The sequence below is a fragment of the Canis lupus genome, chromosome 24 (assembly GCF_048164855.1).
Source record: "Canis lupus baileyi chromosome 24, mCanLup2.hap1, whole genome shotgun sequence".
NCBI lineage: Eukaryota > Metazoa > Chordata > Mammalia > Carnivora > Canidae > Canis > Canis lupus.
The window spans coordinates 48,114,715-49,263,537 of NC_132861.1; the positions used below are offsets into that span (position 1 = coordinate 48,114,715).

Below are 1,148,823 nucleotides of genomic sequence, written 5' to 3' on the forward strand. Positions count from 1 at the left end.
TCATTTTAAATCAGTGTGCAGTCTTATTAAGAACAGAGACCTAACGTTTATGAAGTGCATAACTCTGCCCCATCCTGCTCTTGGCGTGATGCCTCGGAACAGAATCGGGCCTCCAGTGCTGACATTCCCGTCTGCAAGGCCCACCCTACCCGCTCGCCGCAGGCTCAGCCCTCTTGCGTGGTGGCGAGGACGGGAGGGCTGTGGGGGCTGCCCGCGTGGCTCCAAACTCCATGCTCTTGGGGGCCCGGGGGCCCTCCGTGCACAAAGGCAAGCAGGACAGGTGATTCGTGCTGGTTCCATCCCGTTGGCAGGAAATCAGCGGCAGGAAGGCACGAGGGCCGGAGCTCAGTCTGGTCCCAACCAGCCCCCTGGTCTCGCCCCGAACTAGCACCTTCTCCCATCTCCACTCGGACTCTCGCTGCCCCGCATGACCAAAACCACAGTCACTTCCCCTTCATCGTCTCTATGTGTCTGAACGCCATGGTGATGGAGACACATGTTTGCTAATCAAGGTAGATTTGTCTTATTCTGTGGAATCAGTACATTTTATTTCAACCAACAGAACTTTTTTTCCCCTTCAAAGATTTTCTTTATTTATTCATGAGAGACACAGAGAGGCAGAGACACAGGCAGAGGGAGAAGCAGTCTCCATGCAGGGAGCCTGATGTGGGACTCGATCCCAGGACCCGGGATCACGCCCTGAGCTGAAGGCAGATGCTCAGCTGCAGAGCCATCCGGGCGTCCTTCAACCAACAGAACTTAATGTTAAAAATATTCCCAACTTTGCACGAACACATTCCACCTTCGGTAACATAACTTGTTTGATACGACACGTTTCTCCCCCGGTTCATGTCATCATGTAGTAAGAGGCTGTAGTTGAAGCCAGGGGTGGGTGGGGTGGGATGGGATGAGGGGCATTTTGACATGCCCGGCCTCCCCCCACCCTTGGGTCGGCCCCTGATCTCTGCAGATCTGCGTGCTACATGGAGCATTGACTAGATACCATTTGCCGGTCTTTTTTTAAGTTTCTTTACTTATAATCTCTACACCCAACATGGGGCTCAAACTCACAATCCCAAGATCAAGAGTCACAACCATTTGCCAGTCATTTCCAATCAACAGGAGTAGAACCCGGAACGATAACTGTTGATAACATTTTTCATATCAGATATTGTATGAGCTTGTTTGAGCTTAAACAACAGACATTACTTCCTCACGGTTCTAGAGGGTGGAAGTCCAAGATCAAGGTACTGGCAGCGTTGCTGTGTCCCGAAGCCTCTCTCCTAGGGTCCGGATGGGCATCTTCTCACCGTGTCCCCATATGGCCTTTCCTCTATATGTGTGCATCCCAGCATCTCTCTCTGGACGTCCAAATATCCTCTTCTTATAAGGACACCAGTCAAATTGGACTAAGATCCACTCTAATGACCTTGTAATAACTGAATTAGCTCCTGAAAGACCCCATCTCCAAATACTGTCACACCGTGAGATACTGGGGGTTAGGACATCAACATACAAATTTTGAGAGGACATAATTCAGCCCCTAAGAGATATGGGATCATACACTTCCGTGGTTGCATATACTGGTTTACACTTCCAAATTGCACACCCATGAGCAAATTTCTTGACCCTACTGAACCTCAAATTCCACATCTTCCAAATATAAGTGATGATCATTGTCCCTTAAGACATAAGTAAGCATTCAATGAGATAATGTGGGCAAAGTGTTCAGCACAGTGAGTGGCACATAGTAGGTGCTCACGTAGCAGAAGTCTCCTTCCCTTCCATCCTTTCCTTCCCTTCTCTGTATCTGCAGGCCAGAGCCTTGCCTGAAATTTCACAAAGAGGAGTAAGTGTTCCTTGTAATGGTGACAACACTTGGCATGGCTCATAGGCCTCCAGATCTCTTGGTCACCAACCATAGTAGGTCCCCACCAGCTTTGTTGAGCTTCTTCTGGTCCAGGCCTGTGGAGGCTCAGAGGGAAGTTGCTAGACTTTATTATGGTTAAGAAACCTGTGTTTACATTCTGGATCTAAAGAGAAAATACAAGCATTATTTTAATGTCTTGTTATAAAATGCTTGATGCTGAAATGTCTTGCCTACTCAGAAGTCCCTGAAGGGTTACAGACGTTATCTTCCAGTTGATTTTTGCTTTTCTACTTCCAGTTACTATTTTTAAGGTGACTTTTCTATGTTTTCAGTTTTCTTCTTCTCTTGGCTAAATATATTTCCACAATTAACATATTTTCACTTAGCAGATTTATATTTATCATCATTACTTCTGCCCATCTCCTCTTCTGTTTTTATAAACTGAGAAGTGAGAATTCTTTTTCGACTGGTTAAACATTACTTTAATGTTTAACATTGCTTTTCAACCATACATCTTTTTTTTTTTCGTTTTCACCCCATTTTCTCCATCTTTCTGCTTTGTTTTCCATTTACTTTGAAAGGACAGAGGAATGTGAGAAAAATCAAAATATCGTTTTACAAATAACAACTTCTCCTTCACCCTTAACGGGTGAATGGAACTATATACAAAGTCTGTCCACTTCTCGGAGTCTCATTATCCATTTGCTGGAGTCAATCTTATTGTCACCTCATAATAAATCCATTCTGCCTGGACTCAAAAGAGCTTCATTCAATCAACATATTTCTGTTCAAATGTCCTACCTGGAAGGGCTGCTTCATTTCTGTTCTTGCCCATGCAAATCCAATTTTGGCGATTGATAAATGGACACACCTGCCAACTGACCACCTGGCCTTTCCTAATGGCATTTGCAAAAGACTCACCTTTAAGATGGTGTAAGAGGGAATGACGACGATGCCTCCAATGGAATTTTGCACTAGAGGACAGTTGAGGCTCTGTCGAGCCTGGGGCTCTAATAGTCTGCAAGATGCCTCATGCTCCAAATAAACTGACATCTTTCTTTGCCATAAAGTCCATCCATGATCCACTCTGCTTTTATGGTCAAATGCTGTCAACTTCCTAAGGAATGTAGCACCTTCCTTTCCCTTCATAAAGAGCATGAAAACAACATTAAGCTGACAATGGAAAAACTCAGTTTGGGAACGAAAATCTCTTCATAGAGCTGGGTAAATCAGCAAGGCGAAACGAGACACCTGAAAATTAGGCCATTGGGAGTTTTGCTCAGGACTTGAATAATTCTGTGTCTGCCACTGAAGTGGCATTTGGGGGATATGGTACCAAGTTCATAAACAGTTCATCGTGTGCTACCAGGCACAATGGGAGTGTGTCTTCACACCATCCAACGTAGCTCTATGCTTGCATGTCAATGACTTGTAATCCAGTTTTGACAGTCAAAATGTATTAAGTGAGTGAATGAATGAGTAGCATGGTACAATAAGAATGATTATATTTCTCTATAGCTGTAAGCCTGGGACTTCATTTTCAGAATCCTAAGGTCTATATCTTCTTACTCTTGAAAAAAGAAGAAAGTGAGACCCAAAAAGATTATACGACTTGGCTGGTACCCCACTGGAGCAAGACCCTGTTCCTGACTCCCAGTTTTCTGCCTCAACCACTCCATTGCCTCTCCCATTGCCTTGCAAGATGGAGAAATTGCTAACCAGCATGTGCACACCTGGCTTTCTTACCCAGTGAGTCATCTGGGGCAGAGACTCTTACTCCATCCATAGCAACTCTTTCCTCATTCACACAGTGAGAAAGTAATACCTGCTTTGCCACCCACCTGACTAGAGATGTGGAAGAGGGGGTCCTTGGATGACACTGTGGGTAGGATCGGAAGAAGCAAACCAACATTGAATACAAGTGACCGACATTATTTTCCTAGCATTTTCTTCGTTTGTGTCACTGAACTCTACTTAAGGACATATATCTTCCATAACTTTGATACGACTGGCTATTTATCAGGAACATTTCCTTCTGGATGTTTCTGAATTCTTTGGTTCATGTTAAAAATCCTGGGTGATGGAAAGAATGTGGGTTGGCCAGGGAGGATTAAACTCTGCAGGTATCGTGCCATAACCTGGCATACCAGAGAAACTACAAAGCAAAAACTGTGGGTGGCCGCAACCCCAACACAACCTCAGCGGCCAGCCACAGAAACAAAGAATCTCGGAGGAAGTTAGATTTTGGTTACAGGCGACCACAAGGAACTCGCTATCACAAGTTGCCATATGTTTGTAATGCATCTACTAAGACACAGATTTTTCGGGCCTGTGAGTCATTGTCCAAAATCATTGTTCTCTTCTGAGTGCACATGAAATCAGATGATCTATTTATGCATTTTTCTTAACATTTTAGAAGAACGGAGCACATGAGAGGCATTTTCTTTCCTTCATTCCCAACCCTTTACATCCCTTTGTCTTAGCTTATAGCTGTGGGCTCATTATTGAGAAAGCCTGAATTTTGCATGAGAATTCTAAGCACTCCCCATGACCAAAGCTAGAATAGTCTGAGCAATCAAACATAGTAGTATTAGGTTATGACCCAATATAAAATAGATATCCCTGAGTCCATACTGAGGTAAATAAACGATTCAATAAATAAAGGAATGGGAGAGAATACACAAATCTCCCATGGAGAAGAATTTCAAATAGTTATGTAAATATCCTGTCAAGGAGGAGGTGGGAGTGTGCACATAAGCCCCCACTCCCTAAGTATGGGCCACGCGTGGTAACTGCCTGACCAAAACTCCTCAAAACTGTTCATGGGCCAGCCAAGAAGACCTTAAGGGGATGTATAAGTAAATGTAATAGGATATCCTACATGGATCCTCGAGGAGAGATGGGTGGCAGGTCTCTTGCTCACAGTAAAATGCTGAGACCCAGCTGGTAGCTGTGAGGCAGAGCTAGGTTGAAAAAAAAATCAGCATTTTGCAAATATCTTGGTAAGGACTGGCTCAGAAAAGAGCCAACTAAGGATAGGCAAAATTTCAATGGGAGGCAAAACATTCTGTGGATATGGACAAACACGTTCTAATGTTTATATAGAAATTCAAAAGACCCAGAATAGAGACTCCTGGGTGACTCAGTGGTTGAGTGTCTGCCTTCAGCTCAGGGCGTGATCCCAGGGTCCTGGGATTGAGTCCTGCAACCAGTTCCCTGCAGGAAGTCTAATTCCTAATTCTCCCTCTGCATGTGTCTCTGCCTCTTTCTCTGTGTCCCTCATGAATAAATAATATCTTAAAAAAAAAAAAGACCCAGAATAACCAACAATACTAAAGAAGAAGAACCAAGTTGGAGGACTGACATTACCTGACCTTAAACTTTACTATAAAGCTACGGTAATCAAGACAGTGTGGCATCGGTGGAAGAAAAGATAGATTACTGGAACAGAATAGAGCACTCAGAAAGAGGCCCACATGCATGTCACCAACTGATCTCTGACAAAGGAGCATAAGCAGTTCAGTGGAGAAAGGATAGTCTTCTCAACCAATGGTGCTGGAACAAGTGGACATCACAGGCAAAATCATGAATCTAGACACAGACTTTGCACCAGAATGGATCATAGACCTAAATGTAAGTAAAATGCCGAACTATGAAACAAGAGGTAATCTATGAGGTCATAATGTGTATTTATTAAGTCACAAGGATGAATAGTTATTAAATAAATGATGTCATAAATCATGAAACATTAGGAGCATTTCTCTTTCTAGGCATATCTGCATAAAATGAATCGGAACAGTAAGGATGGAAGGTAGGTGGGCAGGATTGGGAGACGGCTTGGAAGGAGGAACGGGCAGGGGAAACAGGAGGCAGCGGGTGGGGGGTGAGCCTGGTATCTGGGAAAACCTGAAGTCACTCCTCTCGCTGCAGTCTTGACAAGCCATGCCCAGGCCAGTCTGTGGCTGTTTGGCCCAAACCTAATGCACAAAATAAAGCCTAGTGACACGAAGGGGCACATGATCCTAGGTCTTATGATAAATCTAAGAGCCTAGGAGATCCACCCTAGAGAGTGGGTGTGAACCAAGAGCAAAATTTTCCTTCATTTGGGGTTTTCCTGTTTTGGGATTCACAATGACCAAGGACATGGTAAGAAATTATTGCACAACATGGGCCTGCATGAGTTTGCCTTTGTCTGTAGACAGTGTGTGTGGTTTCCTTCAGATTTCCACAGGGGTTCTTGACACTCTCACATTTGCCTCAACTTCCTTCTTGGACTTATAGACAAATGATCCACCCCCACCTCTCCTCATAGACCATTCCATAGTAACGAGAACCCAGGGGAATTGTGTGGTGAGCAAGAGCGTTTAATGAAATCACAGGAAGGGAACAAAATTATTTCTGGGTCTTTTTCTGTATGTAAGAAAGAAACCCGAGACCACTTAAAACCATCTTTGGTAAAGGAAATGTAGTTGTTTGTGTTTCTGCTGTGGAGTGCCCGTTCATTTTACAACAGTGGTCCTTCCACCTGCATATCAATGTTATTGCATGCATATTATATCACAGACATCTTTTCTAGAACCAGGCTTTGGTGTTCTGAGCTCACCTTTTCTCGTTTTTAATTCCTGCTAAGAATGAAACCTTTTGAGATGACAGTCCTGATGTTGAAATCAAGTTATTTTTAGGAACTGGGTTACAGATTTTTTTTTTTAATCTAGGATGTTTCATCAAAATTGTAGTGTTTTAATCTCTCTAAAAGATCTTTGGGAAGCTATCTTTTTCTGAAGAATTTACATATTTCAGAAAAGGGATGAACCATCTTCTAGGCAAAAGTATACTTGGGATAAAACCATGGCCCAGAGGGCGCCTGGGGGTGCTCATTGGTTGAGCACCCGACTCTTGATCTCAGCTCAGGTCTTGATCTCAGATTCATGAGTTCAAGCCCCTCATTGGGCCCCATACTGGGCCCCACACTGGGCATAGGGACTACTTTAAACACACACACACACACACACACACACACACACACACACACACAGCACTGAACTGTCCAGACACTGTGAGCCTCTTCCCTTGCTTGACGATTTTAAAGAGTCCAGCCTGCTTTATTATTTCAGCTTTGCTGACAAACAGGGACTGTGCTGCTTCTCCACACACTTGGCCTGTGGAGCAGGCTTTCTTCCTTGGTTGAACACATGCCAAGCTTGACTGATTAACGACATCTTAGCAGGATTTACTCCTGATCATGTTTTGCATTTGCTCCTAGAACACCAGGATGATAACAAGGATATTTGCTCTGAATACTTATTTATATAGCCAGTGATTAACTCTATGTTGTATTTAAAAAGGAATCAGGGATGACCTCGTGTTTTTAAGGTGGAAGGCATCTGATAATCTTTCCCAATATATGCAGGGAAGTCAGGATTTATATGCTCTTGGTCAAAGATGGACTAAACCCCTTTGTTTGTTATCCGTTATTGTGTAACAAATTATCATGCATTTAGTAGCCTAAAACCATATGCATTTGCTATCTCACAGTTTCTGTGGATCTGGAGTCTGGGCATGGCTTAGCTGCATCTAACAGGGTTGCCATGGTGTGAGCCAGGGCAGTGGTCTCATCAGAAAGCTCCAGGAGTGAAGGATCTCCTTCTATTCTCACATGATTGTTAGCAGGAATCAAGCAATTCCTTGCATATTGTTGAACTGAATGACTCATTCAGTGAGCCCCCCAACCTCACCATCAGCACCCTTAATGAGACAGCTCCAGAAGGAGCCATATCCTCCTCACTCTGTGGTAACTAACCTTGGGCATCTCTCTGCCCCAGGTACAATGACTCTCTACCAGGCTCTCTCATCTTCAGGCACATAATCTTCAATGGGCCATAGGGAGAGAAAAGGCCAGTCTGGAGTAACTGGCACTCTAGCTAGGCATTAGGAAAGACCCTGGCCAAAGGTCCAGAAGCACTAGACCTGACCTCAAGATGAAAGATCCCTTTACTAGCCATTCAGGGACAGTAGAGCCCCGGCATGGCATTTGGGGTTTCGCTATAAGGATGACTTTGTGCCCCAGGCTTGTAGAAACTGGACATATTGGTTAAAAGGGCATTCTTTGGCTTTTGTCTAATAGATAGATCACCAGGCTTAACAGTGGAGCTCATTCTCTAATTTATATAGATCCCTGATCACATGCTAGAAGGGCATGTGGCCAATTTCTTCCACCTGCTTGCCACCAACTCAAAGAAGGACTATTTGGGCGCTAAGGTAGAAATACTTGGGCTGTAGACTCCGGTTCCAACTTCTCTGTCTCAGCCTCTGTCCAGATAGGACATTCAGTCTAAGCATCTGAGACACCTGACTTGATCCTTTTCATAACTCTGCTGTCAAAGGTACTGTTTTCAGCCCAACCCAGAATTGAAATAAACAAGAGTTCCTAAATTCCATGTTTAAGCAACTTGCAAAACAAATTCTACTCATCTATTACAAAACAACAGGGGAGAGAAAAACCCTTCTAATGAGGCTCATGAGGCATCGCCCTTCTGTGTTGATTTTACTTATAATGAATATTGTTACCTTACAAAACCCAAGTGGCAATTCTGAATACAGTCATGCAGTCACTCAAGAAACAGTTACCAACACTGTGTTCCAGGTTCTGTTCTAGGTACTGGGGATAAAAAGGCAAGAAAAGAAACAAGAACAAAAAATCCTGGAATCTTGGAATCACAAGAATGGTAGGAGGGAATGAGAAAGCTCAAGTTATTTTCGGGCATGTTGAAAGAAGTGGTTAATACACATTAATATTTCCTTAAAATCATTTTTAGATTGGCAATAGTACATTTTTGATGGTGCAAGTGTCTTTCAAATATGACATATATAGGAAAGGCCTGTTATGCTCATACTCATATTTCCTGTTAAATATTCTAGGCAAAATTACTCTTTCATCCTCTGCTCTGTTGTATTTCCAAATAAAAACAAGTGAGGCTGAAAATATCAGGATATCATTAAGGAATTGCTAAAAGCCCTTATGCTCTGAGTTGGCACCAGTTAGGGAACTCATTGGCTTACTATGTTGGTAACAATTCAGAGCACCAGCAGCCTTTCGCAAGGGGTGGAGGCTATGGGTTGGCTCACCTGGTGCATGTTTCCGCTTCCTCCTCCCCTACCTGCCTCCATGACAGAGGCCACAAGCAGAGCTGGCTTCGTGAGCCGGGGGCCCCCCACCTGGAGTTTAAGTCTCTGTGGCTGATGTCTTAAAATTCTTTATAGTTATCTCTTTGAACTTGTGTTTTATGAGTGAAGTGCCATGGGACAATGGAATGTGCACTGGGGTCCTAGAGCCTCGGCTCACCTCCCACCCTCTCCTCCATCACCTTCTCCACTGACCCAGCAACTGTAACGGGGGTCCTGGGTGTGGATTTAGTGGGGGCGAAGGGGTCAGCAGGTGCACCTCAGGTGCACTGAGTCTGGGGGCAGGGCTCAGACACTGGGGAGTATCCGTCTGCACTTTGTGAGCATCAGCATCTCTAATGTTACACAGCAAATAAAATCCACCAAGGCAGGTAGAGAGAAAACCCGCAGAAGAAGGAAAAGTTTTGCCTTTGCTTTTCAAACAGAGGTTTTGGATGGTCGTTTGGCATGGGATCCTGAAAATTATGTGGTCAGCCCTGGCCATTAGTGCCTCAAACTCTATTCCCAGCCTCCCGCGTGGCTTGCAGGTGGCCTTGCCCACTGCTGAAATAACCTCCCCGAGACCTAGATTCATTTGGCTTAGTCATCGCTAATTCCCCAATATACCACAAAAAGCAGGTGTTCAGCAAAACCTGATAGAAGTAACTAATTAAAGCGCATTAAGTATTTGCGTACTTGCTAATTACCGCTAATGTATTACTCAGGTCTTGCATCATTTTTTCTGTTTGATCTGTTGAATCATGAGAACGGTATGTGTCCTCCAGTGTAGCTTCTGTGAGATTCTCCTTTGATTCTCAAACGCTTTCTGTATTAACTGTTTGATACCTAATGGTCCCTATGACAATCGCTTTTGGATTGTGCCTTTTGTTAATGTAATCGTTTCTTTCTATGGAAGAATATTATTCAGCCTTTAAAAAGAAGGAAATCTAAAAAGAAGGTCCCTGGGTGGCTCAATTGGTGAAGCATCCAACTCTTGGTTTGGGCTCAGGTCATGATCTCAGGGTAGTCGGATGGACACCTGAGTTCTCTGTGTTCAGCACAGAGTCTGCTTAAGATTCTCTCTCTCTCTCTCTCGCTCACTCACTCCTTCTCTCCCTCCCTCCACTTGTGCTCTACTTCTCTCTAAAATAAATAAATAAATAAATATATTTTTAAAAAGCGGATATCCGGGCAGCCCCGGTGGTGCAATGGTTTAGTGCCGCCTGCAGCCCGGGGTGTGATCCTGGAGACCCAGGATCGAGTCCCACATCGGGCTCCCTGCATGGAGCCTGCTTCTCCCTCTGCCTGTGTCTCTGTCCCTCTCTCTCTCTCTCTGTGTGTCTCTATGAATAAATAAAATACTTTTTTTTAAAAAAAAAAAAGAAGAAAATAAAAAATATAAAAAAGCTGATATCCTTGGTTAACAGTTTCAAAGTGGCAGTTATGTAGGATGAACGGGGCTACAGGTGTAAGGCACAGCATTCAGCTGAAGTTGCTAATACTATATTGAATACCGGAAATTTGCCAAGAGAGTAGATTTTAGATGCTCCCATCATAGTGGAAAATAAGCAATAATTCTACTAGGAGAGCATATGTTAATTAGCTTGATTCTGGTGAGAGTTTCACTATGTATGGGTGTTCCGAATCATGCACACTTCAAATGTATATTATTTTTATCAAAAACATAAAATAAGGAAGCCTTGGCATTTGCATGGACATGGATGAACCTGAAGGACATTATACTAAATGAGGTAGGCCAAACGCTTTTCAAACTGCCTTTCAGGAGGTCAGGACAAATTGATTGATGCTGGCGCTTGAAATAAGTCTATCGTGCGCATTTGGAGATGGGTAAGTTCACCTGATCGGTACCCTCCATTCAGCATGAACTTTCAGGTGCTGACTCTTCCTGGGGTCAATTGTAGGGAGATTGACTCTACCAGGAAAGAAGGTGGCTAGGAAACAGCCCCTGCGGCCCGCACGGTGTCTTTCTGCGTGACTCTGCCCCTACCTGGCTGTTGGCGCCCCAGCTGGGAGCATCCGAGCATCCGAGCTCCGCCAACGCCGCTCGACTTCCAGCCTTTCGGGGACTCGGAGACCGTAGCTACCTGACATCAAAATAACCCATCTGTTTCAAAAAATAATAAGCAAAACAATTATAAACAAAACAGCTGTGTGAACAACCATGGGTTTTTTTTTCCACCTTCAACTGCTTGTTGTGTTCGCTGACAACCCTAGAAAGCGCCTTTACAAGAAAGGACAGGTTTTTTTGTGCTCAGAATGACGTCCTGGACAAGGGTGATTGACGCCTCCACGGGTCTTGGATGGGCAAGGATATAATTAGGGAGCCAGCTGATGCGGGCTGACGAATCCCCCTCTCGCTGCAGAACAGTGATGCCCGGAATAAATTTCCTTCCTGGTGTGTAAGCCAGCCTCCAAATTAACCATTCCCTTCATTTGCCCTCTTTGTCAGCGTCTGCTTTCTCGTTGCATTTTTTGACGTTGAGTTCCCACAGGCTGCCATTGAGGCCTTAATGGGTTATATGACAGGGTTGTCTAGGACCATTATTAATCTGGAATTTATGTCATTAATTGATTTGTTGTTCAACAGAATAAAACCTGCTCGTGGTCCAAACAAGAGAAATAATTCAGGAAGAATATTCGTGCAAGGCAGCAAATCCTGCTTGCACTCCTATCTCTCCAGCTCTTGCTCCCGAGGGGGCACCATTCAACTTTCTGTTCCTTTTTTCCAGTGGGTCTTCCATGTGTCTAAATACTGTGTCTACCATTCAGTTCTGGCTTATCAGCCCATAGACTGCCGTTGGCGGTCTGTTTTGATGTGTTTCATTACATCAACAGCCCGACTTCCCTGTGTCCGATAGCATCATGTCCGCACTTTTAGTCACTTTCATAGACATCGAGCCACCAGGATCCTCTTGCAGTCCTGATCTGCTTCCCAAGGACCCGATTCACACAATCATACCCAGAGTATCAGAGAAACCAGCTGAATGATGGGAGTTAAGGGCAGGTGATTCAATCCCAAGATCTCAGTTCCCTCCCCATTAATTTATGAATTCATCAAAATGCCAATACAAATATCAACAAGTAATTCTGTGAAGCTAGAAAAGTTGACTCTGGCATCGACGTGGAAAATCAAACATGGGAGAACGTGGGAGGGAGACGTGGGAGGGAAGCTAGGGACACGTGGGAGGGAATGTATGATGGGATCCAGCTCTTTCAGATAGGAAAACATCCTGTAAGGCCTCTGGAAGTAAAACAGTGAATTGATAGGCAGGTGGAATAGAATTTAAAAATCCCCAAATAGATCCAAGTACATATGGAGACTTAATATATGATAAGGATAGTATCCCAAATTGCCAGAGCAGAGACAGACGTTTTAATAAATGGCATAAAGCCAACTTTATCATTCGGGAAAAGATAAAGTTAGATCCACACCTCCCACCATATGTAACAGTCAAGTCCAAGGGGACCAGGTGACTGAATGAGGAAATGTGAAGGCATGTATATGCTGTATACAAACAGGGGCGAATTCCCTTTAAGCTGAGGGTAGGGAAAGGCTTGTACCTATGATAACAAAGGGAAAAACAATAAAACTAAGGAGTGCTCAACTTGACTCCATAAATATATACAAAAAGATCCTTTTGTACAGAAAAAAAATCATAAGTAAAGCTAAGAGACAATGATATTTGGGGGATGTATTCATAACATTTATCAGGGATAGAGGATACTATCTCCAATAGAAAGAATTCTTTAAAATGGAGGAAAAAATGATCAAACACCTGATAGAAAAATGGGCAAAATACATGAACAATTCACAAAAAGATATAAAAATGACCAACAAACATGAAAATATTTTCCATCTCACTCCTAGTAAGAGAAATGTAAATTAAAACTACAGAGAGATTCCATTTCTCGCTTATCAGATTGGCAAAAATTCAGAAGTATGACAACACGTTCTATTGGTGAAACTATGAAGAAACAGGCTCTCTCCTGTGTTGCTGGCAAGGACGCGAATTAATACAACCCTTTTGGAGAGGAATTTGGCAACATCTAGTAGAACTACATATGTGTTTATCGTGTGATCTAGCAATCCTACATATGAAGACAAGGTGGTTCCCTGCAGCGACAGTTAGAATCGGAGGCAGTCTAGTTGCCCATACCTGAGACGGTGGATGCAAAACCCGTGGCACATCCATATGGTGCCAAGAGTACTATGCAGCTGTCCAAAGGAAGGCGATGGCAAAGATCAAAGGATATGGAAGGATTTCCAGGAGACATTAGAAACAGAAAGGCCAAATGCAAAAGGGGCCTGAGGTATGTTACCTCCTGTGTAGGAAAAAGGGGAGAATAAGAAAATATGTGTGTGTATTTCTGCCCATTTGTGTGAAAAGACAAACTGATGGCGTTGGTCACCCTCAAGATTACAGGGTGAAAGGATGAGGAAGGGAAGGTAACTGTGAGTCTAGTGCTGACTTTGGGACCACATTAATTAATGTCTTCTAGACATAAAATCAATCAGAACGAGACCAGAACCAGCAGTAAAGTACGCACAGAACTCAACTTACAAATGAAACTTATTATGTGATCTCAAACAAATAGCATAACCACACTGAAGGATGAGGACGGACAACAGACCCCATAACATTTAGAAACAATATTTTGGCTCTGTGTCCTTAGGCCAGAGACAGAAAGAACAGTAAACAAAAATTGAACTCTAACTCTAAGGTTTAGTTGTCTCAGGGACATAGGTCAGCATTTCTGAAACTGCTCTGAACTGAGGAAATAAGTAACTGTATTTTGGATCATGGGAGCCAGACTTCTCATCCAGGGAGGAAATTAAAAATATGGAAAGAAGGGGCACCTGGATGGTTCAGTCGGTTAAGCATCCAACTTGTGGTTTCAGCTCAGGTCATGAGATCAAGCCCTGCATTGGGCTCCATGCTCAGCGGGGAGTCTGCTTGGGATCCTCTCCTTCTCCCTCTGTGCCTCCCCCTGCTCAAGCTCTCTCTCTAAAATAAATAAAATCTTTTAAAAATATGGAAAGAAGAAAGTTTAGAGTGAACCCAAAGTGATGTACTAGAGATCACAGTATGAACATGTGGCTTTAAAGATAGGAAGGAAGGACAGAAGGGAGGGAGGGAAAGAAATAGATGATAGATAGTAGATAGCTGGGGGTAAGATATGGATATATTTCTTTTGCTCTGTCTTCGTAGAGGCCATAGAATCAATGATATCAAGTGGTAATAAGTACCTATCACATCCATCTTGATTTCTTTTTTTTTTTAACTGTAATGGCTTTTAAAGTCATCATTGTTTATTTTATTTTATTTTTTAGATTTTATTTATTTATTCATGAGAGATACACAAAGAGAGAGAAGCAGAGACACAGGCAGAGGGAGAAGCAGGCTCCATGCAGGGAGCCTGATGTGGGACTCGATCCTGGGTCTCCAGGATCATGCCCTGGGCCAAAGGCAGACGCTAAACCACTGAGCCACCGAGGGATCCCTCCATCTTGATTTCTGAAGAGCATTCCCCAGTAAAGAGAACCAGGATTTCTTAAAAGAAATGGTTGACTTGGGACCTGAAGATGGAAAAAGTCTTGAAGAAGAAACTGAAGTATCTCGTCACATCTGAAGGTAAGTGTTGCTCCAAGAATGATGGGAACGTGTCAAAGGACACAGGACCGCCTTGAAGGTACACCTGCCAGCCAAATCCGGGACAATTTTTTTTAAAACATTTTATTTATTTATTCATGAGAGACAGACAGACAGAGAGAGAGAGAGAGAGGCAGAGACACAGGCAGAGGGAGAAGCAGGCTCCCTGCAGGGAGCCCGATGTGGGACTCGATCTTGGACTCCAGTGTCGTGCTCTGGGCCGAAGGCAGACGCTCAGTCGCTGGGCCACCCAGGCATCCCAAGGGACAATTTAAGTCTTAAAACAAATAATGATAAAATACTGACTGACACAAACAAAGCGAGAAGAAACAAATCTTACAGTACAATACCAGCTAATAACATGTGAAACAAATCATGAAATCAGAAAAATCTCCATTCGGAGACCGTCATAATAAATACTGACTTGGGATGTGGGCAAGGACTTTGGCAACCATGTGTCGTTGTCTTGGCTGGACCAGAGCGCTGCCCAGCCTGTTAAGAGGGAAGATGACTTACCGGAGTGGCCCCAGACCCGGAAGGTTTATCGCTCATGAGAACGCAGATTGCAACGGAGTTCAGGCCTGACATCTGATCGGGGGAGGAGAGATTTATTTGTTCCCTGGACCCCCCGTGTCCCTTCAGCCTCATCACCGTCAGCCACATCAAACAGGATGCCAGCACAGGTCAGAGAGAGGCAGGCATACGCTTGCAGGAGCTGCCAGCCCAGCAGGATGGCTTTGCCACCGCAAGCCTCCGTAGCAAGTTGGCACGGAGGAAGGTGGCGTTCTGCAAGCCACTGCGTTGGTGGGGCTTAGGCGGTCTCCAGACTGTTCCCTTCCTGGGAGACAGCCCCCGGGATCATTAGCACCAGCAGCCTTGCCTCCTCAAAAAGCATGCAATGGCAATTCTCAAATCGCAGGCTCTGAGCCCCTGCGTGCAGAGGGTCTCCCGCGAGTTGCAGCATTTTTATCACATTCGATGTTCCATCGTTCAGAGGAAGCACATCAAGACGGTCCTGGGGTGGGCACCATATGGTTATCCTCCCTGTCACTGAGCAACACTCGGGAGAATAATGACATCCTTCCAGATTCAACTTGATCATTTTAATCATGTAGACCATACGCAACCTGGCGGCTCATCCCAGCTCTGGGTCTCCCGGTTCCTGAAGTCAGCCTGGTAGGGAATTCGATGAATGAGCCACCCTTGAGGAAGCAGCTCGCTCCCTTTGTTACAACTGGGAGGTGGAGGGACATCTGGGTGGCCCAGCGGTTGAGCACCTGCCTTCAGCTCAGGGCATGATCCCCGGGTCCTGGATCGAGTCCCACATCGGGCTCCCGGTGCATGGAGCCTGCTTCTCCCTCTGCCTGTGTCTCTGCCTCTCTCTGTGTCTCTCATGAATAAATAAATAAAATCTTTAAAAAAAAAAAAAAAAACCTGGGAGATGGAAATGGTAAGTTCTGCTCCACAACCTTTATGCCTGATCCGCAGAGTTGTCCCTGTGAGGAAGGATGGAGGTTTTGTTTTGGGTTGACTGTCAAACCAAAATTTCTACTTTCTGTCTGTTTGCTGGTTAACATCTGTTTAGCTACAGGGCTGTGAAGATCCTAATCCCATGTTTAGTTTTTGAAATGTTTATGTGCCTGCTTCTCCATCCAGAGTATTCTCAGCATCCTTTTTAGGGGAGTGTTGGGGACCCAGACTCGGCGCGTGCATGTGACAGCAGTGCTTTCTTCCTGGACCGTAGAAAGTCCTCAAAACTTAAATTTTATGCTCTTTCATTTTTTTTTTTAAGATTTTCTTCTTTTTTAAAAAAGATTTTTTTTGAGAGTGAGGAGCAGAGGGAGATGGAGAAACAGGCTCCCCGATGAACACAGAGCACCAATGCGGGGCTCAATCCCAGGACCCCGGGATCATGACCTGAGCCAAAGGCAGATGCTTAACCGACTGAGCCACCCAGGCACCCCCTGCATTCTTTAATTTAACATTAATGTAGTTCAGAGATAGTATCCAAACTGATTTCTGAAGTCTTTTATCTCAGTACTTCTTTAAACTGCCTGTTGTACAAGTGTTATTTTTTTCAGGAAAGGAAAAAAATGCTATGTTTCTCTTCCTCTCTGTTTAAAATGAATTTATGACTTCTTGGAAGGCCATTACATGGCCATCTTGGAGAAAACACGGAAAATATAAAATATTGTCCACAGCCCCAATGAGAGGAAATACATGTTTTGTATTTGTTAGAACTGTCTGTCCCCAGCCTGCTGTCGGCCTCTTTATCCTGGCACTTTTCTCGCATTCACAATTTCTCGTTTTCAGTGATACCCATGTGTTGATTGCTTTTATCACTTTTAAGTTTAGAATGTTATTTCTTCCCTACAGTCGTCGATTTTAATTTCTAACAGTTTTTTTTTTTATATCTGATTTTTTAAACTTTTTAATCCATTGAGAAGCTACTTTGGTGGAAGAAGAGATTTTTTTTTTTTTTTTAATTCCAAGAAAACACCAAGAGATGTCTCGGTGAATCGCCTGGGTTCCACACGTGTCCCTTCCTGGCCCTTGTGTTGTAACAGCAGTTCCCACCTTGCCTCTGGGTCTGGGGTGATGGCTCCTGCCCACATAAGGACTCCTCTTGGGAAGCCTGAGTGGCTCAGTCAGTTAAGCACCCAACTATTGGTTTTGGCTCAGGTCATGATCTCAGGGTCGTGAGATCGAGCTCCTCATCAGGCTCCACACTCAGTGCAGAGTTTGCTTGAGATTCCTTCTTTCCTTCTGCCCCCTGTCCCTCCCCCAGAGAGAGAAACACACACACTCTCTCTCTCTCTCTCAAATAAATATCCTAAAAAAACAAAACAAAACAAAAAAACTCTTCTTGCTTGTTGACCTGTGGACACAAGGAGTTCAAAACAGCAGGGACAGCTTGCGGTTCAGTGGTAGCTCTTGCTGTGTCCCTTGACAAGAGTGCATCCCATCTAGAGGCCACAACAGCTTACCCCACAGAGCCCAGAATTGCCGGGACAGGAATCACCAAGTCCCCAGTGGGTCATCGGAAGTTGGGGTAAGGCAGGGCATGCCTACGTTGCCCTAGGTTCCAGGATGCAGTCTTCTTCCTACGGGGGGCACAGTGTGGTTCAGGGTGCCTACTGCATGCTGGGGTTCACTCCCACCTTCCTTCTACCCTTCTGGGCAGATGCTATGTTGTGTGAGATTCCAGGCTTGTGGGTCAGGCCTTTCTAAAACAGACAGGTCATGGAGATTCTAGAGGTAGGAGAAGATCCCTGTACTGCTCTGAGGCTCCTCAAAACTGACCACCTTGCATGCCACCGCCTTGCAAACGAACCAGAGCAGTGTTTTTAGGTGTGGAATATGTTGCCTCCAGAACCCAAAGAAGCTTAATAGGTCTTTTTTCTTCTCTCTTTTCTTTCCTTTCCTTTCTTTCTTTTCAGAAAAGGATACAAGATGCAACAATTCATCTTCTATTTTGGAGGGCATTCTGAACGTGTCCTTGACAACTGAGGCCCTAAACCCTGTACTGAAGTAACAGGTCCCTCAACCTCCAGAGTGTTTACCTGCCACCCCGTAGCACATGTGCCTTGCCAAGGCCTCCAGCATAGCAGCCACCTCTCGCTCACCACGGCACGCTGTCATTGATGTAATGGATCAACGTGATGTTCTACAGGACGTCCAGGTGAAGCCAAAGCTCTCTGACGCATTCAGCTCCTGGAAAAACTGTGAATGTGTGTTAGTGTCCATAAAAGGAGAATACGAATGGTTTCCGAGCCTCTTCCCTGACTGAGATAGAATACAGCCACCGAATCAATGACGTATTCACCTTCTGCGGCGTCAACACCACATCCTGGGCTGCAGCTTCAGTGCGACTACTACTTGTCTGAAATTGCAGTCGTCCAGACTTCCTCTCCGGGTCCACCTGGTCTCTGCAGAAGCCAAACTGGCAAATTAACTGTGATTATAGTTGGAACTGGTACCCTGCATTTTAGATCTTGATGATACACTACTGTTCCTTACTTCCCCTCATAAGTGGTAATCTTATTTTTTATTTTATTTTATTTATTTATTTGAGAGCGAGAAAGAGAGAGCATGAGCAGGGGGAGGGGCAGAGTAAGAGAGAAAGAGATAAGCAGGCTCCCTGCTGAGTGCAGAGCCTGACACAGGCCGGATCCCAGGACCCTGAGCTGAAGTCGGACACCAAACTGACTGAGTCACCCAGGTGCCCCTGTAATCTTATTTTTTATTTATTATCTTTGGCGGGGGAGGGGGCAGTTTCAGGGCTTCCGTGTAACCACCACCACTGTGATAGCTCTCATTTCATGAACCACTGAACCAATATGGAGGTTCTTCCAACTATTTCAAATATATTGATCCTAACTATTTAATGGGGAGCTAAGGAAAAGTCTCCCAGATGGATTCACCAAATCACTTGATGCATTCTAAGGTGGACTTTGACCAGGATACCATTTAGCTGGTCTCCAAACACCCTCATTCCAACAGGGGACCATGGGACATTTTTGGTCTCTGAGTAACAGTGTCAACACAGATTCTTTCAGTACTGGTCCTCAAAACGTCCTGGAATTCTCCTTTCCACAGTGTCTAGGCACTTGAGTACATGACCACAGACCCTTTGGGGAGACACTGGGGGTATTGTCATGGTAGATAGCTAGGACAATGTTGGGGGGGCTTTATTTCTGGGAACCTGGGGAGCTCTTTAAACATATGGGTTTCCAGTCTGAAGCCTGACTTGGGTCTAGGACCTGGGCAACAGTTTGTGACTTTATTTGGAATGACTGTCCTCAGCCTCCTGCTCCTCCATTCTCACTTCCTTTTGAATTTATATATGAAATACCACTGTTGGAGGCTCATCCTTTTTCCTCCCCTCGAATACCATGTTTTCTGAAATTATCATCACAACTCATGCCCCTCACTGCCACTCCAATTTTGCCAGTTGATACTTGTGACCATCTGGCTTCTGATGATCAGGTGCTAGCCCAGGGTATCTATTGCTTTAGGGTCTCCAAAGTCCATAAAACTCGCTGTCAATGAGCCAAACTCTGTGACTGTCTCTCCTACTATCAGCCCCAGCCCATGGCAGCTCCAAGGAGAAATGAACAGCTCACATGGAACAAACAGGACATGCCTGAATCATCATGGCAGATGGTGGAAGAAGGGATTGAAAGGCTCAGGGTCGTGGCATCCTGGAGTGGGGCAAAGTAGGAGAGCCCCCCTTAAACTTGGTGATGTTGGTGCCCCTGTTACCAGGACAGGGGTAACTGTTACTTGGTAAACTGTCCCCAGGCCTTCCCATGGAACATGGAGAACAACACTTTAGAGAGTTTTCTGGCCTCTGCCAACCCAGGAAAGAGCTCTAGAGTAAAGGCTGCCCATTAGAAGAGTCTCATTGAGCAGGAATGACCAAGTCCTAATATTCTGACCATACTCTATCATTAGCAAGGGACTGCCCAAGGAGAGAATGGCCTCTTCTTCATTGCTGAGGCAGGTCCCAAGGGTGCTAACCACTACATTTCTTGTAGCTGAATGGTAAGTTCTTTCTTGAAGGAAAATTAAAACAACACATCAACAGCATTGCTACATCTCTAATGTGATGAAAGGGGACTTCAGAATTATCTGTATTCTTTTTTTTTTTGTATTTTTCATATATTTTCAAAGAACTGTATCATGTGTATATTCAGAAAAACTGTAAGTGTATTTTGTAAAAATTAATAGATCAGTTTGGTAATTTTCCCACCATACCTTGTGGTCATTGGCGACCTTGGAAAAGGCAGAGTTACAAGAGTGGATGACAGATTAAAGGAAGTAAGGGAGTAGTTGGGTACCAATTTCCTGATCAGTAACCTGGTTCTTAAATTATTTCATCATGAAATCTTCATGATGGCCCATCAGACACCCTGCATTGACTCCCAGGATGCCACGACAGACACATGGTAGGTTTGCGGGGGTGGGGGTCATGGCATTTGGACATCAGAACTGGGGAGACCCGGAAGTCATCTCAGTGAGGACTCACCTACCATGACAAGATACGAAGCTGAAAGGGTGGGCATACCAATGGAGCTGAGTTCATGAGGGGTGACGGTTAGATGAAGGACGATTTCTTCAGGAGACTCCAAAAGATGGAAGCAAAGTGAGCTGCTTCCAAGCCTTCCCACCTGCCCTCACCTCTCTGGTGGGCTCACCTGCATGGCATTGGGCTGGCAAAATGTCCTATATTCTCATCACAGCACATCCTGCTTTTCCTGGGAAGGGGGCACCCCCCATTACTGCCCTGCTTCTGTAAATAGGTAAACGATGGTGAAATGCCAAGTTATTTGTTTGAGAACAAATGTCAAATAAGCTCCTGTGTTTCTTTTATGGCAAAATAGAATAAATACTAGTTCGTCTTGGGTACATGAATGAAAAATGAAAGCTATGTTTCCCTTGTGCCTTTGTGACCTGGAATCTTAATGCCAAATTCAATGCCCCATTGTAGAAAATAATTCATTTAAGATCCTTTCCCTCCTATTAGATAGATTTTTAAATTCATTCCTCGGTATTTTGTTTTGCTCTATGAGTTTTAACTCTTAAGATGCCTTAAATCTAATGGAAATAGGAGAAAATTGTAATTCTCAAGTAAAAAAAATTCTGCCTTGTGAGCCCAATATGAAGATTAATGAGTTAATATTTACACAGACCTTAAGAACATTGGTGTGTAGTAGTTTTTTTAATACAAGTCACAATCAAAAGCATTAAAATAACTTCTTATGTTCTAGAAGCTGGAGAGCTCTTATTTTCTCATTAATTCTCAGTTAAGGAAAGCATGTCTTACAGCTGTCACATTTCCTTAAAGCAAATTAAGTGTCCTTAAGAACCTAAGGTGGATTCTTTACAAAGCACAATAATAGGGGAAGAGAGTACTGGGACTTTGGAGATTTCATTCCTCATCCAGACTTTGCTATCACCTATCCACAGGATCATCACCAAACTCTCCACTCCCTAGGCCTCCATCTCTTCATCTGTAAGGAGTGGGTTGGATGGTGGATCTTAACCAGTTTGGGGTCACCAGTCTTGAGACAACCTGATGAGAGCTGTGATCTTCTCCCAAGAAAAATGTAATACACAATATTCATGTACACTTCAGGGGGATTGTGGAACAAGGGAAACCCACTCCAGAGTCCTCGCTGAAGAATGTTGTGTGACCTTAGTTCTCTCCAAGCTTACACGTTTTATATTTCCAAGATAAAGGTGCCCTTTGGAGGAAGGAAAAGATGGAGATGTGCAAAGTTGCCAGCTTTCCCTGAAGAGCAGCCTGCCCCTGTCTCATCCAAATAAATTTGTGGGAAATAAAGGCTCTGATGCCAGTAGGGAAAAGGCCACTGGGTACAGCCAGATGCTGGACATACTTTACATTTTTTTCTGAGACCACAAATATGTCTATGCTTTGAAACTGTTTTTCCTTTTTCCTGGTGTAAGCTTGAATTTGCCCCTATAACTCATGCCCAATTAATATTCTTATCACTTCGATCTTCATAGCTAAGGCTTTCAGGTGATCATCAACTCTGGTTCTATTAATGAGTCATTAACTAACTCCATGAATCCAAAAGGCGTTCATTGAAGAAATTTTAGCTCATGTTTTTACATCCTTTCTTTACGTATAGCAAAGTGATCCCTGGTATGTAGATCACACAAGGACACGTTGATTCACAAAGGAAACGTGTCTCATCAGACACTTCTACCAAAACAGAAACACTGGAGTCTAAGGGCTGCACGCTGGGCTGAAGCTCCTCTCACTGGCAAGACTCTCGAGATAGGATTTTCTAACCGCCTTTCTAGGCAAGATGGCAGACCCATTCCTTTTTGTATCCTCATGGGACATTTCATCTCCAACAATTTTCCTGTCTTGCCCGCAATGATTCAGAGGCCTGACCCTCTGCTATGACCCCTGACTGAGCAGCATTCCCCTCAGTTGGGCTAGGGTCATGCCCTGCGTGGATCTGCCTCTGAATCTCCTGAGATTTCAGCAGTGAGAACTCTTTGGGTTACAAATAACCCAAAGAAACCCAACTCAAAATAGTGTGAGCAAAAAGAGGCCATGTGTTTAAAATTTGGGGGGGGGGGTGTCTCAAGAACTTAATAGTAAGAATCCGTCAAGACTTCAGAAGCAAATGAATCTGGGGTGAGGACTGCAGCCTTAGGGGTCTCTCATCCCCCATCTCCCTGCTCAGCTTCCTTTGCTTCTTTAGCCCATGTGGTAGAAACCACCGCTGCAGGTCTAAATGTTGGGCCCTGAAGGAGGCTGACTTCTTTTTCTCAAATCAAAGCCCAAAACCCCACAAAGCACTCTTGCCTGTGTTGAGTCAGGTGCACACCTGAGACCCCGTATGCTATAGCCAGCGGTGGCACTGTCAAGGCAGCGTCCGTGGGGGCCAAGAAATGGACTGGAAGACAGATGAGCAAAGTTCTCCCAAAACGGTGGAGATCGTGCTAGGTGGACAGAACTCCTGTCTCCTTTCCCTGTCTGCCTCCTCCGGTCCTATAACCACCAAACTAAGTTCCTCCAGCCCTTTAACTGTAAGTGGTTATATTTACATAACTACATTCAAAGAGGCCCTGCTTCCCCAAAGTTTCTCTTACTAAGACATCCCTGTATAAACTATGAAATAGGCACTACCTGGAGAATTGAGGCTTGGATACCTCTTGAAAATAATACCTTCATTGTGAATGACAACTAGAGGGCCCCAAGGAGCAGGCGGTGCCACCTGGGCCCATTCCTCTTCCCCCGACTCTGCTGGCACCTGGAAACAAAGTCTGGCAGAGGCCATGAATGATGAAGGAATTCACAAAGTCAGTGAAAGGAACCACTTCAAAGGATACACTCAGAAATTGGCACCATAGGGCACTCTTGGCACCGTCCCACACTGCTCAAGACCACGCAGTTCATAATGTCCTCGTTGCCACCCCAATGCCCATAACCGATGTCCATTCTGCCCCTCTGATCACTATCTCTGGTTGGCAGCCAAGTGGTACGTTCCCAACATGGAAAAATGTGTTCAATGCTACTCTGAACTCAGTTCTAGAAAGTGAAATCGCTTCAAGCCTAATACAATTTACAATTTATCTTTGGGGCACCCTTGGGAGCTCTGATCGAGAGGGTTTCCACACATAAGCCCTTCTCCTATCTTGCTGGAAAAGATCTCTTTTTAAAAGATTTTATTTATTTATTCATGAGAGACACACAGAGAGAGGCAGAGACACAGGCAGAGAGAGAAGCAAGTGTCCTGCAGGGAGCCCCATGTGGGACTTGATCCCAGGACCCCGGGATCACGACCTGAGCCAAAGGCAAATGCTCAACTGCTGAGCCACCCAGGCATCCCTAGAAAAGACCTTCTAGGGTAGGACTTCTTAATCTGAATCTTTGGCCCCCAGGAGACTTCAGGATGGTGATCCACGGAACCAAGACCCTGCTAATGTTATGTATGGATGCTTTGGTGGATTTCTCTAGGAAGTTCTTAGCTCTCATCAGAATCTCAAAGTGACCTATAAGCCGAGAGGGATTGCAAATGGCTGTTTTCTGGAAAGAGCTAAAACTGACCCTACTTGGATTTCACCCCATCCACTGATACTTTGTTCTGTAAGCCAGGGCCAGAGCCAGGGGACTCACTGCTGTGGAGGGAGCTCACCCTACATCCTCTCCTGAAGAGTTGTGAGGGGTGGACCAGAAGCGCAAGAAGCTTTGGAACCTTTTCCATATGTGTCCTGCCTCCCCTGGTGTTCTCACGAGCTCCCACAGACTCAGCCACTACCAGCAGCTGGAGGGGCCCGAAGCCTGGATCCCCACCCTCCACACCGCCTGACCCGCACTTGAACGTGGGCGTCAGTAGCGACCCCAAAGTCCGTGGGAGTTAGGTAGCGAGGACACGCTGCCAGCTTGAGAGATGAGCCCGCCCCGAGGGGAGCCTGGCTGTATCACCTGCTCACCAAGGAGCGGGGGCAGCCCCGGGCCTCTCCGAGACACCCCCTGTGCAGTCGTGGGGACCATGAGGCTTCCCTGCTGGCTTGTGTGAGCACGGAAGACCCAGGCCACCACCACTCTGCTCAAGATTAAAATCAGTGTCTTGGACAGTCCAGGTGGCCCAGTGGTTTAGTGCTGCCTTCAGCCCAGGGCGTGATCCTGGAGCCCTGGGATCGAGTCCCACGTGGGGCTCCCTGCATGGAGCCTGCTTCTCCCTTTGCCTGTGTCTGTGTGTGTGTGTGTGTGTGTGTGTGTGTGTGTGTGTCTCATGAATAAATAAATAAAACCTTTAAAAAAAAAATCGGTGTCTTGCCCTTCAAATGAGACTCCACCTGCTGCCCTGTTCTGTAAAAATCCTGGTCTCTTCGAGTAATTCATTCTCCAACCACCCCTGATGCCTGCTGAGTGCCAGGCCCCGTGCTGGGCGCCCTGGACGTGGCGGTGGACGCACGGCCGTGGCCGCCCTGGGAGAGAAAGGGCCCTGGGACCAGGGGAAAGTGCGGTGAGATGCAACTGGAGGCCAGGCCGAACCTCATGCAAGCGGGTCGGGCTGCAGCGGGAAAGCCCTCCGGGGGGGCAGTGGCGGGGGTCCCTTGAGTTTCCAGCTCCCTCCAGCCACCTTGTGCGAGAGGCCGCAACAGGGGAGCGAGGCGGCAGGGACCAGTCGCACGCCGGTGCAGAGGGTCCAGGGACAGGGGGGGTCAGCGGGTCACGTCCAGGGGTGAGGCTGGGCCAAAAGCCTGGCCTCTGTTCCTTCTCTTCCCCACATCCCATCAGTTTCACTCTAAAATATATCTCCCCATGACACCTCTCCCTGTTCCACACCTGCTGGGGGGCGGGGCAGAGAGCACTTGGGAGCAGAGTTGGTTTCAGAGGCTCGGTCCCACCACACCAGGCTGTCCTGTGTGCAAGGCCACCAGCAGCGCCCTGCACGCCGCTGCCAAGCACCCTTCCCCCAAGATGACCGGCCCACCCACGGGCACCTGTTTCTCGAACCTGCGGTGCCTCTGTTTCTCTCGTCTCCCGTCTCCATACCCCACCCCCTACCCCGTCCTCCCTCCCTCTCAATAGTCTCCTGAAAGCAATACGCGTATATCTGAGGGCAAGCTACAGAGGCCTTTTAAGAGAAGATTTTAGTTATTTTGAATCATCTACGGCAGATTTCATTTGTTAGCGATCACTGACAAGGCGGACCGCATATGCAAGAGGGAGAGTGTTTTTAAAGATGCTTTATGCATTGAAAACCAACTTAAAAAGAGATCAATTTAAGGGAGATCCCAAGCTGTATTTGCATACGATGTCCTTTATCTGTGGGTCATTTGCCATCAACAGCACACCTGTCATCTCTGGGGATTTTGTAGGATAAGTGAAGAGGATTTCTTTCTTTCTCTTTATTGTCCTATTTTATTTTGGTTCCAGTCTGAAGCACTGAGATATTATATCACACATAAAAAATGAACAGGACTACTTGCTCGTTCCTGGCGTGGAAACCTGCTAATAAAACCATAATCCCTCAGCTCTCCAGTAGTAAACGACGGGGTCGGGGGGCTCAGCTTTATTGGCCGAGGTCTGTCCTCAGCCCGAAACGAGGAACTACTGAGCTTTGGGAGATTTCTGTGTGATGCTAAGCTCTTTCCACACGCAACAGAAACACACAATACTCTCACCTGTCAGTTCAACGTGAGGGAGAAATGCCACCTCGTAGTGCAAATACGTTAGTTACGGCAAACAAAAGGCTTTTTAATTATAACATTTTTCTGGTTAATCTCCAAAAATAATTTTTCAAATTACCCTAGATTTAGGTTCTTAAAAAATACCTCCTAATCCAGGTTCCTCCCTCCACCTACATTTTCCTAGAGTTCCAGCAAAACATCAATTTTGACAGTCAACTGATTTAAATATAATTAGTCAACTAACTAAAAGCCTATCGTTGAATTTAGGCTGAAGAGGAAGTTTTCTAGAATTTGAATGTCCTGTTTTTCTGGGTACAAAAGCTCACCCTCACTTGCAAATGGACATTTGTCCTTAGCTCTCTTAGCTGTCCCCCCCAAACATTGGGCTCTGAGCAATGCTCACAAACTAACTTGGCTTCTGTTAAAGAAGCAAAAGGTATGAACACGAAATTTAGGTGAAGTAGTAAAGTGAGGCTCGGTCACCTACCTCTGCGGGACTGTGTCACCTGAAGGGGTAAGCGCAGAACGATCCACATGACAAACTTCCCCTTTGGCCTCACGAGGGGCGTCCCTGTGGCTGCGACTCCTGCATTGTGGTCTTTGTGGGTCTGTGACAGGTGTCCTTCCAGCTTTCATGGGCTCCCCTCTCTTGGTTTTCAGAGCTGGCAAGGGTCTGCGCGGGGCCCTGTGAGGTTCTGGTGCTCTGAGCAGAGGATGTGCGTCGGTCACTGTTTCCTTCTGGCTCCTGCAGGGCTGGTCCTGTTCGTGCTGTTGGAGCCGCCAGCAGGATTTGCAGAGACTGGCTTTGAACTCCAGGCGTCCTGGAGAGGGGTGGTCCTCTGCGGCCCCAGTGGGCCAGAGCCAGCTGGTAACAGCTCACAAGAGCTAATTAGCAGACTTTTGGGAATTTTGCAAGCCAGTCGTTCAAGCAGCGGAGGCTTGACACCAGCCACGGTAGGACTATTTACATCACAGAAATGGGCAAACGTTAAAAATCCAGGCTTTGGCTCTTTCCCCACTTAGAGCCAGTTGTCAAATATTCATGAGTACCACGGGGCCAGGTCATCCCTTGGCTACCAGGAGACCAGACGCATAGCTCCTAATTGTGTTCTCAGGCTGCTGGAAAGCCCGGGAAGATGGTGCTGCCACGGACCGGAGTTCCCAGAAGGAAGTGTGGTGGAAGCCAGAGGGTATAGGAACGTTCTTCTTCCATTTAGCCTTGAAAGTGTGAGTCACTCCTGTTGCCTTTCACTGAGCCAGATTGCATAATGGATGTCTGGGGCAGCGGGAGAGACGGCCTCATACTTTTCTTCCATTGTCAATATTGCTTCTCTGGGAATCTACAGGATGCCTTGAAAGAAGAGGTGAGGTTGAAGGCGGTGGCTACTAAGACCATTTCCTGGGAGAGAAGCGATTGTCTGCGTGAACGCTGAACAGGGTGGCTGCAAGGACGTGGGCCAGGACGGGTGAGAGCGCATTACGGCTCAGCGTACGGTGGGTACGTGTGGCCGCAGTGGCCGCGATGTCTGTGCCTCCCCCCAGCCCTCCAGCCTCTCCCTGGCCTCCCACCCAGCAGCTGCACCTCTTCTCCTGGGGACTTTGCAGTGAGAAGTCAAGCCCCCGGGGGGCAACTCTCGCGAAAGATTGACAATTGGCGCATCAATAACCCAGCGCCCAGGGTAGGATGGACTGAGTCATGTCCATGGGTGGCCCAAGGTTCCCCAGTATTTTACGGGCCAGGGTCCCCTATGGTAACTGGCTGCACGATGCACTCGTCACTGAGTCTCCTCCTCTCCCTGGCTCATTATTCCATTTTCCACCAGTCCTCGCTAGGATTAGCTCCCAAGTAAACGCCTGGGGCTGGACTCTCTCCACCTGGAGCCTGCAGCCAGGGAAGACGGAGGACCACAGCCCTCACTTTCACCCAGTGACCGTTCACCTGCGCACCTGCTCCCGTAAAGGAACTCGGCACCTGCAGATTCCAGCCGGGACACTCTTCCTGCACCTGCACCTGGAGCAGGATCGTGTGACCTCGTGTTGCTGGTAATTAAACCCAGTGGAGGCCCCATCCCATGTTGCAGAGCCCTTAACCAATTATCGTTAGGGATCTGAGGACTGAGCAGAGAATGTCTGGTGGCCTGTTTTTAAAGTTTTATTATGGAGATTTTTGAGCATATATAAAGCACAAGGCAGAGAGACGCCACTGTATCTCTGTATTGTAAGGAGACGGAGGTCACCTTCTGGGTAATGGGCCCACACGAGTCTAGTGCAGCTGGGACCCAGGGCAGAGATGAAAGACGGTCTGGTGCATCAAACAGCATTACTACCATGCTGTATGTTAACAAAACACAGTGATCATGTCAGATTCCTGGCAGGACACAGAAGCCAACTGAAATGGTCAGGAGCGATTAGAGGAGCCAATTTCCAGAGCTGTGGGCAGGTAAGCTGTGGGCAGGAGGATGCTGAGGCACCCAGAGCCACGCGGTGGGAGGTGTCACACCCGGTCAAAGGGACAGGAGAAGAAATGACCTGAATTTGGAAATGGCCCAGGAAGACCCCAGCAAGGGTGGGAAACCGTGGGGATGGGGCTGCCGAAAAGCAACTGGAATCATGTAGGAATACAGCCACCTGCAGAGGAAAACAGCCCAGAGCAGGGAGGCAGTGGCAAAGAAACATCCAGATCCCTCTCTCTGCTCCAACTTTAGTTAATGCCCCCAGAAAGCCAAAGCCAGCGGGGAAGCCGCAGCAGGAGCAGCCCCCTGGATTGCAGAGCAGAGAAAGGTGTGGGGTGGATGGAGGGGGCGTGGGGAATTGCCACAGAGTCACACAGTGATCACTGATATTTAACTAAGTGCCATTCCTGCGGGACAGGTTTTCTCGACGGTGGCACTATTAACATTTGGGGCCAGATCACCCTTTGCCGTGGGGCTGTCCTCAGCATTCTGCTCAATGTTAGCAATATGCCCGGAATCTAGCCGCTGGATGCCAGCAGCAGCTGCCCGGTCATGGCACCAAAAAACGGTCTGCAGACATTACCCATTGTCCCTGGGCGGGGAAAGTCACACCCCGCAGAGACCGCTGCTGCGGGGAAGCGTATGTCACCACAAGGAGACATGAAGTCAACGCTTCAGACATCACAATGTCAACAATGGAAAGAAAAAGATACCGTTAAGCCCCACACCACACCTCCCTCAGCTAATGCATCCAGGGAGAGAGCAGGGTGGGAAGTAAGCTAAAGGCGCCTTTGCTTGCTGGAAGATGGCTAGAGAGCAAATGTGAAGGCCTCCACCCAGGAAGGCCGGGGAGAGCGATCGTGCAGAGCCAGGCCGCGGGCACCCTAGTGGTTGGCGAGCAGATGGCCCAGCACAGCCCTGCAGCAGGAGTGGGCACAACTCAAGCCTGGAAGCAGAGAGCAAGCTTCGGAAAACCTGTGCAGGAGTCGAGTGGAAACTGAGGTCCATGCATAAGTCAGGGCTCTTAATGTGGGGGCGACGGGAAAATGTGCCAGCCGACCCCAGGGAAGGACCAGGAACTGGATGGCTCATGAGACCCTGGGTGGGGAGACATGCATCCCTTCACCTCCCACTGGTTTGATGTTTGGTTTCATAGTTATAGGAATTTCCAAGCTGCGAAGCTAGTGGAAAACAAAATAGAACGACAACAACAAAAAAATGTAGAGGGCTAATAACACAGTTGAGGCACCGGTGAGTTAAATGGAAAATCCCGGGGATTTAAAGGTGGAGGAGGAGGGAGACTGAAAATGAGCTTGAAATCCCAAAACTAACAAAGCAATGGACCACGAGGGAAACCCAGCAGATGAGTGTCAAACAGCCCGCACCGGTCTGCAGATGCTAAAACAGCAAGACGGATGGAAATTGCAAGAGCAGATCCCAATACAGAAGGTCAGCTTTGAGGGAAAGGAATTGGCTAGTGTTTCAATGTTGTTACCGAAAATCAGGTCCACAGAAGGCTTAAAAAGAGATTCGATCCAGCAGAGGAGTTTTGCTTAGAGCCAAATATAACAAGTCAAAGTTAAGAGCCGTCTGACCCTCTCACCGAAACGATCTTACAGTATCCAGAGGATTCCTTCCTGAGGGGCCAAGGACAGCTACACAGGAATAAATTCTGATTCCACATTTGAGGACCTGCCCATGGCACGCTACCCACCTGCGCAGTAGAAGGCCCTCTCTGTAGGAATATGGATCGGCTAATTCATGCAGCCGGGGCAACTGTGTTGTATAAAGTTGTATGTGCTCTGATTTCTTTTTTTTTAAGATTTTTATTTATTTATTCATAGACACACAGAGAGAGAGAGGCAGAGACACAGGCAGAGGGAGAAGCAGGCTCCATGCAGAGAGCCCGACGTGGGACTCGATCCAGGGTCTCCATGATCACGCCCTGGGCTGTAGGCGGCGCTAAACCGCTGAGCCACCGGGGCTGCCCTGTGCTGTGATTTCTCATCAAGCTTCCTCTACAGACTTATTTCCTTGCCTTCCTGTCCCACGTCCTTCTGGAGTCAGCCACACCTTTGTGGGGCCAGACAGGTGGTGAGGGTTTGGTGGCCTTTAAATCAATATCACTTGATGGTTTCCAAGAAACTCACCCACCAACGTGGATTCACTCCACAAGTATTTATTGAGCATCCAACGTACACCATCTATTCTTTTTTTTTTTTAAGATTTTATTCATTTATTCATGAGAGACACACAGAGAGAGGCAGAGACACAGGCAGAGAGAGAAGCAGGCTCCCTATTGGGGGCCCGATGCGGAACTTGATCCTGGGACCCCGGGGTCACGCCCTGAGCTGAAGGCAGACACCCAACCACTGAGCCACACAGGTGCCCCCTATATTATCAATTCTTCCAAGTACTTAGGATAAATCCATGGAGAAAAAACCCTGGTCCTAAGGAACTTGCATTTATGATAAGGAGGAGGAGGAGAAGTAAATGATATCGTATATTCAGAGTGGTAAGGATTGTGAAGAAAAGACGCGGACATCCCTCACCCTGCCCTACCTGCTGGCAAAGGCAACCATGACTTACCTTTTCCCATTACAGATTTCCCTAAAACGAGCATACATTTTCTCACTGCTTTCCTTGTTGGGTTTCATGTCCGTGAAGCTCATAGATTTTGTCATTTGTGATGGAAACAGTAACCTAGGCCTAAGGTAATGCCTCTTGTCGCTGTTTCTATTACACATACGGGGACGATCCGGAGGCGAGCAGCTCAGCTTCTGATTCTCCCCCCAACCCCAGGAAGGCAGTGGGGAAGAGGCCCTTGGTCAGGCTGACCACGTGATCCTCCCCTGGGCTCCCCACTGATCCACCATCCCTGGCAACCACCGGCAGTAACATAGCTGGGAATGGATTGAAAGCCCAGATGTTACTCCACAGCTGAGCGGGCTCCTGGATCTCTGGAAAGCAAAACCCACACAGCAGGCCGGCTTCTGGGGAAAAGGGATGTGGCATCGTAGGAAGCCAGGGGATGGCCCCGAGTAAGCCTCTGGGGAGAGTGGGAAGAGACCACTGACATTTCTGTGCAATAACACAGCCCCCGTCCCCTTCATCCACCAAGAAAAGTCTGATCAGGATGGCAGGTGGAGAAAGGAGGGAGACGGAAGGGAGAGGACTAACTGCATCATGTGAGTGAATTTTAGGGTGACAGCAGAAGCAGAGGTGTGACGATGCTGCCCCGCTAGACAGGGCCACAAGCTGGAAAAGGCAAGGAAAGACTCTCATCCTACAGGATCACAAGAGCCTTGAAATACAGTGGGGGCAGAGGGAGAGCCCCTAGAAAGCCTAGGGAACTTGCTAAATAGGTGTGTCATGGGGGCCAGAGAGACATGGAAGAGCCCCACGGGGTCCGGGCAACCAGAAGGCCACCATGCGGAGCCAGAAACCCAGCTGTGCCCGGGGTCTAGAAGAAGGGAGCCCACGTGTGGCACAGAGAAGCACAGTATACTTCTTTTTTGTTGAAAGTGATGAATATATGTTTCTACGTACATCGAGGCACCAGTTCCGTTAGACTCAAACACCCACAGCCTTGATTACTTTGAACTTTATCTAGACTTCATCACGCAGTCCAAAAGTGTGCTTGCAAAATTCCACTTCTGGGAATTTCATCCAAGTGGTAGTCACCTACCTACCACCCATAAAGATATTCGTTATATCACTTTCACAGTGGCAAAGAGAAACACGAAATTCACAGATGGGCAAAATAATTTATAGAACGCTCATGTCACAAGTTGTTGTGCAATCATTAAAATGCATGTTAAAGGAAACATTATAATAGTTTGAATTTATGAAGCACTGCCTTGAAATTTTCTTAAAGAAGTACTTAGCATGTTGTCTCCACTCATCGGATTCCCACAACCTTATGAGGTATATTCTAGTATTCTTTTCTTTTCAGATGAGAGAATAAGGCACAGAGATGTCAAGTAACTTCCCTAAGGACTCATTGCTAATCATTCGGAGAGGTGGGAAGCAAACGAGAGAAATTAACAAGCAATTTCCAAAATGAGTCCAATATCTACAAATTGACCATCACCAAAAGCACTATTATCTTTTTTTTCCTTTTTTTTTTTTTTTTTTACAATTGCTTTTTGAGAGGAAAAGATAGGTCTCCACAGAGGACCATCCGGGGGCCAGCCTTCACCTGGTGTACTCTGCACCTCTCTGAGGTAGGATGGTCCCCAACACAGGTGTTGTATTGCTTAGAGTACTGTCCTTGGCATCAATTCCACATGGCACAGTTCTAGATAAAAGTGCTTAACTGGTGTGAAAGGAGAGAGGAAGAAGTATGTTGTTCTTAGGGGCAGATCTCAGTTTCTTCCCCTCAGTGAAACCCGCAGCCCTCTGATGTTTCACTGAGTCACTATGACTTCCTCCCTGGTCTGTTCATTGAAGTTTCCATCTGCGAATGTCAGCACTGGAAAAAGGTCTTAGAGGGCATCTGGTCCAGCCCACACACCCTGCAGATTCTAGAATAGCACTCTTTTTCCATGTAGAGTTTTCCTTCCCTGGGAAGAGATAGGCCTCAGACCCAGCAAATCATATCTATCAAGTACTGGCATTTGTAGAGATGAAAACAGCCCGCCTCGTCAGATATCTGTGGTAGATCAATGATGACCACAAATTCCTGACATGGATCCCATTGAGAAGGGGCTTGAGGAGGAGGAGGAGATCTGCATCCCTTCCCTTGAATCTAGGCAGCTATGTGACCACTTGACCCGTAGATTGTGACAGAAATAGTGTTGTGTCCTTTTCTGGGCTCCAATCTTAAGAGACTGGCAGCCTCCACTTCCTGTCTCTTACGACACTTGCAGTTGGATTCCAGCCACCTGGCTGTAAGAAGCCTGAGCCACAGGGAGAGGCCGCATACGGACACTCTGGTGGAGAGCCCCAGCTGGGCCCAATGCTGGCAATCAGCATGAAGACCGGCCATTGAGTGCGCCATCTTGGGTGTCATACAGTTGAGCCTTTAAAGGATTCCAGCTCCAGCCATGCGGGCTGCAAATGCATCAAACAGCCTGTGTGAGAACTGCCCAGCTGAACCCAGTCAACCCACGGGACCACGGTCAGAAATGATGAGCTGGTGTTTAAGCTGCTGAGTGTTGGGGTGGTTTGCTCTGCAGCAACCAGAACAAGGGCGAGTTTGCACATCCTCCATCCTAGAATGTCAATACTCACAAAAGTCTTTGAAGTCATTACTTCATTCAACAAATATTTATTGAATATTTCCTATGATCCAAGAAACATTCCAAGCACTCAAGATTAAGCAATGGACAGAATAAACAAGGTCTCTATTCTCATGGAATTTGTAGTCTAACATGAGACAGGGGGAGAAAAAATACCAGGTAATGCCAAATACTGTGCAGAGAATTAAAATACAGGAATCAGTGTAACCTTAAATTATATATATACATATATATTATATATATACTTTTATATTCATATTGCTACTTTCTAGTGATAGGCATGTTTTCCTTTCCATTAATATTTCTCTGGTATATCTTTTTCTACTTCCTTAATTTCAAGCTTTTTGTGTCAGCCCATGTTTTACCTTTGTAAACAACATCCATTTGAATTATACATCATTTAATGGTTGCACTCATGCATTCACAGTTGTTGTAATTATTGCTGTATTTTGGACTTATTTCCTCCGTGTTGTTTCCTATTTTTTTTAATTATGACTTTTCTTTCATTCTCAGTCATTGAATCTCCTCTACGATGCCTCTTCCAAATTTCTCCCCAAGCCTAGTTCCTACTTAAACTTCTCCAACCTGAAGTAACTGTTCGATACTATATTGGTGAACAAAAAATTCCCTTTAATTTCCCACCCAGTGGTCTTTTTGTTGTATCCACATGGAAGGAGTCCCATCCATCTCCGACCTCTAGTATGCACGGTATGCTCTTCCCTTCCCGAGTCTTTTCTCTATAACATCCTCAGTCCTTCTCCCTTGCTCCCAGGACATAGCTTCAAGAACCATTATTCCATTTTGCTATCACCCCTCTACAGTGTGGTGTCCACATGGAAAGAATGAACCTGAGAGTAACCTGATCAGTCCTGAGAAAAATGAGACTGTCTCCTCCCTCCCTTAGACACAGTGCTACTACCCCTGTGGGCTCTGCTTGCACTGGCTCTCAGGGGCTGACCCAGGTCGGCTCACAGCAAACTCACTGCCAACCAAAGTCACCTCCCTGCTGTGAAACCACATCTCTTCCATGTATGTTTTACCACTGAATTATCCTAATGCAAGTTCCAGACTGCACAATTATCCCCAATCAGACTTTATCCTAGAGTCAGGCCACCACTCCAAGCTGTCAAAGGTATTTTTGGATCTCTCCCAGTACTATCACCCACAGAAATGGATGTTTTCTTCGTTCAGATTTTTCTCTCTGGAATTCCCATGGCCCTAGTACAATAACTTTTTATGTTCCTTGTCCTATTTTCTGGAAATGTAGTCATATCTGTTGGCAATTTGGGGATAGTGGCTGGGGGAGAGGACAGAAAGGTACCCCAAAGAACTTCCACATAAACCCACTCTCCAAACTCAGGTAGTAAAACTTTCCCATGGTGGCTGTGATTAGCCATCTTTTGAAAGGAACTGAGAGGTTGTTCATATGCAACAGGAAAGTTTGAGCACAACCAAAGGACCAACCAAGAGAAATCTCAGGAAGGCAGGATTGAGTCACGATTACCATGTAACAAGCAGAAATATGCTAATTTGTATCATAGCCTGTTTGCATAAAGGAAGAGTAGGCCAGCAGTCGCAATATTAAAAAACAAAAAAGTGGGACACCTGAGTGGCTTTGTTGGTTAAGCATCTGACTCTTGATTTTGGCTCAGATCATGATCTCAGGGTTGTCAAATCGAGCCCTGCATCAGGCTTCACACTGGGCATGGAGCCTGCTTAAGATTCTCTCTCTCCTTCTCCCTCTGCTCCTCTGCTCCCTCTCTAAAATTAGTTAGTTAAAAACAAAAAAGCAAAAACCAAGACTCTTGGAAGCAAACATTATCGGTGTCCTAGATTTGGCCATTGGACAGGTTAAATCGTGTCCCTTCAAAGTTCATATGCTGAAGTCCTAACTCCCAGCATCTCAGAATGTGACTGTATGTGGGTTTTTAATGAGGTAATGAAGTTGAAATAAGGTCATTAGGGTGGGCCCTAATCCCATACAACCGGTGTCCTTAGAAAGATACGAGATTAGGACAAGACACACACAGAGGGATGACCATATGAAAATAGAGGAAGAAGACAGCTGTCTGTACACCAAGGAGAGGAGACTCAGAAGGCACTGACCCTGCAGACATCTTGATCTCAGACTTCCGGCCTCTAGAACTGTGAGAAAATACATTTCTGGTGTTTGAGCCACTCAATCTGTTGTCCTTTGCAGCCAGAGCAAAACACTATCACTGCATGACCTAAGTTTGCACTAGTTCAGACCATAATGACTTGTCTGGCAAGGCCACCCCTGAGTGCCAGTGACTCAGGCCACCTTCCTGAGATCAACCAGCTTCCTTTGTGTTGACTCTGTGCTCCCAAAAAACCACCTTCCCTTGAGGTCGGGCTTCTTGAGCATTTACTCTACAGGCACATTTCTCCTGAAAGATGGCAGACCAGGAAGTGGCTTGACGCATGTATGCATGTGTACATATGTATTAGCATGCACACCTACAAGCGTCTGCACCCCATGACCGTAGCTGTAGGTAGACATGAGCACCAGCCTCGGGGACACAGGCAGATTTGTGGCCATGGCAACCTTAGCCTCAGTGCAAAGCAAGATAGTTTCTGAAGATGAAGATGACAAACTGAGGACCAGGCCCTGGACATAACCTAATGGGCCAAGATTATGCCATTTTATGGGACTGTCCAGGTAGCCAGATGGTGATGCTCAAGTAATACTCCTCTATCTCGTCACCTGTGTTCTTGGGAATGCAACATGACCAATGCAATTTAGAGATTTTGTTTGTTTGCTTTTCAAAGGCAGAAAGAGGTAACGATTCAAAGACTCAGCCAGGCCTAAAGGAAGTTGATATCACATACCACAGCCCCGTGAGGAGTTAGGTCAGCCTTGACATCTGGATTCACACGGAGTCCTGCCTAGGACTGCACAAAATTGGCCCCCCGCCCTGAGAATCTTCTAGCCTCAAGAGTTCTGGGGATGTGGACAGAGGGGATCTCAGACATGTCGTAGTCTTTGTTTTATACAATGAGTCATTGACATATTTGACACCTAAATGGAGGGTCAGTACCTTCCCACTGTCTTCTCTTGGCCTCTGAGTGCTGGCAAGGAAGGTCATGTGACTAGGTACCACTTCTAGCACAGGCCATGGGGTCTCAGGGCCTTCAAGGAATTGAAGGGACTCTGTAAAACCTTTGGGTCCCTACCTGGGCTCCTTCCTCTGTCTGACCCTTACTGGCAAAATGCAAATGGAACCCTATCAATCTCTCTGCCCACCATCCCTGGGAAGACTCAGCCAAGACCACTCCAAACCATTCTCCATGGTCTATAGGGCCTTCCACGATGTGAGGAGGCCTGTCATGGCCCCCACCTGGCCTCACCTCACAGTGCTCTCCACCAAACCTAGCCTCACGGCCTCCACTATACCATGGACCCTCCCCTGACAGAGCCTTGTAGGCAGTTCCCATGGCCACTTCTTACTCCTCCTTCCCCACAGAAGCCCTCCAGGTAAAGTCAGGCTCCTCACTTACAGGCTCATGTCAGACCCTGGCTCCTTGCTGTCAGAGCCTCCTCCACAGTCTGTATCAAATATCCTGGCAGCCAATAAATGACAGACCCCTGGCAAGGCAGTGAGAACAGGAACAAAAGCAGAGCGTCCCTCCATCAGTACTGGCCGCATGAGAGAATGGGCTCATCGGCCCTCACCATGGGCCCTGGGATAAAGCAACTAGAAGCAGCCCCTTCCCTAACTACACCCACAATCCCCACAGGATTATTTTCCTCTTTCCTAAAAGATCAAATTAGCCCTCTAACAGAAGAATTAGGACATTTAGAGGTGAGTATAAGGGACAGCAGCAAGAATCAATGCTAATAGGCTGACAGTAAGAAAAAAAAATATTGAAACAAGCAAAAAAAAAAAAAAAAAGACAAACTGATTCCATGGATGGCTTAATATTATCATCAGAAACACAGCAAGCATGATGCCCAGGATTCTGAGTGGTGTGAAGTTGCTTGTCCCTCCACGGAATGGCCGGTGGCTGCCATTTTTCTTGAAAGTCAAATTACTGTCCATGCGTTCCCATCTTAAAGACAACATATATGTTGCATTCTGGGTAGGTTTGTACCTCAAAGCATCACAATGTGTTGGTGCCCCAGTAATCCAGAATAGGAATTGGCAGATTTTTTCTTTGTGTGCTATACAATCTCTACAGCAATAATAATCTCTATCAACAACACTAAGCAAATGGGCATGGCTGTGTTCCAATAAAACTTTATTTATAAAACCTGGTAATGGTCCAGACTTGGCTCCTGGCTATAGTTTCCCAGCTGTCATCTAAAACATTCATATTGTGCGGCTCCTCACTTCCCACCGTGTCAAATGAGAGAGTAGAGGGAACTCTGAGTTTTCAATGCCTTAGCTGTCATCTTATCAACTCTGCAGGCTGGCTCCTTTCCCTCTGCACTCTGCTGGAGCTGGGGGTGAGATCTGCACATCCCTTTGTGCCCTGGATCATATCCCTGGTCTAGCATTCCCAGGCCATTGTGGGGTTTCCACAAGTCATGCAGATGAGGATGCATGCACTGAAAAAGTCCACCCCCTGTCCCTTCCCTCAGAGAAAGCCCTAGAACATGAATGGTGTTATTAGTGGTTCTTGCTGCCTAATGAAGAATACTGCTTGGCTCTAATAATACTGCTAATTGAAGCCAACACCTAGTCAACCAAAAGAAGCATATTTTGCCACTTTATTCTAACTGTGGGCATTAACTTAAATGAAGCATACTAGCACAGAAATCGTAGTATAAAATACTCCCCCATAAATTCTTCATATTTACCTTTGTGAGTCTTCTAGTTACGTTTTTGTCATTTGCCAGGGTAAGCTCTCCTCCTCTTCCTTTTTTCCCCCTCTTTAAACTTCAAGTGTCATTGCCAAGACTAAGCTTAACACCAAAGTTAATTAACCATAAATTAATTGCCACCCCAAACAGTCAATTCTGGAAATGACTCCAGTGGCCATTAAATCCAGACTTCAGCAAGGTTCATTGAAGGCTGTGTTTATGATAGGATCAGAAGATTTGAGACTGCCATGAGCCCACGAGAGTGCTTTGGTGGTGTTCCCCTCTGGTACTCCCAGTTCAAAGATGCAGGGAAGTAATCTGTGCCTATAACAACAAGAAAACATCACACAGAGAAAATTGCAAGGAGAAGCAGTTTTCTCTTAAAGAATAGGAGCCATAGCTTTGGAATTCCAGAGTACCTAGATCAATGAGGCCTCACAGGATTGTGATTTCTGAATACTTAATTTTGGTCTAGATTCCCCTGAATGTCTGTATTTCCTGGACATATTTAGAAAAGAAAAGTAGGACTATTTTACATGATATGGGGAATGACAGGAAGAAAGACAATTTCAGATATTTGATAATCAGATCCTGTCACAACGAGGAAAAAAAAAATAGGTCAGGCCAATGGGTTTAAAAGAAATTTAAGGTTATCCTAAGGCCTTTAATTATAAGGTTAGATGTGCTACAAATTTAAAAATTAAAATTAAATTCAATTGTTGAGGCCTCTCTTCACAGAGACTCAGAGGGCCTGCAAAACTGAAGCTGCTTCTGGAAGCTCCATTAGCCCCAAGCATCAAATTTGGGAAGAAATCAAGATTTTTTTCAGAAATATTTGGAGGAAAATCCCAAAAGAAAACTCAAGTTGAACAGAGAAAAAGGAAACGGTGTCTGCTTCCATCTGGGATGCAGAAAGCTGGAAAAAGCATCATTCCTACTCCAATGATGAGAGAAAGCAGGACAAACTACAAAATCATAACATGTTTTGCCCTGTCAGAGATCAGAAGTTGCAGGGCAACCAAGTGTCCTAAAATCCAAAGCAGTGAAGGTAGCTCCAATCAGGTAGCAATGAAGGTAAGATGCAATCACCTGCTCATCCGAAGCACAGCAGGAGAGGAGGAGACACTAAGATCTATCAGCAGGCAAGACAAATCCAGCTACAGTTGTGAAGAACTGCAAAAGGTTGAACCTGTGCTTGCATGGAGTATATTACCTCAGCAGACACGTGGGGAATTTGCACCCACTGGTAGGCTCTTTTCCACAGACTTGCAGCAAATGTTTACAAAAAATGGTCAGGGATTGGGGAAGGGACAGGAAATAGCTTTCTTAGTGATGCCAGCCTGGAGGAATGGAGCAGTCATAGGTGAGGAAAGACATGTAGCCCTACCTGACCCCTACTCCCCCAGAAACAAAAGTTTTAAGCCTCTGGGAGAGGGGCAGTGAGCTTTCTCTTCTATAGAGCATAAGAGAGGACCCACTGGGGGTTAAGAGAGGATAAAAATAAAAGCTCTGTACTCCCAACCTGGGGAAGCCAACAGTGCTGGGCCCAAGGTCCTATACAAATACCACTGAAGGCCATTCCTACCAAGAGAATGGCCACCACAGGGATGAAGAGCAGCATCACTTAGAAAGCACCAGACCAAAGACACTGGCACACAGGCTATCCTAAGCCTGTGGCTTGACCAGGACAATAGGGAACCCAATCACCTCAATCACCGGGCTACCAAGCACCAAGAAATAAGACTAAGAGTCTTCTACTGGGAAAGGAGCAAGAGTATGAAGAGAGACCCCCTGTCTGTAATCGCAGCACACAGAGACAAAACCTAAAGCTACATATGGAGCTGAGAAATTGAGGAAGACCTCTAACACCCCAGATCCCTCCCTCCCTAAGTATAAGGTAACACTAGAGGAATGCAGTGAGGATGGTGGTGCAATGGACATAGCCACGGCAACAAGAAAACCGAAACCCAGCTCAATTCCTGACAAGAGTAACTCACACTGGCAGTGTAGGAGAAAAGGCATGCCCACTTCAACATAATCCCATTTACTTCAGTCTCTACTCTTTTACACACGATGTCCAACATTAACACAAAAATTCTGAGACAAAAAAAGTGAGAAGCAGCAAGCTTACTCCAAAAGACAAATCAACAAAACCAGGCTCTCAAACAGGAAATTTAAAATAAATATGATTAGTAAGTTTCCTTTTCTAGCAGAAAAGGTGGATGACATGTATGAACAACTGGATAGAGAATTTCAATAGAAAAACAAAAACTATAAAAGCCAAATGAAAATTTTAGAAACAGGAGACAAAAAGCCATGGGAATAGAAATGAAGGTCTTCAGTGAGCTAATCAGTAGACTTCACTTGGCTAAGGACCTTATTAATAATAAGGCTAATGAAAGAATTGGTCAATTTGAAGATAGGTCAATAGAAAATACTCAACGGATACAAAGAGAGGAAAAGTCAAGAAAATAAAAACCTCAGAGCTTTGAAGAATTATGGGATGATATCAAATGGCCGCATGTACATATAATTGCTATCCTAGAAGGGTAAAAGGAGAAAAACAAGGCAAAAATAATATTAGAGGAGAAAATAGCTGAGAGTTTTCCAAAAATAATGAAAGACTCTAAACTTCAGATCGAAGAATATTACGGAACTCTAAGTAGTCCCACTGCATCTCACATAAACCCCCTGGTCGTACCTATGGAGTAATGCAGAAGAAAAAGATATAATGTTGCCCAAACTGCAATGTATGGATGAAGACCAGCCTCAAAGATATGTAGCCTGAAGGTCTACAACTGCCCAAATATTAAATAAGCCACTTGATAAAACATGTAAAAACATGGGAAATTCAAATGTCAAAGTCTTTGTACTTTAAACCAGTAAGGGCTGGGTCAAAACTCCAGGAAAAGCTCTTATCTGTGTATCATAAAACATTCATTTATTCAATAAGCATTTTTTGTATTTTTTTCTGTCTCAGGTTTGATAAATTCTCTTTTCTTATTTTTTTATTTTTTTATTTATTTTTAAGATAGATTTATTTATTTATTTATTTATTTATTTATTTATTTATTTAATTTATGATAGACATAAAGAGAGAGAGAGAGAGGCAGAGACACAGGAGGAGGGAGAAGCAGGCTCCATGCCGGGAGCCCAACGTGAGACTCGATCCTGGGACTCCAGGATCGTGCCCTGAGCCAAAGGCAGGTGCTAAATTGCTGAGCCACCCAGGCATCCCCAAATTCTCTTTTTTTAATAGTCTTCCACTTCACCTAAATCTGTCAAATTTATTATTTATAAAATCCATAAAAATATAGTATCATATCTTATTATCCATTAGATATCAGGATTGGTACTAGTTTACCCTTTCCATTCCTAATCATGATAATTATATTTTGCTCTTCCTTTTCACGCTCAGTCTTGCCACAAGTATATCAATTTATGAATATTTCCAAAGACCTGACATTCTACTTGTTTTCTCCACAAGTCTATCTTCTCTTTTACTCATTTCTGTCTTTACCCTTATTATTTCCATTAATCTCTTTCCTTTCTGGTTTTAATATGCTTTACTTCTAAACTTTCTGGAGATGAACGCTTAAAGTTGATTTTTAAACTTTTTTCCTTACACAAATCTATAAATTTCTCTCTAATCCTTCTCTAGTTGCATTCCGTAAGTTTTTTTTTTAAGATTTTTTATTTATTTATTCATGATAGACACAGACAGAGAGAGAGGCAGAGACAGGCAGAGGGAGAAGCAGGCTCCATGCCAGGAGCCCGACGCGGGACTCGATCCCGGGACTCCAGGATCACGCCCTGGGCCAAAGGCAGGCGCCAAACCACTGAGCCACCTGGGGATCCCCCACATTCCATAAGTTTTGATATATTGTACTTACTATTATTGTACTTATTATTATTCATTTGAAAATAAATTTGTGCTTTTAATCTCCATGATAATTTATCTTAACCCATGGGTTATAGTAGCACATTGATGAATTTCCAAATATTTGAAAATCTTAGTTATTTTTATTATTAATAACCAGTTAAATTCCATTTCTATCAGAGAACACACTCTGTCCTATTTCAATCCTTAAATATTTATGGAGACCTGTTTTGTGATTTAAGTATATGATTTATTTTGGTGAGCCATTGCATCTGTATTAGAAAAGAATGATTATTCTGAAGTTGTTGAAAGTGGCATTCTGTAAATGTCAGCCGGGTCAGGTTGGTTAATAGAGTTGTTCAAATCTTTTATATCCATAATGACTCTTTTCTGCTTTTTCCATCAGTTACTAAGAGTGGTGTCTTAATGTCTTTACCTATAATTATGTCAATTTTTGTTTCACGTATTTTGTAGCTGTTAGGTGAAAACACATTTTTATTAGTATGTCTTTCCAATAAATCGTTCTTTTTATCATTATATAGTGTTCTTTATTTCTGGTGATGTTCATCTTGAAATAGACTTTAATGTTAATGTAGTCATTCTAGTTTCCTTATGCTTAGTGATTACATGGTACATCTTTTCCCATTTTTATTTTTCGATGTATCTCTGTCGATATCTGGGTCCATACACACATACAAGTGTGTATCTTGTTTATATATATTTATAAATGGAATATATATAACAATTATAATTATATATACTAACAGATCTTGATTTTGCTCCAATCTGACAATGTCCATCTTTCATTTGGGTTGTTTCATTTATATATATTTAGTGTGGATATGATTGGGTTTGTCATCTTGTTATTTGTTTTCTGTTTGTCCCATCGGTTCTATCCTTTTGTTTTTCTTTTCCTATGTTCTTTTGGGTTAATCAAGTATTTTTTTGAAAATTTTCCACCTTCTCTCCCATCTTGGGAGGGGAGGTTATTGCTCTTCCTCACCCCCCTACTCCACCTATCTCCACCTCATCCCTTTCACTTTCTGCAGACCGTGCGCTCAGCTGTCCCATGAGAGATAATAAGTGGGCAAAGAGAATTAGCCCGCTGATTTGAGTCTTCTGGTTTCCATTCGTGTGACCAGTCCACATGGTCATTAAAATGCCACTGATTTCTTCTTAGCCCAGAACATTTTCTCTGTCTGCTCTTGCCCAGACGTGGCAATTGCCTCAGAAAGGAAAGTGTCTGCTGATCTTACCTCCCCTAGAAACAACTTGTCTCTGTTTCAAATTTTGTTCATTTGGACTTCTAAATCACACCTCTTTGATAGTTTTTTTTCTTAATATACTATTTTTTTTTACTTCATTTAGTTTTTTGTAGTTTTTATGGTGCAAGCAATGGTGTGTTGTAATCTTTGCATTCTAACCTAAAAAAGAATATCACATTTAACAAATATATGTTGATAAATTATTCTGTACCAGACCCCCTGCCCATTACTCAGGATACAGTTCAGAACTCCAGAGCAGAACATCAAAATGCCACACTGGTGTTTCCAGAATAGCTGAAGACAGTTAGTAGGAAGAACGGCTACTTTCCAGGACAGGTTTTTATGAATCTAATGAAACTGATTTGTGCTAGAAGTAATTTTTAACATGATTTCGATGCCATTTTTAATGTTTCTTTTCTAATCACTTATCTTTCTACAGCCTTAATCTCGCCACCTGAACAAGTATCTAAAACTTTGCAGGCTTCTTCACTCTATTTTCCCTATACCTCCTCCGCCCTTAAAAAGCACAATTAAGGTTCCTGGGTGGCTCAGTGGTTGAGTATCTGCCTTCATCTCAGGTTGTGATCCTGGGGTCCTGGGATTGAGTCCCACATCGGGCTCCCTGCAGTGAGCCTGCTTCTCTCTCTGCCTGTGTCTCTGCCTCTCTCTGTGTCTCTCATAAACAAATAAATAAAATCTTTTTAAAAAGCATAATTAAACCAGGAGTACCTGGATGGCTCACCCAACTGGATTGAGAATCGAGTCTTGATTTCGGCTCAGATCATGATCTCAGGGCCATGAGATTGAGCCCTGTGTAGGAGTCTGCATTCAGCAGGGGCGGGGATTTCTGCTTGAGATTCTCTCTCCTATTGCCCCTCCCCACAGCTCGTGCACATGAGTGCATGCTCTCTCTCTCTCAAATAAATAAAACAAATCTTTAAAACAAAAATACAATTAAAGCAACTCAACAATCTCACTCTCCCTACATACAGACAGCTATTAAAAAGAACAAATGTTAAATATGTAAAAAATATTAACAGGAAGCCCCCATTTCTAGGTAACTTTGCCCCCATAAACCTATCATTCCATTGATTTTGCATTTCTTCACTGTTAAATAAAGCAGGCTACTGACAGTTAATATTTACATCACTGCCGCTAAGTAATTTGTGGGAATATACAAATGCCAGGTGGCTGCATGTTATGTAAAACCCATCAAGGCAGTGCCTACAGGATGCCAAGCAAGCAGCTGTAAATTGAATTTTTCAGTCTGTTTGCTTTGTTGGACTTAACTATGCAAATGCTTTGACTGGTTCTTTAGGATCAATTGAATGTCTGTCATGATCAATTAACCGGGAAGCCCTCCCAGGCCAGTGGTACTCAATACCACCTTCCTGGCTCCTGCAGAGCAAGGAGGAAAACAAAGCATTCCACTTGGAATTACAAATCTAGTTTCCATCTCGGCCTGCCATTAATGAGCCATATGTCCTGGGCGAGTTACTTCCCTTTGCTCAGGCTCCAATTCCTCATCTGTAAAATGAGGAGGTTGGACTAAACATCCTGGTACCTGCCATCTGTCACATCCTACATTCTTGGTCATCGGCCATTAGTCGTTTTGGAAAGACGTGTGTTGGTTCTGGATTAGCTCAAGAAAAGGTAAGGAAACGGGAGAGCTTGGCTTTGGCTTTGAGCCTTGTCTATGCTTCAGCAACTCCCTCAGCCTCCCTTTAGAGTTTCTTTCTCCCTCTTCCCCCCAGCCCCCACCCCACATAACCGCTGCCAGATCATATGCACCAAGATGAAAGCACTGGCAGTGAATGAAAGGTTTACCCAACCTCATGCTTGAAAAAGAAAGAAGAGGAGACTATTAGTTGGGCGAGGGGTGGGGGAAGTTCGGAAAGTTGGGTTCACATCTGCTTCTTCCAGTGGTGTGTCTCAGGCAAGCCACACACGTGGTGTGCTTACTCCCCAGGATTTCTATGAGGATTTACTGAGAAAACATATACAGAGTCCACAGAACTGCATTTGACGCATAATAAGGACCTGAAAAACATGACCTGTTGTTATTGTTATCCCTACTCAGCAGGAAATTATCAAAATCTTAAGATAATAAGAACTAAGTTGGGGTGTCTGGATGGCTCAGTGGTTGAACATCTGCCTTTGGCTCAGGTTGTGATCCCAGAGTCCTGGGATCGAGTTCCCTGCAGGAAGCCTGCTTCTCCCTCTGCCTATGTCTCTGCTTCTCTCTCTGTGTCTCTCATGAATAAAAATCTTAAAAAAAAAAAAAGAACTGTTATTTTGTAGTTTAAACCATTATTTAGAAAGTGTTCATTCTTTCCCTTCACACTGTGAATGGGATATACGAGCCTGCCTCACTGAGATTTGAGTCTGGCCAGTGAAATTTTAGTGGACATGATGCAAGCAGAGGTTCCTAGCCTGATGTGGTCTCTGGAAGCTTCTGATCTCTACCTGGAGGAGAACGCCTCTGGTGGCCAATACCCATTTGGCCGCAGAGCCAGAATGAGACAGGTAGAGCTGGCCTGAGTCTGAGGCCCAGCCACACTGCAGTGAACCCATGAGCATAAGGGTAGATATTGTTGTTTGCTTTCTTACACAGCGTTATCGTAGACATAGCTGACGGATACACTTCGCAGTGCCGTTATTGTAGGTCAAAGTCTGGATATAAGGGAAGCCTTTCAGGTGTTAATCATGTTTCCTGTCCTTTGTTTTCTTGTATCTGCTTCTTTTCTAGGGCTCTGTGCCTGGGGAAGGGGAGTTCCTGCCAGAAAATCTTCATAATAATAAGCCTTCACAATGAGTAACCTCTCTGCCAGGTTCTAGGGATATAATGCAAACAAAACATTATCCTTGCCCTCGTATTATGTGATGAGAACCTTGGATAGGTTAAGGAGGAACCACAACTCTGTAGGTTAGAGATAATGATAGAAACACGTCAGGCTGCTTTGGGACTGAACAGAAGGGGCACCGGACCCAGGTAATGGGGCGAGAGAAAGCATAGCATGAGGCCTAAAGAATGAATCGGTGTAATGAGGCAAAGAGTAGCAGGAAGCATCTCACACCACAAGCAAAGAGACAGGCCACAAGCCAACAGAAGCCCATCCTTCAAGATGGAGTTCCTGCCCCAAACCCCTGCTCCCTTCCCCTGGTGAGCTGGGTTAAACCACAGCCAAACCTCAAGACACATTACTGTTTGTCTCACTTTCCCTTGGGGAGCTGCTCGGAAATACCCAGGCTGGGCCCGCTTGTGGAAATTCTGAGTTAGCACGTCGTGGAAAGGGCCGGTCCCTCTGCTTGCTAAGAAGCTCTCCAGTGATGCTAAGGCTCACCTAGCCTGCCCCCTGCTCCTTCCTTCCCCCGCCCCCGCCCCCGCCCTGCGCCCCGAGCCAGGAACCTGGAGGAGGCTCCCCTGGAGCCGGCCACAGCAGCCAGCGCCAGGGGCACAAAAGGCCAGGCGCGTGTGGGCGGTGACCCCGCGTGCTCCCCACTGGAAACTCCCCGCGGCGGCCCCTGGACGTTCCCACGGTTGCTGGATGCCCGTGTCCACAAGGACGGTTTGTGGCCGGGCCTTCGTGGCTCCCACACACACTAGAGTGCCAAAGTGTCTCAGCGGGAACGGCCCTGGTTGGGCCGGACGGTGCGGATGAGTCTCTGGAAGTTTGGTACCAGGCCGCGTCTCAGCCTCCCAGCGCGGATTGGCAGAAGGGCCGTGGTGGCGGGATGTCCTCACGCGTGTCTCGGAAGGCAGGTCACCCAGATGACGAGCGTGCGACCGCCCAGCGCCACTCCCACGGGCTCACTCCTGTCCTCCCCGCCCCCTGCAGGCCACGCAAACACACCGTGGGCACACCCTCCTCGCATGATCACACACGACCCCACACAGACATGTACATAGGCACACGTCACTCGCACGCTCACACATGTCCCCAGGCAAACACGCACGTGGACACACCTTCCTCATGCACTCACACACGTCCCCACGCAAACACATGTGGACACACCCTCCTCGTGCACTCACACGCGTTCCCCACGCAAACATGCACATGGGCACAGGTCCTTCACATGCTCACACATGTCCCCATCCAAACACACATGTGGACACATGCTCCTCATGCACTCACACGCGTCCCCACGCAAACACACACATGTGCACACCCTCCTCGAGTGCTCACACATAGCCCCACGCAAACATGTAGTGTGGGCATACATCACTCACACACGTCCCCATGCAAACACACACGTGGACACACCCTCCTTGCATGTTCACACACATCCCCACGCAAACATGTAGCATGGGCACACATGGCTCACACGTGTCCCCATGCAAACACACACTCGGACACATGGTCCTCGCACACTCACACGCGTCCCCATGCAAACACACACATGGACACACCCTCCTCACACACTCACACGCATCCCTACGCAAACAGACACATGGACACACCCTCCTTGTGTGTGCACACGTGTCCCCACGCAAACGTGCATGTGGGCACATTCCTCATGCACTCACATGTGTCTCCACACAAACATGCACATGGACACACCGTTGCTCGTGCACTCTCATGCATTCACACACACACACACTCACAGCTGCAGAACCTGAGGAGGAAGGGAAGATCAAGCCACCACTGAGCTTCAGCAAATACAGCATGAGCGCATACCTTTGTCCTATCACGATGGATCATCTAGTTAGGGGGTTGGGCCGGCTGCCAGGGTCTCATCCGTGGCCGGCTCATCCAGCTTCCCCTGTGATCACCTTTGCTCTATAAGAGAAAATTAGTCAACTCTATATTGAAAATCTAATTTCCTGTCAGGCAGTCTGACTTAAGGGACGAGGGGAGGCAGAGAGAGGCGGTTGTTTAAGTGCTATGTTGTGCAGTGTGCAGGGTGCGTGTTATGTGTACATACTGTGGAATGTCTGTGCAGGTGGCATGGTGTGTAGGGTGTATGGTACCTGTGTGTGTGTGTACACGTGTGGTATATGGTATGTGTATATGTGGTGCAGTGTGTGCGTGTGGGGTGGGGTGGTATCTGTGTGCGGTGTGGTGTGTGTTGGTGTTTTGCTGTGTGCGTGGTGTGGTGTAGGGGTGTATGCTGTGGTGTGTGCATGGGGGTGGTGGTGTGTGTGTGTGGATGGGTCGTGGCATGTGTGTGGCACGGAGTAGGGGTGTGTGTGAGGGGCGCAGATGGTATGTGTGGGGTGAATGTGTGGTGTCACGTGTGTGTCGCAGTGTGGCATGTGTTGATGTGTTTTGGTGTGTATGTACGATGTGTAGGGGAGTGTGTGTGCTGTGGTGCGGCGGAGGGTGTGGTGTGGTGTGTGCAGCGTGGTTTGTGTGTGCGACTGTGTGTGTACACGGGAAGACGGCGTCCCAGGAAGCGGTGCGATGACGGAGAAGGAGATTTCTTCCTAAAACCCTGTTTTCCAGGTTTTCCCATGTTTTTTTCAAGTTGCCTTTCTGAATGCCATGTTCCCAGGTTGGACCTAACTCAGGGGTGAATTTCTTCTCTGGAAATAGAAAGTGTCTAATCAACACACTTCTGAGCAACATCGGCAAATGCAATTTAAGGGTAGATTAAAGTCCATGGTTTTTCATCAGTTCTCTAGAAACACATTAGGTCTTGAAATATCAGAACCGCTCCCTCTCAGCCAGAAGCCCCTCTTGCTTCCTGGAGAGGAAGACCTCGGTAACTGGGCCACACGGGGTGCGAGCGAGGCAGGCTGGGGGCACCGCGCTCTGCGGCTCAGGCCCCTCCTTCCTGGGGTCACACAGCCGAGGCGAACTCTCCTTCTCCCAAGCAAGCTTTGCTTTTCCTTCAGGTGCATCTTTTGAGGCTCACGTTCACATGTTCCTTTGCAAAGGAAAAGTCCAGAAATGGGGAGGAGGAAAGAATGCACCTGACACCCTGGGGGCATTAGGCGCTTCGCCCGCTGCACAGACCCAGAGGATGGACGGCCCGGCCCTGGGACCCTGGAGGCACCAGCAGTTCACTCCTGGTCTCACTTCGCACCAGCTCCCTCGGGCAGAGCAGCGGAGGCAGGGGCAAGCAGGGCTGAGGGCTGGGTGCTTACGTGGCTCTTCAGACCAAGACAAAGTAGAGCTGTCCCTGAGCAAAATACCCAAGGAGGTGGTGGCCCAGGATGGCTGATGGCGGCCACCACCGAACAGCCAGTGGACACTCAGTCGGCTGAGCCCCCGCGGTTCCCTGTCCATTCTCCCCTCCTTGCCCATCCTCGGCCCCAGGAGGCTGGCAGGTGTAGACCACCTCCAGGGGTCCATTGGCCTTCGGATTCTGGTGGGTTTGGCCGAAGGGGAGCCCAGGCAGGAGGTGGGAGGAGGAAGTCAGGGGGGCTGGGGTGGCCCCTGCTCCCCCGGATGGAGTCAGCAGGGCTGGCTGCCCACCTCACCTGATGACCCAAGAGCTGAGCCCATGGGAGGGCTCCAGTCCCGGTCCCGTCCTCTGTCCATCCGGCCTGGGAGCAACAGCAGCTCTCCGCCGGCACCTGTCCCGGGTGTGCTCCTCCCCCTGGAGCTCTCCCTGCGTCCTTCCCACACCTTTGTAAACGGCCCTTTACCAACAACCCGACCTGCCGGCACACCTGTCCTGCCAGGACCCCCGATACATCCAGGTCATACAGGCCTCCTCTCTCATTTCTCCGTGTTTAAATCTCCATCCCGTCCAAGCTCCAGGGAAGGCATGCGTGGGGAGCCCCTAATGCTTGTACCCCCACTATGCTCCACAGCGACCTGAGGGCCGCCCTCCCAGCCTGGCCTCCAGCGTCCCCAGCTAACTCTGCCCTGATCTCCCTTTCTGCCCAGTCCTGGCTCCCCCAACCTTCCTCTTCCTTTAGGACCTTCCCATCCTGCCTTCTGGAACTTTCATTCCTTTGAAAACATATCCCCCAACCTCACCGCACCCTCACAGGATGTTCCTACCACCTCCTGGCTCCGTGTCAAGGATGCTGCTTTGGTGGTGACCCCCTCTGGAGTACTCCTCATCCCCCAGGACCCCCAGCTGGGGCGGAGACTGGGTGTCCCAGATGCGCCACTGCGGCTTCCCCAGCACTGCCTCTCCAGGCGTGAGCAGAACTCATCAGAAGCAGCTCCCACCCCAACCTGTACACAGGGCCCCAATCCAAGTGTTCCCCATCTTAAAGCTTGTCCCCGCCTTCTAGCATTTTCCCTAATCCTAGTCTTTTTTTTTAAGATTTTATTTATTTATTCATAAGAGACAGAGAGAGAGAGGCAGAGACACAGGCAGAGGGAGAAGCAGGCTCCACACAGGGAGCCCAAAGGGGGACTCGATCCCGGGACCCCAGGGTCACGACCTAAACCAAAGGCAGACGCCCAACCGCTGAGCCACCCGGGTGACCCTAATCCTAGTCTTTATTACTAAGCTTCAACCTCTCCCTGATAAGTTGTCGCTCTTCCCTTCGTCTGTTAGGAAACCTGATGGAGTCGTGTTCTCGAAGGTGGTGACTCACTCCTCCTTCTAACCTCACCAAGTTCTGTGACTCAGCAGCCCCGGCCAGGCAGCCTCAGGAGGGCCAGCTGGGACCCTGCGTGGAGCACGAACGAGCAGCCCGGCGTCGGGGGTGCTAGGCAATCCCGGGAGGCTTGCTCAAGAACAGGAAACGAGACCCGCGTTACGGTTTTGAGAGACAGATTGTCACTTCAGCTATTAGCGTTTTTGCGATTCCAGGCAGTCATTATGAGTTCGTTCTAAAGTAAATGCCTTTCGTTTTATTAAGGATGGTGCTGCGTTTAAGAACATCTAAAAATAAGATAAAAAGAACAATAGTTTCTAGCTTTGTTACCATGACCACAGCCCACGCTGATTTATTGTAATATTATTGATAAATCAATGCCTGTCTTGGGAGAGCAAACTTGCTTCTTTTTCAAGCAAGGGGGCCTCTGGGAAGACAGCGTCGTGCTGCAGGTGAACACAGAGGAGAAAGAGTCTCCAGAGCCGGCCTGGGCCCCTGGCCACGTGGCGTAGGTCATCGGAGGAGGCCTGAACAGACGAGAGCGGACATGCACCTGGGCACGTGGCACGTGGCTCCGGCTGGCAGGGCCCTCGGAGAGCAGGATGGGGGGCGGGTTGGTCTGCTCCCCGATGAGGCGCCTCCGGGAGTGCCCAGCCGGGCTTTGGTTTGCCCTCCTGGATTTCAGATACTCCCGAGGGGCCCCCGAGGTCCCAGCCAGGTTGAATACGCGGTCATTCGGGCAAGGACGGGGCATCCTGCAGCGCCTGTGCAGGAAGGTCCCCTGGCCAGTAAGGAGCCCTGGCCGGCCGCCTGGTGTCAGCCTCTTGGCTGCACTCCGTCCCCCGCTCACCCTGGAGGCACAAGTCTAAGGGGTCAATTGCCTTGGCCTGCTTTTGTGTTTAGAAGGAAGGACAGTGCTGCAACGTTAGTACTTACATTCCACAGCACATGCGACGGGTCAAGTGCTGTACGCAGGGCCTTCCTGCCCCAGCTCCCGGAGCCCTGCGAGCCAGTGGTTATCTTTAGGGAGCTGCTGCCCGGGGGGGGTTAAGTAACTCTTACAAGATCACATCACTTGGTGACACCAAGGGCACACCAGTCGGTCGAACTGGAAAAGTCATGCTCGTAACTACAGCTCTTAGCCACCCCTGGTCTGAAAAGGCGGTCCCCACAGCTCTCAGGGGTGTCCTACTGTGGTTATGCGAGCGTCACTCATTCGACAAATCCTTCTTTGAGCCCTGTCTCGCCGTGCCACGCGCCATGCACGCGAGTACAGCGAGCAAAGAAGCGGTGATGGGGCAAAAAGGCACGCGTGCAAGCACCTGAGCGAAGGTAGAGTGTGGTAAGTGTGCAGGACGTCATGGGGGAACCGGGAAGCAGCACAGGCCGCTGCAGCAGGCGAGCAGGGACGGGGAACGGAGGAGGCAGAGGGGACACGCGCGAAGCTGGGGCGCCAGGTGCCCCAGGCAGAGGGGACACCGAGCAACTGTGGGCAAGTGCAGGGCGCGTCCCGGATCCACCGAGCTCGTGGTGCGGCGGGAGGCAGCGAGTGCAGAGCAGGACACCCCGAAAGGACTCGGAAGTTGGAGCCAACCCCCCATTGGATCCCCACCAAAAGAGGGAATGTGGGTTTCGTTTTACTGCCAAGAAAGCTTTGAGCAGAGGAAATAACATGACCTGAGCTATGATCTGGGGAGGTCAAGCGGAAGCCGGGGCACATGCATAGGTTGGAGGGAAGCCAGAGCGGGAGCAGGAAAGTCCACATAAAAGAAGATACAACTGCCCAGGAGAGAAGCACTCCAGCTCTAAAAGCACAGCCTCAGCAGGGAGGTGGAGAGGAGGGAAGAACTCGGGCACCCCTGGAGCAGATTGGAGAAAATAATGGCCTAACAGATTTGCCAGTTGCAAAGGGACGAACAAGGCCATCACACGGAAGCCCCACGGAAGCCGTACTGCAAGTAGAAGCACCCACATTTTTAAACTCAACCATATTCTCAATATGATTCGAAAGGACGGTACATCCTTAAAATCAAAGCAGGCTATCCTGAAGGAAAAAGAGGAAAAAAAAAAAAAAACACCATCTCAAATCAAAAAGAGACCTACGTGGAGAATAAGATGACTGAGTATTTTCACTTAGCAGGGGTGGGAAACAGTAGACTGTATGCCTCGGAGAGCAAACGTAACCCAACAGAACACATGGGAAAATGTTTCCAGAACCCTAGGGGAAACATGAGATGGGAACTGAGAAAGGAGAAATGAGAGATCTATCCAAAACGTACATTCATGTAACAAGCACTCATTGGGCACCTGCTGTGTACCAGACTGGGCTGGTGCTGTGATGCATCAGGGAGCAGAAGAAAGATCCCTGTCGGTGAGGGTCTCACCTTCTGGCGGACAGACGGGCCTTGAACAGAGCAGCATGAAGGTTGGGAGACGTTGAACACAACAGAATAGGGGGAAGCAGGGCAGGTGCGGGGCCTGAGACTCCCCCGGGGTGAGGAGCAGGTTCAGGCATCAGTAGGGTGGCCATCGCGGGCCAAATTGGGAAGACGCTGTTTGAGCAAAGACCGGCAGGGCGGCTCCTAGCATGGGATTATCAAGGCAGGAGCATCTCAGGCCAAGCAAGGAACAGCAGGCACCTAGGGTGGCCGTGAGTGATGGGCAGGATGGGGCTGATGAGGCCAAGGAGTAATGGGTGGGTCTCAGAGGTCACTGTGAGAGTTTGGGCTTCTATTCTAATCAGATGGGAGACCATCCCACAGAGATTGCTCCCGAGCAGAGGAGTGACCTGGTCATACTTAATTTTAAAAGGATCAGTCTAGGGGATCCCTGGGTGGCTCAGTGGTTTAGCAACTGCCTTTGCCCCAGGGCATGAATCCTGGAGTTCCAGGATCGAGTCCCACGTTGGGCTCCCAGCATGGAACCTGCTTCTCCCTCTGCCTGTGTCTCTGCCCCTCTCTCTCTCTCTCTCTCTCTCATAAATAAATAAATAAATCTTTTAAAAAAAATAAAATAAAAAATAAAAGGATCTGTCTATCTACTGCTTTGAGAAAAGATTAGGGGACAAGGAGGAGATGGGGGTCACCAGAGCAGTGGTCACTCAGGGATGGGAACAGGAAGACCAGTCCAGTCACAGAGAAGAAAGACAGCAGCAGCATAAAACAGGGCAGGAGCAAAGGGGTGCTGGGAGGGGGTCGGGTTCTGTAGAATTTCTGAAGCCAACCCGGCGTCGCTAGGATTCCTCATGCCTTGTTGTTAGGAGCGATAGAGGCACGGGAGGGAAGGTTTCCCAGTCTTCTGGAAGGGCTGCTGGGAGTCCGAAGTTGCCATCGGTGAGACGGGAGGAAGCTGCTGGAGCGCATCCAGAAGTCAGTTTTAAGCAGAAGAGTTTGCGGAGGTCTGTTGGACATTGCGGAGTCAGGCCTGAAGGCTGGGCCTCGGGAGGGAGGTCGACACTGCAGATGTGCACGTGGGGTCTCGGTCTCAAGACGAACGTCAGCAGACACACAACTGGCCCAGATCAAGAACGCTCGCTGCCTTCTGCGGGGCCGTGGGACTGTTCCATTAATCACAGCACAGGATGCATTAGTATACACAAGCATGGTATACACAAACGCGTCATTGCAATCTCCTTTATATATTACCACATATTTACAGAAAAAAAATAATTCCGTGCTATGTATAATGCTTTAAATGCCAGCGCATCGCCTCACCACGGGAGTGACGGCTGCAGTCCACTCGCCCGAACGTGCACCCGTGATTGATACTCAGAGCTGTGGCACCACGAGGGAAGGGGCCCGGGCCATACTGAGCAATGTCCTTGGAACAACTGAGGTCACTTCAGCGAGCCAGCCAACCATCGAGCCCAACCATCAGGCAGTCGGTGATTATTACCAAAAAGAAGGATGGAAACATCCAGAAGTAGGAAGGAAGTTAGCAAGTATGGAACATGTTTATCAAGTTAGGTCAAAGACATGACACCTGCTGGGTGGCTTTACCCCAAGGTCTTGAGTTCCCTTTGCTCACGATGAGGATGGACGCCACCACGAGTGGTCAGGAGGGACGCCATGGCTGCTGCGTAGGGAAGGCTTCCAGATGGAACTTGCACAACTTCCCCTCAAGCTCAGGGGATGGACCAAGATCACCGAGCACCCTCCAGGTGCCAGAAACCATGGGGTGCTACAGATATGAAATAAAACATGGCTCCCTCTTTCCCCTTCCACCCCCCACCTCTCCACCCTGGCTTCACGCTGACCGTTTAGCCCTGAAGGCAGAGAGGAGCTCCACCCAAGGAGAGTGAGGAGGAAAGGGACTGGTCCTTCCTCTCCACTTTTCCCATGAAAATCCTGCAAAAAAAGGGATTGACCCTACTGACCTTGAAACCTACCTTCTCTCAGGGCAGGGCACCGGAAGCTGTCATGCCAGCCATGACCGTCCAGAGCAGTGGTCACGACTCCCCTCCCCCCGCCCGGGGACATCTGGCAGCACCTGGGACATTTTCCATGATCCCAGTGGGGGATGGAGAGGTGCTAGGAACAGGTGCCTCTAGGCGTAGAGGCCGGGATGCTGCTCACCCTCCTCCCATGCGCAGGACCCCCGACACCAAGGAATGACTCAGCCCAAAATGTCAACAGAGCCTAAGGAGTGAAACTTTGGTCCAAAGGGAAGAAGCCAGATAATCTGCAGAGATGAGCGCAGACCCGTCACATTCCCGAGGAAACATTCTGACAAAGGCTACATTTCCAAATGGTGGAGTCTGTCGCATGACTTATGCACTTTTATTCTTTTCTACCTTGATGCTATGACATGGGCAAGATTGGCACCTTGAGGGTATTGGAAGGAAAAAGGCAGTGGAAGGCGGCCAATGGAATTCTTTGAAGCATTAATTAAAAATGTAGACTCGTGTCTTACATGGCGTACGTAAGGGCTACAGGAATTGGTTGGGCGTTCTAATCAGATGTCAAGCTTGATTTTTTTTTTCTGAGTGTTTTATTGCCTCCATAATAAATGGAAACCTAAATTCAAGTAGATATAAAGTCAGAGTTGATTTTTACATTACGGTCGCCGTATACATTGGAAGGGCAGCTCTCTGTGAAGGCTCCTGCCTCCCCAAACTATAAATAATGTAGTAAAATATGAAGAGAGTCTTTGGCTATAAAAACAATTTCTCTTTGTTCATCTTGCTGCCAGTATGGCTTCATTGTCTAGACTCTGAGGGTTATACCCCACATCTGGTGGCTTGTGGAGTTTTGCTTAGGTTTATGGATTGTGTGTGTTTAATTTTTTTTTTTTTTTGACGATGTCGACCGTAGGAAATAATGTGAAGAGAGACACAGGAGGAAGTATTTCTTTCTTTCTTTTTTTTTTTAAGATTTTATATATTCATGGGAGACACACACAGAGTCGGAGACACAGGCAGAGGGAGAAGCAGGCTCCCTGCGGGGAGCCGGATGCCAGATTTGATCCCAGGACCCCAGGATCACACCCTGAGCCAAAGGCAGATGCTCAACCACTGAGCCACCCAGGCGTCTCAGGAATTATTTCTTTTGGCGTCATTTGGGATGAGTGCCATGGCCCCAGTAAGCTTTATTTAGGTTAATTATATTCCATGGCCTTGGTTTTACCAAAGTCGGGCTGGGCTCTCTGTCCCAGAGAGCTGTAATGAGGTCTCATGAGGAGTCTCCTTTAACAGCCGGGTGGGTATAACAGCAACCAGGATACCGAGTGGAAGAGTATCTGCCGGAGACAGACACCCCACGAGATAATGCCTACAGGCACCGAACGGCTGAGCCACTGACTGATTGACACCTTCCCACCTCACCTTAAATCAGGGATGTGTGACGTGGGCGCGGGGATAGGGCATCGGGAGGGTGAACAGACTGAACAGGACTCCATCGCTGTCACAGGTGACACAGAAAAATTGTAAAAGACCCAAGTTCTGCTAGTGAGAGTCCTAATTTTCAAATGCATGAGACCAACTTACTTTAATTTAATGCTTTTCCGCAGCTCTGGCTTCAAGGGCTGGGGGGGTGTGGGGAAGGGAGGCGTCAAAGGGCTCAGCGCTCCCCACCCAGGAGGGTGGGATCCCCAACAAGAGGAGGAGGTGCAAGAGCTATAGGTGGGTCCATCAGGGGCAGACTGTCTAGAAGTAGCCCCACAGGTGTCCCCCCCATGCCGCCTCTCCCCATGGTGGGGGGCACTGCCAGCAAATTGTGCTCCTGAGGCTCAGGGAGGGTGCCACCCCCTGCACAGACAGAGCAGGGACACAGTGGAAGGGAGCTGGCCCCAGGCCAAGGCCTTTCCAAAGCCCATTCCCTGTGGTTGGTGAGTTTCTAAAAACAAGTGCCTGTCCCAGTGGGGGCCAAGAGGAAAGTGAGCCTCCTGGCCCTGTCTCCCATTGGTTGGATTCGCCCAAGGGGCTGGGCCTCCCCTGCCTGTGACACTGCACCTCTGGGAGCCCGAGAGGCCGGTGGCCCGGCACACCACAGCCACGACAGGGAAGCAAGGAGGTGTGCACCTGGGGCCCGCGTGCCAGCGGCGAGTGGGACCCGGAGCAGCCACCACAGCAGGCCCAGCAGCGGCAGTGGTTCCAACCACCACTGAGGCTCTGCAGCAGCACCTGAACCCAGGCCCGGCCCAGTGTGGTTCGGCTGCTTCCGCGGGGCACCTTCTACTGTGCCACGTGTACTGCCTGTCTCAGCGAAGGGACAGCTTCCAGGCCCGTGTCTCCCATGTATGGACCAGGGGCTTTGCACTCCCACCGACCCACTGTGAGCTCACCTGGATTTAGAAACCACATGAGGGCACACGTCCTCGGTGTAGCAGCAGGTGGCAGTTTTCTGCTGCCGGTTCTTGACTTGCTCTAGCTTCTGAGGGCCGCCCTACCAACGGCCACAAGCCAGGTGGCTTGCAACCACAGAGATCTCTTCCCTCGCAGCTGCACAGGCTGGACACCCAAAGTCAAGGTGTCGGCAGGGCCAGGCTCTCTCTGAAGGCTCTAGAGGGGATCCTTCTCGGCCTCTTCCAGCTCCTGGTGGTTATTGGCAGCTCTTGGCTTGTAGGCTTCCCTCCAATCTCGGCCTCGGCCATCACGTGGCCTTCTTCCCTGGGAGGGTATCTCCCTGTGTCTCTGTGTCCAAATCCCTACCTCGTGTAAGGACACCAGCCATTGGATTTGGGGCTCCCCTCAATTCAGTATTATCTCTTCTTAACTTGATTATATCTATAAAGACTCGATTTCCAAATAAGGTCACAGTCACAGGTGACCAAAGGGGGAGTCAGGACTTCCACACATCTTTCTGGGGTCACAAGCCTACCCACAATGTTTTATCAGAGAAATCAAGCACCACCGTCATAGGCTGCCCATCTCATTCTCCCGTAAGGAAACTGTCATCCTTCGAGTCATCATGGACCCAGACCACCCAGGGCCAAGGCTTGCCACAAAGGCCTTGGCACCCATCCCTGAGTTTCCTTCACCTGTCTCTGCTGGTTAGGTGTCCAAGACTCCAACCACTCTGTTCACCCCACTTCCACGGGAGCCTCTCTGGGTCGGCCACAGAGGATGGCCCCGTCAAGCTCCTCAGAGATGCCAGCAGACCCTTCCTTGTGCATTTCCTCTCCATTTCGTAAGGGGAATACCCTCTTGGCACTCCGAACCCTCAGATCCCACGTGGCAAATCCATCCTAATACGCCAGCCTTCAGGAGCCTTCTGACCCACCGCCTCTCACGGGGCCTTTGCCAGGCCGTTGCATGCATGGGCGCCTAGCAGGTCCAGTGGGGTCTCACCCCTCAGTGGTAATGGGAGAACCAGGGGTGGGATGCAAAACCCGAGGGAGGAACTGTCAGGCCACGGCTGCCACCACATGAGGAATGAGCTGTCGTTGTGGGTGCTTCTTGCCACCCAGCTCCCAACCACAGCCAGTGCTGGGCCCTCAGCCCAGAAAACAAGGCTAAGGTATGGACATGAGAGGCTCCCAAACCAAGCAGGATAGGAAAGTCCTGGGTCCTCCCAACAGCCCTCTGAAGGGGTAATTTTTGTGTGAGGAGAGTGAGGCACAGCAAGGTTAGGTAACCTGCCAAGGTCACCAGGTGCCAGCTCCAGAGGAGGCGGCTTGCCAGTTCCAGACCCTGCCACAGGGGGCTTGCTTCTGCAGGTTGGCCCACATGGCCCATTGGCACCGACTAGCAGAGAAGCAGAGGCAGGCACCGAAGCTTGGAGCAAAGTTAAAGTAGAAAAATGCTTACAATTGAAAAAGTATGGTCCACTGACGTCATGCTTTCCAAATAGTGGGAGAAGGCTCCCACGGTTTCCTTCTGCAACAGAAGTCGTCGGCCCAGCTCGGAAGCAAAGCTGGACCCCCCGCCCCCCGGCACTCCTTATTTGTCAGGAGAGCTGGGTCGCCGGCGGCGTCCTCCTCCCCGTGGGGACAGAACACAAGCTGTGGGAGGTCAAGCCAAGGGCACTTGGGCCAGGAACTTAACTGATCCCATTCCCTTCCCTCCAACATTAGGGAGGAAACAAGACACTGTCAGCATCACACGAGGTTATACAGAGTGACGGTTAATTTTACGCGGCAACTTGGCTGGGCCACCCGGTACCTAGAGATCCAATCAAACATTATTCTGGATGTTTCTGTGAAGGGTTTGGGGGTGAGATTTACATTTAATCGGTGGACATTGGGCGAAGCAGATCGCCCTCCCTCACCTGGGCAGGCCCCATCCCATCTGCTGGCGGCCGGAAGAGAACAAAAAGACTGACCTGCCTGGAGCAAGAGGGAGGTCTGCGCTAGACACCTCTGGACTTGAACTACATGCCCGCTCTCCTGAGTCGTCAGCCTGACAGCCCAACCCTGAAGGTTTTGAATTTGTCAGGCTCCATAATCACATGAGCCAACCGCTTAAAATAAGCCTCCCTATAAAGACACATCCTACTGGTTCTGTTTCTCTGGAAAATTCTAAGACATGTGGTTTGAGACAATACAAACCTGGGAGGCCCTCCAGGATGGCAGGTTCGGCTTAGCTGGGGACGACTGTCCCACCACCGAGCTTCCTAGACGTGGAACGTCAAGCTTGGAAGATGGGCTCATACTGGGAACCCAGTCTGCCCCGTCTATACTGTCCTCTGACATAATGTTGGCAGCCGGAGGATTTTACAAAATTGGTTCTAGATTGGCAGCAGTCGGGACACCCGCGTGGCTCAGTCGGTTGGGTGTCTGACTCTTGATTTCAGCTCAGGTCACCATCTCAGGGTCATGGGATCAAGCCCCACATCTGGCTACGTGCTCAGCAGGGAGTCTGCTTTTCTCTCTCTCTGCCCCTCCCCTCGCTCACGTGGGCGCACTCTCCCTCTCTCTCTGATGAATGAATGAATGAATGAATAAACAAATAAAATATTTTCTAAATAAATAAGTGGTCAGCAATCAAGAGAAGAAAATGGCTGTCCTGGACTGGCCGGTCTTCTGCATCTCCATCTAGGGCTTTGGTGGATGCACACTGAGCAAGTTCCCATCTACGAAAGTCTGGGTTTCTTTCTCCCAAAGCCTGAAGGACTTGCTCTTGAAATCTCTAGGGACGCCTGGGTGGCTCAGTGACTGAGCACCTGCCTTCGGCTCAGGGCGTGATCCTGGGGTCCTGGGATCGAGTCCCGCATGGGGCTCCCCGCGGGGAACTGCTTCTGCTTCTGCCTGTGTCTCTGCCTCTCTCTCTCTCTGTCTCTCATGAATAAATGAATAAAAAGAAAAAGAAATCTCTGCATCCGACAGAGAGAATCGTGTAAATGCAGAAAGACCGTCTCAAGTGGTCATGCTGTCCTTCCTAGTTGGGATCCAGGTGTCCATTTCCTTATTCCTAAATCATCCCTGATGGCAATGTCCACCTTAGCCATGCATGCACTCAGTTGATCGTCCTTCTCCCTTAGTTCACTCACCAATGCCAAACACACACACACACACACACACACACACACACACACACACACAAAGCAAACAAAGCTGCTCCTTTTAAGCGTGCTGCGATGATTGACCGCCAGGAAGGATCAGAGTGTCCGAGATTGCCCTACTTCCACCTATGCTCCAAAGGCATTTGTTCTAAAGCAAGAGGACCAATGTGCAGCACACATGCACACATTCTCCCTCTGCAGCAGCATGACAGTGGCACCTGCAGACAAGTCAGCTACTGAGTATTTGGGATCTCTAGAACACAGAGGTGAAAGCAGCTTTTCCTTCCTCTCCTCTTCCAACGAAATGTAGCAGATACCCGTCCCCGGCCCTGGAGTCCTAGCTGTTCATTGGTTTGTTGGTTTGAGGCTTTGAGGGGCAGGGGCTATTTGTTTGCTTTAGGGAGCTTGGTGAGAGCATAATGACAAGAAGCCCATGCCAGAGCATATGAAACGAAAGTTCGCGCTCCCATCCCACCTGCTTGTGGTCCTTGCAGGGAATCAGTTCATTTTCCTGGCCTGTGGCTCATGGCCCCGTTCTCCTAGAAATGATGTCCTGGCATTTCTCAAGTTTCTCCAAGCCCTAAGCTTTAGGGTGTCTGTCCTCACGTGTCAACATGCATCAGAATCACCTGGAACAACCCACTTAGGTGGTTTTAAATGTTCTAGAAGCCACACTAAAAGAATGTAAAAGGAAGGAGGTAAGATTGATTTTAAAAATTATATATTTCAGTTAACTCAATGTATCTGAAATATTACTATTTCAACATGTCACCAGTACAAACAAATTGAATGGGGTATCGGAGGTATCTTTCTCATACCAAGTGTGAAGTCACTGGGCAGCCCGGGAGGCTCAGCGGTTTAGCACCGCCTTCCACCCAGGGTGTGATCCTGGAGACCCGGGATCGAGTCCCACATCAGGCTCCCTGCATGGAGCCTGCTTCTCCCTCTGCCTGTGTCTCTGCCTCTCTCTCTCTCTCTCTGTCTCTCATGAATAAATAAATAAAATCCTTAAAAAAAAAAAAAAGTCGTGTGCACCTTACCATCCACAATTCAAGTGTTCATTTGCCACAGCCACACTAGCGGCAGCCACCCAGGGCAGTGCAGGCCTGGAAGACTTGGTCAAACACAGGGCACTGAGTGCCAGACCCAGAGTTTCTGGTTTGGTGGGTCTGGGGCCGGGTGGGGCCGGGAACCCGAATATCCATTGAGCTGCTGCCGTCCAGGGATGCTCTCAGAGCTGCCGCTTTAGAGAAACATCAGAGGCAACAGGTGGGAAGAAACAACGATGTCAACCCAGCGCATTAACTATCATTATCTCTGAGTGGGATGAGGCTCTTGGTGTCGCAAAAGCCTCAGCCGCTTGGACAGAGGCCAGATGCACAGGTCTGGTGACGCAGATGTCCATGCCCAGTCCCCCAGGCTGAGGACACAGGAGACCCACCCGGGCACCCTCTGCGGTTCAGGGCTGGCTCATGGAGGTGCTCTGATGCCTCTCAGCCCTGGTTCCCGAGTGAGGCTTCCCTACAGAGACGAGATGGCTGTTTCTGTGCATCTTGTGTCTGGACACACGTGCTTTGGAGACTAATACGTCCTCCCCGGCCTTGCGCAGAGAATCCGTGCCATGCACCACTTCCATTCCTGGGCGCCTGCTTTAGACACACACGCTTCCGTCTGGGTGACACCACGGCTGCACTCTGGGCCAGGAGTGACAGAAGGGCCCACTGTGCAGTGGGAAGGGGCCACCGTGCAGGCCTTAGCTCCGGGCAGGTGTCAGTTTTAAAGAAATTATGGTGACCAGCAACCTGTTCTGCATTGTCCCGTCTCCCAGTGAAGGAAGGAAAGCCACTGCGCCAAGCAAAAATGTAGGAAAGGCCTAATAATGGATTGCCTTTTGCAAGAGGCCACAATCGTGGCCCGTGTGGCCCCGAGGCTGAGCTCTGATGACAAGGGCAGCTGGAGGGGAGAGTGTTTCCGCGTGGCGTCTGTCCAGCGTCAGACAGGACTGAGCCTCCCCGCAGCCCCACTGTTCACCGGCCACATCCCTGGCCCCTAATCTTAGTGACCTCGTCTGTGGCGTGAGGGGTGGCGCCCTACTCATCTCAGACTCTGCTGTAGATGAAAAGAAACCATCCCTGCTGGGTGTTCAGCCCAGTGCCCAGCACGGAAGACACGATGAGCGGAAGCAGCTACCTACCAAGGCAGACCTTACAGGGTCCGTAAGGCCGGAAAGGTAGGTAGAAGGAGGTGACCTGCGAGTTACATGTCGTGACCCCGGGCTCCGTTCCAACCTCCTCAGAGAAGTGTGTTGGGCATCAAAAGCAGATGTGAAAGAAATAGGAGAAGGTTCAGACAGGTCAGAGGGCGAGACCCCCCCAGAATCATAGATCCAGGACAGAGCCTCCTGGTAGGAGAAGGGAAAGGATGGTGATGGCCCCTTCCACTCTTGGCCCCCAGCCTCCCTCCCAGGTGGCAGCATGGAGTATGGGCCGCAGCCACGGGGGCACGTTTGTCAGGAGGAGAAGCAGGAGTTAAGGGGGAAATGCTGAGAGTTGGACGCTCCAGGCTCCAGACCCCAAAGTCAAGGGGATATTTACAGTTTCCTTCTGGCTTATCTGATCACTCTTCCTAGCTAGGACTAGAGATCAGATACTGGGCAGAAACCTGCTCTAAAACACCTCCCCCCCACACACCCCTAAATGTTTCTGGCTCCAGAAATCTTGTAGCAGATTCTTCAGATCACAGTGGGACATTAGGCAGGTAGTGAGGGGTATGCCAAAGACCAACGCAGCATAAACCCCTTTTGGCAACAAGCCCCCATCGCTGTACCTCTAAAGGGGTCTCACTGAGTCTGCATGGCCTCTGTAGCTGGTGCATGGGGTGGGGAGCCTACACTGGGCCAGGATTGGATAGAGTTTCAATCCATCCAATATGATAGCCACCACCCGATGGGGCTACAGAGCCTTTGAAGGGGGGCTAGTCTGAGAGGTGCTGCAAGAGTCAAACACATACCAGATCCTGATGACTGTGAAAAAAAAAAAAAAAAAAAAAAAGTAAACACCAATACTTTTATATTGATTACCTCTTGAAACGATAATATTGTTGATACAAGTTACATATGTCATTGTATACGTGATCCATATTTATATGTAAGAGTTTGTATTTTTATGCATAATTTCATATTATGTAGCAGAGGATTAAGTATGTTATTGAAATTAATTTCACTCACTTAGTTTCATTTTTCATGGGACTACTGGAAAATTAAAATCACGGCTGTGGCTTGTCTTTGTGGCTCACATCATGTTGCTGTCGGACAGCGCTGGCCTGGAAGATGGCTGAGACTCCACCATTCCTTTGACAGCAACATTTCCCAAAATATGCACCTGAGCACTAGAGTCCCGGGGTGTGTTCTCCCCCAAAAGATTTCCTTGCCCTCGGCAGGTAGGTATGGGAAGGGCCTTCTACATCCTCCATCCCTCCCTCGAAGACGCACATTTGCACAGTTAAGGACCCTCCGTAGTCATGTAATGAGACGACCTGTCCACGCCGGCATTCCCCAAATAATTGTATTTCCCCATCCTGTCCTTGCACACCCCACAGAACCAGTGTCCACGGGACTGACGCTGAGACTGCCTCGCCAACCCACCACGGGGAACACGAGCCCTTAGCAGCAAGAGAAGCTGGAGATGCGGCACGAACGCCACATGCAGAATTTATGAGGCTCGGTGGGAAAGCAGCAGAGGAGATGTGATGTCCCTGTTCCGGGTCAGTAGCGCTCAAGATCAGACCTAATGGCTGCAGAAGGATTGATGGAAGGACGGACGCCCGATCTCATCAGTCACCACCTAAATCATCCTAATATCTTCATCACAGCCTGTTTTTCACGAGCCAGAAAATTACTTAGTAGTGCGGGGGGAGGTGAGAATCATAAGCATTAAATACTCTGTGCTCTCCACCTTGGTGGTTACTGGGCTTATAATTGTGAACATTTCCACTAATTTAGCAAACTCCTATTTGCCTTCGGAGGCCAAGGATCTGCGATCTAAATGGTTTGTCTCTGTCAAATTGTCAGCCAACTGTAGGAGGTCAACCATATTTCTTCCTCTCCCCGCGGTCTTTTCCCGGGGGGGGGGGGGTCCTGGGTGGGGGAGGGGGCTTGAAACGACCAGCAAGAAGACTGCCATTAACAACCAATGGCTGCTTCTCCAGTTTGGGGACAGCAGCCATCTCGGTCACCTAGAGTGACTTTTATGTCCTAGAAGAATCACTTGCGTGGCCTCTCCTATGCCATTCACTTAACCATGGCCTTGGGGAAAGGATGGCAGGACCCTCTTTGACGTCTTAAAAGGGCCCGAGACCGAGTCTTCCTCCTGACATAGCTGACACATTTGATCTGCCTGGCCAGGCACTGCCTCCTCTCGGGAGCCCCCGTCACATCAGTGGTGCTGATTTCAGTGAAATGGACCTTTCTCAACATCACGGACAGAATCCAGTAAAAGGATTTTCTCTGCCCGCCATCCCCTTAACAAGTTCGACCCATGCTCTGCCCCGAAGCTGCTGTATCACCCCAACGTCTGCCTGAAGATAGGGACCTTCAGTGCTGAGAGAAGCCTGAGACCCAGAGCGTCTCAGAGAGTGACAGAGGTTGTCACTCTGTGACTGAGAATGGGATGATCCAGGGCCTCATCAGTGACCCACCCATGAGCCCTGCAGGGACCATCAGTGTCCCTGCCAGTATACAGGTGGGGGAGCTTCCAAAACTCTACCTAGACCTTAGAACAAAAGCTACAAGGCCGTGGTAAAAGTCTGATTTTAACTTCCTTCTTCCCTCTTTAGGATGCAAAAGATAAGTTTCTTTATAACCTGTCCTTGAAGATAGCCATGTAAGACGGAAGGAAGGAAGGAAGGAAGGAAGGAAGGAAGGAAGGAAGGAAGGAAGGAAGGAAGGAAGGAAGGAAGGAAGGGCAAGAAGGGGAAGGGAGGGAGGGCAGGATGGAGGGAAGGAGAGATGCAGGATGTCTCTCCTGCTTGAAGCACTTCATTTCTGGGGTGACCTTGTTTGACCTTGGTTGTGTTTTTGTTGTTGTTGTTGTTGGGTTTTTTTGTTTTTTTGGGGGTTTTTTTTAGCATAAAATCTGAGAAAAAAGCATAACAAGCTTGGCATTACTTGCTTAAGAATGATATTCTTGATGTGTGAGTCTCACCTGTCTCTTCAGAGGGTGAAGTCACATTCTCCGGGCCTCTCCTAAAGACCTTCCTCACCACCACCCGAGGCTCACCGGCAGGAAAGGTTCCCAGGGCCCAAGGAGAAGAGTCAAGGTGGGGCAGGGGATCTCAGTCAACAGGCCACCTTTCAAGGGGAGGGCTACCTGGAAGGGAAGAGAGCTGATGCTGGAAGATGCCCCGGCCCCTGCCCCAAGAGCAGAGCATGGAAGGATGCAGTAGAGCCCCAAGGATCATGGACAACACGGGGGGCGGTGGAGGCTCCTTTTCACTTGCAGTGGAAGAGTTTCTCGGCTCTATCTCCAAGGCAAGTAGGACTGTAATTATTTGCCATTAACAATGAACCTGGGAAGATAATAAGTAGTAAAGTTCTGTTTTGTTCTGGAAACGTTCTCCCAGCAGGACGGGAAAGCATCCACTGTCTTCCGTCTTGTCATCCATGGCCATTGACCTGCCCAGCGAGAGCGGTGAGCTCTTGGCTCACTGGAATCAGTGGCATTTTCTTCTTGAACCACAGCCCTGTGACCCGAGCTACGGAGAATGACAAAGTCCGGAGGGGCTTGGTGGGTGAGGAGGGCATGTGCCCGGCCCTTCACAGCCTCGACACAGGGAAACCACCCGAAGACTTGCTTTAAGACACTTTGCTTTCAAACCAAATGCTGAACGCATGGATGTTTAAAACCCGCACCCAACCTCATCCTTTGGTCTTATTAGGAAGTGTGGGCTGGGGTAGAAATATGCAAGCACCAGAGGAGGGGCAAGAATATGCAAACCATCCTCACACCCCAGACTTCCAGATTCTTCATCTGCTCCAACCATGCCCCAGGCTCCAGCTCCCACAACTGTGCACCCAGACTATGGAAGCACTTTCTTGCCCCCGCCGTCCTTCCCCCTGTAAGGGCAACTTCTGGACCATGCAGCCAAAAGCAGAACAGCAACAGGGGCTACTCTGTGGCCTGAGGAGGCATCAGCAGTTGGGAAGGGAAGGCCAGGCCCAGGCTTTGCAAACCTGGGGCTCCGTACGGCTCCTCTGTGGTAGCAGATCGCAGTGCTTCCTTCCTCAGCTTGGTGCTTGCCTCACCAGGGAGATGCATACATCAGTCATTAAGGGGCACATTCAGGATGAGCTAATTAGCTGGCAAAGCGCTGGGTAAGGGTTCTGCAGTGTTGTTATTTTTAGTCAGGGGGTTTTGAATTGTGACGCAAGGCATCATTATGGTTGGCTGTGTCAGCTTTAATGAGGTGCCTCATTAAGTGCAAGGATGCACATTAACACCTGTCCTAGGTTGGGCTTCTGTGGGCACCCGCCATCATGATGGCACCAGAGGGAACAAGCAGCGGGTGGGGCGGGGTCAGGAGCCAAGATGTCAGAAATCATCCAAACACACCTGATGACCTCTCAATGCCACATCCCCCCCACCCATTGTCTTGTTCTTGGCAGCAAAGTCCTTGGAAAGAGTTGTCCACATGTCCTGGTCCTCCATGCTCTTTACGCCCCCTACCACCAACATCTTCTCCCCACCACTCCACCAAAACCACCCCGGTCAAGGTCACTAATGATCTCCCATTGCCAATTCCAATGGCCAGCTGGCTCCGAAGCATGTTTATCCTGCCCCAGGCTCATCCTGGGACTTCCCTCTACATGTACCAATCAGCCTCCTCCTCACCTCTGTGTGGATGTCTCCTAAGCTTACCTGTCCAGAGCTCTTGTTTTAGTATCTCACACTTGCTGCTCCCCCAACCAGCCCACAGCCATGAAGGGCAAGCCATCCACCAGTTGGATAAGGCCAAAGCAACAGCCTCCCACCTCAATTCCTCTTTCCTCTCCTGCCTCTCATCCAATCCACCAGAAGACTACATCAACCCACCTTCAAATACATCCAGAAAGTGAGCAGTCGTCACGTCACCACTAGTGCACCAGTTGGAAACACCCTCACCTCCCGCAGACCTGCAACTCCTCCGTGCCTATGTTCTGTCCATCCAAAGTATCAGGGGAACATGGCCAGTAGGAGCCACACAGAAGGACCTAAGGATTTCTTTTTTTTTTTTTAAGATTTTATTTATTTATTCATGAGAGACACAGAGAGAGAGGCAGAGACACAGGCAGAGACACATGCCGGGAGCCTGACATGGGACTCAATCCCGGGTCTCCAGGATCATGCCCTGGGCCAAAGGCAGGCGCTAAACCGCTGAGCCACCCAGGGATCCCAAGGATTTCTAAGTCTCAGCGTGGTGCGCTGGTGACAGCACCACAACGAGGCATGGACACACGTGGGTGCTTCCCCTCAGACAAGCCGCCAAGGTGTCCCAGTGAGGACATGGCAGAGGAGGAGACCAGCAGGCCCAGCAGGGACCACCCTCCTCTTCATGCATCTGTGGGAAAGTGAGGCAGGGCTGGAGAGCTGACGGGTTCGTAATGGAATTCTCATGGGCTCACCATTTACCAAGGGATTCGGCACAAGGATGGCGCTTAAGGAAAATGTGCGTTATCACACAGCAGAGGAAACCTAGAAACACGCGGAGAAGCATCTGTCAATACCCACGGCGGCTAAAGCAAGAGGCTGTCTGGATTTGGGGAGCTCTAGGACAGACGCACTTCTAAGGCTTCACCGTCACTTGCAGGCTTTAGGTTTTGCAGAGAAAAGGAGCAGCAAACTCAATCTGTGAGAATTTGCATTGAAGCAAGAGAAAATGAATTTCCCTAATGTAGGTTCTTGCTCATTTCACGAGCAAGGAAGAGAGTGTCATCACGAAGAGCTCCAAAATCACAGTTTAAACACATCCTGAGCTCAAAAATGTGGGCTCCAAGCAAAGCAAATTATCACATTTTCGAGAGTCATCACCAGTGGGAAGTAGAGGGAAGCTGATAAACGTGTGAGTAGTTTAGAGTGAACAATTTGCCTCCCTGCTCGAAAGTTTATAAATAAAAGAGGGAAATAAGATCCAGCCGTGTCCTTTCCCACGCAGGCAGCGCGCTCGGGAGACCAAGTCCACCAGGTCTCGGAATCAGCCTGGTAAAAGTTGGGAAACGTTTTCAAACCTTCCTCCGGCGCAGCCCCCCACCATCCTCTGCAGCGTCCTTGCGCCATCTCGCAAACGGGGCTCCTCTCCCCTCAGGCCTGGGGGCAGACACCTCCAGAGCCCCCGCCCTGCCCGGGGAGCATGCACCGGCCCTGCACACGTGGCACCGGCACCAGAGAAAAGCAAGATACGGTCTCGGTGGTGGGAGAGCGTACCTCAGGCCCGGGGCCAAGGCAGGGCGGCGGGTACGTGAGGCGAGGTGTGAACAAGGAACAGAAAGAAGTCAGAGGGGGTTTGGAGGGAGGGGAGGTTGTGTCCAGCTACCGGATACAGGCCGGTGGCTTGCAGAAGCTGACATTTGGGTTGGGCCTTGAAGGGCTGCGAATGCCAGAGAGGAAGAGGGGCTCCCGAGGAGCCCCGCCAGCATGTGCAAAGGCCAGGGGTCGCGATGCAGGCTCAGGGGACATGGGTCATCTGGCCTGGCTGCTGGGTCATGCAAGGCACAGAGCAAGAGAGAGAGAGAAAGAGAGAGGGAGAGAGAGAGAAGGAGCAGGTCTAGAGCAAAGCCAGGCCTGGGCCGGGGAGGTCTTGGCTGGCAATCTATTAGCATTTGAACTTGATTCAGAGTCTACAGGCCTCATCCCGTTGGCGACTGACGGCTATCTGAGCATCACAGAGCTGCTCTCCCCGGGGAGGGAGACCCGGAGACTCCAGAAAACCCCTCCTTCTGGCAAAGCTGCCATTGCCACATTTCTGGGCTCACTCTGACCCCAGCCCAGGGGTATGAAGCGGTTTCTTGGGCAAGAATTAAACTGAGCAGAAATCAGCTTCTCTCCTCCAAAGACTGTAAGTCATCCTATTTCAAGGCTTGACCGAATCATTTGACCTTTCTAGGTCTAGGTGTCGGAGTCCCACGAAAGCCACGGTGGGCCCTCAGTCCCCCAGGAATGGCGCATCCACACACAGGATGGGCCCAGCCGTGGGCATCCCACGCTCCTCCTGATATCCCAGGACACTCGACCGTGGCGCTGTCCCTGGAATGGGAACAGCCGGGGCCATAAGTGATTCATCTTCTGCAGCAGGAAACTGTACCAGACTAACCTGTGATGCCAGGTCAAAATTTTCAGGTAAAGCACAACTAATTATTCAGAGGCTGTGTTGCAATTGCAGTAAACATTGCAACCGCTCTACTTAAAATTGTCACTTACGTGAAACCCAAAGGCAAAAAGTGGTTCTGAAGCACGCCACGGTAGGCGCGGGCGGTCGCCGATGGCTGGGAGGTGTGTGGTGTAATGTAAGCGCCACCAGGCAGGCCTTCTCTCTGTTCCCCTGACTCTGGGACCTGTAGCTTCCAAACAACCCGTTTCCTCTTGTGTCACCCACACTTGTTCATGAGGATGGATGCACCGACCTCCCCCTGCCCTGGCCCCCGCCCCAATGTCTCAGCTCTAGCAGAAATCCCATCTGGCTCCCACAGTCCTGCTTCCTTGGAAACCCTCCTCCTAGAGTCACAGGGGAGGATAAAGCAGCCCCAGGTCAGAATCTACCAGAAGCTCGCCTGGACCCACCCCTACAGACTCTAAACAGCTGCCCAACGCACCTGCGCATGCTTGCTCTGGCTCCTTCCCTCTCCAGCCGGCCCAGCGCAGCACCTGCTTGGCCCAGGGCCTCCCCGAGGCAGCTCCTGAGCCTCACCTGGTTTGGCAGCATCACTCACACCTGTGCCAGGACTTTAAAATGCAGATTTCCAGGCCCCGCGTGGTATGAGGTGGGGCTTGGGAGTCATTTCTTTCAGAATCACCCCAGCTGGTTCTCACCTCGAGTCAGGCCTGCAAGCACAGGCCAGTCTGCGGACTCTGGCTTCCATGATCTGTGCTCTCTGGCTTTGCTACGAACTGCGGCACCATCTCATCTCCTTCCTTCACTCCGCACGTGCGTCCTGAGTACTTTTGTTGGGTCAGGGGCTATGCTGGGTGCAGAGGGGATGAGGGAGGGGATTTGTGAGAAATTAAGAAGACACAGCTCTGGAATGAGAAAGCTCATTGTCGGCTACAAATAACAGAAATGGGGATAAATCACCGCTGTCCACTGTGACGGGGTCGCCAAGAAAATGATTATCCTACTTTCATCAGAGTAAAGGAGAGGCTAATCCTCCCTGAAAGCCAGAGGTGGCTGCCCAGAGCTGCATCTTGCAGGACCAGTGAACCAAACAGATAAGAGAAGGGTCACTCACCACCCCAACCCATTTTCTTCTATACCGTCCTTTTTTTTCTCTACCATCCTCTTCCAGAATTATGAGGGTGCCCATATTAAGGCTGCCCCATAATTTATAAAATCACTTTCCCATTATTGCAGGTTTAGTTTACTTCCAATTTTTTTCTCTTGCAAACATATTACAGTCTTGAAGAATTAAAAATAGTTCCCGCAGGAACTATTCTGCAGGAAAATTCTTTTCTTTTTTTTAAAAAGACTTTATTTTTATTTATTCATGAGAGATACAGAGAGAGAAAGAAGCAGAAACACAGGCAGAGGGAGAAGCCGGCTCCATGCAGGGAGCCTGATGCAGAACTTGATCCCAGGTCCCCAGGATCACGACCTGGGCCAAAGGCAGGTGTTAAACTGCTGAGCCACCCGGGCGTCCCCCTGCAGGAAAATTCTACAACGTACAACTCCCCTGTCAGGATACTATATTTTAACACTAAATAAAATAAAATAAAATAAAATAAAATAAAATAAAATAAAATAAACTACCCAAACTGTGCCAAAGTTTAAAGATGAAAATTTGATTATTACTTTAATTACTATTCCTGAGCTATGAATAAAGAAGTATTCTTAAAAGCATTTATTGGCAGGACACCTGGATGGCTCAGTCTGACTCTGGGTTTCTGCTCAGGTCATGATCTCAGGGTCATGGGATCGATTCTCCCATTGGGCTCCACGCTGGGCATGGCGTCTGCTTGAGATCCTCTCTCTCTCCCTTTCCCTCCCCCCACTCATGCTCTCTCTCTCTCTCATTCTCTCTCTTTCTCTCTAAAACAAATAAATAAAATCTTTATAAAAATATTTACTGGCAATTTTTAATTCTTCTTCCTTTGAGAATTTTACTTGTCTTTTATCCATTATAGTGTTTGTCTTTGGGCAGCCCAGGTGGCTCAGCGGTTTAGCACCGCCTTCAGCCCAGGGCGTGATCCTGGAGTCCTGGGATCGAGTCCCACGTCGGGCTCCCTACGTGGAGCCTGCTTCTCCCTCTGCCTGTGTCTCTGCCTCTCTCTCTCTCTCTCTCTCTCTCTCTCTATGTGGGTCTCTCACGAATAAACAAATAAAATCTTAAAAAATAGGAAAAGGGGGCAGCCCGGGTGGCTCAGCGGTTTAGCATCGCCTTCAGCCCAGGGCCTGATCCTGGAAACCTGGGATCGAGTCCCACATCGGCCTCCCTGCATGGAACCTGCTTCTCCCTCTGCCTCTCTCTCTGTTTCAAATAAATAAATAAATAAATAAATAAATAAATAAATAAATAAATAAATAAATAAAATCTTTTTTTTAATGTTTTTCTTTTTCTCACCAATTTCAAGGAATTTTTCAAGCTTGCAAAAATATTCGCCCTTTATTATATATAAGAAATACATATATTTGAGGTTCTCTTATTTGTTGTTCACCTTTCATTTTTGAATATGATATGTTTGAGGATACTAAAGTCTTGTTATGCATAGTAAGACCCACCCATATTTTGCTTTGTGATTTCTGGTTGGATGGATCTCATTGCTAAATTACATTTTTAAACTGCTGTGTATTTAATGGCTTCTGCTACATTGTCCCATATTTTATGTTCTATCAGTATATGGTGTAATTAAATACTGATTGAATGTGCTCTTGAAGGGCCGTGCCCAGGGCATCGATTTTGTGTGTGTGTGTGACCATATAAGCAGCAGTTGGTGCTCCTGGGAACCTATCATCCTACAAATATGAGACTTGCTCCCACTTTATAGGCAGGTTCACCTCAAACGTCCCTTCCAACAGCTACAACAATTGTCATTAAAGAACACATGCCTAAACCAGTCGGTCTAGTAGAAACTCTGTCCTTCTGTAGTGATGATTTGCAAAAGTTCTGTCCCTGTTCAGTGTCAAGGGGCAGAAATTAAGGAAACACCAAGAAACAGAGGAGCTCCTGTTCCCTACCTAACCTCACGCCCCCGTCATCAGACCGACCTCTAGCTTTTTTAGAACTAGCTTCTTCCCTCTGTTCTTCCCTAACCACTAAAAAACAGATATCGGGAAGGTCCTCAACGGCCAGACTGAGCAAGCCTGTCTCCGCCACATCTGTCAGAGCATTTCACTCTGCGGCCCTCTCCCATTTCCTTGAGACCTTCCCCCACTTGGCTTTTGGGGTCTGCTCTTGCTGGTTCGTCCTCTGCTCTTCTATACTTCCGTGAAGGCTTTGGTCATCCACTCTCCTTTATTCTACAAACTCTAAACTCGGCTTCCTTTGCTCTACCCCAGTTGTTCCCCAAGGATGGCCCTTGGAGCCACAGCATCAACTGGGAGCCTGCTAGAAATGCGAATTCTCAGGCCCCACTCTGGACCCACCGAGTCAGAATTTCTGGGGTTGGGGCCCCGCACGTGCTAAAGTCTGAGGACCATTTGCTTTGCATAATCTCACTAATCTTCATTTCTTCCAGGCCAAACACTGCTTGTGAGCTCTAGACCTACACACTAAGCGCCCCCATTGAACATCCCCTTTTCTGACATCTAACAGGGACCTTGACTCTCACACAGGGAAATAATGTCATCTTTGTGTCCCTCCCCAGCACTCCCCTGTTCCCCCCACCTCCATCATTACCTCTCCCCATGAATAGCACCCCTGCCCTGCATTTCCTTCCGGGCCCTGTTCACACCTCACCTTCCCATGAGTCCTGACCATCCCTGTTCCCACAACTGCCACCTGCCACCCACCCACCCTCCCTCCCGAACCCCCCTTCCCCTACCCATCTTTTTTTCCCAAAGCACCTTCTTCCTCTACATACCCACCATGTTTGGTGTTTATTTTCTGTCTAGAACAGAACCTCCATAAAGGGGGGAGCTTTGTTTGATTCACTGCGTACCTCAAGTGTCCAAATAATGTCTGGCACACGGGAAGCATCTGTGAGATATGTAAATGAGTGAACAAATCCATCTGATTCAGTCCACTTCCCCCACATTTTTGTTGTGTGAAGTCAGACTAGACTTTTGTTGTGTGAAGGTGACTACAGTGTGACTTCGTGGGTTTCCCAGCCTATTGCTGAGCAGAAAAGTCGATCATAGAATGGTGCACTTATAAGACCGCCTTTCTCTGCAATGTGTGTGCATAGACGCTACGTGTGCACAGCCACAGAGCAACGTTCAGGAGAGTCACCAAAACATCTGAGTTACCTGCTGTGATCTCATTCACACGTCCACCTCGCACACGCAGGTTTCAAGCTCCAGCACCGAGCCGCTGGTCACACCGACCTGCCGGACCCAGATGAGGTGCTACATTCAGAATTTCAGCCGCTTGGTCTCGTCACCTCCTTTTTGGGAACTCGCTTTCCACGTACTTGTTTCCTGTGGCATTTCTCCTTCCTGGTTCTTTCTTCCCCCTGGAGTTTCCTCCCTGGCCTCCCCCAGCCCTCCCTCTCCAGCTCCCCGGCTTCATCCCCTACCTCTCACCTGCACCGGCCTTTCCAATACCAGCCTTCCCTGGGGCCTCAACCCACTGCCAGCGTTCCTCCTGGGAAAGCCCGTTCGGACTGTTCTCACTGGTTGGTTCATCCGAGGAACTTTATAATCAAATAGTTTAACCCCAGTAAAAGGAACAAACCAAAAACGGTGGCTATTTTGGGTGGGATTATATGACAGGTGTAAATTAATATGTAACATCTTCATTTTCTACGTAAGCACATGTGTGTGTCTGTCCACATGTTCAAGTCCTGCTCCTGATTCAGGAGGGTTTACAGCTTCCTCCGGGCAGGTTTGAGGCATTTCTTAAGTTCATTCCAGCTGTTTTATTTTCTTCCTTGCTGTCACATTGGATTTTTCTCTCCCGTTACATCGTTTGTCTTGTTTGTACATAAAGGGATCGATAGATAAACACTCGTTTTGTAAGTGGCTGCTTCACTAAGTTCTGGTTTTTATGGCTTTCCATCAGTTATTTTGTGTTTTCCAGATATATAAGCATATCATTTACACATAGAGATAGTTTCAGTTTTTTCCTTCCAGTACAAATGCCTTTTATTTCTTTCCCTTGTCAAAATGCATGGGCTAGTCATCCCAAAGTCATTAAATAACAGTGAAAACAGAGGGCAGGCTTGTGTTATTGCTCTCTTTAATGGAAATCCTCGAGTGTTTTCTGATTTAGTAAGGTGCTGGTTTGGGGCCTGAGATACAATATTTTTATTAAGAAAGTATCCATGAGGGGCTCCTGGGTGACTCAGTTACTTGAGTGTCTGAATTTTTATTAAGAAAGTATCCATGAAATCTTATTTTATTAAGTGGATATTGCCTCTTGTCAAATGCTTTGTTTTTTTGGCATCTTTGGAGATGACTTTTAAATTGTTATCCTTATTTCTATTAATATAATGGATTATGTTAATGGATTTCTTAATATGGATTCAACCTCACGGTACTAGTGATCCATTGCTAATAACAAATCATCCCAAAACTTAATGGCTTAAAGTAACAATGAACATTTATTTTCTTATAGTTTCTTTTTTTTTAAAGATATTTATTTATTTATTTATTTATTTATTTATTTATTTATTTGAGAGAGAGTGTGTGATGTGGGGCGGGGGCAGAGGAAGAAAATCTCAAGTAGACTCCCTGCTGAGTATGGAACCTAATAGGGGCTCGATTTCACAACCATGAGTCACAACCTGAGCCGAAACCAAGAGTAGGATCCTCAACTGACTGAGCCACCCAGGCACCCCTATTTTCTCATGGTTTCTGAGGGTCAGGAATTTGGGAGCAGGTTGTCCATGTTAACTAGACATTAATCATCAACAGCTGTTAACATCACATACACAACCCCCACACACACACTCATGCACACGCACACATACCATTGGGGGTATTATTCTACTCCTGATAGAAGAATCTATCATTACCTGTTAAAGAATTGAACTCCAATTTGATCAAGCTTTGACTCAACCATCAATTAATTTATAGGAAATACAGAAGACAGAAGAATGTCATAGGGACATCATAGGGAAACAGTCAGCAAAATCCAGACCATAGGAGATGCTATGTGACAAATAATCCATTTTTTCAAACATAAATTGTAAGGAAAAGAGAGACAGACACCAGGAGAGAGAGAGAGAGATGTAGGGATCATCTATAGGTAAAAACAATGTGTATTCAACCACAACGTATGGATCTTATGCAGATCCTGACTCAAAGAAAACATAAATAATAATAATAATAATGAGTGGGACCGAGGTGGCACAGTCGGTCAAGTATCTGATGCTTGGTTTTGGCTCAGGTGGTGACGTCAGGGTCTTGAGATCGACTCCCACGTCAGGCTCCATGCTCAGTGCGGAATCTGCTTAAGATTTTCTCTCCTTCTCCCTCTGCCCCTCCCCCGCTCAGGCAGACTCCATCTCCCTCTCTCTCTCTTTCAAATTAATAAATAAATCTTTTTAAAAAATAGATAAATAAATTTTTAAAAATAAGGAAACAGAAATTTGATCAGTAGCTGACTGTGACCATATTAAGGAATCACTCTTAAATTTTTTGTTGTAATATTCACATTTTGAATTTTTCTCATCTTTTAGAGACTTCCTGAACTAGTAATGAATGATGGGATACCATGTCTGGGATTTATTTCAAAATCATATGAAAGCAGGAGGTGGATGGAGATATAGGAAAAGCCATATTGGCCATGTGACTGGCCTTTGCTGATTTTGGGTAATGGGCACAGGGGTTTCATTACCCTCCTCTGTGTGCTTTTGTATGTATGTGACATTTTACCATCTCAAAGCTTCTTAAACATCTTGACACATCATTTTCTTCTAGTCCGAGCTGCTCCTTTCCTTGAGAGTCCCATCTCAATGATGGCATCCCCTTCCCCCGTGTATTAAGCCAGAAAGCTGGGGGAGAGCCCGTTCTCTGTCCTCTCCCTCGCTTTGCAGGGCCCATCAAAGTCTGGGTCTTGATGTTTTATACCTCCCACATTTTTTAATGGAGGCGAAATTCACATAATCACTTTGATGCGTATAATTCAGGGGCATTTAGTGCATTCACAGCCTTGTGCAACCACTTCTCTCTAGTTCTCTCTAGTTCATCACACCAGAAAAACACTCCATGTCCATTAAGTAATCACACCCCACTCCACCCTCCTCCCAGCCCCTGGTAACCACTAATCACAGCTTCCTGTCTCCATGGATTTGCCTATTCTGGACGGACTATAGCAAAAGAATCATGCAACTGTAGCCTTTTGTGTTCGGCTCCTTTCACTTGACATCAGGTTTTCAAGATTTGTCCGAGCCATAACATGCATCAGTACCTGTTCTAAATTTTTATTAATCGTTCTGTTTCTTTGCATCCCTACCACCACGGCTTGACTTCAGGGCTCCAATCTCTCTTCCCTGGGCCGTCTGTACAGCCTCAAAATGACCTCCCTGCCTCCCCAACCCATTTTCCCCACTGCAGCCATGACGATCGTATATTTTACCAACACATCCCACCCCCCACATCAGCCAGCCACCCTCCCTCCGGGGTCACACCCAGGTCCCTTTAACTCAAACATCTCCCGCATTGTTCTTTCTTCTCCCTCCTTCCTTGATCACATTCATTCTGACATTGAACACACTCCTTGTCAGGGTCACCGCAGCATTGCTTTCCCTAGCCAGACACCGGGAACAATCTAAAAGCCCATCCACGGAGGGAGGGTTGGAGTAATGATGTGACAGCCACAGGATCGAATGTCATCGGGCTAAAGGAACTGACACCAGGAGCTCCCGGAGGTGAAGCCTTCCTGCCAGAATAGACCACCAGGCCCTCATGTCAAGGAAGCAGCCAGAAAAACTCAACTGGAGGAAGGTTCTGCAGAACACCTGGCCTGCAAGCCTCATCACCTGTGAATGTCATGAAACATGGAGAAGGGATGAGGAGTGGTTCCAGATTCAAGGCTTTAAGGAGGCAGGACAGCCAGGTGAGATGAGTGACCCTGGACCAGACCTCGAATCAGAAAAACTAATTGCATGTGAGGACGTACTGGGACAGCAGATGGAATCGGAACGTGGACCGGATGGACAGTAGACCGTGGTGTTATATGGATGTTAGGGATTCGTTTTGCAAACTGTTACATGGTATCCACTGGTGTTAAGGCCTAATTGTCCAACCCCGGGTAGAGCATAAAGCATTTGGGAAGAGTTCGTTAATGCCTAACTCTTATTTTAGCGAGGCCTGTTGTGCCCTCGATGTGACTAAACCCCATAACCATCCCGTGTAGGGCACACTGTGATCTCCCGTTGAGGTGGGAGACTCTGGGAGCTTCCAGAACGAGGTCACTCAAACTCCAAGGGCAACAGAAGCCTACCCCCACCCTTCCCTATCTTGCTGAGCCCAGCCTGCTGTTTTCTGGCAAAGCCTCTCCCGAGGGGAGGTGGGAAGGGAAACCAGCCCCCAGCCCAGCTGATTCCTTCACACTGAGGGCATTTTTGTGCCCTGGTGAGGCTGGACATGACCAGCGTGGCAATCAGGGCTGTCGACGTGCAACTCACCCTCTCCCACCTAATTCTCTTGCCTGATCTGGTCCAGGGCCCTGCTCGTGCTTCTTTCCTACTTTCCCAGCCATTGTCCCCAGGCCTGGCGGAAGAGAGGCTTCCCCAATGCTTCCCGCGGTCCTGGAATGTATAATGAAGTCACCAGCCTGTGAAAGAAAAGGCCTCTGTTTCTCTGGGTGATGGGCTCGATTCCGGGATGTGCATTATGCAGCTCCATCTTCAAAAATAAAGTGGTGACTGTTAGGGGCATGTCATCTGGCCTGGCAGCTCTGAGAGGGGACATTTCATTTCTTGCTCTATGAATTCCCTCATGCTCTCCGATTGGCTCTGGGGCTGTATGACCAAATGATGGCCCATTGTTTTTCTGCCAGGATGGTGGGTGCCACCCGCAAGGAGGAGCCCTTATTTGCACTTTCCCCCAGGCCATGCAAACCACAGAGGGCAGGGTGTCCGCGGTGGGCAGAGGGCTCCTGGAGGCTGTCTGTGCCCATCACGGCTCTTGATCCAGTCCCAGAGGACATGCTGTCACCTGTAGTGAAGACAAGAGATGTCACCCTGTCTTGGCTCCTGCGGGGGAGGCCACAGGAGCTGTGAGCACTGAGTTGGGATGGTGGCCATAAGGAAACTAGTGAGACAAAGGGTGCGGGGCTAATGCCACACCCGCCAGACAAAGCCAGAGTCGGGCCCTGGCCAGCTCTCGGGGAGCACAAAGCACGCAGCAGATCCCAGCAGAGCAAGGGCGGCTGAGAAGCCACAGGCCACACCAAAGCCAAACCCCACAGCCATTGTCGAGGAAAAGAAGTGTCCCGACCTGGGAGGATGAGATCTGTGTTGCTCGGTTTCTCAGATTGAGCAAGGGCCATCACAAAGTGAGTCCGTTAATTCAAAATCCCGGTTCCCTCCTCAAACCAACCGAAAAAGAAGCTCCAGAGCTCTGGAAGCTGCCTGGTGGAGAGAGCTCCGGAGGGGCCACTGGAGCTCAGGAAATCAGAGCCTGCTCAGGGCGGTTAGAACAGCTTCCCCTGCTGCTTTATCTGGGGGGTTGGGAGAGCAGAACCCTATGAATTATTTTTAAAATTATGTCCTCTCATTTCACTTATTCATTTTGTCCCTCTCACATTCCTATTTCACCCACCTCATCAAGGCCACCTTGCCAAGGCATTACCGGGCATCGTTCAATTTAAATGTATCCCTAAACAGTGCATATTTCTTGGTGTGTACCCCTATTTTGACTTCTATGTGCAAGATTGCCTCGAATAGCTGCTGCTTCTGCTTTTTCACACTGCACCGAGTGCTTGGGATATACTCGTGCTGCCAAGTGAGCTTCTGCATTGTTCTTCAGTGCCGCTCAGAGCCCCGGAGTAGGTGTGTGTCCATCGCGTTCCCCCTCTCCACCCCTGAAGGGATGGGTGCTCCAGATGGCTTCCTCTGCCCCCCACTCACCACACACACACAGTAGATTTACAGTGAGGTCTCACAGTGGTATGAATTTGCATTTTTGTTTTTACAAAGGAGTCAGAGTGTCTCTTCATATGATCACTATTCTTTGAGCTTTCTCTTCAATAAATTGCCAATTCATATTCGTTACCTGTTAATTAGCAGTATTTCCTTACATATTCTTTTTTTTTAATTTTTTTATTTTTTATTGGTGTTCAATTTGCCAACATACAGAATAACACCCAGTGCTCATCCCGTCAAGTGCCCCCCTCAGTGCCCATCACCCAGTCACCCCACCCCCCGCTCACCTCCCCTTCCACCACCCCTAGTTTGTTTCCCAGAGTTAGGAGCATGTTCTATCTCCCTTTCTGATATTTCCCATTCATTTTTTCTCCTTTCCCCTTTATTCCCTTTCACTATTTTTATATTCCCCAAATGAATGAGACCATATAATGTTTGTCCTTCTCCGATTGACTTATTTCACTCAGCATCACACCCTCCAGTTCCATCCACGTTAAAGCAAATGGTGGGTATTTGTCGTTTCTAATGGCTGAGGAATATTCCATTGTATACATAAACCACATCTTCTTCATCCATTCATCTTTCGATGGACACTGAGGCTCCTTCCACAGTGTGGCTATTGTGGACATTGCTGCTAGAAACATCGGGGTGCAGGTGTCCTTACATATTCTAAACATGATTTCCTCTTCAGTTTTAGACAAGGCAAACTTCTTATCTCACTTTTATCTATTTTTTCTCACTTTATAGTGCACTTTTTTAATTACATTTTTTAAATGTGTTATTGAGTATAATTGACATGTAACATTAATTTCGGGTGTATAACATAGTGATTTAATATTTGTGTATATTGCAAAGTGATCACCACAGTTAGTCTAGCTAACATCCAATCACTCTACATAGTCATAAAAATTTTTTTCCTTGTGATGAGGAATTTTAAGATCTACTTTTTGAGCAACTTTCAAAAATATGATATAGTATCATTAACTATAGTCACCATGCTGTACACTACATCTCATGGCATATCTGTTTTACAACTAGAAGCTTGTATCTTTTGACCTCCTTCACTCCTCCTGCCCACTCCTACCCCTACCTCTGGCAACCACCAATCTGTTCACAATGGTGTGCACTTTCTTTTTGGCAATTTAATCCAGCTATAAATCACACGCTGCACAATTACAAGTATACTATTGAAGTCTACAATTCAATAGTTTTTCATGTATTCAGAGAGCTGTGCAACCATTACCACAACCAATTTTAATAACATTTCCATCCTCCCCCAAAGAAGCCATATATCCATTAGCAGCTGCTCTCCATAACCCATCCCACCAAGTACCCAGTTCTTAAGCAACCACCGATGTCTTTTCTGCCTCAATCGGTTTGCCTCTTCTGGATATTTCATATAAATGAGATCATACAGCATGTGGTCTTTTGTGTCTGGCTCCTTTCACTTAACATCATGTTTTCAAGTTTCATTTGTCTTGTAATTACGATCAAGACAAATGAACTGTACTGTGTCAGTACTTTTTCTTTATTACCAAATAATATGTATGGATATACCACATTCTGTTTATCCATTCATCAGTTTGTGGACATTTGGGGTTGTTTCCACTTATTGGCTGTTATGAATGACGCTGCTGAGAACATTCATATTTACAAAATTTTGTGTGGACATATGTGTTTCAGTGTTTCCTTCTCTTGGGTATAGACCTACAAGTGGACTCATACTGTGACTCTACGTTTAACATTCTCAGGAATAGCAAAACTGTTTTCCCCAGTAGCTGCACCATTTTACATTGCCACCAGCGATATATGAATGTCTCCATTTCCTCACATTCTCACCCACTCTTGTAATATCTGTCTCTTCTATAACAGCCATCCTAGTGGGTGTGGAGTGCTATCTCCCCTGATAATACTGAGCATCTTTTCTCGTGCTACTGGCCATGTGTATATTTTCATTGGAGAAATGCCTATTCAGATCCACTGTCCATTTTCAAGTTGGGTTGTTTATCTTTTTATTATCAAGTCGTGCAACTTCAGTGTATGTTTTGAACAAAAAAGATAAACTGTTAATTTGATGTGATTGCATCAGGCTTATTTTGTTTTGGTTTTGCCTCTGATCCCTGGAAATTTCTTCTATTCGTCATCTATACCTCTATAATTATTTGCTTTGGAGTTCCTGTAGGACTTGGATCATTTTGGTGCCCTCCAGTTTTCTAGGTACCCCATAATATACCCAAAGAGAAACTTCTGTGACTTTATGGCTAATGCTCTCCTAACAAAAGCATTTTGACTGGACAAGTTGTTTTAATCAGCCAAATCTGTCTTCCAAATAGCTGGATTCCCAAGTCATTGTTTAAGGACTTCCATAAAGCATGACTTCCATGAACTAGAGCCTTGATGTGGCAACTCTGGTTTCTTTGTCATAAAGGTTCATGCTCTCCTCCAGCGACCCTGACACCAAGTTCTTCCTGGGGGACCTGAGACCTGAGTGTCCCCATCTGGTGTGGATATCAGAGGAGCAGGGCTGCGTATACACAGTCTGGATAGCAATGGGTCCTTATGTGGTCTAGCATCATCTGTCTTTTAGTGGATGAGGTATCCAGCTGCTAGGAGGTTCCCTGATGGGCAGTTGAGGATAACGCACCACCCAAGCCTCCAGATTATGAAAATATGACACTCTACAACTGTGTAACTCTGTACAATTTCATTTATCTATTCATTCGAGAGACAGAGTGAGCAAAAGAGAGAGCACACATGAGCAGGGACAGAGGGAGAGGGAGAAGCAGACTCCTTGCTGAGCAGGGAGCCTGACTCAGGGCTCCATCCCAGGACCCTGAGATCATGACCTGAGCCGAATGCAGACGCTTAACCAACTGAGACACCCAGGTACCCCAATTTGGTACAATTTTTAAAGAACATTTACTTATTGCACTAGTCTCTTAGTGCCTTCTGATGAAGTATTCAAAGCCCCATACTGTTAGCATCAATTTTAAAGGTGGAGAAACTGGATTTTCAGAGGTGGTATGTGATTGCCCATGATCTCACAGCCCATGAATGATAAAGCTTAGGAAAGACCCTGGCTTTTCTGAGCTATACTACATCACTGCATTTGTCTACTAGGGCCACCATGATAAATAAAACACCCCAGTCAACGGGGCTTAAACAACAGACATTGTTTCTCATCGTTCTGGAGGCTAGAAGCCTAAGAGCAAGGTCCAGCAGAGACTGGTTTCTGGCAAGAGCCCTCTTCCAGACCTGCAGACAGCCACTTTGTCCTCACATGGTCTTTCCTCTGAAAACGCATGGAGGGGAGAGGGAGGGAGTGAGGGAAAGAGTGTTCTTGTGTCTCTTGTTATAAAGACACATCCTAGCAGATCAAGGCCCCTCCTTTATGACCTCATTTAACCTAAATGACTTTCTAAAAGTTCCATCTTCAAATACAGTCGCACTGGAGTCTTACTCATTAACATATGAATTGGGGGAGACAGGATTCTGACCATGGCACTGCTGTAACAAATTGTCGCAAACCTAGTGGCTTAAAACAATGCAATTGTACTATGTCACAGTTCAGGAGGACCAAAGTCAAGGTTTCATTGGGTTTCAGTAGAGGCACATTCCTTCCGGAGGCTTCCGAGTGGAAGCCATCTCCTTGCCTCTTCCATCTCCTAGGCTCACGGCCTTTCCTCACGCCGCTCCAGCCTCGTGCTCTATCCTCACATCTCCTTCTCCTGGCTCTGATCTCCTACTTCCCTTATAGAAGAACTTCATGATGATGTGGAGCCACTCAGGTAGTCCGGGATAATATTACCATCCCTAGATCCTTAACTCAATCCTATCTGCAAACTGCCTTTTTGCCAGGTAAGATGACATTACAGATTCCCGAGATTAAGATGTGGACCTCAAAAAAAAAAAAAAAAAAAGATGTGGACCTCTTTGGGGGGCATTAATCACCCCTCCTCCCTGTTCACTTAACTCCTCTAGACTGTATCTCTTTCTGTAAAATGAGGAAATAGAACAAAAAGATTTCTAAAACCTTCACAGACTCTCTCCCGTTGTGGTTTGTGGTTGGCCTACTCAGAAGAGCAATTTCTGATTTGCCTCACATAATACATGTCATCTGCTGGCCATGCTTCCTCAGCTTGGAGCACAAATGAGATCATATATCTGTTATATTACAATGTTTCTCCTTGTATGGCCTTTGTGCTTTCTTAGAACACTTTTTTGCTCATCAAAAAACATTTTCGTGTCAACATTTTTGCTCATCAACATTATTTTCCAATCTTAGGAAAACCAAAAGGAATACATTTTGCTCAAATATTAGACAATATCACGGGTTCATTTTTCAGAATTTCTCGCTTTTTCTGCAGATATTAATTACATTGTGTATGCATTCATTAATTCACTCCACAAATGTGTACCAAGCACTGTGCTTCATGGCATGGATGCCCGTAAGTCAACACGCAGAAGTAAGAAAAAAAGCATTGAGAATTCAGGACACCTGCTTCCCGTTACCTGGATATCTCATCTATAAAAAGATGATGATAATGACACTAGATCACTTAAGGACTCATCACTCTTCAGGATACCTTCACTTCTGATGATGGCAGGAAACACAGTTCAAATTAAGAGACTCCAGTGAAAAGAGCCCTACCTTGCCCAGAGGTGAGGGGAGGGCTAGGGGACCACCCAAGGGATGGTGGGTAACCCAGTGCCTTGTCACAATGGGCAGCGTTTCCATCCCCAGGGCCAAGGGGATCAAGGGGATAAGGAAGAGAGGTGAGAACTGAAACCCCAGGGAAGGGAGTGTCATCATGAAAAGTCAGAGACAAGATGTCAAAACAGTGGGTGGGTGGCAAGAAGGACCCCAGCCCCTCTCTCTTCCTGCCCGCTCATCTCATGCCAGTGCCTCCCTAGTGATCAGAGCCAACCAGATGGGACCCCAGAAGACACAGCTATCGGGGCTAATCTTTGGGGGTACAGAGAGGGCAGGGAATGGGTCTTGCTAGGGTGGATGGAGGAAGAGAACCAAGAAAAACCAACTTTACAGCAAATTCACTGCCTCTACATTTTTGTTTCCCTCACCTAAAAATGAACCAGAGACCTGAAGTCTACCAGTTGAAGGATGATCTCCCCACCCCCCGTTTATTTCAATTTTAATAATCTATGGTTCGAGATACAGACATAAAGTAGAAATACAGAGATAGGATCTACATTCAACACACCGCCAAGCCATATGTTTGTTTTCTGTAAATATATAAAATACTGTGGAGATGTGGCTTTCTAGGCACCACCATGTATAAATATATCAACTGGGTTTCCCTTAGTACACATAACTCATAGCTGACTTGCACAGAGTTAAGAGGAAAATCAACAAACAAGTGCCTACTCTAGCATTCGGTCTGGCCTGATTTGGGGGGTGGGGTGCGGGTGTTCAAAATTCCTTGGGATTTTAATCTTTACGCGAACAGCTGTCATAAAAATAATGAAGCTTGGGAACACCATGCACTGTCAACGACGCTTTCTCTCCCTCCGGGCCATAAATCCACGGACGGGACAGGCAGCTACCATGGGCCCGCGTGCAGGCCAGGAGGAGCCGTGAGGAGCCGGGCCTCCCCGGGGACAGGGAAGGAGAGGAAGGCTCTCAGCTCAGATGCGGTGGTGGCATCTGACCGTCGCTAGCACAGCGCTCCTCCGACCTGGCTGGCAGTCTGATGATACCTTTGACCAGAAAGGCAGCCACTGGCAACGAGTGAAAATATCGATGCCTTCAGAGAGCAGAACGGAACCCGCTGGCTTAGCTCGGGCGGCTGCCCTTGCTGGAAGTCACCCCCTAGACTCGTCCCGTTGGGTCATCTCCTTCCTTGTCCTTGCAGGGAGGATACCCCTCGACCCTCTGCTGGGGACACCCCTGCCCCTCTCCCGGTGCCGTGGCCAGGTTTCAGGAGGAGGACAACAATTGTCTGAAAGGGGCTGATTGCTAGTTCAAAAAATGAATACACGCCAGGAAGTTTCTGGAAGAACACACAAGCAAGAGTGCATCCCCTGGGAAATAACAGGAGTTTTCCCCTGGGAAGGAGAATTGAGGGCTTGCAGTAGGAGAAGAATCTTGTCTTCATTACGTAGCCTTCAGTTCTGCTGAAACTTTGACTTATGCACATCCATCTCCGAGGGTACAGGGCGCCCCCCCTTAGCCTTCCACCCCCCAACCCCCCACCCCTACCCCCACCAGCTCTGGTCCTCGGGCCGCTGCCAGGAGCTATTTGCCACCGAACTGCCTGCAGAGAAGCCGCGATGCATTTGCACGAATCACACAACCCTGGGGAAGCCAGGAGGACGGGGCTGGCTTGGAATTCATCAAATCAAAGTAAATAAAACCAAAGGGCTAGCAAACATCTGAAGGAGGCCGCTCCCCGTGCGCCGACGGCAGCTTGGCCTGCGGAGCCCGCAGCCCGATGCCCTCGAGAGCGGCCCTGCGCTCGGCTGACCGGAGACCGGCCGCTTCTCTGGGCAGGAGAAGCCGGGGCTGCAGACGGTGCGCCCCCTCCCCTCCCCGCCCTTCCCACCACGGGAAAACTCCACTGGCTGGTTCCTTCTGGAACACCGGTTCCAACCTTCTGATTTCCATCAGCCTCGCCTTCCTTTCTCCCAAAGGCAGTGCTCAGGCGCCCCCTCCACCATCCTCCGACCCCGGGATGCTTCCCATGGGGCAGAGAGCCTAATGTCTCCCAAAGCCACAATTTTGGAAAGATGCCACCTTGACCATTTAGCCTTCGGCCCCGGCCCGTGATGCCCTGGGCCCTGGGGCCCTCGATCTCTACCGTCCGGTCTCGGAGGCCCCTCGGCGCCTCGTTCCCCGAGCCAGCATTCCCTTCCCGTCCTCTTTTCCAAGCTCTGGCATCTGTCTTCTCCCCAGTTTCAGATGCTACCCCGTCTTAGAGCAAAAGGTTGAGATCACGTGTGCTCTCCAGCTCCAGCTCATCTGACCAAGAAGAATTCACTGGAAGTGAACTTGAAATGTTCGGTAAATGGAATGAGGGAAGAAATCTGGAAAAAATTAACCAAAACACTATTGCAAAACCATCTTTGTGGTGTACAAGATCACCAGCACTCAAAACACCGTGGGCTTCCGCTAGCAACAGAACTGCTGTCTCGACCAAATGGCCGTGTGGACCAATGTGCTTTCTACCAAACTGCTTTCCTGCAAATGATTTTCACCTTGATCATTTGCTGCCCTGTCCCCCAGCCAGCTCATCACCCGACTGATTGTGCCACACTTACCCAGAGCGCTGCCTCACTACCCCGTACCTTCCCCGCCATGAGGTGCTGCGGTGAGGTCAGACATGGACCAGTCACTGGGGAGACTCCGTTGTGTTTAGGAGTACCTGCGGGCCACTTGGCAAGGGGTCAAGGACATTCATAAATTTTTGGCCAGTGAACACCACCAGCTAGAGGACTGTGTGAGCAAAAAACCTGGAATGGCTCACCGTCTGCCCCGTCTATACCCACCCTGCCTCAGGCTGGGGTAAGATGTCTGAATCCATTCTTCCCTGTGATCTCCTGGCCCTGCACCCCCCTTCCAGCCCCTTCATAAAAGCTCTGTTTTTGCTCCACTAAGCCCCCCTCTAACCAACACCCACCCTACCCCTCCGTCCCATGACCTGCTTGATTTCTCTCACTTTGCAACTTTTTTTTTTTTTTAATTTTCATTTATTTATGGTAGAGAGAGAGAGAGAGAGAGGCAGAGAAGAGGGAGAAGCAGGCTCCATGCACCGGGATGCCCGACGTGGGATTCGATCCCAGGTCTCCAGGATCGCGCCCCGGGCCAAAGGCAGGCGCCAAACCGCTGCGCCACCCAGGGATCCCACGTTTTTTTTTTTTTTTTTTTTTAATTTTCACTTTGCAACTTTCCATCTCTACAATTCTGAAGACGGCCATCAAGGTACCACCACGTCTGGGCTGGATCCTCACGTGCGATGTCCCACTTGGAACATCTTCATCTTACAGAACCTTTCTCAACTTGGGAGATGAGCCCCAGAAGGAGGGTTTTCTGAAGTCACATTCAGGGCAGCCCTGTAGGTCACCACCATCTGATATAGCCCAGTTCCCCTCTGGTCTGTGGCCTTAGCCTAGGTTCAGAATCGTTCTTTATGAACTGAAAGTCAGGGAATGGAATTTGGAGAGAAAGGGAGACAGAAAACAACATTAATGGAGTATCTTTGTCAGAGGATTTTGGACACACTAATGCCCTGAGACATCACTGCCCGGTTCTCTGGAGGAAGGCAGGCTCGCTTGCCCAGGTCCACACTGCCTCTGCTCTTCTTTCTTTCTTTCTTTCTTTCTTTCTTTCTTTCTTTCTTTCTTTCTTTCTTTCTTTTTCTTCTTCTTCTTTTTAAGATTTTATTTATTTATTCATGAAAGACAGAGAGAGAGAGGCAGAGACACAGGCAGAGGGAGAAGCAGGCTCCCTGCAGGGAGCCCGATGTAGGACTCAATCCCTGGACTGGGATCACGGCCTGAGCTGAAGGCAGACACTCAACCACTGAGTCACCCAGGTGCCCCTCTGCTTCCTTTCTTCATGTCTTCTTTAGTCTTTTCTGTTTCACACTCAAAATACCTTAGTTTTCTGCTGCAGTTGTTTTTCCTCCTGCCTTTAGCAGACACCTTTTTTTTATTAACTACCGGTCCCCATAAAACCCCTAGTCTCTATTTCTACATATAAGTGATATTACTGAAGATCAGTGTGCTTGTTAGCTACGCACACCTACTAGCTTAGGTCAAAGGGAGAATTTGGGGAAGGGGGATGGGTAGAGTCATCATCGGAGGAGATGCTGTCCAGCCAGAGCACGGGAAAGGCAGGTCACAGCTGAAGTCACTGGAACCTAGGCTCAGAAGCCACGTGTCTGTCATCGCAGCCTGCCTGCCACTCAGCCTCATGCCCTCTTACCCAGGGCTGCTTTCCCCACGAGGCTGGAAACACAGTGGCCAGCACCCAGCACGATGCATATCTTAGGTCCCCCACCAGCAGAGACAGACAGACTCCCTCAAGTGCGGTGTGGGAAGCCCCAGGCAGGTGTGTAGGATGGCCTGGCTTGGGTCAGGTTCTCACAGGAGACTGGGTCTGTGGGTCCATATTTGTTAGCTCTTGACCTTGACTTTTCTAACTCTGGAGACTCAAGGCCACCACACACTGGAAGGGAAATGCTATCACAGGAGAGAGCTGGACACGCAGAACAGTAGCTCTGTCCCACGAAAGGGTACATTTTATGTAATAATAACAAGCATAGCTATGAGCGTGACGGGAAATATGGGCTGGCCAAAAGATGCCAGATTTCTAGGGTAGACAGTAGTGCTTCCCACTCGAATTGTTTGCATCTGGAATTACACATGGAGACTTTTATATACTGTGGTGGGAAGAATAACCATCCCCAGAGATGTCCACATCTTATCCTTGGCATTTGGAATTGTGTTACATTACACGGCAAAGGGGAATTCAGATTGCTCATCAGCTGACCTCAGAATGGGAAGATTATCCTGGATTTTCTGAGGCTGTCCAATATAATCACCAGGATCCTTAAATGTGAAAGAGGGAGGCAGGAGATTCAGGGCCAGAGTGATGCCATGTGAGCAATATGTGATTGGACATTGCTGGCTTTGAAGACAGAAGAGGACCTGCTGGCTTTAGAGACAGAAGAGGACCTGTTGGCTTTGGAGACAGAAGAGGACCTGTTGACTTTGGAGACAGAAGAGGACCTGTTGGCTTTGGAGACAGAAGAGGACCTGTTGGCTTTGGAGACAGAAGAGGACCTGTTGACTTTGGAGACAGAAGAGGACCTGTTGGCTTTGGAGACAGAAGAGGACCTGTTGGCTTTGGAGACAGAAGAGGACCACACACAAGGCAAGGAGGCTGGGCCTCTGGGAGCTGGAGAAGAAGACAGGTGTCCCCTGGAGACTTCAGAAGGAACACAGCCCTGCCAACACCTCGATATTACTGGGTGAGACCCATTTTGGATTTTTGACCTCCAGAGCTATGAGATAAAGAGTGTGTGTAACTTTACACGTCTGTGTTTGTGACCATGTATTACAACAGCATCAGGAAACAAACACGCAGTAATGGGGCTTTAGGGAAGACTTTGGCTTGGGGAGAAGCAGATAAGAGATCAGAAGAACATGAAGAACCATCTGCTTTGGAAGCACTGGAGATGGAAGCCTGGGCATTGGTACATCTCTTACCATGACGGAAACCGTCAGCCAAGGGAGCTAGGCGATTTCGTTGGGGGCATCAGCCAACAGGTGGGAGCCACAGCAGAACAGGGCAAAAATGGAGGAGGACACATGTGCGCAAAATCTTGCAAACAAATGTAAGACATTCCCATAGAGCCCTTCCATGAAGCCAGCGCCCGAGCCCCAGTCAAGAACGACTAGAATTATACCTTCCTTGTATTTTCGTGTTAAGCCTGCTCAGCTCACACAGGACATAGACACCAGCCAAAAACAGGAAAACCTGGGAGCATCCCTAACACTTACCGTGACTTATTTTCTTGCTTCTTATGACCCTGATCTCAGGCTGAGCTCCTATACCCTCGATGTCACTATCCCAAGTTCAATACTGTCATTAAGTACTTGACCACCCCATCACCTGAATCTCGGCTTTCTTCAGGGTTCCCTTGAGTGAGACTCTCTGTCACTTCCCCAACACCATTCCCAATCCTCACGGCTTCAGTGAGGCAGATGCTCAACCCGGTCAGGCAAGCCTGGCCCTCCACAACATGAAGTAACAGATGGGCTTTGATGCGGATACTGGCCACCACCTCAGTTGCTGAAACCCTTGGAAATATTGAAGAAAAATTTCCCCAAATTCAAAATAGTCGACTTCCTTCTCCTTCTCCTTCTCCATCAATGATTGAAATCATAAAAATGTCTCATTTTAATTTAGTACGTTTATCAGTATTCCTAAACTATCATGAACCAATTCCAACCCTATTATGTTGAGACGGAGATTAAAATGTACCCCTGTAAAATATATCTGTAATTCTCTATTTCCTGAATCCAGTGCTCCAAGGCTAAACCTGGCTTTGAACCGATTAATGACAAAAAGCTTATGCTGGCTGAATACGAATATTTCGGCTAGTTTCTGCATCCCCACCCCTCCCATCTTTATCAGAAGCCACCCCCCCTCCCCAGGGACTTTCCATTTTGGGGGTGAGATAGAAGATGTGCGAGCATCTGCCTTGCGCCAAGCTCTGCGGCAAGTGTTCCCAGATGAGTTCTGGTTTATTTCCCACTCCATTGGCACTAACCCCTCGCACTGGCTTTCCAAAGGGCGAAGTAGACTTTCTCTCCTGGTACGGTAACCGTGAACTTTGCCCGGGTCATTTCCAATCAGAAGGAAAGAATGTTCTCCAGCCCATGAAAGGAGTATGGCATTTGCTTCCACCCATGGATCACTGCTCAGTAGATTTCTATTAGAAACTTGACGTTCCTTAGCAACTCCTTAGCAACAAAAGCTCACCTGAAATTTCATAAAGCTTCCCAGAAATTGTTTTCTAAAAGGGCCCATTCCCTCCCAACATTTTTACCCTCAAGGAAATAATTTCTCTTTATTGCTTTTCCTGATCACAAAAGTAATACAGACTTGCTTTAGAAAATTCAAGCAATATACAGATATGAAAGTAAGAATTCCTGGCTGGAACCACTCCTGTCCCTGCCCCCCACCCCTCGCCAAGAACATTATTAAACGAGATTAGTTGGTTGTTGTTTTTAAACAGAATTTAAGTTTCTTTACTGGGCAATAAGTAACAAAACTCTGTTTCGGTGTCAAAGGCAGAAAGTGACTTTCCTTTCTTTTTAGAAAAGTGCAGAAAGTGCTTCCCTTTCTTTCCTAAACAATAAAATTCCCTTTACCCTGAATTTCAGCTTTCTAACCACTGTATTGAATGAGGATAGACCAAAAAGAGACTGATGAAAGCATAGACTCCATTGAAAGATGCTGAGTAGGGGCACCTGGGTGGCTCCGTGGTCGAGCGTCTGCCTTCAGCTCCGGACCTGATCTTGGGGCCCTGGTATCAAGTCCCGCATCAGGCTCCCCACAGGGAATCTGCTTCTCCCTCTGCCTGTGTCTCTGCCTCTCTCTGTGTGTCTCTCATGAATAAATAAATCTTAAAAAAAAAAAAAAAGTTTGGCATCCTAATTCCAATTTTCTGTATCCAGAGTAAGTCAGTATCTATCTTAAAATAAGGTCATTTATCCTCTGTGGCATAGATAAGATTAAAATAATGCTTCCATGATCATAGATTGCTCAAGAGAAGGAAAAAAAGCCTGCATCTGACAGTCATTTATTTATCCAAGGAATATTATTAAGCGTAAATTTTTGTGTCAGCCCCACCACCCAGATGTGTGAGAACAACATGTTCATGAATCTTGCAAAACAAAAGAAAGAATAAATTGTTGATCGGACCCATTGTTAGGCTTTGAAGAGGCCAAAATTAAGAAGAAGAGACAAGGAAACAACTATTAATACCGCAAAATGCACGCCACGGTCATTGGGAGCATCTGCGAGGGTGATGAGCATAACACTAAGGGGAACATTTTCTCATTAGGAACAGCAACGAGTCCCTCTTCAAATTACCCACATAGCAATTTTTCACTTTAAAAAAAAAAAAAAAAACCTGATTCGTGTTAGTTTCCCAGAGCCTCTGTAACAAATGACCACACACTGAGTGACTTAGAACGAGAGGAATGTATGCTGTCACAGCTCAGGAGGGGAGAAGCCGCAGTCAAGGTGTCGCCAGGCCACGCTCCCTCCGAAGGCTCTAGAGGAGGGTCCTTTCTCACCCCTTCCAGCTTCTGATGGTGCTGGTGGTCCTGGCAGTCCTTGACCCTGTACAGGTGTCACTTCAAACTGTCTCCATCTCTGCGTGGCTTTCCCTCCTGTTGGCGTCGGAATGGCCCTGGTCTTGGAAGGACCACACTCACGTTGGATTTAGCGCCCGCGCTCCTCCAGGAGAACCTCCTCTTGGCCCAGTCACGTCTGCAGAGCCTATCTCCGAAGAAGGTCACGCTCACAGCTTCCAGTAGACATGAATTTAGGGGGAACACCGCTCTACCCAGTACAATCCGTAACCGCTGGAAGGGACCATTTGTTTCAAACTGTCATCTGAACTTCATAGGCAAGCAATCTTGGGATCTATTTTTGGTTGGTTCTTTGTTTAATCCGAAACATTTCTCACGCACATAAATACTTCCAGAGTAAAGAGCAACCACGATCCATTTAAAGAAGGCATTTAAAGTCAGCTAATTCTCGGAGGCCCTGAAAAAGACGGTCTCAGGAGTGAGGAGGCCTCTCGGCCCGAGCTGTGCTTCTGTCACAGGCTGACCACCCACCCTCAGTTGCCCGGATCTTTCTAGCTACTGTACGGAAAGTCCGGCGTTCGAGGAACCCCACACCACCAGGCAAACTGGAACGGCCCGTCGCCTCACCAGGCCTGCGGGAAAGCAGCACAGCTCTGGTCAATCAGGACATCACCAGAACACGAGGTACACCCTGGAAAAGCCCCCCTACCCATCTATTGTGAACGTGAACTGCTATTCAATGAACCGATTCATATGTGAAATGGAATCTTGGTATCAACCCATGGCAGGCCGTTAATAAATATGTTTTACATGAGAGACTCCTAACTCTGGGAAACGAACAAGGGGTGGTGGAAGGGGAGGTGGGTGGGGGGTGGGGGTGACTGGGTGATGGGCACTGAGGGGGGCACTTGGCAGGATGAGCGGTGGGTGTTATGCTAAATGTTGGCAAATTGAACTCCAATTGAAAAAAAATTTTTTAATAAATAAATATGTTTTAACTGGCTGAGTGAATGCCTGTAACAACAGCACCATGTGACGGTAGTATGACTGACTCTCCGGGTAACCGAAGCTCTGGGCCCTGTCCCTACCCGTAACACCCGCCTGTCTCCGCCCTGGAATGTCACCATCTCTGAGACTCTTTCCTTTGGATCTTAAAGTTCAAAACTCTCCTCCATGCAAATGCTCTCAGGAGGAGGAAGCCTCCAGATGCAAAGTATAGTGGTGGAAGGAGTGCACAGGCCTCAATACCCCCACCCCACCCCACCCCCCCACCCCCGGGAACAGAGCGAAGGCAGGTGGGAGACACATCGTCAGAGATGCAAAATATTTAGACCGCATCTCCTGGTACAGATGCTACTACACAAAGCCCATCTAGGCAGCCCTGCTCTTGTGGAAGCAGGTAGACGAGTGTGTAAGGTCCAGATACAGGAGGGAACACACAGGATTTTTATCTCAAATCCTGCCTCTGGCACTTGCTTTATATCTTGGTGCCGGCAAGTCACTTAATCTCTTTGGGTCTCAGTTTCCTCAACTGTAAAATGAGAAAAATAATGCGCAGGTCCCGAAGTCACAGGGTGGGCATGAGGTGTGCGAAGTACTGTAAGTCTCACAAGCACAGTTTAAATATGAGACGGGCCGAGAGGAAGCTTTGCTGGCGAGCAGCCCGGCCGGGGCCCGGCCGGAAAGGGGGCACCAGCTCCCTGATGGACGAGCTCCACCCCGACGGCTTCCAGCCGGAATGACAGTTCTAGAACTGTAGGCTCCTGCTCTAGATGACAGTAATCCCCCATAACACCTGCCTCGTGTTTAAGACTCCATCCACGTGCAGTTTCCTATTAAAAAAGAAATATGCTTATTGTAAAAATTTCTGGTGGGCGGGAGCACAGATCAATTCAAACCAAAAGGAGAACTGTTTTCCCAGTCCCCCACCCACCATTTCCACCCCAAACTGTAACCACCGGGGTCACTGCCAACTCTAAAAGGGTGAAGTCGTGGGGTGCATGCAGAATTGCCCCTTGGAGGCTCTGGGGCTGCCTCGGCCTCCTCGGGCCGCGCGCCCGTCCACGGGGCTGTGAGTGGGGACATGAAGTCACCCCAGCTGCACAACCTCCATGCGCCTTGTTGCCTCTTCTGCAAGCCCTGGGGGGGGCGGGGAGGTGAGGGACCCCCAACTGTGGCCCTCCACGTGGGGGCAGCTCTCCCGGGCCCAGGGACTGGCTGGGCTGGGAACCAGGGGCCGAGTTGGGGAGGCCGGTGTGGTCCCCAGGCCCCAACGCATGGAAATTGTGCGGAAGCCAAGGTTTGACATCCTAAACATGCAGAGGCCACCCCTCCTGAGAAGGAACATCCTGGTTAAGAGCCTTGAAGCCTTGCACACGTGCTTTGTTCCAGCCTCTGGAAGGAAAAAACCAGCGCTCCCAGGATGGAGCAAGACCCAGAATTCCCATGACATGGTCCCAAGTCACCCCTCTCCTGGCTGGACCCCAACACTGACAGTCATGGTGTTCACACATCGCTCTACACTGGTCCTTCCCCCTCCTCCTCTTCCCCCCTCCTTCCCTCTTAACTTCCTCTCTCCTCTTCCTCCCCTCCCCTCCCCTTCCTCCTTCCCTTCCTCTCTTCTCCTCCTCCTCCTTCTCCCTCTCCCTCTTCTCCATCTCTCTCTCTGTCCCCTCCTTTTCCTTCCTCCTTCCTTCCTTCATTCCTTCCTTCCTTCCTTCCTTCCTTCCTTCCTTCCTTCCTTCCTTCTTTCCTTCCTTCCTTTTAAACCAGTGCAGCACTTCCTTCAAATCTTATGTGGGAGCCCTTTGTGCCCTCTTCCTTCCCAATCTCATTTTCTGGAAAAATCTCTCTCCTAAGAACAGAAGCCTTGGGACGCCTGGGTGGCTCAGCAGTGAGCATCTGCCTTTGGCTCAGGACGGGATCCTGGAGTCAGGATCGAGTCCCACATTGGGCTCCTGCATGGAGCCTGCTTCTCCCTCTGCCTATGTCTCTGCCTCTTTCTGTGTCTCTCATGAATAGATAAATAAAATCTTTAAAAAAAAAAAAAAAAAGAACAGAAGTCTTGTTGGCCTACCTCAGGAACCTGAAGTGATGCCGTGAGCACTGGCCAGTCATATTGAGGAAAGGGCTGCTGGCCGTGGGAATGTCTCCGGCTTCAGACCCTGAGGGACGTGAGGGCCAGGAGGACAGAGCAGGGAGGCAGCAGGAACAGAGGGAAGGAAGGGAAGGTGGGGGGGCAGCACAGACAGTGGGGGGGGACCCTGTTTCCTCCTGGGAGTCCCCGCGCTCCAGCAGAGGCCCAGCCTCCACTCCCAGCCCCTCCACAAGAGCCCGTGGTGAGCGTGCAGTCAAGGCTTCTTTCTTGTCATGAGCTAGACCTCCGTGCCTCTCCAGACTTAGGTCACAACCAGAGAATCAGGGATGAAAACTGAGAAGCGCAGCTGCTCTGGTTGCCACCGAGGGAAGATGGTCATCGAATGGCTAACTAGGGCCTCCAGATCCCAAGTCCCTAGCAGCTCCCCAACACGGGTGGCCAGGAACAGTGAGGATTGGGGACACATTGGGTGGACCCTTGAAGTCCTCGCAGAAATTGCTCTCAAGGACCCTTGAGGAGGACAGGAGGGAGCACTAGGGAGCAAGGTAGTAAGGGAGGGTCTCAGAGGCAGGGAAACCCAGGAGCACTTTATCAGGCATCCCTTTCCTGGACCACTTACCCTCCAGTCCAAGCAGACCGGCCCAGTGGTCTCTCCCCAGCCTCCCAACCGGGAGGAGACCCTGCAGGAACATAAAGCCCTTGGAGGAACATAACGCTCGCCCTTTTGGCCTGCAGCCAATGCTCTGAAAACAACTCTGTGGGTGTTGAATTCTTTGAACTTTGAGTAGGAGAAATGACTCTTCTGAGTTTGAGAACATTGCCCAAGGCCTGGAGTTGAGACTATCATTTCAGAATAAAAGCTCCAATGGCATCTTTCAAAATTCATCTACTTGCTTCTGCATATTCTTATCTTAGAAAGGAATAAAAACAAACAACCCAACTTAAAAATGGATATATGTCTTGAGCCAACCTTTCTCCAAAGATATACCGATGGCCAACAAGCACATGAAAAGATACTGAGCATCCCCAACCATTAGGGAAATGGAAATCAAAACCACAATGAGAAGCCACCTCGTACCCATCAGGAAGGCTGCTCTCAAAGAAAAGCACAAAACAACAAATATTGGTGAGGCTGTGGGACACTGGAACTCTCACTCACTATCATGGGAACGTAAAATGGTGCAGCAGGATAAACAAAATTTCCATATGATCCAGCAAGCCCACTACTGGGCATTCACCCAAAAGAACAGAAAGCAGGGTGTCCAAGAGAGATTTGCACCCCTGGGTTCACAGCAGCACTGTCACAATAAGCAAAAGGTAGAAGCAACCCAAGCGTCCACTGACAATGACTAGAAAATGCAGTATATCCAACGAATGGAGTGTTTTTCCATCTTAAAAAAGAAGGAAACCCCGTCCCTTGCTACATCATGGATGAAGACATCATGGTAAGTGAAATTCGCCAGTCACACAGACAAACACCACTAGAACACCGCTCATGGGATCCCTGGGAGGCGCAGCGGTTTGGCGCCTGCCTTTGGCCCAGGGCGCGATCCTGGAGACCCTGGATCGAATACCACGTCAGGCTCCCGGTGCATGGAGCCTGCTGCTCCCTCTGCCTGTGTCTCTGCCTCTCTCTCTCTCTCTCTGTGTGACTATCATAAAAAAAAAAAAAAAAAAAAAAAAGAACACCGCTCGTATGAGGGACGTAGAGGAGTGGAATTCACAGAGGCAGGAAGTGGAATAATAGTTGCAGGGGCTGGAGGAGAGGAAATGCAGCATTGTTGCTTGATGGAGATGGAGTTTCAGTTTCCGGAGATAAAGCATTCTGGAGACGTCGCACAACAACGTGAATCTACCCAACGCCACTGAACTGTACACTTAAAAATACTCAAGATGGTACATTTAACGTTATGTATATTTTACTACAATTATGATTCTTTAAATAATAACATTTTTTGGGGGGGGAAGCCAAAGTCTAAACATCATATAAAGATAAAGGCACAATGATTTATAGTAAAAGGGAAGACAGGTCATCAACAGTTGGTCCTATTTAATGAAGAAGGAAAGTAGAAACGTGACAGGCTCAGTGGTGTTTGGTGATAAAGAAAAAAGGGAATAAATATGAATCAAGGCAAAAAAAAAGGGGGGAGGGGGAGAAAAACAGAACACAGAGAGTTCCTTTGTTAGCTTTTGAAAGATCTCAATATTGTGTGCTAGGGACTCCTGGGTGGTTCAGCGGTTGAGCATCTGCCTTTGGCTCAGGTCATGATCCCAGGTCCTGGGATCGAGTCCCACATCGAGCTCCCTGCATGGAGCCTGCTTCTCCCTCTGTCTGTGTCTCTGCCTCTGTGTGTGTGTGTCTCTCATGAGTAAATAAATAAATTTTTATTTTTTAAAGATTTTATTTATTCACGAGAGACACAGAGACACAGGCAGAGGGAGAAGCAAGATCCATGCAGGGAGCCCAACGTGGGACTTGAGCCCGGGTCTCCAGGATCACGCCCTGGGTTGAAGGAGGCGCTAAACGGCTGAGCCACCCGGGCCACCCCAATTTTTTAAAATATTGTGTGTTAGATAGTCTTGGTCGTTACTGCAAGCAGCGTGAGTGGTCACCCCCAACATAGATGTTACCAACTACTCTGTGGTCCCTCACACTTGTTCTTGTCACATTTACCAAAGTAAATTAGAAAAAAAAAAAGTAAATTAGAGGATTCACATCCCTCTCCCCTCTACAGTGTCACGGCATCACACCTCTGTCACCTCTGTTTCCCTCAGCACGGTATCCACAGACCATCCGACACATAAAAGGCAACCCAATAAGTACTTTGTTGACTGACTGATTGATTAATCGATTGACTGAGTGCATGCATGCATCAATGAATACATAAATTGCATTGACATACCCTTTCAGGAGTGCAAATTGGTGTTATATTTTAGAAGTTTAAGTCAGCAAAATCTCCAAGCGTTTCTACAGCACATACCCTTTGACTTAGAAATTCTCCTCCCAGATGAAGCCCCACAAGTGTGGGAAGCTGTCAACCTGGGTGTCTCTGGCAGCACTATTTGCAACTGAAAAATTCTTTTTCTTTTTTTAAGATTTTATTTATTTACTTGAGAGAGAGAGAAAGAGCACAAGCAGCGGTAGGGGCAGAGGGAGAAGGAGAAGCAGACTGCCTGCTGAGCCCGATGTGGGGCTCGATCCCAGGACCCCAAGATCATGACCTGAGCCGAAGGCACACGCTTCACCGACTGAGCCACCCAGGCGCCCCTGCAACTGAAAAATTCTGAAAACCATATATTTAAGTAAATTATTCACATGTATTCACCTGATGTAGCAATTTTTTAAGTATATCTTCACGTAACATATTGAAAGTCTATTTTCAAATATAAAAGGCAGATTGTTGAAGAATAGGCCCAGGATAATCCTGATTGTCATCTTTTTTTTCTTTTCTTTCTTTCTTTTTTTTTTTTTTTTACACGCTTATACTTAAAGAGAAGCTCTGTGAGGAAAACTGTCTCAGGAATAGACTGTGTTTGAGATGGGGAGAGTGACTTCTACCTTTCAGGCTATGCCCTTCTATGCTCTGATTATCTTATACCGTATAAGGTATTAATTTTAAAATGTGAAAACCAGTATAAAACAACCCTCTAGCCTAGAACATTAAATTGTAGAAAGAGATCCACTGTAAGTCAGGTCGCTGCACACCCTCTATACATGCCATGCTCGCTCAAACCACCGGTTCTGGAAGCAAGAAGCCACTTTAGTGTTGTCCGAATGCCACGCTGGCCATACAACAAAAACCGAGCTTTTGATAGGGGCCATCAGCCCTCCAAGGTCACATCAATGACATGTTCCATGAAGGGTTTACAGTCTTCGTCTTATTTTTTTCCCCCCCGTGTTGCTTTTATTTAATGGAAGGGCTCATTTCAAATCTATATCAAGCTAAGCTGAATCCGAAGTCTTAGGGAGTGAAGGAGCCCTGGTGGTTTTCTTCATAAAAACAGGGCTTCCTGTCTTTTGGCCTTAAAGCTCCAGGAAGGGCACTTTGAGGGGCTTCGTGTTTGCATTTCAGGGACGGAGTGAGGAACGGACCCCAGGGCGCATGTCGGATGTTGTGATGTTGTTCGGGGGGAGCATCATCTCCGCAGCGGGGCCTGCCTGGGTAAAGGAGAGCTGCTGCACGAACCCTCGGCCTCCGGCTTTGGCTTGGGTCTCACTCCGTCAGCATCGTCTCCACGGCCGGTCGCCGCCCTGAGCTATCTGCAGCCTCAGGCTCACAGCCAGCTTCTTGCGCAGGCTCCCGAGAGCTTCCCTTAGCTCGGGGAGCCCCCCAGGGACTCCGGGCAGCAGCCCCCCATTGGTGGTGGGAGCTGCTTCACAGAAGGATGCACTCGGGATGAGGAGCTCTGTGCAGTACAGCCACAAGCGCCACCCCACCTGCCCAGGGTCCTGCCCGCAGAAGGGGGGGTCCCCCGTCTCCCAAACCCTTGCTCTGCCAGCAGGACCCCTGCGAGCTGAGTCTTTAGGCTCGGCCCCCTCCTTCCTTCCGAAATTACCTCCAGTGCTCTCCTGCTCCGCGAGTCTCAGGGTGCCCGAAGCCCAGGCCTTCTCCTTCCTCTCCTTCCTCTCCTCCTCCTTCCTCTTCCTCGCTTGGCGTTCCCTAAGAATGATCAGCCCCTCTCCTCGGAAATGACAGACTTTGGCATCTTGAGAAGGATCCGCTGGTTCTGGGTTTTTCATTTTCGAGCTAAGTTAGTGTGCACAGTCCTCAGGCAAGAAGTTCACACTCCTGGGCCTGTGCACGACTTAGAACCCCCTTCTAGACACTTCTAGGATTCCTTTTTGGGAACCTGGAGTCTGCATGTGTGTGTGTGTGTGTGTGTGTGTGTAAATACTAAAAGCCGCTCCCCAATTCTCCTCTGCTCCTTTTCCCAAGTCTTCCTTTTATTGTAGATGATGACTTGTCTGGGGGACGATGGTCCCAGCTCGGCTTCAGGAGCAAACAAACCCTCAAAAACGGTTGGTTTCCCACGAGGCAGGTGGGGCAGCCCGCTTCCTCGGGGGCTCCCCAGCTCGTGGTGGCTGGGAAAAGGCGGGAGTGAGGGAGCTCCTGAAAGCCGGGCTCGTGCCCCCATCCCCTCAGCTGGGCTCCAGCCACAGCCCAACTTCAAGCTCAAAGCCCCTTGTTGCATCCTGGGCTCATGCCTGAGTCCCATCTGCTCTCAGGGCCTGAAAGCCTGCAGACCCACTGACCCAAAATGTACCAAGATTAAGTCTAACATATACCTAATTTGGAAGTGAGGCTTTCCACCTCAGCCTCACACTTGTCTTTGGATGGAGCAGAGGCCAATATGGGAGCTGTTGGGGGCACCATTTTGAATTCTCCCGAGTGGGGTACAGAGGTGGGCCTTCTGCAGCAGTGGAAAGCCTGACGCAAAAACCGAGAGAAGGAAAAATCAAAGTCCTTCAGAGTGGTCTCCTGGAAGGTTCCATCAAGATCCAGGGCCTGGCTCCCTTCCACCCCGAAACCAGCAGCCTCCAGGCCATGGGTTCAGAAAGGACCCTATGCCTAATAAATGAATTTCCTTTGTTGCTTAAGCAGCTCATGTGACTTTCTGGGCTTTGCAGCCAAAATTCCTCAGTAATACCGATGTAATTGAGAAAGACCAGCATTGATCAATTAGCAATCAGAATTTCCCATCAATACTCTCAAGAACTTTTATAGAATGCATCTAAATTGTGAACAAATTAATCTGGCTGCCATGCAGCAGATATTTATCTTCCTTGAAATCATTTGCTATTCTGACCAAGCTTTCTCAGAATTAGCTAATTATTAAGTTAAATCTATTTTGTTTATTGTACACAGCCACAATATACCAATCTCACTAGGTAGGTTGCTATTTTTACGGTCATTGCCTTTGACTTTTTGGCCATTCTGAATTTCTTGCAGAATGTGCCAGCCTTTCTTGGCCCCCAGGTGGCCAAGTCTCCAGTTGCCTAAATGTCAAACTTGGTTTTTGCTTTGTTTGTTTTTTCAACCATAATGGGAACATGTATATCTGATAGCTTGTCCAAAATGTAACAGGAAGGAGGAAATTGGCTAAAGAAAAATTCAGTAAATTCTGCTTGTGTTTGTATAGGCATGCGCAGTGCCACTCCACATACATCTCCCTCGTCCCTGCTGTCTTGCCAGGCCCTGTGCTAGCTGCTGCGTACTCAAAAACAAATGTGACAGTGTCTCAGCCCTCTAGGAGCTTCACGGGGTCATCAGGAAGACAGACAGATAGGCAGGAGCCACGATGCCAAGCGACAGGTCCAAAAGGAGCACGGTCTTTGGGTACATGGAGAACAGAGTGAGGCAACATGCCACGTTGGTCCAGGAAAAGCACAGAGAAGTGTGGGTGTGGAGGGGCAGGGCCCTGATGGTGGGCTTGGTGGTCTGCCAAGCAGCCAGGAAGGGGAAGCACGTTCCAGGAAGGAGAAAAGGATGCATAGGAGCATGCTGTTGAAGAGGAACTTGGAGGCCTTGAAAAACTGCTAGTAGGCCAGTTCCCTGAATGAACCAGACCCCATCCATGCCCTATAAGTACAGGAAGTAGAAATACCCTTTGAACTTTTTTCTTCCTTACTTCTTTCCTGTTCTTTTTTTTAAATTTTTGTTTGTTTAATAACAGATATATCTATATTTCACATGCCATACAATTCACCTGTTTGATTCAATAGTGATGATTCAATAGTTGAATCATTCAAATGATTCAATAGTTTTAGGTACATGCATGTTTAGCTACAACCATCTCCACCATCTAATTTTAAAATGTTCCATCACCTGAAAAAGATATTCTATCCTCAGCAGTCACTTCTCCCTCCTCCAACTCTTGGAACCACTGATCTAATCCCATCTCTATAGATTTGTCTATATTGAACATTTCATGTAAATGGAATAATGCAACATATTATCTTCTGTGACTGACTTGTTTCACTGAGCACCACGATTTCCAAGGTTACCCAGGCAGCAGCACTTTATTCTCTTTTACTGCCAAAAGAAACATTCCAGTGTATGAATCGACCACATTTCATGTTATCCATTGATGGACATTTAGTTGATTTTTATTTTTTGGCTATTATGAATTCAACTTCTTTGAATATTCACCTGCAAGTTTTGTGTGGATATATATTTTTATTTCTCTTGGGTACATACCCAGGAGCGGAATTGCTGGGTCCCATGGTAACTCTATGTTTAGTGTTTTGAGGAACCCCCCTCAGACTACTTTCCAAAGTATATGCACTACTTCACATTCCTACCAGCCATGTATGCATGTTCTAATCTCTCTGTATATTTGCTAATACTTATTATTTTCTCTGAGTTTTTTTAATATTTTATTTATTTATTCATGAGAGACAGAGAGAGAGAGAGGCAGAGACATAGGCAGAGGGAGAAGCAGGCTCCATGCAGGGAGCCTGATATGGGACTTGATCCCACAGAACTCTAGGACCACACACTGAGCCAAAGGCAGACGCTTAACCACTGAACCACCTACGCATCCCATCTGTGGGTTTTTTTTTTAAAGATTATACTTATTTATTTGAGAGAGAGGGAGAAAAGAAGCAGACTCCCCACTGAGCAGGGAGCCTGATGCAAGGCTCGATCCCAGGACCCTGAGATCATGACCTGAGCAGAAGGCAGATGCTTCACTGACTGAGCCACCCAGGCACCACTATTTTCTGTGTTTTTGATCAAAGCCATCCCAGTAGGTGTGACATCATACCACATTGTGGTTTTGGCTTTGTATTTCCCTGATGACTAAAGATACTGATCATCTTTTCATGTGCTCTTTCTTTTTTAAAGTTCTTTCTTAACGCTAAATAAATGCCTGACTTCTTGACTTAAGAAGTGATGTGAAGGAGCTAAAGAACATCACTGCAGATTGGGTAGATAAAGGATTGCTGGGCCCAGACAGAGCACAGACATTAGTCATAGCTATCAAGCCAGGTAAAGACTCGCTGCACACTGTGAAGGAGGGAAGCTCTGAGAACCCATTAATCTATTTAATTCCTGGTATCAAAGAGGATGTTTTCATCTGAGATTTACCATGACTAAATGCAGTCATGGGGTGCCTGGGTGGCTCAGTCAGTTGAGCGTCTGCCTTCGGCTCAGGTCATGATCTTAGAGCCCGTGTCAGGCTCCCTGCTCAGAGTGGGAGGCTGCTTCTCCCTCTCCCTCTACAGTTACCCCTCCCCATGTGCTCTCTCTCACTCACTCGCTCCCTCTCTGTCTCTTTCAAATAAATAAATAAAATTTTAAAAAATATATAGTTGGATCTATACAATATGTTGGAAGGCTCTTTAATATACAAAAAAAGAAACATAGAAAGCAGACAAACCTAAGTTTGTTGTTTTTTTTTTTTTAATTTTTATTTATTTATGATAGTCACACGGAGAGAGAGAGAGAGGCAGAGACATAGGCAGAGGGAGAAGCAGGCTCCATGCACCGGGAGCCCGACGTGGGATTCGATCCTGAGTCTCCAGGATCGCGCCCTGGGCCAAAGGCAGGCGCCAAACCGCTGCGCCACCCAGGGATCCCCCTAAGTTTGTTTTATTCCCTGTGCTGTCATTTAATTGTGTGGCTTTGGGCAATTTACATAATCTCCATAAGGCTCAGCTTCCTCATCTGTAATAAAGGAAAACAAATACCTAATTCATAGGCTTATGTGAAAATGAAAAAATATATTGAAAGAGACCTATCACTTGATGGTCAATAAATTTTGATTTCTCTCTCTTCCTTCTAATACTTGGCTGGGGAGAGCTTTGTAATAGCACAGTGTCATGAATTTCATAATGTTTCACAACAACAATAAAATGCCCCTGGATGTAGGAAAGGACTTTCTGACTGCATTTACTTAGTTGTTTGGCCAAGGCTGAGACCTGGGGGCTGATGCAATCAGCAAACACAGCAAACCAGCCTGGTTCTCCACAGCTGAGCAAGCTCAGCTCAGAGAAGGATCGGATTATATTTTCCCCTCACCTTAAAGACCTCAAAATCTCAGTGTGGACGGCACAAAAAATTGGCAAGGTGGTTCGGCTGGTACAGGGAATATGTGCTGTGTGCTCGGTCAGGTTCCTGGAAAGCTGAGTTTTCTGGGAAGGTCATGGAGAACTTGTTCCATGAGGCAAGGCTGGGAAGAGAAGAATCGGATGGTTAAAGAGGAGGCCCACGTCTTTCCCTCCAAAGGGAAACTGATATGTGAGCCGAGCCCAGGCTGGCAAAGCATCTGGGGATTGAGAGGAAGTGAGCAAAACTTTGGTTGAGCAGAATTCACATGGAACGAAGCAGGAAATCTAACAGTGAGAAACAGCCTCTCGGAATTCCTACTGTTCTACTATATATGGCTCTGGTTGTTTAAGTGTGATTGTCAGAGCTCTCCCAGATGGCTGTCCCGTGGTTCGTGTGAGTGTTCTCATCCAGAGTCAACTCATGGACAAATGGAAAGAGCATTGTCCTGCCAGTCCCACCGACCCATGCCCTCCCAATGCGGTGTACAGAGCTGGTCATGGAGCCGGTGCCCGCCAATTCCCATTACCAGGCCAGGCCGGACTGCCTGCTGGAACCTGTCCCTTCAGCTCCACTCACCTCCTCTCTGGAAGCCCCCTCACATTGGCCATATGTCCATGTGTTCCTGACTTTTCTGGATGCTGGTCTTCAAGACAACAGTCTAAAGATGTCTATCTTTTGAGTAAATATGTGTATGAAAGTCTACGCACTTACACAATATATACACAAAATATATGCTATGGAGTATGTTTGTGTCCCTCTCCCAAACTCATCTTTTGAAACCCTACCCTCCAGGAGGATGGTATTTGGAGAAGCGGTCTTTGGGAGGCCAGTAGGGAAGGGGGCTCCCATGATGCAGTGACAAGTACCAGAGTTCTGGATCTCTCCCCACTTTTGCACAGGAAGCAGTCACATGAACACACAGCGAGATAGCAACTACCCAGAATCTAAGAGAAGAGGCTTCAGTTGGAAACCCACCTTGCCAGCATCTTGACCCTGGACTTCCAGCCTCCAGAACCGTGAGAAATACATTTCTACCATGTAAAGCTGCCCTGTCTATGGTTTTCCATCATGGCAGCCCAGGCTAAGACAACATATTGATCTCTGGGCAAAGCACTTGAAGCACCCCATTGCAGCTGTGCAAAAGCACCTGTTTTTCTCTTTATAGCTCATGGGCTTTTAAAGCAACAGTTGTTTTAAGTTGTTTTCTAAGAACCCCGTGTACCTCATGGTAAAGACGTCTCCTGAAACCCCAACACTTGGTAAAGTGATGTCATGTGAACAGTACAGCTCCCTGCTTCTGGGGTCCTCCAGGTCTCAAAAGTTACTAAGGAACACAGATGCCTTATAACATTTTTTTTGAAGTTCTCACTCCATGAAGTCTTGTGCTTATCCTTATTGCCATGTAAGAACACGTCAACATTTAATATATTTCGTCTTACTACTTTTCACCTTCACACTAACATCCAAAACACTGTATTGATTTTATAGTTTGGGACATGCATTTTTCCAAATGGCATACTTTTTGTGAGCGTCTTTAAAAAAGAAAAAGTTTCCCTGGTGAGTCTGTTTGCTGCCCAACAGGTCTGAGGAATGTTGAGCTGGAGACCAGCTTAGCTCACCCCTTGTGGAGAAAATTGGAACATCAGGTGGGAGAGAGGAGGGTGGAATCGGGTGTCCTCTGTGAAGCTGTACGGATGCAAAATATTTTCCCACAACCATGGCCTATCATTTGAGTGTGAATGATATTATTTGCTCACATTGAACGTACCTTATCTTTGACTCCATTATGGCAGCAAGCCACTTCATCAGGCCACTGTCAAGTTTACATGTTGCCTTTCCAAGGCATGGTTGCTCTGGGGACGTGTGCTTGTATGTGAGATGTGCGATGCCGAACCCCAGTAGAAAAATCTTTGGCCTAATTGCTCACACTTTAGGAGATTTTCATAAATGCCCTCAATAGCTAAGTGGCTGAAGAACTGGAAAAACTATATCACTAGCCATTCTGATGGCTTGAGAATTTCAGAATGCCAAGGAGCAGGCCAGACCTTCATTTGCACCTGCGCACTGTGCCCAGACAACTTCAGCAGCGCCCACCTGACCTAAGCCATGGCCGAGCCCTGGAATCTGGGTCTTGTTCCTCACTCTTCTGCCTCTGAAGTAGAGAATGTTGGAAATCACAGGCTCAAGATGCCTGCCAGGAAAGAGACCTCCGGGTCACTCATCCAACCCTGTATATTGAATTGCAGAGATGTGAAATGACCTGCCCCAGTCATTCAGTGGGTCAGAGGCTGGACACAGGCTGCCTCCTAACTCTCTCAATTTCCAGGACCTCCCCCATCTCAGGTGGCCTCGTGGCCATCTGCGTCGTCTCCTTGGTGCAGGCATAGGAGAGTGGCGGCCCACAGACACCCTCGGTATTGGGCGCTGGTGCTCCTGTGACTGCAGCCGGCCTGCTGGCGCATCTGCGCACGGAGCTCCATCGAGCCAGTACTCTTAGTCACATAATTAAATGGGAAGACCCAGCCACCACCCTGGCCCTTAATTATTTCAACGCATCCCATTCCCGTGGAGTTTTAACACCTCCTCCCTCCCCCTGCTCCACCCAACACCCACACCCACCTCTCCAGCAAGGAATTGTTGCACAAATTGGGGCTGTTTTCTCAGTAGGAAGGCAAGGTTTAAAATAGGAGGTGTAGCTATTAAAAAAGAAGAAGAAGAAGAGTGGTTCACTGCATGGAGAAGAGCCCAAGCTAACACAGACCCGCGATTCGTGTGGATGACTGCAGTGTAGCTTTCGAGGGAGATTTATTTATTTATTTATTTATTTTTTCGAGGGAGATTTTGAAAGAGAACAGAATAGCCCGTTGTGAGACAGAAGGACATTTCATGTTGACTTTCCGGTTCTATTCAACAGCTACTCAGTTAGCGCCTGCTGTGTGCGGGTCCCTGGTGGGGTCGGGAAAGATGAGATAAACAGGTAGCATCTGTGGCCTCAGTGGGCGTATAGTTTTGAACAGGAGGAAACCACGTATCCAAATACACTGTGTTTATGAACAGGTGGCAGGAAGTAGTCTCCTGCAAAGCCAGAGCAGAGCCTGTGTGCTACCTGCTGGGTGTGTGCGGAGAACAGGCCCAGGCCCGGAGAATCCCTGCCACCCCGAGTGCCGCACCCCTCACCAAACACGCGGTGGCCATCGTTTGGGTAGAACTTGGGACTCTCCCTTGGGGCCAGAGTCAGGGACTCTGTCCCGAAGCTTCGTCTGCATGAACTGGGTCCTTGAGGAGGATTTGGAGCTCAGGTTAGATCACCTGCATTTAGGTTAAGACTCTCCAAGTCTAAACAACCAGCAGGAGAAGGAGGGTACCTCACAAGGCCTGGGTAGGTTGCTTGGAGGAAGAAGGGCACTTGGAGCAGAGGAAGAGTCTGAGAGGCTTTTCCTGTCCTGCTCCTGAGGGCAGGAGGCCAGAAGGGGTCCCAGGGGCCTGCCAGCTTGCCGGGCCCGCGGGCTCTCCCCAGCCATCCAAGGCATCCATTGCCACATTGAGACAGGCCTCTTATGCCCTCCTTCTGTTCACAGAGTCCATCCTGACTCACACATAAAACATTATCTATTGTTAGTGTGCTATCATTACGTAGCATACTATTACTCAGTACGATACGCTCTCTCATTTTCTCTATCCCTCTTCGCTGTATTAAAATGCAGATCCTAACCCTCCAAATTGATCCCATCAACCTCTGGAGAGTCATGACCCATAATATGAAAAACACAGGTGTAGGCATCAGGTGCCTTCGGTGACAGAACAAATGATGGGAGGCCGGATAGAGGCGAAGGATGGGAGATGAGGGCCTGGGCGCCCTCACCATGTGGAGCCTCTCGGTGTCTCGGAAGGAGTTCTTAAACACCCGAGGGTGACAGTGACTCTGCCAGGGTTTCCACCTGTGCAGAAAGTGAGAGATGAAAGTTAGTCGGTTTATTACCAAACTAGAGAAGAGCATGTGCTCTGACACATGACTTTCCAGGGTAAAATAATGGCCTACAAACTAAAACAACCGAGAAATTTTAGTATGCTCCCCTCGTGTATTACGAATTATTTAAATATCCCAAATTCACGAGTACTCGCGACATATTACCACGTCTGGCTTAGCAATGGGAGGTAGGGGTAAGCCACATTTATTGCTTTGCATGCATGTTTAAAATTGTTGGCAAACTCAAAAGAATAACTGAGGAAATGCATATCAGTGCACAGAGAGAATGGACACACGGCCCACGGCTTTCCAAACATTAGGAGAGTGCTCGGATCATCATAATGTGTAATTAAAAAATGACATTAGCGGCTGTTGCAATGAGAGAATGAACTTATGAGAAACACAACAACCTGGATGTGAGCACAAGGCGTTGGTCACACCAGAGTGCAGACTGGATGGTGCCATTTATATGAAATCCAGAGTAGCTAAAACTAACCAGGGGTGATGGGCATCAGATCAGTGGTTACCTGGAGGCGTGGGGGGTTGGGGTGGCGCTCGATTGCAGAGGTGGATAGAGGATGTGAAGAACCTTGCATCTCTGTACAGTGGAACCTTCTGGAGCAATGGATAAATCTTACACTGTGGTTGGGATGGAGGTTGTATGATAATACGCTTAACAAAAGTCATCAAATTGTATATTAGAAAACAGATGCATGGTGTCCTATGTAAATTGGGCCTTAAAGTTGCCCTTTTTTAAAGATTTTATTTATTTATTGATGGGAGACACAGAGAGAGGCAGAGACACAGGCAGAGGAGAGGGAGAAACAGGCTCCTTGCAGGGAGCCCGATGCAGGACTCGATCCCAAGACCCTGGGATCACGACCCGAGCTAGATGTTCAACCACTAGGCCACCCAGGTGCCCCTAAAGTTGCCTTTTTAATAAAATAGCTAAAGTCAATCACTCCGCTCAGTTGAGGGTCACAGGGATTATGTACCAATTAGAACATTTTAAGAAGAAAACAAGACGCCTGCCCCCCCCCAAAATAAGGATCTCGATAATCTAGGTGTACACAGGCTTGGTAGAAATTTGTACCACCCCATGGCAGCCAGTTTTCCTAGAAACCAACAAAAGGAATCTCAGCACATGCTAGTAACTTGTCAGTTTTAGTTGAAAAATACTCATCTTCAAGGCTGCTAATACCTCATTAGTAAGAACACGAGGTCATAAGTAAAACACGAGTCCCTGGACGTGGGTTCCCCAGCCCACAAGGCACAGTAACTCGCCTATGGGAACCCATCTGAGGTCCACCAGTTGGACTTTCTCAACATCCAGGGTTCACGAGGCACATTCGAGAATGACTGCAGTGCCCACACCTCCTGGCACATCCGGAACGTGAGGGTGGCGATTCCGGCCGCCCGCACATCCGGTGTCCATGACCCAGTGAGGTCTCCCCTGTGCCTCGCCTGTCCCTCGCCCAGCAGAGCAAGCAGACACTTGGCCACCAGCGCTCTGCTTGAGTCGTACACTGGGCCTCGAATCGCATTCCCTGGCCACGACCTCCCCTGGGGAACCTGGCCTTCTGTCTCCTGGAAAGCCGTCTGCTCTGCCCCACGTGCCCCTCGGCACAGGGACCAGTCCTCCAGCAGACCATTCTCCGTCCAGCAGGCTCCGTGCTCCCATCACCCCCAGAAAGGGGCAGCCCGGCCATCAGAGCCACACAAGCCCCTTGCCTGTCCTCCCTGTCCGCACGTAACAACCCCTGGATCACAGTGAAGGCTGGGGTGGGTGTCCCACGTCTACACAGTCAGATAGAGGATGTGGAGAACCGGGCATCTCCGAACCCCGCAAACCCCTTACATTTGTGGACACACGGCAGGAATGGAGGGCCGCCCCGCACAGGTCTAAGCACTGGTTATAGTCCGGCCTCCTCTCAATCTCCCCAGAACCTCCAGCTCACTCCCCCAGAATCTGTCTTATGACCTAGACGCTAACCCAGCCCCAAGTTGGAGCACGGATCAGCTGCGCCAAGGCCAGGGCTCCTGGGTGGTGACTGGCCTGTCAGCTCCCCCAGGACCTGGACTGCAGGTGCTCCTCTAGAGTCTCCGGCTTTCCTGGCCGTCGGGGAGCCCTGCCTGCCTAGACTCCACTTTAGGGGGCGGGGGAGAGCCAGGGTGGAACAAAGCAGCTCCACTCCCTCTGACAAGAGGGACCTTCCCTGGTGATCCGAGGGAAGGGATCCGTGTCCTCAAAAGGACACGCTCCCCCCAGAAGGTAGGAGGGAAACAGGAAGATGCATGCAGGTGCCACCAGGCGGAGGAGGGCCACCAGGGGAGGGCTCTGTCCCCCATGGTGGCGGTGGTGGGGGCGGCTTCCCTGCCGGCCAGCACAGCGGCCAGAGCTGCGGGGACTGGGGCAGGATCGCAGGACCCGGAGGCCCCCGGAGGGCGGTCCGCGGGCAGGTGCAGAGCCGCTGAGTGGCTTTCCTCCTCCTGTGTGTAGCCTCGCGGGTGCAGAAGGGGAGGCAGCCCGCACAGGATCGGCCCGGGGTGAGACTGTGTCTCCCGGGCCCCATGCCTGACCCACACCGACTTGCTTCCAGGGTGCGTGTGACACATGGCATTAGGGGGCTGTCGAGGGCCAAGGGGTGCCCAGCGTCTCCAGTAGGAAGCTTCAAAGCCACAAGTGTGCGCCCACGACCAAGTGAGACTGAGCAGGAAGGAGAGGTTCCCCCGATCCTGGAATCTAAAAACATCCAGCCTCTAGTTCAAATGGTGCCTGGACAACAGCCCCCAGTCTCCATGAAGATGGAGAATATGGGAGCTCAGGGCAACTTCCAAATGACAATATGAGCTATCGCAGGGATCTGGGAAGAGTTGGCACTAGTTACCAGGTGAGTGAAGCTAGATTAGGAAGAGCATCCCCAGGATCCAGCTGAACAGGCCCTGCTTCGCTTCATGAAACACAGACAGGCCCTGGTTTCTGACCCCAGCTTCAGATTTGGGTGTTCCAACCGGAGAACAGGCCAGCCTCCTCTCTACCCATTAGGTATAATGTCCTGGGAAAGGCAAGGAACCAAAACATTTAAAAATTTTTAAAAAGGGACGCCTGGGTGGCTCAGCGGTTAAAAGTCTGCCTTCGGCTCAGGGCGTGATTCTGGTGTCTCAGGATCGAGTCCCTCATCGAGCTCCCCGCATGGAGCCTGCTTCTCCCTCTGCCTGTGTCTCTGCCTCTCTCTCTCTCTGTGTGTGTGTCTCTTATGAATAAATAAATAAAATATTAAAAAAAAAAAAAAGGAAAAGCAAGGAACCAATTCCACTATGCCCCATCCTGCCAGAGCCCATGATCAATAAACATATGAAAATATGCTCAACCCCTGTAGTAATCACAGAGATCCAATCTGAATGAATAATGAGGTCATCTTTTGCCTATTAAACTCATAAATTCTTTAAAATGATGATACCTACTGTTAGGAAGTTGCCAAGAAATAGACATTTATGACTATTTCTAAGAATGCAAATTGATTTCACCATTCTGGAATCAGTATGTACTGAAAAATTTAAAATACGGACATACGTTCATCTGCCCAGCATGCGTGTCCTCTTCTGGGCAACTATTTCTTCTCTGGGGAATTTCTGTGTGGCTTCAAATCAAGGAGCCATTTCTCCTCACTCCCGAGGGTAGTATGAGCCTCAAGCCAGTAAGCAAAGCCTCCCTCAGGACTCTTCCCAGGGCTCTCGGGAAAGACACGAGAGTGTACATATTCTCAGTGCACACACAAGACTAAATGCTCTCCAGACATGCAGAGGGGGGAGCAGACGCCGTGGACACCAGCTAGAGGAAAGCTCAACCTGTGGTGCTGAATGAAAATTAAGAAATGCGAGTTTTAAAACCCACAAGATGACATATAATGTTTCCCCCAATTACATGTATGTGTAACTAAAGACCTAGAAAATAGATCAGAAGGACACACGCACGTAAATTACTCCAAAGTAGGGATCTGTGAAGGAGCGATGGAATGAAATTTGGGACGGAATGAAGAAGGAAATATAATAACCCAAAATGTTTCTAATGGTTTAATGAAGACAGAGTGCCCTGAGCAGGAGGTCAGGAGCCATCCAATTGCGTGTGTCTACGATACAAAGCAAGCAGGAAAATATTGAACATGCACAGCCAGGAATATTTGTGAAAGACTAGAAGCTGCTTAGTTGTGCAGTAATTGAGACCGATCAAATAAATTATGGCACATCCATATGATGAAATGCTATGCAGCCATTAAAAAGTACACAGCACTGTGATGTTAGGATTGATAAGAAGCATGGACCTGGTCTTCATCTAGTTCCTGGCACAAAACACCTAAAACTTTTGGCATTTCCTCTAAGGAAGGAAGGTAAAGATGTCTTTTGTTATGTTAATGAGGTGGCCTTTGGAGAGCACCTAGGATGGGCGCTGGTTGCCAGGGGAGCCAACCCTGTGATTAGAGGCTTGGACCATTTAATATCCCCCTTCCCACTCCGGGAGGAAAGAGGGCTTGAGATTGAGTTCAGTCACCAATAGCCAGTGATCTCATCAATCGTGCCATGTCGGGATCCCTGGGTGGCGCAGCGGTTTGGCGCCTGCCTTTGGCCCAGGGCGCGATCCTGGAGACCCGGGATCGAATCCCACATCGGGCTCCCGGTGCATGGAGCCTGCTTCTCCCTCTGCCTGTGTCTCTGCCTCTCTCTCTCTCTCTCTCTCTCTCATAAATAAATAAAAATTAAAAAAAAAAATCGTGCCATGTCATGAAGCCTCCCCAGAACCATAACGGACAGGGTTAGGAGAGCTTCCAGGTCGAGGAACTCGCAGAGATAGAGGGAGAATGGAGCACTCAGAGAGCTCAGAAGGTCCTGCTCACCTTGCCCTGTGCATCTCTCCATCTGGCTGTTCCTGAGTTACATCCTTTTATAATAAACCAGTAACCTAGTAAATAAGGTGCTTCCCCGAGTTCTGTGAGCAGCTCTGGCAAATTAATGGAACCTCTGCAGCCAGTCCATCGGAAGCAGAGGTAACAGCTTGGACTCATGATCGGCACCTGAAGAGGGGTGGGGAGGCAGGTGGTCTTGTGGGACTGAACCTTTAACCTGTGGGATCTGAGATCTGAAGCTGTCTCCAGTGTCAGAACTGAGTTAAACTGTAGGACACCCAGCTGGTGTCAGAGTTGTGTGGCTATGTGGAGGAGAAAATCCACACGCTGGAACTGAAATCAGAATCAGAGTTGCAGAAATAAGTTGATATAGAAAGTTATTCATGATGCTTTGGTTAGTAAAAAAGCAGATTATAAAATACTATGTGTGATTGATTCATACATAAAATAGAGAACATTCCATAAGAACATCTAGCAAATGCGGCACCTGGGTGGCTCAGTAGATTAAGCCGCCAACTCTTGATTTTTGGCTCAGGTCATGATCTCAAGGTTGTGAGATCGAGCCCCATGTCTGGCTCCATGCTGAGCATGGAGTCTCCTTGAGATTCTCTCCCTCTCCCTGTCCTCATTTCTCTGCTTGTGTGCTCTCTCTCTCTCTCTAAAAGAAATGAATAATTTTTTTAAAAAAAAGAGAACACATAGTGAATCATTAAATGTTGCCACCACTGAGATAACAAGTACTTTTCCCACTTTTTTTCCTGGTTTATCTGTGTCTTCTGATAGTTCAGCAGTGAACATATGTGACTCATACAGAAAAGAAATACAAAATTTTCAAACCAATCCAGTAGGCAATAATGTGGTAATGTGCCAACTCTCAAGTACAACTCCTCTACACCCCTTTAGCATATTTCAGTGATTGCAAGTGTCAGACTATTTTTATGCCGTGATAGCACATCAACCCCTAGATGTGTTGATTTCTGGAGGAAAAGGAGATCAGCACCTTGAGATAGAGCATGAATGACCTGCAGGTGTTTCCCGCAATGAAGGAAGAGCCTAAATATAGAAAATTCAACTGTGAGAATGAATTCACACTGTTCCATGATGTGAACATAAGCAGGTTTTCTTCCTCTGCTATTCTTCAACCCCCCCCCCCCCTGCATGTGGAGTCGAGCTGTTTGTGTGGACGTCAGGATATAAGGTAGATTTCCATTCTGTACTCCACTCGCCTCCTGTTTCTGGGTCATTTGGCACCTGTATGCCCACACCATCCTGTTGGAAGGGGCCCAAGGGAAAGACCACGGTGGTTAAGGGCACAAAAGCTGGGCTTTGCCAAGAACAATACTCATGCCACTCCAACTTCACAGGATGGGACTTAGTCCAAGGAGGCGGGCTCTCTCCCAAGGAAGCAGGCTCTCTCCCCTGGTAGAGAACACAACTGAGAAAAGTCAAACTTGCCCGGGACCTGCTAAGACTTTCCTGGAACTTATAAAAACAACTTCCAAAGTTAGAAGGGACATTACTTCAACTGTGTGTCCTACTCCCAGTCAAAAATCAAAGCACAGCCCAGAACATAATTTCCACCGTGACTTTGAAATGCTTCCTTGTACATTCATGACCTCTTTTGCAGGTTTAAATGTTTATAAGGGATATAATTGTGTAACTGTCCAAAGAAAAGGTTGACGTTTAGCCCTGAATAGTCCACCATCATTTAATTAAGAATTCTCATTTTCCAACCTAAGGGGAGCTCTTCTAAGCTTGGTTTGAACCCTGTTGGCTAAGTTAGGTAGGATTTGGAGGCCCCAGGTGTGCCCATAAAGAAGTAGGAACTAATCTGGGGCAGGGAGGAGGAAGAGAGAAGATTGAACACCTGGGACTAACATCTTAAATGGGAGAGGGTGGCCTTTCAGAGGATGGGTATGATTCCATCCTACACCTAAGTCATTCAACATCAAAAATTCGCTACAGGGCAGCCCCGGTTGCTTAGTGGTTTAGCACCGCCTTCAGCCCAGGGCATGATCCTGGAGACCCAGGATCGAGTCCCATATTGGGCTCCCTGCATGGAGCCTGCTTCTCCTTCTGCCTGTGTCTCTGCCTCTCTCTCTTTGTGTCTCTCATGAATAAAAATAAAAAAAATTACAAAAACCAAATGTGGCATGAAATATATGAAGGAACTTGGTGTCCATTGGATGTCTCATTCGGCTAAAAGCAAAGCCTCTGAAAATTCTGGTTGCAACAAGTTCACTGCCAAGAAGGCAGCTAAGTCTATAAGAAGAACTGCCATGCTAATTATAGGCTAAGCAACAAGGAAGAGCTAATGAGTGCACATGCTGCAACTTCAGAGACAGGCCATCTTGGTGTTCATGATCGCCAAGAAGGGGGCTTTGTGCAAATCCAGTTCCATGGCTAATCTCAGCTCAAGAGCTGTGACTAGGACAGTCCATAAAAGAGGAGTATATCCCACAAATGAGTGAGGGGCTTGGATTTTTTTTAATATTGACCAGAACAAGGTAAAGCTCTATATAAAACCATTCTTCATCAGGAACTACAAATCAAAACAACAATGAGATATCACCTCACACCGGTGAGAATGGTGAAAATTAACAAGACAGGAAACAACAAATGTTGGAGAGGATATGGAGAAAGGGGAATCCTCTTGCACCATTGGTGGGAATGTGAACTGGTGCAGCCACTCTGGAAAACAATGTGGAGGTTCCTCAAAAAGCTAAAAATAGAGCTACCTTATGACCCATCAATTGCACTACTGGGTATTAACCCCAAAGATACTGATGTAGTGAAATGATGGGACACCTGCACCCCAATGTTCACAGCAGCAATGTCTACAATAGCCAAACTGTGGAAGGAGCCACGATGCCTTCAATAGATGACTGGATAAAGAAGATCTGGTCTATATACACAATGGGATATTCCTCAACCATCAGAAAGAACAAATATCCACCATTTACTTTGATGTGGATGCAACTGGAGGGTATTATGCTGAGTGAAATAAGTCAATTGGAGAAGGACAATTATCATATGGTTTCACTCATACGTGGAATATAAGAAATAGTGAAAAGGATCATAAGGGAAAGAAGAGGAACTGAGTGGGAAAAATTAGAGAAGGAGACAAACCATGAGAGACCCCTCGCTCTGGGAAACAAACAAAGGGTTGTGGAAGAGGAGGTGGGCGGGGGGATGGAGTAACTGGGTGACAGGCATTGAGAAGGGCATTGATGGGAGGAGCACTGGGTATTATACTATATGTTGGCAAGTTGAATTTAAATTTTAAAAAATGAAAAAAAATAAATTTTAAAAAATGTAAAAATAAGGAACACCTGGGTAGCTCAGCAGTTTGTACATGCCTTTGGCCCAGGGCGTGCTCCTGGGGTCCCGGGATCAAGTCCCACATCGGGCTTCCTGCATGGAGCCTGCTTCTCCCTCCGCCTATGTCTCTGCCTCTCTCTATGTGTGTCTCTCATGAATAAATAAATTAAAAAAGAAAAAAATATTTAAAAAATAAATAAATGTAAAAATAAAAAAAATTTTAAAAACCCATTCTTTACATTCACATTGGTCAATGATACAACATTCTGTGAGTACAATTTTTCAACAGCTACACATGATTGTACAGACCATAATCCGGGGCCATTCGTGAGCTCTTCATCGACAATAGCATGAAGATTTTAGGAACCTCCTGGAGATGTCCATGGGATCCCACATTCTCGTCATTTGCTCCTCCAGTCTGTGTATCAGAAAAAAAGCTTGTTTGTGTGAGCAGAATGACCTGTTGGAAGCGCATACTTGCTGGCTCCAAGTAACTGCCTCACAAACAATGATTTAATAAGATCTTAAAAGTTTCAGGGAACATACTAAATTTTCTATAATAATATATCCATTCTCTATTTTAAATCATTAGGCATGTACCGTACTTTTATCACCACCACCAGTGTTTGCCAGAGCAGCTCACCTTTGCCAGTAACTTCAAAATTCTATCATGTATACCAGTTCACTCCGTGTAATTCAATTTCACAAAGGCCTTATTGAGTGCCAACTGTATATCTGAGCTAGAGCCTGAAGATACAGGAATGTATAGGCGAAGGGTCTCTATTCTCAATAAGCTTATAGGAGAGGTATTTTCTCAATATACTTGGGTGGGCTGTTGTCAGAGACATGAGTTTTTGAACATCTCCTGACAGCTGACCTCCAGGGGATATGCTCCGTGGTGGACAGACTGTGAGATGATGCTCATGATCTCAGCCTTCTGGTGCTGGCTGGCTACGCAATTTCTTCCACCAGAGTACAGACAATATCTGTGACTTGCTTCCAATGACCCGAATATGCAAAGATGATGAGATGTCACCCCATGAATCTGCTATATTATATGAGACTCTAAACAGACCAGACCTAGAGACTCTCAATGAGGGTTGATGAAGTAAGTGGCCACACTGGGAAAGCCCACATTGCAGGGAACATCAGGTGGCCTCTCGGGGCTGAGCACGGCCTCCAGCTAACAGTCAGCAAGAAGCTCTGGCCCTCAGTCCCACAACCACGAGAAAATAAATCCTACCAACTACCTGAATGAGCTGAAACCTGGACTCCTCACCAGCCAAGCCTTCGTATGAGAACACGCCCAGATGACATCTTGATTACAACCTTGCAAGAACCTAAGCAGGGGGCCCCTCTAAATCATGAGAGAATTCCTGATATAAAGAAACTGTGAGATGATAAACAGGATGTTTTAAGCAACAAAGTGTGTAATAATTTGTATGAAGCGATAGATAACTAATAAACACTCCTGGCTAACATGAGGTGGTGATAGCTATAGTCTGGTGAAGTTACTGTCCTTCCATTAGAAAATCAGGCCTAGAAAAGGCTTTATTGAAATACCACCTTGGTCTATGCGGACACACACACATACTCGCATATACAAAGCCAGCCTGTAAATCATCCCCTTGTCATGGTAGGAAGGGAGGCAATACTTAACCACAAAGGTCTAGTGCTATGACATTTTCTCCAGGCTGCTTATGGAATTGGAACAAAAGATTCAAGAAGCCCAAGCAGAATGAATCAACTTCTTGAACACATGTTTGCATCAGGAACCAGAAGATCTGCTTTGACTTTATACATGGAATTTCAATCTTTCTTAAATTGATCTCTAAGAAAGATTGTGTTAGTTCCACCCATTGTTCTATCTTATGGGGTAATTTTGAATCTCTAATCATTCAACCAACCTGTCCTTAGACCTGTCACCAGGCAACATTCAACTGTGAGTTTTGAAATCACCCCCACCTCTACAGGACAGATGAACAAGACCTTGCAGCAGTTTGTGTTGCAGAAGTTGACTACAAGTTCAAGGATGGGGCTGTCATGTGTCCAAATATCATTCTGGGCTGCAATGATAGGAGAACTGTGTCTATGCCCATGTAGGTTGGGTGTTTGGTGTTTCAGGCCACATCCAACCCACTGGACCGACCACTCCTAGAGAACCATAGTTGGAAGGAAACAGGGAAAGGTCCAGCAGTGTTTAAGGAAGCACAATCTGGTGGGTTACATCTTGTTCAATTGTGGGAAATTGTAACAAACCAGGGAAGGACACATAACTCTCTTTCCTCACCTGTAGGGCTGTTCTTAAACACAGAATCCTAGTCAGTGAAAAGAGGTCCCCCACCCACCGCATGCACTTGCCCCACCATTAACTCTGTCCCTTGCCCAAAAGCACTTCTCTAGGAAAGCAAACAACTTCTTCCTCTCCTCCTTTGCATCTCTGCTCAATGTCACCTCCTGATGTAGCCTCTTCCAACCACCCCAAACCTCGCACCCACCCAACCTGGTGCTCCTGTCCCTACTTTGCTTTTCTCTGTGCCACCTATCACCTGACATACCAGCATTTTACTTACTTATTTGTTTGCTGTCTCCCCAAAGGAGTGCTAGTTCCATGAGGGCAGGGAGTTTGCTCACTGGCATTTCCCCAGTGCCTCCATTGGTTGAGTGCACGCGGTAGGCCCTCGATAAATATTCACTCAATTATGAGGTTAATTAATAGATTAATCAATCCTATTCATATTATTCTGCTCTTTAGTGGAGCCATTTGTCATGTCCTTCATCTGTAGATTACAGCTTCTTAAGGGCAGAGACTCTAAGGGAAACATTTGGATTCTCTTAGTACTTAGTACTTAGCACATTGATGAACGATTTACATTCATTAATGAGTGAGTGAGTGGATGAATGAATGAATGAGTGAATAAACCAACCAACTAAGGAACAAACCACCTAGGACCCAAAGGGCAAATGACACACTAGAAGAAGAGAGGAGCCATTAGGAAGCCTTCCAATGGAGGCTTGCCATTTCTTCCTGTAGCAGACTCAAGCTTGTGTTTATACTGTTTGTAAGGAAGTAGGCCCAGTCATAAATTTACTTAAATTTATTCAATGCAATTCAGAGGTTTTCAAACTGAATGGGAATTTTTTAAAGAATATTCTTCCTAAAAAAAAAAAAAAGAAAAGAATATTCTTCCTAGAGTCGAATAAGTTTGGAAAACTCTACATGTAACAATGTTAAACAGGCTTCTTTACTGCAAAACTTATCCACAGATGCTTTTTTTTTAATTTTTATTTATTTATGATAGTCACACAGAGAGAGAGAGAGAGAAAGAGGCAGAGACATAGGCAGAGGGAGAAGCAGGCTCCATGCACGGGGAGCCCGACATGGGATTCAATCCTGGGTCTCCAGGATCACGCCTCGGGCCAAAGGCAGGCGCTAAACTGCTGCGCCACCCAGGGATCCCTCCACAGATGCTTTTAAAATACTAACACTGATTCTGCATGAATCACCAATATTCATGATTTGTTCCCCCAGTTTTGTTGTTGTCTTACTACCGGGTGCTCTGACCACAGAATAACCACAAACACTTCCCCATGTTCCATGAAACGGTGTTTGGGAAGTGTTGTTTCAATGCACAGCTCAGAAGTTAGCACCAGCACCTCTTTTTCCCATGGCCTTATTGATGGGAAAACCTGATGTTAACTTTTCTGTTTGCGGAAGAACTGAAAAGTAAAATTAGAGACAGCAAGACCCAGAAGAGCTGAGTTGGCCAGGTGGTCAGGAAGGATTCGACATTATTTTTTTTTTTAAGATTGTATTTATTTATTCATGGGAGACACAGAGACAGGCAGAGACACAGGCAGAGGGAGAAGCAGGCTCCCTGCAGGAAGCCCGATGTGGGACTTGATCCCAGGACCTCAGGGTCACGCCCTGAGCCAAAGGCAGATACTCAACCACTGAGCCACCGAGGTACCCCATATTTTTAAATAATAATAGTAAACTTTTTAAAAAGTCTGTAGATTTCCAGGTAAGGAAAAATGAGGAGGTTGGAGAAAGCCTGGGCCCTGGGAGGGAGAAAGAAACTTGTTTCCTTTGAAGGCAAAGCATGGCTCCTGTGTTGGAGAATCCCTCTCTCTCTCTCAATCTCTCTCTCTCTCTCTCTCATTTGTTCCCTCATTTTCAGGCTCAAGGGACCGCTAAGGTGAACAAGCTCATGCCCAGGGGATGCGGGCTGTGCTTCACACCTCTTGGTACCAGCCCGCTAAGCCCACCCAGATCACCTCCAACACTCCGTGGCTTCCGGGGCATGGGTGGCCTGGTGGTCAAGCCCTGAGTTGACAGCAGAAGGGCAAAAAGAAGGTCTTTCCTTCCAACTTATCATTAGACCAGCAAACATGAAGGTTCAAGGTCATCGGGTGCCTTTTCTCACTTGCATGAAGGAAGTTTGTTTGCAGAAAGCTGCTCCGCCGCCAGCCCACGGCATGAGGCTGGCGCTGCCACCAGCCTCTTCCCTGAAGGGTTTGAAATATCAGAGTCTGTCACTTCTATTCCTGTTGGCAAAGGAGACTTGGCTGGCTTGTTCTAGCAATAGCTTTAATCAAAATAGCACATTCACATTACAGAAGTACATATATGTTATATTTGAGAGAGAGAGAGATGGAGAAGTTTGAGGGGAAATGGACCCTCCTCCCAGGAGTAGAGGGCTCTTCTGTTCCTGTTCCCTCCCTCCAGGTTCAGTGGGTCTTCCCTGTGCCCTAGGGAGCAACTGGGTTTGCTACCCCTACGCAAACACCTTAAGGCTCCTGTTTCCCATGTAATCAGGTCCTGCTGGGCCTCTGGGTGCCCCTCTAGAGGCAGCAGCTGCTCTCCCCAGGCCTAGGCCACTGCTAGGAAGGTTTTGTCCCATACCCCTTCCCATCCCACCCCTCCCTGTGCACCATGCATTGGTGAGGTCCATGGAGAAGAGCCAGGACTGGGTGCCAACGCCCCTTGTGTCTGCCCCTCCCTGGGATTCTGTGCTCTCAGAAGAGCCCACATACAGCCTTGACAATCGGTTAAAAATTTGGGTAGACTCACCCAGCTGCTTGCACACTGGCCCCATCCTTCTCATGTCCTGCTCCTCATGGAGCCATGAGTGTCTCCCCAGATTTCAGGCTCCTGGCTGCCTCTCACTTTTAGAGTGCGGCACTGTTGTCCTCTCCACCTTCTTCCATCCTAAGCAGAATCCAGAAGCCCCTTCCTCCCCCCTACCTTTTTCTGAAAAGAATAAAAGGGTTTTAAAAGGATTAAGTTTATTTTGAGTCCATTTTGTTTGGTTTTGGTTTTGATCCACGTAGCTGCATTCAGGGATTGAGTGGTTTGTTTTGTACGATACTTTTACATACATCAGACAAAACCCTGGAATTTCTGAGTAGTGTTTTACAGTTTACAACAGGCATTCTTTTGGGTGCATTAGCTAATGATCTTCACAGTAACCCGAGACTCCCACACAGTCTCTGGGCTCACATGCCCGAGCTAAGGCGTTAACCCAGCTCTCGGGGCCAAATCTATGATTATTTTCTCTATGACATGCTTATCCTTGTAACAGTCCTGAGTTATACAAGCCAGATGCTATTTTTCTTATGTCATTTTAGTTAAAAAGAAGCTTAGTTTTCAAGCAGTTAGGGTCCTTGCTCAAGGAGCCTTTTGGTGCAAAATTGGCTCCTGAACCCCACTCTGCAATCGATAATGATGTACTGTGTGCTCCAGGCCAAGCTATGTATCAGATTCAGGACTAGCAGTCATGATACCCAGCCTTGACTTGGGCACAGGCTCCCCACTTTCCCTGCCATCTCATTTAGTTCTTAAGACAGTTCCATGAGATAGAGACCATTATATCCATTTAAAATATAATTTTGGGGGTGCCTCGGTGGCTCAGTCAGTTAAACATCCAACTCTTGGTTTTGGATCAGGTCATGATCTTGGGGTAATGGGATAGAGTCCTATGTCAGGCCTAGTGCTCCCCATGGATTCTGCTTGGGAATCTCTGCTTCTCCCTCTCTCTGCAACTCCCTTACCTCACAAATAATAAAGAAATAAAGAAATAAATAATCAATCTTCTTTAAAAAAAAAAAACATAATTTGGGGGATCCCTGGGTGACTCAGTGGTTTGGCACCTGCTTTTGGCCCAGGGTGCGATCCTGGAGTCCCGGGATCGAGTCCCACATCGGGCTCCCAGCATGGGGCCTGCTTCTCCCTCTGCCTGTGTCTCTGCCTCTCTCTCTCTCTCTGTCCATCATGAATAAATAAATAAATAAATCTTTAAAAAAAAAATAAAAACCCATAATTTTATACTTTTAAAAAAATTTCTAAAATAGTATTCATAAAAATAAATAAATAAATAAATAAATAAATAAATAAATAAATAAATAAAATAGTATTCATGTTTTGTTTTTTAAAATCAAACTTTATAGATGTATATGAAGTGAAAAATAAGGTTTCCGGCCTCCATCCCAACACTTAATGCTCCCTAAGTAACCACAAGTAGGCTATGTGTCTTATATAGGTTTCTTATATATCTTTGTAGTTCATGCCTGTACATACAGAAGCAGACCCCCCACATGATACATTTATGACATATACATTTTTCTATCTATGTCAGCTAATACTATTTTCCACTTGATTTTTTGCACCAAATATATGTATGTGCTATGTATATACACATAGGATGCATATCTACATGTATATATATATACATCTGTATCTGTAAAGATGTGTGTATCTTAAACATCTTTATTTATCAGTAGGTAAATAAGTGTCTATGTTAATATTCCAAGCATCTGTTCGGTATTGCATTGAATAGCTATTCTAAAATTTATTTAGCCAGTTCCTAATTGTTAGCTATGTAAGTAATGTCTAGATGTTGTGATTGTATGCAGTGCTATAATAAATTAGCTTTGTGTTTTGTGGGCAAGATAATTAATCTCTATCTCAATATTCTCATCTGAATAATGGAAATAAAAATAGTACCTCCCAATAGGCTATTGTAAGGATAAAATGAGATCATAATATAAAGCACTTAGAAGAGCATCTGGCATGTTGCAAACATTCAGCAATTGTTGAATATTATTATTATAAATTTCTGTGTTCCTTTATAAGAATAAACAATACATTTCTGCAAGTAATATTCATGTGTAAAAGAGCACAGACTTGAGAACATAGCTAAATTACTTTCCTAAAACTTCTCTAAAAGTGTTCAACCTCACTCATAAATAAATGCAAGTCAAAGCAACAATGTAGTTCCATTTCTCACCCACCTAACTACCAAAGACTGAACAGTTGGGAGGTAACTGATGCTAGTGAGGATTTGGGGAAAGGTGTTCTCACACTGGCTGAAATCATGTTGAAGGGACTCTCTTGTTAATTTTTGTCAGATACTCTTGAAATATTTACAGTTGTTTTTTTGTTTTGTTCTGCTTTTTGTTTTTTAACAATTATACAAAATCTAGTTTGGCCTTCAATGATCCAGAGGCTGAGGGGTCGAGGGGAGTATCCCTCTGGTGAGAAAGCCCCTCCAGGTGCCATGAGTCCACTCTGGGGCCCAGATGATTCCCAATAAGAGGCTCTTGCTATATTTCAGCTCCTTTAAGTCATGGGGTTAGCTCTCCACCTGCTTGTACGTCCCTGTGCAACAACCCAAAGGGATATAATAAACGACACAGCAGAGAATGAAGGCCCTTCATTTAGAGTCTCTGGGGCCAGTGGTCAAGAAACTAAGCAGACTCCAGTCTCCACTACCTACCATCTTGTGAGTTGAAGCAAGTTACTTGACCTCTCTCAACCTCTATCTCCTCAGTAAAAGAATGCCAATATCAATTCCTATCTCCAGGACTGGTATTTCCATGGCTGTTGGCACAAGGAAGGCTATAAAATGCTGAATGACTCCTGTTCCAGTGGGTGAATAGCTACTGCCCTCATCAATTTGCCTGAACCCTGCATGTCAGCTCTTCCTGCCCCTCCCCCAGGCTCTCCCTCATTCTTCCACAACTAAAGGGTTCATGCCTGGCACATCAGTGCAACTCTCTTCTTTATCACCAGAGCCAAGTCCATTTTTTTAAAAGATTTTATGTATTTATTCATGAGAGACACACACAGAGAGAGGCAGAGACACAGGCAGAGAGAGAAGCAGGCTCCACGCAAGGGAGCCCGATGTGGGACACGATCCCGGGTCTCCACCAGGGCTGACCCCAAGTCCATTTTTGATCAACCATTGCTCATGCCCTAACAAAGTTGAGTAATTTCAACAGTATTCTTGCCTGTCTCATAGAGTCACTGGGGATATTTGGGATGATGCACAGGAATCACCTGGCACTCAGTACAAACGAACCATCAGTAATGAATTATGATCATAATTGAAACTAAACCAACAGTGTAGAATGGAGATAAGCAATCCTACTGCAGGGTCACCAAAAGTCTTCTCCTTGTCTCTAGCTTCTGTGGGGAAGGGATTCTTGTTTATGGTGTTTTGAAGAGAAGAACAAAGGAAGCCAAAGAGTAGAAGGTGGTCCCCATAATGTGGGACTAGCAAGGAGAGAGATGGGAAACAGAGGCAGCAAAAGCTTTCTGGCCAAAGGTCTGGGAGGGGCTGATTTGGGAATGAGGAATGGAATGTGGGAGAAAGCTGTAGTTTCACTTGAGGGGGACAGCCAGAAGCTGACTCAGCTGAAGCCAATGAGTCTACATTTTGGGGCCATTGGTTTACAAGGGCCCCTCCCAAGACCCTGGGAGGGGCCAAGTGATATGTTGACATGGTTGTATATGTCTGTGAAAACTTTGCAAAAGTAAGATGTTTTAACCACAGTTACTTATGATCTCTCTCTGTCTCTCTCCTTCCCCTCTGTCACCTTCTCCTCAGGTCAGTGGTGTTAGAGTGAAGTTGCCTATATTTAGTTGGGGTTTAGTGGATATATTTATCTGGTTTGTGGTTACTTTTATGCATAGTTATGGTAATTCTAGCCATCTCAGCATGGGAATGGCTGCCAGGAATAATCCTATCACCCTCTCTGTGACTCTCCTGTAGTACTACCCTGGAGGCCACTTCTCTAAATGAAGGTATCCTTTTGTTCCCAGCATCACAAGGATGTACATAAAGGAGCAAAACCAAGTTTAAAATAAGAATCAGGAGCTAGACTGAAATATCCTTCCAACATTATATATATAAAATTACAAGCTGAGAATTCAGTTCTCGTGGATGCCTTGCAAACATGGAAGCCCTCTCACTCCCATCAGGGGCATATCTACAATGCCACACAGACAGCTGTAAATGGACCATAGCTTCTCCTTTACCACAGAATCGTGTAAATAGAATTTATCAGAGTTTCTGTGTAAGTTGCACTAACCTGCATCAGTAACAGAAACAGTAGACACATCTGGGAATAAAGATACATATTTTATGCACCCCAACTCCTGGATCCTGGTTTTGGGTATCTGATGTATCATGTCCTTACAAAGCCTGATGGTTCTGGGTGAAATGGCACACAAAGTTGTTGCCCACACAGCAAAATGGCCTAAGCAAATAAGGTTCTCACTGAAAGTAGTACTTTTCTAGAAGTCAGCGTTCGTGGTATGAGAACAACTTAATTACAAAATTATGTGCAATCAAAAATCGGTTGCACTTTCTTTACTCTTTATAAACACTCATTTTTGTGCCTAATTTTATATTCATAGTTTTGTATTCTTCTTAATGAGGCCCTCCAAAATTGTATAAGCTGCAGGCCCCACAAAATCAGGATCTGGATGGGGAGAGAGACTGCTTTCCTTTTGAACTCATTGAATTCATTTCAGATGTAAAACAAAGTTGTAAAAGTAGGATACCCTGCTTCCAGCTCCTGTTAACACAACTACAATTGAATCAAGAACAGGAAATAAACTAAATGGTAGACCTTATTAGAACTGCACTGATTTTTCCTCTAGTACCCCTCTTCTATCCCAAGGTCCCATCTGGGATTCTGTACTGCATTTAGCTGCTGGTTCCAGTTAGCCTCTCCAGTATAGGACAGTTCCTTAGTCTTCTGTCTCTCAGGACTCTGACACTTTGAGAGGATGCTGATCAGGTATTTTGTTCAATGTTCCTCAGTTAAGGTTTGGCCAATGTTTCCTCAAGATTGGAGCAAGGTAGTACGTGTTTGGCAAGAACATGGCAAAAAAGACATTACATCTCAACACATCTCATCAAGGAGTTTATGACACCAGTACATGTTATTAATTATGACATTTCCCTTGGTCATTTTGGTTAAGTTGGCGTTTGCTGAGTTTTCCCATCATAAATTCACTAACTTTCCCTTTTTGGTAGTGGATAAGAATCTTGGGGGAGATCTTTGAGACTCTGCAGACCCTACTTCTCAGACTCTCCCTCTAAATTTAGTTGTCAGGGATCTTGTCTGCAACAATTACTACTGCGGTGTTTGCTTGATGGTTATTCTTTATTTCCCTCTTTTGTCTTTATTTCACAATCAAAATTCTATTTTGAGGAAGAGCTGTCTCTTCTCCCTCAATTACGTACTTATTATTCAATTATTTACGTATACTAGTACAAAATAGTGGTGGCTTTTTATTTTATTCTACATGCTAGAATTCAATACTATCATCATTTATTTTGTTTCTCAAACATTTCCACTTTGGCCACTTGGGGCTCCTTCAGGTTGGCTCCTATGTTCTTTTGACAGGTTCTGATCTTTTCTTAAGTATTTCCTTACTTTTTGGCACAAGATATTCTAGGCTCATCTTGCATTTTCCCTTCCCCAGCACTGGGTCCAACCATTTTCCCTTGGTTCCTTCTATTGGAGACAAGATATGAGCAGCAGGTATGTTCACTGTTACTGGGGTGTCACTGCTTCCAGGCTTTCTCAGAGGACAGAGCTAAGAAATATATGAAAAGACAACCTACAAAATGGAAGAAGATATTTGCAAAGAACATAGTGGATAAGGGATTAATATCCAAAGTAAATAAAGAACTTATACAACTCAATACCCAAAACCAAATAATCCAATTAAAAATGGACAGAAGATATGAACAGACATTTCTCCAAAGACACGTAGATGACCAACAGACACACAGATGCTCATCATTATTATCATCAGGGAAATGCAAATCTAAACTACAATGAGATACCACCTCACACCTGTCAGAATGACTAAAATCAACAATCAAGAAAAAACAGGTATTGACAAGAATGTGGATAAAGGGGATTCCTCGCACACTGTTGGTGGGAATGCAAACTGGTGCGGTCACTGTGGAAAACAGTATGGAGTTTTCTCAAAAAGTAAAAAATAGAACTACCTTATGATCCTGCAATCACACTACTGGATATTTATTCAAAGAATGCAAGGGTTACATGTACCCTGATGTTTACAGCAGCATTATTTACAATTGCCAAGATATATATATATATATATATATATATATATATATATATATATATATATATTTTTTTTTTTTTATGATAGTCACACAGAGAGAGAGAGAGGCAGAGACACAGGCAGAGGGAGAAGCAGGCTCCATGTACCGGGAGCCCGACGTGGGATTTGATCCCGGGTCTCCAGGATCACACCCTGGGCCAAAGGCAGGCACCAAACCACTGTGCCACCCAGGGATCCCAATTGCCAAGATATATAGAAGCAGCCAAGTATCCATCGATTGATGAATGGATAAAGAAGATGTGTTATATATATGCGTGTGTGTATGTATATACACACTAAGCACATACAAGGAAATATTACTAAACCATAAAAAGAATGAAATCTTGACATTTGCAATGACATGGATGGAGCTAGAGAGTATAATGCTAAGCAAAATAAGTCAACAGAGAAAGACATATATGATTTCACTCATATATGGCATTTAAGAAACAAAACAAAGAAGAAAAGAGGAAAAATAAGAGAGAGAGAGAGACAAATCAACAGACTCTGAACTATAGTGAATAAACAGATGGTTACTAGAGAGAAGGGGTGTGGGGGGAGAAGGGAAACAAGTGTTGGGGATGAAGGAGTGTACCTGTCGTGATGAGCATCAGCTGTTGTATGGAAGGAATGAATCATTATATTGTACACCTGAAGCTAATATAACACTATATGTTAACTAACTGGAATGAAAATAACCTTTTTAAAATTTATGTAAATAGGGATGCCTGGGTGGCTCAGCGGTTGAGCATCTGCCTTTGGCTCAGGTCATGATCCCAGTCCCGGAACTGAGTCCCACATCCGGGTCCCCGCAGGGAGCCTGCTTCTCCCTCTGCCTGTGTCTCTGCTTCTCTCTCTGTGTCTCTCATGAATAAATAAATAAATAAAATCTTTAAAAAATAAAAATGTATGTAAATATAGCAACCAACGCATGTGTGTATCCACATCTCTACTTCTCTAACTAGCTCTAACTATCTCTATAAAATAAAACTTCCTACTAGTACCTCTGATCCCAGTTCAACACCTTCTTTAGGTAGATACAATGGAGAGGCAACCAGTGTCACAGAAGTGACAGCAAAACCAATCCTCCGGAAACCCTCAGTCCATCCTGTAGCTGTGGGGTCTCAGAGATACATCTCAGGGGGCACATTACTTGAGCTCCCCCTGGAGTGCCATGACTTAAAACAGATATAAGGGCTCATCGTCCATTAGGAATAAGTATATCACCTTTGTCCTTCATAAAACCAAGGATACAAAATAAAATTAAAATGACCTAATTCCAATTGCCAGTTTTCCAAATGTTCTGACTGGCAAAGACTCAGATAAATCAAGATGCTTATGTTCTGCTGAATTTTGTCTTTAAAATTACACTCTGTTAACATTGGAGCTCTACCAATCCACAGAAACTCATTGCATTTCAGGTAAAAAGAGCTGCATATGATTTGAATTCACACATGAGGGTGACTGAAATCACAGGGGTTAGGTACTCACGTGGCATGAGGCCTGCTGTGTTATACAAGCTAACACAAGACTTACCAGGGATGACCCCAAAATAGCGCTAATCCTCCCAAAGGCAGTCAAGTCCTCCTCATTAATCATATAATAGTAATAGCATGTGGAAGCTTGTCCCTTGCTACACTGGTTTCCATGAGAGGAATTTCCCTTAAACACTCCAGTTCCTTGTCCTGTCTCCTACTTTTCCCAAGGGAGCTGGGGTCCATGAGCAGATTGGAAAATCAGGTGAAGAGAAGAGGCATACACCACAGGCCCATCCTCCTCCTGACAGCAAAGAGGAGATGCTCTGGTTTGCCTCCTCCCAGCCCCAAAGGCTCCAGGGCCACTGTCACATACGTGGAGGGCTGTGATTCCTTGTCTCTGCCTGTGGTTGAGCAGGGAGGTCTAAGCCTGGTGCACATCCTAAGCCATGATCTGGTCCAGGAGTACCTTTTGGATTACAAAAAACACAGGTCAATTGAGGTTGTAGTGAGGATAGGCCTTGCAGATTTTGAATATTAACAGTTTCAAGCAGATTTAAGGCCGTCCAAGTGAGATTTGATCTTGGTGAGTCACTACAGCTTTGGGCAGTGTTGTTTTTCAAAAGGAAGGACGGCAGGCTCTGACCTTGACAGAGCACAAGCTACGCACACCTTAGCAAATGCTCCTAGCCTTAGCCAACTCAGGTGGGTGGTAGGAGGCCACAGAGCCCAGGCCTCAGCAAGGGCAGGTGCCACTGGGACCGAGTAGGTGCATTAGCCAAATATGAACTGCCTGGGCGGCTGTGGGGTGTCAGCTGGTACAGCTTGACCTTGAGCTATGCAGACACAGCTGACATTTAAACAGGCATACCAGTACCTGTATAACAGGTGAGGCTAAGGCTTGACCTTGACCTTGACTTTGGCTGTCAGAACAGTTTCTGGTTTTAAACTGGGAGCTAGCTGAATTCTGCAGGGAGTTAGGTCTAGCTTTTATGTGGGTGACAAGCCTGGGGAGATGGGCAGCGAGACACTGGCCATCCGATTCATTCTGGAAGCACAGCTGTAGAGGCAGCTGGAGGGACGAAGCTTTAATCATGTGGTTCCCCACAGGGCCCCATGTTGGCTCTAGACATGCTCATTGCAAAAGCCCCACTCCTGGCTTTAGATTTTAGGGACCTGAACAGCCTCACCTGCACGAGGTGGTGGATTTTTAGTAATAAACAAAGAAAAAGAAACAGGAGTCTCTCATGAAACAAAAGCTGTCATTTTAGGTTAGAGAAATAGCTCAGTGAAACCTTTGCAAACCCAAAAGCCAGGAATGCCTTTGCCTCTAAGGATCACATTTGCTCAGAAAATCAAGGAAAAATCAGAGTGACACTTGAAAAGAAAGAAAAGAAAAGAAAGCTTTAGGCTTATAGTCAGAACAGTAGCCCTGGAAAAATAAAAATAAAATAAGGCAGACTGGGAGGATTAAACCAGAGAGAGAGAGAGAGAGAGAGAGAGAGAGAGAGAGAGATTTCTTTAAGAGGCAGGAGAATGGCAGGATTTTAGCAGACATCCAAAACCATATTGAAAGGATAAGTATTGGGCTCTCAGGCCAGGAGAGACAGGTATAAACAGGAAAGCTCTAACTCTTCTTAGAAGGAAATAGTGATCTTGGTTGTTCACAGATCAGAAACAGTGATAGAGCCCAGTGAAATCTGGTAGATCTGCCCTCTCAGGAGCTATGCCAGGAGGACCTCCTGGAGGAGGTACTTAGAGCATCAGAATCCATGGTCAAAGCAACTGGGAAACCACCATTCATGGTCAGGCAGACATTTCAAATGGTTAGAGAAAATCTGAAGAGATTTGAGAGAAGGCCACTCAGACCAGTGTCACACGCTCAAAGCAGCCCCCTCGGGTGCATTTCAGGGTGACATGGTCGATGTGGTACCAGTGTGTCCTCCCTGTGAGGACAAGCACCAGGAATGAGGGTGCCAAGATGCCCTGAGCCAAGACGACAACAACAGGTCGAGTCCAGGCCTGGCTGAGATGCTATCTGATGGCAGAATGATGCGGCTCAGGAAAGGGGCTGTAAGGAGATGGGCAGTGGGTGGTTGCTACAGACCTAGGGCAGTTTTTTTTCCCTTTTTCTTGCTCTGACAGCCTCAGAAGACTATATGGAGGAATAATTTGAGGAACAAAAGCCACAAGGAAATAGAAGGAGAAAAGGCACTCAGGCTAGACAAACAGTCCTAACCCAACACCCATGAGACAAGGAGAGGGAGCCATTCAGCAAGGGGCCCGAGCTGCTGGAAACTCAAGGGGCCCTCTGAAGAGTGGGACAGCAGAGGGATGCCCGTGCCACCAGATGCTTCACCATCAGGCCCTGGAAAGGGAGCACTCCCAGTGGGGCAGCTCAGGGCATGGCCTCAAAGCACCAAAACCCGAGACTGGGAACGGGTCTCAGACTATGAATGTCTATGCTCTGCAAGAAGGCAGCAGTGTCACATCACACATGTGCAGGTGGATTCTTCCTAGATGAGATGAATACAGCACTTATGTAATAATGTCTCAAGGCATATTTCTCCCAACTGAATTTAACTCAGAGGTCAAGGACTTCAGCCAACTGACACAGCCTGATGGGCACCTGTGGGGGGAGGGGGTGAAACCAAGATTGTTTCCATCCACACCTTTTGTTAATGTACCTGGGTCACTGCAAGGCTGGGCAGTGGGTGTGACATGGGTGCTTTCTTATGCCTGTCCTCTCAGCTCTTGGATTATTTCAAAGAGCCACACTCAAGAGACTCGGGCAACCTCCTGCACAATGGAATCACCTGAGCAGCCCTGAGAAAGTACTGATACCTGGGTCTCACCCGAGATTCTGAATGAACAGGTGTGGAAGTTGTACATACTCTCCAGGTGTAGTGGGGCATCCAGACTTCAGAATGTCACCTTATTTGGAAATAGTGTCCTTATAAGAGACAGACTAGATACAAGAGAGCCCAGAGAAGTCGATGTGAAGACAGAGGCAGAGCTGGGATGGAAGGAAGCGTCTATCAGTCAAGGAACGCCAGGGTTTTCCAGGCACCATCAGGAGCTAGGAGACTTCTGGAAGTTTGCTCCCTCAGAGCTTCCAGAAGGAATTAACCCTAGTTAGTGACATCTTGATTTTGACCTTCTAGCCTCAAAAACTGTGAGAGAAAGATTTCTGTTATTTCAAGCCCCTCGATTTGCGGCATTTTGTTATAGTAGCCCCAGGAAGGGAAGACACCAGTTGACTGTTCCATGTGGCCAAGTTGGCAACCCCTGCCCTTTCCAATGGAAAAGAGCCCAGTTGCATGAAGAACCCTCCGTCTGCTGCACATCCCATCAAGAATGTGTCTGGTTGCACCAGAGAGGAATTAGAAACGGGAGCTTGATTTCTGGTCTTTAACTTCTTTGACTTTTAACTCACAAGGGCAAAAAGAAAAAAAAATTATATCCAAATTTTATTCCTCTGGATTCCCACTTCTCTGAGGTTTTACTGGCAAGAGGACCTAATCTTCTAGTTTTATTTTATCCCCAGAAACTTCTTAATGAAGACAGGGTTAGTATTCACATATGAGGAATCTTATTACTGCCTCAATTTTTGGAGAATCTTTAGGATGTCACTTGATCTGTTGCAGAAGCTCTGGCAGGCCATGTCAAACATCGTGACTGGATAGAATGTGAAAGGGAAACAGAACATGGAGTGAGTGTGTGGCCTTGAGGGAAAAAAGTGACCTTGAGTTGATTTAACTCAATGCAGTGTTCCCACTGATTTCAGAGCTATTTGGGAGCAGAGTATACTGCTCTCCAAGTTCCTAAGACAATCCATACAAGAGCAGAGCCTGGTTTTGTGGGGAGTGGGGTGCAGCCCTACCCTGACATACCATTGGTCTCCTCCTCGGAGACCTGGAGCTTGGACGACCGTTGCCCCAGCAGGTAAGTTTTTTTTTTTTTTTTAATTTTTATTTATGATAGTCACAGAGAGAGAGAGAGAGAGAGAGAGGCAGAGACACAGGCAGAGGGAGAAGCAGGCTCCATGCACTGGGAGCCCGACGTGGGATTCGATCCCGGGTCTCCAGGATCGCGCCCTGGGCCAAAGGCAGGCGCCAAACCGCTGCGCCACCCAGGGATCCCCCCAGCAGGTAAGTTTTGTGGGTAATAAAGAGACTGGGCTGCATGAAACAACCTATAGAAATCTTGTGCCCCTCAGAGTCTGTCTTTCCCTCTCTCTCTGTTCCCAGACCTGCACAAGGTGGGACGGGATAAAGTGTGTCCGTGGGGCACAGGTTCACTCTCTCCCTTTGCAGCTTATACCAAGTCTCACCTGCAGGCAGGATGCTCGCAGGCCATTCTTGAACCTGGCTTTGTCAATAATAAAGGTAACATTAAGGCCTCTGCCTGCTGATTGTCTCAGTTCACCATTAGTCAGAAATGAGGAGGGACGGGAGTGCCATTTGCCGACCCTGAAAGCAAAGGCCACTGGCCCTTACTGAGGTCTGGCCCTGTGCTGGGCTCTATGCCAGGACCCTACAGGAATATTTACAATATTGCGGTACTGAGTTTTCACTACTGGTCCAGGAGGAAGGCAATCTATCATCCCATTTCACAGATGAGTACAGATAGGCTGAAGCACAGACAGGCTGAGTAACATTACACAGACCAGGAGCAGAAGAGCTGAGATTTCAGGCCACGCAGTCTGATCCCCAAACCCTCAAGTTAATGACAGAAAAGCAAACCTGCAGGGAGCCTGGGTGGCTCGGTTGGTTAAGTGTCTGCCTTCAGCTCAGGTCATGATCCCAGAGTCCCAGGATCAAGCCCCACATTGGGCTCCTCGTTCAGAGGGGAGTCTGCTTCTCCCTCTACCCCTCATCCCACTCTCATGCTCTCCCTCTCTCACAATGAATATATAAGATCTTAAAAAAAAAAAGGAAGAAAAGCAAAGCTGTGTACCAAAACCTTTGCTGGCAATATATATCATATATATTATATATATGTTTCTGTGATCACTGTTTCTGATCTGTGAATATATTATAATATATTCCAAATTTTATAATAAACTTATATATAAGTATATAAGTATATTATATATTATATATTATATAACATAATATATAATATATAAGTATATAAACTTATATAAGTATATATATTTATATATAATCATATATTATATAATATGTATTATAATATATTCCAAATTTTATAATAAACTTATATATAAGTATATAAGTATATAATATATTACATAATACATATAATATAATATACAATATAATATACAAGTATATAAACTACACATGGATGCATATATAATACATATGGATATAATACATTTGCCTATAATACTTATGAATATATATATACACTCACATATGAGTTTATGAGTATATAGATGAGCATATGTAGACATACTTTTTGATACATACTTTTGATACTTTGACATACTTTTTGATACTTTTTGATACATATGTATCATATATACATATATGGATATGGATATATGTATATACAGCAATTTCTCTTACAAGAATTTATTCTAAGAGTCAAAGAGCTGTATAAACATGTACATATAAGACTGTTCAAAAAAAAAAAAGACTGTTCAATACAGCTTCTTTGTAACAACAAAATGGAAACAATTTGAATATCCAAATAGAAGTTGATTAATTAAACATAACAGAGTCATGCAGGGGCGTGTGGCTGGCCTAGTTGGTTCAGCAACCAACTCTTGATTTTGGCTCAGGTCATGACCTCATGATCATGGGTTCCAGCTCCACATGGGCTCCCTGCTCAGTGCAGAGTCTGCTTGAGATTCCCTCCCTCTCCCTCTGCCCTTTCTCCTGCTCTCTCAATCTCTAAAAATAAATAAATAAAATTCTAAAAATAGTGTCATGCAACAGTGGAACGATACTTGAAAGGTGTACAAATAGCACAAATGCAAGTCTAGGCAATAGCAGTAGGATTTGGAACTGGGGAAACAGACCAAAGAGTGACCATGACCCAGCAGGGTTGAGACAGCTTAAACAGGTAGTGAGAGCTAAGAACCAAGAAGCAGAGGCCCCAGAAGGTCTGGGAATTAGAACACCAGGTACATCCGGTAGTGAGGTGAGTGGGAGTGGTATAAAGCTACACCAAGGAGAGGGATGCCTCTTTCCCCCACCCTGCCCTGCGAAGCCTGGAAGGGGACCCTCTCCAGGGAGTGAGGCAGACGGCCTCTAGACTGGCCGCCCCAGGCTTCCTCAAGGGCAGGGCCGCTTCTGAAGACAGGAAGGCTAAGGTTCTTGTGTTCTGGATGCTGACACCCTGGGCCCTCTGCTCTAACAGCTCCCGGGCACGGACTGTGGAACCTCGACTTCAGGCAGGCTGCTAGCAGCATCTCCTCCAGACAAGGCCTGAAGAATTCAACATCAGCAATTCCTAATGAAATATCCAGCCATTGGAAGAGATTGGCAAGGTGGGAAGACTGTGATTGAGTTGTGCAAACGGAACGAAGAGGTGACCCTGCAGAGAAGGCTGGTGGCCCGCGTGTGCCTCTTGGGTGACCGCCAGGATTGGCCAGTTTGAGGTTCCCAATCTGAACACAGTGAGAGGCAGATGGAGGAGGCAGGATCAATGCAATGTTCCATAAACACTGGTGGAAATTACACCCTATCTGGGGACACAGCCCAGAGTCATGCTGCCAGGGAACGAAGATAAGAGCAAAGCCGTTGGTCTGTTAGCACAGGAAACAGCATGGGTGTTGGTGACCAGAATTAAAGTAACTAAAATTCAGAACAAATGTGGTAAGTGTGTGCTTTCACAGGGAAACTCATTTCAGATCTCAGAAGAACTACATACATCCCGGGTACAGCTACCGTCATTCAATGAGACCAAAGGCCAGTGGTTAAGAAGAATTTGCAATTTGTGGATAAGAGGTAAAAATAGATCTTACTAGTTCGATTACGAACTGCGGCCTTCTGCGTTTGTTTTTCATGCATCAGTTTGAGGTTTTTGTGACCAAATGAAGAACACTCATTACATCTATTGGTCTGCCATCAGGAGCCCAGAATGCTCTTCAAGAGCGCTGGGGAGGATATAGCTATGCACAGGCTAGCTGGGTATGACCAGGAAACCTGGACGAGCCCAAGCCTGGCACCAGAGATCTTCTTCACGATGCTCCCAGTAAATATTCGAACAGTGGGAGCCGGGGTTAGAGCATGTTGAGGGCTGACTTGTGCCCCTCCCACCACCACAAAATATAGGTTGAATTCCTAACCCTCTGGTACCTGTGAATGTGATTTTATTTGGAAATAGAGTCTTCACAGATATAATTAAGACCTAAATTAGGTTGAGATCATACTGAAGTAGGGTAGATCCTTTTTTCAGTAAGACTGGTGTCGCTACAAGAGGAAGACAAGAGACATATACAGGGAGGAGGCCACACGTCCACAGAAGCAGGGAGGGGAGTGATATGTTCACAAACCAAGGAATGCCAAGAATTACTGGGAGAGCTTGGAGAGGGGCATGGAAGGTTTGACCTCTGAGCCTCCAGAAGGAGACAACCCCACTGACACCTTTGATTCAGGACTTCTGGCCTCTATACTGTGAGAGAAAGAATTTCTATTGTCTTACAACGCCCAATTTGTGGTGCTTTGTCTCAGCAGCCCCAGGAAACCAATGCAAAAGGGCTCAGAAGTGCACCCAGGACCAGGATCAGAACCCGCATCTCCTAATGCTCTTCCTCCCACTTGCTGCTACTCATTTGGGAGCTCGTTATCAATACTCCTCAGGGGACGTGGGGCAAACAAAACAATTGTTCCACCCGAGAGAGAGGATGCTGAAACACACACCTACGGAGAGTGGAGTAGAAATGGAGCCATGCTCAGGTGGTCCAGTACTGACAAAGGGAGCAGTCTGGCTCCGGGGACAGATTTGGGTTCCTGGTACTTAAATACAAGCCTAGAAGCCTTCTAACTTGATTTTCAAAACTCAATATTGTTTTTCATTTGTGAAGAAATTTTCTCCGTTCACAAGCAATTGAGGGAAAGGAACGTGGAACCAGATACCTCCTTCCTGAAGCCCTTTTACCACCTCTCAACTGGGCTCTGTGGTTTTTCAATAAAGGACAGCTAGGCCCATGATGGCTGTGTGGTCCCTACGTGGCCACAGATCTGTGGAATTGTGCAGCGTGGAGCACAGACTGGTCTTCTCTAAAGTCTTGTTAATTAGATAGATACCTCTCACCTGAACGCAGCATCATTGCTGCCTGTTCCCACGGGGAGACCCTATAGTGGCACTGGGCACCGTGGCATGTCTGCTGTGCACCTGTGCTCCATGGTTGGTGCCCAATGCCCCCCACTTGCCAGCCGGGTAGCTCCTCCCACAGGAGCTGCGGTGCACAGTGTGAAGTCAGCTTCTGCCAGAGAGGGAGCAGCACTCCCAACCCCGCTGCCTGCAGAACCGAAACCCGAAAGAACTGCACAACAGGGTATAGTAACCTGCCAACTTTTTTAATGTCTCTTTTTGTTCCCTGATGGTTGTCCTTGTACTCTCTGTTCTGAAGAGAGCTAGGACATGCCACAAGGAAGAGAGGGAGAAGGGAAAGGAAATCAGGGACGATCCGAAAGCCATGCAAGGAGGTGTTCATGGGCAGGCATATTTGATTGGTTTTTTTCTCTGATGTCTTAGGATTTCAGGGAGGACCCCTTCCTGAGGGCAATTGTAACCTCAGGTTCTAAAGTAGACCTTCAAGACACATGCCCATGGGACTTATCTTGAGTTGACCTCCTAGGTTCTGCTCCTCAAACCTAATACCGTGAGCAGGCTCTCCAGGCAAAGACTAGAGGGTACTGGGGATAATGGTAGGAATAGGGAAGAGTCGTGATAATGGCAGGAGCTGTTTCTCATGACTCCCACCTCCAACCTCAGAAAGCTCCAAGAAGACATTCCTTACAGTGTTGCTACCTGGCTGTGCCCTGCCTGGATGGGGACTGAGCTGTAGAAACTCCTGGCCATCCTGCTGCCCTGGGCTGAAGCTTAGATGGCTGGGTTTGGGAGACCCTTCCCCACGGAAGGGCCCTGATGGGGTCAGCACCCATAATGGCAGGGCTAGAAGAGAGGGTACCATACAGTCATACAAATTCATCAGGTTTTTTTCTTTTTTAAGATTTTATTTACTTATTTGAGAGCAAGAGCAAGATCGCAGAGGAAGAGGGAGAAGCAGACTCCCTGCTGAGCAGAAAGCCTAGCATTACTGTTAATGTAGATATTAGATGTTAAATATTAAGGTGAAAATAGATGGAAATGGTATATAAAAGCGTAGGAAATGCCAAGGAATGAATCACCATCTGCTGTGCTCAGGCTGGCAAATAGATGCTTCTGTTCAGTGATCCTACTGCTCTGAGATACTGTAATGAGAGAAGCTCTCTGAAAGTTCTTTTCAGATATGGAGGTTCCGTATAATCAATGGAGTCAGGTGGAGTGTCCAAAAATAGACTCCAATGCACACAGGAACCCAGCATATGATAATGGTGACATTTCAAATCAAGGGAAAAAGATTCAGTAGACGATATTGGGACAACTGGTAGGGCATTTGGTGGGAGAGGGGAAGTGATCCTGACCACAATCTTTTTGTCTTTTTTTAAGATTTTCTTTATTTATTTAAGAGAGAGATTAGGGGCAGGAGGGACAGTGGGAGAGAAGAAGCAGATTCCCCACTGAGCAGGAAGCCCAACACAGGGCTTAATCCCAGGATTCCAGGATCATGACCTGAAGCCAAAGGCAGGTGCTTAACCGACTGAGCTCTCCAGGTACCCCTCCTTACCACAGTCTCAACACCAAAGTGAATTCTAGATGTATAGTTTGTAATATGGTAGCCACTAGCCATGTGTGGCTGTTTAAATCTAAATTAATTAAAAGGAGGGGCACCTGGGTGGCTCAGTCAGTTAACTTACTCTTGATTTTGGCACAGGCCATGATCTCAGGAACCTGGGATTGAGCCCTGTGTTGGGCTTGGCCCAAGGGGGGAATCTCCTTCTCCCTCTGCACCTTCCCCTGCCTGTGCACACACTCTCTCTTAAGTAAATTAATTAATTAATTAATTAATTTAAAGTAAGTATTCATTTACTCAATCATGTTAGCTACATTTCACGTGGGGAAGAACCACATGTGGCTAGTGACCACCAGACTGGACAGCACAGGACATATCTGTCATCACAGAAAGTTCTGTCAAACAAGGTTGTCTAGATGGTTCAAATGTTTGAATGTTACAACTTACCTTACTGAAGCACTAGAAGAAAAATAAACATAAATTTTAAAATGTTGATATGAAGAAGGATCTCAAAATGGTTCAAAAATGTAGACATTAGATAAAAATGGTTCAACTCAGCAAGTAAAAATTTAACATTTTCTCTGTATGAAAAATAACCTAAGTTTTACATAGCAAAAAAACAGAAGATTTGTTTATAACCCATAAGCAGACAAAGAGCTAATTTTCTTAATAAAACCATAAGAAAAATACCAACAGAAAAACGTTCCATGGACCAGGCATTTCACAGAACCAAAGATATATAGGAAAAGACACTTAACATCACTCATAGTTAAGGAAATGCAAATTAAAATTAAATAACAATGATACCATCTGTCTTTGGATAATGGAAGAGGCCAGTTTAAAACTCAGTGATTAAAATGTAAAAGTTTGCGAAACCACAAGGAGATAACACCTCCCACCTGTCGGAATGGCTAAGATAAAAACACAAGAAATAACAGATGCCAGCGAGGATGTGGAGCAAAAGGAACCTTTGTGCACTGTTGATGGGAATGCATGCTGGTGCAGCCACTCTGGAAAACAGTATGGAGGGTCCTCAAAAAATTAAAAACAGAGTTACCCTACGATCTAGCAATTGCACTTCTGAGACTATACCCAAAGGACACAGACACATTGACTTGGAAAGATACCTGCAGCATTATTTACAACAGCCAAGATGGCAAAACAACCTAAGTGTCCACTGACAGATGAGTGGATAAAGAAGCTGTGATGTTATTCAGCCACGAAAAACAAGGAAATCCAGCCATTTGTGACAACACGGATGGACCTTGAGGGCGGTAGGCTAAGTGAGATAAATCAGGCAGAGAAAGACAACTATTGTGTGACCTCACTCCAATCTGCAATCTGAAACAACACCACCACCCAACTTCATGGAAAAAGAGGTCATATTTGTGGTTACCAGGGGCGAGGAGGGAGGGAGGAAGGGAGTTACTGAAGGAAGGGGTAAACTTTACTTTGTCAAAAGGGGTAAACTTCCAGATACAAGATATTTAGAGATGTAATGCACACCATGATGACGACAGCCAACGCTGCTGTAGGGTAGACAGGAAAGCTGCAGAGAGAGTAGCTCTTAAGAGCTCTCAACGCAAGGAGAACTGTTTTTCTTTCTCTCTTTTTGTTTTCTTTCTATTTATTGTATCTATAAGAGATGATGCATGGCAACTAAAATGACCATGGCCATCATTTCACAATAGATGTAATTCAAACCATTATGCTATCCACGTTACACTTAGACAATGATGTGTGTCAATTGTATCTCAGTAAAAATAAAAAATATTTTTACAAGGTTTGCATGCATCGTGAGTTAGGATGTGGAGAATCTGGTGGGTTCATACATGGTTTGTAGAAGAGTAAGCTAGAGCAACCACTTGGGAGGCAATTTGTCAGCAGAAATCTAAATTCCAAATGCACATTACCTTCGGCCTGGTATTTCCATCATTAAGAATTTCCTGCAAATAACTTTGGAAGTGTGTGCAAAGTTATGTACTTGCATATGGTCACTTGCAGCATTATTTGTTGCAGCAAAACAAAAATTTGAATGTCTATTAAATGGTCGATTTCAATAAATCATGCTACGGTCATAGAGCGAGGTATCATGCACCCATTAAAAACATAGCTGTTAAAAAAAAAAAAAACATATGTGCTGATAAGTTAAGATCCCTGAGTTACATAATTAACAGGAAAATATAAGGCAAGATCAGTGCATGGTATGGTCCTAACTTGGGTTTTTGTTGTTTTCAGATATACAAAATATACATATAGTTTCTGCATACGTGTAAATATGCACGGGTCTAAGGGGACATAAAACCCTGCTAATGATTGCTCCCAAAGAATAGAACTGGGCTGGGGGATAGGTATCGTTTTGTTTTGTTTTGTTTTGTTTTTGTTTTTGTTTTTTTCTCTTTAGATCTTTTTGTGCTTTGGAGCTTTTTACCTTATGCATTCATTTGTTTATATTAGAAAGAATCCAGTTTGGGGTTTTTTGTTTGTTTTTTTAGAAAGGATCTAGTTTTATTTATTTATTTATTTTTATTTATGATAGTCACACAGAGAGAGAGAGAGAGGCAGAGACACAGGCAGAGGGAGAAGTAAGCTCCATGCAGGGAGCCCGATGTGGGACTCGATCCTGGGACTCCAGGACCATGCCCTGGGCTGAAGGCAGGCGCTAAACCGCTGCGCCACCCAGGGATCCCCAGAAAGGATCTAGTTTTAAAAAATGATAAAGTCACTGCATAAATGGAAAAGAGCCATCACTTCTTACCTAAATTTAATTCCCAAAAGATGATATCTCCCCCACGTAAGGTAGACAAAGGGACCGAGATGAGTTTGGAGACTGAGACCAAAGTGGCCCAGCACGCGCTGCACACGGGAGCTGCTGCTGTTGCCACCGTGGAGCAAAAGCACCCCGTTCCTGATGTCTCAGTGTCAAAACGCCAGGCCAGGTATCACCTAACTCCAGCTACCGGATACGCGGTGAGAGGCTCCAGCTCTGACTCAGAGAAGGATCTGGTTCCAGGGAATTTTGTCTTCAAGAGTAAATCATGTGACAACCCAGTAAGAGGAACAGCCGGCCCGTGTAACGCCGTGGAAAATTGACCTTGCTCCTGGCTCCGGGCTTCACAGAGGTTTTTCTATTAGCCAGAGGGGAACTCAGGTGCCAGGTTAATGGAAAGGCGCAGAGCAGGCTGTTGGGGACGGCTGTGACAGTTTATGCGGCTGCAGAGACGCAATTCTGGGACAACTGGATGTTCTCTATCATCACACAGAGCCCCTGGGACTGAGGCTCAGAAGACCTCTTGTGGGTCTAGAAACAGCCTGGAGGAGACAGGCTGGCGAGAGGCACTGCTGGGGATGTCAGCTGACAAGCAGCAGCCTTGTTTTGTTCTCTGCGGAAACAATGGAGCTTCCAGGACACGGGAAAATGTTTAAATTTTTCACATTCTCTAACATCCCACCACCCTGTGTTAACTCATTTTATTTTGACATATTCTCTTCCTCTCTTTCTTCACTTGGATGCATGTTTTTTCCACATTTCTAATTAAAACATACCCCCCAAAATGACATTTTGCCATTTTAAACCATGTAATATTAACTGTATTTTGCACATCTCTGCGTGGCACTCCTACTTATAGTTACAATGGGCTACAAGTCCATTATTTCACCAAGACGACACCCTGTTCCTGTTTTGGGTGGTTGCTCATCGCCGGACACTTCCGATTTGGTAACCTGAAAGATGTTACTCCAGTGAGCATCTCCAATGTATACAGTGTTTTCCTCCTAACAGATTACTTCCTAAAAATACTCAGGACCCAAATCACAAGACAAAAGACCTACACATTTTTGCAACGTATCTCCACATTGCTTCCCAGGTGGGTTATAATGGTTTTCGATGATCAAAGATGCAACCACAAAGCCAGGGAGGCCTTAGCTATCCTAGTCAGCTGGGCTGCTATAACAAAATACCATAGATGGGCGGCTTACAAACACAGAAATTCTTTTCTGACAGTTCTAGAGGCTGGAAGTCTGAGATCAGGGTGGCAGCGTGGGTTGGTTCCGGTGAGAGCTTTCTGGCTTATAGATGACCCCCTTCTCTCTGTGTCCTCACATGGCGGAGAGAGAGAAAGAGAGCTCTCTTATAAGGCCACCAATCCTATTGCATTAGGACCCCACCCTTATGATCTTGTTTAACCTTAATTACCTCCTAAAACCCCTGTCTCCAAATACAGTCACACTGGCAGATAGGGCTTCAACAAATGAATTCAGGGGGAACACAGTTCCATCCGTAGCAGCAGGCTTGCCACTAGGGAAGCTCCTGGACCATCTAAGCCCAGCTCATCCTTAGAGACAAGATCACACCAGTCACTTCTCTGGAGAAAAGCCAGAGTGTGGTATGTGGGACGGGAACGTGAGCTCTGACCTTAAAGGAATCTGGGATAAAGTCAACAAAACCGGGGAGTGGGGAAGGCTTTCCAGTTTTCCTATTGAGACCTGGATGGCCATTCCACCCAGCTTGTTTACAAGACGATAATCATTGAATATGAGCTCAGCTGATACAAATTGGGAACGAGGCTATTACATTCTAGACCCAAACATGCCTGCAGTCATCTGATTTCAGGTTCTCCCACCACTGATCTTTTGGGACCTTACTTTAACCTGATACCACCACCAGGAACCTTTCCAGCTTCCCTGGCATCTTGGTATAGCTTCATGAAGACAGGTTAATTTGCTTTAGAGAATCTCTAAAAACATTTTTGGCCTCCCGATGTCACCAGCCCCTTGGCAACAGGTGGTACATGAGCTCAGGCTGAGGTCAAAGGAGTAAGTGTCACAAAGATGAATCTACTTTGCATCGCCTTCCCCACAGTTCAGTCCCCATCCCCTCCCATCATCCCACACAAGAGGGCCCCTTCCTTTCAAGGTAAGATGGAGAAAACATGCCTGCAAATGTGTCATCTTGTCCTCTGTTGGACCTTTGATATGTCCTGGGCAGTCAGCACTGGACAGGACCTAGGTGGATCAACACTTTGACCACAGGGATTTTTCTTGAAAGGACATGTGGTGCCCCCAAGACCAGAACTGGTGGCTAAGGCTGCAGAGCAAGCATGGCATGACCATGCGCTTACCCTACCACACCCTGTACCTATGGGAGAACTGTTGAGTGTTGTTGCCCGCTTCCCCACCCAGACTCATCGTTCCTTCCATCCAAAATAAAAACTTCATATCTAGGTCCAACACATGTGCAAGTAATGTAGATTTTACTGATTTTCCATGGAAAGAAAAGAATGCCATATCTTTTTTTTTTAAATCACGTCATATAATAAAATTTAATGAGACTGCCCCATTAGTCATGTTGTTTCTCTCTCTAGGTTTTTGACCAGATTACCTATCAGTGAGCCTCTCCCCATCTCCCCCATCTCTTCCCATAGAACCTCAAAAAAAACACCTTTTATCATCCAAGATTTTTCAATTCTATTCTTGTGCAAACATGTACTCTCTCTTTAAAACAAACAACGCTATCATTTGCCAATAACCCAACCATAGTCTGCTCCTCAAACCCATCTTTAGGACTTCAGCTCATCTTGGCCATTAAGGTCAAGGTCAAAGGCAAGTTCAGGTGCTACAGGGTAATAAGAACCTGAAGCTGGGAAAAAGGAAAATGGAAATCTGGCCCAACCTTCGGTCCAAAGACACTGAAGCTGATGTAAAGTGTGACTTATCTCAAGTCCACGGGAGCACACGCCTGAAATGATTTAAGTACCCATGAGACAGTATTTGCTTACCTTCGACCCCCCGGACAGTTTAGGAAGGAAGTGACTTATTTTGTTTATCACAGTGTCCCAAATCTGTGGCCCACTGCCTTGGAAAGAATGGGTGCTCAATAAACATTTGTTGACTGGCCGGCCCGCCCCGTGTTTATGCTACCCCCAACCTAGCCTATGAACGTGCATAACCCGAAAAAGAATACAATTGCAGAAGGCATATTTACTCTAAGCTCAGTTAGACACACTCGGAGTCTGAGAATATGAGAAACTGTTGTAATTTCACATGTGTGCATTAAATTAGTAACTGATGTTACTAAGAAGATTGTGGGTAAAGCCGATTCCCAGAAACATCATCCTAATACCATATGTGGTAGATATTTTAGTAACTCCATTCTACAGATGAGGGAGCCAAGGCTTGAAGATGACAGGATGTTCACACGAGCCCCACAGTGAACACAGGGAGAGCCAGAATTTGAACCTAGCAGACTGGCATGTGCAAGGTTCTGTTTGTGGTTAGTTTTATGGTTCTGTGAAGAGGGCACTGGACCAGACATTTTGTCCTACTGCTGCCTCTGCCATTGACCTTTGGGTGACTTGAGGCTAGCTTTAAGCCACTGTTTTCTCATCCATAAATAAGAGCCATCTGGAAGTGCTGTGCACAGGTCTGGCATGCTGAAATCACGGGCACAAGACTGGTGGAGCCCATCACCACTTCCAGGAAGAGCAGTTTGGCCGAAAGCGAGCCAGGCCGTGATCCAGTCTGCTGGCGAGGTGGCGGCAGGTGACCTTCCCAGGGTCAGAATTGCTGCCAGAAGTCAAGGACCGCAAAGTTCTACACCAGTTCTGAGGGGGTGGTGGAGAGGGAATGGGGTGTGGGGAGAATTGGCGAGAACCCACCTCACCCCAATTAGGACATTTTACCCTATAAACCTGGGAGTGACTTTGTGCTTTTAGTAAACCCAGGCAGGTGGTGTGGGATAAATGACACAAGTAGAGACACAAGTAGGACCTCTGGAGTCCCAGAGTCTTTGAGGGAAAGACACAGCGATTGCAGTCATTTCTGAGAAACTTCTAGAAGCTGTTCTGGTTTTAAAAAAATACCATGACTTTCCAAAAACAGAGCTGTGGTCTAAAACATTTTAGAGAGAAATTTAATGGCAGGGATTAGAACAGCAACAACAAAAATGTTCCCATTAACATCTATGTAAGTTGCAAGACCCCATCCCTACACCGTCCTGGTTACCCAGAGATTTTTGGTGAACAGGTGTGCCACAGCCTGGCTATTCAACGTGAGATGGGCAAACAAGACCAATGGCTTCCCCCTGGAATTTGTTGGAAGCAAAGAATCTCAGGCCTTCCCTGAGCCTACTGAATCTGAACCTGGGATTTTAGTGAGGCTCCAGGTGATCTGTAAGCATATGAACATCTGAGAAGTGCTGGGCTATAGGTCCTCTGGTCCATCCTGCATTTTTCAAGTTGGGAAACAGAAGCCCAGGTGAGGATGTCATTTACTCTGGTGACAGGAAGTTGGTGGCACTGCTTGGGGCACCCCAGACCTCTGACCCCTGGCTGAGGCAGGATCTCTATGGCTTACTGTGCCCCAGCACCTTCTCCCCGACTGTGAGGCTGTCTTCCCCTTCCTGGAGCCCCAGAGATGGATGGAGGTGGGACAACTGGGTGGCCTCCTAAAGCAGCAGACTGAAAGGGACCCAAAACACCCCTGCAAATGAACCGAGGTGGAGAATGTGCTCTTCCCAGGATTCTTGCCCAGTGCGTGGAGAAGGGTGTAGAGAACATGGCTGGTGCCTTTCCCAATGCCCTAGGCTCACGGCCTAAACACATAGATGGAGTTTCCCTGTGGGAACCTGAAGGATTCCTGTGATCACAGGAGTGTGCTAAATTTGAAATGCCAGGTAACTGGGATGCCTGGGTGGCTCAGTGGTTGGGGGTCTGACTTTGGCTCAGGTCATGATCCAGGGGATGTTGGGATCAAATCCTGCTTTAGGCTCCCTGTGAAGAACCTGCGTCACCCTCTGCCTATGTCTCTGTCTCTCTCTCTGTCTCTCATGAATAAATAGTAAAATCTTAAAAAAAAAAAAAAAAGAAAGAAAGAAATGTCAGGGAAATGAGGCTTCAGAGAATAGCCAATCCACCATTCAGTGGATTGATGAGCAGATATCCCAGCTTCCTCATCCTTTTAGGTGATCCCAGCACAGTTTCCTAGAGCACCCTGGGGATCTGAACCCCTGATGCCTATAGCAGCATCCTTCTTAGGGGCACACCCTACACTGGCTTTCTCCCATTCCCCATCTCACTTGCCAGCACCCCTTGTGGGGCTTCCTGGGATCACCTCTCAGATCACCTCCTTGCACTCAAATCCTCATCTCCAGGTCTGCTCCTGAAGGAGTATGACTGCACTGCAGTAAGAAACCCAAAGACAGTCAGATAGTCGCCACGCTGCTTTCTACGGAATGATTTCCAGGGCCTTCCAGAGCTGAATTTTTTGCTGGATAACTGATGCAGGTTTGGGGTGGAACTGAATAGCCATGGAGAATGGAGACTAGGGCTGGCTCATGATATCCCCATGGCACCTCTTTCTTTACTCCCCTGGAAAGCCCAGCTTTGCATCTACATACATTAAATATTGGATGGATGGATGCCAAGGCCACCCATCAAGCTCTGTCCAGCTTTGCATGATGTTCTTGGTTATACAACTACTTCAAAGGCCTCGTTGGTACGACATAACTAGTGAAATTTAGAAATAAGCTGCCAAAATTTGGTCTATACTGTTAGCATATTCGTACAATTCCTGTGTGCTCAGCCCCATGGCATCAGGATGAAAGTTCTGTACTTACCTTGCTACCCTTTCCTTTTGTATCCATAGGTTCCCCCACAGGGAAGCTAAAACTCCAAGGGAGTGCAGATTATTGACCCCCTGACTTCCATTCCAGACCCATCCTGTGATTTCCTGTGCTGTTACCATTAGAGGTTTGCTGTTAAGGTAACATCTTCTGGAGACCCCTCTAAAAGCAGGTAGAACCTTCCAACAGTGATGTAGGGGTCAACCAACCCTTTCTGCAGAGGGCCCAACAGGAAGTAGTCTAGGCTTGGTGGGCCTTGTGGTCTCTGTCGTAGCTACGTAACCCTGCAGTGTGAACGCAGTCATAGATAGCATGCAAATGACTCGATACGGATGTGTTCTCATAAAACTTTATCCAGACACTGAAACTTAAATTTATATACCTTGTGCATGTGATGAAATAGGCTTCTTTGACTTTTTAAAAACCATTACAATGTAAAAACAATTCTTACCTTATAGGCCGTATGGAAACAGGCTGTGGTTGGGATCTTGTCCTCAGGCTGCAGTTTGCAGAACCACAACTTAGTGCTCCGTCAGCAACCCTTCTGGTGTCAGTGGAGGGAATGGGGAAGGAAAGTAGAAGCTGAGGGTGGTGTCAAAAGGAAAAGCAAAGGGGAGGGTTCTTCGCCAATTCCCCCTCTGCCCACGCCATCTCTTTACTCTCTCCTTCCACGAGGAGCAGAGCAAAAATGCTCCAAGCGGATAACGCCCACAGATGATAATGAAGAAGTGTCACAGGTCTAGAAAATATTTAACTACTTAGGAAGCATTTTGATGCCCTGTGCTGGTGCTTCTTGCTTCTTAAGTTTTCCCCTAAAGTGAATCTAGTGGGGGAACCTCACATATTAAGATAAAGGGGAATTTCTATGTACAAGGAACCTGGATTGGGCACAAGGGGAGCTGGGATAATTCAGTGCACTCAGACCATCCCCCATCCCACCAGTGGACTTGCTTGGGGGTTCCAAGGAACATAGTTTGACAACTGTTGGGTCTAGGAAAAGGAGGAGGGGAGTCCAAACAAGTAGTTGCTGTTCTTTTCCAAAGCCAGTCTTACCATCTTGGGAGATATATGGAAAGTTGCCTGGCGTGCTGCACACCAGGTATGCCCTGGATCCAAGCCGGGCACGTGCCAGTGCCTCATCTCACACTCTGGGGGGGTGTGACAGCGGGCGCAATAGTGGGAAGGGATTCTTACAGCTGGTGTGCTGAGCTGGGTGGGTCGCAGAGCTTAGCCAGGCAGCAGCTCACAGTCCCAAGCCGTGCCTGGTGAGATGAGAGAGCAAGGGTGGGGCAAGAAAATGCTCTTGGAAGCTGCGCAGTAACCGTACCCATCGCTCCAGATAGGTTTTGTAGTGGGCACGTCTTCCACACAGCACAAAATGTCTCTGTGATCACGCTGATGAAAATTCTGCTGTGTTTTTAAAATCAGGAGAGATGCTGTGGTTAGAAAGGAAGGCACATGTGCTCACACTCAGAAAATAGAAAATCAGTCTTTAATTCTGAGTGTGTCGCTTCCGCGTCGCTGTGGGCACGTCACCACCCCCTGACCCAGCCTGCAAGGTCTGAGAAGGTTAAATGAGATAACATCCAAAGGTGCCAAGTACTCAGTGGCAATTTGATAAATATTTAAACTGAACCTATATTTGGAAACCCAGTGAAAATCGAAGAACAGAAAAGCAATCCTTTTTGGTTGATGTTTTGCATACATTCAGAGGGTACGCCGGGAGGAACGGATTACCCAATATATGAAATCCTAAAGTTTAACAAAACCCCCTGCTATGGTAGCAGGGAATCTTCAAATGAAGAGCATGAAGATGCTTTCAAAAATACATGACAAGTGTGATGAGAGAAATACAGTTGGTAAACATCACAGAAACCGTCCTTTTAGCTGCCTCAGTAGATCCATTCTAAATCATTACTTGGTTTTCACATGATCTGGGAGACGATTATATAATTTCAAAAGTGTCTGTAAACTACTCATTTGCATCTGATTTCTCAATGTCTCATTTGTTCATCAGCCAAAGCCATGTGTATAAAACCAGCTATTTAATCTGTGCACAGAATGTGTATAAGCAAATTAATCTCCCTTTTTATGAGAGAAAAATGCATACACTCAGAATTATCATGCATTCTGCACTCGACACATAGAGACGATTTGCACAATTGTGTGAGCACGTGTCTCCATAAACCCCCACTTTAAAAGATGCTGCAAATCAGAAGTCAGTGTGCAAATGGTAGATGCATTTTCACACCCCCAGGTACTGACATGAACACAGACCAGTGTTTTCGTGGCACGTGGAAGATGGCTTGAGGGGGTTGCTAGGAGAATAAAACATCTTTGCCGTTTACCTTCATTTGGGAAAAGCAAAGAGGTGACAGCAGCTGGGCCCGTGGAAACCCTCCAGGGCAACAGTTGTTGGGTGGCTATATGGCCATCAGGGAAGGGGCAGTGGATTTTTGCCCTGGGGCCAGGACCCCCCCTCTGCTCTGAGCTACCCGACGCCACAAACCTGCTGTGTCTGTAGCCCTGTTCATTCCCACCCCTGTATGGGGCTGGGACCTGGTGGCTTCCACAGGCTCCATGCTGCTCCTGGTTCTGCTTCTAACAAGCAGTGCACATTGGGGAAGTGACTTCACGCACGGGGCCTTTCTTATCCGTGCAGAAAAGGGACTCTGAGGTCCCTTTGCACAGCTTGATTCCGTGACACTCAGACTGCCGCCTGCCAATTACTTTTCCCTGGCACAAATCTTAGGAGCTGCGACCCCCTGGAAGCAGACTTGAGTTTTGCTTTGACATGTTGTTACAAGGACTTGGCTTGTCCAGCAATCCCACTTCTGGATAAATACACCCAAAGACAACGAAGGCAAGGTCTCCAGGGGATGTTTGCACACCCATGTTCATGGCGTCATTATTCACAACAGTCAAAGGATGAAAGCAACCCAAGTGTCTGCTGGGGGATGAATGGGTAAAGAAATGTGATATAAACAGCCATTATATGTATGTGTGCATATAAAATGGAATGTTACTTAGCCTTAAAAAGGAAACAAATTCGGCCACATGGGGCCACATGGGTGGACATGGAGGACATCACGCTCCACGAAATAAGCTAGACATGGAAAGGCAAATACTGCATGATCCCACTTAGAGGAGTCAAATTCATACAGGCAGAAAGTAGAAGGGTGGTCGCCAGGGGCTGGGGGAGGGGGAGTGGGAATTGTTGTTTAATGGATATGTTATTCCTATTTACAAGACAGAAAAGTTCTGCAGATTGGATGGCGTGGTTTTACTTAAGGTCACTGAACGCTATACTTAGAATAAGTGCATAAAATGACCTTGAAATGGAGAAATTCTCCTGGATTATCCAAGTGGGATTAATAGAATCACAAGTGTTCTCTTGCATTCTCCAAAATGCAAGAGAAAGCAGCAAAGAAAGGGGGTCAGAGAGATGTAATGGGAGAAAAACTCAGCTCAACATTGCTGGCTGCAAAACAGATGGAGGAAGGGGCCACAAGCCAGGGAGTGCAGGCGGCCCGGAGAGGCTGGAAAGGCAAGGAAAGGATCCTACGTGGATCCTACGGAAATGAGTGCAGCCACCACCATCTTGATTTTATAGTCTGATGAGACCCAAGGCAGGCTTCTGACCTACAGGACTAAGTCTGTGGAGCAATAGAAAACTAATAATGCTGCTTCAGACAATGAGTCATGGCCATCGGAGAAGGGCTGCCTGGAGCTGATAGGCAGAGACAATGGGGAACTGGGCTCTCCCTCAAGGGGTCCCTTGTTCAGGGCAAAGGCCCCATGAATGATGAACCAAGAAACAAAAATGTCTTACACCTGTACTCTCACATGTCTGCCACGATGCTCAGACATTTTCACAGGGTTCAGGGATTGGCTCTCTATCAGTATCTATTACTACAGGACAAAGTACTCCAGAATTTAGTGGCTTGAAACAGCAATAATCATTCATCATCTTTCCGGGCTTCTATGAGTCAGAGATTCAGACAAGGCACAGAGGGGATGGGTTTTCTCACTGTACTGTATCTGGGGCCTCAGCAGGAAGACTTGAAGCTGGGGAGCTGGAACCACCTGAAGGATCTTTTATTCACAAGTGGCTTCTCCATGTGGCTTAAGCTTCCTCCCAACACGGTGGCCAACGGCAAGTGGGAGGAGCAGTAAGAAGGCTGAAGCGGGAGAAAAGACGAGCAGAAGTGGTCTTGCTTTATATGACACCCCGCTTCACTGCTTTTTCTGCCTTCGATGGTTGGGAAGTTGCACACAGAGAAGACGGGGATGCCGTCCCTCTGTGCTTCCCTTAGAGAAGCGGAGTAGAATAGATCCAGATTCAGTCACCTATAATAGCCATGTGAACTTGGGAGAGTTGTGTTTGAGGTGGTATAATCTCTCTTTTACAGATAAGGAAACCAAGGCTTAAAGATAACCTCACTCTGTTGAGAAAGCGTCTGACACGCATCTCTTTTTTTTTTTAAATTTTTTTTAATTTTTATTTATTTATGATAGTCACAGAGAGAGAGAGAGAGGCAGAGACACAGGCAGAGGGAGAAGCAGGCTCCATGCACCGGGAGCCCGACGTGGGATTCGATCCCGGGTCTCCAGGATCGCGCCCTGGGCCAAAGGCAGGCGCTAAACCACTGGGCCACCCAGGGATCCCGTGACACGCATCTCATTTGATGTTCCTGACCACCTGTGACATGTCACCGCTTTCTCTCTGGGGCCAAAGACTGAACGACGAACGGTATCCCAGCAGGACAGCTCGGTTGCATGGCCAAGGATGGCATGGTAGACCAGGCTAGGAACCAGCTCTGTGCCACCTCCCAGCAGCAGGAGGTGCTGCTTTATCCACACTTGACCAGCAACTTCCCAGGGCCATCCTGCTGTGAGCACTTTCTTCCCTTTACTCTGGGCTCGGTTTTGTGACTCCCTTTGACCGCAAGGATGTCAGCAGGTGTGGAGTGCAGATGCCTTGAAATAATGCTTGCCCACCAGGGGTAGTTCTCTTGAACTTCCACCATCCCTAAGAGACATACTTGTCTGGTCCAGTGCATGGTGCCAGGTGGAGAATGAGAGCTCCATGGAGTAAAGGTGAGCGGACGTGGAGAGCCCAGCCAAGATCTGCCAAGGGTCCAAACTGCAAACACTGTGGGTACGTTCTGGTCTCCATCATAGAGTCATTTCCCCAGAGGGGAACATCTACCCATAGGCAAATGCAAGGTCAGGAAATTTAATGTTTTCTCTTTCTGAATTTCCCCTCCCCCTGGTCCTGCTCTTCTCTCCTACCCCTATATGATTCTTCCCCATCTCCACCAGGAACCCAGAGCCTTTAGTAGACACCAATTCTCCAAAACTACCTACGGCCCTCTGCAGATGACCCCATGAGATGAACTGACCTCTGTCATAGTACAGCCCATACACATATCAAACAAAAATCCCAGAACGCTTCAACCACAAATGTAATCTAATGAAATCAATTCAAGCAGAAGCAAATGGATAAAGCACACACAAAGTCCAAAGGCACGTAATGCTTCATTAATATTTTTTAAGACTCATTTGAGAGAGAGAGCAAGAGAGCACATGAGCAGGGGGAGGGGGCCAGGGAGAGGGAGAAACAGACTCCTCCCTGCTGAGTGGGGAGCCCATGATGGGGGCTCAATCCCGGGCCTCTGAGATCATGACCTGAGCTGAAACCAAGAGTGGGATGCTTAACCGACTGAGCCAATCAGGTGCCCCTGCTTCATGAATTTTCTGAAAACAACTTCTTAGAGATAATTTTAGGTGGAATGTAGCTATGTATAAAGGCAGTTTTGTAGGTCTAGGGGATGGGGAGCATTTTGAGGTTTAAGGTTATGGCTGTAAAATTATTCCTGCAGACCACACAATTCACACTGCCATACTGAGGGGAACACGTAAGTCTATGGCTCGACACTAGAAGAATTATCCTTAATTCACACTTTTAATCAACCAGTAAATAATTACCAGAATTATTCACCCGACTCTAACTCAGCCACCGAATGTCTTTGTGTGTGAACCCTGTGTCCACGTGTGTGTGGAAGGGGGTGGTCTTCATGCCTTCATGCCTTCATCTGTGGCTACCCTCACTCTCTGTCCATGGCCTCTGACGTGGATTCAGATGTTGAACGCTAAAAGCAGGGGACTTCTACAGATAGTCCCCTGGAATGTAAGCTCATGAAAGGCAGGTATCACCTCTCTCATCTTTGTATTCCTCGAATGTAGCACCCTGCCCAGGATGTAGGAGGTAAACAAAAAAAAGATTTGTTGACTGACTACATGAGAGAATGAATGAATGAATGAATGGGATGATCCTTAGATCTTTCCTTGATACTTCTGGTCACAGGAGAAATTCAATACTTTGAGGGCCAGCTTGCTGTCATAGTGACTCATAAACTGAAATCCTTGGAAGGACTCGCATGTCAAAAATGGCCAGGATTCTTGGCTGTATTCACTTAAGATGAATCTAAAATAATCTTCCGGTGAATGCCACTGGGTCTCATGTTGCTAGAAAAACTAACTTTTATTTCAGTGCAGCTAACATTTATTGATTACCTAGCTATGTGCATGGCATGGCAAAAGTCTTCCTGTTTGAGAGATGTTTGTTCATTCATTAATTCATCGAATATTTATTGCCCCTATAATGACCAAACACAGTGCAGAAGAAAGATGGTCTCATCTTCATGGAAGTTACAATTTAGTTGGGAAGCCATTCGCCTGGCAGGCACTTCTTGGGCATCTACTGTGTCAAGCACTTCTTATGGGTGCTGTGGATAGAATTAGGGACAAAAGAGACAAAAATCCCAGTCTCTGTGGAGCTTACATTCTAGTGGGGGACACAGGCTATACCTAAGATAAACAAGTAAACTATGTATTGTCTCAGAGAGAAGTGCTAAGACCAAAATAAAGCAAGTGTATTATTTTCCTATTGCTGCCGGAATAAATTAGCATGAACTTAGTGGTGTAAACACAAATTGATTACCTTCTAGTTCTGGAGGTTACAAGTCAGAAGCAGGTCAATATGGCTGTGTTCCTTCTGGAACCCCTAGAAGAAGACCCATGTTCTTGGCCTTTCTAGCTTCTAGAGGCCACCTATGTTCCCAGGCTCATGGCCTTTTCTTCCATCCTCAAAGCCAGCAGTGCATAGCAACTTCCAACTTCTCTCTCTCGCTCTGACTCCTGCATCTGTCTTCCCATCTCCTTCTCTGACATGGACCCACTTGCCTCCCTCTCGTGAAGGGAGAATCACCCTTGTGATTACACTGGATCCACACAGATGTTCCAGAAAGATGTCCTCGTCTGAATATCTTTGAGTTGATTACATCTGCAAAGCCCTTTGTCATGTAAGGGAACGTATTTACAGGTCCCGGGGGTTAGGATATGGGCACCTTTTTCTTGCCACAACAAGGAAGTGAGACATGAGGTATTGAGGAAGAGGGATTGGGGAAGAGGGATGCCATCTTATTTTATTTGAGAGAGTGAGAGAGCATGTGCACCCACCAGCATGGATGGGGGAGGAGCAGAGGGAGAAGGAGAGAGAGGATCTTAAGCAGGTTCTACACTCGGTGCAGAGCCCAAGCAGGGCTCGAACTCACAACCCTGAGATCATGACCTGAGCTGAAATCAACAGTTGGATGCTTAACTGACTGAGCCACACAGGGGCCCTGCTCTGAACCATCTCTTTAAGACCCTCTTTAGGGCAAACAGCCTTGGGAGATAGAGATAGTGTTTCTTGTTCACAGTTAAGGGCAGACATGCTTACTTCCCATATAAAAGATTGGGGTGCTCTAAGCTCAGGGTTCCTCTCCTACAGGGCAACCCACTATGTGATGTGTGCCTCCGGACCTCATTGCCCCGTGGGAATGGGGGCTAGGTGACCTGGTGCATGAAAATGCTTATGCTCTACCTACTGCTATTGCTGTGGATGATAAAAAGTCCTTTGTTTCCGACCCAAGAGTCTCATGTCTTCTGGTAGCATCCATGAACTTGAGGCAGGCTAGCTTGTTAGCTTACAAGTACGGGGAATGCTCAGACCCTGGACAGCTCTTGATGGGCACCGGTGCCTATATGGCTTCAGAGTCCAGAGTAAGGAGCTAGATTTTACTCTGAGTGGGATGGGAGTCATGGGAGGGTTTTGAGCAGAGGCATTACATGGCCTGACTTAGGTTTCATAAAGATTCACCAAAGCTGCCTTATAGAGAATCGACAGTAAGGGTACAAGGGAAGGGGCACGGAGATCAGTGGCTAGGTCAATCACCTAGCAAGAGCCCAGAGAGGCAAGATGATAGAGACTCAGCAGTGGCAGCAGAGTGGTGGTGAGAAGTGAGATTCTGGATCTTTTGGAGGTGGACCTGCCACTATTTGGTTATGAGATGAGAGCATGGGGACGGCAACAAGTTGTTAGCCTGAGCAGAGAGAAGCAGAGAGAAGCCAGAAGTCGCCCCAAACTGGGATGGAGATGATTTCAGGGGGGGGCCAGGGGGAGGGGAGAGCCAAAGTTCAGACTGAGAGTTTGGATTTAAATGGCCAGGGGGCATCCAAGAGATGTGGAGGCAGTTGGATATGAATTTGTTATTCAGGGGAGAGGTCTGGGCAAGAGATATGAATCAGGTTCATTAACCTGCATCTGATATTCAAAGCCTAAGGACAGAGGTCATTGCACAGAGAATAGAGAAGGGAAGAGGCCCAAGGATGAACACCATCCCTCCACCCCCGCCTTTTATATTTAAGACGTTAGGGAAGTAAGCAGGAATCACAAAAGGGACTGAGAAACCAGGAAGGTAGTAGGAAAGCCTTATATGAGCACGTTATCCCAGCAGCCAGGAGAAGAAGAGGTTTCCAAGAGAGGGGGTGACCAATGCCTGCTGATAGGTTAAGTAAAATGAGGCCACATGCCGGCATCTCAGTTATTATAGTTACAGTAAGTGTAAAGCCAGAGGCATATCACAGATGGAGCAAGGAGCTCTAAGTGTGTCAGGAACCCTGCTGGGACTTGGGGATGGGGAGGAGGGCATGAGCAAAGGCTCCGAAGGCCGAGGATGGTTGGGGGATTTGTGAGCCCAGAGAGGGTCACCAGAGAGAGGCTGGATATCAGGGTGCCCTACGCAGGCTGCAGGTGAACCCGGGGAAGGCTCGGCTGGCTTTGCTCAGGCATGCCTGGGCGGCGGAGTTCTGTTTCCAAAAGCCCTCTCGGATGCGTGGGGGCAGGGACTCAGGCCGGCGCGCACTAAGCAGGCCCTATGGGGCCGCTGATTGGCCCCGGGGCTCCGCACGTCTGCACCAATCCCTTTGCTTCGAGTCTGCGGGGAGAGCCCTGTGCGCGCCCAGGCCGCTGCTGCAGTGCGGAGCAGCTCCGCGAGGTCCTGCAGGGGTTGCGGTGGGTGTGTGTGTGGGGATGCGTGGTGCGTGGGGGACAGGCAAGGATCCGTAGAACCCAAACCTCAACCTTTTCAACCTAAAGGGCAAGGGTGCCTGGGAAGCCTCCGTGGTCTTTTAACAACCCCCTCGCACCCCCCCCCCAACCCCGTGCAAACTTCACTCGTGGAGGCTTTTCGCCTTCGCTTAGCAATTTCATCTAAGAGGGCAGCCCGGGTGGCTCAGCGGTCTGGCACCTGCCTCCAGCCCAGGGCGCGATGCTGGAGGCCGGGGATCGAGTCCCGCACCGGGCTCCCTGCATGGAGCCTGCTTCTCCCCCTGCCTGTGTCTCTGATGAATAAATAAATAAAATCTTAAAAAAAAAGACAAAAAAAAAAAAAAAGACCTGAGCTGAGATGAATTTCATCCAAGAGGAAGCGCTCATGCCACTCTCCAAAGAGGCGAAAAGTTAAGCAAGGAAAAAAAAAGAAGATTGCGGGTTGGGTTGGGGGACGGCGGCGCGGTGCGTGCCACGGTCCTTGGCACGGTGGCCGGCGGCTCGGAAAGCGGCGGAGGCGCGGAGGGGCGCGCGGGGGTGCGCGGGGGGCGCGCGGGGAGGCTGCGGTGCGCCCGGGCCGGCGCGCGCCCTGCTCCAGGCGGTCCCCGCGGGGTGGGGCGCGGCGCGGCGCGGCGCGGACTACAAGTCCCAGGGAGCGCAGAGGCGGGCGCGGGGCGGGGCCTGGCGCGGCTCCCCGGGAGCCGGCGCGCTGGGAAGCGCCGCGGAGGACGCAGCGGCGGCCGGAGGGCGGAGGGCGGCGGAGGGCGGGCGCGCGCGCGGGCGGGCGGGGCGCGGGCGGAGGCGGGGCCGACGTGGGCCGGGGCCCTGCGTGCCGGGGAGGGGGCCGGCCGGCGCTCGGAGCGGGCTCCGCGGCTTGCGCGGCGCCTGCGGCTCGGTCCCGGCTCGGTCCCGGCTCGGCGGGCGGCGGGCGGCGGGCGGCGGCGCGGGGGGCCCCGGGGCTCCGGGGGGCGCACACGCAGCGCGCGGACCCACGGCGCGGCCGCCGCCCGGAGCGGCCCTCGGCCCCGGCGCTCGGGGCGTTAATGGCTGCTCGGCGGGGCAGCGCCTAGCGGGGGAAGCGGCCGAGGCGCGGGCAGGCGCCCGAGCGAGCCTCCTCCGGGGCCGGCGCGCCCTCCGCGGCGCGCTCCATGGGGGCCCGCTGACCCGGGGCGCCGGGGCCCGCTCGCTCTCCGGCCGCGCGTCCCGGCCATGAACTGAGCGCGCGGGGCCCCGCGCCTGCTCCGGCCGCTCCTTTCTTCTCGCGCCTCCTGCGCCCGCCGCCGGCGGGCCCGGGCTCCCCGGGGGCTGCGGCGCCCCGGGCTCGGCGGGGCGCGGGGAGGCGGCGGCGGCGGCGGCGGCGGGGGGCGCGCGCGGCTCCGGGCGCGGCGCCTGCACCATGAACTACCAGCAGCAGCTGGCCAACTCGGCTGCCATCCGGGCCGAGATCCAGCGCTTCGAGTCGGTCCACCCCAACATCTACTCCATCTACGAGCTGCTGGAGCGCGTGGAGGAGCCGGTGCTGCAGAACCAGATCCGGGAGCACGTCATCGCCATCGAAGGTGAGGCCCGGGCCGCCGCGGGGCTTCTGGAAAGCGCGGGGGAGCGCGCGCGCGCCCGAGTGTGTGTGTGCGCGTGTGTGTGTGTGTGTGTGTGTGCGCGCGTGTACACACGCGCCGGGCCGTGGCACGCGGCTGCCCCGCGGAGGGAGCTTTGCGGGTGCTTCGCGTCCTGCAAGGCCGGGCGACGGCAGCTCCACGGTGGAGCGGCAGCCCTGGTTCCATCATGGGCAGCGGCGTGTGCGCTGCGTGAAGGTGGCTGGATGCTGCTGCGCCCTGGGCCGCCCTGGTGACCCCGGTGGCAGCTGGGGTGGGTGGGTGGGTGGGTGCCTTGGGGGGGAGTTTGGTGCCACCGGACCCGTGACAGTCACCAGGCCCGGGCGAGCATCTGGCTACACGTTGACGACGTGTTGGAAGTGCCGCCGCCGCCGCTGCTGGGCTGGGGGCTCAGGCCGGCGTGTTCAGGCGGGACAGGACCGTCCCCTGCGTGTGGGGCCCTGCCCTGTATCGAGCCCCCTGCAGACAGCCAGCCCGGGCGCAGGGAGTGTCGTGTCCAGGTGAATGTCCACCTGCCTGTGTGCAAAGCCTGGTCTCCGTAGAGTGTTTTCTATCAAAAGTCTTGCGCCGGGTGAGAAGCAGAGCCCCCGCCCTCCCACCCACCAGGAGGACAGGGGACAGGGGACCGGGTCGGGGGAGTGGTCGCTCAGCCTCACCGGCTCAGTTTCCCAGGCCCAGCTTGTCAGGTTAGGCTGCGACCCTGCAGGAGATGTGTAGCCGACTTCTGCCTCCCATGGGCCTGTGTTCTCTTGGGATTTCAATCGGCTCTTATTTCTCGGCTGGTGAGCTTCTGGATTGTCTCGTTGCTCTATCCCTTTGGCCTCCCCCCGTCCCCTGCCAAGATCCACCTGGGGGACAAGGCGGGATGTCAGCATGCCGTGTGGAGTTCTAACCCCCCTCCCCTCACACACTCAGTCAGCAGTTTTTCCTTTCTGTTGGCCAGAGATGGTACCAGGCCTGCAGGGTGGGCCATGATACAGACTGTCCTAGCAAAGGCCACTGGGGCCGCTGTTGAGGAACATTGAGAATGTTCCAAGGCTTGGCAAGAGTTTGTCCAAAAGCCTGGCTACAGGCACTGGCCCAGCTCCCCTCCATCTGTGAGGGCATCGGCCACAGGAAGGCTTTGCTTTGGCACCACGCAGTCTGAATTACTAACCCCAAAGTGTCTTGGTTTGACACTTGGCCACTTAGATGGGGGAAGGTGGATGTTATACTGCCGATCCCCTTGGCATTTGGCAGCCCCGTGGACTTGAACAACGTCCTGGCCAGGCTGCTGATTGGCCACCTGGATCCATAGGGGACTTGTTAATTCCCTGGGAGGATCTGAGCAGTGCTGGAGCCTGTGAGGGACCTGGCTGTCAGAGCACAGGGCCACCTTGTTGGCAATTTAAGATACTTCCAGATTCCCTGAGAGGTAGAGTCTCCGTGTACCTCCAGCAAGACTTGCGGGAGGCCATGGGATCTGCATGCATCTGCTGATGGCCAGGTGATTTTGCACGAAGGTCCCTCCAAGTGCCTGAGCACTGGCTCTGTTGTGGTCAAAGGGAAAGGGGCACTGTTCTTGTTTTCCTTGTCTCTTTGTGGCTCTCATCAGAAGTCTGATGAAACACTTTGAAAGCTAGTAGCAAGTATTGAATGCACCTGGTCGAGAGCACCTAGTGGCTGTGCTGAGACCTCTAGCTGAGTGTGATTCATGATGCCTCGTTTCCATTTTTCATTCGTGAAGCCAAGCTCTGGGGTCTCGAGCACTTCGAGCAAAGCAATCTGACTTTCTAGCAAGAGTATGTGGTTACGTTTTTCTTTTCTTTCTGTCTTAAAAAAAAAACACACACACACACACAAAAACATTATGTGGTTCCTAGATGATGGTTTTTGGTAGCTTGATGTCTACCTTTACCATGTGACAAGATAAGCCCTTTCTTGGCTGGAATACTTGTCATTTTTAATAAGGCTCAATCAGTGAATGAATCTTGTTTGGGGCTTTGATGATGCTATTATTTTTATGTTAGAAAAAGGAACGTCTGTGTTGTGTTTGGCTGGTAATGAAGCTTAAGCACCATTCAAGTATGTTTCTGTTCTTTGCGTTACTATCAGCAGTGGTACCACCTTTCATTTGTGTAGAACTTCAGCAGAAATACTCTTGCATTCATCATCTCATTGTGTGGCTGTACCAACCCTGTGAGAATGTGGGGCAGCTTCATTATCTTCATGTTGTAAAGGATGGCAGTTCAGGGAGGGATAATGACCTCCTGAACATTTGACTGAGGTCATTCAAAGTCTGGTCTGAACCAAAGGATCATTTGAATAGAGAGCCCACGTCTGTGGCCTCCCAAACCACCTTACGCTGGCCCTTCTAATGAAAGAGTAAGTTCATTTGTGAAAATGAAATGTTATGTCATTCTGTGCCAATTTCAATATACGGGTGTGATTTAGGTCTATATTGTTGGTGTTTTGGAAATTGAGAGGATTGCTCAATTGTGGCAGGATGACATTTTTGCTATGGAAAGAACACTGCGCAGAAACAATTTTTGTGTAATTGTGTGGGGTGTGCGTTATTCACTCAGATGGAAACCAAGAGAGTGGCTGTGGGGTACAGAGACTGCAGACATTGTTCGAAGGAACTCAGTGCTTGCTGTAAGTGAGCATGGGCCCGGAGCGTCATAGTAACTCAGACATACACAGATCTGCCCCGCTGAGCACCTTGCAGGTCAGGATGACACAGCAGGAGCAAAATATGTCTTTCTGGATTTTAAAGTAGAACCCTTTCCAATCAGGAAGGCGTATGCACATCGTAGCAGATAGTTTAAAGATCAGTTGTCCCACCAAACAGAAAACAGTCTGCATTTCAGAGGCTATCCAGCTAGGCTCTCCCCACCTCTGTGGGTACATATCCCAAGTTGGATTTATATGTTACAAAGCTTCTTGATTAGCATATTATGAGCACTTTTCAATGTCACAAAAAAATTTGGAGATAAGATTTCTTGCGTTGGCCTAATAACCAGCACTTGGCCGTGCCATAATTTATTTAAAATTTTCCTTTTTTTGGTGTTTTCAAGAATTTTTATTCTTGGGGTGAGGTGTGGCCTTGTCAAAGGGAAGGATGGTTAGCTCACATCCTTTCAGGGTTCGTTTTTTTTTTTTAAGGTTTTTAAAAATTTATTCATTAGAGACATACAGAGAGAGGCAGAGACACAGGCAGAGGGAGAAGCATGTTATAGCAGCAGGTTCCCCATAGGGAGCTCGATGCAGGATGCATCCCAGGACGCCAGGATCATGACCTGAGCCAAAGGCTTGACACTCAACCACTGAGCCACCCAGGTGCCCCTCAAAGCTCATTTCAAAGTGATTCTAAATGGGTCTGAATTGGAAAATCTCTTAGTGATGGGCTGAATTGTGCACATCTTATTTGAAAGAGCTCACCAAGATTCCCAAATAAGATTATGTCTCTGGACCCTGTTTGCGGGCATGGGAAATAAGATTTTTTTTTTTAATACCTTGTCAAAAATACTTCTTTCAAATTTTTATTTCAGACATTGAGAGGTTTTTTTTTTTCTCCTAAATCTCTGGATTTCAAGGAAGCGTTGCTGGTTGTTCTCAGATTTACCTGATCAGAGTCCTGGGGTGTCCCACAGGCGTGCGGCAGGCCCTGAAATGTAGCTCTGCAGCACGGGTGTTCTCCATACCCGGAAACGAGAGTCTGGGACCTGCTGCCTCCAGTGTGGACAGGTTGTCTGGGTTTCCCCACTTTGGTTCTCCTTTAAAAAATCTGTCTGGGGTTGATGGGACTGAGGTAAATGAGTCAGCTGCCTTTCTTGTTAAATAAAGCTTGTTCTTCTTTTAGGGATAATGCCTCTATTAGCAACTGCACGTTGTAATTCAGCTTGCCAGCCACAGAACTGTGTTGGGACTAATAATGCAGCAGGCTCATTCACTGGGGCAGTGGTTGAGCCCCCCCAGCCGGCTTTCTTGCCTCCACCCTCACCAGGTGGCAGATTAGGGGAACCAGGCACCTTACCGGCCCCACAGGTGCTTTGTGTGGCTTCCTCTGGGGAGGCACAAGAGCCCAGTCCTTAGTAGGACAGCTCTGCCTGATACTTCTGGTGAGGGCACTTTGACAGGGCGGGGGTGTTCCAGGACTGAGCCCCCGAAGTGGGGGACCGGGGTAGGTGGGGAAAGGGGCCACTTAATCCTATGACCCAGCCGCATTGTGAAGCATCTGTTGTCCCTGCATGCATCATGTCAATTCATCCTGTGATGATCCCATAACAGATGCCACCTCTGAGGTCCCGAAAGTGTAGGACACTTGCCCAAGAGAGTTGACCTGGGTTGGTCTGACCTCGGCGCCGGCTCGGTAGCTCCTTACGAGACAGAGTGGAGCTCCTGGTTGTTCGTGGTTTCCCCAGGCCGTATGTGCCACCATCCCAAGCATGGGTTTCCTTTCCCCAAGATGAGAAAGGGTTTGGGAATGCTGCAGGTAACCGGGACTGTTACCTTCTCTGTGAAGCTGCTGACTGTGGTGGAACGTGTAAGAGTTGGTTTTCATATAGAAAATGATTTAATTTGGTTGTTGCATGTGTACATGTGTGGGGAATAAATACCTTCTTCCTGCCACAGACGAGCATAATTTTTCTTGGCCAGTATCAACTGAATTCATAATATTTCAGATTTGATCAAAGGGTACAGGTATGGGGCCTTTTAGTTATTGATATAAAATATTGCACTTTCTTCCTTAAAAATAATTCTCAGGTGGCTGTTGGTTGCTTCCAGGGTAAATTCCATGCCTTCCCAGGATCCAACTCCTCTGCAATCCAGGTGTTCCTTTTGGCCTGGCTGAGGGCAGCATCTTCCCCCACCTTTCCCAGGCAGACTGATGGCCCCCCTGCTCTGTGTCCTTTGGCTCATCTCTAGCCTGAAGGACTGGGAGCTTTTTGAGGGCAGAAAAAGGGGGTCCTTTTCAATTTTTCTGTCCTCAGAGATTCAGTGTGTCCTGTGTGGCCCTTGGAGGATGCCCAGGAATTGTTTGTTGACTCGTTCACTTGCCAGAGGGGCTAACCTTTTCCCTAGGCTTTGAGTCTTTTTGCTCCTCGTTGGTAATATAAATAGTGTTTATCCTCTGGCAGAAGTTGAGGGCATTTTGAGACTTGTCACAAGAGTACGGATGTTAGGGCTGGGCACCTTTTGGATCTGATGGGTTTTAGCTTGGGTGGAAACTAAACACCATGTGATGCTTGGGGGTGGAAATGAGATTTTTTTTTTTTAGTGTGGCTAGGGGAAGGGAAGGATCTGTTTGCTGAATCTAGCACCTTTTTCGGCCAGGCTATCTGCAAAAGGTGGGTATTTCTTTGTGGCTGGTGTAAGTGAATTTCAGACATAGGTGGCCCATAATGTATCTTCAGTGTACCATGGAGACCTCTGGTTCTCAAAGTGGAAAGTGCAGTCACATTATATGGAGGGCTCGGGAAGGCAGAGTGCTGTCCCCCCCCGCCCCCGAATATTCTAGCTCTCTAGGTCTGGAGTGAGGCCCAAGAATGTGCTTTTCCATCGAGTTTCCAGAGCCTGCCAGTGCTGTGGGTCCAGGGACCGCACTTTGAGAAGTGTCGCTGTGGGTGGAGGAGCTCGGGCCGGAAGGGCATCTTCTCTGGGCCCTGCCCCCGGCGTGTGGTCTTTCATGCAGGTTGCAGGTGAGGGCCAGCGGCCCGGGAGTTGCTTCGGGCCACACAGCTTAAACTTAGTGGAGGAAGGATTTCAATCCAGGTCCCAATGGGTTCACGTCTGTGTTCACTCTACCTCCATGAGGCCGAGCGCCCTGTGAGGGAAGCGGTCAGATTGGGGGGGGGAGGGGACCTTATCAAGAGGGTCGTGGGGGGACTTAGGACCAGCTGATGCCTCATTTCCTTTCAGTCTCAGTCTGCTGCTCTGTGGACTTGCCTGCCAGTCCTTTGGAGATTGTTCATACTTAGTGGAGTCTCCCGTGTATTTCGATGGGGTTCTTGGATATTCACTTGATATGATAATTTGTCAGATGATGTGTTTTGTTATCGCTGGTGTGGAGCTAAAAGCGCATTTCAGGGAAGGAGGAGAGCTGCGTGTTATTAGCAGCCCGGGAGGGCTGACAGGGAGCTGAGGAAGTGAGTCAGAAGGGAGAAGCGGCTCGAGCAGCTGCAGGAACCTTCACAACAAAACCTGTGGCCCTCTTACTACCACCTCTGGTGTTTTTTTTTTTTTTTTCTTTTTTTTTTTTGTCCAAACCACACTTTTTTTATTTGGTTAAGACTGAAATCCCTTAGTTGGCAGCCTTCTTTTTCCCTGTGTACCCCGCAGGTGTTTATGGTTGGTGAGTCTCGCTCTGGCTTGTTTTAACTACTGATCGGTCTTGTCTCATGTTTCTCCACCTTCATGCAAACCCGTGGCCCCCGCCCCCACCCTCAACACTGCAGATCCTTTGAGTCCTTTGCTTAAGTGATTGAGTTTGGCAAAGCGGATCAGGCTTAGTTATTTTCAAAATCCAGGGTTCGGGGTTCTGATCTGGTGCTTAGCTACGTAATTCCTTCCCTTTGTTAAGTACCTTTCTCTGAGAGCAGAATGCACTCTACAGATGTTAATCTGCAATCTCGGCAGCATCTGTTACTTCTGTACAGGGGACCAGGGCAAGGCTTTGTATGTGCCGCGGCGGGCCCCCTTCTCCTGGGAGTTGTGTGCTGCCGAGGGGCCGAGAGGGACTTTTGGTTCTGGCTTTATGGTGTGGGAAGCCCGCACGCAGGGCTGCGTTGGGGTGACTTTTCCCAGGATGCAGTGACGACCCATCCGGGAGCAGGGCACTTTGGGCCCAGTCCCCCAGCCCTGCCTGTGCTCCTGCTCACAACTGCCCAAGGCCGGAAGGGGGTGTCCTGGTTGCCTCTGGGGGTTGGGAGGGAAGGAGAGCAGTACCACGCCCTCCAGAAGAGGTTGTTAACGGACCCTTTGAATAACCAGCCAAATAGCTTGTCTGTGTGCGAGGTCGGAACATTTTCCATAAAGAGCAGACTAAATATAGGCTCGAGGGTGGGGGCCCGGGCCCAAGAGGGGGCTGTCATCCCTCAGATATTGTTTCTTCCACTGGTAATCAGAACTTGCCACCAGCCCGGAACAGGTGGCCACCCTGAGCTGTCTGGGAACAGATTGGTGTTTTTGTTTAACCAGGGGCTCATTTGCAAATTTCACACTTCTCCCGCTGTTTGATGGGGATTGTCTTTTTTTGGGCTTCAGTGTTGGAGTATTTGTACAGTGTTTCTACACAAGCAACTGTCTCCTCTTTAAAGCTGCTCATGCCGTCTGGTTGTCATTAGCATCGTGGTTTAGAGGCAGCTTTTTATTTTTTATTTTTTAAGGGTGGGAAACACTTTTCATGGTTCTGGGAGAAGAATTCAAATAATTACCGGCCATGTCCGCAAACGATTTATGTTTGGTCTCAGAAATGTCAACATTCACCAGGCTCTCGCAGACAGCACCACGTCGGTTTCCAGCTCAGGACACAGCCTTCCCGAAGCCACCGTTCCCGTGTTCTCAGACGGTAGTCGTCAAGGCGGAGTGGCGGCTTTAGGAAGTCCATGTGGTTGAGGTTCGAGGAGCGTCAGTTGACAGGGACATTCCAACAGTATTGAGGAACGGAAGAAGTTAGGTAGTTTGTTATCGATGCCTGGGACAAAACCAGGCCCACCTTGGTTTCCTGGTGGAGTTTTTACATCTTAAGCACAAGCCCAGCAGCGTGCTCCCTGCACCAGGGCGGTCGGTGGCGCCAGCAAGGTGCGGTATTGCAGGTGAGCTGGTTACCTGCTGGTTTCTGTAATGACGACAGAATTGATTTGGAGGGAGCCGATGGTCATGAGGTTCAGCTGTTTGTGTTTCCAGTCATCCCTTTTTTTTTTTTTTTTTTTTTTGTGAGGGGAGAACTGGCATATTTTCCAGGGAGGGTGCTTTCTGGAAAGCCTGCCCGCCCACCCTCTGTGGTGGTTTTTGAGGATCTGGGGTGCTGCTATGAGCCGTGATTCCGCCTCCTAACATGGCCTGCACCTGCACGACAGGCGGGTAAACCTGAGCCAGATGCACGGACAGGAGCCTTGCCCCGGTGTCAGGGTCAGCAACCAAGTCTGGGGTTCCGATGGTCCACTGGTTGTTTCTCCCTTCGGAGGGCACGTCTGTGGCTTCCTATTCTCGGCTGGTACCAGCAGCGCCGCTGAGCACGTTGTGGCTCTCGTCTTTGGTGCCTGGGAGTCGGGAGCAGTGCTGTGTTACCTGTGTGGACACAGCCAGCCGTGCAACCTGTCTACAGGGGCGCGGGGAGCCCCTATCTGGAGAGACCTTTCGCTGCTGGTCAACGTTCAGTTCATGACACTCAGGTGGAGTAGGTACCGCCTTCCTCCTTTGATTTTAATTCTCTGCGTTGTTTGTTCATAAACATTTAAGTGGCTAATAAATTTCCGGCACTGTCTTAGACGTCAGTTGAATAGTTACGGCTCTGTAAAGGGAGCTGTGTGAGTGAAGTCCTCACGGGGAAGTACTTTCTTTAAAACTCGATGGCACAGTCCCCCTGAGGCCCGAATGGGCTCCTTCCGGCTGTCCTCGCTGGCTCTCGGCAAGTCAGTAATCACTTGGGGTCCCCTTCCTGGAGGGGCCCTGCCCAGCCCAGAATCCATCTCACCACCCCCCCCTGGGTGTTAGCTAACCTTTGGATCTGTGTTGGCATTCGCAAGGAAAACTCATTTTATACTCTGGGCCTAAACTGTTCTGTGGTCTTACAGTTACATACTAGCACTGCTCCGTTTCTGTTGTTTGTAGCAATTATGTGCAAGACAGGAAAGAAAAAAAAGCTAAGTGTTGCCAACTGTGTTATTCCCAAGGGGTTATTGTCTTTGTTCCTTCTGCTGTGTCCTGGAGCTGCCCATCCTCCTCCACAAAGGCCGCAATGACTGAGGCCAGGCCTGGGAGCTCCTGAGGATGGAAGGGTGTGTGTGCGGTAAGAGCTTCTCCAGTGGCTTCACCCAAGCAAATGTTTATTTTGAGGGCTGGGGGTGGGAGGGCGGTGTTTATCTTCCCCGTCTAGCATGGGAAGCGGCTAGTGTGAGAATCAAGAGGCGGGATTTTGTTGAGCACCTACAATACGGGCAAAGGGCAGTTTTAAATCGAGGGTGGGAGAGGGAACACAGACATGTGGGACCTGAGCCCCTCTCCCAGCACGCTTTAGATCTAGCTCAGGAGGCCACACAGGGGTACAAACTGAGATAACTGGCCACGGTAGTGCAAGGCCATGTGGGAGAGGGAGGGCTGCCTTGCAGGGAATGGGATTAACCGAATTTGGAAGCAGGCAGTGGAGGGCTTTCCGGCTGGAGGGTAACGAGACTGACACATCTGGACTGAATCCTCAGTCTGCAGAGAATTGAGGAGTCCAGGAGGATGGAGCAGCGCCTTGCAAGCCCCAGAGAGCAGGTCCGGAGCACTTTTATTGGACAGTGGGAAGCTATTGATGATGGATTTCCGCTTGGGGAGGGGAGCACTGTGATGCTCCACTGTGGCCCTGTGGGCTAGAGGTGGCAAGGGCCGGTGCAGTCGTGGGGACTGTCAGGGAGGGCTCAGAGGTGGGGACGACACCCAGGCTGTTATGGGGGAAGGTGGGAGCCTGGCAGGAAGGTGGGAACAGCGCCGGCTCCAAGGGGTGGGTGCTCATGGAGATGCAGGCCTGGTCTGTGAGCCTCAGGATGGGGGTGGGGTGGGGAATGAGAGACTGAGGTTTGATCCTGGGGACACAAGAGTGGGGCCTGGTTGAGGGGATTCCATCTAAAGATGTCCTGATGTTTGGGCAGGGGGTGTTTGGCCATGCACAGCCGTTACCTGGGATTTGTGGAAGAGGGCCCTGTCCTTATGGGGTTGGTTTGCCTACATAGATCAGGGAGTTGCAGGCTGTGGAACAGGCTCAGAGGCAGGCATCTGGGATGTCTTGTGGCCCCTTCCTCCTCTGCAAACTTTAAATAGGAGTGTGGCTCCCATTTCACACTCTCGGGAGTGTGGCTGGTGTGCATCTGTCCAGGAGCTGCATCAGGCCACGGGGGGACTTGGGTGATTGAGCTGTTGCTCACAGACCCTGGACTGTGGTGGCCTCGGAGGTCCTGCTTGTCTGACCGACCAGGTAGTCTCCTGGCCAACTGTGCATTTTTCAGAGCATTGCGGAGTGCATAGCCCACGATGCTTGATTGATGTATCCATCTCCAGCTACGTCTAAATTTATATTTTCACATTCATATCTGTACCTAAGTCTAGGTTGAGTCTGTTAGGTGTGTGTAATTTTCACCTAATGGCTTGAATCCATAGACTTCCAGAGCCAGGTGCTAGGAGTACAGAGGTGAGTGGGCCATTTGCCATGTGTAAACAGGACAGGTGTGTGCTTTGGGCCAGGTGTATAGTGGGCTAGGGAGGTAGAGAGGGTGCCATGAAGAGGCCCCGGGGCTCCTGGATGATGCCCTGTTTGAGCCCCAGAAGGTGGGAAACTAATGACATGGGGGGAGGGTGTTGTTCACAGGGCGCCCTGTCATCTCGATTCCAGGAGGTCTTGGGAAACTCTCACTTTACCCAAAGAAACCACACTGTCTTCACACAAAGTTTCCATTTTTTTTCATATAAAAAAATTCAGTTTTACTGAGGTTTCTCGATCTATGTTTGCCTTTCTGGTCATCTCATACTAGAGAATAAAAAAGTTTTTTTTTTTTTTTTTTTTTTTTTAATATCTCTTTTTGTCCACAGTCTGAATCTATAGGATTTTTCCTGGTTCAGGCCCCACAAATCCACAATCTTTCCCTGAATTCCCAGCTGGCCAGGAGAATGTTGAGTGGTGATAAAATCATGGGCAGGTGTGTTTTGTGCTTCTCTCTCTGAGGCTCGGAGGCCCTGCCTGGACGCCAAGGGAGGGTGGACGTGATGGCAGTACAGCTTTTCCATTCCAGAAAGTGGCTTAGAATTCCAGAATTAGACATAAGAGCCTGTGTTCTTCTAGATTCCACCTTTTCTTTCTGATGGGGTGTGGGTTGCTGTGCACTTAGGTATTTCATTTTGCAGATTGCCTGCTTAGAGATAAAAGAATCATAGAGTGGTACAGTCTTACTGGTCTGGGGAGATCCGGCCGCCCTCCACTTGTTGGTGTGAATATTGGGGCGTTTTGTGTGGAGCAGAGTGTGGGAAGAGGCAGCTGCTCCTCCGAGTTGAGGGAGCCCTCACCCACCTGTGTGGGGTCTCAGGCACTCCTCCTGGGTCTGCTTGTTGCAGGGGGATATGCCACTAGTCTAGGGCCTGGGATTCACAGAAACCAGGCGTTTTGTGACTAAGAGATGAAATTTGCAGTTTAGCCACAACCCGAGGAGGCTTTCTTTTCCTTATCGTCTTGTGATGAAAATTTTCAAACAGAAGAGTTGAAAGAACGTTTAGAGGGAACTGTTCCGTTCCCTTTGCCTCGCTTCTCTACTTGTTAGTGCGGTCTATCTCCCCATCCATCAGAGGATGGCTATCTAGCTTCTTGTGTAGTAGGATGCACAGTTTTCCAGTTTTGGCTTGGAATCCAGAGGCTTTCTGGAAAGGGTGCCAGTCACGGGGTCATGGCGTCAGATCCCACGTGTGGCGCCCTCAGAGCGGGGGCAAGGTGCTTACCGAGTGTGGATCGAACGGGAGGGGGTGTCATTCTGCAGGAGAGTTGGTTTAATTAGTGCTTTGGAAGGACAGCTTTTCGTTGTGTTAATCTTGATTCAGTGCAGACGTGAGCCCAAAAGGAAGCTTTGAACTGAACCCTGACTTGAGTGCTGCGGCCCCACACGCGTGTGTGTTCGGGAGGGCAGCCCCTCTTGAGGCCTCGGTGGTTTTGGGGGGTTTTAGGAGACTGGTTTTAGGAGCAGCCAATGTGTTGATGTGGAAGGCAGGCGTTTTCTTGTGTAATAAGCTCCTCTGCGTCCACTTCCTGGAAGTAGAGTGATGTCATGGAGGATCAGGGCCGTGTGACTCTGCGGCCTGTAGTGCACCCACAGCTCTTGGCCTGGGGATCCGAGACAGGCTCCTGCCTCGGTGACTCGCCATGAGATTCCTGGGATACGTGTCCTTTTGGGCCTTCAATTTAGAATCCACGAGATTGAGCTTTGATCTCAAGGTTTCCTCCTGTCTCTGAGGTGACTGCCCTTGTCTCATCCATTGCTCCTCATTCCCCAAAATGACGGAGTCTGGTGGAGGTGGGGGTGGAAGGGTGGGGAGGCGACGGTCAGATGAAGCGAGACTGCCCCTAGGCCTTGGGTTGAACTGTTTCATCCATAGTGCTCCTCCTCCAGCAAACCCAGAGTGAAACCCCACTCAGTAGAGCAATATCCAGTAACGGGAAGGAAACATATTGTGTGTGTGTGTGTGTGTGTGTGTGTGTAACCCATGTGGTACGTGGAAAAACTAGCGCTGGGTGCCTGGTGTAACTCGGGTGCATCTGTCTGACACCCGAGCGTGCGCAGGGCTGCGGGGAAGAACCTCGGGCTGGTCCTCTCCAGCGCCCTGCACACTCTGCGCCCCAGACTTCGTGGCTAAGTGCGCAGCTGTCTGACCTGGGGACGGTGTCGCCGTCCTTGTCGGGCTTGTGGTAAAAGCTGCCGGTGGGAGGAACGAGTCTGCTGTGTGTATGACTTCTACGGCAGGTTTTAAGGCAGATCCTAGAAGTCTAATTAAACTCTAAATCACCTCCCTGGTCCGTGAGTTTGAGGGAGAGCCTCCAAAATTGGAGTCTTCTTGGCCCTGAACGGGGAGCTGAATTACAGTGTGATCCCTGTCTGTGTAGCGCTAATTGCAGTGTTAATTATAGAACCTGATTGGCCCCAAATTCCTGTTCTCCCAACTGGGCCCAAATGGGGCACGTCTTCGGGGTTGTCCTTGAGCCAGCAGTGACCTCACAGTGGGCTGCTAGAGTCCCGAGCCGCCTCCTCCTCCCCTGGCCCCTGCAGTGCTCCCCACATCCTGCCCAGGGCTGGCCCGGAGCACTGCGGAGGGGTGGGGGGGCACTGAATCAGCAGATTCCTTCCTGGATTGTCTCTGGAAGCCTCCACCGCGGCTCCCGAGTCCTCTCCCGAGTCCTCTCCGGGCGGCCCGGGTTCTGCCGGCGGGTGGGACGCGCCTCCCCCCTTCCCGGGACTGCAGCATCTTCGCTCGCGGCCCGGCCTTTGTCTCCACACCAGATCGCGGTTTGAATGGGCCCGTGTGTCCAGAATCTCTAGCCAGAGCTCGGGCTTGCCTTTCCATTTGGTCACTGTCATGTCTTCAGCGTGAGCAGGCTTTGAGGCGAGGGGAATTTACGGCAGAATGGCTCGGTTGTCACCTCTTTGTCGCTCAGCGAGGGGTTGAGTTTTGGAAGAGAAGCTTGGTGGCTCCGCGTGTCCCCCTTTCTCCCCACTCCTTCCCTTCTCACCGGGTGGGAAGGCTTCTCCCCAGAGCGGGAAAAGCTGAACTTTGAACACGGCGTCTGGGGTGGAGCAGCTCGGTTTATAAAAGAAGGCTCCAGCCTCGTTCACGTGTGATCATGGTGGACGGCGCTTCCAGAACTCTTGCCTGTACGATTCACCTGGTCATTTCCTAACAGGCAGCCCAGAGCCTCCTTACGGCTTGGCCCCCTCCGAGGATTCTGAGGCCTTATCTTTTTTTTTTTAATTTTGTTTTTTATTGGTGTTCAATTTGCCAACACATAGCATAACACCCAGTGCTCATTCCATCAAGTGCCCCCCTCAGTGCCCGTCACCCCCACCCCCCACCCACCTCCCCTTCCACCACCCCTGGTTCGTTTCCCAGAGTTAGGAATCTCTCATGTTCTGTTCTGAGGCCTTATCTTAAATCCTACTTCTCAGGGATCCAGGGATGCCTGCCTTGTCCACCCCGCCTAGCCGGACTCGCTAGTCATCCCTCCCTCTGCTCCGTGTGTGTGTGTGTGTGTGTGTGTGTGTGTGTGTGTGTGTGTACACGCACAAGGAAGTCTTTCCCCTCATTTATCCCGAGAGCAGCCCGGCACACTTGGCAGAGGCTTGTCCACAGGAAGGGTGGGCGGTGGAGAAATGCATGGACTGTCTACACTGGGGTCTACCCCTTCTCGCGCCAGAGAACAGTCCTCACTCTGCTGCAGCCACATGTTGATTCTGAAAACAGTCCCTGCCTACAAATTCTGTAGGAAGATACCACGTAAACCTAATTGCAGTGAACTTTTCCAGGAACTTGTGTTTGGAAGATCCACTTTCCATGGTTACTGTTACCTTGGCTCTTGTTACATAAGTCCTGTTAGATACTGGGGTTTTTGGAGCTTGGGTTCCGGTATTTGAAAAACATGACTTAAACTATGGTATGTTTTTTGCCTTTTTGGGGCTTTCTGGACATCAAAACAGGACTTGTAATCAGAAACCTGAGTTTGTTTGACTAAAAGCTTCTTTGTTGGTTTGAAAGGATGCCACTGGGAACATTCCTGATTAGAACCTGTCAGAGGCTGCGTCCACGGGAGCAGGGCCACTGAGCCTTGAGGCCACACCGCAGGCCTGGCACTTAATGCTTGCTTTCTGGACCCAGGTCCACGCAGGTCGTTCCTCCCCCCGCACTCCCCGGAGATGGGGAGGAAGGGGCTGGTGGACAGCACGTCAGCCTGAGACCCCAACCGTCTGCTTATGGAGTTGACAAGACTACGTCTTCCTGATGGTTTCTCCACGAGCACTGTGATCTCAGGCTAGCTTCCAGCCTTTTCCTGAGCTTGAGGGAAGCTGGAGCCCGAACAGCCGCTTGCTGATTCTTTCTCTAAAGCCCCAGGCCAGGGATCCCTGGGTGGCTCAGCGGTTTAGCGCCTGCCTTTGGCCCAGGGCGCGATCCTGGAGTCCTGGGATCGAGTCCCACGACGGGCTCCCTGCATGGAGCCTGCTTCTCCCTCCTCCTGTGTCTCTGCCTCTCTCGCTCTCTATGTTTATCATAAATAAATAAATCTTAAAAAAAAAAAAAAGCCCCAGGCCGCCAAGGTCATACTTGGGCTGGGCCACCTCTTCGCTGAGCCCTTCCTCAGAACTTCCTGCTCTTTCGTTCCTGCTCTTTCTTTGGGGAGTTAGTTGGTGACCACTCGTGGTCTTTTTCCACGCCAAGCTTCTGTACCTGGAAAGCCCCAGATGAGGCAGCTGCCGGGAATCTGTCAGGCGGGCGGTTGACGGCTGGTTATGAGCAGTCCTGTGTGCCAGGCCCAGCGCTGGAGCTGACTGGCCCAGGAGCCTCAGCCTCCCCGCCTCGGCTCTTCATCCCAGACCTTAGCTACAGATTCGTTTTTAAGGAAGAGAGGACAGAAACAGCGGCCTGAGAGCGCCATGCAGACGTCCAGGGAGAGGCTAGCAGGGCCGTGGCTGGTGCGGGGGTCCGGGTGTCCCCCTGCAGGCCTGGGGCACAGCTCTGCTCCCCCAGCCAGGCCGGCAGCAGGTTTGTCTTGTAAATGACACCATTGCCTGGAGGCATCTCTGACAGCTGCTCCTGCTCCGGATTCCAGAAATTTCTATGAGACATTTCATGAACACACTCCTGGTTGCTTCCCTTTCTTAGTAAAACCTGTAACAGCTCTGGCTGGTTATTGAACATGTGCTGTGCGTGGGACCCTGTGGTAAGGGCTCCAACATGCTTTGTGTCATTTTATGCAGCTCCCCCCTGGACACAGGTAGTAAGCAGAACCCTCATTTTGCAGGTCAAGAGCCTGAGGCCTAGAGTTTAAAGCCTTGCCTGGATCCACCCACACTCTTGAGCTGGCTGAGTTAAGATTTGAACTCAGGAGTCACAGTCATGATGTTTTAATAAAACAGAAAGGAAACCTCTCCGATCAGACCAAGGTCTGCAGAGGCCCTGGGGGCCTTCCCTCTTGTCTGCACCTCCTGCAGATCCCGGTTTGTGATTCGAAGCTCATGCTTACACCCAGTCTTGTGTTTATCACTGACGTTATAAAGAAAAGGAAAGCAGCTGGATCATGTTTATCCCGTTGCTGAGGTTTGGTGATGCTGGGACACTGGCTGGTGTCTGCTGGTTTCGGTTGCGGGAGGAGGAGACAGGGTGGCAGGCTGGCTGCCTGCAGTGACAGGTTCGAGGTCCCCGACAGGGATAGTTTCCAAAATGGCACGCCATTGAAAATTCACACAGGTTCAGAAAATCTGCAGCACCTTGAATCTGGGTGGGTTGGATAGAGAGCTCTTAAATTTAAGCCACAGGAATTCCGTGACATTTTAATAATGGAGATGCTAGCAGGCAGTTAATTTTTAACACATATAAATAGAAGTTACTTTTCCTCTGGGCTATAATTAGCATAATAGGGAGAAATTGATACCCTGGGAATCAAAGGGATTTGCCCCAGGTCACGCAAAGTTAGGTGGCTGAGCTGGAGTGACAGAGCTAGTGCTCTGGCCTGGTGGCTGCCTCAGTGGGGGGGCGGAGCCAGTTTTCCATTTGGGAAGCTCTGCCCAGGAGCTGCTTTGCGCCACAGGTGTGGGGCGGATGGGTCAGCTGGCACCCTCCTCCCTCTTTCATGCCGGGCCTGGGCCGGGGAGCAGGCCGTGACTCACCCGGTTCGTGCGGTGGTTGACTTTGCAGGACCGGGTTCTCTGATGCCCGTCTGGTGGTCTGTCTACAGCATTCCCACCAGGGGCATTTGGTGGTGGTCTGGATTCTTACCCTGTCCTGGGCCTGACTGTCCCCCTGTGTGGGGAGCTGGCCGCAGAGCCTCTGGGGCCGCAGGCTCCGTGAGGGGCGATGGGGCTTTGCAGCTGGGTGATTGGGAAGGCCGTGCCCCCCTTTCCTCCCTAGCAATGTGTGTGTGTGTGTGTGGGGGGGGGGGGGGACGGTGTGCAGCACTGCTTCCTGAGTGTGCCCACCTGTGAGGTTCTCATGTGCTTTGGCAGGACCCGCGCCCTCGTGTGGTGGTCTCAGGGTGCTGAGACCGAGCCCCGAATTGGGCTCCATGCTCAGTGGGGAATCTGCTTGTGGTCCTCCCTCCCTCTTGTGCTCTCATGCAGGCGCGCTCTCCCTCAAGTCTTTAAAAAAAAATTGCTGGTGAACTTTAACAGTAGTGTTCTTTCTGCACACATTCAATTTCAGAGAGTTAAGATTTATGTAAGAGGCGCTGCACGTGAGGCAGGTTTACAATTTGATGAGTTTTGATAGGCACACCCACAAAACCACAGTCGAGATACAGAACGTGCCCATCTCTCCACATAGTTCCCTGTGCCCCTTCGTGACCCAGCCCTCCTGCTGCCCCCATCTGCTTGCCTGGATGTGCTTTCTGTCTCCGGGTTAATTTGTATTTTCTAGAATTTGATAGCAATGACGTGATGCAGTTCCAGACTCCTTATTTGTCCAGCTTCATCCACTCACTGTGCTGATTCTGAGATTCGGTGAGCTTGTTGGGTGTATCGGCAGGGTGTTCATTTTCATTGCTGACTAGTATCATATTATGTGGATTTACTGCAGTTTATTCGGTTGATGGATATTGAGCATGTTTATAGGGTTTAGCTTCTACAAATAAAGCTGCCGTGAACACCCGAGTGCGGTTCTTCATATGGGTACTTGCTTTCAGAGTCCCATGGTAAATACCTAGGAGTGAAGCGCCCGGAAGATGTGGTGGGTATATATCTGACTTTTAACGAACCGCCCAACTTTTCCAAATCAGTTGTTTGATTTTATGCTCCGCCAGCAGCGTGAGAGCCTCCACGTAGGGCTTAGGCTCAGTGGGCCACTGGCAGTGACTGCTTCGGGTGGCACCTGTCCTTCGGAAAGAGCGTGTGCCATCTGTGTCTCACGGGCTGTGAGGGTCTTGTACTAAAGGGGGTGCGGGGGTGAGGCCCAGGTGGGGGAAGAGGCCCAGTGGGAACCAGGTGAAGACGCCCAAGGGAGAGGAGTTGTGATCACACACATTCATGCTCTTAATCAGACCCATTTGGGTGCTAGTAGGAGATTAAACATTAAAACCATCTGGGTAAAGTCCAAGAGCTGCCTTGCAGGTGCCTCCTCAGCAGGCACGAGGCGTGGGCTTTGAGATGAGGTGGGCCGGAGGCTGTCGACAGACCTCGGGAGTGAGGTCTCTTGTCCTCTGCCACTTGTGATCCTTGGCCTATTTCCTGGCTTGTTGTAACTCCAAGTGCTTGGCCAAGAACCGTGGTTTTTAATGCGAGGGGGAGGGGGCAGCTTTGCAGTGTTTGGGGAAATTGTTGATTGTCACAACTTTGGCATCTGGTGGGTGGTGACGAAGGATGCTGCCAAGGGGCCCAGCTCCCTGCACCTCCGTGATTCCTCCCAGCCCCTGATCGGCACATGGAGCCCTGTGCTGACCGAGGCTTACCCGGCACCTGCAGGTGTGTGTCCCTGTGGGCTCACTGGGATCGAGGACTTCCTTGTAAGGGAGGCTGACGGGAGGGGGGAGTAAGGGGCTGCAGGAGCCCCCATGGGCTCCTTCTCCCCCAAGTTTTCTAGGAAACCGGCTTCCCGTGGGGGTGTGACTTTCCCATCCCGCCTCCAGCTGCTGGAGTCAGCGCTTCCACGCTTCCACCGTCTCTGTGACTAACTGCCTGGCAGCCTGAGCTCAGGACAGCCTTAACGAACTTCTTTGATTATTAACCTTTGCTTGGCTCAGGGAAGTTACTCACTTGTTCTCTGGCCAAGAGTAAACCTGGAAACTTTTATTTTTAAGTCTTTTTGACAACTCCACATTCTGGAGAGTTTAATTCTTTTGCTTACAGGGTCGAGGGGGAAACCCTGTGTAAAATCCTCAGAGTGGATTTTGCTCCTGCGGAGTTTTATGGAAATGTTCATGGTGGGGTTTACTGGAGCGGCGGGAGACGATGGCCTGTCCGCATTGCTTCCTGCCCTGATGCCACATCAGCAAAGCGCTGGAGAGCTGACTTGTGTCTTGGTTGGGAGTTTGGGGTGTCAGTTTTTTTTTTACTTTTGGGGGAGCATACCAAGGATGAGAAGTGGTTTTCGTGACATAGCAATAACAGTCCCCGCATGTCCTTCCCCATCCACCTTGCTTTCCCAGTCAGGATGTGGATGTGCTGTGGTGCTCACTGCAGGACAGACCTCAGGACTGGACGTACATCCTGGCCTCACTGGGCTCCTGCCTGCCGTGCTCGGCAGCTCTCAAGCGACACGAGAGCTTCTGCGCCAGCCAGGGAACCTGCCCTTCGTCCCCCCACCGTCCAGGAAATGAACGTACATGAGTGAAAGCGTTAGTTCTGAGATGCTCGTCGGCCGTGGTTATGGAGCTGGGCGCACGTGGGCCCGCTCAGGCCATCTCATGCCGGGTGTGGTCACTCCTCTTCCGATCTAGTTTGGAGTTTATTGGGCCTGTTGATTGGGCTTCACTACCAGCGTTTTCTCAACACCAGACAATCAGAGCTCATGCAGTTTGAGAGTGTGTGGGGTATCCTTTTCTCCCTCCTCGTGTTCCCCCGTGTGCCAGCCCCAGCCTTGCTGTCTCTACCTGTACATGTGCCGCCCGGGAGGTCAGGCCGGTCTTCAGGCCTTTCCTGGGACCCACACCACACAGCCCCCCATTTTAGACCTTCTAGAGAACGTTGAGCTCTTCCAATAGAGTAATGATCTTAGAGCCTAACTCCTAGGATCCTATTGAGATGTTTTATGCTCAGCCTGACAGGTTGTGTGCTTCTCCTGCATCTTGGATGTGTGTGTATGTGTGTGAGTGAGGAACGTGTGTTTATTTATGTGATGAAGCCCAGGCGATCCCATCAGGTCTCCCTCCGTGTGTGCCAGCTTGTCTGTGCATCTGTGCTCAGATGTCCGAGGACGTTGATGTGGTAATTCGTGTTTGACAGCTTGGCTCGCCCGTAAATAGATTCCAAAACAAATCTGGCCAGGCCTTGCCCTGCTTAAAAGCCTCTAATGGCTCGGCAGGCTTTCAGAAGGAAGTTGAAATTCCTTGACCTCACCCCTAACCCTTCTGAGAACGAGTCATGGGGTAAATAAAGAAAAAGAAGTTAACTTTATTTAGTACCCGGGGCCCTGGGCCACAGGCCTGCCTGGTCTTGCCCCTCCCTGGGGGCACTATCCCTGCACGCAGTTCCCTGGGGGCCACCTCATTTACCCCAGGCTCCTGGCATTCCTCATCCTGCCCCAGGCATGTCTCTTCTCCTAACCCAATGATACCTGTATCCCTCAGGTCAAGTGCCACTGGGCCTCTGAGGTCACTCAGAAGGCTCCTGACACCAGTGCTGGGCGTGTGGCCTGTGTGCTTCATCCAATTGTAGGATCACTCAGCCTCCCCAGCGTGGCCTCAAAGGGCTCTGGGACTGTGGTCATGGGACTGGACCCCAGTATCTCATCCAGGGCCTGCTGGGTGGCGAGAGCTCCGTGGAGCCTGACTGCCTGACAGCAGAAGGACGTCAAAGGCCTTATCCCTTGCCTGAGTCCACAGGAAGCAACAAGGTGCACGCTCGATGTGTGATCACATAGTCTAGTGCCCAGATACCCCAGAGAAGAGGCCCATGGTCATAGTAATGAGTCGGCGAGGCTATGCAACTGGGAATTTGAGGTCGCCGTGGCTGCCATTTTGAGAATTGCCTTCAGAATGTAGGCACTAAAAAAAAAAAAAAAATTCCTAAACTTAAGCAATCTTTATCCTAAGCAGGTAGTCTTTGCTTTTAGAGCAGAATATGCTTACACTTTAAGCTGGTGAGCTTGGTAGGTTGGTCTGTTGGGTCCTTGGTTGATAACATCAGGATCCCATTCTAGCTCATGCAGGGCAGATGTGGGGGCGAGTCGGCGTGGGAGGCCAGCCTAAGAACCAGCCCTGGCGATGGACTGAGCCGGGTCCACTGGTGGGGTCCAGGGAGCAAGCACAAGTCCGCAGTCTTTGAGGCACTGCCTTTTTCTCGGCCACCACTTGGGCCTCCTGGCCTTGATTGACTGCCCCACCAGGACGGTAGCAGAGAGGAGGGGCAGGCTCAGGAAGGCCAGCGGAGAAGCTGTCTCCAGAAGCTGGGAGAATGGGCTCGGGTCTTCTGGGCAGCAGCGAAATGCTCATCCTGAGTCATGAGCGTGATTTCATGCCTCTGCCAAAGTCCACCACTTCCTCGTAATTCTGTTCAAAAAATTCTGTTGAGCTGGACACTTTGTGGTTTTAAAAGACAATGTGATGGGTTCCTTGGTGACTTTTGACACAGATACTAATCTTTAAGATGTACAAACATCACAGGCAAACTCATCAGTAGCTTCAGACATTTCGAGTGACGCCTTGCAAATAGGAAGGACGGAAATGAAACCTCCCAGGGAACCGGGAAAACGCTGGTGGACGGTGTCGCCTTTTAAGCCCTAGTGGAAGTGGGTATTTTTAGAGTGGGGGTGGGCCAGTGACAAGGTGTCTCAAGAGCCCACTTAGGTGTGGGGAGACGTTGCTGGGCTGTGTGTGGGCTTCGCAGACCAGTGTCCTGCGGACTGTGACAGGTGGCGGGCGTGGTGTGTGCTGCTGCCACTCTGGCAGACCGCGTGGTTCCCACGGGCGTGCACTTGGCCGCGCTTCCTTCCTCTCCAGACTGCACTGTTGTAGCCTCCTGTCTTCCTGTCCCCCAGGGCCACCCCATTTCTGTGCATGCCGGGCAGTACTGAATGCCCTATAGAAGGAAGGGCGTCCTGGGTGTCCTCTGCTCCCCAGACAAAACAGAGATGCTGTGCCCTTTTCAGCTGTCCAACTCAGGAGTCTTTTATTTGAACCTTCCTTATGGCATTTTCTGCTTCCTGACTATGTAGGTAGCGTCGCAGGGAGAGTCTTTGAGGGAAGTCTGGTGCTGCTGCTGGCTTTCCGGCTGTGTGCCTTGGGGAGGTCTTCTGAATTCTGAGCCTCACTGTCTTCCTGTTCTCCGAGGACTCTTCCTGACTGATCTCCTCTACCGGCCTCCCATCACACCTCCCATCACACCTGGAGACGCTCGGACAGATGTCTCTTTGGTGGATGCGCATTCATTTGGCTCCCCCAGGGAGACTTAAGATCATCTCCATATTATGGGGGTCAGCAGTGTGGATGCTCAGCTTGAGGGAGTAGGCAGTGTCGGGCTGTCCTCCACCAGCTGGGTCGCCACAGCAGGATTCACCTTCTATAATGTGATTGACCCAAAAGTCAACCATGCAAATGCTGTTGATGGGCAGTTGCAGGCAGAAGCATCCAGGATCCTGCAGGGTAAGACCTGATTGGCTGGGGACGCTGTGGGGTATGCATAGAGCTTGGTGTCTGTATCCGTCTGCAGGGCTGTCCTCATAAACTGTCACAGACTGGCAGGCTTGAGCAACAGACGTTGATTGTCTCAGAGTGCTAGAGGCTGGAAGTCTGAGATCAGGGTGGCGGCTGGGTTGGTTTTTCTTCTTGGCTAATGGATGGACACCTTCTCCTTGTGTCCTCAGGTGGCCTTCTCTGCGTGTATCCATCCCTGGTGACTCTCTCCTCTGAGGATCCCAGTCCTGCTGGATTAGAGCTCCACACTTAGGACCCTCATGACCTCACTTAACCTTGGTTGCTTCCCGAGAGGCCCTGCCTGCAGGTGCAGCCACATTGTTGGTTCAGCATAGGAGTGGGAATGGTGGAGGGGGCATAGATTAATCCGTGACCATGTCCTTCCCTGCTCCTACCTTCTTCCCCAGGTCACTTGGTGCTGCAGTATGACAGGTGCTTCATTATTCACTCAGATTGTCTATCCTGTCCGCGTGGGTGGGTGGGGGGTTCAGGCACGGACTTCCCAAGTGGATGGAACCAGGGAACAGTGAATTTCTGGACCTAAACTGAACCACCCTTATTGTAATTTCTTATGATATCTTTCTATCGTAATGTCTTTATTTATTTCATATATTTAGTTGTATTTATCTGACATCTGTACTTTCCCATGTTTATGATAACCTCATTTTAACTGAAGTTGTAGAGGTTTCATTTTTAGTGGGAAAATATAAAAGCCATTAGGGTGTTATGTTATGAAAATTTGAAAGACTGTGTTTAGATCAGAACGATGTTTTAAAAATATAGAACAGGGCAGCCCCGGTGGCGCAGTGGTTTATGGTTTAGCGCCGCCTGCAGCCCAGGGCATGATCCTGGAGACCCTGGATCGAGTCCCACATCAGGCTCCCTGCATGGAGACTGCTGCTCTGCCTGTGTCTCTGCCTCTCTCTCTGTCTCTATGAATAAATAAATAAAATCTTTAAAAAAAATAAAATAAAAATATAGAACAGATTGTGAAACAATAAAATTTGGTTGAAATTTGGCTTAAAGAAAAGTGGAGTGGTTGGGGGTGAGGGCTCATTTCGGGGCACCTCTTGCGGTTGTCACAGCAGCAGTTCTGCTCCAGCTGGAAGGGGAGAGGGCCGGCGGGCTCAGCCAGGCCTCAGCTCCTCTGGCCCCGCAGCCTGGGCTTGTGGTGGGCCCAGAAACAATATCCAGGTGCCTCTTCGTCTCGCCTGAAGACCACTGCCCTGCCTCATTCTGTCTGCCACGTTCAGTTCCTTCCATAGCTGTGTCATGAAATCCAGGTAGGAACGGTGGAAATGTTTATACCGATAATCAGTTGACTGATTGAATGATTGAATTCTATCTCGAGTCTCCACAATTTGGGTCGGTGGCGTTGACTCTTCGTCTGCCGGCGGTGATCTTTGAATGCTTTTAAAAAAGGAGTTCTGATTATGAACTTTAAAAGAGGACAGAAATAAAATCGGCCACCAGCCCAAGTCCCATACTCTTTCAGTTCTGTTCTAAAGACGTCTTGTGATTGTGCCCTGAGCCCCTGGGCATCTGGGCTTGGTTTTAACCTCCGCGTTCTGACACAGAAGTGAGGGTGGCAGTTGCAGGTCAGCCTGTGTCAGCTGTCCCTGCAGCCGGCCTTTGGGAGGGGCGCCGAGCTTCTGCAGCACCCCTTAGGCTGGTGTTCCTGCTGTTGGACAAAGAGAAGAAGAGTATGTAAAGTTTGGAGTGTTGAATAGGAAACAACCTTCAGCCCCCACCAAACCAAGAAAAAAAGATGAGCGATGATTCAGTTGATAAATCCTCAAAATGATAATACTTCCTATATCTTGACAGTGACACAGCCAGCAGTTATAATCCTTAGGTTCACTTTGTTTCCAAGCTGGTGACTCTGACTGCCCTCCTTTGTGCAGGGGAGGGTCCTCTCCCTGGGCCTCATCCAGCTGTGGCAATAGGGGACCCCACCCTGTTTGGGGGGGGCGGCAGCCGAAAGCCTTGACATGTTGGAAACTGGCACTGTTAATTAGCACAATTTGCAGATTATGTGACATGAATCATGTTAATCAGCTTATATTTATTAATTGGTTTAATCCTCACAGCAACTCAAAGATGGATACAATTGCCAATTTATAGATGTGGGACCTTGAGACCAAGGGTATTGAATGATAATTCACTCCCACCCTCCCTGGAAGGTGCAATTATATGCATAGAAAACAGAGAATCATATGTGTGTGTGAGAGAAGGTACAAGAAAGTCTAACTTGAACTTTCTGCAGTGTTTTTTTATTTAAAGTAAGCTCCACACGGGGCTTGAACTCACGACCCTGAGATCATGACCTGCGCTGAAATCAAGAGTCGGATGCTTAACCAGGTGCCCTTGTGGTGTTATTTTCTAAAACTTAAAAAAAAAAATTCAAACTCGTGAAGAATACATAAAATGACCTCCCAGATATCATCAGTGAGCTTCGGTAATTATCAGCCCACGCCTGGTCTTATTTCCTCCATATACCTTGCCACCGATTAATGTTATTTTCAGGCCAGTCCAACACCCTATCAGTTGATCCATAAATATTTCAGTACCTGTCTCAGAAGATGAGAACTTAAAACACACACGCATGCACACACAACCACGTTATCATTACCACACTTAAAAAAGTAATAGCCCCTGAGCACCTCGATAGTTGGTTAAGTGTCTGACTCTTGGTTTCAGCTCAGGTCATGATCCTAGGGTCCTGAGATCGAGGCCCTCGGCAGGCTCTCCTCTCAGCAGGGAGTATGCTTGTCTGCTGCTCTCTCTACCCCACCCCTGTGTGTGCCCGTGCTCTCAAATAAGTAAATCTACAAAAAAGTGACAGTTCCTTAATATCACCAAATACCCCATTTGTGTCCAGTTGGAAATCGGAGTACCATAATTCTTGTCCTTCACCTTGTTTGGATCAGAATCCATTTAATGTCTACACAGTGCGATTGGCTGATCCTTCTAGGTCTCTTCTAATGAATAGGTCCTGTGGCCATCTTTCCCCTCTTCCCGTGTGATACGTTTGCATCTTGTGGTGTTTCCTTAGTCTGGATTTTTTTTTAATTGCATCCCTTTGGGGTTACTTACATGTCTTCTGTGTTTTCCCATAAATTGACGGTTTTGGAGGCTTGTTTTGATTTCACTTCTGGTTTGTTTGGTGGACAATTTCCTGGGTGGTGGCTGGGCTTCGTCAGGAGGAACACATCTTCTCGTTGTCTTTCCGTTGATGGTAGTAGCCGTCACGGTCTGGATCCACTTACACTTAGAGGTTGCGGAAAGTTGAGTTTGTAATTCTGTTGTTCGTTCTGTTTGCTTGTTGGGGAGCTCTCGGGAAGAAAACCTTTCTTTATGCTGGTTCTTGCCCACCTCCGCTGCATCTCAGGGAAGGGAGCAGGTTCCTGTAAGCCAATGGATCAGTGACTAGGACTAGATCCAGACCCGCGGTGGATGGTATCCTGCCGAAGCCGGCTCTTGGGAGAGGTGGGGGCCGTCTGCTGAGCTCCCCTGCCCCATCTCTAGTCCTCCTCACCGTCATAAGCCTATTTTGAGAAGTGTTTCATGCTGTGCAAGGAAGTAACAGCAAGTGTTCATCCCGCTGCAGAGCAGGCTGGACTGATGTCCTGATGTCCACAGGAAAGGAGCTGCCGTGAGTGTAGATGGGGAGGTGGCCGTCTGATGCCCCACTGGCCTCACTGCATGACCTCAGCAGGAGGATCACGGGATCCGCCTCTACTTCCCCACCTATCCAACGGGGATGATTCCACCCATTTCCTGTGAGTTGTGCAATGAGTGTTGAAAGGGGTGAAAAGCCCTGGAGGGGGTGCCCCTTTGAGCATGGGGCTTGGCACCGTACAGGCGCTGTTTAGTCTGTGCTTCTGGTGAGCACCGTTATCACAGTCATGGGGGGGGCACCCTTGTCACATGACCTCTGGCTGAACTTGGGTCCCTGCAGTGCGCGCAGCAGACCCTGAACCCAGCGACACCCATAGACATTGGTTTTGTTTAGAAGTTCTGCTTGGGGGCAGCCCAGGTGGCTCAGCGGTTTAGTGCCGCCTTCAGCCCAGGGTGTGATCCTGGAGACCTGGGATTGAGTCCCATGTCGGGCTCCCTGCATGGAGACTGCTTCCCCCTCTGCCTGTGTCTCTGCCTCTCTCTGCGTGTCTCTCATGAATAAATAAATCTTTAAAAAAAAAAAAAAAAAGTTCTTGGAACCAACCAGTGGGTTGCCCTGGGGTGAGGTGAGGGCTGGCCCAGGCCCCAGATGCCCTGCATGGTTGTTGGGTTTGATGGTACAAGCACAGGGCGTCGGGAAACTGCAGTGTCTTGTGTTGTAGGAGTGAAAATAGATGTTCTTAGGAGGCTTTGACCTGGTGGGTGGTTGTGAGGCTTCTCGCTGAGAATCTAGACAGTAGAAGATGTGGGGGGTGGTTGCTCGAAACCTCTTTTAGAAACCAGTGCCCCTGTGGTTCTGACCAGGCCCCAGTGGACGTGTCGAGCCCCACCCTCATCCCCAGAGGCACCTCCCAAGAGACTGGTTGGCAGTACACACCTCACTTTCCCCGCAAATATTCTCGGCTCACCAAGTAGGAAAACAGAAGGTTGTAACTGGAGAGGCGCCTAACAATTCCTGCTCCCTGAGCGCAGGAGGTGACGTGCATCAGAGAGAACAAGACAACAGGCTGCGTGTCGTCCTTCACTTTATTTAGCAACCAACCTTCTTGGACCAGATATAATGGGAAGGAGGCATTCTGTAGGGATCAGGTCAGGGGTCTCCTGGGTCCGTTCTTGTCTACGGCTGGCTAACTAGGTGTTAAGTTCTAGATAAAATGTGCATTCACATTCTAGGTACAGTGTCTCTGTTGCAAAGTAGGATTTTTCACTACAAAATAAAAGCTTTAAAATGCATTTTGCATTTCTCCTGAGTCAGCAGAATGTGAATATCACCTTAAAATGTCAGGGTTAAGTTTAAATTTCTTAAGGTGAGTGGATGGGGCGGGCTTGAAATTTAGCAAAGAAAATTGAGATTGATCACTACATTTACGTCCCCCTTTTCAGGTTGGAAATTGTTTAATGTTAAATTTGTATTTCATGTCAGTGCCTCCTTTGAAGCTTGAGATATTGATGCGATTATAAACAAACGTCTCTGTAATGAGAGAGGGGACTGATTTATAAAGTGGGTAGACTGAGAGCTAACAGCCAGATGGCTATTTTTCTTTTTACAAAAATTTTATTTACGAGGGGGGGGGGGACCAGCAGGGGGAGCAGCAAAGGGAGAGGGAGAAGCAGGCTCCCCGCTGAGCAGAGAGCCCAGGTGAGGCTCGATCCCGGGACTGTGACCTGAGCCTAAGGCGTCATTTAATCGGCTGAGCCCCCCAGGTGCCCCCCAGATGGCCACTCAGGCAGATGAACCCAGGCACATTTGGGTTCTTGTGGTGGATGTAAACCTGCGGACCAGCTATGATGAGCGTCCCCAGATGGCGTTCCTTGTAGCATGGGTGCCCTAGCCTGCCCCTTCTCCCAGGGCAGGCTTGGGCATGGCTGTTGCCTTTGTTGATAATTTATCTCTGTTTACTTGGGGACTGTGAATTAGATTTTAATTTTTTTCAGCAAGAAAATCATTTGGAAATACAGAATATCTTTGTAATCCTGTCTCACAAAATTGTTTACATTAAAAAAGAAAGTCTTGTGGATAAGTGAGGGTAACAAGGAATGAATTATTTATAGAAAAAAATCCTAAAAATAACATTTAAAAAAAAAACAAGCAGTAGGATCTTTATGAGATCGCTGTGCATAAATTAAAACCAGAAGCAGGTGCAGATGTGGGTGTGAACAGTAGGAATGAGGTGTAAAAGGCCATCACCATCCTGAGGTTGGAAACGTGAGGCACGTGGTGGTGCTTTTTATTTTTTCTTTTTATGTTTTTTTTAATTTTTTTTACGTGGTGCTTCTTTAGGTTGAGAATAGTTTTGATGCATAATGAGCCTAAAAGTTAAAGGAACACTGTTTTCTCTCAAATCATAGGTGGAAGTGGGTGACTTCTGGTTGTGTTTGTCCAGGAAATATGCACGCAGACTTCTGATGGGATGAGACAGTGGAGCCACCATGGTGGCTCCTATTGGGAGGCATCTCTCTGCAGACTTTAGGGTTGGGGGTCGTCCAGTCTTGTTCTCCTCATGGAGTGGAAATACTGTCCAACTTGGAGTCTTCCTAGGACTTTCTCCAGTGAACGTGAAATAGTAGTTCTTCTGTGTCAACCTCATGTTTTGGTCTGCACGTCACAGTGATGGGCAGGAGCTGGGAGGTTGCACAGTCCCTGGGATGCGGGATGCGGCGGGTGGCGTGTGGCCACAGGGGAGGACTTGGCCTCCCTAGCGAGCCACTGGCCAGGCGGCAGTCCCAGCGTGGAGGTGTGGTGTGTGTGTCTAAGTGGACCTCAGTGAAGACGTTAGTAATAAGTGGGAAAATTCCTGAAAGACAACCAACCTGTTCTTTTTAAACAGACCATTACTTTAAACATTTATGATTTGTGTTCATTGTAGGATTATTCAAAGTAGAAACCGAAAAAAAAAAACAAAAACCCCAAACCTAGCATTTTAAGATGCAGTGTATAGGTTTTGCATATGTCATTTAGGATCTTGCTTCCATTCACATCTTTGGACAGAGGCTCTTAGGATGTCTTTACACATAGCGGTCCTCCTAGAGCATCTCCACCAGATTGCTTCTGTCATCCTTTCAAATGTGTGGACATTTCTTCGTTGGTCACTTTGTTGGACATGGAAGTTCCTTCTGACTTTTCAGTGTCCTGAACAATACAGTAAATGATGTTTTCATAATAAGTGCATTGAGCACTTTTTGAAAAAAAAAATCTTTATTCATGAGAGACACACAGAGAGAGGCAGAGACACAGGCAGAGGGAGAAGTGGGATCCCTGTTGGGAGACGTGAGACTCGCTCCCAGGACCCGGGGATCACGACCTGAGCCAAAGGCAGACGCTCAACCACTGAGCCACCCAGATGCCCTACATTGAGCACTTCTTGTGATGTCCTAGATGGGTCATTTTTCTGTCAACATTTTCTTCAATAAAAATAATGTATTGTTGCATTGACTCCAGAAAGTTTGTACCCATTTACCTTCCAGTGAGAGAGGATGCCTCCTCTTGGCTCCCCCTGCCAAGCATTGTTGAGGGGTAGGTGCTGGCTGCTGGAGGAGTTAATCCTTCTACTTTGCAAGCCTCGGGTGGAGGGAGTCTTCCCTCCTCCTGCTTCCCCTCCCCCTTCCACCTGAGCCTTCAGTTGCTCAGGTGCCTTAAATTGAATATTATTTATGAGGGGCGCCGGGGTGGCCCAGTCGGTTAAGTGTCCGACTCTTGGTTTCTGTTCAAGTCATGATCTATGGTTGTGGGATTGAACCCCATGTTAAGCTCTCTGCTCAGTGTGGAGTCTGCTTCAGTTTCTCTTTCTCCCCCTGCTTACACACCCTCTAGAATGAATGAATAAATAAAATCTTTAAAAAAAGAATATTGATTATGGAGTTGTGGGTGTTTTCAGGTCTGCAATTTGAGAGTGTGGTAGGGACTGCCAGAAGGCCCCAGTATTGCCTTGTCATAGTTAGAACACTGATTCTTTATATTGTGGGAAGTGATTGTTTTAAGTCCTCTCCAGGGAACTAGTGTTTCTGTAGCATGTGCCAGAGGTTGCTCTGTGCTCATGGTTGTAGTAGCTGCAATTAGTGGGCATCTACTGTGTGCCAAGAATTCTGTGTACGTTGGCTACCTCTTACAGTAATCCACAAAATCCAAATTATCATGTCATTGTAGGGATTAAGAAACTCAGAGAATGTGAACCTCATGTGGGGTCCTCCAGTTGGGGAATGGGGAAGCCAGGTTTGGTGTCCAGGCTGCCTGACCCTAGAGCCTGTGGGTAGAGATTGAAGTGTCCTTGAGACAAGGGAGAGAGGTACACAGCCCACAGCCAGCATCAGACTGGACAGCTCCAGGGAGTTAGTACAGAAGCCAGAGGGCTCGGGCCAGAAGAGTTCAGCTCCCTTCCTGCGGAGTCTGAGAGCAGGAGGGAAGAGTAGGCATCTGCATCCAGGGGGTTTTCCTTCCTGTGTTAGTTAATCTGTCCCCAGCTGGGTGATCCCCCAAGTAGGTTGTAAGGTGCACACGTGCTCGAGAACCTTTGGGACCGTCATGCATTTCACCCCCGCAGCCTGACCTGTGAGTCAGGGCTGTTGGCAGCATCAGGAGCAAGAGGTGGAGCAGCGGAGGAGAGAAGGAAGCAGGGCAGACAGAGCTCTGGCCCGGGTCTGCCGCCCTCCCGAGCCCTTGGGGAGGGCACACAGCGGTGACGGCACGGCATCTGGGCAGACGCTGTGTGCCTCCCTGGGTGACGGGGGCCGGTCGGGAACCCTTGTCTTCCAGGGCTTGGAAAGTCAAGGGGAAGTGTATGAGGTCCTTAGTGAGTCTTAGGTCTCAGTGTGGCTTTGGGACCCTAGGGCTGGGGAGGCAGGAAGCGGCGCCTGAGCCCAGGGAAGGTGCAGGGCAGCACCCACCCGCCCCATGCCCCTCCTCTGTGTGGAGACACCTGTCACGGAGGCCGACACAGCTGCAGTCTGAAGTTTCTGTGGAAGAACGGGTGCTGGATGGATGTGAGCTACAAAGTACCTGTGACCAGAGTGCACGAGGCACTTAGTTAAATTTGGGCCAGGTTATCACCAGGTTACTGGACTGAGCAAATGCTGGCAATTCCTGGTGTTGGCATGTCAGAGTCCGAGAGTCCGTTAGTGGGGGTGTGTGCTCTTGGTTTGTCTCCTGCCAGATGGAATATCCCGTTAGATTGTCTTTTTGTGGGCAGCCTGGGTGGCTCAGTGGTTTAGCACCTGCCTTCAGTCCAGGGCATGATCCCCGAGACCTGGGATCGAGTCCCATGTCAGGCTCCCTGCATGGAGCCTGCTTCTCCCTCTGCCTGTGTCTCTGCCTGCTGCCCCCTCCCCCCCACCTGCCGTCTCTATGAATAAATGAATAAAATCTAAAAAAAAAAAAAAAAAAAGATTGTCCTTTTGCTTCCTGTAGCGAGTAGTTACATGGTGTGCACAGGGTCCCTGTGGCCTCGGTATTAGTTCCTTGTTGCTGCTGTGACAAATAAGCCCCAACATAGCAGCACACGTTTATTCTCGTACAGTTCTTGAGGGCATGTGGCCGACAGTGAAGGTGTTGGGAGGGCTGTGCTCCTTCTGGAGGCACCACGGGAGAGCCCATGCCCTTGCCTTTCTCCTGTGTTCTCTGGCGCACGGCCTGTCCTCCATCCTCCAGGGCAGACTTTCTCTGACCTCTGCTTCCATCCACCCATTGGTTCTCTCCCCTGCTTCCCATTGCCAAATTGTTAGGATGCTCATGGTTACATTGGGCCCATCGGGACACTCTAGAACAAGATCCTTACCTTAGTCCTATCTTTGTCACGTTAGGTAACAGTCACAGAATCTGGGCATTGGGATGTGCATATCTCTGGGTGGGGGCGCGTTTTTCTGCTGGTCCCAGCAGTCCCCTTACTCTTTGTTTCTTCCTGCATATGATTCTTCTCCCAACATCCAGAGCGGGAGTGTACCTGTCATCACTGGGGCTCAGCTCTCCCCTCAGGGTTGGGTGGGCGCCCTGCCGAGTCTCAGGCTATTGGCACCATCTGCTAACTCATGCCACTGTTTCAAAAGTACAGTTAGGAAATGAGAAGCTGGACAGTGATGTGGGGCGATTGGCACAGGCCGGCTAATGGGTGTGCACCATGGATCTAGACTCAGTATGGGGCGGCTGAGTTTGGAATCCAGCTTATTCTCCTGGTCCAGACTGATGCCTGTGGGCTCCCCTCCCCCCTGTGCAGCCAGCCTCGCCCCCGCTCCCGGGCACTGAGGGGGCCTGCTTGCTCTCCCCTGTGCAGCATTCCCATCTGCTGACTGCCCGTCCCCTCCTGCTTGGCTTTGGGGACACGACCTATCTTTTGGCAGTGGTGTAGCCTGTCCTCATCCCCTGGACACTCTTTCTGAACCCTATGACTTATGATGACCTCCTCTCCTGTGTCACCTGCCACTGTCTGCCTGGAAATGCTGTAATGACGCGTGCCTTGTTCATGTAGCATCCCTCAGGGGACGAAGGGGTTGGCAGACTGGTTCTCTGACCAGATTTGCCCCTGTGCTGCCAGCAGGAGCCCCAGCCCTGCCAGGTGGGTGCCTCCACTAACCTGGACACCTGGCAGATGCTTGTTTAGGTTTTTAGACTTTTAAATGGGACAGAGAGAAAACAGGAAAAAAAAAAAGCTGAACCCAAAAAGTAGAATTTGCAGGGAGTAAATTCTACTACTCTTGTTCTGGTTACTAACCTATTAACCTGCTCAATATAGAAAATGTGCGACACTCTAAAGAAGGAGGAAAATTGTCTGTAACTCTTCCATCTGCAAGTAACCATGGTTACTTGTGTGTGTGGGGTGTCTGTGTTCCCACCTTTCCTTTTTTTTTTTTTTAAATAGAGATTTTGTTTATTCATGAGAGACACAGGCAGAGACACAGGCAGAGGGAGAAGCCGGGAGCCTGATTCGGGGCTTGATCCCAGGACCCCGGGATCATACCGGAGCCAAAGGCAGAGGTTCATCTGCTGAGCCACCCAGGTCCCCCCCCCCCCCACACACACACACATTTACTTGTGTGTGGCTTTGGTCCCTCCTGGAGCAGGTGAGTGGTGGCTGTGGTCTCCCTTACACTTGGCGTCTCTTGGAAGTTGGCAGACACATGGTTTGCTCTCTTTGGTGTGTGTCCTCAGTGTTTTGGACTGGGCATGATGGTGTTTGGAGCAAACAGAAACAAGCTTTGCTTTGCTACTGGTCTTGGAAAGGGAAGAATCCCCCCAAAACTATGTGTGGTGCCCATTTGGTAAGAGGGAAGGGCTGCAGAGTGAGCCACGACCAGGTTTATGAGCATCAGAGATACTATAAGATTGTGGGCTCTACGGTGCATGTTTTGTTCCAAAAAAGTTATTTTTTCAATCTACTCGTAGTCCATTAAAACTCAAAAATGGTCAAGTTCATTAAAAACCACAGTCAGCCACCTTCCGATGAAAGAGGTTTGGACTTTTTTCTTTTTAGAATTAATGAAGATCCAGATGTTTGTGGTAGGCAGGAAATCACGCGGATTTTATAGGAAATTATGTAAGGAAGCTTAATGAGTAATTTTTTCTGGATTAGACAAGTGGAGAATGGTCTTAGGGAAATGTGTACATCCATTACTCATGAGTTTACTGTATGATAATTAAAATTGTATAGGCGCATGTCAGATCATTAGAAACCGGGTGGCATTTTGTGCTAAGGATCAAAACAAAGATTTTGCTTGGAATGTTGAGCAAAATTACACTCTGGCTCAGATTAAATGCATGGCAAACATCCTATTCCAGTTTTTAAAATCATCAGCCAGGCTCTTTATTACGTTTTTTTGGTCTTTGTTCTTTTGTCCTTTGCTCTAATGAAAAGGAATGCTCAAGAAGTGGCATTGGGAGGCCAGTGCAAATGTGGTAGTATTTCTCTCCCGGTTATGAGCTCTGAGGTCTGCCCGTCTGCTCCCCCCCCCCCCCCCCCGGCCCCGCCATCCCTTGGCTCCTCATTGCGCTGATGCTTCTGTCTCCATAACCCAAGTTTATGTTTTTTTTTAATTTTTTTTTAAATTTTTTATTTTTCAAGTTTTTGTTTTTGGGTAAATGTTTGAAACTTAATCAGATCAGAAGTCTATTTATACACATACATTCACGTATACGTTGTTACTCTGGTTCATCATAATATCACATCCAGATTGCTTCCTAATTTTTTTTCTTAAGATTTTATTTATTTATTCATGAGAGATAGAGAGAGGGAGGCAGAGACACAGGCAGAGGGAGAAGCAGGCTCCATGCACGGGGCCCATGTGGGACTCCATCCTGGCTCTCCAGGATCACGCCCTGAGCCAAAGGCAGATGCTCAACCGTTGAGCCACCCAGGGGCCCCAGATTGCTTCCTTAATTAAATCCCAGCGATACCCTGTGCCTCAGTTTCCTGGTCCAGTGACCAGGTAGTTTGTCCTGAGAGCTGTGTTGGGAACCCTCTGTATAGGTAAATGCTCAGGAACCGTGGCAGCTTTCTCTGTCTCAGATTGTTGGGGCATTTGCTTTCCTCATTCTGCCACATTCAGGGCCCGTGGATGAGTTAACAGTTGCAGCACTGGCCTTCTACGGAATGGTGCAGAGAAACCCAGGCAGGAAGCAAGTGGGAAGCAGGCAACAGCCTTAGGGAAGGAACCAGGGAGCTTTTTCCCTGCAGACGCCTTCCAGCACTTCCCACTCTCCTCCCCTGGAGTTCTGCTGGTGTGTCTGCAGATGGAGAAGGACCCACCGCCATATGAACACCCCCGCCTCGAGAGCTGTGCCTGTGTCCCTGCAGGAGACGCCACAGAGGGGGTGGGCAGCGACCCCAGTGCTGCTCCCCATCCCCAGAGCATGCTTGTGAACTTTCAGGGAGAAAGGTGGTTAGGAAGAGGTGGGACTGTATGTCTGGCCCCCCTCTAGTGCAGTCAGAGCCGCAGAGCAGCCTGGGGGGTCCGCGTGCAAAGGCTGCCCTCTCTGGGGCTTGATTGTGTGCAGCCTTTAGCAGAACTGGTCTGCCCGATTAGTGAGCCTGTGTGCATAGTGAGCTCTGAGCTCTGATAGTCCAGCGTGAGGCCACTGTGGTGGGAGGATGTTGCCCTTGCCTCCCCTTGTATGCTCTTGTGGGCAGTGGTCCACTTTCCAGAACTTTCTCCAACTGGGGCATGTGTGTTTGGAGCTCAGGGCCCTGGCTGGCCACAGAGGCCTTTTTGGCCTGTCACACAGGACTTAGGCCTTTGCTTCTAACCCTGTTACTTGCTTGTCTCTGTAAGTGGCTCATCTTTTAGAGCTTCTATTACTAAATCGCATTGCATTTCTCCTTGCTCCTGATGTTTTTTTTTTTTTCCATTAAGAACAAAAAATTTCCATTTCCATTAGTGAAAGTCCTAATAATCTTTCAAGGACAGATCAATGGATCTAAATGTCCATTGAAAACTGTCTCCCTTTAGGTCCCCATGGGACTTGGAATCACCTTCTTTGTGGCCCCCTCTCATTCCAGCACGATCACATGGAGCCCCGTGTGTGTGTGTGTGTGTGTGTGTGTGTGTGTGTGTGTATGCACGCTTCTGTGTGTGTGTGTGTGTGCACATGGGCATGGGTGTGCAGGTGTGTGTCCCACAGGTACTGTTCTCTTCATCCCCCTGCGCGGTGTAGCTTGGTGCGTAAGTGCAGCTCCATGAACAGTGTAGGCAGAGCTCCATCCGGAGGAGAGTCTCACCCAAGTTTCACATGTAAATATATATATTTTTAAAGATTTGTTTACTTTAGAGAAAGAGCAGGGGGTGGGGGGAGGGAGAGTGTGCATGAGTTGGGGTAGGGGCAGAGAGAGAGAGAGAGAGAGAGAGAGAGAGAAAGAATCCCAAGCAGACTACCGAGCACGGAGCCTGATGCAAGACTTGATCTCACCTGAGATCAAGACCTGAGCCGAAATTTAGAGTCTGATGCTTAACCATCTGAACCCCCAGGTGCCCCAGCACATACATATTTTTAACTGTGTGCTTGGTTCGGGCAGTGTGTCAGCTTTTCTTAGTTTTTTTTTTTTTTTTTTTTTTTTTTTGGCTTGTTTTTGTTTTTATTGAAGTTCAATTTGCCAACATATAGTATAATACCCAGTGCTCATCCCATCAAGTGTGCTTTTCGTAGGTTTTAGAAACTTTGTTTTCCTCCCTTGTTCTGCGGCTTTTCTGTCCTTCCCCCCAGCCTTCCAGCATGACAGACTAACAGCTCCTTGCTTCTCTGACATCTGGGCAGATATGGAAGCCCAAATAGTGCCTTTGTTTATCCACTCCCTCCCTTCCTCCATCCCTCCCTCCTGCACAGTTTAGAAGACATAAATGAGAAACTGAGCACTGTCTATGGTGTGATATGCAGATAAGGAGCGGAACATAGTGGGGAAGAGTGGGGAGGTGTATGTGTGCAGGTGGGTGGGGGTGTGGAAATAGGGGGGTCATGAGAGGAGGCATGGCTGAGGGGGGCATCTGGCCACTGACCTGGAGGGAGGGAGCAAAGAGGGATGGAGACATGGGCCGGCTGGGGTGGTGGGAGCTCTGGGCAGAGCCCCGAGAGGGAGCCTAAAATGAGGCATTTTAGGAACATGTTAGAAGCCACGGGAAAGGGCTGTACATGTTCAGAGGAGCAGTGCGGGAGGGTAGAGGCCCCGTGTAGGGTGAGTGAACGGTAGGCAGTGAGTGGGTGGCCCTCAGTGGCCCTTGGGTGGCTGCAAGTGGGGGCAGGGCACTTACAGCCACAGTCCCCTACAGCCCCCCTCCCTGCCCCATGTCTGATGGGAACAGTCTTAGAGGCTTGGGTGAATGAATGAAAACTATCACTTTGATTCTAATGATCACTTTTAAGATTACTATAGGAGCTTTCAAGTTCAAGTGATTGAACTCTGAATCTTGCCCAATAGTTCTGTTAACAGTTAGGACACCTTGGCTGAGAGTCACGGATGGTTTAAGGCCCCAGTCACTGAGTGATGTGGGGAGACTCATGCTGGAAGGCACTTGCATTGTTTTGTTTTGTTTTTGTTTTTCTCCTGCCCTCCTTGTTTTTTCGGCATTTTGTGGCATTAGGTCAGCCACATTTTAAACTTTGTGCCTGTCATCAGTAAAGCTGTCATGCTTTTCCCAAAAGAGCAGCCTTTCTTCTAATGTTTGTACCAGCCACATTAAGTGGCTTCATGTCAGCTCTCCATATTTTCTGCAGTAGCTAATATGCCTGGTTTGGTCATAATTGTTGCACATTGAAAATGCATGCTAAATCTCAGATTATGCCCTGCTCTTTTCAGGGTAAATTCAGAGAACAACTGTAGAGTCTGATCCATATCGTCATGTTGTTGAAAAGAAAATAGGGTTACAGGTTTATTTGGAGGCTTTGAGCCTTTTTGGTGGTACCAATGGGTGTAACTGATACAATGTAAAATCTTGAGTTCCTGAGGCAGGGGCAAGATCAGTTTTCAGCTGAGGTGTATTGCATCTGTGGTGATGCTGTTGAAGAAAATGGAGCATCTTATGTGATGAGCATTATTTGGTCCCACAGTCCATTGGATTATATTCTGACTGTTGAGTATGTGTCCCCCCCCCCCCCTCAGTTTAGAAGGAAGCCTCAGCCATTGTGTGTGTGTGTCTGTGTGTGTCTGTGTGTGCACGCGCCTCTGCACAGAGGATGGAGATGCTCCCAAGCCCAGGGGCTGTTCTCTGGAATGTTCTCTGTGCACAGGTTTCATATTTTCATATGCCACTTTGTCCCTTGTCTGGTGCACAGAGCAGGTTATCACCGGTGGTCCCTCCCACGGCAAGGACCATCCCCGTCCCTGGGTCTACCCTGAGCCGTCTCGCAGCCTTCATCCTCCTCTTAGGGCTCCCCTTTTTACATTTTCCTCAGAGTCCCCTCCTCTGGATGCCTTTTCCTTTCTGAGGACACTTTTCTAAAATGTGTGTCATTCAGTACAGGATTTAGTATTCTGGAGAAGGGCCTGGAATTGACCAGTGGGGAAGAATTGGATTACCTTAGGAGAAAAGAACAGGGAAGACGTTTTTAAAATTTACTTATTTATTTAAGGTGGGGGGAGGTGCAGAGGGAGAAGCAGACACCCCACTGAGCAGGGAGCCCGAAATGGGGCTCGATCCCAGGACCCTGAGATCATGACCTGAGCTGAAGGCAGATGCTTAACCGAATGAGCCACCCAGGCGCCCCTTTTAAGTTTATTATTGGTTGATTATAGTGTTTTAACATCATTAAGATAAGTGGAAAATTATTACTGTTACTTTATTATAGCATTTTAAACCATTTTTTTTTTCCTGGTGGAAGGCAGAAAGAAAACCATGTCTTATCCATTTTTAATTTTTTTTAAAGAGATTTTATTTATTTATTCATGAGAGACCCACAGAGAGGCAGAGACACAGGCAGAGGGAGAAGCAGGCTCCATGCAGGGAGCCCGATGCGGGACTCCATCCCAGGACCCTAGGATCAGGCCCTGAGCTGAAGGCAGATGCTCAACCACTGAACGACCCAGGCATCCCTCATTATCCACTTTTTAAAGTGCAAGTCTTAAATCCTTTATTTTTTGTTTGCAGTAAAGCATGATCTGTGTTTTAACCTACCGACTTGCGGATGCTGTAGGAAAGCACAGCAAACCTGTGACAGTGGTGATCTCCGCTGTTCTGGAAGGGCGCCTGCAGTGCCGCGCTTGCCGTGCAAAGATCTGACTGCATCTAGTAGCTTACGCTGTGCACCTCCTCCTGGGATTAGGGATGTTACTTCCTGTGGCTGAAATTGATGATGCTTTGAACTGTTAATGCTAGGAGATGACCGGAAGGGCATAGAGCAGGAACAGTGCTTTGGAATCTTCAGCTGAGCCAGGAGGTGATTTTTGGGGATTTTTACATTTAACACGTTGCCAACTCTTGAGATACAGGGATGGGAGATGCATCCTGTCCCTGCCCAGGGCTGCTTGTTGAGGGGCTCCTGGCCCAGTTAGAATGCAGTCTCTCCTGCTTCCCATTCTTGGTCCCTTTTAGGGCGCCAGCTGCCACGAGTGGTTATTTCTCACGTTGCACCCACTTCTGTAAGTTTTCTCTCTACCCTCCTTCCTGTGCTTTCCCCTCTCGCACGGGAGGGAGGGGACCCGGGTATGAGGTGGCATAGATCACTGCAGCAGCCTCCAGGGGCCCTCGCTGGGGCAGAGGCAGCAGAGATAGGTCTCATCTTCACTTCTTCCTGAAGACACTACTCATTCCTTTCTGAGAAGAGAAGCTTAAAGATGTTGGAGTGAGGGATTGCGTGGGGCCTCTGGGGTCTCTGGGCAAATGCGTTAGTTTGGGGGAGGGGCGTGTTGGGGCTAGGAGAGATGTGGATGTGGAATGAGAAAGAAGAGCCACAAAGGGACGTAGATTTTCTTTCTACCTTTTTTCCTTTTGGGCAAAGGAAACACAGCCCTTTCTCAGTCTGGGGTAAGGAAGCTGCTTTAGTGCCTGCACCTGGGGACCCACCTCGGACCTCCTGGGTCTCTGTCCAGGCTGAGGATCACTGGGTCCTGCTTCCTGCCACAGCATCCTCGGGAACAGGACACGCACGGCGATTGGCAGTTGGGGGTAGTGGGGGGCACTCCGGTTCTCACCGTCGTCCTTCTCTACATCCCTGTTGAGGAGAGAGTGTCATTTTTATTTAATAAGATCAAAAAAGAGAAAAGAGCTTGGTTATCAGGAAAGCAAATGATACTTAAAGACTCCAGAAAGCCTCTGCATACTCTCCTGGGTGTGCTCTCTTTGGAGGGGAAGAGGAGATGGGAGAAAATCTCTACAAAATCTTCTTACGGTGTCTAAGAGAGTAGACAATGAGAAAGCCTAGATGAATTAAAGTGGGATGCAGAGACCATTATAAAGGGATTAAAAATACAGGAGAAATTGGAGCTGCCCGTAGAGACAGGGCGTTTATCTCTTTCTCTTCCCAGGACTGGGACAGCATAAGTGAAGAGGCAACTCCGGGGGGCCTCATAAACCTCATGCAGAAATAAATGACTTCTGGAATAAAAAAAAGTTGCAGACCTGGAAGGATGTTTGCAGCCTTTTTTTTTTTTTTTTTTTTTTCCTCCCAGTATGGTCCTTTGTGTGATCATTCAGTTGCTCGAACAAAGTCTAGGTGGACACAGGTTTGAAGAGCATTTAAAAAAAAAATAAAAATAATACTTGCTCATGGATTGTCTGTTTTGTTTTTAAGGAGTATAAATACCAAAAGTAATTATAGTTAATTTTCTTTGGACTATTCTGGAAATTTTTTCTTACCTAAGCATGTGTCTCTTACTCAAACAGTTATGTTTGAGTTTTTGTGTTTAACAGTATCTGTGGGACAGAGTTCTGCTTCAGGACATATAGACGACCCCTCACAAACAGGAGGGGACACTGCACTGGGTCAGCTTGAGGGCTAGGAGAGTGGACGCCTGCATTCCCATCCAGTGGAAGAAACAGGGACCTTTGGGGTCCTCCATGCACCCCTTCTCCCTTGATTTATCGTCCTCCATCCTCCCCCCTGGTCACTACTGGCCTCAGTCTCATTCATTGTTCCCTGTAGTTCCCCTTATTAATTTCCAGCTTTATCATTTAGTAGATGTATCCTAAAATAGAGTATTGCTCGGTTTTGCTTGTTCTTGTAAGCTTTACATAAATGTGATTTATGTGTCTGTGGTGCTCTGATTGTGCTTTTTTTTTTTTTTTTTTTTTTTTGGCTTACCATCGTTTTTGTTACCGAGTCGTGGCAGTACATGGAGCTGTGGTCCCTCCACTCCTGCTCCGTGTACTGTTCCATTTTGTGGGTTAAGCAGCATGACCACCACTGTGGCTGTGTCTTACTCTTTCTAATGGACATGTCGTTTTTTTTTGTTTGTTTTGTTTTTCCCCGGTGGGCGCTGGATGTTATGTAGTGTCTTAAATGGATCAAGGACCCTGATTGTGAACGATCATTCTCTCCCAGGAAGGAAGTTGCTGTTCTCTGTGGTAGCAGGGTGATGCTCTTCAGGCTTCAAACCGGTGTGCTCAGCGTCTTTGACGTTTGTATATAACTCATCTGCAGGGCAGGAGCCAGGGAGCGGAGTGTGGTTCAAACAGCAGGGCCTGCGGGCCACTCATCAGGGATCCTGGGTCAGGTGTTTGATCCCAGAGAGCGGGGACCATCCTGAGCATAAGGGCCAGTGCCAGACCTGGGTTGTGGCCTTGGCCTTCAGGGAGCCTGCCTTGTGTGGACACGTGGAGCAGAAGTGAGTCCGTAGATGAAAAGGAAGCGGTATATATGGCTCATTTCCTCCTGCGGTTTCAGGCAGCTTCTCTATCAGATCAGAAGAGCCTGTCAGTCCCCAGGCTCCATCACGGAAAAGTAAAATCTCGTCTTTCTAGCAATACCCTGTTCACTGTTGAAAACATTTGCACAGGGCAGCCCCGGTGGCTCAGCGGTTTGGTGCCGCCTTCGGCTAAGGGTGTGATCCTGGGGATCCAGGATCGAGTCCCACGTCGGGCTCCCTGTGTGGGACCTGCTTTCTCCCTCTACCTGTGTCTCTGCCCCTCTCTCTCGCTCTGCCTCTCATGAATAAAAAAATAAAATCTTAAAAAAAAAAGGAAACAGTTGCACAGTGCCCGGAAGGCCCCGAGTTCTTAAATCCTCCTCACCTACCTGATGATACACAGGAGTTTAATGTGTCCATTCAAATTGTTAGAAATGATTATAAAACTATATGTTTTATAGGAGATAATCTTAAAAAAGAAAGTTGATTTTCTTTCTGGCTTTCACCTTATCTGTATCTATGTAAATGTATGTTTGGTTTGTTTTACTGAACCATTGATGATGCTTTAGGACACTTGAGCACCAGACATGGCCACATGTGTGCCCTGAGAAATGAGGCAGTAATTCTCAGTAACCGCTGGCCATGGAGCATTAAGCCAGTACCACCCTCTACTTTGCTGGCTCTATTTATAGCTCCCAGTTGTCCCACTAATGGCCCTCATAGCCTTTTTGACAGTCTCTGAATTTTATTTTTACCTCTGGGAGCTAGACCACCAGAATCAGGGGGGCACTAAATTGCAGTTGGGATTTTGTCCTTCATTTTTGGGATTTGGAGCTGTTTACCCGTTGGCTGAGGGCTGGCTTTTCTTCGGGACCTGTTGGGTAGGTTGAGGCAGTGTCCTTCCCCAGGCGTCATCTGGCCCCTTCCCACAGGGGTAAGCCTGTGACAGGCCCCGGGGGCAGGCTGGGCCAGGTAAAGGGTCAGTATCACCTGCAGGTTCCGAGAGGGGAGGTGCCTGAGCTGGGCGGTCACAATGTAGCCGTTCTGTGGGGTAGAGGAGAGCTGCTTCATTCTGTTAGGTGTCCACTCCTGCAGAGGAGCATGCTCACTAGGAGATCGTTAAATCAGCCGGGCGGTTTGGCCGACATTCCCTGTCCCTGAGCATGGGGAGAATTACTGGCTTTCCATCTTCCGCAGGGAACGACGGGCCCTCGGAGCGTCCTGGTGAGAAGTTGGAGGAAGATTGTTGGCCTGAGCTTCAGGACAGGGGCTGGGGCTGCCTGCGGTGGTTTTCGGGGCCTCACCCAGGCCTGGAGCTGTGCCCAGGGGTCTGACAGCTTGAAGGCCTGAGCACCTCTGTACCACAGGGATCTTTGTGCCTGCTGGAGCTCTGCCCTTCAGGCCGAGAGTTGGGGTGAGACCACGCCCGGCAGCTGGCCTGGCCCCAGGCTGCCCTCCCGTCGGTTTTCCTTTCAAGTTTACCCTCTGTCCTGTCCTTCCAGTCTGAAGTGCTGCCCTGGCTTGGCCTCCTCTGAGAGGCTGCCTGGAGCATCCCTGCTTAGAAAGGTCATTTTTCCTGCTTTAGAGAAACAAAGTATATTTCTGAAGGACCAGCAAGCTCCAGAGGATGTGGACCATGTTACAACAGAGCAGGACGTGAACGTGGCTCACCTTGGAGGGAGGCAGGGCCAGGCTCTGCTCCAGGGTTGGAGTCTGGGTATCCCCACTCCCACCGCACCTCCTCCTTGGGAGATTCCCCCCCACCCCCACCCAGGGACGTGGCTTCCTCTTGTGTAGATCTGTTGGTACCATTTGACATGTTGTTTCCAAGCAGATTGAGCAAGAGAAGATACTGGATTCCATTTTCTAGGAGTTTCTTGAGCACTTTTCAGCAGAATGGATGCTCCGGGGGAGAAAAGGAGCTCTCCTGTGAAGGCAGAAAGTGTTCTTCTGGTCAGATCCTATTAGGCTCCTCTTGTTCCTTTTCCAGTTCCTCTTAATTCATTTTCCAGCTTGGCACCCCTGACAGAGTAATCGTAGATGTGACCTCAGCCAGGAGCACCTGCAGTGAGCTCAGGCCTCACGCCTTTGAGGAGCAGCGGCAGGAGCTGGGTGGTGTGGAGGAGGCGCCCCTGGGAGCCCTCACCAGTGCTGGCAGGTGTACTTTGGGATATCCAGCGGTGGCGTGTGCCCTCCGAAACATAGGCTCAGGAAGGAGGGCACAGGACAGATCTAAGATGACATCCCACCAAGGGCTCGGCACTTGCACCGCTCTTCCCTCGCTGCCACAGTTGTGACAGTGTGTGTGTGTTCCTCTGGCTCTGGTCCTGCCCTGTTCCGTGTGTGCTGGCTTCCCTGTTGCCTCCCTCTCCTCCACTCGAAGTGTGTTTGACAGCAGAGTGACTGGGGGTGTGTTTTCTTGAGGTGTAAGCTTGAGAGTGTTCAGGGCTTACCAACACTTCGCATTGAATGGCCATTTGCATGAGTGATGACCCATTGCTCAGATGGGGTTCTGCTGGTACCAAGAACGTGACGGGAGCCAGTGGCAGAGGTCTTCAGTCCAGTTGTCCGTGCAGTGGCCCATCAGGCTCTGTGGCAGGACAGGATGAAGCTGGTAGAGGGACACGGGAAGCTGCCGTTTGCCCTCGTGAAGAATGTCCCGACCCAGTGGGATTCCGTGCTACCCAGCAATGCTCCGAGTCCCTATTGCCACGGACCTGTTTCCCCTCTACATGGATCTGTGTGTAGTTCCTGTTATGTAAGCTTAGAAGGAAAGGAGGATGCTCTTTGGGGCTTGACCAGCCTCCATGGGTAGAAATAGGATCCTTTTCAGAGTCACTGTGGCTGGGAACAGGCTTTTGTTCTCTGGAAGTCAAGTTCTCAAAGCACAGAGGCTGAGCACGTTGGCCCTTTCCCCTGTGAGTTAGGTCCTGTTGCCCACCAGGGTGGCACAGTGCCTGCCTGGCCTGGTGAAAGTGGGGGTGCTCCGCTGAGCCCCACCCCCATTAAGATGCCTAGAGCTCCTTATCACACGAAGCCCTTTGCTTAAGGCCTTCCCGTGCTGTGACTGTCAAACTTGAATTTCCAGTTGATTAAACGGGAAAGTCTGTCTTCCTATTGGAAGGTCGACTTTATGAACCTTTCGTGTCAGGTTTCAGAATTGCTCTGTTTCCTGTGGGTGAGGCTGGGCCAGCCAGGGTCATGTTACCTTCTTCTCAATGGCCCTGTATTCTGTGGATAGAGGTTCTTATAGTATAGTTGTTAAATGTTGGCTTGAGTTAAACAATATTCTAATGAGACCAGCAGTCATTTCAACACGCGAACGGAGGTATCTTCTGCATCCTTTGGGGTAGAATCAGACGGTTTCCTCTTTCCCCTGAGTTACTGCTGTTTTGTTGTGTAGATCAGTCCCTTAGGGGGATTAGGATCCTGTGCTCTCAGGGAGGTGGGCACTCCCAAAGCTGACTCCAGTGACCCACCGGGGTTCAAAGGGCTTATTAATCATGGTACTGTTGGTTAAGGTCATTTCGATTTCTCTCTTCCATCCCATGTCAAGAATAGCGTTATGTGTTCAAGAAGGGCATCAGTGAACACAGCTTCATTCAACCATGCGGCCGAGTCTGAGCGCTTTGCCTGCTGCAGGGAGGGGATGGTGTTTGCAAGGCTGTGAGGGTCAAGAGGAGCCCTGCCTCCATCCTGATGACAGTGCTGCAGGGCCAGCCTCGGAAATCTGAGTTCAAGATTTATTTAGAGGAAATTGGAGACAAAGGTGAAACCTGTCCGGATCTCTGCGCCTGCTGATAATGAAGCAGGGGGCAATAGGAGATGAGGTTTTCTGCCCCCAGCACCTGATCCGATTTAGTCAGATCCAGGAACTGTTTCTGAAGCCTTTGAGGTGTATGTCCCTATAGTTAGTTGCAGTTCGTCCCCTGCAGCTGTCCCTGCAGCCTCTGCTTGGGGAAAGCAGCGTGTACCCGCCCTGGGGCCCCTCCAGGATGCTGGCCCTGATTGCTCCTGCAGTAGTACGCTCTAATTCTGGCCCTGTTGGCTGTGGCTCTAGGGTGGACAGAGCTGAACTGTTTCTGCTCTGCTAGAGTTGAAAGCACTTGCGGCCTGGGACCATCGTTTACATACCCCGTCATCTGCCAAAGCACCAAGCATTGGTTGGCACTTGCTGCCTGCTTGTTGGACACAGAACATGGGAAAGGTAGGGCTTCTGCTACGGGTGGGGCAGGCAGGGCCTGGGAGACCTCTCCTGACCCTGGAGGACAGGGTGGGCTACAGACGGCAGGTGACCACCAGTTGGCAGAGCAAGTCCCCTACTGGAAGCTGCTTGGAACCCCTTTATTCCGTACCTCTCAACAGGGGTGAAAATCCATTCTTGAGAGGTGAAAAAGTCCCAAATGCTACAATGGTTCCTGGCCACAGGACATAAACAGGAGTACAGCGTATCTCTGCTGCTAAAGTTTCACAGGGGAGATGATTAGGAAAAGAATTCTGAAAAGACTTCTTAGGTTGGGTAATAATGAAATAGGTTTAGAAAGTGCGATTCTTAATCTCCAGGTCTTTGTTCCTGGGGTCCTGGATGTCCACCCCCACCCCAAGGTCTTGGCTGACCCTTCTCACTCTTCAAGTTTCAGCACAGGCTTCACTCTCTGGGCAGTGATTTCCATGCTGGGTGTAATGGTCTGTCTGTGATGGAGGGGGTCAGAGGGCAGGAATCCGGGGACATGGGGACAGCTGTCACCAAAGCAGGCCAAACCCATCTGGGCTGTCTCCCATACCTCCCATACCTCCCATACCTCAGTTGTCTCCTTGCCATCATGTGTGAGTGTTGCTCTGAGCCAAGCTTGAGGCTGCAGGGAACACCGAGGCTGAGTGCACGGCAGGCCCCCTGCCTACCCTGATCAGAGCTGTCCTGCTTCTTTAGGGCCTGGATTATCCTGTGAAATGGAAAATAAGAAGCTTACAGATCTTTTTTCAGGGGCAGAGGGGACAAGCAAAGTGGAGATTGTAGTCTGGAAGTAGTAGCCTGGTTTTCAATTAACCAGGTTGAACTCCTGGTGTTTCCTGGCATCCTGTCAGGAGAAAGAATAATGGTTCCAGAAGCATGCCTGGGATCTGCGCATCTGTCCCGGATCTCTTTTGGGAAACAGGGCTGGGGTCCTTCCAAGATGACTTTGGTTTCTGTCCAAGACTCGGATTATTTAGCAGCTGATGGTGATGATGGGGTGGAAGCTTATGGGGAGATTGAAGGGCGATCCTCGGGGGTGACAGTGATGGCTTGCCTTCCCCCCACTCGTCCTTGGCTCCCATACCGTGAGAGGGCCCTCGTGGGGACCCGAATGAGGACCTGCTGATTGGAGACCCCTCTGTGAGCACTACCTTGCCCTGTAGCTTGCTTCACTGTGCTCTTCACTTTCTTGGACAGAATGAGAAGGTTTTATTTAGATACTGATGTGAATCTTGAAACAGATTAAAGAAGGTTATGGAAAATCCTGCCCATTGAAGAAAACCAAGCAGTTTGTGGAAGTAGAGTGAGAAGGTGGGATCATGGGTCATTAGCTCAGAATCCATAGGCAGCTGCCACGTTAGCCATGGAGCTGTGCAGAGGTGAACTACGGGAGAAAGAGACTTCATCTCTAGGAACCTTTAAGTGTCTCAGGGAAAACACACATTTTTAGGGTTGTGGTGTAAGACGACACCATGGAGGGATGTTCTCTACCCACTGGCGGAGAGCAGAGAAGTGATGGAAGCAGCAGGCTTGGGAGTCAGACCCCATTTCTTCCGCCCTGGGGAGCTAGCATAGCCATTTGGTACCCACTGCCAGTTGCATACCTTCACTTACGATTCTAGAAGGCTTTTAGAACTCTTTGAGCAAATCTCTGCCACATATCTGGTTTTTTCCTCTCCAGTTCTTGAAAAAACAACAACAACAAAAAACAACAACAACAACAAAACAAACAAACCTCCGGGGAGTTATGTGCTGCTTTTATTGACTTCTTGAATGTTTTCTCAAACTCTTGGAAGCTCAAGAGAACCTGGGACTCTCTGTGAGTCTCCTAGTCCTGGTCCTGTGAACATTGGGTTGCTGCTTGGAGCACCTATAACACAATAAGAGAAACGAGTCACATTCTTCCAGCATTTTCCATCAGCCGCCCTAGGAAAACTAAATACAGATGAGTGAGACCACAGACTTGTGAGGCCCTTTTTTCAGCCTGGCGTAGAACCTGTGGGTGCTGTGAAATCCATTAACACAAGATTAGCGAACCCCAGGAGCCCATCCGTTGGAAGGTGAGAGGGCCTTCGCTGTTCTTGTCTGCTGGGGTTCCCTTTGTCTGCATTAATATGACTTCTAGGCCCTGCCTTCTTCACAGAGTGTGTCTAGTGTGCCTGAGATTCAACACGGGGCTCGTTTGAAACGATGCCATCGAGAATGTGCATCTTCCATGTCCAATGTGGAAAGGAGTCTGTTTCTCCTAGGAGATACTCAAACCCTATAATGCCAACCTCCTGGGTGACCTCAGCTTGTGTGAGCCCTTTCAACCATGGTGTTGGACTTGTTTCATGTGGTTCCCATGAGAAGGTGAATTTGTTGGCGTGGGGGTAGGCTTGGGGGTGGAGGCAACAGGTGGATGCTTGGGTGTCTGTGCATCAAAAAGACCTCAATAAAATTCTCTGCTGATCTATATGTGTAGTAGCCTCTTCTTGAAACGGTTCTATGGAAATACCTACACACCAGTGACAGGTATGATGGATACCTGTTAGCCAGGCCTTGGAGAAGGTTAGCCTCCCCCTTGTTGCCATTTCTGCCCAAATGTCATGAGAAATAGTTCTGTCCATTTTAGTGCAAGAAAACAGAGTGATGGTTATAAGGTTCCTGGAGCAGATTCTGGAGCAGAGAGGAAAGTCCAGTGCTTTAGGCACCGGTTGACTCCGTACTCAAGACAACTGTTTTCCTGGGGATGGTGGCGACCTTGCCTTGGCATGCCTGGGTCTGGAGGCACTTACTGCTCCCCATCAGTCTCCGTGTTCTGTTGTGTGATTCCAGTGGTGAAACACTGCAGGTGGTGCATACTGAGATTCTCTCCTTGACTTGAAGATTTCTTTCCCCTCTCTCGCAACTTGCCTGCAAAAACACTTGGGTATACAGAAGTCCACAAGCTCCTAAGTTTGCAGCAAAGCTTGGGCTCTTCAACTGGGAGTCTGGTTCTGGTCTTTATACATATGAAAGTGCACACATTTCATTCTCAGATTTTCCATGTGTTTGATTAGGGCTGTTCTAGAGCTGGTTCAGCATCTCTCAGGCCAAATCCATCCCACCACTCCTGTTTTGTAAATAAAGTTTTATTGAAACAGCCACACTCTTCTGTTTGTACATTGCCACTGGCTGCTTTTGCAGAAATGCCTTGACCCTTGCAGAAATGCCTTGACCCCTGCCCTAGAGAGAAACCAAGGAGTTTGCATGATGGCTTAGTTCAGATGGAACACACTGGATTCTGGGGCTTGGGCAGAAAGGGAGAAACAGCCTCAGGATATATGGAGCTCACCCAGGTGGCTAAATATTTCAAGGCTTCCTGTTCCTCTGGTGTTGTGTACCTCCCAGTTCTTGGAGGAAGGGACGCTAAAGAAATGAAGTTCTTCTCTGTATAAGGAATGGGGTCTGGAAGAGGCCCCTGTAGGCAGGGCAATCAAGCAAGGAGTGCTGGAGCAGAGCAAGACAGTTGGGGAAAATCAGTGAGTGCAGCCTGGCAGGAGGCCCACTTGCCATCTGCCTCCCTCTGGAAGGACAGCGTCCAGGTTTGCACACTGCATAAGCCTCAGGCTCTCTGAGGACTCCTGAGAACAGCCCTCGCCCCGGCCCCTTGTTTGGAGAGCTGTGATAGAGGTTTAGGGGAGATGCAGGGTTTTCACCAGCCTGCACGAAATGCTTCACGTTCAGCCTCTATTTTTAGCTATGCCAGCCTGTCCTAGCTCCCAGCTTTCCTGGTACAAGTTGAGTTTGTCCGTTAATTTTCTGCATGCCTTGTGGGCAGCTTTTGTTCCCTTTAAATTACTATTTTAAAGCCCCTTTCCACAATCTAATTTTTAAAAATGAGCCTAGTACTGTTTGCATTTTAGCATCTGGTGAATCACAGCAACAGAAATTAATAATTTCTGAGCACTCACGTGAGTCTGTTTTATGAGCACCCTTAGCCTTTTCTATAGGAAAGCCCCATTTAAGCCACTCAGAATTGTTAAATTCAAGAAACAAGGTAGCAAATATGGACAACACCCTAGTTGCAGCTCACAGTATGAGGACTCCTGTCCCCTGGGAGCATTTTGGAAATGGAAGATGTGTGCTCGAGTCCTAAGTGCATTTGGATCCCCACGTGATTGCCGGACACCTTGCGGTCGAGAAGCTCTGGGCTGCCCCATTCATCCCTCGTGCTAATGCTTTGTTGTACATGGTTCACCCTGTGTGGAGGGAGTCAGGAAAGGAGGCAGTAGCAGCTCCATTCTCTCTGGTCTGTGGTGCGGACATGGTGACCTGGTTACGCTGCAGGTGTGGTGTCCCTTGTGTAGAAGGCAAGGAAGGACACCATCCTCCCCAGCATTCCAGGCTGGGCCTAAAAAGAGAAGGACCGTTGTGGGTTCAGGAACGGGCAGCTCCTTCTCTACTCCTTGCAGCCAAGACCCACCCTTCCTCCAAGCCGCCTCATCAGAGGGATTCCTGACTGCACTCAGGGCTGCCACCAGCTAAGGGGGACCATCACCTGCCCGGGGAAGCCTGTTGTCAAACCTGGCCATGTGCTGGGGCCCCTTACTACAGCCTTGTGCAGAGACTGTGCTGCAGACACCTTGTGTAGTACATTTGTAGCAAGTTTTATCCTCATAAAGTCACCTGGAACTGGTGGCACTTGCAGTGCTACCTCTTGTTAGCTAGCTTTTAGGCTCGCATGCCACGGGCAGTGCTTGCTTGGGCTTTCCCTGTGTCAGGCTGGGCCTTGAGCTTTCAGCAGCTCCTACTTGCCAGAGGGAGGGTACAGACAGCCGCTGGAGTGACTGTAAGGACCGGCATTGCCCAGGTGCAGGGCGATGAGATGTGACGGGTTTCTCAGGTGACCAGAAGTGACCTGTGCGGGCCTCCGTGATGGAGGATTGGCCCTCGGCTCTTGTGGACTCTCGTGGATGCAGTTCACTCTTCTCGTGGTCTGTTGTGTGTGAAATGGTGAACGTCCTGTATCTGTCCTTGTGGTGTCAGGTGAGTTTTTAGGGGCATCAGGTAGGGCTGGTGCTGTAGTGATCTGGGGCCTGTGCACATCTGGGTAGAAGTGGGAACAGGACTTGATTTTTCTGGAGTGCTGGCTGGAGGTGGGCAGGGCCTGGGCAGAGCCTGCAGCTGGGTAGGTGAACGGGTTGGTGGCCCAAGGCTCTTATCCTCAGTGTCTGGCGGCCCTGCTCAGTCACGCCCGCTTGTCCCTGTGTCTGGGCCTGATGCCGCCGTCCCGTATGGTTCTTTCCCTGGTGTTCCCTCTGAGCCCTTTATGGAACTGAAGCCCTTTGCTGCCAGCTGCTCACCCACAGAGGTCAGCCGAGAGCTCCAAGTGGCTTCTCAGGTCCTGATCGGGCTCTGTCCTTTCATCCCCACGTCCCCAGTGCCACTGATGGCACCAGCCTGGGTGGGAGCTGCCAGGAGCGCCAGGTCATGGGCCCCACCCCACCCCCGCTGCCGGGGGCGGCCCTGGGAGCCGCCAGGGTGTGTCTCCCTTGGTGGTGCTGAGGGCTTGGCAGGACTTTAGGACTGACTGTCTTTTGGCCCATACCTGAGAAGCAGGAGCTGGAGGCAGGATGCTGGAATGGGATGAAGAACCTTGATCCTTCTTGTGGATCTTGAGTCTGGTGCTAAAATAGTGTTTCTTAAAAGTGCATGTATGTCAGAGGAAGGTGGCTGACTTTGTGGGACAGGACACGGCAGCTGGTGCTCCATGCATGGGGCAGGAGCATCGTGCTCCACTGGCCCACCTCCGGGGCAGGTGAGACGCCCCAGAAAGGTCCGGCCTTGTCCTGATGTCTGCCTCCCTCCCCCTCCTCTCTGAGGAGCCCTATTTACTTCTTTTCCTGCCTTCTGGAAATGAAAGTTCCAGGCCTCGCATCTCCCCAGCTGATTCTGAGAAGGTGGAGGGAGAGGAGCCAGACAGGTTCTTGGGCCCGTTTGTGAGACTGATTCAAAGGATTTTCTTTCCTAGGCACATTCTTGGAGGGCATTTGCCAAGGATTTCTGAGTGGGGCACCTCTAGAGAAGGAAGGCTACACCCCGAGAGTCTTGGATGTGGAGGGGGCTCACTTCTCTTCCCATGACCAGTTGGTCTGGGGGGTGAAAGGGGAGGGTGCTCTGAGCAGGACTTGCAGAGAGCACCGTGCACCCCAGCACGTGGGGTGATGCAGAAACCCGGGGAGCTGCCACCCTTCCTCCAGCCTGAGTGCATGCTTTCGGGAGGGAGGAGAGGCCCCGTGCCGTTTCTCCCGGTTTATTCTACCTGCGTCTAAAAAGGTACAGGAAGTGTGCAAAGCCTCCTGGAGAATTCTGGTGTGAATGATTTAAATCCAGCCCCAATCCCCACTGGAACAGAACTTTGGGGAAGCATTACACAGATGAGTTTGAGAACCGCCTGAACGGCTGCTAACCTGCCCTCTGGCCACGTGCATCTGGGCGGCTCTGCTTAGATCCACTTTAAATTCTGCATGTTGCTGGCACTGAGAGACACAGTTACTGCAGGGAGAAGAGAGAAGCTGGAGCCAAGAAATTTATCAAGGGACATTTTATAACTGGAAATAGTTTAGGAAACCAGGCTTGGAACGCTTCCCTGGTGTACTTATAATGCAAATGGGATTTCATTGTGTGTTTAATGTTTGCTGTTTGGGAAGGCCAGAAGACCAGTGGAGTCACTTGGTCAAGCAGAACCACCGGCTCTTTGGATACAGTGCAGAACCCTGGGGAAAGGACTTTCCGGAAAGGGTGGAATGCTTCCATCGATCCTTCCTTCATTCAGTCATTGACTCACCAGAAATGTCAGAGGTGCAGCTCCCATTTGTCGGGCGTGGGGACGTGGGGTGGGAGCAGCTGGTTCACCTGCGGGGATGACGGACAAGGGTGAGCATCTGTCGGGGGTCTGGAGCCGGGTGTGGCAGAGATAGAGCTCCTGTGGATGCAGAGAGACTCGCACCCTGAGAGCTGGGACAGGAGGGCTCGTAGAGTTGGAGGAAGCAGGAGAGAGCCGGGCCTGCAGTCCAGAGAGTTGAGTTATAGGAATGCAGCTGCAGAATGTAGTACCCGAAGTGAGGGGCCACGTATGTCCCTCTCACCTGAGCCAGGTGCTGGCTCTGCAGTGCAACGACGGCCTTTCTGTGGACTCAGCTAGTACAGAGCGTCGGGGCCCACTTTGGTCCTCACTGTGCACATGCACACAGGCACACAGAGTTTACATGGGTGTGAGTGTGACATCCCCCTAGATGTGTGTTTCTCTGAACCTCAGTTTTATTTCATCAGCAGGTAGCATTAATACTTGTCTTGCTGTGTTGTGAGGATTAGTGTAGAAAGACAGATTTCCAGAACACTAGTACACGGTAAGTACTTCATGAATCATTACTGCTGTTACAGTCACCGTTGTCTTCCTCGTCGTCATCGGTTTTAAAAGGACTGGTTGAAACCTTGTGCTGTATGAGCACATCTTCCTGTACCGATCCGCAGTGGGATCTGTGTGTGGGATGGAGCCTGGTCCCTGGAGATGCAGGATAACAGCTTGTATGTGGAGCCACACAGTAGGCCTGTTTTTCTGTGGTCACCTCCCAGGGCTTTGGATTTGGAGTCAGCCAGGGGAGGTGTCAGCAGGGCCGCTAGCAGGTGTGGTGGGGCTGCAGGTGGAGGAGCCATTCAGGGCACCTGTAAGCATGTTTGATGTTCCTAAGTGGATCACCCTATGTTCTGCAGTAGAAGGAGCATTTTTTTTTTCCCCCTGAAAATGTCTCAACTCAGGTCACTTGATGTGGGAAGGCAGCTCAGCTTAGGGCTCAGAGAGCCACCATCCATGCAGCAGCCCAGCCCACTTGCCCTGAACCAAGGCCAGCCCCAGGCGCCTGTTACTGGGTGGACAGAGGCTTTCTTCTCTTGAGTCCCCTCTGGCCAGAAATTCAGGGAAGGTAACTGGTAGTGAACATTCAGTCCAGTCCTGCAGGAGACCTGCAGTAGGGCTCCAGGGAAGGTGGTTTTCAGAAGTAGGAGGGTGTAGAGGAAGGTAGGCTTCGGGGAGGAGGAGGGAGCCTGTAAGACAGTGCATTAATCTGGCCCGTAATTAGGAACCCTGATCTTCAGCATCTCGTTTTAATTAGCATGGGTCGGTCTGCCTGTGTGTTTATGCCGAAGCAGAGTGTGGCCTGCCTAGCAGCTCCTCATGATTTGTTTGGGTTTCCTATGTGGGAAGTCTGCTTGTGACTGGGACTCTTGATTACATCCCCTGGGGTGAGAGAGGGGCACCATCTGGGGGGCGTCCTGGGAGCGTGTGGACCTTTCCGGTAAGGCAAGCAAACCAGGACCAGACTGCCCTAATCTGGCCCCTCCACCCAGAAGCTAACCTGGGCCTCTGCTCCCCGTGCCTCTCGGGAGACCACCAGGGAGCCCTCCAGCTTCGGGGAGGGAGGAAAGAGTGTTCCATTTACACGCCTGTGGTTGGAGGTTCCAAGGGCCTCATAAAAGTCTTGATGCCATTTGGAACTATTTTTTGAGTATGCCAAACAAACTTTCTCTCCAGCCAATAAAATTGTAGGGGGGGTCTGGGGAGGTGGTTTCTCCTGGTATGAGCACTTGGTTTCTAAGCATTTTGGAACCGTGGGGTCACCCTGGGAGAGCCCTGTGGGAAGTCGGGCAATGGCGTGGCCTGGGGCTCTGGTATCTCCCTGAGACTCTGTGATTCTTTTCTCCAGATGGATCATTTCCTTAGGAATCTGGGTTAATGAGGAAAGTATTTCTCCTTAAACGAGCCAGGGGCTTGCCTGCATTATAACAGACCACGCTGTGTCCCTCCGTGATGCAGACTGCTTGGTGGCCTGCTCTGTGGGCCTCTCCACTGGCACGTTGGGTCTGCTCAGCTGAGAAGCGTTGGTGACACAGCCCCGACGATTTGGCTTGCTGTCCACTTGTGCCCATCGGGTTTGCATTTTCGGTCTCTGAATAAAAGCAGCCCCAGCTTGAGTGTCTGAAGCCTGGCCACACACTCAGGGAGACGCTTGTGGTGTGTTGGGTCTGCCAAATGGGCGCACGCGTGTCCAGGTGGCACACTGTGCAGGTGCCTCCCGGGCTGGACGGGGGCTGGGGCGCTTGCCTCTGCAGGTGAAGGAAGTTTATGCTGTGTGCCCGCCGCCCCCTGCTACCCCCAGGTGTGCAATAGGAGGGAGAGCTGTGTTCAGAGACTGGGCTGTGCACAAGCAAGTCTGTTCTGGGGTCTTTTCGTCAGACTCAGGACAGACTTTTGGCAAGTTGGGAGGAAGTGACCCAAAGCACCTGTGTGAACTACTGCTTTGATCTTGGCAGCCTCACCCGAGTGAAGCCACAGGTGACTGAGATGCTGGAGGAAGAGAACTGGATGGAGGTCGCTGCCTTCTCTGAGCATCTGAGGTTAAAAGCCAGGTGCAGGTGGCACGCCAGATGTCAGAGGCTTGTGGCCAGTGGCCGACGCCATTGCAGCTCTGGTTGGGTCATCGGTTGGACAGTTGCTTGGTCGTTGAGTGCTTGGGCACCTATTCTGTGTGACAGACCACGTGGGTCAGGCCACAGAGACCGGCAGGCAGGCCTCCCAGGCCTGGCTCCCTCTGTCCTCCAGTTTGATCGTGGGCCACGTGGGAGCTGCTGGTCAGAGGAGCTGTGAGGGAGACTGGCGGTGGGTAAGGGGCTGCAGCTTCACCCAGGGGAGGAGAGACGGGGCTGAGGCTGAAGGGGTGTGAGTATGTGTGTGTGTGTGTGTGTGTGTGTGTGTGTGTGTGTGTACATGTGCTTGGTGAGGGGAGCCTGCCGGGGGGCCCGCCCGCACCTCTCCCCTGCTGCTGGCCAGCAGAGGTGCTGCCCCTTCTCCGGTTGGTAGCGTGGGGAGCAGGGCCCACTGTGAGGTTGGTAGCGTGGGGAGCAGGGCCCAGGGCTCCTTTGTCCTTGGCCTGCACCTGCCTTCTGCACCTGAGGCCTCAGCCGCTGCTCCGGTGGCCCTAGGGGCGGGCTGCCTCCTTGGCCCACACCTGGGCCTTGCAGGAGGGGCTGGGGCTCAGACTCAGGCTGCAGCCCCAGGGGCCATGGGGGAGCCTCACTTCCCCGGGGGAGGGCTGGGCTGACATAACCCCAGGAAGGGCTGCAGTAGAGAGGCCCACCTTTGCCCGCTCAGATGGCCCCTGGGTGCCCCCCGAGTAGACCCTGCCTGGAGAGGGCGGGAGTCTAGAGCCTCCTCCAGAGTTCGGTGGGAGGGGGCTTTGTTTTGAACGCCTGTGTCTCCTCCCTCCACATGTATACGTGTGGTTAAGTGAACTAACGCGAATGAATGAATAGAACCAGGATAGACGCTAACTTACCAGCCGCCTTAGAAAGTGCGGTAGTGTTTTCTCTGCCAGGCCCGGAGGCCTTGACTCTAGAAATCGGTTTTTCTAGATTGGTACGGTTGAGCTGCGGCCGGGCCCAGACGTGAAAGTGAGACCAGCGCCAGGTGCGCTTGCCCCGTGCGGATGGGCTCTATGCCTTATGTGTCTGTGTTTCCAGAAGGTTGTTTTGGCTGAATTCCTGACGCAAGCTCGTGCGGTCCTCTGCTTTCCCACTGGGAACGTGGAAGTCAGATTGGAACCGAGAGCTGGGTTAGTTTGGGTCCCACGACCCTGAGCATTTGGCGGACACTGTCGGGGCCGCTGGCTTTCTGGAGACTGGGCGTGGAGGCGAGAAGGGGGGTCCCGGGCTGCCCAGCTGCCAGGGCCCTGGTGGGAAGGACTCCCCGCCACCTGGTCTGCTTCCTGCTGGCTTTTGGAGTGGAGCCCGTCCGGCGCGGTGCCCGCGGGTGCCTGGCCAGGAGCTGGGGCCTGGAGGGGACGGTGGCACCTGCGCAGCCTGCCACGGGGCCGCCCAGAGCCTCCCAGGCCCCGACTCCTTCCTTGTGACTCACAAGCGCCTTTTCCTCTGGGCGGCGGCCTCCGTGGGGTCTCCTCGGGCTGCCGAGCTCCCAGCTCCCGGGCAGGCGACTTGGCCACACACGCCGACGCCGCAGCGGCAGCAGGGGCCTGGGGCCGTTTCGATTCCGTGAAAGGAATGGAATCCCGGCTCATTCCAGGGATCCTGGCTTTCGAGAACTAATGGAAACGTGAACCAAGAAATGTTGGAGCCGTGAACATGTGTTGGCCTTTCTCTGTGCCAGGAGCTCGAGGTGCTCGACCCGAAGGGGCCTGCTACTCCCCCACTGTCCTGTTCCAGAACGTTCCCTGCTGTTCAGATGAAGAAACTGAGGCCCAGAGGGGCTTCTCAGACGGGGCGGGGACCCTGGTACGGGAGGCCCCCAGGGCCCGGCAGCTCCGAGGCCTGCTCTGGCAGCCTTTCGTGTGTGCCTTTGGGCCCACGATGTGGAGTTGCTCGCGTTGGCTCCCCGGGCTCCGTCAGCTCCCTCGCCTCCCTCTTCTCCCCCGGCTCCCTCACCTCCCCAGGCTCCCCGGGCTCCCTCTTCTCCCTGGGCTCCCTCACCTCCCCGGGCTCCCTCAGCTCCCTCGCCTCCCTGGCCTCCTCGGGCTCCCTTGGCTCTCGGGGCTCCCCGGGCTCCCCCGCAGAGGCAGTTTCAATCTGCAGATACGGTCGCTGCCCGGTGAGACTGAGGCCCGCGGGGGCCTTCCGTGGGCCCGTCCTCCTGCCAGTGGGCTTCTGGTCACGACCAGGTGGCCTCCCCTGTTGGTTGGGTGATGAACGGGGGCGCTGCTGTGGAGGCAGGCCTCTGGGCCGCGTCCCCGCGTCATCCGTTTGTCATGTGCTCAGTGCTCGTGAGCCTCGGCCGGTCTCTGAGTGGGAGCACGGTGCACGCCATGGGGGCTGCCTGGTGGAGGGACCAGGCCTTCCCTGCACAGAAAGGGTGGTTCTGTCCATGGAGGGCACGCAGTAAGTGTGCACGGTTGTGGTTAGTCAGGTCCTTGGAGGCCGTGGGGCCTGTGTGTGTGTGTGTGTGTATGAGTGTGAGCTGCTGTGTGTGTGCACAGGCCCCCACTGCCCCCTCATGCTGTCGCCCCCCTCAGGGCGAAGAGCCCGTCTCTTTCAGACACACGTTGCCTCATCCCCCATGTCCCGACTTCTTTCTGACTTCATTCTGTGTTGTCTTCCTTGCCTGTGTCCCGTGCCTTTAGCCACTTCTTTCAAACCACTTCTTAGCCCTGAACGTCCTTTCTGCGCGCCTCTTCCTTGCTAACCACGAAAACACGTCTGCCGTTGGCCCCTGGCAGGCGTTTGTTCTCTGTGGGCCTCTGCGTGTGTCTGCCTCAGTTCCCCTCTCCTGGCACTTCCAGTGCGTGTGACGGATCCCAGGAACGACGTGTGCCCAGGAAAACCCAATGTGTTGAAATACAGCCTCTCAAACCCTTGAAAATACCCGAGCCCTTCCGGAATGTTCTCACGTCTCCATCAACTTCCTTTCTCTTTCTGCCGTGACCCCGCCACCCTCCAGCCTTTGCCTTCAGGAGAAGGAAGAGCGCCCCGGAGATTCCAGCCCACTTTCCCTCGCGCTGAGTTCCAGGAAGCCTCGGCTGCTTTTCCCACGGGAGCCGTGTGATGCTGGGATGGCGCCGCATTCCTCGCAGAGGACACAGCCTTGGAGGGTTGGGTTGGAAAGACGCAGCAACTTTGAACGGCCGTGATTTATATTATACTACAATTACGCTCTCAGCCGTAAAGACTCTGTGCAAATAGATTTCTTAAGGAGCCCCAAGGTGCGGTGGGTAGAAGTCGAGCAAATACGCAGATGGGCTCTGGGAAATCACTACCATAGCCTCAGACAGGTCTGTTTGTCTTTAGAAAGAAGAGGTTTATTACACATTCATTGAGGTTTCTTAGAATTATTTGCCAGCTTTGAATTGATGAGACTATGATGAGGGGGGTGTTGTGAGTGTCCCAGGACCGTCTGAAAGGTGTCCAGGGAGGTGAGCACTGATGTCTTATTTTGCATCTAGACGTGCTTCTCTGTGGCCAGCAAATGAGGGCCGTCCAAGGAGCATCACTGGACCGCTGGGCGCGTGGCTGCCTTGCGCTGGCGAGTTGATTGGGATGCTGGGAGTGTCCCCACTTCTAAGTACTATTCTCTGAGAAGATCTTAAATCAAGTTTTCATTACGAGAGTAATGTGTACTCATGCAGAAAAAGCTAGGAGATAGGATGGTAAAGGATGGCCCTCCTCCCGATCCCCAGAGGGAACCCATGTGCTGTTTCTTGGAGGTTGTTCTGCGCATTTTCTGTGCAATATATACTTTTTTTTTTTTTTTACTTTTTAAACATAATAGTTTTCATTGAAATATAATTTGCAGACCATACATTTGAGCCCTTTAAAGTGTACAGTTCAGCAGTTTTTAGTATATTCACAGGGCTATTCACAAAGAGTTTCAACACCACTCTCTAATTCCAGAACATTTTTGTCACCCCAAAGAGTGCTCTGTACCCATTAGCAGACAGTCTTAATTTCTCCCTCCTCCCGGGCGCTGCAACCTTTAATTTAATTTCTGTCTCTGTGGATTTGCTTTTTCTGGACATTTTGTATAAATAGAATAATAGGATATGTGGTCTTTTGTGGCTGGCTTCTTCCACTTAGCAAAATGCTTTCAGGGTTCATGGTATAGCGTGTGTCTCTTTTTAAGACGGAATTCATACAGGGAAGAAGGGAGGGCGGAGCTCACGTTTGTTAAAACATTCATTCCTGAGTGGACACTGGGTTGTTTCCACATTTTGGCTATTATAAATCGGTGCTCACAAGCAGTGTAGAAGGGTTTACATTTCTCTACATCCTTGCTAATACTGGTTACTGTCTTTTTCATTACCGCTATCTTAGTGGGTGTAAAGTGGTGTCTCATTGTGGTTTTGATTTTTATTTCCCTGATGGCTCATGGTGTTGAGCCCTTTTTCATGTTTTTAGCGGCCATCTGTACACCTTCTTAGGAGAAATGCCTATTCAGATCTTCCGCCCATATTTTAATTGGATTATTTGCCTTTTTATTGAGTTGTAAAAGTTCTTTGTATATGCTGGATTGCTAGGCTCTTAGGAGATACGTGATTTGCACGTCAGTTCTCCCATTCCATGGCTTGTCTTCTCACCATGGTGTTCTCCGATGTACACAAGTGTTTCAAGAGTCCAGTTTACCTATGTTTTATTTGGTTGTGTGGGCTTTTGGTGTCCTGCTTAAGAAATCACTGCCTAATCTGAGGTCATGAGGATTTACTCCTATGTTTTCTTGTAATGCTCTCCTTCAATCTATTTTGAGTTATTATTATTATTTTTTTGTCTATGGAGTGACATAGGGGTAATTCTTCACTTTTTCCCTTCCCAGTGTGTTTGGGCGGCCCTCCACCTCAGCGTGTTCAGATCTCTTTCTTTTTCAAGGGACCGGTGTCATTTCCTCATACGGCTCTGCCATCACTTGTTTACTTAGACTTTTTGTTCAGTGCGGCTCTGCTTGGCTTCCTCCCCATTTTCCCCAGTTCTAAGCAGTGCTTTAAGGACCATCCTCGTGCATATGATGAAATGCCTTATTTAATTTAAAAGATTTACTTATTCTTTTGAGAGAGGGAGTGCGCATGTGCGCACAGGGTAGGTAGGGACAGAGGGAGAGGGAGGAAAAAGTCCCAAGTAGATTCCCCGCTGAGCATGGAGCCCCTTGGGGGTCTGATCCCATGACCCCAAGGTCACAGCTCGAGCCAAAATTAAGAGTTGGATTTTCAACCAACTGAGCCACCCAGATGCCCCTGAAATCCATTTTTAAAAATAAGGGTTGGGCAGCCCCAGTGGCTCAGCGGTTTAGCGCCACCTTCAGCCCAGGGCCTGATCCTGGAGACCCAGGATCGAGTCCCGCGTCGGGCTCCCTGCGTGGGGCCTGCTTCTCCCTCTGCCTGTGTCTCTGCCTCTCCCTCTCTCTCTCTCTGTCTCCCATGAATAAATAAATAAATTCTTAAAAAAAATAAAAATAAATAAATAAACATAAGGGTTAAAATTGTCCTCATCTTTAACTGTTGTGGTGGGCGGAAAAATGACCTCCAAAGATGTTCATGCCCTAATCCCCAGAGTTTGGGATTATGTTACCTTATATGGCACATGGGACTTTGTAGGTGCGATTGTGGTTAAGAACCTTGACATGGGATTATCCTGGATTATCTCGTGGGTCCAGTATAATCACAAGGGCCCTTACATGTAGAAAAGGAGAGTCTGAGAGAGAAATGTAACTTTGGAAAAATGATCACATCAGATGTGATGCTGCTGGCTTTGATGTGGGAGAAGGGGCTGTGAGCCAAAGAATATGTGTGGCCTTTAAAAGCTTTTGGAAAAGGCAAGGAATGGATTGTCCCCTGGAGCCTTCAGAATGGAATGCAGCCCCAGTCGGACACCCACGTCAGACCTCCAGAACCGTAAGATCATAAATTGTCTTAAGCCACTGAGTGTAGCCACAGTAGGAAATGAACACACCTAGCTTTTCGGACGCTTTACACTTCAGGTGTTACATTGTCTACTAGACAGGTGATGCTCCTGGAAGCGTCAGGTCACTGCTAGGCACTCTGCCCTCTGTCAGAGATCCTTGTGTTCTGTTGAGAAGTCACTGCAAAACGTTGACCACACTGTCAGTGCAAACAAGGGGCCTGAGTGATCCCTGGAAGTGTGCGCGCTGCCACTTTGATGTCTGGGCCACGTGGAGAGGGTCTGTGGGAGGAGAAGGTGGCGCGCCAGGTGAGAGAGTGCTGAGGTTGGAGCTGCAGGGCGCCCGCGACCGTATTGTGGTGGATTTACTGGTCTTGCCTTGGTACCACTTCCACGAGTCTGGATTCTTCGTGTGAGCAGAGAATTTCAGCCTCACTGTGGGCCACGGGGTCTCAGTGGGCTGGCAGTGGACTTAGCCACCATTCCCAGTGTTGTGTGGCCTGGATTCTAAACTACCCATAAATGAGTGACCTTTAGAAACCCTGTAGTTCCAGGGCTGCCAGGGCATGTGGGGCCAGGCAGGGAGGGCTCACTGAGTTCTCCTGCTGCTTTGGGGGCAGGGGTAGGGGTGGGCACCTAGAGGTTTCCTGACATGTTTGGATTGTCCTGAGTCCCTCAGTTGGTTCCGGCATGTGAGCAGGTGCCTCCTTTATCTCGCGCTTCCTTTGGCTGCTAACCTGGGAGGGGTGGGGGATCCTGCAGGGGGTGCGGGGCCTGGGTTGGCCTGCCTGGCCCTGCCCTGGTGCTGGGCCGACCCTCGTCAGGGCCCCAGGCCACAGCCATCTGTCCGCCTGGGGATGTGCTGGGAATGTTGAGAGGATCAAATAGCTAAGTCAGTATTTGGAAAAAATATCTGAATTTAAATAAAGGCTCATTAGTTACCTTTTTTGGATTACAGCTTTAATTGACTCAGTTTTCAAGGCAGAAATGAAGGCCTTTGATTTAAAAACTGTTGACAGATTTGAGCGTAAGCTGCTTCTGTTTGCAGAGGAAGGCTGCTGACTTCCAGTCAAGTTGAAACATAACTTCCTTTATGCCCTCCCGAGTCGACTTTTGTCATGTTTTGTAAAACACAAGGCTTTTAATTTTAGCCCACATTGATGGCTCTTCCACGGGTTATCTTGAGGGTTTTTTCTTTTTTCTTTTTTCTTTTTCTTTTTTTCTAAACAGTAGCTAATACCAGGACATTGTCAAAATGGGCGGACACACAGAACTCTCAACAAAAGATGATGAAATACTTGAGCTTAGAGATTGGGGTCTGTGTGGTATTGCGTTTTTGCAGGTAAAAGATGATCTCAAGTGATCTTCTTGAATGGAGTGTTTAACTTTTAAGGCTATTCCCCACGATTGAAAGTGATTCCTTTATTCATCGGTTACATTAGGCATAATTGAAACGATACTTTTATTTTCTCATGCCATAATAAGCAAGCACTGTAGTCAAATCATAACATATTATGGCCTGTAATCAAGTGATTATAGTACACGAGTGTATTTTTTGCCGCTGCGGGGTTGAGGAATGAGGAAGGGATGCTAGGTCTTTTGTTACGCTGCTCTTCACTAACCGGGGCAGGAGGTGGGGGTGGTTTCATGCATTCTGGAGCAGGGTGTATCCTTCCTGAATGGCCTGGGTCCCCTAGACCCCGCCACCCCCAGCATGTCCTCATTTGGGCTTCCAGCCCTATGCCACCCCTAAACCCCGAAGGCCGCCCTGCAGCTCCCCCACCATCTCACTTCTCTCCCTGTGCCTGGAGCTTTGCAGCAGCCTTCCTCATTGTCAGACCCAGGGGCTTTCAGTCCTTTTTTTCCTTGAAACCCTCTTCCCTGTAGCTTCTGTTGCGAAAACCTCAGGCCGCTGGAGCCAGACTGCTTGGGTTCTTGTCCCAGCTCTGCTCCTTGGCAGCCAGCTGACCTTGGGCGAGTCAGGGTGTGTCTGTGCCCCCATCTGTAAAATGAGGGGAGGATGGCAGCATGCACTTACCTCCTGGGGTGGCTGTGGTGTGAGTGTGGGTGCAGGGCCTGGCACACATCTCCTGTGCACCTTGGAGCTTTGCAGGTTCCGGGGGCCTCCTGCCAGATTCCGATTCGTGCCCTTGGCTGCTCGGCTTTGGCCAGACCTCTCAGCCCTAGAGCCACTCCATGTCCCAGTGCCTCAGGATGGCGATGCCTCCTGTCCTGTCCCTTCCCTTCTGTGCCTGGTTCTGTTGCCTCACCCTATGCACCTCATCAATCTGCCTTAACTCCTGCCCCGGCAACTGCAGGGCCCCCGGCCCCCATGTCCAGCTTCCTGAGCCTGGCTGATCAGCCTTGATTCCCCCTGCATGGCCACAGACTAAGATGCACGGGCTCTTTCTGCGGAGGAAATTGGTACCGTAATTGGATCCAGGATCTTCAACAAACACTGCTCTATTTTTATAATTGGACAGGAAGTTGTAGTTTTAGGACTCTCTCTGTATACATTGTGACCCTGGGGACTTAGAATGTTGTAGTAAAATGGACTCTGTTCTGAGGAGGGTGATTTTGGGGTTTCTGGGTAAATTCTAGGAATTTGTCATATTCTCTTATTCTGATTAACTTTGCTGTGCATTGGGAAGGAGCCGTGCCTGGAGAGAGAGAAGGAAACTAGTGCTGATTGAGTGCCTATGTGTTAGGCACGGTGCCAGCTGCTTCAGAGTGACCTTTGATTTATCCTTATTATAACCCCGAGGAGGGAGGCGGTGGTGTCCCACTCACAGGTAAGGAAACTGAGGCTGGGCCAGATTGGGAAGCTTGCCTCGGTCCCGTGGCCAGAAAGAGAAGCCGATTGGTGTGAGTCTCTGGTTTCCAAACTCACGGCTCTTCATGCGAGAGAATGTGTGTTGCTGCTGCTTTGTGGGTCTCTGCTGAGGAGAAGTCATCTCCGGAGAAGTCAGGAGGTCTTCCTCTTGGCAATTACCTTTCATCCTGCACACTTTTTTCAGCCCACACAACCTTTTAAAATCTATTTATGATCTTGACCCTGGCCAATATCCATTGAATCTTAAAGTGGTCCAGCTACTAATGACCAAGATGTGACATCACGTGATGCCTTCCTTGGACCGACGAACCAGGTTTAAATTGCAGCCTTGAGCCTTGCTTTTGAGCAGTTAGACTCTGGGGGCTGCTGTTACTATTCCTGAGCATTATTTTCCACAGAAATTGATCTTGTCTGACATGCAGTGGGCCAGGGAGGCCTCCTGGTGCCTGTGGTGGGGGGAGGATTTTTATCCATTTGCTTAGGCCAAGTACCTGAGACCAGCTTTCTGCAAATTCTGTGCCAGTATTGGTACTTTTGAGAATGCCATCAAGTCCCACTCCCAAACTTCAGGTTCTTGTATTGTTCATGCATAGAACATGTCGAGGGCCTGCCTGCTACGAGCAGACTCGGGAGCAGGTATCCATCCAGATCCTCACCCAGGGCCTGGCATCGGCCCCCTGCCAGCATCTTAAACCAACGTAGAGGAGCCCTGCTGAGCTTTGTGGTATTTGGTTGAAGGGAATTAAGGGGATCATTTTAAAAGGCTCATGTGTTTAGTGCTCTCCAGTGTCGTACGTATAGCCACAGAGCTGCCTGCCCTCCCGTTGTAGTCGGTGGTGTGACACATGGAAGGGGATTCTTTGAAGGAGCTAACCAGGCATTCACATATTCAAATGTTACTATGAATACACCCTCTTCTTAGTTATTTCTGATGAAAATGTTCTTAAAAGGCCATTGGGAACTATAAATACCAAAGCTTTTCGTGTTACTGCTATTTATAAACTTTCAAAGGATGTTATCCGCCTGAACTATTGATTGCGATGTTTTATTATTAAAATTTTCAAACGCAGAAATGGAAAGGATTTTACAGTGAGTGCTTGTATACCTACTACCTGGATTCCACAGTTAACACCTAACTGTGCCAGGAACGAGGCCGAGGCTCATTGGCAACGTCCGGCGTGTCCCGAAGCCACTAGCACTCAGCACGTGATGGGCGTCCGTATGCGTGGGCTGGCGGAGTGTTGGTCGGAGGGGCAGAGCTGTGGCCCAGACGCAGGAAAGGACCAATTCTGTGTGTGTGTTGGGGAGAGGATGTGGGTCACCCCCGTCCCGGAGCAGACCGTGAGAGGAAGACCATTGTGCGTGCGTTTCCTATGACTGCCGTAACCGGTCATGGCACACAGTGACTTAAAACCACACACGTTTATTTTGTGGGAGTTCTCAAGGTCAGAAGTCCTTAAACATGTCCACAAGGCTGCCTTCCTTCTGGAGGCTCTAAGGGGAGAATCTGTTTCCTTGTCTTTTCCAGGAAGCTTCCGGAGTCCGGCGTCCCCCCCCTGGGGCCCTTCCTCCATCTTCAGAGCCAGCTGTGTCACATGGTCCAGCCTGTCCCTGTCCTGCCCCGTGGTCCCACTGCCCTTGTCTGACCCGGGCTCTACTGCTCCCCATGAGTAGAGACCCTGGTGATTACACTGGGCCCATCTGGACAACCCAGATTTAATTGAAGCTACTTAATCAGACCTGCGAGGTCCCTCTGCCATGTGAGGTGACATCCCCACCGGCCCTGGGACTAGGAAGTGGGCACCTTTGGGGCCCGTGAGTAAGTACGCCTGGCTCTGTGAGGAAGGCCCTTAGGGCAGTAACACGACCACTTTGCGATACCTGCCTAGGGCCAGGCATCCCTTTATTCTGCGCAGCAGCCTTCCGAGGCCGGCTTGTTATTCAGCTTCACAGGTAGAGACACTGAGGCTCGACTCTTGGCGCCCACATGCAGTGAGGACAAAATGTCAGGCTTCTGGATCAGAGTTCTGCCTTTCTCCCCACATAAGAACTGTCTGGGAGCAACCCTTGTGCACAGGTTCAGGTGATTTAGAGAAGGGAGGGCGCTGGAGGGTTGTACCTGTGTAGCAGGTGTGCGGCGCTCACCCTCTCACCTGGACGAGGCTCAGAAGATGCTGGTCCTCGCTTGGAGCCAGTTCAGAGCATGTTCAGAGCCCAATTCCTTGGGCTGCCTGCGCCTGGAATTCCCGTTGCTCATCAGTGCCCCCAGAGGACTGGCGCTCTCTCATCCCTCGTCAATCACAGAAGTATCAATTTAAGGTACTTACAGAATTAAACATTAAAAGCAGCACTGTGTTTCTCAGGGGGAAAATGGTGTGACTGGCCTGGAGGTACGTAGAGAACTGGTCCTCTTTCCCCTCGCCTCTTTCAGGACTTAGTCCCTCTCTTTCCTTGTCTCCATGTCTTTGAAGTGTTGTGCTTTTTGAAGAGAAAGCAATGGGGAACTACGTTTCCTTTATCCAGACGAGCCTGCAGACTTCCCTTCCACTGAGCCTTTGCTTTATTGCTGGGCTAAGCCTGAGTAGAAGGGTTTTTGGTATTTATGTCCATGCAGTGCTCACCCTGGGGCGGCTGGGTGCTGTCCACAATGCTTTGTCTGGAATGGTGGTGGGTGCTGTCTGCACAGTGCTCGTCCTGGAGTAGCGGTGGGTGCTGTCTGCACAGTGCTCGTCCTGGAGTAGCGGTGGGTGCTGTCTGCCCAGTGCTTGTCCTGGGGCGGCAATGGGTGGTGCTGTCCATGCATTGCTCGTCCCGGAGTAGCGGTGGGTGCTGTCTGCACAGTGCTTGTCCTGGGGTGGCAGTGGGTGCTGTCCATGCAGTGCTTGTCCTGGGGCAGCAATGGGTGATGTCTGCACAGTGCTCATCCTGGGGTGGCAGTGGATGATGTCCATGCAGTGCTCATCCTGGGCAGCGATGGGTGCTGTCCACGCAGTGCTTGTCCTGGGGTGGTGGTGGGTGCTGTCCGTCCTGGTGGGGAAGGACATCGTATTGGACTCCCCACAGACAACCGTCCTGCTAATCAGCCCCCACCCCATTGAAAGCCATCGATGTATGAGGCCTGGATGGGGATGGGACATTTCTTCATCAGCGCTGGTCTTCCTCCCCATGGCCTGGAGGAATGTCACAGCCAGACCTTCCTCCTTAGTGTCTGGGAAAGCCCCTTCTTGAGAAGGATGGAGACTTAACCACAGAAATAAATTTGGGTCCCCTTTTTATGTGTAGGAAGCACATTATATGTCAGCACAGCCTCTCATTCCTGCTCTGCAAGGATTTAGAGAAAGAAGTGATTCACTAACTGAAAATTCTTTTGGTTCTTTACTAGGTGAGTTTGGTGGTGGTTTTACGGCCACTGATTATTAAGTGCTGATCTTGGGCCATCGTGTTAGACCCTGGTTTTCAAAATTAATTTTGTGAGGGTATCCCATGATTCTTTTAAGTTCAAAGATTGTTTAGATTCCAGCTTCACTGAACCTCGGATGCTTCTTTCATAAAGTAGGACTAGGGCAATCCTCTGATAACATTTGTCTCAGGATTAAGTGTGATGATGCATGATCAGGACAGTACCTAGCAAAGTAGCATTAGTCAGGAAATCACGTGTTTTACTATTTATGGTAAAATATTTTAAGATGCATTTCTGTAGTAACTAGACCTGCATGTGCCAGTATGGTGGCTACTAGCCACATGGAACTATTTAAATATAAATTAAATGAGAAATTCACTTTCTCAGTGGCAATGGCCACATTGTTACTGTTCAACAGCCGCGTGTTGCTGGCGGCTACCATGTTCGACAGCGGAGATGAGAACATTCCAGCGTCGCAGAGCTCTGTTGGCCGGTGTTGGTCCGGCTAAGGTTAAAGTATTAGCCACCTGAACTTTCTTTGCATATAAACCAATTTACGGGCTCTTCTCCAGTATTTATTTTACTTGGAAAGCTCTTTCTGTGTCACAGGGAAGTTGTGAATTTTTGTTTCTAATGACAACTTTTTTAGAAAATGGAAGGATGGATTGGCTTCAGGAGGCCAACAGGGCCCCAGGGTGGTGTCTGCACTCGATAAAGGAAAAGCGACCTCCCTTGAGGCCCAGCAGCCTCCCAGAGGTCCATGGTCTCCTCTCTGCTCCAGCACTGGTGTGGGCTCAGCCTCTGTTTGCATTTGAGCTTCACTGCACTTTCTTCAACAGCTGCCGTGAAAAGGCATTAACCGCTTAGCATCCCTGAGAACCATTGGGGTGGATGGCGGGGAGGAGACGTCGCCCTTGGATGCTGCTCTGCTTTCCCTGAGGGTCCATGTTCTGCCTCGTCCTGGTGTCGACTGGCCCTTCTGCACAGCTGCCCTCACCTGCATGTGTGCCGCTTGACTCAGCTTTTCACAGTCACGTAATTCTAGGAAAGGCATTCAGGACATCATGTAGAAGTTGCTTTGGCTTAGCATCACCAGGCAAGTGCCCCCCCCGACAGTGCTGTCCTGCAGCTCCTGTGCAGACAGTGGCCTGGAGGCCTCCCCTGCAGGTGTCTGGGCCCCATCCACAGCGTCACCTGTGTGGCTGTGTGAACGCAGGACCTGGGCCCTGCTTGCTGCATGTCTCCAGGAGGCTGGAGTGATGCGCATCAGCTAGGTCCCGCTGCACACCCCTTCCTGCCCTCCAGACTTCTCGCATCTTCCCTGCTTTGCACTGTTTGCCCCACAATCCCCAACATCCTGGCTCGTGCTGCTGTGTTCCCTCCAGTGGTTCCCTCCCGCGCTCTTCTCCGCACCTCACCACAGCCCAGATCTCCTCTCTCTGGGGGTATAGCAACTTCCTTCCCCATCCCCTTAGCCAGAAGTCACCTCACAGTCTTTGAAATGCTACTGCAGCTTCCTCTCCAGAGCCAGACCGTCACGTATGTCTGGTCCTTGACGTCAGCCATGCTCTCAAGGACCTACTGTGTGCTGAAGATGTGCTAGAGCCTGGAGCGCAGCAGCGCACAACACCAAAGCCTGGCCCTGCAGGGGCTCCTAGACACGGGTGTTGAGGGCCGTGAGCAGACATTCTGCTTGACCTCCTTTTAGAACAGGAGCAGATCCGTGCAAATAAATAAGAAACCATGTGCCGTCCACTGCTAGCCCTTTGCCTTCTCCTCCTCCGTTCCTGAAGGTTCTCTTGTGTATACTTACTTAAACCTTGTTTTTTTAAAAGGCAGTTTGTCTTCATCAAGTCTTCCTAAAATATTCAACTTAATTTTCATAAGAAAAAACCCTCTTACTTAAATTCTTATTTAATCAATCTGTGTAATGTTTAATCAAATGATGTAATTATACTGACTCTTATTAAAACTTCCATTGAATCAATGTGCATAATATTTAATTAAATGATGTAATTACAGTTTAAGTACGGTGGGGATAAGGATTGGAACAACAGTGAGGCTCTTGAGGACTACGTTCTCCGTTGGTGGGTGTGGAAGGGTGTGGGCAGCCTAGCCACCTGCCCTCGGCGTGGGTGGGCTTGGCAGGTGTTTTAGGAGGAAAGGCCCCCCCCCCCCCAGGTGAATCTGCAGAGTCAAGTCAGCACCGTTGGTCAAGATCGCTGTTACCATGTGGAATATGAATTTCTGAGATCCAGTTTCCCCCAAGCCTTGTCGCTGGGACGGGCCAGCTCCGAGGCTGGAGGCTGGGCTCCAGGCAAGATCATCGGGCCCCTTGGCATTCTATCCAACTCCCTCCACTCCTGCACAACCTCTCCTTCAGTCTGACCTTTACCGTGTTGACCAGGAGGCCCCGGCTTCACCAACCCCAGCTGTTTGTTAACTTCTTGTGAAGACTAGGTCCAAGTACCTTGGCGTCCTGCGCACTGACTTGCACGTGGACCTGGCCTCAGAGGTCTGGCGTCTGCAGAGACGTCGCTCACACGTTGCAGCCTGCTTAGTGGCACTCAGTCCAAGTCGGGTGTTCAGTATTTGCACAAATGCTCTCCGAGACCTCAGGAACTCCAGGCTGGATGGACTCTCTGGTTCTTCTGGATCATGACAGCTGAGTCTGTCATTTGGGTAGTCATTCTAAAAACACCTCTTTAATCTCCACTCCCGGCCATGGGCATTAAAATGTTCTGAACAGAAAAACCAAATATGTTCCTTTACTTAATGGAATGACCTAAACGGACTGATTTAATTGCATGTATGGTGCAGTTTTGCTTTTTTTTTTTTTTTTTTTTTTTGGTTTGCTAAACACGTAAACTGTTTTGCAGAATGTAAGTAGTGAAGATGCATCATCTGATAGAGAAAATAAATTACAGCCACCCGTAAAGAACCCTTTATGACAGTGTAGTTTCTCGTTCTGATGGTCCTTATCAGGTTATATCTTCAGATCTCTTCAAACACTTCCCACCTCTGAAGATTCTGCTTTTCTTGATTTGAAAGTTCTCTCCAAGCTCTTCAGAAAGCGAAGAATTCTCCTTTTAGATCTGCTTTGGCATGACAGCTACCAAATAGCCTGTGCCCATGCCTCGATTAGGGGAGCGTCTTTTGCCTTTTGAAGATGCACGTCCAGAGCGGTGATGAGCCGAGTCAGCCGGGAGGGAGGAGGCAATGAAATGAAGTCAAACAAGACTGATTTTGAATGTTTTCTGAGATCTTTGGTCTAGGATCTAAACTTTTGATAAGTGACCTTACAGAATGAAGAGCTGGGTTGGATTCAGTGCATTTTCACCTGCTCAGGAGTTAAATAAAATGTAGCGTGGTGTAAAGGTTCCTTGAACTGATGTTACATGCAATACTTGCTGACTGTTTGTGTTTGTATTTTATTTTTTTAAAAGATTTTATTTATTCTGTGTGAGAACAAGAGACAGAAAGAGCAAGAGCAGGGGAAGGGGCAGAGGGGGAAGCAAGATCCCCACTGAGCAGGGAGCCCAACGTGGGACTCGATCCCAGGACCCCGGGATCATGACCTGAGCTGAAGGAGACGCTTAACCCACTGAGCCACCCAGGCGCCCTTGTGTTTGTATTTTAATGCAGAGAAGAAAGAAATCAAAAGCTTGAGTTTATGAGTAATTAGTACTTAGGATAAATCTTAGATGTGAAAGATTTAACGTTGCCTGAAAAAGTGAACAGCAGAGGTGGTACTTGATGGTGGCAAAAATCACGAAGGTAGGATATGATGCCTGCGAGGTTTGGGAGGCAGGTCCAAGGAAGTATAATTAAGGCTGAGCCTCTTAAGGACCAGTTTGGTGATCGACTATTGAAGAAAATATCAGTGAGCGTCGCCCTTGTTGTGCCTGTCACTTCTCTGATTTGGTGAGCGACATGCTCCGTGCAGTGGCAGGTGAGGCGCTCAACCCGGGTGATCCTCAGACCTGTCATTCTGAGCCTGGGCTGTGTCCCTATAACCTGCGAAATGGAGCCGCCTTTGGGAGAAGCACAGATGCGCAGGTTTGCATATTTACTATTATGGAAGGTTGTGTGTTTTTTTTTTTTTTCTTGTTTGTTGTTTTGCAAAAGTCGTTTTCAGCTTTTTCTTTCCACACGTATGTCTGTCTTAACTGTCTTTTGTCTCTGGTGTCCTTTTCCTTCTGGTAAACACCAACTATCTTGATCCTCAGATTGAGGAGCCTCTCTAGTAAATTAATCAAACCTAAGGAAAGGGTGGTAGGAACTTCTGATCCATAGCTGGTTGGTCAGGTGACATCACGGGCTCACTGCTGGTGTCTGAAGTATATGTGTGTGGTGTGTGTGTACGGTTGAGTGTGCATGTGTGGTTGTGTGCATATCTGTGTGTCTGTACACAGTTGTGTGTACGTGTGTGGTTGTGTGGGCAGGCAGGCAGTCTCGGGGAACTGAGCCCTTAACGTGGGATCTGACACGGTCTCCATTTAGATATGTCAGAATTGAGTTAAACTGTAGGACCCCCACCCCCACCCCAGCTGGTGTCACAGAGAATTGCTTGGTGTGGGGAACACCTCCACACATTTGTTGGCCTGAAGTGTCAGAATTGAAGTGTTCTGTGTGAAGGTAAAGGAGACACACAGGGAAGAAAGACATAATAGGGAAAAGCTGCACATTTCCTACACAGAAGGAGGGGAAAATTGAATTTTTCCCGTTTTACTGGTCTTCCTGTAGAGGACACCCATAAGAGACCCTTCTGTGGCCCCCCACCGCTGCACACACACACCACTCAGGCACCAAGGTCCCGCCGTCCCATCCCGTCCCGGGGGGTGCACACCGGCACACAGGCTCCAGGGCCCCCTGCGGGGCTGGGCTGTCCCCGGGCCTCTCCTTCTGGTTGGTCCTGCCACCTGCCCTCCTTCCACCGGCCTCCTATCGCCCATTCCCAGCCTGAATGCCCGGCTCCGCTTCCACATCTTCCCCAAGGAAAGAATATATTATTGTCAAATTTGGGACTTCCTTGAGGTCACTTGGCACGGCTGTCCAGTGGAAATAGAATGTGAGCCATACGAGCCCTGGAAAATTCTCCAGTGGCTGCATAGAAATGTGAAAGAAACAGGTGAAATCAATGGTACCGATACCTTCTGTGTAACCCAACGTACCCACCGTGTTTGTTGCCCTTTTGATTGGAGATTACGTGGGACTTAGTAAGCAGGTACCTTACATTCTCTTTTGGTGCCGAGCCTTTGGATCACAGCGTGTGCGGCTTGCTCACCGCCCGTCCGTCCCTGTTTGGACCAGCTGCATTGCCAGTGCGCGGAAGCCACCTTGGCTGGTAGCTTCCATGTGGCACAGCATGGCCTTGGAGTTTTGATTTAATCCCGGTCTCATGACCCTCCGCCCAGAGCCTTTGTGGAAGGGGATGCTGCCCGTTGCTGAGCGTCTGCGGACTCCTCCTGTGTTTGTAGGGAAGTCAGTAGGTCCCACATCTCTTGCTGGGGTCAGTGGGGGCCCAGAGCACTTCTGCGTGGCTGGTGGGCAAGCAGGCGATTTGCCACCCCCTTGTCCCCACCCCCGGTTACTTCTGTGTGGGGCCAGTTAACTGGGAGCATTCTGAACATTCAGCAAGTGGGGAGCATGTGCCGCCACCCAGTGATGGCTTGGCTAATTGAGCCACGAACAAACAGTGCATTCAACGCAGACTTGTCGGCTGCCTCCTCCAGGAGGGAGAGTAGGTTGGCTATTCCTGAAATGTAATCCCTCTTTCAGGCCTGCACAAAAGCCTCATGTCTGCGGGCTTGAGACCTGATAGATTGCCTTTGTACTGACTGGAAAAACCCAAACCCAGGCCTGGTGTGAATAGGGCTGTTGAGGGGAGGCTCCTATTGCAGGGGGAAGGGGGGTAACGTTTGCAGGGGCACCTGGCCTGCACCTGAGACCATCCCATGTGCTGCCATCATGGTGACTTCAGGCTGGTCGTCTCTCCAAGAGCCCCAGCACCAGGACGCCTCGGTCCCGGGACCCACCTGCCTTTGCATCCAATGACCCGGGAACACTGGAGCCTGCTGCCTGCACCACTCCTGGTGTCTTGGTGAGGAGTCAGGGATGCGAGTGTGACCTTTACACTGATGTGAGCACACAGCACGTGAATGTTCTTAATGCCATTGATCTGCACGCTTAAAAAGGGTTGGAATGGTACACTTCGTGTTATGTATGTTTTTGCCCCAGTTTAAAAGACGAGAGTCCTGGATTTTTAAAAGTACTCGTGCTAAAGCCCAGTCATTTTTCAGCAGTTAGGGTCAGAATTCTAACTCTATCGTGTACTTGTATCTGTCTGCCTGGCAGATATTTCTACCGTGTATCTGTATGTAGGGACAGGTGTGTAATTTATTTCTGTTTCCTTTGACAGTCAAAGTATTAGAAGGGTTTTATTATTACTGGCCAAAGTTAAAAGGTACCCGGTTTAATAATCTTGGAAAGAAAATCAGGAAGCCGAGTTATCACCATGAAACAGCTTTCCTCGTCTCTTGTCACAGTGACGTGCTTATGTTCCCGGCTTGTTTGCTCTAATAAAACGTAGGGGCACACGCCGTGTCAGCCGGCCTGGGGAGGACCTCAGGAATGAGGGGTTTCCTCTGTTGGCGACCAGCTGGCTTCTGGTGAGCCGGGCTCTGTTTTCTCCTTGCAAAGCAGCGTCTGAAGGTCTTACTGTGAGGCCAGACAAGGAGCGTTTGGGGGCAGTCAGGCCACGGTCCTGAAGCAGCCATGGTTGGGACAGGGAGCTTTGCTTATGGGCTGGTGCGTCCCGGTGAGACGACCTTTCACCCCCGCACCCTGCGGCCCAGACCTCTCCCCCCACCCTCCCTTGCAGACTTCCTGCGGCTCGGGGGCACCTCCCAGCAGGTGGAGTGGCCCGTCTTGTTGTTGCCATTTTGTAAGCGATCGATCGAGGCAAAATTCACGGAACATAGAATTAACCATTTCAAAGTGAGCACTTCAGGGGCAGCTAGAACATTCCGAGTGTCGTGCAGCCACCGCCGCTGTCGGGGTCCAGAGCAGCTCCATCCACCGCCCCACCAGAAGACCCTGCACCCGTTAGCAGTCACCCCCGCCCCTGGCCCTGGGCCACTGCCCGTCTGCGCTGTTTCCGTGGCCTCTCCTCGTTCTGGATGTTTCCAATGGATGGAATCCTACAGCACGTGGACATTTGTGTCTGTCTTCTTTTCACTCAGCATGATGTTTTCGAGGTTCCTCCACGTGGCAGCAGGTGTCAGGACCTTGTTCCTTTTTATGGCTGCGTATTTCCGCCACCGAATGCCCGTACGCGGTTTGTTTAACGGCCGATCTGCTGTTGGACGTGTGGGTTGTTTCCGCCTCTGGCTGTTAGGAATAGTGCTGCTCTGAACATGCAGATGGGTGTACGTACTTGAGTTACTTGTTTTCTTTTTTTTTTTTTATTTAAGATTTTATTTTATTTATTTATTCATGAGAGAGAGAGAGAGGCAGAGACACAGGCAGAGGGAGAAGCAGGCTCCATGCAGGGAGCCCGACGCGGGGCTCGATCCCGGGTCTCCAGGATCATGCCCTGGGCTGAGGGCAGATGCTCAACCGCTGAGCCACCAGGGCTGCCCTATTTTTTTTTTTTTTTTAATCAATACTGAGAATATAGAAATCCTGGCCAGTTGCCTGCTGTAGGGCAGAGCTGCTATTTTGTTTTGCCTCTGCCGCGCCGGCATTGGCTTCTGCGTAGGAGCCCCCTGGAGCTGACGGGTATGCTCTGGAGGCAGCGTCAAAGGAATCCAAGGGTCGCGGGCTGATGTATGGAAGTGTCGAATCACTATGTTGTACACCTGAAACTGATGGTACGTTGATGTGAACTGTGCTGGAACTGAAATTAAAAAAAAAAAAAATGAACCCACGGGTCCTTCTCTCTTAGCATACGTGACATTTGTGTGATAAAGAGCAGGGACTTGGGTGGCCGTGTTTATGGGCGTCCTCGAGTACATGCAGCATGTGGGTGAGCCGTTCATCTAGGATCGCTTTGTTAACTGATAGCCTTCTTTCCTCTTTGTGTTCATCCCTTTTTGGCTTCTTTGGCCTCTGCTATTTTGCCAGTGGTACTTGAATAATTGCCAACAACGGCAGTAGGGAGTAAAACCAAACTGCTCACCTGTGGGGTAGGAGGAAAAAAATCAAGGGACAACCATTGAATCAGCCTCAGTGTGTGAGGCGATTTTTCTTCTTCTAAAGTGGGTCCTTTGCCGGCTGGTCGAATGTAGCCCCACGCGAACCCCTGCTAACTGTTGTGTTCACACGTGTGCCTTTCCAGGTTACACGGCACTTCTGCATGTATTGTTACATGATCTGCTCCTGATAATAACCCAGTGAGGTTTTGGAATGAGGTTTTTTTTTTTTTTTTTATTTCTTTTATTTTTTTTTTTTTAAGGATTTTATTTATTTATTCATGAGAGACACAGAGAGACAGGCAGAGACAGGCAGAGGAAGAAGCAGGCTCCATGCAGGGAGCCCGATGTGGGACTTGATCCTGGAACTCCAGGATCATACCTCGGGCCAAAGGCAGGCACTAAACTGCTGGGCCCCCCAGGGATCCCGGAATGAGGTTTTCTTATCAAGAAATGGGCGCTCAGTGAGAGTGGGACTTTGAGCCCACACAGGTGCTGACATGTGAGGCTTAGGCTTTGACTCCCAGATTTACACAGGATCTGATCACGAGATTGTCTCTGTTCTTAATGGATTGAGTGTGAAATTCACAGAAATACGTTAATGATCGTAGGTAGGTTTGGAGGAAGGACCTAAAAAGATCCTACAGAACTGTGAGTCCATTTCTACTAAATACCTATTTTCCTTTCTAGAAACTCCACATTAAAAGGACGAGCTCGGGGATCCCTGGGTGGCGCAGCGGTTTGGCGCCTGCCTTTGACCCAGGGCGCGATCCTGGAGACCCGGGATCGAGTCCCACGTCGGGCTCCCGGTGCATGGAGCCTGCTTCTCCCTCTGCCTGTGTCTCTGCCTCTCTCTCTCTCTGTCTATCATGAATAAATAAATAAAATCTTTAAAAAAAAAATAAAATAAAAAAATAAAAGGACGAGCTCTGTTCAGGTCTGTTGCACACAAAATTGTGAACCCTTCGTGCCTCTCCCACTGTGAGGTTGTAGCCTGTGCTGAGGAGTGTATTTGGATAGGTTCTGAGGACAGATCAGATGTGGGGCCGGAGTCGGGGGGAGGCTTGCGATCTTAGTTAATCTAATCTGCGAGTCAGGCACCTGTTGAGGAAGTGGTGGCTGAATAGAAACACCTGGAAGACAGTGGGTATAAGGGTTTTAGCTGACTTCAGGCTCAGTATGAGTCAGCGTTGCACTGTGGGTGCACTCACGCAGACACGCCACCCAAGTTGGGGTGGGGTGAGCCCTCAGGCCACCTTCGTGGGCATATTACCTGGAAGAGAGGCAGAGGCTCCCTGCACCCAGCACTGGCCAGGCCAACCTTGTTTACTTCTGCAAACTCGCTTCTAGAAGTGGAAGGGTGCAAGCAGGCTCCAGAGGGCAGGCGTAGCTGCTGGGGCCCTGGGGGTGTGGCAGCGGGAGGGAGGAGATGGTGAGGCTGGAGGGGAGGCTGTGTGCGGGGGGACAGGGATCCCCCAGGCACGGACCACGTCCTGTGGGGGAGGCGGTGGAAGGCCACCGTGTGTGGCACCGGGGCTAGGAGAATCTGAGTGCCATTGGGTCCTGGCTTCACGGCCCTTAGGGTTCGTGTTGTCAGTGTGAGGACCCTCCTGCGACACCCTCACTGCTCTACAGAGTTGGGTTTCAATATGTGAACCAAACAGGCCGCCACGGGATGGCTTGTCCTGTCGTCCCCAGCCCCAGGAGGAAGTGGGGGGCTTGGCCAGGGGCACAGGCGTCCGCTGGCTTCCAGGGCACGTGCTCCGTTGGCCTGGAGTTCACGGACATGCGCGGTGCCGCCGCGTGCAGCTTGGAGAACTCCCCACGGAGGAGCTCACGTGTGTGACAGGTGACCAGACCAGGACAGGCACGTTCCGGGGGCGGCGGGGCAGAGGGACAGTCCTGGGGACACACACACACTTGCTCTGCTGAGCTCCGTCATTCGGTGCTTCTCGTGCGGTTTAATGGGGGAAATGCTCACCAAATTCTTCGGTGAATCAATCGGTGGATGAGTCAGTGGCTTGAATAATTTTTGAGCACTTTGTAGGGAGAAGGTCCTCCCCAAATAGCAACATGACAGTAATCCTAGAATCACGTTTTTCGCTTGTTCAGTGAGCAGACACCTCTTCCCTGCTTGTTAGGAGTGATCTACGGAGGCACCAGCCCGTGGAAACGGAGGAGGCCGTTTCCAGTCAAAGGACCGAGTCTTGCCCCTCGAAGCAGAGGGAGCTGCTGCACCCGGAGGGGAGGAGAATCAGGGACCGCAGCTGCCCGGCATTCTTCAGAGGACTGGAAGGCTGTCGTTGCCTTTGTCCAGCAGCACTGACTCACCCAAGAGAGTGTCACCAGGGGAGGAGGGGGCTGGAGGCTGCGGGCGGTCAGGAAGCCGCCCAGGCCGCTGTGGCCGTCAGCCCCGGGCCCGCTGCTACCCCGCAGCCGCCCCGCTCCGGAGCCCGGCCTTCTGCCGGGGGATTTTGTCCTGGGCCACTAAGTGAAGACTATCACGGGGACGGGTAGTTCTCAGAATTCATCGTGGATGAAATACAGAAATGAAAGGGAAACCTGGAATTTCTTTCCGTAGTAGCACTTCTCTACAATGTAGGGCCGCTGCACCCCATCCTTTATGTGACGGCCGCCCCCCCAGCCCTCACCCAGTTCTCGATGCCCACAGGCCGGGAGCCTCAGCCTCAGAACTGTGCTCACTCCTGCTGACACACCTGGTCCTGCCTAGCCTCTGACACTCAACCCCTTCTAGGTAGTGAAATCCTAGTAAAAACAACCACTGGCTTTTAGTAGAACTACTAACAGTCCACCCAGCAGCCAGGCTAGGTTATGCCCTGTTCACTCAAATGCCTACATTCCTTGGAAAATTTCTGGATTTCCTTAAATTCACCGAGTGACGTATGTTGTTATTTTTCTGTTTCTTTTTTAATCCACCTTTTCCTCGGAGATGATTAGTGTCAGTTCTAGATCGAGCGTGCCGTGTCGTTACCAAGTACAGTTTATCGACAGGCTCTGTGAACACAGCTGGGCTCCGGTACAGAGCGTGTTAGGGATTAATATTACTGATGGGACCCTTGAAAAACTCTTCCAGCAAGAGGGTCCTACGTGGCCTGTTTTCTCCTAGCCTATTTCAGAATTTTAACTAGCCCCCAGGTAATCGGCAGTTCGGATTTCTTGCTTTTCTTTATGGAAATACGGCTGTGTTTCCTTTACGTGGAATATATTTGTCTCCGTTGGTTAGAAGTTGCTGTAACAAAAATACCACAGACTGGGCGGCTTACAGAACGTTTCTCTCGGTTCTGGAGGCTGAGATGAAGGCGCCAGCAGGTGTGGGGTCTGGTGAGGGTCTGCTTCCTGGCTCATGGGCCTAACCCCTTTTTTTTTTCCCTGTGCCCTCACGTGGAAGAAGGACCAGGGACATTCCAGGGTCTCGAATCTGTTCATGAGGACTCCCCATGTGGGACCTTGGTCAACCCCTGGAGGTCCCACCTCCTAACACCATTGCCTTGGGGGTTTGGTTTCAACATAAGTTTTGTGGGGACACATTCAGTCCACAGTAATATCTCTGCCAGATTTCCCGAGGGCCCCTTTCTCCGAGAGGCACTTTACCAGCCCCTCCTGGGTGCAGCCCTCAGGCCCTCTGGGAGGCTGGTGGACGCCCTTAGGCCCCGAGAGACGCCTTTCTTTCAGTGGCTGAGTTTCGAGTTGGAGTTCACTCCAGCTGAATTTTTCAGATGTAACTCCTGGCTCTTTGTAGGGAAGATGTAGGGCCAACTATCGGTGTCATGTTCCCTTTGGGAAAGCGGTCTTTATATTTCACATTTTTCTGGAGTGAAGATGATGGGAGGAAGCAATAGTCGTCTTGGTGTTTGTGCTGCCACGTATTGCCAGGAAGGAGAGGTCGGGCCCAGGCGGCACGCTCCCAATGAGGGGACACTGGATTCTGGGGAGTCCAGGTGAAGAATGAGGTGTGGCCTTAGGGAGGTGCTGGTGGGGATAGGGATTAGGAAGTGTCTTTTCTTTCTTTTTCTCTAACTTGCCATCCTCCCCCCTGCCCCAAGTTTTACTCAAGGGGAACTTTTTTAAGGTTTGAAGTTTTAAAACTAGTTATTATAATTTTTTTTAGTATAAAAACATAAAGAGAAAGCAACCACAATCTCTCTGCACAAAGAGAAATGTGATGAACCCTCTGGTGCTCATCCTTTACACTTTCTCGAATGCCACATTTGCACGTCCTGGCTGTGAGGAAGGAGCCCTGCGTCCCTGGCGTGTGAGTCAGGTGCTGAAGGCGGTGATGAATGCCCACGGGCAAGATGGGCAGGAGGCTGATTCTGGCCACGAAGCCAAAAGTGGTTTTGGAAAACAATTCTTATGTGTTGTTTTGGGATGAGATGCAAAGGGGGCAGGGCTCCTGCCCAGAACTGCGTGGGTGTTGGAGGCATCAGAGCCTCAGCCCAGGGCTTTCCTGTCTGCTCGGGCCCACTGGGAGGCAGTGTTGGAGAGGCTTCCCTGATGTCACCAGCCAGGCTCCGCTTCTGCCCTCAGCCACAGCCTGTCCAGGGGACTCCTTTCCTGTAGGATCAGGATTCTTCGAGAATTCTGCAGACAGAGGTAGAAAGAACTGGCTCTCTGATGGAACTGAGTAGGAAATAACACGTCATCTTGGCCCTGGACCTGTCCTAGAGGCTGACGGGTCTGGGCTCAGAGGATCCTTCTCTTCCGTAGTCTAGATGTGATTTCAGAGGAGCTGTGTGTCCCATGTGCTGTGCCACATACGCTGCTGCGGGTCTGAGGTGGGAGTAAATGGAGCATCCCTGGTCCTGGGGGCCCCGGGCCAAGCAGCATAGGGAGCCGTGTCCAGGGAGGTCGTTGAGGTGGCTGAAACTGTGCCTGTTGTTTCTGCCCTGCAGCAAAGGAGCTAAGGTTCAGCCTGCATAGCTCTGACCACTGGGGTCTGGCCTTTAATCTGGAAACCTCACTCCTGAAGACCAGGAGACAAGCCATAGTTTACAGACTGAGCACGATGGCGAAGGGGCCTTGAAACCATGTCACAGAGTGTGGGGGCCTTGGTTCTGGAGGAGACCCTGTCTTCCAGTGGTTTTGGAGGGTAGCTTCCAGAAGAGGCTGGTTTTGGGCTGACGGTTTGAGAACGAGGACTGTGGTGGGGAGATGGCTGGCGGAGCAGGGCGCTCCAGAAGGAGTCCGAGCCACCCTATTGGGTATGAGTGATTCCCAACAGGCCTGTCTAGCTTACAGGTGTGCCACGCCCAGGAGGGACACTGAGAGCATGTGAGCCTCAGCACCTTTCTGGCTTCCGACGAGAAGGCTGCATTTGGCCGAGGTTGTTCAGGGAGGTAGCGTCCATGGCCTCTCAGGGCTGAGGGTACTGGGTGGGCTGTTTTCCTGGAGCAGAGGAGACCAGCTGGGAAATAGAAGGGAGTATAACTCCTGCAGGCTCCTGGGGTACTGGGATCCCAGGAAGGCAGGTGTGACTTGGTTCAAGGAGAGGCAGGCTGTGCGTGCCAGTCAGTGATGATCAGATGAACAGGTCTGGGGACTGTACCTAGAGGGCGTGGGGTCTGGAGGACCACTGAGCTTCTAGAACAAGCCTCAGGCACATCTTCACCTGGTCAGGTGTGGATGGCCAGGTGGTGACGGGGTGCCACCCTCAGCCTGTGGGTGACTTGGGGTTACTTGTGGCTCCTGAGCACGGTCCAGGCCAGCTGTGTTCATAGAGCCTTGTGCAGCTGATGGAAGTGATGGGTGGGTGAACGTGAGCCCTCCTTGTGCAGGCAGGATGGTGTTCCTCACAGGTGCCTCCAAAGACCGGCTCTGATACGAGACCGACCACACTCAGAGAAACAGCTAGATTTCAAAATCTGTTTCAGTTTTAAATGGAGTACAGTGAGATGATTAAACTTCCCTGGGGCAGGGGGAGAAGTTATGTTTGTTTTCGGTCACATTTTTCCTTCTTGGTTTACATTTAAAATGTTTCTGATGTGGTCCGCTAAAAAATATTTTGAAGATTTTCTGTCTTTAAGCAAACAACATCTGATAAATGTGTTTATAACATGTTTTTCTGTACACATAGACATATGCTTAAATATATATACCCATTGCTTTGGCCCTGAGGTTTTAAAAAACTGTGTATTCAAATAACATAAGAGAGCTCTACAGTTATGTAAGGAAAAGCACGAGCCACTATCCAGGTCAACTTGTATCCTAGGTATATATGTTAATTACAATTTTATTTTAATTGTGGGCTCATGTGCGGTAAGAAATATTTCTAAGGGATGCAAAGGAGTGGAGATTTGGAGATTGAGGTATTTAAATTGAATCTGGCATATTTTTAGTTCTCAAATGGGCTTTTTTAGTACGTGAGCCTCTTGCTGGAGAGACAGGAGAGCAAGCATTTCCATAGTCTTTAAGATGCTGCCCCCTTCCGGTGATTAAACTTAACTCTGATACTAGCTGTTCTCCGTGAAATTGCATTCTGATTTTTTTCCTATTTACGTATTATTTTCATTATTTGAACCTGAAAGAAAGTACTGGAATCAGCCATAATCTCTCTTCCTCTGTCCCCCTCCTGCTCCATGAGACCCAGGATTGACTTTCTGGTCTTTCTACTGTCCTGACTTTTAAAATGATTTTATTTTTCTATCTGGCGGGTGTACTTTTTCTATTAGCTGACATGTGGAGCTTCTGAACGTGCCAGGCACCACCACCAGCGTCTCATGTTTTTGTAAAGAATTGGGAATATGGTGTGTAATTTCCTAGATTATTTTTTTATGATACAAACATGGTTATAAGAACACTAAAATAATTTTAAAGAAATGTAGTCTCACTCTTTTGAGAGGTGGTGGCTGGACACAGGAGACCCTGGTGTTGAGCACCGATGAAGAGGAAGAGGCACATCTCTGTGCCTAAGGTCCTAGGGGCAAGGGGTGGCCCCGGTGAGATGAGTACGGAGCCCAGAGGAGGGCCCGCTCGGATTTCCCCAGAAAAGAGGTCTCAGAGAGTAAGGGGCAGCCTTGAAGAAGTGCCTGGAAGAGGGGCGAAAGGGCAGTGCAGCACCCAGGGGAAGTGGAGGGGAAACCAGGGCTTGTCACCGGCTCCTAGAGCTGACACTTTACCAGGGAAGCACGTCCTCTGAGGGGCCAGGAATCATGATCTTAACTGAGACACCCCGGGTCCATCATGAATGCCAAAATACATTCTCAGGACGAGTTACCAAAGTCTACATACAGTTCAGCTTGCTTGTGCATGTGGGACCACTGTTGCCTTAATTTGCTCATATGGTTTTAGTTTTGTTAAATAAGGATCGCACTCCACACTGTGCTGTCATTTCTACCTAAGTAAAGCAATGCTACGTGGATTTGTCAGTGCCGATTGTTTTAAAACTTAGGCCTGGGCTTTGTGAGGACCCGTTTTCAGCAGCCACCAGTAGATGGAGGGAGTGAGACACGTAAACAGGAGAGAGCCACTGATCAGTCCACCGCAGATACGGGGAGAGACTTGTAGCTGATGATGTATGTGAAAAAAATGACCTGTCGACGGCTCTGCGAGGTGGCAAAGTCTATTTTGGAAGGGTTCTGGTTTTTCTTTTTTTTTTTAATTAAGAAAAATCTGTCTTTATTTGCCTTCCTAAGGACCACTTAAGAATAAATCAACATAAACTGGGGCAGGTTATTAAAATATTATGGGGAAGCACAAGGTCAAAATGTTTTCTTTTCAGAAGGGAGCCTTGGCATGCTGCTTTGCGCACATTGTATACCCGGGTCAGGCATTTCCCATGCCTGTGAGGTTGTGTTCTTGAAAATGGTTGTGTGAGTGCAGTGGTTTGCCCTGATGGGTGCTGTGCTTCCTTGGAAATTACCCACCAGCACAGCCTTTACTCTGATCTCAAATCAATGCAAGTGGCACACAGCAGTGCAGGAACCCTGCAAGCACCTCCCTCTCTCTAGGGGATTGAGCTGGAAGTTGGAACTCCGGACAGGTGCTCAGATGGGAGACAGCCTCAGGAGGGGATTTGGATGAAGTAGACTTGCTTGTGAGTCCCAGGAGAGGGTCTATGTATCTGGCTGGAAGCCAGGGACCTAGGAAGGGGCACCCGGAAGCCCTGGTGTACAGCTGTATTAGATGGGATTGTGTAACTACATAGTAATTGTTAAATTGATACTTGGAATTGTAGAATTTTAGATCTCGGGGAAACCTTGGGGACAGATCCCACTTCTTCTCTCCCCACCCCAGTCCTAGAGACAGGAAAACCGGTGATGCCTCCTCAGGTCAGTGCCATAACTTAATTGGGTCCCCCAAATTCATATGTGGGAGCCCTAGCCCCCCACCACGATGGCATTAGGTCATGATGATGGAGCTTGGGTGATGGGAGCACAGTGCCCTGCTAAGAGGAGGTATCAGAGGCCTTGCTTGCTTCTATCCCTCTGTCCTCCACGTGAGGACACAGCAAGAAGGTGGCCATCTGCAAGCCATGACGGAGCTCTCTCAAGGAACAGAAATGCCTTGGTCTTGGACTCTGAGCCTTCAGAACTGTGCGACATGGGTTTCTGTTGTCCAGGCCACCCCATCTGTGGGATTTTGTCACAGTGGCTCGGGTAAGCCTGAACCTGAGTAGTACAGCAGGTAAAGGGAACTGGGAGGGAAAAGAATCAGGGTTCCAGACTCCAGGGCCAGAGGTCTTCCATTAGAATGATGCTTCTCCTGACACCATGCCTCAAGGCCAGGGGCCACCTCCTGGCCATCCTTGCACCCCACTGCCAGCGCAGCAATGGGACGTAGCATGGCTGTGCATGCCAGGACTGCCTACCCTCTTGGAACGGACACAGCTCCCAGAGATGAGGGTGAGGCTCACTTCCTCCTTGGGCCCGTGGAGCACTTTGTCCAGGGCGGTGACCCCCTGGCACCACCCCATGGACAGTCCACACGCAATGAAGCCTCCTGGCTGTGTATCCTGACCACCCTGTGGGCCCTCCTTGGTTTGCTGCTCTTTGGGTCCTTCCTCCTCTCCTGCTTGTGGGATGATTACTCTCTCTCCTGGGATGAGAGCCCCGAACCCCAGAGCAATTGATTCGAGCACTGCTTCCAAAAAAAATGTTCCTGTGCTCCTTGCCTCACCACTGGCTGGTACTATTATTTCATGGTTACCCAATGCATTGTGCAAAGTGAGATTTTACCTGCTTATATTCATCATTCTTGGGTAATCAACTACAGATTCAGTTACTAAACTAAATGCAATAACAGAAGGAACCACTTTATTTTAAATGTGACAGTTGATGTGCTTGTGCTGTAGCTCAGGTGTGACTTGTGGTAGTGGGGGGGGCTGGGCTCTGAGTTTGGGGTGTCTGAGTTCTCCAGATACCTCTACTGCACTCACAGCAAAGTCTTTAGTTCTTAAAGAGATTTAATCGAAATGAAAACGCACATAAGCCCTGAAGGTTCCTGAGGCTGAGTCTGCTGTGCAGGTGTTTTAGGACACCCTGTTCAGGTGCTTCTCAGGGAGTATTGTTCCCAGGCATTGCCCGTTAAGATCAAGGGACCATGTTTAAAAAGTAGAGTTGTGGGGATCCCTGGGTGGCTCAGCGGTTTGGCACCTGCCTTTGGCCCGGGGTGTGATCCTGGAGACCCAGGATCGAGTCCCACATCGGGCTCCCTGCATGGAGCCTGCTTCTCCCTCTGCCTGTGTCTCTGCCTCTAGCTCTTTCTGTGTCTCTCATAAATAAATAAATAAAATCTAAAAAAAAAAAAAGTAGAGTTGTTGGGGATCCCTGGATGGCTCAGTGGTTTAGCGCCTACCTTTGGCCCAGGGTGTGATCCTGGGGTCCCACATCAGGCTCCCTGCATGGAGCCCACTTCTCCTTCTGCCTGTGTCTCTGCCTCTCTCTCTGTCTCATGAATTAAAAAAAAAAAAAAAGTTGTTAGGAAACTCGGATTTGGCAGCCGGGGACCTTGCTTTTGAGCAGAGAGAAACTCACACAGGTGAATCCATCATCTAAGGACATGGGCGGCATGCTCCTGATAATTAAATCAGAGGCCCAGGCAGAATGGAGGCTTCAGGAGGGTGTCACCGTTGCGGAGATGAGATCGGGAGCCCTCTGCCTCCCCTGGAATCATGTGATGCTCAGGGCAGGTGGGTCTGGTGGTCCAGGGTGGGTGGGAGAGACGTGTCAAAGGGACCCTCAGCGTCCCTAGAGGATGGTTCCTCCCTTGTGAGCCCCAAATCCCTGGGGAGAGGAGCAATTTGACTCTCATTTGTGGGCAGAGGGATGAGCTAGGGCCCCACCTCCTCTCACTTGCTACATGCACCAGATTAAGTGCTGTTATTTTAAAAGCACGCGAAAAATGAATTCTTGGTTCACTCATCTAAATATTTGGGGCTGTGGATGGGCTTAGCTGCTTTAAATATTTGGCTGGTGCAGTGAGCCGAGAGCCTGTCTTGTTGATACTTCCCTGTGTGGTAGTATACACAGATGAGCTCATTGTTTTCCTCCGAGCAGGTAAATATGCATTTACTTAGATACCTTTGGGTACTTGTACTGGATCCATTTGAAATTCTTCCTCTGTTTTTATTTGTGGAAAACCTACTTGAAACTAACAAGATGGAAACTTCTAGCTGTCTCTAGAAGACATCCTGGTCTACTGCAGCTCATCCCTTCCTCAAATGCTGACAGAGTCCAGGCAGGTGTGTGTTTTTAGCCGCCGAGGGTATGTGGGCTGGAGTAAGTTACACTGAGTGGGGTGTGCGTATTTTCTTTCTTCCTGTCCCCATTTTGTAGCTGGTATGGCCACTATGGAAACCAGAGCGGAACTTCCTCAAAAAATTAAAAAATAGAACTATCATAAGATCAGCAATCCCACTTGTGGGTATATACCTAAAGGAAATGAAAACAGGGCGTTGAAGACATAGCTGCATCGCCACATTCACCGCAGCATTATTCATAGTAGCCAACCTACAGAATAGCCTGAATGCCCACGGACAGATGAATGGATAAAGGAAGTAAGGCATATATACACCCACAGTGGAATATTATTCAGCCATAAAAAAATAAGGAAGTCCTGCTTTATGTGAAAACGCGGATGGACTTTGAGGGTGTTGTGCTAAATAAGTGAAGTCAGTCAGAGAGAGACATACTGATCTTACATGTGGAATCAAAAACCAGACTTGGGGATCCCTGGGTGGCGCAGCGGTTTGGCGCCTGCCTTTGGCCCGGGGCGCGATCCTGGAGACCCGGGATCGAATCCCACATCAGGCTCCCGGTGCATGGAGCCTGCTTCTCCCTCTGCCTATGTCTCTGCCTCTCTCTCTCTCTCTCTCTCTCTCTGTGACTATCATAAATAAAAAAAAAAAAAAAAAAAAAAAAAAAAACCAGACTTGTAGAAAAAGAGAAGAAAGTGGTTGCCAGTGGTTGGGGGGGTGGGGATGGGAGATGCTGATCAGAGGGTACAGGTGTTCAGTTATTAGGTGGGTAAGTTCTGGGGATCTAATGTGTAGCCAGGTGGCTGTAATTTATACTTGAAAGTGAAGAGTGTAGATCTGAAATGTTCTCAGCACAAAACCAAAGGTAATCATGTGAGGGGGTGAAGGGGTTAACTAAGCCTGCGATGGGAGTCATTTCTCAGTGCATACGTGTGTCAGATCATCCGGTTGTGAACTTTACACTTACTTGGTTACACGTCCTTTGCATCTCCGTGAAGCTGGAATAAAGGGAAAAGAGACCTGAGGGCTTGTGGACGTCACTCCTGCATGGTTCCCTCTTCCGTCCCCATTTGTTCTGCTTGGGCCAGACGCTTCTGAGCTCTCTCTTCCTCTCTCTGCATGGGAAGGGCCCAATCTTGAGGATATTCCGGGGAGCACCTGCTCCGTGACCCGCAGAGCCTGTGCACTCACACCTGCTGGAGCTCAGGCCGGAAAGGTGTGTGGGTGTCTCAGGTGGAACCAGTGCCCGTACCCCAGACGTGGAGGCTGCAGAGGCCACAGTGGGTGTGACAGTGAGGACCGTCCTTCCGTGTAACTGACTCAAGGAAGCTCCCGTTTCCAGGTGGAGTTTGAACTGCCCTTTGAAAATAACACAGTTTTCTTCTGGACAATTTTTTAAAAAAGATTTTTAAATTTATTTATTAGAGAGAGAGAGAGGGAGGGAGAGAGAAAGAAACAGGCAGAGGGAGAAGCAGGCTCCATGCAGGGAGTCTGACGCGGGACTCGATCCCGGGACTCCAGGATCACGCCCTGGGCCGAAGGCGGCGCTAAACCGCTGAGCCACCCGGGCTGCCCTCTTCTGGACAATTTTAAGGACGAATAGGGATTAGGTTCAAATTGCAGCTGCAGTAAACCACCTTCAGGGAGTAAACCGAATACAAACAGCCTTCAGGGAGCTCCCTGACCCTTTGTAGTTATTCATTCAGCAGATGTGGGGTCAGGTCCCTGCCCCACGTGCAAAAACTGGTGAGAATGGGACTTTCTGTAGCTCATTTCGTGGCAGAGCCAGCCTGGATGACCTCACACGGTGTTTGTGGCTTCTCTTTATCCCCCCTGAGGTGGACATGGTCTTGCTTCCCTGTGTAACTGTCAGCGCCTGATTTCGGGGGCTGCCCCTGAGGGACGTGCACTGGGTCACCGTTCTCCAGTCTTAATGCGGCTCTGCTCCTGGTGGTCAGCCGCAGGCTCAGCTGAGTGTGCCCCGGCCTGAAACCTGAATCCCCGCAGGGCCTGCCTTGCTCCCCTTGCTCCCCCTGCCCTCCTTGCCCTCCCCCCCCACCTACCCTTCTTACACCACCTCAGCCCTGCCCTACTCTGCCCTGCCTCAGCCCTCGCCCGCCCCGCCCCCCCCCCTCCCCCCCCACCTCAGCCTTTCCCATCTCAGCCGGCAGTCACGGCATTTTTCCAGCCAAGCCCCAAACCTAATAGTCATCTTAGTGCCTCTCGTTTGTCACTACCCCCTGTCCAGTCTAGCTGGGACTCCCTGGTTGGGGGGGGGGGGGCATGAGGAGTCCTGTTGTCACCTCTGCTGGGTGGCCACTGTCTCATTCCAGGCTCACAGCAGTAGCCTATTATCTGGTGTCCTTGCTTTTCATCCCACCGGTGGCCAGTGGGCCATTCTCAGAAAGCTTCTAGGTGAGTCTTCAAATCCAGCTCTGATCATGTTACTCCTGCCTTAGCACCAACTGTGATCTCTATGGCACTGATGATAAGCACCAGGGACCTTACGGTGACCCTCGAAGCTCCTGGCAGGGGCCCCCCTGGCAAGCTACGGCCCTCAGTCCAAATCCTTCCTGCTGTGCCTGTTCTGTATGGTTCTTGAGTAAAGAATGGCTTTTTCAAGTTGTAAGCTTGGGGGGCGGGCAGGTATTTTGTGAAAGTTTGGTGAAGTTGAAGTGTCCGTGTCTGTAGGTAACACTTCATTGGATCCCAGCCACACCCATTGGCTTATGCGTCCGTCACCTGTGATGGCTTTCAGGTGACATCTGCAGAGTTGGGTAGTTGGGACAGAGACCTACATAATACCACTGGTCATGTCTTTTGGCTCATAAAACCCAAACTCTGTACTCGGGCCCGTGACAGAAGTTTGGGGGCCCCTGCTCCAGCCTCGTCTCCCTGATGACCTTGCCTGCCATGCTGCCCTCTTGGCCATTTCTCCAATGTGCCAACCTCAGGGCTTTTCATCCAGCTGTGCCCTTTGCCTGGTGTGCTCTTCCTCCGTGGTTTTCACTTCCTTCCAGGGCTTGCGTGGCCGGGCCACCCCATTCAGCACTGTGATGTGTCTCCTCCCTGCCCCCCCCCTTCTTCTCTTCCTCCTTCCCAGAGCAGTAGTCAACATTGAACGTGCTTCTTATTACATTTGCTTTTGAGCTGCCCCCGCTGCAAGACTGTGTGCTCCCGAGGTCAGGGTCTCTGTCTATTTGGGCCCCGATGTGTAGCAAGCACTGCTTCATTGCACGCAGTCCGAATGTGTTGAAAAACTTACCGTAGAATAAATATAAAACAGTTTTGGTGCTTGGGTTGGTGTATAAGTCATAGAGTACTTAAAACTGTCTTTGTAGTATACACCAGAGAAGGCAGTTTTTGTCAGATACCTCCTCTCTTGTGTAAAAAAACATGTTAAATTCTATAACTATGAAACTTTCAGTGATTTTCTTTTTTTAAAGATTTTATTTATTCATGAGAGACAGAGACACAGAGGGAGAAGCAGGCTCCCTGTGGGGAGCCCCGTGCAGGACTCGATCCCAGGACCCCCGGATCACCACCTGAGCCAAAGGCAGACACTCAACCACTGAGCCACCCAGGTGTCCCTTCAGTGATTTTTTTTTTTTTTTAAAGAAATAAAGTATGTTTTTCAATCCCCACAATGTCTCTGCACGTATGTGAAGTATTTTCCCGTATCTGCAAAGTCCTGCTTGTAGGTGCTGCAGCCGTGAAGGATTTCATGGGGGATTTGAACACTAGGATTCTTGCTAGGTAGTAAATCACTTTAGTTTAATCCCATTTGGTCAGAAAGAGATGCACTGGGCTGGTTTCCCATCTCTAAGTGAAACATGGTTGTACTTGGCTCCCTTTCACGCACGCGCACACGAACACACACACACACCCGTAGAAAGACCAGACTTGGGTTACTCTGGTTTCTTCTGGCATTCATGAGATCAAGACCCCCTTCCACTGCTTATTCCCCATTTTATTTTTCTGTTGCTTTTGGAAAGCTTACTATTAAGAGAGCCCTCATTAAAAATTTAGATCACAAAACTGTTGCATGGCAGGTGGGGCTTATTACAAGCTCTGTAGCCATGCATTTCATTTGCTCACTTTTTTCTCTTAAGACCTACAGTCATTACCCTCAGAATTGAGGCAAGCTTTAATTGTGCAACTTGGCATCTGGAATGGAATTTAAAAAAATTTTCTGTTCAGATTTGTCATTCCTTCTCTAGTTCTGTATGTAAAAGGGATATTGCTTATCACTTGTCTTTATGCCATTTTTTTGTGTCAGGTTGTACCTTTATATTTCCTCTGGCAAATAATTTTTAATAACTATGATAACAATAACACTGAATAGGCAGGGCTAACACTAGGGCTCTCCGTGTTCTGTGCTGTGTGTTTCAGATAGATTACCTTCAATAACATCAGTATTATAGGGGGTGACTAGGTGGCTGAGTCCGTTAAGCGTCTGCCTTTGGCTCAGGTCATGATCCCAGGGCCCTGGGCTGGAGCCCCATGTCGGGCTCCCTGCTCAGCGGGGAGTCTGCTTCTCCCTCTCTCTCTGCCCCCCCTTGCTCGTTCTCGCACTCTCTCAAATAAAATCTTTAAAAAATATCAGTATTATCACCATCCCTGTTTTACAGATGGGGATGACCAGGCTCTGGGACTCTGTACCTCTTCCAAGGCTGCTGGATTTTGCCACATGTGGTCTTTTCCTAGAATCGGTTCTTAACCTTTCTAGATGCATCATGCAGCACTATATCATTCAGCATCGTTTCATTTTTATCAACATCAGCTATTTTCTCCTTGCCGTGTTGTGAAGCGTGGATACCTAACTAGTCAAACAGGACACTCCAAGGGAGAAAGGGAAGCAGCATTTAAGGAATGGACGCGCATTTACAGAAATTTCAAAATTTTAGGCTTTATATCAGGAATTGGAAGTCTCTGAAGACACTGCTTTCCAAAAATGGCCAGCTAAGCCCGCTCGGCACATTTTTGTTGTGCAACATTTCTTCCCAACCAGCAATTAGTTGATGACTCTAGAATTTCTGCCATGGATCTGAAGAGTGTAGCGGAAGCAGCACACATCCTCTCTGCCCCACGTTGCCATGGTAACGGGCACGCACATCTTCCTCCTGTGGCTCAGGCTCCAGGTTGGCCCGTGGAGAGAGCTCTGGTTGCTTCAACGCTGCAGACACAAAGATGTGTTCGCCTTCTGGAATTAGATTTTTTTTCCTTCTACTTTTGAGAATTTTCTAGACTTTAATATCATGTGTTTTATGATGAAAACAAAACAAGCTAATAGGTCTGTAGGTCTGCAGAGGACTCGTTGGACACTAGTAAATATTGATGAGCGATCACCAAGATCGGCTGTTTTCTGAGCCTTTCGTCGGTATAAAGTGAGGCTTCTGCTGGGCCCGCTTGCTTACTTGCCGTCTGCCGCTTGCTTACTGCTGTCCAGATGTGTTGATAGCGGCTCTACCAGTGGCCTTTTTCAACGTCTTGGTGAATCTGGTGCAGGAGACAGGACAGAGCGGGCTGCCGTTCTCTACTGCAGCCCACTCGAGAGGCTGAGAACTTGGTAGCGTGTCGGTTTTTAATGAAAGCAAAATTGGTTTGCCCGAGATGAACACAGTTCACCCTGTAGCTGTCCATCCTCTCAGGGATGGGGGGGGTGGCTCCCAATAGTTCAGAGACCCCCAACCTGCTTTGATTGAGCCATCAGCGGGGTTCAGCTTCCCAGTGCCTTAGTATTGCATCCAGAGTTAGCTGTTTTTAGCTGTTTTTTTTTTTTTTTTTCCTTTAATGGTAATGGAGCATCACTGTGACCCCTGCATATCACCAAGGGAGCCGCGAACCATCCTGGGGGAATAATGGCAGCAGCACTCGTTGGTGCCATGAAGCTTGAACGAGAGTAGCAGCACTTTTTACCATAGATTACAATTGCTTACAAACCGATTTCAGACACATTATCTCATTTGCCCAATGAGGCTGGGAGGAAGGAAGCGTGGGCATTAAATCCTGTTTACATCCTGCGGATGAGAAAATGGATCAGGGGGGTGAGGGGCTCTCCCAGGTCCCCGAGTCACATGCAGTTGGCACCCAAGTGAGTTCCTGTGTCTCCAAGCCCAGAACCATCTCTCCCTGGGCCTCGGGCTGTCCCCTCCTATGCAGGGGAGGGCCCTAGATGGGAGAGATGGGAGATGTTATAGAAGACCAGTGCACGACGAAGCCAGTCGACACTAGCACATCCTGGATGCTGTCCGCCATCAGCTTCACCTCATTCATACCATGTGCCCAGCCACGCGGCAGTCTCCTTGCTTGCTTACTTGCATCCCTGCTGTCATGTGTGGTCCTGTTTGTCTCCCTTCAGGAATGACACACAGAGCCCAGGGCAGGAGGAGGGCCTGCTGGGCATGAGGGGACTCGCTGGGGGGAGTGGGGATGGCTCAGGGTCTCTCTCAGCCCCTCTCACCTGCCACCCAAAGGGCTGGACTTGAGGCCTCCTCCAGCTGGCAAACTCAGGGGTCAATGTGGTTCCCCTCAGAGCTCTGAAGATCCTGCTCCAGGGCGTCTTTCTAGAGATGGAGGAGCAGCTGGGAGGTGAGACAGTGTGCTGCTGGAGGTTTGGGGCCTCAAGCCCCAAGATGCTGTGCTGGGAATACTCTTTGAGGTTTTGGTTGCATTTTAGAGTTTTAAAAGGATAGATAAGGGCAGCCGGGTGGCTCAGCGGTTTAGTGCCACCTTCAGCCCAGGGCATGATCCTGGAGACCCGGGATCGAGTCCCATGTTGGGCTCCCTGCATGGAGCTTGCTTCTCCCTTTGCCTGTGTCTGTGTCTCTCTCTGTCTCTGTGTGTCTCTCATGAATAAATAAAATCTTAAAAAAAATAAAAGGATAGATAATATCTAGGTGTTGCCCACCAAAACAATAATTGACCTTTTGAAAATAATTTAAACCCAAAGTGCACCCCCATCTTCTCAACCTGGTATAGAAACGTGTTGTGTGAATGGTGTCAATGCCCGCTGTGTCCCAATCGCAGGGGGGCCAGAAAAGCTGGCTGGGCCTGTCCTTGACGGACACCCTGGCCTGTGGGGTGGCAGATGGGGTCGGGATTAGAGTCCTGCATCTGAACTGTGTAGCTCTGTAGTTTGATTGCTTGTACTTTTTTTTCTTTTAAGATTTGTTTGAGAGAGACCATGGGTGCGTGGAAGAGAGTAAAGGAGAGGGGCAGGGAGAGGGGGGGAGAGAATCTCAAGCAGACTCCCCGCTGAGTGTGGAGCCTGACCTGGGGCTTGATCTCAGGACCCTGAGATCATGACCTGAGCCGAAATCAAGAGTTAACAGGGATCCCTGGGTGGCGCAGCGGTTTGGCGCCTGCCTTTGGCCCAGGGCGCGATCCTGGAGACCCGGGATCGAATCCCACGTCGGGCTCCCTGCATGGAGCCTGCTTCTCCCTCTGCCTGTGTCTCTGCCTCTCTCTCTCTCTCTCTCTCTCTCTCTCTCTCTCTCTCTCTGTGTGACTATCATAAATAAATAAAAAATTAAAAAAAAAAAAAGAGTTAACAGACTGCTTAACAGACTGAGCCACCCGGGCGCCCCTGCTGGTTGGTGCTTTGACATCACAGCTGCCTTTTCTGGAACATCCCAGTGATAGTCTTTGCCTGGTGCACTTCTAGGTCCCTTCTCCTTGTTATAGGGGAAGGAGCGCTGGCCAGCCGTGTCGGAGACCTTCGGAATCAGAGCAGGCTGGCGATACTCTGTAAAATTCCATGGTGTGTGGTTTTTCCCCTTGTAATCTGGCTCTGGAAACGGAGCTGCTGCTAATCGGAGTTTCCAGCTGAGAGGGCCTGGCAGGGCTTATACTGGGTGTGGTCCTCAGAAGGTGGAGCGGCCCGGGTGCGTCCTCAGGGAGGGGTGGCCAGGCCCCCCAGGGTCTGCAGCAGCCGCCGCCGCCGGCTCTCCCCCCACCCCCAGTGGGGCTGGGCCTCCCACTGCCCTCTGGAGGAGTGGGGCAGATGTGGGGGTCCCCGTGCTCAGAGAGGTTACGTGGTTAGATGGCTCCTCCAAGGTCACCCAGAGACAGGAAGGGGTGGTCACGCGGAGGAATGGCGCACGGAGCGTTGTCATTTTGAAGGATGCTTGTGACAGAAGCCTTGGTGGTTTCCCCTCCTCTTTCCCGTCTTATTTGTGGTGGTTTTCTTTGTTGATGTGAGGGCGAGTGTGGGGGGTTCGAAGCCAAGACTTAGCACGCCGGTGGTGATGCCGGGGGAGCTCAGGGCTGGGGCGCGGACCTGGTGCAGCCAGAGGATCGTGCTGTGCCCTCTGAGCAGGGCTCCGAGGCTCGTGGGGTCGCCTCCCGGATGAGCGGGGATTGAGCCCGTGCTCGAGAGCAGCCGTGCGGGCGTTACGGTTACACCAAAACACAACCTTGAGTTCCTGCTAAAGCCGTGATTTGGTGTAAATGTCTTCGGATCTTTAAAGAGGACTCATCAGTTATAAATAAGATTTGAATTTTGTAGCTTTGTAGGAGTTTTCACATAAATATGTTTACAGAGCAAAGAAGCGCTTCCCTCCTCTGTCCCGGTTTTGGGACACATGCCGGCTGTCGTGCACCGTGTTCGTGGGCGCAGGGCCTGGGGCAGGGGCTCCCGCCCCCCCCCGGTCGGAAACCCCAGCACTGGGCCTCCCTCGCCCTCCTCCAGTGTTGATGTTGATAATTATGGAAAATTATTCTGCGCTGCAGCCGGCCCACTCACTGGAGAACCATCAGACATGCTTGACTTTCCAATTATAATCCGAGCTTAATTTTAGGATTTTTGTCTCCCAAATTGCTCATTGTTTCGTACTTCCCCTCGGCGCAGCTCAGCCCCTCGTGGGCCGGGGCCGCGGGCCTCGGACGGGTGGGCCGTGCTGGGAGGGAGGGATCGGACAGTCTGATCCCGGCGCTGGCCTCTCATCTCCCTGGGACGTCAGCGGCCTTGCTAATTGAGCGCACCTTGCCGTCCTCCCGGAGCGGGTGCCTCTGGATCCTGGCCTGTTTAAAGTGGGGCCCAGATGCACCTTCTCGCGTGCAACGCATGTGCATAATCAAAGGGCCGGGGCCGCAGTAAATAATTCATGTCAGCTGGGGCTCCTGCCGCTAGTAATGAGATCTCAGGGGCACCTCGAGTGCCCGGACCCCTCCAGATGATCTATGAATTGGTCTTTGCCTTTGTGCTTATTCAAACTGACAAATACACACTTAATAGCTAATCACATTCAGGTGCTAAGGGAGCCCGGCCTGACTCCCTGTGGGTTTCCCTCTGACTCCCCGGGAGGACCTGCCAAGCGGCGGAACCCGTGTAGGGAGCCGTGGCTCCGAGGGACAGAGTTTGGGAGTTCCCCACCACCGTAGCCGGGGTCACTGGGGTGTGGTGGGCTGGCCAGAGAGTCCGGCCCCTAGATCGCCCATGGGCTCGTCCTGTCGGCCCTGTGCTCCTGTGGACGCATCAGCCTGAGCCCCGAGTTTCCAGTTTCTGCTTCCCCGTGAGACTGTGACCTCGGGGCTTCGTGGTGTCCTTCACCTTCCCATGTTCCGCATCTCTCCTCGTGGCCAGGGGTGTTCTTGTTGGGCAGCTCCGAGGACCTGGCCCTGCTTCCCAGGGTGAGGCGAGCAAATAAACTAGAAGTTGGATCGAAATGGCTTTCCAGGGCAGCCCAGGGGGCTCAGCGGTTTAGCGCCGCCTGCAGCCTAGGGCATGATCCTGGAGACCCTGGATCGAGTCCCACGTCAGGCTCTCCGCATGGTGCATGCTTCTCCCTCTGCCTGTGTCTCTGCCTCTCTCTCTCTGTGTGTCTCTATGAATAAATAAATAAAAAATCTTTAACAAAAAAAAAAGAAAGGAACCGCTTTCCATTTACTCTTTACGTGAGAGTCTGAAGCAAACAGCCTTAGGAACACAAGTGCCTTAATAATTTGGCAACTTGTAACCTCAGCTTGTTTCCCTTCAGTGCGTATGTTGGAAGGCCTGCCCCCCGAACCTTTCTAGTGCCTTTAATGAGAAGTATTACATCTGTTTGAAGAAACCGGGGATTCAGAAACTGGTACCACCACGTTCCTCTGAAGGAGGAAAAAAGGCTAGGGAAAGCATGTTTAGCTAAACCTGACAGCGTTGTTGCCCGTGGACATTCCCCCTTTCTCCTGCGCCCTCTTAAAAACCACTAGAAATTGTCAGGAAAAGGAAAACCGAAAACACATCACAGGTAAAGGGAGCCACTTTATTGCTTATTACTCCAGGTGATCTACCGATACATTAAAAGGGGTATTTGAAATAAACTGGCAATCGTTTAAAAATATTCCTTTGTGGATGTGCCTAATTGGCACAGCCCTCCCCATAGAACGGGCCCTCCTCGGGCAGTTGTGAGGAGAGGCTGTAATTAACAGCGGATTAGCATATCGCGATGCTGTGCGGTCGGCGGGTGTCCTTGCCCATCTGCTGTGTAGGGAGCTGAGGTGACACCTGGCCAGCAGTGGCCAGCAAGAGTTCTTTGTCATTTAGGAATGTACGGATGAATCAAAGTCCATGCTATGATTTTCTAACTATGATAAAAAAAATATATGTATACGAGTAGATATATGCCTAAACACGCACGTATGTGTTTCAGGCCGGATGATTGTGGAAACCCCTAAATTTTCTTTGTCGATGTCTGTTCATTTATTCATTCAGATATTTATTGAACACCTACAGATGCAGTAGGTAGGCACCCTGTTGGTGCTGGTGAGTAAGCAGACAAGGTCTTTGGCCTCTGGGGGCCTTGGACTCTAGAAGGAAAGGCAGCATTGGCCACAGGCACCCTATTAACCATAAAGTTAACAGTGTGATCACCCATCAGATGGGTGGCTAGTGTGAGGCACATGTGCCGGAAGTGGGATCAGGATGGGCTCCTGCAGAGATGGGAGACTTCAGTGAGCTGCTGCTCTTCCCCGAGGTCTTAGTTGGGGGGAGGAGTGCCTGTCATCCGGAAGGGGCCAGTGTCTGTCTGCAAAGGCCCTGTGGTGGGAGGGGCATATTTGAGGACATGGAAGGAGGCTGCTGCAGCTGCTCCTGGGGATAGAGAATGCAAGAAGCATGGAGTGGGAGTTAAGGACTTTGTCCCTATAACGCCTGTGAGGTTAGGGACTTTGTTCCTTATAAAAGCCTGTGAGCAGGGGAGAAGTCATTGACACTGAAGGCTTCCTGGTGTAAGGTCTTCCGTCAGCCTCCCACTGGGAGGACTGCAGGCCCCTCTGCAGGAGCCTGGGCCTCCCCACCCTACCCCTGTGCAACCTGGCATGGGCTTTGGGATGTGCCAGGCACAGGGGCAGACAGATACAAGCATCCACGTGGTGGGGGAAGAGGCTGGATCTGCTGCCTTAGTGCGCACCACGAGTTCTTTTGTGCAAAATACAACAAACATTGGGTACCACGAGGTGCTATCTTTTTCCATTTTCTCTGCCTCTTAGGAATACATTTGATTTTGTGGCTGTTCATTGTTTAGCTGAGATGTTTTCTCTACTTAGAGCACATGCCACATGTGATATTCTTACAACACATTCAGTTCCCTCGGCCTCTGTAATCCTAGGGCTAACTTCCAAACAACCGAGGCCAAGCCAGTGTCTGCCTGTGGGTGGTGTGCTCAAATAAAGAATTCTGTGCGAGGTGAGTGGTTTTCTGTGGCTTGTTTTTCTAAATGCAATGCAAATGATTGCAGCATCTTCTGTAAAGAGGATGAGGGGGTGACATGGAGCTTCTGGTGCTCCATTTGGTCAGAGGCAGGTGTAGTCTCCTCACGGTCCAGCTGTGGGGAGTGGTGTCTGAGCCACATGACTGGGAGCCCGAGAACCAGGCTCCACAGGGCATCTGATGACAGCGTCCGCTCTTTTTTCACTCTGCGTTGTACTGTCTTTTAACTGACCCCACTGAGAGGCCTGCCAGGATTGTTAAAATTGGAATGATCTAAAATGACCTAAAATTGGAGGGATCCCATTCTTTACTCACCGCCCAAGATATTTTTTCAAAGGATTATCTCTCTAGTGTTTCTAGGCGGAGAATTTATTACATTTTTCCTAAATTTATCCATAAACATGGATCAGATGTACATTTGGCATTACTCTCTGCCCTGAGCCATTGTAGCCCTATTTTTTATGCCAAGAGAAAGTATTTTGAGGCAGCAGGGTCAGCTGTGCTCTGGTCTCCTGACTTCACAGGATAGCTATGCATTTTGCCTCTCTTGGGGAGCTGGGTTATTGTGAAACTAGGTCAAATTATTGTTTTTCTCTTTTTGCCTATAGCTATTCCAAAGACGGAATCCTTTCCTCAAATCTCAAAAGTCATATATTCTTGGGATGGCCATCAAAGGCAGACAATAAAAGAAGTTTGCCTGATAACATCTAAACAACTGAATGACATCTGAACATGACAGACACTTGAAGCAAAATTAAAAGACAAAACCAAAATATTTACAGCATATGGCAAAGGGTTGTCTTTTATATGTAAAGAGTTCTTATAAAGCAATAAGAAGAATTCTCCAATGAAAGGAATGGGCACAGATTGATTAAAAGAAATAAAGGAACCAATAGTATGTAAATGTATTTAGCATTACTAAAGAACAATTAAAATGGGGTGATTTTTTTTTTTTAAACCTAGTTAAGTAGAATATTGAAACAGGGAAAGACCTTGTGTAAGCAGAAGCATATGGAAATGGGTCCCTGTCTGGTCTGTTTCGGCTGGGTGGTTAAAAAGAGAAATTCAAATCTCACAGTTCTGGAGACTGGAAGCTGAGATCATGGCGCCAGCGTGGCCCAGTGAAGGCCGTCTCCCGGGTAGCAGAGTCCTTGTTATGTCTCACATGGCAGGGAGGGGCAAGGGGGTGCTCTTGGATCTGTCTTATAAGGGTATTAATCCTGTTCATAAGGCTCTGCTGTCACGACCTCATCACCTCCCAAAGGCCCCACCTCCTAATAACACCTAATATGTTAGTTTTCAGCCTACACATTTTGGGGAGACACGTTCAGGCCCTAGTATTCCCCTTTCACATTAATGGAAGGAATGTAAATTGGAGTAGCCCCTTGTATGTTAGATTTGACGCAATGTAATAAGAGTCTTAAAAACGTATGTAGCCTTTGACCTAGCAGGGTCCACTTTTGTCTGCCAACCCTTAACCCTGGATTAATTCAACCCATTAAATAAAACACATGTGTTGAGTGTACAGAAGACCTCATCAGTTTATGGCTTCTGGCCCCATGTGGGGTCTCATCCTGCCCAGCTGTGGTCAGTGTGACATCACTCTGTGCCTAGCATGGAGGAGACCTTTAATAAATGTTTTTGCCCTGAACAGATTTGTAAGATTAACAGTAAAGAAAAAAAAAATTTTTTTGGACATACAATTTATTTTTAAATAAAAACGACTTTGCAGTTTGACAAAAGCTTGGGAAAGATGCCCTTTTTGTTTCATCTTTGAAGTGAGGGGGGGATATATTGTGTAATTTTAAATGCCATTAACTTCCCTAGAGATGCTTGTAAAATGAACAAATGTGAATGTTTAATTTTTATTTTATTTTTTTTTAGCTTAGAATGAATTAAAAAGTCAAAGTCACACCAGTTCTCCAGGGATTGGGCAGGGCTCACATTTTATGAATTTGCAGTGCAGAAGGGAAACATTTGCTTTCATTTTTGGCATGCTGAAGTGGCCTTACAGGGGATTGTGACTTTAATTTTCAGGATTAATTATAATGTGGGAAAAACATTCCTAAAACCCAGAAGAGAGATGTGTGAATAAATGAACAAGGGCAATCAAAACAATGATTTTTAAAAACGAGGTTCATGTGTCCAGAGAATTGGGTTTTGTTCTGTCCAAAGCATGGGAAGTTACTCTTTGTACAATTTTGAAACACTGGAGTTTTCAGAGGAAGGTAGTATAGTGGTTGAAATAATGAATTCCAAATCTGCAGCGTGCTGCCGCCGTCGCTTTCTTGGTAAGAGTATTTTGCTCTTGAGTCTTAATCTCAAATCTGTGACCTGGTTAGAGGTTTTGGGTAGAAACACATTTTACCTTCAAGAGGTTTGCTTATTTTTAAAACTCTCTCAAATCAGATTTCTTTTTATTACCTAAGTGAATACAAGGACTAGTTTTAGGATATGTGTGAACTTCCTTTTTGATTTAAGTACAAAGACCGTGATTTGGGAGCCCTAGTCTCTGGAGGGAGTGCGGCTGGGAGTGGGGTATGAGGGGGTCCAGTTCCAAGGCTTCAGTAACATTTCATGGCGCCATCAACCACATGTGACTTGTCTTAATTTTGAGAAAACCAGCATTTGGAAGGCTCACATCATTGATCACACATATACGTTTTGAAGGGTTGTATAAATTCAGTCTTCAGCCTGCAATTTATGCCTCCTCACCCCCCTCCTTTTTTTTTTTTTTTCCATTACTGAAGTTTTGATTTGTAAAACCATCATATGCATTCAAAACGGTGGCTTTTGAGTGTTGTGGTTGGGACCCAGAGCTCCAAATTCATGGGATACTAACGATTTCTTTGTCATCATTACTGAACCACAGGGGCTGAAAATTTTCAGTAGGTTTTTGTGGGTGATTTTCTAGAGCTGTGGCTTCTGTGGGCCCCACCCCAATTCTGAGCTCAATGCATCATCATTGGGCACCTGTTCTGTTCTTACGGTTTACACCCCGATCTGTCAGTTTAATTGGCTTCCTGAAGTGCCTTTCCTTTTCTAATTTTGAATTTCCTATAGACCCATTTTACATGGATGCAAAAATGTTGGGGCATGGGACACCTGGGTGGCTCAGCGGTTGAGCATCTGCCTTTGGCTCAGGGCGTGATCCTGCATTGGGCTCCCCGCAGGGAGCCTGCTTCTCCTTCTGCCTGTGTCTCTGCCTCTCTCTCTCTCTCTGTGTCTCTCATGAATAAATAAATTAAGTCTTAAAAAAATGTTGCAGCATGATTCAGTCACAAATTAACGAGTTTCAAGGTAAAAGATTTATGGACTAAAAGGGCTTGAATTATTTTCTTCTTTGTATCTTTAATAAGATCCATTATTAAGCTTCTATGTAGACAATGTACCGTAAATGTTTAAGATTGGAGGACTTAGTTTTAGTAGTGTCTACTAATCATTATTATTTATTTTATTTAAAGATTTTTAATTTATTTATTCATGAGAGCCAGAGAGAGAGAGAGAGAGAGACAGGCAGAGACACAGGCAGAGGGAGAAGCAGGCTCCATGCAGGGAGCCCAACGTGGGACTCGATCCCAGGACCCCAGGATCACACCCTGGGCTGAAGGCAGACATTTAACTGCTGAGCCACCCAAGCTTCCCACTAATCACTATTATTAATAAGCTCTAGATAGTAATATTTAAATTTTATCAAGCTCTGGTTGAATGGCATGTATAATCTCATTTAATATTCACAAACAACAACAACAAAACAAAACCCCAGGAGAGTAAGTATGGTAGAAAAACGGCCCCCAAGGACCTTACGTGGACTTCACAGATGTAATGAAATTAAAGCCCTGGGGGATCCTTGGGTGGCTCAGCAGTTTGGCACCTGACTTCAGCCCAGGGCCTGATCCTGGAGTCCTGGGATTGAGTCCTACGTCGGGCTCCCTACATGGAGCCTGCTTCTCCCTCTGCCTGTGTCTCATGAATAAATAAATAAATAAAATCTTTAAAGAAAGAAGAAATTAAAGCCCTTTGGATGGAGAGATTAGCCAGGTCCTGTAGGTGGGCCCTGTGTCATCACAAGGCTCCTCCTAACAGGGAGGCCTGAGCATCAGAGTCTCAGGAGATATGGGGCAGAAGCCAAGGAATAGGGGCTGCTTCTCCAGAAGCTGGAAAAGACAAGAAAATGGATTCTGCCCCCAAAACCTCCAGAAGGAACACAGCACTGCCCGCACCTTGATTTTAGCCACTGCTGACTTTGGATGTGAGATCTGAAATCCGTGTTATGAGCTACGAGTTGGTGGTGATGTGCTGCAGCAGCTACTGGACACCGATGGCTTGCTCACAGGGACTTGTCCCCGGGCATCTCGGTCACTGTCCGGTTGGCCCATGTCCATTGTCCGAGGCGGGTGATCCTTCCTGCTCTGCCTCACTCTGTGCCTCCGTCCAGGATGTGTGCCCTGAGTGCTGCCTCGGTTTTTCTGGGCCTCGGTGTGTGCCAGGCCTCTGATGTGGGCTGGCTCACCAGGAGAAACGCGTCGTACTCGCCCTCGTTGCTCAACCCTCAGTTGGGGTGCTGCCTTCCCGGGCCTCTGCAGCGCCTGCCCGTGGTGCCCTCCTTCCCATCTGAAGCCCTGCCATGCCCCGTGCCGAGATTCCTCACCTTCTAGGAACCCGTTCTTGGCGCCCTGGCCCTGGGCAGCCGCGTTGCTGGGGGGGTGGGGGGTGGGGAGGGTCATTGCTGCAGTCTTCTGGCCGCGGCTCCTGCCCTCCCTGACACTGGCTTCACACAGCACCCAGGGGGAGCCCTCAGAACCCTCAGGCTGTGATCCCCTCTGAACAGAAGGGCCCCTGGCTTTCGAGGTGCCCATACTGCCCTCTGGCTCCTCTGACCGCCCCCCACCTGCTATTCACCACGCTGGTTTTTCTGCTGTCCCTTCAACATGTCAGAGTCCCTCTTGTGCTTCTTAGTGTTGTGTGCGCTTACTACTTCTTGATGGCCTTCCCCACAAATATCCCTTCCAGCCTCCACACAGGAATCCCTGGAGAAGCCTCATGGCCAGCTCCCCTGCTCCCCGCCAAAGCCCCTGTCCCTCACCCTGTCACCTGTTTCTCCGTGGAACTTACAGCACACACATGCTACTTGCATTCCTCTCTGCTCACTGGATGGAGTCTAAGATCCGCCAGGGCCATCCGGTGCCGTGTGCCCACCCAGCACCCAGGTGAGGCTCCAGCCCCTGGTGGGTTTTGTCCACGTTTGTTAGGTGTGCAGGTGATTGAATCTTGCATTTGCTCTGCTTCTCATTTGTGGTAGATCATCCTTTTTTTTTTTTTTTTTTTGATCATCCTTGAACCATAGCGCATCAACCTTCATTGGTGACGAGTCATTGGTATCCTCTCCTCCTGATGGAGAGGTGATGAGGTCTGGGGGGTTGGTCACTGTGACTTCTGGAGCCCGGGGGGCCCATCTGAGTCTTGGCTGTACTCCCCCACTGGCTGGATGACTTGGGAAAGTTGCTTCATTTCTTGTGCCTCAGTTTACTCATCTGTCAATAAAACGGCATGTCCTGGTCCCTCCTTCTCAGAGTGGGCGGGGGGGGGGGAAGTGACGCGAGCATGTAGAGCAGTGCCGGGTATGCAGCCTGGCACCCCAGCTCCTTTTACCTACATCCAGGGATCCCATCTAACATCGCATCTCTGGTGTCGTTTCCCTGGAAACGGGGCAAGGCCCTTGTGCTTTGTGCCTTCCCTAGGCTTCTCCGACTTAATGCCGGTGACCCCTCTGGTCTCTCTGACAGGAGGATGGGTCATCCCCTGCGTCTGTGTTTGAAATTGGGAGGGTCTGCTCCTTGCTGTGGGTTCATATGCCACGTGTGTGAAGACGGAGGCTGTTACTTCTGAGCCGCTCTCCTTGTAGAAGAGGGGGGCACGCCTGTGACCCCCAGGGGCAGCAGTTGATGGCCTGGCTCCGTGGGGGTGGAGAGGGTGCAGCTCAGGAACGGAGGCCTGCCCTGGGGACAGTTCCTGGGGCCTCCTACAGACGCTGCCCTTTTTTGCAGCACATGAAGCAGAATTTAAAATGCACGCCCTGTCTGGTGTTCGGGGCTGCTGTCCCACGTGAAATCCTGTTCATCGCTGTAGAATACCGTAACCTTCCCTTGGTGTGTGGCCGGTAGATCACACGGGACGGCTGTCCAAGACGATCAGACGTTCTTGGTTGGTTTGGCTTGGGGTTCTGTTTTGTTTTATGTTTTTGTTTTTCCTGCACTAAGTAAGATTTAGTAAAATAGCTCAAGTCAGTAGCTGATGTTTCTCTTCGTGTTCTTCCCAGCTTTGAGAAAGGAACTTTCCAGAATGGTCAGTATCTGCCGGGCATGCCTGGCTCTCCTGTTGGCTTTGTAGAGCACTGGCTGTGGTGTGGACTGTCAGCAGGTTCTGGCCCGAGCTAATAAATGATCTCGTGTACTTTCTGACCAGTCAGTGGTCTGCGGGATCTTCATCCCCCAGGGGCCCCTTTGGGGTTGTGAGGCGGGCGCTCTCCTCTCACCCGTGTGCACACCCGTGCCTTGTTCCTGGACCCATTCCGCACAGCCAGGCAAGCGTGATCTGGAGACAGTCATTGGAGAGGACTGTGTGGGCTTTTTGTAACTGATGTCTGGTAGTCTCGTTGTTCTGATTCGTAGACTCAACCAAAGTCAGCTTTGACCCCTTGGGCAGTGTCAGTTTTGAAAACCAGACCTGTGACCCTGGGAGCCCCTGGCCGGGCCAGAAGCAGGCGGTTGTGCCGTGGCCACTCACATAGGTGTGACTGATTCTCAGTCATTTGGACGTAGTGTTCACGGGCACTTACACGGCCTGGCCTCTGTCCTCAGCCCTGAGTCCTTTACCGGAAGCCCGGTTGTATGGTGAACCTTCAGGACATGCGCACACCTCCGCACACACACGCGGGTCGGTCAGCGTAGCGAGGCAGCCGTGATGCTTCTAGTCTGTACTGCCGGTCAGCTCTTCCAGGAAGGGGACACAGGACCTGGGAAGGCATAGGTCTTGGTGGGCTGGGCTTGGGGGCAGTAGGGCGGCAACGGCGATGCCGTCAGTTAGTTGAGTGTATGCTAGGGTGGCTTGGTTTCTTTTTTTTTTTTTTAATTTTTTTATTTATTTATGATAGTCACAGAGAGAGAAAGAGAGAGGCAGAGACATAGGCAGAGGGAGAAGCAGGCTCCATGCACCGGGAGCCCGACGTGGGATTCGATCCCGGGTCTCCAGGATTGCGCCCTGGGCCAAAGGCAGGCGCCAAGCCGCTGTGCCACCCAGGGATCCCCAGTGGCTTGGTTTCCTGTGGATTGCCCTGCGTCCTCCAGACCTCTGATATTTTTATGTACGTGGGCCTCTGCGTATCTCCGGAACTTCCAGCAGAGCTGCACAAGCAGTGCATCCAAATGGCCTGACCACTCCGGGGAGGGATGCACGTTCCGTGGTCTGTGCACCACACAGAGCTCTCCGGGTGGCAGCCTATGGAGCAAGATTTGCTTTGCCTCCTGCCAACTTGTGTAAATATTAGCAAAACATGTTTTGGGGACAGAAAATGAGCTAATTTGGAAATGGTGGCTTATTAGATGCCATTTGTTCTGCACGTGGCGGCATTGAAAGTTGCTGTTTCAAGGTTTCAGGGTGTGCTGAGCTGTCCTGGGTCAAGACTTTTGTCATAGCCCCTTGCTCAGCTCCCTGCGCTGCTCACTCCCACGCCACTACCTCGGGGCTCCCAGCAGGTACCTGGGCCTCCCAGCGCGGCTGCGCACGAGTGGAAGGCCAGGATGTGGTGGTGGAGGACCGTCAAACTGCACTCCTGGACGCCTCCCAACGACACATTTGGGGTGTAGTTTTTGTCTTTTGGCTCTCCCCCACCTCCCTGCTTCCCTTCCCCACCTTAAGACGTTTTCTCTGAATGAATGATGCATCTCTACTCTCTGCCACCCTAGGTCATTCTTTGCTATGACAGAATTTTTTTTTTTTTTTTGGAGTACTGTAGTGTTTTTTCAATATTTGTGAAATGCTTAGTATTTGTAATATGACAAAAGGTCATATTTAATAAGGTATAGTACCCAAGAGGAAAATTTTGTTTCCGTTTTAAAGATGATTCCAACGCAAGCTGCCTCATGGATAAGTTAGATCACAGCAAGTGCGTCCGTAAAGCGGGGCCCCGGGAGACTCTCTCGCCACTAATTACTAACAGAAGAACTCCGAAATACGGCCAGCCCACTCTGGGGCTAGTGGCCAGACATCAGCTCTGCAGCCTGCATCCCAAGTGACACCTTGCCGGAAGGAAACTTTTTAACCGTTGAGAGACCCTCGTATTGTACTTTTTGAAAGTGTTAAACAGATTCAAACACCCAAGTGCAAGGAGAAGACCATGATGGGTGTTATTATCTATCTCCCTGATTGAAAATTTTACCATATTTTCTCTTTCTGCAAAAGGGTGTGTGTGTTTATGTTTCTGAAAGAGAAAGTTGCAGACATGCTGGAAGGTCCATCGCTGCTCTTCTCCATTGTTGACGGTGGCTTTGTCTTTACCATCCACGTCTCTTTTAAAAGGTGACGCGTGTCCTCAGACAGCATCTGGTATTCAGTGTGAGAGGTAAGAACCTGCAGTGGTAACATGCTGGAGACACCCTTCTGCAGTTTGAATGAAAAACAAAAGTGCGTCATTGCAGATTGTTCTATTTTTTCCCCCCATTTTATCTGCTATAGAGTATTCCATTTAGAACTTGAATTATTTCATAGTTACATATATCTCTTTAAAGAGTTAAAACAATTTTTTTACATGCTTAAAAATTCTTTCTTGCTGTGTATGCATGTGCCGTGAAATGTGTGTACCTGTGTTACACTTGTTAAGTGCTTGCATAGTGTGTTGAGAGGGCCCAGGGGGACCCACGTCCTGCCCAGGGAATTAGGCTCTTAGCCCCCCAGACCATTGTGGGCATATCTGATGGATGGGCTCTGAGAATTGCTCTGGGTGCTGGGTCGAGACTTGCGGTGCCTGTCTCTTCCTCCATCACTTCGAGATCTCCAAATCTAGCAGTAAACTATAGACTTGGACATTTTGGGATACCGTCTAGACAGCTCAGATCTCAGGCTCTGGGATGGATGCCTGCCTTGCATCAGGGAGCACAGGGAGCTTTGTGTGATGACCTGTGTGCCACGGGCCTCTGAGAGCCTGGCTGGGGCAGCTGGAGGAGAATTGCACGTGTCCCATGGGGCTGGGGTCGGGGCTGGCTCCATGTATCTGGGAGAAAGGCGTATTCTTACCTGTGTGGGGAATGGTAGGCCTGAGAGTCCAAAGGAGGACAAAACTTTGCTTTGGAAAGACACTGTTATTAACTCAACAGAATAGCTACTTTTTGTGATGATAAGTTACCAGATTTTAATTCATTAAAAATGTCAACTCGAAAGGGAATTACATATTTTTTTCCTTAGCATATATAACTTACATAAAGGAATTATTTAAAAAGAAGTAACTTGGGGCACTTGGGTGGCGCAGTGGTCGAGTGAAAGCCTTTGGCTCAGGTCGTGATCCTGGGGTTCTGGGATCGAGTCCTGCATCGGGCTCCCCGGAGGGACCCTCCTTCTCCCTCTGCCTGTGTCTCTGCCTCTCTGTGTCTCTCATGAATAAATAATATCTTCCTTCCTTCCTTCCTTCCTTCCTTCCTTCCTTCCTTCCTTCCTTCCTTCCTTCCTTCCTTCCTTCCTTCCTTCCTTCCTTGGTAGAGCATGCAACTCTTGATCTCAGGGTCCCGAGTTCCAGCCCCACGTGAGGTGCAGAGTTTACTTAAAAGAAGTAACTTGAATGATATTAACAATTTCTTTTCAAAGAGCAAAGGATGGTGGAGGTGACCAGTTCTAGTGCAAAGGTTAGCAGGCAGTGTCCAGACAGGACCGGATGGTGACTGTTACAGGCTTCCTGGGTTGTCTTGTCCTGTCCTCCAACCTCTGAGCTGCTGTTAGAGTGTGAAATACAGAAACACATGGGTGTGGCTGTGTCTCAGTAAAGCTTTATTTACAGAAACACATGGTGGGTGGGATTTGGCCCAAGGGCCCTAGTTTTTGACCTTTGTTCTAATAGATTTAATATTCGAAATCCAGCAAAGCTGGGCAAACCACCCCGTAGATATATTGGTTTTATTTTTATTGTTCTCATAAAGCAAGACTTCAGACTGTGTATGTTGAAAAGATATAATATGCATTGTTGCTACTGAATATGACACTGCAGAACCCTTTTTAAGGAAGGTATCCGGTCTTTCTCGTAAGGGGAGCAGTCTTTCCATGATGGGTGTCCCGGGGCCACCGGCTGTTCGGGGTTTGTAGGTTGGGTGTGCCCATCTGTGGCTTCTGTTGCTCACCATCATGGTCCAGTTCTGCCAATCATTTGGGGGTGGCAGCAGCAGCCTCAGGTAATCCCAGGATGGTCATAGTAGGACACTCGCTCTCTGGTTGGGGCTTTAGCCGCACGTGGTGCTGTTTGAGATGATGCCATTTTCGGGCTCATGTTGCAGAACATGGAATTTTGTGTGTGTGTGTGTGTGTGTGTGTGTGTGTGTGTGTGATTTTTCTCAGTGGTTTGAATGTTTTTGTGTCCCTTTGAATTCTGGCCAAAAGGAGATGAAGATGAGGTCAGAATAGAAAAATATGCCCTGGAATCTCCTCGAGTGGAGGAGGAAGAGGGTCACTGGAGGTGAACTTGGGAAAGGCATGGCATACTTGCTGGAAAAGGAGGTGAGCCAGGTAGGCACCTCGTGTCCTGGACTGGCTCAGGAAAATGGTCCAGTCCTCCACTCACTTGCAGGTGAGTCTCCTCTGGCCCCAGGTGGGGCTGTGTCTGGTGGGAGGAGAGGGGAGGGCAAGACCCTTGTGAGTGACTGTGCTGGGGGAGTTCTTAGGGGCGGGTGGAAGAAGTATTCACGGGGCCCGGAGCCCCAGGGGCTGGGGTGGGCCCGGAGAGGAGGAGTGCTGTGCCTGGACTCTGGGTTGGGTCTGTCAGAAGAAGGCCCTGCAGGTGGACGGGCCACTGCCCGAGGGAAGAAGGGCAGGAAGCGCTGGAGGGAGGGAGGGCTCTCAGATGAGGTGCAGTGTGACCTGACGTGGGGAGCCAGGAGGACGAGGACAGCTCAGATGCTGCGGCCACAGCCGAACCCTCTAGACAAGGAAGAGGAGAATGGGACAGACACGCAGGAGGAGTGTCTCCAGGCACGGGGACCAGTTGTCCAGCAGGGTGACTGTTGTTGATAATGGACGTGAGGGACTTCACGGAAGGCAGCAAATGACCATCACTTGGAGGATAGTGACGACACTCCGTTGATCGAGGTGTCATCTTCTGGAGCAGACGTTCGTCGTGTCACCACTTTATATGGAATATTTCGTGGCACTTCTATTTTTTTTTTGTCCCATTAGAGTAGTCCTACATTAACATGAGACTTTAAAATAGAGAACCGTAGAAAGGTTTTGTGCCAGATAAAACACATTGAAAGAAAAGTTGTCTCTGAGAACTCGGAGTCCTGTCCTACATCCTTGTTTGTATTTTAGTGAAATTTTCCCTAAACATTTTTCTGTGCGTGATTTTTTTAAAAGGTGTTTGGGAGAGGGTTTTGGAGCCTGACGTCCTAGGTCATTTGCACATCATGGTGCGATCCAGCAAATCCATCCTCTCCGTTGTCTGCATTTGATGAAGAATTAGTGGGATGCGCTGCATCTCCATCTCCCATTAAGTAATTGTGCTTATTATTCCCTGTCGTCAGGCCTTCCGGCTCACCCAGCATAGACGGGGCGTTTGTCCTTCATCCCCCCCATCCTCCCTCGCGCCGCCATGGCAACGCTCTGCCCCCCCCCCCCGCCCCCCTTCCTCCTGATTATTTGAGCCGCGTCCCTGCGCTGCCCCAGCCCGGTGCCGGGTCTGCATAATGCATGAACCGAGTGACAGCCAGCGCACAGCCTGATCAAAACAAAGAGCCCGCCTCTGAGAGATGGGCAGATTGCGGAAACATATTGTGAACACATTCTCTGCTAACTGAGAATCGTGTCATAAAACGCGTCTCTGGCCTGTCAAAAAATATTTTGACAGGGCCTCCAGACTCGCTCCTTCATATGCAAATGTGTCGGCCGTGCCTGGCTCGGGGGCCACCAGCCTGGCTATGCGGCCACCCCGCCGGAGGAGCCGTTGGCACGAGGGGCGACCCAGGTCGGCGGGGTTCATCGCTCCTGCAAATAAACTCGCTGAAACCCTCTGTTTTCCTTCTAACGTGTAAACTTGATGATTGCCGTGCTGTCAGAGCCCGGGGCGGCGAAGGGGTTCCCTGAAGACTCGAGGGAAAACCCACGCATGGAGCCTGGCCCGGGGGGTCGGAGGGGTGCTGGGTCCCCAGGCGGTGGGAAGTAGCCACATGGATGCTGGGTGGAGGGCGTGCCCAGGTGGGGGCCACTCCCTCCCTTCCCGGGAACTGTTGGTCGGGAGGGGGCCTGGGCCCCAGGAGCAAGCCACGGGGGTCCTGGTTGTTCCTGCTGTGGCGGGCGAGCCCTGCTGCTGGAGGCCCGTAGGCTCATGGAGCGCCCTTGCGGGGGGCCAGGTCTCCCCTGTGCCACTTCCTCCTGGGGGGCAGCCGTCCCCGGGCTTCCCATAAAGCCTCCCTGGGCTGGCGTCTGGAGGAGCCTGAGGTCACTGAACCTCTCTGCCTTGCTGTCCTCTGCTGGAGAAGCGGGGCGTGGTATCTATGAACCAGGGTCTTTGGGGAAACTGAAAGGTGCGTGGGCAAATGCTCGGACAGGCAGGGGGCAGAGGGGAAATGCTAGCAAGGTGCAGGTTGTCCTGTTGAGGACCGGTCCGCAGCTGGTTGTCCAGAGTAAACCCCTTTTGCCCATGGGTGTGGAGTTATTATGTGGCAGCCTTTGGCACATCTCATTATAAGACAGTGGGTGGGTCCCTCCCCCCCATTTCCCCCCATTCCCCCCCCCCCCCGCTTTGTTCCTGCGTGCACATCGGACCCAGACAATGACGGTCACATCGGAATTGGGACGGGTGTGGGCTTTTGGAGCCACCAGCCCACCTGGAGACTTCACTCATGCGGGAGAGAAATACCTGGGAGTCTGGCTAAAGCTGCTGCTCCTTGGGAGTGTTGAGTCACGTGTGCAGTAAAGATGCCAGCCGAGAATGTTCTCTGTGAGCCCTGGGGGCTAAGCCGCCCGGCAGGTAAACGTCCTTAGGTGAACCAGCAAAGTGGCTTTCGGCTGGCGGGTCTTACCCCTGGAGCAGCATTCCGGGGAGACCTCCTGGCCACCGCCCACTGGCCACGCTCTGGCTGCCGGGGATGGGCAGGGCCCCGGGGGACCCCAGCACCCCCAGGCTTCCCTCCACCTGCGCTGTGCTCTGAAGAGCCCCCGGAGCCCCAGTGCCAGCCGCAGCCGTGTCAAGTGCGTGTGTGGTGCAGCTCTGGCGAGCTGGCCTGTCAGAGACCCAGGGGCCTGGGGGTGGGGTGGGGGGGCTGGATCCACCTGCTGACGGCCGCGGCCCGCACGGCTGGTTCTGTGAGCTGGAATCGGGCAGGCACTCGGAGGGTGTGGCTGCGGACGAGAACCTTCCTTGTTGCACCTGGCCCTCTCTGTCAAGGTGGTCGTGTGTCTCCTGCAAAACAGCACCAGGAGACGGGCAGCCTTCAGCTGTTCGGTCTTCCTTGTGTGGCATGTTGGTGTGTAGCTTGTAAGACGTGTCCTGTCTTCACATCAGCAAGTATTATAGTGGAAGGTGCTTCGTGGCTGGAAAATGGAAGAAGCCCTGTTGGAACACCTGGCTGGCCCTACCTATGCACAATGATCCCTGGGGCATCATCTCTGTTTCCTAAAAAAAAAAAAAAAAAAACCAGAAGCCAGCTGTGAAGTCTCAGCCCCTCACTCCAGGTGACCTTGGAGGACTTCTGAGTTCCGCTTTGCCTGAGCCTGTCCCCTGGAAGCTGTGGCCCTTTCCCCTGATCTCCCTACATCCTCGAGTGGGTGGACCCTTGCGCTTGGGCTGGTCGCTGATGGAAAGAAGCAGCTGTGTCTGTTCGACAGATTGTGGGGCTTTTCTCTGGCTTTTCCCACAATTATGTCTCTTGAATTTCTTCTTGCCGTTCTGGTAATAATTTATTATATGTGTTTGGAAGGACATGCCTGAGTTTGCATGGGTGCACAGCGAGATGCCTCCCGGGGCAGGGGGGTTTGGGGAATCTTTCTGGTATGTTTGCAAATGTCAGCAAGCCCTTCCTCGGCGTTCCCATTCGGAGTGAGGCTTTCCTCTCAACATTTCTCCACACTCCCTCCCACTTCAGTTGTGCAACTGAAACCAAGAACGCAGGCTTTTATGTTGGTCAAAATAATATCTTTTCATGGTGTTGAGATCGTCTGAATTGTCAGTGGTGGTGGTCAGCTGTATGATCTCGGATCCGTGTGGGTTTTCTGTGACGCTTCCTCAGCTCCGGGACCAGCTCGCCCCCAGAAGTTGAACGTTTCTTCTGGCCAGGGAATCTTGTGCAGCCTCCTGCCCCTGGACCTGGTGGTCAAGAGGCACCTGAGGTATAAGTAACAGGTGTCCTGAGTTTGAGTCTTGATCTTGTAGCCCAGCTGTATGGCAGTAGGTGAGTTGCCATACCTTTCCAAGCCTCTGTCTCCTGGTCTGTAAAAGGAGAATAGCTACCCCGCTACCTACCCAACGTGATTTCAGGAAGGAAGTGATAAACTTCCATGAACACACTGTGGTCACCGCCAGGTTCCCTGAAAATGCAGGAGGTATTCATTCCTTCCATTTCTCCTTTTCTCTGCTTCATGGGATTTGTTTGGTTAGAGACCTGCCTAGAAAAACAGGTTGCCCTGAATATTTGAGAAGTCCTCAGGGATGGAAGGTGGATTAACGCTTTCATCCATCATTCAGAAAACTCCAGCTTCTGGGATTATTGAAAATGATTGGGTAACAGTGAATTAGGTCTCTGAGAAACAAGAAGGTAGAAGAAAGGAGGCACTTAAACAAAATCGAAGAAAGGATGCACTTTGATTTTAGTTTTGGAGAGAATCAACTAGATCAGTGACTTTTGTACCTAAGCGTCGTCCGCATTGTCCGTGGGGCCTTCTGCAGAGCTCTCCCTGGGTCTCTCCCAGAGCTGTGCTGCTGGAGCCACCTCCCGGGGACGTGGACTTGAGGGAGGTGGGGATGTTCAAAGAACATTGTTCTGGGTAGGACATTTTTTTTTACCTTTCTGTGCTTTAAGATCTCATCTTATGGAGAACAGGATTCTGAAGAAAGGTTGGTCCTGAAGTTTCCATCCGCCTCAGCCGTGGTTTTCTTTCCTTCAGTGAATGCTTTGAATCTTTGGGGTGTCTTTCCAGGACTTTGGGCCTCTTGCAGAGAAGAGGTGCCCTGTGCTTTTGGCAGTAACTGTACTGAAGGGTAAACACATGCCTCAGTGCATTGCTGTGGGGTTGCTGGACTCAGAAGGAATGGGAAGGGGAAGCCCGTTGATGGTGGACATGGTCATGGCTGTGGGAAGGGAAGTGGATGTCCAGTCGTGAGGCCTCTGGGTAAGTGTCGGGGACATAAGAGGACTTGTCCAGAAGCAGGAGATGTGTTCAGATCTTCCCCTTCTGCAGGCCCAGGTGCCCACTCCCCTGGCCTCTGGGACCCTCCACGTCAGTCTTCCCAGAACTCTGCTGGCTTAGTGGTGGGGCACCCTGGCCGAATCCTTGTATCACGACTCGTTATGGGCTGAGTTGTGTCTCCGCAGAATGCATATGTTGAAGTCCTGACCCCACTACCTCAGAACGTGATCGTACTTGGAAGAGGCTTCGCTGCAGATGTAGTTAAAATGAGGTCATTCCTACTAGGGTAGGGTGGGTCCTAATCCAATATGACGGGTGTTCTTACAAAGAGGGGAAATTTGGAGACGAAGCATGCCCACGGGGAGAACACCACGTGAAGATGAAGGCAGAGCCTGCAAGCCAAGGAACCCCCACGATGGCCCGCAGACCGCCAGAGTCGGGGCAGAGGTCGGAGCAGAGTCCCCCTCCCGGCCTCTGAGGGAACCAGCCCAGCCCACACCTTGATCCCGGACTTCCAGCCTCCAGGACTGTACGACCCTATATTTCTGTTGTTTAGGCTATCAGTGTGGGGTTGACACGCAGCAGCCCCGGGAAACTAAAACACCCCCTGACTCATTGTGTTCCTGTTATGTGGCAGTTACCTTGATCTCCGTTTCTTTATCTGTACGGTGAGGATTAGACCTGCCGCATAGGGTCTTAAGGTACCCAGCGCCTCGTGGTATCTCAGAATGTAGTTATTTTTAGAGGGAATGGGAAGCGAGGTGCTCTGGGTCAGAGGCAGTATCTTCAGACCTTTCTGGATGGGACGGTGAAGTAGTACCATGTTACAGAGGTGTGGCCAGGAAGTGTAGATGCTGGTTGGTTGTGCCGTGTCCTAGCCATATGGCCTGGCTATGTCCCTTCTGTTTCCCTGGGCCATAATGTCCTTGGCTGTCAAACAGGAAGTTGGACTAGGTGAGCACGTTCAGCCCCAAGATAGTGCGACTGTGATGGGTGAGGGTGACAGTGTCACGGCTATAGCTTTGGGAATGGGAGCCCCCGAGCTGGTGTCTTCATCCTGTCTGGTGTCCGGCACCAGCACATGGTAGGTGTTCCATAAACATTGGCTCAAACAGTAAAGAAAATTGGAGTGTGCTCCCAGAAAAAAAAACTAACTGTGAAGAATCTAAAGATTAAAAACATCAGAGTGATATGTGACAATGCTAATATCATTTTATTAAATTAAAACAAGTTATAAAATGGTAGGTTAAATATTATTTCAATTTGGTTAAAAACATTAAAAATAAAAAAAAATCTTTGCGCATACACAGATAATAGATCAAAAATGAAAATAGCCCAGTATTAATAGTAGTGATCAGTGAATAGGGAGATTGCAAGTCATTGGCTTTGCCTTCCAGCAATGGGAGAAGAAGAACCTTGGGGTCATCTGTGTCTTGGGGCTCAACGATTGGCCCAACCCCCCTGTCGACCATGGGCTGGGGGAAAGCAGACACTGGAAGGGGGAGACCAGTCGGGGAGCTTGCAATAATCCAAGAGACCAATGATGTTGGCCTAAAACAGTGTTTTAGGCGCGACTTTGGCGCGATACGCATGGTGAGCTGGACAGTTCTTGTTTAGGGGGCTGCCCCGCGTCTCGTGGGATGTTTAGCAGCATCCCTGTTCCCTGGATCCGGAAGATGCCAGTAGCAACCCCTCCTCACTTGTGACCATCAAAAATGTCTCTAGGCCGTCCACTCCAGTGTCCCCTGGGGGACAATGGCTTGTTGGGAACCATTGTCTTAAGAACAGCAGTGGGCTGAAGGAAGGGGGCCAATCTGGAGAGATTCCGGAGGGAGGGTGAGGCAGAATGACACCTTCCCTCCCAGCCTGGGGTCCTAGTGGTGGTTGGTTGGACTTGACACCGGCTGAACTGCAGGGTGGGGTGAGGCTCGGGGCTGGATGGATGACCGAGCTCCCAGGTCCTGGGAGGGCCCAGGATGTGGAGTGTGAAGTGCCTGTGGGGGTGGCTGAGTGGGGTTGTTCGGAAGGCTGTTTGGCCAGGTGGCCCTCCCCAAGCCCAGATCCGAGCAGGAGCACTGTAAGGTCATGGAGGGACGGAGAGCAAGCCTTGGGGGTGGATGAACTCATCCAGGAGGACTGCGCAGCATGAGAAGTGGGCCTGCGGTCGAGGCCCGGGGAATCCCAGCGTTTCCAGGGTGGGCAGGGGACGAGGAGGCTGAGGAGGGAATTTGTTTCTGTCCAGGAGTGTTGCTCAGTGACCGCTGGGCGGTGAGGGGGAGGCCCCGGAGCAGGCGTGGACGATGGTGGATGACCTCATGTGCAGTGGGATGGGCCCCGCCGTCCACCCGGTGCTCCCCGGCCTCACTGGCTGGGTCGTCTGTGTGTCTGGGCGCAGAGGACGTGTGTGCCGTCTTAGGATCACACAGAACCTCTCTCACTGTTAGAGAATGGCCGAGCTTGGCCTGCTCTACATACGGCTCTGTCTGCAAACCAAAAATAGTGTGTTTCGCCCCATCTTGCTGGGCCATTCATTGCTGCTTCTCAGAGCTTGAAAAACATTATAAGGGCAGGTTAAACTGTTCTAGGACTTTCTTTGATTAGTTGTCAGGTGTTGAAATACTCAGAAACTGGTAATGTCAGGAATAGACAGTTTCCCTTTTGGGAAATTGGGGTCTTTGTGGCTGTGGCTCGTCCCATATGAGGTTCAGAGACGCAGGGTTGCCCAAAAAGCACCTATGGTTTTCCTCCATGTGAGGGTCTCTGATTTTTGGTCCGCGGAGGGGGTGGTTATCAGCCTCCAGGGCAACCTAGTTCCATTTCCCTGTTCACGGGAAACCTCTTCCCTCCTGGGGTGTGCTGACACCATCACTCCCTGGTGCCGTCGGCCCCTGACAGGTGGCCGATCGTGGACAGCCAGGCCGGTCAGGGATCAGTCATGACGGGTCAGGGATCAGCTGTTTTCTGCTCGATTCTCGGGTGAAACATGGACATTGTGCTGTGCGAGCCCGGGATGCTGCTACGTTTCCTGCCCTGTGTTTGGTTCCTGCTGGCCCGTCTCCCACGGTTCTGACTGGTTTACTGTGCAGTTAAGAAAGAAAAATGGTGCCTAATGGCCATTATGGCCCCAGGCCAGAAGGGAAGGTGTCGTTCCTCCCGCAGAAGTTCAAGGGTCGGCAGAGGCTGGCCGGGCACAGGCGCAGAAGGATGATCTTCCAGAAGAGGAATGCACCGTGGGTTACCTCCCAGGTCCCGAGTCCCCGTCTCAGAGCCCAGAAGCAAAGAAATCCCAAAACTCCAAAGTACCATTTCCCCCACCGGTGGACTGACAGGCTCGGCCTAATTAGAGGCCAGTTAGGAGTTGCGCTTCCCGGTCGTCTACCGGCTGCTCCATCCAGCCCCGAAAGCGGGGTCTGTAATTAAGCTGTCTAACTGGGGAGGGCTGCAGAGGGGGGCGGAGCGCAGGCCCTGCTACCTGCCACTATTTCTGTGTCCTCCCCCCCCAACCTTTCAAGAATGGCTTGGGGGCAAATTCTAAAAACCTTGGCAGGCAAGCCCTTTGAGCTTCCCTTTTGGTGAGCTTGCCTGAGAAGCTGAGGCGGAGGGCATTTTGCAGATTCCTTCCTTCCTTTCCACTGGAAGGAGAACTGGGGCGGAGGGAGCAGTCCTGGTCTGTTCCGTGGGGTGTCGAGGCAGGTGGTGAAGCCAAGTCTACCTCTGTCTATGCTCTGGTCTAATAACACAGTCTCGATCCGTGCATTTTTGTAATGACCAGCCTGAGGCCCGCACCTACAATGGTGCTTTTTTTTTTTTTTTTCTCAGGGAATTAAATTTGGGTTGTGATTGGAGGGTATTTTTTCCGTAAATCACCCAAAGCACATGTCCTTGCCCACCAGCCAATTACAGAAATGCAGTCAGGCAGCCCTGCACATTACCCGAAACAATGTATAATGGCACTTTTGAACTTTAAAAAAATACTCTCTAATCCTACAGTCAAACGCAGACAAATCAAACCATACACAAGTATGTGTATGTCCCCCAAACGTGGATTTTTAAAAAATGTGTCCCAGTTGTATTTTACGGAACCTTGTAATTAGAAAAGTAACCCTCTGCGTGTGTGTGTGTGTGTGTGTGTGTGTGTGTGTGTCTGTCTCCACAGAATGCCTCCCTTTTCATTCCAGAGCCGAAATGCTAGCAGCACTTTGGTAAATGTCAGAAAGTTGGAGGCGCTGAGCTGGCTGCGTCAGTGTTTCTCTGGGTGCGTCGTGGGGCTCCTTCCCTCCCCACAGGGCGGCCTGCTGGGTAGTGTCCCTCAGAGAACTGCTTGTACTCTCTTTGTCCAAAGGCTTCACTTTTCTCCCTTGTCCTGTGACATCGTCTTCTACCTGTAAAAAAAAAAATACACATTTTATTTCGCAGTGTTGCTGCTACACCATTACCACAGTATAGGAAATCATCAGTAAAGATCCCCGCCCCCCAACCTCTGATTTCACCAATCTGGCAGTTTACCTGTGTTCCTTTCCCCGTGTCCTCCTCCAACCTTGCTCTCTCTGCAGAGATGACCTAAGGTAACACGGTGCAGAAACGATGGCCAGCGCGTTCTGCAGGGCAGCTTCGTCTCCAGGCTCAGCATCTCCGTGGTGGCCCTGGGTCCTCTCAGCCGTGCCTCTGCCTGCGTTTCTGTTATCCCTTCCTTTCCATGAGCAGTAGGTTGTTCACTCCTGACGGGCTGTGCCTGCCGTCATCCAGTGCCCAGCGTGGAGTCCCAAAGTGGGCCCAGGGCAGCGCATGCTCCTGTTTCCTTTGCTTCCCAAAGTTTCCCAGAGCATCCCCGTCCGTGGTGCATGTCTCCCCACTCAGCTCAGCACCCCCAGCACCGGGGACTCCTGTTCCAAGACCTGGTGGCCGCTTGCTACAGTGGGGTCTCTTTCCCCGGCGTGCATTTCTTTCATCACTGAGGTTCGGGGCACTTGGTGGGGAGGATTTACAAAGCAATGTGGCTGGGGCCTTCCGCACGTACCCTCCTGGGGCTGTGACCACTGGCATCGACTGGAAGAGCTGTCTCCTGACCAAGAAAAGCCTGGCCTCAAGATCATGAGAGCCTTCTGCATTTATCTGGAGGGACTGCCCCCTCAGTCCTCCAGGAGAGCTTTGGCACAGGACAGGCATCCATGTGCAGATTTGGGTTGGTTTTGCCAGGACCGCCGTGCACAGTCGTGCTTGGACTTGTCCTCCCCACCCTCCATGTGTCCCAGCAGCTGTCGGCAAAGGCATCCACAGGGGCCAGCTGTCCAAAGGCAGGCCCACCGGTGAGGGCAGGAGCGCCCCGGCCTCCACTCGGCTGATTCACGGCGAGGTGAATCATTGCTGGTCCTGCAGCCAAGGTCCTTTGGCTTCAGAAGTCACAGCAGTGGAGGGCTGTGTTTATGAGGAAGCACAGATGTAAGTCTTGCTTTTAGAAGGAAGAAAATGTGACTCGAGGATCAGTTTGGCTTTGCATCAGATTCCCCCAGGAGGGCTGGGGAAAGATCTTAGTAACCACCATCTTCTTCCTATGCCTTCTGGCTACAGGGGAGGGAACCGAGGCCCAGGGAGAGGGTGCCCATGAACACATGGGTTCTTGCAAAGTATAAAGGACATTCATGATTTTCTCTGAATTGTTCTTTAATTCAAGGAAGAGTGATCATAGTGACATGGAAGAAATGGAAGAAACTAACTCTGTTTAACGTAAGGGGAATGTACTTATTTGGTGTTACTGAGTAAGACCCAGAGCATCTTCACTGGGTAAGTGCTAGGAATATACCTTCTCCATCTGAGGGCCCCAGGAGATCAGGTTATCTTGCGGATCAGTCTGAGTACAATCCTATTTCCCTGACTTTGGATAGGAAGCCAGAAACTGAGACGCGCACTGTTGAAGCATAACGTAGCAACAGACTTCGTCAAACACGGCTTATCTTCCCCATTACGCTATCTCGTAAATAGGTTCCCAGGTATCTGAGCCAGCATGCACGTTTGGCTCCTCTGCGCCCTGTGATCGTCCTTTAAGGGAAAACTGATGAATCAAAGGAAGCAGATGACAGGGCCCCGTGGTGTGCTGCCCTGGTTTTGTGCCCGTGCAGGAGGAGGTCTGGAAAGGGCAAGGAGGCTGCTCCCCCAGCCATGAAGTGGAGGTGCTGTGCTGCCGAGCGGGGTTCGTGTTCTGGAAATGGGGAGCTTTAGAAGCCGTGCAAATTCAGCCTTGCAGATGTCACAGGGCTAGTTGAGCTGCTTCCACTGCAGGTGGTTGGGAAGTACTGGATGGAATCCTTGGAGGCAAGATGAGAGGATGGGAGAAACAATCCTGGAGCACAGTTAGATTTCTTCCAGATGAGATAATGCTGAGGAGTGGGAAGGAGGAAACCGCACGCTGCCATTGCGTTGTCTTTCCCATTTCACGGTCATGTGGCATGTTCAGGGATACGTGTGTGTCCCCGGGGACCCCTGCTGAGGGTTCGTTGTTGATGTTTGTCTCCTGGACATGCTGGCACTTACACAGGCGTTTCCACGGAGTCTACACCCTGCAGCCACAGAGGAGAACCCCCTGCCCCATTTCTCAGAGAGTAACCCATGATCATTCTCGGCTCTGGAATCAGTGGTCTCCTCGCAGGGTCTCAATCCCCTGACCTGGAGATGATCGCCTGTAGTGTCTCCACTGGGCGAGAATCATTCAGACGTGTGTTGAATAAATGCAGGGCGGTGAGGCCGAGCCCCACATGCAGTGCACAGGTCATCTCTGAGAAGACGTTGGCTGAAGGGCTCTGGGGCTGACACCTAACCCGAAATGCAGCGCAGTGGACTGTGGCGGCGAGGTCCTGCCATGTGGTGCCACATCCACCTGCACCATGACCTGTCCATGGAGACTTTTGATAGATTGGCTTATATGGAAATATTTTCTGATAGCGTGTCATCGTCTGTCTCTGAAGAGGGACCTCTGCCGAGCACATTGAAGTGAAGTGGGCACCGCTGATTGGGATGCAGGCTCCAAATCTCAGACGTGCGTGCCGACTGCCACAAGGCATGCAGGGTAGTGTGAAGGGTGAAATATCATTAGCCGTACATAAAATAACAGGTGGCCTTGCAAACCTGTGCCGAGGTGCTCACCGAGATGGATTTGGCCAATGTAGAAGGAGGTGGGACACGCAAGGGCACCTGTCCTGGGAAGTCAACCCTGCATCAGAGTCCTGACAGAGGAGCCCGGCAGCACAAAGAGGGGTGTTTGCTTGTGTTTTGAGCTGCCAGCTCTCATGGTTTGGTCACAACCACGTGCGAATGAGTCTTGTAATTATTGTCTTGACAACGGTCGCAGTCTACCTGCCATTAAAGTTTTTAAGTGACTTGCTGAGTGGGGAGAAAATACTTACTTGAGGGCACCTAGCGATGTGCAAGTCTCTGCTCTGACAGGAGGCCTTTGAACCTGTAGGGCTTTCCAGAGCTGGTGGTCTACAAAAGGAACCCCGGTGTTAGCATTGTGGACCCTGACATCTGGAATGGAATTCCGCCGTGGTTTGGTCTGACCTCATCATTATTTTATTGTTTAGGACCCGACAGTGTGTGTGTGGTGGGGGCTGGGATTCCCGCCCCCCCCGTCTGGATTAGAGCAGATGGGTGCCGTTTCAGAAGAACTAAACCCTTCAGTTAATGCTCCGCCCTCCCCCAGTATAACCAGAAAAGTTCAGGAGTACCAGGGTGACGAGATTGGCACAGATGACTTCTGATCTTGAGGCCAGCCCCTCCCACATTATTCTTCGAAAGCCATGCATGCTTGTGGGCCAGTATGGAGAAGGCTTTGGCTGTGAGTGTGCATCGGGCCCAGGGGTGGGCCATTGGGAGGGGGGGCACCCAGTCCCTCTTCATGGGGAGAAGAGGGAGAGCTGCAGAGTAAGGACCCTTGAAGAGCCTGCAGACAGCAGTTATGAACTTGCCTGAATGAAAGCACCTTAACTCAGGGTTGAAAGCTTGGGGGGGGGGGGTGCCCTTACATCTCCTTCCCTTGGTGGCATGGTTCCTTCTGTGGAAAGAGGGTTTTCCATTTGCATTGTGAATTCATTTTTTTTTTTTTAAGGATTTTATTTATTTATTCATGAGAGACACAGAGGCAGAGATGCAGGCAGAGGAAGAAGCAGGCTCCATGCAGGGAGCCCGATGCGGGACTCCATCCCAGGACCCCGGGATCATGCCCTGAGCCAAAGGCAGACACTCAACCGCTGAGCCCCCCAGATGTCCCATGCATTGTGAATTCACCCACAGCCTGAGAAGCACAGCCTCTCCTCACCGCAGGCTGAAGCCGAAATCTGGGAGGGACGTGTTGGCCTGTGCCTGTTGGCTTGTGCCCTTGGCCTCCAGAGCATCTTTCCTCCTCCTCTTCCATGTTTTTCATTAAGTCAGGAGCTGGGGTTTTAGAGCCAGTCTGACCTGAGATCAAATTTATGTCCCCTCCCCTCCTCCCTCCTGTGTGACTTGCATGGCTCTCCCCTAAGCCGCTAGCCTGTTGTTTGAAAAAGTTGGAGGGTGGTGGTACCCACTCTGGATGTTGCTGGGGACCTAGTGCCAGTGTATCTAACATGCACACCCCCTACTGCCTGTGGCGCTCTGAGCACCTGAGCTGCTGGTCCCAGCTGTGGTCGCCCTGCTGACACCAGGTCAGTACAGTGGCTCCTCTGGTTGGCTCTTGGAGGACATAGGACAGTGTGAGTTTTGTGAGAGTCCCAAAGGAGGGTAAACACTTTTAGAAGGTTTATTAAAAACCCCTGTGCTGGATGTGCATTGGAATTTAGTTGTATTGTTGTTTAGGGAGATGGGGAGAGGACTCTCTGGAAGAGGTACCCCTCTAGCCCTGGGAGGAGGTGCGTGCGGTCACTGGGCAGAGAGCTCCTGGAGGACTTTGTGGGGTGGAGGGGGAACGTCAGTTTTTCCTAAATCAGGGAGTGAGTCCAGCAGAGAGGTTTTATTTTTCTATGACAAAATAAGTCCTAGTGACCTTTTGGGTGCAGTTCTGTCTCTACTTTCAAAGATTTTAATTTTTCCATTCTCTTCTTGACTTTGTCACACTTTAAAAGCCTGTCACACTTATATATGTCTTTTTAAAATGTGTTGCTTTAATGATCCTTTAAATGATGTACCCTTCTTCCAAAAATGAGGGATATGTGGGAGGGTGGGGAAAGAGAGAACATTTGGCTTTTTACTAAATCAGTCACTTTAAGACATTTGAGTCAATTGTTTATCTAAAATGTAATCTGTTACATCTGAAATGTCAGAAAAGATGTCAACACTCTGTGCCCTAGAGTGGTGCTTTGTACGCCTGTGCAGAGAAGTATCTGGAGGCTTCTTGAAGCAGATTCCTGGGTCCTGCCCCCCAGAGATTCTGAATCAGGGAGTCTGGGGTGGGGCCTTAGACTCTACATTTCTTTCTTTTTAAGAATGTTTTTGAAAGGTTTTATTTATTTGACAGAACACAAGCAGGGGAAGTGGCAGAGGGAGAGGGAGAAGCAGACTCCCCACTGAGCAAGCAGGGAGCCCAAGGTGGGGCTCAATCCCAAGACCCCGGGGTCATGACCTGACCCGAAGGCAGATGCTTAACCAAGTGAGCCACCGAGGCGCCCCCCCCCCTTTTTTTTTTTTAAGGTTTATTTATTTATTTGAGAGAGGACCTGTGCACAAGAGTGGGGGGAGGGGCAAAGGGAAGAATCTTTAAGCGGATTCCCTGCTGAGCTCAGAGCCCCATGCAGGGCTCCATCTCAGGACCCTGTATCATGACCTGAGGCAAAACCAACAGCTGGACACTCAACTGAATGAATCACCCAGGCGCCCCCAAACTCTGCATTTCTAACACACATGCCCTGTACTCTGCAGATGCTGCTGGTCCAGGGACCACATGCCAAGAAACACAGCCTTAGAAGTTCCATGAGTTTAGAGGATATTTATGCAATATACGTGTCACTAATTCAGGGATCTGGGATGTGCCTAGGGTTCATGGGCTGATGAAAAGGAAATCAGTTAGGAATACTTCATCTCTTCCATTAGATCATGGGCTAGCTTCTCTTATTTATTCTGGAGTGCCTCTTCTATCAAAGCAGTGGCTTTTTAATTTCTAGCTTGGGTTAATTTATGGAGTTTCTGAAGTAACAGAACTCATTAAATCAAACTGGATGACCAAGGTGGTAGGCAATCAGAAAAATGTCTTTTTGATTAGAGCTTGATCTTTGGATGAAAAAGATGAAAATCAGCATGGATCAGACCTTGGAGGAGTAAAGGGATTGGGATGGAGTCCCTTGCTTCTCTGCGAGCTGGGTGGGTTTGTGGGTTCATTCATCCATTTCCCCCCCTTCCCCTCTTTTTCCATGTCCCGTTGCCCCATGCATCGCATCCGTCCATCCATCCATCCACCCACCCACCTGTCCATCCTTTATATGTTAGTTCTCCAAGCAGCTCCAGGTCCTGGGGATACAGCAGAGACAAAGGAACATGAACTCCACAGTCTCAGGCTGTGGCACACAGTGCCTTCTGAGGCCCTGGGGGTTCTTGCACAGGAGCTTGCCCTCCATCCTGCCCACTCTGCTGCCCTGAGGAATACCTGGCAAACAGCACACAGAAAACTCAACATGAAAACGAGTACCAGTTTTCAAAGTAGAAAAAAGTGTGGTTCCTGCAAATTATAAACCTATGAGCTTAGTTTCAGCTGTATCTTAAGAGTCTAGAAAAACTTTATTCTAGCATGTGCCCCAGAGAGCACAAGATGGAAACTGCTGGATGGGTAATGCCAATGGGAGACAGATTTGCTGTTGCTGAGGAAACTGTGCCCTGAATCTTCACATCGGCAATATTCTTAAAATTCTTTATTTTTGATGTACTCTTATCTCCATTTTGTCAAGTTAAGGAAAACATAGTTGCAGTGAATGTTACAGACAAATGGAAGGGACAAGAAACTAGATAATCTGAGACGTCGGTATTCGAGCAAATAAGCAAATGTTAAAACCACTAATGACAATGACATAGAAACAGCCATTTCTACAACCTTATCGTTGGGGTGGGCTGGACAGTTACCAGAAGCTTGTGTGTGGGTGGGTAAGGGTGCAGGGGTGGGCAGCACTGAATCCCTCACCCTCCCCAAGATGGAGTTGAAATCGTTTACCTTTTCTGGAAAGCAGTTTGGAAATGTTGAATCAATGAAAGGTTCATACGCTGTGACCTGGGAATTATGCTTCTAGGAATCTAAGCGAAAGAAATAGATTTTCACAGTGATTGATGGGTTGGTTTATATTTTTACCCTGTCTTGTTCCGGAAAGGATATAAAACAGCCTATAGGGATGGGTAGATATTTAAAGGAAAGATACTATCTCTGAAAATGTCTTCTTTTGATGAAAATTAGTCTTACATCACACTGAGTGTCTTCTAGTATGAAATGCTTGAAGTTTAGGGCACCGTTTGTTTTTTGAACTTGATTTTTTTTTTTTTAAAGATTTGTTTATTCATGAAAGAGAGAAGCAGAGAGACCGGCAGAGGGAGAAGCAGGCTCTTCGCAGAAGCCTGATGCAGGACTCGATCCTGGATCCCGGGATCACGACCTGAGCTGAAGGCAGCCGTCCAACAGCTAAGCCACCCAGGAGTCCTTGAACTTGATATTTTTGACAATTATTTAATTGGGAAAGAAATATAGAAGGATGCTAACCATACACTGTACTAAAGGGGGTCGGCTGACCTATTTACAGTGTACCCTGATTGGGCAAGAGACTCACCAACCCTCTTTCAAATGGCAGAGGAAAGGGTTTTGGGGTGGGTTCCCGGATGGACATGCCTCAAGCTTGCCCTCCTGGGAGCAGCCCACCTGACCCCTGTGGCTGAGCCCTGCTTCCACGTTTATGGAGGATACCACCCGGGCCATCTGGTCGCCCTCCAGCCTCTGTCTACCTTGGGCTGAGATCCTGCCCTCCTGGCCTGAGGCCCTCCCTGAGTCCCTGTATCCCTGAGACCCCTTGTCTCCTACACTGTCCCTGTTGGTTCACCCAGCCTCGAGGAATTGCCCTAAGCAAGTGAGCTGATCCCATGTCTGGGGGGTGACAGCACTGATCAAACCTGAAGGGAACAGAGATCTACTGGGGGTGGAGAGGGGGGATGCATGGCATGCCTCCGTTTTGTTAAGGGATCCCCCAATGTCATTTCATAGACCTCAAGAACACTCAGGGAAGAGGGCTCAGCACCAGGGTGGAAAAAGGTGGGCAAGATACCAGTTCTTCCACCCACGACAAGTGTGGGATGGCAGCACAGCACCAAGAAGGAGCAGAGCCTGGCTTTGGAGGCGGCTTCCCTGACTCCACATCCTTCACCATCCACTGACTAGCTCTCTGGCCCTGGGCAAGTCCTTGACCTCTCAGAGCCCTTTTCCTCCTCTGCAAAAAGGAAATTGGACCCAGCTGCTGTGGGTTCCCCTCTTGCTTTGTTTCTTAAGGAAAAGGGGTGTAGACTCACTGGTTTCTTCTCTGTGATTCTTTCCAACTTCAGCATGTTATTGGATGGATTCAATACCAAAGGGGAAACTTTCCAAGAGGATTTTAAAGGTGGTCCCCTGAGCAGACCACAGAAATAGATGTGAAGATAGCTTTTTAAATCATTTGTATTGCGTTCAGGGCATAAACAATTGTTGAAATGCCAGCCTAAATCCAAGTTTAAAAATTAAAAATAACCTTTCTTTTAGAAAACAATGCAGGTCAATTTTATTTTTTAATTTTAATGGTGGAGCCCAGTGCGGGCTTGAACTCATGACCCCTAAAACCAAGACCTGAGAAGACCTTAACTCACTGGGGAGTTGCATGCCACTCCCATGCAAGACCTTAATTCACTGAGGCCCATGACGCCAGAGCAATACAAGTCAAGTTTAGAAAATACAGAGAAAGCACCGGGAGAGAAGTCTTAACAGTAAAGCGAGAGGAGATGAGAATCCGTGTTCTCTAGCTGTGTACTTTAATCTGGACTGCGAGGAGGGCTTTTGTTCATAAGACATCTTTAATGTCATGGGGGCTCTTTCTCCTTCTTCCCTGGGCCTCTGTGTGTAGCGTGTGAAATGGTTGACAGGAGCCCCAATTGATTCTTCTCTGCCCAATAATGTGTTCATTGCGGTGGCATTTCCTGGACAGCTGGGGTTGCTTAACTGTGTAGCTACAATGGTAAGATGAAGGAAACAGATTTTCCAATTGAAAATTTTAATACATGATGGATTGAAAAGGGGCACCATAAACCACATCACATACACTGCTGATGGTGTGATGAGAAGAATGATTTTAATAGGTACGTCACTGTCCCATTGCGGAGACCAGAATAAAGAGTGGTGCACCCAGTTGAAGGTCATCCACAGACATCCGTGTGTGGGTTTAGCAGAGATGAAATGATCTCAGGACAATGACACATGACAAGTGACATGAACTGGATATTGGTACTCAGTAGTTCCCCGGGGGGACTGGTCCTGAAGGTGACATGCTCTCCTCTTAACCCCCAAAGGCTTTCTGAGGACCTTCTCTTTCCTTCCCATAGGACAGTGCTTGATGATAATTTCCTCTGAAAAGTCTCCATCGTGGGTCTCTGCGGTATTTTCATGGAGGCAAATGGTCTCAAGAAAATTAGAATAAAAAGATCCAACATATTCTATCAGAATCTCTGAGCTGCTTCTCATGGCTATATAGGGAGCAAATTTAAACATTTATAAGGAGTAAGAAGTGCATTTTCCATCCTTATGTTGTGTCTTTGTCAGTGTGATTTGCATTCATAGAGGAAGCCCAGCAAACTTGGAAAGAAAACGACTTTCTGATTGAATCATGTAATTTCAAACAAAGCTATTCATGAATAAGGAATATTAATTATTGTACCCAGGGTGATCCCCAGTTTTTGTTTTTTGTGTTTTTTTTTAGTTTTGTGTTAACAGAAACATTTGTGCATTCCATACAAGGTCAGCATAGATTTAAAAGCAGACATATGCCTTGAAAATTTATTCATGTTGGAATCAAGAACATGGAATTAATTAAGTGTACAGAAGCTGGAAGATAGAAGGGTCACTGCCTCCATTTTTGTTCCGTAAAGCACTTTATTCCCCTGGGAGGTCATACTCGGCCATCGTGCGTGGTGTATGCTTTCTTCGCAGTGTGTATTAATAACCTGAGTAGGTGGAAGCCACGACAGAGACAAAACCAGAAAGTGACGTGTCTTGAATTTGTTTCTAGGAATGGTAGTGCCCACGATGCCCGGGGATCTCTCTGGGAGTCCCAGCGTCATATCTGAATGGCTCTGTCACCTTCCAGCCTCGATGGCCTCACTTCTCAGTTACTTTTGTCCTTTCCCCTTTATTTTACCACTGTTAATACTCCGCACCCCCAGGCTCCAAAAATGAAAGCTGATGGGGATAATGGAACAGTCCTGAGTGCTTTTATCTGAGCATCTAGTAACAGTGATGATGTTTCTCAGGTGGCGTGTGTGTGTGTGTGTGTGTGTGTGTGTGTGTGTATGTGTGTGTGTGTCTGGTCCCCAGCACAGCAGCTACATCTGAGAAGAGCAGAGTAGGTGGCTCTCGTCTCGCTCTCCTGGTCTCCTTGGAGCAGGACTCCTTACTTTGTGGGGAAGTAATCTACAGTATCACATATATAGATGTTTGTGTATATACATATATGTATATATTTGTGATACATTTGAAAAAGTATGGCTTATTCTTGCTTGAGTTTCTTCAGTGGAGATTTCTGAACTCTTTTTTTTCTGCCCCAGTGAGGGGCAGTGAGGCCCTGTCCTGCTGGGGGGATGAATCTCTGGCAAGAGCTCCTGCTTGGTCTTTGGTCTGCAGATTTAAGGGAGAAGGTGGGGCCAGTCTGTGCAAAGTGAGGCAAGGCTGTCAGAGCTTCCGATGCTTCTAGTAAGTGACCAGCAGGGCTGCACAAACTTCGCTGGGCAACTGAAGAAAGCATTGTGTCCCAGGAAGGCAGGTGCCTGGCATGTCTTTTTCTTCCCAGCAAGGATGTAGAAGTGGTTCTTTAAGACCTCAGCAAGAGGGACGCCTCGGTAGCTCAGTGGTTGAGCGTCTGCCTTTGGCTCAGGTCTTGATCCTGGGTCCCCGGATCGAGTCCTGCATTGGGCTCCCTGCGAGGACCCTGCTTCTCCCTCTGCCTGTTTCTCTGCCTCTCTCTGTGTGTCTCTCATGAATAAATAAATAAAATCTTAAAAAAAAAATAAAAAAAAGACCTCAGCCAGACCCAGGACTGCAGCCCCTGTTCCCACTGGCCTGGGGGCGCGCTCCTGCTCATGATTGCTAATGAGAATACCACATGGGAGAGGATATTGCTTTCATTTATCTTGATGTCTTTTTACCACTATGGAAAGAGATATTCAGGTCTGAAAAAGACATATACCTTCTTTGGAGGGCAGTCATATCCTCATTTCTGGAGCTACATTGAAAACAAAGAGAGTTTCAAACCTAAAATCTTGATTTTGTATATATTAATAATAGTTTAACATAATGGCACACAAGAAAGGAGTCAAAGACTCTTTGAGTCTCCATCGGGCTTCCTGCTCAGTGGGGCTCCTGCCTCTCCCTCTCCCCCTCTCCCACCTTCTCGTGCTCTCTCTCTCTCTCTAATAAATCTTTAAAAAAAAAGAGAGAGAGAGAGAGAATTGTTATTTGCTGATCACGATGGCGCTGTCGTGGGCTGAATGGTGTTCTTCCCAAATTCCTGTGTCGGATCCCTAGCCCCCAACCCCGCAGTATGTCAGAACATGACTGTTTAGAGGCAGGGTCTTTAAAGAAGTTGTTAAATTAAAATGAAGTCACTAGGATGGACCCTAATCTAGTGTGACTGGTGTCCTTGTAAGAGGACATTAGGACAGAGGCATGGAGGCACCACCACGTGAAGACACCGTGGGGCGGACGCCGTCTACAAGCCAGAGAGGCCTCAGCAGGCGTCAGCTCTGCTGACACCCTGACTTCAGACTTCCACCCACAACTTTGTGAAAATAAATTCCTGTTGCTTAAACCCCCCAGTCTGTAATACGTTGTTAAGGCAGCCGGAGCAGACGATGAACTTTGAAATGTTTGTCTTGATAGGGTCATTGAAACCAATGAAATATTTATGGAAGTTTTTCCTTTGTTCCTCTCGTAGAGCGTTTTTGCTTGTTTGTGTGCACCTTTTCTGTTAACAGAATGACTTTTGTTACTAGAGGTGACGAGGGTCCTGCTCTAGAAATAATGCTACTAATGCTACATTTGGAGGTACTGAGTTGACTAACCTCAGAAGGTCTACATGTCTTCTGAGAAGGGCTCCGTTTTCCAAGCGCCCAGGCCTTTGTACTGATCTAATTATATCCGGAATGTGTCTGAGGGTAAGAATTTATGGCTTATTTATAAGTGAGTGTTTCCGCTTTAGGGAAGGGAGGTCAACAATTGGCAGACTTCCCTTGGCCTTCCGGGGTCAGGGTCAAGGGCAGGAGGGGGAGGGCTGAGAGGGCACTGGGGAGCCCTAGGAGGGCTCACAGGTGGAGGCGGGCCCACCAGATGGACTGGACAGTGGATGTCGCGATTCGGGGCCTCACTGGTGTTCCTGGGAGGGCTGCCCTGGAGTCTTGGGTGGAAGCAGAAGCCAGCTTGAGGCCGGAGGGGGTGGGATGAGAAGGGTAGACAGGGTTTACTCTCTTTCCAGGAACCCTTGAAGGGGTAATATGACCTCAGAACTGGTACCTGTCCTTGAGATCAAAAAAAAAAAAAAAAAAAAAAAAAACAAAAAAAGGAGCTGGTTTGGAGATTTCAGTGCCCTGTGCCTCCGAAGTTGGCCAGGGACTTGTGTGTGTGTGTGTGTGTGTGTGTGTGTGCCACCATTTCTGTCCGCCTGCTCCCAAAGCATTTTACACTCGCTCTCCTTTCCCTTCCCCCTTCTCTCCCTCCCCACCCCCACCCCAGCCCCCGCCCCTCAAGCCCAGAGGAAGGACGTGCTCTGACTTTCTCCAGCAAAGCTCTTTCATAGTTTTATTCCTGGCACTCTGACTGCCTTTGTGGCCTCCCTTTGCATATCCGGAGACCTGGTTGGGCTCTCCTTAGAGGCAGGCCACATGCAGGGTGGGGTGGGGTGGGGAGGGGGGGGAGAGGGTGGTGGGGGTGGTGGTGTCAGCCTTACCCCTTGGGTAGGCTTGGTGATTTGATGAGCCTCTGACCTCCAGTCCAACTCCACCCCTATGGTGAGGCCCAGGGACCCCTTGCTACCTCTCTGTGCAGCTTTCTGTATCTGAAAAAGAGGTATAGTGATAATCCCTACCTCTTGGGAGCATTGGAGGAGTAAACTGAATTAATATCTCTGAGGTGCCTCCAGCTGGGCTTGGCCTTGGCCTAGGCCAGGGGTAGAAAGGGGAGCTGAGGGTTGGTCTGGCTGAGCCCTGAGGTCCTTTGGGGGGGAGGGATTGTGAGCTGCAGAGGGAGGGTCTGGGTGGCAGGCCTCTGGGGCCTCTAGGTAGAGGTGCCTGAAGGTCTGGGTTGATGCTGGGGTTGCTGATGGCCTGGTGCCTTTTAAGCCCAGGCTGACCGTCTCAGGTAGGCCATAGCCCCATACAGTGAGGTTTTTTTTGGACTTGTGAATCTTCAGTCAGTGTAAAATGCTTTCCTGTCTCTCCTGTAAGCCAGTAGGTGAGCCGAAGGTATGCTACTTGCACGGCTGCCCAAGCCTGGCCATACCACTGCTGTGTGTTGTTTCTTAGGAGTGAGGCTGCCTCTGGCCAGGCTGGCAGAGTGTGGACCCAGGCCACCTCCGTGGTGCAGAAGTGGTGTGATCACCTGAGGCCCCACGTTTATCCCTTTGCCGTGGCATTCAGGGGCATAGTGTGAATGCTGGAACCTTCTGGAGCAGTGGCGTGAGACGGTGGGGAGTCTGGGTAGCGTACTTGGGTAAATGGCCATCTCAAGGGTTACATTTCCTTACACACGAACTCCTGATTTCCTAGAGCATTCTTCCCGAGAAAAAGTGCTTTTGTGTGAACATCTTGTTGCCCAATGTCACTGTTTCATGCCCAGAAATGTCCAGTGCTAGCTGTTGCTTCTCTGGAAATTCTTTGACAGTCAGGGTACAGTGGGGTGGTATTTGCACACACAAGTGTAGCCCTTTCTGTGGATGACTTCCCAGAGTGCCATCCATGCCTTGTGCAGGGTCCCACTGCAGTTCCTGACAGCTTCCCTCAGTGTGCTGTTTGAAAAATGAAAACATGATTTTGAGAACTTTTAAAAAACTTTTTAAAAAGATTTTATTTATTCATGAGAAACACAGAGAAAGGCAGAGCCATAGACAGAGGAAGAAATAGGTTCCTCACAGGGAGCCTGATACGGGACTCAGTCCCTGCACCCAAGATCATGCCCTGAGCCAAAGGCAGACACTTAACCACTGAGCCACCCAGGCCTCCCTATTTTGAGAACCTCTAAAGTGCCAGGTGCCAAGGACCAGGCTATTAGATCCTTGGATTAACTCTAGGATAGGCCCATTATTATTCTCCTTGTAAATAATTCTAAGTTATTTCAAGGGTTCTGGTTCCTTTTTTTTTTTTTTTTTAAACATTTTTATTTTCGAGAGAATGAGTTGAGTGGGAGGGGCAGAAGGAGAGAGAGAAGCAGATTCCCCGCTGAGCAGGGAACCCAACTCAGGGCTCAATCCCAGGACCCTGAGATCATGACCTGAGCTAAAGGCAGCCGCTTAACTGACTAAGCCGCTCAGGTGCCCTTCAAGTTCTTCATGAGTGTCCTGAGCACCAGGATCAATGGCATGCATTTCCTTCTAGGTCAGTAGAGGCCCAGTGCCCTGCAGGTAGCCCTCGCTAGCTGAGTCTTGGCCAACCAGCTGACCACCCCTATCCTGGGATGTCTGCTGCTTTTGCATCATCAGCATGACCCAGGCTAGAGGGGTAGGCAGGGAAGGAGTCCTCCTTGGAGAGCTTCCTCCAGGCTCTAGACCCCTCCATTCTGACCAGCTCTGAAGTGAAGCCACTGCTTCCCTAGGCATTCACACTTCTGGAAACTCCCCACCCCCAGACATGGCTTCAAGTCCGCCGAAGGAGGGGCATGCTTTCTAGGGGCAGCCACCCAAGATCAGCCGCAGTGGAGGATTTTTGTGGCCAGGGGAAGGAATGAATCACCGTCCTCTCCATGCATTTCCCTAGTTGCTAGAGACTTTGTAGATAAACTTATGGGGGGTGGGGGGCTGCTGTGTGGTGTAGCAGTGTAAACAGGGGTGTTAGCTGACCTCTGCTATTACTTGCAACATGACTGAGGCACTACTGCTCCCTTCCAGAATTAATCTTGAATCAGCTGCCTGGATTGGGTAAAGTTAAGCACCAGGCAGCGTTTATTAAGCAGAACACTGATAAGGCCTGAGGTTTAGAGATAAAGATGTTGGTCCTGTGTCAAGGACCCTGGTCTTCTAGAGGAGGTGGTTATGTAAAGGGCAAGTGTTGGGTCAGAGCAGGGGGACTGATACTGGGAAGGGGTGGCCTAGGCTCTAGCGATGAGCAGGACTCCCCTGATCCTGCAAGCCCCAGCAGGAGGCTGTGGGGAGACTGGGTATGGTACGGTCCGGACTGGATGGGAGTTGGCTGTGTTGGAATAAGGGATCTTGGGAGGCAGCAGGCAGCCCACCTTTGTCCTAAACACTGGGTCAAATGCTTCATATGCATCATCACATTTGATTGTCACATCTCCGCTATCATCACGTCCTTACTCTAAGTGAAACTGGACTCAGAGACTCAAGGTCACTTTCCTGAGGTCACACAGGGTTTGCATCATTCTGGCGTTAGAGCTCAGCGCCTTAGCCACCCTGCATAGCAGGGGCTGGCTGGGGACCTTCGGGGGCCTGGCAAGCCAGTTAAGGAGTGGGCATTCTGTTCTGTAGCTGACAGGGAGTCTCTGAGTGGAAACGTGGCCTAGAACTTCCATCAGGGTTGAAAGGCTGGCTGTCCCCTTGCTCTGGGAACCCAGCGAAGGATGAAGAGGATGGAATATAAAGGCTGGAAGCCGAGTGCACTCTTCAGGGAGGTGGGAGGAGCTTGGGAAGGGGCCGGAGGGCACACACAGGGAGGAGAGGCTTTTGTTTCTGTTTTTTATTAAGTGGGAGATAATTGAGTATTTTCAGTGCTGGCTGAAGGACAGGAGAGAATCGTGATTGATGTACACGGTCCATTTGCCAACTCCGAGTGGGAGCGACGAGTACGGCTGGGAGGCCCAGAGTGCAGCAGCTCGGGGGTGTGGTACCCCCATGTTTTCAGGGCAGGCTGGAGGCTCACATCATTGGAATGGGAATGTGGGGGACCAGGGCTGCAGGGAAGGGCTGCAGGGTGCCGGTGCTACTCCCCTCAGCTGTGTGAGCATCTGCACTGGGGCCCCGGGATGTACACTCAGTGTTCCCACACTTGCGCACGCACAAGAATCTCCTAGAGATGTGGAGGGGAGGGATGGGAGGCTGGAGTCTTAGGTCCAGGCTGCTCCATGGACACATATTGAGGAGCACCCATCCTGCGGAGTGGAGTGTATGGATGGTGCCACCTTTGGGGTGGGCCCAGGTGGGGTGTCAGGCATCAGGGGCTGACAGCCGTAGGTGAAGTAGACAGGGGTGTCTTGGCCTGTGCTGGATAGAGACAGGCCTGCAGATCGGGAGGGCCAGGGGGTGTTACACGAGCCTCCTGACGGCAGGAGTGGAAGTGCTAGAAAGAGGACAGCTGTCGTGGAGGGTTGTGGGCCAAGAGGAGGGGGACAGTCAGGGGCTAAGATAGTGGGGTGGCCAGTGTTGGGTAATTCAAGGGCATGACCTTGGGAGAAGGCCGCGGGAACTAGTGAAGGGAAAGACCACCTGAGTGCAGGAGACGGTGTGGCCTGGCCCTCCACAGGGATGCCGCACCCCTCGGCACCTCCTCTGGGGTGTCTGTGAGGCGGGGACAGGGAGAAAGGGGCCCCGGGGCACGGCACGTACATCCCAGTTCTCTGCGTCCACTCACTGCCAAGCCACCTAGTAGTGTCTTCGATGGCTGTAGGACTTTGCAGTTTGGAGTCTTTGGGGGCTGCCGCTGACCCACGGGCAGTAGTTTCTGCAGGGGCCGTGAACCTCCTTCTCCAGATTCGGGAAGTTTTGTGCTGGTGCCCAAGCAGCCACGTGGCCGCTGGCAGCAACACTCCTAGGAACAGAGACGATGCTGGGCGGGGGTGGGGTCAGCAGAGATGCCGGAGCCCTCCCGCTTGTTTGGCCGTGGCACTGTTGCTGTCATCCCTCCACTTTCCCTCGTGGAAGATTCTGGAGCCAGGTGGCCAGCCTAGCACAACAGACATCCTGGCGCGGGGAGGAGGCCGGGGCGTCTCACCCCTGCTCCCCGCAGGCAGGTTGCTGATGAGCCGTGCGTGGCAAGCAGATGAGAAGACGCGGATGTTTTGTTTCATCTTACTGTGTCAGAACTGGTCCCCATGACCCACTTCTCGTCTTTCTCTTTCTCGGGAGCACTTATGCAAATCGTAACTAGCGAGGGGGTGGCTGCTGCTAGCAGAGCCTGTGCTGTGTTTATCCTCCACCCCAGGGAACCGGGCCGGTGACACATTGGCTACTAGAGGCAGGAGGGTGGTCACGTGCCCCCCACTGCTGACTGGGGGGGGAGTGCGTCTGGGCTTTGAACAGGCATCTTAGTCATGTTGTTTTCCACATTTAGAGAGAAATATATCAAACCTTCAAGTCCCCTGGGCACAGATAAAAGATTTCCAGATACCTCAGCAGCCAATTCCCAAATGGGATGCAGAAGTGATAACTCTGCCAAAATAGGCTTTTCTTGAGCTTTCTAATGGTATGGACAGAAATTTCCAGGGCATTATTTGTGGCCAAGATTTTTTATTTTCATAGAAGCCCTGGACTTCACGAATCTTGGGGGGGGGGGGGTCGGTGCATCTACAGACAGACTTAGTAGGCATCCAGAAGTTGTCAGACATACTCAGGTGGCTGTTCTCTGACAGCTTGTGGTATTTGTTTCCACTCTGGGAGGCTCTTCGGGGTGGGGGGTGGGGGCGGCATCGCTATTAGACTCTTCCCAGTGTTCTGGTTGTAACGGCTGTAGGAAGATGCTCGTGCAGATGGTATCATTAGAAGAATCTCTTCTGGTGGGTCCTGCCGAGGAAAATGCTGCCAGACAGGCCTGGTCCTGTGTGCACTCGAAGACTGGGAAGATTAGGTAATTGGGAGGAATTTCTTGGTTTTTCTCCACACAAATTCCAGAGCTTCTTTGCAGCTGTCCAAGGGACAGGTGCACAGTTGTGTGTTACCCTTGATTAAATCCTTCTGATTCCTCAGCTGCGTCTCCCCAGAGGGCTGGAGGCTGGCGAGGAAAGCAGAGCATCCCCGGGGGGAGTGGGGCCGGCGAGGAGATGCTCTGGCCTCAGCCAGTGCCCAGCACCTCCAGAGTGACCATCGGTGGCGCAGGCTGTGGTCGCCACACAGACCACAAAGTGTGGTGTTTGCATCTGTTTCCACAAAGTGACGCTTAATGCATTTGGTTTTAATTTTATCTTGAGTCACCTGTGCCTGGCGTGTAGCAAGAAAGACCCCCAAGAAATTTCTGACCGTTTCCTTTGTTTGGGAGTGAGAATCTGTTCGCTAAGGGACTCTTGGTGGCATATTTTTAAAATCAGGACGTTTTTCTCCTTGGCCCATGGAAGGACATGTGAGCTTTCAGCCTGGTTTTACGTGCTTCCTGTTGGCTCACCGGTGCCAGAGTGTGTGGAGAAATCTCTCTCCTGCTCCCCTGGAAGTAGGCTGCTTTGTCTGTACAGTGCGTTGGATTCGGGTTTCTTCTAACCGTAGCTCGCTGTAGTGGAAACGGAGTTCCTGCTCTCGAAAGACACTGTGTGAGCAGTGCCAGCCTGACCCAGTGGGGAGTAACGGGAGACAGTGTGGCAAGGCCGCTCCAGCCCTGGGCACAAGTCCCCGCGGGGGCTCCTGGCGGTGGGAGCTCCGCGGAGGGCAAGCCAGTGAGCTTCCCTGAGGTCACGGTTCCCGGTGCTCTCTCGAGGCCTGGGCAGTGCCGGCCTGTCTCCTCTGCACGCGGCTCGTGGCCCGAAGTCTTCAGGCACCGTGCTTAGGGTCTTTTCTGATGAAAACCAACACAGCGTTGCTTTGAATTTAAAATAATGAATGTGGGTAAAACAAAAAATTCCCGTCCCCCCTTCCAACATTTAATCATGTCCATGATACTTGCTGATTTAAACTAGTTGTACTTGATGATTTGTCTTTCACAGAATGAGGACTGGTAGTGGCCTCATCTCTAATGGTTGGTGTTCTCCCAATTTTGGGAAGGATTCCTGGAAATAATTGCTGCTGCTGCTTTTTTTTTTTTTTTTAACAGAGGGACTATCTCGAGCTTTTTTTTTTTTAAAGATTTTATTTATTCATGAGAGACACAGAGAGAGAGGCACAGACACAGGCAGAGGGAGAAGCAGGCTCCATGCAGGGAGCCTGATGCAGCACTTGAACTCGGGACTCCAGAATCACGCCGTGGGCCGAAGGCAGATGCCAAACCACTGAGCCACCCAGGGATCCCCTATCTCGAGCTTTTTAGTATCATATACAGAGGCAAGAGAAAACAGTTGCATCAAAAAAATAATAAAACGAAAAGTCGGAAAGACATAGGAGTCACTGCTCGTTTTCTCACACGAGCACACCTTGCTTATCTCTTTGGAGCAGTGAGTGGTTCTCTACCAGTGACCTTTTGCTCCCCAGGAGACAACGGGCAATATTTGCACATGTTTCTGGTTGTCGTGACTTGGGGAGGGGTACACTGGCATGGGTAGGGAGGCCAGGGATGCTGCCCAACATCCTGCGATACACAGGATAGACTGTCCATGAAGGAGGATCCAGCCCAGAGTGGCTGGGGCACAGAGGCTGACCACTGTGCCTGCATGAATGCCAAACGCCACCTCCTTCTTGAAGGCTTTCTTGAATCTTTCAGCTAGAAATAGCCATTTTCTGCCACCTGCTTACCTGCATCCTTCCTGTCACATGAAACACTTTTTTTTAAATTATTTTTTATTGGTGTTCAATTTGCCAACATACACAATAACACCCAGTGCTCATGCCATCAAGTGCCCCCCTCAGTGCCCATCACCCAGTCACCCCCACCCCCGCCCTCCTCCCCTTCTACCACCCCTAGTTCGTTTCCCAGAGTTAGGAGTCTCTCATGTTCTGTCTCCCTCTCTGATATTTCCCACTCAATTTTTCTTCTTTCCCCTTTATTCCCTTTCACTATTTTTTATATTCCCCAAATGAATACATGAAATACTTTCTGCTGATGTCAGGTTATTTAGGACACTTCTCAGTCCCCTTACCTCCCAGTGCCCCCATCACTGAGCAGAAGGCTCTGGGTGCAGTCGGTGTGCTTCATGCTGCCGTCTACCTGCTGGAAAGCAGAAAATGGATGAGCAGGTGGGCCTCTTGCTGTCATAGTGCAGGTCACAGACTGCTCAGAGCCACATTTTGTATTTGCCTTGCAAGAATCCTGGGCAAGCAAAGTGCAAGCATCTCGGCTGCCCCCCACACAGGTGTGCTCACTGAGCATCAGCATCTTGCAGTGTTCATCTGTGGTCCAGAATCAGGGGAGGGCTCCCCAGAGAAGCCCTTTGTGGGGCACTGGGCTGGGCTTGGGGTACTGTGGATCAGGGGTGGGAGAGAGCCTCTCACTCCTCTGCCTCACCCTTCCCACAGAGGTGCCCATGTCCTGGCTGCTTTGCACAACGCTGCCTGATTCTCTGATCTACGGATGCCTTCAGATGGGAAGTTGACTAAACCAAATTTGTTTTGTTGTTGTTGTTTGTTCTTTTAGTGTTTTTTCATTGATTTTTTCAAGATTAAAAAAATTATTTGACAGAGAACACAAGCAGAGGGAGAGGGAGAAGCAGGCCCCCCACTGAGCAGGGGACCCCCCCCCCCCCCCCCCCCGCCATGCTAGACTCAATCCCAGGACCTGAGCCAAAGGCAGATGCTTAACTGACTGAGCCACCTAGGCGCCCCAAGATTTGGTTTTGATAAGTAGTTGCTGACCTTTGACTCCTTGTGTCTGGGGCCTGGTGGTGGTGCTGTTAAAATGGAAGAGTGTGGAGCACAAGTGCTGCCTTACAAGTTCTGTGTATTCATACACATAGGACCATGCAAAGTTCTGTTGGCAGCGGCGGCATCATTGTTGGTCCTTGAGGAAAAGTGTAGGTGTAGGATGTAGGTGCTTGGAGGGACCTCTTTCTTCCTGCTGACTCAGGATGTCCTGGCCTTAGCGACCGAGCACACTGGCCCCTTTCTGACAGGTCCTTCTCTCTTTCATGGCTCCTCTCTTTTTTTTTTTTCTTCAAGATTTTATTTATTTATTCATGAGAGACAGAGAGAGAGAGGCAGAGATGCAGGCCCCATGCAGGGAGCCTGACGCGGGACTTGATCTGCAGGATCAGGCCCTGGACTGAAGGCGGCGCTAAACCGCTGAGCCACCCGGGCTGCCCTCATGGCTCCTCTTTTAACTTCGAGCTTATACAATGAGAGAAATGGGGCCCCTAATGGGGCCCCAGCGCAGGCAGGGATGATCGCAGAGTCGTCAGTCTACAGAGGCCCAGCACCACGGGAGATCTTGGATCAGAAAGCCTTCCTCCCCTGGTGACCAGACTTGAGTCTCCAGCCTAAAGGTCAATCAGGGAAGTGTTGGTTTAGCACAAATGCCTTTCTTTTTGCTTCTATCTGTATCTTTTTGTCACCCTGCTGCCAGAAAGTGGTCTTTAAAGTATGCCATGAACTGGGGGAGGTGCTTTGTCGCTCCTGGGGTGGGTGTGCAGAGCCTGGGCAAGGTCAGCCGCTGGCCGGTTGCGGGGGCCCACACGTGGTTCTGCTAAGATACCGTGGATGTGATCACTAGCTGGCAAGTTCTGTTACTTGGAAAGTCGGCTTGTGTAGCAGATGGCTCAGCTGACTACCAGAGATTTCCTTTAAATAAGGCTCTAGTAACACTTGAAAATAATATTCTCGTGGAGGATGTTTAAATTATGGTTAGCTAGAAATGGCCCAGGACGGGGTCATGGGAGGGTGGCCAGAAGGTCCCATAAACTGAGAATGGGGGAGCGAGGCCAGCTGCAGGAGGCGATGCGGTGGGGGTATGCATAAGGGTGCCCGCCATCCCTGGACCCCTCTGTACTCCTTCTGTGTCACGCACTGCACCCTCTGCAGCGTCGAGGCTTTGCTTGCCTGCCTGCCTGCCTGCCAGCTATTTGGTTTTGATGGAGTAGTGAGATCAACTACAGGCTTTTTTTTTTTTTTTTAATAAGCCAAAATGGTGATATATTCTAAGGCACAGAAAAAAAGATTGTAAGAAATGCTTGTCTAGAGGGGTCATTTTCAAAAGCAGCAGAAAAATAAAGCATAGTGCCACCTGAACACATAGAGCATGACTGTTTCTATTTTTAAAAGGCTGGTCTGGCTGTGTAAAAGGGGATTTAGATTTTGGAGTGACAAGATCTATCTGAGCCTCTGATTCTTTGCATTGGAAGAGCCCATGTATCCAGGGCAGTGGGGAGAGGGGTCTCTCTCCCCGGTTTTTCTAGCTAGGCTGTCAGACCTGGTGTGGAATCGTTGTGATTGGTGTCAGAGATAAATGCTTTCTGGGGAGGTGAAAGCACTGAGGGGGCAGTGAACATCTGGGCTGTGGCTTAAAGAGGTTCCCTCATTCAACACCATCTGAGCTTTGGAGTCATCTAAGGTGGATCAAATGGAATCTTCTACTCTGCAGATTGCATCCTCCGACAGCAAAGTACAAACCCTGGGCTGGATTGTACACAGCCCAACTGGCAGGAGTCGGAAGACACCAGCCATTCAAGATTCAAGCGCTTAAGGAATTCTCTTTTACTTTTTACCTTGGGCTCAGATAACAAGAAGATCTATGTCTTAATCCTGGGCTGAATTCATAGTAAAAATGCATCTCAACATTTGAAGGTTGCCTTGGTCTTAAAAAGTGAGAGTGGATCCCAGGCTGAGTTAGGAGTCCTGGGTTCCGATCGCACCAGGGCCCCTCACAGAGAGAGGTCCCTGCCACTCTGCATGGCCGAGTTCCATTGTTTCCCCTTAAATCCGGCCTGACCTTTCTGTCCACACAGATACATCTGTCAAACAGTAAACCCCACCCGATGCTAGTGGTGCTCACCCTGCAGACCCACAGGCAAGGCACTGCTGTCTCCCTCCCTCTTACCTCCCTCCCTGTCTTTATGTTAAATCACAAGACCTTGAAAAGACCACTGTTTCACAGCTTCTTGAGTTCTTTGAGGACAGAGACTGTCTTCTCACCGGGTCGTATTGCAGTAGGTGTCCGGCGTGTATTTAAAGAGCAAATGAACAAGTAGAGAAGTGAATGAGTAAATGGAAACTTGCTAGGTGTAGAGATCATTAACATTTGATTAGTGCCAGGCTCAGTAGTACTCGCACATTTCTCTCTTCCTGGTCAACAAAGTAAATGCTGATGCTTACGAAGTCAGAAAACGCCTCTGTGGCATGATGATGGGCACAGGCAATGTGACCCCAGGCTCAGCTCTCAGCAGCCAGCTGTGTAGCCTTGGGGAAGGCACCCACCCTCTCTCAGCCCTCCGCATCCATGTAACCTGCTGGGCTCAGGGAATGTCATTGTAATAGCTGATTATTATCCCACTCTGGAAGTTGCTGGTTCCCGGGTCTAATCAAAGAGGGCTTTTTATCCAAACTGAAGGTAAGACTGATCTGTCCTGGGAGGGTTCTCTAACTTTGCACTTGCGGAGATGTCAGAGGTGTTCCTCTTGAACCTTTGGGTGCCAGAGCTTGCAATGACCCTATGATTGTGGCAGTTAGGTACAGCCACTGGGGGTGGTCAGATATGTTTTAACTTTTTAAAAATTTTTTTATCTTTTTTAAAGATTGATTTATTCATTCATGAGAGAGAGAGAGAGAGAGATACACACACAAGCAGAGACAGAAGCAGGCTCCATATAGGGAGCCTGATGTGGGACTGGATCCCAGGACTCCTGGATCACACCCTGAGTTGAAGGTAGACGCTCAAACACTGAGCCACCCAGGCGTCCCATAACCTGTTTTTTTTTTTTTTAATGGGCTTTATTTTTTGGAGCCATTTTAGGTGAACAGCAGTACTGAGGAGAAGGTACAGAGGGTTCCCACATACCTCCTGCCCCTACACGTGCATAGCCTCCTCCACTACCTACATTCCTTCCAGAGTGGTATGTTTGTTACGATCGCTAAACTGATGAGGGCATGTTGTTATCACCTAGAGTCTATAGTGTACCTTAGGGTTCACTTTTGGTGTGCATTCTATGTGTTTGGATAAATGTATAGTGACACATGTCCACCATTATGGTGTCATATGGAGTGTTCTCCCTGTTCTAAAAATCCTCTGCTCTGAAGAATCTTCTTAAAAAGGAATGGGATCTGGCGGCCCCGGTGGCTCAGCAGTATAGCGCCGCCTTCGGCCTAGGGCCTGATCCTGGAGACCTGGGATCTAGTCCCATGTCGGGCTCCCTATGTGGAGCCTGCTCCTTACCTCTGCCTGTGTCTCTGCCTCTCTCTGTCTCTCATTTAATAAATAAATTTTGAAAATAAATTTATAAAAAGGAATGGGATCACCCTAGCAAGCTTTCTGATCTATCTCACTAAATCTGAATAATTTCCCTTTGAGGTAAAATCCAGGAATCCTAAGCCATAATCTCCTTCATAAGAGACCTCGCCATTCATCTTTGTATCCCCTTCAGTGCCATCAACTCACTATTTGGTGAAAGAGGAAACTAGGGCTTGCAAACAGTCATAGAATCCCAGAATGATGCCTTGCTGTGAGCACTTTGCCCCCCAAAAGCTTTTCTCATGTGTCTTTGGCATTTCCAGGCCTCGAGAAGCCTGTGTAAGCATCCAGCTTAATGAGTGGACACCATAGTCATAATATGTATGACATTCTTGCTGTGGAAACTTCTAAGCCAGCAAACAGAAACCCCTATGTTCAGGAAATCATCAAGAACTAATGGGTTGATCAGCTATATGACAATACTGTGTGGCATCAGGTCATCCCAAGAACCAGGATCTACAGAGCCAAGTGATAGCAAGTGGGGGTATTTGGTAGAAGAGAAACTCAGTGTTCAATATTTAGCCCTTAGCACACCATGCCTGTCACACAGGTCTTAGCTCATTTAGTCCTGGTGGGAATGCTGAGTTTAAGTTTGATTTTTTTTTTTTGCATCCCCACCTTCCAGGTGGAAAATCTGAGATGGCCAGGAAGTGGACAGGCTTAGACAGGCGAGTCTTCTTTCTTCCTGCTCTGAGCCAGTGTTCTTCTACCTGTTAACTGTCCCCCGCCTTTTCCCACACATTGGGAAAATACCCCTACAACATTTTATTAAGATTTTATTTACTCATGAAAGAGAGAGAAGCAGGCTCCATACCGGGAGCCTGATGCGGGACTCGATCCCAGGACTCCAGGATCACGCCCTGGGCTGAAGGCAGGCGCTCAACCGCTGAGCCCCCCGGGCTGTCCTGCAACATATTTTTAGGAGTGAAACCGCATGGTCCTCGGAGGGCAGCGATGGGAGCGGCAGCATCACCGGGAAGCTCCCACCCTCGGCCCTTCCTTGCTCTCTCCGTCCCGAGGAGCGCGCACTTGTTCCTCCCAAGCACAAGTGTGTGAGTAACCGGTACCTGAGAAGCCTTGCTTTTTAAGGAAGTCCCTGCTTGAGTTGCATCCTCTGCGGCCCTCCAGGTAAACAGGTGAGGGGCGGCCCGCAGATTCGGTTTTGCAGGCCACTGCCCGGGGGCTGCAGGGGGAGCGCGGGCCGGGAGGCCCCCCGGAGGCTCCGGTCCGCGCGGCGGCGATCCAGCCCGGCGCTTGTGCGTGTCCGCGGGCCGCGCTCCCGCCGCCGCCGCCGCCGCGCTCCCGGGACTCGGCCGCCGGGCTGGGCGCGCGGCCCACGGTCGCTCCACGCCGGCCCCCGCCCGCCCGCCCGCCCGCCCCGCCCCGGCGCGCATTTCCATTTTAAACCGCCGCCCGCCCGCCCTCGGCTGCAGCCGGCGCCGCTGCCCGCGTCCCGGCCCGGGAGTGGCGGGGCTGCGGGGCGCAGAGCGGGGCGCGGAGGCCTGGAGGCGCGAGCCGGCCCCGCGCCGGAGACAATGAAGCCGCGGGCGCCGCCGCCCGCCCCGGGCCCCGCGCGCCGCGCCCGCACCTGCCGCCGCCCCCGCGCCTGACCGCCCGCCCCGCCCATGGCTCGGCGCCCCGGGCCCGGACCCCCGCACTCGGGCCGCGCCGCGCACCGGCCGGCGGGTGCCTCGGGCGCAGACCTCGCGGCCTGAGCGCCGCCCTCGCGGCCGGCGGGGGGCGTGGGCCCCGCGGCGCGCCCTCCCTCCCTCCCTCCCCTCCCTCCCCTTCCCCCCCCCCCCCCCCCCCGGCCCGGCCCGCGGCGCGCTGGAGGCGGCGGGGCCCCGGCGGGCGGCGCGCTGGAGGCGGCCGCGGCGCCGGCGACATGTACCTGCTGGACGGCGGCGAGCCCGCGCCCCCGCCCCCGCCCGCCGACGCGATGCCGCGCGGGGCGCCCCGGAAGACCGTCTACCGCATCTCCGTGACCATGGTCAGGAAGGACCCGCTGGCCGCCCCGCGCCCCGCTCGCAGGCCCCGGCCCCAGCCCCGGCCCCGGCCCGCGCGCTCCCCGGACGCCCCCGGGCGGCTGCTGGAGGAGGCCGAGGCCGAGGCCGAGGCCGAGGAGGCGGCGGCGGCGGCCGCTGAGGACCCCGAGGGCCGCCGGCCGCGCGCCTGGGCCTCCCGCACCTTCCGCACCCGCAGCACCGGGCAGCTGGAGCTCGGGCGGCTCCGGCCCTGCGCGCGCGCCCCGCACCCCGCGGCCCCCGAGGCGGCGCCCGGCAGCCCCGACGCGGACGCGGACGCGGGCCGGGCCGCGCCCCTGCGCCGGAGCCTCAGCTGCAGGCACTGGGGCGGCCCCGAGGCGCCGCGGAGTCGGGCCCCGGGCCGCGGGAGGCGCCACAGCAGCGCCGGGAGCCTGGGCTGGGCGCCGGGGGGCGAGGCCGCGGCGGACCCCGGGACGGCCCCGGAGCCCCCGGAGCCCGCGGCGCCCGCGCAGCCCGCCGCGGAGAAGCGCAACACCCTGGACGTGGGCGAGGTGCTCAGCAAGAACGCGGCGCTGTCGGAGCTGGAGCGCTGGGAGCGCAGCCAGAGCAAGAACCGCACGCTGGACAACAGCGACCTGCAGCGGCTGGAGCGCGCGCGCGCCGCGGCCGCCTCCGAGCACCGCCTGCTGCGCTTCTTCAGCGGCATCTTCGCGCGCAGGGACGGCGCGCCCGGCGCAGGGCCCCCTCCCCGGGGCGGCGCCGCTCGGCCCCGCGGCTACTTCAGCAGCCTGCGGCGGGCCCCGGCCGACGCGCACTCGTCCAGCGCCGAGAGCATCGACGGGTCCCCGCGCAGAGGTGGGCAGCGCGGCCGGGGGGCGGGGCGGGGGGCCTGGCCGGCCTGGCAGGTGCGCGCGGACCCGGGAGCCGCCACGCGGGACTGCGGAGCTCCCCCTTGCCCACGGGGCGCGTCCGCGGCAGGCGCTGCGCGTTGCCGAGAGCTCGCCGGCCCCGCTGTGCGCTGGCGGCCGGGGGCACCTGTGCGCCGCGGGAGACTCGGCCCTGCAGCCGCTGGCTGGCTGCACAGGTGCTGCTGCACGGCCTGGAGCAGCAGCCTTCCTCTCGGCTGGTTGCTTTCTCCCTCCCTCCCCAAGCCTACCCCCCCCCCCCCTCGTAGGCGCGACCATCTGTGAGGGCCATGGTTTGGCAGCTCTCCTCTCTTGGGTTCCTGCTAAAGATGCTGCACCCCGGTGGTCAGGGATACAGGCCTCTCCCCGCACACAGCCTCCGGTGTCTTAGCAGGAGCGCGAGGCTGGGACCGGATTCTGTGTGCAAGCAATGCAACCTACCATACAGGGAGGATAAATAAATAATCACAACCCCGAAGCCTATTCCGAAACTTCACTTCCCCGTTGTCCTGTGCCCTCCGACAGGGACCTCATTAGGAGAGGTTTTGAAGGGAGGTGTGACCGTGTTCTCTTGCAAGCGTTGGATAATCTGGTGGTGTTTGGAGGTCGGAAGTTGCAAAATACAGATGCCTTCCGAGTGAGAGTGCAGGGTCATCACCCTACAGGGAAGAGGCTAAGGCTGAGTGGAGGTGCTGGGTTGTTACACCCTGCTCTTGTTGGAGGTGGAGGGTGTGGAGAGAGATACTGTCCCCTTACAGTCACCGCGGAGAAGTCTGTTAGTAACATGCCTGTGCTGATTAGCAAACCCTGCTGCTGCTGCTGCGAGAGAGGAGGTAGGTGAAGCACTGCAGCATGGGGTTTTAATTAGAGATTTTCAGCTGGTGACTGACCACACCGGGAGAGAGTATTCCTCCCTGGGGGGTTTCACAGGTTAGCTGACTGCCCAGGGTGAGTATTCAAACAGCTGTTACAAAGAAATCGCCCACCTCTGCAAAGCATTCTTAAGGTAAAATGAAGATCCGTAATGTTATGTTGTAACATGCTTCTGATGAACCTCAGAATGTGCTAGAGCGTATTTGAAATTAAGCATCTAGTACAGGGTAGTAGAGTTAAAATCTGAAATTTTGGTAAGGTTGTGACGCAAAGTTACGTGTTGCAAGGCTTGCATTAGTTTAACTTGCCATGCACATCTGGGGGTTAATCTGCTCTTCTGGAATGTTTGGGAAGGGACTGTGACTCCATCCCTTCCTGCCTGCCCTTACCATTCTAAAAAAATGAGGAGTTATTTTGTTAAAGTTGGTTTGTGTCAAGTTGCTACTCCTGTTCTTTGTGTTCCTGAAGTTCAGGGCCAGGTTCTACCTATAATAGCAGGCTGGGTCTTTGTTTTCCTGGGTTTGGTGAAAATAGTAATTAGCTGCTTGGGTTCCAGACAAGTACCGTGGTGGGGGTGGCGGGTGATGGGAAATGCACACACATGATTTAGATTGAACACATTTCATTGTGCTGCCTATTGCTGCAAGTTAGAAATATTGGGGTTTGGATATTTGTGCCCTGGTCAGATGGACTGATAATACTTTTGGTAAGTATAGGTGTGGAGTGTGTTGGAACTTTTCCCTTGAGGGCGGTGTAAGATGATAATAGTAATAATCATAATGACGCCTGGTTTGTTTGTTTCTTGTGGCCAGCCCCTCTCGGGGTGGAATTACTTTGGTCTGAGACATATCACTAGTTAGCGTTGTGGGTTGTGTGGAAGAACTGAATGTGAATGGACTGGATTATAGCACCCACAGTCCGAATTCCAGGACCTCACTTTACTCTGAAGTTCTAGGTAATCACAGAAAAAGCCGCATCTCTCACCTGCCTTTGGCTATAAGGCCTGGAGCAGGGTCTGTGTTTTGGGGGTTTGGTAAGGTCCGTGGCTCTTACTACAAAGGTGCATGCAGCCCCTTTATTACACTGTTTACCTTTTTCTGTATTTGCTTCCTCTGATATAAATTGTTCAGAATTAGGTGCTATTTAAGTGAGGTTTTGAATTTAAGGTAAAATGCTATGAAGTAATAACACTTCAATGCAGTGGAACCCAGGCTCAATTTCCCTGTGTCCAAGGGCACAGGTCCACAAAGTCTTTCTTAAACCATGGAGCCAGGTAGGCTTGCAAGACTTAGAAAATTCGGATCTTAGGAAGGTAAAATGCTGTGTGTTACAGAACACCGCATGGATAGTGGGGCAGCCTTCTGCAGTCAGACACTAATAATGTGCAGCAAAGCCTGAGATGCTCACATTCAGCGTGATAAATATGCTTTGCCGTTAAGAGTCTTCTAAGCATTTGTGGATAAAGCTTCCATCTTCAGCCCTTCGTGGATTTCAGAACTATTCTGAAACCAAAACGCAGTATATACATCATGAATAGCATCTCTAGCTTTCTTTAAGTCTTGGGCCCCAATGTATTAAAATTTGAAGTTCCTTCAAGTATAAAGGAAATGAGAGGACGCTTGTCATTGAGGCAGGTTTTCCTTTCCTTCGGCTCCTTCAGCTATTAAATTGTGAATTGGCTATGGGAAGATAACTTCCAAAAACAAGTAACTATTACATCAGATAGTTTACTTGGCTTCTTAGAATTGCGTGGTTCATCTTAGACAAGGTGCCTACACTAGTAGTGGGGAAGGACGACAGTCTTTTAAAACACACAGGCTTACACATCACGTGCATATATGGTTTTTCCTGTATTCTTAAGGCATTAAGATGAAAAGATTGGAGCACCTGCTTTTGTAGGATGGTTCTCTTGTACCTTTTAATCCCTATTGAGGCTTTTCTGCTTCCTTTGACTGTTACACACCTGCTTCCCAGAGACTCATGGCCGATTCCCCCCCTTCTAACCATTGGAGGCCCCAGAATGTTTCCGAGCCCTCTGTGTCGGATCAAGGGCAGTTTCCTATTACGTGATACCCATGTAGCAGGGCAGAGTCTGTTGACACAAGTATAACTTAATGCAAAAAAAAAAAAGATCTAATAAGTGATTGATTATATTGTAGGGTGTTACTCCTGGCACATGCTGTCTGCATTCCCCCTGCCTGCCGGTACTCCCTGGAACCAGCTGCAGGCAGTGCTCATGTAGGGCTGCAAGTGTCTTCGGGATATTCTGTTGCTGTCCTCCAGGATTGATTGCAGCAATAAAGTGATTCATTGATAACCCTGACTGAGGTTAGCTTTTTAAATTAGTAATTTATAGCTGATTTTTGACAGCACGTTTTTTACGAGTGGCTTTGTTCTTTAATTTCTGATTTCCTTCATTTCTGTCGCTCAACTTGTGCAGCTTGATAGACTGTTTTACAGTTTGGGGGGGGGGAACCTTCAGAGGAGAAAGAGAGGAAGCAGTAATTAAATGAAATAGAAATTACTGAAATAACTTGGTACATTTTTATTTTTTAACTTGATTTGTTGCTGAAAAGGACATACATGATTTTAAAGATACAGTATAATTCAGAGTTTCTCGTTTGAAACACTTTAAACTAATTATGTACTCCGTATTTGGGAAATCACATGCTTTTTTATAAATGACTCTAGATGGTAATTTAGGAAAATCTTCATTGTTTTTGTATAAGGTCAGATTGCTTTCCTGGAGAACAGAGCAGCCCACTTGGGATCCAGGCAGAGCTGCCTCGACAAAGGTCAGCCAGGGACGCTCTAGGCAGGCCCTGGAGGTTTGGACGGTGTCTTGCTGCATTAATTTCCTCAATGTGGAGTCCATGTTTCAGCATACCCACCTGTTAGCACCTTTCTTTAGGTCAGCCTGGGCCCGGAATATCTTGACACCAAAGAAATGTTTGAAAGTACATCTGCAAGAGAGGTCTTAAAATTTCTTACCAAATCAATTGGCGTCTTGCAACAAAATCTGGTTGGTTATATAATTAATAAATGTGTTTTGTTTGGAAGTAGAAGACTCAACTGTTAACCACCGGTAATACTTAACCCCCCCCCCCCCTTTTTAGTTGTCTTGGTTTTCTGTTGTATTAACAGATATTTATTGGGTTTCTGTGGTATGTTATGAACAGGAGGAAGGAGCTAGAGCTAATTAAAGCATAAGTCCTGTCTACTGGAGTCCCGATAGTCTTTTGGGGGATGGAGAAGTTCTAATAAATCACAATTTTCATGGGATACTTAGGGGAAGGTATTACTGTATTTCTCTGCACAACATACCTCCGTTAGAGCGCTGGTAATCCCAGTATGTAGTAATAACCTCATTTACATACTTGCCAGTTCTAATAGTGGATCCCTCCTGGGCATTACCCATGTTATTTCTCTTTTTACCACGGAGTTAAGAGTACTGTGCTTGTTGGCTCCTGGATTTATTATTATTATTATTATTATTATTTTTAAGATTTTTAATTTTACTTGAGAACGAGAATGTGCGTGCACATGAAGCAGTGAGGAGAGACAGAGAGAGAAAGAGGGAGACGCCCCACTGAGCAGGGAGCCTGATGTGGGACTCGATCCCAGGACCCTGAGATCATGACCTGAGCCGAAGACAGATGCTTAACTGACTGAGCCACCCAGGCGCCATGGCTCTTGGACTAATAAGAGCCAATAAATGTTTGTGAGTGAGATTACTGAGAGGACTAGGGGACACAACAAGGGAAGCAATGCTCTTGAGCAGGAGAAGGAGTTAATGAAGACCTCACAGAGGGATAAAATGCTTTGGGTCTTGTAGGATTACTAGGAGTTTAAAAGAGAAGATTCTCCACCAGCAGGTTGGTTGGAGTTTCTGTAATTAACATCTAAGAAGTCATTCCTGTTCCTTAAATCTATATGATTAGCGGGGATCCCTGGGTGGCTCAGCGGTTTAGCGCCTGCCTTTGGCCCAGGGCATGATCCTGGAGTCCCAGGATCAAGTCCCAAATAGGGCTCCCTGCATGGAGCCTGCTTCTCCCTCTGCCTGTGTCTCTGCCTCTCTCTCTCTCTGTGTCTCTCGTGAATAAATAAATAAAATATTAAAAAAAAATCTATATGATTACCAACATCAAGCATAGGAAAGGACATTACAGCTTCCACAATGAGTTTTGCTTTGTTTATGGTAGGAAATCTCCTTTAGGCTGTTTTTTTTTTTCTCTTTCATGATTTGAAACAGTCATTAATTTAAAATGATGTCACAGTAAAATAAGAGTAAATAAAGGTTTTCTTTATAAAGGACAGTGACTGAGAGAGAAAGTATGTACAGCTGTAGTTCTGTCCCCAGGTGATGAACAGAATTGGTATTAAGGTCAACAGATTAGCAAAAAGAAGGGAGATTATTGTCTTTGGATCATTTTGAGAGAAGTACCATCTGCCCGCCATAGTTCTGCTCTGGGCTTTGTTCAGCTCAAATCCGAGTCGGCTGTGGGTGTCGATGTTTGTAGGTGACGGCCCTGGAAATTCTGTGTCTGGTTAGGTTTTTCAGTTGACAGAGGCATTCACATCAGTCCTCTTCACTCCTGTTAAGTAAGGATTAACATACATGCCTCTATAATTAAACATATGTTGGTCCCCGTCCATAATCTCTCGTTATTTCCATTATTTGTAGTTGGTTTTCGATTCTAACATCACTGATGGATCTAAAGACTCAGAGCTTATGGAGAAAATCAGATTTTCTGGGTTGGAAAGTAGACCGCTCTGCTCACTCATTCTGCACCGGGCGCCTTAGTGAGAGGCTTGTGAAAGGGATCCTTTGGCTTCTCGTTGTCTAACAAACGCAGATCGTTATAAAAGGTGCATTTCAGTCGGCAGGAGTGAAGGGAAAGTGAAGGTCCCTTTCCTGCACAGTCCTCTGCTGGGGGTCGTACCAAGTCCTGAATCTGTTTCTGCTGTGATAGAAGGTGCAAGACTTTGCAGGCCACGGTGTGCCGCTCGTTTGGGTGAGCACGCGGGACTGCTCCCTTGGTTCGGTGGATTGTCTTTGAGTGCCAGTGGGACATGGTCATTGGAGCAGACGCTCACTTGTTTGAGATGGTCATCAAAGGGAGTCTTGTGTCCCCTCTGTGGCTGTCCCTGCTGACCAACTCCAGAATGTGGAGTCCCTGCACGATGCCCCCAGCCTTTATTCTCTCCAGTTCCTCTCCCAGATCAGACTCACTTAGATGCCACTTCTTCAGCTGATGGGGCAATAGCCGGGATTTATCCAGTTTGTAGCTTCCTGTTCATTTAGCAAGGGCTTTGTTTTTTAAGTTTCTATTTATTTGACAGAGCACACAAGCAGGGGGAGCTGCAGAGAGAGAAAGAGCATCAGCTCCCCGCAGAACAAGGAGCCTGACACGTGAGGCTCCATCTTCCCAGGACCCCGGGAACACGACCTGAGCGAAAGGCAGATGCTTAACCCACTGAGCCACCTGGGTGCCCTTAGCAGGGGCTTTAAAGCAGCCAAACACCAGTCGGTCTGTGAAGTATGTGAAACAGGATTCTGGACTTAGGGATGCTTACCTGTGATTTGCTTTCCAACAGCTCACGTCCCGCTGCCTTAGAAGCAGGCACAGTTGCTGGTGTGGGAGCGAGGCTGCTTCTATCTCCTTCCATGCCATGCAGCAAGCTCATCCGTAGCTCCCAGATACTTGGAGCCTCCTTCTTCTGATGCCTTTAGTTCCCAAACTAGAATCCCCACCGTCTGAGACTCTGATCCTTCCTGTATTCAAGAGTAGGGACCGAATCTGGTTTCTTGATCTGGTTCATGGAAGATTCTGGAAGCTGAGTTCATTGAAGACACTGGAGATTTCTAATTTGAAAGGGAAGCGTGGGAGCATGGAGACTTGTCTGCCAGTATTTGAGAAGCAGACATGAGAAGGACCCAGTAGTCAGCACTGACGAGGGAAACTCCCAGGGAAAGGGATTTTTGCCTCAGAAGTAGACAGGCACTTCCTAAGCCCTCACACTGTGGAACAGGCCACCTTCTCGTGAAAAGTTCCTGTCCCTGGAGGTGTCCGAGCCTAGGCCGGCCGGCAGGGGTATGCGGAAGGGGTGCTGGGTTTGTTGTCTGGGGGCTTAGAAAGCCTCATCCCAGTTTTAAGGTCAAGAGTCCCTTCAGGATCTAGGATTTTGATGCTTTTGTACCTGGTGTTCTCGTAGGAAGTGACTTTCTCCCAAGCTCCAAGGAATTTCTTCGTCCTCTTGCTTGTCTGCAAACCCGCCCCCACTGGGGCTCCTGCTCTCTTCTCCTGGCTGATCTGAGAGGTGATAAGAGCTCTGCTGCCCAGAAAGAGTCTCCCTCCCTGTCCCCTTGCCCCCCTGTCCCCCAGCTAGAACTTACTGGGTTCCTGTTGGGCCATTGAGCCCCTGGAGCTCCTGATGCTGTTTGTACCAGGGTGGTGGCAGATGTCTGAGCGTGGCCTCAGAGCATGTCCTCCTTGCTCACTTTCTCTGGGTGCCCCCACTCAGGGGCATGTGAGTGATCCCACAGAGGTGGCGAGAAGGAATGTTCTACGCAGCCTGGGAGATTGTCGGTTGCTGTGTGGAGAAGCAGAGTCGGTGGGGTAGGTTTAGTCTGGCTTTGGCTGCGACACGCAGGCTAGCACCGTGCCCCCATGTGTCACGTAACTGCCCTGAGCCCCATCGGCCTCCTGCGCTGAGGGAAGGCGTTTACCCCCCACCTGGCTAACTCTCGCCGAGGCCAGAGCTGGGCGTGAGAACACGTGCTAAGCCGTGTGGCTCCAGGCATCGGCTTTGCTTTACAATTACTGCCTCTGAGAGGTTTTGCAAAAGACCCAGGGATAGAAAGTACCGAATATGTGGATGTGCTTGGATTTACAGATGCGCTATGAGATGTGCCTTTCCCCGGGTGGGACAAGTGCCCTCCCCAGGCTACGGCCAGTGTAAATCCACTTCGTATTTTGTCTTCAGTACGTCACCCTGTGTTTCTCACAATCTGCAGTTTTAGCTGCTGCTTTTTCAGTGACTGCCACAGCGCCTTCAAATCAGAAGCCAGGAGAGCAGTCCTCTTTTTTTCTATGGTGTCGTTTCCCCCCCCCCCCCCCCCCCGCCCTTCTTTATTCATGTCACTAGAAGATTTCACTGTTCGCCGCCGCATATGGATTCCTGTCATTCCTGATCCAAGCCAAGGACGTGTTTATTTCAGAAAGCCTTTCCTTGTCCCTGTTCCTGGTTCCCCCCGGAGGGCTGGCAGCCCGACAGACCTGCGTGAAGAGCAGAGGGCCCCGTGTCCCTGAAGGAAGACGCCCCCTTCCCGTTCTAGTGACTGATCGTGCTCTTGGTGGTGATATGGCCCTGGTATGACATGTTCGTCAAGTTTATTCGGTGAAGTATTTTGTAATAAAGATCACTTGGAGCATTCCACAGTATCTCGCAATATTTAGGTTTTCCCAACTGTAATGACACAGATGGTGTCATTGGACCTGTGTTGCTCTCAAGCTGACGTTCTGACTCGCTTTTTTACGTACAGATCTTCCTGGGCTTAACGGTGGGGCAAGGGGCAAGGTGCCGATAAGCCCGTTGTAAGTTGAGAACGTCCTCAGTCGAAAATGCATCTGATAGGCTAACCCAGCGCCGTCAGTGCGCTCAGGACACTTCCCTTGGCCTGCAGTTCAGCAGGATCGTCCGACGCAAAGCCTGTGTGATGATGAAGTGCTGACTGTCCCGTGCAGCGTGCTGAATACTGGGAGTGACAGACACAGTGTCTTCGTGGACGCAGGACGGTTGCGAGTGTATTGGCTGTTGACCCTGTGATCCGTGGCTCCCTGGGAGCCGCTGCCGGCCTGGGACCCGAGTAGGATTGGACCGCATGTCGCTACCAGCACGGGCTCGACTGAATGCGTTTGGTTTTGCGGCCTCGTGCGTCAGGGACCCTCCGAACAGCACTACTGCCTTGATAAAAGCACCGAGCTTGACCGTTTGCTAGAACATAGAACATGCTCATCACTAGTACCTGCGAGAAATCCTAGTGTGAGAGGCCTTTTGGGTTTAAATGTAAGAGGTGAGAGTGCGGGGAGCTGGCTCCAGGGCTGGGCTTCCTTGTAGGGACCCTCACCCATACGACTGAGGAGAGGTGCTGAGGTACCTGCGTAAGGTGGAGAAAATCTGCTTTGTCCGTGGACAGGGGCTCAAAGATTAAAAACTGGGCAGGGATCCCTGGGTGGCGCAGCGGTTTGGCGCCTGCCTTGGGCCCAGGGCGCGATCCTGGAGACCCTGGATCGAGTCCCACGTCGGGCTCCCGGTGCATGGAGCCTGCTTCTCCCTCTGCCTGTGTCTCTGCCTCTCTCTCTCTCTCTCTCTCTGTGACTATCATAAATAAATAAAAATTAAAAAAAAAAAAACTGGGCAGCTTTGAGCAGAAGTTAGGGCTTTGGTCTGGCTGTGGCGGAAGCGTCGAGCCTGAGCCCAGTGGTGGTGGGATGGAGTGGGGCCTGAGCCTGAATGCCCGTGTGCGGAGCGTGAATGCCCATGAATCAGGGTCCAGGAGCCCCTCTGGAAGCTGCGGGATTAGGCAGTGCCTTTGGGTCTGTTCATTTGGACCAGTCTTGGGCAGCGCTGTGTGATGGATGCCCCCATGGGCTGTGTAAAGGGGACCCAGGTGAGGGCAGAGGTCTGGCCTCCCCGAGGCTTTGTCTCTGCATGGCAGCAGCTGACATACGTTTTGACGGGTTCTGATGCTCAAAGTGTGCCTTCTGGTAGGTAGCTCGTGGCGCTTGTCATCCTCTTATCGGGAGTGTTGTTCTGACAGTTCTCATGCAGGGTGTCACCTTCAGGCCTCGTCAGGAAAGGCACGGGCTAGTGGGAAGAGAGGCTGCAGGCCCCCCAGAGGCTGTGCCCAGAGTCCTACTCCGTCACTCACTGCATCACCCTGAGCGCACTGCCCGTCTGTACACTGGGCTGACTCGGGGCCGTGGCACCGGGTGGGGTGACCAGCACCCACAGCTGCGGTTCAGGACTCGGTGGCCACACACTCTTCTTTTCCTCCCAGCTGCTCAGTCTGCTGCTCCTCCTACACTCACCCCGACTATTGCACGAGTCTCCCCGCAGGAGGGGAGCACACGCTCTGGAGGAACGCTGTTTCCCGTCCAGTGCTGTGGTCTTGAGCTCGCTTCTCCCAGTGCAATTAGCCGCCTTGTCTGCCCCCTTCTCCTGACGCAGCCAGACACACAGCCACATAGGAAGGCGTTTGTCTCTTTCCGGACCCATTCAAGTTTGAAGGCTTCGCCTACCTGTTCTTAAACTAAAAAGATCTCAAGAGTAAACATCCAGGGGCCCCTGGGTGGCTAAGTCAGTTGAGTACAGGACTCTTGGGGTCGTGAGATCGAGCCCCGCATCGGACTCTGTGCTCAGTGTGGAGTCTGCTCGTGATTCTCCCTCTCACTCTGCCCCTTTCCAGCACACCCCCCTCAAACTAAATAAATCAATCTTGAAAAAATAAATAAATAAAACAACTGAACGTCAAATGCAGTAGAACCTAAAAGCCTGATGCAGTTAACCTAATTTTGTATCCGTCGCCAGCCGTGACCAGTGCTTAGGAAGTGGTGCACCTGTGGCACAGCTGGGTTACTGAGTTCTGAGAGTCGGTCAGTACGGGGGGAGCAGGTCCAGAATGCGAGGACTCGGGAGTGTCCTGTTCTCTGCACGCACAGACGTGAGTCAAGCCTGCAGGGGGTCTGACTTGGTTTGCGCGTGTTCACAGTGCGGTATCGTGATGCTCCGAGGCTTCAAGTCCGCCGTGCTGTCCCCTTGGGAAGGGCACTTGCATGTTTACAGTACTCACGGGGGTTTGGTCACAAGCACTTGCAAGTTCTGGTTCACAGGAAGGCGTTTTGAATGACCAAGTTCCCAATGGATCCCAAAGGCCTGGTGACTTGGCTCCTGTCCCCTTGTCGTGCAGGTCAAAGGCCAGGTGGGCACTGCTGACCCGACAGCGTCCCCTGGCCTCTGCTTCCCGTGTCCAGAGACTGGAGGAGCCCTCGCTCTCGCTCTGCAGTGAGCATGATTATCATTCTCAGCAGAAGGACCTGGCCATTTGCTCTCCGACAAATCCACGTTCCTAAGGCAGTTAATTTTCTACACTGCAGGAGATTTTTGTGGCATTTCCTTTTCCTTAAAGTCTTAAGGTAGATGTAGATCCCGAGGCAGGAGATTAAATTCTGCATTTCCATCAGGCGGCGGTTTTGGTGTAGCGTTCTGGGTGGCACGTGGCAGCGGACCCCGTCCACGCTCCAGATCTGCGCCCCCGTGCCGGGCTCGGAAGCCTGACCCTCATTTGTAGTGCGTGTTCCTTTGGGGTGACAGCGTGATCTGTGTGGACGATGCCGCGTAAATCCATGAGAGGTCATTCACCTTGGACCCTGCCGCTCTGTTGCCGGTCGAGGGGCCTGCGTCTTAGGGGTGGGTTTCTGCCCGTGCCTGCTGGGGTCTGAGGTCCTGGGCGTGAAGCACCTGCCAGCCCCGGGAGTCGGCGGGGGGCTCAGTCGCCTTTTGTGTTGCCCGCCCCTCTGCTTCAGACACATTTCTAGGACCGCCCCCCCTCCCCGGGTCTTTAGTGTGTCCTGCACACTCAGGCCACCATCAGGACTCTCCCATCCCACCTGGTCAGACCCCGGGCCTGCTGGGCTCTGCGGTGGCGCATTTCCAGAGTCAGGTGGTGGTGGGGACTGGAAGCTTTCCCTTCTGTTGTGTGTTGTGACTGTGCGTGTGATGGCTCGTGCACCTGTGACTAGCCCAGGGAGTTGCCACCACTGGAAGGAAAGCCGCCCTTTATTCTGGGGACATGGCCCTCCGGAGTGCCTAGCAGTGCAGGGAATGACCTTCGGGTTGCTCAGGTGACAGCTCAGGGGAGCAGAGCCTGCACACGGCCAGACCGGGCCTCGTCCTACGCTCTGCCCTGCAGTGTGTGCTCCTGCCACCCGACTGCCACTTGAGGAATGGAACCGGTCATGCTATTTTTAGACCCGTGTCGCTGCTGTGTCCCATAAGGCAGTGGCAGCGCGGCAGCAGCAGCCACACCCTGGAGTGTTTCCAGGCTGGCGCACTTGGAAGCACAAGGTGCATCGCTGATTCCAGCAACAACCCTGGGAGGTGGAGGTGGATTATCATATCACTCCATAGGTCAGTAGGATGCTTCTCTAAAGAGAGACAAACAGAAACCCACCGTGTGGCCTTTGGCAGATGACCCCTCCCGCTGCCTATCCTGGATGCACCCCTCTTTGTGCCCTGTTGCACCCGGTGGCCCTGGGCGCCGGGCAGCATGTCCTTAATGCACACCCCATGGGCTGGCACCTTGGGAACTTGCCGCCCTCCGAGGGCCCTCTGGGTCTCTGACACCATATCGCTGCCCTCGTTATTCTGCAGAGACCAGCAGGCTGTGTGTGTCCATGTGCCCCAGGACCTCACGGTTTGGGCCTCGGGGAGAGGAGGCAGAGAGGCTTGTGCAGGAAAACGATGATATGTTGAAGCCACAGCAGGAGCACGGCATGGTGGTGGCGGTGGCTTTGTCCCGTGCGGCGTCCGGAGGTCTCAGGTCACTTTGGCGGCTGCCCTCCTCCCCTTCCATTGTCATTTCAGACACGTAATTTCTTATGGCCCCCGCATTGGCAGGTAGGGGTCTTCCCCCACCCGCTGCCCCCATCTCAAACTTGGTGAAAGATCGGTAGCATTTCCAGGGCCCTGGCATTTGTGGGGCTGCTTCGGAGCAGCCCTGGAGCGAGGATGGGACGTCGGTAGATGGCCCCGCACGGCTGTGCACCTGTGGTGCCCGGTCGCGCCCGTGGCCCCGAGGGTGGCAGGCTGGGCCGCTGCTGCCCCAGCAGGACCCTGCCCGGGAGTCTTCAGAGCTGAGATGTCAGGCTGGATTCTTTGCTTTCTGGCCTGTTACCGAGCACTTCAGGGCCTTTAGTGGTATTTACAATGTTTTGGTTTTTAAAAATTTTTATTGAAGTAGGCTTGACATAGTGTTGGATTAGTTTCAGGTGTACAGTGTGGTGATTGGATGAGTCTGTATGCTACTCCTCGCCACGACGAGTGTGGTTACCGCGTCGCCAGATGACGTCATCACAGTATTAGTGACTGTATTCATCATGCTGAGCTTGTCATTGCTGTGACTTACTTATTTTATATCTGGAAGTTTGTACCTCTTAACCCCCTTCACATTGTCCATCCCACTACCTCCCCTTTGGCAATGACTGGTTCTCTATATTTATGAATGTTTTTTTTTTTTTTTTTTAAGATTTTATTTATTCATTCATGAGATACACAGAGAGAGGGAGAGAGAGGCAGAGACACAGGCAGAGGGAGAAGCAGTCCCCATGCAGGGAGCCTGACGTGGGACTTGATCCCGGGACTCCAGGATCATGCCCTGGGCTGAAGGCAGCACTAAACCGCTGAGCCACCGAGGGATCCCTGTTTTGTTTTATAAAGATTTTATTTATTTGAGAGCACACACACGCACGCATGGGAGGGGAGAGGCACAGAGAGACATTCACGAGCAAGCTCCATGCTGAGACACGGGGCTTGATCTCACAACCCCGAGATCAGGACCTGAGCCCACATCAAAAGTCGAACGCTTAACCAACTGACTTAAGCAGCTGAACTACTCAGTCACCTCTGTTTTCTATTTTATTTTATTTTATTTTATTTTATTTTATTTTATTTTATTTTATTTATTTATTTAATTTTTTATTTATTTATGATAGAGAGAGAGAGAGAGAGAGAGGGGCAGAGACACAGGCAGAGGGAGAAGCAGGCTCCATGCCAGAAGCCTGACGTGGGATTCGATCCCGGGTCTCCAGGATCGCGCCCTGGGCCAAAGGCAGGCGCCAAACCGCTGCGCCACCCAGGGATCCCTGTTTTGTTTTTTAGATTCCACGTATAACTGAAGTCATATGGTCTTTGTCTTTCTTGACTTACTTAACATAATACCTTCTGTGTCCATTCACATCCATATTGTGGCTGATGGCAATACCTCATTCTTTTTTATGGTTGAGTAATATTCACGTGTATGTGTACATATGCATGTATGTGTGTACATCTTTATCCTTTCACATACCTGTGGACTCCCATTGCATCCCTGCCTTGGCTATTGTAAATGATGCTGCAGTAGACATAGAGGTGCATCTGTCTTGAATTGGTGTTTTCATTTTCTTTGGGGAGATGCCCCCGTAGTGGAATTACTGGATCATATGGTATTTCTAGTTTTAATCTTTTGAGAACCTCCATATTGCTTCCGCAGTGGCTGCACCAGTGTGCGTTCCCATCAGTGGTGCATGAAGGTTGCTTTTTCTCCATATCCTCGCCAACACTTATTTCTTGTGTTTTTGATTTTAGCCATTCTGACAGATGTGAGCTCATTGTGGTTTTGGTTCGTGTTTCCCTGATGATGAGTGATGTCGAGCATCTTTTCATGTGTCCATTGGTCATCTGTATGTCTCCTCTGAAGAAATACTTACTGAGATCCTCTCCCCATTTTTTTTAAATATATATTTTTTAATTTATTTATTCATAGAGACACACACACACACACAGAGGCAGAGACACAGGCAGAGGGAGAAGCAGGCTCCACGTAGGGAGCCCGACTTGGGACTCGATCCTGGGTCTCCAGGATCACGCCCTGGGCTGCAGGCAGCGCTAAACTGCTGCACCAACGGGGCTGCCCCCTCTCCCCATTTTTAATCATATTATGTGTTTTTCTGGTATTGAGTTGTCTAAGGTGTTCATGTATTCTGGATACTGACCCCTTATTGGATATGTCATTTGCAAATCCTTCTCCCATTCAGTAGGCTGCCTTTTTGTTTTGTTGATGGTTTCCTTCATGGTGCAAAGCTTTTTATGTTGGTGTTGTCCCAGTAGTGTATTTTTGCTTTTGTTTCCTTTGCCTGAGAGGACCTCTCCGTAAATACCTTGCTGAGGTCAATGGGCAAGAGATTACTGCCTGTGTTTTTGTTTAGGATTCTTATGGTTTCAGGTCTCACATTTAGGTCTTTAATCCATTTTGAGTTTATTTTTGTGTGTGGTGTAGGATAGTGGTCTGGTTTCATTCTTTTGCACGTAGCTGTCCAGTTTTCCCAGCACCATTTATTGAGGAGACTGTCTTTTCTCCATTGTATAATCAGGTCTTTGTGTCATATATTCATTGACCATATAAGCTTGGGTTTATTTCTGATTCTCTGTTCTGTTGATCTATATGTCTGCTTTTGTGCCGGTTCCATACTGTTTCATTACTCAAGCCTTGTAGTGTATCCTGAACTTGAGGATTGTGAACGCCTAGCTGTGTTCTTCTTTCTCAGGTTTGCTTTTGGCTATTTGGGATGTTTTGCAGTTCTATACAAATTTAGGGTTACTGTTCTGTTTCTGTGGAAAAGACTATTGGTATTTCGGGGCACCTTGGGTGGATCACTTGGTTAAGTGTTTGCCTTTGTCTCAGGTCATGATCCCAGGGTCCTGGGATTGAGCTCCGCATCAGACTCCTTGCTCAGCAGGGAGTCTGCTGCTCCCTCCCCCTGGGCTGCTCCCAGCCTACTTGGCTTGGGTGCACGCTCTCTCAAATAAATGAAATCTTTAAAAAAAAAATACTATTGGTATTGATAGGATTGCGTTAAATCTATAGATTGCTTTGGTAGTATGGACATTTTAACAGTATTGATCCTTCCAATCCATGAGCATGGAATACATTTCCATTTATTTGTTTTGTCTTCAGTTTCTTTCATCACTGTCTCACAGATTTCAGACTACAGATATTTTCATCTCCTTGGTGGCTTTATTTTTAGGTATTTTATCTGGTATATGGTGTTTTTTTTTTAAATGCTTCTTCTTGTTTTCCTTGGACTGATTTTATGTGATGGTGGATAGATCTAAGACTTGCATGTGTTTGATGAGTGTGATGTGATTGTAAATGCAGGGGTGACTACAGACTCCTCATCCTCCCTCCTCACTGGCTTTCAGGCATTGCTGACACGAGTCCCGTCTCCTGTCATCAATGAGCCCAAAGGTGCTTCTCTTATCCCGTCCTTGGGTGAGGAGGCATCTGGGCTACCTGACCCACACCTGGGGCCAATGCAGTGGCCTCACTTCTCATGCTCAGAGGACTTGATAGGCATTTTTTTTTTTAATTTTATTTATTTATTTGAAAGACCCAGAGAGAGTGAGAGAGAGAGAGAGTGAGCACAAATAGGGTGAGGGTAGAGGGAGAAGCAGACTCCTGCTGAGCAGGGAACCTGATATGGGACTCGATCCTGGAACTCCAGGATCATGACCTGAGTTGAAGGCAGGTGCTTAACTGACTGAGCCACCCAGGCACCCGAGTATGCATTTCCAAAACAACCTGGAAGGTCAGAGCTAGAAGGACCTTGGCCCTCCCGCTTCCCAACCATAATCCCTGTCTTTCTGAAGGTAGAAGCAGTACCTGTTGAAAGGCCTGGACCAGGTGGGCTCCTGAGGCTGCAGGCAGGTGCAGGAGTGGGGCCTGTCCCATACACCCACACCTCCTTCCCTCTTGGCCTGCAGGCTCATGTTTGGTTCCAGAGGCAGAGCCCCGATTAGATTTGATATTGCACATTTGAGACATTGAGGCACAGGTTTAGTGTAAAATAAAATCGATAAGCAAGAAGCAAAGTATGTTGTATTCTTAGCCCCTGCTGGAGCCCGTGCCTTCGGTCCAGTAGTAATATTGGTTTTGAGAAGTCCAGACCAATGATTTTATTTTGAGAGTTCTAAATTCAGCCATGTAAACACTGAGTCTGAGCCTGAGGGTTCAGCATGGAGTCGTGGCTGCTATTTTAAATATGCCAGAAGCCTTCTTGGAAATCACTTGATGCTGGTTTTCCTCTGCTGAGGCTGTGAGCTGGGGATCTCAGAGGGCTCAGATCCGAGGGCTGGAGCCCTGCGTTGGGGGTTGTCTACTAGGAGATCCTCTCCTTCCCCCCAGATCCCATTCCCCAGGCCAGGCAGAGCCCAGGCGAGCGTTCCTCTTCCTGAGGGTCCAGGCTGTAGGGTCCACTGCTGCCCTGGGAAAGGCTGGCGCCTCGGCAGATGGCTCTGCTGCTGCTCATCCAGGGAGGGGACAGGTGGGCCTTTGACTCTCCTAGGCAGGAATTTCCACCCATTTCCATTGTAGCAAACAAAAGTAAACTGATATGCTTCCAGCCTCAAGTTGAGGCATCCAGGAGTCTGTGGCTGGCTCTGATTCACCTTCCACCTCCCTCCCCCCACCACAGAGCAACGCTTGGTCTAAGCTGGTCAGATAAGCATGGTTAGTTGTTGGCAGGTGCTGCACTGCCCCTTCCTTCCCCTGTCTGTGTGGCTTCCAGGTGCCCCCTCACCCGCCCCCCCACCCGCGGGGATGAAGCACTTACCACACTTGGGGCCAGGGGCTGATGAGCTCCAGGGAGCTGGAGGAAGGGGGGGGATGCAAAAGTAAATTTCCTAGTACACCTAAACTGCAGCATGTTAGGAAACTTCAAAGACTTGAACACCATCATGATAGCTAGTTGCAAGGTAGACCAAATTACCAAAACCATAAAGCTTTGTTCGGAGGTTGTAAATCAGTGAAACAGAATGACTTCAGACACCAGATATGCGCATCTACCCCAGGGGCTTTGTATCCTAAGCCAAACACTGAGGGGGGCCTCCTTGGCAGGCTCCATGGGAACAGCCCCTGCATGGCCAGTGACCATCATGGGTAGGTGTAGACGCCTCTGGGTAGGTTCCCCTCACCCCCACCCCTGCGCCTCTAGCCTCTCCCCAGATCTGAGCTTGCTGTCCACCTTCCCTCTGCTCCGTCAGCTAGACACCTGGCCTCCTGTTGCGTCTGGTCCCTCAGTGCCCACCCCAACCCGCCCCAGTGGTGCTGAGAGGGCTGCTTTTCTCTACTCCTCTCCTGTCTGCTTTCCTCCTTCCATACCTCCACCACTGGGTCTGCAGGAGTGGGAGGGGCCTTCCAACCTGTCCTCTGCAGCCCGGTCTTGCACATCAGGCAAAACGTGTGACTTATGTCACCTTTTCAGCCTAAAGCCACCAGCTGACTTCCACTGCCAACACGATAATATCTGACCTCTCCAACAACGTGATGTCAAGGCATGCTTCATCCCGTTCCCTTCCGTCCCCCTCCTGAGTGGGGCCTGCCCCTCTTCCTCTGTGTGCCAGCGTGTAGATGCCCAGCGCTTCGGAGAAGCCTTTCTGCTGGCCCTCCCCGAGCCAGCCTCCCCCCAGACAAGAGCTCTTGTGCTCCTGCCTAGCATGCTCATGGTCTGTCTTCACACTTCTCTTTGTGAGCTTGTTGGTCATCTACTCTAGACTGATGCTTCCCGAGGGTAGCATCAGGTTGGAGTTGGTCATGAGTGTCTCCGTAATTCATGGCATGGGGCCTGGCTGCAGGAAGCCTGGGTGAATGAGTGAGTCAGTGAGTGAGCAGTAGTACGTGCTGTGGGCGGCTACGTCAGGAAACTGGCCGGGTGCCGTGAACGGGGGAAGTGCTGTTACCTGTGTTCCCTGTGTCAGACTCAGCGCCTCCCTGGGTCTGGCTCTGTGGGCTGAGAATCTTCGTGGTGGGAGCTCTGTGTATGTTCTGCAGCATTTCCCATTGGGTACAGCCGTTGTGGGAGGTCAGCTCCTCCAGAAGCCAGCTCTGCAGGGAGAGCAGCATGCAGGGCATTTCCTGAGGCCTGCTCTTGGGAGGAGGGTGGCTTTGGGCTGCAGTGCAGCCACCAGAGGGGTTTAGATACCCTGAGGAGGTCGGCAAAGTCTGACTGGACTGGGACAATTCTCAGTGTCCCAAGTTAGGTGAGGGGGCCGGGCCTTCATACCCATGACTGATCTGTGTGCCTTTCAGGGGTCACATCCTTGGGCTGCCCCACTCTTCACTCCCAGGGCAGTCACTGGAGGAGTCTCAGCCACCAGCACTCCACAGCCAGGCACTGAGGGCAGAGGGAAGGATAGAGCCCCACCCATGTGGTCGTGCAAAAATAATCCTGAAAACTCCTTATAACCTCCTTAGAAGTAGTACTTGGCCATCCTACCAAGTTGAGAATTGATCTTAGCCTTTTTTTTTTTTTTTAAAGACTTTATTTATTTGAGAAGGAGATCAAGTGAGCAAGAGAGAGAGCACATGAGCTGGGGGCGGGGCAGAGGCGGAGGGAGAAGCAGGCTCCTCGCTGAGCAGGGAGCCCAATGCGGGACTTGATCCCAGGACCCCAGGATCATGACTGGTCCAGAGGCAGACACTTCAACGACTGAGCGGCCCGGGTGCCCCTGAATTAGCTTTTTTTTTTTTTTTTTTTTTTTTTTAATTCTTGCATTGAACATCTTCTGTCTACTAGAAATATTTTTGGTTTGTCTGCAGTAGGAGCAGGTCCTATGTGTTGCTCCCTAGCAGGCGGTAATTGATGGCTTTCCCATTTGGAAAATACAGCAGTTTGAATGTCTCCTAATTTTGTAAAATATATCGAACATTTCATAAAAGGTGAAAGAGATCGCTATTTGATATTGGAAGGGAGTATAGGTAACTGTCCATTTAGCTTTAAGGTTTAGTAGCATAAAGAATAATGAAGACAAGGATTAGGAAGCCTGCTTCTGTACACCTGCTTGGTTCCTGGTGTGGTCAGACAGCGGACACTCCTCAGACTTAGGCCACGTTACTAGACGTGGGTCGGCACCAGGAAGCGTGGGGACTCCGGTTCCTTCTTCCCAAATCTGGCTGGCTTTACCTGCACGGTATTCACAGGGATGCCCAGCAGAGCCTCCTGGTGCAGCATGTTTGCTGAAGCGACCGCGAGCTGTACCAGGTGGGCAGAGAATGCTGATTGGGGGGGAGGGAGAGGGTGGCCAAGCAGCGGCCCAGAGCTGGGGAACAGATACATCACAAGAGCTCATGTCTCTTATTTTACTATTAAATGGACTTTGCAAATTCATGACCAGGTTGGGATCTCTGACCTTCATAGTCTGAGGACTGAGCATCACAGAACTGGTGGGGACCTTCTCCCGTGTTTCCTTCTTAATCATGCTCTGTGATGCCCGGACGGTGAGGCTGACCTTTAAAGCCTCCATGGTTTGCCTCTTTGATCACCAGGAGGATGAGGCGTCTGACACTATAGTTCTTAGACGCAGAACAAAGGCGCTACTCCGGAGAAAGTATTACTGCCTTTTCGTATTACAGAAATAATATGTGCCCTCAGCAGAGAATTAAAACAGGACCCAAATCACTGAAAGAGATAAAATCCCCCTGCGTCCGCCCCTCGGAGAAGCCTCTGCTGTATGATCGGTTGGATAGAACTCCAGACAACCTTTGCAGCTGTTGGTATGCTGTCCATCTAACTAAATACCTGGTGTACATCCGTGGGCTCAGCTGACGTGTCCTGTAATGCAGTCTTTATGCTCAATGTATTCTGTATTCTATTTAATTTGTTGTGGGACTTTCTCATGCATGGCCAGGCTTTGTGCCGGGCATAGTAGCTTGTGGGGTGAGGCGTGCCCCCGCGCCCCCAGGCCATGACAGCAGCGACTGCTGAGCGGAGCAGGGCGCCCAGGGTCAGGTGCAGCGTGGACACTGTGCTGGGGGATAGAGGGGAGAGGTGGTACCAGGAGACCATCTACGCGCACAGGACCTTGAGAGCACCAGGCCCGAGGAACAAAGCAGATGAGCAGGGTGGCGACTGTCCTTCCCAGGGGGCTTCACGAGCAGGCTGAGGTGGACACTCGGAGGTGCCACGTGGCATCATCAGGCTGAGGTGCTGATGATGCCCATGACCGTCACCAGCCCATCTGCGTGGACTTCATGGTCACGTCCCTTTCTGTGTGATTCTTCTGTGCTGAGAACAGAGGAGGGTTGAGAAGGAGCAGGCCTGGGGGGCCAGGCCTGGCAGTCCCACAATGGGCGCTCCCCTGACCCGGAGGACGGTGAGGTTGGCACCCTTGTTTGCTTTTCCAGTTCTTGCCCGCCACCTGCACTGACCCCAGATGTCAGTGACAGAGGGGGACCCCGGTCACATGGGGTCCTGGAGTGCTCATTGGGCATTTAAGTATGACAATGGAGGTGACCTGGCGTCTGTCCTCTGTGGCTGCCAGCATAGTCCTAGATGTGAGGCCTCAAGCGAGCCCACGGAGAGGGAGACGGATCCGTGATGTTGGCCGGCACAGCAGACCACTGCCAGGACCATGATTAGATTTGCCGGGCATCACGAGCTAATGGGCAGTATCTTAATCATGTAAGGCAGCCACAGAATTGGTTGTGGCACCGTGAAATCACTGCCCATTTCCTGTCCCTGGGCTGCAGATTTATTCTGTGTGGGGAGGAATCATTCAGGCTAATCCCAAGATGAGCCCTGTCCCCCCCCCGCCCCGCCCAAAAGAACTACCCCTTTTGCTCCAGTTTGTTTTGACTTGCTTTTATCGACATTAGGTTGAGGGTTATGTTAGTGGAAGGCCCTGACGAGGCCGTGGGAAAGATCCGGGTCCTCTGAAGCCTCCCTGGGGGTCAGTGTGGGTCCACTTCGGTGAGAGGCGCTCGTGGCTGTGTGGGTAGAAGGCTGTTCCTGCAAGAGAAGAGCCCAGGATGTGAGATCCAGAAGGCCCCTGACGACGAGATTGAGGCCCAAAGAACCGAGATGACTTGCCCCAAATCGCCAGGCTGTTGGGTGCAGAGCGTAGGTCTGAAGCAAGCGTCCCCACCTTCCAGCGAACCTGTCCCCCGAAGCTCCTGGAGAAGCGGCTGACCCGACGGACTCCTCGCAGCCCCAGAGGGAGTGATGTTTCTTGGCGGTGGTGACAGAGTGGACTCTGTGCCTTCTCTCTCCGTGGGGCCCAGGGACCCCGCCAGGGCTCCCGGGAACAGGTGAATTCTGATCGCTCGACCTCTGTCCTCTTCCGGATTCATTGTCCTCTAAGATCAAGCCATCCCTCATCAGAAACATCGGTTGCACCATGAATTTAAAAATGCACACTGGCCATGTACATACATTTCTTCATAGAATTCAGACTGCCTGGCCGGGTCCGCTCCAGCTCAGGACTGACACATCCTGTATACGAATTGCACACCTTGGGGCTTGTTCTCCTCGATTTTCTTCAGATTTGATTTAACCAGGGGAAACTGCCTATTTCAGCTTCGTCTTCACCTCCACAAGTACAGTGGGTGTTGCCTGCCTCTGGCATCTAAGCCGCGCGGTAGAAATTCCCCCTTAATCCTTGGGTCCACGCAAAGCTCCGTAAGAGAAGCAGTTGTAAACCATCTCAGAAAAGCGGCTGTGAATTTAACCTGCCGATGCTGTTTTCCCTCGTAATTTCTGATTGCTGCCTTTTTATCACATGCCCTTGTTTCAACATCTGCCTTTTCAAGGATCCTGCAGTTTGATTTGAGGTGTTAAAATGTTTTCAAGTATCCTTAAAAAAAGTCTTTTCACAGTTTTAAGTCTTGTAGAAGCTGACTGGTCTGAGAGACAAGGTTCTGCTGCTTCTTAGAAGTGCCAGGAGCCACCGGCAGGAGACCCAGTGTCCTTGGCCAGGACGCCTGGCGTGGTGGCCGTGGGGCCGTGGCCCGGGTGTTGCTAGGATCACTGTGTCGGGACACTTCCTACAGAAGCCCTGTGCAGTGGATGCCATTACTCTTTCTTAACTGTTCATCTCACCAGCCCTACATTTAAAGTTCTTGTTAACATCACAGGAGCTGGTCACCGAAGCCCGGCCACCGGTCCTCCTGAAGTATGGTCTGTGCTAAGATCCTGGGGTAGCAAAGCTCCCCTGGTGGCAGGGAGGGGCTGGAGGGAGATCTCCCCTGTGGCAGGTGGGGGCCATGCGGTGGGTGTTGGTGGCCTGGACCACTGCGGGCATCTGACGGGCTGTGACCCCTGGCTTGTGTGGGAAGGAAGGAAGGAGAGGAGCCTGGTGAGGCGAGGTGTCCTGAGATCCCCACCCTTAGAGTGCGGCTCTCCTTGCTCAATAGTCTTTACTGCCTGGGAGTGGGACAGGCTGCGTCTGACTGGTTTGGGGCCCAGGACCCGGGAGACCTGCAGACACGGGCAGTGTCTTTGGTTTGGGCTTGTCTTGGTGTAGAAAGCCTGAAGTAGAAGGTAAGGTTTGGGGTGGCAGCAGTTGGTTTAGCTGGGGAGATTGGCCTGGCTTTTTGTAACATTTCTGCTTGCCACCCTGATAGATATTGGAAGTTGGATGTATTTTTTTTTCCCTGAAGTTTTTGTGACCCCTTTGAATTCCCACTGGTTATGTGGGATTCCCCAAACACTTGGTTGAGTCTCTCTCTGTTTCTAAAACCTCTGGAGCATTTTGTGGCCAGAATTTACTCTGCATTGCTGTGAACTAGGCTCCGGAAAGTGAACAGCCACGCCCAGGTTGCATTCTGCTACCCTAAGGGTTAGCGTAATTCAAAACCCAACTTTGGAAACCGTTGTTGATCGATGGCGTTTTCACGGCCTGGAAGGTGTGCCGTCCTTCCTGCGCAGGCGAGGTAGCAGACAAGGCCTCGTCGGACTGCATGTCCTGCAGTTGACTGGCTCCCACTGATGGTGTCTAAACTCGCCCCTCGCTGTCGGGGTTTGGGAGTTAAAACTAGGAGGGAGACCCTGCTGAAGTAAGCAGACAGCAGGGTGTGATGTTTTGCCACAAGTGCCAAGGGAGCCGCAGCAGGTGTTTCTGGGGCCCGTGTGTGGGCAGTTCTTGGCACCCCAGCATTGAGACACCATTTAGGGACAGACCTTGTGTTCTGTGTCTTAGGTTGACACGGGCTGGGATGTAGGGTTATCCTGCTTGGGGACCCAAAGCTGCCCCAGAAAGACATCTGCTGGCACGACAGGCAGCAGCACCCTGGTTTCTGTAACAGTGAATTTGGGGATCTGATGGAGTCCGGGTATGGGCTGTGGGATTGTCAAGTTCTTGTTTGGATAAACTGTCGGAAGCAGGAGACACAGGTGTTCAGAGGCCTGGAGCTGCACAGAAGAGCCCTTCCCGGCTGGCTCTCCTGTCCTCCTTGAGGCTCTGGGTGGGCATCTGACTTCTTCCTCTCCTTTCTCACGCCCAGGTCCTCACACCCTCTCCTTCTCTCACCCTCAGACACCAGTCTTCCGAGCTGTTCCTTCCCCGCCAGCCATGGCAGAGGTGTTCTCTGGGCTTGGGAACAGGGTGTGCCATGAAGCACTCAGGGACGCTGTTGAGGACGGTGCAGGGAAGGGAGTCCTCATCCTCTGGAGGCTTAAAACCTTGCAAGTTCCCCAGAGTTCATCTGGGTGGCAGCAGTTTTGCCTTGGGGGCTCCTTAGAGGAGAAAAGAAAGGGTCCCACTAACGGCCAGTAATTCCCCCAAAGGGTTTTGGGTCACACCAGGGCTCGTGGGGGGAGATGCCTGGGGTGGCATTGCTGGTGTGAGCCTGGTGGTGAGATTGGGGCATCTTGGTGGCCCTGCTTGTCACCCTGCACTGGGCACAGCTTATGAATGGAGGTGGGGTGGGGTGGGGTGGGGGGGAGCTTTTTTGTCTGTGGATCTTTGAGGCCACTGAAAAGCAACCTGAACTTTCAAGGAACCTGAACATGAATCTGGTATCCCAACGGTCTATGCTTTATTCCATTTATTATAGAGATTCAAAGATTTCCAAATAAGAAATTAAATCCTACTCTGGCAAATGGTGCCAGTGAGCTTCTGTTAAGTCCTCCTTTTTGCGAGTCATCAGCGAATTAACCAGTTTGTGGCATGGCTCTTTCCTGCTGCATTGAAATGGGTTTCTTTATTTTATTAAGGACATGAACTTCCTTTCTCAGCACAGAAATGATGCCGCCGTGGGAGCCAGGGTCTCCAGCAGTGCTCTTCCTCCGTGTAGATGTGTTTGCTTTTTTCCTGTTGTTTCGATTTATGTTTTGGGATTACACATGCTTTAAAGTAAAAGTAAAGGCTCCTTCATTTTTCTGTTGCTAAAAAGAATATTTTTTTTAAAGTCCTTGTGAAATTTAAGATTTTTTAAATTTTTTTTTAAAGATTTTATTTATTTATTCATGAGAGACACAGAGAAAGAGAGAGAAAGAGGCAGAGACACAGAGGGAGAAAGAAGCAGGCTCCACGTGGGGAGCCCGACATGGGACTCGATTCCGGGTCTCCAGGATCAGGTCCTGGGCTGAAGGCGGCACTAAACCGCTGAGCCAAATTTAAGGTTTTTAAATGGGCATCTCAATCCCTGAGATAATGCATTGTTTTAAAAATCTCACCTGCAATGTCAGGTTCCTTTTTTTTTTTTTTTTTTTTTTAAACCCTGTGTATAATTTCACGAGTTTTGCTTGGAACCTGTATTTGTGATCACTGGAGCCAAATGGGATCAGGATCAGGAGGGGAGGGGAGGAGAGACCATAAAGTTCTAATTGTGGCCGCATGCTGTGCTTCCGGTTGATAATTTGGAAGCAGAAATCAGAGTCCGTAGCTCTGCTGGGGATTGAGCCCACCAGCCAGAGGATGGCGAGTTTAATGCAGTGAGAGATGAGAGCGTGAGATGATTGCTGGTGAGCCTCTAGCTGCAAGCTCTCAGCTCCGAGGAGGGCTCAGGGCAAGAAGAGGAACCGGAGCCTAAGTGGAGGCCGGGTTGGCCTCCCCGGTCCTTGGGTAGCTAGAGTCTCACGGGCTGGGGAGGTGGGGTTCCGGCAGGTGGAGCTTTATTGCGGTTCAGGTCCCTTGGAAGAGCTCTTGGGTTAGCCTATTTGTCCTCTTGCTCTGTTCCTGTGATTGGAGGGATTTTCAGGATTTCAGAATTCTGCAGCACTTCTGATCTGTATTAGTAATCACACCGTGTGGGTATGATTTTTGCCTGTGCGGTCTTATGTGCCTGCCATAGGTAGAACCATATGAAGCTGCCAGTTTTCAACCACCTTTGATCTGTAAAACAGCAGTTAACACCTGATTCAACATAATGTAAATTGGACTGGGATTGAAACCAACTGATGGTATCTTTTAGCCGGTTTTCTTCAGTTGAGACTTAGGATGCTTTTTGCACCATGGTAGCTGTGGTGTGCTTGCTGGACCGGTGCTTTCTTAGCCACATGTCATATCAGTCCCCCCTGTGGCTGGACAGGAGTGTGTGTCCACCCTAGTGGCTGTGGGACCCCAGGAACAGGGCACCGAAGCCTTGTTCGTTATCACCCCCTCCAAGGCAGCAGGAGGGTTTCCACTGTGGGTGGTCAGGCCCTTCACTGGGCACAGGCTCCATCATGGCTTCAGGTCCTCGTGGAATCCGTAGGAGGGAATTGCTTGCATTTTACTGAGGAGGGAACAAGGGTCAGACTCAGGAAGTCGTCACCCAAGCTCAAGGCCACCCCAGCCAGGACTTCAGGCTCCGAGGCTCTGGCACTGAGTTCCCTCTGCCGTGAGCCCTGAACATCAGGGTGGTGGGCCAGGTGGGAGAAACAGGGCTCCCGTCCCCTGCAGTTAGAATTTTACATTTGCAGCATCCACTTAGCAAATTTTATAAAGCTGAATAACTAGGTCAAGAACTCCTGTGGGGAGCTTGTTGGAAATGCAGATTCTGAAGTTCTTTCTAAATTGAAGTATATTGGGGGGTGGCTCAGTCAGTTAAGTATCTGCCCGGCTCAGGTCATGATCCCAGCGTCCTGGGATCGAGTCCCATGTCGGGCTCCCTGCGCAGCAGGGAATCTGCTTCTCTCTCTGCCCCTCCCTCTTCTTGTGTTGTCTCTGTCAGATAAAATTGTAAAAGAAAAAGTCTTTGTATTTCTGTTTTATTCATTTAACAAAACGATCAGGAATAGCATGCTACCAAACACTCTGCTGTGGCGCTGAGATAACCCTGGATCCAGCGGCTCCCTGCTCCCTGCTCAGTGGGGAGCCTGCTTCTCCCTCTCCCTCTGCCTGCTGCTCCCTCTGCTGTGTGCTTGCTCTTTCTGTCGAATAAATAAATACAATCTGAAAGTGTATTGGTGGCACACAATGTTACCTTACCGTCAGGTGTACAACGTAGTGCTTGGTCAAGTCTGCACCTTGCTCAGTGCTCCAGGACCCGTGTGGTCCCATCTGTCCCCATACAACGTTATTACAGCATTATTGGCTTTATTCCCGTGGCTTGTGTACTTTATAGCTGGAAGGTTGTACTGCTTTGTCCCCTTCAGTGCTTTCACCCATCCCCACTGCCGTCCCCTCCAGCAACAACCAATTTGTTCTCTGTATTTATGATTCTTGTTTCTGTTTTTTTTTTTTTTAGATTCCGCATGTAAGTGCAATTATATGGTATTTGTGTCTCACTGATCTTTCTTTTAGCATAATATTTTCAGATCCACCCTATGTTGCAAATGGCAATATCTCATTCTTTTTTATGATGATTAGTCTCCATTTCTTTATCCATTCACCTGCCTACGGCCAGTTGGGCCACGTCCCTGTCTTGGCTCTTGTAAATAATGCTGCAGTAACCATTGGGGTACATGGACCCTTTTGAATTAGTGTTTTCGTTTTTCTTCGGGGGAAAACACCCAGTAGTGGAATCACTGGATCATATGGCATTTTTATTTTTAATCTTTCGAGGAACCTTCATAGGGTTCCCCCCAGGGGCTGCACCAGTCTGCATTCCCTCCGGCGGTGCACGAGGGTTCCTTTTGCTCCACATCCTCGCCAACTGGTACTTCTTGTCAAGATCCTGAGGTTCTTGTTAGGATGAGCCTGGGCTGATGAGCCTGAGGCAGAGTGGGGTGAGGAGGAGGTCTGAGCAACAGTAAAGAGAGAGGGATTTAAAATCTGCCACTGCTGACCTTGGCACTGCAGCGGGAGCAGCGAGGACCTACCCACAGGCTGCCCTGGTGGCTCCTGAGCCTGGGCCCAGAGCATGCTCGATCACAGAACACGAGCACAACACCATCTTTTGTTTTCTCTATGGGCTTCATTTCCTGTGTATGCACAAGGTTGTTATTACTCGTTAAGTAGACAGTGGTAAAGTCACATGTACTCTGGGCAATTTTCTTCTTCTTCTTCTTCTTCTTTTTTTTTTTTTATTACTGGAATCATTTGTCTCCAAATTAGTTGTGATGGGGAAATTGCATTGTTTGCCTGGATGGCAACGAAATTTAATTGTCTTTTGTAAAGAAGATGTGTGCTTTTCCTCCTAACGCCTGTGCTTCTGAGAATTCTCTCCCACTGGTGTTAGGGGCAAGAGGAAATCCGTGTCGGTGGGAGGGGTGGGGGCTGGAGGGCCAGGAGAAAATAAAATGCCTCCCGTTTTTAGCTGTAGCCTCCCCCCACCTGATATGCTAATAATATCATGCTTAATTATTTTTTTAATTAATTAATTTATTTATTTATTTATGATAGGGAGAGAGGGGGGCAGAGACACAGGCAGAGGGAGAAGTAGGCTCCACGCAGGGAGCCCAACACGGGACTCAATCCCAGGACCCCAGGATTGCACCCTGGGCCAAAGGCAGGCACCAAACCATTGAGCCACCCCGGGATCCCGCTTAATTATTTTCATTGAGATTTACTGCTATGCCAGTAGATTTGCGTGTTTATTCTTACAAAGCATGCTCATTTTCAGCTCGAAGTGGGTCGCCCCACAGCTTGATGCTTTTCTCTGAGGTCAAAACCTAACTGGTTGGTCCAGGCTCAGCAGAAACGGGACATGAGGAAGAGGTGCTTGCACTGCTGGCTCTTACCCCAGCGTTCCTGGTTCCTGCTAGAACCAGAAGGCTAATGTGGGCTGTGGCCATCTTCATGCGTGCCCTGCATTTAAATGAACTCGGGGATGTCGGAGGAAAAATGCTGAAGGACAAGGTGTAATTTTTAGCAGGTTTGCAAAATTCTTTCAGTTTCAAGACTTGAATTTTCGCTTTTTTTTTTTTTTTTTTTTAAGATTTTATTTATTTACTCATGAGAGACACAGGGAGAGAGAGAGAGGCAGAGACACAGGCAGAGGGAGAAGCAGGCTCCATGCAGGGAGCCCGACGTGGGACTGGATCCTGGGTCCCCAGGATCACGCCCTGGGCCAAAGGGGGCGATAAACTGCTGAGCCCCCTGGGCTGCCCGAATTTTCGCCTTTAATACATCAAGTTCAAGTCAAGAGCGTGGAAGAGTCGGTGCTGCGACACAATACGACAGCACAAAGATAAAACCGGGTTTTCTAAAGTCTAATACGGAGTTCCTGTGCCCTGTGTGCTCTCGGGCCCTTTCTTTGTGTGTGTTCCTACCATTAGGAGTTAGATGATCAGTCATGAGCCCTGACGGGCAGCACGGAGCTGACGAAGCAGTCGGGACCAGGCAGGCGCCCCCACCCGCCCACCTGTGCCCCGTTGTGCTCCTGCTCCTGCTCCTGCTCTTCAGCGTACAGGGGGGGTTGCCAAAAAGGGACATCCCTGACTTTCAAGTTGGAGCGTATATTTTGTGTATCCTATAATGAGGGCCTTAAATTTCCTGGTTACATTTGTGGTTCGCATGTGAGTATTTTGAGGGCAAACCTAGAGCCGAGTTCCTCAATTAGTGTTAGGAGCAAGCAGAGAACGAAGCGATGAGTAGTCCGCTCGAGTTTCAAGAGCAGCCAGGCAAGGGAAACGATCTGTTCTACTTGGAATAAAAATAAAAGTAAACAACTGGATAGCTTTGGTTTGGGTTTTGGTTTTTGTCTTGTTTCTTCCTGTGGGTCCCTGGCCCAGATGCTTGTAGGTCCATTCTCCTACCTGTCAGCATCAGTGGGTATTTGTATCCCTTGGGGTCCAGAGTCTTGTCTCTAATGTGTGACTGGAGGTGGCCTGGAAGGTTCTGGAAAAACAGCCTTCCTGCCCCTTCGCTTTTTTTCATGCTTTCTTAGAAAAGCAGCTTGTACTGTGGGGAGAGGAGCTTCTCTCTGAAATAAGCCTTGAGTTTTCTGTGGCTGTGTCTCTTAAAAGAATAAGGACGGACTTTGGGATGTCTGGGGGCAAGCGCTGAAGATGCGTTCCCGAGACCCGCCGAGGGCCCTGGTCTGTGTGTGTCCTCTGGGGGGTCCGGTCTGTTTCTGAGCCGAGCGGGCTGCGTGCCGTCGTGCTGTAATACGGGGGTGTAGTCAGGCCAGTATTGGGGCCGGGAGTGCAGGGCAGCTCAGAATCGGAGGCTCGTTTCTCTGACGTGTGGACGGAAGCTCTTGCTTACATTTTCAAGCAGAGCTGGACTTGGACCTTAGCCTGCGGATCTGCAGACTCAAGGGCAGACCCTGCGCCCCAGGAGGAGGAAGCCAGATTGACACAGGTGCAGGGGCACCTTTGGCCTCTGCACGCTTTCCTTGGAGGAGGGGGCTTTCTCCTCGGTGTTTGTATAATCCCCACATTCTTCCCCACCAACGGCAGTGCAGGGTCAGAGCTAGGAAGTCGAGTCCTGCTCACCCCTCAGAAGGTCGAGCAGGAGTGTAGGGGGTGCTGAGTAGAGCTGACCACAGCACACTGGCACTGGGAGCCTCCGCCCCTGTTACGGCACCGAGTGGATCCTCTTGGTGAGGCATCTGCTGGAAGTAAGTGGAGGTGATTGCACTTGGCAGGAGCCCGGGCAGCAGCAGGGCCAGCGGTCTTCATGCTGCAGCCCTGAAGCCGCTCTCCATGGACGTGCACTGTGTAGACATGCTGACCGCTCAGGAGTGCGGGACACCCAAACGGGATAAAACACTGTGGCATAAATACGCTCGCGTCTCCATCTCCTCCCCCTACATGGAATGCAATCTGGGCACGGGCCCACCTACTTTTATTTCATAGCATATTTAACCAGACTATTAAAACTGACGAAAGTTGATTGTAAGAAATACAGGCAAGCCAAAAAATAAAAAAGCCTGCTAAAGACAGCCCTGAATTGACCACGCAGGTATTTTGAATCTGCACCCTTCTTGTGAGCGCTAATGCTCCTGACCTTTGGAAGTTCGGTTGTGGGAGCGCCGCCCTGGGCCTGGTAGTGACTGTGCTTGCACCTGTGTTTGCAGAGCACTTGGACATTCTGAGGGTTCTTGGACTTTGTATTTTCTTGCGCAGGGTTAAGTTTGGAAGGAACTGTGCTGGCGCCCATGTCGCGTCATTTAGAGCTACCTCGAGCGCTGAAGCAGTAACTCGGGTGCGTCTGGCCTCTGGACCCAGACCCCTCTGGCAGCGGGGATTTGCTGTGTTTTCCCTCAACTTTACATATTGTGTTACTGATTCAATCGCACAGCGAGGGCTAAGAATTTTAACTTCTATTAATAATACTATTTCCCCCTGATATTGAGTAACTGTGGCTTCCTGCCTCTGCATGTGACCACCCCCTGCGTCCTCAGGGCCCCAGCCCCGGGAATCCGCGTTAACCATCCCCGGGAGGGCTGTGTCCTCCGCCTGCCTCCCGACTTCTGCCCCATACAACCTGATAGTTTGGGTTTTTTACTCCTGAAAAAGTTCTTACTACTTCACAGTCATCTTGGAACTCATCTTGGGGTTCTTGGAGATTTTCTTAATATCCTGATTTAAATTTAAGTAAGGTCATTCGAATTGTTGCCTTGTTAATGGTAAGAAGTGATTGCATGTCTCCCTTTCCTCGACTGCGTGTGGATTACCCTCTGCACCAGGCGGCTGGGGCTGCACCCCCACAGGGACAGCGGCCCAGGGGCCCCAGTGTTGCTGACAGCCTAAGAGCAGTCAGTGGTGACCGCCGTGTTTTTTTTTTTTTTTTAAGATTTTATTTATTTATTCATGATAGTCACAGAGAGAGAGAGAGAGAGAGAGAGAGAGAGAGGCAGAGACACAGGCAGAGGGAGAAGCAGGCTCCATGCAGGGAGCCCGACGTGGGATTCGATCCCGGGTCTCCAGGATCGCGCCCTGGGCCAAAGGCAGGCGCCAAACCGCTGCGCCACCCAGGGATCCCTGCCGTGTTTTATTTTAAAATCAAGTTTCGTAGCATTGAAGACAGTGCATGAGAATGCATTTATTCCCTCCCTCCCTCGTCTCTCTCTCTTCCTCTCTCTCTCTGTCTCTCCCTCCCTTCCTTTTCTTCTTTTTTTTCTTTTTCTTTTTCTTTTATTTCTTTTTCTTTTCCTTTTCCTTTTCCTTTCTCTTTCTTTCTTTTCTTTCTTTCTTCCTTTCTTCCTTCCTTTCTTCCTTTCTTTCCTTTCCTTCCTTTCCTTTCTTTCCTTTCTTTCTCTTATTTGAGAGCAAGAGGGGGGGAGAGGTAGAATTTCAAGCGGACCCCATCTCAGGGCTCGATCCCAGGACCCAGAGATCATGACCTGAGCTGAAGGTAGATGCTTCAGCTCCAGTGCACTTTCTTTTTCTTTTTTTAAAAGCTTTATTTATTTATTTATGATAGACATAAAGAGAGAGAGGCAGAGACACAGGAGGAGGGAGAAGCAGGCTCCATGCAGGGAGCCCGACGTGGGACTCGATCCCAGGTCTCCAGGATCACGCCCTGGGCCAAAGGCAGGCGCCAAACCGCTGAGCCACCCAGGGATCCCTGAGAATGTGCTTTCTTAATACTATTTTATCCAAGCAAGGGAGTTGAGTGGGGTACAGAATGCTCTCTTCTGAAAATGAGATACATCTTCTGTGACTTGATATCAGCTGACTTGCGAACACACATCCATGTGTGCACGCTTGTGCACAGACACAGGCACATACTCCCAGGCGTTGGCCCCAAAGCACCTTCATTCTGCGAGTGGCGCTGCCCTTGGGAACTTAGTAGGAAATAGGGCAGCTGGCCTGGCCTGGGGCTGCTCGCCCTGAGGTGGGTCCGCTCGCCCGGGTCGGGGCCGCGGCCTCCGGCCCTCAGAGTTCCCAACGGAAGGATCAAGACGCATCCTGGGATGTCCATCTTTCCAGATCTGTGGTTATTTTTCATTGCGCCTTGTCTGAGGCAGCATTAGGTTCTGACCAGTGATGAAAGTTTTTAAAATAGTTTTCCTTTTTAATGGAAGATGAGTTTTTTGTTTTTCTTTTTGTCGTCAGTGAAGCATTTATTTTATTAATCTCTTGCCACGAACACAAACATGGCATCGGAGTGGGGATGTATTTGCAAGCAAAGAGGCGCCACCTGTGTGTTCCAGCATCTCTACAGCCCTGTGTGTGCTCGCTTCACGGGGGAGCAGAAGCTGCTCTCGCCTTTGCTTTCGCGAATGTCTTGCCTCCTGAGTTCTGGTGACGCACCTCTGCCCACCCTCTCTGCCTGCTGGCCAGCCACCCGGGTCCCCCAGAGTCTCGCGTCTCTGATGTGGGACACCAGTCCCTTTATCAGTTTGGAGGTGACTGGACATGCCTGCTCCAGCCGCTGAAGGCCACCTGTCTTCTCCCAATCCACAGAGTCCTCTGTGATGGGCTGTGCCACGTCTGGTGTGTCTTTGCAGGGCTGGCAGGGTCTGATTTGTTGGGGGGCTGCCTACTTCCTTTTTTGTCTCCGTGGATCGTGTTCGCCTGGCTTCCCTTCAGACACGTTTCTTGTCCTTCTGTGTAGGAACCCCCAGCAGAACTGCCAGGACTATGCCCTTTGCTTCCATTCCTGCAGCTGTGATATTCAAATATCATGTATTTATTTGAAAACGATGGCATGCCTTGACTTTTAGGTATTTTGTTAATCACTTTACTTCTTCTTGGACATACATAGAGTGGTGATAGTTCTGAATTTGTGGAAAATAAATAGGGAACCCCATTTGGAATAATGGTGTTCGCCCTCGACTGGTTGTGGTGGGAACAGCTGCCACCTCTTTGGGAGCTCAGCTCCATCGTATGTGCGCAGTATGGGCGGTGTTTTGGGGTCTCACTGATAAGGGGTGAGCGAGAGGCATGGGGAGGCAGGTCATTGAGTCATCTGTATTGGGTGAGCCCACCTGACCCATACCCGTGAGGTGAGGGGCAGAGGGGGCCGGCCAGGGGAGGCCACCCTGAGTCTGCTGGCCAGAATGGGGCTGGGCTCTGCAGAAGGCCTCACGGTGGCTGGGAACCCCCTGTCTTTTTGATGTCTTAGAGTCTTGACTGGATCTTTAACGTATCATATGTTTGTGAGTATTGGAACCCACCCCACAAAGTCTTCTAAACCACAAATGGCTGTTGTATTTTGAACACTTGGATTTTTAAAATTCAGTCATTCTCCCCATGGCAGCATTGGTGGGGTTTCAGACGAGACCATCTTAGTGAAAAACTGAAAGACCGGAAGTTGATTGGCGGCTAGAGGGTCAGTTGCTGGAAAGCCAGGGGCCTCCTTGATCTTCCCGCTTGCGAGTGAAGCAGCATCATGAGGGTCGTAACTGCCCCCTGGACAGCGTGGGCCTGTGGGGCTCAGGCAGGGACGTTTAAAGGGGGAAAAGCTGAGTTCTGGAGGCCCCTTGGGGTTGTTGGACGAGCTGTACATCATGGGTTAGGAGACAGACACAGACTTGGGATAGGGACGGGGTGGGAGTAGTGTGAGGAGGTGGGCATCCACCATCCTCAATGTTTTTCTAGTTTGGGAAAGGGCTGGCACATGGGGGCATTTTGACTCTGCACTGAAGTGAGTTGTGGAATCTAACCTCGCTTTACCTCTTATTTTACAGATGCCTTTGTGAATAGCCAGGAATGGACGTTAAGTCGATCTGTCCCGGAGCTCAAAGTGGTGAGTGGTTTTTCTGGCCTCCATGGTTGTGGTTCCTCGGCTGCAGGAAGCAGGACTCTGTATAAGGTGTCATGAGGCTGGTGAGCACGCCCAGGCCTGTGTACCCCGGGGGCCTGGCTGTCCCTGGGGCCCACACGTGGGGCATACTCCTGGGTGTATCCCTGGGAAAGGCCAAGTGTCGCTGACAGGTTGGGACTGGGAGCCCTGAGTGGGCCTGGGACAGCCGGCGGCAGCCAGCCTGCCAGAGCGGCCCTGTGCATGCAAGGCAGGGTCCATCCGCCATTCTCTCTGTTGGGGCTGCAGATGTATATGTGTGTGTGTGTACGTGTATGTGAGAGAGAGAGACAGAGTCCTGCACAGGTGCACAGATGTGGCCCACTTTATCCTTTGCCAGGATGTCATGGAAGGTTTCTGTGATGAGTGGTCAAACTTTGGAATTCATCATTTAAAAAATGTGACTGGTCATTTACTGTGTTACAAAGTAATAACATAAAAGATTTTATTTTTAATTAAAAACTTCAAATATTCTTTCATCCAGATTATTTAAAGCTTTAAATTGCTCTACATAAAAAGGACTTCTCTTGCAACCACACCTCCACTACATGTTCCCCACCTTAGGGTAGAAGGAAGGGACTAGTATGAGTTTTAAATAATCCTATTCTTTGTCATGATGTAAGTGGCATTTGAGAGAAATATGTGTGTGTGTGTGTGTGTGTATTTACAGGCACGTGTATGTGTACATGTTTATATGCACGATTTGTTTATATGTGTGCATATATGCATATTTGGACATTTGCTGGGGGCATATATATGCATATGTGTGCATATGTATTTGTATGCATGTATATAGTTGTGCTATATATTATGTACGTATGTATACTTATGCGTAAATGTGTATATTTGACACGTGTACATGTGAATTTGTGTGTGGCATGTGTGCATATATATGTACGTGAATGTACGTGCACCTGTATATGCATTTATATGCATAAATGGATGTGTATTTGTGGTACACACATATCTGTGTATAGATGCATATACATGTGCATATTTGTGTGCTGTGCATGCATACACTTGTATATATGTATATGTATGGTGTATATACGTGTATGGTGTATATATACACATTTATGTGTATGTGTGTATATATTTGTGTGTGGCGTGTGTTTATATATGCGTGTGTGTATGTGTATAAATATATGCACATATGCATATATTTGTGTATGTATATATTCATGTGTGGATATATACATATATATGCGCATATGTGTGTATACTTGTGGGGCATGCGTATGTATACTTGTGTGTCACGCCTGCGTGTATACACATGTACATTTATGTGCATATATGTGTATACATATACATTTAGGTGTGTATGTGATTGTGTATATATATACATTTATGTGTATATGTGTATATATATTTGTGCATGTATTTATATGTATGCATGTGTCGGTGTATATGTACATTTGTGGCGTGTGTGTATGGTATATACACTTATATGCGTATACATATATATATTTCCATACACGTGTGGTATGTATGCATGTGTCTACATATGTGCATTTATGTGCATGTGCATTTATGTGTGTGCTGTATGCACATATATATGTATGTGTGTGTATATATACAGTCACATACACTTGCATGTATACTCGTGTGTGATGTGTGTATGCATGCATGTGTGTATACCTATATACATTTATGTGTATATGTGTCGTATGCTTGGATTTGGTGCATATGTCTGTATAAACGTTTATATGTGTATATGTGTATGTACACGTGTGTGGCATGTGTATGTATATCTGTGTAGGTATGTACACACATATTTGTGTATGTGGTATGTGTGTATCTGCATATGCGTGCATGTGTGTATACTTGTGTATGGTGTGTGCAAATGTATATTTGTATGTGGTGTGTGTGTGCACGCACATGTATACGTATATATGTTTATATGCACATGTGTGTATACTTGTGTGAACTCCAGTGGTGGGTCCTGACCATACCATGCCTGCAGACAGGCCCTCGTTGTTCTGTGCCACCAGTGACATGTGGCTTGGACACAGGCCTGCCTGGTTCTCCCTGGCCCCTCACGTATACTGGTGTGTATACGGTCTTTCTCCCGAGATCCATGTTGCTGTTGGCAGCACCAGCCTGTCTGCCAGGGACCCCACCCGAGAGGCCCTTGGACACTCACTAGCCCCAACCTCAGTGGTGCTTTGTGGATGACCTGGGGCAGGGGCAGGACCCTTCAGCTTTCTCGCTTCTGAGATGAGGAGATGGAGCCATACGGAACGTCCATACTTTGAAGAGAGTGTATATGACTTTTGTCACCAGGAAAAACATGTTTTTAAACATAAGGAAGAAAGGATGACATGGGAAGACACACTGAGGTCTGCAGGTGGTCTGCAGGCCTCTGGTCCCAGCTGACATGCCCATCCCTCTGCCTTCGCTGGGCGCCCTCGTCAGGGCCCACCTCCTCCTCATTTCTCCTTGCCCTTCCCGCCAGAGCTTGACCTTTCCCTGCAGCCTTGCTGGCAGCTCCCTTTCCTCTTGGGAGACACAGAGTCTGTTGATCCCACGGCCCTTCCTGAAGCCAGGGTTCTGCAAGACTGGCCTTGAGACAGCCACCTCTTTCTCTCTCGTGTTTTGTAACCGCTGTACCTGGCACAGGATTGATGCCATAGGGCGGACACCTTCAGGAAGTGCCTGTTGAATGAATGCTACAGAGTTGGCAATAATGTTATGGGGAGCTTTTCTGGAAGATTTGCCAGTTGCAGATAGAGCCTCAAGTTCATAAAACAGCCACAGTGCCTTTCCGTTCTGCAGTCGGAGCAAACAAAATGGGAATGGTGTTGTGATGAGGACACGGGCCGCGCTGTCAAGTGCTTGTTCTGCACGGGGCGTGTTGTCAGTGCATCACACAAGCACCTCCCGTTCGCCAGCCCACTGCCCGTGAACCACGTCCTGTTGTTACCCCCCTATTTCAAGAGGAGGAATTGCCCTCAGCGTCCTGACAACTCCCAAGAGCCTCAGTGTTAGCAAGTGGTGGAGCCGGGATTTGAACCTGTGCTTAGTGCTTCTGCATCAACACTGCCCGCTGAGCTTCATGCACGGATGGGACCCTCCTGTCTTGCTGCCCAGGGCGCTAGCTGCTGGCGCCACTTGGCCGCTGGGCTCTTGAAGTGTGGCCAGTGTGACTGAGGAGCTGATTTTAAAATTCTCATTTAAATTTAATTAAGTGAAATTGAACGAGCCACCCGAGGCTAGGGGCTCCCTTCTGACCGTGTTACAGTCTGTGATCGCTGAGTATCGAACCCTCTGGTTTAGACCCGAGTTTGATAGTTTCTCGAGGGTTCTGCTAGAGCCCACGTGTTCATACCAGCCTGTGGTAGAGGCTGCACACTCCTAAAAACTGGTTTTCTGCTGGCATTTCAAAAGCGTGTAATTCCGTGGAGTGAACGCTCAGAGGTGTAGGAGGTGATTACATCAAGAACCACCGTGGATTCGTGTTCCCAGAACGTGACCGTCTTGAGGTTTGCACATGTGCTGAAGGGTTGGCCGCGTCCCGTGGATGAGGAAATGTGGTTCTGCATCCGTGCACAGGAAGTTGTGTGTGTCCTGCCCCTGAGCTGCGCGTGGATGGACAGATCCCGGCCGACGCCGGCTCTGCTCGGCTCTGGTCACGGCGCCCTCCCGCCAGGAAGGGCCGGCGGCTCCTCACTGGCCGCCCCAGCGGGTCCCCCCTCTGTCCCTCTGCAGAAAGCGCCCCTTTGTTCAGAGGCGGCCTGTGTGTGTCCATTGTTCGACACGACACCCCCCAAGGCAGGTGGCCCCTTAGGTCAGCGCCTTCGGAATCCCTGACTCTCTTCGACAAACACAGCAAGTAAATGACATAATCGCGAGCCTCAAATGGACTCTTTATGTAATATCTTGCAATAAATCTTCTGGAATCTGTCAGAGGAAAAATGTCAGCGTTTGCTTTCTTTTCAGGGGTGGTGGTACCATGCCTTATGTTTTCTGAAGTCGTGTTGTGGTCAGATAATCAGTGACCAGTTGCTTTCGGGCCCAGACGCCGCTGGCTGTACCTGGGTGGTGCTCGGTGCTTGTCGCCGGGCAGAGAGTAGATCCAGCCTCGACAGCCTGCCTGTAGGGGGAGCGTCAGCAACTGGTCACAGCCTGTCTGTTGTGGGTTTTCATGGAGTTCCCAGCGGGGATTTTCACTGACAGCCTGACTTCTTTTCAGCACACTGCACGTGCAGCAGGTAAGTGGTGAGGTGCGGGATGACATCAATGTGAAGGCAGAGGGCACTCTTTGCCCCCGTGGGACGTGGGGACCTGACCGTTCGTGGCCTTACCAGAGGGCGCAGGGCCTGTGGCTCGGTGACGGTGACAGCCCCTGGCCACCTGACGTATGACATAGGTGAGGCTGTGGGCACTCTTCCAGACGCCTCCCCCGGCTCCCACGAGTCTCCCCACGGAACCTGTAGACCACGGCCGGGCTGGCTCCATTCTCTCCCTGACACCCAGTAGCAGTCGTGGATCCCAGTGGAGCTTCACAGCCTCGAGAGCGTTTCCCCCTTGTTTTATTCCTTCGTGCCCCCAGCTCTTAGGTTCTACGCGTTTCCAATTAGCATAAGACCCCGTGGGGTGCGAATATAAGGAGGTCTGTGAGATGCCCGTTCAGATGTAGCGCGGGCCTTCCCCCGCCTCCCCAGGCCTGATTGATTATCTCCTCCTGGAGGCTGAGCTCCTTCTCTGCAGAGCATTGGCGTGTGAGGAAAGGTACTGCCACAGACACAAAGCACAGACCGAGTGTGTTCGATTCGGAGCATTTTCCTCCTCAGGAAAGAGAAAACTCTAATCTTAATTAAAAATTTAATTCTGTGGCATACTGGTTTGGATTTTCTCAGCATGAAGCTGACAAACAGCAGGTGCCCTTGAGCAAAAGAATAATTAATAGGTAGAAATTCTCAGATTATAGAGGCCCCAGGTAAAAAGAAGACATGAGTCACCTCGAGAGGGGAAACATCTTTATTTAGGATCTGCCCACGTCGCCTGGCATTGTGCCGCAGCAGCGGAGCCTCTCTCTGTTTGTACGCGTGCTGGACCATTCACTTGTTGGCTCCTTTATGCAGCCGGTGCTGGTGGGAGTCCGCCCAGGCTGGGGGTGACGCTGGCACCCACAGACAAGGTGACCCAGACCCTGCCCTTTAGGAATCATCAGCATCGCCAGTCAGACCTGTGCAGCGATGCTGGTAAAATAAAGGTCACGAGACAGCGGGATGAGGAGGGCACGAGGAGGGCCCCAAGGAGAGGTGTCCAGTTGAGGCTGGCATTTAGGAAGGCTTCTCAGAGGAGGTGCCACCTGAACACTTGCTGACCAGTGAGCAGGAATAGTATTTCAGGAGGTGGTTGATGAGGAGAAGGGTGCAAGTGTCTGGAGACAGGCCAGGATGAGGCAGTTTCTAGGATCTCCCTGGTGTTGGAGGGTGAAGAGGGGAGCCTGTAGGCAGAGACCAGCTAAGGTCTGTCCCCTCACCCTGTGATCCAGTAGACAGCAGGCCTGCCCCAGCGTGACGGGGAAGGTGCCCATGAGTGCAGGGGCTCCGTGGCTGGGAGGGGTGGCCATCTGGGGTGGCTTCCATGTTTCTGGGTTGAGAGGCTGGTTGGGGTATTGGAGGATGAGATTGGGGATCAGTAGCTTCCTGGGGGTAGAACAGGCACAGCGGGGGCATGAAAGTGGAGGATCTAGAAGAAACCAGGAGATCTGGAAGGAGCCCACGAGGGCAGAGAGTCTGAGGAAGGCTCATCTCGTCTACAGCTTCTGGTGATGGGCTGGGTCAGGAGTGAGACAAAGGCTAGTGCTTCTAGAAATGAAGTCCCTGCTGACCTCTGGGGCAGCATCCCTGTAGCTCTAGGATCAGCACTTGAGACTAAGTGTGGGGACCGGGACCGGGAGGGAGCAAGCCTGGCCCTGAGCCTGGCCCCGGTGGGAAAGGGGAGGCGGGCTCTCGTGGGAGGAGACCCGCGTCCAGAGACAGGGCTCCTGTTTTGTATTTCTTAAAGAATTCATTTCAACATGCTCTAATGCAGAGAGGAAAGTTCTGGTGGGAAAGGAAAAGATCAGAATACGGAGAGGGGGGTTTTTGCTGGGCAGCTTGCAGGGAAGGGAGAGGGAGTGAGGTCCCCCAGTGCGGGCGCAGGCGAGGGCGTGGAGGAAGGCCGCCGCTGGTGCGTGCCCAAACCGTGTGGGCGCTCTTCGAGCCCGCGGGGCCCATGAGAGCGGGAGGTGGAAATTGAGCGCTTGGGGACCCCCTTTGACTTCAGGAGGAGGGTTTAATGAGCCGGGCTCAGGGCCTTCCCCCCGATGCCGGGTGATGATCGTGCTTGCACTTAACGGCACATGTTAACCTCTCTCCGTTTGCAGATCGACGACTCGTGTGATGTAATGATACTGAACGGTCATCCGGTTCTTTGTTTCAGGGAATCGTGGGTAACTTGGCCAGTGGCAAGTCGGCTCTGGTACACCGGTATCTGACCGGCACGTACGTCCAGGAGGAGTCTCCCGAAGGTATGCTGTCTGGCAGGCTGTCTTGAGCTCGAGAGTATTGAGTTTATTAAATTTTTTCTGTAGCGTATTCTAAATCACGACCGTGATGCAGCACATTTCAAGAAAAAGAGTAAACTATCAAAAAGCAGTAAAAATCCTTAGGTATGTTGTTTCTCCCATAGTATTTGTAGCTAACTGATTATGTTTACTTTGGCATTTGGAACAGTAGAGCAGAGCCTTGAAATGCTGTTGAGTTTATTTCTTATCTAATAGCCCTGGCGTTTCAAATGTCAATGCAGTGTCATCCCCTTTAAATATTGCTCGGACAATTCTCTGATCTGGATATCGAGTTTACCCGTAACTTGTACCTGCTGCTACCCGGTCATAGATCGGAGCCTCTTAGGAGACCACCACCATATGTTTGAGTATGTTTCCCCCATATATTGTATTATAAACATTTAAGAATCATTTTGCATGAGAGTAAGAGATTTCTTTTGCCATTAGGCTTTTGCTTCTTCAGTTAACATACTCATGTTTTATTTTTTGCTTTAAATAAAATTATGGTAAACGTCAGGAAGCCATGCAGTCCCTGTGTCTTTAATCAACATAGAGTTCACAGGCGGCTTTCTGAATTAATATTTTCTCTCCGTATAACCTTTCAAAAATCCAACTCTGAGACACTGAATTTCTGGTTCCTTCTTTTTCTTACTGGCTGTTCCATTCTTTGCAGATATGGATGCAGGTAATTATACATTTTCTTCATGGCAGCGCTTGTCTTGTTTGAAGAGAGAGGACAGGCACAACTTCGCACTGTAGTGTTTCTTTCCCTCCTCGTTTTGTGTGCCATCTGATTTGTTTCATTTTATCCTTTTATTTAAGTTAAACATTTCACCCTGTTTTGTCCCTTAGATGTCTTCTTAGCAGTAGTCTTGAGTAGCTTCTCATGTTCCCTGTAACACCTGTTCTAGTACTTAACTCTCGTCCTGGAGACCGTGTAACCATTCAGAAGAGTACGGAAGGCTGGCGTTCTGGGGCTCTGCCGTCCTTTTGCAGAATTTTTTTGCAACCCTACCATCCAAGCCTCGCGGTGGTCACATCAGGGAAAGGCCCGCTTTTTCGTTGTCCACGCGGAGATGAGGGTAGAGAGGTCAGACGCGGAGGCTTCTAGCTGGGAATCCAAGAGAAGCGGTGCGGCCATCCAGTGGAGGATGTATGCAGGTGGCTAGGAAGTGGCACGATCTGGAGAGGGACGGGGAGAGAAGGTTCCAGGTCCTTCTGACTTCCTCCCTGGGATTTGTGCCTGGGCTGTGCTGGCATTGCGTTTGTTGCTTTGGTGTCTGAGCATGGATTTTAGCCATAGTCGTTTTGATTCCACCCCGAGAGTTGGAGCTTTTTCCTTGGGCTTTCTGCTTTGTTGCGGTCACGTGTTACATAGGATGGTGACCCCAGATGCTGAGGGACAGGCTAGCCTGACCTCACATGATCACCTTTTCGAGTAAATCTGCCCACACTCACCTTAGGTGCCCCGGTCTCATTCGGGGGTCGCCGCTGGCATGGTCTGGGCACCTGGTTTCCTGCCAGTGCTCTGGCTTCCCTCGTGTCTGGTTCAGTGTCCAGTGTGGTCATTGCGGGAGTCCCTGAGTGGTGGACGCCGGTCGCTTCCCCGTGTAGTGCTGTCTTGTCGTTATTGTGGCTTTTGCTCTCTTCCCATGTACTATTTTTGGTCTGTTCCATCCCGTTTGGGGCTGTGGTTTCTTTGCAAGGGGCCCTTGTATTTCGATGAGCATGAAGACATTTTTCTGTAATGTTCATACTTAAGGTAAAAATTATACTCAGTGGGGTGACTTAAACTGTGGACTCTAATGAACCCACTTCTTTGTTTAACACGTTTTACTGAAATTTCATGGCATTGTATATAGTTTTAAAAATATACTATTTTAAAGAGCAGAAGCATGCATGAGTACGCCAAAAAACCATCCTTTTCCTCATCTGCAAAGTCTCATCCCTCACAGTGGGGCGTGTGGCCCAGGGTCCCCGGCTTCCTGGATCAGGGGAAAGACTGTCCATGATCTTCCAGGGGCTCAGCCCGCCCACCCATCCTCTCATGTGTGACTCCAGGTCACGGATGGGGCACCGAGGGTGGGCCTGAGTGGTTGTGCATCAGGGCTCTGGATGCAGAAGGAACTGTGGGCAGGTGCCGCCGTGTGCCTGGTAACCCCTGAGCCCCCCTGAATCTTGTTTCCTGGGGCCATCCCCGTGCCTTCCTGGAACCAGGCAGGTGGCCGCGTCCTTGCCTCTCGTAGGGGGGCCAGAGAACGACTCCCCTTCCTGTCCACTTGCCTGGATGAGTCTCCTAGCGGCAGGAGAATCAGGTGGTTTCTGAAAGGACGTGAATGAAGAAAGCCTCAGTTTCTCACTGGCCACACTGGAGTTCTTCCTGGGACTGGAATTCTTCTAGGGAGCCTGTAGCTGGAGAGCGATCTCAGTTCTTGTCACATGTGTCAGCGTCAACCGACTACGTGTGCTTGCTTCATTGAGAAGCTTTACCTTCAGAACGTTCTGGAGTTGGAACGTACCGAATCGTGGCCCAGGTTTGCGCAGAGCGTGGGAACGATGTGGTCCCGTCCCGCCTGCACAGGTGGCTGATGGAGCACAGATCAGCCCCACCTGCGACGACTCGCAGAGACATTGGGTCAGGTTAGTGGGGCCACACTGGGGGAGTGAATGTCCAGCACGCGGTGACGCCTCTCCAGTTCTCACTTGGCCTCCTTCGTACAACTGCTGGAGTGAGCGCTGCCCCGGCCGCACGTGCCGGTGATGTCCGGCGGCACGGAGCTTTACGCTGCCCCAGCCATGGGATCTGCACAGGCTGGGCTCCCTGGAGCTCTTGTCCTGCCTTCATAGGGCCATTCCTTGACTTAATCAGCATGTGAATGTCTCTTAGTGTCGCTCTGGCCTGCCACAGCCACGGGATCTTTACGTTACGGTGCTGGCAGTTTAAGGTGGGGAAGGCCCTGTTTTTGGAAGGGGTCTCCGTAGGAAACTGGTGCGGGATGACCCCAGACTTTGCTGGAACGTACTTCTCATCAGATCCCTTGCAGCCGGGTCTCCGAGGATAACAGCTGTTGTGCTTTAATCGTGTGATCCGTTCTCGCTGATGCTTTTGTAGCAAAGAGAGTTGACTAACACGATTTCAGTCATTTTAAAGAATGTGGTTTAAATGAGGGACGAATTTTTTTTTAAAGATTTTATTTGTTTATTCATGAGAATAGAGAGAGAGAGAGAGAGAGAGGCAGAGGGAGAAGCAGGCTCCATGCAGTGGGCCCGATGTGGGACTCGATCCCGGGACCCCAGGATCAGGCCCTGGGCTGAAGGCGGTGCTAAACCGCTGAGCCACTCAGGCGCCTGGGGATGAATTTAAATATTGTGTGTTTTTGAATTAGTGGATTAGTGCAAAAGTGGGTAACTCAGCAGGGAGCCAGTGATTCCATCAGAGTAATGCAAGGAGTGAGGTGTTTGTGCAGGGAAGTATGCACTCTGTCGTGTGTGTGAATGAGTGAGCTCGAGGGCCATAACAAATTACCACGTGCTGCATGGTGACATCACCAGCACCTTACTGTCCCCGCTGGAGACCCGAGGGCCGAGATGAAGGTGTCGGCGGGGTTGGCTCTTCCTGGAGGCTCTGAGCACGTGTGGGTGCGCCCTGGCAGGTAGGCTCCCCCTCCCTGTGGTCTGTGCCCCCAGCGTTCGTGTCTCTGTCCAGGTTTCCCTCTCCCCACGGGGACGGCAGTCACTGACTCGGGGCCCACTCTGCTCCCTCAATCTTTGTCACAGCTGCAAAGACCCCATTTCCAGATGAGGTTACATGGCAGGTATTGGGCTAGGATGCGAACATCTAGGGAACGGAATCGTGCCCCCACGAATGTACGTGTGTTACACACGTGGCGGTTAAGTGGCCCCGTTCCACTTGGGGGCAGCGGGAGCGACGAGCCCCCCACCCCAGCTCTTCCTGGAGGTGGTGCTCCCTGCTGGTGTGCTGGAACTTCACAGGTTAGCCGAGCTTGCCTGTGACCTTCACGCCTCTGATGGGGATTTCACAGCTGTCATTCACTTTCCGTGAAGAGAAGCAGGTGAAAATGACTCCTTTGCTCTCGGAGCCCTGCCAGCGGCTGCTAATTAGGATCGTGGATGATGTTTGGGCATAGAATGGGAGCGTCCACCTCGTGTGTGTGCCTGCTATTCACTGTGCACCCCACCTTCCCCACCACAGACCCCCCGTGACCGCCTCACGATTTTTAACTCTCTCCCCTTGAAAATTAAGAGGAAAGAGAGGAACCTAGGCCATCTGGCGTCGGTGGGAATTTGGCAGACACCTGCCCTGAGCCCTGGGAGGTTGTAGACGGTGGTGTCCTCGAGACATTGAGCTTTAGAAACCGGGTCACGGCTCTGAAACCTTGTGCCTGTGACGTCCCCGCGTTACTCATCTTCTCTCACGCCGTGGGCCCTGCTGAGCCGCGCAGACAGCTCGTGCAGAAGGACCTGGAGCCTGGAAGAGCTCACGGCCAGCAGCCACCAGCAGGGTGGTGGACAGAGCAGGGCCCACGAGCTCTCAAAGCCAAGATTCGGCTGTCCTCTGGGCCGAGTGGAAGTTGTTGTTTTTTAAGATTTTATTTATTTACTCATGAGAGAGGCAGAGACACAGGCAGAGGGAGAAGCGGGCTCCATGCAGGGAGCCCGATGTGGGACTCGAACCCAGGTCCCCAGGATCAGGCCCTGGGCTGAGGGCGGCGCCAAACCACTGAACCTCCCGGGCTGCCCTCAGTGGAAGATTTTAAGGTCGGTAGAGACAAGCCTAAGAATGTCCATGGAGCCTCCCTCCTGTGATTATAAGATTAACTGCTCTTAGCTACTTTTTCAAGGAACTGTGGGAACCAAACAGGGTGAAAGGTGCCGGGGTGCTCCGGTCCTGGCTGCCCGTGTCACGTGTGGGTGGAAAGGTCTGTGCTCACCGGTCCTGGCAGCAAGGGCGGCCTGATGGCGGTCAGGTCCCTGCAAGCTGGCTGTCCCTCCCCTCCTCCCGTCCTCAGGACTCTGCCTGCAGCTGCTGTTGCCCAGCAGATGTGTCTGTCTCGGGGCAGGAGATATGTTCTCAGGAGCACATGTATCTGAGATTTTTTTTTTTTTTTTTTTTTAGTGAATGTTTACTTAGTTGCTTAGAAACAAACCATGTGGTAAACACTTAGCCGTATTTTCTGGGACACATGAAATGCATTTAAGCTGTCAGCCCCCGAAACCCTTTCCAAATCAAATAAACTTAAAAAAATTTTTGTCAGCTACCACTGCTCAACAGATGTTAGGGCTTATTTCTAAACACGTCTTCTTGTGCTGTTTAATGTCCCAATGAAAAAAATCTGTAAACTCTAATAAAAGTTGAGTAGTTTTGAAATCTAGCCATTTAAATGTTCCAACATAATTTTGCCATGTTACTTGTGACAAAGTGATTATGAGTACTTGATAATGTTTTAATGAGGATTATCTGTAAACCTGGAGAGGACGAGCAGCCTGCCGGTAGGTAGGTTTAATAGACCAGGCACAAGTCAAGTCTTTGACCCTCTCGAGTCCTTTCGAGCCCACCGCTGGCTGGGGAAGTATCGTTGACCTCTCGCTCTCTTCCACCTGCTTTTAATTCTGTCCTCCCATATGTAAGCCGTGTTGAGGGTCGGGGGTGTCGTCCGGAACAGGTGAGGGATACTGAGATGAATACTAGAGCCACAAGGAATAACAGAGAAGCACATTATTACTTTGTTTTGAGCAGGGAAAAGCAAGCTGTAAAACAAGAATAAGGAGGTCGTCATGCTTTTGGCATCGACCAAGCTGGCAGGACAAAATGTGTTTTAGAGTTGGTCGTTTGGAACTCAGAACACATCTTCCCATGGTGTTATAATTAATTCAGCAAGAAACCGAGGGCGTACTGAGAGCTGGGCACCTTCCAGAGAGAAGAGCCTTGTGTTTCCAAAACTCTGATTTAAGGCAGTGATTCACACCTGGCTGAACGGGTCTCTGTGAGCGCTCCGAAGAGGGCATGCTGGCTTCTGCGGGGGAGAGCTCCAGGATCCCCCTGCAGCCTGCAAGTGCTCACTTAGGCCGTGTGACGCAGAGCCCCCGAATAGCACCGTGCACGCTGTTGACACAGCTGTGGCTTTCCTGAGACCTCTCAGGACGTCGCAGGTTGTTACAAAACCCTTTCTTTACTAGGAAGAAGGGAGATCAGGGTCCAGAAAGTTTCACCTTTTGCCATTGCAGATTATTTTTTTTTCCCAGAGAAATGTTAATACCAAGGTTTTTTTGTTTTTTTGTTTTTGCTTTAAATGCATGCCGTCTGTGTTGCAAATTAAATAGTAGTCATTGGATGCCCCAGAGCTGGCCCCCATCCGGCGTGAAAGCACCCTGGTCCATTGCTGCATCTGTCCCCATCTCTGGCCTCGATGCTGTCCTCCTGCTGGCAGCTGGCTCCCGTCCCAGGGAGTCCGAGTGGCAGCAGAGCAAGTCCGACTCCGGTCCAGGCAGCGGCCTGCTCTGATCTGGAAGCCACAGGATGCGTGGTCATTGTATTAGCCTGGATCCTAGGTGACCAACTTCAAGGATCTTAAATAGAAGAGCAGGGATTTATTAGCTCGTGTCCTGGGAGTGGCCAAGGGGACGGATGCAGCTCTAGAAAGGCCCTGCCGATCCACACAAGCGCACGAGGAATGGTCTGTCCCCACTCCCTGCCCTGGTGGGCTTCGTGTTCAGCTGTGTCTCCCCAGAGGGTGGCCAGCATTCTGTTGGTGGCCTCACAACCATGTGACCTTCAGTATCCCTGGGACACGGGGAGGAGAGCTGATTCTCTCAGTGGCTCCAGCAGAAGATCCCACACGGCTCTGGTCACCTTGCTGGAGTCCCATGCTTTTTCTGTATGGTGACCGACAGGACGCTCGTAATGCAGAGCTCTGTCCCCACTAACAGACCCGTTGTCTGGGTGTTCAGTGTGGCAGCGGCCCGGGCACAGTTTGAACTCCCCCCAGTGCTCCCCCTGGCAAACCACTATGACTCCTACCGTCACTTTGGCTTTGGCTTCAGACCTCAAGTGTTTCAGGCATTTTTTTCCCTTCTTGATTTTCAAGGACAGCCGACTTGGGAATGTTCCGCATTTGCTTGGATCTTAAAGTATCAGCTCACAAAGCCGTTTCTCTGCATCCCCTTCCCTGCTGTTGTCTTAACTCCCCTCCCCTCCTTCCCCCTCAGTTGTCTTATTGGTTCTCGGAAGTGGGAGAGACCAGACACTTGTCACATCCTTAGCTAAGGCGATCTGCCCACCGAGGTTGAGAGGCTTTCCGTGGAAGGCAGTACAGAAAGGGAGAGATGCTGGGCTGAGGCCAGCCTTGGGGTGAGCAGAGGAGAAGGGGGTGAGGGGCCCGTGTCTGGTGCACAGAGGAGGTGGGGGAAGGCAGGGGTTGGGAGAAGCTCCCTGCCTGGCTATGGGTCAAGGTGGAGAGCTTTACATTCCGGAGGAGGCCCGGTATTAATTTGAATGGATGGAGCTCACATTTCAGTTACGGCTGATTAGAGACGGAGCGGTTGACGTTGTCTGAAGAAAATGTTCCACCCTGCGAGACCATGCTTGCTTGATCTTAGAGCTCCCAAGTGCGAGCTCCCCTTTGGCGTCCTGGCAAGCTCCAAGGGCCAGGACGTGGTGATGAGGGAGGTAACAGCAGCGGGCAACGGGGGCCAAGTGCCAGAACTACAGGAGAGGATCGGTGGTATAACGAAAGTGCCCTTGAGCGCCCCTCCGGGTCACCTCTTCCTGCTGGAGTCAGGGCAGGGCCTCTGTAGGGACCAGCCACTCGCTCCATCGGGCCCAGCTGTGTGTGCGCACCTGCGTGCAAGCCGATCTCCCGGTGATCTGCTACGGGGGACGGTTTCATATGGTTCAAATGACTTCATTGATGATCAACCCAGGCCAGACGTGGAAACCATTCAGCTTTGGCGTAGTGTTTTGTCCATCCCGGGTGGCTTCCTGGAGGCAGTGTGTTGGGAGACTCTGAGGCAGGCTCTAGTACAAGAGGAATATGAAGGGCAATGAGTAGATGGCACCTGCCCTGGATCTGGAAGCTGCTTGGGTCTTCTCTTCATGGGGTCCTGAGGAGCAGCGTGTGTGGCCGGCATTCGTCACCCTTTCCCGAGCACCCCCCCCCCCCCGCCCCGTTTTATTTTGTTAACTGTTTTGCCAATTTTAAAAAATAACATCACAGGCAAAAGAAAAAAAATCGCACTTGCTCTTTGAGGGCCACTTGAGTGTGTGGATGGCGTGGAGAGAGCGGAAGGCGGGGTGGGGGGCGGCACACAAGCCACCTTGCGGCCTGTTCCTGCCTCTGTGCTCCGAGAGGTGGGGGAGCGGGTTCAGGCTGAGTGAGGAAGGGAGGTCTGGCGCCCCAACAAGCGTGGGGGAAGCGTGGGAGAGACAGAGCCCAGGTGCGGTGGATGCGCCGCCTGGTAGGGGTCAGGCCGGTCACTCTGGGCCCGTCCCTGGCAGCCCAGGTGGGAAAGAGGCCCTCGTGGGGGCTGCTGGTGGCTGGCTGACATAGGAGCGCTCTGAAGGGTGTCGGGGAGGCCGCACCCGGGCTGCTGACAGGCTTTTGCATGAGCCTGGCTTTGGAGAGGGAGGTAGGGACAAGCGGGAGGAGTCCGCCGACAGCCTCTGGAGGTTGGAACTGATTCACGTGCTGATAGAAGGGAGCGCGGGGTCCCCGTGACCTCCAAGCCCTCCGGAGCCGTTCATTAGCTCCGGCCACAGGGTGCGTTGGTGCCGTCCAGGCGCTGGGCCCTGGTGCGCCGTCCGGCTTGGGCAGGGGCCTGGCTGTGCGCCGGGGTCCGAGGCAGCCCCGTCTCGTTCCAGGTACAGGAGCTTCCTGGGCCTTGCCGGGTCAGCTTGAGAGGCGGTGACACAGGCACACACGTGTACACACGCACTCGCACACCTGTGGGGACGGCCCCTGGGGCCCGCTCAGCGCTGGCATCGGGCGCTCTCCCGGACCAGAGCTGCCTCTAGGCTGGAGACAGAACCTCCTGGACGCCTTCCACTGAAGTAAATACAGCGTTTCCATAGGACTGTAACAGTTCCACAGAGTCTCCAGAGAGATGGTGGAAAATATCAATCTGCACATCGGCATAGGAGACGTCAGAGCGGAGCCCGGCTCGCCTGCTCGGGCTGTGACTGCCCGTGAGCTGGAAGAGGCGTGCGTTTTTAAACGTTTATAAAAATAAATAGGCCCATAAAAACCCAACAGAAAAGAAGAACATGGCTCCCGGTGCCTAAGCTATTTATTATCTGGCCCTTTGGTCATCGTTTGCTCCACGGTGTGTAGAAACATCAAATCATTACGATGTATTGTTGGATTTGACTAACAGTGAGCAGCCTTTTATGATTTCTTGAAGCAGACATCTGATTGATATTCAGAGAAAGTGAGTGAGCCGTTCTTTTCTTTCTTTGAGAGAGAGTGAGAGGTAGAGGGCCAGAGGGAGAGGGAGATTTCTCCAGCAGACTGTGCACTCACCGTGGAGCCAGACGTGGGGCTCTATCCTACGACCCCAAGATCACGACCTAGGCAAAAATCAAGAGTTGGACACGTAACCCGGCTGAGGCACCCAGGCGCCCCGTGAGTGAGCAATTCTGAAAGCCTTTTACTTTCCATATTCGATTCTAGGATTGCATATTTAAAAATAGGGTTTATGCACCAGATTATTTTTTTAACGGAAAGTTATTTTCACATGGACTGCACCAGTTGAGAACAATAAATCTGAGGGACTGAGAGACCATTTGCCTGCGTGCTGGTAGCTGACTAGCCCACCATCCAGCTTCTGTTTGTTGCTCGCCGCCGACGGGCTCCCCCTCACGCTCTCGCACTCCGGCCCGTGACACACGTGTTAGGCCACGGGTAGTGTCACTGGTCAAGGAAGCCTTGTTTTTAAATATTCTGGGCGAAGAGCTTGGTTCCTGTGCCCCAAGCTATAAAACTCTTTGTAAGTTTACCTTTTTTGATGCTTAAAATAAATGTGCAGAATATTAAAAATAACCATAAGTATGTTTTCCCCGCAAAGGAACAAATGTGCAAGACTGTATTTCACTAAGTTCACCACGCAAGCTATTTCGGGGGCAGCCGTAGGTACTGGAATGTTCAAGTACAACCACAGCGGTGGGCATTGGAACAGTTTCAATAAACAGTTTACAGATTTGGTTGTAAGTCAGATTTTACAGAGCAGGGTCCACCATTATATAGGACTGTTTTCTGTAGAATGCAGATTCAGGACCGCCCACCCCATCCGCTCATGGGTCCTGGGGGCTGGGCCTGTAGGGGCTGGTGGTGCCCAGCTTTCCCTGCCGTCCATCCCACACCAGGCCCGACTCTTGTCCATTTCCCGTCCTGCCCGCTGCCCTTGAGCACAAGTTGCATTAGGGCAGAGCTTCTGCCTCGTGGCCTCTGTTCCCGGCGCCAGCGCCGTGCGTGGCGTGTGACCGGGCTTGCTAAACACCAGTGGTGGTTCCGAAGACCACGATTGGGTGGACCCAGTGCCGGGAGGGAGGGTGGAATTGGCAGGAAGCACTTGGGAAAGGCTCACTCCCAGCAAGGCTCTTGCCTGCTGCTAGTAGGAACCCAGTGGTATCACCCGAGTGCAAATCCGATACATTCTGTCCCTTGGTTACTTTATCACTTGCTCCCATGGAAGCCTGGCCAGACTTGTCAGCAGAGATATAGAGAATCTTCCCCGTGGAGCAATTTAAGAAGCACTGCCGAAGACTTCCAATTTCCTGAGCTGTCTTGACTTGTTCTCCTGGATCTTCCAGAACATGTGGAATTGGGACCAAGGATTAGGCAGAGTCTTGGTTTTTCCTGTAGGAATGGGAGCGCTGTCTTTCGCTGGCCGGTTACCCCCTCCTTGGTGTGCTCCCCTGTCACTGCATTTGCAGGTTGAGACTCTGCCTCCAAGTGTGAGTTTGCATTTGGAAATAGTAAAGTCGTCATCGTAACTGTAGCAATTACTTGCTGGTTTTTGCGAGGCGCTTGTGACATTTAAGGACCCCGTGGGGAGCTGACGTGGACTAGCTCATGCCCCCTCCCCGTGGCGATGTGAGTCAGGTGCTCTGATGACCTGAGGTTGCACACGAGGAAATGAAGGCCCCAGGTGGCACGGGCACCACTCAGGGTGTGGGCCCCGTGGGGCCCAGGGTGGGCCACTCTGCGTCTCTTCCCCTTCGCTGCTGCCTGGAAGCACCACCACCCACCATCACAACTTTATAGCTCATCAGCCGGGCTCAGGGCGCTTGGGAAGACCTCGGGTCACTGTGCATACTGTGGGCCGGGCTATGCCGTCCACCGCAGGGTGTTTGACCCCTGGAACAGCTGCCAAGTTATTGGGGAACATCCTGAGTTATGTGGAGGCACATAAGTGAGCTTTGGGGCTTTGGATTCTAGCTTCCCAAACAGCTTTGCAGGAAAATCCCGAGTGTGTGGGGCCAGGGCAGACGGAGTAGGTCTGGGGGCTCTGAGCCAAAGGGCCGGTCAAGTGCCAGGGTTGGCCTTGGCTCGTGATCCCAGAGGGGGGACCTGCTGGAAGAGGCCTGGGTGGTCAGCATTACACTCAGGAGCGTGCGGTGAGGGCAGGTAGGAGGGAAATCACTCCCATGCAGAGGCCTCTTTCCAGAGGGCGGACCCCTTATTCCCAGGTGGGGAGTCCTGGAGACCCTTGAGCTCTCTTCCCCCCCCACCCCCCGCCTGCCTTCTGGAGTCCATGACAACCCAGAGCACATCTTATTCTTTGCAAAAGTTGAGCTGCAGTTCTAATTACAGATAACTTTTGGGGGGGATAATAGTGTTTTAAAGCAATTTTAGGTAGTGTTTTTTTTGGGGGCGGGGAGAAGCTCATTAAGTATCACTTAATGAGAGTGATACTAGGTCTGTCGCTGGATGTTGAAAATTGGAGATTGGCCTGGATAATCCAACCCTCACACCTGCCCAGAGTTGCTGTGTTTATTTTAGTCTTCAAAAGAGATGGTTTGAAGGAGAGAACTCTCCATAGGTTTCATGTATTAAACCTCCAGGTTTATGTATTCCTCAAAGCTCTTGGAAGCTAAGCTGTGAGGAAATCCTGACTGTTGAGCAACAAACCACTTCCTGAAACGTTTAGTTTTCCAGCTTCTGTTTGAGCAGCAATATCCTGTTGTCCCTGAGCCCCTGGGCCGGCCTCTGGGGCATCACGGCTCCGCCAGTGGCACTTGCTGCTCCCCGGAGGCGGCAGTGAAGCTCCTCTTAACGCAGAACAGAGCCCGAGGTTCCCCCGGTTCCAGCGTGACGTCTGCCTTTCCATCCAGTTAATTTAGGTTTTGTTGGCTTGGGGTCAAGAAAACCTGAGCTGCATGAGTGACACTTGGAAAAAAAAAACAAAAAAAAGCACCAACCCGTTTGCTGTTTCGAGGGGCCCTTCCACTAAACAGACCCCAAGTACCCAAGTAGGAGGAATGGTTGGGCTTTTACGTCTGGTGTTGAATTAATGAAAGCAGCTGCTCTCAGCCCACAGATTGTTTAGACAGAGGCCCCCCAGGTCACAGTAAGCACTGAACGTGCCGCGACTTACCCCAGAGTCAGCTAGTGAACTACTTGGTGTTGCTCAACCGACTTCTAGACCACAGTCTGCACACATGCCCGGCTTGTTGGTCGTGAGAACATAGGACACGTCCCCAAGCAAGGTGCTTGTCCGTGTAGACTCCAGGTGCAGACACATGCAGGACAGGGTTTTGAAAAGGCCAGGTTAAAAGCCGCCACGCCGCTAACATTCCAGAAGGTGGGTTTCTGCGTTTACATAGGAGTTTACCGACACAGCCAGATCCGCATTGTTCTTGGTCTCGTGGAGCGGATCACGTACTTGTTCCTTGTTAACTAGGATTCAGTTCCACGGCCCGTTATGTATACATAAAAATGCTTAAATCATCCATTTTTAAAAAGCCTTGAAGCCTCGCTGAAGGGAAGTCCTTTTGAGTAGCTTTGAAGCCCTGCTGCTTGATAAGAGGCCGCCGCACCTTTGCTGGCAGGAAGAGTCTTCCTCCAGCGCCTCTGTTTTCTCTTCTTTAAAGTGATGATGAGAGTCTGTGTCACATTTTCCTGGAACATCTTGCGGTCTTCTGATCTGCAGATTCAGATCTCTCTGCATTTCTGGAAAATTCCTTTGTATTTTTATCTCCCAAGAGTCTTGTAGTTCTTGGGGGTGGGGGGGGGAGTTTGTTGTCAGCGACCCTGTTTATTCTTCTCTCAGGTGGGTCTGTCCTGTCCGCTCACTTCTGCCTCAGTTTACCTCCATTGTTCTCATCTCACCAGCTGTTTGTTTCAAGCCGTCCCTCTGTGTCAGACTCGCAGTTTTGAGCACCGTCTCTTCTCTTCCTTACGTTTTTTCGAATTTTACTCATTTGTTCCAAAATGTCGCTGTGGTTCTCCATTCTAGGGGTTTCCACCTCACCTCCTATTTGAGATTCTCCTCCCTGGCATTCTCGTTGTTTCGAAAGCCTACTATTAACATGCATTAGAGAGGGAAACGATCATCAGGGATTTCCTTCTGCTTTTTGAGTTGTTTTCTAACGCATTGGCTCCTGCGTTTTGCGTGCTCCCTGCCTGTCTCCCTCCCACCTCCTGTGGTATCTGCTGTCCTTCCCATTCCTCCAGGGACCCTCTCGCTGCTGGGACGGGTGCTGTCCTGCCCCTGCTCTGGGGTTCCCATGGGACACATACACGGCTGGGCTGTCGAGAAGGCCAGGAATGGGGCAGCCCGGGTGGCCCAGCAGTTTAGTGCCGCCTTCAGCCCAGGGCGTGATCCTGGAGACCCGAGATCGAGTCCTACGTCGGGTTCCCTGCATGGAGCCTGCTTCTCCTCTGCCTGAGTCTCTGCCTCTCTCTGTGTGTCTCTGTGTCTCTCATGAATTAAAAAAAAAAAAAAAAAAGGTGGGAACGCTTGGGCCGCGGGACCTGAGGCTGGATGCTATGTGCCTGGGGAGTTACAGTATAAATGCCCATCCCTCTCCTCCGCGCCCTGAGGGAGCCGCCTCCAAACCACAGGGTTCTGCTCTTAGTCACAGACCGGGCCCTGCCTTTCCTGTAAATTTGCACATGTCCAACTATGGGGTTCCCTTCACTCGCGGGGCGGGGGTTGGAATCTGTACTGTATTCCCCGCGGGGCCCCCCTTCCATTCTGGCGTCCTCCTTGCCTGCAGAGGGCCAAGGATAAGGCTGTGCTGCCTCTTCCATTTTTCCCTGCCCGTCGGGGGCTGTTGTTCACTCCGGGGGTGGGATTAGGGGCCTGCCCAGCCCTGGAGTCTTCCTTTTTATCCAAAGGCCACTGTTTTTGAGGTTTTATTCTGTGAAGCTTCGCTCTTTCTCTCAGTGGAGGGTGAATTATCTTCCTCCTGCTGCTTACTCTTTCCCCCTTTGTTTTATTAGGAATAAAGGAAAGGAAATGCAGCCACAGTGAAGTCCGATCTGCCGTCCTAACCTGGAACTTTGACTTCTTTCCCGATCTTCCTTTGTTATTTTACTTAGATCTGGGTGAAATAAAGTCATTAGAGACCACGGCCTGCTTGAGGAAGTACCATGTCCAACCTCATCTTGGCCGAGTCCTAACCCCGAGTCTTTCACCCGTGGAACCACTTGGTGGGCACCACGCATTAGTCCTCCTGCTGCTGCATTTTTATAGTTGTTACTGTTGGGTGTTTTTTGTTTTTTGTTTTTATTTTTAAACAACGTAAGTTTAAACAAAAATTGGCAGAGAAAATGAAATCTGACTCAGTTAAATTTTGTAAACTAATACATTACCGATGAGACTTATTTCCCAGCGAAAAAGTAACGTGGCCCAAAATTCTTTTTAAATGTCACAGTACAAAGCTTCTCCACGACCTCCTTGTTAATAAGTTATGGACTTTGGTATTTTTGTCAAACTTTAAAGGGCAAAATTAACTTCAAAACATCTCTGGCACATTCATGATTAATTTTTTTTTAATTCTCTTAGGGAGAAATGAATTCATAGCCTTTCTCAGTGTATCCCTCTCATTCCACTTGTCTTAAATAATTATGATACAATGAAATTTGCAGACATTTTATCTTATCTTGGGGCTGTATGGAGAAGAACATTTTAGGCAAGTGTTAGTAAGGTTTTCACAGCCAAGAATGTCTGCACGCTGAGTGTAGGAGACCCAGTCCCTGGTGTGTGTCCTAGCCTGAGCCATGGCTTGTGATCGCTGACCATCCCCAGGCCAGCTTGCAGCCACGGGAAGCACCAGAGCCCAGCTGCAGCTTCAGCAGATGCTAGGACGATGCCCCTCCTCTTTCTTACGGAGAAGAGCAATAATGTACTATACAAAGGCTAATTTAAACTCAAAAATGATTTTCATCCTTTGCCAAAGTAAAGATGAAAAACTATAGTAAAAAGAAAAAAGTCCAGTGAGGAACCTGGTGCGTGTGGCCAGCATGCCCTCAGCTGCTGGCACATCCAGGAGCTGCTGGGGGTACAGGGCCAGCCGGCGGGGAGGCAGGGTCCCAGGGTGCAGAGGAAGAGGGTGGACTCCCGGTCAGACCTGCGGGCTGTGGAGTGCTGTGGCGTGGGCCTGCAGGGGTGAGGCAGCAGGAAACTCCTGCAGAAACCTCCCCGGGAAGCCTGGATGATTTCAACAAACAGGATGGAGGGAATACAGGGGGTTTTGAAATGTTATAGGGATAAGCTAGGCTGGCGGGAGAGAGTGTGAGAGCGTGCGTGAGCTCACTGTGGGTGAAGGTGTAGCGTGAGGCTCTGGAGGTTGTATCAGTTCGTGAGGGTGGGGGTAACGAAGGGCCACAGATCAGCGGCGCTCCACACCACGCCGGTTGATGCTCCCACATTCTGAAGCCCAGAAGCCCGAGGTCACGGTGTTGGTGGGCTTGATTCCTCCTGGGCCTGTGAGGGAGGGTCTGTTGCAGGCCTCTCCTGGCTTCTCATGGTTTGGAGGTCATCTTTGGGGCTTCTTGGCTTGTAAAGCTCCTGCTTTTATCTTCACCAAAATTTCTCCTTGTCTAAGGACACCAGTCACTGGGTAAGGGGCCCATCGTACCCTAGTATGAACTCGTCTTAACTGATCACATCTGCATTGATTTTATTTGAAAATAAAGTCATGTTCTGATCTTATTTGGACCTCAGCATATGAATTTGGGGTGGGGGAGAGGACAGTTCGACCCATAACAGAGGTAATAGTGGGACACCACGTGAGAGTAATGCTGCTCTTTGGAATGTGATAATTAGCTACTTGACAGATCAGGGGATGCCTAATGATTATCGAGGTTTTTCTAAGTACCTGCTGGATCCTCACGCCTCCTGTGCCGCCACTGAAAGGCCCCAGAGATCAGCCCTTGTGCCCACCGAGAAACTCCCTTCCTCACTTTCTCCTGAGCACAGACAGGACTCTGTTGCTAAAAGGATGTTTTCTGGGTACTGCCCAGACCAGTCGCTGCCACCGGAGGGCCCAGCTGATGTGATATCACGGGAACTACTTTGAAATCACTTAACTCAGAGCACAAGTATTTTCCTGTGATGTGAGAGCTTTAAAAGTCTGCATTAGATCTGCTGTCCACGGACTTGGTCTGGGGCGCTCTGCTACCTCGGGCTGCTCTGTAGTGCCTGTCAACCTCCTTCAGGTGCCTAGACTGACCTACCGGGAATCAGAGGAAAGATTTGTGAACTTGTACACAAATTCCTGTGGCTTTCCCCTTGTCCCCCTCAGTGTGACCCGTCAGATCTCCAGGAACGAGATGGGAAGGGAAAGGTTTTCTCCAAAGTAAGAAATAGATTTCCCATCTAACATTGTTTTTTTTTTTTTGTTTTTCATGAAAGGTTGAATTCCGTTCATTCTGGCCAAGAGATTGTAGGTTTCCAGCATCTCTTTTTTTAAAGGTCTTAAAAAATAAATGATACTGGTTATTGTTGCAACATAGGCAGATTTTTCTATTGTAAGTAGGTCTGTTAAACGTTAGATATATGTTTTCTAAAAGCAAGTGATAACTCTTGGCAGAAATTTTGAAACATGCTAGTAATGCTCGCCAGCGCTGCTGCCCTGTGGGTGGGCACCTGCTCCCGGGTGGTGGGGGTCCCGTTTTACAGCTGGGGACCCTGCGGTACAGAGAGGTGAATAAGGAAGGTGAAGCCCCCCAGGTGGCGTGTGTGGCAGCGCCGGGACCCGCCCAGCCCAGGCAGCCGGCCCAGCGTCGGAGTCTCGTGGCTGAGACACACTGGGGCTTGGGGCTTCTGCTGGGTGCTGGGTGTTTCCCAGCTCATTTTATAATCACGACGGCCCAGCTGGCAAAGGGTGCCGTGGTTTTTTTTTTTACCTACGAGGACTCTGTGATTCGGGGCCCCTGAGTCGTCTGCCAGTCTTCCTAGAGGTGCAGAAAGCACACCTCCGCTTGTCTGGATCCAGCGGGCACACACACCTGTTACACGCCCCCCCCATGGCCGTTCTCTGCCCCCTGCCTTGTGATAGCTGTGCCCGCCACGCAAGGGATCAATCAGAACGAAAGTTTTCTCGGTTTTGTGTGAATCTTGGAAAGTTTTCTTCAGGTTTTGTGGTTGAACAGACGGGACACCAACTAGAACAAGTGTGTTTCACGTGCCCAGGAAGGAGTGGAGAGCGGGAGTGTGTGCACCTCTGTGCATGAGCATCTGTGTGTGTGCACACACGTGCCCGCTTGGATAGGTTGTGTCACCCCCCCCCCCCCAGCCTGCTGCAGTGCACGCAGCGGCTGGGGATGCTCTCCCGGCGTGGTTCTCCGGGGTGCGGGTACGTGGGGTTTAGGTGCTGTTTCTGGAAGGCCAGGGACTGTGAGAGTGAGAGCAGGCGCTGATGTGTTCGTCTCTCCCGCACGATTTGGGATCCTGGTGAGGGTTAGCTGGAGCGGGTGGACGCAGAGCCCAGGCTCTCGAAAGGTGGTTTGGCTTTGGAGATGGCAGAGGGACCCGAAGTGGACCTGCTTCCCGTGTCCGAGAGCAGCGGTCCGGGCGCTCCCGAGGAGAGAGGCTCCGGCCGGTGGCACGTCCCTGCCACCTGGGTGTGTGCAGGGCCGAGATGTCGAGGGCCAGCCGCCTTCCCGCAGATGCACACACACACACACGCACACACGTTTCTCGCTAACACGGCGCGCTCTCTAACCCCCCCCCGCCCCCCCCCCGCCAGCTGTCCCGCTCTGTCTCCACCTGTGCGGAGATGCCATCCAGTAGTTCTGTCTAACACGTGTGTAGTAGCTCAGCATCCCCCGTACTCGTGCCCCGTGAATACGGAAACACCATCCCCATGATGTTCTGTGTGTTCCCTTCAAAAACTGGGTTTCTCTTGAGGAGAATACAGGTTCGCGGCCCTCGAATTTTATCAAAATGTCGTAGACTAGGCACCTGTTAAACACGAAAAATGGGTTGCAGTCTCGTGAGCCCAACAAGAGAATGATCATTTCAGCGCTCTCTGTTTCTGAACTCTGCCTCAACGTGTTCGCAGTGGGAGAGAACTCCCGCATTTACAAACAAAGCCTGTGTTAGAATCCTGCCCTTCTCAGCCACGGGCGCCCCTGGCGTTGCGTGGGAGGCTGTGGACTCTCACCAGAAGTGAACACGGGTCCTTAACGACAAATACTTAAAAGTCTGAGTTCAGTACTGCTTTTAAAGTCCAGTGGTTGCTGGTCCTAAATACTGAGAGAGTGGCCTCCAGGGCGACAGCCTAGGGTGTATTTTTCCACAAGCGAAGCCCACGTCTGTTTGCCCTCCTAGCACCCCGTCTTCCCCGTGTAACGAGGCGTTTTGTGTGTGGCAGGTGGCAGATTCAAGAAAGAGATCGTGGTGGACGGCCAGAGCTACCTGCTGCTGATTAGAGATGAGGGGGGTCCTCCAGAGGCGCAGGTGAGTACTACAGGCTCGCCCCGAAGCCCCTTGCCCCTGCCCCTGGGCTTGCGCGTTGAGCTCCCGTCACGCGTGACATCAGAGCTCACCCCACCCAAAATGCGCCCAGATATGTCGGAGCTGACGCCTGGCTGGTAAAGCCTTACCTGGGCACCGCCGCTTCTCCGAGGAGGTAAACGGGATGATGCTGATGACGGTTACTATTGACCTTTTCGTTTCCACTTGGAAAGAGGAGGGTCTCCGGGTGCCCGGCTGAGCTGCTCTGATTCTGCTGTGGGACTCTGGGGGGCGGCCGAGCTTCCAGGGCCCTCCAGGCACTCCCAAGGCTCCAGCCTTACAGGGTGCTTAGGAGTGTCAAATGAGATGGTACGTACTGGCCGTACAGTTGCCCCCAAAAGTAGATGTGATGGAGGTTCACCTGGAAACAGGTAAGACAAGGACAGGATGGCACGAGTCAGGTTGTTGTGGGATTTTATTTTATTTTTTATTTTTTTTAAAGATTTTTTTTTTTTTAATTTTTATTTATTTATGATAGTCACACACACAGAGAGAGAAGCAGAGACACAGGCAGAGGGAGAAGCAGGCTCCATGCACCGGGAGCTCGACGTGGGATTTGATCCCGGGTCTCCAGGATCGTGCCCTGGGCCAAAGGCAGGCGCCAAACCGCTGCGCCACCCAGGGATCCCTTTTTTTTAAAGATTTTATTTATTCATCGAGATGCAGAGAGAGAGAGAGAGAGAGAGGCAGAGAGGCAGAGACCCAGGCAGAGGGAGAAGCAGGCTCCATGCAGGGAGCCCGACGTGGGACTCAATCCCGGGTCTCTAGGATCACACCCCGGGCTGCAGGCGGCGCTAAACCGCTGCGCCACCGGGGCTGCCCTGTTGTGGGATTTTAATGTTTCTCCCTGACTTTTGCTAATTTTGTTAAGTAGCTATGTAAATTTCTTGGACCGTAAGTAATAACATCCTCAGAGAGGCCTTTAAGAACTCGTTGGCAGGACGCCTGGCTGATTCACTTGGTGGAGTGTGCGACCCTTGATCTCAGGGTTGGGAGTTCAAGCCCCAGGATGGGTGTAGAGATGACTTAAAAAAAAAAAAAAAAAAGAATTCAGTGGCAGGTGATCTTTCTAGTACAAAAATCTCCTCTTGGGCAGCCCCGGTGGCGCAGCGGTTTGGCGCTGCCTGCAGCCCAGGGTGTGATCCTGGAGACCCGGGATCGATTCCCACATCGGGCTTCCTGCATGGAGCCTGCTTCTCCCTCTGCCTGTGTCTCTGCCTCTCTCTCGCTCTCTCTGAATGAATAAATAAATAAATCTTTAAAAAAAAAAAAAAAAAAAAAAAACCTCCTCTTGTAGCCCAAAGGTGGACCACAGCCTGGGTGGAGGCCATGGGAGCCCAGAAGAGGAGCGCCCCCGCCCCCAATGCCGGGGTCCAGCAGGGCTCCTGGACGCTCCGTGGAAGGGGGTCCGTGTGAAATGCAAAGCTTCGGGATCGCTGTCAGGGCCTGTCTTCCAATTTTACGAGGCCGGCTTTGCCCTGCGTGTGGAGCACTGCCGCTGGCTGGATTGGGGCCGAGGGGGGACATTCCTGTAGGGAAGCACGTCCCAGGTTGTGTCCTGAGGAGACCGGGGTGGCCCGGGAGGGAAGGGGGTGAAGGTCCCATTCCAGGTGTGCAATGAGGAGGACGTGAGTGACGCCACAGCCACGTGTGACAGCCGAAGGCAGGCATCGGACCCATCCTGCGCAGGGGACGGCCGACCACGCGTCCTGTGCTCCCGAAGACGCTGTCCCCACCCTTCTCTCCGACGATTGTCACTCAGCTCCTTCTCTCCTCTCTCTTTTCGCCCTAGTTTGCCATGTGGGTGGACGCTGTGATATTTGTCTTCAGCCTGGAGGATGAGATAAGCTTCCAGACCGTTTACCACTACTACAGTCGGATGGCCAACTATCGGAACACGAGCGAGATCCCTCTGGTTCTGGTGGGGACCCAGGGTGAGTGCCGGCTGCGCAGCCTCCGAGTATAGGACCCCGGCGGTTGGGCAGTAAGTGGACTCAGGGCCATAGGTTTGGTGTGAAGGGATTTGAAAATGATTAAAGAAGAAATAATTTCCAACCGAGGGCTGTTTCCAATGAGAATCCATGAACCTGAAACTGTCCGGTTTCCTGGTTCGATCCTCTGGAGAAGTCGCATGGTCAGCACCCGCAGAGTAAAACAACCCCTTCCCACGTGCTCTAGGGAAAACAGAAATCTATTTTTTTTCTTTTTCTGTAATAGGATCTCTTAATTCTTTCATTCTTTGTTGTGTAAGATAATTCATAAGGAGTTTAAAAGGTGGTTGATTTTAACTTTGGTACATCTTTAAAATTTTGCTGATTTCTTAGGGCAGAGTTTGCTTTTATTTCCCTGTCCTGTGTTATGATCTGTATATAATCCTTCACCTAGCAGGTGCCTCAGAGCCTGGGATTATCCTGTATGAGCACGTTTCCTGCTTTCTGCTGGGCTTCTTAAAACTTGGCCTCTTGCAAAGCGACATCCCTGAAGTCCTTGTCCTCGATCCGATTCTCTGATACACTGGTGTCTCCCGTCTGGGTCTTAGGAAGCCACGTAGAAAGTTTTTAAAAACCGCAGGCAGGTTACTTTTAAAAACTGCTTTGTCAGCAGTATGGGTGCCTTAGAAAGGAATCCTGTCCAGAAAAACTGGATTGTGCCTTCATTTCTGTTGTGGGGGTTCACACGCCGTATCCGTCCATACCGTCCGCGTCTGTCTGCCTTGCCATGCCCGGATGGGAGACCTTTCTTTTTTTTTTTTAAATTTTTTATTTATTTATGATAGTCACAGAGAGAGAGAGAGAGGCGCAGAGACACAGGCAGAGGGAGAAGCAGGCTCCATGCACCGGGAGCCCGATGTGGGATTCGATCCCGGGTCTCCAGGATCGCGCCCTGGGCCAAAGGCAGGCGCCAAACCGCCGCGCCACCCAGGGATCCCCGGATGGGAGACCTTTCTGAATGAGAAACCAGCTGCGTTGAAGAAGCAGGAACGGCCGGCCGTGCGCCTGGTCCCGGGTCTGGTGCGCAGAGCACGAGCTCAGGCACAGAACCCGCTGCCCTGCGGGGAATCTGCGTGGAGAAGCCCCAGGATGGGGGCGGGGGGCGCGTGTGTGTCTTGTGAGATCGGGAAGTGGCATGGAGTCGATGGAAAGCATCCTCTCCGCGTCCTGGCTGTACAGTGTCGGCGTCGGGGGCCGCCGCTCCCCTTTCCGCGCACCGTAACGGGGGCCTCCGCGCCAGGCCCGGCAGCAGGTGGAGTCCACCTCCCAGTGGACCATCAGGTTCTCTGGGCCCGGGGCGCCCTCTGCTGGTCGTCGTGGCACAGGGCGGCGCCCGTGCTTCTGTTCTGCTGCGGGGCTGTCCTGACACTTGTCAGCCCGCTTCACGGGTGGGGGGGGTCCCTGGTGGGGGGGGCTCCCCGTGGTGGAGCGAGCCTTTGGCAGCCACGCCTCGCCAGCTGTCTGAGTCAGGGGGTCTGTGTCTCAGGCCGAGCGCGCTTCCCCGTGGGCTCGCCGTGCTGGGGAGCAGGGCCTGTGTCGCTCCGGCCGGCGGGCTTGTGTGACGCGGTTGTCGCCTCGTGCAGCCGTGGTTTCGGTCCTGGAGCTGGAGTGGGCGGTTGGGACCACGCAGCCCTGGCATCGGCGCGCCCTGGTGAGCGGCGGCCTTCCTGTGTCTGTCGCACCTCCGTAGAGCGTGGCTGTCCCCGAGGGCGTGGCTGGGCGCCAGCAGCGCCTCTGCTCCCCTCCTTGGAGCAGCCGAAGGAGGACACGCCCGCCTCCCCCCCGGGGCCGCTGGCGTTTGCGGAGCGAGGCCCTGGGCAGCCCTTCCCCTGCGTCCCTGCGCACCTGCGGAGCATTTGTCGGGAAGGGCCAGAGGCGACAGCAGCTGAACCAGGGAGCCTGGGTGCCGGGTGGACGCCGCAGGCTCCTCACGGCCGTTTGTGGGACTTCGTTCACGCTTGAGCGTAGCCCCCCCCCCCAGTGAACCGGACACGACTGTTATCACGGAGGGTGTTCCTCACCCGAGGGGTCCTCCCGGTCCTCACACCTCTCATTTCCAGGGTGTCCCAGAAGCCCCAGTGCCCAGGGGGTGGAGTGAGTGTGGGCTTCTGGAAGGTTCCACTCCTAGGCCCATGTTAACTGCTCGCAGCCTTGCTTCCTGGGAAGCCTGAATGGTGGTTGCGCTTTCGCTCGGGCCGCGGGTGATGCCGGAGGTACAAGGTGGTTCGGTTACAGGCGCTGGGGCCTCCGAGCTTTCCCTGCCGGGCGCCTGGGTCGGTGGCCCCGAGGTGGGAGGGTCGGGGGTGGGAAGGATGAGCAGTTAGGCCCGGGCCTGCAGGGCGCCGCAGCGTGTGGCCTCCTCGCAGGACCGGCGTCCTCTCCGGGTGCGGCCGGGAGCTGCGCGGGGGACTGGAGCGGACCGGACACTCGTGAGGCCGCGGTGACGGGACGTCTGTTACGCTGGTTCTTTCCTAAAGGTTTGCGCCTCACGCCGATCGCATGGAGAGGCGCAGCTGTGAGCAGACGCGGAGCTGCGGGTGGAGGGGGAGACCAGGCCGGCGGAAACGCGGTTGGGGGCCCCACGGCCTCGCCTCGACCTGTCGCTGCACCTGGAGGGACGTTATACTAGAGTGTTGAAGAATTACGGATTTCAACCTCGTTTTCGGTTTTCTTTTTTACTTCGTTTTTTACTGTTTTCCTTTTTTTTTTTTTTTTTAAAAGATGCCTGCACCTTTCAAAAATACTTCTTTTCCTTAAGTGTTGTGAAACCCAAGTCTGTAAGGCAAGAAGACAGGACAAGATGTTCTTTGAAGAAATCCCTCTAAGGGACCTTGCCAGGGAATGTTCTAGAACATCTATTGAGGTGGCACAGGCCATTGTCGGAGAAAGAGACCTGAATCGGAGTTAGTCTTGATTTCTCAAAGGGAAACGGTCAGGTCAGGCCTATTCCACGGGCTAAAAATAAAACAGGAAGTAAGACAAAGAGAGGGGAAAATGAATAAATTATTCCCTCAAGATGCCACTTTTTTTATACTTATAAAATTAAATGTCGCATGCACTTCCTGAGCCCAAAAATACCCCAAATTTAAAAGGTCTCATAAGACATCTATTGTGCTGCTCTTCCTCTGACTAGCGGGGAAAACCGTGCCGGTGGGTTTGTTTTCAAAAGCAGTTGGGTGTTTCCGTGGCGTCGGAACCTCAAGCCCCCGAGAAAGCCTCCCGTTGGAAGGTCCCTGAGAAGCACCTGCTGTCTCCACCAGGCGCGAGAACGCGTGGCGGGATGGCTGGAGGCCTCTCGGACGCCGAGCTGATAAAGAAGCCTGGTTTGTCATCTTTAGGGCAAGGGGGCAGGTGCCCACGTCTTTTCTGCTGCGCACACGGCCGCATCCGTGCCTGGACCCCGTGGGAAGTGGGTGTGCCCAGGAGCGGCCCTGTTGCTTACGGCCCTCCACTGCCCCCCTCACTTCCCACTCCTGCCTCAGTCTCCCGTAAACATACCGGGTGCTTGGCCGCCCCCTGCCCCAGGCGTTCTGCTCCCAGGGAGTGGCTGGTCAGGCGCCCCCTCCTCCCCGCGGGTGGGGCGGCCCTGAAAGCCTCACCGAGCATGCTCTGCACTGACCACTGACCGTAGGGCCTCCTGCCCTGCCTGACGTCGCCCTCGCAGCCACACTCCATTCACAGTCGAGGTTGTTCTAGGTCTCCCTCCCCGGCCCGCCTGATTGCCCCCCTCCCCACACAGGAGCACAGAGCCTTGTCTGTTGTGTTCCCTGGGGTAGCCCTGTGCCCGGAACAGGACCAGGTGCATCGGGGCGGCTCTGTGGGCAGGTACTGACTGAACAGGTGAAAGGCTGCACCTGGGGAATCGTGCAGCTAGAACCCAGTGAGCTGGGTGCCTTGTGCTCCAGAAGTCACCTGCAAAGAGTGAGCCTGGGATGTGATTTTTTTTTTTTTTTTTTTCCTTTTTAAAGTATCCTCCTCTAGAGCCACATTTAATTCCTTTCTGGTCATCACTTTACCTCCATTTCAGAAGCGGGATCCTCTGAAACCAAGTTTTACAAATGATGAGTATTTTGAATGTTTGAGATCATCACTTTGAGGGTAAAATAGGTTTTTGTGGATTTTTTTCAAAGATTTTATTTATTTATTCATGAGAGACAGAGAGAGAGGCAGAGACACAGGCAGAGGGAGAAGCAGGTTCCCTGCGGGGAGCTTGATGTCGGACTCGATCCCAGGACCCCAGGGTCACACCCTGAGCCAAAGGCAGATGCTCAACCACGAGCCACCCAGGTGTCCCTAAACTAAGCTTTAAAAACTCCAGGTTCTTAAACACATCACAGCACGAGGAGCAGGGTGCAGGTTTTGAGCTACTTGGAGACATTAAGTGGTGGGAAGTCCTCAGCTGCTTATGGTCATCGTGTCACTACGTTCTGCTCGTCTCTTGCAGATGCCATAAGTTCCACCAACCCGCGGGTCATCGACGACGCCAGGGCGCGGAAGCTCTCCAGCGACCTCAAGAGGTGCACCTACTACGAGACGTGTGCCACGTACGGGCTGAACGTGGAGCGGGTCTTTCAGGACGGTAAATATTCCCCGCTGCGGGTCACCATCCCCTTCCCTTAGAGCAGGTCCCCGTCTGTGCAGCGACGGAACCTGTGGCCTGATGTGTGGGCCGTGGTGCGAATCTGGGCGCCCCCTGCCTCCAGAGGTGCCCCTCAGCCGTGGGTGTGCTCAGAAGACCCAACAGTCCTATGGTGAATCCTGTGTGTGCACAGGATTTTTGTGCACAGAGGGAAGCATTTCCCAAGCTTATCTCTGCACGTGGTGTGTCACACTTAACGCATTTGCCATCTCTTCTTCACTGTAGCTCCTCATTCTTCATTTAAACCCGACTATATAAACAGCCTATTTCATGTTTTAGGCTTTGGAGAGAATAATCCGAAAGAGGAAAGAGCGTCAAAAATTTAGGCCAAAAAAGAAAAAACCCAAAACAAAACAAAACAAAACCAATCCCACATTAAGACTCAGGGCTGAGAGCCAGCAGCAGAATTTAGGAATTGTTTCTTTGTTGCTGAATTCATTAGTGATCATCCACCCCCGGAACAGCCGTACAGCAGGCAGGAAGCCCCCCTGGAGGAGGAGGGTTCCCTAACGGGGAGACATTCACGTACGTGATCATGATGCCAAGTGCCGGGCTAGGAAGAGGGAGGGGGAGAGGGTGGATGAAGAAGTAGGGGAGGTGGTCGGGGGGAAGGGAGGGGCTCTGTGGGCCAGAGGGGCCAGGAAGGTCTGGGGCAGAGAGACCCTGCTAGCCTAGAAGGCCTAGAAGACCAATGCTCCCTGCAAAGGCTCCCGATTTCCGCCTGGAGTCGCAGGGAGTAGCTCCTAGGCTGCCTCCCCTCTGGCTGACGTTGGTGGCTGCAGAGTGGACCCCCGAGCCCTTGGTCAGCCTAGCCTCACCGGAGAGCATGCGCAGAGCTGCGTGGGGTTCCTGGGGGCGCCCAACGGGGCAGGTGCACTGTCTGCCCCCCTTCCCCACCCCCCGAGCAGCCCAGACCCTGTGGGGCCATTACAGGTGAAGATCCCCAAGCTTGGGTGCACGGGCCCCATCTGGCCAACCCCCCGTGTCTGTGTTTTCCCAGGCGCAAGGCTGGGCTGGCCTTGTCACCACAGCAGAGTTCCGTGGTTCACGTGGAAATGTCACGGCCCCGCCAGGCCTGAAATGGCTCCTCTCTGGCCCTTTGCGGAAGGTTTGCTGGTCTCTGATGGATATTTGCAGAATTTAGTTGTATGGATGACCTTATGCTCCACAGTGATTGTGTAACTTGTGCGTTTATTGCAAACGTGAACTTTCCGTAAATAAATGAGCCTGTACATGATGATCTCGAGAGTGAGTTATGCGAGGGGTTGCCCAACAGGTTACTGGGCTTCCCTGCCCGCGTCTGGAGTCAGACAGGGACTGAAACCCATGACACAACATTTTCTGTGTCTTTTATGATTTTTGTCCTTAAAATATTTCCGTCTATATGAGGATAAGTTTTAAAAATAAAATGAGGGTTTACTCTACGTGTTTTGCCAGGTAATTACAAGGTCTGTCTTTTTATTAAGCCGTGGACTCTTTGTTAGTGATAAGAGTATTTGCTGACCGACTGGGGACTGTGCTCAGGACTTAGCAATCATGAACAAGAACAATCCATTTTGCTCCATAAGGAAAAAAAACCAAAACCTTGTGAGATTTGGAGGTAAATCAAGGCTCAGAAAAATTACGAAGCTTGACAAAGGCATTGGGGCTGGATGGGGCGCCTGTCTTGGGAACAGGAGCCCAGAGCCTTACCTGTTGTGTCCTTAAAACATGTGATGTGGGTCCTTCCCTGGGGGAGGCTGGCAGAGGGCGCGGGCAGCAGGCCCACCACCCGCTCACAGACTCTGGTCATTCAGATTTCTCTTTCTGGCTTCCTTTGGCCTCAAGGCTTGCTTTTGTTTATGTGCTTTTTCTGTCCTTTTAGAAGGAAAAAGAAAGTACGTGTGGTTTCTGCATAGCATTTACCTTAACCACCGAAAGAAGAAAAGCCAGACCCCCACCTCCACCTGCCCCTGCCAGCCAGGCTTTCGAGTCAGCCGGCTGTCTGGGTTTAGTTTTTAAGATGCCAAGGACTGTAGTCTGCTTCTTTAACTCTGAGTTGTTAGTATCCTGAAACTGAAGACAAATTGTAAAAAAAAAAAAAATTTTTTAAGAGTTTACTTATTCATGAGAGACACAGAGAGAGAGACAGAGACAGAGACACAGGCAGAGGGAGAAGCAGGCTCCACGCAGGGAGCCCGACGTGGAACTCGATCCCGGGACTCTGGGGTCACAGCCTGAGCTGAAGGCAGATGCTCAACTGCTGAGCCACACCAGGCATCGTGACAAATTGTAAAATTAATGAAGAAGCAGAACGTCTGTTTATTTTTGTCTCTGGAGCGTCATTCTCAGGTGCCTCTCGGAAAATAATCCAGGAGGGAGGCTCTCTGTTGGCACCAGGGGCGTCAGGAGGCAGGGAGGGCCGTTGGTTCCGTCCCCCGAGGGCCTTGCACTCGCCATACCTCTGGCTCTGGCTCAGGGATGAGAAGAGGGCAGGTACGGGGAGGGCCCCTGCCTCTGCGAGGTGGAAGTCCAGCACCCACAAACCTAAGCTTGCACCTTCCCCGAGGGTGGGGGACGTGTGCGACGGACCAGGTGGCTGTCACCTGCTCGCAGCAGTCGGGACCGTCCTTAGTCCTGCTCCTCTAGCTGCGTTTGTGTGGCTCATGGAACAGCTCTCTGGGGGCTCCTGCGATGAAAGATTCACCTCTGAGCAGTCACGCACCCCTGGTTCCCTGCTCTGGGCCGCGGGGTCTCTGTGTGGTTCCCAGGACAGCCCTGCGGGGGGCTCGGGCCCCAGGGGCCGGCCCAGGGGGGGAGGCGGCCCCGGGCTGCGCACGGCCCACCCGCCCGCCCCGAGTCTGTCCAGCGGTGGGCAGTTCCGGTCGCCGCCACCCGTGTCTGGATGATTAATGACTTCAGGCTCTTACCGTGGTGATTTTGAAGTTTGGCAGGAAGTTTTTTGAAAGCCGCTGGTCACTTGTTCTCACAGGGCCTGGATTCATGAAGATAAAGGAGGACAGAAACATAAAGTTGGTTCTCTGCAGAGAGAATTGCTTCTCGGGTGTTAGGATTTTTTTATTCAAGAAGAGCTTCTCTCGCTCCCTAAAGAAACCAGCCGCGTGGGAGAAGCCCTTGCCGGGCGTGTCGTCCGGGCCGTTCCAGCGGAGCCTCTGGGTAGGTAAAGGAGGGTAGCGTAGGTGATGGGATTTCTTTCGACCTAGATATTCAGGGACGAACCTAGAATTATTAGAACTCAGTGACAAAAATAAATTCACCCCCTAGAAGCCCAAGCAGTGCTGAGCGGTAGTGAACAGCCGTGTGTGTAAGGGGACCCCTCGGACCGTCGACGTGCGCGCCGCCTCCCCAGTGTTCACGACGGAGCGTTGGGAATTTTAGTTCCCTGAAACCGGAGTTTGGAAATGAGGAATTTCACTCTCTTTTTCAAACACTTTGAAATTTCTCAACCTACGCCGAACGTCCTTGTTTCTAGCTTGTTTTGCTTTGATGACCGCGATCGGGTAATGGATGTATGATGAGCGTCATGATTTGTATCATAGCGGAGTTCACGTTTTCAAACTAAGCGTGACATGGAATCAGTTGTTCGTGTTGACGTTTTACGGGATAGAGCCAATAGATGCCCTAAGTTTCCAAGGGGGGTGTATATTTTATGATATTCAAATTCTGGTATCTGACTGGTGTTTGAGATTTGAAAGATCCCTGATATATAAAGAAAAGTGGTTTCCCTTTCATAAAGGATGTGTGGAACCTGACAGTGGTACAAAATATTTAATTTTCTCTTATCGAAGCTACTTTATGCCCCTCCCCCCCCCCTCCGTCTCCTATAATGAGCTGATCGAGATTTGTCTGTATTACAACACAGTGTGGTTTTATATTTGGGTTGTTCCTGTTAGGCCACCAGCTGTCTTGTATACAGAATTTAGTATTCTCACACATATATTCTAAAATTGCTACCACTTGTTAAATCCCAACCGAAAGCATCCTGTTACACATGAACGCATACTCCCCTCTAGAGCTTTAACTTCTTACCTTCCTAAGCTTGTGTTGATAGGACAGTAGGAAAACCTGAATGCAGCATTTTGCTCTGAAAATAATTGTTCAGACCTGGTCAAGATGCATATAAGCCAAGTTCTAGACAAATCACAAATTACCGTCTTTCTATCTGACTTTCTCCAAGACTGCTGGGACGTGCCACTGTGTCATCAAGAATAACTGGATAGTTCAGTGATCTCACGTGGAGGACAGCTCATTCTAGGGTAGATGCTCTACATTATTTTTTTTAAAGATTATTTATTTATTTATTCATAGAGACAAAGAGAGGCAGAGACACAGGCAGAGGGAGAAGCAGGCATCATACAGAGAGAGAGCCTGATGTGGGACTCGATCCCGGGTCTCCAGGATCACGCCCTGGGCTGCAGGCAGCACTAAACCGCTGCGCCACTGGGGCTGCCCGATGCTCCACATTATTTATATGAAAAAGAGACCATTTGATCTGAGGTGTGTATGGGTGGAGAGGCTGGGCAGGAGTATTAGAGGGGTTCTGAGGTGCATATGGGTGGAGAGGCTGGACAGGAGCATTAGAGGGGGGGTTCTTGGGGTGCATGTGGGTGGAGAGGTGCGTATGTATGGGTGGAGAGGCTGGGCAGGAACATTAGAGGGGGGGTTCTGGGGTGTATGTGGGTGGAGAGGTACATATGTATGGGTGGAGAGGCTGGGCAGGATCGTTAGAGGGGTTCTGAGGTGCATATGGGTGGAGAGGCTGGGCAGGATCATTAGAGGGGTTCTGAGGTGCATATGGGTGGAGAGGCTGGATAGGAGCATTAGAGGGGTTCTGAGGTGCATGTACGTAGAGAGGTGCATATTGTGGAGAAGCTGGACAGGAACATTAGAGGGGTTCTGAGGTGCTTGTGGGTGGAGCAGTGCATATAGGTGGAGAGGCTGGGCAGGAGCATTAGAAGGGTTCTGAGGTGCTTGTGGGTGGAGAGGTGCATATCGGTGGAGAAGCTGGACAGGAACATTAGAGGGGTTCTGAAGTGCTTGTGGGTGGAGCAGTGCGTATGGGTGGAGAGGCTGGGCAGGAGCATTAGAAGGGTTCTGAGGTGCTTGTGGGTGGAGAGGTGCATATCGGTGGAGAAGCTGGACAGGAACATGAGAGGGGTTCTGAGGTGCTTGTGGGTGGAGCAGTGCGTATGGGTGGAGAGGCTGGGCAGGAGCATTAGAGGGGTTCTGTGTGCTGACTGCTGGTGCTGCCACAGCCGGAACGCATGCTCGGGCTTCCTGTCATCACACAGTTCGACGCAGTGTCCTGTGGCCAGGCATCCATCTGATGGCACCATCCCATTCTAGAAGGATCCACATCAGTCTCCCAGCACCATCACACTGGCTCTTTACGTTCGTGTTGCAGTTCACATTCCGGAAAGCACTATCGTAGAAGCTGCCCCCCCCCTGCCCCCTGCCTGCGGATGGCTCACCTGGCCTTGCATTGCCTGTGCCCTGTGCTGTTAGGGTTGAGCCAGGAGAGGCTGCGTGCCTGGCCCACGGGTTTTCTGTAAGTCAGGAAGCCTCCGTTTGCTTTCTGCCTTTGCTTCCAAAGACTGATATCCTGATGTACGGAGAGTCCTATTTCACGTTAAATATCTGCAGCTGCTCGGTCCTAATTACAGGAGTGTCCGGCACAAGAGTAGCTGTATTAATGAGCCCGGTTTGTACAACCTAATTGCATGTGTTAGAGCATCATTAAGTGGGAGCAATCTTTAGGGATTTTGCTCCCGAGTGCTGCATCATCCTGTGCCATTTTGTTTTGCTGACACCACAGTCTTTTGTGCTGTTAAAGGATATGTCAATTAGCCCTGTTCCATGCTTGCTTGGAACCAGCTTAATTTTCATTGTTGGGGTGCCCTATTTCGTTATTTGTTTTGTTGCTCCTTTTTTTTCCTCTTTATTATATTACAGAGTAGATTGGAGTCCATTTATTTTTATCTTTGTGGACTTTTTTTCCAAAGGAGCTTTCAAAAATAAGACTTTCCATGTTTAAAAGCAGGCCATATGTGTGTGTCCGTTGGGTCTTTATATATTTCATGTCTAAGGAGTCACTTAGTGTCTGTTAATTTGTATCTTTTTATCAGTTGTAACAATGACTGGTAGTTATTTATGTCCTAGTTTAAGGGCTTCTGATGTGAGATAGTAGGTCTAACAGGCCCTCCTCGCTACAGTCAGTTTGGGCCCACGTGTCCCTTTCCGCCTGCGGTTTTCCTTTTCCCTGCGCATCTGTGTCCGTCACTGTCCCCATGTCCACCCCCACCCCCCCCCCCCCCGCCCCTAGTGCACACTCACGGCCCTCTCCTCGCTGCATTGAAATGTCATACGTTCAAGATTTCATGGGACAGATGGGTAGTTAGTTCACGTTACGATGGGGCAAAACATAAACTTTATGCTTAAATTCGAGGGGTTTCATATTTTAAAACTTTCTAAGAACAAGGATGACATGAGAAAGTTGCCTGCGTGCGGCCGAAATAGGAGAAAGGAAGAGAAGGAAAACGCTCATCAGGCTCCTCTGAAGGTGATCAGCTGAGTCGTATGTAATATGGGCTTGACCTGTTGGGTGGCCGCTCTGCTGTCCTCATTAACCACGAGTGTCATTGGCTGTCACTGCCTGGCAGCTTCCAACGTGGTCCAAACCCATGGAAATTAGAATCTGCAAGTTGCCTCCAGAAGAACCACATCTGGCCCGTTGTTTGTAGCCGCTCATTAAATTGAAAAGATAACAGGATGCCTGGATGGCTCAGTGGTTGAGCATCTGCCTTTGGTTCAGGGCGTGATCCCGGGGTCTGAGATCGAGTCCCGCATTGAGCTCCTTGTGGGGAGCCTGCTTCTCCCTCTGCCTGTGTCTCTGCCTCTCTCTCTCTTGTGTCTCTCATGAATAAATAAATAAAATCTAGAAAATAAATAAAAATAAACAGGAAGGAAGGAAAGAAAGAAAAGATACCTGTCAAAAAAAAAAAAAAAGAAAAAAAAGATACCTGTCTTTGGTGTTGACATGAAGTAGACTTTGGGTAGAGCCTGTGGGTGGGGAGGGTATGTGTACAGTGAGCAAGAAGGCCTGGGATTGGCTGGGTCTTCCCGTTGGTGCTGTAGCCTGGTTTAGGTTTGGATGGGGAAGTGCATGCATGTTTCACAGGGATTTTTTTTTTCTTAATAAAACATGACATTGTCAGTATCCTTTGTGCCTTTTTAAATTCAGTTTGTTTCTTAACCCAATAAACTCTTCTATACCAGGGGTTAAATCACAAAACGAAATAACACTGCAGCTAAAATATCAACATTGGCTGTAGTAAGCCGTATTTTCAGAGGCTAAACAACAAAACCCAAACCGAAAAAAAAACAAGAAAAACTTTTGAATTATTATTTTCTGGGGGGAAAAAATAAGATTCTAGAGCTTCTTGTAAAGCCAAGCCAGACATTTGGCAGCTGATTTGCAGCCAAGTATTTTCCAAGCACATTTGACAAATGGGGACTGTGTTGAGGTGGGACTAATGAGCAGGATATAAGAGAACATTGTCAGGACTCGTTTGAGAATTTGTTGAAGGTGATGACCCTGGAATAATCCAAGGATTTTTAAGATACTGTTGTGAACTGGACGCAAGTGTGAAATTAGCTGGTTTCTTGTTTGGAATCTTTGCCTAGAAATTTCCACGTTTGAGAGTTTCTCTCTCATCCACTGAACTATTCAGAGGCTGGACGTTTACAGAGGGATTAACTCCTCTGTGTATCTGTTGATTTGCTTAAAAATCACCTATCCAGCGTGGAAGGGTTTGGGTAGGGAGGAGTATCTCCATCATGGGTGTGATTCATACTTCACACTCTGAGCTCCCGGCCTTAACAACACGGAATCAGGTGTGGAACTTGGTAATTCTTAGACTAGTTTCAGGTGGAGAGAGGATCGTTCCATTTTTTGACTCTTTCCAAAATAACCTCCAAAGAAGTCATCTTAAAATCTTGATACCAAGGTTGATACTGGCGCAAACAACAAGAGATGAGAAATAGTCTCTCGTACTTCATCTAGTTTTGTAGACTGTTGTGTCAGTGGAGGCTGTCATCCTCTTTGGCAGTTGCGCACGCTGGGTCGGGAAGGTCTTCCCACTGCGCTTCCCTCCTGGCCGCCGTGCTGGGGCACCAGCGCTCACGTGTGCCCGTAGACGCCGCTTTAACTCTGGCACTGCCAGCGTGACACTGCCGTTCGCACACTCTGAGTAAGTGTGCTCTGTTCTGATTTTCTCGTCAAGACTCCTGTCTTTTGCTCCTAGAATTAACTTTATCAAAGACACAGAAGACGGTTGCGTTGCTCCTTCTCTACGCTGTGGCGTCGTAGCTGGGGTTTGCCCCAGGATCCCGTTAATGACTTGAGGCAGCTTGAATTAGCTTGACGTATCATTAATGCGTACAAATGGCTTTTATTTTTGTTCGTAATCTGTTCATAATGCCGCTCCATTCTCTTCCTGATGGTTTGTTTTTGTTTTTGTTTTTTTTAAAGATTTTGTTTATTCATGATAGACACAGAGAGAGAGGCAGAGACAGGCAGAGGGAGAAGCAGGCTCCCTGCAGGACTCGATCCCAGGACCCCAGGGTCACACCCTGGGCTGAAGGCAGGTGCTCCACCACTGAGCCACGTGGGCATCCGTCTTCCTGATGTTTTTAAAATGATTCAACAATGATGTACGTTTTGACCTCCTTGTCCCCAGCCTCTGATCAAAATGTTGCTTAAATAGGATGGTCAGAAATCAATACACTTCATGGCTGATGTTTCCAATGTATTTTGAAGTCTCCTATTTAGAACATTCTTCCCATAGAGAGTAAGGACATAACCAGATTCTTAGTGGCCTCCGTTCACCAAGGGACTGTCCGCTCATGCCTGGGGGTTAGCAGCACCCATGTGTTCCGTTCACAAGAGAGAAGGAAGAGTCATCCTCCAAGGAGGAAGTTGTGAAGGTCTTTGGCACCAGAACGCATAGCTTTACCCCATGGATGCCGATGTTTTTGCACGATACTCCGCAGCGGGGAATCAGGTTGGTGCAGATGCTGGGCGTCCCCCCGCAAAGCCAGGCTCTGGGAGCCGGGGTCAGCTTGGGAGTGCAGAGTCACTGGAAGTTTTGTGAAGAGAAGGTGACATCCCAACAGCTGGATGGATCTTCCCTGATTTAGGGAGAAGGCAGCTGTGAAGGGTGGACCGTACACTTGTTTGTCTGAAGGAGAATAGACTCTAGAAACTTTGACGGCTAAGTTGGATTTTGTGAGATTGGCTTAAGAAATGATTTTTTAAAGAAGTTTTACTTATTTATTTGAGACAGAATGTGGGGGTGGGAGGACAAAGGGAGAGAGAGCATCCCAGACAGACCCTACCCTGAGCGCAGAGCCTGGTGCGAGGCTCCATCTCACGACCTTGAGCTGAAACCAAAAGTCGGACACTTAACCGACTGAACCACCCAGCTGACCCTAAAGAAATGATTTTTAAAGGACGTGAAATATGGAGGTAAAAACCACCCATAATCCCACAACCCAGTGGCTGTCACCGTTGAGGTTGGGGTGGGGGGGGGTATGGCTGTGTGTGCCCATGTGTTTGGAAAAAGTGGATCATAGGGCCTTGTGACATAGTACAACCTACTTTTTCACGTCAGTACTTTTTCTGCAATATATTTTCTCACTGCATTCCATTGAGTGACTAGAACTACTCTCTTTTGGCCCAATCCACTATTAGACATTTAGGGACTCCGTCCACCCCCATTTATGTGTTTGTTTTAGGATCAGTGCCTGAGTGGATGACTCTTTACCTAAATCTTTGTCTCTGTCCTTAGTCCTTTCTTTCTTTTTTTTTCTTTTTTTTAAAAAGACTTTATTCATAGAGACAGAGAGAGACAGAGAGAGAGAGAGGTGCAGACACAGGCAGAGAGAGAAGCAGGCACTGTGCAGAGAGCCTGACATGGGGCTCGATCCAGCGTCTCCAAGATCACGCCCTGGGCTACAGGCGGCGCTAAACTGCTGGGCCACCGGGGCTGCCCCCCTTAGTCCTTTCTTTAGGAGACCGCCGTGGAGGGGAGACTGCAGGCTCAGTGGCCCGTGTAGCCTTGTGGCTTGTGGTCCTCACTGCCCCGTGAGCCTTCCGTGGAGTCGCCCCCCCTCCAGCAGGTGTCCTTTTTCTGTACCCTGGCCACATGGGGTATTTTCAGTAGGTTTGTTGCTTCATGTGAAGATAAGCTCACCTTCCGCACTTGGGAGTTTTGTTAGGAGATGGCAGTCAGTCCCTTGGGCGAGCAGAAGTCTGATGTGTTGGGAAGACACGTGGGAGCAGGTGTGCCCTGCTGCTGGTGTAGACGTGGCCTTGGTGTTTATGGTGGGTTCTCTGCGGCTGGAGCACCCCAGCTCCCCAGAGGGCAGACGGCCCAGAGACGTGGCTGGGCCATGTGTAGCCATGACGGTGAAGGGGGGGATCCTCACACTGTGTCTGTCCCTTCTGGCCAGGGGTGTTACCAGTACGCTCACTGCCTTGTGTCGCCTTAGAGAGAGACAGACACCTGCTGTGGGTGGGCTTTTGGCCTTTGGGCCTCGCCTGAGCTTCATGTCCTGTCAGTGCTCTGGAGGGCTCAAGGGGCCTTGGACACCCACCCTCGTTTCCACACAGAAGCAGTTCCAGAGGGGCCATGGTGCAGCCGGGGTGCCACTGTCCTGCCGCTGGGGCTCATCCCTCTGCAGTGGGGGCCCGGGCCCTCATCTGGACCAGACTTTGCTGGGTGCTCAAAGCACCTCTCCCTTTGGGGAGCATAAAAATCATATTTCATTGTTTTCTATTTGAAATGTCAAAATCCAGGAAGCCCTGCAAGTCCCTGTGAAAATCAGAGAATTAAAGCATAATAAGCATGCATTCTTTTTCCGGCTGGCATGTCCTGAGTGTCGCTGGCACAGGGTGTCTGCCCCAGGAGGTGGAGCTCCGGTGTCAGTAATGCCGCGGTGTGGTGGAGGCCTGATTTTTTAGGGTGCGTTCAGGCACCACCACTTTCAGCCACAGCCTTATGCTGTCCCCGGGGGGCTGGCCGTGCCTTGGGGACATGAATAAATGGCAGGCCTGTCCTAGAAGAAAAGAGAACCTGAAAAGAATTTGGAGGATTGACTAGCTGTTGCATCATCCAGGCCTGGTGCCATGAGCAATGCTGATGGACGGGGCCTCGCCGGGCGGAAGGACCTCGCCGTGTAGACAGGGCCTCACCGGGTGGAGGAACCTCGCCGGCTAGATGGGGCCTCGCCAGGTGGAGGGAACCTCACCAGGTAGGGGGACCTCGCTGAGTGGATGGGGCCTCGCCGCGTGGCTGGGACCGTGAGCCTCCCTTCCGGCTGTGGGGTGGCGCCCCATTGAGGCACCTGCAGGGCCGCTGTGACCCGTCCTCCCTCAGCTCTACTGCAGGGACAGCCACGGTTCATGGATAATTTTTGTGTCTGATTTTTGCAATTTCCGGAAGCTCCCTCATATTTTCCTTGGTGTGTAAACCTGAGAGAGCGCTGCACGCTGGTGCCGTCACGTGGGCGCAAGGACACGCTCCTGCACCGCGATCCTGGTACTGGATGAAATACCCGCGTCTCTCTTGCTCTTAAATTCACTCCTGCCTGAACCACGGACGCGTCGGGCGTCACGGCTCGGCGGCCCCCAGCCCCGCAGGGGAGCGCGCAGGGCCCGGCCGGACAGCATGCTCGGTCACAGAGCGGAAGCTGCAGCTGGGGTCCGTCCCCCTCGGCGGCACGGGCTTGCCCTTGTCCTGGAGGCTCCAGAGCCTCGGACTGAGTCTGAGGCCCGGCAGTAAGTGGAAATGCTCCTTTCCGTTATGATCATGTTTAATAAAACGAAGGCACGTCATCCCCGAGAGTTCGGGGTCCAACGGGACACTGTGGTCAGCGTATGGGTTATTCCCGACGGGCGCTCGTCTGCACGTGGTGCAGTGTGTGGGTCACGGGAGGTCGCATCTCTAAGGGGGTCCACCCGGTGCGAACTCGCGCTAAGGAAACCTTTGGTTTGGTCTCAAGCACTTGATTTGGCAGTTTAGGGAGAAGCCACTAGGGGGCATCAGAAGCGCCCGTAAGGAGGACTCGCGCGGCATATTTTTCCCTTCTGCTGTCGCTGCGGAGAATACAGACCTAATAAAACTAACACAGTGGTTTAAGAGATCATTTAGACCCGTAATAAGATACACTCCATAAAGTGTGTGAAGTTCCTGGATCAGCAGTACGGGGACGCAGAAGTAAAGTTTCATTCATTGGGTTGGGGAGGAGGACAAAATAAAGTCGGAATGATATATTCTATGGTTAGAGGGACCCAGATCCCTTATTTTTGCTTTTTGCCTGGTATGTAACTTTAGGGAAAATTCAAAGAAAAATTGACAAAGGAGATGCCGTTTGTTTGTTTTTACTAGCAAATAATAAACAGACTTAATATTTAGTTCCCTGTACTCTTTTCATAGAACTCACCAAGGGTTTTGTGGGTCTGGTGACAGCCCAGGTGTCCCTCTTTAGGGTGGTGCGTCCCCGGCCCGATGCTGGGGCGGAGGCTTTGCCATCAGCCTCTCTGCCTGGCTGTCGCCTCCCCTGCTGGGACGCCGTGGCTTCTGTGGGCAGCCTGGTATTGATGAGGAAGGTCAGTGATGGGATCGGGCAGAGGGACGGGAGTCCCCTCAGTTTAGGGAAACGCAGATATTCTTATGGAGGCGAGCCGTGTTCCTGGAAGTGCTGAGGCGTGGAGTGGCTGTGATCACTGAGGAGGGGAGGACCCTTCAGAGGGCTCGCACCTGCCGCTCCCCCGGGCGCCCAGCAGTGGGCTTGGGGCACCTAGAGAGAAAAGTCTCATTTTTTGAGTTTTGCATCCCTCCCCCACCTTCCCCAAGGTTGAGGGCTCTTCTCTGCTCTTTTCCATTCATCCATCCATCCATCCATCCATCCATTCACATTTTATTTTCCCCCACTACATAAATTGCAGTAGAAACTGTAGCATCTCAGATCACAACTTTTTTCCTTTAGAGGTTTTATTTTTAAGTAATGTCTACACCCAACGCGGGGCACAAACTTACAAGCCCAAGATCAAGAGTCACACGCTGTACCGACTGAGCCTCAGATCATGATGTTTCCAGTTTCTTCATGTGGACGGTGGGACTTACTGCACTTCTGGTACCTCGGATGAGAAGCCTGTCAAATCACGCACTCGATACAGATGGTTTCTTTTATCAGATTACTTACAGACTGGGCGTTTAGGATCTACAAGGAAGTAACCTGTGATTCGGAGAGCCCTCCAGCTTGCAGCCCCTGGAATGGTGTGAACGTTGGCAGAACAGTTTGAGCAACAAGAGAAGTGAGGTGCTCGGGGGATTTCATCCAAGTGAGGGGCAGCTTTCACAGAGTTGTCCGTTAGTGCCAAAGGAAGGGGGTCTGACCAGCTCTGGTGCTCCAGGTTCTGGATGCTTCAGCTGCATTCAGTAATTTCTGCATTTAGCCACTTGCCAGACACTGGGGTGCTCGGGACCCACAGACGGAGGCCATTGCCAACTTCTGCAGAGGAATCGCTTAACCGGAGGATGGATTTTTTTTCCCCCCAGAACAAGGAAAGCCTGCTGCCGCAGTACTGTTGGAAAAACCCTGATTTCCTAAATCTATCCCTGATCATAGACACATAAATCTATCCCTGATCGTAGACCTCAGCAAATACCCTCACGAGTCCGGTCATTCAGAGCAAGTGTGAGTGAAAATCCCCAGGGAATCAGGAATTGGATCTCTTGGTGGGTGTTTTGCTTTCCCTCCCGCTGCCGCCTCATGCCGTTCCCGATGGTGCATTAGGGTTGGCGTTAGGGGGACAGCGGTGGGCACCATGCCTTCGTTTGCTTTGTGCTCTTTCTCCTGGTTGGGCTCTGTCCCCAAATGGTGATTAGAGGAGTACAGACAGGTAGTTCAGCTCCCGTGGCTGTGCTGGATGGAAACAATTAGGAAGCCCTTGAAATGAAGTGATATGCAAAGGAAATCTTTCAGCATAATACAGTTACCCTAATCGCTATAGAATACGATGGCTCATGTAAGGAGGGACAATCGAGAAACCCCAAGCAAATGAATAGGGACAGCTCCATGTGCCACTGCTCACCTGGTCAGGTGACCATGCAGAAGCACCAGCCCAAGGTCCTTACTAGCACTTTCTGTTCCCTGACTTCCCTAACTGGTCAGGGACAGAGGCAGGGAGGCAGCGAGGCAGCATGGTTGTTGCTGGAGGGAGTCAGCCCTGGGAGGCAGGAGGGCATTGCCCTCTGCCGCTAAGATAGCATCACATCCTTTGCGTGGATTTTGCTTTTCATAGTTGTGCTTCATATCTGTTTCTGTTAATATATAAAATATACATAAATGTGCATTTTATTTATGTATATTTATTTTTTAAAGATTTTGTTTATTCATGAGAGACAGAGAGAGAGAGGCAGAGACACAGGCAGAGGGAGAAGCAGGCTCCATGCAGGGAGCCCGATATGGGACTCGATCCCAGGACCCCAGGATCATGCCCTGGGCTGGAGGCGGCGCTAAACCGCTGAGCCACCTGGGCTGCCCTATTTATGTATATTTAAAGAGGTGTTTCGTTTCTCCATTGGAGTAACACCTGTTTATAAAACTACATAAAACTAGGGGCACCTGAGTGGCTTGATTGGCTTAGTGTCTGACTCTTGATTTCAGCTCAGGTCATGATCTCGGTCGTGAGATGGAGCCCCCAGTCTGCCTCCTGACCTGACGCAGTCAGCGGGGAGTCTGCTTGGTATTCTCTTTTCCGTTGCCTCTTCCCCAGCTCATGCACACGTGTTCTCTCTTTCTTTAAAATAAGGAAATAAACTCTCAAAAAAAAAAAAAAAAAGAGAACTATAAAAGAGACAATTAAAATCCACCGTGATCCCACTGCCTAGTAATAAACATTTTATTGAATGCCTTCTGAGTCGGCTTTCAAAACAAAACTGGGACTTTATGTCCTTTTAAGTAGCCTGCTTTAAAAAGACCTCAGAATAGTTACTCTGTTATTTCATTTCCTCTAAAGCCTGTGTTTTCACAACTTGGCAGCGTACTTTTCAGAACTTGCATACACCTTGCATGGATTTACCAAGCCCAGAGACAGAGGGCTTGAGACTCCCCTTCCTGAGATCTGTTCTGTAAATAACTCTTGAGGACCTTGTTGGGTACCAGCAATGCCCGCTTCCTGCTTAGAATATCTTAGATTCGTACCTTTCAGATCAGGTGTCGTCAGCTGTGACATTCGCAAGCCTGCTCAGACCACCTGGTGCACGGGGAGGTGCACAGGGACGTACTCCTGGGTAGGTGTCTGCCCCTCCCCACTGTGTGTGCACGGACTACCTCTCCTGCATCCCTGGCCACCAGTGAACTTGTGGCTGCAAACTGGCTCCAGTGGCCTTTGCCTCCAGAAGTCCCTGCGTGAAGGCCTCGGGAGTCCGTCTCTGTAGTGTAGATGTCTTATGGGAGATAAAGAATTGATACCATTAAATATGCATGTTAGAGGGGCTTCTGGGAGGCTCATTTGGTTAAGCATCTGCCTTCAGCTCAGGTCGTGATTCTGGAGTCCCAGGATCGAGCCCCACATGGGCTCTCTGCTCAGTGGGGAGTCTGCTGCTCTCTGCCCCTCCCCCTGCTCAGGCTCTCTCTCATTCTCTCTAAAATAAGATCTTTTAAAAAAATATGTATAGTAGGCAAAAATTACAAAGGACCAGATAGGCCCTTTTTACCCCCACCCCCTTTTTGGGGAAAATCAACAAAACTAGGCCAGGTTCCAAAAAGACCCAATTCTAAACCTCATGTACTCATTAATCCAAATATAAAGCCCTCTGAAACACAAGATTTAGAAATAAAATTGAGGCTTAAATTGAAAGGCAGGACTTAGAATAAGACTCCATCATTTTAGAATTTTGTTAAAAGTACTTAGAAAAGCCGATAGATATGGTTTAAAAAAAATAGAAAAAGAATGGCTTTGCTGGGTTATCACTGTGAGGATGATTTGTGTTGAAGTAGCAGATTCCAAAGCTCAGGAGTGTCTGAGCCACGTCCTGAGATGGTGGGGGGCTGAGCAAGCTGTGGTCCCCCCCTCACAGCACAACCCCGTCCCTGGAGCCCGTGAACAGAGCCTGAGGACTTGCAGATGTGGGCGAGGATCTCCGCATGAGGGATGGTCCCGGATCATCTGGCTGGGCCCTGAGTGCAAGTGCACGAACCCCTGTCATGGAGGCAGAGATGTGGCCGCCCATGGAGATAGGACGCCGTGAAGGGGGAGGTGGGAGGATGGGGTGATGCAGCCGCAGCCGGGGCATGCTGGTGGCCCCCAGACACCGGGCGAGGCAAGCGGCAGGTTCTCCCCTAGAGCTTCTGGAGCAAGCGCGGCCCTGCCCGCACCTCCGTTTTGGCCAGTGGTACAAATCAGGACTCGGTCCCCAGAACCTGGCGAGAATGTTTCCATCGTGTCATGCCTCCAGTCTGTGGGGCCTTGTTCACGGGGCCCCTGGAAGCTACGAGGGATGGATAGAGGCTTGGTGACTCCAGAAGGCCTGAGAGTCCCGCGAGGAATGTGGTCAGCAGCAGCCGCAGAGGCCATAGACGGGCCTGAGGAGCCTTGGGCTCTGGGGAGTAGACTCCCACTGCACCCGTGCACACCTGCAGCAGGTGCATCAGCAGGAGCCCGTGGGCCCGCCATGTGACAGCCGGCGCAGGACAGCAGGAGCAGCGTTCCAGGGCAGGTGGGGGGCGAGAAGGCTGCTTACTCTCCACCCAGTGTGCTGACACCGGCAGGCAGACGGACGACCAGCATCGGGTCCCAGACCCAGGAGCTCAGGCCGGGCACATGGGCAGCCTGCCCGTTGGCTGTTCTCTGCAATCCCGGTACCCTTGTCTGGTTCTGTCACACCTCGTGCAACCAGGGGGCTCCGTGGTTCCTGCCTCCCACCCCTCACCCCTCCACCCTCCTGTTTCTCCATCGTCATCAGTGACCTTTCTCCCCGAATCCAGGAGCCTCACTCAGTCGCTGTCCTCATGCTGTCCTCACTTGGTGGCCTTGACACACACACACCCTTTCGTCCTGTGACACCTGACCTCCACACCCGGCTTTGTTTAGTGTTGCTCAGGGTGGCCGCTCTTCTCTCTGGGTGTCCTGTGTGCTGCCTGTCACCGACTCACTTCACTGGGACCTGGTCCCAGGCCCCCATGTCCCTCCACAGTGGCTCCAGACAGAACCCAGGTCCATTTCAGTGACGCGGGATGCACATCTCCTGGGCAAGAAGCTGGGTGAGGTATTTACGCTTCGCAGCAGAGAGAAACAGGGTGGCCAGGCAGCCCCCCCAGCGGGTTAGGACTGCGTGTCCACCAGCCTGCTCGCTACGTGATAACTGGACCGCCGACCTGTGGCCACACGGGCCAAGGTAACCTCAGGTCTACACGGCACAGACCGGCTGGAGGGGTGCTTGGTGGACCGTTAGGAAGATGTTCACATGTGAGTCTAAGGGTCAGAACATGTTCTCTCTATAGTAAAGTTTTAGCAACTTTACTATATTTTGTATTTTACCATTCAGCCTTTTGGGTTTCAAAAGCGGCAGCGTGGACAGTGAAACCTGCCTCCAAGGTCTGGAAGCCAAACCACAGAGCGCAGGTGGATTTCCGTAGCTGTTGTGTTGAGAAGGTAGGCGAAGGAAATGAACGTCCCAGGCACGGGTGTTCCTGTACCTTGGCTGCTGACCACGTAGGCTGAGCCGTGGCCAGGGACGTGACTCCCGGAGAAACTGTGGAGTCTCTGTTGACGGACTTGCCCCTGAGTTCCGTGAAGGTCAGTGGGTGCGGAGCGTGGTCTCGCTTCCTGCTGAGTCCAGTGGCCGGGAAGGCGTCGCTCCTGGGCGCCCGTGGATGAAGGCCGGGGGCAGCCGGCAGCCGGGCTCTCTTTCCACCACCCGTGACCATGCAGCAGCTCACTTCCTCAGTTTGCCCAGCCGTGAAGTGGGGACGCCTTCCTCTTCCACTTCCTTCCGGGGATGCCCATCATGACCCAAGTACAGCCGTCCCTCGCTTCGAGGGCTGGGAAGGAGAATGCCTGCCTGTTACAAAGCAGCAGAAAGCCTGGGAGGGTGGCGTGACTGTGAGCAAAAGCGTGTTCACTGTAAGATTCATCCACTCGGCGTAGACTGAAGGGAGAGCCGGGAGCCCTCGGACAGCTCCACGCCCGTCCAGGTGTAGAACAGCCCCCGGTTTTTCTTAAGATTTTCCTTAAGGGAGCATGTGTGATAGAGAAGGTGAGGGTGGGGGGCGGAGGCGGAGGGAGGAGCAGGCTCCCCGGAGCGCAGAGCCCCCCTCGGGGCTCCATCCTGAGCCCAAGGCAGATGTTTAACCGACTGAGCCACCCTGGTTCCCTGCACCCAGGTTTTCGTACCCCACTTTCCCCTTTGGGTTTGGGAAGCAGGTTAACCGGCTATAAGCTCTAACCTGACTCATTCAGAATGGTTCTCCAGGACCCGGGAAGTGGGGGGCGAACCGCGTTCCCCCAACTGCTGTTCCCGGAGATGGCCGGGTACTCGCTGAGCACAGACGCTGGTTTCCTTTCTCGTACCCGCAGCCAAGAAGATGTATTTCTCGAAAATATTAACAAAATTCATCAGAGATTTTTTTTTTTTTTTCTTCCTGAAAATAAGTATTTATCTCACTTGCTGGTCAGTTCCACCAGGCTCTTGTTCTGGGGCCCTTAACCAAAATACGCAGCATCAACAGACAGGAGTTACGAGTTAACACGTGAGCAAAAGCTGGATTCCTTAGTCTTGCTCACGCTGATAGACGACCCTGCCGTTAAATATCCAGGTCCATGAACTTACTAGGTCTTGAACGTTCAAATAACAGCTGGCTTTTCTCTGGATACGGCGCACATTTCCCCCCGGAATATGGGGGCACGTCTAACGAGGACGTCCAACGAGGAACCCGCGTCTGGAAAATGCACAGAACAGAAACGCAGCCATTCGGAGAGTCTGCGGTGTCATCCCGACCCCTGTCTGGGGAAGAGGACAGGAGTGCTCCGCAGGTCGGGGCGGGCCTCCACGGCGTAGGTGCTGCTGCTGCGGACAGGTGCACAGCGCGTGTGGGGGGGCGCCCGTCCTGCCCGACCCGCGCACACTTGGGCACGACTAGTAGGCCAGTGGGCACGTAAGAACCAAAAATCAGAGCCTAAGAACTGCTGATGGCAAAGCGATCCAGGATGGAGAAATGAAGCATTTAAAATGGAAGTATCGCCGGTGCTCTGAAGTAGAGCCCGGTTGAAATGCGGTGATTAAAACAGTTGCTAGGCTGCTCTCAGTTACGCTCGCCACGGCGGCCGCCTTCATCTTTGTGGCGGTGCTTGGATTCCAGTCAGAGCTTTCGAATGAACTTGTGTTGGTGTTTTCAGAGAAGTCTCGCCGTAGAAGACAGATGTAGTTCTCCGGTAATTATAACCGTTTTTCATCCTGTGGAAGAGAATCCAGAGGAGCGAGATGTGTGCGCCGCGGGAGGCAGATCCCAGGGAGGTGACGGAGTGGTGCGACCGTCCTGCGGCGTCCCTTCGCTCGTGTGTCCTGGCGGGTCCCTGGGCCCCAGCACCCCGAGGGGCCACAGTTGGCGTGACAGCGTCAGTCCGGGGAGAGTCAGAGCTTCCGGGAGCCAAAGTGGTTTGTTTGTTTTCATGGAAAGGATTCCCTTCCTTAAGATCCTGGGAGTGACGGGAGGGAGGCCCGAGTCGGGATGCGAGCGGTCGTATCGGTGTCATGGGTGGAGGCGGTCGCGTCCGCCAGCAGCCTCCTGGCACAAACGAGGGAGGTCAGCGGGGTGCGGGAGCCCACGGGTCCTGTCGCGGGCACGGACCGGTGATGCACCGTGACCCCGCACAAATCCCTCCGTCCCAGCTGTCCTCGTGCGCCGCGGGTCACCCTCGGAGGGAGGAGACCTGTGCCCACGTCCCCTCCCGTGGTGTCCTGGCCACTGCAGTAACTAGCAGTCATGGGACCGTTTTTTTTTTTTTTTTTAAATATTTATTTATGATAGACACAGAGAGGGAGAGAGGCAGAGGGAGAAGCAGGCTCCATGCTGGGAGCCCGACGTGGGACTCGATCCCGGGACTCCAGGATCACACCCTGGGCCAAAGGCAGGCGCCAAACCGCTGAGCCACCCAGGGATCCCCCACGGGACCATTTTAAACCAACAAAAGTACAGTCTTCTTGGGAGAAGAATAAAGACCGTTCTCTAAAAACCGCAGATGTCGTGACATTCTTGGCATCGGAACAAGGAAAGCAGCGTCTTGTGGACAGGACAGGTGGGCACAGGTTGCTCCGGCAGTCTGTGCCTGGCATGCGTCACCACCTGGGTCCTCCGTCCTCCGAGAGCCGGCGGAGCTCCGCACCGTCCTCCCCGAGGCCGAGGTGAAGGCAGTCCGGCCGCCGGATCTCCAACCTGGGGACCTGGGACGCCGGCCGGGGTGTGGGCCGAAACCGCTGCTGCTGCGATCCATCAGTGCCGTCGTCTGCTGGACGTATTTCAGAGAAAAATGTCAGAAACGAATTGTAGGAATTTGGGACGTGATTTTTTTCTTTTCAGGGAGGTGCTGTTTGTCCTTTGGTGTCACACAGACGTGTGGTTTAACTTGAAGACGGCCCGTTGATTCTCTTCAGGCCCTTGAGCTACCCGGGGCCTGGCATTGCACCTGCCAACCCTGGTCCTTACAAGGTTCTCCTCCAGCGTCAGATTCGGAGTTTCTCAGAAAAGTATGGACATGGGGTGTCGGACCCCCAGGGAGACTTGGGTTCATGTTGTTTTGGGGACACGCTGGACTCGAGATCCCCTTTAGAGTATTTATTTTAACAAGCTCTACGAGAGCAGACGTGGATCTGTTTCAAAATCTCAGTCACCGTGTCTGGCATATGGTGGGTTCAACCTAAATACGGTTCAGAGCAGAGGCGGGCTGGTTTGTAAAGCTCGTGGCCGGGGTGGGTTGGCATCGGCGCGCCTTCCGCATGCAGATGGGTGACCTGCTCCCGGTCTCCCTGTGGCCCAGATGATGACTCTTTCCTGCTCAGAGGCGTTGGCGACTTCTGGCGTCTGCCACACTGGTCTCCACACTTGGCTGTGACCGGGAGCCGCTCTCTGGGAGGGTCTCCTCAGTGGAAGGCTGGTTTGCAGGGGTGATGGCAGCGAGGGGAGCCGAGGTTCCGACTGCGGGACCTGGCACCCCGGCGGGCTTCAGGCACTGGCAGTGGCTCTGGACGGCCCGTGTCCCCAGGGGCAGTGTGGTGGGAGCCAGAAGCCGTCCTGAAGACAGGTCCTCTCTCCCTGCCCCCCCGCGTCCCATCTCCCCTCCACACCCGTGGGCTCCTGGTGCATTGAGCCGCCTTCTAGGTAAGCTTCGGGGGAGTGCCTTACCTGGGAGTCCACGCACCTGCTCCCTGGAGAGGACGGCCTGGACTGTGCAGAGAGAGGATGCACGTAAAGACGGGTTTCCTGAGCTGTTCGTACTGGAGAGAGATTTGCGGCCAACCAGGGAAACCGGTGTGAAGAGCTCGCTCTGCCCAAGGTCGAGCCCTCCCTTCCCTCCACATCAGCTGACGCCAAAGCTCCCGTCTTTGGAGACCAACAGAAGCCGCTCTTGCAGCCGAGAAGCTCCCCGGTCTCCTCTGCAGCTCTGTGTTGCGAGGCCCTGGTGGTGCCCCGGCTGCCGACACAGCACCCGACATGGGGCCCTGCCGTGGCCGTCCTGCAGCGCGTCCCCTCATGTGCTCCAGCCACTCCCACGGCAGGACGGCCCGGTAGGCACATGTCCTTATTTTGAGAAGGTACGTGTTGAAATATTTCGGGCTGAGGGGAAATGATGTCTCTGACTTCACTGCGTTAACAAAAAACCAGGTACAGAAAATACTTGCATTTGTTGGATGTCGGTAGCTTAGCTGCTCCCTTGTACTCTTGGTTAAATTTTATCATACTCGGAAATGTTCCCAGTAAAATGGGGGCTTGGGGCGGGGCCTTCCGTGACCCCTCCTGGCTCTGTCCTGGGCTGGCTTCTCTCCTCCTGTTTCCCCTCTGACCTAGGCAGGATCATGTGGGGGTTTAATGGAGGCTTCTAGGTCTCCGGCAGCCGAGCTGAGACCTGTTCATCACCTGTCTGCTTGGCATCTTAGAGGCACTTCGGGCTCACAGGTGCCCCTTGCATCCTGGGGTCCCTGTGCATCTACCCCAATACTCGGTTAGACAGCCAGGTGGGTCTGACTCCTCTGCCTTCCTCCCCGTGTCCACGGGTCCTCAGGGTGGGTTGGTTTAACTGCATGGCAGTCTGGTCCCACGTCTGGTATGGCCACCCCCGCCGGTGCATTGGGCCGAGCCCCTGCCCCTCCCAGGGTTCCTACCACTTTGCACACTTTGTTGGTGTCCTCCCCCCCCCGCCCCCCAATCCCCTGTCCTTCTCCCAGTGTGGCCAGAGGAGCTTTCTAAATACACGTGTAACAGAGGCAACTCTTGATGCCTCTTCACCTCCCCAGTGCCCTGGGCGTGAAGACCCGTCTGCGAGTGGAGTCTGGGCACCTACATTTTGGGTGCCTCCCCTTCCCTCAGCTCCTGCACCACCGTCTCAGGAGAGGTTTCTTTCCTCCCAGTTCAGCTCTTAGATGGGAACCCCGATGGCAGGCTGGCCCGCCCTGTGACCTGGGCGAGGTGCCAGTGTCCTCAGTTGGTAAACGGAAGTGATGACCGGGTGGTGAGTGAGTTATGGCTCAGTGCCTAGAGCAGATCCTGACAACAGAACCCGGATGACGATGATCATCATCTGTGTGATGTCCCCACACCATGTTCCCCGGCACCATGGTGACCCTTGTGTGGCATATACGGATAAGGAAACTGAGGCGCAGACTGGCTAGATCCCTGTCCAGCTGTCCAAGTCCTCAGTTGCAGAGTTGAGATCGGGACCCAGGTGTCTGGCTTGGACAACCGTGCCCCTCGTTGGCAGCACCTTTGTTAGGTGATCGGTAAATACAAGAATCCAAATGGAGTCATTCACAGAGAGTCCTCGGGAACTTGATAAATCATTGCAAGAGAACTTGGGAAAGGAAGTCCTTACAGAAACATTGAGGAACTGAGTTTTAATTTTTTATTTTTTTAAAGATTTTATGCATGAATGCATTGCGTGAGAGACACCCAGAGAGGCAGAAACACAGGCAGAGGGAGAAGCAGGCTCCCTGCAGGGAGCCCGACACAGGACTCGATCCCGGGACTCCAGGGTCAGGACCTGAGCCAAAGGCAGATGCTCAACCGCTCAACCGCCGAGCCACCCAGGCGACCTAGGAACTGAGTTTTTAAAATACCGATCTTACTGAAGTGTAATTCACCTGCCGTCAGAGTCCTGGGTGGAGGCGGCCCGGGCTGGACGCTCGTTTCTGGGTTTGTGTCGGGTCGGGGGTTTGTTTTTGGCTTGGCTTTTTGCCACAGCTTCTCTTGGGTGTTTGTCATCCGCCCACAGATAGTGATTCTCGGCGGCCACTTCTGTGCCCCCGAGGCTGGGCTGGCCCCTCGTCCCGGCCCAGTGTCCCCGAGCTCTTGAGAGCTTTGGGCCTCCCTAGCGCGCCTCTAACCCCGCCTTAGCCCCGCGCCTCCTGCGGGTCCCAGGCTGGCGCCCGGGCTGCCGGCAGGGCCACTAGGTGGCAGCACCGGCCCGGGCTTCCTGCGGCTGAGGTCGGGGAGCCCAGCGGGCTGAAGGTGGGGAGGTCCTGCACCTGCACCGCATCAGTTCTCATTCGGAAGCCCCAAGCCCCTTGGGTTAGGCGAGGCGCAGGTGGGCGGGATCGGCCGGGATCGGCCGGGAAGCCCGAGGACGCGTGCTCAGCTGCTGGCAGGGCCTGTCCCTCGCGCCCGCGAAATCCTCCCCGGCCCTGCTCGGAGCGCACGGTTCATGGTTCATGAAGTTTCTGCCCTTATGGGACGATACAAAGTGTGTATTGTGGAGCGGACGACGCGGTCTCATTAGGGAAAACGTGATGATAAGGCCGGTCGCGTGAGGCTCGGACGCAGGTGTTAACAGGAGGGAGGCGGCAGGTGCTGGGGGCGCTGTCCCTCCCAGCCCCCGCCTCTGCCCTGTCCTGGTACAGGGTACAGGTGTGCTCGGTTTTATTTCAAGAAGATAGTTGGGTGGTGGGGTTTTTTTTCCCTTTTTTTTTTTTTTTTTGAATAGCTTTCAAAGTAAGTTGAAGAATTTAGGTCTAAAAAAATTAATAGCTACAGGTAACCGCAGCAGATATTATTGGCAGATGCAGCAAAAAATATATTTCCCCAGAAAATTGGATTTTGCACATAAAACTTAGTAATACTAATAAAGACAGGTCATTACCAGTTTTAAGCCAAATAAGCAAACTCAAAGAGATCCGCTGTCAGTGTGAATCTCGGTGGTTTTTTATTTTTTTGAGAAGTGTAAATCAGCTTTAGTGTAGCAAGTGCACCACGGATTTGCTCCAATCATTCCTACCCCTTCTGACTGTGGGTAGAGTTGCTGGCGCCGAATAATTTACAGTCCTGTGGCAAGGTATGTTTATATTTAAGCTGTGCAACGGTGTAGCTAATGAGAAAGATAAGAAATTTATAGTCCTCGGTGATTGATAGGATTACTGCCTCGGCATTAATTGAAATCTGAGGGATCACAGCTGTGGGCTTAAGTTGGGGGGAAAAATGACTTCAAGTAAAGGAAAACTTTTAGATGCACTTTTGAACATTTCAGAGATAATTTTCCTGCTGACAGTATGGTTGGTGGTAGAAACAGTTGCTCCTTGCCAGGGCTTGGGTAATTACACAGAGATAATTATGGCATTTCCTTTGTGACCTCCCTACGGTAGCTGGTTTACAAGTGTGAGGCCAAAAAAAAAAAAAAAAAAAAAAAAAATATTAAATACTGTGGAGTTTTTTAAATGGCTTTAAAATTTTACACGTATAATAATAAAATTCTCTATGGCTAACTCTTTTGCTAAATATTCTCCGAAATATTTAAGAGAGTAGGGAAAAAAAAAAAAAAAACCCAAACCCCATACTAATAATGGTAGAGGCAAGTCTGTGCTATTAGTCATTGCCTTAAAATTTCCTGATTGTATTAAATCTGGGGATGTCCAAAGCAATCTCCCAGAGCTTTCCCTGCCTGCCACTTTTAAATGCACCATTCTTGTTTAAGCTCAGTCTTGTGAAAATGTCTAAATTTCCCCATTAAGTGCTTAAAAAGTAATAAAACTAAAGTCATTAGCCTTCACTCATCAGAGCTGTATCAGGAGAAATATTCTTTGGCGCAATAAATCTGACCAAGGGTTCGACATTCATATCCCTTGGATTCATTCCCTGGAAATGGCCGTTTGAAGGTAAATTGCTTAAGTAGGGCAGTTTAAATTTTTAATACAATCTTATTGTAACTGTTAGCAAATGATTAAAGTGCAAAGGGGCCTTATATGTTCTGTAAGATTTATAATAAATGCTCTATGATGCCTTTTCTGGGCTGAGTTATAGATGTTATGACAGCTAAATGCTTGTAAAGGCCAGAAAGTCTCAAATGCAGAGTTGAGTCTTTATAGGAGACTAAATCATGCTTTCCGAATGCAGACATCTTTCCGGTGGACTCTTGTTAATTCCTGCGTTGATGGTCTTCGGGCACCTGCAAGCAAGCCTTCTCCGGACAGGTAGCCTCACGTGCTTCTTGGAGCCCACTGCACACGGCCGACGGAAGCGGTTTCGGAAAATACAAAAACCAGCAAATTGCTGTTCCCGTCGCCAGTTTGCTCGTGGGATGTAAATTACTCTTCTCATCAGATGTCTTTTTCTTTGTCGGAATGCCTTTCATCTGTGACACGTTCTGGCCCGTCTTTTGTAGGGTCAGGGCGGCTCAAAGCTACATGTTTGTGAGTCGCGGCCACTGTGATGCTCTCCTTACTTTCTAGACCGCGGGCTGCAATGAGATTCCTTTGACTGTCTGCTGGCCAGCTGTTGTCGTGTGTGGATTTGATGTTTGCAGGCAGGTGACTGGCTCTTTGCTCAGGGCCCCGCTGCAGCCCAGGAGAGCCATAGGGGGTGGACAGAGGGGCCAGGTCAAGGTCCAGAGCAGCAAGAGCCTCATCTTCTGCTTCATGTGCATTTGAATCAAAGCCCCTGTTGGGTGCATCTTTAATACATTTGAAGGCTGGCTTCAGCCTCTGTAAACTTAACATTTTCTCCTTGTCTTTTTGCCCACCAAAAGAGAAATCTGTTTTTGAAAACAAAGACAATGCTATTATTTTTTCTCACTTACATTATTACATTGTTTTTGGAGGAAGGTACTAAATACTCAGATTTTCTAAACTTGCTTTCACAGCGTTATTTAGCATATTACATTTCCTGGGCTGAAACTTGCCTTTTACTTACACGCCTCATTCACAGGTGTATTTTGAGTGTCTGCAGTGAAGAGAGAACATTCCTTTTAATTTCCTTAATTCTTGAGGTAGATACTAATGATTTGAGTTCTTAACTAGCACACATTTGAGCTCTTTTTATCTATCCACGTTGGGTCCCCCCCCCCCTTAAAATGAATTCCCAAAAGCTTCACTCAAAAAGCTTGTCTGTAAACATATTTATTGCTATTAGATAAAATGCAATGAGTAGCAGTATCTGTGGAGGAACTGCAGAGCTCAGGGGGAAAATCTACTTTCTTTGAATAAATAAAAGTCACAGTCACTTCCTTTCTCTTTAAATATTACCCCTGAATGGTGTTGAAGCAGCAGTATTGCAGATTTAATTTTCATGTTTTTTGACCCTAAGAGACACCTGGTGATATAGTTGTTAGGTGTGCCTTTTGCTTATGGTCTTAAGAGTAGAATCTGTGTATCCTGCAGTGGTACAGTAGATGTCGGAGAGGAGGCGACTGTCCTCAGCTGGAAGTGCCATCACTTGTGTGGAACGTTTTTTGAGTTTTTAACCTCTTAAAACTATTGGGGTACAAATGATAACTTTTCATGACCTGCTTGCTGGTTGCTGTCTGAGAATTGAGTCTGTGAGTCTATGACTTGTTTCCCATGTGTCCACCATGGGTTTTTCTAACTCCGTTTTTCTTGGCAAGTTTGAGCCATGGTGTCATCAAGGATAGCATTCCTCAGTTTTTTGTTCGTTTTTTGAGGATGATGTGTTCTTAGGGTGGGTCAACACAGTGCTCTTGAGTAAAGGAGAAAGGGCTTCGAACTTATGATCTAAAGGGTCATTTTATAATCTATCTACAGCCAATGCATATACCCCGGGTCAAATAAATTTAGAAATGGATTTGCTGTTCTAAAGATATGGGTACGTAGTCCCTTTCTCATCCTTGGCAGGACCACAGAAAGTCGATAATTCGGTGTCAGTGTTCTTCATGGTTAGAAGATCACCATCTCCTCTAGGAACCTGCAAGGGAAGGCAGGGAAGGACTATCGTGTTTCAGTGGGATGAGAAGAAGACCTGGTAATGTCCCTCCCCGGGACTCTAGTATCTTGGTGCTCCAGTGATGTAGTTTGCAAACTTGGGATTGTGGCTGTGTCTACAAGACATGACTCAGTAAAGAGCCAGGAAGGGGAGGATTCCATTTATGTCACATTCTGCCAAAGGCTAAGGTAATCTATGGCCAGGAGACCCAGAAGGTTGGATTTGAGCAAGAGTGAAGGGATGTGGGGGGGCATGCAGGAGCCCTCCCAGGGGATGGAAACATCTGAATCTTCGTGGTGATTTGAGTTGTGGGACTTGTCACAACTCCCAGTGGAAAGGCACAGCTGAGATTCTTGAATTTTATGGTATGTACATTTAATCTCAAAAGGAACCTTGCACAGTTAATGAGTTAATTATGCGCATGCTGAAATGTATCCGGTGGAGGGAACTAGTGTCTGCAGCGGATTAGAAATGCATCAAAAAATAAGATGGATGGGTCAATGGATGGGTATGTGATAACGCAGCTATAGCAACAACATGTTACAGTTAGGGAATTAGGTGGTGTGTAAGTAATTGGGCATTCACTCATTCTTTTCAACTTTTTTGTGCAGGTTTTTAAGAATTCGCATTTTAAAAATTGAGGAAAACTCAAAATAGTTGCTCTTCCATTTAAAATATTATTTTACATTACGAGTATTTTACATTAAAATGGTCCAGAGAAACTACCTCTCACGTGAAGTACTTTCCCACTCACAGGTGGAGGTGTGCAATAGTATTGTGAGCTCTCACCTTTTTAAGATGAGGCTTTCTGGAATTAAAATGGATGCACAGTTCTTTTAAGAATTTCCATAATTCAGAGAAACTGGCGGTAACAGATAGGGATAGCTTGACTTCCCCACCGTCACTAAATCACAGCAGATTACAAATTCAAAATCAATCCGTATTCTCTGCTGGACTCTAATTAACACTTAAACATTATTAGTCACAAACGTGAAATCTTGATCGGCGATGACCTCCGGTATTCTAAATGTAAATAAAATTAGAGGGATCCCTGGGTGGCGCAGCGGTGTAGCGCCTGTCTTTGGCCCAGGGCGCGATCCTGGAGACCCGGGATCGAATCCCACGTCGGGCTCCCGGTGCATGGAGCCTGCTTCTCCATCTGCCTGTGTCTCTGCCTCTCTCTCTCTCTCTCTCTGTGACTATCATAAAAAAAAAAAAAAAAAAAAAATAAATGTAAATAAAATTAGATTTAGATCCTTTTTAATTACCTGAGGTGCTGTGAGTAATTACAATGGCAATTGATAAACTTAATTTCTTGTTAAAGAAAAAAGAGAAAACTTACAGAAAGTTTTTCTACGTGATCTACTTAACTCTTCAGTAACCACGACCTATGGAAAAGAATTCTCCAGAATTGTGTGTTAATTAAATAGTTGTTATATCATTTCTTTACTTGGGCCCTCGAATGCATATAACTTCACTGCCTAATATCCTAGAACATCACAAAAGGCAAGACATGCCCAAAGGAATCTTGCATGTTTGAAAGGGTGGGTTTCTGGGTGGTAGCGTCCGTTACATAATAATAATTGATGGGCGGCGGGGAGAGCGTTACAATGACTTAATGCACGGAGTCCCGTTGAAGACCGAGTGGAAATCTGTTTTGTCATGTCATCCTTCTTCCTAATTGCATCATACTACATTGTATAATTCAGCCTGTGTGTCACTGTCACTTGTACGAAGGCCTCTCGCGTTGGGGCCACCACCATTGGCTCATTATTAACAGAGCCGGGGGAGAGGAATAATTTTCTCTGGTTCCAACCAAGACATCTCCTCTCCCACTTTAAGAGGGAAATGTCTTTTTTATGGAGATTGTTGTAAGGATAATTATTTCTGGAAATAGGAAAACAGCTTCAGTTGTGATAGATAAGTCCATTTTTCTTGAAAGTTAAAAGATCTCTGAAGGAGAATGCGCTTGTGGCAAATGGGGGGATTAGAGAAATTCCTAAGCTCCTTTTTTCCTTAAACATATATCTTCAAGCAGGAAGTAAATTAGACCCGATGAATTGGGCTAAGCCAATATTAATCAAACTCTGTTAACTTTTGCAAAAAGGAAACCACCCGGAGATTGCACCTCACTGTTTCTGGTTTCAGAACCTGTGCGCGGTTCCGACGGCTTGCCCGTTCTCTCGTTCTGGGCCCTGTCTGTTCCTCGTTGATCCTCATCTCGTCTGGCTTTAAGTTTTTGTGTGATTTCTTTGGCCTGAATAACTTAGCATAATCAGCAATATGCGTCTGTCATACTTTGTGGTTCCTTCCCCGTTTCCACGCTCGAAGATCCTTACGGCGGTGTCTTTCCTCGCGTCGGTTCCATGTTCGTGGGATCCTGTGCCCCCCACACCCCTGGGGATCGCAGTGTGTCTGTACCCTCACCCCGAGTCTGCCTTTCTCTCACTTCCCCTGTGAACTGGGTTAGTACATTCTGTGGCCCGTGGTTTCACCTTCGAAGCAAGGGTGGATGGATGTACGCGGCGCAGCAGGAAGGGCGCGGAGCCTCGCCAGGCAGGGGGAAGGATCCCGGGATGAGCTTTCACCTTCAGGGGGTGTCAGAGACATTTCTGCTCTGGAATCATCAACTTTCTCCGCAAGACAGCTTGATGAGTTGAGAAGAAGTGACAGGCTCATTTTTCCCCTCTTTGTTTAAGCCATTTATCTTTCAGATCCTGCCTGCCATCTAAGTTGTATTGCCAATTTATTGGGATATTCACGTGCCTCGTCTTGAAAGACACTGATTTGCATCCAACTTGAGAATAAGTGAGAGAGAAAGTTAATCATCTCTTGGTCTTTTGAACGGCTTTGCACGGGGTTTAATTGTAGCACTTGGAATGTTTCCTCTTCCAAGTGTGTGCTGAGCTCCATGCGAACTTAGGTCTCGGTGGGAATATCCTCGTGATCTAGTCCAGAAAGCTTCCCTCTTTGGAAGGTCTTTAATTTACACTTTTTGAACATTTTTCTTCATTTCAGATTAACCTAACCTACCTTAGCTACTCTCTAGCTCTGCTAACTTGTCTTCATGATTATTTATTCAATTAAGGGGAGGAATCATACTGAATGTTACGTGGACAGTGAATAAAATGCTGCCTGGCAGCATATTAAGAGCAAAGTGCCCTGACTTCTGAGCTGGAGAGATCCCGAAGGAGAAGCCCCCTGTCCATAGGTCCAGGTGACCAAATGGCATCCCAGCCCTCGTCCAGGTCTCCACACCTGCTGGGGGACCAGCTCCCCCCACCCAGCATCTCACTTTGGTGATGCTCGGAGCAGAGCCCTGGGGTTTGTGGCCAGCAGCCACTCTGTCGTGTCCCCCGGCTCATGGGTGCTAAGACTCCCCACCTTCTCCTGGTTCAGAGCTGAGCCAGAGGCCCCACACCAGCCTCATGGTTGTTGGAACCCATGCGCATCCCACGCTGCTGACCACTCACTCGGCAGGCTTGACACTTCTCGTGTTTCATGCCTCTCTGATCGTTTTTTCCAAATGCTTCCTGCTTTTAAGGATTCGTCAGCATTCCCGCAAGATTTGTAATTTCTCAGCATTTCCCTTTTTGAGAATTATCCGGACTTTTGTGCCTTTAAAGCTGCTCATGCTCACATAGCTTGTCACGGATCTGACACACTGGTGCCCAGAAAGTCTTGCTGAATTCTGTGACAAGGAGTGAGGGGCTCCGGGGTTCTAGGCCAAGACCGATGAGCACTGCTTCTTGACACCTTAGTAAAATGTCATGGGAAGTTGCCTGAATGGTCTCTTCCGTGGGATGCTCCAACAGCAGAAGCCATGCTGGGCATCCTGGCTGCAGTGTCACCATTGTCAGTGATGGTGACAACAGCTTCTTAGGATCTCTCCCCATCCGGCAGGTTACCTGGCGTGTACTAGCTGCTCTGTGATGTAAGGAAAGAAACAGGGAGTGAGTAGGGTTGCGGTAAAGTCTCTGAGGACGCCCCCCCAACACACACAACACACGCCCCCCCAACACACGCCCCCCCCCCTCACTCTGTGGGGGCGCCAACCCCACAGAGTGAGCAGAGAATGGGCAATGCTCAGGCATGACCAGGGTCACTGGTTTCATTGCCTCACCTTCTGGGTCACACACGCCTCACGGTTTCATCCCAACCTCACCTGTGGTGGAGGGAGGTGGGAGCAGAGCTGGGATGCCTCCTTCTCCCTCTCTGTTCCTCCTGAGAGGCATCACTCAGATCTTTGGTGCCCATTCCCGTTGGAGACACTGGGTGCCCCTGGGAGCCAAGCAGCACAGCAGCACCAGTGTCCTTTGGGTGTCAGGGGCTCTCAGGGGCCTAAGCCCGTCCCTACTTCTCTGGGTGTGCACCGAGCATCACATTAATACCAGATGCTGGGTGGGATGGTGTCCCTTCTGAACCTCCTGTCTGGACACCCAGCCAGAGACACAGAAGAGGCCCTTCCAGCTGGGGAGGGAGCACCTCGTCTCCCTGAGCCTGGTGCAGACCTAGGGGCGTATAGCCAGGAGGGAGCCTGCACCCCATACGTGCAGGGAGGACAGCCAGCCAGGAGCCTGCACAGTGAGGAGGGGTGACGTGGTGAAGGTCCCGGAGCATGGTGCTGGTGGGGTCCATCAGCTGGAGAGAACATGGCTATGAGCATGGATCCGAGGGAAGACCAGACGGCTCATGGTCAGGGAGGGATCCCCCAGGAGGTCCAGAACTGACCATCCTGTCGTGCTGGCGCACGGCACAGACCAAAGCCTGAGATGCAGTTCTGCGGGGGACCCCAGGCAGTGCCATTTGCAATGCCTGCCTTTTCTCTTAGGGGAGAGATGCTGATCGAAGCCGATTGGAGCCCCAGCAGTCCCTTGGTCAGCCTGGCTGTTGGCAACACCTGCCGAAGGACGCTTGACAATGTGGTGTTGGCATATGTTGACACTTACCAGAGAAGTGAACATTTGCAGTCCTGTGGGTCTGGACCCAGGGACCCTGTGTCCTTGGGAGCCTGGAACCCAGTGGGCAGTCAGCATCGTGGTTCCCACCCTGCCGGCCTGGTGTCCACGGCGATTGTGGGACTCGCTTTCCTGTTGGCGGCTGCCCTTTGGGACTCGACCTTCGGGGACAGTGGTGTCGTGAAAGACAGGTGTGAGTTTTCTGCAGGAAGATTTGATGTCTCCATGACCACAGATAATAACTTGAGATGAAAATTAGGTACGTGTGTAAAGGAACATCGAATCAACCGTGTTCATTTCAGCGCAGGTTTCTCTTCATTTTACATTCTTTGACTTTCTGTGAAGTGGGGAATCCAGCCGCCTTGGACATGGTAGAAATTTCCCCTCATTCTGAAATTAATGTCAGCAGCCATGACTTTGCTCCGTCCTGAAGGTAACTGTTTATTACACTCGGCATTTAAATCCCCCGATTAATAGGAGCAATTAAACAATAGCTTCATTTCCAGCAAATTAACAACCCTAATAGGTAATTGCGACATAAATGAAGATAAATTTGTTTTAATACAACGAGATAAAAAGAATACAGACAAGAACTGAATCTCAGATTAAGAATTCAGACTTCATTAGTTCCTAGAAAACTTGAGAGCTTCCCCAGAAGAAACAGAAGTGAGCTTGGCTTTTTAACCACAGCCTGCTTTGGATTTGAGATTTTAAAAAATATTGAAATATTGAATAATTTTAATAAATAATAATATAATTATTAATAATATAATTATAATTTTTAATAAATAATAATAAATATTGTCATGGTTTACGCTCAGATACACGTTAGAAAAGTCATCAGAGGATCTCCCCTCTACCCCCCACCCCAATCCTCTCTCCTGATGACTCGCTTGGGGCACAGCTGCCAGCAGTTGATTCTTGTCCAAAGCCAGGTTTTCACTGATGAGGAAACAGAGAGTGGATGCGTAGAAGATCATTTCTTTCGTACCCACCCCTAAATTATTTTTATGACCTGTTCAGTTACAGGGTCCCTTTCCTTCTTTATTAATATTCGTCATAATTAGGAAACCGTTTGGTGGTTTATGGTTTGTTTGGCAGAAATGTGGAAATGAGCAGGCCTGTTTATGGAACCATAAATGTTGCGTTGGTGCAAACGGTAGGTTGGAATGAATGGGACACGTCCGCTCCCGAGAGCAGCGGGGGGAGGTCACAGGTAGTGGCAGGGGGTGTGGGGAGAGCCTCGCTAGACCCAGGACAGTGAGCTCCTCTCTGCGGGTCCCCTGTGCTGCTGGGAAGGTCTGACGTAGGGCAGAGAACAGGAATGGGGTCCAGGCGGGTCTTTCTCAAAAGGATCAACATACTCAGGCTTTGGGAACCTTGGCTTAGAATAGTTCAAGGGACTAAATCCGCTTTGCAGGTTTTTAAACTGTAGAGGTTCCCCCCAAACACATCACTGAGCTTCAATCACCTTAGAAGAACTCCTTTGGGGGCACCTGGGTGGCTCAGCGGTCAAGCGTCTGCCTTTGGCTCAGGGCGTGATCCTGGGGTCCTGGGATCGAGTCCCACATCGGGCTCCCCGCAGGGAGCCTGCTTCTCCCTCTGCCTATGTCTCTGTGAATAAATAAAATCTTTAAAAAATAAAAAAAAAGAACCAACTCCTTCGGGTAGCTTTGAATTGTCAAATGATGTGAGGTCCACCTAGTATTCAATACCCTGTGGAAGCATTAATCAAGTATGAAGGTAGAGTGACAGCAGTTTTAGAGATGAGTCTCAAGACTGGAGGTCCGTGTCCAGGCTCTGGCATCCAGGCCACAGCAGCTCTGCTACAGCCCCTCGCCCCCCGCGTGCCCCACATCCGGATGGAGTGACCTGCGGCTCCCACACCACACCAGGTGTTCTTCCAAAGCCTGGGGCTTGTCTCCGGCCCTTGAGTGGTTTCACTGGCCCCTGTTGTCTCGAGGATAAAGCTCACGCTGGCCACTCCTCTTTGCATACGAGATCCTTAGAGATGTTTCCAGTTGCCCTTTTAAGCTCTTCCTGCCTTCTCTCATAACTCCCCCCAACCCCACTGTGGGTTCATGTGTTCGCTCAGGTACCCAGTTGGTCAGTGCGTGTTGACTGTCAGGTACACGTTGGTCCTAGGAAGGTAAAGAAAGCTTGGTATCTAGCATTTCCAGAATAGTCGGGAGCTCCGTGGAGTCGACCCCTCGTCTTAGAAGATGAGGGAACTGTATTTCCCAGTTGGCAGGGTCTTCATAGGTGCCAGGCCAGACCGTGGATCCTTCTGGTTCACTAATGTCATCAAGCCTCAGACGACCCAAGAGACCTTCATGCGTGCCCCTCCCCACCCTTGTTTTCTGGCGTAGCCCCATCTACACTCAAAACTCAGGTGATAGGGATCCCTGGGTGGCACAGCGGTTTAGCGCCTGCCTTTGGCCCAGGGCGCGATCCTGGAGACCCGGGATCGAATCCCACGTCGGGCTCCCGGTGCATGGAGCCTGCTTCTCCCTCTGCCTGTGTCTCTGCCTCTCTCTCTCTCTCTCTCTCTGTGACTATCATAAATAAATAAAAATTAAAAAAAAAAAACTTTAAAAATTAAAAAAAAAAAAAACTCAGGTGATAAGAAAACCAATCTAAGAGACGGATGTAGGGCTACCAGCATACCGAACACGCCTCCCTTAACATTGACCAACTTCAAGATTTTCTCAGCAAGAGAAATCCCACCTCGGGTTTCTTTTCATTCCTCACGAAGTCACAAATTCAGAACTATAATTTGGTAATTTGGTAATTAATTTCTTCTTAATTAATAAGATAGTTTAATGATCACTGAGCTGTAATTTAAAACTGAGTTGAGACATTAGAGGATCTTTTATTTGTTACTGGAAGATTTACAATCCCTGGTGGCATGCGTTATTTATGGGAGTCCTCCCTGGGGTTCTGGTTGAAGAGCCTTTCAGGGAGAGGTGCCCCGGACCTTACCTTCGGGTGGCAGCTCCGGAGACGAACGTGCCGCACGCCGGGACCTCATCCTCCATCTGTGCTTTTAAAATACTCCCGTGGAGTAAAGTTAGACTCTCATGCTAATTGATTGTGTGGTTTTGTTTTTTTTTTTTTTTTTTTTACACAAGTGTGTTTGTTGTAAACATTTTAAATCCTATTTTTATTAGCTTTATTCCTGCTTAAATTGCCGTCTTACATTGCTCACGCAGGCTGGGCTTTCCATCCATTTGTCTCCATCCTTCCCCCGGTTACGGGCTTCAGCGTCCTGCACGCAGCTCTCTCCCCAGCAGATGAATCGTCCTCCTCACCTCTGGTCCAATTTACACACGTTCCACTTGGCATCTCCGTGTGGCTCTTCTGTGTCCGTCAGATCCACGGGCTGTGGCAGTGCCACCTTGGCTCCTCCCGCTCCCTGCGACCCTCTGCTCCCCAACGCAGCCTCAGTGCGCGGGGCTAGAGGCTGTGCTGTGTATACGGTGGCGCTAAGGTAGCAGAAGTTGACATCGTAGAGGGTGTAATAACGTAGGACGTTGAACAGCGAAACACTGCAAAGTCAGTCGGCTCGTTACATCCCTTGCAGCATGCGGTGAGTTGGGGTGGGGCGAGGTGAAGGGGCAGGCCGCCTCGGAGCCTGGACGCTCAGGACCCGTGTAGGGCATCTGAGCGAATCACGAGTGACAGAGGGAGTGGGGAAGACGGCCGCCCACAGGAGCCTTGGAGCCGTTAGGTCAGTGGCCCGGTGACCTCTGATGGAAACGTCGGAGCTCCTGGGGTGGGAGCTCGTTGAGGTGACACACCGGGTCATCCGTCCCTCCTCTCCCCCTGCTTCTGTCCCTGTCTCTGCTGGCTCACAGGTGCCACTTCAAAAGTTCTTGTTAATTGATTAATTCAAGCAAATCATTTAAACCGGAGGAGATATTTCGCTGATTAAATTTACCGACGTTTATTGGACTATGCCAAAAATGTCATAATCATTAATGAAACAAAAAGGCTTAATTTAGGATGTTGCAGAAGCCAGGCTGTGCCGCGCAAGAAGCAGCTCAAAGGCAGCCCCTGGCCCCCGGCATCTTTCTGCAAGTGAGAGAGCGAGAGGCCAGACCTGCCGTGAAGCGTCACACATCTGGTTTGGGGAATTTATTACATGGTCGTATACTGAGTGATTCCTGTCGGCCAGGCGAGGGATCCAGGGGTGGAAAGTAGAGCCCTTCGGCACGGCACGGCACGGTCCTCACCGGGAGTGAGCACGTGTGCGTGCATGTGTGCTTACCTGCTCCTGCACATGCAGCGGTGCCCCAGCTCGGCGTGGGGAGACTCCCAAAGTAGCTGTACTGGCACCTGAGGGTATTGGGGTGCAGGGCCTCTGCTGAAGGTCTGGATGCTGAGGGGAGATGGGCCCCAGGTGTGGCTTCTGAGAAGGCGTACGAAGTGGAGGGGGGTATGCACTGGATGGTGGTGACAGCTTGTGCTCTGGGCTTCAGAGCCACGGCGCCTCGTGACCTCCGTGTGGCTTGGCTGTGAGGCTGGGAGGCAGCAGCGTTGGGTCTGGGAGGGATCCCGTCCTCCTTGGGCTTCCGAACCGATTAAGAAATAAGACCAGAGACCCAGGCCCCTCGCAGGTCAAATTATTATTCTTTATTGGTCAAGCTGTGCTGGAAGATGAGGCTTCCCCGGACTTCCTTCTGTGGAAGCCAGAGTCAGACTGTGTCGCCCACCGGGTTCCAGGCAGCGCGGGAGCCCCATGCTCCCCGCTGAGCCCCAGCGCACAGGCCCCCGCACTGGGGGGTTCAGAAGGGAAGCTCGTTGCCAGACCTAAGTCCCCCTCCCGGCGGGGTCCGGCGCCTTTGCGGGGGGGCCTGAGAAGAGGCCAGCAGCGTGCGGGCAGAGGGAGTCTGTGGAAGGAAATGGCACGCGTGGACGGTGCATCCCGCTGAGGAGCTTCAGTTGTAAGGTCCGTGTGCCGGGAGCTGAAGTGAGAGCAGGACAGCGCCCCGGCAAGACGGCCTGTAGGGCGGGGGGTGCTTGGGGGCCGCCGTGAACAGGGCTGCCTCGGAAGCCGTTGCGGGAACCGGCCGTGGAGAACGAGGTCGAGGTCTCGGACCAGGGCAGTGGCAGTGAAGAAGAACGCGAGGCTCTGGTGCGAGAATCAGTGATGTGTCGTGTCCCCTCTCTCCGTCCCTGGTTTGGGGGTTCGGTCGTGGCGTTTGGTGCAGAAGGGCGAGGCTCAGCTTGGGCCATGTAGACTTCGAAGTACGTCCCAGGGGAGAAGTGGAGTTGGTCGTGGGATACATGGTTCTGGAATGCAAGAGGCCTTCCGAGCAAGGCTGTCCTGCAGATTCGGGGGCCGTCGGTGTTGAGGTGGGGGAGACTCCAGGTGGGGAGCACGGAGGTAGAGGGGGCTGAGGGCAGCCTGGAAGCACCCACGCGTGGAGAGCCGGCCAGCGAAGGAGGCTGAGGAGCAGGGGTGGCAGCCGAGGAGGCGCAGTGCGAGTCCGCCTCCTGGGAGGACGGAAACGCGCCCGGCAAGGAGGGAACCGTCAGCCACACCACGTGCTGCCTGGAAGTCCGGTAGGATGGTGGCCTCTAGTCCGTCCCGTGGCCGTGGCCGTGGCCGGCTGTGCGAGGGGAGGAGGTGGAAGCCAGGGTGCGGTGGTCGGACCAGAGGAGCAGGCCTGGGGGTCCCCTGCTGGGCGACGGCTGACGGGAGACGGACGATGGCCAACCGCTCCACTGAACCAGCGTCGGCCGAGCGTCCCGGGGGCAGGCACCGCGCCGGCCCTTCCCTGTGATCCAAGTAAGACGCGAGGGTCATGGGGACCGGGCGGGTACAGAGCGGAAGACGCCGAGTCCGCCGGGGATGCTGGCGGGCAGGCCTGTCCCGTGGCCACGCGGCGTTGTTGCCACCACGGCAGGGCCACACCCACCGCACCCCTCCCCCGGTGCTGCCACCAGCCCCCCCCCCCCCCCCCCGCCCTCTCCGCCTCAGCCGTGACACCGGGTGACCTAGTGGATGGGACCGCCCGGCCCACTGTCCAGACATCAGCCTCGGTGACCAGGCGGAGACGGCGCGGGTGAGAGGCAGGCCTGACTCCTGACTCCCACTGTGACCGCACGCTGTTCTTTTCTTGGTTTGGTGCGAATGATTTAAAAAAAAAAAATAAAGCCAAAGCAGAAATTGGGTATCATGCCAATTTAATGGAGTCTTACTTGGAACTATCAATCTTTTTTTTTATCACTGTTTAAAGGGTGCCATTTATCGATCATCTCTCCAATAGGAAATTTTTAATTGGTGGAGAAAGTAAATGTGTAACTCAAGTGTTGCCTTAGTACTTGAATAAACTTCTTTCTTAATTGAAGAATGGAAATATGTTTATGAAAGTACAATTAAGAGTGTGGTTTAAAAAAAATTTCCCAAGTCATCAATCACATCAAGTAGGGGCCACTACCAGCCCCCAGACGCCCCTTATGCCCTGATCATAGGTATATCTTTTATGTTATCCACCCAGGGATGCCTGGGTGGCTCAGTGTTTGAGCATCTGCCTTCTGCCCAGGGCATGATCCTGAGGTCCTGGGATCAAGTCCCGCATCGGGCTCCCTGCATGGAGCCTGCTTTTCCCTCTGCCTGTCTCTCTGCCTCTCTCTCTGTCTCTCTCATGAATAAATAAATAAAATCTTAAAAAAGGAAAAGAGCCAGATGCTCAACCAAATAAAATTTCCAAATTGTGGAGGAAGTGACTTAAAACAACACAGAGCATCAGTACTGAAGTATTAGGAAGCTAATAAAATTGGTCAGTAGTGTTGGGTAAAACAAACATTTGACTATATGGTGATGACACCGTTCAGGACTTAGGTGTAGCTCATGTCTCTGAAACTAAGAAAACAGCACCTCCCAGTGATAGATTCCAGATTCTCAGCTCGTGATTGTGTGTGTCTTAATTCATCCATTCACATCCATGTATTTATTTAAAACATATTTTTCATTTGTTGAATGAGCAAGTGTAGACAAAGACTCGATAGCAGTTGTCCAGCCACTATAATCTGAGGGTAATATTCGTGTTTTAGGTCAGTTAACATTTCAGTGTTGTAAATATCATGAGTAGTTAGTGATTACGGTTTAGGAAAGCAGTGCCGCCCTCTGGCATTCCATTGCCTGTGAGTTGTTCTGGAGGAGGGAGACCCATCCATCCATTCATCTATCCATCCACGCACCCATCCATTTATCTTCACCCACCCATCCATTTATCTATCCACCCATCCATCCATCCATCCATCCATCCATCCATCCATCCATCCTAGCCACCCTGGGGCTGACTCCTGTGAGATCACTCTGCAGACTTTTTAGCAAGGTCATCCTAGGGACGATGGAGCATGACACTATGTTAGCAGGCAGTGGTCATGCTTGCTTTTGCACACCTGAACAGTTTATCTTGGAAAGTATCAAAGTGAGGCACACAGAGACATCACCCTTCAGGTCACCTCTTTGGGGCATTTGGCAAGTAACAACAGCAGCAGTTAACCGTAGGATAGGTTTGGTTTTTCACTATGGCGGGGAGGATAGGATGGCCATTCCTTATAAGACGGTCACTTTGCCTCCTCCTCCCCCACCCTCCCATTTTTATTCTTGAGTCTCATGCTTTCATTGCTCATCATTAAGTTATCCCCTACTATAGGGGTCATCCTGTGGCTCTAAAGCAGTCTTTTTTTTTTTTTTTTAAGATTTATTTATTTATTGAATTTATTAGAGAATGCCAGGAGGAGGAGCAGAGGGAGAGGGAGAGAATCTTACGCAGACTCCATGTCCAGCGTGGAGCCCAGCAGGCTATATATTTTAAAACTAAATATTTGTAATTTATTTCCTTTTGCCATTTGTTCATTGAGGTAGGAAGACTTAAAAATTATGGGGAAATGGGAAAATAGAACAAACATGAATAAAAGTTCTAGTGAAAATAAGATGCTATGGATCTAAGAAGTTCTCACTTCAGTTTATGGAATTAATGGGGTGGAACAATTAAACAATTTTAGTACTTAATGCTTTGTATAGCTGTCACTCAGGGAGAAGCCTTACATTCTCTTGGGCCATGAGCTCACTCCCACCAGCCTCCAGCCAGGAGAGGTGGAATGCTCATTTGTATTTGTATTTTCATAAAATGAAGATTTCATAACACATTTGACTTGCCTTAGAAAGTTTCTCAAATCTTGCCTTAGCATAGAAAACATCTATAGAAAATGTCTATAAAGCTCTCCAACAGCCTAGCCCTGTTCCATTCTGGCTCCGTGTCCTCTCTGCAAGCTTGAAGATGCAAGTGTGCATAGTCATCCAGCAGAATTGCAACTCAGAGGCCAGAGTGAAACCAAAATGCATCTGGGTTGATCATCAAAAACCTCCTTTCGCCTGCTCCCCTTAAAAAAAGAAGTATGTGGGCAGCCCGGGTGGGTGGCGCAGCGGTTTAGCGCCGCCTTCGGCCCAGGGCATGATCCTGGAGACCTGGGATCAAGTCCCACGTCGGGCTCCCTGCATGGAGCCTGCTTCTCCCTCTGCCTGTGTCTCTGCCTTCTCTCTTTCTGTTGTTGCTCATGCATAAATAAATAAAATCTTAAAAAAAAAAAAAAAAAAGCAAAGCGCATTTGCAATCATCCCAACAGCCATGACTTTGGGTCTTTGGATTTCACTCTGCCTGCCTGGGACCTGTTTTGCGGCTGTTGGATCTGAGCTTAGATTTTATTTCTTGAGTTCACATAATGATTTTTAAAATGTTCTAATATACGTCTTCAAAGACCCTGGATCGATACGCCAATGGTTCTGAAATGACAGAATGCTGCGATATTCCTCTGTAATTTAAACATGATTAGCTGATGAAGCTTGTGATCAATACACTGCGGGAAGATAAATTAATTGATATCATCCTTTCGGGATAAGAGGCCCGTTTGGAGGCGGGATGTAACTAATGAAGCTGCTGCTTCATCTCTGAGAGCCATTTTTTACATCTTGCGTTTTCGCTTCATCATATTTACACGATCATTCATTTATAGGAAAGCCATAAGCTGCGGACACACCAGTTCCCTATTAAAATTTTGTTCATTTGGAAAAGAAGCTGTGGACGCCGCGCGTGCTGCTTCAGTGTTACAGCCTATCGCCGGGGACGGCGATATATGTGCTCCTTTGCTCGGGTGTCTTTAAAAATAGCGGCTCTCGGGGCCAAGACGAGGATTGAACACCATTGAACTTCATTACAGCCGGTCCCCAAAGACACACATCTATTCAAACAAAAGCTGTAGTTATTCTGCAGTGACACCTATTGGTGTGGGAAGAGTTTTCTTATCGTGGACTTCCTTTCCAATTAAAGCCCGCATGCTTTATCAGCGAGCCTATTTGCCAAGAGAAGTTATGGCTGGTTGAATTTAGATTTGTATTGATTAAGATAAACTTCCAATGTGCGTAGTAATGTATTTAAATAAGGTCTTTGATATAATTACATGTCCTTGGATATAATTCTGTGCAGTAGCTTATAAAGTTAAGAGGAATTCCTGAGGCTGTGCAAAAAAAAAAAAAAATAGATTTTTAATTTCCAAGTGGGGAGGGCCGGTTTAGCTAAATTACCCTGTCTTATTTAGGGTTATTTTTGCTGCAAGTGACTGGGGAAAAAAAGAAAATGACAAAGTTAGAATAATTTGAACAGGACAGGTGTGTGTTTTTGTTTGGTTTGGTGTTCAAGGCTTCTGAGGCATTCCAGGCAGGCTTCTGAGGCCGTTGGTAGAGCCAGAGGGCCAGCTCCCTCTGTCTTGTGTCCCACCACGCGTTGGCCCCTGGCCCCAGCATGGCTGCAGAGGCTACAGCTCGCACTTGTGCATCTTCAGCAGGAAGGAAAAGACAGAAGGACGAAAGGGGCCAAGGGCAGCCCTCTCAGGGAAGATTCCTGGGAGCTGCCACATGACCCCTCGGCGGTCATCCCGCTGGCCAGCACTTGCCTGTATGGCCATGCTTAGCTGGGGATGCGGAGGGACAAAGTGGACGAGGCTCTGGGCAATGCCATGTTTATCGTGGTCCCGCACCCAGCCCAGCATCAGGAGCTCTGTTACTGCGGAGAGAGGGAGTATGGTGGACGGCGGGGACAGGTACCAGTCTCTGCCACGTGCTCTGTATTTGGAGACCAGCCTCACATTGATCCCTTCTGTCTCTTGCCCACTAGTTGCCCAGAAGATCGTGGCCACGAGGAAGAAGCAGCAGCTGTCCATAGGGCCCTGCAAGTCGCTGCCCAACTCCCCCAGCCACTCGTCTGTCTGTTCCGCGCAGGTGTCCGCCGTGCACATAAGCCAGGTACGTGGGGCGGCAAGGCACATCAGAACCGGGGAGCGTGCCGGTCCCAAGGGTGCTCGAAGCCGTTTCTGAGGTGGATCTTTTTTTTTTTTTCCTTTTCAACTTTATAAATAACAGCATGTTCATAATTGACTTCACATTTCCTTGAGAAACTGCTGTGGCCAAGTGGATTTTATGGGAATCATTTTTCAGCGTTTCCGTCTTCATGCTGCCTGTGTTATGAGGCATGCTGGCTTGGGCAGAGACTCGAGGTGTGCACTGCTGCCTTTGCTGGTGATTGCAATTACCCTGCATCCGCCCTGGTTCTGGTCTGCTCATGGGTTGAATGGTTGTGGGTAAACCTGAGCAGCTAATCCCCCTATATGCTTAAATTTGGTAGCAGTCTCAATTATAATTACCACCTCCCTTAGTTTCCATTTTTCCAGAGTAATATTCTGGCAAATTATTTACTTGGAAGCAAACAGAATAATTGTCACTTTGAAGAACCAAACCCAGAGCCTGCTAAGGAAACCATTGACTTGGGTTTTGCCTGTGCATGTTTTCAATTAGCGTTTCTTGGGCAGGCTAACGTTATATTGGACCCTTTTTATTTTGTTTAAAGATTTTATTCATTCACTCATGGGAGATACAGAGAGAGAGAGAGAGAGAGAGGTAGAGACGCATGCAGAGGGAGAAGCAGGCTCCATGCAGGGAGACCAATGCAGGACTCGATCTCAGATCTCCAGGGTCACACCCTGAGCTGAAGGCGGCGCTAAACTGCTGAGCCACCAGGGCTGCCCAATATTGGACTTTTTCAAAGGCGAGAGGGTTTGGTAGGGTTGCTTTTGTTTTCCTCAGGGGAGTCCGGAAGTGATTGCTTTTACAGTGTGGGAGCCTATGAAGGTAGAGTCAAGGATGTGGATGTTTCCACTGGAGGAGTCTTTCATGTTCTGTGAATCTTTAAATGTCTCCCAAAGTTTTCAGATTTTCAGAGCATGCGTTGGGTTCTATTGAGCCAATCAGGGCTCCTTCCGCATCTGATCTAGAGCCATGAAGGAGCTGTAGAGCTCATTTAGTTCAGCCAACCCCTTCATCTTTCAGAGGAAACTGAACAGAATGACAGTTTAACTCCTGCCAATTACTAAATCGAATGACAGAGACCTCTTTTCCTCAAGTGACTTTTCTTAGAAAAAACAACTATACAAGATGATTGGTATCTTCTAGAATGAGTCCAGTGTTTCAACTAGCCAAGGCAGAGAGACTCTCCGACCTGTCATGCAGGCACCTCTTCAGTGTGACTTGCTGACTTGTCCCTGATGACCCCTCAAAGGTGGTGACATTAGGTTCCTGGAGTCCATTGTTAATAAAACCTTGGTTTTTCATTGTTCCAGACCAGTAATGGAGGCGGGAGCTTAAGCGACTATTCCTCCTCCGTCCCGTCGACGCCAAGCACCAGCCAGAAGGAACTGCGAATCGACGTCCCCCCCACTGCCAACACGCCCACACCTGTCCGGAAGCAGTCCAAGCGCCGCTCCAACCTTTTCACCGTGAGTGTCTTCCCTGGGAAGAAATTGAAGTGATTTCAGAAAACCTCAATCACGATCCATCTATTAGTTGCCAGATGGTTTAGTGTTATTTTCGAACCCAGACTAAATTAACGAGCGTAGCACTGATTTCTGTGGAAGTCTAACAGAGTTATGAGAAGCAAAGGTTTGGGTACTGAGTAAAACGTGAATTTCTCAGGGCACAGGGAGTTCAGGTACGTGTGTGCAGATGAAGAGTGAGGGGTTGTACGAAGGTATTTATTATCTCGTGATGGTCCTGGTCTCTAGCAAGCGACTTGTCACTCTGGGTACAAGATGACAAAACTGTGCCAGAATTCCCAGCGTGTGCCTCTAACCCTCCCTGTGGGATGAATCAGCCCCTTCGATACCCTCTTCTGGGGCTGGGGCACCTGAGGATTTACCCTGGGTGTGGGGGTGAGGGGCATTGGCTTCGGCGCCAGGAGCCTTCAGTATTTTTTAGGAGGCTCTTCGACCTGAGACTCTCCACTTGGACTTTTCTTCAGAGCCATTTGTAGAGCATTCTACATTGCCTATAGATCAGCCTTCTGGGCTTAGGTTTATGAACTCAGAATCTGTACGTGGACCCCAGGCGTGTGCAATTTTTAAAAGCTTCCTGGGTGATTGGGATGCAGAGAACCCCTGCACTAGCGAGGAGACAAACATACTCCGACCGCATCCCTGCCCTCACACCCAGCAGACATCGCCAGTCAGTCATGAGCGGCTCTGAGGCTGAGCCCAGAGCAGCAGGCAAGACTGCTGGCATGTGACTGGAATCGTTTGACCTCAGAAAACATTTTCCCTCCTGGGACCAGGCCTGTGCATTAGAAGTATATGCTTTTAAACCAGTGCTTTTGCTCCCTGGAGACATCTGGCAGTTTCTGGAGAACGTTTGAGTTGTCACAACTGGGAGCCAGCCCCGTCATGGGTAGAAGCTGGGGTTGCCCCTAAATATGCCCCCAGCCCAGGTCAGCGATAGAGCAAGGGGTCGCCGGCCCCTCATGTCCGTCGTACCCTGTTTGAAACCGTTGGACTTCTTTCGGTTGGTGTCTGCTGACTTGGAGCAGATAAGTCAGGATTTCCCATCCTGAACTGAGGGGGGCTCTGCAGGGGTGGCTGGGAGCCCCAGCTGACCTGCTGCCTCACTCAGAGAGGGTGTTCCTGTTGCTGTACGTGGCTGCCAAGCCAGGAGACCCCCACGCCTTTCCCACCATGTTCGAGGCAGTTGTCCCGTCGGAGAGTCCTAATTGCCAGGATCTGCCGCTGACCAGCCCTCTCCTTTGCCGAGTGCCCTCTGCCACGTGGGTTCCGGCAGATGCTGCTGCTGGGGACGCAGAGCTGGGGGATGCAGAGTGAGGACCGGACATACCAGACCCAGACCACAGCATTCTCTGTGAGTGGTGCTTCTGGAAGATTCCCCCGTGGGGGTAAAGGGTCTCTGTGGCCTGGATTTCCATTCTGCATCATTACCGTTGTGGCTGTGAAGGGGATCTCTGACAGCCCTGAGCCAAAGCAGTTGTAGGACCGTGTGACTGACTGGGAGGAGGGTGTTCAGCTTTCTACAAAACACAGGTGGATGTGTGATTGGGTCATGAAATCATACGTGACCTAAGAGGCTTTGTGAAATTATTCACATGCCAAGAGTAATGGCAATTCCCAGCTCGCCCAACACCGGCAGCACTGGTCTGCACCCAGGCCAGGGCCTTTCGGCTGGGGAGGTGTCACCCGCAGGACAGGCTCTGTGCTCACTTGTCACTCGTGGACCTGAGCATCCAGTTCCCGAAGGTGCGGAGAGGGTTGGCAGTGAGCAGAATGCCCGAATACCAGGGAGGAGTGACGGTTTCTAACATGGACCAGGGAAGCTTCTTCATCTGTGCCACACCTGTAGGGCCTGGTGGGAAGAAAGAACACCTTCCGGGGGCCTCATGTACTGGTCATCGGCTTTGGTTTCTATTCTCAGGATAGAGGTGAGAAGCCAGGAAGTATCTTTAAAAATAGGGCTGGTTATAAAGAGAGCTGCACACATCCCCATTCTCACCCTTTAAAGGGTGGCTCTGGAGTTGGAATGTGCCGGAAAATATTATCCCAGACTCTGTCCATTGGTAACTGTAACCACCCAGATCACTTACAAAGGAGAAAACTCTAAGGCAGGAAGAATCAAAAATAATATTAACTCCTTAATAAATACTTCCTTTCCCTCTGCTGTCTGCGGAGAAGGAGGAGGAGCAAGAGGAGAACAGAGGAGTGAGGGATAAGCGGCCCCCTTCCTGCTAATTGGGGGCATGCACGAGTGCGAGTGAGTGTACCCTTGTGCAGGCATCCGAGAAGAGGCCAGGACCCCAACCGTCCGGGCCGGGCGGGGCAGGTGCTGGAGCCAAGAGAAACTCATCCTTACAGTTACTGAAAAATCCCCATTAATTATGTCTTAATTAACGTGTCTAATAATGCAGAAGCCGGCCTGTGGACCTGTGCATTATCCCCACTTACTCTCTTTGTAAATGTTGGAAAACAGTTTGAGAGTAAACCATTTTAGAAATTGAGTCCAGCTGTGCAGCTGTTCTTAACGGGGACAGAAATCTGGAGTTATGAAAGAAGCAAACACTACAGTGTGTTTGCGTCATGGTGTTTAAGGAAAAAGGGTAAAATCCTGGGCAGGACCCAAATGTGGGTCATTATTGGGTTTGACGTTGAACAAAACGGTGGTGGGGTGGTGATGTTGATGGTGATGCGTGGGTATTTTTAAGCTAAAGATCTTAGAAATATGAACTCCACTAGATGTCAGTGTCATCCAAGGAATGAGAAGAGGCAAATTAATTTTGAAATTGTAGCAATTAAGAAACTAAATTCTCATTATTACCAGTTTGCCCGTTCTTAAATATGTAAAATTCATAGACTCTTCATCCCTGGCAATTGTTGGTAATTATTGGCTTAAATTGGGGAAATGTGTATTTATTTAAAAGTGTCTAGGAGGAGGACAGATGTGCCATATGCCGAACAATCCTAGTGAGTAAAAATCCATGCAGGCTGGGACCGTAACACCCAGACGAAGGGGCACTGTCCACCTTATTTATTAGACCGTCTTGAAGAGGCCAGAGTTAATTAAGTAGTACACACATCATTTTTCAAATACTGCGCTTATAAATTTTGTAAAGTAGACCTGTAATGTACCACTCTGGGCTCATGTTTCCCAGTCCCAGATGTTTATTTACATATATACACATTTTTAGACAAAAATCAAAGTGCACTCATCACAAATTAGAATAAACTTAATGTTGCTTCTGTAGTTGCAATTTTTTTTTTAATTTTTATTTATTTATGATAGGCACACAGTGAGAGAGAGAGAGAGAGAGAGAGGCAGAGACATAGGCAGAGGGAGAAGCAGGCTCCATGCACCGGGAGCCCGACGTGGGATTCGATCCCGGGTCTCCAGGATCGTGCTCTGGGCCAAAGGCAGGAGCTAAACCGCTGCGCCACCCAGGGATCCCTGTAGTAGCAAATTTTATTTGCAGTAGGAATTAGTAAAAAACTACATTATAATCTTATTTTGCTGATTTCTTTGAAAAAGAATCATTGTCTTGAGAAAAATATTAAAAGGCTATGCCCATTCAATTTTTGGTTTTACAATATAGGTTCTTAGGCTAGTTAATTTACTGTAGTTGTCCAAATGTACATGTGAATAAAATTTATTTTTTAATTTTTATTAGGTTTATAGCAATTTATTTTAATTTTTTTAGAAAATATTTTCATACATAGGAATAAAAAAAAAAAAACATGTACATACTGACCTTGGAGCTCATCAAACACTTGCATTTTGCTGTGGCCGCTGCTGCTACTTTAAGAAATAACACCTCTCTGTAAAAGTCAAGCCCTCTAGGTGTGCCTCCTGAATACAGTGCCCCCCCCCCCCCGCCCCCGCACCTGAGGATCAGCATTACCTTGAATTTGGTGTTTATCATCCACATCCACATCTTAAGCTTAACTGTAGTGCGTGTCCGTAACCGGGCACTGCCTTACTTTGCCTTTTGTCAGACTTTAAAATAACTGTCACTTCCATGATCCCTTTAAAAGCTCCCCCTGGCATGCCCACCGATAGCATGAAATGGAGCCGGGCATACCCAGGAGCCTCACTGTGCAGACTGCTAGGAGCTCACCGGGAAAATGAAGCAGCAGGGTTAGGGTGTGAGCAGCACCGTGTGAGCAGTGCCTGTGGCGGAGGAGGTCACGGGTCCGGTCACAGGGTGTCCTAGTGAGAGGCTAGCTGTGGGTCGGAGGGGGAAAAGCAGGCTTCTGTTTGGTGGCGAGGGCTCCTTAGGCCTGGCTCCTGTGCCGTGGACAGGTGGTTGATGGGGTGTCCCTCCGTGGCTTCTTGCCTCACGTGAGGAGGGTAAACATTTGTGCAGAGGAGCAGGTGATAACGGGACTGTCTTTAACCTCTCTTTCTTCTGTATTCGGTGTTGGTGAGGCTCGGGGTCCCTCCCTGGGCTCGCCGCTGACCCCTGTGCTGAGCGTGGTCAGCTCTTGTTAGCTTACAGTTGCGCACATCTGGCTGGTCCCCTCACACTGTCACTCATGATACACGCCGCTTTGTACCAGAGGGTGTCACGGAGCGGTGTCAGCACGAGCTGGAGGACGTGCCATGGGCCATGTGGTCCCCAAGCTGGTGGAAGACTCGGGTGGTCGTCCTGCAGATTCATGCGTCCGGGGGTAGTTGGGTGTCCGTTTGGGTGGCAGGTGCGACAGGCCCTCCTGACCAGCAAGCAGCTCAGCCCGGCTCCTGCCCTGAAGCATCCGCACCCTGAGCCTCCCCCACCAGAGCCCCAGGCTCATCGGGGGATTTCTCTCTGCCATTTTGGGGTGACGTCTCCCTAACTTTCAGGGCTGTTCACGTCAGAGTGTGTGATCGGACACTGAGTTGGGTTCTCCGGCGGCCTGCGTCCCGGGAATTGGGGAGCCCTGCTTGGACAGCAGACGGACTCGTGGGGGCAGACGTGCTGCCTGGAGGAAGATGTTAATTTCTTTATGTTTGTTTTGTTAATTGTTCTGGTTAACACAGAATAATGAAGGTGCATTTTCAAGTTTGGAGATTTGGAATTCATCAAATTCCAAGAATCTCATTAATGATCCCTATGGATTAAAAAAAATATATATATATATATTTTTTTTTTAATGTTATCACTGGGAGCTTCGAATCTTATTTTACAGACAAAAAGCTCAAGTTCCAACTTGCCTGTGCATTACAATGTGGTGAAAGGAGGATTGAGGGCTGTTTTGTAGCTCTAACTGAACATTATTAATTAAAGAATTAATTAAAGAGAAAAGTGAGCCCTACCCTGTAGCTAAAATCCATGACAAGGAATTGGTATCTCCCGTTTCCCGTTTCCTCTTAGCCCAAACGGACAGACTCAGTCTTACATTTTTCTGCAATGTCCTGCTTGTTGCTTCTTCTTCTCCTGTTGCCTCATTCCAGGCATCTGCCATCCTTCAGGAAAAAAGTGCACAGTGCGTGGCACATAGTAGGTGTTCAGTAAATGTCGGCTCTTTTCCTCCTCAAAGCGGCCTGTCTCCTAATGAGCACACGTGCTCTTTGAAGTGCCACATCTGAGTTTATAGCGTGGGGATTTCTCTCTCGCACACCCCATGACACTGCCCCCTTTTAATATTAAAAAAAAAAAAAAATCCGCCACTCTGTCTCACACCCCTTTGAAACTGGATTTCATTAGCTCTTCACTGCAGCACCGGACACCACGAAGTCTGTTCATTTCATATATCATCTCAGATTTGAAAAGCACATGAAAATATTTCTCCATTTTCAATATTGCGTGAGTAATGTTCCCATTGAAAAGTAATGGAGTGAAGTTGTCACTTGTCAGCACAGTTATTAAGGAGGACGAGTTTCAGATCTTTCTCTCATAATAAAATAAATCTGTCAGAAAATCATTGTGCTCACACTTTCTCATGCCATCCGGAGATGAGACCGAGCCGGGGTGCTCCTCCTTCCGCTTCCCGGAGTGGCCGTGCGCTGGACCCGCTCCCGGGCGGTCCACACGGCGTCCGAGGCCGTCCTGCGCGCTGGGCAGACGAGGCTTCTCCTTCTACCCCGAGTTTCGTTGAAAAAGAGATTTTCAACTTTTTTTTCCCTTTGTTCTTTTCTGTGGCATGGTATGCTAGTTTGACTTGGAATGTGCTGCTTTTTAACCACCCAGAAGCAATTAAAAAAAATAAAAAACCAAAACCATTAACGGCACCTTGATACGAATGAAGGGTACGCTGTTAAATTGTTCAGCTCCGCCGTTAATAGAATTTAAAAATCCTTCAGACGTTAAGCCAGCATATGCACTTCTGTGATAGGTTTCCCCTACAAGCCGCAAGGAGGCCTCTTCTCCTCGGCTGGGTTAACGGCAGCCTGAGACTCTGCTTTCCTGTTGGGCGTTACTTTCCTATACGGTCCATTGGTTCCTAGTGATTGAATTTTGAGCTCTTTAAAAAAGAATTAAAAGATAATTTTGCGGAGGAAAAGTAGGGGGAAAAGTTTAGAAAATTCTCCGTAAAACGATGGGCCGGTGGAAACCAAGTACCTAATAGCTTGCTCCTCGGGTGCGCCCGGGCACCTGCCCACCTCGCCCGCGGCCTCTCCGTACGGATTCGCAGAAGCTGTCCGGGGAAGGGCAGGCCTGCAGATCCGCGAGCCGCAGCCCTTACCCAAATGCTAACTTTATTTTTGCTTTGCAGTCTCGGAAAGGGAGTGACCCAGACAAAGAGAAGAAAGGCCTGGAAAGCCGAGCGGACAGCATCGGGAGCGGTCGAGCCATCCCAATTAAACAGGTACGCTGCTTCCCCCTTTTCTCCCCTTCCTGGAGCTGGAGACACACCTCGGTCTCTCCTTGCTATGATGCTGGCTCGCGCGCCAAGGTTTGTTTGATGTGTTCTGTTGATGAATGTAGAAGTCACTCACTTGACATCAATTAGAAGAGGTTCCTGTGTGTATTAAAATAGGATCATTAGAATAAGAAGAGGGAAAAATGTGACAACAGATCTAATGAAGTGCAGTCTGCCCGCTGCATATGGAGTGTGTTTCGAGGCTGAGCTGGCTTCAAAGGCTGCCTTTGTAGCTCGGCTTTGATTGGGCCGCTGGCCGCCAGTCGACAGGGGTAAATCAGATCGCCGTACAAGAGCCCCTTGTGATCACAGGAATAGCCCGATGTGGCCCTAATTTGCTCTCGCAGACGGACATCTGAACACTGTTTCAGGCTGGTTTGTAACAACGAGGCAATTAGTTGTGATAATCATAGCCGGTGTGTCAGCTGCGCGCTCTTGTTTGTAATTTGCTAATGAAGGAATTGTAACTTTGATTAGGTTCAGTTTCATTTAGACCTTATTATATAAAGGAACATTTACAGCTGTAATGTGGGGCCTTAATTAAACTTCCTCATTACACAACAGGACTTGAATTCAAGCATTTGTTTTGGCCTATGTTGCTAGCCTGGAATAGGTTTTCATTAGCCCAGAAACCGGGTACCAAATTACTTTATGTCTCAAGTAAAATGGGAAACCACGTGATGTATTTTGCTATTATAGTTCCAAGGAAAATAAAAATAAAGACTTCGACCCAGCACTGTGGCTCTTGGAAATAGCATCTTTTACTTTGTGAAAGAAGTCCAATTGATTTAGAGTGCATTCTGCTCGAGAGGAAAAAAAAAAAAATCTGTGGGCAGGATAATAGCTCTGCTTCTTGAGAACATGGCTGTGACCAATTTGTCCCTCTGGGTGATTGCTCTTTGCCAGCTTCCACTGCGGGCACCTAGACGGTTTTCCATGAACTCGGGTTGGCACCGGCCGCCCTTACAAAGGGCTGGAGTCTGTGCACAAATATAACTTCGGCCGTCTGAAACCAGCAGGAATGCAGTGTTAGCCAGGGGCCTGGCGGTTTCAGCGAGGACGTGTGGGAACAGGTTGGAGAGGGCCATGGCGTCTTGGATGAGTCCGGAGCAGGGACTCCAGAAACGTTCGGATCCCGGGCCACAGATGTGTGGACTAGCTCAGGGCACCGTTGGGAGAAATCCTCTTCCCTCCTCTTTGCTGGTGGGTGACATCTTCCCTCTGAAGTGGTTTTGTTACTGTCCAAGTCCATGCATGTAGTTACTTATTATTTTCTTTGTCTGCCTTTATTTATACACCAAACCATCCACCGAAGGTGATTTTAATGGGTGGTTTTTCTGTAGATGCTGTTTCGACTGGAATTATGAAAATCGTTTGACTCCTTTTCTCTCATTTAAAACACTGGTCCGGGGACATTTCCTTTTGGGAATATTAAAACTTAATTCTAGACTGTCCTTAATTCAAGCTTATTGTCAATTGGGGGAAGGAGGTTGCCGCCCTCCACCCGGGCTGGGCAGGCCCCTGGTGTAATTGGAACCTTCACTCAATTTGTACCCTGCTCATCTGCAGAGGGGGCCCGCTTTGCAGGCTGGGTTTTCAATATGTGTGCCGATTGGAGTTGACCATCAAGCGTAAAATGAGTATTATCCAGTCTTTGGAAGCCTTTCAATTGTGAATGTTCAAAATAATCTCGTCGAAATCTAAATTATGGTCTGATTTCCCGATGAATCATGGTAGAGGAGCAAACATGGCTCCTTGTCCTCCGAAGCTCCTTGTCCCCCACGGGCAGCCACAGGCAGACTCCTTCCCAGAAGTGCACACCTGTTGGATCAGAGTCCCCCGTGGCAGGACCATCTAGGCCTCGGACTCCTCATCTGTGAAATGGGCCCTGTGTGATCATCAGAGCCCCTTGAAATGCCAAGATGTGAAGATGCCAGAGAGAATTTTTTTAAATTCCAGCAAAACTGGATTTCCCAATTAGTCATGCTCAGGGCACCTTTGTTGGAGCCTTTCTGTGGGTTGCAGGGATTGATGTGGGCTTTTACAGATAGTCGTACAGATTTATCTTGCACGCCCGTGTGTGCCGTGTTTATAAGGGATCCGAGATCATTAGAGACAGTCTGAGTTCCTAACCCTCCCCGCATGGTGACTCCAGGCAGCAGAGACGAGGAGCAGGGCCGCAGAGGAAGGAACCCATGGCTGGCACGTCCTCGATGCTCACTGCTGTTGAGGAAACATATTTTCATATAGTGTCCCCTTGAACCCTCCACACTGCCACAGATAAGGTGGCAGTTTTATCCTTGCTTTGCATGAAACCCAGGCAAGGTGGGCATCCAGACCAGGCCGTTTAGGAAGCGATGGGGCCAGGATCCAGACCTCAGCCCCCTGCCCCAGCGCCTGCACTCTCTCCGTGGCCTGTTGGGGAGAAGCCTTCAGAAAGCTTAGAAGGCAAGTTACGTGTTACAAATTAAACACGTGGGCCCTGACCTCAGACGGGTACCCTCTGCCTGTGTAGAAGAAACTGCTACGACGGCCAGCCACAGCACGTTTCTCCGGGGACCACGCAGCCGCCCTCCTGTGCCCCAGCGTGGGAGGGCTCGCTTCGGCCCGCCGTGGTTTCCCTTGCCACGCACCCTGCTGCCCGGCACAGAGCCCCGGCTCTTCACACACAGGCTCTTCCACGTTCAAGGCTTGCTCTGCGCCTGGGAGCCCCATGCCCCGGCTCATGGGTGCGTTGCCCGGTGGCAGAGAAAGCGTCCTGGAAGCCCCGCGACCTTCCTGGGGCTGGTGCTGGGTTTTGGACCAGCCAGTGTTTTTGATCATTGCAGACTCTTCCCTCCTCTTCCTCACAGGAATCTCGTAGCAGCTGGTTTAGGACACAGGCCCAGAGGTCTTCAACACGCTCCACGGCCAGACTCACGTTTGTACAGATTGCGTTCTGGTGGATCATCTTAACCATGTTTTGCTCACGTCTTACAGCTGCTTCATTTTGAGAGCAGAGTTCTCTCTTCTGCCAGCGTGGGAACCAGCTGGATCACGATAGGCAAGGATTTCATCTCTTCCCTTTCTCCCCAGTTAAAAATCCCTCATCAAGAAATCATGGATTTTCTGCAAAACCACTTCATTTTTTTTTTTTGAGGACCGGAGCCCACCTCTCCTTTTTTTGTCCTTTCGGGGCCTTCGAGGAGAATTGGTTCAGAGAATTCTATTTTTTCTTTTCTTTCTTTTTTTTTTTTTTCTTTTACTAATAAGATAAGGTCTGTTCGAATAAAAATTAAAAAGCAAAGCAAGGAAAAAAAAAAAAAGCCAGAGGCCCGGCTCAGCGGCGAGTGGGCTTGTCACGTATTAATTTTTCATTGCTGTGGAGAGTTGTACATACATAATCACTTGATTGCAGTGGGAGTTAGGGAGCTCCTATGGTGTCATTTGCATAAATCTTGTTAAGTCAATGGCAGTTAATGAAGTACAAATGAGCCCGGAGAAGGTGACATGCAAATCGTGGGTGGCAGATGGGAGGTCTGTTTGGGGGACGGCAGCTGTGTGCTCTCCTTTCTTTCTTTCCCTTTGGCATTTTTTAATCTCTATATTATGGTACAGATACACAGCCTCAGCCCTGGCCTCTCCCCTTCCCGGCCGCCTCCGCCTCCGCCTCCCGCCGCCGCGCTCGCCCCGCAGACACCGACCCGGTGGCCTCACCTCGCCTCCCGCCTCGTGACCTACGCCAGGGTGTTTCTGAATCTTTAAGATCCCGGCCGGCTGGCCTCCCTCGTCGTGCGCACACAGTTGAAAATCCAGGTTGTCCTCGGCGGGACGGACACGCGAGCACCTCACTGGCGTGTGTCGTCTCCGGCCAGGCTCCAAGGAATGAAGAAGAGTAAAAAAAAAAAAATACCGTCTTTGCTTCATGTATTGCCTCTGCGTGGGAGGCTGGTCGTCCCCCTTGAGACCGGCCACCAGCGTTCGTCCGGCCTTACCGCCCTTCCCATGTGTGCCGTGGGCCCGGAGGCGGCGGGCGTCCGGGGATGGTGAGGACGGAAGGTTCTGGAAGTGGACGGCGCCCCCACGAGTCGGGCTGCGGCAGGGACCCCTTGCCTTCACGGCGGCCCCTCGGGCCTGTGGCGGTCATCAGTGGGGGCCCTCGCCTGCCCATTTGTGTACAGAAGCTCCAGGTGCCAGCAGGCCTCACCGTGAACTTTTAGAGAGATTTATGGGCAAAACACGGCATCTGCTTCCTGCTTCCTGAAGGCTTTTTTTTTTTTTATCCATTTCATCAACTGGGTGGTATTTTGAGAGAAACTAGTTCCGTGGACATTGACGAGAGGCAGGCAGAGAGGCGTGTGTGGGCCACCTGTGCATGGTGGCTGCTGCGGTGGCCACTCAGGAGTCACCGGGCCATTGGTTCTCGTGTGTGCATCTGGCTGAGCACTTTCTGTTCCACGGGCTTGCGAGGTTACCGCCGAGGCTGAGGTCTGCACACGTAGGCTGGGATGGATACCCCATCGATACACCAGGGCCGTGACGTGCCCTCAGAACATCTGTCTCTAAGCCTTAATTTTGACCTCGAACCTGGATGTCACGGTCCCCTCTGGAGGGGACAGTCAGGGAGAGCAGATACTTTGCCAACAACCACCTGAAGCCACCAGAAAACCCTTCCCAAGCCCTCAGCCGAAGGGCCGACCCACGTGGAACTTTCCGGTAGCACTCCACCGTCAGGCCCAGGAACTGTTTGAAGTGGTGCGTGGTTTTGATTCTCAGCTGAGTAGAAAGAAGCAATTGTCGATTAAGTGAAAGACACCCCTGGAGTTAATCCCCTCGGCCAGCCTACCGTAGGCCCTGACCCGTGCTGTCTGGTACCTGGGATCACCCTGGGGTGGGGGTGGATGGTGTGGCGCCAGCGGAACAAAAACTACCTCATGACGCTAACTTTAGCATCTCCAAGTTTGACTCCGGTCATGGGTGGTCAGCTTCAGCCAGTGCTTTTGCGGAGGAAACAAAGTTGAAGTCCGGTCTGCAGTTTTGGGGGGGGGGGATTTGGAAGAGAGAGAGGAGCACTGTGTTCTTCTTCCCAGGAGCACAGCCCCACACCGCCCCCCCCCCGCCACCCCCCACCCCCAGCAGCGTCTGCGAGGTGTCAGCCCCATGGCTCATGTCTGTCAGGCCTGACCACAGAGGAGCCAAGGTGAGCCAAAGGCGCCCTGAGAATACGCTGTTCACCCATGTGGCAAATCAGCTCTGCCCGGGCATCGGGGGCCCATTTAGTTCCCCAGAAGCAGATAATTTACTGACGTGGACCCCAGTGCCCTGAAAGCTAATTTACCTCACTTGGGTGAACGACTCCCTGAGAGGATTGCATCTGGCCTGGTTCACGACAGACTCAGCCAATTACGATTATTAATTTAATGGGTCAGGTGGGTGCATCACAGGCTTTTAATTTGACTCCTCAAATATCATACTGTCGTTGGAAAAACAATTCAGAGTATCTGGGTGCCTGGGTAGGAATTGACAGTCGTCCGGCTTGGACTGAGTAGGACACACACACCCTCACCGCCCCGGGACCCCAACTTTGGCAGCGTAGGTGGACGATGGTACGGTCTAAACAAAGTGCATGAAGAAATTGCATTAACCAAAATACAGAATCTGTCATTGAAATATAAATCTGCGAAGCAATTTAAAATGCTACTTCCCTTGGTGGCGTGGGCTGCAGGAGGGTGATACAAAGCCATGTGCGCTCAGGCGCTTTGTACACTATCAACTGCCATGCAGACATAATGTTCTTTCCAATAAGACTCAATGTGTCCTCTGTGTATCCATAATCCAGGAGCTGGGATAATATCTGACTAAGTGATTCATTTCAGCAAAACATTGTTTATTTTCTTTAAAAGTTCAGCAGTGATGGTGAAGCCCAATTCCCCACGAGCTCAGCGACACAAGCGCACTCGAAAATAGAGGAAGATTCCCCAAAGCTAACGCGGGCCTGAAATCAGTTTATTTGTGTCTGGTTGAATCAATAGGGTATTTGTTCCAGGCATTATTTCTTAGCAGACGCAGTCAGCTTGTAGCAGTCGCGTGCTCCCCTGTGTAGACGTGCGCTGGGCACCCCGCCAGCGGCGCAGGGAAACAGGAGACGACGGTGAGCCAGGCTGGGCTCAGACGCACGGTGGAGACCCTACCCCGTGACCACCGGGGCCTGGTGGATGAGTGTGGTGATGGAGGTTTGAGGGGGGAGGACCCTGGGAGCCTGAGGAGCTGAGGATCGGTGGATTCTACGACTCAGGAAAGGTGTGGGGGTGAGGAGGGAGAGGGCCATGGAGGTTGGAGACAGGAGGAGGCAGTGGGGGACAGAATGAGCAGCCAAGCAGGAAGGAGGGGTGCGAGGAGCCTGAAGGCTGGGGTGCCCCGTGATCAAAGGCCCCGGCTGACTTTGAGGGGGTATTGGGAGGGGTGTTGGCTTCCCCGTGTCAGCTGGGGGCGTTGGGCCGTGTCTCCACAAAGTAGCAGCAAAGGGGTGTGAGACTTAGGACCGTACAGAGCTCAGGGCTCCGGGCCCCCCCAGCCCCGGGGACAGCACCTGCTGGCAGTGGCACCAAGCACCAGAGCAGCCCTGCCTGTGTAGAGCGACTCGCCACCGTGCTCCCTAATCCGAGGGTTTCCTCCTCCTGCCGCTTTATCCCGTCGGGTGTATGATGACGGGTAGTTCTAACCCATCAGAGCGTTAGCAGTCGCCAACACTTACTATTTCTGAGCACCGGAGACTGTCTCCTTTCGAGAAATGAAGGAAGTTTCAAGAAAAAAGTAACCTGCCCAGCGTCACACGGTGTGTCAGGCTGCGGGGGCTGCCGTCCCGAACAAAGTACCGCCGCCCAGGGCCTTCGGCAACGGACGCTGATTTCTAGGGACTGGAAGCCCAGGGTCGGGGCGCTAGCAGGATCGGTTTCCGGTGAGGACGCCTGCCTTGCGTGTGGCTGCCTTCCCCCCATGTCCTCGGCTGGCCTCTCCTGGTGTGTCTTCCTCCCCTACTGAGGCCACTGGTCACCCTGGGACAGGCCCCTCCTCAGGACCCCAGTTAGCCTCCATTAGCTCCGAGGGCCGTCTCCAAGGACAGTCACACCGGGAGTTAGAGCTCTAGCATCTGGATTTGGGGGGCACAGAATTTAGCCCATAACGTGGGACTAATTAATAGCAGAGCTGGGGCAGGAGCTCAGGGGCATGTGACCCCAAGGGCCACCTGCAGCCATCTCCCCTATAATATCCTTCTGCCTCGGGCCTTCCTAATATTTCAAGGTAAGGCCGCCGTGTTCCTGCCCGTACGTTTGAGAATCGGAAGAACCTACTTGTTGTGGCTCCGTGTACTGGATAAGAAACGCACAGAACGTTCTGATTTGAGGGTCTTAGCCCATATCCTCCTGAGTTGTAGTAAAGTGAGAATTTTGAAGTTAAGACTCAGGCAACACATCGTTTCACGAAGCATGTAGCTCCCTCTCTGTGCAGAGCGTTTTGTAACTGTTACGGCAGCAGACACCCTTCAGATCCGTTTTAAAAAGAAAAGCTGAAATAATCTGTGATTTCAGTGGTTCCTTTCCCACGCAGGGGCGGCTCCTCAGGACCGTGGGCGAATGTCAGGCCTGCAGCTGGGAAAGGCCAGGAAAAGCGTGTTTATTCAGCACGTCCCTGCAGTTCTGGGGTTAATCTGACACACGGCTCCTGGCCTTCCAAAAAACCCCCCAAAAATCAATTGTGTCCACAAGTTTAGCTACCCTGTCACTGTGCTAAAAAGCCACAGCTCTGCGTGTTTTATCCCGGGTAGAAGAGAAGAGGCCCAGAGAACACCTGTCATGACTGAACGGAAGGTGTGGTGGGAGCAGAGATCTCCCCGTGCAGGTGACCAGTGGCAGCTGTAAACCCGTCACCGCCGTCCACACGTTGCAGATACTGCCTGGAAACAGGTCTTCCGAGGTGCCCGGGAAAATCCTAGATTCCCAGTCTAATTTCATTTCTGCTGCTTTGAGTAGTTCCTGCTGGAGGACTCGGTTTCTCCACACGTGAGAACACAGAGCGTAGACTAGGACTTCTCCCAAGCTGGCTTTTGTCCTTTGTGAATAGAGAGTTTAGAAAACAAGTGAGCTCCTCTCCTCCCAGCAGGAAGAATCACCCTGGCCGTCCGAAGTTCACGTTTGGTATAAAAGCAGCAACAGTGGAATTCTTTGGGGCTTTTGGCTGCTGGACTGGACACTTTTCCAGGGGCCTTACCAGCCTGTGCGTCGGGTGTCCCCGGGGGTCCGCAGCCCACAGCGCGCTCGTACTTGGTGCTTGCTCCAGAGCTGGAGAGGGTGACCTTGTGAGTCTTCCCAGTCCCTGTCTCAGGAGAGACATCACACTGAGGTGCTTTGCTTTTTTTTTTTTTTTTTAAGATTTTGTTTATTTGTTAGAGCTGGGGGAGGGGCAGAGGGATAAGCAGACTCCCCACTGAGCACGGATTCCAGCATGAGGCTGGATCCCAGAACCCTGGGATCATGACCTGAGCCAAAGGCAGCCGCTTAACCCACCGAGCCCCCCAGGCGCCCCCCAGGCAGTGACGCTTTTATCAGATAGTTTTGCGTGGCAAAAACACCCTTACCTTTCCTGCATCTCTCAAAGGAACTTCTTTCCAGCGGACTTCCTGATGGCCAGGTCTTCAAGCCGTTGGTATCAAAGCAGACAGCTGTAATTGAATATGTAGAGATTTGGTGAAATAGTACAAAATGGGCATGGAAGGGTTTAGGCTTGGGAAATATATTCGTAGTTAGACACTGTTATAAAGTACCTAACCTCGTAGGTACTTTATAACATATATATAATATATATGTGTTATATTTGGAGACACATTAAAAAAAATACCAACACGTCAGGGCCTTCCCAAACCTTGACTTCCCCAGTTCAGGGAGACGTACAGTCTGCTGTACTTACTGGCTCACTTTTCCACCTGCTTAAAACGTCCGCACAGTTAACCAGATGATGATTGTGTTAGATTTACCTTAGCCGTGCTGGCCGTTTTCCTGAGCGTCTCTTGTGCATCGCTTACTGTTAGATGCTTCAATCCCACGACCTTATGTAATTCTCTGCCAAGCTCGGGCACACCTTCTGCCAACAGCAGATGGGAAATCCAAGGCTTAGGGAGGCTAAGTCCTACAGCAGATGAGGTTCCTGCACTAACCAATGTCAGAGCTGGGATTTAAATCCAAGAGTCCTGTAGAGTATGTTTCTAGAAAAGTCTTCCCTGCCCTATTCCCCCAATTTAATCCATGCTTACAATGACTATCTTTTCCAAACCAGATCAGAAATCAAGTACATGGTATTTTCTCCTCATGGGGGGCCGTCCTCAAATGCATGTTGTCTGGCACCCAAGCTGACTGGTACCCACGTGGTGGTGTGCCTCAGGACCCAGAGGTTGACCGGCCGGTCAGGGCTGGCTCTTGAGAGATTGTGACCTGATCTGGTCACTTGCTGCGTCTTCCCTTCCCTCGTTGAACACGCGTGGCTCCTAGCCTTGGTTGGTATGGGTCCCTTTAATCTGTGCTTGTCACAATTTTCCTGTCTTTGGGCCCCAAGTCAGATGCCTTCTGTTCCAGAAAAACTTACCTTGTCCTCAAGGAGATGTGTCTGTCTCCCTCCTCCCTCCCGCAACACTCCATCAGGACTTGGGATTTTACTGTCCTTTTGTCTGATGATCATCAGCATGTGCATCCTTCGTGCATCTGCCCCCCCCCCCCCCCGTGTGCTCACACGCTTCTGGAGGGGTGCTCGGCTCGTGGGCAGAGCTCCTCTCCTGCGGTGTTGAGCAGGGACACGAGTAGACCAAGTAGGTCGCTAGTGTAAAGTTTCATGTTTGCTGTCAAGAGTGTGTTCCATTGGAGAAGTTGCACTCAACGTTGTTAATATTTTTGGAAAGTGGAATAAGTTTTAATTCAGTGTTCTTTACACTTAATTTTGATTCACGTACATAGAGTGCTACATTTAGGTAAAACACGAGAGGTACAGTTGTTAACCTTCAAAGAATCAAACCATTATCAGTGACCAAAATCATTTGCAGAAATCGATTTCCTCAGAAACTGCTCTGCTACTTTTCAATATTCATACAGAAGAAATTCCACTTAAGTAAATATCTTCATATGTACCTTGTTTATAAAAATTTAAACAGTGGACTGTTTTTATAATCACCTATTCTTCATTCTACATCAACCAGAGCCTTTGTGACTATAATTTGTGCTAAAAACAAGAATATGTTAATCTTCACAAAGTTATTCTGTGGAAAGAGGATTCATATTATTTTTAAAATATATTAAATTTTATGGAGATCTATAAATGTATCTGCTATACAGACATACTACTGCGGCTATAAGTAACCTGCAAGAGATGATTTGGAAATGAAAAACCACAGGAATCAAATAAACGTGGATGGATTTGCCCTTTCTTTGTGGATATCTAAAGTATTAGAAACTTAAAACAATGAGAAATCGTTTTATACTTAGGATCATAACTAGCAAAGCCTAGTAGGATCAAATCCTACTCTTAGCAAAAGTTAATTTAAAGAGAAAGTTTTAGAAGCAGATTGCCGTGTCCCCAAAAGTTGGCCTGGTCTTCTTGAAGAGTAATCTAGCAGTACATAACCGACATTAAAAAAAATCTCTTCACTTTTTCGCCCATTAATCTCTCTGCTAGAAATTTATCCCAGAGGAATAATTCACCAAGAGAAAAGGAGAAAGAAGATCTTCAGTGTACAAAAATATTCATAGCAGAATTATTGATAATATCAAAATCCTAGGAACTGCTGTCCCAAACAAGCAAGGAATTAAATTAGTGATGGTTACTAAATCGTGCTAGGGTAGACAGCCTCTAGAACTTTCATTATGGAGACTGTTGAGAGGTGTGAAAAGGGGGTCATAAAATATTAAATGAAAGCCTGAAACTGTATAATAATCACAACGTGAAAATAATTGTATATTTGGTTTAAGGTTGGGTGAGTAGGAACACAAGAAATGAGGTGGGGCATAAAGGAGAACTGTAATATTTTTTACTCTTCGTTGTGAAATAATTTTGCAAAAGCTGCAGAAGCAGTGCAGAGTCCACACGCCCTGCGCCCAGGTCCGCCTGACGCCAGCGGTTCCAGGGCCGCAGCAATCACAGCCAGGACGGCGACAGTGGTGCCCCGAGCTCCACCGCAAGCCTCGTTTCCGCTCCATCCCCGGGTGCAGCCCAGGGTCCCTGCCTGCACGGGGTCGCTTGGTCCCCTTGGTCACCTGCACCCTCACGCTGCTCTGCAGTCTCTCTTACCTTCCGTGACCTTGATGCCGTTTCGGGAATGCCGCGGGAGCACTGGACAGCCCCCCTCAGCATTGCCTGCCGCTTGGGGACCCCTTCGAGGTTACGCGTGTTGGGTTAGAGAACCACAGGGTGTTCGGTGCCTCGGTGCCCTCGACAGGGGGCATGTGACAGCCACTGTCACGGTCACCGTGGCCATTTGGTGAAAGTAGGGTCTGCTAGATTTCCCTGTTGGAAGGGATTATTTTTCCCTCTGGCGACCATGAATGGATGGATATCTTGGGGAAATACTTAAGAGACCATGCTGGTGGTCTGTAAAAATATTTTTAATGATGTAAGTTGTATTCAATAAGTAGGTCTTAAAAGATGAAGACAGTTTCCTTCTGATAAATGCACATTGTCTTGGATAAAATGCCCTGGGTGCCGCACAGTTGCGTGTACGTGTGTGTAAATAGAGCAAAGCTAAATTTCCCCTCCTTTATACTGAGGGAGTTAGAAGTCTTAAATACCATGAAATGCTTCTTCTAACCAAGGAAATTGCAAGAGCAGTAGTTATATATACTAGTACCTTTAAATACTTACTGGCCTGATCGTAATAGTGCAATGCAAAAATATCTCACAACCTGAAGGGACCGCTAAGATTGTCCCAATGTTCTTCTTTCTTTTTTAAAATTTTTGTTTGAATTTAATTGACATATAGTGTATTATTAGTTTCAGAGGTAGAGTGCAGTGATTCATCAGTTGCATGTAACACCCAATGCTCATCACATCACACACTCTCCTTCCTGCCCGTCACCAGTGAGTGACCCCATCCCCCTACCGACCTCCCCTCCAGCAGTTTCTTTCATTTTCAGATCTTCACTGCTCTTAGATGGTAAATTAATGGAAGTGCCTGCTTCTTTCCTCCCTCCTGTGTTGGAGGGAAGGGGCAAGTGAGGACAATTTTGAAAGTTGGTGGGCCTTTGAGGAGGGGTAGAAGGAGCCCTGGGATGAGGAGGAGCTGTGAGCATTGGGAGTGAGTGGACCTGGTGAGAATGGAGAAGCAGTTTGCAAACTCAAGAGGAACCGGAGGCCGTGGGCCTCGAAGGGTGGGCACGTGGTAGGTTCTTGGCGGATCTTAGGAGCGAATAATGCTTCGAGCGCCCAGCACCTCTATGGTTCAGGTGCCATGTCAGGTTGGTGTAAAGCAGGAAGGAAGCTTCACAAAGGTTCTCCTGCAAAGCAAGATCTCTTGGGTTTAGTCTCAGATCTTTTTTTTAACGATTTTATTTATTTATTCATGAGAGAGGCAGAGACATAGGCAGAGGGAGAAGCAGGCTCCCTGCGGATACCCTGATGACAGACTCAATCCCAAGACCCTGGGATCAGGGCCTGAGCCAAAGGCAGACCTGCGCTCAACCACTGAGCCTCCCAGGTTGCCTGCAGATTTTTTTTCTTTTTTCGTGAAAATTGAAGTTCTACTTGAGATTTCACATGTTTTTGTTAAGTAATTTATCTTAGAGAATGAAGACATGGCCACTCGCGTACGTATGTATTATACACATATATTTTATGTGACGTATTAATATATACAAATTCCATGTGTTAACCATAAGAAGTTTTTGTTTTCTTTTTTCTCTCCAAGTGTCCCATTTTTTGCCCAAATAAACACATGCTCTGCTGGGGCTCATACTGGACTTAGCATAATAAACGTGCTGTTTCTAAAGCTGGAGGAGGCCCACCTTTTACACGTTACGGAAACTGAATCCTGAGAAGGTTACATGACTTGCCCAGGGTAACCCCTCCTTATGTGACACGATCCAGGTCCCATCCTTTCAGATGCTCCCGCCATTGCTCCTTCCACTATTAACACCAACATCCTGGGCATTTCCTTCTTCCTTAGGCTTAAAAATGTAGAGAGATAAATAATGTTTGCACACATCTTGACTGTATTGTGACTGGCCATTCGTTCTCAGTGGGGCCCTTCTCCATACTGTTTGATCCACCTATTGTAAAAATGAGGACTCTTCCTCATATGCAGTAAAAAGTACTGCATTTGGAAGGATCTGGTTCCTAAGGGTGGACAAATCACCGTGGGGGGATTTCTTTATCCAGCATCCTCCCTGGGGCCCCAGCCGCCCCCCGAGACGCTGTGGTGCTACTCCGTACGCCTTACAGATGAGAAACTGAGGCTCAAGTACAGGATTTCCCAAAGCCAGGAAGAGGCAAAGGCAGGATTCAAACCCTCGTCCTGTGCCTCTTTCCAAAACACGCCGTCTTCGCGTTTAATGGCCTCGTGGACTGCCGAGCTCCCAGCGTGCCCTCCTGGGTTGTACTAAAAAAAAGCCAGGCACAGGGCGACAGCCAGGCGCCCAGGGGCCTTCGGTTGGCGGCACCCGCGCTCCACGGTACAGCCAGGCCTCCCGCGAGAGCGCCTTCCCCGGTCTCAGGGAGCCTCTAAGTGTATTCCACAGCGGTTGTTTGTAATTGGAGTATCTGGAATTCACTGTGGTTTTAATTAGTTGATTACTAGTTCTTTAAAATGTACTGTACTCACTGTGGGTCTCGCAAATTGGTAACTGGTAGCTACCAGGATAATTAAATATTTCAGAGCACTTGGCTACAGTAGCATTGAACTGTGAAGAAATAATGTCGTAGAGCCAATCAAAAAGAGATCCTTGTAAACTCATTTACGGCGGCAGTGTGTGTTAGGACCATCACAGAGATGCTTATTGCAGGAGAAATTAAAGATACAATTTTGTGCTAAGAGGCAATATAGAAATTAGTTCCTGAATTACTTGTTAATTGATTTGGTAATTCCCTTGGGTCTGCCTTTTTTTTTTCTTTCTTTCTCCCCCCCTTTCTGTTGCTGCATCCAGTTAACAGTGACTGTTCCCAGAGCAATGAAAATATTTTTCACACTTAGATTAGATACATCCTTACATCAGACCGCTCACATTCATATTTGCAGAACCAAAAAAAAAAAAAAAATACCTGCCTTAACTACAACCAGCATATTGTTGTTTTATGTGTACTCATCAAGGTAACCAGTGCGTGCATTCGTGAGACTGGATAATTTCCGCAAAAAGGAAGTGTGTTTTTATGTCTTGCGTTTGAGGAGGTTGCTCTGATTTTTTTTTTTCTTTTTTTTTCCCCCCTAATGGAAGCCCTCATTTTATTATCAACAGTGGAGGAGATTTGGCAGACTTGATTGATGAAAGGCTTATTGTTTGCAATTCAGCAAGAATAACCATACAAAAGACCATTTGTAGAAAAGTGCAGATTGCTCCTGGAAATGATATTGGAAGAGAATGAGACCCGTTTCTCCCGTGGAGATTGAGCGGTGGGTCCGAGAGGCGCGGCCGTGAGGCCCAGGCTGGCAGGGGGAGCCTCCGGGGGCTCCCCGTGTGGGGGCGGCCCTCTCCTTGCTGCTGGCTGACGGACACGGGCGATGACGTTGGCATCCACGCACATATTTCTGCTGCTTCCGTGCAGGAGGCAGAAGCTGTTGTCCTTTTGGATTTTTCAGAGAAGAACCTGACCACCCTTGGGACAGCTGCCAGCACGCTGGCCTCATCTTTACGGTGAAGAACACATTGCTTGCATCCCTTGGCTGTGCCTGTGGCCAAGAGGGAACATCGGAGACTTTTCGGACAACACCGCTACCATAGTTTTAGGCCCGTCTGTTTCTGCTGCCCTCCCGCACCGTCTCCTACTTGTTTTAAAAACATCATCACGCTTTTGCTCAATTCCAGGCAGCGATGCTCGTTTCAGTGTCTGCTCTTAAAAATGTATGGTAGCTAGTGATTTATGTTCAGTTAGGAAAAGGGGAAGATGTTTGCATTTAGCCTGGTCTCTATTAAAAAGTACAAAGTTACAGCAGTAAAAAGTAACGTTTATCCCGAAAAATGAAAACCATCCCAAATCTAGCTTCACCCGGGAACAGAAGAGGCGTGCTAAATTGGGCTACTGGGGGGCATGGCCATTGACGAAGAGCTGCCTGGCTGGATGTTGGCGTCAGTGGACGGAGAAGGAACACTCCGTGTGCTCTGCGCTCCAGACACATTCCTTCTCGCCGCCCGTAAATGGGGTGGCTGGTGTTTTCCTCATTCTCATATTCTCCTGGTCGATGGGGCCCCTGAGACGCAGCGCGCTCCTTGCCAGGAGATGCTGCTTGGGCAGACCTGGTACCTGACCAAGGCTCACGGGTGCCTTTCCGGCCTCATCATCGTACGCCGTGGTCTTATTTATTTCTAATTCCATACCCATTGCGTCAGTCCCCCGTACCTTATTTTTAAAGGTTTTCTCCTAGAACTCAGCATCTTGAAAGTTACTTCCTGAAGCTTCCCGGGGAGATACCTATCTGTGTCACTTTTCCTCCCCCAGTTATTTCAAAATGACCAAAATTTAGCTAACCACCCCAGAAGCAATTGTTTTCTAGGCCCCGCTCCCCCAAAGCCCCCAGCCTTGGTGGAGTTAGATCAACCTGCCCTGAGTTTTCAGGCAGCGTGGATGGCGGTTCCCTTGTGAGAGCATCCAGCACCAGGTCCCCATCGGTCTCATCACTGACCCCCGAGTAGGGCGCTTGGGGGCGGGGGGCAGTTCACAACCCCGGGCAGTTTTGTGCTTGAATTGGGCTTCTCCCCAATGGCAGAGGAGAGGAACACATCCCCTTGAGAGACTGCAAGGACGCAGCTCTATACCTTTATTTTTTAAATATGCACGTGACTTTTGTCTTCAGCTTCATAAGCATATCTTATGCTGGACTGTGCTTTCTGTCCTTAGTTAAATTGCTGATTGTCTCCAAATATTTGAGCCAAGTTGTTGTTCCACTGGGTCACCTCGCTTGTTTACCGGGGCCCTGACCTGAGTACCCCAGGCGGAGCCACAGGCTGCATCTCCGGCCATGCAGGACTGGAGATTTGGAGCAGGGCGTGAGGGCTGGCCGTGAAGCTCCAAGGTGATGAAAATTTCTCCATGATATTTTTCATGATATTTCTGCACTTTAATGACTATTTCTACTAATCCTTGTACTAATAATTTTTAACGGTTCACACTGAGTAGGTGACATTTTGATACATTAATGAGCCTTATCAATGACTTTTAAAAGTTCTCTAGTCTGCCAGGATGCTTTGCCACAGCCCCCCAAAGGAGGGGTGAGAATGGAGTGTCCGGAGTCGTGACCCCTGTCTCCCGCTCTCTGCGAGCTGTCACTAGTGGGTGTCACACCAGCTGCGGGCTCCAAGAATAAGCCCATCGCTGCATCCTGTCAGAGGAGATGAATTACACTTCCAAGGTTTGTCGTGGAGGATTTCCCTAAAAAATCATTTGCCTGTACTTTCAGGATACTTGAGAAGCATAAGCCTCAGGAATGGAAGGCGGTGTTCAGCAGGGGGTGTTCAGCAGGGGTGTGTCCCATGCCACCAGGCAGAGGACCAGCTGGGGAATTGCTAGTGTGTATGGGAGCGCAGAGGCCGTCAGGAAAAGGAATTGAGGAAGCTGGAGGTTTGGAGCAGGTAGGCTCAGTGAGCTTGCTGCCGGGTGCAGGAGGCCTCCCCGGGACTAAGGCCTGGGCTGCCGTGGGTCCCGAGGACTAGGTCTGGGGCGTTTGGCAGGATTACGACAAGTATCCCAAAGGAAGGTCAGTGTGGATAACCATCCTGAATTTTTGCCTTTTTTGAGAACAAGTGTTTTCTGGTTTGTTCTTGGGTTTCTGGAAAGTAATGGGCATAACACGGGTACTTCCTTGGACACAAGATTTGCCAGAAAAGGAAACACTTTGAGAATAATCAAATAAGAGCCAATGGATGCTGTTACCTGGGCCTTACCCATCCGTGTGTCACAACATCACAAGGCCAGGATTTTTTGCTGTTGTTGTTTTCATCTTTTTGGCAACTGGTATATCCTAAGCCTCCAGAACAATAGATGCTCAATAAATATTTATTGAATGGGGAAAAAAAATCTCAATCCTTACAACCACCTTATGTGGCTAATGGTATAATTCCAGTTTACAAACAGAACGAGTGCTTGGAGAAATTAAGCCCCTTCCTCAACGTCACACAGCTTGGAAATGGTATTGCTGGGGTTTAGATATTATGTGACTTCCCAAGAGTCACGTTTGTTCTGGAAGGTTCTTGGGAGGCTCCATGAGGACCTGCCTGGTAGAATGTGTGCCTCAGCTGATAGACTTCTGGAGATGGAGAGTTGGGGATAGTCCAAGGAGGGATCCAGGCCTGAGTCTCCTTTGGAATGTGTTGCCCTAAGAGTGGAAGGCTGAGGAGAGAATTCTGGGAGCTTCTGCTCACCTAAGCTAGTTTCCCAAAGAGCATTCCAGGACTGTCAGGTCCACATGTCACTCAGGTGTCACTGGGAGACGAACAGCTGAGCAGAGCTGGGCCACGCCAGGATGACAGGGCCCTTTTGTCAGGACTCCTAGCACCTTCACTGTTCTTCCTGGCACTGGAACCTCCAAGAGAGGGCGGAGCATGTGTCTTCATTTGCAAGACCCATGTCTTGAGACTCCATTGCTCTGAGGCCCAGATCTGCAGTTTTAGAGATCAGGTGTCATGGTTCAAGAGGCAGTTTCATGCACTGATGTGCAGAGGCCAACCTGAGACACTTTCTGTTGTTCCCTTGGTATTTCAACCTCTGGGACAGGGAGTGGGTGGCAGGTGGGGTGGTAGCGTCAGGACGTTCTCCACAGCCTGGGTTCTCCAGAGTTCCTTGTGCCACAGGGCTCGCCCCAGAGCATGGCCATCCTTGGCCAGTCCCGTCCGTCGGGCCTGTAGGACCGATCCTAGCCAGGCTGTTACTGATGGTGCATTTTATTTCCTGAAGGGGAGACTGGGCCGCTTGTGACCTTCGTCAGAATTCCATTTTATTGGTCAAGGAGTAATTTTCTTCGTGTCCTTTATATCACGGAGGCAGCCTGGGCAGTCCATCACCTTGATTTCCAAAGGCGGGAGTCTTCCCAGGACGGAGATCCTGTGTTGTGTTAACCAAGTTCTAACTTGAATAAGAACCCTGAGCGAGAAGGGGCCACGATGGCATCCGAGTCAGTGGTGGCCAGGTAGGTGCTTGATGCCTCAGGTAATTCATGAGCGTCCCGGGGGGTGGCCAGTCTGGTCATTACCCTGCCCTTCCGCGAAGATCAGTCATGACGTTAGCTTTTTATGCTGACGAGACTTTTCTTTTTCTCGTGTTGATGATAAACGCTTTGTAATTTTTCAGACTAGGGATGTCGTTTCTGCCTCTTTTCCTCTGGAGGAGGCGGTCACTGCACGAGGGTTCGGTGTTGGAGCCTGATGAGGACCTCCGTCCTTGCCGTGCTGGGTAGCGGCTTTGTGCGGGGCTGCGGGGCAGCTGCGGGATGGACAGGGGGCTCCCCTCGGCGCCCGGAGTTGGCAGCGCGCTGGGCAGGAAGCCCGGAGCGTGGGGCACCCGTGACCGAGGGCTGGGGCCCGTGGAGAGGGGACGTGTGCTGGGGGCCGGAGGAGGGACTGTGGGAAGTGACGGTTACGGTGACAGACCTACCCGGACGCTGGAAGCAGCAGGACGCGCTGGAGTGCGCAGGGCGGAGCCTGGCAGGTGCCGTGGCGGGGGGGTGGGGGGGGGCTGCGGCAGGAGTGTCCGAGGAAGGCCGCCAGGAGCCCACCCAGGAGGGAGCAGCGAGAGCCCGTGGGGAGGCCCAGGGAGCCACCCCGGCTCTGGAGGTTTCCGTGGCGACATCAGGCGGGTGGGCCTGGCCTGGGCCATCTGGGTGGTTCGCTCAGAACCGAGCTGCACTTAACCAGGCCACTTGGTTATGAAGCGGGTTGACGACCAGTTGCACGTTCGCAATCCTGTGAGGCAACGTGTGCCGTCTGGCGGGTCCCAGCAAGGCCCGAGCCCTCTGGTCGTACACGCTCAGGCTCTCCTCCCAGGGCCGCTGGAGAGCAGGTCCCATAGCTGGGACCCCCAGAGCCTCCCTCGGGGCAATGAGACGTTCCTGGAGGTGAGCGTGCTTGACCCGGGGCTGGAGGTCGGGGGACGCTCGGGTCCCAGTGGGGGAGCTGGGCTGTGCGGGCCTCGTGAGACGCGCCTCTCCGGGAGGCCAGCGGGCGCTCGGAGGCACCGGGACGACGTGTCAGTGGCGGTGATCTGTCCCCACGGGTTCCCCAGCAGCGAGTTCCCAGGCACTCGTGGTGATGGGAGCTGCTGGTGGCTCACAGCCTGGGCCCTGACGTGGTTGGCCCTGAGCCACTCTTGCCCCTTCCTCCCCCGCCTCCCCGTTGTCCTCCTCTTCTTCTTCTTCACCATCACCAATAGATTTTCACTTTTAGGACAGGTTTAAATTCACAGCAAAATCAAGCAGAAAGCACAGAACGTCCCACCAAGACCCCCTCCCCAGACGCACACGGCCTCCTCCGCCCCCACGCCGGCACCCGGGCCACAGCGTACAGGCCTGCCGTGGCCCGTCATCGCCTCCCAGGGTCCACAGTTGCCGTCGGGGTCTCTCTCGGTGCCTGCGACCTGTGGGTTTGGACAAATGCACAGTGACGTGTATCCATCTCTACAGTGTCCTCCTGGATGGTGTCCCTCCCTGAAGAAAATCCTCCTCTCTGTGCCGGCTTGCCCCTCCGTCCCCACCGCAGAAACCACTGACCTTTTTATCATGTCTGTACCTTTGATTTTTCCAGAACCGTACGTCATGTGCTTGGAATCATAAAGCATGTTGATTCTTCGGAATTGCTGCTTTCACTTAGTGATACACATTTAAGGTCCTGCCATGTCTTTTTATGGCTTGATAGCCCATTTCTTTTTAGTGCCCAGTGCTATTACATCGCCGGACGAAACACAGTCTGTGTGTCCCTTCACCTATTGAAGGACATCTTGGTTGCTCCCAGCTTTTGCCACATGGAATAAAGCTGCTCTGACAAGCATTTGGGTGCAGATTTTGGGTGTGGATTTAAGTTGTCACTCACTTGTGTAGAGACCAGGGTGTGGTTGCCAGGTGGCATGGTAAGAATAGCTTTAGTTCAGCCAGAAACTGCCAGACCGACATCCCTCGTGTCAGACCGTTCTGCGTCCCCGCGAGCGAGCAGGGAGCGTTTCTGCTGCTCCCCGTCCTCACCAGCATTTGGTGGTGTCAGTGTTTGAGATTATGGCCATTCTGACAGGTGTGCAGCGGTGGTTTTAATTTGCAATTCCTTGGTGACCTGTGATGCTGGGTAACCTTTCTTCTTTCTTTTCTTTCTTTTCTTTTTTAAGGACTTTTTACATTTATTTATTCATGAGAGAGACACAGAGAGGCAGACAGACACAGGCAGAGGGAGAAGCAGGCTCCCTGCGGGGAACCCAATGCAGGACTTGATCCCAGGACCTCGGGATCACCTGAGCCAAAGGCAGATGCTCAACCACTGAGCCACCCAGGTGCCCCCGGGCACCCTTTCTGATGCTCATTTGCCATCTTTGTATCTTTCTTGGTGAGGTTTCTGTCCAAATCTCACTTTTCTCTTGGGTTGTTTTCTTATCATTAAGAAGGCTTCATACAAGTTGGATGATACCCCTTCACCAGATGTGTCTGACGCAGACACTTTCAGCCTGTGGCTTGCCTTCCCATTCTCCCCATCATTTCTGCTTCCCCTTCTAATAATAACCCTCTAGTGTTCCCTGTGTCCATATCGACGTGCCCCTTTCCCTGTGATGGTGGGCTTCTTTGGGTTGCCTGTAATGTTCCCAACAGTCTTTTCTTAGGAGGTTAGTAGAACTCTTGCCAGTATACACGGTATGTAAATGCATCCTCAGAATCATCAACTCTTGATTACATAATTGCTGAGAAGCGTGTGTAATTCTTACAAGTACTTTATGTGTTGTGTTACATTGAGAATGGGTGAAACCTTTTACAAGTTATATATTATAGGCATTCTAAACTTAATGCTAATTAATAAGCATTCAGGAACGTGCAAAAGTTCTTCCGAGAAATAATTCTCCCCATCTTGTGTCACTGTCAACATCTGCAATTAACAGCTGGGGGAGTAACCAATTGCCTGTTTGCTTCTGTGTTTATCGTCTAGAGTAACCATGTGCAGACCAAGCCTGTCTGAGCCTGGGGAGAAGGTAGCTACCCCCTGGATAAGAAGGCAGGTGAGCCCCCAGCACACAGTGCAGACCAGTATCCAGGGGGGAAGCTGCCCCTCCCCAAAAGGCAGGATCTTCTTTGGCTGAGATGACGTCCCATCTGATTCTTGAGGCATGGACTTGATCACAGGGTAGTGGGGCTAGGGGTGCCCGTAGGCTGGGGAACTGAGTGGAAGAGAACAAGAAAGCTAAGAGCAGGTGTCTTTGGAGAGGGAGAGGAAGGATTGCTGTGTTCAGCAGGCAGGCTGCTGGGTGCAGGGATTCTCAACTGGGGCGGGCACTGCAGAGGGACCCTGGGCCTGCAGCCTGGGTGAGGGTGTCAGCAGGAGCAACATGTGAGCCTCGAAGACTGAAAAGTGGGCAGGGGGGACTGTTCTTGGCAGGGCTTGGAGCTACAGGGAGGACCTGATGCCCAGGGAAGGGGGCGGAGAAGAGGCTCCCCTGAGTATGGGGAGGAGCCACCCCATCCTGGGAGATGGCCAGGATGGGGTAGTTCGGGGGGCGGGGGGGTGGCTGGATGGAATTGTTCTGCAAACTACAAAAACCCTAAAAGTAATACAGGCTCATCATATCAAAATTAGAAAACTTATATGGACCCCCCCCAAAAAAAAAGGTAACCCGTGATGCTAACTCCTGAGCTAACAGTGGTTACCGTATTTTTTCAGATTCCTGTGTAAATTCATGGTCTCTTGAAACTTTTTCTATCCCACCCTCCCCCAATGCCCCTTGTTCCCCATCCCCTGTGCTTACACAGACCCTCTCCTGCCACCCTGGCCTCCACGGGACACCTGCATCACCCTGGTTCGTCCCATCTGCTCTGTGCTCCATGAGAGAAGGAATCCTGATTACAGTAATGTCGTAGTAGGTGCTCAGTAAGCCTTCCTTGAATGAATGGATGGAATAGTAACGGGTGTGTCTTTAATTATATTTATAAAATGAGATCACACCGTATAGGCCATTTGGAACCTGCTTCCGGTTTCCAGCCCACGAGCCTCGGAGGCATCCTTGAGGGGCACGTTCTCCACAGATCCACTTGCACCCCAGGCTCCTGTGATTGCACAGCAGAAGGGACGCAGGGACGTCTACGCAGCCAGATCACACTTATTCTTTATGCTCCCCGATTTCCCTATCGTAAGTTTCCAACTTGTAATTTGTTTAGTCAAAAAGCAAAAGAATTTTAAGTCTTCAGGTACATATTTCCATAAATTATTCTCCAGAAGAAAAATGTAATTCACTCTTATAAAAATGATATTTCTACATACTTTCTACCACATTTGGGTATTTCATGTGTGTTTTTTAAAATCTTCATGAGTTTTATAGATTATTTTAGAATTACGTTTTCCTGTTCGAAAAATACAAACTTCCGTTATTACCAGTTTTACAAACTATTTTTATTGGCTACCTGTATTTTGTGTGTGTGAAACACCTGTTTAATTGTCAGCTTATTTTTCTATGGGTGTTCTCATCATTGGCCTGTTCAGTAGGCATATTAGCCATTTGCTTGTAGACACACTACACATTTTCCTGTTAACCTTTTGGCTTCGATTTTATTCACAATAGTTTTGGGCATAGACAAGTTTTTCCAAAATTTTGGCATCAAATCTTAATCTCGTGTGTCCTCTTTTATTAATGTTTTTAAAAGTCTTGTTCATCCTTGGGATGGGTGGGATAGAAAACTTCATCCTTTTACTGTTGAGCTGTTTGATTCTTTCAGCTAGTTAAGCTTTCGACAATTGATAGGTTTATCCATTCCCCGTAGATCCGAATGCTACCTTTATTGTGTCCTGTAAACTTCCAGTGTCTCAGGAATTTTGTCTTCTGTTGCATTGGTGGGATCCATGCCGCATCCCAATGAGTTACCTTTGCAGGTTTTGAACTAAGCTTTAAAATCTGGTGGGAGAAGGACTTTTCTGGAGGAGTGGAGAGGAACGGTTTGTGGTGACCTTGGGGCATGAAGCCAGTGCTCCCCGCCCCTCCTTCTGTCCCCAAGGAATGGGAGCTGCCGGTTATCAGGAAGGCAGTTGGTTTCCAAGGGGGTAAAATAAAGAGAATGTGAGACAAATAGAAGTAACGCTCATCACCAGCGCTTCTGGAGAGCTTGCTCTAGGCGGGGCGCTGGTGCCAGTTTACTTCTGTCGTGTGGTCCTGCAGAGCTCTCAGGTGGCTGTACGAGGTGAGGTCACTTGCCCAAGGTCCCCTGGCTCATCCGCACTGGGTCAGGTGTCCAGGGGCCAGCGTTGTGAGCTCATGCTGTGGCAAGTGGCCCAGATGACAGGGATGTGTGAAGCTGGGGTCTTCGGGGCCCCTCTCGGGGTCGTGGTCCAGACACAGCCCCTGTGCCCTGGGTCTTCCAGAGCTCCACACCTTGGCTGAAATGATACTTGGGCAGAGGCCCCAGAAACCAGGTCTCCGGGAGTCTGGTGGCTGCCCGCCAAGGGGTAGATAGGCAGAGAGGAGAGTGGCCTTGCATAGGGAGGCGACTGCCTGTGCCCCAGGGCCCCAGAGGCCCTCACCCCAGGGGCCAGGCAGAAAGGCCTGCGGTGCTGAGAGGTGCCAGGTCCTGGGAGCCGGTGCATCAGCGCGGAGGGCCGAGCACCACGGTGCCCCGCTCAGCGCATCTTGTGTGGGAGGCTGACCGACGGCCAGGGTTGCTGAGAGGAGTGTGGAGGGGGCCCTGCTGGTACCACACACATCCCTCTGCTTTTTCAAATGAGTTTCCTCTCGGAGGGAATCAGTGACTTGGTTCTCACATTGCATTTTTATGTGCATTCAGCACTCCAGCATATAATTGAGCAAGTAACTAACTGTACAAGCTCATTTTGGCCACGTTCCTATGTTGGGATAGTGACAAAAATTACCACTAAGCTAGCCCTCTTTTTACCAGATGTTTCAGACTTTGTTGACCTTAGCACATGCTAAGTGAAAAATAGATCATATGTGTTGTGACTGTAGAAGGATCTCTATGCACGTGCATATGTATAGTTGTAAGTTCTGTGAAATAATAGCTACTAGGTGCATTGTACTTCAGTCTCTTCCCTCCTGTCCTGCTTTTTAAAAAGTGCTGGTTGCAACTCATGACAGTGGTTTCATGGCCTGCTGTCAGCATGACACATTTTTTTGTAGACACCGTCCTAATGGCCTGGGTGAGCGTGGTGAGGTCTTTCCATGTTGGATCTGTGTTCATGTTGATTTGTGATGTCATCTCGCTGGAACAGCTGCAGACCGGTCGCAGGGCCGGTTAACCTAGCTGAGCAGCACCCAGACAGTGAGCACCGTGGGGAGGGGGGCGCAGAGTTCCCACGTTTCTCCAAGGCCACACCATCACGACAATGGTCAATTCCACGCCTGCCTTGTCGGGAGTGTCAATGTTGGGGGGCCCTGTCTGCTGGAGTCGGAAATCATTTTCACCAACTATGCATTTTGCAGACTATTATGAAGGAGGTCTCCACGAGAGGATGGGAAATATCATTTAAATAAAAGGTCAGCCGAGAAGGAAAAGCTCTGAAATCAAACAGGCGGCTGGTGGGGGAGGCTTCGCTCTTGGGGGCTTGGCGGGATATTAAGGTTCCGCGAAGGGGCAGAGGGTGCAGCGCCTCCGTCAGGGGCCCCATGGAAATCTCTTGAAGTAAGCAGGACAGATTCTAAGTCACGACTCTTGACAAATCGTCTATATAACCGCATGAGAGCCTCTGATGCACTAATCGTGGCCAAACTCAGAAACTCCGCGGAGAAGAGAGGCCCAAGGTCTTCCTTGGTGGCACCGGCCTTCACACCCCCACCCCATTCTTCATACCTCAGCAGGAAGTGCCTCGCCGGAGAACCTGCTCCCCATTTGCTCTGCTCTGCTCTCCTGGCTTGCAGGACAGACTCTGGAGGGGGAGCCCCCCTGCCCGTGTTCCCCGGCACCAGAGTCCCACACTGAGGCCAACGGCTGCTTTCAAAAAGGCCAATTCGATTCTGTTACCACTTAGCTGAGAGTCTTCCATGACGCCTCACTGCCCCGCACCCAGGGGCCCAGAGCTGCCCCCCACCACCAGCCCTGATCTGGTTTCAGAGCCTCCCCACGCCTCCTGGTTTCCCAACGCCGTGTGTCTGGCGCCTTCCCACCCTCCGCACAGAGGCTCTGGAGCGTGCTGCCTCCTTCGACCTTACCCAGCACCTAAACTTGGCATCTGTGAGATGCCACCCCTCCGGTCCCTCTCCCTGGGAACCGCCCATGTCTGTCCAAGGCCTGGATACCCCACCCCCCGCGATTCCTCTTAGCACTCTGTTCCTTTATTAAGTTAACCTGGCACCTTGGACTAACTTCTTGGGGAGGCCGTGGGGATGCACATCTGGCTCTCCCGACGGACAGGGCGTTCCTGGAGGACTCTGGGTCCTTGGCTCCTGCTGCTGCTGGACGTGCTGCTGCACGTCGATATGCGGGAAGTCCACACCACGTGGAACATTCTTGTGGTTTACTCATCGGCGTGTAAGAGCAATTTAGGTAGAAGGAGTGACCGAGGCACGGCGTCTCCGGGAGACAAAGGGAGAGTGGCTGAGAAGAGGCATCCAAGGACGGGAGAGGCCGTGGCTGTCGCCACAATCATTAATGTACATTGTAAAGACATTTTGGGGATTCCGCGCCATATTTTGTATGGTTGCCAACAAAATGTTGACAGTTGTATTGTGGTTAATAAATTCATTTAGATTTATAAGCATTGTTTACAGAACCTGTTCGCCTGCTGAAACTCTAACAGCATCTGTTCCTTCTTACTAATTAACTGCTAATTACGAATGAGCTTTGTGTGTTTGTCAGTATAACTGGCTCATGCATTTTGTAAGGAACATTAACAAATTGATTTACATAGTGGCAAAGCAATCAAAAGAGTCAACTGAACAGCAAGCATCTAAAGCCCTTTAGCCGGTTTCTGAATGAAGCAAACTTCTGATGCTACAAATTTTGTTGGAAATTTCCTGTTGCCTTAGTTCTATGGTGAAGGTACTGGGATCAGAAGTGATACGTGTTGTGTGATAGTCAAGTTAGGGCCCCGCGGCAGGTGGTCCCAAGTGAACCGAGGTCCCTGAGGAACCTGGTGAGGATGCCAGGGGGAGAGGTCCCACGGGAGCAGTCTAAGGGAAGTGCACTCTAATCCCTCAGAATACTGGCATCCGAACTCAGTCCCTTCATACCTTACGGCCAAGTAGCAACGTAAATGCTGAGCCCACACGCAGCAAGGCGCCTGGCCGGAAATTTGAACTCTGTTGTCCATCAGACTGTCTTCCTGCTCCTGGAGTCTCCTAATTTCAGACTACGTAGATGCACAGCATGCTTCTAAGAGCAGGCATTTAAAATTAACCAGTTTAGATGGCTGATTCCAGCAGTTCAGGGCTCATCGACTTTACAGAGAGAGGATGGAGGCAGCCCCCTGCCTCGCTGGTGCGATGGGCCTGTTTGCATCCCAACAGCTCCAGAAGAATCTTGCCCCTTGGGGTTTTCTCTACAGTTGCCTCCTTGGTTAGAGCTCAGGGACAGAAAAATAGAACCAAAGCAAGAGAGGTGTCAGCACAAAAAGAAGGGAAGAAACGTGTGACCCCACTGACCATTTATTTTCACAGTTACCTCTACAGATACTTAAAATGCTGGTATAAAACTGGAGGCCATGAACCAGGCAGGTGGATGGCTAGTGGGTGCAGGGGTTTTGAGGAAGAGCTCAGGTTAAATATGGTAATGGTGTTACATTAAAAACAAACAAAAAAGGCAGCAGCAGCACTAGTGAGGGTTTACCCAAATGGAATGTTCTGTATAAAGGATTGAAATACACAACGCTGACGTGAACCTTGACACTGTCATTCAGGGGCAGGACTGCCCGAAGGCGCAAAGATCTAAGCTTGCAGGGAGACCCCACACACCAGCTGTGCACCTCGGGCAAATGCTGCCCCTCCCTCCGAACCTGAGTTAACTCGCCTGTAGAGTAGGAATGACAGCAGCCCCTTGCACGGTTGTTGGATGCATTAGTAGGAGAATCGGTGACCTCTGTACAGCAGGTGGCACGGGGGGATACAGATCCAGAAAGAGCAGTCACCATCCTCCTCATCTTTGTAGCCACATAAATGTAAACACAAGTAAACACCATATACTCAACTGTGTTAGACCACAGTAATTACCTGTGGGAGGAGACGCTTCCTTTCCACCAATAAAGGTATTATTTTTAATCTCAGATAAATGAAAAAAGTTTAAGTGACCATAGAAATGGAAGATGAGGAGTATGAGCCTCAATGGAGTGATAGGACGGAGTGGCAAAGTTACTTTATAAAGCTGTAAACATGTTAAATGGAAGCTGAGACATCTGATGAATGTCAAAGAATAGGCCACCGCTGGTCACTATTATGCCTTCACCATAATTTTGCTAAAAGTGAAAAATTACTTGCTACAGCATTTCATATATTAGGATGAGGAATAGCAGCCGTGCTTTCTGAAGTATTCATTCTTGCAGTTTTTCTCATGTGTTGAGTTTAGAAGACTTAAGTACTTCAAAATCGTTTGCTCCAAAATACTATGAAATGATTAGGTTAACTGCAAATAAATTCAGGTGGCATTTGCGGACTGTGTGTGTGTTAGCCACCATCACGAGTTACCAAAACACAAGTGACTCGAATGAGAATATAGTCCACGAACTCACAACATAGCAGGAAAGCCAGCTTGTCTTGGTAACTATGGTATGTATCAGACTGTACCGGGTGCTACAACAGGGAGTGCCGGGGAAACCCAGAACGGAGCATTCACTGTAGTTCTGCATTTTATATGCACCGTCCATCGCTTTTGAGTGTTTACTATAGATGACACTTCGTGAACAGAAAGCCTTTTCTCTTGGAACTTAATCAATGAAAGACTTGTTTTTTTAAAGCATAAATTAGAAATAAGTACTGTTGTTTTCAGATTTATAGTAGAAATCCAGTTTCTAAGAGTTGCTGGTTAAATTTTGCCGCCCAGGAATTCAAGTTTGAAATATAAAGGCATCTTTAAGCTTCCTCTAGTGAATATGGGATTTATTCAGGAGGTAACATGTTGATGTTTCAGTATTTAACAAATCTGCAGTGCTTGATATTTAATGTGACACGGGTCTGGATGCCAGAAGATGTGCACATGGGTGTTTCCTCAGGGACCTTAATGTACAGTTAACATGAAGCAATCTTTTGTGGAGGAAGCTTACAAACAATAGGATGAGTTGGGAATAAAGTATCTGAGAACACAGGTAGTGCTTTTCCATTTAAATATTGCACAAGGGCCTCAGAGAAGCCCTTGGACCAGTTGTTTTTGATCTTGGAGACATATCCACGCACGTCTCTGCACAATACAGATACACGCATACACTCCCATCAACATAATGTTGGAAGAGCCAGACCCCAGGCTTTGTGAGTTGGCTTGTGGGGAGGGAGGTTTGTTGCCAGTCCGTTTTCACAGCCATCCTACCCCATTAAGAACCACCACTTTAGGGAAACCTAAAGGCTGCTCTGTGTCTCCTATCTGGGATTCCTAGCGAAAGGAGTATTTTTGCTTTCACACATGAAATCGTTCCTTATTTGCAGATTATCATCATTTGAAAGACATTTTTGTAGCTTGATTTCCACTCAGAAATAGATGTCACCAACACAGGATGAGAGAAACTTATAAAGAATTATGAACTTCTTTTTAAAATGAGAAAGTCAATGAAGGGAGGCGGCATAACCAGAAAAGGGGAAAATTAAAATCTGAAATAATTTATGAGCAAAATAATTTTCCAGCTAAGAGTATATTAGCTGTTTACTCAAAACATTTGAGAGGAATGTTTGTAATCAGACCACATTGTGATCTTCGGGGAATTCACGATCCCCCTGCAGCCACACTTTTAGTCCCCGCCCCCCGCCCCCTTGGGCTTACAGTCAGGTAAACGTCAAGCAGACGCCCCGGGGTGACACACCTGTTGATGGTCAGTCCTTTGGGAGGATAAGCTGCTGTCTACTGGCAACCGTTCCGAAGGCTTCAACCACTGTGAATCCATTTAAGAGAAGAAATGGCTTAGAGACACAGCGTAGTGACATTCACGCAGGGAGAGAGGAAACTGCTGGTCCACCACAACGCTTGCCCCTTTGCCCAGGAGGAGTTGGAAACATTTCCTCTCTCTTCTGGCCTCCTTCTGGGCTCCTTTTCTAACTCCTCCCTTTGGAAGCCTTGCCAATGATGGGTCAAAACTCAGCATTCATCGGCCCAGGTTTTATTAGCAGCAATCAAACATGATACAGTTCAGCGCTGCCCTTCCGGCTGCCGGAGAGGCCGGATCCGAGGGCGCAGGAGCCCGGTGAGAAGGTAGGCAGAGCAGTGATCCAAGTGAGACAGCCTGGGGAGCCCGGGGAGGGCTCCTGAGGGCCGTGGCTGCGGTGGAGGGAAGGGGTCGTATCTGGGAGAATTTATGGCTGCGGTTGACAGGTGTGCAGGATGAAGGGGAAACAAGGATGGTGTTGAGATTTCTGGCTCAGTCAGTGTCACAGAAGATGGCCCAGTCGTGGGATGAGAGAAGGCAGGAGGGATGGGACCTCCGCAGAAGCAGTGGGTGTCACGTGGTCTAGACATCCCCCGTGGAACAGCCCAGCAAGCTATCAGGTGGATGTTTCTACAGCTGGGGGAGTCCTGGGCTGACGGTACACGTTTGGGGGCCGTTAGCAGAGAAGAGGCGAGTGTAGACAGAAGAGGATGGAGGAATCGTGCAGAACGAGAGCAGAGGGCTGAGGTGGCATCTGAGGAACACGAGCAAGTGGAGGAGAGCCCGAATGGGGAGATGGGAGTGGAGGCGTGGGGATCTGAGAGACTGTGCCATCAGGGAGGAAACAGGACCTGGCTTCTGTTTCCAGGGGGAGGGGACAAAAAGCTGTCTGCTGGGTGGGCAGTGACGAGGCCATGGATGCTGCCAGGGACTCGATGGAGAGGAAGCTAGCTTGTGGGCTGTCGAATAATGAGCAGCGGGGAGGATGCGGGACAGCGAGGGTAGACAACTTAAAAGCAGCCTGACTGGTGAGAAAGAAAAATCAGCGCATAAGTTACCGATGGACACGCGGCAGTAACGCAGTGAGGCTCCGTGCAGAAGAGTTCCCAGCATCTCGCTCAGGATCCCTTGAGTAGACCTACATGTATTTTTAAATAGTTACTTGCTTACCATTTAGCAGTTGATGAATAATTACTGGTGTTTATGAAGCACTCACCACGTGTGAGGCGTCGCGATCCAGCTTCTCGTTTCTGGATGCGTCGGCTTCCACCGCGGGCCAGCGTCTCCCCGACGGCTGTGACTCTCTGTTGACTTCTCTCGTTGCTGGAAGAATAAATTATATCACACACGCGTGCCTTCTCACAGCCTCACCTGGTCATTCCTCGCCACTGCCCGGGTCCCCATCCCCACCTGTGCACCCACCACCTTCTCCCTCCCCCCAGGGCTCCAGGCGCCGTTATTTGGTCTCACCTGCGCTCCCGCTTCCGTCAGTGACTTGAAGATCTCAGAGCCCTGCGTTAGGAAGCGTCTCTGTATTTAAAAAGGAATCTTGTCCCCATTCCACGATGATGGTGGACAGACGTACCTACTTCTACAAGGTGCCGCTCGTGGGGGATGGGCCCTCTCTCTGGAAGCAGGAGCTCACCTGGTCGGTTGGCTTCCCTTCTGTTTTGGGGGTTTAAGTTGGTTGTTTTTTGTTTTTTGAGAAAGCACGCACCTGAGTGGTGGGGGGCAGAGGGGGAGAGAGAGAGAATCTCAGGCAGACTCTGTGCGGAGCGTGGACCCTAACAGGAGCCCTGATCCCATGACCCCAAGATGATGACCCGAGCAGAAACCTAGAGTTGGACATCTAACCCACTGAGCCACCCAGGCAGCCCGTCCTTTCTGTTCTTTACATCCTGGCTCAAGAGCAACGACTGGACGTGGGAGAGCAAGGAAGTCCTGCCACCTCATTAGCCAGGCAGCTTCAGGGTGCTTGGAGTGACCGCTTAGCTGCAGAGCCCATGCTAGGTGCTCGGGAGCCAGAGCTCTTAACGAGCGCCCTGCAGATGGAATTCAGGGATCTGAGACCGAGGATGGCGGCGAGGGGGTCACCAGTGGGTCTCCTGGCCTCTAAGGAAATTAGCATTTCCTTCGAATGCAGGCAGCAACCCACGGGAGCCATAGCAGAGCCTGGGACGTCGTCACCCACGGACACGGTGAACTTTCCCACCTCAGTTGTGGTCGTCACGGAGAGTGTGATCGGGTGCCCTGTACTCTGTGCTTGGAAGGGTGGCCGGTCTGCCGCTAGATGTGCCTAAAGTGTTAATGAGGCGGCATGTGGTTTACCGGCCACACGTGTGTGTTTTATATTCGGAGGACCGTGTTTCGGTTCAGTTGGTTCTTCCCTAGTCCTGTGAATTTAAAGACGCGATCCCTGGAAGAGGTCCTTAGGAAAGAACCTACGAAGACTCCACCGTCTGCAAGCAGTGCTCCCAGTATCTCAGCGTTTTCCTACCCTTCCACTCAGTGAACTGAAAATGTCTGACATCTCGGATGTGAAGCTTCTTATAAAATCAGGGATGCGGGTGTTGCAAGCTAAAGGGAGAGGTATGTTGTCCCGTTGTGCCCCTCCTTGCTTCTCCCCGGTGGAGCCCTCAGGGCCAAAGGAGTGACCCACGCTCCTGCGCCTTGGGCCTTGGCTCAGCACCTGCCCACCCCTCCGAGCCTCCCCCTGCCCTGTGTCTCCCGGCCCTCCCAGGCCGTCTCTCCTGACCTTTCCTCGTGCTCACACCCCACTCTCCCACGTGGAAGTGTACTTGCTGGGGCCAGTGCCCCTTCTTCCTCCCACAGCCTGACACCTCCAGCACGTGATGGCAGTGGCGGATCTCCCTCCCACGTGACTTTCTTCCCTGGGGTTGCTACACCTCACCCTCCGTGTCCCCCTCAGAGCCTGTGGTGCCCATCTCTGGGCCCCCGGCCCTTGGCGCCTCTCTGCCCTGAATCGGAGGAGACCTCTGTTTTAAGCCTGCCCACTCCAGGATCCATAGCCCTTGGAGATCTTCCTGGTCCCCTAAGTACTGTTTCCTGCACAACTCTCCCACCTGACCCCAGGATGTCAGTGGATAGCTGGGACTTGGGTTGTCTGTGGCCGAACGAATCAAAATATTTAATGCAGGAGTTGCAAACACAATGCGTTATAGGGGCACAGATGCGCTTGGGAGGAGTGCGTTCTGGGGGTGAGGTTTAAGGGTTTGGGTCCCGGGGAGGGCAGCTCCTACTATAGGGGCAGCAGTCACTCCCACTCCTTATCTTGTGACCCGTGTTTCCAGATGGTCCTAGTTTTTAAGGGAAGCCAGGAATCTGAGTTTGTGTATCAAATCTTATCTGTAAATGTTGGCAACTGATTCCAAAAAATGGAATTGAGCACTTGTAGGGGCCCGTGGAAGCACTACTGTAGACTGGAGACGGCCCCCACCCTCCAGGACTGGTCTCCACTCCGGGTCGTCCCCACCGTCCCAAGGATCTCCTGCGTCTAACACAGCATTAGGCCGGCGTGCCCCGTCTCCACCCTCCAGCTCCGGCCCAGCCACTACCCACATCCCAGCCCATGTGCTGCCTCACCGGCAAGCACCACTCCTCCACCCGGCTGGCCTGAGACTGGCGTCAGAGCTGCCTCCCCTTCAGAAGCCCTCCTGGCTTTCCCCTCCACGGCCCTTTTTCTGTGCCCCATCCCTTAATTCTTTAAATGGCCCACCGCACGCAAACACCGTAGCACAGTGGGTAATGACAACTCACGATCTTTTCTGCCTCCTTCACTCGACTGCGCTTCTTGTTTGGGCACCAGTGACAGCTACTGTTTGGGGGCGTCCCCAGGATCTAGTGGGGAATCTGGCCTGGCAGCTGGGATCTGTTGTTGAACAATCAACAAGGAGCTTTCAGGTCATGGGCCCTGCTTCATGTAGGCAGGTTACCTGAACAGGAACAGAAATACACACCAGGCTGAAGCTTGATGCCAAGAACCAGGCATGCTGGGGAGCCCTGGGGCATTGAAGAGCTAGGCTGTCCCAGAATCAGGAAGGGGGCCACACCCCAGCCATGTGCCAAGTCAGACCAGGCCATGAGGCTAATTCTATAATCAGAGCAGCTCAGAACACATGGAGGCCGTGTTCACCTGGAGCCAGACAGACGCAGTGCCCACCCTTCTGAATGCAGGTGTTTACAGACAGACACAGAAAATCATGCTATGCCCGACAGCCCTTCTTAACAGGAAAATGGCACCCAGGAGAAGCTCAGGGAGCTGGGCACACCCTCGGCCTGGCCCTGCTGAGGGTGCCCTGCCTTGGCCGTGGGTCACCTCTGGCCTGATCTATCATAGACCTTTGTTCTCCTTCCTCTTCCTGAACCACTAGGCTGCCTATCGCTGCATGTCTGTCAGTGACATCCACGGAGTCACCCACATCAGGAGCCAGGGTCTCCTTGGTTCCTCATACTGTCCTTTCCCTACTCATTCCTGGACATTCACCATGTCCAGCCCACTTTTCCACATGACCACTAATCCTTGGGAAGGCCAACTTGGGAGGTGGCCCTTGGCTGGTGTCTGGGAGTTTGGGGGGTCCCCAGCATCCCCAGGACTGACGAGCATGGCCTGTGTGCAGACAGCATGGTTGAGGCTGAACACCTGCTCTCCTCCTGGGAGGCTGGAGGGTGCCTACGGGACCAGCCCCCAGTGAAGTCCCCGTGCTGCCTGACAAGTGTTCCTGGAAGATTTCACCCACGTTGTCACAGTTGTTGCTGGAGGAATTCGGGGTGGCCCAGGACTTCCGGAAGCTTGTGCCTGGCTCCCCCTGGATGTCACCCCGTGCTCCTTCTCCCTTTGCTCATCGCTCTGCATCTTTGTGCTGTAATAAACCACAGCCTCGGGCACGGCTGCCTGCTGAGTCCCGGCAGTCCTCTGAGTGAGCTGTCAACCCCTTGGGGGACCCCAGCACACCAACTCTGCCAAGATTAGATGTCCCCCTTCTTTTCTAGAAACCTTTATTTCACTGCATGCTCAAACTTACTTTCCCTCATACTTAACCGTATTTTATTGACTATATATGGGTGAGTTTAAAGAGACATCCTGTTAAATGGATGGTCAGAAATTTGGACATAGGACTCAGAGGAAAAAGGTCTTGAGGAAGGCCATTTGTAGGCTCCTAGCCTGAAGTTCACAGACCCCCTGAAGCCCACACGGAATGTAGGAGTTGCCGTGTGTCTTCTCAGAAAGGATCCCAGTGCTTCCCACCGGGCCGTGGCCTCCCCAGAACCCAAGAACCGCAGACCAGTTTTCATTCCCCAGGCTGAGCAGGGGCCAAATAAGAGGAGGCCATTGTGCAGGCAGCAAACCCCTGGGGACCGACCGGCGCCCCAGAACTCTGCGGCATCGTGAATCTCATGTTGAAATAAGGAGCATCTTGTGAGACCAGGTGCCCCCTGGGTGGCGGTTCAAGTCAAAGAATTGAAAACCAAGGAAGAAGAGACAGTTTAGATAGTTTCTCGGCCTTTTGGTTTCGGCCGAGATCAAGTGAAAAGATGATTCCATTCAGGGAAAAAAAACAAAACAAAACAAAACAAAAAAAAACCCTGCTTTCGAAGGGAAACTGGAACCAAAACACATGTGATCACCTTTTTTTGCCCTCGGGTGTGGCCATTCTGGTTCTTTCCACAACCCCGAAGTTCAGAGCCCTCTTTGCATTCACACCACTCATGCTTTCAATTTTGTTCAGAAGGAAGATGAGCCGCAGTGGAAACAGTGGCGTAGCGCTGTGTGCGTGTGCCGTACTACGTTCATACCTAGCAGGAACCCCCTCACACGTACGTAGCTTGAAGTCCGTTCTCTATAGCAGGTTGCACCTGTGAAAAGATACAGCAGGGTTGGAGAGACTCAGATTTACCGTAAAACCGTGCTGGCCATAGCGATTTGTCATTTTATCAAACAAGAAACCTTCTCAATATGCGTGAATACTCCTAACTGAAGTAGTCCAGCTAGGGCGTTAACGGGAACATTTACCATTGCAGTTACGCTTCCAGATCAGGAGACGTGCCCTTCTAGGTTTCTTGGCCCGAGATGGTGACCCTTGAACGCTAGGCCTGACCCCTGGCGTCTCGTCTCGCGACAGCTTGGACCGGGCCTCCCTGGGACTCCGCCTTTTGTTTCTTCTACCAAGTAGGCCAAAATCCCACAAAGTCACTTCGTTCCCAGCATGTTGCACATGGTCAGTATAAGAAATCGGGACTTCAGGTGCCTTTATTACCCATTCCCAGATGATAAGGTTTTATAGGTTCACAGTATGGTCAGTACAATGGGGAGGGAGTGTTAAAACCTTGGACATAAAGCACTTCCTGGTCAGTCCTATAAGATCTGCAGTGTGTGTTCACCCATCAGCGTGGCTCACCAGGGTGAAGGAATGGTCAAGTCGCCGTACATCCACCCCCTCCCCCAGCAGAGTCCGCACTTGGTAAATGGATGGTGGGCAGAGTCCTACTCATAGGCTAGTAGTAGCATCCTTACCCTGGAGCGGTTACCCTGTCGGTGCCATATCAGAACGTGGTTAAGAAAAGGAGGAACGTAAGCATGGTCTCAACAGGGATTTGGACTTCGCAAGAGGGAAAAATAACTCACAGTGAACATAATAGTCCTTTGATTGCGACGACCACGGTGAGATCCTCCCTCGTGAGCATAATGCTGATGACGTCATCCACTTGTGGGGTGTTACAGCTCTCTTCTACCCCCCACACTGCGTAGACAGACGCGCGATCACCCCGCGAGCAGATAAAGTTTAACGGGTCCTCTAGCAGAGTGGGAACTCAACAGGTGCATCTTCGTAACTCTTTTTCCCCCTTCTTGTATATATTTGGAGGTGTTTTTCTCATTTGGGCTCTTAATGCTTTTCCAATATCAGGGTTTTGGGTTGTGTGCATGGCTATTTGTCCTTGCCCCGCCTGCCCCTCGGACTTGGGGTCTTCAGTGGACTGAACCCCCACCATTCACATGTGTTTTAGGGGTGCCTTGGCCATGTTGGTCCTTAGAGCTCTAAGTAAAAATGACTTTGTTCCATGGCGCTATGTTAAATTGGCTGGTTAATTCTGGTTATTTACCCTGTAATTCATTAGTTTCACCCCACCATTGGCAGCTGACAGGCTGTAATTTCACGCCTTGCAGTAAAAGATGTCTCATAATCTGCTTCATTTAGCAGCAAGAGAATTTAATGAAATTAACTGCAGTCCTAATTATGCCAGTGAATACTAAAGACTGCCATCAAGTTTTCTCAGAAAAAGGACGAGGTCCACCTCGTGAAGGATTTAGAATATAATTTCCTGGGAAAAGTTGCAAATGTCTTCCTTCTATTGGCCAACAAGGGCCAATTATGACCACACATATGACTATAATTAACTGGTTTTTTTCTGAATGTCTCTCCAAGTATTCATCGTTTCCAATCAAATCTGAAAGTGATTCCTCCGCTGGAGTGGCGTGGATGATGTAAACAAGCTGACGTTACGTTTTGCATTAGCGGGCTTTCCTCCCATGGCATAGGCTTGCGGACCGTCCCCCGTGGGCAGCAGGCTTTCAGCATGTGACCGAATACACAGAAACGATGCCCTCCTTGGCCCCACCTGGCCCAGGCACTACCTGCTGCAGCTGGATACCTGCGGGGCTTGGAGTTTCCGCCTCCCTGGCCCCCCGCCTCACCCATCTCCAGGACTCGTGGTCTTTCCTGCCTCTCCCTCCAGCCCCCTCCCTGCCCCTGGGGTCGGAGGAGAACATGCGTTCTTGGCCCTCAGTGTACCCAGTCCCCTGCCCCTTGAGCCCCTCCACCTGCTCTGGCGCACCTTTCCTGCCCTGCCTTGGCCCCGTGGGACAGCCCCCTTCAGTGCAGGTCTAGGAGCTTCTGCTAGAACGTTCTGAGAACGCCCAGGCTTCCCTGCCACCCCAGCTGCGGCCTGCGGGGGTCCCCGTTCCCCCCACGGGGCTGCTGCCATCAGCTGCACCTCTTCCTCCTCGGGACGCAGAGAACACAGGCATGACGCGAGTGGGCGCGGCGACCATGGAGCCAGCCCGGGTGGCTGTGTGTGAGCCGAAGGAGCGGAGACTCGCGGAGGAAGAGCCGCCCCTTCTCGCCCGTGCAGAAAGCACTTGAGAAATTCTGTGTTTTACTTAAGTGCGATAGAAACATCAACAGCCACGAGTCGTTCGCTGCTGCCCGTCCCGTAGTCACACTTGGGGATGAGTGCCATTCTTCCCGTTCTGAAGGTAATCACCTGCCCGGGGGCGGGGACCGCGGCCGTGCGCCCCAGCCCCTGTGCGGCGTGGGCCTCGTGCGGCACTGCCCGCGTCACACATCAGCTCGCCGGCCGGGCAGCCGTTCCAGGCACCGCTCCCTTCCCAGACCGCGTCTGAAAAATGACGGCGAGGGTTTTCTTTACCTGAGGCTGCTGGCGGGGAGGGCTTTGTAAGGAAGCACCTGGGGGCACTCGGAAGGGGCCCGGTGCATTCGTGACACCCTGGCTGATACCCGCGTCCGTGACCGCCGAGGCTTCTCCCCCCCCCCCGCCCCCCCCCACGGTGGGCCTCATGCCGCCATGCACCGTGTAGACGCTTACAGACGGTTATCCTGCAGAGCCCGGCCGCCCCAGCCACTCCTGGCAGGTCCACGCCTGAGGATCCGTGGGCTCGCAGGTGTGCTGCAGGCAGGGTGACTGGCCCGCCCAGGGGTGCTGAGCACCGACCCGGGGCTCCCGGGCAGCGTTAGCTAGATCGGCCCAGCCCTTCCCGGTGCATGGGCCCCTGCACCCCGGAGGTCCGCAGCAGTGCGCGCCTCGAGCCACCGAGAGGCAGCCCGGGAAGCGCGCTGCGGGAGCGCGGGACCCGAGGACCGCGGGGTGGCAGGCGCTTCCCAGGCTGCTGGTGCAGGGAGCTGCTGAGCTGCGGGCCGGCGAGGCCTTGTGTTTGGATGCGCCACCAGCGTGTCTGACTGCAGTAGCCAGAGGCGGTTTTGGCGATGAGCAGCAAGGAAACCTGGAGTATTTCTCTCCCGGACCCTCCCAGCTTATTAAAAGAACTTATAGACATGAAAATACATTAAAGAGGGCAAAGCGGAGAGGGCGAGAGAGATTAACAGCCTTCGCTGAATAGAGCCTATTGATGAGACAGGCCTGTGGGCTGCCGCCGGCTCCCAGACAAGGTGCTAGGAGCTGAAAAAGGAGGTCAGGCCTGTCCAGAGTTTCGAGGGGAGACGGAGATGCGTATGGAAAATCACGGCCTGCCCGTGGGCTCCTTCTGTGCTGCCTCCTGAGCGGGAGCCCACGTCGGGAAGAGGAGGGCCCTCCCGCGGCCCTTCCCCCCGAGTGCGCACCCACACTGGAAGATGTACTTCGAGTGCTGTGGAGCCCCGAGGAGCCGGGGCAAGGGGCGCACGCTGTGGCCCTCGTGATGCATCTGGGTGCTGCCAGGGTGCAACACGGGAGCGGGATCCCCCCTGGCACACGTGCCGTGGGCCCTGCTGGGAAAGGGGATTCCCCCCACATGGCGCCAGCACCTACCCATATCTGCAGGTTTGGGTGCCTCTCGGGGTGCAGGTGGGGAGCGGGGTGCTTGTGGGGGTGCAGAGAGGAGCCCCCCTGGTATACACACCGTGCGGCCCGCTTGGGAAAGGGGACCCCTGCCCCCACATGGCGCCAACTGCCTACCCGTGTCTGCAGGCATGGGTGCCTCGAGGTGCAGAGCGGGAGCCGAAGGGCTCCATGGCACATGCGCAGTGGGTCCTCGCTGGGAAAGGGGCCCCCACATCTGCGCCAGCCGCCCACCCTCGTCCACAGGTGTGGGTGCCTCTGGGGGTGCAGGTGGGAATCTGTGTGCTCGCGAGGGCGCAGGGGTGTGGGGGGCCCTTGGCACATGTGCAGTGGGGCCCAACAGGGAAAGGGGACCCGCAGCCCTGGAACATGGTGCCAGCTGCCTACCCGCGTCCGCAGGTGGGTGCGGGGGAGTCCCCCTGGCACACAGACTATGGGGCCCTGCTGGGAAAGGGGACCCCCCCATCCCCACACATCGCACCAGCCACCCACCTCCGCAGGCATGGGCGCCTCCAGGGGTGCAGGTGGGCAGCAGGGTGCTCGTGGGGGCGCAGGGGCGCGGGCCTGCCGGGTGCGTCCGTGTGCGAGGGAGAAAGTTAGCCGTCAGTCAAGTTTTATCTCTTAATGAGTAGAGACTGCTGAAGTAAGGGTTAGGTAATTGAGTTTATAATTAATTAGCCATAACCCTCATCAGATCAAGCAGTTGTGAGGATTTTTTTTTTATCTCCATTCTCTCCCCAGGGCCTGTCCTTCTTTGTCCTTGCGCTGACAGCCAGCACTTATCTCGGCCGCGCGGGCCCGAGCCGCCGGCCCTCCCCTGGCCAGGGCCGCGGGTGGCCGGCGGCCGCATTGTGCTGGCGGGGCCGCAATCAGCCCAGCTGTCCGGGCCGTGATGAATTAGCGGCGGGAGTCGCTCGGAGGTGGACTCCAGATCGGCCGATAGCTCGCAGGCTGCGCAGCGCGCCGGCCGGGCCGCAGCTCGGGGAGACCTTTGACACCTCCCAACAAAGAGGTTAGAGGAGGCAGAGCCACAGAAAGGAGGGCTCTCCGGAAAGTTGGGCAACTTACAAAGACCCCTTAATTTCTATAGCCCGGCGATTCACGCCACAAAGGAAGGGAATCAATGAGCATTTGCCCTTTCCCTGAGGAGCCCGTGGGGTTTTTTTTTTTTTTCCTTTTTCTTTAAAATCCCATTTATCGGAGCTTTGCGCGTTTGGGGTAAGAGCTGCGGTAAACACGTAAGGCAGGAGCATCAGAGACGGCGCGAGGGGATCCGTCCTCGCTGCGTCTTACAGACCGTGCGAGGAAGGGCACGTCTCTGCCTTCTCTGTTTGAAGGTTAGAAATCTTGTGTCTGGACAAGGGAAGTGAAGAATTTTTCACACAACAGGGCTGCGACCCTCTTACGTGGAGTTGGAGAAACTCGGCTTACGGTGCCACTTTCCTTGTGATTTGAGTTGTTGTTTTTGATTAATCCCCAGGCGGGTGCAGCTAAGCCCCCCGACGCCCCAGGGATGCGGCCGGTCAGAGGACGTGACCCTTCTGCCCATGCGCACTTGCCGTCCGATTTAGACAGTCCAGGCCCCGGCCTTGGCTTTCCCTGTGAGCCCAAAGCAGGCATCGCTTCTCGAGACCCGGTGGCAATTATTTGGGGACTGAGAAGCCAGAATGTTTTACCAGACAATATGACTGAGTAATGATTTTGAATGTTAATGAAAATTTAATCAGACTGAATATATTATTCAACCTCATTTAGGGAGTAAAGTATGATAAGTGCGTTTACAAGTGCTGAAATTTGTAGAACAAACGAGTTCACTTTTGTGGGGGAGAAAAGACGAGAAACCCACAGACGGATGCACGGTTAGTGGAGGACAGTAGGCGGTTCCTGTTGGGTTTGGTTAGAGGTACCCACTGTCTTCAGGATTCGTCTGAGAAAGATCGCTCTTAGCAAACATTTCCTGGCACACGCACACTCTTCTCCATCGGCGTCCAGCATAGCAGTGCTGGGCGCTGCCATGAGCCACACCTCATGACTCCAGTTTTTAAGTGAAGCAGATAAGGTATATCTGCCCGTTCTGGGCATTCTGTGGGAGAAGCAAAAGGAATTAGATGCGTAGCCTCCTGGAATGACTGACAGCAAGATGTGGAATCCGAATTACTCAGCTAGAGACAGTGGAGCTGCCCTGTCGACCAGAGTTGTCGGGGTCACCTCCAACACACCCAGTGTGCAGACCAGTGATCAAGCCCTGTCAGCTCCTGTCCCAGCTGGGACAGTGTAGACCCAGTTCCTCGTTCAGTCCAGACGGAGAGCACCGTGTATGGAGCCCGTCCGTGGTCCTCCTCCACCTGCCTCTGAATCATGCATCATGGCCCCATGCAGACCACACGGTGCACAGCAGAGAGCTCTTGCACGTCCTGCCCCACTCTCATCCCCTTGTTGTACCTGAGGCCTGTTCTCAGCGGGGTCAGCCGGGCCACCCTGTGGGTTTCACCTGTCAGCTGGCTAGTCTGCTGTCATCTGCTGTAACTGATGCAAGGTGACAGGCTCCTCCACCAGCTGATTGAGATGCGGCGGGGCCTAAGACTGGCAGAAACAAGGGGTTTGAACCCACCAGCCTGGCGCCCAGTCCTGACACTTCCACATACCAGCCAAGACTTTGGGAAGTAACATCCCTCATCTCAACTTCACTGGCATCTTCCGTTGACCTGGTGGCGTGATAGGCGTCTCATGGTAGGATCTCAGAAATGGCTGATTTCCCCTTCACTTTATTTTCCTACCTTTCCCCCCCTTTCTTTCCCACCTACACTTCAATGGAGCAAATAGCAAGAAACAATTCTTTAGACATCCTCCTTTTTGGAGCCAATATCCTGTGAAGCCTTCCTGGGAGTTCAGGTCACTTCTGTGGTCCCAGCCGCGGTGGTCAGCTCTCCCCTTGGGACATGCTTGGCGGGTTGGGTGGCTCAGAGGAGATCCTGCCTGTCTGTCTTGGTTTCCATGGTCATCGCTTCCAAAATCTCAACCTTCCTTATTGTAAACTAGGGTGACTAATGGGCCCTTTCCAACTGTGTGAAGGAAAAGCAGAAAAGATTTAAAGGAAGAAAAGATGAAGGTAGTCCTTTGTGATGTTCTCAGGCCAGCCGTGTGGAAAGTTGACGTTGCCTGACGCTCGTGCTGGGGCGGTATCAAGGAGGGGAGCAGGGAGGTCTGGCCAGCTCTGGGACAGCTGGCGAAAGGTCTACCTGCAACGTGGTGGCTTGGGTGTATCAAGGAATAAATGGTAGTGTGGCAGGCATTTCAAATTCAATCAGTAATACATTTGATTCAAAAGTAGACATCACCTGAAATTCTAAGTTCTCTTTTTTTATTTAAATAGCATCAGTATTTTTCAGACATAGTTATTAAATCAGTTACAAAACTATTCACTTTTTGAACCTAATTCTAAGCTTAGCTTAGCTTAGATTTTCAAAGCCTTTAACTTGAGTTATACTAAATTAAAAATAGTGATTCCAGGTTTAGATGTAGAGTCTCAGTCTTCTGTTCCTTTAGATTCATCACCCTGAGCTTTCTGTATTGTTGTGGGGGTTTTTTGTTTTGTTTTTTGGGTTTTTTTAAGGATTTTATTTATTTGAGAGAGCCGAGCAGGGGGGAGAGGAAGAGAGAGAAGCAGACTCCCTGCTGAGCAGGGAGCCCAGCAGGGGCTGGATGGATCACAGGATCCTGAGATCATGACCCAGGCTGACAGCAGATGCTTAACCAACTGAGCCATCCAGGCGCCCCTGGGTTCCTATACTCTGGGTACGAAGCTACTACCTCATCCTCTTGCCTCCGTAACACTGGGACCACCAGGAGAGCTGAGCCACCTTTCTCACTTTAGGTCCAAGGATGTCCAGTTGAACTGGAGACATGGTTTTGTAAATGGATGACCAAACATCTGGGTAGCAAGGATACTTCCTTGACCATGATGCTGTAGAGACATGGGGTTCTTTACTCTTTGGGGTTCTCTCAGTGGTCAGAGGCTACTGCATTTTCAGAAAGTCTGTCTTGTCTCAGAAGTACCAAAGACATTTAAAATTTTCATCTGAATTTAGCATTCCTGAGGCTGTCGCTCTTTCTCTTAGGTTTGTTTGGATCCCCTATTGGCTCACCCAGAATTATCTGAGTTGCTTGTCTCAGAAAATCCAGCCTACCTGGTGTCTGCGAGGAAGGAGTTTATTGGCTCACTGAAGTACAAGAGTGACCCCAAATAATGGCAGCAGGAGGCACCTCTTGGCTCTGATATTCCTGGGTTTGGGCATATTCTTGTGCTCCGTGTGTGAAACGCAGGCACTTGTGGTTCTGTACCCTTTCCACATCCAAGCCAGCAGTAGACCCAAACAGAAGTCCTGGAAATGGTTCTCTCTAGTTGTGAGCAGCACCACGTGGACCACCTTGCAGTCTAATGCTGAACCAGTTCTTGTGACTTTGGGGATAAAATGTGTAATGGCAAGGCGATGACCTTGATGTAAGGCCTCGTGTTGGGCCACAGTGCGCAGGCCAAGGTGGGAAAAGGTTAACTGCCCACACAACATTAGATGCCTAAAAGCCGTGTGATTTCCGGGTAGGGTACAGCACAGCCACCAAAAAAATGTCCCCGGCCCATAGTTAACCATTAAAACTTCAAAACATCTCGTGTACCTGGAGGTTTGACTCCTTAAGCATCTGCCTTGGGCTCAGGTCATGATCTTGGGGTCCTGGGATCTAGCCCCACATCTGGCTTCCTGCTCAGTGGGGAGTCTACTTCTCCCTCTGCCACTCCACCTGCTTGTGCTCTCTCTGTCAAATAAATAAAATCTTTAGAAAAAAAATTCCAAACCATCAGGTAGTGCTGCCTGCTTGAGGCTGAACCCTGAAGACCATTTGCTAAGGGTCGGCTCAAGCCATGAGCTCTGGCATCTGAGAAGCCACTTGGTTTCTGCGGTCTGGTTGGGCATCATCAGTGTGAGAGCGGGGCCTGAGGAGATCGATGGCTGTAGGTAAGCAGAGACACACAAGCTCAGTTGTATCTTATTTCATGGGCCCAGATTTATGTGGGAGCCAGGCATTCCTGCTGGCGTGCCCTCGTTGGAAGCCCCCCCAGATTCTCACTCAGCAGCCAGTAGTTCCCTGGAGAGGCAGTACGTTCCCAGGATGCTGCTCTTTGGAGCCTCCCCGAGTATCACAAGGAGACCTCAAGACACAGGGTCCTTCCTCCTCCTGTCCCCGACCCTCCTAGACTGCCCGGAGCACATCCATTGAGAAGCATGCACCCTCCTTGCAGACATTTCTTTTAAAACAGAAACAACAGTGAAGGCCCGGTGGCTCAGTGGTTTAGCACCTGCCTTCAGCCCAGGGATCGAGTCCCACGTCGGGCTCCCTGCATGGAGCCTGCTTCTCCCTCTGCCTGCGTCTCTGCGCCTCTCTCACTCTCTCTCTCTTGAATAAATAAATAAAATCTTAAAAAAAAAAAACATTAAAAAAAATAAAACAAGAGTAGGGACACACAAGAACTTGAGTGTGTACACATCACATACAGACCTTTTGTTTCTCCGCGTGTGCACCACGCCTGAAGGATGCGGACGAGCATCTCGTCGGTTTGCCAACTGGCTCTCAGTTCTACAAGGTCAGTTAGTGATATGGAAAGACGAATAGACAAGCGTTTTCTATGTATGTCTGTAACTGATCTCCAGGAATTCAGCACAGAAGTCATTTGGGAATCAATTGAGTATAAAGACAGGTTTTCCAGTTAAAAGCACTGAAGAACCCAGAAGTCTGCTGAAGTTCCTCCTGAAATACGCCTTTTGATCTGTGCTAGTGTGCATGTTTTTTGTTAGACCGTTTGAATGCATTAGGTGAGTGTAGCTCCGGTCGGCACTGCTGCCTGGGTGATCTCAGGGAATTTTCACTGACGAGGCACCACGGCTGTACTGGCATTTATTTTAGTTTTGCCATTTTGGAGGGGGAAGCGTCTCTTAATGGTTAAGACCTTTAACTTAGTATAAATTCAAACTGGATATAACTCAGGTTCAATAGCAGTCTCTAATAAATACCGTTGTCAACGTTGACTAGAGAGAGGAAACTTAGTAGGGCAGAAAAGATGATAATTCATTTACTTTTCCTTTGGCTGATAAGCATGTAACTGTTGATTGGCTCTGATGCACATTGTCCAGCGTTTTGGTAGCAGTTGAAAAATGAAGATACTGCCATAGAGTATGAGCATAACATTTTTGGAGAAGCGTTGATCTAACTTGATAGCTGCAAAGATCTAGAGGGCTTTTTACCAACAAAAAGCATTTTTCCCTTGTAACAGATAAGGCTTATCGTTTCTTTTTCAGAAGACTTTGAGCCTTCAAGTTGGCAAATTGACACTCGGAATATATCCATCTACTTGAATTTATTTAAGATAGAATAATTTAGGGGGAGAGTATTTTAAAAAACTATGCAAAATTTAGAAAGCAGACCTTTCAAGGAATTCTTGAGACTGCTACCCCAGAGGTTGATACGAAGTAATGAATAGGAATTATTTCACAATGAATTATATTTTGTGTTCACAATTATATGTGCTCATTACGTGATGTGTACTTCCCCTTTGTCAAATGTTATAACGTATCCATCTACCATGAAAGGTCCCTATAACATGAAAGGTGGTTTCCTTCCATGCCTATGAAATTGATGAGCTGATGAGCCGGGAGAGACTTACTCATATTTTAATGCCAGCAGTAACAGGCCTCACACCCAGAGAACAGGGGCATCAAAGTTGGTGGTAGCAAGGAGTATTTGCTGCCGTAATTGACAAATAATACCCCTCATAAATACTGCCAGTCTTTTCAATTAGTTTTCATCTAAAATTCGGGCTACAAAATGATGGCCTGTCAACTGACAATGAATGGCAAAAATTAATAAATTGTCTTCTAAATAGAATGGACACTTAAGAAAAATTGGGCAGCCAATTTAGCACAGCATGAAGCGAGGGGAACCTTTTGTACTGATGCCGGGCACTAATGTCGTCTCCATCTTTATTAATGGTGCTCGGCGGCGGCTGACAGTTTTGTTGCTACTGGCAACTTTCTTCATTAAAATTAAAGCCAGCATCAAATTCCATTAGCCGTACTCTGGGCACCTTGCATTTTCTTATACATATTGTTTCTTTTATTAACTCCCTGTCCACCCATGAGAAGTTTTAAAAGAAGTTAAATGGAAGGAATTATTTGCCAAGGCCAGAGAACCAACCGTTCTGTGTTCCTGGGGAAGAACGGCTGTTACCTGTCCTATGAGAGCCTACGTCCTAAAATCGATAAACCCCTCTTTTTTGGTTCCCTCCTCTTTTAAAATAGGAGCACATTACCTCTAAATACAAACTTCTTGGGGTCTCCCAAGCTTTCAGATAGGAACAGCCCATTCTAGTTTCTGATTCTTTTTTTTTTCTGAGCAGTATTTTTTTCTTTTTTTTTTTTTTAAGTTCTGGCTTCCCATGTCCCAACTATATTTCCATAGCTGACTGTACCTTGACACAATAGTAGGTTGACGCTTGGAGAGACTTGCATTTGTCACAAATGCCTTACAGTTATTTTCCCCAAAGGCATTACTTTTATCTGTAGAACAAATTTCAACCTTTGAAGGAAAAAAACCCAAGCTTTGCTGAACAAGTTCTCAACTATTGTCTGAAAAGCTGTTGCCTGCCCTTCACAGCACTGCAAGCAGTTCAAAAGCCTGAAATGCCTCCGCCCCGGAGCGTCGCCTCTTTGGGCAGCAAGAAGTCACAAACAGCTCAGGTTCTAGGACAGCTCGGGTCTTGCCTGCGCACCGACGCCGTCCACCACCACCGAGCAGAGGTCGTGTGGCTGCTGTGGACGGCTCTCGGGAAGCCACCGGGCTGGGATCACCAACCACACAGGTCAACTTCCCCTTGCGAGCCAGCGTCCTCGTTGCTTTCTCATGCTCTGAGTCATGCTAAGCTGAGGGCTAACCCTGCTTCTGCATTGTTTTTCTCCTCCTCCTCCTCTTCCTTCCAGCATGTACCTTACACCAAAAGAAACCCAGGCACTCATTAAAACAATAGAGAGTGAAGTGCCAGGCAACGAAGGAAAAGGCATTTATGCCAGAAAACCTACACTCAGAACAACAACTGTGAGCATCCTGGCACCCGAGGCAGAAAGGAAGCCGTAGTTCTGAGCTCTGCTGGAAGTCCTTCCTCCGTAGAGCTTGCAAGCTGCATTCCCGTAACCGCGTTTTAACTGACTTGAAACCATGGGTTGCAATTGCTTTTTCCCCCCGCCACTACCTCAAGGAGGACTCTATGAATTAGCATTTTCTGATTACATTGGTGTCCAGTCACCACTGTCTCCTTGTACCCTCTCCCCTCCCGTCACAGGTGAATATTAACAGTATCTAGAGGAGTGTTACATAAACGAGGGTCCCAACAGGTGAACTATCCCGTCTGTCTGATTCTCAATTTGGGGTTTTCTTTTTTAACGTGCAAAGTGACTGAGACTCCATACAGCTTATAAGTAAAGACTGGACGCATTTTGCTTTGCAGAGAGGTGGTAGTTACGATCTGTTTTTTCTAGTAAATATTTCCAACGTTTTAATAGTGAAGTGAATCATTCAGGTAATTGCAGGGAGGCTCTGCTAGCCAGTCTTCTTTTTGAATAAGCTTAAAAGTTAAACGAAGAGCAACATGTCAGATGGTGTTTCAATTAGTTGCAGTTAAAAAAACAAGTATTCACTAAAGCTTGTATTCGCTAAAAATGTAGGTGTGCGATCGTTTGATGTTGTTGATGGGCCTACGAAAGGAACGGTACCAGGTCTCCGTACGTGCGTACAGCCGTCTGCAACTCCAAGGGCTATTCTCCGGCTGCAGACCCCCTCCCCAATATCTGAACCCCCGCAAGGAAACAGTTGTTACTTGATGACTGAGCCCACTAATATGTTACAGTAAATGGGGCATGAAATACAACACTTTATATATAGTATATACTAAGTGATTCTTATATTGAAACAACAAGGCCATTTTTAACTTGCTGACACAATGTTTGCAGTGTTTCATCATTAAATTGTCCTGATTAACAATCAACTTCTATAGTGGGCCCAGTAGAGCAGGTTTTGTTTTGTGGTGGTTGTTTGGTTGGTTTGTTTTTTTTTTTTAATGGGATGAATCAGATTTCTTGAACACTACTTAGTCTTCTTTTATATTTTCAATTTTGGCATTGGAGGACTTCGGGGTGAAATAAGGTCTAGTCTGTTCTATGTGGTCGTTTCCCCAGGTGCATTTTTGACCATTGCTGAGAAATTTTATCCAGACTTTTTATATTAGTAAGCTGTCATGGGCACGATTTGATTTTACTCCATAATTTGGGAATGTGTTCCTTGTTGATGGCAGAGACACTTCTGTCTTTCTCAGAGTCTCTTAGTTGGAGCTGAGAAGACACTCGTGGAGGATGTTTGGTGGAAAAGCAGCATTTAGGGCACCTGAGTGGCTCAGTCAGTTAAGTGTCTGACTCTTAATTTGGTTTAGGTTGTGATCTCAGGGTCCTGGGACCGAGCCCCGCACTGGGCTCTGCTCTCAGTGGGGATTCTGCCTAAGATTCTCCCCCTCCCTCCTCAGCTCAGCTCACTCTTTCTCTGAAATAAGTAAATCTTTAAAAAAAGAGAGAGAGAGAAAGAAGGAAAAGGAAGGAAGGAAGGAACCATACACCTGGCTGGCTCAGTCAGTTAAGCATCCAACTCTTGACTTTGGCTCAGGTCATGATCTCAGGGTCATAGGATTGAGCCCCAGGTAAGGCTGAGTGTAGAGCCTACATGAGATTCTCTCTTTCTCTCTCTTTCTCCCTCTCTCCCCTCTCCCTCTGCCCCTCCCCATCACTGGCACACTCTCTCTCTCAAAAAAAAAAATACTTAAAAAAAAGAGAAAACGAACAATGTAGTCTATGTAGACCACCAGGGACCCTGCTGCCCTGGGTGTTCAGTGACTGCTCCACACACACAGAGCCCCAGGACAGGACGCTGACTAGATTTGCTTTGTTTTTCCAGAAGCACAATTGCATTTTTTTAAAAATTTTTTTTCCAATCACTTTATGATGTTACTCAATATCCAATAAACTGCAGAATGGTCATGGTGGTGGTCGTCATCATTGTCACCACTGGGACAGCAGCAGCAGAAGTATTTTGAGCTGCTCATATGCCCATGGGATGTTTCTGCAGGTCAGGACGTAGCCTGTGGGACTCCTCTTCCGTGCCGCGCTAATTTAGAGTAGAGGCTACCTGGAGTGCTGTGTTGAGAAAGCTTCTGAGGCTCGTCGTGGAGGGTGCTGTCTGCTGTCAGTTCACGGTAGGGAAGTGGGAGCCCATTTGCCAAGCGGATGCCAGTCCTGTTAGGTACTCGTCTAAGATTGAAACATGGGTGTTTGCCGTCGACCTTTCTCTTATCCTAACCAGGAAGAGAGTGAGTCATCATTCCCTCCCATTCTAGGCTCGCACTGCCTTCCTCTGCCCACATCTTCATTTCTGAAATCGATGAATCCCGAGGGCCGGGTCCTGGGTGGTGGTTCTCTGTATATGCCCCCCCCCCCCCCATATCCAGAGTAGCGGTTTACATTTAGAATATGTGCAATAAGACTGTGTTGATTTAGTCTCTGCCAAGATCTCTGTATGAGCAGACTATTCCAGATCAATTTTTCCGCATAGCACAAGGCATATGCGTGCGGCTACAATTGTAGGCCTGGAGCCCTCCATGTGACATGGATTCAGATCTGGGTTTTATTCCTCCCTGGTCTTCTTGGCGTGTAGTTACTTGCTCTCCACGGAAGGTTTTGTCATTCACGGTGACGGTTATAATCATTCAGCCATTTTGTTTATTCATTCACCAGGCATTTTTCTGATCATTTGTTATTTGCCAGGTTACAGAAAACAGAAATGGGCAAGGTAAGACGGTCTCTGCCATTGTTCAGCCAGTGAAGCAGAAGCTAAGGAGCCAGACAGAGAAGAAATAGAAGTAGGATGTGAACCACTGGTCCACAGTAGAAAGAGGGGAAAAAATGTGAAATTAATTCTAATTTGTTGTTTTAGCAACTATGTCTAAAATCTATTCGTTTCAACATATCATCAACGTAAAAAGTTCTCATACTAAGCTTTCAGGAGCAGGTGTGATATTTCCATGTACAGGGGTACACCTCAGAACCGACCAGGGTGGAATCCAGTTGTCACATGGGGCTCGCAGGGGCCCTCAGAATGGAGCATGTCCAGAGTGATGGGGCATGGCAGCCGGCTGGGAGGAGGTAGTGTGATGTGGGTGCCGTGGGCTCAGGGGTCATCAGGCTCCTGGGGGAGCGCTGGTGAAGCCCTGGGGGGACTGGGGTGGGGAGCTCAGGTGTCAGCAGGTGGAGATTGCTCTACCTGTGGGACACCAGGTAGTGCTGTCCGCAGTGGGATGAGATTTTCTAGTGCAAGAGTGTAACTCGTAGAGAAGCAAGCTCCACGTATGGCAGCCCTTAAGCGTCAAACAGGTGAGCAAGGGGCAGAAACATGGGAGAGAAACTTGGAGTGAGAACAGGTGCATTCCCAGGAGAACGGATTTACAGGTGTCGGCTGGGAAGGGAGAGGGAGGTGGAGAAAAGATGGGTCACCCATGCAGAAGATTTCTAAATAGCTTATGTAGACCTGAAATCCTCTCCATAGTTTACCTGACATGTGAGCTTTGAACTCATCCTCAACCCCACTTCTGCGCATAAGCCTGGCGCTCAGATGTACTTTAAGGAACAGGTGCCAGGGCCTGTGCAGGTGTCTGTGGTGATGCGGGGCTCAGGATGCTTTACGTAAACAAAGAAGCAGCCGCAGGTTTCTTCCTGTGGCTCTCATAGAGGTTCCTCTGTGCCCTGTCCCTGTGTCACTGTGCGGGTGCCCGGCATGGCAGGAATGGGGCCCCTCCCTCCCTGGCCTCACTGTGACCCCGGGGGCGCGGGCTCCCTAGACGGGTGGTTGAGCTCAGGTTCATTTCGTTCAGCTGAAGGAGAGCCCTCCCGGCTGGCCACCAGGAGCCCTTTGCAGCCGGTGGCATCCTGGCCCCCAGGGCAGCCGTGGTGGGGGGAGAGGCCACCGCCAAGGAGGGGCCCACTCGCAGGGCCCCCCCCCCCGCCCCGCGCAGCTGTGGATTGCAGATATTGTCACCCCTGCTGCTGCTGCAAACCTAGTGACAGAAAGGGGCAGGATGAAAGGCAAGAAAAACGAGGTGATCAAGAGATAATATTAACTGGAAAAATCAAGAAGGGATCTGTCAGTCCTGGTGGAAAAACATGTCTCTCCTCGGCGTCCTCTGCTTGTCTTGGGCCGCGGGAGGTGGCGGGCGGCGCGGTGGCGGGAAGTGGCCCGACGCGGAGCGGCCTCGGTGGCGTATTTTCCCACGCGTGTGCAGAACGGATCCGGGTCTCGGCGCTCAGTTCCCGCCCGTGCCCGGCCTTCGTCGCGGCCGCCGCGGTGCCCGAAAGGGGGAGAAACCCAACCAACTTTTCTCCCTCCGCCGTCATTGTTCTTGGGGTCGTTACTCGGCGCGACGCGCTGTTACATCGGGTCCTGTGTCCATCATTATTAAAATGTGAAGTGTGTCGGTCACAAAGCATACATTTCGGGGCAGTTAGCTGAATAATTCCTTTCTTTATTATCCCAAATTACTGCTGAGCTCTGGAGAGGGGACCGGTTTAGCCAATTATTGCCATTTGAGCTGGATTTGTGGGTGATTAGCTCCTGGTCGAATCCAGTCCCGGCCAGCGCTTTGAAGCCCGCGCCGTGTGATTTTCTCAGCAGTGAGGTAGGAATAGACGCGGCTAATGACAGCAAGGTCGCGCGGGTGAGCTGACCTGTGTGGGGCGCAGGTTTGGGTTTCGCAAATAGGGCATCGACAATAACAAGTGTGGCACTAACCCTGCCGTGCATAATCGGGGCTTTCTAGGATTGTCGGAGATGCTGACAGCTCAATTAAAGTGTAACCCTTTGTACCCTACAGCCCGGCGGAATAACAGAAATATTACTAACCAGCGAGGGGAGGGGGTCACCAGGGAGCTGGTTAAAGATCCAGAACCGGCTCCTCGGCCCCCTCCCCCACGCCCTCCCGGCTCCGAACAAGCTGGGAGAAAAGCCTCCATTTGTGGTATAATAGGTCCTCTGGAGGAGGGAGAGGGAGACAAATATTACTTAAAAAAAAAAAAAAATCAGTGGTTGGGGGGGGGGGGGGTTCCGTTGTTTCTATGGAAACCCTTTAAACTGGGAAGAAAGTTAAGGTGGCCTGTAATTGCGGCCGGCCTCACGTGTGCTGGCCCAATTGGTGCTTCTCCTCGTGCCAAAGCCCGCAGCCAGGCCTCACGTTTGTGGCTTTGCCGCAAGTTTTGCATCTGAGGAGGATCTGGGGAAGCAAGCTAATTGGGATGATTTTCTTGCACACGGTGAATGATTAGGTCATTGATTTACTACTTTCACTTAACATTTTCTGCACCTTGGACGACAAGCTGGTTTGACCTGTGGTGGGTCTGTGGTCTTGTCATTTTTGTCGCACTTTTCTTTTTTTTTTTCCCTCTTAGACCCTGTAACGTGGGGTTCCCGCGTCCAGACTCGACTTGATGGCATTTTAATTGAGTGGCAGGATGTTACTCCTTCCCCGTTTTTTAATCTTTGGTTCTTGGCTTTTGACGACGCTTCAGATTTTTTTGGAGACGTTTTAGAACAAGGAATGGCTGTAAATTAGGGTGATTATTATCGGGACCGACCAACCAACCACACACCGGGCACCAGTAAGGGAATCTGGGAGCCCGGGCGCCCACAGAATTCCCGGCCACAGAGGGAGATGACCCATGTGTCCAGTTGGGGACTGGAGGTTCGAGGTGCCTGATAGACACTCAAGGGAAGGACATCCAGTTGGGACTGGGATGCAAAGGTCCCGTGGGCAGGGACATGACAGCTGCAGAGACAGGTGTGGCCAGGGATGTGTGGGGCACGTGTGGGAGAGCCAGCAGTGTCCCGTCTGCTGTGTGGATGTGCTGACAGGCAGGAGGGCCTCCCTGTGCTACAGCAGCCTGCAGCCCCGTCACACGCCACCCCGTTCATCTGCTGGGGCTGCCACGACAAGGTGCCGTGGACCAAGTGCCTCAGACAACACGTGTATCTCCTCTCAGTCCTGGAGACCTGCATCCAGGTCAGAGTGGTTTCCTCCTGAGGCCTGTCTCCTTGGCACACATGTAGGTGGACCCTTCTCATTCTCTTCCTGGGGCCTGGTCTCTATTTTCATTCCATCTTCTCATAAGCACACTCAGCCGGTTGGATCAGGGTCTATCTCACGGCCCCATTCATCCCTTCTTCGTCTTTAAAGACCTCCCCCACATGCAGTCGTATTCAGAAGCACAGGGGGTTAGGATTTCCACATAGGAATCTGAGGAGGACATAATTCAGCTCATGACAGCCAGTGTCTGAAGGTCTGGGTGATGCTTAGAGGTTCTCAAAGCCCAGAGCCCATGACCCCGCAGCTCAGGGCTGAAGGCAAGAGGGGTGTCCACCAGGATGGCAGGGAGGAAAGGGAGGATGCAAGGGGGGCGTTCCAGGGAGAAAGAACAGAATTTGCACTTTGAATAAAATGAATGGCTGCTGGCCAGTTTCGTGTCCTGGAGCTGGGCTCCACACCCATTTTCTGTAAAGGGCCAGATAGCAAGTGCTTTGGGCTTTCCTGCAACTACTGAGCTCAGCTAGTGGAAGCATTTACGAGCAAGAGTAGCCGTGTTGCCGTTAGACCACATTCACACCAAGAGGCGGAAGGTTAGACTTGGCCCACGGGCCAGCCTGTGGTGGCCCCGGTCCTGTGGGATTCCCAGCACCGACAGTCCCTAGCCAGGTGCCCTGGACTGGGAGACCGTGCTTAACAGCAGTGAACCAAGTGCTCAGGATCACACATCGTGACTCAGGGCATGTGACCTTGGCCCACGTTAGGGCCGAGTGTCAGTGATGGGGGCCGTGGGGGCGAGCCTGTGCAGACTTGACCCTCACCACAGGTGTGCAGTGGGTGACCGCCCACACATCCGAGTCCAGGTGTGCTCTTGGAAAGTGTGCATCTGTTATTTGCAAGGGACAGCTTAGCATAAGGGGTGGGCAGGGCAGTAAGTTCTCCTTCTGGAAGAGCAGGATATTCAGAGGGACAGCAGGGAGCCCGTGAAGGGCGAGAAGAACGTCCCTGCTCCTGGTACCACCCCTTTGCGTTCCCCAATTTCTAATGGTAAAGTGTGTCCACCCTCCACCCACCCAAACATGCTTTTCTGGGTGGTGGATGGGGGATGGTTTTTGGTTTATTTTGCGGGGGGGGGGGTGTTTTTGTTTTTGTCAGGGAGCTCCACACCCAATGTGGGCTGGAACTCACGACCTCAGGATCAAGAGTTGCATAGTCTACCAACTGAGCCAGCCAAGTGCCCCTCCAAGTGGTTTGGTTATGTTTTATTTTCTAAGTCAGTTATTTCAAGTAAACCACAAGTTTAATCCATGTTACAGGAAAAACCTTGATTAGAATAAAAGTAATAAACATAAATGTGAAGACTGATTAGAGTGCATACTCTTTGGATCTCTGTTAAAGATGCCAGCATCTCTCCGCAGCATTTTAGAAATACATACAAACCTTTTATGATGAGAACTTTCAAAACTATTACGGATGTGAATCATGAAGCCCTGAGGAACTGTAACAGGTGTTTATTCCAGGAACCAAAAAAGGACTCAGATATCACTTTTTTTTTTTTCTTAAGTACAGAAACAGCGAAGCTTTCTGGACTTGTGTGGATTTGTTTAGACCACGGGCAAACTCGTGTTTTTAAATTCACTAATTAGGGAGCTGTTGGCACCCCCTCTGGCGCAGCAGGATAATTCAGTTTGTGTCACTGCGAGACCAGCCGTGTGCTCCCGTTTATGTTCAGTCACGGGCGCACGGCCTCCAGCCGCTGTCCAGGCCGATGAGAAATGCCACCTCGGGAGAAAGCATGGTCTGATCTTCACAAGGACCAGCCTGCAGCTTCACATGGCGCTGACACCCCCCCACAACCTCGTTCCATAGGACCTTGGCCATTAAATGTTCCCATGTGTCCTGACGAGCTCTGCGCTCAGAGACACCCGCGTCCCTTGGTCCCTCACACTCAAAACAAAGACTGATTTGCCTGGTTAAGACCCCAAGTCTCTCATGCAGTCAGTAAATCTTTGTTGGTAAATAATTGCTATCGAGCAGAGTTTTAATATAAATTTATGAGTGGTGTTTTATCACAGCTTGGGGCTGCAGCAAGCACTGAGTGATGGATTTCAGATCGCACTTACATTCATTACATTAACTTTGTAAGTTATTTAAAGCTTGTACACTTAACATTGCTTTTGGCTTTCAGTGACCTCTTGGGACTAGGCAGGGAATACACATGACTAATAAAGAGATTGCAGCCAAAAGACAATCCTACCCTTTGCTCCACCACAGGAAAAGTTCCTTGAGCAAAAAAAAGCAGAAAGCGTCTGCCTGAGATCCTGGTATTCTGGTTGTCGATCATTAAAATCCCTGTCTTTCTTGATGCACCAGTAAATTAACTAGGAGGTAGCAATTAGATCAACATGTGCCATTTCCAAGTAAGATAAGAGGAACATTTGAGAGGTCACAGAGCCCTTCCGTTTCTTACTATGCAAACAAGTAAAAGATATCAAAGCTTTAAAATCGGTCTGGAGGGCAAAATGATTCACAGGGAGGCGGCCTGGCGTTGGGGTTACAGGTATAGACCGTTATTCCTGGCTCTTCCCGCTGCGCTGGTCACCTGTTGCTGGTAATTGACCCAAATCGTCGTGGTTTAAAGCCATAACCATTTTATTATTTCTCATGATTGTGCAGGTCAGGAAATCGGGGCCAGGCATAACGGGGACATCCTCGCCCCAGAGATGCCTGCTAGAGCTGGAGCAGCCAGGGTCATTTCTTCACTCACGTCTCTAGCAGTCCTATAGCTGGCACCTGGGCTGTCCTCCACATAGCCTTGGGGTCTCCCTTTTCATTGTGTCCCCAGCAGGATAGTCAGCATTCTTACGAGGCCACTCAGGGCTCCCAAGAGCGTAAGAACAGGAGCTATCAGACTTTCTTAAGGCTTCAGCCAGAGCAGACCTAGCATCATCTCCACCACGTTCTGTGGGTTAAATTGAGTCAGAAGGCCTGGGGACCCCACAGGAGCAGATCTTTTTGAGGATAGTCTTTGGAGACTAGCTACTTCCATCTGCCCTCGCACCTACAAAGCACCCCTCACCCTGCCCCTGGATTCTCAAAACCTCATCCCGTGGTGGCGCCCATCTCAGGCTTGAAGTCAGGGATTGTCATCTGCATCAGGTGCACACACAAATATGGCTCCTTGGACATGACCCTTGGCATCTGAAGACCACGGAACCCCAGAGCCAGGGTTCCCTGACAGCATGCAGGCGCACATGCACACACATGCCCGGTGCTGACCCCGGGTGGGGGCACTGCAGCAGGTGCCCTTCAGCCAAAGAGGAGAGAGATGGGAACAGTATGGAACAGTTCCTGGTCCATAGCAGCTCTTAACCCAGCCAGGCACATGTGGCTAGTCACCCTGCTCTGGACACAGAGCTTATGTGCTCTCCTGGGGGGCGTCCTCCAGGGCCTGGGGCTCTGCTATCTCAGCGACCTTCCTTTTCCCCAAGAAATGGCCTGGTTTTGCAGCTGTGTGGCTTTCTCAGCCTGCTTCCTGCTGGTCTTCGTGTGAGGGTCAGAGGCCCCTTTTCATTCTAGATGTGCTCTGTGCCTTTTAGTCCAAAAATTGTAAGGTACAATTGTAAAGGTACAATTCCTTTAAAACCCTTGTGGGTGTCCTTTGTATCAAATTGTAATTTATTCCATTAGACAAAAGCCAGCCCACAGGTCCTCGTCTCTGGTCCACACATGCTGTCTAATTGGAAGGGTCTGTGAGGCCCTGCCTTAAATCTTTGAGTTCTCAAGACGAGGGTCCGATGCCGCAACCTTGCTGGGTCTTCATCCTGAGATCACATCTCCTGGCGTCCCCTGGATTAGATCTTTGTTCTCAGACCAAGTCTTAGCCTGAGTTTTCTCCTGGCAGGAGAAGCTGGGAGTGAGAAATGATTTTTCTCATGCTGTTTAAATTGGGGATATTTTCTCCAATTCTGCTGAAAAACGGAGCACCCTTGACCCCCCCCCTCCGCCCCCACCCCCCCACCCCAGTTCGTTAGAAGCAGCAACATGAGCATTCTGCTCAGAAATCTCCTTCGCCAGGTCCTGGGCTCCTGAGGCCAGCCGTTTCTGCAGACAGCAGGTCTGCTGGTGGCTCTGCCCTGTGCATGGCTGGGGGCCCCGTTGTCCATGCACGGGTGGCATTTCCCCCCCTCTGTCATCCTCATCTCCGTCCACAGCTGTTGGGTTCCTGCAGCCTCAGCCAGCTGCCCCGGTGCCAAGCCAGCGGCCCATGTTTGAGGATTTTATTATGGCAGCATAGGGCTCTAATTCTGTGTTCCTCATCTACCACTGCCTGAGAATCTACCCCAAACCTTAGTGATTTCAGAAAAACAGTCATTATTTCTCATAATTCAGTGACTCTAGACCACAGAGCACAGCATGGCTTCTCCCTCAGACCTTCCCAAAGCTTAGAAGCTGCCAACATTTCTTAACATGTAAACCCAGCGTAGATAGCATCCCTTCCGCTGCTTCTGTTGGTTGAAGTGAGCCCCCGGCATCCCGAGTCGGTGTGGGACGGTTTACACGGGGGGCGTGACTACCTGGCGGCGTGGTGCCGGGGAGCCAACCTTGCAGACCAGCTGCCTGCTGGCTGTGCGGGGGAGGTTAGGTAAACCAAGCCTCCTTGGCCTCATCTGTAAAATGGGGATGATCACGGTAACCGCTTACGTCAGGTTGTGAGCGCTCAGTGGCTTAGTACTGGTAAGGCTCTTAGAGCAGGGGGCCCGATACTGTTTTGAAACAGCAAATTTTAGAAATAGATGCATAAGCCACATACGAGCGAAATAAGACACAAACTGTAATGATGTCTCTGCTGCGGTAGCTGGTCAGCGAGAAGCGGTCTCAAGCAAGAGGTTGTTTGCGCGTGTTCAGAAGTGGCATCTGAAAGATGGGCCAAGTATGCATCCTGACGTCCTCTCGCCGTTTTGCCCTGGGTAACGCAGAATCAAAGAGACTTAGAATCATAAGGGCCATTTGCTCTCGCTGATGGGAACTGCCCGCCCGCATGTCTCTGGCACAGAGCCTTCCGGCCTCTGTCATCTTCTGGCTGTGGGACCATGGCTTCGTGTTCTCTAAAAGTTGAAAATGAACTGTTTTTAGATTTCCCATTTTCCTGGTGCTTAAGTAGACGATATGTGAGTTCGCGATGGCAGGAGCGTGGGTGATGAAGTGCGAGGGGGCTGCCAGGACAGTAGTGGCCCCGCTGCAGTGATACGAGTCTGTCCCACGGGGCCACAGTGCATTCGCTCTTTCTTGGGCGTGTTGGGGGATGCTGTGATCCTGGGGGCTCGGGGGGTGGGCAGCACAGCACCTGGAACCTTTAGCTCCTGGAAGAGTCTGGGACTAAGAAGGAACTCCTGGGACGGAGCCACCGGATGGGATGTCTCCCTGTGGCTTCATGGTGGCCCTCCTCCGTTCCTCCTGGCGAGGGCACATCGGAGGGGGCCTCGTCTCTCCGCGTGGCTCCGGAACCATGAACCAGGCTCATCCTCACCCCTCCGGCCCCAGACCACGGCTCCTGCAGCTCCCGCTGTCCGGACCCGCAGGCTCCCCGGCACACGGCTGCCCAGGAAGGCCTGGATGACTTTGGGCACATTCCATGAAAAAATACTAGTCTAGCAGATTCAGGGACTGAGTGGTGTACCTTCTGGGGTCTTGTTAGACTCTGAGATTCCCCGATTCTCACTTGGTACAAATACTCTGAAAAAAAAACCAGTGTTTGGCCTTCGCTTCCTCAAAGAAAGGAAAAGAAAGAAACTATGAGAGAACACATTTTGAATCCACAGGAGCTGTTTGCTGAGTCTTGTCATTTGTCATCTGATTGAGCCTCTGATTATAAAACTTCACCTTGCGGCTGCCTCGGCTGCTCAGCGGAGAGCACGCATCTCTTCCCGCCTCCCAGGATGGGCTCTTTCAATCAGCCACAGAGAGGCGGGTGCAGGGAGCAGGGCACCCGAGCAGCTCCATCGGCACAGAAATCTTGGGGGGTCGGGTAATGAACCCAGCTGGGGCCCCCGCCAGAGGGCAGAGGCATAGCTCCTGGGACACCGGGGTGTCCTTCAGCTCTGCTGGCTTCTGCAGCGTTTGAATCATAATCGGAGATTATCCTGCAAGGTGGACCATAGAATCTTTTAAAGATTCTCAGGATGTTTTATTTTCTTTCACCAAGACACTCAGTTTCCCCAGCACCAAGTCAGCCTAATTTAGTTCCCCGATGGCACCATCTCCTCCTTGCTTCCTGGTTAGACAGTTTCCCTTTATCCCCGTAGGAGTAAGTCCCTATGGCCGCCACTGGGGAGAGGATAATTGTGCATATAGGATTTGCTCGTGAAAGTGCCCACGATCTAGCCAGGAGCTGCGTGGGTCCATCTGCGTGGAGCCCCGAGGCCAAGTGGGGGTTCAGCCTGCATTTTTGTCTGAGTGCAGATGGACGAAGCTTTCTGAAGCCTGGAGCAGCTCTCAGCTACCGGTGACACCGAGGTGACCCCCAGCCCCTGGTATTGTTGGAATTCCATCTGAAACAGATGCTGGAAAAATGCGAGCCCACAGGAGGACGCCTGTGAAGTTTTGTTAGGCTAAGTTTAAAAATCTTAGAAATCTGCCGGAGAGGGAAATTGGATGATTTTAAGGGATCGTTTATCTACTGTCACATCCCCAAGGGTGCCTGGCCCTCTCCCGAGTCCTTACTGTGCAGGGGAACTGGACTCACCTGGGTCTGTAACCGGCCTGGTCCCCTGCACCTGCCTCTCATGTTGGTCTCAGTGCTATGTTTGCTTTAGACTGGTTTTTCTCGGATTCTAAGAAATCAGGGTATGTTGAGTTACGCTGTGTTTTCTTTAAATAATAAGAACGTGCAGAGGGATGATCTTCCAAAGGGTCCCTTGTGAGTGTCTTCAACCTGAGAAATCTTTTCCCCCAGAAACAATGTTTCAGTGGCTGTCAGACTTCCCAGCTGGCTCGGCTTCCATTACATTTGTGAAAATTGGTATAAAGAGTAGTATTGTCACAATATTAGGGACTTGAACCTAATTATCACATAAAAGCGTTCCCTTGATTTTACCTCATGTTGTGGTTTGTTGAGGGGACAGCAGAATTAGGGGGTCGGAGGAAGTTGGTTGAACGCTCCCGAGGAGTCTCATGGGCACCTCTGCTTCTGTTAGATTCCTTCTCACACTCGAACTTTGCTTGGGCCTCGGTCCAGGTGAATTAATTAGCATCATTCCTGTGCCTTCTGAGTCATAGCCACCATCCTAGGGGCTCCTAAGAGGACAGTGAGAGGGAGAGCAAGTGGGAGACTCTTTGGTTTCCCTTGTTCTGTGAGGTCAGGAGCTGAAGAATCCAGAGCTAGAAGCACAAGTTGAGATAGTCTGACGTGGGAGGGTGTGGAGCCCTACCCGGGAAGGAAGGCCCCAAGCCAAGGCTCAGCTCAGTGCCAGGCATGAGGTTTCACCCCAGAAAAGCCTGCAGATGATGTGGGAGGTTTGCTGGGCCCAGGTAGTTCAAGCAGGAGCACGCTCCATCCGTCGTCAGAGGAGGCCTGGGCCAAACATACTTCAGTGCACTGGCTTCAAATTCCAAACGAGTATCAAGAAGCCTTAAGATAGGGGCGCCTGGGTGGCTCAGTGGTTGAGCATCTGCCTTTGGCTCAGGTCATGACCCCGGGGTCCTGAGATCGAATCCCAAGTCAGGTTCCCTGCAAGGCACCTACTTCTCCCTCTGCCTATATCTCTCGTGAATAAATACATAAAATCTTAAAAAAAAAAAAAAAAGCCGTAAGATGGCTTTGTTAAAGATGGATTACATTATATACGATTTATCTTTTGAATGCTATTGCTAAATTTACAAATGGAATTTCATTTTTAATCAATTAAAAATCCAGAGTGAAGAGCTGTAAATTAAAACGCTGTTATTTGTAAATATCAGAAGTTTTGGAATTCAATTACTATGCTATTTTTAGAAAAGGACATTTAGGTTTCCTTTCTTAAAACATTGCACGTTTAGCCCTGGCGTCTTCACTCAGGTAGAGAAGGTGCCTTGTGCATCATGGTGGCTGGTGTCGTATTTGTTGAACCGATGGCACATCTTCTGACACTCGGTAGCATCACACGGTGAAGATCTATACACACACACACACACACACACACACACGGAAATTGGTCGAACATACATGTCACGCATAAAATAGAGGAGAAAAGCCAAATTACCAAACTAAACATAAGTGATTTCCGTTTTAACAATGACAGGAGAAAATGAATGCTTAAAATACCTTAAGTTACCTGTGTGCCTCCTTTTTAAGAAAACACGAGACTTTGTCATTTATATTTATGAATGAATATTTGCCTCCTTTTTGCTCCTAGGGCATGCTGCTGAAGCGAAGCGGCAAATCGCTGAACAAGGAGTGGAAAAAGAAGTACGTGACCCTGTGCGACAACGGCGTGCTGACCTACCACCCAAGTTTACATGTGAGTGTGGACCCTTGGTGTGCGGGTGGCAGGCCTGCAGCTCAGCTCCCACGCTGCGTGTGTGGCGGGGGTGGGGGTCCTCCGGCCTCGGTCTCTGGTTGAAGTCGAAGGAGTCAAGGGTTTCCTGCTCCGCCACGAGATAAAGAGCACGCCCCTCGCCCTCGTCAGACCGTGTGTCTCTCCCTCCCCCTCCTTGACAGCCCATCTCTGGTTCTGACTCTGCAAGGAGTTACAAAAAAGGGGACGGATGAGGTAAAGTTCCAGTGAAAGTAGAAAGACAAGAGCAGATAAGCAAAAGAGAAAGAAAAGCGAGCACGTATCTGAAAATCCAGAACAAAGGGCACAATTAGATCAGAGCCCAGGACTCCGCTCTGAGCAGCTGAGCACGACAGTTAAGTTTAACACAGTTTGTGACTCAGTTTCTATTGTCAGATAAACACACGCCCATTTGTAAGGTAAGAGAAGCGTTTCTACACGTGTTAATAAAATGCGATGTATCGGTGACATACGGAAGACAGAATTAAAAAGCAGAATTAGTTTTATTTTGGGGGGAAATGCAGACATCCTACCCATTCGTGAGATTTCTTAGGAAGCCTTGATAAAATCTTTAGCTGGAGTATTAATCACAGTTCTCTAACAGCACATCCCATGAATCTTGCATATTTATTGGTCTCGATGTAGATAAATATGTAGTTTAGAATATATAGCGTTGGGGCGCCCAGGTGGCTCAGTCAGTGAAGCGTCTGCCTTCGGCTCAGGTCAGGGTCTCAGGGTCCTGGGATCAAGCCCCGCACTGGGCTCCCTGCTCCGCGGGGAGCCTGCTTCCCCCTCTTCCTCTGCCCTTCCACCTGCTTGTGGTGTGCGTGCTTGCTCTCTCGCTCGCTCTCTCTCGCTCTCCCTCTCTTTCTCTCTCAAATAAATAATCTTAACGAAAAGGGGGATATCTAGTGTTAGCTGCTCATCGGATTGTATCGAAATGGTAAGCTTTGAATTTAAAAATGTTTAAATACTTGAAAAATTACACAGTTAGTTATGGGTAAGAAGTCACACATAAGGAGATTGAAGGAAGTCGTTCCCACAATTCCCCCCTCCCCCCGGGGAACACGACGGCTAGCGTTTCGGGGTGTGCGCTCCAGGCCGCTCGCTGTGCGTCAGTGCTTTATCCTCCAGGACCACGCCGCGCCCCTGTGCACCGCCCGCGCCCCCTTCCCTGGACACTGACAGATCGCACGCGCCTTCCCCGTGTCAGCAGATAGGCCTGTGTGCCACCATTGCTAACGGTTACATCCCAGTCATGGACATTAGCGTGGATGTGCCCTAATCGGTTTAATAATGTCTCCAGAATGAACGTTTGGCAAATAAATTCTTCGATTTTTTTTTTTAATGTCTTAGGTAATTCATCAGTGTCCTAGTGTATTTATCGTTTTCTAGAATTACAGGTAACAAGTGGTATGCTTACTGTCTAATTTGCTTCCTGGGGTGAATATCCCTTCTTCTGCGTGTCCTGCAGCAGTGGCTTTAGCCTTCAGAACCATGTTAGGAGGCAGGTGTTTCATTAGGCCTCCCTGACTTTTTTTTTTTTTTATTTTATTTATTTATTCATGAGAGACAGAGAGAGAGAGAGAGAGAGAGAGGCAGAGACACAGGCAGAGGGAGAAGCAGGCTCCATGCAGGGAGCCAGATGTGGGACTCGATCCCGGGACTCCAGTATCACGCCCGGGCCAAAGGCAGGTGCTAAACCACCGAGCCACCCAGGGATCCCCCCCTGACTTGTGTCTGATGTTGACGGGAACGCCTCCCATGCCTTACCCCCAGGTAGACTTCTGAGATGGAAATCTTCACGGTACCAGGCGAATTCCTTTGTGTTTGGTTTAATTTGGCTGATTTGGGAATAGAGTCAGGTTGCTTCTCCAGGTGGCCTCCACAACAGAGACTTAATGCCAGTCCCAGGAGGCCTGCCTGTGACCGCTCCCACGCCACGTGCAGCCCCGTCAGCCTCCGCCGGAGCACCAGAGCAGGGCCGGGTCCTCACTGGGTTCTCTCCCCAGCGCCGCCCCGTCAGCTGCCCTCTCGCTGGCTCATGTCAGAGAGCACAGGTCTGATGATTGACCCGGTCACTCTGTGCTATTTAGAGAGAGAAGCGTAATCAAAATATTCTTGCTAGGACTCACTGACCAGACAAAGCAAGGTCTGACCGATGAGCCTTCCAAGCTACCTTACACTTGCCTGCTAAGCCCAGGCTTGATCAGAGGGACGTTTGCTTCTCCTTGCCAAGGGAAAAAGCTTGTGACAGCAGTATGTCCCAGAAAGTTCCTGTAGGAGGGATAATCCCTACTCCCTTCCCATTCCAACCCTTCAATTAATATAATCACAATCAATTATTTGAAAATTCTCCCACATGAGCTGCTTCTTGTGATGCCCCTCAACGCTCGCCTATTCCTTTACGTGGACACACATGTGTACACGTGCACGGGTGTTGTCAGAGCCCGGAAAAGCAGGGCTTTGCTATAATTATAGGACAAGCAAGAGCCAATATCATTTTAAAGTGCAATTCAGTTAATGCTTGTCTCCTGGGAACTGAAATTACAAGTGCAGGTACTCTCCTCCCTAAGGGAGTAGTGCAGTCTGGGGGTGGATTTTAATTACTGGAGCACGGAGAGATGGCATGGCCTTCCCCGTAATCCTCCTTTGACTCTATTTTCACAACCAAGCTTCGGATGGAAGTTTGGAGAGGAAGTGAGTTGCAGGTACGCGTCCTCTTCCGAGCTGTCCGAGAGCTCCAGCCCCCTAACCGCGGAGTTTGTCTGGCAGTCTTTGGCTCAGAATGGGAAGACACATGAAAGGGATGCCCGGGACTTTTTCTCGTGACACATTTGGGAGCATGCAGATGTGTTGCAAATTCAAGTCTTAAAATTCTCCGCCATGAAGACCGTCCCAATTGTGTTAGTCTAGGAACTTTTAAAAGGTGACCGAACCCAATGATACCAGTTACACTGATCGCGCAGCGACACCCCACTTCCTGGGAATCTCCGGGCTGTGTTATGGCTGGAAGCCTACGCAGGTACATTTGCTGTGAGGGGTTAAAGACGGGGGAAATCTGCCCGGGTTGGTGGCTTTGGGTTTCATAAGTGGGGAGTGTCACTCTGTTGTCATCTGCACGGATCCAAAATAGCGTAGCCCACAGCCCAGGTCTCTCCAGGGAGCAAAGGGAAAGAGTCTGGCTAAGTAATCTGATATCTGTAAATAGAGTTTTCTACAAAGATTAAGTGTTTTACCCAAAAGGAGCTTGGCATGCTTTTCTGAGGATGGGAGTCTGCTACGGTAATGCTTCCATATTGGGGTGAGCGGTGGGGGCTTGAGAGCCCTGGGCTAGAGGATGCACGAACCACGTACGATTCCAATAGGTACCGTGCAGGGCCACGCGGCAGCTCCTTGAAAACCAACATGCTGCCCTGCGGCTCTCTTCCCCAGCACAGACACGTATTCCTCGCGCACGTGCGTGCTGCTCACGGCCCGCCTCGGGCTGGACCCAGACTCCACCACCAGCCACCTTCAACATGGTGATCGTGGTGAACCCAAGGAGCTGGTGGGGTTCTTGCACCTGGGGCCGAGTGAGGGATCGAATCAGGTTCAGAGGGAAATAGGCCGGCACGGTGAGGGCGCTTCATCGTCTCGTACAAGGTTCAGCTTGCCTTGGAGTATCGGCCCCTAGCAGGGCATCACCTCCCCCCACAGGACTCGGTGTTCACTGGCCAAATTAGAGTCCCAGCCGAGCCCCCCAGCGCTCCTGGACAGACAGACAGACAGGCCAGGGCAGGAGTTTCCTGGGGCAGGTAGAGCGTGCACTGTCCCCGCAGGCTTCTCGCTTCCTAACTCGCCGGACGATGCCTTGGCTGCTGCAGGAGCTGGGCAGTGCCGATCTCCTCAGAGCTTTGCTTGGAAAAGATCCTGGAGCAGCAGCCGGCTCTGGCTTTAGCTCACTCTGGACACCGTGGAAGCAGGAGACTGACCATTTCCTAAATTTGCCACCAAAAAAAAAAAAAAAAAAAGTCTTGGAAGCTTAAATGTCTTCATTGAATGCGCCTAAAGAAGATCTCCCAGAAGAGGGGAGTTGCCATCCTTCAAGAACCTGGGACAGTCTCATTACACAGGTGTCTGTGGCCATGTTTATGGAAAAGGTCATCCTGCAGAGACGAACCCCAAGTTTCAATACCGAGCCAATGCTGTGATGTGAGAGCAAACACCCCCAGCCTCCTGACAGGACAGACCATCGGCATGAGGTCCCAGCTGCGGGCCGGGCCTGCGGCCTCCCAGCCGAGTGACGTGCACTTTGAAACTGTGGCTTTGGAAGCAGGCGTGAGCGGCACGGGGACCGGGCCCTGCAGCGCCCTGTGGGGTTGGCGTGAGGCCGGCCAGCTCGCCGTGTGCTCGGAGTGGGTCGGCTCCCGGGGAAGCTCCCCGAAGCTGTTCTCAGAGGACTGCCCGTCTCTCAGAGCTCAGACATGATTCTCCAGGCGGCAGGTCATCTGTCAGGGACCTCACTGGGTGGTGGCCCCGGAGTGTCACTTACTGCGGGTCCCATTCCTTCGGATTCCTCTTCTTTCCTTCCCATCCTTTCCCAGCCCCATCTTCTTCCAAGGCTTCATTCTTCCTGGTTTGGTGGCATCATCCCCAGAAGTGTCTGTTCATCGTGAGCCCCAAGTGCAGGCCTGGCACAGAGTAGTTAGGAGACCAGCCCCCCCCTTCAGAGGCTGTGACATACAGCTGGGCCTCGCCCGTCATCTGTTTAGGGCAGGTTTTCCCCACGTGACAGAGACACGTTCTGGAAGGAAGCCTTTCACCCCAGCCGTCCGTGTTTCCTGCTGTTGGAAACCTTGCACATTGTTCTCACGGAGGAGAGAACCTCGGTCTGTAAGCCGGGATGCCTGTGCGTGGCCCCATCGTAGGACGTGACGGTCTCTCTGGAAACCAGGAGGAAGTAGGAGAAAGGTGGACCAGCCTACCCCAGACCGAGGCGGCTTCCTGAACATTGATCGTGCTGGTACCTCCCACCCCAGGTTTGCTCACTGTGCATCCCGTCAAGCATTGCCAGGCCCCCTCTGTGGGGAGGACCAGGACATGGGGCATAGGAGGTGGAAGTGGTGGTGAGTCTCAGCCCTTGCGGTTCTCAGGACGGGGGGTGCCTCGGCCAGGCTCTGGGTGAGAGGACGCACACGTGTCACACCTTGGCCCTGTGCCCGAGCGTGGCAGCAGCTGCTGTGCACTGGGCCTGGGCCATCCCGCCTTCTACACACGAGCGGGAACTTGCCTGTGCTTCAGAGCACACGTCTGTGCTCTTCAGCGCTGCTGCCGGGCGGGCCTCTTACGGCGGACCCTGAGAAACGAGCTGGACGCTGTCCACTCGGGAAATCTGGGGAAAGAGTCCTTTGGGTGGGAAGTTTGACGACCGTGTGTTTGGAGGTCGCGCCAGAGGCATTACTGGCACCTCAGCAGACGAGCTGATGGAGTCCGTTGGGCCCTAAGGAGAAGCCCACCCCAGGGTTGGAGCTGCTGGGCAGGATCGTTGGGTCACACGGGAAGGTGAAGCCCGGGGCCCGGGACACACGGTTCACTTGATGCCTCTTTCTCCAGACGCTGTTTTAATTAAGTTAAACCCATAACCCCCAGTTTTGATCCCAGGTGGCAGGCTCGGCCAAAATAACGAAGCTGCTTTGGGTTTGTCACCGCTCAGGTGGGCTGGCCCAGTGGTCCGCCCAGGACACAGGCCCGTCAGTGCTAACGCCAGGGGAGGCCTGTGAAGAGCCTTGGAAGAGATCCTGGAGCAGCAGCAGGACAGCGTGGTCACCCTCCCTCCAGGGCTGGCCCACTTGGCTCCCCCCCCCCGACCCCCCCCCCCGCCCCCCGTCTCCACCTGGTGTTCTGCAAACACAGCCCTAAACCAGCAAGACTCGAGTATGCGAGGCCGACTTCTGAAGCCGCTCTGCAGCCTGGGTTTTTGCTTCTCTGAGGACCTTTATGTCTGTAAGATCTTTCAAAAGCCCTCCCTGCCTCACTTTCTTGGGGGGAGGTAGGTATGACTGTCTTGTTTATGACACTTCGCTGGATCACAGTCGGGATGGGCAAAGGGCAGCCTGTTCTGTGGACTTTTAAATCTGAGCCTCGGGGAGCACCTTGATAGAAAAATGGAGGGGATAATGAGAAAGAGCTCCGACCTGGGGGCTTCACAGTCCAGCATCGCCACCTATTCATCTTCCGTGTCGGGAGAGCACCGTCGAGGGCACGGCTGACAGGTGTGTGCGCCGGATTCCTGAGCGTGAGCTCCTGGCCACGCGGTCGGGCCAAGGACTTCAAGGGGCCCCGCCCAGGAAGGCTGACCTTCCTCCTGAGGATGTGGGCGGCCGGCAAGTCCCACCTGGCTGACGCGGGCGGGAAAACCTCCTCCTGGGATTTCGTTCCCATTCTGCATGTGGCCCCGGGTGGAAGGAGCCATGGTTCTGTCCTTTCTCCCTGACGTACAGAGCTGGACTTTCCTTCGCGCAGCATCCACCTCCCCAGGTGGCTCCAGGCCTCCCCAAGTGGCCGAGACGCCCCTGCCACACAGCGCCTCTGCTTCTCTGTGCTGTTGACGCTTGTTCGGTTATTGTGTTTTGTTTTGTTTTTTTCCACGTTGGTAGAGTCAAAGTTGGACTCTGAATTGTCACATCCGAATGCTGATTTCAGTAAATTTTCAGGTTCAGAATCAGACAGAAAATCCCCTTCATTACGGATGCAAGAATGACAAAAAGATCTGGGATGAATTCCTGAGTGGGTCTCTTTCTCAAAAGAAATAACACACGGGAAGAAAGGAAGATACTTAGGTAGTGAGAAGCACTGTGGCCTGTACCCACTAGCAGTCATCATTTAAAATACACACAACCCTTGGGCAGCCCAGGGGGCTCAGCAGTTTAGCGCCGCCTTCGGCCCAGGGCGTGATCCTGGAGACCCCGGGATCGAGTCCTGCGTCGGGCTCCCTGCATGGAGCCTGCTTCTCCCTCTGCCTGTGTCTCTGCCTCTCTTTGTCTCTCTCATAAATAAATAAATAAAATCTTTTAAAAAATAAAAATACAACCCTCGTGGAAAATAAGGGCATTTTACTTGACGATCCACTGCGAATCTGTGATCCGTCCCTTCAGCGAGCTTCGCACACCTGCTGAGGTGGACGTCATGGCTTGAGGTGGAGAACATGGAGTCCTCTTCCCAGAGAGAAACTGCATTGGTTCCCCCAAGACATTGCCGAAGTCACACTAGCTTGAGTCTAGATGACGGCGCAGGTAGATTTGAAGCCCAGATTTCTAGATGTAGAACCTTTGAGTCATGGAATGAGCCACAGCCCTGAGATCTTCCCCCCACCCCCCGCCCCAACTGGGAAGAACGATGTCACATGCGTGCTGTGTGACACGCTCTGCAGGAAGCGTAATGAATTTTGTGATGAACAGTTATTTGGTCTTGCTTCCCCTTCATAAGCCGCAGTGCTGCTGCCGGCTGCCCTCCTCTGGCCTGGGTGTCCTTTCCCAGCCTGGCTTCTTCTACGTCCACTCTGCTGCCCATCGTGCGGGCGGCCCTTCCTGGCCTCCCTCCACGAGAGGTCCTCCCTGGTTGCATGCAGGCCACCTGTTCTCCTGCTGCCTTCCAGTCTGTACGGCCCCGTCCAGCATAGTCCAGCAGAGGACAGGGACCGTGCCCTGATCCCACGTTGGCCTGGGGCTAGAGTGTGCTAGACACACAGGCCGCTACTTGTGTGTCACACGGACTCAAGTCCCACGACTTGTGCAGTGTCTTTGCCCCTCCGCTGCCTGGGCTGGGATCCTCACGGGTGACGGTCCTGGCTCTCCTTTGAAAACGCAGTGGAGAAAATGAACCGTGGTGCACGACTAGACCTCCCTGAGTGTAGATGAGCTTACGTCAGGTGGGGAGAACAGTGTTCTACAAAGGCCATAAAACCTTAAAACACTGCTGACGTCCTCATAGAATCCATGTGAACGCCGGTTAGGAAACTGGATCCTGAGGAGCAGAGATCTGGAACTCTGGCCACAAGTGAACCCCGCTCTTCTAGTCTGACCACCTGTTTAAGGAGAAGGGGAACGGGTTTGTAAGCAGTGGGAGTTTCTAGAGTGGCCGGCGCCAGCCCGGGGGAAACAGAAAACCCCCGGTTAGTTGTGATGGGGACTGACGGGGTGCGCCCTGGGGGTGGGGTCCGTGGGGCCTTGTTGAGGTTGGGGGAGAAGCTGTGCCCCGGGTCTGCCAGCGTTCTCTGCCTGCCGCAGCAGTAATCGCAGTAATCGCTGTCCAGTTATCCCAGCAGCGTGGGTCCGCGGGCACGCCTGGCCTTGCAGGCCCACGGTGGGAGCAGCCCCTCCACAGGCTCCGTGCAGGGATTTTGTTTGCTTCAGATTGCGCTTGACGCTCTGCCTCGTTCCAAGAGGGGCTTTCGGGCAGCTGGCAACAGGCAGTTGACACGAGTAAAGTAAGGACACGCACCTACGTCACGATAGAAGAACAGAGGCCTAGGTGCACACGCACAGAACTTCACCTAACTTGTCTTACGGCGGGAAGTCCCGTGAGGTGGATCTCCGCGGCCTCGGCACATCCTTACCTCCGCCCATCTTACAGCTCCTTCCTGCCTTCATCTCTGAGCTGTCCCATCGGCGTCCTAGGCCGATTGCTTCTGATGCGCCGTGGGAACCCGCACTCATTCGTGATTTCCGGCACCGCAGTGACCAGGTCGGGGTGTTGGTCCCCGCCTTCCGTCCTCCCCGGGAGCTCATCCCCAGGACCTCCGCAGTCCCACCGACGGAGGTGGATTCCCCAAAACCCCGCCTCTCCTGGGCTCGAGGCCGCACGTCTTCTCCGGCCTGCGGGTGCGGCGCCCTGCCCACCAGGTTTTCCAGAACTCGGCCGCTGTCCGCTGTGCAGAGAGGGGCAGCTCTCCCTGTGATCCTTTCACTTCGCCGTGTACTTTTCGTCATGTTAGTTACTTGCTGCCACTTGATTATTTTAAATGTGTCGATGATGGAGAGGCTCCCCGCTGTGCTGAGGAGGGGGGCCTTACGCCTCCGTGGGACCCCCAGGCCTCGCCTGCAGCCTCCCTGTGCACTGGCTCTGACCCCCCTTCCTCCCCCCACCTCTGGACTTTCCTTCCAGTGGCTTGCACCTGCCTTGTCCTCTGGCCTCCGGGCCCCAACATGTAGCTGTCCTCCCCTGTTCTCCTCGCCAGACTGACTTCTGCTCATCCTTCCGTGCAGTCTTGAGGGACACTCCTCAGCCAGGCCTGTTGGGGTGCACCTGCCCGTGTGCCTTCCCCTTGCTATGTCAGTCGTCTCTGTTCTCTCTGCTCATCCGGTGGCCTCCTTCTCCCAAGCCTGGGAGCCCTTGGCACAGAGACCCCTGGGGTCCTGTCAGCTGCATTTCCTCCACATCGGCGCTGTCTTGTCAAAGAGTGAGGCTCGATGGGCCACACACTCGGGCTGTCCTCACACCTACAGGCCTGCAGTTCCCGAAATCCTAAGCAGAGGAAGCCAGCTCCCGATGCTTTTAAGCCACGAAAATATGTCACAGTCCTATCCAGGCTCCACTTGAGAAAAGATGGAAAAAAGGTCTTCAAGGTGGGAAAGGAGCTCAAGGTTTTTGTTTTGTCTTTTTAATTGTGGTAAAATACATACAACATAAAAGTTAACCATCTTAACCGTTTCTGAGTGTGCAGTTCAGTGGTGTGAAGCGTATCCTCAGCATCGTGCCCCCAATCTCCAGAAACGGTCCATCCTGCAAAGCCGAGACTATCCCTATTAAACACTAAGCCCCATCCCCTTCCCCACAACCCCTGACAACCACCGTTCTACCTTCTGTCTCTGAATTTGCCTGCTCTGAGTTCCTCACTTGAGTGGAGTCATAGAGGATTTGTCTTTTTGTTACCGACTTATATCACTAAACATAATATCCTTGAGGTCGGGCCATCCATGTTAGAGCACAGTACAGGGTTTCCTCCCTTTTTAAGGCTGAACAATGATCTTTTCTGGGTCTGTACCACATTTTGTTTATCCATTCCTCTGCGGATGGGCATTTGGATCGCTTCCTCAATAATGCTGCTGTGTTGAACCTGGGTGTGCTGATGCCTCTTCCAAGCATCGGGTTTTATTGTCCAAACTACAACATGCGAGAAGCAGAGAGAAACGCTGAATTTCAGAGATGTCCAGTCTTAACCAGGGCCCACTGGGGAATTTTCTGGGCCCAGTCCTGAATAGAGAGAATGACGGAGGAACCCACCCGGCCCTGGTGCCCTGGGCTGCCCTGCCTCTGCTTCAGGGGACCTGGGAGCTGTTCCGGGCATTCACCCAGTCTCAGACATTGTGATGAATGATTTCTCCGCCTATCAACGCTGTCAGACCCATGGAAGGATCCCTCCAAGGTAGTATAAATATTTTCAGGGAATATCTACAACTTTGGTTAGAAAGAATGACTACCGAAAAACTCAGACCTTTTGTGCATACACAAAAAAAGTTAGATTCTTTATCAAAGACTTATTTCTGCCTAAGGAATTTCTTGTTTATTTTATAGAGCTCTCAGGGTTTGTAAAGTGTTTGGATTTTCAAATAAAACAGCCAAACGCCTGCTCACTGTGGTACAAGCTGTCTTCATGTCAATCACAGATTGTGCATAAGTAGGGCATGACCAGGCCAAGAAAAGTCTTCATATTTTGTTTAAAATATCAAACCACCAAATATCCCAGATCCTAACTTATTTTTTTCTACACTGAAAAAAAAAAAAACCTTCTGCCTTCTTTTCTAATTAAAAACAAATACTACACGTGTATATACGTGTTTCTGTAAATATGCAGATTTGACCGCATAGCTTGTGGGTTTGAGTCTCAAAAGCTTCTAGTGGAGTCGACGGGACATTGTCTCATCGGTACACAACACCCAGTCCATCTCGTTTTGTTGTCAATTTTTTGTCCTTTTTTTTAGTGTTCCTAACTGTAGCCAGAATTCTTGCAAAAAAGTAAATAAATTAAGACCATTGGTTTTCTCCCCTGACCTTAGTCCCTACTGAGAGCTCTCCGCGGGAGAGGATGGACGTGGGGGGTCGTGAGGAAATACCCTTTCGCTTCCACCAAGAAATTGAATTCCATTATTATATTTTATAAACATTTTCTTCTGTGGCTCATAACCCAATTGCTGGCTTGTTGCGAAGGTCTTGCAAGGAAGAAGGAGGTGGAGGTGGAGGCCCTGCCTCTTCTCAGGTGGGCCCGTGGCCCCAAATGGAAACCAATCAAGGTGCGATTTATGTTCATTAAGTGCTTGTCAAAACTGAAAAATTTTCTAATCAACAGCAATCTAGCGGCGGCCCCCTCGATGGCTGGGAGTGCCACCTCTGCTGCATCGGCTCTTTGCCTGTTACAACTCTAGGCGAAAATCCGCTGATGATTACATTAGGCTAAGCTGCGGAGTAAATGAACCATGTCTTATTTAGGTGCCACTAGCTTCAGTGTAGTCCTGCCCCGCAGGGCACTTGATAGCGTTTTATGGCTTTAAAATTAGTGTGGCTTCCCATTTGCTGCAGGGTGCTGCATGTTATGCCTTTGAACTCAATAAGCAAAGGGAAGGGGGCCTTTTGTTTTTCCCCCGTATTTTTCTCCCTTGCATTTTAGCAATTTTGTTTTGCATCTTTTCCAGACGGCATTTTGCAATAAAAATGTCTGACTACTGTGTACTTGCCTCCCCAACCAAAAAAAAAAAAAAAAAAAAAAGAAAAAAGAAGGATGGAAAGAGGAGAGGGAGAAAAATTAAAAGTAGAACATGTCACACGTTTTCAAGAGGACACGATTTCTTTTTTCCTGTGCTGGGAAGTGAAAAGTCGCTTTGCAGGTCACCCTTCATGGCTTATCCTGTCGGGTGGGAACATGTTTAGCTCAGGAAATGCCCACACAGAATCAGGGGGCAGAGATTCAGGATTTTCACTGGACAGCAGTAGAAAGAGCTGTCGTTTGTGGAGGGCTTTGGCTCCCTCGTACACAGTTCGCACATGATCTCCGAGCATCCTCAGATGGTCCCAGGAGGCGGGAACTGCTCATCTTCCTGGCTTTAAAGACGTGGAAACGGGGACCAAGCAGCAGGCCCCAAGCACACAGCTGCTGAATCCCAGAGGTAGGGTCCCGGGCAGGGTCCCCACGGCCGTAACTCTGGCCACAAGGAAGCGACTTTGTCCTCTGCAGACTTCCAAACGAAGGAAGGAAATCAGAACGTTAATTGACTGCTCTTTGTGAGAAATGAATCTGATCAAAGCACCGCAAGCCACCTCGGCTGCTGTAACATCAGGGAAACAGAGTAAGTCCTATAAAAGCAAGGCAGCAGAAGAAACTAGACAGGTGTGACGGCGCGTCCTCCAGCATTGTGGTCGGTGACCATGGATGTGGGAGATTGCTGTCCTGCACGGGGTCAAATGGTGGAAGGCCAGGGATGACGATCAGTAGTGCCTCCACCACCCCCCACCCCCCAGGACAGACTGTGTGCTCTTCTGTCTTAAAATCCGCTTCTTTAAGAGCTCTGTTCTAGCAGATTCATCCCAAGAAGTCTGGAGTTTTAAAGAGCTTCAGATCTAATATCACTATGACGAGCGTTCCTGTCTCGCTCAGAACTTCCCAGATCCGGCTGCTGGTCCAGTTGTTTCAAGCTGTAATTATTTATTAAAGTACTCACATAGCCGAGGCGCGGGGCCGGCCCCTCGGAGTTCAGCGCGGTGAAATCTCACTCAGGCTTGCCCTCGGGAGAGGCCTTCGGTGACCGCGAGGACAGGAAGCCATTTTCATCCCCGACGCATTCATTTCGTGCGGGCTGGGTTTGGGCACGCATGGGTTACAACTGGGTAATATTCAATTTAACCGAAAATGAGGAAAATCTTTCTTGCAGTGTAAAGCTCAATATACTAGGTCAGTCAAGACCGAGACAATCGGGAAGCAAAAAGTATATTCATAATTCAATTTGGAGTTTTCTGCTGTTTTGATTTATATTATAATAACCTATTCCCCAGGGCTGACGTTGGACTTCAGCCCTCACGTGGTGGGTGCTCCGCCGCCGCAGAGGTCGGCCGTGACCGCGTGTCGGAGCCCTCCACGGTGCGTGACGCGCGTCACCCCAATGCCCCCCTCCCCGTGATCCTTGCCCAGCCCGCCGCCCTGCCAGGCCTCACGTGGTCACCGGGCCCTGTAATGTCTCTGGTCACCGAGGAACCACCTGTCATAACTGTTGGGTTTGCTGTTGCATTTGTCACGGCCACCAGTAGACGTCCACCTTGCTGGGTTACCTTCTTCCTGCAGTGGCCGCACGTCACGTTGAGCGTTGGTTGAGCGGTCTTTACAAAGGCGACTCCGAAAGCGAAACCCTGGAATTCTGTTGGCTGTCTGGGGAAACAAAAATCATTTCTCCTAGGGTTTTCTACTTTGAAGCTGCCTCCTACCTCGCTATTGTGACTGGTCCTTTGGAGAGAAGGAGAGATTGTCTTCTTTTGAGTTATGTGATCTGAAAGGACATGGCCAGAAGATTCTCCTAGTTTTACGATATTTTCATAGTATTTTTAGGGTGTCGGTTTCCTCTGTGCCTGGCACTGCAGATGAGCCTATTGTTTATTATTCAGAAATGTTCGACTCGAACAGTTGCTTAGTCTCTTTGAATGGACGGTATTATGTGTTCTTTATAGATTAGTTTCCTTTGAAAATAGTATTAAATGGAGTTGGGAATAGCAGTGCATCTAACAATGGCTTCTCTTACATACTTTTTTTTCCCCCTGAGCCCAGAAGTAAGGATTTTTTAAAAATAGAACTTATACAAACTACTGTCCCTCTTTGAACCTGGACATTCATGAAATATAGTGAAAATCAGGAGAATGAGTCAAACCTTTCCTCCAGGAAAAGACAAACAAATCTGAAGGGCATCTCTACTCTCTCTGCATAGACCAGGCCCTTGCTGCCTTCCCCCAGCTGCATGTGTAAAGTCCACGTGCACTCGTAGCCCCTGGCCATTTTGTGAACATTCAACTGGACAAGTGGTTCTTGAGCCTTTTGGCCTTAGGACTCCTTTACCTTCTAAAAATTACCGAGGAATCCAAAGGGTTTTTGTTTCCATGGGTTATATCTTTTTTTTTTTTCTTCTTAAGTTTTTTTTTTTTTTTTTTAAGTAATCTTTATACCCAACATAGGGCTCAAACTCCCAACCACGAGATTCAGAGTCGCACACTCCTCCAACTGAGCCAGCCAGTCACCCCATCTGTGGGTTTTATCTAATTGATACCATGTTAGAAATCAAAACTAAGAAAAATCATATAATTTATTTAAAAGCGTGATAAACCACCCTTAGGGAATATTATTACATAAATAACATTTTTAGGAAAAATGCATTTTGCACAACGAAAGGAAATGTTGAGAAGAGTAGGATTGTGTTAACTGTTTCTCCAAAGCTCATTGATATCTGGCTAATAAAAGAGAGCCGGATTGTCATACCTGCCATCTGCCTTCATTCTGCTGCAATACATTGTTTTTATTAAAGAGAACCTCACCTTATATAGGTATTTAGCTTGAAGAGGGAGGAGTATTTTAAGAGCCATTAGATTTACTGTGGATGTTGTTTTAGGACGCTACATCAAGACGCAACACGTGACAGTTTATTATAAATTAAAAATGCAGCATGGAACCTGAAACAGTATCACTAAATATTTCCTTCTCTGCTCAGTGAAAATCCATTGAACCATCTTGCAGGTTAAATGACCTTTCATCCTTCCATGTGACACCACACATAGCTCATTTCAAAAATACTGCTTAGGGACCCCAAGGTGGCTCATTCAGTTAAGTGTCCGACTCTTGATTTCAACTCGTCTTGATTTCAGGGTCCTGAGATCCAGAGCCCTGCATTGGGCTCTGCACTCAGCAAGGAGTCTGCTTGAGATTCTCTCTTTCTCCCTACCCCCTGCCCCTCTTCGTTTGTGTGTACATGTGTGCGCTCTCTCTCTCTCTCTCATAAGTAAATAATTGAAAAATATTGTTTAACAGAGGCATGCTGCATTTCAAATGGTGACACTTTTCATCATAGAATATCCAGAAGCTACTTTCATTTATATCACTGCCCATCTTGTCAGGAAAGAGCATCAGTATTTGGAAAGTGTCAGGCTCATGGGGAGAGATACAAGTTGCCAAGATTCTCATCCTCACTGGAAGCTCAAATTATACGCTAGCTACAGATACTGTCCACTGTTCTTCCTGCAGTGCTCACTTTGTTCATTTTCAAGAAAATACCAGCCGAAGGCCCAAGACTGAATAATCATAGTTAATGTCTGACATAGTCATTCTTTTGAGTAAAAATGTGTCCTGACAAAAATGTGGCTAGTTCAGCTTGCAACTCAAACAATCACAGAAGTATGTTTCAGCAGGACAGACAGCTTCTGAGTGTGGCACTGATACCCACATGTGCTTGTCATGTCATTACTTAGAAAATTTAAAAGATGCATATGTACTCAGGGTTGAAATGGTTAAGAATCAGTAGTTGCCTTTTTTTTTTTTTTTTCATTTATTTACTTATTTGAGAGAGAGTGCGCAAGCTGGGGGCAGGAAGAGGCAGAGGGAGAAGCAGGCTCCACGCTGAGCAGGGAGACTGATGCGGGACTCGATCCAAGGACCCTGAGATCATGACCTGAGCTGGAGGCAGACTTTTCATCAACCCAGCAACCCAGGCACCCAAGAACATTCCTCAGTGAAATTCCTTTTTTTTTTTTTTTTTTTTTTTAAATTTAGAAAGCATGGCAGTAGATAATGACAGTTAGGGGCTGGTACCATTGGGTTCCACTCCTGAGTTCGTGCTCTGGCCAGCAGCTTTCGTCACCATAAAAACAAATTTCAACACTGAAGGAGGCAGACAGTATCTTGGGATGTGTTGAAAATAGCCCCGAAGCCGTGAACCCCTGGATAGGGCATCGGGGACCCTATTGAGAACTACCAAGCAGGTCATGCAAAGAGGAAAAATCTGAAATACTGGCCACGGCAAGTATCAGCTTGTCCTGACGATGATCTAACCTAGACAAAATACATTTATGTGTTAATATAGTAAATTTCGAAGCATTTATGTACAATTAGAAGCCAGAACTTACTGGGAAACCCTAATTGGAACAAAAACCTGTGATTTTCCCCCCCGCATCATTTAATTATGAAAACGAGTCTCCATACTTTTTAAAAAGTATGGGTAAAATCGGAGCAGCGTTGATTGCATTATCTGTACTTGAAGAGAGTAGAGTCTCAAAGCCGCGTGTCTTATTCAGATGCTCTCATTCTGAGATGCCAGTCATACCGCTTCTGCATTTGGGGTTGGCTTTAAGATCTTGTTAACTGCTTTCGGTACCCCCGTGAACACATCAAGCAGACCCATCTTTCAGCAGACAGCCAAAGGTAATGTCGGGATGGGAGGCAGTGAGAATCAATATAGTAAGAGTATTTTTAGGGACTATTGATGGATTGCTGTATTTTGAGCTTAAGTCCAAGCGCCAGATGCCCCAGAGCTGACTAAGATGAACTCACCATTTACTGAGAACCACATAGGCCATCACGCACGTAGAGGGCTCTGAGACGGCCAAGACAGGACTACACACCTTTCCCTCTGCACTTTTGGGGAGCGCTCTTGGGCTGCGTTAGTAGCCTCCTGTGGCATCCGGGTGAGGGCTTCCTTACTCTCCCCGCGGAGCCTGGCGCCAGCCAGTTGATGACCTCCAGGTCCTGGTCACGCGTAACCGGGAGATTCGAGGACAGGATTGTGCAGCCGCAAATCAATTAATTCTCGGTATCGGGAGAGATCCCATACACCGCGGCACTAATGACTCCACGGCCCTCTCTGAAGGCAGCCCCCCAGAAGGTGGGAGCCGCTTTAAGCCGTGCTTCTGTCAGCAAGCTGGAAGCTGTGGGTCTCTGACACGGCTCTCAATTGCTAGCAGGTTTCTCTCATTGCACCTCATTTGCATCTGGGACGTCAATTAGCATGTTTGTTGAGGCTAATTGAATGAAACTCAATCATAGCTCTTAATTGCTTGACTATGTGAAAAGAAATCACATTAATGCAGCTAATTAAGTGTACGGCAATAGATGCAACATAATTAGGAGCGAGAGGTAAAAAACAAGGGATGGCAAAGGTGCAAGAATGGGGTTGCAGGGGGACGCGGCGCACGGTTACCAAGCTATCCGCACGTTCAGCAACGGGTCCCTTTGCTCCAGCGCCTGCTTGGAAAAAATAATCCGCACGGCGAGCCTGGACAACTTGAGAAGAAAAATGCAAATAGGTTTGCAATTACTACTTTTTCAAGCTGTTGAGGGGCAGGAGATGGCACCTCTGGGGGGCCTGGCTCTTGAGTGGGCCCCAGGGACTTGTTAAGTGCTGTTTAAAAGTACTTGGCTTTGAATTACCCTCATGCCTTGTTAAAGGGTTTTTTTCCCCTTTTATCATCGATCAGCATTTTCTACAAGGAACACGAGAAGGGTAGTATCTGCACCATTTGCATATCAAAATCAAGCTTGCTGTCTTAACTGCACCCAGCGAGGTCCGGGGTCCCTACCTCAGACCTCGTAGGGCTGCACGTCCCACTTCAGAGGAGGCGTCATTGGTTAGTGGTCCTAGCTTTAATTCCTCAAGTGCCAAGCTGGGGTGAGATGAAAGGTTGGGTTCTTTCAAAAACAGGAAACTCAGTGTCGTTTCCCTCTGGGGAGAAACTCGAAGCCGCATGTTCGCGCATGTTTGCATTCCACCTGTTTCTGAAGCATCACGTTGAAGGGCTTTTATGGATTAGGAAATGCATTTTGTAAGGACTGCAAGAATCTTAGGGACTTGCACTACAAGAATCACCGAGTTTATATATCCTGGTTCTTTTTTTTAGATCTAGTTCCTCTGAAGTGTCGGCGCCCAACTCAAGCGAGAAAACAGATTCCCTGGCCCATGCTGAGCCAGAGATAAATGTGTTCCCTTGCCGCGTTCAAATCCAAAGAGCAGACACTTGGTACATTTCTATAATAATTTTAAATAAAATATCCTGGTTATTGTATGTTAAAACATGCCTATTAAAAGATCCCACGCTGGGGCTTAGTCACTATCTGATTAGCCTCATTTTAGAGCCCATAAGCAATAAATGCTCAATTACACTCCTGTTATTGTATTTTAATTTGTTAAGAATTGGCATTAAAGAAGAAAGTTATAGCAAGTTGATATTTTTGAAAGAGTAACTATGCGAGCATGAATTCATTACGAACAAGCCTTAACTTTGATGTCGGAGCTTAGCTTGGCCTGTGTTTGGTGGGTATTAATGGAAGTAAATTCAAGATGTTTAAAAACAACCTTTTTTGTGTTTATTTTAAGTGACCTTGACCCTCAGCCCTCCACTGACCAAGGATCCCTTCCTTTGTCCTTTTTGCTTCTCGTTCACCATCCTCCACACCCCCGAGCTCAGTCATGAGGTTCCCTGTTTCTTTTCCAGTCCGTCTTAGCCTTCAACCTAATCTAATGGTAACAACTTGCTGTGTCTTTCAGCCACGTCCTTTCAAACCCATAGTTCTTTCACAGTTGATTGTATTTTGAGGAGTTTCCCAAGCATCTTGACTGTGGAGGCTTGGGTCTGTTGAGATGGCTGAGGCGAAGTCCAGCCAGCCTGTCCTGCAGGATCAGGGTGCATCGGGGCCTCCGCTCCCGGCTGCGGCGGCTGACAGCAGAGTCGTGGAGGCCACTCTGTCCTCTGGATGGTGTAGCCACTGCTGACAGAGGCCCAGCCTCCCCACCCCCAGTGAAGAGCTGGTCTGTATCTGCCCCACTTTGGTGCAGCTCCGGCTCCTTTCTCCGGTGGTCTTCAGTCTCACATTCCTCCTGGCTCCAGCCCCGTGTGGCCTTTTGAGCATTTGTTCTCTGCTAAGAATTGACCATTTGAGTTCTATCCTTAGGAAGTCACTAGAGACCCTGTAGCATCTTCTCCTCCTGGGCTGGTGCTTTTTAAACCTTCTCGAGTTGCACGTTTCTCCGTCAGAACGTGTCTCCCAGCGTGGCCATGCCCTCGCATTCTGGTTCCTCTTCCAGCCCTTCCTCCTCTGCTGAGAATTCCTGCATCCTCTTTCCTGGTCCGGGTTGGCTCCCGTATGGCCCTCCACCTGGCACGTGCTTATGTTGCGGGGTGAGGTCTCTGCTTTCGACTCAGGGCTGGCCCTCCCTGCTGCAGACGGCGGAGAGAAGACACCTCTTCTTGCACTCTCTGTGCTGAGGCCCCGCATTTGGGTTCCTTTCCTGGGTTGGAATCTTGTGCTTCTGCTTCCTTTTCTGTGTGATTGGCTTCTGTCAGCGGTCGTCCTGCTGTTTGATGAGCCCACAGTTGCTTCTCAACCCCACCAACCAGTTAGAATGTGAACATCATCCCTCAATTAAACCATCTATGGCCTGCTTCCCAGAAGCCACTGGGATCCTCGTCTCAGCCTCCCCGCCACTGTCTGCCCCCCCGCCCTCGGGCTTCCATGACACGCTCTGGCAGACATTCCTCATCTCACAGACTGGCTGGGGCCTCTGTCCCTCACACTCTGCTTCTAGAACTTATCTGGTTCTCTCTGCATCGCTGGACTGTTGGCTAGCAGTCACCAGCAAACACCTCCCTTTTCCAACCTCCCCGGGTCCCTTGCAGCTCACACGCTGGTTCGTTTGGCAGCTCTAGAATTACGTGGCCTAAGAACTAAGTGGCTTATGCTCACTACACATTTATCGGCTTTTCCCTTCTATGTTGTAAAAGGAATCTGTCAAGGTTCTGCTGAGGAAGGACTATGTTTATTCCATTTCACATTTACTCTTAAAACACCGAAGACGCTATTTATCCAAGAGTTTGAGAATACGTCCTTTCTTGATGTGCGAGGTTGATTTCATGTCTGTGAAGACAGGGGACACTTTGCCCAGAAATTGCATTTGGAGGCCTGGTAATTCCTAATTCAGCAGTAGGCCCCTCCCCCTGGCTTCTGTTCTCCCGCTCAGCATCCAACTCTTAGATGAAATTTTATTCCACATGGAAACGTCAGGTGACCTCCACACAGACCATCACTGTCAGCCTAGGCTGCGGTTCCCTGTGGTTCCCTGTCACCTGCTAGTCATTCACCGCCGAACGAGGAGAACAGCAAGACACTTTTTCCGGGTTTAGTAAACCACTCAGAGAAACACGATGCTTGAGAACCAAGCACTCCAAGTCTTCTTTTTCAGCATCCAGCTACTACACATCCTTCCATGAGCTCCGTGGTTGCTCAATACCACACCGCCAACTCCTTGGGCACTTCCTGATCCTTAGTGAAATGCTTGACCTTATAGTTAGTTTCCACCTGAGCTCCCACCAGACAGCTTCATTCTCCTCTAGGTGCCTGGTGATGTTGCCGTCTGCTGAGACAGAGCAGTTGTTACAAAACGGTTTCCTACTGCCTGGAATTTTACCTGAAACTTGGAGGAAGAGCCTGGGGTCCTAGTGTGCTATGTAATAAGCAGCAGTTTAAAAAATACGATTTCATACGGACACTTATTTTCTCCAGCTGGTTTCTCATCCCCCCCGATGGAAGCATTCTCTGCGTCTCCTTGCATTTCCAGGGTCTGGGTTAGTTCAGGACACGGAGGCTGTGGTTTCAGCGTAATGATGATGCCACCATACTAGACAGATCAAAACCTCGTTATTTTTAAAGTGCTCGCCACAGTGGAAAGGTCATAGGATTACAACTCGTGGCGTCTGATAGAACCTTGTGTCCTAGATTGTATGAGGTCTCCTTTTTAATCTCTCTTGGATGTTTAACATTTTGAACAGGACTACATGCAGAATGTTCATGGTAAAGAGATTGATCTTCTGAGAACCACTGTGAAAGTCCCAGGGAAGAGGCCACCCCGAGCCACGTCAGCCTGCGCGCCCATCTCCAGCCCTAAAACCAACGGCCTGTCCAAGGACATGAGCAGTTTACACATCTCACCAAATTCAGGTAAGCTCACGGCAGACGCGCGCAAGAATCCAGTGTGACAGCAGCGGTAGATGCCGCTGGTCACGGCAGGACAGTGCGGAGCCTTGGAGGTGAAGTGAGGTTTGAGCCATTAACATTGTACGTTCAGGTTTAGAAATGGTGTCTCTTCTGTGGGTGGTCATTTCCCCTACGCCTGTGGTTCCGTGACCACCAGCCAGCACGTGGCGCCATTTTGAGTCACGATTGCACAAACCAGACCATGAGGTCTTCCCAGAGGTGTGTAGTCGGAAGGAAGGAGAGTCTGACATGTGATTGAGGATTTAAGAGCCTTCTAAAACTACGTAAATGAATTGTAAAGTGTCAAGGATTAACACGTATTTGTAGTGACCAAGTGTTTAAAACCGGAAGAGCTATTTGGAGCAAGATTTAAACGAAACCAGTGGACTTAAACTTTAAATTCTCTTGGTTTTATGTTGTACACGACTTTAATTTTCTTTACTCTGTTTTGAAAAGAGAATTTGCTCTTTAATTCAGGAATTCAGGATCAGAGAAAATGCTTTCTCAAACCTAGATGTGTTTTGAAATCCCTGGCATTTGTGTGCAATTGCAGGCCACTCAAAATGTCACGGTTCATTTTTGTGAAGGAGTCTTTGCAGATGGTTGCCCTCTGGCTTTGACCGTCCAGTGATTACTTATCAGAGAACAGGCCTGAGTCCCCCTTCTAACACCCTTCAACACACGGATTTGTTATCTCCAGCAGAAAGTCCCTTTCTTCTCTCTGACCTACATCCAGTCTTCACAAAATAAATTACTGTCCTGTGGTACCTTCTGGCATAGGTCTTTGCTTCTTAAACATGCTGCATTTTTCCCTTCTGAGATGTCAGGTGCTTTTAAAGGGGGATGGATGGTGCTGACCCCACAGTCCTGTGGCATACGCGGCACTGGTTGGTGAAAGCAGGGTAGTAGAAAGGGGCCAGAACTGGGGTCCGTTGGGGTCTACTTCATGATTCCAAGTGGCGTTGAACAACCAACTTAGCCAAGCTTTACTGCCATATTAGGTGCATCTTGCCTGGCCTGCGTATGTGACAGAGATGTGATGACAGGTAAGATAACACATAAAAAAGTTTTCGGAAACTCATAAAGTACGATGCAAACATGAGCTGTTGTTAGAAATCAAAAGAAGACTGGGCTTTCTGCTACAGGAGCTATCAGTTCATTCCTGAATGGTGATAAGGTCTCTTAGGACCTGCTGACCTTCCTTCTAAGGCATACATGAAATCTCCCTTTTCAGGATGGTGTGCTAACTCTGGGGTAAGAGAGCAAAGGAGTGTCCAAGGCCCGGGGGCGGGGACGGGAGGGGGGGTGGTTAGGGGTGAAGTTCTGTATTGAATGAAAAGCTAATGTCTTCATTACTTTGTATTTATTAATTTATTCAAGAAGTATCTATTGAGCACCTGTTCTGTGCCAGGAGCTGTGTATGCTGTGGAATGGAGTCCCTCATCTCCAGAACCTACACACAAGGGAGACACCTTAAAACTAACTTATTTTCCACTTTCCCTTCTAACCCACCATGTCAAATCCATCCATTTATTTATTTATTCAAGTCAACAAACATTTGTGGCATTTCTGATGTATGCCAGGCATGGTCCTGGGCTCTGGGGACACAGAAGATGAAGACATCATCTCTACTCTCGAGAATCTCACCCTCTGGTGGGGAGGAAAGACAGCAGACAAGTAAATGCAGTGCCCTACAGCAGGCTACGGTAGGGGAGTGCACAGGGGGCCTGAAGGCCCAGGGGCCGGGCCACGTGTCCGCTCTACCCTCGGAGGTAGGGCAGGCTCAGGGCTTGGGCAGTGCCTGTGCTGGGTGTAAAAAAGGACGGGAATTTGCCCTGTACTAGGATGAGGGAAGAAGCGCCTCAGGGATATGAGGAAGTTTTGGACATGTTATGTTTGCTGTTTGGGTTTTTTAATCTTGGCTGCTGAGCTGCTCCTTGTTTTCCTAAGGAAAATGTAATGTTTGGTAAACAGAAAATAGAAAATGCTGTGTAACCTCATCCTGTGCATGGGACAGCTCATGTCCTGGGCCTCGGCTTAAGGAGAAGGAGTGTCTCAGCACCCACTACTTTCTCTTTAATGCCCTTGCATTGGGGGGATGGGAGAGTTGGGGCCGTGCCGGGATCCCATTCCATGCTCACACAGCTCATGACAATACATTCTTCCAACCATCAGCCAAGTTAATTCCTCTTAACGGGAGCCTGCTTGATTTTCCCCCTTTAAGGTCACAAGTAGGGACGTGGAAGTGGGGGTATGACGTCCTCAGGAGCACAGTGCCAGGGACATGGCACCCTTGTCTCAGCGTGCAGGTGACGTCAGGGGTGGGTGGCCGCCCATTCCCTTGTCCGTGGGTGCCCTCTCACGGGAAGAGTTCCAACACAGTGAATTTAGCTTGAAGTAAATTGATGTTGCTTTAAGTCGTGGACTTTTACCTAAAAATAGGTATTATTTTAGCTATATTTTGCACTGTTTGCCAAAGAATTTCACGTGCTACTTAACCGCGTCTTTTTTTCTCAGCTCATTTCAATTCTGCTGTTTTGTTCTGGAGGCCCAAGTCGATGTGGAGATTGTTTCTTTTTATGCTTTTCCTTTTTACTTGTTTTTTTTATCTCAGTTACTGGACCAGGTCACTGTTTTGTGCCTTCCCTTCTAGTAACTCTCTCATTTACATAGGTGTGATACGTGCATGTTCCTAAATCCTTGTGCATAACACTTGTTACTGTCCTAGAATAAATGTCCATAAGCAAAGCGACTCAGTGGATATAAGCACTTAGAAGATTCTTGATATGCATTTCCAAATTGATTTCTAGAAAAGTTGTTATACAAATAACCTTCCATCTCTAAAGTGAGTACCCGTTTTACCCCCACACACTTGCTAGCATTGCTGTTATCATTTTTGGAATCTGTACTAATCCGACAAGCAATAAAAATATCTCAGGCTTTGTTTACTTGAATTTCCTCAGTTAGTACTAAGACCGACCATCTCGTGCTTATTGATCACAGGTATTTCTTACATTGCAATTGTTTAGATGTGTCTTTTCCCATTTTTGTACCAGGCTTGTCTTTTTCTTATTGATACGTAAGAACTCTTTATATGTTAAAGATATAAACACTTTATAATGTGTTCTGCAGTTATTTCCCCAGTTTATTATTTTCTTTTTAAATTTTATGGTCTTATTTACATATGGAGGTTTGTCCCTTTTTAATACTTGACCAAGAATATATACATATAATGACATCATCAGTCTTTTAATTCTGTGACTAGAAAGCCTTTAATAATCCTGAAAACAGATCACAGCTCATATATACGTATTTCTGAGTCTTACAATTTTATTGTTGTTTCTTTCTTAAAAATACTTAGCCTTTAATCTACCTTTAATTTGTTTGGGTCAATTATACACAGTAGGAAATCTAATTAAACTCCTTTTTCAAATAGGTAACTAATTGTCCTTTCTCTGTTGAATTGTTTACTATGACTGTGTGTGTCACCTTTATTGTACAACTAACTCATTTAATCAAAATCACTGTTGCTGGGCTTGAGAATCTATTCAGTTGACCTACTGTCTCCACGTTGTGTTACTACCATTATGAATTTACCACAGTGTCTTAGATCTATGATTCACTTTATATCTGGTAATGATATTACTGTCTCATTTTATCATTGTTCTTGGCTGTTGCCACTCAGTTATTTTTTCCAGTAAACTTCAGAGTAACTTGAAATCTCCTTCCTCTGAAAAATAATCTCATTGTGACTAATTGGCATTGCTTTTAATCTATCAGTTAACTGTGGAGGAACTGACATCTTTACTGTATTGAGTTTCTTGTCCTGGAACACAAGTCTTGCCCAATTTATTCAAACCTAATATATACCCCTCTGTAAAATTTTGGCACTTTTCTTCATTTAGATGTATCATGTTGATCCATTCTGTTAGTTTATAATTTTTGATGAAATGGGAGGCTAATCTTTTCCGGAGGGGGTAAGGGAAGAAGAGGGTTATTATCACATCTACTTTGCAAGAAATAAGAAAGCTCATAATTTTTATTTTTTTGCGTGTCCAGCCATCGTACTATACTCTTGTTACTGGGGATATTAATTCAGATGTTTCTCTTGATTTTCTAGTATATGATCATAATGCATCTCACATTTCAAAGATTACAGTGCCTAATTGTATGTCAGTGTTGACTTTTAGCGAACCAACCAGTTTCATGATTTGGATACCTACTGCTTTGCTTCCTGTATCGTTCATGTACCATCATTACTGGGTCGGCAGTATGTTTGCTCAGCCCCAATTAGTGCTCGGGAGTTTCAGGGGCCATACAGGGCCCTCTCTTCAGGAGCCTTGCACTCTGGAGGGGGCGGAGGGGTCAGAAGATAAACAGATAAGACCATTGGAGTTGGTGATCAATGTTCAAGGGACAAAGGGGGGGCACCTGGATAGAAAATCACTGGTTGAGGGGGGGTTCTGTTCTTCCCAGTACTGGGAGGTGCTTCCCCAAACTCAGAATGTTGACTCCATTTCATACATTGAAATGCTGGAAGTGTGATGATCTTGATGTCAAATTTTGCCCTGTGCTTGGGGGGAAAAAGAGGAAAAACATGTCGAAGTAGCTGCTTTGTGTACTGATAACTGAGCCCGGGTCTCCCTTGGGGGATCACAGGTTAAGTGGAGCAGAAGAGCCACAGGGAAGGTGGGGTGGCCCACACTCCATCGGGCAGCTGTGTAATCGGGCAGGGTGGGCTGAGGGACGCATTGAGGAAGAGCCGGCCATTGGCGTCCCCACCTCCAATCTAATGTGGATGCTGTTGCTGAGAGAGAAGGGAGCAGCTTAGGTACCATCACAGAGAGACATAAGTAAATGGTGAGGACCATGAGGGACATAATTGAGGCGCACCAGTCTGCCCACGAGCCCTGCACCGTTGAACCTACCAGTCAACATGGGCCATGCATCTACCCGAAGGCAGCAAGGAGAGCCCATGGACCCACCGGCTCTCGTTCATGGATATGCAACCAAGGCGTTTGTGGTAACCAACGGGGAAAATGAGAGGAACCAAGATAAACAAAAGGACAACTGATCCTAGAAGAAGGAGAGTGATATTTGGGGAAGGAGGAAAACTGAAGAGATTAATTATTGTGTTCATAAAGTGAAACAAACTAAAGGTTATATGAAAATCCTGTGGAGAAAGAGTCCAAAAAAATTTATAAAAGAAAATTTAAAAAGAAAAAATTTTTTTTTAGAAATTTAAAGATTCAGTAGATAGATTAAATGCTCTGAAGAACATGGCCCAGGGTGCTGTTGGTGACCGTACATGTGACAGAAGCAAGCCTGCTGGAGGCGATGAAGGACATGGTGCCTCCCATCGGAAGAGTCCATGTCAAGTTGGAAGGGAGAGGAGGCTCCGTAAACACGGAATCCCAGGATGCGTCCCAGATCGGAGGAGACCTGGGTGCTTACCTTCGGGCAGGGAACCCTTCCAGCCTGTGGGCTTCTCAGAGCAAACACCACAGGCTAAGAGACAATGGAAGAATTCCTTTCTAAGGACAAGTCATTTTGAACCTAGACGTCAATGCGGGGCCAAACCATCAATACTGTGTGAAAGTAGAAAAAAAAATTTTTTTTTAAATGACGTACAAGGATACAGAAACAAATGACTTTTTGAAAAATTTGCTTAAGCATCTACTCCAGCAAAAAAGAGGAAGAATAAGACTCCAGAAGACATTTATTGAGGTCTGCTCAAATCCCCTTTCCCCATCACGTCTCTCTCTTCCAAGTCCGCTTGCTCAGGATGTCCAGTATCTGCCGTTCCCACCACTGCGGCTTGGAACCTACGTCGCCATCCTCACCAGAAGCCACCTTTTGGAGAATCCGCCCGATGGGGACTTCAGGCATACTTCCAGGGAAGGCAGTCACGTGGCCAAAAATATCTTCTGATGTGAGTTTTTAGCCAAGCTGGTTGGATAGAATTGTATCCACGTGCGATGGAACAGAGTCGTGTCAGGTCTGAACGTTACTCTGACGTTTAGGTAGACAACAGGAAAACAGTGATGATCCACAGTAGGGCCTTGGGAGGCAGAAACCCCACATTGCATCCCACCTTGCCCGTCCTAGGACCTCGTGCGGGTGTCCCTGTGAACATCCACTTCCTCACCGTTACGGTGGGAAGATGCACCTGCCGTGGCTCTTGGGGGTGTGGCCCAGGGCGAGTCTCCAGGACGCTGTGGGGCCCCATGGTTATCGTGGTGCTTGTCACTGGTGAACAGAAGGAAGCAGGAGCTTCAGGACGGACAGAAATTTTGCATAGATTTGTTTAATGCCAGGCACTGTTGTTTCTGTCGCCCGTGTGCAGCCATCGTGGGTTGGACACAATAAGCCCGTGCACATCCCCCCCCAACAGCATTCCCTCTGCGATGCTGGGAGCGGCGGGCAGAGATGCTCTGCAGGACTTCCCGGGGTGTCCGTGGGCACGGGGCTCCCGTCCGTGCCCCCCCCCTCCCACTCCCATCTCTATTCCCAAACTGCCACATTCTGTTCCGAGATGCCCGATACCTCCCTGCCCCGCGAGTGTGCCTTTGTTGGGCATTTGGCCCGGTGACGGTGTTTTTATCCCAAGCAGAGCGACGCGTGGGCCTTTGTAGCGGGAAACCTCGCCCGCGCCCCCCTCTCCCTCCCTCCGCTCCGGGCCCCCAGCGGTTTCAAAATATTAAAGCCGCCGGGAGGGTTGAGGCTGATTTTCCAGGGGGGTGGGGGGCGGGGATCTCGATGTGTTTGGAGTATTGAACCGCCGTCGACATCTAAAGTCTCAACCATGCTGTTTGCCTCCACACTTCAGTAATCAGGACATCCAGCAAACCCATAAAAAACCAAACTAATAGCATGAATATTCAGTGACCTAGAATACTAATTATTGTCATGAATATTAATGTGATCGGACTTGCTTTTTCCTCTCCTCTTTCTCTCCCGTCCTCTTTCTCCCTCTCTCCCTCTCTCTTTTTTTCCACTTAGCCGGCTCTAAAGATGGGTCATAATGAGAGCATTTAAGAGGGAGCGCGCTCTCCGCCGTGACAGGGACTGGGGTAATAAGGAGAGCTTGATTAACGCCGTGCACTTGGGGGAGAGATGAGAGGCTTCACGTGGGCCTGTTCGGGGGGGGCAATGAGACACCGACGGCTCTGTTGCTGCTCCCGGAGATTAATGAGGCCTAAGAGTGCATTAGGAACAGTGACAAAGGTTTGATCTAATGGGCTCAGCCATTTTTCCTTTGAGTGACAGACGCACAGAAGTAATTGGCTGTGCAGAATGGCAGCTCATTGGCGGTACTTAAGGATACATTATCCCCGTTGTGTGGCCCGCAGAGGCTGTTTATCAAAACTGCTCACACTGCAGACGCCGAGCCGCTAAGCTGCTGTTACAGTGGTAATAGCTATTAAAAAATAAATAAATAAATAGCGGCGACATCCAACCCGGATCCGCTGTTGTCTCCTAGAAACAAAGTTTTTCTTTGTTTAGTTTCAAATGGTCTGGAGAGCGCGGGGAGGCCGCCGGGCCTGGGCCTGGGCCTGGGCCTGGGCCGGGCGCCGGGGCGAGGCGTGGGGCTCACGTGCGTCTCCCGGGTCGTGGGCCCCGTGGCGGGGACCCCCCGGGGAGGAGGGGGCGCCTTTCTGCCTCGGTCACCCCTTCCCGTCGCGCACTCGGGACCTGGTTCGCGACGTCAAGCCTCCGGTTCGTACGTTGGGTGCCGCCGCCCGGTCGGACGCTCGCGAATGGAAGCCTGGCTGGAAGAGGATGGGTTTGCTCAGAGACAAGCCAGAACCCCGTATCCCGTGCTCATCAGCTTCCGGGGACCGGGCTTCACCGGGGCCGTCGGGTGGCTATTTCGCAACCCATTGTTTGGGGGCGGGGGGTTTGCTCGGACCCAGACGTCAGATCGTTGGCTGCGTCTGAAACCAGGAGGCCCCAAAGTTACGGTTCTTTAGAGGAGTTTCAGCACCTTCAGCTTTTGTGAGAAGCGCATCCTTGCTGCCCGCTCTTTCCGCGTGGATACGTTTGTCCCGCTGACGTGTAGGCAAGTGTCCATTCCGTCGCTTCCGTCATGAAACCGCGAGCTCTTTGAGGTGTAGACCGTTAACTTGTCTTCCTGGTTTCGTGACCTCACGGTTATTTTATCATTAAGTCATTACTGCTGAGCGTCGCCCACCAAGTGACGTGGAAGGGAAACCACTGAGGGGAAGTGCTCTTCGCTTTCCTGTGACGTAGCACCGTGTGGGCAGGACCCCTGGGGGGTAGTTCAGGCGTCAGACAGAAGCACACTCTCCAGTTTAAGGAAACCTCCTTCAGTTACCAGAACTCTAAGGGGCAGTGTTCTTTTCTGTAAGGACTGGCAAAAAAACACCTTGATCCGGATGATCTCAGCTTATTTTATTTTAAAGATTGTATTTATTTGTCGGAGAGAGAGCACGAGCAGGGGGACAGGCCGAGGGAGAGAGAGAAGCAGGCTCCCCGCCAAGCAGGGAGCCCGATGCCGATGCGGGACTCGAACCCAGGACTCCGAGATCATGACCTGAGCCAAAGGCAGATGCCTCACCGACTGAGCCACCCAGGTGCCCCATTGATGATTTCAGTTAAAAACACTAGGGACCCTGCACTGTCCATCGCCATGGGGACACATATCCCCATAAGGAAATAAAAGTTGCATTAGAAACTCTTTGCCCCCTTTCAGAAACGTGTGCTCAGTGAAGAGCAGTGTTTCAGCCGTTCTCATGATGCTTTCAGGACCAGCAAGTGGTCGGCACAGGAAGAGCTAGAGCAGAGACAGGCCCTGAGAAGGACCTCGGCCCTCAGGAGGGTGGCTGAGTGCTGGCCTGGGGCTCGAGAAAGCCGTTGTGTGCTAGAGTCAAGCCCACGATTGGCCTCCTTGCTGCATTCCCGTCCCCACGCTGGCAGAGAATTTTCAGAGTAGCCCTGGCATTTGCGTGTCTGAACCTTGTGGCCCAGCGTTTGGTAGTTACTGTTAGTATAGAGAACACTTGTCTTTCTGGAATATTCCTGGTGAGTGGTGAAAGCCAGGCCCATCCTGACCACAGTCAAGCAGCCCACGTCCACACCACGACTGTAGTTTCTCTGTAAGAGTTGACCTCATGGGCCCAGAACAGAGAGAGAGAAGTGAGCTCTTCTTAGCGTAGGCCCCCATGACCACGGCGGTCTCCTCCCTGAAGGGATAGTAAATGTGCTGACAGCCAGAGAAACCTTGCTCTCAAGATGGATTTTGGGCAAAACACCTATTGTGTGTATCATGTCGTCCATAGCAAAGGAAGAAACCACGTTGGTTGTAGTTGTTGCGAGTATAGTGGACCAAGCTGTGGACGCCTCGGGCTCTGTGTTGTACACGACGTTACTACGTGAGCGTTGTAATCATATTTTGTGGCTTTAAAGAAAATCCTTCGTTTTATTTTCCTTTTCGTGTAATGTACCTCATTATCGAGCATTGCGCATAACGCTCGTCTGTGTGACCCGCATACGTAGCGGGTTGTGGCCACACAAGCTCGGTGAACGCCCTGGGTGAGGAAGCGCCTCTGAGTCTGCAGTAGCAAGTGTTCCTGAAGCAGGTGGAAGTGGCCAAGATGCAGAGAGCAGGCATTGTTTTCACAGTAACTGGGAAACAGACTCTGTCTTCGGAATAAATATTTAGACTGATCTCTAAATATAATCACTTCAGTGAGAGCCCACCTTCTGACGTGCTTACTATTTTCATCTTGAATCGTCCCAAATACCAAATAACATCCATCCTCAGGATGCAGCAGCAGCAGCCCGGCAGCGGGGTGTGAGCCGGCCCACGGGTTCCCCGGCTCGCCATCCTTTCCTCGCCATCTGGTTACACCATTCATCCACCGCTGGCACCATGTCCCAAGCTCATGATTTCATTTCCTTCTTTCCTTTTATAAATTGTGCCTCTGACAGTTTGGGCAGAACTGGTCGTAACACATTGGGTATTTTGGAAGACCTGGAGTGGTAGGAGTGTCCTCACATCGTCCCAGCGCTAGCCTACTGGTCGGTGCAGTAGGTGCTCAGGAAACCTTCGAGAGCGTGCATCATCACCATGACTGCCACAATGCAGACGTGCACAGGGGGCACACGAGACCTCATCACGAGAAAAACATAAGGGAGACAGTCAGACCTTGGAGATTTTAAAGGCCAACAAAATTAGCAGTATCACCATCTTAAGCTTTTATTAAAAAACAAACTGTAGAGCAAAGGAAAACTCACCCTTGGTGAAATTAATAACAGCTAATACCCACAAAGGCTTTGCGGTTTACAAAGCGCTTTACACAATTTGATGTTTATATCAATCAGCCACATGGGGCGTATTATTGTCATCATCATTAGTGTTCCATCCATTTTATAAACCATGAACTGAATTGTTTTCAAGATGCCCGGTTCCATCTTCTTTCGGCCAACGGCCTGAGAAAAATCAGCGACCAACATCACAAGTCAGAAAGATGCTAATGCTGTTTGACTCGGGAATGACGCTCCTGGGATTTTTATCCTAAGGAAAAGTCTAAATAGAAGATGTCCTCTGCAGTGTTGTTTACACTGATGAGGCATTGGAAACGAAACTATCCAAAAGTAAGAAAATAGCAGTATAAAATATGGTCTGCATTAAATCAGTGAGATGTTGTGCATGTAAAATGATCATGAAGATTATGGAATAAGTGTGAAGATGGTTAGGAAGTCATAAGAAAGACGTGTAATATAAAAATCACGTCATTTCTGTGGCCATCGCTAAGAAAAATTGACGCTCACGTCCAATAACGAGTTGATCTGTTACTTGAGATTTTGGGAAGATTTCTAATTTACGTCCTTCGTGCAAGGTAAGTTTTAAAGACATTTGTACCACAAAAAAAAAAAAAAAAAGATTCATTGTTTTTCCTCCTCTCCCCCCCCCCCCACCCTTGGCATCATAATCAGAACAGGGAGAAATCTGAACAAAGTGATCTATTTCTGCATTTTAGGAAATAAGAGGAAACTGGTTCTGGGACTGTAGTTCTGAGCATGGCCACGCTGTTGTGTGTAGTAGTGATCGCATCCTCTGTTAGCGCCGGGTCTGGACTCCATACGTCCTCTCTCTTCCCTGGTAAGCACGTGTGGAAGACCTGTCACAACAAAGGGATCCGTCGCCGTCTGAGAAGCCTGCGATCCCTGCCTCCACAGTGGGTGTGTTGAAAGCACTCGATAACGAAACAAGTGTCATTTTACCCCAGCGCAGAATCCCGGACGCCTACATCTTTAAGATACCGAATGTGTCCTTGGAAAAAATCCTCTTAGCCTGAAGTCCTGGTTGCCAAAAAGGAGGGCAGATTTCCAATGCAAATAGTGCGGCGAACGGCCCTGCTCATGGGCACTTAAATCATCCCTATCTCACTTTTTATGGTAGTGTTGTGAATTATATTCTTTTTGGGTTTATAATTAGAGGACGAACAGATGGCGAAGGCCTATTTTGAAGTGGTGTGGCCGTTAGAGTAGCCTCCGTCGCCCCTCTCTGATTCCAGCAGACCGGCCTCCCTTTGCGTGCTCAGCGGGGGGCTGTGCTCCAGGAGGTTGTGAGGCCGCCTCGCGCCCCAAACTTCTCTAACATCGGAGGCCCCGGAGGAATGAGGATCGACCCCCAAGAGCGGTCTCCGTGGGTTTCTAAGGGGGAGGCCTCCCCTGGAGGTTCCCCCTGGGGGCAGGGGGAGCTCCTACCAACCCTGTGTGGGAATTACGATTTGTTTTTTAAAAAGGTGTAAGATTGCTCAACGGAAACCAACGTCTGTGCTGTCCTCGTAAACCCTCTGGGTTGCGCCCGCCTCGCGCGAGTCACAGGAAACTTCGGTCTGTCACCCATTGCCAAGCGCTGCTGCTCCTTTTTAAGCTACTTAACCAGTCGTCCAAATGCCAACTATTCCTTTTCTACTCCGAGTCTTTGAGAAGGCCGAGCTCTGTTTGTGATGATGAACCAAAACGGAGCGGGCAGCGAGCGAAATTTCGTATTTTAAAAGAAAGGATTGTTGACGAATCTTTACTTGAATGCTTTGAAAAGCCTTATTTCAGAGTATGTTTTTAAAAACCAGAGCAAGCTATTTTTTATGTAATAAGCCTATAGCTTAAAAGCGGGAACTCGGTCTTTGATGTCATTTGGTGGATGAAAACATTCGCGTTCAATAGAAAACCAGCATCTTTTTCATGCTCGTTTGAGATCAGTTCAGGCAACATACTGATATTCATTCAGATATAAATGCCATAGTCACTTTGAAATGCAAATTGTTTTAAGAAAAATAGCATATGGTGGAGGTAAGTACCTTTTCAAATCAACTCTTACACTTTAGGGGCATAAGTAAAGCTAAAATTATTCCTTGGGAAGAATCTGGCGCTTTTGACACATGGAAGCTGGCGCTAATCAGGGCGGCCGTAAGCACACACATATCCATATCAAGGAGATGGCGCTGGGACTCCGTGGATTAGCATGGTAATGCCGCTGCCCCCCGCTAATCAAGGCGGGCAGCCAGCTGATCCGGAGTCGGAGTCGGGGTATTTGAGGAAACACTCTTTCTGAGTTCAGAACGGGCCAGGTAGTCCCCCATGTGTTTCCTGGTAATGCAGATACTATCCGGGGAAGAGATTTGGAGACAGATCGCAAAGAGGTTTTTTCCTGCCCCCCACCCACCCCCCATGGAAGCTGCATCTCAAGGCGCAGAGGGCTGGGTCCCTCTTTGAGACTTAATGCTGGTGCACCTGTGCCCTCGCCCCACTCACCTCCGTCTCTCCTACTTGCTGAACTGGGCCTCTGTATTCACGAGCTATTCACATGGCCTCCTTTTTAGCTTTTTTGGTGGGTGGGTGGGTGGGTGGGATAAGTTGTATACAACTCTCATATACAGGTGGCCAGTACTCCGGTCAGGAAGCAGCAGGTGGCCGCCAGCCCAGAAGGCCCCGTGGCATCCCCTGCCCCTGTCCCTGCTGCCCGCGCGCACACACACACACATGCACACGCACGTGCACACCCCCCCATGAAGGTGCTCACCATCAGATTTCTCACTCCTGTTGGGTGTGAACCATTGGGTGAGCTCACAGCGGGTGGTGCCTGGCTTGGTCTTTCTGCGCACCCAGTCTGTGAAGTCCCTCCTGTTGTGGCCACATCGGCTTTACCCGTCCTTCCTGGTGTGTGGGATTCCACCGTGAGGACGTCCCACGGGGCGCCCGTGGTCGACAGACATCCAGCCGTTTCTGGTCTGGGGCCGCAGCGAGGAATGCTGCTGTTTGCATCCTGGCCCGGGCTTTCTGGCGCTGGTGTTTAGGCACGTCTGTGTGACTTCCAACTGGACTGAGGTGAAGGAAAAACAGGAAACTAGAGAGAGAGAGAGAGAGAGAGACTCCTGTTGGACCGTTGAGTAAACAGTCAGGAGAGTCAGTCAGAAGAGGGTTTGGGTTGTCCTGGGACGGCGTGAGACTCCTCTTTCCATACTGTTCTGGAGGGAGGGGCCTCCGTGTCCAAAATCTGAAAGAAATCTGCGGTGTTCCGTGAAGTCTGTCCTGAACCTTCCAGGGGTTCTCTCCTGCCCCTCGTACCTTCTCATGGCTCTTGTGTCCTCAGCCTTGTGTTTTGGCCACATGTGGGCTTGTCCGAAACCTTCTGCACCTCCCGGTAGCTCCCTGCAGGGCACAGACTCTGGTTTCCTTCCCTGTGCCCAGGGGTTCAATGTGGGGAGACCGGGTGGCCCAGGAGGTCAGGGTTACAGGAGGCGGCAGGCACCTGCTAGCAAGCTAACGGGCCAGCCTGCTGGTGTCCTAGATGACGGGAGTCCTGGTTTCAGGACTCATGGGAGGATATCACAGCTGTAGTACAGTGGCCAGAGTGTCACCCTTGTCATGTACCTGTTCCCCCAAGGGCCAGGGAACACCAGTGTACAGTGGGTTGCATCACAGAGAAGGAACCCGAGTTTAGGGAACCTCAGTCTTCTCTGATGGAACGCACACAAGCCTACCTGACCAGCGCCACGGAAGGCGACCGTAAACAGATCTGCCCTCCTGTGGAGGAAGAGCTTTCTCTCTATCATCCAAGCCTATTTACCATACAGACATCCCTAAAAAGGCCATCCGGAACAAAAGGGTGCCGGTGGCGTTGCTTGGGCCACACGACATGAAGAAACACAAGATCCAAGGAGCAGCCTAGATGCAATAAGGGTGCAGTGGGGATTCCGGTAGGGGCACAGGGAGTGGGAGGTGGGGAGGAGGAGGAGGAAGGGCAGGAAAGAACAGAAGGTTCCCCTCTCCCCACCCTCCGGGGGGTTGCGGCTCTGGTCCTCAGGCCCCACAGTGGGTGGGGGGTGGGGGTCGAGGGGTGTCCCATCAGTTTCCCTCCTGTCTGTTGACCCCGGCGTAGAGCTTAATGAGGTGGGATCAAGTCTTAGACTTTCCTCCTCATCCCCGAGAGAGAGGACCTTCGATCCAGCTTTTGGAATCTCTTCTCTAGGAGACGGGCATGCCTACAAAGAAAGTGGTTTCCGCCCGTGTGCTGCGTTCTCCCCCAGGCTGCTAGACCTCGGTGTGCTATCTTGTTTCTCAGCCACACGAATGAAATTCCGCAGGACGCACATGTGTTCAGGTGGGCACCTGCCGGAGCCCTTCACCCCGCTGTCCGGGCACGGCCCCCGGTGTTCAACACCCCCGGCCACCCCCTCCACCCCCCACCACCCTGTATCTCAGCTGGTCTTGGCCTTCTGATCCCTGGCAGCCAGAAAGCCAGATCGAGTCGTGGGCTTCTTTCCCAGACGAGAACCCCGGATCCACAGCCTTAATTAATAACTTGTTAATGTGAAATGAATTGCCGTTCATTGGCAGACACGGCCCTAGAGTACCTGGAGAGGAAATAAAGTGACTTTAAGGTTAGCCTCTTCCTTACCTGCTTCAGAGGTATTTGCAGAAGCAGTTAGGGGTGCCTGGGGTGCTCAGTCGGTGAAGCGTCTGCATTCGATCAGGGCGGAATGATCTCGGGGTCACGATCTCGAGGGTCCCCTCGAGTCCCGCGTGGGGCTCCCAGCTCAGTAAGGAGTCTGCTTTTCCCTCTCCCTCTGCCCTTCCCCCTGCTCATTCTCTCTCTTTCAAAAAAATAAATAAAATCTATAAAAAAGAAAACAGTGAGAACGACGCCGTGTGGTAACACGTAGGCCAAATGCTGCTGGACGCGTACGTATACAGTCTACGAAGCAGGGGCCTTGCCTGACCGGTGACAGTTAGTGACATCTATTCAGGAACAGAAATGCAGTTGTGCATTAGCCTTGTTGGGCGCCGTGTGTGTGTGTTGAAAAATAAGCATCCGAGATTGACATAAAATACCGTATTTAGATTTTAAATCTATATCATTATTTAAGATATTCGTGAAACATTTGGGGGGCTGTTGGTTTCTTTGACTAATGGATTCACTCAGAGCAAGTAGAAATGCCCCCGAGTGTGACCACTGGGCCGGGACGGCTCTCACTCGGAGCGAGATGCTCCACGGGCCACCGCCCGCCAGTGAGACTGCTTTCACGGGGCCGTGGCCGCATCCGTGGACCACTGGTTTGCCTCAGAGCTAAAGCCTGCGTCTTCATGTGTTTACATTTCAAGGCAAGTGCCTATTTGTGTGGATCCTGGAGCTATCTGTTTTAGGGCAAAAACAGGATTTTTTTGCCCTTCATAACTTTATTTTGTTACGCTGCAGTTAGTGGATCTCTTACTGATCTCTTATATTTAGGAGAGTCATAACTGACGTCAAAATAGAATATATACTAAAGCGAGATTTGTTCTCCTGTGAGAAAACCAGATACGTTTTACTTCTGAAACGAAGTTCTTCTTATGCATATTTTTGAAAGATTTTGTAACCCGCAGTTAGCAAAGGTCAGGCCCCGGGCAGACAGGCGGGCCTGTGCCCTGGCTGCCGCACCGCCGATGCAGAGCATGCAGACACATGCCCACTGCTGCCAGATACTCCTATTTTTCAAATGATGCCAGAAACCACAGATTTTTAGGAAGACATCTCCCAAATTCTACCTTAAAAGAGAGACCATTGACTACTAAGCAGAAAGGCATCTCTGAGCGCAACCCAGACTCCAGGCCGCAAGTCTACGGATCTTTTTTAAAATTTTACTTTTGGGACCGTGTGTCCATATACACACATTCACGTGGCCAGAGCTCAGTCATATAGTTTATCGTGAGTCCACGGGTGGGGGTTGAGCGTGGTTGGGATGAGAGCCTCACACGCTGGACGGCCCTCAGGCTCGGCTCTCCGAAGAAGCCCTCACCGCTGTTTTGGGTCTTGCACTAGTTCCACATCCGACACCAGGAGCACACAGTCTGGCCAGGAGGTTCTTCACGCCACACGGCCCAGCTGGGGGATCCCCTCAGGAGCCAAACCCCAGACCTGCTCCCCCAGCAGCTTTATATATTGAACTTGTGCTTAAAATTTCCTTTGACCCAGAGCTAGAAGTTTAAGAACCAGGGGACCAGCTGCAGACCCATGACCACCACCGGCACGTAGATTTGCTTCAGTGTGAACGTTTCAGGGAACCTACTCTCTTTCCACAGTGGCTGTTTGTCCTGGAGATGGAGAGTTTGTCCACCTAAGATGAGCGCTTTGTCCGGTAACCTCCATTAGAACGTTGCACGCGCTCCAGTCCGAGTTCAGACCGACGTGGCTGTGCCGTGTGCTTGTGGGTGCCCCTGGGATTGTGCCTCACGTAGTCGGGGACAGGTGCACTTGGCAACTTCCCTCTGCCTTTTCTCAAGGAAGTGTATCAGGAGGTTTTTAGGCTGGTCGTCTTCCGGGAGCCACGCTCAAAGGGAAGCTGCGCAGCGGGCTCAAGTGTCATCATGTCGTCCTGTCATCATCGGCCCAAAGGCAGAGACAGTGAGGGTGTCTTGGGATCTTCAGGTGCTTTTGGCCTGTGTACCTAGAGCTGGTGTAAGATGAGCTTTTGTGGACAGAGCCCACTTGATGGTGACTTGTCACAGGTGGGGTTGGGCACGAAAGGAGGACATGAATGATCTCCTTGATGTTTTTGCCAAACGGCAGGTGTGCCCGCGGGCTGGCTCGGCAGTGGGGTCACAACTTCTGTGGATCTTCTCGTTCTCTCTGACCTTTTTCCATCTTTCTCTTTTCTGCTACCATAAAAATATTAGCAAGGCCCCGAAGCCCTTGTGTGCTGAGAATTCATGTGATGAAAGTACAAGTGGCTTTGGGGCTCCGGAGGAGGGGAGCCTGGCCCCCAGCGTGGCTCTGAGTGTAGGTGTGTGAGATCAGGATCTGCACCGGGAAGGGCGGGCCCAGGGTCAGGGGATGTGAGCCCCAGGGCGAGCAGAAGTGGCACAGAGTCCAGCGTGGGCCCCGTGGGGCAAGGGGAGGGGTCTCCCAGCCAGCCCCGGGGACAGCCAGCCCCAGGTAACTGCTCATGGAGGGAGCCTGGGAACACACAACCCATTTCACGCCCCTCTCACACACCTGCTGCCCATGGTGGAGCCCGACGAGAAGCCCGCGGCTGCAGCCCCAGTGGGCACCCCCCCAGGAGAGCAGGACAGAGGAAGTATGTGGCAGGAAGGCAGCAGGAAGACACAGGTACGGACACAGGCTGCAGGGGGGACCCACACTGAGCTTCCCGGTGGGAGCACTCATCCGCTCCCCAGATGCTGCCCTGCAGTGGTCTGAGCCCCTGTTGTAATAGGGGCCTGGCGGAGGAGAAGCCCATCCAGGAAACAGCTTTAGGATGCCCTAAATATAGAGGGTCCCCGAGGAGCCTGAGCTGTGTCCCTTACTGCCAGATGCCCGGCCGTCCTCCCAGGCCTCCGGGGGGCTCTGGGAATGCCAGCCAGCTCTGTCATTCAGGCCATGTGTGCTTCCAGGATTTTAGGGCCTGAGCGTGCCCGAATATCAGCACCTCGGTCCTAGGAGGGAGATGGTTAAACTGGCTCAAGACGCTGCAGCTGTAGACAGAGGAGCCAAGACCCAGGCTCCTGACCTGCAGTCCTGCGTGCTTCCCTCAGGCATGTTTGCCATCAGGAGTCCGGGGTGGTGAAGAGCTCCAGTCATAGCTGCTGTTCCATGTTCGTAGTCCTCTCTGGTGTCTGAGCTTTGGCAGGTGCACTCAGAATTTCACGTGCACGCACGTTACCTGAGCATCTTCTGGAAAAGCAGGGGTGAAGGCGAGTGGGGCCTGGGGGTCTGCATCCCTAACATGCTCTCGGGCGATGCTGCTGCCGTTGATCTGAGAACCACTCTTAGGAGGATCTGTGTCCTCCTCCTACTCTATAGTTCCCGAGGTGTCACTCTTTTGGCTTTTTTTCTGGAATCGGATAGGCCTCCCTAGAAAGAGCTGCTCATGACATTCGAAGTGTGCCCGGGTCAAGTAACAGCATAAAATCGGTAGCATTAAAAAAAAAGAAAAGAAAAAATCGGTAGCATTTGTTAAAATAGAAATATATTTTTTGAAGCAAAATCACTCATCTCCATTGGCCGCTTGTTTGTTACATCGCTCACATACACATTTCAGTAGGTGAGTTTGTGACCTGCCCGTGCTCTGCGGGACACAGTCAGGTGGGTTATTCATAGCGGAGTCCTGCTCCCTACCTCTGGCGGCCCCCCAGGACCACCACAGTGCCGTGGAAAGTGTGTATTCTCTTAAGCGCCGCGCCCCCACTCTGCCCCAGGCCTTCGGAATCAAAATACAAATATTTTGAAGCCTCTATTTTTAAAAAGCTCCATGGATAATTCTGGTAATTGGTCAGATGCGGAAGCCGCGGATCCCGTCTCTGCACGTAAAACCTTGTGCTAGGAAAGCCTTCTATTAAAACAGTTTAGAACTTAATTGGTTCCAAACTAAAATAATCAGAGGAGAGTTCAAAACCAAACCAACCTGGTATCTCTGAAGATCCGCATCCAACAAATCAATTCACTTGCACAAGGTATGACGGGCCGGGCTTCAGGCGGGCGCTGGATCCATGCTTTTGAGTCTGAAATTGGCGTGAGACGAAAATCGTTCATTCCGATGTTGAGCTTCGGACCGTATTTCCGTCCGTCGCCGCCCCGTGTGGTCGCGCGTGGCTTCGGCTGTGTCTCCCTGCTTGGCCTCCTTGGGGGTAAGGGTACACGTACCTGGGTTAAGCCTGCGTTTCCTCCGATGTCCCGTCTCGCAGCTTTGATCCGCGCTGATCGTAAACTATAGCTTCACCGTGAACGTCGTCTCGGGCACCAGGCAGCTGGCTGCCATCCGTGGTCATCGTCACTTCCGTTGGTACGTTGGCACGGCGGGGGCCCCTGTAGGGTCCGTCTCGCCGGCCTGCGGGTCCGCGGCTTCTCCCAGAAGTGGGTCTTGGTCTTCACCTCTGCTCCACCCAGAGGCGGCGTTGCGTGGCCGTCTTCGTTCAGGATCGTGTTGTGCGGTTAGGGCCCTTGGCAGTGCGCTTCCAGGCCCCCGGAGATCTGCTGCACCGTGTCTGTCCTCCCGGATCTTCCATCTTCCACTGGGGCAGGACGCCAGCTGCTCCCGGTGCTACGACCCACCGTGTGCAAGCACTTGGGCCTCTAGACTAAGTCGTGCTGGCTTCTGGGGTCTGCAGTCCGAGGTGGTGTTCACCTGACTTGTTTATTCCTAGGGAATGTCACTAGTGCGTCTGGGTCTCAGATGGCGAGCGGCGTCAGCCTGGGCTCCTTCAGCGGCCGGCCGGATGGCATGCAGCAGCGCTCCTACTCAGTCTCCAGTGCCGACCAGTGGAGTGAGGCTACGGTCATTGCAAACTCGGCCATCAGCAGTGGTAAGAGAGGGCGCAGCCCCACGGACCCGCGGCCCCCCACGGTCCTCGGTGTGAGCCAGGGGCCGGGTGCGGCGCCCCGAGTGCAGGCCCCGTGGGGCGGCCGCGTGAGCGGTGCGCGTGTCCCCTTTGATCCGTGCAGGAGCATTTGGTCCTTGACCGAGGTCTCACGCACACCGTCCCACGTGTTCCTGTTGGTCAGGGAGGAGCAGGTGGCCTGTCAGATTTGGGGAGTGAGGCTGCACACGGGGCAGAGTGGCTTCCCCACGGTCCCGTGACAGGAGGCGAGCAATAATGCAGAACCCACGTTGGGGTCACGCTTTCCTGTGGGACCCGGGCCACGCTTCCACCACCGCTGCACACTTCACATCGCCAGGGCTTGGGGTATGTGTGTTTTTTCATGAAAGGAAAACACATCATTCATGCTCATTTTCCCCAAATTCCTGATGTACCCTCTACATTTTGGAGAGTTCCCCTGCCACCCACCTCTTTATTTTTTTTATTTTTATTTTTATTTTTTTTCGGTGAGTGTGGGCAGCTTTTTGGGAGATGAGTGTGGACGTCGGGAGCTGTCTTGATGTTTGTGAGGAATCATGAATTACGGACTTTCGAGGCTGCGCTGGCTTTGCAGCTTTGCCTGTGGCATCTTGTCTATGGCCTGTTCACCGGTATTTAACGGAATTCCCACTGTTGTATGTCATCCATCAGGCAGGGTTTTAAAGTAATTTTAGCATAATTTGTTCTAATTAAAAGATTCAGCATCAGGTCTTCCCTATAGACCTACCAGCTGCTACAGCAGGACGTTTGCTTTGGGTAAACATAATCCTTATTTCTAGTTACTCGCCTCCCTCTGGCAGACCTGCCAAGTGAAGGCTCTCAGTACGGACATCTCCAGACTAAGGTGCGGAGGAGAAACGGAGTCTGAGGAGCAGCGTGGGTCTGGGAGAGCTTGTGGCGCGGCCCGGTGCTCCTTCCTCACCCAGGGGAAGACACGTGGGAGGCAGCAGATGTCTGCGATGCCCTGAGAACCCCAGGGGAGGGGGTCGGACTCACCGAAGACGAAGCACCTGGAGTTTGGTCCCTTGGAATTGTGACGTCTGAGTGCTCACCGCCGTCCCCTGCCCCGGAAGGGACTTCCCATCACACGGCCTGTTCTCAGAGCATCGCCACCATCCTCCCTCCACGAGCCTGTCTCATCTGAGGAACGGGCGTGCTTCCCTCCCTCGGGTTTAGGTGTGAGCCCAGCACCTGGCCCGAGGCCTCTGTAGCTCAGTGTCTGCTGCTGTCCTCACAGCGACTTGGTTTTCTTAGGAGGAGCAAGCAGTTCACCTAATTACCGCATCATCAGATGCTTTGAATGGAGGTGATGTTTTCGGTCGGTATCACTAGCCCGCTGGGTTTACTCCATCGCTGCCTTTCTGCAGAGGGGTTTCCAGAGCCTGCTAGGCACACCCCCTTGGCCCTGCCTTGTCCAGCAGGGACCTTCTAGAACTTTCCTCCTCTGCGTTGAGGAGCCCCCAGCACGGCCTGAGTGACAGCGTTTGAGTTCTGCTCCTGAGGTGCTGTGGGAGTTCTATTTGGGGAGAAGGGGGATAAAAGAGCAAGTTCCAGAGAGAGACCATCACCCCCGATCTTTGCCCCCCTTTACTTATAGGGGCACCTGGGTGGCTCAGTTGGTTAAGCATCTGGCACTTGATCTCAGCTCAGAGCTTGATCCCAGGCTCCTGAGTACAAGCCCCACATTGGGCTCCACGCTGGGTACGGAACCTACTTTAAAAATATATATATATTTTCTAGAAAAGGCATGGGAAACGGTATACTCATCTAAGTCCGTTCTATGCAAACCTGCACAGTTATCCCTGTGACTAAGACTCACCAGGTAACTCCCCGCCCTGGGTCGCAGGTCTTTGCGTCTGGCTGGGCGTGTGTGCAGTGGGCGCTTCACAGCACCAGAGCACAGGACTCCGTTATTTCCAGCCCCTCCGTTTGCTTGGAAGTGGCATTCCTCAGAAGATGATCGCACTGGTCCCTGCGCACACATTTAGAAAGTTCCTCTAAGAGACCAAGCTTGCCTACATGAATGCTGTTTTATATCGATAAAGTGGTTTCTCATCTGTTCACGTCCATTCTTCATTCCAACAGCACGTTCAGTAAAGACTAGTCAGGCTCCCTGAGGCCACAGAGCCTGGACCCCGAACACGGGAGGTGAGGAGCTCCCGTCTGGCCCTGAGTCACCCCGCCGTGGGCCGTGGACGGGGAACTTGCGGGAGAGCCCCCGTGGTTTAGGGACAGTCAGACAAGGAGAGCCGCTCAGAGAGAATCAAACTTGAGCAGCGCTTAAGACCAGTTGGGGTTTTTGGGTGCCAAACCGCAAGAGGAAGTTATTATAAGCACTGAGGCAGTTTGGAAAGGGCTCAGGGAGGAGGGAAAGGGGAAATGCAGCAGCTGCAGAGCCGCCGTGACGCGAAGGGGCCAGTGGGAGCTCTGTGTCAGCAGAATGGGTGCAGGCGGGACCGGAAGAGGACCAAGAGGTCTGAACGGCAAAATTAATAACTCGCATCTTAATTTTAAGGCTCAGAGCTGGCATTATTTAAGTAGCAAAGATCCGGAAAGACAGCGGGATGCTGGACAGGAGGAGGATTCCTACGCTCTTGCGCGATCCTTCTTTATGCCTCTGTTTTCTGAGGGTTGACTGCACGTCACAACCAGGGGAGGTTGAAAAGAGAAACAGCAGCAGTAACAGTAACGGGAGCTATTTACGGAGGGCCTCGTGTGGAAGATCTCCTTTCATCTTCAGGGAGTCGATACTGATGTTAGCTCCACCTGACGGGTGGAGAGACGCCGCTACACGTCGCTCGTCCAAAGTCCCACTCCGGTAAGGGCCCGGATGCAACCTTGAGAACACGTCGGTGCTTCCCAGACCCGCCGCCGCCAACGCCCCCCACCTCCGCCTCCCGCCCCCGCCCCCCTGCTCCCCCAGAGCTGGTTGCAGGTGCACATTCCTAGTCTCGTCCCAGACCCACCGAATCTGAAGCTCAGGGCCAGGCCGCGGCAGCCCGTGTTCGCAAGCCCTGCGCGGGACGATGTGCACGCTGAAGTTTGACAACCAGCGCTCTGGCCTCGGCAGCCCCGGGAGTTGGCTAGAAATGCAGCCAGCCAGGCCCACCGGGACTCGCTCGGTGGGAGCTCCAGGTCACCCCCCCCCCATATGCTGGTCCACCTGGGTGTCGAGAAGCCCTGTCCCCGCCTACAGTGACCGTAGCGTCCTGGCTCCTGCTGCTGCGCGCCGTCCCTGCCTTGCGTGATCCATCACGTCGCCAGAGCCACGGCAATTTTTAATGAACGTCGGGGCCATCGGATCTGACAGGCGACTTCAAGAAAACGCATTTATGAATGGATTTCCAGACCTCAACTTGGACATCAACATTTCCTGCCGCGCCGGGAAACAATCACAAAAGAAACAAACATGATTAAGAGCTTTCTGTCATGCTTTTTTCTTTTCTTCTCAAGTTGCGGTTGATACAAATCCCACCCTCTTTCCTTTTTTTAATCATTTTATTTTGTTCGCCCCCTCTCCTCCCCCCTCCCCCGAGTATCTGGTCTGGATGTCAGCGTCACAAAAGCTTACACTGTGCTAGCAGCAGGGACAGAGAGAAGCTAAGCAGCTTTTGAATCCAAATGCCCCTGAATTGGTGAATTTGCCTTCCCATTGTCATCCACTTTTATTATAAGACATAATAACAACAAACATTGGGAGTCAATTTTTCTCTGCCCCCTCGTCCACACTAAATTAAGACTTTGGCTCCAGAGAACTTCTGAAAGGCTTCTCCTCCGAAGGCGCAGGTACCCTGGGGGCTTCTCTCTTTTAAGCAGCTGTGAGCAACTCCTAATTAGATAGATTACTTTGTAGCGTGCAAAACTACAAAACAAGAGGTTCTGGTTAAATTAAGGGAGGAGGAGAAGAAGAATCCATTCTGTGAAATGGAATGCCCCACTGCTTTATGACTATTACTGTTGTAAGGTTTTACATTAAGTACCTGAGGTTTAAAATTAAATGTCTAATATAATTTGGCGTTGCTAACATGAGACCCGCATCTGCCCTTAGAGGAAATCCAGACAGCTCAGTTCAGGGTTTCAAATTGCTGTCTGCCGGTTGCGAGCAGCGCGGAGGATTGGGTCCCTCTTCGGCGAAGCACCACATGCTGCTCGGCATAATTTTTTAAATGCGGAAACGTATTCATCTTGAGCTTCTGCATTGGAAGAGGCTGCTCCGCCAGTACATGAAAAATTAATTTTTTTACATTTTTCCTCACTCTCCTAAGTGTTTGACAGAAGTAATTTTTGCAGCAAGAGGGAATAAAAACTGGTGGCTGTAAATTCCTGTCCTGGAACCTCTTGTGTAGATTCTTTATGGAGGCAGAATTGATCTACATGTCAGACCCTGTTGTGGTTTAAACTGTTTATCACCGTAATGGCAGCAGTGAGCCTGTGAACACCAACTTATAATCCTGGGTGAAAGAAATTGTTGTTTGCAGTCAATGAAGGGGCAGCTTAGCTTTATTGATAGATTCAGAACAATTATCTCTGCAACAACTATTGGCTGAGAGTTTCCGTGAGTCTTATTGGGAGCCTGTAATTTCTTTCTTTGGATTAATCATTTTTCTCTGTAGGTAATTTTCTCTAGAAGTGTTAGCCGAGAGTTCACAGTACCGCGGGTAGCAGGGGACCCCCGGGGGTCGTTTGTAGATGCTTGGTTGTCATATCTCGCTCCAAGGCAAAATGCGTGTTTCGATGCATCACACCTGTGCAGAAGGTGTGCGCCGACGTCTGCGTCCTGTGTGCGTCCTGAGCCTCTCAGCGAGCCGGGCAGGCCGGCGGTGCCGTGTGTCCCCCCAGTGCCAGCCCAGGGCCGAGGGCCTCAACTGTTGCTGTTGCCGTGGCAGCCACGCTCCCCCCACCCCTGGGCTGTCAGGTTGTTTTGATGGCTCCACCCCGTCCCCCGATTGCTCCATTCCAACAGTTAATCTTTGCTGCCCTGGCTGGCCATCGCCGTGAATATTGCATTGCTTCAAATGGCTCTAAAGCACGTCTCTGGGACCCTGCCTCCACCTGCCTCCACCCCCGGCCCACGGACAGCCACCCTGACAGTGCCAAGTACACACACCGTGCTCAGTCTTCTCCGTGAAGGCGTGTGTGCACATGTGTGTCTCCCTCCAACAGTTGAATCATGCACCTTCCAGCCAGTATGTACCAGAATCTGTTATTGGACCATTGATCCTGAGTCTGAAGCCTTTGAGGTTTTTAAAGACTTTTTCTCATTATGAACTTTTTTTTTTTTTGGCACGGCTGTTGTAACCATAGAGATGAAACACACAAGTTTCAGCTCTGCTAGTTGTACGTCCCACACGTCTCTCTGTTTTTCCCGTCCTGGGCGCTGACCCGAGGCTGGCCAGGCATCCCCTCGGGGGCAGAGAGGGTGCTGTAAGCGGGTGCTGGGATGTTTACAGTCCGTCCATCCATTCTAACTGGTACAGTTTGAGCACTTTTTTCTCTCCTTGGCGATTATGCTGACAATTTCGGCCTGTCTCCAGCAGGTGGTGGTAGTGTGACGCCGCCGCTCGGACCAGGAGGCTTCATTTGCAGGATTTTCGTGAGGGTGGAAAGGAGGAGGTCAAGGTGGGGACTGCCTTTGTTGTCCGCGGCCTCTCTGTGTCTAATGTTCACTTTCTGAGAATCACCGTCGCCGTTTGATGACCGAGGTTCAAACAGGCTGAGAAACGCAAGACTCTTAATAATTAGCCAAAATTCAAACCCAGATCTTTCTGATTTCCAAAGCTTCTAGTTTCCCCCTCTGCGGTTTTAAGGGAGGGTTTTTTTTTTTTTTTTTTTTTGTCTTTTTTAAAAGAGACTCGAATTCTTAATATTGTATCCATAGAAGTTGTTTATCTCTATAAAGCTTGCTTTTAAAGGAAATAATGTTTTCCCTTCTCTGGTTTCTCCTGAACTCTCCCCTTTATCATCAGTTCCTCTCCGGTCCTGGCTGGCATTCAAAAAGCATTCCCTGGGGTTTGTCATCAACCTTCAGCTTAGCGCGGTGTTAAAGGGCCCGTGGGCTCTCATCTCTCAAAGCCGGACACCCTGTCTCAGCCGCCAAGGTCCGCTCCCCTCGCTGGGCCGCTCGGCCTAATTAAAGGGATGACCCCGGCTCCCTCTGTGCTCAGAGCCTGCTTTCCTCTCTCTGCATGTGGCCAAGGAGAAAGCAGAAGCTTCCTAGGGTAACTGGCCACAGGGGGGGGGAAAGGTGTATTTTTTTTTCCCCTCTCAATCAAAACGTTGTTACTTTATACTTTATCTCCTTAGTCCTCTCCTGCCAGCTATTTCTAGCAGCAGGTGCTGACCGGAGAAAACACTGCCCCCAATATCAGAACAGGGAGCAGTAGATTTCATGCTTGAAGGCTGGCAGTCCTCATTTTCCCCAGCAGAAGTCTAGAAATCATTTTAAACAGCTGAGAAGGAGGGATCCTGTGGCCCGGTGCTATAGCACCTGCACTAAGTGTCTTAGCCTGCTCTGGCCCTCAGCATCTTCTTCTGGACCCGATTTCTCAACCAGGGGTAGTTTTGTCCCCTCTCCCCACCCTCAGGGACATGTGGCTCTATCTGGAGACACTTGGGGTTGTCGCAGCTAAGGGGCAGAGAGAGGGGTGTGCTCCTGAGACCTAGTAGCACAGAGGCTGCTAAATTCAGCACCACAGGGCAGCACCCTCATCCCCACCCCAAAAAGCGATGCCACCCAAAATGTCAGTAGTGCCGGGGTGAGCTAGGCAATGCAAATGTGGGTCTGTGGTCCCGTCTTGAAGCCCCCGAGCTGTCCTCCATCATGAGCTAAGTAATCCCCCCCCAGGGAGAAGGCAGCCTGTTTCCTGCCTTGGAGGAGTTACTGCAGCCAACCCCAGGCAGTGTCTGGTCCCTGCAGGCCTTCCAGCTTGGTCTCCAACCCTCTCCCCAGGCAGAAGCCCGAGGCTGGCCACTTGCCCTCCGCCTCACTGCTACCAGCAGCTCTGATGTTCAGTGCTGCTTGCCAGGCATGAGAGCCCCTCTGATGAAGACCTAGAATGATCCCCACCCAGCTGGCCAGGGCCGGATGGTGTCTCAGGCACTGCGCCGCCCTCTTTACCACCCGCTCGGCTGCCCCCGAGAGCGCCATGCCAGGAAGCAAAGGTCCCGCAAGCCCGGGATGGCCTTGTCTGTTGGCAGGTCTGTCTGTTGCCTACATGAGTCTGTGTGGACAACACCCGATGGCAGGTGTAATCATGGTACCTTCCAGACTTAGGGGCCACAAAGTGAAACTGAGAAGACCTATCTCAAGTTGAGGTTCAGCGAACCAGCCATGTACAAGTGCTGCAGTGGGGTGCCCAGCCCCGGGGGGGGCGGCCTAGACTTTGCTCATCCACTTAACTGCCCTGAGGGAATGGGAGGTCTCTGACCTGCTCCCCTGCTCACCTCTACCCAAATGCACCTGGCCTGCAGGCTTCTTTTGTGGGGCCCTGTTTCCAGAAGGCCACACTGGGAGGTGTCCAGCACAGTGGACAGGGGTGTAGAGACGAGTCTGAAGCCCACATCAGATAGAGAGGGGTTGAGGAACTGGGAGGGTGGACTCCAGGACAGGGGGACAGGGGATCTCAAATCTGGCTGCACATCTTGGGCTCGAGGATGCTTTTTAAAATTACCAGTTCCTGGGGCCGAGGGCTGGCGATGTGTGTCCTCTTGGCCAGGAGCGAACCTGAGCCCCAGAACGTTCCCCAGCGCATCCAAGGTTGAGATCTTCTAGGGGGTCGCGAACCACGGCTACGATGAGAAATGTGAGCCTGATTCTGTCGGCATCCTGAGCACTTTGGACTAGAGCAGTGACTCCACGTGGCAGGAAAGATCCTGGTGACGGTCCTGACACTAAGTAGCATAAAGTAAGGTGACGCAGCATAAGACTTCAAAATGATTGTTTCCAACTTGTTCTTCTCACATCTTTTACTTCCTCCGTCCCCTGATGACCCTCTTTTCCCTTTACCAAGGAAATAGGGGAAGACGCAGGCTCACTCCCCCTGCCCAGGCCCCTGCCCCCGCCCCCACCCCAGCTGTACCTGGGCTGCTGTGTCTGCTCTGCGTCCTGCTTGCACAAGGGAGCGTGGCCAGCGTCATGCCCTCCACCTCTGGACCCCTCAGTGCTCCGGGTCCCAGGACTCTCTTCCTATATTCTTCTTGTCTCCTTCCTGTGTCCCCAGGGTCTCCCCAGTTGTCAGATCCTGCCTCAGACCATGCATACCTGTCCCAATGTCTCTCCTGCTGGCACCAGCCAGGGCCCTCAGCAGCTTCGAAGCCTTGGCCTGCTTTCCTTCTTGACACGCTTTGCTGGGACAGCTGTCCGTACCCACCATCCCCAAGCACTCCCTGGCCACTTCCTCTTTGACCCGTCCCAGCCAGAGACCACTGCTCTCTTCTGTGGCCAGACCCTCACCTTGTCAACCGTGGCGTGCTCCTTGGTTCCCTTTCTAATCTCCTTGCTGGAAACTTCTCTTGGCTTCTCCTATGACACATTCTCTGCATTTTCCTGCTATTTTCTTGGGGATTTGTCAGGATCATCGTCAGACCTCAGATCCTTGATGTTGCTCTGGACACAGAGACCTTCTCTCCTCCCTGCGTGCCCCCCACCCCCCAGAGGGCCTAGTCCTAGACACAGAGGCTGCCAAGTTCTTATGCCCAGCTGGACCACGCTGTCCTCCGTTTGAACACAGGTAACCATCCACCTACTTTGGAGGACTGTTAACCAGCTCCCACTTGCATTTCCAAGGGGGAACTCCAGGTTTCATTCTGAAATCCACCATCTCATCCTCCTGGGAGCTCGGGCCACACGCACAGTTCCTCTTAGCCTCACCTCGAGGGATCAGCTCATACTGCTGGTTCTCTCCACTCTTCCTGAATGCACACCAGGCTGCCCACTGACCTGCCTCTCCTCTGCCCACGGGTCCCATCACGGCTCTGCCTTGTTGGCCCTCTTTCATCTCCCACCATGTGTTTTTCCTTCCCTGAGGTTGGCCGGACTCATCTTCTAAAAAAAAACAAACATGAATCAGATTGCCACTCCCCCCACGTGACACTGCAGTGGCTTCCCCCTGTTACAAGACTATGTTCCTGATGTTTTATTTCTGGCTGACGAGGCCCCAGCTGGTCTGGCTCCTGATGTTCCTTTATCCACTGTCCCACCTGCTCCCATCTCCCTGTCCTTGGCTCCAGCCCACTGCTCTGCTCAGAGCTGGGTGAGCTCCTGCCTGTGCATCACCCCAGGTGGCTCCTCGCTTCTCCTTCAGGCCCTGCCCAGACTCCCTTCTCATCCTGGCTTTACTAGGATCCAGCTTCCACGGTGCACCTGCTTGTCTCCTGCCCAGTCAGAAGCAGTGTCCTTGCTCCTGTCACTGTCTAGCCAGTGACCACATTGTATTGTCTGGAGTCATCTCGTCTTGTTTTCTTTCTTTTTTTTTTTTTTTTTTAGTATTTTTTTTTTTAATTTTTATTTATTTGTGATAGTCACACAGAGAGAGAGAGAGAGGCAGAGACACAGGCAGAAGGAGAAGCAGGCTCCATGCACCGGGAGCCCGATGTGGGATTCGATCCTGGGTCTCCAGGATCGCGCCCTGGGCCAAAGGCAGGCGCCAAACCGCTGCGCCACCCAGGGATCCCTCGTCTTATTTTCTTGTAAGAAAGTAACTTCACAAGAGTCTTCAGAGTCGTCTTATCTCCTCCCTTCATGAGTGCCTGGGACCACATCATACACACAGCCCCAGTGTTTGCTATTGTTCCCTAGCTGCTGGTTTCGCTCTTGAGTCCTTGAGTGAGCACACCTGGATGGGCACAGAGCATCCCCAGGGAAGAACGGGCCACATGTGACAAGGTTGGCACCGTGTGCTTGCAGAAGCGCCAAGGCCTGCCCCAGTCTGATGTGATAAAATTCATTGAGTTTTTAAGATTTCCCCTTTGAAACAAAATGCTTTGTGTGGTGCTCTAGAAACTGTTTGCTAACAGAGCTGACGCCCCTAACCTAGGACAGAGCATGTTGACCAGGATGTGTCCAGGTCTGAAGAGAGCATGGATAGCGAACCGTCGAAAACACATTGTACGTGTTTTTACAATTGGTTACTAGTTAGAGTTTAAAGCTGAATTTCTTACCGTAATTCAATTATCTCAACCCATTATGGAATCACAAGCAAAGTCCGTGCTTACTTAAGGGTTAATCTAGATTAGGTGCATTTCACAGGAATTATTTAATTTTCTATTTAACTTCATGTATTTCACAAATATTTATTGCCCACTTACTTTGTACCAGCCGCTGCCTGGCCTGGTGGGAGAGCAGGGATCCGGGTAATTCCTGGGTCTGTGGAAGGGGAAAGGAAAAGAGACAGGTAATCAATGAGTAAACAGATTGAAATATGCTTTGTCAGGTGGTGAGAAGTAGATTGAGGGTTAAGGGTGACTAAGACATAAACGCTTGGGCTCTGAAATCAGGTCTGGCGTAAATGTGTAAATTATGAAGTATTTTTCCAACATAAAGTATGAAAGTTCATTCATTCATTCATTCATTCAGCAAATACACAGTAAGCACTGTTACCACATGCAGTGGTGCCCCGTATGTATTTGGAAGTGGCCCCACGGAAGACCGATTCATTAATTGGATTTTTTTAATATAAAGATTTTATTTATTTATTCTTGAGAGACTCAGAAAGAGAGGCAGAGACACAGGCAAAGGGAGGAGAAGCAGACTCCATACAAGGAGCCCTATGTGGGACTCGATCCTGAGAATCTGGGATTAGGCCCTGAGCCAAAGGCAGACGCTCAACCACTGAGCCACCCCAGGCATTCCTCATTAATTGGATCTTAAATGCAGATAACAACCAGGAGGCTAGGGGCATGCGTGTACCCCGTGCAGAAGGAAGAGTGTGCAAAGATTGAGGGTACAAGGCATCAGGGAGTGTTGTGGGATGACAGAGGGAATAGCGGGACATCAAACAGGGTTGGAAGAGTTCAAATTTGATCATGAAGCATAAGAGCAAGAATCCTAGAAGGCTTGGGATTGACCCTGGGCAGTTGGGTGCTCCTGTGGTTTTCAGGAGAAAAGTGATATGACTTCACAAGCGGCCCTTCAAGCCAGCATGGGTTCTCATCGCATGTATGGAGAGGTGGGGCCAAGGTGCGCCAGGAGAAGGGACATCTGAGTCTAGGCAGCTCCTGATTCTCCAGGAAGGCTAGAAGTCTCTGGTGGAATTGACATTGAGACTTGTGTTTCTCATCCCCTGGAAATTTTTAGTAACATCATTTCATGTTGGCCTCAACACAACAACGTGTTGTTAAAAATTTTAAAGCTTCCTAAAATACAGAAGTCGAAAATCTTATGAAATTATTTTAGTGCTTTATTATTTTTGTTTTGGGGTCCCTGCAGTTTTAGTTGCAAACTTTGAATTTTAGGGTATTTTTTTTAAACATAGAAAGCATCATTTAATACCCTAGCATCCAATCGTACATAGTAGAGCAGTACAAGAAGATTTGTCAAATATATATATTACTCCAGCTAGAAAGAAAACTTTAAGTGATCTTTTGTGTTTGCCTCGTTAAAATATCTGATGTTCAGATCAGCAATCTGGGACTTTTTCTCATGGTTTCATATCCCTCCTGAGCCAGGAAAAATGTTCATTTTGTACTTCGGTGTTTTGCTCAGGTTCTCAAGCTGTGAATCAAGTAGCTTAAGAAACTTTAGTAGTGCTGTCTTCCTGGTGACTTTGTTCATTTTAGAATAAAACTTGATTGAGTCTTTTTCAGTGTCTTCCATGCTCCCTATCTTAGAATTTACAAGTACAAGTATCTTAATATTTACAAGAATTTACACAAAAACGGAAGGACCTACAGGGATTAAAAAAAAATTAGGTGCCAAGAAGAAAGGAAGGAATGGAAGTAAGAGTGTGGGAGGAATGGTTATAAAAATATAAGTAATTGTGAGTTGGTTAGAAGTAGATGGATCATGTAGAGTGGATGGATGGATGGATGGATGGATGGATGGATGGATGGATGGACGGACATACTGGTGAGCAGATGGGTGGGTGGATGGATGAGATAGGTAGGTAGATAGAGTGATAGATAGATAGATAGATAGATAGATAGATAGATAGATAGATAGATATAGATGGATGGATGATAAGAGATAAAGTGGATGTGTGGAAGGATGAGATGGGTAGGTAGTAGGTAGGGTGATAGATGGTAAGTAGGTAGGTAGATAGATGATCGATGCAGCTGTGTGGTGGTTGATCAGCGTCATCCTCAAACCCTCTGTATGTCCTCCTCTAGCTTTTGTATATTGCTTTGGTTTTGCATCCTCCTACTTCTTTCAATGACTGTATCTTTTGTTACATCTTTGCTTTATTATCTGACAGAAAAGATTATTAACAGAAAGTGATATTAATATTAATTATACAATGATACTAAAAATTTTATATCACGAGGAAACAGATGGTTATTTTAAATGACTTAAAATTTTATCCTTTTGTATGAAGAAACATTTTAAACATATGTAGTTATAAATGCCATTTTAATTGCTACATTATTTCTGCAGTGGGGTTTTTAAAATCTTACTACAGTCACAGGGAAATGTTTCTTGTGTATATGGCAGAGTCTTAAAATGTATACTGACTTACAGGAAAATAATTGCAGTTGCATTTGAGATCCAGCGTGGGGGCCGGCGTTATCGATGAACGTGGTATGCGCTTCCCACGCCCCGGCTTGCCATCTTGCCGTGGTCGCGGACTTGTGCTCTCCCGTGGTGGCTGGTCTGCAGGCCGTGGTTGGGCTCACAGCCTTGCCAGTTTGCAGATGGGCGCTCCCTTTCTCATAGTTTTGTGAATAAGTAGTCCCTGGCTGGCCTCAAGTCGTAACTGTGAGATAAGCATTACTACTTGAGAAATATTTTCTACGTGTAGTATAACAAGAAAACAGAATTTTTTAACGTACTCCAAAACGGCAGGCTCATATTTCCAAGATCAGAAACTCAGCTTTCAACCAGCTGTTGACTCTCATTTCATATCCAGCTTTGCCTCCGTGTAAAAAAAGTCAAATAAGCATCTCTACTTCCCAAAACAACACCTCAGAAATCTTGTGACTGCTTTCTTTGACCTCAGAATGTCCAGGAAAGCCTGTGTCCAGAAGCACTACTTCACCACTCCATGCGAGATGCCTTTACGGTGGGGGTGCAGAGGGAAATTGAAGTCTGGGGGCACGTCAGCCCCTATCAATCAGAAGGCAGTGGCAGCGCCCGCCAGACACGTGGGTCAGGCCCCCAGATGAGATTTGTACAGCAACAGCATCCATCCAGACCACACATCCTGGAAAAATTATCATCATATGATACCATCTAAAGCAGTCAAGGTGTGGGTTATTACCTGAGCCAGCACCTGGTTTTTATACGCGACTTTCTTCTGCGGCCGCTGAAAAACTATAACCCAGAGTGTTAGCAATCAGGTCACACTTACGCAAGTTCCTGGACAATTAATCGGTTTTAGAAGAAATTATTTCATACAATATTCCTTTTTTTTCCTTAGAATTGTGTTAATTTATAGTCTGTTTTTCAATTTTTTTTAAGATTTTATTGATTCATGAGAGAGACCAAGAGAGGCAGAGACACAGAAAGAGGGAGAAGCAGGCTCCATGCAGGGAGCCCAACATGGGACTGGATCCTGGGTCTCCAGGATCACGCCCTGGGCCAAAAGCAGACGCCCAACCACAGAGTCACCCAGGTGTCCCCTAGTCTGTTTTTCATTTAAAATATTCTTTGATTGGGGTGCAATTATTAAACCCCTTGTGTGGGGGAGCTCCTGGGTGGCTCAGCGGTTGAACCTCTGCCTTGAGCTCAGGGCGTGACCCCGGGGTCCTGGGATTGAGTCCACATCGGGCTCCCTGCAGGGAGCCTGCGTCTCCCTCTGCCTGTGTCTCTGCCTCTCTGTCTGTGTCTCTCATGAATAAATGGGTTAGAATCTTTGAAGAAAAAGTTAAAAAAAAAAGATTTTTTTAGTTTTTAGACACATAGATGATAGAGGCACTAGTATAAAAGTGCCACCAGTAAATGGATGTGACGTCTGTCCTTTGGCTAGAACACAGTGTCACACTGGTGTCGGCTGTGCATGTGTCAACCCATTTTGGTAAGCCTGACTTCTTCCCTCTGGCGAGTGGCTAACTACCATTTGCCTTCATTAATTTTTGCAATAATAACTTTGCCTTTTTCCCCCTAATTATTAAACATTGTAGTTTAGGAAAAAATGAAAATGCAGAGAAACTTTTTTGCTTTAAAAACAAACTCTGGGGACTCCTGGGTGGCTCAGTCGACTAAGCATCTGCTTCAGCTGGAGTCATGATCCCGCGGTCCTGGGATCGAGTCCTGCATCAGGCTCCTGTTCAGGTGGCAGCCTACTCTTTCCTCTCCCTCTGCTGCTCCCCCTGCCTGTGCTCTCTCTTTGTCTCTCTCTCTCTCTCTCTCTCTCTCTCTGTCAAATAAGTAAATAAAATCTTTAAAAAAAAAAAACAAACCAAAAAACAAGCAACTCTATGTACTAAGTTTTCAGTTTGGGGAGACTACACCCTTCCGTGTGTATCTGTATTCTTATTCATTTCCAAAGTTGGATTATATCCTAACTGACTTTAGCTGTAAATATGTTCACTTTCCACTCTGTTTAAAAACAGCTGGTAAATTGGCAGCAACCTCTCTGACCAGCAGTAGGGGGCTGGTTACGTAAATCGTGGTAAGCCCCTGCAAGGGGGTGCTGCAGAGCCACGAGAAGGCCACTGTCTCTGGAAAGACCTTCCTGGGAGTCCTTGTCACGTGAAGGGGCCCGAGCCTCGCCCTCCTGCGGCCCACCCCGCATGTCCATCCCACCAGCGCCTTTTCCAGAGCTGCACTGGGAGACCTGTCCCCGCCCTGGTGCCCCAGCAGAGACCGCCTCACCCATGCGGCCTTGGTGACCTCCACCCCTCTTCCCTGCCTTACTTCCTCTGCCCCCCTCATCACCTTTGTGATTTCCCCCTCTACTGTTTTGTCACCTTCCACCACCTGAACATGGGGGGGGGTGGGGACATGGCCAAGTTCCCAGCTCAGCTCCCGAGCCCTAGAACCCTCTGCCACCCTGCTCTGTGTCCACCCAGTGAACGTTCCCTCAGGTTTTAGATAATGGGATGAACAGCTGGCTGTTACTATCTGCTACATGGTCGCCCTGGATTGGGTGCTTTTCATACAGCGCTCATCCAACGTCCTGGATGGCTCTGTGAGGTGGTGCCGTCATTATCCTCATTTTTAACTGAGAAAATGGACTCTTCAAGAGTTTGAACAATTTGCCCACGGTCACACAGCTGGCAGGGCATCATGTGTGATGCAGGTGACACACAGATGGGAGCCCGAGCCATGGGCCGGGCCGGCCTGCCTCCGCGCCCGCCTGCACGCACATGTGTAAAAGTCACCTCAATAGAAAGACTGCCGACATCTCCAAGATCGTAAATGTTTTTTCCCATTCTCTTTTCGTCTTCCAACAGTAAATGCGGACTATTTGCATCAAAGCATTTTAAATGAAGTCATTTCAAATATGAATTCTGTAGTTAGGGAAACTAAGAGGTCAACATTTGCGAATCAACACTTGTAGGTAGAGATATATTCACTTCGAAACCTTAATTTATCCAAAAAGAAGAGCAGTGAGTCTTTGTGGTGATAGAAAGTGGTCCTTGCCTGGCTATGGAGGGGCTGGGGGAGGTTCGGGGCCCTGGGGGCCGCAGTGGGAGAGCCGGGACGCCTTTGTCCCCACCCCCATTTGTGCCACATGCCACTCGGGAGAATTAGAGACATGGAAAGACCCAACCAAACAGCAAGTGGGTGGTGGTGAAGCTCTGCAGAGCCTGGCTCCGTCTCCCACCGGGCCGACGTCATTCCTGCAGTGAGTGGTGCCGTCCACAAACTGGAATCGGCTGCAGTAGGATGGGCCTCAGCCTAGAGTTTAATTATATTGAACAAATCCAGGGTTTCCTAGTCCATGCTTAGCCTCGCCTGCCGGGACGAGGAGCAAGGGCTCTGAACCCTGCTCTTGCCCGTCCCCTCCTCTCCCGGCGCGAAGCCCGGCTCGAGCCAGCAGACCTGTTTCTGCCAAGTCCCGGGTGAGAAGTCAGACATCAACAGACCCCCTACTTTTGTGTGTGTAATCTCGCTTCTAATTTCTTCCTGCAAATGCGTATTGAAGTTGAATTCGTAAGAAGCGTAGCTGTAACGCTGCACAAGAGGGCCGTGCTTCCCCAGAGGGGCTCGAAAACACTGTGAAAGTCCTAATTATGCCTCATCTCAGCCTGTTCTTCTGCACGCTGTCTCCATGTCATCATTTTGTTCTCTTTCTTCACAATTGAGCAGATCGCTTAAATCCCCCGCGTAGCCAAGGCTATATGGGTTTGTTACTTTGAGCATGCCTAGCGAATTCCATCTTTGTGCCCATTTTGCATTAAGCTTGTCGGTGCCATGGTCTTTTCACTCCTACCAACATCTCCTTTTTTTTCTATTTCCCACTCTGCCTCATAAACTAAGAGCAAAATCGACGTAGTCGCCCTCGCTGCGCGCACCACGCGGGAGAGCTGAGCTGCCCCTGCCAGGCTGCCTCTCCCGGCCCGTGGGATGTCCTGTCCCTTGGACAGCTGCCCGCCCCCCGAAGGTCAGGGTCTCGGGTCGAGCCGAATGACAAAGTGTGCTCAAAAGAGGGAGACCACTTTCCTTGTGGAGAAGTGCCCCTGGATCTAGAATTAGAACATGAACCTGAATCTCACAGCAGAAAATATATACACCCATTTCTTCCTTTTCTGTGGCCAGAGCCAGGGAGTCTGAGAGGATTCTAGAAGCAGCAGTGGGGCTGCTCCCGAGAGCCCTTGGCCACCGGGAGCAGAGAGGGAGGTGTTTACTGGTAAAAGCCAGTTGGGGCCGGACACGTGTACACTGCAGTATGAGACCCAGGGAAGTGGGGTGATGCTGGGGTCCGCATAAACGTGGAATGAGAGACCCTTTCTGTCCCCATGTCCAGAGGACCTGGAAGCCCTGCTTCCTGGGGGCAACGCAGAGTCTCCCGCAGCCCCCAGAGCCGTAGAATCCCCAAGACCGGAGACAGCCCCGGCCACTGCTGGACGGTGGGCCATCCCAGGGTGTGTGGGCAGGGATGTCTGGCAAGAGTGCATTCAGGAGAAAATTGTGGCTCGTCAGGAACCTTCTGCCAAAGTGGGGGGAGAAGAGGAAAAGAAATGTATTCCTGAGGAAGGGGGCGGGCAGAGCCGCGGAGGCAGGGAGGAGGCCCACATCCTGGTTGGGGAGGCTGGTGGGTAGTTGCTTCTTTTAACCTCACCCCAGGGGATAAAAGGCAGCAGTAGGGAAGAATGGGAATGAGCGATTCTTTGATGAATAGCAAGCGGCAGATTCCACTTCTCGTGCTGGGGCTGCTGCACCCTCCACTGACCCTTCCGTCAGCCACAGGGGGCTGGGCTTCTGCTTAAGGAAAAAGAGAAAAATGTCAGTTATTATGTTTGGGAACACAATCTTATCTTTCATTTTATTTTACAGCAATTTCCCCAAAGATCAACCATAGTGTCTGATTGAACTATATTGACAAAATTTTTAGCCACGATAAAGAAAATGCTTTAACTCAAAGCAGATCCCACTCAGACTCTCCGAACACTTTATCATGTTGCATTTTATTTTATTTTTTGCCAGGACAAAGCCCAAGTTCCAAGACAATTGGTAGAAGTAAGACGATAAAACTGTTGTAGCAGCAATGAAGCCTGTTCTTTTCTTTAAAAGAATGTTCTAGAAGTAATGCTGAATTATTAACTGCTTTTTGTCAGAAGCAAGTTCAATCCTAGGTTTTACACACCACCATTGATTTTAGAGATGACAGCGATTTGTCATTTGGGGGGAAAAGACAAAATAAGAGCCACTCACTTGACCAATATTATTATCCATTGAAAAAGGCTGTGCTTTAAACTGCACTTCAGAAGCGAAATGAGCTTCGGTCTACGGTTCTGAACGAAGATACTACTCCTGGTATCTCTATCCGTGGGGTTATCGGTGAAGGCAGTTATCCCAAGTATAAAATTTGACAGGTTTTCAGTCCGGTTAAAATGATCTGTCACGTTACAAACTTTTCCTGTACTTACTAGTCCAGGTGGGTTTCTTGATTGGAGTTTGACACAAGATTGTCAGGAGATTCGGTGGCACAGAGCACAAAGATTCAGGGCAGCTTTTCAGAGGCATTCTTCCCATTTTCATGAAACCTCTTACTTGCCCAAATCCTAATAGTCAAAATTCCTGGGTTTCCTAGGAGCTTTGTTCTTTTTCTCATTTTGGGAAATGGTTGCAGAGCGGGATTAAGACTGTGGTGCCCATGGGTGGCTCAGGTCATGATCTCAGAGTCATGGGTTTGAGCCCCACGTTGGGCTCCATGCTAAGCGCAGAGTCCGCTTGAGATTCTTTTCCTTTCCCTCTGCTCATGCGCGCACGTGTGTGCGCGCTGTCAAGTAATTAAGTAAATAAATAAGTAAATAAATAAGATCTTTATAAAAAAAAGATTGAGGTGCCCATGTGTTAATAATTATGGTGAGAAACAGGCATAAACTGAGAGCGTCACCCTCATTAAGCTTGGGGACACCTTGATTTCTCACGGGTACCACCCATGGGAGTCACTCGTTTTATGCTAGCACAAAATCAACCGTATCCTCTTATGTCACACGATCAGAATCTTGGCCTTCAGATGCGTCGCACCACGCCAGCCCACTCATCCCTTCGTGGCCTGGGCTGTTTTTACACCCCTAGAACTTTAGAGCTTGCCCAACGTAGGATAGATACGGTCTCCTTTGCAACAAGGAGAAATCTTAACTATAGATTTTGGATGGGAAACAGTCCACTCGGATCTCCTCGTTTGCCATCTGGACCTGCTACATATTTGTGACCTGGTAAATATTTTAAATACAGTGTTTTAATAGTGTGTCAAAAGTAAGAAGTCGTTAACCTCATCTTCTCATTAATGTCACACCAGATTGATTCCAGGACTCAATAAACGGATGACCTTACCGTCTCAACTTCCTTATTCAAATGAGTGTGCTGCCGCGGCTCACCTGCCACTAGTTAGAGACATGAGTGGGTTGATAATATCTGGTTTTCAGGCAGAAGAGTTAGAGGTCAACCCCAGCCTTGGAATCTACATAAAATATGTAGCATAGTCATTAGTCATTAGCAGCAGGTTAGCAAAATTCTGTAACAGCAGGAAGAGAAATATACTTTCAGTGGCTGTTAAAGGAGTCATTTCATACTTTGCCAAAAAAAAAAAAAATTCCATGGGACAAATTTTCACATCTAAATATGGAGAGGGGGCTGTTTGTAGATTTTTCCCCAAAAATGTTTATTTTGTTAAAAAGTTATTCCGATACAGAACAGGTACCGAAGGGAGCTCCTGATGCAAAGTTTGGTTCACGTATTTTGGTATCTTCTGCATCCGCACAAATCCATCTGTAGCGATGCGGAATTGCAATTGGATTAGTCCATTAGGGTTTTGCACTATTATTTGTTTCTGTGTTTTAAACCCATCCTGTCTTTCTGTTTTGTTTGCTGCTCTTTCCCCAGGGCCTAACCCAGAACGAGCACACCCCACAACACAGGCATCGGGTGGTTATCTGTCAGATCAGTAACTATGGAGTCTGCACATGTCCATGTACACACTCCCTGAATATGTAGTCAAGGTCATGCTCCCCTAAGTGCTGAGCGTCAGTCATCACCTGTGGTTCTGAGTGGTTGCCGGTTGCCCTCCATCAGCTCCAAGGCTTCCTGTGGATGGATTACCAATGGAACCCAACCGCTGAGAGTTCTCTCGTGGGCTGCGTGGCTCAGGGAGCAAGGGAGCCCCACACAGTAGCCTCAAGCCCATTGACTGGAGCTATTGTTAGGGCCCAGGTGTGGTGGAAGGGGATGGAGTTTCTGAGGCTTGTGGGGCCTCTCTTTCAAGTGGCCGGACCTTCCGTTTGAGGCACCTGATACCACAGTGCTCTCACCCCTCTGACGGTGGCGTGCCACCCACCATCAATAAAGGCTTGGGAACCGTCAGGGTCCCTTTTCATAATCAAGCTTCCTGTCCCACGGTTTAGGAGAGACTAGTGAAATCACACAGAACGAGAAGTTTTTCAAGTATCATCTTAAATGATGAGATATCATTTCTCTGACTTTGCAAATTAGCATTTGATTTCGTTCAAAACGAAAATAACCATTGACTTGAAACGTAAGAAAATGTTACAGGGGATGCCTGAGGCTGAGTGGAGATCTTTTTAAAAAGATATAATTTATCATCTTCGTATGGTAAAATAATGTATTCTGCAAAATACTCAAAACTGTGAGGATACTTAATACAGAATTTTCAGCCGGCCTTTAAATAATATTTAAAAATCTCCAGGTCTGAAACGTACAATTCTAGATAGACTGGACTTCTGTTTCCTGCGGCATTCAGAAAACCTTGACTCACACTTACATTCCTTGTGCTGTCCACTGTGTCTTGGGACAGTCTCTTTTTTCCAAAGACCTTTTTACTGAGCCCCCGGTTTTGCTGGTTGGTGCCCGACTGGCTCATATAAAGAAGTTAGAAAATCAGAGGAACACTACCACAGAGAGAAACACCACAGACCAAATCCCAGCACTCCGAGGGAAGGCGGTGGTCAGAGCCCTGGGTTCAGAGGGAGCTGGAAGAGGGTCCAGAGGTCATGGTGAAGCTCATCTGGCCCTGGCGCTCCCACCACTGAGGAACCCTCGAGTGGCCTGTTACCAGCACCGTGGTTTGTCTAGTTGGGGTGATGGACTATCTTAAATCTCCCAAGATCCTTTCTGACAGTTACCAGACTTTCCCCCTACGTTTATAATATTTTGATACCAGTAATGTGTAGTTTTCTGTGTTGAGAGCCCTTGGTTTACACTTACGGGATGATCATTGTTTTAGGACACCTGACTACCCTTTGTGGCTCTGCGTGGTTTTCAGGATTCACACTCCGTCCAGACTCCCCATCTCCCTCTGTGCTTCACATCTGTCCACAGCACGTACCATCATTCTTCTGATGCCTATGAACGTGTGTGTGTGTCTGTTGGTAATATTTTTGCACTAGAATGGAAGCTCTCTAGGACGGGAGCTGTGTTTTGTGTACTGGTGTTGTTGGAACTCTAGAAGAGAGCCAAATGCTGGTGAGCAGTTCTGCCGTCTATCCACCTGTCTGGCAGCTGGCCCACCACCACGCTGAGCACACGGCCGAAGCACAGTGTGGCTCAGTGTCTTCTTGGATGGGGTGTAGGATATGAGAGGAAGGGAGGCATCAGGACGGCCCAGGGCCTCTGGCCTGAGCAGCAGCAGGATGTGGGTGCTGTTGACCAAGATGGAGAAACAGCAGGTTGGGGCATGAGCAGGTGTTCAGGAGGGCTGTTTTGCCCATTTTACATGTGAAGAAATTGAGGCTGATGGACCTGAATCATCCCAGGTCATATAGCCCAGTGGCCTGGCTAGGATTTTGAGCTGCTTTTCTGATTCTTCAGCTGTGCCAGTTCCTCTTCATGGAACACATTGTGGTTCTCTCCCTGCCCTTGATATGCTTCCATCTTATGCCACTCGATATAGGCCATTCTGAGGACCATGGCTGCTTCGCGGAGGTGGGCAGGAAAGGAGCTGAAATGCGAATTGGGCAGCACACAGTACGCAGGCGTCAAGGACGTGGTTTGGACGACCTCACACCCTGCTGGCGAGACTGGCACAGAGCTTAGCAGCATATATCCAGAGCCCCACAAATATGTATTTTCTTGTGCCCACATGTTGAAAACTGCCCTAATGTCATAATTCCAAATATTAAAAATATGCAGAAGTGTTGGTTTCGGTCAACATTTGAAATCCATCCTAAGCAGGAAAGAAACAATTAAGCGAAGTAAGAAATGTATTCTGTTCTTCTTGATTTTTTTTTTTTTTTTTTTTTTTTTTTTGGTTGGTTGGTTTTAAACAATTGAACTGGAGCAGTGCGATATGTCCCAACCAAATTACCTCTTTTTTCAGTCTGGGTGTCTATGTATCAGATTTTCTTAAAGCTGAAGACACCAGCACTCTATTTCTTCAAACCACATGGTGCCAGCAGGTTAAGAGCAGGGATGTGTCATGAGGAAGCAGCCTTATTTGGGGATGGCTGAACCTTGAACACAATGCCCTGAGTGAACCTGTTCAGGACCCTGGACAGCCGCCGCCCACCCCCCGCCCCCCGGCCTTACCTACTAAAAACCCATAGATTTTCCTGCCCTGACAGGATGCTTTCTGTGCAGCAGTTGGTAATTTGACTCTGTGTGACTTTTCATAGAAACAGCTAAATTCCTAAAGATGAGAAATTTACATTATCAGAGAGGGAGCCACGTACATTTAATTAACTTCTCTAATTGAGACATGCTCAGCTCTCCCCCAGCCCTGCTCAGCCAGTGGAGCCTCTCCCACGTGAACCGGGATCTCTTTGTCAGTCACTCATCGTAAGCACCAAACTTGAGAAATGGTTGTGGCTGATTATGTAAAAAGAGAGAAGGCTGGGAAGAAACAGACGTCTCTTGAAATGATTTCATTTCTTCCCAACGGCACTGCTCAGAGCGCCTTTCCATTTTTCGGAGTACGCTGGATTAATTCAGCTAAAAAAATCAAGTAGAGAACAATGTGATTTATACCCTCAAGTACAAAACCCTGACTTGCATTCCCTAATATGTTCCTTCCCAGCATGTCCCCACATTGACTTCCTCAGGCTGTCGGCCTCACTCGACCACAACATGCTCTACCTTTCATCCCCTACGATGAGATGGTGGTATTCAATGCAAGCTGGCCATCCGGCATGAGAGATAACTAGGGAGACAAGAGGAGCAAGGGTGCCCTGCCTGCAGCCATGTGCTGGGCTCCGCAGGATGAGGGGAAGACTGGGACAGGTCCCTCCGAGAAGGACGGAACATTCCAGGGTCTGCATTCACCTGAAGTGTAGAGCCAGGTCCTGGCAGGTGGCTGGAGGCCCAGGCCGTCCGTCTCCTCCAACCCCCAGGCCGCTTCCTCACCCTCACCCTGATCCCATCCGTGCATCTTGCTAGACTATGACGTTGACTTCTTTTGCTTTCCGTATTCGATTGCGTCATAGCATTTAATGCAATGACCATCCCCCCTCTTTTCTTTCTCTCTCTCCCTCTCTCTTTTAACAGCTTCGTTGAGATAAAACTCACCTAACAATACACTCGCTCGCTCAAAGTGTACAATTCAGGAGTCTTAGTGGATACACAGAGATGTGCAACCATCAACACAGTCTGTTTTAGAACATTTTCATCATCTCAAAAAAAAAAAAAAAAAAGGAATCCTGCACCCTGATTAGTGATCAGCCTTGTGCTTATCTTTTTAAGGCTATCACAGACACACATTTCAGTCAGTAAGGGCTCCACGTAAATGAAGATCAGTCCCAGGCCTTCAGCTTCATTTACAGAGACATGTTGGTGCGATGGAGCGCGGCCCAGGTAGGAGATGGTTCTCCCCCACATTTTCTCTCCACTCTGGCCCCTCCTATTATATCCCTTTCCTCCCCACTTTGTAACTCAGTCTAACACTGTGGTGTCTCTTCCTTCCCCCAACACATGTCATCTTCCTCGAACCCCCATCGTGTCCCTGCTGCCCCTTCTTCTGACACCATGTACCTCTGCGTGAGCGCCGTGAGCGGCAAAGGGAACCGGACAATGTACCAGTCTCTGAAACATCTTCAGAGATTGTAAACCTCCTCCTGTTGAAAGCTCCCGTCAAAAGGACTGTGAGAAGGGGCGAGGTTTTGAACTTCACTTCACACTCACCTTTTAACAGAGGCCGGGATGTTGTGATTTCCTTGGATGGCAGAGGTGGCCTGTTCTTTATTTACCAGCCCGCACATCTCTCTGAGCTTCAGAAAGAACAGAGCCCTTCTTAAAGATCCAAATGAGCTTTATATGGTTGGCCTTGTCTCGAAGGAAATGTGTTTTAATTCCCTGGCTCCTGCGTGACCTCATCTTGGGTTTTCAGAAGGTCTTTGCCCTCCACTGATGCCCCCCGCCCCCAGCCCAGCACCGACAAATAGCCTTGTCTTTGATCATTTTGTATTCTTTTAATACCCAAAAGGGGAAATAAAAAAGATTTTCAGGAATATATGCCACCTAATTCTGCCAAATGAGTATGTGAGAGCGGGAGAGGAGGAGGGCCGGTACGCACGCACTTGTCCTTTACCTTTCTCCTGCCGCCTTTGTTTTTATAGAGGTGCGTACTTCCTACGAACACGCATTTTAAGGTTTTCATATCTGTCTTCGACACATGGGAAACGGACAGCCAGCCAGCCCCCTGGGGACTGTTAGCAGCTCCTCTGGTGGTGGGGGTGGCTTCCCGCAGCACCTTCTTGGCGTCTCCGCTCCAGACCCGAGCCCACTAAGGAAGCGTGGTGGGCACGTGCTCCCTCCAGAGTCCGGGAAGGGCCTGACCTCTGACCTCGGCAGGGACCAGGGACGTGCACGGGGACGGCCAGCTCAGCGGCAGCCGTAAGAGCAATAGCTGTTGCGGGCCCCTCGTGGTTCTGGGGTGCCCCTTTCCAGCACAGGGCCGAAGGACGCCTCCCCTCCCTCCCCAGCAGATGCTTTTCCAGACACTTGGGAGCGGCAGGGCCTCGAGAGCCACACGCACGGAGCCCAGCGTATTTGAATATCAGCCAGGATATCAAAAACCTATCTACACACCTGGCAGTGACGGCTATCACCGAGGCAAGCTCCCCGCAACAGTTCATCAGAAATGGCCCAGCTAATGATCGGCTGGGCAGATAATCGGAGGAGAGTTAATTGTAAGGTTCGATATGGCATCTTGTCAGCAGAGATAAGTTGTCACGTTTTCCACTTGAGCTGAAACTAAATGATTGTAAAATAAGTTATGAGTGTCCTTGGGCCTGTCTGCCGGAATGATAGCTAAGAATACATTCCTGGCCATCCGTCTCAAGCAGGCTGCTTGATATTTATGCGAACGGAATGTTATTTTATTCCCCTCCGGTCATGCTTGTCAGCTCTCCGAGTGAAAAGTGAGGCGCGTCTTTGACTCATACTTCACGTACCGGAGCCTGGAGAGACTGCAGATTGTTATCATTATTGCTCATATTATATATTTTTTGGGGTGTGCGTTGAACATTGATGCCCGATTGGGAAGAACTAATGGCTGCCGCCGAGCACCCATCGGCCCGGCCCATCCCGGCTCGGCGCCCCGCGGCCCGGGGACCCCGCGTCCCTCCGTCAAAGCCGGTTTAGATGTGGAGTAATGAGGCGCTGGCTTTTTTTTAATTTGGCATGCCTCTCTTCTCGCCTCCCCCCCCCCCCCGTACTTAGCTCTGTCGTCGGCCGTCCCGGTGCCCAGTAATTGATACAAAATAAAATGCGTTATTTGTATTCAGCCGGGAGGAGCGGATGGCAGGAGCGGATGGCGTCCGTGGGCTGCGGCTGGGGCTCATTTACAGTGTCGGCGGCCGGGCTTTCCGGGCCTCTTCACTTTGAGGGATACCTTGTCAGGCAAGAGAAGTCGTCGGAAATGGAAAAGCACAGCATGGAAGCCTAGTACATTTTGATTGCTCATATTTTAAACCGGAGGAATGTTAAACAACTCTGGAAGGGGAGTTCTCGAGATCCGGGAGCCGGGGGCGTTAATACGCCGCTCAGGGCCCAGCCGCCCAGAAACCGAGCTCTCCCCGCGTGACCCGCCGCCAGCCTCCGCCCCCCCCCCCCGCCCCCTCCAGGGTCCCCCGCTCCTTGGCTCCGTCCGCGTAACACCAGCGCTGCTTTCCCCGTGCCACGATTGTGGCTCCCTGGCCAGGTTGGCGCCCGGCGCTGTAGGGGGGCCTCCCCTGGCCAGGCCGCCAGGCTGGGCATACGCACCCTGCTCTGGCGGCAGCCCGGCCTCGCCTGCCATCCAGCCCCCGACCCTGGGCTGCACCCCCTGACCCCGGGCCTGTACTCCTGAGCTCAGCCTGCACCCCCGAGCTCGGCCTGCACCCCCTACCCTGGACCTGTGCTCCTGAGCTATGCCTGTGCCCCTGAGCTCGGCCTACACCCCCTGACCCCGGGGTCTGCACTCCTGAGCTCAGCCTGCACCCCTGAGCTATGCCTGTGCCCCCGACCCCAAGTCTGCACTCCTGAGCTATGCCTGCACCCCTGACCTGGGCCTGCACCCCCCGACCCCGGGCCTGCACTCCTGAGCTCGGCCTGCACCCCCGAGCTATGCCTGTGCCCCCGATCCCGGGGCTGTACTCCTGAGCTATGCCTGCACCCCCAACCCCAGGCCTGCACCCCTGAGCTCGGTCTGTACCCCCTGACCCCAAGTCTGCACTCCTGAGCTATGCCTGCACCCCCAACCCTGGGCCTGTACCCCTGAGCTCTGCCTGTACCTCTGACCTGGGCCTGCACCCCCCGACCCCGGGCCTGCACTCCTGAGCTCTGCCTTCACCCCTCGACCCCAGGCCTGCACACCCATACCCCAGGCCTGCACACCGACCCCAGGCCTGTACCCCCAACCCTGGGCACCTCCGACCCCAGGCCTGTACCCTTGACCCCAGGTACTCCCCGACCCCAAGCCTGCACCCCTGACCCCAGGCACCCCAACCCCAGGCCTACACTCCTGAGCTCTGCCTGCACCCCCGACCCCCGGCCTGAGCAGCTGGTTTTTCCAGCTACTTGTGTCCATTGCCACCCACAGTAGACACCCAGCCCGAGGGGGCCGCGGGGCATGGGGGCAGTGATGGACGTGGAGGAGACCATAGAGATGGAGCTCCACCTTCCCTGCAGGGTGATGGGAAGTCACTGGCCCTGGCACTGGCTTGCCGTCTCTAAATGGGAGCAGGGGTATTCCTCTGGGTGGGACCTGGGCCCTGCGCACAGCAGATGGCAGGACTCGTGGATCCCAAGTGCTTTGTGCACACCAGTTACCTTCTCCATCTTCCTCCTTGTCTGAAATAGGATTTACAGGCCTTACAAACGGTGGTCCTGCTTTTCTGTTTTCCTCATGCCAACCCCGTGTCATCCTAAAAGCTCGTCTCCATCCTTCCCTCCAGTGGCTGGGTTAGGGCTCATGTGTCTCCCCGACACCAGGGCCTTCTCCTGACTCGGTGGCACCTTGTCTCCCTGTCATCACACACTCAGTCTCTGAGTCCTGATGGCCCAAGCAGTGGTCCCAAGTCACGTTTGTGTCTCTCGAGGGGAGCCCTAGGGCCGCTGGCCCGCTCGACCCAGGGGGTGGCTTAGACGGCTTCTTGCTTCCTCCTGTCTGTGCGCAGGGGCACTTGTGTGAACTTACACACTGTGAACACATACTTACAGCTGACGTGCTCACCACGCTCATGAGCCCCCCCCCTTCTCTATTCAAGTAGCATGGCCCCAGGAAAACGCTTTTTTGTGGAGGCATCACGCAAAAAGTCAGATAGGCATTCCTTTGCTCCTTGGAAATGGGCTCCGGGGGCAGGGATTTTTGCCCTTTGTTCTGTGATGAACCCCAGGTGCCTGGCTGGAGCTGGCGCGTAGAGCGCTCAGTGCTCGTGAAGCGTAAGTGGCGCGTATAAGGCGTCTCGGAGGGAAGTAGTCTCGGTGTAAATAGGCTGCCTTCGTGGAGTTAGGTGCTACCTGACAACAGGCCCCCGACTGCTGGAAACTCGAGTATGCCCGTGGTGTTACAGCCACGTCACAGAGCGCTTCTCGGTTACACACCGGAAAGCAGTGCCGTCCACCTGTGTGGGCGCATCTCGAAGAGGTCAACTCGTTAGAAAACTGAATTCCAAAGTGTGCAGGGAACTCCCATTTTCATCCCAAATCTATTCCCAGCTGTGTCCCGTTTAAGAGGCTGAAGCAAATCCCTGCCTTCATAAGGCTCGCACCCGCCAGGAAGGCACTTGTCAGCAGGGACCACACCCGTGGGTGGTGGAGCGTCACACGTGGTGAGTGGCCCCTGGCACATGAGGCCATGGGACTGGATGGCCTCGTGGGCAGTGGCCAGAGTGGGGGAAGCCTCTCCAGGGGCCTCCCCTTTGGCTTCTAAGACCCAGACCTTCCTGCTGTCCCTGTGATCTGACTCACGTCAAGCTCACTCTGGCCTCTGCACAGAAGAGGGGACCTTGAGGCCAGACCCGCACAGTCCCGCTGGGGCTTGTCCACTGACGGGGCTGTGGCGGTGCTGGCGGCCCCAGCAAGGGCATGGCAGCGGCCGGTGGGGCGCACTTGACTGGAGCGGGGTCAGCCATGACCAGACACAAGCTGCAAAGAAGGGAGAGGCTCAGGGGGCTCTGCTTTAAAGAGGATCAGAAATCAGGTGGTGGCTGGGCGAGGGCATGGGGTCACGGAGGGTTTTGTTAGAAACGGGAGGCAGTACAATGATACAGCACGTTTGATGCAGGCTGGAGAGGGTATGAAAGGCGGGGGGCAGGGTCCCTCCAGGGGCAAGATGGGGAAGAGTTCGGCTCCCAGCGTGGGGGGGCAGGGGGGTAGGCCCCAGGTCTGTGGGGACCAGGGATAGGAAGGAGGATGCTCTTGTCTGATTGCTGCTTTTTGGGTTTGGTTTTTCTCTTTTGTTTTGTTTTTGGCAACATGAAAAATGACGCCTCTGTGGGGAATGGAGTGAGGTGTGGGGCACTGAGACCCCAGGCGGTGTGATACGGCCCCCTGGAGAGTGGGGAGCGGCTTGACTCCAGGAATGTGGTGGATGGCAGGGCAGGCCGGAGTTCCCGCCCCAGCCCAGCTCTGGGGTCCTACTTGTAAAGGCGGCCAGCGGGCATGAGGCTGTGTGCCTCCAGCAGGGCCTGGGCCCAGGCGCCGAGCAGGGGGGGTGGTGGAAGTTGGTCTAATGGTCAGGAAAGGTAGAGGAAGGAGGGCACCACAGATCACCCCTCAGAGGGTGGCTCCCCGGAGCAGGGGAGACAGATATAAGCCCCAGAGGAGCTGGCTCCCCGTGGCGGGCCTGGGTTAGGGCCACGAGGGCTGGAGGGAAGGAAGGAGCTTAGCGAGGTGGAGGCTGAGGCTGGAGAGGCCAGGACGCTGAAGTGAGCACCTGGGAGGAGCCGGATGTTGTCCCTCCTGAGTGAGAACAGGGTGAGCTGCTGCTGAAACAGTGAGTGAGCAAAGAAGGGGCAGATGCCAGGGGTCAGTGGTGTGAGCAGGCTCACAGGTGGGGCAGTGGGCATCGCTTCAAGGGGGTAGAGCTGGAGAGAGGGAGAGTGGTCAGGAAGCAGTGCCCAGGGGCGGGGAGAACAACTACCCCACCTGTGTGCTTCCTGGGGTGGGACACCAGTGCCCTCATCTGGGAGGTGTGTCCCCTGGGGAGAGCCACATCATAGCAGATGACACGAGTGTTCTGAGAGGTTTGCTCCCATGAGGGAGTTTGCACGGTACCGACGGGGACTCCAGGAGGAGACCGATCAGCTGATGAGGAATGGAACAATTCATATCCCGTATGTCTCTCCCTGTTGACAGTTTAGACCTGTTGGGGTTTTGCGTCGCGAACTGTCCTGTGTGTTGTGAGGTGTTTCTCAGCATCTCCTACTCGATGCCTGTTGCACCTCCACCTGTCTCAGTCTGATAACCAGAAATATCTGCAGGCGTTACCAGACGTCCCTGGGCAGGGGTTTCCCATTGAGAGCCAGTGGGTTAGTGGGGCTGCGGAGCCACAGGTGAATGGACCCCCTGATGTTCAAGGGTGCCCGTGGAAAAGAAGGCTGGAGGGGCTGCTGATGGTTCTCCGGAGGGAAGGGGGTGTCTTTGCTGCCATGTGGCTCCTCCTCAAGGATGCCACTCAGCTACTTGCTTCAAGTGGGTCAGGGATTTCTCTCTCAATTACGAATATTCCAAGATACCAAAAAACTTGGGAATGAAATTGCCAGGTCTCTGTTAATGATTTTAGGAACAATTTTCTACATCTGGAATGGAGGGAAATCCCTAGAAACAGTCACATGTCATTCTGTTCCCCAGGAAGGTGAATCATGACCAGTATGCCAGTGAGTTTAAGGTCATTCCCAAGTCCGATTCTAAATTAGGTTGTTAGAGAAGTGCTTTGTGCATATACAGAAAAGGAAACAGTGACTTGATTAAACAGGATAGTTCATTAAGGGGAGAAAACATTACATGGATTTCCCTTTAGTGTTTTAAAATTGTCAAAAATCTGTAAGTTGGGTGGCCATGTAGCCCTTCAGCAAAGTGTCTGCAAAAGTGTTGGGTAGTTTCTCTGTAGGCGAGTCCAAGGCTCTGAGAGTGGGACGTACAGACGATGTGACGTATCTGGTGGGTCTTGTTGGGTGGCCCCCCTCCAGTGCTTCTAGTCGTGCGTTGTTGTGTCTGAAAGTTTGAGGCTCTGTTTTGACCCCTCCTCGTTTCACGTCCTTTCCGTTGACTTGGGTGGATATACGAAGTCACGTGCTCACAATGAATAGGGCACTCGTGAAGGATAACTGTGCAGGGACTTGCCCTGCCGCGTGGGGCACCAGGATGACTTAGCCATTCCATTCAAGACCATGTGCTGTTACAGGACACACAAATAATACTGGAAGGAAATAGTCCAGAGGTAGAGCCGCCACACGTGTGTGGCGGCTGTCCTGTGACGACATGTAACTCAGGAGTAGATTCTTAACATCTTGCAAAGAAATACTGGTGCATGCCTTAAAAAAGAAGTACTGGGTGAGGGGAGGGACCTGGGGATGCTTGTGTGATGACGGTGCCGCCACTCCACGTTCAGCATCCTGCGCGGGGACATGGGCATCTTTAGCTGCCCCGGGGAATCAGCGTGCCAGTTAGATCCAGCCGACAGACAGACATCCGAGTGCAGAAAGCCCAACTTTGGGATCCGTAGTTCAGAGATGAGAAACATTAGTTGGGGAGAGAGCATTACAGCAGTGGAGTGACGTGAGGATTAGGACGCACAGTTGCGAATGAAAATGGTGCGTTGAATTGAGTGGATGCCCAAGGGACAGAGGGCAATAGCAGAAGGCCAGCCCTGCCTGAGCAGAGGCCCGTTGTCCTTGCCCGTTTTCCTCGTCTGCCTCCGTGATGAGGGCTCAGCTCGTCAGGGGTGGGGACGGTCACTGTGACAGCTGCTCCCCCATTGCCTGTCACCATGCCTGACACAGGGTAGGGCCTTTACACTGAATAGTCAGAGAGGATAGGTCAGAGAGTGCATGAAGACTTGCAGCCTACACACAAGATACGGAAATGAACAATAAAATAATTGATTCTAAGGTGTGAGCATTGAGTAACATCGTATGAGGGTTGTTTTAGGACCACCTGATGCTCTCAGATCCCAAGACTCCTTAGCAACACCAGGCGGTCTCTGAACCCTCTGAAATTGTGTGCACATGTTACTTAGAATAACCCTTTTTTGGAGGGAGTATTTACAGTTTTCACCTGATACCCAGTGGGATGTAGTATTTTTAAAATACGTGCAAGAATTGCTACTTTTAGATGAGTATTGTATTTTAAAAAAAATGTCTGAAAAAGAAAGGTGGAGTGCTGGAAGGAGAGAGACATGTCAGCTGCTTGGCCCAGGCCTGGGGGCGGGGGGGTGGGGGGGGGTGGGCAGGACCAGGCCAGGGCAAGCTGCAGAGGCAGGCCAAAAAGAAGGGGTGACTCTGAATAGAGACTCCTCTTGGCAGCCCCAGCCTTCTCCAGCCTGGTCTCCCGCCCAGAACAGCCACGGAAGCAGCAGAGGGGGGGCTCCAGCCTGCAGGCTGTGCCTCGGGTGAAGTTAGCCCGAGAGGTTTACCAGATGCCTGGCCCGGGAGGGCGAGAGGCTGGTGGAAGAGGAGGGACGTCAGTCTCTGCGGAGGGAAGGCCCCTGAGACACCCAACTGTCACCCTTCCTGAGACGCCTCAAAATGGTTAATTAACAGTGCTTCAGTGGACCCCGTTGACCAACCTCAGGGGCCCGGGGGTGGCCAGGCCTCCCCGCAGTCCCGCTCCCTCTCCTGACCCTTTAGCACCTTCTGCGTCTAGATGGGTGACCACTTGGGGGGAATCCTAATCTGTGTTTCTCGGTGTTGGATCCCAAGCACCTAGAAGGATGGCCCACAGTAGGTGCTCATAAAATACTCGGTGACTGACCGGACAGCCTTGCTGAGCGCTTGGTGTCCTTGGAGTTTACAGAGCTGCTGACTCATGAGATGAAGAGTTCTTCAGGCTCTGCAGGTGTTTGGATGGTGCCTCACCTTCACATTTTGGGAGGACTCTCTCATTCCGGTGGAATTCCGTGTTCGTTCCCCGCTCTTTTCAGCACGGCTCCGGTGTTCTCTTTGATAAAGAGAAAGATGGGCACGCTAAATTGAGTTTCACTTACAGTGAATTAGCACATTTGGTGCACCGGTCTTAAAGTTTTATAAATAGCTTCAGTGAATCAAAAATCGGCAGGTCTGCTATGGCGAGAGAGACGCGGCGTGCCGTGTTGCCCTAATAAAAAACTGATGGCGCAGTCATGTGTGACGCCGCGGGTGGAGGGGAGAGTCGGATTCCCGCTCTCCTATGTGCACGCACCGAAGCAGAGCCACCCACAAAAACACCCTCGCGTGCGTCCTCAGATGTCTTTATTTCTCTTCTAATGTATCACGGTCATTGTGCGAAGGGAAAATAGACTGGCAAAAAGCATGGACTCCTCACTTCGCTTTTCCAGAACACCAGTCCTGCAAAGCGGAGAACCTGAAATTCCCCACAGCCTACAGACAATCCAGAAATAAAGGCCTTTTTTTTTTTTTTTTTTTTTTTTAATGGCAGGTGGTACATGAGAGCGAATGGCCCCGTGAACTTGTCGCGGGTGCCCCGGGGCCTCCGGTCCGTGCCGTCCGGCTGCCCAGCCTGGCGGGGCCGCTTAGGGTACTGGAGGAACGTTGCTTTCGCGTTGCCGCAAAGTCCACTCTGTTAAGTGTTAACTTGTGCGTTCTTTTGCCTTTTCCGGTCCCATGGCAGACACGGGGCTGGGCGACTCCGTGTGCTCCAGCCCAAGTATCTCCAGCACCACCAGCCCCAAGCTCGACCCGCCCCCCTCCCCTCACGCCAACAGAAAAAAACACCGGAGGAAGAAAAGCACCAGCAACTTCAAAGCCGACGGGCTCTCCGGCACCGCTGAAGGTAAGGTCTCCCGGGGACTTCGGGGCGACAGTCTGCGTTCCCGGAAATTACTTTTGATGTTTCCAACTGGGGGTAGTCGCATGCCCTCAGGACCACAGGTGGCCCCCAGGCTGGTCACCGCACGGGGTGGCCCCAGAGGGCCCTCGGAGCCCTCCCATCCCCGGTTCTCAGGACCCTTCAGCCAGGTCAGCCCTCCTGCCTCTGGCAGTCGCCGTCCCATAGAAGGTAACGTGGTCTCTCCGTGACGCGCCTGGGGTGACAGCACCTCTGGGTCTTGCCCTGCCTCCGCACCCGGGGTCGACGGGGGCCCCTCCCGTCCTAGCCGTCTTTCCTGCTAGTGGCTGGCCTTGATTCTCACAAGACAGCTTCCCCACCTCTGGCTCTCGGCAACACATCCTGATCCACGTTCCTTCTGTGGGCGTCCGTCCGCTCTTTTTGTTCCGTGGGCTCTATTTATATTCCAGTTGTCTCGGTTTGTCACGGTTTATCTTGGTTCTCCTTTGACCTGTTGAGCCCTTGGTTTTTATTCTCAGTCATGGCCTGATGGGAGCTTTCTGAAGTGGCGCCTTCGGATGGATTTATCTTTTTTATTCCACAGATGCAAAGTGGAGATGCATGCACGCGCGCGCGCACACACACGTGACGAGAGACAAAATTAATGCAGTTATAATAAGCTGAAGAGATACTTCAAAGGAAAATAAAAAATTCGTAGCATCATCATTTAACAGGAATTGTCATTTGTGACACCATCAATAGGGAAAGAGTCGGTCTTCAACAAGTGTTCCACACGCGCCAGAAATACTTCTGTAACTTATACCCTTTTTCTTTCTCTGTTTCTGCCGTGCTCTTCCTGAATCCTCTACTTGAGTTCAGAACTACGGTTTGAAGCGTTACAGAAAGTGGCTTATTCCCTCCTGGTCTCCAGCCACGAGCCCGTAAGCCCACAATGCCTACTTTAGCAGGAAAGGAACAGAGTTTACGGTGCGTGCGCGGAGTTTGTTGCTTACATGATTCTGTGAGTTGAGGGCAGCGTGGTTCTGGAGGTTGAGGGTGTCCAGCGGCTCCGGGGCTCTCGCGGTGGCGGAACAGGGAAGAGTCTGAAAGCCGCCTTCTTTACATTTCTTACCATATTGCCTCCCATAGGCTCCCTGCTAACTAGTTTGGCCAATAAAAACCGATTTTCTCCTGTTACGATAAATGGGGATGATTCTGTTGTATCATCAGTGATGAAAAATAAATGATCACTGATCTGAGCACCCACCCAGACTTTACTGACCTTCGCGGTAGAAAGGAGTCAGCTACTGATGCCAAGTGTTTTGGAGACTCTTTCAAACAGCCCGTTAACAAAGAGGTCCCAGCCCTGGCCATGTACATGTGGCCACACCCCACCCTAATGGGAGGTTTGGAATAAAACCAGGAAGAAGCCTGGGCCCTCACCTGGGTGGGTGACATGTGCCACATGTGCCCAGGGGGAGAGTACGATTTGCTGTAGGGAAGGGCCTCCAGTCCAAGTCACAGATGAACATCTCACTGGGTATGTCATGCTTCTCACCGATGACTTTTTTCAAAAGGACCACTTGATAGAAACTGATTTTCTGGTCCACCTGTAAGTACACTACACGTATTTGACACTTTTTTTTTTTTTTTTTTTTATGATAGAGAGAGAGAGAGAGGCAGAGACACAGGCAGAGGGAGGAGCAGGCTCCATGCACCGGGAGCCCGATGTGGGATTCGATCCCGGGTCTCCAGGATCACGCCCTGGGCCAAAGACAGGCGCGAAACCGCTGCGCCACCCAGGGATCCCTTGACACTTCTTAATTACATCCTACCCACCTACCGACGTCGAGAATACTACGTTAGTAAGATAGAGCCTTAATAAACAATCAGTGGTTGCGTGTCTAACTGGACTCTGCTGCTTGAAACCAGCGTCCCAGTCGGCCGGTGGTGAATTGAAGGAAGTTTGAGGAGTATCCGTGAGCTTGTAGGACACCTGAGAAGCTCCCAGCCTGTTTTCTGAGTTACTGGGATCGTATCCTGGGCTCTGAGCAATAGCGTATAAGGCTGAGACAGATCCTCAACGCACAAACAACCATGGACCCGTTGATTAAAAGGCCTCACTGCTGCAGCGGTGACACAGACAGAAAGACAGACTTCCCCGGCACCATAGAAACACCCAAATTGGAAATCTGCACAGCGTCTCAAGCATGGACGATGAGTAATGGTTGACGTGTGTTCAGAAATTCAACACCAGTGATCAGAAGGGAAGCCGCCCCTCGATTCCTAGTTAACAGATTATTGTGTCTGTGATACCAATGGCCCTGACATCTTTCCAGGAGGAAATAAGGCAACAGGTTCTCTGTAAAAAGAAAATGTATCATTTCACCCTAGAAAAGGTTACATACAAAACAGTAAATGAGTCATTTTTTGCGAGACATGCTATATTTCATTATTTCTAAGGTACGCATTTTTTTTTTCACTATTTAACATCTCTGAAGTCGTGAAACGACCTACAATTAAGGTCATTTTAGATTCAATGATACACAATATTTTGCAATAGTCTTGACAGCTATTAGCTCCTTCAAGTAAATGGCGTAAACTGTCTAAACATCCATTCTTGAAGTTACAGCTAGTTGTATTGGTTTTATTTTTAGAGGATACTGTTCAATTTTAATTATCAGAAAATATATCTATTTCTCTTTCCTGTAAAGCACTGTGACTGGTTGCTTCCACTGTATTCTCTGCTGACTGACCTCATGGCGAAAACTTGGAGTTGTAGATATAAAAAGTTCTCTAGAAGACATTTGAAAAGTAGTTGAATGATACGGTTTTTGACATAAGCCATTGGAACAGATGACTAGATTCAAACCTCTTCAGAGTATAAGAAAAACAAAGTTCCATTGAACGCTGCTTCAGTCAGGGTCCCCAGGGGAGAACATGGCCCCCTCAAGCTGGGTCATCGAGGAGAGTTTACCATGGGGCCGTCTGCAGAGGTGTGGGAAGAGAGCTACAGGGGTGGTGCAGAACCCCAGGAGTGGAACGGGCAGCGGAGGGGCCAGCTATCAGGACCTGGAGAGAGCAAGGTCTGGGCAAGGCCTCCAGTCAGGAGCTATGGCCTTTAGCTGAAGGACATACTTGGCCCATGGTGGCCCAGAGAGGGACCAGCAGGACAGCCCTGACTTCATTCCCTCCTTGCCTCTGATCTCCTACCTGCCCCCTCTTTGACTAAACCCAAGCAGAAGCCAAAGGGCGCCAGCCACACGGGCCCATATCCAAGGCAGAGACAGAAGGTACAGAGGAAGCCCCAGAAAGAAGCAAGGTGCTGCTCATGCCTTTGATGGCGCCTCCTAGAAATCCCTGGGGAAGCCTGTGCCCAACCCTGGCATGAGTGCAGTAGACCAGAAGGCTCTTGAGAGGGCAGGGGTGTGTGCTATCGGCCGTTGTCTCCTGAGGGCCTGCCCCCAGCTTCCTGAGTGCCTCTGTGCACCTCTGTTCCACTCCCCAGCCAAGCCAACGATCCTGGTGCCAGATTTTTTTTTACCTTGGTGACCTGCTCGTTCAGAAAGTACGAGCTAGAAGTAGAATATCCTCGGTCTAATGCTGCCTCAAAAGCCAGAAATGTGGCTGTCGTCCACCTGAAGCCTGTCAGTGCTCCTGACGGAAGGAAGGACATCCTGTCCAGCCAGTTCCCTGCTGTACCAGCGTTCACGGTCAGCTGTCGCGGTCCTCGTGCTGAAGAACGATGATTAAACTCTGCACCCGGTGGCCGAAGATACTAGAACCTAAGTTGAACGGCCATGTGCTTCTGTTTATAACTTAAAAGGAACGGAGTCAATCTAATAAATTATAGGAACAGAAACTGTGATCTGTATAAATGTAAACATAAAATGATTCCTTATCTTTATAAAAAGTTTGAGTTCCAACTTAACTTGATTACGCATGTATATGTGTGAGCGCAGGAGATGTTTGGAGGGTCAGGCCAGTCACTGGGCTTTTCTGTAACTATTAGTATCATTTAAAGAGTCAGAAATTAGGGGCACCTGGATGGCTCAGTCAGCGAAGCGGCCCACTCTCGACTTCAGCTCAGGTCATGGGATGGAGCCCCGCATGGGGCTCTGTGTGCAATGAGGTGTCGGCTTCAGGATTCTCTCTCTCTCTCTCTCTCTCTCTCTAAAATAAATGAATCTTTAGAAAAAAAGAGTCAAAAATGAAAAATACTCCAGCCCCCTGGTTGTGGTGTGGAAGAAGTGTGAGGTTCAAGTTAGAGTGGTGAGCTCGGACTTTGTGAGAGTGACATCGTATGTCATTGAAAACACAGTGTCCCGGGAAGGTGATGGATGCCTCTTTGCTCCTGGGGCTGGTATCTGAGGCTGCTAACTTTGAGCAGGAATAGGACACTTTCTCATCGAGTTTAACTTTGAGAAGAACGAGCCTCGTGGAAGCCAACATCCTCTAGCCATGCCATAAAAAAAAGGTGCAAGTGGTCATTACATTTGTTTTAAATCCATATATCCCAGTTCTACTTGTACTATTTAATAGACCCTTGAGAACATTGGATGTTAAAATATTGGTGATCTTGATTTTAAATTGGATTTGATTTGCTCAGGATTAATTACATTTAGGAAAATGTATATTCAGATCTGGGCTCTGTACTCTAGGATGATTATAGACCAAGGAAGGTCAATTCAGATGTGGGCAAGAAGCACGAGCGTGGGGACTGAAGCCCATGTTGCGGAGGCAATCTTTGAAGTACCTACAAGAGCTGTAGGGAAGGACGGGGCATGGGGGCACATGAACCATGTTCATGTGATGAAAGGACAGCCCTCGCCTGTCCTGGGGGGCCCAGGTGGGTTTCTTTGGGACCCATGGGTTGAAGCTTCCAAGGAGAGGGATTTCGGTTCCGATATTAAAAGGAAAACTTCCTAAAAGGTGGGGGCACCTTGTCCCCTGCCGTGGCCACAGCACCTGCTGCAGTGGAGTTTGGCTCTGGAAGGGCACCAGCTGTCAGGGCCCTGGATTTGTCGCCAGAACCAAGTTGAAGGGCACGTGCCCAGAAACCCCCGGGCAGTGGGAACTATACGGATCTTTAACGACTTGCCGTGCTTTGGCATTTTCTCTGCGTCGCGATAAGTCTCTGGGCGTCTTCTTCCCCAGGGTCCGGTAGTGAGCTTACCGTTGCAGCAATGAAGCAGAGAGCCCTGCGTTCTCCTTCTGTGGTCCCAAATCTGGTGGTTCTCGTTAGTTCTATAACATTCATGCAAGTTTGCATCAAGTGTTAATTTCCCTGTTTCCCCAGTGAAAAGGTGGAAGTAGAGAGAGGTTAAGTGGCTTTCTTGTCCAGGGTCAGGTTGCTGGTAGGCGACAGAACAGTCTCTTGATTCTCTGCCTCAAGCTCTTTCCACCAGGCAAAAAGAAAGTCTTTGAGGTATGTGGAGCGGCTTTTGAATCTAGGAGTGGGGCAGACAGAGTAGCTTCCTTGATATTTCTCAGATTCTACGTAAAGATACTGACTTTTATATGGATCCTAACATCTAGAAGTTGTGTAGCAAAGATCTTTCTTTAAAAATGCGGAGCCAGTCTGGATTTACCCAATCTTATTCTATGAGAGGCTATACAGAAATCCTGTTGTATTTTCCCTCCCTGCCTTGGGTTCACAGTGCTTTGTCCCAAAGGTCTCAGAAGGGAATTAATTTTCTCCTTCTCATCTCCATCCCTTGGTTCGTTCTGGGTCTTTATAGAACCCCACTATATGGTTGATCCTGGATGATATCGAAATACTATCTTGTGGAGGAAAAGTCACAAACGGCCTCTCTCCGTTTGGATAAAAGAACGAACGAACGGCCCATCCTGGCTGCACTCACTAAGCAATCAGAGGCCAGGCCTGAGCCTGTTGACAAATTTCATGAAGTCTGTGACGCAGAGGTCGGCCCAGATGGGGTTTTGCCCTTCCCTCTTGCACTGAAGAACCTGGCGAGTCATTTTATTCTCTCATCAAGTATCGAGCAGCCAGCACAGAGGAAGCGTTACGTGTTCGGCTCCGTGGGAGCCACGAAAAGTAAGACTCGGCTCCTCTCTCCCCACCAAAGGCCCTTCGAGCCTCAACTTGGAGATAAGACACACACAAGAGACTACCTACCTTTGAAACCCACGTTTAAAAAGAGGTGTGCGTGCGTAGTTCTGGAGCAGGACAGGATAGCTTCGAGTCATGGGAGTCGGGAAGCTGGCGTGCTGAACCTCTCCGCCTTACGTTCTGCGGATTGAGTCTGTGTGGTCACCGTACGTAATAAGACGCTGCAGAAAGCATCACGTTTTCATTAAATGTCTTCTGTTTGCAACTTAAAATGCCAGCGGTATTGACTGAATTTGGCGCCAAATGGAGTTTTGTCTTTGCTTTCATTTAGCTTCTACGAAAACAGGTGTAGCTGTACCTGATGAGCTAGGTAGCCTTTTACCTCAAGAGAAAAACATTTTACTTATCAGTTGAGGTTTCAGGGGCCCTCTGGGGAAGAAATAACCATACACGAGCATCGTCCAGTCTTGTTCCTGCACACCTAGGGTTAGAAGAAGGCAAGACCCAGGGGCATTGAAGCTGCATTCATCTGTGACTGTTGGGTTGTGTTGGCCGTCATGCAGTTTGAGGGCACCGCTGGGTAATTTGGGGATTTGGCACATGACATTGGGGGGGGGGTGTTTCTTCTGTCATGGAAGTGTCTTTATCTCCAAAATGTTCTCATCCTTCTTCTCTCCTTGGCCACAGCCGGCACACCAGTCACTCCGTGGTGCCCGTGATGGTGCATGTCACCAGCCTGAGGTCAGGGCCAAGGAATTGCCTTCACCATTTGTTTCCTGTCCGTGGGGTTTTCTCACTTAATTTTGAATTAATCAGAGGTGTCTGGAGGGGGAGAGGAGAAGGTTCACAAAACCTGTGCTGGCATTACTAGCACACATCACCTTGGATTCCCTGCTTGTAATCTTCAAGAACATTCCAGCAGTTCCCGCCCTCGTTCTAATTTTGGCAGCTGCCTTGAGTCAAAACACAAGGAGTGAGAAACCGCCATAATTGACTCCACAAAAACTCCACAATCACCAGCAATTTTTTTATAACAATAAAGACTTCATAATCGAGCTTCCTCATTATTAAACTAGTTAGTGCGTCTGACTCGTTGAGTCGAGCAGTCCATCCGAGTCAATATGAAAAACCAAGACTTGGAACTTCTTCCTGGAAGATATTCCTGAAGTATGGTAACTCCGATGCAGAAGCCGGGGTGGCCGGGTTTCCTCGCCCTGGAGCCAGGAGTTAGAGGGGGCGCCACGTTTTCAGAGGGACTCACTACACCCCACAAACCGGATCATTTTTTCCAAAGAGAGTTGCTCAGGTTGCAACCCCAGCTCCCACGAGAACAGACTGGCTGGATTTGAGTAGCTCTGGGTTTACTCTAGACGTTGACATTATAGATGGGGCACAGTGGACTCAAAAGCCATCCTGCAGGGTGCAGTCCTCCCGACACGCACGAGCTGGAGGCGCACACAGCTCCTTTGTGGAAGTCGACGGGTCAGAAATAAACAAAGATGAGTCGACCGCAGCAGGAAGAGTCAGAACAGAGAAGCCCCATCATGATGAGCCAAAAACAAGAGAAGGATTTTTCCTTTTTTTTTTTTTTTTCCCCCAAGTACACACAAACTAAAGAGTGAGATTTAGTTCCCTGGAAGTGCATTGATCACCTGGTGCATGGCAAGAGCTCTGCCTGGCGCCAGATAGGAGAGTGACTGAGGTGGCCCCTGCCTTCAGGAAGCCCACTGTCAGGTGAGCACGTGCATCCGCCACCAGGCCGCAGCTGCCGAGCAGCCTGTGCAGGGAACCCAAGGCACCTGGCACCTTGAGGTCCCTGAGGGAGGTTCTGCAGAGGCAGCAAGCCGTTCATTCATGTCCCGTTACATAGAGAAGAAATCTCTGCTGCTCCAGAAAAGGAGGGGGAATACACAAAGTGAACGGTGATACGTCTTGTTATAAGGCACCTTGGGGCTCCCGGGGACACTCCCCATAGGATGGGCCACAAGTCGCCCTCTTCAGTCTCCTGCCATCCACGAGCATGGACTCCCCTATGACAGGTGCAAACTCCTCTCAAGGTTCCTGTCCCAAAGTACAGGTTGGGATGGACCTCAGCACCCCTTCCTCTCCCTCAGCTTGGAGGTGCGCCAGCTGCCCACAGCCTCCAGTGCCCCGCTGACAGATCGCAAGATGGCACATTTCCTTCTGGGCGCCCTGGGATTAGAATGCTGCCCAGCTGGGGACACTGAGTCACCAGAAGATAATGCCTCAAAGTCCTTTCCTTGGTGTTCTCGGGCCCCTAGAGCTTCAGGACCTTTGGTTATCACTTCACTCTCTGACAAAATCGAGAGCCGGCTGTGATGCGCTTTGCTTGACTGTGGTCCCCAGAGCCCGCAGGGGCAGGGCCGGTGCTGTTCAGCCGCTGCGCTCCTGGCCATTCCCGTTGCCTGGGCGCTTTTCATACTCTTACTTTGCTACATGTATTTTGTCACAAAAAGTACAGGAGGCAAACTGTAATGTTCAGAAGAAAGATGGAATGATGTGACGAATCTCTTGGGGGCCTCAGACGCTGGTGCGTTCTGCATCAGCCGCTCCATCTAGGGCACCTCGGGACTTGAGGGCACCTGGCTGTTTCCATGTCACACGTTCTAGTTGAGGACGCCGTGCCTTGCCTCCCACTCAGTGTCGAGGGGACTTCATGCCTCATGGTTGTGGAGGCTGCAAGGGAGGCCCCGCTGGTTCTCGGTGAGGACCCGATTCCCAGGTGTTCTCGGGCCCTTTCCGTGACGCACGTGCTTGCTCTTCCTCTTCTAAGGCCACTGAGTGCATCACCAGGGCCCCACCCTTTCCACACAAAGCCTGGTCACCTCCCACAGTCTCTGTTTCCGAACACCTCAGGCCTCAGCGGAAGAATTTTAGAAGGACACGAACATCCAGCCTGTACAACCTGTGACTTTCTGTTCGTACCTGTGGGTGTGGATGTGCCCTCCTGTGCCACTGAAGGAAGACGACAGTTCATGGCCTCAGGCACTCGGGTTGGAGACAGGTCTGCAGACAGGTCTACCTTCTCTTGACACCTCCCTCTCAGGGCCTTGGGTCCCCTGCCAGGACGTGTCATTAAGTGGGAGGGAGGGAGGCCAGGATGGTACAGTGTCTATGACTCATTGCAGCCTCCAAAGAACCTGGTGGTGTTCACAGTGTTGTCTCCATTCTCACAGATGAAGGGCAAGTTCCGTGAAGCAATTGCCCCGGATCTGCAGGTGATAGGAGTTTGGGGTCTGCCTCAGGACTCTAAGACTCCTGCTTGGGCCCCGTGCTGTCCACCGGCAAGGGCTTTAGGGGCTGGGGTGCAAGGAGGAGCCTTGGGCAGAGCCGGGCCTGCCACTCCCACCGTGACCTTGGAGAACTCAGAGGCAGCGGGCAGCCCGGGTGAGGGGGAGCAGCAGGGGGCACAGTGGGTTTAGCCTCTGACACTTGGTTTTGGCTCAGGTCGTGATCTCAGGGTCCTGGGGTCAAGCCCAATGGAGAGTCTTCTTCCTCTCTCTCCCCTCTCCTTCTCCCCCAAATCACGTGCACACTCTCTCTAAAAAATAAATAAACCTTAAAAAAAAAAAAAGAAACCCTCAGAGGCAGCAATTCTTTTGCCACCTGTGGCCTCAGCATCGTTCCTCAGGACCCCTGTGCTGGCACAGCGTCTTGGCAGACTCTTCTCCCGAGTGTGTACATGGACCCTGGTACGTTCCAGTGAAATTTGGGACCCCCTACGTCAGCTACTCTGCAGAAGCTGAGACATGTGGGACTCGAGGACGGGCCATCTCCTGTTTGTGACAAGGCAATGTCACTCGTGAAACTTTTTAAAACTTGGGGAGGGATGTTTAACTCCGATGCATCGAATCTGTGGTTTTAGGTTCGCTCTGAGGATGATCCCCTTTTGGGAGGGGGGACGGGGGAGTGATGCAGTCTGAAGATGGAGGGCGGAGGGAAGCGGTGGTGAAGGCCCCTGGGGCCCCCAGCATGTGCTCGAACCCCTGCCTCACTGGACTCCAGCATTAATCGAGTGTCCGCCAGGTCTGATGGTGGCGCGCTCCCGTGTCCCCGTGTCCTCGCAGCATGTGAGTGCGGCTCCCGAGCAGGTGTGGCTCCAGGTAAACTGCTTGCTTAGTAATCTCCGCTAATGCCCTCCAGCTTTCAAGTCCATCTCTGGCCGTCTGAGCTGTGCCGTGGGTGCCAGGCCCCAAGCCCGGGGTGGCCTCACCGATGAAAGGGGCAGGCGCCGCGAGCCCCACCCCGGGCGTCGCCACTCACGCACACACAACTTATCAAGGGCTTCTTTTGTACTCGGGACATGGAGCAAATTGGCCATTTGTCTGTGGGGTAATGGGCTCTGCTGCGATATGAAAATCTCTCAAATGGTTAAATTCAATGACATTATATCAGAGTTCATGAAGAGCGACAACTGCACACAGTTTAATTCTATTTAATTTTTTTTAAGGGGAAAAAAGCAAAGGGAAAATGTTTTAGTTTCTCTTAAGCTGATTTCTCTCTGCTTTTTCTTTAAAAGTGCCTTTCTAGTTGCCACACAGTGATGTGATCATTATCTGCCACCTTGTCGCCTTGCTGCCTCTGCATGCAGTAAAATACAAAAAAAAAAAAAAAAAGAGAGAGAGAGAGAGAGAGAGACCAGGGGAGCTTGTGAAGTATGACTTCCTATCCCAAGACTCATTGCCTGCGATTCGTAGCGCTTGACAGTAATGATCTTATTACAGTACTCTGGACCTTGAAGAGATTTCATGAGGAGAGAGAAAGGACAAGCCTCCATGTAATCAAGTGGTGCTGAATATTCCACGCGTTTTTGATCACACACTGATTGGGCACAGTTTTAGCCCATCTTCTAGTCAATTATGCATGGCCCCTGTGCTCTCGGATAGTCAGAAACATTGATGGCTGTTGTCTGGGTTCTGGCAGGCAGCCAGGGGTTTGAAGTGCCTTGCACACCATCATCCCAGGATAAGTGCTTTTTAGTTAGAATTGATTACCTTTCTTTGGGTTTTGCTTAATAGCAAAACTGCATTTGGAGAGGGCTTCAGGTGAAAAATGGACGTATTAGCCATTTAGAGCACCTGAACTCCCAGTCGATCCTTCGGCTTCCCTTGTCTCTGTCTAATTCCCGCTTAATGGTAATGACGTTTGATGATGTTTAAGACGGCCCCCGTCCCCTGCCGCCGCGCACCCACATCGCGCACGCGTGGAGGGCAGTTGGAGTGCGTGGCCACCGCGTGCGGGGTCCCAGGTGGGTTCCGGGGGAGGCTCCAGGCTTCGAGGAGGGTCTCCATCACTTAGCTTCCGCCTTGGCCAGGAGGCATTAATTACCCAGAGAGATCGTCGTCTGCAGGGGACTAGGTGGCCAATTCGTCGTGCAATTGGCTGGCTCGGCGCAGGTAACTGTGGCGCGCGTGGCACCGAGGCCCAGCTGGGCACGCTCTGCCACCCGAAGCCCGAGACGGCTGTTAGCTCGTGGCTTCTGTAGTTGTGTACTTGCCTTTACTGATCTCAGAGCCTAGGGATACTTGAAAGGATGGGATTTTTTTTTTCCTACCAGAATGATCACTCGATACTGTCCGTTCTGAAGCTAACCCAGTTAAGAAAATGGTAATGTGCATAAGAGAACACGGTTATGAGCCAGGATTTTGGCTTCCTTGTGTCAGCCTCTGAATCCAGGTTCTGGATGTGTAGATGGTCTCGGAATCATCAGACAGGAAATATCTTTTGAACGTGTCCTGTGCATGTTAATATGCAGGACGGACCTCAGAGTTGGACATGCCAAAGCTGGGGGAGGAGGAGGGATTTAGGAGAAGTTTCTAGAAATCTGTCTCGAGTCCACCTCTAGCCGTGGAGGTGACTGACACCGGAGATGTGAACTGTGGCATTTAGCCACGGGGTGCCTCAGTAAACCTGACTTGACTCTTCTTAATTGAGTAAATAGGTAGCTTTGTTCTCTTACTTGGTTTTCATTTAGAGCGTTCTTGCTTTCTGCAGGTGGGAATAATTTTCCTCTTCAGTGGCTCTCTGCAGAAGCCGTGATTCTCTGTAGGCAAGGTTACCAAACAGCCCTAGGAGAGCTTAACAGAATCCCTCACTCCCTGTTCTGTGCACGTGTGCACACAGAGGGATTTTTTTCCTTTCTCAATTTTTAGAAATATTTTATTTCTAAAATATTTTAGAAAATATTTTATTTTCTATCCATGCAGATTTAGTGGTGATTATTTACTTATTTATAGATTTTATTTATTTATTCTTGAGAGAGACAGAGAGAGGTGGAGGGAGAAGCAGGCTCCCTGCAGGGAACCCAATGCAGGGCTCGATCCCAGGACCCCGGGATCACGACCTGAGCCGAAGGCAGAGCCACCCAGGCGTCCCAGTGGTGATTCTTTAAAAGAGAAAAACACAAAACAGAAAAGTTGACCATCATTTACAGCCAGAATAGCAGGCCCTGTGTGTAGCCTCTCAACCCCCATGGGGACCTGTGCCTCTTATTCACATCCCCACTCCAAACTGTGGCTTATCTAGGACTTTTCCTAAGGCCTAAATTCATATAAATTAAAGGATCTTATAATAGGCTGTGAAAAGGACATTCCTCGATTTTGATAAGTTACTATTCAAGCTGCTGAAGACTTATGTCTTCTTACCCATGGCTACATGTCAACAGGTTGACAAAATATATTTTTGCAACAACTGGAAAATATCAAATCCCCAGCAAATAATGCACATTTTAAAGGCCATAATTTTAGAAGAGTGTAGCATGAAGTAGGAGGACTCTTCAGCCTGGTAATCTTCACTGAACAAGTGAGTCTAATGTTCACAATTAAAGAGGAAGAGTCAATAAAGTCAGAGAGTTTGGCCTGTGAGTGCAGAGTAGCTCTTGTAATTAACAGGTAATTTACTCCTAACGGGCCAATTGATGTAAACAATTCAAGACCAACTATTTTCTTGAATTCCACCCCCCACCCCCACCAATATTGGTTGCCCACACTGTTGGGAGCTCAGTCTCTCAAAGTTCCAACACAAGGAGGAAGGGAAGGATTCAGGTGGTGGTGATGCTTTGGGACCATTTTCTCCAACAGCTCGTAACAGTGAGCGTAACCTGTGTCGTCATTGGCTCTCGGGGCGTGCTGAGGACAGGTGTGGGCCGCCGCCTCCTGATGCTGCCAGTGGGGGCTGCGGAGGGACCTAGACATGGGTTGGCTGTTCGGCCTTGAGCAGCATAGAAACGCCCCCACCGTGAGCACTCATGGAAGGGACGAGACGACGCCAGCCCCCGGCCACCGTCTCCTCCAAAATGGTGGCCTTGGTCTGCTCACCTTTTGAACACTTGAAGGTGAATATGTTGCTGGCGTCAGTAACTTGTTACCTTCTGACCACAGCAGATCAGAGTAGTTTACCCAAGAGGATTCTTTGTCCCAAGTTCCTTCGCTTGAAGAATTCTAAATGTGATTTGAAGCCGTTTAATTTATAGGCCAAATCCAGTTCTTGGTGTAACTTTTTTTCCAAACCCCAAAGTGTTCCAAACCCCCCCCTCCACACCCTTGAGGTCAAGCGAGTACATTGTGTGAACGTGATGGAACATCCCATGAGCACTCAAGGTCTGCGTCAAGAAAGGCACTCACCGGGATCCCTGGGTGGCTCAGCAGTTTCGCGCCTGCCTTTGGCCCAGGGCACGATCCTGGAGTCCCAGGATCGAGTCCCATATCAGGCTCCCTGCATGGAGCCTGCTTCTCCCTCTCCCTCTGCCTGTGTCTCTGCCTCTCTCTCTCTCTATGTCTATCATAAATAAATAAATAAAAATAAATCTTTAAAAAAAAAAGAAAGAAAGGCGCTCACCACTGCAGGGCATTTGCAGGTGGTCTCCGTGGGAGGAAGTGTGCCCTCGGGGAGACTCGGAGCTCCCAGGATGCCGGGGCCACGTGGGGTGGGACCAAGGGGCTGCAACAGAGATGCTTCGGGGACAGGGGGGAGGGGGGAACCAGGGCTGGGAGGGGCTCCATCCAGGCAACGTTGCTCCACAGGTGAGGGGCAGGTGCTCCCTTCACCATTTCCTTGGACTCCATCCTTCCTTTCCAGCTGTCCTCCCATTGTCCCTCATTCTTCTCATTTCACTTTTTTTTTTTTTTTTAGATTTTTTTTCATTTATTCATTCATGAAAGACGGCGGGGTGGGGGCAGGCACAGACACAGGCAGAGGGAAAAGCAGGCTCCATGCCAGGAGCCTGATGGGGGACTCGATCTCAGGTCTCCAGGATCACACCCTGGGCCAAAGGCAGGCGCTAAACCGCTGAGCCACCCCAGGATTCCCCCTCATTTCACTCTTGATCTTTCTTTCTTGATCTTCTTTTATCTGGGACTTTTCCTGCTTTCTCTTTTTCTCTTTCCCTCTTTTCCCATCTACACCTTATAATAGACTTTTCTCCCTACTTTCTCTCTTTCCTTGCACGTTCATTTCTTTAACTTTTTATCATGAGAAAATATGTAACATAAAATTTGCCCTCTCTGAGGTTACAGCTCATTGACCTCACAGTCACAGTGTCATCCAACCATCGCCGCTGGGGATATCCAAAACTTCTTTGCCCCAAAGGGCTCCCCCAGCCCTGAGGGACTGCAGATCATTCAGACTTTGTGGATCTGCCCGTGATGAACATGGTCCATAAATGGGATCGTTGAGTGTATGTCCTTCATGCCTGCACTCCCTGTTTCCGGGGCTCACCCATGTGGCACACATGTCAGCTCCCCCTTCCTTTTCAAGGCCGAGTAATGTTCCACGAGTGCACAGACCATGTTTGGCTTCTGTGGTCACCTATTGGTGGACACTGGAACCGTTCCACTTTTGGCTGTCATGTAATGCTGTGGCAAACATTGGCATAAAATACCCGAGTCTCTCTCTTTGCTTTTTTTGCACTGTGTATGTAACAGCGTGCTTTGCTTTTCGAAGAGCAGCTGGATCCCCTCTTTCCTTACATTGTTCTCTGACTTTCCTTTTTTTCCTCATCTGCACCGTGGACTTGAAGGACCTCCCACAGTTGAGAGAATTAATTTGTGTCTCCCTCTTAGTTACAAAGCCATATATGACTTTAACGTGTGTTTGAATTTTTTCCCTTTTTCTTTTTAAAAAGCCCTCGATGATTTTAGTTAAAAGCTCCTTTCACTGGTCTGTGAGTGGGGTGGATTCCCCATGCCCACCACATGGCTGGGTCATACCTGGCTGGAAATCTCTGCGTCCGAGACCACAGGCTTCTCCCAGCCACGCAGACTCAGAGCCACAGGGCAGCATCCCCAGAGGATGCGCTCCTGTGTCCACGCACGTGTCTGCCTGTCGCGGCACAGCCATTGCTCACTGGGCTCGCTCAATTGCAGAGGCCAGCCTCTTCCCTCATCCGCAAAACGCTGGCGTGCCTGCAAAACTTCCCAGGAATGAGTGGCCTGGTGGGTCCGTGAAGCTAGTGACCTCTCAGCACATCTTTGCCTTTGCATCGTTTCGAACTTCAGGTTTACAAAGGAACGCGTCCGATTGCTGTGAGCCCCGTGTTTGCATGCTTCTCTCTGTAGTCACGCAGTCGTTCATTCTTCTGCTCTTTGGAATCTATGTCCTCTGAGGCCTCCTCTCCTATATCTTTGGGGTTATTATCGTTATTGGTAACATTGAGCTCAGGATGGGAGTGATAGCAGGTCCTTCCTTACACACCGTGTTACCTCTGGCACTTTCCTCTGTCCTTGGAACACAAGAATCTTTCATTCAGGTTGATGACAGACACTTACTGGCCGTCCTCTCCCAGGAGGACGCTGTTCTGAGCCATTCCTGAGAACCAGGGCCAAGCTAGAGGCAGCCTTGCCCACCAGGACCCCCACCGTCCAGGGGTGTGTGGCCTTTCAGGGGTCACGGGGTCCTGGTTGAAATCCTGATTCGTGAAACCACATCTCAGTTGGTGTATTGGGTAGGTGACAGATGAGCTGAGGAGCAGTGGGGTCCGCAGCTACACGGTGACACATTGAGGGACGCGTGGGCCATCAGGGAGGATACATGGAGCTGGAAGATCATAGCCTCCAGAGTGAAGGCCCGAGGGTGCACATCCTGTGCCCACAAGCAGTGGCAAGGAGGGCCCCATGTGATCACGAGGATGTGGAACATACAGGAGTCCCTGGGCCGCCGGGGGAGATGTGAGAGGTGCAGGAACAGGATCTGGAGAGTTTGGGTCGTGCCAGCCTCTGGGGGTATAGTGGGGACACAGCCTCGAGGATGGGAGGATCAGAGATGTGCATGACTGTCTGTCCCCACAGGAAAGGCCTGGAGGCGTGGGAGGGTCAGGTGGGTGCCACAGGCAAGGGAGCCACCTGATTCCTCTGGCCTAGAAGCAGCAGGAGTGGCCACCTGGCCAGCTCCCTGGACAAGGTCCCGATGTCTGATTCAGAGCTGAGATGGAGGGCGGGGGGGATCTGGCCCCAGAGAGCCTGTGCTGCAGGTGACACACATGCGGCTCAGAACTAACATTTAGGGAAAGGTCAGCTAGGCCGCATGTAGGACCAGCGTCACAAGGTGCAGACATGTGGTCTCACCCCAGGACCTGGTCGCCCCCAGAAGACGTTCTTACAGCGTTTTATCATTAAACTGCCCCACGTGGTCTGCCGTATGCATCCCCCATTCGTTATACTGTTTTTATCTTTATCCTACTTATTTTATTGGTTTCAATCAAATTTCAGACCCATAAAAGCTCAAGTATAGATGCCTGTTTTGTTACCACAGTTTCTTTTTGAATAGAAGCTGCTATTTTTGGGACACATCGTGCCCCTTGAAAAGCCCTCATCGTCCCTCCCTTTCCTCTCCGCCGGCCACCCAGGCCAACAGGTGCGGTGTCTGCCCCCCAGAGCAGTGTCCCCAAAGAGGCTTCCCTGCAGTCTCTGGCTCAGGTATTAGGATAGGGTCCAGCTTGTCTGTGCTCCAGTGTCTAGGGCCTCACTTACAAGACTTAAGTCCAGAGGCTGGAAACTTCTGGAATGTTTGTCGCTTGTTGATGCTGCCTGTGAGGACTTTTGCTGGGGCTGTCGGCCGGAATACCTGCACACAACCTCTCCACGTGGCCAGGGCTTCCTCCCGACGTGGTGACCACCAAGCATCGTAGGAGATGGAGCTGTGCAGCCAGGAGGAAGCCTTGTTTCCTCCTGTGCCTGAGCCTCCGAGGACACAGTGTCTGTTCTACTGTAATCTGTCAATTCGGTCTCAGCGTCCCACCTTGGTTCCAGGTAAGGAAATAGACTGTCTCTTGCTTGGAGGATGGCAGGGTCCTAGGAGAGCACACGAACCTCACATATGGCTGTTCCCGTTATGGAAAAATTGCCACAGGTAGCAAATGAATACATGATGCGTCAGGTTGTCATCAACGCAGCGGAACGAGGTAAAGCAGGGCAGGAGGACTCAGGACCATCAGGGGGCAGGGTTATTTTCTGTGATGGGCAAAGGGGCCTGGAAGACTCAGGAGACCCAGTGGAGGTGAGGCTGGGAGCCGCAGGTCCCCCGGGGTCGGCGTGGTTAAGTAACAGGAGAAATAATTTCATTTAATTTTTAAGAGTTGCTATATATTTCTCTCTCCATTCTTTAATAGAAGAGTCAATACAGAAATATATTCTTATTTCCTAGCCTGTTCCCCACATACAGTTGTATTCCAGTATTATGGGGTGTGTCCTTGCCAAGCAGCTCTAGGAACCAGAACTTGTACTGTTTTTAAAGGTGGTCCAGAGACCCACCAAAGGGATGCTCAAGAAAAATGACAGTTTTTCTGTGTACCACTTTAGCGGCTTAAGGTAAAGAAGATGAAATGCAAACAAAAAAAAAGTTTTTTATTCTGCATGGAATTATTTTCAGAGTTGGATGAATGGCATTAGAAGTTTTCCAACAGTAGGAGAAAGACACGCCCTTAATAGGTGGTGTTCCCCTTACCCGTGCTCTTGAGATGAAGACAGTCACATGAGGTCATCCTGCTCCACGGGTAATTAAGGCATTTCCCTCTGCAACCCCTTATTCTAACGAAGGAGAAATTTGTCTTTTGCTGGATTATTCCTTGGAAGGGCTTTATTTCTACTCACTGCTCCGACTTCAGGAAATGTTCCTCTTGCTGTGATCGTCTCCTATAACGTCTAACTGAGTTGCAAGTTGGGGGTGGGGGTGAGTAAAGATTCTGCACAGAATCAAACTTTTAAGAGACGCTTAGCATCTCGCCGTCTGTGAAAGCGACGCGGGAAGCATGGCAAGGCCCAGATCCCGCTCCGCTCCCTCAGGTGCCAGCTCCGCGGTTGTGTTTGCTTTTTTTTTTTTTTTGCAAAGGACGTGGCGAATCGGGCCCGCAGGAGGTGGCCGTCTGTGAAGAGGGTCGATGGTGGAAGTCGCGGGACCAGGCAGGTAGGAGCCGGGCCTGCTGGGTTTGAATTCGGCTCTACCTCTTACGGGCAGCGTGGCCAGGCCGGGGTTCCTCATCCGTCTCGCGTCAGTGCTCTGACCTGTGAAATGAGGTGACCATCGGGAGTCCCCGAGCACGGAGGACAGAGCCTGCCCCTCGCTTCTGCCTGGGGATTCGGTTTGTTTATACCACAGTAGTGTCTTGGGAGCCACATCACTTGCAGTGTATGTGGAGAGGCTCTGGGCTCCCCCAGAAGGGCCGAGGGCACCTCTAGGTCCTGACTTGAGGGGTCCTGGGTCAGTTGCGCTTTTTCAAATGTGGACAGTAGCCATCAGAGCGTATCCTCTAAACAGCACTGGCCACAATTTTTAGGCTGAGTCCCCAACACCCAGAGCACCTGCCTTCTGCTGTTCCCCTGCCCACGGCAGAGCGGCCACCCCTGTAGCCCCTTGGCGGGGACAGGACCCATTTCCACGCAGAAGGGGCCTGTTGCCTCAGGGCCCACCCCTCACACCCCTCTCCGGTAAGATCTCCCGCTGAGCTGAGCGCCACCCGCTGCCTCCTGCACAGAGTCTGTCCGGCCCCAGAGGCAAACCAAAGGCTGGCTGCACCGTCCTGGCTGCCTTTAACATTGGAAATCCGAAGTCCACTCCCCCCACCCCCCACCCCCCCAAAAAAAGACATTGAGAATTCCCTAATTAAAATAGTGGCAAAAGTGCATTAGAAGCGAAGAAACATGACTTACTTTACAGGTGTGGATTTTCTACGAATGGTCTAGAGATGACTTTAACATGGACTCTGCGTCTTAGAGACTCCGGCGGGGTTGTTCTCCCTCTGCATTGGCAGCAGGAAGTCTGGAGCGCCCCTAGTTTCCAGCGGTGCAGTTAGAAAGGCTGACCCTTTTGGGGGGAGCGAGGGGAGCACACTGATTTTTCCCTCATGACTCTACACTGTTGGGGTGACAGTTACTTTCTGCCTGGGGCAGCTCGTCCTGTGTCCATAATGCGTTCGTTAGAAACACTCCACACGGGTTAGTCTTGCCCTTCAACTATATTGAAACCTCCAAAAGACAGGACACGAATCTGATGCTTGCTGGTGTCCCCCAAAAGCCCAGCACCAAAAAAAAAAAAAAAAAAAAAAAAAAACCCAGCACCATGCACGCGCGTGCGTGGTGTGCAGTAGACGTGTGGTTCACCAGGAAAAGGAGGCAGAGAACCTCCGTGGGCCCACGTGGAAGTGCCAGTTGGTTTTCCCAGGTATTCCTTTTGTGCAGGTTGGTTTTACGTGGCATCAGCCCAAAAGTTTGTGTTATGGAGCATGAATCCACCAAGATGCTCTGGAGAAAAAAGTTTAGGGAGCATCGCATGGTCTTGTTTCCCTGTTGGGAGTTTTAGATGTACAGCAGCAGACTGAAGGCTCTCGGAAGCCCTCCATTTAAAGGAAGGAAAACAAGGGGCGCCTGGCAGGGGGCTCAGTCGGTCAAGCCTCCACCTTCGGCTCAAGTCATGATCCCTGGGTCCTGGGATCAAGCCCCACAAGGGGCTCCCTGCTCAGTAGGGAGCCTGCTTCTCCCTCTCCCTATGCTCCAACCCCCTCCCCCCCGCCATGCACTCTCTCTCTCTCTCTTTCAAAATAAATAAAATCTTTAAAAGAAGGAAAATAAAGTCCTCATCTCACTAACCTAAACTGACACCAGGCACATGTGACCATACCTGTCTAAACTCTTGTTCACTCCTCAGGACCATCATTCTGTTCTGGAACACATTTTTGGGAAATGTTTAAATCAAAGAGTACAGTGTTGTTTTTCTAAAGATTTTTTGAAAATTTTTAAATAATCTCGACACCTACCGTGGGGTTCAAACTCACAACTTGCAAGATCAGGAGTCTCAGCGCCCCCACCTCCTGAGCCAGCCGGGCGCCTCGGGAGTACGGTGTTTTAATTGCTTATCCAGCAGCACCGGGGATGTCCCAACGCCTCCTCCCTGCTAGTTTGGGAGTTCGTGAGCACGTGGGATTTCACCCACGTGAAAACCCAGAACATTCCTAGTGGCACACAGGTCCTGGGTGTTTGCTCAGCTCTGGAAGGCCGCACTCCCAGGACAACTCTGGTACAGACGCCTGCCCCGTGGCCCCCAGCCCCCGATTCCCATAGAGCTCCAGGCGGGAATTACGGCTCACTTTATGGATCTCCTGAAATCATACTACACACTTCCCTTAGGTGTCCTTTTTAGTCACTCTGCACTTGGATTTTCTCATTTCAGGTAATCTTAGAGAATGCCGACCTCTGCTTGAATCCCTTGCATTTAGCATCTTTTCCACGCGCGTGTCCTTCTGTATTCCCGAAAGCAGGTCACGCTTGGGACCATTCCCCGACTTTTTCATTGCCGCGTGATAGTGGCTGGAGAGGATGCAGCCTTTCAGCGCTGGCGCTTATGTACATCTTGCATTTACTGATTTTTGGGAGAACATTATAAACGGAGGTTTGCTTCTTGCTGTTTGGAAACTCGAAAGACAAATTCTCGTCATATTTACCATTTGTTATTTACTGTCTGCCGAGCTATCCGCTAATTGCACTCCATGCGTTCTCTTCTTTAATTCTGACCGCCCCCCCCCCACACACACACACACACAGGCGTGAGGCAGGAGTACAAGGCTCAAAACGCCAGGGTGTGTTGGTTTCCGTGTTACGTCAACATCTCTGGGAGAGAGTATGTTGAATGCATTTGATTTTTTTTTTTTAAGATTTTATTCATTCATGAGAGACACAGAGAGAGAGACAGGCAGAGGGAGAAGCAGGCTCCCTGCAGGGAGCCCGACGCAGGACTCGATCCCAGGACTCCAGGATCAGGCCCTGGGCGGAAGGCGGTGCTAAGCCGCTGAGCCCCCGGGCTGCCCTAATGCATTTGATTTTCATCATCAGTAAACGCCGCTCCGAATGAGGATGAGCCTCAGCAGATGGTGCCGGGGCAAGACACGTGTCATTTTGAGTGTTGTTTATAAGGGAAACCTCGAATTCACTTAAAGCCACGCTCCCTACCCCCTCCCGTGGCAGGTGGGGGGCAGGAGGGGAGACCCAGGTCTCGCAGCAGGCTCGCGTGGTGTGGACACGAGGCAGGCTGGCTGGCGGATGACAAACAGCCTCGACAGGGCCCTGGGACGCTGCGGATCCGATGCTGCCATTGAGAAAATCTCCGAACTCGCCGGACCAATGGGAAGTCCGCGTGCCCCCTGCTCCTGCCCGCTCCGTCCGTCGCCGCCTCTCCGCGAGGCTTATCCATCTTTGTTCTCCTGGCGCTTCCCTCTTCCCCCGATCTCTTCTCTCCCTTGCCCATCGCCCAAAAAAATCCATTGTGCAAATTGACTCGGAGATGGGCCTTGATAAAACACCGGTGTTTCGCCCTCACAGCCTCCACGCGGCGGGGTTATTAGCTCTTGCTGATTATCTGGCTGCGCGAGCCGAAGCACGTCGGGCTTGGAGGTGTGCGGAGATTAACGGGGGGCTTGCCAGCCGTTTGTCACACAAATAGCGGTGCCAGTAAACTGAAAAACGATAAATCATTTTTCTCAGGATTGAAACCTTTTATCAGTTGTTTCAGTTTCATTATTCAATCAACGATTAGCAGCCAGCCCTTGTCACTCGGGCCGCGGCCCAGGGCTGCTGCTGGCTGGGCCGCCGCCTGGCCCCGTCCGTCCCCGAGGTCCGGGCCCCTTGCTCCCGCCCGTCCCCTTGCTGGGTCACTGCCACTTGACAGGTCACAGATAGCGTCTCTCGTGCACCTCCTGATTTCCGCTCACGCTTTGACACACGTTCCTTCCGACTGCGGCGGTGAGATCAGCAAACAGGTGCACCTTTTGCTTTGACCTCCCACTGGGTGTTTTACTTAAAATGCTTTTGCCTTTTAATTTAAATGTCAGCCGTCTTGATTAGAGAAGTGAAGTGCTGGTGTTCTAGCTCGCACCTGAGTCTCGACGTCCGCGGGAGCCTGCGGGGCAGGGCCCTCTGGCTGCCCGGTCCAGTGCCCAGCTCACCTGGAGGGAGGAGAGAGGGCGGGGCCGGGGCTCCAGGCCTGCAGGTAACCGACCCTCTGGAGACGCCGGGGGCCCACAGTCCACGTGTGGGCCCGCCTAGACAGCAGTCGGTGTGCGCGGATACTGTGATTCACATGAAGCAGAGTCATTCTAGAATGTTGCCAAATCATGATCATCAGAAGGGGCCTGCTTATTTTATTAAACTGAGGACCACCGAGAGAGGGATCTTTGCCTTTTTTTTTTCATTCGGTTCCAGTCTATCAGAAAATATAATTCTACCACTGGCTAAACATAGAAGAGGCAATAAATAGCTCAGTTTATTTATATATGTGTCATGGAGACCCTGCGTGATTATTCTGCTGGAGCTCTACTTGGCTGGGAGTGGAGGGATGTGTGTGTGTGTACACGTGTATGTGTGAAGACTTTAGTGAAGACTTTTTCGAGAGAGAGAGAGAGCAAGAGTGCGCGCACAAGTGAGGCTGGGGCAGAGGGAGAGGGAAAGCAAGAATCCCAAGCAGTCTCCACAACCCAGCACGGAGCCGGATGCTGGACTTGATCCCACGACCCTGAGATCAAGACTTGAGCCAAAATCAAAAGCCGGTCGCTAAACTGACAGCCACTCAGGCGCCCCTAGTAAAGATTTTTAAGGTTTATTTATTTATTTTAGAGGGAGAGAGCACAAGCAGGAGGGGCAGAGGGACATGGAGAAAATCTCAAGCAGACTCTGTGCTGAGCACCCACACAGGGCTCAGTCTCACGACCCTGAGATCGTGACCTGAGCCCACCCCAAGAGTCGGATGCTTAACCGGCTGAGCCACCCAGATGCCCCAAGACTTTTTAAAATATTATAATTTTAGAAGTCATTCTGAATTGTGTCTCCACTACTTTGAAAAATATTTCCATATCATCCTAAGATTGATCTGTGTTTTGTTTTGTTTTTTTCCCTGAGTGTAGTATACTTTTGCAAGGGCCATGACTGAATCTCGTGCCTTCAGTCCCCATAGCATCCACGTCGAGATAACTGCACACGATAGGGATTAGTGGCTTGTCACATGTTGATACCTGTTAAGTTGTCCAGCCGATTAAGAAGCAGCAATCTGGAGAAGTTCTCCAGCTTCCGCGGTGGAGCCAGCCTCCGAGGTAACCAGTAAAAACCTCTGCACTGGCAAACTGGAACATTCCCAGGCCGCTCCTTTGGGAGGGTCTGCTCTCCCCCGTCGATCGAACCAGTCCAGGCCCGTCCGTTGAGATCCCTTCCTCCGCCCTCCCTTCCCGTCTTCCTCGTGTGCGTGAGACCCTGTGTGTGCCGTCCGAGGTTTCCTTCCCGGGCACCTGGATACTTGGAGCAGTGTCGATCTCACGTACGCGGTACGGGCAGGATGCTGCCGTGTGCCCAGGCTGACTTTGTGGCCCTCTCGGTGTCGAGTCCCCTTCACCCCTCGTGGCAGCCCTGGGGTGGAGGTGGAAGGGGACCGTGGCCACCTGTGCCTCTGCCAGACGGCACAGCCTTGGTTCTCTCCTTAGCCCTGTTCTCCGTTACCTTCCCTCGTCCGTGTGCCCCCTGGGAAGACAGCAGACGCTCACCACACTGGTCGCTTCGGCCACTGACCCACGGAAACCCACCAGTCCCTGTGACCACGTCTCCTCTCTGAAGGGAGCAGCCCGTTGCCGTCCTGATACTTTTTTCTCGGCAGTTTGCACGTCCTGCATATTCTAAAAAATATCTTTTTTTTTTTTTCTGGAAAAGAATTAGAAAAAAAAGAAATAATAAAAGAAAACCCCCTCAAATAATGCATATGGGGTACAGATTCATATGTTCCACATTCATTCATGAAACTGATGGTTGGAAACCAGAAGGCCGTGAACTCCCTTCTTCTGGGGAATGAGCCACTTTAGCATTCCTTTCTTCTGCAGTTTGGGGTTTTTACAGAGGAAATGGGCTTCAGTGAGAATAGCCAATTGCACCTCATGTCTGAGGCCTGAGTAAAATATATCTGTTTGGGACAATATTTTGCAGATGCACTTGTGATTACAAACTTGTCTTTCCTGCATAACTTTCTCAGTATTCCTCTGTTTAAGAAAAGGTGCTGCTTTTGTCTCCTGACCCTTGGGAATTGGGGTTCAGACTTTTCCAGAGCAGAGACCTTTGCACGGGTCTCCCTGAATTTCCTGAAATGACCCTGGTCATTAATTTTATTAAACTCTTTCACTTTTGGTTAAAAGGTGAGTTTCTTGTGCTGACGACAAGCAAAGGTCTAAATTCGGGGGGTGGGGGGAGACTTTTTTTCTCTCAATGGATCGAACTCCTTTTCGGACTCTTAGAAGTTAATCCTGAAAATAAACTTGGAGAATTGTTCAAACAAGGGACACTTTTGTTAAATATATGTTGTAACTCACTAAAGGGGGAAAAAATGTAATTTCAAGGTTCGTAATTCCAAACGAAATACAAGGAGACAGCATCGTATCCGGAAGCACTGGCCTTGGTGAGTTGCTGCCTCCACAGAGCATCAGTTCACAAACACATCCTGAGACTCACGTTCACAATCAGAAATTAAACCGCGCTTCTCAGCACAACTGCCAGGTGCAGCAGGCTTTGAGGTTGTTAAGAATTTGCAGAGCATGTGTGACATACACTCTCCATGCCACACAATGATTGCAAATGGTCTTTAATTTGTAAACGTTAAGTTTAGTGAGAATAAGTGATGTCTTACAATGAGGTAATAGTGTCCTCTGTACATATTCCAAGCTACAGGATAATCCTTTCCCTTGGTAATGTCCTTCATGGAGCTTCATTCTGAGGAAACAGTTAAAATTACTGGGAGAAAAATACTCCCATTTCTGCCCAAAGATGCTTCTTGTAGTATTTTTAATAGACTTTCTTCTCTAGAAGAGTTTCTAGAGATCTCTAGAAAAGTTGAGATACGGCAGGTAATTCCCAAATGACCTCTCCCCTCACACACACACGTGCCCACATGTGCACAACAATTTCCCATGTTATTTACGTCTTTAATGAGCATGGTGTAGTAATGAGCCACTATTGATACACTATCCCGTTAAGTCTATATTGTTTAGGATTTCCATAGTTTTACCTACTGCTTTCTCGGTTCCAGGATGCCATTAAGGATGCTGTGTGACGTGTAGCTGTTGTGTCCTTAAGCTCCTCCTGGACATGTTCTCAGACTTTTTTTGTTTTCCATGACCTTGAGAGTTTTGAGGAAGATTGATCGGTATATCGTAGGACACTCTGCTCTTGGAATTCATCTGATGTTTTTCTTAGGATGAGTCTGGGGCTGTGGTTTTAGGAGGAAGACCCGAGATAAAGTGCCATGTGTTGGGGATGCCTGGGTGGCTCAGTTGCTTAAGCATCCCAATCTTGACTTTGGCCCAGGCTGTGACCTCCAGTGGGTCCTGAGATCGAGCCCCACATCAGGCTCTGCACTTGGCACGGAGTCTGCTTGTCTCTCTCCCTCTCCCCCTCTGCTCCCCTCCTCAAAATGAATAAAGTCTTTTTTTTTAAGTGCTGTTTTTATCACACCCCCATCAAGGGACTGTACTGCCACTGCCATCGATGCTGCCGTCATCACTGGCTTGAGGTTGTGTTTCTCAGGTTGGCTCTTTGTGAAGTTACGCCCATCGCCTCCCCAAGTCCACACAGCCCTTTTTGAGAAGCCTCTGTGCAGCCCTCGCTGAGGAGTGGGGAGTTAAGCTCCTCTTCCTCTAGGGTCATGTATCAACATAAATTATTTGGGATTCTTCCTCGTGGGAGGTTCGACTCTTCTCCCCATTTTTTCTTAAGATTTTATTTATTTATTCATAGAGACGCAGAGAGAGAGAGAGAGAGAGGCAGAGACACAGGCAGAGGGAGAAGCAGGCACCATGCAGGGAGCTCCCAGTGGGACTCGATCCAGGGTCTCCAGGATCACACCCTGGGCTGCAGGCGGCGCTAAACCGCTGCACCACCGGGGCTGCCCTCTTCTCCTCATTTATTTATTTATTTGCTTATTTTGTTACATCTGCATGGACTCTTGGATATTTCCTATATATACTTTAGGTTATAATCCAGTACCACTTTGCTTATTTCTGTGCTCAGAATGTTCCAGTTTCAGCCTCTGGAAGTCCTTCCAGTTGGCTCCCAGGTTCTTTTGTCACCCCACACACACTCCCCCAGCAACGTAGGGTGGGTCTGCTTGTTTGTCCTAGCGCCTCCTTACTTCCTAGAACCAGGAGATGCCCCAGGCTCACTCTATGCATTTCCTGCCCCAGTTGTAGAATGAGCCACTTCTCCAAGGAGACCCGGTTCTTTTTGTTGGAGTGTGGTATTTGAAACCGAGAGCCGTGGGCTGGATTTGTTTGTAACAACTGGTCGTCCAGTCTCCTGGGCTGTGTCAGCAGATACCGCAGAGAAGAGCGACGTGTGTGTGTGTATGTGTGTGTGTGTGTGTGTACACACCTACCTCTAAGCATTTCTGTATGTGACCATCTGTATCTATATTAAGTCAAATAAGATACTATTTTTAGTAGCGTGAAACTGGAAATAACTATATGCCTAACAATGAGACACAACTACGATATATACGAAATATGTGCTAGCTCCACGACGCAGCTGTTAGGAAGGACAGTCTTGAAAACTATGGTCAACCTAACGCCTTACATTCAGAAGTAATATCAGTGTCCGTAGAAGCCATACTTGTGAGTTGGGGTAACTGTGCACATACATGGATAAGAACTTTAAGAGGACGATGGAAAGGATAGTCAGATTGGTCATGGTCCGTTCTTACTATTAAACTAATGGGAAATTAGCTTTGTTTCTGCAATAATATGGAAGCAGTGTTCCAGTATGTTCTTGCTCGAGGCTGAATAAAGTTGGTGTATTTAAGTTACTCTTACAGAAAGGAATGAGACCCCTGTTGTTACTCTGCTGTGTGAGTACAGCCCTCTCTCGGGCCCTCCTGAGATAATCGTGAGCTTGTTCACGCAAAGCAGCCAAGGGGCGAGCTGCCACGTTGTGGAGCTACGGTGGAAGCAGTTTTACGGAAAGCAGCCAGCCAGTGTTTCAAGGCATGCGGGTCACGATAGCAAGAAGAATCAAAAGTTTAGAACTCTTGTGTTTTCCACACTGATCTTCCTCCTCGGCTGGCTACACAGATACCCACGTATCTTAGCTTCTGTGGTTTCTGGAGCTACAGATCGGAATTCTGTTGGGAATTTCCGGAGGAGTTCTTAAATGCCAAAGGTTGCAAATGTTTCCTAGAAGACATTTTCACCGGTCTTCTCGGATTCAGATGGCCACGTCGAAGGGGACTGTGACGGATGGAATAACCCTGAAGTGTCCCGTTTCACTCGGGCAGGTGTAGGAAGTCAACTACAAAGATGGTAGATCAAATGCGGCGTCTGCCATTGTGGAGGCTGGTGGTCCAGTGATCACAGACCCTCAATTACAGCCCTGCGAGGGAGCGCGAGCAGCCGTCATTAAATAATTATGCCTTTGATTAGTTGCTTTAACTGGTCATCGCCTTTGAAATCTGATAGTGCAATTTAAAGTTTTATTAAAAAACTATTTTTTCTGGAATTGTTGAGAAAGATTTTGAGTAAAAAAAAAAAAGAAAAGAAAAGAAAAAAATCGAAAGAACAGCCTGCATACATTCTCTTGGAGGAGATTGAGAAATTAAAATGAAGGAAGGAAAGCGGGGGTAGGGGGGATGAATGTTTCCCATTATCACTCCTGCCCGTGGTCAGAAGCTCGGGTGGCCCCGTGCCCAGCCTCCCCCGCCCTCCCAGCGTGGCCGGCCCCTCGCCTGCCGCCCGCTTCCCCGAGCCCTGGGCTGGCCCTCGGAGAGGGGCCGGGAGATGCGGCCTTGCTTGCCCGTGTGGGAACACAGCTGACCCGATCTCACAAAAGGTGTATTTCGCACACATCATCCAGCTTGGAAAAACTCCCTCGAACCTCTTTTTGTCTTAAGTGAGAATTCGGTTTGCTTCTTTCTGTTTGGAATGCCAAGTATCCAGTCCTGTAATACGAAACGCCGTTCACGGAGTAACTAGAGCTAGGAAAAGCTGGGAGCCAGCAGGGCACTTCATGCCCATTGTCTGTTCTCGGGTCCCACTGTCAGTAATATCCTGTCAAGTCACACACACACACGCACAAAGCCTTTCCTCCTCAAAATGAATAGCTGCTCCATGAAGACAGGGAAAGAAGTTAACGTTATGTATTGACCTGTTTCTCATCTCCATCTGAGAAAGTGCCAGACCCAAAATCTACATACGGATTTATCACAAAGGTGTGTGCGGCTTCAGCTCTTATTTTATTTTAGTCACTGTTAAAAGTCATCCTCTTGGCATCGTACTGAAATACCCAATTAATTTTGGGTGCACCTGAACCCTTGCTCTGCAACGCAGTGTGTTTCTAGGCCACGAGGAAAGCCAGCTCTCCACCTAATTGGAACTTCTGGTTTTATGGCGCATCCCGGAGCTTTCGCTTAGTTTTTATTTTCACTGTTTTCTGGGGTTAATGGTATTTTCTGTGTGCATCTGCATTAACCACTATGCAGAAGCCCTCGGCAGCTTGCAACTCCTAGCGGCGTTAAAGAAGCCACCACTACTGAAATGGTATTTGCTGTAAAGAAAGCCATTGTGAATTATTGGAAATTGAATTAAAATTGTCTAATTAAGGGTCAGTGACTTAATTTCCGGGTTTTCTTCAGTTGGGTATTTTATCTTCCGAGTCCTGGCGCTCCCGATTACGAAAAGAACGCCAGTCTTGCTGGAAACTGGTAACGACGAAGTTCTTTTTGCTTCCTGAACATATGTCCTATATTTGCCTGGCCTCTGGTTTTGTTTAATCCTCTGAAAGGCCTTTTTAATGGACGTTTCAACGTGACTACTTCTCTGTGTGGCAGCCTCTGGGAAGCGACCGTTATGTCAAGCCCCTTCACAGCTAAAGGAGTGAGTTCACATCGCGTAGGAATCTTCGGGGTTGCATCTTCTGGAAAAAAAAAAAAAAAAACACTGCCTTTTTATAAGAGAACAGAACATTTACACAGTCTCGTTGAGCAAATGAACGTTCAAATGGCCAGCACAAAAGAAATCTCCAATCTCTAACCTCACAATGAAATCGCCGCCGACAAAAGATCACGGGGTACCAGGCGTGCTAAACTGGAAGTGACACAGAACCCCAGCAAGACCCACTCCCGCCCACGGGGGGCTCCTGGGGGGGATGCTCTTTATCCAGTGTCCCGGTCCCCGAGGCCCCGAGGAGCAGGGGCACTCCCCTCTGCACCAGTGGCATTTACACCGATGACATCTTTAAAAATAAATAAAATACGCGCCTGGTGTGGACGGGGAGCGGTGCTATCTGACAAGGCTATCATTTGGCTTCTCTGAGAGGTCCAAGTTTACAATCCCTCGTAGGAATGGGGAGGGGGTTCTTCATCTCATCGGGAGACAAGACATTCTTAGAAATGAGTGACACACCTTCTCCGGCCCAGCCCCTTCCTCCGTGTAGGTAAAAAAAAGATCCCATTAGTTCTCATAATTGATTCTGAGGGCTACCGCCAGCCTCGTTCAGCCGCCCCGGTCAGCTCACGCCGGGGATGTAATTCAGGCGCACTTGAACATCCAACATGGCAGGCAGGGCTTGGACATACAACCTCACGGCTGCATCATTTTTTAATCAGCTATCTGAGGAATATTTATCTAATCAACAAAGAGTGCTGTCAGGAGGAGACCGGAGCTGACATTAATATAGGTCTGTGGTCTCCCGGTGCAATGACGGAGGAAGAGTTCAGGATGAAACCCTGCTCGTTTGAGCATGCCAACAGACTGCGGAGGATTTTTATTCCACTTATAAAGAGCTAGCCGGAAGATTCTCTCGTTGGAAAATCTGCGTGTGATCAGTTCTCAGCCATCCATTCACATGCTGCAGTTTAAAAAAAAAAAAAAGAAAAGGTTTATTTTTTTATTTTTACTTTTTTTTTTTTTTTTTGCTTAGAGCAACAAAATAACAAATTTTCCTTTAAAATAAAATTTTTGAGTCCCTCATGGTCATCATGTGAACTCCTATGAAAAGGAATAGCTTGCAGAAATAGGGAGATGTGTCATAATTGGGAGTTGTTAACTCTAAATGATTCCAGCCACTCTGACTTAGGAAAAAGCCATAATTTGCACGTTCTCCCCTTCGCTCGCTCTCCTTTGAAAAGATCGTGACTGTCTGTTAGTAATTAGGAGTCGAGTGTTGCACCGTGCCTCATTTTGGACACCCGGGTGGACAGAGAATTCATCATTTAGAACTATCAGGCCTTACCTTAAAGAGATACTCTGCGAGTTGAAGTTTATGCTAGCCTCTCTTCTCTTTGGACTTACGACTCCGGATAAGCAGCATTCGAGACCCCAGTGGGCTGGGTCACAACCTGCCCCGCCTACCAGTGCGGTCCCCCCACTCCCCAAGAAAATCCGTCACCTCCGAACGTGGATCTCCCCCTCCGTGGGGGGACCATGTCAGTAGACATCCGGAGTGCATATGCCAATACACCTGTCAACATCAGGGTGTGGGTACCAGAGGTACCAGTCACCTCTGTTCACCTTTCTTTGTAACTCAAAGATCACCTTATAAATTCACTTTGCTAATGATAACTGCAGGGCTCATGTGCCAGAGGGCCCTTTGTCACTTTGAGGGGGGAGTTGACAATGCCGCTGTTAGCAAAAGGCACTCAACTTTTAGTATAGCTCGGAGGATGCGTCCCTGCTGCCGTCTTACCCTGTCTTTTTAAAAAGTTTGGTCCTTTTAATCCTTACGAAACACGTTCCAACTGGTGTAATAATGAGTTCCACGTCCTTCTCTGTTTTAATTCTCAACCTTCAGCCGTGTGTCCCATATACCGCCTCCTGCCATGGTGTTCACATAACGGTCTGGCATTCGCCCTGAGCTCATGGTGCCCGTTTTGCTGCCCTCATGGGGAGAGGGCTGTCTTGGCGTTGGCAGCCTTTCCCCAGGCTCCCAGGCTCACCTGCCGACCCAAGTTTTGGGGTTCAGAAAGTCCCATAACTCACAGGCTAAACCGAAAAGAGCTCCATCTCACCATCTGCATCTGGGGCTGATAGTTCACATTACGTCTGAAATGACATGTTGGAGGGTTGTGTGTCCTTTGAGATTTGCGTTTGTGTTCTCAACATTTAAGACCGTGCCGAGACATCACACCGTTTAAGTAGCTCTGGGAAGCACTGCAAACTGTTTAGAGAAGAGACTTGCGTATCCAGTGAGCACAACAGCCAGAATGGAGAGCCCCGATGGCATGCTCACGCGCTGCTGCCTTTCTGTCCAAGTGATGTGAAGCTCTGACATTCAAAAAGTAGTTTTGTGACGAGTAACACTAGTCACAAAAATCAAAGTAAGTTAGCCTGTGTTTATTTTTTTAATTTTTTAAAAGATTTTATTTATTTATTCATGATAGACATAGAGAGAGGCAGGGACACAGGCAGAGGAAGAAGCAGGCTCCATGCCAGGAGCCCGACATGGGACTCAATCCCAGGTCTCCAGGATCACACCCTGGGCCAAAGGCAGGCGTCAAACTGCTGAAGCACCCAGGGATCCCCTAACCTGTGTTTAAATGGGAGAAACTGTATCCCTGAAATAAAAAAAAAAAAAATTCTAATTAAAGATTACCCAGAAAATTTAGAGGTCAGAACTAGTCCTCCTGAAGCCCTCAAGCATCACCACTTATTGCAGAGGTGGGCATGGTGTGTAATGGTGGCGCGGAGCGAGGTGCCCAGCCTGTGGCAGCAGGATGTCATGCTCCTGCGGCGGCTTGCTGGAGCCTCTATGTGTCCTTTAGAAGGGAGTCCAGGCAGCAGCACCACACATAACTGGAGATTTTATCGATGATAATACGATTGTATTTTCTCTTTGAGAAGCTTCTGAACAAGTGGACCTAGAGCAATCAATGCCCCAGGAGACAAATGCACGTATCAGGACCTTGGTATCCTCCAGAAAAAGTCCATTTGTCTAAGAGGAAGAAAGAGGCATGACATTTTACACATTAAAATTGATTATTTCATCAATAGGTTAATAGAAAACCAGGCTGTTAGCTCACTTCCTGCTTATACAGCCATACGGTAATGGGCGATCAGAGCATGAAAAATGCAAGGTGTAAAGCAGGCGAGGGAAGAGGTTTGCACCAGAGCTTTCCTCCCTGCCAGAGAGGTGCCCAGCCTAGACTCTGCCTATTTATATGTAAATGTCTGAGAAGGCGGTAAGTTGTCTGCTGAGGAGCCTGTGGCCTCTTTGGTGGCTACTACTTTCCAGAACTTGTGAAACGTGGGCCAAGAAACCAGAGCTTCATGTGTTGGGATAATTAAACACACAATTAATTCTACGAAAGCATCCGCTATACCTGAGGAAGCGGATAAATATTCATCGAACATTTCTAAACACTTGAAAGCTGTGACCAGTTTGGTCTGCTTTGTGTTGAGGTCTCGGCGTTTGCGCTGCTGGGTACCTGCAGCTAGCTCCCTTTGCCAGGTGGGATGTTACCTGGGACAGGTACCTCGGAGGTGGTCCATAACCCTGGAGGGGGGTGGGGGAGCATCTCCACCCGTGCAAGGTTGAATTCAGACCCATCTCCTGTGGAAGGGCTGCATCACCGACCTTAAATGCCCAGTACTGCAGAGATTATGTTCCTTATTAAATTATGTGTTGGTTTTCTTAGGCGTTTGAGTTCTGGCTTATTCTTTTCGTTTTAAATCAGGTAACAGCTAAGCTACAGCTTGTTTTTTGCTTTCATCGTTAACATAAAATTTGTATCCTGAATATACAGGATGTGTTTCAGGGTTGCACTTGCTTCCTTAAACGTCCCCGCTTCTTGCATGTACCTTATATCCTCCCTCCAAATATATCGAGTTTGCACCGAAGTGCTCGAGATTCCGATCAGTAGTGCAGTGCAACTCCTCGTGGGGACGACCTGGTCATCACTGCGGGTCGTGCGCTGGCCGCCAGAACTGGGCACACCCAGAGCTTACCCCGGGCCATTCGAGATTGAGTACTTGGGCTCTAGCACTACCGCAGGCAGCAGGTGAGAACCAGCCTGTCGTGAGTCAGGAGTGGCTGGTGTGCGAGGGATCACTCGCCAGCCTGTACCTTGTTTCTGGATCAGTCTGTGAGCCACAGGGTCACCCTGGTTCTCCGAGGTGAGCTTCAGACACACGTGTGGCAGTGCACGCACCTGCCTTCCCCAGGTGAGCTCTTCTTTCCTACCAGCATTCAACAGTTATCCAAGGAGGGCCTACTGGCAGGTTTGACCACTTTCTTTTCCTGGCGGTGGAGATGGAGAGGGAGGGGCGGTCCGGTGTGCACGTTCTTCAGGAACGTGGGTGACTGGCCACCACCAACGGGGATGTGTGTGCCCGAGGGGGGCCCCCCAGCCCTCCGGTCTGTGGCTGCATCTCCAGCTACATGGCGTGAAGACTTGCACCGCAAGAACCTCCCCACTTAGCTCCTCGCTGTTTATGAAACGTCTCCTCTGCGCTGGCAGGAGCCAGGTGTCTGCAGTCCTGAGTGTATGAGCTGGGGGGACAGGTGAGATGAGAACATGTCCCTGGGGAAGCCTGCCTCAGGAGGTCGGGGACCCCAGTCACTGCACACACTGTGAAATTTGTTCTGCATTTCACTCCCAAACCCCGGGTTCCTCTGTGGGTAACTCGCTATTTGTCTTTCTTTTCTCGGATGCTTTCGCGGGCTGAGCTGAGAGCTTGAGGCGGGCACTCTTCGGGCTCCTCGGAGCTCCACTCAGAGCCTCTAGCACCCCAATGGGAAGGAGGAGGCGCCCCCGGCCTTTGCCGGCAGCAGGATGCTGGCAGTCTTGCCGGTGCCGCCACTGTCAGATCAGAACAGGTCTGGGGAGCAGCGTCCTCCCTGTGGGCAGCGGTGGGCGTTCGAGACCCGCCTTCTGCGACACACACGTGACCTGCTAACCACCAGGGCATCTTTTCATGTGACACGCTCCCAACATTTTGCCAAAAATCAAAGGGCTCGTGGCCGCTGGCCAAGGAGAAGCCGGCGTGGCACCGTTGTGGGGAGCCCCGTGTCCAACCCACAGGGCCAGAGGGATGCATGGGCTTCCTTGCCTGGTTTGATTTTGTGCAAACCTAACGACGCTGGCTGGCCGGCCCCCCCGCCCCCTCCTGAGCTCCGAGGGGGACAGCGGTGGGCGGTGGGGGTGGGCGAGGGCCCGGCACCCACCCGCCTCCCGGGGACGCCCACCCGCCTCCCGGGGACGCGGCCGGGCCGGGGGCTGACGTCACAAGCTGCTTTGACATTTCTTTTCTCCCCTTTTCATTTGTTTTCTTTTCCTTTTTGTTTTCTCTCCTCCCCCCTCCCCACCCTCCCCTGCTCTCGGGATGCAGCCAAACGCAAGGCTTGGAAACTAAACCGTGTTGGTAGCCTGCGAAATATTTACAGCAGCAGCAGCACCAACACCGAAGGTAACGCCGCGCCGCCCGGAGCCGCATGCCCCTCGCTGTCCGCGGGCTCATCCCCGCCGCCTCCATCTCCGTCCGTGTGCTTGCTTTCGCCATCCGTGTTCCTTTCAGCTTACTTAAATTTTGACCTTTCGCTTCAGTCCTAGAGTAGCGATGTTTAAATTACTTCAGAAACCTATTTTCTCCTCTTTTTTTTTCCCCCTCTGCCTTTATACATGCGGGCACTCAATGTAATATTTCCCAAGTTATTACAGTTTTTAAAAGTGTGAGTATCAGGTGTAATGATCTGTAGCCAAATACAATAGTGTGCCGTGACATTTAAGTAACAGTCTTAATTTGTTTTGTGGACGCATACTCCATAATGCTGTGTGCGGCTCTAATCCAGAGGCAGCCAGGCCCGGGTCATTTGCATGGGCTGCTATTGCTTGTAAATTCAGTATATTGTTGTGTTTCTAAAGGTCGCCTGGTGCCAAAGTTCACAAATTGACTTGCGTTGCTTTTTCCACCGTAGACAGCCGCCACTGCTTTTGTATAATAGCAGATTGAATTTTTCCCACCTTCATTTGAACAACACAATTATAAATTGCCTTTTTTTTTTTTTTATGATTACAAATGTCAAGGGTCAGCATTATTTTGATGCCAGGCAAAGGAAAACCACCGTCAGCCCAAGCGCTTGTAAGGGAGGCTGGTGTACAAGGCGTACGATGCAAAATAGGTCACAATCCAGCGATCTTGGTATAATAGGGGGACATTTTTTTTCACTTAAGTGCAAGCCAAATGGGTCAAGTAATCGCAAGCTCGTGCCCTAACACTAATTGACTTATTTGGGGATGATTATAACTGTAATATTTTTCTTAATGTCACTGTTTTCTGGGCTGTTGATTTTAGCGATTGCCAAGCAGTGGCATTAAATCTCTTGTAAATTTTAAATTGCACGCTATTTCTGTAAACAAGTCCCCCTCTTCACATCCCGATCATTAACCTTTGCTGATTTATATCACCATCCTCTTCTTCTTCCTTCCACAATTACTCCTGCCTTGCCGCTGAAAGCCCTGCTCTCAGCCAGGAGGAAAAAAAAAAAAAATGAATCTGGAAAACAAAACTACATTTCCACGATGGCTCGTTAAAGTCCTATTTTTTAATCACAATTTTTTTTCTCATTCTTCAAGGGGAAATTGTCATCTGGTAAGGTACCAGTGGAGCTTGACCCCCTCGGTATATCTCCTTTCAAGGCATTCATTCAGGAAAGACAAAACGAGAGAGGAAAATAATAGAATTTTAGGAACAGCAGTCACATGCATCATTTTTTTGTCGTATTTTAAAGGGTGTTCAGTATACTCGTTCACTCTTTTTTTAGTGTGTGTTTTTCAACTTAGGCTGCATATCATTTCTTTTCCCTGTGTCCTTCTCAGGTATGTTTTTCGTGTGTGTGTATGCATTTGTCACACCAAATTTGTTTATTGACCTCTGGCCTTTTAAAAAAAAAAAAAAAGTGATGTCTGGTTTTCCGTGTGGTCGTGTACAAAGTTTTGGTTGGCTGTAAGGAGGCAGACAGTTCCCCTGGGGACTTGCTGACGGCCCTTCCTGGAGACACCGGTGGGCTGCAGCCCACGACAGGTGTGACCATGTGCAGAAGGGGCACCTTCTCAGCCTGACCGACCAGGTAATCTGCAGTATCTGCCCTGCCCAGTGCTCCTGGCTGGGGATGGACAGGAACATGGGCGCCTCCCTGGAGTCCGTAAACACCAGATAAGGCCCCGTTACTCGATTGCCAGCAGCTCCGGAAGGCAGTCCTGGGGACGTGGGCAAAGGCAAATCCTCCTTCCCATTTTCTCTCATTTCCATCCGGCGTGGAGTTGTTACATCTGTGAATCTCCAGTTAAGTGACGTGATCATTCTTCATTGACTTTGGGTTTAAGGTTGTGTCTATACCCCATCTCCTCTCACATCTCTTCTGGGAGTGTGTTCCCGAATTCATGTAATTCTGTAAATTACCAGAACGCCTTTCTGATCCCCAGTCTCTCGCTGTGTGATGCCATCGCATATTCTCTGTCTCTAAGAGGATCCTTTATGGAAATTCATATCCTAAGCATTCCAAGTTTTGTTTTCACCTGAGGCCTCGAGTGTTTCCACTGAATGTACCCATCCCCAGGGGGAGCATTTTGTAAAGTGACCACTTGTGTAATATATCCGGGGTGCCCCCCAAAGCCCCAGAGCACAGCTGACTCCCGAGTCCCAGGGGGAGAGAGAACCTGAGTTTCGGGGGTTAGGGGAGGGCACACGCCGTGAGCCAGGCGCCATCTGAGGGGTGCGTCCACGTCTCCCCAGCGGTCCTCAGCGTGATCCGGGACCGGGGCACCCACGTCCCCTTTTCCAGACCCAGGGAATGCAGCTCAGGTGTTACGGGCTTGCCTGGAGGCTCGGCTTGGCAAGAGGTGGGCAGGACCGGGATTTGGACCTGGTGATCTCACTCCGATGCTCTTTTTCTCCTGTGTCCTCTCTTTCCTGACCCCTGGCCTGCGTTCTTTCAGCTGATCTCCACAGTACCCCGCTGGTAGGTATCATGCTGGAGACGAGAAGTTGGGAGTTCTGGAGGCAGATCGTGCGCCCAGATAGCTCAACTCCAGGACCTACTCCTGGATCCTCGTGGAAAGGGTCAGAGGATAGATGTCGGGAGTGGATAAAACAAATCACACGAAACTAATTAGGGAAACACACACACAAGATTAGAAAACAAACCAAAATAGGCTGCCACTTTTTTCTGTCTATTCGGGTTAATTATCTCCGAAACTGAGATAGAAGCCTGATTTTTGTGTATATATATTGGACTAATTTTTGCATCTTTTTTACTTCATAAAAATTCAACTCCTTGCCAAAGTTGGTGAAATTTTAGTTCCTTCGACAAGAACGAACTTTCGTTTCGCCGTCTCAGAGGTTTGTGAAATGGGATGGAAGACCTACTTATGATGGGACTCTCCAGCCTATCGCTGCCTCCGAGCCCAAGGGAAGAACACCTCAGCATCAGGCAGCTGAGGCCACACTTGGGAGTGTTCACGTCCATGGTCAGCATCTCTCCGAGGAAGAACAGAGAAGGCCGGGCAGAAGGTGGACGACGTGGGAGGAAGGCCTGTCGGATGGTGTGTGAGCAGCAGCAGCCCAAAGTGGGCCCGTGGGGAACCCATTGCCGTCTCCCCCTGCACACCCGGAGTCAGGTGGGATTACCATCCCCCGTGAGGTGGGGACACAGGGACTCTAACAGGACGTGTGATGAAGCATAAATGGGTAAAGGACACGTGTGTTGGGGAATGGGGGGGTGTTTCTTGGGCCTCCAGGGCCACCCATGTTTTGTGAGCCGAACAAGCCACTTTGCACTACAGATGATGCTCACGCCCAGGTCCTGGCCAGGTTCAGTATCAGCCTGAAGTCCCCGCTCAACCCTGTCTGGGAGTGCATTGCTGTGGACGGATCTTACCCCAGACACAGACCTGTGAAACCCATTTGCACGCCTCCGTGCACCACAGTGGGCCAAATGGAGGGACCCAGAGGTCCCAGGCACTGTGGGTGTGAACAGGCCCCACCTGGGGCTGCCCCTGCACCAGGTAGCCAGGACGGTCCCTGTCCACCCCCTGAGCTCCCGGTAAGACATCTGTCTCCTTCAGCTTGAGGCCAGTAGATGACCTGCGGGTGCTTACACCTGGAGTGACGAGCTTGCTGGGCTCCCAGGCCGCTGCCCTGTGTGGGTCCAGGGCGGAGGGGGAAGGGGAGGGAGGGCCTGCGGGCGGCCAGAAACACCACACAAAGGCCCTGGCACACAGTGAGGGAAGAGAAGTTCCAGAGGAGGCCCGGGGTGCCCTGTGGGTTAGTGGACAGCGAAGCTCCACACGGTTGAGGTGGTCAGGAAAGGCTTCCTGGTCCCCAGGATCCTACAAGAGCCACAAGTGACCGCAGCACTGAACACTTGGTGGCATCCCGCCTTGTGACTCCCAGCAACCCCCGAGGGACGTTGTGTCCTCCACATTTTACAAAAGGAGAAACTGAGGTGTGGGGAGGGGCGATCACGTGCCCCGGGAAAGCACCCCGGCAGGTGGACAGTGGGCTGGGCACTTGGTCGGAGCCGCAGCCTGAACCCTGGGCATGGGCTCCGTAGCAAGCACAGAGCACATACGGCCTCCAGCAGAGAGGTGTGGACGCCCCGCTCGGGCCGCGGCCTCCGTAGACAGCTGTCACCGCAGGGAGGGAAACAAGGCTGCTCGGCCTTCGTGGGTGTGACCAGCTGTTGTGTCCTGTGACCTCTGGATCCAGCCCCGACCCCAGGGCTCCGTCGTGCGAGGCCGCCTTCCACACTCAGACACAGGGCTCTCCACTGTGAGCACGTCAGGTACTTGCAGTCACACTTGCATTCTCCATCAGAAGTCCCGCAGACCTTGTGTTTGTGAGCGGCGGTGTGGACAGTGCTGCTGAGCCCAGACTCGAGCCAGATGTCTGGGTCTCGTTCCGGGGTTCCCGCCGTACATCGGTCCCCCGTCTGCGGACTGCGGAGACGGTGCCCACTGTGCAGGTGGCGCGGAGGCGGTGATCAGCATATGCAGCGGCAGGTAGCGCAGCGTCCACGCCCGCCGCTTCCCGTCCTTGTGTCGTGTCGGGAGTGCCACAGATCCTGTCATTCGAGGAAACCTCGGAGCTTGAGAAACGTTTACGTGGCGAGGAGCAGAGATCCACCTGGAGGTGTAAGAGGGCATTTAAAGTCCAATCTCTTTTTTCCAGACTTTTAAAGCCCCCCCCCCCGCCCTCCCCCCCCCCCCCAGTTCCATTCACTGTCGTCCTCAAAGGAATCATTAAATGTGGAAATTTGGCTTTGGGAGCAGATGCCTGGAGCGGATCCCAGTCCTGCCACTTCCCAGCTGCGTGGACTCAGGTGACTTGCGTGGCCTCTCCTTCCCCTGCCTAGTTCTCTTTTTCCAGAATGGAGACAGTGAGCCCTACCTCGAAGGATAATTGAAGAAGGTCTTACTTGACCCCCACAAAGCCCTGACCAGAGAGCTGGGCCCGTGTCAGGGTGGCCACAGGGGTCACTGTTAAATTGTTATAAAGACTTATTCAATCGGAAGAGAACTCCAAGAGCGCAGTCTGGGGAGAGTATCCGCGGGACCCTTTCTTTCCAGGCCTGTTGAATGAACTCGAGGACAGAATGGGCCAAAGCAGACACTGGTCGGTGATGAAGGGCGCAGATTAAGAACTGCGTATAGATGAAGATTTGAGTGTAGGAACTAACGTCAGAACTGACTTAGGGGGGCAGAGAAGGGAGGTTGCTGTCTGTCCAGCCCGCAACTTCTGAAAGGGTGACCGATACCGTTGACTGTCCCCGCAGCGAGCGGTGGCTGGGGGGCCCCGGGGACCACGCGGGGAGCCTGGGAAGGGATGAATGTAACTTAGAACGAGTGGCAGACGCTACACGTGCAGAGCATTGCTTGGGAAACCAGATAAATTACAGCAGATGCGTCTGCGTGTCCTGCTCTTAGTAAACCAAGAGCTCGGGCCCCGGGCTCTCGTCTGGTGCCCGGACTGTGAGCCAGAGTGAGCCAGAGCCAGGAACACGTTAACTTGCCCGTCTTCTCCATCCTGCAGTGTTTCAGTTCGGGATCTGACGGTCCACTTTTCCCGGAGCTCTGTCTTGGGCACTCTGCTGATTTCCGAAATGCCTGGCACCCCAGGGCTCCGAACCAAAGCTAACAGGATGGGGTTCCGTGGTGCCTGGCTCACAGACCGCTCACCCAGCGCTAGTCTCTCATGTGTTTGGAAAATAAAACCTCCTTTGTGTTTCATGAGAATCTTCCCGTGACAACAGTGGTAAACATCCCTAACTTTGTGACCTCCCTCTGGGGACTCACTTCTCCGCAGAATTAATTCATTCTGCTCTTGTCCTAAATTGAGCCACAGTACAACACCTCTGTTGGACTCTGGGCTAAACAAAGATACTTACCAAATTCAGAGCTTGCAAAAATATTTACCTGAGAACCATGAGCTGTGTGTGTTCATAATGGCCAGAAATAATGCTTTTTCCCCTTTCTGCTCAAAATTAACTCCTGGAGGAGGAGGGAGTGTTCTCATATGTATTCTTTAGTGGCCGTGGGTCTGGGTTCTGCGCAGTCCTGGACCATATTCTTTAGGCTCTCCTTCATGTTTATTTTGTCCTAGGAAAAGGGGAGGAATATTGAAAATAAATAAAAACTGACTTTTTTATATTTTGGCTGAAACCTTAAACATGTGTGGTTTTCATAATTGTTCAGAATACCTAAACCACATGCCTATGGTGGCACAGAACTATCTTAGGCTCAAAAAATTAGTGTAAACGCCCAGGGCCACGTGTGACATAACCTTGAGTAATCTCGGAGCGTGTAGATCGTGGTCGACCCGGGGAGGTGGCATAATGACAAATGCATCCCCTCTCTGTTTCCAACTTTGACAAACTGATAATGGCCATGTGTAGGGTTGCGTTAGGAAGGATTCTGAGGCTACGTCAGGCTCTTCGGGATCGGTCATGGATGTCTTTCCTGGCAAAAGAAAGGGAGGAACAGCACGCCTCTGTCATCCCAATCCAGCCTGCTGCCTCCCTTGCACTTGAAGCTCAGATCAAAGGGTGGGATGGGCAGCTGGTGGCTCCCAGGCGGCAGGTGGCCGAGCAGGAAGGGCAGGAGAGGGAAGTGCTTTCCTGGAGAGGACCCCAAAATCGGAAGGATGCAAAGAAAAGACAACGTGGAGTTTCAGGCAGAAACTGGGAGAAACCCATTGCTACGTCCACTTGGTAAAGAGAAGGAAAAAAAATGACTTGGCCAGACGTTTAAGTTACTGTAACATGTTAATCTGGGCACCGGATTACCGAAGACAAGTCCCAATTCTCCACCAGCAGAGGTCCGGAGTGGAGAGGACAGCCGTCTCCCTGCAGGTCTTGGCTACTTTACTGTTGGATCACTTAGAAACGGTGACCACCTGGAAGCCCTTGGGCCCTGTGGACCCCGGACTCCTACCAGCGGCCTCTGCCAGTGGACATGTCCCTCCTTCGTGCAGAGCGTCTCATCCCTGCAGTTTAGATCACACGTCCTCATCACATGGTTGTCGTTAACTATGTCGGGAAGGACGCTTAGCCTCACGGATAGCTGAGCATCGGGGGGTCCCGGCTCCAGGTTCGTAGAGGCGCCGGGAGGACGGACTCAGACTCCCCTCCGGCCGGTGAAGACCGCTATAGCCACGCTGAGCCCTTCTCACCCCATGGGAGAAACAGATCTGGTCGACATCCTCGCCCATGTCACACATGCCTCTCTCAGTGTCGAGCCACCGTGCGTCCCCTGGGCCCGAGGGTCCGGATCGCCTGGGCCTTTGCAAGAACACCGTGCGGCTTGCTCCGTTCTCCGGATCCGGCCCTGAAGACAGGCGCACGTCTGTCCAGCTATTCCCCTCTCACCCGCTCACCCAAAACGCACCCCTTGTCCAGGCCGGCTCCTGTTGCCAACGGCTTCCAAATGTAGAACAGTTGCAGCTGCTTGGAGTCCTTTAACCCTTTGTCTGCTGAGACTCTGCAAAAATAATTGATGACTGATTGGCCCATTAACCTTTAAAAAAAAAAAAAGTTTGACAGGCCAGACTTGTGTAATGAGGAGGGATTCCTCGTGAAATCAGTCTGATGGCTGAGTTGCTTGCCCCTGAGGAGGCAAAATTAGCCCCACGGGGCCTCGTCTGCATAGAAACTGGACGCAATTAGTGTAATATCCGGTGTTATTAATGTCGTTTGGAATAATTGGGCAGGTTGATTTCGACAGGTTCATGGCGCTAAAATACTATTATAGTGGACCTCTCCGCAGCTAACTGTTAAACACGGAAAACTGTTCAAATCCCTGCGAGCCCAATCACAAAACTTTATTCAACAGCTCAGCCCCGGAATGTCACGCCGCGCGACAACACAGTTCTTCATCCTGGACCGCGGGCGCGGTAGCTCCGATTTCCCCCGTCCAGGGGCCGGGGACGGGATGTGCCGGGGACGGGTGCGTCCAAGGCTAAGGAGCACACTCATGGCATCTGTGTCATCAGGCCTTCCGGCCACCTGAGTTCTGGTTTTACAGGATGAATTAAATACAAGCCGCCGTAATTGTTGCTAAGAATCCGTCTGTATTAGTGAAAGGAAACCACGTGAAAGGAAAAACAGCAACTGTACATTCGTGGGGTCCGAGTGCCCACTTCTTGCATTTTATTTTATTTTTTCACTCCTTACATTTTAAATAAGGGTGATGAGGAGGAGTAATTCTCCATCTGTCTTTCTGACTGGCCTCGCACTGCCAATTACTGTTTTTATTATTTTGTATCTAGTTGCATATAACTAAAATATCACAGTGTCCCCTCGTTATGTGATGGAATCCTCCTGGTCCATTGGTGATGTGAATAAGGCCGGGTTGTCGGATAGAAATTCATTTCAGATCACGAGGAGGAACATATTCATGCGTAATATTCATTCCTTCGTCCATGCAGAAGAAGGGAAGATATTTGGGCCCAAGAATCTGCTGTTTACTTAATCGCTGTAAATAGTCACTGCCATCTCAAGGGCCGAGTCTAGAGATTTACTAGGTATTGACCTAGTAGGGTGGCCACTTAGCAGGTTAGTGCCTTCCCCCAGAGTAAGACGTCTTTTATTCCCCAGGATCAGTCAGGACTGGATTTGGAAATGACCAGAACCCAATTTAAAGAGATTTAGGCCAAAAAAGGGAGATGGATGGGCTCATGCGAGTAAGTACAGGACGGGTGGCTACAGCTGGCTAGAGGGGCCCCTGCGCCCAGGAACATTTGGGGCATCAGGCGCTTCCTGTCCTGCTCCACCCTGCTGGTCAGCAGCCTACTCACCTGCCCAGGTGGGAGCCCCATCCACCACCTCTTCCTTGGCACGGAGCGGGCAAAGACGTCTGCACCCGTGGGGCACGTCTCGACAGGTCTCTGGTAAGAGAGGAAGGAGCACTGTGGCCTCAACCCAGATATGGAAACCTGGAGGAGGAAACGACACCCAAGCCCCCTGCCCCCACCCCAGTGGAACAGAGCGCAGCAGCCAGGAGTGTCCCGTGCTCTGATTGTCCTGGTATAGATGGGACTGTCCCTCCTCCCGGCGCTGGCCAATCACCAAAGACAGCAGCTGGACAGACCTCGGCTTAGGACTGCCACATCCAGGGCGTCATGTCACAGGAGGTGTGACAATAGCAGGGCGATGCCTTCCGCTAGCCAGTCGTCCCCTGGCATTCTCCAGACGTGACCAGCTGAGTAGAGATTGCTGAGAAATTGCTTTTAAAAGACCCACCACCAGGTCGCCTGGGTGGCTCAGCTGATTAAGCGTCTGGCTTCAGCTCAGGTCACGATCTCAGGGTCCCGGGATGGAGCCCCACATTGGGCTCCCTGCCTCTACCTGCTGCTCTGCCTACTTGTGCACACGTGCTCGCTCGCTCACTCTCACTCTTAAGTGAATAAAATATTTTTAAAAAATTAAAAATAAAAGACCCACCACCTTGCCCTTCTGACATCAGTAGCAAGGAAAAGTAGCAGTAAAAAGGCACTGGGAAGCAGGGAGACCCTTCCAGCCCCCGCTGGACACCCCCTGAGAGTTCCTTTCCTTTAAATGTTTGTTTTTAAGAAACAAAGAGCATCGCTGGCCACTTTACAGAGAGAAGAATAATTAAATGTTATGAGATAATGCTGATAAGATCCTAGTATTTTTTCTGACAGAGTTAGGGCTCAACAGTACTGTGTTTTATATTTATTATTCCATGCAGTAGATTCATTACAAAGAAACAAAATATCCCTTCATGGAAATTATACGTAACATGATTAAAAACACACTTGCTCTGTAATGCTTGTTCTTATTTTGTTTTAATCTTGGGAGGCAGAGCAAAGTCATGGTGTAGATATAATTCAGTTCTGAGATTCTAAATGAATCTGTGAGTGTTAACATATTATCCTCCCTGAAAAAATAAGGCCACACAAAGACAGTAATATCTGGGGAAGCGCGTGATGCCTTAGGCATCACTCGGACCCCCTGCGGTGACAGTGTGAGGACCACAGGTGGACCCCGTGCACAGGTCTCAACGCCTTATTCGGGGAGCGAGGCATCCCAGCCGCCCAGCTCCTTATCAAGACATCTTCACCAGGGCCCAAAATCTAAAAGAAGGCTGAGTGCCTCCCCCCAGTGGGGGTGCCTCTTTCCCAAGACAGCGCAGGAGCTGGACCCCTCTCCTCCATGTAGCCCGGATGTTTGCGTTTCCATTTCAGCAAGGAGCCCCATCCGCATGGCCCACCTGGCAGAGGCCAGCCCAGCACCAAGGGCATCGTCATCTCTTCATTTGGGAGTCGTTGCGGGAGGCTGCGTGGGCAGGACTGGAGGGTGCACCTGCTGCTGCACCTAGGCCCAGGGGCTGGGCTACCACAGGAAACTTCCCCAAAGAGGTCTTTGTCAGTGTTTGCATGTCGAGCTACTGCTCAGAGTGCGTCACCTCGAGGACAGGTCCTGAGGGCCAAGCTCACACCTGTCCTGTGACTGATGGGGCCTCCGTGCATGCTTCCAGACACCTTAGAAACCATACACGCAGATGTCACAGTGACCACACTTGCTGTGACGCCACACTTTGGCCTCATTCATGGCTTCAGTACTTCTGTAATTCTGTGCCTTTCTGGGTTGACAAGTCATCCCACGGGTGGCCACAAAGCACACTGTCTCAGATGAATCAGAGTTTTGAGTGTTTGCACAGTGGGCTCTTCATTAGATCGTGAAATTTAAATTGTGCTTTCCAGGGTTGCTCGGGCTACTCATCAGCCTTATCTTGCTGATCCCACACCTCTCCCCAAGGGCTCATGTCCACCAGGCTTGGGTCACAGGGTGTCTTGCATCCATTTGCTCTTCACTTTGTTGAGCCTTACTGGTTTTTTATTATAATTAGCAGACCAGCCAGGATCTCAGGGATGAGGCGTGAAACTCACTCTGGCCACTTGCACACCCTGGTTAATCCGTCACCTTAAAACGCAGGGTGGGGTCTGCTCTTTACCACTCATTATGAGTGACTGCACGTTCCAGTGATCTTTTTTGTTGTTGTTGTTACTTTGACAATGAAGTTGATTCAGCTTTTTCATGGTTCTTTGAATCTGTCCTTCCCCATCCCACAGATAGAAAGATACTTGCAAACAGATACATTTAAATATGATTTGTTTTATTCTAGTGTACAGAAATGCAACTAACATTTCTTTGTATTGGTCTTATATACTGTCCATTTACTAACTGTTGTTCTTATTTCTCAGAATTTCTAAATTACTTGTGGTTTCCTATGTAAATAGTCCTGCAATCCATAAATTTTGGGGGGTTTCCAGTTTTTGGATCTTTTATTTCTCTGTCCTGTCTTATTGCATTGGCCAACAGGGTTGAACACAGGCTGTTACAGGGAGCATCTTTGCCTTGAGCACCCTTTAACTCATACGGATTTTTTCTAACATTTCATCATTAAGTACAATGATGCCATGGGGTTCAAAAAGTACTCTTTCCCCCAATGTAAGGGGGTTCCCTTCTATTCCTAGCTCAATAAAATATTTCAGTCAGTTTATTTTTCTTATTTAACTGTTTTCCCCCTTCTGATTTGGAAGGTGCATGTTCTTTCCTTGTGGAGATTTACCCTAATCCTCTATCACGTGTGCCTGATTTGCCAAAATCCAAGGTTCATTCTTCATCCCCTTCTAGAACATCCCCACCCAAGAACATGTTGGCTCTAATGTCCTCACCCCACCAGCCTGTCTCTGGTACTTTCAAATGAGACATTGTTCTCAGTAGTAGTATGTAACATAATTTTTGCTTTAGATGCATGTCTCTATCTATTTACCTGTTCATCAGTCCTTCCCCAGTTCTGACCTTCTTTCTAGACACTTCTGGAGCATATCTGTTAGTAGCTTCTTTAACCAGGGTCTATTGGTAATAGGCTCTTTCCATTGCTTTTTTTTCTACACAAAATATATTCCACTTTTTACCTTCAAAAAGGTTTCCCTGGGATGCCTGGGTGGCTTAGTGGTTGAGCGTCTGCCTTGGGCTCAGGTCATGATCCTGGGGTCCTATGATCGAGTCCCGCACCGGTCTCCCTGCAGGGAGCTGGGACTCTACCTATGTCTCTGCCTCTCTCTGTGTGTCTCTCAAGAATAAATAAATAAACAAACTTTAAAAAAAGAAGAAGAAGAAGAAGGTTTTCCTGGGTCCCCTGTCTAAATTGACATTATTTTCTTCCCAGGGCTCAAGGATATTATCCCTCCGTCTTGTAGCTTGGATTGTTGTTCTTGAGACGTCCCTCATCCACAGAGCTACCATTTTTTTTAAGGGCAATCGGCCTTTTCTTGCTTTGTGTTATTAAGGGCCTTTTTAAATTTTGGTTTTCCACAGTTTCAGAAGCTTTTCGGTGTGGTTTTCACTGCTGTGATCCTTCCTGGTACATGTTGTTTTCCATGTCTAGAGCACCATCATTCACAGTAGTGTGAGGCTCCCACTGTTTGCCCAGCAGTAAGACGTGTGTCACACCTTCCATACTCCCCATCATTTCTGTTCACAGCATTCTCAAGGCTTCGTCTGTTTGAACCAGTCTCTCCAGGTCTGTCTCCTGGCTCTTCACTTCCCACCCCACCCCCACCCCCAGCTCCTCCTTCACCCTCTGGGGGGCATGGGGCTTGTTTTGTTTTGTTAACAGTTATAATCTGAATTTTCAAAACATCTACCTTTTTTTTTTTCTGATTGGCCTGATCGATTTTCATGGTCTTCTTTTGCTCAAAAATTCAGGATTGATCTTTTTATTTCATTAAACATTTCATGCATAGTTATTTTAAATTCTGCATCTGTAATCCTTTGGATCTAAATCTACTGTCCTGTTTCCTGTGTGTTTAGTGTCCTTGGTTTTGAGTTCTCATGTGCTTGATGTTTGTGGAATGCTCTTCCCTTGCAGGGAGATGCCAGGAGCCAAGGAGGCTCTGCAAACGTAGGACTGGTGTTTCCTTCCCGTCCTGATTGCCAAGTGGTGGGGCAAGGAAGGGGGGGGGGGTGTCTCTTGAGTTTCTCTCTCTCTCACCTTATTATGACCTTATTTGTGCCACCAAAGGTGTTTGTCCCTGAGGGTGACGTTCACTTGTAGGCATGTAGCACTCAATGCTCACTGTGTGGTTTCTTAATTCTTGGGGATTTGGGGAGGGGGAGAGGGGGTAGGCTAGAGGCTTGGAGATTAGGCCGTCGGTGCAACAACAAGTATGTCTTATGGGGAAGCCCTGCACATTTTTGTCTGCCATATTACAGGGCAGTATGTTTGGAAGAGGTTCTGGAAGGCCTGCCCAGGCTGGTGCACAAGTGCTCACCTGGGAGGAGTATGGCACACATTTATTGCGTGGTAAACTCTGAGGGACCCTTCCAGCTGAGCCAGAGCCAGTGAAACAGTCAAGTAAGGGCCAAAAGTAGGGGATGAAGAGCATCCTACAGATCAGGGATATTAATAAGCAGAGTTGTAACTAATGAGGTGGTGGTGGGAAGAGGGAGAAAGTGGAATCTGGGGTGACTCTGAAGGTTTATGACCAGACATAGCATTGTAATCATTAACAGAAATACTGGAAACCAAAGAGGAGCATTTGGAGATCATAACAGATCTATTTCATGCGTGTTAATTTGATGTGAAGACGAAATATTTAAAGAATATCTGTGGGCATGTTTCAAATCCCTGAATGATTGGATCTGGGGGTCAGAGATACAAATCTGAGAATTGTCCACATATATTAGAAGTGACTGTCCATGCCTTGGAAGGAAATGAACCCTCAGAGCCTGTGAGGGGTGGATCGGGAGGCTGTGAACTACACCTGGGGTATATGTTCACCTCACCGGTGGTCAGTGAGGGAGAGCCAGGGAGGGGAAGCAGATGCTGTGATTTACAAGCTAGAAAGAAACTAGCTGAGCATGGCAAGGCGATGGCAAGCATGCCTAGTGCACCCCCTCTTCCCCTAGGGCCGACATTGCTATTGAGTGCAGCACTCATTCTCCAAGAGCCTGAAGCCAGCCTTGGGAATGCACGGACTCCTGGCAGCTGCTCAGAGCTCTCTGTTACAAAAAAAATGAGAAGTGTCCTGCATCCCTCCCGTAGCATCTCAGAGTAGGAAGGCTCTACAGGGCATCTCTGGGAGGCTCAATATCCTCCGGGCTCCCTCTGAAGAAGACACACAACAAGGGACTGAACCCTTCAAGGGTGTGGCATCCCAGTTGGCTGTTTCATCTGCAGATAGCTCCTTCAGGGAGAGAATCTTCTGCAAGTACAGACACAAATGGAGACGTAGAAGATGCTAGAAAAGGAAACTTGCATCCAGTTTAAGTAGATGCGGAAGACAAGTAGCGGGATTGACTTTGAAAGTGAGAAGCCGCAGAGGAGATGCTGCAGGGAGAGTAGATTTGGATAGCAAGAAATGAAGTCTGACAGTCGGATGTTTCCGTGAACACTTAAATATGTTTGTTCCCATGAGCAGATTTTGTATGCGTAGGTAAGTTCTGTTTAACATAGTTAATAGGGTAAAGCCAAACTGCACTGTAGCGGCTGGATTTGAAAGTTTGGTCTTTGCACCAGCTATTACCAGTGTTTCAGTGGAGAACGCTCCCTAACAGCTATTGCAGTGGAACGAAACAAAAAATATTGGCGTCTCTGTGCCACAGACCCCCCATCATCGTTCTCACTGCTTTGTACCAAATCATCTTAGGGTATGTGTACGCCAGCCCCCAGCCACCCCCACCCCCCGACGATGTCTCCCATGTGCCGGAACCCTTCCCCTCTACCCCTGTGCAGTGCCCAGCAGCCATGTGACTGACCCGTGGTCGGTGTGAAGCAAACTCCGTTCTGTCCCTTAGCTCCAGGGGTTATAGCTCATGATTCTGGCTGGAACACTTTGTGGGACCAGTTGTGCGGAAAAAAAATTTAAGATTTTATTTATTCATGAGGGGCACAGAGAGAGAGGCAGAGACACAGGCAGAGGGAGAAGCAGGCTCCATGCAGGGAGCCCGACGTGGGACTCGATCCTGGGACCCAAGAATCAGGCCCCGAGCCAAAGGCAGACACTAAACCACTGAGCCACCCAAGCGTCCTAGTTGTGCAGAAATTTAAACTAGGAAGTTAATGGGTGTGATTTTTTTTTTTTAACTGAAAGATCCAGTAAATCCTGATCCGGGGGATCTTTTGTTGTGCATCTGAATTTCACAGATTAAGAAAAGTGTGAGCCTGTTCAGTAAATAGAAGCAACAGTTGTCACACTACACCCGTGAATTAGCGAGTTTTCCCAACCGCCTGTGGCTTACGTCATTCTTTCTTGTCTGTCAGCTCATTGGGATGGTTTTACACAAAGTACATGAATTCGAGGTTCTATCTTAACAAAATTCAGTATAGAAGAGATTGTGATTTATAGTGTTAGGATATAAAACCCTGTAGATGAAGAAGCTGGGCCTTAAAAAATCTACAGATGTAGTGTCTCAGACAATAATTGCAAGGTATGATACAGGTCAGTCCTGGGGAGACCTGTTTGAAAGTCACAACTAGGGTTTTTTGGGGGGTCAGGGATTAAGATTTTATGATTTTAAGATTTTATGATTAAGATTTCATTTGGAGAGAGAGGCAGAGGAGAGAGAGAATCCCAAGTAGACTCTGCACTAAGCAGTGGAGCCCGATGATGGGCTTGATCTCACGACCCTGAGATCATGACCTGAGCCAAAATTCACAGACTGAGCCACCCAGATGCCCCCACAGCTGGTTTTAAAAATGAAAATCCCAACAAGGCCATGAGTGTCCAAGGGCATCCTGGGGTGGGGGCGGGGGTTGGGGGTGGGCAATGGACACCCCTCGCCATCCTCCCCCACCTCCCTGTTCCACAGCAGGTTCACTGTTCTGCTTCTACGTAAACATGGGGGCTCATTTGTTCTCAGGCTCAAGAGCACAATAGATTGAGGTAAAATTCTGATGGCCCCCTCACTTCTGAACTCTTATCACTGTCTCTCCAGAACTCGAGCCAGAGAGAGTCCGGGAGTGAGGGATGCTCACGTCCCCTGCAAGCAAATGGAAGACCCCTAAGGCCCCTGTGTCTCGCGATCCATTCCAGGGGTCCTGCCCTTGCCTTTCAAGGGGCACCCCCCTTCAGCCCCTTTCCCAAGGTTTCCTGGGTCTTCTCCACAGAAGCCCAGCTTGGCCCCCTTTTTGGGGGGTGGGTGGGCATCAGTGCAGCTGAGACCAGGCCCGACCTGCACTCGGCATCTGCACCCCACAAGGTAGCCCCATCTCAGGAGCTTTTAACAACTCCAGGGTTGTCACAGACCTTTGAGAAGCTGGGGAAGCCCTGGACCCTCCTGTCAGACAAATGCTATTCACGTTCCCCCAGGACCGGGTACATTAACAGGAGGCCTTCCACAACAGTTTTGCCAGTGGATGGGCCCATCTTCCCTCGTTCAGGTGCCATTCAGAGCAGGTTCCAGGTCCCCAGGGGACTAAGCTCTAAAATAGTGATTTTACACACGGCACAATAGTGTTCCCAGAATGCGTCAAGGTTCTAAACGTAAAGGCGACATGGCCCTGTTTCCAAGGCAGTTGATGGTCATTCAGGGAAGCGGTTCCCCAGAGCTGGCTGGGCATTCTGGGGCCTGGGGCCACCCCTGGTGTGGGGCTTGGCAGCATCACTGAGTCAGGTGGGAGGGATCCCTCAGCAGCAGTGGCTGAGGCTGAGGGGCCCAGAAGGCGGCGGGGCTGACCCGGGCCCCAGGGCGCTGGGCGAGGTCAGGCTGTGGGCACCCTGAGTGGGGCTCGGGAGCCAGGGGTGTGGAAGGGCGGGGCTTGGTGCAGTAGGTGTGGCCACATGCGAGTGACAGAGTGGTCACCCAGGCAGTGGTCAGTTCAGTAGTTCGTAGGTGGTTCTCATTAGGAACCACAACTGCTCACCGGGCGATGGTAACGCGGCTGCTTCACGGATCGAGTGAGCTGTTGTGCCTAAAACTCCAGCTCGAGGTCTCTCCGTGGTTATTGGTAACTGGTCATGCTCTTTATATGTGGCTCCCCCTGTCTCTTTGTCTCTGTGGCAGTCGGGGCGGGGGAGGACAAGTAGAGGGTCTCCCATGGTCTAGGCCATGTCAGCCTGAGCGGCACATGCCACCAAGCCAGAGGACCACACCATGAGGTAGGCGGCCTTTCCCACATTTTAAGGATAAGGAAGTGAGCCGGAGCCAAGAATGGGTCCCAAGACTCCCCCATGGCAAGTGGTTCGACAGGCTTTGATTGCAGGTCCCACGCGTCCCGGGGTAGACCGTCGTCCCACGGCAGTCGTGAAGTCGCTTCAGGTCCCCTGGATCCGCGCTCACCCTCCAGGCAGAAGATGATGCAATCGGAGCCTTCCTCCCTGGAGTGGGTCTTCTGCTGTTCAAGAACAGAATCCCGCAGGCATCCCCACTTGCTGCTGGTGGATCTGTGGGTCTACAGGCAGTTGCTGGAAAGAAATCAAGACTCTACCCCGAGATTAGCGCTATTAACTTAATTTTCACCCCACAGATACCTCGGTGGCGCGAGTGACAATGTCATTTTCCTGAGTTGCTTCCTCTGTGCCCAGCGCAGAGACACTGACATCACACGCTGATTGTCATTTTTCCTCATCCCTTGAGCATTGATTGAAACCCAGCTGAACCACGCTGGCTTTAGGAGCCACGTCTTGAGTGTTTGGAGGTCTGTGGATTCAGATCTCCGCTGTGTAGTCGGCCGGTCCTGTGTGTGCTGCAGCCCCATGCAGGCGCGATTGAACCCAAAGGCACTTTTATGACCGAGGACTGGCGGAGGGGCCGCGGTCTCATGAAAGCTAAACTCTTCATCCCCACCACTCTGTGTTTCAGAACAAGAAGAAAACTTTGAGTTTATCATTGTGTCCCTCACTGGCCAGACGTGGCACTTTGAAGCCACCACATATGAAGAGCGGGATGCGTGGGTCCAAGCCATCGAGAGCCAGATCCTAGCCAGCTTACAGTCATGTGAGAGCAGCAAGAATAAGGTAAGACCCTTAGCAGGCTGCCCCCCGAAATCAAGAGCCACTGATCGTTAAAGGGAAGTGGAGGCCCCGAGTAATGCCCGAGGGAGGGGAGCATCATATGATGTGTGTGACTGACAAGACCCAGTTATTCTTCTGAGCGGAAAGCTAAATAATTGAAAAGAATAAAAAACACTTTGTGTCGATACGTATCAAGTATTAGTATCCTCGCCAACCACGGCCCTATGGCGGAACCCGTTTTAAATCTTGACGCTCAGCTAATCCCAGATAGAGAGCATTGACCCTTTTATGGTGGATGACGGGATCTCTCAGACCCTTGGGGCTTACGCGGCCACATTTACTTTGTTTGGCGTGGAATACGCTCCGGAGAGGAGAGGCAGACTTAAAAGGTGCACTGTTCTCGTCTCACAAGTGCACAAAATTCAAGCCCGTGTCGAGGTGGAACACCGACTGTGGTTCCGGACGCGAAGGCAAAGCGGAGGCGCCAAGACGAGCGCGGGGAGTTGGGGGAGGAGACCCCGTCCATTCTCTCCCCTCCGCTGGCGAAGCCCCAGATGTGTTTTGTTCAGCAGTCGGAGGTGATCCTTTGCAGTTGTTTAGTCAGAAACCAAACAAAACACCCGTAAGCCGCCTTACCTAGAGCCCTGCCAGGGATACTCCTCGTAGAAAAGTCGCTCTTCCCATTACGGCTTCTTCTCATTCATGATTTTATGGCTTGGGATTTTCATGGCTTGGGAGGTCTCAACCGCTTCTCCGGGACACTGTAGAGGCTCAAAGAGCGTTTCGATTTTTCACACTCTCTCCAACTAGGAAAGGAGAGAAAGCACCGCCCCGCGACCTGCAACTTCATTTTGTGACCATTTGGAGAAATCTCTGCCAATGATTTATGCTCAGCTTCATCATTAAGAAGGGAGTCTATCTTTCAGAAAGATGGAGTGTCTTTCTTTATTACCCTCTTCACCAGGGTAAACCAGACCACAGCCGTTATTATTATAATGTAATTTGCTTCTCTTCTTTAAAGATGTTTTATACCCAAGGTGGAGAGAATCCCTGCCTTTCCTTTCTGAGAACCTTGGCTTTACTGAGTCACGTCCACGGACGAGGCTCCTGAAGTGAGTGCAAGGAAGCTTCTGGGTCTCCTCGCAGATGGGGATTGACGACACATGTCATACACCAAGCACGGAGCCTAGCTTAAGAACAGGAGTGGGGGGATCCCTGGGTGGTGCAGCGGTTTAGTGCCTGCCTTTGGCCCAGGGCGCAATCCTGGAGACCTGGGATCGAATCCCACATCGGGCTCCCCGGTGCATGGAGCCTGCTTCTCCCTCTGCCTATGTCTCCGCCTCTCTCTCTTTCTCTCTCTGTGTGACTATCATAAATAAATAAAAATTTAAAAAAAATAAAAAAAGAACAGGAGTGGGGAGAACATGTGGCTGAGCAGACACATCCTCCAAAGTGTGCACACCGTCATAGTATCTCACGTCAGACTCGAACCCATGCCACATCCTCCCGATTCGGGAAGAGCTAAATCCCCCATCTCTTTGTTCCATTTCACACCCTTACCAGAGTCTTCCCAGCTCTTTGGGAAAACAGCATCACATCTGGGCCTGACACACCAGCCTAAAATGCTGTTCCCTTTGCTAGCTGTGTGGGCTCAGGGGTGCTCTCCCTGGGAGGACTCCCTGAGCACCGGGGAAGACAGGTCCATACCTGTTTACCTTGGGAGTTTGCTGGATCGATGGCAGAGTGCACAGCAGGAAAATCACATCCAAGAGATAGCTGGAGGGAAAATACAGACTCATTGAGAATGAGCTCTAAGAAATTTTAGCTGCCTGTGGATAATTCAGGCATGGGCGTACACGTGCGTACATATGTGTACGTGTGCTATAGAAGTCAGGTAGAGAGACAGGCACGTTCCTCTGTGTGCACGGACACACATACTCCAGCTGCCAACCTTAAATTGTTAAATACACTTTGAATAGTGGGATATCTAACCAAACGGAATAAAATCTTAATAATGCATTATGTTAATTAGATAGTAGAAATGAACAAATTACAATTTATACTATTAGGTAGTAAGCAATCCTTTGGGTTTTTAAAAGATTTTTATTTGTTTATTTGACAGAGAGAGAGGGTCAAGCAGGGGGAGGGGCAGGCAGAGGGATAGGGAGAAGCAGGCTCCCCACTGAGCAGGGAGCCCAATGTAGGACTCAGTCCTAGGTAGGACCCTGAGATCACGACCTGAGCTGAGGGCAGATGCTTATCCCACTGAGCCACCCGGGTGCCCCAGCAATCCATTGTTTTACATCAAACAAATCTGACATGAGATGATTCAATTTACGAATTCTGACCTAAAAATCAAGCTTATCTTAAGTGTCCTCTAAAATTTTTTTGGGTTTAGCCATTATTAAACGTGTGCATCGTTAGCTTTAGAAATAGTACATATCCTGGGTGCCTGGCTAGCTCAGTCGGCAGAGCGTGCGACTCTTGATCTTGGGATCATGAGATGAAGCTCCACATTGAGCACAGAGTTCACTTTTTAAAAATTAGCTAAAAAATAGCACATAGCCTTTTACCTAGCACTTCTGTTTCCAAAACTTTGTCACCAGTAAGTAATGACAAATGCAGGCAAAGATTTAGCAACAAGTGAGTTCTTTATAGCACTATTTACAGTGGAGAAAAATTGGAAACCACCTAAAGGTCCATCAAAAAAAAAACTCCAGAAAGATGTTCTTAACGTTGAGTGGTATGCAGCCGCTCAATATGTTGGTGTTAGAGAACACCTGGTGGCATTGAGAAGTGACAGTGTGTCATTAGGCTAAAAGCACAGATTCCAAAGCAATATGTGCTGGCTTTTTTTTTTTTTTTGTACATGTATGTGTACAGGTGTGCTTTTAAAAACAGGCTAGAAGAATAGATCCCATGATGTTAATAAAACGTAAGTACAGATGATCACAACATAGCTTATCAATTCTTATATTGTTCTTATGCCCCTTCTGAATTTCTTTAACTTGTAGAGAGAAGAGGGGTTAAGCATCAATTTAAGAACAAATGCCCCTTCCTGCCCCCCACCCTAGTTAGGGACTTTGTTGCATAGCAACGGAGATACTCTTAATGTGAAAAGTGCATCTCTAAGGCATGAAGCGTGGTGTGGATGTGGTTTCCTGGCGAGGAATCATGAGCTGTGTCTCATGGTGTTGATTAAGCCCTGACCCATGGCTCATAAGCAGATTATTTCCCATTCTTCCGTCTTCACAGCAAGCAGACACGACAAAGCACGTTAACCACTTCCATTCTCCGGCGGGGGTGGTGGGTCTGTGTTCACTCACGAATGATCCAGAACTTACTTCCGTCCTCGTTTCTGGTAGAGTCACCTCATCCCGTAGGTCTTAACGCAGAGCACGAAACATTCTCCGTCAGTTGTGCTTTCTTCCTGAAGAGGAGTGGCTGCTTCGAGTGGTCTTCATCCTGCATCTGCTGAAAAGGGTTGAATTTTGCCCTGACATTACTAGCGGATGTGGAAATGTCTCCCAGGTGCTTACACCTTGCATTTGTCTTTCTTCCCGTATGCCCAGTCCCGGCTGACGAGCCAGAGTGAGGCCATGGCTTTGCAGTCGATACGAAACATCCGCGGGAATTCCCACTGCGTGGACTGCGACACCCAGAGTAAGTGTGGGCTGGGAGGGGGGCCAGAGGGGGGTTGGGCCCTCCTCACGGGAGATGGGATGCTCTGAGAGGCCCACGCTGCAGTGGACCCATTTCTGACATTCAGCACGTAAGATGTATTATGTGACGTGATGACTTTTAATTCCAAAATCATATGTTCTAGATTTTGGCATCCAGTGGTCTTGGTCTTTATCTTTTCTTTCCTTTTCTTTTTTTCTCTCTGTGTGTGTGTTAGAAATTCATCATAGGATAAAGTATATGGTGGAATCTGGTAGACTTCGTAATTACTGCTTCCTGCCTTGAAGTAACCGAGTTTTACTTCATGCTTCCCACTGTCCAATACGTAATACTCTGCTCCGAGAAAGTCATTTTGTTGTTATCCTTGAGGCTAAAGACAGACTTTAATTTTCTACATCCCAGCCCTTCGCACAGTGCTGGATGCATTCAGTAAACTCTTCCCAGTTATATTTTTTGTTGTTGTTGTTGTTGTTAAAAAACAGACCCGGGGCACCCAGGTGGTTCAGTCAGTTAAGCGCCTGCATTTGGCTCAGGTCATGATCTCAGGGTCCTGGGATCGAGCCCCACATCCAGTTCCCTGCAGCAAAGAGTCTGCTTCTCCCTCTCCCTCTCCCTCGGCCTCCTTGCCACTTGTGTGTGCTCTCTCTCTCATCTCAGGCAGACTTTGTGCAGAAGTTGGTGTTTACAGGGGGCTGTGGAAGCCGGCGAGATCTGAACAGGTGACTGAGGGAGTCATGCAGTCAGGGGAGCAGCAAGACATGCAGCTCAGTGGCTGAGGTTTGTACATTTATGGAAAGAGTACCTGCTGCTCAGGTTGGAGGCTGGTTGGGGCCAAAAGAGGTGAGGGCACTGTGTGGCAGGAGGTGAGGGTGCTAAGTGGAGAACATGAAAGCCTTGATCTGCATCTGTAAACAGTGGGAGCTCCTTGGAGATTCAGAGCAGGCGTCGGAAGGGTTTTGCGCTGTGCTTGGGGAGATTGTCCTGGCCCCACCACCTCCTGAGGAGTGGAGGGAGGGGGCGGCCACTGAGAAGGATGGTCAAGCAAACAGTAAGAGGCAAGCACTAACTCAGGATGTCAGATTAAGGGGAACGGGAGCCTCCTCTGAGCGAGCCCGGTGCTGCGGGGCAGGAATGGGAGAGGTTGGAGGCCAGGGTCTGTGGCCTCCAAGTGAGAGAAGGGGGTCTCTTCCTTAAGTGTCTTCTTTTGTTTGAATATTTTAATTTTACTTTTAAAATGTGTCTTGAAATGAAGTTAGTATTAAGTGTGCGTTTTTATCAAAAAGTTGTTAAGGGAGAGTTTTTATAGCCGTTCGAGCCTCCATCAGAAGTGCCTAAGGTCGTTCTCACCACACAGCTCGAGTCCCATAGAGGCCCGATTCCGGGGCTCACGGGCTTCGTGGTACGTGGGTCACTTTCGGGCAGGAGTCCTTCCTGGGAGCAGGGGGGTCGTGGGACCCCCAAAGTGGGGGTCAGGTAGTGGGGAGGGGAGGCCCCTGAGTAGTTGTGCAGGGACGGAGGGTGCGGGGAGAGGCCGAGAGTGGATTATGGAGGAGAAAGAGGTCTCGAGCTCCCAGTCCTTAAACATCAGGGCTCTTAGTTCTCGTGACTGAGAGTGTGGGTGCTGAGGTGGGCCCCTGACAGGGAGGAAGTGGAGGGTCTGAAGGGTCGCTTTAGATATCCCGGGTCACAGAAATCGCAGGCGGAGCTCCCTGCCCCCCTGCTGTATTTTTTCGGAGAACCAGGAGAACATCGGGGGACAGAGATCAAAGACACAAGGAGGTGACACATTGGCAAAGGTTTTTTTTTTTTAATCAAAATACCCAATTTTGGTGAAAATGCTGGGCAGTGTACCACCCACACGCTGGCAGCGAACTGTAAAACCTCCCCAGGGCAGTTTGGCAACGTACATGAAAAGCCCCAGACAAATGGGTGCCCCATACTCCTGCTCATGCTCCGGGATCCAGGGCCATGGGGGCGAGCAAAGGGGCGCAAAGCTGTAGCGCCAGAGGTATTCATCACGACGCTGTTTACAGAGCAGAAAATTTAAAAGTAGTTATATATATATTTTTTAAAAAATATTATATTGAGATGGAGAAATCTTACAATGCTCTGGAAATGAGAAGGTATTTAGGCAGTGAGTCAAGGAGACCTAGTGAATCATTGTAGGGATTTAGGTGGAAAAGATCCGTGAGGATGCATTCCAGAAACGTTGACCCCACGCATCCCTGCAAGTGGTAGGATCTTTGGTGATGGGGGTCGTCTGATTGTTTTATAGTGAGCACTTGTGTCTGAGGAAATTGGCCTGTATCTTGGCGTGTGCAAGTACGCGTAATGGCCAGACACTAAACGTAAGGAAGGGCTCTTGTTTCTGGGTGTTGAAGAGGAAACGCGGCCAAGAAGAGGCTGCAGCTTTCTGCCGGGCCCCGGAGAGCCTGACTCCTCCTCCAGGGACCTGGCCCTGCCTGCACCTTCCCGGGGAGCCCACAGGACGCCCTTGCAGCCCCCGATGTCACAGCTTGGGAGGTCCCCCCTCATGCTTCCAGGGGCTTCTGGCAGGAGGGGGTGGCCCTGCCAGGCCACCAGTGTAGGGGAGGCTTCCTTGGACGCCAGTGGGATCGGGGCTTCCGTACTCTGCTGCTGAAGCCCTAACACAGGAAAGGACACCCTGCCCTCCACGCGGGTCCTGGGCACCAGGCCTGGGGCCTCCGGCTGGTGTACAGCCTCGGCGGGTTTTTGTTATTCTTACTGATTGAAGGGCTTTCTTTTTTTACTTTTTTTTTTTTTTTTTTTTTTTTTTGAGAAAAGAGAAATTGAGAATAAGAACATGACTTTTCTGGGTCCCGGGTAGCTTTGTGTGTTCTCCGCTGCAGCCTGATCGTGCCGTGGCTCTGCTCCTTTCGCTTCCAAGACGTTATCAAACCGCAACCCAGAGGGTAGGGCCCGCCTCCGCCCGAGCCAGGCGCCTTCGGGACAGGGGGCCACGCGCGCCCGCGGGCCTCTCCGGGAGCCCCTCGCACAGCACGGCCCGCCGGACCCCAGGAGCGCGGACCAGAGGCCAGCGTGCTCCCGCCCCCGCCCCGGCCACGGGCTGCTCGGGGAGGTCTCCGCCTTCCACAGTTCCCTCAGCTGTCTGAAGGCAGAGCCCGAGGGGCCCAGTCCCCGGGGTCCCTTCTCGTTGCACGGAGCTTCGGCAGAGGCCCCCCGAGGCCCCGCCAGCCTGGCCCCGGAGACGGGCGGCCCCGACGAGGACCGTCCACGCGGACAGCGCTTGGCTGTGGCCCGACGGAGGGAGACAGGATCAAACCGAGGGGAGCGGCTGTGCCCTCCGCTGTGACGGCGCAGCCCCGAAGCCGGGACAGAGCACGCGCCCCTGTCCTCCACGCGCTGTCGGGGACAAAGGTGGCAAGAGGGAAGGCGCCCATAGGAATTGGCTAATAAATGCTGCGTTCCAACACGAAGAATTATTTTTAATAGGAAGTGCTTACGTATGTGTCAAGTGAACAGAAGCCAGAAGACGTCTTTTGTGTAGTGCATTCCTTCCATGAAAATACGCACAGATAAAAAATACCAGCTGTCCACGATCGGAGTGGGTGGTAGTTCCAAAGATTTGCTTTCTTCGTTCTTTGTACTCTACACACGTCTTTTGTTTTGTTTTGTTTTTTTCTTTTTTTTTTTAATAATTACACACATCTTTAAATGAGCCTGTTCCTTTCCTGGTTATAAAGGGATCTCAGGAGAGGATGGAGGGGGACTTAGGGGCGTGGGCCCGTCCATCGGCCTTTGTCCCTGTGAGAGCGAGGCCATTTGCTCCACAGTCCTGGGCTCCAGGGGCCACAGCCGCCTCTCTCGGCCCTTCCGACTGGCTTGTGAACGTTGTCCCCCCAGTTTAGTTGTGTCCCCCTGGGGGAGAGGGGATGGGGCTTGGGGATTTCCGTGACACACGGGGTTTGGAGCTGTAGGAACTCTGCTCCACCCACCCCTCATTCTTCCTGAGAATGTGCCAGAATGCCAGGAGCCACCTGTCTGCACACCTGGGAGACCCCAGAACGGTTTTCCAGAATGGGCTCTGAGGTTCCTTAGCTCGGGGGAGCCGTCTGTGGAGGGAGCCGCTGATGCAGTCAGTTTGGAAACCCACAGCCTCCATCCCTCGAGGAGCTGCAGCCCCAGGACGTCTGTGCTTCTGGGAAATCTGCCGTAAAGATAAAGCGTGGCCAGGCCCCTCGGACAGTGGAAGTCTGTTGAGGGCACCTGTTGCCAGCCCTCCGGCAGGAGAGTCAGGAAAGTCCCCCGTCAGGAGCCCTTGAGAAGCCAACACCTTGGAGCCCTGGCGCGGACAGACTCACGGAGGCAGTGCGGCCTTCCCACCGCTCCGGGGCCCCCTCATCCACGAGGCCCTCCTGCCCCCCGGGCCGGAGCTGACCCCGCCCTCCCGGCTGGTCCCCTTGCCCTGGATGGAAATCACCCTAGCTGATCTCCCCCCGCCGTGCTGTGTGAACGCTGTAAGCGCCTTCTCTCCCGTTATCCTGCCAGATGTCTGGGAGCGTGTCTTACCCTTGTGCCTCCAGACCTGCCCCAGGAAGGGGCTCCCCTCCCCCCCTAGTCTCTGGGTGTCCCAGCAGAACCTGTCATAGGAGCACATTCAGCCTCTCACTCCTGTTGCCTTTTCCTACTGGTATAAAAAGAGACTGCAGATTCTGTAACTATCAGCCTGACATTGTTGGATCTTTGCCCACATGTCACCTCGGAGAAGCCTTCCCTGACCACCACGGGGTCTAAATCACACACACGGATAAGATCTGTGTCCCTCTTGTGCTCCATAGCGGGGTTTTCCCAGAGCACACATTTACCCAACATGCAGTGTGTTGTTCTAGGTTGGTCACTGGTGGTCTACCCCATGGAATCGAAGCCCGACACTTAACCCCCAGGACAGCCCCACGGGGTTGGGCATCATTGGCCTCGTTTCTTACTCGATGCCTGGAGAACAGAAGACACTTGCAAGGGGCAGGCAGGCAGGAGGCTTGTGTGGACAGGCAGTGGGGGTCACTGCACTGGAATGGACATGGGAGACCATTCAGGGCTTTAAGGCCATGCTGGCCCCACCTGTCGGCCTGAGGAGGCAGCCCAGGGCCTGCCCCGATGCATCCTGGTGGGTGCAGGGTGTGTGACCCCGCAGTGTTGCTCGCAGTGCTTAGATGCTGCTGCCACCTGCTCAGAAATTGTTCTCATCTACTGGAGCAGAGGCAAGGCCGTCCCTCCTGGGCCCCAGCAGCAGGACACTCAGAGGCCATGTCCCTGCAGCCACTGGTCTTACTGAGGTGATGGCAGGTCCCAGCAATACTTCACTTCCCTCCACCTTCAGTGTTTCTAATTTTCACAGAGATCTGCGTGTAGTCATTGAAACGTGTCCTGTATGTCCTCCTTCAGGGGACACCACACCAACGGTCTCCGAAGCTCCTGGGGCAGCAGGTGGGGTGGCAGTGCGCTGGGTTCCCAATCGGGGGTCAGGACCGTTGGGGTCCTGTGCCTGTAGGATAGCCCAGAGAATGGCCGCAGAGGTGGGCATTGGCACCCGGAAGGGGGACCTTCCCACGTTGAGGCAAGTGGCTCATGGTGACAGTGGGGACAGTGTGTAAAAGCATTCACCAGTGGCTCTCAGCAGTGGGTGGAGGTGGGCACATTAACCTCCTGGCTCCTAGTCCATGTCCCACACCTAGCTGCCCCAGCCAGCCCCTAGGACAGGACGGGTCCTCCGCTCTAGCTCGGCCATTCCTTCAGTCCTTCCTCCTCCTCTGCCTGAGGCAGGCTCTGAGGTGATGCCATGAACGAGGTCGGGGCCCCTGGCACTGCCCTTCTGCAGGGAGGGTTTTGGGAAGTGAGGCCCATGTCTGTGAGGGGCTCCTAGGAGCAGCTGGAAGGCTGCTGTGAGGCCACTGGGAGGGGGACAGTCCCTAGGAGGCCAGGTGCGTCCCAAGGCCTGCAGGAAGAGAAGCCCGGCAGAGGGACGTACGTGATGCAGGGGTGTCAGGGAACTGAAGTGCTCCTGAGAGAGAGACTGGCTCGCTTCTGATCCTGCTGGTCAGGACTGCAGCCCAGATCTGGATGGTAGAGTGGCAGCCACGGAGGGGTTTTGAGTTAAGGTGTGACACAGTCAGGCTCACCGAGGAGACCGTGGACTGTGGGACATTAGAAGGTGTGTGGCCGTGGACGGAAGGCTGCTGCTTCCAGCTGGTGACAGGGGCAGGGGGGAGCGGTGGGGACAATAAGGGAATGAACATCGAGAAACTGAAGTACTTGGTGATTGGCTTGGGGAGGGGGGGCAGGGGGTGATGGAAGGATCAGGATCCCGGCTTGAATACCTGGGTGAATCAGTCCCCAAGTTCCTGGCCTGAATGTGCTGCGATGGAGCTGTGCCTGGCACAAGATGACGTTCACAGAGGGAAATGGTAACAGGGAGGTACCTGCAAGATTTCCAAATGCAGACGTACAGTGGTCGTTACACGTGCTGCTCAGAGAGAGGAGCATATCTGTGTTCGCTCGAAGCAGGCGGTGTCTGTGGATAGTTGTTGGCAGTTGGGTCCTAATGGGATCTGTGGGTTGGGTAGAGTTTGCTTGGAAGAGAGTATGGAATCGAAAGAGATGACCCCGCAGGGCCCTCTGAGGTTAGGGGTTCAGGAGAAAAAGTTGGGAAGGAAATCAAGTTGGGGGAGCCAGACAAGTGCTAGAAAAATCCAGGGAGGGTATTGACCAAAAAGGCATCTAAAGGCAGTGTTGTAAGATGGTATCTCTGGAGGTCAAGTAAAATGACGGCTAAACACGTTGGTCCTTCGGATTTTGCCTGACTTGATGACTCTGGCTACCCTGTCCTGTGGAAACGTGGGGGTAGAGGCCACGTTGGGATTGGGAGCTGCAGACTCAGAGGTGGCCAGTGTAGAAATTGGGTTAGGAAGAGGCGCATGTTCCGCAAACTGTTTACCACCCCACCCTCTCTGATCCCCCCCCCAAGGCTGAGGCCCAGCCTCCATGCAGCCTGTCCTCCTGCACCTGCTATGGGTGACCTCTTCGTTCCCACACGGCCTGTGCATTTATTCTCTTGACTATACCCTTCAGCATTTACTCTGCATTTCCTCATTCTATTTATTTTTATTGTTGTTCTGATTTGGGACACACGTTTCCTCTTCCCGACCAGAACTTGTCTGAGTCACAGACCTCTCTTCTCCTGTATCCCCCCATGGTATCCATCCCACCTTCCAGAGTATCAGATACGAAAGAAATGGCTGGCTGGTTTCTGATGAATTCTGATGACAAGGTCATTTCTGGGTTTTTTTGTTGACTCTTCACATGTACCTGGAGTAAATATTGATTATCCCTGGGATGATTTAAGCCTTACTTTCTTCTATCAGTGGTGAAAGCCATTGGCTGTCAAGGTGAGCTCCGTCTTCACAGATCAGCTGTAGGTTCTGGCATGAAGCCAACCGTGGGCCTGAGTTCTCCGTCTTCCAGCGCTGCCGGCCACTTGCACACAGGGAATGATCCAGCTCAAGGGTTCCAGTTGTGTTCTCTAAGCTCATCTGTTGTCCTTGGTGCACGATCACAGCCTAAAGCATCGCCATTCATTGTGCAAGTCAGGGTTGATCCAGCTAGGCCATAACCTAACCGGTAGACCCTGCCCACCATCTTGCCAGCAGCAATAGAGCACTCCAGAGGTTGCCCTTAAAAAGATCACCAGAAACCATGTCTTCATCAGAGCACGCTTGCCTTCGTGCTTGAAATTTGCAAACACGTCCCTCGTGTGACTAATGAAAACTCGGATGTGCCTATGGTTGTGGAGATGGCTTGGTTACCAGGGACGTCGTAGCTTTGGAAATCCTCTCCAGCACTCCCTGTCTTTCCCTCTGTCAGCAGCCACCATGGTCACATATGATCGCACACGGCTCTTTTCCACGTGCATCTGTGCTCTCGAGGACGCTGCTGTTGAAGTATTAGGAAGTGCATCTCTGTCCGAACCAGTGCCTGCACCTGTTTATCGTGCAGGAAAGTCTTCGGCTTTGGAGCCATATTTTTAAAAGGTGCCCCTAGCATGTCAAACCTTTCAAGATGCCTGACACAGTATAGAGTACTGGCCGGGGAGCATTTTCAGGCCCCCTGATTCTAGGGAGGGACCGCCCGACGTGAAGTCTAGTAACTAACTGGCCTTCTGGTTCCAGAGATCCTGAGGGCAACTGGAATGAGTGATGATGGTCTGACCGCATGTGGCACCCTGTCCCTCTTCCCACAGATCCTAACTGGGCCAGTTTGAACTTGGGAGCCCTCATGTGCATCGAGTGCTCAGGGATCCACCGGAACCTTGGCACGCACCTTTCTCGAGTCCGGTCGCTGGACCTCGACGACTGGCCCATCGAGCTTATCAAGGTGATGTCATCCATTGGGAATGAGCTGGCCAACAGCGTCTGGGAAGAGAGCAGCCAGGGGCGGACGAAACCCTCGCTGGACTCCACAAGGTAGGGACGCGGGAAGGTGGCTCTGGGGCATTCTGTCAGCGGGTCGGCAACTGGAAGTGACCCCAGTGACAGCCTCCCCCGGAACTGCCCAGGCGACCTATAGGAATTGTCTGTATTTCAAATTGGTTTTCAGCAGACATGGATGATTCAGGCTCCTTAAATTTTTATGTTTGTTTTTACACCTTGGGGATTCCTCTCCCCCTCTTAGAAATGTATTAGGCTTCCAACCTGATGAATATATCACTTTAATTAATACATTTCTAATAGGAGTAAGCTGTGCTGTTAACACTAATTATGAATTTTTGTTTCTTTTAATATTGTTATTCTTGTATCTTTGATGTGCATCTACTCAGTAGGTTTCCCTCCCCACCCCCCACGTACCCACAATAAGCGAGTTTGCAGTAACAAAATATATTTTATTTTCTAAAATATATTTCTAACACATTTAATCAGCCAACTAACAGCGTAACGTATGGTGACTCCCTCATTAATGTTAATTGTTACCCAGTGTAAAAAACGCATTTATTTTGAGCCCATTTATTTTCTCATTTTTCATTTACAGCTATTATAAACCGTTTTTGAGTATACATACATATTTAATGTACCTAAGAGGTGATAAAATGGCATGTCTTCTGAGAAAACCTTCACAGAGGCAGAGTGGGCCACCCCGTCCCGGTGGCCGCCCCCCAGGAGGAGGGGGCTGGGGGCTCACTATCCACTTCTTGGTGTGTGTGAAGAGGTGAAGGGAGAAGAGAGGGTCCCCTGTCCTTAGCACTTTTTAAATTCCTCGGGCTTGTTTTGCTGGTGATGAGAGCGTGAGAGTCCGCATGGCGGTCTGCAGTGGGGCCCCACGCGAGGAGTAAGAAATCGGTCTCTGCGCTAAGCCACAACCCTGTGCGAAGTGTCGGTGGACTTTGTTTCATTAACACTGAAAAATGAATTTGTGGTGCCACCTTCGGTTCACTTTAGAGAATGAAGCTGGCGTGTTCTAATCTGCTCTTCGTGTACAGCGTCCTGTGGGGAGGGGGTGAGGGAGCAAGAGGCGCCCAGAGCAGGTTTGTCTGGCATCGTCTCCGTTTGCTGGCAAGCTCTTCGCGCATGAGCTCCACTACGCGGTACCCATGTGGGCAACTTTCTTACAAAGTGAAGAAATGATACACTCCTTTAAATCTTTTATCTGGATTTGTTTAACACCAGCATAGAAATTAGCAGACCATCAGCTAGGAGCATTCTTTCAAGACAAATCTGCGTATTAATATCTATTTTTTCATAGTTTCCTTGGAGGACATTTAGGTCTAACAATGAAATATGATGGGAATTGGATCGCGCTTAATGTAGGAGTGCAGAGAACATCAAAATAAGTTAGAAAAAAATTAATCATGCATTTTACTGTGTATGTGTAAAAGGAGCATATATATTATTTTTTGTATCCTGAATTGGGAAAGTTTGTTTTTCTGTCATAATTAGCCACTGTTTAGGGTGTTTCGATAACAAAGATATGGGTTGATATTTTTAATTGGTAAATATTTTATATGAATTTCATCTTCATTCGTGAGGGTTGTGTGTGTGTTTCACCCTGCGTATTCAGTGTAAGCCCCCGAGTGTGTAACTTTCGCTTCTCTCCAGCATTATACACGTCACATCTTTATATTTTAGAGACATTTCAGAGTCTTCCTTTCTCACAAGTGGAGGGACCGCAGCAAAATCCCAGCTCTTCTTGGGTCACATTCACTGTCCTCCAGAGCTGCGCTGAGTTGCGGCCCTCTCCAAGGCTGTGGTGACAACGATGCTGTGTCATAGCGTTTCCACAGAAGATGAACACCTTTGAGGATTGAATGCTTCTTTGTGCCTTTCGTCATTCTCTCGGGGAGCTTCGTTTTTAATTAATATTCAACAAATATTCACTAAGCACTTTATTGTAGAAAAGAAGTGATAAATGGTGATTATCGCCCTACAGTAATTGGTGAATGTTCTCAGGGCCATAGCTGAGGGCGCCAGGACTCTGGAGAACTCACTGCACGGTGGGCGTTCTTACAGCCACTGTAGGGAAGTGTCACTGGAAAAACAGCATCTGAGCTGTACTTTAAAATGTGGGGTGGGGGCCCCCGGGTGGCTCAGTCGGTTAAGCGCCTGCCTTCGTCTCAGGTCATGATCCCAGGGTCCTGGAATGGAGCCCCGAATCGGGTTCCCTGCTCAGCGAGGAGCCTGCTTCTCCCTTTGCCTCTCCTTTAGCCTTTGCCCCAGCTTGTGCACGTGCACATGCACATGCTCTCTCTCTCTTGCTCTTGGTCACTCACTCTCTCAAATAAAATCTTTTAAAAAAAAATTAAAAATAAAATGTGGAGCAATTTCCAGGCCTAGGGACATGGGTAGTAAGTTGCGGGGGATGGCATGGCCTAGGCAAAGTCCAGGCCCCTGGGGAAGTATAGAAACTGGGAAGTCACCAGCTGTGGGGCTGGACCTCTAGGTAAATGAGGAGGGGTAGGGGACAATAAGGCCAAAGCAGAGCAAAGGCCTGGACAAGCCTTTGAGCCTGCAGCATATTATAACAGCAATCCTAGGGTGGGCAGAGGTGTGGGTTCCTATGTTCATGTGTGACCCCCCTGTTCCCAGGACAGCTAAAGGCAGCCAGCGGCATTGTTGGAAGGGATGGAGATGAGGCAGGGAGGCTGGTTGGAGGGCCATGGTCCTGGTAGATCCTGTGAAAACTGTAGATCCACTGTCAAAAATATAAAGAAACATGTCAGCATAATAGTGCAACGATAATTCAGACACCCACCATCTTCACTAGCTCATGCAGTCTCCTCAAACAGAAATCAGAAACTCAGAGTTGGAGCTAGAATTTCCATGTGGAATTCAGGCTGCCACAGGAGAATGGATACGCAGCCTGGATCCTGCCTCTCCGAAACAAGGAAAGACGCCCCCTCCCGCCACTGCCTCCCATCCCTCTGCAGAACCTGTGATTGTTAGTACAAGCAGCTGGAGGGGTCTTTTAATGTGGCCCTAAGGTAATACTAAAAAGAAATATTTTAATAAATTTTTATTCCTATCCAAGGAAGGGCCAAGTGCAATATATCCAGTCTAATTCTTTGGAAAAGGGCCCAGCTGTTTTCCCGAGAAGCTCAGTCCATTCCATCTTGTTCAGAAGATTCATTCTGACAGTGGAATATAATTAGAGATGTGCCGTTCCTCCCCCAAACACACAAGCACGCACGCGCACATGTATGGACACACACATATTTAGGACCACGGGGAAGTGGAACAGAGCAGATCTTTCTCCAAAGAAATAGCCAGTCCCCTGAAACCACCTCATATTGGTGTCACCCAGGCCCACGGGTGAGTTAGGAAAACAGGCGCCTTTGACCAGCTGGCTGCCCTTCTGCTTGTTGTCCCTGCACCCCTGATTAGGGTAGCTTCGGACGGCTCATAATTGGTTCCAGTGATTCTCAGCTGCCCTGAGAACTGCCGTTCAAACTTGAGCAGCATTGTGATCAATCGAAGCTGACGGCAGTGAAGCAGTATTGACTTCCCATTCCTAAACCGGGGAATCATTAGTCAAGAAAAGCATCTTTTAATTACTCCCAGGAAGAAAAAAAAAAAAATCTTTTTGGATGGATTCTGCAACAACTGCCATTTTTTTTTCCCTGTACATTCGATATTAAATTTATTGTCACAGGAGGGGAGAGGATGCCCTTCGTCCCCCCTCAGTAATGGAGGTTTAATTCAGAGAGGGGAGCATGGTAGAGGAATATCGATGCTACAACAATTAACTACATCTGGGGTGGAATCAGAATTCCCCTCTCTAATTGCTATTGATACCATTTAAGCACACACTTAAAATATCGATTTTTAAATGGGGATGCTGAAGCAGGAGAGCTGTGGTAACAGTGGATGGGATTTACTAGATTTTAGGGGCTGACACAGGGGCTGTAGGCTGTCTGCAGGGCGAGGACTTGGTGACACATAGCACATGAGTGTGCGGATCGCAGTGTGTTGCGTGCAGTTGGACACGGGGCCTGGAGCAACCAGGCAGGGCCCCGGCTCCAGTGCTAGGACACAGGGTGCAGCAGTAGGGCGAAGTCACGGAGCTCTTTGGCGACCCTTTCAAGTCAAGGAATAGTAGGCTTAGAGGCTGAGACAGCAAAACTGTGTCTCTTGAGTGAAGGAAGGAAGGAACAAGTGAATGGGGGGGAAATGGGAACGGGGCCACGTGGAACTACTGCGCCCCCTACTCTTGCTGCCCCAAGGCCTTGGTATTGCTTGTGTGTTTGTGGATGAAATTGGGGCTCTCATGTTTGTGGCACACAGCAAAGCTGCCTGGGCAGACCTCAGCCCCTCGGCGGTGTTTAGGGGGCTACTCTGTGTCACTGTGGTGCACCCTTCTTCTCCATTCCTGTCCCTGTTTCACTTTGGGAGCCTCTCAGATTGCGGTGACCGTGATTTTCTACCAGGGCTGAGCAGAGCCCCCTGGTACATGCTTCTCCTGGCAAAAGCCAGATTCTGCTCGGCTGCCTAGATTGTCCTCCTGTCTCCCACCTTGGGGTCTCTTTGGGGGGCATCTGGCCCGCAACGGTCCTCAGGGACCCCTTGCGGCTGCGTTTCAGGGCAGGTAGCCTATTTACACGGTGGTCTGGAAAACCAGCCGATTTGGTCTCAGAAATCAAAGGAGCCTGGACGTGTGTTTTCAATTCTGTCAAAGAGCCCTTGGGAGAAGCTCTAAGCCCAACTGAAATCCCCCTTCCTTCTGATCCCACTTGGAAGGGAGCCGAGTCGCTGATTTAGGATACACTCTTCTGCCTCTTTGAGCATTCTTTTTCTTTCTGTCATTGTCACCTGCATGTCTAAACTCCCCTCTTGTCTTTAACCTATAAAAAGATGCCACCTTCGGGAGGAAGATTTGGGGCCGGACGTCAGAAATCTGCGTGGGAGAGACTGGCCGCGGACTTCCAGATGGAGCAAGTCTGCCCAGTGACACGAGTTCCGGTCCTTTTTGATTTGGGATCGCCACTTTCATCTTATTTATGCACATGGAGATATTGATAAAGGGGAAATGTATCCAAACTGAAAATAATTGGATCCCTACCGTTAACTCTGAGATATTAAAAGCAGTACCACTTGGCCACGTCTTTGTCTCGTTAGGTTTGATCATAAGATCACAATATAGTAATCTCAGGCTCAAATTTCTGGCATAAAGATGCACTGTTCCAAATGTGGCCTCAGGGAACACGAGTACCCACACAGCCCCAGGATTATCTCATCTTATTATTTTTCAACAGTTCTTGGCCCGCTGAGGTCAGTGTTTTGTCTCTTTTGAGTGTTCCTCTATGCTTGACACCTTTTCCTATTTTCTTTCTTTAAAAAAAAAAAAAAATGGGCAGGGGGAGGAATGGGGGGGGGGAAGGACTTTGCAGTGATGACCAGAACCCATCTGCAGTTGGGTGGCATCTGCTCCCCACATGTCACTTCCCTCATTAACAAGCAATTGAATTAATTAAATGCTACTCAGAACACGCATAACAAGCTACCGGCAGTGTCCAAATTAGCACTGATAATCAAGGATGATTTCCTTTATTATCCTGCTAAGTGGTGTGCAGACTCTGATCTCCCTGTCTGCCCTCATCTATTTACATACCCCCAGCTTCTGCCTTTGGAAGCGGAGGTTATCTTACCTAGTTAATTTGCCACGATCACCAAGCATGGCCGATTGATGCCCTGCCCCCGCCGCCGTCGCCGCGCGCGGCCCCCTCCCCGCCTGCCCTCCCCCACCCCCAGCCTTTGTATCTCAAGCTCACTGATAAATTAAAGGCCACCCCTGTGGTCTCTCAAGTGAGTAATAGAGGCAGAAATTTCATTTTGCAACTGGCTGATTTAATGATCCAAAGGGTAATTAATGGCCTGATTATCTTAATGTTAAATATGTCCGGCAGCAATTACTGTGACCTCCCGCTTGTCAAGGTCCGGGCTGTGCTCTTCTTTCAATTAAGTTCTCTGGGGCTTAATGGTATGAATAAACTCCTCTGATTCTATCATCCCGGACGGACGCAGAGGGTTCAGGGAGCTGGGGGCTCGTTTGGAGTTTTAATCAGCCTGTCTCCTACTCCGGCGATCAGAGTTAACAATTATAACAAGGACAGCTTAACTTTCTTCTTGCCCGTGCAGAGCACACACCCGCCCCCCGACCCCCCGCCCATGCACTTTTTTGTTGTTTTGTTTTATTTATTTTCTCGTATTTATTTCAGTGCTCTGAGGGAGAATCCTGGTTGTGGAGGAAGGCTGCTGTGCTGCGTGAGGCTCGTCTCTTCCAATATAAATTATCATGTGAGCGCTGTGGTTTTGCTGTTTGACAGGCTTAATTAATTGGCAGGAGCCCCCGAAAATGACAGTGCCACTAATTGCAACTCAGAGTGAATTTCTGTCATCGTGGTGTGTCTGTCAGTGGGCATGCCCCGGCCCCAGCCGGCAGAGCGGCCCGCCCTCCCCGTCCAGGCAGGGACAGTATCCTGAGCCAGTGGGGACAGAGGCAGGCTCGGACGAGCTGTGGGTTGACAGGCACGCCATCTGCGTGCAGGACTCTGACGTTCAGTGCCAGTAAAGTTTATATGGTCGTGGCTCTGCAAACCCAACAGCTGCTTGGGGACTTCGGATTTTACTTAAGATATTTTCGTGACTCCTCTGAGCAGGCCAGCTTGGAATCAGACTCGAGATCCGTAACTCACTTAGCACCCCTCTGTAGCTGGCTGGTCCTCATTAGCACATTACTAAATATGCTGGAGTTTACCGGAGCTCTTCCCGGATCAGAAATATTCCACCATAAATATTAGGCCAATTAGGAAAATGTACAAATGAGAAGTGCATTAACACTGCCTCAAAAATAATACCTATAGATTACAGTTGACAACAGATACAGCAGTTCATCCAGTAAACCGAGGTCGGGGAGCTTGGCGGGAATTTATGCTCAGCTGTAGTGGTCTCCGATTAAGCTCTTGTTAAGACTCGCTCCAATTGTAAGAAAGGCGAATTTAAGAAGATTTTCTCCTTTTGGTAAAGTAAAACGGGATCTGCTTTTTACAAGAGAACTGTACCTTCCACTTGGCTTTGAACCAGATGGACAATGTAATGTTCTTGGTGTATTGTGGCCGCCTGCTGCACATGAACCCCGGTATTCATTTGATCCTGCAGGAAACCAAATGTGTCCTGGGAGCCAGTGTTGCTACCAGGGAGCTGTCTTGAGTTGAAAATCCCTATCGTTTACTCTCTGAAATGTAGCAATGGAGACAATTAAGGAGTTTTTTATTTCTAAGAATTTTTATTACCAGTAGTAGATGAAAATGCAAGCCAGTGGCCAGCACCAACAGTCTCTGGGTATTCTGGGCACACCTGGGCCTCTGCCCATTTGTGAGCATATATAATGTCATGCTAAGATTAACCTTTTGGAGCTTGAATTCTGTATCATGGAAGACATTCTAAACAATGGGCCTATGAATTCTTTCTAAAACAACTGCCTCAGTTTAGATTCCTACAATGATAGAGCATTTTCCAAAGGGTCTTTAAAGTGTTGTTTTGATTCTTTTGCACCAGAAACTTTCTTTGTCCTAGGGAACCTTTCTGCTTCATGATGCTATGTGCGTTTCCTTAGCACAGAGCCTATGACTCAGGATGATCCCCGTTTTCCAAGCAAGAATGTGGAGTTAAAGTTGTTGCATCATTTGTCCAGGGTCACACACAGGACTGTGGGACAGATCGTGTGAATTCAAGATCTGCCCCTGGAACCTACTCTTGACCCTTCTGCTGCCCCTGTCCTTGCTCTGCTCAGCCTCATGGGGGCCAGATCCCAGCGGTCCCTTGTTGCCTGTAGAGATACCAGCATCCCTTTCCTCCCCAGGGCCTCAGCTCACACTCTTGTTAGCATGGTGTCTGTGTGTGTGTGTGTGTGTGTGTGTGTGTATATACACACACATATCACTAGTGTAAAATTATATGACCACAAAGCCACCATATCTCTCACCCATGAAATTCAGTGGCCTCACTCATAGTAACTTAGGTATGATAAAGTATCATTTGTTTTAGTTTGCATTTATGTGGCAGACCTGATCTTGTAAGTCATGCAGTCATGATTCCATAGTCTTAATTCTCTGCAGTTGGTACTAATCCTGAGAGCCCTAAGTATATGGATCAGCCACCACAGATGTGTGGTTCGAGCCCCAACATTTCATTTAACTACATCCTCCTGCTTGAGCCTCCCTCTGTCCATATCCCTGACCCAACATTGTCTGTTGAAAATGTTCAGTTTATATTTCCAAAAAGTTTCACAATCACATTCTTATCTGCATGATGAAATGCACAGGCAGGCCAGAAGATTTCTAGTTAGGATTCCATGACCAGCATTTAAGGAAATTTTTTTATTTAAAACAAAAAACAAGGCATGTTCTCCTTTCTAAGATGAAACTAGCTATTATTCCCACCCACTTGATCGTGTAGATTTAATGCTAAAAGAAAACAATATTTACAAAGTCTGTTGGGCTCCTTTTTTCTTTTAAGATTCATTTATTTACTTGAGGGGGCGTAGAGGTAGAAGGTGAGAGAGCAGACTCTCCATTGAGCACAGAGCCCAACCTGAGCCTAAATCAAAAGCTGGACATTCAACTGACTCTGCCACCCAGGTCCCCCTCCGGGGTTCCTTTTTATCCAGAAGATACACAATCAGCTTTGAATCACAGAGTCATGTTGACTGACAGTGGGAGAGACGAGTGGCCCGTGCCCACTTGGGTTCTGGCAAGGGTCTGCTGATAGAGAAGATGTGGTTTTGTTTATTTTGCTTTATATATCTGTAAAGCGATTTATTGCAGCATCAGCATCACCTAGAGGTGCATGTTTTCAGGCCGTACCCCACACCTAACCAATCAGCATCCCTGGGGTGGGGCCCAGTGATGTGCCTTAACCCTTTGGTGATTCTTATGCACATTAAAATTTGAGAAGCACTGGTCTATACCAAGCAGCATAAGCAAGTGTCTACAACCCTTCCTGGAGTCTGCTCACTGTCTTAGCCCAAGTCCCTAGACTTCCTCATTTCTTGAGATACAGATGTCTGTCCTCTTTGTTTACCTCTTTGCCTGGTATATCCAGTATGCCAACCCAGCAGGTGCTACCACCCACAGAGGACATCTCTGTGTCTGGCCCCAGTACAAGTAGATTGTATGTTATGATCAAATGTCATTGTTTCCAGGAATGCAAGGTTGGTTCAACACACAAAAAAAATCAATCCATGTAAAACGCGACATTGGGCAGCCCTGGTGGCTCAGTGGTTTAGCGCTGCCTTCAGCCTGGAGCGTGATCCTGGGGACCCAGGATCGAGTCCCGTGTCAGGCTCCCTGCATGGAGCCTGCTTCTCCCTCTGCGTGTATCTCTGCCCCTCTCTCTCTCTCTCTCTCTCTCTTTCTTTCTCTCTCTCTCTCTGTGTCTCATGAATAAATCTTAAAAAAAAACCTACATCAACAGAATAAAGGACAAAAAGTAAGCAATCATTTCAAGAAATGCAGAAAGTAAATCTGACAAAATTCAGTACCCTTTCATGATACAAAAATTCTCAGGAAACTGGGAATAAAAGGATACTCAGCCTGCCTCTGTGAAAAGCCCACAGCTAACATCTGCTGATTGATAATGTATGGAAGGCTCTCCCTCTAAGATCAAGAGTAAAGCAAAGATGTCTGCTGTCACCACTTCTACAACTTTGTACTGGAAGTTCAAGCCAGGGAATTAGGCCGGAAAAAGAAACCAAAGTCATCCAGATTAGAAAGGAAGAAGTATCTCTCTTGGCAGATGACATGATCCTGTATATCAAAAATCTACAGGAATCCACGATGAGCTACTAGAGCTAATAAATGAGTTCAGAAAGATTGAAGGTTATGGAATCAACACACAAAACTCAGTTGTGTTTCTGTATACTCACAATGAACAATCCAAAATAAAACTAAGAACAAAATTACATTTAGTATAGCATCAAAAAGAAAATATACTTAGGAATAACCTGTGTACTGACAGTTACAAAACATCATTGAAAGAGATTAGAGAAGACCTAAATAAATGACAACACATCCCATGTTCATGGTCTAGAAGGCTTAATATGGTTAAGATATCAGTACTCCTCAAATGATGCATAGATTCAACGCAAAATCTCTCTCTCAAAATCTTAGCTGTCATTGTGTGTGTGTGTGTGTGTGTGTGTGTGTGTGTGTGTGTGTGTGTTAATGGACATGGACAAGCTGATCTTACAGCATATATGGAAATGTAAGAGGACCCGCCCACCCCAGACAGGCAAAACAATCTTGAAAAAGAGTAACAAAGTCGGAGGACCCACAAACAAAACTTATTACAAAACTTATTACAGAAGTTTAATAATCTATAAAAAAAAAAAAAAGAAGTTTAATAATCTAAGGCTGTGTGATATTGGCATAAGAGAGACATATAGATCAACAGAACAGAGTTGAGAGTTCTGTAATAACCCATAGATCTATGGTCAATTGATTTTCATCAGTAATTCCTTTTTTTTTTTTTTTAAAGATTTTATTTATTTATTCATGATAGTCACAGAGAGAGAGAGAGGCAGAGACACAGGCAGAGGGAGAAGCAGGCTCCATGCACCGGGAGCCCAATGTGGGATTCGATCCCGGGTCTCCAGGATCGCGCCCTGGGCCAAAGGCAGGCGCCAAACCGCTGCGCCACCCAGGGATCCCTTCATCAGTAATTCCAAGATAATTCTACAGGGCGGTGGGGAGGCAGGTCTTTTCAACAGGTGATACAGGGACAACTGGATATCCACATACAAAAGAATAAAGTTGGATCCCTATCTATATATGCCATATACAAAGATTAGCTCCAAATGAAGCAAATACTTAAGTATAAAAACTGAAACTTAATAAACTTTTAGAAGAAAACCTCGATAAGTGTTTGCAACCTTCAATTTGGCAATGGTTTCCTAGATACAACTAGAGAACAAGCAACAGAAGGAAAAATGGGTTAGACTTTGCAGAAATTAAAATTTTCAGTGCTTCAAAGAATAATACCAAGTAAGTGAAAAGACAACACAAAGAATGGATGATGATGTCTAAAAGCATATTTAATAAGGATCTAACATCCAGATCATGTAAATAATGTTCACAACTGAATAATAAGACAACCCAGGTTTTAAATGTGCCAAGACTCTGAAGAGACATTTTTCTAAGCAAGATGTGCAAATAGCCAGCAAATACATAAAAAGATGCCAAGCATCATTACTTACTAGGGGAATGGAAATCAAACCCATATTGAGAGACTACAGCCACGAGGATGGCTATAATCAAGAAGACAGACATTGGTGGGTGTTGGCAAAGATGTGGAAGTTAGAACTCTCATGCACTGTTGGTGGGATAGCAAATGACAAGTGTGCCTTGGAAAACAGCCTGGCAGGTTCTCAAAAAGTTAAACATAGAGTTACCACGTGATCAAGCAGTTCTTCTAGGTATATTCCTAAGAGAAATGAGAACACATATCCATACAAAAATTTGCACATGCATGTTCATAGAAGCACAATTTCATAATGGCCAAAAAGAGAAAACACCAAAGGTCCATCAACTGATGAACCAATAGACAAAATAGGGTCTACCCATACAGTGGAACGTTATTCATACATCAAGGAATAAAGTACCATATATGCTACAACTTGAGTGAACCTTGAATACATCACGCTAAGTGAAAGGAGCCAGACACAAGAGGCCACACACTTTGAATTCTGTTTATACAGGACGACCAGAATAGGCCAATTCACGAAGACAGAGTAGATTAGTGCTTGCTGGGGGCTGGGTGAAGCAGGGCAGTGAGGCATAGGGAGTGGTTTGGGGGAAGGCATACTGAAAATGACCTGGATTTTCATGGTGTGGATGGCTGTACAACTTTGAAATATCCTAAAATCCACTGGATTGTACACAATGAAAGCATGAATTTAAAGGCATACAAGTTATGCCAATTAAAAAAAGATGAGGAATTTCAAAGGAGAAAGATGGGGCAGGACATACCACAAAGAACATTCTGGGCAAAGGTACAGAGGCATGTGTAGGGGGGAAAGGATGGCCTGGCAAGCACATCTGCTCCTAGTTTGTCATAGGGTGACTGTGAAGGAGTTTATTCAGTGTAACGCTTTGAGCAGTGGTTCCACGTGAGCCAGAACTCCTTGCACTTGGGAGGATAGACCAAAGGAGAGCGAGACCAGGTAGAAAGTGGTGCCTCATGTCCAGGTGAATGATCAAGTCTGAATCAGTGATCATCCCTGCCAGGGCCCTCAGGGAACCTGTGCAAGGCCAGACACAGCCCAGCCATTGTGTCATGGAATCCCCATGACACACCAACATCATTCTCCTTTGTGACAGACGAGGGAACTGGCCTGAGTGCAGGAGCCAGAATCCAACCCAGAGGTGTCCCATCATGTGTACTCTCACCCAGACTGAATGTGGAGCCTGGGACCGACGGGCATCCGCAGTCCGAGGACTAGTGTTCTTCCCTGGGCCATTGGACAAAGGCCAAGGCCATCAACGGACCAGCAGAACAAACACGGTAACTTGAGTCACAAGACCCTGGTGGCTCAATCTCACATTAGCAAAGGTAAAAGCTGCACAAGAAGCTGAGAAGGGGTCACGCAGCCTGTCCAACATGGCCACGGCCCAGCTGTGCCTGTCCTGTCATGGCTTTGGAGCAGGATCTCTGGGCTTCAGGGGCATGCCCTCCAAAACCAGCAGACAGAACAAGCCTCCCCCACTGTAGAGTCCTGATTTCTCTGAAAAACTGGTTGTGGTCCCAGAGAGTAGGAACAGCAGGGGCAGTGCCATTAAAGCTTCAAATAATTAAATGTCATTTATAACCCCTACAAAATTTCATCAACTTGGGGTCCAGAAGACGAACATCACCTGGAGTACACATCACTCGATCTTATGGACTCACATAAAAAGCATCTCTAATGTGCATGATCTAATACAAATGACCCTGGAGGACAAATACATAATTGTGATGACTTACCGGTGACTTTCTCCTCAAGGACCCCTCCAAGTGCTTCCCTGTATGTTTTCACATGGATCCTCACAATCTGCATGAGCTTGGGAGATACCAGTCTAAAAATCAGAGAAGAGGACACCCCTCCCCACCCATATCCCCCAGCAGGCAAAATGACTCGCCTATAATCTAACCCAGACTTGAAGCAGGAGTAGCTCATGGAGTTAACCATCAAGGGGCCCCTAAGAAAAGTCGACTGCATGGCTTGTAAGCGTGGAATTCTGTGGACAAATGACCACAGCCTTGTGCCATGCCTTCCCACTGCTCCAGTGGTTTTTCAGGCCAGGAGATATTTGGAACAGACCGTCGGGGCCTGTAATACTAAAGCCCAAACAGGAAGAATCGCTCTGCCCAGAGTGACTGCGGGTAGCACTCCTACAGAGGAACATGGTAGAGCCAACAACAAAGTAAACCCATGCTACTCAGACGGAGCTGACTCAGCCCTTCCCCACAGACCGCCTGCACCCTCTCACAGACTCCAGCAGAGACCCCTAGGAAGCCAGCACTTTACCCGGGAGATTTCTTCCTGGGGTATGCAGCAGATCAACTCAGATGAATATGTTTTCATTCTAGAATACCAAACTGTACCTTTCTAAATGCATTAAGTCAGGATAACCATATACTCCATAGCGTTCCAGAGGAAACACAGTAGATGCTCAGTAAATATTTACAAGACTATATTACCTATTAATTATCTTTCCCAAAAAACTAAAGTTAGGTCTATGACACATAGCAGTAAAAAGGAAGTGGAAGTTGTGGGTCAAAGGCCCCAGGGAGTATCAGTCCAATGGAATATTCCATATGCAATATAGAGTGAATGCCAATAATTGGAGAATGTGATGGGCATTGTTGTGTGCCCTTGCAGCTTACAGCTGTGTAGAATGCAAACTTGTTTAAAACCTCAGAAGACAGTTTAGAAGAGTGTAAGGTATAGGGTATCTGAAGACTTGGGTAGGAAGCAGTGTTTCTGGGACCGTGGGAGGCAAATATGGGATCCAGATCCCATCCAGGGGGCTCTAATCTAGTGGGGACAGTGGACTCCACATGGCTACAGTAACACAAGACTGAAGAGGACAGTACTACAGCATGGATACAGTAACAGTAAAACTGCTTAAATGCATAAGAAAAAGCAGATTTTGCATCAGGAAAAAAGGTGTGGCTATTACATCATTTTCTGTCACAGGTAACCATATAGTTCCCAAAAAATTACCTGTGATTTAAAAGTTCTCGTTTCCCTTATTACAGTGCTGTCTAAATCAGTTTTTTTTTTTAAGATTTTATTTATTTATTCATGAGAGACACAGAGGCAGAGACACAGGTACAGGGCGAAGTAGGCTCCATGGCGGGAGCCCAACGCGGGACTCGATCCCGGGTCTCCAGGATCACACCCCGGGCTGAAGGGGGCGCTGAACCGCTGAACCGCTGAACCACCTGGGCTGTCCTCAGTTTTGTTTTCTAACGACCATGTTTCATCTTGACAAAGCATGTATGAGCTTTTTTTTTTTTTTCCAATCCACTTGGATCGACCCTGTGTTCCAAAGTGCAACAAGAGCCAGTGGCTGTACCACGTAGTGAGACGGCATGTGAGGATGACTTCACCGGCCGTCCTGGTAGAGGTGACAGCTCCCCCCATATAAAGTTAGGATGCCTCTTCCTAGACTCAGTTGTGACAAAGCAGAGCACCCTTTCCAGGTGAAGTCAATGCTGACAGGATACGAGTCTCTGCTGCCAGCAAAGCAATGGTAAGGGATTGAAATGTAATCGTGGCCGGAATGTTCTGTGAAGTCATAAAATGTCCTACAGTTGGAAGAAGAAAATCCCTCCTGTTGGGCCCACATGTTTGGTGATGACCATCAATGTACAGTGATTCATGAAGGCCACTGCTTCTTGCTTCGTACGTGGTCACTGGGCTTATATGAGGTCTTACAGAGGCCGGAAGTGCTCTGAACATCCTACAATACGCAGGAGAGGCCTCTCCACAAAGCATTATTGGCCCCAAATGTCAGCAGTGCCAAGGCCACCAGGCCCTGAGGAGGGAATAGAAGTGGGCAGCCTGTAGAAGGCTGTTTGGAAAGAAGCATGCACTTCGCCGGCCCTCAGAGTCTGGGACAGTCACTGCCTCACAGGCTTCTGGGGCCCCGGGGCTGCCCTCCCATCCTGATGGGTTCCTGCCAGGACATGTGAACAAGATTAGGACCGGCACTGGGCTCAGCAGGAGAGGAACGGATCAGGTGCCTTCGAACACCCTTCCAGCCCAATCTATCTACCTGCTTTGCTGTAGTCTCTGGTCTCTGGCTTGGTTGAAGGGTGGAGGTCACCTCCTGCTTTTCCCCTGGGTAAGTCTAGGCCACCTGATCATCGCTCTGGCCCCGTCTCCCGAGATGCTGGGCAGTTTGATGGCCTTGAGTGGGTAGGACTCGGGAACTATCAGCCCCTCCCAGCAGACCTGCAGCTCTGGGACGGGCACAGGGCACATCCTTGATCTGCCCTGCAGGGTGTGAGGGGTGGCCGAGCAGGGCCAGGAGGGTGGAGGCTGCCCCCTAGGAGACGGGCTGCAGCTCTGGCTATCGATAGGGTGAATGGCAAAGGGAAGACCAAGCTTTGCTCCAGAGTCACTTCCCACCCTCCTTAAATAGCCCCCTTTAACGCAGCTTTGTTGCCAAATGAGCCATTTTGCCAAGAGGGAGGGAGTCTCGATTAACTCCCACCACCTTCTCTCAAGGATTCTCCAGGGACGCAGCAGCCAGGTGCCCCCAGAAAGGTGAGCTTGGCCTGTGCAGAGCCCTGAGTGGCAGCTGCTGGCAGGGGCTGCTGGGCTGCTTTTCCCTGTTCTCCCCAGGCCCCAGAGCAGCCCGTGTGGGTGAAGGGGTGTGCTGTGCAGCCACAGAACGGGACAGCTGTACTCGAGTCCTGGGCCTTGCCCCTCATCTGTAAATGCTCATTACACCTGTTCCTAAACCTCCCAACATCCCTCCAGACACTTACCCTCCCCTAAGGCCCCCAGAGTGGGTCCCTGCCAGGGCAGGGGGGTGATGAGAGTCAGGCAGAGCCAGCGGAGTGCTGACCCCCCCCCCCACATGTCCCTCCGGGTGGGCAGGGACAGTCTGTGTTAGCTGGTGGAGGCCTACAGATGAACCCACAGCGCTTTGCCTCGCCTCCGTGGCGCCTCTTGCAGACCCACAGTCAGGTGGTTCGTCTCCTCGCATGGATAACATTCAGGTGAGACAGACGCAGCATTCCAGCTTAATGACAGGCTTCCCGAAAAACCCCTGGCTTCGGCGGTGCTGAAAAGGCTCTGTCCCTGATGTTTGCACGTGTGGTTTTGGAAATCGTCGAGCCAGGTGAGGCTGAATCACTTACTCGAGCGCGGGGAGCCCACGCGTCGGCTTTGAGTTAGGAGTGTCGGCACGGTTCCTCCGGCGCCGGCCACCCTATTGTTGCGCCTGCTTGTTACTCTGCCATCCACTGGCTGCGCTTTATTTCTGAAATGCACTCCCCTCGTGGCTGGTTTTCATCTGGCTGTGAAGCAGCCATCAAAGGAAGCTACCCTAAATGTTCTGTTCGCAGACAGCCTGGAAACCTTTGCTGACATGTTGCTAACGCTCCGGCAGGCTCTCAAGAATGGGAATGGTGTTTGGCCAGCCCGTGGGCAGTTGGGTGGTGATCGAAGGGAGGCCCACAGGGGCTGCAGAGCAAGTAGAAAAGGAACACTTTTAACATCCAGATTGACGGCGAAGTCCTGTTTCCCAAGGCGGGGGAGTGGGTCCAATTGTTGCTGGAACGGTCCATCTCACTCATCCTTTTAAAAGGAGGAATCTTTGACGGTTGCCTAGTGTTGAGTTTGAGAGCCCTGCCATAACCAGCTGGGCTGCCTATTTAGAGAAAGACCTGGGGCCCCCAGCCCAGCAGCGGTTTTAGCATGGCCCTCCAAAGCCATGAGAGGGTCCATCACCTGCAATACTCCTTTTGCTCTCAAATATGAACTTTTGAGTCTCTGGGGCTTTTCCCTGTGGCTCTTCTGCTTACATTCTGTGGAATAGCTGTCCTGTGGTTGGTGTGCGTCTAGCGATGTCCACGTCACTGCTCAGCACCTTGAGGGGATGTGCCCCAAGCGTGGCTTGGCTGTGCATCCTGAAAAACCCTGCTCTCCTTAGCTGTTTCCCTCATCCAAAGAAGGTCTTGAGGTCTGAGGGTCGCATCCAGGCATTGGCTCTCCCTGCTTTCTCCATTGCCATCATATGGCCACCCTCCCAAGCTGGGGAGGCCACCCGCCTTGCAGATCCATTTACTAAAGCAGAGACTATGAGAAGCTTTGACGTTCGAGCTGACACGAGCATGCAAAGGCCAGAAATATGCATGCCTTATTCTAAAAGTCCAAATGGAAAACAGAGGCTCCTCCCAAAAGACTCCTTTTGAGGTTGTAGGAATCATTGGATTATTTAGTAAGGCAGGGGAGGGATAATTTATAAAAATTTATTTTGAGGTAAAAATTGCACACAGTGCATCGCACACATGCTGAGTGTTTGATCAGTCCACCAGGTTGTGGGTTTTTTTTTTTTTTTTTTTTTAAATTTAAATTCCAAGGGCACCTGCATGGCTCAGTGGGTTAATGTCTGCCTTCAGCTCAGGTCATGATCCCAGGATCAGGGCGGGGGGTGGGGGGAGCAAGGTCCCTCTAGTCCCTGCTCAGTGGGGAGTCTGCTTCTCCCTCTGCCATGTGCTCGCTCTCTCAAAAATCTTTAAACAAATAAATTTAAATTCCAGTTAGCTAACATACAGTGTAATAAAGGTTTCAGGTGTACAATGTAGTCATTTGGCCCTTCTATACAACACCCAGTACTCATCACGACAGGTGCACTCCTTAATCCCCGTCACCAGTTCCTCTCCCCTCGTCCTTTCTGGTGACCATCAGTGTGTCCTCTATAATTAAGAGCCTGTTTCTTGGTTTGTCTCTCTCCTTTTTTTTCCTTTGCTTATTTGTTTTGTTTCTTAAATCCCACATATGAGTGAAATCATATGGTACGGATTTTTCTCTGATTTATTTTGCTTAGCATAATACACTCTAGCTCCATCTATGTCATTGCAAATGGCAAAAGATTTCATTCTTTTTATGGTTGTAGAATATTCTGCTGTGTGTGTGTTTGTGTGTAAACCACATCCTTTTTATCCATTCATCTATTGATGGACAGTTGGTCTACTTTCATATCTTAGCTGTTGTAAATAATACTGCGGTAAACATAGGGGTGCATATATCCCTTTGAATTAGTATTTTTGTGGTAAATACCCAGTAATGTCATTACTAGATCATAGGGTAGTTCTAACTTTAACTTTTTGAGGACCCTGGAGGGTCCTTTTCAACAGTGGCTGTGCCAGTTTGCATTCCTACCAACAGTGTACAAGGATTTCTTTTACTCCGTATCTTTGCCAACACTTGTTTCTCGCATTGTGGATTTTAGCCATTCTGACAGGTGTGCGATGATGTCTCATTATGGTTTTGATTTGCATTTCCCTAACAATGAGTGATGTCGAGCATCTTTTCACATGTCCATTGGCCATCTGGGTATCTTCTTTGGAGAAAATGTTCGTTTTTAATTGGATTATTTGGTTTTGTGGTAACCAATATACTTGGGATACTAACCCTTTAATCTGATAAGGCATTTGCAAATATCTTCTCCCATTCAGTGGGTTGCCTTTTAGTTTTGTTGATTATTTCCTTCTGCTATGCAGAAGCTTTTTATTTTGATGAAGTCTCAGTAGTTTATTTTTGCTTTTATTTCCTTTGCCTCAGGAAACAAATCTACAAAAATGCTGCAATGGCCAATGTCAGAGACATTTCTGCCTGTGCTGTCTTCAAGGGTTTTTATGGTTTCAGGTCTCATATTTAGATCTAATCCATTTTGAGGTTATTTTTGTATATGGTGAAAGGAAACGGTCCAGTTTTCCCAGCACCATTTATTGAAGAGACTTTTTTTCTGTTGGATATTCTTTCCTTCTTTGTTGAAAATAAGTAACCATGTAATTGTGAGTTTATTTCTGGACTTTCTGTTCTGTTCCATTGATCTATGTGTCTATTTTTTGCCAGTAACATACTATTTTGATTACAACAGCTTTGTATTATAGTCTGAAATCTGATACCTTCAGCTTTGCCGTTCTTTTTCAAAATTGCTTTGGCTATTTGAGATCTTTTGTGGTTCTGTACAAATTTTAGGATTGTTCTAGTTCTGTGAAAAACGCTGTTGGTGTTTTGATAGGATTACATTAAATCTGTAGATTGCTTTGGGTAGCGTAGACATTTTAACAATATTTATTCTTTGAGTCCATCAGCATGGAATGTCTTCCCATTTTTTTGCATCGTCTTGAATTTCTTTCCTTTCTGTTTTATAGTTTTAAGAGTATTGGGCTTCACCTCTTTGGTTAAGTTTATCCCTAGATATTTTATTGTTTTTGATGTATTTACAGATGGGATTTTTTTAATTTCACTTTGTGCTGCTTCATCATTAGTGTATAGGAATGCAACACATTTATGTACGTTGATTTTGTATTTCGCGACTTTACTGAATTCACTTATCAGTTCTAGTAGTTTTTGGGTGGAGTCTGTAGGGTTTTCTATATAAAGTATCATGTCATCTGCAGATAGTGAGAGCTTTGCTTCTTCCTTACCAATCTGGATGCCTTTTATTTCTTTATGTTGTCTGACTGCTGTGGCTAGGACTTCCAGTATACTATGCTGAATAAAAGTGGTGAAACTGGACATCCTTGTCTTGTTTCTGATCTTAGAAAAGCTCTCAGTTTTTCCCCATTAAGTATGATGTTTGCTGTTTTTCATATGTGATCATATATGATCTTTAGTGTGTTGAGATATATTCCCTCTAAACCTACTTTGTTACCAAAAAATTGGGACAACCCAGACATTAGACACATACTAGCACCAAAACTGAAGCAGGAAGAAACAGAAAATTGGAACACCCCAATAATCAGCAAGGAGATTGAATCAATAATCAAAAAACTCTCAACAAACAAAAGTCCAGGACCAGATGGCTTCACAGGCAAAATCTACTGAACACTCAAAGAGTTAATAGCTATTCTCAAATTATTCCAAAAAGCAAAAGAAGGAAAACTTCCAAATTCATTCTAGGAGGCCAGTATCAACTGATACCAAAACCAGATAAAGACAATGCAGGAAAAGAGAACTACAGGCCAAGATCTCTGATGAACACAGACATAGTCCCTCCAGTTTTGACAACCACATACACCTGTGTAACTCACACTCCTTTTGTATTCCTCTGTCACCCCAGGAAGTTCACTCTTGTACCACTTCCAGCTAATCCCTCTGTTAAAAAGCAGTCATGGATTTGATCTCTATCAGGACACATTCATTTTGCCTCTTCTAGAAACTTATGTATAGTATTTTATGATATATACTATTTTGTTTTTTTTAAGATTTTATTTATTTATTCATGAGAGATGCAGAGAGAGCGAGAAAGAGGAAGAGACACAGGCAGAGGGAGAAGCAGGCTCCACGCAGGGACCCCGATGTGGGACTCGATCCCGGGTCTCCAGGATCATGCCCTGGGCCAAAGGCAGTGCTAAACCGCTGAGCCACCCGGGCTGCCCTATGATATGTACTGGTTTTGTGACGGACTTCTATTCCTCAAAAAATACACTGGAAAGTGTTATGGCTCTATCAGTGGTATATAATTTTTTTGCATTCCTTATTCTTTCAAAAGAATATCTAGAATATAGTTTCTGATCAACCATTGTTTTTCCCATTTTATAAATTTTTAATCACCAAGACCTATGAGCTTTAGTATATGTCAGATACAGTCTCGGTGGATGCGGTTCTAAAGCCAACGTTCAAGGTCAGACTCATGTTCAATTCTTGGTTTATACTGACTTATCATGTATCCTGGACTGTTTGACCTCTTGTGTGTCTCATTCTCCCCATCTGCAAAGTGAGGATAATTATAGTACCTGCCCCACAGGAAGATTTTGAAAAGTAAACAAATATATGTAACGCAAGGCTGAATACCAAATCTTCTAAATAGTCAGAATTCTAGGTAAATATCACCTCTCTTAGCTTTCATTAGGAAAGGGAGGGAAATCTAAGAGTTCAGATAGTTTGGGGTCTAGTTCAGCAAGCTCATGTGAAAATGGTAGTGTGCACGCATATTTGCTACAGCGTTCTGAATCCGTGATAAGCACATTCCATCCTCATCTACTGTAATACGCAGTACAGTGTCAGCCCCTTTGGGACAGACAAGAGGAATATTTCTGAAAAGATAATTCAATTATTGTGACATAACATAAAGTAGTATATGTTACTGTGTGCTCAGTTCTATGGCCAAGACTGCAAGTGGCCACGTATCTGAAGAAGAGAATCAAGTGACATTTCCCCTCCAGTTCTGGGGAGGCAGCCTTTCCTCTTAGAGGGACATCTTCCTCATTCTTTGCAGCCTGCATGTTCCGAACCTATGAGGTGAGACTCAGGAATTGTACGGGATTTTCCCATGTGGTCACAAAAGCCAAACAGGGACCACCCCTGAGATGTGGATGTTCCAGATCACGGCCACCAGTCTAATGCTGGCTGGTCCAGCAAAGGGAAAGGCAAGTTGTGTGTGGTCCTATAAAATGGGGTGGATCTTACCGAAATCAAATAATTAGCTTCAAATCAGTATGTGACAACTTATAGGCAAAAAAAGATAGTTTTTAAAAATAACAATCCTTACTGTTATCCAGGGTTTCATGGAAATGTGCCCATGTTCCACCCCCCCCAACTCCCCTTTCCCCACTGGTGACAGTGAAAATTGGCAAAATTGCCAAAATCTTCCTGGAAGGAACTTGGCAATATGTATAAATGGCCTTCAAATTGACATACTTTTTGACCTATCAGCACGTCTATCATTTATTCTAAATGATGAGGCTATAAGAAAAGATTTCATTGCAAAGGTATTCATTGCACGATTATTGCAAAGTTAAAAATTTTAAAGCACGATTCCAAAATAGCTGATGACATATTATTTATTTTGTACATGAATAAGGTATCTATTTATATAACATAAAATGCACATTATAGTACAGAGTATAAACAGTGAAGTATTTTGAAGCCTTTAAAAATGATGCCACTAGAAATATAGTAACAGAGAGATAGTCACAGTATGTTAAATCAAAAGCATTTTAATAAAATAAAATGTACCCCAAATTGCTAATTTTTACTTTCTTATAAAAAGACTTAGGAGATTGAAGCCCTACTAGAAGGACTACGTTATTAGCATGAGCATCATGTAAGTGACCATGCTTCTCAGATGACAGGAGATTGGTGCACCCCAAGGGTGCACTTGCCTGGTGTGTCCAGAGGCCCGTAGCTGGTGTATTAAACTAATAATATGCAGATTATGGCTTGCTGAGTAAGGAGGCATGACCCCCTCACATGGGGGTAGCATGTGGCTCCCTCAGCATCCAAGCTCCCATTTGGGGGACAAGAAAACCTTAGATGTTTTGTTTGAAGGCAAGTTGCAATGCACCCTGACAAGAGCCACAAGATGTATTGTTACTTACAGATCCCAGGAATGAGGAGAGGGGTGGCAGTGAGCCAGGGGAAGCACCGTTTTCCATCCCAGGTCACAAGGCAACAGAAGACAGACAGTAGGGTAGTAAGCACCTATTACAAGTTGTCTGGGGCTGAGGTCACTAACTTTGCTCAGGATCAACTATAAGTCATTATTTTAAAAGCTGGAAAAAGCCAAGTGGCAACTCAGGACAGGCATCCTAAGCTCAGGTCCTTCTCTAAATGTCCAGATTCTGGGTGTGAGCATCACGCTATTGGCTGTGTAGGCTTCATCTCAGATGGCTGTTTCCCCCACACCTGGGGCCCCGGCATCCCCTGGCTGTGCCTGGTGCTAGGAGCCATGAAGCTAGAGGAGACACGGTACTTGGACTTGAGCTGCCCCGGCATCCTCTGGCTGTGCCTGGTGCTAGGAGCCATGAAGCTAGAGGAGACGCGGTACTTGGACTTGAGCTGCGCAGCCGTGAAGCATGCCCTCCCCAGATCTCTGTTTCCAATCTTGGAGGAGAACCTGGCTGTTCTCTTTTTGATCCCACGGGCTGGATTTGGGGGTCATCCAAAACACCACGTCCCCGCCACCTGCGTGATTAATAATGAGAATGAGCCACATTTAAATAGACTAATCTTAAAGGACTGGTGTCAGGTAAGGAGCGACTATAACATCATGAGTTCCTCAAAAGGTTAAATGTAAACACAGTTATCCCATGATCCAGGATTTCGACCCTTAGCATATACACAAGAGAAACGAAAACATACGGCCACACAAAAACTTACTCACCAGTGTTCACAGCAGCGTTGTTCAAATGGTCAAAAAGCGGACACAAACCAAACATCCATCAGCTCAGGAATGGATAAACACCATGTGGTCTGTCCATGCGATGGACTGTTTCTCAGCCCTAAAAAGAGCGATGTACTGATTCACATAACAACATGAATGACCTTGAAAACACTATGCTCACTGAAAGGAGCCAGTCACAAAAGACCCCATATTGTAGGCTTCTGTTTGTATGGAGCACCCAGAATAGGCAGTTCCGAAGACGGACAATGGGCTGCGAGTTGCCAAGGGCTAGGGCGGGGGCAGGGGGACGCAGAGGGAAATGGGCAATTCTGCTAACAGGAGCGCCATCACTTTTTGGGGTGATAAAAATGTGCCAAACTTAATTGTGCTGATGGTTGCACAACTGTGAAAATATGAAAACCATTGAATTGTATACTTTTAATGAGTGGATCATATAGTATGTGGATTGCATCTCAATAAAGCTGTGAGATTTAAAAAAAAAAATCCACACATTTTAAGCAACAAGAGAGAAAGAAAAGACAGGATCTGAAGTTTTAAGTGAAGCTGGGAAAAATCATGTTTCCACAGTAAATAAAGCATTCCCAGAGTACAAGGCGTCAGCAGAGAGAGGACCAGGCAAGGTCACCCCGACCATCCGGCTCTGGAGACAGCACTGCTTCATTTGACATCAGTGGCCTTATTTCCGAAGAATGTGTCCAGAAGATCAGAGAGTCATTCAGGGTCAATGTGTGGGATTTCCCAAGTGTCCCCCAGGGTTTGGCTTGTGACAGCAGGAGGGGCCTGTGGCTCCTGGCACAGTCATTCCCGAGTCAGAACCCAAATGTGCATACAAGTGACTCCCGTTGGAGCACCTCCCACCCTGGCCTCTGCAAGAGGGACTGTCCCCACACAAGGACAGGCTGACGCTGCCCGCAGGAGACTGCTGGTCCAGCCGTGGCAAAGGCCAGGATAGCTGGGCCTGACCATGTGGATACGTACATCCCAGAGCGCGGGGTCAGCCATGGCCTTCCAGACCCACACCAGAGCCGTGTTATCTAAACCGTGGCGTGTGTCCTGTATGCATGGGGGACACCAGCTCAGCAAACATGTGAGGCTCCACAGTGAGCCAGGGAGTTTGTGAGCCACCGTGGATGGAAGTGCCACCTCATCTGAGGCTGACTGACTTCTAATGGCCTAGTGAGCCATGTGGGCTTGTTAGTCTAGAAAGGGTCAGTTAAAGGTGAGAGTATTTTTTTTTTTTTTTTTTTTTAAAGGTGAGAGTATTAATAACAAAATCAGGAAGAAAAACTGACAAGGGATGCAGGGGAGTGTCTCCTAATGTCACGGTGGAGCTTCTCTACTAACTGGCCCTGCTGGGTCTCCTCCGAGCTCTCGGCAGAGCAGGTTGGAGTGTTAGGTCTCTGTGGGGCTGACATACAAAATCAGAGATCTTCTCATCTTGAAAAGCTAAGCCAGATTTTGGAATTACCACCGTTGTTAAGAACTGAGAATCATCGCTAAATGCCGGTGCTCCTGGCCTTAATGATTCCCTTCCAGATGGGTGTCCCTGGCCAGCTCTAGGAGGGACCTGAATACCTACCCACAAGAGGGGAAAAAAATCCATAACCTGTGGTTTTCCATGGCTCAAAAACTGGTTTCTTCTCTCCAAGAACAGTCACGTTTTCCCCAGATTTCTTACCCATCATCACCACCAGCCCGGCCAACACTAACCAGACATACAAGGTGAGCTATGTTGCATTTTAAATTTCCCAGCAGCTTTAACCGCTCTCTCTGGATAAATTGGTTGGAGCAGTGTAGTCAGGGCAATGTTAGCAAGAATTCCACCTCTGCAGAGTACCTGGGTTTGAATGCTGGCTCCTGCGCTCACTAGCCACGTGGCTTGGGACAAGTCCCTTAGCTTCTCACAACCTTGGTGTCTTTGTCTGGAGAATGTCTGCTTCACGTGCCTGTTCAAAGCTCCAGAAGTATGTAAAACCTCTTCATTATACCTGGGTCAATAAGCAGTACGTGTGTATATCAACGCTGCAGCCTATTCCAAGAACTGTGTGAGGGCCACCTGCCCAGACTCAAGTACCATGTGGCCCCAGCTCCCCTGGGCCAGCAGAGCCTCCTCCCTCAGTCTTTCTGACCCTGACAGCCACCACCTTCAAATCCCCCTTTCCCCAAACACAGACCTGGCTCCACAGCCCCAGCACTGACCCAGGACTGATCAGCTGATGCAAGTACCTAGTGACTCATTTCCAGGAAAATCAGCCACAAGCTTCCCAAAGTAACCCAGGGCTGCACTCAAGGAAGGTGGAAGGAGATTGTGGAGAAGGTTACAGACTTCCCCCGGAACAGGTAGCCCATGATTTTTTACTTCCAGACAGTCCTTTAGAATAGACGACCCTCCTTCTCATTAAAGATCCAGTGACAGTTTTCATTAGAGGTTTGCCCTGACGTCCTTGATAGTAAAGTCCTTCCAAAGTAGTACTCCCATACCTGCTGAGTGCAAGGCAGCAGCTGGACGTCATAAAGGCTCCAGATTTCTGGTGAGAATCTGCAGATTCTTGGCCTGCTTGGGCCACACATCAGTGCAGGTCAGTTAACTTTGTGTCACTCTGCAAAGGCAGGTGTTGAGCAGAAGACCACAGAGGAGCCCCTTCTAGCTTGTAAAGTCTGTGAACTTGTCTTTTCTCCCTCCCCATTTGTAATCAGCTACAGAAAGCTTAGAGATGTTTTTGTATGGTTTTTTGTTTTGTTTTGTTTTGTTGGTATGATTTAGACAAGTATGAACCATGATGCCATACAGGAATGACTTTCCAATTCTCCATGGAATCACCTAACACTTCAGAATGGGACAATTTCTTCATGAGGTTAACATGTAAAGACACCAAGGGGTTCATTCCCATATGAACTCTGGAACGTTCACAATCAGTTTCTATCTGGCATGGCACAGGCTGTTCCTAATATTCAGAAGTTTAAACTTGGGATTTCATTTTAAATATCACAAAAGTCCGCTTGCTCTTACTAAACAAATCTACACAAAACCTAACCTGTAAACACAGCAGGGACTTCTGAACCACAATGAGTCAAAATACATGTGTAGAAAGTTCATGAAACATAAATTAGTTGAATGGTGACCAAAGATGACTTCGATGAAACAGTTTTTCAGATGTGTCTTTTATTGGCAATTCCTATTTTTGTTTACTTAACTATCCTCTATGGAATGAACATAACGAGTCGAGTTTTCAGTGAAAGGAGCCAGACAGAAAAGACCTGCCTAGCACACAATTCCACTCCTGTGAGATGCCCAGAAGAGGCAAATCTGTAAACAGAGAAAGCCGATGAACAGTGGCCTGGGTCCTGGGTGTGGAACCAGGGACTGGCTGCAGGTAGACAGGAGGCATCTTCCAGGGGCGACAGAGAGGTTCTCAAACTGAAGAGCAGTGACAGTCACATAGCTCTCTAGGTTTACTAAAAATGGTTAAATTTTATCCTTAAAACAGGTGAATTTTATGGTATGTAAACTACACCTCCATAAAGCTGTGAGGGGGAGAAAAAAAAGACTTAATGCCCTCCCCCACCACAGGGGGCTCCTGGTTTATTAAGAAAACTGAAGAAAACACAAGACAAAGAGGCTGCATCAATGAGGGTGAGGCCACAAAGGGTCCCCTGCTGCAGCCGTAATAGTGATGGGTATTCCAGCCTGCCAGGAGGAAGCATGATCCCTTTTCCCTGGTTTTCAAAGCCTTTCTGGTAAATGTGGGACCTGCTGGGGGCCTCTTCAGTGCTGAAATGGCCTGAGGTCCCTCCGTGGGCCCCTGCTAGGAACTCCTGTCCTCCGGCCCTGCGGCAGGCCTGTCTCCAGCACACTCCACACTGTCCCAGGCCTCGCAGATCACTTCCATCTCTGACCACTTCCGGAGGGGCCTCTGCCCACAGGAGCAGCCGTGCCAACGTCTGGAGTGCCATGAAGATGCCACCGCGGACCCTTGAAAGCTTGTGTCAGGGCAAGTGATTCAGAATCTGAAATGCATGGAGCCACCTGGCTGGTGCAGTGGAAGGAGCACATGACTCTTGATCTTGGGGTTGTGAGTGCGAGCCCCATGGTGAGGGGAGGGATTACTAAAAAAAAATAATAATAAATGAACTTTGAAAAAAAAAAAAAAGAATCTGACATGTGTTTGGAGAAGAACAGCATTCCTAGGGAGCCTCAATGAGAAGTGCATAGCCATGGCCCTGGGGCCGGTGGGGTCAAGTTAACCACAAGGCCTCGGACAGACCACTGCAGGGCGGCTCTGCTCCTCACCAAGACTCACCCTTGTTTGCACTTCTCAGGAAGATCTAGAAAGTGGAAATGAGGTTCTTTTCACAATCAGGAGATTCTGTGTTGTTGTTTTTAAAGTCTTGAGAACATCTACTTCCTGAATGTTTCAAACACGGTTGTGAATTGCCCAGACCTTCTCAGCAAGGAGCCAGGGTGCCGTATCAAACAAAGCCCTGATTTCCAAGATGCGCTCCTGTGAATTTTAATTCCAGCGAGTGGTAACAGATCTTCCTGGAAGAAGAGTTGTGCTTGAGAACTGAAATAAACGAAATTTGAGGGGCTCCTTTCTGATGTGCACCACGACCCAAACCCGGGAGGGTGAAGCTCTGCACCGTGACATCCCAGCCATGACCATGCAACGCTTCCTGAAGAGAAACCTACTGAAGGTCAGCGGGGACTGCATTCTGTGGAGAGCTGAAAATACACACACAGCACATCTGTGATTCTGTCCCGTCAGAGCCAGAGCTTAGCTATGACATACGTCTTCCTCTGTAAAACTTTATTTAAGAATGCTTTAAACACCTTTTAAAAATATATATATATATTTTTTGAAAGAGGGCACACGGGCAGAGAGAGGGAGAAGCAGGCTCCCTCCCAACGTGGGCTGGGTTCCAGGACCCCAGGATCATGACCTGAGCCAAAGGCCCCTAGAAACTGTTTTAAGGCAGGGGCGCCTGGTGGCTCAGTCGGGTGAGCGCCCCATTCCTGGTTTCGGCTCATGTCCTGCCTGATGTCAGGACCCTGGGACAAGCCCCACCTTGGGCTCCATGCCAGGGTGGAGTCTGTTGAAGATTCTCTCTCCCTCTGCCCCTCCCCCCTCTCTAAAATAAATAGATGAAATCCTTTTGTAAAAATACCACTGTAAAGCCCTTTTCAGGCTAGCATTATCTCTGGAACCTTCCCCCGTGTCAGGTATTTCTTTGACAGCACTCTTTAAAGGTGTCACTCTAATCCATCCGATGGCCCAGCCGTCCCTTGGTTATTCCGCTTTGGTCACTGGGACTCTTTGGTTGGACGGGCTGAAACATGCTGGGGGCACACCGGGGACACCCCGCCAACTGTGGGGGCGCACCGGGACACCCCGCCGACTGTGTGGGCGCACCGGGGACACCCCGCCGACTGTGTGGGCGCACCGGGGACACCCCGCCGACTGTGAGGGGGCACCGGGGACACCCCGCCGACTGTGGGGGTGCACCGGGGACACCCCGCCGACTGTGTGGGCGCACCGGGACACCCCGCCGACTGTGAGGGCGCACCGGGACACCCCGCCGACTGTGTGGGCGCACCGGGACACCCCGCCGACTGTGTGGGCGCACCGGGGACACCCCGCCGACTGTGAGGGCGCACCGGGGACACCCCGCCGACTGTGGGGGCGCACCGGGGACACCCCGCCGACTGTGAGGGCGCACCGGGGACAGCCCGCCGACTGTGGGGGCGCACCGGGACACCCCGCCGACTGTGGGGGCGCACCGGGACACCCCGCCGTCTGTGAGGGCGCACCGGGGACACCCCGCCGACTGTGAGGGCGCACCGGGGACAGCCCGCCGACTGTGGGGGCGCACCGGGACACCCCGCCGACTGTGGGGGCGCACCGGGACACCCCGCCGTCTGTGAGGGCGCACCGGGGACACCCCGCCGTCTGTGAGGGCGCACCGGGGACACCCCGCCGACTGTGGGGGCGCACCGGGACACCCCGCCGACTGTGGGGGCGCACCAGGGACACCCCGCCGACTGTGGGGGCGCACCGGGGACACCCCGCCGACTGTGAGGGCGCACCGGGGACAGCCCGCCGACTGTGGGGGCGCACCGGGACACCCCGCCGACTGTGAGGGCGCACCGGGGACACCCCGCGGACTCGGGCTGACGGCGGGTCCCCCTGAGGACGCAGCCGCCCCCCCAGGGCCGCGCACGCTGGGGCGCCCCTCCGTCCCGCATCGCCCTCCAGGCCGGCGCCGCCCGGCCCCACGCACCGTCCTTCCCGCGGTCCTTCGCCCGGAGGCCGGCGCCGGGTGAGACGGGCGGCAGGTGTCCCGCAGGCCCGGGCTCCCCCAGCCGCGCCGGGGCGGGGCGTCCGTCAGTCAGGCTCCCCCAGGGCCAAGGCGCGGGCCGGCAGCGCGCGGACGTGAGCGAGCGTGCGTGCGTGCGTGTGCGTGCGTGAGCGCGTGGGCTCGGGCGCGCAGGCGCAGAGGGAGCGCGCGGTGTGGAGGTGGCGCCCGCGCCTCGGGGATCTGGCGGAGCGTCGGGCGGTGGACGCCGCGGCCTCGGGGTCGGGTCGGGGTCGGGACCCTGGCCTTTGCCTCACGGCGACTGCGGGCGACGCGGGCCTTCCGCGGCCTCAGGGCGGCGGGCGTCGCTGGAGCACCGGTGAGTGTGCGGAGCCTTCTCCCTGCGGACGTGCGGCCGCCGGGGCCGCCAGCGACCCGAGTGCGTGCCCTCGCGGCCGGGCGCCCGGTCTCCGCTGGGACCCCTCACCCCTGGGCGCCGCCACCACGCCCCCAGCCTCTCCTTCCTTTTTTTTTTTTTTTATTTATTCATGAGAGACACAGAGACAGAGGCAGAGACACAGGAGGAGGGAGAAGCAGGCTCCACGCAGGGAGCCCGACGCCGGACTCGAACCCGGGACCCCGGGGTCACGCCCCGAGCGGAAGGCGGCGCTCAGGAGCGGAGGACCCAGGGCCGCAGCCTGATCCGCACCCCAGCCCGCAGGAGACACACGGTGCCTGCCCTCCTGGGTCTCACACCCCGGAGGGGACACAGACGCTGAAAGCTGTTGGATTTGGGGGAGCCTGGGTGGCCCGGTTGGCTGCGCGACCACCTCTCGACTTGCGCTGAGGTCGTGGTCTCGGGGTTGTGAGGTGGGGTCCCGCGCGGAGCCTACCTGAGACTCTCTCCCTTCCTCTCCCTTCCTCTCCCTCTGCGTCTTCCCACTCGTAAAAACCGTTTGGTGACCGGCCACGTGGAAACGCCGAAGCAGGCAGAGGGCGATGGAGACGAGCAGGGAACAGCAGTCGGGAAGTCGGTGGGACAGAGGGAGGCAGCTACACAAGAGTGAGCTGCCCACGCGCAGGTGTGTTAGAGGAGCCCAGAGGACGCACAAAGGTGTATTTCGCTGCTGCTGACGGTTGGCATTCAGGGCAGGGGGAAGCAGGGAGAGAGAGGGAAAGTGCGTTGGGTCTCAGATTGTTCCTGACTCTGGCAAGTTGGCCTGCCTCTTTTGGGGCCCAGGACAAAGAAAAGCTTATCCCTTAGAGCAAAATCTGTAGCCACAGTATCTGTACCTGCGTGGTTCCCCAGCCCTCTCTGCCCAGTCCCTGCAGGGTGATGGGACAGGGCCGGGGGACATCGGGGCATGCCAGTGGGCTGCACCGCAGGAGCAGAGCCCTGAGTTCGGAGAACCCAATAATGGACAAAAAGCACGTTTGCCTCTGCTCTGAGGGAGACGCCCGTGGTGCAGGGAGCTCCGCATGCAAACGTTCTTAGAAGGATCATTGGAGGGCAGCCCAGGTGGCTCAGCGGTTTAGCGCCACCCTCAGCCCAGGGCGCAATCCTGGAGACCCAGGATCAAATCCCACATTGGGCTCCCTGCATGGAGCCTGCTTCTCCCTCTGCCCCTCTCTCTGTTTCTTATGAATAAATAAATAAAATCTTTTAAAAAAAGAAAAGAAGAAGAAGGATCATTGGAAACAAAGGCAGTTGAGCCAGTGCTGCTGGAAAGGCTAGCAGAGATGCCAGCCACCACTAAATACTGGTTTCCCGGACGCCTGGGTGGCTCAGCGGTTGAGCATCTGCCTTTGGCTCAGGGCATGATCCTGAGTTCTGGGTTCGAGTCCCACATGAGACTCCCTGCAAGGAGCCTGCTTCTCCCTCTGCCTCTCTCTGTGTGTCTCTCATGAACAAACAAATAAAATCTTTATAAAAAAAAAAATGTCATTTAAAAAAAAAAAAAAAAAGACTGGTTTCCCAACAGGTTGGGAGACAAGGTCAGACACACTCTCATCATGTCTCCAGTCTAGATTCTATGAGAGTCCAGAACCCTCCTTACTCAGGCAGGAGGGGCAGCAGGGAGGAAGTGAGGAAAGGTTGGGGGCCTGTGGCAGAGGGTTTCATGAGAGCATGTGGCCATGAGGCCGCTTGCTGCCCAACATCCAGTCCACAGGGCTAGACTCAGCAAGGCCAGCCAACCTTCAATCTCTGTGTGTCTCATCCACACCTTCTCTTCCCAATAGCATGGGTATTGGATTCCCACTGCTGCTGAGACAAATTACCACAATTTCACTGACTTAAAGTAAATAGTTTTATATTATCTTGCAAGTCTGGAAGCCAGAAGCCCAGATGGGTGGACGTGGCTGTGTCCCTCGTCAAGGCTTCGGGGGAGTCCACTTGCTTGTAAAGGCCTCCCATTCACCCTGCCTCATGGCCCTGCACCCTGCTATTCTCCTTCCTCCCAGTGTTATTGCCACGTGAGCCAGTATATTCCTGGGACTTGGGACACAGACATTTTTGGGGAGACTTCGTCTACCACATTCTTCTGTCCTCACTAGATGCTGTGGCCCACACCCTCCAGCCCCCCTTCCCCAAAGACATGACCCTGTCTGCATGAGACTCTCCCCAGATATGATGCTTGTGGACATATTGCAGTCTGGGGTACTGAGGGTGTCATCTGTTGCAAGGAAGGCCGTGTAGAATCGGGCAGGAGAGCGGGTCAGACTCTTCCGTACTATTGACTGTCTTAACTTTCTTGTTAGGGAAAAAAAAAAAAAAAAAAAGCGTGCCCAGGCAGCTCAGTTGGTTAAGGGTCTGTCTGACTCTTGGTTTCAGCTCGGGTCATTATCTCAGGGTTGTTAAGATTGAGCCCCATGTCAGGCTCCACACTAGGCATGGAGCTTGCTTAAGATTCTCTCTCTCCCCCACTTGTGCTTGTATGGTTTCTCTCTCTAAAAATAAAAGGAGAATAATAACACTACCTGCCCTATCTACCTACTAAGTGGTTGTGAAGCTCAGATGAAAAAAGCCCTGGGACGGATCTCTGAAGTATACAGCATTTAAAATGTTGCCGTTTAACTCTGTTCTCTCCGTTTAACTCTGAGGTTTTATGTGTCTAGAGTGGGGTAAAAAGTTGACCAGTTGCTATGCAGATGTCACACCTCTGGGTCAAAAGGCACTAAGTCATTAATCAAAGCTTCTTTAGTAGAGATGCATGCCTTCCACCTTGGAATAACTTACTTGAAAACATGTGATTGGTAGGAAATGTAATGTTTCCATCTACCTAAAGTTATGCAGGTTTCTACCAGGCAATTATCTATATAACATACCTTTTTTTCCTCCCAAGTAGAATCCTGTTGCTAATGAAAGCATATTTTGAACATGAAATTGTTACAAAGAAGGAAAAAATGTCATTATCCAGAAAAGCAGCATAGCCCTGGCATTTGATGGTCTACATAGAATATTCCTCTTTCTAGGGGAGATGAAAGTGGTCCCCCTGTATCGGCCTATGAAATTGTTGGAGAGTCGAGTTTTAATCCCTGGGACAAGGAAAGGAAATGGAACCCTAACATAGGTTCCATGCATGGGAAGTCAAACCTGAAATTTGGAGACAGGATGTATAGGATAGCACGCCTCGTCACTAATCCAAAAGAGATATGAAAAAAAGTGGGTTGTTTTCATGTTGGAAAAGAGGCAGCTTGAAAGGTAAGGCTTCCTCCCTGCCGTTTCTGCTGCTGCCCTTTTCCCATGATCACATTTGCTAGATGTCCATTTCTGTAAGTTTTCCCTCTAGAACAAACCTATCATTTCTCGCCACAGGATATTTACAGCTTCAATCAGTGCCAAATTCAATTGGCTTCTGATCTCATCGCTGGAAGTTATAGATGCAGATATTATTTGCACTGCGGTTAATTATGGAGCAATCAAACTTTGGCTTTTCCACTGTAATTTCCTCTGCCAGCTAATTTAATTAATCACCCCCAGCTCAGCTCTTCCAGCTGCGACCAGCAGGGTCATTAATTAGGCATGTGGCGGTAGCTCACCGACCAGGTCCCGCTTCCAGGCTGCTGCCCATGTGATCTCTCCGGGAGGGAGAGCTCTTCCTAAGCACCCAGGCAGGATTAGGGGTGGGGAAGACATCACTCCATCCCCTCCAGAAAGGAAGACTGCTCCAGAAGGACCTGTCAGGGCAGATAGCTGACCCGCAGTGGTGATTGGCCTAGGAAGCAAAGGCCTCATCTTTCGTTTAGACTAGCCTGTGGACCGGGGGGGAAAAAGTGGCAGGTGATGATCACCTTTGGTGTTGGGTTTTTCAGTCAGCCTGTGTGCTGCCAATAATGCAGACGTCACTGTGAAGAGCTAAGTTTGTTAACATATAAGTGTTGTTTTCCTTATGGGCTCATGACATCGATAGTAGGACTTTGGAGGCTGACTTTTGCTCTGGAGGAAAAATGAAAGAGTTATTTTGGTTATGTCATAAGGAAGTGACTTTTTTGGTCTGTACCTATTGAAATGGATGCCTGAATGACTCAAATGATTCTCCCATTGCTTTGCTTCAAAGAGCCTGTTCCTTTTCAAGCAGTTTCCAGCTTACTTTTCCCACATAGAGAATACCCATTACTAAGAAATCATCACTGGAATTCCACATAATCATTTCTTTGTGTGTGTGTGTGTACATACATAGAGAAATAATCACCCAAATATAGGGAGGCTTTTTTATGATTCTTAAATACAGTTTCTTTTCTCATAATTATGTGAGGGTTTTTTTGACTTCATGTTTTACATAGGAAGATCTTTTTTAAGGAACTGGTTAGTAAGTCTGAGTTTTGTACAAAAGGATAAATTGATGAACAGGTGTTTTCAAGAGCTGTAATAAATCATCCTAGAACAAGGAATGCCTCTTCTGAGATCCTATCCAATGCCCTGCCCTCAATTAAATGAATCAAAGAGACAAATGTGAATGCGTGCGCGCACACACACACAGGCACACACAAAGGTTCTAGTTGAGAGGGAGCAGGGCGGTCCAGCTCAGTAATTAAAGAGATAATAAGGACGCATTGTGTGCCAGGTGGAAGAAAATGTGCAGGAGAACTCACAAAGTCTGTAGGGTTGGACCTGTCTGTTCAGCCGGAGAGGAAGCACCCCCATCATAAAACCCCCATGGCCTGTAAACACCAAATTTCCCCTCCCGCCAGGGAATGGGGCTAGGGAGGCCCCAGCGGGTAATGGCTCTAACGGTGGCTGGCTTTAGTCATGCCTTCCTGAATAGGCGGGGTCCGCGCGGCCCTTAAACTTAAACAAGTGTATTCAGTCCTGACGGCCAGCCCCATGACCCGCTGGCATATTAAAATTTAAATGCACGGTACATGCATTCATTTCACGCTGTAAAGATTGTTCTGGAATGAATTACAAGTGGAGGTTCCTCCCTAACATTCCCACTCTCCTATTGGGAGCATGGGAGATTCTTGAGAATTGCAAAACAGCCATAATGCAAAGGTCTTCTGCAGATTTCTGTTCTCAAGGAAAAAAAAAATGTTTTTCAGGCATTTTCTTCTAGAGAAACCTCTTTGGATTCAAGTAATTGCAAGCCCTGGAACAAATCTGTTTTCCTAGTGATAACTCAAATATCCTTTGTAAGAGTTTTTGTTTGCCCAACTCCACTACTGCCTGAAGCATCGATACAAATGGAGAGTGGGGGGCAGCTGAAATACCCAGTTCTTTCCCTTTGGAACACTGAAGTACAAATCAGAAATTTCTCGTATTCCTGTAGGACATACACACACACACATACCCTTGATCCTCCCAACCTGGCAGATGGATCTTTGTGGAGAGGAACACTCTACAAGGCTACTTCCACTCTGGCTACAAGGGTCTGTGATGCTCACCTTGGGCCTCATGGAACAACAGACTCCATCCCGGGTGGGAGAACCAGCTCTTATAGGTCCCAGAGGCCTGGAAGGCTTTATGTTGACTGTTTCCTTCTTACCTCTCTTTGCATCATCCCCTGGCAGCCTTTACTGTCTATTAAAAAAAAAAAAAAAAAAAAAAAAACGCCCTCAGGACAGCCTAGGAGGCTGCTGGAGGAGGGGTAGGCAGGCCCAGGGCATGACCAGGCCCCTGCGGTAGCCCCTGAGGACACCCTGTGGTTTCCCAGGCCTGGGGAGCTGCCCTGCTCCAAGGGCCACCCCAGGATATAGCCTGGCCGCCTTCCTTTGTGAAGCATGCCAGCCCTTGAGGAGGCTCCCCTCCTGGCAGGGACAATGACTGTCCATCAGGGATAACAAATCCCACGTCCTGGCCTTGGGTTCACTGGGCCTGTTGGGGTGGGCTGATGGCAAAAACCCTGATCACTGTTGTCATTTCTCTGCTCTCATTGCAGCCTTGGAGCCGGAGAGGGTCCATTCCATCCGCTGAGTCTTTAAAACCTGCCCTAATCGTCCCCTTTTTTTCCTTCTGCTTAGAAACAGGCTCTGACAGTCTGAATGTTGGAAATAATTGGATTCTAAATTCTAATTCATCTGTAAAGTATTCAGTGATTAAATTAGCCTAATAGATATTATTTCTTACGTGGCTGCATAATTTTACCCTACTCCGATCTCTGAGGCCCTAATGTGCCCCCCCAGCCCCCCCCCCCCCCGTTTGCTATTGACGTGAAATTCTCAGAAGGCGAAGCATAACTCTGCCTTCTTCAGTCTGTTTTCCCAGGTTAAGAGTTAAACTGATTTATGCTTGAAGGGTATTGCCTTATTGCTCAAGTGTGGTTGCACGGTGCATGTTATTCTTTAAGAAGAGCTGGAGAGGAAAAATATTATTTTATGTGATTTTGGATCATCTTTTTCTACTCAGAGACTGAGATATAGGGACCTTTTAAACTTGTTGGCCGGCAGGTCTCCTGTAAGTTGCATGAGATTTTTCACAGAGTTAGAAACATCACAGTAAAAACTACAATTGTCAGTTCATTACGTGGACCTTCTAAATGTGCACACAGTCCCCAAAATTTTAGATACGCTGAAGATACATTTGAGCTGAGGCGTCTTTAATTTGCTATAGAGCCGGTTAACTTCTTGGCCAGAGCGGAGGGACTGCAGGAAGGCCAGGCCCCTGACTCAGGACGTCTCTGCCTCTCACCCTTCTGCCTCATTTCTCTATTTCTTCACCTGAATTTAATTTCTTAAAGTATGTGCCTCCCCCCCCCCCCACCTCCCTCCAAACATCTGCAAATAAAATTTGCAGCTCCCTCCCTGGTTCAGTAGCTGGAAACAGCTGGCGGGTTTTGTGCGCAGCGGAGCAGTGGGGGGACGAAGTTTGGCAAACACTCGGAAACCCGGGTCGGAGGAGGCAGGGTAAAGTCAGGAAACTGTTTTCATGAGTAAATGAAGGAAAACAAAGGCCGCTCAGCAGGAACAGAAGGGACACACACTCCCTCTGAATAGCTCCCTAAAAGCAGAGCTGAAAAGGAAGAAGGCCCGTTTGCTTCTGGGGATCCAATAAATTGTTTCAGGAAGTGAAAGTCTGTCCAGGCTAATGGAGCTGTGATTGACAGCACTTCTCATTATGGAGCCCATCAGGGGGCGGGGCATTCAGTGCTGTTGAGGGGCCGAGGTGGGAGCCACGGAGCCAGAGCCCCAGGTGGGGGGTCGTCCTGTGTTCACTCAAAGAATTGTGCACCACCACTACCACCACCACCACCACCACCACCACCACCACCTCCCCCAAGAAAAGACCACAAGAAAAGAGAACCTCATCTTTCCGGAGCATTGACCTTTTCTATCCTAACACATCCCACTTGCCCCTGGTCACGAATCTACCAGAATCTTCCCTCCCATCTTTCCTGAGAGAGAGCCTACAGTACCAGACAGGACCTCTCAGAGCTTGCTTCTCCAGGAATAGCCACCTTATGGCTCGTCCACCCCCTGGACCCGTTTGATGTTGGGGACGAGGATCCTCCTGAAGGTTGATACCATGATCACGGGCATTTTAAAAAGCTTGTCGCTGTGTACGCGTGGTGCTGCGGCTTGTCTCTTAAGGCCAATCACAGGGGCAGATGTGTGAGACAACCAGACAGTCGCTTTCTTTGTCCACATAGGACCAAACTGAGGGGAAGTTGGCCTCAGTTTAATGAGACTAATTAATCATAACCCAGGACTCTAGACCCAGCCCTGGGAGGTGATAGGGCAACCACCTCTGCTGGGAGGGGCCTGGCAACTGTCTTCTATGCTTGAGATGCTGCACCTGCTCCGAGGTGCGGGGAGACCTTGAGGGCTAGTCAGCCTTCCCACAGAGGTGACAGGACATGGCAAGTCAGACTCAACATCAGCACCAAGCCCAGGCCAGGATCAGGGAAGGCACACGAGACGTGCTCGGTGTCCCCTGGCCAGAGGGACTGGTCACAGAGGCATAGTTGTCCAGTTTGTTGATTTGCTGGACTGACAAGTCTCTTCTGGGGTTAGACCCCATAAAGGTCATTTTCAGAAAGCTGGGGAACTTTGCTGCTGTTCTTTAATTTTGAACCTCACTCCCATCTGTCACCCCTGGACTCCAGCAACACTCCCTGTCCTGGGTCCCGGTCCCAGCCTTGCCAGGTCTCAGAGAACCCTGCTCCACTAAAGCAGCAAGGCCAAGAGTGGGGGGTGGGAGCTTCTCCACTCTCCTAGGTCCAGTGGCTGCAGTTGGTGGGTGGCAGGGTGGTTGCCGTGACTTAAATTGACAACAGATAAACAGGAGAAAAGGCATACAACTTTACTGATTTCTTTTTTTAAAGAGAGAGTGTAGGGAAGAGGGTCAAAGAGGGGAGCAAAGGGAAGGTCAAAGCGGAGAGCAGCACAGAGCCCAATGCGGGGCTCCATCTCAGGACCCTGAGATCACAACCTGAGCCAAAATCAAGAGTCAGATACTCAACCAACTGAGCCACCCAGGCATCCCACAGGTTTATTGATTTTTAATTTTACCTGCATGGAGGTCATCAGAAAGGAGTGAACACTGAAGGGAGGGATGGTTTGCAAGCTTAGTTACTATCTTCACAGGGGAAGGGAAGGGGAAAGGCCAGTCCTGGGAGAGCAGCTGATGTTTAGAAAGGATAAAGGGGCCCTTAGGAAAAGATCAGGAGACCTGATAGCTGGGGACAGTTTGGTGTAGTGCCAGCCTCTCGCCTCTCCCGTGCTGAGAGTCTGCCTTCCCTAGATGATGCACCTCTTGGGACAGAGACTTAACACAACTGAGTTCTCTGTTACGGAAGACCTGTTTGGGAGCAAGTGGAATGGTTCAGAGAGGTCCTCTTCTTGCATTTGCTGATTCTCAGAGTGATGCTTATGTGCGGTTGCACATCTTGATTCCTACACAGGGCACTGGGTGTCCTTGGACGGTGGTGTCCTTTATTGACCTTACAGAGAGTCCGTAAGCACTTTCCCTTCAGAATGCGCAAAGGAGTTTTCTCGTGCTGTGCTTTGAGGGAGTTTCTGTGCACCCTGAAGGAAAGGCTGTGTGACCAGCTCTGCTGGAAGAAGGAAGGGCCCACTAAGCAGCAAGCACGTGTGGAGTTTGGGCCTGGTGTTACCTCTCTGTGACCACCATCTTGAAACATGAGACGCTCTGGTAAATGTGTCAGTGGGCTGGCATTTCCAGAAAGGCTGCGTGCACTATTATAAGTTAGTGGATGGTAAGTGTATCTCGGGGTGGATGCGTCTGTGAACGTAAATACTTGTTTTAGTGAATCTGTCTACAATTTGTAGGTGTGCTAACCCTGATTGATGCGTTATGTGTCCTTTTTTTTTTTTTTTTTTTAAGACTTTATATAAGTAAGCTCTACACCCAGCCCGGGACTTGAACTCCCAGCCCCGAGATCAAGCATCAGACACTGCACCGACCAAGCCAGCCAGGCGCCCCCATCATGTGTTCTTAATCTATAGGAAGAAGCATTCTTTTCTCATCTGGGTTGGCTACACTTTAAATTTGGTGAACTTAAACCGAGGGCTGTCTATGTAATAAACACCCGAAGGAGGAGGATTCTCCGTCTTACCCAGTTTGTTTGGTTCCTGCAAAATTATAGCAGCGGCTACTACCACAAGTACAGCTCTCTCCCCATTGTGCTGTATTTATTTATCCGTCTGCCTCTAGCCCAGAACCTAACTCGGTGCAGTGCCTAACTCCTAGTGAGTGCTCAATTGATATTTCTTGAAAGAATGAATGCTTAATAGGGCATTGGATGATGGTAGTAATCAAATTCAAATACCTCACTCCATCTAAGAAAAAAAAAAAAGAATCATATGTTTCAAAGTACAGAGGTGGAAGGGATGCCAACACCCATCACTTGGAGGAACAGAATGAGAAGGGCGGTTGCCGCACGGGGAATGCCCTGCGGAGCTGGAAATGGCCAGGAGGGCCGGGTGGCAGCGCCTGAGTCCACGTTGTCCATTTCCTGGCAGCTGACTTCTTCAAGATCATGCACTTTGTGAATTTTCCCCCCAAAAAAAACACATACGAAATTAAAGTTAGTCTAGTCCATTGCTTTAATGGAAGGAGCAAACTTCCACACTTTTTCCTTGGGCAGGTGGCGATGCTACCTCTCTCTCTGCCTCTGGGTCTCCCCATCTCCAGGGTGCTGGCTCTGCTAGGGTCGAGGTGCTGAAGTGTGACATGAATCCCGTTCCTGCAGATGCTGTGGTCATCTCGGGTCGTTGTTTACTACACGAGAACAAAGAGAAGTTTGCCTAGAAGGGAGAGAAAGGTTGTTTAACCAGAAAGGCGCTCTGAAAATTACAGATTCCTGTACAGTCAGCATTAATGTGCTGCTTTTCAAACATATAAATGGGGGATTAAATTGCAAGAATGTCAGCAATAAAGAGTGCATTTGTGGAATGATGACCTGATTGGCATCCCTGCCTTTTGAATGGCTGACGAGGTCTAATTGGCATATAACGCCCTATAAATTTATTAGCGTGCCTCGCCTGTCATTGGTGGACTCTCTACTGTTAACCACCAAGAAATTACCAATTTTCAGGAGTTAGTCACTCAAGTCGCACTATAACTAGGTTTAAAAGAAAAAAAGTGCACGCTGCTCGTGTTATAAATCAGGCCGCTGCCTGATGCAGCACAGGCCTCCAGCTGCAAACGATCCCTTGGATTGGGAAGTTAGGACCCATGGAGTTGCAGGGAAGGGCCCGCGTCCAGTTGGAGGCCCCCCCTCACCCCCCCTCCACACCCCTGCCCACATTCCCCTCTGGTTCTCCACCAGCACCGATGGCTGGTGCTGTCTTGCTGCCCCCTTTGCCAGCCCCATCTCGGGCTCCAGCTGCTCAGGCCACCAATGGGCTGGCTGGAAATTGCAGTTTTGTGGTCGCTCACATCCAGGGCTTTGATGTTCCTATTGATACATTCAACCCTCAGGCACGTCATGCAAAGAGGACACATCTACCCTCTTATTTCAGGAACATAATAGAAATATTCAGGAGCAGACATAATTATTTCAATTACTTCTCTCTGGTGTTTGAGACGCACACACTCAAGAGTCACAAATTAGAAAATAATATTCACATGTGTCTTCTAATTGGTAACAGATTAGAGTCATTTTATCTTTTTAAATAATTTCCAAATGTGCCCCAAAGAGACTGGGAAGGAACGGAAGAAAGGTGTAGAAACGCAAACACAGCTTTGCCAGACCAGCGCAACGCCCCCGTTTTGGCCGAGACCTCAGGACAGTGAGGTGTGGGAGGCCCTTCTGCAATGTGTTTTCAGTTGTCCAGATTTTTGTTTTCATCACTTTTTTCCCTACAAAACCTAGCAGAGATGGGGTGTCCCACATATGTACTGGCCCCACCTGTACACGTTCATGACACGTATGTCATGAATGCATTTTCGACCCCCCCCACCCATGCCCCATCTCTGTAGTCACGCCTTCCAGACACACGTGCACACACACACACACACACACACACAATTTGCACACCTGGACTCAGTTTTGGGTCTCACCTACTTGCAGAGAGGAAACTGGTCTCTTCTGTGCCTCTGTGTCCAGGAATTTTGAAGGAATGTGGATGGAGGTTCCAGTGGGCCGGGGTCACCCAGCACACGGTGCTCTGGTTCACACACAGACAATGCCACGTTCCTCTAAATCGTAAGGTCTCTGTCTCTCTCACTTCCTCTCTCATAATGGAATTTAGTTTTATCAAATCATGTTTTTAAAAACCCATAGTTTCGACTCAGGAAAACAGTTGGGCAGTTTCTTACAGAACTAAACATGCGAGTCTGATAGAACCCAGCCACTGCACTCCTGGGCATTTATCCCAGAGAAATAAAAACTTAAGTTGACACAAAAACCTTTTTACTAATAAAGCTCATAGCAGCTTTATTTGTAACGGCCCAGGCATCCCTCAACGGGATGGTTACACAAGCTGTAGTCCACCCGTAGCACAGAACACTGCTCAGCAATGAAAAGGTGTGGACTGTTGACGTACACGAGAGCCTGGAGGAATCTCCAGAGTTATGTTGAATGAAAAAAGCACATCCCCAAAGATTACATGCTGTATGATTCCATTTATGGAGCATTCTTGAAATGACAGAGTTATAGAGATAGAGAACAGATTAGTGGTTGCCAGGGGTGAGGGATGGAGGGAACAGAGAAGGGGATGTGGTTACAGGAGGGTGAATGAGAGGAACCCCGGGAGTGGGAATGTTCCCCACCTGGACTGTGATGGCGATGGTGGGTGCAGGAACCTGACCTGGAAATAGGTAGAGGATTGCTTGGAACTAAAGCAGGTGCACAAACAGGTACGACAGATTACAAGTAAAACTGGGAGGATTTGCACGAGATGGCTGGATTGCATCGCTGTCAAGGTTGCCTGTTGTCAGGCTGTACTGTAGTTTCTCGAGATGTTACCGTTGGGGGAAGCTAGCTGAGGGGGACATGGGCTCTCCCCACCTTATGTCCTTAAACTACATGCAAATCTCAAAATGTAAGTAAAAAAATAAAGCAAAATAAATGATGGCTTCTATATAAAGATCAGGACTCCGTCGGGAAGTGGCTCTTCTCAGATCTGGGAAAGTACAAGGGCAGCTGGGAATAGTTGCTGTGCCAGAAAGCACAGTGCTGTCAGGGACGAGGGGTGACGTGTCCTGAGCGGGCAGCTCCGGGAGGCTCCCGGTGGCCAGTCCTGGAACGGTGTAAGCCTCAAAAAGAGTAACACTGGTAGTAGGTTTTAGAACATACAGAATATTTTAACACCTGTGGGTCTCTGGCAATACTCCCAGAAGGAGGTATGGGGGGGTGGGTTGGCTCTTTACAGGAAATGGCAACTACCAATCAGAGAAAGAACGAACAGAACTAGAAAGTTCTGCAGGTGTCCTCAGCCTCCAGGATGAATCTCGAGGGATCCAGGTCACTTGTTAGTCATAAAGGGGAGAAGGTTCTGGACAGAGGACAGGTCTGGGGGTTGCTGCTTCACCTGTACTCAGCCTTTTAGTGGGACCACCCCCCAGTCTGTAACTCCTGATGGTGGGGAGGGGAGCAGGGGTACCTGAATAGTGTCCTAGCCACAAATAAGCGACCCAAGTCAACTCAGACAAAACGAGATTGGGGACTGTTGTACAGTACAAGCTTCTTGGACTCCTCAAAATTACCCATGTCACAAGAGACCAGGAAGAGGGGAGGGGATTGAGAGGACCATCACATGAAAGGAGATGTGGGGTACAGGGCGACCAGGTGCGGCGCAGCCTCATCAAATGAAGTCTGGCTAGAAGAAAGGTTCAGCTCTCGAGGGTGTTGGGGATCACTTGGGGAAAACTGAGTGTGGACTGTGTGTTGTCGATAACAGAGTTATGTTGGTGTTAAGTTGCTTGGGTGTAATAGTAGCGGCCGTCATGATACAGGCACACAACATGAGTATCACACAGTGGTGTCACATGGGGAGGACAAGATAGCACTCATGTTCCGGACTATTATTTTTTCTGGACTATTTTTTAATTGTGACAAAATATACGTAACATAAAATTTACCATTTTTAACCAGTTTTAAGTGTACAGTTCAGTGTCATCAAATATGTTCACATTGTTTTGTAACCATCACCACCATCCTCTCCAGAACTTTTGCATCATCCCAAATGGAAACTCTGACCCCATTGAGCACTGCCTCTCCGTCCCCCTCCCCGAGCCCCTGGCGCCTACCATTCTACCTTTTGTCTCTAGGATTTTGACTCTTCTGGTACCTCATAGAAGAGGAATCCTATAATATTTGTCTCTCTGTGACTGGCTTACTTTGCTCAGCATAATGTCCTTGTTGTTCATCATTGCTGTAGCATGGGACAGAGAATCCCATTCCGTTACCTTTTATGGCTGAATAATATTCCATTATATGGATAGACCACGTTGTGCTTATCCATTCATCTGCTGACGGACACTGAGGTTGCTTCCATGTTTTGACTGCTGTGAATAATGCTGTTGTGAAAGTGGGTGTCCAAGTATCTCTTCAGGGTCCAGCTTTCAGTTTCTCTGCCTATATACTCATAAGTGGCTCTGCTGGTCATATGGTAATACTACGGTTAATCTTTAGAGGAACTGCCCTACTATCTTCCCAGACTCTAGATTTCTGACACATTTAAATAGTGTTGGCTATCTCAGAGAAATCTACTTTTTCTAAATGGTTCATGTTCTGACATTTCTCAGTGGACCAGAGATAGCTTTGCCACCAACTTTAAAGCAACCAGACTACCCAGGGGGCACTTGGGTGGCTCAATTGGTTCAGCATTCAACTCTTGATTTCTTTTTTTTTTTTTTTTTTTGAGACTTTATTTATTCATGAGAGATGCAGAGAGAGAGAGAGAGAGATTTAGGCAGAAAGAGAAGCAGGCTCCTCACAAGGAGCCCTATGGGGGACCTGATCCTGGAACTCCAGGATCACGCCCTGAGCCGAGGGCAGATGCTCAACCGCTGAGCCACCCTCAGTGGCATCCCTAACTCTTGGTTTCATCTCAGGTCATGTTCTCATGGTCCTGGGATCAAGCCCCACGTTGGGCTCTGTGTTCAGCACAGAATCTGCTTCAGATTCTCTCTCCCTCTCCCTTCCCCTGCTCACACTCGCGTGCTCTCTCTCTCTCTCTCAAATAAATAAAGAAATCTAAAGCAACTGGACCATCCCGGACCAACTAGAGAATTTGTGGGGCACAGTGAAGAATCAAAACGTGAGGCCCTTGTTTGGTAACATCAGGAATTTCAAAACAGGAGAACATGAAACCAAGCGTGGGCCCCTGGGACAAGGGCCCTATGTGTGTCTGCAGAGTTTGCACCCCCATGAAGCCAGCCTGGGCTAGTGAACCCCTGGAGTCTTCTCTGTACCAGTGTTTTAGGATTTCCTCCCCAGGAAAAAGGTGGACAGAATTTTAATGTCACGTTATCAAAAAGAATGACAACTGGGCAAGTTAAACGCTGTGTCAATTGTGGAAAATAAAACATCTGACCAGTTTCTGCCTCCTGATCCAATTAGTTAGATGTTAGGGGATTTTCATGAAAGAATTAACTTTAGCTTGTTAAAGAATCATGCTTTCCTTACTCTAGAGAATTCATAAATACACTGTGGTGAATCATTCTCAAGATCACCTCTGCACCTGCACAGGACCAAACTTAGAAAAAAAAAGTACCTAGTGAGGATATAGGCCCCTAGTTGGGCCTAATATTTTCAACATTTAAGATTATTTGAGAAAGAAGAAACAGCCATTACCCATTTGTTGGGTTTTTCTCAATGAGGGACATCTAGGTTTTAGTACAGTTAAGTATATTTTACCAAGCGTGTGGGTCAAGCTGGTGGCTGATCTGGTTAGTATCTTTCAGTACGTTCCTGTGTTCTCCTATTTTGAAAAAAATGAACATGCAAATTCATTTTCAATGCCTTTTCCATTTGCTTACCCTCTGGAGTGCATTTCCTCTTGTAAAATCTGTTCCGTTCTTGTTATCCTTATTTTGTTTGGCTGTTGAGAAACCACATGACTATTCCCATCTCCACACACCCAAATTAAAAGGAAAAGAAGATTGAGAAGACTCTCTATTGTTCAAAATCATTTGTCTTCTATGCTTTTATAAAACATACCATTACTGAAAAGTACAAGTTTTAGAGCCACCTGGCAATTCTTACTAGAAAGCTGCTCAGAGCTCTGCGTTGCTTTGCGAACGTGCTTCCAGCCTGTAACCTGCAGGCTTCCCGCTCTCTCTGCGTGTTTAACGACCACTTAGGGGACAGGTCTTTGAGAAGCCACCGGGTCATGCTTGGCCTTCTGCAATTACTCCGTCTTGTCCCTTGATTTTGTGTTTAAGAAGAGCCCCAGAGGTTCCACTCCCTGGCATTTAAAGGGCACCGGGGCACATAGAGCAGAGGCTTCAATCCATTTTACACTATTCCGAGCGGAGAGAAAGGACCATTTCTCTTCCCTTATCTGTTTATGATGCGATATGTTCCAAAGCGGATCCCATCAGCCACTGTTATGGTGAACTTAATTCACTGTGATGGGGGTCCTACCACCAGGGCTGCCGCGAGGGCTGCCGAGGCGCGTCCCGTTTCATGCCACATTACGCGGGATCTAGGACCGCCTCACCTGACTAGCTCAGGCTCCCTCTCGCTTGGCACAGATTTATCGGAATTTATGCTCTCACACAGTTCACATTTTTTCCTAATGTTGAAGTACAGAAACATCCAGTGTGTGCGTGGCTACTGTAGCTTCGCCATGATTACAATATGAAAACACTCGCTCAGTTTGCAAATTAATTCACAAACTTAATTTGTCAAACTAGCTTTGCACAGAATGATAAAGGTGTCTACTAGAATCCCAACAAGCTAACATGTCTGGGAGTGGAACATGACATGGGAGCACAAGGTTGGTAAGAGTTTGTGGGTCAAGGCGGTTTTTCCTTTAACTTCCTACATTTTGCTGTGTTGTTTTACAATAGATTAGAAAATGGGGAGAAATCTGAAAATAAAAACCTTGTGGCTGCTTCTGAAATAGTCTGGGCATTCCGCCTTTCTCTCCTGGTATCCAGAGTTTCCAGAAAGATTTTCTTAACAGTCATACTTGCTCTGAGCTGCCCTCAGCGCCCTCCTCTTCACCCCCTGTGCCTGGGCTCCCTTCTTCCAGGCCAGGCCCTGCCTCTCCTTCCCCCCACACCCACCCTGTATAACCGGTCACCTCCCCAGTGGGTAGTTAGAGGTTGGCAAGAGATGGGCTCTGGGGCCCATGCTGTGATTCCAGGGACCAGAAAGTCAGCATGAGCAGATTCTCTGATTCTGGGATTAAGTTCCCATGAGTGGAGCCTGAGAATGCAGTTCAGGTCACTCTTGGAGGGCCGCAGGCTGGGCCAGTGACCCCACCTTCATTGGCCACGGTGCTGGTGGCAGGAGTATGGCATCTGTAGATCCTGCAGGACTGGACCAGGAGAGGCCCCACCAATGCTCCTGCCTACAACAGTGAGCATGGGCTGGGCCCCAGATGGATGGTTGGAAGCTCCAAGTGAGTGGCTGCCTGGGGGCCATGTGTTCTATAGGCCGTTGTGTCCCCATGGGAAGCTAGACTGAGGCCTTCCTTTGAGTGGACTCCACGAGAGGAGGAAGGCCCAGCTGGACATCAGCCCAGCAGTACAGGGCTCCCCCAGCCCAGTAAGGCAGCACCCGCCTTTGTTCCATCATTGACAACTTACCTCTCAAGCAGATGTCCCCTTAAACTTCAGAGTCACTATGCCTTCAAATCACCCAGCCTCTCCAGAGGGGCAGTAGAGGCCCAGGAGAAGGGCTCCCAGGCCAGCCATGGCCCTCCCAGAGATGCCCAGGTCTCTTCTTTGCGACCACCTGACACATCGTAGACAACAGTTTGTGAGGATGGAGCTGGATCTCGTCCATAATTAGCCGAATGTCTCCCCCTTCCCAGGCCAACTCAAGCTTATGCCCCAGCTTGACTTCTCCTTTATGCCTATTCTGAGATTGCCAAGGAGAATCTCTGCAGCTTGTCCCAAAACTTGAGAGGGGTGATATTGTACCTGCCCTGTGGCTTATAGCTTGGCCACGTTCCGAGCAGACAGGTGTTGGGAGGTGTCCTGTGCCTATGACAGCAGAGCCACGGGGGCCCCAGGTCTAGGCCTGAATCCCAGACGCAGGTGTGTGTGTGAGACCCAGCTCTGCTCATGCCGCTAGCACTCCCATCCACAGCCTTCTGGGTGGAAGCTGACCTGAGCCAGCCTGCACCGGGTGTGCAGAGCCCCTGAGCACATGATCCTACCTCCCGGGCTGCCCGCGACAGCACCTGCGCCCAGAGCCACCCGCCCCCAACACCTGCAGCTGGGCGCATTTAACTATGACTCACAGAAGTAATAAGCCTAATACAGTTGACTTTATTTAATTAATAATGATTCTGTTCTGTTCCTCCGAGCTCATAAAACACCCTGCAGGTTGGCAAAAAACACTCATAATATTGATCAGAAGTCAGGCGGGATATTTATTTTGTCTTTGCCCCATGAGCATAAATCCTTGCCCGTTGCCTCCTGCTCTCTGCATACGGGATTTACAGTGGCCAGTTTCTTAAAAGCTTTCGGTAATTAAGGAATAAATATCCATCGGTCTTTGTTGGCCGTCCTCCCTTAGCAACGCGGCTAGGGGAGAAGGCATGCATGCCAGGGGCAGCCAAGTGCTCAGTGCTCGGCCCAAGGCGGCCTGAGGTCTTCCCCTGCAGAGAGAGGAAGCCCCCTGTTTAACTAACATATTGCACCAGCCCCCCTCCATGCCTCCCTCCTCCGTTCCTGCTTTGCTTGAGGCAGAAAGACGCTTTGGAAATTCCTTGCTGCTAGCTAGCCCTGTCTTTCCTCTCCTGTCTCTGTCCCCATCCCCACGTAAGCTGAGCGTGTCTCCTCCTCACCACCAAGGACAGTCCTTCGCTCGTATATACTTTGCTCCAGAATCTCTTTTAAAATGAGTGTTGCCAAATCCTCACCCAGCCTATGAAGAGGGAAAAGAGATGTTTCCGAAAAGAACAATGTGACAAGTGACAGGCTCCCCCCAAAAAATCCTCGGTGTTTTAACGTTTGGGGGGTGGGATTCCCATAAAAAACAAATACATTCGACTTGACACAGAGGAGGCTTTCAGGAAAGGCCATTGCTGGTCCATGTCGTACAGAGGCATCCAGAAAGCCTCTTTCGTGCGAAGTGGAAGGCTACGGCCAGATCCTCCAGGGAGCGCCGCTCGTGACACCCCCAAGGATCACGGGTCCGTGAGGACCCAGCGTGGCGTCTGGTCACCACTCCCGTGTCTGTGCCCCGCATGACTTGTCTCCTGGACTGCCGCAGAGCAGTGCCGAGAGCCAGTCAGAAGCTTTGTGGTTATTTGCTAAAAACTGCCTTTTCTGGGAATCCAACCCATTAACCTGGTTCCCCCTTGGCAGCCTGCTGAGCCCTCCCTGCCAGACTTAAAATGCAGCCGATGGCAGTTCCATGCGACTGCATCCTCGCAGCTCTGTGATGCGTGGGGAGCAGGGACGGGCGCACCGCATCAAGATGCCGCTTCTCTGAGGACAGTGGCCTGTGGCTAGCCTGGCTCTTCCTTCTCTCTCTGGGTCCCCCCACGGACCTCCCTGACAGTGACCGAGATTCCCTCTCTGGGATGCAGCTGCTGGGGAGCACTGGCGCTCAGGCCCCTCACCCCGTGGTGCTCCCATCATGGGTCCTGGTATCTGGCATGTTCTTTTGCACTCACTTTTCTTGCTTATGTGTTCTCCTTTCTCTTCTGTATTTTTAATGATTTTGGTGAGGGAAGAAATGGCAGTGTTTAGAAGGGCGCTGTCCAATGCAAGCAGCAGTGGGAATGTTCTAGATCACGTGCACTGTCCGAGACAACAATCACCAGTTTCGTGTGGCTGCTGCACACCTGGAGTGTGTGAGGGCTGTCTAGGGAACCAAGTGGACTTGTTATTTTATCTTGATGAAACTTAGATGCCAGCAGGTGGCCCAGGCCGTCCGGTTGGGTGGTGCAGCTCTGTCCCTAACAGCTCTGTCCTTTACAGGACTCATACCTAACCCTTCCCCACAGAGAAGGATCCGGTGTTGAGGTAGCAAAAGAGAGCCTATGGGCAGAGCAGTACCACACACCCGCCCAAAAGCCCTCTGTGCGGGTGCTAACCTGGGGTCAGGTCTCTGGTTTGGGAGGCAGTGGAGCCCGGAGGAGGAGCCCAGCCAGTGAGGCCCGGGGTCGGCCTCTTGGCCCTTGCAGGTGGGGGACCCAGAACAACTGTCCTCCCCCCACTGTGGCTCACCTTAGGTACCAAACGGGAGCTGTGACATTCGTGGTTGCATTCCTAGTCTGCATGACAGAGTCAAGCCATTTTTTTTTTAAGATTTTATTTATGTATTAGAGACAGCGCAGGAGCGGGAAGAGGGGTAGAGGGAGGAGGCTGCCCTCTGAGCAGGGAGCCTGATGCAGGGCTCCATCCCAGGACCCTGAGATCCTGACCTGAGCCGAAGGCAGACACTTAACCCACCAAGCGCCTAGGCCACCCCAAGTCAAGCCATTTTAATAGTGACTCTTGCCTTGTATATCAACATGTGCACACAGGCTGCTCACCAAAAACCATGCTTGGCTCACGCGGAGTTGTAAACAGTGGTGGAGAAAGGATGAGAGGCTCAAGGCTTGTGCAGCAAATGTGGAGGGCGGTGGTCTGGCGAATTCATGCGGGAGGCTGTCCTGTGGCCGCGTATCTGCTCACGGGGGGAGAGAGAGGTGCCAGCCCAGTCCTGGGCAGCTCGAGGTGCTGGGGATGCCCAGCCCTTCCCAGGACACCCGTCCAGTTCTGAGGACAGATGACCCTCTTGATCAATGTCTTTGCCGTAGTAATCATCAGCACCATCCACATCTTGCCCTGGCAGCCTTCTTGGCTTCCAGACACCTCTGTCCAATCTCCTTTGGCTAGTCAGCGACCCTCCTGCCTCCCCAGGAGTTGAGCACTGCAGTGGTGCTGCCTGCACTGGGCACAGCGGCCCTGACTCCGTGACTGGACCCCGTAACCCAAGGCAGGACCCGGTGCAGCCCGCACACACCAAGCAGTCCCAGGCACTGGAATGAAGCTCTACTTCCCCCCAACCCCAGCCGTGCACATTTTCTTTTGCAAGCATAAGTGCTCATTTCTGTCCTTGGCCCGCCCCCTTCTTGATCATCCTTTGACTCTAACCTTGATCCTGTCATCCGCTGAGTTCGCTGCCCCTGCCATCTCTGTGTATCACCTGGCTTAGATTAATAGGCCCCAGGAGTTATTGGTGCCACCCCGGCCAGGATGGCACAAACCTCGGCACTCACTCAGTCCGGAAGGCCCTGCTGCCCACTCCAGCGTGTCTCCATACAGGCCAACGTGGCCCAGCCAAGGCCCCAGCCACAGTAGGTCCCCAAGGCCCATCCTAAAGGCCAAGGCTGGTCTGGGAGCCTCCCTGTGGCCCACCAGCTCGTAGCGTCCTCCTCCCACAGCCCATCCTGCCTGGCCAGCTCCAGGCTCCCTGGCTCTTCATGGTCCAGCTGCTCTGCTTCAAAATAGGAAGAGCTGTCCTTTGGAGACTGTGTGCCCTTTCACCTCTTCTGCAACTTGGGACAAAACTGTCCCTATTTTCTTTTTTCCCTGAAGCTTTTCAGAAAAAGGCCTTTCCGTTTTGTCATGATTTCTCAAAATACAGCCGCGACTCTACCATATCAAGTGCATTTTGCTTAGCATCTGGTACATAGCTCCTTTGTGAAAACATGTAACATGCCCGGGGTCCCTTTAAGAGCCTGTTGTGACTGGGAATTCTCAATAAAGCCTGTTTCATCTCATCTTCACCCTCAGCATCGCCACAGCAAGTGCTCCCAGGACTTGGAGGCTGCACCTCATCAACTGTGCCAAGTGGTCCTTGCTGGTGCCGGGGGTTGTTAATGTCCGGCAAGCCCTAAAATATGCAGGCTGCAGGTGGGATGCGTCCCAGGGATCATCTTTGAGGGGCACGCAGAGCCTTGGCCATGTCAAGGACAAGTGTGGCAAAGACTTGTCTGTCAGACAGCAGGACCAGAGCACATCCTGGCCTGGGAGACCCTGATAGACTCTGTGGATGCACGGCTCCAGGGACTGGGGCTCCACGTGTCCTCTGATCCCCAAATCCTGTGCTCAGTACCTGGCCCGGCTCACGGCTTGGGCACCAAGCAGTTCCTGGCCCTGGGGCAGGAGGAGGTGGAGGGCAACCTAATAAAGGGGGTTTCATTTCAGGCAGGAAGAGAAGAAAATGTTTACTATGGCACCTTCGATTGTATCTTTTCTCTTTATTTTGGGGGACTGGGTCAGTGTCTTTCTCCTGATTAGTTGCCTGTTCTCTCATTTTCTCTCGCTCCCGTGTGGTTGATTTATTTAAAGGTGTGTCAGCACGGGGCTCAAATGAGGAGCTGGGCCTCCTTCTTTCTGCTGACGGCCGGCCGTGCCAATAAGTCATTTTTTAGCTCATTAGCTAACGGAGGCTGTGAGCAGCGGGCCTCCAGGGGATTGGAATGAGGTGAAGTGATCTACTGCTGGCTACGCTGCTCTTGAACTGGCCTTCCTTGGGGAAAATGAAAGGCTCAGCCAAGACAAGCGGGGGATCCCAGAAGTAAGATTGGAACATAAGAGTAACAATTAGCACATTTGTGCTTTGGCATCTGGATTCTTAGGGCAAATGGTTTTAGAGCGAATACTCTCATAGAAACAGTCATTACCAGTGTCCATCTTTCACATGTTAACTGTTGGCACAGAAGCTAGATGGCAATGATGGAGACTGTGGTTGTCCAGGACATTAGTCCGACTAGGCTACTCGAACAATACCACAGATCAGATGGCTGTGATAACAGAAATGTATTTTCTTACAGTTCTAGAGGTCACAAGGTCAAGGTCAAGGTGCTGGGGTCGGTTTCTGGTGAGAGCTCTTCCTGGCTTATAGACGGTGGCCTCACAGGGAAAGAGATCCTTGTGTCTCTTCCTCCTCTTGTAAGGACACCAGTCCCACTGGAGTAGGGCCCCACTTCTGTGATCCTGCTTAACCTTAACTACAGACACACCAGGGTTAGGGCTTCAGCATATACATTTTGGGGGACACAGTTCAGTCCCTAGCCCCCCGGAAGACTTCAGGCATCTCAAGGCCATGGATGGGGGCTAACCACACTTGGCCCCAGACACCCTGACAGCCATGAGGTCCTTCAGACTGGCTGAGCACCCCTTGCCCAGCGTCCCGAGCCCCTCTGGCCTGTGGTAGACTGTGGAGGGTGGTCACAGGACGCCACTAGGTTTGTCAGGACCCTGGGCCGAGCGCCCACACCTCACCCTGCTGAACACAACGACAGCCCAGATTTAGAAACCTAAAGCATCCAGGGATCCCTGGGTGGCGCAGCGGTTTAGCGCCTGCCTTTGGCCCAGGGCGTGATCCTGGAGACCCAGGATCGAATCCCACATCAGGCTCCCGGTGCACGGAGCCTGCTTCTTCCTCTGCCTGTGTCTCTGCCTGTCTCTCTCACTGTGTGCCTATCATAAATAAAAAAATAAAAAATAAATATTTAAAAAAGAAACCTAAAGCATCCAGCAGGCATTTGATCCTCACAGGCCCCCAGGCCATCAAGTCCCCTTTGTCACACACATCAGCCCCACAGGTGAGTTCACAGGTGCCAGATAGCGATTGTGCATCCGTAAAGATGCTGATTCCATCACAGCAGCACCAACAGCTGCCTCTTGCAGGGCAACTCCTGTGGCTGGCACACCCTCCAAACATGTGGCCTCAGCTCTAAAACCACCCTGCCCACAGTAAACATCACTGTGCCCACTTTACAGATGAGGAAGCCAGAGCCCAAGGGGTCACCGAGGGTGCAGAAGTCTACACCAAGAGGAGGAACAGAGCAGGCCCGTAGATGCCGTGTCTCCATTGCCAAGAACCAGGGCCTTGTAGCTCTGTGGCGATTCTCTTCTCCCACCGTGGCTACTGTGGAAAGGCACAGGGTGAAGGTTTCCCCCTCATTCCCTCATTTGTCAGGTTGCATGGTGACCACAGGACTTGGGTTCTAGGTAACAGCAAGTGCTTGAGCATGGATAGGGCTCTCTGAATCAGCAAAACCTCCGTGCCCTCCTGAGCTCTCCAGTCCTATCAACTGGATTTCAGTTGCTAAAAAGTGTTCCTAGTGCATGCATGAGACCCAGGAGCCAGCATGGAAAGCATCTGGTTTTAAACAGAGAAGTTTTGGTGAAGAGCTCTGGTTTCACATGAGAAAGGCCATGCATTAAAACATCTCTGGGGGCGGTGGGTGCAGGTGGACGTGAGGCTGGAAGAGGCAGTCCTCACCTAGAAGGCCACTTGGAGGCTTTGTGCCCTCATACTGTGCCTTTCAGGGAACCGCCCCCAGTATCAAGCCCGCTTTCTGTATTTGTATTGGTGGAGGTTCTGAAGGCCTGTTGGTTAATAGTCACCTTGCTCCAGCTCTGCGGGGGTCACAGGTGGACCAGCTGGGAAGAGTTCAAGCCTCAGGCCTTCCCTTGCCGGAACGCTCTCCGAGAACCTGTTCCTAATTTCATATACATCACATCAGAGCCTTTCTCCTGAAGAAGCTCCCAAAATAGTATTCATCCCCATAAAATTGGGATCCACCTTTGTTATGTATTATCAATGGCACCGAATTTGAAAACCAAGGAACAGTTTAAACAGGACAAATCACTGAGAAGCATGTTGAGTTCGTGAATCCAGGGGAGCTTGTGTGGGGTGACCAGGCTCCAGGCCAGAAAGATACACACTTCCCCCAGGAGAACATGCCAGCCGCCAGGGAGGACTCAGAGGCTGTGGGCTGTCTCGAGTCCTTGGCTGGGGTATCCGAATATTAAAAAGAGAATTGGATAATTACATTGAGGGCAATAGTTACATGTTCGGTTCTGTTTTATCCCTGGGTGATTTGGCAATGTGCATTAAAACCCACCAGAGCAGAATAAAACAGCTCTGATTTTAATGCTTGCCCCAAAAACGAGAGTTAGCAAATTGGAACTAGAAAATCTGGACACATCCTTCACCACTGTCCCTTTTCATTTCGTTCACGTCTTGCTCCTGCTCTTTGGTGATTTATGAAATGCATCAACGTATGTTAAATACATTTTAAATAAGGTTTCTTTAACACCATGAGAAACATGATTTGTTTGGAGTGTTTTGCCTTTGTCCTGCCCAATGCTTTTGTGCTTGTATTTTGGCCCAAGTAGGGAGAGGGTGCCTGCTGCCTGCACCACAGAGTCCCGGGGCGCGGGGTACAGGGCGCACAGTGCGGGTGCAGGTTCTCAGCTGCAGCCCAGTGTTTGTCCTGGAAATCTCCGCATGAAAAGGGTCGGGGGTCACTCTGGGGTCACTCGCATGTACCAGGAAGTGAAGCAAAACTAATCCAGATTTACTCCTGGAAGTATTTGTTTGCCTAAGTATTTAAAAACAGATTAGGGCTAACCCGACACTAGATCACTAGGAACAATGTAAACACGGGTAAAAGGTGTAAACAAGGCCTTTTTTCTGTACCTCGGAAGAAAAAATGTCATGGTTAATGAGTTTTCTTTCTAGAGTATCACGGAGGCCCTAAGTGATTCTCTGTGTAGTTTGTAGCTATGTACCCTGACTCTTCCCCGGGAGGAAACGCTGGATTTTAGGAGGGGGCAGTTGCGAAGCTGTGTTATTATTTGTCTCAGTAATGACAGTCACTCCTCTGTAGGGCTGTCCTTTCATCTCTTGGTCCTCATCAAAACACATCAGTCCAGCTAAGGGCGTCCCACCTGCCTGCACCCCAGGGCACTCGCACCCCCTCCAGACTTGCCCCCCAGACTCATGCCCCCCATAGACTCGCACCCCCAGACTCACACCCGTAGACTCACCCCCCAGACTCAACCCCTAAACAATTCTGCCAGGCTCACCCTCCTGGGAGCCCTCCCCAGGCTCGGCCCCCACCCTCACTCACCTCACTCAGCCCTCAGACCCCCGCACCTCAAGAGCTGCTTGTGAAACCTCCCTTCCTGCTCCTGCGGCTCCTGTTGGCCCCTGGCGGTGCTGCAGAGCTGTGAGGATGGCGGGGCTGCTTTAAGTGCCCCTCACAGGCCATTTGTAGAAACTGAAACCCACCAACACACCTTGCAGCTGGTTTCTTGCTTTCTCTCTTTACCTCCTCTTCCCGTTGCCCCCCTCTGCCCCCCCCCTATGCCCAGCACTCCTTCCAGAGGTCACAGGCAGCATCCTGTCCAGCTTGGACCCTGACACCCCCCCAGGTCAGGGGGCACACTCCCAGCAGGCCACGCTGCAGGGGGAGGGGCAGCCGCTGCAGCAGAATGGGGTCTTCCCCTCTTGCGCCCTTAGTTCAGCTCTGGCCTCTGGCCGCCTGGGCCGCCTGCCTTGTCTCGGGGCTGGGCCCTGGAACACCTTGACCTTCCCCAGGTATCCAGAGAGTAGCTGAGTTAGTCTGCTTGTCTCTTCCAGACCTTCCCCCCATTGGGGTGTCTGGTTTCATACGTGGGCCTGGAGCGAGATGGTCCTTAACTGAAGTATTGGGAGCCCCCAGGGGGCTCACACACTCCCTTCTAGGGTGAGGAGTTACAAGCTAAGAGTTCAAGGTCACACCCATATGGGGGAGCCCACTGGCCATCCTGCCCCTAACCTCCAGTGATGTCCTGCAGTCCCAGCTAGACGCTGTCATTGCTCCCCACAGAACAGACCCCCGGGCTGTGGCATCCGCCCTGCATCGTCCCAGATCTCAGGCAGGCAGGAGGGTCTTCTTGGCCACAGCTCTGCGCGAAAACAGAAAAAAAACCTGTGAACTTACGGCCAGGGCTTCTGTGTACACCTTCAGACATCAGAACCCCCCACCTGGCTTGTTAAATCACCCCCAGAGGCCCCGATTCAGGAGGTCTGGGGCAGCGCCTGGGAATCTGTGTTTCTATCAATTTTCCAGGTGGTTACTGATGCTGCTGGTCAGGGACCCCACTTTGGGAAAAATCAACCTGTCCCTCAGGGGGCTTCCTTGTGCTCCCTGAAGATACCCATCTCCTGCTATTGCCCTTCCTCCCGGACGCCCCCGAACCACACAGGTTCTGGGTAGAGGGGTCTCGGCCTTGGTTGCCCTTCCTGATTGTGACTGCACCCGTGTGGTTGGGTCTTACAGGGAAGAGAAGGAGCGGTGGATCCGGGCCAAGTATGAGCAGAAACTCTTCCTGGCGCCGCTTCCCTGCACGGAGCTGTCCCTTGGTCAGCACCTGCTGCGGGCCACCGCCGACGAGGACCTGCGGGCTGTCATCCTGCTGCTGGCGCACGGCTCCCGGGAGGAGGTGAATGAGACGTGCGGAGAGGGCGACGGCCGCACAGCACTGCACCTGGCTTGCCGGAAGGGGAATGTGGTCCTGGCGCAGCTCCTGATCTGGGTAGGTCACCAGGTGCCGCACATGGAGCAGAGCTGCCACGGGCATGTTGTCTGCTCTGCGGGCATCCTTCTGGTGGAAGGGTACAGGTCTGAAGATGGAAGGCCTCAGGGCTGGGGCACTGAGGGCTCCGGGACCGAGGCCCCTGGCTCCCCAGCTCCCGAACGTGAGGACGCCCCTTGTGCTTGAGGACTGAGTAAAGGGAGGAAGGTAGTGAGCGGGACACGCTCCGCTAGCAAGGAGCCAAGGTGTCTGCAGAGTTCGTGCTTCTCATGACCCCCCTGGGTCAAGCCAGGCAGAGGTGTCCCTCTTGTTCCCTCCCATCATCTCTGTTTTGGACGGGGGCGGAGAGCAGGGACACAGCTAGTTTATGTATGTGGTTTTTCTTTTACCAGACATAAAAATACTGGGCCCAGAGTGTGATGGTTGATACGGTAGGACTTTGTCAAAGGGCTTCTTCTGGCCTGTTCTTGGTAACTTCTTCTAGGAATATGATTTCTTACATTTCTATGGAAGCATTAGTCATGATGCCCGAACGGAGACAGGAAAGGGAGTATGTGAAGGAGCAGGGCTGCTTCAGAGAAGTCCATGCCCCACCGTGGCGGCCACCGTGAGTCCCCATCCAGGGGTCCAGAGGCAGCAGAGAACTCCCTGGGGGGGGCAGGGGGTGGACAGAGGGAAACCCTGGCCAGTTATAGGACCCGGATAGTGCGGGGGTAGCCACTGTCCCTGTGCTCTTGTGTGTTACGTATGTATTTCCTACACTGGAAAAGAATCGCTTCTGAGATCAAAATGCAGTTGTTTTATGTTTTTACAATTGGAACATCAAAACAGAGTTAGCAACATTAGAATTATCCTTGGTCTCCTGCAGAAAGGAGGGCCTTTTAGTTGTTAAGCACGGTCTTTCAGAGAACACGCCGTGGGGCTGCCCACCTCCCCAGCCAGTTCACATCTGTAGCCTGTCCCTGGGAGGGCGTACTCCCACCGGTGACCTCACGGCCCTCTGTTCCTCCGCAGTACGGGGTGGACGTCATGGCCCGTGACGCCCACGGGAACACGGCGCTGGCCTACGCCCGGCAGGCCTCCAGCCAGGAGTGCATCGACGTCCTGCTGCAGTACGGCTGCCCCGACGAGCGCTTCGTGCTCATGGCCACCCCCAACCTGTCCCGGAAGAACAATAACCGGAACAACAGCAGCGGGAGGGTGCCCACCATCATCTGAGGACCACGCACCCATCTGCCCGCCGCACCCGGGCACCCACAGCCTCATGCCCCCTCTTGGAAGTCACGACACGTGAGTCCCATCACGTCCCCACTCTCCTCCTGGTGGCTGCCCGCCCACCCGCCCTCACTCCACGCGCAAATCACAAAACCTGACCGTCCTCCCTGGGGCAGAAGAGGAGGCCAGGAGGCTGCCGAACGGATTCCTTTTCATGAACTCCCCTAACAACAAGCAGGACCCACCGGCGGGCCTTGGTTTGTTGATGATAGCACACGGCGAGGGACCCTCCCTTCCCCCCCTCCCCCCGCGTCGGGCGGCCTGTTGACACAGAGCCCTGTAGACACAGAGCACTGCACAAGGGACGGGGACGCGAGGGGGAGGGTGGGCAAGGAGCAAGGGGAAGGGTAACTCTCCTTAACTGGCAGTTAAGCACATCAGTACATTTCACCTCTACCAAACGGAACACTTGGATTTCATCTCCTCTCCGAGGAGCTTGACGGCATAAATCAGAAGCAAGCAGAGTTTGTCAGGTTTGAAGCCCCTATGATGGTATGTGTCAAATCAGTTGTGGCTAATCTGTCCGGGGAGAATACTGGCTTCATTACACTTGTATAGTTGAGTTCTTCCAGCATTACCGCTGTTTAATAGAACATGATTAGTCATCACCGAGAAGAAAGCATATTAGCCGAGGAGGTAGTTACGCAGCACGCTCTGATGATTGCCACGATGTGATTGCAATACTTCTTAGAAGCATCGTATTATCCCAGACATGTTCTTTCGAGCCCTTGGAGCCCTCCTTTCTAAATTCACTGTCATAATTTAGTATCTGTTTAATTTTTCAGTCCAAAGAGGGGAAACCAGTTGCTGAGTATTATTTGACTGGAGTCTCCTTGGGTGCAAAAACAAAATGGAAAAAATAAATAAGAGTTAAGTCACAAATTCAAAAGGAAATCACAAATTCAAGCTAATAATAACATTTTGAGGCCATGTAGTGAACTAAGTCAATGCATAAAATGCTTTTTTTTTTCCACCTCCCACCCCCCCGCCACACCCCCAAATATGAGAGAGCTTTCACTCCCTTTTGCTAAGGTGGCTGTCTCGGCCAGTCCCGAGCCACACCGGAGTGTCACACAGGCTTCTGTGTCATGTCTTTAGATAAGATTGTGAAAATCTATTTGAATAAAAGAAGTTCATAAATATGCATTGATTTTTGTACAGACAAATGGCACCTCTGTTAATTTATAAATTGAACTGGATGTGAACAAATAGCATGCAACTAGTTGAAATAAGAGGGTTACAGATCATTGTACCTGGGAAACACTCCCAGCAGCAAACACTTCCATTAATGTGATCGACAGCTTTTAAAAAGGAACATATCAGAAGAAGACGGTGGTACAATTTGCTTATTAAAATCGAGAAAGGAAAAAAAAAAGACACTTAGATGCCTATGAGAGAGTGGGGGAAGGAGGCATGTGATTTCTCATTATTTAGATCTGATACCACTTCTGCAGGCCCAGAGGAAGGGGCCCCGCGGAGAAGCCGGGGATGATTTTCTGAATACCAGACCCGGGTGCTTTTGCGGAGGCGGGTCCTGACCGGCCACCCACGGTTCTGTGGCACTGGCTGGCCCCTGACTTGGTGGCCAGGCCCTCCGCCTCTCCTTCATTGGGTCACCTGGCCTGCCGTCGTCCCTGTGTCTGTGGCTGCCTGAGACCCCAGCCACCTTCAGCATGGTGGGCAAACGCAGTAAACCAGGTCATGACACCTTGGGTTTAAAACAAGAAGGGGTGGCTGTGCCTAGAGCCCATTAGCAGGTGTGACCTGGGAGAGGTCATCCTACTGGGAAGGCGACTCTGGACCGCTGTCAGCACAGGAGCAGGGCCACGTCCTCCCGGCAGCCTCCAGGCAAGTTCCTTGCTCTCATATATTAAACCTTCTATTTTCTAAGAGTTTTTCTCTTCTTTCACTTTTTAAAAAAAAAATTTAAGTAGGTGGGGAAAAAAAATAAATCTTTACACTGAATTTATATGTGGGTCAGTGTTTCATGGACATTTGTAACCTTGATTCAGCTGCGTGGAACCCAGCAGGCTCCAGGAATAGCAGGTACAGAAGCCACGAGGCTGAGAGCCTTGACACCAGGTCCCTAATCCTCCCCTCCAGCCCCGATTTTTAATTCTGTGTTTCATCACTGTGTAGTTATTTTAAATGTGAATAGAAAAAAAATGTCATTGCCTATTTTTGAAGAACACGTTACTGTGCTAACCCAGCTATCCACACTCGCCTCCGCACAGCCTTTAGCCTAGACTTTACATAGTGAACGCAGATATAGTATAAATGAAATTCTTAAATTATTTCATTGTAGCTAATTCCCGCTCTAGGAATGCTCTATCATATAGCAAAGCCTCGTTTTGAAAAGAAACGGAAAATTCCTTGTAAGGCTTCTGAGATGTATATGAGTGTGTACATATTATTATATGTGTTTATAATATAATATTTTCCCAAACGACTTTTTTTCACGTAGCCTTTCACAACCTGAATGCTAGATTGGTCTGGTTTGGTTTGGTTTTTCTCTCTCTCTTCTCTCTCTCTCTCCGGCATGGGGACTTTATGGATTCCTTCTCAGAAAACTTGACCCTTCCTCTGCTATTTTTAGCAACGTTGATCTGCTCCAGGAGGCAGCCGGCTTTCCTGAGCCTGAGTTTGGGCAACAGGGGAGAGGTGGTGGTGGATTTCAAGGGTCGTTCTCCAAATAAAAGTGACCGGTGGCTAATCTGTATTTCGGCGTCACACCAGAAGGCCTTTCTTCGCCTGTACAGTGCTCACACTTCCATCCTAAAGCCTTGCTCTCACACCAAGGTGGGGAAGATAAAGCCAAGGGCTGGCATTAGAAACAACCAGTTTGGGAAGGGGGTCGTGTTGTTGTCACTGTTTATTCCCACGCCACGGAAGGTTCCGTGAAGTGACGGTGATGAGAAGACACCACTGCACAGTCCACATAGCCTTTTCTATTCAGAATTAAAGTTCCCTTAACCTGAAGTCACCTGCTGCGGAAGGCACGGGTGCATGTGGTCACCAGGGAATGTAGCATCACGATCTGGCGGGGTTCCTGCAGGGGAAGGAGCCTTGATTCCGTCTCCTGTCGTCTCAGGAGATGAGCAGCCTGAGGGTGCACAAGTGACATTTTCATGAGTCTTTGACCCCATGAGCAGGTGCAGTTCCATGTGTCCCAGTAAAAGCACGTTGCATATAATTACCCCAGAAAGCAGGGGAAGGCAGTGGGGGTGCTTGTCAATCACAGGGCTGCCGAGCGCCCTTGTGGGATTGCTCTTGACCAGAATCCTACAAGCCCATTCTCTGCCCCTGAGCCCAGGCAGTGGGTGGCCCTCCCAGGACCTGTGCCGGCCGTGCCTTTCCACCTGTCCTCTGGAGTTTTGTCTAGCCTGCTGAGGTCTGCTTGGACCCAGCCTCTGCCGTCTGGCCTACAGACCAGTCTGCCCAGTTTTGTAACATCTGCACACTTCCTGTACATCTGCAGAGGAGCGGTCACAAACTTCATTAGGGGAGAGCAGACCTGGCTTCCCTGGGCTCTGTTGCCCCTCCCGTGTAGCCTTGGCCAGGTACCCAGCTCTGGGCCTCTTCTACAACAGTGACACTGGGGTGGCCTCGCAGGATCTGATGACCAGTTGGTTTCCAACCAATGTGATAAATGCCAGGGGCTGTATGCTCAGGAAATGGGAGTGTCCATTAGGAACAGGAATGCTGATAGCCCCAAAGCCAGGGCACGTGCCTGGAAGGCTGCCCCTCGACGCTGGCAGCGCATCCTCCAGCCAGTGCCCTAGGGAGTCAGCGACAGCATGTTTGCCAGCCCCCCGAGCCTCCGGGCCTCTCCTCTGCCGAGCCAGTCGGTGCCCTTCCCCACCCCCATGTGCTGGGAGCAGTGTCAGAGGAGGGGGTGAGGCTCTCTGTGAGCCCCTACTCCCAAAGAGCCCCTCCCCCGAGGGGAGAGCCACGCTGCCCACGTCCTGACCTTTATCCTCCATTCCTGTTGTCAGAGTTCGATTTCCCAGAAACAAAGAAAACGTTGAGTCTTACCCTCGTGCATTCGCTAAGGTCACCTTAGGCCCAACATTGACCGCATCTCTGCTGCACCCTGTGGTAGACAGGCCTCCGTCCCTTCAGAAGCCGCCAGGAGGGTGCTGGGACACTCCCCACACTGGGTTCTCCGAGCTGGCTGGAGAGCACCATGCTGACGGGGCTCAGGGCTCTACGGCCTCCCTCCCCGTCAAGGCCGGCGTTCAGCTTCCTTTGGGCCCACGCTTGGTGAACACCTCTTCCCCTCCAGGGTGGCCGTTGGGTCCTGCCCGGCCCCCAGCCCGCACTGCGCTCAAGGATGTGGATCCCTGAGGCTCCAGCTCTGCCAAACCTTCCTTGCATTTAGAATGCTCTGGAAATAACTCCACATTCCCACCTAGGGAGGGTAGAGGCTCCAAAAGTAAGTATGCTCAGACCTCCAAAACTTCTCGAAAGGCAAAGATAATTGGAAAGCAAATCCATTACCCCTCCACCGGCTGCTTTGCCCTCCCCCATCTGCTCTATTTCCATCCCTCACGCGCCCCCCAAGGTCGGTGTGACTTTCTAGAACTCCCCTGGATTGTATTTATGTCCTTCAACAAACAAATTGAAAACCAGTCAGGAAGGAATTCAAATAGCAATGTGCTGAAGATACACATCTTTCTTTCCCAGGGAATATAATTTATCTCTAACTCCCTCCTCGAACGTGGGTTTCACACATTGTGAAGTCCTGTCTTCAAGTGATTTTCACCCTCATCCTTCACCAAAAGCTACATAAGGGCCTTTGGCATCCAGGCTCGGATTTTTCACTTTGGACCATTATCGACGTGTTGCTTTCTTGAATTCCCAAGTGGCTTTCCTCTGGAAGGCCTGTGGTCAGTGAGTCTTCGGCGTGGGCCCCGCCACCCCGGCCAGGGCCCCCGGGGTGTGGTGCTCACAGTGGGCAGGGGGCTGGCGGTGGGGTCGCCCCCACTCTGCTCCGTGCCCTGCACCCTGACGGCTCCTTCGCGGTTCAAGCATCTAAATCAGGTGGCCTTTCAGTCAACACGTTGAATTGCTTCCAATTTCGCAGAAGAGAGAAGGGGGCGTGGGTTGGTCCCTGGAGTAGACGGGAGTGGTGTCTGGCTTTTCTCTCCACTGCTGCCGGGAAGGCACCCCTGGGACCCAGAATGGCCAGGACCCTGGAGAGGAGAGAACAGCAGGGCGGCTCTGGGGGTCCACACCCCCCACACTGGGCCCCTCTCCCTTCCCCTCCAGGAAGAAAGGACACAGAACAGGTTGGAATTCGTATTTCAAACACACGCATGTTCTTCCCCTTAGAGGAGAAAGGCTGTCCTTACATAGATTTTTTTTTAACAATATTAATGGATTCCCTATTGAATGTTGGATGCCTACTGCTTTTTGAACCTAGATTTGGCACTTCTTTCCAGTTCCAGTTGTTCCGTGTGGGCCAGAGGGGAAATTAGAGGACATTCCACCGGCACAGGATGCTATAAGACCAGAAAGTCTGGTTTTTAGCCTGTGATTTTTAAAACGCCCAAGTTCCAGAAGTAGTTGAGTTTCACAAGCGTGGGAAACATGCTCCCGAAGCAAGGATTCAGGACGGCAGATTTGAAAACCCCTCATTTCCGCACTTCACTTGCGGGGGGGGCGGCGGGTGCTGATTTTGCTGTCAAACGACAGCATTTGGTTCTGGGGCTTGCACCTGGTTGGTAAAAATGCTTTTGTCCGAGGGCCCCCATCCCATCCAAAGGGCCTGCGGTGCCAGGAGGCGGGCAGGGGGAGGCAGGTGTGCCCAGCGGCGCCCCGCCGTGAGCTGCCCCTGCCAAGCAACAGACAAGCTCGGGGGTTTAGCAGGTGTCACCCTGTGCCGGGCACTGCAGGGTACGTGCAGGGCAAGCCGCCTTCGTCGCGGGGTGGGGGGGGGGGGTGCATGGTGCGAGAGGTCAGCCCAGGGCTTGTGTTCTACTCTGGCCTGGTGTGTGGCTTCTGTAGAGAACGCCCCCGAGGGCCCGGGGGGTGCCATATGATAGAGACTCGCCTGCCAAAGTGAGGGCTGCCTAGGGTTCACTGTCAGCAGGAACTCCGTGTCCTTCACCTTGAGACGCAGGTGAAAGAAAAGAACCACATAAGACGTAAGAGCTTCGAGGAATCTTCCAAGCGGAACGCTCAGGTGTCGGGAGCAGCTGCCCCTAAATCAGAGTGTGCCCTGATCCCCCGGACCAGATTATGGCCACGGTGCCCGGGAAGTCAGCATCTGGGCCGGCCCAAACTCCAGTAACGAGGCGGGTCACCAACCCCCAGGAGGTCACGTAGTCGTGCCTGATGCCCCGTGTAAGGTGGTGCGTGTCCCGGCTTGAGGAAGGACGTCCTGGGGCTGTCCGCCCCTGGCCGGGCACCCGGGGGTAGAAATCCTGAGTGACAGGCCTTTTGCCAGAGGCCGGGGGGGCGCCCAGCTGGTGACCACTGCTCCCAGCCCTGCGGCCGCCATCCCGCCACAGAGGACAGAGGGGCCCAAGGGCGCCGGAGCTGGAGCCAGGGCGGGAGCTCGCCTGCTGACCCTGCGGGAGCCCGGGGCACCCTCCGGCCCCAGCCCCGCCCCCGGGTGCACAGCAGGGGGTCACCGGGCTGCTCAGGCGCCCAGGCAGCGGGATGCGTAAAAGGGCTTTGCGGCTCGTCACGCGGCTCCAGGTTGGAAATCCTGCCTTCCTTAAACCTCAGGAGCACCCCCGTTTCCCTCCTCCCAGCTGGGCTTCTGTGCTGAGCACGTGCGCCTCTTGAGGCTGCCACCCCTGCCCTGCTCTGAGCACCCACGTGCTGGGGACGGTGCCCTGCGCCCTTGACCGAGGCCGCTCCACGGGGCCCGGAGGGAGCGGCCTCCCCAGGCCCAGGCCCGGCCGTCGGGTGTCGGGAGTGCTTCCTGCCCCACGCGGCCCCGACTCTCCTGCCTGTGACCCTGAATCGGGGGTGGGGGGTGCTCGTGTGGCAGCTGGTGTGCTTCCCAGCGGGAGCCCGAGCGGGTCCAAGGTGACGAGGGAGGCATTTCTGGGAGGGAAACAGGGGACACCGAGTCTCTGCCCCCCGCAGCACATTTTTCTGTTTCTGTAAATAGTGATGTATAGAAGATGGAAGAGCGGCCTGGGGTTTATCTAGAGGTGGGTTTGGTTTCTTTGGGGTTTTGGTTTTTTTTTTTTTCTTTTTTTTTTTCCTTCGGTTGTTTTTATATTACCTCATTCAGCAAGTTTGTTTCACAATGACTCAATGATGCTTTATTTATATTGTTTGTACTGTAATTAAAACCATTGACAGACATTTCACTTTGCTTGTTATTTCATATGATTTTGTTTTGATTAAATATGCCAGTTTGTATTTTCCTGCATTGGGATTTTTTTGTGTCCGCTGTACAGTATTCTAAGGGGGGAGAAAAAGAGAAAAAGAGAAATGTGTAAAGTAATGGGGAGAGGTGGCTATAGTGTAGAGACCTCTTTCTAATAAAGAAATGAAAATATGTCTACACTGCTTCTGCGGAGGTTTTTTGGGGTTTGGGGGTGCCAGGGGGTGTCAGTCATCTGTCCTGGCAGATGGGATTTGTGTGCTCCGGGGAGGAGAGAGAGGAGAGGGACGTGCTAGGCCGGGCAGCCTCTCACGTGAGGAAATTGGCACATACGTGCTGTGGCCATGGCGTGAGGGGACGATAAGGAGCATCTCTTCCAACTTGTGCATCTTCAAGCAACTCTGAGGGGCCATGGCTTCGCTTGTAAAGTATCTTTGCGCTGGACCACGCTACCCCGGGTGTGTGATAAGGACTCGGCAGGTGGCTAGGAAAGAAAGCCCTTCCAGAATGCTCTCACCAGTACTCCCGTCACTAACAGTATCCCACTCTTCTCACACAAGATACATCGTATCTCTACCTTCAAACTCCGAACATTAAAACACCCAACTGCCACCACCCAGGCATCACCACAGTCAGCAATTTTGGGGAACACAGATGCTTCCAGATGCTTCTCTCTGCACACAGCCAGAGGCCCACCCCCTCACCCACTCTTGCAGGGCAATGCATATAAAGCCATATGGTCCCAGGACGTGTCCGTAGTTACGTCTCCTGCGGAGATTTCCCGATGGCACGGCGACCCTACAGCGCCGCCGTGCCTCATGGCCCGTGTGTGCCAGCACAGCCCGTCACACCACAGCACATCCCACCCAGCCGCACGAGCTCACACGGCCGCCGGCAACGCGGTCACACCACAGCCAGCAGGCCAAATGCAAAACGTCACAGAGCTTACTGGTCGGACTGGGGGATACGGGGAAAAGGAGGACCAGATTCCTCTTCCACGCTTTAGGAGGAACCAATTCCACTTACACGCGTGTTGGTTCTCTGGCCTCTGCTAACGTATGGCTTAAATGGCGTAAGGGATTGAGTAGCGCCAGGGCTGGCAAGGCCATCAGAGGGCACCCGGGCCCTGCCTCCCCCGGACCATCTGGTCAACCGTGGCTCGTGGGCGTGTGTTACCGCCGGGCACCCGCATGAGGCCCTTCCACCGCCCGCATCTGCATTCCACGCAGGAAAGAGAGAAACAGCTGGATAGGCCTCTCCCATCCAGTGTCCCCTAAGCCTATCATGACTGCCCATGGACCCCGCACCTCCTCCTTGGCCACACGGGAACAAGGTCCCTCGGGGCTAGAAGGAGGCCGGGGGACGCGGCGGCTCGCTGGGGCAGGGCCTGGTGGTAAGGAAGGGGGGGGGCGGGCGTTGGGCAGGCAGCGCAGGGTCTCCGAGCCTGCACCCTGCGGCCCCCCAGACGCCTTCCGTCAGTACCCACGCGGGGGCTCCCGCAGAGATGGCCAGTGCGCAGGCTGCCCCGGCCCTGCCGCGGCTCCTCCTCTCCCGCCGCCCCGCCGAGACTCTGGCCCCTCCTTCCATCCCATGCTCCTGAGTCGGCCTCCGAGGGGCCCATCCAGTCCCCGGGGGGTCACCTCGCGCCCACTCACCTGTGCAAGCCAAGGTGCATGCACCGGATGCCCTGAGGAGCTCTGTCGACCGGCCAGGTAACAAAAGCCAGACGAGGGACGCCTGGGTGGCTCAGCGGTTGAGCGTCTGCCTTCAGCTCAGGGCGTGATCCCGGGGTCCCGGGAGGAGTCCTGCATCCGGTACAGGGAACCTGCTTCTCTGTGTCTCTGCCTCTCTCTCTCCCTGTGTCTCTCATGAATAAATAAATAAAATCTTTAAAAAAACAAAACAAGACTGAAGGTCTAGATTTTACAGCCAAGATTTTTTTTTTTTTAAGTGATAGTGCTCAGGGCTGGCCCGGCTACAGTGAGACTGACACCGACACGCCATTGGGGGAAACAAAGTCAAACAGAAGCAGCATTTCCACAAAGCCATATGGATCTGTGTGCAAAGGCTCTGAAAACCTCCCCCCGCCCCCGGGCCCAGGAACCAGGCCCAGACACGGCTCCAGCCCGTAAATATGTGTTGATTCCATGAACGAATACGATGCCTAGGAATCTGGCCGAGGAGTAACACGACGACTTCAACGTTTCCGTAAGAGATGTTCGTGACTATGGCATTTGTGATAACAAAATATGGGGAACGAGCCCAAAGTCCAACAGGAGGGGGAGAGTTAACTCAGTCCCGGAAAGGTGAGTCACTTCGAATGTGTTCTTATCGCTTGAGGAAGGGATACCGTGTAAATTTAAAATTAGGATACAGAAGATATACCTAAGACTCTCTTAATAAAAAATGAATATTCTTAAAGATATTTTTATATCTTTATCTCATTTTGAAGAAAAAAGAATCCAAAATGTTTGCAGCGCCGCCTCCATGGGGAGTTCTGGATGGTGTCTATTTTACTCCTTCTACTGTCCACTTTTTCTCCATAAGAAAGTATTTTTAAAAAGTTATTTTGAGATATATTTGCAAGCTCGTGGTTTGCCGTTGACTTTGGAGATAGTGGCTGTTTTTTTTTTTTTTTTATTAATACATTTTTCACTCATACTAAAATCGGAGAAAAGGTTGGTTAATTGATTAAGTAAACGCCTGAAACAGGTTGATTAAAAATTAGGAAACATTCAGGCCAAGAGCAAACCGTAATTCACAGAATCTGAGGAACAAAGTTCAAAGAGACCACTCACTGCCGGCCCACTGCACATAGAAGCTTCTAGAAGGCCTGGCCACCCAGCACCCCTGGCCTCCTCCCTTCCCCTCCCAGGTGCTTCTCCCTTCCAGCCCCTCCCCCAGGGGATCACAGCTACTCCCTCTGCCTGCTCCTGTCCCTCCACCCAACAGTCCTGGGGATTTGATCTCGCTACTCCCTGTGTGAGATCCCTTCACAGCTCCCTACATCTTTTTCTTTTTTCTTTTTTTTTTTTTAGATTTTATTTGAGACAGAGAGAGAAAGCACAAGCAGAGGAAGGGGGCAGAAGGAGAAGCAGTCTCCCCTGCAAGTGGGGAGCTGGATGCAGGGCTCCACCCCAGGACCCCAAGATCATGACCTGAGCCAAAGGCAGACCCTTAGCAAAGAAGGTGCCCCCTTGTTTTCTGTTTTCTTTTTAATAAGATTCATTCAGGTATTTTTTAGGGGGAGCCCGAGTGGGAGCAGAGGGAGAGGGAGAAAGAATGTCAGGCAGCCTCCCCGCTGAGCTAGGAGCACCCCACCCCCGCCCGCCACCGGATCCCAAGACCTTGAGATCATGACCGGAGCCCAAATCAAGTCCAAAGCTTAACCAGCTGAGCCACCCGGCACCCCAACTCCACTTCTGACAGCAGGTCCGCCATTCTAAAGGTGGTCCCCACTGTCGGCTTGTGCTGCCCCCCGCTCTGTCCCCGTCACCTGCCTCCTGCCCCTCTGCCACTCTCCGACCGCTCCGGCCCTGCCCCAGCGTCCCGGCCTGGCCTGCTCCCGGCCTCTGTGCACCTTTCCCTCCCCCTGGGAGGACCCCACTGTGTGCAGCTCACTCTTTCTAACCCTTGGGGTCTCAGATGAAAGGTCCCTCTGAGAGACGTCCCCCCAGCCCCATCCCCCCAGCCAGGTCTCCCTGCCTTTGCGCGTGGAGCCCTCCCTGGCCTTCGCCGTGCATTTCTCTATGGGACAAGCCACCCCCATCCTGCGCCTCCGGCGGTTCCGGGCCCTGGGTCTGTCTGGGTGCCCCCCCCCGCCCGCCACCCCGGGGCCCGCCCTGAACCAAGGAGCGCGTGTGGAAAGGACCTGCCCCGCCCGGGCTCCCAGGTGCACCCTGGGCTCCCCCACCCTGCTGGGCGCCCACCGGGCCACGGACGTGCCCAGCTCAGCGGGCCGCCCTCCTGCGAGTGCCTGGCGCGCTCCCGCAGGTGCCCCCTACCCGGCCGCGCGTGCCAGCCGTGCCCGCCGCCGCAGTTCATCACCGCGCGGGGCCAGCAAGGCGCCTAATTGGCCCATAAATGTGGCCCAGGAGCCGCACCTGCCACCCAGAGGCTCGGCAGGCAATTAGCGCTTATTTATTCGCATATGGTGGTGACCGCGCTCCAGCCACTCGCGCCGCCGACGCTTCCTGGCCACGCGTGTCATGGCCCCAGACGGGCACGCCACACCCCACACACCCCACACCCCACACACACCACACACACCGCACACCCCACACACCCCACACACCCCAGAGACCCACACACATAGACACACCCCATACACACCCACAGACACACATCACACACACACACACACACCACACACATACACACCATGCACATGCACATACACATCACCTGCCACATGCACAGCACACACACATCACACACCACAGACCCACACATACCATCAAACATACACACTATGCATGCACAGACCACATACCACACACATACACATCATACACACCTCCACACATATGCACCACACACATGCATCACACATATACACCACATGCACATCACACACACACCCACATGCACACACATATCACACATATGCACCACATGTATGTCTCACACACATACACCCCACATGCACACACACATGCATCACACATATACACCACATGCACATCACACACACACCCCACATGCACACACACATCACACATATGCACCACATGCACGTCACACACACATGCACGCACATCACACATATGCACATGTACGTCTCACACACACACCCCACATGCACACACATCACACATCACACATATGCACCACATGCACGTCACACACATACACACACATCACACATCACATATATACACCACATGCACGTCACACACACCCACATGCACACGCACACACATGACCAGGGAGGATGGGGACTTGGCATCCCACTGCCATGGGCTGAGGCATTCAGGGGTGTGAAATGCTCGGTGGAGGAGGCCCAGAGCGGCTGCGGGTGCCTGTGCCGTCTGTGCAGGGGACTGTGCACCGCCGGCTGGGAGAGTGGCCCGGGGCCTGAACCTGCGGTGTGTGCACTTCCAGAATGCTCGGCATCTGGTCGCTTCCACTCCCTTCCATTGAGCCTCACTCGGGAAAACCACTCCCCGAACCCGAGCCATTGCCAGTTGCCGCAGGGGAGGGTACACGGCGGTGACGATGATGGTGACGGGCGGGCTGTGCACCCAGAGCCCGGCCCCGGGCCCCAGTGCTCACCTGCACATGCTGGAATTCATGAGGACTCAATGGCCTAATAATACGGGGAAAGAACTTAGACCTGAGTGTGGTCCTTACAGAGCTTCCAGGAAGCATCAAAACGCACCATCATCACAATTGCCACAGAAAACTCGGGACACCCAGATAAGCCATAGCAGATACAACGTTAAGATTCCCCCTAATCTGGGGTGCCAAGGGGGCTCAGCGGCAAGAGCCTGCCTTCGGCCCAGGCCGTGACCCCAGGGTCCCAGGATCGAGTCCCAAGTAGGGCCCCCTGCATGGAGCCTGCTTCTCCCTCTGCCTGTGTCCCTGCCTCTCTCTCTCTCCATGTCTCTCATGAATAAATAAACTCTAAAAAAATATATGGGTGCCTGGGTGGTGGGGCAGTCAACATATGGGCAGTCGGTTGAGCAACCAACTCTTGAATCCGCTCAGGTGTGAGCTCATGGGCATGACATGGAGCCCCGCCACCGCCCCTGCACTCAGCCCAGAGCCTGCTTGTGAGCCCCGCACTCTTCCTCCCTCTGCCTCTCCCCCACCCCCCAACAAACAGATCTTTAAAACACAAAATAACGTTCTTCAAGCTATCTTGTAGCCTACTCTTCCCTTCAAGTATTTCTTTTGAAGTTTTTCAAGCCCACAGAAAGGCATATTTCGGCAAACACTCAGAGAAACCTCATCTGCATTCACCAGTTATTCACATTTTCACATCTTTTATGTTTTGTTTTGTTTTGTTTTGTTTTTTTATGATAGTCACACAGAGAGAGAGAGAGAGAGAGAGGCAGAGACATAGGCAGAGGGAGAAGCAGGCTCCATGCAGGGAGCCCGACGTGGGATTCGATCCCGGGTCACCAGGATCAAGCCCTGGGCCAAAGGCAGGCGCCAAACTGCTGCGCCCCCCAGGGATCCCTTTTATGGGTTTTTTTAAAGATAGATCTATTTTATTATTTGTGTATGTATGTATGTATGTATGTATGTATTTATTTATTTTAATTTATATTTTTGAAGGAGAGAGAGCATGAATGGAGGGAGGGGCAGAGGGAGAAGGAGAAGCAGGCTCCCTGCTGAGCAGGGACATGCCCCCGCCCCATACAGGGCTCGATCCCAGGACCCTGAGATCATGACCCGAGCCGAGGTCAGATGCTCAACCAACTGAGCCACCCAGGCGTCCCAACATTTTCACATCTTGGTGATCTGCAGATAGATGTCACACAGACGATATAGGACGATACATAGATGACAATGAGCACACACACTATGCAGAGCCATTTGAAAGTAAATTACCAACATCATGATTTTTCACCCTTAAATAAATAAGCACAAGGACTTTCTCTGTCGTAACTACAAGACCATTATCACTCCCCAGATAGTTACCATTGATATGATATAATATGCAGTCCATATTCAAATCTCCTCAATTGTCCCAATAATGTCTTTTATAGCTGATTTTCCTCTCATCCAAGATCCAATCAATAATCACACGGAGCCCTTAATTGTCACGATAACCTACTTCTTTAAACTTAAATGAGCATGAACAACTTTTCATGTCAAAAAAAATAGCTAATATGATTTAAACACTCACCAGCCAGGAATGCGGCTGCCTGGTTCCCAGCATTTCCCCAATACGGGACTAAACATTTTATTTAAGTTTTTCCAATTTTAAAAGCAAAAATGAGGATCTCTTGGTTCTTCTGCATTTCAACACTGCTGGGTTGCAGTAGTGTTTTATCTTTTTATGTTTAAAGACACTTGGCATTTTGTAGTTGTCCCCTCTCCATGTCCTCTGCTCACTTTTCTTTTGGAGTATTTATCTTTCTCTTAATGATGCACAAGCGGGGAGGGCATTACCCCCTACAAGTCACATGTTATTAAATGTTTCTCATTTCATTTCCTTTTTAAACTTTGCAATTTTTTAATGTGCAGATTTTGGACAGGTGTGACAAACCCTTGGTTACTACACTTAGAAAGTCCTTCCTCGGGGCACTGGGGGGCTCCGTGGTAGAGCATCTGCCTTCTGCTCATGGTGTGATCCCAGGGTCCTGGGATCGAGTCCCACATCGAGCTCCCCACAGGGAGCCTGCTTCTCCCTCTGCCTGTGTCTCTGCCTCTTTCTCTCTGTGTCTCTCATGAGTGAATAAATAAAATATTTTTTAAAAAGAAAAAAAAGAAGTCTTTCCTCACCCATAATGATAGAAACCTCCATTTCTCTTCTAGGACACCTCCTGTTGCTTTCTGGAACTTTGTTACAGTCAAACTTTTCATCTCTCTTCCATTTGTGAAAATCTTCTGTTTCTGCAAATGGTTAGCTAATCATACCAATTCCCTTATTTTTTCTTTTACCAACTCCATTTATAAGCAATAGGAGGAAAGTCCTTATTAAGTGAATGACACATGGGGCACGTGAGTGGCTGAGTTGGTTGAGCGTCTGCCTTCAGCTCAGGTCACGATCTCAGGGTCCAGGGATCGAGCCCTGCATCAGGCTCCCTGCTCAGCGGGGAGTCTGCGTCTCCCTCTGGCCCTCACCCCTGCTCGTGCTCTCTCTCTCTCGCTATCTCTCAAATAAATAAATAAATACACATAAATTATGGAATTTCCATGTAGTAGACTAATAATTGGCCGTTACAAAGAATAAGGTACTGGCAGGGGAAGGTTTCCAGAATATACTGCTAAATAAAATGTTCAGGTTGCAGAGCAGTGCACATACCTTTAGCATGTGACTCCCGAAGCAAGGATGTATTTGTGCGTACATACATACACACACAACACACTCTTGTCCCTCTTGGTCTTCTTTGCTGGCTGCTCCTCCTCCTCTTTTGACTTCCAAATATCGAGTGTCCCAGGGCTCAGGACCTGTACCTATAGGACCTCCCTAAATGATCTCTTCTAGGCTCAAGCCTTTCAATATTTGCCCCTGCCTTCCAAATTTATCTCTAGCTGTCCTTCTCTCCTGAGTTCTAGACTCTTCTACCCACTGCTAAGTAGATATTTGGCCATTGCATGGTTAGGAGTGCTCGGAGCTACAAATAAAAGAACACTCAAGTATCAGAGGGAGGCTTGAGCATTAAAGAGATTGAATTGTATCACAGAAAATATTTTGAGGCAGACAGTCCAGGGCTGACGCTGTGACTCAGCAGTGTTATTAAAAAAAAAAAATCAGGTTCTTTCATGCTGTTATTGTTAGCAAGATGGCTGCCCCAGCTCCAGACATTGCATTCACATCGGTAGATAAAGGGATGGCAAAAGCCACATCTACCCTTTTGATCAGGAAAGCAAAGCCATTCCCAGATTTTCCACCTTCTCCAGCAAATTTTCCCTTTACAACTGTCTCATTGAGGGGGCACCTGGGTGGCTCAGTCGGTTAAGTGTCTGCCTTCAGCTCAGGTCATGATCTCTGGGTCCTGGGATCGAGCCCCACATTGGGCTCCCTGTTCAGTGGGGCGTCTGCTTCTCCCTCTGCCCCTCCCCCTGCTCCTGTGCTCATTGGCTCACTCTCTCTCCCTTTCATATAAATAAATAAAATCTTAAAAAAAAGAAAAAAAACTGTCTCATTGGCCAGAACTTGGTCATGTGGCCATATGCAGAAACATTGCAAGAGCAAATATGGTACCTCTCTTTTCCAGCCTCTGTTCTGTGGGTGGGAAAGAGAAAACAGGGGCTGGGAAGAGGCGTTGGGTTGGCCAACCACAGCGCCTCTGGTACCTAAGAGTCACCTCGAGTGCACTTCCCACAACAAAAATTCAGCATTCCTTCCCAACATAACCCTCCCTCATATATGCCTCATCTTAGTATGTAGCACCTCGCTCTCGCCAGCGCCCCTCGCCAGCACCCCGTGCCCCAAATGCACAGGGGCCGTGGGGGACTTCTCTCCTTCCTTACCAGCCTACTCCTCATCCTCTCCAGCTCAGCACACACATCCAAGCACCAGGTTACTCCCAAAGCCCCAAGCTGCTCTTCCTGCTTCTGCCGCTGCCCTTTTCATCAAACCTCCTTTTAAAATGTAAGTCAACTTTTGTGCCAGTACCACACTGTCTTGATGACCACAGCTTTGTAGTACAACCTGAAATCTGGCACTGATATGCCCCCAGCTATGGTTTTCTTTTTTAAAATTCCCCTGGCTATTCGGGGTCTTTTCTGATTCCACACAAATCTTAAAATAATTTGTTCTAACTCTCAAAAACAGACACGTAGATCAATGGAACAGAGTAGAGAATCCAGAAGTGGACCCTCAACTTTATGGTCAACTAATATTCGACAAAGGAGGAAAGACTATCCACTGGAAGAAAGACAGTCTCTTCAATAAATGGTGCTGGGAAAATTGGACATCCACATGCAGAAGAATGAAACTAGACCACTCTCTTGCACCAGACACAAAGATAAACTCAAAATGGATGAAAGATCTAAATGTGAGACAAGAGTCCATCAAAATCCTAGAGGAGAACACAGGCAACACCCTTTTTGAACTCGGCCACAGTAACTTCTTGCAAGATACATCCACGAAGGCAAAAGAAACAAAAGCAAAAATGAACTATTGGGACTTCATCAAGATAAGAAGCTTTTGCACAGCAAAGGATACAGTCAACAAAACTAAAAGACAACCTACAGAATGGGAGAAGATATTTGCAAATGACGTATCAGATAAAGGGCTAGTTTCCAAAATCTATAAAGAACTTATTAAACGCAACAGCAAAGAAACAAACAATCCAATCATGAAATGGGCAAAAGACATGAACAGAAATCTCACAGAGGAAGACATAGACATGGCCAACACGCACATGAGAAAATGCTCTGCATCACTTGCCATCAGGGAAATACAAATCAAAACCACAATGAGATACCACCTCACACCAGTGAGAATGGGGAAAATTAACAAGGCAGGAAACCACAAATGTTGGAGAGGATGCGGAGAAAGGGGAACCCTCCTGTACTGTTGGTGGGAATGTGAACTGGTGCAGCCACTCTGGAAAACTGTGTGGAGGTCCCTCAGAGTTAAAAATAGACCTGCCCTACGACCCAGCAATTGCACTGCTGGGGATTTACCCCAAAGATGCAGATGCAGTGAAACGCCGGGACCCCTGCACCCCGATGTTTCTAGCAGCAATGTCCACAATAGCCACACTGTGGAAGGAGCCTCGGTGTCCATCGAAAGATGAATGGATAAAGAAGATGTGGTCTATGCATACAATGGAATATTCCTCAGCCATTAGAAACGACAAATACCCACCATTTGCTTCAACGTGGATGGAACTGGAGGGTATTATGCTGAGTGAAGTAAGTCAATCGGAGAAGGACAAACATTATATTGTCTCATTCATTTGGGGAATATAAATAATAGTGAAAGGGAATAGAAGGGAAGGGAGAAGCAATGGGTAGGAAATATCAGAAACATGAGAGACTCCTAACTCTGGGAAACGAACTAGGGGTGGTGGAAGGGGAGGAAGGCGGGGGTGGGGGTGAATGGGTGGCGAGCACTGAGGGGGGCACTTGAAGGGATGAGCACTGGGTGTTATTCTGTATGTTGGCAAATTGAACACCAATAAAAAATAAATTTATTATTTAAAAAATAATAATAAATAAATAAAATGTAAGTCAGCTCCTGAAATACTTGTGCTCTCAATGCTGGCGGCTTCTGGCATCCCTGGAATTAAATCTGGTTGCTTACCTCGTCCTGCATAAGTGCCATGTGATCTTGTTCCACTCCTCCTCCGACCTCCCCTCCACAAGCCACCCTCCCATAAGCACGCTGGCCTTGCTTTTTCTAGAAGGTGCCATTTGATTGCCTTCCCATCTTTGCACATGTTGTTCCCTCTCCTGTTCTCTTCCTTGTCCCGTAACAAATAGATTGAGTTTTCCTGGGTTCTATAAAATGGACTGAGATAGATGGGAATATAGGACATGATAAAAGTAGCACGTCACATCGGCGGTAAGTATGAGCCATTTAATGGGGGGAGGAGGGATAACGGGCTATGCCTTTAGGGGTAAGTATACTTCAACTCCTACCCCACCATATGCAAAAATAAATTCCAAATAGATTGAGGCGAAATGTAAAAACAGAAGATACAAAAATACTAGAAATAGGTGGAATATTTTTATAATCCTGGAGAAGTCTTGTCTCATGGAGATATAAAAACCAAAAGCTTAGAAAAATTGACAGATTTGAGTACATAAAAATGAAAGACTCTTATGCAATAAAATGCATTGTTTTTCTTTTCCTAGAGCCATCCCACGCCCCAAGGACTTTAATTACCTGTAGGAAACACAGAGGATAGTGAAACACTACTTGGACAATGCTAGTCAGGAAGGAATTCTATAAGAATATTGCCTGAAGTCTCCAAAAAGTCAATGTCAGGGTGCGTCTGGGTAGCTCAGTTGGTTGAGCATCTCACTCTTGATTTTAGCTCAGGTAATGGTCTCAGGGTCATGAGTTCGAGCTCCACACTGGGCTCTGTGCTCAGTGTGGAGCCTACTTGAGATTCTCCGTCCCTCTCCCTCTGCCCCTCACGCTTGTGCTCTCTCTCATTCTCTCTCAAAAATAAATACATATTTTTTTAAAAAGTCATTGTCAGGTGCATAATTCTAGAGTAAGAGAGACTAAAATTTATAATAACCAAGGGCAACTTAATGAACCTTGATTGGAAGCTGGTCGTTCATGAAGTTATCAAATGTGAGATGGGGGGGAGCATCTGGGTGGCTCAGTAGGTTGGGGGTCTGCCTCTGGCTCAGATCACAATCCCAGGTCATGATCTCGATCCTCTGGGATTGAGACCCCACATCGCATCAGGCTCTCTGCTCAGCAGGGAGCCTGCTTCTTCCTCTCCCTTTGCCACCCAACTCCATTTGTGCTCTCCCTCTCTCAAATAAATAAATAACATTTATTTAAATAAATTTTAAATTATTTATTTAAATAAATAAAATTTATTTAAAAAGTGTGAGATGGTTGATGAAATCCAAATATAGGCTGGACATGAGATGCTGTTGGAGAATTCCTGTCAGTCTTCTTAGACTGATGATGGTTCAAGTAACGTAGGCCAATGTCTTTATTCTCAGAAGGTACATGAAGGTTTAGAATGATTCCACAGCCATAAGCAATAAAAATAAATTGTTAACAAATGGAGAATGTAGGCAAAGTGTATATAGATGTTCGCTTGCTGTTCTTTCAACTCTCCTATATGTTTGAAGATTTTCAAAATAAAAATTGGTGAACATTTGAAATTAGATGAATGAAATAGATGTAATCAGCTATGAAAATGAGTAATAAAGTGGGATCCCTGGGTGGCGCAGCGGTTTGGCGCCTGCCTTTGGCCCAGGGCGCAATCTTGGAGTCCCGGGATCGAATCCCACGTCGGGCTCCCGGTGCATGGAGCCTGCTTCTCCCTCTGCCTGTGTCTCTGCCTCTCTCTCTCTCTCTGTGACTATCATAAACAAATAAAAATAAAAAAAAAATTAAAAAAAAAAAAGAAAATGAGTAATAAAGTAACTCACTATCCCAGTGCCTCTGCCAGAGGTAATAACTATCTTGAATTTTGTGCTAATTGTCTCCTTGCTTAAAAAAAAAAAAACTTTAGTGGGACGCCCGGGTGGCTCAGTGGTTGAGCGTCTGCCTTCAGTCCAGGGCGTGATCCTGGAGACCCGGGATCAGGTCCTGCGTCAGGCTCCCTGCATGGAGCCTGCTTCTCCCTCTGCCTGTGTCTCTGCCTCTCTCTCTCTCTCTGTCTCTCATGAATAAATAAATAAAATCTTCAAAAAAATACTTTAGTCATATACCACATCGTTCTGTTTGTTTCTGAGCTTTATAAATCCGAAAGCCTATTTTTTCCACCTTACTGATTTTCCAAGATTTCTCTATGCTGTGTGTCACTGAAGTTCATCCATTTGTACTATTCCAGAATGTGAATGGACCACAGTTTACTATTCATTCTCCTCTTGATTTGCAATCCCAGATTTTGGCCATCACCATGCAGGCTGCCAAGAATATTCTTGTTCACCTTTCCGGTGCAGGTGTCGGAGAGTTCCTGCAGGCCCAAGGTCTCCAAGTTTCCCCTCTCTTACTCTCTAAAAGAATTTGAAGAATTATATATCCTCTTCCATTTTTCTAAAAGACTTTATTTATTTGAGAGTGAAAGAGAGGGTACGAGTGGTGGGGAGGGGCAGAGGAAGAGGGAGAAGCAGACTCCTGGTAGAGTGGGGAGCCCACCGTGGGACTCCATTCCAGGATGCCAGGATCATGACCTGGGCCTAAGGCAGCCACTTAACCAACAGCCACCAAGGAGCCCCTCCTCTTCCATTTTTTAAAGCTGAAATCTTAGGCACCTGGGTAACTCATTCAGCGAAACATCTGCCCTTGGCTTAGGTCATGACCCAAGGGTCCTGAGATTGAGCCCCACCTCAGGCTCCCTACTCACTGGGCGGGGGGAGGTCTGCTTCTCCCTCTGCCCCTCCTTATGCTCTCTCTTTTGCTATCTCTCTCTCTAATAAATAAAATCTTTTAAAAATAAATAAATAAGTTGAAACCTCAGATTTTTATCATCGGTTTAAGAGTTGAAAAGGATAGAATTTTGATACATTGTAAATATTAACATTTTAAAATGATAGCATTTCTTTAGATAACATAGCTTTATTTCATTTCATTCCAAGTACACTGTCTTTAACGTCATTCCTGTTCTATAAGGAAAAAAGGAAAAAATAAGGAATTTTGTCAAATATACAAAGAAGGAATATAACTAATCTGATTGTGAATGGCTAGTAAATACACTGTTATTTGTCTCGTTTTAGAGTTAGCTCTGATAGCTCTTCAAGGTATACCATTTAAAAAAATCTGTCCAGGGATCCATGGGTGGCTCAGCGGTTTGGCGCCTGCCTTTGGCCCAGGGCGTGATCCTGGAGACCCGGGATCGAGTCCCACATTGGACTCCCTGCATGGAGCCTGCTTCTCTCTCTGCCTATGTCTCTACCTCTCTCTCTGTGTGTGTCCCTCATTAATAAATAAATAAAATCTTTTTAAAAAATTAAAAAATAAAAATAAATATGTCCAGTGCAAGTGGTGACTATGATTACGCTGGTGGGACTGAGGAATGTATATAATTGTTGGATTGAATTGCATACTATACACCTGAAACTAATATAACGGAGTATGTTAATTATACTTCAATTTTAAAACCAGATAAGAGTAGCAATACGTCCAGTGGAATACAAGCACCATAGCAATTTTGTATGGGGCATCATACCACTTAAAATGACATGACTAGGGTCTTCGAAGCTCAGAAAGCTTACATTGCTCCCTTTCTCCCCTTTGAAGTTGCGTTTCCATTCATTTTCTCCACAAAATTTAATCATAATACTTGCATCCTGAAAGGTCATTTACTGGTCACCTTATTACATGTCTCTGCCATGCAGAGATGTTTAAATTTTTTAATTTATTTTTTATGGGGATCCCTAGATGGCTCAGCGGTTTAGCACCTGCCTTCTGCCCAGGACGTGATGCTGGAGTCCCGAGATTGAGTCCCGCATTGGGCTCCCTGCATGGAGCCTGCTTCTCCCTCTGCCTGTGTCTCTGCCTCTCTCTCTCTCTCTCTCTGTCTCTCATGAGCAAATAAATAAAATCTTTTTTAAAATTTATTTTTAACTTAACTTCCTGTGATCTTATTTCTCTACTTGTTAAACAGTATTTTTTAACAATGTTCCAGTTAATAACTGGATTTGGTTCCCCTCCGTGTCTCTGAAAACAATAAATCGGAAACTACTTGACTTGCAGAAGGTTTTTTTTTTTTTTTTATGATAGTCACAGAGAGAGAGAGAGAGAGGCAGAGACACAGGCAGAGGGAGAAGCAGGCTCCATGCACCGGGAGCCCGATGTGGGATTCGATCCTGGGTCTCCAGGATCGCGCCCTGGGCCAAAGGCAGGCACCAAACCGCTGTGCCAGCCAGGGATCCCGACTTGCAGAAGGTTTATGGGACATTCTCTTTTATAACGTTGACACCAGAATCTCTCATTGCACCTTTGCCTGACAGTCTACAATATTTTTTACAACCTGGAGTGATGCACCAAAGACTGGGTGTGGTGGAGGGAAAGTGGAACAGGATGCCTTGGTGAAAGCAGAACAGATAGGAGGACATTTGGAAGTTTAACTAAATAGGTTTCCTTAAAACCATCAGTTTCTCATTACTCCTTATATATTTAGTCTGTATACACCACTGTTTTAGAGTAATACCTAAAAAATAAAATTGCCACATGGCTGTGCACATATTTCACTTCACAATAAACAAATCATTTTCCAACATGGCTGTATGAATCTACATCCCACCATCTGTACGTGAGGGTTCCACGTCTCCACACCTTTGCTCCCACTTGGTATTGTCAGGCTTTCAAATTTTTTGCCAATCTGATAGATGTAAAATGATATTTCATAGTGGCCTTAATTAAATTTTTCTGGTTACAAATTAGATTGAGCATATACTCATAAATTTACTTGCCAATCATGTTTCTCATCTATGAAATATATACTTTTCTTATTTCTTACTGATTAATCTATTCCTTTTTCATTAGTAGCAGCTCTTTTATTGTTCTTTATACCAATTCCTTACAAAGATTTTCTTCTAGTTTGTGGCTTAAAAAAAAATGCTGTAATTTGATGAGCCATGCATTTTGTAACCTGTTGAAGAAATCTTTTGGAAACAATATTCTTCTATATTTGCTTCTATTTTTAAAATTTTGTCTTTTACATCAATATCTTTAATCTAATTGTAATTTATGTGTGTGGTGTGTGAGGGAAGCATCAGTTTAATTTTTTAAAAATATTTTCTTTATTTACTCATGAGAGATGCAGAGAGAGAGGCAGAGACACAGGTAGAGGGAGAAGCAGGTTCCTTCGGGGAGCCTGTTGCAGGACTTGATCCCAGAACTCTGGGATCACTCCCTGAGCCAAAGGCAAACGTCCCCAGTTTTACTTTTTCTGGAGAGATAATCACTTGTTTCCGCACTATTTATTTAAAACTCTGTGATAAATCAATTTTACACATATACATGGGGTATTATATGCACTGGACCTTCAATTCTGTTTCACTGTTCAATTTGTCTATTCTGATGGCAATACTACATTTCCTCATTTACTAGAATTTGATATCTTATAGGATATACCCTTGTATTTTCTTCTTCAGGTGTATCATGTTTATTCTTAACCCAAATTCTTTAAAAATCCTCCTAGGGTTTTGAAAGGAATGACGCTGAATCTTATAAAACAGTTTGGGAATAATTGACACATTTATGACACTGGATCCTTCCATCGACAATCATGGTGTCTCTCTCCATTTCTTTTTATATTCTTTAATGTATCTCGAGAAAATTTTTGTAATTTTCCCCAATTATCTCATATATTTTAAAGATTTTATCTATTTATTCATGAGAGACAGAGAGAGAGGGAGGCAGAGGCAGAGGGAGAGCAGGAAGCCTGATGTGGGGCTCAGTCTCAGGACCCTGAGATCATGACCTGAATTGAAGGCAGACACTCAATCGACTGAGCCACTCAGGAGCCCCTTATCTTATATTTTTATTGTTTTTTTTAAACGTATGCTTTCAAAAAAAAATGTATGCTTTCATTTCCCCCTCTTCATCCTTACACCTTTTCATTTTTCTTATCTTACTGCTTTGGTTACAACCTCTAGTTACAATGCTGACTAAAAGTAGTAACAGTGGTTTTTTTATTCATTTTTTGATAGTAAAGTTTGTTGCTTACAGATTTAAAATAGACTGAGAGAAAAAAAATGTGCCCTATCTCTGAACCTGGATCCCTTGTCTCTCTTGTTTATAGCCATCTCTCTAGCTCCTTAAAGACTGTCTGGCTTAGGGTGACTGCTCAATCATTATTTATCGAATGGATGTGCTTCCTCCAGCCATGAATGATGCCACCTTACTGTACTGTATCAGTGTCTGGTCTTACAAACTTTTCCTATTATAAATTCTTATATTACTTTTATATTAAAAACTTGGTTAAAGGATTAAAGTGTTACTTCATTTTGGTCTTAATTTATATCTCTTTGAATTTGATCCATTGTATATGTTTATTAGCAATTAAAGAAAAAAGTATGCATTCCTCTGCTCTCAACCCTCCAATGGTTTCCTGTATCACTTGAAATAAAATCCTAACTACTTCCAGAGCCTCCGAAGCCTTCCATCATCAGATGTCTGGCTACAACCCCATTGTCTCAGCCACCACTCTCCTTCTACTCCTTGCCAGTTTGATCCAGGCACAGTAGTCTCATTGCTGATCCTTCTGCCTAGAATGTTCTTCCCCCAGATCTGTGCATTTCTTGCTCCCTCCTTTCAGGGAGCTACCCACTGTCACCTTATCAACAGGGTTGACCCTGACCTCCTTATCTAAAATAGTACTCCCACCCTCTACCTCTTTACCTAGCTTTGTTTTCCTTCCTATCACCTGCATAACACCTGGTATTATATGACATCCATTTATTGATTTGTTTAGTGTCACTCTCACCCCCTAGAATGCCAGCTACATCCCAAAAAGACCAGAACAGTGTTTGACAAGTAATGCGACCCCATAAATATGTGTGGGATCAATGAGTTTGCTTTTCACCTTCCATGAAATGCCCATCCATGCCCCTTCCCAACTTCCTTTCCCTTTTATTCTAGTCATTGATGTGGAAACATATTAATCCCCTTTGTCATGTTTCTGACAAGTATTTTTCCCAGTGTTCCTGGTATTTTTAATTGTTTTATGATCTTTTTAATGAACAGGAGCTTCCGTTTTTTATATAGACAGCTTTGCTATTCTTTCCTTGTGTCCTCCCCACTCAGCAGATAATTATTTAGCTAATCCTCTTTCCTAGGTTTTGAAGGTTTCCTTTTATACACTGAATTCTGTAATCCATCTGTAATTGATCCATGGTAAGGTGGGAGGTGAAGATCTTCTTCCCCAATTAGCCAGTTTTAGCAAATACCGTATATGCAATAATTCTTCTTGGCCCACAGGTTTGTGGAGCTTTCTTTATCATAGATTAAATCTTCATGTATTCTAGATTCTATTTCTGAAGATGTCAATTATATAATGTAACCTCATGAGCACCAACCCTGCAGCCAGGGTATCTGGACGAACTTGGGACCATACTTAACCTCTCTGTGTCACCACATTTTGCCATCTGTAAAATGTGGGTGACAATAATACAAAATTGCCACTTTATAGGTCCAAAATGCTAGCAACTACCAGCCATTTCATACAGTTAAACATAATACCTACCTCGTAGGATTGTTGTGAGGATTCAATTAATTAATGAATGTCAAGTGCTCAGAAGAGGGCGCATCACCCATGGACGTTTGTTGTTTGCTTTTATTAGAGCAAGTGCCTCTCCTCATTATGCTTCTCCTTAAAAAATCCCCAGCCACATTCATCATTTTGGTTTTTTTCAGATGTACCCTGGAATCTTTGCTCATTTTCAGATGAATCTTCTGGAATGCTGGTTGGGAGCACATGGAGGTAATCAATTCATTTGGGGAGCACTGGCAGCTTTGATTCCTGTCTTCTCGCCAGCCACTGGCTGGTGTCCAGCTGACTCCGGTCTCCTCCCATGTTTCCACATCAGGTATGTCTCCCACCTGGAGGAAGAGACAGGGAGATTTGACCTGAAGCCTGGGGGGCACAGGGGCTCATCTTACCAAATCAGTATTCCAAGACCAAGGCAACTGTGCCAAGAAGAAATCATGCCAATGATAAAGTTCCCTGAAAGCATCACCAAATTCCTCCAGCTGAAGCAGTGCAAGTGTGGGGATGTTGGCCGGCTACGGGCTTAATGTGCTGAATTGCTTGGAATCTGTGGGCTCTGACCTCACCAACGACTTGGCTAAATGTCTCCAAATGAGGCTGGACACCCCTCCATTTATGTGGCTGTCGGGTGGCCGGAGCAGGGTAATGTGGGGTGGAAGGACCATTAGCGTTATTAGTATTAGTATCGACTCATTTTGAGAAAGCTTCCCAAAGGCCCACATGACCCGGTGGGGAGCGGGGCCAACACACCCCCACGAGCTCAGGGCTGCCCGGGGACAACCACCACGGGGGCCCTCATGTCCCCAAGACACCCCGAGGGCACTGTTGTCCTGAGTCCAAGGAAGTGGGACACTGAACCAAGTGTGTCTCAACATTTGCAGAGCAGGAGTTGTCTCTGAAGAGAGAGACGCTGCCCACAGGGTGGGTTCCTTGTGGGCTCTAAGCCCAGGTGGCCCGAGAACTGTGATTCCCCAGGAGCCAGCCCAGCTGCTCAGCTCAAAAGGGTGACGTGGCTCCTCTAGCTTCTGAAGCGGATGTGACTTCTGTGGAGCAGGAACACTGGAGCCAAGGTGGCGTCTTAGTGGAGGAACTGGGGTGACCCCAGAGGGCACCGAGCTCTAGGCAGCCAGTCTGGGACAGTCTTGGATGCAAGCCCTGCTGCGTGGATTCAAGGCGGGGGCTGGAGCTGCTCCTCCACAGACTCATTGTCTGGGGAGCTGGGAGAGGTGCTGGCGAAGGCCTGCTCATCCCACGGCCTCCGCCCGGCTCAAGGCCTCTGCTCACCCCACGGCGGTCTGCTGGCTGGGGATGAGGGCCTTGCCATTAGTTTGGAAGTAGCTGTCTTATCCTTGGCGCCGAGGGCCCACGGTGTGGACAGCACCCAGACTCCTGTCGGGTCCCCCATGCCTAGCACAGTGCCAACAGAGGTCTCAGCTGGGGACAGCTCCCCTCTCCTTGCGGGCACTTTTGGCTGTCACGTGACTGGGTGGCACCTCTGGCATTCGTGGGACAGTGCCACACCACCACAAAGACTGTTGAGCCACCAATGCCGGACATTCCAGATGGAGGTGCTCTGCATAGAGGTGGTGCTGGGGGAGGCAGACGGCGGCCTCCAGAGGTGCTCTTGGGAACCCAGGGCACCGCTGGAGTCCACTGGCCTCATCCCCGGGGCAGGGCGGCCTCTACTCTGCTGCAGACCTGCCTCCTGGAGGGAGAGAGTAATTAGGGGGAAGAATGGAAATCTTCTGACTTTACAAATGTGACTTTGCAAAATGAGGCAGGAAGACAAATCTGTCTTCACTATTATTCATTAAGGAAAGTCCTTTATAAATCCCAAATTAACAATTTCTCATTTAAAGATGGGCGATTATCATTCTTTTCTGGCAATTTATGGCTTTCAAAATGCTGAAATATGAAAATTATTGGCGAGAAAAGTCCAGCCATGGTCATGGAAAATGGGACTCCACTTCAAAACTATTGATAAACATTTAAAAGATGATCAATACTCTAAAGCCTAAAAGTAAAAAATCACATACATACCTGTGAAATGACTGCTTCGCTGTGTTCCCGATGACCCCATGAAGGTCGGCTCTCCGGATGGCACGGAGCCCCAAGTGATGAGTCTAGCCAGAGGGTTCACAACTTGGAGATTCTCTGACCGAGGGTGGTGACCCCACAGCATTTACGTTCTAAGTTTTTCAATGCTCAGGCTCCTACCAGCTTCCTAAAGAATCCCACCTCTGGAGGGAGATGGGTGTCTGTGCAAAGGAGTCACTGCAAATATTAGAAATGATGAAGGCCTTTCTGAAATGAGACTTCACGTCATTAGTCATGATTTACACATCCACCGAGACCTCCCCTGCTGGCATCATGCAGAAGACTAAGAATGAGCCAGAGCAGGGCTCTCCTGAACCGCAGGGCCACGCCCAGGGGCTCTCGGCCTTGGGGCTACCGTCTCACCGCACAGGTTGAGAGGGTCCTCAGGAGTGCACAGAGGAGGCTCCCTACTGAGGTCGGAGAGTTAACTGCCCAAGGATGGGAGCCCAGGCGGCCTGAGTTTGGAGCTGGGCTGCTACCGTGGCCTGATGTTACCATTCACTTCCTCTGTGTTACATCATTAACCTCCCCGGAGACCAAGACATCTCGGACACCAAGACTTCTGGAAGGTTCGACCCTTGGGCTGAGTCATCAGATGAAGAAACAAACAAAGGTTCAGATGGGTGAACTGGTTTGGTCCAGTTTAGCCGAGGGGAGTCTCTACTAGGATCTGCACCCCGCCCCCTTCCTGTGCCCTTTGCACTACTCTGGGCTCCTTCTCCCGCAGCATCTGGCCAATTCCAAATAAAGATGCTGGATTCTGTTAAGAAAAAGGGAAACTAGAAACAGGACCAAAGCACCCCCATTCCCCACCCTACCATCCCATAACCACCAGCAAGAGGGCTGCCTGGAAGCCCTTCCCTCTGCCGCCCTCCACCTCCCACCCCATCCCCAACAGGCCCCTGACCCGGAGAGGGGGCCAGTGGTCTTGTCCTCAGCACCCAAGGCTTGTGGAGAGACAGAGATCAGGTTTGGGAGAGATCCGGAACAGACCCCACGGCAAGCCTTGTCCTGCTGGAGGCCCCCTTTCTCCTAGTGGTCCAGCCACTACCTCTGCAGACAGGGGACCTCACCCCTGCCTCCCCAGCGACTGTGGGATAGGAGTGGGCAGGGAAAGCGCTGAGTACAGGGCCACATCATCGCTGATTCTACTCGCACCCTAGGCCCCAGCTACCTGGCTGGCACGGTGGGGCCGCTGTCCTGGAAGCTCCGAGGCTGAATCACCCAGCTTGGTTACAGACAGCCTGGGCTGCACGGATCCCGCCTGCCTGCAGGGAGGCCCGTCCAAGGCCTGGTGCGGTCGCCCCCACCCCCCACACCAAGGGTTACCCTCCGAGCTGGGGCAGGCTCGCCTTTTGTCATTCAGAGCCAGGGCCGCGCTCCCACCCTGGGGTCAAGCAGCCACTTCCAAACCCCCAAGGCGCTCAGCTCGCTGCGGGGTGGCCACTGCAGGTGCTAGGGCACAAGTCAGGCTGGGGGCCGGGGGTGAGGGACCGGGCAGGGGATCTGAGTTCACCGGAGCCCAGGCCTGGCTTGGTGGGGGAGGGAAGGGGGGAGGGAGGCTTAATGGGATCAGATTGGTGTAATCCCATTTCAGCCTTTGTCATTCCGGTGGCCGCGGAGACCGAGCTGGGGGGCCGGGCCCTTTAAGGCGACGCGCGGCCACACCAGAGACAGACCGGCACGACAAAGGCCCCCGAGGGATCCAGTGGCGGGAAATCAGGAGATGGAGGCGGGTGGAGGAGGGAGGGTGGGCGCCCAGCGGGACCTGGGCCCCTAAGGCTGGGCCCTGACGCAGGCCTTAGCGGGGACCCTAGGCCGCTCTCTCTAGCCTTGGGCACACCGTGGGTCAGGGCCCCCAGTGTTGGGCGCAGGCCCCCGGAGAGTTACCCCAGCAAGGTCGCCCAGGGTGGAGATGGAGAGTCGCGGGATGGGTGGTGGCGCCCACCGATGGCCTCCCTGCCTCCGTGGGGCTCCGAGCTGTGGGGAGGGGGTGCGACCCCACTGGCTCCTGTTTCCTTTGAGGTCCATGGGGCTCCGAAGACTCGGTCAGAACGGGCTCCCCTCGCGGCCCTGGCCTGGGCTCTCCCTCCCTGACCCCGCACAGCTCCAGCTCTGGGGTCGGTGGGAAGGGGTGCAGGTGGGGGTGGTGGGGGTGTGGGTGCGGCCTTCGGGGCTGGGAAGGCGGCGCCCAGGGTCCGCGCTCGGGGTAGCTCAAAGGCCAGATGGGTGGGGCGGGTGGTGTACGGCGAGGGGGTCATCCGAAGCTGAGAAGGGGGGTGGTCGGGGTGGGGGGGAGATCGCAGAGGCCCAGCGGGGTGGGGGGACATGGAGGTCGGGGCGGGGTGTGGGGACCAGAGGCCAGACTCCGGGCCTCCACGCAGCGGGAAAGAAGCAGGGTGGACCCCAGGGGCGCAGGCCCCTCCAAGGGGTGGCGGGCGGTGGATTCGGTCCTCGAGTCAGAAGAGCCTGGAGGCGCAGACCCGAGGGCACAGTGGGCGCTCCACTCGGTAGGCGCCCTGGAGGGCGTTTTCGGTTCCTCCAGGGGCCTGGGCCTCTTGGCCAGGCAGGTGTAGACGGGCAGGGACTCGCACAACTCCCCGCGCCCACACCCCGCCCGTGCGCACACTCCCACACCCGGGCGGCCACAGAGAGCCCTCCTGGGGCAGAGGCACCCCTCGGGACCTCTGGGTCCGAGCTGGAATCGCAGCGGCTTCTGGGCAGCAGCAGCACGCGCCAGCCGCAGGGGCTGGGATTTAGGGGCAACCTCTCTGGCCTGGGGGTCAGGAAGGGTGGCCGGAGGGGGGTTCCAGGACCCCGACTGGCCCTGATGCACAGCAGCCCCAGGGACGCCTCTCGCCCCAGTGGCCCGGGCCTCACAGGGCCCCTGTGCTTGTGGGCCTGTCCCCTCCTTGTGGCTCAGAGCTGGCAGTGCGATCCCTGTCCCTGGTGCCACCAGGCTGGTCCGCGGCGCTGCGCTGCCGGGAGACCCTAGGCCGTCACCCCGTCCGCGGCCACTCGGGGGAATGCGCTCCCTGACCTTTCCCCAAAGCCACGGAGGGCGGAAGTCAGCTTAGGTGTCTCACTTTGGAACTATTCAAATAGGCAATCAATTTTTATGATGTAATTTATAATTTATGCAGGTTGTCTTCATACATATGGTGTTGCTTTTGTGTGTCGGGCTTTCAGGTGCTTTATTACTCTGACGGTGTGATTTGCATTCACGTTAGGTTACCAGGATCATATTTCTCCTGTTTACACCATAAGGGCCCAAAATGAAGATTAATGCCTCCTCCCTTTGCCTGGGGCTGCTCCCAGTAGACCCCAGACTGCAGCTTCCCCTAGACCCCCAGAGCCTGGCTACCCGAGAGCCCCGGCCCGGAGCCTTGAGCTGCCGGTGAAAGAGGCCCTGACAGCCTGGGCCTTGCAGGAAGCTTCACTGGCACTGCAGAGGGTCCAGGCAGGCGGCCTGCTCAGACCGTGTGCTTGAGCAGAGGCCCGAGGTCTCTGGGGACAGAAGCAGAGGCAGGCGTACAGGAGCCTCCCTCCCAGGGAGGCCATGGCTGCGCGTGGGCAGGCCACTCGGCTGCATTGTCACCACAGTATCCCACAGTCCGGAGGAGGAGAGCCAGTTGAGGTGGACTCTACTGCGGGGCTGCCGGAAGCCACCTCCAGCTTTCTGGGGTGGGGTGGGGGGTGGGGTGGGGGGTGGGGACAGATAGGATCTGGGAAGGCCCAGGATCAAGGAAGGTGGTGCCCAGATCCTGAGGTCCACCAAGTGACCCTCCTGGCTTCCGGCGTATCCAGAAGCCCTTGCCAAGGGGGGATAGCAAGAGACTCCGCTTGGGACAGGCCCCAGGGCAGAGGGAGCAGCCCCAGAGGCCCTGTGCTGGGCTTGCCAGACACAGCTGAAATGATTAAGCCAATTAAGCTCGAACAAACAGACGCGAGGCTAAGCGGGCTTTGACCCCGAAGAGAAACCGCGTCTTGGAATGCAGGTGCTCAGGCCAGCTACAGGCCGGGTGGGAACTGCTGGTGCTCAGCCAGCCATAGACTCGGGGCGATCTCGGGAGGCACACCAGCCCCGAAGGGCTCCCACCCCACCCCAGTCCACTCTCTTCAGCTGAAACAGGTCCTGTGGAAGAACCACTCAGGGGGCTGAAGAGTAGGGGGCAAAAGCTGGTTGTAGAAGCATGTGCTAAATCCCAGAAATTCCCCCCGTGGACTGGGGTTGGGGAAGATCCAAGCTCTGGTGGCCCAGGACACCCCAAGGATACCCCCAGCTCCTGCAGGGAGGGTGGGAGAGGTTGCTTGGGGCCCAAGACCAATCTCAAGAGGGCTCTGCTCAAGGACTGTGTAGACGTTTTCAGGGTACCCTTGGTTCTCCAAAGGGTGTGTGTGTGTAGGGGGGGAGGTCACTCAACTCCCTGGGGAGCTAGGGTAAAGGGTCTGGGGTAGCCTGGCTGTTCCTTCACCCCCCAGGTTACATACCCCTGCCCACGTTTGGTGGTCGAGGGGTGCCAGCAGCCCCGGGGGGCTCTAGCGGGTGGCTGGGGGGCGCAGGGCCGGGAGCTCCCAAGCGTAATTATTTGATCTGCAGATGTAAGTGGAATTTATTGTAACAACAAATATAGTGATGTCAAAACCCAACCTTGGATTAAAGCCGGCAGCCAAAGGGGAAGTGTATTAATTTCCAACAGCATCTCAGGCCAGAGCCTATTAGAACAAGCTATTCTTCAGACCCCCCCATCAGAATTAATCATTGGGAGTTAATTTGAAGCTCAGACAAGTTGCTGTTAATTTAGTGCAGGGAGGACGGGATGGAATAAAAAGCTGAGGTGCTGGCCGAGCCTCGTGGGTCTCATTAATCAGCCAGCTGAGACGGCCTGGCTTGATTACAATTTGCAAAAAAATTCATTAGGGCCCGGGCGATTGACAATTTTTCTCTCTGCCTGTGATGTGACTCATTAGGCAGCCAAATGAAAGCCATGATGACGGCCATGATGACAGCGGCCATCAAGCGCCGCTTGTTTATCTTCCTCCCCTGGCCTGTCTCTCGGGCCTCGGCCTCCGCACCCGGCTCTCGGGGCGCCCCGGCATTCGGGGGCTGGGGAGGAGGGGGGCAGCTCTCCGAGAGGGCAGAGGGGCTGGCGGTGGCGCCACCGGCAAGGCTGGGGGAGCCCAGGGGCAAGGGTGCCCTCCTGCATCCAGAGGGCCCAGACCTCACAGCCAGGGAGGGCTGCGCAGCTTGGGTGCCCCCACCCTCCCCGGGGGGGATCCCTGAAGGTGGCCCCCCGCTTCTAGGGGGAGTCACTTTCCCCTTTCCCCTTGGTGCAGCCAAGGCTGTGGGCCGCTCTGGGCCTTCCATCCCTACCGTGGGCTTTTGGAGACCATGGGTACGAGCTACACCTGTTATGGAGTCAGGGTCTCTGGGAAGTGGGCGCCCTCCAGAATCTGCCGCGGGGACCCCCGCTCTCAGCACCCGGGGTTCTGCGTGCAGGCTGGAGGGCCGAGTAGGGGCGCCCCCCCCCCCCCGCCCGGGAGGCCGCGGCTCCTGGGGCTGGGACCCCGCTGTTCCCCAGAGCGGGGGTGCGGCTGCATCCTGCGCGGGGGCTGCGGCGCTCAGGTGTGGGTGGGGGTGTGGGTGGGGGTGTGGGTGGGGGTGTGGGACCTGGCGGGGGCGGCGTCTCCGCCAGCCTCAGATGCCCCAGCAGCAACCGGCCTGGAGCAGGTGCCGCCAACGGGCCATCCGGGTGCGCGCCCCGCGGGCCCCTGGCGGGGTCGGGGTGGTCCCCCGCAGGCCCCGGGCTCCGCGTGAGGCACAGCACGGAGCCCCCAGGCTCCCCGAGGCCTCCGGAGGACCGGCCACTGTTTTATTGTGCTCACAGCCCGAGGCTGGGCCGCGTCGGGCCGCTGGAAAGCTCGGGAAGGCGGCGGGCAACGGTGGCTCGGCGCAGAGGGCCCCTCGCCTTGCGCCTGAAGTGCGGGCGCAGGCCTGGCCCCAAGGCCCTCCGCCGCGGGGAGGGGGCGGGCTGTAAGCGGGGACCCCTCGTGGGGCTGCGCGCCGTGGGGGGCGCCGCTGCCCGGAACCTGCGCCCCTCGCCGGAGGCCGCGGCCCGGGAGCGCCCCGCTCCTCTCCGCCCTCGCGCTGCAGGTGCACGCCCGCTGCGGGCCCCGGAGCACCCCCGAACCCCGGGCCCGTCCACGACGGCCTTCAGCGGGCCGGGCCGCGCGCGTCGGGGTCGGGAACGGAGCGGGCGCGCGGGGCCGCGGGGCGCGCGGGGGCGGGAGTGGGGCGGGGGCCGGGGCACGCGCTTCCCGCGCCCCGGGGCCGCCCCGCAGAGCTGCCCCGCTCTCAGGCGCCCCGGCGGCCCGGCCTGCATCCCTCTCCCCGACCCCCTTTGTGCCGCCGAGGGCCCCAGAGCCCTTGGGGTGGGGCGGCGGCCGGGTCCCGCCCCTCCGACCCCGCCCGGAGAGGGTTCTGCCCCCGCCGCAGGGTAACGCCCGGAGCCTGACTTAGGGGCGCTCGGCCCAGCTCGGGGAGCGAGCACCGCTCCTTTTCGGACCGGGGATGTTTGGAGGGAAACGCGTTTCCTCCCTGGCTGTGGTCCAGTTAGAGCATCAGGAGTTTGTGAGACGCCACCAATACCCGCACTCGCTTTCCCTCCTGCGGGCGCCCGCCTCCTCGTCTGGCCGAAGTTCGCCAGCCTCCTAGGTATTGATTAGACCCGTGCAATAGGGGAGATGTCAGCTTTCTAAGATGAAAACGAGGCGCCCTTAAATTTATAACCCAACTAGAGCTCTTGCTCTCCAATTAAAAACCTGGTAAGGTGCAGGGTGGCTCATGTCCAGCCAGCCTGCAGAGACCAGGACAGGGGACTTTCATCCAGTCCTGACCCCAGACCAGCTGCCTGGCCACCCTCTCGCAGTGCCCTCGAAGCAGTCGAATCTGGACACACTTATGACACCCAGAGACTGGCCTTTTTTTTTTTTTCTTCTCTCTCTCTTTCCTTTTTATTATTCACAAGACTGCGATTGTTTAAATGTCATAACTTATAAGAAAATAAGCTACATTGAAATAAATTAAACACAACGGAGACGTGCTTCAAACATGGCTCAGATAGGATGTGCAACCCCAGGAAAGAAAGCCAGGCAAAACCAAAGCAAAGCAAATTTCCAGGCTGCCCAAAAACATCTGCTTTTCAGTCAACTAAAAAAACGAAAAAACAACAAAAAAACCCCACCAAGATAGAAACAAAAATGAGCGTAAACCCCTATGGTTTGTTCTTGAGTGTCATGTTTACCTTTGGAAAAGTATGGAAAGGTGGCTGCTATGCGTGGCGGATTACAGCAGAGGTTTTGTTTTCTTCTGGAATGTGAGTGGAGAATATTATTGGGTTGTTTGGTCCTATAACTTTCAAAATACTGCAGCTGAGATCCAGTTTATATAGATATCTATGTACAAAGTAGGATAGTATAATAAATATTTAGTGTGTCTTCGGGTGTAGCTGTAGCCCCTTCAAAAGCAGTCTTTTTAAGCCTTTTTAATGAATATACTCTCAATGTGCTTGGGATGTCCAAAGTTGGGGGGGGTGTGACTTTGAGTTTTGCTTCAAACACAGCAGAGGCCACCGTGGTTCCCTCCAGAGCTGTGGCTTCTCCACGGTGGCCCAGGCCCTGGCTCTCCCTGGGCCCTCAGGGTCGGGCCTGCTCCAGCTGCTGATGCTGACTTCTGATAGCGAACCTGCTGACGTGGACGGGGATGGGGACGACGATCTTGGGGTTCCTGGAGGGCTCCCCTGTCTTGGAATTGGCATTGCCAGCCTTGACTCGTTTCCACTTGGCCCGGCGGTTCTGGAACCAAATTTTCACTTGCACCTCGCTGAGTTTGAGGGCGTGGGCGATCTGCGAGCGCTCGGTCAGCGAGAGGTACTTTTTGCAGTGGAACTCCTTCTCCAGCTCGAGCAGCTGCTCACTGGTGAAGGCAGTCCGCCGCCGCCGGTTCTTGCCCGTGGACGTGGTGCTGCCCGCGGCGCCGCCGCTCGGCGGGGTCTCCTCCAGCGCGTGGCCCGGGTCTTCCTCCTTGTGCGCCGCCTGGCCGGTCAGATTGTCATCCGAGCTGTAGTCCAGATCACTCTCCAGCGAGAAGCTCTCCTCCTTGCCCTTCGGGTCATCTTCCACCTTTGACTCGTCTTTCCCTTGCCCTCTGACAGCCCCTACTGAAAGCAAAACCAAACGGCGTTTTATTACATTTCGCACACTCGCCTTCCTCTCCCCTTCCCACCGTCACTTGGGCCTTTCCCCCCTTAGCGGATTGTCTTTCTATGACATTAACACATTGTGATTTCCTGGCCTTTGAGGGGCAGAGAAGGGGGGGGGGGCGTGAGAAAGCTCAAAGGAGGAGAGGAGACAGTACAGACGGCGGCCCTTTGCCCAGAACCATCACTCAAGGGGCCGCCAGGCCACGTCTGCATCCTCCCAGCCTCCGGCAGCCTAAGGCCGAAGGAACAGGAGGCGTGAGGCCCAGGAGAGCTTCCTCTTTGTCCCCGGGGTGGGGGCTGGGTGAGGACGGACAGGGAAATTCATGATCCATCTTGCCCCCCCCCCCTCCACGGTGAAAATTTACTGAACCTCAATGACACCGCAGCCAAAGTGGGGGCACGGGGGACGTACAGATCCCAGACCGTGTCTTTTTTTTGGGGGGGAGTGGGGGGGAGACAGATAATGTTGGCCGAAGGGAAGTTTTGTAGCCCTAGGAGAAGTTCCCACCAGGAACCCCAACACACCCGCAGACGCACAGCCTCCCGGAATCCGCTTCTCCGGGGCAAGCAGCAAGCCCAGTGACGGGGTTTAACAGGTCTGGGCGCCCCCGAGCACACGCACCGCGGAGACGCGCAGCCCAGTCCGCTACCCCTAAAGGCCGAAACCTCTCCGGGACCCCAGGTCACGGCGCGCGGGAGGCGGGAGGCGGGAGGCGGGAGGCGGGAGGCGGGAGGGGGTGGGGGGGACAGACGCATCCAAAGTCGCCGCCAGACAGCTGGTCCCGGGAGCGAAATGCACCCCCAGGCCCCCCTGCCCTAGCTTGTTGCTCGGCCCTAAATGCCCCCCGGAGGCCTCGCGGTGCAGCTCGGCCGCGTCCTCCCGGCTGCTCCGGGGGGGAGGAGGAGGCCCGGGCCGGGGTCGCGCGGGGGCTCGGCCCCAGCGGGAGCCCGGAGCTGGCTCGCCCCCGCCCCCTCCCGCCCCCGCGCCCGGGTCGCGCGCGCCGCCGACTCACCGAGCGACGCCTGCACCGCCTCGGCCGCGGAGAAGGCGAGCAGCGAGCCCTCCTTGGCCAGGAAGCCTTTGCCGTCCTCAGCGTCGGCTTGCAGCGCCTCCGCCTTGTCGAAGTTGCCGCCGCCGGGCAGCGGCTGCGGCGCGAACTTGCGGGCGGCCGCCGCCTCCTGGTGCTGGGGAGACGCGGAGAAGCCTCCAGGCAGCGTGGCCATGAGCGTGGAGGTGAGCGCCATGCCCTGCGCCAAGCTGGAGCAGAAGCCGGTGGGCAGGCTGGGGATCTGGTGGTGGGGGTGCGCCGGCGGCAGCGCGGGCTGCAGCGCGGCCTGGGGCAGGGCGGGCGGCGGCGGCGGCGGCGGCGGCAGCACCACCGGCCGGTAGGGCATGAACATGGGGTAGCCGGTGTAGACGAAATGGCCGGGGCTGGGCTGCGGCGGGCTGCCGATCAGCGAGTCTATGCTGAAGGCGGTGCTACTCCCCAGCGGGCGCTGCATCATCATCAGCGACGGCGGGAACGCTGCGCTCATAGACGCGCTCGGGAGAGGCCAGCGAGGGGCGAAAAGTCCCCGCGCCGCGCCGCGCCGCTGCCAGGAAGCCCGCCGGGCGCCGGGAGCACAGCCGGGCGCGCCGGGCAGGGGCCGGGCGGGACCCGGGACCCGGAACGCAGGCGCCGCCGACCCTCAGTCCCGGGCCGCGTGCATGCCCGGCGGGGGCGCGAGCGCGAGCGCGAGCGGGCGGTGCGCGGGGTGCGGCCGTGCGCCCCGGAGCGGAGAGGGCCCCCCCGGGCCCCGCGGGCGCGCCGGACCCGCCGCTTCGCCCCGTCGGAGCCCGCGCGCGCGCCGCGTGTGCCACCCTCGGCCCCGGCTCGCAGCCGTCGGTGCGTCCGTCTGTCGCGGCCGCCGTGCGTCGCCTCCCGCGGGCCGCCGGGGAGCGCGCGGAGCCGGCGCACTTGTCCTCGGCGGGCGCCGCCAGCACCTTTAAATCGCGCTCCTCTTTCTCATTCACATTTTGCCTGCTGCCCGGCCTGGCTCGGCTCACGTGGGGCCGGGCGCCGCCGCCTATTGGCTGCGCCGGGAGGGGGCGGGGCGCAACGGGGCTCCGCCCCCTCCCCGCCGCCAGGGCCGGCCCCGAGCAGGCTGCGGGCGCCACCGGCGGAGCGCGCGGGCCCGGGAGTCGGAGCCTGCGCGCCGGGCCCGCGCCGCGCAAACTTGAAAGGGGCTTTCGGCCCCGAAGCTGCAGCCAGCCTGGTGGAGGGCAGCTTCCGGGGTTGCGACCCGCCGCGACCGGGCCCAGGGCGCTTGCTTTCTCCCCCCCCAAGCCCCTTGGAACCAACGCAGCGTTGGGTGCTGCTGCTGCTGCTGCTGCTGCTGCTGCTGCGCCCGCGGCCCAGCAGAGGTTCCCGGAGTTGGGAACAAGGTCCTGCCCCTTCGCATCCGCCCCCGGGGCGCTGGTCGGGAGCCGGCAGGTCGCAGCCACGCGCGCCCGGGCGGGGGCGGGGAGCGCGCAGGCTCCCGCATCCCGACCTGGGCCCTCCTGCGAGCGCTCCCCTTCTCGTTTTTCACCGACGTTCGTAATCACCGCACCTATTTACCCACTTTGCCCGCGCGCACCAAAATAACAAGCCACGATAATTATGATAATAGAGCGAGTCCTTTATCTGGCTCCATCCTCGGGGAGGAAGGGGGGAGTCGCGGTGCCTCCGGATTGTCTAACGTTGAGATTATCCTGATGAAAGCTTTATGATGTTTGCTCAAATAAAAGCTGCGTTTTGTAAATAGGCGCTAATTAGGCACGTTGAGAACGGAGGGAGCGCTCACCCCGGCGCCGCCGCCCGGTTCCCTGCGCGAGGATTCGAGGGCGCGCGGTTCCCCTTTGCCTGCCGAGGATGGAGCCGGTTCCCTCCAGACAATGGTAAAACGTGAGAATTTGGGAGTCTGGGAACTGGCCGGGGAGGGAGTGGGACCTGGAGGGGGCGGGAGGGAGGATGCTCATCACCCCTTCTCAGTGACAAAAAAGAGGAACTTCCAGTTCTTGGATTCTCCTTTAAAGAAAAAAAAAGGAAGGACGGAAGGAAGGAAGGAATCATTCGTGGCGAGGGCAGCCGGTGCAGTGCGCGCCAGCGCGCGCGGGGCTTCCACGCGCCTCCAGGGCCTCGGCTCCAACTCCCCGGGTCTAGACGTTCTCCCGGAGCGGCCGCCGAGCACCTGGCTGGGGGGGTTGGGGGGGGGAGGAGAGCAGGGCATTGTTGTATCAGTCATTAAAAATCAGCTCACGCCAGGAGCTAGTGGTTGGGGAGTTGGCCCGTGTTGGACGTGTGTTATGTATCACTTACAAGCACATTTAATTGGGAGATAAAGATAAATCGATCTTTATGAATTTATCGACCCTCTTCTTTGAAGCTCTTCTTTCTCGCTCTTCTTCTTCTTTCTCTCGCTCTAACCCCAAGGCCCCCCGGGGAGGGGGGACGTCTTAATTCCAGACCACCTCTTCAGCCGCGCAGTCTGGCCGGGAACCCACTGCCCATCCAAAGGGCCCCCGGAGGGAAGCGAGGAGGGTGCATCCCCGGCGCACCCCCCCTCCCCGAGGGATGGGGAAACTCGCAGGCCCCGCCGCCAGCCGCCCCGGTCCCGCTCGCCCCCCTCCCCACCCGGACAAAGACGTCTCGAGCGCGCTTCCCCACTCCAGGCCGCAGTAATAGATGGCTCCGGCGGCAGGCGGTTTGAAAGGAATTCATTAGGGCGCTGCTGACTGTACTGCCTGCACTCCCTTCACGCCCAGACCCCGAGGTGGCCTAGGCGGTGCGAGGGGGAACCGCTGGCATCCGCCGGGCAGGAGGTGTCTGTGGGGTCTCTAAGCTCTCTCCCTCCTTCTGCACTCCTACAAAAGAAGAAAAAGAAGAAAAGGAAAGAGAGGGAGAGGGAGAAGAAGAAAAAAAAATCGAAGCCTGGGGCAAAAGGCTGATTTCTTTATGAGCATAATAAATACTCCCTCTCATTATGAGATAGTTACAGGCACACAGTCTCTGGTTACCTTGTTTTTTCAATACTAAGGGCCAAAAAAAAAAAAAAAATTGTTCGACTCCTTGCTTGATTTACGTTGCTACAGCCGGGTCTCTTCGGCGCTTGACACTGGCGTGCCTGTGTAGGCTGTTACTCATTTTACCTAGGCAGCTTTGCCATGCACTTTGCTATTTTGCCATAAAAATATTGTTCTAGGGGCTTCCGTCGCCTGATTACCCTCCGAGAGACAGGGATTCCTTTGATTATTTTGGTGATAGTTCTACATTTAAAGTTCAGCAAGAAGATTTAGGTCCGTTGAATTATAGCTACACTTGAAATAATTTGATGGCATATTATTTGCTTCCATAAATTGCTGTGGAAAGTATTGACTGCGGGGGTTATAATACTAATCTTCTTTTATTAGTGAGTTCAGAGAATTCTCATCAATATGAATTTTATTTACTAGTGTGCTTTTTCGCGGATGCAACGCAGTAATATTTTCTCATCTAATGCTTAACTGCTCAGAAAACGACTGTTCGCGTCATAAAAGGATTCTTGTGTTTCGCCGTGATTAACAAGATTCATTCGGGGCACCTCAGCTACCTGCAAAGCGTTCGGAGCGCGGGGACTGCGGGTAATAAAAGCCCTTAGAGTTCTTCCTCGACTCCTCGGAGAGATTGATGGGTAGTGAGCGACAGGTACCTGGTTTATCCAGCCTCCGGATTCCTATCTGCTCACCTCGGGACTGTCTCAAACGGCAGAGCCCTTGGGGTGACTCAGCTCGGCCCAGGCTGTGCGGGGGGGTGGGGGTGGGGGGTTCCACCCGGCACAGATCTTTGCAACTTTGCCTTCGGAGGTTCCCCACCCCTAGCTCCCTCGGAGTGGGAAAAAGGAAGGACCCCACTGCAGGCACATCTGGATCCTCCAAACTCTAGTTAACTTCTGCGAACTTTTTTTTTTCTCCCCTTAGGAAGGCTCCCGTGGGGATGAAGTTGGCCCACCCCTTGGGCACTTTCCTCGGCGGTGCCAAGCTGGTGTCAAGATCGCATTAAGCCACTTAAAACCTCAGACGTCAGTAAAAGTGATGGTAATTAAGTTGTCTCCACGCTTCGGGGCTGTCCCAGTCAACGTTTGCATGCAGGTGTATGGCGGCCGAGTATAAAATGCTAAATGCACAAGTAAATGAATATTCATGGAGCAAACTTGCGTTGGCCTGCCGCGTCCAGCCCGGAGGAGGAAGCCCTGCGAACCACGCGTTTTCTTGCTGCCGCCAGGGTGGAGGTAGAGGGCGGTTGTGGACAAGGGGCAGCCGTGGGCGCCCCGGATCTCCATGGGTGCAGAGGAACCCGCAGACCCAACGGGCTGGGTGCTCCCGCCCGCCACCCAGTCCCAGGAGACAGGCTGGTTTCTCTGGCAACCGTGTTGTTTTTATTTATAGAGACTTTGAGTGGCCTGATCATTCGGTCATTGCAGCAGCTCTTGCTCCTGGCAATCGTTGGGAAATAGCTTGGGATGGGTTTTATTTATGGAAGGGCAATTGGGATTCACACCCAGCAAACCCACAACATTCCCTCCCAAGCCCAAGACGCGCTTACAAAGGGGTGCTTGTGTAAAATTCCCCATCAGACACACCAATTTGCAAGTAGCAGAAAGCATTGAAGCCTCATCTTTTTTAACTATTTTATTCAGCCTTTTTTTTTTTTTTTTTTTTTTTTTAATCTGAAAGCCCAAAATAGACTCCATGTGGTTCTAAGTGAAGTCAGCCCTTGGCTGGCTTTGAAATAGCTCCTGCAATTATGTAAAAGAGCCATTCACTAACAGAACGGAATTAAAAGGGATCTCGCCCGCTTCCCTTTCATTGCCAACCTCTCCTGTTTGGCTTTTCAAAGCACTTCCAACACGATGTCTTTCTCCAGGACAAAAGGCAGAACAAAAAAAGTCCCCAAACTTGTAAATTGAACGTCAAGGGAACTTTAAACAATTTAAAGCCCATAAATAATGATAAAGGGGACTGGCAAAAAAGGCAAACCCATTCAATTAATAGAGTTTCCCAAGCAAAGATCAAGTGGTTTATAAAATGAAAGTCTTTGGTTTCATTATTCTCCTCCTTGACCATGCAGAAAGCAGGACAGGGGGTTTTTTCTAAAGCGCCCTGAAGAAGAAGCACTTTGCGGGACTGTGTGTGCTGCGACATTCTTATGGAGAAAGTTTTGCTTTTTATCCCCCACCCTCAAAGTAGCAGAAACAAAACCACAAACCAGAAACGTGAAGGGGAGGAGACTTTTTTTTTTTTTTTGCATTTTCTTAGGGGAGTTGGAAAATGTTCTCCGCAGGCCTGAAGGCCCGGAAACCTGACCCTTAACACCTGCGCTAACCCTCCCCACCCCAGTGCAGGGGTGGGGGGTGGGGGACAGGGGGAGCCACGGCTTGGGGGCCTGCAAGCTGTGCCCTCGTGAGATCTAGGGGTCAGAGTCTGGGGTTCCTGCACCGCCCGGGAATGTGGGGGCTGCGGGCGTGGACACGCTGACCTGGCCCCCCCCAACCTGGGCTCAGCTCCAGACCCCCGGCCGAGGCATCCGAAGGCGCGGGCAGGGAGTTCTCATTGCTTTTCGGAACAGCCCCACAGCTTGGAGTGGGGGGTGCGTGACTACTGGGGGTCCTGGATGGTCCTGGAAGCCCGGCGCGGGCGCCCGGGAGCACCCAACCCGGGGTGGGGGTCGGGGTGGGGAGCAAGGGGGATCCTCTGCAGGGCCTACACCCGGCCGCCCTTGGGTTGCCAGGCGGAGGCCGGGCCTGAGGGCTGCAGGTGGGAGCCTGAGGCTGAGACGCGGGGGACCCGGCACCGCCTTGGGTCTGGCCGGGGCTGGCGCGCGGGGTCCGGGAGGCCGCGCGGTCCGCGAAGGCCGCGCCCTGGGCGCTGGGGAGGGAGGCGCTGGCGGCGCGGCGCTGCTCACCTGTCTCCTCCCACCTGCCCCCGCGGATTCCCGCGGCCCCACCTTTCGGGGACTTCAAACGGCCCCCCGCCACCCGGCGCCCGACTTTCATCTCCCCGCACAGCGGGCTTTGTTTGCGGGACTTCACAGATATGCTAATCCCGGGGCCGCGAACCGGGCGGCCTGGGAGGCGCGCAGAGGGCACGGAGGGGTGAGGAGGGGCGCAGGCCGGCCGGGGCCTGGGGGGCTTCCCCGGGGAGGCCCGGGGCCGGGCACGGATGGACGCTGAGGTCGGGGGCTTCGGGCTCGCCGCCCTTGGCCGGCGCGCCCCGTGCGCCCCGTGCGCCCCAGCTCCCGGGAGGGGACCGTGCGTCGGGGGAGGCCGGCCGAGGACTCGCGCGCGGCTGCCTCCCCAGGGCCTCGCAAAGCAGGGCCCCCCACCCCCGACAGCCCGGACCCCTGCGGGCCGGTGGTCTTTTAAAGAGGTTCACCTCGACTTCATCCATTTAACCCCTTCGAAACCACCCTGGGGCGATCCAGGGAGCGTTGGGATCAACAGCTGCCCGCCCCGCCTGGAGGAGCATCCCTCCCACTTTTCACTCCTGCCGGGGTCCCCGAATCAAAAGCAGCCATCGCTCTCCGTTGCTCCTTCCAGAAAGACTTGCAAACCAGAGCGCGCGTGGGCTTTGGTTCCCCGCTCCTTCCGATTAGAAAGCGTCTCCCAGAGAGGAGGACACCGGCTTCCAGGGAGGCTTTGGGTGCAAACGCGAGGGAGAGACGTTGGCTACCTGGGGAGGGAGCCTGAGAATGGCCTCTGTCACTCCTGTGGAGTTCAGGGCAAAAGGTCTCAGTGAAATTTCCCTTCCCGGTCAGCTCACCTAGAAAAGCTCCAGGTGGGTGGGTATGTGTGTACCTGACCAACCTACCTCCACTGAGATTTTCCCAGAAGACAGCTTTGACTTCTTCTAGGGACAGGGGTGCAAAGAGGGGCCCCTTGAAATGTCAGGCTTTCCCAAAGAGAGGGCGGCAGGGGTGTGTGCTGCTGGGGGCGAAGAGCCCTTCGATTAGCCCTTGATTCTGGGAAGTTAACAATAGAGGCCAACCCCTTCTAAAAAGGCAGACAGGGACCCTTTGCTTACAACAGAGCACCCAGTTTCCAGAACCGAGAAAGGAAAGGTGCTGGCTCCAGAGCCACTGGGATGGACGCATTCCACACTGGAGATAGACCCCAGTGTGCATCCTTGACTCTTGTTTGAGAGGCTGACAAGATGCTGAGCACCCGCGTCCAGGAGGAGGGCAGTCAGTAGAGACTGGCCACAGAACTTACCACTCCTCTCCATCCTCTTTGACTCACCTGTCCCCTTTGCTCAAGGACCTGAGGTGAGCGGTTGGCCATCGGCCATGAGGGAGTGTGAGCCAGTTTCCTTGGGTGAGGCTTGCGAAGTGAAATGTGAGTAGTAGGCACCTGTATTGCCAGGCGGGGACAGTCTCAAACCGTTCCCTGGCTACATCGTGCACGCCCCCGTCTTGATTGCTCTCTGCTACCGCCTGGGAAGCTCGCAGTGGTAGGAGAAGGAGAGCATCCTTGTTTTTAGGCCTCTTCATTGTCCCTGCTCCCTCAGGTTCCCTAAACTTACAGCCCCTCACTGGTGGTGGTTGCAGAAATCATTGGAGATGCTGACCTGCCAGGCCTCCGAAACAGAAGAGACTTGGAATTTCCCCTGCTTGTCATCTGGAAAAATACAGGGAGACTGAGTTTGTCTGACTTTGCGGCCAACGGTTATCTCCCTTATGCGTGTAACCATGAGGTCCCTGAACTGTAGGGGAAAAGGAAACCAAGAGCAAGGATGGAGAGCAAACTCAAGCATCCCCAAGTGTTTTCATCCAGGGGCCAAACTGCTAGAGCACTTGTCCATCACACAGGAGAAAAAGGGAATGAGGAGAGAGGAGCTCTTTGAGGCCCAGCAGGAAAAATCCAGAAAACTCGAACGCTGTCCCATTACTGTCCTAGGGGAAACTTCAGGATTTTGTAGGAAAGGAAAACTTTTTTTTTTTTTTTTTTTTGTGGGGCATGTTGCCCTTGTACATGTGTCTGTGTTGAGAGTGACTGCCTTCCTTGCTTCTTTCCCTCCCTCCCACCTTCCTTCCTTTCTTTGAACAGAGAGAAAGCATGTTGCTCATACCTTACTATCCAGTGTTTATTCTCCACAGTGACTTTGAAACATCCTTCGAGGGGAAGTTATTCACATGGGTGACCACACTGAGGTAAGGGCTGCCTGTGAGGATGTTGCCATGGACCCCAGGAGAAGGGTTTGGGGGCTGCTTCTGGGGGTCCCAGCAGAGCAGCCATCAGGGTGGGATGGCAGGCCTGATAGTGGGGCAGGGGCAGGGTTTGGGGAGCGGGCCTCTCATAGGCCTCGGTCTCCAGCTCTCCCCTTCCCCTGGGCATGTGTGAAAAACTAGGTTCTGCTGGGAAATGAGCCAAAGCCAGAAGCAATCCTGCTTGTCTCCACCCGGACAAACCTTCTGTTCTCTGAAGTCTGGGACAATAATGAACGTGCAGCTTCAGAAGCAGCAGAAATTGATCATGGTGGCGCAGAGAGTGAGGGTGATTGACATCATGTGACCAATCTGATGCATTCACTGAGTTCAGGGGACTTTCCTCCTCCCACCTTGGTCACCATGTCCTCTCCTTTTATTCAATAATTTTGTTTTTGAGAAGATGAGTATTGTAGAACCTGTTTGTCATTGTGCTGTGATAGTCCTCCCTTATCTTTTGGTTATTATAATTTCCACCTATTCTAAGTTTCTCTCAGACCCCCTTAAATTGCAACAAACATGCATCACCACCACCAAAGGAAAAAAAAAAAACAAGAACAAGAACCAAAAAAAAAAAAAAAAAAAAAAAAGAAAGAAAGAAAGAAAGAAAAACCCCAGGACACTTAAGAAATGAGAGACTTTTAAAAGTTCAACTTCATTCTAACCCAAACAGCATTCAAATTCAGTTCATTCTGTATTATTGAATGTTATTTGGAAATTTATACTTTAAGATGTAATGGACTGAATACTTTCTTGTATTTTGCAACAGAAATTTCACATTGTCAAGGTAATGATGTAACAAGGCTATTTCCTATCTGTAAACAGAACCCAAATGTGTATTACGTATTTTAATAAATGAATGAAGGAATGACAGGAAACATTTTTGAGGCTTCACAGTTTCCAAAGGATTAACCGCCTGAAAAGCGACCTGGGTGTGCAGAGCGCTCGGGGATCCGCATCGCCCCCTATGGGCCATGGGAGTAATGGCATCTGCTTTGGAGCCTGTTTGGGCTCCGCGGTTCCAGGGGAGTAGATGGATCCCCGGCACCCCTTCTTGGGGATAGAAGGGCTGAAACGCTTATTTATTTATTTTTTTTCGTGCCCCCCAATTGCATAAGAAAAAGAGTCCCCATTTCTGCCCATTATAAACGTCTAGGACACAAGAGAAGCCTTTGTCACAAACGAGCAGAGGGAAAAATCAGACCATGTTTGCGCAAAGTGTTAGGAAATCTCCAATTTTGGATGTGATCATAGAAACCCCACCTGGACTCTCTTTAGAACCCGAGTGCTCCTGACTCTGACTCATCCTGGAATTGGAGGGATAGAGACCCTCTGAGACCTGGGCCTGCCTGGCATGGGCGCATCGCCCAGCCTCTGTCGCTCCATCTGCGTAATGGGCAGGACCCCGGCTCTCTCCCACCAGCCGCCCCGGGGGTAATTAATAAAGCGCTTCTGCCACGGGTTGTCGCGGGGAGCGAATTAGATCCCGCAGGAGGCCTGGGCCAGAGTGATTGCTTGGTAGGGTAGCTGGATTGCGCGCCCAGCCGCCAGCCCCGGGCGTTGCAGGGCGCGGGAGGGACGTGGGGCGGCCAGGGGCGCACGCGCGCGCGCGCAGAGGGAGAGCATCAGTTTGAGGGCAGCCTGGGATCACGACTCTCGAGCATTTATTATTATTTTGGGATTTTATTTATGAGTGACAGAGAGAGAGAGAGAGGCAGAGACACAGGCAGAGGGAGAAGCCCGATGCGGGACTCGATCCCGGGTCTCCAGGATCTCCAGGTGCTCAAGCCCCCCAGGGATCCCTACTTTGGAGCATTTAAAACCAAACCGAGGGAACAGGATGCAGTGTAGTATTAACACACTGAACGCCTCGGGGAGCGGGTAGGGTGGAGGGGGGAGGTCCCAAAGCATCACCCCTGGGTCCGCTCGGTGGGTGACAGGTGCAGAGGCAGCTCCCGCCCCCCCCCATCCCGGGAGCTCTCACCCCCCCCCCCCCCGGGGCTGAGCACCAGGGCGGGATGGCCTCGGTGCATTTTAGATCACCTTACTTTAAATAAAAGCTCTAAATTCTGTTCTCGCGCTGAACAAACCCTAAATGCCCAACTCTTTGGGGGAGAGGGTAGGCACCCCGTGCACTTTGCTTCCCCCCAAGCTCCAGGTCCCCAGGGCTCCCGTCGCGATCCCGCCGCCGGAGTTTTGAACGGGGCTGGGGCGCCGGGGTGGACGCGGTTGGGGGGCCGGACGCGGGTGCGCGACCAGGACCGAGGGTGACCGCGGGTTTCCTCTCGTGGGCTCGGCGGTCGGTGCAGGACCCTGGCTCGAGGGCGCCCCCTGCGGGCCGCGGTCGGGATCGGTCCTCGGAGCGGGGGCAGAGGGTCGCGGGCTCGGGTCCCGCGCGCTCCGGGTCTCTAACCAGCAGGTGCCTCGGGTCCCCGTTTCCGGTGTGTGCGCGCGCGCGGGTGCACGCTTTAACCGCCCCCCCAACCCCCGGCTTTTTTTTTTTTTTGGAGAGGAGCAAACATCTCTGGTTTTAATGTGGCCCAATTATCTCGTTTAAACGACTTAAAATGTTTCTCTTTAACTCATTTCAATCTAGTAAATATGCTTCAGCAAGTAGCTAATTTCTCAGGGATGGCTTCGCCTCTCCATTTGCATAGAAAGCGCGTCGGGGGCCGGCCCCCTCTTGGGGTGCCCAGGTCGCAGGCAGCTGGGCCTCCTCCTCCTCCTCCTCCTCCTCCTCCAGGGGGGACGCCTGGGTTTGGCCCAGGAAGGAGGGGGTGGGGGGGCCCTCAGTCTGCAGCTGGGCCCCTGGGGACCAGAGCAGCAGCGGGGGCGGAGCACCTGGCCACCCCCCCAGGGGGGCAGCCTCTCCTCCGAGCGCCCCCCCTCCCAGGGCCACCCCCCCACCGGGTCCTGTTCCAGGTTAGGGCCTCCCCTTTGGCGCGAGGGTCGGGGGGGCGCGCATTGATCCCCAAGTGCGTTTATTAAATCGCGTCTGGAGCTAGAGGGACGTGGATACAGGAGAGGAAATCGCGGCGCTCAGTTGAGCAATCTTCTGGCTTTAAATTCCGAATAAAAGTCTCAAATATTCCCGGGTCAGGGGGGCACTGTCTCATTAAAACCACTCTCGTCCTGAAACTGCAATGCAGACATTAAAGTGCAGTATTTTTCAATTAGAGCTGACGAATTCAATCAAAATTCCATAGATTAGGATGAAATGAGGCATGGGTCATTTACAGGGGAATTTAATTGCCGAGCCATTAGACAAATAGTATATTTGCCATTCCCGCGTTATCCATCATTTTCGACATCAATACCGGAGCCGCATCTCCCCGTCCCGCAGCCGCCCGGCGTCGGCTGTAAACACTCCCTTCCCTGTATCTTCTGATTATATCTGATTTCATTTAGGGCCATGGGGGATTATAAATGTTCACGCAATCAAGTTCATTAGGACTTCAAATCGCATTTCTGATTGGGATCGCTCTGCCGCTGTCCTCCGTGCGCCTTTCAAACCCCAGGACGAGGCTTTCAAAAAACATCTTTTTGCATTTAAAGCTGCGCATCCTTTTGTCTTCCGACGTCCCTCCCCCCCTGCCCCCGGGGCGGCCCGGCCCCCCTCGGGGCTCCTTGGGGAGGGAGCGGCCCCCGAGCCCCACCTGCCCCAAGAGCTGGAGCCCCAGCCCCCAGGCCAGCCCTTGAGAGCCCCCCCCTGCACGGCCGCGGGGCGCGGGGGACCCACGAGGTCTGCACGGGGCGCGGGGCTTGAGCCTCAAGAGCTGGTGGAGCGCGGGAGGGTGCGGCCCTGCTGCTCGCACCCCAGGCCTGCGCGCTGCGGGAGCCAGTGGGGGCGCAGGGCACCCTGGAGTCCCCAGGGATCCGCGATTGGTCCCCAATCTGGGGCCTGGGGTCAGGCCCCCGGGGCCCCCCTTTCCTGGCTGGCCCCTCTGACCCCATAGAAAGAGAGATCAGGGCAGAGGTGGGGGAGCTGGGGTGGGGGGTGCGGTCCCCAGCAGGTCTCTCTTCCCATCAGCGCACCCAAGAAACAAAGGAGCAGACTCTTCTGGGGGAGAGCTCGGCAAGGAAGGCTCGAGACATCCCTTCCAGCACAGTTGAAAAATAATAGCTTAATATTAACTGCTTCTCATAAAAATATACTTTCACAGCGATACAGTTACAAGAAGAAACCCTCATTTTACCCCCATACTTTGTGCTCATCGCTGTTAGCTGCCTCAGTAATTTAATTGGAATGAAACGTGAGAAATGTGTCATTTTTGAAGAATTTATGCATCACTTCCTAGAAATCTCATTGTGTTAACTAGGAGCCTACTGCGTTCTGTTTAGAACCCATAATCACATTTTTATGTGTCTGTATTACGAGCTAATGTGACCTCCTGTCTTTAGCAGATAAAAAAAAATTTTTTTTTCTTTTTTCCATAACGTCTGCAGCCAACTCTGGTTTGCATAAAGTACGCGGAGACCCCGTTTCCCCAGTGTTCGGCAAACTTACCAACTTTCTTTAGAGCGGGGCAAAGGCATGTGAATGGAAAAAGTACCTACCGAATGAATAATTACACACCAAATTAAAACCCTGCATTAAACATAGTCGACAGCAAATACTGCATTCTCAATCATGTTTATTGCTTACAAATTGCATTACAAAGAAATCTACTCTTTTTATTGGCGTGATTAAACAGAGTGTTAGGACTGCAGAAATACCATTCTGTTAGATTAGATGGAGGCTGGAAGCCGGGCTAGTCACATTGCCACGGCGAATGTATAATTTTGTTAAAGAACACGTTTAACACACAAATGAGGATTGGGCTGTCATTATGGCGTCATAAAAGAGTCATCTTAAAATTATATTTATTTATAAACACATTGCCTATAAAATGTGCACATTTAATACAAAGGACGTAGGCGATTCCATAATCAATATTTTAATTACTGAATTTTTTATTATAGCAGCGCAGTTCTATATGATACGTCACAGTTCTATAGCTTTCCTATATTCTCCTCCCCCTTTTTCATGTGAACTAAAATCTTGTTTTCTTCTCTTTAATTCTGGGGAGACAGGGTTGGTGGACCAGGGTAAGAGCGCTTGCTTATGGCGCCACCTGCAGGACTCTATGAAAAGGAGTTTCAATACTTGGAATCCTCTGCTGGGCTCTAGAAATGTCACCTCGGGCTTGTTGCAGCAGTTCAATGAAATTAGTATTTTTTTTTAAGATTTTATTTATTTATTCATTCATGAGACACACACACACACACACACAGAGGCAGAGACATAGGCAGAGGGAGAAGCAGGCTCCATGCAGGGAGCCCGACGTGGGACTCGATCCCAGGACTCAGGGATCACGCCCTGGGCCGAAGGCAGATGCACTTAACCGCTGAACCACTCAGGCGTCCCGAAATTAGTTTTTGTTTAGTTTCGAGACAAAATCCCGGAGTTTGCAAAGCATACTTAAATCCAACAAGTGAGATGCAGTATTGATCACAGTTGAAACTTGGGCGTTTCTGGAAAAGCCCGAGTGTGCGTCGAAAACTTGACTAAGGAGTAATGTATTCTTGAAATAATGGAATAAAAGATGCAATATCCCTGGTTTATCACTTGGTCCTCGGGCAGCCCTTAAGAGATGAAAAGCACTTGGCAAGCTAATAATATCTGCAATTGCAGTGATTAAGCTTCCCTTCGGTTGCCCCCGCATCGGGACCGGTCACTGGAGCAGACCAGCTCATTCCCCAAGCCTGTATTTTATACCGTTTTTGTGGAGGGTTAAGTGTTCTTTGCAGAAGTTCAACAGCCTGCCCCGTCGACGTGTGTCTAAAGGGTGATTTCGGAGATTGGAAATGTGACAATTATAGATAGTTACTGGGCTTAGCAAATGCTTCCTAATAGTCAGTGGTTTCGATTTTCTTCAAAACATGCTGCCTTGAGGATTACCATGTAACTTAGAATTAAACAGACACAAAGACCCTAGAAGACCGGCCCAATGCCGGGTTCAGAACTGTAGACCTAACACGTCCCGGGGTGCCCCGTCCGTGCTCTGACTGCCTGGGGGCTGCGGGCGGCGTCCTGAGGACAGTCTGCCCTGCGCGGGGCACAGCCAGGATGCATGGAGGCCCACGTCCTCGGGACCGCTGCTGGTGGGGAACCTCACTTGTGTATTTTCTGAATTCTCAGTGGCCAGATGACAAGTAGTGTCGTCAAAGACGCTCAGGAAAAGCGGAAGGAAACTATTCCTCTGTTATCTTTTTTTAGTGGAAACAGCGTTTACTCTTTTGTTACCTTCTGATTTTTGAACCGTGTGACTCCATCATTAAAAACTAAATATGAGGTTATAAAGAAACCAATTTAGGGCTTGTGGAATTGGGCTTATGTAATCTGCCCAAAGAGAAAAGTAATGATGTCCACAGGAACTGCTTAAGAATGGAAAACATTTTTAGAGCCTTTAATAATAATAAAAAAAAATACCAAGGTACATTTGGTTCACTGGAAGAGAAGTCAGCCAGGGTAATTCTGGCTTTAAAGTAGAACGTCTCGGGGAGCCTGGCTGGCTCAGTCGGTGGAGCATGCGACTCTTGATCTCCGGGTTGTGCGTTCAAGCCCCATTTTGGGTGTAGAGATTACTTAAAAATAAAAACTTAAAAAAAAAAAGTAGAATGTCTTTTCGGATATTTCACCTAGCTGACTTCTTTCCTTCCTTCCCTGCCTCCCTCCTCTTGGTCCTGTCCTCCCCCTCCCCCCTATTTCTCTTTCTTATCTATGGAGAATTATGTAAGTCCCCTTGATTTGAGAACTTCCTAATACATGTTGAACATGCAAGATACAGTCATCAAAATAAGTTTTTTTTTAAGATTGTATTTATTTGTTCATAAGGGACACACAGAGAAAGAGGCAGAGACACAGGCAGAGGGAGAAGCAGGCTCCGTGCAGGGAGCCTGACGTGGGACTCGATCCCAGGACTCAGGGGTCACGCCCTAGGCCGAAGGCAGGTGCTAAACCGCTGGGCCACCCAGGGATCCCCACCTGGCATGAATTTCTAGTGCCAGTTTATTTTCTACCTTTTCTGGTGAAGCTGCCATGTCATGTTCCGGATGAGCTGGAGGCAGTAAAGTACTGATATCATTGCTTTGTCCCTGTCGCACATGGGTCCAGGGTGACCGGGAGCACTGGACTAGAGGTACCGGCCACACGGCACGTGCTTGTGGCTGGCTGGTGGGGTGCGGTGGGGCTGCTTGTTCTGGAAGGTCCCATGACTGTGGAGGACACAGTGGGGACGGGGGTGGACCGGGAGGTGCCGGAGCTTCCACCTGCCCTGGGGATAAACGAGCATCTCTCCCTCGACGCGGAGCGGAAGCCGGAGGAAGGCGGCCACGAGGGCCCCGGCCTGTGCAGGGCCCGCCCCGCGTGGGCCAGCTGGTCTCTCCCGCAGCCGCGCTGACAGTGGGGCTCCCGCTGGGCCCCGGGCGCCCGAGGGGAGGAGCCCGTCTTGCAGCCCCAGCCGAGCGGGCTCAGTCCCTGGGGTCAAAGCGATGAGCAAGCGGCTGACTCGGTGCGTGAGTGATGAAACCCGAGGAACCTTCTGGATTAGCTCTTCCGGTAACATCTCCACGCTCAGAGAAAATTCCTGGAGGTGAAAATAACGAAAAAGGAACCATTCCTCCAGGACAGCTATAGGGAGCCATCCGCGCTTCCCTGTGAGAATCGTGTGCCATTTGGGGAAAAAACGTGTTTGGGGAAATCTAATAATTGATCATCATTCATCAGAATTTTAGAAATATAAAGTCAGTATGTGGGGGCGGCTTGATGGCCTTTGGCTCAGGGCGTTGGTCCTGGGTCCTGGGATCGAGTTCCGCACCGGGCTCCCTGCAAGGAGCCTGCTTCTCCCTCTGCCTGTGTCTCGGCCTCTCTCTCTCTGTGTCTCTCATGAATAAATAAATAAAATATTTAAAAAAAGTAAAATCAGTATGTTTTAAAGGAGTTCTTTTTCCCAGACTCTAAAACATCTATAAATGTGAATGCACTTCAGAAATACAACCTGACTGTTTTCCACGGTGGGTGGGATGGAGAGGGTGGCCGAAGACTCCGTCCTGTCAGGACAGCACGTCTGCTCAGGTTGTCGTTTGCAAAATGCAGTGAGGACAGGGCTCCCTCTCTCACCTACCCTGTACTCTTGCCCTTCTTCTTTGTTCTTATCAATAACATGACTTTGCTTTTCCACTTCTTACCTCTTTATCAGGCCATTTTCTTCTCAAAATAGTGCAATCATAACAACAGAAGGAACTATTTATTGAGTTCCTATGTTGGGCTGGCTTTGGACCTGGGGCTTTTCTATCTCTGCACTCAGTGGGGACGCCACCCCAGACCTCCAGAGTCCGAATCTGCAATTCAACAAGATCCTTCTCAAGCTGGAGAAGCCCTGCCTCCCATCAGGTCTCTCACTGAATCCTGACCCAACAAGAGGGGTGCAGATACTTGTACCTTCCAGCTGAGCAGATCACATCCGATTTCTGTTAAGTAACTGTTCTTGATTGGGGGCGGCCCCATCTCAAGGGTCACTGTGGGCTCCCGCCTGTCCTGCGTCGTGCTGCATGCCTCTCCGGGACAAAGCAATCTCCCCAGAGTCCCGCTGTGACCACATCACTCACCTGCTGGGTGGATCCTTATGGCTCCTCTGGTGGAGTTCAGAATCCCTAGTCTGGAAGCCAAGGCCCTCCCAATCTGCCCCATGCTGTCCCGTCCTTTCTTCTTTTCAGTTGCCAAAGCATGGGGACCCTCCCCTCCAGGAGGATGAATCTCTGTCCCCTCATCACGCCCTATACTTTCCTGCATGTTGCCATCGGCCTGGGTGGGGGTGTGAAGGGTCCCGAAGCCATGTGTACACAGGCCTTTTCTAGGTCAGGTGAGTTGTTTTGTCTTAAAGGGCAGGAGGTGGGCAGGGGGCACCTGGGTGGCTCAGTCGGTTAAGCGTCTGACTCTTGGTTTCAGCTCAGGTCATGATCTCAGGGTCAGGAGATCGAGCCCCACATTGGGCTCCACGCTCAGCAGGGCGTCTGCTTGAGATTTTCTCTCTCTCTCCCTCTGTGCTCCCCACTCTCTTTCTCTCAAATAAAAATAAAATCTTAGAAAAAAAAAGGGTGGGTCAGCTGAAGGTGCTAGGGGATGTGGTCCTATCACCCTCTTGGCCCACTGTGTTAAAATCAAGGCTCAGCTCCCTCCCTGCTCCAGGATGTCTGCCCTCACTGGGGGTAGGTCCTGTCTGGGCCCTTCCACCTCCTCTGTAGGCTTCCTTACGGTGCACGCAATATCCTACCTGTGCTGCAGGGGTCACCGGGCTGCACACCTTCCAGCCTGAGACAATGGGAGGCACAGCTCGCCCTGGCCCACCCTGCTAGGTTTGTCTAAGCAGCACCTGGTGCTCGCTCAAAGTGCAAAACTGGACTCACTGCTCATCCTCAGAGAAAGATCATCATGAGTTCTTATTCTAGGGGTAGGGGTTCCTAGGTGCCTTAGTCAGTTAAGCACCCAACTCTTGATTTTGGCTCAGGTCATGATCTCAGGGTCATGAGACTGACCCCCCTGTTGGGCTCTGCACTGAGTGTGGAATCTGCTTAAAATTCTCTCTGCCCCTCCCCCACTCATGCTTTCTCTCTAAAAAAAATAAGGGATATTAATAGAAACTTTGAGGTCTGGTAAGGCCAACAGATCAAGAGACAACTGCCATTGAAAAGATAGTTTATTACTCACCATTCCCAAGAGAAGGGGCACACGGTACCATGGGGGGACATGGGGAAGCACCAGGGTTGCTTAGGAGGTTGGGGGAGGGGATGGGGACAGAAGCCACTATTGTGTTTTCCAGGGAAGGAACGACCAGGCAGGATAGTCGGGCTTAGGATCAGCTAGTCTGAGTAACTTCAGCAGGCTCTGAGGTATCAGGGCTGTCCCCACCTGTCTGGCACCGGGCCCCAGGACAGTTACGACAGGTGGTTAGTAGTTAGGAGAGGTGGTTAGTAGTGCAACTCCGACAGCCCAGTGAAGGAGGTGGTTGGGGGTGTGAGCTCTGGATTGGTTGGTTTGCATTTGAAAAGCATGTTTGAGGGTGAGTTGTTTGTTGTCTCTAGGAATTGGCTTACCCTGGGTGGGGACAGTCCCTCCAGGGTGAGCAAGGTCCCAGGTATCAAAGCACCAGAATACAGAAAAGGAAAGACGTGGTCTATACGGTCCTTGACCCTCAGAACATCGCTCTTGTATGTGATGCTCAGGCTGGGCTGATGGCCAACCTCTACCAACCTGTCTCTTCCCGGCGTCTGGCTTCCTGGACTGCTGGCCGCAGCCGAATCAGCTGGGGTTTGGTGAGGGTGTCAGAGAGAAGACTCACAAGGGATCACAACGTTGGGCTCGCCATCCCCGGGATGTCCTTTGGGGAGTTCTGGACTGTAATGTGCTGGGAAGCACCAGGGGGCTCCTGGCGGGGGGCGTGTCCCTGTTACGGGAACAGGTGTCCTCTCTCAGTGTGGACATGCACATGTGCTGGGGACAGAGCCTTTCTAGGTGGCCAGGCTCCAGGAGGGGTGGGGTGTTCCTGAGAGGCAGAGAGTCTGCAGGCTGGGGGGCAGCATGGATGCTGGTAGCCCATGCAGGGAAAACAGGGGTACCTTTTAGTTCAGCTTCTGTCGAAGAGTACCTTCCGATACAACTACTAGGGTATCACAGCCTGGAGCCTTGCAAGCAACCCTGAGAGGCAGAAAGGCCTTGTATTACCCTTTCCCTCCCAAAGTGCCCGGGAGGCTCAGCAGGGTCTGTGCAACCACCAGGGGCCATGGGAGGTGCCCTCCGGGTCTGCCCCTCGTCCTCACGGGCTTGCCTCCGCGCAAGCCTCCACGGAGGGCAGCAGTGAGATCCGGAGCCTTGGTCCCAACGCTCTGGTTTTCAGTGCAAAACACCCTCTGGTTCCAAAAGGAGGTAATTTTGCAGGGACTCTGGCAACGGTAACAGGGGCACGAGGTGAAAGCACTTCTTGCCGAATAATTTCCGAATGGCACAGCGGCAGAGATGCTGCAGACAGCGCGGGGTGTGGGCCAAGGCAAAGAAGGACTGGTAGAAGGCCTGGTGCATCTGGAAGGAAGGCAGATGGGGTGTAAACTCAGGTGCTGGGCCGACGGCCCCAAGGCCCCAGGCAAGCAGCGCCCTCCACAGAGAGGGTGCGCATAGTGTTCGGAGGCGCACTTCCCGTGGGGTCCGAGGGAAGCCCGTCTTGGGTGGGGAGACAGCCCATATGGGTTATCTCCCATCCCGCTCTGCTCCCCGCGCCGCCCAGTGCATCTGCTGTTGCGCAATAAGCCCCAACTCAAGTGAATGAGACACTTGAGGGGAAGTCTTCTGGAGGCTTCTGGGGGGATAAAAGGCCCTCCCTGTTTCTTAATCGACAGTGACTGCAGACTCTGTTGGGTCCCTGTGAGGTGCCTGCAGCTGCCTCGGCCACATCTAGGCTCTGGGGTGGGTGGGCAGAGGACACACAGGAGCAGAGCCTGTGGGCTCAGGTGCTCCCTGCACCCACCCTTCTCCAGTGGGATGGGGGCGTTACTCAAGCTCTGACGTTCCTCCAGCCGAGTGAGGGTCGGGGTTCTGCTCCTTGCAGCCAACAGCACCCCGAGCGCAACAACAGCTCTTGGCTGCGTGATTCCTCCAGAAGCGAAGCAGCAATACTCACACACACCTGCACTCGCCCTCTCCGTGCCCTTCCTCAGGTGCTCTGCACTTCCCGCCGCCCTGGGAGGACTGCGCACATGAGCAGAAACACAGCGGGGCTGCAGGGACGGGCCGGCTCCCTTACCTGAAATACTTCCTCAGGAATCACTTCCCTCCAGGACTCGGATACACGGAGCTGAGGGTAGGAGTTGAAGAGAGTCTCAATAACTGTGGGGGCCAGTGCACAGGTCTTCAGCACCTGGGTGGAAGCGGTGGGACACCAAGCTTACTGGGTTTGGGGTCCAGGTGGGGAAAGGGCCCGCAGATACGGGGGTTTGTGGGGGTCTCACCTTCTGGCTGTGGGACCTCACGATGCCACATGGGGAACAACAGCCCTCACCGTACGAGGACAGCAGGGCCATGGAGTTAGCTCCCAGACAAGCACAAGTGGGCGCTCTGGGAAGGGGCCTGGCCTAGCGTGGGGACGGCTGCACATCCCAAGTCTGGGCACCTTGCCTGGGCACCTTGCCCAGGAGGGGCTCTCCTGGCCCCTGGATGGCTGTCCAGAGCAAAGGAAGGAGGTTCTGCTGGGGGCCAGGTGTGGGGGGCAGTTTGGTCCAAGGTTGGTGCTCACCATTTCTCATGTCAACTTTCTAATATGTCGGGACACTGAGGGAGAATTGCTTTGTTGTCAAATTTCCCCCTGGCTTGGCCTCTCTATCTTATTTCCAGTCCCCACTGGCCAAGGATTCCGGTTGTCGTATTAGCAAATTTTACAAGTTCAGGTTCGTCAGTTTCATCATGAAGATGAGAGCACTATCTGCTTTTTAAAAAAATAAGTTTCTTGGGATGGTGAATGTCAATGAGCACAAAAGTAGGCCGGATGGTATGATGACCTCCAAGTACCCACCATCAGCCCATGGCCAGCCCTGCCCCATCCCACAGCCCTTCACCGCCACCCCCCATATTATTTTAAAGCCAATGCAATGTATCCTGTCATTTAATCTATAAATATTTCAGTGAGACTCTCATGGGGCACTTTAAGAGAAACACATCATTATAAGACTTGAGGAATTAACAAGTTTCTTAGCATCATCTAATATATGGCCAGTGTTTAAATTCACAGATTTCTCTTAAATGCCAATATATAAAAAACAAACAAACAAACAAAAAAGTTCTTTGAATGAGAACCCGAAGAAAGCCAGCAGGGTTGAGATTGGTTGATATGATCAGATCACTCACTTTTTTGTGTCATGTTACTTATTTGTTGAAGAAACTGGGTTATTTGTCCCAGGAGGCAACAAATAACAGGAGGTTATTTGTCCCACAGAGTTCCTCTGTGTTGGGATTTTGCTCACTGTATTCCCTGTAGGGTTTTGGAACACGATGCTCTTCTGCTTTTCATAAATTAGTGGTTGGACTTGGAAGATGGATCAAATTCAGATCTGATTTTGGGGAGGGGCAGGGCAACTTCATAGTCTTCTGTTTTTGAGGTTTAAGATTTACCAAGTGTTGTTAAAATTATTCTTAGTATTTCTTCATTGAGAAAACTGAGATTAAGCAATTTTCTTAAGATCAGGCACCAAATATCTAAGCGGACAATTAACAGGCAGGGCCATCAGCTGAGCTCACTGGGGCTCTCTGAACAGAAATAGAAGAATGATCTAAATCACTAAGTATGGTTGCTCCATTCACAACCTGCTGAGCTTCCTTCAGATATGAAATCCCTTTAAAAGATATCAAAATAAAACAGGAAATTAATATCTCTTTGCTTAGAGATAAGCACTATTAGCATTTTGTGTGTACTCACGTTTTCGCATTTAGACAAAAATTAATATATACGGTAAAAGTGGGCTGTTTTGCCTATTATTTTGAAACTTGATTTTTGTCCCCTCAAAATCAATTGTGAAGGGGCGCCTGGATGGCTCAGTGGTTGAGCGTCTGCCTTCAGCTTAGGTCGTGACCTCGGGGTCCCGGGATCGAGTCCCACATGGGGACTCTCTCTCTCCCTGTGTCTCTCATGAATAAATAAATAAAATCTTTAAAAAAAAAAAAAAAAAAAGAAAAGAGAGTGCCTCTTTCCCCCTACCCGAATCACAATATGGCATATTTACTCTTGTTTTGGTCGACCATTTGTCTTCCTTTGTAAATTACTAAATTACATCCTTGGCTCAGTTTTTCTACAATATGTTCATTTTTTTTTGCATTGATTTGTAGATATATTATTTTTCAGTCAGATAGTCATTTTTGCAAATGATAGCATTTTCTTCTCTCTGTATAAATATTTCACATTTATTTTTCTTGTCTTATTACATTGACCAGAGCTATAAAGTCCAATGTTACAGATTTATTTATTTTAGGGAGAGAGAGAGAGAGAGAGAGAGAGAGAGAATGTGAGTGAGGAGGGGGCACAGGGAGAGAGTCTTCAAGCAGATTCCCTCCCGACCAGGGGCTTCATCTCAGGACCCTGAGATTATGACCTGAGCCAAAACCAAGAGTTGGATGTTTAACTGAATGAGCCGCCCTGGGGCCCCTAAAATTCAATGTTAAATAACAATATTGATAGCAGGTTTCATCATCTTATTCCTAATTTTAATAAGATTATCTCTAATGTTTTGCCATAAATACAACCTTGGATATTAGTTTCAGATAGATAATCTGTTCTAAATTAAGGAAGTATATTTCTAATCTTAAAAATTACTACAAATTTAAGGATTTAATTGTAATTTTTGCCTTTTTCTAACCAAGTTGATACAGGATTTCCTTATATTGACCCATTTTTGTCTTCATGGCACAGACTCTCTTTTACTATTCCACATAAAATGGTAGGTTCAATTTGCTAAGATTTCTGTATTTAAGAACTAAATGTGGTTTGTCATTTCATTTTTTAAGCTACTTTTGTTAGGTTTTAGTATCACTTTATGTCAACTAGTCAATTTAGAAAATTTCTATCTTTTTAACATCCTGGAAGATTTTAAAAGTACATACTTATTGGAATTAAGAAGGCACAACAGATCTTGCATTTAACATTGTCTAAGCCTGGCCTGAAGCCGCATGTAATAATTTGATATTTTCACTTCCTTCCATGATTATTGGTCTATTTTGTTTCGATTTTTTCTTCTTCTTTTTTTAGGATTCTATTTATTTATTTGAGAGAGAGAGAGAGAGAGAGAGAGGGAGAGAGAAAGAGCACAGCAGGGAAGCAGCAGAAGGAGAGAGAGAAGCAGACTCCCTGCTGAGCAGGGAGCCTGACGTGGGTCTCAATCCCAGGACCTTGGGATCATGATCTGAGCCCAAGGCAGATGCTTAACCGAATGAGCCACGCAGGCACCCTGATTTCTTCCTTTTTTAAAAAAGATTTTATTTTTAAGTAATCTCTATGCCCAATGTGGGGCTTGAAGTCACAACCTTGAGATCGAGAGTCACATGCTTCACTGACTAAACCAGCCAGGCGTCCCTTGAATTCTTCTTGAATCAATTTTAAATCCATATTTCCCTCGAAAACAATCTTAATTTTATGTTATTCATTTTTTTAAAAGATTTTATTTATTTATTCATGAGAGACACAGAGAGAGAGGCAGAGACACAGGCAGAGGGAGAAGCAGGCTCCATGCAGGGAGCCGGATGTGGGACTGGATCCTGGGACTCCAGGATCACTCCCTGGGCCGAAGGCAGGCGCTAAACCACTGAGCCACCCAGGGATCCCTATGTTATTCATTTTTTAAAAAATCTAATTCCAGTATAGTTAACATACAGTGTTATATTAGTTTCAGGTGTACACTATGGTGATTGAACAATTCTATACATTACTCAGCGCTCATCATGATAATTATTCTATTAATCCTCATCAACTCTTTCACCCTTCCCCCCACCTGCCCGCTGGTAACCACCAGTTTGTTTTCTATAGTTAGGGGTTTTGTCTCTTGGTTTGTCTCCTTTCTTCTTTGTTCATTTGTTGTTGTTTCTTAGACTTTACATATGAGTGAGATCATATATATAGCATTTGTCTTTCTCTGACTTATTTCACTTGGCATTACAGTCTCTAGATCCATCCATGTTGTTGCAAATGGCAACAATCTTCATTTTAAACAAATTTAGCATTGCATATGTATCCATCAGGGTTCCAGTAGGAAACAGATGACACGTTGATATAGGATTGTTCCAGGATAATTTTTAAAAAATTTTTATTGATTTTTATTATTTTATTTTATTCTATTTTTTTGATACAGGGGCTGTTTAGCCAGGTGTGAGTACAGGCGATGTCAAGGGACAGTGGTCTAAAGTGGAGCTGGAAGCACAGGTATTTCCACCTCTGGGCCTGAAGATTGGAGAGTTGGGTGGGCTATCAGGAGTAGTGACCTTGGGTTGGGGACATGCAACCAGCCTGAGGCAGTGAGGGGCCCACGTGGAGACACCCTCTGACTTCATGCCCCTTTGCCCACTGTCTTCTGGAGACTGTACTGGTGAAACCCAGGAAGGCAGAGGGCCCAGAACCTTCTCAATGTGTCCAAGCAGATGGAGAGTAAATCTGGATGGGGAGATACCCTCACTATATCGAGGAGTAAGCATCCTTTTTCATTTGAAATTCACTATAATTGTATTTTTAATGTTCTTCCTTGTTTAGTCTTGCTGGAATTTCTTTAATTTGTTTTTTTCGAGGAATCCCCTGTTGGCTTTTGTTGACCAGTTCTCTCTTAAAATATTCTAAACTTTTTTAAAAAACGATTTTACTGGGGTCCCTGGGTGGCTCAGCGGTTTGGCGCCTGCCTTCCGCCCAGGGCCTGATCCTGCAGCCTCGGGATCGAGTCCCATGTCGGGCTCCCCGCATGGAGCCTGCTTCTCCCTCTGCCTGTGTCTCTGCCTCTCTCACCCTCTGTGTATCTCATGAATAAATAAAATCTTTAAAAAAAATATTTTACTTATTTATTTTGAGAGAGACAGAACCCCAATGAGGGGCTCTATCCCAGGACCCTGAGATCATGACCTGAACTGAAGGCAGATGCTTAACCGACTGAACCACCCAGGTGCCCCTAAAATATTCTAATCCATTAATTTTTGCATTTACTGTTATTAATTCCTTTGCCTGTTTCTTTCTGCCTCCTTGGATTGACTGCTCAGTTAGTTTAGTAACATTTTTTCCCTCCGAGTCATAATACAAGCAACTTTTAAAATGGTGTGGATTTTCCTTTGAACATAGGTATGGTCATAGCCATACGTTTTGAGGCACAGTGTTCTGTCTTTCTTAACTATTCTGCAATTATATAACTATTTTTTTAAAAAAATATTTTATTTATTTATTCATGAGAGATACACAGAGAGAAGCAGAGACACAGGAAGAGGGAGAAGCAGGCTCCCTGCAGGGAGCCTGACGTGGGACTCGAATCCAGGACCCTGAGATTACGATCTGCGCTGAAGGCAGATGCTCAACAAACTGAGCCACCCAGGTGCCCCTCATTTTATTCTTTATGGTTTTTTATGCTCATTTCTTTTGTTGTCTGATTTCCATTTCACAGGTTTGTATTTTTATATTTTGGAAGCACGTATCCTTCCAAACCACCATTAGGTGGTTACCTTCAAAATAAAAAATAATGGCTTATATTTCCTAAACATCAACACTGTATCTTTTGTGTTCTAGACATGGCATTGTCTCTACTCTCCTGTTCCTCTCATAACCAATTCTTCTCTTTCCTTAATAACATCTAGAGTTGGGATGCCTGGGTGGCTCAGCAGTTTAGCACCTGCCTTTGGCCAGGGCGTGATCCTGGAGTCCCAGGGTCGAGTCCCGCGTTGGGCTCCCGGCATGGAGCCTGCTTCTCCCTCTGCCTGTGTCTCTGCCTCTCTCTCTCTGTCTGTGTCTATCATGAATAAATAAATAAAATCTTAAAAAAATAACATCTAGAGTTTTAGTCCCAGATTACCATTATTACAAGATTGTATTTTATGTTATGTATCTCCTTCAGAAATAATTTTTGGTAGTAGCATTTAGTTTTACAACCTGCCTTTTAACTACTAAAGTTATTTCTCTTTCACTGGGTGGTTTGCTCACCCCCATCCAGGAAGCCATGCATCCCAGATATTTACCAAACTCTTACCAGAAGTTGGGGATATTGTTACATCTGCATGATACAGTGGCAAGCTCTGCCTTCACAGAATTTTACTGTCCCAAATAAAAGAAAATGACGATAGAAAACAGGTGCCACAGTGTCATGGTGGGGGAATCACAACGTACTAGAAATGGTACCTAAGTCGGATATGGATTTCCTGTGGGTGGTGAGTTGGTCAGGGGAAGATTTCTGCAGGACATGACATTGGACCCAAGACCTGGCTAAGGAGGAGGAGTCACAAAAGTATGGAGGGTTCTGAGGACAAGAGTGTTCCAGGTGGAGAAAACAGTGACCAAACCTGGAGGTGAGCAGGAGCTGAAAATGTTGGCGGACATGACTTTGAGGACACAGGGGAGCCCTGGGGGACTGCACCTCGGGGAGTGACAGGATCAGATTTTAATTTCCAAAGCATCACCATGGCTACAGCGCTGAGAACAATTTCCGGGGCAATATTGGAGGCTGGGAGGCCAGCCCAGGGGACATTTCCACAGCCTAGGATGGATGGGTGGTAGCCAAAACTCTACTGGTGGCCACCAGGATGGAGAGAGGAGGAAGATCCCGAGAGACCGTTAGGAAGTGGAGTTGAGGGCATTTGCAGGCTTGAGTTTCCCATCCCTGGGATGGGCTTTCCCCTCACCTCTTCCATCCCACCGGCCTTCAGCAGCCCGCCCTGGCAAAGAGCACTGATGGCTGCTACCTCGGGTGGTCAGTGCTCTGCCTCGGCCAGGCTGGGTCGGCCACATCTCTGTGACATGTTCCTCACTTCGTGTCCAGGAAGCCATGCTCTCATTCCACCTCCTTCACTGACTCCTCTTGTTTCCTCGGTGGTCTTCTCATCTCTCTCTCTCTTCTTGACATTGGAACACCCCTTAACCAGCTCTCCTTCCTCTTCTTTTTCTGTGTATTTTCACTTCCTGGTGGTCCCATCCAGTCTCCTGGCTTTAAGGACCATCCGTAGGTGAAGATGTGGTACAAGTGCACAATGGAATGTTGCTCAGCCATAAAAAAGATGGAAGTCCGGTTCCTGGGTGGCTTAGTGGTTGAGCACCTGCCTCCAGCCCAGGGCGTGATCCTGGGGCCCTGGGATCGAGGTCCGCATCGGGCTCCCTGAATGGAGCCTGCTTCTCCCTCTGCCTGTGTCTCTACCTCTCTCTTTGGGTCTCTCATGAATAAATAAATAAATAAAATCTTTAAAAAAAACCCAAAAGATGGAAGTCTTGCCATTTGCAACAACATGGATGGAGCTGGAGTGTATAAAGCTGAGTGAAATAAGTCAATATACCATATTACCTCACTATAGGTAGCATTTAAGAAACAAAACACATAACAAGAAAAGAGACAAACAAAAACCCAGACCTTTAGCTCTAGAGAACAAACTGGTGGTTACCAGAGGGGAGGGTGGGCAATGGGTGAAGTAGGTGAAGGGGATTAAGGGTACACTCATCGTGATGGGCTCTGAGGAATGTCCAGAATTGTAAAATCTACTCTATCGTACACCTGAGGCCAATATAACACTGGGTGTTAATTATACTTGACTAAAAATCAATAAATACCATCCACATGCCACCAGTGCTCAAAATGTATCTGCAGGTCAGTCAAATCCTTCTCTCAAGTTCTGGGCTGGAAGAGCCAACTGCTTACTTGGTATCAAAACAACCCCCAAGTTCTTATTCTACCCACAACCCACAACCTTTCCAGCTCAGCCGACAGCAAATCCATCTTCCCAGCCCCTCAGGCTGAATGCCTTGGAGTCATCTTTGACTCGTCTCTTTCTCTCCAATCGCACATCCGATCTGCCAAGATATCCTGGTGGCTCCACCTCCAAAAAACATCCAGAATCAGAGCCTCTCCCTTGTGCTCACCGCCAGCACCCCTCACGTGGATCCTGGCAACAGCCTCCTAAGTCGTCCCTCTACTTCCGCACTCCTCCTCCTGACATATTTCCTCAGCACAGAGGCCAGAGGGTCCCCATCAAATGTCAATCAGGTCCTGCCACTCTGCTCAAAACCCTCTGATGGCCAAAGTCGTGACGGTGCCCTCCAAGGCCCCACACCATCTGTGCCTCTCCTCCACCTCTGGTCTCATCTCCTACTGTCACCAGCTCTCTCCACCATCAGCCATACTGGTCCCCTTGTTCTGCACACAGGTCAGGCCCACTCTGGCCTCAGGCTGCATACTGGGTCGGCTGGTCCCTTCTCCCCTGGACCCCTGCAATGCCAATGCCCTCACCTCTCTCAAGTCTTGAGCCAAAGCCACCCACCCTAGCTACTGAGCTTAAAACTGCAACTGCCCCCCTTCACCCTCACTTTCTCTCTCTCTCTAGTCTTTATCACTTTATTGGCCCATTTATTATGCTCATTGTTTAAAGCTTGTCTTCTCATTAGAATGTAAGTGCTATGAAGGCAGAAATATTTCCCCCCCTGAACTGTCCACTCATGTATCCAAAACACCTAGTATGTTGCTGACACATAGTTGGTGCTCAATAAATATTTGTTGACTAAATAATCAAATAAATAGAAGTATTTTTTGATGCATTAGGAAGGTCTTTTTTTAAAAAATGATTTTATTTATTTATTCATGAGAGACACACACACACACACACACACAGAGAGAGAGAGAGAGAGAGAGAGAGAGAGAGGCAGAGACACAGGCCGAGGGAGAAGCAGGCTCCATCCAGGAAGCCTGACGTGGGACTCAATCCTGGGATCATGCCCTGAGTTAAAGATGCTCAACTGCTGAGCCACCCAGGCGTCCCATGGAAGGCAAGTCTTATGAACCCCTGATATCTAAAAAGGTCTTAGTTTTGCCATCAAAATGAAAACCATCTTGGCTAGCACCCAAACTTTTTCTTTAAAGATCTAAAGATGGTATATCCTTGTCTTATGATAATATAGTAGCAGAGAAATCAGAGTCCAGCCTGAGTTTTATTACTTTATGAATAATCTGTTTTCTCTTCAGATAGTTTGCAAGATTTTTTTCATGTTTTTTCAGAACACTTTTGCTAGAACGTATATAGGAATGTGTCTCCCAGGATGCCTGGCTGATAGAGCGTGAAACTCTTGATCTTGGGGTTGTAAGTTCAAGTCCCATGTTGGGAGTAGAGAGTACTTAAAAATAAAATCTTAAAAAAAAGAAAAAAAAGAAGAAGGAATGTGTCTCCCATCACTGATTTGCAGAGAATATCCATTCAACTTCTAGGAGTTAAGACTTCTAGGGCAGCTAAGTTTTCTTCTATTATGTTTTTGATTACCATTTCTGATCCATTGGCTCTAGGCTCTTCTTCAATAGTATCACTTTTCCGTAGGCTAGCTTTCTACCCTCTGCTCTTCATGACCACCACTTTCTCTTCTAGTTTCTTGGTTTTGTTTTTTTTCTCCTGCACTTAGGAAGAGCTTTTAACATTAGCCCTCCTTTGCAGTGAACACACTGTGGTTGACTTTCCAACACTCCAAAGGATTCCTTTAATCCAGTCACGACAACTCCATTCCCCTTGCCATCAGTGGTTTGGGGAAGTGCATGTTTACATCAGCTGGGGCCAGCGAAACACAGGAGGGCCTCTTCAGGGCTTCCAGAGAAAGGCAACTGGATATGAAGCTGGCTGGCCCAGTTGTTGCTGGAAGCCACCTTATGACCAAGAGATGAGCCATTCTCAGGACAAAGCTGACTCACTGAGGTTGGAAAAATCTGGTTCCTTGATGGCATCATGGGGACACAGAAACAACCAATCCCAAAGCCTATCCTTGCTCCCCCAGTTCTTGTTATATGAGATACGGAGGCTGGAGCCAAGTCAGGGGCTGCCAGTGGGGGCTGTGACCATGAGGGTGCCATTGGGTGCTGGAGCGTTGGACATGCAGGAGCTGCTGGCAAAGCTACCAAGGCAGAGAAAGTGAAGGAGAAACACCCTGGCTTCTTGTACCCTCCACACCTAGCTTTCCACGGTGTCTCCTTTAGCAGAAGCCGGCCAGAAGCTGGCCGGTAGGGACTCTGAGCTCAGCTTGAGAGGTCCAGCTATGCGGCCCCCACCCCGTCCACATGCAGAGCAGAGCTGGGGGACACCCGGGAGTGGATCTGAGGGCACGCGTGCCAACAGCACAGCTCCCTTGCTTCCATCACCAGCTCAGTTCCTTCTACGAATCAGTTCTGCTTTTTCCTTCCCTTCACGTGCTCTCCACCTACCACCTACTACAACCTGGTCTCCTCCGTCTTCCTCTTCACGTCATCCTACTGCCTTGTCCCCATAACGGGCTCTATTTGAGGGACTCAGAGGCTGTCTTCTTTCACTCTGTAGATGATGGCACACCCGGCACATGGGTTCTCAGATTTCCTTCTGGATCTTCCGATGAGAGGCATGGACTTCCTTTCTCATCTCTGGATGCTGTCCCTGTTTTCCGTTTTTCTGCCTCCCTTTCCCTCATCGTGAATCCATTTATTTACCTCCCTATTCATCTTGGATTAAGGCAAGATCCGGACATGAGGTCTGCCAATATGCAGGAGAAGCTGGTGGTGGTGCCGTTCCCATTCCACCTGGGAGACGGTGGAGAGGCCGAGTGGAGGAAAGCTCATGAGGACGATGCCCAGCCCTGTTCTGCTTCCACATCCACCTGCTGACTGTGGCCCCACCGGGAGGCCTCTTCCCCTACCCTCTTCCCAGCAGAGTTAGCAGTTGCTATGCAACCCGGGTTCCTCCATTTCCACCTCTGCACTTTGCTGCATCTCCTAGCCTGCACTGCATCTCCAAAGACCTCCTCTCCTGCCTGGTCGACTTTAAAAACATTTTTGTAATGTCTGCTGATTGCCTGAGAACTTAGGGCAGTGCAGCCGAGGAGCCTGAGCCCCCTGGCTCAGACGTGAGGTCATCTGGTTGGTGCTGTGGATTTGCTTTTCCTCCCCCTCCCTGCCCGTCTTCCCTTCCCTCCTCCTGCCTGTCTTTGCAGATATTAGAGAACGAAGACAGGAACAGCTGCCCTTTAGAAGCTGGTAATCATATTGCCATCGTAAGGATGATCATCTCTGGGCCCCCTACCTACCTAAAATTTTTTTTTGTCCCAATTTTTTGTCTGTTCAGAGTGGGACATAAGCAGGCTTTAGAGAAGGAGAGACACCGGGGGGCAGAGGGAGGGCCAGGCAGGCAAGCGCCTTCCCGCCCGAGCCTCGCCCAACCTTACTCCTTCACCACCGCACAGTGTGTCCCGACGTGTGGATAATTCTGGCTCACATGAGCCACCGCTATCATGCCATTTCCTGGAGCATGGCAGTCTCTGGTGTCAATCGTCTCCCTTCTGCCCTGGGAGGAAACCACATCATTAAGAGGAGGGGTTCACGCTGGAGCCCCTCCAGACCTAGTCTAAGCCATTCCCCCTTCTTCAGATCTCCCCCCCCCCCCCACCGCCTTCACCCTGCCAGTGACCCTGCGGTTGGCCCTCTCCATTCTCCCTGCAAAATGTTAAATGGTCCCTGGGGACTGCATGCGAAGGGGAGGCTCCTCCCGCACTGCCCCCCCCCCCCCGCCCCCAGGAGGAGCTGCCCTCCCTCCGCAGACGCGCCCCCCACCCAGGCCCCTCCTCCCTGGGTCACAGACTGTGACCAAGTCTTATTGCCTGTCTCTGGAAATTCATTTCCTGTCTCTCCTCTGTTCCACCTCTCTGGGGCTCCCAGGCCCTCCCCGATCCCCCGGCACTGTGCCCCCTCATGTTTGCCAGGCAGCTGGCTGCTTTCATTATTTTTATGCCAACACAGTTTAAAAATCTCCGCTGCCTCCTTGCTGTCTGCGGAGAAGCGGCTGCTCCACTACCCTGACATCCTGGTGTCATTAGGGTCCACGCACACTCTCCTCAGCTAATGAGGCGGCAGAAAGAAAATTAAGGGGAAAAAAAATCGCACAGGCACATTGCTCTATATGTAGATGGAGAAATAAAACAAGAGCAAGAAAAACAGAGGTGAGCTGTTTACGAGAGCTCGCCTCCCCCTGCCGCTGGGGAGGGGGGTACCCGCAGCTCTGCCCAGACGGGAAACGGGGTCTGGCTTTTGACTACCGCAACCTCGGGGTTCGCCCACGAAAAAGCTCGTGAAATTGGGGGACACTGCGAGGTCGCTTTGCCTAATTCTGCAATCAGGTAAAAAGAAAACACAAAAACTCGAGGTCCATTCTTCCAGCGCAGTCGATGCCCGGAAGGCGAGGCAAGACCTGAGCTCTGCTGATGTTTCTAGAATCTGTCATTCTCGCCGCCCGCCTTCATCTCGCCTTGTTGAAGCTACGTGCGTGCCTCACCCGGACTGCCTTTGCCGCCGGTCCCCCACCCTGGCATGCTCTCTGCACTTCAGCAGAAAAATCATCCGCGATACTCATTTGGTTACGTCACAGTCTCCTGCTTAAAATGATGTAATACGTTCCCATTGTGCTTAAGACAAAGGCTAAAACCCTTAACCTTCGAGGCCCCTGCCTCTTGCTCCCTCTTGCTGCTTCCTCCTAGCTACTGGGCCATCTTTCAACGGCACCCATGGCAGTGCCCCTTCGGCCCCAGGACATTTGCCTGTGCTGTTCCTCCTGCCTGGAATGGTGCTTCCTCCTTCCTTCACACAGCTGAGTCTTTAGTCTTTAAAGTCTGGGCTCACTAAGTGCTTGGGGGGAGCCTCTCACCCCACCCGCGGCCCCAGCTGGGTCAGGCCCTCTATTCGGCACTTTCAAGCTACAGAGGGCCTGGGCTGTGTCGCTGTGGGGCCATGGCTCCCTCACATTGGGTGTGTGGTTGTCTGAAGCAAGGCTGTCCTCCTGGCAGCTCTGCAAAGGCAGCCCCGAGGCGTGCCGAGGTTCAACCCTGACTCCGATGGCGAGCACAGGGGTTCCTAGCAATGCTTGCTGAACGAGTGCGTGCTCCTGTACCGAGTCTGAAGGGTTTAGGCCGCCCAGGCCAGGGGCACGAGAAGCGAGTGAGCGAAGCCCGTTACTCCAGACCAAGCATCCGACTCACAGTCAACTAGTGACAGTTGCACAACACGCCTGGGTCCCCGGGTGTGTGTTTCTCTGCTCTCCTGCCTGCCCTCCCGCAGGCCAGGCCCCATCCGACAACTTCCAGAATCCAAACCTGGCTGCCGCCTGCACCTGCCCTTGCGCCCCGACGTCTGACTCCGGTGTTAACTAGCGGGCAGCCGGGCAGAAAGGCCTGGCACTGTCAACATGCTTGCTTCCCAAGCTGTGACACCACTTTGATTTTCGGGGCAGAGCACTGCGCACGGCTCCGATGGATGCTTCGAGTCCGCCTGCCGCGGTGACGGTGCCTTTGTCTGGGCATGGGGGAGCTGTGATTTATGTCATAAGCTCGCTGTGAAACCTTTGCCTCAGTAATTCTGAGCTCCGTGGGTGTCTCTTTACATCTATTTAAAGCACGGCTGCTGCCCACGGACGGCGTGCTCTGTGACATTCCCTGGTGCCTCTGTGTACGCCCCGCCACGGCGCTGAGTCTTGCCTGCAGAGCATCTTTGTGGCTCGTTTCAGTGTTTGCTGCGCACTCCCCGAGTCTGCTGAGCAGAGTCGGGTCTGTACCTTTGATGTCCGGAGTGGCGATTAGACCCCTTCCCCGGCGGACCACTTGCGGGGACCCGGTGGGGGGAGGGACACGCTGCTGCCTGATTTCCCGAGTTTGCTCTGTTTGTCCTGGGGCTGCAAGAACAGGGACACTTGCTTGGATCTTTGTTTACAGGATGCTGGGTGCTTGGTGGTAAACGCCTTCCCCTTTGAAACCTGCTCCAGACCTGAGCACTGGTGGCCTTGGGCCCCATCTGCAGTCCTTCGTGGATGCCCCCTGGAGGTGTGGGGGACTTCAGCGTAGAGAAGTCGGATCCCCATTCCCCAAGATGTAACTGGCAGGCCCCTGTGCCCTGGAGTTGCTGAAATTCCCTTCATTCATTCAACAAACACCGATTGAGGGATTGCAGGTGCAGGCACCACGCTACGTGTGTGTGTAGGTGTGTGTGTGTCTGAGTGTGTATGTGTGTGACAATGGTGGCAATGCTTTTGTGTGAACACCTCCAAATATTAAGATATTTCAAGGAAGCTCCAATTCCTTCCCCAATGGTGTTAAATAGCTGAGAGATTCATTTTCACTTCCAGGAGCCAAGCACTTCTCATAGCCTCTTGGTCCCTGCTATAACAAACAACCTCCAAATTCAAACTTCCCTGCAGCCTGCAGCCCCCACTGACCATGCTCTATTCACCTGTTCGCTCACAGGTGTGGGGAAATCCCAGGATAGAGCCCCTGGAGGCCCAGAGGGGAGGCACTGAGCCTTGCCCTGCATCTTGAGGCCAAGCTAGGGTAATTCTTACAGCTCTGAGGACCGAGTTCAGACACTAGAGGTCCTATCTCCAGGGATGATGTCCGTGGGGCTGCACCTAGGACTTGGAAGTCTACAAAGATCACACAGACTGCATGATTCCAAGCCTAACACATGACTGTTTCAGTCACACCTGAAATATATTGACTTTTTCTTTTAAAGAACTGGCCCCAAATATTTCTCACTTTTTTAAAAAATAAAGATAGTATTTATTTATTTGAGAGAGATAGAGAGCACCAGTGGAGGAGAGAGGCAGAGGGAGAAGCAGGCTCCTCACTGAGCAGGGAGCCTGATGCAACGGGGTAGGGGCCTCGACCACAGGACCCTGAGATCATGACCTGAGCCGAAGGCAGATGCTCAAACGACTGAGGGACCCAGGCACCCCTATTTTTCACTTTTGGTCCATCACATAAAGTCATTTGTTTTGCTTGTTTCTTGTTCCTTCCCTATGCAGTTTCATGCCAGGAGGGGTGAAGTGAGCATCTTGATTTAATGCAAACATGGCATGAACTGGAGGGGTAGCAGGTGTGTCCCATTTCCATTTTATCAGTTGATGAACTAAGACCGCTAATATTGGGGCACGTTACAACGTAAATGATGGCTACAGAGGTAAGTGTTAGAGGATATATAAAAAAGTGCTGATGTTTCTTCCCTTTCAAGAGCCTGTCATATTGAAATCCTACCTTAGTGGAGTGCCACGGAGAACTCAAAGATACTAGGAGGGGTAGAAAAACCCTGTCACAGTGTTTGTGAGGTGAGGACACACCCAGGGGAGTCGTGCGGGTGGTTTTTTTTTCCCCCTTTCACCTATGTTTTAATAGACACAAGCGTTACTCTGCATGCATCTCCGAGGCAAAGTTGGCATTTGAGAGAGATGGGTGCATTTCACTATTTCAGACCATCCAGAGCGCTGTCCTTCTAAAGCAGAAGCTTTTCAGCCATTTGTTCAAAACTTACCAGGCCAAGGTATGTCTCCTGCACATGATCAGTGAGTCCCGGGATAATTTTTAAATCGAGCACCCCCAATTTGACACCTAAGGGAATCTTTCCCTTCCATGGAGTCTTTTTTGGGAAGATCAACTCTTACTGCAACCCACATTTGGAAACATTTCCCATCTTTGAAATACTTTCTCTGACCGGCAAGCTTTACTCTTCCTCTTTGTCATTTCAGGATAGACCTGCCATGTGGACAAAGTGGCAGGCCGGCTCAGAGTCAAGCCTGCAGAGTGGGGCTGAGGTCCCAATGCCGCCCCGATCCTGAACCGGCCACTCCATCCGGTTGAAACCCATGGAAGGAGAACCTCAGGTGTCCGGCCTATTTCCCACGAGTGGTGGTTTGGATTGAACGACGGGGATCTGCAAAGGAGTCAAGCTCTTTCATTAATCTCATTAGCGAGGCAGGTGGTCCGACTGAACATTTCATTTCAGATCAAACACTGGGCGGACTTTGCCTACCAATTACACCGAAAGATAAGCTGCCACAACATTTTGAGCCGTGATGTCACCCAACTAAGTGCCTGGTGTCCCCGGGGTAACCAATTTTCTCTTTTAAAAATTATTCTTTAAGGGGCTCCTGGGTGGCTCAGGGCATCATCCCGGGGTCTTGGGATTGAGTCCCGCATCGGGCTCCCTGCATGGAGCCTGCTTCTCCCTCTGCCTGTGTCTCTGCCATTCTCTCTCTCTGTGTCTCTAAGGAATAAATAAACATCTTAAAAAAATTATTATCTAAGTAGGTGCCACACCCAAGCTGGGGGCTGGAGCGCACGACCTTGGGATTAAGGGTCATCTGCTTGGGCCGTCTGTTCCACCGCAGGAGCTAAGGGGGCGACTGATCTTCCTAGTGACTCTGGCCTCGGGGCTTCTGGGCGTCCCCGAGCCTCCAAGTGCGCCCCGAGCCCAGCGGCCTGGGCCTCACCTGGGAGCCAGGGAGAGATGCGCTCCCCGCCTGCCTGCCGCACCTGGAGGGCTGCATCCCGACGAGTGCCCCGGGATGCGGGGGTGCTGCGGGGCCCCCTAAAGCGTGAGAGGCCGCAGGCCCGCCCCGGGCCCTCTTACCTTGGGGAAGGCGTCGGGCCACACGGTGGGGGAGCCGTGGTTGAGCAGCGCCTGCACCGTGCGCTGCGGCGCGGCCTCGGGGGCGCAGGCGGCCGCCTGCAGCGCGCGGGCCAGCGGCGAGGCCCCACCGTAGTCGAGCGCGCCCGGGTCCGCTCCGTGGCGCAGCAGGAGGCGCGCCAGCCCCGCGCGCGCGTGGCCGCAGGCCTTGTGCAGGGGGCTGCGCTCGTCCTCGTCGCGCGCGTCCGCCGCCGCCCCGCGCCGCAGCAGGAGCGCGCACAGGTGCAGGCGGCGCGCGCGCTCCTCGGGCCGCCCGGGCTCCCCGCTCGCCGCGCTCAGGGCCGTCTCGCCGCGGCCGTTTCTCGCGTCCACGCGCGCGCCGCGGCCCAGGTAGAGGCGCGCGTGCTCGTCCAGGCCGCGCTGCGCCGCCACGTGCAGCGGCGTGTCCCGGCCCGCGCCGCCCACGCGGTGCACCCACGCGCCGTGCTCCAGCAGCGCTCGCGCGCACCTGCGGGGAGGCCGGGGAGGGCGGGGAGGGTCACCGTGGGGGCCCGGGGCGTCCCCTCCGCGCGCGCCCCCCCTCCCGCACCAGCCCCGCGCGCTCCCCGCGCCCTCGCCTGCGCCACCCCTGCGGGCCCTTGGCTCCCTGGAGGGCGGGGCCTGGGGGTTCAGGCTGAGCTGGGGGCGGGGTGGGGGTGGGGTGGGGGGGCGCGACGTTGAGCTTGTGCGCCCCCCTGCCCCGCCCGCGGGGTTACAGACGGTGGACGCAGCTCGCAACCTTGGCTAAGGGGCCGCAGGTGAGAGCGCAGTGAGAGCGCACCTGCAAACCCAGCAACTGCGCTGCTGGGGTGACCCCAAAGATGCAGACGCAGGGAAACGCCGGGACACCTGCACCCCGATGTTCATAGCAGCAATGTCCACAGTAGCCGCACTGTGGAAGGAGCCTCGGTGTCCATCGACAGATGATGGATAGAGAAGCTGTGGTCTGTGTATACATGGGATATTCCTCAGCCATTAGGAACGACAAATACCCACCATAGGCTTCGACGTGGGTGGAACTGGAGGGTGTGATGCTGAGTGAAGTAAGTCAATCCGAGAAGGACAAACATTATATGGTCTCATTCATTCGGGGAACATAAAAAATAGTGAAAGGGAATAAAGGGGAAAGGAGAAAAAATGAGTGGGAAATATCAGAAAGGGAGACAGAACATGAGAGACTCCTAACTCTGGGAAATGAACTAGGGGTGGTGGAAGGGGAGGTGGGAGGGCCGTGGGGGTGACTGGGTGACGGGCACTGAGGGGGGCACTTGACGGGATGAGCACTGGGTGTTATTCTGTATGTTGGCAAGTTGGACAGCAATAAAAAAATAAAAAAATAAAAAAGATTTTATTTGGGCAGCTCGGGTGGCTCAGGGGTTTAGCGCTGCCTTTGGCCCAGCTTGTGACCCTGGAGACCCGGGATCAAGTCCTGCCTCTTGGCTCCCTGCAAGGAGCCTGCGTCTCTCATGAATAAATCAATGAAATTCATATATATATATATATATATATATATATATATATATATATATAAAGGTTTTATTTATATATTCCTCGGGAATAATAATAATGGGCTTGGGAAATTTGGTTCGCCCAACAGTCCAGTGATGAAGGCCTGCTCCTCCCTCCTTGCCCTCTGATAGCGACTCCAAACGTCGTCAGCCGCTGCTCCCTGTCCAGTTCTCCTGTCGTCTCTGCCAGCCCTGGGGTCCTGCTTCATCCAGACCTCGGGCTCTCTCAGGAGCGGCCACCCAGCCTGCCTGCTGCCCACGAGTCCACCCTGACACCCACTAGGATCTGTTTCTGCAACCGTCCTTCCCCCATATGTCTGGGAAGGAAGTCCCTCTTGATGGTCTGGCCCCAGATGTAGTCCTGTCCTGCCTCGGCGGGCCGGGGACGTGGGGAGGGGGTCTTGCTCTGTTCTTTGCCTTTTCCTTGTCACCCAGCTGCTCTGCATTTCAACTGGCCACCCAGCGCCGTGGACTCCACCTCCTTAAGCATCACTGCGGCGGCTTCCTCCCTCTGCTCCCACTGGCACTGCCCTTAAGGCCCACATCATTTCCTTTTTCAAAAAAGATTTTATTTATTTATTCATGAGAGACACAGGCAAAGACACAAGCAGAGGGAGAAGCAGGCTCCCTGTGGAGAGCTCGATGTAGGACTCGACCCCAGGACCCGGGTTCACACCCTGAACCAAAGGCAGACGCATAACCACTGAGCCACCCAGGCGTTCCACGGCCCACACCATTTCTTGCCTGAGCCTGAGCCAGATTCCTACTCTGCCCCCTGCTCCCATCCCCCACGCTCCATACCACCCGGAAAGAGCCTTTCCAGCCTGAATCACACATGCGCCAGCTGAAAAGCCAAGGGCTCCTCCTGCCCACTGCAGAAAGCTCGGCTCCTCTCCCCCAGCCCCTCTCCCCGCCTCCAGACCCAGGATGCGGCCTGCCCCAGCTCCCCTGGGCCTCACCTTTATTTCCTGGCGCTCTATCCTGTGCTTCTATCCTGCCTATGTGTCGTTCTTAGAACACACCTGCTGTGTCGTGCCCTCACGGCTTTGGCATGCTGCTCTTCCTGGGGTGCTGCACCCCACCTGACCACGCATGCATTCCTCACTTCCCCTCTTCTTCCCCTCTGACGCCTTCCCAGTGCCACCAGCAGAGGGTCACACCTCTGTATGGTCATATTCGGGCATTAAGTGCCGGGGCATAGCATTTATCACACCATGTTTCAAATGTTCATTAGCACATCTGACTCCTAAGACTGGTGGCTCCTTGAGTGTTGAAATGTTTTTGTTTTTTTTTCATCTCTGTGCTTGGTGCCCGCGGCAGAGCTAGCCCACAATTTGTATTCCCTGAAAGCACGTTGCACGAACGCAGCTCGTTAATGAACATCTTTCAAGCTCTCCTCTGGGCTGCTGCTGTTTCTCCTGTTATTTACCTGGCCGGGCTCCGAACGAGATCACCCACTTTCCAGGCTGGAAGTTGGTGTCCTTAAATCCATTCGTATTTCTACCCCGGGACTCCCAGTATTTTAAATCCTGTCTATTTCTCCAGCCTCCCTATCAGCAGTATCTGGAGAAGTGGTCTGTCTTGGGTGAAAAATCTTTACAAACAAGTACAATTGGATGTGAAATGTCCTTTGGGACAATAACCAGCTAAGAGAGGATGCAAATTTTACAATCAGAGTGCTTCAGAGCAGCTTCCTCTTTGCCTCTCTGGGAGGCATTTCGAGCAGTGCAGCAGGAGGTTAGAAATCAAGGGTTCTGTCTCATTTTGCCGCTGAGCCTGTGTGTGCTCACAAACAATCACAAAACATTTCCTTCTCCTATTTTTTTTTTTTAAAGCAGCCCCGCCTCTCCAAAGAAGTCTCCCGGGAAATACAATCGGGCTCTTTTGCACGTCCAGAGCCTAACTGGCTGATGGCCGGGTTGCTGTTTGCAACAGGCATACCCTTCAGAAGAACCAGGGCACCCACCCACCCTCTGGAGGGCTGCAGGTGCCCTTTTTCGTTTTTAATGAAGAGCTTCTAATTGGCTAAGCCTTGGCACTTCCTTCGAGCAGGTAATGATGTAAGTCGCAGACCACAGGTGTGAGAGAACTAACACAAACAATTGAGGGAGGCAGATGTCTGGTGGCTCACACTGGGCAGTCATCAAAAATGAAGGTGTGGGAGCCTGTTTAATGGCATGGAAAGCTATTTGCGGTGGTTATGTGAAAAGATTAGGTACAAAACAGCAGTGAACAGCCTTGTTTTTCTTAAAAAAGAAAAAAACAGCAGACACATACAGGCATGGAGAGAAAGCAAGCCCAGGAGCATACAGGCCAATGTGTTTACCTATGGATGATGGGGTGAGGGGTGCTTTTATGTCCTCTTTCCTTGCCTGTATTTTCAAAATTTCCATAATGAATCGGCGTTAGAGAAGGGAACATCTAGAGAGGCCCACTATCACAAACCCATCCCCCGCCGGCCGCAGCAGTTTGTGGATTTTAAGAACGTCAGCTGAGCTTTCCAGGTCCCCAGAACGTGCTCCAAGTTTCCATGGCTCTCTGTCCAGGTGCAAGCCACCATCTCAGAAAGTATGTATGGCCAGTACCTCCGAGAAGGAGAACCTGAAAGAGCGGGCAGGGGCCGTGAGAAGCGGAGCGGTAAGTGATGACAGTCTTGGGGCACCTCCCGGACCTGGCCTGTGGATTCAGTGTCTCGGGTGGAAGAAGAAATGGCCCAGCGAGGAAAGCACCACCCGAGCTTTTGCTGGACTGTGTGGGCCACTCGGCGGCTTCGGCTGAGTCCTTTCCTTCGGGGCAGCTTCGGGGAGCAGGTTTCCTACTCTCCTGACGGGCGAATCAGGAAGGCCCGGGGCCGGGGTGGGGCCATCACTGTGGGGAGCCAGGGGTATAAGCCCACCTAGGCGATGTCAGAACCACTCGTCTCTATCTTGCAGGGATTAAGGAGACACTGTGCTGTCTGAACGGCTTCCGATACAAAGCAGCTTGGGCAAACACTAACACCCCCCATTCCTCATCGCCGTCTTTGATCGTGGGGACAGGCCCATACAGGGGCCCGGGGTTCACAATACATAGAACACGAGCTTGAGCCAAAAGGCAGGAGTTAGTAGAGATGAGCCTATCAAGGGCTGTTGACTTCACGTCATCTTAACTTATTTCTAAGTGGGGAGCCCATGTCCCACACACGGCTCCCACCCTGAGGCCTCGCGTGGTCACCTCCCAGGTGTGGAAGTCCACACCAGTACTTGGGCTTTCCTGCCGTTTACTCGCTCCGTCCCGGTTGACAGCACCTGCCAAGCCTCCCTGCATCCCGTGAGACAGCGCCTGCTCAAGGCTTCCCTTCATCCGAGCTGTCCTCCCTCCTCCTCGTTACTCGGTTTACACAAGGCCCTCAAAAGTGGGATCTCACAGCCCCTGGACATGAGCTGAGAGGTCCCGAGTACTTGATTTTAACATTTATTTTTAAAAAATGTTATCTGCAGATTTTGCAACAACTCTGCCCTCTGGGTGGCATTTGTGGGTGGAAAAATTGAGGCTTAGAAGACCAGTGACTTGCATAAGAGCCATAGAGCCAAGTCTTCCTCCCCTGGCTCGAAGCTCTCAGCCATGCCACCCGCCGGCTGCCTCTTCCTCCTGTTATCATCTGTTAGGCACTCTCTCCGTGCCAGGCACTGTGCGAGGCATCTTCCAGAAGTTATTTCTGGACTCTTCTGTTAGTGCTTCATGCATTCGTTCACTCATTCAGTAAAAGGGAACACCGTGCGTGCTGTGGACGGTACTGTCCTCAAGGCAGGGAGAAGTGTGTGCTGTCTGAGCACTTCACGAGAATTTCTACACAGACTTGGGGCAGGACCCAGACGGAGGGACAAGGCGAGGGAGGTCATCGGCCTTGTGGACTTGGTGCTGCGGGGCGGGGACAGCAGCCTGCTTCTCACCCAGGCGTGCTAGCACCTCTGCACGCGAGATCTCATTCTCCCCAGCTGGACTCAGTTTTTGAGGTTTGGGCGATGATCTCGAGGGTAGGGACGTGGGTGATGACGGTGAGCCCACCCACAGCCAGCACATCCGGCTTGGGATGTGAACTCCAGCCGTCACTGGATAATAGCATGGTCCAGCCACCCCCCGACACCGGACCGAAGGAGCGATGCGACAAAGAGGAGGCACTCTCCAAAATCACGTGAAATTCAAGATTCAGAAACATCACTTAATCTTCCTCGCAGGGAGACAGGGCTTCTAGGCACTTCGCTGGTGTGTTAAGCATCTGCCTCCTGAGCAGCGTTTCCTATCGCCGGGGGCCGCCGGAGCCCTTGGACAATCCCGGTGCCCTTCACCGTCCTCCTTACACGACTGCTGCCCACGACTGCTGACAGGCAGAGGGGGTTTCACACCAGATGATGTGCGCGGTGAGTGTTATGAACCAGTCTGGTTGGATCATCGTTGCTACTATGTTTCCTCCTTACAGCTGACATGCAGGCTGATGGGCTGGAGACACGTCCCCAGGGTAGGGTGGCCGGACCCCCAAGGCCAGGTCCGTGGGAAGGGGGTGGGAGCCACCGTCTGAGCGCTGGGCGAGTGCCAGCCTGTGGGGGGCAGGGGCCACGGGGAAGAGACTTGGGAGGAAAATAGAGCCGTGTTTTCTAATGAAGCCCTTGCAAGGGATTTCCCTCCCGGGGTTAGACTCCCCAGCTGGCTCCGAATGAAGGACGGGGAAGCCACTGCCCCAAGACTTTGATGGAAGAGCAGTTCCACTTTATTTCCCTGGACCTTCTGCTGAGGCTCTCCTTCGGGGACCTGCCACCCGCCCCTTTCTGTTCTGTGGTTTCTTCTCTTTCTTCAGGGATGCTAAGCTGTGAGACTAACAGGCATAAGTGTTTACAATCGAAATGGCTGATGTGAACGGACAAATCCTTAAGGGTAGGGGGAAGATTGAGAGAGAGATCGGCCGGCCATTCCCATCCTTATGGTTTCTCTTGGAGCTATGGCTACCACTTCAGTTTTTTTCTGAAGTGATCGATGGTTGTGGCTGTGATGATATTTTGGGCAAATTCTCCCCAGATTGCAAGCGAAACCCTGCATCTTGGCAAACAGAAATGATTGAAGGAGCACAGTGGGACGTCAGTTCCACTGTTTGCCTCCCTTGCCCCTGCAGCAGTGTCTGACTTTCTAGAAGCTTCACTTGTGTCCCTTCCTCAACAAGAAATGGACAACCTCTCTCTCCTCCCCTGGTCCCAATACACTGGATGAGGAGGAAGGCCCAGAAACATCAGAATGATGAGCAGAATGAAGAATAGGCAAAAGAAGAAGGAAAAGACTCAACTCCCCTTTTAAGGAGGGGTAGGAATAAGGTGGGAGAACTTTGAATCGGATGAGAGAAAAGTTTTATGTGTGTGTGTGTATATATACGCACGAATGCATGTATGGATGGATTTTTAAGGTGAGGGAAACTTTGCATACAGAGGAATGCACAGGTCGTAAGACTACAGTTCTATACATATTGACAAAGGAATACACCTGTGTAACGTCTCAATCAAGACGTAGAATATTTCTTTTTTTTTTTTAAGATTATTTATTCATTTGAGAGAGAGAGAGAGAGAGAGAGAGACAGTGTGTGCATGTTTGTGCAAGCAAGCAGGAAGGAGGGGCAGAAGGAAGGGGGGGAAGCAGGCTCCCCACTGAGCAGGGCCTCCATCCCAGGACCCTGAGATCACGACCTGAGCTGAAGATAGATGCTTAACGGACTGAGCCACCCAGGCCCCCCCAAGACGTAGAGTATTTCTATCTCTCCAAGAAGTTCCGTTGTGTTTGCCTTAAGTCATCACCCCCCACAGGCAACCTGGTTTCTGATTTCTCTCATGGTTGAGTCTTGTCTTTTCTAGAATTTTCTCCGTTTTGGTGTCTGACTTCTTTTGCTCCGCATGATGCCTCCAATATTCATCCTATTGTTGCATGTGTAACATTCATTTTTATTTCCGAGTCATATTTAATTGAATGGACATACTACGACTTTCAAATTCCCTCCTCTATTGATATGGACGGGTATTTGGGTATTTCTGGTTTTTGGCTCTTGTGAATAGAGCTGCTATGAACATCATTGTGTAAGTTTTCTTGAGGACATATTTTCTGATTTCTCTCGGGTAAATATCTAGGAGTAGAATTGCTGGCAGGTGTATATTTAACTTTAAAAGAAACTGCCAAACATTTTTTATTATGCCCTCCCAGCAACAACGTACAAGAGTTCTGCATTCTTGCCAAAGTTCAGTATTTGTCAGCGTTTTTGACTTTAGCCATTCTATTGGGTGTGAAAGAGTAAATTTTTCTTTGTGGTTTGAATTTGCATCTCCCAGATGACTAATGATGTTGAGCACCTCTTCATTGGCTTATTGGCCATTTGTATGTCTTTCTTGAAGTGTTTGATCAAGGCTTTTGCCCAGAGGGTAAAGGTTTGATTTGGCCTGCATTACCTCTTTTCATTCCTGACAATGAGTTGTAGATGTTCAAATAGGACTTGACAAGTGACCAGAAAGCTGACAAATACGCCTGAGAGGCCATCCAGGGTCAAGGAGGGGGCATAAACTTGTGATGGAACTAGTCTGAAAGGTGGTGGCTAGAGGTGAACAGAGCTACTTCCGGACTATACACAGTTTTTGAAGAGAACTTAAGTGAACCAGGGAGAGGTCATTGTTCAGCACTTGTCTTTATAACAAGACTTGGCTTTTGACAATTTCCACTGTGTGCCACCTCACTAGCAAAACGCGGGCCCTCGATGAGCCTTAGTTTCCTGATCTGTAGACTGGGGATAACCGTGCCTTGCAGGTCTGCTGGAGGACTGTAGGCAGTAAGACAGTTGCAAGTGCTCAGGAATGGGTGATGTTCTGCACAGAATCAGACCACTCGATGGGGTGACACCTTGCTTTCTGACACCTTGCTCTTTAGTATCCTTATGATGCCTCATAATTCCTTTTGGGTCAGGCCATGTTTTTTCCCCTCTATAAATCACTCACTCATCTAGGGTGTGGAAAGAGCGGACAGTTTTCTGGATGATGTATCAATGCCTGTGAGCCTGGCACCTTGTACAGGTAGGTATTTCTTCCTGTTATCCGGTGGAGACTTTTGGGGCTGGTGTGAGTACTTTGAACAGTTATCCATGCTTGAACCTGAGCAGAAAGTGCCTTTCTTGCCTCAGGAAAGAAAAGTAATACCCACGTTCTCTGCTCAGATTTCAGCCTGCCTGGTCTGAGCTAGAAAAGCATTGTCTCATGACTTTCTTCAACGATTTTTAAGGTAATTAGCTGCTTTCACAGGTTCAATGCTGGCTTATGATTTTTTTTTTTTTATCAAGTTCAATGAACCTACCTGGGGCCAAAAAAAAGTAAACATGCACGGTTTTTACAAATATGTTCATGAAGGAAGCGAGTCCTCCTCACTTCTGTTTAAGTCAAGATAACTTTAGATGAAAAAAAGAATCAGGACTTTCCTAATTCTTTTCTCATTTTAATTATTTCAGAATTTAAAAAAGGGTCAAGGAGAGGAGTCTGATAATAAATAGGGCGAGGCTGACATGCAGGCTACTAACGTGAAGAGAGTAACTTTACTGGAACTTTTCTTTTTGGGAAAATCTCTTCAAAAGGCTCCTAGATTAAAGCTTCGATATCCCTTTTTGTGTGTTGAATTCTGAATTCTGAAGCTTGCTGGTTGGAAGGAAGCACAGATAATTTTTCTTTTTTAATCCCAGGAACTCAGAGACTCAAAGGTTTTAAAGTCCTGCACCCATGGTGAATTGCTGACTAAAAGGGGTTGGAGCAGAAGTGGGTCCCTAGGTGTGGAGACCATTGTCATCAAGAGTAAGAAAATGAAATGGCTCTGTATGTAGGTCAACGACCCCCTCTCTACTGTACGGTAAAAAAATTAAGGATGACCTAAAATCTACTATGTATAAAAAGATTCTGGAGAAAGTAGCTCTTTCTTGTCAAAGTGATAATATGTTTATACTACCTGAAGCCAGACCTCCTCGGAGTCTAACTTTAGGGGGACTCTTTAGAGCTGAAAAGCTGTGGTCGAAACCCCAAGCCCTTTCTGACATCTATTACCTTTTTATCCTTCAAGGTAGTTGGCTATGTTATTGTAGAGGTGTTCAATGGAATCTGCCAGCATTTCCCATTATAATCATTGATATCGAAGGGATTCTAAGTCAGCTGTTGCATGGTTCTGCCTGAACTTCTGGTATATTCATCACTTATCTCAAACTTTCCCCCAATCACCAGGATTTAAATAAGTCAAGACTGTCAAATGAATTCACCAGGGAGAAAGATTCACATAGAGAGACACGTAGAGGCAGGAGAGAAATGAGAAAAAGAGGAGGAGGAGGATAAAGAGGAAGACAAAAGACAAGAGATTTAAAAAGCTCCACATTAATACAAAGGCACTTTAAAAGTCCTTATTAAGAAATGTTCTGGACTTGTATGATTTCTGAAAAACTAACTCAAGCCAGGAAGTTACTTTCAATCACACAGTGTATAAGCTGTGGCTCTAATGGTCTGCATACACCTCAGCTCTTCATGATATCCAAATGTGAGCTTGTTGGCTTATTGGAAGAGCTATTGATGGGATTCACAATAATTTGTACTCTGAGTAGGTGTTTCTATCTCACTTCTTAGTAAAAAGCAATATTTTTCTGATGTTGTAAAGTGGGAGGTTGGAGCCTAAGGTGTGAGAAGCTGACTCAGTTTTAAAAACTCTTTTTATTTTAAAACTATTTTAGATTTATAGAAGAGTTACAAAGGTAGCACAGAGAATTTCCAACTGCCCCTCACTCAGCTTCCCCTAAAGTTAAGCTAGGAAGTGGAGAATGCCTGCAGCTGAAGATAAAAATGGATCACAAGGTTTGAACTTAGCAACATGATTGGTAAACACTGAATTGCTTGACTTCTCAAAGGGCCTCTGCGCTCCTAGACTGGGGCTCATGAGGGGATCCCAGACAGAGCCCAGTGGACTCCCAGAATTGAGGAGGTGGATCTAGGATTCTGGGGAGGCCAAGGCACGTAGTGTTGGCAAGGTGAAATACTGGGCAGAGAGTGTAGTTACAGAGAAAGAACTTTCCAGAGGGTCCCCTTGAGTATGCATTTGAGTACTGATTAGTGCATATGTGTGAGGGAACTGGTCGACTGGAGGAATAGCCCCCCCCCCAAAAGGATTAGAGGGAATCATGCCCATAATATGTTCAGGTTCAGGAATAGTGCCTGTCCTCATCAACCAGAGTGTAAAACCTCATAAATAATGGGCCATGAGGACACCTGCACCCCAACGTTTATAGCAGCAGTGTCCACAATAGCCAAACTGTGGAAGGAGCCTTGGTGTCCACTGAAAGATGAATGGATAAAGAAGATGTGGTATATGTATACAATGGGATATTCCTCAGCCATTAGAAAGGACAAATACCCACCATTTGCTTCAATGTGGATGGAACTGGAGGGTTTTATGCTGAGTGAAGTAAGTCAATCAGAGAAGGACAAACATTATATGGTCTCATTCATTTGGGGAATATAAAAAATAGTGAAAGGGAATAAAGGGGAAAGGAGAGAAAATGAGTGGGAAATATCAGTGAGGGAGACAGAACATGAGAGACACCTAACTCTGGGAAATGATCAAGGGGTAGTGGAAGGGGAGGTGGGCGGGGGGATGGGGTGCTTGGATGACGGGCACTGAGGGGGGCACTTGACGGGATGAGCACTGGGTGTTATGCTATATGTGGGCAAATCGAACTCCAATAAAAATATATACCCAAAAAAGCCCCCTGACATTCTTTAAAAAACCTGACAACAACATACATATGGAGAATTAGGTATACATGTTAGGGATTTATTATTTATCGAATCCCCTAGAATCACCATAAATATATTTCTATATATATGAAAAAAAATAATGGGTCATGGGTTACAGTACTAAGAAGGGTGTTGTCTCAGTAGTGGGGAAAAAATTAATCTTAGACTAAATACTGCTCTGCTCCTGCCTAACAAACTTTTAAAGCAAGACCCAAAAAGATTATAAAGTATTTCCAAGTAATTTTACATTCCAGAGAAGAGATCAAGAATATGGATAGGGATACAAAAATATCCAGCACCCGGTGAAATAAACAAAGAAAAAAAAAACTCAGTCAATTAAAACTGACCTAGATGATAGAATTAGTGGATAGGTAAAACACTTATTACATCGATTTTCATGTTTAGGAAGCTAGAGGAAAGACAGAACATATTAAGTAAATGTGTTGGTCTTCTAAAGTTGAAAACCATGTCTGAGATGGAAAATACACTGGATGGGAATAATGGTAGAGCAGGTATTTTAGAACAAAAGATAAACTAATTATAGAAAAAAAAAATGAACAGAGCATCAGTGAGCCTGTGGAGCAAGGTCAAATGGTGTCATATACGTGTAATTAGGGTTCCTATAAGAGAAGAGGGGATCATACAGAAAAAATGTGATGAAATATTTGCCAAAACGTTTCCAAATTTGATGAAAAGTATGAGCCTACAGATCGAAGAAACCCTCTGAATCTCAAGGACAAGAAACATGACATTGAAATACATTATTATCCAATTGCTTATAATCAGTGATAAGGAGAAAAGATTTAAGCTAGGAAGAGGACATTATTACAAAAGAACAAAGATAAAGAAGACAGTAGATTTCTCATTTAAAAAAAAAAAGCAAGTTGAAAGACAGTGGAGTTATGTCTAAAACACCAAAAGAAAAAAACTCTGCCAACTCAGAATTCTCTACCTAACAAAGCACCTTTCAAACACTCAGGTGAAATAAAGACTTTTTCAAATATACAGACCCTGAAAGGATTCATCACCAGCATATCTTCACTGTAAAAAATATTAAAGAAAGCCCTTCAAGCAGAAGGAAAATGATACTAGATTAAATCTTTGATTTTCAAAAAGGATGAAATAAATTAGAAATAGGAAATAGGAACTCCCTGGGTAAACCTAAAAATTTTTTCTTATTATTTCAGTATATTTAAAAGATTATTGACTAGGGGTATCTGGGTGGCTCAGTGGTTGAGTGTCTGCCTTTGGCTCAAGTCATGATCCCAGGGTCCTGGGATCAAGTCCTGTATCGGGGGCCCTGCAGGGAGTCTGCTTCTCACTCTGCCTATGTCTCTGCCTCTCTCTGTGTCTTTCATGAATAAATAAATAAAATCTTAAAAAAGATGATTGACTATTAGAACAAAAACAGTGATAATTCATTGTGGGACTTATACGTAGAAGTAAAATATGTGATACCAGTAGCACAAAGGCTAGGAGGAGAGAAGTGGAGGTATATTGTTGTACTCTATGTGTAGTAGTATTACTTGAAAGCAGACTGGCAAAGTGAAGATGTATACTATAAACCAAAGCAACTACTAAAATAACAGAACAAAATGTTGTATAGGATAAGCCAAAAAAGGAGATGTAATGGAATCACGAAAAAAACCTCAATTAATATAGAAGGTAGAGAAAAAGAAGATAAAGGGAACAAAGAATGGATAGCAAAGATAGCAAGATGTTTGATTTGAACCTAGCCATATCAAAATTACATTAGATGTAAATGCTTTAAGCTTCCAATTAAAAGGCAGAGACTATCAGATTGAATTTTTATTTTATTATTTTTTTTAAAAAGGATTTTATTTATTCATGACAGATACAGAGAGAGGCAGAGACACAGGCAGAGGGAGAAGCAGGCTCCAAGCAGGGAGCCCCACGTGGGACTCGATCCCGGGTCTCCAGGATCACGCCCTGGGCCGAAGGCAGCGCTAAACTGCTAAGCCCCCTGGCTGCCCTCAGATTGGATTTTTTAAAAAGATCCAATTTTAAGCTGCCTACAAAAAATCCACTTTAAATATAAAGACACAAACTGAGGCTGGCCTTCAAACTGTTGTCAGGAAGAAACAGAATTTTAGGGGTGCCTGGATGGTACAGTCAGTTGAGCATTGGACTCTTGGTTTCAGCTCAGATTATGATCTCAGGGTTGTGAGATGCAGCCCTGTGTTGGGCTCCTCACTCAGTGGAGAGTCTGCTTGATTTTCTGTCTTCCTCTGTCCACCCACAAGCACTCTCTTTCTTTTTCTAAAATAAATAAATAAAGCTTAAAAAAAACCCTGGAGACCTTCAGTCCATAGTCCCTAAGGAATTGAATTCTGCTGATGACCATATGAGTTTGGCAGCAGATTCTCTTCCAGTTGATCCTTCAGATGAGACCCCAGGGCTTGGTGATGTCTTGGTTGCAGTCTTGTGAGTGACTCTGGAGTAGAGAACTGAGCTAAGCCATTCCCAAGCTTTTCACCCACAGAAAATTTGAGGTAATAAATGTGTGCTGTTTCAAGTCTCTAAGTTTGTGGTGATTTTTTTAAATAGGCTCCATGCTCAGTGTGGAGCCCAACATGGGGCTTGAACTTGTGACCCTGAAATAAAGACCTGAGCTAAAATCAAGAGTTGGGGGTTTAAAAGACTGAGCTGCCCAGGCTCCCCTGTGGTGGTTTGTTATGCAGCAATAGCAAACTAATGCAGTTAGAAAAAGATATGCTATGATAACACTGTTCAGAAGAAATCTATATTCACATCAGGCTAGATATATTAATATGAGACTAAGTAGATTTTATTTTTTCAAATTTACTTATTTTATTTTTTAAAGATTATTCAAGAGTGAGAGAAAGAGAGTGAGCATGCAGGGTAGAGAGGGGCAGTGGGAGAGGGGGAGAGAATCTCAAGCAGACTTCACACCAAGTGCAGAGCCTGACATGTGGCTGAGATCACAATCTGAGCAGAGTCTGATGCTTAACCAACTAAGCCACCCAAGTACGCCAAGGCAAAGTAGATTTTAGAGCAAAGAATGTTACTGGGTGTCATATGCAACTGATGAATCACTCAACACTACCCCTGAAACTAATATTACATTGTCTGTTAATTAACTTGACTTTAAATAAAATCTAAAAACACATCTTTTCATAGAGGTCAGTTCTTCAACAGGTCATAACTGCTAAACATCCATGTACCTAATAACAAAGCTTCAAAATATTTGAAGCAAAAACTGATAGAACTGTAGAGAGACAAATCCAAGATTGTAGTCAGAGATTTCAACATCTCTCAACAATTTGTAAATCAAGTGGGCAGAAAATCAGTCAGGTTATAGAAGACTTAACACCATTAGGCAACTTGACTCAGTTGACATTTATAGAATACTCCTCTCAACAACTGCAGGATACAAATTCCTTTCTGGTGTACACAGAACACTTGCTAGGACCAAATATATTTTGGATAATAAGACTCAAATTTAAAAAGAGTAAAGTGATACAAAGTAAGTTCTCTAATCACATGCAATTAAATTAGAAATCAATACTAGATATCTGGAAAATACCCAAATATTTGAAAACTAAATAACACACTTCTACACAACTATGATTCAAAGACAAAAATCAAGAGAGAAATTAGAAAGAATTTAAAACTGATTAAAAGTGAAAATATCACATTAAAATTTGTGGGATTTAGCTAAAGTAATACATAGAGGGACATATATAGCACCAAAAGCCTATATTAGAAAATTAAAAAGAATCATCAAATCAATGACATTAGTTTCTATCTTCAGAAATTAGAAAAAGGAGAGCAAACGAAATTCAAGAAAATCAAAGAAGGGAGGGTAATAAAGACCATAGGGGAGGTTAGTGAAATGGAAAACAGTAAAACTTGGGAATGTTAAGTATGATAGGTAAATTAAGTTTTTAAAAATTTCACCTAATGGTTTTCTTTTTACGTACGTTTCTTTTTCATTTTATTACGGTGCCAAAGAAAGCCAAAAAAAAAAAAAAAAAAAAAAAAGAAAGAAAGAAAGAAAAAGAAAAAGAAAAAGAAAAAAGAAAAAAGAAAAAGAAAAAAAAATGGCTTAATCTGAGAAGCACTTTAGGTTGGTGTTTTATATTTTCAAGTATAGTGCATAAAGAATGTGTTAAATGGGGATCCCTGGGTGGCGCAGCGGTTTGGCGCCTGCCTTTGGCCCAGGGCATGATCTTGGAGACCCAGGATCGAATCCCACGTCGGGCTCCCGGTGCATGGAGCCTGCTTCTCCCTCTGCCTATGTCTCTGCCTCTCTCTCTCTCTGTGTGACTCTCATAAATAAATAAAAAAAATTAAAAAAAAAAAAAAAAGAATGTGTTAAATGTAACTGTTTACACGGATTTCAATTAGACATAAGTGTATAATAAAGCCTTTGTGTATTTATAAAAACAAACAAACAAATCAATAAAATCAAAAGCAAGACTGATCAGGGAAGAAAATAAAGGAAACAATATAATGAATTTGAATATGAATGAGAGTGGTGATACTACTCTAGATTCTACAGATTAAAAGGATAATAGAGAACAACTTATGCCAATGAATTCAACAATGTAGATGAAAGAGCTAAGTCTCTTGAAAGATACAAGCTATCAAAGCTCACTCAAAAAGAAAGAAATATTTCAAGTAGCAAACTATAGCTATTACAGAAATTGAATCAATAGTTTAAAAACCTTCTCACAAAGAAAACTCTAGACCCAGATAGCTTCAGTGATGAATTCTACTAGACATTTAAGAATGAAATGATAACAATTTTTATACTAGCTAGATATTACAAGAAAAGAAAATTATGGACAAATACCTTTCATGGACATAAATGAAGATTAAAAAATTTTCCATCTAATCCAAACCCAAGAATTTATTAAAAAGGATAATACTCTAGATGGAGTGTAGTTTATCTCAAGAAGGCAAGGTTGGTTTAACATTTGAAAAACAATCACTGTAAATCATCATATTAACCGAATAAAAAACCACACCATATGATCATTTCTAAATGTGCAGAAAAAGCATTTGAGAAAATTCAATATCCATTCATAATACAAACTCTCAGCAAGTCAAGAATAGAAAGTAGCTCTCTCAATCTGAAAAAGTTCATCTATAAAATCCAATGTTTAATATACTTAATGGTGAAAAACTTAATGCTTTCCTCTGAGATCAAGAATAAGAAAAGTTTTCTGCTCTTTACCACTTCTATTCATCATTGCACGGGAGGTTCTAGTCAGTGCAATAAAGCCAGAAAAAGGAATAAAATGCATCAATTGAAAAAGAAGTAAAACTTTATTCAAAGATCACATGGCTGCCTACATAGAAATCTTATGGAATTCACAATGAGTTAGGAGAACAATTAGAGAGTTTAACAAGGTGAAAGCCCTGCAGGATTTTTTTTAAAAATAGAAATTGACAAACTGGTTTTAAAATTTATATGGATGGGCACCTGGATGGCTCAGAGGTGGAGCATCTGCCTTCGGCTCAGGGCATGATCCCAGAGACCTGGGATCGAGTCCCACATCGGGTTCCCCACAGGGAGTTTGCTTCTCTCTCTGCCTGTCTCTCTGCCTCTCTCTCTGTGTGTCTCTTACGAATAAATAAATAAAATCTTTAAAAAAACAAAAAAATAAAATTTATATGGAAATGCAAAGAGCTGGGGTAGGCAAAACAACTTTGACAAGGAACAATGCCTGAGACCTTCTACCTGACTTCAAGAATTTTTTTTATAGAACTATATAGTATTCAATACAATGTGAATTGGTGTTAAAATTGACAAATAGATCAATGAAATAGAATACAAATATAAGGAATGGCTCTGTCATGGAGCCCTGGCAACCTTCCGTGTATCCACATAGGCCATGCAAGCAAAAGTCTTGAACCACTGCTGATCTAAGTCTTGGCAGGCCACCCTGTGATCTTTATGGATGGGGATCTTATAAGGTGCTGCTGTAAGACCATTGCCACTTGCCTCCCTATCATGAGATAGTTTGTCAGCATCTTTTGGGTACTGATGAGGTTTGGGACTTCCTGCCTTGCCTCCTCAGAATAGAGCTGCAGACTATAAGGCCATTCAGCTGAGGTCTATAGTTGGCTGCTCGGCCACTGGGTGTCCTACGACTCATACTGTGAATCATCTAGCCCCTTTCATTTAGAGATGTCCTTCCTGGTGTGTAGGATGAGGAGTTGGCATCTTTGACTCTTCCTCTTTTCACTGTGTCTGTAAGTGATAAATGATCTGAATTTAAGGGTGGCTTTTTGGGTCTTTACTAGTTGAAACAGTCAGACCTTGTCCTGTCCTGTGTGTACATGACAAGAGAGTCCAGAAAGAAATCCACACATGTATATAGTCGGTTGACTTTAGACAAAAGTACAAAGGCAGTTCAGCAGAGAAAGGAAAGGCTTTTTGACAAGTGGTGCTGGAACAATAGGACATCCACATGCAAAGAAAAAAGCTTCAATCCGTACCTCATACCGTATCCAGAAATTAACTAAAAATGGGTCACAGACTTAGATGTAAAATATACAATTATTAAATTTATAGAGGAAAATACAGGAGGAAATGTTTGTGATCCTAGGTGGGTTAGGCAAAGATTTTTTTTTTAAGATATAATAACCCAACGTAATCCCTAACAGAAAAAGAAATTGATGAGCTAGATTCCACCAACATGAAGAATTGCTGTTCTTCAAAACACACTTTTAAGAGAAGGAAATATAATCCATAGATTAGAAGATAATATTAACAAACTACATGTCTGAGGAGGGACTTTTAGCCAGAATATATAAAGAAATCTCAAAATTTAAGAAGAAAACAACCCAATTGAAAAACATGGGCACAAGATTTGAACAGGCTCTTCACTAGAGCAGATCTATGGGTATCAAATAGGTACAGGAAAAGATGCTCAACGTCACTTGTCATTAAGGAATCTCAGATCAAAACTACAATACTATACTTCTACGCACCCATCAGAACGACCACATGAGTGACCATACCAAGTGCTACCGAGGATGTGAAGCAGCAGAACCCTGTTGGTGGGAACGTGACATTGCACAACCACTTTGGAAACCAGTTTGGCAGTTTCTTAAAAGGTGATCTTTTAATCGTACCATATGGAACCAGCCCTTCCAATCCTACGTGTACATCCAGGAGAAATGGAAGCAAACACCCACACAAAGGCTAATATACAAACCTTCATAGCAGCTTTATTTGTAATAGCCTCCACCGGCAACAATCGAACGTCTTTCAACATATGCATGGATACACGCACATAAAGGGTGGTATTTCCACTGAGCAATGAGAAGGAGTGAATCATAGATCCACTAAAAAAATATGATGAATCCCAAGTAATTACGTTCCATGAACGAAGCCAGGCAAAACAGAAAAGTCTGGCAAATTCAGAGGAAATTATAGCGACAAAAAGCAGATCGGCGGGATAATGGAAGAGGAGAGAAGGAGAGAGAGCAGTGGGGCAGGGGACCTTCTGATGGGCATGGGTGGGTGCGCTGTCTTGATCCTGGGGATGGTTCCAGGAAGGCCTATGTAGGTCCAGATTTACCGGATTGTGCACATGTGCAGTTTACGGGATGCCAGTAAAGCAGAGCAAAGCTACTTAAAAATATATATATTAGAATATTGTTTCCCTCAGACACTCTGAAGACGCGGTGGCCCTCGTGCCTTTCTGAGTCCCTGGTTTCCTCTCAAGTGATACTGGAAGGTGGTGCCCCTGCTTGGGTGGGTCACCCAGAGCCCTGTAGCCCTGCCTGCCTGCTCTTAACATGTCATTTTATTTTAATCCTCATCCCAGGGAGAGAAGGCCAGGGAATGTAACCCCCAGGGCCTGGACTAGGCAGTGTCAGGATGACAACAACAAGCTGAGAAGCCCACGCAGGAGTCCTGTGCCCCTCCCCGCCCTCCTGCGCCCCCGGGGGCCCCGTGGGGACAGACCCTGCCGGGGCCTCGGAGCTTGCAGGACGGGGCTGGGCCGGCCCAGACTCCGCGGCTTCCAGTGGGACCCCGAGGCCCCGCCCGAGGAGCTAACCATTTATGTCACACTGTGACAATTATTCTGCATAAAATTATCATTAAAAACCCTAATTTTTCAGCCTCCAACCCCGCCAGTGGCCTTTTAGCATTCTTCAGCGCCGGCGTCTGCAGGCCTGTGATCACCGCGCTCATTACCTCGGTGTGGCGCCTCCCGCCCGCTCGCAATCAAGCGCTAATTACACCCTCCCGGGGGCCGGGGCCGGGGCCGGGGCCGGGGATGGGGCCGGGGGCCGGGGGCCGGGGACCGGGGGTCGGGGACCGGGTCCGGGGGTCGGGGACTGCGGGGTCCGGAGACTGCGGGGTCCGGGGCCCTGCGCGGGGAGGAGGAGCCAGTGCTCCCCGGGGGCGTGGTGGGGTCGGGGTCCGGGGTCCAGGGGTTGGGGTCCGGGGACCGGGTCCGGGGTCCGGGGATCAGGGTCCGGGCGCCGCGGGGTCCGGGACCTGCACCGGGAGGAGGAGCCAGTGCTCCCCGGGGGCGCGGTGGGGTCAGGGTCTGGGGTCTGGGGCCGGGGACCGCGGGGTCGGGGTCCGGGGATCAGGGTCTGGGGATCGGGGGTCGGGGGCCGCGGGGTCCGGGACCTGCACCGGGAGGAGGAGCCAGTGCTCCCCGGGGGCGCGGTGGGGTCAGGGTCTGGGGTCTGGGGCCGGGGACCGCGGGGTCGGGGTCCGGGGATCAGGGTCTGGGGATCGGGGGTCGGGGGCCGCGGGGGCCGGGGCCCTGCGCGGGGAGGAGGAGCCAGTGCTCCCCGGGGGCGCGGTGGGGTCGGGGTCCGGGGTCTCAGGGGTTCGGGATCTGAGTCGCGGGGCAGGGGCTGGGGCTCGCGTAGGTCCGGGTTCCGGGGTCCGGGGTTCAGGGTCGGGGCCGGGGCGGGGCCGAGGGAGGAAGGGCGGTGGCGGCCCGGGGCCAGGCCGGGTGACCGGGGCTGGGGTGCACCGGGGCGGGGGTGCAGGCGGGGTCCCGCGTGTGGGGGCGGGGCGCGGGGCCAGTTGGGTGGGCTGCGGCGCGCGGGCCACAGGGCCTGGGGGCGGGGTCCGGAGGTGGGGAGGACAGCCCCGGGGCGGATCCTGGGCGGCGTGAGGACGCGGGGTGTGCCCGGGTCCTGGGGGACCGGCCCAGGCTGGGAGCAGCGTCGGGGCTGCGGGCAGCGCGGGCGCAGGGCCTGGGGGCGGGGCGGGGGGCGGGGCCGGCTCTGGGGTCGGGTCCGGGGTCCGGGCCCCCGCCGCGTGTCCTTACCCGAGCGAGGCGGCCGTGCGGCACAGGTGCAGGGGCGCCAGGCCCTCGGCGCTGAGCAGGTCGGGGTCGGCGCCGTGCTGCAGCAGCAGCTGGGCGCAGGCCGTGTGGCCCCCCAGGCAGGCCTCGTGCAGGGCTCCCCGGCCTCCGGGGCTGGCGTCGGGGTCCGCGCCGCGGCTGAGCAGGTGCTGCACGCAGGTGGTGTGGCCGCGGGCCGCGGCGATGCACAGGGGCGTGGTGAGCTCGCGCTTGTACTCCAGGGTCCAGAGGCCTGGGGGAGAGGAGAGGTAAAGTGAGTGGGGGGTCCCTTGAGGCCGAAATGGGGTGAAACCACCTCTTAGAAGTAGCCACCTCGTTGGGGTGTAGATGCATCAAGATGCACATAGACTATATAGAGGTATCTTAGATGCAGACGGTTGGGACCAAGAAACCCAGGGAAACCCAGGGAGTTCCACAGATAAGGGGAGGTGGATATGTATCTCCCACCCCAGGCAGATGGACGTGGGAAGACAAAGGTAGAGAGGGGCAGAGAGAGATCTTGAGGGGAAACCAAGCGTAGGGAATGGGAAGAGAAGAGTCACCCGGCACAGGAGAGGCACCCGGAGGAGAGGGAGATGGAGCCGGCAGGGGGAGTAAAGGAATAAAGGGAGGTTAATAGGGCCGAAACTGAGCCAGAGGGATTGGAAGGTACGGAGAAGCTAGAGGGCCAAATATAGGGGTGACTGGGGACTCCGCGGGGATCTGAGGCCCAGCAGGTGGATGGCGGGAGAATGTAAGCCAGGAATTCACATTTTCCAGGCTCTGAATTAGGGACTGCTTGAGGCAGGAAAGTGCGCTGTGGATTTTTCTGGAATCCGGCTCTCTCCCGTTGAACCCCAAACTTAATCCCTTTATCATTAACAGGAGAAGACAGCAGACAGAACAAACTGACCCGCCGCACCAAGGTTGCTCAAGGAAAGGCCTTAGAAAGTTTAGTCCTCTTGGAAGCGCTGGGTTTCAGAGGCTCTCTTTGATGTGGTGTCCACATTCAGCACAATTCTGGTTTGTTTCTTTGCGCTTTTTAGGGGTGTGTGTGTGTGTGTGTGTGCGTGCGCGCGTATAGGGTTGCTCTTTCTTGGTGGATGAATGGAGCAGGTGCTATACATTGTACTTGTCTGAAAACTTTGGGCTTTCAAAAGGCCCGTGGAAGGTTGTTAGCGGCCAGGAGCGCTCGTGGAAATGGGGGAAGCAGTCCCTGGTGAATACACTTCAAGGGACAGGATTTCACATGGCAGGAATGCCTTCTGATAATGATGGAAGAATCGATACCATGGCTGTAATGAGCTGCAGAGGAGACCCTTTTTACAAGCCACCTCCTTCCTGGGACCCATGCTGAGCAGGTTTTGAAAGACCACTCATAATTACCTACCTGCATGTGGTGCGGGGTTCCAGCCTGCCCCGAGTCCCCAAGGCCCGGCCTGAGGGTTGTTGTGCACTCGGTGGGGGATGTGGGGCCTATTGTCCTGGCCTTGGATGATGGTGGCTGGAGGGCCTGGTAATGTGGGCCTGCACGGATTTGTTGTCCCCTTCCCAGTGAAGCCCAGGTCTGATTTGGAGGGGGATGGATGCATAGAGTCCCTGGTGACAGCCGTGGTCTACATTCCTACGGGGGCCAGCTCCTGGTTTGGACTGTCCTCATTTTCCCGAACCAGGATGTCTACCTACTGGTGAGTGGGGGGCTAGGAAGGAGGTGCTCCCTTCCCCAGCTGCACACCACGTGCCCAGCCTAACTGCACCCACCCCAGTAGCTCTGTTCACCCACCCTGGATTCCTGGGACTTCCCATGGACTGATGGGAGAGGTCTCTGAGGCCCTTGGGTTCAGCCATGGCTCAGGGCCAGCCCTCCTGTCCAGGTCCTGGGAGATGGTGACCAGCTGCCACAAGGCCTTCAGGAAAACCTGCCTTGTGAGGCAGCTGTCTGGAACAGAACGCCTGAATCAGCTGCCTATAATCCCCACTCCCTGGCCCAGGAGGAACAGGGACGGAGGATTCTCCCCATGTGGCCCATCCCTCTAAACATCAGCTCCTCGTGCCAGCGCTGTCCTTGGACCCGAGCTGGGTGGGGCCAGTGTTCCCTCCTGGATGTTCTTAGGTGCTGGCAGACTGGCACTGTGAACCTGGTGTGCCAGGGTACCCCCTTGCCCATGGCTCCCTCCAGGGGGAATGGAAACTGGCCATCAGGAAGTCCTCAGATGAGAGACAGTGCTGCTGCCAAGCAGTGTTTGGTCATTTCTGCTGCTTGGGTCATCTGCAGGGACAGTGGGGCGGCGGAGCAGCAATGAGCATGGGATGTGGCCATCCCGAGCGTCACCCACCCTCTCTTCCCCATCTGCAGGGAGGCCACAGGCCAGCGCTGGCTCTCAGGGCTACCCCTTCCCAGCAACGGCTTCCCGCCTTGGTCAGCATGCCCCAACTTTCTGCGGTTCCGGCGTGCCATAGAAAACCAGCAGAGCTCAGGGGTGGAAAGAGTAAGGTGGAAAAAAAGGAAGGAGCCTTTGGATTCAAACCCTGGGTTAACGTTAATACATATCTGAAATTGCAACATTTGAGCGTGGGTGAGTGTGTCCAGGGTTGGGAGGCAAGTGTTTAAAAAAAAATGAACATTGCTCGAGCATTCAGGCAGTTGGCATTCTTGATCGAATCACCACCCAGCTCCTTGGAGGAATGTGTGCCCCTGTCTGGGACAGATGAAGGAGGGGAGGCCCAGAAAGGCTCCGGGACCCCCTGAGCTGGGGGGTGCTGTGGCCCAGACCAGAACTGCACTTGCCTTCCAGGAAGCCCCCGCTGCCTCACTGGTTGCTATGGGCTGCTTAGTCCTTTGACAGTTTGGGGTTTATTTCCTTCCCCCCGTGTAGGTATAAACAGGATGATGTCCGTTCTTTGGAAGCCGACCTTCCGCATTCTTTCCCTGTCTGAACCCACAAGTCAGGCACATGGGACACGGGACATTGGCGGTTGGCCCGCTGACCACAGAGTCTCAAATCCTTTTGGGCTGGCAGAGGTGCTGTGGGTTCCAACACATGAACCCTCTTGGTAAATGTGTTGGATCTGGACACCCCGGGGGAAGGGTGCCCAATGTGGAGTGTTGGCCGAGAAAGCCCTGGCCTGGTGGTCCCCAAGTCTCTTCCTCCCAGGTGGGGGAAGGGGGTGTCTCTCTCCCTGATGTGGGGGAGTCTCTTGCCGGCCCAGCACATAGCAGAGAGTTCAGGCTGCAAGAATGCACTCAGACGTGGGGGCCTCTGATTTCTTCCCCTCCCTCTCCCTTCTCAGGCTCCCCTGGGTTCCAGGAGGAGCACCTGCTAAGGGCTGTCCCTCTGCTGACGCTCGCTGGGCCCCAGCCACCCTGCTGTGGTCGTGCTGCTCACAGGTTCATAGAAGCACAGAGCTGCGTGCCAGGGGACCTGCCTCCCCGGCTGCCAGAGGCAGGCACTGGAGGATCAGCACCCAAACCAGTGCTCCCTGACAAGAGGCACCTCCAGCATCGGATGAGCAACTTCTCATCCACACTTTGGCCTTTCCAATTTGATTTCTCGCATCCCATCGTCGAAAGCATCACACAAACCAAATTTCATGTATAGACGTCCTTGGTTCGCGTGGGTTAAATGCAGCGCCCGTGTGAGCAGCCTACACACCAGGGTTACACGTCCAGCTAGTTAGTAGCTCCCTACACATAAATAGCTGAGCTTTAAAGGCCAACGGGTACCTGACAGTCCAAATGTGGCTGGGGATTTCACCTGCCACTCCATCTCGTCCTTCTTGATCTCAAACACCACGTTGGCATCTTGGAAGAACCGGCTCATGAGCTGCTCCAGACGGCTCAGGTCTCCCGTGACCAAGGCAGCATGGTACTCCAGCACCGGGGACCCGGCTCTAGCTTGAGGCTCTTTGTCCATCTTCTGAAAGATTTGAAGTTCTCCTCTAACTGGCTCTGACCATCTCTCCATTGCAATGCCGTTGACTTCAGAGAAGTTCTTCAGGAAGGGCAAGGATGGTCTTATGGAGCGTGAGCTATTTCTATTGTCATTACTCAATTGTCCTCCCGTTGGGGCTCGGTGGTGGTGTATTTATAACTCCTGCGGGCTCCGATGTGATCCTGGTTACTTGATATGACCAGCATCATGTGACCACTGACAGGCCAGAGTACTCAGCCACCCCTTTGTGATTATATAGATTCGACTTCCAGAGACAAACACATCTGTTTATCTCCAAGACAGCTCTCCACACAAGGGCAGACGCCTGAAAACGGGCAGGCCTTCTTTTTTCCTGCTTCTTCATCTGCGTGGAGTTCTAGTACCTACCACAGTGTTGTCACTGTGGTTCTCATCTGGTCCTCCCTGCAGATGGTGAAAGAACCAATGGATTGATGTCCTTGAAATTTGCCCAACTCCATTTAAAATCCTCTCGTTGGGATCCCTGGGTGGCGCAGCGGTTTGGCGCCTGCCTTTGGCCCGGGGCGCGATCCTGGAGACCCGGGATCGAGTCCCATGTCGGGCTCCTGGTGCATGGAGCCTGCTTCTCCCTCTGCCTGTGTCTCTGCCTCTCTCTCTCTCTCTGTGTGTGTGACTGTCATAAATAAATTAAAAAAAAAAAAATCCTCTCGTTCCTGGCCATCTGCTACCCTTTTCCCTTAGGGAATTCTGGTGGTAACCTGGACCCTTGGCTGGCTGAGGACAGGGACTCGGATGCTGGGGCTGGGGTTCTACCGCAGACCTGTGGGCTTCACCCTACCTTTCCCCACATGTCAAGATGCCTTACCAAGTTTCAGATGACTGTCTATTGAAGGCTTCATGGGGGCGCTTCATTTTTTATTCCAGTATAATTAACACACAGTGCTATATTAGTTTCCAGTATATAATATAATTTGATAATTCTGTGCATTTCTCAGCGCTCATCACGGTAAGTGTACTCTTAATCCCCTTTATCTATTTCACCCACCCCCCACCTACCTCTCCTCTGGCAACCACCAGTTTGTTTTCATATAGGAGTCTTTTTTTTTTGTTTGTCTTTTTTTTCTTTGTTTTGTTTCTTAAATTCCACATATGAATGAAATAATGTGGTGTTTATCTTCTCTAACTGGCTTATTTCACTGAGCATTATATCCTCTGAATCCACCCATGTTGCTGCAAACGGCAAGATTTCACTTTCTTTTATAGCTAATATCCCATTGTGTGTGTGTGTGTATATCTATATATCTATATATCTCATCTTCTTCATACATTCATCGATCAATGGATACTTGGGTTGCTTCTATATCTTTTGTACATAATGCTGCAATGAACATAGGGTGTATATATCTTCTTTTTTAAAAAGATTTTATTTATTTATTAGAGAAAGATGGAGAAAGAGATTGAGAACAAGCAGGGGGAGGGACAGAGGGAGCCCAACTCTGGGCTCAATCCCAGGACCCTGGGATCATGACCTGGGCCGAAGGCAGATACTTAATCAACTGAGCCATCCAGGTGCCCTATGGATTTATCTTCTTGAATTAGTGGTTTTGTTTTCTTTAGGTAAATACCCAGTAGTGGAATTACGGGATCAAATGGTGAATCTACTTTTAATTTTTTCAGGAACCTCTGTACCATTTTCCACAGTGATCGCACCAGTTTGCATTCCCACCAACAGGGTTGTTTTTTTTTTTTTTTTCACATCCTTGCCAACACTTGTTATTTCTTGTGTTTTCTATTTTAGCCCTTCTGACAAGTGTATCTCTTCATGGTTTTAATTTGCATTTCCTAATGATCAGTGATGTTGAGCATCTTTACATGTGCTTGTTGGCCATCTGTATGTCTACTTTGAAAAAATGTCTTTTTAGGTTCTCTGCTCATTTTTAATGGATTATTATTTTTTGGTGTTGAGTTTTATAAATTCTTTATATATTTTGGATATTAACCTCCTATAAGATATGTCATTTGCAAATATCTTCTCCCATTCAGTAGGTTGCCCTTTTGTTTGTTGATGGTTTCCTTTGCTATGCAGTAGTCTTTTATTTTGATGTAATTCCAATAGTTTACTTTTGTTTATGTTTCCCTTGCCATAGGAGACATATCTAGAAACATGTTTCTGATTGATATCAATGAAATTATTGCCTATGTTTTCTTCTAGGGATTTTATGGTTTCAGGCCCTACATTTAGGTCTTTAATCCATTTTGAGTTTATTTTTGTGTATGGTGTAAGAAAATGGTCCAGTTTCATTCTTTGCCATGTTGCTGTCCAGTTTTCCCAGTACCATTTGGTGGAGATTTTTCCCCATTGGATAGTCTTGCCTTCTTTGTCATAGAATAATTAACTGTATAATCATGGGTTTATTCCTGGATTCTTTATTCCATTCCATTGATCTATGTGTCTATTTTTGTGCCAGTACCATACTGCTTTGATTACTACAGTTTTCTATTGTATCTTGATGTCTGGGATTGTAATACCTCCACTTCAACTTTGTTCTTCTTTTTTTTTAAGACTGTTTTAGCTATTTGAATTTTTTTTTGCTGTTCTCTCTATATTTTAGGATTATTTTTTCTAGTTCTATTAAAAAATGTTCTTATAGGGATTGCATTAAATCTGTAGATTGCTTTGGGTGTTATGGACATTTTAACAATACTGGTTTTTCTCAATCCATAAGAACTGATCCATAAGAGGGCTCTTTGAAACTTCGTTTTACATGTTTTAAATTTTGTCTCTCTTGTCTCCAGATCAGTAGCAAAGATAGAATCAGTGTCAACTGTGGAAGAGCCAAGATTTTTTCAAGGGCCTCCTATGTGCCTCTAACACTGCTGGGTACTGTGGACAATGCTGTGGTAAAGAATATATGGACCATGTTTGTAGGGAATGCACAGCCTCCATCGGACATAAGAAACACGTGCATCAGAAAATGAAGGAAGGCAGCACTATATAGACACTAGAATAAAGCCAAGCCCTCTCCTGACTTCATTTACATACTATGCAGTTGCTCTATTAATTCTCTGGATTTTCATTTCTATAAGCTTAGCCATTTGCCATGTTATTTTTCTCAGACTGATTGTGATTAGATTCTTTCTGAAGGACTTACTCATACACAGCTACACTATGATCCAACTTATGCTTCACTTTAAACTGGAGAATGTCTTTGTTCCTGAACTCTTTTGTCATGGGTTATTTTTAAAAGGGGTGGGAAAATTGGAGGTGAGTCCAGGGATAAGAGCCATTCTGGCCTGTGTTCTGTGCTAAATTTAGCTTTCCATGCATTATATTTGTCAACAGTGCCCTAAATATCCAAGCTTGATTTCTGTGGGTTGAGAGTAGTAGTCCAGGAACAGACATGTGAGAGCTTTAAAAATAGCTCATGGGAGACAGCACGAGTAGGACATGTAGATTACTTCAGGAGCATAACAAAAGTGTTTAGTTTCTGTTTTTAAAGAGCAATAATAGCCATATGTGTGATTATTACATTTAAAAAACAATATAAAAAACAAAAAACCTACAAACACTTGTAAACCAATCCATTCGTTCATCATTCAATAAGAATTCACGGAATATTATGCTCTAGGGTGTGTTGTTAGGTTTTGGGGATACAGAGACAAAAAAATACAGCAATCCTGTCACCAAGGATCGCATGGGAAAAAGCCCAGACCACAGGATCCTAACACACAGGAGTTTTTAGTCCTCTTTCCGGCCAGCTGAACAATGTCCCTTAGTGACAGATGAATGGCACTATTTCCTGCCCCAGCACTGGATTCCTTCTTGCTCATTGCACAGCAGTTCTCTCCACCTATACCGTGCTTGGATCAGGCCATTTTAATTTCATTTTCATTGTTCTCACCCCTCTCAGCTTAGTCAAAGCCAATGCATAAGCTTGAAGATACAACTCAAACCTTATCCTCTCTGCCTATTTCAGTCCATATGATAACTTTTTTTTTTTTTAAAGATTTTACCTAATTATTCACAAGAGACAGACAGAGAGAGAGAAAGAGAGAGAGAGAGGCAGAGACACAGGCAGAGGGAGCCTGACGTGGGACTCGATCCCGGGACTCCAGGATCACGCCCTGGGCCAAAGGCAGGCCCTGAACCGTTGAGCCATCCAGGGATACCACCATATGAAAACTTTTTTCCAAGAGTGAATTTGTATGTGCTGTGTATATGATTATCAAAATCCTTGGGGAATTATGAGAAAACAGAAGAACCAGAAAGACTAGAGTTTTAGTTTTCAAATAAAGAATTTGATTCCTCAAAGTCTGAATTGACATCAGTGCTGGGCAAGATCCCTAAAAAGGGTTGAGAAAGATGGTTTGGGAACATTTAGAAAAGGGAGTGCAGGTACTTGGATCTCTGTGGGTCACTAGGAACAAGTCACAGTGCATAAGATAATTTTCCTTTGTGACGTGGAATTATTCATTAATATGTAGAGGGGATGAGGCATAGGTTATAGTTCCACCTGTAGTAGAAAGTTTCCTGGAAACCTTTTAGAGAAGGTGGAAAAAAAAATATGGGTCTTCTTTTAGGAAAACCTTGCTAAAAACTCTAACTTGAGAAATAATATCTATATCTGCAGACCAGTGTTTTAAATCTTGGCTCGAAGATGGAACCATTTGGGGAACATTAAGAAGATACAGTTGTCTGGATCCCAACCTGAGAGGTCCTGGTGTCATGGTTGGGGAGTGTAGCCGGGGCATCAGGTCTGTTAGAATACCCGCACCCAACCCCCAAAGGTGCTTCTAATGTGTAGATAAGGGTTTCATTCTGATCTCGTATGATATATGCCTGTGGATGATTTATGTGAACATATGGAAGGGTGGATATCAGATTGACAGTGGTTGACATAGAGCCTGACACAATCACAGTCACGAAAAATCTCAACAGGCCAGAGCAATGGGCTGATTCAATTGATGCCCCAAGGTAACATTAAAACCCCAGGCACATAGGATTCCTTTGTCCTCTGGGTCAGGTGGCTGAGACTGTTGCACCCTGCTGGGGGCTCCTGTTTGTAGTACTAGAGTTGCCTTTTTCTTGATTTTAGGGTCTGAGGTTAGTGGTGTTATTGCTAATGTTTATACCCAAATTTAGGTGACATAAATGCAGCAAACTGACTTTTTAAAAAAATCTTAAAAAAGATTTTATTTATTTATTCATGAGAGAGAGAGAGAGGCAGAGGGGGAAGCAGGCTCCATTGCAGGGAGCCCGACGTGGGACTCGATCCCAGGTCTCCAGGATCAGGCTCTGGGCTGAAGTCGGCGTTAAACCGCTGAGCCACCTGGGCTGCCCTATTTGACATTATTTTAAACCATTCAAAGCATATGGCTACAGAGTCGCTCATGTCAGCCAGATGTCAGTTTGAGTTTCCTTCCTCACTGGGACCCCGGGCTTCATAGCACCCAGAGTCCTCCCTGGAACCCCGATGGCTCCCTGTTTGCTCAGACTGTGTACGCTCTGTCCTGCCCCCAGACTGAGGCACAAAATTAGCTCCTTAGTTTTTTGGTTGGGTTTGTTTGCTTTTAAGTCCACTACCAACATCACACAGGGAGTTTGGTGACTATCCTGAGGGTATGAAGCATCTGGCACCATATCCTACCTCTCTCCTCTGTCCACACTTCCTCTGTCTCTGGCTCAACCACTTAAGTCCCTCCTCCCCCATCCTTCCCCTTCCTTGTGGTTTCAGGCATTCTCTCATCCCTGCCAGTTTTAGCCTCAACTCCAGGGACCTGGTCCAGGAAATTCTTCTGAGCAAACAATGCCCTTCTTGAAAGAGAGGAATTCTGATGAAAATAATTTTCTCCAAATCACACGCTTAATAGTTTTAGTTCTTCAGAAGAGCTATCAAACGATACCTGTTTGATGGAGGAACTTAACTTGTATCTCTGGAGCATTTCAGAATACTAAACAAATTTGATTGTGGTGGCCTTTTATTGCATACAGTGAAGTAATCCTGGGAAAAGAAGGACAAAAATCCAAATAGGGGTGGATACCCAGCTTCTATCTGGACGGCCCAGTGAATGGACTAAATCTCTCTACTAACTATCCAGGTAGTCAACTGGACTTAAATGTAATTTTGCAAAGAATATTTTTGGGACTTATAATGTTTTAGCCATAGGAGACAGAAAAACTGGCTCTCAACACAGAGCCTTGAAGGGTAGGTAGTTAGTGAGAAGGAGTTTTGGTCTTGGGATCAAATGAGATGGAAAAGTAAAATCCACCCTGAAATTATGAGATGTACAAATGATAGTGTTTGAATAAATGGTAGTTATTATTCTCAAGTGATGTCAGAATCTTTGCATCCTGCCATTGAATCAATGAATGATTTTCTTTTGCTCAGAAGTATCTGAGGATGAGCTCTGTGGTACTTAGTGGGAGAATCTAGTTGAGCCTGAAATGTGGATTTTATTACAGGGTCAGGCTGTTTCTCCAGGACAGAGACTTTCCATGTGTTCAGGCCCCAAGGTAGAGTTCCCCAGGCCGCAAGATGTCCTGCCATTATTTTGTGTTCTTGGAGACAGCCAAATGGGTGGATGCTTTCCTGTGCCATTGGGCAAATGTCAACTTCCTTCTGGGGTCAAGCGTCCAAGTAAATGGACAAGCTAGGGCAGGAAGTCATTCCTCAGGTGGACATTGTGAGATTCTGAGCATGTTCTCAAATATGTGAATGTATATTGTTAGCCTGGTCAATTCATACTTCCTACACGAATCGTTTCTGTAAATGGCCACGTATGAAATTCCCATTAGACCCTAGAATATTCGCATTACTATACCGCTTGGCCAATAGCAAAGGTCTTACAGTGAATTTACTTTCCCTGTAGATCATTTTATCTTATTTTGGTTCCCCACTCTCCCATTTAATTTCTAAAGGCCATTCCTCCTTCATCCCCACTCCCTGTAGCTGTTTCAAATAAAAAAAAAAAGTTTTTAGAATAATAAGCTAGGAGGGTGTGTAAGGCTCTGCTTTTAAGAGCTCCAGGACACATTCACCCATCCACCAGAGTTAGTCACACAGACATTAATATAAAAAAGTGTTAAAATATCTCAACCTTTTCTCTGAATAACAATGTTAGCACAGCACACCTCATTTAACAAAACATTAAAACATTTTACTTCCTCAGATCAAGTGTATCTATTAATAATGACTTAAATTGTCTGTACTGATTCCACATTATTAAGAAATCTCATTCCCATCATGTAGAAGAACACAATATGGCGGGGGTGGGGGGGTGGGGGAAACACCTCGATAACCTATTTTCCCCGACATTGCTACCCAGCCCAAAGTGGATTACGCAAAACAACGAAGTCACTTCTCATTATGAATGTGATCTTATCCAAAGGTCAAGTGCTGCTTTCATCCATAGCCCAGGAGGGCTTTTTTGGAAGCTCAGAAACAAAGGTGCCCTTGAGTGCTGCATATCCACTGTGGTGGAGTGTGAAACAGAGCAGCCAGGTCCTCAGCATGCACAGCCACGAGTAAATAGCCCTGGAAGGACATTTATAGACTCTGGGGACGTTGCTGGAAAGCATATTATCGAAGCTTTCCCTGATAAAGGTGACGAAGTTTCTTTACGACTGTCATGGGGATTTAATTACATGATAAAATTGCAGCTACTGCCTCTTGAGACAAATTGCATGTTAAGACTGATTGTTTTTTATGAATCTCACACAGGGAGCAAAATACTTCTCTCTTGAAGTTGCTTTGATCTGATCATTATGTCCTGTCACCCTTCATATCCCTTCCAGAAACGAGAATTTGACTGATCCTGTGGTTGAGGAGGGAGGGCTCCTGGTGGGCTTGCTTGGTTGCTTTGCGGCTCTGCGTGGAGCAGACTGGGGCCAGTTTTATCTGATGGATTTAAAGCTGACTTCACTTATTTTTCTGTTGGTAGAAAAATGCAAACTTTGGGTTTCCAACAGAAAGATAGGAAAAAGGCATTATAAAAATATAAATGACTGTTAAAGACACACACAATATACAATTCCACGGATTTCAGATGCAAGTTAAAATAATAAGATTTTTAAAAAATCGAATTTTGGAAAACAGGCACAACTGATGCTTCTTAGTTTACAAGTGGAAGGGTAAATTTCCATATTGAGCTTATAAGTACAGGGGATTTTTCAGGTACTAGCAGCCTACAGAGGCAAAGAGTAAAGTCCTTGCCTTAGGAAGTGTTGCACTTGGTGGGAGAGATAGATGAGGCAACCAGTAACTGGTGCTAACAAGAGGTACAGGTCCGATGGGGAGAATGCATCAAGCAGAGTGTTATTGTGACAGGAAGTAGGGATGGGACAGGCTTTTTCCACAGGTGGCATCTGTGCAAAGCACAGAGGGAGCTGAAGGACCAGGATGGCTCATGTCCCCTGGAGGGTGTCTGTTTCCTTTCCTATACCTATGGTGGGAGCGAGGGACTGTATCCCATTATTTTTGGCTGAGCAAGAGGCAAGGAGTAGCCTCAGGGCTGCATTGCACGAGGCATGGGTGCAGTCTGGAAGGAGGGCCAGGCAGAGGAGAAGATATGGGTAGAAAAGAAGCAGCAGCCAGCATGCCCAGGGGAGGTCAGAGCCGAGGTGAGTGGTAGAGACTAGATCTTTGGTGGACATGGAAATAGGCCACCCAGGCCCTGCTGTTAGGGAGGTCTTATTTCCCTTTGGGGTTTGTCTCAGCTGTGGAGGATGGGGAGGTCCTGCCATCTTGACCCAATGTGGGAAAACTATGAGAAGGGTCTCAGCTCCAGAGCTCCCCTAGAGCTGGCCACGCATGGCACTGTGGGGCCTGTGTCACAGATCAACCTCTACTCTGTCAGGGTGATTTTCTCCCTTTCTTCACAGGTGTTCATGCTCTGCAAATATCCTGTGGGGCAAACTCCACTCAGTGTTAGACTGTAAGCCCCTGAAGCTCCGGGGCCACTCGGAAGGATGGGTGGACGTGTTGTTAGAACAGGTGATGAAAACAGGAGAGCAGAGAGGTGGCTTGCCCAAGAGCCAAGAAGGGCGTAAGGGATTGATGGTATCACTGAGGGTGTGGTTTGAGAGAGTTTCTCAACTACTGAAGGACCTGGGATTTTTTTTTTTTTGTCTCAATTTGCCATGGACTGATTCTTTTAAAAAATACAATTAAAATTAATTACAAGAAAAAATACAGTGGAAAAAAGTCCAGGAATCTTCACTGTCATATTAATTGTCAAGTGGCTGTCAATGTTTTTATTTTATTTTTTAAATATTTTATTTATCCTTTCATGAGAGAGAGAGAGAGAGAGAGAGAGAGGCAGAGACACAGGCAGAGGGAGAAGCACATTCCATGCAGGGACCCTGACGTGGGACTCTATCCTGGGTCTCCAGGATCATGCCCTGGGCTGAAGTGAGCACTAAACCGCTAAGCATCCTGGCTGCCTGCTATCAATGTTTTTAAATGCCTACTGTCATTTCCATGGCAAACACTTGGCAGGGCATCACCTGTGCTCTCACTAGTGCTGTTATCCATCACTGACTGCAATATAGGGTGGGTGAAAGGATGCTGGGAGAAGCAAGTGATGGGGTAAGATAGCTCCTGGCATGTCCTTCAGGCCCTTGAACACTTGCTATAAAATTTGAACTGGAAGCTACTGGACAGGAGTTACCAGATTTTTCCTGTAAAGAGCCAGATAGTAAATGTAGGTTTTGCAAGTCCTATGGTCTTTGTGGCAACTCTTTAGTTCTGCCATGATAGCACAAGAATAGTCATTGGGAATATGAAAATGAATGAGCATGGCCAGTAAAACTTTACTTGTAAAAAACAGGTAGCCAGGTCTCAGGTCAAGGTTGGCTGACCTTTGCTGTAGGCAGTAGGGAGCCACTACAGGTTTGTGGGAAAGGGAGAGGTATGCACTTCTGAATAGGAAACTGTTATTGCATCCTGCTCTCTGTGTGCCTTTCCCTCCCCTCGCTCCAGTGAACCTCCTTTCTATTCTCAAGACAAACTCAACTCAACCATAGTCGCAGAGCATCGAGGTACCCTGGCACACAGTTGACTTATTTCCCTCCCCAAATCCTGCTTCTGGCTTGCTGAACTCCTTGAATCTGTAAATTTATGTCTTTCATCAAATTTGGGAAATGTTTGGTGTCTATTTCTTTAAATATTTTTTTTCTTCTCCATTACTTCCTTCTCTCTTTCTTGGGCTCTAGTTGGGTACATTAGATCTTCTAAACTGCCCCACAGTCCCTGTTCATTTTGTTTTCCATCACATTACTTTCTGTTCTTCAGGTTGGATGCTTTTTGTTGATCTATTTGCAAATTCACAGACTTCCTTCTGTCATCTTGGATCTACTGCTGAGCCCACTGTTGACTAGAGCAAGGCCAACTCTAGCTTCAAGAGAGGTGGGAGTGCTGTATGGCCTGAGGGATTCAATGAGTAGATTTTGGCCCCCACTGCCATCCTTCCTATGTAAAAGGGTTTTTGTTTTTTTCCAAATTAGATGCTCTCATTCCATTGTTGAATGGATCCTCACTGCCTTTTCCAAATAAGTGTAAACATTTATGTCTAGAATTTGTGGCCTCACGTAATACTATCCCAACTTACTTGCCTTTACTTTCCTCCTCTGCTCTGATTTACACACTCTCCTTTCCAGGCAGGTCTCTCTTCCTTGCACAGGGCAGTATGACCTTGTCTGCTCCACGTTTGCTCACTCTGCTCCTTTTATTTGGATTCCCTTCTTTTCAATCCCAGCCTATTAAGAACATATCCATCTATCAAAGGCTAACCCAAGAGAATTTTAGTGTCATCCATATGCTATTTGGTTTATTAATATTTATCATGTACCTACTGCGAGCCAGGACATGGTGAGTAGGACAAATCCATCCCCTGTTTATACCCAGTTGCTGAATTTGGTGTTGGAAGATAATGGGCAATGGGACTGGGAAGGAGAACCAGGCTACAGGTAGTGCATTTGCTACTTCCAATTAGTGCCTTAGGAATGTTTTTCCTAAGCAGAACGCACCATTGCAGGAACCATCATCCTCCTGGGAATGAGAAAAGCCTCTTTGCTATCATCCTCATTTCTTTTTGTTCTTTCAAAACTCTCCAGTGTGCTTGGGAGTGATGCTAATAGAAGTATGTCATCAGCATACATTATTTCTTTATTAGCCTGTTTCTCAATTTTGATTCTGAAAATATCCTGATTTAGTCTAATTGCAATTTCACTGTGTTCCACAGGCAGTGACAATCCATACTGGGGGGAGCTGAGACGTGACCCTGTAGGATTTTTCTTCCTGCCCCATATGCTCTGAAGCTGGACCATTAGCTCTAAGGCATGCATCTCATCTCATCACAGTGCTTCAACCTGCTTCTGGGAAAGAAGAGAGCCTAGGGTGTGTATCTGGTTGAAAGCAAAGAAATATCTTTATTCTAGGTGGTGGGAGATATTTTTCTATATCTAAAGCACAGGCTGGTTGCTGGAGCCATTTTATTCCTAAATAATTTAACTATATTCAAAGATAATCTGATGTTATTGTAGGAAAGTGTATTTCTAATAAATTCCACTTGATCTGGGTGAATCAATTCAGGCAGCGCATAATTGAGTCTGTTAGCAAGGACTTTAGCAAGAATTTTGCAATCAGTGTTAATTAAGAAGATGGGACAATAATTTGTGCATAATTCCGGATCTTTTCCTGGCTTGTGAATCAAAGTAATAAGAGCAATGCTCCGGCTGGTGGTGGGATAGTGTCATTAGGTGCTGATTTATAAGTACTTAGAAAGGTTTAATTTCATTTTGCTTCGAGCAGGGTCTCCCTGCCCCCACATTCTCTGCTCAGGGTGTGCAGCCGAGATGGTGGAGTGCCTCCCTGTCTATGCTTCCCTGTCACCACTGACCTCCTGCTTGCCATTTCTGTTTTTATTCTGCAACCAGGGACCCCACTCATTCATCCATGTCTTTTCTTAATACTCATATTTGAATTTTGAAGCCAGAGACTCCATGCTATTGACGTGTGTGGGTGTGAGTATATGCATGCGTAAGGTAAAATCAAAGGGTTGTATGCAGCTTCAGTGGGGAAATTTGCTCCTGCAAAATGTGTCTGGGTGGATAGGTATCAAGAGCACTTGCCTGAAACTCAGGAAACATACCTTGTTTACACACTGTTGCTAACTGGCTATTGATCAGTGGAGGAACAAATGTGAGCCTCAGTGTCCCCATCTGTAAAATGCAGATGTAGGACGGAAGAACTATACACATCATGGAATGCTGGGATCATGGAATGCTGGGAAGAGCATTGGGTTTATACTTTCTACCAGCTGTTGGACCCCGGGTGTGTAACACAACGTCTTAGAGCCTTGTTTTCCTCAGCTGGGTAAGTGGGAAATACAAAAGCCCTTGGGAAATATGTACCTCATGAAGGTCCTCACTACCTGTGATTCCTCTCTGTTGCTTCTACTTAGGGGTGATCCAGTTCTAACATGTTCTGGTTTGGGGACGTATTCACCCCAACAATTAGAATAGCCTGGCCCTGAGCCAAGTTCCTAAACTACCAGCACTCCAGGAGACACCTTCCTTCTCCCATGGGTGTGGCGTTAGCCATCTCTTTGTAGGTGGGGTGGGATCTACACAGGCCTCTGTTAGGATGCAACACATGAAGGAGATGGGATTTTTTAAATGTCCTCCACAAACACAAGTCAATGGTCTCAAAACCTTAGTTAGTGCAATTTATAAAGACCCTGAGAGATGGCCTGACCAATCTCATTTTTTTAAAGTGAGGATATTAAGGTTCAGAAAGATGGACTGACAAGTTCAAGACCACAGAGGCAGTGGTAGAGCCAATGGAAGAACCTGGATCATCTCAGTATTAGTCTCTTGCTGTCCCCAATACATCAAATCTCAGAGCCACCAGCAGTGTGCATGCTTCTGTTGTAGGCTTGAATACGACAAGGGAGGGGCTGTGCTCATTTAACTGATGTTTGACTGTTTGGTTTGCCCTGGGTTATATTCTCCTCCATACGTAGGGAAGGAGTGGTGGATGTTGCCCTAATGTGGTGATGGACTTGGTGTCAAGTCTGCAGGGGTGCTGGTTGGATAAGGGTTATATTCCACAAACAGACCCCATCTTGACATGTATGCACACGCTTATCACACACTCCCCACACTCATTCCCCACCTATATGTGCTGCTGGGTGCGATCTCTTAATAAAAACCCAATTAGTATTTCTTAACTCGCCTCCAGACGCTTAAATACCATTACCCCAAACACAACATAATGTCTCTAGTTTTCTGTTTCAATCAAGAATTCAAGTAGCATCTTGACTTGTATATAATATATCAGCAGCAAAATCATGGAATGCTGACATCCTTAATAATAGCAATTAGTAATCAGTTGTTTCTTAAGTAGTTTGATTACGCCAGTTACCAAATTGTACAGTTGATGCATTTGGGGACAAGATGGGTCTCACCACCCATCCCCCAGCCATCCTTTCTCCCTTCCCATGTTCTTGGTGGTTAGAGAGCTGATGGGCACTGAAGAGATGTAAGGACAAATGATGCAATTGTCATTAATATTAAACAGTAGAGATTTGGTTTTAGCAGAAAGTAAAATTAAATGTTTCTTTGTAGAAAGACTAACTCTAGTAGTATCTGTGGGAAGGCGATCTGTGTCCACTCACCTTAAATGTCAGCAAAGGCATTTAGCCTGTCCATGTCAGGCAGGACACACGGACCTTGAGCTCCTTCTCAGGGCAAAGACCATGTGCTAGGCTCTGGATACCAATAAGTGTTAGACAGGGATCTCATCTGCAAGGAGCTGTTTTTAAGTTTTAAATATCTAGTCCATATAACAACTAGCCCAGCAAGGCCTGTGTTTCAGTAACTAATTGAGACTGAGGGCTTCATGCCCTTGTGGAGGGAAGAGAGTCTGTGGGCCAGATGGGCAGAGGTGGCCCTAGGGCAGAAGCCATCCACTGAGCAGGGTCTGGAAGGAGGGAGTAGCTTAGGTGAGCAGAAGAAGTCCTCATGTGCCCCAGAATTTGGGTGCAGCTTGGTGGGAGGTTCCTGTTGGTCAGATTAGGGAGCTGATTACGGAGGAGCTTTGTGCTCAGCCCTGTTCAGTTTGTCATAGAGAGAGACAGAGAGAGAGAGAGAGAGAGAGAGAGAGACGGACCATGGCCCACTCCCAGTCCATCCCAAGCCTATCCTTGCAGGGGAGCAGATGGCCCTGCAGGGACTATGTGAGTTGTGTCTTCAGGGGAATCCCAGTTGATGACCATTCCCCTGTCTCTCTGCCAACTGTGTAGGGAGGATACATTCTGCACTTTGCCCCATGATCTGCTTGGGCTAAAAATTTAAGTTCCTCTGACCTCTGCCATCATCAAGGGGGGCCATATACGCCTGGGGGAGACTTCTCCAGAAAAAGCCGTTCCCACCATTTTCTCAGCTGGTGCCTCTCTTTCTCTATGCTTTTATTGTAACACTGACGTGGATGCAATGAAATAAATTATTATTATTTTTGCGTGTTACATTTGATGGAATAATAAGTTCACAGTGCAATGAACATGGTGATTTCACTGACAGATACAAGGTCCTTGTGTGTTCATATTGACAAGCACACAAGAGAGAATGATTACTTTTCTTTTTCTTATTTTTGCAAGTCGTCATCTTTGAACAATACTCAAAAACCTGCCAACCAGGGTTATCTTTGGGATGGAAACTTTCCTCCTCTCCCCCAAATGCATTTGCCACCATGCCATTTGGCTCCTACCTCTCCCGGCCTGAGTGGGCATTCCTGGTGCTGGTCATCGCTGGCCCAGCCCCATTCCCCATCTTCATATTCTTCCCCTGGAGGATTTAAGCTCCTCACAGTATCCATTCCCAGTATGGGCTGCATTTCAAGGTATTGCTGTAAGTTCTGACCACTCTTCAAGCATTCTAAAGACCCCATATGTATATTTAAATCCAAACAGCTCTTGTTCCTGCCAAGAATGGTCCCCAAGGACTCACAGTTGCCTGGAGAAAGAGCTCATTTGCTCCCACACTCAGCAAAAAAGAGCCCACGCTCTGTTGCAGGCTGTGACAATGAGTCTTTGGGATCATAGCCTCAGAGAAGCACGGAGATGGATGGGACCTCAACATTGATCCAAGCCAGTGGTTCCCAAAAAGTATATACAAACTGCCAATTCCCCTGGTGGCAAAACCACACTGAGCCTTTAATATACCGTTGTGCCAATTTCTGAGCATGTGACTCAGCAGGAAGCATTTCCCAAGCTCATTCCACCATGGACCTGTTTGGAAAGCCTTAATTGAATTTCATGTCATTGGCCCAGAAAGAGAAAGTGACTTTCCTAAGGCCACACAGCTCACTGGTGGCAGAGCCCAAGCTTCCTTTTGGAACATCCCACACCACGGCAAGAGCTTCTTCAGACCCTTAATAGCCACCCAGCGCTGACGTTGCCTGGGCCGTGAGCCTAGGAGGCATCCCGTGTGTTACTCCTGTTTGCATTCTCCACTCTCCATACTGCCAGGCACACTGCATAGGCTCAGGACACCGTCACCATCAGGTCCCTCTGGTTTTTTGGTCTCAGTTGGCGGCACTAGCCTCTACTTGTCACCAAGACCTTCCCATGGGTGGGTACCCATGCAGTTCTCATCTTTGTCATTTATCTTTGTGTTTATCGTGTTCTCTTGGTTTAGGCCCTTGTCATCTCTCACTTGGAGAGTCACCTCCTAAATAGGCTCTCCTTCCCTTTCTCATTTCCTTCAAGTCTTACTTTCACATTGTGCCTGGAGCGGCATACCTAGAACACAAGACTGAGCATGCTGCACTCTCTGCCTCGGGTTCAAGGACGGCTGGCTTTCCCTAAAATAGAGTCACTGGTAACAAGATGTGCCTTAATCATTCAGTGTTACAATCACCCTGAGTTGAAATCAACCTCGAACTAACCCAAGACCTTAAAACATGTCATCAGCAATGAACTGTTCTTGTCCTTCTGAATGGGGCAGTTTGATGGGGAGAAGTACATACAAATATGGTTAAGAATGTAATGGGTTCTTTGTGGGAAAGAATGAAACTCTAACAGAAATTTCATTGATTTCAAGAGTTCAGCAAAGTTATGGTGCGGGGACAGTACAGATGGTGCTGGGCAATTAGTAAGGTGAAAAGAATGATATTTTAAATGGGAGATTCCAAATACAAAGATCCCCAATGAGCTGGGATGGCTTTGTAAAGGGGGAGGTGGAGAGGGGGGACTTGCTTTTAAGTATAGCAGAAAACAGATGTCATAACCACGAAGTATAACAAAGGTAGGCAGGATTCAGGGAAGCCAATGAGGGGTGGCCACAGCTACAGTGGGAGCCCTCATCCCTGTGCCTGAAGGGGTGAGTAGGGAGGTAAAGGATGTCAGCCAGGGGCTGAGCCTTTGGCACAAGGATGAAGCCAAATCGCAGCAGAGATCTGGCAGGGAAGGGTCCCTGGAGCAAATATCCCACCTCTCCTGCTCCTCTGAGCACTTTCCATTAGCTACACCCAGTAGGAGTCAGAGAGCACTGGGCAGGTGATGTAACTTATAAGGTCAGCCTCATAGGCAGGCACAAGGCAGGCAGTGTGCAGAGGGGCTCTGCGGGGGGCCACGGGAGGGGGGAGGCAAATGCAAAACACAGAGCTCAAGGCTCCTGATCAAATTGCAGTTTATGATTACAAAGTCCCCTCCTCCTACCCCCGTGCAATCTCCTGCATCACTGGGTGCACTTGGGGAGATGACGGTGCCTGTCTATGTAAAGCTGGGGTCAGAACAAACGTGTGTTGTTCTTTGGGCTCGTGGCTCCTGGGCCCTCACCCTGATCGTGGCCATAGATATTAGGAAAACCAAGGAAAAGAAGAAGCAGGGGATGGTTTCTCTCTATAGCCTTAAAGCAGCTTGCTTAAGGCCATGGTGAAAGGCGGCCCTGGGAGTACATCCATGTCCTGAGGGAGTCGAGGGATTGTCACCCCCTTGCAGGACCGATCTGGAACCCTCTCTTCATCGCACGAAAGTCCCAGTGGCTAGCACCAATGATCCATGCATACTCCTCTTTGGTATACTTCCTGCACGTGTGAGCATGAGTTTGCGTGTGTGGGTGCATATGTGCAGGTGTACACGTACGTGCATGCACACATACATGTATGTCAGGAGGGACTCCGTTTAGCAGGTGGAGAGGAGCCCCGTGCATTTTGTCGGGGTCAAGCACGTCTGACAAGCTAGAACACAACACCATGAAATTCAAAGTAAATCTTGCATCAGGCAACATATTTCCATATGTTACACAAAGAAGATCCACAAAATGACCTCCCCCAAAATACAAAGAAATGGGGAGAGATTGCCCACCTGAATAGACACGTCACCTATGAAGAGGTCTACGGACAAAACCAAAAACCCTGTGGATGAGACGTTGTGGGCGGGTGGGCGGTGCGCGATGACCAGGGCACACTTACTCAGTGGGTGGCTTAAGGATAAATAAATACGCATCACCAGCAATGTTCAGGGTGTGGTAAGACACACACACACTCACTGTCGAGGAAATAGAAGCCCTTTCTTTTGGAAAACAGTTTGGTAATTTTTCTGTCCTTGTTCCAATCATTCTGCCCCTGGCGATTTATTTTAAGGAGATAACCTGAAAAGCCATTCGGATGCTAATAGAGATGCTAATTATGGCCTTATTGGTAGGAGCAAAAAACGTAAACAAATATTCCTCTCTTGTAGGCATTTGGTTTAAGTATTTTGTGATTCATCACCTGGATAGGTGATTGAAATTAAGAAGACCTAGCACCGCGGAAAATACTTTAGATATATCAACCCAACAGAGCAGAACACAAAATTGCATGGACATATCCACATGCAGAAGTGGAGAAATGAAAACAGATGCTGTGGGAAGATGGTGGTGCCACGGAGTGCTTTCCCCCTTTTTGAATTATTTGTATCACGCGCCAGCTGTTGCACAGCAACACACACGGATACACGCACTATACGCAGCATGTGTGTATGTATATCAACAAGGACCAGGCAGCCGAGCACAGCTCATGTGCCTTTTTCAACCGTTCAGCCTTCCACCTCCAGGAGTGGCCCACCCCTCGCATGCGCTCATGGTAGGGAATTTAGCGTCAGGTACATCCTGGTTACCTACGAGCACGCTGGCGGGGAGCTGAGCAGAGGGGTCTTTCATCCAGTCGTCATTGGCCAGTTCTATCACGGCGTCCACGTGCCTCACTTCAGCGCAGATCAAGTGGCTCACTGTCTCTTCATCCTTGGTGTCCAGGGCAGACTTTAATCTCTTCACCAAATCTGAGTTGACCGGGTAATCCGGAAGGCGATCGGAGTTGGACATTGTAATGTTGTTTGTGTATTGACTAAACTTCTCTTCTTCTCAACTGAGTCCAAAGGTAGCAGCTGCGTCATGCAGGGCACTGTGGGCATGGTTATAAATAGAACAAATCTTGGCTCCTGTTGCAGCTGCTGGGGAGGGCATTGGCTGGTGGCCTTTTTCTCCACAGGGCCCTGGGAATCTATCTTCCTGAAGGTCTCGGTTCAGGGTTATTCTAGAGATGGGGCAGTGCAGATGTTGGCAAGTGGGGGAAGATGAAAAGGGGACACTACTTTAAAAGAGAGCCCTCATTGGTCCTATGGAACAATGCCTTCTTTTAGCAGAAGTGAGATGAAGAGGGAGATCCAGAGGGGTACTGCAAGCCTGTGAGGCTGACCTTATGATTTGCAACACCAGCCCCTGAAACTGATTGAAAGGAGAAGTAGTAGTGGCTGGTGCTTCTTTCTTCCCTTGAACATGGACACAGTGTGTGGAGATGTGGCAGCTGCATTGTAGCTATGAGGTGACAGTCAAGAGTGAAGGACCAACATACTGAAGGGAATGGAACAGTTGGAGGGGAAGAGATGGCTTCTCGATGACCTTTCTGGACCTTTGCTTCAGCTCTGGACCGCCAGCCACCAGACTTCCTGTCTTTATTCCTTAAGCACTGTTCACAAGTTTTCAATGGCTTGCAGCTCAAAGTATTTTGGGTTGATACGTAGTGTATTCACTCTACCTTTAAAATCATGGAAACGTCCTGGTTTAGTCTACAGAGATGCAGCATATTTGGCTTAGCCTGTAATAAGGGATGTGATGAACTCTCCAAGCCTTCTGGTCTTTGGCCATTGAACTCTTCTTGCCTTCCATGATGAAATCCCACTGTATGTTGCAAGGACAGCAGCCAATGCCAGACTCCTTGAAGGAGGAGCAGTGGCATTGTGGGCGGGGGTCATCAATGAGCAAGTGGCCAGGTCCACTTGAGAGACTGCCTTCCGGTGTCACAGAGACTGGAAATGGACACTGCTAGAGATATTCTGGGAATCCTTGGCAATGGGTTTTGCCCAAAAAGGAGATCTTAACTCAATGGATCAGACTTTAGATGTCTGACCAACTTGCAGAGTGTGGTTGGCCTCTGATTCTTCCTTCGGCCAAAGAATGATGAGTTTTGGGAGAGATTTTTGAACCTGAATTTCCAAGCACAAATACTTGGCATATCAAACGCCTTACAGTTAGAAAGAATATAACATCAGCACCATTTTGTGCAAATACAAAGAGAGTGAGACTAGTAGCCATAGGAAAATTATTGGAATTTCGGTACAGTAATTTAAAGAAAAAAAAAACAACCCAAGAATTATTAGAGATTGCTATCAAACTTCAAATCAGAAGGGAGGTAAAGATGAAGCACTTGTTAGGCAGATAATAAGATGACAAAGCCTCAAAATATGGCACTCGCTGATCTTAATTACCAAGCTATCTGCTGGGTGTTTAATCAGTAGCACATATACTATGCTAATTATTCTGGCTAATTTTGTTATAATGTAATTCTTTATCAACCCTGCTATGTATAAATTAGGAATTGAAATGTAACTAACACAAATTATATTTAAGGCAACATGAATTTCTTTATTTCAGTGTGAAATCTTCTAATCTCTATTTCTTTATCTTTCTTTTTTTTTTTTTTTGATTCGCCCATGTGACCCACCCTCTCCACTGCCCACCTTGCCTCAGTGCCCTACAACCTGGCTATTATTTGAGAAGAAAGGAGCTCAGCACCAATACCTGCGCCCTCCAACTTCTTGGAACTCTTATATGTGACTACCTCCATCAGTGATTGTCCTTGAAAGGTACAGAATGCATTTAAGCAATCAATGGTAGACAGATACTGGCTTTCTCTGAATCAGATAAAGGTTGCTTCATTGTTCTACTTTAATGTCTAAATAATCACTGGAGGGCACCATAATTCATATATTTTCAGTGATATATTGTATGTGACTTTTGTCAGTTTGTTTACAAATGTGTTTAGCTGAGAACTAATAACACAGATCCTTACAGAAAAGCACAAACATTATCTGGAGGTTTTTATGTCATGAGAGCTTGCATCCAAATGATATCAGGCTGGTAGAGAAGTTGGTGTAGCTGTGCAGATTAAAAAAATAAATATTTTTGGTTTTGAATTATTATGCAGCAAAATCACAATGTTTGTTGAATAAAGGAGTACCGTGTGGGTCTAACTCAGTCTCAGCACCATGTTAGGGTTGAACATCAGTGAGGGTCAGTTGCCAAGGGAGGGTTGTGGTCTAGGAGAAATGGTCAGTTCCAAATCCCCAGACCCCATTGTGACCTCAGGCTAAGGGGCAAGCACTGGGCATATCTGGATTAACTCAAAGTGACCATAAAGTGGATCGGATCCACTTCTGAGACTGACTTCCTTTTTGATCCTGAAATGCCCTTGTTATTTCCTGAGGTTCTGGAGAGCTGCTCCTTTGACACACAAGTTCCCCACTAGTCCTGGGGGTCTATTGGGTTATACTTCACCTTTAAATCCAGCTGCAGACCCTCTCAGCTCAGCGTTGCACTGGGGCTCCTTTCCCAAGCCATCCTCCCATCTCTCACCATTCTGTGATTCTTCTCTCTCTGGTTCCTGCAGCCCGATTCCAGAGTCTCCCACTTCCCTGCTCCAGCAACACAGATGCTTCTCCCTGTGGTAGGAAGCTTTTTAATTTGGCTGAAGTTTCCCCTAAATGCCTTTTTAATGGGTCTCTCATAGCTTTTCAGGCTTGATGGTTTCAACCAGGACATTTGTGTGAATGTATTTACCGTTGTGTGGCAGGACTTGCTTGCCCATCAACCTAGTAGGCCATGGGGAGCCACTTTGTAAAGTGGCATTGTTATGTGGTCTTTATGGGCAGCTCTTTGTGCAAGGAGAAAACAGAGGCCCCTTTCATTTCCTTTGTGTTTTCGAAGGCTTGAAACAACGCAATGGGACATGGGCACAAACGAGATGTGATGAAAGCCATTTGCAACTTTTGCAAGGTTTTTCTCTCTTTTTTTTTTTTTTTCTATTGGAGCATGATTTATGATGGCACAAGGATGTAGTTGTTCAATTGGAGATGCAGACATTTCCATTAATGAAACCCTCACAGACAAAATAACAAATGAGTTTCATTCAACTCCCAACACTTTTGAGCCCAAGCATATGTGCCAGCCACTTCTCCATGTGCTGGAAGTGAAACATACTATATACTACATACTGATTATATGGTTCGTGACACACACCAGGCACTTTTCTAAAGATATTGCATGTATAAACTCATTTTCTCCTCGTAACAATCTTTCGAGGCAGTGCTATCATTATTGCCACTTGGCAGAGGGAGAAACTGAGGAGTGAGACAATTTGCTTGCAGGCACATGGCTGCCAAGAGGTAAAGCTAAGATGCAAATATGCACAGTCTAAGTGTGCTCCTTCAAAGTCCCGGTCGAGCTTCTCCACCGCCTGACCCCCTCCCTGCAGGTCCCATTCTGCTCTCTTGTATTCTGTTTTCCCCTATTCCTTCCTTTTTGTTCTTTTGTCTTTTTTGAGATGGAGTCTTGTGAGAAAAGATGAGGAAACAGTGGGAAGGAAGAAGAAAGGGACAGGGGCAAGGCAGGGAACACGAGTATTTGGGGAACTTTGGGAGACAAAGGTCTAGGAGCAACTGTCATATATGCTGTAAGTGGACAAAGACAGATAAAATCTTTGGTAGCTGGATGGTGTTCCCTTAAGCCAAACATTGTATTGAGACTGGACCACCGGGCTTTTAAAGAGTCTTAACAGCTAATTACATGTATCACTGCCATTGATTGGGTGACAGTGAAGCATCCATCAAGCACAATGATGGAAGGTGAGATGTTTGCCTTCTGAGAAGTAAATGTGAAAATCAGACCGATGGAAAGCAGATAGTGTAGTTGCTTTGGGGATGCAGAAAAACAGTTTGAGGTGGTAATCTGCTTTCAAATCTTAACTCCTCCCATCTCAGATAATCTTAGAAATAAAGGAAAAGGAGAAAAATAGAAAAAATCTATGTCAGTGGTTGAACTTAGTGCAGAGTGCATCACCATGACAAAAATTTTGAGCAACTCTTGTGAGGAATAGAGCAGGTGGGCACCTGGGTGGCTCAGCAGTTGAGTGTCTGCCTTCTGCTCAGGGCATGATCCAGGGGTCTGGGGATGGAGTCCCACATCAGGCTCCCTGTGGGGAGCCTGCTTCTCCCTCTGCCTGTGTCTCTGCCTCTCTCTCTGTGTCTCTCATGAATAAATAAATAAAATCTCAAAAAAAAAAAAAAAAAGGAAATAGACCAGGCAAGATTGAGGAAGGGCTGACCAGCTTACAGTGGGAGTGACTGGAAGGAAATGCAGAGAGGAGCTCTGAGGTGAGTATGGAGTTGATTTTGCATCATCAACAGGTTCAAAGAGAGGCCCTGAGAACCACAGTGCACCCAGAACACCAGTGTCTCATGTCGCACTCCATTCCTGATGTCTGGCACATGCAGACAGAGGCAGCAGTGGCTTCTTAGAAGGCCAGTCATGCATGTTTCAGAAAGGGGTCCTACATCAGCCATTTTAAACTAGGAACAATCCAAATGTCATCAACAGTAGAATGGATAGATAAAATGTGGTATATTCCTGCAGGGGAAAAGCTAGAGTAATGAGGAGGAGTATACCACAGTCACTTGCAATAAGTGCTTGACTCACAAGCATAATGTTGAATAAAGGAAAGTTGACACAAAAGAATAAATGCCATAGGACACCATTTACATAAAATTTAAAAACAGGCAAAGGTAAACTATAGAGAGGGAAGTGAAGACAGTGATTGCTTTTTTTCAAGAGAAAAAGGAGGTAGTGTAGTGCATGGGAAGGGACACAGGAATTTCAGGCAGTGTTTTACTTCTTCAACTGCTTGATGGTTACAGGGGTGTGTGTGATAATTCATTGAACTGTTATGCTGTCTATGTGTGTGAACTTTTCTGTAGGCATCTGTACTTCATAATATAAAAAAGATAGGAATAGACTGTTTCAAAGAAAAAAGCAGCTGAAACAGATACAAGACAGAAATATCCGGAAGAGCTTTTGCTGAGAGTTTTTGCATGCTTTGAAAACAAAAAATGATAGGCTAGAGGAGGTGGAGAATGGAAGAAAATATTCCTGTAGACAAATGGAGAACTTGACTTTCCATTAGAATATTAGGAAGCTCTATGGGGACTGATTCAGGGCTTAGCTCATCTTCTAGACCCAGTGTTCTAAAGGTCAACCAATTGGCCAATCAGCATCTGGCTTGGATGATATTTGGTGTTTCCAAGATTGTCCAGTTTTTTTCCTCTCCCTCTCATTGACTTGTCACCTGTGGGAAACTCATTCTTAGTGGTCTGAATGCCCAAAATCTTACTGAAAAGGGAGCTCCTGCAAATCAGTTAGAAAAAGATAGGCAACCTAGTGGAAAGGTGGACAAGAGACTTGTGATGGAATTGTGGTGTGAAGGTAAATATTTCTCAACCAAGATGAAACTGGAAAGTAATCAGTAGGAAACTGCCCAATGTCCTGGATGGGCCACTATTATATCACAAACAAATAAACATAGGAGATATATAGTGCACTTTGTGGTATGTGAATCGACAGCACATAGTCTTTTCAAATGTCCTTGCAGTGTTTGTTGATGCACAGACATTTGTTCATATCCTAAGCCATACAGAAAGTAGTAATACATTTCTAGAGAAACGTATGTATATTCTCTGACCACAAGTGGATAAAATGAAAATATAACAATATCTTTATGGGGATCCCTGGGTGGCGCAGCGGTTTAGCGCCTGCCTTTGGCCCAGGGCATGATCCTGGAGTCTCGGGATCGAGTCCCACATCGGGCTCCCCTCATGGAGTCTGCTTCTCCCTCTGCCTGTGACACACTCTGCCTCTCTCTCTCTCACTCTGTGTCTATCATAAATAAATAAATAATTCTTAAAAAAAAACAATATCTTTAGGACAAGTGAAGATCATCAAAGCACTTGGGTATTAAAAACAAAAGTATTTCAGTGATAAGAAATTTCTTCAGACGAATGACAAGGACAAGGTATAACAAAATTTACTGGAGGTGGCCAAAGCCATCCTTAGAAGAAAATTCATAGCCCTCAGTATTTTTATTATGAAACTAGAAAGAAGGGAATAGAGGAACTAAGTGTTCAACTTAACAGCAATATAAAAGTAAAACTAAAAAGGCAAGAATGAAAAAAAATAAAAAGGCAAGAATGTAGGACCAATATATTTAGAAAAGAAAGACATAGAATAAATAGAAAAATACCCAAGATAATCTAAAAACTCAACATTATTTTGAAAAGAAATTATTAAAGAAAACCTCTAGCAAGAGCAATAAAATACTAAAAGAACAGGTACAAATACATAATCTTGGGGAAAAAGAGGCTATCTCTAGAGAAAGAACATAGTTTTAAATCTTTGAGAAAAATATATTTTAACTCACATGAAAGTTTTAATGAAATGAGTCATTTTTAAGGAAAATGAAAAGAAATACAAATAAGGAAAGGACAGAAAACCAACATACATCAATTTTTTTGATGAAGCTAAAAAATTCTGTGAAAGAAATATCTACAAAAGGCCCAGATAAAACATAGCAAATATAATAACAATCATAGCAGGAAGGTAGACCAACATCAATTACAAATACAATTACAGAAATTCCATGTAAAATATCAACAAATCAAATCTACCAATGCATTGAAAGAATAATACATGTGACCAAATAGTTTATTGCAGGATTGCAAAATTTAACTTTAAAAATCTACTAATATAGTTTATCTCATAATATATCAAAGGAGAAACAATATAATTACCTCGATAGATGCGAAAATAACATTTTATAGCATCTAACACTCATTTCTTTTTTAAAAAAACCTTTTATTTATTTAAGTAATCTCTACACCCAATGGGCTTGAACCCAGTCCCTTGAGATCAAGAGTCCCATGCTCTGTCGACTGAGGCAGCCAGGCACTGCCTAAGACCCATTTCTGATGAAAAAGTCTAGTATGCTAGAATTAAAGGATTATTTTCCTACATGATAGAGGTTATCTTTCTAAAAGTAACAACTAACCTCACACTTAATGCTGAAATAGAGATAAATTTACTATGATCAGGAGCAAAACAGGAAAGCTCAGTATCATCGTTTCTTTCCTGTCTCAGTTTGGAATCAATCAAATGGAGGCATCAAACAGATGCGGCTCAAAATGTCAGGTTCAATATGATAAAGCCAACTGAAGAAGGTGGCTTCAGATCTGAAGCCAGAGAAGCTTGCTAGCAATCCCTGAATTAGGCAAGATGCACAGTCCCTGGCAGCTCTGACCCTCCCTTCCCCGCCCACACCCAACTAGGGCTGACCCTTCCCAGGACGCAGAGAGATCAGAATAACCTCTGAGATAGGCAGACCTGTAGAGAATCCAGAAGGGGCTGAGCCACGGGAGCTATTTCTTTTTCCCAAAGATACCAATAAAATGTTCTCCAGGAAAAAAGTTATGAGATGAGAGGGAGACCAGGAGCACTATATAAGTTCAAGTTTTGCATGTGGAAGCACGAGGCCAAGGGGACCTCTGACAGTATTCTATGCTCCTTGAGAAGTTTTAGCCAGTGTGATAAATAGAAAAAAAAATAAGAACAATAAATATCGTTTTTAAAAAAGATTTTTATTTATTTATTCATGAGAGACACACAGAGAGAGGCAGAGACACAGGCAGAGGGAGAAGCAGGCTATTCTCAGAGAACCTGATGCGGGACTTGATCCCAGGACCCCGGGGTCATGCCCTGAGCTGAAGGCAGACGCTCAACTACTGAGCCACCCAGGCTTCCTCAATAAATATCTTTAAATAAATCAGAATGACCAGTTATTATCTGCAGATGAGGCAGCTATTTGAAAAACCCAAGTGAACCAACTGAAAAAAATATTCTTTTGAACTTCCGTAAATGTTCGTCAAGCTGGCCTATTGCGCTCCTAAAATTAAAAAAAAAAAAGATAATAGCTTACTTATATTCCAGTAAAGTTAGAAATTGGGCAAGGTGTGGAGGAGAGAATCCTGGAAAAATAAATTCATTCCAATGTCCAAGAAGCTACAGTAAATTGAAAAGTGTGGTTGTGGCAGAAGAATCTAAGGAAGATCAGTGGAAGAGAATAGAAAGTTCAGAAACAGAACCAATAAGTAGATTTAGAATGTGAAATCAGGCACTTAAGTCACCAGGAAAGGAAGGATTTCAATAATTTGAGCTGAGATCATTGAAAAATAAAATGTCAAATCTGTCACATTATATACCCAAAGAAATCCCAGATGATTTAAAAATTTAAGTAGGGAAAATAAAACCATGTGACCATTAAAGGAGAATAGGAGTTGCATATTTTTATTACCTCAGGATGCAAAAGGTCTCTCTAAATATTAAAATAAAGGCAAATTCTGAAAGAAGATAGATTTGCCCAGAGGCACCTGGGTAGCTCAGTGGTTGAGTGTCTGCCTTTGGTTCGGGTCATGATCCTGGGGTCCTGGGATCGAGTCCCACATCGGGCTCCCCACAGAGACCCTGCTTCTCCCTCTGCCTGTGTCTCTGCCTCTCTGTGTTTCTCATGAATAAGTAAAAAAAAAAAATCTTAAAAAAAAAAAAGATTTGCCCAAACAAATAACTTTAAACTCCTAAATATTAAAAAGCTCTAAAAAACAAATTGGGGAGAGACCTTGTGAGAAATATGAAAGACAATCAAACCTTCATATGTAAAGGACTTCTTAATAGTCAATAAGCACAACTCCAAATCTCCAATGGCAAAAACAGTCAAGAATGTTGATGGATGCTTCACAGAAAATAAGTTTAAATGCCAATAAATTGCTGAAAGTAATGTTAAACTTCACGAACATCCAGAACAATGCAAATTAAAAAAGATATTAAACTGACAAAGTTTCAAAATGTACGTATTTGTGTATTGAGGTGACTATAAGAAAAGGGGCATTTATGAACACTCCTCGTGGGTATAAAATTTCTGGAGGTCAGAATGTATAGCATGATTTTATTTTGGGTAAAGTATGTATGATTTTATGCTTAGAGAAAGATTGGAAAGACAGATTTTAAATACTAACAGTGGTTATCTCTAAATAAGTATTTTAGATTTTTATCTATATTTTCTGTTTTCCACAATGTAATAATTACTTTTGTAATCATGCTAGAAAAAGATATATATATATATATATATATATATATATATATATTTTTTTTTTTTTTTTTTTAAGGGCAAGTTTAAGAAACTTTGAGGAACGAAAGATGCAAGCTCCCCCAGAAGGTGCACAGGGACAATGATTAGAAGTGTGGTGCCATGTGGGAATTAACAGACCAATGGGTTGGGGGAGATGGTGAAGAAATAGTCCTCAGGGGATATTAGTTAAAATTGTTGAAGCTGAAATACTGTCACTGGGAGAATTGCAGGCCATTTCTGCGGTGGGATTTCTCTTTGGGAGGGTCCACTTGGTGAACCTCTGCAGATTGGAAACAACTCAAATATCCAACAAAAGGGAATTGGGTAAATAAGTTATGGTACATTGATTCAGTGGAGTTGTACAAAGCCTTTAAAATGCTGTGACAGTAGCGTATTTAATGACATAGAAATTTGTTTACAGTTTATGGTTGGTGAACATCTTATTTCAAAACAATGCATATTGTGAACCAATATTTATAAAAACACACATTTATTTAAAAACTTGAAGAGGGATCCCTGGGTGGCGCAGCGGTTTGATCCCTGCCTTTGGCCCGGGGTGCGATCCTGGAGACCCGGGATCGAATCCCACGTCGGGCTCCCTGCATGGAGCCTGCTTCTCCCTCTGCCTGTGTCTCTGCCTCTCTGTCTCTCTCTGTGTGGCTATCATGAATAAATAAATAAAATCTTTAAAAAAAAATAAAGAAGAACATTCTGCTCACTTAATTGTGTGGTTTTCTTTCTTTTTTTGTGTGTGTAATGAACATCTATGTCTTTCAGAAGAGAACACACAGTAGATAGAGTCTATATAAAAATGTAAAAAGGGAGAATGGTTTTCCCATCCACAAGATTCAGCTCTAAAATGACTGAATCAATCAATACATCCGAGAAGGAGTTGGTTAGATGGGGGGTCGATCAGCAGAAGACAAGATGCTAATGCCAAGTCCAGCCCAGGGGAGAAGACCTCTGCCTCTGGCCTCCAGCACAAATAGTAAAGACCCACAGGCCAGACCATCTCCTTTACAAGACGGAAGCTTGAGGGTGCGCAGCTGGTGCCGTGACACAGTCCAATCACCCGACTAGCTCTTTAGATCTATTGCAGGGAATTGACTCACATGATCATGGAGGCTAAGGAGCCCCACAATCCGTGGTTAGCAAACTGGAGACCCAGGAAGGCTGGTGGTGTGTTTCCAGTCTGTTCGAAGTCCTGAGAACCAGGACAACCACTGGGGCAAACTCCAGACTGAGGGCAGGGGAAGACCAACGTCTCAGCTCAACCATTCTGGCGGAGAAAATAGCTTCTCCCTTCCCGTGCCTTTGTGCCCTATCGGGTCCTCAAAGGAATGGATGAAGCCCACCCACACAAGGCAGGGCAGTCTTTACCCAGTCTTGGGATTCAAGTGTTCATCTTAATCTGAAAACATCATCAGAGATGCACCCAGGGATAATGGTTAACCACATATGTGGGCCCAATCAAGTCAACACATAAAATTAACCTTCCCAAGGATGGACCTTAATGGTGAGATGCAGAGATTTGAGCATTTTATATTCTAGGAGGTAAAAACCTTATATATAGAGAAATACTGAAAATACCCTGGAGAGGGGAAGTAAGTGATGGAGTTAGGGCTGGTGACAGAGCAGAGGGGCTGGTGAGGACCCTGAGTTGGGGCCAGTGATGAGCACAAAGGCTGGTGATGGGAGTGAGTATAAGACTCTGGTTGCACAAGTCCAGCCAAATGGCCAGAGTGGTAGGAATTATGACTGTATTCTCACCTTGCCCTGGAAATCTTCTGGCCGAAGAAAATCTATCAAACATGACCTCCAGTGACAGCCTCTTGGTCTTTTACTTGCCTCAACACCTTTGATGACCTGGGAGGCTTGGGAGATAATGGGATATAACTGTGCCTTTAGGAGATCTCCATCCCTGGATGCCTGGGTGGCTCAACAGTTGAGTGTCTGCCTTTGGTTCAGGTCATGATCCCAAGATTCTGGGATCGAGTTCTGCATCGGGCTCCCTACATGGAGCCTGCTACTCTCTCTGCCTATGTCTCTGCCTCTCTCTCTCTGTATCTCTCATGAATAAATAAATTAATAAAATCTTAAAAAAAAAAGACTCCGGTTGCAGAAAAGCAGGAAAATTCCTGATGCTGAGGAGGGAGGGTGGGAGAGATGCCCCCAGGACCAATTACATTTGTCCCCAGAGTCCAGATTCCTGAGAGAGGAGGTCTAATGGTATCTTGTCTTTGGATGAAATGAGTAAGAGTCTGTGGCTGAGAGAGGGAAGAGGGGGTAGGGTAGGGAGTATGAACACAGCAGCGAAAATCAGAAATATTTGCTGTGGCTAATGGAAGAGGTTGATCAGGAGCATGGAGAAAATTGGTGGACAGCATTGCAAGCCTGCGAGTGTTAGTGGCACCTACAGTGGAGGAAGCATCCTGCCCTGAGCTCACAACGTCTTGTTCTCAGGAGGGGTGAAGGACAGACATGGCCTCCCTCTCAGTAATCTTTAATCCAAAAGCATCATCTCCGGGAGCCCCTATTTTAGGTTACAGAACGACTTGTAGAGCAAGGTTCCTGGTTCCAGGGCCAGCCAGATAGGATGCATAATAGGGAACTTGGTCAGCCCAACCATTATTGGTGGGGAGATGACTTCTTGCTCTAATAATCAGAGAATTTGTGGGGAGAATGGATTCTCACAGAAGGGGGAGGATTTTGATGGATAGCAAGGCTCCCTTCCAGATGGAGGAAGAGAATGAGCAAAGGGACATGGAGAGACCACTAGGTATGTAGACCAGGCCAGCAGGGGTGGAAGGTGTGTGTGTGCAGGCGGGGAGTCACGGGAAGGGGACATGGGTCAGCATGCACAGTCCCGGGTGCCAGGGATTGGCTGTTATGAGCGGTTATTCAATTATTTAGAGGATATTTGTGAAATGACCAGAGTGGTACTTTAGGCGGATTAATTTGGCACAGTTTACAGAAAGGAGCAGGAGGGGAGCCTCGGAACAGGGGGCAGGCCCCGGTGTCACAGACATCTAAAAAGACTGGCTAATGAGTGGCAAAACAATGAGATTAAACAATCCATGTGATTATGCATTTAAACTTCTAATTTTAAATCCAGCACCCTAATTAAGCATAAATTATTTTGCCATTCAAATGTATTCTGGCTTGAAGCCCCCTCTCCGTTGGTGGCGAGAGGGGAGGAGGGCGGAGGGGAAGTGAGCGCAAGTCAACAATCAGAATTATCTGTACTTTCTACCGTAGAGCCTCGGAGGCGTGCAGCCGTTCCCCAGGTATCTTATCTTCTAAATTGGGCTGCCACTTGCCATCCTGGCTGATTTCGACCTTCTTTGAGAGGTTGCCATTCCAGGATGTGGACTGTGTTCTTGGCTGCACTCCCTGCACCGCCTCCCCGCCGCCCCTGACCCCTGTGTCTGCAGCTGGCGAGGGCCCTGGAGGAGAGCACGGCAGGGTCCAGCTGGAGTGCGTTCCAGAAGGGTTCTGAGGTCTCTGTGTCTGGAGGAAATTAGACGCCCAGGATCAAGAATTTCCAGGCACCAACCAAGGTCACCTAGGATATCTTTCCAAGAGGGTGGTGGCTGTCCATGCCCAGCTGGGGGAATTTCTGTGGGTGGTTCAGAATCCCCTAAGGGAAGGTTGAGTGGAATCGAAGAGGGAATATAGAAAGGAGGGGACACTGGTTTCATACAAATGTGCAGGAGCCTCCCGTGCACATGAGAACTTGCGGTTCTGCTGATTTGTTGCTTCCCTGCAGACTCATGGGCCATCGGGCAAGTCCGTCATGCAGTGGGAATCCCATTGCTTCCCAGGGTCTACCACTGCGGGGAGGAAGGTGTGCCGGGAAAGAACAGGGGGCCTCTCTCCCTCCGTGCCTTGCCAGATGGTCTGGGGCTGCAGGGTTCCAGGCCACTCATTGCTGAGGGTCGCTCTCTCCCCGAGTGGGAATCCATCTCCCCTGGGTCTGGGAACCACCCATGTGTAGAAGTCAGGGCAAAATAAAGAGTTAGTACCTTGGATGAATCTGCATTCAAGGCCTTCTCTGTTCCTGACCCTGTAAGAGCGTGGGAACAGTAAAACTACACAATCTCTCCTCCCTAGGTTTTATAACATGTCGACAAGACTAGTAGACAACCAGTCATACATCCAGAGAATGTTTTTAATGAACTACATCAAAGGGAAAGGTGGTAGAGATGTAAGTGAAGGAGTTCCCAGGAAGAAAGATTAATGTGATTTTGGGATTCATTCCGAAGACCTTCTGGAGGAGGTGAGAGTGAACCTGGCCTTAGAGCAGAGCATGGTTTGGAGAGACAGAGGGGGGGCTTCCTGGTAGGGACACTTGGGCAGAAGCAAGCCCAGGGGGGAGGGTAAAGGGGTGATCAGGGCCGACCGATCAATTCATGAACTCGACCAGCGATCCTCTGGTCCAGCCCTGGCGGTGGAAGCACCGTCACGAACCTAAGAAGAGAGGTCCCCACACTCGGTGAGTGTCCACAGTATGGGAGACAGAGGGTGTAGGGGGCCCCCAAGGACAAGAAGAGGGTGAGAAGTGTGGGTGCCCAGGATGGCCTCTGTTTGCTGTGGGTGATTAGGAGAGCTCCTTTGATGAGGTGACATTGAGCAACGCGGAGGGAGGTGGGGGGGGGGAGAGCCTTGCAGACCGCGGAGGGAAGAGCATCCCCGACTAGCAGAACAGCAGGTACGAAGGTCCCCAATCCAGGAACGCTCTAGGTGTGTGTGAGGAGCAGCCAGGAGGCAGTGGGCTGCAGTTCAGTGAGAGAGTGAATGGGAGCTGCGGCTCGGAGGGGTGCGATGGTCATTGTAAGGACCCCGGCAGCTCTGCTGGGGGAGACGGGATGTTAGCGGAGGGTCTGGAGCAGAGAGATGACTCAGTCTTGGTGCTGAGCTCGGGGCAGCTGCAGGGATGAGGGTAGAACCAGGGACCCAAGTAGGAAGTTACTGCAGCAATTCAGGGGGAGTGGATGGCGTGGCCCCGGGGCATTGGCAGTGGACGTGTCGGCAGGAACTTGGGATCTGGATATACCTGGAAGATGGAGGAGAGGTGAGGTGGAAACTCTTCCCTCGGATGAAGGGGGGCTCTGGTCTAGGGTGGCCGGAGAGCAACTGGCCTCAGTGGGAAGCTGGGGAGGATGTCTCAGGGTGCTCTGAAATCCACCCCAGCTCCTTCAACCCATTCCCCCATAGGCCTATGGGATGGATGACCCCCTGCCCCCACCATCGCTGGCCATGCATGCACCTGCCCAAGGTGGCTTGCTGGGGCTGTGGGCCCCTGGATGTGGCTGTGGAGTCCAGGCCTCCCAGCAGAGGTCAGCGGCGGCCAGCGGTCAGTCCTCTTACTGGTCACTGGCCCTGCTCCCACCCAGGCTTAGAACACTCCTCCTCACAAAGGCCTGGTAGGAGAGGCTCTGCAGGTGGTGACAGGGCACACCTAGCAGGATGCTGTCCATCCATCGGAAGGCGGAGTGGGGTTAGTCGTTAGGGGTGGAACCACAAGGACCTGGGATTTGAATCGGTCAGCAAAGCCCCTTGCGTCTTAGTCTTTGGAGGCGGTCGGGGGTAACGTTTTACCAGCCTTGCACCTTGGGCAGTTAACTGGGCTTCTGCGCCTCAGTTGTCTCATCCATACCATGGGAGCAATGTAGTGCTTCTCGTGCACTGACACACGAGGAGCAGTGCTGGCCCGTGACAAGGACGCAGTGAATGTTCCTTTATGATTCTGTGAACGTTGTTCAGTGAGGCATGGACGTGGCACCCTGTGTGTACGGTGGGCATATTGGGATCTTTGGGAGTATGGAGTCTCTCCCCTTCCTCGCAGGAGACTGCGGATCTATTTAGCTAATGGCTCATGTGCACAACAGTGCTCAGTACCTACCCCTGAGTGGCCACAGGTAAGAAGTCCAGGCACTGTCCTCCCAGGGTTCTTGAACTGTAGTGACAACCTCACTGGGGGGACAGCGTAACAAACAGCACAAAATACCCAAGGCTGGCTGTAGGACCCGGGGTGGTGGCCTGGGTCTGTCCCTTCCTGCTGTGATCGGTGGTCTGTTTCCCCAGGTGGGCTTGGATTAAATGACCTCTAGGGCCCACTGTAGTTTGGAAGACCTTGATATCTGAACAGGTTCGTACTTCGCATCCCCCCAGGCGGGTCCACCAGGTATGGCGAAGATAAAAAAAAAAAATCAGCAAATATCTCCTCTGCCAACAAGACCTGCATTTCTGTTAAATCCCTGCTCCAAAGCCAGCTTTTCCTGCCGCTCCAAAGGCCAGAGGAGTGTTGCCAGGAGGATCTAATCAAGCTGGACCCAACTGCTGGCAAACAGGAGAACAGTCTTTGCTTTGTCAGGTAATGAGAAGTGGTGGCCAGGTTGTCAGGCTTTGCTCTTCCCTGGAGGTTTGGGGAATCAAAGCAGGGCTGTAACCGGGAAGAGCGGATCAAAGTGTGCTCGAAAGGAACTAGCCCATTTAAAAAATCATGGTAAAATATACACAACATAAAGTTTGCCATTTTAGCCATCTTGAAGTGCGCGGTTCAGTGGCTTTCAGTCTGCTCTCATTGTTACGCGAACCACCCCCACCATCCGGCTCCAGAACTTCTTGCATCTTCCCAGACAGGTGCTCGGTACCCAGTAAACTGTAGCTCCCCATTCGCCCCTCCCCAGCCCTGGGGACCACCTTTCGACTTTCTCTGTGACTTCGACTACGCTAGGAGCTCATGGGAATGGAATCATATGGTATTTGCCTGTTTGTGACCAGCTTATGTCACTTAGTATAAAGGTCTCCAAGGCTCATCATTATGGTAGCAAGAGACAGGATTTCCTTCCTTTTTTTTTTTTTTAAAAGATTTATTTATTTATTTATGATATACAGAGATACAGAGAGAGGCAGAGACACAGGCAGAGGGAGAAGCAGGCTCCATGCAGGGAGCCCCATGCGGGACTCAATCTCAGGACTCCAGGATCACGCCCTGGGCCAAAGGCAGGCGCTAAACCTGTGAGCCACCCAGGGATCCCCGATTTCCTTCCTTTTTAAGGCTGAATAACATTCCGTTATATGGCTAGAGCACATTTTGTTTATCCGCTCCTCTGTGGGCAGGCTCCTGGGTTCCTTCCACTTCTCAGCTCTCGCGAATACCACTGCTGCGAACCCGGGTGTGGACTCGCGGGGAGCAGGTCTTGGGCCCGGTTTCCACCATGGGCCCTTACGCCTGCTCAGAGGGGCTGCAGAAGGTTCGTGTCCCCGGAGCTGGGGCTTCTCTGGAACAAAGTAACTCCGATCGGCTCACTTTCTCAAACACCCAGGTGTCTTCCAACATGCTGCAACAGAGAGCAGAGAAGAAACGACTGAGGTCTGGAAAACCGTAGGCCAGGCATGCCTCCGTGTCCCTTTCTACCAAAATAGCATCCTGATATGCTGCTACTAGCACAGTGTATTAGAGTCAGCGCGGGGTATTAGGATTAGGACCGCATCCCAACGGCGCCTCCGGGACCCATTAGCCACGTGGTGAACACACCCACCCCCCTCCGGATAAGTACAGATATTAATCTGCTGAAGAGCATCGTATAGAAATATTCTTCCAGAACCTTCAGAGACCTGGCAGGAACAATCGAGGGTTTGACGTATGTGCTTGGATGCTCATCTTGACAATATTCAGTGAGTGCAGCTTATTCTAAAGGCTGTTCCTGCAGGTCTGTGAATGCTTTGAGGATGCACATCTCTGATTTTTCCCCCCTGGCAGGGATGCATGCTTTCTATGTCTCTAAAAGCAGCACTGAGTTTTTTAGTTAATTAAATTTTGTTAAAAGAAGGGAAAATGGGCAAAAGACGCAAACAGCCATTTCACCGAAGAGGAGATGCAGATGGCAAATAAGCCCAGGAAAAGAGGTTCAACATCATTAGCCATCAGGGAGACGCAAATTACAGCGACAAGGAGATATCTCCGCACGCATATCAGGAGGGCTAAGGTAAGAAATAGTGACAACACCAAATGCTAGCGAGGCTGCAGAGGAGCTGACGCGCTCAGCTGTCGCTGCTGAGGATTTAAAACGATGCAGCCGCTCTGGAAACCAGAATGACAATTTCTTGTGAAACTAAACGGGACATTTTCACAGACCCCAGAGATTTTGTTTCTGGGGCGTTTATCCCAGAGAAATGAAAACTTAACATTCACACAGAAACCTCTGCACAAGTATTTGTAGCAGTTTTTTTTTTCGGGGGGAGGTGGAATCACCCCAAATAGAATAACGCAGATGTCTTTATTTTTTTAAATAATAAATTTATTTTTTTATTGGTGTTCAATTTGCCAACATACAGAATAACACCCAGTGCTCATCCCATCAAGTGCCCCCCTCAGTGCCCACCACCGAGTCACCCCCACCCCCCGCCCTCCTCCCCTTCTACCACCCCTAGTTCGTTTCCCAGAGTTAGGAGTCTTTATGTTCTGTCTCCCTTTCTGATATTTCCTACCCATTTCTTCTCCCTTCCCCTCTATTCCCTTTCACTATTATTTATATTCCCCAAGTGAATGAGACCATATAATGTTTGTCCTTCTCCGATCGACTTATTTCACTCAGCATCATACCCTCCAGTTCCATCCACGTCGAAGCAAATGGTGGGTATTTGTCATTTCACGCAGATGTCTTTAAATAGGAAAGTGGTAAGTGGGCTGTGGTTCATCCACACTGTGGAGCCCTCCTTAGCAATATAAAGGAACAAACTGTTGACACGGGCAGTAACGTGGTTGTTGATTTGTTGCGCAAGGGATTATAAGGGGAAAGGAGGGAAAATGAGTGGGAACATTTAGAGAGGGAGACAAACCATGAGAGACTCCTAACTGGAAAGGGTGGTGGAAAGGGAGGTGGGCGGGCGATGGGGTAACTGCGTGACGGGCACTGAGGGGGGCATTTGATGGGATGAGCACTGGGTGTTATACTATATGTTGGCAAATCGAACTCCAATTAAAAAAATAAAGTAAATAAAACAGAAAGCAATATATATATTTGTTGTTGATAAGGGTTGGGTATGGAGGAGGTGGCCGGGGAGGGGCCTGGGGTTAACACAAGGGTGACTCAAAGGATGGTCGAGATGGAAATGTGTTGGGTCCGTAGTGTGGTGGGGGATGCTGAAACGTGGATGTGAAAAAAATCACATAGAATGAAACACACACCCAGACACACAAATGACTACAAGTGAAGCTGGGGGATCTGAACAGCACCAGCGGAGTGTGTCCTTGACAGTATTCTTGTTGCGATGCTGTACATTGTACTATAATTTTGTAAGACGTTACCCCTGGGGGAGACAGAGTGAAGGGTGCACGGGATCTGTCTGTATTATTTATTACAACTGCATGTGAATCTACAATTATCTCAAAGTAAAAAGGTTAATAGAAAAAAGGAGAGAGCTGAGCTGTCAGACGTCGTTTACTCCATTTAAGACGGACGTTTGCTTCCCCCCGAGGGTGGCCCCGTTCATTCTGATGCTCAGGGTGCCCGTAAAGTCACCAAGGAATCGGGACAAGCCTGGCCAGCGTCAGCATTTGACTTGGCAGACAAGGAAACACCAATGGGTAAAGGAATGGGGGGCTTTTCTCTCTGAGATTTGCAGATGTTTAGGGAGAAAGGGTAAAACACAACTACCTGCATGTAGGGTCTCGAATGTATTTTTCATTTAGAAGTGGAGCCACGTGATGGCATTTGCAGTCAAAGCTCTAGCTCGTATCTGGTTTCCTGAGCAAAAGCAGATTACAGAAGTAGACACCTCAGGATAGAGAACGCAGTAGTGAAAGAACCTGAAGCGGTCGCGTGGGTGTCGGCCTCACTGTTATTCGATGCAAAACAGGGAGACTTTCCATAAACAGCTGTAACAAGAGCAGAGGTTTAGGAGGGCACAGCCCTTATCACTTCTGCAGGGGCTGGAGCCCTTTTGTCCACTTACTTAGCCTCTTGATGACCTGAGTTAGTGCAGAGGGAGATCTTGGGGATGGTTTCATGTTCTTGGTGACGTTGGTAATACTCTACCAGTTGGGGTTTGCCATAGACTGCAAGTGTGAGTCCCCCTCCCCCCAGAATTCCTCTGTTGAAATCTACCCCCCAGTGTGATGGTATTGGGAGGTGGGGCCTTTGGGAGGTGATTAGTTCACAAGCCACTGAATCTGTGATAGCTTTGTTATTACAGCGCAACGTGGATGAATACAGGGTTAAAAAAAAGAGAAAATGGCAAATAGCAAGCCACCAGAGTGGTTTAAAACAACAACAAATTACACACACACACACATACACACACCCACGCAATCCTAGCGTAGGTTAGAGTGTGGAGCACAGGAAACTCAGGTACTTTGCTGGTCAAGTGTAAGTCGGAACAACCACTTTGGAAAATTGTTTGGCAAGATCTACTAACACTGAAAACACCTAATAGAACATACACCCAGCAATTCTACTCCTGGGCGTATGTCGGGCTCATATGCACACACACTTTCACCAAAAGTCTTCTACAAGAATGCTCTTTGTAACACGGAGAAGGAACTGGAAATCATGCAGACGCACCCTGCCAGTAGCATAGTTAAATAAACATGTTCACGGGGCAGCTCCGGTGGCTCAGCGGTTTAGCACCGCCTTAGGCCTGGGGTGTGATCCTGGAGTCCCAGGATCAAGTCCCACATCGGACTCCCCGCATGGAGCCTGTTTCTCCCTCTGCCTTTCTCTCTGTCATGAATAAATAAAATCTTAAAAAAAAAAAAAACATGTTCACATCATGGGACAGTCCGGAGGGAACGAACCCTCTGCAGCTACATGCACGGGGTGGATGATCCCTGCAGGACGTTTGAGTGGAGGAAGCCAGAACCAAGCGTACACAGAGTGTGATTTTATATAAGGTTTGAAACAAAGCAAAGCTAAGTGATGGTGGGAGAGATCATGGTAGTGGTTACGCTTGGAGGGGGGTGGTAACTGGAGAGGGGCTTCGGGTGCTGCTTACACAGGGGGCTTCAGTTTGTGAAAACTCATTGAATTGTCCGCTCACCACATGGCTCCTTAGAAAATAGATATGGGGTATTGTGGCATTCTTTCATTTATAAACAGCTCTACTGAGATATGTTTATTAGTATAAATAGACTGATGGTAGTATAACATTTTGAAAAAAATTGGGAGAAAACGCACCAAAGTGTACTAGTGATTACCTTTCACTGTGCTTGGTTACTTCATGTTTAATATAATGTTTTAATGGGTGGTATGATGAAAATCTGGAATTTCCCTGGCATTTTTCTCTCCTTTTTTTTGGTGAGGATAGGGGAAGGGGGAAGAGTAGATGCTTCTGCTGCAGCTCATGGCATCTGTTCGGTCCAGTCCCATGAAATTGGTGCTTTTGTAGGTCAAAGTGGTTGAGGAAAGCCCATCTAATAGGGTTCGACCTAATGGGTTTCTATTGGCACCATTTCCAGATTTAACTATCGATTTTAACAGTATCATCTTTGAGTGAAGTGTATAAAAAGAGATGTATAAATTATACCTATTCCCAATAAAGTTTTCCATATTTTTTCCTATTACCTAGAGACAATTAAGCATGTGCAAGTGAAGATTGTACACTTGTTTTCAATTGTGAAAAAATGTGTCGCTCGTGATCAAGATTCAACAAGGAGCCAATAAAGTGTTTTCAAACCTTTGACCTCATGGATTCCCAGTTGGGAGAAGGACAGGGGAGGAACATATACTAGGAAGTATACTGTGCATGTGAACCGGGACGGGGGGTCTTGAGCTGGGAGCCCAGGGCTCAGCGGACCGGGCATTTGGCCAGTCCTGTGGCTTTTGTGCTGAGAGGAGGCCAAGCAGAACCGTCACTAACATTTCCTCCTCCTCCTCCTCCTCCTCCTTCCCCTCCTCTTCCTCTTCGTCCTTCTTCATGAGCTATAAGGGACATTTAACATTATAGTAGTTTCAGGTGTGTAACATAAGGAGTCGATGTTTGCAAAATGATCACCACAGTAAGACTAGCAAACCTTGGTCATCATACATAGAAATTTTTTTCTTCTGATGATGACTTTTATGATCTACTGTCCTAGCAACTTTGAAATATGCCATACAGTACGATTAACTAGTATCACCACTCAATGCACTGCATCCCCAGGACTTATTTATCTATACCAGAGAGTTTGTACCTTCTGAGCCCCTTTTCCCATTTCCCCCATGTCTTTAGCATATTCTATAGCTTTTCTTAATCATGAAAATAATCATTAGCTCTTAGCTCCACCAGGCAGAATGGCCAAGTCTCCTTCAAGTTGTTGGTCTCCACGGCCACACAAGCCAGTGGCCTCTAGCACCTTGTCACCTGTCGCAGCCTGCAACACAGCCCCACCTGTTCTGTTCCCCACAGTGGCGATCTTTGGGAAGATCTGAGCACTCTGAGGGGTGTCTTCGTGAGTCAGAATCTTTTTTGAGCAGAAAGTCAGTTTCCTGCAGGCCCTGCCTTCGGGAAAACCTGTCTTAAATGTCAGGAGAGCCCACTTCTCAGCTACTGGATTCATGTCCATTGGGTCCCAGTTACTATCTTCACTCTGGCAAATACCTGAGCACCTGTGACTTGGTCCCTTTGAAATGAGTATGCTATGGGACCATATGGAACCATTATCTTGACATTTCTTCTGTCAGGGTGTGAATGCATCATTCTGAAGATGCTACTAGGCAGATGGCTGTCTACCTGGACATGGATAGGCAGTGCACTTGGCTATATACTTAGTCTCAGGTGCTCCCAAGTGTGACTTGCTCATATGGTCATTTGGTATTTATCTAATGGCAATAATGCCCACAATTATCTCTGATTTGCCCCCTTTCTGATTCTCAGTGCATAAATGGTACCTAAAACAGAACTTCTGAAAATTTTTTTGGAAGATTTATTTATTCATGAGAGACATACAGAGAGAGCCAGAGACACAGGCAGAGGGAGAAGCAGGCTTCTCACAGAGAGCCATCCTGGGATCAGGCCCTGAGCTGAAGGCAGACACTCAACCTCTGAGCCACCCAGGCGTCCCTGAGCCACCCAGGCGTCCCGAACTTCTGAAATTTTATGTGCATTTGAGTCACCTGCGATGCAATAAATTGCAGATTCTGATTTAGTAGGTCTGGGGTGGAGCCCAAGATGATGTATTTATAGTAATGTTTTCGGGGACCAGCTACATCAGTATCGTCTGAGAGCTTGTCATAAATGCAGAATCTTAGGCCTCAGTCCTGACCTGCTGATAAAGAATCTGCATATTAACAAGATTCTTAGGAGATTCAAGTGCACATCTGGCATGAAGAGGCACTGCTCAAGGACACAGCAGTGCAGGCCACTGCAGGGGGCTCAGGTTGCAGGTGACCATATCACACAGCAACTGCACTGGGTTCTGCTGGGAGCCCTCTCATGCACCTGTGCTGTGCAAGTCCCTTAAGACCAAGCTGGATCATTCATCCTTTACCTTTCAGGTGACTTTAATGAGCCACCACCTCTTCCTTCCCCTTCCCTCCCTGGCAGTCTGTTTCCTATTGATAAACACTTTCCAATCTGCTATGGTTCACTATGAACTCTTCTTACTTAATAGCCATCTGTTTTGTGCAGTGGGCCTTCTCTGCCACTTACGTCTGTGTTCCTTAAGTCCCAGGGACCCCAGGCAGAGATGGGGTCTGGTGGGCAGGGTCTGAGGACATTTTGTTAACCTCTAGCAATATTTTTTTGACCCTTAGACACCATGGGGGGGGGCACATGACACTGGCATCTAATTTCACCTGCCAGCACCTCCAGGTCACCCTCACAGAAGTCTTAGGAGAGTTTATTGACCTAACAATGCCAGCAAGATACCTAGATGAAATCACTATGAGGTCCCCTACGTGTCTCCAGGTAGCCAGCTTTCAAGATTTTATTGGCCCCAATATACTAATAACTCCTCCACCCTCCTGATTTGGCTTCCTTTTTATCACCAAGACAACCTCCATTTCATAGGGATTCATCAAGGCAACCAAGAGGATGGCTTTGAAAAAATGCATCCTATTGCAGGGGCTTTAGCTCTTCCATCCACACTTGATGGAAGTCATTAGGATTCAGCACTTCCAAATCATGTATGTCAGCTGAGATGTGTGAGAGTGCACACACTTGTGCACATGCATCTGTATATGGCAGTGATGGTGGTGTGATAAGGTAAATGCAGCGGTCGTAGTCCAATATAATGGCCAAGACAAAAAGAAAATCATGGACAAATACACTTAATTTGGCTCTGGAGAAGTCCCAGCCAAGCCAAGCCTAGTTCTGATAAGGACAGAAGGAGAAGGAACAGTTTTCTGTTCTGCATCTCTGCTAAATCTGTTTGATCTTAAGCCTGTCTGGTTAATATTCATCTCTTAAAAAGTCCAGTCTTTGCAACCTTAACTTGCTACTATTACTCTGTGTGTAAATTTTCATAGATGTTAAAATAGGTAACACCCCTTTCCTTACTGCATAACCCCCTTCTCTCCTACACCCCTTCTCTCCACCATTACGACACATGCCCCTGTAATAAAGTGGAGCATCTTAATGAGGATGGGAGGACTGAGCTTGCAATGGAATCTTCACGTGAAGTGTTTGTTTTCAGAGATAGTCTTGTCCTCCTCCCGCCTTGTGCACGCAGTACTGCCTACACGAAACGTCTGGTCCCTTAGGGTGTTCAGGACTCAAGAGGAGATGTTAAGATGGATTCATCTATTCCTGGGTTCTTGGAGCTAAGGATTTGCCTCTTCAGCATCTCGCACAAGAAGAGCCCTATGGAGCACCCATCTCCAGCAGCCCCTCTTTGTCCTATGCTGCAGCAGTCATAACCACACGTGGGAAGATAGATCGCAATCCACGGAAGGGGGAGGGGTAAAGGCTGAAGTTGGTTAGTGCCGGCCCCTGCCCCTTGAGCTAGAGCAGTGCTTACAAATCTCCACTTGAGGGCACTGTGATCCCAGTATTATTTTGGCGTCCCCTTCAACTGGCCCTTGGGCTGGTGACCAAATGGTACACCTCTTGATCAAACTCTCCAAGTCCTGGTTGAGAAATGAGAGAATTTTCCATTTTCTTCAAGGACGGAGGCCTTGCGGCAGGTGACTGGCATGCCTGCTGTCTCTGCAGAGAGACAACATTGGATGTCTTTGGCCACTGAGGAGCCATGTGAGTGAGAAGAATTTGTCTAATCTCTGCAGGGGTCGTCGGCTCTCTGGTACTGCTGGTGAGGGGTGGCTACCCCAGGTTGATCTGTGATTGGCTGGGTCAGACAGGCTGGGTCTGCCTGAGGGCCTGGGTGGAGTGTCCAACCTAGGAAGCCAGGCCCGAAGTAGCAGCAGAATCCTGTCATTCTGGGGTCATCTCAGTATCAGTTGAGCTCAGGAAGACCTATCATTCCTTCCTTTCCTGGAAAGAGGAGAAAAACTAGAAATAGGCCTCACCAAGCCCAAATGTACTCTTAAATCCAGATTTTGAGCTTTTGGGAGATGGCACAGGCCAGCCTCTGTAGGAGCAAAGTGCGCCTCGGCAGTCCTGAAATTCCCCGCCCACTGGACGTGGCACCACCACGCTCCAGGGACAAACACAAAACCTCAGTCATTCCACTTTCCATCAGCTCATTACCATAAGCATTATTTAATCCGATGGCACAATAATCCTTCCCTGGTGTATGTTATTATGCAAGATCCAAAGTCGCTTGATGCCATGAGGAAAATAAAAACTCTGCATAGGGCAGAAATAATTTGCAAGGCCAACTTGGGTAAGAGTGTTCTCAAATGAACTCCAGTGGATCTATAGCTTTCAGAGGTCCATGCAGGCCCCCCCTTTGAAGAGCTGCGTAACAAAAGGCCCTGGCTGGGTGCATTATAATTTGTTCCAACTAGTTCCAAAGTACTCATATTTTCAATGATGCGAAGAGAAATACTAATGTCACAGGACGTGGGCATTGTGCTTAGAATAAATACACACACAAAAGCCAAACGTGGGTATTTTGGATGTCTTGTTGGGGAAGATGTAATTGCATTTACCTTAGAGAACCCTTTGAAGTGGCAGGCTAACTATTTTGTATAAAGGTAACGTTCCCCGTCAGCTGATCTGCCAGTTGCAGAATTCATGCAGGATCAATTAATTTCCATGTGGAGTAAAATCTTTCAAGAGGGAGGATGCCATCCTTTCTCTGGCTGTTTGATCAAGCACCAACTCACCTGTGGGGATGACGTACTGTGTTCAGAGGGCCCTAGGAGCTCCCAGGACTCCTGCGGGTCTGGGCAGATGAGCACAGCCCTCCACCCTCCATGTGTACATAGGGAGACCTAGGTGTTGGGCTGGTATCAGTTTCCGTGCAGGCCTACTGCTACTGGGGTGCAGCATAAGGAGAGCTCCCCACCCTCAGAGCCTCATAAACATTGGAGCCTGGCTGGTGGGGTGAAGTACCACATCCCACGGCAGATGGGTTGGAAGTGGGCCATGCTACTCCATACCTAGGGTGAAGTGTTACTGTTTGTCCTTGTCCCAGATCAGAAGGCTCAGGGTGGGTGCCTTGCACCTGCCTCCCGGCTGGTCCTCCCTCCCAGCCTTCTTGTCAAGGACGAGATTGTCCTCCATCTTCCCCACATCATTCACATTTCTCCAGACCAGAGCCGAACTGGCTCTGTTTTGATCCAACAGTCCCACTCTCCTAGGGGGTCCCTGAGGCCCCAGGGTTGCCGTGGCAGGTGACAGTGGTCACAGGTTAGCAGATATGAGACTACTAGGCTCAGAGTCAAGATAGCACAGAGAACAAAAGGAATGGGAAGGGCCAGCTGGACTGTGGGGTTGGCAGGTGAGTAGGGATGTGTGTGTCTAGAGGGGCTACTGGGGCTTCATGTTGGCTCCTGGGTCTCTTTTTGGAGGCCAGCTCACGCTTGGATGCCCAACCACAGGTCTTGGAGAACGACATAGTGCCAAGCCAGGCCTGGAGGGGACAGTGGCTGTTACCTGGGGATGCGGGTGGGGGTTACCAGGAAACTATGTAGCCCTCCCATGTCTATTACCTTCTCCTCTAGAATTTCTACTCTGCAGAGACTGTAAGGTGCGTCTGCCCCCTTACTTCCTGGGCCTCTATTAGCTGAAGTAAAGCATGCTAGTTTCCCATGAAATTTTTCATCATCAATCGATTCCTTAAAACTCACATTTTTCATTGTTCAATGTAATCTGACCTTTATTTATTTTAAAATATTTATTTGGTTGAGAGAGAGAGAGAAAGAATCCCCCAGCAGACTCTCCACTGAGCATGGAGCCCTATGTGGGGCTTGATCCCAACACTCTGAGATTAGACCTGAGCAGAAACCAAGAGTCCAACACCAAACCTACTATGCCACCCAGACACCCCTGTTATCTGCTTTTTTTCTTTTTTTTTCTTTTTTTGTATATTTTTTTATTGGAGTTCGATTTGCCAACATATAGTATAACACCCAGTGCTCATCCCATCAAGTGCCCTCAGTGCTTTTAAAAACATACCTTCAGCTCAGGGTGTGATCCTGGGGTCCTGAGATCAAGTCCTACATCAGGCTCCCTATGGGAGCCTGCTTAGTGCTCTACCTTAGCCCTTAGCCCTCTTAGAGACTACCTTAGTCTCTGCCTCTCTCTGTGTATCTCTCATGAATAAATAAATAAAATCTTTTTAAAAAATAAAATAAAAAGAAGAGAATAGGACACAGATACACACAAGGGAAAGTCCACGTGAAGACACAGGGAGAAGAGGGTCATCTAGAAGTCAAGGAGAGACCCCTCACCAGAAACCAACTACTTTGACACTTTAATCTCTGACGTCAGCCTCCAGAACCATGAGATAATAAATTTCTCTCACTTAGCCAGTCTATGGTGCTTTATTATGGCACCCCCAGCAAACTAACACAGTGAACACAGTTCACACACTGAACTGACATTTTGAGTTCTAACACTGCAAGAGCTAATAGCCCAAGAAGGTCCACTCAGAAGTAAAATGAATTACTTCATCAAAGATCTTTACAAACCACAAACAGCCTAAAGGCACATGCAGGTAGATAGCTCCGCTGCTGTCCTGAGAATCTGACCACACATTAAGTCTTGCTTTTCACGCCGGGACACCTGCACCCCGATGTTTCTAGCAGCAATGTCCACAATAGCCAAACTGTGGAAGGAGCCTCGGTGTCCATCAAAAGATTAGACCAGAGCAGATCAAAAGTCTGCTCTGGTCTAATCTCAGAGTGTTGGGATCAAGCCCCACATAGGGCTCCATGCCTCGGTGTCCATCAAAAGATGTCCATAAGTGAAGTGTATATAAATTGTATAAGTAAAGAAGCTGCGGTCTATGTATACAATGGAATATTCCTCAGCCATTAGAAACAACAAATACCCACCATTTGCTTTGATGTGGATGGAACTGGAGTGTATGATGCTGAGTGAAATAAGTCAATCGGAGAAGGACAAACATTATATGGTCTCATTCATTTGGGGAATATAAAAAATAGTGAAAGGGAATAAAGGGGAAAGGAGAAAAAATGAGTGGGAAATATCAGAAAGGGAGACAGAACATGAGAGACTCCTAACTCTGGGAAACGAACTAGGGGTGGTGGAAGGGGAGGTGGGCAGGGGGTGGGGGTGACTGGGTGATGGGCACTGAGGGGGGCATTTGATGGGAAGAGTAGTGGGTGTTATTCTATATGTTGGCAAATTGAACACCAATAAAAAATAAATTTATTAAAAAAAATAAAAACATATCATATGATTCCAGATGAACTCCCTGAGGACATATACAGAGATAAGGTTTTTAGCACAAAAATTGTAATTAAAATTGACAACAGGGCAAAGAGTTATAGAATCTGCTTTAGTAAATCTTTTAAATTTATGGCATTTTAGAGCTATTTTCTTTCTAACTTGCTTTCACATAGAGCAGTATAGATGCTCAAGCCTCCATTTTTAGATTTTGATCTCATTTATTTTAATTTACACTTGCTCATCCTAGTTTTTCAAAAAATATTTTATTCTAATTGCAAATGCATTAGTTAATTAACTGCAAATGCATTAGGTAATTAATTGTGGTATGCAGTAAATGAGAAAAGTCTGGGAAAAACTGCAAATGACAAGGAAAATAAACATTCTTATACCCTGCTTCCTGGGGGTGCGTACCCTTCTCATTCTACATGTACGTGCGTGTGCCCTAAAATGCATCACCTTGATCATACTTCATCCTTGGAGCTCTTTCTTTTAAACATGGTGCGTACCAAGGGCGATTTTCAGAGAGAAATTTTTAGCTCCAAAGAAAAAGGAAAAAAAAAAAGAAAAGAAAGAAAAAGAAAAGAAAAAAGGCTAAACATCAATGAGATAGTGGTCCTCAAAAAGTTAGAAAAAGAATAGCAAATTAACCCCTATGAAGTGTGCAAAGGAAGAAGTGGTGAAGATAAGCTCAGAAATGAATACAATAAAAATTTTACAAAAGCTGACTCTGAAAATGATGAAGTCCTGAAGAGACGAGCCAGGGAAAAGGAGAAAAGGCATAAATAACTAACATCAGGGAATCTACGTCAGGTCCTACAGATATTAAAGATTTTAAGAGGTTACTGGAAACAGCTTTATGTCAATAAATGTGAAATTAAATGCACTCCTTAAAACATACAACTTACCAAAACTGACACAGGAAGAAATAGATTGTGAATTGCATTACAATACTTTAAGAGGTTAAATGGAAACTGAAATTGTTTCCACAAAGAAAACTCACTTTGCCTGTAATGCTACCAAAACTTTAAAGAAGATGTAATGCTCATCTTGCACAAATTCTTGCAGACATAAAAAGAAAGAATTCTTTTTCTACTGATCGAATGAGCTCCTGAAACGAAAAGCCAAGAACACTGTGAGGGAAGAAAATTATAGAGCAGTTTTATTTAAGAACATAGCTGGAAATATTGCAAGCAAAATATTAACAAAGACAATACAATTATTATAAAAACCCACTTCAAATGCAACCTTTTTATTTGAAAATGCAAGGCTGGTTTGACACTCAAAACATCGATTACTAGACATGTCAGAACAAGTGAATTAGAACGTGGTGGCAATAGGACACAAATGGGACAGAGAGACTGTAGCAAAGGATGCAAAGACCCAACCAGCTATGACACAGGACATGAAAAGGTGTAACCACAAAGAAAAAATTGATAAGCTTAGTTACATTCTCTTCAAGAGCTGTTCATCCAGACGCCATGAAGGCAGTGAAAGGGGAAGCTGGAGAGCGGGTGACAGTATTCGCAGCCCACACACCTGCAAACAGTGTCTCTAGAGCATAGAAGCTCTAAAGCTGGTGAAGGAAAAGATAGACAAAGATAGGGCATGAGACTTACCAGGTTTTCTATAAGAATGGATCCAAATGGTCCCTGAGCATATAAAAAAGCGAGCACCCTCGGCACTCAGCAGGGAGAGGGAAGTTAAAGTCACTGTTTGGTGCCACAACACCCACTCCGGAGTGGTGACCACCCAAAGGACTGGCTACACCATGTGTGGGAAGGTTGTGAGGTGGCATGGGGAAATTGGGACTGCCTCCTACACAAGAGGATGCCCTGGGGTGAGCAGCTCTGAGCTCCAGCTGTTTGCCTTTTTCTTGCATCTTCTTAGGTTAAAAATCTTGGCACTCTGGTGCCATTTGCTGCGTATACGCTGACCACTTGGTGGCACACCAATGACATAGAGCTGTGATATTTTGGGTGCCTTCTCAAGGATGCATCTGGAGCCCAGTTGTTTGGAAGACGTGGTGAAGCTGGCCATGGTCCTTTTATCATAAGTGACCCCGATGACTGTCACAGGTCAAGGGTTTACAAATCCCTATCTCTGGGCAGTAGGAACTTAGAGCTAGAGGGATCTTTATTTTTATGGAGTTCCCCCGAGGTCTTCTATGCATGAGGAAACACACGTGGCTTCCCGGGGCCCCACAGGACGGGCCCCAGATCACCCCGTGTTCAGTCTCCATCCTACTTCTCTAAGTCACACGCGTGATCTTGTGGTGTTGGGGAGCAGCTCTGTGGCTTTGGGAAGTCCTATAACCTCTCCGAGCCCTGCGTCTAAGGTGGGGATAATGGTTTTGGTTTTCAGCGGAGATGCACTTCCGGCAGGTGACCATCCACGGTGTCCTCCTGGCCCTTCCTGCGCTACGCACCCCCAGCAGGTGCAGCTGAACGGGAGCCATAGGGGGTTCTGCTCAGCCTTTCCTGTTGTGAGGAGCAGGAAGCGGATGTTTTCATGGCAGACTCACTGGTGTAAGCTCCCCGCCCCCGCCCTCTGGGGCCAGGAGCACCTGCCTGGGGATCTCATTTGCTGCTTCCGGTCCCTGCTGTAGCCTTGGGTGCCATCAGCGGGCTTGTGGGAGGTGTGTGTGCTGTATGTACGTGCATGAGTGTGTGTTCGTGTGGGGTAAGTGTGTGTGTGTGTGTGTGTATGTCTATGTGTTGACATGTGTGGGACGTATGTATACGTGTGTTTCTAAGTCTCTCTGTGTGTTTATGTTTATATGCCCACTGTGTGTCATGTGCATGGTGAGCTGTGTGTGTGTACACATGCTGTGTGCGTGTGTGTGTGCGTGTGTGTGTGTGTGTGGCCGGACTGGCCCAGAGTCACTCAGCTGCTTTGTGAATTAGGATGCGCCCCAAGGCCTGGCCTGCACTGCTTCTCAGAAGCCATGTCCCTCCCAGTGGGCTGGAGACTCTTCCAGCCTGGGGTGGGGGGCGGGCTGGGGTGGGGGGCGGGCTGGAGATGGAGCCGGGGTATCCAAGGGGCAGGGCACGGAGGTCCACCGGCCCCCCAAACCGGCCCCAGCAAGGGAAACAGAGTTGAGTGAGGGCTGGAGATGGAGGGTGGGGGGGCGCTGCAGAGAGCCCCAGGCTTCTGGAGGGACCCTTTGTTTCACTGGCCCCCTGAGGTAGAGCTTCCCACCCCCCCTCCCCTAACTCACGCTGGGGGCCTCCCCTGCAGCACCTGCTCTGCTGGGCAGGGCCTACCTGGGGCCTCAGAAGCAATGGAACCTGGAGCGCGCAGGTGGTGCCGGCCCCGGCAGGTGCTCTGGCCACGGCCGGCCTTCCTCCTCTGGGCGGCCCAGCGGGCAGAGGCCAGAGCCTGCCATCGGGGCCAGAGCTGGGGAAACACTCGCCCCGGGTGCCCAGGGCTTTGCTCTAGGCCACGGGGGTTGACGGCAGGGATTTGGTGCCTAAGATCTGAGTCCCTGGGCCGGAAGGAAGAGTGAGGCGCGGGGGTGCCCCGTGCAGGGATGGGGCTCGTGGCCGCGGGCGAGAAGGCAGAGCCCCGCTACAGGTCGGAGTGTGGGGGAGAACCACCCAGGGCCTCCCTCCTCCTGGCACAAAGAGGGGGTCCCTGCGGGGACAAGGCCAGGCAGCGGCCAGCCTCACCCCGAGACTGGCTCGGGTTCTTGGCCAGGCACACCCATTGCACCCTCATTGCGCACCCATCATATTCATGCCGCAAAGCAGCTGCACCCTGTACCCTGGGGCCACATAGACGCGGCGCTCGGCTCAAGACTCAGAAAATGAGCAAAGAAACGCTGTTTTGTTGCGGCTGTGGATTCTAATGAGACGGCTTTGTTGCAGGACCGTGCATGCCTGGGTGGTGCCATGGTGCCAACCAAGGGGTTTCGGGGGCTGGAGACACTGCTCTGGGCCAAGGTCCTTCCAGTTTTCCGAATGTCACTTAGCTTAGATGTCAGCTTAGATGGTTCCTCACTTGGTGCCAAGCCCACTGTCTTTTACTGTCCTTTGCTGTCGTCGGCATCACCCCATGCATCTCCTCAAGTGTGGACTTTCAAGGACATCGGAAGCCACTTCTCTCGGAGATTTGGGTCCTCTAGTGTCATTAGTGGCCGAAAATAGTGTCGCTCTTGTGTAAGAGCCCTGTGACGCCTACCACAATCACTGCCTTTGTGTTACGTGGGGATGTGGGCCTGGGAAGAGCCTCCAAGTAGCATTAGGGTGTTCTAAACTTGCTAGTTCTAGCCTGGGGTGTTCGTGTCAGCCCCGGTGGTCTCGGGGACACCTTTAAGGAAATGCCATGTTATCAGGCTTCTGACCCTGAAACCTGCTCCTTCCTCAGGGCAGGCTGAGTGCAGAGCCACCAAGAGCTTTAATTCCACTTTAATCAGATTCCATTCCATAGAAGCCTCCCTTAATGAGGGTTAATGACATTAATTACTGTCCCCTTCACTTAAGAACATGCTCAAGAGGAGCTAAATGTCACATAATGGCCCAGGAATAGCTCAGGCCCCAGCAGAACTCCCCAGAAGAGCCTATCGCTCTTCTTTCTGCCAGCCCCGCCACCCTCCACCCCACACACCTCGTATTTCTCCGTCCTCACATCATTTCCCCCATGTCTCTATCAGTTAGAAATGGGAGATTGCACGTTGCTGCATCATCTTTCCCAAGGACTTGGGATTTTATGCACCGACCGCTGAAAGGATCATAGTTTGGTAGCATGCCTGGTGCATGACAACATAATGGGCACTCCCCTGCAGGACAGGTGTGCTGCACGCCACTTTCTTTTTTTTTTTTTTTAAGATTTAATTAATTTATTTATTTGAGAGAGAGAGAGAGAGAGACAGAGAGAGAGAGAGAGAAAGAAAGCATGAGCAGGGTGGGGAGTGGAGGGAGGGACACGGAGGGGTGGGGGCAGAAGCAGACTCCCCGCTGGGCAGGAAGCCCCATGCGGGACTCGATCTCAGGACTCCAGGATCATGGCCTGAGCCAAAGGCAGAAACTTAACCAGCTGAGCCATCCAGATGCCCCTGGGCATCTCTTTCAAGGGCAACCTGGTGAGAGATACTCATTTAAGTGCACAGGTAATTTGATCCAGTAATGTCTCTTCTAAAAATTTATCCCACAGATTTTCCCCCCATAAATATTGAGAAAGAAGAGTATATAAATGTGGTCATTGTGGCACTGATGGAACAGTAAAAGGGTGGACATAATCTAAATGTCTATTGGAGACTGGTTATGCTGTATAAATAATTATGCTATATTCTATCTATCTATCTATCTATCTATCTATCTATCTATCTATCTCTCATCTATCCATCCATGTAAATTATGCTAGATCCATAAAGTGGGTCATTATGTAGCTGACATAAAATGAGGCTGATTTATATGTGTTAATATAAAATAATACCTAAGGTATATTATTAAGTCAAAAAAGAAAGGGGGTAAACCTATATATAATCATTTGTGTAAAAAAAAAAGTGGAGTAAATGTATATGTGAGCAAATATGCACGTATCTTCACATCTCCTGCCACCCATCCAAAGCAGGAGCTGTGGGGTGAATACCACCTGTGCTGGGTTACAGCATGTCAGGCTCCTGTGGAATTGGTCATGGTGTATGGGGGGAGGGGGCTGTCTGTGCAGAGCAGAGAGCATCTGTGAGCTCGCTGGGGTGGGAGGCAGCACCGTTGTTCTTGGGAACCAGGAGACGGAGCTGGCTGAGTCAAGCCATGGGGAACTCAAGAGAAAATCTAGTGCTGTGAGCGAGCACTGGGAGGAGATGGTGTGACCAGGGGAGGCCATGTCTAAATGTGAGGGCGCCATGAGGCAGGGGACATCGGGACCATAGGCAGGCTCTCCTTACCAATTACTCTGAAGCTGGACTATTCGATGTATTAGTCGCCCAAGCCACATGAAGCTATTTAAATTAGCATTATATAAAAATTCCAGTTCCCGTTTGGACCAGCCACATTTCAAGTGCTTAGCAGCCCATGTAGACTGTTGGCTACTGCCGTGGGCGAGCACCAACACGGACCATCATTTTGATCATTCTGGGAAATCCTCCTGGACGGCGGCTGCCGGAATGCACACGTATCTGTTACACTTTTAATTATTGTTTGGTAAGCTTCAGCAGCACAGGTTTGTATGAGTTCTTGACCAAGTGCGCTTGTCATTAAACCAAGACCAAGTTCCATGGTTCTCTCTGCTTGTAACATGTTAATACTGGTTATTTCTTTATGATTCTCATGATTTTCATTTTATTTATTTATTTATTATTTAAAAATATTTTATTTATCTATTCATGAGAGAGAGAGAGAAGCAGAGACATAGGCAGAGGGAGAAGCAGGCCCCATTCAGGGAGCCCGATGTGAGACTCAATCCCAGGACTCCAGGATTATGCCCTGAGCCGAAGGCAGATGCTTAACCGCTGAGCCACCCGGGCGTCCCATGATTTTCATTTCTTTTTTTTTTTTTTTTTAAAGATTTTATTTATTTATTCATGATAGACAGAGAGAGAGAGAGAGAGAGGCAGAGACACAGGCAGAGGGAGAAGCAGGCTCCATGCACCGGGAGCCCGATGTGGGATTCGATCCCTGGTCTCCAGGATCGTGCCCTGGGCCAAAGGCAGGCACCAAACCGCTGCACCACCCAGGGATCCCCATGATTTTCATTTCTTGACAATACAGGCCCTACTCTTTTGTAATGAGCATCAAATGCTAGAGCCTTCAAGTCTCTTCTTGGGCCATAACCAGTCTGGTTCCCTTGCTATGTGATAGGAAGGGTCTCGGTCCCACTGACCAGGACACACGGGGCGGGAAGTCTGCCCATCTCTCAAGCTACTTTGGGCCTTGATCAGATGCAGTCTGAAGTGAGTAAGTGGGGCGGGGTGCAGGCCCGCCGTCTGTAAAATCCTGGGTCCTTAGGGGAAGGGAGGCAAGTCTGAGGCAGGAAAGTCTGAAAACTGAGGTCATGTACAAAGGCAGACTCAGGAGATTGCCTTCGGGTGTGTGCAGAGCACATCCCCATCATGTGGGCCTGAGTCTGTCTCTCTCCATCCTAATCTGTGCCTGTCCCCCATGCAGACACAGGCTGAGGGGGATGTGCTGGTGGCCAGAAGACACCTGGAAAGCACACACGGTCTGGGGTACTGAAGAGCTAACCTACTGAAAATCCAAGAAAACCCGGAGAGCTAGCTCAGTCTACAGGAGATTCTACAACCTTCGGTGGTGTGACCCAAACTGTCAGTTAGGATATTCTTAAATTTCAGATGAAATTCAGTGTAAGTCTGGGGGCACCTGGGTGGTGTAGTTAGTTGAGCCTCTGACTCTTGGTTTCGGCTCAGGTCGTGATCTCAGGGTTGTGAGATCAAGCCCCGCATGGGGCTCTATGCTCAGTGGAGAGTCTGCTGGAGATAATCTCTTCCCCTCCCTCCCTCTGTTTGTGCTCTCTCTCTAAAATAAATAAGTAATCTTTAGAAAAATAAATATATTTAGTTTAAGTCTGCTTCCTCTGATGGCGTTCTCACCACAACGTGGACACAGGTTACTTATCATCTTCCACCAAACAAACGTTCATATTCATATCAAATGTAAATTTATCTTTTTGACTCTTAGTTTTCTATTCCTTAGTCTTGTTTTCATTTAGCATTTCTTCTTCATTCAGGCTTCCTCTTCTCCACGTTGACCCTATGTTTATGTGATACTTTTCATCTGGCCGTTGGCATGTCCATGTTCCCATGCTTCTCAAGAGCACCAAGCTGGGAGGGAGGATGACTTCAGTCCTGCTGTCCCAGATGTCCACTGTGTGACCCTGGACCTATGTTCCCCCATCTTCAAAGTCAGAAGATTAATAAACTAGCTAATTTTTTAAAAATAGGCTGCACACCCAGTGTGGAGCCCAACATAGGGCTTGAACTCACAACCCTGAGATCAAGACCTGAGCTGAGATCAAGAGTCAAGTGCTCAATTGACAGAGCCCCTCAGGAGCCCCAAACTCATTAATTTTAAACATCTTTTTTTTAGCTCCACAACCGAATTACTGAGTCAGTTCAAAGATAACAGTTTTTATTCCATTATATAAAATATATTAATAGAGCAAAGAATTAATGTATTAAAATATGTGCAAGAGAATATACAGTATATATGGATTAATGAAAAGCCGGAGTGCTGGTGACAGACTCATTACTTACTAGTTGTCAAATTAGAGTAGTTTTTATCGCATCTGAAATTTGGCGACTAGCACTGATGAGATGGAAAGATTGTGTGTGGCGTGGATTTTGGTTACACACAAACTTTACACAGTTTGAGCAACAATTACAAACTCTACAAACAATGGTGAGGGTCATCGAACTTGGTGTACAGCCCACTAAAGAGCTGAGTGAATGCAGGGGCTGACGAGCTCCGGGCGTCGGCCTGAGTCTTCTTCAGACAGGCAATGGTGAGCCTTCTCCCCGGCGAGTCAGGACCACCTCCATCCCTGAGACACTCAAGGATGGTTCCTCAGAAAGGCATTACTTTTTCTTCTTCTCCTTTTTTCCTTTCTTTTCCTTCTTTTTCCCTTTTTCCTTTTCCTTTTCAATGTTCCCTTCTGTTAGCGCCAAGGCTCGCTTTTTACCCATAGGGGTTTTGGCATACCAGTCCTGAAATAAAACATATGTTTAGGAAAATATCAAAATGGCACAAATTCACTGGAATATTCTTTAAAACAAAGAAAAGCTTGATAAGAAGGAAGTGGCAAACAGCCATTAAACTTTGGGCGTTTAATGTATATTTAGTACACATTCTTTCTCAAGGCGTTTTCCAACCTGTATTTTGACACAACTTGAAATTTCCACCCCAAGAAGTGTACATCAGAGAATCACAGGCCAAATCTGATCAGCTCAACTAAGTCACCTATCTTTTTAGAGAATCTTCCTGAGGGCATAGGCTTTCTTGTGAATAATACTCCGTGGTTCACACATGGCCACCAGAAGCTGGACTGGTGGCCATGTGGGAGCCATGGAAGGCCACACAAACACTGAGAGGGGGACTGTCGAAAACATGCAGCCAGTATACCAATAAAGCACTTTGTGGTTACAACTGGTCCTGTGAATGCATTTTTTTTCAACCTTCACTTTTCATTTGAAAGCTGAAAAACATTTTAGTGTACAAACTTCATAGTAGTAATCATATCTCACTGAATGACTACACTACAAGTTGTTTGTTGTTTGTCAATTCTCCTATTAATGGGCATATAGACCATTGCCAACTTTTCATTGGGAACAATGGTGAAATTCATAATTCGTACATATCTCTTTGCATACTTATGAGAAAACTTCTCTAGGGCATATATGTAGAATTCCTGGTAGGTAGGGCATGAGCATCTTCAATTTTACTGGATATTTCTGAATTGATCTGAGTGGGAGGCTAGCTTAGTCTTCATAAGTCTTAAAATGTCTTTATTGTCTCCTGTCTCTTGGGTGCTAGTTTAGTTGGGCATAAATGTTAGGTACACAGTTACTGTTCTTCAGCATTTTGCAGAAACGATCCCACTGTCTTCTGGAAATAGATTGCTGTCAAAGAGCTGCCTGGCCTCCCACTGGTGTTTGGAAGTTGGCAACTCCCAAACAACATCCTTGTTTGTTGGCAATCTGGCATCTTTGAAGACTGGCTTGTTATCTTATTCTTAGGTTCACAATAATGCATGTGCATGTGGATTTATTTTTATTTGTTCTGCTGGCCACTTGGAGTTCATTTTTACTCTAAGAACTCATGTCTTTAATTCAAGAAAAGTTTCAGCAAATATTTCTTCAAATAATTGTTCCTCTGACATTTCTTTTTTTCTCTTCTAGAACTTCTTTTTTAAAAATTTTTTTATTTATGATAGTCAGAGAGAGAGAGAGAGAGAGGCAGAGACACAGGCAGAGGGAGAAGCAGGCTCCATGCACCGGGAGCCCGACGTGGGATTCAATCCTGGGTCTCCAGGATCGCACCCTGGGCCAAAGGCAGGCGCCAAACCGCTGCGCCACCCAGGGATCCCTCTTCTAGAACTTCTAAAAGTTAGATGTCAATGTCTTCAAAGCTTCTTAATTGCAGTTTATAGATTTTGCCTTTTTGTTTTTCTGTGCTGCCTTGGGAGGGAGCATCCTCCAGTCCATGAATTTGCTCTTTGACCATGCTTGTCTAGTCTAGATATCTTACCTCTTTTATTTTTTGCCATTTTAAGTTAACTACTGTATATTTAGTTTCTAAGCTTTCTTTTTGTGATTTTTTCCCCAGTAATTATGTCTTCTTATTCCATTTCTGCCTGTCTTTGTTTCAAAACTTTGTACATCTCTATTGGAAATGATGCCTTCTGACAATCATCATATGGTTTCACTCAGACGTGGACTATAAGAAAAAGTGAAAGGGATTATAAGGGAAAGGAGGGGAACTGAGTGGGGAAAATTAGAGAAGGAGACAAACCACGAGACTCTAACTCTGGGAAACACACAAAGGGTTGTGGAAGGGGAGGTGGGCAGGGGGATGGGGTCACTGGGTGACGGGCACTGAGGAGGGCATGTGATGGGATGAGCACTGGTGTTAGATTATATGTTGGCAAATTGAATTTAAATAAAAAAATTTTAAAAAGGAAATGATGCCTTCATTTATTTTTTTTTGAACATCTGAATTATATTAATTTCAACAACTTTGCCAGGCTGTACTTAGCACTAGGTTTCCTAAAATGTCTTGGGATTTTTATTTTCAGGTTCCTTTTGAGTAGGAAGCTCTGTTGTGGTCTCGATCTCTCTCATTATTTCTCCCTCCCTCACAGTACTGCAGCTGCTTCTACACAATCCTCTAAAGCCAAATCCAGAAGCACCTCTTGTAATGATGTTTTGAAGTGAATGCTCCTTGGTGATGTCGACATACCACAGATCCTGTCACAGAAGCAGCAGGTATTGCCACTTTATCTTCCCTGGCCCCTAGTCTCTTTTTGTTTCCTAGCCCTGACTTTTCTCTGTGCTGCATGCCAGGCACATGGTTGTCCCTGTGTTTGAGATTTACCTTTGGTTCTGGTACTTGGGGATTTTTCTCATCTTTCCTTTCACTTTGGCTCTGTTTTCAATGTAAGGTGAGGTGGCCAAGGACTTAGGTGATGAACTTCTAATTTATTGAGACACAGTATAGAATACGGGTAATAAAATTGTCTTTGGACTATGGTTTGAATTTCAGTTCTGCTCCTTTTAGCTGTATGACTAGAAGCAAGTCACTTTGCCTCCCCCCACCTTTTTTTTTCTGCTGTAGCAAATTACCACGAACTTAGTGATATAAAAGAAAACATTTATTATCTCACAGTTCTGAAGATCAGAAGTCCAAAATGGATCTCACTGGCCTAAAATCTAGGTGTCTGCGGGCTGTCTTCCTTTCTGGAACTCCAGGGGAGATGCATTCCCTCATCCTTTGCACTTTCCTGAGGCCACCTGTTCTCTGGGCTTGTGGCCCCTTCTTCATCTTCAAGCTAGCAACATGGGGTTACTTGGAATACCAATGCATCCTTCCCATGCTGCTAACTTTCTGGTTCTCTCTCCTGAGTCCCTCTTTCACTTTTTATGATTATGTTAGACTCACCAGTATAAGTAAGGGTAATCTGTTTTAGGTTCAGTGGATTAACAACCCTACTCTATTTGCAACCTTAACTCCCCTTTGCCATGTAATGTAACATATTTACAGGTTCTAGGGACTGGGATGTAGACACCGTTGGGAGGCCATTATTCTGCCTACCATATCTTTTTATGTCTCGATTTCCTCAACTGTAAAATAGGGGGATTATGAGGTTTAAATGAATTATAGCAGAGTGCCTGGCACATAAATAGTCAATAAGTATTAGCTAACATTATTATGATTATTACCATCATTACCCTTAAATATTTTCTCCATCATGTCTATGGAATAGGGTACAATGTGTTCAGAGAATCTCTAAGATCCCAGTGTGACACATTGTCAGAAGCACAGGTAGGTCAAATTTCTCAGGGCAGAAATGATTGGCCTGATCACAAGCAACTAGAGCCACAGAGTCACATTATTTCCTGGTGTGACAGTGCCAGTCCATCTCTCCATCTGCTCAATAAATTTGCCACTAAAAAAGGTTGTCGAACATCGAGTTGGGGCCAGGTGCTGTGCCAAGCTCTGGAGCTACAATAAGCAGAAATTGATGAGGGGAGAGGGCTAGTAGTGATGGTGGAAAAATGATTTAGTTTCCTTAAAAAAAAGAAAAATGATCAAATATGCCAAGAATGGAAGAGAGAAGCATATATGTTCTCATCTCAGGTTATCCAGGGTAGCATTTCCTTTGCTTGAATAGCGTGATCAGCTATAGTTACTGGACCACAAAGTACCCATGACAGAAAAACTTCTACAAATCACTTTGGAAAGTTAAAAATCCAGCTAAGAGAAAGCACAGGTTTTAAAACTCTAAACCTAGCTCCTCAGAATAGGGAGGAAAATGATAATTTTCCAAAGAAAAAAATTGGGAATTTCGGATAAGAATAGGATATGTTGCATGAAGAGGATAAATATTTGCAATGAATTTTAACAAGATTTCAACAGTTAACAAGAACGTTAATTCAAATCCTTGGCAGAAACTCCATCTAGATTTGGGAAATTTCTTTGCAGTTTTGCTAGAGCTCGGGTCAACAAAACTATAGCTGATGGGTCAAATCTGGCCCGCTGCCTATTTTTGCAAATAAAGTTTTATTAGGATGCAGCCACGTCCATTCATTGACATACTGTGCGTGAATGCTTTTGTGCTGTGATACAGGATTGAATAGTTGTGACAGAGACTGTGGAGCTCTCAAAGCCTAAAATATTTGGTATTTGGCTCTTTATGGAAAAGATCGCAAACCCCATGCTAGGTTATTATTTCAGGGATCAGCATGACTCTTTTCCACCTTGTACTGAAAAATTAGTGGCAAAGCAGGAGGGAAACATGGTTTTTAGAGTTGATGGAAAAGTAATACATTGCAGAGGGAAATTTTCCTAATCTCAAGCAGACTTCCAGGCACACGAGGTTTAGACAAGAATGTTGATTCTTTTTCTGATGATTGCATGGCCAATGTTGTGGTGGGTATAATTGCACGGATAGAATTTTCCTCCCTTGTTTTCCCAGTTGGCCAAGGAAACTGCCTCCAGGTCCAGAAAGTGAACACAACCATATTCATTTTGATTAGAAGGAGTGTGAGGCGTGCCCGCTGGCCTGGGCATCTAGGGCTCTAATGTAGATTTGCTTGGATAAGGCACATAGCTCTCTGCAACTTATTTTCCTCCTGTAAAAGAGGGATTTGGAAAAGCTGGTTCTTGATTTCCTCTAGATCTAAAAAATTCTACAAACGTTACAAAAATGTATTAAAAAATTAGAAAAACTTAAACTTTGATGAGTTCTCTTGTGATTTCCTACTGTAAGTACGCTGAAAAAAATGAAGCATGCCACAGCAAATATGGGACAAAACCAGCACGGGCTTGAAATACACTACTTAGGGAATGGTTTTCTTTTAAAGATATTATTTATTTATTCATGAGAGACACACAGGGATATTCAGAGACACAGGCAGAGGGAGAAGCAGGCTCCCTGCGGGGAGCCTGATGTGGGAGTCCATCCCAGGACCCCGGGAACATGACCTGAGCCAAAGGCAGATGCCCAACCACTGAGCCTTCCAGGCGTCCCTAGGGAATGGTTTTCTTTATGCAAAACTGGTTCTATTACATGAAATATGAGGTTAAAACCAGTGAGAACCAGGAAAAGGTGTACATACATGTATGTATGGCATCTGTGTGTGTATGCATGTGCACGCATGTGTGTGGATGTGTGTGTGTTTGAAGCCAGTGGTTTCAAACCTGCTATTTAAAATTCTGCAGTTTGGCTGTTAATGTATAAAGTCACAGACCACAGTTTTTCCTAAGTTTTGGAAGGCACATGTTTTACTGGCAAGGCTGGAAAGAATGTTTGATCAAAAATTTCAAGTTTCCATAGCTGCTATAAACATCGGGGTGCAGGTGTCCCGGCGTTTCATTGCATTTCCACATTTCAACATATATGACAAATTCATGAAACTCAGGAACCAGAGGGAGGAGGTCATGTGACAAGTGGCCACCCAGGCCCTCCATTTACCTTAAAGCTCTCTTCTTCCTCCTGGTACACCGGACTCATGCTGGCTAGCATCGCAATAAACTCCACTGCCGTGAGCGGTTTATACGTTTGCTGCCGGATTCTGCGGTCTGTGAGCACACCTTTAACCACCTGGACTATGTGTCCTTGGGTGAAGCCATCGGTGACCTTTGCCAGGCAACTGATATTCAGGGCATTGGTAATGATGCCTCCATTGCGTTGGATGATCTGTTTCCACAAAACTGTTGTATCCAAGATGGTGAAAAAGACACAAAAAACAAGGGTCACCACAGGGAAAACCGTATGATCTAGTTCTTGGTACAAGGTTGCATCTCATCAAGAAAGGAACACACAGGAGGAACACTCCGTTTTATTTGTAATTCAAATGAGCAGGAAGCCACATAGCTAAATACTTTTTTTCCCCCCTTGGAGTGATTTTCAACCATGAGACAAACATATCAATGGTCCTGAGGTCCTAGGCCCACAAAAGCAGGAAAAGTGAAAGCAGGTTCAGTACAGGTTTCATGTGATATCTTCAAAGTCGTTCAAAATCTTTCAAAATTGGAAATTCAGATAGGGTATACACGGGAGGGTATATACTCTGTGCATCAGAATATTGTATTTTTCCGAGTGTTTGTATGAGTAAGAGTTTGACTTTCTTTTTTAGTTACAAAGTTTTGGTGCATTATTTTTGCATGTGGAATAGGAATGCAGATTCCAATTTCCATTCATCACCAGGGGGCTCAGGTCCCTGTGGGTACAATTTGACCCTTATTCCCCCAACAACTGTAAACAGCAGTTCACTGAGCGCCCCCTGGGTGGGTACACCCGTTGTCCTCTGGGTGAGTGGGACCTGGGGTAACAGAGTGATTTCTCCTTAGAACACTGGGATGTCGTGAAAGTGAATTATGGAATTATTGAACTTGAGAGAGAGAGTGGACTCCCACCCAGCATCTGAAATGATATGACACTCAGGCAGTTACCTCCATTCCAGAAAGGAGGGGAAGTACATGAGATTCACCGTGGCTTGTTTTGTCATACCCAGTGAGAAAGGTGAGGCATTGCCAAGGCCGCCTGTCTCAGAGCCATTCTGAGTGCTGGGAGGGTCTGGTCAAATGTCTCCTAAGCATTTTGACCTCCTTTGAGGAATATTTGAAATTTTTTTAAAAAAATGACCATTATTATATAATCTGAACACTGTCAGGTCTGTTAAATGCCTAGCTCACTCAAATACATTGATCCAAAAAATATTTGATAAAACGAAACGGTCTGATTACGGTCCAGGGATAGCATGAGCTGCCATGTATCAATGAACCACACTGTCGAGTGGGATTTTTAGTCATGAGTCATTTTAACAATCCACCTCCACCATCCACTTTGGTGGTGATGGGAGGGGTGGTGGCCTTTGGCTTCATGGGGAGCTGAGCTGCTGGAAGGCGTGCACGTTCTCTGGGGGCCTTCTGTGTCTCCCAGCTGTGTGATGCTAGGTATCAAGGGCCACGTGGGCCACCCAACTGACCAAAGCACATATAACCCCCTGGATCTACTTTGCTGCTTTCTTGGTGAGTCTGTTTGAGCTTGAATCCATCTTAGGCTCACCTATAAAATGGGAATAGACAGATTCACTTCTCAGGCTGCGGTGAGAAATAAAGACGAGGGTGCACACGCAGGGCTTGGGACAGCCCTGTTCTAGCATATGGTGGGTGCGTTGTTTTCTGTAGCCGTGTTACTGTTGTTACTGTAATCATAATCAGTCATTCCACCTTGTACCAAGGTCTCCTAATGCTCATTAATACCTAAACACAGAATATGTCAAAGGATCGTTGTGTAAAACAGATTGTAGCAGGTGAGGATCACCCCTACCCGGCTATAACTGAGGAAGGGTTAGGAACTACAATGTATGGGAAAAATAAGAACAACGACCAGGTGGCATCATTCCTTGGGGCTAGAGTGCCCCTGTCCAGATTTATAAGGTTGAAAAAAACTGTGCTGTCTGAATGGTGACTCTGGAAGTGGAGAAGGGAGCGTGCTTTATGCTGAAGCACAGGGCACTGCCCCTACAGCCGAGGACCCGGTCGATGTCCCCAGCTGGAGACTCGGACAGCGGCAGCCTTGTGCACCCCAGGCCAGCTTCTCACTGGTGATGTGGAGGGGACCCATCAGTAAGCAAATGGGGAAGGCAAGGCTCTCAGAGACCAACCCTCAGCTCCCATCCCTGCCTCCCTGCTAAACTACGGGAGCCCAGCCCTCCAGCTTCCCAGCACGAGGAGTGTCTCTACAAGTAAGGATTCTTTCAAAACAGAGCAAAAAACTACAGTTACTCTGGTCTAGCAAGTACACGTCAACACACTATTGACTCTTAAAATGTATGATATGATACTGATGAAGAGTTTTCGCCAAGGGTTCTCAAAATACACAAATCATTGATTCCCCGCCCCCCCCCCCCCCCCCCCCCGCAAAGTTCCCCATTTGTTAATGGAGGGAAGCCGTGGAGACAGTCAGGGCTATGGTGGGACTTGGCCTCTTGCCCACAGCTTTCTCAAGACCCAGAGAAGGGGAAAGAGAATCATTTTGACTTCTCGTATTTGATGAACTAGACTTGGCTTTTAAAGAATAGCTTTGGCTGCTTCTACAAAGCCACCAGCTGAGGGGCTGGGAGGGGAGTCAGGTGCTGAGTGAGTCACAGCCTGGGGGGCTCATTGAGCTCCGGAGCCACGGCTGCTGAGAGTCTTTGGCCCAGTGGTGCAGGTGGAGAGGACGAAAGCACCACCGACGAAGGGGTGGGGTGGGGAGGGCCGGATCAGCCAATGGAGCGTGCTGAAGGCAGCGGAGCGGCTCTCCAGATGAGTGCCGTGTTTTACCTTCCTTCTCTTGGATGCGAAGGCTCCTCACTTCTTCAGACGAATCTACATTCTCTTTTCCTTCTTTAGACTGAAGGGAATCTGGTCTTTGGATCCCCTTCTCTGCTTTTGACGTTCCAAACTGATTCTGTCCTGGCTCCCAGCTGTGTTTTTGAGATGACGTAGTATCTCAAAAGTCATTTTTTTAATTCGTGATTTTATAAAAGCACAGGAAGTGATAATATGATTTAGATGAGCTTGTGGTCTCTGAGGACTAGAATTCCAGAAAAATCGGAAGACGTGGACTGGGCTCATCCGACCAGACACTGGGTCTGGGGTGGGGGCCTATGATGAATTGGGTTATTAGTGAAACAGACCCCTGGGAAGAAAGGCGAGAGCAGGAAGCATTAGGAATATGGCGAGAGGAGGCCCAGAGGGATTTCTGGGGACCAGAAGAGGCATTAATCAACTTTGCGGGTGGATTTTCTGAAGGAAACAGCTTGATTTGGGGAAAGAAGGTAGCTATGGCATTCTACTTGGTAAACCTTAAGGACTGTGCTTCCTCAGGCTGACCCATCCTTCCCTTCTTGGTGCTGGTACTCCCCCCGCTGCCTGCCTGGAGGGATTTGAGAAGCGGGATCGTGAATGTTCCCCGACACCTTCGGCACCCTGCTGCTGGTAGATAGATGGCCAAGCAGAGGCCCAAGTTATGGATTTGCAGCCCATGCTTTATGGGCTGGAAGAGACCATTTTTGATCACTGCGAAGACAGGAACAGTCTTTCTTTAAGATGGATGTCCCAGCCACTGTGGCTATGAAAACTTCAAGGTCACTGGAGGAAACGCTGGACAGCATTTATGATGTCAGCAAGAATGGCCACCTAAACAAATCACCCACCATGGAAGAAATATGTGAGAAGCGTGTGGTTTAGTGGACAGAGCCCTGGGCCCAAGAGAACTCCTGTGTGCAGGTTTATCATCTGCCCACAGGTGAGAGGCTGCTTTCTCCTTCCTCCCCTGTGATGCCGCCACGGGGAGATTCAGGTTGGAATTTGTAATGTGATCTGTGTCCTCACAGATGCCTCGCATTTTATAAAAAAAAAAACAAAAAAACAAAAAAACCCAAAACCCAACTGTCCTTGTTATATATATCAACAGCTTCATTTTTAAAAGGCCTATGGTTTTGTCAAACAATAGAAACTATTCAATCCAAAGTCAAGAATAATGATCTGGTCCCTTAAAACGAATAACACCCTATCTTATTCCATTAAGGTAGCTTAAAGTACAGATCGGCAATAAATCCAACCCAACCCAAACCAAACCCTGGGATCGAGAGAGGAAATCTGACCAACAGGAATGAGAGCGGGAAAGCCAAGAGTGTGGGATGCTCTGTGCAGACTCAGTGGGCAGAGACTGCTGGCGCCCACCTAGCAACATGTCGGACCCTTCCTTGGTGGGGCTGCACATCCCTGCTCCGTTGAACTTCAGTGAGGCTGTGGGAGTCCTTCTGGCTGATGCAACATGAATGAAACAACAGCTGGCCCTTCTGGGTCTTGTCCCTAAAATCTCCTGTGAGAGACTCTCTACTGTCTTCTCTCTTTTCCTTTAATGCTGGTTGAATGCAAAGGACCCAGCAGAGGGCCTGGAGGCTCTGGGAGATGGAGAAGCTGCTAGAATGATGGAAAAATAATGGAGATCAAAGTCCTCCTGTTCTTTGTGTATAGCATTGATTTGTGAAGCCAGGATCACGGTTTATCAAGACAGAAATGAGCTCCCACTGCACATGGAGTGGTTGGTAAGCTGGGAGCTTATGCCATGTGGGGGGTAGAGGGTTGTTCTTTAGCAGATAACATGGGACAGAAGCTTAAGACCAACCAGAAAGCGTCACAGAGTCTCTCTGTTTTGGGGGTGCTATTGTGACTAGAGAAGGATGAATAGAAACCAAGTCTGACCTGGTCATCTTTGCCACTCTTATTAATGTTGACCACCACCGTAGGCTGTCTCACCTCTACCACTACTCCATTCTGTCCACCATCCTGTCCATACCACCACCGAATCACTGCCACCACCACCACCACTGCCTCCCTAGTACCAGGCTGCCATCATCACCACCACTACCACCACCAGCACCACCACCACCCATGTGACCACTTTCCTCTTCCCTAGTACCAGGCTGTCACCACCATCACTGCCATTTGTAACACCGACACCACCATCACCATCTCTATACCAAATCTGCTACTACCACTACCATCATCACCACCCCCATGAGAGGTAAAGACGACCCCTCAATGAGCCACACTATAGTATTCTGATCCTTGTGTACTCCACTGCCCTTGAATCTGGGCTGGCCTGGGACTTGCTCTTGACCAGTAGAGTTTGGTGAAAAGGACTTTGTGTGACTTCTGAGACTGGGTCACAAGAATCTTTCCAGCTTCTGTCAGAACCTCTTGAAAGGTTTGCTCTCAGGATGCTCTCCCGTGGGACCCAGCCACTGTGCTGTGCAAGGCCATATGGAAAGGTCAGGTGTAGGCTATCTGGTTGGCTGAGAGCTGAGGTCTCAGCATCAACTCCAGCCACAGGAGTGAACGACCACATAGGTCCAGCTCCGTCGAGTCTTCAGGTGAAGCCCAAACTGACACCTGACTGCGACATCCTGTGGTACTTCAAGGAGACCTTGTCAGCTGAGCCCATGAACCCTCCAAACCATGAGATGGAATCATTTGTTGTTTCAAGCCACTGGGATGGTTGGTTACACAGCAGCGGATCATAGGAACCAGCACCGCACCACCACGGCCAGCTGCTGCCGGGTCACGTACTCCTTCTCCATCCCCATGGCCGCCATCTTGACTTCCTCCCTGCCCAGCACCACCCGGGCTCTTGTGGGAACCGGTCCGGTGCTGGGTGTTTGTGCTTTCCACTTCAGACAAGGGTCACAACAGCCCTGGGGACTTAACAGTCCTCTTCACAGAAGAAACAGTGCAGGCCAGCAGGTCAACTGAGCTGTCAAGGGCATCCAGTCATCCCGCGGCAGAGCCGGGATTCAGAAGCTCAGAGCTTGCATCTCATGGCTCTTTACGGTTTCACTGCACTGCTTCCAGGGTCATTTTTTTGGTATTATTCTCACTTAAAAATATGTTTCAAAAGAAGGAGATTTTGAATTCGTTCAAGAGGAAAAAAACTGAAAAAGGAGGTCTTATCTTTAATGGTTATTTTAAGTAAGTCAACATGCTCCTAGACTAATACTTCGAGAATGAAAAGCTAAAAAAAAAAAAAAAAAAAAAAAGAGAGAGAAAAGAAGAAAGAAAAAAATCAACCAGTGGAAAGAATGATGCTCTCTGAGAAAGACACCGTCACCGTGGGTTCAAGACACCTCATCCTGATCCCCCTGTCGAAAGAAAAATTAGCACCTACAAAGACTTTTGTCATCTTCTGGGCCCCCAGTAATAATCCCTGTCCAGTCTCCTTTTGTTTTGGGTAAAAAGCAGGATGTTAACAACAGAATGGACAAGCACATTTCGCCCCTACGACCTGGTGGTTTGTGTTTACGGCCCAGGCTCTGCCAATGTCCAGGAGCTCCCTCCGGTGCATGGGCTCTCCACCTCCACCACCTTTGGTGATGGCTGCTTTACCAGGGCCCCCACCCACCTCTGGTGTCACACGCCTGCAAGCCAACGCTACCCGGCCCACCCTGAGTCACCGCGCACAGGAAGGGGCTTAGGGGTACTTGCCGAATCTAGAAGCATAGTCTGGTCTGGGAACCAAAATAATTTTTTGGTAAACTTTGCAAAAAGATTGAAGCTCGGCATCGAAGGGGCGCTGGGTTGTCCCTACAATCAGAATCCTGTCATCCGGTTTCAGGAGTCTCAGGATTTTTGGAAGCTGTTTTTTGAGGCGTTTCGGGTCCATCTGGGAGAAAGAGAGAAAGGGGGGAAAATGAGCCCATCTCCAAGGAAAAGGATTAAGGATGGAAGGACACTTACTTGTAGAATGCATGGTGGCTGGCGTTTGTTAGAGCGACCTCAAAGCTCTGGGAATCATGATTCTCAGAGTTCATCCTGGTCGGGGTGGCTTGAATTATGGGCTCTTCCTTTCCTCCACCTCTGGCATTCAGATTTGGAAAGGAGGAAGGAAGGAAGGAAGGAAGGAAGGAAGGAAGGAAGGAAGGAAGGAAGAAAGGAAGGTAGGACCTGAGTGACCTTTCTAGTACCTCGACCCTAGGAAGGTGGAAGGGAGCTGGCCGGAGCGAGGCCTCTGAACTGTTCCAGGGTGAACCCAAGACAGCCTTTGCTGCTGGCCCTGCCAGTGAGCCTCCAAAGGTCTGGATCTCACGTCTCTGAAAAGCACTTGGTTACAAAAGAGTGTGACACTTCTCTCTGTGAAGCAGTTTGGAAAGAGTTTGAACCTGTATTATTTTAGCCAAGTCTCCGCGCGCTAATGATGGAGAGGAGCAAGATGCGAGGTACCCCAGGGAGGATGACTTCCAGCCTGCGGGGGTCAGATTTGGCCACGTTGCCATGGCAATGCACCAGCTTTCAATTAGCCTGCACTGGCACAGCCTTGTGAGGGGGAGGCGTGGGGAGGAGGAGGACGCTTGGGGTGATGATGGAGAGAGCCTCCGCAGAGGAGCCCCGAGCGCAGCCTTGGCTGCTTTTGCTCTCACTTGGCTCGGGGGCTATTGAGCCAATTAGAATCTGAACGTTGAGCAGGAGGGAAAGAAGCCAGCCCGGCTTTCCTGGAGCAGAGCAGGTCCGAGCTCACCGTGAGTGCCCCGCAGAGACCAGCCCCTGCTGCCCGGCCCGGTGCCTCTGTGTGGCCCTGCACAGCCCAGCTCAGGGACAGCCCTGGAGGCAGGGAGGGCTGGTGACACCAGGGGTCAGGGGTGGGGTGGGGAGCAGGTGTTTGATGAATCCCATGCTCGGGAATAACAGTGAGTGGCAGGGTGTCGGAGCCACCGCTGGCGGGAGGGGTGACGGTGCTGTGGGCGGTTTGCAGAGCCTCTGGGACAAGGATGCCCGTGTGCTACGGAACCGTGTCCCACAGGAGGCCCCTGGTGGACCCAGCAGAGCTGGGAGTCAGGGCTGGGCCCACCAACTGCTCTGCACAGCAGAGGGGGACTTAGATGTGCCCAAGCACCCTGGAGGGCAGGGGTGCCTGGGGGAGCTGCACATGGCTCTGAAGCCCAGGGGGGACCGTTCCGCGTCATGAGGCTGTTGGCCGTGTGTGCCCGCAGCAGTGCTTGGCATCCTTCTTTCTCTTTCCTGTTGACCAGTGAGAAGGCCCAGTTCCACGTCTACATTGACAAGGTGCAGGAGGGAGGCCGGGTGGGAGAGGGCAGGAGCCCTGGGGCCCAGGGGCCGGTAGGAGGAAAGCCCAATGGGAAGTTGCAGAAATGCGGTGACCTCTGGCCCCACCGAGGCAGGAGGCTGGGGGCTTCCGCTGATGTCCAAGGACAAGGCAGGATGTTGACGCTGCATTTCCCACTTCTTATGTCCAGGCTGGTTATGCATCTTCTAGCTGGATGATCCTAGTAGCAGCAGCTGCTGAGGGCTTGCTGTGTTCCAGGTACTTCTGTCTCCACGACAGGGACCTCCCCAGGAGGGGACAGCCCTCCCCTCACTCACAGACGAGAATCTGAGGCCGAGAGAGACCAAGTGACATCCTGAGTCCCAGAGTTAATAAGCAGGACCCTGACTTCCAGACTCTTGCTCCACTCTGCTCGGCTGGGGTCCCCTCCCTCCCGGAGGATATGTGCAGGGGGCTTTTCCCGTCCTGGGAAAGGGCCTATCCCGGTTGAGAGCTGCAAAGGAGGCTTACAATACATATTGATTATTATGATTTTGTGTTATGTCATATTTTATTATTAGATTTATATGATTGTGATATATCCATATCAGTTTTATTGAAGGGGAGTTCACATACTATACAACTCATCTATTTAGACTGTACAATCGAGTGTTTTTTCTTTTTAAAGATTTTATTTATTTATTCATGAGAGACACACAGAGAGAGGCAGAGACACAGGCAGAGGGGGAAGCAGGCTCCACGCAGGGAGCTCAACATGGAACTCGATCCCGGGACCCCAGGATCAGGCCCTGGGCCGAAGGCAGGCACTCAACCCCTGAGTCACCCAGGAATTCCAATCAAGTGGTTTTTAATATATTCACAGAGTTGTGCAAACATTGCCTCACACTCAATCTTAGAACATTTTCATCACCCCCAGACGACTGTGCCCAGTAGCAGTCCCTGAATGGTACCCCCCAAACTCTTCCTCCAGACTTAGGCAACCAGTTGTCCAGTTTCCATCTCTACGGATTTGTATATTCTGGATATTCCATAGAAATGGGATCACCCAAAATGTGGTACACGTGTGTAAGTGCGTGTCTGTGGCTTCTTTCATTTCACATAGTATTTTTGGGGGTTCACCTATGTTCATACTTCACTTTTCTTGCTGAACAATGGCCATTGTCCGGATAGGTCACATTTTATGCATCCAATCATCAGCTGATGGGCAGTTGGGTCGTCTCTACTTTTTGCCTGTTCTGAATAGTGCCACCGAACATTTCTCTTGGGCACATGCAGGGGAAATGAGTTGCTCAATCACATAGTTACTTTATGTTTAACCTTTTGGAGAAAAATGTCAGACTACCTTCCAAAGTGGCTGACGTTCATGTTTCCCTACATCTTGTGAACATTTGTTATTACGTGTGTTTCTTTTCTTTTAAAAAAAGATTTATTTATTTTTTCATGAGAGACAGAGAGAGAGAGAGAGGCAGAGACACAGGCAGAGGGAGAAGTAGGATCCTCACAGGGAGCCCGTTGTGGGACTCAATCCCGGATCCCAGGATCACACCCTGAGCCGAAAGCAGAAGCTCAACCGCTGAGCCACCCAGGTGTCTCCGTGCTTTTCTTTTCTCTTTCTTAAAAATATTTAGCTTTTGGTGTCATATCTAAGACATATTCTTTTGCCTTAAAAAAATGTAGCTACCCTAGTGGATATGAAGGGGTTTGATTTGTGTCCCTCTGATGACCGATGAGGTTCAGTATCTTTTCACGTCTTTATCGGCCATTTGTGATCTTCTTTGGAAAAATGCATATTCAGATCCTTTGTCTATTTTTTTAACTGGGTCATTTGTCTTTTTATTATTGAGTTGTAGGAGTTCTTTATATGTTCTAGATACAAGTCCCTTATCGATCTATGATTTGCAAGTATTTTCTTCCATTCTATGGGTCATCTTTCCACTGTCTTGATGATGTCCTTTACAGCAAAGAAATTTTTAGTTTTTATATGGTGCAACTTATTTTTTCTTTGTGTCATATCTAAGACATTCTTGCTTTATTTAAGGCCACAAAGATTTATGCTTCTATTTTCTTCTAAGGGTTTTAGAGTTTTAGCTCTTGTAGGTCTTTGGTGCCTTAGGGGTTGATTTTTGAATACTGTGTGACGTAGGGGCCCAAGTTTATTCTTTTGGCTATCCAATTGTCCCAGCATCATTTTTTGAAAATATTATATTGTCAAAAAGTCAATTGACGGTAAACGTAAGGGTTTATTTCTGGACTTTAATTCTATTCTATTGATCTATATGTCTCTTCTTATGCCAGCACCACACTGTCCTGATTGCTGCAGCTTTGTGGTAAGTTTTGGGATTGGGAAGCTTAAGTACCTCGATTCTGTTCTTCTTTTTCAAGATTGTTTTGGCTCTTGAAGTTTCCTTGAATTTCTGTATGAATTTTAAGATGAGCTTGTCAATTTCTGCCAGTTAAGCCAGAGGGTAGTTCGATGAGAATTACACTGAATCTGTAGGTCAGTTTGGGAATTCTTGCCATTTTAACAATATTAAGATACTTTCAAGATACTTGATGTATCTTTCCATTTTTTTAGGTCTTTTTTCAACAACGTTTCTGTATTTTTCAGAGTAGAAATCCTGTACTTCCTTTGTTAAATTTATTCCTAACTATTTTTTTCGGTGTTATTATAAATGGTTGTTTAATTTTAATTTTTGATTTTTCATTGCAACTGTATAGAAATAAATTGCCTTTTGGTTATTGATTTTGTATTTTGCAACATTGCTGAACTTATTTATTAGTTCTAATGCTTTTTTAGTAGATTCCTTAGGATTTTCTGTATCTAAGATCATACCATCTGCAAATACAAATAGTTTTACTTCTTTTTTGCCAACATGGATACCTTTTATTTCATTTTTCCCCCTAATTATACCTCCAGTATAATGCTGGAGAGAAGAGGTGATGTTAAGGGAGAAGCATACTTTATCAATAAGTATGATGTTAGCAGTGGACTTTTTTGTATTTGTCCTTTATCAGGTGGAGGAAGTTCCCTTCTCTTCCTATGTTTTTGAGTCTTTTATTATGAGAGGGTGTTGGATTTTGTCAATGCTTTTTCTGCATGTATTGAGATGGTTTGGTTTTTGTCTTTTCTTCCAATGATATAGTAGTATATCACATTAATTGATTTTTGGATGTTAAACCCGGGGTAAATCCCACTTGGTCATGGTGTATAATCCTTTTTCTATATTGTTGGATTCGGTTTAGAGAAGACTTATTATAATGTAATTCACAGCAGAGGGAGAGATGGAATTTTTACAGCAAAATAAATCCCGGAGGCTGGGCCCGAGGCCAGACCACCAGGCATCTTCCTATCATTTCCGCCTGCACCCACAGGAATGTGGAGCCTGCTCCAGCTCCACCAGGAGGAAGCAATGGCCCTGCATGATTCCACCCAGGAGAACAGAGGAGCTTAAAAGAGGGGAAAGCACAGGAGAGGGATGATAGAATGAGAGTTCTTGGAATCCTAGAAACAGATAGCTCTGACAATGAGGATGAAGACCTGCTCATGAAAGGGCTGCTCCTTAATCCCCACCCTAAGTCTTTTTAGAAACCTGCCATCTCTCAGATGCAGACACTGGGCTGTCCTGGGACAGGGAGGGGCATTTGCTGGCACTTTATTTTTTATTTTTATTTTATTTAAAAATTATTAATTTATTTGTGAGAGACAGAGAGAGAGAGAGAGAGAGAAAGAGAGAGAGAGGGAGGTAGAGCCAGAGGAAGAAGCAAGCTTCTTGTGGAGAAAGGAGCCCACTGTGGGACTCGATCCCACGACCTTGGGATCAGGACCTGAGCCAAAGGCAGAGGCTTGACCGTCTGGGCCACCCAGGGGCCTGGGACTTTTCTTTAATACTGAACTTAACCTGGGGGTCAGCCTATGTGCAAACTCCCTCCCCTCCTCATCAAAGAAAAGAAAAGCCCAAGAAAAGAAAAGCCCTCCATAATAACAGGTAGATGATATGGCAAATGTTAAAATGCATAGATTTTGATACAGATATATTTTATCGCAGTCTTGGCTTTGCTCTTAACAGCTGTGTGACTTTGAATAGATTGCTCAATTTCTCTGAACCTGAGTTCCTACATCTGAGAAATGGGGATAATCACGGAGCCTAACTTACAGGGACGCTGTGAGGACTGCACGGCATAATGTGCATAATGTGCTTACTAATGAGCTTAGTAAGGGATAATTGGTGTTTTAGTCTGAAATACAAGTGCTGGTGGCAAACGATGTCAGTTTTGCCCTATTGAGGACACAGGTTTTTAAAAGGAAGAGACAGAAAAACTGGGGGCTTTGCAATTGAGAGGAAACTAGCAATTTGCCAACAGAGCTCAAAATGACTGTGTATAAAGCTCCCATGAGTTTCCATTGTATTAGATGATAGTTCTTCATCTGCTTAGCTCTGAGAAGATGCCTTCTAGGTGCCATGCCCCTTGAAGGAAGCCCTCTGCTGAGATCCTAGGAGAAGAGACCTCATAGGAATGTCTATACCTGTGCCAGGAAATAATCCACCGCACTTAGGTGAGGCTTGGAGAGTTTGGTGATATTTGGGGCTCTTTTTACCAGAGTGAATCCAAAGCCCTCTGATGAAGAGTGGTTATTTCAAATAAAACCAACCTTTTGAAAATGCAGGAGCAGCAGCAGTTTGGGTAGCGGGTAGTGAGGGAGAGGAGTCTGGGCAGGCTTTGCAGCAGGGTGCGGGAGGTTCCCACGGATGCTTGCATCTGAGCCTCTGGGAGAGCATTGGGCTGGGGATGGAGTGAGGCAGTCGTTGGTTTGGGTGTGATTTTTCTTGACATGAGATGGTGCCCAATGAGGGCAAGGAGATAGAACTGGGCCATGGGCCTGGGATGGAAACACAGAAGACACAGAATGAGACACCGAAGAAGACACGGAAGGAGGAGACTCAGAGAAAAGTGTTGGTGGGGGTACGAGGCGGCCAGGGCTACGGAAGCTAAGGGAAGAGGGTTTTACAGAATGGTGGAATGTATCCATCTTGAACACGGCATAAAGGAAGAGCAAGGGAACCAAAGTGTTTGTTGGAAAAACGGATGTCAAAGAAAAACTTCTTGAGGGCAGTCTCCATGGCGTTGGAGGGCAGCAAACAGACGGTGGCGGGTTGCGGAGTGAGTGAGGGTGGTGAGAATAGACCGGTCTTTTTTAGACGTTTGCTGGAGAACAAGGCAGGTGGTGGGTGACTGGGATGTGCAGGGTGCGCGTGGGAGCTGCCCAAAGGCTGGTGGAAGGAGGACTGATCCCAGGGCCACTCTGCCTGGTGAGAGACAAGCTTGCGCGGTCCGAGCCCATCCCCGCAGCCGAGTTGCCATGGTGACGGCGGCGTGGCCTGCTGGTTCAGAGGCAGATGGTGTTGCTACCTGCATGTCCCGAAGTGGCAGGGACACCTGGACTTAATTAGCCTGTTTGGATAACAAATGTTGATCCTGGGCCGCAGCCAGGGTGCCATCCTTGCTGCTGGTGAGGTGGAGTCCCAGGAGGAGGGGATGAAAAGAGAAGGCAGGTCCGTTCCATCAGCGCTCCCCTGCACTCGGGCGCCCCCGGCTCCAGCTCAGAGCCCCCCCCTCCCCCCGTTATGCACGAGACCCTGGCGCCCATCCGGCACGCCAGCCACAGTCACTTGGCCACCTCCACGGCCACCGCCCCTGCGGCTGGTCCCGCCAGGCCCCGCACAACAGTGTTATTGCGGGCAGTTTCCAATTAGCACTTAGCATCCACGCGGCCACTTCCAGCTGCCGTTCTGAGGTGGCCCCGCAAAACCCCGCTGCACCAGCACCAACAAAGCAAGAGCTTCCCGCGTGGGGGCCCCCCGCGATGTCGGGAAGGCTCCTGCTGGATGGAGGAACGAAGGGTAATGGTGCAGAAAATGCAGCCGCCGCCTGTCTGGTCTCATTCTTTGCTGTCTTCGCGTCGTCCCCAAACAGCTGACTGGCTGTTGGAGCCGCAGACGGTGGGGAGGGTGGCCCTGCTCCCAGGAGGACGAGAAGGGGAGGGGCCCGGGCCTGGGTGGGGCCCGCGGGGGGCTTGGCGGTTCCCCAGAGTCTAGAGGTGAAGGGTTTCTCGGGGTGTTGAGGACGACCGGAGGGGAAGTGGGCAGTGGTGCAGGAATTCTGGAGCAGGGCGCCCGGGCTTTGCGATCGGAGGCCCCATGGGCAGTTCGCAGGACGTGGTTTGGAGCGGCCGGGGGCTGATGAGGTGCGGTGGCTGGAAGCCCGCGGGAGGGTGGACTGGCAATGCCTCCGCACGGGGGGCTGGGCCTCTGCATTCAGACAAACCTGTTTCTGGGTCCCCGCACTTTCCCCGGCCTGCTGAGGCTCTCTTGCCGCCTTTGTGCTCTTGTGCAAAATGGGGGAAGAACTGGCTCCTTCCACCAGTTGCTGGGAGCTTCCCCGACATAGGAGTCGTGCCCCTGGGAACCTCTTCTTCTGTTCCCAGCCGTCCTGGGTGTGGGGCCTGGGGTCCCTGCCCCCGGGAGCTCAGCTCCCCAAGATCCGTAGACATCACAGCCAGTCTGGACTTCTCTCTTGCTTTGCTGCTCAGGACGGGGTGATCCTCGTACATTTTACCACCTTGGGAGCCTTAACCTAAAGGATGAGGCATCGAGGGGGGAGTAAGTCACTGTGAGGGAGGCGTTTGTTTCAGGGGGAGATTCCGAGACCCCTCACATGCGGGGTGCTGCTTGTGTTGTAGCTCTGGGTGGTGGACATGGTAGCAGGTATGGACTTTCTTCTCTGTGCCTCAGTGCCTTTGGGGTCGTGGAGCCTTTGGGACAGAGGCTGGAGCACGGGAGGGGGAAGGCTGTTGGCTTTCCCTGGGGTGGCCAGTGCTCAAGGCAGCTCTGGCCCTGGCAGCTGAGGGACCTGGTAGGGGCATAAGTCAGAGGCTGAGAGTGGGGAGGGAGGGCAGAGCTGGGTCCGCCCTGGCCCCAGATTCCCAGGAAGGCAGGCCCAGGACATGGGGGGCGAGTGGGGACCACGTTCCCATGTACAGCTGGGGGATGTGCACAGCGATCCCCCCTCACCTCGGCACTCTCCTCCTACGGCCCTGTTTGTGCCTGGGATGGCTCGGGCCACCCAGCCGGCCCTGGGGACGTTAGGGGACCCGAGGACCCCTCTGCTTGTTGTCCCTCAGGACTTCTGGGACTCAGCTGAGGGTGTGATTCCTGCGCGTTAGCACAGTTAGGTCCCCCCGCAGACGACGGGCTCTTCGAATGCAGAGCTGGACAGGAGAGAGATCCGATTCGTCCACTGCAAAGTCTCTGCCACCAAAGGCCTTAATTTCTTGCTGGAGGAACATGTATCCGGGGCCCTGCAGGAACCGGAGCTTGGGCTGAGGCTCTTGGAATCAGCAGTAGTGGGGGGGTTCAGGCGGTGTGGGAGGTGGCTGCTGAGCCCGTGTGTCATTCAGGCCATCGGCCCTTCCCCCGGGACTCCTCTGGCTTCTCTTACACATCAGCTTTCCCATTCGCCTTGTTCCGCACGGATTCAGGTGTGCAGAGGACTGCTGAGAGCAAAGCCACAGCCCGCGGGGTGGGGGCGCGGGGTCACGGCCGAGAGCGCTGGGGCGCCCCGTAAACTGGAGGCTGCACTCTCTGGAGCCCTGTAACGACGTAGCCAAGGAAGTGGCTGCTCAGAGAGCTTAGGATACTTGCTCACAGACACACAGGATGAATGAACGAGCCCCAAGTCCCGGCTCCTAGCTCCCCAGGCTGATGCCCAGTGCGGGCGTGCGGAGCCCTTGCCCGTTATCTGACGACGTTGGGTGAGTGACACCTGGCACGACACTCGCCCTGCACGTCTCTGGAGGTCTCTGAGCCGGCTCATTGATAGGAACCCCTGCCTTCTGTGTTCACGGATGTGCGGCAGCGTGGCCAGCAGAGGGAGCGAACTCCCAGATTCCCGGATTTAATAATGAATGAGCCCTCTTAAGAGTTTCTGAAATGACAGGGCAATCAAGGCTCATTTGGGGGAAGAAAAGACGGAGCTTTCATTCTTTATCCAAATCATCTCTACCTGCTAAAAATGATGTATAATACATAAGCATCGAAAGTGATTAAAATCCTTATGAATTTAATCAGAAATTCACAGTTAACCACTATTTGCTTTGGTGCAAATTGATGTGGAATAACAATCATGTGTATCTGCAATTTTTTTTTTAACTTGTGGGAAATTTGCTGGTGATTTGTTGGGGGGGGGAAGTTCGGGGGGAGGAGGGTTCTTCTAAAGGAGAGAAACAGAGGAAGGAAGGAAGGAAGGAGTTGAGAGCGGGCTCCCTGGGGGCCCCAAACGCAGGCACTTAGCAGTTCTGTCAAAGGTCTTTGTTCATAAATTTCAGGCCTTTGCTATTTATTATTATGAACAATAGGAAATCCTAATAATAACTCCTATGTGTGCCATTTGCTTCAACCAAGCCAAATTCTCTGAATTGTTTCTTACCTCTGAGTCACATGCGTGGTCCAAAGCTCTTCTTCCCCCCACCGCTTCCTTCCATACTTTCCTTCATTTTTTCCCCTAAATTATTCCTCGTAAAATCAGACCACTGACGGGTTTCAAATACAGACGTGTACACAGCACGAGACGGCTGCCCCTTCACTCCCTTCCTCCCTTCAAGAGGACGTTCTTGGAAAGTGGAGACAGTCCCTGGTAAGAGTCCCCGCGGGGGAAAGAAAAGGTCGAGTGAAGAAAGATCTAGAAGCCTCACCGTCCTTTCTGCACTGGGGACTTTCTTGTAGAAGGTTTTCTCTGTGTCTCCGATCCAGACCACGGAGGGCTGGAGCTCGCGGGCCACCTGCCGGGAAGAGAGCCTTGGCTGTGAATGCATGTGTATGTGTCTCCGGTCCCCAACCAACAGCAGGGTGTGGTGGCCCCCCGCCCCCGACGCGGCTCCCCGGGGTGGCCGGGGGCTGGGGGGGCTCCGCTGCACCAGCAGGGCCGGGGCGCCACCTGCCTCCCCTCCCACCTCCCACGCGGGACACACGCCAGGGCCGCACATTCTGCTCTAGGACCCGGAGCCTCGAGTCAGGGTGGCTTGAAATAAACCGATGGTTCTCCGCTGCAAACACACGGGCACTGGGGCCTCGAGTTTTAATTACAGCCTACTTGCTGCTCCCAGGTTCATTCAGACTCGCTCATCAGGAGGGAGGCTGTGTCAGCTCAAGGGCCCCCGCGATGCCATTTGTTCACCTCCGTGGGGCTGTGCTTTGTGGCGGAGGTTTTGCCTGGGAGGTGGCTCTGAGCCTCCCCCCGCAGCAGCAGGCAGGGCTTCGCGACGGCGCTGGGACTTACCGTGGGCCCGTGAATAATTGCCACGCGCCGAACAATCTCTTCAAAGTGCCCGCAGGATAGCAAAGTTCGGGTATTTTTGCAACAATTTGTGCTTTGTGCAAAATTGTGATGGATCAAAGCCGTCTCCGGTCACAGCAAATATAGTGTTATGTACTCCTATTTTTATCTTTCTTAAAACATCATTAAGGCAGCAGGTGTGAGTCGTAACCAAGATAGGTGTTTAATAAATGGTGGAAAAATCGCCGGGGGCACTGTGGCCATGGCTGTTTCCCCAGCATCACGTACCAGGGGGAGCAGATTGCACACGCTTAAAGACAGGCGTGCATGGAACTCAATCCGGGTGCCTGGCTGTGTGCCTTCCCCGTCTCACACTCACCAGCATGTCCAGGAAGGAAGCAGGACGAGCCGACCACTGTTTGGTAGGCCTTTAGTTTTCATTTTTTAAAAAAGATTTTTAAAAAATTTTTATTTATTTGAGAGAGACGAAGCATGAGCAGGGGGGAGAGGGAGAGGGAGAAGGAGAGTGAGAGGGAGAGGGAGAGGAGAGGGAGAGGGAGAGGAGAGGAGAGGAGAGGGAGAGGGAGAGGGAGAGGGAGAGGGAGAGGGAGAGGAGAGGAGAGGGAGAGGGAGAGGGAGAGGGAGAGGGAGAGGGAGAGGGAGAGGGAGAGGGAGAGGGAGAGGGAGGCTCCCCCCCTGAGCCAGGAGCCTGAGGTGGGACTCGATCCCAGGACCCCAGGATCGTGACCTGAGCCCACGGCAGATGCTTCACCGACTGAGCCCCTCAGGTGCCACAGGCCTCTAGTTTTTAGACACAGAGCCATAGAGTTTAAGAATCTAGAATCGCAAATTGTGATCTCAATTCCCAGGCGGCGTGGCCGGGTGTGAGTTGGGGAGCAGCCATGTGCCTGGCCAGGGCCTCATGGGTTGCACAAGGCCGACAGGGACGCGGCCCGTCCTCCCCTTGCTGATGACTCAGTCACGCCACGGCCCCGGCAGCAGGTGCCACTCTGCTCAACCGGGACCACGGACGGCAAAACTTGGCAGAGGGACGCGAAGCGAGCTGTCCACCCGCACGCAGCTAGGAAGGGGCAGCAGCGGGAGGCGCCGTGGGGCTGCAGCTGCAGAGTCTTCGGGAAGCTCGACCGACACCCGCAGGTGCCCCCTGTCCTGGAGCCACACCCTTGGGCGCCCCCCGGGGCAGCTGCTCCTTCTCTGGGCCCCGGGCTGTGGGCCCCTGGCTCCGCTGCCTGGCAGGCCTGCTGCGTGGGGCCGCAGGGCGGGCTCCCCCGGCCACTGTTGAGCTCCTGGAAGCCCAAAGCGTCCCTACTTCCAGCCCCCGAGGAGAATAAGAAAACGAGATGCGGGCTTCTGAGTTCTTAGGAAAGAGACACTTGATCATGACAAAGGCACAGTCTTACTCTCCCCGCTCCCTCTTAAAACAGATCGCAGCTTCAGGGCAGGAGGGCGCCGCAGGACGGTCCTTACAGAGACCAGCGTCGTCTGCGGTCCTGGGCCAGTCGTGCGGCGGCGAGAGCAGCGGGCCTCGGTGTCCCCCCCACCCTGTCTGTCCCGTGTCCGCGCGGCCAGCGGGAGCTTTCCCACGGTTCCCACTCATGGCTCCGTGCTCCGCGCCGCTCGGCTGGATGGAAACGCGCAGGGGAGCATCGGGAGCCTCCCTGGGCCTCGCCTCCTTCGGCCTCTCAGCAACGTGAGCCTCGGTGACTGGCGTCCCCACAGCTCGGGGTGACTTAGCGTCCTTCTTACTTCCAGCACCTGATTTAGGATCATGCTGGTCATCGGCGTTGCATGGGCTGTGCGGGCGGACAGCTGTCCGTGAACTTGGCGGTGCCCCCCCCCCCCCCCCGAGGCCCCAGGCCAGTTCCGCATTTCCTGTGCTTGTCACCCGCACCTGTGCCCGCATGGCTCTGACGGGACCGGGCACCTGCGCTGGGGCCACACAGGGCTGTGTGGAGGACCCTGGTGGCGACGTGGTTTGGAAGGGCTCCGTTCTTACCAAAGGAAGCAGCAGAGGTTTCCCCAGTAAGTTCTTGGGCAAGAACAATCCAGGGAATAATCATTTGCCTCCATCTCCCACCGCCGCGCCTCTGCCCTTCCTCACCGCGTGCTGCACATGGTGCCAAGCGTGTCCCAGCGTGTCCCCCTTAACACAGGAGGTCGCTGAGGCAGACAACAGGGTAACACACCCACCAGCGTGAGACAAAGGTTGGACCCCAGGGTGGGACCTGTCTGCACGACACCCCTGGGCCTGGAAGGGCCTGTCGCCGTGGTAGACACGATGCCCATTCCCACCAGAATGTAGGATGAGAGCGGTCCTCGTGACTCTTGCTTCACTAGCGCTTCTAGAGGAGCTCTGATGTGCCCGGTGCTGTGCGTGGTGCTGGGGTCCCTGCCCTCAAGGACCTGCCCGTGGGAAGGGAGGGCGGCCCGAGGCAAATGGGATGTCAGCAAGGCCCACTAATGACAGAAAGAGGGACAAGTGGATCAGGCAGGTGACCAAGAATGGAGATTGCAGATAAAGATCCAAGCAGACTGAGCTTCTAGTGGCTTCTAGGAAATCACAGAGCCTGAAGAGGGGAACGCACTGGCCATGCTGGAGACCCGAGCCAGGGAGCAGGGCTAAGTGTGCCCTCGTGGGGCTGCCTGAGGTCACAAAGGCATCATAAAGGCCGTGGCCATCCTATGGAGTTTGCTTCTATCCTGGAGGCTATGGAGAGTCTGAGGGACTTGAATCAAGAACTTTGATCCCAGTTGTGTCATAGAGAAATCCCACCGGTGGGTGTGTGAAGCATGAGGTGCTGGGCAGCTGTTCCCGGGGAACTGGGAAATTGGTTGGTGGGCACGTGGGAACGGAAGGCAGGAGCTCACAGTGGAGGAGGTGGGTGGCTGGGCCCGGCGAGGGCTATGGAGTGGGCCCAGGGGGTGAGGACGCTGATGGAGCCGGAGGGCTCAGGGTAGAGGGGGGCCGCCCCAGAGCCCAGGGAGGTCCGAGGTGCAGGAGGGGAATGGGGAACGCAGCTAGTGCTGGCCCGAGGGGCTGGCAGTCTGGAGGTCACTGGGGGCCTTGGCAGGGCGTGGAGGGGACAGAAGCCAGGTGACGGCGGCTGAGGCGTGCACGGCAGGGACCCTACAGGGAGCGTTCTCACAAAAGGATGGGGAGCACGGAGATGGGAGGTGGCGTGGGATGGGAGGGGAGTCGGGAGAGGATGACCTCCGAGGGAGCGAGAGGGAGGATGGCCGCCGGCGCAGGCTGCACGTCTGTGAGACAAGGGAGGTTGGCAGATACAAAGGGCGGACAGACCAAGCTTTGAGAACATGGAAATTCGTGGAAATTCCGTCCTTTCTTATTGCTGTGCAAAAGCAGTATTCATTAGCAAAATTTTCAGAATGCCTATTGAGGCACACAGACTCTTTGCCTCCTCTGTTCAAGTGAATTGTCAGACGTTTCCTGTCTTTACAGACCGTCTTCGACGTGCATTATTTCCCAAAATCAGATTGTTTCCCAACACTGCTTTACGTTCTGGTTCACCCAACATGAAATTTAGTTCTCCAACATCATTTTAACACAAAGTCCCATAATATATTGATCGAAACTCCTGTTCTTGAACCTTTGGAAGGTTTCTGCCTTCTTACAAAATTAACCAGGGCTTCAAAGAGTTTGGGGGTGCAGGAAGGGTCATTCCCTTAGAATGAGGCCACATCCACAGCTGCTGGGTCTCAGGGCTTGTGTTTTTCACGTTTTCCCCCTTCATCGTCAACCTGCCCTCCTGGAGATTCTCTGCTTACAGTGTCTCCAGCCGTAGATAGGTGTACCTGTTTTTCTACACTTAACGAGTATTAACAATAAAAATAAAACAATAAAAAACTCTTTGCCAATTTGTTAATGAAAAATGGTATCCTTTGCTCTTTTAATTTTCATTTAGCAATGAAAAGCCTTCATTTAAACTATCCACAGATAGTTTGAGGTCATGGGCAATTAGATGTAATTAATTCATAATTGAACTTTCCGGAAGTTACACAGGACAGTTTATTTCAGCTGCCAGTAGAGGGCTCTTCAGTCCTATCAAATATAACCACAGGTTTTCAGTTTCATGTCAATTCTGGGAGGAAGATGAATTTCCACCAACATGTGCTTTTTCATATTCTGGGGAGCTCTATCAAACAATTAAAGACTTCTCCTTTCATGAGAGTTTTATGGCTTTGATTTTTTTTTGGCTTTAATTTTTTTTTTTAATCTCTAAAGAAATGCTGTCAAACATTCACCATCAGGATTAGATTCTCTTGGGTTACAATATGATAGCCCCACAATGAAAATTGTTTGTGTGTGGCATGCTTGAATTACTAATATGATTTACCCAAGTGACTCCTGGAAGCTTTGGAAGTTCTCTCTGAAAATGTCCTATTTTGCTTGCCTTAGAGAACTTGACAAAAAAAACCAGCTATTTTTTTTCCCAATGGTTGAGTCTCAGTTTATCAAACTGAAAAGGGCCATTCACTCCACTCATCCACTCAACCATCCATCCCTCCATCCACCCACCCACACAGCCATCTGCCCATTCATCCACCCACCTACCCACCTACCATCTATCCATCCATCTATCCATCCACCCACCATCCATCTATGCACCCACCATCCATCTAACCAGCCACCTACCCCCACCCTTCCTTCTTTTCTTCTATCTATCCTCCCATCCATCCATCTACCCACCCATCCTTCCTTTCTTTCATTCATCCATCCACCCATCTATCCACCCACCCACTGATCCTTCCTTTCATCCATCCATCCATCCATCCATCCATCCATCCATCCACCTACCATCCATCTATGCAGCCACGATTCATCTATCCATCCACCTACCATCCATCTATGCACCCACCATCCATCTATCCATCCACCTACCATCCATCTATGCATCCACCATCCATCTATCCATCCACCTACCATCCATCTATGCATCCACCATCCATCTATCCATCCACCTACCATCCATCTATGCATCCACCATCCATCTATCCATCCACCTACCATCCATCTATGCATCCACCATCCATCTATCCATCCACTTACACACCCACCCTTCCATCTTTCCTTCTGTCTATCTTCCTATCTATTCATCCATCCATCCACCATCCACCCATCCCTCTACCCACTCATCTTTCCATCTATTTATCCTTCCTTCCTTTCATCCATCCATCCATCCATCCATCCATCCAATCACTTGCTGTGGTGTGATCAAGCTGTGATGTATCAAGCTCAGTGGTGGGAGACAGGAGTGTCTGGGGATTGAGAGATATGGTCCCTATCTGCATAGAGTATGAAGTTTCTGTATCTGAATAGGAATTGCTGGGGACAGGGAGGCAGCTACCAGTGAGCTGCTGCCATGTTGGGGAGGAGTTGGAGAGGTGTGCATTACTAGGGGAGGAGGGAGGCTCATGTTCCCAGACTAGAGTCACTTGGATTGTCTAAACACTTAACATCTAAAGGCATTTTGTTCTGTATTTCCACTATTTAAAAATAATTAAAATTTCAGTTTCCTTGCATTTCTTTTGAGATTGCAGAAATTACTTCAAGTCCTCACTGGATGTTAGCTGGGATAAACCATAAATGATACTCAAAAGAAGGACAGAGGTGTACTCAAGAATCAGAAGCCTGGCTGGGCTGACCCTGTATGGAAAAGAGGGTAAACTGAGGTAGAGGAGAGGACCAGGAAGGAGCAAAGATACAGGTCCAGTGGATAGCCTGTGGCAGGTGCTGTGGGGAGAATCAAGTGAGTGTTAGCCACAGGAACACATTGATGCTATTACTAATCATCAGGCTGTATTCAAGCGGAAGCTGTCTGAATGCTGGTAGGCCTTAGGCTTACAAACCACCTGGACTTCCCTTTGGGACCCCTTCTCCTCCCCAGCTCACTCCAGCCATACTAGGGCTAATGGTTTCACACCAAACTGCACTGACTGAGCCAACTTTGGGCAGCACGGGGTTAAAGCCTATGTGCATGGCCGTCCTCAACTTCCCATGGCACATTCTAGCCACATTCGAGACCTTCCCTGATTTTGGTGTTTCCAAATTGGTTAACAATTCTTTAATACCTGTGGATTGACCCTGGTCCTAGCCCATCCCCATTAGCCTTCCCTGGAACAAGAGCAGATGGACACCATATTTATGGTGATTTACAGCCCACAGAACGCCTGCACATCCCTTACTGACAGATGACGCTTGAGGCATCCACGGTCTGGGGCCCTCCCTCCCTGTGGAGTCCACTGTACTCTCTGTAGCTTCAGCTCACCTTTGCTGTGAACCTAAAACTGCTCTAAAATATAATGTCCATGCTAGGGAAAAAAAGGTTTTAGTGTCCATGTGCACTGCCTTCCTCAACCTGAAATTTCCTCATAATGCAGTGAAAGGTGACCTGGCCCTGTGACAGCAGACTCACTCAGGACTTAGCATCATTGGCCCCTCTCTTTTATTTTCATACCTGGTGCTGCATCAGAGCTCATAAATTCTGTTCCCCCTTCCTCTCACTCCCCCTCTCCTTCCTTCCTTTCTTTCATGGGAGCAGATCTGTGTTTTGCGGTCAGGTGTGATAGGTGTTTGCTTTATCCTTATTGAATTCTACTTTGTGAAGACGACTCCCATAGTTATCACATTTATTACATATGTGTGTTTTTTTTAAAAAAAATCATCCACACACAGCAAAATACCTTTGCTTGGGTTGTTAACCAGGAGTATAAGCTTCCATGAGCTATAGAAACATAATTGGCTGGGCTCTCCATCACCTGACTCCCGGACATCTGGGCAAGAACCCTTGGCATGCGGCCATAGGCTGTTGGCTGTGAACCCAACCAGGAGCCCCTGGTGGGTGATGCCAAGGCTCGAACAACATCACGGCTTCCTTTTTGTCCAGATATGCAAGCCAGTATGGGCCTTGCGGCTTAGACCTGACGCCGGGTCTGAGGGGCGGCCTCCCTCTAAGTCTGGCCCACACTGGAAGAGAGGGAGGACTCAAGGACCACAGGGAGGAGAAGACATCTCTCCCAAGATCCAGAGCATGAGACAAGGCGTTCTCTGCCTGGATTGCCTTCCTGGCTCTGCTGGCCTCCCTTCTGCCTTCCCCTTCTCATGGGAAGGACAGAGGGTCAGGAGAAGGGGATGTTGGATGAGGGGGGAGTTGGAAGTCGTCAAAACCTGCCAGGGTGCCAACAGTATGCGGTGGCTTCTAGTTCTTCACCTTCTCATGTTGAAGTGTCCCCATCAGACACTTTGACCCAGGAATGCCCTTGCCCTTGGGTTACCATGAGGGTCACAGCAGCCACAGCCTGGGAAGGATGGAAGCTTCCCTCCCCTGGAGGCCAGTCGTGAGCCATGGGACAGCTCAGTGGGGTCAGAAGTGGACTTAAATTCAGATGCCAGCCTGAATTTGAATTTTGGGTCATAGCAAGTACTGTCAGCCTCACTTTTCTTGTCTGCAAAATGGAGACTTAAATTCCAGCCTCATCAGAGACTGGTGCAGTTAAAAAGGAAAGTGTGTGTAAAACCCCTTAGCATGTGCCAGACTTCAGGCCAGATGAAAGCCCTTCCTGCTTTTCCATCCTGATGTAATGTCATGAAGACCCGAGGAGGCTGGTGCCTCACCTTCTTGATTTCTTCTCCTCCTCCTCCTCCTCCTCCTCCTTCTTCTTCTTCTTTTTAAAAATTTATTTATTTATTTTAGATTTATTTTAGAGAGGGAGCAAGAGTGCAGGGAGTGGGGCAGAGGGAGAGAGAGAGAGAGAGAGAACCTTAAGTAGACTCCACACTGATCATGGAGCCCAATGCGGAGCTCTATCCCACATCCCTGAGATCACGATCTGAGTTGAAACGAAGAGTTGGATGCTTAACCGACTGGACCACCCTGGTGCTCCTCCTTGATAACTTCTTTTGTCCACAAAATATGTATTAAATAGTAATCGTTTATCACATTTCTTGTTAGATATATTTCTAACATTTCCCTGCTAAGTAGGTGTGTATTCTTTTCCACATGTAGCTTTAGTCTGGGAGGGCGTTTTAGACAATAGTGGTTTACTTGTACAGTAAACGCATTTCTTCAAGAAACTCCTTATCTAAGCTGTTAATCTATTAGAATTATTGTGTGTGAAACAAAGGAACCCACAAGAAATAATGATAAAAATGGATTGGAATTTGAACCCATGAAAATAAATCGGAGGTGCATTTCTACATTTTCATGCATGTAGAGTTTGCTGGGTGAAGCCCTAAGTGCCACCAGCCAGAAGTGTGCAGTCATGATCGGTTTCCTAAGAATCACATTCTTGACTTCCCAGAGATTAATTCACGGATAAGAATTCTTTATAAGGAGACATGATGAGTAACAGGCCCTTCTGTTGTATTTCACTTCTCCGGCAAATGCTGAAGATCCATAGTCTGCCGCACACAAGCCACAGCCTATTCTCTGGCTCACATAACACAGGAATACACTATGGCTTCTTGCCCTTGATTTTTCAGCACAGGCATAATTTCCTGCTTTTCTTTGGTTAATTAAAAGCAAATATCTCTTTGCAATGCAGATAGCTGCTCTGTCAGTCATGCTAGGACACAGTGGCCTCACTGCACATGATTTTTAATTGAATGACTCCCACTCCTGAGACCTTTGTGTCTTTCATTAATCAGTTATATACATGGTAAAGGTGAGGCTTAATGAGGTATGTGTCAGGCATTCTGACATGGGGTGGCCTGGGTGGATAAACACACTGTTCCACATTTTCATAATTTCACAATTGGCATTTTGCGGCCTGCATGTCAGTATGCAATGATTCTAATAAATGCAAAGATAGCTTACTTGATATCAAGATGACCTCTCAGCAGCAGAAAAAAATTACTCCTTGAGAAGTTATTTTTGAGAAGAGAGAACCTCAGGATCATATCACTGGCTCTGTTTTAGAGTCGAGCCAGGAGCAAGTGAGCCATTTGGTAGGAGGGAGAAGAGGCTTACTTCAGCTCTACTTCAGCTAAAGGCAGAACAATGCAGTTATTACGCTTGGTGGCTCTGGACCCAGATGGTGTGGGCTCACACTGAAGCACTGCTAGCCAGGAAAATTACTTAAATGCTTTACGCCTCAGTTTCCTCATCAGTAAAGCAAGGGTAATGATAGTGCTTACTTCATAAGGTTGTTGTGAGGGTTGAATGAGCTAATACATAGAGAGGAGCTAGAACAGGCTCTGGTATATACGGATGCTTATGAAATGCCAATATTCTAATATTTATGTGCTTCTGTCTGTTATTTGACAATGTCAACAATCAGATGTTTAAGAATGAATGAATTTAGGGTTTTTTTCTCCCCAGGGTTGGGGCAAGAGGATAGGTTTCTTTTACTTTTCCTCTGAAGCACTTAGTGCTTAGAGCTCAGTGGGTAAGCATATGAGGCCACAAGCCAGGCTGCTGGGCTTTAAATTCCAACTTGTGTTCACATCTTTGGCTAGTCTCAGAAACATGCTTGCGTGCTAGAAGATTTTGAGAAGCTCAGTGGAGAGCAACAGTTGGGAAATTAAAAGCACACATCTGAGCCTTTGCCAAGTTAAAGGTGCTTGTTAAACGCTCCAGTCTTCCCACTTAAGGCTCATTAAAATAAAAATGATGTGTTAGGACTAAAAGATTCACTTTAGACTGAGGGCAAAATAAAAATAGACTTACAATAACAAAATGGAAAACAAAACCTTTGCAAGCTCAAGCTCATCAGCCAGTAATTTAGCTGCTTGTCAGGACAAAGCCCAGCATGCCTGGAGTACCAACAACATATCATCCACGATGTCTAATATACAGATAACAATTATTAATGATATGAAAAAACAGGAAAATGTGACACGGTTAAGGAAAAAAGTCAATAGAAACAAACTCCAAGATGACCCAATATTGGAATTTGCAGACAAGAACTATAAAGCACCTCTTAAGTTCAAGAACTTAAAGAAAAAGATAGTCATGTTGAATGAACAGATGGAGTATTGCAATAGAGAAATAAAAATCTATAAAAATAAGCAAAGTTAAATCCCATAACTGAAAAACAAAATGTTAGAATAAAAAAAGGAGCCACAAGATAGGCTTAAGAGCAGATGGGCAACATTAGAAGAAAAGGTAAGTAAACTTGAGGACAGACTAATAATAATTATCCAATGTGGAAGCTAGAGAGAATAAGACGTGAGTGACTCATGGAACAGTATCAAGCAGTCAGATATACACGTGATTAGAGCATCCAAAGGAGAGAGAATGGGGCAGAAAAGATATTTGAGGATACAGTGGCCAAAATTTCTGAAATTGGGTATAAAACATATATTTATGGATTTAAAGATCACAGTGAGCCACAAGCAGTTTAAGTACAGAGGAAAAACAAGAGCATCCAGCACATCACAGTAAAACTGAGGGAGACCAAAATAAAGAGAAATACTTATAAGCATTCAGGGAATAATAACACATGACACACAGGAGATCAACGGTTTGAATTTCTGATAACTTTTTATCAGAAATAGGAGGTAAGAAGATGATGGAGTTACATCTTTAAAGCTTGGAAAGAAAACTATAACCCAGAATTTTATATCTAGCAAAACATGCCTTCAGAAATGGAGGTGTTATAAAGGCATTGAAAAATCAATCAATCAATCAATCAATCAATCAATCCAGTGAAAGCTAAAAACTACTTGTTGCCACCAGACCTGCACTGAGAAAAATGCTAAGTAAGTCCTTCAGCTAAAAGGGAAATGACACCAGGTGGGAACTTGGATTGGTAGAAAGGAATGGAGAGCATTGAAAAGAGTAAATACAAATGCTAAATCCACCCCCCCTTAATTTCTTTAAGAGACAAATGACTATTTGCATTTGTAATAGTCTTAAAAATAATGCAAAAATAATAGCACTCTATCATGGTGTTTATAATATTACTACATGTAAAATGTATGATAAAAACCTAAAGGTCACAGGATAACAAATGGATTATATTGTTCTCACATTTTTGTGTAAAACAGTACAATATGAACTTGGTGCACACTGTGCTAAGTTAAAAATGACTATTGTAATTTGTAGAGCAATTGCTACAAAATAAGAAAGAGGCTTTGCTAAAAAGACAATAAACGAATCCAAATTAAGTAATAAAAAGTATAGCATTACCCCAAAAGAAACAGGAAAGAACAAGCAGAAGAATAAAAGGAGAGATGGGGCAGTGGAGAACAAAATAGCAAATGGTGGACTCAACACGACCATATGAAGAACTGCATTTAGTGTAAATGGGCAAAGCCTCCAAATAAATGATGTATCTGGTCAGGGTGAATAAGAAAGCAAGACTCACCTATGTGCTGTCCACAGAAAACGCACCATAACCAGAAAGACACTGAAAATAAAAGAGTTATCAAGAAAGTTGATGTAGCTCTAATAGTATGAGACCAGTAGCCTTCAGGACAAGGAGTATTGCCAGAGACAAAAAAGGGACATTTCATGATGATAAAATAACCAAACAGGAGGTCACCCCCATCCTAAATGTGGACACAGCTCCTAACGACTGTGAACACAAACCAACAGAATGAAAGGAAGAAATACATGATCACGGTGGGAGCTTTCAACACCCTATGGCAGTAGGTGATAGGACAAATAAACAACAACAAAAAAAAATTAGAAAATGAACAAGCAAGTCATAGAACAAGAGACAATATTTGCAATACGTGTGTCTGGCAAAGAACTCACATCCAGAGTATACAAAGAACTTTTGCAAATCACAAGACAAACCACACGGTGAAAAGTAGGTGAATGACCTGATAGATACTTCAAAAAAGAAGTTACATGAGGACCAACAACCCCGTGAAAATGGTGGCTACACGGTTGCGTACATTTTTCAAAGCTTGCACTTGAGATGTACACTTAAGATCTCTGCATTTCCCCATATATAATTTTTACCTTAATAAAAATGGTGCAGGAGGGCAAAGAAGAGCTGCACCTAGGTTTGAACCCCAGCTCAGCCACATGGCCTTGGGTAAGTTACTGGACCTCTTGGAGGCCCAGGGTCTTTATCTGTAAATGGGATGAGGATGGACTGTTCATGGGGCTGCAATGTAACAACACAAAGAGGCGACACGGCTGGTCCATACGAGGCGAGGCACTCTCCTAAACAGCTTAGTGGTCTTTAACTCCCGACCCGCCTTCCTCCCCTCCCACCTCCCAGCTCTTCAAAATTCTCTCTCCATGGATTCCTGCAGGACAAGCAGGTGGGGAAAGGGGAGGGGGGCCATGTCAGGACTCGCCGCAGTGGTGGGGATCATGTGGCCAGGAGAACAAAATCCCATCGCCATCACGTCCTCACTGTGGCTGTCAGCATGACGTGGGGAAGGAAGCAGTCCTATGGGCAGCAGGCAAGCGCCCACGTTTATCCGTGCCTCCGGGCCCCCGAGCTGATGCGCAGCTGACACCTCGCCCCAGGTACGGGGCAGTCCTTGCTAGGTGGGCATCTTTGTGCAGTCAAAGCTGGCTTATCTGGCGTTCTAGCAACTACAATGGAATAGAACAGCATAAGGACAACCAACTCAAAGAAATAACAATGAAGTCCTGTGAGGTTTTAATATTAAAGATGAGTGTTCTGTATCCGAGTGCTTGACAACTTGATAATCCTTATGTGTATATATGCATATTGTGTCCCGATGTGTCTGTCACCTACCTATTTAACACTTACCCATTACCATCATCACCCACATCTAAATAATATCAGAGAATCATTGCTTTTAGGGCTGACAGTATCATTGCTTCATTTTGGTGGTACGAGAGAGGCGCAGGGAGGGGAAGAGCTCGCCTAAGATCACGGGGCTGGGTTGTGCATGGATCTTTTAGGGTATCCTATCCTCCAGCCCCGAAATCATGGAGCATTTACCTCCCCCTGTGGTCAGTTTAGCTTCCTGCAGGCTCCCCCGTCTCACCTGTGTGGGGAGCGGATGTGCCCAACGGACCATACCCTGGCAGCTTACACCATGCGTGTAAGATCACCCCAAAATGCAAGTGGCTGGCGTCATTATGGAAGGAAGGAGGGAGCTGGAGAGAGAAATCGTGGCTTATGATTTCAGTGACAGATAGGGGCATTTCAGGAAGGATTCCTGTGGCGGGAGGAGGCTGATCTGGACGGCGGAGCAGGGATGGTTAACACAAAGGAAGAAGCTGTTTCTCCCTGTGGGATGCTCGGCCAGACGAGGATGAAGTGACTCACAGCAGGATGCGATGGGGGAGTTCAGGAGAGATGGGTGCGTCAGCCTAAGGCAACCATCTGCCAGGGTCCCTGCTCCTTGGCTTAAGGACATTAACGGCGGGATTTGAACATGTGATTTGAACCAGGGAGGAGGACTGGAAACCAAGAAATGCAACAAGTACCTTGACGACCACATGCAGCATCATCTGCAGGCCGTTCTTGCCAGGGTACTTCCCAGCGATGTTCGCTGCCGACAGGTTGAAGAGGTTGGCGCCCGTTTCCGTGCAGAGGGCGTGGACCAGCATTTTCTTCCCTACCCCGGATGGCCCTGCCAGCAGCAGGGACTTCACCAGAGGAGCTTTCTCGTGCACCGTTGCAGAACCTACAAAATGCAGAGGCACAGGCTCTACAATCCCGCAGAGAAGCCAAGGGGCGCTGAGACCGGGATCCCTCAAGGCTGTCCCTGCAGGGTGTGACCCCAGTTTCTGCAACAGTGATGAATGTGTCCAAAGCATTTCTACCCGGAGGCACACCTCACCGTCTTAGTTGGCCCGTGACACCTTTGATTTGTAGGTCAGGGCTCCAGGTGGGACCACAGGATCTCTTTGCTTATTCTGTATGTGGCTTTCCTGCTGCCCCTCACCCTAGAATTTCCTCCAACTCATAATTCTAAAGAACATTCCTGCCATAACTTACCTCTGGCATTTTTTTTTGGGGGGGGGGCCGCAGATTTCTCTGCTTGTCGGCAGTGGTGTGACATTCTCTGAAAGCTTAGGGAAAGGAATGTGGACACGCAGCCGGTCGGGGCGCGGGGCTGAGAATGTTCGTTATGATTCGCAGGAGGGGAAGGAGAGAACCCAGAGCTGGGTGCAGTTCGGCCCCGGGTCCCAGCCCGGCAGTGGGGACAGAGTCCACCTGACTCGGGGCTGCGGGGTGCCTCGAGTCACCACGCAGACACTCAGAGGCCGTCGCACTGTCCACGTCCTCCAGGGCTCGGGCTTGAGTGTCTTCTGTCGTCCTGAACACAAGCGGAGCGCGGGGCTGCACTAAGCAATTATAAAATGAGATCCTGGGAAGTGCTGTGGTCACAACGTCTACTATCATGGGACTCGGCTTCGGTCAGCCACTGGGCATCTCTGACCGGCGGCAAATATACTCCTATTACAATTATTATTGTGCCTTTTTCTCCCCCTGGGGTAACTGAAAACGTATAGGGAATTTAGCAAAGGAGTGGAAACAATTTTTATGGTTCCCTAACATAAACTTGAGAACCGGTTTCGAGCGAGTTCTGTTGAAAATGCAATGGCATAGGCACGCTCTACTCGGGGCCGGCGAGGGCTACGATACCATCACACGGTGATGGAGATTCTCTGTCTCATGATGGGAGACAGACACCGTCCGTCGGGAGGCCGTGCAGCCCCTGGTCCCGGGGCCGGAGGGGGTTCCAGCGGGGAGGGGTCCAGACTTGCTGTGCAGGGCTTATGGCCGGGCCGGGAGCTGAACCCGAGCAGACGTGACCAGAAGGGAGGCTAAGAGTGCTGAGATCCAGCGAGCCACAGAAGGTTCAGAGAGGAACCTAACTCCAGGTCAGGTTGGCGGGGGCGGCGGGGTGAAGGGGGCTCAGGCCCGGCTTCCGGGCGAGGGTGGCACCTGAGCTGGCCTCTGAGGGGACAGCAGGGCAACGTGCAGAGACGAGGGCTGGGAAGTCAGGCAGGCAGTGGGGAGTGGCGGACAGTTGTTACCAGCGATGCAGCTGAGGCTGGGGAGGGACACTGATGCCGCCCGTAGGGGTCCCTGGGGGGCGGCTGGGGGTGCAGATCTGCCAAGAGTGCTGGCTGAAAGCAGGGAGCACGGAGAGGACCATGTGAGGACGGAATCCGGGGAGGGGCAGCAGGAGGGAAGCAGCAGGACGGGGTGGGGGGATCCATTCACTCCCGGGAAGACGAGGTCACCGGGGTCACTCAGAGAGGGGGAGGTGGTGGTCCCGGCAGGCCTCTGCACTCGGGCCTCGCGGGCCCCTGCACAGCCGATCGGATGTGTGGGCACCCTCGCCACGCGGGCCTCGGCTTCTCCTGCTCACCCCGCCTTTCAACAGCAGATTTAACAGATACGCAGGACTGCTGGGAGGCAGAGGGATTGTCGGGGCCTCTGCGCATTTACCCTTTCCGGCTCTCGGCTCCCGAGGATTGAAGAGTCACAAGGGGGCTGGTGATCCGCATCCTTCCTAAACCCTGCTCGGCCACCCCTCTGACCCCGGACTCTGAGGAGATTCCTCAGGATCCTGGAAAGGCTCACTCATCTGTAAGCGTGGGGATGTTCACCTCCACTGATTCTGTGGGGAACTGAAACGATGCGTGTAAAACTTGTCCGCACCCTGCTTCTGCTCCGTGAGTGCCCTCCTCCCTCCATGTTCTGTGGGACAGTGACATTTCTGGGAGGGTGACTGGGGGGATGCTGACCAGATGCGTCCTGGGTGCTCCCTCATGTGCCCAGGGGGCTTGGAAAGCTCATACCTCATCCCGGGAGCCCTGGCTGAGGCTCCTGGGGGGTCTGGAGGCCACCAGGTGCTTACGTTGCCTGGCCCAGGGTGCACAGTGGCCTCACGGTGTGTCCTCAGGGCCCTCTGCAGAGGGGCTGGGTGGGCTGGTCCTGGCAGTGGTGACCTGGACACCAGGGCCCACAAACACGTCCCTTGTAGTAACGGTACCCTTCTAGATCTATGAAGTTTAAAGGAAGCACTTGAAAGCAGACCTGTGAACGTACTTGGCCGTCTGGCCTCTTTGGGTCTTGCAAACACACATACGGGTCCTGAGAAGAGAGGCCCGGTGGCTCTGGGGGAGGTGGGCAGCCCATAGCGACTGCAGGATCCGCATTGACAACAGGAGGGCTCAAGTGGGATGCATCTCGACCATCCTTCTTCTGATGCTTTTAAGCCAGTTTGGAAGCCACATCCATCATTTTTTATCCTCAAGCCAAGGATCAAACACACCGCCCCCCTCATGTCCTAGGAGTTCCATGAAAAACACGCTGGGTCTTGGCGCTTTCTGCTCTACTGCTTTCCATCACGCTGTGATGAGGGCTGGTGGCTAATTACTTTATTGGCATGGGCCTCATAAATATTGCATATTTGTTTTGTTGACCCCCAAAGTATCATATACTTATTTATGATATATTTTATATATACCATATATATATATGAAATTTATGTTGACTCCCAATTCTACTTACTACTTCAGCATTAAATTAAAAAGAGGAATGAACTATTTCTTGCCCGTAGGTCTAGGTCAAAGAGGAACAGTATTATAAGTGCCCAAACGATTCCCATACTGTTTTAAAGCCAGTCAAACAAATAAAACATGATTTCTATTTCAGAATTGCCATCAGAGCAAAGCCTGGCTGGGGTTCCTGCCCCTGATGACTCAGGTCATGCACATAAAAAAAAGTTATTAAAATGATAAGGGCGAAGGAAAGCAGCAGATAGCTCTGTGACAAAGAGCCCCGCCCTTCCTGCACCTGTCGGCGCGCTGCAGAATTCTGGTCCGTTGGCCCGAACAATCACAGTCGAATTGTATTTAGCAGTTAGAGTGGATGTCGTTGAAAACCGGTGGAGCCCTGATCCTTCAGATGCATGAAATACACTTTCACTGATTCATGAAAGGCCAGCCTTGTTAAGGGCCGAGTAACAGAAGCCTGTGTGTAAAAGGCAAGCCTAACATTAGCCCTTTGTCTAATTTGATTAATTTTAATTGCAGGTGCTTGCTTGGGTTATTATCTCTCCGGATGATTGCCGACGGGACCTTCAGTCCAGAATGTTAAGCAGGCACGCCAAAGCGGTGCCGACGTGCCCCGCCCCGGGTAGCACCAACCTCCTGTGCTCTCGGGATGCAGGGTGGCCAGAGAACTACCCTCCCTCGAAACTGTCAGCACGAAGAGTTCCACCGGGACGAGGCTGCCAAAGGTGGCAAGCAAGGGCACCCCTGCTCCTTGGAAAAGCACGAGTGTGTGGAGTCTTTACCTAGTGGCAAGATCCCGTACAGGGCGATGAGCTGTCTGACATCCAGGAGCGAAGGCATGGGTTCTATGGACACCTGGCGAAGAGTGGTCCCCAAGTAACTGTACTCTCCTAGCGGAACAGAAACAGAGCATAAGTCAGTGGGAGCCTGGGCTGGTCTGAGCTGCATCATTCTGGCACTTGCAAGACTAACACAGAATGCACAGTCAACACTTCTGAGCAAACAGAATGGTGTTCCCAAGAGTCATGAAGAGCACATCTTCTCTCAGACAAAGGCCTGGAGGAAAACCCATCCCGTCACGATAGCACTGCTCTCCTGGCTACGGTCACAGGGAAGTCTGCTGAGGATGACACTAACCTCCCGGGATTTCTAAAAAAATAACCTGTGAAATATCAAACACGTGAAGTGGCACAAAGTTCTAAGATGAAGGACATGCAAAGTAGACTAAAACATGGTAGGCTTTATTTAATTCGCACTCGAAGCGATTATGTCTAACATTTGCACAGACTTTAAAAATAAATTATTTAAGATCCATGTGGAATTTGTACTGGAGCCGTGTAAATCTGAACCTAAAACGCAATCATTTGAAAGGAAGGCTATGAGTCTAATTTAGGATAAATAGAAACATCTCCTTTTGAGGGTAATATTCATTTACATTTTTATCATTTTCGAAGGATTACCAAAGGAATAATACAGAGATAAATCTTTACAGGTTTAATTAGAAGGCATCAAAGGTCTTAATTGTAACTAGTCATAAATCTGAAGTGTTATTTTCTAAGTAATTTAGATAAGGTCACCAAGAAAATTAGTTTGCCTGTCTCCATTTGTCATGAGGAGGGACCTTTATATGCTCATACGGTTCTCTCTTGATTTGTACCTGAATCTGAAGGAAAAATATTCAATGCAGGAGTCACAGTGTCTGGATCATTTTTTCTCTGACTTTTTCTTTCTATAAGAGGTATGGATCTTGCAGAGCTCTTGATGTTCTGTATGTATGTCAAATGTAATGCACTACGTGTATGCGAAATAAAAGCTTTTAAAGCATTTTTGAATGCTAAGCCAATTAGAATTAAGGACCAGATAATGCTGGCTGTTTTGTTGTGGAGGGCAGGCTCTTACATGAAAAAAAAAAAAAAGTCCTTGGCAAGGGACTTTGGAGAGAATGAGTGATAGTGAAAGCTTCCACTGTGGCTTCCGATCCCCGCGCTTTTTAATGAACAGGTAATAAATAGGAGAGTGGTTAATTTTGCCTTTACTAGAGCTGGAAGAGATCCTGTAGCCACCATTAAATCCAGGGCTTATTGCTGTAAACATGACATTGGAGGTGATCTGAAAGTGACCCCAATTTTCCTGCTTAAATAAATCCATATTAATATCCAGATGCACCATATTTTCTAGAACCTAACAGATTTTATTTAGACACATCATATTAAGTTGAATTAGTGGGTGTTGGTTCTGATGGCACGAAGGACACGACCAGCCCCGGCCACTTGCCAAGGGCTGACTCTCATCCTGGAAGTGCGTGGCTGCGTTTGGCAGTCGCCGGACGTGGAAGCCATAAGGCTCTTCCCATCCACGCAGGCAGAGCTTAGAAACTTCAGGATTCCCTATATGGATACCAGGTCTTCCGCCAGAGAGGGAAGAGGGAAACGGTGGAGGAAAAGGTATTTTAAGTCCAAGGCATGATCAAAGGCCAGAAAGCCTACAACAGTGGATGGAAAAGAAACAGGGGACATGTTGCGGGTCGGACAGTGTTTCCTTACAATTCCTATGTTGAAATCCAGATCCCCGATATCTCAGAATGTGACCTCATTTGGAAATAGGGCCGCTGCAGATATAACCAGTGAAGGTGAGGTCATTAGGGTGGGTTCCAGTGCATGATGACTGGTGTCCTTTACCAAAAGGGGCAACCTGCACACAGGCGTGGGCACGGGGAGGGCGTGTGGAGTGGACGTGAGGACGGGGAGACGCAGCAGAGTGTCACAGGAGCTCGGGGACAGCGGGGCGGCCGGGCAGGAGGGCTGGCAGTCGGAGCAAGAGACCGGGGTTGGAGGGAGGGGGCATGGAGGCCTCAGCGAAGCAACAGCTTCTCCCTCAGGCCCTCAGAAGGAACCAGCCCTGCGGACACCCTGATCTTGGGCTTCTGGCCTGCAGGCTGTGACGGAATGTTTGCGACACCTGTTTCAGCAGCCCTAGCAAACTGGTACAGAAGGAGTGAAATAATGGGAGAGAACGGGGACATCAGAGCAGGGAAAAAAATAACGAGAAATCAAAAAGTAATTGAGAAATAAAGGTGCCAATCGGCCTCTAATACTCCATTCTGCGCCACGTAGAATAAAAAGGGTATGAAGAACCGAGCAATTTTTAACAAGTTGTAGCTTCCTAAATACGTTCCTGGCGGATGAGGGGCTGAGGCTCAAGAGTAGACGTGCTGGTGGACATCCAGCCACCTCCACTCCTCCAACGACAGGGACCGGGATGCGTGCTGCATGCTTAGGATTCAGGAACAAATTAACATCACAAAAAGACATGAAAATAATAATGATTTCCCGTTTCTAGACTGTTGGGTTGGACGCAGGCCACCCAGCTTCCAGGACAAGGTCAGCAGAGAGTCGGCTCCAGGCTGACTTCGTGTTGTGACAGCGCTGCTGAGACGGTGCACCTGCCCGGGCATCACCTACTCCGAAGCTTTGGGGGACGGGGTGGGGGGGTTCATGTGTACACGTGTAAGTCATGCCGTCTACGATGTTGAGTTTTCTCCTCTGTAGGGCAGGCTCTGAACACCCAGGAGAGGGTCTCAACACAGTGACTCCAGGTTCGGGAGAATGCTCCCCCAAAAGCCCAGTGGCTGAACCATGAGTGGGGCCAGCTAATCTAGGGGGATATTAATTTATGATTAATACTATCCTCCCTGTATTTTTGCCCTGAGCTCGCCAAAGGCTGGGCGAGAACGCCGCCACCAGCAAGAGCAGGACAATAGCTAGCTCTGCGCCAGGCCAAGCATATCCCGAAGGCCTCATCCCCTAACTCATTATTCACAGCGATTTAATGAGGCCGGAGCTGCTCTTGTTCCCCTAATTGTGGAAACTGAGGCACAGAAGGATTCCATAAAGGGCGAGGAGGTCCGGGAGGGGACATTCTGTCTTTCATTTTTTTTTTTTTTAAGATTTTATTTATTTATGATAGTCACAGAGAGAGAGAGAGGGGCAGAGACACAGGCAGAGGGAGAAGCAGGCTCCATGCACCGGGAGCCTGACGTGGGATTCGATCCCGGGACTCCAGGATCGCGCCCTGGGCCAAAGGCAGGCGCCAAACCGCTGCGCCACCCAGGGATCCCACATTCTGTCTTTCATATTTTATTTCTCTCGAAGCATTACTTACTCATTCTTGCATGCATGGCAATTTATCTTCTGAAATTATTTTTTTCTCTTTATTTCTAATATTCCTTGAGTTTCGTCAGCTCATTTCTGAGTTTTTCTAATTCCATTTCGTGTATTCTTACATTTCTTCTGTAATTTTCTTATTGTGTTAGCTTGCTTGAAAGAGTGGGCTCCATTTACATGTCTTTTTGTGATGTTAATTTGTTCCTTCTTTCCTTTTGATAGAAACTTTGCATAGGCTTTGATCTTGGATGTTTCCAAGACGTTAATTTTATATGAGACAGCATTTCTATACTTTTAGAAGTAAGTTTGGCTCCGGGTAGCTTTTTAAAAGTCATAGAGCCCCCTCTTCTGTTGTTTCCAGATAAATTAAAAGCACGGTGGTGTGTTTTGAGGTGGCCGGACCCCTCCCGGTCACAGATGCTGTGGCTGCCTTAGCTTCCCGGTGAGTGCTTGCTGGTTGGTTCGGTGTTCCTCTGTTCTGCGTCCCTAGTGGCTTGTACTTTGAGGTTTGAGGGGAGACCTTGTCATTTAGTTTTGGTGTAAATGTTGTCTGCAGGTTTCCGTCTTTGCTGTCTGGATGCATTGTCTATTTTTATGTGGGCATTTGGCACGATCCACTGCTGTCTTTCAAGCTAAGGGATCTTACCAGGGGAAAAAAAAATAAGGAAAACATGGAAAAGCCCCTGTGGCAGAATGACTGATTTTGTTAGACTGGGTCATTTTCTTTTTCTTTCAGATTTTTAATTTAAATTGCAGTTAGTTAACATGCAGTGTGCAATGCCGGTTTCCGGTTCATTGATTCATCACTTACACACAACACCCAGTGCTCATCACAAGTGCCCTCCTTAATGCCCGTCACCCGTTTAGCCCATCTCCCACCATCTCCCCTCCATTGACCCTCAGTTTGTTCTCTAAGAGTCTCTTAGGGTTTGTTTCTCTCTCTCTTTTTTCCCCCCTTCCACTATGTTAGTCTGTTTTGTTTATTAAATTCCACATATGAGTGAAATCCTATGGTATGTGTCTTTCTCTGACTGACTTACTTCTTTTGGCATAATACTCTCTAACTCCATCCATGTCATTGCAAATGGCAAGATTTCATTCTTATTGATGGCTGAATAATATTCCATTGTATATATACCACATCTTTTTTATCCATTCATCTGTCGATGGACATCTGGGCTCTTTCCATAGTTTGGCTATTGTTGATAATGCTGCTATAAACATCAGGGTGCAGGTACCCCTTTGAATCTGTATTTTTGTACCCTTTGGGTAAATACCTAGTAGTGCAATTGCTGGATCATAGGGTAGTTCTATTTTTAACTTTTGGGGAAACTCCATACTGTTTTCCAGAGTGGCTGCACCAGTTGGCATCTCCACCAACAGTACAAGATGGTTCCCCTTTCTCCACATCCCCACTGACATCTGTTGTTTCTCGTGTTGTTAATTTTAGCCATTTTGACAGGTGTGAGGTGGTATCTCATCGCGGTTGTGAGGCTTTTCCCTGATGATGAGAGATGTTGAATATCTTTTCATGTGTCTGTTGGCCATCTGGATGTCCTCTTTGGAAAAATGGCTATCATTAGACTGGGTCATTTTCACTTGAATTCACTGTTAAGTGTCTGATTGTAGTCACTTTGGCCTTTGGTGTCATAAAGATGCTGCCTGGAAACTGACAGATCATTGCAAAGTCCAAGATGGGTAAGAAATCAAACAGAAGATGAGAAATAGGTTCATTATTTTTGGAGACTCCACCTTGTGCCGTGTACTGTATAAACACTAGAAATTCAGCGATGAACAAAAAGACACAATGTCAAAAGAGACGGCAGTTGAGGAGAAGTCAGAGATCTCAATCACAAGGAAAGGGTCAGGGTTCTGTGAAAAATGTCATTTTTTCACATGAACAGAATTAACAGAACAAAATCAATGGAATCCAGGAGAAAACCCTTTAGTAGTTGAACAAGAAACACATAAAAGAAATAGAAATCCAATATATAACCCAGTATATGTTGTGGCAAAATTCTTTTACTATTAGGAAAAATGAATGCTCCTTCAGACCCTCAAGAAGGAAATGTGGCTTTATTTCAAAGGGATTAATCATTTTTTTGATCAGAGGGAAATGTCAACCTTCTCGTTCCTACAGGCTAAAATTAAGTCAATGTACAATATAATACAATAAAAGATAGAGATTCCATGTTTCTACATGGATGCCACAACAATTTAAAAAGAGGGTGGGAAGGCCATATCTTTCTAGAAGAATGGCACCTACTAAACATAGTAAGGATGAAAAAAAATAGAAGACCCACATTTTATAACCCCCCTAGCAGTAATCAAAGCAGGCAAAAATCATCAGTGGATGATAAAAACTTTAAGCCAGTTGGGAACAGATTCTCCAGAGCTTTGAAGAATCCCCCCTCCCCCCAGGTTATTCATTAACTACAAAGGTTAAAGTGAAGCTTGACAGTGGAGAAATCTGGGGAACAGATCTTCGGCCAGTGATGGAACTTAATGTCCCCAGTGATGGGACACACATGCTCCCAGCGTGAAACACTGAGGACATAATATCACCTGTGGAGTCTGCCTCTCAGAAATGTTTAACCCAAATCCAGTCACGAGGAAACCATCAAACCACGTCTGTGGAAGGACAGTCTGTGAAACAGCTCGGACTCTGACACTGTCAATGGTGTGAAGGATGTTGGGTTGGAGGTTGTTCTAGATCAAAGGCAGGAAAGGCAACTAACCAGATAGGAGCACCGCAGCCACGGTCCTTGATTGGACTTTGGATTCAGAAAGACAAACATTTATAAAGGACAGTATTAGGACAATTGGGGGAGTAGATCGCTTCCTAGGTATTAAGTAATAGCATCGTAATAATGTCAAGTTGTCTGAGTGTGGTTATTCTTTTGTGGTTATGTGAGAGAATGTTCTGGTTCATATATGAGGGAAAGGGAACATTATACCTGCCTCAGGGTGCTGGGATTAGGAAGAAATTTTTATCTATTTTTTTAAATTTATTTATTTATTTATTTATTTATGATTACTAAGAATTTTAAGTTTTAAGTGTGCTTTCAGGTCATCTTTTTTTTTTTTTTTTTTTTTTTAAATTAAGAGAAAACATTAGTTGGTGATAGCAAATGTCCCCCCTCCTTCCTTTCAGCTACTTCTGTGGTGGCCCTTTCTGGTAGGAATTCCTCCTCTAAGAACTGTGTGTTGTGCAAATGCCAGGTGCTGTTCCCTGGGGCATTTTGTTTAAATCTGAAAGTGTGAACAATTCCTTTCCTCAGTTTGGCTTATGCCAGCCAGAACGCCTCAAGGAACTTTGCTAGTAGGCTCAAAGAGAGCCAGGAGCGAGCTGGACCTATGCGTTCACAGCACGGAATGAATTAAAATCAATTCGGGCCAACCAAAATCAACCACAAGCCACCACGGGGGCCAGGTTTTGGTTTGGACAGAAACGCAAAGGAATCCTATTTCCAGCTGTCGGGACCTCGCAACCCAAGGGGCGACATATGTGGTACATACATGTGTTATTCTTGGTGTATCTTACCGATGTAATCAGAGAGGTTAACTTTCAGAGCCTGGATCAGCAGCCCTTCTTCCACCAGTTCCTTATACAGAGACTCAATGGTCCTGGTGATAAAGCAGACCAGCTATTCCATGAGCAGACAATAAAATCAGCATTTCTGTTAATCACATACACAGAGAACTTTCACCAGATCTATTTCTAAGCACATTTGTATCTATGCAAATAAGTTGATTTTTGGAAGCGTTTCTCCAATTTGAGGGACACATTAGGCTTTAAAAACAATACTTTTGCTCATCCGTGTGTACATCTGACGTTTCCCATTAATAAGAATTATATCTGTGGGCATCTGAGACCAGCTATCGCTCCTCCAGTGTGCCCTTTCATTAGTCCTTGTGACGGCACAGATATGAATTAGAAATTGCCCAATAATAGTAGCGCAATGGGCCCACAATTATACATTCAGTTAGCATCTGCAAGCCGTAGTAGATCATTAATCCTTTGTGAAATTGATGTTTCCTTTTTAACCCAATAGCATAATAGTTTAGGAGAAATATCTATAAAGAACAAAGGCTTATAGGGGAACTAATTCTACTCCGAAAGACAAATGTCTAACACAGTGAGTGTGATGATTTTTTTTTTTTTTTTTGGAGGATGTTATACTTTTCCTTAGTGTTTACAGATGTCAAAACCACTTCCCTAAGAGGTCCTTGGGCATATAGCCAGCCCACTGGTAATTTATACTAATTGAGGGAAAAAATCAAGACAGTATCCCACTTAATGATTGAAACTCCCAGTGAAATTAACTGGGGCTTGGTTTGTAGGAATTTAGATAGGTCAAGCTCAAATATTGAGTTTAATCCTTTGAGATGTTTTGCCTATTCCCTTTTCATTTCTAGGGGCCTTATGCTTTAGTTCTACCCGAGTCTTTCTTTAGAATGAAGGATTGTAAATATATTAACTATATTTCACTAGTTCTTTGTTGTATGATCCAGGTTAATGTGAGCAAGAATATCAGTTATATTTAAGCCAAATACCATTGGGATAAATATTAATTCAATGACCCCATTCTTCAATTGACCAGAATTTTATTCTTTCAAATATATTTAAAATAGTATTTAAATTAAAATAACATTTAAAACTCTGTGTTGAATTAAGAAGGTTTTAATTGTAATGGGATTTGGGATAATAATATCTGACCAGTATCAAGAAAGTACCAACTGTCCTTTTTTTTAAACTAGAATATTGATTTAATAATAAACATAGAATATATGCATAAAATGCTAACATAAAATTGAAGAAGATTCTCTAAAACAATCAAAACAAAATACATGAAGAAGGTTGGAACACAAGCCTGTATTTGGATCTTTCCAGTGAAATAAACTTCTGTTATGGAATAAAACATTTTCAACTTTAAAACTACCTTAAATATGATAAAAGTACTGGTTTCAGGTTGATATTAACTCGATGAGAAAAATGGAAGTTGTCTTAGAGTGTCTTGGTGGGATTGGCCTTAGTCCAGAGATGTAGGGTCTCCAAAATTGAAATGAAAAGTCTTCTAGGAATGAGACAGCCAGTTATTTCTATACTTTCGGGCACAAGAGTGAATAAAACAGTCCTGGTCTCTCTTTATTTCACTAGAGAACCACTTTTGGCCCATTTACGGTAGTTCAATTATACAGAAGCAAGTATAAGAACATATTCAATGTCTAATGGATATTGTTCATGAGCTACATATGTGTGATCTGTATTGTTAAACTGTATTGTTATTTGGTAAACTCATCTTTATATGCATGAGAATGTGAATGAAAAGCTTTAATTTAGTGGTCAGGTCATATTGGTTGATTTGATTTTAGCTCTGGTTTGTGTCTGGATGAGGCACTTAGCATAATCTTCTTCGCCTGAAAGATGTACTTGGTTTTGGGGCTAATGTAAGAGCAAAGGAGAAAGATGGGTTTTAAAAGCTACTAAAAAACAGCTGTGTCCTGTGGCACTGTGTGCATTCATAGGTTGGACCCCTGTCTAGGGAAGGGAGCTCCCTGGGTCCCCAGGAGGCATTAGTGCTGGCACTTGGAGGGATTGGTGCCCTAGGAATAGGCACCTGACTCTCAGGATGCTGACTAGGCCCCTCTTAGGCATCAGTCAGCTCTAGCATCTTGACTTTGAACCTGTCCCCAGATGATGGAGCCTCAAGTGAGGAAACCTGCCTCTATGGGTACCCTGTGCGAGCCTTTTCTCTACAGAGCCAAAGCCCACACACCCTCTGGCTATCTTTCCAGGGGCTACCTGCCAGGCTCCAGGCATGTGCACTAGCTCTGGTGTGCTCTGGCCTCCTCTCTCCTTCTGGATGCTTCTAAGCTGGCTTCCTTTCTCATGGATCCACTCTCAAGTAGTTTGGGAATGTATCCCTGGTAGGCAGGGGATGACTAGAAAACACTCCCAAACAGGGGAGCAATATGTGACACCCGTTAATAAAACCCATGGGAGAAAAAGTATTACCTTCAGAATGATTTCTGACATTTTCTTAGGGATTGTATTTTGTTTGACATTTATTTATTTATTTATTTATTTATTTATTTATTTATTTATTTGAAGTATAATCAACACACAGTATCCTATTAGTTTTAGATTATTAGTGATTCAGTATTTTTATACATTACAGAATGATCCCCACGATAAGTCTAGTCTCCATCTATCACCATACAAAGTTATTACTATATCGTTGACTATATTCCCTATGCTGTACATTACATCCTATTGACTTAATTATTTTGTAACTGGAAGTTTGTGCCTCTTGATCCCCCTTTTCTACCTGTCCCCCAGCCCTGCCCCAGCTGGTGGCCACTAGCTTATTTCCTGCATCTCTTTTGTTTGTTTTGTTTTGTTTTTTTAGATTCCACTACATTCCTTGAAATTATCAGAAAACCCAGGTTCTATTTATTTCCAGTGTTAAAGCACTGAAGGGTCATTTCAGCATAAAAAATGAGCATTTAAAAATGATTCATGAGTATCAAAGCTCGGACAGCAGAGCTCAAGGAAATGGAAACATCCCTTGACATGGTAAAACTCTGTCCTTCCCTTCAACGAGCATCTGTGAAGTGCCTCAGTGGGCCGGGCCTGGGACAGGGCAGGAAACGGGAACAGTCTCTGCCCTCGTGGAGTGTCAGTGCTCCCTCAAAAGTTGGATCAGGATGCTATTTCTTAAACAATTTCTTAAGAACCCCATGAAATTTGGGATGCCTCTTGGTTGGTTAAGTGTCCGACTCTTGTTTCCAGCTCAGGTCACGATCTCAGGGTCATGGGACCGAGCCCTGCGTCAGGCTCTGCACTGGGTGGGAAGTCTGCTTGAGATTCTCTCTCACCCTCTATCTCTCCCTGTGCTCGTGTTCTCCTTCTCTCAAATAAATAAATAAAATCTTAAAAAAAAAAAGGATCCCCATGAACTTAAAAAATTCACATAATCTCAGAGGTGACCATGGCGTACATCCTTTGCCGTACATCTCTGCAGGCTAGGAGGCTGCATTTTTTTTTTAAGATTTTATTTATTAATTCATGAGATACACAGAGAGAGAGGAAGCGACGTATAGGCAAAGGGATAAGCAGGCTCCCCTCAGGAGCCTGCTTAGCCCCGATGTGGGACTCGATCCCGGTACCAGGATCACGCCCTGAGCCAAAGGCAGATGCTCAACTGCTGAGTCCCCCAGGTGTCCCTAGGAGGCTGCATTTCATGCAGGACTGCAGAGCGGCCCCAGCACTTCGAGGTGGGAGGAGGTGCGGTGGGCAGAGAGGGGTGCCTTTCCTAGGCTGGGGCCGTGGACTTCTGTGGTGACCTGCGCTCTGCTCTGGGGAGCTTTTCACGTGCAGTACAACAGCACTAGGGCACACCTCACCTGTCAGCTGTTAGATCTTTGTCCTTCTTCCCTCTTTTCCCTTTTTTGCCTTTCTTCCCTTTCTTTTTCTGGAAAAAAATGGAAACAGTCAACAATTTAGTAAAAACAAGTGAGCAAATTAGCTCTAGATACTAGGAAAAACAGCTGGTTTTGTTAGTGGTGGCAGGGAATGGGATGGGAACATCCACTGTGGCACACTGGACATGCGGTTGCCACATTTTCCTGGACGGAAGGCTTGGCCTGGGAAACTGCAGGTTGCTTATGTGGGCACATCCCTGGGTGGGTAGATGGTGAGGTCACCACTGCGAAGCCTGCACAAGGCCTGATTCCCAACAGGTTCTGAGCATTCTGGCTCTTCCTGTGGGCTCTCACCTACAAAGGATGAGAGCACCGCGTGCCCAGGCCATCAAGTTGTGCTGGTCTTTGACATCCAATCTCGTGCCCTGTTAGCCTCAGCCCCAGATCTGCATCCCAGGGGGCTCTGCATTCTGATCACTGGGATAGCCGGAGGGAAGTGCTTGGAATATGATTGTTCAAAACAGTGCTGGTTGCTTCACTACTCTGTTTAAAGCACCCATTGGTTCCTGCCCATCGCCCATGGGATGAAGTTAAAGTTCACCACCATGGTGGATGCAGTTCTTCCAGGGGCTCTCTTCCTTTATTGGCTCATATTCTTTCTCAGGCCTCCGCCCAAGCTCCCCCGTCATGCAGACTGACCGTCGGGCACTTTCTTACTATCCTAGCATCTTTCATTCCTCCACGTCCATGTCTACATTCATTCATTATTTTTATTGCAGTATAATTTATGCACCGTGAATATACTCGTGTGCAGGCTGACTGACTTTTGCATTTATTTTTTTACATATAACCATATAAACACTGCCTGAATCAACATCTAGAATGTCTTCTCTCCATCCCTGGAAAGGAGCATGAGAGAGAGACTGTGGGTAGACTTCACTGTGGATTCAGACTGCTTGTTGCGGTCCACAGAATTGCACAATATAAACTGCCTATGGCTTCTTTTAGCCAATATCATGTTCTTAAGATTCACTTAATGTGGTTGCACATAGCTATACTTCATGATTTTCAGGTGTTTACACGTTAAATTTTTTATTTTGAGACTATGGTAGGTTCACACGCAGTCGTAAGAAATAATACAGAGATCCTGAGTACCATCTACCAGGTTTCTCTCAAAAGTAACATCTTACAGAACTATCTGAACCAAAAGTCACAACCAAGACACTGGTATTGACAATGTAATAGTCAAGATACAGAACATTTCTATTTCCACCAGGATCCCTCAAGGGGCCCTTTCCAGACCCACTCCCTTCCCTCTCATGAGCACCTCATCTTTAACCCCCAGAAACTATGAATCTCTCCTCCGTTTCCATAATTTTGTCTTTTTGAGAATGTTGTATCAACAAAACCAGAGTACATATCTTTTTGCTTTTCACTTGTTATAATTCTCAGGAAATCTGGCCAGGTCATTCTATATATCAACGGTTGTTCTTTTTTATTGCTGTTTTCAGTTTTGAATTATTGTGAATGAAGGGGTGTGTGTGTGTGCGTGTGTGTGTGTGTGTGTGTGTGTGTCTTTGTTTCTCTGGGATTAATGCCCATGAGTGCAATTGCTTGGTTGTATAGTACTTGCATATCTGGTTTGCAAAGAAAGTGCCAAACTGCTTTTCAGAGTGCCAATACCATTTCACATTCCCACCAGTAATGTATGAGTGATCTCGATTCTTCCCATCTTCTCCAGCAATTGGTGATGCCATCCTAATGGGAGTGTGGTGACCTCTCATTGTGATTTTAATTTGCATTTCCCTCACGGCTAATGGCATCTTTTCCCATGCTCTCTTGCCCTCTCTACAGCCACACCAGTGCCATACCTCCTTGTGTATTTTGCCCATTTTCTAATCAATTGCATTTTAACTGTTGTGTTGTGAGAGTTCTTCATATGCCCTAGGTACTAGCTCTTCCTCAGATATGTGGTTTGCAAATATTTTCTCCTAGTCTTTAGTTTGTCTTCTCATGTCCTCCTTAGAATCTTACATGGAGGAAAAGTTTCTAATTTTGATCAAGTCTAAATTTGCCTTTTATGAATTCTGCTTTTGCTATTTATTCTAAGAACTCTGTCTAGCCTGAGATCCCAAGGATGTTCTCCTATATTTTAATAATAGTTTTATAGTTGTAAATTTTCCATTCAAGTGCATTCGAGTTTGAGCTCATTTTTGTACAATGTATGAGACTTAGGTAAAGGTTCATTTTTTTCTGTCTGTGGTTATCTAATTGTTTCAGCATCATGTATTGTAAAGGTTATTCTTCCTTAAATTTTTGTATCTTTGTCAAAAATCAGTCAGGAATATTCATGTGGACTCACTTCTGGTTGTGCATTCTGTTCTGTCGATCTATGTATCTATCCCTCTACCAGTAATTAAGTTTAATTCTATCATCTTCATATTTATTTATTTTACTTTATTAAAAATTATTTATTTATTCCTGAGAGATGCACACACACACACACACACACACACAGAGAGAGAGAGAGAGAGAGAGGCAGAGACATAGGCAGAGAGAGAAGCAGGCTCCATGCAGGGAGCCCGATGTGTGACCTGATCCCGGTTCTCCAGGATTATGTCCTGGGCCAAAGGCAGGTGCTAAACCGTTGAGCCATCCAGGGATCCCTCCAATATTTGTTTTTTAATTGTACAATCTGTTCTTTTTCCTTTTCCTTTTCCTTTCCTGTAGTCTTCCTAATCAATCAGGTATTTTTTATTTTCCCATGTTATCTTCATTATTACTTCTTGTTATACATTTTAGTATCATTTAAAGAATTACAAAATATAACACTAACTTATTATAATTTACCTTGAACTAGCACTTTATGGTGCCTGAACAGCACAATAACCTTACAAGTCCATTTACCCCTACCTACCTTATCAGTTGCTGTTGTCATATATTTTATTTCTACATGTTATATAAATACCTAAGACTTTGTTATTATTCTTCCCTTAAAAAACAGAATATTCTAAAAGTAGTGTTTTATATTTTCAAAAGCTGATCATTCCTTCTTACACTTCATTGTTTCCATTTGGGATCAGTTTCCTTTAGCCTGAAAAATATTCTTTTAGTATTTTCATATTGTGGATCTGCTGCTGATAAGTTCTCTAAGATTTCGTTTATCCAGGAACATCTCTATTTCATTACATTTTTGAAGGATGTTTTCACTGGGTCCGGAGTTCTAGGTTGGCAGTTAATTCTTTCCAATCTCTAAAATGCCATTTGTTGCCTCCTGGCTCCATAGTTCCTGTTGAGAAAGTCAGCAGTCATTCTTATTCTTATTTTTGTTTCCTTGAAGGAAATGTGTCTTAAAAGAAGAAAACAAACCTATTAAGATTTTGCCTTTTATCTTCAACTTTTCAGCATTTTGACCATGATGTGCTGAGATGTAGTTTTCTTTGTGTTTGTTCTACTCAAACCTCATTGACCTCATTGAGGCTCCTGAATTTGTGGCTTCATGTCTTTCATCAGATTGGGAAAATTCATGGACATTTCTTTTTCATATATTGCTTCTTTCCCATTCTCCTGCTTTTTTTGGTGGTGGTGGGGGGATTCCAATTACACATACAGTACAACTACTGACTATGTCCCAAATTTCTTTATTCTCTGTTCTGTTCTTTACATTCTTGTTCTTTCAGCACTTCCATTTAGATTTCCTATTGGCTGGTCTTTAAGCTCAATCTGTCTTCTGCTATGCCCATGCTGTTGTTTAATCAGTTCAAGGAGTTCTTAATTTCTGCTTCTGCAATTTTCAGTTGTAGAATGTTCATTTGTGTCTTTTCAAAGTAGATTTTCAATTTATTTTTAAATAAGGCATTCCTCCCTCTCCCATTTATATATGCTAGCTCTCTGGCAAATGCAAAAAATAGCCAAAGATTTTACCCTCAAGGAGCTTCTTAGCTTCTCCAGGAACTCCTATATTCTTAAAACTTCCATGATTACAACAGGAGGAGAACTCAGGAAAGGAGGGCCTCTGAGAGGCAGTACCTCACCCAGTGATGTCATCATGAGGATGACAGCACATCCAGAGTTATCCAATCTTACAGATCTGGAAACTTGCTCTTGCCAGTACAGATGCTTTGTCTGTCTTGTTCTCTTATCTATTCTGAATGACTTGAAATATACCTGGCATATAGTACTCAATAAATGCTATTGAATGAAAAAAATTAATAAAGATAATCTGTTCCCCAAGCCTAATTTTGGATCTACAAATAACAGGAGAAAGTGGAAAGTGGAATAATCTAAGTTGGTGAATTTAGAATCAGATATACAATTGCCAAGAGAAACAGACCATGTAGACTCGTATCTTATAGAAAAATCATCAGGAAACTATAATAACTTATCAGAACGTTGCTTGGTGAACATGGATTCAGAAAGGAGGTGGCTGGATGCTGTGAACTGCTGGACGATTGATGCTATACTGTGACATCTTGAGGCACATATTTAGCTTACAGGGATCAATCTGCATGGGATCTCAATTTGACTAATTTATTTGATAATATGTACTGAGGACTTGTTTTGTGCCAGAAAGAGTTACAATGGTGAGCAAGCAAAAAAGACAGTAATACAGTTCCTGCAGTCATAGTCCTTCAGTAGATTCAGGAAGGCAGATACCAACAAAATGATCTCACTAATAAATATAACATTAAAACTGTGATAAAGCACCTGGAAGACCTAGTATACAGTGCTATATGTATGCAGAGAAAGCAGACCTACTATGGATGGCCCAGAAGGCTTCCCTGAGGAAGGAAGGCTTGGACTGAGATTTAAGGGATTAACAGGAGTTAGCTAGGTTAGGGACTGGGCGCATGGGAGCAAAGATAGTTCTTGAAAGAGAACAACATGTGCAAAGGCCCTGTGGTGGGAAGGAATACAGTGGGTTTGAGGGACAAAGAGGAAGTTCAGGGTGCTGAAGCACAGGTGAGAAGGGAGAGTGGGTAAAGAGCTTGGGGAAGTGGACATTGGCCAGGTTGGACAGAAAGCCTGGCTGAAGATTGTCATCTCTATTCTTAGAGGATTAAGATGCCATTGAAGGGTTTCAGCATGTAGTGATAAGAATAGGTTTGTATTTTGAAAGGAAGTTTCAGGTTGCGGATAGTCTCTGATCAAGTAATTTTATCTGGGTGCTGACAGATTAATACTGCCTGATTCTATTCCTCTGAATCCCTTTTCTTCTTCTTTCTATGTTCAGGGTTGACTATTTCCTTTATGCTAATGGTCTTCCTGAGGATGAGACTTGGTATAGTTAATTGTTTCAGCCTTGAAATTAAAACCACATCCAACATATGTGTCCAAAGTTTACACCTAAGTCATTGGATTGGAATTTGGGGCACTCCATAGTTACACAGTTACCATCAATTTATTGGGATACTCTGAGCACACCATTGAATGTTAAACCAGCTTAATTCCAAGAGGGAAATTCACAGCAACCCCTCCCTGTGACATATGATGAACCATGACATGGAAAGGGCAGATACCAGACTACAAGGAATGGAGGAGGCAGTCATGCAGGAGGGTGAGGAAGCCAATTCTTATCTTGGGCCTGGACAATGATACGTGTTGGGTAAAAGGAAAAAGCCTATTTTCAGCCAGAGAAAGTACAGCTACTTCCTCTCTGCATTTCCCATTTTGTTTGGCTTGAATTCCATGTTCAATTATCAAAACATCACTTCTTCATGCCGATAAGACCTATTGGTGAGAGAATAACCTACAGACGACCCTCATCAGTCTTCAGTGATGTGTCCTCAAGGAGGACTTTGAAGGACATTCAGGTGTCAAACTGGTAAGTCAGAGTTAAACTGTGAAACTGTAAATTGTAAAGTCAATACAAAACGGATCAGGATGGCGTCATGCTAAAGGGACTGGCTGAACTAGACACTCATGTAGCTGGATGTGTGAAAAACTCTAAGAGATTATGTGAACCACAAGAAGGTTTGATCAGCCATAAGACCTTGAGAAAACCATCAAAGAGGCAAAGGTTGCCTTATGCACCTGCTGACCCTGCCAGGGAAGGAAAGTCTGGCCTCTTCCTGGATGATTCTGGCCCCAATGGCAGGGCTAGCTCTGGAATGAAAGTGGAAGTAGGGGCCTAGGTTAGGAAAAAACCAGTTCTTTCCTCCTATGTGTGTCCTTTGCTCCCACGTGAATACCACATACACAACACTTCTGTCACCAGGTATGTGTGTGCGTGGGGGGTTCCCCCACCAAGAAATACCAGCTGAGAGTCCTACAATTTGACTCAATTCTGACACTATCTACTTAGAAATAGCATCGGATCCCATAGGTTGGGGGCTCAGTCCCACATGACTGCTCCCCTACCCCCACATCAGACACCAAACACAAGTCCCTGGTTAAAAATCTGGTTAAAACTCTTAGGTTCCCACAACCATTTCTTTGAGTTCAATTAGTTTCTTACAGTGGTTCACAGAACTGAGGGAAACACTTCACATTTACCAGTTTATTAAAGGATGTGATAAAGGGTAACAACTGATGGCCAGACCTTAGGATAAGGTCTGGGAGGGTCCTCTGTTCCTGCGGAGTCAGGCTGTGCCACCTTCTTGAAACATCCAAGTGTTCACCCTCCTGACATTACTGGGATTTCATGGAGGCTTCCTCACACAGGCACGATCAATTATTAGCTGCCTTCCCAGCCCTTCTCCCCTCTCTGGAGGGTTGGGGGTGGGGTTGGAAATTCGAAGCTTTTAATCATGCCTTGGTCTACCTGGTGACCGGCCCCCAGACAGGAGCCATCTGGGAGCCCACCCAGAGTTGTCTCATTAGAACACATATGCTCCAACTACTCTCATGACTTAGTGATTTATTTTTTTTATTTTTTTTATTTTTTATTTTTATTTTTTAAATGTTTATTTATTTATGATAGTCACAGAGAGAGAAAGAGAGAGGCAGAAACACAGGCAGAGGGAAAAGCAGGCTCCATGCACCGGGAGCCCGACGTGGGATTCGATCCCAGGTCTCCAGGATCGCGCCCTGGGCCAAAGGCAGGCACCAAACCCCTGCGCCACCCAGGGATCCCTGACTTAGTGATTTAAAAGGGTTTCAGGAGCTCTGTGCCAGGAACCGGAGCCAGGGACCTATATATATCTTCTATTATCTCACAGGGCCTTAGTAAATGAACTTTGAACATCAGGATTTACATGGTTACCCCAAAACACCCTGAGATGGATTGGTGGCAATCTAAAATTCAATTTGTCTGATTCCCTTACTCACAAAGAACTTGCTTATTGGCGCTGGCCTCCTCTACAGATCTACCTACAGGACGAGAGAGGAAGCATTCTGGGTACATTACTGGCTCCCCTCATTGTCCTCATCCTTCATGTGGGGTTTGGGTAATGCAAATCTGCAGTGAGCAGTTTACTCTGAGACTGGTGAATGTATTGCATTTATGAGGTCATGTCCCTGAAGGCTACATGGTGGAACAAGGCAAATCCACCTGGGTGTGCCAGGCAGCACCCAGGACTCAACTCTGGGGCTTGGGCAGCATTCCTGCTCATGATTCAAATCTGCATCTACCTCATCCCTCCCATGCTGGCTTGCTACTCACCTTTTTACCTTTCTTCTTTCCCACTTTGACCGGATACTCCTTTTCTCTGTTCACAGCCAGTTTTAAGTTTTTGAGCTCCTGTCGCATTAGCTCATCCACCTAGGAGAGTACAAAACACACCACTTATGAGTGACTTTGTGTGCCTTGTGTTTTCTTTGCGAAGTTTAAAAATAGCTTAGAATCTAGGCCGATCATTGATGGGAAATGGTGAAGAAGCCCAATGGCTGCCACTGATGACTTGTCTTCGCGCAAATCTAAGTGCGGTGTTACCTGCACTCTGATCTCGGACTCTAGTTCCTTTCGCTTCTCCTGTTTGATCAGTTCCGGGTCAAAGTCCTGCGGGAAATTCCACGACTCGTCTCTATTCTTCCACATGTCTGTGGTCCAGAAGGATTGAGAAAAAGAAAATGAATTTTTTTTTCAACATGAAGACGAACGAAAATAGTTATTGCAATGTAAAGCATTGCATGGAATACAAGGTTGGATAAAATAATCAAGAGTTTATTGATGGCAGAGTGATGGGACTCATGTGTTCTGTTCCCTCAACTTCCCAAATGGGAAAAATGTGCTTGCATAATAACCTAAAAAATAAAGAAAACTGCTAATGTGAAAACATAAAATAAAAAGTATGACACGAGTAGTATTCTTCTAATGATTATAACCATGTAAAAATAATACATTAATTGTGGGATTATATAATTAGACAAATGTGGGATGACTATTTTTGTAATATGTTTTATATTACTTTCATTATTCAAACGATTCACTAAAATAGGAAAGATTTTACTGCTGGCTGAAGCCACCAGTGATTAGCCCCAGCCCCTTGTTAAAAGACAGCACTGAACATACAAGTACCCTTGACGTTCCCCTGACAGCTATATTTTTGAATTACTTTTTGGATGTGTTTGAAATCATACATGTTTTCCATTTCCCTTTTTGCCTTGGCCTGGCAGTTAGGAGAATGGTTAGAGAAATGTGACCTTAGAGGAAATAAGGATAATTCTGTGTCGCTGGAATAAACGGAACTAAAGTTCATTTCTCAGAGGGGAATTCCAAATGCGTGCCAAGGTACAGATCAGCTGGATCCTGGCACTGGGACATGGGGTGGTGTCCTGTGCAAAATGAGACTTGTCCATCTGGGAAATGAGACGTTTTCCCAGAATCTGTGTTCACAACGGGAGGAACTTGCCAGAACTCAACGTGCAACCACCACCCGGCTTGGCCACTTCCCTGGGAGCTCATCCTTAGGATAGCAATGCCCTTCAACTAGGGGAGGCAACTGAGGGCCGTGGGGGCCGGGTAGCGGCTCCTCAACCTTCAACACCTGTCTGAGGCAGAGGCTAACACCTGGGAAGAAGGGTGCAGCTGGGGGCAGGTGAACACGTGAATGGGCAGAGCTTTCTCAACCATGGCCTCCCGTATGGGCTCAGCAGGGGGATCCTGAGACCGGCCAGGGATGAGTCCTCCTGATGCAGCTGCCTGAGAAGGGAGGGACAGTCACAGTCACCAACACATGTCTGGGAGCTGTGGAGAGCAAGGAGTGTCAACCGTGAAGACGGAGAGTAGAGAAGGTTCCTGGAGAGACGCCTTGGCAAACAGATGAGAAGGGAGGGCCAAATCAATCCCAGGGTCTGAGGTCAGCAAGAGGGACCAGAGATGAAGAAGGGACAAGATGTGCTGTGACCCAGGAAAAGCTGCAGATCCTGGACAGATGGACAGCACAGCAAGGAGATTCTGATGCACAACTCAAAGCTGGCCAATGGGCAGGTCTTTGGCCATCTGATGCCAGTCCATAGGATGCAGCCCGCGGTGGGGCCAGGGGGAAACCTCAATGTACCGCTTATGACTGTTGGTCTTACGGTCTTCATCCTCCTTACTGATAATCCCCACTTCCTCAGGGGAGAGGGACTCTGCAGGACAGTTGTGCCCAGAGCAGACACCTGTCTGCTCTGGGCACAGCAAAAGTGGAAGCAAAGTGGAAGCGATGGATGCCTGAGGGCCAGTGGCTGTCGTCTCAAGGTGATCAGTCAGGATCCTGTGGACAGGAAAACTATAGGAAGATGGGATGTGGAAATGCAGCTCCAATTCTCCAAAAGTGTGGGAGCCCCAGGCTGAAGAGCCTACAATGCTCCTGGTGGTTGGCATGGAAATCTCCAGAGTTGGGAATGGTCACCACAAGGTGTTGCCACACAGTCAGGCAGGCCCACCTCACTCCCTATGGGATGGGATGTTGGCCAGAATAGAGTCTGTCTGGAATCCAGGTCCAGCGAGGGCTCTCAGCCTTCCCCGGCTTCACACTGGAGAACTGAGGGGGTGTGGCTGGGCAGGGCTGTGCCAGGGGCTGGCTAGCCAGGGTCTCTGCCATGGTCACAGCCTATGGTGACGCAAGTCTGGGGGAACAGATTTTGGAAAACGAGGATGATCAAAGGACGCCAGTTTCTCTTGGGGTGGCCACTGTAGACTTATAAGAAATAGACAGGAAACAAGTCACAAACATGGTACAATTTTCATAGAGCCAATTCACCCATGTGGCTTTCCCCATTGGGGTGGCCACGTGACAGGTGACCCTGCCCCTGGGGCAGAGATGATGGCGACGGATGATGGGGCTGGGAGTGGATGTGGCACCTCTGGTCTCTCTTGCTGACCTCTCCTGGGTGCCTGCCTGTCGGAGATGACCCTCGAGGTGAGGATGTCATCACCTGGGCGGGGCAGGTGATCAGACCGATGAAGGCCACTCGTGGCAGGAGTGGGCACACAGGTAATTGCCAGAAAGCTAGGACCTGAATTTTTATTATTTTAAACGATCACCCCCATGACTGAGTGCCAGCCAGAGAGGCCTATCCTGTGTTTTAGAGTCAGGGAATGAAAACTAGGCGTTGCACAAATTGTCTACACCAGCCCACTGACATAAAACACGTGTTAAGTCATTATTTAAAAGTTTATCTTGGCCCCGAACCACCCCGCCTTGGCAGGTGGATTTTGCGGTCGCTCTGTAAGGTGCGTGTACACCCAAGGAAGAGCGAATTTGCACTTCACTCATTTGAGGGTAATTGTTCTTTCTCAGTTCATTTGCTGAAAAGCACACGAGCTTAAATTGTGGAAAACTTTAACATGTATAAATAATGCTTTTCCGTATGTGTTTGAAGCTGTAAACTCTCTCCCTTGAAAATACTACGGAGTGTTTAAATGTCTCTAAAAGGTGCCATTTACTGATCACTCTTGTCTAGCAGGCTTCCCCCTTGCAACGATCATTCTATCTCCAACAGCAAAACTCACCTGTTTTTATTAAGATATTTTAAAGCAAAAAATATCCTTTGCTGTTGCAAGGGAGCTCCTTTGCTTTTTCACCAGACAGACTTACTAAAATCTGGAAACAGTGCATTTCCTAAAGAAAGGGACACAGAATATTTAACAGAAAGGAACACGAGGCGATTATTTATGTAAAAGCAATGGCACCTCGTAACACATTCTCATTCTGGAGTTGTAACTGTGTCCCGCGAATAAAGCAGTGCTTGGTGGCCTTTGCTGATTTCCCCACTCCCGCCATTTGAATGGTCTTGGTTTTGCGAGGAAACTTTGCTTTTCTCATGACACTTTTGCACAGGGCACCTCTCAATCCCTTCAAGAATTTCATGGACATTTACAAATGCAGGAAGCTTTTCAGGGCCCTCAAAGCACAACAACTGCCCCACAAGCTTTCATCCCGAGAATGTGAAAAGCAGGCTGGGGCAGTTTCTCACGTGGGGGGGGGGCAGTGATTAAAATGCTAATGTTTTATTTGAAAAGGAAAACCTTGGATTTTTGAGGAAAAAAAAATGCTAAGATGAAGACATTTAATTTCTTTAAATTACCAGAAACCTGGCAAGATAACACAGGAAACGCTACAAATCCAGCTAGGGAAATGGCACTTCACGATTTCTGCTCCCAAATGACCACTGCTTGTTTTTTTTTTTTTTTTTTTTTTTTTTTAGGCTTTATGGAAACAGATATTATACAAACAGCGTAATGGAAACATATTACACAGACGGTGTGGAAAGTCTCAAGAGCTTTCCTGAGTGGATCAGCAGGTTGCAAGACTCGGCTTCCCACGGGAACATTAGATTTCCCCCAAGTTAGTTTTTGTTTTTACCAAAATAATACATGCACATTGTTTTAGACAAAGTTGGAGAATATGGAAAGGATTATAGCATAACTGTCTAACTCTGCCTTGCAGTGAAATTGCCCAATGGCATTCATTCCTGTATTCATTCATTCATTTAAAATTGCATGGAGGGACGCCTGGGTGGCTCAGCGGTTGAGCGTCTGTCTTTGACTCAGGGCGTGATCCTGGGGTCCTGGGATCGAGTCCCGCATCAGGGTCCCTGCATGGAGCCTGCTTCTCCCTCTGCCTGTGTCTCTGCTTCTCTTCGTGTGTCTCTCATAAATAAATAAATAAAACTCTTAAAATAAAATTTCATGGAATGGTTTCAGAGTTATCTGCAAATCTGATTCATTCATAAGTTACTTAGTTCATGACTTGACTGAGCCTGATTATAGGGCAGGTGCTGCTATCAGATTGGGCAGACAGTGCGAGGCGCTGCCTTCTGGGACCTGGCAATCCCTGGCAATCCCTTGGGAACACTCACATCCCCTGCAGACCGAGGTAAGTAAAACAGGGTGGGCACAGAGTGAGGCTGGAGACTGTGAGCCCACAAGGGTCTCAGGGAAGGCCTGCAGGGACCAGTACTCCAGGCAGGGGGAACAGACAGCACCAGGTCCCTGAGGTGAGAGTGCCTGGCTCGCTGGTGGAACAGGACACCCATGGGAGGTGGGTGTGAAGCCGTCTAGCTTCCTGAGCGCTCCTCGAGCTGCTTGTCTCTTGTTCCATGCTCGTCATGCGGCCATACTGCTACTTCTTGATTTATGAGTTTGAGACGTGAGCATCTGACTCCCTGTTATGGCAGAGGAGGGCTTTTCCTGTCTTTCCCCTTATTCTCTCCTGATAGTAATTTCAGAGAAGAGAGCCAGGCCTTCCAAATGCCGAAGGAAACTATGACCTGAGTATAAGCCTGAGACCATATTTAAGTGTGTTGGCGTCTAGAGCTCCCCTGCGGTAGCTCTTTCTCAGGACACCTTGGGGGAGGACGGGCTCCACCAAAATGAAGGACTGACAATCAGGAAGGATGAAGGAAGGCCCAGGGATGACAGGTGATAGGGCTCCAGGAGGGAGGACTTCAGCAGAACATGAGCTGGCAAATGACCTGATGGGTTCGAAGGTGCAAACCTGGGAAGCTGGTGATAGACCAGTAGAATATGAAGCCATGCGGTGGCCGTAAAGACCAAAAGAAATGTGGCAGAAAGCAGGTCTGAATAAGGGGCCCTTCTTGTTGCAGACATACTTGAGTTCTAGTAGCATCCATGGCATGCCCATGACCCTACAGTGTGATGCATGTGGTTCCTAGCTGGACCTTGGATGTTGTTGCTGCCAGCCTACTTTGCAAAAGCACTCAACTTATGCCACTGTCCCCACGCCATCCACCTCCACCACGCCCAGTATGTTGTAAGCATGTTGATGGCACGTGCCACCTTGGTATCCCCACAGTAGCCTTATGCCTGGCGTACTGGACACAATGGTGGTTGAATGAATACACCAGTGAGTGAGTGTGTCTGACAGTGATTGCTCCGCACTGTGGTTTGCAGTGATTCGAAGGGGCACCTGCACCCCAGTGTTTATAGCAGCAACGTCCACAAGAGCCAAACTATGGAAAGAGCCCCGATGTCCATCGACAGATGACTGGATAAAGAAGATGTGGTTTATCTATCTATCTATCTATCTATCTGTCTATCTATCTATCATCTATCTATCATGGAATATAGATACTAGATAGTATTATGCTAAGTGGAATAGTCAGAGAAAGACAAATGCCATATGACTTCACATACGTGGAATTTAAGAAGCAAAACACATGAACACAGGGGAAGGGAAGGAAAAATAAAATAAGATAAAAGCAGAGAAGGAGACAAACTGTAAGAGCCTCTTAACCCTAGGGAACAAAGGGAGGGTCGCTGGAGGGGAGGTGGGTGGGGGGATGGAGTCACTGGGGGAACTGGCACCAAGGAGGGCTCGGGATGGGATGAGCACTGGGGGTCGTAAGCAACTGATGAATCACTGAACTCTACCCCTGAAATTAATAATACACAATATGTTAACTAACTTGGAATTTAAATAAAATGTTTAAAAAAAATACTCTACCAGCACCTGCCATAGGGGTATAGTTTTGTTACTCACCCCTCCCTCCCGTCCCCCGCCCCGCACAGTTGTCCTGAAGAGCAAACGAGATGAGCATGAGAAATACAAAGGCTTGCTAGTCTTGGGCATCTAACAACAGGAGGTCACTGCTTTGACCTTTCCCCCAACTACAGCGGTTGCCAAATCCTGCTGGGTCACCTACCCCCTGGGCTTCCACCCGAGCTCAGCACTGCATGCAGGGTGGGACGCTTGCCACTAGTGTTTGGTGGAAGCATTTTCGGTGGCACGTGGACATTTTCATTTTATACAGCGAGCATCTCAAACCTGAAATGACGCTGATACTGCTGCTTAGGGTGAGGCTCAATTCATTAGGGTAAAAACCATGAGTCAATGAAAAAATATGCCTGCTGCCCAGATAAGACCAGAATTAGGAAGGAAGGATACGCAAGGCGGACTCCACGTCCTAATCGCATATTTTAGGGATTACCGAAGAGTACCGATAACCAGGGTCATCGTGGCAGGTCATTCTGTGTTGGGATGACGTGGACAATTGTTCCAGTAAATTGTAATAGAAATGCCCGAAAGACCAATGCCTACACCTGCAGCTCTACTCAGATGATAGCCACGGTGCTAATTATGCTGAACAATGGACAGAAGAATCATGTGTGGGTTTTCAGACACCTGTCTTGGTCTGACAGGATTAAAACATTTCATTGTCCATAAGGCATTGATTTATTAATTTAAACAATCCGGGACAATCCCTTTCATTCCCAGCAAGAGAATGTTCAGCTGAGGTCCTAGGGGTTCAAAAACAGAATGGAGGTTTAGATCACGTCCTCGTACTATTCATATCTGGCTTTTTTTTACTGATTCTGTGCCTTTCGGCGACTCAAAGGAATTTTAAAATAGAGACCGACAGAAGGTGCTGGCGATGAGCTGCACGTTTGCAGCCTCTCCTGGCTGAGCACCTAATTCTTCCCCGCACAGGCCGGGTGCTCGGGCCAGGGGTCACCCTGGGCGGACGGGTAACCCATTGCCTTCCCATATTCTCCTGCACCAACCTTTGTACACGTTGTTTCCTTCCTCCATCATGGGAAGGAACACACTCGGTGACATTTTCCATCCCTCATCTTCTTCCTGTTGAGGAAAAATGATATTTTTGTTGATTACAGGCCTACTTTGACCCGGATGCGACAGTTACGAGGCGCACACATCCTCATGCCTGGGCTGTGCCAAGGCACACGTGCTCTTTCTGGCTTATGAGCAAAGGTCCAGCCCCTGGCCACCCACCCGGGCAGGTTCCCTGCTGGCCAGTCTGAGCAGGGAGCGTTGTGTCCACCATCCAGGGCATGGATGGTTCTAGAAATTCAGCCCTGCCTGCAGGTTCACTGTGGCACCCCCGTTTCAGTTGCCTCTCCGGGGGTACCCCACACGTTGGGCTTGTCTGACAATCGGGTTCCTTCTTAGCTCTGGAAGCTGATCCCAGCCTGAGTCCTTGTAGGGACGTCAAGCTGGCTGGAATGTCAGAAGAGGCTGGAGGAGAGGACGTGTCTACGATGATGGCCTCATTCCTGAGAACAGCCTCTGGAAATCCGCAACGCGTGCTTCTCCCTCTTTGTGAAGTGGTACAAAGTTTAGTTTGCAAACCCCCTAAGATGGTATGAGAACGTGGTTGGCTCAGTGGTCCAGCGTGGAGCAGCACCTCCGTGGGCCAGGCGGCGGGAGGGGAGGCGTGGGGGTCACGGAAAGGCTGGGTGGCGCTGCAGACAAACGGCACCTTTTACAGCTCGTGGTGCTGGATCTGGGTGCCAGGCTCTTGCCAGGATTTAGCACGACATTAGGTGGACGTAGAGAAGACTTTAGGATTCACATGATCACGAGTTCCGGACAGAGACAATCCACCTAAAATAGGCCCAAGTGGTTCAACACATGGCTTGAAAAACAACAAAGAGAAAAGAGGTGCAAGGATGGATCGCATGGGGCTCCTCTTCTGGCTCCTAAAGCGACTGTCAGACAAGGGCTGTGACTTTGATACCGAAAGCACATTTGCAGAGATGGCTCTTGGCTGGCAGAGAATGTCCTCCTGACGCTAGCTTTCTTCTCTAGCATATATATATTTTTAAATGATTTTGTTTATTTGTTTGACGGGGAGAGAGAGAGAGAGAACAAACAGGGGGAAGAGGCAGGGAGAGGGAGAAGCAGGCTGATTCAGGGCTCGATCCCAGGACCCTGACTGAGATCATAACCTGAGCTGAAGGCAGACACTTAACTGAGCCACCCAGGCGCCCCTCTATCACATATTCTTTTTTAATTTAAATTCAATTTGCCAACATATAGTATAACACCCAGTGCTCATCCCATCAAGTGCCCTCCTCAGTGCCCGTCACCCAGTCACACCATTCCCTCACCCACCTCCCCTTCTGCAACCCTTTGTGTGTTTCTCAGAATTAGGGGTCTCCCATGGTTTGTCTCCTTCTCTAATTTTTCCCACTCAGTTTCCTCCTTTCCCTTATGGTCCTTTTCACTATTTCTTATATTCCCTGTATGAGTGAAACCGTATAATGTCCTTCTCTGATTGACTTACTTCACTCAGCATAATACCCTCCAGTTCCATCCATGTCGAAGCAAATGTGAGTATGCATCTCTTCTGAGGGCTGAGAAATATCCCTTTGTGTATACAGACCACATCTTCTTTGTCCAGTCATCTGTCGAAGGACATCGTGGCTCCTTCCAGTTTCGCTCTTGTGGACATTGTTGCTGTGAACATTGGGGTGCAGGTGTCCTGGTGTTTCACTACATCGGTATCTTTGGGGTAAATACCCAACAGTGCAATTGCTGGGTTGTAGGGTAACCATCACATATTCTTAACAGAGGATGTCCTTATCTTTTAGAGATGGTTTGCAAACCAAAGATCCAAAAGAAAGATGAATTTTTTTTTACTGTTAAATTTCGAGAATTCTTCATATATTCTAGATGCAAGTCGTTTGTCACATCTATAGCTTGCAAATATTTTCTTTCAGTTTGTATCTGGTCTTTTCATCCTCTTCCCAGAGTATAAGGTTTTTTTTTTTTTTTAATTTTTATTGTGATGAAGTCCAATTTATCACTCTTTCCTTTTATGGATGCTTCTGGTGTCAAGTGTAAGAATTGTTTGCTGAGCCCTTGATCCTGAAGATGTTTTTCCCTAAAAGTTTTATAGTTTTACATGTAAGTCCATGATCCATGGTGAGATAATTTTTATATAAGGTACAGGTAGATGTTCATTTTCTTGTCTAGGGGATAAAATGATTAATTTTTGGAAGCTCATCTTTATTTTTTAAAAAAAGATTTTAATTATTTATTCATGAGAGACACAGAGAGAGGCAGAGACACAGGCAGACGGAGAAGCAGGCTCCACGCAGGGAGCCTGATGTGGGACTGAATCCCAAGACCCTGGGATCACGACCTGAGCTGAAGGCAGATGCTCAACCACTGAGCCACCCAGGTGTCCCTGGAAGCTCATCTTTGAAAGTGTTTAGGGTGTTTCTATGCTTTTCCTTTACTAGTTCTGGTGAGGTGAAAACACCTAGACCAATCTCTTTGCTTTTCTCCTTCAGCATCTCAGAATAGAGGTCTCCAGATGGATCCAGATACAAAATTGAAAACTTTCATGCTTTCAATGTTAAATTGTTTGCAAAATTTTTGATGAAATGGTCAAATGAATGTAAGATTACCAGCCACAGTTAATTAATTAGTTAATTAAGAGAGACAGCATGAGTGCATGTGAGTAGGGGTGGGGAGGGAGGGAGGGAAGGAGAGAGAGAGAGAGACAGAGAGACAGAGAGACAGAGAGAGAGAGAGAGAGAGAGAGAGAGAGAATCACCCCACTCAGTGCAGGGCCCGACATGAGGCTTGATCCCAAGACCCTGAGATCATGACCTGAGCTGAAATCAAGAGTCTGACGCTTAACCAACTGAGCCCCCAGGTGCCCCCACAGTTATTTTATTTTAAAATGTTGTGCACGATTATGGAGACCCACCATAACAGCCCTTTCTTTTCTCGGGCTGCCAGCCCCACCGAAGATTGGAAATCCAAGCAGGGACTGCAAAACTTACAAGTTCTCACCCCTAAACTTCATCCCAGGCATCTCCAGGTTCAAACGTCTCAAGACACCCAGGGGTACTCACTGATTCTCATAATTCTGAATAACAGCGTGTCTAAGGGGGGCTCGTGCCCGCTGCACTAGAGAGGTGCTTTGGGCAGGTCACTCTGACACACATTTATGCTGATAGAGGTGACCCCAGGCAAGGGTCGAAGTGCGAGGAGAAGCAATCTTAAAAGAGTGACGGTGGGTCTTTGTGAGCCAGGGACGGGTATTGGTGACTATGAGCCCAGATCTTCGCATCACCAGCTGGATGTACCTTTCCTTCTTCATTACTTTCAGAAAAAATTGAGGGAAACAGAACTCAGTTGCTTCGCTCTCCACCTTGTGAATGATGTTTGGTTTTCAATGCGTCCTCCCATGTGGAAGGATGCAGACTTCTGAGGTGCTCCGACCCCTGGCCCACACTTGTCCTTGTGTGGGCCCTGGGCTTGCACTGAGCCTGCCTCCTGTCTCATGGTGGTCACCACCTGGACCTGTCTCCCTGCCTCAGTCACTTCCTCACCCACGGGCCATCCCAACGTTGGCCACAAACCACAGGCCTTAGACTACAACTCACACAACTCAGGTCTGCTCAAGTCACTACCCCCAGGATGACTCTTGTCTTCTCTGGAAGGTTCTGCACAGCACCCAAAGGCCCCATCCATGGCTGCTCCAAGCTTTCTTTCCCAGCCCCACACCACACACCCTCCCTGGCCTCTGTTATCCCTGCCCTGACATGGTCCTATGGTTCTCTGGCTCACCCATTGCCTGGAATACTGCCTGGAGTCCCCGGTCCCCGTCCAGCCTTCTGATCCCCTCACTGCCTGACCCTTGTCAACGCCTTGTCTTCGGCCACTTATGCTCACTTGTAGCCATCTTGCGGATTGATGAAGCTTGTACTTGGGTGATAGTTTAACAAGCGTCTATTTTCCATTTATGGAGGTGAGTGGAAATATCCAGAGAATCCTCAGTTTTTTGTTAATATGAGGTCTTTCCCAAGTTTTCTGACTATATATGCACTGGCAATTGAGAAATGACCAAGTTTATAAAAATACCTGAAGGATAACCTCCCAGCTATGCCACCGTGGGAAATAGGGTTGGGGTTGGGTCAGTATCTATGCAAGCTAAACAAAACTAGTTTTCTGTCTCCCCTGCATTACCCTTTAACCAGGGTGAATAATAGATGACTTTTTCTTCTGGTCAAATACCAATTCTCATACAAGGATTTGAATAGCTCATCGCACGAGTGCTTCTGGAGGCTTTGGGATTGCTTCTAGAGTAAGACTTTAAAAAGTCAACAGAAAAGATGATCTGACCTCTAAGTAATGAGTAGGAACATAATGTGATGATATCAATTTTCATTAGCGATTACCATTTATTCTTTCATTGATTATGTTATCACCGTGTAGACTTGTACTTTTCATGAATAAATTCAGTTCTAAGTAACTCTGAAGGATTTAATCCTTCATTTGCAACTACTTCATAAATGCTGATACACTCAAACTTTGCTTTTTGTCCCAAACTGTTCATCATTAAATGACTCTTTAATAGCTAGTTAATAAAATACCTTCACTCAACAAAGACCAGATTGTGTAGCTGATAATTTCAGATTTTTTATGGAACAAGCTTCATTAACAGTGAATTTTTAATTAGCAAGTGTCAAACTCCCTAATGCATATTTAGTGGAAGAGAATGCTTAGAATAAAATTGAAATTCTTCCAATTGTCCTTATTCTTAGGCACTGCTTCAAAATTATCTTGCAAAGTGAGAGGAGGGCTTTAAAAATTAACCGTATCAGGTAAGCTCCCGTCTTATTTTTTTCTGCAACAAGTTAGAAGCATTGGGGCCAGCAGTCGGGCAACAGGTGGCCTCATGGGCTGGATTCCCTGGAAATGCTCAGATGGAGGCTGTGCAGGTGGTTTACTGGGAACACCACCCACAGGGAAGAAGGGAGACAGGCAGCACCGGACAGAGAAGTTGATGCAACTGAGATGTGATGTGACTGGATGTGAGCTGTCAGCTGACCCCACGGGGAGCCCAGGACCAGGAGAACCATTCAGAGATGTCCCATGAGGGGACTGGGTCTTTGTACCCAAACATGGCTATCCCTGGATGCAGTTCCCTGGGCAGGGTGCTGGGACTTTGCATGGAGCAGCTCCTTTAGACCCGGAACAATTCCTGGGGAGGAATTAGGTGAGGGGTCAGCATGACACACTGGGTAGCTGGGGACTACAGTGGAGTGGGTTGTGTCCAGAGCGAGCAGTAAGAGGTCTCTCTTCTTTTGTTCACAGCAATGGTACATGGTTAAGGAAAGGGACAAAGACAGGTGGGGGAAGTTGGAAGATTTCTGCTTATCATGGTGCAGGAGGTGAGCCTTGCAAAAGGGGCAGTTGCCTCCAGCTGGGTGCCTGCAATAGTGCAAGGGATTTTTTTTTTAAAGATTTTATGTATTTATTTTAGAGGGGGTGGGGAGGAGCAGAGGGAGAGGGAGAAGCAGATTCCAGGCTGAGCACGGAGCCCGACTTGGAGCTCCATCCCAGGACCCTGAGATCATGACCTGGCCCATTATCAAGAGTCGGATGTTCAACCAACTGAGCCACCCAGGTGCCCTCATGCAAGAGATTTTTAGCAAAATGTTGGCTTTCATCACAAAATGTTGGCTTTCATAAAAGCAAAATGTTGCATTTCTGTGGAGTTTGGGTGTTGCCATTGTATATCCACCATCCTCCTTTCTCCCCTGCTCACAATTTCCGATTCCTTGGTCCAGTCGCTTGTCTTTGATGACACAGCCTGTCTCGTTTCTCTCCCGGACGCACCTCTTGGAACACGAGGAGTGTGACTGCCACGGCCTGAGCAAGAGATGGATCTCTGCCTCTGGACAGAGTCACACACGGACATACCCCTTAAGGATCCATTCTCCCGAGTCGATTCAGGTCAGAGTTCTGGTCAGCTGTGAAGGAGGATCCGTCTGTGCAGAAATGCCTCTTGAAACATGATCATGCTTTAGGGTGATGCGAGCTTCCAGCCATCTCCCATGGAGGAGTTTCTGCTGAGAGAACGCTGTCCAGGGAGCGCGCACCTGTCCACGAGCTTGGAGGAAGACTCCTCCAGTTCCTGCCCCGTGACAGCAGCACCTGGTAAACCCACCGCCTCATCCTCTCCCGACTGCAGGAGGGGAGGCCTGGCCCAAAGTGACACTCTTTGAAATCTGATATCCTTTTATCCTTTGGGTAGTAAGAAACAAAAACTTCCATTAAAATACATCCAATATGTCAACAAAAAGTGATAAACTTGAACAAACACATTTTGGTTAAAGTAGTTAAGATTATGTTGACTTTGTAGTGGTCACCTGGTTTGCGAGCATTTTTTCTGATCTCTACCCCTGAGGAAAGAAGAGGGGGATCATTTATTTTGAGGAATAAAAATTCAAAGCTATCCCATATGTGAATAAATGCATAAAGTATCGAAGTCACGAAAACCACCTTTATGCTAATAGGTATTTATTATAAGTCACAGAGAAGAGGATGACCAGTTATCGAGGAACATAAAAAAATATTGAATAACAGTTGGTAGAACGGTTTCCTAGGAAACAAATGACTGCAATCTCCGGAGATTTGAGGCGATGGCATTGATTGAAAGCAAGAAATCCACCTAAAAGAAAAAAAAATTTCTTTTAAAATTCCAAATCCCTTACCTTGTTTTTTTCCTTTGTCTCTTTCTTTTCCTTTTCTTTTTTAGGTTTCTTGGGTTTCTTTGCCTTCTTCTTCTTTTTCTTTTTGTTTTTCTCCTCCTCTTCTTGGGTTGCAATAATATCTTCAGTGACCTGGCAAGAAATACAAAATCAACTTCTCACTTTCATGGACCCCTATCAAGATGAGGACCCCTTTTCTGTCTGGAGGACGTATTTGTGCTGACCTGTCCTTGCTCCCTCCCTGCCCTGCTCTGGGTCTGAGGCCGACCCTTCTGGGGACATCACCTCCTGCCACCTGCCTCTGGTTGGATTCAACAGTGAGGCCGCAGTCAGATCTCGGGGTGGGGGCAGATGATGGGGAGGCTGAGGGAGGTTGGACATTTCTGAACCCAGCCCCCTCTGCCCCCCAATTCAGAGCTGCTCTGGTCCCCAGGGCTCCTATGAATATAAACATGAGGGAGGTCATGGCTTCCTTGGTGTCTCTGCCGCAGCCTGTGTGCCAGGCCTGCCCACGCCTCTTCCCCAGAGGAGCTGAGGACACCTTGTGATTCCTGCCTGGACTCTGTGTGACAGTTGATCTTACAGTAACTTTGCTTTCCTGTAAATGATCATGCATCTCTTCTCAGGGTTGCTTCCTTTCACCTGTGATTAAATCTGTATGTCCTGCAGTGACAAAATCCCACTTATGCTCCCCAAATTTTAAATATTTCTTAAGAAGTACCTGGTTCATATCGGATCAGCATCACTGGAGAATTAGTAAAACCATATAATGAAAACCATATAATGAAAAACCATATGATCTGTTCTGTACAAGGATGTTTGCTGAGCTCCCATTTGCTGTGGTGGGGAGCCACGACTTCTGGGAGATATGAGGGTGACGGTGATGGGACCCATTTCTTGTTAGACCCCGGGGCTCTGCCCATCACCGGTCATGTGACCAAGACAAGTAGCATAACTTCTCTGGGTTCTAGTTTCCTAGTTTCATTTCCTAAAATCAAGTCAGTGCTTCCATCCATTGGACTTACGGTAAGCCCAGCACGGTACTAAAGATGAACTCATCTACTGCTAAATGCGGCCTACGGATGGGAGCTGATACCAGCCCGTTTTATCGATAAGAGAAGGGGGCACAGAGACGTCAGCCATGTGGCCCAGGACACACAACTGGCCAATGCTGAACTGGGATTCGAACAGGTGCTAGCCAGGATGACCTTCACGACGGAGAAAGAAAAGATGCAAGATGCGGAATGATACACGTAAATTTATCCTATCGTACAAGATACATACAGTTAAATAGAAAAATTACCCTCTACGGTTTCAGGATACATATGTAATCAAAGAACAAAGAAATATGAAGGAATGACAAACACCAAATTCAGTGGTAATCCCTGGAGAGCAGAGTATGCAATGAAACAAAAGGGCTAGTATCCTTTCACCTTTACTACGTCGAACTAACCACCCTCCTGGGGTCAAGTCTACTTGTTACGGCTTATTAGTGATTTACTACCGCGCAGACGTTTATTTTCTAGTATTACATTTTTTTATATTTATACCTATGTTGTTCTTAGGAGCTTAGTTCGCACTTTAAAAAATATAACAGATAGCTTTACTGTGAACAAGAGCAGGATATTCTGGTCCCATCTGGGCTTAAAAACAACACTCTAGTCATTAGTCATGTGTCTCCTTTCCACTGTCCAGAGGCCAACCCATCCCAAGGCTCCAGTGAAGCTCTCGGTGGGGTGAGGCACAGAGAGGGTGCTGGCGAGGGTAAGAAGTGACGTATGTGTTGCGTACATTATTTGGTAATAAAAAGCGTGTCTTTAGATGGAATTAAAAGTCCCTTGTTCAAGTGGCAGTGTTTTCCTTGGGGATCAAGCTCACTTCAACTCAGAACCAAACTGGGGCTACTCAGGACTTTTATGTTTGGAGCATGTAGGGAGCATGAACATTTTTTTTTTTGGCCCTTCGGATGTTTGGAAGCTTTCAGAAAAATATACAGACAATTTTTAAAAAATGACCTGATGCATAAAATGTGAGCAGCTACACACAAAAAAAGGAATCTTCATTTGTGGCACAATTCAGCATATCTTTTAAAGCCTTCTCCATTGTATTACTTATTTCCTCTATATCCTGACTTAGTTTACTAAGACTTTGATAAATATATTCACCTGATCCACAAATTCAAAACTTACAAAAGAGCGTGTCGTGAAATGTTCTGCTTCCATGCTGTGAGCCCACCAGCAAGATCTGCTTTCTAAAGGAGCTTCAATACCTTGGAGATGCTTCCAGAGATATTTAATATAGTTATATGCAAATATACGTGTACGCACATGCACACACACACACTCTCCGATGTGTTATGCTTGCTATTCACACACTTGAAAATAGTGTGTGGAGTTTGTCTCTTTTTTTTTTAGGCCAGTGTTGAATTTGTTTTGCTCTTGATTTTCAACTCTAGCAAAATCTTCCAAAGCACACAAATATGTGCACATGCATGCATACAAATACATGATGTAACCATCGATTGGTCATTTTATACCCATGTCAGTGTATCGTACACATTGCCCTTGTTGTGTATTTTCCTCTTAATAATGTCCCTGGCCACTTGTCATAGCAGTACCTAAAGGGCTTCCTTGTTCTGTTTTTACGGGTGTCCCGTAGATTATCTGGCCATTCTCCTACCGGTGGAATTAGGTTGTTTCCAATCGTCTGCTGTTACTAATCATGCTGCACAAAGAAATGCATGCAAAAATCACTTTGCAGGTATGTGAGCATATCTGCAGGATAAATTCCTAAGAGGAGAACTGCTGGACCGAGGGTATGTGCAGCTGTAATACTGTCAAACTGCCTCCACTGGGCTGTGCCAGTTTACACTTTCACCAGCCATGCGGGCGAGTGCTTGTTTCCCCATATGCTCTGACACAGGGTGACACAGTGTGTGATGTTTGCCAACGGAACGGCTGAAGAAATGGTATGTCACTGTGGTTGTTTTAGTTCTTTTTCTTTTTTTAGATGCCAGTGCTGAATTAACTTTGCTCATGCTCTTCAGCTATAGCAAAACCTCCCAAAGTGAGAAGTGCACTATATTGCCCTATTAAACCAGCCACCATATTTTCAATAAACTGTGGGGGCTGAAGGCCAAATCTGGCCCACCACCTCTCTTCTTTCATAATGATTTATTATAATTTTATTGTGGCATATTTTACATTTTATACATTCACCCATTCCAAGAGTACGATTCAATCATTTTTAGTACATTTTCTGCGTTGCGCAGCCATCACCATATATCAGTTTTAGAACATTCCCATCACCCCAGTGTGATCCCTCGTGTCCACTATCAGTCCCTTTCCTCGTCCTTCACGCCTGGCCAGGCCATGGCTAATCTCCTCCCTGCCTCTATTTGCTTTGTCTGGATGTTTCCTGTAAATGGAATCATATAATGTGTGGTCTCTCATGTTTGATTCCTTTCCCTTTGCATCATGGTTTTGAGTCTACCCACGTTGTAGCGTATCTCAATTGGTGTTTCCTTTTTTATTGCCAAATAATATTCCATTGTCTAGATGCACCATATCTGCCTATCCAGTGACTGGTTGATGGATGGATATTTATTCTGTTCCAATTTTTTGGCTATTACGAGTAATGCTCCTATATTCGTGTACAAACTCCTTTGGGTGGACATGTTCTCACTTCTCTTGGATAGAGTACTGACAGCAGGCTGCTGCCTCATTTGGTATGTTTATATTTAACTTTAAAGAAATGGACAAGCCTTTCCCAAAGTGGCTGCGCCATTTTGCATTCCTACCAGCACCACAGGAGAGTTCCCCTTCCTCTACACCCACAATATTTTTTACTGCCTATCTTCTTGATTATGGCCATCCTAGTGGGAATGAAATGGTCTCACAGTAGTTTTATCTCCCGAAAGACTAATGATGCCAAGCATCTTTTCATGTGCTAATTAGCTCTCCTTTGTGAATTGTCTATTTAAGTCTTTTGCCCATTTTTTGATTGAATTGACTTCTTATTCAGATGCAAGAGTTCTTTGTTTATCCTGGATACAAATCTCTTATCAGGTATTACCCCAGTCTGTTTTTGTCTTTGCATTTTCTGGATGGTATCTTTTGAAGTGCAAGTTTTGAATTTTGATGAGGTTCAATTTATCAATTTTGTCTGTCAGTATAGTTTTAATTTGCATTTCTATGTGTGGGGTTGATCATCTTTTTATATGTCGAACATCTTTTATTATGTTTCAAACCCATTTACATTTTCTTTTTTGAGAGATGTCTGTTCATATCCTTTGGCTTTTTAAAAATATTGGGTTATTGATCTTTTTTTTAATAGAGCTGTAGGAGCTCTTTATATATGAGAAAAATGATCTCATGTCTGTGGTGCTTATTACAAGTAATTATCCTACTGTGTCATCTGTCATTTGACTTCACTTGGGGTCGGTTTGCCATGCAGGTTAGAAAATTTTTGTGTGTGCCATTTAAAATTTCATTTTGTGCCTCTTATGAGCCCTGGGTTGTGCAACAGACATAGAAATGTCTTCCCACTCTAAGGGTATAGCATTTCTTCCTTGGCTTCTTCTAGGTTTTTTTTTTTGTTTGTTTGTTTGTTTGTTTTGTTTTGTTTGGCATTTAAATCTTTGATCTATCCAGAATCATCCTGGGGTGAGGTATAAAGAAATAGAGATTTACTTTTCTTCTTTTTTTTTCAGATGACAATGTGGTTATTCTACACATTCCCCTTACCAAGAAAGGTAAGATGCCATCTTTACTATGTACTAAATTGACATATGTATTTGGGTACATTTCTTGATTTTCTTTTCTTTTCCACTGATCTGTCTTTATAGTGATTTGTCTGTGCCAATGGGTTCTTAATAGCATGGTTCAATACTTGGCAGGGCTAGTTCTTCTTCATTACATGTGTTTTCAGAATTTTACTGGTTGTTCTTGTGTATTTGCTTTCACCTGAAGTTTAGAATCAGGTTGGTCACCTTCCATGTGGCCTGCCTCCACCCCCAACATAATGCCTTTGGTATTTTTGTTTGGATCATATCACACGTGCATTTGATGTTTGGGAGATGTGATGTATTTATGAGATGTGTGTGGAGTATTCCTACCCAAGAATACAGTATGCTTTTCCTTCTTTCCATTTGCATCCCTCACATTTTTTAAAGCTTTTCCTCACAGAGAAGACACATTTATTATTATGTTTGTTCCTAGATGCTTTATCTTTGTATTGTTGTTGCTGTTTGTAAATGGACCATTTTGTTGTATTTTCTATCTAGCTGTTGTTTGCACACATAAAAGCTTTTGCTCTCTGTAACTTACTCCCCATCTTCCTTCTCACACTCTTTAGTTTTCAGTTTATTCTCTTTGCTTTTCTAGGTGTAGAGCGTACCTATAAAGAGTGATCATTTTGCTTCCTCTGTTCCAATTTCTGTATCTCTATGTTCTTGCTCGTGTCCAATAGTGTTCAGTGGATCCTAGGGGAGAGCAGTAACAATGGCCATCTTTGTATCTTTCATGACCTTGGTGGAATGGTTTCTAGCAAATTTCATTAAGCATAATATTGGACCTTGAACTAAGAAATACTTTGTCATGTTAAACAACTATCCCTATCTTCTAATTTTTTCGTTTTAGTTTTTAAAATCAAGAATGGATGCTGAATTCGTGAAATGCCCCACCAGCATCCACAGGGATGAACTTATGTTTTTCTTTTTTTGGATCATTTTACTGGAAGCAGTGTATTCACAGACATCCTCAACCCTAGACATTCTTGCATTCTGGAATAAATGCCATGTGACTGCAGTGTTTTGCTTATTTAGTGTGCTGCTGGTTTTGGTCTGCTAATATTTCAGTTTGAATTTTTGCATTAATACTTGTAAGGAAGACTAATCTGTGATTTTATTTGTATTTGGTCTTCTTTTGGAGCATTGATATCGACGTGATTATGCTCACTTTGTAAAAGGTGTTTGTATTGCTTGCTTTTTACAAACATAAAGTTGAGTATTTATGTACATGCCATAATGGTCATGCTTGGTCTGTCTCTTCATCCTCCTGCTCCCACTAGTAACAATTATCATGACTTCCTTTGGGATTTCCATGCCTATTGCTGCAGGTACAGTACACGAGTCAGCTCATCTAAATCACAGACCCAGCGTGTGGGGGGACTGGTTCATCCTGCTATGCTGTTCGTACTCTTCAATCACCTGTCTTTACAAGTCATGCTGCTTTGTGGCCTTCTTTGTTTTATTTTAAGTATTAGCCAGACATCTTCATCTTCTTTTGTTTTTAGTAGACTAACCTTACTTTTGAATGTTTCTTGTGCACAATTCAGAAATTGCACCAACACTCTCAATTCTGTAATCATTACCTTTTCTAAACTAACACGGAATGCATTCGGTTTCTGGTCCTGGGCTTTCAAGACACAACTTGTGTCTGACAATTTAGCTGCAGGGACAAGACCTAACCATGTAAAAAAGAGAAATAACATCGAGTTGAAATGACAGTCACTCAGGAGAGGGCTTGATGAACTACCAAATGGTAGGGTGGACAGTACATGGTCACTGAGTTCTGAGGAGGACAGCAGTCTGCCAGAGGGTGGAGTGGGGGCTGAGGAGCTGACATCAGCTTCTGACAGGGGGCTGGGGAAAGAGCACGTCTCTCTAATCGTGACAGCTCACTCAGGGGTGCATGGGGTTGTGGGGGGGTCAGGAGGCTGACCGTGGGGTCAGCAGTGCTGAGATGGAGAGACCCTGACTTGCAGCAGAGCTTTTACTGCTGTGTAGTGCTTCATGCTCCTAAACTAGTTCCCTCCTCGTGAACAGTAGCCTGCTTTCTTTGTCAATGCGATGAACGGGGCAGCCACCAACAGCTGTTTCAATCATCTACGGCAGGGGGTCGGTGAGCAAGTCATATTGCATGGGCCGAATCTGGCCTGCTGCCTAGTTTGTACATAAAGTTTTATTGGAACACAGCCATGCTCATTCATTACCTACTGTCTGTGTCTACACTCATGCTAGAATGAGTAGTTCATGCAGAGCTGATAGTTATGGCAGAGAACGTATGTTTCACAGCCTCACAAATTTACTATTTGGCCCTTCATGGAAAAAGTTTGTTGTCTCTAGTCTATGGCCACATGTCTTATTTTCTTAGTATAAATTCCTTAAATAGCATTTATGGATAAAGTAATATACACATTTGATATTTACTTGGTTTATGTCCCTCAAAAAGGTCACACTAATTTATATATTTATGTATCCAGCCACAATGTAGGAGAATGACTTCTCTCCCCATGCTCAGCAATTCTAGTGATTACCAGGATTTAAAATTTTTACCAATCCTATAGATGAAAAGAGCTATAGGAACATTATTTTATATTTAAATTTTTTAAAAAGATTTATTTATTTATTTATTCAGAGAGAGAGAGAGAGAGAGAGAGACAGGCAGAGGGAGAAGCAGGCTCCATGCAGGAAGCCCAGTGTGGGACTCAATCCCAGGACTCCAGGATCATACCCTGGGCTGCAGGAGGCACTAAACCGCTGCACACCAGGGCTGCCCTTTTTTTTTTTTTTAAGATTTATTTATTTATTTATTTATTTATTTATTTATTTATTGAGAGAGAGAGAGATTTAAGTTTTTTGCTAGTGAGTTTAAAGGTTTTAAAAATCAAGGTAACATTTTTTTTTTGCCTCCTTTTCTACTGAGGTGTTCAGATTTTTCTTAATATTTCCTAAGAACCGGGGATCCCTGGGTGGCGCAGTGGTTTGGCGCCTGCCTTTGGCCCAGGGCGCGATCCTGGAGACCTGGGATCGAATCCCACGTCGGACTCCCGGTGCATGGAGCCTGCTTCTCCCTCTGCCTGTGTCTCTGCCTCTCTCTCTCTCTGTGTGACTATTATAAATAAAAAATAAATAAATAAATAAAAAATAAAAAATAAAAAATAAAAAATATTTCCTAAGAACCCTTTATATATGAAAGATAGCTATTATCCCATATGTTGCAAATATTTTCTCCAGTTCTCACATGATTTTAATTCCAATTATGATATTTTTTGTTTTTTGAGTTTTATGTAGTCCAGTATATCAGCTGGAGTATATTAGCATGAATTTCATGATAATTTTAATAGCAATGCTTCTAGTGCTCTGCTGTTGAGCACGATGCAAGTTTTCTCTTGGTTTCTGTGATAAATACTCTGTTGTCACATCTCTCTCAAAGGTAAGACAGGAGAAAGCATGAATTCATTTTGAAGTAAATTTAAAAATACATAATTGATGAGACATCAAAATATCTCCATGCAAATATTTGCAGGAGAATCACCCAAACCTACCAACACTAGGAGCCCATCAGGTGTACAGTTACAGAAATGGGATTACAGTATATTCGTGTTTTATGTCTCCAGCATCTCCGTACCTGTTGCGGAGTCTTGTTGGAAAAGATAATTGCTGACCCTCCTTCTTCCACGTTAGGGTACTCAGGAAACATGCCAGTTAAGTTCCTGAGGAAGAAAAAGAGGGAAATTAAGTAGGAATGGACTCTGTCCTCAGAGTCCCACTGGCTGGCTCTGCGCATGGTCACTGAGATGGGCGAGGGCGGTGACGGGAGAGGCTCCCTGCCCCATGCGGCCGGACACCCTGCCTCGAAGGAGCAGCAGGACCCGGTCACGTTCCTAGAGGTTTGCTTCCTCCAGGTCATTGTGACTCGGAGACAGACACCCCTCTCTCTAGAACAGATTGTTCCCTTTCCTCCCACCCCCTTTTCTTTTTAAATTATTGAGGTACTCTGTGCCTGAGTTAGGAATGAAGACAGAAGCACAAATCATTTCTTCCTGTTTAAAACTTAAGATAAACACAGGGTTTTGAAACTAAACAGAAGGATGGAGTTGTTGGTGAAGACAAATTTAGTAACAGTGCGTGAGACGCACGGGCCCGCTTGAGGTTTCCATAGGGCTGAGGCTCCATCGCCTGTGGGGTCCAGGTAGTAATTTGTGCGTGTGTGCCACCGTCTAATTTCTACATTTTAAAAAGCAGACTTTGCAATTTAATATTGAGGAATTTCAGGAGGGATGGGTAGCTAACGATTTCTAAATTCCACGAATCCACCGAAGCAGAGAATCTAAGGATTAAGATGAGACCACAGTAGTGGTTCTCAAACTTTCAGCCTTTGGAGCCCTTTATGCTCTTGAAAATTTCCAAATATCTCAAAGAGCTTTTGTTTATGTGATTTATAGCTATTGATGTTTACTGTAACAGATATTAAAACCAAGAAATTTCTAACGTACACATTTTAACTTCGCTTAAAGATAACAATAATAAGCTCATTATATGTTCACATAAATAGCATTTTTAGCATATTTTCCAAAACCAAAAAAAAAAAAGTAGTGAAAGAGCGTTCCTGTTCTGCATCTTTGAAGTCTTTTTAACGTCTGGCTTGATGGAAGTTAGCTGCATGCTCATATGTGCTTCTGTATTCATTCTGCTGCAATATGCTGTTTTGGTTGAAGTTTGGGAAGAAAATCTGTCCTCACATTTGGCACATTTCATCATATCAAAATCACATTCATTAATAACTCCCCTGCTCTCAAAACCGAAAGTCTAAGTGATGAGAAGCTCTCAGGCTCACAGAGGTGATTACAAGATTTCTAAAATTTTAATTTTTGCAATGTCGGAGCTTTTCTTTCAGGCTCATTTGGTTCATTCTTGCAAAAACATTTCTCAAAAACATTATTTTTTTTGTCAGTTATTTTCCCCACGGAAAGTGGCTAGGTCAGCCGAAAGCAGACGACCTCACAGGAGCGCTTCCTCACGGCCATCGGACTTCGGGGTGCAGCCCGAGGCTTTCAGGTGCACTTCCAGTTATGTCACATAGAATACTACAAAGCTGTGTGGTCAAGGGTCAAGTGTTAATACAATTATATTTCACAGTGTCCTCAAGGATATTGTTAAATGAAACTTTTTGCTAAAGGCAGATGATGGTGAAGACCACAAGGATTCTGAATTGGGGCCACTGCTTCGTGCCGAGGAGCCAGCAGGCCCCGTCTGTGGGGTTTCCTGTGGCTCGTTCGGTAGGAACATGACATAGGTCCCCAGTTTTGTCTTGAAGGGAACTGAACACAATGGGGCATGTGTGGACAAATGCAGGGACAAGGACGCTGGAGGCGACCTCACACTAAGTGTGCCCTTCTGTCGGTGAAGCGACCATCATTGTAGCTACTTTGGTGGCCACATGCACTCATTTACCTGTCCGTCTGTCCATCCATCCATCCATCCGTCCATCTGTCCGTCCATCTATCCATCCATCCATCCATCCATCCAATCAACAAACACCTGATTAGTACCAACTAGAGTCTGGATGCAGTGATGTGAGAGAGTGATCTGAAGACTAAAACGTCAGCCCTTGGCCCGATGCCTCACCTTCCACAGTCACACGGCTGGTACATATAGCTCACCTCAGACACTGCTTGTCCACAAGACTCAAATCTCAACTCTTATTAAATTGCCTGACCATAGTCAGTCTGGTTTTGTGCCTCACTTGGCCTTGACAGGTCTTGGATAAAAACTATGAACACATTGGGACTAAAAGCGCGAGCATTCTCTCTTCTGTGCACCCACCCATTCCCCTGACGGCCCCCTTTACAGGCAGCTCCACTGTCTAATTTTATTTCCACGCTTTGAAGCTTGAGTGTTTTTGAGGATGCAGAACAAACCTAGAAACTTACATAAACTAAAAACTGAGAGGATTTCCCTGTGCCATTTCTACAGTAGAATTCTTAATTATATTACACATCAATCGTTATAGTAAGATTTAATATTACATGATTCGTAGTACTTTTTTTTGCGAGAATAGCATTAACTATATTTATTTTTAACAGATAAAAGAACATGTTTAGTTTTTTTGGTCACATTAGGTTAAGTAATTCATGATAATCTGAAATTGGATGTCTTGACCCTGAAGAATGCAACAACTGTTGCATGTAAAAGATTAACTTTAAAATTTACATCTAGAAATGATAGTGTAGCCTGATAGGCTTGTCTCACCTTCATGTGCACATTGTATATGTGTGTGCATGTGTGTGTTTGCACGTCTGTGCATTGTGTGTGTGCATGTGTGTGCATGCGCATTGCGTGTGTGCATTGCATGTACACACATAACCACATAATGCACATACATGCACACACACAATATACTTGCACACACATGCAAGTACACACACATATATGCACACACATGCACCATGCACGCGCGCGCACACACACACACACACACTTCCTTGTGCTCACACCACCACATGTTCTCCCTCCCTTGGCAAGGAGTCCTCTGTCCCCATAGCGGTGGGTTCCCTGCTTTGGGATATTCCGGATGCGCCCTGGGTTCGCACTGATTGGGGTTCTCCTCTTATTCCTGTCCGTGACTTAGTCACCTAGCGCACACTGAGACAAAACACGTTTTGAATTTTATGTTATGTTTCCGTGGCTGCTGGGTTTCAGCCTCACATTTTCAGTTGTGTGCTATGGCACAGATGGGGCCAGGGCCTCCTTCTCCCAAGTCAGGGTGCCAGAGCCGGGACACAGCTGATCTCTCCTGCTGCGCATCATAAGGAAGCTGTGAGGTGATGAGGGCTTTGGCGCTCTGAGCTCAGCACCCTGTGAGCTGTAAAACCTCAGACTTGGGGAGAGGGGAGAGGATGTTTTTTGGCCCCCATCGTGTTCCTGGCAGAAATAGCTGGGCGCTGACAGCATCGGCTGCAGGTGACAGTCCATCTGGGGACTTCCGAGGGAGTGACTGAGGACCTCCAATGACATGGTGTCAGGAAAGATTACAAGTGGAAACAACGTATCTGGTTTCTGTTGGATGCTGCTCCCCACATGGGCACTTCATTCCTATCTTTGCCTTCTCCGCAGTCCCCGGATCACCAGGGGCGGAGGCTGTCCTTTCACCTGGGCAGACGTGTATGTTCACCACCCACGGTATCTGAACACCAGTGGGGCCCATAGAGAAAACCCACTGCTGTGCTTAGGGCTGACTCATGGTGTGAACATTGACATTATTCAAACAACTGGAATTGCAAAATGATGGGCTCTTGGCCTGGAAAGTTCTCCTACCCACCTCTCTCCAGGATCTGCAACCGGTTGTCTGAATGTGTCCTAGGGGAGGGGAGTGGGGCACTGCCATCAGGTAGAGATGGCTGGTCTCCTCTGTCACTGGTGGAAGGGACTCCCTGCTCTCCATGATGGGCTAGCTTGGTCCTAACTCCCTGGACCTTAGAATGTGGCCTTACTTGGAAACAGGGCCATTGCAGATAGCATTAGTTGAGAAGAGGTCATACTGGATGGAGAGAGTTGGCGTGAATCCAATATGACTGGTGTCCTTATAAAAGGGGGTAATTAGGACCCCAGGGTAGACATGCACAGAGAGAGGACTGTGTGAGGACAGAGGGAGGACCATGTGAGGAGAGAAGGAGGACTGTGTGAAGACACAGGGAGAAGACGGTCAACCACACCCAAGGAGAGAGGCCTGGAACAGCCTACCTCACAGTCGGCTCATGGAAGCAACTGGATCAACATCACAGCAGTGGTCTTGAACTTGGAGCCCCAGACTGTGAGGGAGTGAATTCTCGCTGTTTCCGCTGCCCCGGTCATGGTACTTGTTACAGTTGCCCTAGGAAGCTAATCCATGAGTTTGGCGATGAATTCGCTGCTGCTAACTTCCCCTGATGCTCTACCACTCCATTCTGCTCTCCGTGGATCTTTCAGATGGCCGAGTCCTCTTTTCTGGAAGGTTCTCTTCCTTGGCTTCCTTTCCTCTTGCCTCTCTCACTGACCTTCCATTTTTTAGGGCCCCTTCCTCTGCCTCACACAGAAGGAGCTCAGACTGCATGGTCTGTAATCGGTATTTGAGCTCTCCACTGTCCCTTCCTTCTGAAATGAAGGGCTAATTGGATTCCCTCTGTGCTCTCCTGTCCCTGCTGACCACCTGCTTAGCCTTCTGGGCCAGGTCCTCCTCGTCTCCCCTACCTGAAGGTGCCGGGGGACCCAGGCCTCCATTCTTAGGCTCTTTTCTGTGCACGGCCATCAGGGTCTCATCCAGTTTCATGATTTCAAACCTCACCGCATGCTTCACCTCTCCCAACACCTCGTCTCCTGCTCATCTGTCCCCTGGGACTGCAGGCCTCCATTCAACTGCCTGCCCAGGATCCCCCTGCAAAGTGCAGTGAGTTCTTCATGCTCAGAGGGCCCAAACTCAGCCCTCATTCTCACCTTGCCCCCCAAACCTCTTCCTGTTCTTGTATTTCCCCATTTCAGAAAATGCGAACTGTTCTTCTAGTGGTTCCAAGGGTGAAAACCTAGAATCCCGCTCTTGAACTCTCCTCTTTCATACCTCGTCCACCCGCCAACCCTGCTGGCTCTACCTTCTGACCACACCTGTGGTCTGACTGCCTGTCATTGCCTGTGCTGGTCTCAGCCACCACCATTTCCACTTGCCTTACTATGAGGAACTGGTCTCCCTGCAGCCCACTGCTCCTGTTCTGACTACGCTCCTCACAGCAGCCAGGGCGATCCTTTCAAAACTGAAGCCATAACATGCCTGTCTCCACTCAAAGTCAGCCATCTCCCTCAAAGTGAAATCAATGTCTATATGGTGTCTGGACAGGTTAACTTTATGTCCCTGCTTACAGGCTTGGTTCATAGGCAATTAATAACAGCACCCCCTTTCATTCTTAAGAGGCCTGGTTTGGACATTAAATTACATGCTTCTTCCACTTGCAGTGGCCTTAGAAACGCCCCTCTGCACCTCCCTGGCTCAGCCCCACCACCTTCCTTCTGCTCTCCTACTCCCAGCTGCTCCTTGGTCTGCCTGGATTGTCCTTCCTCAGAGACATGCTCATCCGAGGAGATAACACACACGCTCAAATGTCATTGTATCAGAGAGTTCTTCCCTGACTATCTTGTATAAAAGAGAATTTTTGGCTAAACAAAACCTGTTTCCTCCTATCTGACAGCCAAAGGCCTAGCTGAGGTAGGTGTATCTGGGGTGGAGAAGAACAAGGATGTTTTTGGATAATTACTTTAGTTTCTCTTTGCAGTTTGGAAAACCCTTAAATAGATGCCAGGATCTTCTCTACTTAAGTTTTAACACAACAATCTCTGCAAAATTGTTGTGTTAAATATGTGGTCTCTGTGCATAATTATTGAAGTCACAGCTTTCCCTCAATTATACTTCGAATCTTGAGTCCAGAGGCATCGGGTTATCTTTGCACTTTCATCATTTTGCTGATTGGCCAGGTGAATGCACAGCTTGTGCTACGATGCCTATTCTTGGATGCCCCCCCCAACTGCTGCCACCCCAACTTCCATTTGTCCTCCAATCACTGCAACAGGCAAGGCCAGAGCAGGTGTTTCAGTGTAGCACCTAACGGAGCACAGGATGCAGATAATGGAACTCGTCACATGGCTGCATGAAAGATCACCTGAACCATGCAGGCGAGGCCTCTCTCCTCTCACCCAAGTCCACAGAACAAAACGGAAAAGTAGAGGCAAGAAAGGGGAAAACTGTCCGAGAACACAAAGCTTGAGAAGCAGGTAGGAGCTTGGGATGAATGGATTTGTCAGATATTTCTGAGTCTTAGCATTTAGTCACCCGCAAACAAATGCGGGCACATCCCATCGCGGTCACGTTTGCTTTAAAGCAAGAATTCAGCTTTGTGGAACAAAATTTCACTTGTCTTAAGTCCAAGTTCCAAAAGATAGGCTTTATTTGAGGTTATTCATGTAACCCTTTCTCTAAAAATATTTAGAAAGATGTAGGAACGCTGTGCGATATATATCAAACTCTAGAGGCTGTTCAATAGTTCTCAAAAATAAACGACACTTCCGTATCACTGAGACTGATCATTCCTGGAATATTACCAAAGAAGGAAGCCGAGGAGCCACTGAGTCTGCATCCCTGCCAGAGAACTAATCTTCTAGGTGATGATATGTTCTAGCCGTGCCAGGGTTGGATAGCTGTGGTGGTCTGACATTCCTTCCAGTCTCTTCTAACAATCCTGTTGCACCATCAGTTATTTAGGGTGACAGTCTACAACCTTTTGGCCCCTAAGCGAGGTCTGCACCCATAACACCTGCTCTCCTCTAATTGAGCTTCCATTATGGGCTTCACATGAGTAAAGCGATCCCACTGGTCCTAATCCATGCTCACTTGATTGGCCCCCACCCGCATCCAAATCCTTGGTCCATGATCCCACTTCCAATCCCTGTCCCCGGCTGTCCAGGTACGGCAGGTGCTCTGAGCTTCTCTTAGCCTAAGAGAGGAGCTCCTGTCTGAAGCACAGGGGACCCGAGGCCCCATTCTGCCCCGAGGCCAGTGGCCACTCCTGCCCACTCTCCAGCTTCATGGGGCAAGTGGGAAGTATCCCAGCCCTGTATCCGGCAGGGTGACAAGGCCATTTCTTTATTGTGCCTAAGATTTGCTTCCACCAGGGCTCCATGGTCAGGAGGTGGAGGCCGGAACTGGGGGAGAGAAATTGCCTCCGCACTCAGGACCCTGTGGAGCCCACCTGGCCTGTCTGGAGCTGCCACGCACCCCGAGCCAGCCCAGGTCACACATCCCGGGTGTCTCCTGCTACCTGCAGCAGCGCGTTCTGGGAGGTCAGCTGCCCCACGCGGGCTGCCCACGTCGCCTTAGCTTCAGTGGGAGAGATTACAATTGGGCATACCCACCACCCGCCGCGGGCCACCGCCTCTGCTCTGGGGGACGCGGGGTGGTGGCAGCCCTGGACCCTTTCCGAAAGAAGAGAATTCACACTCAAACATGCCACGCTGTTCCGATCTCCTTGTGCAGTCCGCTTCCTCCGCACCAGGAAGAGAAAAAGGATCTCTTGTCAGGCCGGAGCCCGGTTTGTTGAGAAAATATGATCACTGAGCCCTTGTCTCAGCTCCCGTTGCAGGACATTTGGGTGCTTTTTCCAGACGTGGAATAGCCGCAGGACGTGCACTGACAGATCTCACAAATACTCTTTTAGGTATTTCCTCATGCTAAATTTTATCAGAGAGGTTAGTCCAGGGCATGGGTGGTGCGGCCTTCCTGGACGCCTGCCGGGTCTCCGGAAGATCTCCCGGGGCTGCTGACGGGAGGCCCTGGCCGAGGGGCCGGGAAGGGAGATCCCAGCCCGACTCCGTGGGGCCCGGCGTCCCCGGCGAGCCGCTCACCTCATGCCCCGATGCGTTAGCTCTCTTCCTTCCTTGATGCTTTCACCATATTGCCTTTTGGGGTTTTGACCCGTTTGAGTATAAAAATGGAAGCCAGATGTGAGTTTGTATTTCTTGGGCTGCTAATGGGGTGGACGCTCTGCGATGTGCCACGTGCATCTGTGTCTCCTCGTTTCTTGGATCCACTCGTGTCGCAGAAATTCTCATCGCTCACACGCCTGCTGAGTGAGTGCTTACAGAGCACCTTCACGCATGCCTTTCACAAAGTAATTTCTCATTTCATCCTTACAGACATGGTTCGAGATAAGCATTTCTTTCCATTTGGCAAAGAAGGGAATTTGGAAACGTGGGAGTTCAAGCGACTTATTCCCAAGACAAATGGTTCCTTAAGGGAAGAGCCCAGATCCTGACTTGGACTTGTGCCTGGATGCCCCGGGTGCCCCTGTTCACCACAACCGCTTACCGCGTTTGCACCCACCCTTACACAAAGGATTCCTAACACTTTCGCTGTCACGTGTGCCCTGAACACTTTCCACAATCACACACTGCCTGCCTCAGTGGTTCCACTGTTGGGACGCCTCCCAGAAATGAAAGCAGACGTACTCTGTGGTGCAGTTTGTACTGGCAAAAACTGTAAATAATAATAAAAAAAAAACTGCAATAAAACCCTGCAAATAATCACCCTCTGGGGAATGGTTATATAATCATGGTAAAGCCTCATGGTGGAACTCCGCTCCTGGACCTGACTCCATCTGTTCTTTGCTGCGGGCACTGCGTAGACGCGCGTATGCATGAGTAAATTCAGCAGTCACAGAGACTAATCTGCTCATAGGACATCAAGGGGAAAGACCAGGCTGGGAAGTGACATGCATTTTGGAGACAAGAGGGGATAGGAGAGCCTCCCGGGTGTGTTTCTGTCTGCAGGTGCGTGGAGACCGGGCAGCTGAGACCCAGCGAGGTGCAGCTGGGTTCGCTCACGGCGGTGGGAATGGACGGAGGAAGGCCATGAAGCTCTTCTCTGCACGTGTTAGTAGAGCTTTCTTGCCATGACATATGGGAATTACGTTGGCAGTTCAACAAAACAATCAAGTAAAATAAATTACAATAAAAACAAATGTCATATTTGGTTGATTTCCTTATTTCTTTTTTTTTTGTTCTTTTGGTTTCCTTTTATGTCTTATTTCAGGGTTTGATTTTTATACAGACTTCGTAAATTCTACAACAGAATTAGTCCAATGTTCTTTGACAGTATTTTTGTTTCTTTAAGTTAGAACATTGTGACCTGTCTCTAGGAGGATTAAATTCTCCATTCTGTTTTCTACTCCTTGTTGGTCTTAATGATTAAATCAATCTAGTTATCGTAACTATGTTGTTTGTATTCCCATGACTTCTCTTTACTTAATTTATCATACGCTATGAATTTCCATCTGCTCGTCCAGGCCTGGGCCCTCTACTTGGCTCCACTGATCTTATGTTTATGCTTTCATTTGAGTATATTATATTTGCCTTCTTTTTTTTTTTAAGATTTCATTTATTTATTCATGAGAAACACAGAAAAAGAGAGGCAGAGACACAAGCAGAGGGAGAAGCAGGGTCCTCGCAGGAAGCCCAATGTGTGACTCGATTCAGAGACCCCGGGATCACACCCTGAGCTGAAGGCAGACACTCAACCACTGAGCCACCCAGGCGTCCCTATTTTTCTTTATAACATACTTGAAAACACACTGCCATTTGCCCTTCTCTGTCGTTTTTCTCTTGTTTTAATCCTAATGGCTTTAATAATTATGTTTTCAAGTTCAATAAATAAGCCTATTCGGATTCTAATTGGAATAAACCTCTCTCTATAAATTACCTAGAGCAGATGTGTCCTCTTTCCATTTAACCAGGAACGTGGCATATCTGGCCATTTATTCATGTCTCTTTTTATTCCATCCTGTTAACATTTATAGACTTCTTAAATTTTTGCATATTTTTCTTCCATCTTTAGTCTAACATTGATTTTTAAAACCTACATCTTGCCACTTTCTTTAAAATATTTATTCTTATTTCTTTCTCATGTCATCTTACTGAAAACAATTTTTATTAGGGCACAGATGACTATTAGGGGCGAAGGCCATCCATACCACCCTTTCATTTCATGGGAACACCTTCAGTGTTTCTTCATTTTTTAAAAAATTTATTCATGACAGAGGCAGAAGCAGGCTCCCTGCGGGGAGCCCGATGCAGGACTTGATCCCAGGACCCATGATCACGCTCTGAGCCGACGGCAGACACTTAACTGCTGAGCCACCCAGGGGCCCCCAGTGTTTCTTCATTAAGTGCAGGGCTTTCTTTTGTTTTTTTAAAAAATACTGGATGTTATCACTCATTTGTTTACTCATTCATTCACTGATTTAGAGCTTATTTATTGAGTATCTACTATGTGCCAGACACTGTTCGAGGCACTTGGAAAAAAAGCAGTAAGTAGAAGCTGTAAAGGTTTTATTTCTATTCAGCTTGCACTATGTTATGCCAAGAATTAATCCTTGCCTTTCTGTTTTTAAGTTTTAAAATATGAAGTGGGTGATTTTATGAAATGATTTTCCTGCATGAGTTGAGATGATCATATCGCTTTTATTGGTACACATAACATTGAATTTTCCTACCACTTAACTATTTATGTTTCTGGGAATAAACATTTGTGGTCTGATTTCGAGCCAGTTGGAAATCTAAACATGCTCCCTGAAATAATGACTGAGCCAGAGACAAGAGTCCAAATGCAAACAGGTTAGAGATGGACAAGAAGAAAATCATGACATGTAATTTTATTTACACTTATTTATTTTTAAAGATTTTATTTATTTGTTTGAGGGACAGAAAGAGCATGCACAAGGCGGGAAAGGGAGAGGGAGAAGCAGACTCCCCACTGATCAGGGAGCCTGATACAGGGCTCAGTCCCAGGACCCTGAGTTCATGACCTGAGCCGAAGGCAGACACTTCACTGACTGAGCCATCCAGGTGCCCCACGATATGTAATTAAAAAAAAAAAAATCGTCCAGAATAAAGATCCAGCTCCATAATCACATGCTTCTGACTTCCCTTTTCCCAGACCCTGGGGAAGCAGCAAGCAAGTAAGCACACACCTGGGACCGGTCTGGGAGCTAGAGTTCCTGGGCAGGGGGCTCCTGCAGTCCCTACAGCACCTGCTGTGAGGAGGGACGGGTCCCTGGGCTGATCTGGGCCTCTGGGAGCGACAGGTCACAATCAATGCTGCAGGACTGTGAGGCCAGGAGTGAAAAGGAAGCCACTGCAAGGTCATGACCTGCCTTAGGGTTTTAAAGTCTGGTTCTTCTTCCTTGTGGTGGACAGATTGTCCGCAGTCCCTGTGTTCATGCCATTGTGTGTTTCCTTCCCCTTGAGTGTGGGTGGGACTGGTGGCTGGCTGGTAACCAACAGAATACAGCAAGCATGACGGCCGGATGTCACCTCTCTGATTGTTCTGTGTGGTTGTAATTCCCACCTTGCTCTCAGACTCTCTCCCTTGGTGGCTCTGATGCGGCACACTGCCAGACTGGGAGGCCCACGTGGCAAGGATCTGGGGTGACTCCGGCTAGCTCCGAGGTCCCACTAGTAACCGCGTGCTGCTGGCAGCCACAGAGCTTGAAAACCGACGAGCCTTGGGGGACCCTGAACAGAGGATACAGCTAAGCCCAGACTCCTGATCCACTGCAATGGTGAGACCTTCTATGGAGGTGGTTTGAGGCCTCTAAGTTTATAAGCTGGAGTGATACTGTCAGCAGCCATAGATCGTGAATACGCTGAAACAGGTCTGGGGGGCAAGGGTGACTGCAAGAATGAGTGAGGAGGCCACGCAGTCTAGGTGGGGGCTGATGTAGCTCAGACCAGACCCAGTGGCAGCAAAGACGGAGGACTAAGCAGTGGGTGGGTTTGTGGCATATTCTGAAGGTAAAGCCAATGGTATTTTCTGACGAAATAGAAGTCGGGCTGAGAGGACAGAGTCAGGGTTGTGGCTAGGACATGGGCAGGGTGGGGTCTCCATCTGCTGGGATGGGAAAAGCTGTGTGGGGCAGCTCTGAGGGAACAAGGGTCTGGACGTGCAGAGCCTATGAGGTCCCCTGGACATCCGAGTGATACTGAGGGGACTGCCAATCTCCAGGTCTCTCGGGGCTGGGGACTCATATTTGGGAGTCAATGAAGCCTGGATGAGACAGAGAAGACCCAGGAATGCAGGCCTGGGCTCTGGGCCTCTGGCTGTCAGGAGGTGGGATAGAACAGGAGGGACCAACAGCACATTTGGGGAGCTTCTATCAGCACTTCCCAGCCAGGATTTCCCCCCCCACCCCTTTTCAGATGATTGCACTGCCTTCTATACGATGTAACCCAAGTCAGCCTCAAGATAGGGCATTTGTTGGACAAACTTGATGATTCCACAGAACCAGGGGAGACTACTACAAGTCAGATGGCCTTTCCAGCTGGAAAGGGCGATGTCCTTGGGTCCCAGGGACAGGTCCATTCCCTACATCGGCTGCTGCTTCTTGCCTGTATCCTGAACATCTTCAGTGTGATGACTCATGGTCATTGAAAATGCAGTGTAATCTTTCAATAACCTCATCTAGTACATGTATTGAAATGAGTTGCAAAGAACCTTCCATAATAGTATACTCATTATTAACACTTTTGTGCTCAGAACTTGATACCATCTTCCCGTGTAATGCTTCCAACAGTCCTACAAGGTAGGTACTAGTATTGTTGTCAGTGGATTTTGGAGAAAACTGAGGCTCGGCAAGTTTCAGTGACTTGCCCACGCAGAGCCTGGGCTGGAGCAGCTCCAGAACCTTCGGGACTCATGTGCAACTGAGCCGATAGTTGTCGGAAGCAACTGTCGGTTGAGGTTCCAGTGATAAAAATGTAAAATAAAGCTCAAGACGCAATAGAGAAGCATTGGGTGGCTAGATGTATCATGAGCATCGTATTTTCCTGGAAATGAAGAAAGCCAGGTCGCTGCCGCTGGTTAGCTGTGGGGTGCAAGCGAAGTGCTTGGTCACTGTGGGGACCTAGCTCACTTTCTTTTGCCAAACGGTGTAGTCGAACTAGGTTTATTCCTTCAGTTGTTAAAAAATAAGTATGGCGTGGCTATTAGACCATTTCCAAAGTTCCTTTCAGCTCTAGACACTCTAAGATTTATATGTGGCGGAAGTTGGTGGGGAAAGGCAATGTTAGTTTCTTACAGAATCTACTCAGTGATTAATGTTACTTTCTTATAAAAATATATTTGACGTAGCCATCTGACTTTATAACGCTTTTATTGAGGAAGCTTGTGGAGAAAAACACCCGTGCCTTATTATATCGTTTGGTTAGCAAATGTGAGGTACCGAGCGTTTGGTAACGTTAGGGCCTATTAAAAATTTATGCGTATTGTCAAAAATTCTTGCATAAACGTGAAAATGACCAGCTCTAGAGTCTGAAGTGATTTAGAAAGCAGAACTATAAAATGATAAATATTTCCCTTGAGGTCTGACACTGTGCTTCAATGGGTCCCACCATTTCAGACTCCCAGGACAGAGATTTATCTGTGTTTCATCAAGTATGAAAAATATATGGGTGGAGGGGTTTCCGGCTGGTCCCCCCACCAAGTCATCCAGCTACCTCCATTAATGTCAGCAGACTCATAAATTTCTCCTGTGTTCTAAAGAAAGCAGCTTGTGCCACTGCACAGAAGCCCCCCAAAAGTGTCACTTGCTGCCTATAAATTCACTTACACTCCATAAAGGCAATTGGCTGCACATGGACTTAATTACCAAGGCCCTCCTTGGGAGACGGAGGGGCTCACCGTTTCTCAAAGGAGAGGAGGAAAAAGTAGTGTGCAAAAAGCAGGGCAGTTTCATGGTGGCACGTTACAAAATCTGATTTATTCACTGATGTTTCTACTTATTAGTGGGATATTATAAGCAGTTATCACTCAAGACGGAAGCTTCCTTCTTGATTGGAAAGCACTACCTTTGCTCATGCCTGAATCCTATGGGGACCTCCCCGCCCTACCCTCTGCCCATTCTTATTTTATTAAAAGAAACAATATGCGAGTGATTGCACAATTTACTCTTTTGATTCTGGTTTACTCTTCAGTTGAGAAAATGACACATATAGCCTATATATGTCATATATTTCACCTTTCTGTCTTAAATAATTATTTGTGAAGAAAAATGTATACCTAGGCAAGAGCTGGTCACTCTAGGAAGGAATGTGGAGATTTCCCGTTCAAACAGACTGCCATCAGGTTCTGTTCACACACTCATACTTCAAAACCCCAGCGTCTTCCTCCACCAACCCTTCCTCACTTAAAGGAGTAAAGTGTTCCCTTGTCTAACTCAAGGTTTGGAAAGCCTAGGAGGGTAGGCCATAGGAGGAAAAGTGTAAGTTAGCCAAAACAGATGTGTATGTTTTAAACTCATTTCTTAGGTGCCATTTTAAAAAATCACTTATAAACAGCAACAGAAGAAATCACAGAAAAGGGCAGCTTTAGGGCATAAAGGTTAATTCTGAAGATTCTCTGAACTTCTTTGGTCAAGTAGCAAATACAGATTTTTAAAAAATGATCTTATTTATTTATTTATGAGAGACAGAGAGAGAGAGAGAGAGAGAGAGAAAGAGAGAGAGGGAGAGAGAGGCAGAGACACAGGCAGAGGGAGAAGCAGGCTCCCTGCAGGGAGCCCCATGCAGGACTCGATCTCAGGACCCTGGGATCATGAGCTGAGCCGAAGGCAGACACTCAATCACTGAGCCCCCCAGGTGCCCCCAGGCAAATGCAGATTTGTGAAGCACAAAGGCAGGATGATTTCTGTCCGAAGCAACACACACGTTGACATATGTCACCATATGACATGGAAGTTAAGAGCTAGCTAGAACAGAGAGGCTCTCGATCCAAAGAACACTCAGCTTGTCCTCCGTCACTGTGTATGAAAGCACTAGAAAGCATATGGTCCAACGTCATCTGCCTTTCTCAGTTAGTGACCTCAGTTAGTAGATTTGGGGGCTTTCACATTCCCAGGATAATACTGGTTTTTGTTTTACTGGTGCTCTGCTACTCCTTCACGTGATTCCCTACACGTTCCCCTTCTCTAGACGGTGTGCAAAGGGTGGCAGTAACTTTGGCCCAGGGCCACTCAAAGTACAGCCCTGGGAGTGGAGGCATCAGCATCACCCTGGGGCTTGCTAGAAACTCAAAGTCTACACCAAAAATGCAGGCAACAAGAGCAAAAATAGACAAGGGGGAGGATATTAAGCCAAAAAAAAAAAAAAAAAGCTTTTGTATGGCAAAGGGAAACAATCAACAAAATGAAAGCCAACCTATAAAATGGGAGAAAGTATCTGCAAGCCATGTATCTGACAAAGGGTTAACATCTAAAATATACGAGGAACTCCTGTACCTCAATATCAAAAAGAAAATCACCTGTTTAAGAAATGGGCCAAGGAGCCGAATAGACATTTCTCCAAGAAAGACACACAAAGGGCCAACAGGTATTAATGAAAAGATGCCCAACATCACTCATCATCAGGGAAATGCAAATCAAAACCGCAGTGAGCTATCCCCTCACACCTGTCAGCATGCCTGGCACCGGAGGTGAAAAATAATGAGAAGAGGGAACCCTTGTGCACTGTTGGTGGGAGCGTAAATTGGTGCGGCCATTATAAAAACACGTTCTCACTTTTCGGTATATACCCAAAGGAGATGAAATGAGGACCTCAGAGTTGTATGCACGCTGAAATAATAGAACAAATATATATACACAGATTCCTAAAGCCCTTGTCATTTCCTAAGTGATCAGAGCGCTAGGAGCATCCTTTGTTCTAGTGTTTGTTCTTTGACCCCATTTCCTCACACAGGGGCTCGTAAATCCCTGGGTGAGAGGAGCGCCTTTTGTTCTACTGAAATGATGTCGGGTGGGCTGCTGACTGGGGCTCACCCCGAGGGAGACGGAGGCATGAGAAGCTTGGAATTTTCAATCCCACTCTGAAGGGATGGGAATTGAGTTAATGATCAATCAGGCCTATGCGATGAAGCCTCCGGAAAAACCCCCAAAGTACGGGGTCTGCAGGCAGTCGGGGTTGGTGAAGGAGCGCAGGTGCTGGGAGGGTGGCGCGCCTTCCCCCATACCTTGCCCCGCGCAGCTCTTCCATCTGGATGATCCTGTCTTCCTTTTGCTACAGACTGGTGAGCATGTTTCCTGAGTTCTGTGAGCTGTCTTAGCAAATTACTGAACCGAAGGGGGGAGTCCTGGGAACCCCAGTTGATAGCTGATGGGTCGGAAGTACAGGTGACACCCCGAGACTCGCGAATGGCATCTGCGGTGGGGGAAGCAGGCTCGTGTGACCCGGCCCTCAGTCTGCGGGGTCCGGTGCATCTCCGGGTCGTGTCAGAACCACGCTGAATTATGGGGCACCCAGCTGGTGGCGAGGATGACTGCACGACGTGCGGAAAATGCACACACCTGGTGGCACAGGTGATGTGAACTTGTGAACTACTGTGAGTGTGGCAGGCGAGTGTGAGTCCAGGGAAGAAACATGGGAGGAAGTTTCTCGTAGCGCGCCCGTGCTCACTGCAGCATTTCTCGCAGTAGGCAAGATCCGCAAACAGCCTAAACACCCGCTACTGGGTATGTGGATAAAGAAGAGCTGGTGTAAACACACAAGAGAGTATTATTCAGCCGTAAAGAAGAAGGAAATCGTGCCGTTTGCAATAACACGGATGAACCTAGGGGACATGATGCTAAGTGAAATGAGCCAGACACAGATGGAGAAATGCTACAAAATTCTACCTGCACGAGGAATCTCACATGGTCAAGGTCCTAGGAGCAGAGGGTAGCATGGTGCTTGTCAAGGATCGGGGGGCGGTGGGGAGAAACCAGGTGGTTTTCAGTCCAAGGATAGAAAGTTCGGTTGTATGGATGAGCAAGTCCTAGAGATCTACTGCGCGGCACTCGGCCTGCAGTTAACAACACTGCGCCGTATACTTAGACATTTGCGAAGACGGCAGATCCTATCTTAAGTGTCTTTATCACACACACAATAAAGTAAAAAGAGTGAGAGGTGTTGAAAATTGAAAAAAAAATGCAGACTCTCAGTTCCCATCCAAGACCTTCTGACGGGTGGGGCCCAGCAACCTGTGTTTTAAGAGGCTTTCTCGCTGATTCGGATGCAGGCTCCAGTTTGAGAGGCACTACAGTCTGGCCCAATATTTTTTTTTTAAATATTTTATTTATTTATTCATGAGAGACACAGAGAGAGCAAGAGAGGCAGAGACACAGGCAGAGGGAGAAGCAGGCTCCACGCAGGGAGCCCAACGCGGGACTCGATCCCGGGACTCCAGGATCACACCCGGATCCCAAGGCAGGCGCTCAACCGCTGAGCCCCCCAGGGATCCCCAGTCTGGCCCAATATTAATTACGACCTTCAGCTGGACCTTCAGCCATTCCCTGCCCACTAGCTCAGCTCTGACTCGCGTATTCCCTCTGCTGAATCCCAGGCCCCGTGCTTGGTCGGGAAAGGACCAGATGAAGACATCACGGCCCTGTGCCCCGGAAAGCCTGTGGTCCCCCCGAAAAGTCTGTGGTCTAGTCGGACAGACAGAGCAGCACACAGAGCGGAGGGCCCGGGGGGCCAGGGGTCTAAGCTGGAGGGGTCCCCGGCCCACGGAAAGGGCGTCTCTTCACCACACTCACCGGAGAGCCTCAAGGCCTGCCTTTCAACCTGGCTGGGCACCAGATGGGCCACCGGATGGGCACTGGATGGGCCACCGGATAGGCCACCGGATAGCACCCTTGGATGCTGAGTGCTCTGAATCTGCTGTAGCGGGATGGCTGGTACAACCCGTGTGACTTCACGTGGCGGGGCGGACGGTGCACCTGTCCGCGGGGCCTCGGTGGGTAACGCCGGGCCCTTATTTTCCCATCCCACCTCTTCTTACGTCCTGGGCTCCACCTGATGTGTTTCGCACCCAAAACAGACGCAGAAAAGTCACGCACCTTCCGGTATGAGTCACCTGCCCGTGTTCCCATCCCCTCTCCAGACCACAGCTGCTCTTGAGGATTTCCTCGAGGATGCAAACTCCCCTCCCTACGTGACCGAGCCTCTCCCCGTCCCCCGGAGCCTTCTTTGTCCATTCTGAAAGTCATTCATGCTCCGTGTAGGAAACTTGGAGTATAAAGGAAAGAACAAGCCGAGATCCGCTGTTGCACCTTCTAGTGATTTCTGTTCTCTGTCTTTAAAAGTCCTCAGAGGCACCAGTTCTGAACCCTGCCCTGAAACCAGTTCTGGTTTTACAAGACATTCATGTTTCTGCAAGTCTTCATGCAGCCGGGTTTCAGTTCTGCCAGTAAATACCGAGGTTTTAGCCAACTTCTCGCTTCTCTGAGCCCACTCTGGAATCTATAAAATAACCGGGGCACCCCAGGTCTCTAGAATCCCACGGTTCCTCTCCCTCCTTCTCCCAGCACAGAACCATCAGCGTGCTCACTGTGCAGATGTGTAGGAGGAGGGGAGAGAGAAGGAACCAGAAATAAGGAAAGCCCTGGGTTTCCAGGTGGTGTCTGACGAGCCAGGCGGCCTCGGACAACCGTCATCCTTTCCTACAAAATGACGCTGCACAAAGGAGTCAAGACACATGGGACAAGCTTCCTGCTTCTGGAATGCTCGGAACCAGGAGACACGCTTGGTGTTGTGGGAGCATCATGGCCTTTGGAATCCGGAGACCTGAGTAGGAATTCCAGCCCTGCCTCTCTTGAGCCATGCGACAGAGCCACTGTTGCAGACTTTCTAAGCCCTGGGATCCCCGAAGGGCACCCATGGGGAGATCCTGGAGCAGTTTCTCGTGTGGGAGCAGTGGTGAGGGCACGTGGGCGGGGACCAATGGACCTGCTTCTGAAGGAGAGGGTCGTGGTGGAGGCTAGTATGGGCCCGAGACCGCTGGAGGCCAGAGTGGGGAGGGACCCGGACAGCTCTCCGCGTGTGGACAGGACATTGATTTTCCCACGCCAACAGGGAACCAGTGTTCTACCTCCATCCAAACCACTCACCCTCAGCGAATTTCTGCTCATGGCCCAGGGCTCTGCTGGGCAGTGGGTATGGCCACACAGGTTCTAGAGTCCCCTCCAATGTGAGCTCCCGGAGCCCAGATTGGCATTAACCGGGGGAGCGAGAGAAGGGTCCCTCTGGATCCCGATACCTTAAAGCGACAAAGCTTAACTTGCAGAATTGTGCCCCAAAGGGCGAATTTTACTGCATTTCAATTATATCTTAATTTTAAAAATGAAATGAGCAAAGAAACAACACCCCACCCCACCCCCAGCCCCAAAACAAAGCATTCCAAGACCTCTTCCAGAGAGAATGCACATTTGCTGGTGATCTGTAGACGTGTCACTGCTCCGCCTGGGGATCTGAAGCACATTCCATGCTGTCTAATTTCTGTTTGCCTGCCCTGTTATTAACCCCTCGGCTCTGCCCTCACCCCCACCCCCGGCAGCCCCGCCTCTCCCCGCTCCCCCGCCAGCCAGTCTCTCTTTCTGGAGATCTGCAATGCAGCGTTTTGAAAAGATGCTTACAGCTGGGAATATGACGGCCCCGCTCCCCAGGAAGGAAAACTGCAAATTTTGTGTGTAGAAAATAAAGGCCTCCCTCTGTGCTTGAAATAATCACGGAGGGTGTGACGTGCACCACACAAGGCTCCGAGGATTTTATATGAATTAGTCTCTGTCGTCCTACCTGTGAGTTAGGCGCTATTAATAATCCTCATTTTAAGGTGAGGAAATGGGAGGCCCAGAGAGGTTAAGTAACTGGCTCAAGCAAGGTCACGCAGCCTGTAAGTCCTAGAGCTGGGGTTTCAACCCATGTTGCCTGGCTGTACAACCTCTACCCCCATGTGTGTGATTTATAATGTGTATGTTCATCATTGGTAAGATCACATAATAACATTAAGACAGTGACTGTGTCTACTACATTCCCAGCCAGGCCCACCCTGCTGAGGACCAAGATCATCCCAAGCCCCCAGAGCCTTCCCTCTTAACCCTCCCTTCCAACTGACCGTGTGCTGGCCTGGAAAAGGGACTAAGGCTACCTAATTTACATCTCTTCCAGATCCCTTAGGAGTATGTGGACTGAAAGGAGTCTGCTTTAATCCGAGAAGTGGCACTGGGCTGATCCCAGAGCCATCGCTCTGTCTGGGGTGTTACTCTCTGTACTGAAGGATGAGCTGGACGTCAGGCATAGTTTCCACACGCTGCGTAACAAAATTTAGGTGGAGAGGAAGTGGCAATGCTCCTTAACAGGACAATTTGCAAAGACCCGAAGGCTTGGGGTCAGCCCTAGTTTTCAGGTGTCCTGATGCCCCTGAGGCCAATGACACAGAGAGCTGCATCTCGGGTGATGGGAGCCCATGGGCCCAAGGACTCCATTCTCACTTGCAATCCTGAGGGGTTGCAGGAGGGCACTTCCAAGATCCCTTGATGATACTGTCAAATCAAGCTTATTGATGGATTTTGAAATGTAATGACAGCTTATGACAGGTCCCACGCCAAGAGAAATGCCAACGATAGCAAGGTATTTTCTGAAGGCCAGTGTCCCTATGATTGCACTGTCCAATGTGGTACCACTCATGACGTGTGGCTATCGAAACTTAAATCTGAATTAATTAGAATAAAATAAAATACAAAATGCAGATCCCCAGTCATCCTAATTACCTTGCATGTGCTCAATAGACATACGTGGCTTAGGGCTACTACCTGGACTATGAGGAGCCAGGCCGATTCCAGCACCGCAGAAAGACCGATGGGCCAGGACTGGTCTAGAGCAAACTTGTGTAGCTCCCTCCTTCATCACGAATGCTACCACAGTTGGTGAAAAGGACACTGCTTCTCTCATAGCTGTTGAGGGTTATGGTCAACTGAGTAACGGTTCCCAAAGATATGGGGTCGCCATCCCTGGGACCTGTAAAGGTACCTTACATGGAAAAAGGGTCTTTGTAGATGTGGTTAAATTAAGGCTCATGAGACAGGGAGATTATCCTGGATTATCTGGGTGGGCCCTAAATGCAATCATCCCTCAGGGGACAGGAACACAGGACACTCAGAAGAGGAGGAGGCAGGGTGACCACACAGCAGAGCCTGGAGAGATGAAGCCACAAGCTTCATCTTGTGATGAACATTGGCCGCCTCCAGAAGCTATGAGAAGCAAGACACAGATTCTCCCTTAGAGCCTCTGGGGGCAGGGTGGGGTGGGGAGTCCCAGCCCAGCCCACACACACCTTTGATTTCACACTTCCGACTTCCAGAAATGGGAGAAAATAAATTTCTTTTGGTCTAAGCCACCAAGGTTGTGGTAATTTGTTACAGCAGCAACAGCAAATTCATGCAGGGGTTCAATTACCGTGTGAAGCACCGGGAGCTCCTGGCACCGAATGCTCAATAAATGTTATCATTATTATTTGAGATTAATACACACTGAATGTATCCAGTCTGCAAATGGTTCTAGTTAAAAGGGAGGCCAGTGGTGAGCTAGGGCAGTGGGCGGCCACATCTGAGCAGGGGCTTGGAGGGTATGAAGAGGGATGGAAAGTTAGGTAGAAGGAGCTGGTGCTTCCTTGACAAGCAACTGAAGCACCCACCTACCGAAACCGTGTTCCCAAGATGGCAATATTTGACAAAAACAGCTATTTTGATTAGTTCAGCCTGGACCAAAGGACCCAATAAACAAAACCTTCTGACTATCCGGAAGGTTCTCAGCTCCTGGAGCCTAAGTGTTGAACGAAGGGAAAAAGAGCACAGGAAGGAGCATCAAGGTGAATGCAGCAGGGAGCCTGGAGCCTCCCCCGCCCCTTGTCCTCCACTCCCCTGGGTGGGAAGGAGCCAGAAGAGTAACTAGGGCGACAGGGAGAGAGAATCAGCCACATCTTTACCATGACTACATATCCAAGGAAATCCAAGAGAATCATGTAAAAAACTAACTAGAAATAACCTGAGAGTTCATGTAGCTGATGGTGCAAATTCTATACAACGTACAACTGACAACTTGGGGAGTACAGTGAAGAATATTGTAGTAACTCTGAGGGGCGGGGGATGAGGGGGATTGCACCTGTGGCGAGCGCCGCATGATGGACAAGTTTGTCCAGTCACTATGTTGCACACCTAGCATGATATTTTATGTCAACTACATTCCAGTAATAAAAAAATATGTATGTAAGTAAAATACATAATAACAGAATATAATAACAGAAAATGGTATCTGGAGAAAATCTCATTGAAAATAGGAATATACCTACAATATCATAACATCAACAAGGAATTTCTGGGGCCCAGGTGTTCCATCTGCACTGCCTCATTAGCCACCCTCAGCCACCGCAGGTGGCAGGTGTGGTGACCGCCCGGTGCACGTGGCCAGGGTGGGGCTCGGAGGCACCCAGGGCACGCAAAGTGGGCGATGGCTTCTCAACTGCCGTGTGATTTCTCTCTTTCTGTGTCTCTCTTCCTCTTTTTTTCTGGCTTTCTTTCAGGCCAGTGAAAAAATCAAAGGCACACGATAACTGAGAAGTCAGTATCGTAATAATGTAACCGAAACAGCTTTAGTATCAGTAACACAGGTGACTTCCTTTTAGAAATTGCTTAAAAGGGTGACGTCACAGAGCGAACCATACAGGACAAGACGGTTCACAGAAGAGATGCTACGGACAAAACCCAAAAGAGTCCGTCCCCCTCCCCCCCATTAATAAGATGGATTCAAATGGAAAGATTACCAAGAGGATTTTTCTTTTATCAATTTGGCAAAAGATGAAAAAGACTGTCATCGATTCATCCACTAGTACACCTGTGCTCTAGAAGGCTAAGCAATCATTAAAAACATCTTCTGGAAAATATTTTAAGGGCATGAGAAGACCCAATGTTAATTTTCAAAAAATTAAAAAAAGATTCATAGAAGTGAAATTAAGTACCTACGTGACACAAAAATGCGGAAGGAGATTCACCGAGAACTTTTACAGTAGTGACCTCGGCCTGCCGAGATCAGGAATGGTTTTAATTTTCCTCTCTAAACCCTTTCCTGTCTCATGCATTTTCTACTCAAGCATGTGCTGCTTTTAACATTGGCAAAACACGATTCCTTTAAAGTATTTCAAAAAATGACTTAAAAACCAAGTCCACTTTGGCAGCTCTAAGTATTGATTAAAGGAGCCCAGAATACGTATTCTAAATGGTGGGAGCCTAGATTAATTGTAACTTCTGGTAACCTTTCAAGCGGTCATTGTGTCCTCTCAGAATTTAGCCTGAGGACTGAGTTTTATGTTTCAAAAGATGGTTTTGGCTTTTTATTTGTCTTTGATTTGAAAAAGCAAGGAAAAGGATTTTATCAAAGTCCATCAGATGAATGTAATCCAATTACGAACATAAATTTGCAAAAAATAAAAATAAAAAATAAGAAAAAGAAAATAAATTTGCCTTTGACCCGATGTTACTTTATTTTTTAATTTTAATTTTTTTTTGTATTTTTTTATTGGAGTTCAATTTGCCAACATAGAGCATAACACCCAGTGCTCATGGGGTGACTGGGTGACGGGCACTGAGGGGGGCACTTGATGGGATGAGCACTGAGCGAAGTTACTTTAAAAAAGAGGAATCTTTATGTCTTTGCGAATGATACCCAGCACACCTGTGGAGCTGCTCTAACTTGGCCTCCAAACCCTCAGGTCAGTGACGTTGGGATGAAGTGTTCTCGAGGGACTGGCCAGCGAGGCCTGGGTCTCCAGGGGAGCCTGCAGCCCCTGGCACGATGGAAGGGGCCCCCCCAGCATACACCAGGGCCTGCCTGGGTCTCCCGTGAGCCTTCCAAAGACACCTCACATTTACTGCGAGCCTCATGTCTCCCTATTCTTTTATCAAGGATGATCTCCAAGAGTATAATGCAGGCATCACATTAGCCTACTTTTTTGAAAATTAGGGTTTTAAAATTTTAAATATTTATTTTGGATTATCTCAAATGGATTGCTTTCTTTCTTTGCTTTCTAATATATTTGTAATGAGGCTTTTTTTTTTATTATAAAAATACTTTTTTAAAGAAAAGACTCCCAATAGCACAGAATATAAAATAAAAAGTAGTATCACCACACCAGTCCCCAGACGTAGCCATGCTAACAGTTTCCAGTGTATCCTTCCAGAAATTTCTCCATGCACATACAAACATGTTTAATAAGTTAAACATGTGTATGAATATGTGGGTGTGTGTGGGTATATTTTATAGATTTCAGCTTATTCGGGGTTATAACTGTACACGGTGCTTTCGACTTGGTTTTGTCACCTACCAGTAAATTGGACTTTAAAACGTAAAGCATCGTTTCGTTTACAGGAAATGTATTTGTGGAAACCTATTCTCTGCAGCCCTCAGAGAAGGGGAGGGACGTTCCTGATGACTGGGGTTCGTGAACACACGGTGTATCATTCTCACTATGTGATTTCATCAGAAGATTCATTTCTTTCGAAACTATGCCTTTCCGCCTAAATTTCCACGATCGCCCCCAAATCACCCCAAGTATATTTCCTCTGGACACAATTATGTAATTGGATAAGAGTGGAACGCTGCGAGACCGTGGCTTGGCGGTTCACTGCTTACACGTGGAGTTCATACACCACTCCCTTCTCGGCTCCAGGCTTGTCCTCACCGGGCTTGCCACTGACTGGGGGAGGGACACGTGAGTGAGCACGTGGCTACAGCACCATAGAAACAGTAAAGGCCTAGTGTAGAGGTCTAAGCAACCTGTGTTTCTTCACAGCCCCTTGGGGGGTAGGTGTGAGTCTTGTCCTCAGGGTACAGATGGGAAACCGACCCACCGGGAAACTACATGACCTGCCCAAGGCTACCCACTGGTCTCCAGTCTGTGTTCTTAATCATTATGCAAACGTTCAGGGGCAGGAATGGTGGGTGCAGGGCTAGTCGGAACTCAAGCAGGAGACAGGGAGGAATTCTGGAGACTCTTCAGGGACGGTTTTCATAAAGAGTCTCAACTTGAAAATGAAGGTAGTGAGGCAGAAGAGGGGTAGGAGGAAGCAAGAGGAGATGGATGAGTGAGGACACTGCCTGAGTCCTTGAGCCTCAGCCTCTAGGGCTCTTGATGAGGGAGGAGGTGAATGCTGAGACCCTAGCAGAACTCCCAGAGTGGCTGAGTAGAATCTAGGAACATCTGGGCTGTGCTTCTCTTCCTGCTGTGGGCAGCATGGTGGATGGGGTTGGAGCTGGTCGGATGGCAGTGAGGAGGAGGGGACTCAGTCAGTGAGGGTCTGAAGGAGCCTGCCCATGCCCCAAGGCTTGGGCATGACACCACCTGTGCTCCTGGGGGACGTGGGGTTCCCAAAAGAACCAGCATCCCCGCAAAGGTGCACTCAGAAACAAGAGGCCAGGATTGCGGGTGCTCAGTACTGGGGGCCTGTGGCAGAAATCACAGAAGGAAGCCCTCAAGGACCAGGTGGGATGGCCACCCTGTGTTGGGCCAGATAACTCCACCGCAATCCTGTGGGACCTGGCCAGGGCATGGACAACAGCACGTGCCCAGACATTGTTCACTCATTATCCAGCCCCCAGTGGTTGGCGTGAGGGCTTAATTTCCCTTTGTCGTCAGATGCCATAAGGAGAAGAGTGGTACAGTACTCTTGAGAGGCATTTGCATTGACTCCAAATATACTCAAAACAGACAGTTAACCTGAAAGGGACTATTTCAAACCAGAAGACAATGAGTACCTATGATGGGCAAAGCTAAGTTTTTCTTAGTCTGTGAGCAGAAGAGGGGACAGTTCAAGGATGGGAAGTTAGTGATGGGAATACTGGGTTTTGATATTTGGATAACAGAAAAACAAGCTATTTAAGAACTAGAAAACACTGATATCTTTGCTGATATAACACCATTACATTTTAATGGGATTATATATAATTAATATATATATATAGACACATAAAGTGTACAGTTTGATAAGTTCTGACTATACCCATGAAACTGTGACCAGAATGGAGGGCAGACAGAACAAGATGGAGAAAGGAGAGCCAATGTGCACATATATGCCTCCCTCTCTGTTAAGAGCTTTATTTACCTCGTTATGATCATTCTTGGCACAGAAATAATACGAGCATTTTAAATATCTTTTCATTGAAAATGTCCCATTTTGCTATAACATATCCTTGACAACAAAGATATAAAAAGAAAAGCTCACCAGTTTAATCAATTTTGAAGGTTTAAAAATCATCAGGATTTTAAAATTGTATTTGTATAATAAAGGACAGAACTCCCCAGCTGAAAGTGATTAATTGCTATATCAAACATTCATAAAGTTTGTGATAAAACTTAAGTGTGATTGAGGGAACAGGACATTTGAATCCCATACAAAGTTACCGCAAGAGGGTATATGATGGCTGAGATGTTTCTAAATTGTTCTAAAAGTAACTGATAGATAGTTGATATCTATTGCTGCATAACATGTTATATCAGAACACATTAGTGACAGAAACAATGCACGTTTATGTGGTCATTGTTTCTGTGGGGAGGGACCAGATGTGGATGCACTGGGTTCCCCTGCCTCTATGTCTCTCACCAGGCTGCAGACCAAGTGTCAGCTGGGGCTGTGGTCTCATCTGAAGGCTCACCTGGGGGGGGGGGGCGGAATCCACAACCAAGGTCATCACGTGGCTGTGAACAAAAGTTAGTACTTCCCAGGCTGCTGGAGTGAGGCCCTTGGTTCCTTCCTTCATGGGTCTCTCTCCTGGCCAGCTCAATGCAGGGCAGCCGAATTTCTCAGAGTGGGAGGTGGGGGGGGGGGCAAGAGAGGCAGGCCAGAAGGCAGTGACACTCCATTACTTTTGCCCCTGTTTTTCCTTCAGAAGGATGTTTTGGGTCTAGATCACACTCAAGGGGAGGACATTACAAGGAGCAAAAGGTGAGGTCACTGGAGGTCATCTCAGAGGCTGTTCACCATGGTTATGAATATTTTTAATGTAATATTTTGAGAAGAAGTTTCATTTTTTGTTGCAGATAGTTACATTCTCCAGTTCTGATAAGCTAACCAAAGTTAGTATCTGAGCATCTCTGAGCCCAACGGGATGTGGCACATTACCCGTTAAACGGAACAGATGGCCAGGTCTGGGCCCCACGGCTCCCGGGATTGATCACTACAATCCACCCTCTTGTCTCTCCCTCTTGAAATAAAATAGATTTAAAAAATTTCTCTAATTAAATTTTCTACAAAATGTTTGTCCCACTGTGTAGAAATTTCTGTGTTCCCTGAGTGTTTGTTCTACTATGTGTGCTTCTCTAAAAATGAATACTTTCCAAAAATGCTCTTTTGTAAGCAAGCTTTAAATCACTTAACATTTCACTTAGGAGCATTAAAAAAGATGCTTCATACAGGAAGGCTTGGGGGCCTTGTCCCCAGAACTACTATCCACCCAACATTTCAAGGAGGCTCAGGGCCTCTGTGACAGGTCACAGATTAAGCAGCTGTCTCAGAGAATTCTGACAGAGCAGAGCTGTGATTGAGAATCTCAAGGCTCATGCAAGTGGAGAGGCTGACCAGACCCCAGAGGGGAAGGCCACAGGACCAGCTTGTGCCTGGACCCCTTGGCTCCAGACAGACCCTGACCCATGAAATCCATCCATGACATTCAATTCCATGCAATAATAGGAGCATCCTATGGCCCTTATTTTTAAAAATACTAATACCAAACACCAGCCCAAAAAGCAATCTCATTAAAAAAAAATTAGTTCCTGAATGCTTAGCCTTGACATTTCACTCTATTAACACAAAGCCCAAAGCTCCATGAATCTATATGGACATGCTGCGGTGCTTGAAAATATATAAGAGCCTCAACCTCTATAGAGGAGACGGTCAGGATACAGCTCTGTGCTGCTGGCATTTACCTGCATTCGATGAACCAATGCCGGATCTGGTCTTGAAGGTTCTCCTTGATATCTGGACCTTCTAGTAATTTCAGGTCATCCTTGATTGTAACCAAGGCTTCTTTGTAGTTCGTCTCGTGCTTTATCTGCATCTCATTCCTCAGAGAGGCCACCTTTTCAGCCTGGATGACTGTAGCACTGACTTCATTAAACAGAGGAGGTGGATTCTGAAAACACAAGCAAAAAAGGTTTGAGATCATAAAGGTTATTGTGCTGGTAAAGGGCATCGGACACCAATGAAGTATGTCAACATCTTTGATGCTGCCTTATCAAGGCCTACGAGAAATACATACAAAACAAGAGAATCAGATCTAAATCCGAGGAAGCGATTCACCACCATGGGGAGGAAAGATGGAGATCCCTTATTACTGTTTCCCAGAACCTGGGGGGCGGAAGCTAGCTTGAAAAATGTATAGTCAATACATGATGAAAAAATACTGTTCAAATTCCAGAAAGTAAAGCTTTTGCAGATCTTCAAGGTTGATGGGAGAGCAAAGAATATAGAGGAAGAAAGTATTTGAAGTGAGACTGGTGAAAAGTTTGGGTGCTCTGATTTCAAGAAAAGCTACCTCCAACCCAACTCTGCAAACATCCTTTCTATTGTTAAAGTTCTCCCAAGTAGGAAATTCTCAGATGACCCCACACATTCAGCACATTCGGTGCTAACATCTTTTTGTTAGAATGTTTTCCTTCAAAATCTGTTGGTTAGCAAGTCAACAGAAGCTGGCTATTAAGCACCAATCAAATGCACAGCACTGGTCTATCACCAAACGTCTCTAGGCGTGTAGCAGGAGAAAACACAAAATCACTTTGAGGGGCGCCTGGCTGGCTCAGTCAGTCTAGCATGGGACTCCTGATCTGATCTCAGGGTCGTGAGTTCAAGCCCCACGTTGGGTATTTTCTACTTAAAAATAACAACAACAAAACAAAAACAACAAAAATACAATCCAAGTCATTTTGAGACATAATTCTCATTCTCTAGAATCTCCAAAGAAATGGAGTTGGCAAGAGAAGAGGAATGTACCACATAGTAGGGAACAAGGTCAGATAACCTAGACAACCACAACATGGGTTTGGATGGACATTGTGAACTGGAAGGGACTTGGAGAAGGCAAACAAGTATGAGGTGGTGGTGCCTCTGCAAGCTTAAGGACTGTTTCCTTCACAGATAAAGGATCTGGGCTCTAAGAAGAACAGAGTCAGCCCCGGCCCTTTAGCAAATGAAGGGCATATTGAGTGGTGTGCTGGAGCCAGCCCACGACAGCTCATGAGAGCCAACTGACACATTTTCTAGAATTTTGCAAGCTGGTAGTTAAATACAGCCATTTTAAAAATGCTAAGTTGCATAAACTTACAATCAAGCAAATTATATTACAAAGTTCTCCATACTCCAAACTCATTACTTCCTAATTAGTTTGCTGGGTCTTAGTATATCGTCAATGTTCTTGATGTTCTTTATGTTTGTTGTATCTCTACGGCGAAAATACTATATGATGGTGTGCCAGGATGCCTATCTTCCCAAAGGGGTTATTCCCGCTACTAGCTTGAATGGGCCATCATGGGAATATCTACACCATGGAAATTAGCAGATGCTATTTAAATTTAACCCTAAGTCATTCTGATTTCTCAGTTTACTCTTCATCTTTCTTGTTTTCATTTTGCTGAAATGTGCCCATGAGTGTAAGAGTCACAGTGGATGCACACTGCCGTGAACCTTCTCAGTGCTTGCCTTTCTGACGTGCTCCTTGGGCCCTTCCCACCTGAATGGCACCGTGGCAGCTTCCTTGGAGGGGACATCTAGCATGCAGAGCCCCCAGTGACTTGCTCCTGCTTTGTCCTCAGAGCTCTGAACGTTTATTGAAATGCGTCTAGGTGTGGGCAGGTCCTCACTCACCATATTCTCCCTTTGGTGGGTCCGTTCAACGTAAAAAATTATGTTTCCATCTGTGAAGATTTCCCTTCTGTTACTTCCTTTCCCCCTACTTCTCTCTCTGCAACAAATATTAGATAAAATGCCAGGCCACCAGAATAATCTCCTGCAACTCTGAACTTTTGTCTTATATGCCCCATCTCCCCTTTACCTACTTGCACTATGTTATAGGTGGGTTCTTGAGCTTTATCTTCCAGAACTAATTTGGTTTTCAGGGATGTCTGGGAGGCTCAGTGGTTGAGCATCTGCTTTTGGCTCAGGGCCTGATCCCAGGGTCACCAGATAGAGTCCCTATCCTGGCTCCCCACAGGGGCCCTGCTTCTACCTCTGCTTATGTCCCTGCCTCTCTCTGTCTCTCATGAATAAATAAATAAAATTAAAAAAATTCGTTTTCAGTTATGTCCATTTATTATTTGGGATTAATATTTAATATTTTTTGGGGGAGGGGTTATTGTTTTGCCTTTGCGAGCCTTCTTTTCATTTCCTTGGAATTCTATCTTATTTATAATATATTTGCTCCTTTCTTGTTTTTAGTAGTCATTTTGTTTGGGGACTTTTTTTTTAGATGCAACATATCCTCAAATACACTGGTGAGTCATTTTTTCCAAATTTTCTTTTTTTTTTTCTTAAAATTTGGGAGAGCTTAAAAATAAAATAGATTCCCAGTTTTATCCTGGGAGCGAGGAAGGATGAAGAAACTAGTAGTTTTGGAAAATCTTCAGATGATTCTGATAATTATCCAGGTTAGGGTTCAGTAACCTGTTGCCCACAGGTCGAACTGGACCCAAATGCATGTTTTTGTAAATAAAGCTATACTGGATCCCAGCCAAGCCCAGTCATTTACATACTGTCTGTGGCTGCTTTCACAGTCGAAGGACAGTGTTGAATGGTTGTGGCAGAGATTGTCTGGCCTGCAAAGCCTAAGTGATGACAAAGAAGGAGAAGGGGGCAGAGGAGGAGGAGGAGGAGGAAGAAAGGGAGGAGTTGTTTAATAGAAGAATCACAGAAGATGTAGATATTGTTTGCTGAGGAAGTACAGACTCACACTACAGAAGTGAACCCTCAATCCCTAAATAATCCTGTCAGGCAGGTATTTGTATAATACAAAGAAATGAACCAGAGAGGCTAATTAGCTTTCCCAAATTCATATGGCAGAGGCAGGAAACAACTCCTGGTTTATCTGACCCAAAGCCATGCTCTGGGGTTTGGGACAGAAGCCTGGGTGCAAGATGAGGCTCAGCCAACTGCTACCTCTGTGACCTTGTAAAAGTCAGTGACATGGTCGTGGCTCAGTTTCCTCGTCTTTGACGAGTACAGCATCAGATTGTGAAGACTCAGTGGAACACTGTACATGAGGCTCTGCTACAGAGCCTGGCCCAGAGGGACCCCTCAGTGCATTTACTGCCATTGTTATGGCGACTGTCACCATAAGGTCAGGTGTGCTAACGTCTAAGCGCGTGAACCCAGGGATGCTCGGGGCTACTGTACAAAGAAAACTGCAAGGATAAGAGAAAAACAGTAAAGTTCATCTCAAAAGCTTTGAAACAAATATAGGACAAAATTCAAGTATAGGACAAAATTTTGCCTTAGTTACAAAGGACACTAACAAAATTATAAATTGAAATCAATTAGTTAGAAAAAAGATATTCTTAAAGACTCAATTGATGCCCTATATCAAAATGAATTCCACATGAATGCAATACATAATTGTAACAAGTATGCATGTACGCACACACAGTCACACACCACACAATTTCCAAGAGATACTTACGAATCTCTGGGAATAATTTCTCGACTAGAAACCACACTTGAGATGCCATTAGAATACAGCACCCACTTAACAACACAAAGTCGGTGAAAAAGATGAAAAAAAATTATACATATAATATTTTAAAAATATGCCTTAGAAAGTCTAAGGAACTAATCCAATGATCTGAGTTCAGAATAATGAAAACGTACAACTTTCATGGTAGGAAAAAAAATGCTAAAACCACTTTAAAAGTGAATCTAGAATGAAAATTATAGGATCACTTGAAAGAACAATGTTAAGAACAAATGAAGTAAATTCCCTCCCTATGCAGGTGTTCAGGGCATGGCTATATTATGTATCTTGTGCCAAAACACACAGAGAGAAATTTTCTTTATCTAATCATTTAAAAAAATACCCAACTCTTATATCTTCCAGGTGATAGCGTTTGCATTTAAATGTATGAAGTGGGAGTTTATAATGCACAGAGCAATTTTTATCGGATCTCTCCAATGATTATTTTAAAGTTCATGGTTTTCATGAAGATGTTAAAATAGATCTCTACTGTGAATGACCCAAATTTCTTCTTTGTCTGTGATGAATGTGCTAAAGTGTTTTGAGGTCTTGCATCCATTTTCTGATCCTCTACTCTGTCAACCAATCGCATGCTATTGCTTTATTCCCAATAACGTTGCTCTTATGGTAATTCAGAGCGGATTTCTTTGGCAGATGTACATGGATAAACTATAGTGTAGCTGGTCTTTCCCCCTTTCATGCCCTAAAAAATGAAGCAATGAGTAAGTGGCTCTGATTTGGGTTTTGGCAATAGCTCTATGACACTATGAAGCATTCCTCCCACTTCCTAGCACTTCCATGATCTCCGAGTGGGCAGAGAAATCTCTCAGCTCTTGCTGGATTTTTCTAATGCGATGCTAGTGGCGTGGTGCTCTGTCCTCTGCATTCTCTTTCTACATTTCCTTGCTGATGTTCACATCCATTTTGGAGGCAGAAATGAGGACGTGACCATCCCATTGAACAGATGAGGACACTGAGGATCGTAACTAAGTGGCCCTCCCAAGTCATTCTACCTTAATGAAGAAGCTGGCAGGAAGGTTTCCAGATTCTTTCCGTTCTATGTTTCTCCTATTACACCATGCTGTGCCGTTAATATGTGTGTATTCATGCATGGTTCTTGGTATATAGACTTTCTCCCACAAAAAAAATACATTTGGGGTCATTTGTAGCTTCTTTCTCTAGTCGCTTTTGAATTTAAAGGTTATAATATATTTAGGTCCTATGTTAATGAGCAGCTTTTCCTTTGGGCTAAAACATCTTTTCCTCGTTAGCAACTTTGGTCATATGGAATTCAAATTTGTTAACTCACCGCGTAAACAGCAACTCATTTAAAAATAAATTACGAATATTAGAGGGAAATAGAGAACATGATAATACACTATATATTGAAATACATCAGCTGTAGAATAATGCATCTTAATGAAGGCTTCCCATGTGAATAAACCATTATATTTACAAGCTTTCCACAGTTAATGACCCGGAACAGGATAGCGAAACCTACGTTGATAGCAAGGTCCTCTGTCAGCAAAAATATACATATTAATAATTGATGTTGCTGTTAAAATAGGACATCTGATGATGCTTCCCGGGTTTGTGGGGAAATAGGACGCCACGGTCCATTAACTTAAAATGCTTATCTAATGTTTGATGGGCTTTGTCTTTAAAAATCCTTGTTCAAATTAAGTCAGATAAAATGGACATTTGTCCACATGAAGATCTGTTCAATTTATCAGTCACAAATATATGGGCAGATGACTGATTTAACGCCGGCAACTTTCTCCAGAAGCCCATCGTCTTGGGCGTGGGGGTCGGTGTGGCTTCCTTGTGGGGCTTTGTTGTCACTGAGGGCAAAGCGAGGAGGGGAAGGGGAAGCATCTCCTCCAAGCAAATGGCCATCCTGTGAAATCTCTTGCTGTCGTCCACGCAGAGATTAATTAGCGCCAGGCCTACTGAACGCAGCGTGGGTTGGGGTTCATTAGGAAGCATTTAGAGGCAGCTCGGTGGGCTCCCCACTCCCACCACGCGTTTCCTGCTCTAATTTTGCACACGGAATGAATGCCTCACGCTGTGAAGGGAGCTGCTCTGCGGTTGGGCCATTTCAAGACGGTGTGTGGGGTGCTCCTTAGTTTATGAAAATAAGCCATTGTGTCCCATCATTTCATTTAGAGCAACGCATCTCTATTTGCACGTCTGTGTTTATACAAATATACCTGCTTGTAAAGACGAACCCAGCAGCACAAGTGGGGAAAAGACTGTACGCAGAGCCACAGCCAATGGTTTTCTTGGGTCCTCTGCTCAGAGTGGTGATGGTAGGTCCTGGTTTTAGGATGCTGCAAGTTTAGTGAGTGCAAAACTATGAAATAATAATTTTTTTCCTTTTTTTTTTTCCAGCCCGCGAACCTAACTTCTAAACATGGTTTAGTAATTTTAAGATGTGCTAAATTAGGAGCGGAGCCGGAATGGTCAAGTTGAGTTTCCAACTGATTAGTGATGGAAGCTTCAGCTGCTACTTTTGTGTCTTACTTTTTAAAAAAATATTTTTTAAAATCAACACTTTGATGATGGCACTTCTGGGAATGAGGCATGATTTTAAGTGATTTACAAATATTAACTAATTCATTCCTCCTAATAAACTTATGAGTAGGTGGCACTATGATCTTCATTTTATTATTTTATTTCTTAAAAATATTTTATTTATTTATTCATGAAAGACACAGAGAGAGAGATAGAGAGGCAGAGACACAGGCAGAGGGAGAAGCAGGCTCTATGCAGGGAGCCCGATGGGGGACTCGATCCCAGGACCCCAGGATCATGCCCTGAGCCGAACGCAGATGCTCAACCGCTGAGCCACCCAGATGTCCCTGATCTTCATTTTATATGAGAGGAAGCTGAAGTTTCTGGAGGGTCAAGGAGCTTGTCCAGCATCACATAGCCATTCCGTGGGAGACTGGGGCTTTGGCCCGAGGGCTGTTTCTGGCATCTCTGCTCTTACCCTCTATGCATGGCTTTGTCTTCTGGCTTAATGCATCTTGTCTGAAAATGGTTTTTTTATGGGTATTATAGATCATACTTTTTAAGAAAATGTGCATTTGTAATTTTGATAGATATTGCCAGTCTGCCTCGCAAACATGTTACTAGATTTATTATCCCAACAGTGTAGGACAGAGTCTGTCTTTCGACACTTTGCCAATATGGTGACATTAACCCTTTTAGTCTTTGCTGACTTAAATAGATTAAAAAAAGGCAATTAGTAAGTATTTTTGGATCATGAATGATGTGAACAAATAAACCCATGATATTAAACCATTTGAGGAAAAGCAACAGCTAACACTCACCTAGTGTTCCCCATGTGCAATGTGAAAGCCACTGTTTTAAAAGCTTTACAGATAGCAATTTCTTGAGGAATCAACACAAATCTACAACCAAGGTGCTAAGACCATCTCCATATTGCAGATGTGGAAATCGCGGCACAAACAAGTCAAGTCGCCACCCCAGTTCCCAACAGCTAGGATCCCACAGATCCTAGAACCAGGATCTGAACACAGGCAGGCTGGCTCCAGAGTTCTCAGCCTTAACAACTCTACTGGCTGCATTAACAGACTATGTAATGGGCCCTAATCCAAGATAGATACAGACAAACGTCCTGTCCTAGGATGGAGGTATAGGAATCCTGGGATCAGGTAACAAAGGGAGGGTAAGGAAAAGAACTCTTTTCATCATGTAATTTCTGATGATCTGGGGATCCGGGACAAGAGTAAAGCAGAATCACAACAGTAACAACTTAAAATCCAACTAAAAGTTCTCAAGTAACTAGACTGGAAGATCCCATTTAACAGAAAACGATGTCCTGCCTCCAGTTCTGACCTCCATGCTCTGCCTAAGAGCCTTTCATGCACACCTGTAGTGGGGGCACTGCCTTTCTTGGTTTGTGAAATTTTTTTCTGGTGCAACACACATAGCGTGGGTGGTGTGTGGGCAGCACCCACTGCCTCGGGGGTCTTCAGAATTCTCCTCTCACAGTTATCTGATGTGGGGAGGTGGCTGCGGATTAGACCCGGACCCCACGGGCTGCTCCAACTCCACTGTTTTTGAGATCCTACTTTTAACACACTAATTTCAAGTTCATAAATCTGAGCAGCAAATAACAAAGGCCAAGAGAGTTTGTATTGGGAAATCGGCGGCGTGTGTATTTTATCCAACAACTTATTTTGGAATATATTCTGTTTTGTTCCATGGAAAAGTTATCACGTTTCTTCACGATTCAGTTGTTGTGACGATGTACTGTAATCTTCCACGATGATTGGTGTTGGCCACGATTCCTTGAAGGCATATCCCATCCCAAGCTCCAGGACAGGCCCTCTACCTATAATTTCTCTTGAAGCTTTTCTAACAGCTCTGTGAAATAGGTAGCATCATCCTGCTCTTACAGAAGAAGAAACTGAGGCTTGGGAGAGGGTAACAAGCATGTTGCTCTATGACTTCCACCAGCCCCCGTGGTAGAGCTGGGTGCACATTCCCAGCTGGCCACCCCTGATGCCTGGCTCCTTATTAACATGGCAGAGCAAACCCTCCAAAGCTGGTGCCTAAAGACATGCATTCATTTCTAAGATGTTGCCTCCCCTAGGGACACTTAAGGAACAGCTCATTTGCCTTTAAAAAGCAAAATAAAACTAAAACAAGGCAAAACAGAACCCCACATATGATGACAAATCCTATTTGGGGGGAATAAATTCATTTCTAGAAACAAACGTCATCTGAAGACAACTGTAATGAGTTATGTACATGACCGCGTTGGATGACGTGGGTTTTTTTTTTTTTAATTTTATTTATTCATGAGAGACACAGAGAGAGAGGCAGAGACATAGGCAGAGAGAGAAGCAGACTCCCTGCAAGGAGTCTAACATGGGACTTGATCCCAGGACCCCGGGACCACACCCTGAGCCAAAGGCAGACACTCAACCACTGAGCCACCCAGGTGCCCCTAAAGAAAATCCATATTTTCAACAAATGTGCTAGAACAATTTGCCATCCATTTGTTTTTTTTTTTTCATCCATTTGTTTAAATAATGAACTTCAGTTCATACCACATATTTTTTTTTAAAGATCTCAAAATGGAGTAAAGACCTAAATGTAAGAACTATAACCCTTCTAAAAGAAAACATATGAGGAAATCTTAGTAACAGGAGGTTCTTAATGATAACATAAAGGATGACGTGGGTTTTGGTTGGAACTAAAGTGTGACCATAAGGAGCACTTCATTTTGATTCTTCACTCATTTTGGCTTTGACAACAGTTCCCAAAGAAGAGCCCATGACCACTGAGGACACCAGAAGCATCGCCTTCCCAAGGGGAGCCTTTGAGGGACCTGCCTTTTGGGAGCTTACTGGGTGCCCAAGCTCCAGCTTTGGGATATTTGTTAAAAAGAAAGACCAAATTGACCAACAAATAATCTATAATATAGTTTGTTGGATGTTAGAATCTGAAGGTGAGCTGGGTTTTATGGTGCTTTGAGGACTTAGTTGACTCATTTCAAAGTGACAGTTCTTCCCCTTTAATAAGTGTCCCCCAGTGTTCTTTATTATAATGAAAACATTGCTAGCTCCAGGGTAACATAAAATATATGATGGGCATGACCGTAGGACAAATTATTTCAAAGAGATCCACAGAAGGAAATGTATTACATTCATTAAGTTTCCTTCCACTCGATCCACTCCATTGGCTCTGCCAATTAAAATAACTGCACAGGAATTTTTAGAGTGCTATTTATTTTCTTTTTTGTAGATTTTAGAATATAAATATTTAAAATGGCAATATCAAAAAATAATTTATATGACAATGGTAAAAGAAACCAGGAATGGAAGGCGTAATATTGTCTCTTGCTCTAATTCTGGTTTTAGTTACTAAATACCTGGAAACATGCCAAGATTCCCCAAACATACCAAATACTGTTTTGATCAGATAAGACAATGGTTTATTCATTGGCATGATGTCACGAAGTGAAATAATGGAAAAATGAAATTTTAAAGTGAGTGGACAATATCTTCATTAGTGATATGGTGGAAAATATATTCAATTGAAAACATTTCTTGGATTTGGGATAATGGATTTTTATGGTTATCAGCCAGAGAACAGAAGATATCATTCTTTTATAAATTGAATCCATATATTTCTCAATGATGCAAAATCTCAATAGAATGCACACTACCAGGAGGAGACATACTTGATAAAAAAGGCAAACTGAAGAAAGTCACATTTAACACAAAACAGACAACGTGGTCTTTTTATACTAGCCAAACCCTGTACTGCTGAAAAAATTAATACAGACTTCTTTGATTTCAGCTGAGTAAATATAAACTCCAAAATAAAACAGAAAAATTACAGTAATAAACATGTAATTCTATCTCTGTGTGCTATCAGTGTAAGCAATTAAGACTTCAGGTTGAAAAAGGGTGCTGGGCCATTCCTGGGTTTCTGGCATGCTACACATAGATGTTCAGTAAATGGCTGCTGAATTAAATTAAAAGGAAATTGTTGAATCAAACTACTAATGTAAAATTTCATGTCAAACTTAGATGATCTCAGATGGAATCTTTTGACTGCTAGTTTGGTTTTGAAAGTACAAAGTTGGAGTTAACCACCGTTTTTTTATCATGACATCTTGCATCTGTGTGCCTCTGAAGGGTGGGACAGAGAAACAAATTTATATCAATGTCTGTCTCCCCATCCATATGCACCAAATGGTGTGGAGATCTCAGGAGAAAAAAAAAAGATATGATTCTACAGCCATTTGCTTTCATTTTAAATGTGTGCTTGCTTCCAGTTATTGACGTAAAATTTAAGCATATTGGAAAATACAAATACAGACAGACAAAATCTTCTGAAGGTCCCATGTGGAAAAAAAGGGCGCTATTTGAACTTGGTATCTTTTCTTCCCTTTGCATGTGCATAGATGTGTGACTATACTTAGTTGAAATTGTATTATATGTGTAATTCTACACCTTGAATTTTCACTTTGAGCACTTTAATGTCATAAAAAATTAGCTATGAACATGCTTTTCCATGGTGACATACTACTGTGTTAATGTAGGTCCACCAGAAGTTATTTAACTACTTCCCTACTCTGAATTGATTTTATTCCCAATTTTTCATTATTAAAAAGAACGCTGTAGGAGATTTCCATGTACATAATCTCTATTTCTGACGATTTCCTTAAGACAGAAATAGAATGCAGGGGCAACGGATTTAAATATGTTAGAGATTGTTTCTATGGTGTTGAGTTTAATAAGTTCTTTATAGATCTTGGAAACTAGCCCTTGATCTGATACGTCATTTGCAAATATCTTCTCCCATTCTGTAGGTTGTCTTTTAGTTCTGTTGACTGTATCCTTTGCCGTGCAAAAGCTTCTTATCTTGATGAAGTCCCAAGAGTTCATTTTTGCTTTTGTTTCTTTTGCCTTCGTGGATGTATCTTGCAAGAAGTTACTGTGGCCGAGTTCAAAAAGGGTGTTGCCTGTGTTCTCCTCTAGGATTTTGATGGACTCTTGTCTCACATTTAGATCTTTCATCCATTTTGAGTTTATCTTTGTTTATGGTGCAAGAGAGTGGTCTAGTTTCATTCTTCTGCATGTGGATGTCCAATTTTCCCAGCACCATTTATTGAAGAGACTGTCTTTCTTCCAGTGGATAGTCTTTCTTCCTTTATCGAATATTAGTTGACCATAAACTTGAGGGTCCAATCATGAAATGGGCAAAAGACATGAAGAGAAATCTCACAGAGGAAGACATAGACATGGCCAACACGCACATGAGAAAATGCTCCGCATCACTTGCCATCAGGGAAATACAAATCAAAACCACAATGAGATACCACCTCACACCAGTGAGAATGGGGAAAATTAACAAGGCAGGAAACCACAAATGTTGGAGAGGTTGCGGAGAAAAGGGAACCCTCTTACACTGTTGATGGGAATGTGAACTGGTGCAGCCACTCTGGAAAACTGTGTGGAGGTTCCTCAAAGAGTTAAAAATAGATCTCCCCTATGACCCAGCAATTGCACTGCTGGGGATTTACCCCAAAGATACAGATGCAATGAAACGCCGGGACACCTGCACCCTGATGTTTCTAGCAGCAATGTCCACAGTAGTCAAACTGTGGAAGGAGCCTCGGTGTCCATCGAAAGATGAATGGATAAAGAAGATGTGGTCTATGTATACAATGGAATATTCCTCAGCCATTAGAAACGACAAATACCCACCATTTGCTTCAACGTGGATGGAACTGGAGGGTATTATGCTGAGTGAAATGAGTCAATCAGAGAAGGACAAACATTATATGGTCTCATTCATTTGGGGAATATAAATAATAGTGAAAGGGAAGAGAAGGGAGAAGAAATGGGTAGGAAATATCAGAAAGGGAGACAGAACATAAAGACTCCTAACTCTGGGAAACGAATAGGGGTGGTGGAAGGGGAGGAGGGCGGGGGGTGGGGGTGAAAGGGTGACAGTCACTGAGGGGGACACTTGACGGGATGAGCACTGGGTGTTATTCTGTATGTTGGCAAATTGAACACCAATGAAAAATAAATTTATTATTAAAAAAATAAATATGTTAAAGATCTTGTGGCACCTGGCTCATGGTCCTTTAGAAAGGCTGAGTTGATGTAACTCATGGTGCAGGAGAATGAGTGTCTCCTCTCACTCTCAATTATTTCAAGTTGGCAATAATCACAACCTGAAAAAACTTTTTTTTTGTTTTCTTATAGATAGGAAGACCTTACCCTATTCCATCAATTCTAAGATGCATAGTTTTCATAGTTGAATATATCCGAAATTAGGGATGGATGTACCTTACAATCAAGGTCATGTTTTGGTTTATTTGACAGTATTTTCTTTCTTTAAAGGCACATAAAAATAATGATGCATCTTACAATCGATGACACCAGGATTTAAGGAAATGCAGTATGTCAGTTAATTTTTAATTTGTATTTTTAAAAAAGATTTTATTTATTTATTCATGAGAGGCACAGAGAGAGAGAGGTAGAGATACAGGCAGAGGGAGAAGCAGGCTTCCTGCAGGGAGCCCAGTGTGGGACTCTATCCTGGATCCTAGGGTCATGCCCTGGGCCAAAGGCAGGAGCTAAACTGCTGAGCCACCCAGGGATCCCTTTAATTTGTATTTTTGACCACTAGCGAATATTTCAGTACATTTCAGTGTACATTTCAATGTCCCGGTGAATTAAAAGATTTTTTAAAAAATCATGGTAAAAAAGACCACAACAAAATTTATCTCCTTAGCCATTTTAAAAGATCCAGTTCAGCAGTGTTAAGTGTATTCACATTGTTGTGAAACAGATCTGTAGAACTTCTTAATTTTGCAAAACTGAAACTCCATACCCACTGGGCAACATCTGCCCCCCACCCCTCCCTCAGCCCCTGGCAGCCACCATTCTGTTTCTCTTAGTTTCTGGGTGTCTTAGATAAGTGGAATCACACAGTATTTATCTTTCTGTGACTACTTAATTTTCTTAACGTAATGGCCTCAAAATCTGCCCATGCTATATAGCGTGAGACAGGATTTCCTTCTTTTTATGACTAAATAATATGCTACCCAGCAAATGTGTTCAATCATAAAAATCCATGGGGCACCTGGGTACTCAGTGGGTTAACTGTCTGACTCTTGATTTCAGCTCAGGTCTTGATCTCAGGGTCATGAGTTCAAGTCCTGTGTTGGGTTCCCCACAGGGCTTGGAGCCTACTTAAAAAAACAAGCAAACAAACAAAAAAACCGATCTGCGACAGCTGGAAGAGAGACCACCATGTGGCTCTCAGAGCATGCCCAAACAACTGCCGGGTCCAAGATGGGCTGCAGTCCCCAGGGGTCACAATTCCAAAAATAAATGTTGACTTATTTTTTAAATTCAAAGACCAAAGGGAAATCAAGAATGCAGATGATCAAGACCAAGGCGTTTCTTAAATCATGTATGCATACTCAGGGGTGATTTACCACATTTTTTTTTTCAGATAATAAAGGCTGGATGTCACGATTGAGACTTTATAAACATGTGCAGGGATGCCAGGCCGCTTCACCCAGAGACCATGCCCTTCCAAACATCTAGAACACAGAGTTGAATTCCTTCCTCAAGCAAAATAATTCATATTTTCTATTCTGTGCTGACAAGGGAGGAGATGCACAGAGGCCACAGCTGTAGGTGTAGTGGTCCAGGATGTGGGGCCGAAGGGAGGTAGAAGACATTCCTAAAAGAAGTGTATTTACCATGTCGCTTGTTACTTAGGACGCGCTGTCATAAAATTGATGAAAGCTGCACAGCAATATCATGAATATGGGACTAAATTATATATTTTTTTTCTATATTTAATAATATCACCAATACTATCTTTTAACTGAATTAAATCCTAAAATCTCCGCAAAGAAAATCTAACATTTTCATACTAGGAGCTCTGATGGAAACATGGCCTAAATGGACAAGTTCGTGGTCAATCACAGAAACGGGATCTGACGTGTCTCCCTACTCTTGGATCCACCACACACTGGTGACCCCTTGATTTCTCTTTTCTAAAAGCGAGAAGATCGAGTGCAGTATTAGCGACTATAACTTACACATAGAAAGAAAAGAGTAATACGATGAAACCCACATCCCTACGCTGGTTAAAAAAGTACAAATTACAGTATTTTTTTTTCATTTCTTCTATTATTCTCTGAGCACATTAACTGTTGTAAATAGAAAGAAAGGAAAAATCTTCAATCCTGATTTTTTTCTCCTCTTGAGATACACATTTGATAACAGGTACACAGAATTGGGAAAAGGTAGTATGAATTGATACTGTTTAGTTTTCAAGTTTCTTTTTCTTTTATTAGTTTCAGAGGTAGAGTTCAGGGATTCATCAGTTGCATATAACACCCAGTGCTCATCACATCACGTGCCCTCCTTAGTGCCCGTCACCCAGTGATCCCATCCCCCCACCCACCTCCCCTCCAGCGACCCTCAGTTTGTTTCCTAGAGCTCAGCGTCTTTTAGATAAAGTTTCAGTTAAAAGAGCTACAAATTGTTAAAACTGTGATTCCTATCTGCCCCCCCATAACATTCTGAACATGTGTTTTATCTATAAATTTGTATTTTATTTATTTTTTAAAAAGATTTTATTGATTCATGAGAAACACAGAGGGGGGGGCAGAGACACAGGCGGAGGGAGAAGCAGGCTCCATGCAGGGAGCCCGACGTGGGACTCGATTTCTGGACCCCACCATTCTGTTTCTCTTAGTTTCTGGGTGTCTTAGATAAGTGGAATCACACAGTATTTATCTTTTTGTGATTGCTTAATTTTCTTAACATAATGGCCTCAAAATCTGCCCATGCTATATAGCGTGAGACAGGATTTCTTTCTTTTTATGACTAAATAATATGCCACCCAGCAAATGTGTTCAATCATAAAAATCCATGGGGCACCTGGGTAGCTCAGTGGGTTAACTGACTATTGATCAGGTCATGCCCTGGGCTGAAGGTGGCGCTAAACAGCTGAGCCACCCAGGGATCCCCTATCTGTAAGTTTTTAGACATAAAATACATTTTATGTATTTATGTAGTTTATGTTAGAAAGATGTAAGAATAAGTCAAAGTGTAAAAAATAGGATTACGTGTTCACAATTTGCACGACACAGAGAAACTCTGAACATCACTTTGAAAGATGCACAGTGGGATGTTTTAACTGTATGAACTATTTCTGGGCATCAATCTACAATTATAAAACTACTCTGATAGGAATATTGACATACTGTAAACTTTGCTCACTTTCTTCTTCTTCTTTTTTTTTTTTTTCAGCAAAGAAGTTTGCAAAGGGTCAGGATTTCTGAGCAAACAGGAATAAGGGTTTTAATGTTTGTGATGAGACAGATGGTCCTCAGGCAGGTGGGTGCCCACTTAAATCCCCGTTAGTGGTCTCTGAGCTGCCCTCGGCCCTGGGTCCTTGCCCAGACATCCCCATTCCTGATTCTCTCTTCTCTTTCTTTTTAAAAGGGTTTTATTTATTTATTCATGAGAGATACAGAGAGAGAAGCAGAGACACAGGCAGAGGGAGAAGCAGGCTCTATGCGGGGAGCCCAATGCCGGACTCGATCTCAGGACCCCGCGGTCATGCCCTGAGCTGAAGGCAGCCGCTCTACTGCTGAGCCCCCAGGTGCCCCTCTCTTCTCTTTTATTAGCATAGATTTTTTAAAAATTTTTATTTATTTATGATAGTCACAGAGAGAGAGAGAGAGAGAGAGAGGCAGAGACATAGGCAGAGGGAGAAGCAGGCTCCATGCAGGGAGCCCGATGTGGGATTCGATCCTGGGTCTCCAGGATCGCGCCCTGGGCCAAAGGCAGGCGCTAAACCGCTGCGCCACCCAGGGATCCACAGCATAGATTTTTAAAGATGGTGCTGGCCTCTGTTTTGGAAGTGGCTCCTCCACCACACCCCTCTCCTTCACCCCTGCCTCCTGGTGGAGCTCCCCTGGCCCCTCTGCTCCTCCCTCTCTTCCTCCCAGTAAATATCCTGCGTGTCTTTTTTTTTTTTTTTAAGATTTTATTTTTTTATTCATGAGAGACAGAGAGAGAGAGAGAGAGATAGAGAGAGAGGCAGAGACACAGGCAGAGGGAGAAGCAGGCTCCATGCAGGAAGCCCGATGTGAGGCTTGATCCTGGGACTCCAGGAGGCAGGTGCCAAACCGCTGAGCCACCCAGGGACCCCATATTCTGCGTGTCTAAGTCCAGCCTGGCACCTGCCCCTCATAGCACCCAAACGAACGTGGGCGCTCGGAAAAAATCTCTGGCACTCGCTGTAGTGATTGGTTTTTGGAGTATTTTATCTCTTTGGTCTGCTTTGATATTTAGACTTCCCTAGATAATCTTCTCTGTTCAGTATTTTCTAATTTGTTACCTTAGTCACTCATGATACTGTCTAATCATTTTTTTTTTAACATATCGGTATCTGTGATTACACACAGTGTATTCACATTTGCTTTTCTTCTTTTAGCCTCAGCAGAGCTTGGTATGGGATCAGCATTTGCAAAGATTTGGTCACAGTGTCTATCAACGTCACTAGTGCAGTGTTTTTATCCCTGGCATTAAACATGGGGCGCTAAATAATGTAGATCATGCCAGTGCACCAACTCAGTGCTAGAACAGGCCTTCTTTTAAATCGTGATGTCCCTTAAGGCAGCGAGGAGACCAGGCCCGCCAGAACGGTGGCCATCTGTGGCAGGAATGAGCTCTGAGAAGCGCTGGCGCGTGGGCCCGAGAGCTGCCTGCACGTCCCTGAGGCTCGTGGGTGGAAGGGGAAGGGGAAGGGGAAGCAGACACACTCTGAGTTGCCCCCGGGGGACAGAGCCACAGCCCGGCTGTGGGGCCTGCAGGTGGGCGGGCTTCGGTGGAATGAAAGGCAGAAGCTTCTAAAAGGGATGACAATGGGCTGGCCTGGGGAGCTGGGGCTGGTGTTCAGGAGGGACTGGGGGTGGGGGGGTGGGGACAGGGCCTCTCGCATGGGGCAGGGAATGCAAAACACTCCTTTGCACAGAAAGAGGTGCTAAGACGGTCCCCAATTATCCCCCTGCTAGTGCGCACCCCTGCGTGAGGGTGCACCCCGTGGCTTGCCTCTAAGGGACCCAAAGAGGGAAAGGCGAAGCACGCAGCTGGAGACTGCAGGTGTCTCTGTCTCCTGTGCTAGCTCGGACCGATCAGGCTGCCACACGGAACGGCCCACGGGGAGCGGGGCTGGGGGCTGCCTCCAGCTGACAGCTCGCGAAAAGCAGGCCTGTGGCCTGTAGCCCATGAGGGACCAAATCCTGCCAACAACCACACCAGCCTGCACGGGGACTGCACCTGGGAGGGCCTTGGGGGTCACCCTGCACTCGGCCTTGCGAGATCCCGAGTGGACGACGGAGCGAAGCCCGGACCCTGGGCCACAGAAGCTGAGGTGTGAGCGTGTGTTTGAGCTGCTAAACTGTGGTAACGTTGTTCCACGGCGACAGATAACGAACACACACGCTTCCAGTTGTGGCGGAGCAGTCACCGTGGAGGTCACCCGAGAAAAGCCAGCTGTCTCGGTGCAAGCCCATTCTGTTGATCACGAATGCTAACAGAGGGCAGTGCAGACATGACGCGGGGGCGGCGTCCTATTCGTTTCCACATTCAGAGCAGTCCACATATTCTAAGAGACGTGTAAACGGACGCAGGCCTGCTCCGCCCGTACATTACAGGTGATCCCGTTCTCTTAAGTCATTGGTCACTTATTTTTCTTTCCTCTCTTCCCACAAAAACTCTCTAAGGAAGACACAAGACTTAACCATACGCATATCCAGCCTGTAAGGGAACTTACCATACCCAGGAATATCATCTCCTCCTCTCTCTGTTTTTTGGTTTTCTTACACTGATGGAAACCTCGCCAAACCTAAAAACAAATAAAAGGTTACTTGACTAATGTATTAAAAAAAATAAAAAAGGAAAACATTGTCCTATGATTTCTCCCATTTCAAACAGTGTGATGACTACACAGTCAAGGCCGTTCATGTATGTGCGCATTGATGGAATATTTTTTCTTCTGTGATCATGGGCAAAGATTTTAAAGAAAAAACAAGGGGTGCCAGAGGCTGTCCCATCCACCTGGGGACCAGACAGGATCCACACTCGTCCAAGACCCTGGAAGCACATCTGCCAACCGCGCAACCCACTGCTGGGCCAGCGACAGCCTCACAGCTGTCAGAGTGGCTCTGACCCACAAGACAAGAGACAATGGGTGTTGCGGAGGATGTGGAGAAAGGGGAACCCTCGTGCACTGCTGCTGGGAATGCAAACTGGAGCAGCCACTGTGGAAACACTGTGGTGGTTTCTCCAGAAGTTAAAAATGGAGCTACCCTATGACGGAGGGATCGTACGCTGGATACCTATCTGAGGGAAATGAAATCACCGTCTTGAAGAGATATCTGTACCCTCATGTTCACTGCAGCATTATTTACAACATATCACATGGAAACAAACCATCTGTGAATGGATAAAAAATGTGATATACATATGTGTGTGTGTGTGTGTGTGTGTATAATGGAATATTATTCAGTCAAAAGAGGAAGGAAATCCTGACATTTGTGAAACATGCATGAACTGTAGGGCAGCACGCTAAGTGAAAAAAGTCATAGAAAGACGACTACTGTATGATCTCACTCACACGTGGACTCTAAAATACTGAACCTTCAGAAACAGAGCAGATTCGGGATTGCCAGGGGCTGCGGGGGGCGGGTTGAGGAAACAGGTGAAAGTGGCCCAAGGGTACAAACTTCCAGCTACCAGATGAATGAGTTCTGGGGATTTCCGTACACAGCATGGTGACGGTAGCCAACACCGTGTTGTGTGTTCGAAAGCTGCTAAGAGAGTGGATCGTAAGCATCCTCATTACAACAACTGGTAATTATGCGATGTGATGGATGCTTTAGTCACCCTTATGGTGATTATTCCTTCGCAGTAGACACGTATATCAAATCACGACAACGTACATCTTAAATATGCACCATGTCATATGTCAGGAAGGTGGGTGGGGCGGGGAAAGAAGAAGTGACTTTATAATTCTCATTAGCCAGAGTTCCCTACTTGGGTTTCTTTAGGAGAAACTTCCAAAAAAAAAAAAAAAAAAAAAAAGGAGAAACTTCCAGATTTCAGGACCATGGGGCTAGCTAGATCTAAGGGCAGCACTTCATAGCTCTCAAAGAAAAGTTTCCACTGTAATGTGGGGAAAGGTTAACACGGTCACATCCAGGACGGGTACAACTCAAGCTCTGAACTCAAGACGCTGGTTTAGAACTTCCCATATTCACAGAAATTTGAAAGGAAATGGTTTGTTATTGGCCTCTCTGCCCCCACGGCCCCCCGTCCCCATTCAGACCCCAGCGGGGATGGGGTGGTCACGACTCTCTGGCTGGGGTCTGCGTCCTGGTGCCTTCCTTCCCTCTCATCTCATTCTAATTTCCCCCACACGGCCAGCTTCCTCATTTTCCTGTAAGCAACCTTAGCCTCCGTTTGGGAAAAGACGGGGTGCAAACCCTCAGGGGTGCAAACCCATGGTGCTCATCTGGGGAGGACCCGTGAGGCCCACGTCTAAAGGGAACACCAACGTCCTGGCGCTCGGTGATGGCCACGGGCATTGTGAACAGTACGCAAGCCAGCAGGTGTTGGTCCTGTGCCCCTTCTGTGATTGCGTCTGTGTGTGAATACACTTGTAAAGATTCATGAGGGTTTATATTTCTTTCCAACAATTATCAGTGATCTTTAAAAATATTTGAACCAAATGCCCAGAATTTTATACCTACTTATAATAAATTCTAAAAACAAACAAGCAAACAAACAAAAAAACCCCAAAACCCCCAAACGACCACAAGCCAAAACCAAAACCGGACCAAGCTTAGGTAACAGCTTCCCCAGGGTAAGATAATAAATCTCCCTGGAATTCAAAATCCTGTTCTAGTAAAGGTAGGGTTTTGGAGATTGGGGTTTCAGAGCTCACCCCCGACCCTGGGGTGCATCTCTGGCCGAGTCAACACACTTGTGCCCCAGCTCCATGAGCACCACACTCGCACCTTCTGAATCTGCAGCGCAGCGGCTCCCACGTCGGCGACTTTCTCGCCAAGTATCTTGGCTTGCTTTGATCTGTGTTCTCGAAGGAAGATTTGCTTCATGAACATCGCTCTGAGGCGACCTTGCCGTGCTCTCTCGGAGATCTGGATTAGCTTAACAGCCTCTTCTAGGGGGATACTCTTCACGCTGTATTTCTGCGGAAACATTCATGTTAAATCAGTGTTGAAACACGTTAACTACATCGGTTGATCCCAGAAGCATCACATGCTTACTTCTAAGGCAACCTTGCTAAGAGTTCCCAAACCGTTGATAAAGAGTCTGACGGTGCTTTAATACTAACCACACTCCTCATTAATTATGTGAATTTTGATAACGTGCCATGCTCATGCTCTGGTTCCATATTTAAGGACCCCATAAGCTTTCCTCTACCATTTCAAACAAAATACTAATTAGTTCCACAATATTTTAGGTTGGCAGCACATTATACTGGGAATGCCAATAAAATGGATTCAATAAAGCTCAAAATTGCTACCCATGTTTTATTAACTTAATAGTAGCAACATATAAATTAAAAGCATATCTTTAATATGAGAATTTAAAAAGTAAAACACACATGAAGTAAAATGCTGACTTCAAAATCAATTGCGGGATGATCTAGTAAATATGAGTAATGTTAACATCATTTTAGGCATATTCAATTTATACATGAAATGTCCTCTGCTAATTACAAATCTGCATTTCAAAACATCCAGATGGGATGGGAAGATTACGACTGGACAAAAACCAGGGCTGGTGCAGTAAAATGCTGCCTTTGGAGATGTCAGATGGGCCATGGGGAGGCAGGGCCAGGTGTGAGGCTGTGCCATTTCCTGAGGAGGGTCAGGAGCAAGGCTGCTGGGCCACTCAGAGCCCTGCGAGAGCTCTGAGTGGGCGCAGCAGTGGGCCTGTCTGTTGTCCCCAGGGCGAGGGAGAAGCTGGGCACAGGGCCTGGCTCAGTGGAGACTCATGCAGGGACAGAGACAGAAGTGAGAGGCCTCTGGAATCAGAAAGTCATGGGCTGATGTCCTTATCAGGACATGATGTCCGACACTGAGATCCCGAGTGCGGGGTGCTCCAGTTCATCACCAGGGTCCCTGATTCTCAGGATGATGTCTCCTCTGTAATGGCCCCGGGGTGCTGGTGGGGGGGACAGTGCACAGGAAGGACCAGGGAAAGGCAAGGGGCATTTACCGAGACCCTACAGAAGCCAGATGCTTTTCGTAGACAATCTTGGCAAATTCACAAAGCAACCTCCAAGGCAGGTATTCCTGTGACCAGTCAAGAGTTCAGAAGAAGACTGTGGCTGACACAAGAGACAGAGTCGCCACGAGTTCCCCCGGTCAGTAAGGGGTGGAGCCAGCTTGAAGCAAGACTGACCCTCTTCCCCATGGTGCATCTACCATCACTAGGAGCTCCCTCTTTCATGCAACGATTCCTCAGACGTTGGCTTTCCGTGGGATCTTGTCACCTTGGATATGCTGTGAGCGCACATCTCCAAGAATTCCCTCGGCGTGTTAGAGTGCAATGGGTATCATGTTGGCCTTGGATCAGACAAGGTACGTACAAGCGCTCAAGCGCATGGCCAGTGTCCTGCAAACACTAGTTATTATCGTACTTACTTCCTTCTAGATTTTATGTTGTCGCTCTGAAAATCATTACAGCCCTTACCGAGCACTTTGGAGGGTTTGAGAGGTCTACTCAAAAAGACAAAGATTTTTGAAATTTATGGAAGGCCTTAGAGTAAATATTAAGCATTAAAGATGTAGGACTGGATGGTAATAATCGCATCTCAAAATTCTTTTGGGCGGTATATGCTGCATATATCATCAAGAAATAAGCAGCTTAAGGTGAAAGTGGAGTCTCATGAGGCACTGAAGGGCATGGGAAGGTCACCCAGAAGTCGAAGGTGGTTGTCCAGAGCCCAGCATTTTGCTGACGTTAGGCCTATCAGAAGTAGAGGCTGAGATAGGGGTGGGAGGCTCTCTACCTAGCGGAGCCGGCTAGGGCTGGCTGCTGAGAAAGCAAGCTTCCTGCTGCTAACTCTGCACAAGCGGAGAGGGACACCAGAAAGGAGAAGCAGCAAAGAGGAATTTTGGGGGTTTGACTGTAGTGTGTACAATGTCACCTCCCTCCTCCATTTCCCCCATAAAATCCGCCATGAATTCTCTACTGCTCATCAATGCTTTGCTCCAGGGGATTCCTTTGGGGGAGCTGGATCAAGTGCTGAGTGCTTCCTTCTGCGTGATGCATGAACTGAGGACACCAAGAGGTGCCAGGATGGCTAGATGACCCCCCCTCCCCGAAATAGCCCCAGACAACTTCCAGGAATGCAATGCAGAGGGAGGGCTGGTCAGTGAGGGGAGAGGCGGAGGAGGGAGAGGCCCTCTTGAGTTACTGGGTCAGGACAGGTTTCCTAAGGGATGCTGCATCAAGTCGGGCTCTGCTAAGTGAGTACCATTTTGACAGGCTGGGTTGTAGGGAAAAGAGCAAGCCCTCCCTGCAGCATGGAGTGTGCCTGTGCACAAGAGATAGCACAGAGCCACCTCATACAGTCGTGCACCCTACCTGCTTCCTGCGGCAGGCAGACAGGGCACATCCTCTCCCTCCCCACTGCCCTTCTGGTGGCTCCCAGAATCTTCTTGGCATGAGGACCCAGGCTGCCAATACCCTATCTGTAGGAAGCCCATACGTGCTGGCTTCCCCAGGCACCGGGCTGCACCTGTGGCCTCAGCAGAGTCACTGATGGATAATTACTCTGAATCGTCCCAGCCTGGACGGCCAGCTGCCGCCTCCCTGCTTGGGCAATGACCAGCCGGGGATGTGAGGCACAGATGCGGGAGGCAGTGAGGGCCACCGAAATGCATAAGCAGACTCGCCAGAAGCTGGGTGTGGAGGTGCCACATGGAAAAATCTGGAAGGAAAAGACTGACCAGTACGTTATCTTAACAATTATTTCACAGGAAAACATTCTGCTTCTGACTTTCAAGGTGTCTGAGATGAAAAATGAATCTGAGCTGATAAATCTGCTCAGTCTCGGAGATACCGACTCAACCAACAAAGCATTATGTTTTGATGTCTAAGTTCTTGAAAAATAATGGTCACGAAGCATCAAAAATACATCCAGAAGGTAAGCAACTTCTTACATGCCGACTAGCAGGAGGCGTGGGTGCTGGTTTCCACCTGCTGAAAATAATGTCTCTCGCACAATTAGGAGCCACAGAGAAAGGTTTTATAGATTATGGAATGATGTTTATTAAAATGATATACAAACCTTTTTGGGTATATCTAATCCAGTGCTGGTTAATATTTGAGCAAGAATTTTCTCCCTTCCTTTGATTACTTCCAATTTCTCCTTCAAAAAATACTTGGGGATGGGAATATCTAATTGTTGCTAGAGAGGAGAAAAAATAAGCAAAAAGGCACAATTCTGTCACAATTGTTATTTTTGTCACAACTCCAGGACTCAAATCTATTTATAATATACAGTAAGGATTGCACATCAAAGAGATGTGCTTCATCTCCCATCTTTATTTAAGAGGCGATGAGGCCAGTGGTATGAAGAGGATTCATTACTGCTAAGGAGACACAAAATCACGGGGAAAAACCATCACCTTGGCCTGTTTTAATCATTTCAGTAAAACTTGAGAATTCACATCAGTTAATCCTCAATCGACTAATAACCTAATGAATGTCTTTAAATAAATATAATACCATCTCAGCCTACCTAAAATAATAATGCAAGATAGCAAAGTATTGTGACATAGAGATCTTTGAATTAAGCCTGATAACAATTTATCATCAGCATCGTTAATTATTTGCATGTAAATGATCACATTTTTTTTCCTAATGATTTGTTTTTATTTTTACCTAAATTACCCGAAATTACAAAAATTACTGGCAAAGTTCATTTGCTTTATTAGGAAGCTTGCTTTTTATGCCATAAATAGAAACTTCTATGTTTCATTTATGCATATGACCAATATTTCACTTAGCAGAGGTCACACAACTATTTATCAGCCCGAGGTCAACTATCGGGGGTGTAGAAGTGTTATTCAAGCGTGTGGGATGGGCCCTTGGCCACCCCCATTGAGGAACACTGTCCTAGACTCTCAGACACTCCTGGCTGCCTTCTGGTAGACCAGTTGGCCCAGCAAAGCAAAGGTTCTGGTCTTCAGGGTCAACTCCCCTTCTTCCCATTTTCGCATGACTCTCCACACCCTCTCTCCCAACCAGGGGAGTTTGAACAGGCCTTCCCTTAAACAAGCATTATAACCATAAAGGAGTGTCTTTTTTTAGGACTTGGTGAGACAGTATCAGTACTAGGTGGCAATTGTTTTTAAAAACCAAACCTTCTTAAACTAATGGGAGTTTTCAGGTGAGTTTCCAGGGTCCATGGAGTGAGTGTGGCCTGCGAATGGAGGGCAGTCAGAAGAGAATGATTCTACTTTTATTTAATGTTGAGATTTTATTTATTAATAAGTGTGTTAAAATGATGTGCTCTTCTAACATTTAAGACATTTTATTGACATGGCTCCATCTGGTCCATTAGCTAAGAGTTTGGGGGGAGGAAATATAGCAGTTGAGAATGGAAGAGAGAGGAAGACCTGTATCGGCTGCTAGGCCTCCATCCACGTGACACTCTGTGTCCATCTCAGATACCTGGTGGTTTCCCATCCTCTGCAGGGTGAGATCAAGGAAACTTGTTCCAGCAGAGGAACTCCCTCTCTCTCCCTTACACGTTTCTCGACATTAGGAAGGCTCCTTACATGGCAGGCGGCAGAAACGCTCTTCTGATTAGTGTAGCTGAGGGGACACGATGGACAGACTTATGGCTTTGTGGATCTGGGACAGGAACACAGCAGAGAGTCTGTCATCAGCAAGGATGTGTCCAGGGATGAAGATGCCTTCAGGACGCTGCCATTTACTCCTCCTCTTGGTGAATCTGTTTTGTCCTCTCTCTTCTGTGCCTCTCTCTTTCTCTCTCCCTCTCATTCTCTCCCTCTTTCACTCTGAAGAGCAGCTTTCTTCATTCTTCTGAGCATCTGAGAGCTAAGGCTCCAACTACTTACAAATTTGGGAGACTGTAGTTGAGACTTCAAGACAGACACTCGCCTCTCTGTCTTGGTTTCAGAATCTCTTGGGAAAGGATCGCCTGGTGCAGCATCAGGACCCATCCTTGGACTGACGAGCTGTGGTCAGACTGCGGGTCATACTGTACAGATAGCTGGGGGCCAGCCCAACAAAACAGAAGGGAGCTGTGCGCTGTGTGGGTGGTGGCCACAGAGGCCCAGACCCAGGGGTGCTGGTTGGTCAGGCTTCCACCCTCAAGCGCAGAACTGAGCCCTGCAGGAGCTCCCAGGGCTGGTACATGTGTGTCTCCCTGGCCCAGCATGGCCCAGGAGTCCACGCTGCTGCTGTTGGACACACTCCCTTAACCACCTGGGCCCAGGTGTCATCACGTGGCTCAGGGTGCATGCTCCAGAACTGGTGGAAAACACAGTTGAGAGTCTCCCAGCAGGAAGGCTTCTTGGACACTGTCACTCATTTGTCACCCGTTTCAGTACTCATGGGCTCTGAAAAAATGATCTAGGTGAATCAGAAAATCTGAAGGAGGGGATCCCTGGGTGGCTCAGTGGTTTGGCGCCTGCCTTTGGCCCAGGGTGTGATCCTGGAGTCTCGGGATCGAGTCCCACGTCAGGCTCCTGGCATGGCTTTTCCCTCCTCCTGTGTCTCTACCTCTCTCTCTCTCTTGCTCTCTACGTCTATCATAAATAAATAAATAAAATCTTTAAAAAGAAAAAAAGAAAAAAAAAGAAAATCTGAAGGAGCCCATGACACAAATTTCATAAATGTCTTCTTCAACTTCAAGAATCTTATTTAATATTTTCTGAATTAAATTAACACACTTAATATTGCTTTATTAATTCAACTTAGGGATATGATTTAATGACTGTTTATTTCATGTTTATCCTCAGTTGTTCTCGATCTACTCACATGGGTGAGTAAAGTACACCTGACCGAAAAAATCTGGTGCTTTAATCCACGCTCTTATAACTGAATGCAATAAACATAAAAGTTCCAGAGTGATTGTCAACATTTGCAATCATTTTAGCTATTCTTTATAGTCCATTCTAACAAAGTGCAATAATAACGCTAGGAAAGTCTATTCCAGAAAGAAACATAACCTTTATAGAATCTTGAGTATGTTCAAAAGAAGAAGCATTAAAATGCCAGGTAGAAAATTGAACACTGTCTCCTTTTAATCTTATTTTAGGGAAATGTTCTTTTCAGAATGAAGACGGGGCTCATAGGACTGTGACACTGAAGTGAGCTGTCCACTGGCCGCTGGCAGACTCGGCCAGACAGAGCATCAGAAGACTCTGGGTGTCTGGCAGTGAAGGTCGGGGGGCACAGTGCTCACAGCTCCAGGGCATCAGGGAGAGGCAGGATGTCCTTCTTTCTTGTCTGAGTCTCAAAGGCCTATTGCCAAAAATGCCTGAGTCACCAGAGACCCAAAGCAGAGGAGCAGATGCATCCACCTGGGAGTAAGGAACTGGCAACCAATAGACTGCTCATCCTGAAGAAGATGATGGGCAACAAAGTCCAGAGGGAGATCTCATTTGGAAGCAGAAGAGTGGGCACTCGGACTGGGACTCGGGAGGGACTGTGTCACAGGGTATTTATCAAAGAGTTGGCCTGCTCCAGCCAACATCCCTGGGCAGATACCATGGTGACAAGGAAGACAACATCTTCAGTGTCCGATGGACCCAAGGTCTGTGTGAAGGTGTGTCTATGCCCAAAACTACAGGAACCCAATGCTTGTCCATGGCCGCATGGTCCAACTAAGGGCAATGCTTCAACTTTTCATCCAACAACTGGCAACTACGTCTAGAGAGTCACTAGGAAATTGGCCCCAGGCCTCCATAGCTTATTTAAAACAATAAGAAACTGAGAAGAGAAGAAGTTGAGTACTTACAGGAGCCAACTTTAGATCCTGTAGGATGTCATCAAAGTAGTGAAACTCGGTTAATTCCAATTCAACCATTTCATTCTTCAGTTCCAGGACACGACCCATCACTCCATCCAGGATTTTTCGGATCAGTATTCGCTTCTGCGGGTGGACGATCTGGTCATAGACATCCTCCAGGTTTCTGAAGATCTGCACATATTTTATGTAGAAGGTGGCCAGCATTTGGAAGATGAAAACTTGATTTCTTTGTGATTCCATCATATTCTGGGACTCTTTATCAAGCAAAGAATTGAGGGCTTCTTGGGTCTGATGCCACATCTTATTATACATTCTGGGGAAGGGGGGGAGACAGAAAATAAGCATAAATTCCTTCATGAGCCATACAAAACGGGCAGCTGGAATAGCTGCCATGACACAGCATCAAGTGTGAACCGAGAACACGGCATGTAGTTCCCTTTAGACCATTGTCTTGTTTTGAGCTGCGTGTGCTTTTTGCACAAGACTACTGCTCTCGCTATCAAATACGTAGCTTGAAAAATACCTTTCACCTAAATGACAAAAGTGAGTCCTCACCGTACCCGTAAGACCAGCCTGATCGTACCCATTTCAGAGATGAAGAAGCTGTGAGCCAGAATATTCCACTGACCTGTCCATACACACAGCTGGTGGGGCATGAGATAGAGCAACACCACGTTGGAACGTGATTCTGCGCTTACCTTGTAAAGTCAGACACGGGCCGACCCTGTGAACGAACAACCATACCCCAGAGAAACTCTTAGAAATCTCTATCAAGAATCAACATAAGAGCGTTTTCTTTATAATAGCCCAAACAGGGAAACAGCGCAACTGTTTAGGAGTAAAAGAACAAACAACCGCACCGCGGTGTATTCGCAGTGGACTAGCCCCAGAGTGGGGAGGGTGAAGGGCTCACAGCTCTACGCAGCGACGACGAACCCGAGAACCACGGCGCAGGGCAGGAGAGGCGAGGCACGGCTGGCCCTGGAGACGGGCCCCCGGGTCCGCATGAGTGGGGTCCGCGCCCTCGGTCGAGTCGGAGGAGAGTGAGATGCAGGGTGTCCTCTCCCACGGCGTCCCTGGTGAGCACCCGGCTGGGAGTGCTCAGGGTGGTGGCTGCTCTGCTTTGCCAGCCCCGGGACGCCAGGCCACCCCTCGTTGGTTCCTCGATGGAACCCTGTCCACGTCCCTTCGGCCGGTCCCTCTATTAACTGTCCTGCTGAGCCTGCCATCCTTTTCCTGCCCGGACCCTGAGCAATATATCCAAGGCAGACTTCTTTGGTGGTGTTGACATTTTGGGTGATGTTTTGGCTCTCTTTATATCCAACAACCAGATGAAAAGCTACTGGAAAGTTCAGTGTGTCTGGGAAGAGGCTTATTAACTCTCCCGGGGGGAGGGACGTGGGTGGGTAGGATCCTGGCTGCTTCCCTGGAATGAGGGGGGAGCCCACAGCCCATTAGGTCTATCCTGTGCTGGTCAGGGGGGCTCAGTCTCTGCCTGGATGCAGCCAGTGGGTCAAGGGGAGGGAGGGCTCTCGTGTCCTCTTCACTGTCAGCCTGGCCTCCCAACCCCACCCTCACCTGTGTGTGGCATCCCTGGACCCGGGCTGCCTGCTGGCATGGGGGCAGCTGGGCACCTGCTCTCTGGGGTCGAAATGCCCCTTAGGCAGACCTACCACCTTCAACCCCACCTCAAAAGGACCGGACCTTGCCCCCCTCTCCCAGGGTTCTGCTGGAAGGTGGGCTTTATCCTCGCTGCCCCTCTGCTGGCCCACGGGTCCCACGTCTTCTGGCTTGCCTCGTCCCCCTCATCTTATCTGCTTTCCTTCTTTCCGTTTTCATGGCATCTCCTGTCAAAGGCTCTCATGTCCCTTTGGCCCTTGTGTGTTTATAGCCTTTGACATCCTCTGTTGCCTCTATTTTGGAGGTGATTCAGGAAGAGCGGGAAATAACGATGCTCATTCAACGCACCCTGTTTCACTGGAAGTCCCTCACTGACCTTCCCAAGGTCATTACCAGGCGTCCCCTCTAGGTCCTCTGCTCTGGTCCTACGACCTGTCCTTCCTCACTCATGCTCCACGCTTCCCTCTGAGAAACTGTAAGCACCACGTACTGGAATCGACCCCACGCTGTGGCCTGTGCTAAGTGTGCTAGGTCCTCGCCACGCTCCACGAACCGGGCTCCTGTTACTCCCACTGAGGTGGGGGGAGGTAGCCTGCTCCTCAGGGGCGGGGTCAGTGTCTGAACCCAGTCCATGTGATTCCGAGCTCAGAACCATCATTCAGCACTGTGCCACCATCTCAACCTTGACCAAAAATGAAAGAACCGCCACCACCACCACCAGAAAATACATCATCATAACTCCTACCCGGATGATGGGTGAGGAATTTGATCTCAACGTTTTCATGTCCGTTCGTCTGGTTGCAAGTGGGACTGAATACCCACCTGCATGTTGGTTGTTTGCAAGTTCTCTTCCTCAGACTATTTATCCATTTGTTTTCCTTGTTTTTAAATTGGATTGCCTTTCTATTAATTTACGGGAGTTCTTTATTTATTATCTTCAAAACATCTTTTTTTAAAAATTTTCTTTATTGCCAACATATAGCATAACACCCAATGCTCATCCCGCCAAGTGTCCCCCTCAGTGCCCGTCACCCAGTCACCCCAATCCCCTCCCACCTCTCCTTCCACTACCTCTTGTTCATTTCCCAGAGTTAGGTGTCTCTCTCTCTCTCTCTCTCTCTCTTTTTTAGATTTTTAAAAATTTTTTTATTTTGGGTTTTTTTAAATTTTTTATTATTTTTAAATTTTTTTTTTGAGTTAGGAGTCTCTCATGTTTTGTCACCCTCGCTGATATTTTCACTAATTTTCTCTTCTTTCCTTTTATTCCCTTTCACTAATTTTTATATTCCCCAAATGAATGAGACCATATAATGTTTGTCCTTCTCTGATTGACTTACTTCACTCAGCATAATACCCTCCAGGTCCATCCACGTTGAAGCAAATGGTGGGTATTTGTCTTTTCTCATGGTTGAGGAATATTCCATTGTATACATAGGCCACGTCTTCCTTATCCATTCATCTTTTGATGGACACTGAGGCTCCTTCCACAGTTCGGCTATTGTGGACATTGCTGCTAAGAACATCGGGGTGCAGGCATCTCGGCGTTTCACTGCATCTGTATCTGTGGGGTAAATCTATGGGGGTTCTTTATATAAACTGGGTGCCTATGGGCTCCTCAGCTTGCCTTCCATCTGAGAAGCTGGTATCTTACCATGGCCCAGGGCAGGCTGTGGGCAGGCTGTGGGCACCTGTGCTCCACCTCCATCCTGCTGGGAAGGGTGATCTCACTGGGATTCGTGGGGGTCCAGCTGCAGTCCTCTGGGCTAGTCAGGAGCCAGGTCCCCCAGGGGCAGCAATCCCAGAGCACAGTGTCCATGCCTGTGCATGGGCCTGCTCACTGCTGTGTGCTCCCACTCTGCTCCTGGTGCAGAGATTTTCAATTTGCGTTAAAAAAATTCCAAATCTTTAGTTTTTCGATTTAAAATATTTTCATTTTATTTTAAAATGGGATATTACACTATTAAATATAATAAATGCATTATTAGTGTGTGGTCAATATAAACTTAAAAGAACTATTAAAAACTTTTTAAAAAGATTTATTAATTATTTCAGAGAGAGAGGAAGCACGTGCGTGCATGAGCACGGGGAGGAGCGGAGGGAGAGGGGCACAAGCCGACTCTCCACTGAGCTCAGAGCCCCACCCGGGGCTCCATACCAGGACCCTGAGATCACGACCTGAGCCCAAATCCAGAGTCTGATGCTTTACCGGCTGAGCCACCTGGGTGCCGATAAAAAATAAAATTTTTAAATAAGACATTAAAAAAATTTTTTTTCTCATCTCTTATTTTTATGTTCCTGGAACAGAGACGAGAGACTTTCATGTCCTTGGCCAAGGGTTAGAAGCTTCTCTTGGTGCATGAAGAGCCTTTTGGGTTCGGATGATGGTGGTGGCAGCGGCTGCGAGTAGGTAAGGCCGGTCACCGTCCTAAGTACTTGACAGCTGTTGGCTCATGTGGCCCCAACCCCTGGAGAGGCAGGTGCTGCCCTCACTGCCGTTCACACACAGCAACGCTGCCCTGCGTCCCAGAAGTCTGGTGGCTCCAGGGCTCACGCTCCGAGCCACTTGGGGGCCTGCTGTTGTCAGGGTGGAGCAAATGGGGTGACGAATCACGTGGCACAGTCACGATGGGCAAAGATCTGCGGTTGAAGACATACTTCCCCTCCCCACTGAGGCCGCTGGGTTCGGATCCTGAGCATTGCCCCGGGTGGCCCCCGGGCTGCGAGCATCACGGGTCTCCAAGCTTGGGACATATTTTAAAAACTACTGCCAATGAAAGAGCGTGCTGCCAGATGACTCTGGGCAGAGGGAACGTTTGTAGGGGGGATGTTAGAGGCCATCTGGCGCAGACGAAGCGGCTCTCAGAGACGACCCCATCACAGGACCTTCTGGCTCGTGCCAGCATCAGGTGGCATCACGGTGGCGACTCGGCCGGCTGCGCCTTCAGAAAGCAGGTGAACGGGACAGGATTGGGAAAGGCTGAAACCAAGATATCTGCCCAGCGGCGGAGGTGAAGCCAGGAAGGGTGCCCAGAGCTGAGTGTGGGGGGACGGCAGGGTGGCTCAGTGGTCGGGCACCTGCCTTTAACTCAAGAGGTGACCCCGGAGTCCTGGGATTGAGTCCCACATCAGGCTCCCCGCAGGGAGCCTGCTTCTCCCTCTGCCTGTGTCTCGGCCTCTCTCCGTGTGTGTCTCATGAATAAGTAAATAAAATCTTAAAAAAAAAAAAAAAAAAGAAACTGAGTGTGTGCCTGGTTCACTGAAGCACAGACTTGGGGGACGGGGCACACCCAGGTGTCCCCTGACCTGGCGAATGACACCAGCTGTGAAACCAATGTTCACATAAAACAGAAAACCATGTGGTTTGTTTTCTGGCCTAAGCCTGTCAGGACAGCATTACAGAAGAAAATTACAGGCTAATTTTGTTTAGAGCTCAGATCTGAAAATTCCACTTGGCAAACAGGACACTGAGCCGGATCAAAAGAGTGGTTCCCTCTGACCGGGGAAGAGGTCGCCCCAGGAATCTGTGAGCATTCAGCAGAAAGACAAGCTGAGCTAAATACAGCAACAGAACAGCACAAACTGAAGGTTATTTCCACAGATGCCAAGAAAATGCTCAATGAATTTAATTTATGGCATAGGCCTGATTAAGAATACCGTCCACATACCCCCAAAGGACGGACGCTGTCAGCCCTTCAAAATGCTGAACACCATGGACCAAAAATACTTTCCGGAGGCACACCAGAAACCTAAAAGACGGCAATGAGAAAGGAGGAAGCAGACAGAAAAGGGATTAATACAAAAGAATTCAGAAAATGCTTGTCAATGACACAGTTGCAAAATCCAAGGAAATCAGCAACAAGATATAAGAAGTCAACTGTACAGCAAAGTTGCAAGACATTGATAAAGGCCACAAAAAAAAAAAAAGTCACAGAGAAAAATACGAAAAACGAAACCCTCTTTCTCGTACTGATTAAATATCTAAGAATGGATACGGTGGGAGCCACACAAGATGTAACTGAAGAAAATTCTAGAGTGCTAGCTGCAAGGAGGATCACAACAGGCAGAGGCCGGAGAGACAGGACAGAAAGCAGACTCTTGAGACTGGCATGCAGATGTAATACTACCGAGAATTTGGGACTAATGTCAATCATAGCCATGATTTCTACAAGTGGGGGTGGGATCCATAGTGATAAATCAGGGGCATTTATCAGACTTCAAAGCCAGGAAGCACTAAGATTGTGCAAGACCCCAAGGAGGCTGCCTCGTGGGGTGCAGACGGGGCGGCCTGAATCCCACAAAGACCCACACCAATCATGATGAGGGATGTCGGGTACAGGATGCTTCCACCAGCGGCCACAACACCCAAACCGATGGACGGAACATGCCCAGAATTTAGGAATGTGTGGACGCGGCCTGGGGGCAGGCCCAGCCCGGGGAAGCCTTGCTGCCCCAGCTCAGCGCGATCTCGGGCTCCACCCGGGGTCAAGGCAGGAAGCCCTCCAGGGCCGTGGCTCCGCGGAGCCCTGGCTGGAACTCTGAGCCACGATTCTCCCGGAGGCCTGAGCCTTCCAAGTCCCACATTTGGGTGGTGGCCTCTTCCTCCCGCACCTGCCGCTGTCCCAGAGGGCCCTGCTGGGGGCACCAGGGGCTGGTGACTGGTTGACGGAAATATCAGGCAGCCGTGTGAGCCAGCCAAGCCCGCATCATCACGCATCAGCTAGTAACCACCAGCTGTCACCCCGTCCCCCGCCCCCTCCTCCCAGCCCCTGGCAACCATTAACCTCATTTCTACTCTATTTGCCTACCTCGGGCATTTCACATACATGGACCCACTTAGTAGGTGGCCCTTGCGCTCTGGCTCCTTGCACTCAGCACACCCTTCCAAAGTGCACACGTGCCTCTCCTTGCTGCCAAGTATGTTCCCGACATGTACACACCACAGCCTGCTGTCCACACTCCAGCTGATGGACGTGGGGCTGTTTCTGAGGCTGTTGGGAATGAGGCCACGGTGAACATCCCTGTGTGCGCATTTTTATTTTTCTTGGGCATAGCAAGGAGGGTTTTATTTTATTTTTAAAGAGATTTTTAATTTTGTAAAAAGATTTTATTCATTTATTCATGAGAGACACAGAGAAAGAGAGGCAGAGACACAGGCAGAGGGAGAAGCGGGCTTCCTGCAGGGAGCCCGATGCCGGACTTGATCCCAGGACCCCGGGGTCACGCCCTGAGCCAAAGGCAGACGCTCAAACGCTGAGCCACCCAGGGGTCCCACGCTGAGTCACCCAGGGGTCCCACAAGGAGGGTTTTAAAGGCAGGATGCTGTAAGTTTCGCATCAGCATCGTCTCCTGGGGTGGGTGGTCTCAGGCCACAACGTCCTGTGCCTTTACTTCCTCAAGGGGCAAATCTGGCTAACGGCACCTCTCTGACACCCCGAGGATGACTGCGGGCTGGGATCACGGATGTGCAAGTGTTCTGGGGATCACAAGTGCACCTTGCAAAGAGAAGGTGGTATTTTATCCATGAGGTTACTTATAATTTTTTTTTTTTGAAGTGCGTGATTGGTTTCAGACTTGGGCATATGACCAAGAAATGTTTCAGAGTTTGAAGTCAGGAGGACCGTGGGTGGAGAACACTGAACGTGACAGTTGAACACGGCCAGCCTGCGATTTCCATAGCTTGGCAGATTTTCTGTGGCTGGGTGGGTGAGGGAGCGGAAGACCGGACTGTTCAGACATCATGGGCTTCGATGAAAAATATCTAAATCTCGCAAAGTGGGAATTCTTCCCAAGATATTTTATACAGGATAAATCTCCAGATTCTCCCAATACTATGCAGCTGTTTGTCCTCTTTCTAGAATATTCCCTTGGCCTTCTTGCCTAAGGGAGGCCCAGCTGCCCTCCCGTGCAGCCCTCACAGGAGAGGCTCCCTTTCCACCAGACTCTTCCGACGACTGCGGAGCTGGAGGGTCAAGGTCCCTGCTCCTCACTGCCACTTCCAGATCATTCTCCCCACCCCACCCCCTAGCTCTGAACCCCATTTCACCGGGTGGCATCACCACCGCCCCTCAGCGTCACCACCGTCTCCTCCTACAGCATCTTTCCAGGCCCCCACGGGGTGTCTACCCCATGAAGAGCATTTACAACAGACTCTACCCTCCTCACTCCCCTGTGATAAACAACTCAGTTCCTCCCTAGAAGCCAAGACCTGGAGCCGCCGGCTGGGGCTCATGCCCCCACCAGCAACATCACCCCAGTCCCCCCTCCTCCTCCACACTATCCCATTTTTTTGACCCCCGGTCCATTCCAAGTCCTGCCCTTTAGCAAAGTTACATGTCACTGCTTCCTATCTGTCTCCTGGCCCCGCTTCCCCACACCAGCTATAGCAAAACCCCTTTAAAAAGCTGGCCATGCTCCCGGGTCTACAGGGTCTCTCCAAATGTCCCCTCCCACTCTCAGCACCCTTCCCACCCCATCCCCCACAAGGGTCAAGGGCACGCTGGGGCCCCATGTTGCTCAATGCATGGCCCAGTTCGGTTCTCCTCTGACTCGTCTGGGCAGCGTTTGAATCCTTCACTCCCCCCCTCCCAGAAACACTACTTCCTGTTCACCTGGCTTCCAGGACACGGCGCTTTCGCTTCCTCCTCACTGGTCACACCTTCATCCCCTTGCTGGTGCCTGCGCCTCAGTCTCTTACCACCGGATGACACCAGCCTTCATCCGTGGACCCTTTTTCTGTCTACGCTCACTCCGTGTCCATAAAGCCAATCTGCATACCAACACCTGTCGAGTCTATACGTCATACCTAGTAGACCTCTCTCCTGAACTCAATGCTTGAATATTCAAGTGCCTACTTGATCTCCGACGGGCACTTCAAACTCAACACGTCCAAAACCGAGCTCCCGAGGGATCGTCCCCACCTGCAAAATCTCAGTAAGGCCTTGACTTCTCTGCTTTTTTTTTTTTTTCAATTTATTCATGAGAGACACAGAAAGAGAGAGAAGCAGGCTCCCTGCAGGGAGCCCGACGTGGGACTTGATCTCAGGACCCCGGGGTCATGCCCTGGGCGGAAGGCTCAATGGCTGAGCCCCCCAGGTGCCCCGGCCTCTCTGCTCTTACTTTGTCGCCTAAACCTGCGGTTAGTTAATAGCGCGGCTGCAGGCTGGAGCTGCGGCGCCTGGTTGGCCCGTCTGCTGGCTGGGTGTGAGCTACTTAGCCTCTCTGTGTCGTTTCCCAGCTGTGAAATGGGAATAACAATGTTACCAGGCCCTGTGTAGAGGGGTGCTGTGAAGCTCAGGTGTCCTGCCCTATTTCAAACCCTCAGCGCCCACAGATCAGCCCCACCACACGTGTGCAATGGGCACGATGAGGACAGCACAGCACCCGGGGAACTCTCCTTCCTGTACCCCGGCCACCCGATGGGGGTTCCCTGGTGGAAAGCCACGTGGTGCAAGGGGGCGTCCTGCAGCTCCTTCTCGACCTCACAGGGCACCTGGGAGTTCCCACAGGGCAGCCCCTGTGCCGCTGCGCAAGAGGGACTAAAGGGCAGGCGAGGACTGAGCGTCCTGGAGATGCTGCTTTTCCAAAAAGACGGCAGCGAGGGCACCGCCAGGGGCCTGCGGGAGCTCACCCCCGGGGTGGGGTGGGGGGAGGCAGTGACGGGGCGTTGGGAGGCCTGGGCGAACGCCCTCCCGGTCCCCAGGAGGCTGATACTCTATCCCGAGCCCCAGCTTTCTTTGCTGCAATGTAAAAAGAGGGAGGGGAGGGGGGAGGAGAGCAGGACAAGAAGCGGGCCAGGCCGCCCTTCCGTCCGCCGAAGCCCGCCCAGCCATAAGCCGGCCGCCCATCACTTACGCGTTCGACATGGCTGCTATTTCCCTCTTTCCCTCGCCCGCCTGGAAGCTCCCCCGTCTCCCGCTGACGGGCGGCCGGCTGCAGGCGTCGGGACGCCACCAGGGGCGTCCAGAAGGAGGAGGGGGACGGGGCTAGCCTGTCACTCCGGGCAGGACAAGGCGAGAGCCGGCAGGCGCGCGCAGGCTCGGCCAGGTGGGCTCGAACGTTCCCTCCCCACCCGAGGCCGGGCTCAGCGGGCCGCGTCGCGGAACCTAGCAACCGGGACGCCGCGCCTGCGCAGTGCCGGCCGCCCCGCCCCCCCGAGCTCCACGCGCCTGCGCGGCGGCCTGGTTCCCATGGCAACCACCGCGCGGCGCCTGCGGGATGCTGGTCCAGCGCCAGCGAGGGACCAGGATGCGGAGGAGCTCACCTGCGCGCGGACCAGCACGGGGCCCAGCCCCGGTCCCTTCCGCCGGCGCCTCGTCCCCCCGAGTCCCCGTTTGCCCCCTTTTCATCCGCCTTCCCATGTGCGGCCTTGATGCTTGTAGCCTCAGTGTTCCCATCTGTAAAATGACACAACAGTCGTTCCTTTGTTCGGGACTTGCCAGGACTTCTCCCGCCCAAGCGCAGACTTAGGTTCTGGGGATGCAGGGCGCCTTCTGGGGCGAAATGGAAGTGAGATGAGCTAGTGTGCTGTAAATGGAAGACGCTATGTGGAAGTTCCTTATTAGCAAGCTGCTGTGAGTGCTTTCACTGCCGTCCTTTCTTCATCTTTAGTAATGATTGAGATGCATTTGCAATTTTATTGTTTTTGCACACACACACACAACAATTTTTAACGTGCGATTCCTACAGGAATATATTCAGAGCCCATGCAGTCGAAAGAGCACGGAGAAGAGACATCCGCATGAAAATGACGGCGTGATGGATCACAGAGCCTCTCTCCCACAATTACTAATGAAATGGACAAAAGAACAGCAAAAATCAGCAGCCACAACAATAACAAGAGAAAGGAGCAAGGAAACAAACAAAAAAATCGAGTAGGACCTTGTGACCGTAAACTTCAAAAAATGGCACTCGGTGAAATAGAAGCGGAGAATGGCATCCGAATCCCACCCCTGTTCCTCCAAAATCTCCACTAGGGAAGGAAACCAAGGAGAGAAAATACCAAGATTTCTCACGAATGCTTTTTGATACAAAGAAGACATGAATCTGCAAAGTGAGGTGGGAAGGTGGGCACAGAAGGAAGCCACCTGGGGAAATCCAGGGGAGATGAAACTATTGGGAGTAGAGAACAGCCCCTACCGCCCACAGGACCTGCCCAGAGCTGAGAACAGATCACTAGGGCTTGCCATTTTTTTAGGACTTTGCACCGTATAAGAGGCAAAGATTCAAAATCCAAGGACAGTTTGCCACAGAAACAGGATGGGCTTCTAACAAGGGTCAGGGGTGGTGGTAGAAGTTTCCCAGAATCTTAGGAGCAAACAGAGGCCAGGGCTTGCACACATCCACTGGATCAGTCCTAATCCTCACTGTGGATATGGGTCATTGGAAAGTAGATCAAAGTGCAAGCTTCCAGCTCTCAAGCTCCTTTGAATATACCGAGAGCAGCTAAGGAGAATTTGCTCACGTTGTATTTGAACAGAAAATTTACAAAGAGCAAATCCCTGTTAGATATTAATAAGATGGAAGCAACAAATCCAGCATCCAAATCTAAGACTTTGATAACCAGAGAAGGGAAAAAAAAGAAAACAAAAGAGGAGCGCCTGCGTAGCTCAGTGGTTGAGCATCTGCCTTTGGCTCAGGTCATGTTCTCTGGGTCCTGGGATCGAGCCCTACATCGGGGCTCCCCGCTCAGGGAGGAACCAGCTTCTTTTCCTCCTCTGCCTCTCCCCACCCCCACTTTGGACTCGAGTGCTCTCTCTCTCTCTCAAATAAATAAATAAATAAATAAATAAATAAATAAATAAATAAATAAAATCTTTAAAAAAAGAATTACATGATGGTTGAGGGAGATGAAGAATCTAGTGTGGAAGAAAATGTAACCCAATAGAAGAAAACTCTTCACATGTGTCCTGTGTTATAGAATAAATTAATCGAGGACACTAACTTAATAGAATAAGGGCTGGGAGAAAAGATAAAAACAGCACAATGGGAAGAGAGAGATTATACAGCTGAGGCAACCAAATGAAAATCAGAAATGTCCAGTAGAGAAACCAAATTGGAAAGACCAAAGACCATTACAGGAAACGCTTGGATCAGCTACAGTGAATGTACAGGAAGAAAACTGTGTCATTTGAGCAATTAGGAAGAGGTTAGTTGATATTCCTTCAAAAAAAGAGTCCTCCAATATTAATGTCCTTTTTTCCCAAAGATGTAAGGAAACATCTCTGAAAGAAGAGGACTAAATCTGCAGATCAAACGTGCTCACTGTGTTCCAGGAAAAGCTGGTATAGAACAACCAACACCAAAGATCTCCTGGATGTGTGATTGAACTTCAGGGAGGAGTGGCAGGGGGACCTGGTGGCCTCAGATGTCTCCACGGTAGCTTTCAACGTCAGATGAAAAGGTTGCAACATTTACAAAGGTTTTTTGGGGAAAAATGTGACCCAAGATATTCCTACTCCCTGAAGTTAATATTCCCAGATATGAAAGCCCTCAGGGGATGCAGCACTCATGTATGAACTGGCATGTTTTCAAACGCAAGTAATAGAAAACCCAATGTCTGACGGCTTAAACAATGAGGAGGTATAGTCTCCTTTAACGAGAATAGGGGCGAGACAGTTTGGGAGCCGGTTATTTCAGTGGCTCGGTGGCCTCACCCGTCTTTGATGGTCTTTTCATGTTTTGGAGTTGTCATCCTTAAGATGTGGGGTGACTGCCCTCATGGTCATAAAAAGCCTGCTGCGACTCCAGACATTACAACCTCACTCTGTGACATCTCGAGGAGATAGCAAAAGGGCCAGCTGGGAAATGTGACCGCTGTTGTTGTTTTAGAGAAATCAGGATTTACCTGCATTCTGAGAAGGAGAGAGAGAGAGAGAGAGAGAGAGAGAGAGCAGTGGAGCAAGGAACCGAGTCAGGCCCCTGCCAGCCTGGAAGCAGGCTGCTATGTAGGCAACATTCAGCAAGAGGCATGACTCACGCGCTTCTAGAAAATAGCACGACTCGAGGGTGAAATCCAGCAACCAAAAGATGGAAGTCGGTGAACAAGTCCTCGGTGTGGGAAGACAGTGGAACGAGGTGTCCCAAAGTCTGCAAAGCAGGAGAACTAATCTAGTTTTCTCTGATTATGTCCCAAGAGCTTTGCAGCTGCTACACTTATGGACCATTTACCCTACGCCGGGGACTCTGTAGCACCTGACATACACGTTCATTCACGACACCTTCCTGTTAACATTACGAGACGGATTTCATCCCCATTTTGGACACGTTGAGGCCGAGGCCGAGGGAGGCTCAGCACGTCCAACGCCACACTCCAGCAGATGGTGGAATTGGCCTTCGAACCACCCAGTAATCTCACTTGCAAGACTCTACCCCGGTCTGTCATCGTTTTGTTGGCAGCAACAACTGTCTTAATTAATACCTGCTAAAAAATTGTTTTCTGGGCGGGAGGGGGCGAACGTTATTAAAATCAGTGGTTCTCAAATCATTTATCTTTTAAGGAAAAAAAAAGATCAATGCTGCCTTCTTAGGTAGATGGAGTGGAGGAGGTGACCCGTTCCTCAGTAGGTGATAATTCCGGCCGCTTCGGAAGCAGACTGCCAGGTGTCTGGGAAGATGTAGCTTCTCACACATGCAAGTCATTGGGGCCAATATTTGCTGATGGTCGTGCTGAGCAAAGAAAGCTCGAGTCCCCGCACGGTGCCGCCGGAGAAGACGACAGAGCTGGCTGCACTGGGCCTTCAGGAGTCGCGGCGGTGGCCATCCCCGGAGCTCAGGCTTCCTCACCACGGGCTCACGTCCCGGAGGAACGGCCTCAGACATTGTCCACCCGGCCGTGTCAGAGGCTGCAGGCCCAGGACCTTCCTTTCTCTCAAGCGCCCCTTCTCAGCCGACACTGCCGGGGACGGGGCACCGCCCGGTCTCTCTAGAAAGTTCGTTGTGGTTCTGTAGGGCTCACCATTCCCCTTCTACATCCAGGCCCCGGGCAGAGCAGAACAGCCGTCCTTCAGGGGAGGGCCTTGTGAACACGTCAGTCCCCCGGCCCCCGACCCTGTCCCCCGACACAGGGCAGGCACCCTCAGGTCCTCGGCCGCGAGAGATGTCCTGCTCCCCTGTGACCGCTGTCTCTGCCTCGCAGCTCTTGGTCAGCTCCTGCAGACGGAAGCCAGGGACACGGGACCCCCAGGTGGTGGCTGCCCGGCCAGGTGGTCAGCATCACGCTGTCCATCGGGAGGGATGTTCGTGGTCCCCCGGCGTCCCCTCCCCCCCGCAACATGTCTCCCTCCCGCTGAGCCACCTGTGTCGCCCAGTGTGTTCGCCTGCCCAACCAGTTCCAAGGTGGAATGTTCACTACGAGGAAGCCAGGGAGCCCGCGCACAGCACCCGAGACGTGCCTGAACTTCCGTCAGCTGGCAAGTTATAAACCTGCCCTGCCACCCCGGCATCTGGCTCGGGTCTCTCGATGATTCCGTGAGCCGAGGATCTGCCAACACGCAGCTCCGCTGTACCGACGGCACCGCCCTCGAGGGCGAGGAGCAACGGCGGGAGTTTAGGATCAGGCTCGGCTGCTGTGCCCTGTGTTTTAGGGAACTCAGGAAGGTGACGCTTGGCTCTGGTGCCTTCCCTAAGGACTCACACGTCATTTTGCTGATCCACGTGAAGTCCCCTGGCCCAGCGCCTGGCCTTCTTCTCTTCTGCGAGTCACCGGCCGCTCGGAGCCCATCGGCAGAACTCGCTGGCCGGGTCTCTCAGTGCTCGGGGACTACCCAGCTAGATTTACGCCGGTGGGGGTGGGCTCCTCACTCCCACCCGAGTCTCCCTGAAGGCCAGCATCTGACATGCAGCACCCCACAGCAGCTCCTGGCGACCCAGCGTCAAAATGGGGCACCGCTCACCACGTCCAGAAGCGCCTTCTCAAGCACCCGGCCTTCTCGCCCTCCTCCTTCGCTGACGCCCCCCCATCCCGCATCCTTCCCAGGGACGGCCAGACTGAAACAGAGCAAGATAGGCGTGCACTGCACCCGAAGATCAAGCTGTCCCCGGCAAGCCCAGCTGGACCGAGTGTCCAGCCCAGGAACACTGGCGACACCGCCCCCCGGGAGTTAGCTCCCTGAGTGTCCCAGAGCAAGCCCGGGCTCTGGCCTGCCCAGTCCCATCCCACAGTCCCATCCTGCCACGCCTCGATGGTCTCAGGTTCTCTCCCCCGTGAAAATGCTTGAGTCCATTTTATTTAGTGACCATACTCTGTGCTTTGCTAGACATCCAACGCCCAAATCGTGATTCCAACTCGCCTTTCCAGTAATTTCCTCTAACCTGATCAATGTCTTTCTGGCACTTGCTGTGTTTTGTCCTAGCAATTGATGTTTTCTTCCATATGAAATGTAAATGTCTTTTTACCCAGCCTCATAATCCGACTGCTGGGTATCTGGGGACATCTATCTTCATACCCATCTTGATATGTATGAAATCAATTGGGCAGATGCTCTTTTTTTTTTTTTTAAGAGTTTTATTTATTTGAGAGAAGGAGAGAACGCACGTGAGTGAGCATGGTGGGGGGAGCAGCAGAGTGAGAGGGAGAAGCAGGCGCCCCGCTGAGCAGGGAGGCCGAGTCAGTGCTCCATGCCAGGACTCTGCAATCATGACCTGAGCCAGAGGCAGATGCTTAACCGTCCGAGCCACCCAGACGCCCCTGGGCAAATGCTTATTGGTGCTGGTTCTCTACAAAGCCCCGCACTCGACGCTGTGCAATGGAAAAAGCTGACCCTGATATGAATTATGCCTTCGAAGAGTAGAGCAGAGGAGAAGTAAGGTCAGAGGGGGCCCTATGCCACGGCGTCAAGGCGTCTGTGAGTCTAGGTGCCCTTGGGAAAGTGGAACGTGTTCCCCCAGCAGGTGGGGCCTGAGCTGGCCACGCCGAGGATGAGCAGGGCTGTGGCCTGCGGAAACAGAAGAACATTCCAGGCAAAGGAAACGCCATGGGGAGAGCAGAAGTGTGGGGGTACAACCATTGGAGAGTCGATGTTTCTGTCTGGCCTGGGAACAGGTTTGGTGTCACAGACTGGGGCCGGGGAGTGTGTGCGCTCACCGGCGGGCAGAGCAGGTTGGCCCGAGGTGTGTGGCTGCCCCAGAGCTGCTGAGGTTCAGCTGAGCAGGAGACAGGACGTGATCATGGAGCCCTAAAGGTCAGGGAGCACCGGAGAGTGCATACTCGAAATGTGGAGTGAACGTGCTGTGCAACGCCACTTGGCCACACGAAGGAATGATGACGTGCTCACACCCGCTACGGCGTGGACGAGACTTGAGGACCGCAGGCTGAGTGAAATAGGGCAGACACCAAGGGACAAATACTGTGTGGTGTCACTTAATATGGCATCTCTTCAGGCACATTTATAGAGACGGAAGCAGATTGGAGGTCACCAGGGGCTGGGGGAAGGAGGGCATGGGTATTACTGCCTAGTGGGTATGGAGTTTCTGGTCGGCATATGAAAAACTTTGGAAATAGTGCCGATGGTCGCATAGCATCCAGAATATAGTTAATGCCCCCAAACTGCACACTTGGAATAGCATATATATATGACATCAAACTTGCTGTGTATATATTTAGCACTGTGTACACATATATACACGTATAAATGTGTATATATGTTTGTATATGCGTGTGTGTACATATATTTATAATATATATAGTTGGACTTTTTATTTTTTATTTATTTTTTTTAATTTTCCTCTTCTACTCTCTATTCTAGCAATAGCAGCTCCATCTTTGCTTAATTTTTTTAAATTTATTTATGACAGTCACAGAGAGAGAGAGAGAGGCAGAGACACAGGCAGAGGGAGAAGCAGGCTCCATGCACCGGGAGCCCGATGTGGGATTCGATCCCGGGTCTCCAGGATCGCGCCCTGGGCCAAAGGCAGGTGCCAAACCGCTGCGTCACCCAGGGATCCCTAGTTGGACTTTTTAAGCAGGAGGCTGAGAATGGAGGAGAAGGTGTAAAGACGTGAGAAAGTATGATTCCCAGGCTGCATGGTGTGGCTCTGAGAGGGAAAATCAAGGGTGATGCTGCAGGCTCGGTGCCGGGGGCGGGAAGGAGGCCCGGGCCACCAGCAGAACCGGAGGTGGCGCTGGGTGCATCACGCAGGAAGCGCTTCTGCAAGAAGAGGGCTGAGGGCGCTGAGGCCCGCTGAGCTGGAGCAGCCACTAGCCAGCTAGCCGAGCTCAGCGAGGGAGAAAAGACAGGGGAGCAGCCCGAAAGGGATAACCGGACACGGAAGCTGTTGCACAGTAGGGAGGCGTGAGCTCGTTTTTAGGATAAATGGAAAGAAAGCCCAGGGCGTGATCCTGGAGACCCGGGATCGAGTCCCACGTTGGGTTCCCTGCATGGAGCCCGCTTCTCCCTGTGCCTGTGTCTCTGTCTCTGTCTCTCTCTCTTTCTCTCTGTGTTTCTAATGAATAAATAAGATCTTAAAAAAAAAAAAAAGCCAAATGCATGCACTTGACATTTAAACCCTGGTCTAGAAGGCTCTCCTCCCCTGGCCCCCGACACGATGTGCCTGGACGGCTCTTCAAACCCCCCACCCTGCTTTCTCTCCCGGGTGCCAGTCCTTTCCCTTTGTTCTCGCAGCACACTGGGCCTTGCCTGGGACTCGGGCTGGTGGCATTTGGCACTTCCTGGGCCAGGTGGCGTCAGCACAGAGCACAGTCTTGGCAAGTCTTGGCATGTTCTCCGTAACATCCCACGGAAGACAGCACATCCTTCGTTCCTCCAGCCGGAGCCAGCCAGTGGCACTGGTGTCTCTTCCCGCCCTCACCCATTTAGGGATTTCCCCAAAAGCTCCCCCCGACCCCCGAGTGAGGATTGTGCTTATCACCCACAACCCCCCCGCCCCCCATCATTCAGAGCATAGAGCGTGGCTGCTGGGATGGTTTTAAGTTGCCATGTGCTAGGGAGCTGGGTGGTGTGTCGCTGTGTACTTAGCGTTTGGGAGATGTAGCTCATGAAACGTTTTCCCGAAAACTCAGCACTTGAGCACTGTCGGCGCTTCTCTCTTCTGAGATGAGTGTAGGTGGCCTGTGAAGAGGCTGTCGCGGCGTGAGTGCTGGACTCGGGGCAGTGCTGGCAGCGGGCCGCCGTTCAATGGGACAGGAAGCCTTGGGCTCTGGCCGCTGCCCCCACAGGAGTCTGGGTAAGCCCGGGGGTCTGCAGGACGTGCAGGCCGGACGGATAAACGCGGAAAGGTGTCAGGTTCAAATCCAATCCGAAGGCTTTCTCCTCACCTTAGATGTGAGAAACATTTTCTATGCTTCTAAGTGTAGAATGTCATTGGGCCCAAGAGTTGCATTTTAAAATGTCAGATATCAGACCCTCTGCTGCGACACATCACCTTTCATGTCTGGTGTTACGTCGGTACAAAAGCACATCCGTGACGTGCCAAGCTTGTTACATTTGCAGGCGTAACCGGAAATGAATAGAGCATTCGTTTCATTGGTTCCCAGTTAGGAAAGTGCACGTCGGCAGACCCTCGGTGTCCCAAGACCCGGCATTCGCACTCTTGACTCCTCCTCGCCAACCTCCCGTGCTAGTGACGTGTTAGAACTGATGACAGGGACAGTCCTACTTCCCTCAAAGGATTATTATAAGAATTAAATGAATAATGGATGCAGGGCACTTGGCACAAATTAGAACCCACCTGCTGTTCTGTGGCAGCTAATCCCTTAAGCTCCTAGGGTTGCTGAGATGTCTGCTCAAAATCCACATCTCAATTAGCAGTACTCTTAATTTGGGGGTTTGCAGTGATCTCGGGAGAAATCCCAGATGTCAAGGATCTGTTCCATACAGGTTGTTCAGCGGAGCGCTCATAGCATAGATACTGGCTTAATAACAGTATTAGTTATAAACTCGGCTCCGACGCCCAAACAGTACGACGTTGGGGTTGTGAAACTTGGCTTCTCTCCAGCCCATTATAATAACATATCAAAGGATATTGGACTGGAAATGAGTCTTGTTTGATGGATTGTGTTGAGCCTATGCTAGTAAACAGATTTAAAGTGGATATTAGTAATCCGAACATTATATTCTGGATGAAATTCCAAAGACAACAGCTGATACAAACAGCAAAGCTATTTTACGTCAAATAAACATCACTTCCACGGGGAAATGAGTGTGTGTGTGTGTGTATGTGTTTCTTATAAGCTGCTTTATTATCTATAAATAAAACTGTCCAGTGTGAGAAAAAAGTAAAAAGGAACTAGCCAAAGGCAGGATGTTTTTTAGAAATTATTATTATTATCCTGTTTTTTTTTTTTTTTTTCACAAACACTTGAGGCAGCTTTTGTAACCCAGGTGCAAAGGAGGTCACTTCTCATTGTTTGAACACCTGCTGTCTTTCAAAACGAACATGATTTCCACAAGCCATTGACAAATTCAGCCTTAAAACCGCCTCAGAAATGACTGTCTCCCCGTATTTTGAAAATCCTTCTGAATAACCAGCACGTGTCTGTCCAATTTGTTTTGTTTTGTTTCTGTTGGACTCTCAAACCATTTCCCTCCCCTTGTGCGGATTTTTCACAATGCTTATAATAAAACAATAGTCCTTGATACCCAGGGTAGAAAGCTAATTGCAAATAACAGCTGCATTGTTCGTAAAACAAAGTGATACATTAACGGGAGGTAGTTAGAGACTGGAATTGCCGGTGGCCCTGGCTGCAGTTTCGCAGCAGAGGACATAGTGATTTAATCTCTTCATTTATCGCAGCTCACTGCTAGACTTAATAGAAATATAATCTCCATTAAAAAAAGAAATCAGGCAAAGGGCTAATAAGATTTTCACATGCACATTTCGTCCTCCATCTGTCTTCCGGTCATCTCTTGGCTTGTCCCTTCACCCTAGAAGTGCAGCAGTAGTCCTGAGAAGGGGGATTGGCCTGTCCCAGGGCAGGGCCCCGGGATGGTGTCTGGTTCAGATCCCCAGGGCAGCCTGTTGAGGCCGTGCTGAGCTTAAGCCTTAAGAGCCATCCAGGGAGCTGTTGGCTTCTGCTTTTCTATGCCAAGGACATTGTTTCAGACTTTTTAGTTGTCCTAACGTGTGATATGTGGATAGAAACAGTAAGAGCTACAGCCTTTACAATACTTAAAAAAATTTTCTTTAAAGATTTTATTTATTCATGAGAGATAAAGAGAGAGGCAGACACACAGGCAGAGGGAGAAGCAGGCTCCATGCAAGGAGCTCGATATGGGGCTCGATCCCCAGGACCCCAGGATCACGCCCTGAACCAAAGGCTGAGCCACCCAGGCGTCCCTAAAATACTTTTTATTGTAGCAAGTGCAGAAGAGGGTGCAACTCTTAAGTAATGAATTTTCTCAATCTGCAAATAGTCATATAATAAGTACATAGATAAGACCCAAAGGAGCAGACTCCCAGAAGTTCCTCTGTGTCCTTCCTAAGCTCACCCTATGTCTTTCCCCCAGCCATTGCCCGATTGATGCCAAAGATTCCTTTTTCCCTTATAAAGGAAGCCTTCCTATATACATTTTATGTGAATGGAGTTAGCCCACGTGTGCTCTTTCGGGTCAGGCTTGGACCCACTCGTGAGTGTGAGATGCATCCCCGTCTCTGCACGTAGATGCAACGTGTCTTCGCTGCTGTGTAGTATCCCACTGTACGATCAGACTAGTTTATCCATTCTACTGCCGACGGAGAGTTGGGGTGCTCCCGGGCTGAGATTATCATCAATAATTCTTTTTTTTCTTTGTTAAAGATTTTATTTATTTATTTACTTGAGAAAGAGAGAGAGAGAGAGTGAGAGAGAGAGAGAGAGAGAGAGAGAGAGAGAGAGGGAGAGAGAGACCAGGGGGAGGAACAGAGGGAAAAGGACAAGCAGAATCTCCACTGAGCCCAGAGCCAGATGCGGGGCACGATCCCACCACCCTGAGATCATAACCTGAGCCGAAAGCAAGACTCGGATGCTTAACTGACTGAACTACCCAGGAGCCGCGTGAATAATTCTTGCACGCATGTTCTAGTACACAAGCACGCCTCTCGCCAGATGGCAGGGTACGGGTATGGTCAACTTCAGCAGATGCTGCCCCAATAGCTCCCAATGTGGTCGCACCAACATTTTCTTCAGCTTTTCTTGCTGCCCCCATGTGCTTACCAATACTTGGAATTTTCTATCTTTTTCTTTTTCTTTGAAATTGTGGTATTATCATCTCATTGTGGTTTTAATTTGGCATTTCCCTGGTGAGTAACGGTACTGAGAACCTTTTCATGTGCTTCTCTTTGGCCACTTGGATATCCTTTTTATTTATCATTATTATTATTATTTTTTTTTTGTGAAACGCCAGTGGAAACCATTGCCTGATTTTTATTAGAATTTCTCTTTTCCTTGTTGATTTTTAGAAGACATTTATGTATTCTGACACAATCCATGTTTAATATATTTATTGAGGATAACTCCTCCCTCCCCATGCTTTGCCTTTCTCTCTCTTAATGGTATCTTCTGATGAATAGAATTTCTTAGTTTTAATAAAGCCTAATATATTCATGTATTACTTTATAGCTGGTGCTTTTTTGGGTCCTATTTAAGAATTTTTTTGCCTGCTTCAAGGTGATGAAATATTCTTCTACGTTGTCTTCCAGAAACTGCATTGTTTTATTTTTCCACATTTGGGTCTATAATTTATCCAGAATTAGTTTTTCTGTGAAGGCTGATGTAGAGATTAAATCTTGTTTTTATCTGCATGATATTCAAATCTACCAGCACTGTTCATGAGAAGACTATTTTCTTCCTGCCCTGCTGTGACACCTTTCTCAGGAATCCAGTGTCTGTACAAGTGTGGGTGTCTTTCCGAGTGGGTGTCGAACTTCATTGGGTGTCTTTTGAATCTTTGGGGCGATCATATGATTTTACCATTTATTCTGTTAATATAGGGAAATTCATTGTTTGATTTCTGAATGGATATCTGAGATAAGCCCCACTGGATGGATTATCCTTATTATACACTGCAACATTACGTATATAAGACATTGTTGAGGGTTTTTGCATCTGCGGTCATGAAGGTTGTCAGTCTTTAATTTTCTCTCTCTCTCTCTCTCTCTTTTTTTTTTTTTTTTTGGATTTTGTTTATTTATTCATGAGAGACATGGAGAGAGAGAGGCAGAGACACAGGCAGAGGGAGAAGCAGGCTCCCTGCACGGAGCCCGAGGTGGGACTCAGTCCCAGGACTCCAGGATCACGCCCTGAGCCGAAGGCAGACGCTCCACTGCTGAGCCACCCAGGCATCCCTAATTTTCTCTTGATTTCCGTGTGAGGTTTTTACTATCATGGTTATATTAGCCTCATAAAATAAGTTAGAGAATATTTCTTTTTTCCGTATTTTTAAAAAGAGTTTGTGTAAGACGGTTATTATTTCTTTCTGAAATATTTACTAGAATTTTTCTGGACCTAATTTTCCTTGTGGGAAGTTTGTTTGTTTTAAAGAATTCGATGTCTCTAATACATAGAGGGCTATTTGGATTTTCCATTTCTTCTTAGTCAATTTTGGCAAGCTGTATGTTTCAGGACCCTTGATCATGTCATACAACTTGTGGAATTTATGATGTTAAATTGGTTGTAATATTCCCATTCCGTCCTTTTAATATCTGTGTGATCACTGATGATATTCCTTTTGTCATTCCTAATGTTTGTGATTCGTGTTTTCTCCCCTTTTTTCCCCTTGATTAGTCTTGCTAGGGGTTATCGTTTTTATTAATATAGTCAAAGAGGCAACCTTGGGTTTTATTAATTATCTTTATTTTCTGTCTTCTATATTAGCTATCTATTGCTATGCAACAAATCATCCCAGAACTCGGTGGCTTACAACAATACACATTTATTGTCTCAGCATCTCTGTGGGTCTGAAATCTGCACACAGCACAGTGGTATCTCTGCCCATAGGCTCCTCACAGGCTGCACTCATGGGGTCAGCTGTGCCGTGGCCTCATCCGATGGCTTAGTTGTGGGGTTGGGGGTGGGCTTGACGTCCCTCCCTTACTTGGGAGGCTGTTGGCAGGACTAAGTTCATCGTGAGCTGTTGGACTGGGGAATCTGCCCTGGGTTGCTGTTGTCTGGAGGCTTTCCTCAGTACTTTCCCATATGGCCCTCTCCACTGGGCAGCTCACAGAACTGAAGCTGGACTCTGCCAGAGTGAGCAAGCGAGAGAGTATGGGCAGGACAGCAGCCCGAGTCTTTCCTCAACCTCCTCCTGCAGATGATTGCATCACTTCTGCCTTTGTCTTCTCTTGGGTTCTGTACCACCTATTGTTTGGAAACACCTGAAAAACGGTTAGAACACAACTTGTTTCCAATTTGTTGTGTACAGCAGGAGGGCTGGCACAGTACTAGTTAATTCATCAGGGCTGGACAGAACTATGATTATTTTTTTTTAATAAATAATTGCCTTTAACTTTCAGGCTCCCTCTTCCATAGCACCGATAGATCACTTCTTTGACAGATACTCTTCCTTTATATTGTTTGCTTCAGGACCATTTTCTTAACATCTGTTCTTTTCTTGCCTTACCTACATCTAGATTTAATGACACAGGCAATAATAGTAACATAAAATTAATAAGAAACAGCAGCATCCACATTTGAAGTACTGATAACCTTTCTGTGACTGTAACAGATTGGATTAGAAAATCATTTCTGAAAAGTGGTGGGTCATGCATGAGATACCGTGCTATGAAATCATTCTAATCTAGGACTTAAATGAATGATGTATGCTCAAATTCATTTTCAGTTATTTCATTAAACTCTTTTTTTCACGTTTTCTCCATTTACTGGTGTTATTGTTCACAAGTACTCCTTGCAATTCTCCACTTCCCATCAAAAAATCATTGGAAACATGTGTCCATCTCTAATTCTCTTGTGCAGAAAGGTTGAGCATCAAATGTCCAAACCTTTCACCTATGGCTTGAGTGTAGAGTCATTATCCATATTCCTCTATGCCTGAGACCTTGGGACAGATGAGAAGGAATGTCCCAGAAGCCTGAAGACACAGCACAGAGGACAGGAGATGAGCCAGGAGAGGCCTTGCTCTACTGCTCTTTTCTCCATGCTGCTGATATGAATTGAGACACCTGCTTTCCCTGGCTGGAGGTTGGATGCCAGATGTCCTCAGACTCTGAAAGAAGCCCTGGCTTGCTCCGGGCCAGAGTGTAGCACAAAGGCCTTGCCCCTCTGCTCTTTCAGACTGGCCAGTGTGTGAGTTTGGGACAATCACTTGCCAGATCAAATCCTATATGTTCACCTGTTGAGAAATGAGTGGGATTGCCTTTATTTCTGCTTGTTTCAAGGCCTGGATGAATTAGCAAGAAGCAGAACTAAGGTCCTCTTTCCCTTTTCTTGTAACTTGGGGACTGTATTACCATTAAATAATGTAATGGGTGCAGGATTCAGGCAGAGGTAAGTGGAGAAAATAAGAGGTCAGAGGTGAAGACGACAAAAAAAAGGAGAACTAGATAAAAATCATAGGAAATGAATCTGTATTAATTTCCTATTGTTGTATAACTCATTGTCATAAACCTGGGCCTAGAACAGGACCCCTTCAGTGTCTCCCAGTTTCTGTTGATCAGAAATCCCAGCACAGGCAACTGGGCTCTTTGGTCAGGGTCCCGCAAAGCTGAAATTGAGTGCCGGCTAGGCTGCATTCCCTTCTGGAAGTCAGCCTCCTCTTGCAAGCTCATTCTGTCGCTGCACATCGCAGCTCCCCTCTGCACAGCCACCAGGGAACCACAGTGGACGATAATGGATGAGCTTCTAGGTTGTACCCTGATCCAGGGAGCCATTAAGCCATCGCAGGTGTGCATCCATCCACCAAGGGGAGGGGATGATGCAGCCATTTCCACCAAGGTTGTGGGCATCTCTGGGTCCTTATTATAGAACTCAACCTGCCCCAGGTTATTAAATTGGGTAGTTAGGAAAAAACCACTTTGGCTAATAGAAAAAATAATTTGTAGTCATTACTTGAGAGATAGACCTCTTCATGTCCAGCTTGAAAACATGCAGATACTATACAAAATCTGGGTCCTCCTTGGGGTTGTTGCAACACTGCTTATGTGAGTCATGCATATGGAAAGCTTCTGCAGAACGGACACTGCTCTGGGGGTGTAAGAGGCTTAGTATGTGAATGTGTGCATGTGTGCAGATACACATGCGTGTGTGCAGGAAAACGTCCCACATCAGATATCTCCCTCTTCCTCATTCAGAAGTGAGCCCATCACCTGCCCAGCCCACACTGCACCTTTGCTTCTTGTAGGAAGTTAACCGGTTCCAGCTTATCTTATAATCTTTTGGGCTTTACTTCGCTGGCCCACCAATTTAGAAACTTTCTAACTAGAGTTTGCCTTTTTTGCAAATTCACTTTTTTTTCACCAAAAAATAAAGTGAAGATGATCCACCATAAGTGCCACCTATTACAAGGCTGAGTGCCATCCTCATGCAGCAGCGCGGGCTGCTGGTGCCCGGGAGGCCCTCCTAAGCAGGTTGGGCCAAATTCCTTTATGAAACATTTATTGAGCGCCTGAGATCAACCAGAAATGGTGTCAGCAGAGTGGGGGGCTCTCCAGGCTTTCTGCCTTCTCAGAGACACTTCTGTAGACTGTGTTTGCTTTGCAGTAAGAAAGGAAAAAAAGACACAGACATCAGACATAATCTAGAAGTCCACAGTAGTGACCAGTGGCCTTTAGGGTGACCTGTGGGAATCCTTAGCTGCTGACCTCACTGCTGGAGGTAACCTTTGGGGTGCAGATAGATCTAGGGGTGCAATGGTCTTTTGACCAAAGCAAGTGGAGTGGGGTTCAGGTACCATCAGCAGAGCAAAGGCTGCTTCCCGGGCTCGGGGAGATGGCAGGAAGGCTCTTGCTCCCGGCCTCCAATAAACACTGGTGATGGAGCAGCATAAATCAAGGGATGATGGAATTATTAGTTGCACATTGACCTGCTTTGAACTTGTAACAAGTTAAGAGGCCTTATTGATAGCTTTTCTCATTCTCCGGGTTCAGAGAGGGGTACCTTTTACTTAAATGTAAACACACTAGGAACGCTTTTAATAACAACCTCAGCCCTGTCTCAGCTTAGGCTAAAAATTCCCGCTTGGTTAGGTTTTTCTTTTTTGATGCTATAATTAAGACTAAATTTGTACCATGAATTCCTATAGGATTGAGTACTTGGAATTTCAGGCTGTTTATCAGACGAGGGATTTTTCTAATCTCCTCAATGAAAGATTAACCAAAACATGCACGGAACTACCACGTTTTCTTTCTCAATGCTGAAGCCTTCTTCTTAGAAAACAAAAGAAAAACAATTCGTTTTAAGGAACCTTCACGCCCAGCATGGAGCCCAGGGCGGGGTTTCAAGCCCACGATCCTGAGATCAAGAAAGACCTGAGCTGGGCAGCCCGGGTGGCTCAGCGGTTGAGCGCCGCGTTCAGCCCAGGGCCTGATCCTGGAGACCCGGGATCGAGTCCCACGTCGGGCTCCCTGCATGGAGCCTGCTTCTCCCTCTGCTTCTCCCTCTGCTTGTGTCCCTGCCTCTCTCTCTCTCCTCTCTGTGTATTCTAATGAATAAATAAATAAAAAATCTTAAAAAAAAAAAAAAGGAAGACCTGAGCTGAGACCAAGAGTCGGTGACGGGCACTGAGGGGGGCAGTTGATGGGATGAGCACTGGGTGTTATACTATATGTTGGCAAATCGAACTCCAATAAAAGATATACAAAAAAAATAGTCGGAGGCTTAACCAATGGAGCCACCCAGACCCCCCTAGAAAACGAAATTTTAATTCTATTTCTGCTCCACCAAAGTACCTTCTCCTGAGTGATACGTGCCCGACTAAGGTCATAAATGACTCCTTGTGGGTTTTGTTTGTTTGTTTGTTTTTAAAATCTTGTACTAGAAGCATCATAGACATATAATATTGTATTAGTTTCGGGTGCAGGACAGGGTGTGATCTAACAGTTCTATGCACCCGCCACCGTGAGCGTCCTCCCATCTGTCCCCAGATGTCCTTATGACAACGTTCTTGACTATCTTCCCTCTGCCCTACTTTTCATCCTCGTGACTTGTTTTATAACCACATGTCTGGCTCTCTCGTGGCTTCGCAGCTGAACCCCGCTGCCCCTCTCCGCCTCCCCCATCCTCACCCCATTCCTAAGGGACCTGGTGAACCCCACGGTCGCCACAAGCCCCTCCGACCGGCTCCCTCACACAATCGCCCCCTCACTGGAACTCCTGCAGGGCTGTTGTTCATTATTTATTTATTTATTTATTTATTTATTTATTTATTTAGGTTGTAAATGGCAGAAAGCCAGCTCACATTGGCTTAGCAAGAAGGGATGCTCACTGGCTCGCAAACCTGAGGCTGTCAGGGGCAGCCGTGCCTTCACCCCAAGCCAGCCTGGGTTTGTCCTCTTGTTCCCACGCGCTGGTGTCTCCGGCCCTGCCTGGTGGCAAGGGGCAGGACTCTCCCTCAGTCTGTCTCGTCAGCGTGGTTCTGTCCGAATCAAATTATTTATTTTTTTATTAATTATTTATTTATTTTTATTTATTCATGAGACAGAGAGAGGCAGAGACACAGGCAGAGGGAGAACCAGGCTCCCTGCGGGGAGCCCAATGCGGGACTCAATCCCGGGACCCCGGGGTCACCCCCTGAGCTGAAGGCAGGCGCTCAACCGCTGAGCCACCCAGGTGCCCCCCGAGTCAAATACTTTAGAAGGTTCTAGGGCCCAGAATCTTTCCCTCTGGATCGCTCTCCCCTTACTATTGACCTGTGTCTGCGTGTGACTGAACATGCCTTGCTCTACGTGTGGCCAGAGGGTCTGAGGCCTAGGGTCCCTTTCCTGTTTCTCCAGCCCTGGGAAGCGCACTAATGATTTATGTATTTATGTTACTACCAAAGCCACACTGACTTATCGTAGTGCTTAGGACAGACAGAAAACACCTTAATTGGACGTTGTTGCATTTCTTTGAGAGCCTCCCATCTCTTACTGAGCTGACTTAGCTCAACAGGACTGTGCCTCCTGCATCTTGTCCCTGAATCATCCTGGACTGGCATTGCCCTTTCACATGCACCGAGTTGTTTGTTATGTGTCGGTCACAAATGTGCGTGTTGACGACTGCACGGCAAGAAAAAGGGACAAAGCACCACCACTCCGAAACATAAGCCGGGCTGGAGTCTTAAAACCTCTGGTGTTGGGCAGCCCTGGTGGCACAGTGGTTTGGCGCAGCTTGCAGCCTGGGGTGTGATCCTGGAGACCCCGGATCGAGTCCCACGTCGGGCTCCCTGCATGGAGCCTGCTTCTCCCTCTGCCTGTGTCTCTGCCTCTCTCTCTGTGTCTATGAATAAATAAATAAAATATTTTTAAAAAAACCCTCTGGTGTTGGGTTCTTTCCAAACCTGAGCGGTGTGGTATCTTCATGTATTTGCGTTATAGCACCTGATCTGTGGTGGTGATTGCCTTTTTTCCCATTTTTCAAGGAAGAAATAATTCACACTGTTGAATTTTTAGGAATATTTAGTTTGATGAAAAAAGTTTGGAGCCTTTGCCAAAATAACATTTTTTTCCCATGCAACCAGAAAAATAGAGCTGACACCCACAGTTTGAATAATTAAAACCATTCTTTTTACTAAAGTGAAAAATATCTCTTTTAGCTTTGTAAAATAGACATAGTCCAGGTGGCAAAGGGCTAAATATTGGTCTTGTGTGTCTTCTTGTGTCCTGAAAATCTGAGAGGTGCATCAACCCTTCCTGGTCTTCCCTTCTTGAGATGGTGCCTCTTCACAGGGTATCTCTCTATGGGATTCCATTCTGCTGCTGGTCTGTAGACCTCTCCAAGAAGAGAAGGGGGAAAGACACAATGTGGAAAAAAATAGAAAACCAAGAACAAAATGGCAAACTCCAACCCGACCATATCGGTAATTGCACTAAACACAAATTGTCTAAACACCCTGGCCAAGAAGAGGCTAGAAGTGCCTTGAAATGCTTTGGGTCTCCTCCCGGATGGGTCTGATGAGGGAATCTGAGGCCCTGCCTACAACCTACTGCTTTACCTGTGTTTTCTCCAGAAAGGAAAGCCCTCAATTCCTTCAGACATGCTCATGGTATGCATTGCCTTTCTAATTCCACCAGTGAGGACTTACCCACACTTCCATGAGCCAAGCTCTGAGCCAGGACTGGTCTGTGACCCCGGCACCACACCACTCAGGTCCTCATCCAGAGAACAGCTGAGATGGTAGTTTCCTTAAAAAAAAAAAAAAAAATTCAGAGTTGTTTTGAGGACAAAATAATATCAAATGGCTATTTGTAGTGTTTTATAGTTGATAAGCATTATATATATATATATGTATGTATGTATGTATATGTGTATATATGCACGCACACACATATATCTCATTTGGTCCTCATAATGAAGCAAGCTTTATCATTGTTACCATGTAAATATGAAAATGAAGGTCGTATGACTTTGTAAAATCACGCAGCTAGTGAGTAGCAGAGCCAGCCCATACTCTGACTTCTATACAGAGCCTCACGTGATAGAAGATTGAATTTGAGAAAGCCTTGTAGAGTTCCCACTGGAACCACACCGTAAAAGTAAAAGAATCCCACCCAAATTAACTTACACCAAAAGAGGAATTTGTTATTAAGAAGATCCAAGGACATACCCAGAATCCAAAGTTAGCGAGATCTTACAAGGGCCAGAGTTCCAGAAAAGCTGCCAGGAGCAAGGGACAGCTGGCTTCCCCATCAGCTCAGTTTCTCCAAGGAGATGCTTCCCTCTGCAGATCCGTTCTGTCCTTCACTCTGGTCTCTTTTGTCACACTTGAAGTCTTGTCACCAGTAAGTACACGCAAGATAAAATACAGTATACGTTCTAATACACTGTGCGCTGAAGAAAAACACAAGGCTACGTTACAAAAGGGGAACTGTTATGTTTTATGTTTAAACAGCTCGTCATTTTTCAACTAGGCAAAATTACTTCTCACCCAGTGTTTCCTACCAAATATCGTGTGTGTGTATTTATGTATATATATATATATATATATATATATATATATATATATATAGCCATCTGCATTACTTAAAATTTTTCTAATAAAATCTTCTCAACATAGGATTTCTAGTACATGGAATGATGACTGATCCTCAACATTGAATGTTAAACGTAACCCACACATCAAAAATGGGTGGGCCATGTCTTTTTTATAAGAGGAAATGTAATGGTTACACAAAAACTAGACTAGAACACGGTAATGGTATTGTTGGGGGTTACAAAATGAGGACAGACTGCAGGACCAAGGGCTTCCATGTCCCAAAGTTCTCTGTCCTGTGGGTAAGAACACTTGAACCCAACCAGGAGATGATGGAGTTAACTTGCTTAAGGCTTCACAGGACGCGCGTGTGCAACGCACACCGTAGACATGGACCCACCAATGGCTCTCACACTCGATAGGTGGGCAGAGGTTGCAGCGACCCACACAGATTGATAGGAAGCATCAAGCAGTTGGTGAATAAATGGGCAAGACGGTGAGTGCACATTCTCACAAGGATAAGTACCGTTTGTAAATAAAATGGAGAAATGGTCACCCCCATGAGTGGTCAAGGGACGTGAGTACATCCCTCATCCCCCACGGGAAGGGACCTAGAATACTGAATCTGTTTGTTTGCTTACTCTTGGGAATTTCTCTTGAAAAGGGAAAATCTAACCATACAAAAAATTTTTTTAAAGATTTTATTATTTGAGAGAGAGAGAGAGAGCATGAGCAGGGGCAGAGGCAGGCAGAGGGAGAGGGAGAAGCAGACTCCCCACTGAGCAGGGAGCCCGATGCGAGATTTGATCCCAGGATCCTGGGATCATGATTTGAGGTCAAGGCAGAGGCTTCAGCGACCGAGTCACCCAGGTGCCCCTATCCAAACAAATTTATTTTCTGTAGAGAAGCAATATCCAATATTAAGAAAACAGATGCATTGCACTGACAGCCCTGATGCAGCCATTACCCTGTGACTTTTGAAGATTAGGGACAACATGGAAGTATTTTCATCGGATTTCCTTCCGAGAGAAGGACCTTCTCTCCCTGCTGGGCAGGGGAAGGACGTGGGCACAGTGCAGCGGGGACGGCAGCGCGGGGACATGGGGCTGACGTGGGACAAGTAGACAAGGTTACAGAAGGTACTTCCCCGCGCTGGCCCCCACCGCAGTGTGGGCCGTGGGGTCCGTTCACGGGGATCCTCTTGGGAGCCGCGTGGACTCTGCCTCGGAGGATGGTCTCCCCGTGGACAGAAGAGGGAGCAGTTACCGGGGGCCCCTGCTCCGTACTGTCAGGGGCCACCGCACGGGTGTCGCTGCCCCGGTCCTTCCAGGCTTTGTGCATGGGCGACAGGCAGGTGTCGTAGGCCTGGGGAAGCCAAGTGCTGAAAGCTGGCACCCGCGGGAAGCCGGTAGCTGCCACAGGGCTGCAGAGGCGGGGTCCCAGGAGGGGACGTTGGTGCGGCTCTGGGGCCCGATCCCAAGCCAGGCCTCTGGTGTCAGGACCGAGCAGCCTCCGGGCCGTTGGGAAGTCCACGGGTAGCACCTGGGTGGCCTGTGCCTGTCACGTGGGGTCGCCGGGGTGCCGTCGTCGTCGGTCCTGGGCTTCGGCTCGGGGTCTGGACCCAGGGCAAGGCACCAGGTGAGGGAGCGAAGAAAATCGGAGACTCCAGCCTCCTCATCTTCACAGCGGGGGCAATGTTTTTGACTTTCCCACCTCCTGGGTATTGCGAGGTAGTAATGAAGGAACAAGAGTGGGTTTCCCAGGGGGATGCTTTGCATTTTGCAAATCACGCCGTCCGAATGTGCCCTGGTCGTCCCGGGCGAATGTCAGCCAATCTGAACTGCCTGGCAGCGGGACAGATGGCTTCTTGCGCGTTCTGGGGCGCCCGCCGCCCACCAGGCTCTTCCCTGAGTGCCCAGTGCTCACCCAGTGCTCGCCCAGTGCTCGCCCAGTGCTCGCCCAGTGCTCATTCAGTGCTCACCAGTGCTCATCAGTGCTGACCCAGTGCTTGCCCAGTGCTCACCAGTGCTTCCCCAGTGCTCATCCAGTGCTCGCCCAGTGCTCACTCACCCAGTGCTCACCCAGTGCTTGTCAGTGCTCAGCACAGGCGTTGCCACCATCACTCCCGTTTGTAGACAAGGCTGCAGAAACTCAGAGACCAGGGCCTTGCCCAGGGCCGCCTGCTGAATGCACAGTGGGGCTCTTCTCACTCCCGTCTCTATTTCCAGCCCCAAATTTCTCACCATGTGGTGTCACCGGGTGGTGTGACACTGCAGCAAACGTCCTAGGATTCCCGTTCACACTAGAAACAGCAAGGGGGCTGCCCAGGCTGCTGACTGCGGCTGCAAGGGGGGGCAGTGGTCAGGCGCCAGGGGCACCCCCTCAGCCCTAAGAGCCAGATGCCAGGGAGGCCAGTGGGAGGGGGCAGGCAGTGGGAGAGACGTGGGTCATGCCTTGTGCCAGAGCTCCAGACCTGGGCTCCGTGAGGAAATATGGGGCTAGGGTCTGCACCTCTTGCAGTGGTCTGGAAGGTGTGTGCAGTTTCAAGAAGCAGGTTCATGATTTTTATGAGCATCTTAATGATCCATGACCCACTTTGGTTGGGCCATCCCAATGTCACTTCCAAAGGGGGTTGGAGCCCAGAGCACCCCTGGAGACGGTGAGGCCCGTCCCACTCGGCCTTTGCAATAGCTTGAATTCCTCCTTTTGCTTTTTTAATGCATCCTACTTTCAAATTTTATGTTTTTTATCTTTTTGCAACTATTATTTATGAGCCAGGGTTAGAGATTTTTTTCATAGAGAAGAGCAGGGGGAGGGAAAATGCATATTAATTTTATGTTCAAAGGGTTCCCTTCCACCACCTTATTATTTTTTTTTGTGCTTTCCCCAAAAGGTATAATTTTCTTGTCAAATTTCCTTTCTCTCACTGATATATATTCATGTTCTTTCAAGCAAGTGAATGTGCTTCTTTCAGGGAATCAACTCTTGCAAATTATGCCCTCTTTTAGTTGCCAGGAGAGGGGAAAGGAAAAAAAAAAAGTATTAAGAAAGTGTTTATGTTCAAAGCATGTATTCTAAAAAAAAAGGTACTTTAAAAAATAATTCCCCAAACAACTCTTAACAGGTTTTCCTTCAAAGGGTTCCTTTTGTTACTAGTGTGAAAGGGAGCATAAACAGATCAGACTTCCCCTGCTTGTGAGGCGCAGTTAACATCAGGGCTGTCACACCTGGTATTTGACTTCTTGGAAACCGGCTAAAAACCTTGTGTGCCGTAGTCCTCTAGTTGATTAACTGTGTTTGAGTGTGTTCTGTAAGGTAACGGGGAGCTTTAGACGTCTCCGGAAAAGAAAAGCAGAACAGACCCAAATAACCCACAGAAAATGGGGACACAGTAATGACACATTGTCACAATTTGATATAACGACAAAGTGGTCCAAAGGATCCATTTAGGCCAGAGATTGGACTCGGCCCCGTGTAGGAGAAGCTCTGTGCCCTCCCGGGGTGGGGTAGGGGTGGGGTCGGAGGGCAGGCCCCCCACCTGAGGCTTGCAGGGACAGGAAGGAAGGCTTGCCACCCTTGTAGCTTTTGAGAAATCCAGGGCAAAACCGACACAGCCTGGGCAGGGGCCTGGGCGCCGAAAGGGGTCTGGGGCACGCTCATTTTCTGGCCTCTTCTCTGAGAAGTGGCTGCGGTTAGGCCGGAGCCTCGTGGACCTCTGGGTCCGTGGATGCCCTGCCCTTGGAAAGGCCACAGGAAACCACAGTGTGGAGCTGCCAGATAAAACAGGATGTCTAGTTAATTTGGATTTGCACATGAACAATGAGTAATGTTTTAGTCTAAGTATATCCGATGTGTGTGTGTGTGTGTGTGTGTGTGTGTGTGGTGTATATCCCAAATATTGCACGGGACATACTTACACTAAAAAATTATCTGTGGTTTATCTGAAGTCGAAAGACGACATTATAAGCATCCCGTGATTTTATTTGCTAAACTGGGCAACCCTATAGGGCGCAGGGCAAAGGAGCCCAGGCAGGCGGTGCCGGCTTTCCTCGCTGATCAAGTCTGCAGGAATCTTTAGTAAGCTCTCAGGTTCCAGAACTTTACCTAGATGGGATCAAGCCATACGGCAACTTTCGTGTCTTCTCTCTGAGAGAAGGACCTTGGAGTTATTTCCAATTCTCATCGATAATGACTAAAGCTGCTGCTGTGTGTTTTGACATGCATCACTTCCTGGCGGACACATATATTTTCACTTCTTTTGGGTAAAACCCTAAGAGTGGATTGGCTGGATCCGATGTTAAGGGGGGAGTTTAACTTTGTAAGAAAATGCCAAATTGTTTTTCCAAAACGGTGGTGGCACGTTGCACTCCTACCAGCCGCCTTGGTCCGTTCCAGCGGCTGCAACCAACGACCACGGACTGGGAGGCTTAGCAAGAGCAGAATTTTTTTTCCTCCTCACAGTTCAGGAGGCTGGAAGGCCAAGATCAAGGCTCCAGCGTGGTTGTACTCGGGCGAGCGTTCTCTTAGTGGTTTGTAGGCAGGTCCTTCTCCTGTGGCCTCCACTAATGGGAAGGGCTGGGGAATCCCGTGGAGCCTCTTTCATATGAGCGTGACTCAGGAGGGCTGCGTCCTCAGGACCTGCTGGCCTCTGGGGGCCCCACCTCCTCTAACACCATCACACCGGGGCGAGGACTCACGCATGCACGTCCCGGGGTGGGGACACGCAGACCGCAGCACCAGCTGCGCGTGAGGCCGGCACCTGTTCCACACCCTGGCCACCACTTGGAACTGTCCTTTTAAGACTTCAGCTACCCTAGCAGTTGCCAAATGGTATTTTATCGTGTATCTGATTTGCAATTCTCCGATGCTAATCTGGTTGTGCTTCATGGTCCTTCTTGTCTCCAAAAAGAACGGCCCAATTCTTTTGCCCATTTCTGTTAGATTGTTCGTCCTCTTACTGAGTCATTAATTATTTGTACGTTCCGGATACTAGTCCTTTTCCAATGCTAGCTCCTGGTCCATGGCTTGCCTTTTCACTTCCTTAATGATGGGAACGCAGCAGGCTCTACTTTTTCGATTACGTCCAGTTTGTCAAGTATCTTCCTGCATGATGCTTTTTATGTTCTAAGAAATCTTTGCCTACTTCAGAGTCACGTAATTTTCCTCCTATTTTCTTATAAAAGTTGTATAGGCTGATCTTGCATATTTAGGCTTATGCTCCATTTCGAATTCCTTTTTGTGTTTGGTGTAAAGTAAGGGAGCGGGGAGTTTCCTTCTCTCCCCAGTGCTTTTCTGAAAAGGCCTTCTTTTCCGCAGTCTGGGGTGAAAATCTATGGAGCATGTGTGTGTTTCTGGCATGTTCTGTTCCTTTGCTTCATGCATCTCTTTACAGCCATGCCCCCTGCCCTGATTCCTGGAGCCTTACGGTAAGTCCTGAGGTCCCTGGTGCCTGAGTAGGGATCCCAGATGACTCTGCCTTCCGGGAGAAGCCAAGCAGGACAATGGGAGGAAACCTCTCAGCACAGTTCCTCATGGGTGCCTACCTATGGCTTCATCTACACTTTTATCGAAACCCACCTCTTTTCCTGCGTGCATCTTGGGCTTCTGCGTAACCAGCGTAGACTCTGGCCTTCTTGAGGACGGTCGCTCCAGAATGCTGCTTCTTTATCCTCCCTCCCTGCAGTCAATGTTGTTCTCTTTATGTGCTAGAAAAATAAAAAGCTGTTGGAAGCTCTTACAAGTAAAATGCACTTGGCATTTTTAACTTCCTACCTCCCAGTCTTCTCTCTCGTCTGCTGCAAAAACATCGCCACGACAGACAAATGCCAGGTGGTCCGTGTCAGTCCCCCCAGTTGTCAGCCTTGGTTTGCTGTCACAGAGCACGTGGCCAGCGGGGCCGGTGGTGTCCCGCGTCTGACATGCTTCCATAGTCCTGTTGGCCTTCCGAGCCACTCCCCTGCAGCTGTGAGGGGTCCACCCTGCTTTCCCCTGCTCGGAAATGTGCATCTGAATGAAAACCACAGACTTTCCTTATGATCGGGAAAATCTCTATTTTTCTATAGTCAATACTTGAAAACCTGATACTTTATTGTAAGAGATTACTTGTATCTCAGCCCCCAGGGAAGATCTGCTGCTCTGACTTCCGTGAGACTCAGTACAGTACCGCGTACACACCGAGGGCCCAAGGCTCATAGACGACACAGATGAGTGACAGGCCAGCCCTTGGCACCTGTTGGTGATGAAGACTTAGGGCCCAACGAGGATTGTGCAGTCAATTCACAGTCACCTTTCCTCCTCTCTTTCCAGCTCTACAGACCATGACATCATGCTGGCAGCTTGCAATCAGCAGTGACGCGAGCATCTACACCATGGAAACTGGCAAGAGCTACAGACTAGGCCTTTTTTCCTCCCCAAAGTTGGCCAACGTTTACCAGCACATCACTGGGTTCCACCTTCCTGCTGGGGGGTGACAAGGCAGTGGCTGAGTTTTCACATGGGCCATTGAATGTGGTGCAGAAAGGCTCACACTGCCTCAGGGGGTTGTCTTAGGAATGGACATCTACTGCTTGAGACAGAGTTGCCGGAGCACGCTGTATTAATAGGATACACCATATCAATTTGCACTATTCGCACTCTCAGAGCGCTGTGATGGGGTCTAACCCCAGAGCAACCTTGGAGCTGGTCTGTAAAGGGGGATCCTCCAGAGATGGCATCTAATTGGTGGCCGTGGCCAGCGCTGCCTCCCTTGGGCTGTAGATATCCACCTCCGCCTTCACACCGCTCATCTACTCCAGCAATCACAAAAGATAAGGACCCTCTGCTTTCAAAATTGCTATGCCTGTTTATGCTGAGGCACACTATAAAAAAAGGTATTAGAGGGACGCCTGGGTGGCTCAGTGGTTGAGCGTCTGCCTTTGGCTCAGGTCATGATCCCAGGATCCCAGGATCGAGTCCCGCATTGGGCTTCGTGCAGGGAGCCTGCTTCTCCCTCTGCCTGTGTCTCTGCTTCTCTGTGTGTGTCTCTCATGAATAAACACATAAAAAAAATCTTAAAAAAATTGTTGGAGATCCCCCCACCAGCTGTAGCTCAATAATTATCTTCTTATAGAGTTTGGGCTACTTCCTAGGTCTTCTATACCATCGAAGCAAATAAATGGTAAGAAACTTAAAATCCTCTTTACAGGAGTTTTGGGCTTGGAAGGAGTGGTGAGCGGCATTGTGGTGTTTCAAGAGAAGTCTCACTGCAGTCGGAGTTAAGCTTCCAGATAAATGAGAAAATACATGACGTTTCTTATACACGGTGCAAACTTGAAAGGACAGCGGTACCGACCTGGGATGGCGCTGGTGCATGAGCATCGGAGTGGGGTTCTTCCCCCAACCTCCCAGGAGAGTCCTGTAAAAACCCAGAGCAGGCCTTGCCTCTTTGCACTCTTGGCCAAGGTTTCTGTTGCCTCGTTAACTACTTGTCTAACACCGCGTGGTGACTGCGGAAGCTGCAAGGAAGATGCTTGTGGGTCTCCAGGAATATGAGTCTTCTGCGGGAGAGAGAGAAATAAAACAAGCACAGTCCAGTGTGATAAATGCTTTATCAAAGCAACAAAGAAATCAGGAAATCTTTCCAGATGAAGTGCTGCTTGGGGTAGAAAACGAGGAGGGGGGTTATCCTAGTGGACAGGAAAGGGGGTTGCTTGGGTGGAGGGGAGAGAAAGTGCATGAAAGGAGCCTTGTGCCTTAAGGGATCTATCTCACCAGGGCTCGGCATGTGGAGCAGTGGCAGGTGCCCATCTGGAAGGACAGGGCTCATGTGGTGTGGACTCTGTGAGATGGATGGAACCACTTTTTTTTTTTTTTAAGATTTTATTTATTTATACATGAAACACAGAGACAGAGGCAGAGACACAGGCAGAGGGAGAAGCAGGCTCCCTGCGGGGAGCCCGATTCGGGACTTGATCCCAGGACCCTGGGATCACTCCCTGAGCCAAAGTCAACCCTCAACCGTTGAGCCACCCAGGTGTCCCAGATGGGACCACTTTGTTTCAGTTTCAACTATGACCCAAAAATGGGTGCCCGATTTCTTAAGGGGGTTCTGAAGCCACCATGCAGGAGGCAGTGAAGACAAAAGCTGTCTTACTTCTCTTAACTCTTCAGCCACACTGAGGCTACAGAAAAGGGGTTGGAGATGAAGAGAAGATGTCGGGGTTATTCATGTGCTGTGTGTCCGGACCCCGCCGCCAGGGGGTGGATGGGTAAACACACACTGTGTGGGAAGAGAGTGAAGCCCCCAACCTCCCAAGTAGGTGCCCAGCCATGAGTAGGCGTAGCCTGGTGAGGAGGAGTAACTTGAGATGAAATCCCACATTTTGATTAAATCACCACACCAGACATTTTAATTCCTGACCGGTATGGGCACTTTTATTGGTTGGATGTGACCAGAATCGTGATGGCCCTAAATTTTTATGACCTAAAGTCCATCCAAGGGCAGGGAAAGAATCAGCCTCCCAAAGTCAGTTTGAAGGGACAGTGGTACCCGAAATAAAATTGCCGTATTATTCCATCCATGAATTGTGCTTGTTCATGTAAGGGGTACAGATGGGCATGAGTTTTTCATCCCCTGGGAGCGGGGTCCATAGCTTCATATAGACACTGAGGGGCCCAGGCTGTGGGGAGGTGTTCACTGCTGCCGTAGTCACTGGAGGCCACTCAGTTGTGTTGTGGCTCATCACAGGAGAGCTCTGTCACTTGATGGCTTCCTTTGTTGGCAGGGTGGCAGGTTGGCAGTCCACTGGGAGCATAGAGCTGAGGCCAGAGAAGAGAGACCCAGGGAAGGCCAGATGGATGGGAAGAGGGCCTGCATAGACAGTGGACATGGAGGGGACAGGGCGAAGGTGACCCCAGCGTGTGTAGCTGGATGAATGATGGGCTTATGACTGAGCTGGGGGAGCAGAAGAGGCGGAGCAGATTTTAGGGGGAAGACTTTTGGCTCAACCACAGATTAGAAGTACATCAAGAGAGACCCCTTTCCTGTGGGTTTGATGCTCAGGAAAGAGACCTGGGCCAGATTTGGAAGAAAGTAGAGACGCGGTGTGTAGGCAATTATTTTAAGGAACTTAGAAATTATGGCAGAAATCTACAAGACACAATGTGGATTTTGTTTTATTTTAATTGGAGACATTTGGACATATTTATAGGGGAACGGGGCCACTGGTTTTCACCCCAAAGAAGAGGAATCTGGTCTACAGATGGTTGCAAGCCACCAGAGCAGAGCGGAGGGGAGACATAGGCCCTCTAGGAGGCCCAGCACCTCAGGGCTGGCATTCCTTGCCCACTGCAGTCCCTAAGGAGGCTAGTGCTGGCTTCCTTTGAATTCCAGGGGCTTCTCTGGGTCTTTTCTATACATTCTTCATTGACGGAAGCGTAAAGAGGCTGAGAGCACCTCTGTTTCTTGCAACTGAAGGATGTGAGAGAGACACCCCAGTCTTCAGGGACTCCACCACCCCCACAAACCAGGGAGCTCGTGTGTAGTATCCTTCAGCTCCGGAATGCCCACACTGCTGGGTGTTCGCAGCCTGCCCCTCTGTCACCCTGTCTGGAAATACAACGGCCACGTCTTCCGGTTTATGTACCATCTCAAGGTTGTACCCATACTCAGTGTTTCGATGTGATGTGTCTTTATCGTTTTGTGCGTGTCTGCAGGTCCTTGGAAACCAACCCCCACTGTTGTTAAAGAGGAGGATGCTGCTTCATTCATTCGACACCCTGCAGTCATGAAACCAGGGTGCTGGAGCCATATGATGAATACTTTGATAATGATGTTCAAGATGTGGTAGGCAGGATGGACAAAATATTCGGAATGCATGCAAATCGGGGCCAGCTGAAACAAAAAATTTCTCTTCTGAGTGTGAGTCAAACCATTAAAGGCCAGGAAGTTCAGTGGGGCCTGAGATTCCACTTCCCCTTCCCCCATTGACACTTGTCTCCTCCAGTGAGCAGGGGACGGATGGGGGGGTGGGTGGCTCCGGGGAGACTGGGGCCTCAGGACAGCCCACCTTTAAGGCTCCACTTTATAGCTCGGTTCTCCAACAGGAAGATTTCATGGCATGTGATATGGGCTCTCTTGTCTCTGGGGATGGAAACTAAGACCCCTGGGAATAGATTTTACAGCTCTCCCGGGGCAAGTTGGTGGCGTTGTCCAAGCCAAATACTTGTATGTTACTAGAAAGAGAAGCCATGTTTATGTATGAAGTGATTTGCATGGCGGAGTCGATCACTGCTGAATTTCATATGCCTGAAGCTCGCGGCGTGATGAGAACTGCACAGCCTCGGGTTTACAGCATGTGAGAAAGGAAATGAAGCTCTGGAGCAGCTGTTCTCTGGGTTATTTTTCAGCACGACTACAAAGGAGGGAGCTGTACTTTGACCACAAGAGTTTTGCTTCCTTTTCGGAGATGCGTTGCATGTGTCGCAGGAGAAAACGCGTGGCGGCCCCTTGTGACCTGTGAAGCGCCGCCCGGCAGGCACATTTCAGGGTCACACCCGAATCTGCGTGGGTCTCACGAGAAACTAGGTACCTGGTCAACTGTGCTGAACTTGCCACACAAAGGCTATTTCTTACTGAGTCGTGGGTAACACGGGTCCTTTGATGACTGGCACGCCCACAGGGGCACTCGGCCTGGGTCAGAGCTCATTCTGGAAGGATGGCTCCTTGGGCCCCATCTGCTGGGGGCCTTGACTCCAGGGGCCAGTCATCTCCTCTCCGTCTCTTAGTCTCTGTGTGCCCGGGTGGGGCTATTCCACGTGTTGTTTTAACACACAGCTAACTTTTCCACTACAAATTTAATAAGACACGTCAGTCCTGGGTGGTCATAGTGAGAACCTAGATTTAAGGGAGTAAAGGTGTCCTCTGAGATCTAAGCTGTGAAGTGCAAGGCTGGGCAACGCCGTTGGCCCTCCTGGTGAAGGTGCCCAGGCCTGCCAGGGTGGCCACTCTCCTGAGTGAGGGTTACACACTCACCGAAGAGGGGATGTTGGTCAGCCCTGGGGTAGGTAGAGTTCGCTGGGGGTGGGGGAAACGTGCAGATGCTGTGCATGGGACAGGGAGCTGGTGATGGGACCCTTTGGGTCACCTGGTGCCGTGTTGAGAAGGACACATAGTTATGTTCATCTATAGCTAGAATGCAGTGGGGTCTCTTAACCTCCTCCCTTTGTTTTGAATGCACCCCAATAAGGAGAACTTCTTATTGTATTTTGGCTTCTTTCCATTAGTTGTTCACAGGGAGAGAAAGTGCTTTGACCCTGGAGGTGGTTATTCTCACTGTAAATTAACACTGCATCGGTTCCCTGACTTTTCACACAGGAGCCTGCTCCCCAAAAGGTAGACCCACCCATGCAGTGGTTCTGGAGATGCAGATTCTGGGGCCTGGAAGTTGGGTGTTGGTGGGATGTGTTGCCCTACCTCTTCCCTGGCCACAGACACACACTTACATGGACGGCACAGGATGTCTCCTTTCATCGTTTCAGACCTCAGCAATGATGATTCTAGAAAATACAGAAAAACTATTAGAGTGTAAATAAAGAAATAAAAATTGCCCAGAGTATCTCCATGCTAAGATAGTGACACTTCTAAAATATTATATATTTTTTTCATTTTACTATATTTCAAATCATACCATAAATATATAAATATAGTTACTAAAGTCTGGCTGTAAATGGGAGATGCTCCGAAAGGAGGCAGTTTGTTTCTGTGTTTATCTGGAAAAGAATACATATTACTTATCCATAAAGAATAAGCTCCACAAACACATGATCAGAATTTGAATACACAGTCTTTTATTTTCTTTGCTCATCCTTTCTTCTTACATATCAGATACTTTATTGGGGGGTGGGGATAATTTTATTTCTTCCTTTAAAGGAGGTTTGTTGGTAGAAATCTCAGTTTTTGACAGCCCCAAAGACATTTTTTGACATTAGATGTGTGTGTGTGTGTGTGTGTGTGTGTGTGTGTGTGTGTGATATGCTATTGTCAAAATATTCTTGGGAAAAGGAGTACTTGGAACTAACCTTTAAAATTAAATGCATCTTTTGGGATGGTGAGAATGTTCTGAAACTGGATTTTGGTGATGGTTTCAAAGCTTTATGAATATATTAGAGAACACTCAACTGTGCACTTAAACACATGAGTCAAATGCAATTACAGCAAGTTTTATTTCGTACTCATTCTTAATAGAAAATTGTCCTGGGTTGACAATTCCAGATTAACAGTTACAGTCTTTCATCATGTTAAAGATATGATTCCCCTGACTTCTGGCTTCTGTTCTTCCGGCATCTGAAAAGTCATATTTCAGCCCGATTGCCATTTCTTTGTGCTAGTCTGTCTTTTCTCTGGGGCTGCCCTGATGATCTTCACTTTTGACTTTCATGTTCTGAAATTTCTTCATAACGTATCTGGGTGTTGAGCGTTTTGTGTGTGTTCTCCTTGCGATCCGTCGTGCTTCCCGACCCTGTGGATTTGTGTCTTTCATCAGTTCTGGAAAATTCAGATCTGTTGCCCCCAATTAGTACGTCATCGCTTTTCTTCTATCTGTCCTGGATTTTCCATTAGACATGTAGTGGCCGCTTCCACTGGCCCCCCCCCCCCCCATATCTTTTCATCTGCCATTCCCATTTTCCACGTCTTTGGTTTTCCTCATTCCTATTTTCCAGTCTGTATCCAGTAAGACCAGTATCTGTGTCTTTGCAGGTTTGGGTCTGCCATTTGTTGTTTCTGCTGACTCAGTGTTCATGGTATGTTGTTTCCTCATGAGCTTTGTGATTTTTCTAAGTTTATTTTTATTTTTAAAATTTTATTATTTATTTATTTGAGAGAGACAGAGACAGAAAGCACAAATGGGGGGCGGGGCAGAGGGAGAAGCAAACTCCCTGCTGAGCAGGGACCCCCCCACACACACCAACTTGGGGCTTGATCCCAAGACCCTGAGATCATGACCTGAACCAAAGGCAGATGCTTAACCAGCTGAGCCACCGAGATGCCCCTCTAAGTTTATTTTGCTTGTGAGCTCTAGACCAGTGCTCTTCTTCTCAGGGAGCTCTGAGGCCTGGCTTATATTCTTCTGGGGAGCATTTGTGTTTGCTTCACTCTGCCTGCTGCAGGAAGGTCTACTTCATACCACCTTCTCAACCAAGATGTTTTTGGGCCACAAGGGTGGGAGAAATTAGGTCACAAACCTGCATAAAGTCTGAGCTGTTATGATGAATTGTCAAGGAATATATTTTTATCCCTTTCTAACCAGGCCTGAGATTCATTGTCTTCTTTTCTTCTTTCTTTCTTTCTTTCTTTCTTTCTTTCTTTCTTTCTTTCTTTCTTCCTTCCTTCCTTCCTTCCTTCCTTCCTTCCTTCCTTCCTTCCTTCCTTCCTTTCTTTCTTTCTTTCTTTCTTTCTTTCTTTCTTTCTTTCTTTCTTTCCTTTCTTTCTTTCTTTCTTTCTTTCTTTCTTTCTTTCTTTCTTTCTTTCTTTCTTTCTTTCTTTCTTTCTTCTTGTGAGAGTGTGCTCGTGCATTCCAGCATGGATGGGAGAGGCAAAGGGAAAGGGAGAGAGAGCATCTTAAGCAGGCTCCACACCCAGTGTGAAGCCCAACATGGGGCTCCATCTCATGACCTTGAGATCACGACCTGAGCTGAAATTGAGAGTTGGATGCTTAACTAACTGAGCCACCCACGCACCCCTCTTCACCATCTTTCTTAATCATTCCACAGAGCATGTGGCATTGTGTGTGGAGGACTCTGGTCTAACCTCCCAGCATTGTCCCTTGTCCCTTCTTTTTTGGACAAATCATCCAGCTAGAGGACAGAGAGTGGACATTGCAAACCTCTGGACAGGAGGAACTGCTCACCTGGAGAAGGGGGCCCCGTGTGATTCATGAACGGGAAGATCAGAGAGTACTGTTGAGAATTGCAGACTTCAGCTTTTTCTGACATAACAGCCAATAAAAACTCACATCAGCCCAGTTCAGTATTTATTTAATTGTAATTTATACTTACTGGATGAGTTTCTTGCCAAGGAGCTTATTAAAAGCTCATTTACATGTATCTAAAGCAGACATATCCTCATTCTGGAATATATTTCCTAAACAAACAACAAGGGCACACACATTTATGCTATTCTTAGAACTTTAACTTGATCATCTTTTGGTTAAAAATTAGGATTGTTTAATTAAATCTAGAACCTTAGTTATCATAGTTCAACTTTGGGGGAATTTGAGACTGCTTCAGTGAGTTACTAAGAACCCAACACAGACTGATAAATTTTGTTTATCTAAAATGAGAAACACTCTTCTCTTTTCCATTTAGTTGAGATGTTTCCAAAGGTTGAGGTGTTTCTGCCCCCGCTCTCTTCCTGTCTGACAGGGCTTTGTCTGAGCCCACAGCTTCTATGGAGCAAGCCTCTCCTGTGGGTCTAGCTCTGCTGGGCTCAGGTTCTTTTCTCATCCCTGCCTTTACTCTTCAGGCCTGGGGGGCTGTGCCAAGGGGGTGTTTCCACCTTTGCTGGCCCCAGACTGTTTTGCAGTCCCTGGCTGGTTTCTGCAAGGCTGCTCATAATTCTTCATGGGTCCCCGCTCAGCCACCCTTCTGAGTGTCCCATCTGTCCCCTGCACCTGCCAGGAGGGGGACTGCAGGTACCCTCTGTTCCTCTGCAATGAGAAGGCTCTCATCCTTGGAGGCACACTGACATGTCCATGCCTCCCAAGGACTTTTCTCCTTGGGGTGTCTTGACCAACGGTTGGATCTGGATCACTGGGAGGCATGTTGCCAGCAGGTTTTTCAGGTGACTTAATGTTTCACTAAGTTATAATGGGGTGAAGATGTTCATCATGGCAGCCTCCTCCCCCTTGGTTGCCTTTCTGGATGTCAGAATAGGAACAGAGTGAAAGCGAGAGCTGGGGGGAATTGGTGCAAGGTTCATGACCCCCCGTGCACGCTGCAAGGGCGAGGGAATGAGCCACCTCTGATGTGCCCTTGTGTAATGGCAGCTACAAATTATTGTAGTGACCAGTACTTCCCTGGAGGGTGCTTTTTTTTTTTTTTTGAGGGTGCTTTTTGAATGTGGACATTATGTCTTACATTTGGTAGAAGAAAATTGGCTACAGACCATGTCTCAATCCACTTATTTCTAAGGATCCATGGGCAGATCATGTTTGCCAATCACTGATTTCTCTAATGTGCCTGAGGGGCTTCCACCTCTCTGGCCTTCCTGATGAAATCTTGCACAGTGTGACTTTGCTGGCAGGGACCATCTGTTGCCGATCCAGCGCCGTCTATCAGGGATGCCCACTGGCCCTTTGACAAGTGCTCCTCAAAAGTGGCTAATCAGGGGCTCCGGCTCTGCAGCTGCCAGCCAGACCACAGCAGTGTGGATTCCTTCTTCATACCTCATTTTTTTCCCATACCCATGGTCACAGGAGGGGCTAGCTTTCCCAGGCCAGTCTGTGTGGTGTTGGGGGCGTTGTGTGAGGAGAAACCAATGACACCATCCTCATGCCTCCATGTGGGGAGGAGTGGGCCTGGAATGCCAGAGTGTATCTTTGCCAGATGAGGCCCTAGCAGGAGACCTGGGGGTGGGATGGGCACCCTGTTCCTTCCGCACCTGTTTTCTGGCTGGACCAGGTTAAAGACGGTGTGTCGGTGTCCAGCCGAGTCAACATTCTCCGCATCACGGGGCAGTGAAATCTGTGCTGATTGATGGCATTACCTCTGAGGGAATCCACATCAGTATGACTGTTTTGCTAGGGGGAAGCAAGTGTGGCTTGCTAAGAGTGAGGCCGAGGGTGAGCCCGAAGCCCAGACCAGCTCCAGGCAAGATCAGTCCTCCCGTAGCAAAGGGCCGAGTCTCCCTAACCAGGCTGGGGGCTGAATGACTCCTAACAGCTGTGCACGGCTCTGGGCAAGACAAGGCCCCTCTCTGAGCCTAGGTTCCTCGTTTGTAAAATGAGGGTATTGATACCCTCTGCAGGGCGGTTACCAGGTTCAAAGATAAATGCAGTCTCTGTCCAAGAGTAAATACTCGATATTTACTTATTGTTATGGTCGTTAACGTTTATTGCTAAAAAAAAAAAACAAAAACAAACAAACAAACCAATTTGACATGTCGTGTAGTCCCTACCTGGCTGTCCCAGCAGGTGGCTGCAGTCATCAGCCCCTGCCCCCTCCTGTGGCTTCTGAGGTCTCATTGCTAAGCCTTACCTGGTGCTTGAGTCCTGGTTCGGGAGCAATGTCTCCTCCGCCACGGGAGTTCCCACCCTGGTCCCCCGCTGCCCCCCGCACAGGAGGATGCACCTGCCCCCCAGGTCTCTTGCCACCCGAGAGCTGGTCTCAGAGGCGCCTGGGCTCACGGAGCCCCGCACACTGTTGTGAGCTGACGTTCGGGGGCGGGCCCGCGAGCTTACCCTCCAAGTGCACCGTGTCTGCGGCGGGAGGGCACCCAGGCACCTGCCGGTTCACGTACCACTGACCCCACGTCAAAACAGCTTGTGTGGGGACCTGCTTCCCCTGCCCCACTAATCCCCGGAATGACGGCTTCTAAGAGGCAAAACGGAAGGTCTGCAACAGGAAAACGTGCCTTGGGCTGCTTGCCTTCATTTTCAGGGTCCACCAGCACCGACTCACACCTGAGCACGACCTCCAAGACCCCGTCTCCCTGGAGCCTGTGCCCCGGGTCCTCTGACTCCGGCAGCTGAGGCCCGAGGGAGGCTGGTCCCCACCTGCCCTGTCCCGGCCCCTCTGGGCGCCCAGGGTCAGGGTTCGGGGGCCCCCAGTCCCACCTGCTTTGGGACTCGGAGAACCAGTATTTGGACCCGGGCTTTGATTCTTATTATCAAACTCTTCTTTCTATCCTCCTGTTAGTAATGGAAATGGGTCTCTTCCCCTGCGGGGACTTTCTGCTGGGTTTCCTGTCCGATACCCTGATTCGGAGCATTCACGTTTTTGTGGGGGAGTCCGGGGGATTTCCCAGAACAAGCAGCAATTATCTTCTAAGGGTAAAGGTGCTCAGCGAAACCCCAAGGGGAGGAGTGAGGAGGGAGGGAGGCCTTCCCGGTAAGAGACTCTGTCCTCTGGTGTGTGCGGTGGCCGCAGGGTCAGAGGCAGGCAGAGGAAGGAGCCCTTTCCACCTGCCCCACGGCCATCTAGCTCATTCAGTTTGTTTCTATTTCACAGGGTGAACAGTTGCAGAAATCAGCAAACCCAGAAGTGACTGAATGTCCACCTCGTCCCCCGCCCCCAGGAAAACCACCTCGAGAGTTTTGGTGTGTTTTCCCAGGCTTTTCCTCCTCTATTTTGTTCTTTGACCCCGGTGATGCTACGAGCTGCAGTCTCCCAAAGCAACTTCTGTGTCGGTGCTGGAGAGGTTATTTTATTTGGAGGAAATTATAAATGTCTGCTCTGGTCAAAAATTTAGATGAGGGCAGCCCGGGTGGCTCAGCGGTTTGGTGTCGCCTTCAGCCCAGGGCCTGATCCTGGAGACCCGGGATCCAGTCCCGCATCGGGCTCCCTGCATGGAGCCTGCTTCTCCCTCTGCCTGTGTCTCTGCCTCTCTCTCTGTGTCTCTCATGAATAAATATATAAAATCTTAAAAAAAATTAGATAAGAGACTCTTAACTCTAGGAGACAAAGGAAGGGTTGCTGGAGGGGAAGGGGTGGGGGATAGCGTCACTGGGGGATGGGCATGAAGGAGGGCACATGATGTGATGAGCACTGGGTGTTGCATGAATCGCTGGATTCTACACCCGAAACTACTAATTTGTTAACTAAATTGAATTTATGTTAATTAAATTGAATTTAAATAAAAAACTAAAGAAATGCTAATAAAAAAATTAGAACGTATAAACGATGATGACATCATCACAATAGGGTAATCCCAAGTGCATTATCTACAAAGGGCATACGTAGCAAGACAGCGGGTTATGTTAATTAAATTGAATTTAAATAAAAAATTAAGAAAAAATATCCTAATGAAAAAAAAATTAGAGAACAGAAACGATGGGGGCACCTGGGTGGCTCAGTGGTTGAGGGCGTGACCCCTGGGCCCTGGGATCCAGTCCCGCATCCGGCTCCATGCAGGGAGCCTGCTTCTCCCCCTGCCTGTGTCTCTGCCTCTGTCTCTGTCTCTCTCATGAATAAATAAATAAAATCTTAAAAAAAAAAAAAGAAAACAGAAACAATGATGACATCATCAGAACAGGGTAATCTGAAGCGCATGGGTTTACAAAGGGCTTACATAGCAAGACGGTGGGTGACACAGAGCTTGCCACACCGAGTGGTCCCCGGAGCCAGAAGCAGGGGTCATGGCAAAGTCAGGGAGCCTTAATGGGGGCCTATTCCCAGGCCTCTTCCTGGGCACCAGGAGAGGCCAGGCCCTTGTGGCTGCTCAGAGCATCCTATCACTTGGAACATTTGTAGAAGTAACACATTTTATTTTATTTTGTTTTATTTTATTTTATTTTATTATTTTATTTTATTATTTAAGTTTTTATTTATTTATTCACGAGAGACCCAGAGAGAGACAGAGACACAGGCAGAGGGAGAAGCAGGCTCCCTGCAGGGAGCCCAATGTAGGACTCGATCCCGGGACCCGAGGATTGCACTCTGGGCAGAAGGCAGATGCTCAACTGAGGAGCCACCCAGGGATCCCCCAAGGTAACACATTCCAATGGCCATCAGGTAAACACATTTCTCTTCCCATTCTGACTTCAAGTCCTCTCTGGTGCCGCCCCCGCCCCCCCACCTTTGGGGGTTTACAGTGGCCCAGGTGTTTTCTATTCACAACCGTGGATTCTTTTTCTGAAAGAGGGCGGCCTGAGCTGGGTCCAGCTGCGTGGAGCTGGGGCTCTGTGAGGCGCCCTGGGGAGAGGGTGGCAGCAGGGTGACATTCCCCTCCTGCCAGCTGCCTCATCCCCCCAGAAGCTGGAGCACCCTGAGCCCGTGGGCCCCACGCCAGCTCAGCCTCCCAGCGGGACGGGGGCAGGGCGTGGATCCAAAGGGCAAAGGGAGCCCTGGACACCCACCCGCCTCCCCGTGCAGATAGCCACCGGTGACCTTTGGGCATATTCATTCTCGCGACCCTTTAAAGAGAGCCTAGAGGTGGATGAGCCCAAGATGCGGAGGAGCCAGTAGAGAAGAGCGAGAGCGGAGCTCCCAGGGTCCCCAGGGTCTCAGTCACGGGGAACCCCGCCCGGCTGTAGTCTGGCCCAGTGGTGGCTCCCAACAGAATCCCCAGTTCAGTAAACTGAGGCACGGATAGAGAAGCTCCTGCTTAACATCTGAGATGGATGAGGAAGGCCCTCGCCCATGGATGTGCTTGAGGATGCTCATGTGGGGGCCTGGGCCCGTGCTCAGGGCGGTTCTGAAAGAGCCGGGGCTGGGCCTGTGCAGCCAGGCGGTTTGGTTTGTAAGCATCTGTAGCAGCAAAGGGAGTGGAAAGAGTCTCAAAAAAAAAAAAAAAATGACCTTCAGAAAATGAAAGTGTTCTCTTTCATTTTCATGATTTCATCTCAACAGGTAGCAGCCGCCGTGGGAGGTTCGTCCCGCCTTGCTGTGCCAAGCGTGTCGGTCTCTGACGCCTGCCCTCGGCAGCGTTGCTAGACAGGGCCCAGGATGGGGCTTGCACGTTTCTGCTTCCCAGGGGTGGGACACAGTGTCCCACGGAGCAACCCCGGGGCACGGCTGGGGATCTGAGCTGCACTGAATCTTGGGTGGGACTTACTTCCACAGCGGGAAAGTGGAGTTTGGACAAGCTTCCGGGGACCTGTCCCTTCTCCCCTGCTGGGAAGATAAGTGATTATGACACCTTCCCTTACCTTTGAGGGGTTGTTAACCCTTTGTAACATTTTACATAAATAATATGAGTTATGATTAAGGCCTTTGCCCTCAGATCTGTATGACGGGCCCCTGGATCCAGGAGCGGGTGATACACTCTGAAAGGGAGGGAGAGATGAGGCACGAAGAACCAAGGAGGGGTGCATCCATCAGGGTCTAAACAGGAGAGACACCACACAGAGACCTCAACAGGGCAGGTGTCATGTAAAGCATTATTAATGGGGTGCCTGGGAGACTCAGGGGTTGAGCGTCTGCCTTCGGCCCAGGGAATGATCCTGGGGTCCTGGGATTGAGTCCCACATCAGGCTCCCTGCGTGGAGCCTGCTTCTCCCTCTGCCTGTGTCTCTGCCCCCCTCTCTCTGTGTCTCTCATGAATAAATAAAATCTTTAAAAAGAAAAGCATTATTAACAACAACAGAGGATTAGAGTAGGGAGAGAAGGGCCGGCAAGCAGTAAAGAGAGCCCTAAGGAAGACAGGATTGGCGGATGTAAGAGCAACCATCCCCCCAGCACCTCGCAGCAGAGGGCGGCTGGCCCGGGCTTCCTGGACGCCAGAGATGTTGCTATGGTGACTCAGTCTCAGGACTTAACCAGAACTCTTTTCCTCTGGGGCAGTTCTGGAGGAAATGTCTCATTACAGGCAGCCCAGTTTTTATACCAAAAAACCCACCAAGTTTCTGCGACAAAACCACGTAGGGTGCTGGGGGAGGCCGCTGGCTGCTGCTGGTTGCCCTGGCCCTAGGGAACCCCGTAACTGGCACACCCAAACTAGGAAGCCACACCCCTCTGGCCTCCTCCATTGACAGAACTACACATCATGCCAACTGACACAGTAAAAATATTTAAGGGGCTCAGACCCATTACAGAAGAGCAAAAAAAAAAAAAAAAAAAAAAGGGTGAATTTGCAGCCGAGAGACCGTGAGTCGGTAAGCCTGCAGCAGGGTTTCACCGAGTGTCAGGTTCGGAAGGGACTTTCTAAGCCCTACTGCATCCCAATCCTTGCATCCCCATTGAGTGGTTGTCAAGCTTGTGAGACACCCAGGGCAAGGCGCCTACCACCTGGGCTGGTCAGACGGCCCTTCCTCGCCCTGAGCCCCCTTCCAGCTCCAGTTCTGGCTCTGCTTCACCTTATGTCTGTCACCCAACAGAAGACAAGCTCTTCAAGTACAGGAAGCCAGTCTTTCTGCTTTGCTTCTTCCCCAAAGCTTCTGTCTCCTGTAAATGACACATCTTATGACTTCTCTGACAGTTCAGAGCCTTTTCACTCTACCAAGCATGGGGATGAATGCACTGTCACAGATCTGGGTCTCTTTTCAAGACTTGGTCATCTCTCCCCTGAAACCTGTTCCAAATGTGTTCTGATAGTACAGAATGGAACACTTGTCTTGTTGGCCACAGTGAGTGATCTAAGGAGTGACTTCGGATCTATGTCAGAAATGGGACTTTTCAAAATGGTGGTGGGAAAGAGAAATCTCTTTTCACACTGGATGATGAAGCTAAGATCTATTGAGTCCAGAAAGCTGCCTCCATCCAGCCCTGACTCCAGCCAAAGAGAATGCCTCCAAGTTGAGAGGGACTCAGAGATGGCAGACACAGAGAAAGCACCTGGTGCTACTGGGGTCCCTGGTGACCACCATCCCTGAGGCCAGCCCCAGTGCCTCTTTGCCTTGGCTTGGTTATAGGAGTCAACTAGTTCAAGTTGGGTTTCTGGCAACCACCAACAAAGAGTACCAACTCCACATTTCCTGACACTAAAAAAGAAAAAAAGAAAAAAAAAAGGCAGCCCAGTTGGCTCAGTGGTTTAGTGCCGCCTTCAGCCCAGGGCGTGATCCTGGAGACCCGAGATCAAGTCCCACGTCGGGGTCCCTGCATGGAGCCTGCTTCTCCCTCTGCCTGTGCCTGTGCCTCTCTCTCTCTCTCTCTCTCTGTGTGTGTGTGTGTGTGTCTCTCATGAATAAATAAATAAAATCTTAAAAAAAAAGAAAAAAAGGCAAGGGTGTCATTGTCTCATTTCTTTGATACAGGGTTTCTGTAGAAGCTAAATAATTTTATTTTATTTTATTTATTTTTTTAATTTTTATTTATTTATGATAGTCACACAGAGAGAGAGAGAGAGAGAGAGAGAGAGAGAGAGAGGCAGAGACACAGGCAGAGGGAGAAGCAGAGGGAGAAGCAGGCTCCATGCACCAGGAGCCTGACGTGGGATTTGATCCCAGGTCTCCAGGATCGCGCCCTGGCCAAAGGCAGGCACTAAACTGCTGCACCACCCAGGGATCCCAAGCTAATATAATTTTAAATAGTAACTCTGAGAATTTGTTGTTAATAATGTTTTTTAGAAAAAGTGTATAAGAAAATAAGATCTTGTTCCTCCTCATCTCTTCCGTTTTCTTCCTGAGTAATTCAATCCTAAAGCAATTAAGTCCTTCCCACAGTGGGAAGCCGTGGGGACTCAGGATGGGATGAGCAGGGCATTCTCACAGGTCAGTCCTGTAGTGAGTGTTGAGGTCCAGAAAGAGTGAGGAGGATGTCCACATAAGGGGAAGGGGGATGACAAGGCCTCCCAAAGATGTCCACATCTTTTGTTCCTTCAAGCCTATGAATGTTACCTCTATGGCAAGATGTGATTGAGCTAAGGATCTTTTTTTTTAAAGATTTATTTATTTATTTATTATTTATGATAGACAGAGAGAGAGAGAGAAGCATAGACAGAGGAGGAGGGAGAAGCAGGCTCCTTTCTGGGAGCCCGACATGGGACTCGATCTCCAGACTCTAGGATCACACCCTGGGCCAAAGGCAGGTGCCCGACATGGGACTCGATCTCCGGACTCTAGGATCACACCCTGGGCCAAAGGCAGGTGCCAAACTGCTGAGCCACCCAGGGATCCCCCTGAGCTAAGGATCTTAAAATAGGGAGATTATCTGGATTATCCAGGTAGGTCCAATATCATCACGGGGTCCTTATATAAGGGAGACAGGAGATGAGAGTCAGGAGTAGGAGTAGATGGGAGGACAGAACACAAGGTTGGAACAACATGGGAAAGGGGCCAAATTAAGGCCTGTGAGTGGCCTCTAGAGGCTGGAAAAAGCAGGAAGGTGTCTCCCCTGAAGCCTTCAAAAGGGAAGAATCCCCACTGGAACAATGCTTTCAGGCTGGTGATGTCCAAAAATGTAAGAAAACGTGATTTGTTACAGCAGCAACAGGGGGAATGATCAAATAAATTACCATAATAAGGGCAATGGAAGCCAGGATTGTCCCTGAGGAGAAGGGAGTTGCAGTGCACATTAGCTGTAAGCACGTTTTGCACCCAGTTCTTGGCTTCTAAATACCACTACTAAGGCTCCTTGGAAGGCTGGTTCCCAGCTGGGTTAGAGAAAGTGCAGGTTGAGCCTGGATCATCTTCTTGTGCCAGTAAACAATGGAAGTTTCAAAAAATGATGGAGGTATAGTAAAAGGACACAGATGCAGCTCCCAGTAGCTAAGTCAGGGAAAATCTGAGCTGCAAAATAAACACTGAGAGTAATGGAGTATAACTCACTGAGACAGGAAACCACAAGCTTGTACAAATATGAGTAAATAAATGAATGAATAAATGGAAAGTTTGAGGAAGAATGAAGTGTTTGCATAGATTCAAATGATCTACCCTCAAAATTACATAGGAGAAAAGAGTAACTCTAGTGGAAAAGCCTGACAGTTCTGAATCAAGAGATCGGAGTGAACACCATCAGTAATGGAACAAATTGACACTGTTCACTGTTTGGGTGAACACACCCTCACTTCTGTGAAGCTCTCACCAAAAACATATAACCTGAACCTAATCAAAAGGAACCATCAGAGAAACTCAGATGGAAGGACAATCTATAAAATAATCAGCCTGTTATTTTCAGACAGTTCCAGGTTATAATTATCAAGGAAAGTCTAAGAAAGTGTGCTGGACTGATTGAAATGGAAGAGACATAGCAGCTCAAAGCAACACGATTCAGAGGATCCTTTCTCTGCAAAAGGGATTATTGGGATAATTGGCAAAACTGGAATGGGACTTGGAGGTGGGAATGCATCAGTGTTAACTTCCTGATTTTGATGGTTGCATTTGGATAAAGAAAGAGGATATCCCTGTTTGTGAGACATGCACACTTAAGTATTTAGGGGGTGATGGGGCACCGTGTCAACAACTTAGGCTCAACTGGTTCATGGAGAAAGAGTTTTTGCCCCTCACTTGAATAGTTTCTGCAAGTTTTCAAGTATTTAAAAATAAAAATAGGGACGCATGGGTGGTTCAGTTGGTTAAGTGTCTGACTTTTGATTTCGGCTCAGGTCATGATTTCAGGGTCGTGAGATTGAGGCCCACGTGGGACTCCGTGCTCAGTGGGGAGTCTGCTTGAGATTGTCTCTCCTTCTCCCTCTGCCCCTCCCCCCATTCTCTCTCTCTTTCTCTCAAGTAAATAAATACTTGAAATACACGAAAAAAATAAAAACAGGAAGGAAGGAAAGAAAGAAAGAAGATAGGAACAATAGTCTCTTTTGCTAATTTGACACCACATGGTGTTTTAAGGTTTTTAGGGGTATTTTCAAACATAAGTGGAAATGAAAACATGTGACTTTATTAGCATATATGAAATTTGTAATCTCAAAACTCGAATCAGCTAAAATAATTTTTATTAGCTATATTCAGATATTTCTTTATCTTCAGGTTAGATATTTTTGGGCTGAATCATTTTTAGGCTTTGAAGCTAAAAATCTATATATTGAAGTTGAGGAGTGTGAAATCACAGTACTTTAGAATGTTGCCAAAGTTTCAGAAAAATGAGACTTAGTTTTGACCTGAGATGCTTGGTATCTCATTAGGCCCTCCATACTTTGATATACTCTCATGGCAGAAGTTTCCTGTACTCACTCAGAGATCAGAAAACATTCTTCTCTGTGTCAAACTTCACAACGAAGTGGAGAGAAAGCAATGCTTCACTCAGAACTTTCAATTCAATTTTTTCCCCTTTTCTTAAAATTTAAAAGCTAAAATGAAAAATTTCAAACAGAGAACAGCAAGTAATATAAAGTATACCCATGTTCTCAACCAATAAGAGCTAACAAATGTGAATATTTTGCCTAAAGAAATAAAAAATACTGTAGAGACTGTAGGTACTCCTATGTATCACACCCCATCCCCTTTCTCTCTCCTTCTTCAGAGCAACCACTGTCTTCAAGTTGGTGTGCAGCCTTTCTTACCTCTAGTTAGGCTTTTTGCATAGTCCCATAAATAATATGTACTTTATGTCAGCGCCTTAAAACTTTAAATAAATGGTGTTACTCTATGCTTACATTGTGTAACTTTTTTAAAATTGAGGTAAAATTTAATGAAAAGCACAGCTCTTCAGTGAACAGGTGATATGATAAATATATACACCCAATGTAACCACTGACCCAATCAATAGATAGGACATTGCCATCACCCCATTAAATTCCCTTCCAGTTAATCTCTACCCCTCTAACAACAATTATTTGATTCTACTATGATATAGTAATATAATCATTCTTAACTTTTGCTGATTGCTATGGTGCCTTTGATGAATATCAATAAACTGCACGTGAGTTCATTTTTAGAGTTTCTATTTTGCTCCCTTGCTCTATTTGCCTAGCATGCCAATACCACGCCAGATTGTTTGCCATGGCTTTATAGTTAGTCATGAAATCACAAAGTGAATCGTCCAACATTCTTCCATTTTGGGACAGTTTTAGCTATTTTGAACTCTTTTGAACTTCCATAAAAATGTAGAGATCAACTTGCCGATTTCTACAAAAGAATCTTCTGGGATTTTGATTAGAATGACATTGACTCGATAGACCAATTTGGGGAAAATTGGCAAATGAAGAGTATTGAATCCCCCTATCCATGAACATGGTATATCTCTCCATTTATTTTACTCTTCTTTCTCTGAGGACTGTGGTGATAGAGGTCTCATGTGTTTTTTGTTAAATTTATCCCTAGATATTTTTTGGATTTTGGTGCTATTATAAAAGAATTTTACAATTTTATTTTCTAATTGTTTGCTGCTGATACATAGAAATGCAATTGGCTTTTGTATGCTGACTTTGTATTCTGAGTCTTATCTAAATTTACCATTTAGTTCTTAAAGTTCTTTTGCAGATTCATCAGGATTTTCCCTGTAAATAATCACATCAACACTAATAAAGGCGATTTTACAACTTTCTAACCCATATGTCTTCATTTTTTTTAATCTTCCTTATTGGCAATGGCTAGACCCACCAGTATAATGCTGAAAGGAAGTGGTGAAAATGAATATCTTCTCCTTCTTCTCACCATTAAGTATGATGTTAGTTTTAAATATTCACAATGCCCTATTTCAAATTCATACATGTCCTTATACCAAAGTGAAGAATTAAATCAAATAAAAATCTACTTTTAGATTGCTGAAGGTTGTTATCACAAATTGATTTTGAAGTTTTCAAATGCTTTATTTTGTGAACTAAGTGAATTATATTGATTTTAAAATGTTAAAACAGTCTTGCATTTCCAGGACGAGCCCCATTTAGTCATGGTATATATTATATTTGATTTGCTATTTTTTTGAAGGATTTTTATCCTTATGTTCATGAGGGATATTGATTTATTATAGTCTTTTCTGCTAATGTTGGGTATTTATGGTCTAGAGTCATTATAAATAATCCTACTATAAACATTCTTGTGTCTTTCATTTGGTGCAATGTATATACCTTGAAGTGACACCTTGCAGTGAAATTGCTAGGTCATAGGTATGTGTATGTTCAACTTTAGTAAATACTGTCAAAATGGTTGTGCCAATTTATGCTTCCACCATTGGCGTATATCCCTTGAACTGTGGGCTGTGAGCTATTTGCTGCTAGTCTTCAGAGAAGTAGGATTTGAAATTGAGAGTGAGAAACCATTTAGAAAAGTTTAAAGAAATGTGATATCCCTGTGATATGCAAAAACATGGTCAGCAACCTTGTGTGACAGGCTGCAGTATAGACATTTCACGTGTTGCACTTACTTGATGACACACAGTGGCAGGAGCTCCTCCCTAGTCATGCTCAGTTGGACAATGTTTTGGTGTGCATTGCATTGGAAATCTAAAAAAAAAAAAAAAAAAAAAAAAAGAGAGAGAGAGAGAGAAAAGAAAAAAAAAAAAACAACGCTGGTCCTTCACCAAATAGTCTGAGAAGCACTAGTGTGGGAGAATTTGGTGGCTCTACAGCCTTGCTAACATTCACTAATTTTCATCTTAGCCATTCTGGGGGTGTCTAGTTGTAATGGCACCATGTTTTAATTTGTATTCTTCCCATGACTAAGGAAATGGCACACTTTTCATATGTTTAGGGGTCATAACCTTGTGTAAGCACCTGTTCACATTTTTTGCCTATTTCAATGTATATATTTTAGGTCTTTCTAAAACATGTTTTGGGGTCCTTTCCTAACTGCTCTTCTCAACCATTTCTATGAGGCAGAAAGTGAGTGAAATATGGGGGTGGTGGTGGATAAGAACCTGATTCAAAAGTGAGATTCTTTTAAGTTTATTCATTCAGTTGATATTTATGAGCTCCAACTGTGTGCCAAGCACCCTGTTTGATGACAATGGGGGTATAGCAGTGAGCAGAGTAGCAACATTCTTGCCCTCAAGGAATGCTGGGGGGGAGAAGACAAATAATAAACTGGAAACTTTGGGTGGCAATATGTTCTATGAAGTATATAGGATAATGACAGAGTAACTGTCATGGGCCAGAGCAGTAAAGGAAGGTTTTTCTAAAAAAATTATATTTAAGTCAGCATTAGAATTACAAGGAAATAACCATACAGCAATCATTGGGAAGAGCATTCTAGGTAGAGAAAATGTCAAGTACTTGTTCCTGAGGCAGAAACAAGATAATCTGAGTATTAATTAGGGAGTATTCTCTTATTTGGGTCAAAATTGACGTAAGAGGTGCCGTTGATGATTAGCACAGTGGACACTAGTGGCATTGCTCTTGGATCCATTGGACCTCCCTGTGTGTCTGTGTGTCCATTTAATGTGGGTTTACTGCCCAGGCTTGTGAGTGGAATGTATCTTTGAGAGACTGACCTCAGGTTCCCACAGGGTGGGAACAGGAAGATAGAGAGGCTACGTTCTCACCCAGAGGCCCCGATCCAGGGTTTGGAGGGTGTAGGAGTATGAAAGCCGGCACCCTGGCCTGCAGTGGGGGTGAAGTCAGGGTGTCCTGCAGGCTTCGAAGGCTCAGCTGCAGCTGAGACCTGGCCAGAATTGAACCTTTGGTTGTGTTTTTCCTTCCCTTGCTAGTTTCTTCTGGAGAACTTCTCTAATAAATGGGTTGCCCCGAATTCTCATCTGCGGTGCTGCTTTTAGGAAGCCCCACTTAAGACAGCCTGATCTATATTTTGCGATGGCTTTTCTTTTTTTCTCTTTAAGAGTTTGTCCTCCTGTGGCACCAGATGATTGCACGTGCTGTGAAGTCAGACAAACGTGGGTTTGAATCCCGTCCATTCACTAGCTTTGGGCAGGTTATCCACTCTGGGCCGTAGCTTCCTCACTTACAAAAGTGGGACAAAAATAGTGCCACTTTTATGGTCACCGTAGAGGTTAAATGAAAGAGTATAGGCAAAACACTTAGATCAGCAAAGAGCAAACACTCAGATTTAGCTATTATTATGAAACCTGTCTGGACTCTACCAAAGAGTTCATAAAATGTTACAAGCCTTGGGTTATATATCTTTTATTCCTTTAAAAAAAAAACAAAAACGAATGCGCTGTGTCACTGGAATTTGCTTTCCTGCTGGGCCTGGGAGGAGAAAGAGAAGTAGCGGCTCTGGGACCTGTGAGGTGTCTCTAATGTGCATTCTTTCATTTAATCCTGAGAAGCACTTGGCAAGAATAGAAGGCTTTATTAGAATTCTTATTTTTTAAAAGATTGTATTTATTTATTTGAGGACAAAGAGAGGATAGGGAGGGGCTGAGGGAGAAGGAGAGAGAATTTTAAGCTGACTTTGCACTGAGCCTGAAGCCCAATGCCAGGCTCCATCCCACCACCCTGAGATCATGACCTAAGCAGAAATCAAGAATCGGAGGTTTCACCAGTTGAGCCACCCAGACACCCCTATTATAATTATTTTAAAGGTGGGAACTTCATATTCAAAAAGGCCAAGCTGCCTAAGGAGGCGTGGTGTCTAAGTTGGAGCCCAAGTCAGGAGGGAGCCCAGGCTGGGGGAGCCTACCTCCTTGGGGGCGGCTTCCGTCTCACTTCTAACTTCTAGGTTCTTCCCTCCCCCCCACCCCCAGAAGGGGCTTTGGGCTGTTGTTCAGGAGGGGATGTCTAGGGCTAGCTGAGATGACTGTCACCAGGTGGGGGCCTGGATGATGCAGCTTCTTCCAGGGGCGTGACTCCAGGCCTCAGTCATGCCTCCTGTGATACTCTTGAGGTGCGAGTGAAGACCCAAGGTTGTGCAAAGTGAGCCTTCTGTCCTCAGGCCGATGGTGCCTTTGGGCACCTCAGCCACGGTTGCAGCCTCCAGAATCCACGCTGACCCCCTTCGGAGTGGGCTCCCTTAGGAGCCCAGACGCAGCCTAGCAGGGCCCTGGCTGGCTCTCCAGGGTGCATGCGCTTCTAAAGGGCAGGGGGGGTCTCAGGCTGCAGGCCCATTGGGCGGCCCCAAACCAGGCAAGAATAGAGGCTTCTATTATAAGGATTTTTTTAAATAATAATAAATTTATTTTTTATTGGTGTGGATTTTATCTGCAGGAAATCAGGTCAGAGGCCGAGAGTCCGCTGGGCCCAGTCCAAACTCCCAGGTGCAGGTTTACAGGGGGAAGGAGGCGCGAGCTTGGCTGAAAATCCCGTTGCCCTGGGTCGCAGCCAGTCCTCAGGGCTAGAGAACCGGGTCCTGAGGCAGCTGGGACAATGCTAGGGACAGCTGCCCGGTCCTGGCTAAGCCTTTCCTGGAGGGGGGGATGGGGGATGGAGTAACCAAACTCATTCCTACCGAGCTCCCGAGCTCCCCGTGCTGTGCAATGCCTCCCTTCCAGAAGCCTCCTTCCCCAAAGCTGGGGGAACTCCACCCACAGAAGCTTCCAAGAGATATTTTAGGGGCTGGGACCCTGGGATCTGGTCCCCTTACAAAGCGGGGCTTCCAGACCCTGGAGGGGGGTACTCTTTTCCGGCCCGGGGCAGGGGCGGGGCTGGGGCGCACGCAGCGAGCTGGGGCGGGGTCCGGGGTGCTCTCAACCCGGCGAGTTTTTTTTTTTTTTCTTCCTTAACAACGACTTTGGGTTTCCCTTCCTCCGGACTCGGGCAGGTTGGGTGCTGGCTCCCGCGCCCCGAGGGTGCCCAAGGAGACGCGCGCTCTCCAGAGGAGGGACCGTCAAGTTCATGGAAACCAGAAAGCGAAGCGCGTGCATCAGGGTCACAGAGGAGACCCCTGCTCGCGGGCCGGGGCGCACGTTTCCATCAGGCTCAGACACAGGGTCACGCACCAGAAGAAACCGGGACGGGAAAGTCATGGAAAAGCCTCTTGCAGTCGGTCCGCCCTAGGTCCTGGGCGTGCGCACCCGCTGCCCGCAGCGCACGCCCCGCGCGCCCCGAGGTGGGGTTTGGGTGCCCGGGGACCGGGGCGCAGGGCAGGGCAGGGCAGGGCAGGGCGCGGGGCCCCCTCCCTCCGCGAGCCCCGGGGCAGCAGGTGCGCGCCCCGAGCTCGCCTTTGGTGTCCCGCCGCAGGAGAAAAATGGGAAGCTTTGATCTCAGCAGAGTATTTCTTTTGTTAAGGGCTTTCTCCACACCCGGGCCTTGCAGCCTGCAGGGGAGTTTGACCTCCGCAGTCCTCCAGGCTTGGCATTTGGCTGTCTGCTGTTATTTTTAGCAAGAAGTATAAAAAGAATCTCAAAAAGTTTGAGCTGGGGAGAAAGTGGGCCCATGCGGGTGCCTCCAGGCATATGCGCCCCATCCAAACCCCACTAGAGGCAGAAAACAGCCCAGAGCCCAAACGGTGCACTCAGGTCACCCTAGGGGAGAAAGCTCAGGGAGCACGGTTTTAAAAGTGAAAGTTCACATCCGTTGTTTTATGGGTCGATTTTTTTCTAAATAGGGTGTTCGAGGTGAAAACACATTCTTAGGTTGAATTGCACAGTGGGCAGAACTTTTAGGTACATACTTCTTGATAAGAATGTAGATCTCAGTAATAATAATAATAATAGTAATTATAATAATAATAAAAATAAAAACATTTGCTAAACTCATCTCAAAGAAAAAAAAAAGGACCGTTTCAAAAGGCATTTATGATACCTCTCAAGTGCACCTAGCAGGCACTTGAGAACACTGCATCATTTAGATTTTCAAGGACTTTGGACCTGAAATCCTTTACAAAAAAAGTATTCAAATAAAATCTTAAGATCCGTTTCCAAAAAATAAAAGAAAATATAATAATAATAATAATAATAATAATAATAATAATAATAATAAAAATATGTTTCCAAAGGTGTTCCCCCACCCCCGTCGGAGTACATAACATGGTGCCGATCCATCACTCATACCAAAAAAAAAAAAAAAAAAACAAAAAAAACCCCACAAAAAAACAAAAAACAAAAAAAAAACAAAACAGTTACTTCTGTTTTGGAGGAATTGACAAAGAAAAACCCAGGCCAAATAAATCAACACCGAAGTTCAGAAGGTCAGAGCAATTTGTCTTGGGAACAAAGTCTTCCCTGGAGCTAAGAGGCATTCAAAGGGACTCTGGGTGGTAATGGGATTATTAAAGATATACCTGGGACCAGATAAATATTTGATGATTTTGCAAAGCGCTAGGGTTTCTCTGCAGATTTTCTTCTGCTGACACATGTTCCCCCGTGGGGGCCGGACCTTGGGGCTTCATCAGACCTTTGCTGAGCCAAGGGCGGCTGGGGTTTCCCCCAAGGGCGCTTTGTGAGGGTGCAGAGCTGGGGGGGGGGAGGACAGATCGGGGTTTACAGAGAGGTGCGTGGGTGTGTGCGCGCGTGCATGCATGCTTGTGTGTGTGTGTATGCACGTGTGCAAGGGGGGAGGGCGGGGAGGGAGGGAGCAGATGCGGGTTACAAAGCTGCCACCTAGAGGCGCCTGCCTGCGGTGTATATAACGCGGGGCGGCCGCCGGGAGCTCAGTGCTGCAAACCGCTCAGCCCCGAGGCGGGGAGCCGAGGCCGCCGCCAGCGCGCAGGGAGCCCCGAGCCCGAGCCCCGCCGCGAGGTAAGGCGACTGCTCCCCGCAGCCCGGCCTGCACCGAGGGGGGGTGCACGGAGGTCAGGGCTTCCAGCCTGGAGCTAAGTGGTCCCCCCCCCCCCCCCAACCCCCCCAGCCCGGACTCCTGAGTCGCTGCGCTGGTGGCTGCAGGTCTGCTTTCCCAGAGCACGGCGCTGCGCGCTGCAAAGCGCCTTGCAAAGCCGGGGCCACCGCGCTCTGCTGCGGAAAGCAAGAGGCCGGGTGGCCTTAAGTCACGCGTGGAACCAGCGCTCGTGCAGTGTGTTGGCTTTAGGCACCCAGAGCCGTGCGCCTTTCAGCTCGGGTAAGTGCAGGACTCAGCAGGAATGCGCACCGTCCATCCTGCTGGCCCGGAGCTGGCATCAGGCACGCCTGGCACCACTCACTGCTTGCCTCTTCCACGCGTGGGTCCTTGGGGTGGGGGGAAACAGATGGACTGGCCAGTACAGGTGTCATTGAAGGACGGGCTAAGCTTGCTTGAGGGGGCATCCTTAAGGGAAGCCCCCCCTAAAGGGTGCTGTGAATCTTTGTGATTCCAGAATGTATTTGAATCCAGGGCTCTGGGGCGGGAGGGAGCACCAGCTCCTGGGAGCCTGGAAGCTCTAAGGGTGAGTGTTAAAGGCAGCTCGGTCTTGGGTCTTGGATGGCTTCCTGGCTAATCTGATTTGAATATTTATTGTGCTCTCGGAAGGTAAGTGCAACTGGCAGTTTGGGGGGGAAAAAGGCACAGGCACAAGTCTAGGATTTTTGTAATTTAAATATACCCTTCAGGTAAAACCTGACTTTTGTTGGATTTCGTTAGCATGCAGAAAGACTGGAGGGGTGACTGACAGCGAGAACTTTGGAGTGAGGTCAGGGGTGGGTGGTTAGCCAAGACTTGTAACTTCCAGAGAGAATGAGAAGTTGTAAAAGTCAGACTGGCTGGCTCCCTCTGCGGCTCCCTCCTCCTTTTCTGTCTCTCTTCCTCTTTTTCTTTCTTTCTTCTTTCTTTCTTTCTTTCTTTCTTTCTTTCTTTCTTTCTTTCTTTCTTTCTTTTTCTTTCTTTCTTTCTTTCTTCTTTCTTTCTTTCCTTCTTTTTTCCTTCCTTCCTTCCTTCCTTCCTTCCTTCCTTCCTTCCTTCCTTTTCTTTCTTTTTCTTTCTCTCAATTCACTTGCTCACGACGGGATCATTAGGTTTTCCAGAAGTGCAGGAGGGGCCCCTGACATGGTTTACAGCTCTTGGAGGGGTATTTGGTGCGCTGACATCCCCTGAAACTTCATTCTGCAAAGTCTCAATGTGGTAACTTTTTCTTTTCTTTTTAAACGCAGATGCTGCTTTTGTGTCCTTTTATTTATTCCAGCAAAAATGCGGAGATCAAATAGGCTTGCCTAGAAAAGAAAGTGGAGGCTGCTGGGGTCTGTGCTTAACTTTCTATAGATTTTAAATGGATAAACTGCCTGTCCTTCCTCCCATCAGCGCACGAGCTTCCCCAGATGCAAAGCCTTTCTCTAAAGCAAAGTTGCACATGGGAGCTCTAGCTTGGAAACAATTTGCTCTTTTTCCCCCCCAATCTGTGCAATAAACACTTGAATGTGTGCACAATTGCTGAGCTGGATGCCCCAGCCTCTTGGGGATGGGGGTGGTGGTGGGTAAGGGTGGGGGTGATAGAGCAAAAGAAAATTGAGAAATGCCTGCATTTTGCTGCCTGTCCAATTTTAAAAAGTGGCATGCATTGCAATCATAGTTTGAAAAAAGTTCCAGAGAGTATAGCCAAGGCAACATGCTGGTGCTTAACTGAGTCAGGACTTTGGAGGTGAGTTTTCCCCTTATTAACAGCAAGTCCTGGGAGAATTGAGAAGGTATTATGGTTTCTAATCAGACCCAGAACAGGCAAAGTATAGGCTTTCTGGGTGAAAAAAAAAAAAATCCAAACAAAAAAACCTACTTAATCAGGAACAGTGGCTTTTTGTGTGCTCATCTAGGCAGAGGGGCTTCTGTTTTCAGGGAGGCGTGAGGGAGCTGGCTGGAGTTACTCAAACCTGAGACCGGCAGACGGTCACTCTAGAAACCCTAAGAGTAAACTGAGGGGGAGAAAAACCTTCAGGATTTCAGGACTTTAGATTTTTTTCGGTGGTTTTGCAGGGCGCAAACGGATTTTGGAACTAAAATGTACAGGGTTTGAACTTAGCTTTACTTTTAGGAAGAAGAACGGTCTTACAGCACCTTTCTAGTCGAGTTACACGCACGTAGGTAGAGTTTAGAGAGAAACTCAAGGCCAGGTCACAGAAAGTGCTGTTCAAGTCCAGAAAATTGTAGTCCTGGGACACACAGTTTCTATTAAGAGTAAAAACAAACAAGAAAAAAAAAAAGAAAGAAAGAGAGGGAGGGAGGGAGAGAAGAAAAGGAAAAATAGGAGAATTATCTGAGTCTGTATTTGATGGTTTTCTACAGGGAATATTTGATGTTTGTTTGTTTTTTTAACCGAAGAATCTAGTGATTTAGAATTGGAGAAAAAAGTAGATGCTTTCCTGATGAAAGTGAGGAGGGGAGTAAATATTTTTATTGTGAACATTTTGCTGAGCCACAGGTAGGTTTGGAGCCGACTCTGTTTTGTTCCTAGTGCTTGAAGGGTGGAGGGACTGGGAGTCACCCGGGTGGCTAAGGGACAGCTAGAGGAGCAGTGGGCAGCAGGAGGACCCTGGGTGGGGGTGGGGGGGGGCTGTGTCAGCCAGATAGCCAGCATCTTCACATTTTCTAATTGTAACAAATACCTTTGTGGGGCTCTTCCCCGAGTTTTATTAGAAGAGTCCAAGATTGAGTAGCCTTCTCCTGGGAACTCTATTGTGTCTGGCCGAGAGCCTGGCTGACCTCCCACTGCCTCGTCCAGGTCCTGAGCTGGGTGGGAACTGGGGTTCTGGTTACACCCGGCCAACCCAGACGGCAGCCTTTGTGACGTGGATCTTTGGATCTGCCCTTCTGGGCACAGCACTGCTTCCCTGTGGGCAGCTGAGCACAATAGACCAGATCGGGTTTCTGGATGTGGGGTTCCTTTTCTCCCCCAAATATTTAAAAGCGGGCGAGGATGTCCCACCCCATGTGTTAACAGGAAGTAGGTTGAGGACTCCAGGGATAAGTGACCTATATATGACTCAGGGTAGGGAGTTTTTTTCCCCTCTTTTCCTCTCTTTATTATTATTATTATTATTTTTTTGAGTTTTCTAATGATTTAGAGCCATTCCTTGCTTGTGTGAAATAATTCGTAGTCTGCAACTGAATGTGCAGTCAAGACACATTCTGTTTGCTTGGCACTGGAGGACAGACCATTCCCCAGTCTGCTGTCAGCCCTAGCAGATGGCTGCAGGGAGCCTGCCAGGGCTGAAGCTTTTCTGGACTTGCCCATAGATTTAATGCAGCATCTGTAAAAACAAAAACAAAAACAACCCCAAAAAACCAAAAAGCAAACAAATAAAACCCTGACCCCAGTGATGGGCAATTGCCTAATGATTTTTTTAGATGTGGTGTGAGTTCTCGTGACCTGAACTGCATGCCAACTAGACTGGCAAAGAGGCCAGAGCATGGCTGCCACTGGGTGAAGTCTGGAAAAGTTGGGGAAGTGAGGAGGGCCGTTGTTAGCCACAAACCGAGATACGCGGCTCTCTTCTCCTGGCCTGGCCTCAGTGTGCAGGTGTGCAGCGGCGGGAGGCTGAGCAAGGTGATCCAGTTTGAACAACAGTGAACTGCTCCGGGAAATTCCATCCTGGGAGGACACAGGTCCCAAACCACAGAAGGCCAATAAGAAAGGTCACCTGTAGGCAGAGGTCCTAAGGAGCCCCAAGGCCCAGGAGGCCCCTCACTGTGCGACCTGGTACCCAGTCCTGGTCGCCTGGTCCCATGTAATCTTATCTGCACCAGTGGGGACTGGGAGCAAGCACGTTCCTGAGGCCTGTTTGCACCCTGCCGCCAGAGGCCCCCACTGCATGCCTTCTACCAGGTTTGTGTCCCCCTACACCCTCAAGAGCCTTTTTTTTTGCCATAAGCTGCTCCTTTGCTCAAAACCTTTGCGGCTCTGTGTGGGCAGGCCCAGCCTGACTCCCTCACTCCCTGTACCCCTGCCCCTGACTCTTGTCACCTGCTACCTTTCCTTTGTGGGGAGCTTGGCCTCAGCCTCGTCCGGTGACCCTCTCCATGGTCTCTATCATTGATCATCTCACCCCTGCATTCCTCCCTGATGACCCCCATAAACCACGTGAGTGGGAATTCCTCACCCTCCTGCTCCAGGGGCACCCACCACCGCCCTGCTGCCTTCCTGCCCTTCTCAGTTGGCTGGTGAGTCCTTGAGGATGGTGCATGGCGGTTCTGCTCTTTGGCCTCCAGAGCAGTGCTCCCCTCATGGGAGGCTCCACAGACATTTGGGGCATGAAAAGGGTGATCTTTGTCTCAGTTCGATGAGGGGGAGTTCGGAAGAGTCTCTTCTGGACTCCTGTTCCAGTGATGGCCTCAGACCACTGGGCTTGGTGCAGCCTGATGATCACTATTGACTTCTTGACTGTGGACACCCTGAACCCCTGTATTGTGCTGGCTTCATGCAAAGATGAAGACATCGTAGGGGTGCAGGGCTTGGGCAGGAAGAACATGGAGTGTGGTTTTTTTGTTTGTTTGTTTTGTTTTGTTTTGTTTTTGCACTCCACTGTCCTTTATTAGCGCCCCGCCGAGCACCATGCTGGCTGGGGGTGCAGGACTCAGGGGACCCAGGGAGGCAGGAGGTCGCAGCCCCCAGACCACTGCGGTGGTCCTGTGCAGCAGGACTCAGGCGCTGGTGTTTTGGGTCTCAGCTGTGGGGGAGCAGTGACACATAATAGAGCTGTGTGGCCTGGGTAGGGGACCAGGGGGAGAAACAGGATGCGTTGATTGGTGTAGGAGCAGCTAAGGGGCTGGTGCAGAATAATCTTCCTGTCTGCGATGGGGATTTGCAAACATGCCGAAGGCAGTTACGGTGTGGGCCAGCCAGAGGCCTGACTGCTTGGCGGTCTCTGTCACGGAGGGCCTGTCCCTGGGCCCGTGAGCGGGCGGTTTACTGCAGGCCGACTGCCCCCCGTGCAGACTGACCTCGGGGCCTTCTAATTCTGGCTTGACCCCCAGCCCCCGGTGAGCTCAGGCCACCGTTGGGAGGCAGCGATATCTCACACCACGTGCTGCACTCCAGTCGCTGTCAGGGATCCTTGGCGGATGCACACGCACCTGAGAAATGAGAGGCACATCTCCCGGAAAGGTCCTCCAAGTGACCACAAGGAGCTCCTCTGCCCTCGGGAACGGGAGGGTGGCTGAGGCCTTGTGCGGACCCCAGGCGCAGGCCGTGGTCCCGGCGATGCTCCCAGGGTCCGGGTGCGGGACGGGGAGTCGAGAGACCGGGAGCCCTGGCGAGAGGAGCAGTCGGCGGGGCTCAGGGCATGCAGGGGAGATGGGGGTGCCCAGCGCCCTAGGATGATGGAACTGGATCCGTTACTGTTCTGTGAACCCTCCCTCCAAAATCTAAAATCTCCCTCATTCTTGATGTCAAATAAATAATACAGAAGTTTATAGAGTAGAATCTACAAGCTCTGGCCCCAGGCTGGCGGGGTGGAGTTGGGGCTTTCCTCCAGCAGAGAGGGGACCGGAGCGGCTGGGTTGAGGGGTGTCCCCAGGTCGGGGTGGTCTTCAGTCGGCTTGGACTCCCTGGGAGTGCGGTCCGCCGGCTGTGTCCTGCGTTCGCTGGAGGGCAGCTGGGCCTCCGGTGCTGGGCGCTCTGGGCTGTCGCTCGCCGGCCGCCCCCTCACCCCTCCACCCTCGGGTTTTGTCGCCAGCCTGTGGAAACCAGGGGGGCCTGGGTAGACACTCCGTAGCTTGCCCTATCCGTGGCTGTGAGAGGGCCACTTGTTAAGATCTCGGCCAGCAGATTAGGAAGGTCCTTTCTTCGGGGGCGGCCGCACACCATCGGCGGGACTGCACCAAGGGGACGGCCCCAGCCCTCCTGGACCCTGGTTCGAGCCCACGGGCCTTTGCTGCAGACCACATGGGACATAAGATGAGGTTGTCTTTGTCAAATCATATTCTTCTCTGGAAACGGCCTTTGATTGTTTCCAAAACCAAATGCATGAAAAATACTGAAATGACGGGGCAGGGGGCTAAGCTGTTGTGAGTTCGGTTTCCCAAATCCAAATCCTCTGTCTGGATTTGCAGGGCCTCTGAAGACTGTGCTTTGTTTCAGCTCCTCTCTGTCTCCCTCCTCCTCTTGGCCACGAAAGCCGCCCTGCCCTGGGAGGGGGTGCCGGGGGTCCTCCCTGGGGGAGGCGGTGGCCAGGGCCCCGGCCTCGGCCCTCAGCTCCCGGGCTGATGGGTGGTGGAAGATCACCGACCGCTGGGCCAGCGGGCTTGCCCCCTCGCTCCACCCGGGAGCCCCGAAGCCTCTGCCCTCCCCTTGGGCCCTGGCTGGAAGAGCCCCACTGTGGCCCCGGGAGGGAGGGGAGCCAGAGGCCCAGTGATCACTATTCAGGTTTCCATCGCCCAGAGGGCAGAGGAGGAAACCAAGGATGGGCCCTGAGCCCTCCCTGCGCCATGGTTGGAGCGGTTGGCAGCTCCAGAGGGTCGGTCTGGACAACTTGATTCTACTTTTTTTGGAAGATTTTATTTATTTATTCATGAGACAGAGAGAGAGAGAGAGGCAGAGACACAGGCAGAGGGAGAAGCAGGCTCCATGCAGGGAGCCCGATGGGGGACTCGATCCCGGGATCCCGGGGTCACACCCTGAGCCGAAGGCAGATGCTCAGCCGCTGAGCCCCCCAAGCGCCCCAATCTGGACATCTTGACCTAGTAATTTCCAAAAGGGTGGGGTGTGAGAGGCATGTAACTTCTCATACAACCCTGGCCCTGCAGGGGTCCGGCTGTCCACACTGAACAGTGCCCGGCGCCTTCCGCTGAGCAGCACAGGAGGCCTGAGCTCACTTCCTGTCTCCTCGTGGTGAGCAAAGAGCTGGGGGTGCTTGGACCCTGTCAGGCTAACAGGGCTGGGGGTCCTGGGGCCCTGGGGGCGGGCATTCCTTCCTCTCCGGCCCTGTGACGGCTCTGTGGCTGTGTCTGCCCCGGCCTTATGGGGCTGGGGAGGGGCCCTGCCTGGTCCGGGCCCCCCTCTGCCCGGCTGTGCCCTCCAGCACAGCCCCTCCGCTCTACAGGGACTGTGGAGTCAGGTGAGGTCATGAGGCCAAAGTGCTTTATAAAGCAGCCCATGCTGCAGATGTGTTTCATGTTAAGGAAATGGGGGGATTAAGGGGGTCGCCACATTGAGCCATATATAGGAGAGCGGAGCTGAAATCCTTGCTTTGTTCTCTTCTGGGGCTGGGGGCTTCGTGGGATGGGGAGGGGAGGGCCAGCTGCGGGCAGGTTAGTGGCCGGGCGGGGGCGAGGTGGCAGGAGTAGCTTCAGAGCACGGGCTGGGGCTGGCTGCCCACCCTGAGGCCAGTCCAGGGGGTCAGGGAGCCGTGGATCCTCGAGGGTGTCCTCTGCTGCCCCTTGGACCCATGGGCTTTGGGGCTCTTCAAGCTGCCACTTAGGACGAGGCGGTCCGAAGTCTCATAACGTGACAGTTTCCTTTGTCCTAAACGTGGTCATGCTGAGTCTTCCTGGGTGCCCTCCTCTGCTGGTGTGTCTGGTCTTGCACAAGGCAGTGGTCACAGGGCATGGGCTCCTCCTGGTGGGGTGCTCTCTGGGCCCAGCCGCTGCCGGCACCTCCGGGGAGGCCCAGCCTCCTCCCCTCAGCAGCGGGGCCACGGGGACCTGGTGAGGTTCCCCCCGGGAGAGGGACCAGTGGCCACTTTCAACCCCCAGAGGAGAACTGCCCAGAAGAAGCCTGCAGGTGATGTCCGCTACCTGCTACCTGAGATTTAGGATTAGGTCACCTGCTGTGAGTTTCGAGGCTCAGGAGCCGGTCCTGGGAGACCAGGGAGCATCTCACTTGTCAGGGCTCCTGTGCATTTATCCTGAAGGCCAACGTATCAGACTGCCCGTCTCTGCACACCCCTCCGTCTCCCTCCGGGCGGGGACGTGTATTACTTAGGCAGTGAGACTTGGCTTCAAACGTGGAGCAAGAATTAAGGGGGGCTGTGCTTTTTTGCCAAAGGGATGGGGGTGGGGTGGGAGGGAGCGACAGGGCACCTGCTGTGTGCTAGATTCCAGTTTGGACCCTTCGGTTCTTGGGCGCCTCTGGGAGATGGTGCCGGTGTCTCGAGGATGCAGCCAAAGGCAGGTTAGCGAGTCTCAGGTTCAACGCCGGTGAGGAAAGAGTCAGGATTCCCACCCAGGAAGGTCCGGTCTCGGGGTGGCTGGTTTTCCCGGCTGTGTGTCCTCATACCGTTAGCGTAGCCACCTGGGCGCTGACCCGTGGACCCGTGTGGCCCATCCTCCAGGGAGTTCTGTGTGACCTGGAATCCACGTTAAATGAACTTGGCGCAGAAGCTCGACTTGGGGTCAGTTATTACCTGTGACATGTGAGAAGGAAGGACAACAGCATTCCTCTGCGAGGTCGCTCTCCGCAGGGCGTCCTTGTTCCCGTGGTCGCACAGTGGGCTGCCCACCCAGGGCCGTGTCCTGGAGGGGTTTCGGGGCCCTCCAGTGGCTGGGGCAGCAGTAGAAGACAGCCCCTGGAAGCTCTCCTAGCCGGTGCATTTGGGGAGAAATGATCATTTCTAGGCACAGGGGTACTTCGGAGCTGATTTCTCTGTTAATATCAAAATGGTGACAGTTCAGAGTGTTGGCCTCACGTCAGGTCAGCAGGAAAGACAGTGGAGACAATTGTCTGCCCCTCCAGAACTGCAGCAGGTGGCGATTTTTGTGCCCTGGGTCTTGGCACAAGCTGCTGTTGAAGCAGTTGGGTTAATGAAAGAAGGAGACACGAGGCTGTGGCCCACAGTGCCAGACAGCTGGTTGGTTGCCCTTAGTTGAAAATCCCACGGCAAACCCAGGGTCTCCGGGTTCCGGGGGGTGGGGGGCCGTGCGGCGGCAGCCAGGCTGCAGGGCTGACCGCGTCTCACGTCTCACGTGGTCTTCGTGAAGGCGAACTGAAGGTGGCCTGTTCGACCCGGGTTTACACGCACGTTTTGCAGGAAGGTAAAAAAGCACTGAGTCACATTTTGGATGCACCCTTGGAATCTGAGGCCCTCTCGTTAAGACACCAGAGCAGGACACCGGGGCCAGAGCAGTGCCAGGAACAGATGATCGCTGCTGCCGTTCTCTGGGGTATGGGGAAGGTGGCTCCAGTGTCCCCTGCTGAGAATGAGCGAGGCGTCAGCGTCGCTGTGGCTGTCAGACGTCCCCCCCTGCCCCTGGTCTGGGCAGATCTCACGCTGCGGGCACAGCCGGGCTGGTGAGGTCTTGAGAACACAGCCATAAGAAGATAGAGAAGGCGGTCCCCCTCTCACTCGGGCGCCGCAGGGGCTTGGATGCTGGGCGTGTGTCCTGTCATTGTCCTGCTGCTTCCTTTTCTCCTTTGGGTGGAAGACGCCATGAGCGAAGCAGAGCGGCTGAGCGTGTGGAGCGCTGCAAGGGCGCCTGCTGTGTTCCCCGGTGAACCCCCTTTTCCATTCCGTCCTTTCTGTTTCATTTCCGCCTAGGCCGTTCGCCGGCTGCCCGCAGCACCATGGATCTGCACCTCTTCGACTACGCCGAGCCAGGCAACTTCTCCGACATAAGCTGGCCGTGCAACAGCAGCGACTGCATCGTCGTGGACACCGTGCTGTGCCCCAACATGCCCAACAAAAGCGTGCTGCTGTACACGCTGTCCTTCATTTACATCTTCATCTTCGTGATCGGCATGATCGCCAACTCCGTGGTGGTCTGGGTGAACATCCAGGCCAAGACCACCGGCTACGACACTCACTGCTACATCCTCAACCTGGCCATCGCCGACCTGTGGGTGGTCGTCACCATCCCCGTCTGGGTGGTCAGCCTCGTGCAGCATAACCAGTGGCCCATGGGGGAGCTCACGTGCAAGATCACGCACCTCATCTTCTCCATCAACCTGTTCGGCAGCATCTTCTTCCTCACGTGCATGAGCGTGGACCGCTACCTCTCCATCACCTACTTCGCCAGCACGTCGAGCCGCAGGAAGAAGGTGGTTCGCCGCGCCGTCTGCGTCCTGGTGTGGCTGCTGGCCTTCTGCGTGTCCCTGCCCGACACCTACTACCTGAAGACCGTCACGTCGGCGTCCAACAACGAGACCTACTGCCGCTCCTTCTACCCCGAGCACAGCGTCAAGGAGTGGCTCATCAGCATGGAGCTGGTCTCGGTGGTCCTGGGCTTCGCCATCCCCTTCTGCGTCATCGCCGTCTTCTACTGCCTGCTGGCCCGCGCCATCTCCGCGTCCAGTGACCAGGAGAAGCAGAGCAGCCGAAAGATCATCTTCTCCTACGTGGTGGTCTTCCTCGTGTGCTGGCTCCCCTACCACGTGGTGGTGCTCCTGGACATCTTCTCCATCCTTCACTACATCCCCTTCACCTGCCAGCTGGAGAACTTCCTCTTCACGGCTCTGCACGTCACGCAGTGCCTGTCTCTGGTGCACTGCTGCGTCAACCCCGTGCTCTATAGCTTCATCAACCGTAACTACAGATACGAGCTGATGAAGGCCTTCATCTTTAAGTACTCGGCCAAGACGGGTCTCACCAAGCTCATCGATGCCTCCAGGGTGTCGGAGACGGAGTACTCCGCCTTGGAGCAAAACGCCAAGTGACGGGCCCCGCGGGGCCTCGGGGACAAGCGTGCGCGCTTCCTACACGGCGCTGGGTTGCATCGTCTCCAAGAGTTCAAGCAAGGCGCCTTGGGGCTTGAGGCCTGAGTCGCGTGAAGTGGGGAAGCAGGTGCCACCGTGGGCCCTTCTCCTCTTTGTCCGGCTGCCGGGGTGGCTGTCACGGGGCCGTGCGTCCTGACGGCGTGGGCCGTGCTGCGTGACCCTGCTACTTACTCGTCCAAGCCGGTTGCGTGGCGGGCTCGCCTGCACTTCTGTAAAATAGGACTTTCTGTGTTCCCTGGAGGTTTTACTTGGTGACTTGTATTTAAGTTTTAAGACTTTATTTTCTCATTATCGGCGTACCTTATAAATGTACTTGAAAGTTTAAATATATTTTATAAAAATCGTATGGGCGCTGTCACATACGATACATATACATACGCTGACATATATTCAGAGCGTTGTAGTTTTAAGACTAGTTTGATTTCAGTTTTGACTAAGGATGACATTAATTGTTAGCTGTTTTGAAATTTTATATATATATATATATATATAAATATAAATATATAAATATATAAATATATGCCGGTCTGGGCTGAAATGTTTTATTTACGATAGTTTTATATCTGTGTGGTGCTTTGCTACCTGCATGGGATATGGGACAAGAAGGACGCTGTAAAGCAGTTTGTGATATTAATTGTATCGTAAAGTTACATTAAAAATGCGAAACGAAGCGGAACCTCTCCAGGCTGCAGCGCCGCGCACAAAGTTTTGAACAGTCTTATTTCGGAGAGTTCTCTCAATTTGTAAGTTATTTTTCTTTTTTTTTTTTTTAATAAAGATTTGTTTTTCCTAAAAAAGGCATCTGCGTCTCAGTGTTAGAAGCATGTTTGGCATTTAGGTGGCATGTGTGGTAATAACAGTACAAATATATACGGCACGACGGGTTGTCCTAATATGTATAAGAGAAGGGCGCCACCATAACGGCAAAACCCCAGGGGTTCACTTGTGGAAATGACATAAAGGGGAAAACATTCGAACGTATTGAGGGTTTGGGTTATTTATTTATTTATTTTTGAATTTTAAAAAAAAATTTATCTATTCGTGAGAGATGCAGAGAGAGAGAGAGAGAGAGGCAGAAACAGGCAGAGGAGAAACAGGCAGAGTAGAAGCAGGCTCCCTGTGGGGAGCCCGATGTGGGACTCGATCCCAGGACCCTGGGATCACGCCCTGGGCTGAAGGCAGATGCTCAACCACTGAGCCACCCAGGCCTCCTGGATTTGGCTTTTTAAAATTTTTTTTAATTTTTTATTTTTTTTATGTCATGCAATGTATTTGCAGGGAAGAGGTGGTTGGGAGGTGTGGCTTTCAAGACCACATTGGTGCTGGGAGGTTCTCACCTGCTGTTGGCTCGGAATCCTTCAGGGCTCAGGACTCATGTCGTTGTGCATGACCTCGTGTGCTCCCAGGGCCACATGTCACAGCCCCTTGATGCTCCCCTGCTAAGGTCCTGTGGTATAAGTCCTGCTTTCTCTTTCTGCATACGGGACAAACTCTTCATTTAAAAGATAAAACCAATCAGAGACCCTCTTCTTGAGGCCATGGGGTGAGCGAATCGGCAGCCTGGGCATTACCAAGTAATTCCCCCTTGATGAGTGGCTGGAAAGAGCACTTTGGGAATGGCCCATTCTGCTGTGGCCTCACCCACCCTCTGTGGGACCACAGAGTGGTGGAGACCTTAGCGGGCAGGTGCGTCCGGGCGGGATCTGATGGGGAGGACCCGGCTCCCCAAAGCTGCCCTTAGCATCTCCACCTCCGATGGGACTGATGCGGGTGGAGAGCTATTTGCCAACACAAGGGTGGACCCCGGCCAGGAGCTCCACTCTCCCCTGTGGGTTTGGGGGCTGCTACTGTATAGGAAAGTCCCTGTGCATGTTGGCTCACCCATAGACTCGCGGTGGGCTACCCCCCCCAGCAGCCCCCCAGAGCCCACGGACCGAGCCTGCTGCGGTGGTGGTGGGAGGGGCTCCTATTTCCTCAAAGGGCTTGTAGCTGACACTTTTGAAACCAGGGTTATAAATTAAATATCTAAATATCTGCTTGATGCACACACGTGTTCTCAGGTGCGTGTGCGCCTTGCCTTGTTCCAAATAGGATTCCGGTTGGATGACAGTAGTGTAGTTAGTGGGACAGCAGCCCAACCACAGGTGAGGATCCCAAGAGCCAGGACGAGCGAGAGCAGGATACCAGTGAGTCATGCCCCCAGACACGTGTTCCTGACCATAGGAAGGGATTGCAGCTTGCTCCCAGCTTCCTGGGGGTCTAAGTTCAGAGAGAAACACACTCACCACATAGTAAATTCGAGCCCTAAGCTCAGCTGTGCAGTAGGTGTGATAGAGAAAGTCATTCAACTCGATTTCTATCTCGAGGCCCCGACTCAATTCAGAGATGCTCCCCACAATTGCCCAATCACCCTGGGGTTTTGGGCAAGCTCTGCAGGGGGTGATGTGGGGAGGAGAGTCGGGGGTGGTCCTCACCGTCTGTCCCTGCCATCATCTTCAGAAATGTGCACGGCCATAGGGCTCCTCTGTGTCACCCTATCGCAGAGTCTCCTTCTATTGTTTTCCAGCCTCACGTTGGGTCGTGGGGTCCTCGGGTCCATGGTGGACTGCCCTGGCCCCTTTCTGGTTTCTGACTCACCCAGCTGCCCCCTCCTGCACTGAGGGGTGGAGGGAGGGAGGGCGTGCAGAGGCTGAACTGATTCTAGACCTACCACGCAGCCACCTTTTGCTTTGTGGGGGTTGCCCATCTGCCCACAGACCCCAGGACGTGGTGCCCTCGACCTCTGTGGGGTCTCTGCGGTGCAAGCTCCATCCCAGGGAAGCTGCGGTGACTAAGCTCTCTCTGCTCCTAGCAACCCCCTTCTTTGTGCTGCCTGGGGCTTGAAGACTTGCCCCAGATCACCCCGGTTAATCCGGACCCCAAAGCCCTTCTTCCTTGGATCTCTGGCTCTCATACCCTTCCCGCGAGCAACGGCGCTGGACTGCGGCACTGCAGGTGGAAGGTGAAGGCGCAGGTCAAGGGGCACAAAACTCCGTGGAAGGGGAACGGATGATCCGTTAATATTAAAGAAATCCTGTCCCACCCACGTGGATGTGGGTGTGGAGTTGGGAGGAGTTGTGTGCCAGGTTTGGGGTATGAGGTGGGCTCTAGGGGGAGGAAGGTTGGGGCAGAAGATCCCTGGGTCTCCTCAAATTCAGAGTCCAGAGAGCCTCACGCTGACATTTCTCCCTTTTGAGGTTCATTCGTTTGGCATCGTTTCGGAGGGAGAGATCCCTGAAAATGCCAGCCCCTCGAGACGGTCGTGAAGTTGTTAGTAATTCAGCGCACGACGCGTTTGGACCCAGGAAGGGTGGCTGGGCTGCAGGAGAGGATGGGACGTGGGGTGGAGAGAGAAGCGACCTGGAGCCCCCACCTCCCTGGAGACGGGGGAAGGCTCTTCGGCTCCAGCGTCTCCCTCGGACCCGGCTCCAAAGGCAGCAACAGGCCTGCACCGGGGGCCCGAGCAGACGGCAGCTCGCGTCGCTAGTGAACCCCTTCCACGTGCGCCAGGGTATCAGCAGCCTCCTGGGACCTGCAGCTGAAAACACCACACATAAAATCCTGGGGGCATCAAGGAATAAATCTGTCCCCTGGATAACGGCTTCAGCCCTCCCGGGAGACTCAGGGCAACCTGGCCCGAGAGCCGGCGGACACTTGCGTTCAGATCTCTTACTGGGTAACAAGAAGTTGAAAATCGCCAGGCTGGCTGCTTCTGGAGGGCCCCCCAGGAGGCAGCTACTTGAGGATGGAGTCTATTTAGGAGGCACGTGGTTCTGTCTCCCTGGGCCTCCCCTCCCTGGGGTCCAGGCGACTCCCCATCCACGCTAAGCCCAGTATCCCCAGTGGACAGACACATGGGGAGCTGTGAATGTTCACCAGATGGGGCTGAGTGCAAGGGCTGATGAGTGCAGGGGGGTCCCCACAGTCTCCTCCTAGGGGTTTGGGCTTTGCTCCTAAACCGTAGGGACGTCTCTGGGTGGATGCATGGCCCTGAGATTTCAGTCCATCTGGGGTGATGGTCCCCCGGGGGTGGGGGTACTAAATGCTTGAGAAGACCTGCCACTGTTATAAAGAAAGCACTTCCCACCCCTTGTCCTGCTCTGGGAACTGCCAGGGAAAAGCCCCTTACGTCCTGGGTGGTGCACAGATGTGCAGGGCTCGCCGGCAGCCCCGAATCTCGACACCAACAGCCCTTGATACGGAATGACAGCGGCTTGGGTCAGGCGTGATAGGAAACTGACTGACATATTGTAGGCAGTTTGCATTTGCCACGATTTTATAGTTTCTTGGGATGTAACCCCACCCTAAGCCGGGGAGGCCCGTGATCAGATCTCTGGCGCACTCTCGTCTTTCCAGGCTTGTCTGACGGCCACCGGTGACTCTCTGTTCACCTGCGTGTGGCTGCATGTGGCCGTACACACGGCCTCCGTCTGGATTTCCCAGGGCCCTGCTTCCCAAGGACCGAGATAAGTGGCCCCGGGGGAGGATTCTTACTGAAGGAGGGGACGGTCATCTGTATGGGATGAGAAGAGCGATGGGCAATTTTGGTGTTTCTCTTATTTTTTTCAAAAGCTGCCTCTTGGTTGGCTTTTCATATGCTTATTCACTCAGACCTTTCCATGTGGGATTCAGAACGGCTGCCAATCATGTCATTTCTCGGGAAAACGCGGTGACCGTCAGCGGTTGGTCACAATATAATGTTCCGAAGCAACCGAATGGAACAGATAAAAACAACAACAACAAAAAAAAATCTGAATTTCCATAGTTATTTCCGGAACTAAACTGATTAAAATCATTTCCTAGGTAGGTCGGAATCTTCCCTTTAACAAGTTTTAGGAGAAACAGCAAAGAGCGAGTCATTGTGGCAATGGCATTAAATCTGCTTGGGTGACTCAGAATGTATGTTGGCACGGCAACATGTCATGGGGCGAGCCGCAAACACGACGTGTCGGTGGCCGCCGCATGTCTGAAAGGGCCCCGGGCTTCGCTATACCATGCTGGATTTGATTCCTTTTAGCCTTTCACAGGAAAGCGTTTGAAGCTGATCTTTTCATTCCCTTTCGCAGAGCTGTAATCAATAGGAAGAACGCATTAAAGGTTTTCCCGCCGCCGCCGCATTTCTCAGGGTCGTTGTTGGAAGTGCGGATTGTGTTTTATGCGGTACTGTAATGAGAATTTGAATTTCGTGTGGAGCCTGAAGTATAAATGAAAAGTCGTCAGTGGCCCAGCTGTGCAACCGATGGACGGCTTTCTCTGCAATTTATCCCACACTTGTTCCCGTTAATGTATTCATCCATCCATGCGCTTGTTCATTCAGTCGCAGATCGGACGGGCTCTACCGAGGGCCCACTGTGTGCCAGGCACTGTGCTTGTCTTTAAAATGTCAGAGATGGCCAGGGCTTTGTGTTTCCTTTTGATACGCTCCCAGCCTGGAAGGGGAGAGGTGGACAATGAGACGTCGAGGGGGATCGTTAGAGGACGGCGCGGTGAGAAGGATCCAGTGGTCTTGTTCTGGAAACAGCGCCCACCGGAGAGAGTGATCCTTTTTTTTTTTTTTTTTTTTAAAGATTTTATTTATTTATTCATGAGAGACACAGAGGGAGAGGCAGAGACACAGGCAGAGGGAGAAGCAGGCTCCGTGCAGGGAGCCCGATGTGGGACTCGATCCCGGGTCTCCAGGGTCACGCTCTGGGCCGAAGGCAGGTGCCAAACCGCCGAGGCCCCGGGGATCCCCGAGAGTGATGCTTTACAGAAGGAACCGGGGGAGCTTCCGAAGAAGGGGTCCTGCTCTCCCAGCCTGAGGACGGCCAGGCTCCAGCAGGCAGCCCCAGGGGGCTCGGCAGGCCTCGGCATGTCGCTGGGATGCCGTCACGCTTGAGAGGGCATGTGTTACGGGGAGGTGAAGGCATCTGAGGGGCGGCCAGAAGTTCATGAGTGCTGACATCGCCCACGACTGTGTGATAGGAGCATATTTCCAAGTGGGAATTAGACATCTTAATGGCCACCCCTGTCCCGGGGACAGAAAATGAGGCCTGAGGACAAGCAAGTCAGGGGAGCGGCCAGTGAGGCTTCGGGCAATCTGCACTCCGCCCTCAGCAGCTCCAGAATGTACCTTGGGAGCCCCGTTTCCAAAAGGAACAGGCGGTTCTCTGCGAGCCAGACCCCGCTGGCTGTCCCGCGTGGTGGCCCGACGGGTCCTTGCTGTGGCTGCGGAGGGACGGAGACCACGCCGTAAGTGCCAGCGTCCCACCAGCTCCCCCAGCCCGCCCAGAGTCCGCGTCTGCGTGGTCTTCTCTCCCACCCATCTCACGTACGGTCTTTAGGCTGAGGGTTCGAGCATCTGCTACCTACAAACCGCAATCGGGGCCCTGCCCGGGGTGGCAGGAGGAGCCCCCGTGCAGTGCTCCCAGCCGCCCCTTCCTTTCTTACCTGGGCCGTGCACCGGCCTGCCAAAGACCTGACCTGCGCCCCTGAGCTGGTGTCCTGGGCACGGGGGGCTCCAGGTCGGTGAAGAGGACTGGAAATGTCCTGGAGGTCACAGGGCCGAAGCCAGGGAGCATGGGGACGTGAGGGCGCAGCCCCGATGCCTCAGGCAGGACAGAGACCAGAGCACCTCCATCTGCGTCTTCCCTTCCCCTCCTGCTTCCCGCTCCCTCCCTGGGGCTCGGCACTCAGTGGGGAGAACTGACAACCACGGCTGCGGCGGAGGCGGGGGGGGGGGGGGGGGGGGGGGGGGGGGGGGGGGGGGCGGGGGGCGGGGGAGCTGCTGTGACAAGATACCGAGGGGGCTTAAACAACAACTCATTTTCTCGCAGTTCTGGAGGCTGGAAACCGTAGAGCAGGGAGCTGGCATGGTGAGGCTTCTCTTGGTGTGTGGTTAGTGGCTCTCTCGCTGGGTGCTCACGGGACCCCTTCTTTGTACACACTGGGGGGACGGGGCCAAGCGCTTGGCATGTCTTCTTTTTTTAAAAAAAATATTTTATTTATTCATGAGATACACACACACACACAGAGGCAGAGGGAGAAGCAGGCTCCATGCAGGGAGCCTGACGCAGGACTCGATCCCAGGACCCCGGGGTCGCGCCCTGGGCTGAAGGGAGATGCTCAACCGCTGAGCTACCCAGACGCCCTTGGCATCTCTTCTTAACAAGGCCACTGATCCCAGCGGACCAGGGCTCCATCCCTATGACTCCATTTCATCTTCGTCACTTCCTCGGATGTCCTGTCTTCAAATACAGCAAGCCTGGGAGTGGGGGTGGGGGTTTAGGGCTTCAGCATATGAATTTTGTCGGGACGGGGGCAGGAACACTCGGTCCATAGCCCACAGGGTGTAATGAACTTCCTGAGCGCTTGCGGTGCGCCGGCCCCTCGCAGAGACGGGAGGACACCTCTGTGTGCCGCCGCGCCCCACCCCAGCCAGCCAGGTGGGTGCTGGGGAGGATGCTCACGTGTGTGCATTCCCTTCTCAGAGACAGGAAACGGGGCCCGAGGGAGCTTGTGGGGGCCCCCAGCCTGCCCCTCCCGCCGTGATCTGGAATCTGAACGCGGCTCAGCGCGTCTACAGCCCGGGCAAGGCGGCTGGTGCACACGGCTTCCTGCGGGCTGATGGCAAGGCCGTTTTCTAGGGCTGCTGTAACAAAGGGCCACATAGTGGGGGGCTTGCAACCACAGAAACATATTGTCTCACACTCCTGGGGGCCTGAAGTCTGAAATCAAGGCGTTGGCAGGCTCGGTTGCTCCTGACAGATCTGAGGGACGGTCACGCCTTCCACCTCCAGGCCTTCCCTGGCTTGGGGCTGCATGACCCCAGTTGTGGCCTCTGGCTTCACGTGACTTCTTTTCTCCGCATCTCTGGGTCTCCCCCTGTCCTTACAGGCCCTCCCTCTCCCCGTCATTGCCTTTAGGACCCTTAATGATATCTGAGAAGATCCTTCTCAAGGAAGCCCCCGGTCGCGAGCTGAGTGGATGTGTTGTTTAGGGGACACGAGTCGGCCCCCCTGCAGGGATGCTCCTGCCCACGCACCAGGTGGGCAGACAGGTGTACACAGCGCCAGCCCGGCTCCTGGTTCCCAGCCCAGCCCTGCGTGCACAGGGCTTGTGCACTGCTCCTCCGGCCACACCTTTCTCCTCCTATGTCCCCGTTTGCAGGTTTTGGTTTCTATGTTTCACATCCAGGTTTTTCCCTCAAACAGCTACAGGTCTTTGGCGATCTGTTCCCGGTTCACAGGAGCTGCTGGAGGCCTGACGGGACGCGCTGTGTGGCGAGGAGGCCCTGGTGGCAGCGACCTCGCAGAAGAACCACGTGGCCGGGAGGACACCTGAATGTCAGAGCCCGCGGGGCTCTCCTCCCAGCCTGGCCTCCTCGCCCAGAGGCCCCCCCCCCGTCTGCCTGGGAGGCGTAGCCCTGGTCTGTGGCATTCTAGAAGGGGAGCAGGAGAAGGGGGTAGGGAAGCGGGCTGGGGGAGTGTCCCCAACCCCGTCATGACTTTTGCTCAATTGCCCCAGCTTCAGCCTTTGTCTCTCACCACCTGCTGCTCCGCCCTGGGGCCCAGACCCCGCTTCAGTGTCTCCCCAGGAGGCACCTAGTTTTCCCTCTTGATGGGAAGGGGTGGTCTCCTGACTTCGAAGTAGGGGTGTCTAAGATCACCATGTTTTCAGCATCACCCAGGGGTGTCTTGGCTAAACGTCGAACAATTGGCTCCTGGGAGGAAAGAAAAAGGTCCTGATGTCTAGAATCTGTTGGTTCCCGTGGGGTAAATATTCCCACTGTGGCCGATGTCCCGCTCCCCGTGGGATGTCGCTGAAGGCAGAGTGGAGGAGGGAGGGTCCGTCCGTGGCGCCTCCAGCAGGTGGACGCAGTCCCGTCAGTCACGGAACAGAAGGGTTGGGACGTGGCGCGTCCTGAGTACTTATTACCTCTGCTTCTCGTACGGTGCATTCATTTTGAACTTCATATGATTTAGTTTTAATAAGGGCTGTGTTTAGTGACTGATGGACAAAAGTTCTGGAAGTGCGACAGTTGGCTCTTGCAGGCCGCACCACTGGGCCGCGCGCGTCCTGCCCTCTTTGCTGGCGCCCGGCAGCTCAAGTTTCTAAGGCTTTCTGGGGTTTGTGGCATAAATAAATTTGTTTCTTATTGGTTTCTCTCTCTCTGCAGGACGTCGGATTTCATTATGGGCTTGGGAGATAGAAAGTAAAAGACGATACGTATGTGTCTATTTACGTTTGGTTGAGTTTTCTCCAAGGCCGCCCTAGGGAGGGTTTTGGAAGATATGCCAGTGAAGCCTTGCTATGGTTGGCAACCCTTTGTATTAAACTTCCTCTGTTCAAATTTCTTCTCCTGAGTGGACCCTGACTGATGGCGGGGGCGTGGGGGGTAAGTCAGGGCCTGCTGCGTCCCACGGGAAGGGCAGGCAAGCGTCTGATGGGTTTGCTTTCCCCGGGTATCGGCCGCCACCCGTCACCCTCCCACGGGGGCCCTCAGCTCGGTTTCATCGGTTGGTTGGTCCCCTACCTGGTCTCTATCCAACCAACTCATCCCTCTTGCAAGCGCCAGACTTGGCCCTGGTGCTCTGCACTCCGGGGACCCCCGGTAGCTGGCTTCCGCGCCCCCCTGGGCCGCTGAGGGGCCCCAGCAGGACAGTGGGGGCAGGAGGGAGAAGCCAGGGCACTCTGTCCTCCCTCCCTGCTCCGGTCAGCGGCTCTGCAGCGGCTCCGTCCTGTGCTCCTCCTTGGCACGCGTGGTGCCGGGCCTCGGAGCTGCCCCTGCCGGGTGGCCTTGACCTGCTGGCTCGGGGAACCCACCTCCTCCACGGCCCCGTGGGCCCAGGGGTGGTGTCCCCTCCCCGATCCTGAGCGCTGGGCTGCCTCATTGTCCTCGAATGGCTTTTCAGTGCTGTCGGCACCTTTCCGAAGGCCGCCGAGCTGTGTACTGTCCCTCGGTGCCTGGCGTGGTCTCCTCCTCATTCCTGAGTCCTTCCTCGAACTGACCAAGTCCCCTGTCGAGGGCAGGGCGGGTGTGGGAGCAGCCCTGATTCTCACTCCCCGTCCCTCCTCTTTGCACTCAAAATTTTTCTTGCCTGCTTTTTTTTTTTTTTCCTGAGTCAATTCCAGTATTTGTCACACCACGGGTCCAACATCACATTATTTCTAATGCTGCCCATGGAGACCCCTGCGACCCCAAACACCTCCTTGTTGGGACTCAGGAGCTCACACCTGCTTGATGGGGACCAAAGGCAGTGGTGCTAACAGAAGGCACCCAGCGGTCTGGGGCGGCGCGTGACACGCGTGCTGCGGAAGGAAGCACGCCCCGGTGGCCTGAGCGGAATCCAGCCAGGGAGGCCCCGAGTGGCCAGTGAGTAATGAGGTGTGGTCACGGGTGGCCTGCCTCGAGGCTGACTTCAACAGTTCATCATCTCTGGGCTGCTCAGTCCGCGCTGCTACGCCTGGTCACCGACCGGCCTCATAACCAGACCTGGATGGATGTCCAGGCGGGACGCTCACAGGTTACAGACTCCCCCTTCTCAGATGCGAGACTGTGGGGTTCAGGCAGCTCTGTTGCACGGGGAAGAAACAGATGCAGCAAGCGCAGGTGTCCTGGTTGAGGTCGGCCGGCAGGATCGTCGGGATTGGTTTCAGGGTAACGCGTCTCAGCCGCGTTCAGCTCCGGGCAGCATGAGCTCCAGGACTAATGCTGAGGATGACGAATGAAGGGGATGTCTGCTTCTTTGTGTCCTGGCGACATTTCTCCAGGGGTGCCCAGCCCCACCAGAGTCCTGGAGCGTTCCTTGAGAAAGAGGTTTCTGGGGTCAGATCAGACAGGTTTAGGATGTGCTGCCTTGCGTTGGTGGGAACTTCACCTGCCCCTGAGAGGGTCCGAGGCTCAGGGAGTCTTGGAGCAAAGAAACCTTCTTAGCTTCGGTGGCTGTGTGGAGCCCATTCTTTACAGAACATGTATTTCTGGCTGGGTTAGCCTGCAGCACTAATATTGAACCTGGCAGGGTTTCCAAGCCTGGCAACAGGGATGCCCACTGGGGAGGGCTGGAAACAGGAGTGACTCCTGGGGTCCGCCCGTGGCTGTTTTGCTTTAGGAGCTCCACGGTGAACCCTACAAAGCACACTCTAAAATTTTCCAGGTGATTCTGATCATCCTTCAGATTAGAATTTGGACTCACAGGCCCACGGAGGATTTTTAGGGGCCGCAGAGCCCAAGAGCTGAGTTGTTTCTTTGTTTTGATGTAAGTGTGAGCATCCCGGAGGTGCACGAGAGGGAAGTCAGCCTTGGCACATCCATCGGTCCCCAGACTCACCCCGTGGGTGAGCCTCCTGCAGAATGTCGTCTCGGGGACCTTGATAGAGCTTTCCTGCATTTCAAGGGCTGGGCACGGCTGTGGGGGAGCTGATTTTACCCGAGGGGCTAGCACTGCTGTTGAGTGGCAGGAAGACGTGTCCTGCAGAGGCTCTGGCCTGGACGGCTAAATCAGCAGCTCTCCCTTTGGGAAGCAACAGGAGGAAATGGTCTCCTCCGTGAACGGCTTGCCCAGCATCCCGGCAAACGCGTGTGGCACGTTTCCACCCAACCTGGGAAACGTATCACGTGCTCAACCTCACATGGAAAAATCAAGTCATCGGAGACATCTGAGAAGTGTGTGGACCCACTCGGAACTACTTTAGGAAGAGCCCAAGGCCATGGATTAGAACTGATCCACAAAGTACCTCTTAGTCCCCGGGAAGGCAATTAGGCTGCGCAAACCTCTCCACAGAGGGGAGCCTGAGCAGCGGGCCTGGCCGCCAAATCCAACGGCATGGGTGTGACCACCAGGCAGGACAGGGCGACCTGCAAAACTCGGGGCTCTCCGGCTCTCATGGACCAGGGCTCCTGCGAGTGGTGATTCCCGTTGAACTGGAAGCCCCCTGTGCTGGGTGGAGCCCGCAGCGAGCGGGAGCCAGGCTGGGCAGGGCTCCGTGCCACCCTTACTAACCTCGCGCGGTTAAGCTTGGCTGCACAGAAGAATCTGCAAATGAGTTGAATAGGTTATGTTTAATAAGTGACCCTATCTCCTCCTCAGACTGAGTTCCGGGGTTGTTCAGAGCGCCAAATCGTGCTGAGCTCACCAAGCACTTCCTTGTAGAGAAAGCTCAGGAGTTGACTGATAATACTTCACATATAGGTATTTCCCTTTACCTCCCACCCTCTACCATCAAGTGTCTCAGGGGTTATGAACAGCAGACAACCTAGAAGAAGGTGTGGCTGGCAACGCAGAGGTCATAGGTGAAACAGATGGCGTGTAGAAGAACGGTCAAGGGACGCCTGAGTGGCTCAGTGGTTGAGCATCTGCCTTTGGTTCAGGGCATGACCCCGGGGTCCTGGGATCGAGTCCCACATCGGGCTCCCTGCATGGAGCCTGCGTCTCCCTCTGCCTGTGTCTCTGCCTCTCTGTGTGTGTCTCTCATGAAGAAATAAGTGAAATATTTAAAAACAAAGCAAAGAATGGTCAAAACTCCCAACTCTGTTCTACTAGAGCTGGGTTTTAGTCCCCACTTAACCTCTGTGTGACTTCAAGAAAAGTTACATAACCTCTCAGAGCTTCAGTTTCTCTGACTCTACTAGGTAGAGACTGGAGGTTTCTTCTTCATGGGCTTGTGAGGATTACACCAGAGACAGCGTATACACTCATGGCACGATGCCTGATAGACGTGCACCCTCACGATGGGGCAGGTGCCGTCAGCAGACGTTATTTCCCCCTTGGGCTTCCCTTGTGCTTCATCCTGCCCACCTTCACTTCCTGTCTCCCCAGCGAGACGCGAGGGCCCTGGATGGGGAACCGTCCCTGCTCGCCCAGGGCCCGGCTCCGAGCCTGGCTCAGTGCGGAGCTGGTGAACCGACACGTGGACGATGGGCGGCACTCCGAGCTTGCCCTCCGTTACATTGCCTGCAGAGGGGACGCGGCGGTAACAGTCACAGTGGAGGCAGGAGCACCATCGGCTTGGACGGATTAAGGTACGGTCTCACGCACGTGCATCTGTGGCTACTTCGGAGGGGATTGCAGATAGGGCATCGCAGTGCACAGACGCTCATCTGTGCAGGAGGAGGCCTCGGATGTGGGCTTCCCACGGTGTCAAATGGTTTCCTGCTCAGAGACCTGGACACTAAGATACCAAACTGTATATGGATTTTCTTTTCTCTGTGCAAAAGGCACAAGAAGTAACTCCATGTGTTTTGACTTATACGGTAGTATGAGGCCCACACAATTGAAAAAAAACCCAAAAAACTACTGTTTCCTTAGCATTTAAAAGCAGGAGTTCCTGGCAGTTTTGCTCCAGCTTAGGTGTTTTGGTGGCTTCGGCAGTGAATGCCACGGGAGCCACCACTGGAGACGGGGGAGTGGACGCAGCCCAACCACGGTCTGAGGTCTGAGCTCTTGGCAGCAGGTGGCAGGAGGAGACTCCAGTGCAGGTGCTCAGTGCTGGGCTAAGCCTATCACTTGGTCTCCATCTGGGTTTTGGAGGGAGATGCTGTTATCACCCTTGTTTCATGCATAAAGGTGCTGGCACGAGGAGGGTAAATGCATGAGGCCTGAATCGGAACCTAAGCCTCATGCATTTACCCTCCCTGGCGGGTTCTGGGGCCGCTCCCCTAGGCTGCCTCCAGAAGGACTCGGTCTCCGCAGACTGTGTCAGGGACCCAGGGGGCGTTCTGAGACAGCCAGGCCAGCACTGCCAGAGACCCAAACCCAATTTACAAAAGAATTCTGTTTCTCCTCCCTTCCCTCTGAGCTGTGGATTTGAAAATAAGTCCTCGATTCTTCGTTTCCAAGAGCAGGCACCCTGATGAAATGCACGTTTATTTTACAGAATTGGCCAAAGTCGGAAGTTATCCAAAGGCCAAACAAGATTGCCATTCAGGAGTAGCGTTTGAAAATAGTTTAATAGGGCCTTTGGGGTTCTGCTCAAAAGGAAGGGCAGATGAAGAAGTAGGTTTAAAACCAGGCCAAGTTCATCAATTTCTACTTGGAGGTTCATTTTTCCCTTCCTCTCTCTCGGATAGCTAGATTCGGTCTTCTAAGGTTACTCAGAGGTTGTTAAGCTGGCAATTCATTCTTTCTCCTGACAACTTATAAAAATAATATTGATCGCCACATGGATGAAAAGCTTATTCTTAGAGGCTGGGTCGCTGCCATAAAGATATGGTAGGCGACGTAGGCGGAAACCCCCAAACCACGTGGCTCGTTTTTGGTATAAAATCCCAAAAGTTCTGAAACTTGATAGCGTTTTTAGGGAAGGCTAATCAGAGGCTGCACGCCGTGGTGAAGATCCTTTATAGAGAAGGGAGGCCAAGCTTTTAGCTGCTTTTCTGATCAGAAAGCTTGGCTTTGCCTCAACAGTCATTTCTATGGTGAGCTATTCACTCACGTGTGGTGTCTACTTTAGATTAATTGATCCAGAAAATACCCATACATTCGAATGGTCAGCAGCCAGAGCGTTTGCCTATTTCTCCGTGGTTAACAGTTTCTCATTCAATCATATTGCAAGAACTGGCCTCTCTTGGGGGGAGCGGCTTCTGCACCTCTGTGGCTCCGGGGTCTCGCACGGTGCCTGGCAACGTCGCCGGCCCCGCAGAGGCTCATTGACTTCCTATACAATTGAATGACTGTTCTCTTTGGCAGCCCTTCCCTCCAGTAGGGAACGTGCAGACTGAGCGGATCCATTGGGATGTTCACGCAGCTCCAAGAAGTTGGCCAAGACTGAGAGGGTCATAATCATGGAGGTCAGGCCTGGCTTTGGGCCACAGGACGTGTGCTCGCCTCCACTTTGGGTTGCCTTTCTCCAAATGTCCCGGGCTTTAGGGTGGGCTAGGTGACACCAGTGGACTAGTCCTCACTGGATTCCTCCACCAGCTCGAGTCTTCGAAGCCAGGAGCTCAATGAGTCAGACTTTGATTTGGGATTTCCCTGGGATGGACCACCGAGCTCACAGTGGGGCTCTGGAATCAAGTACTGCCCGTCCCCCAAAGCTGGCTTCCTCTGCCTGCCAACTGCTTGTTGCTTTCTCTCCAGCCCGTTCTGGCTTGGAGATGGCATCAGAGCTTAGGAGTCAGACCTATCTAGATTCAAATTCTCCGCTCTGGACAAGCGAGTCAGCCCCTCTGAGCTGGACTCTCTCCTCTAGAATACGGACTCCACTCTGGCCTCCCTCTCCAAGTGAGAGGTGGTCAAGATAGTTCTGGGACAGGCCAGCGCTCCCACTTGTCCATCAGCGCCGGCTCCCCGTCCTCTCGCCCACTGGCTTCTTCTTTCACTCTTGCTGCCATGTGTGACAGTCCCGTCAAGGGACAGCTGTGGGGGGCAGGGGTGAGGAAGCCTGTGAGGGGCAGGCCTGGACACGGCTGGGAATGCCTGTGCCTGCAGGCGGGCCTCGGAGGTCGTCACACCGCATCCGTGGATTAGCTCGTTCCCCCATCAGCACACTTGGCAGGTGTAACTTCATCCGGACGCGGCGGATTGCCCTGCGCTCTTCTTGGCCCCCTCGAAGAAGAATTCTTTCCGTATCATCACTCTCTTTATACAGATTTACTAGAGGTTGTTTGTTCTTACATTTCAGATGTCAAGTTCTTTTCCATTTTCATAGCCCCTTGTGATTCGTTTCTAAAGCCCCACCCTGTGGTTACATGCATAATATTTGGGGAATTCATGTATTTCCAAATATTGTTAACAGTGGGGGAAATAAAAAACAAATTCTTGACCCCACCTATGATGACTCAACTCACGTAACCCTCGGGTCTTCGCCAGGGCCTGAGGAAGTGATGGTGGGCAGGCAGCATGCCCTGAGGTCCGCTGGTTCGGTTTGGACAAAGGCATGAGGCTCCAGCTTGCCCCCGGCTTCCTGGAAGAGGTGAAATTCCTTGAGGGGTCATAATCCGAATGCACCCCACAGGCTTTCTCGAGGCCGCTGTCCACACTGGTCCTGTTCACACTGTCCACACTGACCACTGGTCCTTGAGCCTCTAGCGCATCTGATGCTCCATCTTGATGCGATCTCAGGTGTGACAGAGAAGGGCGAGGCACCGTGTCCACCTGTGCGGCCGCGACACACAGGAAAATGGTCTGGGTTTTGTTTCACTTGCGTGTCCTCCAGCTTCTGCCATGTTCCTCACCTAGAAGGCGTTGGGAGGATGGACAGCAAACAGGAGACCGTCCGGCTCATCTTGACGTCTTCCCATCCTCATAGGTGCCCAAGTCCCAGAGGGGCCACGCGCACCTGCTGGGGTAAGGAATGAATGAAGGAGGCCCGTCCCTTTGAGAGACCGCAGACTTCACTCATTGCCACCCAGCCGCCTGCTTTATGCACCTTCACGAAGCTCTCAGAACGTGGGCCGAGACCTGCCACATCCATCCTTGGGGCGGGCTGCGTTTTTGCAAGCGACTATCTGCAGGTTGTTCCCTAATGAAAACCAAACAACACAAATCATGCCAGGACTCATTGGCGACAGTCCCAGGGGGAAGCAGGCTCCTCTCAAATTACCTGCAGGGTCTGTGTGGAGAGCAGCCTTGGCTGGTGGGGGGCCGCGCCTTGGACAGATCTGCAGACAACACAGTGGTCGCTACGGAACCCGGGCCGTCGGTGCTGTGCCTTCCTGAGCCTGGGGACGCGGTGCGACGGGGCCGTTGCTCCAGACGGGTGATGGGGAAGCCTCCTGACTGACCTCAGGCTGCTTTGCACTCCCACCTCCCCCCAGGCCCTGGCAGGTGACTTGCAGAAGGAGAGGGGCACACCCCACCCAACATCCTCCTGAACGGTCTCGTCTTCCTGCTGAGAACAGAACTCACAAGCCAGAGTGACTGACTTGTGTTTAGCCCTGCAGCTCATGAAAGACGTTAGCTATGCTACCAAACACCCCATCCAGAATGACTCCATTAATCACTAGACCCCGCGGTCTGTGCTGGCGCTAAAATTGATTTTTACCAGCAGGAGCCAAAGGCGAGCTCTGGATGTTGCTTTAGTAAGAGAAACCTCATGGGCTGTTTGGCTAGAGAGAAATATTGCCGTTTTGGTCACCTGTGTACGGTTGACCAGCCCGTTGCCTCTGAAAACATCGCCTGGGGATACTCATTTTACTGAGATAACACTCAGCCTTTCAAGAGGCGAGGCCGACTTCATAGGTTTGGAGGGGGAAAAAAGTTGTTTTTCAAAAGTCCTCAAATGACATCATCACCACTACGTTAGAATAAAAACGACGGTATTTAATGAGGGTTCGCTGAATGATTTTTTTTTTTTTTGGTCAATTATGTTTGAATAAAGGGGAAGCAGCAAAAGTAGAGCACTGAGGGGTTAGGTATGAAAAATCCACAGAGCGGAGGAGTAGCTGCTGCCCACAAAGTGTTCTCTTTCCCTGAGCCACAGCGGTTGGGGTGGGGAGCACGGGGTAGGGCACAGGGTCGTGGGGGTCTGGGGGCACGTGGGTCACACAGTCCCGGGGCCCTGAGACGCACCCCAGCTCTGGCACTAGCAGAGACCACAGCCGGCCTCAACACAGGGTTACCGGGTATCTTTTGTCAATCCAGGAAAAATATTACACAAGGTGAGTTTTCATTCATCTTGTGAATTTTTTCTTTTCTTTTTTTTTTATAAAGGTTTTATTTATTTATTCATGAGAGACACACAGAAAGAGGCAGAGACACAGGCAGAGGGAGAAGCAGGCTCCCTGTGGGGAACCTGATGTGGGTCTCTATTCCAGGACCCTGGGGTCATGACCCAAGCCAAAGGTAGATGCTCAACTGCTGAGCCACCCAGGTGTCCCCATTTTGTGAATTTTTTCATTGGGAACACCTGGCAGCTACTCCCTCCTCCCGGGCTTTTTACACTTGTAGATTTATTTTGGCCAGTGACTGGCATCTGGGGCACAGAGCATCATCCCCCTGGGTTGTGTGAGCCTGGTGCCTGGCCCTGTGGCCCGTGTCCTCCTCTCTTTTTTTTTTTTTTTTATAAATTTTTATTTTTTATTTATGATAGTCACACACAGATAGAGAGAGAGAGGCAGAGACACAGGCAGAGGGAGAAGCAGGCTCCATGCACCGGGAGCCCGACGTGGGATTCGATCCCGGGTCTCCAGGATCGCGCCCTGGGCCAAAGGCAGGCGCCAAACCGCTGCGCCACCCAGGGATCCCCGTGTCCTCCTCTCTTAATAGGACAGTGTGTCAGCTGTTCTCAAACATATCAGCAGGCACATCTTTCCATTATTGGCACAAGTATCGATTTCCCAACATTTATTTTTCTTCTGTACTTAGAATTCTTTAGTGTGGCTGTTTGTAAGACAGCTCTTTTTTCCTCCTTGTGTCTGGGTAAATACCATGGTGGACATTTTAGGGAGCTTTGAGAAGAGGCGTGAATTTTTTTAAAGACTATTTATTCATGAGAGACACAGAGAAAGAGACAGAGACACTGGTAGAGGGAGATGCAGGCTCCGTGTGAAGAGCCTGATATGGGACTCGATCCCAGGACCCCGGGATCACACCCTAAGCCGAAGGCAGATAGATGCCTACTGAGCCACCCAGGCATCCAGAGGGGTGAATTTTTTGCTTCTTTCTGGGTCAGTGGTGCTCAGGAGATGACATTATGTAGGGGAAGAGACTCTGCATTGAGTTTGGAGGTCTGGACTGGGTGCTTTCTGCCTGGAGATCGTGTTCCAGCTTGCTTTTCTGGAATATGCCTAGGGAGCATGGCTCCCCCATTTAAGGATCCAAGAATTTATGGGGAGGGGGGTGAGCAAAGGGAAACTGCCAAGCTTCCAAAAATGCATTTTGTCCTCAAGAAAACCAGTGAGAAACTTAGCAGAGGATTCGGGGTGGTTAAATATTTTTCTCCAGACACTGTAGTTCCTTTAGGAGCTCCTTTATGGAATATCTGTAGCTTTATAAGGCCCAGGAGAGGCCAAATGACTTATTATACAGTTTAATTAATCAACAGGCATCTTATCCCTCCTAAGGGTTTTCTTTAAAACGTTGGGGGAAGGATCCAATGAAACAATGAAGCACCATGAAAATACCTGCCTGCAGCTTCTCTGGGACACATCTCCTTGGCACATCTGGGAAGGCTTTACACATTTCAGAAAGCTGCTCACACGTAAGAGAAGCCCAGGATGCTTGGAAGGCATGGAGGCCTGTGTCAAATGAGGAAAGAACCATGGTGTTAGAGAAAGATTATAGTTTCCAGCATTCATGTCTCAACATAGCTGTCACCCCTAAAAATGTCCAAGGCGTTGCCCACCAACTTCTGGGCCCTCACCAATTTCCCCCTTGAGACGTTTAATAAAGAAACAATGTAGTGATTCCAGACTGTCCTTTTGCCCGGATGAGCGTCCAACTTGGCCTCCGACCTTGTCCTACCTCCCTGAGCGCGCTCCTTGGCTCGAACCAGCCTTGCCTTCCCTCTCTGCCCTACGGCATGCCGGATCCAACGTGGCAGCCGAGAGCTACCTGTGGTTATTTCCTTTTATGTCAGTGAAAATAAAGCAAATTCAGTTGGTCAGTTGCATCAGCCTGTGTTAAAGCACTCAGTATCCATGTGTGGTTCGTGGCTCTCCCACTGGACCCTGCAGATTTCTCAGCCATCAGGAAAAAAAAAAAAAAAAAAAGTCTTGCCATTTGCAATGATGTGGATGGAACTAGGGGGGTATTATCCTAAGTGAACTAAGTCAATCAGAGAAAGACAATTACATGATTTCGCTCCGATGTGGAATTTAAGAAACAAAACACAGAATCATAGGGGAGGGAGGCAAAAATAAGATGAAATCAGAGACAAACCATGAGAGACTCTTAACTATAGGAAACAAAATGAGGGTTGCTGGAGAAGGGTGGGTGGGAGGATGGGGTAACTAGGGGACGGGCATGAAGGGGGGCATGGGATGTGATGAGCGCCGGGTGTTCAGTGCCACTGATGAATCCCTGAACTCTATGCCTGAAACTAATAATATGCTCTATGTTAATTCACTGAATTTAAATGGAAGAAAAAAAAATAGAGAACATTTCCTTCATCGAAGAAAATCCTGCTGGGTCGTGCTCCTCCACAGAGTCCACACTGCAGGTTCCCAGCCCGGGGTTGATACACACATCCCCATCCCATCCCATCCCAGTATAGATCCTACTGGAGAAAAATCCCAAGACCATGTAGACTGGTGCCAAGTGTACGGATGCCTTTTAATACAGACCCTCGAAACTGTGTCCTTCTTCAGAACCTTCCTCTCCCTTCCCTGTCAGATGTCCCTGGCTCTCCTCTGGCTCCTCAAACTCCTACTCCAGCCCCCACAGCTACATCCAGGCAGATGACCTTGCAGGGGTGGCAGGAAGGTCATGCCCTTCATCCCCTTTGGAATGTCCACCACTCCCCAACCGCCCTGCCCCTTCCGTCTTCCCAGGAAGCTCACTCACTGCCTCTGCTCCTGACCCTCTGGCCGGGGCTTTGCTCATGGCTGTTGCCCAAATGTGCCAGCTCGCCAGCCCATCTCCCTGCAGCAGTTTCCTGATTTGTGGTTTCAAAGTTCTGGAGAGTGAGAGTCTGAAATCAAGGTGGCCCCAGGGCCGTGCGCTCCCTGGAGACTCCATGGGGAACCTGCCCTGCTTTCCCTCAGCGTCAATCCTTGGCAGCCGTCCTGGGCGTTCCTGGGCTTGAATGCGCATCCTTCAGATCCCCTGTGTTTACACAGCGTTCTCCCTGTGTTTCTGGCCTCACGCAGCTGTCTTGTCCTAAGGACATGGGTCATTCTTGCTGGACCGAGGGCCCACCTACTCCAGTGTGACCTCATCGTAACTGAGAACATCTGCAACAAAGTCATTTCTAGGAAAGGTCACATTTTGAGGGGCTTGGGGATGGAACCTCCACATATCTTTTTTTGGGAAGACGCGGTCCACCCGTGACAGCCTCCAAATTCATGAGTCCCTCTGCTCTGCAGCCCAGGCCATGACCCCTGTGGCCTGGCTCCTTCGAGGCGCATTCTTGCCCTTGGTCTTCAGACCTTCGGATCTCCAGATCAGAGGTGAAAGGAGATAGGCATCAAGCCTTTCTTTCCATCCCTTCCTGCATCGATGTAGTTCTGAGAAAAACATCACGTCCTTTGAAGCACGATTTCTTCTTCTTCTTCTTTTAAATTTTATTTATTTATTCATAAGAGACACAGGCAAGGGGGGAAGCAGGCTCCCTGTGGAGAACCTGATGTGGAACTTGATTCCGGGACCCTGGGGTCACGACCTGAGCCAAAGGCAGATGCTCAACCACTGAGCCACCCAGGTGCCTTTCTTTCTCTTCATCTTCTTCTTTTTCTTCTTTAAAGATTCATTTATTTATTTGAGAAAGAGTGAGCAGAGGGGAGGGGCAGAGAGAGAGAGAGTCTCAAGCAGACTCTGCACTAAGCATGGAGCCCCACAGGAGCCTCGATTTCATGACCCTGAGATCATACCTAAGCCGACCCCAAGAGTCAGCTGCCTAACAGACTGAGCCACCCTGGGGCCCCTCTGACGCTCGACACCTTCCATCCACATTCCCACGGCTGCCTGATGGGGAGGGCTGGCATCACCGTGTCTGGCTCGCATCCGCTGGGGTCTGAGTGTTTAATGGCTTTGTCCTTGGGGTCTTGGCGTCCTGGCGGAGCAGGCCAGGTGTTTTCTGCGGATGGTGTAGGATGCATCCCATTCCAGCCACGCGCTGCTTCCCCGTCTTCCACAAGAGCAGTCTCGAGTTGCCCATGCCGTATGCATGCTCTTTACCCCAAATAAAATAAAATAAAATTGTAAAATCTTCCCTGGACCCCTGCCCTGCACTGATGCCGCTGCCCGTCACGCCTGCCCTTCACCCCGAAGCCTCGGGAAGAGCACGTCCTCTTGCTGTGTCCAGAGTCGGCCCTCGCCCGACGGCCCCCAGTCCAGGCCCTGGCTTCGCCTCCTGCTCACAGAAACAGCCTTTGCTTTCTGCAGGGAACCGGCCCCACCCGATCCTGCCTCCTCCAGGGCGCCTGTCTACGTGTGCAGGTGCCCGCCCTGGGGCGTGTCTACATGAGCAGGTGCCGCGGAGCTTGCAGGGCGTGGGGGGCTCTGCTCAGTGGCCCTTCTCTGTGGCTTACTGTCTCCAAGTCCGTTGCGTGTTCCCCTGCAGCATCCCCACTGTCCCTGGGCGACATGTGGCCCTGCCCCGGGGCTGCGGTAAAGGTGCCCCCGACGGGGCTTCCCTGACGAAGCTCACTTCCTCCCAGTTCTGGAGGCCGGAGCTCGGAGGTCAGGGTGCCGCGGGGTTGCTTTCTGCTGGGCTCTCTCCTCGGCACGCAGATGCCCGTCTTCCCTCGGTGTCCTCACCTGGCGTGTCCCCTGTGCTTGCCCCTCCTGGTGTCCTTCGGGGGTCTGCATTTCTTCCCGCAGGAACACCAGTCGCACTGGAGCAGAGCCTTCTCTAATGGCCTCATTCGTGCGTCTCTGCAAAGGCCCCGTCCCCAGTGTGGCTACGTTCTGAGGTCCGGGGCCAGGGCTTCCACAAACGGATTTGGGTGGGGGTGCAATTCACCGTGACAGCTGGCCTCGTCACATGTTGGTCCCCATCCCTTCTGTGGGCCAGTGCGCTCCTTGCTCTGCATGTCCGGTCCAGACCTGCCGCCTGAGCCCTAGGGCTGGGCTCTTGCCCACTCTCTGGACCCTCCGGTATCTTCTCAGGAGCTTGCACAAAGCAGCCTGCCCCCACCAACTTTCTTTCCTTCCACCTGCCCTGGCCCCAGGGGTCGAGATGGCCCTCTTGGTGTCCTCCTGGCACTGGCCGGAGTGGAGGGACACCTACTGGGGCCTGACTGCCTAGGGAGGCTGCTGGGGTGCCAGTTCTGCCCTTGGCCCTGGCTGCCTTCTGATACTGCCTCCGGCCGGGGGGGAGCTGCTGGCCCGGCTCCCACGGCATCGCTGAGCAGCACCGGGTCTGCAGCTCCGCATTTCTGCCCGCAGGAGTGGGGCCCATTGCCTTGCTGCCCTTCAGCGGACTCTGCCCCCAGCTGGGGAGCGCCGTGGCCCAGGCTTTATGCTTGGCCCTGCTCTCAGGCCCCGAGGCCACCTGCGCAGAGCAGTGACCGCATGCCCCGCCCCTGCAGGCCGCACTCACACCTGCACTCCCACCTGCTCTGCTTCTTCAGGAAGGGCCCCTGCCCTGCTTCCTGGGCTCCTTCCCTTGGCCCTCGAAGACCTTCAGCTCCTGGTCAGCTTGGGCTGCCACTGCAAAGCTCTCAGACCAGGGGCCTTACACGGTAGTTATTTTTTGCACAGTTCTGGAAGCCAGGAGTCGGAGATCAAGATGCTGGCAAACAGGGATTCCGGTGGGAGCCCACTGCCTGGCTTGCAGACAGCCGCTTTCGCTCTCTGTGTCCGCACATGGCCCTTCTTTTGTGTACGTGGGGTGGGAGGAGGGAGCGAGAGAGGCCTCATTCCTGATGAGGCCTCAGCCCTATCTGCTTAGAGCCCCACTTGTGACCTCGTTTAACTTTAATGACCTCCCTAGAAGCACTGCTTCCAAATACAGCCACATCGGAGGTTAGGTTTACAATGCGTGAATTTTGGGGAACCCGGTTCAGCCGGTAGCAGAAGCATCTGGGGCCCAGGGGTCATGGAGGGGGAACCCAGGGTGGTGCATTCAGCCAGGAGACCGAGGAGCAGCGTTCTAGAACCAACTCTAGGGAACTCACCCACTTCTCACCTGGGTGACCTCAGCCGGGTCCATCCACCCCGTCTGACCTGCCGAGAGGTGCCCTGCTCATCCCTGGGGCTGGGGGCTGGGGTGCCATGAACGGAGGCTGGCTGACCGCGGGGGGAAGGTGCTGCACCCACACAGAGAGTTGTTACATATCCCACATCATTTTTGACGGTGAGGTTTGGTGACAACAATGCGGAAATGGTGAAATCACCAGAAAAACAGACTTGTTGCTGTGGTAACACTTCTCTCAAGAAAACCTTGTCCCTGGAGGTACGGCCTGGTTGCTGACATTCGAATACCTTCGCATTTCCAATGAATACAGCTCTTTTTTCCATTTGACTAGGAGCTTAATAATATTACCATTTAATGAATTCCAGATGAGAGATCTGAAGTACCAGGACGGCGAGCCTGTCCGAGGCGTGTGTCGGGCTGGCTGGCTCTCACGTGGTGCACGTCCTGACATTTCTGCAAGCTAAACAGGAGATAACAATCCAGGTTTTAACCATTTTAAAAAAAAGAAAACAACCCATCGTAGTCTCCAGTAATAGATGTCACTGACATTTTTGGGTCTTGACATTGTTTAGCAAGTCGAGCAGAAATGAAAGGCCTCTGAGGATCCAACAGAACCCAAGGGCCGTGCTTATCCTCAGGCTTGTTTGTTTTGCATTTTATTTTCTGAAATAATCTAAAATGATCTAATTTCTCCTTTTTCCATCCAGTCCTATGAGGAAAATGTCAGGTCTGGCCGCATTGTGTGACTCTGCTGTTCTAATTCCAGCTTATGTTTTGTGATAACAAAAGCACCTGCTGACTCAGAAGTGTGGTGAGGGCCCCACAGTGGACCATGTGACCGACCCCGATTACAGAGATGCGGGGAAGCTCAGGGGTGTGGGGGCCGCCCGATGTTTCAGCAAGGATCCCCGGATAAGGGTACAGAGTTGAGCCCTGGGATCTGCTCGGTGTTCAGGCAGCTCTGGGACTTTAAGCGGGTCCCATGGAGGCCAGCCTCAGTTTCCTTGTCTATAAACAAGGCAGATTGGATTAGCTTCATGGTGTTGAAACATTTTTGAGATACATGACCGTGGTTCAGGTGAAACAAAATACAGAGAAAAAGAGAAAAATCACAGCTACTCTGGTTAAGGTGTAAGTCAGGAGAAGGAGGCTCCCTTCTTCCCCGCCTCTACCCAGCGAGCCCCAGGGCACGGCCATAGAACATGGTGCAAAGACCACAGGACCAGTCTAAGACCCAGTCGAGCTGCCAGCCTCACACTTGTGCGTGTTGCTGCTCACTGGTCGGGGGGCTACCTTCTGTTTATACTTCATAAAAAGTCACCCAGTGGCTCCTCATTAATTTTATTTTCAAATACAGATGAATCCTAAACAATTATCTCCATACCACGTATTCGAACTAGTTCCTTAAATGTTAATACTAGAGGCGATGGTAAGATAGTCAATAGTATGATGACAGATTGGATTTTCCAAAGATATTTGCAGTAACGTCTTCCGGCCCTTGTTCTTTTGCCGCATGACTTTGTCACACTCCTAATGGCAAACGGGGTCCTTGTCCCATCAGCGACATACCTACAGGGAGGGAGTCCTTGTTATTTATTACCCACGGTGACACCAGCATTATTTTCCAGTTCCGCTACAGAATTTCTCTTCTATTTTTTTTTTTTCTCTTCTATTTTCAAAGAAAATCCAATGGGGGGTTCTTAAGAGTGGAGGGGGATGAAGCCTACGGCCTCCAACTGCCGTCTTCAAATGCAAGACTCAGAGTCAAGTGATAATCGCAGCCGCCTTCTTAGCTCACCTGACTTCTTTCCTTTCTCACTTTTATTTGTTACTTAAAAAAAAAAATCAAGTTATTGTCTATGTTTGTGATTTACTTTGGATTTATTGTGGAAAGAAACAGAAAAGTGAGAAAACAATGAAAAGGGGAGCCATGATGCCCCCCCTCATTTGTTTGTGTAATGCTGATTTTCAAAATAAAATGAAGGATTTAGGTGACAGCTCCTTAAAGAGATATCACTAAATGAGAGATGCACCCTGAGTGAGGTGGGAAAGATCTGTGCTCCAGGCATAAAGATATGGGAGAAGGTGCTGTTCCTTTGTGCCACCAGGTCCCTGGGGACAATAGCCTAACTCATGGGGTGCCCATGGTGTGATGAGGACTTGTCATCCATTGTCCCTCAGGCTCTCGGTCACTTTGCAAGATGGCATGCCTCTGATCTCTCCTACCAGCAAGGCCAGGGAAATGCCATTAGCCTTGGAGCTCCAGTCTGCTAAATTCCAAGACCTTCTTTTCTTTATGGTCGAGTAGGATGGATTTTCTCCTTGATGTGACTTGGGATGAATTAGAAAGAGGTGGTTTGTGATTGGCTGGTGAAGGTGAAGACTCACAGGGCACTTACTCACAGCCAGGCACTTGTCTACATGCCTTAGGTATGAACACACACAATGCAAGAGCAGAACCAGCTCCTCCTGGGGTGACACCACTTGTATTAGCCCATGAAGCGAGCAGAACAGAAGTGGGTGTCTTTGACTCTTCACGATGCATGTCCAGGGCTGTTCAGGAACTTGGGAGTTAATCCTGTAGCGTACCCACTTATTTTGGAAATTAGTGCCCAGGGGACAGATGTCATGTTCTTACAAGCAGAACACACCCCAAAGGTACACGAATGGAATGCACGGACCATCTGTGGTCTTAAAGGGGCAGATTTAGGAAGACCAGGTCTTCCTAAAGCCCCAGAAGAAGGGGCTTCTTTCTTCTGGTCACTCTCATAAAAGGTACTGACAACCACAACAGCACATGGGAAGTCAAGCCCCATGGACTCATCAGTCTTGATGGTGAGGAGACAAGGAGGGAAGCCATGCTTTGGGCAGAGGGTAGCAAGGACAGCTGCAACCAGAGACCCTCATAGAGGGACGGTGGGGGAAGCCAGCAGGGGAAAGGGTACTCCCAGATGCAGGTGTTCGCAGTCCTGGGCTCAGCGTTGGGGTTTTTCATTAAAGCGATCCTCATGAGTTGTGGTCCCACCAGGCCTTCGTAGAGCCACGTCAGGGTGGCAGCGAGCCTTTGGTCCTGGACTTGGTTCAAACGCAGGTGAGAGCACGTGCAAGTTCAGCGATAGCTACTAGCGCTTTGAAAGTAATCCTTCCTAATGCTTCGGTCTTGTGATGTAAGCTCAGTGGAATTACGGTTCAGCTGCTCAACGTTATACACTAATTACCTGCTGTGTCAGTAACAATTATGAATCAGCCCAAACCTTCTAGCCTGTTTCTTGGCGGTGGACGGCTTGAGCGAACTAATTATGTCCAAATTTATTTTGCTAACAGTCTCAGGCGAGCTGTACCCCGGGGCCAGGCAGGCCTCCTATTGCACGCTCAGACCCAGCGGTGAGTCGGGAGGGGTGGAGGCCGCCCTGCTCTCAAGGTCGCTGTGGTATCGAGTCAGAGGAGCTCTTTAGGAGTTGGGCCATTTGCTTGGGTCAAGCTAGGGAGGCGAAGCCAGCTGAACAGAAATATCTGTAGGTTTGGGGATGAACGTGGGGCATCGCTAAGGCCTTTGGTGGTGGCGGTGGCAGGCACGGCCTATCCACCCGGCTTCCCTCCGGCACTGAGTCCTGCAGGCTTGGCTTGAAATCCTTCTAACACGGTGTTCACAGACGCTCTGCTGGTCAGCAGAGGGTTGGCTCCGAAGGTGACACTTGTCAGCTGCCTTGACTCTGGGGGTCCAGCACTAAAGAAGCCGGAAATTGGGGGGAGCTCCCATTGGGTCACATAGTCATGGGGAATTGGGGACCAGACAGCTTGGCCATTGCCTGCTGGTCGTGTTGAAGTCTGGTATTAGAAGCCCATAGGGTTGAGCTCACTGCTCCTTAACAGAGTGTCCGACTGTGGTGGGCACCTGCTGTGGTTCTCCCTCTGTGTCAGACGGCGTGTCCCCTGAGGAACCTCCCTCTCCACCAGCCCCAGCACCTGCATGGGGCCTAGGGTTCTCGGATTTGGATGCTGAGTGATTGGGCCGGAGCAGGATGCCCAGGAGAGATGAGGTGACCCATTTACTCAAGGGAAAGCTGCAAATGATCTTTATTTATTAACAGTTCCAGTTTTCTTTTATATCTCTTGGAAGGATGGTTTGAGGGTAACGACTGGTTTCTGCTATGAATGGCCTTATGCACAGAAGCTAAGGGACTGCTCACCTGCCACCTTTCTGAAGCCACCTCTGTGCAAGGGACCTAGTCCGACATGGGGAAGGTCTGTAGCTAAGGTTGGTGTGGGTCCTGGGAACGTCCAGATCTCTGAAAGCAAATCCAGAGGCTTCCAGGCTCTGGGATCAGTTACACAGATCGAAAAAAACCCCTTAGTTCTTGCCTGTACCTCCCTTTCCCCTGAGGAGGGTTTAGTGCTGTGTCCACTCATGGCTCACACAGGAAGCCCTTGGGTGGCCGGAATCCTTGGTGCCACTCACCCTGGGGCTCCCCCTTGACCGCAGACGGGCCTTATTCCGCATGGCAGAAGCAGGTTGCTGCCTTCTGCTCTCCTCCTCCTGGTCTCAGCTCTCTGCGCCCTGTAGCTGGATCAGGAGACCGGGTCCCGTGACCCACAGCTGCTCCATACGCCGAGACTCTGGGCTGAGATGGATCCGCAAAGGGCTTCCTATCTGCCTCGCTGCCTTCTCCCAAGGGTCCAGAGCTCTGTCTGCATCACCGGGTGTGTGCCCGTGAGTGTGCGGTGGGGGCAAGCCCGGCTGGGTGGGGAGGGAAGGGATGTCCAGCAGGATGTGTTTCCAGCTCCGGGTGGGGGCCTCGATGCTTATCCTCAGGGCCTTCTAACCATTATGGTCTGATCTACACAGGAGGAGGCTGGGCTTGCGTGGGGGGCGCAGCGCTGGCCCGCGGTGGCGGGGAGGGGCCCTGCCCATCTGGCTGCCGCCCCGCCTCTTGCTTAGGCCACCCGGAGCGTTCAAGCCCGCACAGAGGCCACTGGCTCTCCAAACCCAACTGCAGCTGCTCCTTCACTTCTCCACGCTTGACTGCAAGATCCGAGTCCTTCACACCACCTGCTGGGTTGATTTTTTTTCTCCAGCGGTCTGTCCAAGGTTGGCATTGGCCAAGGCCACCAAATGAGCATCTCCCTGCCACGTTTTACCCAGAAAAACAAACAAACAAAAAAAAAGCAATGAAATGATGTCAGCAACATACCCTTATCTCAACTGAAACAAAAACCCACCATCCTTTCAAAGAAGGGAATAATATTTGGAGTATTTTGAAACCATTTGTTGTGCTGAAAATAGATTTTTGCCATCTGGAGGTAGTGGGTGCAGGTGTCTATGCAGGAGCAGCAGAGGGGAGAGGCACCTACGGTCCACCTGTCCATGGGTGTCGTCACTCAGCCCACGATGGCTCGGGCGTCTCCGTCTCCTCTCCGCTGACAGAGAACGTCCAGGGCAGCGAGGCCGTGCTGACTCCCTCCCGAGTCCACCCAGGGGCCCTCCACCCCGGGGTCTCAGGGCTGAGGATGTCAGGGCCGGCCTGGCAGACTGATCCCCCTTGGTCACTGTTCCTCTACTGCACCGTCACCTTGCCGTGGGGCCCTCCGTCTTCACCCAAAGCGTGGTTTTATGAAACAGCTGGACTGGGAGCCTCTGCCTGTTTCTGCAAACTGCCATCCCCCAGTTCTAGAAGTCCATCCTGCTGTTCTGTGCCCCTCCCGTGGAGACGCAGGTGGCACGTCCTCTCTGCGGCTCTGCCATAGGAGAAACATTCTCTGTCCTGGTGGGCGGGCGGTCCCAGAACCAGGGCTGTGGGATCGTCATGCCCTCCCCTTGTCACTGCGGCCAGAGAGCCTGGAGCAGAGCTCTGAGCCGCCACCGAGGTCCCTGCTCTCCGCTCAGGTCTTCTGGTGCGAATATTTGCCTCTCCACCGTATTCTGTGACTCTTTTTATTTATGCTTCAGTGGTTTTTGGATTTGTTGCATCTTTCTTGGTGTAAATTCCCCCAAACCTTCTCTGGAAGGAAGCCACCTTCTTCTCCATCAGCTGCGTGGGCTGGCTGGTGGCTGGGCCGTCACGGGGAGCTGAGCACTTGTGGGAAGACGATGCCAGCGTCCGGGAAGGGCTTGCCTTCCTTGGCTGCTGGGAGCCTCAGTGGGATCATCTGGGAAAATGACTATAGTCACACCAGGGCCTGGAGGAAATGGGAGGCAAGGGTTTTAAATCACAGAGCTGGGCACACGGAAGGCTTCTCAGATGTTCCTGCCCTTCTCCTGAGCGGCCTTGGGTTGGTGTCATCAGGGGTGGGACCCAGTTCGTCACAGGGCCTGCGCTCAGCGGGGCTTGCACTTGGGCTTTTAGTGCTCTGCCCTCGCCATCTGGAACTTGAAATCCTGTTTTACCTTTGGATCTGTGTTTTGTCAGCAAAGTCCCATGGGACGATGGAGCGTGCACCCCCTGAGGTCCCACTTCTCACCCACCCTGCTCCATCCCCGGCGGAGCCTGGGCGGTGGGTCCGACACCTGTGCAGGTCTGCAGGCACCTGGCTCGCATCCCTGCGCCCAAGCGAGAATGACATAAATAGCAAATAAACCCACCTGGACAGGTAGAGGGAGAGGGAAGAGAAGAGATCGCGTTCGCTTCGGGCTGGGCTCCGCAGGTGGCGCGGCCCTGGCTTGGCTTCTGCTGCTGAGCGGGTGCGAGTTTGCGTAACCAGCTTCCCCGCCTTCACTACTAAGGATGGAAGGAGGGAGGGAGGGAGGGAGGAAGGAAGGAAGGAAGGAAGGAAGGAAGGAAGGAAGGAAGGACGGATGGCAGGTTCGTCCCCGAGGGCTGCAGTAACAGTGGGCCATGGCCTGGGCGGCTTAACACAATAAAATGTGTTGTCCCACAGTCTGGAGGCCAGATGTCTGAAGCAAGGTGTCTCTGGGCCCGTGGCCTCTGAAACCTGCGGGGGAGAGGCCCCCCCTTGCCTCTCTCCCAGCTTCTGGGGGCTGCTGGTCACCCCGAGAGCTCCTGGGCTTGGAGATGCAGAGGCCTGGGGTGGCCAGGCGGCAGCCCCTCCCGCCCCATCTCCCACCCCCGGGGGCTCTGCGGGCCTCTTCTCCCCGCGAGGATCCCCGTGGTCTTCATCGGGGCTGCTGTGACTGCACCCACAGACCAGCGGGCCTACAAAGGTCCCGCATCTATTTCTGACAATTCCGGCCTCGCTCTCTCTGGCCGCCTCTCGCCAGGGCGCTGATCCCATCCACAGGGGCTCCACCCTCATGACCTGATCACCTCCCAAGGGCCCCACGTCCACACACCATCTCCTGGGGATTAGGATTTTGGGATCCGAATTTTTTTGCAGGGGGAGGAGCACAAGCATTCGGTCCCTAACACCAATTCTCCCCTATGGGCTTCAGAGCCCACCCTTACCCAGCGTGGCCTCGGCTTAACTGGCCTGCAGCCGCAGACTCCACTTGTAAACCAAGCCACGTCCACAGGTTCTGGGTGGGTATGGGTTTTTGAGGGACACTGTCCAACCCAGTGCAGACCAACTGGGAATTCCTGGACGAGACTGAGGGAGATGATGCCTTGAAAGCTCTACCTCGGTGCCCGGCACACGGCGGCCCTCGAAAAGCTCCCTTTGCTTCCTTATTGCTCCACCAAGGGCTTTGCCGGAACAGAATAGGGGAAGACACATTTGTCGCAGGGCCATGGCATCGAGGGGTGGTTGCTAACAACTCGGAAACGCAGATGTGTGGACCCTTGGCAACGCCCAAGGGTGAGCTGCGTGCCACGTGGGGGACCCGGGGCTGCCGAAGTCCCACATCTGCTGTAGTTCACATGAGTTTCATTTGTTCTCGGATCCATTCAGCAAATACTTACTGAACACCTGCACATCCCAGGCACCGTGGCAGGTGCTGGGGGCAAAAGGAGTACGAGGAAGCGGGGCGTGTTCTGAAGACGGGGAGCAACGGACTCTGCCTGGGAGGATGCTCGGTGGCCTCAGCAGAGACCTCCCCGGGGGCTGAGGGCGCAGGCGGGGACGCAGGTGTGGCGGGTGACTTGCAGGGTGTGCGGAGGGCATCCCGCCAGGTCACGGCGGGGCCACGTCCCGCGTGCTCAGGATGGGGCATGAGGCGCCCCGTGCCGCTCATGGGTAGAGCTCCACCAACCTCAGCCAACGACGGTTCGGGGAGGCTCATCTCCTAATTTCTGGGCTGGGACCAGCCCGTGAGCGACGAGTGAGAGCAGACCCGAAGGGCGAGAGGTGCTTTGCTTGGCGGTGGGGGCGACTGGAGGGATCTCAGGGCCCCCTTCTGGATCAACACCCCAGTGATATATTTTGAGTCTCCGTTCAGTCCTCCCACACTTGGCTTCCTAGCGGTACTAGGCGCTGTGTCTAATGAGCAGCAGGCCTCTACTTCCCCAGGTCTGTTTTCTGCTGGTGGGTGAGTGCGTGCTCCCGAGAGCGATAAGGAAGGAAAGCTTCACCGGCCCTGGTGCAGGCCGGCGTCCTGATTAGCAAGCTCTTCGCCTCCATAGTCTCCTGCGGAATCCCTGTGGGAGGGTTTTGCCTGGTACCCTAATGCTCGTGGAATGCACGCACGGGGGGGTTGATATCTGGGCCTCCAGGTGACGAGGCTTGGGATGTGTTAACCGCTTCTTGCTTGGGGAGCCGGCGCTGCTTGAGGCACAGCGAGGAGTGGTGGCAGGCGTGGGCCGCAGGGCGTGGGGATGTGCGTCCAGCGGCCCCCGGCAGGGCAGGCCTGGGAGTAGCAGGTGTCACGTGCAAGGACGTATCCCTGAGGTTTGCAACTTTGCCCCAAAATAGAAGAACTGTTTTTTTTTTTTTTTTTTTCTGATGACACGCAGCGGCGGAGTGTATGGATGGGATCGATGCCATAGTTGGAGGAGAATACTTACGACGTGCTAAGAAGATGGGGTTTCGGGACGCCTGGGGGGCTCAGCGGTGGAGCATCTGCCTTTGGCTCAGGGTGTGCTCCTGGAGTCCCGGGATCGAGTCCCACGTCACACTCCCTGCATGGAGCCTGCTTCTCCCTCTGCCTGTGTCTCTGCCTCTCTGTGTTTCTCATGAATAAATAAATATAATACTAATTTTTTTTAAATAAAAAGATGGCTTTTCATAAGCAAAACTGACTTGGCTTCAAAAAAAAAAAAAACAAAAAACCCAATGACATAGGAACAAGGAGGACGTGTTTGATGACGGCTGGCGTGTGAGGGGCCGGGGTTCCTTCCAGGAGGGTAATGGGATGGATTCAGGGGTGAGTGATTCCGCGGCAGCCGCATTTCACACAAGTGAGGAGTGAGGCATGAAGACCCAGTGTGGCGTTCATCCCTGGGCGGCTCACTTCCTCAGGGCTCGTTAGAAGAAGTGATTCCCATGCAGTTATTTTCTGTTCAAGGAAGGAACTTTCTAGCAGCAAGATCGGACCTAGGATAACATGGGCATCCCTTGGATGGGGCTGAGCTCCCTGTCACCGCACACGTGCAAGCAGCCCCGTGGCAGGGAGACAACCTCACGGGGCAGGCCCCGGGGCAGTTCTTGCCAGCTCTGCTCCCAGCGGCGGCCCCGGGCCTGACGGAGGCTCGCGCCGCGATACTGGCTCATGGAGGGAGCTGATGGACACTAAAGACCTGGGGAAATATGGGGCGGCCCGCGTGCCCTGAGAGCCCCACCCGAGGGAAGAGGCACGCGTTAGGGCAGTACGGCTGCTGGAACAAATTTCCACGACCTCAGTGGTCAAAACAATATGCTCTTAAAGTTCTGGGGGGTTGGGAACCCGGGGTCAGTCTCCTTAGGCCAGAATCAAGGTGTTTTCAAGGTGGCTCCTTCTGGAGGCTTAACGGGGAGAATCTGTTTCCTTGCCTTTCCTGTTTCTAGAGACCCCTGTTCCCTGGCTCATGGTCCCTCCCATGTCTGCCTGCGATGTCACGGTCGTGACCCCTCCCTTCTGGGGCCCAACCTCCTCTGGCTCCTTCCTGTAGGAGCATTTATGATGAGATTTAGGGCCCTCCCAGACACTCCAGGAGAACCCCTCCATGTCCAGAGACAGAGATTACAGGGATTAGGGCTTGGGTGTTTTCCTGGGTGGGGCGGGGGTGTGCTATGTCACCACCTTGCTGCCAGGTGGGAGGGGGTAAGGCTGGGAACCTTGTGTTTGGAGAAGGAGAGCTAGTGGGGGAGGCAGGGGACAGAAGCCGGGAAGTCAGAGGGTCCCTGACCATATGGTGACTGGTCATCCCGAGGGGTGCGGCCGGTGGGTGTCAGAGGGGAAGGAGGTGGCTGGGCTGGAGACAGCTCAGGGGTTGGCCTGACTTCTCGACGGGGGGGTACCCTAGGGGCCTCCTGGATATAGCACCTGGCGCCAAGCGCATCCTCAAGCAATTTCTGAAGGAAGGAAGAAATGAAAAGATTCCCACCTATGACAGAGGAGCTGCCCGGGGGCCCTGGGGTCAGCGTCTTTAAATGTCTGTGGGAATCGGGGCCAGAGGCTGGGCATGACCTGTGCCAGGGACGGGAACGGGTTCCCGGGGAGGTGGGCCCCTCCACCTGCTGTTTCGGAGGCCCCGGGGCCGCCGTTGGAGCAGGAGCTTTGTGCAAGGTTGCACTGAGCCCGGAGAAAAGGCGAAGCCCTTGGAGGGGATTCCTGCGGCTGCCGCGGAATCACTCAAGGGCTCCAAGGGCTTCCCCTGAATCCATCCCATTACCCTCCTGGAAGGAACCCCGGCCCCTCACACTCCAGCCGTCATCAAACACGTCCTCCTTGTTCCTATGTCATTGGGGTTTTTTTTTTTTTTGAAGCCAAGCCAGTTTTGCTTATGAAAAGCCCCCTACTCATGGGGGCTTGGCAGGCGGGGGGCAGGACAGCGCGACCGGAGGGCTTGGGCTTCATCCCACTTTCTGGAGGAGAAGACGAGACACGGAGGCCCGCGCCTTCGTTCCTGCAAAGACTCCCGCCAAGCAGCGAGCCCTTTATCATTCAGGACCCAGTCCCCGTCCTCCCGGAGTCTTTCCTACCTCGAGCCAACTGGAGGGTCCCCCGGTTGCAGCCGGAGCCTCGGAGGGGCCAGCCCGGGCCTCGGGGAGCCAGCTCGGCTCTGTTGCAGGCTGTTCATTCCCGGGGGCCGCCCGAGCCCTTCACATTTAATCGCATCTGCTTGCAAATAAAGGCCGAGTGGAAGGTCCAGCCCGGGCCCCGCGAGGGGCGGCCCTGTCCCCGCAGCAGGCGGCGGGGCCTTTGGGGGTGCGGGGACTGGGGGCACCTTACAACTCTGCCGCCAGGTCGATAACCTGCAGGTGTCGGCGCCCCTCTCCCCCGGGAAGGGCTTTGATACCAGATTTCTCAGGCTCCTGAGAAAGTTATTTATTTTTCAGGCCCTGCAAGGTAGTGCAAAATAAGCTCTCTGTACTCTCTGGCAGGAGCGACCCCAAGCTGCAGCTTTGCTCGTTGAACCCATCATTTGTCTGCCGGTCTGGTACCCGGCAGGGGTGTGTGTGAGGGGTGTGGGGGTGGGGGTCTACCGTGGGCCCCGAGGCGCTGTGCGTGCAAAGGTGAACCGGGCGGCCTTTTCAGGCCGAGCTGCTGGGTGATGAGCGTGCGCACCGCCTTGCTCGGGGCCGCGGGGGAGACCAGGTGGGCACCAAGCACCCTGGGTGCACCTGGGAAGGAGGGACCCACCGGAACCCCAGCCAGTGCGGGAGGCCCAGGAGGAGGGGCATTTGCTGGGATCCGGAAAGAAGAGCTGCGATTTGGTTTCTCCAGGCGTCAGGGGCGAGTGGGGACTGGGGCCCAGGGCCAAGGCCAGAGCAGCAGCCCCTGCCTCGGCCCCAGAGTTTGTTCACCTTTTTAGGGCCCCTGGTGGGCAGGAGGAGGGGAGAAGGAGCTGGGGCGGATGGGGAAGAGCTTTAAGTGTTTGCTTCCTGCAGGAACCGGGTGGGAGCAGGACAATTACACAGAGAGGAGCCTGACCCACGTGCTGGGGGCATGAGAGGCCCGCGAAGGTGCTCCCGCCGCCCCCCCCCCACCCCCCCGGCGGTGCTGGGAAGACGCTGCTCAGCGAGGGGAGGAGGGGAGGATGGCCTCTGCAGGTGCTTGTTCAGGGGCTGTGTTCGGGGCTGCACTGTCTCCCCCTTAATTTGTGTGTTGAAGGTAGGATCTCGGAACGTGACTGTGTTTGGTGATCCTCAAGGGGTCATCGAGGCACAACGGGGTCTTGGGAGCGGGTCCTGATCCGATCGGTGGGGTGTCCTGGTAAGAGGAGGAGATTCGGGTGCAGACGGCCCCCTGCTAGCCGCGGAGCCTCAGGGGAGCTTAACTCGGGACACTCAGCCTCCCGGGTGCCCCGGGTCGTGGACACTGCCGTGGGCTGGGCCTCTGTCGTGGCAGGAGGGGTGCAGGGTTTAGGGCGAGCATGGGGGGCTGGTGTAAGGTCCCAGAAATGGACCAAGGAGGAGCACTCCAAGAGCCTGGGGTGGGGGGCGGTGGTCCAGGGGCAGGGGCTCAGAGGACGAGGAATCGTGCAGGAAGATGGGGCGACACCAGTGATGTCACTGCTGAGAGGGGGTGAGGGGGAGCCAGCCACTGAGGATGGCACAGCCGCAGGTCTTGTCAGGGGAGTGAGACACTCAGCTCCATGGCCCCCCACCTCCGGCCTGCCAGGGGCTGCTCCCTTGGCCACCGCCCTGTCCTCTCTTTACCCAACAAGGAGGCCACCGTCTATCTTGAGTCCCTTCTCTTCCCTTCCGACCAGTCACGTCTTCATTCTGAAAGTCCTGGGGCCTTTATACTCCAGTCCTGGATCCTGTGATCTTCGTGCTCCCTTATATCCTCATGGCTCCTCCTGGAGACCTGGGGCTTCTTGGCTTCCCGCTGCCGGCGCTCAGAGGGACCTCCGTGAGCTCGAGGCAGAGACCAAGCAGCTCGAGATCGGGGACGGGAAGCACCCCTGGCCTGCGGGACCCTCGCTTTCACGGATCTGAGTCCTGGAGGGTCCAGAAGGGCGTTTCATCTCATGGGGATCCACCACTGGAGGTGCTTGAGACTTTCTCCTGGGAGGAGGGGGACGGAAGGCCGTCCCGGGGCCGAAGGTGGAGACTCTCCTCACCCTGCCTCCCGCTTACCTTATTTGTAAACTAGGCCTGAAACCAATACAAATAAGTAGAAAATAATATTCGGGAAAACAAACGAGAAACATAAACCAGAAAGAAAAGCCGTGATTGAGGCAGCGTGGAGGCCAGGAAGAAAGGATGGAAACAGATGCCGCCCGTCGTCTAGGATCTAATCAATTTTCTGACTTGGTCTGAGGGGCCCTCTGGGGCCTTGAATCCTCCGCCTGGTGGGGTGTGGAGCCAGCCAGGGGCTTGTTCGCTCAGTGGCAGCTGGTCCCGAGGGTGGGACAGGCCTGGCCTCCCCTCCTGGCCCCTCGAGGCGCCTCCCTCTCCCGGGGGCTCTGTGCTTGGCCGCAGAGACGCCGGTCAGTGGGAGGCCGCTCGGGCTGGGGGGCAAAGCCCACATCTTGTGGTCCGCGTCACGCAGCGCAGTGCCCTCTGACCCCATCCTATTCCCGTCCGCTCTGCCCTGCCGCCAGCGTCACCGATGCAAACTCCAGCTGCCCATGGTGTGCACTCCCACCTGACCCGGGCCGTGCCGGGCATTCACTTTGCTGGAAGCAGCTCCAGGTCCAAGCAGCCCCGGGGGGCTGGATCACCCAGTGCTCCGAACGCACCAAACTGTGGTCTGGACGGGGCGGCGGCCTCTGCATCCCAGCGTGAGCGCCCGACGGCTTCTCCTCCCCTCATCTGATTGGGAGAAAGGCCAACCTGTGACCAATTTTCCCCATCATGGTTCTTAAGGGCGCTCACGTAAGCAAATACATGACACATACGTCTCTTTTGAATTCCTGCCACGAAAATGTTGGTCTTGACTCAAGGCTTCTTGTGCCTCCTTCCAGCTGCCCGTGGAAACCTGTCATGCTTCCCCTTTTTGCATTGTCTTCTAGGAGGCTCTGTGCAAAAGCTTGCTCGAGTGTAATAGTCATCTTGTTTCTAGGAATCAGGGCAATGGGCTGTGCGTGTCCTTCATGTGCTGGTAGCTTCTCCATTTCGCCTGTGTGTGTGTTGTCCGTGTGTGTCCTCGATCTACGATACTCAGCTATCTCGAGAGATAGACAACGGTGGTTGTTTCAAAGTCTCACACTAAGGTACAGAAAAGCCCCACTGGCTAAGGACAGTTGAGAGAGCTGGTTTCACAAATGACAGAGGGACAGCAGGCTGTAAATATAGAGCGAGTCAGGACAGTGGGGTGGCTGCCCAAATGTCCCTGGGCCTTGAGATGGAAATAGCCCATCACGTCAGCGCGCAGGCTCCTGGAGCCATGCCCTGCTCAGATCACATTTGCAGTGTGGCCCTGGATCCCCAGGGCCGGAGGTGAAGAGGGGAGGGGACAGGTCGGGTGTGTCGGGCTGATGGGCAGGACTGGTCAGGGAACGGGAGGGCTGCCTGGAGGTGGTACCCATGGGCATGGGTTTAACTCATTCTGTGCCCTCCCAAATGAGGGGGTCCAGGGCGAGGAGCCAGAGACTGACCCAGTGTAGAGGTGTCTCGGGTCCTCGGTGCCTAACGTGAATTGGTGGTGGTGAGGTCCCAGTCACCCGTCACCGGCGAGGAGGCATCCGAGAGGAGGCGTTCACCCACTTAGCTTGGACCGTGCAGATGATGTGCATGAAGTGGGGCTGAGTTTCCAGCTCTGAGAGGTCCCAGGGTCTAGCACATCCCCGTGTTCTCCATTTTTTTTGGGGGGGGGGGAATAGACCTTTGCCCTGCAGCCTGCTGCTAGCCTACTTGGTGTGGGTTGGGGAGCAGGTTCTGGAGGAGGAGCAGGAGGCTGAGGACTTGGAAACCATCCCAGGATACGCTGCGGGCAGGAGGAGGTGTGCTGGCTCCCCGTTTCTGAAGTTGAGCCTTCTTGACCTATGGCGATGCCGTCTGCTGGCACGGGGGACCACGGACGTGCTCTCCAGCTTTGTCCCAGGCTTCTCCTGGTTGGCTTTGGCCTCCGACACAGCTTCCTGGTTTAACAATATTTTGGCCTGTTCTAGTCGGCGACTTCGCCTTGTCAGCTGCCGCATTTAGGGGACGAGGAGGGAGCGTGCTGCGTTCAGGACTGGGAGTCTAGGGCTTGAGACGCAGCCGGGATGTCTCATGGTGACGTTGTGACATGTGCCGTTCCATAGCTCACTGTCGCAGACGCTGATTGAGCTCGTAAGGTGCGCAGCTAAGGCAACCACAGCCCCTCGTCCTCGGGGGAGAGGCCGCCTGGGGCTGGCGGACCACAGCGGAAGTGAGGAGGAGCCCCACAGGAGAAATGTCAGGGACTGGGGGGTCGAGGCGAGCCCTGCTGAGCTCCCCTTGGGTGCCAAGCGCAGGTGGGTCCTGGGGTGCAGGATGAATAAGCTGGGACTCCTGTGCTTAAGGGGCCCCAGTGGACAGGTTGGGGCACCATGGATGGGGAGGGGGGCAGATGCATTCCCAGATAACTGCAAGGTGCCACCTACTTGCCCCATGACATCACAGGTGCCCTGGAGCTGTGCCGTGTGGAAGGCCCAGGGGCCGGGATTGGGGGGGAGGTGTGGCATGAAGAGGTAGGGACAGAATGAGGGCCCTGAGCCTGTGTGTGTTGGGGTCACAGATAGGAGGCGACACCTGGTTCCGTCAGGGCCATCCAGGCAGCTGGGGGCCTGGGCACGAGCATCCACCGTGCCGGCAGAGGGACGGATGCTCGGCCTCCCTAACCCCGGGGGCCTGCCGCCTCAGCCTCCCCATTTGTTCGCAACTGGAAACCGGTGCAAACGGGACCAGGCTTCCTGATGCCCATTTGCCTTTAACAGTTTCCAGCTTTTTAATCCAGTTTGTCAGGCGTTCGCAAGCGAGCCCCTCGTGCAAGCCCAGAAAGGGGCTCGGCCCGGGGAAGGGGGGCGGAGGAGGCGAGGGGCTGGCCTGAGCTGGAGGGAGGTGTGCACAAGCCAGCCGGGACGGGCAGACGCGGGTGGGGCACGCCCTCGGGTGGGGGTGGGCTTCCTCCGGGTGGTGCACACGTGTCGGAAGACAGGGGGGCTCTCGGGTGCCTCCCCCAGCTCCAGCCCCGCATTTCAGGGTCCCAGTCCATGGCTCGGCCTCCTGCGAATGCAGAATCAGAGGCGTCCCGTGAATCCGGAGGGTCCCCGCGGCCCGCTGCTCGGAAGCCCGCCTCGCCTACCTCCGGAGGGTCCCCTCTGTCTCCGCTGCAGAGAGACGATGGGTGTGTGCATGGGGTGGCGGGAGGCCGTCCGGGCGGCCCCCTTTCTCAGGACCCTTGCTAATGTGGCGCATGGCCTGGGCCATTTGTCACCGTCATCGGTTTCCAGGAAAGCACCCTGGAGGGGCCCCCTTCTCTCACGGGGTGCCAGGGTCTCAGGACCTCTCTCTTAATAGGGAGGCGCCTCGGAGTGGTGGGGAAGGTGGGAGGGGGGCAGCCCCTGTGGGGTCTCTTTAGGGAGTCTGGCCAGCTCTGGAGGCGGCTCTGCATGGTGGTGGGTCTCGGGCGCCGTCCACCTCCCCGTTGCGCCTGGCCAGGCTCTCAGTGGGCAGCTGGCGGTGGGGGCCCCGTGGAGTGGCCCAAAGTGTCCAAGCTGAGCCCCAGCCACCGCATTGAGTCTTCCTCTGGGATCCACAGATCCTGGTGCTCCCCAGGTGGGCCGACGTTCCCCAGCGGCTGGGGGCGAGGGATGGCCTGGGGTGCAAGGAGGGAGCGCTGACGGGACCATTCCTCTCCCGTTTCAGCTACACAGCCCTCCCCATTAGTTGCACTTCTTGCAATTCTGCATAAGTTTTTTGGTGGGTCAGGGCTAAGTCATCTTTGCTTAAGGAACGTTACAGACCTTCGGGGTAGCAGGCAGGGCATCTCAGCGCCCGCCTGGGCGTCCTTTGTTACCACCGTCCGGCCTGCTCTTTCACGTCCCGTCAGCACCTGCCCTCCCGGCTGGGGTGCGAGCTTCCAGGGGCAGGAGCTTCTGCTCATTTTGCACATTGGTATGTGCCCCCCCCCCCGAGGCTGTGCCTGGCTCAGTCTGCCCGTGATGGACATTGTCAAATAACTGAATAAGTTCTGGAACAGGAGTCAGGATGCCCAAGAAGGAAGCTGACCCCACTGTGTGACAAATCTTGACAAAGTGATTTCAGATCTTTGAGTCTCAGCTTTCTTTTTTTTACTTTTTAAAGGTTTTATTTATTTATTCATGAGAGACACATACAGAGAGGCAGAGACACAGGCAGAGGGAGAAGCAGGCTCCCTGCGGAGAGCCCGACGTGGGACTTGATCCCGGGACTCCAGGATCACGCTCTGGGCCGAGGGCAGATGCTCAACCACTGAGCCATCCAGGCATTCCTATTTTTTAAATATGTTATTCATCTATTTTGACAGAGAGAGGGAGGCAGAGGGAGGGGGGGAGGCAGAGGCAGAGGGAGAAGCAGACTCCCCACCGATCAGGGAGCCCGCCCGAGCCACCCAGGCGCCCCGAGGATCAGCTTCCTTATTTGCAAAATGGGTGTAATAGTGGAGCGAACGCTCTGCACTTGCAGGGAGTGGTGTCCCCAGTGCTCTGGATGACCCCGAAGGCACAGGGACGAGTTTCTCCCTGAGTTCAGTCTGAGGTCACAGAAAAGGCGACAGTGGACGATGAATGAATCAACACGGGGGACACATCACAGGTCAGGCCGAGAGGCAGTTTCTCCTGTCTCTGTGCTTCCCAGGAGCATCCTCAGGATCCACAGCTGTTTCCCCAGGGCCACTGCCTGTGAGCCGGGAGGGGACTAAGCCTCCCCGGGGCCGCCCGAGGTCAGACCCGTCGCCAGCGGAGCGAGGCCCTTGGCCACCAGCTCCCACTGCCGGGGTCGGAGGGATGCTTTGGCAGATTCCTTGTATAGGTGGTTGAAGCCTAGACTTTGGAACCCACAACGCCAAGGATCCCGGGTCATCCTTCAATGGGGTGGCACGCTTGGGAGGAGGGCGACGGGGCCACTTGACGTGAACTTTGCCCATCGGCTTTTGTTCTATTTTCCCGTCTGTCGATCTTGAGCATTTACCTGGATGCACCTGCAGTCCCCATTCTGTCCTCCTCGTTCTTTATGGTGGCCTGGGGGGTCTCAGGGAGGAGGAGGCCCAGGCGCAAGGGCTTCCCCAGCCTATGTGAGATCTTGCTTTTGGTCTCCAAGAGCCGCCTTAGGGCTGGCTAACGGCCCACAAAGCCAAGGGAAAAGTGGCTTCCAGGTAGAGGCTCGCTGACAAGGGGTGAAGATCATGTCTCTGTGGAGGGTCCTGGGAAGGAAACCCCTACCCCGGGGGGCGTGGACAGGGTAAAACAACTGTGCGCCCCTCTGTTGAGGAGGGAGCTGGTGTCATACAACAGGGATTGGGGCCAGCCACCTGGGATCAGAGGGGAGGGATGGTTCAGACCTGCCTTGGCCTGTGATCCCTCCTGCTGTGGCTCCGGCCCCCTGACATCTGCACACCTGTGCCTCCCCACCCTCAGAGCGGGTCCTCCCCGTCCCCAGGAAGGAGGCAGGATTGTGCAAAGTCGGTGCCCGTCTCATCATCCCTGGTGTCGCGTTCCGGGGAGACGGAGCTGGCTTACTACGTGACGGTGGTGGGAAAGGGGTTGGCAGCAACACTGTGTCTGCAGCTGTCCCTGTGCTGACGACCCCGAAGGTACAGGGTCCGTCAAGAGACCGGGGTCAATAGGAAGCTCTGGTGTTGGGGGCCGTGGGGAGGCTCCGGAAGGCAAAAGTCTGCACATTAGTGTGAAGGAAACACTTGCTGGCATTTTCACCCCTTGTCCCCTCGATGCTCGTCCTGGGATGTGGGGGCCTGGGGAGATGATGGAAGGTGGCCCTGGGGAGGGTTTGTGTCAGGTGGGTCAGCGGGGGAGGGGGGTGACCCAGGGCAGGTGACTTTCAGGGCAGACGTTCTCTCAGACTCTGTGGGCCTGGACCCTCCACGAAGGCTGCAAGGGGCGTGAACAATTTGTCCTGTGTCCTGGTCCCCCCCACCCCCACCCCGTAGCCGTGGGCTGGCCCGGCTGTCGGCCGTCCCCCAGCCTGGAGCAGGTAACCGAGGGCTGACCCAGAGCTTCCGGATGCAACCGGGGGGCCTTCGTGCGGGGAGCGGGAGCAGGGAACCGTTGCCTGTAGGAACGTGGGCCTGGGAGGGCTGCAAAGATCCCTTTTCCGAATCGGGTCACATTCTGATTCCAGCACGTGGGCATATACTGGGGGGGGGGGCACCACTCGACCCCCAACACTCAGCCTCCTGCAGAAGTTGAGGTGTTTCGGGCTGGGGCCGAGCCTGCTCCGCTGAGCCTGCCCAAACCAGAAGCTGCTGTAACCACGCCGCGGAGCCGGAGCGCCCATGTCCCCCCGCTGTCCCCTGCTGTCCCCCGCTGTCCCCCACTGTCCTGCCTGCCTTCCCAGAGTCCAGGCTCTGGGCAGGGGACTGGGTTCTTTCTTTGCACGTCTGAGTTCAGAAGTCAGGCAGCGTGGTCCGGCCGACGGCGCGGGCCCAGCGTGGTCATGGACCTGGGGCTTGGGCCCTGAGCCCCCCGTCCTCACCTGCAGCCCAGGTGTTAGAAGCACGGACCCCAGTGTTCCTGCCGCTCCCACGATCGGTGCCCCGACTCTGCTCGGGAAATACGGGCTCAGGCTTGGCTTGGCCTAGCACCGGGCAGCAGGGCCCGGCCCACCCTCGCGGGGAGGGACGTCGCCAGACGTCTCTTTATCGCCTGCACAACGGCCCCTCGCACCCCGGCGATCCATCGCGGACTCCCCAGCACCTCGACACGAAGCCGTGACAGGGGTCCCCGGCAGGGCTGCCTTCTCTCCGCTTTTATGCGTCCTCTTCTGGGGCAAATTGCTGTGTGACCCCCTTCCCTCCTGGGCAGGCTGGTGCCAGGCCCCGCGACCCTATTCAAGGCTTTGCCTCCGCCGCGTGGTGTGTTGGGGGAGTCCAGTCTCTTCGCCTTTCTGCTCATTGTTTCCCCCGACGGACTTTGTCTTCACTGTAATAAATTATGCCTTTTCCCCCATTTTGTGTCGTTTTGGGGGTAAGTGTTATAATTATCACCAGGGAAAGGATTCTGTTCTTTTTATAATCTGACCAGGGTAAGCTTAAAAGCAACGGCGGGATTGCCGGCTGGGCTTCGTGCTTTTATTCTCTCCGCCTTTGTCATCCGCTCAGGCGGGCCTGTCCGCGCCCTCCCGCCCTGCCCCGACCCCTGACAGCAGCCCTGCTCGGGCAACGCCACCGAGGCCGGCGACCGTCACCTCGGGGGCAGCTGTACGACTTGCCTTTTATTTTCAAGCAGCAGAAAAAAGACACATTTGCTTCCCAAGAGTATTGTCAATTCTATCTTTTTGGACCTCAGGATATGTGGGCAAGGCAGAAAGTTGACTTTTTTTTTTTTTTTTTTTTTTTTTAAAGAATGTGCTGTTTCTGGTGACTTGGGGTGGAGATAAAACGCGAGGCCCTTTGGTGGGTGTGGAAGAATGAGAGCAATGAAATCGGTTTGGGAAGGGATGGCAACAACACACACTGTTGGCTCAGCCATATCTTTAAAAAAAATTAGGGGATAATGAGCATCTCGCTCGGTGCCAGACACGGCCCTTGGCTCTTCAAACGCGCCGTCGTATTTAATCCTGACAACCTCACTAAGTGGCGTCTTTATCTGCAGTTTTATGGGGAAGGAGGCTCTGTAGCACATGCACTTTCTCAAAGTCCCGCTTCAGATCCCGTGTATCTGCCCCCGGAGTCTACACGGTCTCCCTGCGACGCTGCGTTCCAGACAGCATCCTGCGTCCGTCGCCTCCCTTAGCCTTAGGGAGCCGCTGGGCCCTGGGTCTGCGTGGGGGGCTGTCGTCGGCGATCCCTGCCTCACAGGGGCCTGAGAGGGGGCGGCGGGCAGCAGGCAGGACACCGTAACTGAGGGCGACAATGGGTGCGGTGACAGAGCCCCCTCCCTGCTGGAGGGATGCTGGTTTCCCGGTGGGCAGGGCGGTTGCTCCAAGGCGGGTTCAAGAGGAGGCCTGGCGGAGGGAGGGCAGGCCTATGGGGCGGAGTCTGGGGTGCTGGGGGCTGCAAGGGGTGTCGCGTGGCTGCCCGCGGTGAGGAGGGTGGGGGAGTCAGGGCCACACCGAGCGGAGTCTTCCAGACCCGAGTGCACACTCCGGGTTTCTCTCCAAGGTCCGCGAGTCACTGTTGAAACAGCCACGCGCCTTCGGGCTGGAGACCGGGGAGGCCGGGGCACGGGGTGGCCACACCTTCCTGGGCTCCACCCTGTGCCCGAGAGTCCCCATAGCCAGCTGGCCCCACAGTACAGACACCCCACGTGGCCACGGAACAAGGGTCAAGGCTCGCTGTGGGTGTCATCTCCAGTGGTTCACATCTGCCTGGGGCAGGGGTGTGTGATGAGTGCCGTCCGGCGGCCGTCAGGTGGCTCGTAGAGCGTCTGTCCCTCCTTCTGGGTTTGTCTGCTGTTCTTGTGGCTTGACGGGGGTTGTGGGGTTCAGAGGGAGCCCAGAGAGCTGCAGGGCGCCTCTTGTCACGCATATCGCTGTCGACACGACATGTTCCCGAGGCTGGGCGGCGGGGACTGTGCCCCACACACCCAGGCCAAGCAGAGCAGTGGGCTCTGGGATTTGGAAAGGCATGAGATGGGTCTCCGTGGAGGGGCTCCCGGCCGAGGTGTGGAAGGGCTGGAGACGTGCGGATAACGGTGGTGGAGGGGCAGGTGACGGCAGGGCTGGTGCCAGGCACAGGGGCCTGAGACCGGGAGGGGTGTGAAGGGGGGAAGGAGCTGACCCCGTGTCTGGAAGCTGGCAGAGAGGGCTTTCCAGACATGACGTCGGAAAGGGTTTTACAGGATGGTCAGGCAGGCGGTGGGGAGGGGTGTGCATGGGGGGCTCGGCAGGTGAGTGGGGCTGGGCCGGAATGGGGGTGGCTTTGGGTTGCTAGGTACCATGCCGATTGGGGTGGGGACGTGGCTTGTGGAGGGCCTGCGGGTCGCACCAGGACTTGGGCCTGCTTGTTGGGCTCAGAGGCTGTGGAGGGGGCTCAGGGAGGCACCTGCCCTCATGGAAGCAGTAGCCAGAAGCGGGGCTGCTACCCCTGCCGGGGACCACAGGGACGGGCTCCCAGGTGACAGGAGGCAGAAGGGGGTCAGCTCCGTCTGCAGAGTGGGATCCATGCGGCCAGAGTGGGATGGGGCTTAGAATCTGCAGGTCATCGCTCTGGGTGGTGGGGGTGGGTGGGGGACCCGGGGGGGGGTCCTAGGGCGTGAGTGCAGGAGCCGGGCGGGAGCAGGGTCCCTGAGGCCCGAAGGACGGAGAACCGACAAGCTCTGCAAATTTGCAACCGTGCCAGCCATGTGTTGGAGATAAATATAACCACACCTTTACATTTCTGGAACCTTCATTTGGGAGGATCAGAGGCTAACTCCAATGCATTAATCTATGCTTCCTCATGTTTGGGCCTCTCTGCAGAAGCAGCTGTGCTACTTCCACTGCGCCGCCCCGGGCTCTGCGTGACACCCCTCGGCCCGACCAGCGTAGCCTGAGCCCCCTGCTACGACAACCCGCCCCGGCCCACCCGGCGGCCTCCGGCTACCGCTTTTGGAAGGAAGCGGTCCTGGCTGAGCTGCTTACAGTCAGGGGCATCTCGGCAGCTCCCGGAATGGGGGGCCTGTGCTTCTGGCGAGCTGGGGTGAGCTGGGCCGGGGGCCTGGCCTCCCGCTGGCCTCCCAGTCTCTCCGGTCTCGAGTTCGCGCGTCCAGGGGACGGCTCCTAAGCGCTCGCTCTCCTTTGTTCCCCGTCATTCTCTTCTTGGCTCCGAAATGCAGGTGACGGATTATCCACTTGGCAGGTTAATTAACTCTCCGTACTGTCCTCTCTCGCCCGCCTCCCTCTTCCTCTGAGTACGTGGCACGTGCAGGCTGACGAGGGTCCTGCCACTGCCATGTCTCCTGCTGTCATTCCTTCAGTCTTGGACCAGTGGTCTGGAATCTCAGACGTCTCTTCCTGGATTTCTGTGATTTTTCCAGAGGTTGGTTCATGCGCCTCCTCTCCAAGCAGAGGAGGAGGCGAAGCCCCTGGGCGCCTGTGACAGCTGACATATTCCCCACAAGCTGAGGGATGATTTGCATTAAATGAGGATTTATGATCAATCCTCATAAATTAAGGGTGTCTCGGGAGCCCCAGGTGAGACCCGCGCCAGGGAGTCTTTGTTAATTAGCCCGGGAAGCATCCTTGCTCGCTCAGGGAGAAAAGCCGGGGAGTGTGTTCGTTGCAACCGTGTCGTCCCATTTCGTGGCGGTTGTCTCTGGCGTCGCGGGTGCGGTCGGGGTGGGTGGGCCGCACTCTGGTTGGGTGGCCTGTGGTCTAGGGATAGACGGTCTGCCCAAGCACTCTGCTTCTAGAAGGCTCAAAACCCGTGCCATTTCTGGGTGCTCGATTTTGCTTTGGGGATATAATCGGAAGTGGAAGACGTCTTTCTCTGTCTCCAGAACCCACACACGCTCACACCTGCGCACACGGCCGCTCTGGGCTCTGCTTCCTGCCAGTTGTGTGCCTTTATCAGCTCCTGAGCTTTTCCTCTTGCGTCTTCATCTCTAAAATAGGGGTGGCGTGGTAATCCCCCCGCAGTTGGTTGGATAGTGGCTCCTCCGTCCCCCCAAATAGGTTCATACCCCAACTCCTGGTGCCCGGGAATGCGGCCCTATTTGGAGTTAGGTTCTTTGCAGGTGAGATTAGTTCAGGATCTTGAGAAGAGGTTATCCTGGATTAGAGTGGGCCCTAAACCCAAGGACTGGTGTCTTTATGGGAAGAGGAGAGGACAAACAGACGTGCAGAGGGAGACCGTGTGGAGAGATGGGAGTGAGGTGGCCACAAGCTGAGGAATGCCCGGGGCCTCCTGGTGCTGGGAAGACACACGAAGGATTCTCCCCATGACCCTGCCAACACCTACATTTTAGACTTCTGGCCTCCAGAACTGTGAGAGAGAAAAAAAAAAAATCACTATTGTGTGAATCCACCCAGTTTGTGGTGCTTTGTTACAGTGGCTGCTGGAAGCTCATACACACCGTCCCATCCCCCATTGGGATGATGAGAAGCCCAAGGGAGAGAGTCCCTCTGGCTCAGGGCCTTGACCCTCCTGGGTCCTACTATTTTTAATCTTCCCTCCCCTTTGCTCCCAAATAAGTGCTTCGCCCCCTACCTGTGGCTTTATGGAGCCATTGGGGGCCCCCTTCTGGCTTTCGCTTCTGGAGTTGCTCATTCAGAATCTCAGTAATCTCTACCAGGGGGTGGACCTTCTTCGGAGCCAGGGAGGAGAAACTTATTTTCAATCCTTTGCTATTTTACTATTTTATTGTAAAAAATTTGGGGGACTTTGGGCAAGTCCCATCAACTCTTGTGGGATGAACGGGGCGGGTGTGTGTGTGTGTAGATTCATACGGTAATTAGTTCAGCCCCCAAACTAGGAGGCAGTTTGAAACAGTGCATCCCACTGGCACCTTGACATCAGCTTCTGTCTTGCTGATGTGATAGAGGGAGGAGCTGAGGCGCCCAGGGAGGCCGGCAGTCATGGTTGGGGTCACAACGACTTTTCCTGGGCACCTGGCTGGACAAATGGGGCATTTTTAGAACTGTGGCCTCCTGAGTCTCACCAGACCAACTGAGTCAGAATCTTCTGGATTTCAAATGCTTTCTGGGAGTCTTTGAGAACTTAGGTGAGGTTGATCATATGCTCAGGTCACCGGAACTCTCTAGAACCACGTAATGCCTGGACACATCCATGATCTGCTCCACCGGAGGGATCCTCATTCAGCGGAGGCTCCAGAGGGGGACTGGAGCTGCCTCCCCTTCAGCAGGGCGAGCCCTGACGGGACATCAGAGCAGAGAGAAAGGAGCTGCAGGGCTGCTTGTCATCCCAACCACTCATCACTTCTGAGCCCACAGGGCAGGCAGGAAACCTCCGTTGTGGAAAGTTCTCTGGCAGATTCGGGCCTTGCAGAGACCTTCAAGTAAAGAATGAATTTAAGTGGGGATCTGATCAGAGCTTCAGACCAAAGTCTAACCAATTTGTTCAAATAGTGAATGAGGTTTATTTTTTAAAAAAGATTGTATTTATTAATTTGAGAGAGAGAGAGAGAGATTGAGGACACGCAGGGGGGAGGGAGAAGCAGCTCCCCGCTGAGCAGGGAGCCCGACGCGGGGCTCCATCCCAGGACCCTGAGATCATGACCTGAGCCGGGGGCAGGTGCTTAATCGCCTGAGCCACCCAGGCATCCCCAGCAAGTGAGGTTTGAAACCCGGAACGACTCAGGTGGTCTGGGATCCTGGAGCCTGGAGGAATAAGAATCCAGGCCAGAGCAGCGAGTCCACCACTGGGGCTTAGCGAGGGGTAGCAAGAAGGTTATGACTCGCGTGCCTGTGTGCGTGTGTCGGCTCCTCTTTTCCCTCAACAGATGCTTTGCCAGACGCAGAAAATCCTGCCTTTGCCCAGGGCCCCCGGAAAGCATCTCCTGTGACTTAGGCTCGGGCCCATGCAGCTCGCTGTCTTCGAGGGGCTCCCTGCGGCCCGGAGCCCTGGAGCCACCTGGTCCTCCACAGCCTGAGTCGGGAGCACGAGCCTGGCTCAGGGACGCGGGCTCTGCGTGGGGGGAGCAGAATGCAGGGGGCGAGTGTGCGGGGCTCGGCCCGGCCTGTGTCCGACGGGTGACAGGTGAGGAGTCTGTCCAGGCCTCATCCTTTACGCTGAGGAAGGGGAAGGCCAACCCTGTCTCTGGGAGGAGCCGTAGCGTATTTGGGGAGCACAGAGATCAGAGCTGGCCTTAGCACTGGGGGCGGCGTCCAGCCTAGATGAGGCCCCCTTGCCATCGCATCTGATATAATTCCCGCAAGCCCCCCTTTCTGGAGGACGCCCCTCGGGGCAATCCCTCCCCGCCTCTCCACCTCCCCTCATCGCCTGGGGACGTTCCTTCTCCCGTTTGCAGTTCCTCTGTGGCCTGCCCCCCTCTCTCCATCCTCTGCGGGTCGGTCCTGAGCTCTCTTCCCACCGTCCCCGCCACAGGCCCCGCGCTCCTGGCAGGCTGAGCCCACTGTTTCTGTGCAGCTGTCCTGTCCCCTGGGCTCCAAGCCCACGCGTGCCTCGGGATGTCTCCACGGCCACCAGAAACTCCTCTTTTCCAAAAGGAGATTCCTGTTGTGAAGCCAGCAGCCCCGGGAGAGAGCTGGACGGAGTCCTCTCCCTTGGCGTCTTGCTCCCTCCTCCCCGATCCAGCATCGGAGCACCCCCCTTTTACACCTCCTGAAAGCCTTTTGCTGGATGCCCTCCTCAGCCTGGGGTGCAAGCCCTTCTCGGCCTGTCCTTCCAGACCTCTTCCACCATCCTGCTTTCTGTTCCTCTCTTTCTCCAGTGAGCCCTCTGCCTGGGTCCTCTGGCCTCCAGAGGGCTTCTAATCATCCTTCAAGACCCTGCCCAGATGCACCTGCTCTGGAAAGCTTTCCTGAGGCCCCAGCAGAACCCATTGCTCCATCCACTCTGAGCTCTGCTTCTGTCTCAGTAGCGTCTCCCTGGGCGGCCTCCTCCGTCCTCCGTCCTCAGGGTCTCCCCCCGCAGATGGTGCACCCCAGGGCATGGGCACTGTGTGGCTTATCCGCTGGTCTCTTGCCCGTCCCCACTGCCCTGCTCCAGCGCCCGGGCAGGTGCACCGGCCCCGGCGTGGCGGCCACCTGGTGAAAGCTGCTGGATGCAAAAGCTGCAAGGCAGGGCTTCGGGCCAGGCAGAGGGGGCAGGATGTTCACCTTCTGCTCAACTCTTCTCCAGTTCCAAGTGATGACGGCTGCTTTGGCTCCTCTTGCAACACCGTCTTACCTTCTTACCTTGCTTTTTTCTCTTTCCTCGGTGTAATTGCTTCCTTTCTCTCCATCTGAGTCCCAGGCAAGAGGGGGAAAAGTCATGGGCAGCTTGGAGTGAGAGCAATGAGAACGTGGGAAGGCGCAAGAGTTCTGTGGCTTTTCTTATCTTCTTATCTTGTTAAAAAAAAAAATCCAGATACAATTCACATGCTATAAACTATACGCTTTCCAATTGTATAAATCAGTGTTTTCTTAATATTCATAAAGCTGTGCAGATATCACCACTCTGATTCCAGAACATTCTCATCATCTCCCAAAAGAAACCCACTAGCTGTCACTTGTCACTCAGCTTTCTCCCATGCTGTTAAACTTCTCACCATAGCATTGTATGTCTTTCTTTTTCTCGAGATAGCATAAAATAAGAGACAAATTTTACTTCTAGAAAATTTTAAATTACACGTAGAACCCCGTCTTCACAGATTTAACTCTATAGGGTCATGCCTCTACCTAGGGGTGTGTGCCATAGACATTACTCTTTGCCATGTTTAGAAATGGCACATGCTAAGGGCTGTACATGGGTCTGCTAACCACCTAGCTGAGTGGCGGTATTATCGGAAGAGGTAGGATCTCAGGATTGATGACAGACACATGGGTTCCAAGTTTTTTCTAAAGGATCTAATGGAAAATCTCATCTGTTCAAGTGAGGTCAAACATCAGATTTGAAACACAAGGATGTCTTTAAGAAGGGGATGAGTCCTTATTAAATATTGGAAAATATTCCTAAGTTCCCCCTAGAGAAAAGCCATGGAAAAAGACCAGTTTCGGGAAAAATGCAGTCCAATGAAAGTGGAATTACAACATTTTGCTATAATTTCCAATGAGTGGATTCTTTCCATTTGATGTTAATTGTGTTCTCCCTGGACACCTCAGTATCAATAATGTGTATTTACCTACTGGTGTCAGTGTTCATGTGGCACTCTGGACCGGCTGGGCAGTCCTGCAATGCGGGGATGCCCCACTCTCTCCTCTGCAGGATGCAATGCTTTTAACAATGTGGGCATATTATATATATATTTTTAGAATGAACTTAAAAAATAATAAACTCTAACTCCACTTTTGGCACTAATTTCTTGATTGCTAACATGATGCATTTCTGCAAGAAGAGCTCATTTCACAATCTTTGAGGACATTATGTGTCTAAGACAAACCTGCAGGTGCTGTTGAGAACAGCAGAGCCAGCTGGAGGCTCTGGGAGGAATTCCATCTGGAAGAAAACATGGTGTGTCCAGAGGGCAGAGTGGTGTGGTGGAGTCGGTGCTGGAGATGATGTGTGTACAAGAGCAGGACTCTGGACGGAGGCAGGGATCTGGGCCAGCACAACATGGAGAGGCTGAAGCTTCCTGGAGTGACCAGCAGGCAGGAGTAAGGGCCAGGTGGGTGCCTTGGGCAGAGGGCAAGAGAAGCAGAATGTAGACCTACAAGGGGACCTGGATTCTCAAGGTGACCTGGCCACAGGAGAGCTGAAGCTGGAGCTGCCCAGGGCAGGGCTGTAGCAGAGCCCCCTCACCCCCCACCAGGGCCGGGTGGGCTGAAGACTGAGCAGCTTCCTCTGCATGTGGAAGCCTGGTGATGTGGACACTGGCAGTGGGGTGGGGGCTGCAGGGGGCTCAGCCTGCTGTGGTTATGAGGAGAGGTGAGTGTGAAAGAGCACCTGGTTGGTCTTTGCAGTGATGGGGTTGTGAGCGCTCACGCCACGTGGCTGCCCTTCTCTAGCTATGTTCCCACCTGGTCTCTAAGTAAAGTACACAGGACTAGGTGCGGTGCGTCAGCAGTGGCCCGACTGGCGAGAAGCCATATGCTGCTGGCTTCAGCATGTGGCCTCTGGAATAAGGCAGGTGTGGGCTCAAAGCCCCGCTTTACCACTTGCCAAGGTCATGGCCTTGGGGTTGTTATTGATGCCTCTGGACAGGGCTAATTAAAATTATAAGGATGCCTGAGATAATGTATGCAAAGAGCACCCACGGTTGTAACAGATGAAGCCCAGGACGCTCGTGCTCACTGATTGCATCGGCTGAGCACAGCCAACGCCATGGCTGCAGCCATCTGCTCCTCCGTTAGCTTCCTGGCCCTCACAGCAGTGTTTCTTAACTTTTTAACAAAACTGAACGTCTGAGCGTGAGTCACAAACTCCTTTCAAAACCTGATGAAAACCGTGCCTGCCTCCGACCCCCTCCCCACTAAAACCCACGCATACATTTTGGAGGGAGTTTCAGAGAGTTCACAGATACCCAGGTTGAGAATCCCTGCTCTTGAGGGCAAGGCTGCTTCTGTGACTGTCATTTTAACCTGTCACTGTGGGCTCTGTGTGTGCCATCCTATGCACATGCCTTAACATTCTAATTTGCAGAACTGACTTTGTATCTAGGCATTGATTAATCTGCTGAGTCAGACCATGTCTCTGGCACAGCCCCTGAAACCTCTCTTCTCAATGGTGCTCTCTGGACACCTCCTGAGCCTGCAAAAAACCCTGATGCTTGGACATTACGGGGCCCCTTCTCATTTTTGTCTTGCTGAAACCATCTTTCCACAGGGAGGGCATGCTGTGTCGAATTTTATCACAGGTAGATATCAAGTTACTTGACCTGCCTTTATTCTCTGGTCTCCCTTCTAACCCCCCTTTCCATAACCTCATCTAGCCCCATGATCTCCTTCCCAGTTGATATTTGGTGGGAATTCCACATGAGGGAGGCAAGGAAATGGGATGGCTTAGCAAGCAACAGAATAATGTGCATCAGTAAAATAAATAATGGGGAAGATCTTCAGGAGTTGATGTGGAATGACTTCCAGATTTGGTGAGGATAGATCTTTAAGGTGCAAAAGACTGTCAGAAAGGAGGAATAAGATTAGATGACTGAATTTGCATATTTGTGCAAAGAGAGACACAGAAATGATACAGTAGAAAGTAGTCAAGGTGGTGATCTTTGGGGACTGGGTAAGAATGGGGTAGAGAGAAGGGATGAAGATAGGTTGTTTGAGTATAATTTTGTATATAATTGTGATTTTTGCACCATGTGTATTCTAATGTTCAAAAAATTTTTAATTTGTTGTTGTTGTTGTCATTTTGTTTTCCTTTAGAGAGGGTGGAGGGAGGGACAGAGGGAAAAGGAGAAAGAGAATTTAAGTAGGCTCTATGTCCAGCATAGAGCCTGACGTGGGTCTCAATCTCACAACCCTGAGATCATGACCTGAGCGAAAATTAAGAGTCAGCTGCTTAACCAACAGAGCCACCCAGGCACCCCTCAAAAATAGAGTTTAATACAAAATGGTAAACAACAAAAAAAAAGCAAACTCTAGTATTAAAGACATAAACACATTTAACTGTGTGTCAAACTGGTAATTCTAACCGTAGAAGAGAAAATTCAATTCAAATAGCTTTGAACTTTGCTAATTAGATTTGTTATTGATAATGGCATGACTGTTGTAATTACATAATTTTTAAATTACTTTGTAAGTATTGTAGGATAGACAATATAAGTCAATCTGCTCATGTTGGGGTCTGGGGCTCTCACGGTGGAAGAGGGAGCCACAAATGTGGAATGGGGGAGATGAGGAGGAGCCTGTGGCGTTGGGTTGAGTTAGAGTATCAGAGTAGAATGTGTATTTATTTATTACCTGTCACCAACAGTGCCAAGGTGCAGTGACATGGCACTCCTGATGGGCACACCTAGCACCCAAATGTTGGTTTCTAAATACCATTCTCTGCTAAAGGGAACCAGGGCTTTTGGGGAGTGCTGCCTGCCGGGAGGCATAGTGAAGTTGGGAACATTTAATTTCAGAAGCCGAGGGGGTGCTCATGGGCTGGTAGGAACATGTGAGATGGCACAGGAGCAGGCAAGGAGGGGCTCCCAGTAGCAGACTGTCTATCAAGACAGAGATTATGTGTAGCCACAACACCCACGTGGCGGTCTTCCCCAAAATGTTAATAAAGAGGAAATGATCTGGCAAATCCGGAATGCCAGATGACCAGCCTAGACTCTGCTCAGTGCTGTGGAAAACAAGCAAACCAAAGGGTGGTAGGTGGAGAACTGTTCTAAAATAAAAGAAAACAGGGACTCCTGGGTAGCTCAGCAGTTGAGCATCTGCCTTCAGCTCAAGGTGTGATCCCTGGGTCTGGGATCAAGTCCTGCATTGGGGTCCTTGCGGGGAGCCTGCTTCTCCCTCTGCCTGTGTCTCTGCCTCTCTCTCTGTGTCCCTCATGAATAAATAAATTTTAAAAATCTATAAAATGAATGAATAAGTAAAATGTGGTGAAAGAAGCTTAGTTGGATCCTGGGGCAAAGTGTAAACCCCTGTAAGAGGCATGCTGGGACAACTGGGGGGTGTGAAGGGAGTCTCAGAGTGGACAGGGCTCTTGCCCTCTGGTTTCTATTTGTGGGTGTGCTCGCAGCTTGGTCGCCTTGGGAACGGTGCTCCCGGGACTAAGGCTCCAGCCTGCTGGCATCCTGGGGCTCCCTCCACCCCCACCAGCCCATAACGTCCCAGCGCTGGCGGGAGCCTGCTGGCACCCTGCATGTCAAGCTGTGCTGCCCGTAATCCTGCCTAATTGAGGGGGACCAGGTCATTTCCCTGCTTTTGCTCCAGCTCTGGTGGGCGGAATGAATCCGCTTTATTCAGCTGTCCCATAACCTGTCCCCCCAGGTCCCTGAAATCTATGGAAGGAGATTTTACTGGTGTGTCCACCTCCTCCTGGCCAGGCCACAGCTTTCTCAGCAGGTGAGTTTCCGCCTCATAAAACGCCTTCACGTGTAAGCTGGTTGTGCTTTCCTCTTTTCCAAACAGCACGGTTTCCTTGATTCCTCTGTCGGGGTTGGACCAACGTGCCAGGACGAGGCAGGGGTTCTGGATTCTCAGACATATGGGGCTGGATTCTCCCCTAAGGGGCTGTCCGTGAGCATGTGAAAGGAGGACTTGGGTGGGGGGGGTTAAGGATTGGGGTCCTTGTGAGCTCGCTGTGTGCCCTTGGGCTCCGTGTCCTGGAGGGTCACCTTGGGTCTGGGGACTCAGTGTCTCTGAGCAAGCAGCAAACATCTGAGTCACCTGCGGAACCTTCAAATAAAAACCTTCAAATAAAATGAAAATCAAGACCACCAAACACATGGCTGGGGCACCCCAGCCTGGGGTTTCTTCTTCGGCAGGTCCGGGTGGGGCCCGCATACATCTCAGAAAGTTCAGAAATTCTCAGAAAGTTCTCGGAGTCTTCCCACACGTGTGTCCGTTGGAGACCCACCCGACCAGAATGACGTCCAACAGGACTCTTTCCAGGGGAGGGGCGGGTAAGTGGCTTCCAAAATGTCTCAGAGGTTCAGAAAAACAACACCGAAGCAGTGACTCAGTGCTTGGGTCGTGCACATTCTTCCCCAGTGAGGCCGGGCCCCACCAGAGCTCCTGCTCTGCGCCACATCTGCCCCCCCCATGCGAGCCACCCCTCCACATCGGGGAGGGATGTTTTCACGTTCCCTGGCCGGCCCGGGCCTTCTGAAGGGTCATTTGAACCTGAGTGGTGCAGTGAAGGAAAAATAGCCGATGGGATGACAAATGGGCTTGATTTCAAAGCAATGTGTTTGCAGACGGAGGCAGGGAGGTCCTCCTGCCCCGGCTTTGCTTGGAGTGCTGAGTCATGACCGCTGGCTCAGCAGTATTGCACAATCGGCCTCGGGGTTCACTTGAATCCTGCCCTTTCCAAGAAAAAGCCTGAGCCTGGCCTAGCAACGTGCTTTTTTTGTGTGTTCAACACAAAGATGAATTGTTCAAATCAGGAGAGAAAACAGTCTTGGAAGTGTTATGGGCTGGTTTCCTAAGAATTCCTTGGAGTTTGGACCTCATTTTTTTTTTTTCTATGATTCTGTTAGTTTAAAATCCTGTAGCCCAAATAGTTAGCTGCCCCAGAACACGTTTATTGAGCTCTTCGTAGTTCCCTGCCTGGCATCTCAGACAAACACGGAGCATCTCTCTGGGCCCTTCTCCGAGAAGTCCAGGTGGGCTGGGAGGTGTCATTCAGGAGACCTAGTGACTCCAGAGATCACAGGAGCATCAGGACACAGGACCCCACGCAGGTCTCCAGACTTTCTCAGTTGATCTTCCCCTCACCTTTTGAGATGCAGCCCCCCTAACAGGAGCCTGTCGCTTCTGTTGACATTCATGAGGAAGTAGAGCAAAAGGTGTCATTAAAACATGGACTAACCAGGGGCGCCTGGGTGGCTCAGTGGTTAAGCGTCTGCCTTCGGCTCAGATCATGACCCTAGGGTCCTGGGATAGAGCCCCACGTCTAGCTCCCTGCTCAGTGGGGAGTCTATTTCTCCCTCTCCCTCCACCCCCTGCTCTCTCTCTCTCAAATAAAGAAATAAAATCTTAAAAACAAACAAACAAACAAACAAACATGGACTAAACAGGTGTATGGTTTGGATGACGACGACCTCCGAAAGGTACATCCACACCCTAATCACAAGTCTCTGTGAATGTGACTTTAATAAAAAAAAGAAAAATGTAATAGATTTATGGAGAGTCTTTGAGGTGAAGAGAACATCTTAGTTTATGTGGTAGGCCCTACATCCAGTGACAAGTGTGCTCCTAAGAGACCCCTCGAAGGCAGACTGGATGAGGTGGTCACACACCAAGGGAAGGCCGGGAATACCAGAAGCTGGAAGAGGCAGGAAGGGTACACATCCCGAGCTGGTGTCCCCTTCACTTCACACTCTGGCCTCCAGAACTGCAAGAGTTTCTGTTATTTGAAGCCATCCCGTTTGTGGTAATTTGTTATGGCAGCCCCAGGAAATGAAAACAGTGCACACGCTCGTGCACATGCACACACACCCTCCCAGGCTACACACACAAGGGCTGGCCTCCTGATGGAAGCCAGAGGGCAGCTAAGATGAAGATGGATGGCCCAGCTGACACCAGGATCATTTCCTCCTGGGACCTGGTCCTCCCTCCCATCCAGGCCCTGCTCTCTGCCCACCAGAGGCCCACTATTCAGCCTCCGTCTCTTGGTCACTGTCCCGGGATGTCCTGCCCTCAGTTCTGGGTGTCAGCACACCCCCATGGCTGCAGGGGCGCAGCTGACTGGTCTGAAGTCCACCACCCTGACCCCTAGGCGGCCTCTTGTGGGGGCCACCCTCCTGGGGGTCCAGGATCTTTCTCCTTCTGGAACCAGCTCAGCTGGCCTGTTGTGTCTGCCCCTGAGGAACCCCAGCTCCTCTGTACCCCTGAAGTCTCATCGACTACACGTCCCTGTCACACAGCTGTCCTCTGAGACTTTCTATTTTTTCTCCTTGAAACGCATTCAGTGACTCCTTCCTTTATCATTTGGATTCTCAAGATGATTTGAGCCATTTTGGATTTTAATGGAGAATCTGGGTGATTTTTTTCTTATTTTCCTTTGGGTGAGTGTGTTGATGTGAGACGGTGACTGTTTTACAGCATAGGAGATGCCAATGTTTCTTTTCTGAGACTGAAGACATAAACGCTATAGCACATTTATACAGCTAATAATATATTCTGGACGTTGTCCTGAGGGTAAACATTTCTAAATTCACCGTGACTATGAGTGTGATCTAGAATACAGAGAGAATATCGAGAAATCATGCTGCCGCTGTTTTATCTCTCAGCGTTTAGAGTTTGACATTCTCTTTTCTGTTTTCACATCTGCTCCTACCATGACCATTATTAATTGAGAAGAGGATTCCTGGAGTTCTGATTTTCTCAGCTCCTGTGCGAGGGCCTAGGATCAATCTCTGTTAGCCTCACTATGGCCCTACTGTCCACAGAGCAATGGGGATTCTTTTCATTCCAGTCTGAAATTCATCTTTGGATTTTCTGCACACACTAAATGCATTCCCTTCATCTTCTTCCCCATCCATCATGATGGACTGCTCCCAGTCATGGGCTCTGATGAGAAAGGTCAGATGGGACACCTGTGGGACATACAACTTCTGTCAAATAATAACCAGAAAGAGAATAATTGGAAGAAGACAGACAAGAATTCATTACTAATTATAGAGCAAAGCCATCTTGGCTTCAGATGCAGAGTTCAAGATAAATATATTCACGAAGTAAGTAGTATTTAAAAAGTTAATGTTTATGTGTTGGACATAGTTCCTACGTTCTGTGAGACTTCAGAATTATAAGCCATCAAGGGGATGCTACAAGAGACCAAAAATAATTTCACTTTTCATTGTGGGTAGCTTCACTCTCAAAATAAAATCTTCCCAGCCATGATGTCATTTAATTACTAATAAAAGCAATTGTATTCCCATCTTGCAATGCTCTCGAAGAGTTATTCTTAGGGCCCTAAAGCCTACAGAATTCCCTGGATTACTCTGGGCTGACTGTAGAGTCCCAAAATTGACTGCCAGACTTGTCCTTTGAAGCAAACGGATGTCAACTAGTAGCAGATCCCCTTGCGGCTGCTGGTGGAGACAGGTGGGTGAGCACATCCAGGAAGACAGGTACTACCTCTGCTCCAGATCCTTCTCCCATTTCACGACAAGCTGCTGCTCATGACCTGGGCGTTTTGCTAATCAGTAGTTTGTGGTCTGTTTATTCTGTTTTCCACTCTAGCTTTTAGGAAACTCAGAAGCAACTTTACTTGCGCGGGCAGTGACGATTTCACACCCACATCCTCTGCTCCTTGAAGATGCTCAGTCTTCTGCTTTGATCTTTTGTTTCATGGAATGTTCTGCGAGAGTGTGGGGACACCTGGGCCCAGCTAGGAATTGGCCTTCATGCTCTGAAGGGGGGTGGGGTAAAGCAGGCCAAGTGGGGACAGGGAGCTTTCGTAGGCTGGGCTGCTGGGGAAAGTTCTAGAAGTGGGCGTAGTTGTGCAGTGAGCGTTGTTGGCAAGTCTCTGCCGAACTACCTCTGGTTCTCTAACATGTCTTCCCCCCCCACACACACAGCACACCCATGACCCCTGCCCCAGCCTCCTGCCTCCCCCGGGCCCCCTCTCTCCCAGGGTTACAGGTGGAGACATCTATTACCCTCCCTGCAGAGGGGCTGTCTTGTCTCGCTGATGAACCCTGGCTGGGCTGGTCTGAGACTGAAACTGAAAATAATGTGTGGTTTTATTACCAAATTCTTGAACAGTTTTATATGTATTCATAACGAGAGATAAGGTGAGCAAAATAACCCCATGCTCATAATTCTTCTGAAACATCTGTTTTCAAAATATTGTTTTACCCAGAGGGTGCCACCTTCAAATAGTTGAAGCAACTTCTAAAAGGGCCGGGCTGTCAAGCTTGAGTTTAATGTATGAATTGTAGTTTAACTCTGCAAACAAGATTCACTCAATTGCCATTCTTGGCTTCATGTCTGTATTTCCCAAGTAGCTTTTTCCAACTGAGATCCAGAACCACTTGCTTTAGAACCATCCAGAAAACTGTAGACTTTGTAAACCTACTCAATTAGAAATTTTCTGTGTAGAACTTGACTATAACAGGCTCCAAAAAGACACGAGGTTAATATAAAGTTTGAGGCTTCCTATATTAGGGGTTGGCAAACATTTTCTTTAAAGGGCTAACTAGTGAATATTTTAGGTTTTGTGGGCCAGAGGCCTCTGTGACAACCAAACTCTGCTATAGCAATGCATACGTAGATGGGCATGGCTGTGCTCCAATAAAACGTTATTTACAAAAATAAGTGGGGGGCCGGAGTGGGCCCCTGGGCTGTAATTTACCAACTATAATTTCCCAAATCATGCGTTTAGAGAGTGGAGACCATATCTATCTTGTTTGCCACTGCACAGAATCCAGCAAAGTCTGCGTTAAAGAATAGTCACTTGGTAGATACCGAGTTTGAGGTGCTGGTGTGGCTCAGTCGGTGAAGCATCTGCTTTCGACTCAGGTCATGATCCCGGGGTCCTGGGATGGAGCCCGCATCAGGCTCCCTGCTCTGTGGGGAGTCTACTTCCCCCTCTCCCTCTGCCTCTCCTCCTGCTTGTGTTCTGCCTCTCTGTCAAATAAATAAAATCTTTAAAAAACAAAACAGTGCATAAGTGAGTGGACACTTACAAAGGGCCTTGATTTCCAAAAGTTATTTAAAAATTTACATAAAGTAAAATTCACTCTTGTTGTATGATTCTATGTGTTTTGGCAAATGCATAGCCATTCAAGCACCATTGCAATCAGGATAGAGAGCAGCTCCATCGGCCCCTTCCCCACATCCCCCCAGCTGCTTTTTGTAGTCACACCCATCTGTTCTCTGTCCTTACATTTTGGTCTTTGCCAAAAGAGCAAACACAGAAAATAATACTGTAGGTAGTTTTCTGAGTCTGGCTTCTTTCACTTAGTATAGAACATTTGTGTTGTTTTGTGTATCAATAGCCTGATCCTTTCACTGATGGACAATATTCCGTTTTATAGAACATAATTTGTTCTCCCATTTGCCCACTGAGGGAAACTTTAGTTGTTTTCAGCTTTTGCCAATTAGAAATAAAGATGTCATAAACACATAAACACTCCTGTACATTGTGTGTGTGTGTGTGTGTGTGTGTGTGTGTGGACATATGTTTTCATTTCTCTTGGATAAGAATTTCGGAGTGGATAGCTGAGTTATATGGGAAGAGTATGTTTAACTTTATTGGAAGATGTCAAATTGCTTTGGAAAGCTGTCTCATTTTGATTCCCGCAAGCGATGTTGTGCGAGTTCCAGTTGTTCTGCATCCATGCAAGCACTTGGTATTGTCAGTTCAAAAAAAAAAAAAAAAAAGTAATCATTCTGGTAAGCATGTAATGATACCTCATTCTGGTTTTAATATGCATTTTCTTAAGGAAGAATGATGTTGAGCATCTTTCCATGTGCTTATTTTCCATCTGTGTATCTTCTTCGGCAAAAAGTCTGTTTAAATTTTGTCCATTTAAAAAAAATTGTTTTTGTTGAATTTTGAGAGCTGTTTATATGTTCTTGATATAGGTTCATGGTCAGTTACATGACTCAAAAATATTTCCTCTCAGTAGGTGGCTTGTCTTCTCTCTGTCGTAGGACAAGTGTTTTGAAATTTTGATGGTGTCCAGTTTTTTCCCTTTTTCTTTTATGGATCGTGCTTTCATTGATTGTCCTTTCTAAGACCTCTTTGCCTAACACATGCCATGGATTTGTTTCCTGTGTTGTTTCTAACTGCTGTACAGTTTTACACATTTTTTTTGGGTCTATGACTGAGTGGCTTAAGTTTTATATGAGGTGGCAGATGTAGATCAAGGCTGAAATTTTGCATATGGATGTCAAATTTTCCTAGCACCATTTGTTGGAGACTATCCTTTCTTCCTTGAATTGCCTTTGCACATTTGTTGAAAATCAGTTGATCAAATTCATGGGGGTCTATTTCTGAGTTCTCTCTTCTGTTTCATAGATCTGCATGTCTATTTATTTTTATCCCTTTTTCATTCTTGGTATTAATTTTTCTTCTCTCTTTCTATCTTTTTTTTTTTTTTTTTGATTAGCCTGGCTAGAGGTTTTATTAACTTTCTTGGTCTTTCCAAAGAACCAACTTTTGGTTTCCTGTTTTTTTCCACTATTTTTCTATTGTAAATCACATTGATTTCTGTTCTAATTTTTATTTCTTTCCTCTACTTGCATTTAGTTTTAGTTTGTTCTTTCTTTATTTTACTAAGATGAAAGTTTAGATGATTGATTTTAAATGTACTTCTCTAAAGTATGCATTTAATGCTATACATTTTCCTCTAAGCATTGATTTCCCTGCATCAAACAATTTTTATTTAATTTTCATTTTCTCCTAGTTCAAAATATTTTTTTCTGACTTCTTTGAGACGTCTTTGACTCATCAGTTATTTAGAAGAGTATTGTATAATTTCCAATTATTTGGGAATTTTCCAGTTATCTATCTGTTGCTGATTTCCAGCTCAATCTTGTTATAGTCTGAGAATGTACTTTGTGTGAGTTCTATCTTTTAAATTTTGTTAAGGTGTGTTTTATGCCCCAGAATATAGTCTATCTTAGTGAATATTTTTATGTGTTTTTGAACAGAATGTATACTCTGATGTCAGATGTCAGTTAGACCAGGTTGATTGATAGTGCTATTCAGGTCATTTACTTCCTTCCTATTTTCTATGTGCTTTGTCTATCAACTACTGAGAGAGAAGTGTTGAAGTCTCCAGGTATAATTGTAAATTTATCTATTTCTCCTTTCAGTTCCATAAGTTTTTGCTTTGTGGATTTTGCCATCCTATTGTTATGTGCATACATGTTTAGGATTGCTGTCTTCCATAAGAATTGTTTATCATTATATGATGTCTCTCTTTATTCCTGATAATCTTCCTTATTCTGAATTCTGCTTTGTCTGAGGCTAATGTGGCCACTGTAGCAGCTTTTAGATTATATCTATGGTATATCTTTCTTCATTCTTTAACACTTAATATATTTGAGTCTTTTTAAAAAATTATCTATTTATTTGAGAGAGTGAGAGACTGTGCATGTGTGTGCATAAATGGGGGTGGGAGGGGCAGAAAGAGGAGAAAGAGAATCTCAAGCAGACTCCCCACTGAGTACAGAGCTCCATGTGGGCCTCGATCTAATGACCCTGAGGTCATGACCTGACCAAAATCAAGAGTCAGCCACTTAATCAACTCAGCCAGCCAGGCATCCCTGTACTTGGGTCTTTATATTTAAAATGTGTTTCTTATAGATAGTATATAGTTGAGTCCCTTTATTTCCTTTTAATCTACTTCACAGTCTCTGCCTTATCTTTTGCATTTGGACCATTTGTGTTTAAAGTAATTGTTCAGAGGTACCTGGATGGCTCAGTTGGTTAAGCTTCTGACTCTTGATCTCAGCTCAGGTCTTGATCTCAGAGTCATGAGTTCAAGCCCCAAGAAAAGTAGTCAATATTCAGTACATCCAGCTTTTCTTATTGCAGGGATGGATTGCTGACTTTCAAGAACTTTGCATGCCCAGCTAACACCAGAGGTTCAGCAAAGTCATGCTGGAGTTTCTTTGTCAACTTCCTGGTTGTAGGGCTCACAGAGAGAGTGAGGCCATAAGTGGAAAGCCACTAACTGAAGGTCAAAACAACCTGGTTCTAGTCTATCCAAAGGATTCAAGAAGGGCTAGAATCTTTCCCTGACAAAGACAAGATCTTACGAATCTTTCCCTAAGAAGGCTGGGAGCATTTACAGGATATTCAAGCCAAGGAACAGAGCAGACCCATTCTCCAAGACTGAACACTGTCTGGTTGTCAGGTGCTGTGCTATGTCCTCTACATGGATGGGGCAGGTACCCAAATCCAAGTTCACATGCCTTGTTAAACCCTACAATGATTGTATCTCACCATATCTACCTTTCCCAATGTGTGCCCTGAAATGCTGTTTTTGAGAGATGTTAATCAGAGTCATGGATGTTGGGGCAGAAAAGGGTTCTATAGGGAAACTAGTTTGGTAAACTGGGTTGCACTTTGAGGAAAACTGATTCCAGGGTTCAAATCTGTGTACAGAGCTGGATTCTGGGACTGAAGGAGGAAGGCGACAGGGTTCATAGGGGTAAGTCTCCTGTGAGTCGTTTACAGGGATATGATTTACAGGGATTTGTCACAGGTAAATGAAAGGATCCTAAAGACAGAGATTGACGTGGCCAAGTTAAATACCTATGTATTGAGGAAAAAAGAATCCAAATGTGTACTAGATTAACTGAAGCAGATGAAATAATCGATACCCTTAAAGATCATACAAGAGGTTACTACCCTGGCAAAACTTGGCCACAGTTAGAAAATCACAGTCTGAAGGAGGAGGCTGTACCTTCCTGAACTGCATCATGGAAAAGAAAGAATGTTCACTAATTACCTGATTTGGAGAGAATCTCCCATACCTTGACAGGGTATGGGAGAGTCTTCCAAAGCACATGATAGGAGGAGTCACACATGTGAAGGTGTCACATACAACATGTATAAAATACAAGCCAAAGTTCTTGTGTAAAAATTTGAAGGAATCACTCACTGGCTATTATCCAAGACAGCTTATTTTCCAAGAGACAAAGAGCTCAGGATAATGCATTGAGTGCTCTTTTGGCTGAAAGACCCCACACAACTTAAAAAAAGAGAGTGCTTATCTGAGACCAAAAATATTAGGGAAGAATTTCAAAGGTTTCTAAAGTATCCATCTGTCCCTGTTGTTGCTGAAGGGGCATTTGGCACTCAGCTGTGGCTGGTGGGTGTCCAGAGTTCAGGGCCCTGGGGCAAGAGCCTCCACTAGGTCAGTTCCATCTCCACATGGCAACCATTCACTGAAAAGGAGGAGAGGATGGTTTTGATCCAGCCTTGCCAAGGAATGGATTGCTGCTGGCCCGGGCTCCATCCTCCTTTGTCAGATGGTACAGGTTCCAGGAGCCCTGAGATGGGAGACAGCTTCTGAGTAGAGGACTCCACCCTTCTCCAGATTCTAGAACAGCAGGGAGAAAGTGCCCAGGGGTCTTTCCTGCAGAGGGGCCCACTTTGCCCAGTACATCTCCTGAGGTGCAGAGGAATATGTCTACACTAAACACTGTCCACACAGCCTGAAAGCAGAAATGAGTTGATTCTGAGTTGCTTCCACCTTCAATGAGGCTGCTTCTGAAGACCTAGAATCACAGCGAGGCACTTTTCTCTCTACTCAAATAATTTTTATTTTATTCTTTTTAGTCTTACTACTAGTTTTTATTGGCCCAAATGGAAACTTGATAGGATTTTATTATTTTTAGATAATGTTTTATAACCACAGATTATTTAATGTGACTCATAAATTACTTGATTCTGTTTTATTTTATTTGTAGATAGTGCAATTATAGTATCTTTACTGTTGTTAACAAGTCCACTGGGATCATCCAAAAACATAGCAAGAATTTTATCTTCCTTCTAGAATAATTTTACATTTTTAAATTTGTTTTTAGTGTTGTCAAGTAATTATATAACATCTCAAATGGAGACTTGACTCATAAGTTTTAGGATGGTGTTTTATAAATATGTATTATACAAGTATGAATCTTTGTTGTTTTCACTCCATCTTGTTTGTAGATTATACAACAGTGTTTATCTTAGTGCTATTTAACAATATCTTCTATTGATCCAGAAACAGTAAAGTTTTATCTCTCTTCGAGAGTAATATTGACTTTGCCTTATTTGATCTTGATGCTATAGTTAAGTGATTATACAAATGCTCAAATGGAAGCTCAGTAGAATTATAATTCTTAGGAAAATGTTTTATTTTATTTTTAAAATATTTATTTATTTATTATAGGGAGAACAAAAGAGAGCAGGGGGGAGGGGCAGAAGGAGAGGGAGAGAGAGTCCCAAGCAGACTGTGCTCAACACCTGTACGGGCTCGATCTCATGACCCTGAGATTACGACCAAAACTGAAACCAAGAGTCAGTTGCTATATTGACTGAGCTACCTGGGCATCCTTAGGATAATGTTTTATAAATGTAACTTATATAAAAGCAAATTTCCTGCACCATCTTTTTCCTCTGATTGGTGTAAGGGTAGTACTTCAGTTGCTGCTCAACAAAGCTCATGGCAGTAGTGTAGTGATAATTTCATGTGAGTGTAGTGATAATTTCATGTTTGGAGGTATTTGAAAGTCAAAGTTGATTTCTGTTTACCAAGGGAAGAATTCACTTTAGTTATAAGATTGATTAAATACATTTTGATTTTAAAAGATAGTTTTGAAACTTTGAATATGGCCAAAGATCCCCACTTCAGTATGCATTATGAATGTTAGGGTGTATGTGGAGAAGGGTGTGGGGAGGGTTATGGGGGACCCTACAAAGGGTTTGGACTTTCTTCCTCAGTTTCGCCCTTAGAACTGAGGAAGAATGACCTGAAAGAGGCCCCAGTGCCCAAAGTTAGAATAATTTTGATAGATAATGTAATATTGAATTATAACATACAGCAGAAAGTAAGGACATATGACTCTACCATGGTGTAAATAAAGAATTGAATAAATAAATGGGGGAGAAGAAACAAGAAGAAACAAGTCTTCCTTGCAGAAGAATTCCAAATCAGAGAGATAAAACTCCCTTTCGCAGAAATGGAGCTGAAAATCCTCTACCCTTAAGTGGGCAGATGTAATGACTGGCTTCCAAAAAATAAAGTATGGAAAGGAAAAATCCCAACGTTGCAGTGAAGAGGCCTCACAGATGCCTCCTTAATCAAGTGATCAAAATTAGAATCTCCTGTGATAAGTCACACTGATATTGTGTCAGTCCTGATATGAGAAGGTTGCTGCATCTCCATGGATTCTTCTCCCAAATCCATGATCCCAGACTAATCATGAGAAAATATCAGACAAACCCAAATTAAGGGGCACTGCAAAGTCCCTGACCAGCATTCCTCAAGTCTATGAGATCATAGAAAGGAAAGAGGTATTGACAGAGGATCACATATCAGAGAAGACTAAAGAGACATGAGTAAAAGCATTTCTGAGAAGGGTATTAGCTGAAATACTGGTGAAATCCAATAAAATCTGAGTTTAATTGAGAGTAATGTACCAATGTTAATTTTTTAGTTTGGACAAGTGTGTCTTAGTTATGTATGATGTTAATATTAGGGGAAACTGGGTGAAGGGTACATAGGAACTCTCTGTATATTTTGCAACCTTTTTTGTAAATCTAAAATTACTTCAAAATGAAAAGTTTGTTAGACTTCTGAGTCTGGAAAAGATGGTGTATATTAATTCTCTTTGCTGGTCCTGCTAAGTACTACAAAACCCTGGACAGAGGTAATAGGTAATTGATCCCAAGATGATTCTGAATGTCAAAAGGACTGGCTAGTGGAGCACCTGGGTGGCTCAGTCAGTTAAATGTCTGACTCTTGTTTTTTTGGCTCAGGTCACAATCTCAGGGTCATGAGATCCAGCACTGTAGTTGGCTCCATGAGCCCTCTGCTCCTCTCCCTACTCGCACTAGCTCTCTCTCTAAAATAAATTAAAAAAAATAGATAGATAAAATCTTTAAAAGATAAAAAGCTACATAACAGTTCCAGCACAAAAATCTCTTATCCTACCAAAAAAAAAAAAAAAAGGACTGACTAGGACCCTCAGGGCTTGAGGAATAACATGGTGATACGTTCTCTGGCTTTTAAAATTTTTTTATTAAAATTTGTGTGTGTGTGTGTGTCCCATATATCCCAGACTGCATGCTACAGGATCCTGAAAACTCAGAACTGCCAGGAGGAGTAGACAACAAAAACACCAAGACAATCTTGCTCTTTCTGGCCAAAAGACTGGGAAACATATCCCAGGAGGACAGAAAACTTTTTGGCAATATCCCTGTGCCCCAACCCAATACCATAGATTCCACCCCCCCACCTCCCACCCCAAGTTGGTGTCAGTTGAGCCTGAGAGGGGAGTGCAGATACCCACCTCTGTCCCCCACGCTGGACAGCCACTGAAGACCTGGAGATGCACTCCTTTCCTCATGTTTTAGTGTCATTGAACACAAACAGGAGACTCTAGGCTTCCTCTCTCATGGAAGCTGATGCCCCTCACCCTCCCAACTTAGAGACTGAAAGGAGAATTTCAAATGAGAGGGAGCTGAAGAAAGGGATTTTTAAACCCTGCATAAGAAGTCCTGGGCAGACATCTAACTGTTCAAACATGGAACTGACCTGAATAAACACACCAGAAGGTTTGAGAGCAGGACATGACCTTTGAGCAGTGTACAAAGTAGACCAGAATGGCACTGCAAGGGATCAAATCCAAATTGTCACTGGAGCTAAATCCCATATGTATAGGCCAGGACCTGTGTACTAAATGTAGACTGAGTGTGTGCTGTTAAAATAGGAAATTCACAGAAAACCCAGATTACCTAATATACTACCCAGATGTCCAGGATGCAGTAGAAAATCCCTTGTCATAACATGATGTTCACTGGAATGTGCACTGTACAGACTTGCATGACCACACAGGTAGCCCTGGGTTAGGACACCTACCTGTACATCAACGTTCTAAAGTTTCAAATGTCCAGAGTGTCTTTGGGCACCTGCTTTGAGCAGGTGAGGAGTAGAGACCCTCATGGCTACTTGCAAGATGTGGGAGGCAGAGAACTGAGAAGGGTGAAAGAGAGTCAGGAGGCCAAAGAAGGGGGGTTTGGATTAAGGACACACACCATCACTTTCCAACAACGTTGAAACAAAGTCCTTCCTTTGGCTTCATTACACAGTTGACCATTTTCCATTGTAAATGCTCTTGATTTGTGTTCAAGGCCAAAAGCAATAAGTAGACCCTTGATCATTACCTGGATGTCTCTTCTGAATTGATGGAAGGATCAATGATTCATTATTCCCAAAGAACTAAGTTCACAGAGCTCCGTATTCAATTTCATGACAGAATGATGCTGCCCCACTTACAAGTCTGCTGTAAAAACCTATAGCTCATGCTCCGTTGATTTGCAGCATCCCCCTCCGTACACGTGCCTCAGCTTTGCCTAAGAACTGGGATATCTGGGAGACAGATCTTGTATATTCTTTTTTTTCTTTTTTTTTTTTTTTTTTTTTTAGAATGAGCAAACTCACCAAACACTTTTAGATCACCAAGAAGCAAAATACCTTGACCACGATGACCTCAATTTTTCCCCCAGACAAGTTTCCATTCAGTTTTGAGAACAGAGGGGCAATACAAACAGTGTGGAAATGGAATACAGCTTTCAGTTTAGACTATCTAAGATTGGTTAATGCCCTTTGCAGTTTACAAAGCACTTTCATGTACAACAGTGTCTTGCTTGAGCCACGTATTAGTCCATATTATGCCCCGTGGACGCGCAGAGAGGTTCATTATCACACCAATCATGATGAATGGGTTTCCCATCATTAGACAAGGGTTGAGTTAAATCCTTGGGTTTAGCATTGGGAGCTCTCTCCAGATATATTTTCATGGCACCTTTTGTTTAAAAATGCCAATTATGCCCAAAGTGTTCCACTTTTGACTAGCTTTTAGGACACTTATTGCTCCTCAATTTAATGTTAACTTGTTATAATAAGCTCGTATCAGGATATTGGGACGCCCACCCCTTCGGCTTCTTTAAGATGGTCTCTAATTGTACTACTTTTCATTACTTTCCATCGTGCTTTTAGACATGAAAGGGGTTTTGGATGTCATCCAAATGGCAGTAGGAAGCCATAAAAGGGTTTTGGCAGGGAGATGACCTGATTGAATAAGGATTTAAGCGGATCATTCTGGCTGTCACATGGGGAATGGAGTGCAGCAGGCAAGCATGGGGGGAGGGACACCAAGCGTGAGACCAGTGCAGAGGCCTGCAGCAGGTGGCCGCAGAGGAGATGGGACAAGGAGGACAGACTCAAGGCGATTTGGAAAGTAGAACCGATGGGAATTGGTGGTGGTGCAGTAGTGGGATGAGGGCGCAGAGACTGTCCGATGGATGGCCAGTTAGCAAGGAAAGAATGGAATGCAGGAGGGAGTTTGGGGATGGAAGGGGAAGAGCAACCATGGGTGTCACACTTTATGTTAATATTACTAGACTTCTGTTATCTGTGAAATTGCAGGGAGAGGAAGACAACGAATCAGAATGGGAAGGGAGTTTGCATTTCTCGAGGACCTCAGGGACACATCCTCAGGGACACATGCACAGACTAGTGCTGCTTCTCAAGTTGCTCTGGTTACCGGTATGTGTTCCTTGGTGAGGGAAAGGGCTTCCTCTCTGCTGAGTTGCGGCTGGGGATTCTCCCATTTGTCACTCAGAAAGAAAACCCCTTGGCAGTGGTGGGAGGGTGCGGGGCAGGTGTTGCCTTCTGAGCTCTATCCTGGTTATCAGTCACCACTCCCTTCTTTTTCCCTCCCAGGGTAAGAAGATAAGGGGGCCCACTCACTCAGTGTCTTGAACATAGCGTCCTCTGGCTTATCCCATTTCCCCAGCTTAGGGGTCCTCCCCCGTGACTTGCTCTTCTTCCAGTTGTGTAGGAGAAAGCGGCATTTTGGCTGGAGTTGTGGGTTGACTGCCATGTTGCTTTGATATCAGGATGGCTGCTTCTCTTTTCCCTGTGACGGATGCTGTCTCTGCCAGGTTCTTTCTGTGGGAGACCCCGGTCTGTCTTTTGCCTGGTTTAAGTCCAAGGCCGCAAAAGAGGTGTGAGGAACAGGGCACCAGGCAGACATGGCCTCTCATGCTGCCTTTGGCTGGTCCCGGGGCAGTGCAATTGTTGGCCATTAAACCAAAACCTCTGAGTTACAATTAGGCAAGACATTAAAAGGATGTTCCGGACTCGAGCATCTCACGGCCATGGCCACATGGCACTCACCCAACAGCATTAGTTGGATAAACATCTGTTTCTATAAGATTCTGTCTACGGTTTCACTTAGAGAGCTTTTCTAACCTAATTATGTGTGTCAACTCCGTGGCTGTAATCAGTGCTCTTGGGTTAACCTTCATAAACAGTCAAATTTAGATGGCTTTACGGGCTGTCTCGGGGAGTCCTTGGGTTACACTAGACATGACGGATTACTGCTCGGTGTATCTGAACTATGCAGCCCACTGACCTTTCATATGCACATTAATGGTGATTGAGTCTTGGCACCACCTTGTTGTTTTGGCTCTTGTGCTGCCTTTGTACATTAAAGTATGGATAATAGCGGACATGTCTAGCAAATTAGAGTGACCTGAACTGGTTCCAAGTTATGAGTGCTCGGTGAGTTTGCTTAAGAAGGAGCCCAGCAATTAACTCTGAAGTCACTCTCAAGTCCCATTGCCCACCCCTCATGACTACCCCCTGCCCTGGCCCTGGGTTAAGTGAAGGGATTACAAATTAACCCAGTTAGAATGGCCATCAAGATAAACTTGTGCACATTGTCTCCTCGGAAATCCTGAAGAATGAATGGCCATTGTTTTTCTCCTCAATTCTTTCCAGCTGTTTGCCATTTGGAATAACCATGAATGCACAGCACGAGTAAGAAGGGGCTTTGGGTTGCTTTGGATGTTTATATGAAGTTATCGGGTGTGTTATAGTAAAGGTCTTTCTCTAAATTTTCTAGGTTATTACTGAGTTTCTTTTGCATTTACAAAGCCATTTCTCTTCCTAAAGGTGAGTCCTGGAGTTCCCCCATTTATTCAGACTCTCTCTTTGCCCTGGGGAGTTCTAATGGGTTATATGTTGCAAACCTGTAGTCATCATCAGAAGTGGTCGGTCATTTTTAAATAAGAAACAATGACCCTAATATTGCACATCAATCTACCAAGTTACTTCCCCCCCCCTTCTTCCTGTCCCTAAAGAGAAATCTAAAATTATAAAATCATTTTATGAAGGCAGGTAAAGTAGAGTCAGTTGTTTTTGGAGACACTATCATTATTCAACCATAATAAAAAATTACTGGGTAAAAGCAATCCTGATATATAATAAAGATTAGCCTCATTTTATGAGGCAGGCTACTCCCTCGTTCAGAAGAGTTAAAGAAACATAAATCACCTTTCCCTCTTCTGAGAGATAAAAATCTGGCTGCGTTTGATGTTGGGTACAGTGTGTGTTCTTTGGGGCTCGCAGTTGAGAGCATTAAAGTTCCTTGCACTCTTTTGCAGCTACCATGTCTCTTATATATATATAAAAAAAAGCCAACTCAAATTTGCTCAAACTCCCCTTTGTCTTTTCCCAGAGCCAGGTTGTCTGGTTCTGTTGCCAAAAAATGTTTTTGATTCTTCAGCATTTATGAGGCAAGAGTAAATAAGGTACATAGGAGCCCTAAGTGAGGTGGTGTTGCAGAGGAGAAAGAGCCCCGGACTCAGTGGCGTGCCAGAGGTGGCTCATACTTGCTTCCAAGAGGTGAATGTTAAAGTTTCAGCCATCGGGAGCGGTAGCTGACTTCATGTGGGCAGCCTGGAGTTGGCCACGGTGGGATTATTCATTTGGCAAGAGTTACACATCGGGGCTCTTCACACCAACCACCCATGAGGTTGTTGGCATATGCCTCTGCACCACTGCTTCATCTAGAATAGACCATAGTCTGGGTGCGGAGCCCTTCTCCACCACTAGTGACTCTGATGGCAAGAGTGGGTCATTTCTCAGGGGCTTGGGAACACGTTGAGACTTTGGGGTGGGGTAGATCTAGGGCTGGGGTCTGCATTGTTTTATCAGTAGCACTCACAGCTGGGATTCTTTCATTCACACCCTGGTTCCGTTGAGTTCTGGGAACCCAGAAGCTTCTTGGTTTCTGTGCTCAGACTCAACAGGCATTTAAAACCGAGACGAGTGAGCTCCTGGGACAAGAGGCAGCCCCTGGGGGCAGCAGGTGGGGAAGCTGGCTGGCACCCAGTCCTGACACTCGGACCTGACTCCCTCACCCGTGTGGCTGTCATGGACAAGGTCCAGGTGCATCGATTTTAGGAATAAAAACAGTGCAGAAACTTATTTTAAAAATCACTCATTTCAATCCTAGCCACCATTCTTACCCATATTGAAGAAGTCGACATAAAAAGATGTGTTTGAGAAACCTCAGGCAGGCAACGAGAGGAAGGAATTACATCCTTGGCTTTCTATCCTGTGTTCAGGGCTCTGATAATGAAATTCCATGATATGGGAGACATGGGGCGCGTGCTTTCTTCCTGTGGATTTCTGAGTTCCCTGCAAATCAGAATCAGATGCTGAAACCTTGGGTCAGGCTTTCCTGGGCATCCTCAAACCAACAGTGAGGCATCTGAAGGCTGGCTGTCAATTTTTAAAAATCTTCCCTTGTTTTTTAGTCCACCAACCATTTGTTTGAAGAAGTCTAAGCCCCAGTGATCCCATTTCATATAAACCTTGGCCCTTTTAGCTCCTCCCCCTTCCTGTGACTGGAATGACCGGAAACCATCATCTCCAGGTACAAAGAACAGTTTGTGAAGTTCATTTACAAGGCCGTCTGCTGTGAGTGCTCTCGGGCCAAAAGGAAATCCCCAAGGAACCCTGTTTCCGTGGCCTCCCCTCCGCCCGGCTCACTACCCTCCTGCTCCCGCATCTCGTGGCGACTGGGCGTGGGTACACCCTCATCTTCACCCATCACAATCCTTGTACTACTCGCAGAGGACACTCAAAATACCAAATTTGTTGTTCTTGTTGTTGCTGTCCTGGTTAATTGAACCAGTCTCCTGCTCTTAGTAGTCTCACAGTCTGAACTGAGCAGATGATCCGGGAAAAGGTAGGAGATTCATGGAATCATTAAGGTTAGGACCTTGCAGGTGGAAGGATCCTAGTCCACATCCCGCCCCAGCGGTGCTCACCCAGGTGACTTTGTCTCCCAAGGGGCATGAGCAGTGTCTGTAGACGTGGTTGGTTGGTCCCTGCTGGGTGGAGGGGCTGCTGGCACCTGGTGGGTAGTCAGGAGGCTGCGACACAGCCAACGGTGCACAGAGCACCCCCCCCAACTCCGTAAAGAACGATCCAGCCCAGAGCATCCATGGTCCCGAGGTTGACACTTAGCGCCTTCCTACTAATGAATCTCTTCCAGTCTCAGATCAGACAGCTCCAAGGAGAGAGCAGCTCAAGCCACGGTGCCCAGGAGAAGCGCCTCCCACCCCACATCTTCATGGGCAGGTGGCCAGCCGCCAGAGCGGGAGGGACCAGGGGGACCGAGGGAACTCATCTGCGTGCAGGGAAGCCCGGGTGTGCGGTGGCTGTCGTCCGAGCCCGGGAGGGCATGCATTCACTAAGAGATGGGACTTAGTCTGTGATTGCAGAGGGAGGTGTGCCACGGTGACACGAAAGCTGCGGTGAGGCTGGATTTGGCTCCCCGAGGACGACTTGCTAGCTCTCCCCGAGGGAGGGCTCCTGGGAGCCCCCCCCACACCTGCTGGCACTGCCTCGGTTCACAGTTGAGAACATCCTGAGGTTTCCATCGTGCTCTTTGTTTACTTACCGTCTCCAGCCCCCGCTTCATCCTGTTCCTGTGTAGTTGAGTTTTTGGCCCCAGCAAAGTTCACGCTGGGGTGGGAGGCGTGCGGGGCCAGTGGGGGCTGACATTCCAGGAGGGGACCTGCGGGACACTCCCAGGCCACGAGCAGGCCTCCCTGGCTGTCCTCCCGCTGGAACGGCCTCAGCGGCCTGTCGGGGGGGACCGGCGATCGCGGCCAAGCCTAGGAAGCTCGCCTGCAAGGGGGGGACAGGCGGCCGGGCCTGTAAAGTTTAGGACACAAGTGGGGACGGCGTGCGCTCCTGGCTTACAGGATCCCGCAGGAACTCTGGATCGCCCTGCAATAAAAACACGGAGCATCCTGCTCGCGGCTGAGAAGGGCTTTGAGGGTCTCCCGGGGGGCGGCTTTGAAAGGCTGCCCAAACCGCGGCCCTGATCGCCGAGGCGCGTGGCTGACGAGCGCGCAAAGCCTGCCCGGGCCCCGCGCTCTCCCGGACCCCACGCGGGGTGAAGAGTGTCCCTGCGGAGAGCCGCGCTGCTTCCCCCCTCCCCGGCCTGCCCCCTGCGGGCAGGTGTCCCACCATCCGGGAGGACGTCCGTTTGCACAGCAGCCTCCAGCGGCTGGACACCCAGGGCACCGCGGGATGCTCTTCGCCCCGGAATTTTGGCAAAAGGGTGTGCACGTTGCCGTGATAATCATGTTTTACATTCATCACGCTGCTTTCATCCAGATGGGTTTAAGCATTCTACAAGCTTTATTAAGTAAGTAGAACAAGTTATAACAGTTGAACTTGTCTATCATGGAGCGTGGTTTCTGGGTGAATCATGGTTTTTTGTTTTTTGTTTTGGCCACACACAGCAATGGGGTATCGATCAGGGACGGCGTGGAGCCGAGGGTTTCAGCCGAGCCTCCGGGAGGCCAGGCTTTGGTCTGAACTGGAAGAGCACAAAGGCCAGCGGTGTCCTGTGGTGCGCGGAGCGCGCGAGGGCCAAGGTGAGCCGTGGGGTCCAGCCCGTGCCGTTGGCGATGATCAGAGGGGTGGAGCGGGTGTCTGAGCCACACAGCTGGAGTGAGGCGGGCCTGGCTGCCAGGGTTCTCGGCCTCGGGGTCCCCGCAGCGGTGCGGGCCTCAGAAAACTCCCGCGGCCTGGAACACCGGCCTCCGATGGTTTTCGAAGGGAGGCCGAAGGGAGGCCGCCTTTCTCTTCCTTTAAGCTTAAAGATGCGTGGTGAGCAGTGGGGTGGGGAGTGGTCTGTGCCTCGGGGATGCACGCGGGGGAGCAAGCCCCGGGTGGAAAGACGGGAGGCTACGCTTGAACTGCTCCCACACGGCCTCTGTGGAAAGCCAGCCGACCCTGGTGACCGGTGTGCACTCGGCACAGCTCGGGGACAGGGGACGGCCAGGTGCACACGTGCCCCATCTTGCCCCCCTCCCCGCACCCCGACGAGGTGGCCGGTCTCCACTCCATTTTGCTGCCGAGTTGAGTGAAGTTTTAGGGAAGTGAAATAATCTGCCCAGACCCACGGTTCCGGGAGCTGTGCTCTTTCCATGCCAGCCACGGGGGAGCACCGCGTGGGCAGCTGCCCCACGGCTTCCCCGCCAGCCCTCAGGGTGGCTTCGGCCCGTGCATCCTCTTCCCCTGAGCCCCTGTCACAGCACCTCCCACCGGGTGAGCGGATGGCATCCTAGTGCCCTTGCGGACTGACCTTGGCTGCTCTGCTGTGACGCAAGCTGTGCCCACACGTGACTGCTTGTGCTCAGCGGGGAGCTTCACCAGAATGGAAGCCTGGCGGCAGGACTTCCGCGTCATCTCATCCCTCCCTGGGGGGGGTGCCCGGGGTGCACCTGAAGAGAGCCCCCCCAGCCCAGGTGTCCCCATCGTCCTCCACAGAACCAGCGAATGTGCCAGGTTATATGGCAAAGGGGAATTAAGGTTGCTAGCTGGCGGATGGGACCACAGGGAGATTATCCTGGGGGCTCTGGGGTGATCACAAAGTGGAAGAAGAAGGTAGGAGGGTGATCCAGGGTCAGGTGTGAGGACGGGATCAAGTGGGGTCCCTGACACCACTGACCCCAAGGATGGGCTGTGATGGATGGAGGACCCCAGTCACAAGGGGATGACCCTCATGGCTTGCTGAGCTGGGCCCTGCCACCTGTGTTTCACCTCATGTCCCAGCAGACTTGATGTATGTCATTATAAAGCGAATGGCCCAGAAAACTAGGAAGAGGATGAGCTAAGGGGTTAGCCCAGGTCCCTGGCTCAAAGGCTCAATATGTTTCTCAATGTCAGCATTCATTCATTCATTCATTCATTCATTCATTCAACGAGCATCACTGGGCTCCCCAGGGCTGGACATGAGTCTAGGTGCTGGAGCTGGGGTTCAGGTGCACGGCTGCATTCCCTCGTCTTCACAACACACACCCTCTATCCGGGGGCCACAGCCTTCGATGAGTTGGGGCCAGCTGGGTAACCTGAAGGGGTGGGTGGTGTGGATGGTGATGACATGGGCCCCAGGCTCCATCTGACTGCTGCCTGGCTGGGCTGCGGGCCTCGTGAGTTTGGATCACTGGGGTTTTCAGAGGAAGCCAGCTATCTGGAATTTTGAAAACGGGAACTGTTTTATAAATATTTAAAATTAAGATGACGTTTAAAATATTGGCAGCCAACTCAATTTTAAAATACCCGAGGCGCCCAGAACACCCTTGGGGGGCTGGTTTCAGCCCAGTGGCAGCTACTAATTTTGAGCACTGGTCGGAGCTGGTTTACACCGGAGCAAACTGTAGAGGTCCCCGGGAGGAAGGGGGGGTGGTTGGCACGCACTGAGGCCCTGGGTGCCCGGCCTGGGTGGAATCTGCAGACCCTCTGCGGGGGGTCTAGACGCTACTGCGCAGCTGGGAGTCCTGCTTCTGCTGAGATGTTCCACATTTACCGTCAGAATTGGGTTGCTCTTCTCAGTAGAAAGCATGAAAAGGAACGGTTCAAAATGAAGGAGATCTTTCTTGGTTCTTCATTTGAGGACTTCTCCTTAGGAAATCAAAGCTGAGTCATTCTCTCTTGAGCCCAAGTTCAGGTGCTGCTGTGAGGGATCTGCGGGTCACGGCAGGTCTCGAGGTCCCGAGTGAACCTGCTTCTCCAGGACTCAGGCAGCAGGTTTTTCTGTTCCAGGCCAGTCAGCCACACAGCTTGACCATGTGGACATCCCTGTGTTCTTGGCAGAACCCGAGCTCTGCACCGCTGGGGCACCTTCCTGCCCATTCAGACGGAGCGAGCCGCTGGAGGGGGTGCATGAGGTTGGCGTCACCTTGTTCCTCTCCAGAGCCGCCGGGAGGAGCTAGGTGGCCAGGTACATGCCGGGCAGCTCCTGGCTGGAAGGCAGCAGGGGTGTGGGGGGCTGTCAGCATCCCGCCCCCTCCCAGAGCCCTGTGGGATTGCACCCCTGCCGCCCTCCCGGTCGGGGGGGAACCATGTGTGAGCGGAATTGCACCATTTCCAAGTTGAGCATTTGCCAGGGCAGGGCCTGCCAGGTGTCTCTGTCCCTGAGCCCAGTTTTACGTGGAGGCTGCTCCATGAGCCTGGTGCTCTGAGTGACCGAGAGCCCTCCGTTGTCCTTCAGTGGACCTGCCTGTATGTGAGACGTGACCCTTTGTTCAGGCTCCTAAGTGCGGGGATGGCTTATCACTGGTCTATCCCGACAGACAACGTGCACCAGCTCTGTTGTCCACGGCCCCCAGCTCTCACTGGCCAGCAGCACTTTGGACAATGGCAAGAGCTCCCCATTTCCTGGAGGCCCTGTTCCCAGAACCACATGCTCAGGCCGCCCGAGTGGCCTCTTAACAACCAAATCATAAGAATTTCACCCTTTGTGCACCCACTGCATTCTGGGGGCCCCTGGTGATTCAAGTTCCAACACCATCCGGGTGGTCACTGCTCTGGAGCCCCTGAGCCTGGGCTCACCGCTTCTGCAGGTTCCATCTGAACATCTCGAGTCTGACTTCTCACGGGCTGCTCACCACCCTGCACACCGGGCCTCTCCCCAGCCCGTGCTGCAAGCCCACAGCCCCTTCTACTCATTCCTCAGAGCACAGCAAAGACAGAGTTGCCATCGTCCACACAACTTGACGGAAGGCCAGGCCAGCAGGGAGATTGTGATGCAGGAAAGTCAACTCGGCGGGGACTTCCAGCTGTTCCTTTCCACACCCGGGGCCCACTGGCTCGATCTGCCCTCAGCTCTCCCTCTGTTGCCGTGTTTTTGGGGTGCCTCCTACTGCCGGGACCATGCCCTCCTCCCTAAAGTCCACACTCCCAAGCACTGCGGGGGGCAGTCGTGCTTCCTCCCCACCCCCACGGTCCCACTGGTGCCCCCGTCCTGACATCTTCCCTGTTTATGAATGAGGCCGCAACAAAGGCAGCCTTCAACACTTCTTGCGCACACCACAGTCGGGCCCTGGTGTCTCCCACACCCCTTCCCCGGGAAGGATTCTGACTTTCTCTTGCACGGTGATCGTCGGAGTCTCCTATTATTATTTTTCCTAAAACACAGTAGCAATCTGCCTTCAAAGATGAAGCCAAATGGCCAGCTCTAGAGACAAGGATGTCCTGCCACTTTACATGGCAGCCCTACCTCTCCAGCTTGTAGGGGCTGGCCGTCCCCTCGCCTGCATCACCCATCACACCAGGGTCCCCCTCCCCGAGTCACGTCAGTGTTCCCTCATGGCTGGACCGCAGCCCGGGGTCCCCCAACCCACCAGACTGCTGCTGTTGTCAGGTGGACGCTGATGGCTTCATGGCACGGCTCACTGTCCCTCACACTGGGCTGGTGACTCCCTGGAGAGCCTGGATTTTCATGACAGGACACCCTTGGGCCGGAGGAAGAGTGCCCAGTTTCAGGCCCTGTTCCCCTCAGCACATTCTACGCTGCCTGAGGATGAACGTCCTGCCCCCGGGCCAGGTACGCAGGTGCTGGACAGCAGCCCAGAGACCTCCCGGATCTCCTCGCGCAGGTGTCTGGGTTGTAGGGAGACCAGCTCCTCTGCGGGCTGGAGGTGGGGCGCTGGATCAGGCACAGGGCATCTGCAGCCCGGGGACCCTGGGACCCGTGGACACCTGGTGGCCTTTGCAGCTTCCAGAGAACGGGGCGGGATGTTTGTGCAGCCCTGACATGTGCTTGGGCAGAGGCCGGAGCTCCAGGGTCTAGCGCAGTGGTGACACCGCGTGTTATGAACGTGGTGGAGCCGCACCAAATAACCCTTGGGACCTCTGCCCCGAGTGCACACCCTGCCCTCAGCTCTCTTCTCCTGGGCATCATCATTCCGTATCGCAACCCACACACGTCAACCCTGAGTGTTCTTCGCCACCTTTTAACAGCTCGTAATTTACCCCTACTTGTCTAGTCGTCACGACTGGACATTGGGATGGGTTACCTTGTGTCTCCCCCGATTCACATGTTGGCATCACAGTCCCCAGAATGTCATCTTGTTTGGAGATGGGGTCTTTACGGAGATGATCAAGTTAAAATAAGGTCATCCCAATGGGTCCTAAACCCAAGGACTGGCATCCTTAGTGTTAGGGGAAATTTGGACACAGAGACAGAGACATGAAGTGAAGACCATGTGAAGACTCAGGGAGAAGGCAGCTGCCCACCCGCCTCGGTCCTGGACTTCTGACCTCCAGAACCCAGAGACAATGAGTTCTGTTGTTGAGGCCCCCGGTCTGTGGGTCTAGCCGTCCGTCCTAGCAAAGGGATGCAGACCTTTTCATATAATAGATAATCCCATGAGAGCATCTCCACGCCTGCGTGAGCAAGGTGTGCACCTTTGCTCTTTTGCCAGGACCCGCTCACATGCCCTCACTCCCCACGGCCCCTCCTCCCCCCTCTGTGGGCACCGTGTGCCCATGTGTCCCTCCGCCACGGCCCCCGCCCCCGGGGGCAGTCAGCACAGAATCGCATCGCTGCCGGTTCACTGCTCTGCATCCCTGGTCCTAGGCCAGTGCGGTGGGTGCTAGATGGGTCTCTGCTGCACAAAGATGGGGGTGGTGGTGGCTGCACTTGGAGGCTGGTGGGGACAGTATTGGGTTCTGGATGGTCTTCCCATGTGAGCCCCACGTTGTAACCAGGCGGGACGTGGAGGCTCTGATGCCCACGCTGACTGAAGTGGAGGCCAAGGGTGGTGGCTGTGCCCTGGGACCCCGGCAGGGAGCGCAGCCAGGGCCTGCCAGTGGCAGCCAGCCGGTCAGGGAAGAAGCCACCGGCGCAGACACAACACTCAGCCTGGGCGAGACAGCCCATCTCAGGACGAGTCTTGCTGTTTGATCCGGAGTAAGTCGATAGCCCTTTGTGTCAGGACAGTGGAATTCCTTTCACCGTTAAAATGCTAAAAATCTGCTGCCTAAAAGTTTGTAACGTGGGTTTGAAATTGGAACGTCAGTCTTCCATAGATAATAAAAGTATTAGGTGTTTACTGTGCTGCCAAGTTTTATCTTAAGAAAAAAGGAGGTTCATTGAACAGCAGGGAGCTCGAGCCTCCTCCAAGTGGATTGGGACTCAAGGAAGTTTCCAGATGCAGCTGAAACTCTGCAAACCAAGGCCGAGGTCCAGGCCTGGGGCTTGAGCAAATGCGATTGAGAACTCTGTGTGTGCACGCAGGCATGCATGTGTATGCATGTGTGTGCATGTGCGTGGAGGTGTGTGCATGTGCCTACAGGTGCATGCAGGTGCGTGCACTCTGCTCTGCTGGGTGGGGACCCAGGTCTCGGTGTCCCAGGACTCAGTCAGGTTCACCCTCTGCAGCCACAGTGATGCCGGGCCCGCTTGCCAGTGGCCTGCCTGCAGGACTTCTGTCCTTTACAGCCACACGTAGCCGTGGGAAAAGTCTGGCGAGGTCAGGGACAGGGTGGAGGATTTCTTGCCCAACAAACCCATATCTCATTGACAAAGGGCATCCCCAAATAAGCTCCTCTGTGACCTGAGGGTTCCTCGGGTTCTGGGAGCGATGCCCCTGGTATAGGGACTCGGGCCGTCACCCCATATTGTCAGCATGCAGCTTTATAGCCTGTCCGTGTGCACGTGGGTGAGTTTGTGTTTGCACACGTGTCTCTGAGTATGAGTCTGTGTACACCTTTGAGTGTGCATATATGTGAGTACATGCAAGCATGGGTGTGCACATGTATTTGTAAGCACAACGTTTTGGTGTGCAACCTTGTGTATGAGCACGTGCCAGTGCATGCCTGAGTGTGAACCTGGGTGTCCGTGATCGTGCACGTGGGCGTGAGTGTGTGCCGTGCGCACGAGGGAGCTGGTTGGGTGTCATCCTTGTCACATCTCACCACTGGTTCCGCAAGAAGGAAAAACATTCCTGGTTTTAGTGTCTCACATTCCCCCCAAGCTCAGACGAGGGCTAGCAATCTCCATGCCTCGGCTTTGACACCAGTGAGCTCTGACCTTTCTGGGCAAGGATGCGGAAGAGGGGATGAGTGGTATTTACGCCAAGATTAGCCCACCGCCAGGACCGGCTGGAACAATGAGGTGGATGTTATACGTTTCCTCCGGCGGCCTGAGGACAGGATGCTGTCGGGAAGCCTTAGTTCACACGGGGAAATGAAACCAGATAACAACTTCCCCCTCCTATTTTACAGCTATTATTGCTACTGCATCATTGCAAAGCTCCACGAAGGAACCGGGGTTGATGATTCGATGTTAAACGTTGGTGGGTAGGATGACCTTGAGTAGACAGGACTCCCAGAGTGTTGTGCGGCTGCTGTGTGGAGCCCGGCCGGGAGGCCCTGCACGATGCAATGGTGCACGATGGTCGAGTGTGGGCGTGGGACCACCGAGGGTGTGGGAATCTGCATCTTTTGCAAGAGAAGTAGGCAACACCCGCCCAGGGCGCCTTGGGGCCCGGTGCTGTGTGTTTGGGGTATGATCTCGTTCAGTCCTCACGGCGAGCCTGTGTTTAATGAGCTGCCTGGACGGGCTTTGGGTCCAGCACCCCTGAGCCAGCAGAGCTGGGTGGGCACCCAGCCCGCAGCCTGGCCTGGGCAGCTGGGCAGGGCTGGGGCACACCGAGGCCCCTCTCCTTCACCGGGCCCCGGGTGGGCCACACTCCGCTCTTTCACCTCCCCTCCGGCAGGGCAGGGCGGTGATGCCTCCTCAGACCTCAGCTTCACTTCCCCGGGGGACCAGGCGCTTCCTAAGTTCCAGCATCTGTGTCTATTTTCTCTTGAGGGCCGTGTGCATCTGCAGACTTTGCTGCACCCGGCAGCCCGGCCCAGGCTCGGACCCCAGGCAGAGCTCAGACTCTCTGGGTTCCGTTCGCTCTCCCGGGGCTTGGCGGGGGCCGGGGGCGGGGGGAAGGCAGCTTGGAAAGGTGGGAGGATGCATTGCGGGGCTGTGTGTGGCTCCAATTCCCGTATTTTGCTGAAGGCTGTGTTGGCGGGTGTTTATTTTCCATCCTAAGATTAGTAAGAACGTTCAGATGGTCTTCTCATTTGCCGAAAGCATGTGTTCAAGACGGAAACCCTGATGGGCTGCTCCGGGACCTGGTATTCCCCCCCCACTTACCCACCCCGGACTTATGAGACTTGTATTTCAATCCTGAGGTTCTTCTCTGGTCACCTCTGCCATCCATCACGGGGGAACCCAATCCCCTGGTAAGCATATCTGGAAAAACACCCCCAAGTGTGTATCATGGATGCAAGAATTAAAACCGGGGACACAAGGCTCTGAGGTCTGCTGCTGGAAGTGGCCGATAGAGTCTAATGACCATAAAGTCATTTTCTTTTTCCCCGTGAGCAGGTGAGGAAGGAAAAACTTAGACATTGGGTTTGATTAGAGAGTGTTGTTCCCACACCTTCACTCTCGGGTATGTGGAGGTTTGAGCATCAGTCTGGGGGCTGTTTCCTTCCTGGAACGTACCTTTCAGCCGCATCCTTACTCGGAATGCCTTTGAGGGAAGTGGCCATTCCAAGAGAGGTGGTTGCATCTGTGCTGTCCTTTTACAGCTGAGGACAGGGCAGTGCGGGGCGGAGACTGACTCTCCCACACAATTAGTTCAAGACAGAGGTGAGGCCAGACTCTGGAAAAATCCTGACTCCAAGATCGGTTGGGGTTTTCGGTGCACCCCGCCATCTCCCCTGATTGATCTCCTGACAGAGCCTGAATACCCTGTTTCTTAGGAATGGTGATTGCCTCATGTTGTGTCTTTATAAAGACTCCAAAATCATAATGCACGCTTTGAGGCAATGCAAACGTTTTGAATTTGCAATTCTAAACCTCCTTCCAACTCGCAGAAAATCACGATTTCTTTATAAGGTATTAGACTTTAAAATACATCTAATTTGATTGTACACATAGCTTTCTCTGATCAACTCAGAGGACGTAGTTATTACCATGCAAAGGCAGTTTAGTGCTGCTGTAGCTTTTGCTGTGGGAACTTAAGAAAAGGGGATCTTGGTTTTTATCCATCCTCGTCAATCAACGTGGGGGTTGATTTTGTGATATTTAAACCAGTTTACATCCTGTCGCTTTAACTGCAGGAAAATGCAAACAGGCCCATGGAACTTTTATTTTTATTTTATACTTTTGCTTTCCTCTGTACTGCAGCAATTTAAAGGCTAGAACAAATAAATGAACGGTATGGAAATTCAGCTAAACAGTTGGCTCCAAATAATAGAACCCTTTCATGTTCACTGCGGAGTTCCCTATTCATGCATCGTGATGCCAAGTTTTGGCAAATAAGCCAAGTTTGGATTAAGTTACAGCCAAGTATGTTGGCTTTGCCCATTCAATTTATTCTTGGCAAACTTCAGGGAGTATTTATAATAAAGTCCCATTTCGAACATTCTATTGCCCCAATGGAGTTCTAATAACACTGAGTATTTATTTAATGTCTAACTCGAGGAGTTCAAAGCACTTTATAGGCGTTCTTTGACTGATCTTAACATCCCTGCAAGATTTTACAGATTGGAAAAGTCAACTGAGGCATGGAAACTTGCTTGAGATCACCCAGGAAGACCGAGGAATACTCCAAATTAATCACACACCTCCTGACATTTAGAAGTTCCTGTAGCTCAGATGGTGATGCATTCCCAACCTCTTATCTAAATGTTGTTGAATAGAAAGTATTTGTTTATTTCTCCATGGAGATCTTTAATTAAGGAAAGTAAAAACCCCACAACACTTATGTTTGTATGTCATAGCATCAATTTGGCAGAGTATCCTTTAAGTGCTTTGATTCTCTGGCGGTGAAGCTAGCATTTTGGTAGCTAGAGAATAAACAGTTTGAGAGGTGTCCCGTTTGGGTAAAGAAATAGTAGTGATTTTTCCATGGCTTCCAGAGTAAATTCGCACTTGCCTTGTGTGTGTATCAGGGATCACAGGGCTGTGGGGCGGATGGTATCAGAGAGAGCTCGGTGACGTCGCCAGCTCGTAACGGCACCAACCCGAATGTTATTGCCATCCAGCCACATGCTGTCCTCGGACACTGGCTGGGAGACGGCTAGCTAGCATTTTCTCCGCATTTCTTACGTTTGCCAAGTTATACTTCTGTTAAACTTTATATCGTGCCTGGGATGGAGAACATGCCACGTCGAGCCTGTTGAAGATGATTAAAAGAAGAAGCAATGTTCTGGTCTGAGCGCTCGCTCACGGGCCCGCGCCAGGCCAAGAAGAGGCCGTGTTCCACCTGCAGCAGAGCAGCAGTAACTCTGCAAAAGCTTCTCTGAAGCACAGCGTGGAAAGGCCGTGTCACGCACTTGCCCTGATAACCACAGAGCTGGGGAAGCTCCTGTCCTGGCCAACTGTTTATCTTATTTCTTTAAAAAAGATCTTATTTACATTCAATTTGCCAACATATAGTAGAACACCCAGTGCTCATCTCATCATGTATCTTACAGCTGATGTAAGGACCAAGGGTCTGCTCTGAGATCGCTAGAAGGGGCCAGAATTCAAGCTTGCGTGACTGCCATGGGGGTAAGGCCAACCCTGCAGCTTCTCTCTCTGAGGCCAAGGTAGATGGTAAGACAAAATGAGGTCGGGCAAACGCCACCAGCGCTGAGAGTCGTGGAGGTGGGGGGCTCCCTGGCCCTGAATGTTGAGGGCTTACTGCTGGGTGTGGTGTAGGTGAGACAGGTGGCAGAGGTCCTGGGAGGCACGTCATCTTTCCCCAGAAGTCAGTGAGGGCTGTGGGTGTTGTAGGTGGTCTTTGAGGGAAGCTCAACACAACCGGCCTTGGGACATAGCACTCCAGGTGACACTGGGCCCAGGTGGAGTCACCTTTTGTGTTCCTTTGCCCTGCCCACAGCGACCCTCAGGGAGGCCAGATGGAAAGCCAGTTGATGTGGAGCTGGTCTCCAAGCCATTCCTCCAGACCCAGGAGGATCCTCTGATTTCACGGGGCACGTTCATGATCCATAGTCTCACTCGAGGTGGGAAGTAGTAATCCTCCAATTTGGCAGATAGGAAGCCAGCCACAGCCACTCTGGGTGCTGGAGTGCTGGCCTGGCTGGACAGACTGCCAGACACGAACACCTGGGTCTCTATGTGAGGATTTCATCAATGAACAAAGACGTCAGGGAGAGACCAAAGGACCCAGCAAGGCCACACTCGCTGTCAGCCCCGGAGACCCAGCACCATCTGTATAAATCTGCAGAGGCTTGTTCGCCAGCTGAAGATTGGGGTGAGTGATGTGCCCGCAGGGAGGAGGGGCCCACACAGTGACTCCCAGGGATGCTGTTCTGGTCAGACAGCTTTCTGTGATGGCCCAGACCCGCGTCCTTACCCGTGGGAAGACTGCAGCGTCACAGAAGGAGGCAAACTCATGTTGCAACCAACAGGCAAAGAACACATTTTGAAGAATTTACTACAGGAAACAGGAGGGAAATGTAGACATCATCTTCTTTCCCCTTTTACAGACTCTGCCCAGTCTGAAGGGAATTAGGACATGGCCAGGCAGAGATGAACAAGGAAATGGCAGATTTAAGAAGAAATGGTTAGAGAAAAGTAAAACCGTAAGAGAATTTAAAATGTGTCATAAAAGGTAAAAGTCAATCAGAATTCCAAAAACTGAGTTAGGTGATGTTTAGAATCTGTTTGTAGGATGAGGTAAAAACATGGCAGAGGAATGTTAGAACAATTAGAATCGCTGTAGAGGAGACACAGTGATGTTTTTGTGTGTGGGTGACTTTTGTTCCTCAAGAAAGATTCGTAACCCTTGGAAGGATGTGCTTCATGCAGACGACAGAGGTCACCTGCCTTGGACCTTCAAGCCATACCCAACGGCAGCAGCAGAGCACTCTGACTTTATATTAGGGCTTGCCAGAAATAAACAGAAGTAGGAGACCATTTGTTGGGTTTTAAGAGATCATGGAAGAAAAAAAATGAGAGTGAGGATTGAATACTACTAATAACTCTGAATTGGGACCTAAGGGTCAAGAGATGTGCTCTCTGAAGGGAGAATCCAGCACCTTCTAAATAAGCTGGATCCTCAAAAGTAGACTTAATGTTTAACTATTAAAAAAAAAAACTCAATGAATTTCAAAGAGGAGAAACAGAACTATCCACATTCTTTGACCACAATTTAGTAAAACTTGAGAGAAATAATGAAAATATAAACAGGATACTGCAGGCCCTGGAAAATTAAAACTAAGCAAGACCAAATAAAATATTCCTACATGACTGATGGGGGTCAGAGATAAAATCAAAACCATAGTTACAAACTATTAGAATATTTGATGTTTTGCAAAGACTCAGCATCAGTGATGAACGATGCCTTTGACAGCATTGATTACGACAGTGAAAAATGGGACGTCCCAAAATATTCAACAATGAGGAGGTAGTTAAAGGCATTACGGCTCTCCCTATGATGAAATGCCAAGTGTCCATGAAAACATCTTTACCTGGCATGGAAAGATGCCCACGTTTTATGTAAGAAATCTAGGGCTATCAAATCATCCCACTTTTTTAAACTGTGGTTATGTTTTATCTGTGGGCGGTAGGATCACACACACACTTTTTTCTTTCTGCGTATGGCTGTTTTCCACTCTGTCTTGATGAGTGTGTATTAATCGGGCATCCAAACAGCAAAACATGTATAGACACAAGAGGGGGGACGAAGGTGAGGATTTGGTGAGTAAGAGCCGAGGGAAACAGCCGGTGACTTTCAGGGTCTGTGACGGTACGGAATTCACTGTGTGGACTTTGCCTGTGTAAAATCTTCAGAGAATTTATACTTACCGTACACTCACTTAGATGCATTTTCATGAGCAACCTTACGGACTTCCAAACAAATCCCGATTGATGATTTCCACTATTTGCAGGATGACTGCACGCTACTTACCAACTGGTAATGGTATAAGGATCCTGAAACCAGTTGGTAATGCTTATCTCCAGGAATGCTCTGGCCTGTGTAGACAAGACAAGTTGCTTTGAGCCACGTTCTGAATGATGGCTTCAGGGTACAATCACCCAAGATACCTCAACATATGCTTTGGTCAAGAATCTAACTGCCAGAGATTCTGACTGATAGATTAGGTGATTCAGATAGATTTGGAAGCTATGTGCCGCCTCCAACCTTGTTTTAATAATCCTTGTATTCTGGCTGTCGACACTTCAGTGGATTCGCCCATTGTACGTCTAGGCTGGTCTGGATTCTGTTACACGTAACCAAGAACTTAACAGCTAGGCCAAATATTTTGTGCTGGAAATTTAACAAACTCAGTTTTCATGTTGAGAAACACTAAGCAACGTGCAGCAGCCTTAGCACGTCAGTGACATGTCAGCCCTGTTCAAGTTTTCTTCTGAAAAATATAACAACATACAAACCTTATGGACAAATTGGGAAAAAAAAAACTCCACATTTCTATAAAGCAACTCCCTCCCCAAAATACTAGGGTAGATCCAGGGGTTTATGCAATTCAACAATTATTTGTAGGACCTGATTGCAATGAAGAGTCAATGAAACATCCATAGGAGAGTGGGGTCATGAAGCACAAATGTCGACAACCAAAGCATCTAGTCTGGAACCATAATGTGTAAGAGGTAGTAATTCAAACAGAGAAACAGATCACCTGTTCCTAAAAGAAGCAACGAAGTGGCTGGATCGGGGTAAAGGAGGTTACTCCATGGTACAACTGTCAGGGCCTCCACTTAAGGTCATGAGACTTGGCAAACAAACCAACAGGACACTCGGAGATAATTGATTTTCACATAAACATTGACTAATTTTTATTTTTTTAGTGTGGGTATGTCCTAAATATTCCATGAAATATGCTAAAACAACTTCATTAATGATCTGAATTTAAACTTAAGCGGGCATCCTCTATTTTATCTGGCAACCCTCCCCCCTCTCCCACCCAGAACGTCTTACTTGGTTTGCAAAAACAATATTCATGGAATTGCCTTTGGCTCTCACTTAAGACATTCTTGACCTACATAAATATGTTTCATGTAATCCCTTTCCCTCCAAGCAATGTCCTCAGCAATGTGCTTTCTGTCAAGAGAATTGCAATACTGTTCACGCAGTATGACTTGGCATCGCAGACGATGCTGGTATGTCGAATGGGAAGCACCTGTAATCCAGTTTCTGAATGTTTGGTATCGTGTGTAAATCTCCTTTAGAGGCAGAGGTGCATGAGCATCTTGGGAGGATGAGTGAGCCAAGACGAAACTTTGCTAAATACTCTCCCATCACAAAACCAAGTTTATAAGAAACTCAAATATAAGATACCTCGCAAAGGTTAGTTATTGAATTTACATATTAATAACACCATCTAACCATTTTCCATTTCTTTGTTGGTCTTTGGTCCCATGTAGTGGGGACCTGCCACCTTAGTAACCCGGCTCCTTCCTGACTTGTTGTGCTGAAGTGAGTAGGGCTAGCACACTAGTTTCCTACGGGGACTTGGTCTCTGCACCGTCTCTGCACCATCTCTGCACTAGGAGATCATAGTGGGATTATTTTATGTAAAGACATTGTTGTGCCTTTCTGCTCCTTTTTTTTCTTTGACTGTACCCAAGCTGGCTGTAGGCCCTGAGATGACAGCCAGGTCTCTGGAGCCTGGGGGGGCAAGGCTGGTGCTACAAATTGCACCCTATGCTGCAATACTATAATATAGCAGGAAAATATGCTCCTCCAGGCCATGCAATGTGGTGAAGGAGGTGCTTGGTTTAAGAGTTTGGGGTACATGGTCTCCCTTCTGTACCTTCACATCTACCAAACTGTGTGTCCCAGGCAAGGACACTTCATGTCCCTTCCCTGGCACCCAGGCGCCCTGCACGCCCATCACAGATGCTGGGCTGGAGGTCCCTGCATGGGGCATGATGCTGAGAAGCGCCACCAGGATGGGAACCCATCTCCTGAGGCCAGAAGACAGGTTCAGAGGGGGAAGGTGCAGAACTTTGTGGCAGCAACTCTGGCTTTTCTTATTCGTTCTTTTTCAAATCAGCTGAAGGATCAAGCATCCCCTGGTGGGCAGTGCAGCTTGGTGCTAAGGAACGTGGTGGCTTCCACGCGTGGCACTGCTCAGAGAGGTCAGGCTTGAGGGCTTCCAGCTCTGTGGCCAGAACTCTGTCTCTGAGCTACACAAAATTCTGGGACTCTCAGGTCAGCGATTTTGGAATTACTTGGTGCATCATGGGATACCAATTAATTGGAAACTTTATAGTGTTTTCCCCATGCAGTCTGTAGCTGAGGAAATAGAGGCTCGGAGCTGTCGCTCTCAGGTCCTCTGTCCTCCCTGAGCAGTTACAAGGGGTGAGGGGAGCTCACTCATGGGGCACCTGGTTCTCACACCAACCCCGCTGGCAGCCTCTTTGGCTGATTTCGGGGGTGAGGACCAGGATGATATAGGTCAAGGGCTGATCAAGGCTGCTGCTTGTTAGCAAGAAGGCTGGAGTACACATCCTTGTGGCTCTCCATCCCAAGACTGCCGAACTCCCTGGTGGGGTTTCCAACCCCACAGAGACCCCAGAGACCTGCCGATGGTATGGTTTGTGCAATAGGAACATTCTGCAAATGGACTTCTAGGAAGCACCAATGAGAGAGATAACCAGACAAAGAGGACTTTCGGGCCATTACACTTCCAAGCCCATCAGGCACTGCTACTTTGGGGCATATTATTATTTGGTTTTGATTTACTGGAATTGATGAAGAAGAAAGTGGGTGTGGATCCTTTTTGAAGGGGATTTTATTCTTGTCTCCATGGACTTGAGAGAAAAAAAAAAGTGAACACAGAGACACCTTGATCTGCCAGTTTCTGAGAAGCAAGTGCTTATAAAACTAAGTTGACCTTGCTTCAAAAAGAAAACAAAACAGTTTCATAAATCCTGGCCCTTGGGCTGGGCTTGTCGTGGAAGGACCAAGTTGCTCCCCACCAGCAGCGCCATGTGCCAGGACCTTCTGGTCAGCGTGGACTGGAGGCGGGTGGAGTTATCACCCTCTCTGCATTGAGATGAGCAAACTTGGCCAGAGCGGTGACGCCGCCTGCCTGATTCATGCTTGCTGTGAATGGCAGGTTGGGAGTCAACTCTCAGAGGGTCTAGAAGCAAAAAGTGAGCCAGCATATGTGTATTCTGAGTCTAAATCTCTCTGTAGTTATGAATCCTGCCCACCCAAGTGCCCTGCAGCCCATTCTCCCCAACCTTCTCTCCCACGAGAATAGAATCCAGGTTCTTGTGCTGTCACTGCTTGGGGACCTCAGCAAGTTATTCATTTCCCTTGAGTGGTGAAGAGCGTGGGGCCCGGAGGATCGTGGTGAAGAGCGTGGGGCCCGGGGGATCCTGGTGAAGAGCGTGGGGCCCGGGGGATCGTGGTGAAGAGTGTGGGGCCTGGGGGATCGTGGTGAAGAGCGTGGGGCCCGGGGGATCGTGGTGAAGAGTGTGGGGCCCGGGGGATCGTGGTGAAGAGTGTGGGGCCCGGGGGATCCTGGTGAAGAGTGTGGGGCCCGGGGGATCATGGTGAAGAGCGTGGGGCCCGGGGGATCGTGGTGAAGAGTGTGGGGCCCGGGGGATCGTGGTGAAGAGCGTGGGGCCTGGGGGATTGTGGTGAAGAGTGTGGAGCCCGGGGGATCATGGTGAAGAACTTGGGGCTCGGGGAATTGTGGTGAAGCGCGTGGGACCTGGGGGATCGTGGTGAAGAGTGTGGGGCCCGGGGGATCGTGGTGAGGAGCGTGGGGCTCGGGGGATCGGGGCAGGTGTTTGAACCTACTGCCTTCCCTTCAGAAGACTGTGTCCAAGCTCTCTGGCTGCCCTTCCTCTTCCTCTGTAGGGGGAGGTCATGCTGTCCGCCCCTCGGGGTGTCTGTAGGGATGGACTGAGAACGTTCTGGGGACGGTGGCCTGTGCCAGGCACATAGCAGGAATTCAGAATTTAGTAGATTAGTGATGATAGTACTGGCTTAACAATGTTCCTGTATTTCCGCCACTATTTCGCCTCCAGCGGACATTTGCACTTTGAACCTTTCTCCTCTACCAGGATTACGAGACCTTCTGAGTGTGGCCTGTGGGCACTAGGCACCGCGTGTGAGCGGAGGGACCTCAGTATCACTCTCGGAGTAAGGCCATCTCCGTGCTGCTGTGGCACAGCTGCATGGCCCAGTCGCGGCCCTGGCATCGCCCCAGCGTAGGGGAAGCTGGTGGTAGGCTGTTCCGGTACATTCCAGCCCGGTAAGCAGCTGGGCCAGCCCAAGAGTCAGGCTGGTGGACGGCAGCCCATCTCTCTGTGCCTTTTATTTGATGGAGATACCAGAAGCCTGCCTGCCCTGCTACAGGAAGCCTCGTTCTGGAAGCTTCTGAGGGTGGATGTTTGCGGAGGGTGAGGCAGTTACGACCCTACCTGGGATGCTCGACGCATGAGGACAAGGTCCTTTCCTTCTGCCGTCACTCGGTCTCCACCCGGGGATGCACCTGGTGGGCCCGGCCGCCCTCGGTGCCCTCGTGAGGGAGAACCTGTGCCGGCCCTGGTGTCCCCGCGATGCCACCCGGTTGTCCAGGACCCAGCAGGAGCCAGGCTCCCTGTACCGTGTCCCTTCCTGACCTTGCCCACGCCCAGAGCCTACCCTGGCCCAAGCCTCTGGCCTGGAGATCCTGGTGCCGACCGTCTGCCGTCTTCCTCCTCCTTGCTCTGTACAAGTCCCAGGACAGGGGACATTTGCTGCGGCTTCCTGCCACATCCCCCTGTGTCTCCCCAGCCCCTGCCCACTCAGTGGCTCCACTTAGAGTCGCAGGACCTGTGACCTCTCTGCCCCCCACCCCACTGCCCGGCCTCCGCTCCCAAATGCATCTTGCGTGCTTCTGCCCTTGCACTTTTCTCCGCGTGCCGGGGACCCTGGTGCGAAGCTGTGCTCCCCACTCCCAAGCTGACCCACTGCATCCTGTCTCCCCACAACAGCCCGAGTACTGCTTTCTAAAAAACTCCTATCCTGTCCTCTCGCTCCTTAAAGTCCTCTAAAATGTCAACCTTGCATTTAGAATAAAATGGAATAAAATCCTGACTCATCATCATGGCCAATCCCAGCCCCACCGGGCCCCCCACCCCAACCCCCACTCTCATCTGAACACCCATGGGTCCCTCTTCCCATACTTGCTGTGTTTCTTTTCACCACTAGCCCTGGCAAGCTCATTCCTGCCCCAGGACCTTTGCACATGTTGCGGGTGCTGTGCTGAGTCCCCGCTGCCCACTGCATGAGCCGGGCTCGATCCTTTGTGCCCTTGATACCGCGGCTGCTCCGGCTCCAGGCAGTCCTTTCTTAGCCTGCTATGGAAGCTTCTTCGCTCCCTCCAGGGGTAGGTGTGAAGTCCTTTCCAGACAGAAAGTGGAGAGGGGGAAGTCTCTGGGGTCCCCCGGCTCTTCTCCCTTCCTTGGACAGGGGCCGGGGCAGCTGGGGTGCCCTCACCAGGCCCTGATGTCACGGGGTGCTGGCTGGAGCTGGAGGCCCGGGTGGAAGCCCTGGTGCAGAGCCCAGGCCAGCGCCAGGCCAGGCCCCTCCGTGGCGGGTCACAGCAGGCCTCGCCCCGCGTGTGTGTGGGGACGGAAGGGAGGAGGACGGGCTGCAGGCCCGGGGCCTCTGGGCTCGAGGCGGCCAGCACGGAGGACTCAGGTGGAAGGCTCGGGGCCGAGGCCTCGGTTCCAGGTCGGGGACCCGTCGGTGTAACTGGTGTGGGCGGCCCATCTCCTGCAGCCACTATCCTGGGGCTCCGACCCCGAGGCCCTGAGAGCCGACACTCTGGTGACAAAAGCACCTCCTGGCGGGGTCACCCACCTACCGGGGAGCTTGTCTCAGAACAGGGTGCTCTCCCTTTGGGGCTTCATGTCCGCAAGGCGTAAGTACACACGGTGCATGTGCAGTGAGTAAGCAATGGGGACGGCAGGCTCGGCTCCTCACTGGCGACGTGCTGGCATCAGAACCGTGGGCTTATCTGTGACTCGGGGGCCCTCCCCCCTACCCCCACCTCTGCTCCCCCCGCCCAGCTCCTGCCCACAGCCTGTATCAGACCTGAACATCCGCCTGCCGCCTGCCGCCCTCTCCTTATCTGGCCCGTTCTCCAGGACGTGGGGGCCGGGGCTGCGGGTGTGATCCCGGGCCCGGAGGTGCTTGGCCTCCGCACGGGCACCAGGAAAGCCGTCCGTGGAGACGAGGCCGCTGCTGCTTCCTTCCACGACATGATTAATAAACATCTAATTTGCCCTGAGAATTTGGGTTTTCCCTCTTCCCGTTTATTTATTTTCTTCTTTTTTTGGGGGGGGGGTGGGGGGGGGAGAGCCGTAGCTGTCCTTCAGCTCATCGCGGAGCCTGCGGCGGAGAACGTGCCCGCCGTGTCTTGCAGCTCGTTCGTCTGTAAAAATAATCACGGGGTCCCCACCTACCTCCGCAGAGAGTTCCTGAATGCCGTGGGAATGGGATGATGTTTGGGGAATCATCGCGGTTTCCAGGGCGATGTCCGGGCTGGGAGGGGCCCTGACTGCGGCTGGGGTAGGGTGTTGTCGCAAGGCCCTGGAGGCGATCCAGTTTCTCAGGGGCCTCAGCTGTGGCCTCGCCAGGAGGAAACAGCTGCACCTGATGGAGAGCTGTAGTGTGTTTCTCCTGATGCTCCAAGGTGCGTCTCCCTCCCGAGCCTCGTAGGCTTTTGGCGCAGCCCCTGCCCTCTCCCCTGCATGCCCAGGCTCCAGGGGACCTGGGAGACCTGGGGGTGGGCCCCAAGCTGGAAATGGGGCCCTACCCTGCCCACAGAACTGTGGGTGCTAAGGATGCTCCTCCAGGGAGGCTCCCGGGTGGGCTCTGTGGGATCTGTGGGGGGAAAGCAGGTCGTGTCCCCAACCAAGACACCCCAGGAATGCTGATGTGCGGTTGAGCATGTTGAACTGGTCCGAATCCAAATGAAGGCGTATCCAAAGCATGACAGGCATTCTTGTTACAGAAATCCACGCGGGGCAAGCCCAGGAGCTGTGGGACCACCCGGCAGACCACCAGCAGCAGGCAGCTGACGCTCCGTTCACTTCCCAGCTCCCGTCTCCGATGCTGGGAATCGGGGAGCTGCTTAGAATGTTCCCCTTGGAAGCAAGTTATTCTTCACGAGTGGAAAGCAACCACGTGGCCCTTTATAACTCACCCGTCGGGGCCCAGGACACCTGGCTGGGCGCCCCTCGCTCTGCTGCACTTGGTTCAGAATCTGAGATCTTGCCGAGACATCGGCTGCTTAGGCCCAAAGTTGCAGTTTAAACTTTTTTTAATGCCTGAAACTCTAAGCAATTCCTCGAGGGTGAAGGGAGGTTCCGGGAGGTTCGGGGAGGTTGTGGGATCAGGGGGGTTGAGGGCACGGGGTGCTGTGCCGCTGAGGGGCTTGCACAGGTCCTGTCCCTCGTGCATGGAATGGTTCTCCGATGGCTCGACCGTCAGGCTGCAGAAGGACATTTCCGAGGCGGCTTTGGGGGGCAGGAGGACCGCGCACCTGGGATCTCTGCGCTAGCAGGTCGAGCTGGTTCGGAGTGGAAGAGGTCCCTGCTGCAGCGGAGCCCCGGCCAGCCCCGCAAGCGGGACGCCCTGTGCCTCTCTGAAATGTGGCTCCACGTAGAAGTAGAAGCAAGATATTTTCCTGGGGTCACGTGAGGGTGGGGCTTGCGGAGCGGAGCACCTGACCATGCCTTCATTTCCTGGAGATGAGGCCAACTTATAATCTGGAAGGTGGTTTACCAAGTGGTTAATGATGTGAGCCTTGTGTGTGTGTGTGTGTGTGTGTGTGTGTGTGTATGTGTGTGTGTTTAATAACATTTATGGATGGTTGACCCATCCATATAACATATATGGGTCAACCATCCATAAATATAATATCCATATATATAATATTTATATACATAAAATGAGACTTAGATGAAGTAGCAGGTCCAAGGCTGCGGAACTCGGAGGCACACAGGGTCAGTCTGAGCCCAAGGCCCTCGCCCGTCACAATCCTGCTGTATTTCACGTCACTGGGTTGAGAGATCCCGACAATCCATGCCCACAGTGGGTCCCGGGGCTTGTCCTGCTCTGAAGAGGGACACGCTCTCCCCGCTGGTGGCTCTCTGCATCCTGAGGCTACCCCCCGACATCTGCTGTATGTATGTCCTGTCCTCAGGTGGAAGGACAGTGGGCTTCACAGGCGAGGACGACCGGGGCCCGTCTCCCACCAAGCGTGGGCTCTGCACAACACTTAGGCGTGTCCTCTTATGTGTAAATTTTTTTTTTTTAATGTGTGTAAATGTTATAGTCTCGCTCTTAGGGGACCATTCGTTTTTCTTCTCTGTTCTAAATTTTGGTGGAGTGTCCTGCCTCCTCCATTGGCTGTGTGGTTGGAAAAGGTGGTCCTTACGTTTTCCTTGGAAGTCTGAGTCCGCTCATCTACGAGCCGTTGTAAGTCCCATCATCTAGGATTTTCGTGTAGAAGGAGATAAGCACCGCATTGGGATGTAGAGAATCTCAATGTTGTATTTCTAGCTTTAGATTGCATGAAGTAAGCTTCGAGATTTCCTCTGGCCAGAGGGCAAGCGTGCGGCGGACGCTCCTTCCTCGAGCAGCCCCAGGAGGAGCCGCGGCCCAGGCGCTGCGCCCTCAGACGCAGTTAGCAGGGGAAGGGGCTTCTCAGCTCCGGCTCCGAGGGCTGGTTCTGGAATGCCTCCCGCCGACATTTCTGCATTCCACACGGGCAGAGGGAACCCTGCAGAACCTGTCAGTCCCGGTCAGGATTGAAAAGCAAGAATGTTTTCTCTTATCTCGGATTGGAGCCAAGACACGGGAATCCAGGCCTGCCTGCGGCCTCCCCAGGCCGCCTCCTGCGGGACTGGCCCTCCCCACCGACCACACACCCCCAAGGCCCTGCGAGTTCCTCTGAGGGGTTAGAGCCCCGGAATGTCAGTGGGAAGGGACCTCAAACACTCCCAGTCAGGTAGACCCCGTTTCCGGAGAAGGCGCGGCCCAGGAGGGGCACAGGCAGGCAGCGGACCCCGACCCAGGGTCCAGTTTTCTCTCCTTCTCGTACCTGGTGCAGTTACTATTTGCATTCTGCAGGTTAACAAACAAGCAAGTACCAGTGAGTTGGAGTGACCTGCCCACCGTGAAAGGTGGTCAATTTTGGGCTTAGATTCAATGGAGGCCCCTCCAGTGCACCCCTCACGTGTGCCTTCAATTGTTCATTCGTGTGTTTAAGTGAGTATGCGCTGAGCCCGTCTCGGGGACCGCAAAGCCTGGGGAATTTCTCCTCCATCTGCACCCCTCAGTATAAGGTACTTCGAAATTTCATCTATTTTTCCCTTCTTGCTCTACACCCTCTCCCCTGGAGGGAGGAAGTTCGTGTTCTCCAATGAATCGGCTCTCGGGACAGCACAGAATAATTTCTAAACCCCTATCTTCCTGCACGTTCCAGATTCACAGGGCCTGTGGAGACACAGTGCACCTGCCTCCCTCACCTGGGGTCAGGATTCAGCTCTATCTCCCTCAGCTTCTACGGTTAACCCCCCTGATTCTCAATCAGAAACATCCTTTTTTTTAAAGCATGTTATTTTATTTTATTTTTATTTTTTATTGGAGTTCAATTTGCCAACATACAGCATAAGACTCAGTGCTCATCCTGCCAAGTGCCCCCCTCAGTACGCGTCACCCAGTCACCCCATCCCCCTGCCCACCTCCCTTACCACCACCCCTTGTTCCTTTCCCAGAGTTAGGAGTCTCCTGTTCTGTCTCCCTCTCTGATATTTCCCACTCATTTTCTCTCCTTTCCCCTTTATTCCTTTTTACTATTTTTTATATTCTCCCAATGAATGAGACCATATAATGTTTGTCCTTCTCTGATGGACTTATTTCACTCAGCATAATACCCTCCAGTTCCATCCACGTCGAAGCAAATGGTGGGTATTTGTCGTTTCTCATGGCTGAGGAATATCCCATGTATACACAGACCACAGCTTCTCTATCCATCATCTGTCGATGGACACCGAGGCTCCTTCCACAGTTTGGCTATTGTGGACTCGATCAGAAACATCCTCACCCAGGGGTTACTGCAGCTTCCTGGGTGGGGAGTGGGTCCATCCGGTCTCTGCGGAGAGGAGGACCCAGCCAGCCCCGACATCTGAGGCACATCCCAGCCAGCGGAGGCCTCACGGCCCAGAGCATCGTTCTCCTTTCTCTCATCCAGGCCTTGAAAAATAATCAGTTTTTCTCTTGTATTGTGATTGCACAGAGGGGAGTTCTGAGGGCTGGGATTGGCGCCTCCCTCCCTGGAGCCTGCCTCTGGGCCTCCGCTGGTGCCCCTGCTTTAACCAGATGGACGAGAATGCAATGAGTGACGTTTCTACAGCAGCCTTCCTGAGTTGGCCAGGGGCTGAGGTGACCCACTTGGTCAGAGAGAAAAGGTGGGCCACTGTCACTGTGACTGAGCCTCTGGCCCCACTCATGGAGATGGTCCCCTCCAGGTGCCTATAACCCCATTGCTGGGCACGCTCCTACCATGACAGCTGCTTGTTACCCTGCAGGCTCGGGAGGGGCTTGCAGCATAGGAGGCATCAAAGTGCCTGCTGGGCAGGAAGGTGGCTGAGGAGAAGAACTTGCTAGAAGGAAGGCAGGGTACCTCATATGGACTGGGCTGTCCCATAGGGGCTCAGAGAGGGCTCTGGGGTGGGCTTGTGGCCCAGGGTGACCCGAGGTGACTAGTTACCTCTCACCTGTGGGCAGGCTGACTCTGACACCCTTTGCTGTGTGCCCCGGACACCCAATACGCTACAGTCTGGAGCAGCCAGTGGCTCAGGGCTGCCTGGGCTCACCTCTCTGTTGGCCCCAGTGTGGACTTTCCAGCCCATAAGTGCCATGCTCCAGGTCCCTCTAGCATGTTTTTCTTTCTTTCTTTCTTTCTTTCTTTCTTTCTTTCTTTCTTTCTTTCTTTCTTTCTCTTCTTTCTTTCTTTCTTTCTTTCTTTCTTTCTTTCTTTCTTCTTTCTTTCTTTCTTTCTTTCTTTCTTTCTTCTTTCTTTCTTTCTTTCTTTCTTTCTTTCTTTCTTTCTTTCTTTCTTTCTTTCTTTCTTTCTTTCTTTCTTTCTTTCTTTCTTTCTTCCTTTCCTTCTTTCTTTTTTTTAGATTTTATTTGTTTATTCATGACAGAAGCAGAGAGAAAGGCAGAGACACAGGCGGAGGGAGAAGCAGGCTCCCTGCAGGAAGTCCAATGTGGGACCCCAATCCCCGAGACCCCAGGGATCATGACTTGAGCCCAAGGCAGACACTGAACCACTGAACCCCCCAGGTGTCCCTAGCGAGGTATTTTTAAGTGGAGAAGCTTGGTCCTCCCGATACAAGATTCTTGTCTGAGGCAAGGAAAGAGGAAGTAAAGTGTCTGCAAGTCAATGTTGTCCTCGCAGTTCTTTTGGGAGGCCCCAAGGAAATCCAGCTCCCGTGCAGGGGAGCCCCATGCAATGCCCCCAGAACTGTGGGGGCCGTGGAAAGGCCCAGGAGGAGCAGGTTCTGTGGACACAGAGAGGAAGCCCTCCTTGTTCTCTCTGTTCTGGTCAGCAGGATCTCATCTCCTGCTGCCTCTCTAGTCCTTCCTCTTTGAGTCTCTGCACCATCCTGCTGCCCGTTAGCAGAGGACAGAGTGGACTTGACCCTGGACCCCACACACCGTCCCAGTTAGATCTCATGCAGTTTAATTCTGCTTTGTTCATCTGTACGAAGGCAGGGCCCGTGTGAGACACGCAGGAGATGGAGGTGCAGATGGGTGTGCAGAGCACCAGTGAGGGGGTGCCCAATGCACGGTGGTCCCCACTCTTGCAGCCCTCCCTTTACTCCCCTCCCCTGAGTCTCATGGCTATATGCCTCATCTCATCCCATAAACCAGGGGTCCTCAGACTATGGCCCACAGGCCAAATCGAGCCACTGCCTGTTTTTGTTAATAAAGTTTTATTGGAACACAAACGTTTGCTTATACCTTGTCTGTGGCTGCTTTCCCGCTACAGTGACAGTGTTGAGTAGTTGGGGCAGAGATACGCGGCGTTCAAAGCCTAGAATAGGTGCTATATGACCCTTTACAGGAAAAAGGTTACCGACCCTTGCTCTAAACTCATAACATTTGGGATGCCTCCGAATTTGCCTTCTGGGCCTTTTTTCACTTCTTTCTCTAGCCTCTCCTTTGGTGGTCTCTTTAACATGACAACATTACTTTTTACCCTGTTAATTTGCTTCCAGATCTAAACTTCAGCCCTGCTCTCAAAGTCCAGACATACAAGGACTCATTGACTAAATTCAACACGTTTAAACTGAAACTCTTTTTCATTTCCCCCAAATCTGCTTCTCTTCTGGATTACCCTATCTTAGTTAATAGCAGCTCCAATCCACAGAGGTTAAACCCTGTGGCCAGTGGCCTTGGCTGAGTCCCTCATACTTTCCATGCCCTATCTCTCTAATCTGATAAAGTACTTGCCACCTCAGGAGAGGAGAAACCTCCTCTTCACAAGATTGGGAAGTAGGGACAGAATGGGTTAATGCTTTCAAAACACTCAATGCTAGGCTGACACAGAGAAAGGGCTCCTGATCCATCTGGATGGTTGGATGGATAGATGGATGGATGGATGGATGGATGGATGGATGGATGGATGGTTGGGTGGATGGTTGGATGGACGGATGAATGGAGGTGTGGCCGGGAGGGTGTTTATGTAGATGAGTCTATGTACGGGACAGGCTCCAAAGCTACATGAAGCTAGATATGGGTGCTGATGTCATGAGAACTCTGCTTCAGGAAACTAATTATGGCAACAGTGTACAAAACGTTGTAGAGAGGAGGACTTGGAAAAACATGTCCCCTTCCCAGGTTAATAATGGTCTAGATACTACCCAGGATGGCAAAAGTGTATGAGAGCGAGTCAGGAGGTGCTGCTGGAGGACCGGACGGTGACCGGGTCTACTCAGGCAGAGGAGGGAGACATAGTAGGGAGAGAATGGGTTTGAGACTCCAGCAGGGTTTGAGCTCTGGGGACGGCAGCTACCATTAACCAAAAGAGGGTAATCCAGAAAAGAAGCAGATTTGGGGGAAATAGTAAAGAGTCTGAGTTCAGACATGCTGAATTTGGTAAACAAGTTCTTGTAAAAGTATCACACATTCTAAAAGTGATTTAAGGTGGCTTTCTAAAATATATGTTATACAAGGGAAGGCAGTCAGGAATCCAGGGCTATGGGAACAGGACGAAGCTTGTGAGGTCTCTAAAGGTGAGCTAAGGCTTTTCTCTTGGCCTTGAAGAGAGAAGAACTGAAGAGGAGAAATGTCTGCCTTGCAGGGCTTGTGGGAGGGGGCCTGAATGGGTTCATGCTTGCACAACACTCAACCCTGGGTGGGCACAGAGAAATCTCCGTGAATGTTCACAATTCCTTACTGTTGTCTTGACTTTATTCCTTTATTTATTTATTTATGCATTATCAGCCTGATAGAGTGTAAGATCCCTGAGGGTAGGAGCTGTGAGCTGCGTCTCATTGCAACCCCCCCTACTCCCCTCAGCTCCCAGTACTCAGCCAGGCTGGATGACTGGATAAGTGACCTGGACCCCCTTAGCTTGGCTCCCGTCTGCACATCTGGTCCTTCTGGTGCGTGAGCACAGCTCCTGCCGTGCTGTGACCCTGGCGGCAGTTCAGCCCCAGAGCAGGGCCAGCCCCGTGTGCGTGTGCAAGTCTTGGGGCGCGCAACGGGCTCGGGGGTGCTGGAACCAGGAATGAATGGGCTCTCTGGGAGCAGAGGAAAGGATTTGTAAAGTTTGTCGAATGTTTTATTTAGTGTGAAATTATTTCTCACTTTATTTATTTGAGTTTTTTCCTTAGCAGTAAGCATCCAGAGCCATGCTTAATTTAATCATGTATTTGCTTATTACATGCTGTGATTTCCAATCATAAAATCTCCTAGAATTGTACTGAAAGTTGGCAGAGGTAAACACACCATATGTAATCCCTTCAAAACTGGGAATTTGGGGATGTCAAATAATGGACTGTTACATTAAATTGTATTATTATTACTTTTGTTATCCCCTTAGGCATTTTGTAATTGAAAATTAGTATAATTTTTTTTTTGAAAATTAGTATAATTTTTGATTTAACAAAGATTTTTTTCAGGTCCTTAAATAATACACCTACTTCTATTTTTATGTTACTTGAAAATTTGATTTTTGAAAAGTGAATACCTACAACAATTCCTTATACTTTCTCAAAATTTGGGGAGCAACTCTTGCTCAGGAGTCAGCAGAGATGTATCAAGCCCGGTCTTCTTTTCTGTGCCTAGATGGAGAGATTTATCTGCCACCCTAAGAACGAGGCCTGTGTATTATTACTTGCTCTGCAAAGTCCAATTTGGTCTTTGATCTTTGGGCCATTGTTAATTTTATGGTTTACACAATTCAAAGTGTCAGACAACTGCGAAGTGTTTGCTCAGGAAAGAAAACCAGAGCAGGATGCCTGCGCTGCTCAGCCGCCCTCTCTAACACGCCACTCTAGGGAGACTCCAAGCAAATATTTGCACAGCAAATTGCACATTCTAAGGCTATGTACTCAAGTGAAATTCTCTTAAATTCTCTTTCCAAGTGCCCCAGAGACTCAGGCGTCCTGCTACCTGCCTGGGAAGGTAGTGGTGGGTGATCGGTCCTCTTTGGCCTCGAGTGCTCTGTACACACAAAGCAAACACACAGAAGTGTCCTGCCTACTGTGGTAAGCGTGTGGATCTGTGTTCTTCATGGGGCAATTTGGAGATGCTCTCTAGGGTTACCTGCATAGGATTGGCGGTGCGACGGTGTTTGCGCAGATCGGTGAGCGGTGCGGTGGAGACTTGATTTTGGAGTGGGAGTTACGGGGAAGAGGGTAAACATTTGGTGAGTACCAGTATGTGCATCACTGAATTTAACTTCTCATTTAGTTTCCACAAAAGCCCGGTAAGGGCTAGAGTTTCCCATCTTGTGGCATAGAAGTGGGCACCTTGCCTTAGGTCACATGACTGGTAAATAGAAGAGCTTGGACCAGTATTCAGGAATGTGTGGGTCCCAAGTCCCTATGTTTTGCACAGTATCACAGTATGGCTATGACTTCCCCTGGTCATCAGATGACAAGTCCCCCACCCCAGGGGCAGGCTGCCTGGCCCTGCAGTTTGAGGATGGTTCCCCTTGTGCTAGTTCTCGTCTCTCCCATGATGGTGGGCTTCCACAGACACACGATCTGGACACTTGTTCTTCAGGAGAGAAGAACCTGGGGGTCATTACGGCAAGCTGGCTGCTCTGGGCTGGCCCACTGATGGATTTGGGAGCTCTACAGGAGTTCTAAAGACAAATTGAAGGCAGCCATTGATCTAGGCTGTCCTTGTTCTACTCTTCTTGGGGTGACTCCTGGTGAAAGCCAAGTGCGTGATTTGGTCAGGGCTAGAAAAAGACATGGGTGTGCCTTGTATAAGACTTTCATGCCTCTGATAGGACCGTGAATGATTTTGTTGCTGAGGCCTCATGATCTGTGTTACAAGGCAGGCGCTGGCCAGCGAGCAGGCCACGGCCCATAGAGTTTTATGGAGTCATGAGGGAAAGGCATCCTTTAAAGCCACAGAGTTAAGAACCACATGCATTTTTCAGGCCTACACTTTCTCTGGTTGCCAGAATGTAACTCATGGGTGTTTGGGGTTCAAGTTCCAGGAACAGGGGAGCATGCAGAGCCGTAGGGGAATGCCAGGACAGAGTGGGCATGCAGCCACGAAATGAATGTAGTGAATCTGACGGGTGGCCCCAGGTAGAGCATCCATGGAGTGCTTCAAGGCCAGGGGCACTCGGGCTCCAGGGGCTCAGTGTCCAGGAAGACACAACCACACAACCACCTGGCCACCGAGACTCTGTTGTCTTGCATAACAACAAGGGGTTTGGATGCTCTTTGGGTCTAGTTTACGAACTTAGTCATCTCACTTCGGAACTCTGTGAATAATCCGAGTTTTTACATGGTGTTTCTTTAGGATATCAGTCTTTGGAGAGTAGATAATGGAATATGGTTTGAGTTATCTTGTTCTTTTTTTTTTTGTGGCTTTTTGGCTTTTTGGC

At 49.7% G+C, this 1,148,823-nt stretch overlaps 5 protein-coding genes and 4 long non-coding RNA genes across 27 annotated transcripts; 3 read left to right on the forward strand and 6 right to left on the reverse strand.

Moving 5' to 3' along the window:
- Positions 1–160,252: 160,252 nt before the first annotated feature.
- On the forward strand, positions 160,253–690,185 carry AGAP1 (ArfGAP with GTPase domain, ankyrin repeat and PH domain 1). Of its 10 annotated transcripts, XM_072796783.1 has the most exons (19): positions 160,255–160,458; positions 339,757–339,815; positions 346,302–346,389; positions 365,267–365,352; positions 367,202–367,343; positions 371,845–371,979; positions 414,668–414,795; positions 416,166–416,321; positions 423,066–423,158; positions 484,802–484,906; positions 505,760–505,928; positions 525,618–525,776; positions 558,856–559,017; positions 593,922–593,999; positions 611,920–612,074; positions 615,644–615,734; positions 624,028–624,250; positions 681,127–681,382; positions 681,867–682,103. In XM_072796783.1, the coding sequence occupies exons 1-19, from the start codon at positions 160,296–160,298 to the stop codon at positions 682,086–682,088; spliced, it is 2,670 nt and encodes an 889-aa protein (XP_072652884.1). In that variant the 5' UTR covers positions 160,255–160,295; the 3' UTR covers positions 682,089–682,103. The 10 variants fall into 10 exon arrangements, 9 of the variants coding, with proteins under 9 accessions (XP_072652891.1, XP_072652884.1, XP_072652886.1 ...); XM_072796785.1 differs by lacking the exons at positions 558,856–559,017; positions 593,922–593,999; positions 681,867–682,103 and adding exons at positions 347,099–347,110; positions 682,397–690,185 and having other exon boundaries at positions 160,257–160,458; XM_072796784.1 differs by lacking the exons at positions 593,922–593,999; positions 681,867–682,103 and adding an exon at positions 682,397–690,185 and having other exon boundaries at positions 160,258–160,458.
- Positions 349,935–369,754, reverse strand: LOC140616248 (uncharacterized). Of its 2 annotated transcripts, none has more exons than XR_012016797.1 (3): positions 369,422–369,753; positions 365,499–365,770; positions 349,935–352,131 (listed from the first exon to the last, which is right to left on the reverse strand). It is a non-coding gene; the product is annotated as an uncharacterized lncRNA (long non-coding RNA). The 2 variants fall into 2 exon arrangements; XR_012016798.1 differs by lacking the exon at positions 349,935–352,131 and adding an exon at positions 364,651–364,854 and having other exon boundaries at positions 369,422–369,754.
- LOC140616247 (uncharacterized) lies at positions 646,325–654,098 on the reverse strand. Of its 4 annotated transcripts, XR_012016796.1 has the most exons (4): positions 653,965–654,079; positions 651,987–652,408; positions 647,665–647,782; positions 646,325–647,465 (listed from the first exon to the last, which is right to left on the reverse strand). It is a non-coding gene; the product is annotated as an uncharacterized lncRNA (long non-coding RNA). The 4 variants fall into 4 exon arrangements; XR_012016794.1 differs by lacking the exon at positions 651,987–652,408 and having other exon boundaries at positions 653,965–654,098; XR_012016795.1 differs by lacking the exons at positions 651,987–652,408; positions 653,965–654,079 and adding an exon at positions 649,523–651,978.
- Positions 690,186–717,642: 27,457 nt separating the features above from the next.
- GBX2 (gastrulation brain homeobox 2) lies at positions 717,643–720,506 on the reverse strand. 2 transcript variants are annotated; one of them, XM_072797163.1, is made up of 2 exons: positions 719,919–720,506; positions 717,643–718,863 (listed from the first exon to the last, which is right to left on the reverse strand). In XM_072797163.1, the coding sequence occupies exons 1-2, from the start codon at positions 720,439–720,441 to the stop codon at positions 718,340–718,342; spliced, it is 1,047 nt and encodes a 348-aa protein (XP_072653264.1). In that variant the 5' UTR covers positions 720,442–720,506; the 3' UTR covers positions 717,643–718,339. The 2 variants fall into 2 exon arrangements, with proteins under 2 accessions (XP_072653264.1, XP_072653265.1); XM_072797164.1 differs by having other exon boundaries at positions 717,649–718,860.
- Positions 720,507–737,884: 17,378 nt separating this feature from the next.
- On the reverse strand, positions 737,885–799,367 carry ASB18 (ankyrin repeat and SOCS box containing 18). Its single transcript, XM_072796791.1, has 7 exons — positions 799,088–799,367; positions 797,920–797,922; positions 780,742–780,861; positions 777,003–777,270; positions 756,342–756,846; positions 740,000–740,113; positions 737,885–739,281 (listed from the first exon to the last, which is right to left on the reverse strand). Exons 1-7 carry the CDS (start codon positions 799,290–799,292, stop codon positions 739,096–739,098), a joined length of 1,401 nt encoding a protein of 466 aa, XP_072652892.1. The 5' UTR covers positions 799,293–799,367; the 3' UTR covers positions 737,885–739,095.
- A 35,976-nt stretch (positions 799,368–835,343) lies between these two features.
- Positions 835,344–981,872, reverse strand: IQCA1 (IQ motif containing with AAA domain 1). 3 transcript variants are annotated; one of them, XM_072796792.1, is made up of 19 exons: positions 981,628–981,872; positions 972,145–972,469; positions 968,440–968,559; positions 965,132–965,323; positions 962,887–962,958; positions 944,726–944,931; positions 917,003–917,087; positions 908,595–908,723; positions 901,839–901,914; positions 894,819–894,925; positions 894,549–894,647; positions 886,928–886,995; positions 883,062–883,144; positions 876,137–876,244; positions 872,304–872,503; positions 858,317–858,403; positions 847,992–848,169; positions 841,426–841,664; positions 835,344–835,939 (listed from the first exon to the last, which is right to left on the reverse strand). In XM_072796792.1, exons 1-19 carry the CDS (start codon positions 981,636–981,638, stop codon positions 835,811–835,813), a joined length of 2,514 nt encoding a protein of 837 aa, XP_072652893.1. In that variant the 5' UTR covers positions 981,639–981,872; the 3' UTR covers positions 835,344–835,810. The 3 variants fall into 3 exon arrangements, with proteins under 3 accessions (XP_072652893.1, XP_072652894.1, XP_072652895.1); XM_072796793.1 differs by lacking the exon at positions 968,440–968,559; XM_072796794.1 differs by lacking the exons at positions 835,344–835,939; positions 841,426–841,664; positions 847,992–848,169; positions 858,317–858,403 and adding an exon at positions 871,535–871,970.
- Positions 981,873–1,033,829: 51,957 nt separating this feature from the next.
- Positions 1,033,830–1,045,527, forward strand: ACKR3 (atypical chemokine receptor 3). 3 transcript variants are annotated; one of them, XM_072796796.1, is made up of 3 exons: positions 1,033,832–1,033,925; positions 1,034,035–1,034,241; positions 1,043,556–1,045,527. In XM_072796796.1, exon 3 carries the CDS (start codon positions 1,043,582–1,043,584, stop codon positions 1,044,668–1,044,670), a length of 1,089 nt encoding a protein of 362 aa, XP_072652897.1. In that variant the 5' UTR covers positions 1,033,832–1,033,925; positions 1,034,035–1,034,241; positions 1,043,556–1,043,581; the 3' UTR covers positions 1,044,671–1,045,527. The 3 variants fall into 3 exon arrangements, with proteins under 3 accessions (XP_072652896.1, XP_072652897.1, XP_072652899.1); XM_072796795.1 differs by lacking the exon at positions 1,034,035–1,034,241 and having other exon boundaries at positions 1,033,830–1,033,925; XM_072796798.1 differs by lacking the exons at positions 1,033,832–1,033,925; positions 1,034,035–1,034,241 and adding an exon at positions 1,034,837–1,035,216.
- On the reverse strand, positions 1,035,019–1,036,821 carry LOC140616253 (uncharacterized). The gene is made up of 3 exons (XR_012016799.1): positions 1,036,689–1,036,821; positions 1,036,141–1,036,251; positions 1,035,019–1,035,305 (listed from the first exon to the last, which is right to left on the reverse strand). It is a non-coding gene; the product is annotated as an uncharacterized lncRNA (long non-coding RNA).
- A 51,102-nt stretch (positions 1,045,528–1,096,629) lies between the features above and the next one.
- Positions 1,096,630–1,125,737, forward strand: LOC140616254 (uncharacterized). Its single transcript, XR_012016800.1, has 5 exons — positions 1,096,630–1,096,851; positions 1,100,117–1,100,191; positions 1,120,137–1,120,271; positions 1,122,445–1,122,622; positions 1,123,358–1,125,737. It is a non-coding gene; the product is annotated as an uncharacterized lncRNA (long non-coding RNA).
- Positions 1,125,738–1,148,823: the final 23,086 nt, after the last annotated feature.

Coding starts and splice junctions, on each gene's coding strand:
- AGAP1 (XM_072796781.1), top strand. CDS start 304,338: ATGTACCTGCTGGACGGCGGCGAGCCCGCGCCCCCGCCCCCGCCCGCC. Junction 414,796..416,165: donor CCGCCGTGCACATAAGCCAG/GTACGTGGGGCG, acceptor TCATTGTTCCAG/ACCAGTAATGGAGGCGGGAG. Junction 681,383..682,396: donor TGGCGCAGCTCCTGATCTGG/GTAGGTCACCAG, acceptor GTTCCTCCGCAG/TACGGGGTGGACGTCATGGC.
- IQCA1 (XM_072796792.1), bottom strand. Junction 962,959..965,131: donor CTGCGCTGCAGATTCAGAAG/GTGCGAGTGTGG, acceptor ATTTGTTTTTAG/GTTTGGCGAGGTTTCCATCA. Junction 917,088..944,725: donor CATTGGTTCATCGAATGCAG/GTAAATGCCAGC, acceptor TTTCTTCCTCAG/GAACTTAACTGGCATGTTTC.
- ACKR3 (XM_072796795.1), top strand. CDS start 1,043,582: ATGGATCTGCACCTCTTCGACTACGCCGAGCCAGGCAACTTCTCCGAC.
- GBX2 (XM_072797163.1), bottom strand. CDS start 720,441: ATGAGCGCAGCGTTCCCGCCGTCGCTGATGATGATGCAGCGCCCGCTG. Junction 718,864..719,918: donor GGCGGTGCAGGCGTCGCTCG/GTGAGTCGGCGG, acceptor TTTTGCTTTCAG/TAGGGGCTGTCAGAGGGCAA.
- ASB18 (XM_072796791.1), bottom strand. CDS start 799,292: ATGTCCAACTCCGATCGCCTTCCGGATTACCCGGTCAACTCAGATTTG. Junction 756,847..777,002: donor CGCACGGCCGCCTCGCTCGG/GTAAGGACACGC, acceptor GCCTCCCCGCAG/GTGCGCGCGAGCGCTGCTGG. Junction 740,114..756,341: donor GGCCCGACGCCTTCCCCAAG/GTAAGAGGGCCC, acceptor GCTTCCACCCAG/GTGCTGAAGACCTGTGCACT.